Below are 1124321 nucleotides of genomic sequence, written 5' to 3'. Positions count from 1 at the left end.
CTGAAAAAGCTGAACTCTTAGGAACAGAGTATGGTGGTTACCAGGGGCTGTGGGTGGGAGAAATGGGGAAATATTGGTCAAAGGATATAAACTTCCAGTTAGAAGAGTAAGTTCTGGAGATCTAATGTACAGCATGGAGACTATAGTTAACAACAATGTATTATATACTTCAAAGCTACTAAGAGACCAGATCTTAAATGTTCTCACCACAAAAAAGAAATAATTATGTGACGTGATGGAGGTGTAACTAATGGTGGTAATCGTACTGCAATATCTAAATGTACCAGATGAACATGTTGTATACGTAAAATTTACACAATGTTATATGTCAATTATAACTCAATAAAAAATAAAGTTATCATTACAAATTGACACCTCTCCATCATGAAAAATTGAGGCCACCCAGAAATGCCGAGGAGCGCATCTTCCCGCAGCTGCTCACGCCTGGCCTTCTTCCTCCGCCCCTCACCTGCTCCGTGAGTCTGCAGCTTCACTCAGCTCCTCTCACCACTGTCCTCTCTCCTCCCTCCTCCTCCCTTCTGTTTTGTATTTCTTTTGCTTTCACAGGCTGCTTTGGGCGGAAAGGGCAGGAGCCTGCGCACCCACACTCCACCCTGTGTGCAGCTACACCTGTCCCCATTAATTGCCGTGGGCATTTCTATGGGGTTCTGTCACTGCTCTATCACTGCTGTGTTCCAGGTGGCTCCCTGCCCGCCCACAGGCAACCTGGAACCGGGGCCGGCTTCTGTGGAAATCTGAAACCTTGCTCCCTTTACAGAGTGGTGGGTCCTCCTTTGTTTAGTCCCTGCCCCTCCTGTCTGGCTATGCAGTGACTGTGTCACTGGAGGGGCAACAGTGGGCAGGCTTTCTCCTAGGCCTCCCAGGGGCATGGGGACATTAGTCACCTCTGACTTCCCAGCTGTTCTTTCAAATATCTCCTCTCTCCCCTTGTCTTTTTTTCACACAGGCAAGACTGACTGGCCTCATTTCCCTGCTGAGGCTGTACAAGCTAGACAGTCTCAAAGCTCCCTTCCAGCTCCGACATCCTAGGATGCTGGGGTTTCTGCCCACTGCTAGTGAGCGCCCTGAGATTAGGTCCTGAGCAACTCTGCATGGTTGTCCTCACCCTCCCCTCACCTCACAACAAAACCATTGGGGCCACTGGACCAGGCAGTTGTGCCCACAGATAAACTCTGGCAAAAAGAAATTTTCAGGCTGTGGAGGAAGGAGGCACAAACCAGGCTAGCACCCTCGTCAAATGATTGCTGGTCTTTCCATTCCCTGTGGCATTCCCTGAGACCTTGTCCCCATATCCTTTTGGCTGGTAGTTGTGGGGTCCCTGCTATTCAGTGGCATTGTGTGATGCAAAGCAAAGAGCTCTGGGTAGGGTTCTGGCTCAATCCTGGTGTGACCCTGGCTCTCTCAGTTGCAAACCGATAACAACAATAATAGCAGTGCCAGCCCTTCTTTCCCTCAGAGGGTCGCAGTGAGTATCAAGTGAGCAAGTATATTCTGAAGAGCTTTGGAAACTGTGAAGTACATTCATATGCAGAGGTCCTCTGATCAGTTTAATCACCTCTCGTGGGTGACTGCCTCCATTTCTGGGGGTGGGAAGAGGAAGGAGGCAAAGGAACCCACCTGGATCTTCCAGTTCTGGCTTCCACTGTGGGGAACCTCTTCACCCTCTCCTCAGACCTGGGAACCCATGGAGCCAAGAACCCTGATTCTACAGACAAGGAAGCTGGAACCCGCCTAAGGGCACACCGGGAATTCATGGCAGGACCAGGACTTGGGTTCTAGTCTCTCTGAGTCTTATAAGGTCTGGAGGCTCCCCACCCCCACCTTGCTAGAGCTGGCCTGCCCGGAGGGATGGCAGCTGCCTCCACACTTCCCAACTTGAGTGTCTCAGGGTCTGCTTTGTGCTCATTCCCTGCAGGTCACAGTCTTGTTTCTAGTCACACAGAAAGGTACTCATCAGCTCTGCTCCACTTCCCTGACTCTCCTCTGCCTCCCTGACTCTGGACCAAGAGACAAGCTGCTCTGATCAGAGCTGTCTCCCTCCCCAGCACATCCTCTCCCACTAATGGTTTGTAGGAATCAAATGACAAGCTGAACCTATAAGTCAGCTCATTAGCCCCAGCCACGAAATAGGCTGTGGCTGGGTAGCCATTGGGCATTTTCCTTTTTGGCTACCCCACCTCTCCAGACCTGCCCAACCTAGCTGCACTCGCTTCCTGTCTCCCCTCACAATTAAGCTCACCTGCCAAGTCTCTTTCTCCTCCCTTTACCCAGCTTGTGTGACAATGGGTTCAGGCCTTTACCCATTTGTTCATGCATGGGTCATCTTTTAATTCATTCATTCCATCAGTGAACAGATAGGAACTGGAAAACCAACCATGCTTCAGGTACTGCACTCAGCGCTCACACAGGACTCTAGAGTCTGATTGTCTGGGCCCAAATCTGGCTCCACCAGTTCTTGGTGAATGATCTTGGGAAAACTATAGATTTCCTCATCTATAATAGAGGAACATTAAGAGTACCTTACTCATGGGGATGGTGTGAAGATTAGGTTGGATAATGCACATAAAGAACTAAAACAGTGTCTAGAACATGAAAACTATTACTAGTTCTACTAGTAGTTTTCCTGTTAGCCACTATCATTATAGCACTGGGGATATCCTAGTAAGACACAGACCATGCCCTTAAGGAGGACTGGGGGAAAGATAGGTACGTATTTATTTATAATGTGGAGTATGAGTAGGCTAATAGGGAACATAAAAGGGGGTACCCCTGAAAGCCTCATGTGGAAGAGAGAGTGAGGAAGACTTGAGTCTGGATACAAGAAAGCAGACAAGTGAGAGAACATTTCAGAAAGAGAGAGGCCAACTCACACGAGAACGCGGAGGTGCAGTAGAGCAGCTCTCCATCCGATAACTGAAGGGATTTGCCTGCCCGGGCTCCAGGCAGGGAGGGGAAGATCCTGCAGGGCTTTGGGGGTGATGCTGAGAAGTTTGGACTTTACCCAGCTGTTGTCTCTTAAGCAACCTGGTTGGATTAGCACTTCAGAAAAATCACTTTGACCACCCATCTGGGAAAAGGGTGGGAGGGAGGCTCGTTAGGAGCAGTTGTCCAGGCAAGGGGAGCCTCCAGTGAAGGCAGAGCCAAGGGCATGGAGAGGAAGGGCCAGTTTTAGGAGATTGACAGGAGTTGGACTGGATAAGCTCAGTGACTGAGGGGCTAAGGGGAGTCAGGGGGATGGAGGAGAATAAGGTGGTGCCCAGGTTTCCCCCAGAGTGACTGGTGGGCACTGTCCTCACTCACCAATACCAGGGATGCAGGAGGAAGGGAGGAGGGCAGGGGTTCCGTTTTGGATTGAAGGCGGTGACGGTGTGTGAGGCAGCAAATTCTATATGCACACACTTTAAAATCTGAACGGAGACAGAGAGAGTTGAAAATACAGGAGGGAGAATGGAAGCTGGTGACTGAGGTTCCTGATAAGATAGGACAAGGAACTCAGAAAGCAGGGGGACACAGGGAGTAGTGTCCCACAGGAGGGAAAAGGAGGGTGGATGTGGGTGCAGGTGCTTCAGAGTCCCACCCACTCCCTATGAAGAGCCCTCCCCCTCCTTGTATCTCTCTTCTCCCATCCGTTCTTTTCTCCCTGTGCGCTCACTTCAAGAACTTGTACTTTTCTTACTAGAGTCAAGGTCACACTCACTGGCATCCCCACTCTCTCATCTATTTCCAAAACTCTTCCATGAATCTTCCCAAGTGTTCTTCCTCTACCGCTTTTATTTGAGAGTCCCCTGGGACCTGGCAGGTCTCACCCAAGACAATACTTCTGCCAAAAAATAAACACCAAGAAATCATACCAAGGTGATCTAGAGTGGGCTGTATTGCATATGATGTCCGGGAATTGACTCTCCAGGATAAAAGAGTAGAGTTCTAGGCTTGGGTCTCAGTTGTGAGCTTTAGTCTTGGGACCCTGATACTCCTTCTTGCAGGGGTGCAGACTCTCTCCATCCCCCTAGAGGCCCCATCAGTTTATCTCTCCCACCTGGTTCCCCCACCACAGCACAGCACCTGCCAGAGAATACCCCATTGCCCAAGAGCTGTCAAAGGCCCACATAGGCAAGGCCCTGACAGTTCATTGGCCATGGCACTTCATCTTAGCCAAGCAACACTGCCAAGAAAAACCTGAGGGCAAGTGAGAAAACCAGTTGTGATCTGCCCAGTAAGCAGGTGGCAGTGCAGCAGCCAGCCCCGCCTCCATGCCTACTGGAGTCTTGGGGATGGAAGGGGAAGCAGACACTCCAGGACCAGTTTACTGAAGCTCCAGCCATCCTGCTATTCTGTGGGGAGCAGCCAGGAACCGGAGGCAGCCACCATGGCACAAGGTAGGGCAGGTCCATGGGGCTCCTGGATGTCAGAGGCAAGGAAGACAGAGGGACTATAGAAAGTCAAGGGAGGGTGGATTCACAGGAAGAAAGGAGTAAATAAAGAACAGGCAGACAGAGTAGAAACTCCAGGAACCTCAGAATTCATTGGTAACCCAAGAACCAGGAGACAGGTAGATGCCAGCAGGTAAACACAGCCAAACAGCTGCATGCCAACATGCTTGCTCCCATAGTCCGGTGGCACAGGGCAGGGCCAGCAATTAGGGGGTTGTGGTTCCTGTTCTTTTCCACCAGCTGACCTTTGACATTGAGCAAGTTAATTCTCTAGTTCCCAGCCCCCATGCCTGAAAAATGAGAGGGGTTGGACCAGACAATCTTGAAATTGTCTTCCATCTCTAGAAATCTCTGAATCTTCATATCTTCACTTCTGCCCCTACTTCAGGTCTCTTCCTCATCTTAGCTAATCTCACCACCACCCTTCTATCTATATTAACTCTCTCTCTCTCTAGAAAGAGATGCTATGAAGATTAAATGGTTAGTTGAAATCATAAGAATAAGCTAAAAAGCTCTATGAATGTAACAAATTTGCCTTCATTTACTCTTTTATGTTAAATTTTTATTTTTAAATTTTTATACTTTTTAATTACACAAAAAATATACCAATACATAGTTGGAGTAAAATGAAGCAATAATTACAGGTAAAGCTATAGGTCTCTTACTGTCACCCCAACCCCAGCCTCATTTCCATAGAAACTACTGTTACCAGTCTTCTGTCTATATTTTTATCTTTATATATATATATATACATATACACACACACACACACTTAATGTAATATTAAAATGTGTGGCTTCTTTTTTGGTATATCTGTGCTATAATCATATTGTACATATTTTTCTACAACTTGTTTTTTTTTCATTCAACAGTATGTCTTAGGGCTCTATTCATGCCACTCACTACCTATAGATTTTCACTATTTTCTACATTGCATAGTATTTCATATTATGGGTGTAAGTAATTTATTTATCCAGTCCCCTGTTGATGGGCATTCAGGTTGCTTCCCATTTTTCAGTTATACAAACAGTGTTGTAGTACACTTTCTTATCTACATCTCTTTGTGCTTATGTGAGAGTGTCTCTCTAGGATAGATACTAAGATCAATTACTTTAAAAGTTCTTCCTATAATTTTCTATTTTATTGATGATTTCACCCCATTCTTCCTGCATATCAAGAAGAAAAATATGTCCAATGCTCGATGTACCTCCTGTTTGAATATCTGGTGTCTGGGCTGAAGAATAATCCTTGTGTTACTGGCAGATAATAACTTGACCCAGGATGCATCAGAGGGTGAGCTTTGGTCCTGCTGCTCATTGTCAGGCAGACACTACCACTCCTGTTGAGTCGTTTGGGCCATGTGTCAACCTGAATCAGGACCAGGTAGCAAGCTCTGTCTAGTCAATTGGTTTCCAAAAGGAATGAGCTTCTTTTTCCACTACTAGGGAAAAGCCAAGTGCTTTCCCACCTGGCAGTGGGTTGGATGTCCTTTCTGAATATGAGTGAAGGCCGGCAATAGGCAGCAGCTATTGGGTAATGGAAAGAGCACAGGACTTGGGCCAGTAATCTTAGGTTTAACCTTGGGCAAAACATTTAATCTGCCTAAACCCCTGGTCAGTGTGGCTCAATTTGTTGAGTGTCGTTCTGTGCACCGAAAGGTCATCAGTTCGATTCCTGGTCAGGGCATATACCCAGGTTGCGGGTTCAATCCCCGGTCCGGTGCGTGTGGAGGCAACTGATTGGTGTTTCTCACATCAATGTTACTCTCTCTCTAAATTCAATAATCTGCTTAAACCTTGGTTTTCTCCATGCCAAGTGTCGATGACATGACATTTCATGTCTCCACTGTTGTGGGGAGGATTCAATGAGATAACTGTCCTAGGTTACCTAGGACAGTGCCTAGCACATAGTAAACTGGCCCTCAATAAGGTGTTCACTGAATCTGAAATTTGAAATAAGCACAAGGTGGTTATGCAAAAGATAGAGAACTTGATTCAACCTATGGAACACTTTTTAATGCCTACAATGTGCTGACAATTATGCTTATATTTCATTTATAAGATACCCATGCTCTTTAGCAGTCATGCCCCATTTCCCCCTCCTCCCAGGCTCTAATCTACTTTCTGTCTTTATGAATTTGCCTAGTCTGCATATTTCATATAAATTGAATCATATAATATGTGGCCTTTTTGTCTGGCTTCTTTCACTCTGCATAATGTTTTTAACTTTCATCCATGTTATGGTATATTCAGCATTCCTTTTTATGACAATAATATTCCATTGTATGGATGTACCACCTTCATTCATTAATCAGTTGATGAACACTCAGTTTGTTTGCATTTTTTGGCTGTTATAAATAATGCTACTATCAGCATCCATGTACATTTGTGTGAACATATGTTTTCTATCTCTTGGGTATAGGAGTGGAATCTCTAGGAGTAGAATTGCTGGGTCATATGGTAACTATGTTTAACATTTTGAGGAACTGCTGGACTGTTTCCAAAGTGGCTGCACCATTTTGCAATCTCACCAGCAATGTATGAGGGTTCCAATTTCTCTACATCCTTACCAGCACTTGTTGCTTTCTCTCTTTCTTGTTATAACCATCCTAGTGGGACCTCCAGTATAATATTGAATAGATGGGGTGAGAGTGGGCATCCTTGTCTTGTTCCTTACCTTAGGGAGAAAGTATCTAGTCTTTCACAATATACAGAATTAGCTGTGGGTTTTTTATAGATACCCTATATCAGGTTGAGGAAATTTCTTCTATTCTTAGTTTGTTGAGTATTTTTATAATGAAAGAATGTTGGATTTTGTCAAATGCCTTGATTCATATTTCTTAAAATCTAAATACAGATGAGATAAAACAGCGAGATCTCTATCCTCATTAGTTTACATTTAGTGGTGGAAGACAGACAAAAAAGTAACTACAAAAATATCTGAACATCTCATGATGAGCCTAAAACTAGCAGGCTTTCAGTAAAAGTTGATGTAAATGAACAAATGGGCACATTAACTTGTCAGTTAAGCAGTTAAAGTTCCCTATGAGTGATGCAGTTAAATGCTGTAGATCAGTTGAAGATGGGAAGAAGGGTAGGCCAGCTGGGACAGGCTTCATGAAAAAGGTGGGTCTTGAACAGTCATTGGAGGACAGGTGGAATTTGGTTAGATAGTGAAGGGGTGTTCTGAGTTGGGACTACAGAGGGATCAAAGTACATGGACAGGAAGGCTACCATTTGCTTGAAGACAGATTGGATGGGAAGGAGGACCCATGCTGAAAGTGGAGAGAAGTGAGAATACAAGTATAAGTTAAGACCAGATATGAAGGGCCATAAGTGTCAGGTTAAGAAGTATGTCTTTTGTATGGTGGGTTGTAGGTTATCTCAGAGCTTTTAAAGCAAAAGTTTGGAATGATCAAGTTGTTTTGAGGACAAGTAATCTGGTGATGTGTTAAGGGGTGGGTGGTGTGGAGAGATAGGAAGCGGGAGACCTGATGGAGGCTGTCACAGTCACTAGGAGTGAGGTGAGGAGGTCCAAATTATGTTAATGTGGAAAGGGGCAGATGAACACCACAGACATTTTAAATGAAGCAGTGAAGGGACTTATGATACATAAATTGATATAGACTGAGAAGGAGATGGGTGAGACAACAATGATTTAAAGTTTGTGATCCTGGGAACCACGATAGGACCATGGTCAAACATGGAGAAGTCAGAAATGGATTCCTTCTGAGGAGGTACCCTTGGAGGACACTGAGGTCAGTCTGCATCTTAGCAGAAGCTCCAGAAGGCAGGAGGTGGGCCTTTCTTTGACTGTCCTCAGCATCACAGTTCCCAAAGCTTTGGGCACATGACATAAGTGGTAGTCAGAGGGCCAGCAAATTGCTAAAAGCACAGCATCTAACTCAGGGACAGTTAACCCAGGAGCAGCTAACCCAAATCTGTTACAGAGGAAAACAAAACTCAATTTGTGTTCAAAAGAGTGGATGGTGGCATGAATCTGGGGACATGCTAGACTAAAGGGAACAGTTAAACTTGGCCAGTCCTATGGGAGGAGTTGGACAGAGAGAGAAAACCATGTACCTCTAGGAGAGTGTAAGGGAGGAAGGAATAGGGGTCAGAGAAGCAGGGAAGGAAGGGAGGAAAGAAGTAAAAAACAGGCACCTAGTCCAGCTGGTGTGGCTCAGTTGTTGAGCATTGACCCATAAGCCAAGAGGTCAGCAGTTTGATTCCTGGTCAAGGCACATGCCCAGGTTGTGGGTTCAGTCCCAGGTAGGAGGCATATAGGAGGCAGCCGATTGATGTTTCTATCTCTCTATCCCTCTCCCTTCCTCTGTCTCTAAAATCAATAAAAATATTTTTTATTTTTTTTTAAAGAGGCACTTACATGCCCAGAGTCTCATTTGATCCTCATACCAACCTTGTAAGGCTGGTAAGGATTCTATTTTACCAACTTGAAAACTGAGGCTCAGGGAGGCTGAGCTTCTTTCTCAAGTTTGCACAACTAGTAAGTGGTGGGCGCTACTGGGCCCTGCTCCGTAACCCTGCTGTCTCGTCTGCCCGGGCTGCGGCTCGCAGGGCTGGAGTTGTCCGTCACAGACCTCCAGAGCTCCCGGAACAACATGCAGCACCGCACCGAGGAGATGAGCTCTGACCACCTCATTGTTCGCCGGGGCCAGGCTTTCAACATCACTCTCTACTTCAGAAACCAGGGCTTCCAGCCAGGCCTGGACAACATCATCTTTGTGGCTGAGACTGGTGAGTACCCCGGCTGGCACACAGGGGTATGTGTTGGGGGATTCTCAGGAGCTGGGAGGTTACCTCAGAGGGCCTCAACTCTGCTTCCTTCCCAGGACCTCTGCCAGACCTGGCCAGGGGGACTCGGGCTGTGTTCAGCCTGGAAGGTCATGGCAGCTCCAGCCCCTGGATGGCCTCACTGGAGACCAACAAGGGCATCTCCCTGGAGGTGAGCCTGTGTGCCCCTCCCACAGCGGCTGTGGGGCGGTACGTCTTGAAGGTTCACATTGACTCCTTCCAGGGGTCTGTCACTGCCTACCAGCTCGGAGAATTCATTCTGCTCTTCAATCCCTGGTGCTCAGGTAAGGCAGGGTGCCTGTGTGGGGGTCCCTTATCTCCTCCCTTTTGTCAATGCCACAGGCCCCTGCTCCCTGGGACCCCACAAAGCTCCCCAATCCCATGCACTCAGCATCTACTCCCAACCACCAAAAAGCAGGGCAGGGAGGACTTGCTATTTATTTACTTACCTAGAATTTTAAAATTATGAACCAAGTTATCTTTATTTTAAAAAAACACTATTACAATTAAGTTTGACCACTGTAACTTTTACCTTTATCATACATTCTTAAGTTAACTCGAGTTTTTTCATTGTAAGAGTAATAAGTGCATTATGGAATGAAGTAAAGGACAGAACAACAGCAACAAAAAAGAAAATACAAAGTGAAAAGTAAAACCTTATTCCAGCCTCTAAGTTCCATTCTCCAGAGGAAATCTGTTAGCCTTACAAAAAATGTTCTATGCTTAATCAAATATGGATTTGCTGCATATATGCATATGTGTGTGATTACACAATACATACACAAATGGGATTATTTAATACATAGTATGCTCTAACTTGCTTTTTTCATTTAAAAATTCAACGTTGCACATGTGTTCCTATCAGTACATTAACAGCTATGATTATTTCACCATTTGGATTCACCCAATTAACTGGTTCCCTACTTATGAACATTTAGGCTGTTTCTAGTTTTTGTCTTAAACAAACAAGCTACAGGAAATATCCCGGCACTACCTGTTCCCCATCCCTGTCCTCTAGATCTACACAGGGGTGGTTACGTAGATTGACAGCACCATGTGGGCAGAATGAAGGACAAGCCAGGAGAAGAGAGCAGAAAGAGGGCAAAAGAGTTGAAAGTAAAGAAAGGATCTGGTGGGATTTGGGGCAGAAGCCAAATTCAACAAATTCTCATTTCTGATTTAGAGGATGTCCCCCTTCCCTTCCTCCCTCTCATTCTACTTTCTCCACCAACCTTATCCCAAGGGGGCCTGCTGAGTTGTGCCAGAACCCAGAACCCTAGCTGAGTTCTAATATCTGTAACCACCTCCCGCTACCTTATCAGTGAATCGCTCAGAACTCTTACCCATCAGCCTGATGAAGAGCACTGACCCTGGACCAAGGAGGACAGTTGTCTGTTCTCTCTAACACACACACACACACACACACACACACACACACACACACACACACACACACACATACACCTCCTGGCCTCCAAAACTGTTTCAGACTTGTACTGAGGGCCCCCCAGAACTGTGGGGAAGAAAATGGTATCTGTAGGTTCTTCTCTTTTAAAGCTTGTGCCCTACAAAAGAAATGATGAGGTCAATGGCAATACCTAACTTCTGGTTTGCTCTTTTCCAACCAGGATTTGTTGAGTACGGTAGAAAGAGCCCTGAACATGGAGTTACATGGGCTGTGTTCACATTTCACCCTGTACTTATATGTGATTTGGGCAAGTTATTTATCACTCTGAGCCTGTTTCCTCAACCTTAAAATGGGGCTGGGATGTAAATGTGCTTTGCAAACCAAGAAATTCCACCAAAGATAAATTTTTACTGTTCCACCTCAATGTTCACACTGAGCCTGTTGCTGGTGTTGAGGGATGGTGGAGAGCAAGTCTTACTGCCCCTCTTGGTGTCACCTGGTGTACTCCTCAGAGTTCAGTTTCCATGCCTTCTGGAGATGGGAATGGGGCAGGAAGGGCAAGATGACTTTTCTGCTTTGTGTCCTCCCACTTTGATTCCTAGGGGACACTGTCTACTTGGACAGTGAGCCACAGAGACAGGAGTATGTTATGAATGATTATGGCTTCATCTACCAAGGGAACAAGAGCTGGATCCACCCTTGCCCCTGGAACTATGGGCAGGTGAGTCTCAGCCCAGCTTATGGACCATCCAAAGGAGAGGGAAGTAGGTAGGGGGTGGGAGGGTGCCCTTCATTCAAGGTTCATCCAGAACTGCTGTCAAACAGGAACTAAATGGTACCAGGAAGATGTGAGATGTAACTCCAGGGAGCTAGAGGAGTAGCCATAGAAAGTTGGGAGTGTTCTTTGCCGATTGTGTCTGATTTGGGCAACATGATTAGAGAGGGAAGGGCAGCTAAAGGCACCCACCCAAGAACTCCATTGAGTATGAGGATGAGGGTGAAGAGATGACAGTGACAACGGCCATGATGGTGCCTGGTGTTTTTCTTTGTTAACTATGTTTCTAGTATGTTCTCCATATTTTGTTTTCCACACATATTCTAAAACGTGTGGTTTTATTTGTTTGTTTATTTGTTTGTTTGTTTATGTTAATCCTCGCCAGAGGATATTTTTTCCATTGATTTTTTTATTTTTAGAGAGAGTGAAAGGGAGAGAGGGGTGGGAGGAGAGAGAAACATCAATGTGAGAGAGACACATCGATTGGTTGCCTCCTGCACTCACCCTGACTGGGGCCAGGAATTGAGCCTACAACCAAGGTACGTGCCCTTGGCCAAAATCGAACCCGGAATCATTTAGTCAGTGGGCTGATGATCTAACCACTGAGAAAAACTGTCCAGGACACATGTGATTTTATTTGCAAAACAGCATCATATTAATTGAAATGCTTTACAACAGCTCAGCCTATAGCAGGTGCTTCAGGGAGTCCAGAACCAGGCCAGGGAAGAGGGTTCTTAAGGCTGAGTCCTGGCACTGGAGCACTGTCAGGGGGAGAGGACCAGCCCTGCCACCCAGAGGGATGTCAGCTATAAATCCTGGGGGAGCTAGTGGAGCCTTGTTTCAGTTTGCTATCCCTTCCTCTCCTGGACTTGTCCAACTCGTATGGCCTCAGGCCCAGTCTAGGCCCCCCAAGTGGGTATAGTCAAGATGAGGCATAGAAGCCTAAATTGGCCCCAACTGACATTCCTAACCCCTCTCTCAGCATGGGCAGATGGGGATCCTAGAGAGCTCCTGGACAGGAATTTGATGTCACCTGTGAGCAATAGTAGTGAAGAGCTGCTGCTTTCTGAGCCCTGGCTCCTCCCATCTCTCTCTCATTCAGTGGACATATATTGAATGCTGCTCAGTGCCAGTCTGGGCTCTAAGTTCTACAGATATAAAAATGAATAAAACACTGTCCCGGAACCCACAGTGAAGTGGGGACTCAGTCACATAAGCAGGTCACATATGCAGTGTGACATGTAAAGATTGCCAGCCATCACAGGGTCCTCTGAGAGCCTAGAGGAGGAACACTTGGTTGAGCATGGGGCTGTTAGGGAAGCTTCCTGGGAGAGGGGACGCTTGAACTGAATTAACCAAGAGAAGGAAGGTGGGGAAAAATATCCCAGGCAGAGGAATGGATGAGCAAAACACAGAGGTGAGGGTCAGTTTGGCCTGCTGCAGGGGTTACAAGGAATCTGGTGTTGCTGGAGCAAAACTGGTGAGGAGAGGGTATTGAGAAGTAGAAAGCCGAATCAGGGAGAGTCGTATGTGTCTTGTAGAGGAGGTTAGAGCTTTGATTCTATAGCCCACAGGGACCTTTGAAAAATTTAAAGCAGAAAAATGAACTAATCAAACTGTCCCCTGGGGAAAATGGATCTAAGAGCCTCTTAATCCTGTTTAATGCCCAGTGTTCCATGGATATCAATGAATTCATTTACTCTCATTCAACAAAGATGCTCAGAATCTCTACTACCTGAGCTCTGTGCCAGGTCTGGGGTGTAGAGTTCCAAGAAAAGCTGGAGGGAGACAGCACACACTTAGACAGGGGAGACAGACCTTGGCTACATCATTATAACTGAGCCTGATGAGAAGAGATGTAACCAGGGCTATGAAGCTAAACCAGGCTTGGGCTCAGGAGAAGTCCTCAGAACAAGTGGCATTCACACCCAGCCTGAAGCACAGGGGGTGAGCATGCCTTGGGTGGGAAGTTTTCATAACTCACATGCTATTAGTCAGTCCACAGCCCCACTGAATCACAGGCACCATGGCAAGTTGGCACCATCACCTTAGCAGTAACTGCCAATGATGAGCTGGATCAGCAGGTGGGGGTGGAAGATGAGGCAATGTGAGGGGGTTTTTTTTGTTAATCCTCACCTGAGGATAATTTTTCCATTGACTTTTAGAGAGAGTGGAGGGACAGAGGGAGGGAGGGAGGGAGGGGGAGAGAGAGATATTGGTATGAGAGAGACACATCGGTTGGTTGCTCCTGCCCATGCCCTGACAAGGGCCGGGGATCAAACCCACTACCCAGGTATGTGCCCTTGACTGGGAATCGAACCTGTGACCCTTCAGTGCATGGGATGACACTCTAACCACTGGGCAACACTGGCCAGAGTGAGGCAATGTGGTTTTATCAAGAATATCCCATGAGGTCCAAGAGTATGAAGATTGAGAAGGGGGAGAAACAGATGTTTCAGCCAGTCAGACACATAAGAAAAAACTCCAGGGATTTGACTTGCAGGACATACAAACTGGGTGAGTTGTGACCCCAGAGCTTTGAGTCTCTACACCTGCTCAGGAAGCAGTTCATGACTGTGCTACTGGACAGAGTTACCTTCCAAACGAGTTTATATTTCACAAACACACTCCACTGGAGAGCTGGGCGGGGTGGCCCCATATCTGCATGTGCCAAGCTCGGGTGCCTTGCCTCTCTCCTTGCAGTTCGAAGAGAGTATCATAGACATCTGCCTGAAGTTGCTAGACAAGAGCCTGAACTTCCAGATCGACCCAGGCACAGACTGTGCCCTCCGGGGGAGCCCTGTCTACATCAGTAGAGTGGTGTGCGCCATGGTGAGGCTGGGTCTGGATTTGCCCACTCGGGTGTGTCCAGAGAGGGAGGAAGCTGTGTCAGGAGAGCTCTGCCCATTCACAGTTGCCCTCTGCAACGTAGAGAATGAAAAGTCGAGAGGGCAGGGCTCTCTTGCAAATCCATTTTGGATAAGACTGATGAAAGAATATGGCTAACAGGTTTCCTCAAGAGAGCTCTTAAATAGCTAGGTGTGGGCCATTATGTCTATTAATTCCAAATTGCATGTTTTGGGAAAGCCTGAGCATAGCTGTAGTTTGTGAAATGGTCTTATTGGTTCTAAATTTCCTTTGTTCTGAGTATTTTTAAAAGCTATCAGAGCCTAGCTCTAGCTTTTCAAGGGATGGGGAGATAAGGAGTAAGGAGGTGTGTAGAAATAGAATAATAAACTAATTAACAGTGGAGCACAAGTCAGAATAGCCAGCTTCACATCTCAGCCTCTTCCTCAGCAGGTCTGGAAGTTACCAGGTAAAATGAAACCAAAGCCTCCTCTGTCTCAGGCCCATGGGCCTTGCAAGGCAGCTCACACATCACATCTTGTTGATTAAAAGGATGCTTCTAATTCTTTTATATATGGCTTCTCTTCAGATCAACAGCAATGATGACAATGGGGTACTCAGTGGAAACTGGAGTGAGGATTACTCAGATGGCACCAACCCTGCAGAGTGGACGGGCAGTGTGGCCATCCTGAAACAGTGGCACGCCACAGGTTACCAGCCAGTGCGCTATGGGCAGTGCTGGGTTTTTGCAGCCATCATGTGCACAGGTAGGGCATAGAAAGGTCCCCATGAAGTTACCAGAAAGTGGAATGGCTCTCATATTAGCCCTTCAAATAATTCCTGTCCCCATCTCACACAGTTCCCACCAAGGGACATTTAGAAGGAAGCCTTTTCCAGCAAAAGTGTCTCATCACTAATCTCAGGCTTCATATATCTGGGCTTATTTCAGAGGACGGTTTTGAGGTAGAAATCACACATTTCCCAGAGCCTGGCATAGTTCCCTTCTTCTGAGCATGGACAGCCTAACAGAATATTCCTAAGAACATGGCTGGAAATTGTCTGGTACGAGAAAGGAATGAGATGAGAGGCCAAGGAATTAGAAAACTTGCGAACTGATTAGCACAGAGATGGTCTTAATAAAGATGTGCATGAGAGGGAAATGCTCATCTGAACAGTGGCATGGGCCATGGGGCCAGAGCAAGATAGCAGCCAAAGTACAATGACCTTGAATTTGGAGTTTCCCAAGTTCAGAGGGTCTGGAGGCCTGGCTCAGGCCAGGGAATTAGGGGTGAGGGGAAATAGTAGATCAGCTTTTCAGCTAGGGAGTGGATACAACATTAGTAGAAGAAAAGCTAAAAAAATAGGCACATGGGAAGGTAGTCAAATGGAAGTTGGTGTGCATGTGGCAAGAGGAGCAAGCAGAAGGAAGTGGGAGGTGAATCTTGAGGAAGCTCTCAGCTTCTTGGCATGCATATCCGAATACCTGACTTGGGTCACAATCAGGAAGTTATTATTGTTACCTGGGGAAAGATGCCAAGTATGGCTTTTGTTTACAGTACTCTCTAGTATAATCCAGGGAGGCCAGATCCGCGAACAACTTGGTTTTATTGAGGACTGAGGCCTTTTGTGTAGAAATTCCCAATAAAATAAAACCTGATGCAATCTGTGCACAAATGTGTGCTGGGTCCAGCTCCGGGCTCTTGGAGGGAGCCTAGAGAGCCTGGGGCTGCCGAGCAAAGGCCAGGCCTCTGTCTAAGGACACAAGGAGGTTTCTGTCAGCACCCACAGATGGTAACTTCACACAGGTTGGTGAGGAGGTCTTGAACTACTTCTCCCCAGCAGCTGCACAGCCCCATCTTGAGTTGGATGTTTGGATTGCTCAAAGAATCCCTGGTGTGTGTGTGTGTGTGTGTGTGTGTGTGTGTGTGTGTGTGTGTGTGTGTGTTAATAAGAAATCAGGAATTTCACAGCTTTGATTGTATGACAGACAAGAGTCACAGACATTTGGGTAAACTGGGATGTCTGAGTCACCGAGGGAGGAGCACAAGAGTGAGAGGCAGAGGATGGATCGATCTTGTTTGTGCACGACAGACAGGAAATCTTCCTGTGCATGGAAAAGCCTTGAGTCTAATGGGCCAGGTGGATGTGTATAAAAGGAACGGGCCAGGTTTTGGGGTGCGGTTATCTGGAACTGGGTGATGACAGAGGTGGAGCCAGTGAATGGAGATTATGCAACAGAGCAGACCAATTAAAATGTTTATGAGAATGAGAATAATGGCCCTTTCGTGACCTGGGAAACAAAGGATTGGGCTGCCGTGGGTCCACCTGCAGGTCAGTCAGCACTAGCCTTCCCCAAAAGGGCGATCATGTTGTATATTAATAAGTATATCAGTTTTAAAAGCTCACTAACACTTATTTATGGAGTCCTTATTTTATGCTAGGCACTGTACTCCACTAAAAGTTAGAGATTTATCAAGCTCCTTAACCTGAGCCAGCTGCCAAAGCATGGTTATTATTTAAATCACAATCGCTGATGTGTTTGAAGAATTCCTTTGTTCCAGCAACTGGGCTAAAACTTTGACAGCTTAGAATAACCGTGAGCCATGTGGGCTCCAGAGGTAGACTGCTTGGCTTCAAATACCAGCACGGCCATTAGTTGGCTGAGTAACCTGGGGCCAGTCACTTAACATGTGCCTCAGTTTCCTCAGGTGTATAATGGGGAAAGTAATAGTACCTACCTCCTAGGGTTATTGAAAGGATTAAGTTCATACAGGGAGAATTCTTAGACTAGAGCCTGGCTACAGTGAGTGCACAGTATTAAGCAGGTAGCCTCGTGGGATCCTTCAGACGACCTTATGAGTTAGGTCCTATCATCACTTCAATTTGGCAGATCAGGAGACTGAGTGGCGGAGCTAAGTCATGCCCAGGTCTGGTGTGCTCTAACCATGAGGCCATACACTGCACAGACATGACTAGCAGCTGCCATGTATCCAGCATCCCCTGTGCATCGGGCACACACTGAGCACTTCCACTTTTTCTAATCCTCACAGCCACATGCAAAGTAGATATTACCGTCACTTTACAGGTGAAAAAACTGAGGCTTGAAAGTGACCAAGTGACTCTTGTCTGACTCAAGTACATTCTCTTCCCAGCAGCTTTACCACTCAGTATTGCCTTTTTTAAAAAATATGAATATATTGACTTTAAGTTCCTAAAGAAAAATCACAGAAATTAGACTTTGGATGCATAAAAGACAACGTTATAATTTTTGACTGGGCTGTTTCCTTGACATCTGTTTAGCTGTCTGTTACTTTTGAGAATTTCAGAGAAATCCCTGGCCTACCTTTCCTATGTGCAGGGCCAGCTGCCCCACAACACTCAGCCATCAGGCTTTTCCTGTCCTGGCCATCCACTTCTTGTGACAAGGTAGGGTCCCTCTGTCGTTGGCTGAGATCTGTGAAATAGCCTGGAAGCCTTGCACTGTAACAAGGGAACAGAGGAGACAGTGATGTTCTGTTGCCTGAAAATTCTCCCCAAAGCCTGGTGTCCAACAGCCTCTTATTGTACGATTCCATATATGTGAAATGCCCAGAATAGGCCAATTCATAGAGACAGAGAGTGGATTAGTGGTTACTTGGGGCTGGGGGAGGGGAGAACGGAAAGCGATTGCCAGGGGGCATGGAATTCCTTTCTGAGGTGATGAAATGTTCTGGAATTAGATGGAGATTATTGTACAACCTGTGAATATACTACCAACCACAGAAGTGGTGCCTTTAAAAGGGCAAATTTTATGGTATGTAAATTATCTCAGTAAAGTTTTTTTAAAGCCAGGCATCCTGGGAATATGCGTGGTCCTTGTAGGCTCCTGCCCACAACTGCATGGGGTAGGGGAGGGGGCAGAAGTGAGGGGCTGAGGGTTGATGACTGTGAGCAGGTCTGTGAGGCACCATCTCCTCTGTAAAGTAGGGCCCTGAGCCCTGCGCCATGGTGGGAAATGGCGTGAAGATAAGTAGGCTCAGTGCTTGGCTCTGGGCCCTCCTCTCTTCACCCAAAACTAATCTAAGATTTTTTCTTACTTGTTTGTATAGTGGCCCCTATAAGTACCTCATGATCTTCATTTCAATACAATAACTCTTGTGCTCATTGTTTTTACTGAGCCCTTTACTCTCAAAGAAGGAACCTCAGTCCAGGCCCTGGTGTGTTAATTTGCCTCAACCTTTAGCTTAAACACAAACCTACCCTTACTTTCCATGGGTTTATGGGGCATTAAAAATTGTATGGAATGTTCCCTCACAAGGTTGTGGTTTAATTAATATATGGCAAGAACTTAGAAAAATGCCTGGCACATGGTTAGTTTTACGTAAGTGTTAGCTATTATAATTAGTCTCATAGTGTTTTAATCTCTGCCTCTTAGGCTCCAAAGGTCTGGCTGGCTCTTGTTTAAAAGGTGTTTCTAGCCACTCACCAAACTTCAGCTCTCTATTTTCTCTACCACTTTTTGAGTTTATTTCCTTCCTTTGTTCCTTGGAGTGTTCAGGATTAAATTAATCGTATTCCTCATGTCATGGCATTTATCGTTATAGGTTTGCTTCAGGCCCTTCATTTAAAAAAATGTAACGAATTAATTGATTCCTCCCGTCTATCTCATAACCCATTTCCATTCACCTCCCCCCATGATAGGGAAACATTTTGATGTGTTTAATATGTAGCACTGTATTTGAAGGTGTTCTCATAAAAAAAGGATATTGTTATCTTTCTTTTGTTAACCCTCACCCAAGGATATTTTTTCCATTGATTTTTAGAGAGAGTGGAAGGAAGGGAGGGAGGAGCAGAGAGGGAGAGAGAGAGGTAGTAGGGGGTAGGGAGGAGAAAAATATCTATGTGAGAGGGACATGGCAATTGGTTGCCTCCTGCATGTATCCCAACTGGGCCCAGGGATCCAGGCACATTCCCTTGACCGGGAATCGAACCAGTGACCCTTCAGTTCACAGGCTGTTGTTCTAACCACTGAGTCACACCGGCCAGGGCAGTATATTGTTATCTTTGTGTAATATTTTGTCCAGTATGTTTTTTGTTCTATTGATTGTATTTTTCACCTTTAAAAGTTCCATTAGGTCTTTATCTTCCATTTTTCTTAGTATATTCATGTTTTCCTTTACTTTCTCTTGAGCCTATTTATAGTATTTAAAATAACTGTTTTAGGGTCCTTGTCAGCTAGTTCCATTATCTCTGTCATTTCTGGATCTAGTTCTATTGATTGACATTTTTCCTGATCACGGTATTTTCCTGCTTCTTTACAAGCCTGTAATTTTTTTAAGTAGGCTTTCTTTTTTAGGCCAGTTTTAGGTTTCATTGTCAGAGCGGACAAGGGAGAATAGCTCGAAGATGTCCTTGTGCTAACATGCTTGAGAAACCAAGGCAAGGTAACCATCTCATTATGGGCAACAATTAAAGGCGTGGGGGGAGGAGCAGGAAGTGGCACTTTTACCATTTGGAAGCTTAAGGCAACCAGGGAGAAAATAAAAGACGTTAAAAACCATCATATTTAAATGCAATTACTTTGACTCTCTTAGCTGGGGCTTTGACTCTGTTCGTCATTATAAACCATGGAGGTGTGGTAGCAAAGATGACCAAATGAATTTCAATAAATAAGTAAATTGAACTCTAATTTTGCACTAATTTCTCTTATAAAATTGGAACTACATTTCTACATGGGGAGGCAAGGGTTGGGGGAAGACCTGGGGAGAAGCCTTCAAGGTCAGCCTGAAACAGGCTTTGTGTTTCAGTGCACCAGCAGGACAGTGCCCACCACCAGTCAGGTGTGAAGCTGCACTCCTGGAGGCAGGAATGTCTTTCAGTTTTGCATACTCTGCATCTAACACACTGCCTGGTTCATAGCAGGGGCTTGACACTTGTCACTGAAGAAGTGCTAAATGGCCTAGTGAAGAGATACAGTAATCCATGCTGGGTGTGTTGTGTTCTGTAACATACCTTGGGAACTTTTTAATTTTTTCCTGACTCTGAGACCTTGCCCACCTTTGTCCAAATATCACCGTGTGAGTGTGTATGCCTGTGGATGCACACACACAAACACACCCCATATGGGTTTCTTTTTTATGAGGGACTCAGCTCTCACAAAATTATCAATAAACGAGTCACCTGAGTCTCGTGTCAAAATGTGAATCACTGGGAGTGATAGTCTGTAGAAACCTTGTGCACAGGTCAAAGACAACATACTTTGAACAGGATTTAATGAGCATCTGCTCTGTGCACATCCAGCCATGTGGCGCAGGAATTGACACTACCACTGACATTTCAAGTGGCTGTTTATGAATTCATCGATCAGGGTGAAACCTGTGGGCTGGCTCTCTGCTCTCCCTGTTCACCCTCCTTGGCATGTTCTCTCATTACCATAAGTGTTATCCATCTGCCTGACTGTAATCTTAGCATAAATCCTGGCCCACGCAATTCTCCTGAGTCATTCAAGTGCTCTTCCATCATTCCTGTCACATGTTCCTTCAGTGACAGCTTTTCTAACCTTCACCCTCCCCTCTGAGCTGTCCTGTGTCACCTCCACCTACAACTGGCTTGTCAGCTCTGCTCACTCCCTGCCCTCGTTCCTTGGCCCTGTGCAGACCTGCCACTTCGAGGAGAACTCCAGGTTCCCCTTTGGGTGTCTCTCCTCCCTGTCCTGGGCTATATCCAGAGGTGTGTCCACACCCTAGCTTGGAGAGGCTTTGTGCCAAAGTATAATAGAGAGCCCAAACTAAAATCTGTAAGCAATTAAATGTTAATATAAATAAGTATTTATAAACTAATAAATGCTTATTAGTTTATGAATACTTATGAATTTTTAAAATTATAGTATTATGTGTGAAGAACCTTTAGAAATATCTATATTTTTTGACTCAGTGATTTATCTCCTGGAATCTGTCCCAAGGGAGGAAAAAAAAGACTGATCTATAAAGATGTTCATCACAGCATTATTTACAATAGGGGGAAAATTGTAATCCAACTAAATATCTAAAAATAACCACCACTAGAAATCTTGCTTTTGTCAAATATTTGATAACACAAGAAAGTGCTTGGGATGTGTAGTAATGTGAAAATACTAGAGTGCTGAACTGTGTGCATACTACTGGGAGGTGAACTCAGAATTGAGTACAAGCTTAGCAGTGAAACCGGGACTTAAGGGCTAGCTCTGCCACTTCCTAGCTGTGTGACTTTGGTCAAGGTAAGCAAACTTTTCTTAGCCTCTGATTCTTCATCTATAAAATGGGGAAAATAACAGTAGCTTCCATGTAGAGTTGTCCTGAGAGCAGTGTATGTAAAACAGCGCCATGCCTGATGGAGTGGTTGTTGTTGTTGTTATGTCACTGTTGGACTTGAGGGGACATGGATCCCCAGGGCATTTGGTGGTAGGATGGGCTGGGAGATATGTTCTTAAAAGAGTACAGAATAGGAGAAATATGGCAGAAGACAAAGAAAAGAAGTTGGTTGGCAAAGGGAAGGGATGCTCCTTCAGCAATAAAGACAACATTCTACCTCTTTCCCAGAATTTCTCCACAGGGTACAGACTCACTTTTCTAGGCTTCTGTTACGCAGTTTCCTTCCCTTCCTTCTTTGAGAAGCTGCCAAGACAAGCCACCCACGGAATAGGGGGAGTCCAAACCACAGGACTCCTTGCCTAAGAATCTGATGTCCTCAGCCAACAATCCTTACCACAGGGAGGAAAACTTTCCAGGTATTTGGTTTAGAGATGGAAATCTATGGCCAGGAGAGAAGTGAGACTGAGTCAGGCCACTGAGTCTTGCCAAAGGAGGTGCGCCTGTCCCGCCCTGCTGGCCCAGGCAGGGGAACCCAGGACTCTCTAAACTCTCTGTTGGCCCTAGCAGTGCTCGTAGGAGCAACCTGCATCTTTGCACGGGGTGTCTTCTGTGAGCAGCAGGAAGAGGAGCTCAGGAAGATGGGGAGGAATGTTGGCAGCATCACCAACCCAGCACCCTAGAGAGCTCCTGCTTGGTCCTCAAGGTGCTAAATGAATGATTTCCCTGGGTCCAGGGCCCTAACTCCAGGAATCCATAGAGCTCCTGAATCCACAACCCCAAAAGATTTTCTGCCTTTTTTGCAGTGATGAGGTGCCTGGGGATCCCCACCCGCGTGATCACCAACTTTGACTCTGGCCATGACACAGACGGAAACCTGATCATAGATGAGTACTATGACAACACGGGCAGGATTTTGGAGAATAAGAAGGACACTGTCTGGTGAGAGACAACTTCTCAGTCTCTTTGTAGGACAAACCCCACCAGCAGAAGTGTGTCCATGAGCTTGATGGCCTCTCATGCCCCCCACCTCCACTTTCACTGGCTCCAGGGCTCGGTATCCCCAACCCAAAGGCTGGGACACAGCCCAACACAAAAACAACAATTTTGAGTTTAGAAGCCTCACATCACAAGAGCTCTCTGCTCTGGGTGAAGTCTTCCTCTTTGTCACCTCCTTCATTTATTACTCAGCCTGTGACTGCAGGAGCACCTGAAGTCTCACCTCTGGACACAAAGACCAACACTGCCTCTGTGAGTCAGCAGCACACACAGGAAAGGGCTACAAGGACTTTCTGAGAGAGAGTGAGGATTTTTAACTTCAGTTGGCTCTAGAAGCCTTCATTCTCTATTCACAGACAGAAAAAAGCTCCTTTCAGGGCAGGTTGGGGTTCACAGGAGGAAGAGCCATCACTATAGCACCCACAGAGGTTTGAAGGCCTGGGGTGTGCTAAGTCCGTCTTTCTATCTGGCAGTGCATCCACTCATCGTCCCCTGCCTTCCTCCAGAAAGGACATAGCACTACAAACTCTCCCTTAGCTTATTTGACACTGACTCCTCTGGCTTCTTCCTCAGGGATTACCATGTCTGGAATGAGTGCTGGATGGCCCGAAAGGACCTCCCTCCTGGATACGGAGGTTGGCAGGTGCTGGATGCCACTCCTCAGGAGAGGAGCAATGGTGAGGCTCTCCATGGGAAAGGCAGGACCCACTCCCACAGAAACAGTCCCTGCCCCTGCAACAACAGTCCATTGGCCCATCGTGGCTCATCTGTTCTCCTTCAGGCCTGTTCTGCTGCGGTCCTGCCTCTGTCAGAGCCATCAAAGAGGGAGAGGTGGATCTGAGCTACGACACAGCCTTTGCCTTTTCCATGGTGAATGCTGACTGTGTGTCCTGGCTCATTCATGGAGGGAAGGAGCAGAGACTTTACCAGGACACAAATTCTGTGGGCAATTTTATCAGCACCAAGGGTATCCAGAGCAATGAGCGGGATGACATCACAGAAAACTACAAGTATGAAGAAGGTATGACTATGCCAGCCCCCCTCAGAGCCCAGATCCCCAGATTCTGTGGGCTCCTTCCCCCTCCCTCCGGGAACCTCCTAGCCAGCTGAAACAGGCCCCTGGGGAACCTGTTTCAGAGGGCATCTGTGGGGCAGGACCCAGTCCAGTGTCTCCTCAGCCCTTCAGTTTTAGATTCCCAGTTGAGGCTTCCCCACTGCCTCACTTCCTCGTGCCCACCCCTTCCCCCATCCCACAGGCCAGTGAGTGCCCTCCACAGATGCTCATGGTGACTATAGGGCCATTGACAGGCATGTCACCAACAGTATATGAATTCCTTACCCCTGCGTTCCCCCAAAAATCAGCCTCCCACTAAAGATGGCAGTGCATTTAGTAAACAATCTCTTATAAATTAAATTAATTTTCTTTAACTTATTGTTTAATTTACTGTGTTTTACTGAGTGTTTGGAGGACAGGCCAGACCACCAGCTAGGACCAAGGCTGATATAAAGCCATATGTTCACTCTCACGCCCACCACCTGCAGAGGATGGTTTGGAGATGTGGGGACCTGGCAGGAGCTTCTTACCCAAGCCAGCAGGGGTAAAGGTGCAGTTAAGTTAGTCAGCTATGGACTAATTCCTGGAAATTGAGGAAGACCAACCACCAGGTTCAACTACCAGGGAGCCAATCAAAAATATCCAGCCCATGAGGGCCAGAAGCAGGGTGAGGGGCAGAATCTATATAGGGGTGGATCAGGAATGTGTGGGGCTGGGGCAGGGGAGTAGCTAAGCAATTGTTGGGAATGCTGGCAAGTAGGTATCTGTGGTTTGTCTCTGTGGGCCTTTGGGGCCACCATAGAGAAGCTCTAGAATCCAAGCCTAGGATGGGGCTACACAGCAATACAGTCCATTCCCTCCCCACCCCTGTCCACTCTGGGGTTATTATGGTTGGGGTGCCCAGAAACAGATCCTGAGGCAAGGATTCAAGTACAAGTGGTTTATCTATGAGGAAATCCAGCAACTACTGGAAGGAATGAGAATGAGTGAGGGAGACAGGGAAGGGGTGGAAGCCAGTGCAGGGTGCCTGATAGCATTGTAGGCAGCTGGAGCTCAGTCCGGCTGGGGTGCACTGCCAGTGGGGTTGCCAGGGAAAATATAGGAAGAATAATGCTTTAGTCTAACTATATCTCTAATTATTTGTTGTTAATCTGAAATTCAAATTAAATGGCTCTGTATTTTTATTTGCTATATCTGGCCACCCTATCAGGGATTCAGTGTAAAGTGTAGAACATCACAGGTCAGCAATTTTCAACCTTCTCATTTCATGGCACACAAAAACTAATTATTAAAAGTCTGTGGCACACCAAAAAATATGTTATAATTTTTCCAGATCTGCAAAAAAAAGTATAGTTTTGATTCATTTACACTGGATGGCTGTTGTGTTGGCTGCTGTCATTTTTTTAATTTGACAATCCAAGGGAAAAGAGGTCAGTGCCCCTGATAGTCAGATATTCAATATTTAAAAAATTTTTGCTACACACCAGTCAAAAATCACTGCCCTAGATTTATCCCACTCAAGAGGCAAGGGACTATTATTTTTCCACCAAATCCTATTGGTTAGGGGTTGAGGGCTGCTCCTGGGGGGTGTAAATGCCCTAGCACTTTTGGCCTGAGAAAGCTTCAGGCAAAGAGTAGTAGCAGATGCTAGAATTTGAAATTAGGTCACATGGGCACTGAAATGGCAAGTGCCAAGGCAATGTGGGTGGGGCATGGACAGCATTTACTGCAAGGTCCATGGGGTTCCTCTGTGAACTTGGGGGATCCGGAGCTATATTCCGGTGGGCCTGAGTACGCTGCTCAGCCAAGCAGTATTGTGTCTCCTGCCACCCAGCCCGACAAGATCTGAGGGTGGAGCAAACCAGAGAGAAGCTAAATCTGATCAACTTCTCCCTGGGTCCTCTCTTACTGAAGTCAGTGTCTCAAGATTCTCTTCTGCCTGCAACAGGGCTTAGAACAACCTTCAGAGCAAGGGGACAAAAGCAGCCTCTGCCTGGGAGGATGTGGGGATGCACTGAAGGGGTAAAGCAGGGCCCTGGAGACAGTAAATACTCAGTGATGGCAGCTGCAGGAATTATTAGGGAAGCCCAGTGAGTATTCCTGCACTGCCTGGCCACTGCGCAACCCTGGAACTAAGACTTGGGCCTCTGGGAACCCAGCTAGACTGAATTTCCTCTTCTTTTACACTCTGGCTTCTCAGTCTCTCAATTTCCAGATAGTCTACACCTGAGCGATAAATTGGTGCTGCAACAGAAATCATGTCATGCCTTGTTGTCTTTAAGAGCCTCATCTCCACATCTGTGGGCCTTCATCTTTCCCATGGGGAAGGCAGGATAGTCTATTGGTCGTGAGCACAGATTTTTTCGAGTTGGAGAATCTGATTTCCACCAGAACTCTGCCCCTTGCAAGTTTGTGACTTGGGCAACTGACATGACCTCTCTGAGCCCCATTTTCCACGTCTGAATGTAGAATAATAATAATAATAATACATCTCTCTCATAGTTGATGTGAGGATGAAAGGAGTGAAGTGTTCAGCAGAGCCTGACACTTGGAAAGCTCCTAATAAATTGTAGGGAGTGTTTGTTGTTGGAAATGAGGGTTTTTACAATCCTGCAGTGCTGGTGGGGCTGTTGGGAATGATGTTCAGCCATGGCTTAGCCCCTGGGTGAGCCTGGCCCACAGCAGGTGCTATTTCTGCCCTCCCAGGTTCCCCCCAGGAGAGGCAAGTGTTTCTGAAGGCTCTTCAGAAGCTGAAGACTGGAAGGTCCCAAGGCCACTACAGAGCAGACTCGCAACCTTCGAGGCCAATGTCACTGAGCCAGGACAGTCCCCGGAGCCTGAATTCTCCTTCCCTTCGGCCCAGTGATGTTATCCCAGTCTCCCTGAAATTCCAGCTGCTCGACCCGCCCAACATGGGCCAGGACATAAGGTTTGTCCTGCTGGCCCTCAACATGTCGCTCCAGTTCAAGGACCTCAAAGTGAACCTGAGTGCTCAGTCTCTGCTGCATGATGGCAACCCCCTGCCCCCTTTCTGGCAGGACACAGCCTTCATCAGACTCTTTCCTGAAGAAGGTATGGGCTCTGGGTATGGGCATGGGGACTCTGTACACAGAGTGGGTTATGGAAATGCCAGTGGGGTCAAACCAGCCATCGAGGGTTCTGGAGCAGACACGATCTTCCTGGTGTCCCCTCCAGCACAGATTCCTTTTCTTCTTCCCCTTCCCTCCTTCCCTCTGCCTCCTGTCTCCTCTTCTTCCTCCTACCCTTCCTTTACTACCCCAAGGAAAGTAGCCTGGCTTAGTGGGGAAAACCTGAGCTTTGGAGGCATCCAAACTTCAGTTAAGGCCTTGGCTTACCCATTTACCAGAAGAATTATCTTGGGCAAGCCATTTCACTTCTCAGTCTCTCCAGCTGAAAACCTGGTACCTGCATCACTGGGGCTCAGTGCATGTTGGCTTCCTCCTCTCTATAAAAGTGTCCAGCTGATTTCCCAAGCAGTCTCACCTCATCCTGTGTTCTCTCCCTAGCAAAGACCCATCACTGCCAAGTCCCCTACTCCCAGTATAGCCAGCACCTGTCAACAGACAAGCTGATTCGCATCAGTGCCCTGGCAGAAGAGAAGAGTAGTCCTGAGAAGATCCTGGTGAACAAGATCATCACCTTAATGTATCCCGCCATCATAATTAATGTAGGCAAGAGCCCTGCAAGTGGCCTGGGGGCTTCTTGGGATCAGCTGGGAGCGGGTGGAGCCCTCTTGATAGCCTGTTCAGGAGAGCAGCCCCTCCTTTCCTCTGCCTCTTCTGGTGCTTCCAGGTACCTCCCACCTAGATCAGGAGGTTTATTTGGAAACACCAGGTGATGTTTCCATTCTCTTGCACCATTAGCTGCCTTATGGGTGGACCTTAAGCAATTGACATAGAGAGGTCCCTCTCTTGTGCCACCTCCCACTGTTGGCCTTCCCCAGGGTCCATATGAGTCAACTAAGAAGAGGGAGGGACCTGAGAAGGGGGAGAGCACTGCCTGAAGGTTAGATTAGGTTTGATTTGCCATTTCCTGACTGTGCATCCTTGGAGAAACCCCAGGGCCTCTGCTTCTTGAACTGTCCATTGAGAAGATTAGATTAGATGGCCTCTGAGGATACCTCCTGTTCTGTGGTCCTCTGAGTGGGAAGATGTCATAGGTCCCTTCCTTCCATTGCTGCCTCCCCAGGCCAAGCACTCTCCTGGACCCTGCCACATGAGCCTGTGATGCCCTCTGGTAGCGTGTATCTGGCAAGCCCAGCCTCGGGAGGGTTTCTGAAAGTGCCTCTAGGTTTCCTGAGGCTACTTCCTTGTCTCTACAGCCCTGAATGAGGGAAGGGATGGAGTGGAATTGCAGTAAGATGAAACTAATGAAAACTGCCAACGAACATTCTATCTCCCCAAATAATGCATGAGAATCCTTTGGGAGCTCTCGATTATTTTACACTTGGAGATAATCCCTGGCGCAGAGGAAACATCATTGGAGACTCCCAATTTATCAGACTCTTCCATATGCTGGGTTGAGTGATGTAAAATATTTTACAAACATTCATACACATATAAAGATGGAAAAGTTTCACATAACAATATCTTGTGTAATGACAACCCATTAAGTTGGTTTTAACCCATGGCTGCAAATGCACGGCCATGGAAGTCCAGCTCCTCAGGAAACAGATCTAGGGAACAGCACCCTCCACAAGAGCTTGGTGAATTGGAGAGTGAGACTAATTCTTTGCTCCTTCCTCTCCTCTGGATTTCTCTGTTTAGGTCCTAGGAGCAGCCATTGTGAACCAGCCACTCTCCATACAGGTGATATTTTCAAACCCTCTTTCGGAGCAGGTTGCAGACTGTGTGCTCACCGTGGAAGGAAGTGGGCTCTTCAAGAAACAGCAGAGAGTCTTGTGAGTACTGCGGGTGCTCAGCCTTCTCTCCTGTTTTATCCTGGGGTCAGCACTGTCCTTTCTGAACACAGGCTCCCAGGCCAGGCTCTGAGAACACTGGGAAAGGAGGGAACAACTTGCTGAGTGAAAAAGGGCTTCAGGTTGATCACAATGCCTATGTGTTTCTGACATTCTTCTTTCTCCACTGCAGCATTGGAGTCCTCAAACCCCAACACAGGGCCAGCATCACTCTAAAGACCACCCCCTTCAGGAGTGGCCAAAGGCAGATCCAAGCTAATCTGAGGAGCAACAAGTTTAAGGACATCAAGGGTTACAAGAATGTCTATGTTGATGTCACATTATAAATTCTAGGACAAGGAGACGGATGCATAGATTTTAAGCTTGAGGAAAAAGAGCAAGTTCAAATGTAAGCTGTGCCATTTCCCACCACAGCAGAGGCTTTGTAGGGCTCTGACATGAGCAGCAGAGGAGATGCCAGTGATGGACAGTCCTCTGGGCCATTTGCACCATTCCCAGGGATTCTGTTCAGGGCCCAGGGATTCCATGATGTCCCACCCAGAAGTGTGAGATGGCACAGAGGTCCAATGACACACTGGTTGGACTTGGCCATGATTAACTGCCCAGATGTCAAGAAAAGAAGAAGACTGGCTGAGTAGCTCACTGTCATTTTGTCATTGCAATGGCTAATTTCTATACCAATAAACTTCAGTGCTTATTCTCGTCTCCTTTGCACCCTTGTAATCATTACTTTCCCTACAGCAGCGTCCACCTATTCCCTGGAGGCTCAGAGTGTCCCATTGTTTCAATGCCTGAGTCCATTCACTTGTTAGAGAAATATAGTGTAGGGGAGAAGGCAGTAAACGAAGCAAAGTCCCTGCCCTCATGGAGCTTACATGGGGGGTGGGAAGGACAGGCAATAAACATGTCAACAAATAAATAAGGTACTTACATACGGTATATCAGTTGTGATCCAGTTAGGAAAACAAAAACCTTTGTAGGTGTTTCTACATACTATCTATCATCTTTGTGTCATAGAAAAAAGTCTGAGAGATCTCTCACTTGGACTTCCCTTGAATCCCTTCCTACATCGCATTCCAGAGGTCCCTGAGTCCTAACAGTTTCAGCCTCTTGGCTCAAAGTCCACCAGTGCATTGTGGTCCTGGATGGACCTGGGATGGCTGGGGTGCAGGGGATAAAACCAGCTGAATAATGCAGTAAGGTTGATTTTTCATAGGGAATGAAGTAGTCGCTGGCCTTTCTATTGGTTTCAGCTGTGTTTAACAGTCCTACTCAAGACAAAAGTCCTCCAATTGTTATCTCCTCTTGGATGCACCTGCTTTCTTATGGCACTGCTTAAAGTTCTGCATAGAGGGGAGGTGCACCTGCCCTCCAGGCACTGGCTGCGTGGCTGAGAGAGCTGTTTAGGATATACGTTAAACACATACATATTAAATAAAAAAATACTTCTATTATGTATAAACTAATAAAATTCTGGTAGCAGGGGGCTGAAAGTAATCTATATAGCAGTCCATTCTTATGCACAGGGGATACGTTTCAAGACCCCTAATAGATGGCTGAAACTGCAGATAGTACCAAACCTTACATGTACTATGTTTTTTCCTATACATGCATACCTATGATAAAGTTTAATTTACAAATTAGGCACAGAATAGATTAACAACAACTAATAATAAAATAGAACAATCATAATTATATACTATAATAAAATTTATGTGGATGTGGTCTCTCTCAAAATATTTTTTGAATTTTGAATATGTTTATTTCTGGACTTTTCCATTTAATATTTTTGAACTGTGGTTGACCATTGGTAACTAAAACTACAGAAAGCAAAACTGAGGATAGGGGTTAGGGACTACTGTAATTATTTTATTCTGTAATTATTGCCTAACAATCATGAAAAATCGAAGTACCTGTAATATTTTAGCTACCTCACTCTCGAACTCTTTCATGAATTCTGATCTTAACACCACATTCATTAACTTTTTCACTCAACAAATATTCTCTGAGTTTCTACTAGGGGCCAGGCCCTCAGCTAGGGACCAAGGAGAGAAGAATGCCCAGGGCCTGCTCTCAAGTCTAAGTATGTGGAGAATAAAAAACAGGAAGTTATAACACAGTGACGAGAACAATCACTAGGGTGAATACAGGGTGTTGTGGGAGCATGAGAAGGGAGAACTAGTCTAGTCTTGGAATTGTAGATCAAGGAAGGCTTCCTGGAGAGAGTGGCATTTAAGCTGAAAGATAAAGACTAGGAGTTAGACAAATAGACTCAGTGCCGAAGGGGCAGGAATGACGTAAAGCAGTCAGGAACAGCGAGTCATTCAGATGGCTAGAGATCAGAGCAGGAGGGAGCAAGTAGCAGAAACAAATGAGGCAAGAGCCACTGGGTGAAAGGTTTCAGGTGACAGTCTAAGGAGTTTGGGCCACAGTCATCTTTAGGTATCTGTTTCCTCTAAGTCTTGGATCACAGTCATTGCCTATAATGTCAATGCTTAAAGTTGATTCTATTTTGCAGAACTGAGCAGGCTACTTGTGACTTGAGAGAAGCACTGAAAAGACAAATAGTTCTCAATCCTGAAGGCTACCTGTGGGCCTGCCACTTTTTCAGGCATATAGAAGAAAAGAATTTGACTGCAGAGTGTGTTCCTAGCTTGCCTTGGACCCCATAAATTCGAACTTCTCTTCAGACTGTGCAAGAGCATGGAGCTTACTACCGGGAGGCCGGCCAAGTGCTTGGCATAGCAAGAGTATTCAGGAAATGTCTGAGCTGGGATAATATGTGCATCTGTGGGAACGTGAGAAAGAGCTTTGTCACTCTTCACCAAGGTAGAGGGAGAGGATCAAGGTCAGAAACAGAGGGAGAATGAAAGACTGATTTTAGAAACGCACTGCTTACAATCCATATATTTGGAGATTTCTGGTTCTTTTTGGTACCGATTCCTAGACTAGTTACAATGTGGTTAGAGAACTTACTCCATCTGATTTTTATCCTTTGCAATTTGTTGAGGCCTGAGCTGTGGGCCAGCATAGAGACCATTGATAGATGTCTCCTGTGCTTTTGGGTGCGCATTCTGCACTTTTGTGGAACACTGTTTTGCATTAGGTCAAGTTTGTTAATCAGTGCTCAGATCTATATCCTCAGTATTTTTTCTGTTTGCTTTATAAATTACCAAGTGACATATGCTAAAATCCCTCATTATGATTGTGCATTTATCTGTTTCTCCTTTTAATTCTGTCTATGGGTGGGTATTTTGAGAAAAGGGGCTATATACATAGGGGTGGCCAGGGGTTAGGGAACCACAGTAACTGTGGGGGCACTTAGATCCCTAAGCCTGAAGAAGTGAGGAGAGAGAGAGATTGTTAGAAACAGGACACAGAAAGAGCATTGTGAAGAAGGCTGCCTGCCAAGAACTGACCTTTGGTGATGGTACAGAGACGGACTCAGAAGACTTAATACTTCAACCCTACTCTTCTCCCACCCTCTGATTTTCTGTTGATGCCTTCTTTAGGCAAAGAACACAACAGGGGGCCAGAGAGCAGGGATCCCCTGTGAATGGTCCATATTGGTCAGCCTCCAGGGCATAGGACAATATAGAGTAGGATGTAGAGTAGATCTGAAGGGACAAATGGGAAATATCCAATATAGGAAGTAACTAATCCAACCTCTTACCTTTAAAGATACTGAGCCCCAGAAGGGAAAGGCCTGACCCAGAAAAACAGTGGGTGAGATGCAGAGCTGGCCTTGGGTGCCAGTCCACACTACACATTCTGATCAAAGGATCACCCTTCAGAGAAAAAAAATGTGACTTAACCCTTGGAAAAAACTGATCTTTAAACCAGCTGGAAATGGCCTATTTCTCATTTATAGATGGCAGATTCTACAACTACTGCTCCATGGTACAGTCAGTACACCCAGGAACTGCCTTGTAAATGCCTTCATTGTCCATTACTGTGTGTTGCCACTTGACAAGGAGAATCAGTTCTCACAGTGTAAAGGGGCTACAGCTCAAATGAAAATCTTGCAACAAGTTTAGGTATGCAAACATAACTGAATTGCAGAGTATGTCTGCCATTCTGCAGTGAAGCCAAGCTGCTCACACACTTTCTCTGGGAGGTGTCTAGCTGTGGCACAATAAGGAAAAAGGAAGCACCCCCATCCAGAACCCCAGCTCAGTCCCTTGTCTTTAGTGAGCTGACAGATTATGTTCCCATCCTATTTAATGCAGAAATAGCTGAGCATTGACTCACAAATTTCTCAGGTTGGAAAAGTCCTCCAGGAAAGTTTAAAAGTCACATTGTCTTTCAAGACCTTTTAAACTGGACTGCAGACCTAGCTGGCTACGGAAAGAGTGGCTCATTGAGACCCTTTCTGTAAGGTCTCAAAATGAAAGATCAGGGATTATATTGACTCTCTGTTTCGTTATATATCTTTAAACTTTGCCCCTTTATTTAATAAACAGATCCATCCAATTCTTTGGGTAATAGGCTTTCATCAAGAAAACCATTAAAAGGCTATCAATGATTACTCTCATGCAGATATTAGCATCATCACTAGAATTTAAAACTAAAGACTCTAGGGAATTCTTGTTTAGCTTCCTAATTTTGCATTCATTCATTTAGTCACTCAGTCCATAAATGTGCCCTGAACCCCCATGTTTGCTCCTGTGGGCAGAACAAAGGCACATTTGTTTGTTTGGAAATATATGCCTTCATTTGTTGAAAGGTATCTTCTCATATTTATAATTCTAGATTAGCTGTTTTTTCCTTCAGTATTTTTCAAGATACCATTTCATTTATCTTTTGGCTTCCATTGTTTTCATTGAGATGTCATCTATTAATCTTATTTTGCTCCTTGGAAAGTAATATGTGTTTGACTTCCAGCCAAAATGGTGGAGCAGATGAATGCGGTACTAGCATTCTCTCACAACCACATCAAAATTACAACTAAACTACAGAACAACCATCATTCCAAACCACCAGAAATTGAGCTGAATGTAAGTCCTACAACTAAGGCTATAAAGAAGAAGGCACATTGAGACTGGTAGGAGGGGTGGAGACGCAGAACAGTCTGTTCCCATACCCACCTGTGGCAGATAATAATTATGAGGAATATCTTGGTTGCAGAGATCCCCACTGAGGAGTGAGGGATCCCAACCCCACACCAGGCCCTGCAGTCCAGAGTTCCAGAGCCAGGAAGAAAAGTCCCCATAACTTCTAGCTGTAAAACCATCAGGGATTGAGGTTGAGGAAGACTGAGGCTACTGGAGTCCCAGGCAGTTCCTCTTAAAGGGCCCACACTCAGAATTACTTGGACTCACTCACTTTGAGCTCCAGCACAGGAGTAGCAGCTTGAAAGGCACCAGAGACATACAGGGAGGAACTGAATTTGTTTGTCATCAGGGTAAGAGCTGGGAGTCAGCTTTCTCCCAGACAGAAGTGCTGGCAGAAGCCATTGTCCCTTTGATGAGCCCTCCCTCACAGAGCCAGCAGACAGATGCCATATCTGAGTCTCCATCAACTTGACTCACACTGTTTGCCCCACCCTGGTGATTCTCCGAGGCTCCACCCTACCCAACTTTCAAGCCCACCCAAGCTGTTTCCAGTGGCTTTTCCATATGAATGGCTTGTCTTAGCTGATGCTGCATATTTTCCTAAAATCTCTCAAACAAGCGGCATCTGGCCTCAGCAAACCCCATACCTCTGACTAAGTGGCCCTAGGCCCCACACTAGCAGCAGCTGGCCTTCGTTCACAGCTTGGCCTTGCCTGGGCACCTCCAAGCCCTGCATAAGAAGCAGCCATCTGCGGATCACTTATGCAGGGTGGCCCCACACAAAACGCAGGAAGTGGCTGACCTTGGAAGCTCCCAGCATACCCCGTAGACAGCTTCAGACCATATTGAAGCACCCCCACCCAAGTGACACATTCAGTGGGCACCAGAGCTGAAGTAAGTCCTGCTTTTTGTGGTGGGCTCCTGCACAGCTGATCCTCCTCAGTGGTCAGAAGTTGATATTCATTGGTCACAGCCAGTCCTTGCAGCTGACTGGCCTGTATAAATCCCTCCCATTGATGTGCCAATGACAATCATGGCTCAACTACAACAGGAGAGTGTACAGCCCACATGGGTGGCACGCCTCAAGTACCCAGGTTGAGTGATTGGGGAGGCTGTGACACTGGACCCTACAGGACACCTACTACATTAGGCTACATTACCAAGCCTGGGAGATGTAGCAGCTCTACCTAATACATAGAAGCAAAGCAGGGAGGCTGCCAAAATGAGGAGACAAAGGAGCATGGTTCAAATGAAAGAACAGAACAAAACTCCAGAAAAAGAACTAAACAAAATGGAGGCAAGCAATCTACTAGATGCAGAGTTCAAAACACTGGTTATAAGGATGCTCAATGAACTTAGTGAGGACATCAACAGCATAAAAAAGAACCAGTCAGAAATGAAGGATACACTAACTGAAATAAAGAATAATTTACAGGGAATCAACAGTAGAGTAGATGAAGCCAAGAATCAGATCAGTGATTTAGAATGTAAGGAAGCAAAAAACACCCACCCAGAACAGCAAAAAGAAAAAAGAACCCAAAAAAATGAGGGCAACTTCAAGCATACCAAAATTTGCATCATAGGGATGTTGGAAGGAGAAGAGAGAGAGTGAGAGGCAGGGAGTGGGTGCAGGGCGGAAGGGATCAATTGGGGGGGAAAGGGAGACACCTGTAATATTTTCAACAATAAAAAAAAATGTTTAACCCATTAACTTAAAAACAAACAAACAAAAAACCCTATTTGAAAAAATAATGACAGAAAACTTCTCTAACCTGGTGAAGGAAATAGACATACAAGTCCAGGAATCAGAGAGAATCCCAAACAAGGTGAACTCAAAGAGGCCCACACCAAGACACAGCATAATTAAAAAGTTAAAGACAAAGAGAGAATCTTAAAAGCAGCAAGAGAAAACCAATAGTTACCTACAAGGGAGCCAATTTCTCAAAAGAAACTTTATAGGCCAGAAGGGATTGGCAAGAAATATTCAAAATGGTGAAAAGCAAGGACCTACAACCAAGATTACTCTACCCTGCAAAGCTATCAGTTAGAATTGAACAAATAAAGAACTTCCCAGACAAGAAAAAGCTAAAAAAGTTCATCATCACCAAACCAGTATTACATGAAATGTTAAAGGGTATTGTGTAAGAAGACAAAAAAAATGAACAATAAAATGGCAATAAATACATATCTATCAACAACTGAACCTAAAAACAAAATAAATGAACAAGCAGAACAGAAACAGACCCATAGATAAAGAGAATGTTTTGACAGTTGCCAGATGGGAGGGGGTTTTGGGGGATAGACAAAAAAAGTGAAGGGATTAAGAAGTGCAAATTGGTTGTTACAGAATAGTCATGAGGATGAAAAATACAGCATAGGGAATATAGTTAATAAAATTCTAATAACTATATATGGTGCCAGATGGGTGCAAGATTTATTGGGTGACCATTTATTAAGTTATATAATATCTAGTCACTGGGGTGTACACCTGAAACTAATATAATAATGTATATCAACCATAATTAAAAATTAAAAATGACTTGAAAAAAGAAAGCAATATGTGTTTTTCTCTGGCTACTTTTAAGATTTAAAAAAATCTTGCTTAGATTTCTTAGCACTTCTTGAATTGGTGGCTTTAGTTTTGAAACATTCTTAGAATTCTCTCTCCAAACATTTCTTATGCACCATTTTTCCCCCTTTCTTCTCTTTCTGGGACTACGATTTCACAGAGAATTTTTTTCTAAGTCTTTTATGCTTTAATCTATCTTTTCCATTACTGTTTTCTAGTTCACTAATCCTCTCTTCTGCTGTGTTAAATCTGTTATTAAATGCATTGATAGTGGTTTTAATTTTATTTACTGCAGTTTTCAATACTAGAATCTCCATTTGGTTATTTTCTACATATTTCTTTTTTAAAATATGTTTTTATTGATTTTTTAGAGAGAGGAAGGGAGAGGGAGAGGGAGAGGGAGAGGGAGAGGGAGAGGGAGAGGGAGACACGAACATCGATGAGAGAACCATCGACTCCCTGACTCCTGCACGCCCCCTACTGGGGATAGAGCCTGAAACCAAAGCACTTACCCTGACCGGGAATTGAACCAAGGACCCCTTGGTTCATGGGTCAATGCTCAACCACTGAGCAATGCCAGCCAGGCTATTTTCTACATATTTCAATTACCTGCTGGAATTCTACAAGTTGTCATCTATTTTCTTGAATATAATAATCACATTTTTAAAAGTCTGGGAGAGGAGAAACAAGATGGCGGCGTAGGTAACAGCTACACCCGCTGCCTCCCGCAACCACATCAAAATTACAACTAAAATACAGAACCACCAGCACTCAGAACCTCCTGAAATCTGGCTGAACAGAAGCCCTACAACCTGGGAACTGAAGAAGCACCGAAACCGGTAGGAGGGGCGCAGATGCGGGCGGATCGGGGCTGAATCGGGGCTGAATCGGAGACCAACAGCGGGCCCACACCTGGTGCTGCGGTTGAAACCCGGGAGGGAATCTCGGCCGTGGGGGTTTCCTGGAGGAGTGAGGGGTCCCAGCCCCACAACAGGCCCCCAGCCCAGGGCGCCAGAGCAGGGAAGAAACGTCCCCACAACTTTGGGCTGTGAAACCAGCGGGGACTGTCCCTGAGGGTCACGGAGGCTGCGGGAGCCCCAGCAGCTCCTCTAAAGGGCCCGCGCACGGACTCACTCGGACGCTCCCTCTGAGCCCAGCGCCGGGCAGCAGCCTGAAGGGACCTGGGACACTCGGGGAGGAACTAACCTGCCTGGAATCCGGGCGAGAGGTGGAGGGGCGGCTTCCTCCCAGGCAGAAGTGCTGGCGGAGGCCATGGCTTCTTTGGTGAGACCTCCCAGCACACAGCGGGCAGGCAGGCGCCATATTTGAATCGCCAGCACCTGACTCTCACCTTTGACCCCGCCCCGTGATTCCCGAGGCCCCGCCCCTCCCCAACTGCAGCTCCTCCAGGCCATTTCCAGCGGCTTTTCTGTGCAAGTGGCCTCTCGAGCCTCATGCTTAGGACTTTCCTAAAATCTCTCAAACAAGCAGCAGCGGGCCCCATACAGCTTGATAAGTAGCCCCAGGCCTGGCACTAGTGGCAGCCTGCACTGGCTCATAGCTTGGCCTCTCCTGGACAACACCAAGCCCAGCACAAGTAGCAGCCAACTACGGTTTGCTGTGTAGCTCATGCTGGGTGGCCCTGGGCAAGGCACTGGCACAGGCTGACTTTGCACCTCCCTGGAGGCCCCAGAGACAGTGCACCTGGTGGTCAGACTCGACCATACTGGATTACAACCCTACCACATCCACAAGTGGCACTCAAGGGGTGCACTTGGTGAACACCAAAGCTCCACTGAAGTAAATCCTGATCTATAGGGGTGTCTCCAGCAGAGCAGCTTTTTGGCTGTAGTTGCAGCTGGTCCTCACAGCTGATTGGCCTGGGTGTCAGTTCCTCCCAGTGACGCCAACAGCAACCAAGGCTCAACTACAACAGGACAGTGCACACAGCCTACACAGGGGAGCACCTAGAAGGTCCAGCTCAGGGGAGGCTGAGCCACTGGATCCTACAGGACACCTACTACACAAAGCCACTTTACAAATTCCAGAAGACATAGCAGCTCTACCTAATACATAGAAACAAACACCAGGAAGCAGCCAAAATGTGGAGGCAAAGAAACATGTCACAAAAGAAAGAACAGAAGAAATCTCTAGAAGAGGAACTAAATGAAATAGATCCAAGCAATCTAACAGATACAGAGTTCAGAATTTTGGTTATAAGGATGTTTAAGCAGACTGTTAGGGAAATAACTGAGAAAATCGATAACATAATAAAGTACCAATTTGAAATGAAGGCTACACAAACTGAAATGAATAATAATTTGCAGGGAATCAACAGTAGAGTAGAGGACTCTGAGAATCAAATCAGCAATTTGGAAGATGAGGAAACAAAAAACACCCAACCAGAAGAGCAAAATGAAAAAAGAATCCAAAAATATGAAAATAGTATAAGGAGCCTCTGGGACAACTTCAAGAGGCTCAAAATTCATATTATTGGGGTGCCAGAAGAGGCAGAAAGAGACCAAGGAATTGAAAACCTATTTGAAAAAATAATGACAGAAAACTTCCCCTATCTGGGGAAAGAAATAGACTTACAAGTCCAGGAAGCACAGTGTCCCAAACAAGAGGAACCCAAAGAGGCCCACAGCAAGACACATCATAATTAAAATGCCAAAGGTAAAAGACAAAGAGAGAATCTTAAAAGCAGCAAGAGAAAAGCACTTAGTTACCTACAAGGGAGCACCCATACGACTGTCAGCTAGCTGATTTCTCAAAAGAAAGTTTGCAAGTCAGAAGGGAGTGGCAAGAAATATTCAAAGTGGTGAAAAACATGGAACTACAACCAAGATTGCTCTACCCAGCAAAGCTATCATTTAGAACTGAAGGTCAGATAAAGAGCTTCACAGATAAGAGAAAGCTAAAGGGGAAAAAAAAAAAGAAAGAAAAAGCTAAAGGAGTTCATCACCACCAGACCAGTACTATAGGAAAAGTTGAAGGGTCTTCTTTAAGAAGAAGCTAATGAAGAAAAGAATCTGACAAACTAAATAGATTCAGAGACATTGACGCATGCAACAGACGATCATATTTCAGAGGAAAGAGGGAAGGGGGTGGAGGGTGGGAAGAGATTAACCAAAGAAGTTATATGCATATATGCATAACCCATGGACATAGTAAAAAACAGGGTGAAGGCCTGGGAAGGGGGTGGGAGCGAAGTGGAGGGGATCAATTGGGGGGGAAATGGGATACCTGTAATACTCTCAACAATAAAGATAAATTTAAAATAAAATAAAAATAAAATAAAAAGTCTGGGATAACTCCAATATCTAGATCTCCTGTGGACCTACTTCTATTGCCTTTTTTTTTTCTTCTCTTGGTTCTCAGTCACTTAATCTTGTTACCTGCCATGCCTGGTAATTTTTGGTTGAACATTGGATACTGTGTGTAAAAATCAGAGATTAAGTCAGGCTCTGGATAATCCTAATATCCTCCAGAGGATTTTCCTTCTAGCAGGCAAGTAGGATAAGGCAGAACACCATAATCCAGGCTGATTTAAATGAGGTTTCAACACAGGCAACAAAAGCAAAAATAGACAAATAGGACTACATCAAACTCTAAAATTTTTGTTCACCAAAAGACACTATCAACAGAGTGAAAAAGCAACCTATAGAATGGGAGAAAATATTTACAAATCATAAACCTGATAAGGGGATAATATTTAGAATATATAAAGGACTCCCATAACTCAACAACAAAAATGTCAAGTAACTCAATTTAAAAACAGGCAAAGCATTTGAATAAGCATTTCTCCAAATATAATATACAAATGGCCAACAAGCATATGAAAACATTCTTAGTATCACTAATCATGAAAGAAAGGCAAATCAATACTACATTCAGATATTATCTCCCAACCACTAAAATGGTGGATATAAAAACAAACAAACAGAAAATAATAAGTATTGGTGGGGATGTGGAGAATTTGGAACTCTTGTGCATTGTTGGTGGATTGTAAACTGGTGTGATCATTTCAGAAAACAGTATGCCAGTTCCTCCAATAATTTCAAATAGATCTACCATATGATCCACCAACCCCACTTCTGGGTATATATAGAAAAGAATTGAAAGCAGGGTCTTGAAGAGATGTTTGCACATCCGCATTCATAGCACTATTCACAATAACCAAGAGGTGGAGACAACCCAAATGTCCATTACTGAATGAATGGATAATCAGAATAAGGTATATACAGCCTTAGCCGGTTTGGCTCAGTGGATAGAGCATTGACCCACAGACTGAAGGGACCCAGGTTCGATTCTGGCCAAGGGCACATACCTCAGTTGCAGGTTTGATCCCCAGCCCTGGTCTGGGCACGTGCAGGAGGCAACCAATCAATGTGTCTCTCTCACATTGATGTTTTACTCTCTCCCTTCCACTCTCTCTGAAAAGCAATGAAAAAAATATCTTCAGGTGAGGATTTAAAAAGAAAGTATATATACAATGGAATACTATGCAACCTTAAAAGGGAAGGAAATTCTGTCACAAGCTCCAACATGGATGAACTTTTAGGATGTTATGCTAAGTGAAATAAGCCCATCACAAAAGGATAAATACTATATGACCCCACTTATATAAAGTATCTAAATTAGTCAAATCAGTAGATATAGAAAGAATGTTACTAGATATATAGATATATAGAATGGTGGTTACTAGAGGTTGAGGAGAGAAGGCAAAGGGGCTTTTATTTAATGAGTATAGAGTTTCAGTTCTGCAAGATGAAAAGGGTCTGGAGATCTCTTTCACAACAATGTAAATATACTCAACACTACTGAACTATACACTTAAAAATGTTTAAAATGATAAACTTCCTACCACAATAAAAAGAATTTTTTTAAACCTTTCTATGCTGTTCCAACATTTACAACTTTATTAGATAAATAATAATAATTATTATAACAGCCATAACAATGTCAACAGGGATAAAAACTTCCATTGATTGAGTTCCTGAAAACAAACAAAACTATGTTTCAGTTTTTATAAGTTTTGGTCTATTTCCTATTTCTCTTTACTCTTGGGGTACAGCCCCTTGAGGGTCCACTGAGAGCTGGCATGTTTATAGAAGCCCTTCACCCTTGGTGGCCCTGGATCTCCAACTTTTATCTTCCAACTCTGTGAGATGGCCAGAAGACCTGCGCAGACTCTCAGGCTATTACCTGCCAATTATGAATCAGCAAGTGCCCCAGAGGGAAAAGTGGCACCCTCTCAGGCTCACCTCTCTGAGCTTCTCTTCTCTCTAAGACCTCGATCCCTCAAATCCTTGCTGCCTTGATGCTTTCAGATATTTAAAATACTTTTTTCAGCTTTTCTAATTACCCTTAGTAGGGGAGATGGTATCGTGCTAGTCTTCTATATCTAGATGCAGAAGTCCTTGGGAAATTTTAGAAAATTGAATAGAGAGACCTTTCCAGTGGTGATTTAGATTACAGGCTAATGTGAAATAAAATGTATGGGATTTGGGCTGGAAGACCCTAGTTTGACTCGTCTTTACCATAACCTATGAGATGTTGGGAAAGCCTCAACCCCTGGGAAGCTTAAAGGTACATTTCTAGTGAGTGGACAGCATGTATATAGGTAGGTATTATGTACAATTCTTGGCCTCATTGTTGGTTCTGTTTTATCTCCAGTTTTATCCATCTTTCATCTTTTGCATCATTTTAACATATGCTCTTCTGAAGCATCATGTTTCATTGCCAGTCACCTTAAATTCTTTCTGGCAGTATTTTAAATTATTTACCCATTATTCATTCATTAAAATAAACATGTTTACTCCCTAAACCTCACCAATTAAATCAAAATACGTAATGATCCCTTATTTAGTTTACAAGACTGAAGTTCAGATCGCATGAGATGATGTATATGAAAGTGCTTTGTAAAGTTATGTACCAGCATAATTAATTTATTTAAACCTGGGAGTCATGTTCAATATCCCTTCTTCTTTGCTTTTCATATCTTGCCCATTAGCATGTCTTCCCATTTGAACTCCCTACATGTCTGTCAAATCTATCCACCTCTATCTTCACCAAAACTCCTCTGACCAGGCCACCATCATCTCTCACTTGAACCATGATTGTAGTTTCTTATTGGTCCTTTCTCTTCCACTTTTTCCCCCACTGAATAATTTTCCCTATTTTACTCAGTGTGGTATTTTTAAAATGCAAATCTGATTGTGTTACTCTCTTGCTTAAAATACCATTCAATAGCTTCCCAGCTCTCTGAGGAAAAATATCAGTCTTTAACTCAACTCTGCAAGGTTTAGCCCTTGCCTTGCCTCTCCCCATCACAATCTGTGCTCCAGTTCCATGGCCTTCCTTCAGTTGCTCCCTGCCTCAGGGCTTTTGCACATGCTGTTCTCTCTCCTCCCACCCCACCCCTTGCCCCATTACCTAGCTAACTCCTATTTATCCTTCCAGTTTCCCAGCTTAAATGTCACTCTCTTAGAGGAGACTTTCCTAACTGCCACACCTAGGTCCTAGAACTTGAAACCTCTCTTTTATAGCAGATAAATAATTAATGGTGCAAGCATGTCATACTATCTGTTTCCCCTGCTGAAATATAAGCTCCTTGGTTGTCAGGGACACATTTATCTAAGTTATTACTGTATTACCAGTGCCTAATACAGTTCCTGGTGCACAATAGTGCTCAATAAATACTTGTGTCATCAATGAATAAATGAACCTTTCTTGGGTACACACCAGCTGACAATTTGTTTTTCTGCCAGAGGCTGGGGAGTTAAAAGGTGTGGGTATAGTAGGAAGCAGGACAGACCTTTCTGACCACTCCTTCCTCTACCCTTCTCACATTAACTACTCACCTTCCCCAGTTCAACAGAAACACAACAGTGTCTGCCTCATCATAGGCTCTCCAAAAGTACCCCAAGTAGAATACTGCTAGATCATGGGGGTTTTTTGAAGCTCTGTGGGTAGTGTATCAGGAAAGAGGAGATTCTCTTTGCTAGTACCAGAAGAACGAACTTCCAAAAGGGAAGCTAGCTCATGAGCTCCCCAGTGCCCTCCTGTGGGGAGCTCACAGTGGTCAAAATAGTTCTTCCAGCCAGGCTTTTCCTTCCCCTCCAAGTTTTTGTCGTTTTTAAAATATTAAGATATCATATATGCTCATGATACAAAGCTATAAAAAGATATACACCCCCCCCAAAAAAAAAAGCTTTACCCCTACTCACTGAATTTCCCTATCCAGAAGCAATAACTTTCCAGAAATATTTTATATAAACACAACTAAATTCATATATATTCTCCCACACACACCCTGTATAGAAAGGTAGCTTACTTTTCACACTGTTCTATAGCTTGCTTATTCCATTTTACAGTATAGCTTGGAATATGGAGGGCAGGTGTGTGGTAGAAGGGGTTAAGGGAAAAACAAAGGGGACATCTGTAATACTCTCAACAATAAAGATAAATTTTAAAAAAACAACAATATAGCTTGGAGATTGTTCCATATCAGTTTGTATAGAGCTACTTCATTCTTTTTCATACTTGTATTCTTTTGAATGCATGTCTCATAATTTTTCTGTCCAGTACCTTATTTATGGACATTTAGGTAGTTTCTAATATTTTGCTATTGCAACTACCAGTGCAGTGGATATACTTGTATATATTTCATTTTATGCATGTTTTGTTATTTGCATAATAGAATATCTAAAAGTGATTCAAAAGTATAGACATTTAAAGTTTTGGTAGATATTACTTGCCACATTTAGCACATACTTAATGCATACATTTGGTCTATGTACTGTAATGTCATATTATATCTTAATATCTAGGAAGCTGGTCATACTACATTCCCCTTTTAGAAATTTCTTTTTGAACCTCGGAATCAACTTTTCTAATGTCAGAGAAAAAACTTGTTGGCATTTTTATTGAGAATTCATAAAACTTAAGATCAACTTACTAGATTATTTTATCTTTTATAATCATTTTAGTAGATTCATGTTTTCCAGGTAAAAATCATATCATCATCACATAATGAAAAATTTACCTCTTCATTGCTCATGAAGAATGTTTTGTGGTAGGGGGATTGAGAAGGCAGCAACTTCATTTTTTTATAAGATTCTTCAAATGGGCAATGGTTTAAAGCTTTAAAAGTACAAAAGGGCCTACAGCAGAAAAATCACCTTCTGACCCCATCCCCCAGCTTTCCTCCCCACAGGCAACCAATGTTCTTTGTCATTTCTTTTATACCCTTCTACAGATATCCCATATACATGCAGGCCAGCACAGCTTCCCTGAGAGTGCTTCTGGTGACACAGTCTCAGAAGCCCAATCAAAATCTGGGCATTAGAAGGTCAAAGAAAAACAAATAGGAGATCCTCTCCTGTGTCTTGTCTCCTTGGTGACTAGGCAAATAGAAATAAAAAAGACATGGGCTCTGAGTCCCAAGATAGTTCCACAACGTCTCTTGTAGGGTATCCCAAACCTGGTAGGCTTGGAAAAGCTTGAGCTCTGGCTTCTGCTTTCATTTATTTTTCACCAACAAATTCTACCTTCTTATCTCTTTCACACAGATGAGTCCCAGACATACATATTCTCTCTACATGTTTATCAAAACAGTCCACAAACATCTAGCAGCTTGCAGCCCATGGTATGTTTAGGGCCTGAGATTTGGGGCTGGATGTGGGACTCCTGTTTGAGGAGTCATCTCTTCAAGAGTCTTTCAGTGTCATCCAGGTAACATCTCAGAGGATCTCTTGAAGTCACTGAAGCCACAGGCTTAAAGGTTTCTTCTGGGCTTCTCCAAGTGGCACATCTTTCCCACTCCACTCCCCACTCCAGCCTGCCAGGCATACCCCTGCTTGGGCCTCCTGGCACAAGAGATAAAGTGAAAATGGTAACTCCCAACAGCTGGTCCAAGAGATACCAGCAGGGAGGGGGTAGGAGAGAAGAAACTTGTCAGGGAGCTCACAAGAGAAGCGGAAGGCAACTCCACTATTTATAGATTCTTAAGCCAACAAAAATACCTCCATCATTTTTTGTTTAGAGGACAGATTCAGAGAGGGAGCCCCAAGCAACAGTTCAAGACAGGCACTTCCTGTGGCCAAGTGGATAAGAGCAGCCTGCATCCATGGGACAGGGTGAGCCAAGCCAACTAACTCTCCATGGGGTTTGCTGGACTGTCAGTAACTCCTCTATCATTGTGTTTTCATTAAAGGAAGTAGCATGGTGGTGGAAGTGATGGCGGTGTGACTATGGTGAGGAGTGGTAGTGGGTGCTGGTAGTGGTGGAGGTGAAGGTGGTGGGGCTATGGAGTGGCAACAAGGTAGATTGTGCTGGTAAGTTCATGGTCATAATTGTGATGGTGGTGGTAAGATGGTGATGATGGTTAACACAGATTTATATTCTTGTCCCAGGATCATCATAACATGACTATTCTCACTAGGTTGTGATACTTATGGGAGATGACACTGGAAAAACATGAGGGTGTCATAACTTCAAGTCTAAATGGAAAAGAAGGGAATTAAGGAATCCAACTAAAAGGGGCAAAGACAGACATAAAGCAAGAAAAGAGGCAGACCCAGAGGATGCAGAAACTTCATGGCCTCTCCACAGGCCTGTTAGCACATTTACAAGTCTTGTGAATGAGAATTGTCTGATAAACTGTTTTAATTTTCTTGGGCCCCCTCCTTGTAGAGTTTTTCTGGGCTGCATGGTGCCATACATTTGGTAGGCTTTTAGATGAAACAGCCAAAATCTTGGGTGAGCTGGTTGTACTCTCTGGGCCTCACTCTTCTCTCACGTATAAAACAAGTGAATTGGACTTAGTGATTTCAAAACCAGCTCTTAAAATTATCTGATTGTGTTCTAAGAAAAACTTAGTACTGGTGAGCAAGATTCTGGATTTTATTCATTGCTTTTGAATCGGGACCAGAAAAGGGGGTCAACAATGAAAACAAACACTGCTCTTGATATTAATAAGTTTCATTTAATGGGACTTATGTGTCTGGCCCTGTGCTACATGTATTACAACAGTTCCCCTTTTTCATGGTTTCAGTTACCCGTGGTCAACTGTGATCTGAAAATATTAAATGGAAAATTCCAGCAGTAAATAATCAATAAGTTTTAAGTTGTGGGCCGTTCTGAGTTGCGTGATGAAATCTCACGCCATGTGCTTCCTGGGATGTGATCAGCCCTTGGTCCAGGGTATTTATGGTGCATATGTTACCAGCCCTTTAGCCACCTAAGAGCCATCCAGGTTATCAAATAAAATTTGTGGTATCACAGTGCTTGCTTTCAAGTAACCCTTATTTTACTTAATAATGACCCCCAAACCATTCACATAACTTTTATTACAGTATATTGTTATAATTGTCTCCTTTCATTAATAATTATTGCTGTTAGTCTCTAACTGTGCCAAATTTATGAATTAAATTTTATCATAAGTATGTATATATAAGAAAACACATAGTATGTAGCAGCAATTTTCAACCTTTTTCTCATAGAACACATAAAACTAATTACTAAAATTCTGCAGCACACCAAAAAATATATTTTTTGCCAATCTGACCAAAAAAAAAAAATAGGTATAATTTTGATTCACTCACGCTAGATGGCTATTGTGTTGGCTGTGTCATTTTTTTATTTGGCAATCTAAGGGAAAAGAGGTCAGTGCCCCTTACTAAATAGTCAGGTTTTGCACTTTTAAAAAATTCTTATAGCACACCAGTTGAAAATCTCTGGTATATAGTATAGGGTTTGATAGTATTTGTTGTATTTGTAGGCATCCACTGGGTTCTTGGCATGTATCCCTCAGGGATAAGGGGGGGACTACTGCATATACATTACTTCATTTAATCTCCACAACCCTGCAAGGAGGAGTGATCATTCTAAGGAAGAGAAAACTGAGGGTCAGAGTAGTTAAGTTACTTGCCTTAGGTGGCACAGCTAGTAAGTAAATTGAGCCAAGGATTTTTGAGCCTTGGTCTCTCTGACTCCAGGTCTCTGTTTTATTTACTTGTCGCAATTACCTAGTCTCCATGTTTTCTCTCTTTTCCACATAGCCCTGGGGATCAAGAGCTGCGACTTCAAGGCAGCAAGAAACAATGAGGAGCACCATACCAAGGACATCAGCTCCAAGCGCCTCATTGTGAGGAGGGGACAGCCTTTCACCATCAGGCTGCACTTCCGGGCGCCAGTCCATGCATTCCTGCCTGCCCTGAAGAAGGTGGCCCTCATTGCACAAACGGGTAAGTGGGGCAGGCCTAGACCCCTTTGGCAGCAGGATTGGAGGGTTCTTTCTCATCACCCCCTCAGAGAACTAAGGGGCAAATGGCCTACATGGTACCTGGTCCTCAAGACGTTTTGCCCACCTAGCAGAGCTGCTGTGAGGAGATAATGTGCATAATAAGCCTTGTTTATTATGATTCAGAAGTTGCTTTGCAACATTATCACTAGGGGTTTTTTTTGTTGCAAATATACCAGTTTTGTAGAAAAGCCTGAATGGGATCTAATCCAGGCTGAATATCACGTTTAGTTGTTCCTATTTATTGAATCTGTACTACATGCCGGATATTAGGCCAATGGCTTTACATGCAATATCTCATTAAGACCTCACATTGACACTCCGAAGCAGGTATTATTGCTATGCCCATTTTATAGACTATGACATACCTAAATGTAGGTCCCTGGACACTGAGAACCTGTGCGCTCCCACCACCCTCTACTGCCTCCCATTAATGGATGGGCTTCTTACTCTCCTCCCAAAACAATTTTTTACCTGCTCCAATTTTGTTATACTCGACTCTGTTATTCCTCAGTTGTGACCAAGAGGTCCAGGTGACCAATTCATGTGTTTGTGACTGCAGGAGAACAGCCTACCAAGGCCAACAGGACCCAAGCCACGTTCGGGATTTCCAGTCTGGGGGACCGCGAGGGGTGGAGCGCGGCGGTGGAGGAGAGAGAGGCGGAGTCCTGGACCGTCTCTGTGACCACGCCCCCAGACGCTGTCATTGGCCACTACTCGCTCCTGCTGCAGGTCTCGCGCAGGAAGCCACGCCTCCTGGGCCAGTTCACCCTGCTCTTTAACCCCTGGATTAGAAGTGAGTTTGGACTGGGTCAGCCTGGGCACTGGGTACTCAAGGCGCAGGATCTGGGCGCAGCCTGCAGCTGCCTCTAGGGGCAGCTCCAGCCCTCGCTCTTGCCGTGTCTGCTTCCTGGATGAATGGACTCTCAGACCCAGGGCCCGGTTTTGGTGTCACCCCTGGCAGAAGCAGCCTGGGGCTTCCCACTGAAAGCAAAGGTTTCTCTCACTACCAAACCCTCGTGTTGGCTCAGGCTATTTGGTCACAGGAGATGAGAGTCAGAGATGGCCCTGGGAGAGCTACCCTTTATTGTAACAGTACAAGGAGCGAGAACTAGAAAGTGCTTCAGGAATGGAGGTGACCTAAGGGATAAACTTCTTTGTTTCCTCCCTGGACTCTCAAAGACTGTCCCCAGGTGAATCCAGGTTTTGTGGAACCTGAGGTTTATATAATTTGGAGAACCCTCTTAAAGAAAAAGAATACAAAATTTTGAATTGTTAAGGCCCCTCCCATGGTCTGAAGGGGGTCTGTGCTAGTGAGGGGCCCCTTCAGCTTCACAGTAAATCTGTTCTGCTTCTCTCCACTTGTGTGTTCTGTTCTTACTACTGCAGATTGCTGGGTCCTCTCCCTACTGAGGGCCCCAAATACCCCACTTGAGTTGTAAATGACAAGGGTGGCCTCCTGTAGCTCAGCACCCAATGGGTGGGCTTCCCTGGGGTCAGGTAACCTCCTGCTGTCCAACCAGTGGCCAGCTCTGGCAAAGCTCAACCCAGGCTGTTGGAACTATTTCTTTTTGTTGTTGTTAATCCTCAATCCTCACCCTAGGATATATTTTTTCCATTGATTTGTAGAGAAAGTGGAAGGGAGGGAGGGGAAGGCAGAGAAAGAGAGAGAGAGAGAGAGAGAGAGAGAGAGAGAGAGAAACATCAGTTGGTCGCCTCTCACATGCACCTGGGATCCAACCCACAACCCAGGTACGTGCCCTTGACTGGGAATCAAACCCTCAACTTTTCCGTGCACTGGCTGATGCTCTAACCACACTGGCCAGGGTCTGATTCCCTTTTTATGTGTCACCTGAATCCCAGTGGGCTCCCTATCTCTACTACCCTTGCCCAGGGTAGGATTCTCCAATCACCCATCGCTCAGATGGCCCTGCCTATCCTCAGTTCAAGGCTTTCTTTGCGGCTCCACAGGGTGGGCAGGTGGAACAATAGATGGGAACTAATATTCATTCATGCTTGGCTTGTAGGGACCTGCCTAAGTACAGCCTCCGTGTGTGTGTAGGGGGGCAGGGGGTGTGTATGGGTGTCTACCTGAGCAGGAGTGAGTTGTTTGCTCTGCTCACTGGGAGGTGATTAGGAGATTTTTCAGAGATTATCTGGGACTCAGTCTCATCTTAGATACTTGGAGATGGGGCTTTCCTAAATTCTAAAGGAAATTTTACATCCTATAATGAAATCAGAGCCCTATTCATAAGCAGCAAACTTTATAAAAGGGAGGCTGCACCCAAGCAGAGAAAAAGAGGATGGTGCCACCTGTGCTCTGGAATGTACTTCCCAGAGCCCTGCAGCACCTGGGCCAAACACCAGTTTGAAGTGACTTCCAAAGAAGTGATGTCCAGCTGACTTCATAGAAAGTACTCAGGATTCGGGGCAGGAGTCAAGGGCTCCTTGTGTATATGGCTCTGATTTTAGGCCCCAGGTTTTTCAGGGCTTCCTGATTTCTAATATCCTACTCTTCTGTTGCTTTGAGGACCCCTTGCCCCAGATAGGTTCCTGGGCGGATGGTTTGGAAATATTTTTCTCCTTCTGGTCCCCAGGAACCAGTCTAACACCCCATCCCCCTCCACCTCCAGCACCAGATGCAGAGAGAGACACTTTGCAAGCAGAGCAGTTCCCCCCACCACTCCCAGCTTCCGGAAGTGGGCAATGGACTCTTCCAAGCCTCTGTCTCCTCCCCAGCCCAACCCTTGGATGAGAACAGCAGAAGAGGCACTAGCAAGAGACTGTGGGAGTCCTAGACCCCTGTGGACACCTCCAGAGTAGAAAGCCAGCATTTTGGCTTTCACTTCGCCAGCCCCACTGCTCCCTCTGACCCTGTTTTGCCAAATGCTGCTCTTCCCTTCTGCTCATCCCTATCAGCCTATGTTGTATTGGCTTTTCTGAAACGCTTTTTTTTTTTTTTAATTGAACTTGTGAGAGAGACATAACAGGCCCACTGGGAAGTTCTCTGGGCTGCTGGCAAATTCTCCTGGGTTAGTAGCACTCTGGCTGCATGTGTCTTCTGGGAACCAGTAAGCTTTTTAAGGTTGGCTTGTTCCTGTCGGCCTGGCTGACCATGAAGGCCACCTTGGCTGACACAGACACTCTGACCCCTTCCCCCTCTCTCCACCAGAGAGGAGACAGGGTCCCCAAGTGGGCAGTGAAAGGAGGAAGTTCTTCTTCAGTCCTCATTAAGCCCAGAGCTGAAGGGGAGACCTGCAGCCGAAAGTGACTGGGCAAGGGGGGCAGAGGCCAGGATGTGGAGACAAGCCTAGTGCCACACATCCCCTCATTCCTGCCTGCACCTCCCTCTCCACAGAGGATGCTGTGTTCCTGGAGAACGAGGCTCAACGCTGGGAGTACTTGCTGAACCAGAATGGCCTCATCTACCTGGGCACCGCTAACTGCATCCAGGAAGAGCCCTGGGACTTTGGTCAGGTATGGGGACCTTCAGAGAAGGTGAGGGGACAGTGATTGCCCCGCAACCTTCAGTGTTCAGGCCAGACAGAGCTGGCGGGTGTAAAAGACCCTGGCCCTGAGGCAAAATGTTTAAGAAATTTCAACCATGTGGTACCTCTCTTTCGTCAGGGCCATATAAGACCATCCTTCACAGCTTCCAGGGTTATCTTCCTAAAGACCACACAAATTAAATCCCTCTGGTAAATCCCCACTGTCTACAGGATGAAAACCAATCCCCTGGCATGACAGCCAGGCCCTTCACAGCCAGGCCACTGCTTTCCTTTCCCCGAGAGCCACCCATGCTCCAGCTCCTGGCCAGCCCCTGGACATGCAGGCTGAATGTTCCCCCTACCTGAAACAGGTTCCCTTCTTTATCTCTTGGAAAGCTCCTACCCATCTTTTAAGACCCTCTGAAAGCCTTCCTCAGCTCCCAAAGGCAGAGTGAATCTCTCTACTGGGCTCTCTGCTCTGGTGGCATCTCTCCTAGAACCCTGGCCGTTGCTGAGACCTGTAGTCTAAGTGGCTAGCTGTCCCCCTCCACTCCTAACTGGGCTTTCGAGAGCAGGAACTGCCTTGCTGTCCTCCGCACGTGGGTCAGAGCTGGCAGGAGCAGTAGGAGTGCACTAAATGGATGAAGATAGAAGTGAAAGAAAACAGCACAGCCCTGGTCTTCAAGAGTTCACACATTATTGGGAGAGTCAGCTAATAGAACAGGCAAAGGATTGGACTGCCAGGCACAGGGAAACAAGGCAAGGGAGGAAGGAGGGAAGCCTGAGTCTAAGAGAAGGACAGGGTGATAGGGCTGAGGTGTGGGATGGAACCCCTTCATCACTGCTCTGTGTGGTCCCTACAGTTCGAGAGGGATGTCTTGGACCTCAGCCTGGACTTACTGAGTATGGACAAGCAGGTGGAGGAGTGGGGCAACCCTGTGCATGTGGCCCGCATTTTGGGCTCATTGGTGAGTAAGGAGGGGAAGTGGGAGCCCTCCAGCAGAGCTGCCCCCTCTATGGCCCTGGGTATCTTCAAAACACAAGTGGTCCCTTCTTCCCAGGGTCCGGGGGATAGTTCCTGGACAAGTGCATGAGTGAGGAGGGGAGGACAGTAATATCCACAGGGGAGAGAAAAGCAAAGGGAGGCGTCATCCTCCAGGGCACAAACCTGAGGACTAAACCTGGCCTGGATTTCCTCAGAGGGGTCCTCCATCCCCTGCCTCCTCCCCCTGCCCAAACTAGGCCTAGGTGTCCGGAAGGGAGGGAGTGGGGTCCATCTTACCCAGTGTTTGCAGCTAAGGTGGTCCAAGGGACTTGTTTTTATTTCTAATTCATTCCTAAGGACATGCAGATCATGAAGATAGCTTAGTGCTTTTCCATTGTTCCTAAAAGTCCTTTCACAGGAGTGATGTGTCCCCATTTCCTCTTGTGCCACTGGACTCCCCTCTGAAGGGGTGGTGAGGGACGGGGCCAGCCTGTAAGGAGGAGAAAGTTTAGGATAAATGGGTCTCGAGACCCCAGGTGCAAACACCCTCAAAGGGATCAGGGCCAGGGAACCCAGCCGCTAGTGAGGGGCCACTCTCACCTCCTCTGTGGCTTTCTTTGCCAGTGTGGTCCACAAACCCCTGACTTCTAGAGGACTTGTTAAAAAGGTGGGTTCCTGAACTCCCCTCAGCCCCCCAGAGATTATAACCCAGTGAGCTAGGGTGGAGCCCCGGAACATGCAGGTTTAACATGGTCCAGGTAATTCTGATGCAGGTGGTCTGTTCCCCACGCGTGGAGAACTGCGATGAGCCCTCCTCACCCCACCCCCGCTTGTCCCTCTTGCCCTCACCTCACCCCCTCACCGCCACCCCACCCCAGAAGCTGACCATCCTGAGACTCACGTAGCATCCACACGCTTCCCCAAACAGCTGCATGCTCTCAAGGAGAAGAGCGTCCTGCCCACCCCGCAGACCACGGCTGACCAGGAAGGGGCCTCAGTGAACAAGCGCCGGGGCAGCGTGCCCGTCCTGCGGCAGTGGCTCACAGGCCGAGGCCGGCCTGTGTATGATTGTCAGGCCTGGGTGTTGGCTGCTGTTGCTTGCACAGGTACAGAGCAGGCTCACCTTGGCTACTGTACAGGGTGCCTTCCTGTTGGGTTGCCCTGTGGTCCCCGACGCGGGAGGGACATCTTCAAAAGCAGGTACTGCCTCCACTCCGCCGCAGCTCCTCACCTCCATCGCATCCATAACTGGCTCCGGTGCACCATCTGGCGAGGAACCAGCTATTTGTTCATGACAGCAACTCCTGACCAGCTTCTGCCCCTTTTCCCCCTCGGCAAAGTTGGGCCCATCTGGTGGACTCAGCTTTCAAAGTCACTTTCGCTCCAAAACTTCCCCTGCGCCTCCCCCAGTGGAGCCAGCGTCCAGTGCTCTGTCACCTCCCCTTGCTGTGTGCTCTGCCTGCTGGGTGACTTGTGTGCACCTCATTTCCTGGCCTTTAGAGGTCCTGTGCCTGGTGTCAGTTCTAACTTCCTGGCGCCTGTGCCCCTCCTTTCCATGGTATCACCTGGCATTTAAGACAGTGCCTGCCCAGAAGAGACACCCAGAACACTAGCAGTGCCCCCAGGCCTCTGCGGTACCCTCTGACTCTGCCCCTTCCATGCAGTGCTGCGGTGTCTGGGGATCCCTGCACGCGTCATCACCATGTTCGCCTCAGCCCAGGGCACCGGCGGGAGCCTGCTTGTGGATGAGTACTACACTGAGGAGGGCCTGCAGAACGGAGAAGGCCAGCGAGGCAGAATCTGGTGAGAAGCCCAAAGGGGATGAAGTAAGTCTCAGACTGGAAGGGCTCCAAGCCCAGGTGCATAACCCCGTGGGAACCCACCACCTTGAGTGGCCCAGGTGCTGAAAGGAGGCTTTCAAGACTCTTGGGGGGCAGGACACTAATGGTCAGTTATGGCATGTGCGCCCCTTCCTGGTGTTGCAGCAGTTTTTACACAGCATCGTCCCATCCGCATGGCCACAACTGCTGTTTCTAGAATCTCTTCATGACTCCTTTGTTTAAACACTTTTGCTACCTTCAGGATCTTCCAGACTTCAACAGAGTGCTGGATGACCCGGCCTGCTTTGCCCCAGGGTTATGGTGGATGGCAGATTCTGTACCCAAGTGCTCCAAAGCAAGGTGGAGGTAAAACCTGGGAGTGGGCTCAGTACCACCCTGGGCTGCACAGAGCTACCTGGGCTGAAGGAGTCCCTTAGAGAGGAAAGGGGAGCAGCGGGTGGTCCAAAGGGGGTCTGAATTCCCTAAAGCAGGAAAAGCAGACAGAAGGATAGTGGCTGGCAGTGGGCTCAAGGGGACAAAGGTGTCAACCATCTCAGCCCAAGGCTGTGGGGAGACTAGCCCATCTCAGAGCAACAGGTGAGAAAGCTGAGCCTCAGTGAAAGGCAGAGGGTGTCAGGAGAGCTGGTAGATGTGCCGGGTCAGGGGCTTGCGATGTGGGACTTCTCAGATTCTGGCTGTGGATGAAGAGAGGATCAAGATAGGTTCAAGCTCAGAGAAGGAATCTTCAGGATCCATAAAAGGATGGTTCTTCCTTTCCCAGGAACAGCACAGTCCACAGAGTCTGGCATATATAAGTGCTCAATAAAGGTGACCTATTCCTATTACATCCATAGCAAAGCTGGCTTAGGAACCCCTGTGTATTGTGTTTCTCTGAGGTTCTACCTGTCCAGTTTCTGAGAGGGCTCCTGCCACAGGCCATTACCAAAATTATTGTCACTAAATGTTGTGTTTCACCTCTGCATGCCCCCTTAGAAACCCTGCTTAGTGCCCACCTCTGACCTTGATCCCTGGGGAGCGAAAATAGGGTTTAGGATGGGAACGGAGGTTGTGGAGATCTGACACAAGCAGAGGTCTGGGCATGGCTCCTCTTGCCAACTGTTCTTTCTCTCCCTCAGTCCTGAAGACCTGTGATCTGGTCCCTGTCAGAGCAGTCAAGGAGGGGACGCTGGGGCTGACCCCCGCAGTAGCAGATGTTTTCACCGCAGTGAACGCCTCATGTGTGGTCTGGAAGTGCTGTGAGGATGGGACACTGGCACTAACCAATTCCAACACTAAGTATGTGGGCAACAACATCAGCACCAAAGGTGTGGGCAGTGACCGCTGTGAGGACATCACTCAGAACTACAAATATCCTGAAGGTACTGGGCAGGAGAGGGCCCTAGGCTTCTCGGCCCCTGAAATGGCAAAAGAGGGGAAGGGATGAGCTGCACAGATGCAGGTCACAGAGGGTTGCAATCCTTTCCCCATCATATAAAACAGAGTTTCTCAACCCCCTTGGACGCTGTTGACATTTTGGTCCAGACAACTCTTTGTTGTGGGGTGCTGTGTGGCATTCCTGGCTTCTCACCACTAGATGCCAGCACCCCTCCACCACCAGCTGTGACAAACAAAAATATCTCCAGACATTTCCAAAAGTCTCCTGAGGGGCAAAATTGGCCCCAGTTGAGAACTACTGCTATAAAACAAGACACTTAGTACTAAGTCCAGCTGCCCAAAGATGTTCTCCCTCTCCCTTGCTTATCCAATCCCTCTCAGCTTGTTCCTCCATATTAGTTAATGGCACCACTGTCTGCCTATTTGTTCCAACAATAAGGTTTGCACTTTTGTCTCTTCCCCCTTTGCTGCCCCATATTACTCTCACATGTGTTCCCTCATCTCCTTCCCCATTTCCTATAGGTAACCCACGGCCTCGTCATCTCTTGTCCACAATATTCCAATGGCCTCCTAACTGGACCCTCCTGCCTGCAGTCTCTCCATCATTATTCCCCTTCCAAACTTTCAGTTTCCAGAATGAGCTTTCTAAGACACAAGTATAATGATGTGTCTTAGAAATTCCAGAATATTCCATGGCCCCCATTGCCCTTGGAATAAGTTCAAATTCCTTCACTTAAGAAGATGGAAGTCTCTTCAAAACTGTCCTCAGGGAGTGTGTGACTTGTCCAAAAGCTGACTCTCCCAACTAGTCAAGGGACAAATCATAGCACTTGAAAAAAACTTGGCTCTTGAGTGAGTTGGAAGGAACATTCTGTGTCTGTGGTGGATGTGCTGAACACAGACTTTTTTTTTTAAGCTAAATATGGCCTTAGAGGTATGCAAAGTTCTTGTGACTTTGGCATTTGAGCAGCAGTGGGTAAATGAATCTTAATCCTGGGCTTTTATTAGAAATATCTATACCTGCTGGGTAAGAGGCCTGCTTTGTTTCTCCATTCTTCAGGATCTCTTCAAGAAAAAGAAGTGCTGGAGAGAGTGCAGATAGAGAAACTGGCACATGGGGAAGACAATGGCATCTATCCTCCCAGTTTTGAGACTGCTGATCCTCTGTACCTGTTCTTGGAAACACCCAGCTCCCTGCCCCTGAGAGGGGATGCCCAGGTCTCCATGACCCTGGTTAACCCCAGTGACCAGGAGAAGGATGTGCAGCTGACAGTTGGGGTGCAGGCGATGTACTACAATGGCATCCTTGCTGCTGAGCTCTGGAGAGAGAAGCTGTCCTTTACACTCAGCGCCAACCTGGGTAACTCTCTATGGCCCTGCCAGATGCCTAAACTACCCAGCTCACACCCTGGGCACACTGCAGCCATAAGGCTCCCCCTGCAGGTCTCAATAGGTAGCTTCTATCTCCTGGTGTTTCTCAACATAATTTTATTGCGCTTCACACAGAAAAAAACATTCCACAATTCTGACTGCAGTAAGTAAACAGACCATAGCGATAGTGTAAAAAGTGTTTGATTAGGTAAACAGAATACAATGGCAGGGGAGCATTGCACCCAGGCTGGAGCAGGCTGCCTCCAAGTAAATCAAACAGCACTGGGTCTTAAAAGATGAGTAGGACAGTGATGGACAAAAAAGTGAGTCATGGGCATTCCAGGCAGAAGGAACAACATGTGCACAGGTTCTTCCTCCCAGATATTCTTATTTAATTGGTCTGGGATGGGGTCCAGGCATTGGTATTTAAAAACAAACAAACTCCCTATGTTATTCTAGGTTTGAAATTTCCTGGACAAGAACAGCTGTTCTCAAACTTTCCTGCAATCAGAATCACCTAGGGAAGTTTTATGCTCAGCCTGCACCCCAGACCAATTACATCAGAAATTCCATGGTTGGAGCCAAACATCAAAAAAAATTATAATTCCTTGGGTAATTTCAATGTGCAGGCAAAATAGAGTCAGCGGAATAGAACTTGTCTACATTATTGCAACAGCCTCCTAATCACCACCCACCCTCCAGTCTCTCCAACGTGTTCCCCTTCTAAAGGGTTGGGGTGGGGAGGGGAGAAGTAGGGGGAGTGGTGTGAGAGCTCAACGAGGCCAGATCATGCAGGAGCTTGTAGGTCATGCTAAGCAGTTTGAATTTTGTTCTCTGGGTAATGGGGAGCTGGTGAAAGTTGTTAACCAGGGAGTTGATATGATCAGAAATTCATTTTAAAAAAAGAACTTTTGGGAGAATGAAATGGAAGGGGTCATATTAGAGTAGTGGTTCTCAACCTCGGCTGCACCAGGGGAACTGTAAAAATACTAATACCTGGGCCTCACCCCCAAAGTCTGATACAACTAATTTGAGGTATGGCCTGGCATTGGGATTGTTTTGTAAAGCTCCCCATGTGATTCTAAGCATCCAATATTGAGAACCACTGGATTAGAGGTTGAAAGGTTTTGTAATAATCAAGAAATGAAGGACAAACTAAACTATCAGCACTTCAAATGAAGATATAGTAAGGAGGTTATAGATTGGACTCGTGAATATATGTATATATGTATGTGGGGGGAGGGGGAGCCTCTAGAATATGGAAAACGAGGAAGAGAAGGTTTGGGGAAAAAGATGAGTTCTATTTGTGGCATGTTGGATCAAGCCCATGACATGGCCAAAAGGCAGCTGGAAACCTAAACCTGGTATTCAAGATAAAGGCCTGGGTTGGAGACCAGATGTGGGAATCCCAGGAGAAAAGCGGTGGCCAAGAGTCATGGCATCAATGAGCTCAAGGCAGGTTTGATTCCCAGTCAGGGTACACTTGGGTTGCTGGTTCGACCACTGGTCAGGGTGTGTGGGGGAGACAACTGATTGATGTTTCTCTCTCTCCACCCCCTTTCCTTACTCTCTAAAAATCAGTAAGAACATATCCTTGGATGAGAATTTTAAAAAAACTTAAAAAGAAGGGCTGAGTGGTAGTCAGCCAGAGACACTGGGTAGAGGGAAGATTTTTGTTTTGCATTTAAGATGAGAGAAAATAAAATCTGCTTACATGCTGAGGAAAATAATCAGCAGAGAGGAAAAGACTGAAGCCTCAGGAGAGATAATTTTTATTTTTTTTTATTTTTTAAATTTAAATCTATTATTGCAGATGTTGACATGATTGCAGATGTCCCCCATTTTTCCCTCCCTTTGTCCACCTCCACCCAGTGAGAGATGGGTTTTAATTGATGGTGCAACCCTTGGGGAAATGAGAGGCAACTAGAATAAGTATAGCTCACATTTATTGGGCACTTATTTGTGGCAAACATGGTTTTCAGTGTTCTATGTGCATTGTCTCATTTATCCTCACAACAACCTTATGAGGCAGGAACCATTATTATCCCCATTTTACAGATGAGGAGACCGAGACACAGAGAGGTTAAATAATTTACTCAAAGTTACACAGCTAGGCACTGGTAGGGTCAGGATGGAGCACAGATTTTAAAAGCAGAGGATTTGACTTGAGCAGGGGGCACACCTCATTCTCCTGGGGGAGCAGTGACAGGCGGGGTAGATGTCAATGTCTGTAGGTTGGAAATGGGAACATAAGCTTGAGAGGATTCCTCAAGGATGAAGGGTGGCTTTGTTTTCTCTGCAAAAGGCAAAGAGAAGCAGAGAATGTGAAGGAATTAAGTCAGCATATATTCAGCAACAGTGTGTAGCAGGGTCTGAGATAAGCACTTCATTTGCAGTTTCTCCTTTAACACAAGCCATCCCACTAGGTGGGCGTTATTATTAGACAGGGAAACTGAGGCCGAGAGAGCTTACCTTGTTCTAGTTCACAGGGACTGTCCTACAACCCCACTGGGGCAGTCTGCCAAGCGCGGTAGTGAAGGGGGGGTGGATGGGCTCTTGGGTGAGTTCAGATTTGAAGTTGCTGAGAGGGATGAGGCATCTTTCTGACTTCCGTGAGATCCCACTCCTTTGCATTATGTGTGTAACCGTTGCTTGTTTCTGGGGTGCACACTCTCAGCCCTTTGCACTCACTCCTCCTGTCACGTGTCCCAGTTAGGAGAATCACCACCAGCCTGTCCTTCTCCTGTTTTGAGCGGAGCCCACCCGAGAACAGCTTCCTCAGACTTACAGCTGTGGCAACACACTCAGCGTCCAGCCTCAGCTGCTTTGCTCAGGAAGACATCGCCATTTGCAGACCATGCCTTGCCATTGAGGTAGGCACCAGTTTCTTCCCAAACTGCTCTCATCTGCTACTACTCAGGCCCCCATTTCAGAAGGAATCGGAGGCCATCACACTTCAGTGCAGGCGACTCTGCTGCAGGATTAGCAGAAAATGCTACATTGAGAGCTCCTTATCTTGAAAGAGATGGTTTCTTACATATGCTATTCAGGTTTAAATCTTCCAACTTCTTTAGGTGGTTAGGTAAAGGTTTCTCAAGTTGGTCCTTCCCGGTTGCTGCCTCCATACTTTATATGGATAATAGCCTATGTTTATTTAGCACTTTATACATAGGCCAATGTATTTTCACCTCATTTCTTTTCATTCAAAAGCCCTGTGAGGTGGAAATTTTCCCATTATTCAGATGAGGAACCTGTCCTAGAGAGCAACATGTTCAAGATCATAAAAATGGGACATTTTAGAGACTTACGGGTCTTAGTCTGGTCATCTTTCCACGTCTACCCTGGCCAAAATGAATGTGATTTGGTCTTTGCCCTCACAGAGGTTGTGGTTGGGTAAGGGAGATACATTTGGTCTTCTATGTAAGTGCTTTAATAGAGCCACAAAGTCACTATAGGGTAAGTGAAGTAAAGGGGATTAATTCCATCTGATTAGTTTGAGGAAGACTTCATAAGGAAGATGGCATTTATACTGGGCCTTGAAAAATGGGTAAGCTCCCAATGTAGAGGTGGGGAAAGGCCACTGCAGGCAGAAGGGGCCCAAAGGCAGGGAGCCTGAGGGGGTGTGCTGGGGATGGGAAAGTACCAATGTGGCTTGGATGTTGTTTAGTCAAGGGGAGAACAAATGAGGTTGGAGAAGTGGGTTGGGGCCAGACCATGAAGGGCTCTGAATGTCAACTGAAGCTACATTCCAAAAACAATGGGAAACCCTCCAAGATCTCTAAGTGGGGAGAGGTACCATCAGAGATGGTCTGTGATGGATCAAGGATGAGTAAATGCAGGAAAACCAGGTAGAGGGATAAAGAAGTCAGCTGTGGTGTTTGGGTCAGGATGGCAGAGATAGAAGAGCAATGGCAGGGAGGGTGCCCAGGACAGGAGGGAGTGACTGTGTCTCTTCCCACAGATGCCAGAGGCAGCAAAGCAATATCAGCCTCTTAAGGCTTCCGTCAGCATCCATAACTCCCTAGATGCCACCATGAAGGACTGTGTGATCTCCATCTTTGGAAGGGGGCTCATTCACAGAGAGAGGAACTACAGGTAAGAGACCACAGACTTCTCATCCCACTGACACATCTCAAATGGTAAGAAAGGCTGGAATCAAAGGTTAATAATTGTACTTGTGCTGTGTACATGGACACACAGCAAATATGCCCTTAAGTAGAACTAAGGGATTAGGGTCTGTTTCATCCCGAGGACACCATGTGTACAGGGGGACAGGAGGGAGGGAGGCTGTGTGCTTCTTAGGCACCCACCTGACCCTGGCTGCTGCCCCGATCATGCAGGGAGAGTCTCAATATTGCTGGTGAATGCAGGTGAGAGGATTAGGGCTGGCATTAGAGAATATCATGGGGAAGGTAGGCTGCCTCTCGAAAGCTTCATTCTACTAATGCCCACCACAATATTGAATTTTGTTTAAATATTCTTTTATTCCTATTCCCTACTCCCATTCCCACCACCCTTCGTATCCTTTTGTTAGTATATATAAAATGTACACTGTTTCTTCATGAGCCTGACCAAGAGGGAAAGGAAAAGAGAGAGGGAAACATCAATGTGAGACAGTGATATGTTGCGTCCCACATGTGCCCCAAGCAGGGACTAAACCCGAGAGCGGGGTATGTGCCCTAACTGGGAATCTAACCCACCCTTCAGTGCACGGGACAACACCCAACCGAGCCACACTGGCTAGGGCATGAGCCTGCATTTTTAAGCTATATGAATGTTATACTTAATTCTTTTTCTTACTTTTCACTCAGATCTGTTTTTAAGATTCATCCACATATATCCAGTCCATTGTTTCTGCTACACAATACACAATGCACATCCCCTGCTTCCTACCACTCTTCTCAGTGATGGGCACCCAGAGTGCCTCCAACTCTCGGACACCACAAATACTGCTGCAATGAACATCCCCACACATGTCCCCTTATGCACTTGTTTGAAACTTTGGTGGGGGAAGAAAGGATATGTGTCCAGGAATGGAATTGCTGAGTCATAGGATGTGACCTGGTTTGAGCAGGTACTATCAGATTTGTTTGCAGAATGGCTACAGGAGCCTCACTCTCCCCAGCACTCCACGATGGCTTCTATACTACTACTATTCCTCCACTCTTGGCAATACTCAACTTTCTCGTTTTTCCAGTCTAATAGAAATAAGGTAATATCTCATTATTGTTTTAATTCAACTCTTCATGTCTTTGCCTTTTCCATTTCCTCCTCTGTAAGGTTCTTTGACCACCTTTCTTTTGGTGTTCTTGCTTTTTTCCCTTGATTTGTAGGTGTTCCCTGTATAGTCTAGGTATTAGTCCCTTGTTGGTTTTAAATGTTGCAAGTATCTTCTTTCATTATCTCTCCTCTCATTATGTCCACTGAATCCTTCATTGAATATACAATATACAGTTTAGAGTTCATGATGATTACTTTTATTGTCCCTAAGGTCCTGGTAGGTTGTCTGGTACTGAGCCATTGCCTCAACTTCATGAAATTCAATGAGGCATTCTTGCCAGCAAGTTCAGAGGAGGGACTGCCAACATTTAACCAGACTTTTGTGGTCTTCCAAATCAATTGTGAGGCAAAGCACCTCAAAGAAAATCTGTACCATTCCCTTGGTCACCATAAGGTCCACAGGCAGGCCAGGAGGCTGCTGAGAGGGCTCCAAACACCACTTGTTGACATACTGACATCTCAAAATACCTGCCATACCTGCTGCATTTAGCAGTGTGAGGGTTCCAAAGCTATAGCTTTTCCAAACACACCCCAATACTGTTACCATGACTGGGACCATACTGAAGTCACAGGTGATTAAAAAAACAACAGCCCAGCCAGCATGACTCAGTGGTCAAGTGTCAACCCATGAACCTGGAGGTCGCGGTTTGATTCCCAGTCAAGGCACATGCCCAGGTTTCGGGCTCGATCTCCAGTGGGGGGTGTGCAGGAGGCAGCCTATCAATGACTCTCTCTCATCACTCATGTATCTCTCTCTCCCCCTCTCCCTTCCTCTCTCTGAAATCAATAAAAACATATTACAAAAAAAAACACACAAAAACAACAGACGCAGCTTGGAAGCCCTTAGGATTTCTCAACAATGAAATTGCTTACCATAGGGAGGCTCCTGTCTTCTACCCCCTTGAAACCTCATTTCAACACCAAGGTACTTAGATGTTTATTTCATTACGATCCACCTCTTCAAGTAGGGAAAGATCAGTCACTGGGACCAGCAAAGCAATGAACCTAGGATAGAACTAGCACCTGCTTTTTCCTTTATTTTAGATTAGGTCCCGTGCGGCCTGGAAACACCTTGTGCACCCAATTCTGGTTCACACCGACAAAGGTGGGGCTCCAGCGGCTCAATGTGGAAATGGACTGCAACATGTTCCAGAACCTAACCAACTACAGAAGTATCACTGTGGTAGCCCCTGAACTTGCAGCTTAAACGGCCAGCTCCAACATCATTTACCTCAACTACCCCATTGTATCTATGATCAATAACCAAATGTGCTGGAAGGGAAACTTTGCTTATCAGACAAATGAATCTCTGTTCATTTAGTTGGGCAGAAGAGTGACTAAGATCTGGGGATCTTTCTGATTCCCAGAAATCAATAGAAAAGACATTCATATTTGTCACTCCTGCTTAAGGCAGCCTCATGAAGACTAGTTGTCTTAGAAACTACTGGGCTTGAGTGATAAAAGGAAATCTTTAAAAAGGTACTCAGATAAGTACATGCAGATTTTTCTGGTTCAGGGTTTTCATAACCGTTTTAGTGCTCACTAACACATTCATTAACTTATAGGTAAGGATAAGAACCTAACATTTAAATCATTAAATCATTCTTATATTTCCGATGAAGTGGGACAATATTAGCTAAAATGAATTTTTAGCTAATCCTAAGAATACATTGGTTACTGCTATCCCTGACCATTATTATCCTTAAAGTCTCAAAGATAACTGACCAAAGTTAAATACAGAACAGAGGACCTGAGAGTAGAATGTTCTTCTAGATTCAGCTATGGATAAATTTTATGTGAGTTCTATATCTACTAAGTATCCCACAATTAAAGTCTGATGTTAATAACGTGAATTTGGTCTAGGAGAGGAATATGAAAATTATTAAGTATATAGAAAATTGGCCCTGTAAGAAAGAATAAAAGAACTGGACTCCTTTTGTACAAAATTATGATTCTTTTGTTTGCATTATTTTGTTGCTTTGGCACTTTCTCAGTTTGAATTTAGTTCTTTTTCTTCATGACATTTGTTAAAAATACAGAATGCACTTTACTGAGGTAAATTAAAACTCCTGACTTAGGAACCTCAATGTCAAGTACTCACTAGTTGCTCAAAAGAATGGCTGCTGCTTCTGTTTATACTTAAAGAGACATCAGAAGGGCAGATGGGATAAATTACACCTACACAAGGAAAAGACCCGGCAGTAGAGTTTGTGGAGACCTGCAGTACATACATAAGGCCCAAGCTGAGTCACCAGAATATACATCACTACAGGTTTACCTTGCTTCCAATATATAATCTTCCAGACTGATGCAAAAATATAAGTGGTGATGGTTTTGCAAAAGAATTAACTAAAGAGACTCTTAAAATTATATAAAATCTTATACATTTAAAATTTTTTTGTTTATAAAAATTTTGTATTTAGCCCTGGCTGGTGTGGCTCAGTAGGCTGAGTGTTGTCCCATACACCAAAAGGTAGTGGGTTCAATTCCTGGTCAGGGCACATACCCAGGCTGGGGGTTCAATCCCCAGTTGGGGCACAGGTGCGAGGCAACGGATCAAGGTTTCTCTCTCACATTGATGTTTCTTTCTTTCCTTCTCTCTCTCTTCCTCTCTCTAAAAAGTGAATTTTAAAAAAATTTTTTAATTTTATATTTATATCTGGGGATACATAATATATAACAGAAAACAATACAGGTATGTATAAGAAAAACAAATCCTTTTCAATAAGGTGAACAAACCTAACAAATGAGCTCAATACCACAAAATAATTTTAGAAGCATGGAGTGACCTGGAATAATATTCAGAAGGCCTTAATAAGAAAAGTGATATTATATAACACACTCAAGTACTAAGAGGGGCTTTGGAGTCACCTTCTTTACAGTCAAGTGTTTTATTCTAAGTGTACTTCTGATCAGAATCAGATCTTCAGACCTACACACTCAAAGGAAAGCAATGTTTTAGTCTCAACCTGTATTTCTGGTAGAAACTATGGGAGGGTACTCATTTAACCACTGGCAGGTTAGCATTTTATTGAGACTGTCAACATCTTTAACAATGAAACAACACACTTTATTGCAAATAAGGAATAAGGCAGCTTCCCCAGGGGTCTCTGGGAGGCAATCTGGGAGCACAAACTCATGCGATTATCTTTTGTACCTAACACAGAAAAATATATCATACTCACATGTTTTACAAATAACTGCCAGTCTGGCCTCACCAACAATCTTTGGTAATAGTGTCTCTTAATGAGCACAGACAGAAACTCCCTTTCAAACCAGAAAGCATTGTAGCCCCATTTTAAAAGCAGACACCAGAGCCTGGCTGTGACAGTAAGAAAAAGAGAGAGGACAAATGAGGCTGAAAACTTATGATTCAAGTTCGTTCTGAGTGAGTTCCTTGATTCTGTTCATGCAATGATCCACGGCATTAATGAGTAAAGGGATCCAACTATCTTCTGGCTCTGGGGTCACATGACTTGCTCTGTGAATGGAATGGGAAAAACAGGAAGTGAAATCTATTATATTGTCAAAGGAAAACCTATCCTCAATAGGAAGCACAGAGGAAACTGTATTAAGAAAATCCAAGTTTCTTTGCAGAAACTCAGCTGCTCTACAACTGAAGTTGAAAGAAAACTCCACACCCACTCCTTGAAATGGGAATTGGAAGTTGAGAATGGCTGGATAGGTTTATTCTCAAAAATCTATTGGGGGAGAAGTCCTCATACTTACTTTGTAATTTCAAGTGCCTTCTTTAGAACAGACACAAGTTTCGCAGACTAGAAAAGAAACAGAGAAGTTTCATTTTTATGGTAAGGGCTTAACCTGATTTTGGATTCTTTTCTATTTAGCAAAATCCTATTAATACTGACTGTTGCTGTAACACTTTTATAAGTTGGTTTTTTTTTAGTTTAAAATATTTTTAATTAAAGAAACAGCAAAAGGAAGAATATAACCTGAATTTGTCCCAACTTTTGATAGTTCAGAACATATAACAGAAACAATGTTTCTCTTTTTAAAAATCTAGGTACAGAATTTTAAGAACACCATTGACAAGATAAAATGAGGATGTATGTATGCCACCAATATATAATATATATTTTATATTTTTATTTGGGGTAATTAAAGAAGGCATATTTCTAAAAATGTTTATTTCTTAGGAAGTCGATTTTTAAAAAGTGAATACAAATTTAAAAAGTTAATGTCCAGCCCAGCCGGGTGTCGCTCAGCGGTTGAGCACCAACCTAGGATCCAGGAGATCGAGGTTGGATTCCCAGCCAGGGCACATGCCTGGGCTGTGGGCTCATCCCCGGTTGGGGGAGTGCAGGAGGCAGCCGACCAATGATGACTTTCTCATCACTGATGTTTCTATCTATCTCTCCCTCTCCCTCCCTCTCTCTGAAATCAATAAAAATATATTTAAAAAAAAGTTAATGCTCAAAAGGATCCTATACTCCTTCAAGGTGTTTGTACATTGTGAAGATACATTTGATTAATTTCTACTATCTATTTTATCAAACATTATGAAGATTGATACATCTGATTGTAAAATATAAGCCATCTGGTAGTTTTACTTCTCTTTCCAATAACATTAGAGATAAGAACTTGAGTTTCTAAAAATAAGGTAATAAAACTCTCTCTAGCACAGAACCCAGAACTCGAAAGAATACAATAAATCAGATTTTTATAAAGAACTTGACCCTTCATAGTTAAATCACAAAATGTGTTTATATTAGAAGAGAGTTTTTTTCTGGAGCGCTTATTTCTGCCTATAGTGGAAATTAGAAACAGATGACTTCCGGTTGAGAAGATCTGAAAGCACTACAGTAATTAAGACTTTTTTTTTCAAAGAAGCATTTTTTAAGGTCTTTGGGTTTTTCTACACGATTACCTAGGTGGTTATGGAAAGAAGTACTACCAGAGCTCATGGCTATTACAATTCAGCAAACATTTATTAAGCACAAACACATGTAGGAAATACGATATTACTGCTGTACTTACATCCAAGTATGACAAATATATTTCCTATAGCTAAAGGAAATACTAATGATTGGTGAAATTCTACCAATTAGGTTTACCAATGTAGATACTTACACTGATTCGCACAGTCAGGTGGCACATAGGTGGATATACACTCAGGGCCAAGTCATCCACGCTAAGGGCAGAAAGCAAAAATAACCATTAACAAAAAAAAAGAAACAAAGCACAGCTAGGTGGCTTCCAGTACACAACTAAGGATGCAACCAGTAAGAAAATGACTGCCCCAGAAATGCCTTTCCGTTCCTTAAATTGGGCAACCAATAAAGAATCAACTCAACGGGTATTTGCCAAACACATACATTCCCAGTTTCACTAGAAGACATGATTAATTCAGTTAAAAATGTGAGAACTGGCCTGGCTAGTGTGGCTAAGTGGTTGAGAGTCAACCCATGAACCTGCAGGTCACGGTTCGATTCCTGGTGGAGGCACATGCCTGGGTTACCAGCTTGATCCCCAGTGGGAGTCATGTGGGAGGCAACTGTTCGATGATTCTCTCTCATCACTGATGTTTCTTTCTCTCTCTCCCTCTGAAATCAATACAAACATATTTAAAAAAAAGTGAGAATCTGAAACCAACAATTTAATAACTAATACAGGAGGGGTTCATCTATATAATGCCACCAAAGTGGACACCACTTAACCAAGTGATCAAATTTAGTACCACCAATAATAGGACAAACTAAATCATGTGCTTCCCAAGGTGATGCGATGAGAAGCACAGAACACTCAACCATGTTATTCTTGCCAAAAAATCTTTAACCGGAATATAATCTATAATCATGAAAAAACAGTCACATGAATCTAAATTGTAGGATATTCTACAACAATTCTTCAAAATTCTTAATATCAATTTAAAAAAAAATTTTTTTTTTAATGTCAATGTTAAAAAAAAAAAGACTAAAAAAGACAAGGACTATTCTAGTTATAAAAGACTAAAGAGATAATCACCAAATACAATGTGACACCAAGACAGAACCCTAGATTTTAAAAAAATGCTGTAAGAGATACTTTAGAGACAAGGGGGCAAATTTGAATATTAGATAATATTAATTTGTTCAACGTTAAATTTCATGGATGCAATAATAAAAAAAGTATTTATGGGTGAAATGTCATTGATGTGTGCAACTTAGTCTCAAATGGTTCGGGGTGGGGAATGGCACATCTATCTATAGAGAAATATACCAATATAAAAATAATGTGAATAAGTGAATCTAGATGAAGGATGTATGGGTGTTTGCTGCACTACTTTTTCAACTTTCCTGTAGCTTTGAAGATTTTCAAAATAAAAAACTGGGGGGAAAACCTTGGGGTGACAGCACAAGCTGAGATCAGAATGTTGCTGCTTACATATTTCAAGTGGGGCTTACCTAGGGCTGATCTCATCAGAAATATCCACAATGTCATCCAGCTGAGCCACCTGGTCTTTCTTCCCATTCTCTGCCACTGAGACCCGGATTTTCTTCAGGCAGGCTTTGGATGCTTTCACCAGTGCAAGGCATGGGATTATGAGCTCTTGATCTTCCTCTGACCAATATGAGTCCTGATTGTTTGGACACCCCAATACATCATCTTGTTCATCACCATGGTTGTCAGAGTTGTCCTCCTCAACATCATTCAAGAGGCCCCGATAAGGGTCACATTCTTCCACAGCCTAAGACATATCATGATTTATGTGAATACCAAAAAAAAGCCTATTGTACTTTCAGGATCATGTCTAAGTTGTCCCAAAACCTCAGCCAGCTACTTCACTAATGGCGACAGAGTTGGATCACTACATAAACCCTCTCGCTCTCCTAGTCCAGCAATGGAACAGGGGAGTGGTACTAAATCACACACCAGCATGGGGTGGAGGTGGGAGATGGAGGACAGGAGTGAGGATGGACAGGACATCTCCTCTCTTTATAACCAATTCTCATCTAGTAGTCACAGAGTTGCCTTCCCATAACCAGCAAAGACAGAAGTCTCCTCACCCGCTCCATTTCCTCATGTGCATCCTTCACTAAATCCACACTCTTTGTCAGCATTAAAAGGGCTGCAGCTTTGTTATCTGTAAGTAAAAAATCAGAAGTACAATTAGAGGAAAAACCCAACAATTCTCTTAAGTCTACAAAGGGCAACAACAGTATTCTCATTTGAAGAGAGTGCCAAAGACAGTCAAAAAGGCCAGTGGTTTAATGTAAAATTCTTACTTACATCCTCTGGATACCCAGACAGGGGTCTAAAAAGCTTCTTGTCATTCACCACAAGAAGTAGTAAAATGGTCACATGATGTTTCTCATTATGGTTCTCTTGGATGACCACAGCTTTTGGCTTAGCTGGCTCTACCTCATAACTGCTTCAATGTATCCCATAATACTGATCTTCAGTGTGGCTTAGTTGGTTGGGCGTCATCCCATGCACCAAAAGGCCACTAGCTCGCTTCCAGGTCAGGGCACATGCCAGGTTGTGGGCTCAATTTCCAGTAGGGGGAGTGGAGGAGGCAGCTGATCAATGTTTCTCTCTTTTCCTCTCCTCCTCTCTCCCTCCCTCCACCTTCCTCTCTTTCTAAAATCAATAGAAACATATTTTCAAAAAGAAAAATACTGATCCTGGGGCAGGACCAGGAGAACAAGCCACATTTGTTCAACAAGAGACAGAGCTATAGCAAGAGGGGAGTTTGAATTAAGAAGTATGAGAATTAAAAAAACTGGCAGAAAATATTAATACCTATTTTTTTTTGTTGGTGATAAACTATACATATTCCACTAAACTCTTTATATAAGTTAAAATATATACATGGTACAAAACTGGAAGCTAGAAGGAGAGCTACTAGCTACTTTGGCCAGCAGTCAACGGCCCACTTCCCACTCTTACTCACCTCTTGGTATCTGAGGCACCTGCTGGCACGCAACCCAGACATTATTGCAAGAAATAAGGTCACTGTTCTCGGGGCTGAGAAAAGGAATCAATAAGGATATATCAATAATCTAGGTTCCTGTCTCCTAAAGAGCTCCTTCCTCTTGGTCACTATTCTCAGTTATACAACAACTTTGCTGTTGAAATGAGTTTTTTCCCTTTCCTGAAACAAGGAACCCCATTAACTGATAACCCAACTGTGGCATCACTACCTCTGAGTTGGAGTGATGGAGAGCACTTCCACAAGCTGAGCCATGCCATCCACGATGTCCACAGTGGCATTCCGAACCAGCTTTCTCAGGGTGATTCCTGTAGCCAAACCCCAAGACTAAGCAGCCTGGTCTTCTTTCCAGAAGTCACCATCTACTTTCCTGAGAGTCTAAGCACTACAGAACTTAAGGTAATATGCACCCACACGCTTTAACTGGAGTCCCCACACAAAACTCAGGTCTCACTTATATCCCCAGGCCATTTTCTCGCTCTTCCCACCATTCCTGAGTGCTGATTATAAGCAAGACATGGCCCTGGCTGGTTTGGGTCAGTGGTTAGAACGTCAGCCAGCAGACTGAAGGGTCCTGAGTTCAGTTCTGAACAAGGGCATATACCTTGGTTGCAAGCTCCACCCCAGTCAGGGCGCATGCAGGAGGCACTAATCGATATGTCTCTCACATCAATGTCTCTCTCTCTCTTCCCTTTCCACTCGCTCTGAAAAGCAATGGAAAAAAATATCCTTGGGTGAGGATAAAAAAACAAAACAAACAAGGTATGGACCCACAGGCCAGGATGGAGGCCACTTAATGTGTAAGGGAACTCAGCAATAGGGTGTGATATAACATGCGCGGAGACTGGGGATGGCCTGGGCCTGGGGATGGGACTGAGACCTAGCTAGCATCTGTGGTGATCTAATGGGTTAGAGAGGAAGGAGCCAGTGAGAATTAAAAACCTTACAAGGCAGGGGAGATGGGAACACAGTGCCTATATCTAAAGGCTTATTTATAGAGATTACTTACATTATAAAGGTACATTATCTTTGTATATTATGAGAAAGTTACATTACATGCTCAAACTGAGGAAAAGGTAAAGTTTCAGGATATAAGCTGTCATACTAGCCAAGATCTATCCTATAAACTGAATGTTTATGTGTGCATAGTGGCTTACCCTGATCCTTGGGAAGTGAATAGTATACCGCAATAACTGCCTTGATGGCAGCATGGACTTGTTCACAGAGCCTCTGGGTTTCCTATGAGGAAGTAGATCAATTTCAGAATGACAAAGGAAATGGCTTAGATCAATGTGGTCAACCCTTCTACTCTGGAAGAGCGCAGACATCTGAATAGCATTCACAAACACCTTTTGAAGTCCTATTATGAGTTGGGCCTTGTGCTACTCTCATCACATACCAGAGAGTAGTTAGTGGGACATCAGGTACTAAGCTGATAATTCAATAAAACATTAAGAAACAGCTGGAAAAACTTATTCTTGATTTCTGTGAAATATTCACCCTACCACCTTAGACCAGGAATTGGCAAACTATGGGCCCGCGGGCCAAATCAGTTACACGGCCAGTTTTTAAAAATAGTATTACTGGGACACAGCCACACTCTTTTGTTTACATATTACCTACAGTTGTGTTCACACTATAAGGGCAGAGTTGAGTAGCTGGCCTGCAAAGCCTAAATATTTACTATCTGGCCTTTTACAGAAAAAGTCTGCCAATCCTCTTAGACCATTAACCAGGTGTTTTGTCTCTCTAGCAGGATCACAATATACTTAAAGGTAATAATGGACTCTACAATGCTCAGCATTGACTACTTTCTAAGCAGTCACTGACTTTCTCTTATCTTCCTTGTCCTCACTTCACTACTAAATTCTAAGACAGAGCTATGTAAAATGTGCTCTACAAAATGGTACCAGTCCATAAACTTTTTACCAGTCTAGGATGGATAAGTACAGCAATTGAGGGTGTTTAGAAACTTTTATGGCAATCTGACATTGCTTCAACATCTGAATACATAATTTTATAAAGATACCAGTTCATATGGAACTGGAATTAAAAATAAACAAAACCATTATTCAGTAAGATTAACATGCTGAGATTCTAAGAAAGCAATTGTGAGTCAAATATATATAATTCAGATAAAACAAAATTCTAATTTTCCATCTGAGTGAAACCACTGACCTAAGCAGGTACATAAAATAGTTCTATGCAGCCTCCTCATGTGTCTTACTAGCTGTGAATTTTAGCAGCAAGTCCTAAGTATATTTGAAAGGAAGTTGGCAGATAAAAAAAATAAGGCAATATTAGTAGTCCCTTTGAAATAAATATTGACTTTCTCCCACAAAGCTTTTAAAGTGCTCTCATATAATTAATCTCTTATTTCCTCATACAAATCTCTGAGTTATGTAGAGAGAGGGAGTTTATCATTGTAGGTGCAGCAAAAAAGTATTTTTCAATTTCAAAACATCTGGATATATAGATTGAGAAAGAAAATGAAACTATTGACAATGAATATCAAATAAGGCAATGAGTATATGCCATTTTTAAATAAATTTATCCCAAATTAAGTATACCTAGCTCCAGAAAAACTGTGCAGAGAGCATACTTGGTCACAGTTGACATGTTTATTTTCATTAGTTTTATAATAAAGGGTTATAAAAAATGCATAAATTCTTTGTTCTAGAAATTCCACTTCTTGGAATTTTTTTTTTTAACCAATATACACACATACACCAAGAATGTATTAGGCAATTTAAAGCACTGTTTATAATAGTTACAAACTGGATACAACTTAAATGTCCACATAGAGTAGAGGTTAACTAAATACCATGCGGTGGTTACGAAGAAGTGAGCAACTTTATATGTGCTGCTGAGAATCAATTTGCAAAGCACAGTGTTAACTTTTTTTTAAAGTAAGGTCCAGGAAAGTGTTTATGGCATCTTGCCATCTGTGTAAAAAGAAGCAGGCATATGTACATAAATGTGCATATGCATAGAATACTTATGAATAATTCTAAAGTACTGGGGAAGGGAGATATAAGCTTCACAGCACACTTAACTTTGGTATCTTTTTAATTTTATACTGCATACATTATGTTACTGATTAAATATAAAAATAACTGACTATAAAAAGGGATGTAGCATAACAAACATGTAGCTTAGACATCAGATAACTCCCAATTTAAATCCTAACTCCACGGCTTATTTACCTGACCTTCTGAGCCTGCTTACCCATCTGTGAGATGGGGGTCACATATGTGAAAACGAATAGCAAGTGCTTAAAAAAGTTATCAGAAAAGAAAGAACCAGAACAAACTTTAAGTTGAACCAATACTATTTAGAAGACCAGCCTACTCCAGGCCAGGTACTGCACTTGGCAATGTGGTCCCCATCACCACCCTGTGAGATGAGAACCGCAGTCTTACTTGACAGATGGCTTGAGTGTAAAAGTTGAAAGGAAAATGAGAGGATTCCTAAGGAATAACGAACGAGGCAGCACAGAAAATTAAAGCCCACCTGCGAGGCCGGCAGCGGCAGTGGAAGTCGAGAGAAAACTTCAGTCAGGGTCGTGGCTTCCCTTGACACTTTCACAGCTGCCTCATCTGGGGGGGGGGGGGGGTGACAGCGGAGCAGGCAGAAGCCAATGTCAGTATCAAAATGACAAGGCTGCAGCTGCTGCTCAAGATAACGCGCTCCCTCTCCACCCTTACCGGCTGAGACGCCTCAAAAACATCTCCAGAAATCAGTTTTACAATTCAACCTCTGAGGTGCCAGGGTGGGTACGGGGAGCCACCCCCGCTGAGGGCATGCGGCGGGGGAAAGCGAGGGGGAAAGGGGTCGGGTCGCCGGAAGAAGACAGGTGGGAGGACCCCACGGGAGAGGCACTCACTGAGTCTTCTCCAGAACGTCTCCTGATTGAACTCCTTGGTGGTCTCCTGGGCTTCGCCCACTGGGCGTGTGTGGCGTGTGCGCCGGCCGGCGAGAGAAGGCAGAGCAGAGGTCAGCGGAGCCACCTGCGGCCCCCACCTCCTCCCCCCGGCCCCCGCCCCCGCCATAGCTCGGCTTCTTCCCGACCCGAGCCCGCCCCTGCGGTCGGCCGTCCCAACTGCGTCAGCTCACCCCGCAATCCCGGCAAGAGCAACCGCAGCTCCCCTGCTAAATGCCGCAGCAGCTCCAGAGGCGGAGCCAGGGTGAGGACGGCAGGTGCGGCTGCGCTCGCCATCTCAGGAGCCGGCCGGGAGCCCGCACACAGAAGCCGCCGGGGCAGCTACTGGCGCCGCGCAGCCGCCGCCGCCCCACTTCCGGGCGTCACAGACCCGGGTTCCTTTCCGGCAACAACGCGCCAGGCCCCGCCCGAGTGGCCCGGCCACGCCTCCCAAGGAACCCGAGTCCGAGTTATTTACTTTTTTTTAAATACTTTTATTGATTTTTTCTTTTTTCTTTTTTACAGATAGAGAGGAAGAGACAGAAACACCAGTGAGAGAGAACCATCGATTGGCTGCCTGCCCCCTACTGGGGATCGAGTCCGCAACACAGGCGGGTGCCCTGATCTTGAATCCAACCGGGGACCTCTTGGTGCCTGGGACAACCAGCTCAACCAAGCCGCACCGGCTGGGTTATTTCTTATTCATCATTCTTTTATTGGATTGGTTGAAAACACTCCCCACTGAAGAAGCAGAGGTCCTAACCCTGGGGTTAACGGGGACTGAGAGCTAACTGCCCAAGGGTAGTCGGGGTGGGGCCCAAGTTCACATTGGTTTTCCGACTCTAAAGTGGCACCCTTGACTGCAGAGTTCCACACACTGTGCTAGGTACTTTACATGAGGTAGCCCTAAAAACACACTGGGCCTCAGCCCATACACACCCAGCTCCTGTCCATTTTACTCTTCACAAATCAACCCTTTGCCTTCTTGGGGAAGGAAGGAATCATGGCATTATTTAGATTTTTCTGCAGTCCATTCTGCAGGAATCAGTAGTAGGTAATCACTCCAACTCCTGGGCAACCAAGGAGCAGCAGCTCCCTGAAGCTTGTCCACCAATATTGGCCTTCCACCTGTTGCTGGGGCAGAGGCCTGGGCAACAGAGGTGAAAGGTGAGACATGGCCTTCAGGAGCTCAGGTGACTTTTTAACTGCACTGTAAAGGTTCCAAGCTCCTTGGAGTTCAATGTCCACACACGATAAATGAGAAGAGGTGTCAGCAGTGTCAACCAGGTCCGCAAAGGGGAGAAGAAAAAAGCTACTGTGCCGTATGTCATATGAAGAAAGTAGCAGGAATAAATCTGCGAGGCATACAGCAGTAACATAACAAGGTGAACAGGTATAATTTTCAAGTATTTTCCTTGACGGAGATGAGACCTGAAGTTATGACCAAAGCACCGCTGCAGCAAGCTCCAACACAGGTAAGCCATCAAGGGGATGTTAAAAAATGCCAACTGGAAAAAAGAGCAGAACAGAACCATTAGCTTATTAGCAAGCCCTCACAGGGGTGAGGGCCAGGTCTCCCTAATACATTAGACAGTTCCTAAGAATATGCTGCTTTCTCTCTTGGGAGTTAACTGTCTGATTCCTTATGCTTCAATCACATTTGCTTATAACACAACATTTGACTTGTAGTTAGTTGTATATTTTGGCCTGTATCCTTTTGTTCATTTTAAAAGCAGGTATCATTTCATTTATATTGAAGCCCTCGATAATGTTTAAGGTGGAAATGAATTGAATACGTATGCATATACACATTCATACCCTCTTTTGGCAGAGTGAGGGGGGAACTTGGGTATCAATATTTTTTCCTTATCTCTGTATTTTTATTTGAAGTAGCATAATGATTACTGGAATACAAATTAGAAGATTTAAGTTATAATCCAAGTTTAGTTGCTGTATCATTCATTCATCATTGATTATGTGGCAGGCATTGTGTTACCCTCTAGGCTTGGGACACAATGGTGAACAGAACAAGTCAGAAAAGATGCATCATAGAGTGTGCATTCTAACAGGAAGAAACCCCCAAAAAAAGATAATTACAGATTTTGAGAAATTCTATAAAGGAAATAAGAGGGTAACTGGTAGATGAGCTCTCTGAGGCCTGAAGGACAGAAACGAGTAGGAGAAAGCACATTCCAGGCAGAAGAATCAAATGAAAAGCCCAGAGGTGGGTGAGATCTTGGCCTATTTAAGGCCAATGGCCTACAACATGATGAGCCAGGTGGAAACTGAGGCAGTCGGCAGGACCCAGATCATGTCACTCCTCTGCTTAAAGGGTTTTAAGCTGAGAAGTAAGTGGGTTAATTAAGGTTTTAAAAGCATCACAGTGGATGCTCTGTGGCAAACTGACATTAGGGAGGCAAAAGCAGCAGAGGGAAGACCACTTAGGGGGTGCCTGCAGTAGCCCAGCCAAGAAATAATTCTGAGTTAAATTAGGGTGGTTGTAATGAGATGGAGAGAAGTGGTGGATTCAAGATTATATAGGAGGTAGAGCAAACAAGGTATTACTTGCTGATGAACTAGATAGAGTATGAGGGAAGGGGAAGAATACATTCTAAAGAAACTGGGTGAATTGTGGAGCCATTTAGTAATATTGAAAAAACTAGGGAGGAACAAGTTTGGGGGTAGAAATTAAAGGTCCTATTAGACATATACTATTAAGTTGAGATGCTTATTAGATATCTAAGGGAAGATTGGAAATGGCAGTTGGATATATAAGCACTTGAAGTGCAGAGAAGAGGTCTAGATCAGAGATACAGATTTGGGAGTCATGAGCCTAGATGATAGGTAAGATACATTATTATTGTACTATTTATTCAAATATGAATATAAACCCACTCTTTAGTACAGTTCAGGTTTCACTTGATATAAGAATGTTCCTGAGAGAGAACCTCCATTTACATAATAGAAAACCGAACTGGGTCCAAATGTATGTACATATGAAATGCTGCTTTACAGAGAATGCTGGGGCCTATGGTCAGTATTTGCAGAGGTCTTCCCTATTTATCTATCTATAATCCTGCTGATCATGTTTTACTACTCTGAAATGAGACTGTGAACTCATTTTGAACAACGTTTTTGATCTCTTCCAAAACTCCAGATCATCACCTCCAGATTTTGGCCCATTAGTCCCATTAAGTAAGTAAAATAAGTGGTTAGGTAAATATCTTTCAAACCTATTTATAGAGATTTGCTATTTGTCAGGGTTTTGTTTGTGTGTTTGCTTATTTTAAAGGTATCTCAGTCAAAACGTAAACCAAATGTATCAGTGTTTCCCAAACAAGTATACTAATAAGGCATCACTAGAAAGCCCAGGTCTGGTTTTGCCCAGTGCAGCTTCCATTGGATAACCCACTTTTCTCTCCCACTTTTCTCTCGTGTCTATTTTGCCCAGTGCAGCTTCCATTGGATAACCCACTTTTCTCTGACCCACTTTTCTCTCATGTCTATTTTTCCTTTCCTTCTTCTGAAATATTTTCCTGTTTCATCATAATTAATTTTGGTTTACTCAGAAGCCTATCATTTATTTTACCATCAGTCCCTTATTTCATTTTTTTGTCAATGAAAAGTACAGTGAAATAAACAACAAAGACCAAAACCTCTTTCACCTCTTATAAACCCTGACTGCCAAAAATGTATTTTAGATGTTTACAAGAGAATGGTGGAAGAAAGAGCTTAGGAAGTACTCAAAAGGCAAACAAAACACCAGTTATTAAAGACAGCCTGCCAGTAAATTAGGAAACATGATCTATGCTGTCTAATTTGGGATTTGAGATTTAATTCTTAAGTGTTACACAATTAGTACAACAAAGCCAAGATATTCTTAAATCGCACTTCTGACTTCTTACCTGGAGAAGTCCAACCATAAACGTTATACTGCCTTGTAGGAAATGCCCATCAACAAATATCCCAAAGGAAAAGCAGCAACCCATTTTGCCTTTAGTAATTTCACCAATGAACCATGGTCCTGAAGAAGCAATGGAGAGGAAAGGGGAAGATTAAATAATTACTCTAATTACATACATCACAAGATGTATTTACAGGAATAACGAAGAAATATGAGACTAGTCATCTATAAACATTTTATTTGCATAGCTTTTTTTCTTTGCTAATCTCTATGTTGCACCCGATGTCCTAGTTAACCAGCTATTTGCTCCTTTGCTCCATATTTCTCTGGGTTATGAAATCGTCTGAGTATATGCTATACCTGGAATGGATATGTAGCTTGTAGATTCCAGAAACATACAGGAGTACATTCACAAATCTTAGGAGATTCTGTTGCAATAACCGCAATATAATTCATTAACATTTCCTTAAGAAGCAAAGAGGTATTCCTAATAAATTAATTTTCCAGATAACTGAGATTTACTCCTTTAAGCTATAAAACTTCAACCACTTTAATCTTTCTAAAATACACTTCTCTTCATAATTAATATTAATGTCTTTTAAACTTTTCTTGCTGATCCAGTCATTACTTTTTACATCAACTACATATGCATGGTGAAGAGTTTAACTTGCTTCTTTATTATTATTATTATTTTAGATTTTTTAAAAAAAATACATTTTTATTGATTTTAGAGACAGAGGGAGAGGGAGGGAGAAACATTGATTGCTACCTCCTGCATGCCCCCTATTGGGGATGGAGCCCACAACCTGGGCTTGTGCCCTGACCGGGAATCAAACGCACGATCTCTTGGTGCATGGGAAGACCTGAGCCACAAAGGCCAGGGCTGCTTCCTTATTTTAATCTTTCATCTACAATGCCAGAATGATTTTCTTCTCCCTACTGTTATTTACTGCCCATTCTCAGTATGCAAGTGTCTAGAACTACTATATTGTCAAGAGTGATTAAGGGACAGTCAGACTTCCTTTCTCAAAATGCAAATACCATTATTTGCTGGTAAGAATATAGTTCAGCTTTTAAAAGTCATAGGTAATTTTCTCGTATATTATATAAAGTCCATTAGATACATATTAGTCTAAAAAAGTGTTTTCCCTTGAAGTTTCCACTTTTAAAAATGAAGCAACTCCTGCCCTCTTAATGTTTTCTTTTACATCCAGGAACCAAATCACTTGCTTTGCTTCCTAGTGTAAGACATTTGTCCAAAACAGCTTAAACCTATTTGCTGACAAGAAAACTGACTTCCAAAGGGGAATCTGCCATAGTTTGTTATATAGTATGGTTAAAGTGTCTTATTTTTTATTTTACTACTTTGTGTTCTCTGGTGGGAGTTAGTAACAAGCAAAGAAAAGTCCAAAGGTGGAATAAAAGTGTAAAACAAAGACTAAGCAACAAGTAGCCTAAACTGACTTTCAGTCACTAAGGCACATTAGTAAAAAGCTTTAAAAAGAGACCACAGTACTTTCTGTTTCCGTAAGTGGCTAAGTGACTTTGTAAGTTTTGGGTATAATTAATTAATATAACAGAAGGGTTCAGATATGCCTGAACTCACTGCTCATCTCAGTTTCTCTCTTTTTTGAGTTGAGTTTTTAGGAGCCACACATTAATAAATTATTCACTGAACTACGTACTAGGCATTGTGCTTAGTGGTGCACAGAGGTGAACATGAGAGACAAGACATCAATGGATAGTCTAGTGAAAGAAGAGATGATGAACACAGAAGATAATCATAAATTCTGATAAAGAATGAAGGAAATAACAAGCATGATGAAACGGGACAAAAATTTAAGGTAGTCAAACAAGGCTGCTCTGAGGAGATGGCAATTACGCTGAACTATCTTCTATTAGGTTTCTACACAAATTCTGCAATGGTCTTCTCAGCACTCTTAAGTAAACTAAATGTACTTTATACATGTTAAGAAACAACTTTATTTCCCAAGACCACATCCCAGGAAATGACTTATATAATAGGAACCATGTGCTATTCATTATATTCTCAAGAGCCTAAATGACTCTATTGTCAAAATTCTCAATATATTCCTTGGCAGACTGGTCCACAATCTCAGGTTTCCTAATTGACTTACCCAGCACTGTATATAGAGTCAGCAACAACAGAGAATAGTAGGAGATGTTTATTTTGCTCAAGACATGAAGGGAAAATGAGGTCAAATTTATAAATCCTGGAGGTCCTAAAGAGAATAAAGTTGAAAAATCCAATGAACACATGCAAAGTTTAATTTATGACATTTTCTATAAGACTTCCACAGGCTATCCTATATATTCAGCAAATCTGTTGTTATATGATAAGACACCACTTTAAATTCGTAAGTTGGCAGGAATCCCCATCAGTCGATTCACTTAGAATTGCGGAGGGTAGGAAATTCAAAGCAATGGTGTAGTTGTGAGGAGCGTGCGTGCATGTGTGTACGCACACACACTTTTTTAAATGACTGAAAACAATAGAGAAATACCTGCCAGAAGACTATGCTATTTTATCTTTATGTATATTTGAAACACAATGCTGTACTCAAAGGATGATCAAGTTTTTGTTTTCTAGGGCATTTAGTGTCCAAAAGTATAAACTTCCAAAAGGTATAACAAAATATATCAAAAGCATATCAAAGAAATATCAAAAATTCTCCAGTCTAGCCCGGCAGGGCGTGGCTCAGAGGTTGAGCGTCGAACTAGGACCCAGGTGATCGGGGTTCGATTCCCAGTCAGGGCACATGCCCGGGTTGCGGGCTGCAGCCGATCAATGACTCTCTCATCATTGATGTTTTTTTCTCTCTCTCCCTCTCCTTTCCTCTCTCTGAAATCAATAAAGATATATTTTTTTAAAAAAAAACTAAAAAAAAAAAATTCAAACCTGTGAAGAATTAAAAAAAAAAAAAATTCTCCAGTCTAATCTTAAGTATGAGTATCTGTTCAAATATGCCTTTCCCATACGTGATGCAACCCTTAACTCGCAGCTATCTTCTTACTCCAATTGAAAGGGATCCATAAAGTTCTCCAAATGAGCATCTCTTAAAATATAGTGCCAAAAAGCCCAAGTATAAGGGTTTCACACAGAGAAGCTCCACTCTGTGGCCACAGATTAAGTACCCCGGATCCTCAATCCCAGCCAGCCATTTCACTCATATATGTGGCTGATCATAAAACAGGCAGCAAAAGACTATGATAGGAAGCTCAGTGCACACTGAGCAACAGTAGAGGTGAAAACTATTTAAAGAACTGGTCCCAATGATAAGAGAGCCTGGTGTAACTTAATTAGTATGTCTTTCTTCACAGGCCAGTATATAACACTGTTCAGCCTGCTACATTAGTTTCACAGAAAGCCCGATAATACATGACTTTTCTCAGTCTGTGTATTACATACTTGCTACTCATTCCTGTCTCAGCTTCTTTCTTGTTCTAGTCCGGTACTTCTCAAAGTATCAGTCTACAAATCCACCTATAATAATTATTATTTATTATAGATAAATAATCCTTTAACCTTAGAGGCAGCTATGCTTTTAACTTTAAGCAATGATTCTCTCCTTTGGCTGAATATTAGAACCTGGAGGAAATTTTGGAAAATACTCATGCCCAAGTCTCACCCTCCAGAGATTCTGATTTAATTGGCCTGGGGAGAGGGGGAGCTTAGGCAGCAACCCAGGTGATTCTAAGCAGCCTGACTGAGAAATATTGCTTTAGACAGAGCCATGCTTCTCAGCCTTAACTGCACATTGGAACTATCTGGGGAATTTTAAAAACTACTGATGTGTAGGTCCTATCCCTAGAGAGATTCTGGTGTAATTGGTACTATGTAGGCACTGAGATTTTACGTTCCCCATGGGCTTCTAAGGTGCAAAGTTGAGAAGTGTTGTTTAAAGAAAAGAACTGACCTAGGGTTGGAAAACTTGGGTTTTAAGTCTCTCCTCTGTCTCTTACTAGCTATGAGACTTTGGACAACCTATATAACCTCCAAAGTCTTTAGTTTTCTAATGTTTAAAATGGGGACAATAATACCTACCTCAGAGGACTGTTGTAAGGACTGAGATAATGCAGGTAAAAATGTTGTAAAAATTTTAAATAACTACACAAAGATACTGGTATTCCCACACAATGAGTTCGGGGCCCTCCCTCAAACACTTATTTATATTATGTGCAGGAAAATATATATGTGCAGTAATGTTTCTTGAACTTTTTCACAGAAGTTTAAAAATACATTATAAGCAGGAAAACATTCAGTAGGATGTGAGCACTACCTATTCAGTTAACCATTTTACTGTTTCGTCATTACTACAATTCTCCCCTCCCCCACAACCAGTTCCTGACCCCAGCGATTTGACCCAAGCAAAGAAGGGATAAGAAAATTTAATTCAACAAGGAGTTGCTGTCTTTTATGCACCAGCTCAGTGCTGGGTGCTGTGAAAAACAAACAAGAAGTAGAAAACAAAAGCTCCTACACTGAGGAATGTACAGTTTGGCTGAGGAGGAAATGTATATACATTAGAAGTGGTTATGTAAAGCCAAGTGACTGGCTAATTATGTGTCAATTAATGGTCAAGAAAGGACTATAGGGACTCAGAGAAGCAAGAGCTCATTATGACCTGGAATGGTTGGAGAAAATGGTATGGAAAGTGGGTTTGAGGTGATCCCTAAAGGAGGCTAAGATTTAGACAAGTTTAGAAAAACAATTTAAATCAGAAATGATAGCCAAGGCAAAAGCACAGAAGCAGAAATGAGCATGGTATGAACAGTGAAAAATTACCTAGGATAAAATACAGGTCACTGGGTGAAAAAATAGCTAGTTAGGTAAGACCAGATTGTGGAAGATCTATAATACCTGGCAAAGATGTTTGGTCATTTTGAGCTACACTGATTTTTTTTTTTTTTTTTAATGTCTTTATTGATTTCAGAGAGAGGAAGGGAGAGAGAGAAACATCAGTGATAAGAGAGAGTCATTGATCGGCTGCCAACTGCACGCCCCCTACCAGGGATCAAGCCTTCAACCTGGGCATGTGCCCTGACCGGGAATTCAACCACAATCTCCTGGATCATAGGTCAATGCTCAACTGCTGAGCCACACAGGCTGGGCTACATTGTGATTTTTCCCCCATTTTGGTTAAGCCTCATGTAGCAACAACTGACTGAAGTTTACTGTTTGTTTGTGTGTTTTTTAAGATAAGAGTACAATGGAAAATGTGTGATAGCTTGCAGGGTGTACTTCACAGAGCTCAGGCAAAGAGAGTTTATATTCATATTTATCATTTGGTAATAATGAGGAGATTATGTGATACTTTAAAATAAAGTCTTCTAAGAATGAAAGGAACCATGACTTACTTTTAATCTCTAGATATCCTCGATGCCTAAAAATAATGAGAATGGAGAGCTGGATCAGCACAATCATCACAAAAAGGACCCGGGCCTGCAGAGAAACAGATGTTAATGTGAAATAGATACTTGGGTACAGCTTTGGTTAAGGTTTTTAAAATGGCCTCATTAACAAAATTGGAAATGACATCATTAGCAGAAATGAATATATAAGAAAAATATATAGTCAAAGAAAATCATATATCTGATCTTCAAAAAAAGAAAATTAGAAGTTGCCTCAGCATTACTCTTTCAGAATTTGGATACTTAGACCAATGTTGAAACTAAGTAATTTTATACAGTTATATAAAATGATCAAATTAAAATAGTCCCCTTTCACTGTTCTAGGAGAAGCATAATTTGTTTTGTTTTATTTAAAGTTATACAAGAGTAAGGAAAAACAGTCCACAATACACTGCAGCTGAGTAAACAGAGACTGCATTTTCTTTTTGCTTTCTCCATCAAGAAGTCATTCACTTGGAGACCTACTCACAGTTAAGAAACATGTACTCTAAGTCCTTATTTCTCAAAGTATGGTCCCAGATCATCACTGGAATTACACTGAGCTTGTTAGGAATGCAGAATCTCAGGCCCTATCTCAGCCCTACTGAATTAGAATATGCCTTTTACTAATATTCCTAGGTAATTCATAAGAACATCAAAATTTCCAAAGCCTGATCTAAGTGGTTATTAAAAATTCCCAAAAGAAAAATAAATGACAAAAAAAATTATAAAAATGAGACACAAAAATATTTGTACAAATGAGGTAGTCAGTTTTAAAAAACACAATCACACATGTAATAAAAGCAAATTAAAATAATTCACATTTTAAGTCTGTGAGAATATGCACTAATTATCTCTGGGAGGTGAAATTAAAGGAGTTTAAAATTTTCTTCTTAACATTGTAATGTATATCTTTTGTATACTTTATGTTAATACCCAGGATAGGTGTGATCTGAGGGAAATAGGGTAGACTATTTGACAATGTATATTAAAAGCTAAAAACAAAACAAAAAAACCACCATTTATTCGTACAAGAAATATTTATTGAGGACCTGTGTTAGGCATACCAGATAAAGACCCCTGCTCTTATAGGGCTTATATTTTACTGAGGGAGGATAGACAAAAAACAATGAAAATAATAAATAATAAGTAATTTATGTAATTATATAATAAATAAAGTATATAGAATAATGTATCTACTCTTTTCCCCAGCAGTTCACTTCTAGGAATTTATCCCCCAAAACTTCTCTATGCAAAAACTTACAAGCAGTATTTACATAGTAGAGGGAAAAACTGGAAACAAACACCCAACAATAGGCAAGTAGTTAAGGTGTATCTATGACAATACAATGCAGTCAATAAACATCATGTCACTAAATAATATAAATTGATATGAGTCAAAACAAATTCCTACATGGAAAAACATCAGACAGCAAAAGAGAATTAAAGGCCTATTTACCATTTTATATTACAAACTCTTATACAAATGTATATAAGAGAAAAACAGGTATCATAATGACAAACAAAATGGTTATAACGGGTAGTGTGATAAAAGAATGATGTGGGAATGGTTTCACTTTATCTCTAAAATTTCCAAGTTTTCTACATTTAGCATGTATTATTTATGTAGGGAGAAATATTATTTTAAAAAGATCCATAATCTGACTTAGCACAGTCCCTACAATTCCCTTAGTTATCTTGGTTTAATGGCATTGGTTAGAACCAGGTCCCAAAACAGGTATTACTTGTCCATGCCTTTGTTTCTTTTAATTCAACTTAAAAGCACTTTATTCTTCTATATGAATAACTAAACTTTTCATTTTATAAGGTCCAGCGTTCTCATCACATGGTTATTTAGGGACTTTGGACCTACCAAATCCAGTAGAAACACACATAACATTAGGTTGAATTTACTCACCACCATGCAGTGGTCAGTAAGAAGAATAAATGATGCCAGAGGGTCAAATCGGAGCTGATTATCCTCTTGAAGAGAAAATATGTGGCGAACACTCTTACTTCTTCCAGCAGAATCCTAGTTAGAAACAGAGCAGAGGAGTAACTCTCATGCTACTTTCTTTCCATTTGTTTATTCTTCCTACAAGCACTTTACATAGAGAATTTCTTTAAAACCTTGTCATTCTAGATTCAAATTAGAAATATTGCCATGTACACACAATATATTTTCTCTTTTTAAAAAATCTGTATTCCCCTATGTTCACTGAAAAGGCCTAGAAGTAAAAACAAACCCAATAGCAGTGAGCTAGCTGGGCTGGTGCCAATCGTAGTCTCAAAAGACCATTTTTCACAACAAGGAACCAGTGCTCTTTAGAAAAACGGCTGATTCCAGCCCTGGCTGGTGTGGTTCAGTTGGTTGGAGCATCACCTATGCACTGAAAGGTCAAGGGTTCGATTCCTGGTCAGGGCACATACCAAGGTTCCGAGTTTGATCTTGTGTACAGGAGGCAACCAACTGATGTTCCTTTCTTACAGTGATGTTTCTCTCTCTCCCCTCTCCCTTCCCCTCTCTCTCAAATCATTAAAAACAACAACAACAATAATAATAATAATAACAATAATAATAATAAATGGCTGATTCCAGTTCTTGAGTAAGAAATGCACAAGAAGAGCTTGGAATATCTTGTCATACCAGAAAGTAAAAAAAACTAACACAAACTATTAGGATTATATTAAAGGACTTAGTGGCCAATTTGGAGAGGCTCCCACTAGCCAAAGATGGAACAATTTGAGCATCAAAAAGAATAAATGCAATGGATTGAAACATACCACCATATGTTTTTTTAACATTGAATTCATAACATACCATTCATCTATACCATAGAAGACTCATTTGCTTATCTTTAGCAGATGCTAGAGAAGCAACTCATTATTCTGAGAACTGGTTTAGAAAAGGGAGGGTGGGGGACTAACTAAGAATTAAGAATTTATCCTGCCTTTCCTATATGAACTCTGTATCTGGGTGCCAAAAAGATAAGGGAAATGTTTTCTTTATGGGACTATTCTAATTAACACTCCCATAATAAGGAGCAGCAATTTGAATATCATCATTTTATAACTCTATGAAATAATGGATCTAGGCAAAGATCATCAATAGCTGCTAGAAACTCTTCAGTGAAAAGCTGATTGGGTACTTCCTAATGAATGGAGGGATAAGCCAGCAGTTTGCTGGAGCTGGCTTTACTGGCTCACAAGGACCAATTGTTAAATTTTCAGAAATTTTGCAAGCCAGTTGATGTCGTGTTGGTAGGAATATTTATACCATGGAAATTGGTATAAATCAGGGAAATGCTACAAAGCAGTCCCCCCCGCCCACCAACCATCCTCCAAGTTGGTTGTTAAATATTTACCAGCACATCATTAGATAAGGTTAACAATACCTGAATACATTGATCAATCTTAACATTACTAAAAGAGACAACTGGATATTATAGTCTTCTGGTGAAAGCATAAAACACCAAATGATGTATTCTTGCTGAAAAACAAACAGACTCAAATCTAAACAGCAAAAATCCAGAACATAGGAAACTACAGATAAAAGATCCAGTTTCCAAAGAAAATAAATTATAAGGGGGAAAACCAGGAGGGGTGAGAGGGGAAATATAGATTAAAAGAGACTGAAGAGACAAATCAGCTAAATGCAATATTTGAGCCTTGTTTGGATTCTGATTTGAACCAACCAAATGCACTATATAGAGAGAGAAATATATGACAAATTGGAAAAACTGAACACTTGTTGGACAGTTTGATATTAAGGAATTACTGTTAATTTTTCAGGTGTAATATGATATTATGGTTTCATTATTAAAAACAGTCCTTATCTTTTAGTGATTCATACTGACATATTTACATGTAAAATGACATCATGGTGCAGGAGGGAGAGAACTGCATGGAGTATTGTAGGGTCAAGGGAAGATATAGCCCAATTCCCCCTCCCAATCAGTGGAAAGGTGCCTGCCTGGCCAGTGGCCACAGGAGCAGAGCAGCACAGATCCAAGTGTTTCCTACGTCCCTGACAGCTAATAAGCCTCTCATCAGACTCTCTGTTTGGCCTTGGTCTGCACGCAAGCCTTTCCCAGCACGGCTCCCTCCCTCTCCCCTCTGCTAGATAAGCCCCTTAGCCTACCCTGGCCAAGTGTGGAAACACCCGACTGGCCGCCATCAGGTCTTCCACAGATATAATATAGGCTATGCCTTTTCCCTCTGGTCCCCCTGTGATTTTTTTCGGACTAGCAAAGAACAGTGTGGTGCTCCCTGGGTTGGAGCTCCTACAGTACAGGCATAGATGAGTAAAGACTGGTCATGAGTTGATAACTGTTTAAGTTAACAGATGGATACATGGGAATCCATTATAGTATTATCTCTTTCATATATTTTTAAAATTTCCCATCATACAAAAGTTTTTAAATAGTGAAAAGAATCTTTACTGGTATTTATCAAACTGTACTCAAAATATTCTTACTTTAAATGATAAGTATTTGCTTTAAAGCAGAGATTTTCTTTAATTTTGAGATATAGAAATTTCTAGTATTTAAATTGGCAAAGTAGACGCAACAGTCTAAAGTACTGGTTCTCAAACTTTAGTGCATATCGGAATCACCTGGAGGGATTGACTGTTAAAAGATTGCTGGCTCCGATCTCCAGAGTCTCTGATTCATAGGTTTGAGAAAGAAACTGAGAGTTTGCATTTCCAACAAGTTCCCAGGTGATGTTGGTGCTACTAGTTCAAGAACCACACTGAGAATTGATCTGAGAATGTTTGTTAGTAGGCAGCCCAGAATCTATATTCAATGAATACACCTAGTGGGTAAAATGCAAGATAATAAATTGATGCGATCTCTCACAGATTTTTCTCTCAGACTTATCTATACAGTAAACCGTATTTAAAAGGACATAATGTTCCCATTGATGAGTGAGGGGACCAGGTTCCCTACTTCATATTCAGTAGACTAATTTTTTAAAGTTATACACATACAGACAGAAAACAAATTGCCTGGAAATGAGAGTGGAAAGAAGGCGGTGACAAAAGGGCACAAGATGTATCACACCGATTGTAGTAATGGTTTCAACGATGTATATGCATGATAAAACTCACCAAATTGTACTCTTTAAATACACATATAATTTGTATGTAAATTATACCTCAATAATGTTGCAAGAAATGTTAAACATATAAAAAGTATATGTGATTTCACATTTTTACTAAGGATTCAAATAAATGGCCAGAAATGTTTCAAGGAATATGAATAAGGTTTTTTGGTTTTTTTTCCATAAAACTACAGAAGCTGAGATTCTGAAGTAATCCAAGGATTGGGGGGTTCCCCACTCCTAAAGTGAGCAGATCTCGTATGGTTGCTCCTACTTCTTCCCTATGGCTGTGAATACAGGGAATATTCTAGGTGCACTTATACCTTCAAGCCTTTTTAAAATGACCAACTTCTAATATGAAAGACATTGAGACTTCATCCCCAGCCATCACCCCTTTCACATCCTCCCTGTGTATTTCTTCTTCCCCCTAAGCAGAACGCTTCAAAGCCTCTAGCACTGCAAAGTGCCTTCTCATGTTCCCTCATCTATGAATTGGGGATAAAGCTACCCACCATATAGGATTGTGATATGGATTAAGTAAAAAATTTAAGTGTCTGGCATCTCCTTAACAGCTCTTTCCTGCTCAAAATCCTTCTCTGTGACAAAAAAAAAAAAGGTAATGAAAATAATTTCATGCCCTGGCCGGTGTGGCTCAGGGGTTAGAGCGTCGGCCCTCGCACCAAAGGGCTGTGGGTTTGATTCCTGGTCAGAGGCAAGTACCTGGCTTGCAGGTGTGACCCCCCCACCCTAGCTGAGGCACGTGCGGAGGCAACCAGTCAATGCATCTCTCTCACATAGATGTTTCTCTCTCTCTCTCTCCCCCCCTACTCCCTTCCACTCTCTCTAAAAATCAATGGAAAAAATATCCTCGGATGAGGATTAACCAACAAAGAAACAAACAAAAAAGAAAACAATTTCATGTGTTTTCTGAAGGATTACTCTATGTTTCAAACCAACTTAATATTAGATGAAATAGTTAAAAACTGTCATCAAATCATAAAATTGTAGAAATTGACAAATTTTATTTTTTGAAACTAATTTCTGAGCACAATCTATCCCTTAAAAAGTTTCATAATGTTAATGAAACTGCTCTGTTTTGGTAACAGTGATCAGTTTCACTCTGGCAGGTGCTAGTGAATTAAATGCCCACCAGGCTGTATCAGAAAAATGCCAGGCAGACTATGACTGCATATGCTATGAATGCATACTCCCAAACAAAAAAATCCTTTACTGCCTAGAAAATTCTCTTCCCTAGAGCTTTCGAAATAGTGAAACAATTTTCCTATACTTGGAGACGGCAATAAAAGGCATGTATACATAAATACATGTTTTCTGACTTATTCTATTATCTTTTGGTATATTGGTGAATTTTCTCCCATTATTAAAAGACACTGGGGCCAAAGTTGAAAGAAAACAAAAGAATAATTCCCTGAAGTTAGAACAGGGGGGGCTGTGGACAGTAGTTGCACATTCCTTTTTTCCTCTGCTCAGTTTTTAGTCTCATAGTAGAATTACTCCTGAGTGCCCATTTTCAGAGCATACTAAATTCAATGTATCCAAATTTTTATTTAAACTTAGTTTCATCTTTACCAACTGACTGAAAAAAAACCCACCCAAATCAGAGTTCAGTGTGGTTATAGCCTAATCACATTTATACAGCAAATTGAAAATTACTAACTTACCTGGACAATTACTTCTATGTTATGTGTCCTATCACTGTAGTTTCTTGGGTCCCACTTCAGTGTGAAAATAGGGCCAGATGAATGACTAGCTTGCCCTATATGAACTCCATCAATCTTAACAGTGACAGAAGTAATGGAGGTTAAGGAAAAGGCCAAGACTCTGAAATAGAGCACATACAAAACATGGTTTTAGGTGTTTGTCATTGTTTTTATAGAGGAGAACAAGTACAGACAGAACCATCACATGGTGCAGTTGTAGGGACCACTACTCATATGCTCTGGTTTCTTTCTGAACATGGTTTTTGGAGTTGCATAATTCAGCAAACCTGAACTGGTAGGAAATTAGGAACTATTCTTTTACTTTTTAGAAAGGAAAATCAATTTTCTTTTGATAAATCAAGCTGGGTTAGACCCAAAGACCTTTCTGAAGAAACTCCGAAAGTCCTAGTTTTCCTCATAGGAAGAGAATAGAGGTTAGGCATCCCACTTTGTTAATCCAATGTCAAGCCTACCATCTATTTACTTGGTTCCCATGCATTCATTTGATTCTTCTATTCTACACTAAAGAAGCAATGTCACAAATCAGGCTAAGGCCCCAGAGAATGTAATGCTTAAATCTGATATACAGCGCCTATCAAAAAACCTGACTGAAAGATGTTTTACTTAACTAATGATCAAAAAATATATTAAAACAGCTTGATACCATTTTTTTCCAGACTAAGTAGTAAATCTTTTTAAAAGTACAATATCCAATGCTGATAAGGGTGCTGTGAAATTGGCACTCATACGGCCTGGTAACATATAAATTAGTATTTGTTTTAAAAAGTAATTGGGGTCCTGGACAGTGTGGCTCAGTGGTTGAGCATCAACACATGAACCAAGAGGTCACTGGTTTGATTCCTGGTCAGGGCACATTCCTGGGGTTGCGGGCTCAATCCCCAGTGGCTGGCATGTGGGAGGGAGCCAATCAATGTTCCACTCTCACATCAATGTTTCTCTTTCTCTCTCCCTCTCCTTTCCTCTCTCTCTAAAAATCAATAAAAAACATATTTTTTTAATGTTTGAGAAAGGTTGTCTCTTTAATTCACATTGTCATATTCACATGGCAACTGAATAATTCCATAGGTTTATATAGCTTTTGCTTTTTTGGAAGGCTATGTAGCAAAATGAAAAAAATATTCTGATATATAATGTAAATATTCTTAAGTAGAATACAAAAGAGTATGTACATTATAATTATAACAATATAACAACATGCAAATAAAAAGGTGGGATAAAATACACAAAAGTAATAATGGTAGGATTATAGGTTTCTGGATGGTTTTTAAACTTTCAGCAGCACAAAATACACACACATACACATATATTAGAAAGAGGAAGGGGGGGAGATGGAGAGAGAGAGAAACATCGATGGGTTGCCTCCCACACAGGCCCAACCCGGGATCTAACCCAAAACCTGGTATGTGCCCTGACTAGAAATAGAACCTTTTGGTGTATGGGACAACAACTCCAACCAACTGAGCCACACTGGCCAAGGCTAAAATATATTTTTTAACTGCATTGGAACAAAACAGTAAGCAATTTATCTTTACATAATGTTTAGATTGTTGAGACAACTAAAGTGGGGCATTTCATAACTGTTACATGGGAATGCAGTCACAATGATTTATTCTCCATCAATATCAAACTGAAAGTAAATTCTGAAAATGTTCTACATACCTGATGTGTGTTGAGTGAAGGATTCTTTCTAGTGGTTCATGTTTAGGACAACTATAGAGGAGTGACTTAGGATTGGTGATAAGAACCACAGGCCACTCGCCAAAGATCAAATCCGAAAAGCTAAAGAGGTCATGATCAAAAGCAAAGATGCGGTACCTAGAGACCAGAGGACAACAAGGCAATTTAGTCACTTCGTATTTTAAGAGGCATAAAGGTTATATACAGAACAAATGTCAAAATATAAAAGTATACTTTCTGAGATCACGAATTTGAATATGAATTGCTTTATACTTCACATTTGTCACAACAACGGAGATCTGACTGAAGCAACAAATTTAACTGTGCCCTAGAAAAATGTCTGGTACATAGCATGCACTCTTTAATTTTTAAATAAATGCTTGTTCAATTAATTCATTTGATTTCTATACTTTAAGACTATTTTGAACCTGAGATACTCATCATAAGCCTAATATTTGACATTCTTCATACCATCAACAATGCTACATAAAATATTAAAATAAACACAATTAGAAACCTTGCACTTGTCTTTTAAATCTTTATTTCTATAATTTCAAATAAATTAACAAAAGTTGAGTTGTCTTGATTTTCTAAATACACAATGAAATGTATAAATACTCATTAAAGAATAGCCAAAGTTTTGTATTTTCTACCCTTTAGAACTGAGAAATGATTAACTATGGCAGAAACAACAGTGCTCACCAAATATTCCATGTGCTACCCTGCAATTTCCCAGTCTCCCTAATATTAGGTTGGGACTATGTGACCAGTTCTGACCAATGAGCTGTGAACAGAAGTGACATGTATCACACTTCTGGTTCAAAGTACTTAAGAGTGGGTGTGAGTTCTCCATGCTCTCTTCCCTGCCCTGGAACTGAGGTGTTGAAGCAGTGGCCTTTTAAGACGAAGGAAGTCCGAATCCCTGTCACCCTGTGGAAGAGAACTGTCCTGACTCATACCAGCTTTCCATAAGTGAAACAACAGACATCTGTTGTGTTAAGCCACAGGTTTATTTGCATCTACAACAAAGCCTAGCCTAATATTACTGTTTTTTAAAACTATTTTACTAATGCAACTTAAATGTTTAGTAAGGGAAGGTAACCGTTAGGTCCTTTCAGTAAAACTCCAAATAAAACCCCAGGGTTGGAACACAAAAGAACAGGTGGGAAGAGAAAGAAAAAAAAAATGGTTTCATAATTAATATCACTTAACTTGTAAATGTAGTATTGATAAGAAATAAAGAGGCTGATCAAGGATTAGGAAGGCTGTCTGGTACAAAGCAATCACAGCCCAGCCCACAGCCTCACAGTCATGAATAGACAGGTCTTAGCTCAAAGTAATTACAGTAGCCAACTAACTACGGGATTCAAACGTAGCTCTTACAAAGATTCTAGAAAATCAACTAAAATGAGTAAGTACCACCTGCAAGGTACAGTTGCTTTTTAATTAATGGAAATAGTTAAAAATGAAAGAAAACATATTCAGCTCAGCAAATATTTATTGGGTACCTAATATCTTCAGGGCATTGAGTTTTAATAAACTAAACAGCAATTGATAATAGTTAAACAATGAAAGGATACTCATCTATACTTAAGCTCATACACTTAAATAGTTATTATCAAAATTATAGTTCATCCTATATATTATACTGCATGCTTTTGATAAAAAAGTTATGTTTCTTCTTAGAAAGACTTTAACCTTAACAAAACCAACTATCATCTATTTGAAGAACTTAAATCACTAGCATCTTGTAGCGATAACTAGAAATGTCGATACAAAATTCAGGGGACCCCTGGTCAGCATGGATCAGTTGGTTGGGCATCGTCTTGGGCACCGAAAGGTTTCCAGTTCGATTCCCGGTCACGGCACATGCCTGGGTTGTGGGCTCGATCCCAGGTACAGGGTGCACAGGAGGCAGATGATCAATGTTACGCTCTCACACAGATGTTTCTCTCTCTCCCTCTCCCTTCCTCTCTCTCTAAAAATCAATTAAAAAATAAAAATTAAAAATTAAATAAAATACAATTCAGGGGAAAAATTACATATTCCTAGTCCTAGTGTTTCTCTCTTTTTTAAAAATTTTATTTATTGATTTTAGAGAGAGAAAGAGAGGAAGGGAGAAAAACAGGGAAAGAGAGAGAGGAGAGGAAAAGAAACACTGATTTGTTGTTCCACTTACTTATGCATTCATGGATTGCTTCTTGTATGTGCCCTGTTTGGAGATCAAATCCACAGTCCAGTGTATCGGGACAACACTCTAACTGAGCTACCTGAACAGGGCTGGTCCTAGTGTTTCTCAAAGTGTGGTCCATAGAGTACCTGATGTGCTTTTAAAATATGCAGTTTCTTGGGTTCTAACCCAAACCAACACAATCAAAATCTCTAGAGGTAGGGCCTAGAAATTTTTATTTTTATTAAGGTCCTCCGTAATTCTTAGGCACACTAGAGTTTGAGAACTGTTTCCTAATGGATGTATCTTGAAGATCCAACATAACATAGTGACAGCAAACATAACTGTTGCAAAAAGGTTTCTGCATAATGAGAAAGATTGCCAGGTACATATATTACTTCAAAAACAGCCTGGCCGGGTGTGGCTCAGCAATTGAGCATCGACCTAGGATCCAGGAGACTGCGGTTCGATTCCCGGTCAGGGCACATGGCTGGGTTGGGGGCTCGATCCCCAGTTGGGGACGTGCAGAAGGAAGCCGATCACTGACGACTCTCTCATCATTGATGGTTCTCTCTCTCTCTCTCTCTCTCTCCCCCTTCCTCTCTCTGAAATCAATAAAGATTTTAAAAAAACCAAAAAACCCAGAAATATCACAAGTTTTTCCTTAACTGGGATTACCCACGACAGCACTAAGAAAGCTATTACTGCTTTAGCAAACTTAACATGTACTAGTTTTATTCTGTGAGGTAACTACCCCTTACCGTCTGTTTTTCTTCCAGTCTCCCAACTCAAGTTCCAAAGTGCCCTGGGAGTGACGAGTGTGCAAAACAGGCATCAGTCCACCGAGTGTATGGAGGTGCCCACAAAAATAAGCTGTAGCTGAACTAACCAATAAAAAATAAATGGAATAATGAACAAAGATAACTTGTGGTACAAAGTAATGAAAATACTTATTCAGAAAAGCAAGATAGGTAGAGCAACATAAAATTATTAAAAGCAATTAATTTTGATTTTGGAAGCCTGCCTCACCTCATTATGGACCGAACTCCTGGTGATGGAGAAAGAATAGTAAATGTTACATAGTGTCCAAACCAAATACTGTGGTTGCTCCGACTGCTTTCTTTTGACAGCAATAAAAGCTCCTCCATCCTTTTCTGAAATGAAAGAAAAATAGGATCTTTAATTAGTCTCAGGCTGAAATCTAATGTCAATAGATTAAACAGCTCCCTTGAAGTATTATAATGTTAAGTATATTTAAGTTTAGGGCTGAAACCCTATTAATTGATGACTTGTATGGACTTTTGTAAGTTTTAAACTGTTTTTACATACAATATAATTCACTTCATCCTAAAAATAAATCTGAGCTAAGTAGGGCAGGTATCCCCATTTGATAGATGAGGACGCAGAAATAATCTTTAGCTTACACAATTTAAATATATATATATATCTTTATTGATTTCAGAGAGAGGAAGGGGAAGGGAGAGGGAGAGAGAGAGAGAGAAACATCAATGATGAGTCATTGATCGGTTGCCTCCTGCATGCCCCCTGCTGGGGATTGAGCCCAAAATCTGGGCATGTACCCTGAACGGGAATCAAACCACAGTCTCCTGATCATAGGTCAATGCTCCATCGCTGAGCCACACCCAGCTGGGCAGCTTACACAATTTTTAAAAATTTATTTATAAAATTCTTTATAAAAATAAAAAACTACTAACCTTTTCAGCCCTGTCTACCACACTGCAATTAATAAAGAGGATAGTGATACTAAAACAAGATGCATATTATGTCCACCGAAAGCTTTGTACCTGAATGTTTCTAACAGCTCTATTCATAGTAGCCAAAAATTAGAAACCATCAACAAATTGCATATATCCATACAACAGAATACTACTTGACAATAAAAAAGAAAGAACTACTGATACACACAATAATATGGATAAATCTCAGGAACATTATATTGAGCAAAAAAAGCCAAATACAAGAGTACACTCTGTATGGTCTCATTTATGTAAAACTCTAGAGCAAGTGAAACTAATCTATGCTTATAGAAAACCAAACAGTTGTCCCCTGGGATTGGGGGTGGAAACTGATTTCACAAGAGAACTGTGTGTGGTGATGGAAATGTCCTGTCTTGAGTGTACTGAGAGTTACATCAGTATAGACATTTATCAAAACTCTTCAAACAGTTGAAATGAGTGCATTTTATTGCACGCAAATTATCCTTCAAGTGGATTTCAAAAATAACGTGTACATATATAAATATATATTAATATTATCTGTAAAGAGCTTATAGCAATAAATTCCTGGGCCCTACCCTTAGGGTTTCCAGTTTGATACATCTTAGGTAAAGCCTGGGAATCTTAATTTTATAAGACTCCAGAAGATTTTCATGCAGATGATCCTTGAATCATACCTTAAAAAACATTATTCTAAGGAATACATGTTAAAATAACATGTTAACTCTGTCTAAAGATACTTGGTAGGCAGGAAACAAAATACACCTACATTAAATAAAATACCTAATATAATATAATGCATCAGACAATATTCTGTTCACTTGATTTCAAGCCCCTCTGAACCCTCGTATCACTTTGAATCTCTTTCAGCACTTAGTAAATTCTGCCTTTTATGACAGTTAATTCTGCGCTGGTCCCCACCACTAGATTAAATATCTTAAGAGACCAGACACTGGACCTTATCATCTTTGTATTCTTATACACAGGCACACACATCTTACGTGTGGGCATGTGCTCAGTAAACATTTAATGAGTTGACATTTGTATACCAAAAAATTACGAGAGGTTCTCAGATGTGACTTTCCAGACTCTCTCTCTCTCTCTCTCTCTCTCTCTCTCTCTGTGTGTGTGTGTGTGTGTGTGATTATTTGATGTTTATCCCACCATTGTATGCTCTCCAGGCAGTTTTAATCCAGCAACAGTTTTCACCTAGCTTTCAAAAAAATACTTTAAAAGAAACTTATTTCAAGGATTGTCTTTCAAAACAATATCTAATATCTGCCCATTTGGTGTGGCTCAGCAGTTGAGCATCGACCTATGAACCAGGAGGCCACGGTTCGATTCCCGGTCTGGGCACGTGCCAGGATTGCGGGCTTGACCCCTGGTAGGGGGAGTGCAAGAGGCAGCAGATCGAAGATGTTTCTGTCTCTCTCTCCCTCTCCTTTTCTCTCTCTGAAATCAATTTTTAAAAAAATCCAGTATCTATATATTTACATATCTATAGAGAGAGAGACTTTCAGTTAAAAATGGCAACTGCAGGGATTTAGGAATATACCATATAGTATATAAAACTGTATGCCCTGTGCCTTGCTAAGTGTGTCTTATTTATTTAATATTTACTTATTTAATAAATGTTTACTGAATAAATGTAAAATGTGAGGTACTTCTTTCCCAGATTTTGGGACAAGAATAGGGGTAATAATAATAGTACTGAAGTAGCCAGTAATTTCTTCTGGCCATACATGTAATCACAGTAAAATTTTTTTCAAATATTTCTAGATAAGGACTTGTTTACCTAGGATAATCTTAAGTGAGCCACATGTATCTGAGAAAAATAGGTTAGTTACAAAGAGAAGTGAGATTTTTACTGTACCTCATCTAAAATTCCAAAGAAATTAAAGGGTCTTTTAGGCCCTGGATTTGGGGTGGCATCCAAAGAGATGAAAGAATAGTTGCCAAAGGGAGTACTGTGGACATAATGGAAAGAGCCATCCCTACGTACGGCAGAATATTTCCTAAAAAAATAGAAGACAAAAGTTTTAGTGCAATCATAAAAAACAAAACGGAATACATTTAAATTCCTTCCCTAATACTGCACTATGTTTTGCCTCTTTTAAAAAGGAAATTTCCTGATCTGATAAATACACTGAACTAGATCCACAATGGATAAACTGTAAAAGAAATTTTATAGATTTCTCCCATTGTCTCCAGAGACAGCAACCAAAACAAAAAGTAAAGCAGAGAAGTAGGGAGCGATTTTAAGTAGCCCACTAAACATTTAAAAAGAGATCATTCAGAATCCAGTGAAATGGTACTTACCAATCATTAAAAAATGTAATGAAGTCCTATTAAGTACACAGTAAAATCCTTGGTGCAGTGAGATACAAAAGGTGTTTACTTCTTGAAATAGGACTACAGAGGATTATCTTGCAATAAAAACTTGTAAAGTCATCAAACAAGGAGAAAAATGATAGTATAGGTAAAGGTCAGTAAATCTTTTTCAGTTCCTAAAAATATATGATAACATACACAGGGTCCACATCCAGTAATGAAAGTCCTCACCACCTTAAGTGTCAACAGTGTTCAGGTGTCCATAAAGTAGGAGAGTGAAGAGCAGGAAGAAAGGATGGGGAACAGCACACAGAGCAGGCACTCATTAAGTATTTGTTGAATAAATGTGAGGGAAAGTATAGACTACATTGGGGTATCCCTATATTATTCAAATGTCAAAATATTGTAAGAAAATATCTAAGTGTCTTATATGACTTTTTACCTAAGAACATATATGAAAAAATACAAATAAACTTCTGAAACTTAATGTGCTATCAGGGAGCTATATTTAAGCCACAACAGCCATCAAATATATCATAAAATAAATATATTGTCATAGACATTACAATTAATAATCTATTCTACTGCTTCTCTTCTTGGTATTTTTAAAATTTTCATTTCAGGGCTATTTCGTTATTAAAAAATTTATATTTTTCCTGCCTAACTTGTTTTCAGTTATATTTCAGGATTTTATAATCTCATATGTTGTTTTCATTCCTATATTTTTGACACATTAAAATCCAACTATCTAAAAATAAATCCAACTATTTAAAGGCAGAGGTTAAAATACATGATAGTTTATAACATTTTTTGAATTCTGTATTTTGGCATTCTCTGGAGCATTCTTTGCTCAAGATTTAAGAATTTTTCCTTCAGGTTGATATTTCTGATATATATATGTATATGTACATACATATATGTGCCATTTATTAAACTCAGATAGGCAGTTAGAAACAAAAATATAAAAGAAACTTTAAAGTGACTAAAAACTATACTTTCCCAATAACTAGTGAAACCATAAGTCCTGTTACTTCTTCTTTGAAAATGTTTCTTAACTCCATTCCCATAGTCACAAAGATATAAACAGTTAACAGGAAGTGAAAGATTTTCATCTCTGTCTTTTTCTTTTCTCACATTAACAAAAGAGGACTACCTCTTCTTCCAAGTTATCATGACTAATTATATGTTAACCAGTTCTATCATCCTGAAATTGATGCAACTATCCCCATATCCAGGAACTTGGTTCAGTTAGGTTTGTCTATTTATTTCAAGTCCTTTCCAGATTATAACCAGACTACTGCAGGACTCTCCTATTTGGTATTTACATAACTCCAATCTCTCCCTCTTTCTTCTTTTTTTATCCCTATCTTTTGTAGCTGTTGTTATGCGACTGTCTTTATAAAATACTGTTTTCATTTTGTTACTTGTCTTCTTAGGAACCTATACTGGATTGTGACCTATTACCCATCACATCTAAATCTTCATGCTTCTCACTTAAGACCTCCAATGTCGTATCAGTCCTCATTATCAACTTTTATTTCGGTGACGACCAGTTTCCTTACTGCCCTCCAAAGTTCATTCTAGCTTTTATAGTTCAAGGGGCTTTTTTTTGTTTTGGTTTGGTTTTTATTTTTTTACCTAAAATATGTCACTCAAGTGTCTTACTTTTCCAAATGCTACCCATCTTTTAAGACTGAAAACAATTTTCACTTCTTTTAGAGTCTTCTTTAACTTGCAACTAGTAGATAAATAAGTTCTGAAGACACAATGCACAGCATAGTAATTATAGTCAACAATACTGTATTATAACTTCAAAGATGAAAAGAGACTAAATCTTAATTCTTCTCACCATAAAAAAGTGATAATTATGTGACATGACAGAGGTATGCTATGGTGGTACTCATATTGCAATATATAAATGTAGCACATGAACATGCTGTACACCTTAAACTTACACAGCACTATATATCAATTATATCCAATTTTTAAAAATTTTTAAGTTAAAAATAAAGTATCTCTGTCTACCCCAAGCTGACCTCTGCCTTTTCTGATTTCTCACAGTGATTACCATGTGTAATAATCTAGCATTTCATCAGCCACTTTCATGTTCTTTTCTAACTGTCTCGTAAACAATTTTTATCTCCCTTAGCTAGACAGATTTCCTTGAAGGTAGAGGCCATGTTTTTTTAATGTTAACTCCTGTATCTCTCGTAGTGTTTAACTAATGATGGGCTCTTAATAAATATTGCTACTTGACTGACAATGCAGAAATCAAGTGAAATTACAACCAAAAGAAGAATCTCAACACATTGAGACCAGAGAATCAGTTTTCTATCTCAAAGATCCTTTCACATTCACAGTCGTTTTCATATTCATGGCACATAAAGAAAATTTTAATATTTGTATGACTTCTGGAATGAAAGGACAAAGCAGCCGGGGTGACCAACCGGGATCTTCAGCCACCCCAGAGGCTGAGAGAATCAGTATCTCAGTATTCTTAAAACCTGTAGTACTCTAGGTGACAAGCTCTGATCTAAATGATTTCTGCTATGCATCAATGGCAAAAAAAAAAAAAAGTCTATATGGAATATTAAAAGTACCATTAGCCAACAAAAAGCATGAAAGCACATGAAATAAAAAGAATTAAAAGAAAAAGTCCCTAAAACAAACAAAAACAAAAAACTGAATCTGTCATACACATTAAAAAAAAAAAAGTCTCCTTTTCTAAATTATCAGTTTCTGTAAATAGAAATTTTATCTATTAAAAAAATGTTTTCACCTATTCATTGACTGTACCCTTCTTGTAACACATCACGGTCTGTCTTCTGTTAATTACAGTACCTGTAATAATTCTCGGAGCTCTCCAGACTTGGAATGTTGAATGAATCTAATTAAAAAGAAAAGAGCAAACATCATCTATATTAAAATGAAAAATGCACCCTGGCTGGTGTGACTCAGTTGGTTTAGCATCATCCCGTGCACCAAAAGGTTGCTGGTTTGATTCCTGGTCAGAGTACGTGCCCGGGTTGTGGGCTCGATCCCTAGTAGGGGGCATCTGGGAGGCAGCCAATCGCTGTTCTACTCTCACATCGATGTTTCTCTTTCTCTCTCCCTCTCCCTTCCTCTCTCTCTGAAAATCAGTGGAAATATTAAAAAGGAAAAAATGGCCCGGCCGGGCATGGCTCAGGGGCTGAGCGTCGACCTGGGATCCAGGCGATTGGGGTTCAATTCCCAGTCAGGGCACATGCCTGGGTTGCGGGCTTGATCAATGACTCTCTCATCATTGATGTTTCTCTCTCTCTCCTTCTCCTTTCCTCTCTCTGAAATCAATAAAGATATTTCTTTTTTAAAAAAAGATTCTTAAAAAAAAAAGAAAGAAAAAAATGCAAACACATTAATGACAAAAGAAAAATGACAATTCTTTTAATAACTTCTTTTTTAAATTTTATTTTTGTTTAAAATATTACAGATGTCCCTTTTTCTCCCCAATGACCCGTTCCATCCCTATCCCATCCCCCTCCCCAATCCCTCTCCCCACCATTGTCCGTGACCTTGGGTTGTGCATATACGTATATGAATTCTTTGGTTACTCTCTCCCCCTCCACCCACCAGCCCTCCTCCATCCCTCTGATATTCGTCAGTCTGATCTATGCTTCTATGTCATTGAATCTATTCTGTTCATCAGTTTATTAAGTTCTTTAGATTCCACGTATACGCGAGATCATGTGATGCCTGGCTTATTTCACTTAGAATAATTTTCTCCAGGTCCATCCATACCAATAACACTTTAAATGTAGAATGCCAATGAATTAGATTGATAATTTTTTAAATTTGAAAACAGAAGTCAGATTATCTGGAAACTTGTTTAAGGCATCTAGTGTACTGGAGAATAATAAATACTTTGAATTATGTCCTATTCAGAATATACATCAATTTGAAGTTACAAAATTGGACGGTTATTGCTGTTGTTTTAATCATGTGATTCTGGAAGCCAGCAAGGACTGGATTCATGTCTGATATATGGATACATGCCAAGTGCCTCTAAAAAGCACATTACTTTGATAACAGGACAAAAGCCTCTCTCTTCTTAAATCTTAAAGAAGATTCAGTAAGAAAGGAATTATATAATGGTAAGAATTAAAGTTCAGGATGTCATAGAATACTTATCTGGAAATATAGTGATTTCATAGAGTTTGACTGACTGGTCGCAATAGCTAAAATTGTTTAACATCCAGGAATCCACTCCATTTCTAATACCCTTAGAAATTAAGCTGTAAGTCCAATTTAGGCCAAAAGAAATATTAATGTATATGTAATCCTCTTGCTAAGTAAAAGAAATACTGTTATAAATTTTAGTAAAGATTAGTTTCTGCTCCTATCTTAGCACAACATGCAAGTATATATAGCCATACCAGAAGCATTTATGCCTATGCAAGTCCAATTAGATTATTATGAACTCCAAATTGTTTAAACACAAGAGTCTGTTTGATATTTCTTCCTTTAAATAAGTCAGCACTTTGGCTTGGAAATTTTTTTAAAAATACACACATTTGTTATTTTTTGCAAAGGAATTTGACCTGTACCACTAATTAGGATCAAGAGAAAGAGGGAAATGTAAATACAGCAGAGAAAGTTGAAAGCCAAATTCCCCATTTTCAATTTGTGATTCCTAGTTGCTTTGTAAGAGGGGATCTTTTGATCAAACCAACAGCTGTGTATTTCACCAGATAGACTTCTCTTTTTAAAATGGTATTGTTTTTAAAAATATAATTAGATTCTTAACAGCAGTGAATAATTAAATGAAACAGACAAATGAAGTATCTAACCAATAAGAAAGTCGACCTTTATAAAACAAACAAATCTACTACCATCAGGATACTTTTGGAGAAGAGTTCATTTCCTTACTAACACAACAATGGTAATCAAAAAAACAGAAAGGGATTATTATCCATTTCTCTTCCCATGCAGATTGGGATTTATTTGTAATTTTAATATTTAAATTTATATATAGTAAAATTCATTCTTTGTGATGTACAGTTCTATGGGTTTTGAGAAATGCATCGTCATATATGTACCACTACAATCAACATACAGAACAGTTCCATTAACTCCCAAATCCTCTCATGTTGCTTCTTTATAATCAACCTCTCCCCCCATCCCCAACCCCTGGCAACTGCAATCTGTTATCTGTCTATAGTTTTGCCTTTTCTTAAATGTCATATAACTAGAATCATACAGTATGTAGACTGGCAGGTTTGGCTTCTTTTACTAGCAAAATATGTATCTTTTAAACACTCACCTTCATGGGTTTTGCTAGAAGCTTTTCTTCCATGTAAAGAAGAAAAGACCATATTAACTTTCCCCTCAAAAGTTAACAGTGACATCAGTAGTTTTAAAATCACATATTATAGTTGTATTTCAGAATTGTGGCCTTCAGTATCTCTAAACCTATGTTACAATATCCCATTTTATAATTTTACAATCTAAATGGGAGAATCTAGGCTCCTGAAGGAAATAAAAGTGTAGTCTTATTTATATGTGGGTCTTGAATCTTACCATGGTTTCCTTTGATATCGAGCCACTTGGTTTTTTCCATGACCCTTGTCTTCTTCAGAATGCCGTGGTAAGTTTGCCATTCTACCTCCTGCTGCCTAGAGCCCAACAGGTGCTTTGTTTTGGCATCTGTCAGATCTCCTGTAGATTTACATAAGAACTGAATCAAAATGCAAAATAAACCCAAAGAGGTTCAATTTATTTTAATGCACACTGAAAAAAAGAGATAAAGTACTCAACATGTGTAAGCATAAGCCATGCATGTGTCCATTTATGTCCAAAGCAAGCCATCTAGATTTTCTCAGCAAGGGCTTTATTTGTTTCTTATAAGTTCACAAGTGTCTACTGAACCTCCTATGATATTAGAAATGGGCTGTGAAAAAAATATGTATCTTAAAGACAGCATGGGACTCTAATGAAAACTGAAAGAAATTCCAACAGCCTGGGCAGGTGCCTAATATCTATGGAAACCACTGTAATCTGACCCAAGTATTATTTTTACAGCAAGAAGCATTCTGGAAGGTGTAGACTGGACAATAAAATACCAAAAGACACTTGAAATCGAAGTTTTCCATAAAATGAGGACTGCAATTCCATTATATCAGTAGAGATGTTTCAGTAAGGCGGGTGGGGTGAATCCCCTAGTAGACAAGATAGATGCTCCTTTAGCTTCTCCAACACAGTTTGGGAGCAAATGGCTAGGGGTTTGAAGACTCTAGGGAAAAGTCACAGAAGTACCAACAGACGAAGAAAAAGTGTCCTGAGTCATTTAAGTCTCAAATCACTGACAATATAATATTAACCAACTCTGTGAAACACATGGAAAAGTTAGTGGATTTTTTTCCCCCAAAGATAACTTTTTATGTCGTTAAAGGGCTTTCCCTAATTCTCTCTCAAATTCAGGGCTGCAACAACAAAAACAGATGAGAACATTGAATCCGGCTTCTTCCACTTTAACAAAACCTTGCTATGACAACCCTTTTAGCCTGTATCTTGACTCAGTTATCCCTAGGCAAACGGAATTTTAACTTTACTTCCTCTCACGGGGAAGGGCTCACACGGGGCTGTGGCTACTTTGTTTCCAACGTCCCCAAAGTGAAGGGCTGCAGCCCGGGCGGCCGGCATTCGACCTTCCCGACCACAGAACAGCACGACACCCGGCAACCTTCCCTACCTGTTGCTAGGACGAGAGCTGGTTGAATGATGTCAACAGTTTCCGAACAGAACTTCTCTAAGTCTGCGGCTCTGTCTGGATCTTGAAACCTGCTCAAGTGAATGTCGGATATCTGCCGAGAGCAGGTTGGAAACAGGGATATGAGTCAGGAAGACGCAGCCCGGACCCAGCGACCCAGCGGCTCTCTACGGGGTTAGGAAAAGGCAAAGGTGCAGTGCACCAAAGACGCCCCCCCAGGGGAAGCACCGAGCCCCCCGCCCCCCAGCCCGGAGTTGGGGGTCGCGCCCCCGCGGAAACTGCCTACGTCTCGCGAAGTCGTGGCAGCTCTGCACCCACCCTCCTCCGGGCTCCCCCTGCGTCACCTGCAGACCCCAGAAGATATTGCTGGCTCCAGGGCCCGGCGCCGGGTGCGGCCTCCTGCGGACGCGGGGCTGGGGCAACTGCGACGTCTGGCCGCCCAGGCCGTAGTGCTCCAGGAGCACAGCCGTCAGCGCCGCGGCCGCCAGGCCCGCGACCACCCTGAAGGCCAGCACTGCGGCCATAGCCGGGGCAGCGGCGGGCTCCGGCCTCGGGGCTCTGTGGCCGAGCCGCCCGCGCCGCTCTGGAACGCGGCCACGGGCACCTGCGCCTCCCCGGGCACCTGCCCCTGGCGGCGGCCCGGCTCTGGGTTTGGCTTGCTGAAGTAAGGAGGGTGAAGCAGCAAACCCAGACCCCCAACGCCAGCCCACGTTGCCGAGGGTTGGCCAGGAAGGAGCCGCGGGCGGGAGGCGGACGCTAGAATTCTGGCTCCGCCTTAGTCATTTCTGACCTCTCGGAGTTGGCTTCCTTAGCAGTAAAACGGCCTAATAATACCTCCGGGGCGAGCTTCACCGGGCTGCGAGAATCAAAGTGTGCATGAGGACGCCTTTTCAACCGCAGTACAAATGTGACAGTTGGCTTTCTCTGGCCCCTTCTAATTATTAACAACGTGCTTCCATAGTTTGTGTTTGTGTTTTGTAGATATAACACACCCGTATTATTGTGAAAATTGTTTTTTCTTGAACCCAATTTCATATGCACTTGGTTACATAATATTCCAATACAGTGTATACAGTTCATTTAATACACTTTAAATACTTCCTATGGGCCAGGCACAGGAGGAGAATTAGATTCTGGCTGAGGAAAAGAGTGAGGAAATAAAACGGAGTCACTATGGTCAAGCTGCTGAATTGTAAAAATCAAGTAGGCTAAGGCAGAGGAAACAATTCTCCTCTTCCTTTAACTAACCTGGGAACTTAAACTTTTGGATTTTTCAGTTGTGCAACAGTGCCTGGAGATACCCAAATTCCAAAAAACCCCTTAAGGACTTAAGAATGTTCATGTGCTGGAGATGTATATATATATATATCTCATATAGTTAACCCTTTGTTGTGCTTAAAAAAGAATGTTTAATTATCCAGATCACTATATATGTGGAAGATTACCATTCTGAGAAAATACATGGACTAAGAATGCAGTACTGACTTTTCCCAGACATGTGCTTTTTACTGAGAAAATTCTCAACTTTTATTTCTCCATCGGAACACTGGACATTGCCGAGCTATGTTTTCAGTTTATAAATCCTAAGCCCCTGGAATAAAACTTTGTCATATTTAATTTTAGCGAAGCCTCCTACTTCATTTACCCTTGTTTTACAGGGCCCTGTCATTAATTTATCTAACCATTCCCTATTTGCTGAACTTTTAGATTGTTTATTATGTTTCGAATGTTTGGAATAAACATTTTTATACAAAGAGCACCCTTTTAAACCCCTCTTTTCTTGGAGTAATGCCAATTTTAATTCAGTAAATACTTTTTGAGTGTCTTTGGAAGCAAGGCATTGATCTAAGGAGAAATTATAATGAAGCATAATGATAAGTAGTTAAGGAGCCATGGTTTATTATCTTAGTTTATTTCGGAGAGGGAAATACATAAATAAGTTTAATGTAAGACAAAAATGGCATTTGCCACAAGAGACAACCAGACAGAAAAGGCTAGAGGAAGGTTAAAACTGGGAGAGATTGTATCTTTGAAGAGAATCAGGAAAAGTTTAATTAAGGAGGTGGCATTTATGGAATGGATAGTATTTCTGGGTGACAAAAATTAGGGGTGGGTTGGGGAGAAGCATTTTCCACCAGGACCTAACAACATGAACTTAAGAATTAAGGTGAGAAAATACAGGACATGTTGAGGAGACAGTAAGTACTTTCTTTGGCTGGGCCTGGGTTTCGCCTGAAAGAACAGTAGTAATTAGACCAGACCCTTGGTTTGAGCCACGTTGTGGAAGGCCTTTATAAATGCCCAGAGTGAAGAGACAGATCTGGCAACAGAATAGGAAACCCACTGGACAGAGGAGGGTTATAGCAGAGGCTACTGTTAGGAGGATATTGGAATAATCTGAGTGCTATGGTCAGAATGTGTCCCCACAACATTCCTATGCTGAAATACTAATTCCTAATGTGATGGTATTTACAGGTAGGGCCTTTTACCCTATCCCCATGAATGAGATTAGTGCCCTTATAAAAGAGATCCTAGAGAGATCCCTGCCCCTTCCACCACTTTTTGAGGACACGGACAAGTCAGTAAGTCTGCCGCCTGGAAGAGGGCTTTGACCATGCTGTGCCCTTATCTTAGCTCCCCAGCCTCCAGAACTGTGAGAAATAAATGTCTGTTGTTTATGTGCGACCCAGTGTGTGATACTTTGTTTTAGCAGCCTGAACAGACTAAGCCACCCAGGTAGTGAGAGGAAGGTGGGGGGAAAATGGAGGAAGAAGATGGGAGAATGTGACACTGAGATTAGAAAGGATCAGATGTAAAATGGTAAAGACAGAAACTACAGAATTTGACAGCTGATGGAGAGTGGAGGGGAGAAAAAAATAGCTAAAAGTTAGCATCGAAATTCGGAACCCTAGTGACAAAAAAACTAGGGGCTATGGTATATGTGTGGAGAGCACTGTCCGTATCAATAAAGTCTTTGGTTTTGCACCACTAGAAAACACTGGGTAAATATTTTTAAACCAGATATGAAAGATATAGTAGAGATAATCTGGTTTAAAACACAGGCAATGTGGCACATTATAAGATGCATTTGGAGAGGCCCATGACCCTCAAGGATATGAGAACCATTTTCCAAAAATGGAATGCCACGAGCAGCTGTGTGATAGATGATAGGAACAGACATGCTGTTAAAGACATTTTGGACAGAGAAACATGGTTTAAAGTCACATTGGTCAGCGGTCTGAATTGCAGATCTGAATTGTACCCAAGTTGCCTCTCTCACAGTGCTCATAGTGAGTAGAAATAGGAATTTATTTATTTAAGGATGGTTAATGATTCTCAGGGAAATACTGGTTTGACCAGCTAATAGCTACAAATCAGCATAAAAAGTGGCTCTCAGTTCTTAACAGTCAAAGGGGAAAGGTAGATTTCTTGTTATCTCATAAAGAGAGCAAGCAGCAATTCATCATGAAAGCAAACTTTCCTAGAAATAAAATCAAGGGAGATTTATCACTTGGACATTTCACAAATAAGTACAGTCATCAATAGTCATAAATTGAATTATGTGACTCTCATAAACATAAAATGTAGAAATTATCTTCAGATCACTATTTCTTATACTAACCTAATTCTAGATGCCTCATGTAAGTGGAATCATACAATAGTTGTCTTTTTGTGTCTGGCTTATTTCATTTAACATAATGTTTCCAAGGTTCATCTGTGTTGTAGCATGTGTCAGAATTTCCTTCTCTTTTAAAGCTAAATATTTCATTGTATGAATGTGACACATTTTCTTTATTCATTCATCTGTAGATTGACATGTGGATTATTTCCACCTTTTGGCTAGTGTGAATAATGCTGCTATGGACATCAGTATGTATCAGACATTTTAAGGAACACTTCTTTTATTCCTTAGGAAAACAGAAATTTGGGGAGAATTTCATCTAGGTAATTAAGGCTCTGTACTGTATAGGGAAACTGAAGCACCTGCAAAAGAAAGAAATCAGATCAAGGAAATTCTGACACCTGCCACAACATGGATGAACCTTGAGGACATTATACCAGTAAAATAAGCCAGGCACAAAAGGACAAATATTTATGTTCCACTTATATGAGGTACCAAGAGTAGTCAAATTCAGAGGTAGAAAATAGAATGGTGGTTGTCAGGGGCTGAGAGGATGGTGAAATGAGGAGTGAGTATAGGCACAGGTTTTCAGTGTTGCAAGATGAAAAACGTCTGGAGATGGAGAGTGGTGATGGTTGCACAACAATGTGAATGCCATTGTATGCTTAAAATGTACGCAATGTACATTTAAAATGATTAAAATGGTAAATTTTATGTTACGTATATTTTACCACAATTTTGAAAATAAAAATAATGAAAAAATAAAGTTAAGAGGCCTGATCTTAGGTCACTATTACAATGATCACTATTTATAAGTCATTTTATGATTGAGTAAAAGAGACAAAGATTATATAGCCACTTTTTAAAAATTTGTTTCAGGTATATAGAATACAGGTTAGACAATTATATAATTTACAAAGTGATCCCCCTAATATTTCTAGTATCCACCTGGCACCATACATAGTTATCACATATTATTGACCACATTCCCTATGCTGTACTTTACATCCCGGTGACTATTTTGTAACTTCTTACTCCCTTCACTTTTTTCACCCAACCCTCCAGCCCTCTTCCCCCCCTCCCCCAATCTGACATCCTTCAGTTTGTTCACTGTATCTATGAGTCTGTTTGTTCATTTATTTTGTTTAGATTCCACCTATAAGTGAAATCACCATATAGCCACTTTGGAATGAGTCAAGCAACGCAAGTTTGGAGAAAATCAAATCCATTCTTTACATGTATTTAAATGTATGAGACAGATAGAAAAAAGGTCGTAAGATTGTCAGCTTTCTCATTCCTGTGATACAAATGCCATTCTATTATCCATGCAATGAGGCATGAATCCACAAGCCTTAAAAAAAAATGCAGAGGACTAATACCATCATTAAAAATTATGCTGGGCCAGTGTTGCCCAGTGGTTGAGCGTCAACTGATCCTTGTACCAGGAGGTCCTGGTTCGACTCCCAGTCAGAGCACATGCCTGGGTTGCATGCAGGAGGTAGTCGATCGATGTTTCTCTCAATGATTTTCCTCTCTCTCTCTCCCTCTCCCTTCCTCTCTCTGAAACCAATAAAAACATATTTTTTTTTAAAAGTAGAAAAATCACCAAACTTATCAATTAAAACTGAAACTACCAGGAAAATATTTTGGTTACATTATTATTTTTTTAATATTTAAAAGTTAGCCTTCCAGAAGCTTCTCTCTTAGAATTGTGTGAGGTCATAGTTGTTCCCACAAAACTTTATAAACATGAAATTGGAAGTTCATGTATTTTTCATGTATTATGAAATATTCTTTTGACTTTTTTCAACCATGTAAAAACTGTTCTCAGATTGAAGGCAATACAGAAAGGCAGCAGGTGGATTTGGGGGCCGCATTTTGCTAACCTTTGTTTGAGGACAACTTTTCTTACACAACTCATGTTCCTTCAGTGATGAATTATCTTGATTTTTCTGTTTGGTTTTCCAAGTTCATATCACTAATTCAAACTCTTTACCAGTTGTCTAAACCTCTACTTGGTACTTTTAAACCCTTCAAGTATTGTGCCATTTTTATTTCTCAGAGGTGGCCTCTTCCAAAGTTTTCTGACTTCTCACCTGGTCTGTTTGTTCACCACGTCTGCTGCACAGCTGTAATCCTGGTATCTGCTTTCACTCTGTGCCTAGGGATTCCTTTTGCTTTTCGTCTCTGTTAGTAATACATTGTTTTATGTATTTCTTTTTTAAAAATATGTTTTTATTGATTTCAGAGTGAGGAAGGGACAGGAGAGATAGAAACATCAAAGATGAGAGAGAATCTTCCACCGGCTGCCTCCTGCATGCCCCCCACCAGGGACTGAGCCTGCAACCCAACCATGTGCCCTGACCGGGAATCAAACCCTGACCTCCAGGGTCACGGGTTAACACGCAATCAGTGAGCTGCACAGGCTGGGCTGTTTTATGTATTTCTTGTATTCAATTCACCTCCACTTTTATTACAAGTTTTGTTTAAAGAGCTTAGCACAGTGCCTAGCAACCGATGCTCAAAAAAAAGTGTTTGTGTTTAAGGAAAAAAGATGCCTAGATAGAATATATAGATGGTTGGCGGGCTTCACTGACAGGTGCTCAAACCATTATGGGTCAATCTTGGGTCCTTTTACCAGAATTTACTCAGATCCTGGACAAAGACATTTTTTTCATGTTTATTTAATATTTACCAAACCACTTGAACCCCAGGATTAATGCCGTCTACTGCAAACTGGGTCCTATAACTCCTTCTGTTACTGGATAATGAGAAGCTAGGAAAATTCCAGGGCAGGAGGAATAGGGAAACTAGACAAGAAAATTAAACAAGGCCTAACAGTTCAGACAGCTTGCAGCTAGTTTGCAGCAAAATATTATCTTTCCCAGCCAAGGATGCTTGAGAACAAATGGCTAATACCTCTCCTCACTAATTAAAGAACGTAGGAAAGAAGGGAGAGTTTTCATGCTTCTTCTCCCTAACCAGAGGATACATAGCATAAGTCACCCTAGAACTGCTAAGGCAGGAGGGGGGAAGGGGGAAGGAAAGAAGGGAGAGATTTATCTCGAAGAAGTAAGCCATTTTTGGGAAGGAGGAGAGAAGAGGGAGTGTTCATCTCGCTGTTTAAACAGAGAAGCCAGCAGTCTTGGGGCTTGTTAAATATAAAATTGCCAGATGCGTCTCATAAAGTCTGGGAAAGCCCTAACAAAGTAAAAGGGAGACCTTGAGAGTTACCAAGATATTCAGCAGAGAAATTTTAAAACCTATAGACAGAAGAGTATATAACCCCTTGAACCTCCACCAGGCTCACTTCTCAGACTAGGCTGGGAAGACCGTCTGCACTTTCATAAGCCAGACGTATGAAAGATTTGCTTACCTTGCTTCTTTAATAAATTTGCTTGCTTTATTTCTTTAATAAATTCACTTTACTACAACTCAGTCATCTGGGGTAACTCGTTTGAATTCCTACGAGATTGACAAGAACTGAGGAACGGACAGCCCTCTCCCTTCAACTCGGGGGGCTGTCTGTTATCACCTTTTTGGGTGCTTCTGGTGCCTATAATACTTCCACAGATTTGGTAAAAGAATTCAGTTTGTCCCTCTGCAAACTATATTTTATTCTCCTGGTAGGTTGAGCTACTCCCTGCATGTCTAAACAAAGTTCCTTCCATTGAGCATTCAGTCTTATTCTTTTCTGTATGCATCTTGATTCACACCCTGACTCTCTCTTCCTACTTGTGTTAACTTTGGCAAATTCTTTATCTGTCTAACCCTCTTTTTCTACACCGTTTTCGCCTCCACCACAGCTTAAATGCTGTGGTGGACTACCTGCAAGTGTTACCTGTTCAATGTTTGTGGGCCTATATTCAGTACATCAGAGTTTGGAGTAAGGAAAGGTTTATTAATCAAGAAGGCCCAGCTCAAGAAGATGCTGGTGCCTTATAGCTCTTTTATGTCAAGGGAAGGGAGGAGGCAAGGCAAAAGGTGGGTAGGAGCTGTAGACAGCTAGGAGCTGGCAGGGATCCAAGGAAGAGTGGGAAATTTCTAAATCTGTTTCCTGTTGGTGCCCTTAACCACCCCCCCTTTATCTCCGCCTGCCCCCCCCCCCGCAATGATCTGAGTCCAGTCTAGAGGTTCCTGTACATCTTTGATAAAGTCATTATTTTGTACATATTTCCCTATCTCTTCAGTAAAGACCCTTCTGACAAGGGGCTGTTCTTGAAAAAACTCAAGCTTCAAGCCAAATCTCTAGGTAATTAGCATTCCTATAGCAGGAGCTATAGTCCTGGAGGCATGGGAGAAAGGCGGGATAGAATTAAGATGATCAGAGAGAGCAAGCGTTTCCCTGATTACACAGCGACAGAACACTCTGACTAGCTGTACCCTTAAGTGAAACCTTTGGCTCTAGGGCTGAGGGTGAACCCAAGATCTCCGCCTATTTATGAACCCTAACCCAAGTCTGACTCAATTTGAACCACAAATGGCTCCCCAGGTATGAAAATCCTTATCTCTGAAATGAAGCTAACCCCAACAAACCTAGGTTTGCAAGCCAACCCCAGAAGTAAAATCTCTGCACCCAGGACTGACTCTTCCTAAACTGGTCCTGAAGCCGCCAGCCTTGACTACTTCATCACATTCTCAGGACTTCCCCTGTTCTAACATAGGGCCGATCCCCCCACAGCTGTGGAATATCCTTAGTCCAAGACTGACAACTCCTGTTGTAATGGGGACCACCCACTCCATATCCTGGCTTTGACCCTATCGACCTGCTTCTCAGCTCAACATGGGAGCCTCTTTCTTCAAGTACAATCTGCCCCCCCATGGGGTTGCCATGGTCCACAGACTCCCTGAGAGGACAAATGGCCCCAGTCCCTTTCCTCAACTCAGAAACTAGCACTCTTGTGACAGGTCCTTATAAGTAGCAGGAGTAGAAACCGAGAAGGAATTAGAGCCAGAAGATGAGGACAGTGGTACTATTCTAAATTTTCTTTGTTGTTTTCTTCTTCTTTAAAATTTGTATTTCCTTTAGTAAACACAAAACTCAGGTTTATATTGTTTTGTTTTATAAACTAATCATGAAATTAGGAGTGCCTCCCTATATGAGGAGTCTGGATTAACTTTTCCACCAAATACCCCAAAACAAACAATCATCAATCAAACCAATAAACATTCCCCATACTGTGTATACCTTTCCAAATTTGCAGAGGTTACACAGGATTTGTTTCTGAACATGTCCCATTTTTACACCTGTATTCCAACACTACAACCTTCAAGTTGCTGCCATTTTAAAGTCATACCCAAAGACTTCCCAATATCTACATATCCAACAAGCCAAAGATTAAGCAAAATAAAAAAAAAAAACAGTCCCTAATGTTGAAAAGGAAGGAAATATATATAGATATATTTTTTAATCCTCACCTGAGGATATGTTTTTATTGATTTATTTTTTTTATTTTTATTTTTTAGAGAGAGGGGAAGGTAAGGAGAGAGAGAGAGAAACATTGATGAGAGAGAAACATTACTCTGTTGCCTCCTGTATGCGCCCCAACCAGACTGGGGATAGAACCTGCAACCTAGGTTTATGCCCTGATGGGGAATTGAACTGGTACACTGGAAGATGCTCCAACCAACTGAGCCACACCGGCCAGGGCAAGAAATATTTATTAACAAGGAACATGCCTGGCCCAACTAAGACAATCCAGGCACTCTAGTCAGCGAAAACCAAAAAAAAAAAAAAAAAGGCTAACAATTATCACACATGTAAAGTAAAAGAGTAACAGGAAGCTGGATAATGACTAGAATTGTAAAAATAACTTAACAGCTTTTACAAATCCAAACCTTCAGTTCAACCTAGATGCTTTCTATATACATATGTGTATGTATAAGTTTTACCTTTATATTTATCCAAGTTTTGTCTGTTGGGATTCAGTAGAGGCCGAACTTTTTCACATTGTTGCTATTCAGGTATGAATCAGGAGCTCTGGAAAAATAATAACCCTCCCCACCCAAACCACAGGGGAGCTATACGAAGAGAGACCTGAGCTCTTCTGTCAGGAATGCTGTTAATGGGACTAAGGCATCTGATGTGGAGGGACTAGGAGGAAAAACTTCATCTATCCTCTCCAGTAAATGGGGGTTCAGTAAATGGGGACCTGTGAATTTAACTGACAAAAGATAGATTAACAGGAGAAAAGGCATACAAGTTTATTAATATTTTTTACATTCACAGGAGTTCTCAAAAAAGAAGTAACTAAAAGTAACTAAAAGCAGCAGTTAGACTGGTAAACTTACATATACCCTTCTTAACAAAGGGTTTGGCCTTAAAGGGAGGTCAATTGTGGGGAAGTAACTAGGAAATATACAGGGGAACTAATGGAAGAGGGTTTTTTGTTTGGTTTTTGGGTTTTGTTTTTTTTTTTTAGTAAGGTTTATCTTACGCAGGCTCCTCTTGGTGCTGGCTCTCTGTCTCCCACGATAACGGTTACTCTTTGCGTCCTGGTCCAGGAGAGGAAGGGGAGAAATTTATGCCACCTTCCCAAAGAGAAATTTATGCCCTGCTTTTAGGCAGATAAGGACAGAGAACTCTTCCTGTATCTGTTGATTATTAATTGCCTTCAGCTTGAAATAATCCTTATCCCAAAGTGGCATATTTTGGGGTGGCATATCCTGATAACCTTCATAGATCTATTTTGAGTTTTACTCAAAACTTTACATGCACTCAGTTTAAGGAGGCGATATTTCAACACATTTGCCACTAAGAAAATGTTTACTACCCAGAAAATGTTGGATTCCAAGTGCGCCCATTCATATCTTTCAGAGGAGCCTTTCAATTCTAGAGCTCACTCCTTTGTGATTGACCTCCATGTTTCTCTTGATATGCCAATAGTGATAGTATGGGGCTTTCAGGGTTAAGTTGGGCAGAGTGAGCAGACTCCCTCTAAGATACTAGCCCTCTTTCACAACAACCACAAGAAATGCCCTTAAGGGCTTACCTTCATTCTTATTCCCAGGCCCCATCCTCCCACAATTGTATCACAATTTTGGTTAGGACAATATTCAGAGTTGACCTCAGTGTGACTACGTCATCTCTATTCAGAACAGAGTTGTACTGTATTCTAGGATGGGGTAGACAACCTTTTTCTGTATAGGACCAGATAATATATATTTCAGACTTTGTGGGCCATCTGGTCTCTGTAGCAAATACTCAGCTAAAAGCAGCCAGAGACAAGTGGCAGTATTCCATAAAACTTTATTTATAGACACTGAAATTTGAATTTCAAATAACTTTCCCATTTCATAAAATATTATTATTTATTTTTCCAACTACTTAAAACCATTCTTAGGTTAGGTAGTACAAAAATAAGTGTTGGAACAACCATAGTTTGCTGACCTTTAGTATAAGCTTTTAGCAAATTATTGCCTCAAATCTCTTTATCTCATCAAATTACTATGAACTACTATGAACAAAAAGGTGTATTTTATTATATGGAGGTAATCACATTCTAAAATAAATTATTTTGAACTTCAAAACATAAAGCCCAGCCCTGGCCGGGTAGCTCAGTTGGTTAGAGATCATCCCAAGACACAAGGTTTCGGGTTTGATCCCCAGTCAGGGCACATACAAGAATCAACCAATGAATAAGTGGAACAAATCAATGTTTCTCTCGCTCTCTCTTTTCATTTCTCTCTCTAAAAAATCAATAAATTAAACACACACACATTCATAAAGCCCATATCTGAAATGCAGTATTTTGGGATATCAGTATTCAAACACTACTAGATTCATTAAGGAAAAACCTACCATGAACATAGAAGAAGAAAAATAGTTAACAGTATACTCTTAATAGCTACTGAAAATTTGGCATAGCCAACCAATACAAAAACAAACAAACAAAAAACCCCACACGAAACAACTCTGATTTATGTTAATAAGGTATGGGATAAGACCATTACAATTCAAGGTTAACTGCATTTAATTTTAAAGCATCTTTGCACCCTCAAAAAAAAGATTTTCATATCTATTGGTTTCTTTGGAAATTGGATGCCTAGAAAAAGGTTGTATAAGTTAAATGACATGGCATAAAATAAATTATTATAATATCCTTGCCTTCATGATTACTATAGGTGTGGGTGCATAGTAGTTCCTGGGATTGTTAAACTATGTCACTTAATTTTAATTTTGCTGCCTTTTTATTAATGTCACAAAAAGTGTATGTATGTATTTATAACAGAAATAAGACCTTTGAGTAAACTGTCCCAACTGTGTTTTTTTTAAGTCTGAAAATAAGGAATGTTACATTCCTTTTCTCCTCTTTCTTCTTCATCGTGTTAAGAGCTTATCTTCGCAATTTACCCTCTTTTCCCCTTCACTCCTGTCTGCTCATTTCCCCTTTCCTTATTTGTCTCTTGACTGGAAGGGCATTAGACCCTTCTATAGCCCAACTCCACTTGCCCTTCCACTGAAGTCACAAATTCTTGTTTTTCTCGCGCCTTATCTCCATTTCTTTTACTCAGTCCTTCCTTTAGTCTTTGTTCCTCTCCCCAAGTAACAATTGTGTTGTCGGCCTTTTCATTCTTGCGACCTCTTTACGCACTGTTACCTCACCTCTAAAATAGGGACTATAGTAGTCTCTGTTTCACAAGATTGTTTTAAGGAGTAAAGGAGGTAATACTTTCTGGGTTAAAGGATTTTCTCATGGGCTCACTGTCCAAGCCCTTTAAATTTCTATCAGCTCTGGTGTCTTATTCCCCACATCTCCCAAAAGCCTTAACTCCTCTGTCCCTTGTCCTCCTCTTCCTGACTTCCTAAACATCCTTCTGAGGATGTTCTGAGATCACCAGTTCCTACCTATAGAGCTTAGTATAAAGGCTCAGAATTATTGATCTCCTAAGAACATGTTAACATACCAAACCTATGTACATCTTTGGGGAAAAAGTTTACTATATCCAATATGGTAAAAAGTTGTTTGTTTTTTAAGTAAAATAAATATTATAGAGTAGGCACCTTGGCAGCCTCTTGGATGAATGGAGCACACCCAGCAAGAGCTAGAGGAAACTATACAAAAGAGTTGTAATTGGTGATGCTTTGCACAGAGCAGTCAGAATCAGTCTGGAGAATTATATTTCATCTTCCTTTACCATCACTGTGAAACAAAGATGAGAAAAGCCCAGCTTGGGCTCTAGCCAACCAGACAGCAGTTTTACTATTCCCACCACTACTACCTCTCTGTTACCTGACAGTTTTTGAACAAAGGAGTACTAGTTAACTTAATCAAAAAAGTCAAACAGGATAACAGCTCCATTTATTTGTATGGCCCTTGATAACTGACGAAGTAGTTTGACATACATTTTGTTTAATTCTTAACAACCACCTAATCAGGCAAATTTTTTTATTACAGTTATAGATGAGGAAACTAAGGCTCAGAGACTCTATGTAGACTTGCCTAATACTTTGCAGGAAGGAAGTGGTGAAATTAGAATTCAAATCCTAGGCATTTTGGGTTTCACAGTCTTTTCTCTGTATCACACAGTCTCCCAAGATTATAGGCTAAACTAAAGAAGATTTGCTGTTGGACATTTTTAGCTCACTTTCAAAAAAAAATTTTTTTTTTTTTTTTTTTTTATATATCTTTATTGATTTCAGAGAGAGGAAAGGAGAGGGATAGAGAGATAGAAACATCAATGATGAGAGTCATTGATCACCTGCAGCCCGCAACCCGGGCACATGCCCTGACCCGGAATCAAACCCCGATTGCCTGGATCCTAGGTCTACGCTCAACTGCTGAGCCACGCCCGGCCGGGCATTTAGTCCTTTCTAATCATTCCTGTGGTGGCAACTATGATGTGCCATCCAGACTCAACTTTGGGAATGAAGGACTTACTATCCTAGCTGCTGGGAATGCTTCCAGTTGTATTGGCTCAGCAGGAATTGCCTCTGTTGCTAAAGAGAGCTGCCTTGCTCAAGGTGACCCTTCTTGCCAGGACTGACCACATCTAATGACTCATCAACATGAGTGATTAAAGGCCTAAGTACCCCCACCCCCATCCCAACTCTGAAGAACTAGTCCAGTTTCAGAAATCCCCAGAAACCTTCATTCAGATTGCATTGTAGCTCAGCTTCTCCCTCAGCTCAAACATGTTCCCTTCCTTTTCTTTCCCTTCTATAGGTGTTGATCCCAAGCACTCTCCCTAATAAACCTGTATGTTAAACTCTGCTTCAGAATCAGCTTCTTTTGAAAGCCAGCCTCTAACACCATGTACAATCCCAGCATCTGTTAAACTAATGCTGCTAAAAGGTAATCTGATAAGTGGTTATCCTGCCAACACATATTGTATTTTAATAAGATCTCAAGGTGAAAACTCTAAGATCCCTAGGAAGGAGCCTCTAACAATGAAAAAATTATAAGTGCTAGCTTCTAATGTGGCTTTGGAAATTACTGTGAGACCAATGCACATTTTGTGAGTTGATTTTTTAAGACTGTATTTTAAGAACCATTTATAAATTTCAATTACAGTAATTTGTATGTGTAGTATTTTAGTCTTTTCTGAGTTTTTCCCCCCAGAAATATTGAGCATTCATGATCTAATGGGCAGCTACCATGTTCTATGAATACAAAGTGGTGAAACAAGTTCCTCCTCTCATGAAGCTCATAGTCTAGCAGGTTCAACAGGCATCTAAGTAATTAAAAGTGCAATGAAAGCACAGAGGGAGAACTTCTGCCTATTGGAGAATGAGAGAATCAGAAAATTTCTCAGGGAGAGTCATATATAAACTGATCTTAAAGAATAAGCAGAGCCTGGCCAGTGTGGCTCAGCAGTTGAGCATTGACCTATGATCCAGGAGATCCCGGTTCAATTCCCAGTTAGGGCACATTACCAGGTTGCGGGCTCAATCCCTGATTGGGGGCGTGCAGGAGGCAGCCAATCAATGACTCTCTCATCATTGATGTTTCTATCTCTCTCTCTCCCTCTCCCTTCCTCTCTCTGAAATCAATAAAGGCATATTTAAAATAAAATAAGAAAGAAGAATTCTGGCAAGAGAATAGAGGATGAGTACAAGCAAGAGAGTGGAAATAGGGAGACCAATAAGGAAGGTTACTCTTCCCTAATCTGATGAGCACTATCAAGGATTTGTACCAGGCAGGAGGAACCATGTCGAGTTCACATAAGAAAGTATCTCTAAGAAGGAGGTCAGTTGAAATGGAATCAGTCGCAGGTTCTCAACTCTTGAGTGCTCATTAGGATCCCTTGGGAGAGATTTTTTTTTTAAAGGATACTCAGGTCCTACCCTTTTTAAATTAAATCAGAGTCACTAGCATGAGTCCTGGCATTGGAATTTTAAAAAGCTCTCAGATGATCCTAATGTGTAATCAGGGTTGAAAACCTCCAGCACACCCATAAATGAGGAGTCTAAGGAAAACACAGTTCTGAGCGTGGCTGTCCCAATGGGCTGTGTCATTCTGGGGCCTTGAGAAAGCTAATTAACGTCTATTAGTTGTTGATAATACTTTAAACAGTAAATGGCACCTGCAAAATGACCATGTAACATATTTACTCACAAAGTTTACTATGAACTGATGCTAACTAAAAAAAGAAGTATGTCTCTGCATAAGAATCGAACAAATTCATAATCCTGTTGTAAACTAGGCCTACTCATACCTTGCTCTAAATCAGAAAAGAGCAATAATTTATAAGTTTATATGTTTTACTTGGTTCATGGCCTATACAATGTCTAATATAAATGTACTAGGATGTTAAATGTATGCCAGATACCTGATGAATATTTTATTTACTTAACAAGAGACATTTATACTACATGCAGAGAGGTAAAAGAGACAAAAATAATTTTTTTATAATTGGTAGGAGAGTGAAATGGTTAAAGGCACAAATTTTGAAGCCAGACAGACCTAGGTTTTGAATCTAGGTTTTGTCACTTAGTAATTGCAGTTCTTTGAACAAGCAACCTCACTTGTTCGAGCTATTAATTTCCTTGTCTGTATAATGATAATAGGAACTGCATCACAGGATTGTTTTGAGAGTTATACTTTAAAATGCATCTAAAGTCCTTAACATAGTGGTTGATATTTCTATGTATACATCTTGGTTCTTGCATTCAAGGAACTAACAAAAAAAAGGTAGAACATGACAAACTGGAATATAAGGCAGTACTATGTTATAAATAATAACTTAATAGTTAATGTACAACTAGGAATCTTTCCATTTCAAAGAAAACCCACCTCTAGCTATCTTAAGAAAAAAGGGTTATCTATTGAAAGGATATCAGGGACCCATAGATTTTGTAGGAAGCTGGAGACAGGCTTAGAAAGCAATGCTTAGAAACCCAGGGAACTCCAGATGACCAATAAGCTGGAAGCAAAATTGTTTTTTTGCAATAGGATGAATGGACATTGCTGCCTGAGCATACCAAGCAGGAAGGAAATCTAACCATGTGTTTGGGGACACTGTCCCCCGAAACAAGACTTCCCACAATGGAAAGACCTCCTCCCTCCCCTACTGGATTGAGAAACTGCCACTGGATGCAGGACAGCCAGAAAAATACAAATACAAAAATGTTCATCCTGAATACTAGCAGGCATTGTGCTGAACAATGTCAGGCATTTGGGGCTTTAGGCGGTGTGTCATTAACCCTCACAACCATCATATGACAAAAACAGTCTTATTACCACATCTTTTTTATAGATGAGGGAACCAAATCTCAGTGAAGTTAATTCGCCTAAGGTCAAACAACCAACAAGTAATAAAAAATAAATTCAAGAGTTGCATGGTGTTCCATAATGCGGATTACCATGTGTATTTTTGTTTTCCCTCTACTAATGAATGGCTAGGCTTCCAATTATTAGTTATTCCTTCACTACCACTCCCCAAAAAGCTAGAGCCCGAGTTTTATTGTGCGCATGTGCAAGTGCCCACGGGCTACATTCCTAAAGATGTAACCGCTTTCAGTACTTTCTCATTCTGTGGTCTCTGCGCGAGGTACTGCAGGTACATTGAGAGACAAAACACACCCAGACCAACCACCCGGCCAGAAAGAGACTCAGAACGGGTTTTCACTTAAAACCGACGGTTTTCTTCCTTTCATAATGGACGCTGAATTTGTGTGGTTGGTGTTTGTTTTTTTTTACCTCGTGGATGCAGCAGTTCCCAGCACCAAAACCAGACATACTACCGTCAGGCACCGAGCCCACCACTGGGTAAGCGGGCAAGTAAAGCCCTCTGGCCCTACGCGCCGTGACGCTAGCTTCCGGGAAGCGGACCGGAAGCCGCTGCTCGATTCTGCGTCAAATTCGACTTCAGGGGCCGTCGTAAAAGTGTCGTCCCTCGTCTCTTGAGCCGGCTACAGGTTTCCGCTCGTCTCCGGCCGGGGGGTCTGCAACTGCAAGCGTCAGTTTCCCTCAAGATGGCGGACGAGGAGGGCAGGGGAACGGAGAGGATGGAAGTCAGCCCGGACTTACCCCAGACCCCGCAGCAACTGGCATCGGTGAGTCCTTGTGGTACAAGCTCCTTTTATAACCCCCAGTTCCGCGCTCAGGAGGATGTGAGGCTTCACCCCTTATGGCGGCTCTGGGAAGGGGGTAGTCGTGTGGGTTGATCTGTAATGAAGACACCAAATAAAAAGTTAGCCACCACCCTCATTGCTGCTGGTCAAGCCTACGGAATATAATGACTGTCATTTATTTGTGGTAACGAGCTCAAGCATGTCTCTATCCTGAAGTGGAAAGAACCGATGATGTTGGTAGATGCTCTGGTGTGGGGGCTGAGGCGGGGTGGGAGGAAAAGCCATTTTCCCGATAGACGCAGCGTTAACCCCTCGAGAGGGTCGGAATCCAGGATACAGCTATGTATTGCATAGCTGGCTGGGTGGGGCCTGATAGTGTCAGGATATGCTGCCACTGTCGACACACGTCAAGATGTGGGCTGTAGCAGTGGTTGCCCTTCATCCCAGTGTCTTGAGAACCCCAGGCCTAATCCTCAATGGAAAAACCCTGTCCTCTGTCGCTGCTTTTTAAAGGTGGGAAAGAGACTTCCAGACATTTCAAGTAATATCCAGATCTGCTGTATGTTGAAAGAATGGGAAGGCGAGACAGAGGGAGCAAATTTGAGTCAATCGTCTGGCTACAGAGAGAAAGCTGACTGAGAAGGATAAGAGGCAGAGGATAACATTAGGTAGTGTTTTGGATGTCTCCCTGCATCTGGTGGGATATATGGGAAACACGCAAATGTTAATCACAGCTTGATGTTGAGTTTTATCAGTTTGTCTTTATTCTTGCATACAGGAAAGTGTAGGATATACACCTCTTCCTGAAGTTTCTTTGGTTTGTAGTTTTAGTGAGAACTCTTCTTGGAGTATTTCAACACTGCAGGCACTTGAGCATTGTTTTATGAGAGAACAGAGTGAGCTCCAGAAGTAAGAGTCTACCCCAGGGACTGGTGAGTTTGGCTGGAAGTTAAAAACCAGGTGCGGAGGGAGTTGGAATAAGGGTTTGTCCACCAGCTGTGACAGTGCTTACAGCTATCCTCTACCCCAAATAGCAGTTCAACCTCACTTCACTGCTGGTACTGAAGAAGGAAGCATCTATTTGAGATAATAAGAAATTAGAACATAGGGAAAGTTTGGAAGCAGTGCAAACATCTGGTCTTAATGCTAACTTGTGCTTTTTACATCTTAGAAGTAATGGGGAAACTGTGTTTTGTAGGCAGAAATGTTGCTGTAATTTTTATTGCTAAAGATGACTAGTGTTTGTTTAAAGCTTTGGTATATTAATTCCTTCCAAGTGGTACAGTGAAACCGCACCAATCTGGACTTCACTTATTTGAGATTGGAGATAATGGTACAGGAATTGAACTAGAATTATATTGCAAACTCTATTTCAAGAAATATTAGATTTCATTGGGCAAGGCTTTGGGTTTTGCAAAGTAGTAAATGGATGCTAAGAGAAGTGTAATAGCTTCAGGGAACTCAGCGTCCAGTGACACAGATAAGACAAGTGCTCAAATAATTTTAACACAAGATAGAATGATGTAAGTGGATGAAGACCTGTGACTGTTAAGCCTCATAATCACTTTTTTTGGCTTGGATTTTTACTTGAGGAACCCAGATAACATCCTATTTTCCTTTTCTTTTTAAAGCTACTGTCTTCAATTTTATCCTGACAGTGGAGGAAGATCCCAGATTACTTCCTTGCTATTAAGCAAAACAAGCTCAGAAATTATTTGACATTTGAATGATTTGTATTTTAAATCACCATTGGGAAACAGGGACAACAATAATAATAAATATGGGAGAGTTACAGATGTTTAAGAAATCTTACCAATTCCACTAGAATCTTGTCCATGGATATAGTTTCTGCTGTCCCTAAATCAAACTTCCTTCTTTGTCCCTAGGTCACTTTTCTGGCATGTTGCCATCAACAAATATGAAGGCTCTCAAATTGCTAACATCACCTAACACACAATTACAGTGAAATAATACGTATGAATTATTGGAAACTTATAAAAGCCATTGCTTGAGAATGATTAGGGAAATTGATTCTGTAGGTCTGGGGTGGGGTCCAATAATTTGCATTTTAACAAGCACACCCTGCTGATTCTGAAGTCCTAGTCTTGTGGGCCACACATTGAGCAAGACATTTGGAAGTTCTCAGTTCAGAGTTGACAGTTGACATTGTGGGGATGGATAAGATCTTTGAGGAGGAAAGTTGTGTGTGTGTATGTGTACGTGTATATATACATACACAGAGCGAGAGAGAGAGACATGGAGTGAGAGAGGGCGAAATGGAGAGAGAGAGAGGAGGAGGGGGAATAGGAATGATTGAATTTCAGGAGCAGAAAATGGAGGAAAAACCAGGGAAAGACCTAGAAAGAGAGTAGCCAAGCGGGTATGAGGTGAGAGTAGGGTAGTGTCGTAGGGTGTAGTTTGTAGGAGAGAGGGTGGTTTATTGGGTCCTGGAAGATGAGGACTGAGAAAAATTGGGAATTCATACAGTATGTGGGGTAGTCTGACAGAACTTTTGCCTTCCATCTGTTTTGGCTGGATTTTCTTTAAGTTCATCTCAGAAGATTTTTCCTGCCATGGTACTAATCTCTTTTCTTTTTCCTCTGCTTATGTGATTTCATTCAGTTCTATGACTTTAAATACCATCTGTATGCGTTCAGTTCCCAAATTTAGGTCATCTCGCTTCTGAGCTCCAGAATCACAAATCCAACTGCCTACTTGACATATCCACTTAGATGTCTGATAAGTGTTTCCAGTAGTGAGAGCAATTAGGAAGCTACTGAAGTAACTTACCCAAGCCATAGTTGATGGTGGCTTGCACTGGAGAGATCACTGGAGGTGGGCGAAGAGGATGGATTTGAGAGAGATTTGAAAGTATGGTAGAAACAAAAAGATTTGCTTGTGGATTAGGCATGAGGGAAAAGGGAAGAAATAGATGGCACCTCTATCCCGTTTTTGGCTTAAGCATTCGTGGGTGTAGTTGTGTCATATACTGAGAAGAAGGACCAGATTTTGGGAGAGGGAAAGAGTGAGGCAGATCAAGAGTTTTGTTATTCCTGTCTCAGTAGATGACATTTCTGTAATAGCTCTTGAACACGCAAATCTCTGTCTCCACTCCACCTCTCTAGTCCTAGTCACCATCTGTTGCCTAGGCAACTGCAGTGGCCTCTTAACTGGTCTCATTGCTTCCATTTTGCCCTCTTACAGTCATTCTCATAGCAACCAGAGTAAATCTTTTTAAAACAAAATCATATTCATATCAGTTTCCTGCCTAAATTCTTCAGTGATTTTCCATTGTACTTGGAATAAAATCTGGACTCATTGCAAGCCATTCAAGATCCTGCCTGACCTGGCCTCTGCATGTACCCTAACTTCTTGCTCCTTTCTCCTCATTCAGATTTAGCCACTCTGGCCTGTTAGTTTCTAAAACAAGCCCATGCTCTGTCTTGCTTCAAGGCCTATGCCTTTGCTTGCTGTTTTTTTCCTCCTCTCTAGAGTGTTTTCCTGCTGCTTTTTCTTGATATTTACTGAAAGATGGGTTCCTGTTATTTTTTGTTAAAGGACCCTGTTTATTTCTTCCACTGCATTTATTACAATCTGTAATTACTGCACTGTTGTATGCTTATTTAACTGCCTGTCTCTCCTACTGGAATGTACGCTCCGTGAAGGCAAGGGTCATGTCTGACTTGTTCACTAACACATACCAGTGTGTGCTTGATGTAGCAGACATTTACCGACTTAGTGAATAAACGAGGACCAACATTAGTGACTTATTTGAGCAGGATTGGCAGTGGTTGGGAGAGGGCAGTTGCCGGTGAAGGGAGGGTGTGGGAGGGAGGATGGAGCAAGGCGCATGCTGGGGTAGCAGCTCACCTGGGAGTCCAGACTGACCAGGGAGCTAAGAAGAGCCAAGGGAATTGGTGGGATTTAAGGTATGAAAGTTATGATGTTGATATAACTGGAAGGACTGAACATTATGGTCAGAAAGGGGAAATTTGGAGTTTTAGAACGTGGAGGCAAGGTGCATCAGGCGTTTGTGATGGTAGAGCCAGGTTTAGATGTGCCTCTGTGTTCCTATAGCACCCTTTTCATACTCTTACTGTATATAGCATGTCTCAGGCTTTACTCAGCATTGCCTATTTGTTGTCTGTCTTTCATTCTAGACATTAAACTCCTTGAAAGTATGAACTGTTTTCTGTTCACATCTATATTTCCACTACCTAGCACGTTGCTTCAGAATTTTTATTGAATGAATGAATGAGGAGACATTAGCTGAGGTAGAGTGGAGGTGAAGGTACTAGGAGTTGAGGAGGTTAAGAGATAAGGCTAAAAAGTTTCAAATTGAATAGGGAGGATTTTTTAAAAAATTAATATTATTGAGGTATAATTTATGTTCAATAAAATCATTCCAATTTTAAGCATTTGGTTGATTAGTTTTGACAGATGTATACACCCGTGTAACTACCACCAAATCAGGATATAGAACATTTCCATTACTCCCAAAAGTTATCTTGTACCCAAATGGGGGATTTTAGCTTTTTTTTAAAAAAAGTTTAATATTGTTATGTGTGCAAAATTATGAAAATCAAGGAAAAAGTTATCTACAATTTCATAACTGTAGGGGATCTTTAATAGATTACATAATTTTTTGATAGTTGACTTCAAAATATTAAGATAAAGAGGAAGGAGTGAGAAGTTATATACTATTTTCGGTGGAGGATTTTCCTTAGGAATTTGAATTGATATCATTTTAGGCCAGAGCACAGCTTTCTGTAGTAAGGACACACTTAGAGTGAGAAAACTAGAATGAAAACCAAGGTCTCATGAGTCCAGACTAAAGTGCTTTGTCCCCAGATCATAGCAGGGTCTGTTGCCTGTTTTTTCATTATCTTCTTCTAATTTCTATTGTGGGTAAATAGGGAAAATTCTGATTTTCAGTACCAACTTCTATAATGTCACATATGAAATCTTAAAACTTCAGGTTAAAGTGACAGATTTAGTCCCACTACCTGTAAGAGGCTAGGAAATAATAGTAACTTGGTATAGATGAGCTGGTGCTGGAGTGACTGCTTATGTATTTTGTCTTTTAAATATTTTTTATTGATTTTAAAAGGAGAGGAGGAGAGAGAAACATCCACCTGCTGCCTCCTGCATACCCTCTAACCAGGGATCCAGCCCACAATCTGGACATGTGCCCTGACTGTGAATCGAACCAGCAACCTTTCAGTGCACGGGATGATACCCAACCAATTGAGCCACACTGGCCAGGGCATGACTGCTTATGTTTAATAACAGACATTGTCCTGCAAGTAAAGTAGTTTTTGTACTCAATACTGCATAGTCTTTCTGGGTAGATATGTATGTATATAAATCTGTGACACAGGGTGAACCATTGCATCCTGCTCATGCTTCCTTCATGTGTGCTAGCTTTGAAGGTTACTTCAGATTTCCCTTGCCATCATTTTACCCTTTTCTCTCAAGGTATTAATCATACACTATGCTCTGTGAAATGAACAGTTTTCTTTAAGCTTTTAACCCATTGCTTCAAATGGCATAAGACAAAATAGTAAGACCTCTTTAGTCCCAGGGGCTTTACTATGAACTCTTATGTGGTTTTCTAAGGTATTCTGCCTCTTATTGAAGAAATAATGGTTATTTGATGAGTTTGGTTTTTAAGAGCATTTGGTACAACCTTTTTTTTTTTTATGTTAAGTTACACCCCTGTAATAAGCTAAGTGCTTACGGAAATATGCTGTACTAAATAAATGTTACTGAAAGACTCCAGAAGAGTTATTATACTTACCAAAGTGCCTACTTGCTATCTGGAAATGACGTAGGCCTTATCCAGATGGAGTGTACTTTCATCACAATAAAGCTTCACCTTGTTAGTTTCAGTGCAATATCAGCCTAAGGAGAATTTTTTATCCCTCCCAGCCTTGTATTTGTAAATATGATAAGAACGTTTACTGTGTCTTCATGGCATTGATAAAATAGGCTGGGTCAAATATAGAGTCGTGATAAACAAGGCCCCTCTCTTTTCTTTCCTGTTGAAATATATAAACATGCAGTCAGAATTTGGCTTTGAGAACATACTGTCTTTCTTAAACCATTCTCTTCCTTTTTCTCCTCCAACCATAGGTTCATGCTCCACTTTTCTAAGCTTTCCGTGAAGTCTTTGGATAAATGAAATCTGCTCTCCCAAACTCTGGGGTACATATCTCATACTCTCTTCCTACCGTATTGAATATATATATTTGCAAACCCACTAAAATCCTTTCTTAGATTATAAGGCAGAGTATGTGTGTATAAAAAACAAGTGGATAAATTAATAGATTTTTCCTTCTGTGTCTAAAGTAATTTATTTCTAGCTTACCCATAAATACTAAAGTTCAAAGGCATTTTAAAAGGCAGTCTATAAAGACACATTAAGTGGTTATAGCCCCACACTTCCAAACAAGTCAAATAGACTTTGTTCTGAAGAGTGGCATTAAGTAAACTATTAGAAGGTGAATTACATTCAAGTAATTAACAGTAAATTCCATCTTTCATCACAATTATTAAGACTAGGTCTCATATGTGATTGATCTACGAGTTTGAGTTGTCTGCAAGCTCACTCAGTCATAATGTGATATGGCTGCCAAAAAAAGAACATGATCTTTTAAAGCAGTTTAGTGCTCTGGATAAGGAAGGTAATAAATAGCTCCACTCCCCTGCATGGAGGCTTATTGTTTATGTTCCATAAGAGTAATCAAATGGAGAGTGGTCTGGATACCATGTCATTACGGATGGACAAATGTCTTTAATTTCTATGTTCCAGTTTAGTCCCAAAATAAAGAGACTAATGAGAAACATAATAGTTATCTTAATTTATTTGAAAGGATGTTGGGTGAAATAGTAGAGTAAATCGTATTGGATTATTTCAGGCAGTGTAGGCTAAAAGTTACAGGAAGGTAGATTTTGGTTTCATTGTGAGGTGTAAGAATGGAAGTTGACTGAAAGGAAGTGTTTTGACAGGTTTAGAGAACTATCATATAGGATAGGGTTTCCCTATGGCATGAGCAGTTGAACTAGGGTTGTGTGGTTTTCTTATTTTTTAACTTTATGAATCTGTCAAATGGTGTTACAAGAGAACTTTGTATAACCAAAAGATTTCTTGGTGCCTAGAAATGCTCCATACTAACCCAGTACTTGCCACATGGTCAATTCTAGAGCATCCAGATTTTGTTACCACTTCAAAACAGAAGAATTAGAAAAAGAATTATAGACTATACTTAAAGAAAGTTTCTTTTTCAGAATGATGTTCCCAAACAGGCATCCAAGTAAGTCTCTGGGGACAAGGGAAATGTTTGGAATGTTTGGAAATTTAAATGATGTGAGAACTTGTATTCAGAGAACAATTAGGAAAGCCTTCTCTTAACTCCAAATGCTAAAAAAAAGTATTTTGTTTTGTTTTTCTGGATATTGAAATAAAAAATTCTTAATTTTATTCTTGCCTTAAATTGGGAAAATTACAAAAAGCAACCCTACAGAAGAAAAGCAGTCCTACTCCAATCACCAATAAATTCCTGAACATGTCACCCAGTAAAGTACATCCTGTGTGGCTTTTCTTATCTGGGGGGTGGGAGAGAGAAATTTTAATTGAAAAAACTTTTCATTGTTGTGACAGTCATCTAGGAAAACTCTTAGTAAAGTAGTATAATGTTATTTTATCTCCTATAAGAACAAAGTTTTAGAAGGCTTAATATTGTCATACATCTACTTTGTTCTCTAGCTAGAAGTCTATAACATTCAGCATTGATTGAGAATTTTTGTTATGTACTTGTGGTAGGCCTGCGGGATATAGGGATTTGGAAGGCAAAGTTCTTCCCCTCAAGGAGCTGACATTCTGGTTGAAGAGGCTAGATATACACATTTAAAGGTAACATGTTTTCTGGAGAGGTTTAGGTACTGAATGAGTACCTCCCCCAGTAAGTGCTATATTGGAGTTACAGGGGAGAGAAATTTTCTTAGGTTGATCAGTGAAGTATTCAGGAAGGTGGACCTTGATATAAATGGACCTTGAGAAATAGCTCAAGTGGGGTGGGAGGGGGGGTCAGAGGATAGAGAGCTAGTGGTAAGATTGGTAGAGAGGACATTTAAGGTATCAACACCCAGACATTCTGCTCAAATCAACCAACAGTATAAAGATAACATTTCAAAATATTAATTCTTCACACTAAGACATGTAATGACAAAGATACAGTATTTAGTAGTATCCAGGAATGTTGGGCAGTTGTTAATAAGAGCCTTCATTTGGAGGAAAAAAATAAAAAGTTTTGGTTTGGTTTTGTTTTAGTAGTAAAGTGAAATTGAGCAGGTCTTAAGGATAAATGTATATTTATATTTGGTTAAGGAGAATGAGCACTGAACTCTAAGAGTTAGGATACCTAAGTTCTGTTCCTGACTCTGATACTAATTAATTGCTTATTGGATCTTGGACAAGCCAGCTTACTTCTTTACTATGACTCAGTTTTCTCATCTGTGCAATGAGGGACTTGAACCAGAAGATCCCATGGGTTTTTGGCTCTCTTCTGTTTTGACTCTCAAGTTTCCCATGTTTTTGAAAATATTCTTGAAAAACTTGAACTAGTTCCGTGCCTTCCATAATTAGGTGGGACAGGAAAGTTTTTTGTTTGGTATATAGCACTAAATATACAGGATTTTCTTTTCCATTTAGTACTGTTTGAAGGAAAGAACCTTAGGTATACTATAAAACATTAGATACTGTTTTTCTGCTAGTTATTGTTATTGCCAGACATGTGGATGGTCTGTGAGTACCCTGGAGACGTGGAGTTAGAATACTGGAAGGCACAGTTTATTTTTGTTTTCTTTTAATGGCAGTGAATTTATTTTATTTTATTTATTATTTAATCCTCACCCAAGGATATGTTTGTTTATTTTAGAGAGAGAGGAATGGAGGGAGGGAGGGCGAGAAGGCGAGCAAGAAAGAAACATCGATGTGAAAGAGAAACATCAGTTGGTTGCTTTTCATACTCCCCCTCACTGGGGATCTAGCCCGAAACCTAGGTATGTACTCTAACCGGGAATTGAACCTGCAACCTTTTTGGTGTACGGGACGACACTCCAACCAACTGAGCCATCCGGCTGGGGCTGGAAGGCACAGTTTTAAAAAAAGGTTTTAATATTATAATAAATACTTATCTTCCTCATATGAAATCACTTAAGGATATTCATAGTAGGTAAGCAAACATACAGATTCCATGAAAATATGCTAAAATCTCACTACCTACAACTGTTAACATTTTAGTATATATTCCTTCTGATTTTCTTCCACATAAATATATGTAATATTTAACCAAAACAAGACTTTATATGTATTGCTTTGTTACCTACTTTACTGAACTACATATTATTAATGCCTTTCTTATATTAGTAAATAAACATCTTCAGTATCAGTTTCTTTTCTAACTTTTTATTTTGAACTTATTTTAGACTTACAGAAAACTTGGAAAAATAGCACAGGCGTTCTTTTATATTCCTCACGCCTGTATCCGCTAATGTTGACATCTTACGTAACCTTAATACAATTATTAGGGACAGGTCATTAATCTTGATAATAACTAAATTACAGACCTTATTTGAATTTTAACAGTTTTCCCACTAATGTCCTTTTTCTGTTCCAGGATCTTATCTAGGATCCCACATTACATTTAGTTATTTCTCCTTTATCTCTTGGAGTCTGTGTCTCAGCTTCTTCATAGTCTCTTTCAGGTTGTAACAGTGTCCTGGTCTTTCCTTGTTTTTCATGACCTTGACACTTTTGAAGAGTATTGAACAGTTATTTTGTACAGTGTTCCTTAATTTGAGTTTGATGGTTTTTCATGATTGGAATGAGATTATACATTTTGGGCAAGAATAACACAAAAAATGGTGCTGTATTTTTCTCAGTGCATTGTATTAAAGGATTCTTGATATTACTATTTCTTAGTACTAGTGATATTTATCTTAATCACTTAGTTAACTTGGTATCTGCAGGGTCTCCACTTTACACTTACTATCTTTTCCCTTCCTAGTTAATAAGTATTGTCAGGGAGATACTTTGAAACTATTTGGCATCATTTTAAATGGGTGTATTATATCTTACAGATTTTCAAGAGGTGTTTTTTTTAATTGCAAAAGTATTGACATTTGTTCTATTGTTTGTCTAAGTCAAGCAACATAACATTGTTTACTTTTTTTTTTTAATCCTCACCTGAGGATATTTTTTCCATTGTTTTTCAGAGAGAGTGGAAAGGAGAAAGAGAGAGAGAGAAACATCGATGTGAGAGAGACACATTGATTGGTTGCCTCCTGCACGTGTCCCAACCAGGGCCGGGGACTGAGCCTACTACCAAGGTATGTGCCCTTGGCGGGAATCGAACCCAGGACCCTTCAGTCTGTGGGCCGACACTCCAAACACTGAGCCAAACCAGCTAGGGCCATTGTTTACTTTTTTAATACTCACCCTAGGACATGTTTTTTGATTTTTGGGGGAGGGGGAGAAATAGACTGAGAGAGAAACATCAATCCATTATCTCCTGCATGTGCCCCGACTGGGGATTGAACCCACAACCTAGGTATGTGCCCTGACCACTAATTGAACCCTAAACCTTTCCATGTACTGGACAATGCTCCAAGCAACTGAGCCACACTGGCCAGGCTTTATTTTTTTCCTCCCTACATTTTGCTGGGTTTTGTAAGGTAATCTCAGTGCCATTTTAATTTGCATTTTCTTAGTGACTAATGATGTTGAGCATGTTTTCCTGTGCAAATAAGCATGGCACAGAAGCCATGTGTAACAGTTTCTTTTGAAGAGTAGGAGGTTTTACTTCTGATGAGATCCAATTTATTTATTTTTTTCCTTTGATGGGTAGTGCTTTTTGTGTTCTAACAACTCTTTGGCACTCATTCATTTTGATCTCTCATTAAATGTATGGTTCCTTAAAAAAAAACAACTAAGAGTATGGAGAATGTTTTGTCTGTACAGCTTCTGACTGATAATAGAGCCACCTTTACACACTAAAAGTTGGCCATTCCAGAAAGGAAGGATAATTCTCACCCACTACCGCTGTTCTTTTTTTCCCCTGATATCTATGGTATATATGGGCAATCACTTATTTCCAAGGCTTTTTTTAAATCACCCTCTTTCCTTTTGTATTGGCAAAAGATACGATAAGAATATATTGTAAATCACTTTCTCTGAAATTACAGAGCTGTGCCCCTAGATTTTTAAGAAGGAACTTATAACAAAGTCTACTCATTTTCTTTTCTTTCAGTGGTGGGATCAGCAAGTTGATTTTCATACTACTTTCTTGCACCATTTGGCACAGTTGGTGCCTGAAATTTATTTTGCTGAAATGGACCCAGACTTGGAAAAGCAAGAGGAGAGTATACAAACATCAATATTCACTCCACTGGAATGGTATTTATTTGGAGAAGATCCAGATATTTGTTTAGAGAAGTTAAAGCATAGTGGAGCATTTCAACTCTGTGGGAAGGTTTTCAAAAGTGGAGAGACAACATATTCTTGTAGGTAAGAATTAGAAATTTATAGGATTGGTTATAATTGCAATATTGGTATTTTGTATCTATTTCATGATGTTCCTTTTTTGGTTTATTACATATTTAATCCTACTTAATTAACTTCCTTTTATCATGCACTTATAAGTCTGTTTTCGCTAGTATAGCTTGTTTTTTTTTATATGATTGATAATTAAACACTTCTCTCATTTTTTCTTCATGTTCTTCAAACGTGTATGTAAGTGATAGATTTTTGCCTTATTAATAGTCGACATACTCCTATTTGAAACCTTTGGGGCCAGGTGTATTTTAGAATTCCAAATACTTCCTCAGCAGAGTCAGGACTGGGTCTTAAAACGAAACACAGCATTTTTGTAAGAAATCTGTGAATATTCACAGCAAGTGTATGTATAAATAAAGTCTGTAGTCTCATACCATTTCAAGTCATTTTTTGCCACCATATGAGATTTGGTGCCAAAGGATTGCGGACCTGTAGGAGCAGTTAGAATTTTGTGGGGTAAAAGAGGCCAGTGGTATGGAAGCTGGAAGCAGATTTAGGGTTTTTGCCCTTTGTGAGAGTAGTTGCCTTAAACATTATGGTAGCATGGAGAACTATTTTACTCCCTACTTCTTCCTGAAATTTTCAACTCTTAGATCTTAGCAGCACTTTCAGTTTTTTCCCCTTTATTAGAGGTAGTTTAGGTGAGGAGTGTGACTTTTTAGACTATAAATACAGAGAATTGTTTTCTGCTTCGCTATAATTCTAGGTTAGACTGGTTTATATATAGTTAATAGTTGTTTAGAACATACTATCATTTTATCCAATTCTTTTCTCAGGAAAAAGCTTATTAATTTGTGTACTATTTGCCTTATAGCATTAGTAAGGTTCATTTATCTTATGTATTTTTAGCTGAAGCCTAATCAGTTTCAGCTAAAGTATAGCAAACATTTGTAGACTTCATTTCTCCGAAAATGTCATGAAGACATTTTTAATTGTCACAACTAGGGGAATGGTACTAGTGGGTAGAGGTCAGGGCTGCTGATTAAACATCCTGCAATGCACAGGACGGCCTTCTCTGAGTCTGACAAATAACTCTCTGGTTCAAAATGTCAGTACTTCTGAGGTTTAGAAATCCTGCTCTAAATAGGTCAGTAGATCATATAAATTTTAGAGAATATTGTTAGGCAGTCTTTATTTCCTACTAGTCTTTTAAGAATCATCTTTAAAACTTCCAATTCCATCTCTTCTCTTCTAAATAAAATATCTTAAAAATTAATATTGTATTTTGCACTAATTTACAGCAGGTCCTCAAATAACATTTTGTTCACCATTGTTCTTTATAACATTGATGAGATGCCATAGGACCTTAACTCTTGTTTCTATCATTCAGCCTATTGTAAAATTGTTTTGTTTTTTAATCCTCACCCGAGGATGTTTTTTAAAATTGATTTTTAGAGAGGGAGAGGGGGAGAGAGAAACATCAATATGAGAGAGAAACATTTATCAGTTGCCTCCCGTATGTGCCTTGACTGGGGATCGAACTGGCAACTTTTTGGTGTATGAGACAACGCTCCAACCAACTGACCCATCTGGCCAGGGCTAAAATTGGTTTTGTTATATGTTGTTTTACTTAAATTCGAAGAACCAATAGGCAACGTTAAGTGAGGACTTATTGTGTATTGTTCTTAATGTTTTTCTAAGAATGTTAAATAAAATAGTATATTTTAAAAGATGTTGTTAGGGAAGAAATTAAGAGAGGTTGAATTTCATTCATTCAGTAAATATTAGTTCAATACCTACCATGTACCAGGCACTGGTTTAGGTGCTTGGGACATATCAATATATAAAATAAATAGAACCCTGGCTGGGTAACTCAGTTGGTTAGTGTCCTGATACGCCAAGGTTGAGTTCGATCCCCAGTCAGGGCACATACAAGAATCAGCCAATGCATGGATAAAAAAGTGGAACAACAAATCGATGTTTTTCTCTTTCCCTTCCTCTCTTTCTAAAATCAATCAATAAATAAAAATTTTAAAAATAAATAGAAATCCCTGTCCTTATGATGCTTACATTCAAATGACTTTTGTTTTTATGCAAGCTTCATTTACCAGTGAACAGTCAGTGTTTGTAAAGTGTATTTATAAATGTAATAGGGTAAAATGATTGCAAATAATTTAAAAAGTTGATCATTTTTCACAAAACATTTGAATTGTATTTTAACAGTTTGAAACCATGTACAGGCTCAAAGTAATGAGGATGATTTAAGAAACAAAACCAAATATCCAAACTTACACATTCAAATATGGCTAAAATTATTTAGAATTCAGGTTTTGAAGCATTTTTTAATTCAATTTGTGGACCATACAGGAAACTCATTCACATTACATTATAGTCATACCTTTTAAGCATCAGTGAGAGTAATCTAAATTTTAGAATCTGATTTTTAATCTTTTTCAGGGATTGTGCAATTGATCCAACATGTGTACTCTGTATGGACTGCTTCCAGAATAGTGTTCATAAAAATCATCGTTACAAGGTATGAAAATAGATCTATAAATATGTAGATTCGCAGGAATCTGTTGGCCATCTAGGTCATATTCCTGACCAGTATTAGAATTCCTGCTATTACAGTTCTGATATGTGAACCTATAGCTCTGATTAAACATATCATGTGATGGGACATCTACCTCAAGAGGTAGCCCCATACAATTTTTTGTGAGTATATCAAATTTATGCAAAAGATTGTATAATGCCTATGAATAGCCTAAAGAGTAACTATAAAGTGAACACTCATGTAACCACTACTTAGGTCAAGAAAATAAGACATTGCCAGCTCTCAGAGCCCTCCTGTTTGTCCTTCCTGCATCACAATCTTTCTCTTACCCCTCACAGTAACCTGTCCTGTGTTTTACAATAATGGTTTCCTTGATTTCCCTTTTAGCTTATCACTCAAATCATATTGAATAGTTTTATCTGTATTTGAACTTTATATAGGTGGAGTCATACTGTATCTATTTTTCCTGTTGAGTAACTTCTTTCACTCATTTTTGTGTATATAGCTGTACTTTATCCAGTGGCCTTAAAATGTTCAGTAATCCATGTTGTCTTTATTTATTGTGCTGTATATAGATAATGTAGATTGCTTCTAAATTGGGGTTACTATGAGCAATTCTGTGACATTCTTATTTGTATGTTTTGGTACACATATACAGTAGTTTTTCTGGGCTACATATCTGGAATAGAATTGCTGAGTTCTAGAGTATATGAATCTTCGGTCATAATAGATGTCAGACTGTTTTCCAAAGTGGTTATACCAGCAGTATATGAGAGTTTCCATTGCTCCACATTTTGGCAAGATTTGGTGTCTTTTTAATTTTAGCCAATCTGGTGGTTATATAATAGTATGACATTATGATCTTACTTTAATTTTCCTAGTTACTAATGAGGTTGAGGGCTTTTTCTTTCCTGTTACATTTTTAGACAGCCTTGTTAGCTGAAATGTGTTTCTTAAGTAATAGTATTGGTTCTGTACTCTGGGCTTAGATAAACATAATAACTGATGTTTCTTTTTGTACATATAACATGCCTAAAATTTTATGTAGACTATGTCTTCCATAGAGTTGAAAGTGCTGTTTATGTTTTTAGACTGGCCTCAACATTATTGTTTCTAGCTCAGGAAGTGCTGGGCTATAGGTATAGGTTATAAGTATTATTATTATTGTGCACAAGAAAGAACAGATTGAGAAGCCTATGATGTAGTGTGGTTAAAATGTTTTCCCAAGGTTACAAAGCTAATCACTGGTGGAATTTACGTATTTGATCATTGGTTCCATTCCTCAGTTGTAACAAATGTACCACACTAATCAAGGTCTTAATAACACAGGAAACACTGTAGGGTTGGGGGAAGAAGGGCTATGTATGAACTTGGTATTTTCTGCTCAATTTTTCTTTAAACAAACTGCTCTAAAAAATAAAGTCTCAATTTTTTAAAATGAACTTTTAAAGGTTCTTAATACATTTTGCCAAATTGCTTTAGAAAAGAATTATACCAAATGTAGTACAAGCAGCAGTGCAGAAACCTGCAGAACCTGCAGAAACCTTTTAACAGAAACTTTTTAACTGAACCCGACTTTTAAAATAATTTTACCATCGCTATTGAAATGAAATTGTTCTATTCTTAATGTTTTTTCTCTTTCCTTGTTTTGGAATGGTGAATATAGACTACCCTTGCATTGCTACTTAACTTTGCTCTCTTCCTGGATAATAGGAGCAAGGTCTTTGGCAGTTTATTTTGCAGTCATTCTTGCTGACAGAACCAAGGTCTCTGATTTGAAGAGTAGATTAAATTCTAAGAAGCCAAGATCAGAATAATATATAACTTTGATCAAGTAGAACCAAAATATTAGCTGAAGTTTACCTAACTAGGGTCTCCTTGTGTCTTGGGAACTGATACTGAAAACCAAGCTGGCTTGTAACCTTGGTACCCTTTTCTTGGAACACATTCTAGAGCCAATTAGAATAAATCTGGAAAAGAAAACAAAGCTCACTAACAGTGTTCTTTTTCTCTGTTCCATTCCTGTGTATGTCTCTATCTTTATTTACTAAATGGCAATGATATATTTATATTTGTGTCTTTCATTCCTACCTGACTATAAGCTCTCTAAGACAAGGTCGAGGTATACTTTATACCTCCTATGTTTTTCATAATACCTGGGACATAGAGGCTTTCAACAAACATTTGTTGAAATGAAGTGTCAGGATCAAAAGTGCTAAATCATAGGCAGAGCTGATATCTAAGATTTAATTATAAAAGTAACTATCAGAGTCTATTTTAACATCAGCCTGTTGTTAATCTTATATGATGAGAATTTATATACATGTATTGTCTTTGAAACACAACAGCATTAAAAAATGTTTATTTACCTAGGCAATACAATAAAACTTTTTAAAATTTTCAAATAATACAGAAGAATATAAATAAAAATTATAGTTGCCTTTCTGCCCCATTGTACTTTCTTTGTTAAACTAAACACACTTTAATGTACATCCTAACAGATCTTTTTTCATATATTTACAAACATGTACACAGACATACATATATTTATATATTTAAGAGAGGTGTTTGTGTGTGTGTATAAATGGGATTCTAGTGTATATTCTATTTCACAACTTGTTTTCAACTTAACAGTATATCATGGGCATAATTCTATGTTGATATGTATAATAACTCTTACCTTATTTAATTGTGTGTATTCCTTTGTGGGAATATCTAATCATATATTTAACTCATTGCCTTTTTCTAGACAATTATATTGCTTCCAGTTTTTCACTGATCAACCCATATTGTAATGTACATATATCTTTATTTTCATGTATTTCAGTGTATATATTCAAAAATGCCCAAGGCGAGATTCTTAGAGGTAGATTTTCTGGATTGAACAGTATGTGCATTTAAAATTTTGATAGATTTTTGCCAAATGTTGTTCTTGGGTTGTTTGTGCCAACTTACATTCCCATTAAAAGGATATGACAATGTTCTTTCTCTTTGCCTGTTCCCAAACTTTATTTAATTAGTGTTTTTACTTTTTGCCAATCTGTTAGTGAAATAGATTTTAGATTACTGAAATAATTTCATTGTTTTAATTTGCATTTCTGTTGTTACTAATAGTATTAACATCTTTTCATATTTTGTATGTTTAATTTCTTGCTTGTTTCTATTTATTTTTCTATTGTCTTTTTCTTACTGATTTGTTATATACTTTACAAATATTTTCTCTCATATGTTTGTCTTCTAAATATTTTTATTTTTGAGTCAGATTTATTGAGATATAATTTATATGCAGTAAAACCTACCCTTTTAAATGTACAGTTTCATGAGTTTTCACAAACATACATAGTTCAGTAACCACTGCCACCAAATCAAGATAAATGATAGCATAAATCAAATTAAATGCATGGGAGTGGGGGAGTAGGCGGGGAGAGATTAATCAAAGAACTTACATGCATATATGAATAACCCATGGACACAGACAATAGCTCAGTGAAGGCCTGGGGAGGAGGCGGGAGTGGGGAGGAGGGGGTCAGTAGGGGGTGGGGGGAAGGGGACATCTGTAATACTTTCAACAATAAAGATAAAATTTTATAAAAGATATAAAACATTTACAATACCCCCAAAAGTTCTCTAGTGCTCCTTTGCAGTTCTTTTGTCCCCTTACCCCCAACTCCTGGCATCACAGATCTGTTTTCTGACTGTATAGATTTGCATTTTCAAAGTGTCATATAAATGAAATCCTATAGTATGTAGTAACCGCCTTTTTTTGCTTAGCATAAATGCCTTTGAGATCCTCTCATGTGTCAGCAGTCTGTTCCTTTTTAACCCTGGTCAGTATGCCATTGTATGGATGTACCACAATTTATTATCTATTGATCAGCTGATGAACATTTGGGTTGTTTCTAGCTTTTAAAGAGAGCTGCTATAAGCATTCAAGTGCAGTTCTTTGTGTGTTTCGTTTCTCTTGAGAACTAGGAGTGGGATAGCTATACCATAAGTTAAGTATATGTTTGGCTTTATAAGATCTGTTTTCTGCCTTTTTAACTTGATTTATGCTATCATTTATCTTATTGACATTCTAAATGTGTGTATTAAATTTGCCATTTTTTAAATGTTTCTGAGTTTTGTACCTTGCTTCCATGGCATTCTCTATTCTAAGATTATGCTTTTACCTTATTTTTATATAGCTTTATTTTTAGTAATTATGGGTGAGTCTAGCCTTCTTCAGTTTACTATATATATGAAGGAAGAAATATTGATTTGTATATTCTAATTTCTTTTGGTACTTTTGTTCTAGTGGTTACCTCTGTATTAATAATTTTTATACTCCTCTTAGTTTTTTTTTTATCCCCTTATTTTCTATTATCTAGTCTGTTAGTTTTAATGGTATCTTTGACTCCCTTCTATTATCTGTATAATAGTTGATGATCTTATGTTAACTTTCTCTTTTCCTTCTCTCATTTCTTAGTTGTAGTCTTTTTGTTTGTGAGAATCACATGTTTATGTTCTATTCATGTCCTCACCCTTGATTTGTTCTTAGCTCTACAATTAAATATATAAAATGTTCACCATCTGTCCATTTTCTAAAGTTTCCCCAGTCACCTCTTGGTCCTCTAGAGGTCAATAAACTGCAGTTTGTGGGTCAAATCTGGCTCACTGCCTATTTTTATATAGCCTGGAAGCTACATGTGAATTTTTTAATTTTTTAAAAGAATAGTTTATTGATTTTGTAAGAGAGAGAGAGAAAGGGAAAAGGGAGAGAGAGAGAAACATTGATGTGAGAGCATAACACCTATCGGCTGCCTCCTGCACGCCCCCTACCAGGGATTGAATCCGAAACTCTGGCGTGTTCCCTTGACTGGGAATCAAATGGGCAACTTCTTGGTTCATGGGTCAATGCTCAACCACTGAACCACACTGGCCATGCTGTTATTTCATCTTTTTGCCTGAAGGTCTTAGGACTTTGATCTTTAAAGTCTATTAGTTTTAAGTAGGATATGTTTCGGAGTTGATAACACTGGATGAGTTTTTCTGTTACTCATGGGCCCTTTTAGTGTGTACCTTCAGGTCTTCTTTTTCCCCCAGAAAGTTTTATTAAATTACAGTTTTAAACATGAGGTCGGTTCCATTGTTTTGATTTTCTTTTTGAAGACTCCAGTTATACTTATATTGGCTTTCTTAAGCCTACATTCTATTTCAACCACTTTTTCTCAGACCCTGTATTTCTTTACTTCACATTTTCATTCTCTTGATTGTTTTCATGCTTTGCTATTTATTAACTTTTCATTCAGTCTATTATCTTGGACACCTTGTAGTTTAGAATTGATTTCTGATATGATTTTCTTGTTTTCTAATTTTTTTTACTGAGTTCTATCAAGTCTCATTTTATTTAACTTGTTTTTTTTGGGTGAACTCTGTTCTTAGTTTCTATATTTCTGATTAAAGGTGTTTTAATCTGATTAAGGATTTTCATATCCCCAAACGCTTTTTTGAGACTATGTAATTTACTTTGGAGAATTATGTTACAGTTTTCTTCAGCTTCATGATTAGGTTTTGGCTCTTTGTTGTGTTTTTTGCCCTTTTTTTTGGTAATAGTTTTCTGTGGATATGGCCTACTTTTTAATTAATTTATTTTTTTACTTCATGGACAGGATTCACAGATGCTCTCTCCTGTCAGTTTTGCCCTCTTCTGTGAAATTTCTTTTATAGATGATGGTGGTGGTAGTGGTGAAGGGAAGACAGGGTTTGGTATGTTTTGTTTCTCTCACGTCTATAGGATCCTTAATTTTCCCTTCTTCCTTTTTTATTTACTGTCACATCTTTAAGAGCTTACCACCTTTTTTAATGTATTTGATTTTCCTCCAAAAGCAATGATTCTCTGAGGTTGCCACTTCTGGTCCTGCTTACTTTCATTATCTTTCCCTGTGAATCACCAAGTCCCAACCTGTGTTCAGTATTTGTCCCTTAGCATTGGACTTTCTCTTTTTGGGTGTGCTTTTGTCTGTGCTTCATCTGAGTCACGTGTACCCCTTTGCTCCCTTTCATGGCATCTCTTAAGCTCCCCTCTCATCTACATCCACAGGCTTGAAGTGATAGGCAATGGGACCTCTGATAGAACAAATCATTTGAAAGTTCTGTTTATTTTTTGTTCCCTAGTAGTGCTGCAGACATGGATCACTTGTGGTTTTATTGCTCTCCTTGTTCATTGTATGTTTTGGAGGGGGAAATTTTGGAGAAGATTCAAAATCAGGCTAATGTCATTCTCTATCTGGCTTAGTATATTTTAGATATTTTTTTTTTGCAAGAACTCTGAAAGGAAAAATGTAAATAATTTTAGTTACTGTGAGGTATCAAATAGATGAAAATGCTTTATACATTTCTTAAGTACAATATAAGTATCATTATAATGATTTTTAAATGTCTGTTTAATTAGAAAATCTCATTACTCAAGCATTCTGGATATTGTATAGATTATTTATTGCATGCTTCACAATCTGTTCTCCATTAGTACAAAAATTTTAAAACTATTATTTAAAAATTAGAGTATGTTTCAAAAAATTTATCAAATTTGAAGGTCCTTTTTTGTTGTGGTTAGTATTCAGGTTTTTTACATACCCAGTTTCCATTACATTAAATGCAATTAAGGTAGAAGTATTAGGGAACATTTATTATTTGAGTCACCTGTGTCATTCTTCCTTGCTTTGTAATATGTTTTGAAATCAAGACAAACTCATTTTTCATTTATTAGATGCACACTTCTACTGGAGGAGGATTTTGTGACTGTGGAGACACAGAGGCATGGAGAACTGGCCCTTTTTGTGCAAGTCATGAACCTGGAACAGCAGGCACTGCAAAAGAGGTAAGAATATTAGTTTTTGTGTGTGTTTTTTTAAAATGCTAACTACTTTAAGCTTGGTGAAATTATATAGAAGTAAAAGTTATGTGCATGGGTTAAACTGAATTCAGTTGAGAATCTTAATAACGAATTCATAATGAAAAGATAACTCAGGCCTGGCCGGGCGTGGCTCAGTGGTTGAGCATTGACCTAGGATCCAGGTGATCGGGGTTCGATTCCCTGTCAGGGCACATGCCCAGGTTGTGGGCTCGATCAATGACTCTCTCATCATTGATGTTTCTGTCTCTCTCTCTCCCTCTCCTTTCCTCTCTCTGAAATCAGTAAAGATATATTTTTTAAAAAAAAAGATAACTCAGAATACTTTTTGTTAAGCAGTCAGTTTGATAAGAGTAAACAATACATATTTAAGCCTAAAAGAGTAAATGGAAGAAATTATTGTTAGGAGCCAAATGTAATAAATTAAGAAATAGTAGAACTGACACATAAATTTATTTATTTATTTTTAAATATATCTTTATTGATTTTAGAGAGAGGAAAGGAGAGGGAGAGAGAGAGATAGAAACATCAATGAGAGAGTCATTGGTCGACTGCCTCCCGCATGCCCCCAACTGGGGATTGAGCCCGCAACCTGGGCATGTGCCCTGACCGGGAACTGAACCCCAATCACCTGGATCCCAGGTTGACTCTCAACCGCTGAGCCATGCCCGGCCGAGCAACACATAAATTTAATAATTACTTTCCTTAAAAAAAGTCAACAAATTGATTATCTACTATATAACCTACTCAAGAAAAAAAACATGATCCAGCTCAGATGTAGATAATTAGAAAGGAGAATGAGAAATAATGATAGAACCACAGAAGGAATTATAAGGATTATAAATGACTTTTTTTTTTTTTTAAATATATCTTTATTGATTTCAGAGAGAGGAAGGGAGAGGGAGAGAGAGAGATAGAAACACCAATGATGAGAGAGTCATTGATCAGCTGCAGCCCGCAACCCGGGCATGTGCCCTGACCGGGAATCGAACCCTGATCGCCTGGATCCTAGGTCGATGCTCAACTGTTGAGCCACGCCCGGCCGGGCATAAATGACTCTCTTATATGACTCTATAAATACATTTTAAAGTGGATTATTTTATCAAACAGTATAAAGTACCATAGTTTATTCAAAAACAGAACACTTGAACAGTATAGCCATTGAAGAAATTCAGAAAATTGTCATGAGACAATACTTTCTAAAAAATGCCACATTCAAAGAGTTTCACAGAGAAATTCTTTTCAAAACTTCGAGTAAAGAGTTTTTGTACCCTTTAAACTGTTCCAGATAACCCTAAAGCAGTGAACACCCTGAGGGCCCAGATTTTGATCTCTTCAGATACTGTTCCTCACTAAATGCAATAAGGGATTGCTGTGAAAATACTAGATTCCATGCCTTAGTCAGGGAATCAGTAAGCTTGTAAGGATGGGCTTATGTCAAAGGAACTTAGGACCCAGCTTGAAAGGACTTCCATTGAACAGTGTGGGACAATTGGAGCATCAAAAAAATAACAACAAATAACCACAATAAATTGATTGACTCATACTGAATATACAAAAATCCATGAGTTCCTAATGAAACTTATATGAAAGCTAAAATAGATAGACAGATAGATTGATGAAGTTTGTTGCCATGGTAGTGGTTATTATATCAATTCTGTACTCTGAAAATTGGTAGGAATTGTGTTTCATGGTAAACAAGTATTTCTAGTTGACGAGGTAAAGCTCTTCTTTCTAGATGAATACTAGAAAGCTAATGAAAAAGGAATAATAGAATAAGAAAAATCAACATTTTGCAAGCCCTAAAGGAAATATATGATAGATAAGGATCATTAGTGGATGTGAAAACCATTAAGATTTGAGTTGATGAGGAACAGTTTTCACATGGTTCTAAATTGTCATCTCATAGCTTACTTGCTAGTCATAAGAGAAAAAAATGAAAATTTATAATGGTGGTATCATACTATTATTCCTGAAACCAGTCATGAATATTAGCATCATTACTAATAGTGGGATGATGTGGCATAATGAGCCTCATCTGATGTCAAATGCAGTACATAGTTTAACATCTGAAAATCAGTTAATGTAATACACCATATAAATAGAATAAAAAACAAAACCACATGGTCATCTCAATAGATGCAGCAAAAGCATTTGACTAATACCAACACATTTTCATGATAAAAAGACTTAACAAACTTAACATAAGGGAACTTCCTCAACCTGATAGAGGGCATCAATGAAAAACTCACAGTATAATTATGCTGGGTATGTCTCCCTAATATCAGGAACAAGACAGATTCTGCTCTTGCTACATCTATTCATTATTGACTCAGTTCTAGCCAGGGCAGTTAGGCAAGAAAAAGAAATAAAAGGTATCCATATTGGAAAGGAAGAAGTAAAACTAGCTCTATTTACAGATGACACGATTTATACAAAATATATAGAAAATCCTAAGGAACCTACTAAAAAATAATTAGAACTAATAAATAAGTTTAGCAAGATTATAGGATACAAGATAATTATGCAAAAATTACTTGTATTCTATACATTGTAATGAATAATCTGAAGGTGAAATTAATGAAAAAAAATCCATTTACTATAGTATCAAAGAGAATAAAATACTTAGGAATAAATTTAAGAAAAGTATGACATTTATATTCTGAAAACTATAAAACGTTGAAAGAATTTTTAAAAAGATCTAAATAAAGGGAAAAACTTCTCATATTTCTGAATCAGAAAAGTAGCTATTTGTTAATTTGGCAGCCCTTTGGGTTTTTTCCCAATACCACCAAGGAATTAACTCAGTTCATCCCCAACACTGGCCAAGTGTGACTCACAAATTTATAGTGGATTTCCACTGGATTTTTTGTCTTAAAAAGCTACTATTTTTTTTCTTTCTGTTTAGTCCTTTGTTTAAATAGCTTATTGTGATATAACTTGCATACCATATAAGAAAATTCATTCATTTAAAGTATATAATTCAGTGTTTTTTCATTATATTCACAGAGTTATGTAATTGTTACCACAGTCAACTATAGAACATTTTCATCACCCCCAAAGAAACCCTATACCCATTAGCAGTCCCTCTCCATTTTTTCCAAACTCCCCAACCTTAGGCAACTAATTTGTCTCTATAGATTTGCCAGTTCTGGATATTTTTTATAAATGGGAACATACCATATGTGGTCTTTTGTGATTAGCTTCTTTCACCTAGCATGCTTTCAAGGTTCATCCATATGGTAGCATATACTTCATTCCTTTTTATGACCAAATAATATTCCAATATATAGATATACACCACATTTTCTTTTCAAAAATATGTCTTTATTGATTTCAGAGAGGGGAAGAGAGAGGGAGAGGGAAAAGGAGAGATAGAAACATCAATGATGAGAGAGTCATTGATTGGCTGCCTCCTGCATGCCCCATACTGGGAATCGAGCCTGCAACCTGCACCGTGTGCCCTGACCCGGAATCGGACCAGGATTTCCTGGATCATAGGTCAATGCTTATCCGTTGAGCTACGCTAGCCAGGCACATTACATTTTACTTATCCATTTATCAGTTGATGGACTTTTGGATGTTTACACTTTTGGGCTATTAAGAATAATGCTGCAGGGGCAGGTGCAGGGTGGAGGGGATCAGTGGGGAAAAGGGGGGGCATCTGTAACACTTTCAACAATAATTTTCTTTAAAAAGAAAATGCTACTATGGACATGTGTGTATAAGTTTTTGTGCAGACATGTATTTTCCTTTCTCTCTGATAGATACCTAGGCGTGAAATGGTGGGTCATATGTTACCTATACTTAACATTTTGAACATCTGTTAGACTGTTTTCCAAATTGGCTGCACCATTTTACATTTTCACCAGTAATGTATAAAAGTTCAAATTTTTCCACATCCTGGCCAACATTTGTTATTATCTGCCTTTTTTAGTATAGTCCCATGAACAGGTGTGAAGAGGTATCTCACTGTGTCTTTGTTTTGTATTTCCATACAATACAGAGCATATGGATGCATTTTTTAGCTGATTGGTTTGAACAAGCTTTTTATTAAGGAGGTGATGTTCTGTAATGAAAAGAACCATTTTTTATGGGAGATTTTAGTCTTGCTTCTCTACTATTTTTAGGCTGTTTGACCTTGGATGGGTTCCATATCATTTAAATGTCATTAATTCTCTTCCTTTCTTACAGATTGGCTACGGGCACCAGCTCAATTTATGAGGGGAAAATTTTTTTCTCTCAAAGAATAGTTTATTGATTTTTAGAGAGGGAGAGGAAGGGAGAAGAGAGAAACCTCTGTGTAAGAGTGTAACATTGATCAGCTGCCCCCTGCATACCCCTATTGGGGATCAAGCCCACAACTTGAGCATGTGCCCTGACTGGGAATTGAACTAGCAGTCTTTCAGTGCATGTGACAATGCCCAACAAACTGAGCCACAACAGCCAGGGCATGAGAAAAGCTTTTTGTAAGCTATAAGGGATAACCAATAATTCTCTGATATTATCATAATTAGGCTACTCAGAAAGGCAGAGAGCATCCATATGGGAGAGCATCACTAAAAAGGACAGGGGACGTGGTCCTGCCTCCTTTCCTTTCTGTTATCTGTAGCACCAACTTGGTCACAGGAAATTAAGCTAAATTGCTATGAATAGCAACCCCCTTGAGGTCAGCTTGATTTCATTCTTGGAGGATGGTGTAATGAACTCATTAAAATAATTATTATAGCCCAGCCGGGCGTGGCTCAGTGATTGTCGACCTAGGATCCAGGTGATCTCGGTTCAATTCCTGGTCAGGGTACATGCCCGGATTGCGGGCTCGATCCCCAGTCGGGGGTGTGCAGGAAGCAGCCGATCAATGATGACTCATCATTTATGTTTCTATCTCTCTCTCCCCTTCTCCCTTCCCCTCTCTGAAATCAATGAAAAAATATTTTTTTTAAAAAAAATTATTATTATTATAGCCCTGACTTGTGTGGCTCAGTTGGTTGGGCATTGTCCTATGCACCAAAAGGTTGCCAGTTCCATTCCCAGTCAGGGCACATGCCCCAGTCGTGGGGCTGATCCCGGTAGGGAGCAGGAGGGAGCTGATTGATGTTTTACTCTCACATCGATATTTTCCCCTCTCTCCCCCTTCCTTCCTCTCTCTCTCTCTAAAAAATAAAAATAAAAAATCTTTAGAAAAGAAAAATAATTATTATAATTAATAACATTATCTTCTTTATCCATTTATTTGTATACAATGTTGATAGTGTGTTTTTCTCTACTTTCTTACAGAACTTACGTTGTTCATTGAATGAAGAGGTAATTGCCCAAGCCAGGAAAATATTCCCCTCAGTGATAAAATACATTGTAGAAATGACTATATGGGAAGAGGAAAAAGAACTGCCTTCGGAACTCCAGATAAGGTGGGGAAATTTTTCAAAAGGTAAACGTTTTAACGATGGTTATTTATATTGCAAAATAAGTGTTGGAAAAATGTTTTTGTTGTTATTTACTGCTTAATTTATTATCATTATGAAAATTTTATAGAGAATTACCTCTTGGGAATATTTTCAAAATATCCATTTATATTAGATGCTCTTCTAGGCACTAACAGAAGTTAAGCCAAAAAGGAAAAAAAAACATTTTTAAGAAAAAATCATTTTGAGGGTCTTGTTCTAAATGATTTATAATAAGTTCCTAGCAGCCACTTGTCCCTGTAGAGAAGTAAATTGCCCAAATTGATACTAGCCTGGACCAACCTCCAGGTTCCCCAGAGGTTTGTGAACAAAGGTAGGGACTTTGAAACAGTGGATCTCCCTTTAGTCTAGGTGTTGATGAAAAAACATTTGATGGTGGGAATTAGGAGATGCCCTTTGCCCTGTGCTTTGATATCTAGGATTATTTCAGTTGTAGATGTTTAACATTTTTAAGCCCAAATCCAGGAAGTCCTAACAGCCATAAATAAGTCTTTCAGTGACAATAATGTTTGCTCTTAACTTACAAATGCAAAAGGGAATTCCAGACCTGATATAAAGATATAATTTGGCCTTGGGGGAATTTTTTTATCCGTGTAATCTTAGCAAGTTTACAAAATTGCATCACAAATCTAAATACCATTCTTTTTTGACTTTCTTAGGTTTTTTGGATTGTTTTATTTTAGGAGAGAAAGTTAATAATTTCAGTTTATAAAGACTATAAACATATTGTTTTGACTCTTGCTGGGCCATAAACTGCTCAGGGAAATACAGGTCATCAGAGATTGTTTCCACAAAGGTTTCAATTTCAAATATGTGACAACATCAGTTAAACTCTTTAAGAAATTGTGATGGTCAACATAATACTAGTTAGCAATCTGCCTGCCTAAAAAGGGAGAGTTGCTTGAGTGTAGGTGTATATGTGGGCAGCGTCAGACTTCAGACTCATAAATCTGAGTTCTAGTCCTCCTCGCTGCTTATTGGCATTGTGGCCATGAAGAAGTCTTTTTTGAGCTTCCATATCCTAAGCTATAAGAAGCCCAAGAAAATCTGCCTCTTAGAGTTATGAGGATCATTAATTGAGTGCATTGTAAAAGCGTATTATAAACTGTTTAAAACTGATAACATAAATTTGTGTAGCCCATGATAGCTGTTTTCACTTATTTTATAAGATCCTCACACCACTCTCAAATGTAGACATTGTACTCTTCTTAGAGATAGAAGAGGCATTGTCATCTCAACTAGATTATTAAAAGCTTAAGCCATCCACATGTCTATAAGGTCTATAAGGTCCCTCACTCAGTCAAATGGTAGTGCTGGCACTTTAAATCTATACACTTTAAAAAAACCCGACTTAAATGTACTGTAAAACCAGAAATATAAGGTAAAACAAGAATAAATTCAATAAAAACTAAATGTTAATAAAATCTTACTATTATTGCCTGCTTGAAGGTTCTAAGTCCGAGATCTTGTCAAGATGGGAGATTAGCAAGAGTCAAGAGTGGTATTAAAACCGTACTACCACGAAACTGAGAGTAATACTTTATATCTTGAAGTGATAAAAAAAAATTGGGGGAAAAACATGGGAAAGGTAATACTTTTATTAGGGTTTTAAAAATTCCACAGTACTGTACCACTTAAAATAATTTCCTGTATCAGTATCACGGTGGTACTTTCTCATATGTAAGAGCTTACACAATGTTGCTTCAGTATAGATGTCATATATTAGCCTATTTTTCACATTTTCCTGTTTATTTGTTGCAGTATCTGAATGTATATCTTTTTTTTAAAAAACAGGGAGAAAAATGAAAGATACTATTGTGTCCTTTTTAATGATGAACACCATTCATATGACCATGTCATATACAGCCTACAAAGAGCTCTTGACTGTGAGCTTGCAGAGGCCCAGTTGCATACCACTGCCATAGACAAAGAGGTTTGTGAGCTTCGTTTGAATTATTGTGCTGTCTTACATGAGTTCCTGGAAGTCAGGTGTTGACTGAGCCTTTGCCAAGTGCCTTAGTATTGTGATTGGTACAACCATCTTTATTCATTTCTTACATCTTACATAAACTGGTTAAAACTTGATTTTTCTATGTGTGTATCGTAGTTGTAGATCACTATTTATAACTTTCCTCTTTTTGTCTACATAGAAAGTTTGCTGAATGTATTTGGCAAAGAGTAGTTTAGAATGTCAGCTCAACTTCAGTTTGTTTCTCTTAATTATTGAATGAATGAATACATGCATGAATTATGAAAAGTTGATCATTTCTGAGGTTTTAACATTTACTAAAACTTTTTAGAATAATAATGATTTATGGCTCAGCTTTTATTTCCTACCCATCCAAAGCAAAATGTGTTCCTCAGGTATATAGAAAGAATATTTAACACAATCCTGCCCTTGAGAGGAGTGTAATATAGTGGAAGAAGCAGGATGGCATTAGTAATTAGTAGTTAGTGTAGTGGTCCTAGGACTTGAGAAAACAATATCCTGGTCTCACCTCTAACCCACTAGTGGACCTTAAATGTGTTATGGAACACATGCTGGAACTTTAAGTTTATTTATGAGAAATATTTAAAACATGTAGATGGAGTTTAGTAAACCTAAGTTATTATCAGATAGAAAATAGAGCACATTACAAATAGTAAAGAACTGACATGTTGCTAGGCAGGAAATCTAAAATCCTAAAGTATAGAAATTCTCTACTAGTGGTATTAAAAGTTCTGAAGCTACATAAAGGTGTTAAACATTTATGTTTATCTTCCAGGTATTGCCCATCTTTTGACTTTTAGGCAGTCGACAAATGATGAATAATTACGAGCTCATTGGGTCTTTGGGCTATATGTTACAAATTGACTGGAATTGTCATTCTGCTGCTTAATTCTCGTTTGTCTATAATTAGGGTCGTCGGGCTGTTAAAGCAGGTGCTTTTGCTGCTTGCCAGGAAGCAAAGGAAGATATAAAGGTAATTTTCTGAATTAGGGACAAAGAGAATTTAAGAGTGTACATTATAAGAACCCAATAAAAGAAATTTTATGTTTATATTTATATTTATTTCAGAGAGAGAAAGGAAGAGAGGGAGAGAGAGATTCAATGATGAGAGAGTCATTTATCAGCTGCCTCCTGCATGCCCCCTACTCAGGATTGAGCCCTTAACCAGGGCATGTGCCCTAACCAGGAATCAAACCTTGATCTCTTGGATCATAGGTCGATGCTCAACTGCTGAGCCATGCCGGCTGGGTCAAATATATTTTTGAAGTGGTTTGGCATCCTACATAAAGAAAGTATTGAGGCGTTTAGATCCAGAGATTTGGAACTGCAAGGGTTATGTAATTTCTTTTTTTAAAGAATAGATTAGTTAAAAACAAAATTTTTAAACTAGGTTGTGTTTCTTTTATTTTAAATATTCCTTTTATTTGTAGAGTCATTCTGAAAATGTCTCTCAACATCCACTTCATGTAGAAGTATTACACTCTGAGGTTATGGCTCATCAGAAATTTGCTTTACGTCTTGGCTCCTGGATGAACAAAATTATGAGCTATTCAAGTAAGTATATAGTCTAATACTGGGGGTTTTTTTAAAAAAAAAAGCTACAAATTTAAAAAAATATATCATTAAGTATAAAATAAAATTTCCTTTTTAAATACATTTTGATTAGTTTTCAGGAGTGCATTTCAAGTACTATAATATTCTGTTGGCTGTTGATTCTTTGATGTCGATAGAATTATTCTTGCTCGATACCAAATGTGGGCAGATTAATGTTAATTTTTTCACATGCTATAGGAAACATACTTTTAGGAGAAATAGTATAAGAATAAAAATTACGTGGTGACTTTTTTTTGTAGGTGATTTTAGACAGATCTTTTGCCAAGCATGCCTTAGAGAAGAACCTGGCTCTGAGAAACCCTGTCTCATAAGCAGGTTAATGCTTTGGGATGCAAAGCTGTATAAAGGTAGGTGGTCATCTTTGCTTATGCTGCTTGCCATGAAGCAAAGGAAGATTATGACCTTAAAGCGGAGCTATGATCTCTTTTGTTTACTAATATCAGTGATCTTGGTTTATAAGATATTATACTTTAAGGTAAGGTTAACCAATGAATATATATTCTTCTGTGTTAAAACCCAGGGATACTGCCTTTTAATTATAGTGCCTTTTCATTTAATCAGGGCCAGTGAAATGAGGATGTGTGTGTATATATGTATATGTGTGTGTGTGTGTGTGTGTGTGTGTGTGTGTGTGTATTCATGTAGTAGTGCTATTATTAAAGCTGTACTTATACTTTTAAAATCTAAACAAAGAACAAAAAGTAAAAGATGAGAATAAACGGGATGGAAAAGGGAAAGATACAGAGTAAAAGTAGTTTTGAGTGAAATAGAATGAAAAGAATGGAGAAAGGTTGGGAGAGGTAGAATGAAGTAAGATAAAGTAGTGAAAAGATTATAGAAAAGGAGGGAAAAGGCCGTATATGTATGTATTTTAAGTTCTATCTATTAAATATTAATATAATATATGCTACTCATATTTGAGTTCTTGAGGTCTACTAACATGTGAAATATTTTTATAATATTCTGCCACTTCTAATAGCTGGAATGTTTTTTTTGCCTTGGTAATACTACCCTACTTCCCCCCAAAATGATCTTTAGGTGCCCGTAAGATCCTTCACGAATTGATCTTCAGCAGTTTTTTTATGGAGATGGAATACAAAAAATTCTTTGCTATGGAATTTGTAAAGGTAATTGCTCTTTATAAATAGATATCAATAAGTAGAAATAGAAAAACATTTTCGTAAATGAAGTAATAGAAACAAAGTAGATAATTATGAATCCAGAATTTAATTTTATGATTCATTTCTTTGTCCAACTTTTTTTATTTTCACATTTGCTAGTATGGAAACAGTAGTCTGGAAGAGGAGAAAGGTGGAAAATGACCTATTATTTGCCTACCCAGAACAATAGGAAGTTATCACATTCATTCATCCTTCCTAATCATCTATCTGTTAATAAAATTATAATAAGAATAGAAGTGACTAGCTGAAAGGCATAGCAGGGAAAAGGAACATACATGAAATGCTAAAGGGAGGCAGGAATTAGATGGGCAAGAGTTATACTTAAGGAAGGCTAAAACATAAAGAAAAACTTATGGCTTTTTAATAGTTTTATAGATCTATTGTTATATATATATATATTTTGTCTGTTCCTAAAGTTAGATTGCAAGGTGTTACAGAACCTTTGAATCTTCTGCTTTGCCTTATATAAGGCATACAATAAATACCTGTTGGTTTCCTCTGATTCTGAGTTGTAGGAAGTTCTGTAAAACTTAAGACAGGGCAGAGGTAGGACCCAGGATAGAATTAGAAGCAGAGAGAGGAATGATGATTGTTCAAGGCAGATGATACTGTAGGGTAAGATCCCTCACTCCCTGGATTTTAGCAGTAGATTGTTAAAAGTAATTAAGACATTTGTGATCTGTGTGATCTGAAATGAAATTTTTTTCTTAGACAAAATCCATTCTCCCTACTAAGATGATATTTTTTGTACACAATGGTTACCTCTTAAAATTTATAGGAGTTCTGGTGGATAAAATTAAATATGTAGATCAAGGATTTAACACTGTGCTCGATACATGCCTGAATGTATTAGTATTTTCATCCTCCCATTATACCAGCTTATTTCAGCTGTGTTCACCAGGATGGATAAGAAGTTATGTACAGCCAGCATCCATTCTGTTTTAAGGCTGGATTGGATCTGATTGGTTGGTTTTCTGGGTCATATCAGTTTCTAACTTGGAATATAGCCCATGCCCTGTACCATTGGGATAGAATTTGCTAGCCATTGCCCCAGATTCTGTTTGGAGAAAGGATATACTTCACCATTGCCATCCTCTGTGATTTTTTACCTGTGTTTTGTGCATTTTTTTTTTTTCACTTCCAACTCTGCTAGATTGGGCAGCTGAATTCATCTTTGTTATATTCTCTTTCTGACATACTTTTGTTGACCATATTATCTCCCCTTAAGAAACAGGAATTATAATACTTGTCTCATATACATAGAAACACATTTGAAGCAGCTGTTAAAATTGGGATTTTAAGTTTTCAGTAGTCATTTTTAGTTGATTCTCCACTTATTATTTATTATTTCTTTCAGTATTATAAACAGCTGCAGAAAGAATATATCAGTGATGACCATGACAGGAGTATCTCTATAACTGCACTGTCAGTTCAGATGTTTACTGTTCCTACTCTGGTATGTATTAATAATTTCTTTGCAGTCTTTCTAAGTAAAACTTGTTTTGCTTTTTAAGAATTTTGCTTAGCGTTGAATCAAAACAATGTCAGAATCACTATGTTGGGCTAATTTCATTTGGAAAATTGAATAATACTTAAGTGGTATCTGTGCATGAATAATACATTAATGGTATCCAAAGATAAGATAACTTGCGGAGTGGGAATGACGGCACTACCTTTGTCCTAATGTTCTGATTCCTGCAGGTGAAGTCCAGAACTCGTTTCTCAGTTTCAAGAGTAACTTAGGAGCAGTGCCTTTTCAATAACAATTGTTTTTTTGCTTTTTGTTGTTGTTCTTTAGTTATTGGGCTTTTTTGGGGAGGGGTGAGTGGATAGATTAAGATAAAGCAGGAGGTAGGGTATGATTCCAGCATCGTGGGAGATATAGTGCTGCATAGACCTGGGAGGAGAGTGGAGGATTCGGCTTCCTTTTAGTACTACTTCTTTTCCTCTTTCTTTTGAATAGTTTGGCTAACTATACTTTACCATTTCAGAGTCTAAAGAAAAGGATGGGATGGGAAGAGACATTGGACTGGGAGTTAGGAGGATGTGCTGTAATAAATAATAATGTGATAGACATTACAAAGTATGTCTATGAAATAAAAAATAATGTGATAGACATTACAAAGTATGTCTATGATTGTTCTACTTTGACTCATTGTGCGATTACTGATGGTAAACATTATATAGATAACCTGAGTAATGGGCTTGGGGTGTCCAGACGGGTGTTTTCTAGTTCCTGAGGAATAGGGAATTCTTACTTTTAGAAAATAACTTCTCAGAAATTGCTATTCTGTGAGACTAAGAACTGTGTTTGATGCTCAGTAAATATATCAAAAATTACTTAGCCCAGCTGGCGTGGCTCAGTGGTTAAGCATTGACCTAGGAACCAGGAGATCTCTGATTCCTAGTAACGGCACATGCTCGGGCAGTGGGCTGGAGCCCAGTAGAGGGTGTGTAGGAGGCAGCCAATCAATGACTCTCTCGTCATTGATGTTTCTATCTCTCTCTCTCCCTCTCCCTTCCTTTCTCTGAAATCAATAAAGATATATTTAAAAAAAAAAAAAAAGACTTACTGAGCAACCAGATGGGTTAATACTAAAGATAATGTTCTTGAAATATCCTACAGGCTCGCCATCTTATTGAAGAGCAGAACGTTATTTCTGTCATTACTGAAACTCTGTTAGAAGTTTTGCCTGAGTACCTGGATAGGAACAACAAATTCAACTTCCAGGGTTATAGCCAGGACAAACTGGGAAGAGTATATGCTGTAATATGTGATCTAAAGTAAGTTGTTCGAGGTAAAAGGTGAGGGTATTTATTAAACACGGTGTGCTTATTTATTCTGTCTTACAGATAAACCTCTGATGCCTTTGGTTATCTAGGATTCACTTTATAATGATGAGAAGTATAAAGAACTCTTTCTGTCTCATGCCAATGAATGTTTTATAAGTGAAGGCTTCTTATAGAGTTAAAACCAGGTTGATAAAGAAGATACTGAGAAGGGTCCTGTCACAGCAACTTAGGGTCACTAAATGAATCTCTATCATAATTACTAAGCCTTCCACCTAGTTCCACTCATGTACTTTGATTCTCTCCCTCTTGTATAGTCTCTTTGGGCATATTTTCAGGTGATCTTGTTTATGTGAATTTCTTTTAACTCCCTTTTTCATACATATACATCCAAGTTATTGATATTCATCAGTGGTTTCTTAAGATTTTCTCCTTGAAGAGAGTGGAGAGTTTCCTTTTAAACTAAAGTTGGAATCATATATACATCTTGAGATTGTTGAACCTAAAAGGAAATTTATTTTAGAAATAAATGGTGAATATTCTAAGGGTTATGATATCAACTATTCAATAAATCATAAACTTCAAAAAATTCTTTTAAGAATATATTAAGACAAATATATTTTCTTTAATTTGCTATTTTAAATGAAGTGCTCCAGGGTATAATTATTTCTAGTCCCTAGGGGGAAAAAACTCAAATTTTGTCTACTTCTTGTGACCATATAGGGTATAGAGAGTTGGAAACAATTAGGCTTCCAAACCAACCTAGAAATAGTTGAATCTGGTTACAAAAATACATTTGACAGATTTCTGGAAGTATGCATTGGATCCTTGATATTTCTGAGGAAAATGCTCCTAGACCTTTTCAAATTCCTCAGTTTCTAAATATGATTATTACATATAAACCTTTCTTTAAAGTTCAGTAAATTATTATGTTATCACATCTTTAGTACAAGTAGAGATGGTGGAAGAATTCACTGGTGAATCACCATTTAGTGATTGCGATTCACAGATTATTCATAATTTATATGTTATGCAGAACAAACAAAAAATATGCAAAAATCCCAGTGGCAGTGCTTAAAGTTATCAATGTTAAATCAGTGTATTGATCATTTTTAGGTCTACTGTACAGGAAAAATCTCTTTACTATGGCTCTCATTACTGTGGAGTACTCTTGTAACTATGTTATTTTTATATCCAGAGAGGAGATGCATAATCATATCATGTCTTGTCATATTTTATACTTCATTATTTTATTTATTTTATTTTATATTTTATTTCATATTTTTATGGATCTCTGACTGTAGTTATTCTCTGGTGAGTAATTTAGAGTCAGCACATCCCTACATACTTACCCATATGGTAAAACTTTAGAGATCCTGGTTTGGAAGGTAATTTCAAAGTTTTCCCACTCTTCTGATGCTTCCAACTTCTGTCCTACATCCTTACCTAAATAGAGATATCTCTGGTGACAAAGAGAAGGGAAAGTGAACATATTTTGAGCACCTGTTCAACAGATGCCGTGCTGGGCTTCTTATGTAATTCACTCTCACAAGGGTCCTCTGTTCTTTTTTAGTAAATGTTATATGCTAAGGAGCTTAACTTATTTCACCTTATTTTATTCTTGCAACATTCTCATAAGGTAGGTGATATAATCTTTATTTGTAGATTTATAATCATTTGCCTAAGGTCACAGAGCTAGTAAGTGGCATACTTTGGATTTGAGCCTAGCACTATTTATCTATAAAACTGAAGTTCTTTTCACTACATCATTTAGCCTCACAAAATAAACATCAACAAAACCTTCTCTGAAACTTAGCCTAAAACATCAATCAGATACACCTTCACTGAACAAATAATTATTGAGCCCCATTTTCTCATTCATGATAGAAAATTTTGCAGTCATATCTTATTTTTACTCTTTCACCATATACTTATTTATTCATCACTTTTCCTGAAACCCTGCTTTCAAATCAGTTAGAAATAACCACAGGTACTTAATGTCTTTTAATTGTTTCAAGAATAAAGTCTGAATTCTTATAGAATTTATAGCTCTCGATAGTCTCACCATATATGCTACTTATCTGACTGTAGCTCAGCATTTAATGTTTGTTGGTACTAGCAGAAGCAAGACAGCAGGCAGATCTGCCAAGTCTTCACTAGGTTGAGTTGCATTAGCTTCCTCAACCATACTCATTTCATATTTAAAATTCCTTCATCTTGTTGCTCTTCTCTACTGAACCTGCCTTAGTTGAATGTACACCAGTTAAGCTAGTTGTCAAGAAATGAACACAGTACTCTGAGGTCTGCCTGGTAGAGGGAGGGATTGTTATACCACGATCATTTTATTTATTTATTTATTTTTATTTTTTTAAATATATCTTTATTTATTTCAGAGAGAGGAAAGGAGAGGGAGAGAGAGAGAGAAACATCAATGATGAGAGAGTCATTGATTGAGCCCGCAAGCCGGGCATGTGCCCTGACCAGGAATCGAACCCTGATCGTCTGGATCCCAGGTCGATGCTCAACCACTGAGCCACACCCGGCTGGGCGCACGATCATTTTAAATAATAAACTTCTATTCAGTTTCATTTCTCACTCTGTGGAAGGTATCTGTTGGGATACTTTGTTTCTCAGTTGCTAATCACTGTGAAAATGGAACTTAGAAAAGAGATGCAATTGAACTTTGGTGCTATTAAGTGAATATTTTCCTTTTGTTACTCTAACCTATTCCTTTCTGTTTCTGAAAAGGGTAGTAGACTCTGAAGCCAAATCACCCCCTTACTCTCCCATCCTGCCCTTGATTTTCTTCTCTTCCACTGTTTTTGTCACCTATTTTTGTCTACAGACCCCGTGTTCTTAATGCCTGGTGTTTAACAGGAATTGATTTGGATTGACTGAGTGCAAAATAATTTTTATAATCGTTAGATTCCTTCCTGAGAAGTCATTTCATGATAAACATTGTTTTCATTGGATATGAAACTAGTTCTAAATCTCCTGACTGCCGCCCCCCCACCTCCAACAGTAGTATATTTATTGTGCTGAATGATATCACGTTGCAAGAATAAGTGGCTCTGGAGAACCAGTACAGATGTTCACAAATCTCTAGTCATTACATGTTGAGCAGCAGTAACAAAGTTGTTAAATCCTCTTAGACCAAACTACTGTATGTGTTGCAAATTTTCTGTAGTTCTCACGATTACATGCCTTTGGGGAAAGAAGTGTGTGATTTTAGTGCACAATAAGTATTTTATAGTTTACAAAATATTCTGAACTAGTTTGTACAAACAGCATATATTCTATACATGCAGTTTTGACATGCATTTTGAGGCTGACGGTGATTTTAACTGGCTTTCCCCCCCCCCCAAAATATATGTTTATTGATTTCAGAGAGAAAAGGAGAGGGGGAGAGAGAGATAGAAACATCAATGATAAGAGAGTCATTGATCGGCTGCCTCCTGCATGCCCCCGACTGGGGATTGTGCCCGCAACCCGGGCATGTGCCATGACCGGGAATTGAACCCCGATCGCCTGGATCCTAGGTCACTCTCAGCTGCTGAGCCAAGCCCGTCCCGGGCTTAACTGACTTTTTGGGTGAGGGGTATAAATAATCCAAGAAAATCTGTACTGTAGTTATCCAGCTGTGATAGGCTCAGTTGCTTCTGGGTTCGTTTAATCAGAACTAACTTTTGAGTGCAGAAGTCTGGCTTAGCTTTGACATCTGCCTTTTGTGGAGCATTCACATTTTGTTGGTATAATTCTACCTCTGTCCAGAACTTCTAATTGTAAGAAATTACAATATGTAACTTTGATGGATCAACATTGTTTATAGCCCTTGGAAGTGAAATATTTCTTTGTCTCTTAAAATTATAGGTATATCCTAATCAGCAAGCCCACAGTATGGACAGAAAGATTAAGAATGCAGTTCCTTGAAGGTTTTCAATCTTTTTTGAAGATTCTTACCTGTATGCAGGTATGATGCAGTTCTATATATCAGTAAGATACATTTATTTTTAAAAATTTAACTTCGGTCTTTAATATTTTTTAAAGAAAATTTTTGTTTTTATTTAAGGAAGAATATATCTAGCAAAGTAGAAATAAAATTTAAAACCTGCCTCACTGATCCTGCTAACTACTGCTATTGCTATTAATGTTACTGAATGCTTACTGTGTGATACTATAGTAATCACTTTCCATGCATTATCTCTTCTGAGCATCATAGCAATCTTATGAGGTAGTTATTATTATTATCATCTCCCTTTTTTATAGGTAAGGGAATTGAAGCTTAGCAATAATTTGATCAGGGTCACACAGCTAGAAAGTGACAGAGCTGGGATTTGAACCCATGCATTCTGACCTAGTATAACAGCCATGTTAAGCTATCCATATAGGAATATGAATCCTGACAATTTCATATTTTGCTAGTAGAGGAGCAAAAAAGAAGGTCCACATGTATGTTAACCACTCTTTTCTTGCAGGGAATGGAAGAAATTAGAAGGCAGGTTGGTCAACACATAGAAGTGGATCCTGACTGGGAGGCTGCCATTGCTATACAGATGCAGTTGAAGAATATTTTACTCATGTTCCAAGAGTGGTGTGCTTGTGATGTAAGTAAAACTGTTAGTAGGAGCAGTATCTTTTTATGTGCTCTAGTGGTTATTGTAGCACAGTTATATGTTGCAACTTGCTTGATGTAAAGTTTTATTATTTAAGTTGTTTCTTATATATTTGAATTTGTCTTATTAAATTTAGGAGGAAAATTCAGTTTTTTACTCTTAATTAGAAAATATTCTCCATGGTAGTTTCATTTACCTTAGGAATAGTGAGGTTTAACAAATAGAACAACATACATTTATTTACTTATTTTTTCCTTGGACGTGAATATAAATAATATGAAAATTAGGACCACATAACATAGACTTTTAAATATTCCAACAATGGAGAAGGGTGGATATGTGTTCAGTTAAGTGCTTTATTATATGTGTTAAACCATTAAGAAAATTAATTTCAGCCCGGCCGGGCGTGGCTCAGCGGTTGAGCGTCGACCTAGGATCCAGGTGATCGGGGTTCGATTCCCGGTCAGGGCACATGCCCGGGTTGTGGGCTGCAGCCGATCAGTGACTCTCTCATCATTGATGTTTCTGTCTCCTCTCCCTCTCCTTTCCTCTCTGAAATCAATAAAGATATATTTAAAAAAGAAAAGAAAATTAATTTCAAAGTATAAGACTAATATATTTCCTTAAGCAATAATTTTAGACCATAACCCTCTTTAAATACACAATCCTACCCCAGATTCTCGTTTGGGAATAATATCTCATTTATTTCTGTCCTGAGGAAATTGACATCTGAGTCAGATTCTTTCATTTTCTTCAGTTTCTCTCTACTTCTCACCACAATCTATTCACTGACTAAGTTTCTCTGTATCTTCACTCTTGGTCTCTCTCTTTTCTTCTCTTTCTGAAACTAATGTCTCTACATAGGCTCTTTGTCCAAACCTTTATTACTTCTTTCTGGAGTTTGCTTTCTTAGTTGTCTCCTCTGGTATTTTCTGCTGTTTCATTCATCTGCCTATAAACACACAGGACTCCCCTATCCTTAAAAACAACAAGAATAAAAATCCCCTTACTTGTCTTTGCTGTCTCTGTAAACTGTATTCTAGCTCTCTTTTTCCTTTTCTGCTCCACCACCTGCAATTAGTCATTCTCACAGACACAAAGGACCTTAATCTAGCACAGTAGCTTTATAGAACAATAAAGACAGGAAATACTTTTCAGCAACTCATCACAGCACATATTTTTGGCTCCTCTCAGCCTTATGAAGAGAATGCTTGCTTCTCAGAGATGAGGTCAAAGTGTTTGTTGTTTATCTTGATATCTGCCCAACCTGAAGTCCTTTACATCTACTGTTGTCACTCTGTAGCTTCTAAAACTTCTTTAGAGTCTGGCTTTTGTCCTTAACAATTGACAGAAACTGCTTTTTGAAAAAATTTCAAAGGATCTATTTAGTAACCAAATTCAGAGGTCTTTTCTAAGTCCCCATCTTCCTTAAAGTGTCTGTAGCATTGTATTCTGTTGAGCACCTTAACCTTTTTGAAACTTTCTTTCCCTTTAATTTTCACAAACCTACATATCTTAATATTTCTGTTGACTACCCATTTCAATCAGTGATTGCTTTTTCCCTCCAATTTCTTCTGCCTACTAAATGAGACATTAACCAATAGTTTATTTTTATTTCTACCACTGCAATTAAAACTCCTTAGAGATGATTCTCCCAAGCTATAATATCACTTCTGTTTGTATGCTAGACATTCCTGCTTAGATCTTACACTTATATTTCAAATTCAGAATATAATAAATTGATTTGTCATCATTTCCTTCTGCTTAAAACTTGCTTATTCTCTCCCTTTTGGGGGGTAGGGGTGTTCGTTTATATTTTATTTATCTTTTATATTTTAGCATAAACCTTTATTTTTATTACCACAGTAAATCTAGTTAACATCTGTTGCCATACATAGTTACAAAATTGCCTGTTCTCTTCTTGACTGCTCTTGCTCTGTTAATGACAGTATGATTCATACATTCATCCATATGGGAAATCTCAGAGCCACTGCATTCTCTGTGTTAAATTGTTAACAGATATTTTTTATAGGAAAAAAGTTCCGTGTTCACAAAAGATTGGGAAAGAGCTCTGTGTTCACAAAAGATTTGTTCCTGTTTGAACAAATTCAAACAGGATTTTTTTAAACCACCGAACTTTTTATTTTATTATTATTATTTTAGATATGTTTTTATTGATTTCAGAGAGAGGAAGGGAGAGGGGGAGAGAGAGAGAAACATCAATGGTGAGAATCATTGATTGGCTGCCTCCTGCATGCCCCCTGCTAGGGATCGAGCCCACAACCCAGGTATGTGCCCTTACCAGGAATTGAACTGTGATCTTCTGGTTCATGGGTCGATACTCAACCACTGACCCTCACCAGCTGGGCTGAACTTTTTAAAACTCTTTTTTTTTTAAAAAAATTATTGATTTCAGAGAGAGAAATGGAAACATTGATCTATTGTTCCACTTATTTATGCATTCATTGGTTGATTTTTATTTTTTTCCCCAAAGAATACTGATTTTTAGAGAGAGAAAGGGAGAGGGGGAGAGAAAGAGAAACATCAATGTGAGAGTGCAACATCGATTGGCTTTGTTCTGCATGCCCCCTATCAGGGATCAAGCATGCAACCTGGGCATGTGCCCTTAACCGGGAATCAAACCGACAACCTCCTGGTGTATGGGATGACACCCAGCCAACTGAGCCACACCGGCCAGGACCATTAATTGATTCTTGCCCTGACTGGGGATTGGACCCACAACCTTGGTGTATCAGGACGATGCTCTAACCAACTGAGCTACCTGGCCAGGGCCCTGAACTTCTCAAACTCTTTAATTAATGTGCTAATTTCTAAGAGGGATAGTCTCAAAATTTATTTGGTAATAGTATTCCTTTTTCCAGATAGAATCAGTATGAGAAACACTGTCTTAAAAAGTGACCTTGACTTCTCTCTTTCTGCCATACACACCCGGATTTGTATCTTCCTTACCCTAAATTTATTTTATACTTCTGACTTATTTCTTATGGGTTCATTTTTTTTGTCCTGACTGCCCCCACTCTAGGTGAGAACTTTATCACCTTACACTTAGACTTTGTAGTAATCTTCCTATTGGTTTCCTTGGTTCCTAACATTCCCACTCTGTTGACACCCATTAATTCGTGAAGCAGTGAGTTGACTATATTATTATACTTAAGATACATCAGTTTATTCACATGCTGATTTCAAGGCATATTTCCAGTTTTCTTGTTCATTAATTCCACCCGTAAACCCTTTGATTTTTCTAGTTTTTATTCCTCTCTACTGCCTGAACAGGAGGTGTACTTCCCCTTATTTCTCTTTGTTTATTCTGTATCTCTGCTTACATTGCCATCGTTTTCTCCTCTTTTCTCCATACTTAAATTCTGCATATTCTTTAGACTCCACTCAAAATTGTTTTCACAATATGTCTTCCCAATTATTTGTGATACTTTTTTTCCCCCCTCTTAGTGTAATTAGTTTCTATCATTTACATGGTACTTACAGTTTTTTACTTTGATTGTAAGTGTGTGTGTGTGCATGTGCCTCTATCTTATATTTCCTACTGGTTTGCAGGTCCTGTGGAGGTAGCCCTAGTAATATATAGAACAATTTTGTGTTTTTATTTAGTAAATATTTATTGAATAATGTGATAAAGTAGATAATTTATTTGCATTTTTCTTTTAGGAAGAACTCTTACTAGTGGCTTATAAAGAATGTCACAAAGCTGTGATGAGGTGTAGTACAAGTTTTATGTCTAGTAGCAAGACAGTAGTACAATTGTGTGGTCATACTTTGGAAACTAAGTCCTACAGAGTATCTGAAGATCTCGTAAGCATACATCTTCCACTCTCTAGGACTCTTGCTGGTGAGTGTTTGTTTTTTTGCATGTTTCTATTAGCTTTGTGTCCTAGATATTCAGAGTAGTAGAATCATTTCTGTTTTTGTTCTATGCTCAATATGTACAGGCATACTCAAATCAGATACTGCAGTTAAGATCTGTCACTGTCACTGTCCTTCAGAGAGCTGTCACCGAACATCTAAAGATGGTTGTTTTCCTCGGCCTTTTGTGATCTTGGTCAACTAATGGATTCTATAGTATACACTTAAGGAAGACTAACTTAATAACTTATCTCTCACCCAAATTTCAATGTAGTAAAATCTTGTTGGTCTTTAGTCTCTTTTCTGCTAATTGCAGAAATGTGGTGGTATTGTCACTGTTTCTTTCACCACCAAAAGAAAGATCATAGATTTTCTTTATTCATTCTTTGATATGTATTTGCATGTAAACTGGCCCTGTCAGGGTTTGTTGTTTTTTTAACAACTTTATAGAAGTGTATATGTTAACTGTGGTAAAATATACATAACATAAAATTTATCATTTTAACCATTTTAAATGTTCAGTTCTGTGGCATTAAGTACATTGTTTTGTGTAGCATCACCAACATCCATTTCCAGCATTTTTTTCATCTTCCCGAACTCAAATTCTATACCCATTCAACATAACTCCTCATTTCCCACTCCTTATAGTCCCCTAGCAGCTACTCTTCTACTTTCTGTCTCTGTGACTTAACTACTCTAGGTACCTCGTAAATGAAATCATACACGTATCCTTTTATAACTGACTTATTTCATTTAGAATAATGTCCTCATAGTTTATCTATGTAGTAGCATGTATCAGAATTTTCTCCCTTTCTAAAATTGAGTAATATTCTGTAATATGTATATATCACATTTTGTTTATCCATTTATCCATCAATGAGTGCTTCTGTTGTTTCCACCTTTTGGCATGTTGGTATGAAATTGAGTGTACAAATATCTGTTTGAGTCCTGTTTTCAGTTCTTTGGGGTATATGCCTGTAAGTGGAATTGCTGGATTTAAAGGTAATTCTCCTTTTTAAGTTTTTGAAGAACTGCCATACTGTTTTTCATGGCAGCTGTACCATTTTACATTCCTATCAGCAATGTACAAGGACTCCAGTTTCTCCACATCTCATCAACACTTATTTTCTATTTGTGTTTTTAATAGCCATCCTAGTGAGTGTGAAATGATATCTCAATTGTTGTTTTGATTTACATTTCTCTAGTGGTTTGTGGTATTGAGCATCTTTTCCTGTGTTTATTGACCATATCTTCTTTGGATAAATGCCTGTTCAAGTTCTTGGTTTATTTTTTAATCACATATTTTGTTGTTGGGTTGTTGGAGTTCTTTATATATTCTTTATATATTACAATCATACATGATTTGCAGGTATTTTCTCCCATTCTGTGGGTTGCCTTTTCACTCTGTTGATAGTGTCCTTTGATGCACAAAATAATGTAATTTTGATATAGTTTAATTTATTTTTCCTTTGGTTACCTGTGCTTTTGATGTCATAGTCAAGAAATTATTGCCGAATCCAATGTCATCAAAGCCTTTTCCCTGTTTTCTTCTAAGAATTTTATCATTTTAACTCCTCTAAGTTTAGGTCTGATTCATTTTCAGTTATTTTTTTGTATGTTGTATAATGGACATGTTATTTTATGTTGCTTCTATTTTATTAAAAAAATACTTAGATAAGTTTTTGTTTCTTTTGATGCTCGGTTAAGAGCAAAATAAGCATACCTTGCACAGTGTAGGATCTTAAATATATTAGTAACACTGTTTCAGAATTAGAAATTCAGAGTTTACATTCTGAGGTTTCATTTCTAAACTCAGTAAATGTAAATCTCACAAGCTTCTAAACTTGATGAGTTAACTAAGAGTCAATTTTAACTGGGTTTATTGCTTTTTCATTTTCCTCCTTTTTTTTTAACCTTTAGGTCTTCATGTGCGTTTAAGCAGGCTGGGTGCTGTTGCAAGACTGCATGAATTTGTGCCTTTTGTAAGTGGCTGTATTAAGTGTTGATTTGTTTACATCCTATTCTAAACACCTCTTGGTTGATGAGTGGGAAGAAAAATATTTTGAAACCCACATGACTAATTCCCATTTCGTAATTTTATACCTGTATATAATACATTGAAATCTGAATCACAGGGATTTAGAGTCATCTAGTTTAAGCTCTTCCATATTACAGATGAGAGTACTGAAGAATATATACTGCCATAACTTTGAGACACATCCACACCTAATAAATAGTAAAACTGACCTCACTCTGTTTCAGGAGGACTTTCAAGTAGAGGCTCTAGTAGAATTTCCTTTGCGTTGTCTGGTATTGGTTGCCCAGGTTGTTGCTGAGATGTGGCGAAGAAATGGACTCTCTCTCATTAGCCAGGTATGGGAAAGCCAATTATTCACATTTATGAATGTGTTCATTTTCTGATTTTTAAAAAATGTATAATTTTACCTTGTATCCCTGGATTTTGCTGAGTATTTGCTTTCTGTTTTCTTATGTAAAGTCAGAAGTGAAAGTTCTAGTGACCATGTAGACATTTCTCCTTAAAAGGAGTGGCTCAGCCCGACTGGGTGTGGCTCAGCGGTTGAGCATCAACCTAGAATCCAGGAGATTGCGGTTCAATTCTCCGTCAGGGCACAAGCCTGGGTTGCATGTCCAGTTGGGGGCATGCAGGAGGCAGCTGATCAGTGGAGACTCTCATCAATGATGTTTCTATCTCTCTCCCTTTCCCTTCCTCTCTGTGAAATCAGTAAAGATATAGTTTAAAAAAAAAAAAGGGAATGGCTCACCAGAAACCTGCCCATTAACATAGGTCTTTTCTGAAGATTACCTTACTTGGGGACCAGTAGCCTTCCTACCACCTTCTTATTGAAGGCCACCTTATAATTTTTCCTTTTGTTTTAAAGCAAATAAAGAGAATTGCATTTCCTAAAAGGTGGGGAAATAGAAATTGTAAATATACCACTTAGGAGAAAAATGATGTTATGGTTGATTGTAGAAGTTGGTTTACTTTTATTGAAGTGGGTTTTTTAAACTTAGGGGAAATAAATTTCTTTGCTAAGCATGTTGAGAGTAATAACTAATATAGAGCATTTTTAACTGAAATATTTTCATGCCACATTTTATCACTTTATTCTCACAAATCCTTTAAAATTATTTGTAGATTTATAACTTATTTTTTGCCACTAAGGAATTCGTGTGGTTTCTAGTTTAGAGGAAGTTTTAAGAATAGTTTTGCTTGAGAATTCTGTTCGAGATAAAATCATTTTTGTAGCTGCTTTTCTACCTTTTTTTATAGGTATTTTATTACCAAGATGTTAAGTGCAGAGAAGAAATGTACGATAAAGACATCATCATGCTTCAGGTACCTATTTAAATTACTTCTGATATTTATGTTTTAACCTTCCTTCTTAGATTCCTGGTAATAAGAGAAGATATTGTAATTATTTTTAACGTATTTACTTAAATTTTTCTCACTGTTAAAATATGATATAGAAATGGAAGGAACTACTACATTTTCTTCTGCAGACTTTATAATTTTTCTGACAGTACTACTGTTTAATGTTTCCCACAAAAACCCAATAACTGTGGTGCTGTGTGTCTCTCACAGATTGGTGCATCTTTAATGGATCCCAACAAGTTCTTATTACTGGTACTTGAGAGATATGAACTTGCTGATGCTTTTAACAAAACCATATCCACAAAAGACCAGGTAAGCAACAGAAACTGAGATGTGAATTAATTCCAAATAAAACGTTATTGTTAACAATTTAAATCATATTTAAGATTGTTATTCTTTATCTGTATCTGCAAAAATCACACATACATTTAACATACATATATATCTACATAGATAGTCATATACTCTTACATATACTTCCATATGTACTCTTTTTACTCTATAAAAATTAGAGTATATAAATTTTAAAAATGAAGAAAAAGTCACATGAAACACGCCTCCTAGAAATGATCACTTTTAAAGTTTTGGTGAATTGTATTATTTTGTATGTGCTATTTTGTAATTTGCCTCTTATGCTTAATAAAATATTGTAATAGGTTTTTTTCTTGTCACAAAATAAATATACAACTACATTATTCCTCCATCCCTCCCTCCCTCCCTCTCTCCCTCCCTCCCTCCCTCCTTCCCTCTCTCCCTCTCTCCCTCTCTCCCTTCCTTCTTCTTTGCCTTTCTAGATTGTGTTTATTGAAACATATATTTAGATGATCTGAATTACCACACTGCACATAATTCATCACCCACCCACCAAAAACAAGTTGCCAAATAGCCTAAAAACGTGAGCTTCCTTTGAAACTGAAAAACAGTAACAATAATAAAAAAAAGAGAAAACCTGTGTATAGTGAATAAATATGAATTTTTTAAATGACACCATAGAATAGCATACTTAAATTACATATAAAGTTAGAATTGGTGAAACAGTAATTGGTCCCTTTTTAACAATAATTCCAGTTGACCTTTGTGGGCTAGGAGACCAAATTGAATATCATAAGTCGGTACTTATATAGCAAATAGAAATAAATTTCCACAATTTTTGTTGATGAAATGAAAAATACTAACGAAAAGAACGTATTTTTTTGTCATAGCATGTTATTTAATTGAGGCTCAATGCTAGTATTCCCTATCATGCAATTGATTACACATGTTTTTCTGTAAAAATCATTCTTAGCTACTGGGGCCATATAAAAACAGGCTTTTGGCTGGATTTTGCCTACTGGCTATAGATTGCTAGTCACTGGGTTAGACACTTGAGAGAAGACCAGCAAATCACTGTCTATAAAAGCAAGTAATAGTTAACCAGTAACATCCCTTGATTACTACTTTTCATGTGTTGTTACTAGGTCCTGGTACTAGGATAGATGGCACTGGCATTTTTAATCTTTGTTGATCTGATAGGTGAAAGATGATGTTTCACTTGTAGTTCTTTAATTATCAGTAAGGTTTACCATGTTTTCATGATTGTTGGCTTTTCTACTCCCCTTTTATAGTGAATTATCCATTCCTGTCCTTTGCCCTTTTTCTGTTTTTGTAAAAGTTCCTTATTTAATGATATTAATTCTTTATTTTATTTGTTACATTTTTCACAGTCTATAATTTGTCTCATGGAGTTTTGTCACATCCTCATTGTTTTAGTATTTGATACCAGTTTATAAAGTAGCTCCTGACTACTTTGAATTTATGAATCACATTGTTTTATTCTATCAAATTAGAAGTCACTTGTAAAGGGCCATGAATAGGATATAAAATATAAGCTAATTTTTGGTCATGTTTTATACTTAGTGAAAATAAATATCTAATTTCCAACAATGCTTAATGAGAGATGTGTTAGGGAAGGGTACTCTCACCATAGTTGTTTGGTATCTACTAGAAGCCACTGCCTCACTAACCCAGGTAAGAAGGAAGCCAGTAATAGAGGAAAAGTTACAGATTAGAATTAGTTTGTTGACTTAGGGCTATATAGGGAATAATTAACAATAATAATATTTAACAGTTGTTATCGAGTTCTTATTACATTCCAGGTATTACGAACTTTGTTGAATTTGGTGTCAAAAAGGGAATTATTCACCGCATGATTCTCTGTTGCTGTGGTCTGAAAGAAAATAATAGACTGGAGAGACCATGAGTCTGATCCAGAAATATATGTTGGTGGAGGTTTTGGATTCTTATGCAACTAATTTATTGTTTTTTATTCTATAGGATTTGATTAAACAATATAATACATTAACAGAAGAGATGCTTCAAGTCCTCATCTATATTGTGGGTAAGATTTAAACATGATTTGAAATAGACATGGGTTGGGTTACTTTTTAGAGAGAACATTAATAAGAGCTATAATTTATCATTTTACTCTTTTCCAAAATATAGCATAGAACATATATTAATGTGACTAATGTGATTAATATATTTAGAAACTCAGCCTTTTAAAAAAGCACAGCTGTTACATCTTTACTTCTCAATATTTGATTTGTAATTGTTTGGACTTGTTTATAGAGGTCTGGGGTATTTATCATAGATAGAAATGTAGGTGAAAAATGCCTATACATTGAGTGCTAAAAATTTTCTGTAGATATGAAATTCCAGCGTAACATAAGTCTAAATAAAATATATTTTTATTGTGTCATATCTTCGTGCAGATATTGGCCATACTTTTACTTTTGTATGTTCTATGGTATAGTCTCTGTTGATTTTATCAGCTAAGTAAAAGTCCTTAACTTCTCATTCTGGCTCTCGTTTCTTACTTTAGTGCAGCAGACTTTGCTTTGTATTAATAGTTCCTGATGAGGAGTCTAGCCATTAGCTAAATCTGAAAACATGGGTTCATGTTATTTATCAAGGCTCATTGCTGGACTAGCTGCTTTATCTCAGCAGGAAGTATGGTCAACCTTCATTGCTAAGTGAGATGTAAATTTTCCAGGCACTAACTCTTCCTGTCCAGAATATTCCATAAGAAACTGATTAAAAAAAAAATGGACAAATTAAAGTGTGTACAAGATTTTTAAAGTTAATGATATACTTTATTAAGTCATAAAAACTTGAGAATTTTTGTATTTGTTCATGGAATGCTTTATGAAAAAAATTTCTAATACTATACTGCATTTTTTCTGTTTTATATTTTTACTATTTTATTGCATCTATTTTGCTTTATTGTTTTTACTCAAATTTATTATTTTTTCCCTCCTATGTGATTTGATTTTTAGTTAATACTTGCCATGTTCCTAAGTTCATTAATTTCAGGAGTCAACATTAAAAATATGTATATGTATAAAATCTCTAATTTTAAAATGGAGAAAACATTAAAAAGAAAAAGATTCAGATTAGGAGTCAGAAGATCTAGTTTTGTCCTTGCTATCAATTAAAGTCTGTTAGGCAAAGGCTTACTGTCTTTTTAATAACCCTCTTGTAGATATCATAGAACTTTGTACAGATGTTATAGTATTGAAAATTAGTGGTGACTTACAGCCAGATATTGTAAACCTTCTTAAGGCAATGGGAATTAGATGCTGTTAACACCAATGAAGTTCTTGTTAATTTAGCTATTTCTCCATTTGGTAATTTTTTGAGATGGAAAGTGGACACCTGATCATGTGGGCATTTTAGCAACACCAGCCATTCCTGATTCATATTACTGTTTTGTCATTTGACTCATAGACATCTTTAAGTATTTTCTTTTTCAGTTTTCACTTTGTTCTTTCATAAATAACAAGTAAAGGCAAAATTGAGGAAGATCTTGAAAGAAAAGCTATTAATCAGTGATGGCCACTGCTCATTCAATGCCATCTGCCTTGTTTTCTGGATTAGAAACACATGCTAATATAATAGAGGGGCCTTGTTTATAATGTGTGAGTATGTGTTTGTATACGTGTGTGTGTGTAAAAGAAAGAGAGGGCTGTGATCTTTAGATCTCTTCATTTTTCTTTCTCCTCCTTTCAGCACATAGACTCTTGTTTTTCAGTTTTAGGAACATGTCCAATAATTTTCAGTCCCTCTCTCACAGACTTAATTTAATGCAATGTTTTGTCTAGAAGTGGTCCTGGTGGCAAGAGATTTAAATAGAAAGCAATTAATTGTGTTACTTTTTTTTCATCGTTTGTATTAGGAGAGCGTTATGTACCTGGAGTGGGAAATGTGACCAAAGAAGAGGTTACAATGAGAGAAATTATTCACTTGCTTTGTATTGAACCCATGCCACACAGTGCCATTGCCAAAAATTTACCCGAGAATGTAAGACTAATTTTGTTTTTTACTTCATTCACCTCAAGATGGGATGGATAGTTTTTTTTCTTTTTCTTTCATTGGGAGCTACTTCAAAGCTTTAGGAAAATTTGTTTAGCAAATTCTGCAGATGTAAAACTATCACCATTTATTCTTTAGTGGTATAAACTTTAAGCCTGGGCATTAGGAAACATTTTAGAAATATTCTGGCTATTTAGGAGACATTTTAGAGCAAGAAACTCCTTGACTTTTAATTTACTTTAAAATAAGACTTTTCCAGAGGAAAGGTCTTTGTGAAGCTTTCAGAAATGAGATTATTTGGGTGGTGTGTTAGTTTGGATCTTCTGAGAAGCAGATGTCAAGACAAAACATTTAAGATTTTATTAGGAACAATGCCTAGGAGAGAAAGGGGTGAGAAAGCTGGGAAAGGCTGATTGGGAGCCATAAGACTGTGATGCAAGTCTGTCTCCAGGTGAAGGAAAGAGGGAAGGAAAGTTAGATAGATGCATCCTAGACTCCTGGGTAGCCTACACAAGGTTTGATGCTTTACCATGTCTCCCAGAATGGGCCTGTATAGTATCTCTATTCCCTGTAATTGGACGTCTGTAGGGTGCATTCTCATGGATGCCACCAGTGATATTTATGTTTTATATATACTGATATTTAAGTAATAGTTCTAAAGATTATGAGTCTCATATTTTTTTCCCTTGAGATTTAATTATCTGTACTATCAGGGCTTTCCAGACAAGTAGAATACAGATAAGCCTGAACTACTGGTCATTTCCCACCCCCTAAATTTGTGTCTTTTTATTTACATCATTTTCCAATTTCACTTTTAAAAATTAATTTTCCAGTTACAGTTGACATACAATGTTATATTAGTTTCAGGTATACAACATAGTGAGATTAGACATTTATATACCTTACAAAGTGATCACCCTGATAAGTCTAGTTACTGTTAACTAATTCTAATCTGTAACCATTTGGCATATCACTTGTGTAATTTTTGCACATTCTTTCACCAAATTAATAATTATATAATTATGAATACATTTTAAAATCAGATTACTTACATTTTCCTTAGCATCTTTCTAAGCAATATCAGTGAAATAGTAAGTTTAATGTAGGTTTCTTTTTTTAATACATATTAACATTAGTGAATAATTCAAAAATGTAAAAAATACATAACTGTGTGCCACCTAAATTAATTTCACATACTGCTAGTAATATGTATACCGTACTTTGTAAAAGAAAAATGCTTTGGATATACCTAACTTTTCACTACTTACCCCAAGTACTTTTTTTTTTTAAAGGAATCCTCTTAATTTTTACAAGACCATAGGAAGCTATGATCTTAGTTTAATATCTTCACTAGGTCCTTTTCCTGATTTTAAATGACTTCATTAAAAAAATCCTTGTTCAAAGAAAAGTTTAGGCCACTCAGGAAAAAAATTATAATTGCAGAAGCCAGAATACAGTTGGACATTTACATATGTGTTTTGCTCTAGATCCCATTTATTTTGTTACCTTTATTTTAGGAATTAGTACCTTATGGGCATGTGCTTAAATGGTGTGGGTGATGAACATACTACATAACGTTCTTTTTCTTTGAACTATTGGTTTTGTGTGTGTGTGTGTGTGTGTGCATGTGTGCATGCATATGAGGGCAAACTTAGATAAAATTTCTTCCATAAGCAGTTTATATGTAGGTCTTAACCTGTTAAGAAATTGTTCCCTCCAAACAAAGCTAATTGGGTTTAGACCTATTTTTTTATATTGGAAATTGATTGTTTATTGTGTATGAAGTACTTCAGGAATGTTGTTGAAAATGTATTTTAGTTCATGATAAGAGAAGAAAAAGTCATTACATGAAAGTAAAAATGACAAAAACATTGTTTCAACAGGAAAATAATGAAACTGGCTTAGAGAAAGTCATAAACAAAGTGGCCACATTTAAGTAAGTACTTAATGGTTATGCTTATTCTGAGAGTAGATGATCTTTGTTATTGTATTTTGGATACTTTGGAGAAGCTCTGAAGTTCTTGCCTGAATTCCCAAGAAGAATGGAGTACAGATTAGAAGGAGAACAAGGGGCATGCAGTTAGTACATATTCGTTGAAGAAATGAGTATTTTGGACAGGTGAATGAGAAATACCGGTATGTGTAATATTAAGTGACTTAGTATGTAACAAAGAAACCTTTCCCATCAACTAAGCCATGATTATTTATTCTATAAATTTTATTCTGGTAAATTTATTCCTAAATTTTCATTTTATATATTAATTTTAGACTTTTCTCTAGTAGGTTTATTTTTGTTTGATTTTTTGTTGTTAAAAAGAATTGTGTATTTACTGAACTTGGGACAGATTCCATACACAACCAATTTTAAATTTACATGTTTTAATTCAAGTTGGAAGTGTTTTCTCACACACACACCGACAAAAAAATTGGCATGCAGCAGTTGTCCTAAGGCAGCGACTTTCAACTGGCGTGCTGCAAGAATTTTTAAAACATGCAATACCCGACTGTTTAGTCAGGGGCACTGACCTCTTTTCCCTCTTGTCAAATAATAAAATGACAGCAGCCAACACAACAATAGCCGTCTGGTGTGAATGAATCAAAATTACACCTATTTTTTTGTGTGTGTGTCACATCAGCAAAAAATATATTTTTTGGTGTGCCGCAGAGTTTTAGTAATTAGTTTATGTGTGCCATGAGATGAAAAAGGTTGAAAATTGCTGTCCGAAGGTAAAGCATAGTCACCTTAAACTATTACAAGTATTTTCACCCAAGGTTGAAAAATTGTTTATCCTGAATATGAAAACCTCTGCTAGGTTTAAACAGTATTTTATGCCCTGGCCAATGTGGCTCAGTTGGTTGAGCATTGTCCCATGCATCAAAAGGTCGCCAGTTCGATTCCCAGTCAGGTCTCATACCCAGGTTCTGGATTCGAGGTGCATACAGGAAGCAATCAATTGATGTTTCTTTTTCACATTGATATTTCTCTCTCTCCCTCTCCCTTCTTCTCTCTCTAAAATCAATAAAAACATTTTTAAAACAAAGCCAAAAAAACAGTAGTTTATAATCCTTTGATTCTTTGAGATGTATAAAATGGAAATAAGATTTTAAGTGGATTAATTCTTGAAATTTTAAAAATTGATACCAGTAGTAAATTTCTACTTGTTATTGTATTTATAGATAAATAACTAGTTTCAAATAACTTTAAAAATAGAATGTAGCTTTTTCAGTACTCTAATAATGTTCAGTGAAATATTTCAGTTAAGAGTTAGATAGAAACTGAAAGCTGTTTAAATGTGCAGAGCGAATATGATATACTAATATTAGTATACCATATTTGCTCTTATGGTATACTAATACCATATTTGCTCTCCTTGGCCTTGATGCTTCTCCTTACAGTGCTGTATAGAGGATTTAACACTATATTTTTATCTACAACTTGCTGAGGACATGATGTCTCCCTACCATTTTAGATTTGACCTTAGATAATACAATGACTGTTTTAGCTGAACAGACAACCTTTAGGCTTCAGAGGCTAAAAAAGAATTCTTAGGGATTTCAGAAGGGCATGAGATCAGTTCTCTGTAGTATAAAGTAAACTTCCTCAGATTTGTTTGAATTTCATAATTATGAAACACAGTTTAGTTGTTCTCAGGACTTTGAGCATGCAGTATAGATCTTTTAATATGTTTTTTTATTGATTTTAGAGAGAGGGAGGAGGAAGAGGGATAGAGATAGAAACATCAAAGAGAGAAACATTGATCAGCTGCCTCCTGCACACCGGCTACTAGGGATCAAGCCTGCAACCTGGGTGTGTGCCCTGACTGGGAATCGAACCGGGGACCTCTTGGTTTATGGGTTGACACTCAACCACTGAGCCACACAGGCAGGGCTAGATTTTTAGTTTTATTGTTGGAATGAAATTTGTCATTTCAGTTTAAGAAGCTGAGTGAGATATAATTATGTTTTCTTCCTCTAGATTTTGACTTTTAGATTAATTTTTAGGTTCTTATTTTGTCTGTATTTTATTTTCAAGAACACTGCAATTCATCTCTGTATTTTCTATTTATTTAGAAAACCAGGTGTATCAGGCCATGGAGTTTACGAACTGAAAGATGACTCATTGAAAGACTTCAATATGTACTTTTATCATTACTCCAAAACACAGCATAGTAAGGTAGGAAAAGGTATCCTCTTCAGAAAATAAACGTAAAATGCTTTCCGGCTCCACAGAAAAAGTTCTGGGTTTTCTGTGGTTTCATGCTGGTACTCATTAACAGAGGCCATTATCTCATCCAGGAAATTAAAATTGAATCAATAATGTTATCTAGTATACAGACAATATTCAAATTTTCACCATTATACCAAAAATAGACACTGAGTAAATATTGTTGACTGAAAGAATGGGCACTAATTCTTGAGGAGGGATGTTGTCCACCTGTTTTGCAGTGACCTTTCCAAGGATAGCCATTTTGTTTCTGGAACAAGGTAGCATTTTGAATACATACTTCAGTATACAAAATAATTTGGTAGGTTGGTGGATCTTTCCTGCCTGCTTCAAAATATTCCATTTGTGTCATGCTTGTCAAGCAGTATATTTAAAGATACACTTTCTTCTTTTTTAAAAAATATGTAGGCTGAACATATGCAGAAGAAAAAGAGAAAACAGGAAAACAAAGATGAAGGTAAAAAGTGAGATTCTGAATTGACCCATTTTGACTATTTCTGTGATTTTGTTATCAGCCAAGTCTATAGTGTTTTGTTTTCTTGTTTATTTAGAGTGAGCAACTAATACAAGTGCAGAAAACCCTTTATTTCTTGTTCATATATTAAGATATGACCCACATCAGTGGTGACAGGATTTTAAATTTATAGCAAATGGAGTTTATTTTGGGTTATTGACATAGTTAGTGACTTATATTTCCCTTGACATTGATGTTTTCAGTGCTTTAAAGGTAACAAAAATCATGTTGTTTTTGCATGTAATATATGATTTTGATATTTGCAATTTGGCATGTAGAATAACCCAAATAAAAATGTGCCTTTTTGTCTCTTCTGCCATCCATCCCCCATCCACTATAGCATTACCACCACCATCACCTCCTGAATTCTGCCCTGCTTTCAGCAAAGTGGTTAACCTTCTAAATTGTGATATCATGATATACATTCTCAGGACCATATTTGAGCGGGCATTAGACACAGATTCTAACTTGTGGACTGAAGGGATGCTCCAGATGGTATGTATAACTGAAATATTTTCTCTACTTCAGATATTTTCTCTACTCTATAGAGTTCATGGGGTTCTAGAGAAGATTCCTGCTCTTAACTTTCTAACTTGAGTCAGAACCATAACTAGTACACCTGAGACCCAGGGGTCATTAGAAATAGCTTAGGTGTGGCACAGGTTTCCTTAGTGACACATTCTCATGTTTTAGCATCCTTACTCTTGGGAACCATTTATATTTAAAAAACAAAACAAAACTTGCTCCTGCTAATAAAGTGGCATGTTACTATTGTGTCATAATTTTCTGTATTTTTTATTTCACTTGTTTTATGAAGAGACAGTGTAATAAATATTTGATGACAGACAAGTCTAGGCTTGAATCTTGGGCAACCTCATGTCCTATTTAGGAGGAAAGAGTAATTTCCCCATTGGTAAAATAGTTATAATTATTTCATAGAGTTGTTATGAAAATTAGCTCATAAGTGGAAGCAGGTATTTTTTTCTTGATACTGTTATAGATTTATTACTTAATGTTACCTTTGGTAGCTGTAATTGGATATTTAGCACCTGCCTAACTAAATTTTTTTTCCCACTTGGCTCTTATTGGCCTGGAGGCTCTAAGTGCTGTCATACTGTATGTGTATCTTAATTTTTATAACAACAGTGGTAAATAAATGGCAGTAAAAAAATGTCATACCATACAGATATATTTGAAATCAAAAGTTAACATTTCTCTCCCTGACTCTCAGTGCTCTCTGCCTAGGAGATAAGCGCTGTTAAAAGTTTGTATCTTCTGGAAATCATTTCACATTAGTGCATATAGGCCTACGTTAGGTTGCTTTTAAGTCTTTGTATAACAGAGAACACTAAAATGAGCATCCTTGTACAAATATCTTTGTATACTTGAGTGTATCTATCATACTAATTCCTAGTATACTGGGTCTATACCTTTATATTTTTTAATACATATCGTCAAATTGGCTGCCAAAAGTGTTACATCGATTTACTTTTCCATCACCAGTGTGGTGAAAAGTGCCTGCTTCTCAACACCTTTGCCAGTTTTGTATTTTACTAAAAGCTAAAAATGTTTGCCACTCTTATAGGTGAAAAATAGGATGATCTTGCTTCACCTCACACTTCTTTAATGTGTATTTATCATTTCTCTTTCTGTAAACTTCTGGTTCATAACCTTTGACCATTTTTTTACATATCAGATTGCTTATTCTTAAACATCCATTTAAAATATATTTACCTGAAGAAGCACAGTTTCAAAGATCTTCTCTTGTATTTCCCTTTAGGCATTTCATATTCTGGCATTGGGCTTACTAGAAGAAAAGCAACAGCTGCAAAAAACTCCTGAAGAAGAAGTGACATTTGACTTCTACCATAAGGCTTCAAGTATGTTTTAGTCTGAGTGAATGATAATGTGTTCTTTTTGCGCTGTCTTCAGCCTGGAAGAACAGGATAAGTTTAGATTAGATCTTTATTAAATGCTACCTAATTAAGACAGTTTTTTTGAACCACGTTCCAGGAATATCCATTATATGACCAAGAGGAGAAAAGCATCTTATTTCCATTTGCACACTGTATTTTTTAGATCCTTGAAGACATCATAAATCTATTCAGTTTATGGATGTAACAGCTCCCACTTTCATATTTTTGGAGCTTTGGTTCTTAATTACTTTTACTAGACATGAGACATGTGGAGGAAAGGCAAGAGACTGAACAGTAAGATTAGCTTTTACTTAGCAGCCCCGGTGGAAAATGAGCAAGAAAGACCTAAAGTAATTCAAGTTTTCAAGTTGTTTAATTTAGTACTTCATGCTTCATGTAATTGTAGATTCTTCCATTAAAAACATAATATAGTTAAGGGATTGATTGCAAACTTTGGTTATCAGTGTGAATAATATTAACTATTAATTATAACTTGTACATAATTATGAAGACATTTATTTGCTTGTGACATGTAATTTTTGTGTCTTTAAAAAAGGATTAGGAAGTTCAGCCATGAATGCTCAAAATATACAAATGCTTTTGGAAAAACTCAAGGGAATTCCCCAGTTAGAAGGCCAGAAGGACATGATAGCGTGGATACTCCAGGTAAACCTGGAAAATAACTGGTTATATCTTGGTTTAATTAAGAATCCTCTGCTTGCGTCCAAAATTAAACCACGATGTTCTTGTGAAGTCATTTACTTCTTTTATGTTTACTCTTAAGTTTTCATGTTAGTAATCCTATTTTCCCTATGTTTTAGTGGTGTTAAAAAAAACAGTATTCATGCGTGTCATTCACTTAGCATGTATTGAATCCTCATATGTGCTGTGCTCATTTCTGTACTCTAACAAGACAGATACAGTACTTGCTATCATGGAGCATATATACTAATTGAGATACAGACAATACACAAGAAAATACCAGGGTAATTCAGATGAGTAGGGGGTAACTTTAGATGGGTAATCAGAAAAGGTCTCTTTTAGGAGGTGACATTGGAACTGAATGACACGAAGCTACTTTTATAAGAATCTGGAAGAGTACTGTAGAAAGAGGGAACAACGAAGCAAAAGCTCTTAAGGTGTCCAGAAAGAAGGCCAGTATGACTGGCATACAATGGGGAAAGGGAGAGAAAGGTAGGCAACAAGGTCAGAGGGGAATCAGCAGCCAGGTTGTATTGGAACTTACAGGTCAGGGTAAAGTGATGGATTTTATTTTTGAGTATAGTGGGAAACCATTGAAGGATTTTAAGTGACAATGTCTGGTCTATATTTTTACAAGATCACTCTGTCTGCTGTGGGGTAAATAGATTATAAGGGACAAGAGTAAAATCAGGGAAACCATTAGAAGACTATTGCAGTAATCCTGGTAGAAGTGAGCATGACCTAGGCTAGGATGCAGGTGCCAAGAGGCTGAACTCATTCAGGTATAATCTGATGGTAGAATCTATAGAATAGATTTGAATGCTGATAGATTCGATGGAAGGGAAAAAGGGAAATCAAGGAGTCAAGATGACTCCTGGATTTGGAGCTTGAACTATTGGGTAGATGACTGTGCCTTTGGGAAGGAGTGCATAAGGGTAGGAAGAGAGACTAGGAATGTTACTTTAATGGAAAACCCTCCGCATGCAAACATGAAACCAAGATTATGGAGTTTCCCCTCACTGTATTTATTAAAATATTCTCGCCCGGCCAGGCATGGCTCCGTGTTTGAGCATCAGCCTAAGATCTAGGAGATTGTGGTTTGATTCCCGGTCAGGGCACATGCCTGGGTTGAGGGCTTGATCCCTAGTCGGGGGCGTGCAGGAGGCAGCCGATCAATGACTCTCTCTCATCATTGTTGTTTCTCTCTCTCTCTCTCTCCCTCTCCCTTTCTCTCTCTGAAATCAATAAAGACTTTTTTTTTTTTTAATAATAAAAATAAAATATTCTGATATTATCAGCTAGATAATTGTTTGGTAATTAGGATATAGAGTGGTTATTTTCTACATTCATATCAAATGGAGATCTTTGTACTGATTTGTATTTCAAGAAGTCTGCCCTTTTTATTACTTAGACACTCCTTAAGCAAGCTTAATGTAATTGGACCTATAACTGTAAGATAATTATGTTATTATTAAGATTTCTTGTGAAATAGATTTCATGAATATTTTGTATTTCTGTTCAACTTACTGGCATAATAATTTAAGAATATAAAACCAAAACAGAAACAAAAGAAGTAGTTAACTATTCTACCTTTATTAAGAAAGTAAATTGAACTGTCATTTAGTCCAACATTTATATTCTACAGACAAGGTCTTACAAATTGAAGATTTATTCTTGAAAATTTCTTTTCTGTTGGAATACCAAAGTTCATTGTCAAAATATACAAAAAGCACACGTATCTGCTCTTACAAACATTAGTTATTTTAGCCAGATGCTTAATATAAAGTTGTGTTGGAAGTTCCTTGTGGGACACTTTTCCACATGAGAGTGAGGCTCTTTCAAAATATCAGTTAGTTTATGGATATACCACCATACTGCTAAAACCTTGATATCTGGTAAAAAGAATGAGATAGCTATTGTGGAAACACCTCCAGAGATAAATGATTAAGTAAAAATGAAAGGTAGGAAATAGCAAGACTGTATATAGCAGGATTGCTTTTTATGAGAATATATTTAAATATAAAGAATTAAAATTTTTTACTTTCCCTGGCAAAAGCAGAGGTATGGTAACACCTGCAGACTGAATCAGTTGATTTTGCTGCCGCAGCCTCTTCTGCAGATGGATTGCTAAATGACTAGGGGAGGTGTTTGTCACAGTCAAGAGTCACACTGTGTGTGTGTATAGTTTAAGTCAAAGACATTTGGAGACATGATTACAAAAATCAGATTAGTGAATTTTTCGGTTCCTGGTCAGTGTTACCAAATCTTCTTTTAACATTTTATTTGTTTTTCAGATGTTTGACACAGTGAAGCGATTAAGAGAAAAATCTTGTTTAATTGTTGCAACTACATCAGGATCAGAATCTGTTAAGAATGATGAGGTAATAGCATTATTATAATGGTGACATTAATCTCTGTCTTTGAACTTTGCTGATATGTGGGAACTGCTTCTTTTTGTTAGATGGAACCTGTTGTAAAGTATGTGAGATGTCCATCTTCTGTTGTTTACTAAGCTTCTTTTTTTTTTCTTCTAATCCCTGCCCAAGGAGTGAGGCTGTTTTTTCCCTTTGATTTTTAGAGAGAGTGGAAGGGAGTGGGGAGAGACAGAGAAACATTGATGTGAGAGAACAACACACTGATTGGTTGCCTCCCATATGCACCCCAACCAGGGGCTGGGAACCTCTGGGGAACAAACCTGCAACCAGGTACGTGCCCTTGACTGGGAATTGAACCTGTGACTCTCTGTTGGGCAGGCCAGTGCTCTAACCATTGAGCAGTGCCAGCAATGGCTTATTAAGCTTCTATACTGCAGGGATTAGTGGTACTTGACATGGAGTTATCCAATATAATACATGTATTTTACAAAATCAGAAGAAATGGCTGTGCAGTGGAGCTCTGTTGGAAATACTTCATTAATTTACAAACTGTTTTAATATCTGAAATTGGGATATGTCTTGCAATCAACAGCTCCTTACAATTTTTTTTTATAGTACATCTTTATTGATTTCAGAGAGAGGAAGGGAGAGGGAGAGAGAGTTAGAAACATCCGTGATGAGAGAGTGTCATTGATCGGCTGCCTCCTGCACGCCCCCGACCAGGGATCGAGCCCGCAACCCAGGCATGTGCCCTGACTGGGAATCAAACCACAATCTCCTGGATCCTAGGCCAACACTCAACTGCTGAGTCCACGCCTGGCCATGCCAGCTCCTTGTAATTTAATCAGCAGCTTTTTTAGTGGAATATAAGATAATGGTACATTTTAGATTCAGTGAAATATAATATTTAGGTTATGAATTTTCTTAATATAATGAATCAGGTTTTGATTATTTTAAAATTATTAGAATATTATTACTTATAGTTATTAATTATCCTTCATGAAAGGAAAACATTGGGTTTAAGTTAGAATACACAATAAAAAATGCCACTACATCTCAGTAATAGTGTTCAACTTCTCAGTCTTAGCAGCGTACCTAGGAGTACCTGTTGGGCATCATCAGGTTGGCTTAAATTGATTAACTGTCAACGGTTAAATGATTAACAAACGATTTCAAAATTTTGTTTTATTTAGTGTTTTTCTTGATGTGCCTGCATTGAGTATAAAAGATAGTTTATTAGGTATTTAAGGTATTTGGCCTTTGTATTTAATTATTGAAATAACCAAAGAAGCAATTAGTTGTATGATGTAATAGGAGACTATGCTGATTTTAAGACATAAGATTGAATCTAGGCTTAAGGGGTGGGATAATCAATTTTATAAGACTGTTTCTCTAGGAAATTTTGCCTGGCTGAAGAGTATATGTAAATTGTAACACTAGCTCTTACCTAATTTTTGTTGTTTTATCATACCCAGATTGCTCATGATAAAGAAAAAGCAGAACGAAAAAGAAAAGCTGAAGCTGCTAGGCTCCATCGCCAGAAGATCATGGCTCAGATGTCTGCCTTACAGAAAAACTTCATTGAAACTCACAAACTCATGTATGATAGTACATCAGAAATGTCTGGGAAGGAAGACTCCATTATGGAGGAAGAGAGGTAAAACAAAGCAAAACTAAAAGTTAGCAAATCAGTTTTTGAAAAAAAATTCCATATTCACTATAAATGATGTTTTTCCAAAATATATTTTATAGTAAGAGGAATTATACTATTTTTAAGGTAGAAAGGGGACAGGGAAGGCTTTAAGGTATGTATTGAGTGTAATTTTATGTTGAGAAACAGTTCAAGTGCGTAATAAACTATTGGGAACCTCTATGCACAAAAAGATGTGAAGATGTGAACAGAAGAAATAGAAATTGATTCCTATTACCTCTATACGTTGGTTTTTTAGATACACATTTACATATCAGTTCATATATTCCACATCATTTTTATGATTTCTGATAATGACTGCAGTTACTACAGATTGAAAAAAATCCTTCACAAAAAGGGTGATTTATATGTTTATTTTTTTCTTAAAGAGAAAGAAGACAATGCATATAGTTATAGTCATGGATTGTGCTTTGGAATGGGAATCTGTAAATCTGGTTATCTGAGTCCTGACTGTGGTATGCTCTTGGGAAAATCGATTAGCCTTCCGAGAGCCATGGTTTGTGGCCTGTATATATAGGTACAATGAGAAAAGGGAGGAGCCAAAATAATGGTAGTTTGAAAAGCATTCCAATGTAAAATATTGGAAACACTTCCTATGCTTATTTTTGAAAACAAGCTTTCATGGCTCTTTAAAATAATGTGTATTGTGGATACTTTTGAGAAATTGTTTTGCAGTAACAGTAGAAACATTATACTCCATATAATGTGTCTCTAATCCTGAACCTGAGTATGATAACAAAACTACAAAGAACAATGACTATATATTTTAAAGATTTTTTTTAAAAAGATATGAAGGTAAGCTATCCTTGGCCAACTATGGTAATGACACTAGAAATTAATACAAAACTTTAAAACAATAAGCATAAAGTCCCAACACTCTAGTATTACGTATTAACAATGTACTATTTAGAAAGTAATGGAAAAGAGACTACTGTATATTTATCCAAAGAAGAAAATGCAAGCAAAAGTATATTCAGGGTTAATTAACGGCTTCAGTGCTCTCATTCTTTGTATTGCCTGATTGATTGCATAATAAAATTATGAATGTGTTCTCATTGAAAACAGCTCAATACAGTAAGTCCCCTTTGACCATTCTCTACATTCCTGATTTTTCTTCACAGCTAACCATTGCTATAAATAACTTTTGTTCTAGACCTCTTCCTATAAACAAGTGTACATACAGAAATAATGAGTCTTGTTTTGTGTTCTTAGTGGTTTATTTTTATTTTACCATACCTCTTGTTTTGCAGCTTGCTTTTTCCCTCACTGTCATGTCAATATATATAGATCTGTAATGTAGAATCTACATCATCTTTAAGACTGCTGCATAGTTTTTCATACTTTGAATATATATATATATAATATTTTATTTATTTTGGACATTTACGTTTTCCCCTTATTTTCCAATTTTCCTTTATTATAAACAACGTGTATGTGCCAAGCATTTTTGTACATGCCCCTTGTGCAATTGTACAAACACTTCTCAGGTGGACTCTAATAAGTGAAAGGGCTGAGTCATAATTATTTAAAATTTTAATAGATACTGCCACATTGCCCTTCAAAGTAGTAGTATGAATTTCTACTCCCAAAGGTGTATGAGTATGTCTATTTTCTTCATTTTCACTAATACTTAATATTATCAGTACTTGAAAATATTGGACATATTCAAAATTATAAATTGGTGTCAGTCTGAATTTTCCTGTTTCCAGGTTGAACATCTTTTCATGATTGTTCACTAGCCTGCTGCATTTTGTCTTCTGGCTATTGCCTGTTGTTATCCTTTGCCCATCTCTATTGGGAGGTTTGCTTTTATCTTACTGATTTATAGAAGTCCTTTATAATTATAGTTAGTAAACTTGTTGCATGTTTCTCATATTCCTATTTCTTTAACATTAATTGTGAAGTTTAGCCATAGAGAAGTTTTCAATGTTGATAAAACAGATTTATTGGTGTTTGAGTTTTAAGTTTTTGTTTTATGTTTAAGAAAGCTTTTCCTATCCCAGAGTCACAAATATAGTCTTACATTTTTAAACAAAAATTTAATTACACATTATATTACCTCATTTTTCTTTTAAAAATTAAACATTAGAGATAAAGCTAAAGTTCCATTTAAGCTCTGACCCAAATCCTGGACCCCTTTCTTCTCTTTCTCAGAGATACAAATTTTATATAGATCTTGTCATAATTTTTACTGTGTTATTACATACAAATATATGTAGCCATAGGAATCATATAGTGTTATTCTGCCTTTTATTTTATTTGCATAAATGATATTATCTACATATTATGCAACTTTGCATTTTTACATTATAGTATGTCTTGGAAATTTATATATATTCTTACATATATAAAATGAGCTCAGTGTTTATCAGTCTTGGCATTTGGGCAGCCATTCTTTTTCATGCCCCATGAATTGCAGGACATTTAGCATCTCTGGTCCCTCATCCATAACTCTAGTTGTGTCCCCTCGTTTATGATAATCAAAAAGTAAACCCTACCCACATATTACTGGATGCCTCCTAGGAGGGGATACCACAGCTAGCTGAGACCCACCTTTTAAAAACTGCATAGTATTCCGTATTATGTAATTCCGTTTACATTGATAATGAACATTTAAGTTATTCCAAGTTTATTGAATAATCTGTGACATTTTAGGGAGCTTCTTGAACAGGTAGAGAGGCAGTATTGCAGAGTAATTTGGAGCGTGGCCTGGGAAGTCAGATCACCTGGGTTAAATCCTGGCTCTGCTACTTCCTAGTGATAAGTTATTAGGTAAGTCTCTTACCATTTTAGGCCTCAGTTTGTTTTTCTGAAAAATGGAGGTAACACTAGTACCTATCTCATAGGGTTGTTGGAAGGATTAAATGGATTAACATTATGTAAAGAATTTGAAAGTGTGCTTCACATCACAATTAATGCTTTATAAATATTTACTATTATTATGATGTTATTATTGCACACATTGACCCTAAGAATTGCTAAATCATTAAAGTGTAACTTTTTTAATAGCTACCGAAACAGAATAGAAACTTAAATGACTAATAAAAGGAAATGGATAAAACTATTATAGCACATATAGTACAAGTACTGTGCAGCCATTTAAAAATAATGTTTCTAAAGAAATTTTAATGACATGAGAAAACAACTAAAATATGAGTGAATGAAAGGATGCAAATCTATATACGTAATATGATCTTAATTATGTAAAAATGTTATAAATAGAAAGCAGACTGGAAAGTAATACACAAGTGATTATCTCTAGGTTGTTAGAGTATAATGTTTTTTATTTTCTTCTTTATACTTCTCTAGATTTTCCAAATTTTCTTAATAAACGTGTTACTTTTATAATCAGAATGAAAATAGATAACTCAGCTTCTTGGTACAATAAACTCAGTATAACTATAATATACATTCTACTTTGTGATCTGCTTTTTTTGTACTTAACAACACAAAATGTATTTTCGAATAAGCAGAATAACTGATAAAAGCCAGGAAAAATCGGGGGAAGATTTTAAGCTAATATTACTAAATATAATTTTTATTTTGTTTTTATTCTTAAAGCTCTTACCCTATAGTTACTTAAAATCTACCAAGATATAAAGACAAGTGACCAAAACATGTGTCCTTATTTCTGGCCATTTCTCTTGGTAGCACCCCACCAGTCAGTGACTACTCTAGAATTGCTTTGGGTCCTAAACGAGGTCCGTCTGTTATTGAAAAGGAGGTGCTGACATGCATCCTCTGCCAAGAAGAACAAGAGGTGAAAATAGAAAATAATGCCATGGTATTATCGGCCTGTGTCCAGAAATCCACCGCCTTAACCCAGCACAGGGGGAAACCCATAGCATTCTCAGGGGGTATGTATTGTTTAATAAATATCCTTTTGAGCATTTCATTTCATACTTATGTAATTAAAAAAAAATACTATCTGGAAGAACTTTGGGAGCAAGATTGTATTTAGCCTTATTTGGTCAAATCACAGTTTACCTATATGTAAAATGGACTCTTGGGTCTTTACATGCCATGTTGGCTCCTTTGTTTTGTTTTAATTTTTGTTACCACTTGACCACAGTGCTTTTTCTTTCCCCTATTTCTCTCTCTCCCCCCTCCTCCATTTCTCATCGCTCTACCACTTGAAATTGGGATGCAAGCATCATGACATTTTATCCCTAAATTTTTCCACATGCATTTTCTAAAACTAAGGACAATCTATTATATGCTACCATACCATTATAACACTTAAGAAAATAACATATCAGGAATATCACCTAATATGAAATCCATACTTGAATTTCCCCAGCGACCCTCAAAATGTCTTTTGTTAGCTAGACTTTTTCATTTAGGATCCAGACATTTTTCATGTGTTGCTCTAGTTGTGTCTCTTTTAATCTATCTGAATCTAGAATAGTTACTTGCCTTTTTTCTTTTCATGATAATAACTTTTTTTTGAAGAATGCAAGCCAATAGTCTTATACAGTATCTTACATTGTGGATGTGTCTGATTCTTGCCTCATGATTAGGTTCATGGTAAGCATTTTCTTGGCAAGAATACTAATTAATGTATTGCACTTCTTATAGCACATCAGGAGATAGCTGCTTTATTTTAAAAATACCCTTGGAATAATAATATTGATTTTTTTTAAAAGCTAACATTTATTGAATATTTACCATATGCCAGGCACAGATTAAGTGCTTTCTGTGAATTTACTCACTTAATCCTTACAATAGCCCTATGAATTAGTTACCAGTATTGGCTCCATTTTATAGACGAAGGAACTGAGGCAGAGAAGTAACTTGCCCCAAGGCCATGAGTTATAACTGTCATATGAAACCAGATTTTGAATCCTGTAGTCTGTGCTTTTATCCAGTAGATTATTATCTCCCTATATATCCCTTAAAATTACCCAGTCAAATTACTTATAAAATTACAGAAGTAAATTTGTGTGAGTCATAGATAATAACTTCAACCAAGATAGGGCAACTTAAACCTAATGTTCAAAATAAAAATGTAAATCAAGAGTAGAACTAGTCATTAATCCATACTAATTTTTTAATCAGACCTGGAAGTCTAGTTTTATATTTTCCTCTTTTTACTTACTATTAAGAATAGAGATCCTGCTATCATGATATTGTGGTACTTTTCTTGGATATTCCTTAGAAAGTTTATGATTAGAATTTGAGACCTGATAACCTCTTTTTTCCCTCCTTTTTATGACTGTGGGAGAGATAAATATAATACCTCTCATTTTTGTCTTCCTGTACCAGAATCCCTGGACCCACTTTTCATGGATCCAGACTTGGCATATGGAACTTATACAGGAAGCTGTGGTCATGTAATGCATGCAGTGTGCTGGCAGAAGTAAGTTGTCCTGACATATTCTTGAAAGAAACTAGGAATATTGAAGTTCACTAAAGGCCACAAAAAGGCATGTTTTCTCATGTCTTTCCTTCTTATTTGAATAATTGAAGCTATTGTTTGTTTGTTTGTTTAAATATATCTTTATTGATCTCGGAGAGAGGAAGGGAGAGGGCGAGAGAGAGAGATAGAAACATCAATGATGAGAGAGTCATCGAGAGGCTGCAGCCTGCAAGACGGGCATGTGCCCTGACCGGGAATTGAACCCCGATCTCCTGGATCCTAGGTCGAAAACTCAACCGCTGAGCCACGCCTGGCTGGGCAAAGCGATTTTAATTACTAATTTTGTTTGCATGGTACTCATTACATTATCACCTTTAGAACTTGGTATGTAAAGCTACGAACTTAAATTCTCAATTCATCATTCCTTTGCACTTTCTCTTCACAAACTAATTAGTTGCTCAATATTTGCGTAAAAGAAGCAATAATCTTTTTAAAAATCTCATTCCTCTCAAAACAGAGTGAAAAGTACTTTTGAGATAGAATAGACAAGAAATTCTAATTCTACCTCTGGAAGAGAGAACAATTCAGAAATATAATTCTTGGGAAGTCTTTTGTATAGGATTCACCCTTTTGGCATTGGATTAAAATGCATAATTTTCCTGCAATAGCCAGTGGCTACTTCAATTGGTCATTAGAAACTGAGGGAAGTAGTGTCTACATTGTATCTCCATGTTGTTGTGGCAGGAGACAAGTTATGATTCAATAAAATTATTTAAAAATTCTTTTGTGCCCAGCCAGGCGTGGCTCAGCGGTTGAGCATCGACCTAGGATCCAGGCGATCGGGGTTCAATTCCCGGTCAGGGCACATGCCCGGGTTGTGGGCTCGATCCCCAGTTGGGGGCGTGCAGGAGGCTGCCGATCAATGACTCTCTCATCATTAATGTTTCTATTTCTCTCTCTCGCCCTCTTCTTTCCTCTCTCTGAAATTAATAAAGATATATTTTTAAAAAAGAAAATTTGTTTCTACCCTGATGAATCCTCCAGTTTTACCCCGATAGAATGGGCATCCTATTTCTTCTATAATTATAACTTGTGTATTTTTGCATGTGGATTTTAAAGACATACATTGAGGCAAAAATTTCAGATTTTTCTCACTTGGATTGGAGCGAAGATACATGTATAAATGGACCTATGTCTTGGAATTTTGCAGATATTTTGAAGCTGTACAGCTTAGCTTTCAGCAGCGTATTCATGTTGACCTTTTCGACTTGGAAAGTGGAGAATATCTTTGCCCCCTCTGCAAGTCCCTGTGCAATACTGTGATCCCCATTATTCCTTTGCAGCCTCGAACAATAAACAGGTATATTTTAATTTATGTTTTGATTAATTTTATAAAAAGCTGTCTTTAATCCTTTCATTATGCCTATTTTGGTTAGATTACTAGTTTCTTTTTTCCTATTTAAAGTAATAATTTTTTATTTCATAACCTTCTGCTTAAAAATATGATTAAAATTAGCTCTAATTCTTGGCCTCTTAAATAACTGAAATACTCATTTAATCAAATCTATATGTTTTGTGTAAATCTTCCAACTGCCATGAAAGCAATAGAATTTTAATCTCTCTCTTAGCATTCACAGAAGGAGAAAAAATGCAAAGAAGATTCGTTCTTTTCATGTCTTCCTTTGCCACCATTTGATTTGCTGTTTGGAGTTTGGCTCCTCTAAATGTCTTTGTACTATTAATTATAATTCTATTTTTCTGCAGATCTAAATGCTGTAGTTTGAGAGACATGGGCAAAATTTCAACTATCAAAGTAAATAAAAAACACCTGATTCATTGTATATCTTTGGATAGTTTTTAGATATGTAGACTAAGTTTATATTCTGACCATCTATAAATGCAGTTTAACAGCAAATTAGTTTTTAATGAAAACTAGAGCACTCACTTGTGTATTTCTCTTCCTCACTGTTCTACTTGATAACAGTACTATTTATTATTACTATTTCAGTTTCTTTAAAACTTACTGAATTTGTAGTGATGACCTAAGTTGCACTAAAGAAAATGATTTTGTTGATAAAATACTTTTAACGTCCTTCCACAACAGAAGAATTCAAAGGTGATAGATTTGGCAAGCAGGGTCAATAAGTAGCTCTTTCGCCACTATTCCATATCATTAGAAAACCCAATTTGGAAATTGTCTTCTATTCAACATATTGGGACATAGAATGTCATCTTTTTGGAAGATGGTGGCATCAGAAAGATTTGTCCTTTTTTTTTTTCTTTCAGTAATTGATAAGTTCCGGACACTCTGTTATGCTATTCTGTTAAATAGTCTAATGATGTTGGTACTATTTTTCCCATTTAAAGATAAGGAATTGAAGACTGTCAGTAGTTTTTACTTATCCCGAGAAAGACCCAGGATTTGAACCCAGACCTGACTCCATAACCGTAACTAATTTTACACATGAAGACAAAGATAAAATAAGTCATAATGAAATATAGTGACTTTCCAACTTCTTTTTAGCCTGTACAAGCCTTTTTTTTTACAGTGGTTCCCCAAATAAGGATTATTAAACATGTAAATTATTCTCTAAAGGAATATTCAGCACCTTCTTTAAGATGTCTTTAAGAATAGGGTACTTCAGGACAATCCTTTCTCAAGTTAAACTGATCTTTACAACTGGTTCTCTTTGAATCCTGTGACATTTTTAATCTATAGGAACAATTTTACTTAGGATCTGAAATACATAATTATATATAACATTTTTATTAGACAATTGAACTTACCTATGTAGTTCATTATATTTGCCACTTTTATTTTTAGAAAAATCAACATCGTATAATCTAAGATATTAAAGTTAAGAGCATATAAAAACTTAATCAAAACTAATAAGCTAGTGTTTTTAAAGAAAATTGGTCATAATTAATCATAGTACACTTTCATTTCTGAGAACTAAAATAATTCTTTGGTTAAGTGTGTGCCCAGATATGTGAATTTGAGCACAGTTCATTATATATTTTAACTTTACTGTCTTTCAAATAAGCAAATTCCTATTTTAAAGTCCTTTTTAATAACACTATTTGTGGTCCCCCTTGCTTGTTAATAATAGTTTGGGTCAAGTCCCTGCCGTTATGGAATGTACATTACAGAGAGGAAAGACCAACAATAAACATATATATACAAAGTGTTAAATGAGAAATACTATGAAAAAACTAAAGCAGCAGCATAAGGGGCTAGAGACATACCAATGCATGAGCCTCTATAGACAGAGTTGTCAGGGAGCTTCTCTCTGAGATGGTGACATTTCAACAGAGACGTGAATGAAGGGAAGGACAAGCAGTGCTACTCTCTGGGAAAAGAGAATTCCACACACAGGCAATATCAAGAGCAAGGGCCCTGAGATGGGAACGCAATCAGCATGTTCAGGCACAGCAAGAAGGCAGCACGGTTGGAATGGAGCAAGCAAAGAGCCAGATCATAAAAGGGCTATGAATGAACTAAGATTAGAAGTTGAAATTGTATTTTATGTGTGATGGGAAACCATTGGAATGTTTTGAACAGGGGAGTGATGTTACCTGATTTACATTTTTAAAACATCCCCCTGGTTCTGCTGTATGATAAATACACAGATAATAATCGTGAGTAACACTGTTGTGGAAGCAGGAAAACAGTTTCTTGAACTAGTACAGGTGAGGGATGATGTGACTTGGATTGGGGTAATAATGGTGGAGGTAAAAGAGGTGATCAACTTAGAATATACTTAGAAGGTAAAACCTCTGAGACTAGCTGATAAATTAGAATGTGGGGCATAAAGGAATCAGAGAAATCAGTAGCAACACCTAGTTTTTGACTTGAACAAAAAGCATGGTGATTCCATTTACTGACATTAATTGCTCCTAGGTGATGGAAATATGGGTGGAATCTTATTCCTTGTACTTTTTAAATTCCCCTCCCTCCCAAAACTACTTTTTTAGACACGTGTTCTCTGACCTAGGCAGTTAATCTGGAGGAATTTGACTTTTTCCAGGGAAGAACACCACAAGTTAAGCTTTTCCATTTGTGCCAATGGCTTTAACAATTTTTAAATATCATTTTTCAGTGAGAATGCAGAAGCTCTTGCTCAACTTTTGACCCTGGCACGATGGATACCAACTGTTCTGGCCAGAATATCAGGTTATAATATAAAACATGCTAAAGGTTTGCTTAAAATTATTTTTTATTTAGCTATGTCAGAATCTTTAAATTTTCTAAGAAAATTGTACTTACTGCTCTAAAATATGGTTTAAAAATACATACATGTTAAATATCAGAAAATAAAGGTTTTTGAAGCCCTGGCTAAGTTTGGTTTTAATTACTTTACTTGATTTAATAATTTTTTAATACTGGGAGGCAGTATAGACAGTGATTAATCTGGAGTCACACTGCTTGGATTTAAATCTTATATCTATCACTGTTGATGTGATCTTGGACAAGTTACTTAACTTCTCTGTGCCTCATCTTTCCTATTTGTAAAGTGGGAATAATAATAGTGCTTATCTCATTGATTAAAGGGTCGAGTTATCCTTTGTAAAGTAGAACCATGCATGGCACATAGTAAATACTATATGTGTTAGCTATTACTATTACTAATATTGTTATGTTATCATTAATAGTAATAGCAAAAACCTTTTTAATCTGTTACCTCATTTATATATTCTTTACAGTTGGAGATAAGACTACCTAAAGACTGAGAAATAAACAATGGCAGGGAGATTAGGAAGGGAAATCAAAATTTGAAGAGTGATTAGAACAGGCATTGAGTTTCCTGGCTTTTTTCCCCCCTCCTTTATTTCCCAGCTTTGACTCCAGGGTTGACAAAGTCACAGAACTGTGTAACAGACATGAACAGCAAAAAGTCTAAGAGAGGTGATCTTTTTCTGGCCACAGCACCAGGCAAAGAAGCTCCTCAGAGCTGGAGACTGTAAAGGGAATTCCTGTTGTGCTTCCCCCCCCCCCCCCCCCCGACCCTCTCCCGAGGCTAGCCCCTATCGTAGAACTATACCCCCTCTTCTGACCCTCTCCTGAGGCTAGCCCCAGTTGTAGAGCTGCACTGCCATGTAGATACCTAAGTCCACAAGAGAAAGCCAATCTCACTGGCCTAAGTAACTGGGAAAAGGGGACCCCTATGTTACAAAGAATGCAGGGTGAATCCTCAATAATGTTTTTCTCTGCCTCACAGTTTTACTCAAAAGGGTAGCTGACAACAGCACAGGGGACTAAAACTGAGAGAAACCTGTCATTTTGACCAGAGGAACTAGGAAAAGGGGTCCCTTGGAGCTAGAGAGTAAAGGAGAGTAAGGGCAATTTATTTTTGAGACTAACACAAGTCCTGGCTCCCTTCCAAGCTGCACATTGTGCAGAACAGGGCCCAAGAAGCATAGCGACAGCTTTGAGATCGAAGCTGCATTAAATCACCACTCAAGTCTCAGACTAAACCTTGAGTAGTTTGTGTCCTGGCAAACCAAACGGTATAGCAAAGGCTCTGAAAACTAACACTGGAACCACCCACAGACAGTGAGACAGAATTTGTTGAACCAAACTGGGCTAATTGCCTACCAAAACAAAGTACATTTTTCCGGAGAATTTTAAGAGCCATAACCTCACAGAGTAATATTCAAAATACTCAAGATACAATCCAGAATTACTCAATATACAAAGAACCAGGAGAATCTGACCGGCTTTCAAGGAAAAAAAAAAAATCAAATGCCAATCCTGAGATGTTTTAATGTTGAACTTTTCAGACAAAAAGTTTAAAGCAGCTATATAAATCATGAAACATAAGGTTTCGTGAATGGAAAGATTGTTCTCAGCAGAAAAAAAAAACTATAAAAAACTGAATGGAAATAATAGAATTGAAAAAATACTATGAGATAATAATTAACTGGATGGGCTCATTAGAAAAATGGAGATTGAGAAATAAGAGTCAATTTGAGAAATTAGATCAGTGGAAATTATCCTATCTGTAGAAAAGACAGGAAAAGCAATGGGGTAAAGATAGAAACTGTGTAATCTTTTTCTTTTTTTAACCCAACATTTGTTTCATCAAAGTCCCCCCCAGAAAAAGGATGGAACAGAAAATAAAATTTTGATGAAATAATGACTGGAAACTTACCAAATTTGGTGAAAGACATTAAATTTGCAAATTTAATAAGTTCAGTGAACCTCAGACAGAAAAGATAACCACACTCAGATCATATGCAAACTGCTAAAAACCAAAGATGAAGAAAAAAAATATTGAAAGCAACCAGAAAAAAGCAACTAATTCCATATAGGGAAACAACAATTCTAATTTGATGAGGAAATGGAGCCACAGAGAGGTTTAATATTTACCCAAGGTCTTAGTAACAGTCAATGGCAGAGCTAGGATTCAAACCCAGGCAGTTTGGCTACAAATCCTTTGCTCTTATTCACTCATATATGCTGCCTTACTAATAGAATACTATGCATTTATTAAAAATGAAAATGTAGATGGAGAGTTATTGATGTGGAAAGACATTTCTGATCTATTGGTGAAAAAACAAGATACAGAGCAGTACTATATATGTTGTCCTTTTTTGAAAAACATCTAGACCTGGATGGGTAGTTCAGCTGGGTAGAGAGTATTGCCTTGATTCACCAAGGTTGTGGGTTCGATCCCTGGTCAGGATACATTCAAGAACCAATCAGTGAATGTATAAATATGTGGAACAACAAATTGATCTCTCTCTCCCAAATCAATTTTAAAAAATCTAATGTGTAACAGTTATAGGGAGAACAGAAGAATATTGCACAATATTATCTGTATGGAAAAATTTTAAATGATTGTTCATTGCTTATTAGCATTTTTAATGTTTTTGAAAATGATCATATGTAATTTTAAAAAGCTACAATGTGTGTCAGACTAAACTCATGATTTTTCTTTCTTTTCCCTTTTAATTTATAAGGAGAAAACCCAACAATTCCGGTCTTATTTGATCAAGGAATGGGTGATTCCACTTTTGAATTCCATTCTATCCTGAGTTATGGAATTCAGCCTTCGTAAGTATCTAAATAATTAAGAGAAGTTTGTAAATGGTTGTGAACATTAGAGTGAAGAACAATTCTTCCTTGCTTCCATACTTCCTGCCTTCCTGCTTTATTTGTAAAATTGCTTCTTTATCCCATTATGTATTTTTTCTCCCTGGAGTTTTATTTGTATTAATAAAGTTAAGTGGTTTGAGATATTAGAGTAATATATATTAGGATGAACCATACCTGTAATTGACCATTTTTGACCAACAAGAATGCCATTTCTATTTAGTATAACCTACAAGAAAAGCAAAATTTAAGAGACTTCAGTTAAAGTCACATTTAACTTGCTATGCTACTTCTGAAAAGCCTCAGGTCATCTCTCCCCCTCCCCAATTCATTTTTCTTGTTTGTAAAATTGAGACAGTGGCCTTCTAACTTACTTACCTCCTAAGATTCTTGGAAAGATATTTATGTGAGGACACTTTGAAAATTATATCTAAATCAGGAATTATTTAATGAATATGACCTGAGGTACATTTTTTTGGTTATGATCCTTGTTTATATTTTGTATCCCACTGCTACTGAAAATATATGTTACTTGTTACAAATGGAAGTTCAGGAAACCAGAAATTATCCCTCCAAGTACATGGTATTATCACTCCCTCCCTCTCCCAACACATATACCCTGTCAAGACAAAAGTACTTCTTGTGTTGTAAAACTTGTTATGTCAGATCTGTTTCCTCTGAATTTTATTTCTTCTCTCTCTAGTCTGTCCTTAATTTGGGCCTGGACCCTTTTCTGCTGTGATCATTTACTGCATCTTTCATAGGTAGTGAAGTTATATGAGCCATTACCATTTTATCACAGATTTTTCTACTTATAGGAGACACATTTCTGCTTTTCCCATGTTTTCTTAATAAATTTTCTGCAGAGGCTCTAATCTCTAACTTGACAAAGAGTAATTTACTTTGTCAAAAGGAGTTAAACAGTTTGTTGCTTCAATACCTAATTACTCTTTTCAGTAGGTAGCCCATTTTACTGAATCAGTATATAAGTATTTCCTGTTTTATTTTTAGGATAAAATATTCTAATAGCATCAAGGAAATGGTCATTCTGTTTGCCACAACAGTATATAGAATTGGACTGAAAGTGCCTCCTGATGAAACGGATCCTCGAATCCCCATGATGACGTGGAGCACATGTGCTTTTACTCTCCAGGCAATTGGTAAAGCCTATAAAAGAACAGGTTTGGAGGTTTTATAGAAACAGAGTTAACATTGACTGACTAAAAATTAACTCCATTTTTCCCCTGATGGCCCCAAATAGTTTGACTTGTTTGAACACTACTGATATTTCAGTAGATTAGTGTGGCCTGATGTCATTTAGTCTGGAAATTTTTATATTGATCTCTTTTTAACTACAATAATGGCCATATGCAACATAGGCAAAAAATATTTGAAAGGTACATCATGAAGCAAGCTAGAGTCAAAATATGTTAGATTTACAACACTAGATGATCAAGAAAAAAGGCAAAGGAAGAAGAATCACCCCAGAAAGGTTTAGTAATTTTTATTTCTTTTATACTTTAAGAGAAAAAGAAAGGGAAACCAAAGTCACCTAAAAAATTTAAAGGTCACTTAAAATGGGAAAGGAAGAGCCCGGCCGGGCGTGGCTCAGCGGTTGAGCGTTGACCTAGGATCCAGGCGATCGGGGTTCGATTCCCGTTCAGGGCACATGCCCAGTTGCGGGTTTGATCAATGACTCTCTCATCATTGATGTTTCTATCTCTCTCTCTCCCTCTCCCTTCCTCTCTCTCAAATCAATAAAGATATATTTAAAAAAAAAAACAAAACAACAAAATGGGAAAGGAAGATTGACTGAGGTGTTCAGAAAAGACAGATTAACAGACAGAAGCCAACCAAGTCTGAAAGGAAGCCTACTATAAAATTATTTGCCATATTAAAAGCTTTCTATAGAAAAATGTGGCAATCAAAGCAACATGTTATACACCTTAAACAATGTTATACATCAATTATACCTCAGTAAAGCTGGTGTGGGATGGGAAGTATAACAGTGAGGAATGGATTTTATTTTTTTTAATTTTTTTATTGACTACAGAGAGGAAGGGAGAAGGAGAGAGAGATAGAAACATCAGTGAGAGAGAGTCATTGGTCGACCACTTCCTGCACACCCCCACTGGGGATCAAGCCCAAAACCTAGGCACATGCCCTGACCGGGAATTGAACCTCGATCCCCTGGTTCATAGGTCCATGCTCAACCATTGAGCCGTGCTGACAGGGTGAATGACTTACATTTTTATCGTATTTGCTCATTACACTTATGAGATATACAATACTATATGAAAGAATAATAACTATTATTAGCCAGTTTCAGTCTTTCCCATAAATATTTTTGGTAGTTGTTTTTAATGAAGTCTACCACATTTTCTTTATTTAAATATATTTTTATAACATGACACTATTTCATGATTTGAATTAAGTAACATGAAGCCACTTCAGCATCAGTCTCTAGGAACAGATTTTAGGATTTACTTCCAAACCTGTCAGATTTAAATCATGAATAAAAGATAATACTCAGGTTTATATTTACTAAGATTAAGTAAAATGAGAAATAGTAACAATAGGTTTAAATAGAATAAAATCTCACTTTCTATTGAAGACTTTCATAGCAGGAATATAAGCATTAGGAACCAAGAATTTCTATTTAGACACTAAGCATAAAAAAAGTCACAGTTTTGTCATAAAAGAAGTGAGAAATTCATTGGAGAATAGGACTAAATCTTCATATGGGGTTCTATAACCTAGTAATTGAACTCTTTTAGTATAGTATTACATTGTTTTTACTATAGTGCTTTTCCATCCAGTGGACATAATACTGTACTTTATTCCTAGTGCATAAGCTGCTAACTAACATACCTCATTCCCTATGAGAATGGAGAGACATATACAGAATGTGTTGTCATAGTTGGGAACATTCAAAGATTGTGGGGGAGAGGAAATAAACCTTCCCCACTCGTAGATGTATCTGCTGCTGAGAATCCATGGGGAGAAAAAAGAATAATTTAGCAATAAATGCCCTAGCTAACAAAACGGAATATACTCATTTTTTGGGTATTTTTAATTTCATCTTTTTTCCTCTTAATCTGTTATAATTCTTTTTCATACTCTCTGTAAGAGCAATAAAGTTATTTGCATCTGCCTTATACATTATTTTTCAACGCAATAGATTATGACATATGTCAACTATAATAAAAAAATAGGTTGCGACTATATATAAAAATTGCTTATTTAAACATTTTTTGCATAGAAGAGATGTTAAAAGGAGAAAAATGAACCAGGAACCTTTGTTTTCCCCAAGTATTCTTTGTAGATTGCTGCAGGGACATTATTAGATATAGTAGCAATTTGTAAATGATCTGTTTTTGGCTTCTATAATATTCTCTTATTCAAAAATTTTGAAATTTTGTCATAGACTTAAACATGATACTTTGAAGGGGAAAAGTGCAAATTATCTAATAAAAATGTAATTAATAAAAGAATATCTGATAGAAACCAAGTATTCAGGATTTATTATTTTTGGGGTTTTTTTTACTCTTTGAGAAAACCTCCTGGGAGATGAAGGAAAACCTCTGTTTGGAGCACTTCAGAATAGACAGGTATGTATGTTCATACAGAGTACATGTAACTCATGGTATGCTTTTTTAGGGAACCCACAGTTTACCTTTTTAAAAATTCTGTATTTGCTCCTTTTTCTGTAAAATTAGCAGAATTCTATGTTGTTTTTTAAGGAGCTACTTCAGTCTCATAGATACTGAATGGCCGTTGTACACTTTATTTTATTTTTTTGTACACTTTAAAGTTTACTTAATTTTGGTGGCGCAATGTAATTCAGAGAGATTTCAGATGATACTAGCTAGTTTTTCTCCCCTTCTCTGTTTATTGCCAAATTAAAAACCTACAGTTTTTTCCTTCTCACTAACTTTGCATCATCGTATAACATTAATTATTAATGATGGCTTAGCTCTAGATAAATCATCATACTGAATTCAAGAATAAAACTAAGCCATGGCTCCTTGATGGGCATATCCTGACACTACAGGGCTATACTCCTGCCTCAGGCCTAAGTCTCATAACGTGTGGACCCTGAAAACGGTACTTGGGAAATGTGCTCTCAGTAGCCCCATAAACAGAATGGGCAACCAAGGATTTCCTAGACCACCCCCTTCCTAGCCATTTCCCTCTTATTTTTCTGATAGCTCGCACAGAGGATTTGTAGTCCACAATGAGCCTCCCTTCAGTTCTCTTCCTTCTATTTGGGAAATAGAAGCACTGTTCCCTGAATTCAGGGGCTTTCAGCCATCATTTTAGAATTTCTATTAACATATATCTTTGTATAGGTCTCAATAGAATAAATTAGACCAAGCATTTAAGAAATTGACTCTGGAGAAAATGAGTACTTAAATGAGAATTGAAATGATTATAGCTTGAATGCCTCTTTGTCATGGGAAAATCTATTAAGAATTTGGTGAGGTCATAAAACTTTTTAGAAGTATTAAAAATATTCTAATTTATTTGCAAGCATGTAAAGTATATAATAAGTCTGCAGCTAACTCTTGCAGACTGGGATTTATTTTTACAGCAGATGTCTTAGGTCTGTTATCTTCCCTTATCTTTTTCTCTTCCCTTCTCTTACAATCTAGCATAATGGCCTCAGAGCATTAATGCAGTTTGCCATTGCACAGAGGAGTACCTGTCCTCAGGTCCTGATACAGAAACATCTGATCCGTCTCCTATCAGGTAGAGTCTTCTCTGAATTATGATGTTATATTTACATGTCTTTTCCATCGCATTTTGAACACTCACAAAAGCAAAACATACAGTTGTCTCTGTAATACCTGAAGTTACATTTTAAGTATCAGATACTTTCCAAATGTTTTCAACTTATGTCCCTATACCCACCTAGGGGCTTTATTGAACCAATATCCATAACCACTAACATCCTTATATCCCAGTTTGGTTAGAAAAGGGAGCAATGACATGGATAGATCATTTCATTTTAAAATATGTTTAATTTTGCTGGTGAATTAAAGTCAAAGTTATGTAAAATAAAAGAAATTTAATAGTCTCAGAATGCAGGTTTATGCATTTGTGCCCTTTTCTTTGAGACAGGCTATATAACAGCTGGTTTTCTCAGATTCTAACAACTAGAAATTAAGTTCATATGATGCTTTCAATTAATATAAAAATAAAACGGATTAGAGATTATACAGCAATACAATGATTTGGCTTTCATTTTGGTTATCTGCATTTTCATTTGGGCATTTGTAGCACAGAAGCTCCTCTGCACTTAAACAGGTCTGGCTCAAAAAGGACTTTATAAGTCTACTTGTTTATAAGTTCAAAATGTTACAGGTAGTGAGGTTAAGCTTGTCCTTCCCAAGTATGTTTCTAGAGAGTAAGAGTCACTCAGTTTTTTTAAGCTTTAAAGCCAGGCATAGTTTTCTTCCAGCTGATCTAGCAGGCATTTTTTCAAAACTGACCTGCTACTTTACCTTTAAAGTCTGTTGAAACAGGTCACTTTCCTCCTTGTTAATCCCCACAGGATTCTTAAAGAGCTCTTCCTGAGCAGCTTTCAGCTCACTCTGATGACGTGGGGATCCTACAACTCCATCCAAGGCTGCCACCTACATTTCATTAGAACTTCCAATATGCTTAGCTTTTATATTTTCAGATTAACTTCCAGCTGTCTCCTGAATTAGCCTCACACTAATTGGAATCTAATACTGATGCTGTTCTTTTAGTTTACACACTTAAATTTTTTCCTTTCTTTCATTTACTTTTTCTCTTATTGGTCAGTTGGATAGGCCCAGAACTTTGCACGTTACATGTGGCTGTCTTTGTTCTTAAGACCTCTTGCTATGTTGAGCAGTTTGTCCTATTTACATAGTACTATTTTGGTTTTGGTTTTAATTTTTTGGTATCTCTCTTCATTTCAGTCATAATTTGAATACCTTGTTTTACTAGCACACCCTGCCTTTGCACTTATCACACATTATGAGATTTATGATTTTTAAAATACCTCAAAATAAGGAGCAAACAAGGAGGCTAACTTACATCATTATGAATGGCAGGGACTAAAATAATAGTGCATAATCACTAATTAGCAGTAACTAACAGAATTGATGTGCTTTTGCTCTGTAATATGTGCCTATATATAAAAGTTTGTTGTGAAAACTTGTTAGCAGGAGCATCTTTATTTGCAAGGTATTAGGGCTATAAACTATATACAGGGTGGGCAAAAATAGGTTTGCAGTTGTTCATATGAAAAATACAATAATTAATAAATAATATAAATAATAAAACATACATGAAACACAGTTTATTCTTGTATTATTATTTTTTTGTATTGCTATTGTATTTTCCTTATGAACAACTGTAAACCTACTTTTGCTCCACCCTGTATGCAGATATAAAATGTGGTCTCTGCCATTATAAGGTGTATGAATGAATTAAAGAAGCAGAACCTCTGTGAAAACACATTATAAAGTGGCCAAATACCAGATGTATGTTGCAAATAAGTGCTTCAAGCATCTTCTCGAACATTTACACAATGGAATACTATGCAGGTGTAAAAACAAAGGATCCCTTACCGTTTGAGACAGCGTGGTGGGACCTGGAGAGTATTATGCTAATACTAATAAGGCAGTCAAAGAAAGACAAGTGTCACATGATCTTACTCATGTGGAATCTAATGAATAAAATAAACTGATGAACAAATTAGAACCAGAGACACAGAAGCATGGAACAGACTGATGAATCTCAGAGGGAAGGTGAGGGGAAGGAGGGTGGGGGAATTAACACAAGAATTTATATGCATATATACATAACCTGTGGACACAGACAATAGTGGAGGGGTACAGGGTGGAGGGGATCAATGGGGGGGAAAGGGGGACATTTGTAATACTTTTAACAATAAAGATAAATTTAAAAAAAAAAAGAATTGAGACATGCCCGGCTGGCATGGCTCAGTGGTTGAGTGTCAGCCTATGATCCAGGAGATCGAGGTTTGATTCCCGGTCAGCGCACATGCCCGGGTTTCTGGCTCAATCCCTGGTAGGGGGCATGCAGGAGGCGGCCAATCAGTGACTCTCATCATTGATGTTTCTGTCTCTCTCTCCCTCTCCCTTCCTCTCTCTGTAATCAATAAAAAAATATATTAAAAAAAGTTTTAAAAAAAATTGAGACATGGAAGAGATCACTATAGGGCTCTGCTGTTCTCTAATGGGGCAGGTTTTGAATTGAGTCTTGCAGGGAGAGTTTGTAAAGACAAGTTGAGAGGAACAGAGACAGCATTCTAAGCACAGGGCACATTTTGAACAGACATTGAGGAGGTAGGGAAAGTATGTGGTATGTTCAAATAGACAAGTTATACAGGAGTAGTGGTACCTGTAGGTAGAGAAACGTGAAGTTGTTTTGATAAAAATAAAGATCTTAAATGTAAGAAGTTTGAGCTTAAGTATTTAGTTTATTAGGAATTTTTGAAATGTTTTGGGCAATAGTATTCTAAAGTTAATTTGATATTGTATAGGTTGGATTAGGAAAAGGAAAAATTAGAGGATATATGTATCTCTGGATATAGTAGCAGAAATTAGGGAAAGAATTGGGGTAAGATGGTCAGGGGCAAGATTTTGAATTAAAATGAATAACAATGATTGAGAGAAGTGAAAGTCCACAATAGAGAGCTGTTTTGTGTGAAAACTAATGAATATTGTTTTTAATGTTAATTCTGCAGTAGCAATAAGATATACGGTGCTCACAGCCAAGTATGTGCTAGGTACTATACAAGGATCTTTTTATATAATCTCATTTCTTCTAACCGCCATCCTTCAAAGAAGTTATTATCCCCATTTACAGATGAGGAAACTAAGGTCCAGAGTAGTTATATGACTTGACCAAGGTCATAAAACCAGCAAGAGGCAAGACAAATATTTGAACCTAGCCCTGACCATAAAGCAGTCAGGGGAAAAAAAGTTTCACAACTTCCTGTAAGAAAAATGATGGCAGAAAAAATATTCCACTGGCAGAAAAGGTGATAGAATTCAGGACAAGGAATTCAGAGTTATTAAAATGTCCTGAGAGCAAAACAATTTATAACACAGACACAAATAAGATAGGTAGTGTCATGGATGTTAACAGATATGTCAAAAATATTACTGAAAGCCTTAGCCAGTTTTCTCAGTGGTTAGAGCATCTGCCCGCAGACTGAAGGGTCCTGAGTTCAATTTCGGCCAAGGGCACATACCTAAGTTGCAGGTGCATGCTGGAGGCAACCAATCGATGTATTCCTCTCACATCGATGTTTTTCTCTCCCCCCAACCCCTCTTCCACTCTCTGAAAAAGCAATGCAAAAAATATACCTAGGTGAGGATTAAAAAAAAAAAAGGGTTGAGACTCAGAATTTAGAGACATCTCTAGGACCTAAAAGCTGAAGACTCCTGGGCCTCTCTGGTTCCTGGATACATTTAAAAGAAAAAAAAAATACTGAAAAATTTTAATATGAGGAAATAAGAGCTAGAAACAGCAAGTGGCTTGTCAAGAACAAACAGCTAGTTAATGACAAAGCCCTGTGATCACTTTAGTTTGTTTTATAAAGCCAATATTAGTAACATTTTTTGAATGGTTATTATGTACCACCTTGGGAAGGGTGCTTTAAATGCATATATGTTAATGAACTTCCCAACAGTCTTGTGTATACTGTAGACTTAGAGAAGTTAAGTAACTTGCCTATGACAAATAATCACAACCAGTACTGGAACCCATTTCTGACTCAGATGCCTATGCTCTTAGACTCTTGGATTTGGGTTTAAGAAATTGATCTTATCTGGAAAGAGTCTTCTTATCTTCATTTGAAAAAAATCACAGCTTTATTGAAATATAATTAATTTTCTCATTTTTATATATACACAACTCTTGTTGTTTTAAAGTCTTGATTTTACTTCCTTGTCACTCTTTCCCTCACTTGTGAATTTGGAGACTGACTAAATTAGAAAGTCAATAGCTTTTGAGCTATTTTCATTTCCTTCCAGTCCTCAATCTATATAAACCATTATTTTGTTCAGGAGGATCTTCTCCATTCTCATTTCACTTAACACTGCTTTGCATGCTCTCCCTGCTTCCCACCCCAAATTTATTCACATATTTTATTTATCACAGAATATTTAGAAATTTGTAGTTGGGGGGGAAAAGGTGATCGAGAACATTGTATAAATGTAATCATTCAGCAAATATTTATTGAATAATCTCTATTTCAGTTATCCTAGTTTCTTTACCTTTTCCTCCTATATCTTATCTTTTAACCTTTAAATTGTATCTAGGGCTTTCCAGGAGCCTTTTCTCGGTTTAGTTTATATTTAATTATGGTTCCCTTATCTTAAAGGTATAATATACCATTTTATTAGTTTCTTTATTTTATAACCCAGTTATATTTTTGTTTTAGATGTTTATATTTTGCATTATGTTTAACTACATTACTATCTTACTGACTTAAAATTATTTATTTATTTATTTTAGTTGTTCTTCCTAACCTAAAAACAGAAGATACACCTTGCCTTCTATCTATAGATCTATTTCATGTTTTGGTAAGTGTTCAGTAAAATTTTAAGTCGCTCAAGTTTATAATTTCATGTGTTCTCATTCAAATTTATGTTCTTCAAGATTATAAATTATTGGTGTTCATACTATGAAGTTGTCTCTTTTGTATATATAATGCTTTCCCTCTCCCCCTTTTTTTAACTTATTTACATTATAAGCAGTGAATGACAGCATTAACTATCTTAAAATTATTAGTCATTTAGTGATAGGCTTCCCCCAAGCACCTATGGATGGGTGGCAACTGTTCTGTGAGTTTCTTGAACTATTCAATTCCTGTAAGATCCCAGTCCTTCAAAACACACTCTTTGGGGAGGGGCAGTGGTGAGATTGGGAGCATGGAGTTTTGTTAGCCAGTATCCTCATCCCTCATTTTCCAGGTCTCTACCTGGGGGTTGTCAACCCTTTTGGAATCTCTTGTGGGAACTTTGAAAAGAATGCTGGTAAACAGGGCTCTAACCCCTGAGATTTTGATTTGGTTGGACTGGAGTAGGGCCTGTGTATCAGTGTTATTTTAAGAGCTTCCCCAAGTGATTGTAACGTTGAATCCTCTGAACCCCCCCCCCCCCCAGGGTTGGGATCACTACCTAGAACTAGAATAAGTAGACCCAGCAAAGGGACAACCTGTTTGGTGATAACTTTTGTCCCCCGTTTACGGTACAGTATATTCTAAGATATTCCGTTGAATAAGAAAAATATAATGGTTATTTTTTTAAAACATACAAATACAGTGCAGCATCTGGTGACCTTTACATTTAGTTATGAGATTAATTTGTGTTGGTGCTTGTTATTAGCCATGTTGATGTCCATTTTCTCTCATAGGTAGGTGCTGTGTTAGCATTCCCATCCTTGTATTGGGATGACACAGTTGATCTACAGCCTTCATCAATTAGTTCTTCCTATAACCACCTTTATCTCTTCCATTTGATCACCATGGCACACATGCTTCAGATACTTCTTACCATAGACACAGGTAAAGCTCCCATTACTGTTAACTGTAAACAGTGTTTTCCCATGATTTATTGGCAAAATTAATTGTGCTTGTGATTAATCGTATATTACTAAGTTCTATATAATGTTTGTTGCTGAAGGATCATTCATTTGTTCTTTATGGATGCTGTTTAAATATAATTATAAATTATTATGTAATAATAAATATTTATTAAATATCTATGTTTAACAAGGCTGTGATTTTGCTGTTTTTGTTTCTCCAGGTAATATAGTTTACCTAATAGTTTTAATATCAGAATCAACTATTCAGAATGAGAACAAGGGAAAGAACCTCACTTGAGTAGATATTATTTATTATCCTGGAACCATGAAATTGAGGTGTAATTTATAAATTGAATAGCGAGTTTATAGATTTATCTTTCAGAATTTCTTTTTCAGGCCTCCCCCTTGCTCAGGTTCAAGAAGACAGTGAAGAGGCTCGTTCTGCATCGTCTTTTATGGCAGAAGTTTCTCAATATACAAGTGGGTGAGTAACCGCAGTCCATTAGTTGAATATATTTCAGAATTGTTTTAATAATTCCACATTTTTGTTCAGTTGTTTGACAGTATAACTTTTGAACCATTTTAATTTTTAAAAATGAGCAGAGCATTTTTGGAATAACAGCCATTTATTTGTGCCTAAGCCTGAACAAATTTTGGCACATCTTTATTCTTGTAACTGTTATGGGAATATAGGCAAAAGATGATAGAATTTTTTTAAATGACAGAATTTAGTTTAAGTAAATGTAGAAAATAGAAATTAGGTTGTCCTTTTAAAGCAATCCGTACAGTTGATATACTTAACTAATTAGAGACTTTTTAAGGCTGTTATGAGTAATATGTGAAATGCTTTGGCAATGCAGAGATTAAAACCAAAAGTACAATACAAGTGATCTGCTGAGCTTCACCTGCTGCCAAGTTCCTCTCTTTGTTTTCATCTTCTTCCTAAGTTTGTTTTCTTGTTTTATTTTGTGTGCTTTTTCCTTTAGGCACTGAATGTGTGTGTTTCTGCTTATTTTTATGTTAATAGACTTTATTTTTTAGGTTTGCAGAAAAATTGAACGGAAAGTGCCGAGTTCCCATTTATTCCCTCCCTCTACCAATTTCTTCTATTATTAACATCTTGCTTTAGTGAGGTACATTTGATAAACCAGTATTAATACATCGTTATTAACTAAAGTCCATAGTTTACATTACATTCACTCTTTGTGTCGTACCATTACAGTGTCATATAGAATAGTTTACCACGCTACAAATCACCAGTTAAGTTTAATACAGAAATCAGGAAAGTATTAAATTTTTTTTTTAGCTAACCTACTTTGTTTAATTACTGATAAATATATCTGCTCTATATTTCATTATTAGGATTAGGAAAAAGAAGAGCGTAGCTCTTTGTCTTAAAAATCTACATGGTAAAAGATGTAAGATTTGTAATTTTTTATTATTATTTTAATTCTATTAAATGTATTGGGATGACATTGGTTAATAGGGTCATATAGGTTTCAAGTACACATTTCTATGATACATGATCTGTATATTGCATTGTGTGCCCACCACCCAAAGTCATATCATCTTCTGTCACCATATATTTGGCAACCTTTATCCTTTACTATCCTCCTACCCCCTTCCCTCTGATAACCACCATACTGTTGTCTGCCTGTGTCTATGAGTTTCATTTTTATATCCCACATATGAGTGAAACCATATGGTTCTTAGCCTTTTCTGACTGATTTATTTCACTTAGCATAATCTCAGGGTCTATCCATGTTGTCATAAATGGCAGTATTTTATCTTTTCTTTTGGCTGAGTAGCATTTCATAGTATATATGTACCACATCTTTATCCAGTCCTCTATGAAAGGACACTTTATTATCTCCATGCCCTGGCCACCGTGAATATGCTGCAGTGAACATAAGGGGTGCATAAATCTTTGCAAATAAGTGATTTCTAGTTTTTTGGATAAATACCTGGAAGAGGGATTGCTCGGTCATATTTTTAGTTGTTTTTGGAACCACCACACTGTTTTTCATAGTGGCTGTACTAGTTTACATTCCTACCAGTAATGAATGAGGGTTCCTTTTTCTCCACACCCTCTCCAACACTTGTTATTACATGTCTTGTTGATAATAGTCATTCTAACCGGTGTGAGGTGATATCTCATTATAGTTTTGATTTGCATTTCCCTAATAGCTAGTGAAATTGAACATCTTTTCATATATCTGATTCTATTTATATGTCTTGGGAGAGGTGTCTGTTCAGGTCCTCTGTCCATTTTTTAATTGGATTTTTTGTTTGGTGTTGAATTGTATGATTTTTTTATGTATTTTGGATATTAACCCCTTACCGGAGCTGTTGTTTGCAAATATCATCTCCCATTCAGTTGGTTGTCTTTTTGTTTTGTTAGTGGTTTCTTTTGCTGTGCAGAAGCTTTTTAGTTTGATACAGTCCCATTCATTTATTTTTGCCTTTACTTCCCTTGCCTTTGGGGTCAAATTCATAAAATGTTCTCTATGACCCAGGTCAATAAGTTTAGTGCCTATGTTTTCTTCTGTGTACTTTGTATTTCAGATTTTATATTTAGCTCTTTGATCCATTTTGAATTAATTTTTGTACAAGGGGACAAATTGTAATTTGTTTCATTTTTTTGCATGTGGCTTTCCAGTTCTCACAGCACCATTTATTGAAGAGGCTTTTTTCCTCCATTGTGTGTTTTTGGCTCCTTTATCAAAAATTATTTGCCCATATACCTGTGGTTTTATTTCTGGGCTCTCAATTCTATTCTATTGGTCTATTCTATGTGTCTGTTCTTCCAATACTGTGCTGTTTTGATTATTGTAGCTCTGTAGTATAATTTGAATTCAGGTAGTGTGATACCTCCAGCTTCATTCTTTTTTTCTCAGGATTGCTTTGGCTATTCAGGGTCTTTTGTGGTTCTATGTAAATCTGATGATTTTTGGTTCTAGCTCTTTAAAAAGTGACATTGGGATTTTGATGGGGATTGCATTCAATTTGTATATTGCTTTGGGTAATGGGTCATTTTAACTATGTTGATTCTTCCAATCCATGAACATGGAATGTCGTTCCATTTCATTGTGTCTTTTTCAATCTCTGTTAATAATGCTTTGTAGTTTTTAGTATATAGGTCGTTCACATCCTTTGTTAAGTTTATTCCTAGGTATTTTGTTCTTTTGGATGCAGTTGCAAAAGGAATTGTGTTTTGGTTTTGGTGGTTATTTTGTTTCTTTTTCTGAAGTTTCGTTGTTAATATATAGGAAAGCAGTAGATTTTTGTACATTGATTTTGTATCCTGCAACTTGACTGTATATGTTTATTGTTTCTAATAATTTTTTGATGGAGTCTTCAGTGTTTTCTATATACAGAACTGTGTCATCTGCAAAAAGTTTTATTTATTCCTTCCTAATTTTGATGCCTTTTATTTCTTTCTCTTGCCTGATTGCCTTTGCTAGGACTTCCAGAACTGTATTAAATAAGAGTAGTGAGAGTAGGTATCCTTGTTTTGTTCCTGATTTTAGAGGAAAAGTTTTTCACCATTGACTATATCAGCTGAGGGTTTGTGATATATGGCCTTTATTATATTGAGATACTTTCCTTCTATACCCATCTTATTGAGTGTTTTAATCATAAATGGATGTTGTTATCTTATCAAATGCTTTTTCTTCATCTACTGATAGATCATATGATCTTTATCCTTTGTTTTGTAAATGTGGTATATTACATTGATTGATTTGTGTATATTGAACCATCCTTTTGCCCTTGGAATGAACTTCATTTGATTATGATGTATAATTTTTTTTATGTATTGTTGTAGTCAACTTACTAGTATTTTCTTTAGGATTTTTGCATCTGTATTTGTCAGAGATACTGTTCTGTAGTTTTCTTTTCTAGTGTTATATCCTTGCTCAGTTTTGGTATCAGGGTTATGTTGGCCTCATAAAATGTGTTAGAAAGTATTGCCTCTTTAACGTTTTGGAAGAGTTTGAGAAGGATAGGTATCATATCTTCTTTGAATGTTTGGTAGAATTCACTAGTGAAGCCACCTGGTCCTGACTTTTCTTTTGAAGGTTTTTGATGGTTGTTTCAATTTCATTACTGTTTATCAGTCAATTTAGATTTTCCATTTCTTCATGATTTAGTCTAGGAAGGCTACATATTTCTAGTAATGTATCCATTTCTTCTCAGTTATTGGATTTGGTAGAATATAGTCTTTCGTAGTATTCTAGTATGGTGTTTGTATATCTGTGATGCCTGTGATAACTTCTCTTTCATTTCTGATTTTGTTTATATGGGTCTTTTCTCTTTTTTCCTTAGTGAGTCTAGCCAGTGGTTTGCCAGTTTTATTATTCCTTTCAGAGAACCAGCTCTTTGTTGTATTAATTTATTGTATAGTCTTTTTATTATCTATTTCATTCAATTCTGCTCTGTTTTCTTTCTTCTGCTGACTTTGGGTTGCTTTTGTTTGTTTTTTTTCTAGTTCTTTTAAGATGTAATGTTAGGTTGTTTACTTGGGATTTCTCTTGTTTCTTGAGATAGACTTGCAGTGATATAAACTTCCCTCTTATTACTGCTTTCACTGCATTCCAGAAGTTTTGATATGTGGTATTGTCATTCTCATTTATATATATCTTTGATCTCATCTTTTATTTCTTCTTTGACCCAGTCATTTTTTAGTAGTATGTTGTTTAATCTCTATATATTTGTAGGTTTCTTTACTTTCTTTTTGCAGTTGACTTCTAATTTTAAAGCATTGTGGTCTTATACCAAGAGTATGCTTGGTATAATTTCAGTCTTCTCAAATTTGCTGAGGCTAGTTTTGTGGCCCAACATATGATCTATTCTTGAGAATGTTCCATGTGCACTGGAGAAGAATATATAATCTAATGTTCTGGGGTGAAAGGTTCTGTAAATGTTAATTGTGTCCATTTGGCCTAATGTGACATTTAAGAGTGACATTTCTTTGTTGATTTTCTGTGTGGATGATCTGTCCAGAGCTATCAATGGAGTATTAAGGTCCCCAACTATGATTGTGTTTTTGTCTGTTTCTCCCTTTAATTTTGTGAGTAGTTAGTTGCTTTATATATTTTGGTGCTCCCTGGCTGATTGCATATATATTAAGAAATGTTATGTCTTCTTGATGTAATATCCCCATTATTATAAAATGTCCATTTTGTCTCTCGTTACCTTTGTTGTTTTGAAATCTATTTTATCACATATAAGTATGGCTACATCTGCTTTTCTATGTATGTTATTTGCTTGGAGAATCATTTTCCACTCTTTGACTTTGGATCTATCTTTGTCTTTGCAGCTTAGATGTGTTTCCTGAAGGCAGCATATGGTTGGGTTTTGTTTTTTGATTCAGTGTGCTACTCTGTGCCTCTTTATTAGTAAATTCAGTCCACTTACATTTAGGGTAATTACTGATGTATGAGGATTTCCTGTAGCCATTTTTATCTTTGTTCTCGTAGCTTTGTGCTTCCATTGTTTCTTTTCCTTTGCTTCTGTCTGTTCAGGTTTTACTTATTTATTTATTTATCCTCACCTGAGGATATGTGAATTGCTTTTTTTAGAGAGAAGAGAGGGGAGAGAAGGAAAGAGATAGAGACAGAGAGAGAGAGACATCAATGTGAGAGAGAAACCTCAGTTGGTTGCCTTCCTGTACATGCCCCAACTGGGGACTGAACCTGCAACATAGGTATGTGCCGTGGTGACAAGGAATCAAACCCATGACCTTTTGGTGTACTGGATGACACCCCAACCAACTGAGCCACACTGGCCAGGACTGTCTGTTGTTTTTGTTTGATGATATTCCATACTTCTTTCTTTGTTTACTCTTTTTCTATGCTATGTGTCTCAGTTTCAGGTTTTTTGTGTGTGGTTACCATTAGATTTATGAAAAAGAAAATTTCATATATCTATATATTAGTCCTTTTTTGTTTTTCTTTTTTTAAAAATATGTTTTATTGATTTCAGAGAGAGGGAGGGAGAAGAAGAGAGAGATAGAAAGAAGAGAGCGTCATTGATCAGCTGCCTCCTGCACGCCCCCTACTGGTGATCAAGCCCGAAACCTGGCCATGTGCCCTAACGGGGAATGAAACTGTGACCACCTGGTTCATAGGTTGATGCTCAACCACTGAGCCATGCCACTGGGCAATAGTCCTTTTTTTTTAAATGCATCTGATACCCATCCTCTGCAAATTCAGACCTTCCCCCCCCTTTTATGTTTTTGTTGTCACAGATTATCCTTGTTTATGCTGTTAAGTTTGTTAGTGATGTTACTCGTAGATTTGTGACCGTTTGTTCTTTGTTTCAGGTAGAATAACCTCCTTGACTATTTCTTCCAGTAGAGGTCTTCTGGTAATGAATTCCCTCAGCTTCTGTATGTCTGGGAAAGTCTTGATTTCTCCTTCATATTTAAAGGATAACTTTGCTGAATATATTATTCTTGGCTGGTAATTTCTCTCTTTCAGTAGTTTGAATATTTGGTTCCACTCTCTTCTGGCTTGTATAGTTTCTGCTGAGAAATCCAATGATAACCTAATGGACCTTCCTTTATAGGCTACTTTCTTTACCCTGGCTGCCTTGAGAATTCTTTGTCATTAATTTTTGACAGTTTTAATACAGTGTGCCTAGGGGAAGGCCTCTTTGGATTGAGATAACTAGGTGATCTGTTTGCTTCTTGTATTCAAGGATTTAGTTCTTTCCATAGGTTTGGGAAATTCTCAACTATTTGTTTGAATAGGCTCTCTGTTCCCTTCTCCCTCTCTTCTCCTAGATGACTGTTATTCTTATATTGCTCTTTCTGATAGAGTCAGATAGTTCTTGTAGAGCTCTTTCATTTCTTTTTCTTCATGCTCATGTCTCTCTTTTCTTTCCTTTACGTCATTTCTAGATTTCTATCTTTGATATCACGGGTCCTTTCCTCCATTTGGTTTACTCTGTTTTCTATGCTCACTAGTTTATTCTTGATCTCTTTTATTGAATTCTTCATCTCTAGTATTTCTATTTGGTTCTTTTTTAAAGTTCCAATCTCTTTGGTGAAGTACTGGTTTTGTTTGTTGTTTTCTGAACTCACTAAATTGCATGTCTGTATTTTCTCACATCTCATTGAGTATTTTTAGAACTGGCAATCTTGAATTCTCTGTCATTTATGTCACATATTTCCATGTCTTTAAGTGTGTTTTCTGGAGATTTTTCATTTTCTTTCTGATCTCCCTCACTACCTTGGTTATTCATGGTATATGATGAATCCCTTCTCTATCTAGACATCAGTGTGTGAGTGGCATTTCTCTAGAAGATTAATATGAAGAGGTCTTTATTCTTTTCCAGTAGGTGGTGCTGAATCATAAGTTTGTTGTTGTTCAGTTCTGTGAAATCCCAGCCCTCACTGTCTCTGGCTGCCTTCAGTGTAGCTGCAATGCATTGGGGTTAGGAGGGGCTAAGGAACCCACCAGCTTCTTTGTTGTTTGACCTCCCAGTAATGGCTACCTTGGGCCTCTGCGAGGTCCCCCCAGTGCCCCCTCCCCAGGACCAGTCACAGAGTGCACCCTTCACTCAGAGAGAAATGGGATTCTGTAGTGCTAAGTTCTCAGGCTCACAGATGCAACTAGACACCAATGGCAAAGGGAGGCATCCTCTGGGAGGCTAAGGGAAGGTGGCCAGGTTTGTGGCTTTGTTTTTCTATCTGAAATGTCCACCACTTGACAATGTGCCATGTGTGTTTTTGCTTAGGTCTCTTAGCTCAGCTGCAGCTTGTACTGCTCACTCCTGCCCACTGATTCTCCTGGCTGAAGGGAGTGTCAGCCACCACTGGATTCCTCCCCTCTCCAACAGAGCCCCACAGCTTCCAGTCTGCATCTCTGGCTCGTATCAGCCCCTCTCCCTTTTTGCCTTCCCCTTTTGCTCCACTTGTCCACCTTTAGGTGTTTCAGTGCATGGATCTCAGGTGTATTTATGCTTTGAGCAGGGAATCATTTGTTGAAATATAGCTGTTCAAATTGTTGAAATTTCAAAGGGAGAGACCAAGGAGATCTCTTACACCATCATTCCTCTGGCATCACCTGTGGTTTTCTTTAGAAACTATTGGGAGATTTAAAGACTGAAGCTATAGCTAGTTAAATATTTTGTTTTAAATGTTTAAAAATTAAATGGATAAAAATTACTTAAATCCTTAACTATGTTTTTGAAAGGGGGTCTATTTAAAATCTAGGGTTTTAGTCTTATCAATATTCTTTTCTATTCTGGAATTATTGCCTCTTAGCTGCGTTGGCTGTGATATTCCTGGCTGGTATTTGTGGGTCTCATTGAAGAATGGCATCACCCCTTACCTTCGTTGTGCTGCATTGTTTTTCCACTATTTACTTGGAGTAACTCCACCTGAAGATCTGTTTACCAGTAAGTAGAAGAATGAAATCAGAGTAGTAAATGAGATACTATTTTTTCTTACCTTCAGCTCAAGAATACAAGGGGAGAGCACACAAAAATCTTGCTAATTCTAGTATTCCCCAGCTTGCTAATTCTAGTATTCCCCAGTTCCTCATTCATCAGTTTTCACTCTGGATATGTGTACCTCTGCCCTCGTGTAGGTTAAAGGTCAGACCAAAAACCAAATTAGCTTTATAATCTATAAAACCTACTCATGGCTCCTTTCTATGTATAATGTGCTAGAGTTTATAAAATGCCTGCAAGCAGAATATATCTGATAGGATGGGATATATAAGAAATTGGAAACATTGGTTGCCCTTAGGATAAAGAACTGTTTGGCTAGGTAGGAGGAAAACTTTACTGCACACTCTGTTTAAATTTTGAACATATGTCTGTATTATAAAAGAATTAAAATGCTCCTGGGAAAGGCCTGCAATATTAAACCAAGGCCTGTATATTTAACAGAGTCATTTTCTTTCTCCTTTACTTGCCTTAAATCTAGATCAAAGTTGAGAAGGCTTCCTCGTGGCTTTGTATAGGTAAAAATCAGAACACTTGTATGATTTTTGGAAGAGTCACCAAAATTGCTTGTAGATTCTTCCTTTTATCCTTTGGTATTAAACTGACCAGGTCAGCTTTACCTGGCTAACAATTTCTTTATCTTGAACTCAGTTTAGTAGGGTTTATTGGATCTAGGTTTGTCCTGATTCTATATAAAATAGGATGCTACTTTTCAAGTAGTTACCATTTCATATCTGTTGTTTGCACTGTTTGTGTGGGGGTTTTTTTATTGTATTCAGAGAGAGAAAGGGAGAGGGAGAGGGGAATAGAAACATCAGTGATGAGAGAGAATCATTGATTGGCTGCCTCCTGCACGCTCCCTACTGGGGATTGAACCTGCAACCCAGGCATGTGCCCTGACTAGGAATCGAACTGTGACCTCCAGGTTCACGGGTTGACACTCAGCCACTGAGCCACATAGGCTGGGCTGTTGTTTGCAGTTTAAAAAATCATGTATTAATTTATCTAGTCAGTGTTGTAATATGGCAGTTAAAGTCCTCCCTTTATTGGGAGGAGACCAAATGTAAACAGACAGATAAATAGCTATGTCAAATGGTGATAAGTACTATAAAGAAAAATAAAGCAGGTCATGGAAATAGAGAATGCTGGGGCCAGAGTGATAATTCTTTTTTTAATTTTTTTTTAATCCTCATCTGAGAATATGTTTTCCATTGCTTTTCAGAGAGTGGAAGGGAGAGATAGAGGGATAGAGATAGAAACATCAATGTGAGAGAGGCATGTTGATTGGTTGCCTCCTACTCTTGCGCTGACTGGGGCTAGGGATCGAGGTTGCAAGGACCCTTCAGTCCACAGGCTGATGCTCTAACCACTGAGCAAAACCAGCTAGGGCATGGATAATTCTTTTAGGTATATAGTCATGGAAGGATTTTCTGTGAGGAGACATTGAAAAAAGAGAACTGGGTTGAACCTGGCAGAGAGTTGAAGGAAGAGTATTCCTAAGCAGAAGGAGCAATAAATGCAAAGGCTTTGCTTGACGTAGTCAAAGAATAATAAAGAGACGAGTGTGGCTAAAGCATAATGAACAGGAGGATAGTGGTAGAAGATAAGGTCTAGGAGGCATCCAGGGAAGGTGATGTAGGGCCTTTATGCCACAAGAAGGACTTCATATTACATATCATGTGGTGGTTTGACATTGGAGACATCTGATCAGGAGAATGACTCCATCAGATTTGTGTTTTTAAAGGATCATTGTAGCTTATTTGCCACCCACAGTTTTATAGAGTACAAAATATATTTTATATAGAGAGTATAGAAATGAACATTGCCCAGCCAGTGTGGCTCAGTGGTTGAGCATCGACCTATGATCCAGGAGATCAGTTTGATTCCTGGTCAGGGCACATGCCCGGGTTGCGACCTCGATCCCCAAAAGGGGGCATGCCAATCAATGACTCTCTCATCATTGATGTTTCTTTCTCTCTCTCTCTCTCTCCCTTCCTCTCTCTGAAATCAATAAAGACATATTAAAAAAAAAAAGAAAAGAAAGAAAGAAATGAACATTAACAATAAAGAAACTCTTTTAGCAGGTTGACCAAGAAAGAGTAATGTACTTATTAAATGTATCTCTATTCTCTTGCAGATTCTGCAGAAGGAGAGTACAGTGCACTCTGCAGCTATTTATCTTTACCCACAAATTTGTTCCTGCTTTTCCAGGAATATTGGCATACTGTAAAACCCCTCCTCCAGAGGTACTATGGGGACAAAATATCACTGTTGAGTTATTATACAGTTTGGGAATTTAAATTTAAATTACTTGCTAGCTTTAAAATTGATTAGCATTGATTGAAGGGGATGGCAAAAATATAGGAGATTCTTAATTCACCCACTAAAGGAACTATGAATAAGACTTAACAGCCACAGGCAGCTGAAATATCTACTTGTTCCACCATGACTACCATTCATTGTATTTATTTTCCCCAGAGCTACTGTCTCATCATCCCAGTTTAAACCAGAGGCGGAGGGTGGGGTGTTAGTAAAAGTCATGTTGTCATAGCCATAATGTCACAATTAAGTATCAAAAGAACCCCATTTGGAGACTATATCCAAAACAGTAGCACATCTATGGTAGCACACATCTTAGGAGGTGAATGAGGGGAAAAAAGTCATTTGGTAGATCAAAAATATATCAGTTAAACTTCCCAGGAAAAAGTGTGTCTTTCAGAAAAACTTTTCCCACTCCATTACTTCCTGGTCTTCCTGATCACTCTTTACCCTCCTAACCTCTAATGTCTTTACGTATATCTCTGCTGCTACCGTTTTCAGTCATTTTTATAATCAACTTTCACTGTGTTATTCTTACCCCCATGACTTCCTTTATTCTCTTTAATTGTCTGCCTTTTTCTTTAATCAATAGGATTTGTGTGAATGTCTGCCTGTCCTCTTTCACCTTTCTCCGTGCCCTCATCTCTTCTGTTAGGTTATTTTCTGTTTCCCCATTTCTCATGAGGTATTCTGATCTTCAGTGTGTTAAAAACGAATCAAAATGGGTCAGAAAAATCAGTATCATGCTTTGTGTTGAGTATAATAATCACAGTAGGTTATACTAATTTTATTTTTATATTCTTGAAATTGATATGTTTTGAACTTGCTAATTCTTGTAAAGTCAAGTGATAAAAATTTAAACTTTGAAATAGAAAGTCCTCAAAGCCTTTCCTCATCCTATGCTTTGAAGTGCAGGAGACTGGCCCCTGCAGGCCTTCCCAGTCTCCCTTCCCTTGTCAGTTGGCTTCTCCCTGCATTCAGCCAGTGGGAGGCGCTGGCAGGATATTGGAAGCCAGGAGGATGAGAGAAGCCTAAGTGCTTAGACTGCCTCTCTCTGCTTTGGGCATCTCTGGCAGTGGCTGTAGCTCTTCTCTGGTTCCAGTTCCCACCAGACAAGGCTGCTGTGGTCACAGTATCCATTGGTGGCCCTAGCCCCTGGCTTAAGTAATACCATTATTTCCTTTTCTTCTTCCAGCCTAAGAGGGGTGGGAGCTTCGTGTTATTGGCTAATCTTTGGGTTTCCTTGCCGTTTTGTCTCCTGGTTGGCTTCTCAGCCCTTCAATTACCTTTATTACCAATTCCTGGTATTAAAGTCTCTCTGGTTGAAGTACTCAGAATGGTTTTTGTTTTTCTAGTAGGACCTTGATTGATAAACCCCTTTAAAAAGAAATTAATTAAAAGAGGGAAAATAAATAGTAAGATACAAAAAAAAAAGTAGGGGAGAAGGGGCAAAATATAAGATAAAAGAAGTCTAGAAGAAGGAACTTGGAAAGAACGGACAGAAAGATTTGGGGAGAAAGGCTCAATGGTGAATATTGTACTAAAGTTTTTTTCTTTTGGCTGCTCATATAGGTGGTGTGCAGATCCTGCCTTACTAAACTGTTTGAAGCAAAAAAGCACCGTAGTCAGGTTGGTTTTACTTTTCAGTCCTTTCCCCCCATCTACAAGTTGTGTTTCCAAAACTAGTTGGTTTGTTGAGCATGCTTTCTAGTCTGTCGTCTTCATTCTCACTCAGTACAGTGTTTCCTACATTTCTGTTAGGTCTTTGCCAGAAATCAGATTCTTTACACACTTGTTTTTCCCTTGGACTGGCTGCCCTTTTCCCAAATAGTTTGATGCCACCAGTTCCTCTTCCTTAAGCTAGTCCAAGCCTATTAAAAGGCAAAGGAAGGGATGGCATCTTGGAGCTGTTGATGTATTAAAATCAGAGGGTAGTGACAGTATTCCTACTTTTTTCCTTTGAGAATACAGTAAGATATAAATAGAACTATTTGCTCTCCTCTTCTCTTCCTGTCTACATGCTTCCAGATGACCCAACAAAACTTTTCTTTAGCTCTCCTATCTCCCTTAAGTTATGGCTCAGTCAAAATCCACATCTTCCTCAAGGACTAATTCAGATATCACCTCCTCCCAGAAGCCTATCTTAATGTATCGTCTCGTGTGTGTGCACATGTATACCTGCCAGCACCCTGCATCACTAAGCAGTAAACTTAACAAGGGCTAGGACTGCATGCTTATCTTCTGTGTATCCCCTCCAGGGCCTGGCTTGTATTATGTACAATGTCTAATTTTTATTCTAATTGAATTGCATCAATAAACAAGCAGAGGACCTGACACCACCACCCCCCGCCTTAAATACTAACACCAGTACCATTTTTCTCTGACTAAAGCAAACACTGTGAGACAGTGTGCCTCTGCTACTTTCTTTTCTCATCTTTTCTCACCCCTCAAACTCTTTTGCCATTCCTGTAGATGTGCATATACTATCTACCCTTTAACCCAGCTTTAGTGATTTAGAGATGATAGATCCAGCTCCTGTGCTCAGATGTAGTATTCACATCACCAAAAAAACAAAGATCTTAGAGTAGAGAGAAAAGTTTAAAAGATGAGTACATGATTTAGGACTATTAATCTCGTACCATTTTTCCCTTATCCCAATTCATAGTGTGCCTTTTAGACATCCACTATTTCCCCACCATGGTACTAGCATAATACATACAGCTTTGGTAATGTGTAGTTTACAATCGAATTATATACATAAATTCAAGACGTAAGATTAAAGTATAATAATACAGGGGTGGGCAAAAGATTTACAGTTGTGAAACAGTTTATTGTATTCTTTATTAATTATTATATTATTTGTTTGTATTATTTGTCATATTATTATTGTTATTTTGTATCCTTACTTATGATTTATGTTTTGGGTAATGATGGCTAGTAATTTAACCTCCTTTTGCCCACCCCTGTATATGGAATATACTGTTAATGCTATAGAAATTTAAAGAGTAAAAGATTCTAATGACACAAGGTTAGTCTTAGAGGAAATCATTTTTAGCTAAACATAGAAGGAATTACAGAATTTAAATTGCTTGAGGTTTGAGAAGAGAATTCCATGTTATTCAGATGACCTTCCCCAAGGCTTGCAAGTACAGTTCTTATTGTATCCAGTACAGTGACAATGAATAATAACATTTGCAAACATGTATCAAGTACTAAGTATATTATATTTTACTTCAGTATCTTACTGAGTCCTCAACAGCTCCATGAGATTCTTTGATATTCCTATAACATATCTTAAATTAGCATGAGTCTTTTATGTCCCCAGCAAAAATGTGTTATCAAATCGATGGTGTGCCTTATGATTAAAAAAGTATAATATACTCATCCTCAGTTTCAGACCAGGAAATACAGGCTTAGGTTCAGTGACTTATCTGGTATCAGAGAATTTAGGATTTATAACCAGGTTTGTCTGATTTCAAAGATTATGTTCTTAACTACTATTTTATGTTGCCTTCCTAGACAGTATAGAAATCTAGCTGAAAAAATTTAGCCTTAGGAAATAGTGGAAGATGAGCTTGGAAAGGAAGCTAGCTGATACAAGATTTGGAATTCTAGGCTGAGAAATTTGGATTTAATCTAGTAACAGTGGGAATTAGTATGGATTACAAGTATGGATCCTTTTGTTATTTTTTAAGATATTCTTTTATTGGTCAATTTTTGATCTGGGCTTATTTTCTGATAGATAAAATTGCCTTTTAAATTACATTTTTAGGTACCCTAGAAAAAGAAATAGTTTGATAGAGCTTCCTGATGACTATAGCTGCCTTCTAAATCAAGCTTCTCATTTCAGGTAAGAAGAAATATATTTTTTAAATTTTTTTGAGCTTGCAGTTGGTATACACCACCAGTAGCAAACTTTTTTTTTTCAACTCTTGTGAATTTGTTTTTATTGGGATACAGGGATGCATCACTGTGGGTTGTTATACTCCACCAGGGTACTATCCATTCTGATCTTCCTGAGATAGCTTTTGGAGCTTTTGCTTTTTCTTGGAGCTGCTGCTCTTGCTATCAGAGCCTCTTCAGGTCCACTGCTGAGTGGCTCCTCCTTCAAAGAGAATTTCTTCTTTTTCTTGGGGACACTCCTGTTTCCTGCCTCTTCAGGGTTACTAACTGGTTCCTCTTTGGGGAAAGATTGTAAACTTGTTTTATAGTGGCCACTGAACATTCTCTATAACAAAGATTTTCAGTCTTTTTTTTTTTTTAAGTGAAAACCACATAACATACAATTAACCATGATAAAGTTTATAATTCAGTGGCATTTAGTATATTCACAATATTGTGCAACCACCACCTCTCTCTAGTTTCCAAACTTTTTCATCACCCCAGCAAAACACCTTATATCCACTAAATAATCACTTCCCATTCCCTCTTTCATGACCCCCTGTAACCAATAATCTGCTTTCTGTTTCCATGGATTTCCCAATTCTGGATATATTATATAAAAGGAATCATATACTGTATGACCTTTTGCATCCGGGTTCTTTGACTTAGCATAATGTGTTCAAGGTTCATCCAAGTTGTAGCATGTATCAGTACTTTTTTCGTTTCTTGGCAAAATAATACTCCATTGTATACATATACCAGAGTTTGTTTATCTCTTCATCCACTAACTGGCATTTAAATTGTGTCCCCCTTTTGATTATTATGAATTAGTGCTACTATAAACATTTATGTACAGGTTTCTGTGTGGACATGTATTTTAATTTCTCTTGGATAATTTTACCTGTGTGTGGGATTGCCGGGTCATTATGGCAATTCTGTGTTTAACTTTTTGAGGAACCACTGAACCATTTTGCACAACTGTACCATTTTACATTCCCATTATCAGTGTACAAGGGCTCCTGTTTCTCCATATCCTTGTCAACACTTATTTTCTGTGTATGGGTTTTGTTTTTTAATTAAAGCCATTCCAGTGGGTTTAATAGTAGCTCATTGTGGTTTGATACGCATTTCTTTAACGACCAGTGATGTCACATGATCTTTTCATGTGCTCATTGGACATTTGTATGTTCTTTATAGAAACGTCTGTTCAAGTCCTTTGCCAATTTTGTAATTGGACTGTTGTGTTGAGTTGTTAGTTCTGTATATATTCTGAATATTAAGCCCTAATCAGACTTTTAACTTGCAAATAATTTATGCCTTTCTATAGGTTGTTTTCATATTCTTCATAATGTCCTTTGATGCATAAAAGTCCATTTTCTCTATTTTTTAATTTTTGTTCATGCTTTTCGTGTCAATACTAAGAATCCATTGCAAAATCTGAGGTCATGAAGATTTACTCCTATGTTTTTTTCTAATAGTTTAATAGTTTTAGCTTTTACTTTAGGCTGTGGATCCATTTTTAGGTAAGTTTTAGAATAAGGTAGAAGGTCCAATTTCATTCTTTTCAATGAAGTGAATGGGTGAATTCTTTTCAGTGGGTGCAGTTGGTCCTAGCTCTGTTTTTCAAGAGATTATTTTCTCCCCATTGAATAGCCTTGGCACCCACATTGAAAGTCAGTTGGCCATAGATGTTTGGGTTTATTTCTGGACTCTCAGTTCTGTACTAGTGGTCTATATGTCTTACTCTATTGCTAGTACCACACTTTTTAATTACTGTAGCTTTGTAGTAAGTTTTGAAATTGTAATGTTTGAGCCTTCCAGCTTTTTCCTTTTCAGTATCATTTTGATTATTTGGGACCCCTTGCAGTTACATATGAATTTGAGGATTGGCTTCTCCATTTCTGTAGTCTTCCATATCATGAACATGGATGCCTTCCTGTAATTAGGCCTTCTTTAATTTCTTTTAGTCATGTTTGTAGTTTTCATTGAGCAAGCCTTGCCCTTTTTCATTAAATTTATTCCTGGGTATTTTATTCTCTTGAATGCTATTGTAAATGAAATTGTTTTCTTAATTTCCCGTTTGTATTATTCACTGCTGGTGTATTGAAACAAACCGAATTTTTAGGTGTTGATCTTACACCCTGCAACTTCCTTGAGTATCCATAGGAATTACAGTTAATGTCCTGTGATATCAAATTTAGTTTGAATTGATACCAGCTTGGTTTTAATAGCATACATTAGCTCTGTCTCTGATTATAATGTGTCTCAGTGTTGTTCTTTGTGAATTTGTCCTGCTTATAATTCAGTTTGATTATTCGTGTGTAGATTCATGCCTTTCAGCAGATTTGGGGAGGTTTTGGCCCTTTTTTTTTTATGTTGTCTTTCTAGGACTCCCATAATATATGTATATGTTGGTATGCTGGATAGTGTCCCATAAATCCCTTAGGCTCTGTTCCTTTTTTAAATTTTTATTTCTTTCTACTCCTCTGACTCAGTAATTTCAATTGCCCTGCCTTAAAATTCACTGATTCTTCTGCCTGCTGTTGAACCCCTCTAGTAAGTATTTTATTGATTGATTTGAAAGAGAAAGAGAAACATTGATTTGTTGTTCCACTTACGCATTCATCTGTTGATTTTTGTATGTGCCCTGACTAGAGATAGAACCCACAGCCTTGGCATATCAAACGATACTCTAACCAACTGAGCTACATGGCCAGGGTTCAGCTGTTGTGCTTTTCTGTTTGTTTTCTTTTTATAATTTCTCTTTACTAATATTTCCTCCTTTTTCATGCATTTTCCTAATTTCCTTTAGTTCTTTGTCATTGGTTTCCTTTTAGCTCTTTGAACACATTTAAGAGAGCTAATTTAAAGTCTGTTTATTAAGTCATGTCTAGGCTCCCTCTGGGATGATTTCTGTCACTTTCTTTTTTTTCCTGCGAGTGGGCCATACCTTTTTGTTTCTTTGTAAGTGTTGTAAGTTTTGTTGAGAACTGGATGTTTTCAATATTGTAATCTAGTAACTCTGGAAATTCTCCACCCCCTACACACATACCCCCACCCTAGGAATTGCCATTGTCACTTGATAAAAACTGCCATTGTCCGTTTTGTGGCTTTTCCAAACTAGTTTTGCAAAGACTTTATTCCTTGTTGTATGTTCCATTATTTCTGTGATCAGCCTATGAATTGACAGAGATTTCCTTAAATTCCTGGATCCAATAAGAAAACAAAAGAGAAGGAGAAAAATATATTAAGAATATACTGTCTCTTTAAATCCCTTCACCATCACTGCCAAGAAAGTCACTTCAGCCCATAGTAGTTGAAACAATGACCGATCTCTGTGCCTAGCCCCTCAGTGAACTGCCAGGCAGAAGCACATATACTACTCTGATTTTTGAGGACAAGGTTCCTATTGCCTATCCTGGCACCAGCAGCTCCACCAGGATTACAGGCAGCCTCCCCATAGCTACCTGCTATGGGGCTGGGGGATAGGGGATGCTAGCCACTACACAAAATGCTATAAGTCACTAAAATTTGCCGGTTTCGTTCTTTGTCAAGTACTACTATGGACACTGCAGGTGTTCATCTACACTCCAGAGTTCTAGAATAGTTGCTTCAGCCAGTTCTTGCCAGATCAATAGTTGTTTCAGTAGAGGAACTGATTCCTGGAGCTCCCTATTCCACCATCTATGGCATGCCTCCTCAGTTTTTTTAAAGCTACAAGAACTCCCCTCTCTTTAGCATTCTAAGAATCATTGTTGATTCATATATCTTTAAACGCCATTTTACATGCATTACAATGTGGTGACCACATACATTCACTGAGGAAACACTGAAGAACCCTTTCCCTCCCCTAACAAAATCTATGTAGGCTCCCATTATAACAATAAAACAGATATTAGCATTGTAACTCAGGTTCAAGCCTAAGTAATGGAAAAAGGGAGTACACCCCCTTAGCCTTTTTTGGTCCCATGCCCCTCTACCTCAGATTAAACACTACTCTAAAGCAGTGTTTCTCAAACTTGTCTTTATCTTCCTTTTCCTTCTCACTGATCACTTTCAAATAAATAAAAAAACTGGATAATTGGGACTGGTGAGAAGCAAATTAAATAAGTTACATTGTACTCATTACTAATACCATGTGTGAATTACCTATTAGTTACTTTTGTGAGAGAACAGTATGAGCTTAAACACATGATTCTCTTTGATAAAATAAGGTCCTGTAAAGTTAACAGTAATTTTTGTTTTACCCTTACCTTGCTATAATATAATGTAAGTTATTTGAGTAGCATAAGTTCATGAGCAGAACACCACCAATGGAATGTCACTGAGTGGAGAAATTATATTCATATCTGCTTTAGCCACTGGTATGTGAATATTTCTCATTTTAATCACAATGCATTATGTCTTGAAAATAATAAGCCAACATTACTATTAATGCAATTATATATTCTTGAGACTCAGGGGGCATCACACTACCACCCATAGCAAACCAGATTGATAATGATGACATGAAACTAGTAGTGACTTGTAATTAAAAGGCAAGAATCTCAGCAGCCTGAAAGTCAAAGCCCATTCAACACTTCATTGATGATATACTGGTAATAAAGCACCCTTTTCCCAAATTGCAGGAATTCCAAAGCTCAGTGAGGAGTTTTGTAATGTTACTAAGCATTGTCCTGCAGCCAAACTTCTTAGTAAACTTAAATTAATTAGTAAACTTAATTAATTAGAAATTAATTAAACACAACTAACTCTTAAATTTTGTTGTAAGGATACTAATTACTGTACAAGGTGCCAGTTAGTAGTCCTTAATCATATGTTAAATAACTTGCTATCACTTGAAGGAACCACAGTAAGGGAATGCAGTTTAGGATCATTTTGAGGGCTTAAAGAGTCTTTCTTTGGCCTACTTTGAGAGTCACTGCCCTACAGAAATGACTAAGGAACGCTTTATGCCATGAAGCCAGAGGGTTTAAATGACCCAGTCAGGGCTCAGGCAGTTTATATTCCAGCCTCTGCTACCAGATAGAATTGATCTTGGTATTGGCTTCTTGATGCTTGTATTATGCAAATTAAGGTCAACCAACTAACGGAGTGGTTGAGTCACTTTATCTTTCAGCCCTCAAAAAATTAGCTAGATGATCTCAAAGATTGCATCCAGCTCTAAGTTTCCTGATTTTCCTACTCTTGGGGCTATATTGCTACCCCAGGACCCCAGTGAATAGGTAGTACCTCCCAGGCATTAAAAGATATCTATCATGCTGTTGGCTCTTAGAAGGATCTGAAAAGATTGTTATTAATCACAGTGAAGATCCTCCTGGATGATATTACTACTTACTGGTTTCAAGTAAAAATTAAAATAAATCTTATGATCTCTTCCAGTTTTATTGTCACCACTAGTTGACATTAAGACTGAGCCATCTCTAGTGTAGTGTGGCCGCTCAGTTATTATACTTTAGACATTGCCCCCATTTGCCTCTATAAGATGGCTGGAGACTCAGACTCAGCCATCCTGTGCTAAAGGTGAAAGAAGATGTTGCCTTTATAAAAAAAAGAGCTATAATTACATTCTGGAGCAACCCCCTGGAAGTGAAAATAGCCCTCTCATCTACAGGAGACAGGAATGGAATACCTCTGCAGAGTCCCTTTGCTCCTATGGTAGTTTTCTTATCTTGCCTAAGAAACTGGGGATTAGAAAAGAAATTGTTAACACCCTTTTGGAGAGTCTGACCCTATTATGGGCCTTGCTGGATCTCTCCTGTGGTTTCATTTACTTTTTACTGCCCAGATTAAAGAATTCTTGATGTTTCCATCATGTCCAGTATATAGCAGAGAAAGGAGCATGGGAAGCTCTTTTTAAAAAATAACCATTATCACTTTAATTCAGAGAGTGATACCCTCTTTGGGGGGCATTATAGCAAGGCTATACCATGCCACTATATAAAATGGTGGAATTTCAAAGTACTACTTGGTTCAAGTAAATCAATTCTGTTACTTTTTTCTTCCTAAGACTTGCTGTGTTTCCAGATGAAAGGGGGCATCATCTCAAAGACTGCAGTCTCATTTCAACCCTAAAGATCTCATTACTTCAAAGAAATGGGGGAGAAATTTGTTTGAATACTTACTGCAAATTGTGATTTAAAAATATTGTGTGTCTACAAGGTCATATTCCTCCAACATAGGACACAAACTTGACTAAACAAATCAAGAGGAGGCAGTTGACTATAAATTGGTCATATCCGATGAAGACTGGGTTCTATAAATACATCTCAATCTCAAGGCATAGTTAATTGTCAGACTTTATGAGAATGATCAGGACTCTATATTTAATAATAAATTTTCTTGTCTTAGGAGGAAGTATTAAAGAGGAATTGTCCAATTAAATTTTCCTTGTGTTTTAAGGTCTTTCTTTGCTGCAAAGCAGCCAGTGATGAAACCATGTTTCATTGCTAACTGGACATATGCTTTTTTTTGTTTCTCCACCATACTGAATGTTTTCTTCCCTTTTGAGGTGCCCACGGTCAGCAGACGATGAGCGAAAGAACCCTGTCCTTTGTCTTTTCTGTGGGGCCATACTGTGTTCTCAGAACATTTGCTGCCAAGAAACTGTGAATGGGGAAGAGGTTGGAGCTTGCATTTTTCATGCACTTCACTGTGGAGCTGGAGTCTGCATTTTCCTGAAGTGAGTAGTATGTGATCTGGAAGCTTCATAATGAACTTAGGGAATTTGGATTCAATTTGGAGGCCATTATAGCAAGACAGTGTGTTAATAGGAAATGATATTAGAAGTTAGAGTAGAGACCAGTTATTCACATGAGACTGCATTTGAAAAGATATTACAAAATAAGTAGTAAAAAATAAAAAAGTAGGATTCTGCTCAGATTTTCATTTGTGGAAAATCTTAAACAAATATAATAGATTTTGTATTGATTATCTGGTATGTGTAATACTCAGATATAGTGAAAGAGCTTAGACTCCTAAAAATTATATTTTAAAAGTATATGTAAATTATTGCTTTAAGTTGTCCTTTGAATATTTTCATTGTCTTCATTTCCTCTGATAACCAACCATTGTTTTCCCTGGTCTCTCAGCAAGAGACAGAGTAGAACAGTAGTCTCTTGTTTATGAAAGAAGGGTACTACAAGTTGCTCTTGTGAGGTGAAATTCAGAGGGATGCTTGTGCTTTTTCTTTCCAGTCTCCCCATGTAATATAGTTTCTGTTTACATAAGCACTGCTAACTCACTACCTGTGGCATATCTAATTATTTGTAGGCATCAGTTGGAATAAGGGGAATGACTGCATGGAAGCCAAACCCCAACACCTGTTTTCTTCCTCTACAGCCCACCACAGCAAGGAAAGCCAGTACCTAGTCCAACTGTTGGTTTTATAATTTCTCTCTATAGTGCTTATCACCAGCATTATTTTTTGTGTCTTCATTTCTCTGTTGTACGAGTCCCTAATACCTTAAAGTGGCATTATTGGAGGCTGGTTCTAACCAGAAAAGTCTTGATACTTCCGTAGCTGACCTTTCTGGCCCAGGTTTATCAGACTGGGAGATGTGGTTCTGTTCTTGTGTTCATCTTCCTCCCCCTTCCACTTCATAGGTCAGGAAACATAACAGAAACGACTCCAGTCACCATTTCCCAGGGTACATATGACTCAAGTAGGACAGACTCCTTCCTCTCTTCAGTATATATAGTCAGTACTGATTCCATGTCTCTAAGTCCAGTGATCCTTTCCCATGGCTTTAACAAAAATAGTAATGTTTATTCTCTTTATTTAGACAAAACACATTTTAGTCTGTTTGTTTATGTCTATATTGTCTTTATACTGAATTCCTAACAGATATTGGCCATGTCTTGGTGCAGTGCCTGTCATTTGCACACACACACTTAGTATTCCCTGGTTGTTTTTTTCTTCAGAATCAGAGAATGCAGAGTAGTCCTAGTTGAAGGTAAAGCCAGAGGCTGTGCCTATCCCTCTCCCTACTTGGATGAATATGGAGAAACAGATCCTGGCCTGAAGTAAGGTTTTTTATTTTATTTTAATTTAGTCACCTTCTATATGTGGATGATAATAGTTCTTTAAACACAAAAGCTAATGCTAAATATTGAGGGATATTTTTAAATAGCTGCAAATTAAAAATATTAAATATGTCATCTAGAATGTAACACATAATTTTTAACAACTTTGTGCTTCTCTGAAATTTGATGGTAATACTTCTCCAAAAGTTTTAAAGATACCAGCCATCCTGATGTTTGCATGCTCTATTTGTTTTAATTAACTGTTCTTCGTATTTACTTAGGAGGTTTAATTGACGCTGATATATAAAAGAAAGAAATCCGTAGTGTCCAGTAAGGGACTTCGGTTTAAAATGGATATTCGTCATTTCCATTGCAATACTTGAAACTTTTTATTAGCCAGCTATATCAGCCCTGTTCGCTTTAGCAAAGCAAAATATTTAGAATCCTGAATTTTTCTGTATCCTTCCTGGTGTTAGGTACTGGAGAACTGCTCATGACTTATGAGAAAGAGGAAATGAGGCACAATGGTCCCAAAAGTACATATAGATAAAGATTAGATCTCCTTACCATAAACTGACTCTTTGTTTAACTGAAATTTTGTTCTTTTGAAATATTACTCGGAATGAATGGCTTACTAGATGGGACTTGGAACCTCTTTGATCATACAGAGATTTGTTTTTATTGTGACATCATTTGACCTGTAGAGATACTCTTTGAATTTAAAAAAATATGAGAAAAATCTCAGTTGTGAAAGTTGTTAATGATTGAGTATAAGAGATCTGAGTTGTTCCAAAAAGGAACAAAGAATCTTAAAATTAACTGGGCAATTTAAAAATACCCAACTAGCTGAGATACTCAAGTGTTTCAGGAGTGAAAATCTCATAGTTCTCCATTATTGGCAGCAGCCAAACTTTAGTCAGTTTGAATTAGTTATATAGTGTTAACAAACTGTGCAGCCTTAGAATTGTTGTGGAATAATTTGATTTAAATATTTGCTAATCACCAGCAAATTTGTTGTGTCATAAGGACAGCTATAACCACATATTTCTGAGGAGCAGAATATAATTTGAGGGCTTAGTGTTACATCTCAGATCTAACCTTTACTATGCAAAGATCAGAAATCAAAGCTGAACAAACCATATGAACCCAAAAAGCCATTAGAACTCCACTCAGACTAACCACTCCCCAAAAAATACAGCTGCTTCAAGTTAAAAACCTGCTGGCCATTTAAATGAGGTCCCATAGTGCTCATGGTATACTTGACCTATTTTCTGAATAATCAAGGAGTAAATTTCTACTTCAATAGCTAAATAACCTATCAAGTTCTTAGTAATCAACGGTGAAGGGAAAAGTCCCTTTTTAAAGCCCTGTCTTAGTGATTCTTCCCAGCCCCAAGGACAGCTCAAGAGTTCAGGCTCATTTAGGCAGCAGTGTGGCAGTTATCTGATCAAACTTACATGTTGGTTTTGTTTTGTTTTTCCGGAAGGAGGGGCAACCCCCTTCATTTGTGTCATGAAAGGTATCGGAAGCTCCATTTGGTGTGGCAACAACACTGCATAATAGAAGAGATTGCTAGGAGCCAGGAAACTAATCAGATGTTATTTGGATTCAACTGGCAGTCATTATGAGCTCCAACTCTGCCTCAGGACAATCACGAATGAAGACTGTAATGAAGACTGATTCCAAATTATGGAGACCTTTCTGAGGGCTGGGGAAGGGTTGGAGGGTCTTTTGCTCCTTGTCCAGTTGTGTCCAGATTCATATAAATCAATAAAATATTCCTTAATGGAGTATTGCTTTCAATTAGTGAACATATGCTTACAGGGGAAAAAGAACATAAACTAATGTGATTTATGTTCTAGAACAACGGAAGAAACACTTCTTCACCCCAAGTGTCTGATTCTGCTAATATCCAGAAAACTCATTTCCCTTCCTAATCTATCCCATTTCATTTCATCTCCCTGATCAATGAAGTCACATCAAGCAGCTGTGGACATGATTATATGTTAGTTAAATCTTCTACAATTTTGTTATTTGTGTTCTCCCCCCTCCGTCCCCCGGGTTAGTTTAGCTAACACTGGATCACTGACAAGATTCTAATAATCTCTGATTTTCTTCCTCGCAACTAAAGAGGAATTGCAGAAATCAAGCAGTATACTTCAATTGAGAAAGTTCTGTAATTGAGAAAGTTTTCCAAAAAAATAAATTTTTAGTCATTTCTCTTTTAAGGAAATACCCCTAATGTGCCACTTACTGTTTCAGTGAGAAATTAAGTCTCTGTATGGACAGAGTTGTCACTTCTAAGGCCAACTTCTGCCAGTGTTAGGGTAGCGCATTCATTATTCACCCGACAGGGCAGTCTCTCTGTAATCCTCACCTCTGACCACAAACAGCTTTGTTGAGCTTTGAAATTATATTTTCCATTTTTCAAAGGAAAGTTTCTAAAATGAGTTCACTTATCTCTTGATGTGGTACCCTCCTATTTGACTATTAGAAATCTGATGCAATTCTGATGTAAACTATCTATAGAATGAAGAAAGGAAAATTCCCACAGTGAATGGAGCATGACAGCTATAAATTAGAACAATCAGATTTAAGCCAATTCTGCAACCTCCTATGTCTTTGTAAAAGACTAATCCTTCGTTTGTTATCTGTGTGTGACCTTTTCATAAAGTCTGATTTTTATGACTAGTACAAACAACCAAAAAAGCCATGTGATCAATAGTCTGTGTCCTGTTACAACATGCTGTGGTTGAGCCATCTTATTTATAAATAATCAAGCTCTCCCAAATCTGTGCACACTAACTTTTATCAAGAATTTATGTTAAACAGCAGACAGAAGATAAATTGAAATATTCCACTTTAGCTTCTGTTGACTGTGGGGTAATGTTAGGAGTTTGAAAGATGCGTTCAAAGATCATCTTATTTTGCCTTTGGCGACTACTGTCATATATGTGTGTAAATGTTTTCCTACCTTCTTTTTGCTCAGCAAAGGCAAGCAAATAAAAAAATATGTGAAGTGACTGATGATGCACCTTTGGGGTTAGATTTTTTTTGGTATTTCTATATAAAGTGAAGGTGGCTTTTGTACTAAGGGATTGGCATGAACAGGCATCAGAATCACAATCATGATTTTCTACTTGAATAATTATTGAGAAGGTATCAGGAAATAGATTCAACTTCACTGAACTGAATTTGTAGTAATTGATGAGTGAGGATCAGAAAATTCAGTATTCAGTTTGTCAAATTTGCCAGTATGATTAAGTGATTAGAACATTTCCCTTTATTTCTTATGTAATTTTGTTGGGTAGATTGGCTAACTGGGAAGTCTGAGCCAGAATAGGCAACAGAAGATGCTGACTTCTGCCCTAATTGATTGGCCCCAATATAGCAAAGATAAACTTACTTTTTATTTCTAGGCTTTTTACATTTACTTCATAAATCCTGGGGTTAACTCTCAAGGTGTCAGAAGTACTATCCTGCAGTGGCCAGTCAGACCTTTACTGCCAAAGAACCTACTTCATTTTGAGTTCCACTTATAGAGATTGATTGAGATCCCTGCACTATAGATGAATATGTGTCTCAGTGCTGCCCCTAGCCCAAGGAATTTCTAATTATATTAAAAACCCTAGTGGTTTGCCTTCATCATTGCAAGCTAATCATGCTTATGAAATTTACTTACAAAATGAGCAAAAAGTCACTTTATTTTCTTTAGTGTAGAATGTGGAGGAACTAGGACAACAGGATGGCTCCAAAACTGTTTTTCTAATGTTTGGTGAGGGGTTGGCAAGAATTTTTATGATACGGTGAAGGAAAACATATCTGTATAATTAATTTATTATGTTGGTGTATGAGCTGTGAGTTCATCCTTTAGTGGTCATTTGTCATTTCATAACAACTATGCATTTGGTTCACTGTGATGATCTATATTTAGTGACTGCAACATGTTTATACCACTGATTCAAATTCCATCCATGATGAAGTTATACAAATAATGCATATATTGATATCTTTTATTGCAAAATGTAAATTTAAAACTTGTATAATGTTCTTGTGCTTTTTGAAATAAAATATCTTATATGTGTATATTTAAAAAGAAAAAAAGGGACTTCTTATGTTTGGGGATTGGGTTTGAAGTATAAAAATCTGTACCTAAAAAGGAGCTCTAGTTAAAAGTTGTCAGCCCAGACAAATTCTTTTTTTTTTTTTAATCCTCATCGGAGGATATGTTTTATTGACTTAGAGAGAGAGAGAGAGACATCAACCAGTTGTCTTCCATACGCACCCTGACCAGTTCTCAAACCTGCAACATTTCGATGTACAGGACGACTCTCCAACCAACTGAGCCACCCAGCCAGGGCCCAAACAAATTCTTTAAAAGCGTAGGTATTTAGTCTCCAAACTTTTTAACCATACACTCCATCAGTAAATACTTTTTAAACATGCATTATGTATTTTTGTATCCATGCAATACTGCACTAATGCATTAAGTACGTTGCCCAAAAATGGAAATTTAAATAAATCAGTTGAAAAAATAGAATATTTCTATTTAAATATCTTCCAAGTAAATCTATATATCCCTTTGGGTAGCACACCCTATATGGAGACAACTGCCTAAAGCAGCACTATTCAGAACTCTGCAGTAAAGGATATGTTCTGTATTTGCACTCCAATGTGGCAGTCCCTGTCCCCATGCACCTATTGACATTTGAAGTGTGGCTAGTACAATCATGGAACTGAATTTTTAATTTGTTTAATTTTAATTAAATTTGTCGTGTGTGGCTAGTGGCGTCTATATATTGGACAGCATAAGTCTAGTGTAATGGTTCTCAAACATGACTCTGCATTAGGATCACCCAGTGAGTGTTAACAAAATACAAATTTCTATTTCACCCTAGATCCTAAATCAGAGTCACCCGGAATTGAGCCTTAAGCTATTCAGTGTGATTTCCTTCTGTTTCTAACCATAACTCTACACTTAAAATTGAGAGCTTGCTTTCTTTATCCCCCAGTGATTTCAGATTAAGTATTTCTACATAAGCTTTATTTAAGGAAAAGTTACCTGGAGTTTTATTTTTAAAGGCATTGCTTTAGTTTTAAGACTTTAAAATATTCTAGGAGGATAACACTAAAGATAATGAAGGAAGGGTTTGGGGCTGAGTACATGACAATACAAGGCACTTGTAATTGGCAGGGAGAGGTCACTAAGGAGTCTTCTCCATGCTTATACTAGAGTAGCTGGACAACACTAGGAAAAATAAATCATATAACCTGACAGATTGTTCACAATTCGATGGCATTAATAAAGTTAAAAGATATCCAGTGTTAGGTGGTATCACAACAGTATGTATAGTTTCTGAATCTCCTCAAAACTTCCTGAAAACCATATACACTAGCCAGGATACCAAAAGAAAAAATCCATGGTTCTCAGGGAACTTCCATGAACTCTCAAGTATGGGCAGATATATTCAAAACATCAACAGCAGCAAGACTTGTGCAGTTGAAGTGGTGCAAAGTGAAAGAAGATACTGAGTAAGAGGTACAGAACTGAAGAGCTGCCAACAACCCCTAAATGAGGAGAACCCCACTCAATAGAAAACCTGGACAATCAGGACTGAGAATTACCAGCCAAGATAACAAGTCCTCACATGCTTTAAACTGAGGATCGGTGAAAAAACTGCTCAGTCTTGAGAGAGAATCAAACAATGAAGTGGCAGTCTAACTCCTCTACATTTTTTTTTTAATATATCTTTATTGATTTCAGAGAGAGGAAGGGAGAGGGAGAGAGAGAGATAGAAACATCAATGATGAGAGAGTCATTGATCGGCTGCAGCCCGCAACCTGGGCATATGCCCTGACCAGGAACCGAACCCCGATCTCCTGGATCCTAGGTCGATGCTCAACCGCTGAGCCACGCCCGGCCGGGCATAACTCCTCTACATTCTTAAAAATAACCACTAAATACTGGCATCATTAAAGAAAGATCTTCACCCTGTGGAAAACTGCTAAGAGCAGAAACCAGATTGAGAATAGCAACAATACTGTGGGTAAGAGAGAAAGTTCAGATTGTGTGCATATTTTAATGTATAAAGTAACATATTAGCAAAATGCAGCATTTAAAGATGGAAGTAAAAGTATTATTTGAGTGCTTGACATTTTAACAGAAGAGGGAAACCTAGAGCCATGAAACTAAGTTTTCTTGGACCGTCCCTGCACATTTGACAAGCACCTTCTAATGGTCAAGAAAATCCATCTCATATAAAAAAGAAATATAACTGATGGTTCATTTTATGTGTCAACTTGTCTAAGGGATGCCGAGATCACTGGTAAAATGGAATTTCTGAATGTGTCTGAATATTTCTGAAAGAAATTAGACTTTGATTCAGTAGACTGAATCACCAACGTGAGTGGGCATCGTCTTACTCCATTGGGATCCAAATGAAAAAAAAGCGAAGGGATGATGATTTCCTTCTCTTCTTTTTTTTTTTTTTTTTAATATTTCAATTACAGTGTACATTCAGTATTATTTTGTATTAGTTTCAGGTATATAGCATAGTAGTTAGACAATCATATTTCAAATACCCACCTGGCACCATACATAGTTATTACAATATTACTGACTATATTCCCTATGCTCTACATCCCTGTGACGTGCTCTCTCTTGAGCTGGGACACCCATCTTCTGCTCTCTGACTTCAGAGTGCCTGGTTCTCAGGCCTTTGGACTCAAGCTGAATTAATCCACTGCCTTTCCTGGCTCTCCAGCTTGCAGGTGGTAGATTGTGGGACTTCTTGGCCTCCATAATTAAATATTTATAACAGGACTTATGCAGTGAAAGTATATATATATTTCCTAGTGATTCTGTTTCTCTAGAGACCTCTAATACAACAATCTAGCCCCAAACAAATTTTTATCTGAAAAAGAAAAGTAAAAATGAGCTGAGTAAAGTTGTAGCAACTGATGAGAATATGGTGGAAAATTGTGGTCCCCAAAGCAGATGGAAACTGTAACTTAATATTCAAAATGATTTATAAGCTATTAAGAAAATGATCAAATTGCCTGGCCAGGCATGGCTCAGCGGTTGAGCGTCGGCCTATGATCCAGGAGACTGAGGTTCAATTCCTGGTCAGGGCACATGCCCAGGTTTCAGGCTCGATCCCCAGTGGGGGGTGTGCAGGAGGCAGCTGATAGTGACTCTCTCATCATTGATGTTTCTATCTCTGTCTCCCTCTCCCATCCTCTCTTGGAAATCAATAAAGACAATTTTTAAAAAAAATCTATATGGCAAGAAAACAGGAGGATATGGAACTAGAAAAATTAGGGAAAATTTTTTAAAAGGAATACAAAAGTTGGCAAGTCAACTATGGAAAGCACAGTAAAAAAATATAAGATGGGGCGGAAATCAAAGATAAGCAGCATTTCAGATAAAGCAATAGATACAGAAAATAGGCAAAGAAGATTCAATATATTAATTGGAATTCCTGAAGAAAACAAAGCAATGGAACAGAATACAATTCAATAAAACTTTACTGAAAAAGAAAAACTTGTACCCTAGCCTGTTTGGCTCAGTGGTTAGAGCGTCTGCTAGGGGACTGAAGGGTCCCAGGTGTGATTCCAGCCAAGGGCACATACCTCGGTTGCAGGCTCAGTCCCCAGCCCTGGTCCGGGCGCATGCTGGAGGCAACCAATTGATGTGTGTCTCTCACATCCATCTATGTTTCTCCTCTCTCTCTGAAAAGCAAGCATATCCTAGTAAAGCTGTTGGATCTTAAAAACAAGAGGGACACTGTGGAAAACAGTGTGGAGTTTCCTCAAAAAATTAAAAATGGAACTGCCTTTTGACCCAGTGATTCACACTACTGGGTATATATCCTAAGAATACTGAAACACCAGTCAGAAAGAATATGACCCCTATGTTTATAGCAGCACAGTTTACAATAGCCAAGATCTGAAACTAGCCCAAGTGCCCATCAGTAGATGAGTTGCAGGAACAAGAAGCAGAGAGTCCTCCAGGGAGTCATTGGGAATGATGTTGAGTAGAGCTACTCCTTGGTTCCACCCCAAGTATTCTGTTGGAAACATGGCACCATATAAAGTTTTCTGATTTAGTGCATGCACTGCATCTTGGAGGATGGCACCCCACCCTCAGAGATTGCCTCTAAGCTGAGGCTACTCCAATAGTCTGTCAGCTCAGCTCTCCTGAAAAGTGCAGCATGCAATATGACCAGTGTATCTCAGTCATGTGCCCACTCCTGCACCTCCTTACCTGAGAAGTGGATTCCCTGATTGCATGCTATGTTGTATGGAATTCCATGCTAGTGGAACAGGTACTCTATAAGCCACCAGACACTGGTGGTACCTGAAGCTCTGTGGGTAAACTCAGCCTGAGTTTGAGTGTCTAATCTTGTGAGAATGAAGCACTGACTGTTCTGGATAGACGCATCCTACTGTAGTCAGCTTGCTACCAAGTAGCTGGTTGATCTCCTTGAAGAAAGGTGCCCTATGAATAGAGCAGTGGACTCTTTACTGACAGGATAGACATTCAAAGATGGCAGTAGCTCTAAGAGTCTTGGTAAGTGGAAGTCCATGATTTGGGGCTCATGATTAACCTCCATTTCTCCGTTCATGTGCCTATTGTGTCAGTTGCCAAAGGATGCTAACGTCTTAGTTATTTTGACTACTTGATTGGTTAGTACCTCTTCTATAATGGATGCTTTCTGGTGAGCATGAACATCTAATGCAAATATTTTCACACTTTGTGCACACACCAGTATGCCCATCCATAGTATCATATAATATGTACTCTTTGTTTTCAGATTCTTTTACCTGTGAGATTCATCTGTGTTGTATGAACCAGAAGTTATTTCCTTTTATTGCTAAGTAGTATTCAACTATATAAATACACAAAGGTTTATCTCCTCTCTTATTGATCGACATCTGGGTTGTTTCTAATTTTTGGTTATTTATGAATAAAGAACATATTTATACAAGTGTTTTATTGTAGACATATGCATTTATTTCTCTTGAAGACTGTGTATGTGTATATACAGGATGGGGCAAAAGTCGGTTTACAGTTCATATGGAAAATAATAATTAATAATAATACAATAAACTGTTTCATATACTCACAACTGTAAACCTACTTTGCCACACCCTGTATGTTTATGTGTATATGTATATATATTGAGAGATATACACATTATATATACATGAAGGACTGAGTTATGTTTAACTTTTTTAAAAATTGTCAAATTTTTTTCTAAAGTTCCGCTTGTTCCATATTGTTATCAACACTTGGTATTGTCTGTTTTTTTATAAATATATGCACACACCCTGTTTTTTGTTGTTGTTGTTTGTTTGTTTAAATATATCTTTTTGATTTCAGAGAGAGGAAGGGAGAGGGAGAGAGAGAGAAACATCAATGACGAAAGGGTCATTGATGGGCTGCCTCCTGAACACCCCCAACTGGGGATCGAGCCCGCAACCCAGGCATGTGCCCTGACTGGGAATCGAACCATGATCTCCTGGGTCCTAGGTCAATGCTCAACTGCTGAGCCACGCCCAGCCGGGCTGTCATTTTAATTGTAGTCATATTGGTGGGTATTTAGTAATGGTAGCTCACGGTCTCATTAATTTTAATACTTTTTCTTTAAATGTTTTTTGGGATATACTGTGTATATAGATAATAACTATGCTCTTTTTTCTCTTCCCTTTTAGTATTTATACCTTTTTTTTCCTTCTCTTTTTGCATGGGTTGGTATATAGTGTGTGGCAGTTTTATGGCAAGAGTGGGAATTGATCATAAAGAGCTTTGTAAGTGATGCTAAGAAAGACAATAAGGAACTTTTTCATAGATGAATAATGTGGTCCAATTTGCATTTAGAAAGAGCTCTCTGGCTACAGTAGGGAAAATAAAGTCACTAGGGAAGATTAGAAGGACGACCAGTTAAAAGACTTCTAAAGTGATGTAGATAAGAAATGGTGACCTAAGCTAGGAACGCATCAGTTGGAATGGAGGATAATTGATTTTTAAAAGATAAAATGTCTGTCTCCACTTAGTCCACATCAAGTTTGATTTTAGTAAACCAATCAATAAAGATATGCACATATTTCAAGCCATTTTTAGGATAGACATTTCCTTTAGGGAAGCCAGAAGCCACTTAAAAGAACATTTTAATAAATGTTATCAAACTGTTAACAAAAAGGACTTGAAACAAATGAAACTATCAGATTCAATGTAAATATAAAATGAAAATAATCCAATTCAATGAATGCAAAATCAGTTACTAGGACTTTTTTTTGTAATTCTTGTTTTATTGGTTCATTTATGTATATCATCATCATTAAGGCATTTGCTCTTCAAAAATATATATTTTTATTGATTTTTAGAGAGAGAGGAATGGAGAGGAAGAGAGAGAAACATTGATTAGAGAGAAACATCAACATCGATCGGCTGTGTTCTGCATGCTCCCTGCTGGGGATCGAGCCCACAACCCAGGCATGTGCCCTGACTGGGAATCAAACCAGTGGACTCTTGGTGCACGGGCCGAGGCTCAACTACTTAGCCACACCAGCCAGGCTAAAATTTATTTTCTTATAAATATGTCCCAATCAGGACAGGTAACAAGTTCTTTATGCCAGCTTCCAGAACTGGTTAACGAAATTGTAGTAATAGTTGATGTGGTCCTTGATCAGCAAAAGAGATGAACTGAAAAAAGTACATTACTCCTGGCTGATAGTAAAATAAAGAGGTCACACCAATTTAGAAAAAAGGACATTATAAGCAATAGAGAAGGTGACAAAAGCAGAAAATTTGAATTGAGTTATGCAAGAAGACAAAAGCAGGTAGGTGACTTGGAGAATGTAACTCACTTGGCTGTGACATTTACCCAAAGCCTCAGTAGCTCTAGAACTACCTCTTTCTACTATTCTGCCTCCTTTGCTCTTGGTCTTTCTTCTTTTTGCCCTGAGTCCCTCCCATCATCCTTAGTAAACGCTACATTTAGCATTTCCCACAGCTTTGATTTCACCTCTAGGTGAAAAAATTTTCAAATATATGTGTCCAGCCTTGACCTCAGGCTTACATTTTCAACTTTTTACCTGGTAGTGTTTCTGGATCTTCAAGCTCACAAAATCAAACTCCTCCTCTGATGCAAACCAGTTTTTCCTGTCTTCTTTTTCTGTTAAAATTACCCCCATTTTCCAAGTCATGCAGTTTTGACATCTAAATTATTTTTTACCCTTCCTTCCACAGGAAATCATTTGCCAAACTTGCCAGATCTCATCAGTTGTTTCTTCAGATTATACCCTGCACTGTACTATCACCACCCCACTTCAGGCCCTTCTTTTTTTTTTTTTTTTAATATATCTTTATTGATTTCAGAGAGAGGAAAGGAGAGAGAGAGAGAGAGAGAGAGAGAGAGAGAAACATCAATGATGAGAGAGTCATTGATGGGCTGCCTAGCCTGCGCAACCCGGGCATGTGCCTTGACTGGGAATTGAACCCCGATCGCCTGGATCCTAGGTCGACGCCCAACTGCTGAGCCACGCCCGGCCGGGCTCAGGCCCTTCTAATACCTTCTCCAGAACAGTTGCTGTAACCTCCTTGCCAGTATTCTTGCCTTTAGTTTCTTACTTTCTTGAATTCTGTGTGTTGTCACACATTTAATCTTCCTAAAGCACAGATCTAGTAGTATCTCTAATTGATAATACAGTGGCTCCTCAGGAGCAGTGCTTGATCAAAAACCTTCAGTGGCCCATGAAATTTCAGAGCCTCTAAAACAGCTCCAAGTTATTTTTCTGGAGTTTTCTTCCCTTCCTTTGCAACCAGTTATATATTTTGACTTTTAGCCATTTTGTAAAAATAATTTTAACAAGTACTTAAAATTTTCCATTTCATCTCCACTCAAATATGGGTTGCAGATAGTGACTTCCTTCCAAAGAATACAGTTCGAAAGGGGTGGGGGTGGGGGACCTTACAGTGGAGGAGACTGACAACCCCTACCTCAGCCAGGTGATCAAGGCCAATATCAATAGTGATAAATCATGTTGATAGTATGCATCCTTGTAATATCCTGGAATATACAATTATGTCACCTTACATGGCAAAATAGACTTTGCAGATGTGATTTAGGGTATGGACCTGGAGATGGGGAGATCTTCCTGAATTATCCAGGCGGACCCAATCTAATTATATGAGTCCTTAAAAGTGGAAGAGGGAGGCAGAAGATTGTGTCAGAGAATTTGGCCCACTGGTGCTCCTGACTGAAGATGGAGAAGGGGGGCCAACAGCCAAGGGATATGAGCAGCCGCTAGAAGCTGAAAAAAAGCAAGAGATCTGAACATAGATTTTTTTCTCTCTTGGGTAAATATCTAGAATTCAAATTACTGAATAATAGGCTAGATATCTTTTCAGATCTTTTTTTCCAATGTGGATGTACCGTTTTATGTTCCAGCCAACAGTGTATGAGAGTTCTGGTTGCTCCACATCTTCATAAATATTTGATGCTGTTAGTGTTTTTAATTTTAGCCATGTCGTGGGTGTGTTGCTTTTTGCCCATTTTTTATTGTTTTTCCCCCCCTTGATTTTTAAAGAGTTTTAACATATTCAAGATATTAGTCCTTTACCTGTGATATACATTCTGAGTACTTCCTTCGTCATTTTTACTTTATTTACGGTGTTTCATGCCATGAAAAGATCTCTTAACGTTTTTGTACTTGAATTTTTAATCTTTTTCTTTTAATTATTAGGTCTGGATTTTGGGTCATAATTAGAAATCCTCTTCTCACAGGTTTGAAGGAATTCATCTATGTTTTCTTCTAGTAATTGTATAGTTTTCATTTTTTTACATTTAGATCTCTGATCCATTTGGAGTTTATTTCTGTCTGTGGCCGAATTTTATTATTATATTTTTCAAATGGCTGTTTGGTTACCTGAATACACCTTCTACAAAGATCCATCTTTGTTCTACTTGAGATGCCACTTTTATCATATATTAAATGTACTTGAGTCTATTTCCAAACTTCCTATTTCAGTCAATCAAAATTAAAGATTTAAAATTTTTGGTTTTTTAGCAATGTATTTTTTGAAAATCTGTGAGCCTGAAAAAGGAAGTTTCAATTTAGAAAGTGAAGAGGAATAAGGATGGCACCCTTCTGCAAGAGGACAGGCTGGGTCTCATCTTCAACTGGATCTAGACATCCCGTGTTTACTTGCAACCTTGATTTAACCAGAGCAAGCTTAACATGTGACGCACAATGGGATGCAGTGCTAAGAACAGGCAGGGATGGCATCTGAATGCTGCATATTAGACAGACTGACCCAGGAAACTAAAAGTCCAGTGTCTAGTTCTATACTGTTGTTACCACTTCTAAGGTGTATTTAATAGAATTTCTCTCTCCTCTCTCTCTCTTCTGAGACCTTCATGCTGGGAGTTTGTTGTTTGCTTTTTGATAACCACCCTTTGTTATGTTTCTGGGTAAGAATTAAAGAAAATCAGAGAGCGATATATAATCATCTTATAAGATGCATCTTTGTTCTACTTGAGATGCCACTTTTATCATATATTAAATGTACTTGAATCTATTTCCAAACTTCCTATTGATGCAGAAAAAGGCAAACCCAGAGACCTCAATAGCACTTGTTTGGAAATTAATACAAAGTATGATGACACTTGTATTTTTGTATTTATTAGTATTTAACTTTTTGCACTCATGTATTTAAAAGTATTGAATGTATTTAATAAATATTTACAGTGAAAGGAAGTATAGAAAATATACAGAATAAGAAATGATCCCTCTAGAGCTTATAGAAAGAAGACATATACACAGAAAAACTGTAATTCAAAATAACCTATCTAAGAACCACGTCTTATATTTATTTAATCCTCCATAGGATGTTGTACAGTACCTTGATGTGATACCTAATAAAATTTCTGGAAGTTTTAGTTCCCATCTGCAAATACATTTTATTTTGTAGAGCATACAATGCCCAAATACCACCAGAAAAATATTTAAACATAATTTTTTTTATCTTCATCATCAGGTCTCTAAAAATTATTTAAAAATTAGTCACTGGACAATCTTCTTTGATTAATAAGACAAAATAGAAGAGACCCTTCTATTTCAATACAGCTGGCAGTGGAATATTGTGACCACTAGGGTGCGCTATTAGCTTTGCCATCGAGTTAGTCTTCCTGGCAGTAGAGCCTGAAAATCACAGATATCCAGTGCTTGGAGCAGATAATCAATCTCTGAACCAAAAAGTCACTGAACTTTTTCCAGACTGTGGCAGGCACACATCAGAAATCACAATGGCACCTCACCAGTTTCCCATTTGAAAACTGTGAGTATACAAGGATTTTGTTAACAGATGACCTTGTAATAAAGGCAAAACTTAAAAGACTGAGCAAATATGTACAGAATTGTTCTAATAGAATAAAATTTGCAAAAAGTTAACATTTAATAGTATAGTTTGTTCTGTATTTCATAAAAGGCATAAGTAGGAAGTAGATTGAGAAATAACTATAATTAGAATTACTTTTATCAATACAAACTAACTTTTAGTTTGTCTAACTAGTTCTAATCAGTGTCCATCTTTGCTAATATTATGTTGTATTTTAATGATCACTGGACATAAATTGATACTCAATAGGTTAAAACACAATGGACTCATATACCCCAAAGTGAGGTTACCCCCCCCCCCCCCATTTCTCTGTCTTTAATTAAAAATAAAGGATGGCCCAGCTGGGCGTGGCTCAGTGGTTGAGCATAGACCTAGGATCCAGGAGATCGCGGTTCAATTCCCCGTCAGGGCACATGCCTGGGTTGCAGGCTCCATCCAGGGCGTGCAGAAGGCAGCCGATCAATGACGACTCTCTCTTCATTGATGTTTCTCTCTCTCTCTCCCTCTCTCTTCCTCTCTCTGAAATCAATAAAGATATATTAAATTTTAAAAAGGGTGAAGTTTTTTAAAAATACAAACACTTGAGGTAGTTAATGTATTTGGTGTGAATGCATTTCTGTCAAAAGAGGTCAAGCTCTCAGGGGACCCCAAGGATCTGGCCTGCAGGCTATAGTTTACTGACTCCTGTTTTCGAGCATCCGCATGTTACATAATATACCTTTATTATAGCAGTTACTGCCCTGTATTGTAATAGGATTTGCATGTTTGCTAATCCATTGTGAAACCCTTAAGGAGCGGGACTCACTTTGTTCATATTTGTTTTCCCAGTGTCCAGCAGTGTAGCTGGCATTCATAGGTTCTAGTCTGTTTAGTAGATTAAGTAATATTCAAATAGAAACTGGTTAGATTGATGAAAAATTTAAAAACATGCCTGTTTGTTGGTCCCTGGAAGCACTAGAGAACCAGTATGCTATTGAGTTTCATAGAACTGTGCAGTTTTTAAAAATATGTTTATATTGATTTCAGAGAGAGGGAGGGAGAGATAGAAACAGCAGTGCTGCCCTCGCCGGTTTGGCTCAGCGGTTAGAACGTTGGCCTGAGGACTAAAGGGTCTCGGGTTCAATTTTGGTCAAGGGCACGTACCTCGGTTGCAGGCTTGATCACCTCTCTGAAAAGCAATGGAAAAAACATCCTCGGGTGAGGATTGAAAAAAAAGAAAAAAAGAAACATCAATGCTGAGAATCATTGATGGGCTGCCTCCTGCACGTCCCTTACTAGGGATCGAGCCCGCAACCCAGGCGTGTGCCCTGACCCGAATCGAATGGTGACCACCTACCTAGTTCGTAGGTCGATGCTCAACCACTGAGCCATGCCACCTGGGCTGTGCAGTTTTTTAAACAGCTTTATTGAGATATGTTACATACCATACATACCATTTAAAATGTACAATTCTGAGATTTTAAAATTAGGCTATAATTGATATGTAACATATTGGTTTCAGGTGTACAACATGAGATTTGCTTTTAAAGAGAGAGAGAGAAAGATCTAAAGATGAGTGGAGGAGGCCACAAATGGAGGAAAAGGGAAAGGAGAAAGGGATTCTCCAGTAAGTTCTTTGTTATGTGCTAGGAGAAACACTGTGTTGAAAGGGCCTTTGCGTTCTGTGTTCAAACTCAGTAGAAATCTTTGCGTATTATCCTTGAATATACTCACTAAGACTGACCCAAGGATCCGAGTATCATTCTTTCAGACTCAATTATACCAGGCACACATCCCTGGCTTGGATCATTCCTCCCTCTGCCCCCCCCCCATCTTTATCATCAACTGCTGCATGACAAATTGTCCCCAAAACTTAATGCTTAAAGCAACAGTAAACATTTATTATTATCACATAGTTTCTGTAGGTCTGGATTTTGGGAGTGGTTTAGCTGGGTGATTCCGGCTCAGGGCATCTCTCACAAGGTCGCGGTCAAGATGCCAGTTGGGCCTGCAGTCGTCTGACAGCTCAGCCAGAGCCGGAGGGTCTGCTTCCAAGAATGGCTTACTAACATGGCTGGCAAGATGGTGCTGATTAACTGCTGGAATGCCTGAGATTCTTGCCAGGTGCCCACTGCAAGGGGCTTCTTGAGTAGCCTCATGTTATGGCAACTGGCTTCTAAGTAAGTGATCCAAGAGAGCATAGAGTGGAAGATGCAAAGTCTTTTATGACCTAGCCTTGGAATTTACACAAAATTTGTGAAAAAACTATAGTGGTTACACAGGTCAGCCCAATTCAGTACCGGAGGAACTACTGTGTATCAGGAGGCAGGGATCATTGAGGGCGGGCCTTCTTAGACGCTGACTACCACATTTATTTTTTAATATATTCGAGATATGTATATATCTCAATCTCAAAGAGGATTCCTGAATTTCAGTACCAGCTCTTGAATAAATATTCTTTCCATTTAGCCTAACTAAAAAAATATTTCTTGGAGCAGGACAATAATTCTTAATGGAAAACAGCAGAGAAAAAGGTAGGCCTGGGAAGCTGTTTTCCTTGGCCAGTCCAGTATCCCAGGATTCCTACTCCTGTGGCATTAACTTTCACTGAATGTTCATTCTTACACTTTCTATTCTGAGATACACTGTTGCCCTATTCTCAAGATACTCATCACAGAACACTTTCCTCTGCACTGCACTTTTTAAGACTCTCTTGATATATAGCTACTGGACTGTTTTCTCACATGCTCTTACTCTTCATGGATATTCATATGGCAGTTGGTCAAAAAATAACAATCAGAAGAATGATCACCTTTCCATCATTTGGAGAATCTAGCCGTAAATACTGACTCATTTAAAACAATAATAGTTCCGTGAATAAATTCACTAAAACCCTTACCCATGATAGCAGTGATATACCTGGGTAGCTTGAAGAGGACACATTGTATTTGCTGAGTGAAAAATATTCTCTTCAAATAGAGACTAGCTACTTCTAATATTGCTAGGCATAATGTCACTGAATCTGGACTTCCCCCCCTATAAATTTCTTTAAGAATTTACAGAAACCCTAATCCTTTTCAATTCAAATTATTTGCCCAGCCAATACTCTGCAGTGAGCTATATTCTGTTCGACGAAGTAATGGAAAAAGCAACTTGTGGTTTCAATCAGTGGGGAAAAAAACAATTTGGCAACTTCTTTAAGTTTGGATAGAACAAGATGAGCTGCATCATCAGCTGCCTTTAATGTATGTTATGTCCTGCTTTTTATCCAAGGGTCTAGACATGTCAGACAGCAGAGGTGCCTGCTGTTTTTTAAAGAATGTCAGAGAGGCTGTGGCACTTCCTGAACAAGAAGAAACAGATTCTGTAACCATTCTGAGACTGAATATAGAAGTCATATTTAACCCTTTAATATTTTTTCTTTTGTTTTTTTCAGCGTTAAATTTTGTCTACGGCCTCAAACCCTTTTTCATGTTCTTAATTGGCTTTAATCATAATGTCACTTGAGTGAATAAAAAGATTTAACGTAAAATGAAGCTCATAATTCATTGCATCCTTTCAGTCCATGGTAGACTCCTGGGAGCCACTGTGATTATTAGTTTAAAAAAACAAACAAAACAAAAACCAAAAAAACGAACATAAAACAACAACACTGGACACGGGAGGTTTGAGAGACCTGAGTTTTGTTTTTTCCACGAATTCGTTTTCTAGACTTGGAAGAGCTGTTTAACCCCTTTCGGTGATTTTCTTCCGTAACTTGGTGGGTACGGGTGGGAGAGGGGCTGCGTCTTCGGGTTTCCTCGTCCAAGCGCCCGACCCCCCACCCCGGGCAAATGGGCCCCGCAGGCTCTTTGCTCCGCCCTCTTCGCTTCAGTTTGAACGTCTTCGAGGGACTCTCGTTCTCTCAGTCACCTCCCGTAACCGGTCCCCAGGGGCTGCTCACTGACCCTTCGGCTGGCGGTGCCTCCAAACGAGGGAACGAAACCTCGTTCCTCGTCGGCTGTGAAAACCCTAAGGATTCTCCCGAGCTCCAGGCGGACGTTCCTGGCGCGGGCCTCGGTCTCCTTCCCTCCTCACACCCCTAGGCCTCTCCCCAGCTCCCACCGGTGACTTGCTCCGCGCTGGGCGGTCCCGGGGACAGCGCCCACTTGCCAGATCCGGGCCCTCAGGTTCGGAGGAGGTGGCGCCGCGGGGCCTCCCGGTTTGGGGCCCTTCTTCCTTAGAAGCACGTCCGCTCGCATCGCGACAGTTTTCTCCCGAAGAGACCAACCCTGGGGCCACAACCACGCTTCTCGAGAACCACCACACAAGTTACAGGGCTCCGCTGCGCGCCCCCGCCGGTCCCAGGAGCGCTGCCGCTTTCGCTGCGCCGGACCGAGGGTAGTTGCGGTTGGGGCTGGAACTACGAGCCCCAGAATGCCCGCGCGCACGCGCGCTGCTATTGTGATGCTCCCTTCCCGGTAACTCGCCCTCTCAGGCAAACCTGAAGATAGCGGCAAGTCTCCGGTGGGGGGCGGAGACGCGCTCTGCCTGACTCTCCGCCCCTTTCGTGATAGGCAATGGAACCAGCCAACCGACGTGGCGGGCTCGCGACGCGCTCTCCAATCAGCACCTGTGGCGGAGAGGTGGGCGTGCGCAGTGGCAGGGCAGGTGGGCTAGGCTGTGCCGGGTTGCGAAGGGGGAGAATAACGTCGGGTCGGGTCAGCGGGCGCTGCAGTAGTCGCCGCAGCGGCGATGGGAGCGGTGGGGACGAGGCGGCGGCGGCGGCGGCAGGAGGAGGCGCGGGGGCTGGCACAAGAGCAGCGGCGGGGGGTGGCCAGCAGCGGCAGTGACAGCAGCAGCCGCCGCCGCCGCCGCCAGTAAACGCGGACGGTACCCGAGGGGACTACCCAGACGGCCCGCCCGCGAAGCCGCGCTCGGGTCCCGCCGCAGTCGGCGGCGGGGGATGGGCAGGCGGCGGCGGTCCCGCCTGCTGAGGGTTGACCCCTGCGGGTCCGGGCCCTGAGTCCTCCGCCCGAAATCCCGGCGTCCGCCACGGCCCAGGTAGGACACACCCCCTGAGCCCCCAGGGTGCGGCCGGGGGATCCCGGGCCCCGCCCTCCGCCGGTTCTGGTCCCTCCTTTGGCCGCCCCCCTGGCGAAGTGACCGACCCTAGAGCGGAGGGAAAGGGTACGCGAGACTCCGCGGTCGCTGCCCACGCCCCGGGCTTGTGCCCGATCCAGTCACTCCACCTCGGAGACCGTCTGTTTCTCCCCGGTTTTCCTGGAGGCTTGTGCCCTGTTGCCCCAGAGGCTTTTGGTGTCTTCACCGAACTTAGAGGGTCGCGAAGCTTCGCTCTCTTTCTCTCCCTGTGTGTGACCCACATATCACTTGTATTCATGTTGCTTTTGGTACCAGGACGAAACCTAGGATTCGCAGGCTGTACTGAGCGCTTCTTTGCTACTCCACCTCCCCAAAGATGGTAACAGGGGTCATGGGGCTATAGGATCTGTCTGCTGTGCAGTAACGACTACGAAAAGGCCGTCACACTTTCTGTTACTTAGGGTTCGAAGTAATGACCTGAGGGATTTGCTCGTCATTTGCTTTGACTAAGATGATGTAGACACCCTTGGTTGCTGTGGGAGGGACAAAAGACTCCATACATATATACTCCACACATATCAGGGAAGTAAATAATCCAGTAGGATACCACGATACTTTATCACACAGTGAAGTTAATTTTGTTTCAGTCGTGGCTGCATTAGAGGTAAAAATGACATTGAGTTGTACTTTGCTTTGAATTAAAGTTGATAGGTGGCAGCAGTCCCGGTATTAACTCTTCTCATCACTAGCTTTAGAAATTGTTCTTTCTTTGAACATTGAAAGAGGGCAATTTTATTGTAACCTGTGTATTATGTAAAGATGTTTTGGTATTTAGTAGAAACTGAGTTTTTATACATGTACGAGGATCACATTATTATGAATGGGCACATGTATCCACACACGCTCTTGGAGGATTCCACTCTGTGTTTTGTTACAGTGTTTGGTTCTGAGCCATTAATAACAGTTGCATTGGTTTCTAAAACACTGATTTGCCAGAATAGACCACAGAGATGTGTTTGCTGTTTTCTTTTGGCTAAATGGAATAGTCAGGTTCATTTCCAGGGGAGGGGAGATGGGAGATTTTAAAGTATTGAGGGAATTGAATGCTATTCGTGTTGTTGTTTTTTATAGAGACGCAGTAATGATGGCAAATATTACTTAATATGACTAATCTTGAATTCATCTTAACGCTAAAAAATTTTCAAATAATAAGTGCATGGACTTGGATAGCATATTGTGAGCTACCCAAATTGAAAACATTCTGAAAGGATTTCCCCTAATTTAGAAGCTTATATTTTCCTGTATAATACATTTTTATCAAGACACTGAAAGAGATATTTGAAACATGGTTATAAAGGAAAGTTTCTTTAAGATTTTTCCTTTATGATAGAATGTTAGTAAATACCTTTTCCTCTTTCAGGAAAGGAGAAAGAAATAAGTCCCTAGCTTTATTAATTTATAATATCAAATTGAAACAAATTTGATCTTCAGCAGGGGGCTAACTAAGAATAATATGTCTTGGTCATTGTCTTGTACTATGGTTAATACATAATTTAGCGAATTCCCTATTGTATTATATGATTTAAGATTTTTATGTCTTTTCACTTTCTTTTAAATACTGATGATTATAATGCTTCAGGAAATCTTTAGGCTCATTTGCATTAGCATATTGAACTCAGTTATACAGGGCTTCGTGTAAATGTAGTGTTCAAAGTGAACTTTGTATAATTTAGACAACTTTCGAGGGTATTGTACATCAAAAAATGCCAGGGACATGCAGGAGGCAGCTGATCAATGATTCTCTCATCATTGATGTTTCTCTTTCTCTCTCCCTGTCCCTTCCTCTCTCTGAAATCAATAAAGATATATTTTTTAAAAAAGCTTTAAAAAAATGCCCTAAAATGGACAGTTAGCGAAAGATTGTTGGCTTTTCAATGTAAATGAATATTACAGAGCTCAGTTCTCCCATCATGAAATTTAAATTTAACTTTGGTGGAGGGCAGGCAATTCTTTATAAGTTTTATAACTTTAAAAAGTAGTGTATAGACATGACAACTTGATTACAACTCTTGGGAGACTTTGAGCTGGAACCACCCAACTAAGACACTTTCAGTTACCTAATTCTTAGAAACTCTGAGATGATAGATGTTTGTTGCTTAAAGGAGAAAAGCTACTTATAACAAGGGAAAAATGTTTCATGACCATTATTAAATTAGTGGTGGCTGAATTGATTAGCAAAATAAAACAGCGTTTGGAATTAACGGGAAATATAGCTCACTTCCTTCCCCACTTAAGAAAACCTTCTATAGAAAAATTGTTTTATAGATAAATGGCAAACAGTCTTTACAACTTGAGTGCATGTTACTCAGAATTACTCTAGTCATGTATTTCTTTGTTTGCTGTTTTTGAGCTATATTTTGATTCAAAATATAGCCGGAGCTATGCCAGTTTACTTGATTAGTAATATTGTAGCACATCATTCATATATATAGATTTTTAAATTAAGCATATTTATACTGTTTTGTTTCCTTGTTATCTTCTGTCCTTATCCAGTATATTGTAACCAATAGTGATGACAGTGTTAGATTCCACTCCACCCCCATCCCCAGGCCTGAGTGGATAGAATCCTTGTTTTGTAAATACTTACACAGCTTTTGTGCTTTAAATACATAGTGCTTTCAGGGTAAGTATCATACTTCCATACTTGATAAAAGAGCTTTAAGTCTATATGAAAAGTTGAGTTTTTTAGAGCTAAATTTTGAGTATAAGTACAACACATATTAGCACTCAAAAGTTTCTGTCATTAATATCTACTGATCCTTGATTGTAGGTTTAAAATACAAATTGAAATTATATTGTTTACATATTGTGAATGTCAGTTTTGCTAGAAAATTTCATCTTTTAAACAGGTTATTTTTAGGCATACTTTTTTGTATATACATATATATACATATATATTTTTAGAGAGGGAGGAAGAAAGAGAAGGAGGGAGGGAGATAGAGGGAGAAACACCGATCAGCTTCCTCCCTTACATGCCCCAAGCAGGGATCGAACCCTGAAACCCAGGCATGTGCCCTGAGCAGGATTCAAACCCACCACCTCTCTGTGTGTGGGACGATGCTCCAACCAACTGAGCCACACCGGCCAGGGCTGTCAGATTTTTCAGTGACAAATAGGGCAGAAATGAGGGGAATAAAATAGGGGGGAAAAATGAGTAAAGAGAAAAATATGAGCCTTACCTCCCATGAAATTTGATTTGAAAAAAATCATCTGGAAGCTAAATCGCATGGTAGATAGTAAGTTGATTAGGACTTCATTTCTGCTACTTATCTAACGCTTGAAAAATTCAACATGCCCAAGACCAAAGTCAGCTGTCTTTTACCTTCTTTAATTCTATAAATGTATCACTGTTTAATCAGTCATCTAAGCTCAAAAATCCCCCTCCCCTCCCCTCCCCTCCCCTCCCCTCCCCTCCCCTCCCCTCCCCTCCCCTCCCCTCCCCTCCCCTCCCCTCCCCTCCCCTCCCCTCCCCTCCCCTCCCCTCCCCTCCCCTCCCCTCCCCTCCCCTCCCCTCCCCTCCCCTCGTTTTTTGGCTTCCCCTTTCTCTTGATCTACTAACATAAAGCCTCTCCCTTTCCTTTCCACTGCTACCACCTTAACTTAGCCTCTCTGAACCTTATTATATCGCTTTATGTACTATTGCAATGGACTCATCCATTATTTGTTAAGCATTTACTGTGCTACTGTGCTAGGGATTAGAGATTCAGCAGTGTGCAAGACAGAAATTATCTCACTTTTGGAGCTTATAAGACAGTGGGTGCAGACAGTTATAGAACACGGAATTACAAGTGTTCCAAGTATCATGAAAATAAAGTGCAGACTACCACATGAGCATATTAACAGATAGACCTAACAGTCTGGGAGGTGGGTTCAGGGAAGTAGTCTTCTGTTTTATCAACCATAAAAATAGTATTTTTTAAGTTTATTGTACATACTCTACCAGATTCAGAGGTTAGTGGGTATATTATAGCTATAAGTAGTTAAATAATTACAAATCAATATTTTTAAATTAAAAAATTTTAGTAATATTTAAATGTTCACACAACTCCTGAAACAGCTTTAGACAGATCCTTTTAGAATGCCAGAACACTTTGAAAACTTCTGTCCTAAATAGTCCACTTCTCCCTCCAATATGGGTTTCTGCTTCAGATTCTCCCAGGCCTCAATTGCTTGAGTACTGACAGAGTTCCTGTTATGTTTCACATTCTCTGTTTCAACCTCAGAAGTTGGCATCAGGCATCACCAGTAGGAGGGTGTGTTATGGTTACAAGAAAGAGGTCTTCCAGGTATGTAGTTAGAGTCTCTGTATTGATTTTTTTTTTTTCTTTGTCTTAGTGGGAGGATCATAGATACATGCTTTGTTTGGTTGATCTGGCTACGGTAGATTTTACCGAAAGAAGGGTCTTATTTATTTAGTGTTTTCCTTACAGTCTTGACATGTAAATTACACTGTACTTTCTTTCTATAAGGGAAGAATTTGTTATACGTTGTTAGTATGGTAGTCAAGCAAAAGAGAACTAGGTTGTTGACACTTTTTTTCTGTTGCAGTTGTAACCATGCTGACTTGTAAAGTTTCTCTTTAATAGATATTTTACTTTCTTGAATTTGTTTAATTAGCCTAGAGATATTCCATGCTGCTAGAAGTATATCTTACCTCCTGTGAAAGTTTAGAAGGAGCGATTGAAGTGTGAGTGGTCACTAAATTTTTGTTCTTTTGCTATCAGCAAAATAGAGTTTTATTCACAAATCTTCATCTCTTTTTACTAACTCTTTAGAGAGGCTCTTGCTAAAACCTATGGGTTAAAACAAAAACAGAATTCCACAGAGTTTATCCTATTCTGATACTTGTTTCTGTTGTTTACATTAGTATTAGTAAATGTCTTGAAAACTTAGCTGGTGTGTTGTCTTTGTAAACTTGTGTCTACACCTCAGCTTATTTTATTTTAAAGCATAATTTAGATAATATTTTATGCTGTGAAAAATATATTATTTTGACTTTCGAGATATATGAGATAGCCACTCTGCATCTAACTATATTTTAATCTAGTTTTGGAATGTAGATCAGGTATTCTAAATACTATTTGTTTACATAGTAGATCATGATGACTTAGAAAAGCATATGATCTTTTACTTTAATAATAGGGGGTGTTTGGTATATTTATAATTTTTATCAAATTTGAAAAATTTAAGACTTTTTTTTCAGTTTCTTTTTCTCCAGCATGGAATCTCTCTGGGCTCAATAATAGTTTCTAGAAATTAAAATGTATATCTACTAAAAGTGGAGAGAAACATTATATAAGACAGTATGGTTACAGTAACTCACAACAAAATAAAAGGGTAAACAACCTCTTTATTGTGTCCTTCTAGAACTCCAGTAATATATATATGTTAGGCTTTTTGATGTTATCCCATAGCTCACTGATGCTTTGTTTGGTTTCTGTCTTTATCTCTCTGTTTCATTGTGGATAGTCTCTTTCTGTATCTTCAAGCTCAGTCCCCCCTCCCCCGCTGTGGTTAATGTGGTGTTAATCTCATATTTTTTATCTCAGATATATACTTTTCATGTGTAGAAGTTTTTAAATATCTTCCACTTCTCTCCTCATGCTAATGCTTTTCTCTATTTTCTTTACTATATTGAATATATTTAAAATCAGCTGTTTAAAATCCTTGTCTGCCAATTCTATCATCTGTACTTTTTTTTTTTAATTTTTAAATTTTATTTTTGTTTAAAATATTGCAGATGTCCCTTTTTCTCCCCAATGACCCGTTCCACCCTGTCCCATTCCCCTCCCCAGTCCCTCTCCCCACCATTGTCCATGTCCTTGGGTTGTGCATATATGCATATACATCTGTACTATTTCGGGGTCTGTTTTTGTTGAGTGATATTTCTTCTTGTTTGCAGCCCTGGTAATTTCTGTTTGGATGCCAGACATTGTGATTTTACATTGTTATGTATTGGATATATTTGTTTGTTTGTTTTCCTTTAAATACTATTGGGATTTGTTTCATTTGTTTGTTTCACAGTTTGATTCATTTAAGGCCCTCAATGTTTTTGAAGGTCTTTTTCACTCTGGTTAGTATACAAACTGTTCATGGCCCTTTGTGAGCATCACGATTATTTCGTCCTGCCTCTTTCCAGTGGTCCTTTCCCTGGCCTTGATTGTTTCCTCACACATGTGCACTGATAAATACTCAGCCAAAGCCTTAAGGGGAACCCTCTCTAGATATCCAGAGCTCATTTGTGCAGTTCTCTCCAGTGTTCTGCCCTACCTTGGCCTCCCCAAAACTTTCAATTCTATTTCCTCAACTCACAGAAACTGCTGGGCTCGTTCGGGTTCGCCATTCCTGTCCTATGACCTGGAAACTCTCTAGGCAGTGAAGTGGGGGCAGTTGTAAGGCTTACCTCGTTCATTTCCCTTCTTTTATGGATCCCTATACTTCACTGCCTGCTGTCTCTTGTCTAAAATCCTTTGTTTCATTCATATATTTTGTCTATTTTTCTAGTTGTTTAAGGTAGGAGGGTAAGTCTGGTCCCTATTACACTGTGGAAGCCAGAAGCTGAAATAGTCTGGTGGGTATATTTAAACCTCAAAGAAGAGTCGTATTTCACAGTTATGGTATCATTAGAAATCTATATATTATCTTTATGCTCAAATATGGAGTAAAAAGTATTTTTTTACCCTTTAGACATGTCATAAACTCTTCTGATGATTAATTCTAGCACTGTTCCCACTGAGATTAAAATTGTAGGTAAAAATAAATTTCCTGTTTTTTCTGTTAAAGAGTAGAATCTTACATAAACTATATATTGCATTTATAAAACCATGCTGTTATCTATTTAGTGAATTATCTAGCTTCCCTCCAAATGGAGGAGAATTTTGAATTTTATTACTTCAGCCTGTCTAGATTATAGTAGTCTTAACTGGACTTCCTTTCCTCTTATATCCTTCCTTGCTCTGAAGTCCTTCAGTAGCTCCTCCTTGTCTACTGAAATAGAATAAAATGTATCCTGTACCTAGCTTGATTTTTAGTCTTAGCTCAGTTTACCTTTCAGGCCTATGTCTTCTTTCTTCACAATCAGAACTCATTTCCATTTAGACTGATCTATGTATTCATTTACCCATGCACTTTGTATATTGTGCTCATTTCCTCTTCTGTGCCTTTGCTTACCTCCTCAGTCAGTTAGCTTTTGCCTTGAAACAAACCATTCCAGAGTTCAGAGGCTAAAACAATAATCATTTATTAACTATTCCATGATTCTTTTGATCTTTCTGGCTCACTTATGTGAGACAGCTTGGGTTTCTTCACAATCTGGGTTCCAAAACCAGTAAAACAGGGCAAGTTTCCAGTGCATAAGTGCTTTTCAAGCATCTGGGTCATGTTTGCTGATGTCTCATTGGTCAAAGCAAGTCACAGAGCCAACCTGGTTTTCCAGGATGGAGAAAGAAACTCTATCTCTTGATGGGAATTGCAACAAGGTCACATTGTAAGGGGAAGTATATTGTGGAATGGGAGAAATCTGTGGTTATTTTGCAATCTACCAAACCACTATAAATCCTCTCTACCTCCTCTCAGAAACTTTGTATGATCATCCTGTCCCATGCATTATACTTCTTTCTACTCTTTAATGTATTCACAACAATTTATTGATGATTATATGTTGAATTTTGAAATTGACTCTCAGTTATTTGCTTGAGGACTACTTAATTTCATTCAGCCATATAGGAGGTGAAAGGCATTTTTAAAAAACAATATGTTTTTATTGATTTCAGAGAGAGGAAGGGAGGGAGAGAGAGAGAGAGAGAGATAGAAATATCAATGATGAGAGAGAATCACTGATCTGCTGCCTCCTGCATGCACCCTATTGGGGAGCCTGCAACCCAGGCATGTGCCCTGACCAGGAATCAAACCTAGACCTTCTGGTCAATGCTCAACCACTAAGCCACTTGGCCCTGGCGGAGGTGAAAGACATTTCATTCATTAAAAATTTATTGAGAGGTTGTTCTATAATAAGTATTATGCTAGTACTAGGAATACAAAGATGAGTAGGTTTCTGCTCTTAAACTAAAAAAATTCATAGCTTAATAGGAAGACATTATAAATTTTGTGTGTGATTCTACGCTTATTTCTTTACTCTGAACCTAGATTTCTGTCTGTCCCATGGTCAACTCACAGGTTAACTGGCTTTTCAACATTGCATAGATGGAACAGTCTCCTGCTGTCTATCACACTGCTGGGTGGTTGTTGCCTGTTCTGTTTTGTGTCTGGCTTTCCCTGCCTCTGGTTTATATAACTATGTTACCTGTTACTATTCTTTGTATAAGATATATGAATCATAGAGTACATAAAACATATCTTTAAAATTATAAAGCCAAATGATCAAGAACTAGAACATTGCCAGCATCTCAGAAGCCCCCCTTGTTTACCCCCCAAAAAATCCATTCTTGTGATTTTTGTGAAAAATCATGTCCTTAACATGTGCTTTTATAGACTTACCATCTATGTTTGCATCCCTATTTAACATAGTTTGATTTTGCTTATTTTTGAACTTTGTATAAAGGGACTTATATTGTATGTATACTTTTGTTTTGCTTTATTTCGTTTTCAATGTCCTTTGTGAGATTTATTCATGTAGTTCAGTGTAGCAGGAGTTTTTTCATTTACATTTTAGTATAGTTTTTTTTTAAATAAATTTTTAAAATATATCTATATTGACTTCAGAGAGAGGAAGGGAGAGGGGGAGAGAGAGATAGAAACATCAATGATGAGCGAGTCATTGATCGGCTGCCTCCTGCACGCCCCCCATTGGGGATCAAGCCCGCAACCTGGGCATGTGCCCTGACCGGGAATCGAACCTCAATCTGGATCCTAGGTCGGCGCTCAACTGCTATAGTATAGTTTTTGTGGTAGGCAGAGTAATGATCCCCCAAAGATATTCATGTCCTACTCCCAGAAACTGGTGAATATGTCACCTTATATGACAGAAGGGACTTTGTAGGTGTCATTAAATTAAGGCTCTTGGGATGGGAAGATTATCTTTGATTATCCTGGTGGGTTCAATGTAATCATATATAAGAGGGAGGCGCACATATATATATATGTATGTGTGTGTATATATATTTGTGTATACTTACCCTCACCCAAGGATATTTTTTCCATTGCTTTTCAGAGAGAGTGGAAGGGGGAGAGATAGAAACATTGATGTGAGAGAGATGCATTAATTGGCTGCCTCCTGCTCACATGCTGACTGGGGCCTGGGATTGAGCCTGCAGCTGAGGTGTGTGCCCTTGGCCGAAATTGAACCCGGGACCCTTTAGTCTATGTGCCAGCACTCTAACCACTGGAGCCAAACTGGCTAGGGTGGGAGGCATATATATTTTGACAGTGAGAAATATGTGATAAAGAAGGAAGCAGAGGGCAGAGAGAGATTTGAAGATGCTACACTACTAGCTTTGAAGATGGAGGATGGAGCCATGAGCCAAAGAATGCAGGCAGCTTCTAGACGCTAGAAGAGGCTAGGAAAGGTATTCTTCCCTAGAGCCTCCAGAAGGAGCATAGCCAGCTGACACCTTGGTTTTAGCCCCTTGGAAGCCTGCCTGGATTTCTCATATCCAGAACTGTAAGATTATAAATTTGTGTTGCTTTGCCACAAAATTTATGGTGATTTATGTGTCAGCAGTAGGAAACTTTGTTTTATTGTACGAATATACTACAATTTATCCATTCTTCTCTTTCTGGACGTTTGGGTAGTTTAGTGTTTTTGGCATTTATGAACACTGTGGCTATTAACATTCTTGAACATATTTTCTGGTATACATGAGAGAAGAGTGTTTGTAGGATATCTAGGAAAAGAGTTACTCAGTCACTCTGTGAGCATATGTTCAGCTTTACTTTATAATACAGAACTATTTCCAAAGTTTGTTCCTACCAACAGTGTATGAGAATACTTTTTTATTTTTTATTTTTTCAACATATCCTTATTGATTTCAGAGAGAGGAAAGGAGAGGGAGAGAGAGAGATAGAAACATCAATGATGAGAGAGTCATTGATCAGCTGCAGCCCGCAACCCGGGCATGTGCCCTGACCGGGAATCGAACCCTGATCGCCTGGATCCCAGGTTGATGCTCAACCACTGAGCCACGCCCGGCCGGGCTACTTTTTTATTTTTAAATAATTTCTTTGATATTCCCTATGATAATGCTTTTTTCCTTTATGTAGGTGGGTACTCATCATTTGTTTCAAGTCAAAACACATTTGGGATCTAATTTATAATTTTTCCAATCTAGAAATAGTAGGTGACATTGGTTTATTTTTATTCCCTTTTTGATCAGCTAATTTTTCTATTAACCTTAAAAGCAAAATTATAGCAATGCAAATGCTGAAACTTAATTTGTAATCACAGTTGTAATTTTTCCCTTGCTAACAAACATTTTTATATAAATTTGATAAATACTTGTTGTATAATAGGCTTAAATGCTGGCCTCCATGCAAACATGGTAATTTCCTTTCATCAACATTCAAGCAGTACAGGGACTGTTTTGGACAGTAGTATGTCTGTAAATGTGACTATTTTCCCTTCTATTGGTTAAGAAGCATGCAAAATAGTGAACTACCATTTATTGAGCATAGTGTGCTAGGCACTGTGATAAATAAACACTTTACATTTATCATATATTATCACTTTTAATCCTTATATAGCCACTGTTGTTATCCCTTGTTATAGATGAGGAATTTGAGGCACAGAGGCATTAAATAATGGGCCCTAGGTTACACAGCCAGGATTTCAATCTAGGTAGTCGGGTTTAAATCTGTGTTTTATGGGGAGTCCCTGGAGTTAGAAAAGACAATAAACACACTGCAGTGTTACATTAATTTTCAAATAATACTTTTATAGGGAGTTCTCATTAAGTGCAGTTTGGTTTGGTTTATGTTTTTGGAATTACTATACAATTTTTATCCATTTGCCTTTTGTGCCTCTTATTTTCATCCTCTGTTTATTTCTCATTTTTCTCTCATCTATTTGTTACATTTGTATATGTGCATCTATATGACTTTTAAATTACATACAGTTTGATGTCTCATTTTCAGCAGATTAACTTCACTAAGTATCTATTGATAAAATGCGAAGTTCATCAGTTTTTATCTTGGCAGAGAATATAATGATTATGATATGATCTTTATCTTCACAGAGTTTGTAATCTAGGGATTGTCAGTGTTTACTTATTAATTTGCCAGCTATTTTCTTCTCAATCTTTTTCTACCTCGCAAATGTCTCAAATGATTTTCAACTCATGCTATTTTACAAGTTGAATCTCCATTTAGTATGTTCCATCCATATTGATCTTCTTTGGGTCTATTTTGTCAATACCTCCAGATTTAGCATTGTCTGAATTCATTAGCATGCTCTTTGTTCCTTATTTTAGGTCTTTGAGGATATTGCCAAGGAAGAATTTATTTAATTTCTCTCAAGTAGTATCTAGATCGTTACACCAAGATAGATTATTTTTAAGTTATTAGCATTACTGAAAAACGAGTCCCAAATAATTATTTGACAGCATTGGTGCTGCAGCCAAATTACATTAATTTTTCAGATATAATTTGTGATGTGGAATTAAAAAGAACCTGTGCTTCAGGTAAAACTTTTGAGATACTGTTGCCCCATACCAAGGAAGCCTGGTGTATTAGTTATCTATCAATGTGTAACAAATTACTCCAAATTTGTGTTTTAAAACAACAACATTTATTAATTTCACAGTGTCTTTGGGTCAGGATTTGGGATGTGACTCATCTAGGTAGTCTGTTTCAGGGCCAGTGACAGGTGCAATCAAGGTAGGCTATAGTCATCACAAGGCTCAACTAGGGAAGGATCTATTTTCAAGCTAACTCCAATGATGGACTGATTCAGTTCCTGGTGGGTGGTTGGACTGAGGTCCTCAGTTCCCTGCTAGCAGTTGGTACCTATTAAAAGTGGAATCAATAGTGCTCTCAGAGGCTGCCCTCAGTTCTTTGCCATGTGGGCCTTTCCTTGGCAGCTTGCTTCATCAGATCAAGCAACTAGGAAGAGTCAAAGAAAGAGAATGTGTGCAAGGTAGATGTCACAGTCTTCTATAGTACATCTGCAAAGTGACATCCTATCACTTACTGTATTCTATTCATTCGCGGCAGGTTACTAGGTCCACCCCCATTCAGGGGAAGAGGATCCATGCACAAGATGGGGTTCGTGGGGAGCCATTTTAGAAGCAGTCTAGCATACCTTGGTAGCTTAAAGGATTCTGGGCTTTTCCCCTATTGTTCATTTCCTAATTGGAGCAGGTGTATTTTTAGATTTACTTTAGTGTTCTGAAGGATTTTACCCAGATACTACTTTGTTCCATGACCTTTCCACTGGTAATTTAAAGTGAGATAGATCTTGGAGCCTGTGGAGGCCTGCTGGGAACAGGACTTCTGTAATGACAAATATGTCTGGAAGGCTGTGGTCCAAAGCCATTTTTGCTGGTTATAGTGGGGTCATGCAAACAAAAGGGAGCACACAGCTCTTCTTAAAATTGAAGATGTCTATGCTTGAGATAAAACGGAATTCTGTCTAGGCAAGAGATGTGCTTATGTGTACAAAACAAAGAACAACACAGTGACTCCTGGTGGCACAAAACCAGAGTAATCTGAGGAAACTTGGGCTCATGGAAACAGTGGCATGGTTCATGCTAAATTCCAAAGCAACCTTCCTGCAAAGGCCATATTGTACTCCTCAAGGATTTAAACTTATTGAAAAGTAAATAAAGAAAATGGATGTTTTCTTAAAAAAATAAAGTGAGATAGTTAAAAGTATTTGGTATTGTAGTTATATCTGAGAGATACCTAGTAGTCTTAAAATTTAACTTTTTTCGCCTGGCTGGGCATGGCTCAACAGTGGAGCATCGACCTAGTATCCAGGAGATTGAGGTTTGATTCCCAGTCAGGGCACATGCCCGGGCTGCAGGCTCCTTTCCCAGTCTGGGGCATGCAGGGCGCAGTCAATCAATGATGACTCTCATCATTGATGTTTCAACTTTCTCTCTCCCTCTCTGAAATTAATAGATATATTTAAAAAATTTTTTTAAACTTTTTTCTTTTACTTTGTTAAAAATATACATAAGGTTTACCATTTTTAAGTATACAGTTCAGTGGCATTAAGTACATTCACATCGTTGTGTAACCATCACCGCCAGAACTTTTTAATCTTCCCAAAATGAAACTCCATACCCATTAAGACTTCAAATCCCTATGGAAAACTATTACCCTCTCCTCGAAGTCCCTGCAACCACCAGACAGAAACTGCTTTCTGTCCCTAAGAATATGACTAATCTAGGTATCTGTTATAAATGGAATTATGTTTTACTTTTTATGACTGGCTTATTTCACTTAGTTTAAAGTCTTCAAGGTTCATTCATGATGTAGCATGTGTAAGAATTTTTCTTCCTTTTTAAGATTGAATAATATTCCATTGTATGTACTACATTTTGTTTATCCACTCATCTGTCACTTGGGATGGACACTGTATAATAAAAAGGCAATATATACTGAGACAAAAATTTAAAGATTTAATAAAAAGTTAAATATCAAATAGATAACTTTACTTCTAAATTTTGCTTTGTTATCCACACTGAACTGTAATTGAACAATGGCTCTCTCTTCAGGAAGTTCTGTGCTGGAAATTCTGGAAACTGGTAAATTATATTTGGATGAGTTTAAAGTTAATGATGTATTTCCATACAGTACCTAATGCTGCCTTAGTATGAAGTCACATTTGATCTGCTTCAAAGCAAGATTAGCTGTAAATTAATCTGTTCTGCCAGGCTACAAAAATGTCACCAATGTTTTGCTGATGCAGGTGGATGTGTCAGGATTAAATTGCTATTTAGAAGGTAAAGAGAACTAGAGAAGAAGTGGGAATCTCATTGCTTTTATCCTACATATATCATTAATTTTGAAGTGAATTTATTGTAGAAATCATATTCATCTTGATAATCTCTTGTCTTTTCAGTGGTGTGTTTAGGTCATTTATATTCATTTTTTATTGAAGTTGACTTACAACGTCATATTAGTTTCAGGTGTATAACACAGTCACTCAGTTTCTATATACCTTACATAGTGATCACCATAAGTCTAGTAACCATTTGTCACTGTACAGTTATTACAGTGTTATTGATTATATTCCCTTTGCTGTACATTTACATTTCGGTGACTTATTTATTTTGTAACTAGAACTTTGGACCTCTGAAATCTTTCATATTTCTCGCCCTTCTTCCTGCCACCCTTTTCTCTGGCAACCACCAGTGTGTTCTCTGTATCCATGAATTCATTTTTGTTTTGTTTGTTTTGTTTTTTAGATTCCATGTATAAATGAAATTTTACGTTATTTGTCTTTCTTGGTCAGATTTATTTCACTTAGTATAATAACTCTCTAGGTCCATTCATGTTGTCTCAAGTGGCAAGGTTTCATTTTTTATGGTTTAGTACTATTCTATTATATATCTTGTTTGAGTAATATTCCATTATATATCTTTTATTACTCTAATAATGGAGTGTTACTTTTTATATATAATGGAATATTACTCAGCCATAAAAAGAATACATACACACACAGCCATATCTTCTTTATCCATTCATCTATCTATTGCTTCCATATCTTGGCTATTGTAGATAATGCTGCAGTGAACATAGGAGTACATCTTTCGTTTTGAATCAGTATTTTTGTTTTCTTTGGATAAATGTCCAAAGTTGGAATTATTGGGTTGTATAGTATAGTTCCTTCTATTTTCAACTTTTTGAGGAACCTCCATACTGTTTTTCATAGTGGCTGCACCAGTACAGCCCCACCAATAGTGCATGACCGTTCCTTTTTCTCTACAATACTTGTTATTTTTTGTCTTTTTGATAATAGCCATTTGGCAGGTATGAGATAATATCTCTTTGTTTGATTTATAATTCCCTGAGATTAGTGGTGTTAGGCATCCTTTCATGTGTCTTTTGGCCATCTGTATGTCTTTGAAGAAACATCTATTCAGGTCCTCTGCCCACCTTTTAATCAAATGTTTGTGTGTTGTTGTTTTATTTTTGTTTATTTGTTTTAATCCTCACCTGAGATTATTTTTTCCATTGCTTTTCAGAGAGAGTGGAGGGGAGAGGGAGAGAAATGTCAATGTGAGAGAGAGACATCGATTGGTTGCCTCCCAACTTCAGCCAGGGATTGAGCCTGCAACTGAGGTATGTGCCCTTTGCCAGAATAGAGCCCTGGACCTTTCAGTCCACAGGCTGACGACGCTCTAATCACTGAGCGAAACTGGCTAGGGCTATTTGTGTGTGTGTGTTTTTTATGCTGCATTGTATGAGCTCTTTATATGTTTTGGATATGAATCCCTTGTGGAATATATCATTTGCAAATTTCTTCTTCCATATAATAGGTTGCCTTTTCATTTTGTTGATGGTTTCCGTCATTGTGCAAAAGCATTTTAGTCTGATGTAGTCCCATTGGTTTATTTTTGCTTTTGTAGTTCTTGCCAAGGAGACACATCCAAAAAAATATTGCTATGATTGATGTCAGAGAGTTTACTGCCTATGTTTGCTTTTAGGAGTTTTATGGTTTTTAGGCTTTACATTTTAAGTCTTTAATCCATTTTGAGGTTTTTTTGTTTTTTTTTTTAAATATATCTTTATTGATTTCAGAGAGAGGAAAGGAGAGGGAGAGATAGAAACATCAATGATGAGAAAATCATTGATCGAGCCCGCAACTCGGGCATGTGCCCCAACTGGGAATCGAACCCTGATCGCCTGGATCCTAGGTCGATGCTCTACCGCTGAGCCACTCCCGGCCGGGCCATTTTGAGTTTATTTTTGTATATGGTGTAAGAAGGTGTCCAGCTAGCTTAGCTTAGCTTTGCTTTGTTTTCCTTTCTTTTTGCATGTATCTGTTCAGTTTCCCTGACATCATTTATTGAAGAGACTATCTTTTCTCCATTGTCCAGTCCTGCTTCCTTTGTCATAGAGTAATTGGCTATATAACTGGGTTAATTTCTGGGATTTCTATTCAGTTCTATTGATATGTGTGTCTGGTTTTGTGCCAGTACTATACTGTTTTGATTACTATAGCTTTGTAGTATAGTTTGAAATCAGGAAGCATGATACCTCCGACTTTGTTCTTTCTCAAGATTGCTTTTGCTATATGGGGTCTTTTGTGTTTTCATATAAACTTCAGGATTTTTTATTCTAGTACTGTGAAAAATACCATTGGTATTTTGATAGGGATTTCATTGACTCTATAGATTGCTTTAGGTAGAATGGACATTTTAACTATATTAATTGTTCCAATCCATGAGCACACTATGTCATTCCATTTATTTGTGTCTACAGTTTTTTTCATCAGTGTCTTTTTTTTTTAATCTTCACCTGAAGGTATTTTTTTTCCATTGCTTTTCAGAGAGAGAGGAGATGGGGGGGGGAGAGAGAGAGAGAGAGACATTGATGTGAGAGAGACATTGATTGGTACTGGGGCTAGGGATCAAGCCTACAACCGAGGTACGTGCCCTTGACCTGAATTGAACCTGAGACCCTTCAGTCCATGGGCCAGTGCTCTAACCACTGAGCCAAACCAGCTAGGGCTCATCAGTGTCTAATAGTGTTCAGAGTACAGGTCTTTCTCCTCCTTGATTAAATTTAATCCTATGTATTCTTTTTGATGCACTTTGTAAATGGGATTGTTTTCTTCTCTTTCCAGTAGTTCTTTGTTAGTGTATAGAAACACCATAGATTTCTGTATATTACTTTTGTATCTTACAGTTTCACTGTATTAATTCTAATAATTTTTTGGTTGAGGCTTTAGGGTTTTCTATATAGAGTATCATGCCATCTGCAAATAGTGACAGTTTTACTTTTCTCTCTCTAATTTCGATGTGCTTTTTCTTTTTCTTGTCTGATTGCTGTGGCCAGGATTTTCAATATTATGTTAAATAAAAGTGGTGAGAGTGGGCCTCTTTGTCTTGATTCTAATCTTAGAGGAAAAGCTTTCAGTTTTTTATTGTTGTTATGATGTTAGTTATGGATTTGTCATATATAGTCTATATTAGGTTGATATATATTTTCTCTACACCCATTTTGTTGAGAGTTGTAATCATAAATGGATGTTGTATTTTGTCAAATGTTTTTTTCTGCATCTATTGAAATGATCATGTTTTCTTGATCATATGGTTTTTATCCTTCATTTTGTTTATGTAGTGCATTACATTGATTAATATGCAGATATTGATTCATCCTTGCATTTTTGGAGAGAATCCCACTTGATCATGGGGTCTGGTCCTTTAATGTATTTTTGAATTTGATTTCCTAATATTTTGTTGAGAATTTTTGCATCTATGTTCATTGGGGATATTAGTCTGTAATTGTCTTTGTTTGGTTTTGGTATCAGGGTAATGAAGGTCTCATAGGATGAGTTTGGAAGCATTCCTTTCCCTTCAATTTTTGGAATAGTTTGAGAATTATATGTATTAGTGCTTCTTTAAATGTTTGGTAGAATTCACCAGTGAAGCCCCCGGGTCTGGACTTTTGTTTGTTGGGAGTTTTTTTATTACTGATTTGATTTTGTTTTTAGTAATTGATCTGTTCAGATTTTCTGTTTGTTCCTGATTCAGTCTTGGGCGATTATATGTTTCTAGAAATTTATCCATTTCTTCTAGGTCATCCAGTTTGTTGGTGTGGAATTGTTCATAGTATTCTCTTATGATCCTTTGTATTTCTGTGGTGTCAGCTATAACTTGTTCATTTGTGATTTTATTTATTTGGGCCCTCTCTTTTTCTTGATGAATCTGGCTGAAGATGTGTCAGTTTTGTTTATCTTTCAAAGAACCAGTTCTTAGTTTCATTGATCTTTTCTGTTATATTTTTAGTCTGTATTTCATTTATTTCAACTTTGGTTTTTATTTCATCCCTTCTACTCATTATGGGCTTTTGTTCCTTTCCTAGTTCCTTTAGGTGAAAGGTTAGATTGTTTATTTTAGATTTTTCTTGTTTCTTGAGATAGGCCTGCATTGCTATGAACTTCCCTCTTTTTAAAAAAAAAAAAAAATGTTTTTATTGATTTCAAAGAGAGGAAGGGAGAGAGAGAGAGAGAGAGAAACATCAATGATGAGAGAGTCATTGATTGGCTACTTCCTGCACACCCCCTGCTGGGGATTGTTATGCCCTGACTGGAAATCGGACCTCAATCTCCAGGATCATAGGTCAGTGCTCAACCGCTGAGCCACGCCGGCCATGCTGACCTTCCCTCTTAAAACTAACTACTTTTGTTGTGTCCCATAGATTTTGAACCATTGTGTTTTCATTTTCATATGTCTCAAGGTATTTTTTTGAAATTTTTTTTTATTTCTTCCTTAATCCATTGGCTGCTTAGTGGCATCTTGTTTAGCCTCCATGTGTCCATGTTTTTTCCAGTTTTCTTGTAATTGATTTACCGTTTTGGCCAGAAATGATGCTTGATATAATTTCAATCTTCTTGAATTTATTGAGACTTGTTTTGTGGCCTAACGTGATCAATTCTGGGTAATGTTCGAACTGCACTTGGAAAGAATGTGTATTCTGCTGATTTTACATGGAATGTTCTGTAAATATCTATTAAATTCAACTGGTCTGATATGTTGTTAAGGCCAGTGTTTCCTTGTTGATTTTATGTCTGGATGATCTATCCATTGATATAAGTGGGGTGTTAAAGTCTCCTACTATTATTGTATTATTGTCAGTCTTTCCACTTTGTCTTAATATTTGCTTTATGTATTTAGGTGCTTCTGTGTTGAGTGCATAGATGTTTACAAGTGTTATATCCTCTTGTTAGAATGATCTGTTCACCATTTTATGATGCCCTTCTTTGTCTCTTGTTACAGTCCTTGTTTTAAAGTCTATTTTGTTTGATAAAAGTATTGCTACCCCTGCTTTCTTTTCGTTTTCGTTTGCATAAAATATCTCTTTTCATCCCTTCACTTTCATTCTGCATCTTTAGATCTGAAATGGGTCTGTGTAAGCAACATATATATGGCTCTTGTTTTTTATACATTCCACCACCCTTTGTCTTTCCATTGGAGCATTTAGTCAATTTATATTTAAAGTAATTATTGATAGCCCTAGCCTGTTTGGCTCAGTGGTTAAGAGTGTTGGCCTTTGGACTGAATGGTCGGGGTTTGATTGCTGCCAAGGGCATGTACCTTGGTTGCAGGCTTAATTCCCCATTCAGGGCGAGCTGGAGGCAACCAATCAATGTGTTTCTCTCACATCGATGTTTCTCTTTCTCTGTCTCCCCCTTCCAATCTCTGAAAAGCAATGGAAAAAATGTCCTCGGGTGAGGATTAAAGAAAAAAACTAAAAAACTAACAAAAAAGTAATTATTGATAGCTATGTACTTATTTCCATTTCGTTAATTATTTTTGGAAGTTTTTTTAGCTCTCTGTTCCTTTCTTCTTTTGCTTTCTTTCCTTGTGTTCTGATCACTTCCTTTAGTGTTATGTTGGATTACTTTCTCTGTATTTTTTTGTCTATTATAAGTTTTTGGTTTATGGTTACCGTGAGATTCATATATAACAACTTATGTTTATAGCAGTCTATTTTATGTTGACGGTTGCTTGAGTCTGAACCCAGTCTAACAGCACTACATATTAACTCATCACCCTCCCCCGCATTTTGTTTTTAATGTCATATTTTTAATTTTTTTTAAATTGAGACATTTTACTTTTATTTATTTTTAAAATATATCTTCACTGATTTCAGAGAGAGGAAGGGAGAAAGAGAGAGAGAAACATCAATGATGAGAGAGTCATTGATCGGCTGCCTTCTGCAAGCCCACACTGGGGATTGAGCCCACACCCAGGCACATGCCATGACCAGGAATCAAACTTCGATCTCCTGGATCCTAGGTCGAGTCTCAACCGCTGAGCCATGCCCACCTGGGCGATGTCCTATTTTTAAAAATTTAATTTAATTTAAATTTTTCCATTGCCGTTTATCCCCCCTACACCCTCTTCCACCTCCACTCACCCCCTCCCTCTGCAGTCACCACACTGTTGTTTGTAGCCATGAGTTCTTTCTCTTTTTTCTTCTTTAGCTCAATCCCTCCCCATACCCCCTTCCTCTCCCCACCCTCTCCCCCAGAGCTGTCAGTCTGCTCTCTATGAGTCTGTCTCTATTTTGCTTGTTAATTCAATTTGTTCATTAGATTCCACATACGAGTGAAATCATATGGGACTTGTCTTTCTCTTACTGGCTTATTTCACTTAGCATAATACCCTCTAGGTCCATCCATGTTGTTGCAAAGGGTAAAATTTTCTTCTCTGTTACAGCTGAGTAGTATTCCATTGTGTAAATGTACCATAGCTGTTTTATCCACTCATCTACTGATGGACACTTAGACTTCTTCCAGATCTTGACTATTGTAAATATTGCTGCAATGAACATGGGTGTGCATATATTCTTTCAAATTAGTGCTTCGGGTTTCTTCAGATAAATTCCCAGACGTGAAAGTGCTGGGTCATAAGGCAATTCCATTTTTAATTTTTTGAGGTAACTCCATACTGTTTTCACAGTGGCTGCATCAATCTACATTCCCACCAACAGTGCACAAGGGTTCCCCTTTTTCCACATCCTCGCCAGCACTTACTGATTTATTGATGGTAGCCATTCTGACGGGTGTGAGGTGATATCTCCCTGTTGTTTTAACTGCATTTCTCTGATGATTAGTGACATTGAGCATCTTTTCATATGTCTGTTGGCCATTTGTATGTCCTCTTCGGAGAAGTGTGTCTTGTGTATTCCTTTTAATTATTGTAGATAGAAATGATTTTACTACTTTTGTCTCTTAACCTTTCACTAGCTTTATAAGTATATGAGCCACTACTTTTACTAAATGTTTGCTTTTACCAGTGAGTTTTTCCTTTCCTATATTGGTTTATTTATAGTTTTGTAGACTATAAATAAATAAAGTGATTACAGATATATTTGGATTTAGGTCAAACGTTTTATTATTTGTTTTATATTTATATCTTCTTTTCATTCTTCTAGTTCTCCTTTCCTGTCTTCTTTTGGATTATCTTAACATGGTGGTGATGATTTTTAATTTAAAAAAATTTTAATCTTCACCTGAGGATATGTTTTTATTGACTTTAGAGAGAAGAGGGGGGAGGAGGAAAGAAGGAGAGAGAAACATCAGTGTGAGAGAGAAACATCAGTTGGTTGCTTCCCATACATGTCCTGACTGGGGATTGAACCAGCAACCTAGGTATGTGGCCTGACCGGGAATCGAATCTGAAACTTTTTGGTACATGGGATGATGCTCCAACTAACTGAGCCACCTGGCCAGGGCTTTTTTTTTTAATACTTTTTTATTGATTTCAGAGAGAGGGAGCGAGAGATAGAAACATCAATGATCAGAGTCATTGATCAGCTGCCTCCTGCATGCCCCCTACTGAGAATTGAGCCCACAACCCCAGGCATGTGCCGTGATCAGCAATTGAATCGTGACCTCCTGGTTCATGGGTTGACTCTCAGCCACTGAGCTACGCACCGACCATGGCTATCGTAACATGTTTTTGTGTTCTACTTTATTTAATCTGTTATTGTTTTTCACTATGTCTTACTGTAAATTTTTTTTAAGTGGTTGCTCTAGGGTTTACAATATACCTATCTAATTTTTCACAGTCTTCTAAAATTATTATATTACGTCTCCAAGGGGAATGCAGAAATGTAATCATCATATAGGTCTCTTTAACATTCCACATTTTTGTTGTAGCAGACTTATGAGTTAAATCTGTGTACATTGACAGTCCTTTCAGATAGTTTTATAATTTTTGTTCTTAACTGTCGAGCATGTTTTAAAGAATTTAAGAGGAGATTAGTCAGTTATATTTACCTAGTTTTCTGTTGCTCTTCCTTCATTCCTGTTTTTCTGAGTTTCCCTTTTTTCCCTTTATCAGAAGAAATTTCTTTGGTAATTCTTTCCCAGAAGCTCTGCTGACAACCACAATCTTAAGTTTTCTTTATTTGAGAAGGTCCTTTGGGGATTTTTCCTGGATACAGAATTCTGGGTTGACAGTGCTTTTTACTTTCAATACTTTAAAAATGCTTTTCTATTTCTTTCTAGTTGTTGCCTTAGGTTGATATATATCTTGTTTCTTGTGATGTGTAGTATAAGCTCTTTTATTTTCTATGCCATTTATTTGTAGGAGGAATAGTGTCTTACTGTCTTTTAGGATATCCAGCATTATGCATTTAGCTCACTGTATCCTCATGTTGACATGTAACATGTGCTCCTAGTCCCCTTATTTTTATAAACTGGTAAGTAAATCTAGATGTTTGATTAGATGTAGGTTCTTCCTTTTTTTTTTTCCTTTTTCTTTTGGCAGGGGACTTTAAGAGTGGTTCTGAGGAAATTTTGTTGCCTCATATCAGGAAAATTTTGTTGCATCATATCCATTGTCCTGCTTTTTAGTGATGTTAAGATTGATCAATGGGTTCAACTTGATCCTTCTGTATTAAAGTTCCCCATCCACCTTTTTTACCTTATGATTTTAGCAGCCATTGATGGTCATTGCCTAGATTTATTATTTAACTAGGGATTGGAATTCTTTAGAAAAAAATTTTTTTTTTAATCCTCGCATGAGGATATGTTATTATTGATTAGAGAGAGAGAGAGGAAGGGAGAAATATCGTTGTGAGAGAGAAACGTTGATTGGTTGCCTCCCATAAGCACCCTGACTGGGAATTGAACCTGTAACCGAGGTATGTGCCCTGACTGGGAATCAAATGGTGCATGGGAGGACGCTCAACCAACTGAGCCACACAGGCTAACCTGCAACAACATTTTGGTGTATAGGATGATGCTTGATTTTTATTTTTATTTTTAAATTGATATTTAGAGAGAAGAAGGGGGTGGTGGAGAGAAGCATTTATTGGTTGCCTCCTGTAGGTGCACTCACTAGGGGTGCAACCTGGGTATGCTCCCTGACCGGGAATCGAGCCTGCCACCTTTTGGAGTATGGAATGACGCTCCAACCAACTGAGCAACCACACTGGCCAGGGCTGGAATTCTTAAATCTAGGTAATATTCTAATTCAATCATTTCTTCTGCATTTATTAGCCATAATCATTCTCTAGGGAATAAGCTGCCCTCATTATCTCTTTGGTTTTCCAGAAATACTGTTCATATCAGAAATGCGGGATAAATGCTTGATTCTTTCAACTTATTTTCCAATTTTCAGAATAGTTATCCCCTAGCAAATTCCAAAATTGACCAAAGAGAAATTTTCTTCTTTTTTCTTCTTTGAGTGTTGCTATGAACTTATGGGTATTTATATTTTTGATGTTTTCCAATCATTGCAATCACCATTCTTGTATATGTTCAGATTGTTTAATCCTTGGCAAATGAGAATCCTTTCAGTTGTCTCTGATTGCCATTTAATTTTCTTGTAGTAGTATTGTTAACATTTTTGCTTTCTCACTTGACAAGATGTCCTATATTTAGTTTGTGTACAGTTTCCTATGCCAGACCTAGAATAAACCATTTCTCCAAGGAGCCCGGATTTCTTTTAGTGGGAAAGGATGTTTAGAGTCTACAATTTAGAGGCAGGGGTGCTCATTGCTTTTAGGCCTTTTCAGGTCAATCCTCATGCCAAATCTTCTACCATAATTTTTTGATTGTCTGATACTTGTTATATAGTTGATTCCTAGGGGCATTTCCTGGAACAATACTTTTTTAGTTCTGTGTGTTCATAACTGCTTATTTTGTTTAGCCTTGAAGGTTAGTTTGGCAGGATAGAATATCCTTGGCTCACATTTTATTTCCTTGGGTATTTAAATATATAATTCCATTGTCTACTAATAAAAGCTGTGTGTGCCAGTGTCTGTCATCAGTCTGATTTTCTTTGCGTTGTAAGTAATTTGTACTTTCTTCATGATGCCCACTGAATTTATTTCCTCCTTTAAAATTCAGTGGTTTTGTTAGGCTGTGTCTTGGTGTTAACCTTCTGAGTTGTTTTCTTAGGTATGTGGTATACCATTTCAACATGCAGGTTTAGCCTTTTTTTATTTCTAGAAAATTTTCTTGAATTGCAGTGGCTAGTATTTGTTCTAATTTATAGCTTTGACTTTCTTTCTGGGAGCCTTCTATAATAACTATTTTGTATTTACTTTTCCTTTTATTTATCACTTTTTATTTCCTTAAAAATTATTTTTTCATTTTTCTCCTTTCTCTTTTCTCCCTTATTTGCATGGTATCTTCTCTCATGTCTCATCTACCTGAATCTTCATTTCATTTTCTTTCACTTTTGATCCTTTTCTGAGTTCTCTCAGGTTTCCTTTTATGTTTTCCTGTTGCCTAGCTCTCTTATTTAATTTTCTAATTATGATTTATGTTTTCTTAAAACTTCTTTTTCATACTTTAGTTTGTTCCATAATATTAGGTCACAGTTTTCATCTCCTTTAGGCCATATTTTTCTGCTGTTTTTTTATTTTCTATAGGTGAGTTGTTCATGTTGTTCTCTTTTTCATACAATATCATTGCATTGGGTTTGTGGCTCATGTATATTTCCTATGCATTTTAAGTGCATTATGTAACATTAAAATGTTATTAGCTCTGATGATGGTAAGCTCTGACTTACAACCTGTTAAATTATAAGCTGTTATACATTAGGTACCAGATCTTTTTCTTTAGCAATGTTATACTTAGGATAGTGGTCTGTTTGGATCAACTGCTATTTATTGACACCATGCTTTCTCTTTAGTCTTGCAATCTCAGCTATCTGTAAGTTATATCTGTGTTGTAATGTAATGTTTTTGAAATGTCTAGCTATTTTGCTAGTATCTGTAATGGAAAGATAAGTGTTTTTTAAAAAATATGCACTAAACAGATTTTGGAACTGAGTTTGTGGGTTCTTCCCCTTTCTAACAAAGCAACCTAATGTATAGGATTAGTAGTGCTACTTGGTGCTAGAATGTTTGTGTTAATTAATTAGTCCTGATATGCTGTTGCTATTTCTTTTGTTTTAGGTTAAATGGAAACCACCCTTGGGAGCTGGATGCCTGTGTAGCCTTTCTATCTTATCAGTGAATTGCGATGAGTGGAGGAGGAGAGCAACCAGACATCCTCAGTGTTGGAATCCTGGTCAAAGAAAGATGGAAAGTGGTGAGTATATGTCAGAGAGAGAGAGAGAGAGAGATGGATGGATGGATAGATTTGAGGGGTAGTTTTTGGTGTCTTGATTAAAAAAAAAACAGCGTTTCATTAAAGAATAATACATATATTGCTTGCTAAAGCAGTTATTTTCAGTTTTTTACCTATGATTAAGTTTGGTTTTATATAATAGTAAATTTTTCTAACCTGATAGCTAATACTGAGTAAGGTAAATAAAAGTGTTCTTAGGGAAAGAACAAATTTTAAAAATACAGTACAACCCTAGCCGGTTTGGCACAGTGGTTAGTGTGTTGGCCTGCAGACTGAAGGGTCCCAGGTTTGATTCCAGCCAAGGGGATGTATCTCGGTTGCAGGCTCGATCCCTGCCTTGGTCTCGGGGCCCATGTTGGAGGCAACTAGTCGATGTGTCTCTCTCACATTGATGTTTCTTTCTCTTACCCCTCTACTTTCTCTGTAAATCAATGGAAAAAATATCCTTAGATGAGGATTTAAAAAAAGTTAAAAAAATATAGTATAATGAACTGCTCTTTTTTGTTTTAAACCCTTTATTAAGGAAAATTGTAAGTATACATAGAAATGGCAACACTGATAGAATGAACCTCCATGTATTCATGCTCCAGCTTAAACAGTTATCAATTTATAGTCAATCTTGTTTCATCTTTGTTTTTTGTTTTTTTAAATATATCTTTATTGATTTCAGAGAGAGGAAAGGAGAGGGAGAGAGAGAGATAGAAACGTCAATGATGAGAGAGTCATTGATCGGCTGCAGCCCGCAACCCGGGCATGTGCCCTGACCGGGAATCGAACCCTGATCGCCTGGATCCTAGGTCGATGCTTAACCACTGAGCCACGCCCGGCCGGGCTTGTTTCATCTTTTTAACCTCCCTCCCAAAATATTTTTAAACATATATTTTCCCTTAGCATTTTTTATGTGTCCTTCAGTATGTATCTCTAAAAGATAAACACTTCTTTGTAAAACATAATCATATCATTATTATATCTAAAAAGTAATAATTTCTTAAAATCATAAAGTATCCTTCCAGCTTTCATATTCCCAGTTGTTTTATAAGTTATTATTATTATTATTGCAATTGAATTTATTGAGGTGACATGGGTTAATAAAATTGTATAGGTTTCAGGCATACAGTTCTATAAGACATCATCTGTATATTGTATTATGTGTTCACCATCCCAAGTCAAATCTCCTTACATCATCATTTATTTCCCCTCTTATACCTCCCCCCAGCCCCCTGCCCCTCTGATAATCACCACACTGTTGTCTATGTCTAAGAGGTTTTTTTCCTTCTTAATATCTTTACCTTTTTCACCCAGTCCACCAACCCTCCTCCCCTGATAGCTGTCAGTCTGTTCCATGTAGCCCTGCCTCTGTTTCTATTTTGTTTGTTAGTTGATTTTGTTCATTAGATTCCATATATGAATGAAATCATATGGTACTTGTCTTTCTCTGACTGGCTTATTTCACTTAGCATAATACTCTCCAGGTCCATCCAGGCTGTAACAAAGGGTAAGATTCCTTTTTTTTAATGGCCAAATAGTATTCCATTGTGTAAATGTACCACAACTTTTTTATCTACTCATCTACTGATGAACACTTGGGCTGCTTCCAAATCTTGGCTATTGTAAATAATGCTGCAGTGATCATAGAGGTTCATATGTTCTTTCAAATTAGTGTTTTAGGTTTCTTTGGATATATTCCCAGAAGTGGGATTGCTGGGTCATAAGGCAGTTCCCTTTTTCATTTTTTGAGGTAACCCCATACTGTTTTCCACAGTGGCTGCACCAATATGCATTCCTACCAACAGTGCATGAGGGTTTCCTTTTTTCTGTATCCTCACCAACACTTGTTTGTTGATTTATTAATGATAGCCATTCTGACAGGTGTGAGGTGATATCTCATTGTGGATTTTATTTGCATTTCTCTGATGATTAGTGACATTGAGCATCTTTTCATATGTCTGTTGGCCATCTGTATGTCTTCTTTGGAGAAGTGTCTATTTAGATCCTTTGCCCATTTATTTATTTGATTGTTTGGGAGTTTTTTTTGGTGTTAAGTATTATAAATTCTTTATAAATTTTGGGATATTAACCCCTTATCAGATGTATCATTGGCAAATGTATTCTCCCATTCAGTGGCTTGTCTTTTTATTTTTTGATGATTTTCTTTGCTGTGCAAAAACTTTTTAGTTTGATATAGTCCCATTTGTTTATTTTTTCTTTTGTTTCCCTTGCCCGAGGTGATATATCAGAAATTTTTTTTGACGTTTTGGATCAAACCCAAATAAAGTCTGGATATTGCAGTTGGTAACATCATTTAAGTTTTTTAATTTTTAGGTTCTTTTTTTAATCTCTTTTTACTTATTATTTGTTGGAGAAACTGGGCCATTTGCCTGTACAATTTTCCATGGTTTAGATTTTTCTGATTGCTTCCCTGTGATGTTAACATGGTTCTCTGTCATGTATTTTATGTAAAATGTTAATTATGTATAGAGCCTTGATTTAATCTGAGTTCAGACCTAATCTGAGGTGGAGGCATTTTTCTCATAAAGGGTATTGTGAACTTTCAACAGGCAGTACATACTGATTTATTGCCCATCATTTTTGTGGTGTTAGTACTGTGGATCATTGTCTTGGTCTGTTAATTCATTAGGGATTGCAGATTGGTGATATTCTTTCTTTCATGTATTAAAGTACATCTATAAAGTGAAATTTCTCATCATCAACTATTTGATTATCTGAGATATAGTTTGATTAGGAAAACAGGATAAATGCTTGATTCTTTTTCTTAATTTACCAATTTTAAAAATAATGAATTGGCTCCCTAGCATCATCTAAAAGTGACCAATGAGAACTTTTAAAAATATAATTAAGAATTCATGGATTTAAACAAATTTAATGTGTTTTAGTTCTTCATAGTTATTATCCTTACTGATGCTCAAATTGTCTCATTCAACTAAGGGGACACCCTTCAAGTTATCTCTTGAGTTCTTTTAACATGATTCTAACAGTCTTTTGATGGCTTCCTTGCCCTAGACTTGGAATCTGCCATCTCTCCTCCTCTCAAGGGAGCTGTTTCTGTTTTGGAACATTTAAATATATTGAAAACAAAATATACCCAGTCTTTTGTTACTCAAAGTTTTGCTCCATTGGCAGGTTTAGCAAAGCTATTTTAGTGGTTTCCTTAATTTGTCAACAGATTGGAAAAAGAAGATTCTTCCTTTAGAAATAAAAATTTTGCTTTAATGGAACAGTTGATTAGGCAAATCAATAGGCTTTGAAAATTTACTTGAGTAAGTATAAGAAAAGGACTATGTCATCATCATGGATGCAGGCAGATTTCAACAATTGGTAATCTTTTATGTAAATCAGAAATGAGTGTTGCTTTGGTGAGAGCTTTGTAGTAACTGCTGTAATAAAAGTTGACTGTTTACCAGGAGTCATTAAAAGGTGGCAAATGAAGCTATGCCTGGCATAGTTGTTTTTTTCTGATAATTTGAGCTAATATGTGTGTGGAGCATGTCACCCAAATTTGGGAGGCACAGAGGCAATTTTAGTAAGAAATCACAGGCTCATTGTTAAAAATTGTGTTTTGGTTATCTACAGTTACGTAACAAACTACATCAAAACTTGGAGACTTCAACATTCATTCATTTTTTTAAAAAAATATATCTTTATTGATTTCAGAGAGGAAGGGAGAAGGAGAGAGATAGAAACATCAATGATGAGAGAGTCATTGATCAGTTTCTTCCTGCACGCCCCCCACTGGGGATCGAGCCCAAAACTTGGGCATGTGTCCTGACTAGGAATCGAACCACAATCTCCTGGATCCTAGGTCAATCCTCAGCTGCTGAGCTAAAACATTCATTTTGCTCACAATTTTGTGCGTTGGGAATTTGGGAAGTTAGTCTGGGTGGTTTGTCCCTTAGCCATGTGGTACTAGCAGGGTTGGTTTGGTTGGAGGATTCATTTTCAGATGGTTTGTTTGGTGCCTTGGGCATCCTTAGTTGCTTCACCCCGCCTGTCCCCCCCCCCCACACACACAACTGGTGGCTCATTTTTCTAGGACTGCTTCACAGGGCTATGGCTTCTCAGGTGGCTGGCTCTTTAGAAACAAGTTAACAGAAGCTATAGGCTGGTTAAGGGCCATTATTACAGCTGGCGCAGTGTTACTTGCAATGTTATATTGGTTAAAGCAGTCACAAGATCCACACAGATTTAAGGGGCTGGGGAAATGGACTCTACCTTTTGATGGGGAAGTGACAAGGTCACATTGACAGAGCAAAATGATGGGCAATATTGTTGTGGCTGTCTTCAGACAACACAATCTGTCATAGGCCTTACCTTTATTTTGTCTCTAATCTGCTTACCCCCATCATACTAAACTCTCTCTGTCTCTTTCCCTCATAAGCACTGATGTCTTAGGGCTTTGTCAAGTTCAATAAAAAAATTAATGCTTTACTACTTTTCAAATGACATTATAGAAATAGAGCAAGGAACAAAATCATTTACTTCAGCCTAGACTTTTTTTTTGTTCCGTCATTTATTAAGGTTTTTATGAGGTAAATACGAAGTCCTCTCTTATCACAGTCCATAATTAGAAAGATGCCTGTGACTTTTTATGAGTTTTCTAAGTTACACTAGGCTTTGTTTAATGAAAAAAATATAAAGACTCACAAGAACCAATTAGGACCCAACAAAGAGCAATTTATTTAACCAAAATTAAGTTCTGGAACTGTTTTTGTTTTTTAAATGTATCTTTATTGATTTCAGAGAGAGAAGGGAAAGGGAGAGAGGGCGAGAAACATCAATGAAGAGAGTCATCATTGATCGGCTGCCTCCTGCACACCCTGGACTGGGGATGGAGCTCACAACCCGGGCATGTGCCCTGACCAGGAATCGAACTGTAATCTCCTGGATCCTAGGTCGATGCTCAACCACTTAGCCACGCCCAGCCGGATTGGAACTTTTGTTTTTAATCCCAAGCTCATACCAGAGTTCCTCATGGTATCTCTTCCCATCACCAAATCAGAATAGAGGAGGATTATGGTTCATATATACAAAGCAATGAATAGTTATTTAGCAATACAGGGTGGGGCAAAAGTAGGTTTACAGTTGTGAGTACATGAAACACAGAGTTCATTCTTGCATTATTATTTATTATTGTATTATTTTCCATATGAACAACTACAAACCTACTTTTGCCCCACCCTATATATATAGTTGTCAATTTGCCAAATGTTCTGAGGAAAACAAAAAATAGGTGGAGTGGCCTTCTCTTTGAAGAAGCTTAGTTTCGCTGTAGGGGGCTAGGACATTGACAATGGAAAGTTGGAAAGTTAAGCAACATTAAAGGCTAAAAAGCAGGAGGGTGTGTTAATTCAAGTGCTATCTGAAGTATGTAGCCTAGTAAAAGGATTAATTAAGGGATTAAGCAAATAATTCCTATAGAAATTCAGAAGTTAAAGAAATCAGCCTAGATATAGTAATCGATAACTGACCCCGAGGAGAAAGCAATGGGACTTGAGGTGAGGTCTCTGGGGTGGTTGGGATTTATGACTCTATGTCTCCAGTGATGACTTTCTACATTATAACACATTCTAGATGTTTGATAATGTGGTAAAGAGAAGACCTAATTTCAGGAAATGGAAGAAGGCCTATTGAATGTTGTTTCTAGCTTGAAGTATATACCTATCCCACCTCCTTCCACTCCAGTTTCTCACAGCTCTACAGGTCCAGTTGTCACTAGCTCTTCAGAACTTGCTTATAGTACTACGACAGAGATCCTGATATTTCCCAGTTAAGCTAACATGTTTTATCAGGAAGAATATTAAGTGTTTGATGAAAGTGTTGCATTTGATTAGAGTTTACTCTTATTTGAGCATATAGATATATAGTGAACCCTGGGATAGTTTAGAACAGGAGCTTTTTGCGAGCTCTTTGGAGCCTGTTCAGTGCCTCGGAGAGGAGGGTAAATGCTGCAGAGAGGGCTGGGCTCTGGCTGCCCTGCTCCCATCTCCAACCTCCCCACATACACATCTCAGTCAGGTTCCAGGTAAGATTTCAATTGCCAAAAACATTTCATGGTTTAAAAAGCTTCAAATGATTGCCTGAGAATTAAAACAACAAATCTGGTTTTTGAGAGGCATTTATGGGAAGTGAAACTTTGAGATCCTATGTTTTTGTGACAATTCTGGTGCTAGCTGTATACCAAATTTAAAATTGTTTTTGGTTGAAATAATTTTATTACTTTTTGCAGACAAACCTGTGGGAAAATGTTCTAATATTATTTCTAGGAATTTGTTTTCTTTTTGGCATATTCATGGTTAATTTAACAATACTGAGATCTTTTATAATAGCAATAGCAAAATTATATATATTTTCTAAATATCAGAAACTGGTTTCCAATTAGAATCTTCTAGTAATTTTGTTTGTGTTTGTTCTTATTTCTTACGCAGTTGAGGAAGATTGGGGGTGGGGGCTTTGGAGAAATTTACGATGCCTTGGACATGCTTACCAGAGAAAATGTTGCATTGAAGGTAGAATCGGCTCAACAACCAAAACAAGTTCTGAAAATGGAGGTTGCTGTCTTGAAAAAACTACAAGGTAAGTTGCTTTGTATGATATACCAAACAATTTATAATTTATTGTTTTCTTTCTGATCCTCAATTATATTCTCTAACTATTAATTGAATATTCTGGTGTCAGATTGATATAAACATGCTGAGCATTTTTCTCTTGGAAATTTTATCACTAGCTAGTAATGGAAATATTGATTTCTTAGAATAATTGGACTTTGGCAATTTGTTTTCATGGTGAGTAGGGATGTGAGAGAGTCAATTACCTGAAACATTTTGTTTCAGAAAGTGGTTTCATAAATGTTATGGTAAAATTTGCCTTAAAAAACAACCAAGCATATATAACTCTTGAGTTATTTCTACTGGTATCTTTGGATGTTAAACATGCCTTAATCACATGGAAGAAACTGCCTTCAAATCACACTGCAGGATGGAATGGAAATAATACTACTTGCTATGTGTTGATTTCATTAATTTCAGTTTCATAAAATAATTCTTTCTGGCTCTGTTTTTATTTTTGAGGTCCCTTTTACTACTTGGATCCCTATTTTTTTACTAGAAGGATAAATAATTTTTTTCTGACATCAATCCAGTGACTTAAACACTGAATACATTGCTAGTTTATATCATCTTTCTATTTTCAGTTTAACGACATATGATATTATATTTAAATGTTTTATCTGAATCAAAATTAAATACGCTTGATTAACACATTAAGTGACCTTGTTAAGCTCTAGAAGGTTTGATATTGTTAAGAGACATTCATTAGCATCTAAAGGAATTTAGTACTAACATATAGAGCAAAGGAAGTTGCTGTAATTGGTAGAAGTAACTGTAGTTGGTAGAAATAGCAAGGTCAGATACTGTGTACTAGACCTTCAAATTCATGGCTGTATAGTCTTTCAGGTGAATGTGCTTTCTTTGTGAATCCCTGATTTTTGTAATTCTAGTCAGTTATTTTCTATTAAGTTAATGAAATGCTTATTATGTATTCTGGCAACACCTATTCTTCTAATTTTGCCTTTTGCCTTAAGCTTTCTGATTATCCAAATTTCTGTACCAAGTGGCTAGTTTGATTAGAGCATGATGCTAATAAAATTATAGATCTGTTTAATAGTTATTTTTAGCCCAAACTTAGCTCTCCTGAAACATGGGAAGTCAGGAAGATAGTGGATATGCACCCTTTGTCACTACTAGAAAAAATGGATAATTGGAGAAGGAAGAATAGGGAAAAAGATGGCACTCTTCTTTTTCTCACCTTTTCTCCTTTCTCCCTATTTCTTTTGAGCTTCTTCTCAGCTCAGTCACATAGAAGCCACAAATGGGTACAGCTGGAGCTACCTCTTCCTGAGGTCACAGATCCTAGGAGATCTGTTTTACTCTCAGTCAAACCCATGAAAGGTATGTCAGCATCAGCTTGGCCTGGACAACTTCACCTGTCTTTCTCTTTCTTGGCCCCAAGGAGATGCTTCCAGGTGAGGCAGGATATAGCTTTGTAGCCTTTTTAGTAGGATCTCCTGCCTATTTTGGCCATGGTTTAGTCAGGATTCTAAGTGATAAACCTTGGATGCTAGTCTCTCCTTTCCTTCTATTTTATCTTTCATACTATTACCTAAAATGTTTTTCCTATCGGCTTATAACCGCATGACATTCTGTTCCTCAGAACCCTTTACATTCCAAAAGTTAATAGGTTTTTACCTTCTGGTCTGTGTTTCCATGAGGCAGCCCTTGACTTTCTGTCCTTGGCTTCCAAACTTACGCCTTCTGTGTACCTATGCTTCACAACTTCTTTTTGTTGAGCATGCATTGGAATCTAGACCCTTAGAATATTTTTATGGGACTGAATGGCTTTTCTCTTCCATTTGGCATAATGACTTCTCAGTAACCCCAACAAAAAGGCTAAGTATTTAAGGGAAAGGTATATAAAAGAGGCACACCCTTTAGAGGATCGGTTGGTTTTCATTTGATAAAATTTTGATACCTGGTATAAGGATTTGTTTCTTTATAAGATAAAAAGATACTTTGTGGTGAATTTAGCCCAAACCCTAAATTTTGTTCCTTTTAATAAATCAGTCTCCATTTTCAAAATTCTATTTTTCTTATTAAATATGTCTTTATTGATTTCAGAGAGAGGAAGGAAGAATGAGAGAGAGAGAGAGAAACATCAATGAAGAGAGAGTCGTCATTGATCGTCTGCCTCCTGCGCGCCCCTGACTGGGGATCGAGCCCGCAACTCGGGCATGTGCCCTGACCGGGAATTGAACCGTGATCTCCGGACCCTAGGTCGATGATCAACTGCTGAGCCACGCCCGGCCAGTCTCATAATTCTTATAAGGTCTTTTCCTGGATTCCTTTACTTCTCAGTTTTCTCTCTGTTTTCCCTGTACTTAACTCTAGATTTCTTCAGGTCATACGTAACTCTCATTACGAGTATGTTCGTTTCTTATGGGTCCCAAAGTGTGAAGGCCTTACCATTTTACTTCATCTTTTCTTCTGAATGACCTTCCCCATGCTACTACATCAGATTACTCCTTTTCAAAGCTCTCTGAACTATTCTAGATGAATCTTAAAATTCTCTATTGAATCAAGCTAAACTCCTAAGTTGTACTTGGTTTTTACAGATGGGTTCGAATATTTTAGTCACTTTAAAAACAAAAACATCCGTCTGTAGGTCTATTAGGTAGTACTTCTCCTACACTCAGTTATTATTCTCTAAGGTGTCCCTAGTAAATAGAACCATAAAACTTATTAAGTCTTTTCTTTTATTAATATCATTGTTCAGAGATACACCTCTATATGCCCACTTATTTGTGTTTCTTCCTTCTCTCCATTTGTGACTATACTACCTTGAGATCTTTGTTTTTCAATTTATTTGCTTTGAAACTTTGTGGAAAGGGGATAATTGCCTTCATAGTCTGTTAGATTCTTTATTCTCTCTTCTCTCTCATCTTAAATAATAAATGTTTTATAGTGACTTCCTCCCTATCTTCACCTCTCCATTTTCATGCTCTCTTGAGCTTACTATGTCTCACCAGACCACTTTCTTTTTTCTTTTTTTTATTATTTTTTATTTAAAAAAAAGTTTTACCATACCACTTTAAAAAAATGAATATAATTTTATGTACAATATTGGTATAAGAGGAAAAAATATTCTGTCCTATGATTTTAACTCTGATCACTAGTAATTCTGAAGTACCTCAGGAACCTGTCATCATCAATATGTACTTTTTAAAGAGTTAGATTTCCATTATCGTCTTAACAAAATTTGATACGTGTCTAGAATCTTGCAGGTGAGATAGGTAAATCTTAAATTTGATTTTTCCCTAACTTTTTATTATGAAAAATTTCAAATATAGCAAAAAAAGTAGAGAATCATATAATGAACATTCACATATTCAATATTCAGCTTCAACAAGTATCAGTATTTGGACAGTCTTCTCACATCTATATCTTACTCCTTTAACATTTTCTACCATGCTGGAGTATTTAAAGAGAAATCCTAAACATATGTCATCTATAAATACTTCACTCTGTTTCTCTAATGGATAAGAGCTCTTTTTTTTTAAAGATGAAGATGAAGAAGGAGGAGGAGAAGGAAGAGAAAAAGGAGAAAATATTCTTTATTTTATAGAGTCACAAAGTATCAGACAATAAAGGAATTTGTGGGTTTCAGGTGGGAGGTGTTTGGAGATATATCAAAATTTGACAGACATTACTTTGCCTATAAGAGCTTTGTTGATGATTTAGTGAATCCATTAAATTGTATCTATTGAAATATAGAAAGTTTTAGCCACTTACTTTCACACACATAAAAATGGTATTAGAACATATTAGAGGTAGTTTATGTTAAACTTTAGGAAAATTCAGGGGATCTGTATTATTGAAAAAGTGAAGTAATAAGGTGGTGGAAATGCTTCATTCAGGTGACCAGTTTTAAGAATGGATTACAGGACCTCATTGGAAAGGAATCCCATGTTCTAGTTTTTCTTTAATTTTACTTTTTAGAACCATATTTGGTTTACAGAAAAATTGAGCACAGAGTACAGACTTCCAATATTCCCTCCCATCCTCAGTTTCCCCTATTATTAACATCTTGCATTAGTATGGTACACATGTTACAGTTGGTGAACCAATATTGATACATTGTTATTAACTAAGTCCATAATTTACATTAAGGGACTCCTTTGGGATCCCTTTTTTAATAACATAAACACAGTAGTCTTAAACACCTAACAAAATTTCTCAGTACCATCTAAAATCTAGCCATTGTTTAATTTTTCACAATATCTCAAAAATAGCCTTTACTTTTTATTTTTTAAATTTATCTTTATTGTTGAAAGTACCTAATTTTCACCATTGACCCCTTGCACCTTACTCCTACCCCCTCCCCAGGCCTTCTCCAAACTATTGTATGTCCACGGGCTATGCATGTACGCATATAAATTCATTGATTAATCTCTTCCTGCCCCCCCCCCTCCCCAAATATGACAGTCTGTTGCATGCTGCTATATCTCTGGATCTTTTTTGTTCAGTTTATTTTGTTCATTAGATTCCACATATAAGTGAGGTCATGTGATACTTGTCTTTCTCTGACTGGCTTGTTTCACTTAGCATAATACTTTCCAGGTCCCTCAATGCTGTCTCAAAGGGTAAGAGATCCTTTTTTTTTTTTTTTTTTTTAACAGCTGCATAGTATTCCATGGTGTAAATATACCACAGTTTTTTAATCCATTCATCTACTGATGGGCTCTTCTTGGGCTCTTTCCAGATCTTAGCTGTTGTAAACAGTGCTGCAGTGAACATAGGGGTGCATATATTCTGATTGTTGTTTCTGGCTTCTTAGATATATTCCTAGAAGTATGATCACTGGATACATTTTTAATTTTTGGACGAAGCTCCACACTGTTTTCCATAGTGGTTGTACCAGCCTACATCCCCACCAGCAGTGTACTAGGATTCCTTTTTCTCCACATCCTCACCAGAACTTGTTGTTTGTTGATTTATTAATGGTAGCCATTCTGGCAGGTGTGAGGTGCTACCTCATCTCTCTGATAATTAGTGACATTGAGCATTTTTTTAATATGTCTCTTGGCCATTTGTATGTCGTCTTTGGAGAAGTGTCTATTCAGGTCCTTTGCCCATTTTTCAGTTGGGTTATTTGTCTTCTTTTTGTTGAGTTGTATGAGTATATATTTTGGAAATTAACTCCTTATCACATGTATCATTGGCAAATATGTTCTCCCATACATTGGGTTCCCTTTTCATTTTGAATCTCCAGAAAAGGAACTAAATGAAATGTGTTCTCTTTTAAATTGCAAGCTTCTTAAAAGACAGGAATTCTATGCATTTACACTTGACATTTATTTTGTGCTCCATGGCAAAATAATAGCATGAGGTAGCTTTGTATTTGGTAATAGCACACATTTGTAAATGGAGATGTGGGAGAATAGAATAACATTATTCTTCTATTTCTGATTATTTTTTTCATAAGATTCATTGTTGTTTTTTATGATAAGAAAAAGAAATATTGAGGTTCTGGAATAATTTGTTAAAGAGTGCTATAAATACTAGTTGATAAAGTTACCTTTGGCCAACTAGGACTTAGGTTCTCAAAACCTAAGTTGAATATTACATATTCAACTCTCCATTGTTATAGAAGGCAGTCATTTGAATCTTCCAGAAAATGATTTCTGTTTGCTTTAGAAGTGTTTTTAATCTTTGCATATAGGTGGGTCTAATGTTTTGGGAATCCACAATATTGTAAAATTGCTATAATTTAGACTTAGTGTATATCTTAGTATATCTTTTCACCAAAGGGAGTCTTTCTAGGATCTTTAAAAGTTTATATTTTGTTAACTTGCTTCCAGTTGGTGTATAAATATATACCAAGCATAAAATAGTTTTTCTTTAAAAATATTCTGTAGATCAGATATCTCACTAATTCTTGTGTATTCTTTTCATAATGTGTTCAATCTAATGAAGGTTGTTGTAGCCTTGACCAGGTGGCTTAGTAGGTTGGAGTGTCCTCCCGTACACTAAAAAAGTTGTGGGTACGGTTCCTGGTGAGGGCACATACCTAAGTTGTGGGTTCGATCTCCTGGTCAGGGCACTGATCCATGTTTCTCTCTCACGTTGATATTTCTCTCCTTCCCTCCCTCCCTTCCTCCCTCTCTTACTCTCTCTCTAAAATCAATAAACTGTATCCTCAGGTGAGGATTTTTTAAAGTTTGTATTTAAAAATCACTACTGAAATCATTGAATGACTAGAAAGTTGTCCTGCCTCTGCTCTATTTTAGCCCTCTATGTCATGTTGTGAATGATCAGCATATCTTATTTTTTGTGTTCTTTCAAAGCACCAACTTGAGTAAAATTGAGGTTTTTCTCTTTATATATTACTTTGGATGAGAAGGTAATTAATTAAGTTTATTTAATTATTTCAAAAATTTTATCCTCTACAACCTCTGAAAGCAAGTGAGGATCCTATTAATATCAAGAAATAATAGAGTAAATGCCATTATTTGATAACCAAATAATTTTATTATTCTCAGTTGAAGTAGTTCGGAAACAGTTTGTCTTGCCCCATATAAATGCAGAAGAAAACAGCATAGCCCATAAATAAGTGATTTTGTTTTGGCTTTCAGGGACTTTTTTTTACCCGGAGATGTTGGTTCTGGTTTTTATTTTTGTTTTGGAAACTGCAGAGCACAGCTCTGAGAGTTTGGAAGAAGGGGCACTATGACAGAAGAGCAGTTGCACCTCCTCTGCCTTCCCTGCTTGAAGTCTCCAGCTACTGCTGTGCAGTGCAACTACGTTCTTTCCCTAGACATAAGAATGTAAGAAATATGTAATTTCTTTCCATTATAGAAGACTGTCTACGAAAGTTACTCCTTAAGGTGCTTGCCCTCGTGAAGTTTCATCGGCTCCATCAAAGGGTATTATAAGATCTCTGATAACTCCTTTTGTGGGAGAGCATAGTAGTCAAACTCTGGGACCTAAAAGTTAGGGATAACCCCTTACTCCTTCATTGTATCCTTTAACCTATCATCTGCCCTTCTGTTTGTTTCATCCTGTGCAATTTTCCTTCTAAAGTAATTTAGCTTGCCCTGGTTAATACTTATCTGTTTTATTAAAGAGTGTTAGGAGATCGCTAAGAACTTTATTTGTTCAGTATGTTCACTTTAAACATTTACCTAGTTGGGAGAGTTAACATTGTCTGCCCGCGCAGGAATTTGTCTATTCATTACTCTGTTTGGGTTTAGAAAAATGACAAATAGGAACTAGAATAGGTCTAGATTATTTTAAGGAGCAGAGATCCATTTCCTTGAAATAGAATATAATGTATATATGTGTGTATATGTACATACACATATGTTTATATGTGGTTTATATGCACAAAGAAAGTCTGTAATCATATAGAACTCAAGAACCACTGGGAATGGTTATGTTTGGATATTGGAATTAGAGGTACCAGGAAAGGAGGATCTTTTACTTTTTCCTTTTAGTATGTTCTTTGGTGCTTAAGAAATTGAAAAGAATAATGCAAACATTTCTTTTATAGTAAAAATGCAATATAACAATTATGAACATCTCAAAATCCATGCTTGAAAATACATGGTAAATTAGTGTAATGTAATTTAATTAAAAAGCTGTTTTGGGTTGTGAAGTTACTATATAAATGTTCGATAATATCTTATTTGTGGGGAGATCTATAGCAGCATTTTTGTGCTTACTATATGCTAGGAACAGTGCTACTGAATGTTAGACTCATTCATACTTGTCTTGTTTTAATATCTTATATCTATCTTTTATCTAATGCATACATAAGACCTACCTCCATTTTATTTACAACCTTTTTAAGGCTATAAATGTTCACAGTAAAAAAATTTAAAACTTAAACAGAAGAATAAAGTAAAAAGTTAGTTTCCTGCACACATATATAACCATATCATTATATATGTCACATATATGTCATGAATGACATATATAATGAAATGATTGTGTGTGTGTATAAAATCTTTTCCCTTGCCCTGGCCGGTGTGTCAGCTCAGTTGGTTAGAGCATCGTCCTGCACACCAAAAACTCTCGGGTTCGATCCCGATCAAGGCACATACCTAGGTTGCTTGTTAGATCACTCACTGGTCAGGGCATGTATGGGAGGCAACCGATCCATGTATCTCTCTCACATCTATGTTTGTCTCTCCTTCTCTCCCTTCTTCCCTCTCTAAAATAAATTTTAAAAAATCTTTCTTCCTTATCCATATCCCCCAACAACATGTGGAATCATACTTTATATCTACTGTTCTGCAACTTTATGTTACCCCTTAGATTCAAACAGTAAGAGTCATTTTCTGTGCACCTTTATGTTCTGCAGCAGGAGTGATCCTTCAAATATATCAGTTGGATCGTGTTGCTCCCCCACCTTTGCTAAAATAATTCAGGGCCTGCCTTTTCTCAGGTAAAGTCTATCCACCTTAACATGACACATTTTTTTTCAGTTCCTAAACAGTTTATGGCCTCTCATCTGCAGTCCGCTTTCCTTTGTCTTATGCTTTGGATAACTCCTACTTTCTTTTTTCCTTTAAAAAAATTTATAACAGGCCTAATATTTGTAAAAATCCACGGGTAAAATAAGATTTAAAGAAATAAAGTGCAGTTAAGAGCTTCACTTTTTTTCCTAAACATGTAATATCCAAAAATATGTAGGCTTAAAAAAATGTGATTCTACTAGCTTGCCTCTTCCTTTTTCCTCGATAAGATTACTACAGGATTTATTTATTTAAAATTTAAAATTTATAATCAAACCTATACAGATAGTTTAATCAATCAGTTCTACAAAGTTTGTTAAGAAAAACAGTCCAGGTTCTGGTTCCAGATAAGATGGAGTAAGCATACTTCGCCCTGTCTCTCCCACTGAATGCAGCTATAAAACCTGGACAGAATGCTTGGAGTGGCTATTTGAGGACTCTGAAAAATAAGTAGTAGGAGGCAGATTGGGGAAGAAGACCAGAATTGAAAGTACCAGTGAACCGGTGGTGAGTTTACCATTTTTTTCTTCCAGTATGCCCCCTCCTGAACTTAACGTATCCTGAAACTTGGAAGTGAGCATTATTAACAAGGACAGAAAACACCAGGAGAGGTCGTCTAGTTCTGACTCAAGGAGCAGGAAAGGGGTTTCCTAATGCTCAGAGAAAATGTGGTGATTCCACATCTTTTTCTTTTTTCTTCTTTTTTTTCTTTTCTTCATTCTCTTGCACCCTGGGCTTCAAGCAGTCCTTGGCAGTGGCTGCAGTGGTCTCAGTGGGTGCAGACTGGAGCCTAAATCACAGAGAAAAGGAAACCTTCCTCTCAAATTGAAGGAGCTATGGTCTTAAGAGAGTGGAGCAAATCCCATTTTCTTCTCCCTCTGCTCTTCTCTTGCTCGTCCTGGGCCTGACTTCTGACACAGTCATGGGAAATACACAGCAGAGTGTGGTTAATGAAGCCCAGCTTTCTGTTGGAAGACTGAGAAAAGGGAGCCCTAGGGAACCAGAAGATTGCAGGGAAACCACTTAAAATTGCTTATGGACTGCTGAGCTGATGTCCAAGCTGTGTATACATGAGCCTGATTCTAAACAGCATGAATAAACATTGAGGATGGAATTATGGGATAGACCACCTCCCAGTCCCCAAACTGGACACTACGTGGGACAGTTATGGAACACATAACTGAATTGAAATTGGAAACAACCCACAGAAGACATGTTCGAACTTGAACTGTGAACCCAACTGGGTTAATTGCTGACTAAAAAAAAAGCACAGACATTCTCAGTGAGACTTAAATAAAACCCAGAGTCTCATAACATAATATTCAAAATGTCCAAAATACAATCTAGAATTACTCAGCTTTAAAAGAGAAAAATTTAAACTCACATGGGAAAAGGTAACACAGGTGTTTATCGCAAAGAATTTTTAAATCAGCTATAATGACCATGTTCCAGGAATGGGCAGGAAGATAAAAAGTCTCAGCAGAGAAACAGAAGATACAAAGAACTAAATGTTCAAGAGTGAGCAGGAAGATTTAAAAAAAACACCTCAGCAGAGAAGTAGAAGATATAAAGAACTAAATGGAAATTTTAGAATGGAGAAATACAATAATGGAAATAAAAATCTTACTGGATGGGCTCAGTAGCAGAGTGGATATGATAGATGAAAGAGTCAGAATTTGAAAATAGATCAATAGAAATGATCCAGTTGGAAACTTAAAAAAAAATAGCATAGACCTTATGCTGCACTTAAGCGAAAAATACTTTGTATACCTGATTGGAAAAAAAAAAGAGATGATCCAGTTGGAACAACAAAAAAAGAAGGCTAAAACTAAATAGTCTTGGGGACCTATGAGACTATTATAAGGTTTAACATTTGTGTCATCAGAAACCCAGACTGAGAAGAGAATGAGAGTGGTGCGGCAAAAATATTCAAAGAAATAATGGCATACAGATTAGAAAGGAAGAAATAAAACTGTCCCTGTTTGCATATGGCATGAATGTCTATGTAGACAATCCCAAGGAATCCACAAAAAATTTCTAGAATAAATGAGTTTAGCAAGTGATTCAAGGTCAACCCACAAAAAGTAATCATTTCTATACACTAGTGATAAATGATTGAAATTTGAATTTTAAAAAGTTTACAATAGCTCCCCAAAATGAAATACTTAGGTTTAAAGTTAATAAAATATATATCTATGCTGAAAACTATAAACCCTGATTAAAAATAATCAAAGAAGATTTAAATGGAGAGACATATCATATTCATGAATTAGAAGATTCACTATAGTAAAGATGTTCATTCTCCCCAAATTGATCTATAGATCTAACACATTATCAATAAACATCCCAACAGCATTGTTTGTAGTTATAGAGAAACTGATTCTAAAATTCCTATAGAAAGGCTAAGGACCTGGAATAGCCAGAACAATTTTGAAAAAAAAAGTTGGAAAAATCAAACTACATGATTTTAAAACTCAGTACGACATTACCATAATCAAGACTGGGGTATTAGCAAAGAGCTAGACATATAGATCAATGAAATAAAATAGAGATTCCAGAAATAGAACCACACCAATATAGCCAATAATTTTTTACAAAGTTTCTAAGTGAAATAGAATAGTCTTTTCAATAAGTGGTGTTGAAACGTTGGACATCCACATACAAAAATAACGCATCTTGACCTAAACCACATACATTATACAAAAATGAACTTAAAATGTACCTCACATCTGTGTGTGAAATATAAAGCTATTCAGCTTTTAGAAGAAAAAAATTTAATTGATGGACTTTCCTTCGATGGTTACGTAGAATGAAGAGTTTGGAAACTTCCTTCTGCTTTCTTCCTTCTGCTCCTGGTAAGCTACTTAGAATCTAAGGGATTGTTGGATGCGCTTTCTCATGAGAGCTGGAAGGAACCTTTGTATTTTAGATTCCTTGGCGGGATTATTTTTCCTGGGGCCTTGGTGTAGAGGACACCCCTTCCTTCTTTTTGTATCATGTGTCAAGTTAACTCAGTCAAGCTCCAAACTGTGATGCATTTTAATCCTACAGATCTATTGATTTCTCTGTAATGTGTATTCTTTGTTCTTATAGCTATCATTTGATCTTATATTGTCTACCTTAATCTTATAATATGTTCATTTCCTTCTACAAGATTGTAAATTCTTTGAGAACAGGGCCTAGCTTTGTATTTTTTAATCTCCCATGGTGTAGATATTTCCTGAGTTGTTATAATTTGGGTGGGTGTGGTTTCTTTGTTTTTGGTGGGGAGTGGGTAAATATCAGGAGCAAGTAACAGATGGGTAAGGAAGCTAACCCTGGTTTTGTGGTGTCCTTATCAGGAGTAGTCCATCTTTGCAGAATCTCAGTGTTTGCTAATTTGTAAATGACAAATTACAAGAATTCAAAGAATTTGTTCTTTGAATTCTAGAGCATTGCATTGTTAGATTTAGGATTCTTCCAGCTCAGCTTTTCATTTTATTGCTAAATGGCTTTTTAACTTAAAATGGAAAATGATTGATGATGGTCCTTTATGATTGTTTTACTTTCTTCTAACAGCAAATCATGTGAAATTACTTGCCTTGTGCATGACATTGTTACTCATTATTTAATATTGGACTGTAGGCCACCATACCCCCACCTGCCGTAGTTTTAGCTCTTGATTTGAAAGCAAGAGTAGTAGACGCTCATCTGAAATTGTAACAACAAAAAGATTCATTAGGTTATATGCATTTAAAAAAAGACTGGCAGTTAGAGAAGGATTTATTACTACTTGCCTTAGATGAATAGAAATGCTTTATTTATTTTATTTATTTATTTAAAAAATATATACCTTTGTTGATTTCATAGAGAGGAAGGGAGAAGGGAGGGAGAGAGATAGAAACATCAATGATGAGAGAGTTGTCATGGATCTGCTGCCTCCTCCATGTCCCCAACTGGGGATGGAGCCTGAAACCTGGGCATGTGCCCTGACTGGGAATCGAACTGTGATCTCCTGGATCTTGGGTTGATGCTCAACCACTGAGCTATGCCAGGCCGGGCTAGAGTCCTTTTTTATATCACAGCTAAAATGTCTGTTTAACTAACAAGATGCTACCTTGCTATAACATCCATAGATATTTTCTATTTAAATTAAGTCTGCTTTTTTTTGGTCTATTTTGGGTGGAGATACCACGGTTATTTCTCTTTGCACAGAGCTTGATGACAGACCATAGGCATTCCCTGTTGAGTTAGAGTGATTAACACCTAGAAGATTAACAAAAAGCCCTAGTGGTGCTTTTTTGAGTGGTTGGTAAAGATCTGGTTTATACGTTCAGGATTTCTCCTATCTTTTAGAGGATTTCTTAAATGTAAGCGAGACATAAGCGGAAAGTTAAAAATGGGTTTGTTGATATATTTCCATCCTATATTTTCTTAGAGTCAACAGCCTATGACTCCCAGTGATCAGAGCTACCTTGCTGACGACTTTCTCTAGTTCTCTCTGTGTTACCAAACTCTATTACTCTTATTTGTCTCCAGGGAACTCTTATGTTAATTGTCTTGTTTATTTTTTTCCCTTCAGGGCCTTGCTAGGTGACCAACTTGCTAATATCTGAAAATCTAATCCTGAGTATTAATTGGTTGATATTGCCTCCTACAGGGATATTTAGATTTTAAGAGTTGTATTTGATTTGAGGAGATGAGGTTGAGGGAAATAATGTGAGCAAAAAACCAAAGTAGAACATTTGAGAGAGAGAATAAAAAAACAAACACACCTCATCAGAGTGTATAATTTATGCTGAAGAACTGAAGGAAATGAGGTCTGATAAGTAATGTAGAATGAATCTTGAATTCTAGGCTCACCATTTTAATCTTTCTCCAGGCATTATTGTTTATGTTTTCTTGTGTAGGCAAATGATGTGATAAAAGCAGTATTTTAGGGAGATTATCTTATGAATAGTGTGTGGGTGTTTACATTATTGGTCATGTTGGCCTGGTACAGTGAAGTACAGTCAAATTTGGCAAGATGGATAGGGTCAGGGAGATGCACATGCTAGGTGAACTGGGTCAGTAGACCGTAGGTGGTAGTCTGTTGGAGCAGTAACATTAGGGAATCCAGTACGTTGTTTATAAGAGATAGGTGAAGAACGCAGGACAAGCTTGTGCCTGTAATTCTGAGATTGGCATTTGGCCCTGTGGGAGTGGGAGGGGGCAGTAGAATGGAGAAGTAGAGGCAAGTGGCCTTAGTCCTAGAAAGTCCAGGGTGCTCAATAGTTTGCCAGTCATTTTCATTCTGTTTTCTTTCCTTCTTTTCTTTTTAGGCACTGGGAAAATTTGAACCACTATGCTAGGTACAGGGGATATAAACAAGCCATGGTTTTTGTCCTCAGGGGCTCACAAGCCAGACTGACACAGAGAGAATAATTAATGAAATTTTAGATAAGTTATAAGAAAAATGTTTAAAATGTATAAAAAAGAGAAATGTCTACAAAGACCCCTAGAACACTGAGAAGGTAACAAAAGAGCAGCTAGGCAGAAAAAGCTCAGTTGTCAAAACCAAGGAGTGAGGTCAGGACAGGCTAGCAGCAAGTGTGAATGCATGATGTCATCCAGAGTACTCTGCTGGATAGAGCTCGATAAAGGCTTCCTGCTGAACGTAAGGGAGATAGTGAGGTGGGCTTGAGTCTGTAGGTGAGAGTTAAGTGGCAGCAGTAATATGGAGAGGAAAAATATAGTGGCAGGGAACTAGTGAGGGCCTTCAAATATTTGGAGAGCATAGAGGCAAAGAATTTCAGTGAAACCCTCTATAAGATTAAGAGAGTGATGTCCTAGGCCAAGGTAGTTAGTCACAGGAATGGACAGAGAAAGAAGAGGCAAAGGATAAGAAATGGTAATTCATAAAAACACACCCCTAAACAATCAGTCAACCCATCAAAAGATGCTCGTCACTAGTAATGAGAGAAATGTAGATTATAGCATGACACCAATTTATACCCATCAGATTAGAAGAAAAGAGTCTGACAGTATTAAGTGTTGGTGAGCATAGAGAAATGAGAATTCCCTTGTGTCCCAATAGTAGAAGTATAAATTGGTACAAACACTTTGGAAAGCAATTTGTACCTATCACATAATGATGATGCTACCAACCATTTATCATACTTTCTGTGCCAGGCAGGTTTTTGTTTTTGTTTTTGTTTTTATTCTCACATGAGGATATGTTTTTAAAATATTTTAAGGGGAGAGAGAGAAATATTGATCAGTTGCCTCCTGTACACACCCTGACCTGGAATTGAACCCGAAACCTCGGTGTGTGCCCTGACCAGTAACGGGACGATGCTCCAACCAACTGAGCCACCCAGCCAGGGCTGTGCCAGGCATTGTTTTAAAAATATTTTATTTAATTCTTGCCATAACTTTTACCTCATTTTATAGTTGAGGAAATTGAGCCTAAAAGAGGTTAATCTGTCCATAGTCAAAAATCATGGTAAATAGAAGAACCAGGATTTTTAGCTTAGATCTGTCTCATTCCAAAATAGGGCCCATTATCACTAATCTTTAATGATAATAATAGGGAGCATATATTGAGCACTTCCTGTGTACTACACAGTGTATTAAGTATTAGTCATACTTTGGCTGATTTCACCTATGCAATAACCCTTTCAGGTAAGTGCTGTTGTTATTCCTTGTGTGGCTTGTGGAGATTAAGTAACAAGCTAACAAGTGAAAAAGCTGATATTTAACTTAAGCAGTCTTGAGCACATGCAATTTTCCTCCACACCATGCAGATTTCCTCCACACCAAACTGAATGATCCAGAGGTAGGATAGACTTGAGGTATATTTTGATCTGGGTTCTGACTTTTTTTTTCCCTCTTCCAGTTTTATTGAGATATAATTGACATATAACTTTATAATTGTTTAAGGTGTACAACAGAATGATTTGATGTATGTAATATTGCAAAATGATTGCCATAAGTTTGTTAACATCTGTCACCTCACGTAGGTAAAATTATTTTCTTATGATGAGAACTTTTAAGATCTACTCTCTTAGCAACTTTCAAATATACAATTCAGTATTGTTAACTGTAGTTACCATGCTGTACATTACATCCCCAGGACTTATTTTACAATTAGAAGTTTGTACCTTTTGATCACCTTCACCCATTCCCCCCATCCCTTCCTCACCTCCCTACTTCTGGCAACCACCAGTAATCATAGTCTCTATTTTGAGGACTTAGGTTTTTTTAAATTCCACATATAAGTGAGATCGTACAACATTTATCTTTTTCTGTCTTATTTAACTTAGCATAGTACTTTCAAGATCCATCCATGTTGTCACAAATGGAAGGGTGTTGTTATTTTTTATGGCTGCATAATATTGTATGTGTGTGCTCGCACACGCATGCGCATTATGTGTTCTTTATCCACCCGTCAATGGATACTTAGGTTGCTTCCATATCTTGGCTGCATGAATGTGAGGTGCAGCTATCTCTTTGAGATAATAATTTCATTTCCTTTGGGTATATATAGGGTGTCCCAAAAAATGTATACACACACTTTGAATAATTATAAAGGTAGTGTTCGTTAAAATACATTTCATTTTCAAAATTGAGTTATCAGCTGTTAAAGTGTGTGTACATTTTTTTGGAACACCCTATATATACCCATGAGGGGAATTGCTGGATCATATGTTCTATTTTTAATATTTTAAGGAACCTCCATACTGTTTTCATAGTGGCTGCATCAATTTACATTCCCACCAATAGTACACAAGGGTTCCCTTTTCTCTGCATCCCCCTAATACTTGTTATTTCTTGTCTTTTTGATAATAGCAGTTCTAGCAGGTGTGAGGTGGTATCATTGTGGTTTTGATTGGCATTTCCCTGATGATTAGTGATGTTGTGTACCTTTTCATGTACCTCCTGGCCATTTGATATTTTCTTTGGAAAGATACCTATTCAGGTCTTCTGTCCATTTGGGGGGATTTTTTGTTTCTTGGTGGGGGTTTTTTGCTATTATATGAGTTCTTTATTTTGAATATTAACCCCTTATCAGATATATGATTTGCAAATATTTTCTCCCATTCATTAGGTTACCTTTCATTTTGTTGATGGTTTCCTTTGATGTACAGAAGCCTTTTATTTTATTTTTCTGTGTGTGTATGTGCTTTGTTTTATTAGGAACTCATTCATTCAAGAAACATTCCCAAAGTGCCTACAACAAGCCGTTTATAAAAACAGACATAGATCTATTTTCCACCCTCCACAGGTTCTCGAGAGCAGTCCACCTGGCCCAGTTGTGCAGGTGCTTGGCTGGCAGTACCCCTGGGCAAGTGTGCAGAAGCCTTTTAATTTGGTGTAGTCCCACCTATTTGTTTTTGCTTTTGTTATCTTTGCTTTTGGTGTCAAATCCAAAATGTCATTGTCAAGACCTATGTCAAGGAGCTTACCCTCTATGTTTTCTTCTGAATTTAATGGTTTCAGGTCTTACACTCAAGTCTTTTTTTATTTTATTTTTTAATGTTCAAGTTTTTAATCCATTTTGAGTTGATTTTTGTGTATGGTGCAAGATAGGGTCTAGTTTTCATTCTTTTGTGTGTTGCTGTCCATGTGACTCTCTTTTTTTCTGTAATTATCTCTTCCATGTTGTGGACTTCATCCTCATACTGGTTTTCTTCATGATTGAGAGATGGTTGCTGGTAGCAATTAGAAGGGACCTACATTCTTTCTTTTTTTAAAAACATGTCACCCTAGCTGGTTTGGCTCAGTGGTTAGAGCATTGGCCCTCAGACTGAAGGGTTCCGGGTTTGATTCTGGCCAAGGGCACGTACCTCAGTTGCAGGCTTGATCCCTGGTCCTTGTTGGGGCTTGTGCAGGAGGCAGCCAATTGACGTGTCTCTCTCACATCCATGTTTCTCTCTCTCTCTCCCTTCCACTCTCTCTGAAAAGCAATGGAAAAAATATCCTGAGGTGAGAATAAAACAGAACAGAACAGAACAAAAAACCCTCTCATAATTATCAGATAAAAGTCTTGAGTCCTGTCAGAGTAATGTTATACATTGATTGTCTTAGGTCTTGAATATCTAGTTTTCTCTTCATTATCAAACTGATACCCATGGCAAAAGAGAATTTTCTAGATTACTCTGGCTTAGAGCAGTTAATGCCCAACCTTAGGCTTGGGAGGGGATCAAGTCCATTGAGACAGTAGATACACAGTTGAGGAAGGTCATTCCTTAAGAGCCATTTGGATGCTGTTAGTAAAGGAGAATGAATACTGGATAGATGATCAAGTATATGCTTTGTAAATATATTATCTTACTCAATATTCTCAATAGGTCTTCTCACAAAACTGAAACTTGCTCAGGGTCCCATAATTATTAAGTGGCAGAGTTGAGATTTAACTCTTAAGTCAGTGTTATTGTTTTTTTCCTTTCCATCAGGCTTGTGTCTCCTTCAAAAAAAATAATAGGTTATCCTGTATGGTGTGTGGCATTAATGACCCTACCCTCTAAGGTTCCAAAGAGATTTTCTGTGATGATTCATAAGTTATGGGGTGTAGCTTAAGCAGTGGTTAGAAGGAGATTTATATCTGTAAATGCCTATATTAAGCCAGAAAGATCACCAATAAATTATCTAGCCTTTCACCTTATGACACTAGAAAGAGAAGAGCAAATTAAACATAAAACAAGCAGAGGAAGGAAATAATAAAGATTACAGGAAATTAATGAAATTGAGAATAGAAAAATAATGGGGAAAAAGAGAAACAAAACCTGGTTCTGTAAAAAAAAAAACAAAAAAAACAAAATCGACAAACCTTTAGCCAGACAGACCAAGAAAAAAGAAGACTCACATTACTAAAATTAGGAATGAGGAAGTCAACATCCTTGCGGACTGAGAAGACCCCTTTGTATCTCTCAGATTTGCAAGTCAGACATCTATAATCCAACAAAGTTGTTCCTCTACTTAACTCACAAACATGTCAGAGGGATCCATGAATTGGTACATCTGAAAGTGGGTATATTCGAACGTGTAGAGGAATGAAAGATAAGAGAGGCAGAAGGAGCATCTGTGCCCAAGAATCCTGCTCCTTACCCCCCAACATTGAGTCAGAACGTGGTAGTAGCTACAGCACAGCAGTGCCGGCAGCCTTAAGGAACAAGGTAGCATTGCCGAGGGCTCACAAACCCTGCTCCCCGCCACACTCCCAATCGGGTGGTGGTGCCCCGAGACTGAGAGGACCAGGACACAGTGGGGACACCCACCATTCCCGTCACCCAGGCACCAATTTCCAGCACTGCAGAGAACCTCCACCCCATCCTCCCCCCACTGCAGAGGCACAAGTAGTGCGGGTAAAACAAAAATTTATGCTATAGCACCATCTACTGGAAAATAAAAAAAAGACCTCTATCAACCTGCTGAATTGTTAAGATCAAAATGGTATCTAAACAAGAAAAGAGTTCATTACCTCAAATGCACAGGCAGAGGAACAATCCATCAAGTACCAGGAAAAAACCAAGGTAACATGGTAACAGAAAGAAACTGACACGTCTCCAGAAACCAAAGTCATGAAAGACTGTGATTTAAATGATGGAGAGTTCAGGCGCTCTCCCTCCTGGGAGCACACCAATGTGCCCCCCCCCCCCCATTTATTAGCATTAGTTTTCTCACTCCCAAGCTCCAAGGGCCCTTCCTTTGCCTCTATAACTTGTTTCCTAAGCCCATTTCTTCTAGGAATTACTTTTTCTACCTCTGTGATTAACGAAATAAATGTTCTCTTATAGCTTGGGTCTTGGCTCTCAATTCTTTTCTACCAGAACCCAAGTACCGAGGTTGCTGAACCCAAGTCCCATCTGACCCCCAGTGCCATTCCCACCGCCTAAAAGAAGAAGGCAGATTGTTGCCTTATTCAGCCTCAGCTGGGAACGGGCACATCAGCCAACTCAATTCTTTTTGCCATTCTGTGCAAGTCTGAATGACTGCTGAAGCACCTGAGGATAGAGGATTGACTGTTTACAAGTGTGGTAGATGGTTCCCCTCTGGCTCCTAGTGATCCTTGCTTCCTGGCCACCTGTCAAGGAACTGACAGCCAAACTCTGACCAACAGCCAACAAGGAACTGAATCCTACCAACAACCACTGAGTGAGCTTGAAAGTGGTTCTGTCCCAGATGAACCTGGAGTTGTCCTTGGCCAACAGCTTGATTGACACCTTATGATAGTTCCTGAAACAGAGAGCCCAGTGAAGCCTGGATTTATGACCACAGAAACTGTGAGATGATAAATGGGAAGCCATGGTGCAAGCAGCCCTATGGAGATGCCTCTCTGGGAAGGAGCTGATGACTCTGGTTAACAGCCAGCAAAGACCTGAGGCCTAACAACAGCTACATACATGAGTGAATTTGGAAGTGAATCCACCTATCTGAGCCTTGAGATGACTATACTCCTGACTGACAACATCGTTGCTTCTTCATGAGAGTCCCTGAGCCAAAGCACCCAACCAAACTGTATCCAGATTTCTGATCCACAGAAATGTATTTCAGCTCCAGGCCCAGAAAAGCAACAAAACCAGACAAGGCTGACCTCAGGACCAGCTGCATTGGATAATGACCCCTGCCCTACCGCTGACAAATCAATCAGTGGAGACCACAACCCTGAAAGGACACACTTGGAAAGCTGTTGAAGATTCTATTGAGATCTTCCTTTGGGACCTCCCCTAAAATCTCCATCCTTAGAACCCTTAGGATGGAGGACCCAGAGCTCCTGGGCATGCCCACACCCTTCCCTTTGCCTTTCCCTTTGCCTTTCCCTTTGCCCTTGCCTTTCCCTTTCCCTTCCCGTTCCACTCCGCCTCCTCCCACTCCCAGGCACTTTACCATTAGTATCCTCATTCTCAAACTCGAAGGGCCCTTCCTTTACCTCTGTAACTTGTTTCCTAAGCCCATTTCTTCTAGAAATAACTTTTTCTACCTCTGTGATTTTATAAGTAAATGTTATCTTATAGTTGGGGAAAAAAATGACAGAGAATTCAAGATTTTAGTCATGAAGAAACTCAAGAAGATACAAGAAAACTCAGAAAGGCAGCTCAATGAGCTCATGAATAAAATTAATGAATAAAAGGATTACTTTACCAAAGAGATGGAAATGATAAAAAAGAAATAAACAGAAATTCTGGAGCTGAAGGAATTAAAGAGGGACATTTCTACTGATCTTACAGGAACAAAAAATAATATAATAAGGAAATATTATGGACTACATGGCAACAAATTAAATAACTTACATGAAATGGACAAATTCCTAGAAATACATAAACTATGGAAACTGACTTATGAAGAAATAGAAAATCTGAATAAACATTAGCAGGTAAAGCAATCAAATTTATTATAATTATAATAATAATAAATGCCTACCCACCATGGAAAGCCCAGGCCTGGATGGCTTCACTGATGAATTCTAACATTTAAAGGAAAATTAATACCAATTTTTTAAAACAAACTCTTCCAAAAAAAAAAAAATAGAAAAGGAGGGAACATTTCCCAAATCATTCTATGAGGCCAATGTTACTCTTGATACCAAAACCAGGCAAAGACATTAGAAGAAAGGAAAACCACAAACCAATGTCTCTTATGAGTATAGATGCAAAAACCCTTAGCAAAACACTAGCAAACAGAATTCAGCAACAGATGAAAAGGTTTATTCATGATGACTAAGTGGGATTTATGTCTAGAATTCCAAGTTAGCTCAAAATATGAAAGTCAGTGTAACGAACTATATCAATAAAACAAATGATTTTTTCAAACTTCATGATATGTCAGTAGACACAGAAGACCTATTTAACAAAATCCAGTACCCCTTCATGATTAAAAATACTAAACAGACTAGGAGTAGCAGGGAACTTCCTCACCCTGATAATGGGCATCTATAAAAAAGACCCACAGCTAACATGGTAGAAGACTGACTCTTTCCATCAAAGATGAGGAACATGCAGGGATTTCTGCCCTTGCCCCTTCTGTTCAAGTCAGGAAAGTGAAATAAAACGCACCCAGATTGGAAAGGAGGAAAACTATCTCTAGTTGCAGATGACATGATCCTATATATAGAAAATCCTAGGGAATCCACTAAAAAATTTCTAGAACTTAGAAACAAATTCAGCAAGATTGCAGGATGCAAGATAAATATACAAAAGTCATTTATAGTACTAGACACTGGCAATGAACAATCCAAAAAATGAAATTAATAGAACACTTAGTATGCCCTGTGTGCAGAGCTGGGTACTAGAGTCCCTGCCCTTGAAGTATTTACAGTGTAGGGGTTAAACAAGCAAACACAGACAATATAGCCTTAAGATGCTGAAATTAAGTTTATTTATTATATTCTGGTGCCTTTATGTACAAGTATAAGAACCTATGGAAGTTAATCAGGTAGAAATAAAATGAGGGTTGGCTTGGGTTTGACATCACTTGTACACAAGATAGTCCTATTTTAGAGTGTCATTGAGATTATTTAGGTGTCTTCTATACTGGGAGTTACTAACAGTTTATAAAATGGTTTACCTAGGAACTTTGAATAGTTTCTGTAATGTTTTTGGACCTTTCCTCTAATTTCATTGTGTGTGAAGTTGAATAACTTTTTGTGAATGGAGAGTCATGATCAGACCTGGTAGCCTTTAGTATAGGACTGTTTGCTCTTTTTGTTTGCTTACCAACTAGATATGACTCAGTAGACTGTCTACTTTATCATAAAGCTTGCGATAGTTCTGTTATCTGGGTTCTACTAAGGCTTCTTATCTGAATGGCAGCCTGCTTCTCTGTCTTTTCTTTTCTCTACTGCAGTTGTTTTGAATTGTTAACATTCTCTTTGAGTATAACTCACCCTACTTCCCTCATTTTTAGAGATCATTTTGCTTAATTCTTCGCAGGAAATATGGAAGTTGTGAGGCATAAAACTCCTTTGGCTCCACATTTGCTTCTCAGTCTCCTTCATGCGCTCCTTTTTCCCCCCTGGCATGTTGGTGTTCTGGCACTGATCAGTGTTCTTAAACAACCCGTCTTCCGTGGGCAATCAACACTTACCTCCATTGACAATATACAGATCTATTCCCTTCTATAGTTGACCTCTTCGTTAAACTCTACACCTACGTTTCTAACACAACTTTCATGCCCTGTAGGTAAGTCAGTGCAAAATCCCCAAAATAGAAATGATTATATCCTCTCTCACATACCACGTTTGTGTTGGTGTATATTCATGCAGTTTACCTTGTGAGTTTAGCTTCAGCTAGAGCTCTTCCTTCACTTTCCTCTCTCTTCTCCTAACCTATTGGTCTTTTAAAGCTTAATTTGAAATCTTTCCTCTTCTTTAAATTCTCACTTTCAGTGCTTTAATTTGAACCTTCCTCATCTTTTACCTGGAGTATTTTATTAACCTTCTAATGGCTCTCCCTGCTTTTCATGTCCTCCGCAAATCAGCGTCTAATGGTGAATAGCATTACTTTTCCAAAATGCAGGCCAAATCATGTAGCTCTCATGCTTGAAAACCTTTGAACGACCCATCTCCCCTGCCCATTATCTAATGAGTCAAATCTGAACTCCTTTATGTGGCATACAAGACTTCAGCATACTTTTTGTGTCTCAGCATGCCCCCACTTCAGCCCACCTTTTTTTTTTAAGTATCTTTATTGTTGAAAGTATTACAGATGTCCCCTTTTTCCCCCGTTGATCCTTCTACCCTGCACCTGCCTCAGGCCTTCACCATACTGTTGTCTGTGTCCATGGGTTATGCATATATGCATATAAATTCGTTGGTTAACCTCTTCCCACCCCCCCTACACCCTCACCTCCACCTTTCCTCTGAGATTCGTCAGTCTGTTCCATGCTTCCATGTCTTTGTATCTATTTTGTTCATCAGTTAGTTTGTTCTTTAGATTCCACATATGAGTGAGATCATGTGATACTTGTCTTTCTCTGTTAACCCACCTTTTAACCTTTATCTAGCCCTCTAGACTGTTAATTTTTTTTAAAAAATATGCCTTTATTGATTTCAGAGAGAGGAAAGGAGAGGGAGAGAGAGAGATAGAAACATCAATGATGAGAGAGTCATTGATCGGCTGCCTCCTACAGGCCCTGGACCAGAGATCAAGCCCGCAACCCGGGCATGTGCCCTGACCAGGAATTGAACCCCGATCGCCTGGATCCTAGGTTGACCGATACTCAACCGCTGAGCCACGCCTGGCCAGGCTAGACTATTAATTCTTAAATCATCTTTCAGACTTTGTAGGTGTTCTCATCTTAAACATTTAAAATCTAGTAATTTAACTCTCATGAAAAGCCTCATAAACAAAATTTTCAAATCTGTGTATCCATAGCAATTTGTAATACAGAGTTCATCATACTATAATTTTTTGTTTACGTATCTGGGCTGTGAACTCCTTGAGGGCATGGATCTTAATTTATCTTGTATTTCTACTGCCTACTTTAGTACTTGTCTGTGCTTTGTCACAGCCTTTATTTCCCTTTTAGTTTTAATGTTTATTGACAGGGTGTTACTTGTCTTTAAAACCCATTTCAGTAGATTATGTCATAATGATTAAGAACAGAGGCTCTAGAATCAAACTGCTCCATCATTTTCCAGCTGTGGGATCTTGGACAAAGTATTTAACCTCACTAAGCCTCTATTTTTACATCTGAAAAATAGGGGAAAAAATAATACATTAAGTTGTGAGGATTAAATGCATGTAAAACACTTAATATAATGCCTGGCACAGTATGCTTGCCTATTATGCATGGTTTTTTAGCTATTATTTCTATTAATTTTTTTCATTCACAAATATTGATTGAGCATTTCACTATTTGCCAGGTATGGTGGTAGGTACCAGAACAAATAGCTACGGTCCCTGTACTCATGGAGTGATACCTCAGTTTGTACTAGTTATTACAAAAATTATTTTAACAGTTGCTCCCTGGCTGGGTTGCTCAGTTATAGTGTCATCCTGATACGCTAAGATTGTGGGTTCAATCCCCAGTCAGGGCACATACAAGAATCAACCAATGAATGCATAAGTAAGTGGCACAGCAAATCCATGTTTCTCTCTCTTTCTCCTCCCCCTCCTCAAAAATCAATAAATTAAATTTTTTTAAAACACACAATTGCTCTAAGTGGTGATGAAGTTGCTATTCTAATTAAATTGTAGTTTCACTATGCTTCCAAAAATTTGTGCATATTTATTGAGTAGTTTCATTAATTGCATATATCTGAAATAGAAGAGTAGTAGTACATTATGCCATAAAATATGAGATAAGAAGTCATCAAATTCATATGTAAAGCAATGAAGATGTATCGGTGAATCCTAGAAAATTTGCTACCAACTTTGTGTTTTGGTTGCCCAATAAAGGGTATACAATTTATTTGATATGTTTCTTTTCTTTTTAAAAGCAGCGTGGTTTTAGTGTCAAGAGAGAAGTAGTATTTTGGTATAACTTTATTATAAAGATATTTTTATAAGAGCATTCCAAGAGGAGTTAAATCTAGTATGACCTTTTATTTTTAGGTGGTTGAAATGTCTTTGTAATAGAGACATTGCATTTAAGTGTTCCATGATAGGAAGGTGGAATCTTGAAGAAATGATAATAAGAGAGAAATACTTTTTAAATGACTTTTTAAATTCTGTGAAGCTGAGGAAAAGTGTAAGTTGCTAATTGACCATCATTTTATCTTTTCATTCTTCTACAATTTATAGTTTTGCAAACATGTAAAATACATATAAAGTGTTGAACATGTATTGTACCCATTGTGAATTATTGTTCCATTACACCTGTTCTTTCTTTTCAACAAAGCTCAAAGAATGAGAGAACAGTGTGATAACCCAGATGCAAAAGAGAATGTGGAATTATTAACTAAAATAAATCTGGATTGTATTTATATTTTAAGTCAGTCAGTGGACAAACTTTTTTTTTTACTGTTAAGATACAGTTCTCATCAGTCTACCAAATCTTGCCCTTCTAGTTCTTGGTCTGTGACTTCCTCAAGCTTCTTCAAAGATTGCTTCATTGTTTCATATTCCATTTACTCTTTAACCCATTACAGAAGGCTCCTGCCCCTTCTACTCAGTAGTGACCACCTAATTTTTTATGTTAATGGGCACTTCTCAGCCCTTCTAGCTCGTGTCATCAGCCACTTCCACCTTAAAGTGCTCTTCTCCTTTGGTTTCTGTGATACCTCTTTCTCGTAATTTCCTCCTACCTCTCAGGCTATTACTCTGTTTCTTTCTTAAACAATTTTATTTTTGCTCATACTTTAAATGTTGCATTTTCTATAATTCTGTTCTTAGGTTTCTTTTCTTCTCATTCTTTATTCTTTTAACTTGGCAGTCTTTCATCTATGTTTGTAGTTCCATCTACCTTACGTTAACTAATGGTTCTGCAGTGTATTTCTGGAGCTCAGCTTTTGCTGTCAGTACCAGGCTTTAAATTATAATGTCTACTGAATTCAACTGGTTATCCTCAAACTCCACATTCTAACATCCCTTAACTTCTATATAACCTACTATATCCTCTTATTTTGGTACAATTTTTCATTTAATTGTACCAATTTCTAGTCAAAAACTACATCTTTATTATCTCTCAGATTTATCCTATTTTTTTCTGTCTCTACTGTAATACTTAAGATTCAAATCCTTATTCTCTCTTGAGACATTGAACAATCCCCAGAGTGACCTTTGTGCCTCCTGAAGTGAACTCCTTATCACCCCATGGCAGTGTTCTAAAATGCAGTGTTTGAAGTGTGTTTTCCTTTACCTTAAAATCTTTTAGATGCTTCTCATTACCCAGCAGTAGTTTTCAAATATTCATCCATGGTCCATCTGCTTTTGGATCATTTAAGAAACTTTTGAAAAACTCATATCCTGTATCTTCCCCCACAGATTCTGAATCAGTATAGAGTTTAGGAATCTTTAAAAATAGTTTCCCAGATTATTTTAATAAGCAGCCAGGGTTGGAAAACACTGACCTATACTTGTGGCTCAGATTCCTTATCAGGGGCCGGAGACCCTTCAGGATCAGGGCTGCCTGCTTCAGTGCTGTCCCTTTTTGTTCTCCCTCCTTTTATTTACTGTGCTCCAGGCAGGTGCTCTCTTCTGCCTCTGGAACCCACCAGTCTCTATCCTCTTAAAACCTTTGCCCAGCCGGGCATGGCTCAGCGGTTGAGCATCGACCTGGGATCCAGGCGATCAGGGTTTGATTCCTTGTCAGGGCACATGCCCGGGTTGCGGGCTCTATCAATGACTCTCTCATCATTGATGTTTCTATCTCTCTCTCTCCCTCTCCTTTCCTCTCTCTGAAATCAGTAAAGATATATTTTTTTAAAAAATAAATAAATAAATAAAACCTTTGTTTGCTTTTGTGCAATCAGGGGACAGGATCCTAGATTTCCACCATTTCCACATCTGCTTCCCTCTGCACCCTAGGCAGCACCTCCTTGGATTTTACATGTGGAACTCAGGTTGAAAATCACTGAGCTAATTCAGATCAGTGAGGCCCATAAAGATTAAGCTACTCACTGAAGTCATAATGGTGAATGGCAGACCACATCTAAAATTCAGGATTTATATTCCTAACAAAGTTCTTATTTGTTGCTCTTCTGTGCCTTCATATATATAATGTCTTGGCTGCTGATCTGAAATGACCTCTTAATTCTTTCCTTTCTAAGTAAATTATCATTCATTTGTTCCCTCATTCATTTGTTTATTTATTTGTTCAGTAAACATTTATTTGACTACACAAAGAGCAGTGTAGGATTTGGTGGGAGATAAATAGTAAATTTGAATAATACAAATTTCCTATCCTTAAGGTTCTTAAGACAGTTCCTTTATATTCAATCATAAAATACTATACAGAAAAACAAATTATTGATTTTTAGAAGAGAAAATATACATAACCTTTTCCATTGTTTTCTTTCTTTTCCCTCCAGGAAAAGACCATGTTTGTAGATTTATTGGCTGTGGGAGGAACGATCGCTTCAACTATGTGGTCATGCAGTTGCAGGTAAGTTACCTTGAAAATTTATCTTAAAATCTCTCAGTTTTTATCAAAGTACCTAATTATAGTGGAAAAGACGAAGAAGAAATAATAACAACAACAACATTCTTGGTATCATCTCAGAATGTTTTATATTATGCAGATGAAAATTCATTTAGCCCAGCCAGCATGGCTCAGTGGTTGAGCCATCAACCTATGAACCAGGAGATCATGGTTAGATTCCTGGTCAGGGCACATGCTCAGGTTGTGGGCTCGATCCCCAGTAGGGGGCGTGCAGGAGGCAACCGATCAATGACTTTCTCATCATTGATGTTTCTCTCTCTCTCCCTCTCCTTTCCTCTCTCTGAAATCAATAAAAACATACCCTACAAAATCATTTAAACAGACTTGATACAAATATTTCCAAAGATGGAAGGGTTGTCTGTCAGCTATTTTAGTTGATTCATATCTTCACTGATTGTGATTATTGCTAAGTTTTCAATCCCTACATGGATTGCCATATATATATATATCTGAGTCTTGCCTTGCCCCTGTACCCTCCCTTTCTACCCTTTGTTACTTTAAAGACTAGTTTTCCACTTATGCACTCAAGTACCAACCTTACCCACTTAAAAATTTAAGCACTAGTTGAGATAGAGGAGACATGCTATTCCTCTTTATCTTTTCATCTTTTAACATTGCTCTCTCTGTTCCCTATCCTTCAGATGGAAAGTGGAGTTGGATTGGGGCAGTGGAGAGAAATTAAGAAGGGGAATGAATATTGGAGTAATGACTGCAGCAGGGAGAAGAGGAAACCATCCCACTCTCTCTGCTGCTACCTCTGCCCCAAACACACACACATGCACGCACGCACGCACGCGTGCGCGCGCCTCCAAACTGTAGCCTCCCTCAAAATGTAAAAGCTTCGTTCACCTTGCTGCCTGACTTAGAGATCACAAGGTTTTCCTGCATCTGTAGCAAAATCTGTTTTGGGCATTTGGTTCTTTTCTTTTCTTTTCTTTCAGCTTAACTACATAGCAGTGATTTCAGAGACATAGGTCCTGGCCTAAATGCTTACTCTTCTTGGAAGGCTTTTCTTGTTTCCATCAGCTATCCTTCAGCATTTGATTTAGATTTAAAGATATTGCCCTGCTGGGCGTGGCTCAGTGGTTGAGCATCGACCCAGGATCCAGGCGATCAGGGTTCGATTCCCGGTCAGGGCACATGCCCTGTTGTGGGCTTGATCAATGACTCTCTCATCATTGATGTTTCTGTCTTTCTCTCTCCCTCTCCTTTCCTCTCTCTGAAATCAATAAAGATATATTTAAAAAAAAAAAAAGAAAAAAGATATTAATCTCTTTGCAGACTTAAAGTCTTTGAGTCATATATTTCTCTATCTTGAGCCAGCACAGTTTTATTTCTTGAAGCAGCTGTTCCTCAACCTTTTTAGATTATTAGTATGGATCCAGCTTTTTCTCACTTTGGCTAATAATGTAATTTTTATATTTTAAACTATGATATTATAGTTTTCAACTATGATATTTTAAAGTTTTATTTTGGATTTGTGAACATCTTATTTGATTCTCACCATGTCTCCATGGAGAGGATAGGACAAGTTGTTTCCCCATTTTGCAAATGGAAAGGCTGAAGCTCAAGTTGGTTTGTAGTTTGCCTGGGACTGGTTACCTGATGGGTGTTAGGGCTTGGTGGAAGCCTGAGACCAGTGTTCTTGGCCAGATCTCATTTACTATCCTGTCACCATTGAGGCTTTACACGAGCATCCTTAGTGTAGCCAAAGGGTGATATTTTATGATAAGCATATCACCTAGGGAGGGACAAAAAAATATTTTCAGTCCTGTAACCAGAACAGATGTAGATCTAGATTGCCTAACATCAAGGCTGCTATATTTTATAAATGTTCTATTATTCTGGAAAAAATTAAACATACACACAGAAGTGGAATAATATAATGTACCCATGTACTTGTCACCCACCTTCAGTAATTATCAATATGTGGCCAATCTTGTTCCAAGTATATTTTCCATTTTCTCTCCCTCCCCATTATTATTTCAAAGCAAATCCAAGGAATATTTTATCTGTAAAAATATTAATATATATTTCTAAGAAGGATTCCTTTTTTCCATTTTATCCACAGTACACAATAATTCCTAAATAATACCATCAAATTTCAAGTAAGTCTTCAAATTTCCTTGATTGTATCTCTCTCTTCTTTTATATTTGGTTTACTTGAATTTGGTTCCAGACAGGGTTCATACATTGCATTTAGTAGATAGACCTCTTAAATCTCTTTTTTTCTTGTGAATTTGTTTTTATTGGGATACAGGGGATAGACTGAGAAATGTCACTGTGGGTTCTTACATCTCTCTTAATCTATAGGTTCCCTCTCTTTTTTCCTTTCAGTTTTCTTTTTGTTACTGTTTTTATTGTCATGGATAAAAATGGAGTAATTTGTCATGTGGAAGTTCCCACATTCTGGGTTTTGCTGATTGTTTCCCTGTGGTGTTGTTTAACGTGTTCTTCTACTCCCTGTATTTTCTATAAACTGGTGATTAAATCAGATTCCAGTTTTGTTTTGTTCGGCCAAAATACTTCAGAGGTGAGTTGATTCACATCAATAGTCAGTGTCTGGTTGTCTCTCTTTTAGGAATGTTAAGATTGATCAGTGAGATGCAGGGACTGTCAGCCTGATTCATTCATTTTAAAGTTCCCAGTGGTTTTTCTCCTAGGTTTTATTAACCCATTAGTAATCATTTCCTAGATCCATTACTTCAGTGGGGTTGCACATGTACTACTATAATTCTGTAATTTCTAATTCAGTTATTAGCTGGAATTCTTTAAAAAGCATTCCACCAACTATTGGGTTATCCTGAGGAAGGATAACATTTCATACAGGAAGGACAGGACTAATATTTGATTCTTTTCTTTTATTTACCAGTTTTCAGAATAGTGAGTTGGTTCCCTAATATTTTCCAAAGGGGACTAATTAGCTCTCTCTTTAAAAAATATAATTTTGAATTTATATATTTAACATATTTTGTATCTTTCAATCATTATTTTTCTTTTTAATGTTCAAATTGTCTTATCTTTGGCTAGCAGGACTTCTTTCAAGTTGGATCCTGCTTCATTTTGACAGGACTAGACTGCAGGAGTCTTTGATAGTGTCCTTACGTTCTGGTACAACATTGTGTACCTGGCTTATTCTATATATTTCATGCTTCAGAGCTGGAATTAGCCATTTCTCCGTTAAGCCCTGTATTCTATTAATGGGAAAGGGTATTCAGAGACCACAATCTAGATGCTATGGGTCCCTATTGAACTTGGGCTGGTGATCATTGTTTTAAGTTCTTTTCAAGTGGATGGGTTCAGGATATATATATATATATATATATATATATATATGTATAAAATTTTTTTAAGAGACAATATATCATGGTTAATTTTGATATTTCCAACTCAGTTTTGAGAATGGCTAATAGAATTGCTAATACCCTCTTTGATTTTATATCGTGAGGTTCAAGGACATCAAAGTGCATTTCTTTGTGCACTTTTAAAAATATGTAGATGAAGTGATATGATTGGGATTTACATGAAAATAATGCAGTGTATGTGTGTGGGAAAGTAGAGGAGGGTGTGCGTTGTTGGGAGGTAGTAAAATAACAGATAAGAATTTGTTATATTATTTTCTCTCCCTTTAAGGATGTTTCAAATTTTTAATAATTTTATTTGTATTTTTATTGGGATCATGTTCAACTTACAAAATCAGTTAGGAAGAAGTGAATTTACTTTTTTTTCAATATTTATTCCATATTACTATGTATAAAGGTTCTTTTTTTAGTGGCTGCATATTAGTCAGTGAGATGACTGTACCATGATTTATTTAATCGTTCATTTAACGATGGATATATAGGTTGTTTTCAGTTTATCTCTGTAACAAATAATAACCATTTGTAGTATATACTCTGAAGTATAGGGGGGCAAAAGTAGGTTTACAGTTGTTTGTATGGAAAATAATACAATAATTAATAAGTAATTCAAGAATAAGCTCTGTTTTACATACAATTGTAAACCTTCTTTTCCCCACCCTGTATATAATTTGCTGGATCAAATTTGCATGTACTTACCATGTTAACAACTCTTTCCTCATACTTTTGCCAGCCTTGTGTTTATCTTTTTAGATTCTGTTATTTGATACCTGAGGTTTACATTTTAAAAGATTTAAAATTTCAAATCATTATTAATATCATAAGTCTAGTTTAATTGATTTCCTTTCAAAAGCTTTTATGATGGTGGAAGGTGTTTATAAATAAAGTTCCAGTATTAGGTATATTTTTGACAATCATAACACTGATTTTTGAAGAAAAAATTTATTGGAATGCTAATGAAAGCTGTTAGGTACTCTCATGGGATTATAAAAGTCATTGTTCTCGATTATCACTTTCCATTTGCTAAGGATATAGAGAACAATAAATTCCCCTAACATTACAAAAATAATAAAGATAACTACCAATTTGTGCTGTGGGAAAACTGCATTTTTAAAGAAGATACGTAGTATGAAAGGCTCCAGACATGCTGGTAAATTTTTAATTCTTAGATTTCTTGAGTACTATTTAATATTTTATTTCAGATGGTACTCAGGTAACTTAAGAATCTACTTTTTCAAAAGTGAATCAACTGTCTTTAGTTGAGGTGATGGTATTAGTGGTATTAATTCTAAACATATACTACAAAATTTTGGGAATAGAGAGATAGGGATATTTAAATTTCCTTGAGATATAGGGGCCAGTTTCCATTCTTTGGGAGATAGAACTGTAGCACTGTAACCTGTTCTCATCAGATTACTGGTTGTTACCTAGGGTATAAGGAACTTTCTTGATGGAACAGCACTGTAAAGTGGAAGAAGAACACTTTGGAGTCAGACAGACTTAGATTTGAAAGGCAACTTTACCTTAACAGCTTAACATTATTTAAACTCTCTGAGCCTCAGTTTCCTCATCTGTAAAACAGGAATGACTACTTCTGTTTCAGGTGCTGTGAGAATTAAATGCAATCACTAATGTAATGTATCTGGCACAGGTTAGATACATTCATTGCTTCTATCTACTGCTAAAAGTAATTGAGTGTTTCATACCATTTTTGTTCACAATAACAATAATTAGCACTTACTGAGTATCTACTGTTTGCCAGACACGATTCTTAACACTTTTTTAATCCTCACAAAACACTGGCCCCATTTTATAAGGAAACTGACAGAAAAATTAAGTAGTTTGTATGGAAATAAATGTTAGGAAGTAATAAGGAATTAATTATATATATATATGTAATCTTTTAAAATAATCAAGACTATATTGTGTTATGACATCAGAAGCAAAGGGAATTGTGAGTCAAAAACATAATATGTTCAAAAGCTTTGGTTATTCTTAGATTTGTCTGAAACATTAATGTATTATCCTAACAGAATCTCTTCTCTTGAGAGAATAATGGTTTGGGTAAAATCCTTGCTATTTCGGTCAAAACGTTTTTTAAGAAATATATCTTTATTGATTTCAGAGAGAGGAAGGGAGAGGGAGAGACATAGAAACAACAATGATGAGAGAGTCACTGATCAGCTGCCTCCTGCACACCCCCTATTGGGGATCGAGCCCACAACCCGGGCACGTGACCTGACCTGGAATTGAACGGTGATCTCCTGGATCATAGGTAGATGCTCAACTGCTGAGCCACACCGGCTGGACTCAAGTCAAAACATTTTTAATGGTAAACGGATAATTCCTCCTTTTTTCTTATAACATAGTTTTAGTACCATATTTGTAAGTGTTTATTTGGTTTCCATAGGGTCGGAATCTGGCAGATCTACGCCGTAGCCAGTCCCGGGGCACATTCACTATTAGCACTACTCTTCGGCTGGGTAGACAGATTCTGGAGTCTATTGAGAGCATCCATTCTGTGGGATTCTTGCACCGAGACATCAAACCGGTAGGGGGCCTTTTGCAGCTAGAGCACAGAATAAGTTTGTTTGCTACTCTTAATCTTAAAATGGGACACAATATATTACAAATATAGCTTTCTATGTTACATACAAGGTAATATTTTAATTTCTGCAGCAAAAATGTAACTGGAAGCAAAATATAATTTGCCTCTTCATTTAAAAAAAAAATGATAATTACACATTACAACTTATATTCAAGAGCTTTTCTCTTACAATGAAAATGTTGCTCAACAGCCAAATTAAAAATGATTAATGCTTGACTTATTATTATATGTGTTAACATTGCTAATTACTTAGCCTTACACCTAAATTGATAGTTATTCCTTGGATTTCTTTTTTCTAATATTGGTTAAAAATATTTACATATGTTGCTTTTAGATATGTTGGCATGATGTTCTTTGAACTATGTTTTGTTTTGTTTATCTGGTGTGGTTTTTTTTTTTACTTGAGTTCTGGCTAGGAAAACATTCAGAGCCAAGATTCAAACTATAAGAAAAAGTTTAGTTAGAAAGGCACAGAGGTAAAAGAAGTGAGTGATAGAAGAAGTGGGCACAGAAAAAAAGTTTCAGAGGCAAAAGAAGGGTCCTTGGAGCTTAGGAGAGAGGAAGATGAAGGTAACATGCCTGGGAGGGGGGAAATGGGGAGGAGAAAGGCATGAGCATGCTCCCTGAGAGGTATTTTTAAGTGACAAATTATATTTATAAGAAACCATCAGTTTTGAAATACTACTTTTTTCTCCGAGTGCTACAGTGGCAATAAAGAATATTTTTTCCTATTGTTTTTCTTAGAAATTGTCATTTTCATAACTGTGAAATATACTTTTTTATTTTTCCTTCTCATTTTTTTTAATTGCTCACAAGGGGAATGACTAATTTCTGAAATAGTGTATTTACTAGAAATTTATCATATGTTTGTTGGTGCAGCTGAAAATCACACCCATCTGTTGCTACAAAATTTCTAAAATTATTTAAATAGTTTACTTGAAAATGCCAATGAAAATTAACATGGTGGAGTCAGACTTAATATAATGTAGATTCCTCTGGCTCTTATTTCTTTGCCAAACTAAATGTCATTATTTGATTGTGGTGATTGAAAAGTTTCCATTTTCATCAGAAAGTTCCCTAAGTAGAACAGTGTTTTAAAATAAAAGCTAACAATTCTGCAACAATTTGACTTTTGCTTTTGTAAATTCTCTTGTTTACAATACCCATCTTTGCAAGTTTGTGGTCATTTAATGTTACATTTATTTTTATTAAGGGAAGAATGTAAAGTATATTTTCCTTAAATCTGTTTTGAAATGTTTCTTTAAATTGCATCTTAATTTTTACACTTAGTGAAACTCAGCTTTAGGATATTCATTTATATTTCTGAGCTATGTATTCAATTTTGCCCACTCCTAGTTCCTCTGATTTTAAAAAGTTAGGAATTGGATTTTCATTTAGACAGTGACTTAGAGGAAGTTAGAGTTCTTTCCAGTTAAGTCAGTGTCGTGTTGTATATAACTTTATACGGTCACCTAAATTCTTTGTTGCTCAAAGTTCACCTGATCATAGGCATTAATAGAACCCACGATGAAATTATGTATTAATTACAGTAAACATAATTGACTACAGTAGTGTATTTGGGACATGTATTATATAGAATTTAAGTAGAAGAATTAAAATATAGGAAGGATAAGATATGAGGACTAATTATTATAATAATATGTATATTTTCCTTCTTTATTTTTCTAGTCGAACTTTGCCATGGGTCGCTTTCCTAGTACATGTAGGAAGTGTTACATGCTTGATTTTGGCTTGGCTCGACAATTTACTAATTCCTGCGGTGACGTCAGACCAGTAAGATTTTTCATATTATTATTAAATATTTGAGATTTAACCTATTTATTGTATCACTATTTAAAGAAATGCTAAGTATGTATCAAAATGGATGTCATTCAAGAAGTAGCATATATATTTATGATTAAATCATAGAAATGAGTTAATTAGTTTTATTATTGAAAGTTGTAGATTTTTAAAAAAGTATATTAGATGCAGATTTAGTTGTCTTGTAGTAAGAACATACATTAGCCCTTTAGGATCAGAAGTCTTTTTTTTTAGTCCAAGGCTCTTTCTACATACTACAGTTCTTCTGTTTCAGTTATTGTACTTTTCATATCCATTTGGTTCTTTTAAAAAATTTCTCTTTATTAATATTTTCTGTTAGATACGATGTTGTTATACTTTCCTTACTTCTTTTATCAAACATTCCTTTAGTTTTGTGAAGATATTTATAAAGGCTAGTTTTAAATCTTTTGCTGTTAAATCCAACATCTAGTCACTCTCGCAATTTCTGTTGCCTGCTTTTTTCTTTTTTTTTTATGTATGGGTCATAATTTCCTGTTTCTTTGCATGCCTTATAATTTTTTTTATTGGAAACATATTTTCGATAATATGTTGTAGCAATTCTGGGTACTGGTCCTCCCTTTCAGGGCTTGTTATTATGTGCTTGTTTATTGGTTTAGTGCCTGTATTATTTTAGTGAAGTTTGTTTTTTCCACTCCCCACCCTAAAAACACAGTGTTAATCTCCACTAATTGATTGCCCTGTTGTTTATAACAGTGCCCTAGGGCACAAATGCCTTGACAAACTAATCTAATCAAATTGTGCCTCCTAAAATGGAATAATTTCTATCCCCCCTTTTTTCACTTTTTAAAAAAAATGAATTTTTGAGGTGACATTGGTTAATAAAATTATGCAGGTTTCAGGTCTACAATTCTATAATACATCATCTGTATATTGTATTGTGTGGTCACCACCCCAAGTCAAGTCTCTTCCATCACCATTTATCTCCCCTTTACTCTCTTCTACATCCCCCCAGTCCCCTTTCCCTCTGGCCATCACCACACAGTTGTCTGTGTCTATGGGTTTTGTATATATGTTCTTCGACTAATTCCTTCACTTTCTTTCATCCAGCCCCCCATCCCCCTCCCCTCTGACAGCTATCAATCTGTTGCATGTATCCATGACTGTATTTCCATTTTGTTTGTTAGTTGATTTTGTTCATTAGATTCCATATATAAGTGAAATCATATGGTACTTGTCTTTCTCTGACTGGCTTATTTCACTTAGCATAATGCTCTCTAGATCCATCCATGCTGTGGTAAAAGGTAAGATTTCCTCTTTTTTATGGCCAAGTAGTATTCCATTGTGTAAATGTACCACGGCTTTTTTATCCACTCATTTACTGATGGGCACTTGAGGTGCTTCCAAATCTTGGCTATTATAAATAACACTGCATTGAACGTAGAGGCATATATATTTTTTCAAATTAGTGTAGTTATCTCTTTTTTTGCTTTCTGCCCCCAGGCAGAATCTCTTAGCCAAGGCTCTGGATTTGCAGGTGAGGACTATAGCTAGCTGTTCTCTGAGTGATTTACTCACTTTAGGAGTTGAACCCTTTGGTTCAGTAGGGGGCAGTAGTCTGAGGTCTCTCAGCAAAGAACCACTGCCTCATGAGCCAAGAGAAGGAGAGTTAGGGTCCCATTATTCTCAGCATTCCACGTCCAAGGTAGAGTCTCTACTCCATAAGAGAAGGCTAGGAGCCTCTACCTCTCTACCCACAGTTGCTCAGGCCTTAGCCTGCTCAGCAACAGGCAGCTGGGAAAATATGTGAAATGCTGAAGTCCTGCTCCTAGGGAAGAAAGCCCTGTGTATGGGAAGTTGGGGAGGAGGGAGCCCTGTGTTCTAGGGCTCAACAGCCTGGAGTAGAGCCACCCTTACTGATCTGGAAGAGACAAGGGAAGGATCAATTTTGGTTCAGATACCATTGATCTAGCCTTTCTTGCTGAAGAATTTCATAGGTTTTCCTGAACAGATGTTTCTTCATTTGTTGTTTGCCCTAAGAACCATTTACAGAGGCTTTAGTTGTTTTTTAAAATAATTTTCACCAGTTTTACTGGGGAGCATATCTGGTAGAGCTCCTCATGTTGTCATACTGGCATTTGTTCTCCCACTACAGTTCTTATACTTGTATCTAGTTTTTACCATTAGTTTTGTTTTAACTTTCCATGATTGTGACTTCCATTCCTAGCAGATTGGTGCACAGAAGTTGAAACACTGGTTTTGAATGAGCTAACTATATAATAATAGAGTTGTATACAGAAGTGTAAATTATATTTAAAATATAGGCACATGAGAATTTAAGTGCCTAGAAATTATGAGAGAATCTTTCAGATCCTGGGGAAGGTCTTGCATGATTAATAGATAGCAAGGTAGTGTTACTGGTCCAAAGTCTGTGTGCTCTATGCTTTGAAATGCCAAGGCTCAAAACATAAGAGTAAGGAAAGGTTTATTGATCAAGAAGGTGTCAACTGAGCCCCCAGCTGACGTGGCTCAGCGGTTGAGCATCAACCTATGATCCAGGAGAACACAATTCAATTCCTGGTCAGGGCATATGCCCGGGTTGTGGGCTCAATCCCCAGTGGGTGGGCAAGTAGGAGGCAGCCAGTCAGTGACTCACTCATCACTGATGTTTCTATCTTTCTCTCTCCCCCTCTCTCTCTCCTTCTCTCTCAAATCAATAAATATATATTTTTTTAAAAAAAAAAAGGAGGAAGGTGTCAACTGAGAAGATGGAAGACTTAGTGGTTCCTCAAATTCAAGTTAAGAAAGTACAGAGTTCAGGCTTCTTTTATGTCAAGGGAAGGAGAGATTGGCAGGGGGCGGGGTGGTGGTGCATTTGAGGCGATTGACCACTATAGACATTTGGGCACCAGCAGTGGTCCGAGGAAGATTGTGCCACTTGATGTGAGTCTGGTCACAAGGTTCCTGCAAATCTTTGATAAACAATACACACTTCCTTATCTCCTCAAACCACAAGCAGAATTCCTCTAATAATTAGCATGTCTATGCAAGACTAAGCAGAAGCTGTTAGCCTGAAGGCCATGGGAACAAAGCAGGCTGAACAAGAGGGAATCAGAGAGACTGAGCATTTCATTGTTACAGAAGGTGATGAACTTAGTTTCTATTTAACTTATTAGATTTGAATATTATCCTGGAATCCTATTTCTATTCCAAGTATTTTTTTTTTTTTTAATATATCTTTTATTGATTTCAGAGAGGAAAGGAGAGGGAGAGAGAGAGACAGAAACATCAATGATGAGAGAGTCATTGATCAAGCCCACAACCGGGCATGTGCCCTGACCAGGAATCGAACCCTGATCGCCTGGATCCTGGGTCGACGCTCAACCTCTGAGCCACGCCTGGCTGGGCCCAAGTATTTTTTTATAATTTTTAGAATATTATCGGGTTATTTTTTATTCTCTCATGTTTATTCTCTCATGTTTATTCTCTCATATTTAATGAGCACATATTATGTGTGAGGCATGGAAGTAGGTGCTGGGACTACAATGGTGAACAGGCAGGCCAAAACAAGGTTCTTATGGATGTTATGTTCTAGTGGAGAAGACATAATACACAAATAAATACGTAATTTTATATAATGATAAATGTCTATGAAGAAACACAAAGCATGGTATTGACATAGAGTCAGTATCATGTGAGGTATAAAAGACTATTTTAGAGGTATTAGTTAGAAAAGACTCCTCTTGAGCAGGCATTGAGTTGAGAGTTGGATGAAGTAAGAGCAAGCCATGTAAATATCTGTTGAGAAAGTGTTCCAGGCAAAGGGAACAGTGAGTGAGTGTAAAGTCTCTGAGACAGTAGATTTGGTGTGTTCAAGAAAATGTAGGGGAGCCACTGTGGTGTGGTGTGTGTGTAGCACAGCATAAAAGGGTAAGTGGAGAGAGAAGGTTTAAGATGTTAGTAGGCCCCCCAGATTGTGTATGATTATTGAAAGAGGTAGATTTTATTCTAAGTATGATTGGAAGCCTTTGGAAATTTTTGAGCAGGGTTGTCATATAATCTGTTGCATGAGCTGTCAATGAACTAACTGTACAAGGTGAGGCAAAAGTAGGTTTACAGTTGTTTGGATAGAAAATGATATAACAATAAATTATAATACAAGAATAAACTGTGTATTTCACATACTCATAACTGTAAACCTACTTTTGCCTAACCCTGCATAGTAGAAGATTATTTAAAACATGACCACATGAGATTTTTAAGTGCCTAGAAATTGTGGGGACACTATCTTTGGTTTTATCAATATTCTTGTGTTACTTGGTAGGTAGGCAGGCAAAGAACTTAGGTTCTATGTAGTTTATTGGATTGGAATATATTTCTGGAATTTAAATAACAGTTTTTCAATTTTTAGAACATGCTTTTTTAAAAGTCACTCTGGCTGTAAAGAAGAGACTATTGAGAGCAAGAGTGGAATCAGAAAGACAAGTTAGAAGACTAATACCATGGTCTAGTGATCACTGGTGGTGGTTGGGACCTAAGACATTGGTGTGGTGCAATAAGGTAGTGAGAAATGATTATATTTTGCATTTATTTTAAGATAGATTTAATAAGACTTCCTTCTGGATTTGACATTGAGATGTGAAGGAAAAAGACGAGTCAAGAATGACTACTAAATTTTTGTCCTGAGTGAATGGTCATGCTATTAACTATGATGGGGAAGGATGAAGAACAGATTTGATAAGGGAAAAAAACACAAGTTCTATTTTTCTAGAAGTTAAGCTTGAGATGCTTCTTAGATTAGAGATGGAAATAACAAGAAGCCAATATGATATAGTAATTTGTAGCTCAAAGGAGAATCAGGGCTGGGGATATAAATTTAAGAATCATTTGCTCCCAATATTTAAAACTAAATGGTAATTTTAAAAAATGGAACTAGATTAGATCAGCTAGGGAGAAGGCATGGCTAGGTAAAAAAACAAAAAGAGGTTCTGACTCTGAGCTACTGGGGCACTTTAGACACTTGACGATGGATAGAGAACTATGAGCTAGCCAAGAGGAGTGCGGGGGAGGATCGGCCAGTGAGGTGGGAGAAAAATCAGGTAAGTGTGATATCTTGGGAGCCAAGTGAATAAACTGTTTCAAGTATGTAGGGGTGGTTATCACCTGCACCAGATGCTACTGATAGGTCAAGTAAGGTGGGAAATGAGAACTGACCATCTGGATTACCTAATTGAAATAGGTTAAAGAGAGAGTTGGAGAAAGAAAGTGAAGAAAGCGAATATAGGCAACTCTGGTGGAGTTTCTTTGTTCTGAAGAGGAGTGGTAAAACAAAATAGTTGAAAGGGCAGTAAAATCCATCCTTTTTTCCCTAATTTTTAAAAAAATGGTTGTTATTAACATGTTTGTGCGCTGATGGTAATATTCCAGGAGATATGAAAAAACTGATAATGTAGGACAGAGCAGGAACAATTATAGGAGCCAAGTTCTTTCTGGCTGGCAGGGGAAGAAATCCTGGCACAATGGTGAGGTTAGCTCATTATGTAAGAGCAAGAACACTTTCCCATTGTAACTGGGGAAAAGGCAGAATAAGTGGACACGGGTAACCAATATTTTGTGTGGTTTTTTTATCTTGCCATATATATTCTAAAAGAGTGTAAAAAACACATATATAAATCTCAAGTAAGAATATTAAGACATCCATGGCCTCCATCTAGGTTAAGAAATAGCTCATCCCGCCTTAGAAGCATGCTATGGTCCTTTCCTGATGGCATCCCTTTTCCTTCCTCTAGCAGCACCATCCAACAGAACTTACTATGAAGATGGAAATGTTCTGTGTCTGCACTGTCCGATATGATAGCCACTGGCCATATGAGCACTTGAATTGTGACCGGAGCAAAGAAGGAACTCAATTTCAAATTTCATTTAGTTTGAAGTTGCTATTATATTGGCCATTACAGCCCTAGACAAACTCCATTCTTAATTTTGCATTAACCAATCCCTTGCTTTGCTTTCTTCTCTCTTCTGTAGACCCAAGGGTAGTTGTTCAGAGTATGGAGCAGATTCAGGGAGCTTTGTAAAATACTACAGTTACCATGTGTCTTTCGCCTAGCTTCCCCCAGTGATAGATCTTAGATAGTCATAGTAGTACATTGTCAAAACTAGGAAATTGATACTGGTGTACTATTACTAACTCAAGTACAGCCCTGAATCAGATTTTACTATTTTTTACACACCTTTTTTCTTAGGAGTAGGGGGAGTGGTATCTGAAATTTTATCACTTATATAGATAACCAACACTGCAATCAGGATACAAAACTCTTTCATTACCACAAAGAAATGCCTTCAAAATGTAATGTCGCCCGGCCGGGTGTGGCTCAGCGGTTGAGCATCGATCTAGGATCCAGGAGATCGGGGTTCGATTCCTAGTCAGGGCACATGCCCGGGTTGTGGGCTGCAGCCGATCAGTGACTCTCTCATCATTGATGTTTCTATCTCTCTCTCTCCCTCTCCCTTCTTCTCTCTGAAATCAATAAAGATATATTTTAAAAAACACACAACAAAACGTAATGTGTATTTATCTACCAAACTTATTATATGGATCATCAGTCAGCATGCATTACAAACAGAATGATGGATTGTTTCTGTGACATTAGTGAGTTGTTTATGTGGTTGGCTTTGAGATCCTCTATTATTTATCACCTTTAAGATATATTAGTTACATTAAATAGGGATGTGAGGTACAAAGATGCTTTGATCCATACAGTTTCAGAGTTGAATTTCTATTTGCTTAATGATTCCATTCAGCATGCCTCTTTTTTCTCTCCTGGTTTAAAGCATGCCCCAGTTTCCTTAGCGCTTCAGCTGGCATCTCACATTGGCCCTTTGTGTCTAAGCTCTTGGAATGCCATGCTTTCTCCTTCCTAACCATTCAGCTGAAACTTCCAGTGCCTAGGGCTGTAGTGACCTAATTAAGAACAATTTTTAAAGTCTTTTTCTCTGTTACCTTTCCAGAATTTCAACTACAGGATGTCCCCCCAAAATGAGTACACACTGTGAATGATTATTAAGTCAGTATTTATTAACATACAGTTCATTTTCAAAATTGAGTTATCAGCTGTTAAAGTGTGTATACATTTTTAAGGGACACCGTGTATTTTCTTATTTCCCCTAGGGGTTTTATTACAAAGTTCTTCATGCCATCTCTCCCCACCCCCAATCTGCTCCCTTTGATTAGCAGTAAATCCAGGCTCATGCCTAGAGTCCTTCCTTTCTCCTTCCAGATTTATTCTTCTGGGAGCTCATTCTGTCTCTAACATGCATCCCCTTCTTCACATTCATACTGCTTCTGTCCTTGTACAGGTGTCCTGATTTCTTGTTTGATTAAAATAGTTTCCTCACCGATCTCCTTACCCTCTCCTTTCCATCTATCCTTTATACTTCCAGCAGAGTAACCATGCCAAGCACTTTCTCAAGCATATCACTTCCATACTTAAAATTTTTTGATGAATTCCATTTGACTGCATATTATAAATTAAACAATTTACTATGACATTCAAGGCCATCCTTAATCTGATTCCAACCTATGTTTTCATTATTTTCTCTTACCATTTGCTTCAACTATACCAAACTCTTTTCCCTAACACTACAGTACTTTCCTCCCTTTTGGCATTGTTCATTGTGTTCTTTTTACTTAAAATGCATTTTCTTCTTCCTGTTATAATTCTGTCAGTTCTTCTAGGCACAATATACTTTTTCTTTTTGTAAATTTTCACTCAAATATCTAGGTATTTATTTTAATAAAGTACACTCTTAGGTTTTTAACCACTCTCATGTTTTACTTTTTTTCTCTAAAGATGTTTTTAAATATAATTTTGGAAAAGATAATACTGTATTCATATGTTGCAAAAATAAAAGAACTAACAATTCATCAAAATTTATACTTGTCCTGGCTAGGTAGCTCAGTTGGTTAGAGTGTTGTCCCAATACACCAAGGTTGCAGGTTCGATCCCTAGTCAGGGCACATACAAGAGTCAACCAGTGAATGCATAAATAAGTGGAACAACAAACTGATGTTTTTCTCTCTCTCTCCTTCCTTTTCTCTCTCTAAAATCAGTAAATTAAAAAAAAATTAACACCGTGCTCTTTGAAAGACACGGTTAAGCAAATGAAAAATCAAGTCACAGACTGGGAAAAATATTTGCAAAACACACAAAGGACTTATATCAAGAATCTATAATAAATTTTTACAACTCACTAATTAAAAGAAAAAGAAATGAGCAAAAGTTTTGAATAGACATTTGATCAAAGAAGAGATACTACAGATGGCAAATAAGTATATTAACAAATGCTGAGCATCTTTAGTTATCAGGGAAATGCAAATTCAAACCACAGTGAGATATTACTACACTGTAATTAGAATGGTTAAACCAAAAAAAACCCCAGACACTTCTAAGAGTAGTGATGGACAGAAATCAGAGGTTGCCAGAGACTGGGAGTGGAGGGGAAGGGATTGACTACAAAGGGCATGGAGGGGCACTTAGAATGATAGAAATATTCTGTATCTTGATTGCAGTGGTAGCTACATGACTATATATCTTTGTCAAAACTTAGAGAACTGTGTATACCTAAAGTATGAATTTTACTGTATGTAAATTATGCTTCAATAAATCTTTCTTTTAAAAAATTAAAAGGTAAAAAGTGAAACAAATCTCCATTTCACACCTCTTCCAAATCCACTCTTTTCCTCTCTCCCTCGTCCCTCCATCCTTAGTAGCTATTATCATTATTAGCTCCTTAATTTATTCTTCCAGAATTTCTTTATGCATATACAATAAATATGAATGTATATTCTCATTTTTCCCTTTTTGATTCAAAAGGTAGCATGATGTACATTCTGCACTTTTTTTTTCACTTACCAGTATAGCTATATCTTTCCATATAGGATATAGAGCTTCTTCATTCTTTTCTTGTAGTTACAAAGTGTATTCCATTATGTGAATGGATGTACTGTAATTTAGTCAATCCCCTATTGATGAACATTTAGGTTACTTCTGGTCTTTTGCTATCATAAACACTAATGTAGTGGATGAATTTGTACATTCACTATTTTTGCACATATGCAAATATATTTGTAAGATAAATTTCTAGAAGTGAAATTGCCAGGTCAGAAAGAATGTTTGCATTTGTAACTTTCATAGCTATCAGCCAAAGTGTCACCAGTTAGGGAAGTTTCAAGAGATCACCTATGCCAAGGCCCAGTTAAAAGTTAACTTATTCTTAAGACTTTTCCTTCTTCCTTTCCACCAAATGGAACTAATCCTTACCACTTCTTGGTTTTCATAGCTCATTGTACTTTGCTAATGATGTCTATTATAATCTGCTTTGAATTAGAATTATTTGCATATATAGTTGTTTTCCCCAAATTGGTCTTGTCTTTTCTGCATTATATAAGGTAGCTGAATTTCGTTGACCTGGTTATTATTTCTTTGATGAGTCACCTCAAGATCTCTTTAGGGCTACTTGTTTGGGATCCCTCTCACTGCAGCGGGAGCTTTAGTCTCTCCTTCAATAAACTTTTGCTTTCCCATAAAAACAAAGCAAAACAAAAAAAATACCTCTCTAAACAGCTGATCTCTCTTTACTTATATTTCAACCTTCCCAATAGCAGAAGTAAGGTCAGAGCCACGCCAAGGGTACTCTTAACTGGAAAGTCTCCTGGGCTTGTCTTGGCTAGAATCTATCTGGGAGAATTGCACTTGCTAGTCTCTTCAGTTGGAATGTCAGTCTCTTCAGTAAGAGAACCCACAAATAAATCCATTTTGGAATGAGGACAGTGCCAGGTCATAGAATGTCTTGTAGGCTGTAAGAAAAGTTTGGACTTTATCCTGAGTTGAGTTCTTTGAGAACTTAGATCATGTATTATTCATGTTTGGATTTATTCCCAGTACCTGGCTCATAGTAAGTACTCATTAACTTGAATTTATGAATATATGAATTGCATATATAGGAAGGGATACAAGTTGCCACCACCTTTGAGTTGAATTTGAATGAAATAACCAAGACACGAAGAGGTTGGCATCTTAGATTTCTCAGAGATTCCTCATGGTCTTAATATGCTTATTTGTAATCAGAGCCTGAATGTTTGTCTATATACTATAATGCTTAACATGATTCTATTTGATGTTTTCTAATAGACAGAATTTATTTGTTATAAATGCCATTTTATTTTTAAATGTAGGTAGAAAACTAGGACTTACTGATAACTAAAATGTTATTACTATTTTAATATCTCGAATTTTCTATAATTTCACAATAGAAAGTTAGAATTTTAAATAGTCCTTTACTATGGCAATAATACACATATTTCTCACATCTACTTTATGGGCTCAAGTGTACTGAATCTTTTGCTATTTGAAGCTCATTTATTATTCTTTTTTGGTTTTGTTGTAGCCTCGAGCTGTGGCAGGCTTTCGAGGGACAGTTCGTTATGCATCAATCAATGCTCATCGGAACAGAGTAAGTATCTGAACTAGAATGTTGTCTGTATAAGCACTCTGATGGCTTGAATTAGGTTGACTTCTTCACATTAGAGCACAAAGGTGTGGAAAGTACTTTGAAGCAGACAGAAAGACAGTAATACTAATGCATGGAAGGTGGATAGTGAATAACAGATGTGTGCAACTGCAGAAAAAATAAAATTGGATTGGCTAGAAAAGATAATAATGAAGTATTATATATATATATATGTCATGGGGAATCTTGTATCTTTAATAGGTATAAGTAAGTATTAATGAATTTAATACAGGATTTTGAAGAAATAAAACATTTGTGTTCTATTTCTAGAAGTTATTAGGGAATGAAATGAAATAATTTTATCTATAATATGCATCTAATCTGTGATAGCCCTCCATCAAATATTTTGTTTTCATGAAGATCTCAAATGCATACGACTTCAAAGCTTCTATCTTAGTAAATATACCTTTTCTCTTAGGTTAAATTTTTAAGTGCACCCCCCCCACACACTTTTTTTACTTTAATCCTTTTGTGGTGGGTATTTTATGGATTCTCAATCCTTAAACTTGTTTAGATGGAATTGGGAAATTTAACAAGTGATTTCTTGATAAAATCAAGATAAATTTTTTCTTGATCTTTTGTTACCATATTTTTGTTCTGTGAAGCCAAAATTGCTTTAATGAAACTTTGACCAGTGCTAAATATAATAGGAAGAGTATACTGAGGTTTTATATGCTATGCCCCAGTTAATTTGGTTTCCTATGATGTAATTATAAATTGAAAATAGGAAAAGTATTTTCATGAGTAAGTAGTACTCTGCTAAGCATTTTAACTCATTTGGTTTGATTTAGTGCTGTTTTATTTTATGGCATCTAGTCAGTTATTCTGCCTTGAAAAGAAAGTACTCTTATTTTCCAGGTAGAGTCTTAGAAAATTTTATAAGTATTAGGCTTTATAATTAATTCTATTAAATAATTATGTCAATTTTGGATCTTTGAAATAAGACACTCTTTTTGAGATAAGCATAAACATTTTCAGAAATCATAATAGCTCTATAAGCATTTCCAAAGTTGCTATTAGAAATCATATATATATGATATATATATCATATATACATATATATCATAAATCACATCATATATATATATAACTTGAAGAGTAGAGATTTCTTCTAAAAGCTTCTCCAGCATAGAGTACTCTAAAAGTTACTCTGTTAACCTGCCTATTTGTTACCCATCTGCCCTTGGTAGAGGAATTTGATAGTGTATAAGAGTGGTTTGTTCCCTTCATTTTGGCTCCCAACACACCTGAGGAGTAGAATGCTTTATACAGTAACCTCACTTCACAGCAATGATTGTCAGTTTATGTGGTGACACGGGTGCAACTAGTGACACCTTAGGTGCTTGCCTAATTTTAAAAGATTTCCCAGATAATTCTGATATACATCTTCCATACTCTGCAATCCTGATTTGGTAATTTCTAAATATAATACACTTGATTTCTATTTTTTTGGTACCTTAAACTTTTAACATCAGTAATTCCCAAACAAAATAAGGACTTTTTAGAACATTTGAACTCTGTTCATTTTGTCTTATTGTTGTCCCACATTTTAATGCTTTGTTAATACTTGTTTTATCTCAGCGCTTTGAAGAAATTACTTTACTTTCTTCTGGTTCTATGGTTGCTATTGAGAAGATCATTGTCTATTTAATTGTTGTTACCTTGTATTTAATTTTTTACTTTGCCTACTTTTGATATCTTCCTTTTTGTCTTTAGTGTCCTGCAAATACATTCAAATGTCCCTAGGTGTGGATTTGTTTATATTTATTCAGTTTGGGAGTTGTGCTTCCTAAATCTGAACATTCATGTCTTTCATTGATTCTGGAAGATTCTCAGATGTTATATTTTTAAATATTGCCTTTCCCTTTTTCTCTATACCTTTTTTCATATCTCAAAATTGGTGTATATTACATCTTCTTGTTCTGTCCTCCATGCCTCTTAAGTTCACTCTCAGATTTTCTCTTTGTGTCCCTGTTGCATTCTAGATAATTTTTTAGATCTGCCTTCCAATTCATTAATTTTTTTTTTGCTGTGTTGATCAGCTTTTTAACTTGTCCATTGGAGTTTTTAATTTTTACAATGGTACTTTTTATTTCTAGATATTTTTTTTTGGTCCTTTTTCAAATCTAATTGGTTTATTTATTTAGTTATTTGGTAAAATATGGTTCCTTTCTCATGACTTTAGTTTTATTTTTTGTTTAAACATTCTTATTTTATATTTTGTATCCTGTAATTCCATTTTTGAAATTTCTGAGTATCTAATTCTATTCTTTATGTTTTTTCTTGTCATTAACTTATGGTAGCCTGCTTTCTAATGTATTTTATAATTTCACATAATGAGCTTATATTTGGTGGGTCTCATAGAAGTCCTGAATTTAATTAAGGGTGCTTTTATCTTGAGAAGATTTTCATTTGCATCTGTTGTCAATGCAGGACAGAATCACCCAGAAAATTCTTCATTCCTGGGCTTGGTATCCCAGACCACAAAAGTGGTATAAATTTAAACCCCAAATCTGAGTGAGGGGCAGGCCTGCGATAACAAATTCTCAGGGAAAATTCTTTTTTAACCACTCAGTTTATCCCTTGATAGTGGTTATATTCTACAGAAAAAAATATTGCAGTATAATATACATACGAAATGTTGCACTAAAGATAGCCCTTTGAGGGTCCTAGCTATATATGGTGGTGGTAGGGGAAGTTGCTCAGTTGCAACTCCTGTCTTGTGTAGGCTCAGTGCATTTACACCTGTCCCCTGCCTGCTTGATAAAACCTATGACAGATATCTCCAAAACAGTCAAAGCTGAAGATTCAGCATCAGCTGGTTCCTCGTTTTCAGCTTGCTTTTTTTTTTTTTTAAATCCTCACCCAATGATATTTTTTTCATTGCTTTTCAGAAAGGGAGGGGAGAGAGAGAGAGAGAGAAACATCAGTGTGAGAGAGACACATCAATTGGTTGCCTCTCGCACATGCCCCCGCCAGGCCAGGGATGGAGCCCGCAATCCAGGTACCTGCCCTTGACTGGAATTGAAACTGAGACTTGTCAGTCTGCTGGCCAGCGTTCTAACCATTGAGTCAGACCAGCTAGGTTTGTCAAACCAGCGCTTTCTTTTAATTTTGACTCTTAGTATTTCCTTTACTTCTTTTTAAATTGAAAAAACACATAACATTAAACTTGGCTGAGAAGGCAGGACTCCTGGGCCAGCCCCGCCCCTCCGCCTTGCCCCACCGGGGGCGCTGTGCTGCCAGAGGCATAGCCTGAGCCAAAGATGTCTTGGCGCCAAGACGCTCGCTGTCTCCCTGAGCAAGCAGCCCTGGCCTGCGGAGGAGGGCAGCCTGCGGCTTCACTTGTGCCAAGCGGTCCGCTTGGGCCAAGTGCCATGACCAGTACAGTGCCTATGATTACACAGTACCACTTATGGAGAAAACCCTTGTGAACACCGACTTTCAGATAGCTCTTTTTTCTGGGTGCTGTGGAAGAGTAAGTAGCTCCACGTTCCCGCCTGGCTGCAAAACACTTCATAGATGTAGGAGCTGGATGGTGTAATAGCTGAAGATTATAGAGGAAATGTTCATGTTGTACTGCTTAATTTTGGCAAAGAAAAGTTTGAAGTAAAAAAAGGTGACCAAATTGCACAGCTCATTTGTAAACAGATTTTTTTATCCAGAAATAGAGAAAGTTCAAGTTTTGGATGACACTGGAAGGGGCTCAGGAGGTTTCGGTTCTACTGGAAAGAATTAAAATTTATGCTAAGAATAGAAAATTAGAAAACATATTTTTTTTACTTAAAAATAGTTTTTGTTTAGTGAAAAAACAAACATTAAACTTATCATCTTAACCATTTTTAAGTGTGCAATATGTGGTGTTAAGTATATTCACATTATTGTGCAACAAATTTCTAAAACTTTTTTATTTTGCAACACTGAAACTCTGTACCCACTAAACACTAATTTCCCTTCCCTCAGCACTTAGCAACTACCTTCTCTTCTTAATGAATTCATTTATTAATTAATGGACTGTTAATTATATTATTTCCAGCATTTCTGGGTTTGGGGTATTCTTTGTATCAAAAAGTTCTTCAGTACATCTATTCTGCCATGTACATTGCTATATAGCTATGTAGTTAGACAATGTAATATACTCACAAAGTGGTAATATAATATGACTGAATTTTGTTTTGCTTATGAAGGAAATGGGAAGACATGATGACCTTTGGTCCTTATTCTACATGTTAGTGGAATTTGTGGTTGGCCAGCTGCCATGGAGAAAAATAAAGGATAAGGTAATTTTGGAAATGGAAATGTCAATTTGGGGTAGGGGAAAGAATAAAAATTCTTCCTTGGTAGGCATTTTTGTTGAGAATATATTTATGTATAAGAATTAAAATTTACAAGCATTTTCACTATATCACACCCAGTATGTATATTTTGTGTCTCTAAACTGATATTAGAGATCTAATTGATTTTATGACTTTTCTATATACATAGGAATAGATACTAATTTAAGTACATTATCACTTTAAAAAAATATATATGTTTTTATTGATTTCCAGAGAGAGGAAGGGAGAGGGAGAGAGAAACATCAATGATGAGAGAAAATCATTGATTGGCTGCCTCCTACACTCCCCCTACTGGGATTTGAGCCTGTAACCCGGGCATGTGCCTCAACCGGGAATCGAATCCGTGACCTCCAGGTTCACGGGTTGACGTTCAACTAGTGAGCCACGCCGACCAGGCAGTACATTATCACTTCTAATTTGATTTTTAGTTCTCCCTCTTAGTTTTTATTTTCACTAGTTCTCTTTTTCTTTTTTATAAGTCAGTGAAACTCCATTTTAATTGTCACGTTATATTGTTTGATTTGAAAACTGTAAACACCTGTGTTGATATCAAACCATAGACCAGATTTAAAATCAACTTTTGGGGGGAGAGCTATGGAGTCACTGATGCAGAACTCTGTGTTGCCCTTTGGTTCTGCATTACATTCTTTCCCACCCCCACTTTAAAGCAGTATGCATTAAGCTGTTAGTATGAGCTCAGTTCTTGCTTTATACTTAATTATCCACAGTTTCATTCCCCAGTACATACCCTTGAGACTGTTACTGAGAGGCTCTTAATGTGTGGCTGCCAAGATAAATTGACTTTAGTTCCATTTCTCTTTTCTTCCCAGGAACAAGTGGGCTCTATTAAGGAGAGGTATGACCACAGGCTTATGTTGAAACATCTCCCTCCAGAGTTCAGCATCTTTCTGGACCACATCTCCTCTTTGGATTATTTTACAAAACCAGACTATCAGGTAATCATCTTTGTGAGTTCTGTGGGCTAATTATTCTCTCTTTCATCACTTATTTTTATTTTTTATTTTTTAAATATATCTTTATTGATTTCAGAGAGATGAAAGGAGAGGGAGAGAGAGAGATGGAAACATCAATGATGAGAGTCATTGATCGAGCCCGCAACCCGGGCATGTGCCCTGGCCGGGAATCGAACCCCGATCGTCTGGATCCTAGGTCAACGCTTAACCCGCTGAGCCATGCCCGGCTGGGCTCTTTCATCACTTATTGTAGTTTTGAGGGTGTTATAAATGACTGTGGGAGGTCCCTAGAATAGTACTATTTTTTTTTTAAATTCTTACCAGAGGATATATATTTTTTCCCATTATTATTATTTTTTATTTTTATTTTTTTAAGAGAGAGTGTAAGGGAATTTGTGGGAGGGGGGAGAGAAAGAAACATTGTTGTGAGACACATTGATTAGTTGCCTCCCACACAAACCCGACCAGGCCAGGGATTGAACCTGCAACCCAGGCACGTGTCCTTGACCAGGAATCGAACCTGAGGCCCTTCAGTCCATGGTCTGATGCTCTAACCACTCACTGAGCTAAACCGTCCAGGGCAAATAATACTACTTTAGTACATTCTGAGGAATGTGATGAAATTCACTGATGATGACAGCATCTGTGTGTGTGTGTTCCCTTCCTTCTGGATAAACATACTTCATTAGAGTTTTAGGTTTGTTCATTATGTAACAGATTTTACTGTTCCTGCTGTGATTCATCTGATGTAGAACTGCTGATAGTTCAAATTATGTAAATCCTGTAGCTAATGTTTACCAGAAGGAAATGTCCAACTAGGTAATGAATCTGTTGAGGATTTAAGGATTGCATATCACATACTAATATTCTGTAGGACAACAGTCAGTGAAGATTGTTGGCTCTGTTTTGTCTGTGGCCAGTGAATCATTTCCTTAGAGTATCAGTTAATGAGGCCTTATAAGGGTTGTCTCGGTTTACCACAAATTGCATCCCTAACCCAACGAGCTATATTTCAGAAGATTCTATTGATCTCAGAGAAAACTTGAGCAGAGCTTAATGTAAAATAATCACTGCCACTGAAAACAGAAATGAAACCACACATGGATTAATAATAATAATATATTAGTGTATCATTTTTATCTACAAAGGACAGCACCTAGACTTTACTGACTGTTAGTGGAAGTTTTATATTCTAAAGTGTTGTTAGTGTTGCATAGTCAAAAGACTAAGACTACCCACAGCAGAGTGAGCTTATTTGCATATAATAACTATTTCTGTGTGAAATTGCAGCATTTGTATAAGATATAAACAAGATATAAAGCAGAGAGACAACATACAACCTTGGGTCCTTAGAGACCTTAAGGGGGTGGGTAAGCTTGTCATCTTCTTCCCTATGTGGCTATTTGTGTTATAAACTGTATGCTGTCCAACAAATGGAGAAAATACATTGTATACAAGTCATTTTGGAGTATATTCTTATATTTACATTTTATTTGTATTTTCTGAAATGCAGAGAGTTCACATTACTTGCAATAAAGTAGTAAAATTATACTTGTAAGACTAGATTCAGGAAGAGCTGGAAAATGTTCCAACTTTCCCATCTTGGGTGCTGATAATTTTTTTAAATAATTTAGTTTAAATTAACACATTATCAGTCTCAAGTTTTTCATTTGTATATTCTCTTGGGGGCTTCTCTGTGTTTCTGTCACATAAAAACAAAACAAAAGTATAGTGATTTTCCTGTTTTGGGAAGAGCAGGCGTAATATTTTCTTTGTTTCACAGATTCTGTAAATAACCTGGTTCATTCTTGCTTTCTGATCTTTTATAAGCAGTGAATGGGAGCAGGGGGCAGGTGGATGGGAGATGGGTAATTGGAAAAAAGATGTTGGTGTGACTGTGTATTCTGATGCCTAGTATCAATGTGACATCAGGTTCCAAAAAGGACTGAGCTTTGTAGCTTTTGTCTCTTGCTTTCCTCACAGAGGTTTGTTGTGGCCTTCATTTTGAGAAAAATTACCCTACTTTGAATCTGAATGCTCTTGTGAATGGAATTCATCCCTGAATTTGAGTTTAATTACTATTTTTTCAAAATTTTAAATTCTTCATTGGACAACCACTCTAGTTAAAAACACACATCCTCCAGCAACAAGCAAAAAAAATACCAGTATTTAGTGTAACTGCTTCCCTAGCTACATCAAAGGGCAAATACTATTTCTCCAGCTTTGTATGTTCTGAGTCAAGACCAAAGTGAATATATTTTATAATCAAAATGTTAAATGATGCTGTTTTATAAAGCCACCTACACTTTGAACGTCTATTTTTTTTATAAATCTTTAAAAATCAGTGTTTCTTGCTAGAGATAATTATCTTAACAAATTGCACATGGCCAATACATCCATTAGCCTGCTGCTGCTCACTCGGATAGCAGGTGTAGACCTAGAGAGAAGAGCTGTTTTGCTCTCTACCAGGGATCTTTTATACATGTCTCAGTTAGAATAAAGACTGACACTTGTTTTTGTAAAATGTTATGGTGTTTTGGGATATTACATCCAAATTTATCAATCTAAATACAGGGTGTGGCAAAAGTAGGTTTACAGTTGTTCGCATGGAAAATAATACAAGAATTAATAATACAAGAAAAAAATGCTGTGTTTCACATACAGCTGTAAACCTACTTTTGCCCCACCCTGTACTATTATATGCTATGTGCTATAAATCCTGTTTTCTGTCTGTTAAACTAAAGATGGAGATAACAGAATTATAGCCAAGATTAAAGCAGATATCTTACTATAAATACAGGATGTCCACCAAAAATATATACACACTTTAACATCTGATAGCTCAGTTTTGAAAATGAAATATATTTTAGTAAGGACTATCTTTTATAATTATTCCTAGTGTGTGTATACATTTTTTGGGACACCCTATATTGTTTTCATTACTAGATTTTGAAAGAGCATAGCAACCATAAGAGACCAAACTGCTGGGCCATGAATCTCCTCAGGTGGTAGAATTACGTCGATCTATATACACACACACACACAGGAGTGCATGTAACTGGTAAAATTTGATAAGCTCTGTGGATTGTACCAAAGTCATCTTCCTATTTTGTTTTTTGTTGTTGTTGTTTTTTAATCCTTACCCGAGGATATTTTTTCCATTGCTTTTCCAAGACAGTGAAGGGAGGGAGGGAGGGAGGGAGGGATATGAGAGAGACACATTGATTGGTTGCCTCCTATATGCACCTTGACTAAGGTTGAGGTATGTGACCTTGACCAGAATCCAACCTGAGACCCTTCAGTCTGCGGCCAACACTCTAACCACTGAGCCAAACCAGCTAGGGCTCATCTTCCTGGTTTTGATGTTATACTCTAGTTATTTAAGATGTTACCATAGGGGCAAACTGGATGAAGGGGATTTCTCTGTATAGTACTTTTGTACTTTCCTATGAATATTTAGTTCAGTTCATCCTGAACAACATAGGTTTGAACTACGCAGGCCCACTTACAAGTGGTTAGGAATCCACATACTAGGAGGATGTACTTAAGTTATACATGGATTTTCGACTGTGTGGGTGGTCAGTACCCTTAACCCCTGAGTTGTTGAAGGGTCGACTGTATTTCAAATTAAAAGTTAAAAATAAAGTGCTGGGCCAACATTTTCAGAAATATAGATAGTGATTGAAAAAGTGTAGCTAGCTTATAATTTAAATAAATTATTTTAAGGTGTTTTAAGAAAGGAAAACATCTGAGTGGTTCCTAGGAAAATAATCTTTATTTTTATCCTTATACCTGCTCATTCTTTTGTGCATTTTTAAAAAAATTTTATTTTTGTTTAAAATATTACAGATGTCCCTTTTTCTCCCCAATGACCCATTCCACCCCTCTTCCCAGTCCCTCTCCCCACCATTGTCTGCATCCTTGGGTTGTGCATATGTGCATATAAATTCTTTAGTTACTCTCTCCCCCTCCACCCACCCGCCCTCCTCCATCCCTCTGACATTCGTCAGCCTCATCTGTGCTTCCATGTCATTGAATCTATTCCGTTCATCAGTTTATTAAGTTCTTTAGATTCCACATACACATCAACAAATGACGTGCTGGTGAGGGTGTGGAGAAAGGGGAACCCTAGTACACTGCTGGTGGGAATGCAGACTGGTGCAGCCACTATGGAAAACAGTATGGAGGTTCCTCGAAAAATTAGCAATGGAGCTGCCTTTTGACCCAGTGATTCCACTCCTAGGAATGTATCCTAAGAATCCTGAAACATTCATCAGAAAGAATATATGTACCTCGATGTTCATAGCAGCACAGTTTACAATAGCTAAGATCTGGAAACAGCCCAAGTGCCCATCAGTAAATGAGTGGATAAAAAAGCTGTGGGACATTTACACCAAGGAAAATCTTTATCGATCTTGACTGCCACCACAGGACTCCACCTGTAGGTGTCACTGTTAATGGAAAACTAATATAGCAACATCAGACTGGATAAAGGAAAGCCCTTGGTGCCTTTACACATTATTGTCACACACACAGCAATGTCACAGTAATACCTGGGCAGTACTATTATCCTGACTTATGGAAACCTTGTAGCCTGGAAAAACTAATGGTGCTAGAATTTGTTGTCTGAACCCACTTCTAACCCATTCAAAAAGGCCCAAGCTCTTTCCAATTTGCCATCTGCCTTCCTTGGAGAGGTGGCCACGAATACAATAGGCGCTGTAAAGTAAATACCAACATGACTGGTTAAGAAAAATTCAGTGAACTAAAAGATTATATGAGTAAGTATCTGAAATTATTGTCCTTAATAGGATCACAAGATTCTGACATAAGAACACAAAATGTATCTTTATTGAAGTGTTCAGGTTATGTTAAGCACTGTTTAGCAAGTCAAGAAGACTAATGAAACCCACAAACACACACCATTGGTGAGCCTGAAAATAAAATGTGTATATGTCAACCAGTTCATACACTGCCACAACATGGCTAAAATCAGAGGATATGATGGAGAGGAAATCCAAAGTTGACCCTTCTTGCTTTGGGGGACTTAAAGTTGTTTTAGGATCCCCTGACTCTGATAAGAGTTAACTTTTTCAGAGGGCATATATGGGCTGCTTGTGAAGCAAACAAGAATTTGAACTAGGAACAAAAAGGAGCCTCCCATAAAATAGGTCAGGGAAGGTCTTTTACTGAAGCTGCCATTTAAGCCAAGCCCTAAAAAGTGAGACTACATTTGCCATGTGAAGAGCAAAAATAAGAAGCAGAATGTTATAAGCAAAAGGAAGAACAATGGGCATAGGCTCTGATTCAAGAAAGGAATGAAAAGATAAGTAGCTAGAACATAGTAAATGAGGGAAGAGAGTGGTTCGAGATGAAATTGGAAAGAAAGGCAGAGACTAGATGATGCAGGGCTTGTAGTCCTTGTTAAAGAATTTGGGTTTTATTCTGTGCAGCAGGAAGCCTTGGAATTCTAACAAACAGGAGCATTGTGATCCAATTTGTATTTTAAGAGGATTGTTTTTGTAGTTGTGTGCATTCCGATGAGGTAGAGGAGAATTGGAGACTATTTAGGGAGGTATTAAGAAAGGCTGAGCTATGCTTTAGAAAGAAAGATTTAAAAAAATCCATGTCTTAACATTACAGAGGCTTATTTTTTTGTGTCACAAAGCAGTATAGTTACTGGGCAGCTCTCCTAGGCAACTCTCAAGTGGTAACTTGACCATCCAGGTTCCATCCATATTTTGACACTGCTGTCTATAATACATAGCCTTTACAGTCATCAGGAAGGGGAAGAGCAAAGTGTGGATTATTGCTTGGGGGTTTTATGACCAGTTCTGGAAGTGATCTAAACACTTTGACATATATTCACATTGACCCAATTCTAACTGCAGGGGAAGCTGGGAGATACAGTCTTCCTTTGTGGGCAGGAACAGTGATGGTCTAGACTTGGATATAAGCAGAAGAGATGGAGAGAGATGGATGAGCAACCATGCTGCCTCACACTGCCTCAGGTTCCTTGGGGCTGCCAACCAGGGGAACTCCTGAGTTCTTCTCCAGATCTTGACATAAATGGTGAAAACAGCTAAAATCTGGGCTTCTTTAACTCATTCTCTTTATTTGATCTCATTTTCTGGTTCTTTTCTCCAAAGGGTGGCTGTAATGCAATTTTTCCCCCTTTATCAATGGTGCTAAAAATCCCTGGCAGTGGAGGGAAATCTAGAACATGTGCATTTTTTTTTCTTCTGTATTACATCTACTTATCACTGAAGTGAGTCAGTTTCTTTTGCAGTAAATAATCTATTTTTAAATCAGCCAAGCCAGCATTGCCATTGCATTCTGCTAAGTGCTTTATTGATCCATTAATTTATCATTTATTAACTGAAAATTCAGATATCAGGATTCTCAGTCTTCAGCATCACATTACAAATACTTGTTTTTGCAAAGACTGGACTTAGTCTCCATGCTCTTTGAAAGGGCAAACTGGGATTTCATGTGGAGGTAACTATCATAAAGCTAGTGATTGCTTTTGTGCTAGGATTAGAGAAAGGAGAGGTGTTTCCCGAAGGCATTATGTCTATGTCAGATGACTGATTGCTTTACAGAACAAGGATAGCAGTAAGGTGGTGGGAGCTAGCACCAGGCATTTTTGTGAAGTACACATGCTTACGTATGCAATTAATTTATTTTAGATAAATTAAATTTTTGTTGGTTAAATTTTTGCTTATTATTAAAAGTAATACATAGTTATTATAAAAGTTTAGAAATTACCCAAAAGTAGAAAATCCAAATTATTTAAAATCTCATCACCCAGATATATAGTACCTGCTTTTTATGGGGGTTTTTGTGTGCGTGTGTCTTGAATAATTTGCTTTAGAAAAATCATTTTATTGTGTATCCCATTAGAATTGGGATCAAGAAAACGGACTACCTCTTATTCATAAGTAAAGTAGAAGGAAAATTGACACAAGTAATCCACAACTGTAGCTAAATAAAAAGTAATACTGCATTGTTGCCTGTCCAGACCTTCCTCAGGTCTTCCCTCCTCTTTTTTTTCTTCTTCCCCCAAAGTCTTCTTTCCCAGCCTCCTCCCCTTCCCTACTTTTATTCAAGGAAGACTCACCCTCTTCATGATGTTACGTCTCTAGAATTTCTCACACTAGTTCACCAATCTCTCCTATTGCAACAAAGTTATGAGCATGTTTGTCCAGAACAATCTTAAAGTGTCAGCCACAAATTCAAAATTTCTTTGCATTCTCCTGATTTATCTTAAAGGTTCATATGAATTTTGCTTTCTAACTTTGTGTTTATTGTATTATAAAATATATTAAATGTCTTACCTCTGAGTAAAATTCTTCAGGAAGCTGTGCCACATTCATCAGGTGACTTTAAACCCTCTCTAGCGGGTGGCTGCATCCCCTGGGGCATCCCTAGAGGGGAAGTGTCAGAATCATCTGAAAAGTTTTTTCACAATTTGTTCTACCCCTTTTTCAGCTTGAGAATTACTGCCACAGTGAGCTCCTGTTCTGGTTGGAAAGTGCTTTGTTCCTCAGTTACATTGGGGTAAAAAAAGATGAGGGATCACAAGTTTTATATTTATATATCTATGTAATTTATAAGGTGACTAATTTATATTGTTCTCCAATCTATTTGAATGAGTAACTGAATTGGAGGGTTTTTTTGTTTTGTTTTATTATTTCTTTTAGTGAACTCAGTTCTCACCACCCACCCCCACCAAGAGTCCTTGACTTATCCTGTTTCTACACATCGAAGATTAGGATTTAGAGCCCCACCTTGTTCCTGAATTGGAAAATTATTTTACTACATTAGGAATGCTTTGTCCTTTAAAGTATCAGCAGAGCTGTATCTAGTCTGACCATTTAGTGCCTCAGTGCTTTGAGCTTTCCTTCCGTTTCTTTTGTTCTCTGCCTTCCATCCTTCTGCCTCCTGCTGCTGATCTCTAGAATCACCATCATAGTGACAAACTGAGGCTCAGTGGAATGTGCTACATTCTTATTTGAGGCCCAATGGCATATGCTATATTTTCTAAGACATATAATACTATAATAATTATAAGAAAATAATTCTATGATAAAAGGACATCTTGCATAAACACTGTTTAGGATTATTCCTATTACAGCCCAGTACAGGCAGAGCATTTAGCACTAGTGGTGTAAGTACTCACACAGCAAGGCAGGTGTTGCCTCCTGGGTAGGAACTCCACCTTTCAGGAAGCATACATCTTGTTCTATGAGAACCTCGATTTCCAGAGTTAGGAGAGAGATCAAAGGTCTGCAACTTCAATTCCTATGTGCTGAGTCTCAATCTGTCTTCCTTCTCTTTTGTGTTTTCTACAGCCCTTTACCTCTGAAAATTTGGGGAAGTCTAAGCTATAACATAGTTAACAACAAAAATATGACCAAAATAAAAATTCTCAGGTTTTATAACTGTCTTTTCCAATTCCTTTTATCTTTTTAGTTTCCTTTTGTACATTTATCATTTTTTTCTTTAGGACTTAAATGAAAGGTAGGGTTATGGAAATCTTTCAGTAAATATTATTAATCACAAACATTTATTCTTAAAATGATTTTGGAGTGACTAAAGATTTTGTGCTCACAATTCCAACATGGTTAGTTTTGTATGTTTTCCCCCCACACCACCAAGCAATTCTCTGATACCAGCTGGGTGTCCTACAATTCAAATCATTTCTGACACTATCTACCCAGAGATAGCTAGCATCAGATTCCACAGGTTAAGGACTCAGCCCCGCAAGACTGTCCTCCACTTCAGATGCCAGTTGCAAGTCCTGGTTGTCACCTGTCTTTCTGATGGACTGGCTGTCTATAAATCAGAGGTTCCCACAACCCCCTCCTTGGGTTCAAATAATTTGCTAGAACAGTTCTAGGACTCAGCAAACTAATTTTATCACTAGATGACTGGTTTATTCCAAAGGATATAACTCAGGAACACCAAATGGAAGAGGTGCATAGGGCAAGGCATGGGGAAGGGGTGCAGAGCTTCTAAGCCCTCTGTGAGGGTACCACCACGTGTTTACCACTCCAGAAGCTCTCAGAACCCTGTCATTTTGGGGTTTTGTGGAGGCTTCATTTCATAGGCATAATTGATTAAGTCATTGAGCATTAGTGATTGATTCAACCTCTAGCCCTCTCTTCCCTCTAGAGACCAGAAAGGTGAGACTGAAAGTTCCAATCCTCTAATCACAGGGTGGGTTCTTCTGGTGACCACCCCTCACCCTTAGGTGCTTTCCAAAAGTCACCTCATTAACATAAACCCAGTTGTGGTGGAAAGCGGCTTGTTAAGAATAACAAGACACTCATCTCACCTCTATGGCTCTGAAGTGATATCAGGAACGGAGGACCAGACCTAATATTAGAACCAAAGATTCTTCCATTGCACTTATCTCTCAGGAAATTCTAAGGGTTTTGGGAGCTTAACGCCAGGAACCATGGACAAAGACCAAATATATATGAGGACTATATTTTGGTCATTTGAGTTACCAAATATATATTTCTTACAGATCACAATATTGCGCTCATATATAAGGCATATGTTAGATACATAATGAGCAACATCAGACATGTACCGGCCTCTTGGAGCTTACTATTTGGGTGAGAGAGAGAGAGACAAATCAATTAAATAATCAGAGGTAATAATAAAACTGATAGCATTTGACCTTTTTCTTGTTGAGACTGCTCATTTGGCATCTAGAACACCACACATTTGGTTTCCCTGCCTCACTAGTCACTTCTTGTTTTCCATCGCTGAGTCCATCTAAATGTTGGAGTGCCCCAGGCCTTAGCCTTTGGGCATCTTTACTACCTACTTTCCTTAGATTATATCATTCAGTAGTATGGCTTTAAATACTACTTATTAATATCTATACACTGTTGACTATCAACATTGTATCTGTGTTCCTGTTCCTTCCTAAATGCCATAAAATTTTCAATATCCCAATTCTCAGACTCACTGTTTTTCATCTCAGTAAGTGGTAGCATTTACCCAGTGGCCCAGGACAGAAATATAAATTATTTCTTATTCTTTCTTTACTTTCCTAGCTTTCATCTAATCCATCAGCAAGTTCTGTTGGCTGTACAAATTATATCCAAATCTTACCACTTTTTATCACCTCCACTGTTACTGTGCTGGTTTAAATTCAGTAGCCTCCTAACTCACATCTGTTCCTAGCACCCTCATTCCCGCTCCCCTTTCTGGCATCTATTGTCGACTTAATAGGCAGAGGAATCTTTTTAAAGCCTAAAACAGACCTTCACAAAATCCTTCAGTGAGGAAGTGCTGATTCCAGGTCTGGGATGGGAAATGTACAAGATGAATCTCTAAGGATAGGATACTAATAGATACAGAGCAAGAGAAATGAGAAGAGAATAAGGCTCTAATCATAAAACTGAAAATGGTACATACTGTCAGAAACAGTAAAGGAAGGTCTTTGGGAGATTTTTCTCAAGATGACATCAGACTTTTGGAATTTAAAGGCCAAAAAAAGCTGAAATTATATATACTATATATCAAATAACAGGGCAGATTTCTTTTTGATAATTGTGTACACACACACAAACTAAGAAATTTTCAAACCCACAAAAAAAACTGGAAAAAAACACAATGAACTTCTGTATACTCCTTAACCTAGACATATCAGCTATTAACACTGGTCACTTATTTAGTTGAACCATATAGAAATGTCCCTTTTGACCAAAAAAAAAAATCACATAGATGATTGAAACTGAATACTCAAATATACATACAACACACATTTCCTGGTGCTAAAGGTTTTAGATATGACACTTCACTATATGTCTTCCAGGGACAAAGACATTCTACTATGTCACTACAAACCAGTGCCTCAACCAAGAAAAATCAGTATTAATTCAGTATCATCATCCACATACAGTCCTTATTCAAATTCCCTTCTTTATGTCATCGGGTTTTAAAAAATATCTACAAAACTAATTTATGAGTCTGGGGTGCTTAAAGAATAAAGTGACTGTTTACTATTGGCTTACTCTAGTTTTTTTCTTTGTGGTTTAGCTTCTTACATCCGTGTTTGACAACAGCATCAAAACCTTTGGAGTATTTGAGAGTGACCCTTTTGACTGGGAGAAGACTGGAACTGATGGCTCTCTAACAACCACCACTACTTCTACCACCCCTCAGCTGCACACCCGCTTGACCCCTGCAGCAATTGGGTATGTCCTCAGCAGCCCATTTAGCAGTCTTTCCTGGATGCGTTATATTGGCAGAAATGTTTTCATCCAGATTCCCTCAGGTGACCAAATGCTAAGACATAGGTGGAAGCCTGTGGCTTTTCTTGAATTGACATTGCTCTTGTATATGCCTTTGTTCAGATTTACTGTTCTTAGAAAGTGTTTATAAATCATACTGTGAAATGGGAGCTTAGAGCTTGTGTGACTTGATGTGAGATTTACAGTGGGTTTTCTCATTTAAGCATTTGTTGCATTTACTTCTAAAGAATACATGGGACTCTGGACAGAATGAGCCACAATGATATCTAATTATACTGTGCTTAAAGTTTAGTGGGAACAAAACATGTGTTTTGTTCCTCTTAAGAGTGATTTAATTTTCAAAGTGTAATATTAGTAACAGGTTATAGTGTATTTCCATCTTCTTGGTTTTTTGAGTTTATTGTTTTTTCTACGTGCATAAATAGTTGCTTTGGGGGAGGCAGGTTGTCTTCTTTTTCTGACCCATTTTTTACCTGCTCTGATTGCTTCAAACTGTTTGGTTTTATTTATTTATTTATTTATTTATTTATTTATTTATTTATTTATTGATAGCATACTTATCGTTATTGTTGAAAGTATTACTGATGTCCCCTTCTTTTCCCCCATTGACTCCCTCCACCCAGCATCCGCCCCCGCCCACCCTCCCCCCAGGCCTTCTCCACACTATTATCCGTGTCCATGAGCTATGCATATATCCATGTAAGTTCTTGGATTAATGTCTCCCCACCACTCCCCCAAAACCACCTTCCCTCTGAGATTCCTCGGTCTATGCTTCTATGTCTTTGGATCTGTTTTGTACACCAGATTTTTTTTTTGTTCATTTGATTCCACATATGAGTGAGATCATGTAAAACTGAATCAGGAAGAATCAGAAAACCTGAATAGGCCAACAACAACTGATGAAATTGAAGCAGTAATCAAAAAACACCAGCACACAAAAAAGCTCTGGTCTGGACAGCTTCACAGGGGAGCTTTACCAAGCATTCTACTTCTTATTATAGCAGTCCCTTTAATATTTCTTGCAATGTTGGTTTGGTGCTGATAAACTCCTTTGGCCTTTTTTTTTTTTTTTTTGTCTAGGAAGATCTTTATTTCACCATCTATTTTGAATGATAACCTTGCTGAATAGAATAGTTTTGGTTTCAGATCCTTGCTTGTTTTCATTTCCTTGAATACTTTGTGCCATTTTCTTCTGGCCTGTAGTGTTTCTGATGAGAAATCACCTGACAGCCTTATAGGAGCTGCTTTGTAGGTAGCAGCTTGCTTTTTTTCTTCTTGCGTTTAAGATTCTCTTTGTCTTGAATTTTTGGCATTTTAATTATGTGTCTGGGCTTGGGCCTCTTTGGGTTCTTCTTGCTTGGGACACTGTGACCCCCTGAACTTGTTTGACTTTTCCCTTCACCAGGTTAATGAAGCTTTGTGCCATTATTTCTTTAAACATGTTCTCTATACCTGGGTCACTTTTATTCCCTTCTGGTATTCCTCTGATGGGAATATTGTTATGTTTCATGTTATCCCACAGCTCCCTTAAGCTGTAATCCTGTTTTACTTGTTTTTTCTTTTTGGATCTCTGATTGAGTGCTTTTTCTACCCTGTCTCCTAATTCACTGATCTGCTCTTCGGTTTCCTCTAATCAGCTGTTTATCCCTTTCAATATATTCTCTATTTCTGCTATGTGATTCTTAATTTCCTTCATAATTTCCCTATCTTTTCTCACCATCTTTACAATCAGCATTCTGAACTCTATATCTGATAGATTGCTTATTTCCATTTCATTTAGCTCTTCTTCTGGAGAATTCTGTTCTTTCATCTGGGGCTTGTTTCTTTGCCTCCCCATTTTGAATGCCTGTTTGGGTTTGTTTCTATGTATTAGGTAGAGACGCTTTTTTTGGAGGGTCTCTGGTGCAGACCAATGTCAGATGCTGTTTGTGACTGGCCTTGAGTACCTTGTTTGGAGCTATCAGTGATCCACAGTTCACGGCTCCCTCTTCTCATTCTGGATGTATTTGGAAAGGGCCAAGATGTGCACCAAGTTCTGCTTTTCCAATCCCCAGGTCCAGAAGCAGATCAGGCAAAGACTCAAAGCACTCAGAGATCCACCTCTTCTTGCAGGTTGATTGTTATTCTGAGTCTTTTAATGAGCCTCAGGCTGTAGACCACAACAAGGTGTAAAGTCCATCAGGTGGGGCAATTCTTTCACCCCCCTCCCCCAAGGCAAAAGCTGCCTGGCTAGTAAAGGTATGCCTGAGAAATATGTCCTCTGCAGTATGGGGGAATGACTCAGCACAGGAAACCAGATGGCTGCCCTCCAAGCTCTATCCCCAGAACCAGCATCCTGGATTTTCCTGATACAGCTCTAGCCCACTCTGCCCTCCCTCTGCTGGATCCCAAAGTGAGTGGCTGCACACAGAACTTTGTGCATTGGCCCTTTAAGAGGGTGCCTGCATTTCCAACCATCTCTCTCTGGCAGACAGAAACCCCGCTTATTTTCACAGCCAGATGCTATCTGAGTACCTTTCTCAGTTCTACTGCTCTGGTCTGGGGTGCCCAGCTTGGGGTTTAGAAGCCAGAGTTCTCACTGGGAACCCCCCACAGCTGAGATATCTCTCCAGAGCTTCAGCTGTTACCTGTGGTGGCCCAGCCTGCCCTCTTGTGCTTCTGTACTTCCTACCAGTCTCTGTGCAGTCTCCACTTTATGTCCTTGGTTATATGTCCAGTTCGTCTTCAGTTGATTATCCAAGATGGTTTTTCTGTATTTTAGTTGTAATTCCAGTTTGGTCCTGGGAAAGTGTCAGTGTAGCTTCCACTTGATCCACCACCGCCTTGGAATCCTGATGGAATATTCTGTAGAATGGAGATGGGATCAATCACTAAAGCCCTGAGACTGAGAATGAGCTGGGGTATTACCAGTGGTTTTGGCTGCAAAACTGGACCTCGGTTCTCGAGTTCAGCAAGGAAAGAATTCAGAGCCAAGAACTCAAATTATAAGAGGTAGCAGAAGTGAGCCAGCCGGGCTTCTGAAACAAGTTACAGAAGCAAAAGAAGGACCTTGAAGATTAGGAGGGGGAAAGACAAAGGTAATACGCCTAGGGGAGGAGAAGATAGAAATGGGCAGACATGCTCTTCAGAGGGAGAATCAAACTGTTTGGTTTTAAATAAGAAAGTAAATAGGAAAAAATCCTCATACAATATGAGTTAATTGGGACATTTTATCCTAATCCATTGCTTTGATTTTATATTGAAAGGTGGGATCCCTAGAGCTTATTTATCAGAAAAGCCTACATGGGCTCATATAACTGAATATGTTATCCTTGATTAGCTAGTCTAAGAATTCTTAAATGTGAGGCCCTGACTTGCTACATCAGAATCACCACACGTTTGTTTAAGAGACCTATTTGTAGGACTCACCCAGACCTCCTGAGTCAGAATCTAGGGATGTTGCATAGAAGTCCATTTGTATCATATGTTTCTCGTGCTTATCTGAGCTTGGAACCCCTAGCCAGCCACCCCATTTTATAAATGGGGAAATAATTCTAACTCTGAGTGAATCATCCAACTTTAGATAAATATTAGTCACGGAGCTTAAGCTGTATAGAAATTCTTTTTTTTTTTTTTTTTTTAATATCTTTATTGATTCCAGAGAGAGGAAAGGAAAGGGAGATAGAGAGAGATAGAAACATCAATGATGAGAGATTCATTGATCGAGCCCACAACCCGGGCATGTGCCCTGACTGGGAATCGAACCCTGATCACCTGGATCCTAGGTCGACGCTCAACAGCTGAGCCACGCCTGGCCGGGCGAGCTGTATAGAAATTCTGATTTTTATTTTAGTGTCTTTGTTCTCTTCCTCCTTTAATTGTTGTTAGAAATAGATAAGCCTCCAACTTGCAAAAATCAGGTAAGAGGACTTCAAGATAGTTGTAGTCAATGAAGACACACCAGCGTAAGTTTCCATCTCCCAACGTTTCCTCCTAAAATAAGACAGAATAACATGAAAGAAAAAAATAAAACTACACCAAAACCATGACCTTAGCATAACTTCAAGATCAAGGATGCCCAAACTTCAGAATAACTAAGTAAAAAGAGAAAAAAGACACCAAGTCCTTGTGTGGTATCTTTTATGGTCCTGCCTCACACAGCCCTGCTACAAGGCTTTATAAAGGCAGATCAGTAAAAACTGGAGAAGGGGAGAACTAGCACTGAAACTCAAGGTTGGTCTAAAACCAACACCAGAAAACTACACTCATCCCAAGAACAAAAATACTAAAAAGATCAAATAGATCAGATCATTAACTACAGATATGCATGATTCAAAACACATCGTTCCTGGGAAAGAAAAAAGACAAAAAGAAGGGAGAAGTGCCCTTTATCAGTTGAGTTGTGAAGGATAAAGCATGTAATCATTTGGGTTCGTCAGGAGAGAGACTACATAGTAATTTGAACAAGGAAAGGATCATTACCTATAACACGGAGCTGGAATCACGTGGGATTGACTTATAAGAAGGAGAGAGAACTGTAAATAATACAGGAATAGCAAATATAAAGTGCAGCTCCTACTCCTAAGGCCAAGATTAAGCATCCAAACAAAGCTCCCCCAGCCAGGACCCCAGGGCTGAGGTGAATACTGACCTTGTTGAAGAAGTATGTCCATCCTTCGTTGGATAGAAGTCACTCTGATGCCACACTGGTAAAATTTGCTGGAAGTCTGCCCTCTGGGGTACCAAAGAAAGCTATTTACAGGGGGTGTCTCACCAGCCACACTCTGCTACAAAACTTCTGGATAAAGGGGATTGCTCAGGAAAGCTGTTAGTTGCTGCTGTCTGTGTGAGACAGGCCCTGAAGAGGCTGCAGTGCTGCAGGATCCTTGCACTGGGGAAAGCCTCATGTGCTGGAGAAGCTTGCCAAGCTGTATACTAGAACCCAAAAGAGCACTTTCCTCCTGCGGTTTCTTTCCAGTGCTGTCTGCTAACACAGCTCCCGTGCCAGCTAGCAAAGGAAAACATCTAAAGGGCTCAGATCTACTTTCACAGAACAGGCAAAAAAGATGAATTTGGAGTTGAAAGGTAATAAATCAATAATTGCACGGGAGCAAAAGGAGAAAAAATTTAATTATATTTAAGAATGTATAAAATCAGAGGACACACATATCTCCCCTGACCACAAAAACAAATAAATATCCACTTAAGTGTTTGAACTTTGCTGTACTAACAGAAGACAGCACTAAACTATGAATCTTGTAAAATACTTCAATAACACAAAAATTAACAGGAAAAAGATTTTAAAGTTCCATAAAGCATTATAGTAAAAAAATCAGAAAAGAAAATTTAATACATAGTAACTAAGGAAATTTTCTCAGAAAAACAACCACGTGGTGATGGGGGGGGGGGGAGTAATTATTGGTGAAAAAAGGAAAAAACAACCATTTAGAAAACTGTAAAAAAGAAAGAAAGAGACAACTGTAAGGCCCAAAATGGAATTAAATATGCTCATTAATTTGAAGATATGGATATCCACCTTACATCAGAAATTTAAAAACTAAGAATAGAAATAGACACCCCCCACCCTCACCCAGGGGTGAGTGAAAAAGGTGAAAGGGATTAAGAAGTACAAATTTCCAGTTATAAAAAATAGTTACAGGGATGTCAAGTACAGCATAGCGAATAAGTCAGTAATACTATAATAACTATATTATATCAGATGGGTACTAGAATTATTGGGGGGATCACTTTGTAAGGTATATAAATGTTTAATAACTATATTATATACCTGAAACTAATATAATTTTTTATGTCAACTGTAATTTAAAAAAAATTTTTTTTTCAAGAATTAGACCCCAAAAGAGGTGGGGACAGAGAGAGGAACAGAGAGGAAGAAATGAAATGAGAACTGATTGAAGTCAGGAAAGAAATGGAAGAAAAAGATATCTCAGAATTGAGTAAATTACAAAATGCACAAAGGAGAATAGACTCAAATGAAAATTTCATAAAGGACATTGAATAAAATCGGGGGGGAAGCCTCAAGAGGAAAAAAAAAGAAATAATTTAAAAGGGGCTAGAGAAAAGGTAGTGCAAATGGGAAACTGACTTGAGAAGGACTAGGATTCCTGCTGTTAGTTGACTGGGCAGTTAACTTGGTCCTGTTTTCCTGGGGAGGGGCTAGCATGGTATTTATAAGTTGAAGTGCCTTTGAAAAGGCAGACTGAGAATTGTATAATACATATTAGCCCAAGGCTTAAAGATTGCATGGAATTTAAACTAGCTGAATCACTGGGGGGGCAGGGGGGGTATTAGACCCATAAGCCTACCATTTATTGTCTGGCCCTTTAAGAAAAAGTTTGCTGACCTCTGAATTCTCTATTTGCAAATGATATGGAAGAATAAGTGCAAAGCCCTAGAGAATAAGTGTTAAAGATAAAAAATGATAATGTATGTCCCGCAACTCTGAATGTCTTAGTAGGAGGAGAAAGTAAGTTCAGGAGAAGGTAGGAAAATGCTTTAGATCAGGAGTCAGCAAACCTTATCTGTAAAGGGCCAGATAAATATTTGTGGACTCTGCTGCCTCTGTCTCCATTATCGTTGCTATTGTAGTGCTAAAGAAGCCATAGATAACTTGGAAACGTGTGAGCGTGACTGTGTGCCATAACACTGTATAAACAAAAAATAGGTAAGCAGGCCAGATTTGGCTCACAAGCCCTAGTTTGCCAGCTCCTGACTTAGATTATGGGGAAGGGAATATGAAAAGGATGTCCATTCTTACTACTTTTCCAGTTCTCCCGTACACCTCCTTACTTTTCTCCCTAATCTACTTCTATAATTTATACCTCACCTGCAAACACATACCTTGAGCTAAAAATACTCACACATACTTTCTCAATCATTCTTATTCCTTAACACAATTTCTCTGGAAAGGAATTCTTTCTATATCTCAAAGTCCAGATTTGGATCAGAGTTTAAGGAGAAGGAAGAAAATAATGTAAGGAGTAAAAATGGGAGAATTAGTACAGAGGGGAGCCAGCTTGTGTGGAGACGATGGAAGAGCTCCTTGAAGTGTGTGGTATTATAGTGAAGCATAAGAGAAACAGAGGAAACTAAGATAGAGTAAAAATAGAAGCAGTCTCATAGGTGGAGGTGTGGTTTGTCCCCTGAGGAGTGGAAGAAGAAAATGCCAAGGAATTGGGTAGTTGGAAAGAAGCAGAGTAGTAGCTCGGCATATGGGAAAAAGGATTTGGAAGAATACTGAGTGATTGGGGGGGCGCTTGGGGCTAGTAGACTGAGCTTTCTGAACTCAAATATTTATCCTCTTGGCCCCAGTCCCTTTCCTCAGAAATAGAGGGAATTTTTTCAATAAACATTTGGAATACCACATAACACATATATTAGTGTCCATTGTAATTCCTTGTATCAATCAATAAATTATATTGAATTTATACCTGAAAAATCCTTCAATAGCCTATTTATTTCTTAACTTTTTAAAAATTTTATTTTTTTCCATCACCATTTATCCCTCTATTCCCTCTTCTACCTCCACCCCACCCCCTACTGAACTTTACTTTTATAGTTAAATCCTTCATTTGAACTATTTTAGGCAAAAGTACCTTTTCAAGATGTTCTTAGTGTCAGAACTACAGGTACTACTTTACAAGGCTATAAGGTTTTTTTCCTGAGAGCCATGGCCAATGCTTTTCTATATTGTTTACCTCTAACCTATTGATGAAGACCTCGGTAGGGAGAAGTGGTAGTGAAGGTCATCAAATCAGGTGGAACAAGTCCCTGAAAACGACTGATCTTTGTTCTCACAGCACAACATATTTATGACACCTGGGCCAGGGTATAGCTGTTACCCATAGAGTGAGTGGTTCACTGAGAAGATGCCTATTTTGCCACTCATAATAATTGTGTCAGTGTAATCTACTGAAGACTGGTTTTCTACTTTTAAACATTCCAGATCACTTCTAAGAAAAGGTTTCATTGTATGCTAAATATTGTGTTCAATCAGCAGTATTAAAAAAAATTGAGTATAGTGTAGAGTTAGAGCTGGCAGGGGCCTGATCACTTAGTGATAACAGAACTTGAAAAGCCCTTCATGGGCTAGAAGCCTAAGGGAAGGATGATCAATCATGTAAATAGGCATGAAGTTACTCTGAAAGCAGTAAATAGACAAAGTGCCAATTTACATTTTCTATATTGTTCCTGGTCAGTTCATGCAGATGTATGAACTGTGTAATTGCAGATTTTCTAGTTTCCCCTAGAAGGCAAGAATTTCCTTTCTCCTCTTTATGTCCCCTGAAGGCCTTGCATGGAGTAGGTACTTAGTAAAACGTCTATAAATGAAAAAAGAAATGCACATTTCACATTATTAAAAAACATAACATAACTTATTGGTCTGATACTTGCTTATATCATTATGATTCTTAACATTTTCCTGTTTATAGTTTTTGTTATTCTTTAAGAGAAAGGTTAAAAAAACAAAGTACAAAAACTGACAAAGACTTCTTGGAAAATAAGCCAAATGTTAATAACTTTTAAAGTAATTGTTAAATCAGTGAGTTATTGTATTAGAATTTTTATTTTTAAATCAGGTTGAAAATTCTGTTGATTAAAATGTAAAGTTTTATTTTGTAGAATTGACATGACCTATTAATAAGTTTTTTTGGTTTTGTTCTGTTTCACTCTTTTAATGATATATAGATTGCATAATTTAACTTATGCAAAATGTAAAATAGTCTCCTAGTAATTTTTTCCCCCTGGTGTTTTTAAGTTCTACCTTTTCTTTACCCCTCATTTTTAGAATTGCCAATGCCACTCCCATCCCAGGGGACTTGCTTCGAGAAAATACAGATGAAGTGTTTCCAGATGAACAGCTTAGTGATGGGGAGAATGGCATCCCTGTTGGTATGTCACCAGATAAATTGCCTGGATCTCTGGGACACACTCATCCTCAGGAGAAGGATGTCTGGGAAGAGATGGATGCCAACAGGAACAAGATAAAGCTTGGGATTTGTAAGGTGCGTATTTCTTGCATAGAAGTGATGTATTTCTATGTACTTATTATTTTTCTCCTATTGCTATAGCAAAGTATAATGATTCTCAATTTTGAATGAGAAATAGACAAAACAGTGTATTGCTAGTTATTTCTATATTTGTAATTGCAATATTTTGGCTAATTTTGCCTAAAATGTTGAAATATGGGCATTGAACATTAATCTTCATCTTGTATTTTGTATAAAAGATAAAGGTATTTAAAAAAAAACACTAGACATTGAGACAAAAGGAAGAGACATCTATAGAACAGAAGTTAATAGTCTTCCTAAATAATGTGACAATAACTCTGGGCTCCTTCTTTGGTGTGGACTGATGGAGTTATAAGTACCCATTCTGAAAACTGTCTCAAATGGAGGTGGGGAAGTGAGAGTTGGAAGTGGGAAGCATCAAGCAAACTGTTTATGAGTTGATGAAGTGGATGTTGAAAAAATGACATGAATTTTTCTTCATCAGGATGGCAAGCAAGTCCACCTGAAGTATGGGGAAAGATACTGAATTGAATGATTAATTTTTAGTAACCTTGGGGCAGTTTTTCCCCAAATTTCTCTCTGATCTTACTGTTCCTCATCATTTCCATTTTCATAGAGGATCAGATGAAGATAAATGGTATGTAGGGACAAGGAGTTAGAAATCAGTTAGTTTTTGCTGCTTCCTATGTTTTTATAAAGGTCTAGTTGCAAAGGAGGTTAAACTTCTAGGTGTGTAAAATGAGACCTAGGCTTCATACCTGTTAACATGATTGATAGAAAGTTGGCTAGTCATGCTTTATGAATGAGGAATATATCTTGAAAAGAATTCTCTATGATCACTTCTGAGGAGCTTGGCCTATCTTTGGATAATATATACTACATTGTTAAACTATATGTTTAAAAAATAAGAGTATATACTTTCCATCATGGGAGTCATTTGCAAAAACTTTCTCTGAATAGGTGTGATATGGTGCACTGTGGTCTGGCTATTGAATACGTGCTATTTGGACTAATAGTAATCAGGAATAAGTAGTGAAAAAGTTGTTAGAAGGTCAGTGTCAGATTTTAGGGAATGTCAGCTTTGGCTCTCTCTATGGCACCAAGAGCAAATTGTTCTTATGGTAAAAAAAACAACAACCCAAAAACCTCTAGTTGCCAGCCCATATTGGTATCTGTGTATGTGAGAGAGTGAGATGGCACTTGGCATAGATCTTAATTATTTAGTTTTTTTTCATCCATTATCACTATTTAATCTCTATTAGTTCTCTTTTATTTTTTAATTTCATTTTTTTAAAAAAACCACTTAGATATTAGTGTTGTTCTTTCGTACAACTAATGTTTATATGAATTTTAAAAAAGTGTTTACCATTTCCTTGCATTTTTTAAAGTCCTGGACTCATCTGTCTTCTTTATTTTTTTAAATCTGGACTCATCTTTCTTCCTGAAATACTTCCTTTGGAAGTTCCTTTAGTTGAGGTCTTTTGGTAGAGAGCTCTTTCGATTTTTACTTAGCAGTAATGTATTTTTTTCAACCTCATTCTTTTAACAATAGTTTATGCTGGATTCAAAGCTTTTTTTTTTCTTTTTTATTAGATTCAAAGTTTTTGATTGACAGTTATTTTTTCTCTTGCTTCATCTATTGGTATCAGAAGTCTGCTGTTTATTCTGATTTTTTTTTTAATGATCATTCTACCTGTCCTCCCACCCCAGCTACTTTTTAGCTTTTCTTCTTGTCTTTGGTGTTCTGCATTTTAACTACAGTATATCTACACATATTTTTTTTTTTCTTTTCTTTTTCTTAATATATTTTTATTGATTTCAGAGAGAGACAGAAACATCAATGATGAAAGAGAGTTATTGATCAGCATGCCCCCTGCCAGGGATGAGCCTGCAACTTGGGCATGTGCCCTGACTGGGACTCAAACCTCGATTTCCTGGATCATAGATCGATGCTCAACCGCTGAGCCATGCCGGCCAGGCTACACATATATTTCTTTTTGTTTATCCTGCTTAGGATTTCTTATGTTTTCTGAATCTTTGATTCATATTTTTTTATCAGTTCTAGAAGATACACAGCTGTTCTCTACCTGAATATTGCCACCTCTTCATTCTTTCTGTTCTCTCTTCCTGGGATTCCAATTAAACATATATTATGCCTTTTTTATTCTATCTGTCATACCTTTTAATATCTTTTTCCATATTTTTCTCACCTTGCTGTGCTTCATTCTAGGTAATTTCTTTTTCTGTGTCTTCTAGTTCACTAATTAATAACTGTGGCCTTTTATAGCTAATTTGTTTAATTTGTTAATTGAATGTTTAATATTAAACTCATCAGTTAATTCCAAAAAATCCTTTATTTAAACATTTTATCCATAACTATTCTATATTCTGTATCTAAACAAGTTTGATAGCGGAGGGTTTTGGAAAGTTTACATTTAAAAAAAGTATCATATCTGCTTGCTGACTCTTAGTCACGGGGGCATGCCTTCTCATGTGTTTGACTATCTTTTTTTTTTTTTAATCTTCAACCCAGGGTATGTTTTTTTAATTGATTTGAGAGAGAGAGTGAGAGAAACATCAATCGGTTGCCTCCCTTATGTTCCCCGACCAAGGATGGAGCCCGCAACCTTTTGGTGTATGAGGCTACACTCTAACCAGCTGAGTCACACTGGCCAGCACTTGTTTGACTCTCTTTAATGTTTTACTCTTTAATTAACCATTGGTGGGAGTTCTGTAGACCTAAATTAGGGAGTGGAGAAACCTTCCTTCAGAAAAGATTGTCTTTGGCTTCTGCTAGTAGCCAAAGTAGACAAATTGGGCATTTCCTTGAGGGCCTTTAATCAGAAAAGATGTCCCAGATTCCCCTCTCTCATCCCAGTACTGGTGGAAGTCTTAATTTTCCTGATAATTGCACTGCTGTAGGCATCTGTGAGTAGGTAGCCCCACCCCTCTGTGCTGCCTAATGCTCAGTGGCCTCCTGCTCTGCCCAGTTCCTTATTGTTCAAACACCATGTTTTCTTCTTCTTGTTTGATTTTTAGAGAGGGAATGTGGCGGGGTATTGAGGCTTGGTAACCTCTCCTACCTCCTGTGAAACCACTTGTCTCAAAGAGAATGTCCTTTCCAAGTTTTAGCTTTAGTTTAGTGGATGGGGTCCTGGGAGTTTTTAGTTAGACATAATAGGAAAGGTTTAAGGCTATTAAACATTTTTAGACTATTGATCTTTGTACCAAAAATATAGAAACTAAATACTGAAACCTGAGAATTAAGAAAGCTCACCTAATAAAGGGTTAATAGACAAGTATGCTATGACCTAAACTAGCCAAAATATCCTAATCCTGTGAAAACACATCCCATTCATTTGCTTATGTTATATTGAAAGACTTTAATAATTACTACCACATATAGTAACTGGTATGGTTTCATGGTCTTCTTTTATATTTTGTCTAGGCTGCTACTGAAGAGGAGAATAGCCATGGTCAAGTGAATGGTATTCTGAATGCTCCAAGCCTCGGTTCACCAATTCGTGTCCGCTCAGAGATTACTCAGCCAGACAGAGATGTCCCATTGGTGCGAAAGTTACGTTCTATCCACAGCTTTGAGCTGGAAAAACGTCTGACACTGGAGCCAAAGCCAGATACTGACAAGTTTCTTGAGACCTGGTATAAAATAGTTTTTCCTCTTTTTTAAAAGCTATTAAGATTTTATTATTTTAAATTTTTATTTATTTCTATTATGTAAAGTCAAATAAATTCTTGCATTTCTGTAGCACTGATTTGATTAAGCTCTCCTCTTCATCCATGGTTTTAATTATCATCCTGATTTTTTATGTGAATTGTCTCCTAATATTTTTAAAAGTTCTATAACATAGCCTTTGGCTTTGGGAGCTGAGCAGTGGGGGCTGGTAACTTCATAATACTAAGTATAAGTCAAATGAACATTTTGAAGTGACTTTGTTTGGAATGTGATCTCTTTTATTGGAATGGAGAAGATGCAGTGTAGAGTTGGAGAGGGCATTAAAGTAGGAAGGAGGGGTGAGTACATGAAAGAGGGAAAAAGGAATTTATATACAAGGGACAGGCAACTCAGTTCATTTTAATGAAGGTCTTCTATGAGTAAGTGCTGTAGGAAAAATAGACGTGAATAAGTTTATCATTCTACCTAAGAAGAAGGAAAGATGGAACTTTAGAGAGCCATACATTGGTAATGATTGCAGTTCATGGTTGTGAGGCCCATTATCCTCAAATTTTGATAACAAACAAAAGTCAGAATGAAACTTTTAAAAGAAATTAGGATATGGTTTTATGAATTATAGAAGGCTTCAATAATATTAAGACCAGAATGACTTCAGTAATAGTCACACTCTTCAGTGTACATCCCCGATGGCTATTATTGGCAGTGGAATAGTAGGTTAGAAGGATCATGTACTTGACATGGTAGTAACTATGTCCAGAGACAATTCAGCCTCTCTGGCGTGGTCCAGTCTGGCTTCCGTTTTAAGCAGTCCTTCATCTATGTGTAGTCTTCCTCACATGGTAATCATTCCATCTCACAGCTATGTGATGTAAGCTTGTGTCTACATGTTGATATGATCAAAAGGATGGACTAGGTTTGGGGCAGTATTTAAACATTTTGAGTTGTGGCTAAGATTTGTAATAAATATAAAGGTACAATAGGGATAAAAGCTTAGTTTGGTAAAAAATTAGTCTACCAAAAGAATGAAACGTTTTAAAAAGAGAGTCCATGCTGAGGGAAGAGCTGAGACATAAGACAGGTTGAGAACAGAATTAATCCAAGAAAATGAACTCAAGCCAGAACCTAGAATGAACAGGGAATTGAAGCACCTAATTATAACTTAAGGAAAGGAAAAGTGTATTGCTTAAACTACTTCCTTACAGATGAGATCAGTTCTCAGAAGCCAGTGCAGCCAAATACCACCAGTTACACTATGTTACCTGCTCCTCAGGCAGCAGAGATTTGTATATATAATGTCAACTGCTTCTTGATCCAACAAAACTGAAAATATACCCTGAATCTTCCCCCATACCACCACCACCGCCCTACCACCATATATGGAGTTCTTTGTGCACAGTGGGCTGGGTGTGGGTGAGCAGGTACACTACCTGCTCTTCTTCAAAGCCCTGCCTTTGGAGGAGTGTAATTGAATGAGTATACATTTACATACATTGCTAGAGACAAACAAATGCAGAAAGTATTTTCCTTATGTATACTAGCTGCTTTCCTTTTTTAAAAAGTTTATTGATTTTTTAGAGAGAGAGGAAGGGAAGGAGGGAGAAAGAAACATCCATGTGACAGCTCCTCCTGCACTCCCCCAACCCGGAATCAAGCCCAAAACCTGGGCATGTGCCCTGACCAGGAATCAAGCTGGCAACTTCCTGGTGCATGGAACAAGGCCCAAACAACTTAGCCACACCGGCCAGGACTCTATTTCCTTTAATAGGGCTTCTGGTGAGGCAAAAGCCCCTTGGGTGAGTTGTTCTCAGTCCCTCAAAGAGAGCAGAGAAGCAGAGGGCAGTGTGACTGAATTGGCAAAGCAAAGGTGAAGTGGATCATACAAGTCAACCCAGTTAGGCTTCTCTCCTGTCCTGCAGCAGGAGAGACATCTTCCTCCCATGGGCTCCATCTTCCAAAACAGGATTATGACAGGTGAAGAGAAGAGCATTATTAACCAGTGAAACTTTCCTTATGCTTTATCCATATTTTTCCTCTCTGATCTCTGTGTGAATGTTAATTCTGTATAGAGCTTATAGGTTATGCAATATATACTACCCTTGAGCAGTTGAGTAACTTTTCTCTGTTTTCTTAAGCCTGGAGAAAATGCAGAAAGATGCAGGAAAGGAACCCGTTCTTCCTGCTCTGCTTCATAAGCCTTGTGTTCCTGCTGGGGCCCGTACTGACCACATCTGGAACTATGATGAAGAATATCTTCCAGATGCTTCTAAGCCTGCCTCTGCCAACACCCCTGAGCAGGTGGATGGCGGTGGCAGCAATGGATTTATAGCTGTTAATTTGAGCTCTTGCAAACAGGAGGTTGATTCCAAAGAATGGGTGATTGTGGACAAGGAGCAGGACCTTCGGGATTTTAGGACAAATGAGGTTTTAGGCCATAAAACCACGGGGAGCCCTTCTGATGAGGAGCCTGAAGTACTTCAAGTTCTAGAGGAATCACCTCAAGATGAAAAGCTCCGATTGGATCCTTGGGCAGAAAATACTCATTTCAAGAAGGAAACCTCAGATGTGATCTTAGCACTTTCTGGGGAGTGCCTTGCCACTGCTGCTTTAGAGCAATATACAGATAGGCTAGAACTCCAGGCTGGAGCTGGTGGTCAGTTTATTGCAGCAACACCCACAAGTCCAATGGAGGCACAAGCGGAAGGACCCCTTACTGCGGTAAGAGATTTGTTCCTGTCATTTATCTACTATCCACTCAAGGTGATACTAAAAAAGGACTAACAGTTGATCAGCTAAGGTTCTTTAGCAGAGGCCTAAGTAGGCACATGGGTATAGGGAGTGATGCCTGGACTAGTCTTCAGTATGAAATTTCTCAAAAAGTGAGCTTTTCTATCAGGATACCAACTCAGTACACAATATGTCATAACCTAATTTCAGAATAACATTTTTACTTAGACCACAAGACCTATCTATCTATGTGTATGTATATATAATATGATTTTTTTTTTAAACTTGTAATCCTAGATATTTGTAGTATCTACATTAGAAATATGGTGAGGAAGGTATATATTTAACCATTCATGGCTTGTACTTTATACTGTTGCTAAGTCTAATTCTTTTTTTTCTCCTTTCTCTTTTGTAACCTCCACCTAGACATTTCTCATATTTGACATTCCTCTTAAGCAATAGTTTAAGCTTTGATGTCCATTGTTTAAAATACAGAGTCCCAGGCTCACTTTCAGAATTTCTGCTTCAGTAGGTCTGGGATAGAGCAAGCCCAGGAATCTGCATTTTTTAAAGAAGTTTACTTTTATTTATTTTTAATTTAAAAAAATTTTTTATACCTCACCTGAGGATATTTTTTCCATTGCTTTTCAGAGAGAGTGGAAGGGAGAGAGAGAGAGACACATATCAATGTGAGAGAGACACACCAATTGGTTGCCTCCTGCGCCTTCCACGACCAGGGCCAGGATCAAGCCTACAGCTGAGGTACATGCCCTTGGCTGGAATCGAACCCTTAGACTCTTCAGTCTGTAGGCCAATGCCATAACCACTGAGCCAAACAGGCTAGGGCAGGAATCTGCAGTTTTACAAGCAGCTGAATGCAATTGTGTTAGGCCTTCTGCAAAGGAATGTTTTGAAGAAACTACTGTTGACTCTCACTTTGGGCATTCAGCTGGAGACTCGTGTTACACTGCTGTTTTCAGTAAGCAGTGCTGTCCCTGTGACTGTGTGAGTAGCAGGTGCTCCAGAAGAGCCAGATATGGAGGCAATAAGGAACTGTGTACACAGGTCTTAGGCACCAGCAGGTACATCTGTCCTTACATGGGTGAGAATACCAGCTTTTCTTAAGTTCCATCATCATCTAGCAGCCCGCTCTTCTAACTCACCAGAAACAACATTGTCCCCAAGGATGAAATGTTTTCTGTTAGAACACAATTCTTCAGGCAGGTATAAAACTGAGAAAAGATAACAAAACTTGATTTTGTGAATAGCTCTGTAGGAATTTACTTGCACTGCAAAATAGTAAAATAAATGCCTACCTCTTATTTTTTATTTTTTTTATTTTTTAATACTCACTGAGGACATGCTGAGAGAGAGGGTGGAGAGGGAGAAGGAGAGGGAGAGGGAGAGGGAGAAACATCAATGTGAGAGAGACACATTGATCAGTTTTCCTCTGTACATGCCCCGAACCTGCAACCCAAATACGTGCTCTGACCAGGAATTGAACTGATAACCCTTGGGTGCACAGGATGACACTCAACCAAGTGAGCCCCTCTGACTGGGCTACCTCTTTTTTTTAATCAGTTAGTTGGTCTTTCCTTCTTTCCCAAGACTGCTTTGTACAGTTATATAGGTAGTTTACGGCATGCCCCAAGGAACAGTTGGGGCTGCAGTCTAGCCCAAACTTTGCCAGCCAAACTCTGCATCTCTGTGCAGGGCTGTTTCCTCTTTGAAGAGCAACCTTTTCCAAATTGTACAGAGGTACCCAATGGGCTAGAGGCAGGTCCTACCACCTCCTTCCCTTCCCTGTATCCCTTTCTCCACCCCACCTTTTCTCTTTCCATTCATTCTCTTTTCCACCTTCCCAGATTCAGTTTCTTCTTTTCTTTGACTCTAGATGCTAGTGACTCACTGTTCAAGTATTTTTCCAATAGCATTCTGGTGTGCTTCCCTACAGAAGGCTTTCTAAAGCTTTGGCTTCGTTTCTTCTAGTATTTTTTGCCTTCCCATCAACGCTTTCCTGTCCACAAAGATTTCTCATAGTTCTCTTACATTATATGCAACATTTTCTCTCTCAAGTTGTTGAAAGACTTGTATTTATATATTTAATATTATAAGTTTGACATATTTTCAAATATTTTAAAATTAAAATATTTTTCTTAACTAAAGGTCTCTAAAGAAATGTCAGCTACATCACTGTTTTACTTATGTCTAAGGTATTAAACTTTACCATTTCCTTCATTTTGTGGGGCTTGGGATAAAAAATATATCTATCTTGATTATCTTCTTGAGGCTTAAATTCAGGGTTTACCTTTGCAAAGCAGATGTTATCACTTCCTTAACTTAGGATAGGTACATTAAATAGAGGGAGTCATTCCTATCTTGAGTCCTGAAAGAGGAGAAAGAGGGGCTGTTAATAGAACCTGGTAAGAGTCAGATCTCTGGGAGTGGGGCCATGCAGCAGGAGCTGTGGCCAGGAGTGGTAGAATGTAGCCACCACTAACCCTGCAGTCCCTTGGGGAGGGGGCAGAGAGAATTAATACCAGACCTTTTTCTCCTCAAACTCTGATTCTCTGTTGGTGCTGGACATTGGGCAAACCTAGAAATCAGAAGGCAAGGGATCCTGGGTAGCACAGTCTGCAGAACTCATCTTCCAGAACACAGAGCTGACTAAAGAAAAGGCAGGGATGAACCTCAGGAGAGACTGTGCTGTACAGTTCCTGAGTAGGGGAGCTTGAGTGTCATGTATTTTTATTCAAAATTGTTCATTTTATATATGAGTTAGGCAGACCTGGCCAACATCTGTGTTCCTCTTATAAATTAGAATTTGAGGTGTTAAATCTCAAATCCCACATCTTCATTTATATTCCACATTATTGCATTTTAACTTTTTTTTATTCTCTCTCTCCAGATTACAATTCCTCGACCTTCTGTGGCATCTACACAGTCAACTTCAGGAAGCTTTCACTGTGGTCAGCAGCCAGAGAAGAAAGACCTTCAGCCCATGGAGCCCACTGTGGAACTTTATTCTCCAAGAGAGAACTTCTCTGGCTTGGTTGTGACAGAGGGAGAACCTCCTAGTGGAGGAAGCAGAACAGACTTGGGGCTTCAGATAGATATTGGTCATGACATGTTACCCAATATTAGAGAGTGTGACAAATCCCAAGACCTGGGACCAAAGGACCTTCCTGACCATAACAGACTGGCTTTGAGAGAATTTGAGAGTTTCCCTAGGGAAACTGAAGAGAAAAGCATTCTGCTAGGGTCAGATAATGAAGATGAGAAGTTAAGTAAAGGGCAGCATTATATTGAGATCTCCTCTCTCCCAGGAGACTTGGTAACTGTGGAAAGAGATCACTCAGCGACTACTGAACCTCTTGATATGACAAAAACACAGACTTTTAGTGTGGTGCCTAATCAAGACAAAAATCATGAGATAATGACTCTTCAGGCAGTTGAAACTTCAGAAATTTCTCCAGGAGTCAATGACCCACATGCTGAAGAACAGATAGGCCAGGTGGCAACAGTGCAAAAAAGTAAGATATCTAAGGATGATGACATCAAGAGTGAAGACTTGCCGGGTGATCAAGGAGACCTCTCTACTGTTTTGCACCAAGAGGGTAAGAAAGAGAAAATTGCACCTAGAAATAGAGAGCTATTTAATTGTGTTTCAGAGAGTGAACGTTGTCCCGCATCCCGGAAGGATGTGATTAGGTCATCCTTCATAACTAGACACAGCCGAATCCCTGTTTTAGCACAAGAGATAGACTCAGCTTTTGAATCATCCTCTCCAGTCTCTGCAAAAGAAAAACTCCTCCAAAAGAAAGCTTATCAACCAGACCTACTCAAACTTCTGGTGGAAAAAAAGCAACTCAAGTCTTTCCTTGGGGACCTCTCAAGTGCCTCTGATAAATTGCTGGAAGAGAGACTAGCCACTGTTCCTGCTCCCTTTTCTGAGGAGGAAGTCTTGACTCCCTTTTCAAGACTGGCAATAGACACCCCCCTGAGCAGGTCAGCTGAAGATAGCTTTTTGTCACCTATCATCTCCCAGTCTAGAAAGAGCAAAATTCCAAGGCCAGTGTCATGGGTCAACACAGATCAAGTCAATAGCTCAACTCCATCACAGTTCTTGCCTCGGCCACCACCAGGAAAGCCACCCACGAGGCCCGGAGTAGAAGCCAGGTAATGCTGGATGCTCTCCGTATGTTAAGTCTGTAGCACTGTTTCTATCTGCTTGACTATAATACGTCAGTGGTTTCATTTCTTTGTTGCCTGCTTCTGATTGTTTACTTCCTCCCCTGCCTTTCCCAAGCCTTATAGCACAGTGTAGTAGAAGGGGTCAGATTGATCCAGGTTAATTCTTAGCTCTCCCACTTTCTTCAATGTGAACCTCAATTTCCCTATGTGTAAAATGGGTAGAACATTTGCCTCTTGGTTTTAGGAGGATGAAATAAGGGAGTGTATGTCTAAAGCTTTTTGCAGTGCTAATTAGCATGCAACAAAAGTTATTTCTCTTCCAGTCCATTTTAACTAGATACTCAGTAGTTTTCTAGCTTTGACTAATCAGAATCCTTTTATAACAGATGTCATTATGATGTCAAATTCTGTGTCCATCATTTGATGACTAGGCCCTGGTAGCACTACTATTTATTTGATTATAATGAATTAAACAAACAAAAATCCTATAGGAGATTTCCCTAGGTCTGATGATACAACTATACATAATAAAGTTACTGCTTTAATATTTACCATATGGTATACTTTTTTATTGAATTTCCCATATATAATTGACCATAGAGTGATTATATTTTGAAGAAGAGGGGAAAATGTTGGGAAGTGATGAACCAGTTAGAGAGTGCTTTCCTTGGAGCCATTACTCACTTTCACAGAGGAGAATGGTCTAAACTCTTGGAGAAGAGAGAGGAAAAGGACAGTCTTTTAACAATAAAGTGAAAATCAAAATACATGTACATGAAAACTATAGCCTATCCTAGATAATGTAACAATAGGCCTCCACCTGTTGTAAGGATTTCTGAATTATATTGAAGTGAGATTCTATCTGTATCATTACTCAGCAGAACTTGTTACCCTTAACTAAAGAAAGTTTAGTTTTGACTTTCCCTAGGGTTTCAGGTTCAAGGGTAACTAAATATTAGATTGGAAGTGCCAGTGGGACTAGACTTCCATAGGAAGAATGATGATAAGTAAACAGCAGTCACTTAGATTTTAGAAGGTGATTCCATGAACAATATTTACACATCCCCCTTTTTCTTCTGCTTGGCATCTATGCTTAATAGAGATGGCATATCTGTGGCCTGAACTGCTTTGGACTGCAACAAACAAATCTTAATTATCATTCATTATTTAACATTTTACGTATCCCCTAAAAGTAGCACTTGATAACTAAGCCAAGCCTGTGGCATTGTGCCAGACATTAGAGCTGACCAGCTTGGAACTGGAAACTCAGAGGGAACTCAACTTTCCCACTTAGGTCCTGGCACAAAGGAATTGTTTTATTCCAATTTTCAATTTTTACTAAAAGATCCTTGAGAGTAGGCTTAATCCTAAAATCAGAAGAGCAAACGTGCCATAGGAGAAGGGTAATAACAACATCTAAGTGCTTCTGAATGGCAGACATCCAACTAAGTACTTTATTGAGGTTATTGCACTTGGCTGCTCAGTAATGCTGTGCAATTGATAATACAGTGGTACCTCGGTTTTCGAATGTAATCCATTCCGGAAGACCGAGTTCTGAAATGTTTGAAAACCGAGGGATCAACAGCCGACAGCTGGGCCTCAAGATCTTGCCCTCAGCGGAAGCTGCATGGCATGTTCGACATCTGAGGCGTGTTCGAAAACCGAAGAATTTATTTCTGGGTTTACGGTGTTCGTAAACCGAAATGTTCGTCAACAAAGACATTCGAAAACTGAGGTACCACTGTATTCCCATTAAAAGCTAGGAGACGTTAAAGAATTTGTCCATGGTCATATAACTGGTATGTGAAAGAGCAACTGTATCCTGTGTTTAGATTTTAATTCACATCAGACACATTATGATTTGGGACTTTGGGACTTTCTAGGCACACTTGAAATGAATTAAAATGAAAATAATTCTTCCCTGTACTTTTAAGGCTCCGCAGATACAAAGTTCTAGGGAGTAGCAATTCCGACTCAGACCTTTTCTCCCGCCTGGCCCAAATTCTTCAAAATGGATCTCAGAAACCCCGGAGCACTACTCAATGCAAGAGTCCAGGATCCCCTCACAATCCAAAAACACCACCCAAGAGTCCAGTTGTCCCTCGCAGGAGTCCCAGTGCCTCTCCTCGAAGCTCTTCTTTGCCTCGCACGTCTAGTTCCTCACCATCTAGGGCTGGACGGCCCCACCATGACCAGAGGAGTTCATCCCCGCATCTGGGGAGAAGCAAGTCACCTCCCAGCCACTCGGGATCTTCCTCTTCTAGGAGGTCCTGCCAACAGGAGCATTGCAAACCCAGCAAGAATGGCCTGAAAGGATCCGGCAGCCTCCACCACCACTCAGCCAGCACTAAAGCCCCCCCAGGGAAGAGTAAGTCAGCCAGTAAACTCAGCAGATAGGAGGCAGGCTGCATCTCTGTGAAAGGTGTGAGATCGTCCTCCTAAACCTGTTGCATGTGTGTCCCTGTACTATTTAAAAAAATCTGTGATTTTCTCTTGCAAAAGAAAGTAACATGATAAATTATTTATAAGGAGACATAAATATATGATAAGGCATTACTAAGGCAGGCAACAAGCAGATCAGGAATCAATGCCTTTGCATAGGAAGGGCAGTCTAGCAAATCCAAGGGGGAGAAACTGATTAAATGAACTAATTTTTTTAGCTGCTTCTGAAACAAGAGAGTTGGAGGTAGGAGATGGAATGGAATTTTAAAGGATTTGGCCTACTTATTTTTTAAGGCTCTATTCTAACATTATATAGCAAAATTGAAACTTCCTGTTTTAATATTTTCATTCAAAACTCCCAAACTTTGGAGATCAGAATTGCTCCAATATGTTAGAAGCCTGTTGCTGGGGAGCCAATGCTAATAGACATATATTTGGCTTGTGTGTTTGTCTATATTTACTTTGCCTCATTCCTAGTACCCTCCCTGGATTTCACATTTTTTAAAGTTAGTGTTTCTCACTGGATCCAATCTCTATTCTTGTATTTTAACAACAATACATTCTAATATGCTTTTAGCAGCACATGCTAAAAATTTCAAATCCGATTACTGTTTTGTAGTCCCCTAGTATTTTTCTTTGGAGCATTATATTCTTGGTATATTTTTATTGTGAAAAATAACTGATGACACTTAGGTAATGGAAGGAAAAGTCTAAATAGAGCTAGTTTGCAGGCTTTAGTGCTTTAGGGAGAGAGGGGCAGAGTGGGAGTTAATACCCTTCAAGGTAGAAGAATGCTCTTTCCCTGTAATTTTCCTCTTTGTGGAAGGAAAACTGACCAGAATGGACCTTGCTTCCTTAATTCTTCTAGGTACCAACTATTTCTAACATCAACCTCCAAGATGATACCAAGGAAGTACCGTGCTGTGGCATGTGACCTTATGCTTTTAGAGATTTAGAAAGAAAAATAGAAATTAGGTATGTCGTTGAGACTTATGATCCTCAAACTTTGTATTTTATACATTCAGTCAATTAGGAATGAGTATCTGGGGAAATAAATTTAGGTTCAGTATTTATCTTTTAAAGTTTTATTACCTGCTTCTCCTGTGCTTTAGTTTGAACATTTGGGCTTCTTGACCTGATTTCCATGTAATCTCAATTTATAAAGCTACAAAGAAGATATATTTGTTCTAATCTCACTCTTCTAACAGGAATCAGGCAAAATTAAATAATAGTAAACTTTGAAAATGGGCTCTTTTATACTCTGGTGTTTTTTGTGTTGTAAAGACCTTATTAAGTCAGGTAAATTGGTCCGCTTGCTGTTGAAATTTGCCTTCTAGCAAACATCTGTGCTTTCTCTTTGACCTTGTGTTTGCTGCCAAACCTAATATGGTTGAATTGGGGGAAAAAAATATATTTTCTCACCAAGTGAACATATTCTAATGCTGCATCAAAGTTGCCCTGAAGCTGCACTGAATTTATCTTGTTCTCTTTATGTGTTGAGCTTTAAAAACAAAAACAAAACAAAAACCCACAAACAAAACAAAACTCAAAACACTATTGAGGCATATTTGGTCTCCCATAAGAAATATAGCTAGTGTGGAAACTTAATTTCTCTCTGGTTTCAAGCACTATAGGGGAATACAATAGATAAGACATATTTGTTGTTTACCTAAAGCAACTGTAACATTGAAAGACTGATCCTTCTGTATTATATTGTATAATAGTTGCTATAACACTACTTGCATGTCTTCATGGTAAATTATATAAATATTTATAAATATATAGAGAAACTTATGCTTATATAAACTCATTCTTTCTCATTCTCCATTTGTAATGTCAAGATCACAGATGGTGAAATACCTTTTTATTGTGTGTCTCACGTACACTTGGGCTTTGCCTGTCTTCATTTTCTGAAAATATGTTCTTGGTATTTGACACTTAAGATTCTTCTCGCCTTCCTTGTGTATAATGCAAAGGTTGGTAGTCTTTAACAAGCCAAGATAGGTTATTTCATTTTCATTTTTTAAAGATTTTAATAGGGAGAAAATTACTGGGACATGCTTGTAATACTGGTTCAAAGATTTGTCATGTTAATCACACGATGCTGTCCTTACGGTTAAAGTGGATAAACTGGGATGATGATCATGGGTCTGACATAAATTGATTTTTTAAAAAATCTCTTTAAATGACCATTCTACTTTCCTCTTTTAACCTTACTTTTTGAGGGGTGGTTAGGAAGTAATTTACAATTAAGAAATTATCTTTTTTTCTGTTGTATTAGCTAAATTATACTAAAAGTAGCCAGCTTTAAGTCCTGACCCCTTTAGTCAGAAATGTGTTTGTGGTAACCGTTGGAAAAGCTGATGAAGCTGCAGTGTGGTTTGTGTGTTATTTTATATCTTACTGGCATTTCTCTGCTAGTAGTCAAAATTGACAGTGATGGCAACTTAATGTTTTTTTCTCTTTCTTAGTTCCTTCCATTTTTCTCCTAACTTTTCCACTCTGTTGCTCCCTTTTCTAAATGGTACCCACAAACTCAAGATCCAGAAACAGCCTCGCTATGTAAGAATATTTTATTTTGCATGTAGAGAAAAAAGTTAACCAAAGATTTTTCTGCTTGATACTTTTAAAAGAACACAGACTAATTATATATTATGTATCAGTAGATCCACTTAAAAGTACTACTGTCTTATACAGGGTGGGGCAAAAGTAGGTTTATAGTTCTTTGTATGGAAAATAATACAGTAATTAGTAAATAAGAATATAAGAATAAACTGTTTCGTGTACTCACAACTGTAAACCTACTTTTGCCCCACCCTATATAGAGATTTACGATTATGGTTTTTAAATGCAGTTTTTGCTTTTAGATGTTACATGGCTCGGGCTAAAAAGAGAAGTTCACAGCCCTGAGTAAAGCACTTTTGGCACAAGGATTTTTGGTTTTGTTTCATTTTAAAGTATGGTACAAAGAATGAGCTGAGTTGTAGTTTTTCTTTATTTTTTTTAGTGATGGCATATTTCAGATTTCGGTGACAAACATAGATCATCCAAGTAGTTTTAAACCAGTTTGGTTATTCTACCTAAGATGAGGGACATGGCCATTAATTAAAGTCAAGCCAAACTATACTAAAACTATTATGGGGCAGAAGTAAGTTATCTTTTGAAAATAAAGTGCCTCGTCATTTCTCCTATCACAACAAAGTGGCAGGTTACCTAGTCACATTTACCCTTCCCTTCCCTATCTTATCTCTGGAATTACTTGGGTGGAATTAGCAACCATTTGGCCCCTATAGGTAAGCATTCTTTCTAAGTTATGCTGCCAAATCTCCAGGGTATACAGATGGGTTAAAAGATTTAAAATTTTCACATAGTAATCTTTTGCACAGCTTAAAGGCACTTAACTTTAACATATAGTGAACAAAAAAGGTAAATTGGGTCATACTAAATTTAACTTTATAGCACAGATTATAAACATCTTTCAATGCTAAGTCTTAGACAGGCACCATCATTCTCAACTTGGTACTGCAAGCTGGCCCTGCTGACAGTGGTATAGCTACATTTACTGTTTTTAAGTTGCATGTTGTGAAATGTTTTTTGTAAAAGTTGTCAAGTTAATCAAGTCCTAAATAAGTAGCAAAATAATTGAAACCCACTGTTATTATCCACTTTATATTATTTGCTTTAAAATACTAAACCAATTTCAGCTGCTTACTAATACAGTGAACTAGTTGTGCAGTATCTCTTTCTGTTTAGCTCCTCCTAGCCACTATGGGAACTTGAGGTTCTTTGGTAATCATGAGATTCCTTCCAAGCCACAGATTTTTATGCGAAAATTTCTATGGTTGTATTCAATCTACAAGGAAAAGGTGTACATTGGTGCATGTTTTATAAACCCAGACACAGGTAGTTAAAACAACAATTCGTTTTACTATACCCAATAGCTTTGAGTTAAAAATAGATGCCTTTTCTCCAAGAGCAGAGGATTCTTTGTTCTAGAAACATTCTTAATCTAACATAAGGAACTGATGATAAGAGAAGCAAGATCCAGAATTCAGAATTTAGGGGGAAAATGCATCATACTATGGCTATTTGAAAATATATTTATTTATAGATAAGCCTAGATTTAGTCTTGGAGATCAAAGTTTTCACATTTAAAAATGTTTTTCATTCCTTTATATCAAAACGTGGCACATGTTAGGGAACCATTTCTCCTGTCATGCTCCTGTATTTTGGAATTAAGTTGTTTACATTCTTCCCTGAACATCTGCCCATCTCTGCTTATGTGCATTTACCACAGATGTGTTGGGGCTTTGCCTAAAGGGAGAGAGATTTTAGGGCCTGTATTACTGTGGCTATAGTGATTGACAACTCCATTGTTTAACTTTCTTGAGTTTGGTTTTGTAGACAGTTTATCTGCAGTTACTTATCTATGTTTTAATACAAAAAGTATTACAGGATTAAGGAATGGAACCACTATAGTAGTCCTCACAAATCAATATTTACCCAAGTTCAGAAACCGTAGATGGTGCGTAAGATGGTTCTCTTCCTTGTGGAAGCCCCAGGTGGTTGTAGGACATCCCACCTTCCCTGTCTCATCCAACAGAACTTTGGTGTGGACCTCAAGGATCTAGGAGTAGAGCATTTGACATCTTGCTCCCCAGCAGTTGTCCTCAGTTTTGGCTCAAATAAATTCTTATAAAAAAATTTTTTTTTAAAGGATGTGGGTGTAGTGTGGAAACGTCAGATCATTTGGATAGTAGTAGTTTGGCTGTCCCTCTAGAATTATGAGAAATTTAACCCAGATAGTCTTGAGAGCCTATCTGTTGCCATCCTTGCTAGAGAGAACTGTAAGAGGTATATGGGGAATTCCTTTAGTTCTTAGGTAGCTCCAGGACCTGGGATAGGGATCCCTGTTCATGTAAAGGGGAATTTGGATGCTGCACACCTCAATCCCTAAAAATCCCTGGATGGACATGAAATGATGACATTAGAAAGTCTTGGCCCATGAATACATTTTTTAAATTCAGTTTTGATTATTGGCTCTGACTTTTAAATTATTCCCCTTAAACAAATTTAAAGAAAATTAAAGTGACAAGATCAACGTCACCTTGAGGTTATACACAATCTCAAGGCACTGAACAGCCAGGTAGTACCATTTACTCAGTAATGATTTGAATATTTCCTTAGACTTTGCTGGATCCTTGGTCTTAAAGAGGCATGTAAAAGAAGTGAAGTCTTTTCTTTCGTTGCCGTGTAAAACTTTAATCAGGTCTGCCTCTTTAATTGGAAGTGACAGTTACGGGCATAGTGTGTTATCACTGGCGATACTGTTATGTGTCTCAGATAACCTGGGCCAGGGGTTCTGGGTTTCTTGACCTAGAGAATATGACTCACTGAGGCAGATCTTTGAGCCCATGTAACTATAGAATTTGCTGGTGACATAACTTTGCATGCTAACGATGGATAGGAACTTTATTTCTTTTCAGTCGTTTAATTAATTCCATATTGTGTACAGAAATGTTCACTCAGTTAAAAACATTGAGTAAACCAAGTTTCTGTATAAACTACCCTTGCCATATGATGCTTCACCCCTTCCACCCAATAATATACAGTTTAAATCCTTAAAATTCCATGTGCAGCACTTCAACCTACCTGGAGTCTATCTGGGTGTTCTTCACTCACCCACAAGGGTAAACAAGGCTACCAGAGCTTGAATATGATTTATTTTAGGGAGCAACCCAGGGAGGGGGATGCCCTTGGAACTTTTTCAAAACAATTTTCTTTTAAACTATTCAGATAGGTAAATCAGTTCACTAAGATAAAAAACATTCAGAAATACAGATAGGAAGATAAAGGAAATGTAACAGTGTGCCACTTGGGGCTCTGAAATTGGATTGGGTAAAACAAATAGAGAACAGATCTGATGACCCAGGCTTGAGTCTCCTCACCTCTCCCTCATACACAGCCCCTGGTCCCCTTCCTGACTCCTTCCCTAAAATAGCCAATGCCAATTTAATTAGGCCATTTACTTACACATTGACAGCTTTTAGGAAAAAAGGGGAAGGGGGAAACATTGCATTAGATATAAATCTTGAAAATTATGAACTATTGGCAGCTGTTAAATCAGATTGAACCACAAACCAGAATTCTCTCTTGTCGAGCAAGACCAATGTTAGCATAGAGGACTTTGATAATTCCAGTTTTCTCCCTTTCTTCTCCTCTTCATGAAATCAGTGATGAGAAATTGTTCTTGGAAATGCCTCCGAAGGTATTGTGTCCCTTTCCCCTCCAAGCAGCCCTCTTTATGCATTTTTGCTCAGGCAACCAAGGAAACAGAGTATTGGCAGAAACATGGAGTGCTTTTGTATGGGTCATCTGTACATAAAAGTGTAATTATTTATTTAATTTTCCCATTTGTATCATATTACAGCTTTGTACAGTGTTTTAAGTTCTGTTTTGAAATTATTTTGTATTTTATTTTTATAATCTAGTAATAAAATATTCATTCCGCATGCAACTCTAGTTCTATTTGTGTGATGGCTTGGATTTCAAAAATGGGCAATACTGTTTTTCTAATTTAATAACGTTATTGAATGCACCGGAGTTTCCAAGGTCATCAGGGAGCAGAAAGTGTTACTATAAATGCAGTACCACATCCAGAGGCCTAGAAAAGCAGCACAGGACTGAATACAAACTATCAGTATCCCTGCAGGTGAAAGCCAGGATTCAGGGATATGAGGAGATGGATTCCTGGGTAGTAAAATTGAAATTGTTAAAAGCACCCTTTCAATCCATCATTCTCTGGCTGGAGGTGGTTTTCCCTTCTGCGAAGGAAACATCCCTTGTAGTATTAGAGTGATTCCCACTCCTCACCACCCTCTCCTTTCCACCTGTCACCCTTTTTGAGCCAGAGGAACTCTTGGGAGGCATTCACTTGGGCACTGCTTCTCCCCTCCGGGATTGGTTTGGCGTGGAGTGCTGGTGCCATATGTTTTTCTCTGCCTGATTTCCCTTTCTTGATTTCTCAGTGAGCAGCAACACCCAAAGGGCTGGCGCTCATGTTTTTCAAAATAAATTTAGGAGTAACTCAGGCTCCCGAAAGCTAATCAGGAATGTGCCTATTAACATCTCAATTGCAAAGCAGTTGAAGTATTAACCTGGTGTAAACCCATCATAACTACGTGTGAGGGATGTAAAGACACACTGCAGGGAAGCCCGAGGCACTTGAAGGGCTGTGGGCTGAGGATTTTAAAAAGCCTCCCTCCCAGCAAGAATTCTGGCTCCAAGTGTAAAAGGTCGGCCAGTGACGCGGGCGACGGAAAACCTGTGGGTACCGCATGGGCGGGGATTGAAAACTCAAGCCTTTGAAAAAGGTCAAATGAGGTTAGGCTAACTTTATAGTAACTTTTTCAGGGGGATAACGGGCGAATCTGGAAAGCGTAAACGATTGCTAGAAAATGTGCTTATCGAGAAAGATACAGTCAGGGCCTCTCTCCGGAGAATTATTCACCTTCACCGTCGGGCCGCTCTCCCGGCCCTCGGTCTCTCCCGCCGCGACCCCCAGTCCTCGCAGGTCGCCCCTCGGGGCAGGACAGGCCGAGCCGGGGCGCACCCATAGCCGAGCGCTGCACCTCCCACACCACCAGGCCTGTAGTCCCGGACTGCGGCCTTGACTCGGGGCCGGAGCCGAAACTCAGCCGAGGGAAGTTCCGCCGGCCCGGCCCCGCCCCTCCGCCCCGCGGCCCAACGGTCGCCCCGCGGCGCCGGCCCCGCCCCTCCCCTGCCGCTCGCGGCGCGCCGGCGCCTGCGCAATCGCCTCGGAGCGCCCAGACCGGGATGGCGGCCGTTTTGGAGTCGCTGCTGCGAGAGGAGGTGTCGGTCGCAGCCGCCGTGCGGTGGATCGCGCGCAGCGCTGAGAGTTCGGAGGTAACAGCGCCGACACGCCCCCAGGCCTGACCCGAATCCGCTTTCAGCGGAGATACCACCCCTTAGTTCCCCTTCCTCTAGGGTGGCTGGCTGTCAGCCCGGGCGGAGTGCGCTCTAACTGGGGGCCGCTCCGCTGTTCGCGGCCTTGGGCTGGCAGCTGACCCTCTCACCTATTGCCGCTTTTTCCTCAGGATGACCCCCCGGAGGCGGCCGCGCTGAGCTCACTCCGGCCATTGCGGAAGGAATTCGTGCCGTTCCTGCTGAACTTCCTGAGGGAGCAGAGCAGCCGTGTCGTCCCGCAGGGTCCCCCGACCCCAGCCAAGGCCCCGGGCTCCTCCGCAACTCTGCCGGGAAGGCCCGGGGGCCCGCCGCGGGGCGGCCGCGGGGCGCGCAGCCAGCTCTTTCCTCCGACCGAGCCTTTGAGCGCCGCCGCCGCCGCCGCCGCCGCCGAGGCCCCTTCAGCCCGCCGCGGAGGCAGGAGGCGGGGCCCGGGGCAGGCCCGTGAGCGAGGGGGCCGCGGCTTCGGGAGCCTGGAAGAGGGGGTCGGCGGGGAGAGCCTGCCCTGGGCTGGGGGCCGCAGGCCTAGGGCCTCTGGCAGCCCCATCCGCGCGCGCTCTGATCCTCCAAACCTCAGCAACCTGGAGGAGTTCCCTCCAGTAGGCTCGATTCCCCCGGGCAATGCAGGGTGAGAATCACTTCTCATCCAGGAGATGGGTGGTGCAAAGCTATGCTAGGGGAGTCAATAACTTGGGGCTGGGCACTCCTTAGTAGAGCTTGGGAATTGCTGGAAGGTTGGGAATGAGATAACTACAGTAATGAGGGGCGTGTCGCAGAGACCCCAGCTCTTGTCAGGATGCTTGAAGTGGGAATTGGAGAAAAACCTGTGGCTACTCTCAACAGGACGAAGCCTTCACGCAGGATCAACCCAACTCCGGTGAGCGAAGAGCGGTCACTCTCCAAGCCCAAGATCTGCTTCACTTCACCCCCCATCAGCTCTGTCCCCAGTTCCCAACCCTCAGTCCTGGACTCTAGCCCTTGGGGCCATGGCCTTACCCCAGGGTGCGGAAGTCTGCAAGAAGAGCGGGAGATGCTCAGGAAGGAGCGGTATGGCCTTGCTGCTCCCTGGGATGTTAGCTTCCTTCCTGTGGGGGATCTGTAAGGCTTTTCCCTGAGGTTGATTGCCCCCTGGGAACCTTGGCTATGTTTCCTGGGCTATGGCTGTCCCCTCTGGAGGAACCCGAGTATAGCTTTGGAGGGGAAGCCAGGCAGAGTGCTCATGATATCTCTTTATCTCCATAGCTCTAAGCAGCTGCAGCAGTCACCTGCTCCCACCTGTCCTACCCCAGAATTGGGGTCTTCCCTCCCCATCCGGACAGGAAACCTCACAGCTGAACCTGCTGATCCTGCCAAAGTGTCTTCTCGCCAGCGCCTAGAGCTGGTAGCCCTTGTCTATTCTTCATGCATTGCAGGTGAGTGAGAGCAAAGGGCGCTGGAGTGGATACTTAAAGAACTGTAGGGTAAGAGAATTGATAAGGCATGTAGAACTGAGCCTTGATTCTGAATGGTGCTCATTGTGCTGGGGTTTCTTCTTATATCCAGAAAACCTGGTGCCAAATCTCTTCTTGGAGCTTTTCTTCGTCCTTCAGCTGCTTACTGCCCGGAGGATGGTGGCTTCCAAGGACAGTGACTTTGAACCTAGTCTGGGAGTCCTAGGTCAGTGAACAAGCCTCTTTTTGAGAAATGGGGTCTAGAAATGGAATAATTCTTAACTGACAGCTTGATACTATCCTTCTAGATTCCCTGGAAAGCCCACTATTCCAGAGTGTCCACGATTGTGTCTTCTTTGCAGTGCAGGTTTTGGAACATCAGTTTCAGTGAGTTTCCCTAGCTGAGACATCTGAGCCTTATTCCCATTGTCCACTTGGTTTTCTGGCCACTTCGGGTATGGGCTTGAGCTTAACGTGTATGCAGTTACCCTGTACCTTTTCCTACATGTAACCCTTTAATTTTGTATCAAGGCTATGAATTTAACCTGTGAAAGAATCAAACTGCCCACTGTGGTCTTGGTGACTGACCTTTGGATTAATGTCTCATGTTCCTGTCCTGCTCTCTTGCTCCCTACTCCATAAGGTCTCATTTCCTCCCCTTTTACTTTTATCATCTTTAATCCTTGGCCTGTGACTTTGCCTTACATACCTGCTCCGTGCTCCATATTCTGTGTGGTGTGCAGGTGCCAGCTTCCTATTTGCAGTTTGTGTCTGATTACAGTCATATGTGCTCTTGACCCTATAGAGTTCTTTCCTACCTGGACAAAGGGACCTTGAAGCTGTTGGCTGAGAATGAGCGGCTGCTATGCTTCTCACCATCTCTCCAAGGCCGCCTTCGAGTTGCCTACGAGGGCAGTGTTGCCAAGGTACTGACTCTTATCTCACATGTCTACTGGCCCAGACCTGACCCTTTCCAGCCTCATAGTTCAGGCAGCCCAACTCACACCATTCTACTGTCCTGTGGTGTAACTCTGGGCAAGAATAAAGGGATGAAGTTTTCTGAGCATGCACTCTGCAGGCTCCTGTTCCTAATGTCATTGCCATATTTTAGGTCTCTCTGACGATGCCACCATCTGTTCAAGCTGTCTCCTTTCAGCCAGAAACTGACAATCGTGCCAACTTCTCCAGTGACCGAGCCTTTCATACTTTTAAAAAGCAGAGGTGATAAGGGAATTCAGGGGGAGGGGATGAAGCCACATTTACTCTGGGATAGGCAACTTATGTCATTTTCATAGAAACTAAAAGTTTGGTGCTAACAGTTGCTTTATGCCCTTAGACTTGAACCTCTGATCTTAGCAGCCTTCTCACAGGGTGTGACTTAGTCACAGGGTTCTCAGACAAATTAGAGCTTTCAGTACCCACAGAAGTACATTAGGCATGTGGTATGCTGCTGCTGGGTTATAACATTGTCATCCTGTAGGGAACTTTGGAAAACATAAGGAATGGGGCTGTGGGTAGTCCTGTCCTCAGTTCTTCTGAGCTAGGGAAGGTGCTCTTGGGATTGAGTTAGATCAGCTGGGAATGAAATCAGCTGTGCCTTAGTTCATCAGTCATTCTTATGTGTCTGTCAGAGATGTATTTTATGAGGTACTTCGAGAGTGGGAAGATCGCCATGAGGAGCCTGGCTGGGATTTTGAGAAGGGCTTGGGCAGCAGGATCAGGTAGGTGCTCAAACACTGGTCACCTTGTCTTGCTTGCTTCCAGCAGGGAGCAGCTTAGTGGTACTTGGGTAACTGGAGGAAGGCCTTTCTCCCACTGCTTCCGGCCTGAAGCTGTTATCCTATTCTTAATCTCTCCAGTTATTGACAACTCTGCCTCTCCTCGGGGATTTGTCTCTCCAGCTCCTTTCACTCAGAAATTACATACTTGTTCTGTGGTGGTGAACGCTTGGAAAAATGCAAAGCTCTTACTCCTGTTTGCTTGAGTTTTGGCCCAAGTTACTGGTTAGAGCCTTTCCAATTTCTATTTTCCCCATTGTCTGGTTTGGCAATTCTGATCACTTTGCATAGCTACATAACTAGGATGCAGAAAGAATATCTTCTGCCCAGTGATTTACCTTCCTCCTGGGTCATGAAGCTCACTGGCACTCATTGAGGATTGATGATTAGAGGAGTGATGTTATTTCTTGTTTGGCTAAATGTATCTTTAGCCTTGAAGGGATCTCACTACTGACGAAAGTGTCCCTTACCTTTTCCTACTTTCTTGTGCTGGCTATGGCAGAGGTCTGCTCAGAGGGCCTGGTAAAGGGCTGAAAGTCCCAAGGTTGTTCTCTCAGATCTAGCCCCTTCCTCCTTCCCTCACACTCTGTTCCTGCTTCATTCCTCAGAGCCATGATGGGTCAACTCTCTGCAGCCTGCAGCCACAGTCATTTTGTTCGGCTTTTTCAAAAACAACTTCTCCAGGTAATAGCCCTAGCAGGAGATTAATCTACAGTGAACAGTAGGCATTACAGACAGCCAAGTAATGGCTGGCACTGTGGGATAGTGGGGGCAGCCAGGCAGGTCCTGGGCTGGAGTTCAAACAGGAGTTCTGCTTCTTGGGTAGTGGTTGAAACTCAGGCAGCAGAGAGGAGTGAGGGCGCTCTCTCAGCATGCCCTGCACCTCCCTGGGCCTCCTCTCACACCCCTTACCTTCCTGCCTGCCTTCAACCTCTCACTACTTTCTGACCCTTGAATTCTGTTGTGGTAGAAAGAGTGTGGGCTTAAGACTCAGATGGGCCTGGTTTTAGATCCTGGCTTTATTGACCCTAGGCAGATGTTTCATCTTGCAGTTGCAGTTTCTTCACTTGTAAAACAAGAACATAACCCCTACCTCAAAAAATGTATCTGTGGCACCAATAAAGGGTTGGCATTCCATAAATGTTTATTACTTCCTCTTTATTTTGTTCAATCCTTCTTTCCAAAAAAAAAAAACTTTTTTTATTTCTCTCCTCACCACTGCTCCAGATGTGCCAGAGTCCTGGTGGTGCTGGGAGCACAATCTTGGGTGAGGCTTCTGATGTGTTAAGTATGCTTGGAGCTGACAAGTTGGGACGGTTGCGGCGCCTACAGGAACGGCTTGCAGCCCCTCAGAGCAGTGGTGGTCCCTGCCCACCCCCGTCCTTCCCAGGCTGTCAGGGATTCTTCAGGGACTTTATCCTGAGTGCCAGCAGGTAAAGGTTCCTATGTCTTGCGGTGAGTGGGACAGAGGCCAGGAGAGGGTTGTCTTCCCAGAAGGGCAGATGGTTCTCTCTCTCCTTTGCCTAGAATATAACAGGGTGGGACTGGTGATACCTGGGCTCCTTCTAGCTCACACTTTCTGCCTCTGTTTTCCTCTTTTTTTTTTAATTAAAAATTTTTTTCTCAATTACAGTCAACATTAAATATTATATTAGTTTCAGGTGTACAGCAGTGATTAAAAATTTATATAACTTACAAAGTGATCACCCAGATAAGTCTATTACCCACCTGAAGCCATACATAGTTATCACAATACTATTGACTATATTTTCTATGCTGTACTTTACATCCCTGTGACTGTTTTTATAACTGGCAATTTATACCTCTTAATTCCTTTACCTTTTTCATCCATATCCCCAACATCCCTCCCATCTGGTAACCATCAGTTTGCTCTTTGTATAATTTTGTTTGTTTATATTGTTTATTACATTCCATATATAAGTGAAGTGATATGGTATTTGTCTCTCTCTGACTTATTTCACTCAGCATAATACCCTCTAGGTTCATTTATGTTGTCAGAAATGGAAAGATTTAATTCATTTTTTTATGGCTGAGTAATTTCCATATACACTATGTACCACATCTTTATCCATTTGTCTGCCAATGGACACTTAGGTTGCTTCCATACTTGGTATCTGTATATAATGTTGCATTGAACATAGGGGTGCAATACATCTTTTTGAATTAGTGTTTTGGATTTCTTTGGATAAATACCCAGTAGTGGAATTGCTGGGTCATATGGTAGATCTTTTTTTATTATTATTTTTTAATATGTCTTGATTGATTTCAGAGAGAGGAAGGGAGAGAGAGAGAGAGAGAGAGAAACATCAGTGATGAGAGAGTCATTGAACGGCTGCCTCCTGCACACCCCTTACTGGGGATCGAGACTGCAACCCGGGCATGTGCCCTGACTGGGAATTGAACTGTGATCTCCTAGATTGTAGGTCGATGCTCATCCACTGAACCATGTGGGCCGGGGAGTAGTTCTATTTTTAATGTTTTGAGGAACCTCCATACTGTTTTACATACTGGCTGCACCAATTTACAGTCCCACCAAACAGTACATGAGGTTTCCTATTTCTCCACATCCTTGCTAGCACTTGTTTGTGTCTTAATGATAGCCATTCTTACAGGTGTGAGGTGGTATTTCATTTTGGTTTTAAATTGCATTTCCCTGATAATAAGTTAACTTTCAGCAGCTTTTCATATGTGTATTGGCCATCTGTATATCCTCTTTGGAGAAAGGTCTATTCAGATCTTCTGCACATTTTTCAATTGAATTGTTTGGGATTTTTTGGTGTTCAGTTATATGAGTTCCTTTTATATTTTGGATATTAACCCCTTATCAGGCGTATTGTTGGTGAATACCTTCTCCCTTTCAATAGGTTGTCTTTGGGTTTTGTTGATTGTTTCCTTTGGTGTGCAAAAACTTTAGTTTGATGTAGTTCCATTTGTTTATTTTTTCTTTTGTTTCCCTTGCCCCAGGAGACATGTCCAAAAAAATATTGCTAAAAGTGATGTCATAGAGTTTATTGCCTCTGCTTTTCATCTAGGAGTTTTGTGGTTTCAGGCCTTACATTTAAGTCTTTAATCCATTTTAAGTTTATTTTTGTATATAGTGTATGAAAGTGGTCCAGTTTCTTGTTTCTTTTTTGCATGGACCTGTCCAATTTTCTCAGTACCATGTAATGAAGACAGTCGTTACCTCACCATATATTCTTGCCTCCTTTGTCATAGATTAATTAACCATACATGCATGGATTTATTTCTGGGCTCTCTATTCTGTTCCATTGAGCCATGTGTTTGTTTTTATGCCAGTACCAAGCTGTTTTGATTACTATAGCCTTATATAATTTCATATCTGATAGCATGATACCTCCAGTTTAGTTCTTTCCCAAGATTGCTATGACTATTTGGAGTCTTTTATGGTTCCATATAAATTTTAGAATTATTCTAGTTCTGTGGGGGGGAAAAAAGCCATTGATATTTATAGGGATTGCATTGAGTTTATAGATAGCTTTGGGTAGTATGGGCATTTTAACAATGTTGATTCTCCCTATCTATGAGCATGATATATGCTTCGTTTATTTGTATCTTCAGTTTCTTTCTTCAGTGTCTTACAGTTTACTGAGTACAGGTCTTTTACTTCCTTGGTTAAATTTATTCCTAGATATTTTTTTTGATGCAGTTGTAACTGGGATTTTTTCTTAATTTCTCTTTCTGAGGGTTTGTTATTGGTGTATAAAAGTGAAGCCAATTTCCTAATATTAATGTTGTATCCTGATTCTTTACTGAATTCATTTATCCTAATAATTTTCTGGTGGAGTCGTTAGGGTTGTTTGTATAGAGTATCGTGTCATCTGTAAAAAATGATAGTTTTACTTCTTCCTTTCCAATTTGGATGCTTTTTATTTCTTTTTCTTGTCTCATTGCTGTGACTAGAACCTTTAATACTATGTTAAATAAAAGTGGTGAAAGTGGACATCCCTGTCTTTTTCCTGATGTTAAATAAAAAGCTTTCAGATTTTCACTGGGGTATGTCGAGGTATTATCTCGCTTTGCTGAGAGTTTTTATCATAAATGGATGTTGGGTTTTGTCAAATGCTTTTTCTGCATCTATTGATATGATTATATGATTTTTATCCTTCATTTTGTTTATGTGATGTACCACATTAATTCATTTGCAGATAGTGAACCAAACTTGCATCCAGGAATAAATCCCACTTGACAATGATTATGATCTTTTTAAGTTATTGCTGAATTCAGTTTACTAATACTTGTTGAGGATTTTTACATCTATATTCATGAGGGATATTGTCCTATTTTCATTTTTTGTAGTCTTTTTTGTTTTGGTATCAGGATAGTGCTGGCCTCTTAAAATGAGTTTGGGAGTCTTCCTTTCTCTGTTTTTTTTGGACTAGTTTGAGGATAGGTATTAACTCTTTGAATGGTTGGTAAAATTCACCTGTGAAGCCATGGTCCAAGGCTTTTGTTTGTTGCGAGTTTGTTGATTAATGATTCTATATTAGCCGTTATCAGTTTGTTCAGATTTTCTGTTTCTTCCTGGTTCAGCCTTGAAAGTTTGTATGTTTCTAGGAATTTATCCATTTCTTCCAGGTTGTCCAATTTTTTGGTATATAATTATTTGTAGTATTTTCTTTCTTTTTTTTTTTTTTTTTAATTAAATATGTCTTTGCCCTAGCTGGGTTTGCTCAGTGGTTACAGCATCGGCCCACAGACTGAAGGGTCCTGTGTTCGATTTCAGCCAATGGCACATACCTCAGTTGCAGGCTTAATCCCTGGGCCCAGTCCCAGTTAGGGCGCATGTGGGAGGCAACCAATAGATGTATCTCTCCCACATCCATGTCTCTCTCCCCACCCTCCCCACTCTCTCTGAAAAGCAATGGAAAAAATATCCTTGGGTGAAGATTAAAAATAAATAAATATATCTTTATTGATTTCAGAGAGAGGAAGGAAGAGGGAGAGAGATGAAATATCAGTGATGAGAGAGTCATTGACTGCCTCCACTGGGGATCAAGCCCAAAACCTGGGCATGTGCCTTGACCAGAAGTCAAACCGGTGACCTCTTGGTTCATAGGTTGATGCTCAACCACTGAGCCACGCTGGCTGGACTGTAGTAGTTTCTTATAATTATTTGTATTTCTGTGGTGTCAGTTGTCACTTCTCTTTTCTTTCTGCTTTTATTTATTTGAGCCCTTTAATTTTTTCTTAATGGTCTGGCTAAAGTTTTATCAATTTGTTTATCCTTTCAAAGAAACAACTCTTGGTTTCATTGATCTTTTCAATAGTTTTATAGAGTTAATTTCATTTATTTCTGCTCTTTATTATTTCCTTCCTTTTACTCACTTTGAGCTTTGTTTGTTTTTTCTTTTCTAGTTCCTTTAGGTGTAAGGTTAGATTATTTATCTGAGGTTTTTCTTGTTTCATGACGTAGACCCTGAATTTTTCTTCATAGAATTGCTTTGGCTGTGTCCCATAGATTTTTTTTTGTTTTTTTTTAAATCCTCACCCGAGGATATTTTTTCCATTGCTTTTCAGAAAGAGTACAAGCAGGGGGAATGGACATCGATATGAGAGACACATTGATTGGTTGCTTCCCGCACTTACCCCACCCAGGTTGGGGATGGAGCCTGCAACTGAGGTACATGTCCTTGGGCAGAATTGAACCCAGGACTCTTCAGTCTGCGGGCCAGTGCTCTAACCACTGAGCCACACCGACTAGTGCCCATAGATTTTTTTTTTTTTTTTGGATTGTCTGTGTCTTCATTTTCATTTATCTCAAGGTATCTTTTGATTTCTTCCTTGATCTCATTGTTAACCTATTCATTGTTTAGTAACATGATTAAGTCTCCATGTTTTTATGTGTTTTTCATTTTTTTCCTGTAATTATAGTTTCATGCCATTGTGATCAGAGAAGATTTTTTTTTAAAATATATCTTTATTGATTTCAGAGAGAAGGAAGGAGAGGGGGAGAGAGAGATAGGAATATCAATGATGAGAGTCATTGATCGGCTGCCTCCGGCACGCCCCCGACTGGGAATCAAGCCCACAATCCGGACATGTGCCCTGACCGGGAATCGATTCCCGATCGCCTGGATCCTAGGTCGACGCTCAACTGCTGAGCCACTCCCGGCCGGGCCAGAAAAGATCTTGATATGATTTCAATCTTCTTAAATTTATTGAGACTTGTTTTGCGGCCTCATATGTACTCTATCTTAGACTATGCTCCATGTGTACTTGAAAAGAATGTATATTCTGCTTTGGGTTGAAATGCTCCGAAAATATCAATTAAATCCATTTGGCCTAGTGTTTCATTTAAGGTTGCTGTTTCTTTGTTGATTATCTGTTGGGAAGATATATCCATCGATGTTGATGGGGTGTTAAACTCCTGTACTGTATATTACTGTCTCTCCCTTTATGTCCATCAGTATTTGCTTTATATATTCAGGTTCTTCTGTGTTGAGTGCATAGATGTTTTCGAGAGTTATACCCTCTTATTGGATTGATTTCTTTATCATTATGAAGTGCGCTTTTTTGTCTCTTGTTACAGCCCTTATTTAAAGTCTTTTTTTGTCTGGTAGAAGTATTGCTACCCAGCTTTTTTTCATTTACATTTGCATGAAAAACTTTTCCATCCCTATACTTTCAGTTTGTGTGTTCTTTTGATCTGAAGTACATCTCTTGTAGGCAGCATATGTAATGGTCTTGTTTTCTTATCCATTCGGCCACCCTGTCTTTTGATGGGAGCATTTAGTTCATTTATATTTAAAATAATTATTGATAGATATGTAGTTATTGCAGCATTTTATTATTTTCTGATTGATTTTGTAATTCTCTGTTCCTTTCTTATTCTCTTCCTCTATTTGTATTTTGATGATTTTCTATAATGTTGTATATGGGTTCCTTTCTCTGTATATCTTGTGTACTCTTATAGATTTTTGGTCTGTGGTTAACGTGTTTCATATATACCAAGCTATGTTTATAGCAGTCTGTTTTAAGTTGATGGTCATTTACGTTTGAACATATTCTAAAATTACTACAGTTTTTACTCACCCCCCCTCTACATTTATGTTTTTGTCATTCTTTTTTACTTCCTTTGTGTGTGTGTGTGTATATTCCTTATTGTAATTACACATGACCTTCCTACTTTTGCCTTTTCACCTTTGTACTAGCTTATAGTTGGTTTATCCACCACTTTGTGTCTTTTGTCAGTGAGAATTTTTTTTCATATGTTTTTCTTATTCTTATCTTTTATCTTTTTTTCTTAAAGAAATCCCTTTGAGCCCTGGCTAGTGTGGCTCAGTTGAGTGTCATCCTGTGCACCAAAGGGTTGCTAGTTTGATTCCCAATCAGGGCACATACCCAGGTTGTGGATTCGATCCCCAGTCAGGGTGTGTGTGGGAAGCAGCCAATTGATGTTTCTCTCTCTCTCCCTCTCCTTTCCTCTCTCAAGTCAATAAAAACATTTAAAAAAAAACAAAAAAGAAGTCCCTTTGACATTTCTTGTAATACTGGTTTAGTGGTGATGAACCCCTTTAGATTTTTCTTATCTGGGAAACTCTTTAATGTCCTTTGATTCTGAATGATAGCCTTACTGGATAGAGTAATATTTTTTCTGGGTCTTTGCTTTTCATTACTGTGAATATTTTGTGCTAATCCCTTCTGGCCTGCAAAGTTTCTGTTGAGAAATCAGCTGAGTGTCTTATGGGAGGTCCCTAATAGGTAACTAACTCCTTTTCTCTTGCTGCTTTTAAGATTCTCTGTCTTTGCCCAGCCGGGCGTGGCTCAGCGGTTGAGCGTCGACCTGGGATCCAGGTGATCGGGGTTCAATTCCCTGTCAGGGCACATGCCCACATTGTGGGCTTGATCAATGACTCTCTCATCATTGATGTTTCTCTCTCTCTCTCTCTCTCCCCCTCTTTTCCTCTCTCTGAAATCAATAAAGATATATTTTAAAAAAAAAAAAAAGATTCTCTGTCTTTAACCTTTGACATGTTAATTATGATGTGTCTCAGTGTAGACCTCTTTGGGTTCATCTTGTTTGGGACTCTCTGCTTCCTGGACTTGTATTTCTATTTTCTTCATCAAGTTAGGGAAGTTTTCCATCATCATTTCTTCAGATAGGTTTTTAATTCCTTGCTCTCTGTCGTCCTTCTGGTACCCCTGTGATACTAATGTTACCCTTGATGATGTCCCAGACACACCTTAAACTATTCTAATTTTTTTTTTTTTTTTTAATATATCTTTATTGATTTCAGAGAGAGGAAAGGAGAGGTAGAGAGAGAGAGAAACATCAATGATGAAAGAGTCATTGATCAGCTAGCCCGCAACCCGGGCATGTGCCCTGACTGGGAATCGAACCCCGATCGCCTGGATCCTAGGTTGATGCTCAACCGCTGAGCCACGTCCAGCCAGGGATCTAATTTTTTTAAATTCTTTTTTCTTTTTGCTGTTCTGATGGGTATTTTCCTTTACATTGTCTTCCAGATCACTGATTCAGTCCTTTGCTTCATTTAATTGGCTTTTGATTCCCTATAACATATTGTTTATTTCAGTTATTGTAGTCTTCATTTCTGACTGGCTCTTTTTTATAGTTCCTGTCTCTTTGTTGAAGTTCTCATCAAGTTCATCTGTTCTTCCCCGATGTTTGAGCATTGTTGAGCATTCTTTTTTTTTCTTCTCTTGGTTTAAAACAGCCAATCTCTGCTTGGCTTCCTCTCACATGGCCTTCTTGCCCCATTGGGCATTCTTTTTTTAAAAAAAATTTTATTGACTTTTGAGAGAGGGGGAAAAAGAAAAACCAATGTGAGAGCACAACATCAGTTGGCTTCCTCCTGCACACCCCCTACCAGGGATTGAGCCTGCAACCCCTGCATGTGCCCTGACCAGGAATCAATCTGGCAACCTTTCAGTATGCAGGACAACACCCAACCAACTGAGCCACACTGACCAGCACCCCATTGAGCATTCTTATAGCCAGTGTTTTGAACTCTGTATCTAGTAGATTGCTTGTCTCCATTTTATTTAGTTCTTTTGCTATAGTTTCCTGTTATTTCATTTGGAACATGTTTCTTTGTCTTCTCGTTTTGGTTGCCTCCCTATATTTGTGTCTATATATTTGGTAAATTTGCTACATCTCCCTGTTTTGGTATAATGGCCTTATGAAGTAGGTGTCCTGGGAGGTGCTGTGGCACAGTCTTCCCATTCACCTGAGCTATGTGCTCCAGGGGTGTACCTTGTGTGGGTTGTGTGTGCCCTCTTGTTGTAATTGAGCCTTGATTATTGTTGGCCCATCAGTGGGGTAGGACTGACCCTCAGTCTGACTGGCTATGAGGGCTCGCCATGACTACAGTGAACAGCTTTTGTGTGAGGGTTGACCCCACAGAGCAAGAGTCACTTTAAAAGTGCTCTGGGATCAGTCAAGTCCCCCTTTAGGTGTGTTGTTTGTTGACTTGGTTGGCTGGTGCACTGTTGTGATCTGAAGCCAGCTACCTGGTGTGTTGGTTCTGGAGTCTCTTAGGAAGGGCTCTGGTGCAGGCCAAGGTCAGCTGCCATTGTGCTTGTCTTGGAGCTACCTGGTTGCAGCTATAACGTGATGTTTGATTACCACTTGTGCTGGACTTAGCAGTGCTTGGGAGAGGCTATGCTCTGTATTCTTGGCATTGGCCACTTTGGTGGAGCTATGTTCCCATCTAAGACTGGCTGCCACTTATGCCAGGCTTGGGACCACCTGGTGGGAGTTAAAATGCAAATTTAGATCAGTTGCCACTTGTACCAGGCGTAGGGTTGCTTAGCAAGAGATATAGTGCACACCAAGGCCAGCCTCTGCATATTTGGGTTTTGTGGACGTTTGAGAGAGTTTAGGGAAGTCTATAGCGCAAGCCAAGGCAAGTCACTTGTGTGGTAAAGCTGCTGGAAGTGGCTCAAGCCAGGCCTTCGAGTAGGGGTGGGACCAGGTCTCAGGGAATCACCAGGGCCAGTAAATCATGTTACCCAGCAAATGGAGAACACAGATTTCCAGCTGGGTGTTGGGAGAGCTCAAGAAAGGAACAGTACCTGCCAGGGTTTCTTTCCCTGGACAGAGGTGCCCTGACTTCTCCCGCTCTAACCCTCACCCTGAAGCTAGTCAATTCAATTCCTCCCCATGTCCCTGGAGCTTTTCAAGCTGCTACCCCTGTTCTGGAGCCAGAGCGAGTGAGTTTGTGAGCAAGTGAGTCTGTGTACTGGCTCCTAAAGAGGAATGCCTGGGACTTCAGCAGTACTCTGTCTCACTGGGACATCCCTGCTGTTTTTCACAGCCAGAAGTTATAGAGACTCTTGTTGGCACTGGTAGCCTGGGCTGGGGAACCTGGTGTGGGGCTGTGGAGGTCCACCTCTCTCTTTAGGGTGGACCTCCACAACTGAGATAACCCTCCTGATTCTTAATCTCCACTTGTGGCCCATTTAGTATCTCCACCCCTCCTGCCAGTCTCAAAGTGGCTTCTTTATATCCTTAGTTATAAGACTTCAGTTCAACTAGTCTTCAGGTGGTTCCCAGTGATGATTGTTCTGTAATTTAGTAGAAATTTTGATGTGGTCATGGGAGGAGGTGGGGCACAGTTTGCCTACCTCACCATCTTAAGATCTCTCTCTCATTCTTTCACCCATGTGAGTGACCTCATTGCTCCTTGGCCTCCTCTCTCAACACCACTGAGCCTTCCTGTCTGGAGTACCTCTTCTCTATTCTGGTTCTTATACCTATTCCAGTGCCTTTTTTTTTCTTTCTTGCTCCCCTTCCTAGCTTCCAGTTTAATCAGCATCTCATGGATAGTCTGAGTTTGAAGATCCGGGAGCTCAATGGCCTTGTCCTGCCTCAGCCTGAGCCTAGTGATGAAGATGGAGAGTCAGATGTGGACTGGCAGGTTAAAAGCAGAACAAGGGAGTGGAAGGGATTGTGACCTAGGAGGGAAGGGATATTTTCCAGAACTTTGTAACAGATTTGGGGTTTTTCTAGAAGTCTTATGCTTAGGACTGTTTACTTCCCTGATCTACAGGGTGAACGGAGGCAGTTTGCTGTGGTGCTACTCAGCCTGAGGCTTCTGGCTAAATTCCTGGGCTTTGTGGCTTTCCTGCCATACCGGGGGCCTGAACCACCCCCAACCCGTGAGCTCCAGGACTCCATTCTGGCCCTGAGAAGCCAGGTGAGTAGGGGCTCTGGTATCGAGGGTGCTGGGAGGAGCCACAGAGCCCTTCGGGACCTGCTGACTGAGTTTTGGCCCTGCCAGGTGCCCCCAGTCCTGGATGTACGAGCTCTGCTACAGCAGGGGCTACAGGCCCACAGAGCAGTGCTCACGGTGCCCTGGTTGGTGGAGTTCCTTTCCCTGGCTGACCACATTGTTCCCATGCTGGACTATTACCGCAGCATCTTCACTCTCCTACTACAACTACATCGGTGAGTAGAGAAAGGGCAAGGCTTTAAAGTGGTGTGGGGTGAGGTTGATGTTTAAGAAGAGAGTTTTGCAGTCTATGCTTCCTATATGGTACCATAGCCATAACCGACCCTCAGAGGAGAGGCTGGGTTTGCTCCATAAAAAAAGACACTGGGTAGTTATTTGCCCTTTTCTGTTCCCACTGTGGCCCAGCTAAGAGGGAGTACAGATCTGAGAAGGGGCACTGAGGAGATTCTGGTTGCCTGCAGTCCCTTTTGGATCTGCTTTTGAGAATTACCATCCTAGCCATAGCTTTCTTTTACTTCATTTCATTTCTTTCTTTGCACAAATTCAGTTGATACCCTCATTTACCTTTTAGGAACTTGGTTTTGTCAAAGGAGGGTGAAGGGGAGATGTGCTTTCTCAATAAGCTGTTGCTGCTTGCTGTCCTGGGCTGGCTTTTCCAGGTTGGTGGAGTGAGGGTCCAGATTTGGAAAGGAGGGGGGCAACTACTGTGGCTGGAGATGGGAAGAGGGAGAATGTCTGAGTCTCATCAAGGTTGGAGCCAGAAGGTGAAGGTTCAGAAGGAGGTATGGGAATTACCATAGTTTCAGAGGAAGTTTGCCTAAACCCTGACACCATGAGGTAGGTAGGAGATGTGGTGAATCTCCAGTGCTAACTGCAGCTTGTACTGCTTTAATCTCTCTTCAGATTCCCACAGTCCCCGAAGACCTGTTCTTTCTGGAAGAAGGTCAGTTGGAGGTCTTTGAGATGGATACAAAAGCTTCAGAGCATGGTTTGGTGAGTGTTGGGGTCCAGCCAGAGCCATAGGGTCCACAGGAATAAAGGGGTAGGCTGTCTGAGGCCCAGCAGGAGACAAGCCAGGATAGAGACTGAACTCTCGTATAATTTCTGGCACACTGGGAAGGAAAAGAAGCCTGCCTGCCTTCCCAATTCTGGCTGTTCTCTCCCCTAGGATGGCATGCCTGTGGTGGACCAGCATCTACTCTACACTTGCTGCCCCTATATCGGTGAGGATACTTGTCCCCCCACCCCCAACAATGGTCCTTAGTCCTTGGCCTGTCCCTTTTTGAGTACCCAAAAGGCACTCCATGGGCCTAACACCATAATGTGTTGTTTTGTTCTTAGACACTCCCCAGGTGCCTCAGCCTCTTTGCTTCACAAATGCTTAAAGTCCAACATGCTTTGGGTTGGGGGGGCAGGGGCAGGTTCTAGAACTAAGTATTTGGTCTTCCCTGATGCAGGAGAGCTCCGCAAACTGCTAGCTTCATGGGTATCGGGCAGCAGTGGGCGGAGTGGGGGCTTCGTAAGGAAAATCACCCCCACCACCACCACCAGCCTGGGAGCCCAGCCTCTCCGGACCACCCAGGGGCTGCAGGTGAGGGGCAAGGTGGAGGCAGGGGGCCACTCAGTGGGGAAAAGGGAAGTCCTTCACTGCACCGCTCCCTCCTCCCATAGGCACAGCTGGCTCAAGCCTTTTTCCACAACCAGCCACCCTCCCTACGCAGGACTGTGGAGTTTGTGGCAGAGAGAATTGGCTCTAACTGTGTCAAACATATCAAGTGAGTATGGGTTGAGAGGTTTAGGAATGGGGGTGTTGAGGGTCCCAGCCTCATTCTTTTACCATTTTTTCCCTTTTAACTCCTAATACCTTGTTGCCAAACTGAGGAAAGTCAGTTGCAGGGGGTTGGGGAGGAAGGGTCGGGTGGGGGAGGCTGAAATTTCTAACTTTCTTTGAAGTTAGTTCTGACCAGATTTCCTTGAATTTGCAGCCCCTTTCTGATTCAACCCTTCCAACTACCTCCAAACATTGCTGTCCCTGCTACAGGGCCACGCTGGTGGCAGATCTGGTGCACCAGGCAGAGTCACTTCTTCAAGAGCAGCTGGTGACGCAGAGGCAGGAAGGGGGAGATCCAGCCCAGCTGTTGGAGATCTTGTGTTCCCAGCTGTGCCCCCATGGGGCCCAGGCATTGACCCAGGGGCGGGAGTAAGAGACACCAGTCTTTTTGGACTCTCTCCTCTTAGCTTATATTTTTCTGCCTTTTTTTCTCCCCTCACACTCATATCCTTTATTCCACATCTTCTCCCCACCCCACTGTTTTCATTCTTTTTTTGCCTCCTCTGTAAGCTGTCTTTGGCTTTAGTTTTGGGGACACAAAGTCCAAGTTGTATTGGAAGAGCAGGTGGTTGGGGTTCCCATTCTAGCATCTGGGTGGGGACAGAGGCCTGAGAGTGGTTCCCCCTGAGGCAGAGCCCTTCCTGTTCATGTGATTGGTGCACTCAGGGCATGTCCTTCTGTGGATCAGGCTGAAATAAGACCTCACTGACCCTCTCTGTCTCCTTTTAGGTTCTGCCAAAAGAAGAGCCCTGGTGCCTTGCGGGCACTCCTCCCTGAGGAGACTCCAACAGCTGTACGTAGGAAGGATGCCTGGAGCTAGCGGGCTGGGCGGTTGGTGTGGGAGAGGTGTGTGCTCGTGAACATGCACGTGAGGCTGCTCGCGTTGGGTGGGTCAGTCATGAATTTGGGCATTCGTCATGGTTCCTAACCCTCCTCCAGCCCCTGACTCTGCAGTCCTTCTGTATCACAGGTTCTAAGCAGCGCAGAGAACATTACTGTGGGGCTTGCAACAGAGAAAGCTTGTACTTGGTTGTCAGCCAACATTACAGGTAAGTCCCAGGCAAGGGGAGTGGCTGACCAAGTTTTTCAGAAGTGGACTGGCAGGAAGTTGGAGGCCATCTGGGGGAAACAGGACTTGGAGCCTGCTGGAAACAGCAAAGGGCATGGGTAGGGCATGGTGAGCCCATGCAGGACTGCTCTGGTGACCCCTTTTCTGTTCCCCCTCTAACCTGCAGCGCTGATCAGGAGAGAGCTGAAAGCAGCAGTGAGTCGCATGCTTCGAGGCCAGGGTCCTGAACCGGCTGCCCGGGGGGATCGGAGGGGCTGCTCCCGTGCCTGTGAGCACCATGCTCCCCTCCCCTCCCACCTCATCTCCGAGATCAAAGTACACAGCTCCCTACTCCCTTCAGCCCCTCTCCCCCACTGCCTGCTCTTTTCCTGGCCTCCCTCCTTTCTCACGTCAGCTCCAGTATTTGTGTTGCAGCTTTCTGTGTTATCCAGCTAGTTCCCATTTTGTTTGATACTGAATGGGATGAGGTAGGACAGGGTTGAATTGAAGGGCTTTCCTAATTGCTCTTTGACTTTTGGTACTTGAATCACCTGAAAAAGGGAAAGGGTAGATATGAAAATTTTTTACTAGATACGTATTTCACAGATGGTGATGGGGGTGGGTGGTGATTGTCCAGTGTAGTAGGAATCTTTAAGGGGCAGTCACCGCGTATTGGGATGTGATTTCAGAAATTTCTATGTGGGAGGTAATGCTTGTTTCGTACAGGCAGTAAGAATAATCAGTGCTTTTAACTTGATTTTTAAAAATCAGAGACAATCTAGAGCCAAGGTCATCAAACAACCCATAAGCCAAAACCAGTCTGCTGCTTGTTTTGTAAGTAAAGTGTTATTGGACCACAGCCATGCTTGCTCATTTATAAATTGTCTAGGGCTGTTTTTGTGCTACCGCACAGAGCTAAGTAGTTGGGCAGAGACCTCATGGCCTGTGAAGCCTAAAGTATTTACTGGTTTGCCCTCGTCTAGGATAGTAGTTAGGAGTAAAGATGTGGGCTAGGACTAAGAAGGCATGACTAAGACTGTAACAGGAGGGAGAAGGAGAGGCTGAGTGGCCATTAGCTACTGGTTTTCAACATAGAGGCTTTCTGTACTGAAACCTCGACTCTTCTGAGATGAATAGACAAGCATGAGGGATAGAAAATATGTGTATGCAGTAGACTGGTTCTCCTAAATTCTCTCAGAAGGTGCTGTCCGGGAATTGGCTAGATATGGCTTTGTCTCTTGAATTTTGGCAGCATGTTGTTCCTTAGCTTACCTGCTCCATCTGTCCCCTGTTGTTGTCTACTTGGTTGCTTCTCCCAGCTGTGATGGCCTGCCCCAGCCCCCAGTTTAAGGGCACCTTGGCCCAATCACTTCACCCCAGGAGCCCTGCCTTCCTTTTCCTTCTGCCTCTCCACTGGCTGATCCCCACCCCAAGCCACATTTTCTGTGGTCTCTCTTCTCCTGCCACTACTCTCTCTAGGATGTTCTCTCTGTGGCCGTGGGGCCCCGGGACCCTGAGGAGGGAGTGTCCCCAGAGCATCTTGAGCAACTTCTAGGCCAGCTAGGTCAGACACTGCGGTGCCGCCAGGTATGGCATGGCAAGATGCTCTTCTTGCATGTCCTTGTATGTGCCTAATAACCAGAGCCATGTTGGCTCAGGGCTGCTACTCTAAGGATGGTGCTAATGTCCAGGGTCTCCTTGCTTTTTCCTCAGTTCCTGTGCCCACCTGCCGAGCAGCATCTGGCAAAGTGCTCTGTGGAGTTAGCATCCCTCCTTGGTATGTCCTCTGTCACCTCACTCTTGCCAGATCCCCCCCAGTCTCAGGGTTGGGTACAAACAAGATTAGAACATGAAACTTTCTTCTGCTCGTCCTCCTCCCAGGGACTGGCCAGGTGACCCTGCCTCCATTTTTTAAAGCTTGGCTTTCCTTTCTTGCCATAGTTGCAGACCAGATTCCTGTCCTAGGGCCCCCGGCACAACACCGGCTGGAGAGAGGGCAGGCTCGAAGGCTCCTGCACATGCTGCTTTCCCTGTGGAAGGATGACTTTCAGGTGCCTGTTCCACTGCAGCTGCTGCTGAGCCCAAGAAACGTGGGCCTTCTGGCAGACACTCGGCCCAGGGAGGTGAGTCAGAGAGGTGGGTGGCTGGGCCAGACAGGCTTCTTAGCCCTCTGGGGTTATGTTTATATACCTACCACCCTCACCCCAAATGTTATGAGCTTGTTTCTTTTGTTCCCCCTTTTCTGACAGCTTGCTCGTTTTCTGTTCCATGCTGAAATGGACTCCTATAGAGGCTAACCTCAGGTCTTCTCCCTCCTCAGCAGCTCTGTCCTTTAAGTATCAGTCATGGTCACTGTGTAGTCTTCCTAGCACCCTGACCTCCCCCTGTATGTGTGTTGCAGTGGGACCTGCTGCTGTTCTTGCTCCGGGAGCTGGTAGAGAAAGGTCTGATGGGACGGAAAGAGATAGAGGACTGCCTGGACAGCCTCCGTGAGGCCCAGTGGCCAGAGGTAAGGTGTCATCTCCCCTGACCTGGGAAGAGAACAGGTATCATATGTCCCTTTTATCCTGAAAGGGGGCAAGTGATGGTGCCTGGCATTCTTAGCGTCTTTCCAAAGCTCAGTGGATTTTGTCAGGTGTCTTCAGGACCACCCTAAATTGGAGTAGCTGTTCTGGTGGGCCTTCTTCACATTTGAGCAGCTACTGTATGAAGGACCGTGTCAGTGGAGGAAGGGAAGATGGAAGGCAGGTATAGTTGGAAAGCAGCATGGCATAGTGAGTGTGGGTTTTTAAATCAATAACCTGAATTTTAACCTCATCTATTGTTGTGATTTAGGGCGAAGAGTTCATCTTAGTTTAACCATAAAATGGGAATAATTTATTCCTCTAGGGTTTGTCAAGATGAAATAATGTGCAAATTAAGTACTCAGATGGTGATAAGTACTCACTAGATGGTTCTGAGCCTTCCGTCAGTTTACTCTTCCAGAGTACTTAATGGGACAAGGTTTCAAGGCCATTTCAGTGTAGAAGGCAGTTAGGAAATATGATAGGTGGGGCTTGATATTTGGGATTTTTAATAGAACGGATGAACCATTCAGAATTATGTGTCTGCCTTTTCTGTAATTTTTCTTATTGTAGGACTTCGCTGAAGAATTAGCAACACTCTTCAACCTGTTTCTGGCTGAGCCCCAGATGCCAGAACCCCAGCTAAGAGCTTGTGAGCTGGTGCAGCCAAACCGGGGGACTGTCCTAGCCCAGAGCTAGTGTTCAAAAGTGGCCCTGCCTTGAAGTCTCACCAGAACCATGGCACTTCACCTGACTGTGCCTCAGGAGGAGGCCCAAGAGCCCAGCATCACCCCAAGTGCCCAATGCTGACTCACTCTTGCTGGTGCAGGAGTAGCTGAATCTGTAATCAGGCTTCCTGCTTACATGTGAAGTAAGTATTGGCTGCCTGGCCTCTCACTGACTGCAGGCTCGCCACCCTGAGTCCTAGAAGGAGGAGGAGGAGGGTTTGCCTGATTCAGGATTATGGTGGAAAAGCCTAGAGACTCCAGTCCTGGAGCGGAAGAGTTGGCATTTATTTCTTGGATGCTAAATGAAATGATGTATGTGGGCTTGAGCCCCACTTGCTGCTATCCCAGCATCTTTAAGACTATGATTTGGGAAATCATGACAGAGCCAAATGACGTACTGCTTAACTTGTGAGTAAAGTTAAAACATGAATCTTGGGAGTCTACATTTTCTTACCACCAGGAGCTGGACTGCCATCTCTTTAAAAATGCACAACAGATGAGATGGGGCTCTCCCAACAGAAACCTAGCTCTACCCCCGCACCTCCCTGCTTTAAGCCCTCTGCAGGTAACTCTTGACTCCAGCTCCAACCAGGGGCCAAGCATGGGGCAGAACACTAGAGCTTTTTAAAATAAACTCTTCACCGAGGGCTTCATGTCTGATTCTTCCCTGTAGAAGGCTGCAAAGTCTCAAGGTGGGCTTGGAGCTGAGTGTTGATAGGGTAGAGCTAGCTGTACGAGTGGCCACCTAGCACTGCCCAGTGTTCCAGCATATGAGGAGGGCCCTACTGACTCATTGCCAACAGTACTGGCTTCTGTGCAACTCTTGAAAGGTTTAGGATAAGCTTCTACTCAACAGTACTCCCTATTAAACTAGATGGTGGCAGCTCTTAAGCTTGTTTTGTTAGCGCTGGGGAATGTGATTTGGCTTGCAACAAAAGCATTCTGCGTATCTCTAAATGATCTATTGATTTTTGACTAAGCACACACTACCTTGATAATGTGAATTAAGGTCCTGTAAAATCTGTGGGGATTCAGGCTGTTGGGGAAGAAGGTACTCAGTGAACCCTATTGAAATGACTTACAAAATCCTGTCTATTTCTTGGGAAAAGTTCTGAGATCTCTGAACCAAGGAAGGGTGAGTCTCTTGGCCTAGAGGGGTCTATTCTGTGACAGTAAAGCTGGTGAAGAGCTTTTACTCGAAGTCCCACGGGAGTGTCTCTTTACCACTTTGCAATCATGCTTCTGCCCAGTCAGGCCGTACCTATGCCTTTCCCTCAGCTCATCCCAGTCACTCCTTTAAACTCAGTTTCTCCTACAGAAATTCAGGAAGTTCTCAATGCCTGAGAACCAACTTTCTGCACCCATTAGGGGTGGCTGAACAAAAGCAGTACATCAGGAAGTTGAGCCCAAAGGTAAGCAGCAGATACTTCAGACACCCAGCTCTGAGTAAGGTGGGATGGGCAGGCCAGCAGAGGGGAAAACCTGAAGGCCCAAGGATGATGGGTTAAAGGTCACTCAGTTAAACTTAGCACAGGTCCAATTTAGGAAACTTAGTGCTAGCCTTAAAGGCCTACTCTAAGCAGTAAGATTAAGAAAAGAATTACAGAGGCAGCTAATGAGCTAGTAGACTAATTAAGTTCCTTTTTATATATAGGGTGTCCCAAAAAAATGTACACACACTTTAACAGCTCAGCTGATAGCTCAATTTTGAAAATGAATGTATTTTAATAAACACTGCCTTTATAATTATTCAGTGTGTACATTTTTTGGGGATGCCCTATATCTGCTCTCCCTTAATTATTAAGATTTCAAGGTGTGGTCCCCAGACCAGCAGCCTCAGGCTCACCTGGGACTTTCTAGGAATACAAATATGTAGGTCACTGAATCAGAAACTCGGGTGGGGTCCAACCTGGGGTGTAACAAATCCTTCTGGTGATTCTGATGCACAGTGAAGTCTGTAAATCACTTGTCTAAACCAAAAGCTGACTTTATCTTTAACACTTTAGCATTTTGCTATATCAGCCTGTTAATATTTTTTAGCTTGCTGACTCACAGGCCTGGTGTGTGGTTTCTCTAGTAAGGGGTTAAGGTCACCTCTGGGCTACCCCATGCTCAATTCCCATTGCTGGCTCTGCCTCAGAAGCCCCTGAGATGCACATCTGTTAAAGAGGTACCTTCCAGGGGATTGTGGTCACTGTTAGGTGTGGTAATGACTCTTCTGGAATCCTTGCTTATGGTTGGTATTTGGGCTACAGCTGGCCCTAACTGGGCAATGAATCTGGTTGCTATTTACATGCCTTAAAGCAGTGCCATGTTCATGGAAAGCACTTAGTACATCCATGTAAACTGTGTAAGTTGAAACTGGGCCATGAGTAGTTATTGCCATCTCCAGGCTAAATTCTGAGCTCAAATGACACACTTAGGTTATCCCAGGACAGTCTTCACTAATAAAAGTACATATCAGACTTTTAATTTGCAAGTGTTCTGACAGTTCAATCAACAGTCTTGGTAAGAGATTTATATGAAAAGAGGTGGTTTTTTGGGAGTACATAAATAGGGTGTTAAATATATCAAGTGTCGCTAAAATTGAAAACCCAGAAAAATAAAAGGTTAAAGGCAACTTAAAAACCATTCAATAATATATAAATAAATAAATTTGAGGTAAGAGAAAAAAATCCTGCAAACACTTTTAGAAAAATAAATCTCTGCTGTACTCTACAGAAATTTACCTTTTTACCACATCATCTTCCCCACTCAGTCACCTGCTTCTGGGCACCAGAACTAAAGCTGGGAATCTCTTCCACATAACCATACAGAATATTCAAAAGCTCACAACCAGCCGGGCTAACGCAAAAGAAAACTACCCGTTCTCCATCCATCCTAAATAGGTGTGGCTGCTGCAGCAGTGTAAAATGCTAACGAGACCACTGACCCAGGCTCTGAGGGCAGTAAGGAATGGAACTGAGCTTCCTCCTCACTAACCACTTACCTCTTCTAGGAGGTCTATTATGTTCTCTCCCATTGTCAAAAGGCAGTTTTTCATCTCTGAAATTCCTCTTGCCTTGTCAGCAGCCAGCATCAGGCTGCCCACTTCCTAACCACCGCATCCTCCCTTAAAGAGCTAGACCCCAAATCTGTCCAGCCAGCTTCTACAGTGAGTGGTCTTCTCATTCTACTGAGCTCTGCAGTGATGGCTCCATGACAGAGCATTGCTCAATACTCCTGATGGAGACAAAGACCCAAACGTCTTCTCCTGTGAGGAAAAGGAAGAGGGTGGAAAAGTAATAATAAAGTGTTCGGTAAAAATTCAAGGAGAAACGATTCTGAATCACTCTTCTGGTTTGTGCAGCTTTTTTTAAACCAGTTTTCTGTTTTGGTAACACTCCATCCCACAGTGAAACTGAATTCTGGAAGCCAATTTCTGAGCAGAGTTTTAGCCAATGGCTGGGCCGCACCAGGGAAGCACTGTGACAGAGAACTGCCATCTCCCAGCTCCACTGGCTATGTCCAGTCCTGGTCCTTGAGCAGCTTGTCTGCCATAGGGTCCCAGAGACAGGAAAGAAGGGTGCAAACTCCAAGAAGATGAGTTGAGCTTCATTCGCTCTGGATGGCCAGGGTCAGGAGCTCAGGCCCCTTGCTCTGCAGAGCTGCCAGCTGTGCCCAAGTACTTACTGACTGGGCTTTGCTGGCAACTCAGGGCTGAGTGCTGTCTCCCCAGTTGGCCATGCAGGTAGCCTTGGCTCTTCTTGCATCAGGAAGAGCCTCACAGAGAGGAACAAGAGCTGCCTTAGAGTTTCTGGAGCATCCTGGGCCTGAATCTCAGCAGCACCATCTTGACAGTAAGATGCTAACTACCAAGGAAGGATGCCAGTCTGGCTATAACCAGTGGCTGCTGTTTGATGAAGGTGCTTAAGAGATGAGGGGGGAAACCTGGAGCACCAAGTTCTATCTGAAATAAAGCAAAGAGGGAAGAGTCAAAGGTAGAGACAGACCTGAGAGTGCGCCCCCCCCCCCCCCCCCCGCCCCGGCTGTCGTGATGGGTGAAACTCCTCAGACTTTCTGTGGTCCCGGAACTTACAGACCTTGGCTCTGCTGTTCAGATCTAAGCAGCTTTACCTCCCAGAGACAAAGGTCAAGTCAGGGAACTGGGAGTAGAGTCAAATAGACTGGGTCATGCTCTCTCTCTTCTGCTGAGACTGCTGCCTTTGCCTCTCAGTAACTCCTGTATTTCCTGAGGACCCTGGGAACAGCCAGAGGAGGTAGGCTGCTGGGCTCTCTGGTAATAGTTCCCCTTTCTCATTCTTTCCTCTGTGACTCCCAGCTGACTCCCCTTACTGTGACCCAAGAAGCCCTTCAGTCTTCAGCTCTCAGGCCACAGGGCCTGGGCACTGAAGGACATGGACCAGCTAAACAAAACTCCCATGGGGCTGGGAAGCTGGCTGCACAGGGTCCATCACCTGGGCCAAGTAGATGACTTTGGTGACCTCCTTTCCTTCCATGGTGAGGGGCTGCAGGATCCAGGCACTGGGCAGGATCTCCCCTCGGACCATCCACCTGCTGGGTCTTGGCATGGATGTGTCATATACAGACTGAGCTGCCATGATAGAAAGGTGCCCCTGGGGACAGACAGCATGTGAGTCCTGCCTATGTGGTGTGGATCGAACGGATGGGCTCCAGTGCAGTCAATATTGTAGAAGGCAGCACTAGGCCTGGCTTGTCACCCCCACTCCCACCCAAGTTGCTTGCCTTCCCCCAGAGGACCTGAGGCCCACAAAGATTGCTTCTCACAACACTCCAGCCCAAGTTCTTCCCATAATATCTTTACCACCAGCAAGGCAGGTACCTCTTTGGCTTCCACGCAGATACAACAAAAATCCCGGGGCTGCTTCAGTGCACACAGGGCTGGATTGCATACCAAGTACACTGGAGGGTCAGGGATGGGGAGAGTCAGCAGGTGCGTAGACAGACCCAGTCCTAAATCCTTCCCAGTCCAGCCCCACCACCCCCCCAAGACCCCATCATCCCACAGCCCAACATCCAGCCTGAGCAATCTGGAGGTAGTCCCCAGCCTCCCGACCTGCTACCTATCCCCTGGTAGAGCCCACAGAAGCCTTCCTAGACTTACCCAGGTTGATGCTGTTGGTCACTCGCTGATGCAGTTTTGCTGTCTGGATGGGCTTGTGGTACAGGGGCCACAGGGTGGGGTCACTCACAGCTGCCCACACATGAGACAGCGGCTGGGACACCACCCCAGCCCCCAGGAAGCCGTGCCGAGTAGAAGAGAACACCTTGTAGTAGAGCTGCACCTCCTGCTCCTCACCCTGATACCTGGAATGCCGTGGTTGAGGAGGAGGAGGTGAAACGGGTTCCAGGGTCACAAAGGAGGAGCTTAGGGTGGAGAAGGGAAAGGAGGGAGGCGCGAGGCAGGACAACAGGATTAGGACAAGACATTACAAAGGAACTTACTTCCAGCCAGCTGCTGCCTGGCGACTAAAAAGATTGTGCAGATCATTTGAGCAAGCAGCCATTACCTAGGGACACAGCAACCACACCCGAATTAGTGGGTATGGTATAAACCAGGCCCTTGGGTTGGTCACTCAGGCCAGCATTTACTGAAATCCCCTTTTGTCAAGGTAGAAAGCCACTGAAGAAGCCACATCAGCCCTGCTGACCCTCCACCCTGATCTTTCCCTCCCTTCTCTTTCCCAGCTGATCACTGTTCAAGAAACGGTGGGGAACAGGTGGAACAGTTCCTCACGTCAGCCATACAGATGTCCACAATGTGCTTGGCCAAATCCTGATAGGAGGAAGAGAAGCAGGTCCCCTGGCTGGACACACTGGATGAAGAACAGCAACAACTGCCCAGAGAGGCTCTGCGACCTACAATGAAGAGGTGGAGGCTCTGAGGCAGCATGAGCACCAGGGCCTTGGGCAGCAGCAGCAGCTTCTGAGGGATATTAACTCCCTGGATCTAGCAGACCTCAGCCTCCAAAGTTCCCAAACCAGGCAGGTGGCTATGCCCCCACCACTCACTGTAGATGCAGCTCTTCCAGGCAGACCCAGCCAGATTCAGGTGACTGTTCCTCACTGCAGAACAGCCCTGCACATCCCCGATCCAAGAGTCTCCAGAATCAGGCAAATTTGTGTCCCCCTGCAGAAGAGAAGATGCTCAAGACTAGAACAAAGGGAGAGAGAGAGCAGGCCACCAAAAAGCCAGTGCAGAATTATCTCCTCTGCCTCTGAAATACACCAACAGCTTCCAACATAAAGACTGAGTGAAAAAGATCTTCCCTATCGCGATTACAGGAGGCCAGGTGCTCCAGGAGGTCAACAGCAATACAAACCAGTCCCTGGACAACCTCTCCTTGCTCTTTGAGCCACAGGCTCAAAAGTTGCTTGTAGGGAAGTTCCACAGGGATCAGAATGAACTGGGGCCTGAAAGCACTGGGTACCAGGGGTCAGTGGGCGGGGGACCTCTGCACTACTCTGCAACAGGAATGAGGTTATGGCTGGAGCTAGACCCTTGGCCCGAGCCCCAGGTACAGCAGTTTAGCCAAAAGTCCTAATTTGGAACCAGATGGACCTAATCCTCTGGATCTGCAATACAGTCATCACACCTTTAACTTCAGCCAGTTCCTCAATGACATGACCCTTGACCTCTGCTGGGTCTACAGGCACCCATCATACTACCTATCATCAGTTTTTAACCTAGCGCTACTTTAAAGACAAGAAGAGGTGAACAAGCAGTTATCTCCTCACCTCCTTTTCTTCTGCAAAATACAAGTGGCCTCTCCAACTTTAGGCAAATTGAGATCTCAGTTCCCCTTCTTAGGAACATTTCACTACTGATACCTCTTTCTTCACTTGTTGCCTCCACCTCTCCCTCTTCACTAGATTCTTCCTATTTATTAGCATTTAAGCATGCAAATAGTCTCCCACCTTTAAAAACCTTTCTCTATAGGCATCTCTGCCCCCCTGACCTTCACAGATACATTTCTTGAAAGGATTGTCACTGTTTGCCATCTCCCACCTCTCACTCCTTTCTGAACTCACTCAAATCTAGCCTTTGCCTCCCTGCTCCACCAAGCAGCAATCGCCAAGGTCCCAATGGCTGGATCTAGTGAACAACTCAGTCCTCACTTACTGAGCCTCTCAGCTCACTTCCACTCAGCCAGCCTCTCTCCCTTTCACTTGAGATGCTCACCTCCCAAGTCCCCAGGCTTCTGATCTCTCTGGTGCTTCTTCCCATTTCCCTTGTTGGCTCATTCCCCTCAAGGGTTTTTTCAAGACTCAAGCCCAGGCCCTCTTTTCTCACTCTGTAATATACTCCTAGGTGATCCTACCTGTTCTCAGGGCTACATTAATGACTTCCAAAAATATATCTGTGAATTAATAAATATTGCTGAGTCAATGGAGTCATCACCTAAAAAAAGTTACATCAGAGACCCATTTTCTACATCATGCCAAAATTCTTTATGCTTTTGGCTGAAAAATATAAGGGGTGGGGGAAAATTTAATATTATGATAAAATAAAAATTTTTAAATCTCATAGTGGGCAAATACCTTCCTAAACAGGGCACAAAATCCAGAAGCCATGAAAGAAAAGATGGATAAAAACTAGACAACATAAAATTAAAATTTTTTATATAGTAATAACTATAAAGAAACTAAACACATACAACTAGGAGAAAACACTGGCCTCTCAAATGACAAAAAAGAATAAATTTCTTACTATAAAGAAGGGCTTCCAAATACAAAAGGACAACCAAACAGAGATGGGCACAGAGCAAAAAGACCAAAGGGCTTTTAAACATCTGAAAAGACACTTGATCTCAGACACAAGAAGAGAACTGCAAATTAAAACTGAAATGAAACACTATTTATGCCTATCAGATTGGCAGATTGAAGAAAAAAAGTCCCTTGATAGCATTCTGTTAAGCGGAGAGTGAGTAAATAGGTACTGTTACATATTGTTATTTAAGAGTGTAAATTGGCATATTCTGTATTTGAACTAGAGAACCTAGAAAATCCAGTGCCCTTGAGTCTTTCTTGAGAAAATTATGAAAGGAAGAATTACTAGGATGGAAAGAGGAATGCATGGCAAAGAGCTGGAAGTGAGCAGAGTCCACTTAATCTAGCACAAGAACTAAAACTTTGAATGCAAACATCATAAACAGTGCAAATACTATAACAAAAGGTAAAGAGAAAAAGAGGAAAGAAAGTGGAAATACATTGATGTCCTCATGTTTTGTAGGCAGAGTGAAAAGAAAACTGCTAAACCAAGAAATAAAGACCATTTAAAGATATAAAAATGATCATGAAAAGAATATTAAAAATTAGACTTCCTAATGATAAAACACATATACACCTCTAAAGCTGAGAAAAAAGACCACATAATGAGGATAAGTCAACAAAAATAATTTTTAGATGTCCATGGTATATTTATGACCAAAAAAACCCTCAATAAATATAAAAAAATAGAAACCACACTTTCTCTGAAATCATACATTCTCTCAATACATAGCAAATAAACTAAAAATAAAATCAGAAAAAAGGGCCTTTCTGCCAAAAAGTTTTTTCAAAATTCTTTAACATTGGATCAAGGGTGAAATACAAACTGAAATTGCAAAATTACTACAAAACAAAGATAATAAAAATATATATCACAACTTATGGGATACAACTAAAGCATGGCTCAGAGGCAAATTTTAAACTTTAAATATTTACATCAATGAAAAATAAAAATAAATTACTACTATAAACAACTATATGCCAACCAATTAGATAACTTAGATGAAATGGACAAATTCCTAGAAAGACAAAACTACTAAAATTGACTCGAAAAAACAGAAAATCTGAATAGACAATTAAAGATACTAAATTAGTAGTAAAAAAATTCGCACAAAGAAAATTTCAAGATGAGATAGCTTCACTAGTGAAATCAAACATTTAAAGAAAACTTAACACCAATCCTTCACAGTTCTTCCAGAAAATAAAAGGAAATACTTCCCAACTTATTTTATGAGGCCAAATTACCCCGATATAAAAACAACACAAGTAAACTACAGACCCATACCCTGTATGCATACAGACACAAAAATCCTCAAAAAAAATACCAGTAAAATGAATCTAGCAGCACATGAGGATTACACACTATGAGTAAGTGGGACTTATCCCAGGAATACAAGGTTAGTTCAATATAAAAATCAATCAATGTAATACACCATAGTAATAAAGAATTCCACATTATCATCTCAATAGATGCAGAAAAAGTATTTAACTATATCCAACACCTTTTCATGATTTACTAAATAAGCTAGGACTAGAAGGAGATTTCCTCAACCTGATAAAGATTATCTACGAAAGATTAGTTAGCATACTTTATGGTAAAATGCTGGATGGTTTTCTTCTAAGAACAATAACAAGAATGTCTGCTCTTATTTTTATTTAACACTGACTAGAGATTCTAGCCAGGGCAATTAGGCAAGAAAACAACAAAGGCAGATGATATGATTTTGTATATGAAATATCCTAAGATGCTAGTCAAGTTTGTCTCAGTGGTTAGAGTGTCAGCCTGCAGACTGAAGGGTCCCAGGTTCAATTCTGGGCAGGGTCCATCACTGGATCCGGTTGGGGGTGAGTGCGGGAGGCAACCAATTGATGTGTGTCTCTCACATCGATATTTCTCTCTCTCTCCCTCCCATTCTCTCTGAAAAGCAATGGAAAAGAAATATCCTAAGGAATTGACTAAAAAACTATTAGAACTAATAAATGAGTTCAGTAAGGGTACAGGAAACAAGATTAATATAAAAAAATCAACTGTATTTCTGTATAGCATCAATTAGCAAGCCAAAAATGAAATTAAGGAAAAAAGTCCATTTATAATAACATAAAAGAAAGAAAAGCCCAGCTGGCATATTTCAGAGGTTGTCGACTTATGAATCAGGAGGTCACAGTTTGATTCCCAGTCAGGGTATGCATCCTCTGACCTAATGTAGTGAAAATAAGGCATTGCATGGGGCATATATTTGTTGTTTATCTCAAATTCTTATTTAACTGGGATCCTGTATTCCTCTTTGCTTTACCTGGCAACCCCAACATCACTTCTGTGGTATTCTTGCCAAAAATGCAAAACCTCAATCTAATCATGAGAAAACAGAAGGCAGACAAATTCGACAAAATTACCATGAGACAAGGAGAGACTGAGAAATTATCACAGGAAAAAAGAATAATAATAGAACAGAAATTAACAAGTTAGAATCAAAACGGACTCCAGAGAGATGGAAAACCTAAACCAGGAGTTGACAAATTTTTTCTGTTAAGGGGTAGGGCAGAAGTATTTAAGGCTTTGGGGACCATTGGAATAGCTGCAAATATTCTTCTCTGCCACTGTAACATAAAACCAACCATAGACAACACATAAACAAATGGGTGAGGCTATATCCAGTAAAACGTTATTTACAAAAGCAAGCAGTGGGCCAGATCTGGCCAAAGGGCCATAGTTTGCCAACCCCTACTCTTAACAGACCACTTTCCATAGAAGAGACTTTTCAAAGCATTAATCCCCCCAAATACCAGGCCTTGTTAGTTTTACAGTATAACTATACCAAGTTTTAAAAGATTTTCATTCTAAAAATGTTTTCACTGCCCGGCCGGGCGTGGTTCAGCAGCTGAACATGGACCTAGGATCCAGGAGATCACAGCTCGATTCCCGGTCAGAGCACATGCCTGGGTTTTAGGCTCGATCCCCAGCAGGGGGTGTGCAGGAGGCAGCCGATCAATGACTCTCTCATCATTGATGTTTCTGTCTCTCTCTCTCCCTCTCTCTGAAATCAATAAAGATGTATTTAAAACAACAGCAACAAAAATAAATAAAAATAAAAAAATAAAAATGTTTTCACCTTTCATCCCCATTTCCCTCTCCCATCTACCTTAAATCATTCTGAGTGTTTGGGGGTATATCTTTTTGTTTGTATGTATTCTTGCAAAAAGGACTGTTTTGGATATATGTAGTTTTAATTTATACAAATAGTGTTATGCCTATTTCAGACTGTTTTCATTCAATACTCTGCCTAGGAGTCCACCTAATCTGTTGACTCTTACATAGTATTCCATCTGTGCATCAACCATGTTTTACCTATCTATTCTCTCAATAATGGATTTGCTAATGGCTTCTAACTCTCTGCCACTTCAAATAATACTTTAATAAACAATTCCATACATGTTCCCTCATAAACTCTGCTAGCAATGCTGGGTCATAACCCTATAAGGGTTCCTATATCCCCAAAGTCCTGCCAACATCTGGCATCATTCAGCTTTCTAATTTTTGACAATTTAATAGGTATAAGGTTTCCATTACTTTTGTAACTACAGTATTCCTAAACACTAAGAAAAAAACTTTCACCCTTTTTACTATAAAAGGAATATAATATTGATACCAAAACCTGAGATATATTGTAAAACCAAAACTACAGAAAAACTCATAGATATTGAAGCAAAATCCTGAATATTAGCAAGTAAACTGACAATACATTAAAATAATACATGATATGCTTAAGTATATAATGTATTTGTATTACAGGACTATAAGAATGGTTCAATATTAGCCCCCAAATCAGTCAATCAGTCAATCAAATGATCATCTCCAAAGACTCTGAAATAACTATTCTGGAAAAGAATACTCTATAAAATAGGAATAGATGGATACTTCCTTAGTATTACAAAATATTATCTATCTTAGCTCAAAAGTTAGTGTCTAACTTAAATGGAGAAACACTAGAAGCATTCTCAATAAATCCTGGAATTAAGGCAAGGATGTTCACTGTCATCACTATTATTTTATTTATGCTTAGGCTACTAGGTAATTCAATTAGAAAAGAGGAATAAATAGTGGCACAAAAACTGGAAAGGAAATGGTAAAAACATTCACTATTTGCAGGTGATGTGATTGTACACCTAAAAAATCTCAAGCAGGACTGTACAATATGGTAGCCAGGAGCAACATGTGGTTATGGAGCATGTGAGATGTGGCTAGTGTGACTTAAGAACAAAAATTTTAAACTTAATTTTAATTAATTTAAATTAAGAGAGCCACCTGTGTTAGTGGCTACTGCAATAGTGCAGATCTAGAGAATCAACCAAAAATAATATGGACACAAAATTAATACACAGCAATCAACAGCTTTCAAACATACAAAATAACCAGATAGAATATATAAAGGAAGAGAAAACCTGTTTACAACATTAATAAGAAAGTTAAAACAGTTAATATTAAATCAGACAAGAAATTTGAGAGATATATGAAGGAAACTTAAACATAAAAAGGTTTGAACCTACTGTGTTCTTAGTTAGGAAATTCCACAGCATAAAATGTGATTTCTCCCTAAGTCGATTCATAAATTGAACATGATCTTATTAAAAATACTAACAAATTTCTATCATTAAACTAGACAAGCTGATCCTAAATTTTATATAAAAATAAATAAGAAAGAATATTTTTAAAAATTTCAAAAAAGAAGGGCAATGGGTAGTAGAATATACTATAAGCCTTAGTACAAGAAAAGTGGACGTCTTAATCTGGTGAGGCAAAGATGAGCTGTCTAGATGAACTATCTAACAAGCATCACAGGCACAACTGAATAGCCACCTGAAAAGAATAAAGTTGGATCCACACCTCATACTACATATACCTCCAAATGGATCAAAGACTTAAATATGAGAAATTCTTTATAGCTTCAGAATGGAGAATGTGTTTCTAATTATGATTTAGAACATGGACACGATAAAAGGAAAACTGATAAATAAATAGAAAGTCCTGAATGGCTCCAAACAGTAAGTAAAGTCAAGAGAGAGTGCAGAACTGGGGAAAAACATTTGTAATTCATATCAGGCAAAGGGCTATCTTGCTACTATATAAAGAACTCCCAGTAACTGGTAAGGGGGAAAAAAAAAAAGAAAAATGAGCAAAGGGTATGAACAGATGGCTCAGCAACAGTCCAAACATTTCATATGTTTGCAAGAGTGTGGGAGGAAGGTAGACTCTCACCTGTTGCTGGTGGGAGTAAAAATCAGTATATCTGTGAGGGAAAATCTGTCAGTGTCTATCAAATTTCCAAATTCATATACCTGTAGAACAAGTCCACATCTGGGAATTTATCTGCAGATATATTTGCGCACGTAAGAAATGATACATGCACAAAGCTATTCACTGCAGCATTGTTAATAACAGCAAAAACCTGAAAACAACCCAAGGTAGAGGATTAGTCAAGTAAACTACAGTGCATCCCTACAATGGAATGCTACGAAGCAATCAAAAAGAAAAAGAGAAAGTTTTCTACATTGTCATGTAGATATACTGATTGGAAAAAAATATAAAGTACAGAACAGTGGCATAATATGCTTTATTTTGTATGCGTAAAGACACTTTATCTAGGATGATTCCCACCCCCCAAAAAAATCACCAGTTTTCTTGGATGGGGTAAGGGATTTGGACTAGGTAGATGGGAAACAGGATGAGTACTTCCCTATATACCCTTACCTATATATATATTTTTTGCCTTTTCTATTTCATATTATCTATACAAACATCACATTTAAGAACATGCAATTAAAGAGAAAAAAGAAACACTATTCAACTGTTAAAAAGAACGAGTCAGCCCTAGATTTACTGATACTCAATATCCAAAAAATGTTTTTAAGGAGAAAAAAGCAAAGGAACAAACTGGGTACCGTATGCTTCCGTTCATGTGCTTTATGAAAAGATATAGCCTTATAGATGCACAGACTATCTCTGAAAGTATATACCAAACAGGGATGAATGGCTGCTTCTGGGGAGGGCAAATGGGCAACTGAAATATGCAATTGACGTGTGTACTTTGCTACTGTTTGAAAACTATATATTTTTTACTATGTGAAGTTTTTCTTTATAAAATGAATTTCAAATTTTATATCCCCAGCCAGATCTCACCTCTGAGCTCCAGATCTGTATTCCAACAGCCCCCTGCATCTCTCACAGGCACTTTCAACCCAGTAAATACAAAACTAAACTCATGATCTTCACCACAAAACCTGTGCACGTCCAGGGCTCCTGTCACTGTCTACAAGATCATCCTTTCAGTTGCTCAAACCCAAAGCATGCATTGTTCTCAACTCCTCCCTCTCCCTTCCTCCACCGAGCCCTGTGGATGCTTTCTCTCCTTTGCATCCACACCTGTTCCTTCACCAGCAGTACCCTAAACCAAACAATCATCATCTCTCACTCAGCTCTGCTATGGTCATTAGCAGGTCTACCAGAGCAGCTCTCGCCCCCTTCTCACAATCTCATCATTCTACTCCCTACTTAAAGGCTTTTCTGCAGCTTTGGGGAAGTAATATAATCAGATGAATTAGAAAGGGCCCAGAATTCTCAAGAGAGTCTACATGATCTTGCCTTTTTCTGGTCCATTTTCATGGCATTCTCCCATTTCACTCTTCACATTCTTTTAGTTCCTCAAACCCTTCCTCCCTCAGAGCCTTCCTTGCTGGGTCCTCTGGAAGGCTGTCCTCTGGCCACCACATCTCTCTGGACACCACCAGCCTAGGCTTTTACTGTGCTCTCACCCTTACAGTCTCATAGCATCTTTACCAAGCTTCCAGACTACGTCAGGTCTCCCGTTTTACACTGGTTTAGCATCCCTTATTTATCTATATAACAATAATTAAATAATTTTAAAATAACCTCTTTTATGTTTATCCTTCTAATAGTCTAAGGACAAGAATAGTTTTGCTCACTGCTGTACCCCAAATGCCTAAAACAACACCTCCAAAATAAACATTTGTTGAATGAATGAACAGAGAGAGAAAGAACTAGAGGAAAGGTCAAAGGCCACTGTCCATCAGATGTCAGCAGTGGCCTCCAGGAGGCAGAACTTTCTGCCTAAACTCTTGCCCTAGCAGTCCTGGCCCCCAGCTCATACCAATCATCTGCCTACTCACCACACTGCTTGAGGACTGGAGCTGGCCTGACAAGGCCGGGCTGCTGTTGTAGCCAGAGGTGACACCAGAGGAGAGGCTCCCATTGGAGCTGGTGCACAGGGGGCTGGAGGTAACCAGGGTGTGTAGTTTTTCCTCTTCCTGGGAAGGACAGATCACCATCAACCAGCTTCCGGTGCACCCTCACTACCCATGACCCACAGCCCTGGATCCACCCCTTCTCACCTCCCCAGATCCCATCACTCCCAGTGCCTCCTGCCTCAGCCTCACACCCTCACACCTCCCCACCCCAACTATATACCAAGACAAGACTTCTCCCAGACTCTGGCCCAGTGACAGGAGCTGGTCTGATGAGGATGCCATGCAGAGAGTGAGCACAGCTTTGACCTGGTACCAGGGGTCTAATGCTCTCCTCCAAATGCTACATCCCATGACTGAGGCAGCCCCAGTGAAGACTGACCCAGTCTGAGGTCTGCCTCCAGGCTCCAGGCCCACCCTGAAATCAGAGGCTGGCCCTGTTCCCCACCTTCAGCAGCTGGGAGATGATCTGCTGGCGGATTCTCTGCCTCTCCTGTTCAGTTCGCTCCCGCAGTCGGGCCCGGGCCCGGGCCATCTCCACCTTGGCCACCTCACGAGCCCGCTGGTATTCTCGTAGCATCAGCTCTATGTCAGAGGGTGGGTGAGCAGACCTCGATGCCGACCCTGGGCTCCTGGGAAGAACCACAGGGGCAGAGAGGTGCCTTCTAACATTAGGGTGGCTTTGGCCCTGGCCTATTCAACACTTATTTCTTACTTTAAATAATTTTTTACTTTTCAATTATACTTCACGTACATATTAGTTTCACGTATACAATTCACTGATTAGACATTTGACATTTATATACTGTACAAAGTGGTCACCTCCATAAGTCTAGTACCCATCTGATACATTAGTTATCACAATATTATTGACTATATTCTCTAAACTGTACTTTACATCTCCCTATTTTGTACTTCTTAATCCCTTCATCTTTTCACCCATTCCTCCAACCCCTTCCCCTCTGACGACCGTCAAAATGTTCTTTAGATCTACGAGTTTATTTCTATTCTGCTTGTTCGTTCATTTTTTAGATTCCACATATAAGTGAAATCATATGGCATTTGTCTTCCTCTGTCTTATTTCACTTAGCATAATACTCTCTAGGTCCATCCATGTTGCAGATGGCAAGATTTAATTCTTTTTTATGGCTGAGTCATATTCTATTGCATATATGTACCACTTTTTCTTTATCCATTTATCTACTGATGGACGCTTACGTTGCTTTTATATCTTGGCTATTGTAAATGCTGCTGCAATGAACAGAGGGGTGCATTTTGTCTTTTTTATTTAGTGTTTTGGGTTTCTTCAGATAAATGCCCAGAAGTAGAGCCGCTGGGTCCTTCTTTGACTCTTATTATAGCCTTTGTTTTAAAGTCTATTTTGTCTGGTATAGATATTGCTACCCCAGTATTTCATGAATACCTTTTTCCACCACTTTACTTTCTGTGCAACACCACTTTTGAATGACCCATCCTCTCTTTGCCTACAGGGTCTTAAGTTTGGTTTTGTATTTCATTCGGAGGCGCTGACCTGCAGTCTCAGTGTGCCATAGCTTCTCTGTTCATTCTCTCCCAGGACTTTTTGCCCACCCCACCCTCCCCCCTGCTCCTTCTCACATCCTCTTTGTTCCCTTTGTCTCACTCTCCTGCAGCCACCTCCACTTGTCCACAGGTAGAGAAGACCCACTCCTGGAATTGCTCAGCTTCTAGTCTCCAGGATGCTGAAATTCAGACCCTGCTCCCCACAACCCTCTCACCCCCACCCCCACCCCGAGCCTACTCACTGCAGGGTTCTGGGTCTACCCCTACCTGGTTGTCTCTACAACATCCTTCCTCAGTTGCTGCAGATATTCTCGGCGCCTGCTGGGTAAGTCAAGGTCACGGGTGGGGAGATCCCTGTTAGGCAGGAGACTCAGCTGCTTCTGGGGGCTGAGGCTTCGTGTCCGGCGGAAGGTCTGAAGTCGCTCAGCCCGCTGTCTCCGGAGGGACTCAATGGTTTGTTTTTGCCTGAGATAAAACATCATTGATTCACTGAAACTGGCCACAAACACCCTTCTCCATCTTATGATCTCGCTCTGATCCCTGGAATATCCCAGAACTTAGCAAGAGGAGAGAGAACAGTCAGCTGGTAGCCTTCTCCAATTCTCTTTCCTCCTAAGCCACCCTTGCTCTCCCACTCCAGGCTGGGGGCCTTACCGCGCATGGAGCTCCTCCCAGGTGGACAGCACAGGTTCATCAGCAGTGAGCGCTTCCCCCATCCCACTCTGCAGCACCTGGAGCAGGGCATCTGACTTCCCAAAGCCGTGGTGTAATTTTGCTTCTGTGAGTTCCGTGCTGAGAGAGAGGTTCTGAGCCCCAACTTGCAGGGGGATCGGCTTTCTCTGGGAGCACTCAGGATCCTGGCTCTGGTTATCAAGAGGTTGTGAGGGATGCTGTCCCTGCTCTCCAAAGCTGAGATCATGTCTGGATCTCAGCAACCTCATCACTCCTAGCTCCCCAGGAGAGCCATCCTGAACCCCACACCAACTATTAAATTTGTTATGCACTGGGAGGTCCCTCAGGCTGTGATGCTGGGGCTCAGGGGCCATGCACATCTGGGAACTGGAGCGCAGCAGCCCCTGAGGTTGGCAGGCCTCAGCTGAGCCCAAGGTAGAACCCTGGAGCCTTGTCTTATCAGTCAACCCAGGGACAGGGCAGGGGCTGAGGTCCTGCAGGCCTCCCCATGAAGAGCGATTGTCTAGAGTGGGTTGTAGCTCCACTGGAGATGCTGAACTCTTACCCCCATTTTCTGTCCTGCTCTGCCATTTATTTGCCCCCCTACTGCTAAGTGGGCGACACTGCAGGGAAGCCATGTCCTCAGGGACAAAGCCCTCAGCCAGCCTCTGACTCCTGTTCCTCAGTGGTAGAGGCAGCAGTCTGCTCTGGACCCAGGCGGTGTTTCGGGGCTGAAACTGCTGAAGGGACTGCTCTAAGAAATGAACTTGGATTTCTGAGCTGTGCTGTGGGCTGCCTTGGGAACTCACCTCAAGGACGGACCTGTCCTCATTCCTTTCTAAGGAACTTCTGCCTTCTTCACACAGAGCCTGCACTCTCTTGGAGCTACCTGGCTCATCAATGGTTTGAAAATAATTATCCATTGGAGGCCTGGAGGAGTTGAGGGGAAGGTCCAGGCTGGAGACAAGGTTCTGGTGGCCTTCAAGAGGTTGCACTAAAGGGGCTGAGAGAGACAAAGAGCCTAGGGGGAGCCCTGACCCTTGAGTGCTAGCACTAAGGGTGAGGATTGGGGAGGAGGCCCTGTCCACCAACAAGGCACTCGTGGAGCACACCTCCTTTGGGACCCTAGGCTCCCTGACAGACTCTGCAGCATTGGGGCAGGGTCCTGGAGAGTGAGAGATGCTAAGGCTGGGGCTGCTGACAGCCAGGCAAGAGGGTTCCTCTGGCTGGGAGCCAGGAGGCAGGGAAGCATCAGGAAAAGCCTGGGGGCTCAAAGAAGGGAGGTTCTGTCCAGGCGGGGACTTCTGAAGCCTCAAATGAGATGAGGGTACTGGAGGGCTCTGCGGCCTGCAGTGGGTGCTTTCTTCTTGAAGATCTGGGGGTTGTGCTGGTTTCCATGCTGTTTCCTCTGCCTCTCTTTTTTGAACTGTCCCCGGGACATGTCCTTTTTCTTGAGACATGGTAGAGATATCTGAGCCCAGCACTTCAAGGCCCACATTGACCTCCTGAGGACTGGCTTCTGGGGCCTGGAGGTGTGGAGGTGGTGAGGCCAGGTCAGTCTGGATGCCCTCATCTATGGTGGTCTGAGTACAACCGTCCATCATAATGGTCCGGGGTGTCTCACCTGGGGTCTCCCTCTTGGTGTTTCGCTGCTTTTCAGACACACCTGGCTGGGAAAGACTCCCCAACAGCTCTGAGGTACTGTGCAGAAGCTGCGAGAGGTGGAGAGACAGATTATGCATGCTGGCCCAGGAGGCCAGATCAGAGATTGGCATTGCACTAGCTTCCGAATGAGCAGCGATGTTGGTGTGGCTCCAGTGGAGCCTGCAGCCCAGGGTCTGTGTGCTCTGCTCCAAGGTGTTCATCCTAGACTGTCCCACAGGGCTGCCTGCCTCTGATGGATACAGCAGCATAATCTCATCCACTGGACCTGCAGCACTTCCTTCAGCCCAGGGGGGCTCACTCCTCATACAGCCTGCTTCATCAGGGGTACCTGGGAACTGGGCTCTCTTTTCAGGACCCTTAGTGGGGGATGTTCCTTCAGGGCCTATCAGGACGTGGTGGTTCCCCAAGGCAACTGAGGAATCCCATACTTCCCAGGCCTCCTGTGAACCTCGAGTATTTTCAATGCTGCTATGTTGGCTTGCCAGGCCCTGGGCATTGGTGTAGGTACTGAGGTGGGAGTGGAATGGGGTGTTCCGGTCCTCTAGGCCATTGTCCATGCTGGAGCACCAAGCTATTTTTGATGGTACCAGGCCCCGGGATGTCTGGCTATAGGAGACATCGACTGCACTACCAAACACACATTGCTTCCAGCCAATGGGCGGAGGACCCTCTGGAGGGCAGGGCGGAACATAGGGATTGACGTCACTGGAGCCAAAGTGCAGTGCTCCTTTGTCCGCCTGAGAAAACCACTTCTCTGACTGGGCCGGGCCATCCAGGCTCTCTGGCTTTCCCTGCTGGGCCTGTTTCACTGCATCAGACATCCAATGGGTCGTGAAATTGGGGGTTGGCATGCACGAGGGAGTTGAAGGCGTTGGGTAAGGAGGGCTAGCAGGTTGAAGGAGCCTGTGATAAGTAGAACTACTGTTCAGGTTAGATGAGGCTTTCTGATGGTAGCTCTCAGCTTCTGGAGATGTTTCCACTGCTGGCTTTTCTGAGGAGTGGCCCCTAGGATGTAGGTTCCACAATTTGTTATGCTCCTGTGTCTCTTCATCTGTGGGGGAAGGAGGTTCTACACTCAAGTTCAGTTCCCGAAGAGATCGGGAAGAGCTGACTACTGAGAACTGTGGTCTGGGGGTGGACCTGGAGTGACTGGGGCCAGAGAAGATTGCAATCACAGGAAGTGAGCGCCTGTGGTGGGGAGCCGGTTGCTCCCTTCCAGAATAGGGGTGGCCAGGGCTCTGGGCCACAGGCCCCATGGGGTTGCTGGCTGAGTCTTGAAAGCCTGATGAGTACATCTTGGACACAGGGGCCTTGGCCACAGCCCCCTCCTCTCTGCCTGCATCTCTCATCTGACAACCATCCAAACCACCTTCATCGGAATGTGGGGGACGCATGCCCTGGTCAGGGTCTTCGCCATCACCTGAAGTCTGCTCTCTCTGCTGTTTCTCCTCCTTCCAGGGACTGCTAACCTGGGGACTGGAGACGTGCTTTAACTTCGCTGCGAATTTGGCTTGGGGATCCAAGTCACTGTGATCTCTGGATTCAGTGGAAAGTTGTGGCTTTTCTGGAAGGCATCTTACGGCATTTTCTAAACATCCATGCTGTGGTTCCACCAGCAGCTCATTCTCAACAGACCCTTCACTTAAACGCAGGATGTGTTGTCTCCTGGTTGTTGCAGGTAGTTCTGGCTGTGCATTCTGGCCACCTACTGAGCTGTCCTGAAACTTCCTCACTGGCTCAGAGCACACACCTTTAGGAAAAGGGGCAGCCTCAAGCTCTGAGCTGGCTTTCTTCTCAGCAACCTGTTCCTCGGGATCCCCTACAGCAACTGAGTGGCTGGCGGAACTGGTCGTCATATCAGGGGCAGAAGGGGAGCTGCATCTTTGAGCCAGAGACAGGACAGCAGCAGTGGCAGAGGGTTCTAGTGTGCTACTGTCTGTTGGTCCAAATTTCACATAAATGCCTTTGGGCTCAAGGCCATGCACCAAGAAAGTATCAGAGTCACTGGAATAGCTCTCTCCTCTCTCATCCATTCCACAGACCCTGCAAAATACTTTGCAGATTGGGTGGAGAGTTTGTGGGGCAGCCTTAGAAGTCCCCTTCCCCAGGTCACCATCTCTGTGACACAGTAAAGTGGGGGAAGGGGAGGAGCAGGCATGAGAAGCAATGGGTTGAGGGTTGCACAGTTGTTGACAAGGAAGAGTTCTGCTGTCTTCTTGTCCCCCAGATGGGCTGAGTGTCCTTCTGCCTTCAATGCTCCCTGAGAAGACAACACAGTCAAAAGTTTCCTGTGGACATCTGCACAGAGCCTCTTCCCTATCTTCCCCAGGATCTGGACTAGGTCTCTTATCTGGCAATGGAGTTGGCCCGAGAAGTTTGCTGCCTGCCCTGCAGGCTTCTGCCAACCCAGAACCAACATCCCCCTTCACACTCTGCTGTGAGGGGGCTTCCAGTTCAATTCTTCTCAGGGATCTAGGCAGGACAGCATCTTGTTTGGGACTTTCCCTTCCTTCTTCTAAGCCATTGGAAGCCTGGAGGTCCTGGACACAGTCTTGGTTAGGCCCTAAGAGACTGGCAGAATTCTGAACATCACAGATCACAAGCTGATTTTCAAAACAGGTTGTTTTTCCTCCCTGTGCAGCCACTATGAAGTTACCTGACCCTCCTCCATATGTGGTGTCTAGAGTTCTAGGTTCTTGTTGTGCCTGGCTGCTCTCTTGACTGCCAGGGGGCATGCCCTCTGCCATCTCCCAGGGAACTAACTGGATTTGCTGACTCACTCCAGGATCGTCAGAAGGGTCCTGAGAAGATAAGGCACCCACTACTTTCTCTGCTATTACCCTTCTGTCCTCCTCTATAGCTACTGAAGGAAGACTGTCCAAGCCTACATGATCAGCAGAAGTTATTCTAAATGCTTCTTTCTTTTTCTCTATGATTTCAAAAGGACCAGAGTAACAAATAAACTGCTCATCTGCTCTCAGGAAATGTCTCAGTTCTCCAGAATAATGGCTTTTGCCTAGAGCAGGGTCAGCATGGGAGGAAGTCTGTGAGGGCTGCCATGACCCTTTAACTTCAGTGTTGGGCAAAGGCTGAAAGCTGTCTGCAGAGAGGGATATGGTCTTAAGGACATTCCTCTTATCAGTCCACACATGTCCTAGTTCAGCAGAGGGAGATGCCACATAAAGTCCCTGTGCTTCACCCATATTCCCGGTCCTTACTGACACTGGCTGGTCCATTTGTTGACACTGAGGTCTGCCAGGGGCCCTTGAAGAACATTCAGGTTCTAATAAAGTCTCATAGTAAGGAAGGACTGTGCCCTCAGCCACCAAGTCATGAAGCTGCTTTCCGTGGGCCTTTGTCTCTCTGATCTCCTCCAACACAGCCAGGCCCGTGGATGTATGGGCAGAGGGTTCCAGGTGTGGCTCCAGGGGCATAGGTGCTGAGAAAGTAGCCATGGTAGGACATAGGTCCTCAGCCTCCTTCTTTGCCTTCTGCCCTACCTCCCTGCCTTGGTCATTACCCTCTTCTAAGGGACAGCTGGCACTCTTTTCAAGCGGGTTAGAGACCATGTTCAGGGAGCTGGCTCTTTCTGTTCCTTTCTGTACAGCTGCCTCGGCTTCAGAAGCAGAACCCACCCTGGTACTCAAGCCCATCGAGGTATTTCTGGGACCCCCTCCTTGGTCTTGGGGGCTGGTGCTTGCTGATCTCCTGCCCTCAGACCCCTGAGGAATGGTCTCAGGTGCACTGGATTGATCCTGAGATCCCATAGCCATGAAGATCGCAGACCCACACCAAGCAGTGTGTGCCATGGAGGAGCCCCCTCGAACATTTCCCTGAGGGCTGTGGCTTCTGAGCTCTCCACTCTGGCCCTGACATCCTGCTTCAGTTACCCAGAGACTGTCAGGCATTTTCAGCACTGTAGGATCCAGCACATAGTCAACTGAAGAGATGTCTGTAGCATCAGGAGCACGAAGACAGCTTCTTGGCGGTCTTAGGGAATTCAGTGGCAAGGTGTTACTCGGGTCTTGGTGGGGAGCTGTAGAGGAGTCTGGCCAGCTCAGCAATGGGCCAGTCTCCTGGCCGAAAAATCTGCCCATACAACGTCGGCTTGGACTAAGAAGTTTCTGAGTGGGTGAGACCATTCTGTATTCCTCTTGTAGTCTCTCTCCTCTTTGCATAGTCATTTCTTTAACTCTGCCTTGAACTTTTGGCTCCTCTGGGTTAAAACTACTTATGTGTTTGGGAACTTGACTTTCCTGAAAACCTTTCACAGTCTCTGATTCCTCAAGACTTTCCAAGCCACAGGGCTGCCCTCTGGGGCTTGATGATATAAGCACCAACTCGCTTTCCTTCTCAGAGGACCACTCAGGCCTGGCCTGCAAGGGCACAGCTCTAGCCAATGCTTTCGTCGTCCTTGGATTAACAAAAGTTCTGGGGCACTCACTGTGAGTTGTACGTGCCCCTAAATAATCACAAGTGTCCCTGGCCGGTCTATCTAATACAGCTGGGAGTGTGTGCTCTCTCACACATTTAATGTCTTGTATCCATTCGCTTGACTTGAAGGGGCTCAGGGTGATTTCCTGGAGCTGGAGATCTTCCCCAGTACTGCTGTTACCCTCCATTTCACCATCTCTAAAGACAGCATCATCTGTTTGTTTTGGAGAAGGCTGATCCTTGAAGTACAAGTGGTCTCCACAGCTGCCTGGCCTCAGGACATGGTCAGCCATCTCCTCGCCCTGGAACACAAATTCATTACTGACTCCCAGTGTGTGGGAAGCATATAGCTGCTTATTCTGCTTGGATTCGATTTCCAAGATACCATTTTCTAGCTGCATGACACTCTTAATTAGCCTGGCCATTTCATCAGCATTGTTAACTCTTTTATTCTGCTTCTTTCCAGAAGGTGGTTCTCTGGGATTTAATGTTTCTTGCAACTTTCCAAGGCCCTGGCATTCAGTGAGGTTTCTTTCCTGAGAGTATATAACTGACTGGAATCTTTCATGTGTAGATTCTGTCCATGGAAGCTTATACTCTTCTGAGCTGTCTTTGGGATGGAGAGATTTTCTAGAAAGCCCAGTTTCATTCTTCCCTTTCCCCTTGTGGGTTGAACTACCATCCTGGACCATTATCTTTGGGCTGCTTACTCTAGGATGTGCTGATCTAGACTTCAAAGAAAAAGCAGTTTCCCCTAACATATCCCTGTCAAGGCCTAAACTGATGGTTTTATAGATGAATTCAGACCTGGCCCCAGAAGGGAGCTGTCTGTTCCACCCAGAGGCCTGGGTATGTCTTAGGACTGTATACTGATCTTGCTGTTCCTCCCCACCTGCCTGAGATTCACAAATAAGAAGAGGCTCCCCAGACCCAGAACTATCTGAGGAAACATTGCAATATGGCTGTATAGTAATCTTTTCACCCTCCTTGAGTGCTGGAAGACTCTGTTTATTTAAATTTCCAACTTGATTTTCACATTCACATACTTCTGTGCTGGCAGATGTAAGAAAATGTCTGTTCTGAGCAACAAACAAATACACTGAATTATGGCTTTCTTCTTGAATATTTCCAGGGCATTTCCCTATTTCTCCACTAACTTCCTTGGTGCTGAAATCAACTGGCCTCTCTGCTGTGACCTGCTGCAATGAGGCAATCTTGGAATTCTGTTTTTGTAACAGCACTGGCAAATTACTCTTTAAATAAACATTCTGGAGTACTTGGTAGTCATGACCAAAGCCCCAGGCTTCCCTGGGGGGTGGGGAATACACTCTTGCTTCTCTGCAGGCCGGGATCTCTAAGGCAGTTTCTGTCAGGGCATCCCGGCTTTTGGTCATGTAGAATGTTTCTAAGGGAGGTGGTTGCAGGGAAGATGGGAATGAATTCCAAGGAGCAGAGTGGAGGTACAGCTCTGGACCCGTCGGAAAGGCAAAGGAAAGATTGGTGTGTCTTCCAACCACTTCCTTGGAGCTCTCCTGGTAGTCTGCCTTCTCTTCCTGTCGGGGGTGGTGGCTGTTGTGATTTAATTGCCCTGCTTGGCCACTACTCTTCTTCCTGAGAGGAGCACAGCATTGGGGCCAATGGTCTTCTTCAGTGGCTATGGTGACATTACTGTGACAAGGGTTCTTCAGAAAGAAACATACATCAGAGGAAGTCATCAATCTAGGCTTCCTCCCGCCACTCTGGGAGGACTCTTCCAAGTTGTTCTGTTTGACTTCATATGCTTCTATCATGGACTTTGCTACCTTGTTCTCTGCTGCAAAGACCTGTGCATTTGTAGTTCCAGAGGTCGACGATTCTACGTCTGCTGAATAATTTCCACTGTAACTCACCTCTTTCTCACTAGTTGTAAAGACATCTGAAGTACCTTCAAACTCTACACTCAAACTGTCCTGTTCTTTCTCTGCCCTCAAACGCCTAATTTGGGACATATGGATAGGAAAGTTGCTGAAATTCAAACTGTTAGATACCCTAGAACCAACTGCCAATAGAGTATCTCCTCCTTTGCCAGAAGCTTGGGTCAGGAAACCACAGTCCTTCTCGAGGGAGGTGAAAGCTGGCCTGGGCTCTCCTATAGCCTCCAAAACAGGATGAGATAGTTCAAGGAGGTACTTGTGCTGAAGGGCAGCCCAGTCCCTCTCATGGGCACTGCCTACATGAGCAAATGAGGCATCAGAGGCAGGCAGCACGCTCGACACACTGGAGTTGTTGGATGTTTCAGAGCTGCCCTGCTCGGCTGTGTCAGGGACACCTCTGGTCTGAAAGGTGCTGTCAGCTACTGGCTGAAGAAGCCTGTAAGACCCCCAGAGTGACAGCCTGGATGTATCAGAAGCAGGAATTGTGTACACAGCTCTTACACTGCAGGGCAGCTCAGCACTGTCTCGGGGCAGTTTGGAGGTATAGGACAGGACTGCTTCTGCACCTGATGGCTTTAGTCTTTCCATCTTTGGCCAGTATCCAGGCCTCTCCCAACCACAGGGGTGAAATTCCTGGATATCAGGACTTGGACATAAAGAACCCACTATTCCTTGGGGGCTGCTGGGATTGATCTTGGAGTCACAGGAAAACCAGGAATCCATGGACAATAGAGGGCTCCCTCTTGAAACCTGCATGTCTTGGAGAGAGTTGGCTTGCTCAAAGGAGCTTGTCTCCACCTTCCACTCAGGCTGCTCACAGGGGAGCTGGGGCTGGGAATCAAGGTAAAATGAACTACTCATTGGCAAGATGGCATCCAGCCTGGCTCCTGTTCTTTGAGTGATGGGACCAAGCCTGTACATTGCCTCCTGGTCCACTATGGGCAGACTGGAGGTCTGCAGGTGCCAAAACGTCTCTGTTGGCATCTCGTCAGCTGAACTGAAGAAAGGCTCTTCTTGCTGATATTCCCCCAGTTCTTCCTCAGCGTCAATCAGGCTATCCAGAGAAAAGCTCCTATGAGCCTGGGTGAATAGTCCACTGTCCGAAGATGTGGTGAAGCCCCTCACAGTGGCTCTAGCTCTGGCCCTGGGGTGACCATAGCCATTGGTGAGATAACTGCCCCCTGGGCTGTTCTGTGGGATTTGGTTCCCATTCTCAGTCAGTGAGTCCTCGGATATTTGGCTGTTGTCACTTTCAGTGTTCTCTGGCTCTGAGAGATGCTGTTCCTTCCCCTGGGGGTTCCCTGGCTTCAGTGGCTCCATTAGGTCTTTGGCACAGACACAGGAGAGAGAATCCACCGAGTAAGTGCTATCTGCATCCGATAAATCACCATCTTTTTCTCTCCTATGATCCATTACTGGGCCGACATCTGTGAGTGAGGCCATGGTGTCTGGGTCTCCTGCACTGTGTTGCCTCTTCAAAGGGAAACGAAAGGACTTTTTGGTAATGTCTCTGACCCTAGTTGCCAACACTCTCTGCTGCCCTTTTGATGCCCTGCTTGGAGAAGGTGGTTTGGATTCTATCCAAAAAGTCTTGGCTGCCTTTCCATGCCCAGCTGCCTGTCTGGATCCATGGGGATATGAGGAACTGCAACTGGCTCCTTTAGCAGCCTTGTGGGTCCCAAGGTCCCCTTCTTTTCGCCACCCTGCTGGTCTGTGGCCAGAGTCTGATAGTCCCTTAGCCCTCCAGGTCTTGGTAGAAGGTGTGAGGGCGTCTGGCTCATCCCTTGGCTTCAGCTTGTTAGCTGGTTGGCCCAGAGATGCTAAGTTCTGGGACACCACTGGGTGGGGATGCTTGCCCACTCTCTCCATTTCCTGGATGCTGGAAGACTCAGAGCTCATGCTGAAGCAGGCGCCTGGGGCCCAGGATCTCCTGGCCAAGGCTGCCCTGGCTGTGCAGAGCTGCCCCTCGCCTGAGGAACGAAGGACGTTGATGCTGAAATGCCCTGTCTTTGGAGGGTAAGGAGCAGCCTGGGACAAAGACTCTTCTGATTGGCTTTTCTCTGATGTCTGATCAGTAGAGTCAGGCATAGGAGGTAACGTGGTGGAGGGGCCCTGATTCCGGAAAACACTGTGGGGAAAAGGAAAGCCATCTCAGAAAAGAAAGCAGTCCCTACTTCCTGCTGACAGAGGGACTATAAAGTCCCACCTAATCTGCATTGAAAGAAGTTAAAAATTAGGCCAATGTCACTGTCCCCTATAGTCCTTCATGTCAGAGAAAAGCTCTATAGGTACAAAAGGAAACTGTGGACTATAGACCTAGCTCTCTATACCTCAGTTTTTTTATCTTATAAAAAGGTTGAATTGACTCTGAATCTAATCATGCCTTTAAAGAAAACTTCAGTTAATAGGCAATACAAAGAACAGAGGAACAATTTAAATGATACTACAAGGAATCAAACGGACAAATCTATAACACAGCACATTCTAAAGAACTGGCTCACTCTCTTTTAATAATCAATGATATGAAGAAATAAAAACAAAACAAAAAATTAAAAGAAACTTAAAAGATATAACCACATGTGTGTGTAAATCCTATATAGATCTTCATTTGAACATCTAACTATAAATAGATATTTTTGAGGCAGCTGTAGAAATTTGAATATGGCCTAGATTTAGATTATACCAAACAATTCATCTTAATTTTGTTAGGTGTGATAATGACAATGTGGTTATAGTAAAAGTCCTTATGCTTTAGAAGTGTATACCTGATGTAGGATTGAAATGACATGATGTCTAGGAGTTGCTTTAAAATATTTCATCAGAAAAAGGAAGGAGGGGAGATAAAGCAAGCATGGTGACTCCAGATAATTGCTGAATGGGTTAGGTATTATTCTCCCAAGTTTGTGTATGTTTAAAATTTTTTCATAATAAAAAGGTTTTTTAAAAAAGCCTGCCTACTACTCTGAAGACCAGAGAGGTGAGCAAGCATAACCCCACAGACGTTAATTGTCTACCTACTATGGGTAAGGCCCGGGTAGGCCCAGAGCATAAAGAGGTAGACACAGTCCCCTGTTCCAAGCAGTCTGGGTGATAACATATCCTCACCTTGACTAAATGTAAGGAGTGAAGGAGAAAAGAAACAAGAAAGATCCCAAATTGAACCTGGAGTCAGAAAGATAATGTTCTCCTCGCTCACCAGTTGGGAGGTGGGGTCAGGAAGCTCACTTGAGGTGGCAGGTCAGGTGGGGAGGGAGGAGGAGGGAATGTGTGGGAACAGAGTCTGGTTTGAGGCAGGATGAGAGGGAGGTGGGGCAGGAATACACAAGGATATGTAAGTGGATAGTCAGGGTCTAAAGACAAAAAATAAGGCTCACACAGAAGATCACACCAAAGCAGCAAGAGCTGCCACTCAGAGTGGGAGAAAGAAAAAGCCTGAGTCTTAGGAGATATCAACTACAGAGAAAGGAGGAGTCAGAAGAGGGAAAGGGTGACAAGGAAGAGAGGAGTAAATACATCTTTCCATTTTACAGATTGAGGAAGCTGAGGCATTGGGAAGTAAAGAGCACGGCCTGGGCAACAAGGCTTTAAACCTCAACCAAAGCTTCCAGGTGGCTGTACCTGCGTAGCTGGGGCAAGTACTGGAGGCAGAGGCTTCGGAGGCTCAAAGAGCTGCCACTTGTCGATCTGCTTCTACCTTGATGCCCTGTGACCGTGGCATTGGGGCTGGGGACCTGGTGTGGGGGGTCTTGGGGACAACCATCCTGGAGCCAGCACAATGCCTTGAGCTGCTCCAGTCTCCTCTGGGTCTCTAGCAGTCTCTGTTTCTTGATGATTCTCTCTAGCTGAAAAGAGACCTTTTTTCGCCGGACAGTCCGCTCTGCTGCCCGAAGAGCTCGTCTCCGAAGGAACTGACGTGGTACTGCCCTCTTCTGGCTTCGGACCAGTGGGGATGGTTGAGTCTCAGGATATGTCTGAAGCCAAGAATCAGTTGGCACAGAGGCCTCAGGTTCTTTCTCTGCTACACGGTCTTGCTGATGCTGATGTTGCAAGCTGGCCAACCAGGTCTCTTCTCTGAGCCACCACTGCTGGTCTGGGAACCAAAAACACCCTGAGAGAAGGTCAGCACCTCCCTCCCTGCCGGTGGCTGCCTGGACTCAGACACCTCCGGCCATGGCTGGACCTATACAGAGTGAAAAAGCTGGCCGGGGTGACATCCCCTTACCACAGGGCAAGGGAATGAAGCCCCAGGCCTCGGCACAGCAGTGGGTATATGCTAGGACAAATGTGCGCAAGAGAAGGAGTGAGCAGAGGTCCATCACTCTGAGGGGCAATAGGAAGCTGCTTCCTTATTCTTGCTTCCAGCCCCTTGTAAGAGCCTCTGGTCTCTAAAAAAAGAAGAGAGAATGCCTAATACCAAAGATTCCATCATATCACAAAGAAAACAAAGGGGAGAATACGGAAGTCTGGGGAAGAATGAAAATGAAGAGATGAGAAGATGAAGCAGACATTGTGAGCAGCGGGCACCTACTGTCTTTAATCTGCCAGCTGACATGCGCCTGGTCCAATTCCAGGTCCTGCTTGGCTCTAATCTGTTGCACTAGGATTCGCTGCCTCAAATCCCCCGTGTAGCACTGCTGCTGCTGAATCTCGGCCCTCTGGACTGTCTCTCCAGCCCTGGGTAGCTGGTGGTCCTTGTCACGCTGCTCCCCCAGCACTTTCCTGTCACAGAGGGGCCAAGGTTACCCAGGGAAATGCAAATCCATCTCAGTACAAACCAGTGGACATCTAAGTCCCTCTGAGAGAGCCCATAAATTCAACAGGGCAGAGAGGGCTTTGGACTTCTGGCATCTTGGGACACACAGGCGTGGTGTCACAGGCAGCTAATGATGTCATAGTGCAGGAGGGAGAACAGTCCTTAGACTAGCGTATTCTTAGATTGTGGGTTTAGCACAATCTAAGAAAAATAACCAGGAAAGTAAAGCAGTTTTCAAACAAACAAAAAGCCCTGAAACATTTTAGATAAGTCAAGAAACTTTGCCTTTTTTTATTTTTAAAAAAAGGGTCTTTGCTGGAAACAAAGTTGAGCAGAAGCCCCAGAGTCCCCGTGGAATGGAGAGTCTTGCACACATGTTCATAGATTACAACTACACCTCCATTCCCCGAAACAGAAATCCTTTTGAGAGCTGGTGGTAGGCGGCAGCCATTACAGACAGAGAATTTACACAACCACACTTGTGTGAACCAGCGCTGGAAGAGAGTTCAAGAGTTTTAGACTGTAACATAACCTTCAGAGATATATGCTGAAGCATTTTCTGATGAATTTGTCTGGTATTTGCTTAGATCCAGTGGGGAGGAGTGGGGGAAAGTGAGTGGGAATGTAAATGAAACAAGATTAACTATGAGTTGATTGTTTGTAGTGTATTTGGAATTTTCCATAACACAAAGTTCAAAAAGAATTTTAGATTACAGTCATACTTCATTCTGCTACTAGGTTCCTGGGTGACCATGGATGACTGAGAGCCTTCCCCTAAAGACTGGCAGCTTCTGCCTGGCATGCTAACCTTGCCCTGGGTCACACATAACCTTCTAGAGAGGACCTCACATGCTATTTCTGCAGGGTCACTCCATCCCTGTCATTTGGGTTCCTAAAGGAGCAAACTGAGTGGACGTTCCAGGATGGCAGTTGGAGGGGGAATGGCTGAGAAGGGTCAGGATCCACCAGAGGCTCACAAAAGTGCCTTAATCCAGCCTCCCTCAGCCTTCATTCCAGCCCCAGGATGCAATGACTGGACACTAGAACCAGCTCTCAGGCTGAGCAGCATGCTCTTAAGCGGTTCACTCTGCTCAGGAGATTTACACTTTGCAGAGCAGAATGAAATCACAGAGGGTTTCAAAGCAGAGGTTCACTATAGCCTGTGGGCCAGATTGGGTCCACTGCCTGTTTTTGCGAGTAAAGTGTTACTGGAACACAGCCACACCATTCATTTACATCTTGTCTAGGCTGCTTCTGAGCCACAATGGCAAAGCTGAGTCTCTGCAGCAGAGACTCTAAGTCCTGCAAAGCACTAAAATACTACCTGGCCCTTTACAGACCATTTGCTGCCTCTGTCTTAGAGGAATTAAGATTCCTTAATGTAGCTTTAGGAGGACAGTAAAGGATGGATGGGTGGGAGAGTGAATAGATGGATAGGAGGTACGTGGGTAGGAGCTGAAACATGAGCAGTGTCTTCTCTGTGAAGGATGCTGTGAGGTGATTCAAAATGCAGTGGGGGTCGAAACAAGATGGCGGTGTAGATAGAAGCTGCACCCGCCGCCTCCCGCAACCACATCAAGATTACAACTAAAATACAGAACCACCATCGCTCAGAACCTCCTGAAATCTGGCTGAACAGAAGCCCTACAACCAGGGAACTGAAGGAGCACCGAGACCGGGAGGAGGGGAGGAGATGCTGGCGGATCCGGGTTAAATCATGGAGACGTGGCCGCGGGCCCACACCCGGTGCCCCAGTTGAACCCCGGGAGGACATCTCCGCAGGGGAGGTTTTCTGGAGAAGGGAGGGGTCCCAGCCCAACTAAGGGCTCCCAACCCAGGGCTCCAGGGCCAGGAAGAGACGTCCCCAGAACTCCGGGCTGTGAAACCAGCGGGGACTGTGGCTGAGGGTCCCGGAGGCTGCGGGAGCCCCAGGCTTTCCTCTCAAAGGGCCGGCGCACGGACTCACTCAGACGCGCTCCCTCTGAGCCCAGCGCCGGGCAGCAGCCTGAAAGGACCTGGGACACTCGGGGAGGAACTAACCTGCCTGAAGTCAGAGCGAGAGGTGGAGGGGCAGCTTTCTCCAGGCAGAAGGGCTGGCAGAGGCCACTGCTCCTTTGACGAGTCCTCCCGGCACACAGCCGGCAGGTAGGTGCCATATTTGAATCCCCAGCACCTCACACCTTTGGCCCCTCCCCACCTGCAAGCTCATCCAGGCCATTTCCAGTGGCTTTTCTGTGTAAGTGGCCTCTCGAGCCTCATGCTTAGGACTTTCCTAAAATTCCTCAAACAAGCAGCAGCATGACCCATAGGACTTGATAAGTGGCCCCAGGCCTGGCAGTAGCAGCAGCCTGCACTGGCTCATAGCTTGGCCTCTCCTGGACACCTCCAAGCCCAGCACAACTGGCAGCCAACTACAGTTTGCTGTGTAGCCCATGCTGGGTGGCCCTGGGCAAGGCACTGGCACAGGCTGACTTTGCACCTCCCAGGAGGCCCCAGAGATAGTGCACCTGGTGCTCAGACTCAACCATGCTGGATTACAACCCTACCACATCCACGAGTGACACATTCAAGGGGCGCACTTGGTGAACACCAAAGCCCCACTGAAGTAAATCCTGCTCCACAGGGGTGTCTCCAGCACAGCAGCTCTTTGGCTGTAGTTGCAGCTGGTCCTCACAGCTGATTGGCCTGGGGGTCAATCCCTCCCAGTGACACCAACAGCAACCAAGGCTCAGCTACAACAGGACAGTGCACACAGCCCACACAGGGGAGCACCTAGAAGGCCCAGCTCAGGTGACTGGGGAGGCTGAGCCACTGGATCCTACAGGACACCTACTACACAAAGCCACTCTACAAATTCCAGGAGACACAGCAGCTCTACCTAACACATAGAAACAAACACCTGGAAGCAGCCAAAATGTGGAGGCAAAGAAACATGTCACAAAGGAAAGAACAGAAGAAATCTCTAGAAGAGGAACTAAATGAAATAGATCCAAACAAGCTAACAGATACAGAGTTCAGAATTTTGTTTATAAGGATGCTTAAGCATATTGTTTGGGAAATAACTGAGAAAATCTATAACTATTATAATAAAGTACCAATTTGAAATGAAGGCTACACAAACTGAAATGAAGAATAATTTACAGGGAATCAACAATAGAGTAGAGGACGCTGAGAATCAAATCAGCAATTTGGAACATGAGGAAACAAAAAACCACCCAACCAGAAGAGCAAGAAGAAAAAATAATCCAGAAATATGAAGATAGTATAAGGAGCCTCTGGGACAACTTCAAGAGGCCCAACATTTGTATTATTGGGATGCCAGAAGGGGAAGAAAGAGACCAAGAAATTGAAAACCTATTTGAAAAAATAATGACAGAAAACTTCCCCTATCGGGGGAAAGAAATAGACTTACAAGTCCAGGAAGCCCAGAGAGTCCCAAACAAGAGGAACCCAAAGAGGCCCACACCAAGACACATCATAATTAAAATGCCTAAGGTTAAAGACAAAGAGAGAATCTTAAAAGCAGCAAGAGAAAAGCACTTAGTTACCTACAAGGGAGCACCCATACGACTGTCAGCTGATTTCTCAACAGAAACCTTGCAGGCCAAAAGGGAGTGGCAAGAAATATTCAAAGTGATGAAAAACATGGAACTACAACCAAGATTGCTCTACCCAGCAAAGCTATCACTTAGAATTGAAGGTCAGATAAAGAGCTTCACAGATAAGAAAAAGCTAAAGGAGTTCATCACCACCAGACCAGCACTACAGGAAAAGTTGAAGGGTCTTCTTTAAGAAGAAGCTAATGAACAAAAGAATCTGATGAACTAAATAGATCCAGAGACACTGACAAATGCAAGAGACGATCATATTTCAGAGGAAAGAGGGAAAGGAGGTGGAGGGTGGGAAGAGATTAACCAAAGAAGTTATATGCATATATGCATAACCCATGGACACAGTCAATAACGGGGTGAAGGCCTGGGGAGGGGGTGGGAGCGAAGTGGAGGGGATCAACTGGGGGGGAAAATGGGACCCCTAATACTCTCAACAATAAAGATAAAGAAAAATAATAATAATAATTTTTAAAAATAAAATTAAAATAATAATATGAAATTAAAAAAAAAAATGCAGTGGGTCCAAGGACTAGGACAGGCCCAGATACTTGAATGAATGCACTCTGGGGGAGACTGGCACTGACTACTGTGGGCAAAAGGCCAAATACACATAGTAGAATGGACATAAAAGAGCAAAGACACTTTGATGCATGTGAGGCAAAAGTCTAGGGATAGCAATTGGAATAAAAAAACAGTTAATGCTACACAAATAGAAAAAAGCAGTTAATGGAAAACATTTTATACATGTGTCATGTCCGCCCTACTACTCCAAAATTTGTCTGACTACAGACATGGCAGAATTACACACATAAGCCCATCTGAGTGTCTCAGACAAACCCAGCTAAGATCCAGACCAGCAGATGCAAGGGGCAGGGAGGGGATCTTTATTCTGAATTCCCGGAGAGTATTTAGCTTCCTTCTCTGACATCTTGAACCCTGGTTACAATTTCTCCCTCCCTGGAGGAGAGCTCTCTCTAGCCCTCCTCTTGGAGAAAGGCAGCTGCCAGTCAGTTTCTGATAACCCAGTAGTTTCCTTCACAGCAGCATCGAGGCCTGTGAGGAGAGATGGTCTGGGAGGATCACTACAGATACCGCACACTCTCCCGAGATGCCCCTGTCATCACAGTGAAAACAGCTCCTCTGCTAAGTACATCAGCCAAGTTCCCAAAAAACAAGTGAGAAAGAAAATACCAACCTTATGCTACATGTCTGGGTAGAGTACCAAGGGCAAGCCTTCAGTTACCTGCCAGCCAAGGACTTCTGTCTCTCTCAGATGACTGCCCCCTTCATCTTGAGTGGCTCCTGCCTCCCCCAGCTGCTGCCTGGACCCCTCCTTGCCAGGACTCCATGGCGCCCTCCCGGTCACCTCAGAGTCTGACAGCTTCTGCAGCAAAATGCAGCAGCATCTACTCACTAAGGCAGCAGTAGCAGTGGCAGCAATTACAGTGTCTCCTGGGCTCTGAGCACTTAAGGTTAAGTCCCCAAAATTCCAAATGGGGAACTGCAAAGAACATGGGCAACAAACAGTTTCAAGGACAAATTCCTTGGTCCAGTACACTGCTGCAAGAGGAAAGGAGACAGACTGGCCAATTTCCCCTAGCTCTGGAGTCAGTTTCAGCTTTGCAGGTTCCCCACAACTGCTCCTCCAGAGAAAAAAGGTAAGGAAAGAAAGCCTAGGACAAGGGGAGGCTCAACCCCACCAAGAGCAGAGAAGAGACTCTCATGGAGATACAGCCACAAACCAACTGGGAACCCAGCTGACTACTTGCAGTTTTCTCCACTCTCATGGGTTCTCCTCCCAGTTCCTCTGCCCAATCACAGGCTGGAGGCCCACACCACCCTACTTCTACCAGGGCTGGCATAAGATGCCAGCTACGGAAGCTAGGAAGGACCAGCTCAGCCCACAGGCTCTTAGAGCTGGTGCTAAAGAGTGGAGGGAGCGAATAGGAGAGGCCTTGATTCTCTAATCCCTTTCTGTGCTCTCTAAATGAAAGGTCAGATCAGTGTCCATTGGGCCAGAGAGCCCAGGAAGGCCTTAAAAAGGCTGGAGAGCAGTGTCCTCTGGTCAGCAGTGGTGAGATGGGAGAACAGGAGCTTCAGCAAAGTACTCCACATGTTCTAGATTTTTCAACCCATATTGCAAGGATCCCTGGGAGAGAGAGTAGTATCCTTACTTAGAGGTGAGCAAACAGGCTCAGAGACTCAGTAAGTCTTTCCAATGGAAACCTTACCTAAGACAAGGCTTCCTTTCATGGATTCACTACAAAAAGAGAGGGCCACTCTGACAAAACAAGAGCCCCAGCCTCAGTCCTGAGTCCATCTTGGCCTTCATACACTTCACCTGATGTCACCTCTCCCACCTTACCCGTCCCCCCAAACAGCCTTCAGTCTCTTGACTCTAGGATGGTCCTCCCTTAGACTCTGGTGCATGGCCCTTTGGCCCTTAGCAACCCCACTGTGAGGATTTGCCTGCTCTCATGCTCCCTGCACCAGAGCACATCTGCTCCTGCATCCAACATCCCCCACTACCAAGGTCAGACCCAGGACTATCTTTAGCTGCCATTAAACTCTCCTGGCCTGAGGAAAGAGCAGCTAGTTCCCTGTAAAGGAACCAGGGGACCAAGGGCCATCATAACACCCCGTGCTCATGGTGCTGGACAGTCACCGAATCCCCTGCTGACATTTTCTAAAGGAAGTCCTGAAAGCAGTAGCCACTTTGGCTATGTGAAAAGAAGGATACCACTGTTCCTAGTACCAAATCCACACGTGTCTAGATCTGGGAAGGGAATTCTATGAAGAAATGGATGAAAAATGACTATGAAGAATAAAAGTAGTTGCCACCAGTCACATATAAAACTCTGGCTCCATGCTTCACAGTTACAATGCTGGTGAAGTGAGTGTGAGAGGGCAGAACCCCAAGATATTTTCACATTGTTCCTGGAGTTCCTGCCCCTGTTATGCATCATTCTGGACCCTTGGTTAAGAGAAAAAAAAGATTCTCAGTCCCACAATGTCTTAAAAAAACCAGAGAATGCCATAGTCCTGGAAGCTAATTGACACACACCTGCATGCACACACAGGTAGCACAGAATGTAAAGAGGTATACAGGGAGGTAAGTTCAAAAACTGTATCAAAGCTATCTATAAAAACACCACATTTAAATCTTATTGACAGAGGAAAGTGGCCATAGGAAACAACAAATGCTATACTTTGTCAGTGATGAAGAAAGTTGCGATACTGAAGAGGAAATAAATGAGGGCCAAGTCCACTTCCCTGGCAACTATCAGCTGAGCACCTAGCTCAGCATCTTCAAGTCACTTGCCAAGCTGGTTCAGACCAGGCTTTATTCACACCTTGGCTGCTATACTCGTCTCCCAGCTCCATGTTGTAATGGACTAAGAAGAAAAACTAGTAGGTTCTACAGCAGAATGAGCAGCTGTTTCTCACCTTTTCTTCCAAAGCAAAGGGCAGAGACCCAACCTGGAGGCAGTGACATCTCCATCCAAGTTCAGCCACTCCAAAGAGCCACTGCCACCAACAGCCTCTCCAACCTGAGAACAAGGAAGAAAGCATAGCAAGGCTGCAGTCATCAACCCTCCTTACCCTCCCAAGAGAACCAGACAAAGCTCAAACTCCTCCCCCAGAAAGGAGAAGCAGGGAGGCCAACAGCCACAGAAAAAATAGCACGCTAACCTGCCTTCTCTGCCGAAGGACAGCGGCCTCTGCTGGGTGGTTGAATCGGAACGTCTGTGCTTTCCCCAGGGTTATGACTGCTCCTGTGATACAGAGACAGAGGAGAATTCAATCAACAGCTCCTGTTCTGAGTACACACTATATGCAAGGCACTGTTTTGTGAGGCAAAAGTCCTGCCCTCAACAAGTGGATAAGTTAGCTGAGTCAATAATATATGTATTCATTGGATACTGTACAGCATATGTATCAAACTAATGAAATGAACAGGTAGAGTCTGGTACTCCAAGGGGAAGCAAGATGAGTTCCAGGTGGAGTAGTCAGGGAATACTTCATGGAAGAGGGGGAATATAAGCTCAGCCTCAAAGGACAGAGATTTTAAACAGATTCATAATAGGAGGGCAGGTGGGTGGAGGGGGAGAATTTATATGCACAACCCAAGGACACGGACAATGGTGGGGAGAGGGACTGGAGAGAAGGATGGGACGGGGTGGAATGGGTCATTGGGGAGAAAAAGGGACATCTGTAATATTTTAAACAAAAATAAAATTAAAAAATAAATAAAGTTAAAAACAAAAACCAAAAAAACCCAGATTCATAATAGTAGTAATTGTGACAGTAATAATGATAATGAGCGTTTACTAAGTGCCAAGAACACTGTTAAGAACATTACATGGATTAGCTCATTCAAGCCTCACATTTCCTGCTATTCAATCCTCTTATTATCCCCATTTTACAGACGAGAAAATTGAGGCTCAGATAATTCCCCAAGGACACAGAGCTAACAAACACAGGACAAATTTCAGAGTTATTCTCCATTCTGGGGCCCAGGAATTAGGGCTTCTTCATGTATGGGAAGAAGACTGTATTAGGAAATATTCAGATCTCTGGGTGCAGAAACTGCTTTACTGAGTTCTCTGGGTCTGGCCCATGGGAATGGAGCTGGTCCATCAGTCATCCTAGCATACACAGGGCGGTAGACAGTCCTACCTTGGGTCAGACGGCAGGAGGCAGTGACCTCCCGGCCATTGACTATGCAGCGGGCCCCCTGGGCAGGCCGCAGAATGACGACCCCACAGGCGCTGGTGATAGTGCAGTGGTCTCTCTCTATCCACTGACCCTGCAGGACTACAGAGAAGAGATGGAGGTCACCTGGGTAGAGGCATGGCCCAGGGAAACACCTCCTCCATTCTTCCCATGAGATCCGACTCCGCATCTGGAAGATCTCGTATCCCAAGATGGGAAGAGCCACCACCTGAAACCTCCCAGACCTGGATCCTCCTACATGTGGGTCCCCCTCCTACCATGTCCCAGACACACAGCTGCAGCCCCACAACCTAGCAGCAAAAGGAGAAGCCCCTTAGGACTTCAAAGATCCTTTCCTCTCAGAGCACCATCAGGTTCCTCTGCAGAAAGCTGTCAGGCATGAGTATCTGCCACAAAGTGTCAGACCATATGCTCTGTCACTTACCAATATCCTGTTCCTGTTCTGAGTCAATCCTTCCTATTTTTGTTGTCCCTTCCTAAAGGGAAAAACAAAGTCATCTAAATGAAAATAAAAAGGGACACAGCCCTGTCCCCAAAGAGGAGTCCACCTGTTTGAGTGTTATCACTGTCTTCCCACACCTAGCTTTTTCTACACCACTCCTCTCAACTTTGGTCCAGGCTGTTCTGACTGCTCTGCCCACTCACTCTGCAGCCAGGAAGACCCTGAGAAGGTGGGGGCAAAAAATATCTGACAAAGCAGCACCAGATCTTTGCAAAGTCGAACAAGTATAGCCTAAGGTTAGGGAATAGGCATGGCCGTCAGTCAGAGATTCTTTAGTCTGAGGAAGTGGGCACACAGGTGTAGCTTTCTCTCAGGGGCTAAGGTTCGTGTGTTCCAAGTTCGGTCCAGTCAGTCTCAGACACACGTGTTCTATGAAGGTGTATGGAAGCACAGGATTTTTACCTTCTTGGTCCGCAGATGAAGTTTAACAGACACCAGATTGTAAGAAGGGTAAAGCACGAATAGGAGAAAAGCACATCTAGAATCAAAAAGGACTGGAAGAGAGTATAAGAGAGGAGGGGAAATGGGAGTTAGTATAAATGAATCACAAGGTTAGTAGAAGACAAGGCCTTTTGGCCTTTGATCATGGCAATTCAGACAACATAGCTCTGTTTGAGGAAGGCAGCAACACGGCAACAGAGATGTTGAGTTTAGATGTGTATTTATCATTCATTGATTCACTATTTCCTAGGCACTGCACTGAGTGCTTTATAGACATCTCTTATTTAATCCTTTAACAACCAAAATGTAGGTATTATTATCCCCCTTTTATAGACATGGGATTGAAGCTGATAGGGAATAAGTTGCCCAAGGAACCCACAAACTAAACAGGAGAGCTCTGGCTAGAATTCCATGCTTTTCCAACCTCAGCATACCACCTCCCTAGTAACTAAGGTTTTCAAAGTGACCAGAGTGTGTCGTACTAGGCTTCACTGTTAGCAGCCAGAGGGGTGGTCCCTGCAGTTCCCCCAAAATAGCTTGTGAGGAGGAAGATTCCTAGAAGTGATGAATGAGGCTCTGTGCCCTCCTCCACACGCACACCCACAAACAGCCAGAGCCCAGCCTTTTCTGCTCAGCCACTGAGGATCACACAAGCCAATGGAGACTGGCCTCCAAACACTGCCAAACAGAATCAAGGGAAAGAGGTCAAGACCCCTCATGTGGGTTCAGGGTCATCCTTGATGATGAGGCACATTCCTCCCCAAAGGAAAAAGGCCACAGCATATCACAACTTCTAGACTTGCAGGGCAGAAACAACCAAAAAATGTGATGGCATCGGTTTAACAAGGACCGAACTGGAACCTGTGCATGCTGCCCCTCTGCCTCTTTACGTGGGGAAAGTTAGCAGCACAAAGGCACTTATGAGGAGAATTCTAGGATATCAGTAACCTGTGCTCTATGCATCCTTTCCCCTGGCCCCCTTCCCGCCCAAGGTTCCTCCCAAGCTTTCAGGGCGTTTCTAGTGACTAGTTCTGGATCTGTAAACAAGCCAGCAAAGCAAAAAACAAACAAAACAGAATCTGAGTGATTACTGTTATACTACTACCCAAACCAATGGGTAAACAAATGGAAACAATGTGTAAACAAATGGAAAGGAAACAATGGGTACATAAAATGCAGAAATGCCAGTATTACCACTAACTGGACCCCATCCCCCAGGTTCACTGGAAATGCACCCAGCAGGGAGTGCCACCCTGGGTGTGCACTGGCTCAGGGAGGAAAACCAGCATCTCTGCATTCAGAGGGGGCCGGTCACATCCTTTCACCCTCTACTGCTACTCCAAGCCCTACCGCTTAACTTCTAGCTTCATCTGCTCATTCCACATGCAATCAATATATCAGATCAGCTCTACTCAAATACTGACCATTTTAAAACACCCCGTCCCTTCCTGACTTCCAACCTCTCCCTGTGGTTCCATAGTCTTTAGATTCTGCCTGAGGCATTTTCACTGAGATAATTTATACTCTGTGCATCAGAAAATAAGCTACTTTAACTTTCTGTCTGAGAGGCTCAGTCTCTGACAACTCCTTCAAGGCTTAAGAAGAGACTTTCTGAACATGATGAGCTTTGCTAACATCTCACTACCACATGTACTGCAGCATTAGGAGTCTAATTTCTCCAGGGATAATAGCAGCATTACATGTGCCCCATAAACTCTCTTCCTTTACAATGTCAGCTGGGGACAATTATGAGAATGAAGATTGGATTTTCAGTGAGCATAGGGGTTTGGGCCAGGAAAAGTATATTTTGCCTTCCACAGAGACTGTTCCTCTACAGCAGGACATTTTTGATGAGGGCAGGATATAAGACTCTATCTACCATGAGTCACTAATTCTAACTGCTTCATTTATAAATGAGGATCTGGCCTCCAGGTGACAAAGAACCGGGTGAGCCAGGTCCTTCATGAAAGGCCTTAATTTTTTTTCCTCTGGGTGGCTACATGTCATGCCCCCACGGCCCCACCCCACACCCCACCCCAGCCTTTGGACTCTCCCTCATGCTTTCTCTAAGCTTCTTGTATCTACTTTCTCTCTCCTCTCTTCTTTCCCAAGTAAAGCTAATAATGGAGAATTGGGAGGAGCACGTTTTGTTGATTTGGAGGCTGAATGAAGTGGGGAAGCATTGAAATGAAACTGTTTCAGGTCTTTTGATTCTCCCTTTAGCCATCTGTGAGCAGCCTGCATTTGCACAGCTCAGGAGCACCAGTGGTATTTTAAGGTTAGGATTTCACCTCCTTGCCTACATTCCTGTGTTTCAGGAAGCCAGAAAAAGAATACAAGCAGCAGCATTCTTATTTTAAAATGAGGAAATTAAGGCTCAGAGAACAAAAGTAAATTATATAAGAGCAACAGTAGCAGCAGCTAAAAGAATACATGATTGTTCTGATTTGCAATCTTCTGCTCTATTCATACAAAAACCAAATGGGTCCCAATTGGTTGGCTAGCTGTTTCCTGAGGGCAAACCTGAAGGCAGCTCTGTGGCATTTCTCAATTAACAGATGCACAGATGCTGCCCATGGCTTTTCCCTCCTTGACCTCTGGGACCACTAGCTCAGGAAGAAGGAATGCACCTGCCTACGCACCTTGAGGTGATAGAGTACGACACCTGTGCTGAGCACATCATCCTCCAAGGCCATCAGGTGTGGCAGGCTGGAGTCAATGACAACCCCAGCCCTCCTCCTGTTGATGTCCACTCTGTAATGCTCCACGAAGGCCTTCCACTCATGCCACTTATGGGTCCAGTCTTTAGTCAGCTGGTCTATCTGCAGAGGCAGAGGCAGAGGTGGTGGTCTCAGAGACTCAGCATGAGAAGCAAACTAAAGTTCAGATGTCATCCTGGCCCGATTCCCCTCACCCCCATCCCCACCCCCACCCCGTATTACTTTCTTACTCTCCCCCGTTACTATTCAAAGCCCCACAGAGGCCCTTGCACCTCCTCTGTCACATCTCTGTGTTTTTTAAGTTTTCTTAAATAAGCAAGTGTTACTTTCATAAATAGAAACTCCCATATAAACATTAAAGCTTTCTGCAACAAGCATGTATTGTTTTTATAATTGGGAAAAAACACACCATTAATGTTATTTTTAAAAAATTGAAATGTTAGTCAGACATCTATAATTCCCCCTTCCCATCCCCCTTCTATTCTATGTGATCCATGCTGGGAATCCTTTTGTGACCTAACACTTCTTTCTCAAGGTGCAGCACCTTGACTTTTTTTTTCTTTTCTTTTACTTCTAATGTAAGTGTGTACGTGGCTCAAAGACCACAAAGCACAGGTCTCCCGGGGGGGAGAACAAAGACTATATGAAACTGGTCTGAAAGACCACAGAGTCATAAAATAACAACATAATAATAAAATCCTGAGGGCTTATCAGGATCAGTTTTAAATATAAATATACCAAGACTTAGAGGCCTTAAAACCACCTGGGGAATGTAAACAAACAATACTGACTGCAGAGTCCTTTTTTCTTCTTATGGTGGAAATTCATGCCTAGGCAGGCAGCTTATCCTGGAAATGTAAGAACTAAGGAACACGGGAAAAGAAACTGGATTCAACTAAATTCTTCTATCATAAATGGAATACTTAAGAAAAAAGAAACTATGCCAAGTTGAGATACAATATTTTAAGGACCCTATAAACATTACTTTTAATGTCACAATCATTGGGTTGAAGTTTGAAAACTACAGGGTAACCAAAGGGCCAAGCTGGATTGGGACCTGGCAGAGGCGAGCAGCAGCAGGTCACTCTAGCTTATAGTTTGGCCAGCCTGGCACAGCAACCTGGAGGCACTGCTGAACACACCTCCCTCTGGCCAGCTCTCTCACTGACTCCTGCATCCACTAGAATTCCACTGGCCTGCACAATGCAAAAATGCTAATGAGCCTGGAATGATTTTGACTCTTTCCTCATCTCTTATGTATAGGAGCACAATATTTTCTGAACCCCAAATCAGAACATATGGTTAAACACAGAATTTTTGAGAAACTTCTGGGTACGTGATATAATCCTGAAGTTTAGTTTGGATAACAAAATGTTGACATAGCCAGGATACTGTAATAACACATAGGATGATGTAATAGCAGATTGGAAATTGAGACATTTGGTTGCAGGATCTAAATCGAACCTGTCACCAAATAATGCCTGTCATTTTTTCCTTTTAAGTGTCTCTGGGAATCACCATGTAATCTAATCTCCCAAAATGTCTTGTCCTCGCTCTCACAGGGTCACGACAACAGTCTCTTTCCTGGTTGGTCTCTCTGCTTATAGGCTCCCCTCCCTTCAATCCATCCTACATACAACTGTCATATTACTTTCCCTACTACACTCCTTTATTATAACACCAACCTGGCTCAGGAAGCTACGATCAATCCGTTTATGTCAAGTTCAAACCTCCCAAACTGCCCTCACCTTACTTCCCTAACCTCTACCAAGAGTGCCTATCCCAGATAGCTTAGCCTTCCTCACACTGTGTGCTTCCACATGGCCTCCCACACCAGTTCATCCCCTCAGTTCCATGGATTTGCTTATGTTATCCCTTTCTCACCCCAAATTCCTTACCCCTTTTACCTACCTAACAAACTCTATCAATTTTTCAAGGTCTAGTTCAAGTTCTCGGACTTCCAGCTCCAGCAATGTAATACCTGCACTGAAAATTCCAAGCCATCATGATTTCTTCCTTCCCTAAGCTCTTTCATCTAACTCATATAGTTATTACATTTAAATGTGTTTAAATTTAAATGTCTCTAAATGTGTTTCCAGCTAGACTGTAAGCCACTTGAGAGCAGGGACTACTATATCTTGCAGCATCATGCTGAGCACCTATTTGGTGCTCAATGAATACATGTTGGTTGGTTGATTGACTGGTAAATAAATTCTATTTTATAAGCTATTGCGACTATACAAAGGGAGTTGTCATTTTTGACAGAACAAAACAAAGTCAGAAAGCTGGTCACCAGCCGTTCAGACAAACCAATCCCCCATTCAAGGATCAGTACAGACAAAAATTATCTCTAAACTAGACAGAACCTCTCTGTCCTGACAGGGGAGCAGCCCCAGCCTAGGAATGATGGAGAGAGATCAGGCCTCCTCCCAGGGTGATGTAAAGCACAACTGGGTCCACCTCACACACTCACCTTCAATTCATTCTGGAGAACCAGCTCCTTCAGATTTCCATCCTTCTCATTCAATGATCTGAAGTTTCTCTGAACAAAGAGAGAGTTGTGTTTTGTGGGTCCCACCCTTACTCTTGTGAGAGGGAAGAGACAGTACACATAAGGAAAAGACTATTGTTAAAATCAGAAATAAATCAGAAGCCTAAGTATTTGGGCTCAGATTGACACAAAGAAGGTGAATTCAAAGAAATTTTTCTGGAGGGCCCATTCCCCATATCTACCCACAAACAGAATAAGAGCCATTCAGGGAAATGCACTTTGGACAATAGAGATGATACAGTGAGAGGATGTCCACCCCATCTGAAACTACACAGGTAATCAGAGTAATCCCCATCCAGTTTTTGCACCTGCCCCTGCTCCACAGGTGTCACTTAATTGAGAACACAAAGCAGCACGCAGACGGTTTGCAGAAGAAAAGGGGCTTTTCAATACATACAAGTTCTGATTGCCAACATACCAGTTCGAAGCTCAATAGCATGGCTTTCAGTCGTCTAATCTCTTCCCTGAGCTCTCTGATCAACTTTACGTTTGCATCCTGAAACAGAGAACTCAGTCACCAGTGATTGATAACAGCTATGAGATCATGCAATTAGCTTGGAAGAAGTACATTATTCCTTTGGAGTACCTTCTGGGGCAGTCTTCTCAAGATGTGGTCCCAGGACTAAGAACTTGTTAGAAATACAAATTCTGCTCCTACTCAACACCTACTAAATCAGAAACTCTTGAGGGCTGGTCCCCAACTGTGGTTTAATAAACCCTCCAGGAGATTCTTATACACACTAAAGTTTGAGAATCACTGTCCTAGAGCAGGTCAGGCAGGTAACACAAATGCCAGGGCATGTACAGATAGTAAGTGCTAATCTTTCTGTACGGTAACTAAACTTAGTACCTGTCTATTTACATCGCCTTTTTAAAAGAATAACTTTTTAAAATCCTCATCTGAGAATATTTTTATTGATTTTAGAGAGACAGGAAAGGGAGAGGGAAGAAAGGAGGGGGAGAGAGAGGGAGAAACATTAATTGGTTGCCTCCCGCATGTGCCCCGACTGGGGATGAAACCCAAAACCTAGGTATGTGCTCTGACCAGAATGGAACCCACAACCTTTTGGTGCATGGGACAATGCTCCAACTGAGCCACCCAGCCAGGACTAATTACACTGCCTTTTAGAACAGTCCACAGGTGGGCTAGATCTGTGTGGCCACCAGTTTGTAATGCCTGCCCTGGAACTGTTCAGCGAAATTGCAAAGCAGATAAGGAATTTTTGGAATATTCTCATTAAAAAATTTATTATATGCCTTTTTTAGCCCAAAACACAGATGTAATTACCATATGCATAGGAAAAAAAGCATACATCAACAAAAACTCAGAATAAAATTAGTAAATAAAGAAACTTTTAAATAAGCTTTCTTAGAATGATAATGGTACACCATGAATGTTAAGAGGAATGGTCTTAGGAAAATATCTAAATTATTCATAATAGGTTATAAATGAAGTCGGTAGAGATATCAGAGAAGGGTAGAACACTAGAAGAAAGAATTTCACTCCCTTATCATTTGAAGAACAAGTGTGGCAAGCTAGAGTGAGTACACAAAGAAAGACATCAATGAGAGAGAGAACAAAAGGAGAACTTTGGTAAAGTATAACAGACCAGGACTTCAGATGAAGGTCTCACCTCATTTACCCGTGGCTTGTTGATGATGTTCTTGGCATTGGATGCGTATCTCAGGGTACTCATGGTCTCACTGTAGCTAGTGTGTGCAGGAGACACAGCTGAGGTAAAAGAAGAAAGTTAAAAAACATGCCAAGCCCTCTGACCCAGACCATAACCACTTGCCTTGCTGCTACTGTCCACATTGTATAAGAGACCCTTGATGAAATGGGTGGTCGTGGCCCTTTCTCGGAGGCACAGTACCAGTCCCAACACAGAACCAGCCCCAGCATCCCACTCACTGGCAACCATGATGGTTCTGGAGTTGCCACCAAGGCTGTCCTTCAGCAGCCAGGTCAACACGGAGTCCCGATATGGGATGTAAGACTGCCTCCGGGAGGGTCCCCCTCCACTACAGGTCCCAGAAGGAGAGCTAGGAATCCCACTGTCACCACCATTGCTGGTTACACTGTTGAGGCTCTGGCAGCTGCTGAATACTTGAGAGTTCTGGGCTTAAAAGACAAAAAATAATAAAAGTGGAAGAAAAAAGAAATTCTAAAACAAATTCATTAAAAGAAAACAATGGTTGGGGAACAAAGACTTAAGTTCCACACTTCTTAATCCCTTTCTGCATACGGTAAGATCTTTAAGTTTAAGCCCTAAATTAGACTTTGGGCTTATGACATGGATATTTGAGCTACACAATATTTTAGTCTCTCTTCTTTCTGAAATGAGAGTACAAGATGATGGCCAAGTTGTCTAAAACAACAGATAAATATCAATTTTTATGCTCCAAACCAGAAGGTAACTGTATCAAAAAGAACCCTGTATCTACCCCATTTTGACAAAATGAAAATACATAAGTTATTCTCCAAAGTCTCCCTCCCACTCTGATGAGCCAGTCTATCAGCCAAATACCTAAAGTGGAGATGACAATTCCTAGAGTCACAAGAGACTTGTTGATATTGGCTCCTTCAGTGATCCGGTCCTTACAGTAACTGGGGTCCGCTCTTTCACTAAAACAGTCAATAAAAACAAAAACAAAAGCAAACAAGACAACACTATCCTTATAATATGCTCAAAGACACTATCCATTATGTTGTACATCATGTAAAATACCCACATAATAAGTCCCTTTTAGAATTCAATTCCAGAAAAAAAAGTTACCATCTAATGATGAACTGGCATTCTTCTGCTTCTCAGGCTTTAAAAATCAAATAATTCATTACATTTCTGTTTTTATTTTGGCTGCCAGAGCACTTCCAGCTAAATGTAATACTCATTTACAATAATTACATTAGCGTGGCTTTTTGGTATACCTCCCCTCTACCTTTATTGTTTTATTTCACACATTAATGGCTTTATAGTATCTGTGTCATTAACTGTCAACTGTCTCAAATTCCTTTTTAAAGTAAATGGCAAATATTCAAAATTTACACTTCTGATTAACTGATACAGTTTATTCCAGATAGCACTTAGTTTTTAAGGGAATGCTGTATCATATCAATTGTTTAGCAGTTTTAAAATAAGAAAATTTCCTTATTTCATCTTACACTTTTTGATGACCACATTATCCCCAAGACTTTCTTCTTTCTGGATATGTGACTATGATTCATGCTTCCTTCTAATACTTAAAAGGCAGTACTAAGTCAAAGGAAAAAAGCATGCTAATTCAGTTACCCCTTCTTAGAGCAGTGGTTTTCAATTGTCTGTACAATGGAATCACCGGGCTGCTTTAAAAACTACTGATGCTTGCACCCCTCCTGACTCCACTAATAATCTGATTTACTTGGTCTAAGGTGCAGCCCAGGCATTGGGAATTTTACAAGGTCCCAGGTGATTTTAACGGGCAACTAAGATTGAGAACCCCTGATGTGGAACTTGCCAGGTCCTAGAAGTTATAATTTCTTAATCTAGCATTGAGAGAATTTATTTCTTTTGTAATTTTCTCAGTATTACTGAACTATGAAAAGGGCTGGAACAAGTTTATTCCCTAAAAAATGGGCAAGAACAAGGTCACTGCCAAGGGAGTAATTCCCCTTGGCTTTGAAATCCTAATTACCTGCCTGCTAGGTCCACAAGGTTGATCTTGCTAGTGATTTCAGAGGGCAAGTTGTTCTCCAGAACCGCCTAAGGTAGAAAAAACATTTAAGGCTTGTCATTTGGCACATGTGTTTTTTCTTCCCCTTATACACCCTCCTGACCAAAGTGATATTTTAGATTTTTAGCCACTCATTCAAAAAACTCTGTATTCAAATGTGCCAGATGAGATCACAATATCTGATAGATATAATTCGTAAGCTCTGGGTACTTACTTCACTGAAAATATAAGCAAGACTTCCGCAGAAAAACTGGACAAATCCCACAAAGTCCTCTGAGCACAATGCTCAGGGGCACCAAGAATTTTAGTACAATTGACCAGGCAAATACTCATCTCCCCTCCAGGGGGCTCTTTCTCAGCAGGTTGGGGCCCCTGCAAGAGGTTTGGTGTGTCAGTCTTGTTAGCATGAATCACATCAGGTTAACTGATTTAGGGCAGCGATTTGCAACCTTTTTCGTCTCATGGCACACATAAACTAATTATTAAAATATATTTTTTGCCGACCTGACAAATAAAATAGGTGTAATTTTGATTCATTCACATGGGATGGCTACTGTTGTGTTGGTTGTTGTCATTTTTTTATTTGACATTCTAAGGGAAAGAGGTCAGTGCCCCTGGCTAGTCAGGTATTGCATACTTTAAAACTTCTTGCAGCACACCAGTGTTGAAACACAAGGGTTGAAAAATCTCTGCCTCTCTCTATTCTATTCAGGGGCATCCAGCCCTCAAGAGCGAAACTATTTTTCCTTTTTCTTAAATTCAGTGTGGGTTTTTTGTTGTTTTATTTTAAAACAACAAAATCCAGCTTTAAAATATTCCCGTTTTTCTCAAGTGTGTTTGCAATCAGTCTCCATTCCCATCCCGAGCCCTAGGCGACCATTCATCAACTTTCTATCTTTATAAATTCATCTTCTCAGGATTTCATACAAATAGAATTATACGTCTGGCTTATTTCACTGTGCATAATTATCTTGAGAGTCATACATTTTGAGGTGTGTATCAATAGTCCATTCATTTTTATTGCTGAGTAGTATTCTATTGTATGGTTTGTTTATCCATTCACCTCTTAATAGACATCTGAGTTGTTTTCAGTTTTGAATAATTACAAATTATATAACTTATTACAAAATACATTTTGTACAAGTACAAATATGAATATTTGTTTACAAGTCTTTGTATGGACTTTTTTTTCTTGGGAAAAACATCTAGGAGTGGAATGGCTAGATCACATGGTAGATATGTGCTTAATTTTTTAAGAAACTGTCAGATTGTTTTCAAAAGTTGTTATACCACTTTCCATTCCCACTAGTAGTTCAGTGTATGAGAACTGCGGCTCCTATACACCGTTCCACTATTTAGAATAATCACTCTTTTTAATTTTAGCCATTTTAAAAGGTGAATAGTGATATCTCATTTGGTTTTAATTTGCATTCCCTCATAATTAATGATGTTGGGCATCTATTTAAGTACTTAACTGCAATCTGAATATTTTCGTTAATGAAGTGTTGGTTCAAAACTTTTCCCATTGTTTTCTTAAGTTTGGAGAGTTCTCTATATATTCTGGATACAAGTCCTTTATCAGATGTATGTCTTATAAATACTCTCAATCTGTGGCTTTTCTTTTTATTCTCTAGTAGTGTCGTTCAAAGAACAGAAGTTTAAAATTTTGACCACTTCCAAATTTCCATTTGTTCTTTTGTTCACTTGTATTGTTAGTGTCATATCTAAAATAGAACTTTACCTAATCAAAGGTCACAAAGGTTCTCCCATGTTATCTTCTACAAGGAGAATAGTTTAGGTTTTACATTTATGTCTATGATCCAGTTTGAATTAATTTTTAGATAAAGTACAAGGTATAGATCAAAATTGTCTTGTTTTGTTTTAGGTTTTTTTTAACATATGGATATCCAATTGTTCTACCATTATTTGTTGAAAAGACTAGACATACTCTATTGAATTGCCTTTGCCACTTTTTAAAAAAATAAGTTGCCTATATATGTGTGGGTCTATTTTGGACTCTATTCTGTCTGTTCCATTAATCTATTTTAATGTTAATACCACACTATCTTGATTACTTTAGTTTCATGCAGTATATGGTTTATCCTGGAGAATGTTCTATATGCACTTGGAAATAAGTGTTCTATAGATGTTAACGGTAGTATTATTTAAATATAAGGTCACATTGGTTGATAATGTTGCTCAAATCTATATGCTTGTTGATTTCTGTCTAGTTGTCCTACCAATTATTGAAAGTGGGGTATTGAAATTTCCAACTATTGTTACTGAATTGCCTATTTATTTTTCTTTTCAATTATGTCAAGTTTTCCTTTATGTATTTTGGGACTCCATTGTTTGGAGCACATACATTTTATTTTTTTATTTTTTGGAGCACATACATTTTAAATTGTTGTATCTTCTGGATGTATAAACCCTTTATCATTATGAAATGTATGTCTCTAGTATTTGTCTTTAAATGTTTGGGTTTTTTTTGGTCTGACATTAATATAGTACTCTAGCTCTCTTATAGTTACTATTTATAAGGTGTGTGTTTTTCTATCCTTTTACTTTCAACTTATCTGTATCTTTGAATCTAAGGAGTGTTTCTTGTAGACAGCATATAGTTGGGTCTTTTTTACCTAGTCTGATAATTTGTACCCTCATCCATTCACACTTTGTGTGTTCAGAATTATATCTGTTGTTTTCTATTTATTTTCTATATGTCTCATGATGTTTTGTTTTTGTGTTCCTCCTTTTCCACCTTCTGTGTGTTAAAAAAGTATTTTAATTTCTGCTGATTTTTAAATTATAATTTTGAGCTACTCTTAGTGCTACTTAGGCTACTTCCTGCTCTACAGATCAGAATATGCATCTTAACCTACCATGACTGACTTCAAAATAATACTAACTTAATTCCTATAGAATATAGAAATCTTTACTCCATTTTTTTCCTCCTCACTCCTTTATGCTATTAGTCACATATATGACAATGCATACATATGATGTGCAACAACACAACATTATATCACTGTTTTATAAAATTTTGTTCTTTTAATGACATTAGAGGAAATGAGAAAGAATATATCACTTTATTTTAGTCTGAAAGATTTCCTTTAGTGTTCTTGTAACATAGAGCTGCTAGCAAGAATTCTGGCTTTTTTTTTTTTTTTTTCCAGTTTAGGAATGTTTTATTTCATCTTCACTTTTGAAAGCTAGTTTTGCTGCATAGATAAATCTTGATTCACACGTGTTTTTCTCATCACTCTGTTTTCTGGGGTCCAATCTTTCTGATGAGAAGTCAGCCATTAATCATGTAATTGTTCTGTAAATAAGGAGTCCTTTTTCTCTAGCTGTTTTCAAGAGTTTCTCTTTCTCATTCAACAGTTTGACTATGATGTGTCTGGGTATGGCTCTGTGTTTATTTTACTTGGAGTTCCTAAGCATCTTAGATGTGAAGATAAATGATTCTGAATAAATCTGGGGAATTTTTTCAGCCATTATATTTCAAAATTTTCTCAAGACTATTCTTTTTTCTCTCTTTCTGGAATTCCCATTACACTTATGTTGGGAGACTTTTGTTCCACACGTCTGAGTGGCTCTGTTCATTTTTCTTCAACTTTTACTTGTCTTATTCAAATTGGATGATTTCTATTGGTCTGTCTTCAAGTTTACTAATTCTTCTGCCATCTCAAATCTGCTACTGAGTTCCACTAGTAAACTTTTCATTTCAATTATTATACATTTCGATTCTAGAATTGCCATTTAAAAAAATAATCTATATCATTTTAGTGCAATTTCTTACAGTCATTGTCATCATGCTTTCCTTTAATTCTTAAAATGGTTTCCTTTAGTTCTTTAAACATATTTGTATTAGCTGCTTTGGGGCTGTTGTATGCTAAATCCAATATATGGAGCACTTAGAATCAGTTTTTAATGACTGGTTTTTTTTCTTTAGCATGGATCATACTTTCTTGTTTGTTTTTCCATGTCTAATAATTTTTGTTTGAACTCTAGATATTTTAGATAATGTATTGTAACAATTTTGGATTCTAATTTTTTCCTGTTTAGGGTGATAGTGGTGGTTGTTTTGTTTGGTAACTTGCCTGGTCTAAATCTTTAAAATCTGTGTCCCCACAATATGCAGCCAAAGCAGTCTCTGTAGTTTTTCCCCATAGTTGTTTTTAATTTCAAGGTTGGCTTCTCAGGGACCACCCTGTGTCTGCATAGCTTAGTGTTCAGCCAAAGATTGGTCAGAAGTTGTAATCAAATATCTTCAGCCAATAAGACTTCTATTCTCCATTGATGGATCTATGTGTGGGCTAGGGAATAAATTAAAAGCTCAGGCAGTTTTTAAGTTTACCCAGCATTCAATTCACTAGGCACAGGGCCCTCTGTGTCTCCTCTGAACATATGTGCAGATTCTGCCAGTCAGGACTGTGTGGCTGGCTTGAGTCCACTTAGTCTCTGCTATGTGTATGCAGTTTCAGTTCCTCAGGATATGTGAGGATCTTATCACAGCCCCTATGGCTGTATCATCTCTCAGAACTCATTAAACCCCCAGATAGTCTACCAATTCATTTCGTGCCTGAAACAGACCCACAATCTCAGGCTGATGGAGCCACTGGTCCTCCTTGTTCACTTACCACTGAGATCACCACTTTAACTGACAATGCTCCAAATCAACACCTCTGGCAGTGGCAGCAACAAAACTGCTGTTTTTCAGAACCTTCCCTCCCCTGACTGAACTACGTCATTCACAGAGATTGGGGTATGTGTAGGGATGGGAGCAACCCAAGACAATACACCATACATCTCAGCTGTTCTTACTTGAAATTCAGTAGTTTTTTTGAATATATGTTTCTCAGTTTATTATATATGTCTGTGGTCTATTTTCAGAATAGAGAAATGGTTGTTTTTGACAGTTTTGTCCAGCTTTATAGCTGCTTTTTGGGGACAGGATTTGTTGACCTCCTCATTACATCATAATAGAAGTGAATCTTCTACTCTTTCATTTTAATGCTTATTTTCATTTCGATCTTGCTTTCTGTTTTAAATGCCCATACTGATCACATATATATGAAAGTGCTTTGAAATGTTAAAAGCAAAATATAAGGAGAACCTATTTTGATTAGTCTTATTAAATGTCTCTACCCTTTCTAGGTATACAGCTTAATAGACTTGTAACAGGAAGAAGTCAAAAGGGACTAGGAGAGGAAGAAATCTAACCAAATATAAGAGGTAACCAACCTGTGTATAGTGGATAGTGAAGATGGCATGGGATCTGCTGCTGGCCTCATGAACATGGGTAGCTGCTGTGATTCTATGTATACAAGGCAAGACAATTAGGACGAGGATTGTTTATGCACGGTTTATGCATGGCTGAGGATCCATGGGGAACACAAGAAATGCTAATGCTGAGGTTTACAGATGAGAATTATAAAACATCCATATTTAGTCCAGTATACTTAGGAGAGTGGTCCAATGAGGGCGGGAGGAGAGTCCTAGATACTGATTTATGAGAATAAACGGGAATGTATCTTCATATTAAACTACATTAGGACTTTTTTTTTAAGCAACAGAAACAAAAATCGCAGTTCAAAAGGGTAATACTGAAGAGTGCTCGACCTGGAAGAATATCCCCAAGACAGATCCATTAAATAATACCAGGGGAGGTAAAGAACTTGCTGGAGAAGAAGCCTCAAAGATAGAGAAAGTTATGACAAAACAGAGAAGATTAATCTTATAGTGCCAGAAAGACCTTTGAAAGGAGATCTTGAGTTATGTCAAGGTCATGCTTAAGCCAGATGAAATTCAGTCTCCCTAAGAAATTCATTCCAATGTTAAGTCAGGAGAGCATTCCCTTTATCTAAATCGAAGTCAGTCATTCTTCAATTTAAGAACATCTCATTACTAGGGAGAAGAGCACTAAATCTTGTCACTGCACCTGCCTGTGGGTACATTACTGTTCCGAGAAAGGCCTCCTGATTATGAATGTAGGGAGTCGCAGAGATGGATGTCGTCACACATGCCAAAGCGGGATGAGAACACAGGACTGAAGAATGGAGCTCAAAACGATGATAGGAACAAACAAATCTGTTACCTGTTTGCTACTCCCTCCTCCAAGAGTTGAATTACTTGCTTATAGCTGGTAACTACATGTTGAGATAAACCTATCAGATTTGTGAAGGAGAAAAAAATTAAATAAAAATTTTGATAAAGTTTAACCTTTTCCTGTTGGTCTTTAAATTTATCATTTCTATTTTATATTATTTAGTAGACATGGGGGAACTTGCTGAATCATTCAGATAATAAATTAAATCAACAAATATTAATTGGAAGCCTACTGGTAAGCATAGTGATAGGCTCTGGAAACACAGGTCTCTGCCCTCACAGAGATTTTAATCTAAGACTAATTCATATAGTAGTTACGCCAACAACAACCAACCAATAACAATAAAACCCCTTACAATTTCGCTATGTAGGTTATGAAAAAAGTTTCATATACTACTTCATTTGGCCCTCACTAAATTCCTGAAGTATAGAGGAGCTATCTCCCACAATATGACAGACTCAGTCTGTCATACAAAAAATACAGTAGACATGTCCCTATCTTCTCACAGTTTACAGTGATGAGAAGTTATATTATACATGACAATCTGGACAAGTGCCACGGGAGTAGGATAATAAATGGTCAGGAAATCAGAGAAATGGTCAGGACAGGTTCCACGAAGGAAGTGAGACTTAAATTTGGCCACTGTAGGATGGGGAAGATTTAGATAGGTGAAGAGTTCCCTGAGGACAAGAAAGTAAATTTTTATGACTGGTTACTGGCCAAATCAAAAAGGGTCTTCATAACTATGCAAGTGAATCTCTATATACACAGGCTCATTGCTGAGTACAATTATACTAAAAAGTAACAAAGTAATTTGAACACCTACTAAAGTTTTTTTTTGTATTAAAGAATTATTGTTATTATTTAGATGTGATACTAGTTTTGTGGTTATGTTTTCTTTAAAAACATTCCTTATCTTTTAGGGCTACATACTAAAATACTTACAAATGAATTGATGTGACATCTGGAATTTGCTTCAAAATAATATAGGATGGGAAAAGTAGACAGGAATGTGTACAAAGAACTGGCCAAGGGTTAACGGTTATGTCACTGGGTAGTGGATATATGGGGGTTCATTACAGTCTGTCTACTTTTGTGTATGTTCAAAATTCTCTATGATAAAGTTTTTTAAATGTAAGCAAGGATGGACACCTTCTGCTTTTGGTAATAATATAAACCAAGCCTTTCACTGAAGACTATTTTAAAAAGCTGGACATGGGAATATTTCCAAAGGAAAAAATTAAAACATTAACTCAAAAAGATATCTGCACCTCCACGTTCACAGCAGCATTATTTACAATAGCCAAGACGTGGAAACCACCAAAGTGTCCATCAAATGGATGAATGGATAACTAAGTTGCGGTACATATATATGATGTACACATATATATGTATATATATTTACACACACACACACACAGTGTATGCACACACACACACATACACACACACAGTGGAATATTATTCAGTAATTAAAAAACAGCAACGAGGAAATCCTGCCATTTGCAACAACATGGATGGGCCTTGAGGGCATTATGTTAACTGAAACAAGTCAGACAAAGACAAATACTGTACGAACTCACTTATATGTGAAATCTAAAAATACACACCAAACTCACAGAAAGAGGTCAGATGTGTGATTACCAGAGATGGAGGCAGGGGCAGAGAATTGAAGGAAGGTAGTCAAAAGGTACAAACTTCCAGTTGTAATTAAGTACTAGGGATGTAATAATGCACAACATGACATCTATAGATAACACTGTTGTGATGTATATATATGAAAGTTAACAGAGTAAATCCTAAGAGTCCTCATCACAAGGAGAAAAATTTTTTGTTTTTTCTTTTTATTGTATCTATATGAGATGATGGATGTTAACTTTTTGTGGCAATCACTTCACAATATGTATAAGTCAAACCATTATGCTGTACACCTTAAATTTATATAGTGATGTATATCAATTATATCTCAATAAAACTGGGAAGATTTTTTTAAATAAAAGGTCCTGAAACAAACAAAGAGCTGAATGAAACAGGAAGGACATCAGCTTGAAGGCACAGAGGGATAAGCAGATAGTAAAAAAATTTCCAGGCCACCTATTGGAGGAAGATGGAAGCCCAGAAAGATAAGGCTAGCATCTGGGACAAAGGAAACCCCAACTGGCTCCCAACAAAGTAAATGGTACCAAACACCAAATATCGTGTGTGAAGAGGAAACAGCTCAGACCCTGCCCTGTGTCTGACATCTCCCCATCTCCCTATCACCATCAGTGGAAGAGAAAGTACCCTAAAAAGAAGAATGGCCTAGAAACCAGTCTAGGCCCTGTTAGATCTGGCACCACAGACCCAACCTTTTCCCCCTCATTCACCATGTTTCAGACACACTGACCTCCTGAAACCACCAGCAATTCTTTCAGGGCTCCAGCTCATGCTGTTCCCTCTACCTGAAGCATTCTTCCCCTCACTGCACCACTGTTCACATGACAGGCTCCTGTATCCCCTCAGGGGTCAGCATAAAAGGTTACCTCCTCAGAGAAGTTTTCCTGACTGCCCCATGCAGATGGGTTGCCTACAACACCCAATGCTCCTTTCCATCACTGCATCTATTTATTTTTTCATTAGCCATTATCACAACTTGTAATTAGTACTTGTTTTCTGACTCACCCCCACAAAATTGTAAGCTTGCCTATGAGGGCAGGACTGTCTTTTCTCTTTATCGGTACATACCCAGTGTCTAGTACAGTAGCTGGTACAGAGTAAATATTCATTATACATTTGTTGAGTGAATTAATGATCATTAGGAGAGTTTCCCTGACTCTGGTTTGGTCTCAGATCTCCAGGACCATAGTGGCTCACCTTGTACATAAGGCCCCATCTCTGGGTGCTCCCTGACCCGCAGGGTATAGGACTTTTTTTGATCAGGTGGCTTCAACAGATCCCTCACTCGTTCATTATAGATTTCTAGAAAACTAGAGACGTGCAAAGAGACACAGTTAGATTTTGGAAAATGGCAACATGATTAGATTTTCAAGTAAGTAGGAAAACACCTACAGTCAGAAGGTCCAAGTTCTTGTTCTAGTTCCATCTCTGACACTCCAAGACCTTGATCAAGCCAGGGATCCCCCTTGAGTCTCTTTCTACTGTGTACAATAGGGTTTTTAGCACTGGATATCAACACCTCAGTTTTAGGTTTAGCACATTTTAGCACAGTGTCAGTACTGATTCACAATTTGCCTTCAGGAGGCTATTTCAGCATCGTTTTAGTGTATGCTGTCATCAAACTGTGCCTTGATGAGACCATCACAGCACAGAGTCCACAAGCTTGTTTGCTGAAGTGGTTTTCAAATGTGTTCTCTGAGCTCTCTTATTCTTTGAAGGCATCTCAAGGGTCACTGGTGAGCAATGAAGGAAGCTAAGGGATAAGGTTTTGGCCCCCACCCTAATTTAAGTAGGACAATTCTAATTTTATCTGTTTTATATACCAGGATTCTGCTTAGGATATACTCTATCTTATAGGAATCTACTGGCATTTTAGTCCTTTTAAAAATAATAACAGCTGCCCAGTGTGGTTCAGTAGTTGAGCATCAACCTATGATCCAGGAGATTGCAGTTTGATTCCAGGTCAGGGCACATGCAGGGGTTGGGGCTCGATCCCCAGCAGGGGCTGTGAAGGAGGCAGTCCATCGATGACTCTCTCATCATTGATGTTTCTCTCTCTCTCCCTCTCCCTTCCTCTCTCTGAAATTAATAAAAAATATATATAAAAAAATAAAATCAGTAAAAATTTTGATATAAAAGAAAGCAGACTTCCACAGAAAAGTCTTCACCAGAACACAGATGCTTGCCTATGGAATCAGCAGTCAGAAAAAATGGCTCCAACTCAAAGCTGAACTCCATGCACACACTTCTTATAAATTATTTCTCCTTAACCTTCTCATATTTAGACATAAAAACCCTAGATGTCTTTTAGAATAGTGGTTCTCAGATATCATGGACAATAAAACATTTAATATACATGTATATGTTTATACACACACACATACACAAACACATGAGTTTGCAAATTTTTACTTTGCAAACTTAAAAAATGTAAAAATAATGTTCATAATCATTTACTTTTTCTAAATGGACATTTACTCTTTTGGAGGTGATAAAAATGTTCTGGAATAGATGATGATGATGGCTGGACAACCTTGTAAATATCAGGAAAAAATCACTGAATTGTATACTTTAAAAGCATGAATTTTAGCCCTGGCAGGTGTGGCTCAGTTGGTTGAGCGGCATCCCATGTACCCAAAGGTCGCCGGTTTGATTCCCTGATTCCCGTCAGGGCACATGATGGGGTTGTGGGCTTGATCCCCAGTAGGGGGTGTCCAGGAGACAACACATTGATGCCTCTCTCTCTCTTCTGTCCTCTCTAAAATCAATAAAAACATATTAAATAAATAAAGCATGAATTTTATGGTTTATAAATTATGTCTCTCTCTTTTTTTAAAGGACACTGAATACATACACAAAAAAGGATACAGAGAATCTAAGGGCAATTGGTAACCTTCTGCCAACATTTTCACTACAGACTGGTTAAAACTCCATCTTGGAGTAACCAGCATAGTCTGGGAACTAGAGTTTGGGAACAACTAACCTGGAGAACAACACAGTAGGGGGCTGGAGAAGAAATTCTAAAAGCTAGTATGAAGCTGTACAGAGAGTGAAGTCAGGGCAAACTGGCACAAAGGAGACACCTGCTTGTAAGCCTGAGGATAGGAATTAAGTCTTCTACGACTCAAAGAAAGTATGTTTCTCATCTCCCTATACTGCAAGATATTTCTGCTATGGCTTTTCTCCATTCTTCTGGATGACTCTGGAAGCAAAGAGAACAGCTGAACATGACAGAATTTGGAGTGGAAATAGAAGCACTTTAGGCCCCAGAGCCTGGTAGGTTCTTACCTTACTTTTATCCTACAGGAGGAAGGGAGTGGAGTACAGTCTTCCTCGCGGATGAAGAGACCCTGCATAAACCAGAGGGTTGGAATTTCACTGGAGTGTACAAAGGAGACCTACTTTGAGAGGATCCAGTCAAAAGAGAGTCTATACCTCACATATCCGTGGCGTCAGCCCAACAGAGGCCTGGAAGACAGAAGAAAGGAAAGTACTGCTGTTTACTCACGGTGATGCTCTCACCCCGACACCCAGGAACTGTCCTCAGTGGGGGGAAGGGGAGAGCAGGCACATGGGCTCCCTGTACTAGCCTCTTCACTTTAGGGAGTTTCACTGGCGGTATGCAGAAGCCTCTATTTGCCAGTGCTCTCAGGAGACACTCCTGGGAGGAATGCACTAGATGAAAGGCTGATCACCACAAGAAGGAAGAGAGAAGGTAGCAAACCCAGATACCTGCTTCTGTGAAATGGAGTTTCATCCTTCTTGGATAAACCCAGTTTACCATGGTGGTTCCTCCCAGAACCTACCTCCTGTTTCTGCACACACAGGAGAATTAGAGTACAATGGTGTTCAAAATACACATTTAGAGAGAAGTAGCTTCCCTTTTTATCTTGGATCCAGTGCTAACCTGTACTCAGGTTAAAGGCTTTATATCTCTGCTTTAATGAGCATTTTCTTTTAATTTCAAATATATAAAATCACACTAAACATTGACATAGTGAGCATGAGCTGGGCCCAAACAGCAAGGATAATCTTTCAGGAGGAATAGTTTTCTAGAGAATATCCCTGTGTAGTGCTATTTGTCACTGTTCCACCAGTTCATCTCACCAGGGGACTTCTAACCCCAAAATAAAGAGGTATTCTTAAGGAACTCTACCCTTCTAATTTTCCATGATAAAGAAGGCTCTTATAAATCCTACACACTATTGCAAGCTCCCATCCCAGTAACTGATTCTCCTACTTCTTCCTAACACTCAGGTCTAACACACATAGCCTCATTTCTGTTCAGCCCCAGCCAGCACTTAACACTCAGTCTGGGTCTTATGATACGAGAAATTCAGAAGGACTGACAAGGTCTGCTTCATCAAAGGGAGTTGTAAAATTCTAAGGTTCTTCAGGGTTTAGTAGAGCTAATTATTCAAAGTTTATCCTTCAATTAAAGTGCTTAGAAACCCATTCTTAATACAGTAGAGGGTCCATTAAATCTTGTTAAAGTTTACTGACTATGAAATTCACATTCTCTTTCTCAGTGGCAAGGACAATGCAAGATCCAGGCTTGTTGTGCCATTGGGAAGATATCTCATTCCAATACCAATACTCACTGGGGTCCCCAACATGGTGTATGTCTTCCCAGAGCCTGTCTGTCCATAGGCAAAAAGGCAGATGTTATAGCCTTTAGCAGCTCCAGACAGTACTTCAGTCCCCAAATCCTGAAACACCTGTAATAACACACGTAAAGAGCATGTCACTGTGTCCTTTTCCTATAGCAGACTTAGAATTATTTTTTAATCTAAAAGTTTTACATAATGTTTCAAACATACATAACTATAAATTCTCCACCATTTCACAAGAATCAATTCACTTTCAGAAAAAGATTGCCAAGGAAAATTCATTCATTCATTCATTCAAATACTTTTAAAAGTTCTTACCATATGCTGGGCACAATGATAGATGTTAAAGTTACAAAATTTATACAGTCTCTAATCTTAAGGCAAAGAAAGGAAAAGACATGCAAGCAAATTACTGAAGAAAGACGTGTGCATTAATACTTTTTCCTTCCCATTACAAGAAAATGTTTCATATAGTTAATCAGGTAAAGCTATAATGAAATATTTCCCAGAACATATACAAATTCAGGATCTCAATACACCACAGTGAGGATCAGTTAAACCCAGAAATCAGGGAGGAGTTTTCCCTATGGATCTCTTTTCTGTATGCTCTCTCCTTAGTTTGATCCTAACAGCTCACTGGTTCTGCTGGTCACTCATCTCTGTGGTGGTCAGCTTTATTGAGTCAGAAACAGCAGAGGTCTTTATGTGAAAACCCATATAGAGTATTTTGTGTAGCACCTGAAAGTTCTGTTGGATGCTGTAGGCAGACCCTGGTGTCAAGAAAAAACAGCCTGGCTCACAGGGAACACAGAGCTTCCCAGTTCAACCAGTCCTCAGTAGGGTGCCACATGGACATCCCCATCCTATGGTTGTATGATGGACATATACCCCTTGAATTATTGTTGCTCAGAATTCAAATACTCTTCCTATTTGGAGGAATTCTCTGATTATGTGAGTCTTGGTGGGAAGCAAGGTCCAACCCTCCATGACAGAAACCAGGCAGGCCAGAGACTCCTTTCTACCTCCTGGCAGCCAGAACAACAACAAGTTAAATAAGGCTCACCAAACTAGGTGTTCCAACTTGGATTTTGAAAGAATGACGCAAAAACAAAGAAATAGTGGGTAAATTCTCCATGGTGGAATCAAGAGCCCAACAGCACTGCATCTTGAACAAACAGTAGTACAAGTGCCAAGTATGGTGACTACATCACACGAGTCTGTGGTATGGCTTTGCCTGGCTTCCCTGCTACCTAGGATCCTGTGGTTTCCTATCCATTTTTTCAACTTTTTCTTTAATTCTGTGAACGACCTGATATGGTTCTAAATTGGAATGTGGCTTTCACACTTCATAGCTGTGTGATCCTGAGCAAGTTACTTAAAATTTGTAAGCCTCCGTTTCTTTAGCTGTGAAGTGGATATTCTGTATCTCTATCACAGGTTTGTTATAAAGATTAAGTGAGCTAATACACATAACCAGGGGCAACAGGACAAAGAAGTTGCTGGCTCAAGACTACACTACTTTGTTCTATGTTTTAGCAGCTGCAGTTAGGCTTCTGGACAGTGAACTATTTGTTTTGTTTGTTCATTTTCAATGTTTCTAATATTCAGATATAGGGCCAAAAAAAAAACACACAACAGGTATAGGGCCAAAAGAACCCACGGAGTGGTGAAATATTGAAGCCTTGTACCATCTCTACCCCCCAATTTCCCTCCCAGCTCTGCATTTCTCCCTCCCCATTCATTCACTCCTATATTAGCAAAGCTAAGGATCTGGCGGGTTCTCTTTGACTCCTGACATCTGTCTGGGTTACATTCCCAGGGATTGAAGGAAGGGTCGTTTCTCTTCATCAGACCATTTGAGTTGGCTGTCATCCATTTACTAATTGGAAAACGCTCCACAAAACTCAACCTTTCTTTCTAGTGCCCCAGTAGGAAGTGGGAACAGAGGTGCAGACAGAGACAGCCCACATCTAGTCCAAACGCTCTTTCTTCTCACCATTTACACACAGTTCAGCAGGGTGAGCTCAGTGGATTGTGAAGGAAACAACAAAATGTTACTTTGAACATGTCTTTATCCAAATTCAAATAATTGCCTGGAGGTTTTATGAAAAACATCTTTGAAGATACCATTTTTACTCAACAGTAAAAGATGTCAACAGGCAAACCCAGTAGACTCCAAACCTGGAATTAGTGTAAACTGTTAAGATATAGCTACCATTCTGCAAGAACTGGGATGCTTAGCTCAACATAAGTTCCAGGAAAAAGCACAGCCCTAGATAGAGTACTACAGGGCCAGCTGATACCATGGTCTACTCTCACTATGATAATATAATAAAGCAGATGGAAAAAGCTCAGTGTGAATACCAAGAACAGACTGAAAGCTAAAACAAGTCACCAAAAGGTAACCTAAAGATAGAGGGTCCAGTTCAGGAGGAGAGGTGGGCAGCGTCAATTTTTTCTCTGGAGTATAAGTAGAAGAAAGTGTTCAATAGACAGATTAACTGTATGTAATGGAGTACTTCCACTCTTTTAAGTACTAACTACATAGGGGACAACCCACCGAGTGCTGTTGTATGGGGACTCCCAACATCTGAAGCCAAAACCAAAAGCCCTGCCAATACCCATTTCCTACGGGCAACTGAATCCAGGAATCAGAATTTTTTTAAAAAGTAAGTTCCCAAAAGAATGAGAAGACAAGCCACATATTGGGAGAAAATATTTGCAAAGGACTCATCTGATAAAGGACTGCTATCCAAAATATACAAAGAACTCTTAAAACTCAACAATTAGAAAATGAACAACCCAATTATAATATGTGCAAAAGAGCTCAACAGATATGTCACAAAAGATATACAGATGACAAATAAGTATATTAAAGATGTTCAACATCATATGTCATTAGAGTTGCAAATTAAAACAAGGAGATAACGCTGCCACATATTTATTAGAATGACCAAAATCCAACACACTAGCAACACCAAATGTTGACATGGATGGGGAGCAACAGAAACTCTCATGCATTGCTGGTGGGAATGGAACAGTCACTTTGGAAGGCTGTTTAGCAGGGTTTTTTAACACAAAACTAAACATGCTCGCCCTGACTGGGCGGCTCAGTTGGCTGGAGTATTGTCCCATATACCAAAAGGCTGTGGGTTCAAATCCTGGTCAGGGCGAGTACCTATGTTGCAGGTTCAATCCACAATCTGTGCATACAGGAAGCAACCGATTGATGTTTCTCTCTCACAACCATGTTTCGCTCTCTCTCTCTCCTCTCTCTCTCTCTCCTTCTCTCTCTAAAATCAATAAAAACATAACCTCAGGCGAGGATTTAAAAAAAAAAAAGCTAAACATATTCTTATCATACAATCCATCAATCGCACCCTTTGATATTTATCCCACGGAGTTAAAAATTTAAGTCCACACAAAAACCTGCACACTTAGCATAATATTCTCCAGGTCTATTTTTAAAAAGATCAACATAATAAATCTTAAAGGATACACTGCCTCAATATCAGCAACATTATCAGACATACCCTTCTTGAAAACAGCTAGAATCAACTATACCACTGAAGATTTCATGACGGTTTAAAGTATAATAGCCACCTGTATTTTCCTAAAGACATTTTTCACTGATAGATTCTTTTATTTTCTGGAATAAGAGATGGTAATTGATGAGGGTATTAGCATATCTGGAGGACAGGAGACAGAACACGAAGCTCAGGGTTGGAGTGAACAAACTCAGCATAGTCCGTCAGATCCAGTTTATCATCATTTGATGGTAGATTTTGTTTTCAGTAGTCCTGCAGTTCTTTCTGTTATACATTATGCTCTCCAAACTCCAAGTAGACTCATAACAAAAAAATCTGTGACTACAATTTAAGATGAAAAAGTGTTCAAAACAATGAAATAAATACTGATTCCAAATACAGGTTTCAGAAGTTGTTGAATGAGTGAGAAGTAGGAGGGGCATTTCAACTGCTGCAAACTATTCAAATATATGTCTTCACTAACGCTGTTACTTAGAAAACCTCAAGTAACCCAGAGTTGTACTTACACATATCATCACACAGAGATGCTGAGGTAAGGCTGATACTATTTGTGGCTCTATTGACACATCCTCTCTCCAAACTTGTGGTAGAATATATAGAAAAGTAGGGTTCTGGGTCTACAATTTGAAGAGAGAGCATTCATATAAAATACATAACATAATGGGGCCTGGAGTTGTGTAAGGGCTTAGAATTATTCCTCTTCTTCTAAACAGCTATACTTAGAGTTTAGTGGTTAGAACACAAGCTTTGGAACTTTCTAGGTTAAAAACCTGGCTCTTTGGGCAAGTTACCTTACCTCAGTTTCTACATCTGTGAAATGGAGATTTTAAAAGTACCTAAAACTCAAAGGGGTTTTGAGATTAATTGTGTTAATACATGTAAAGCCTTTAGAACAATGTTTGGCACAAAGTAAGCACTAAAGAAGTGAAAGCTTTTATTGTTATTGCACTTTATTTTTTTCCATTTTTCTGTATAAGGACTACTCAAAAGAGTTACATCTCTCTCTGGTACCCTCATATATTTTAAGGGGAACCATGTACTTAGTTTGGAAAACAGATATCTGGATACAGATAGCATAGTATTTCCCAACTTCACCTTTTGAACAACTTTTATACCTTCTATCTTATTGAAAATTTATTTCCAAAAAACCTTCACAAACCATTAAAGTAAAATAATAATTAAAACTTTATATCTTGAAGGTTTTGCTAGGGCCTAGGAATTATTCTTCCCCTTTTATAAGAAAATCATGTCACTGAGAGGAAGGTTATCTATCCAACAGAATTCATTAAGTTCTTGGCCCTTAAAATTTTTTCCCCCCTGGCTTTTTAAAAAATTGAGGTATACTTCAAGTATACCATATAATGATCCAATATTTGTATATATTGCAAAATAATCATCACAATAAATAATCCAGTGAACATCCACCACCGTATAATTACAAACTTTTTTCTTGTGATAAGAACCTTCAATATGCACTCTCAATATGCACTCTTTCAAATGTGCAACACAGTATTACTAACTATAGTAACCATGCTGTACATTATTCATCCCCAAGACATTTACTTTATAACGAGAAATTTGTTCCTTTTAACCTATACATTTCTATTGTGAAATAAAATTACTACTATAAACTAAGATTTTCACACTCAAAAAGAAACTCTTCATCAGATTTTGTAAAGTTACCAAAAGAAATATATATGAGAAAATGTCTTTAAATTCTATGATGTATTCTGTTTAAATGAATTTTAAATATTACTTATCTGTCTTGGTCTATAACTCCATTGTTAAAATAAAAGGATTGTACTAGAAAATACTTTTTCTCTTTTAGTAAAACTTCTACTTAGCACAGTAATAAATACCTTTACTGACAAGAATCAGTATTTGAGTATTCACAGTATTATTCTTATAATGTTTTATTATTTAAATAATATATTAAAAATATAAAAAACCGAGATTTGGAGAAACGAGATGGTGGCGTAGGTAACAGCTGTATCCACACCTCCTACAACCACATCAAAATTACAACTAGAATATAGAACAACAACCGTCACTCAGAACCTCCTGAAATCTAGCTGAACAGAAACCCTACAACCAGAGAACTGAACAAGCATCGAGACCAGTAGGAGGGGCAGAGACGCGGGTGGATTGGGGCTGAATCCCAGGGACTCGGCCACGGTCCCATAACTGATGCTGTGGTTTAAACCCAGGAGGGTTATCTCAGCAGCGGAGGTTTCCCGGGGGAGTGAGGGCCCCCAGCCCAGGGCTACAGGGTTGGGAAGAGACGTCCCCACAACTTCGGGCTGTAAAAACCAGTGGGGACTGTCTCTGAGGGATGTGGAGGGTGCGGGAGGCCCAGGCAGCTCCTCTTAAAGGGCTCGCACATGGACTCACTCAGACGCGCTCCCTCTGAGCCCCAACACTGAGCAGCAGCTTGAAAGGAACCTGGGACACTTGGGAAGGAACTAACCTGCCTGAAATTGGGAGAGAGGCAGAGGGGCAGCTCTCTCCCAGGCAGAGGCCATTGCTCCTTTGGAGAGTCGTCCCCGCACACAGCTGGCAGGCAGGCACCACATTTGAATCACCTGCACCTGATTCACACATTTGACCCCAGCCTGGTGATTCTCGGAGACTCCACCCCTCCCCACCTGCAGGCTCATCCAGGCCATTTCCAGGGGCTTTTCTATGCAAGTGGCCTCTCAAGCCTCATGCTTAGGACTTTCAAATCTCTCAAAAAAGCAACAGCGTGCCCCATAGTGCTTGATAAGTTGCCCCAGGCCTGGCACTAGCAGCAGCCTGCACTGGCTCATAGCTTGGTCTCTCCTGGATACCTCCAAGCCCAGCACAACTGGCAGCCAACTACAGTTTGCTGTGTAGCTCATGCTGGGTGGCCCTGGGCAAGGCACTGGCACAGGCTGACTTTGCACCTCCCAGGAGGCCCCAGAGAAAGTGCACCTGGTGGTCAGACTCGACCATACTGGATTACAACCCTACCACATCCACGAGTGACACATTCAAGGGGCGCACTTGGTGAACACCAAAGCCCCACTCAAGTAAATCCTGCTCCATAGGGGTGTCTCCAGCACAGCAGCTCTTTGGCTGTAGTTGCAGGTGGTACTCACAGCTGATTGGACGGGGGGATGAGATCCTCCCAGGGATGCCAACAGCAACCAAGGCTCAACTACAACAGGACCGTGCACACAGCCCACACAGGGGAGCACCTAGAAGGCCCAGCTCAGGTGACTGGGGAGGCTGAGCCACTGGATCCTACAGGACACCTACTACACAAAGCCACTCTACAAATTCCAGGAGACACAGCAGCTCTACCTAACACATAGAAACAAACACCTGGAAGCAGCCAAAATGTGGAGGCAAAGAAACATGTCACAAAGGAAAGAACAGAAGAAATCTCTAGAAGAGGAACTAAATGAAATAGATCCAAACAAGCTAACAGATACAGAGTTCAGAATTTTGTTTATAAGGATGCTTAAGCATATTGTTTGGGAAATAACTGAGAAAATCTATAACTATTATAATAAAGTACCAATTTGAAATGAAGGCTACACAAACTGAAATGAAGAATAATTTACAGGGAATCAACAGTAGAGGACACTGAGAATCAAATCAGCAATTTGGAACATGAGGAAACAAAAAATACCCAACCAGAAGAGCAAAAAGAAAAAAGAATACACAAATATGAAGATAGGATAAGGAACCTCTGGGACAACTTCCAGAGGCCCAACATTTGTATTATTGGGGTGACAGAAGGGGAAGAAAGAGACCAAGAAATTGAAAACCTATTTGAAAAAATGACAGAAAACTTCCCCTATCTGGGGAAAGAAATAGACTTACAAGTCCAGAAAGCACAGAGGGTCCCAAACAAGAGGAACCCAAAGAGGCCCACACCAAGATACATCATAATTAAAACGCCAAAGGTTAAAGACAAAGAAAGAATCTTAAAAGCAGCAAGAGAAAAGCACTTAGTTACCTACAAGGGAGCACCCATACGACTGTCAGCTGATTTCTCAACAGAAACCTTGCAGGCCAAAAGGGAGTGGCAAGAAATATTCAAAGTGATGAAAACATGAAACTACAACCAAGATTGCTCTACCCAGCAAAGCTATCATTTAGAATTGAAGGTCAGATAAAGAGCTTCACAGATAAGAAAAAGCTAAAGGAGTTCATCACCACCAGACCAGCACTACAGGAAAAGTTGAAGGGTCTTCTTTAAGAAGAAGCTAATGAACAAAAGAATCTGATGAACTAAATAGATCCAGAGACAATGATGCATGCAAGAGATGATCATATTTCAGAGGGAAGGTGGGTGGAGGGTGGGAAGAGATTAACCAAAGAAGTTATATGCATATATGCATAACCCATGGACAGTCAATAACGGGGTGAAGGCCTGGGGGGGGTACTGAAGTGGTGGGGGTCAGTTGGGAGGAAAAATGGGACACCTGTAATACTCTCAACAATAAAGATAAATTTTAAAAAAAAGTAGAAATAGAGAGGGAAACATAGGCATAAAGAATTAAAATGGCAATACATAAGTATCTATCAATAATAACCTTAAATGTAAAACAAGTCTCTACAAATTCAAGAAGACTGAAATCATATCAAGCCTCTCAGATCACAATGGCATGAAATTAGAAATCAACTACAGTAAAAACACTCAAAAACATTCGAACACATGGAGGATAAATAGCATGTTATTAAACAATGAATGAGATACCAATAAGATCAAGAAAGAAATAAAAAACTTCCTGGAAACAAATGAAAATGAACACACAACAACCCAAAATATATGGGACACAGCAAAAGCAGTCCTAAGAGGAAAGTTCATAGCACTACAGGCCTACCTCAAAAAGCAAGAAAACTTTTTAGTAAACTATCTAACCCTACAACTTAAAGAATAGAAAGCTCCCGTATGAAGCCATGTAGACCACAGCTTTTGTTTGCTGGGAGTTTTTTTTTATTACTGCTTCGATTTTATCAGTTGTTATTAGCTATTCAGGTTTTCTGATTCTTCCTGATTCAGTTTTACATGATCTCACTCATATGTGGAATCTAATAAGCAAGACTGACGAACAAAATAGATCCAGAGACAGAGAAGCATGGAACAGACTGATGAATCTCAGTGGGAAGGTGGGGGTGGGGAGAGATTAATCAAAGAACTTATATGCATATACGCATAACCCATGAACACAAACAATAGTGTGGTGAAGGCCTGGGGCAGGGGATGCAGGGTGGAGGGGATCAATGGGGAAAAAAGGGGGGATATCTGTAATACTTTCAACAATAAGGATAAATTTTTAAAAAATCATGCAATCCTTAAACTAAGTTTTTCAGTTTCACCTAGTTTCTCAGAAGCCTGAAAGATATTTGAAATGGCACCCAGAATAATCAGAATAATTTTAGTATTTTTCTCAGTTAGGAGGCTTATCAATGGCTCTTTTATACCACAATGAACGAGGTAAATAATCTGTTCCACTATTCCACCACTTGTACAGTTGGTCACAACCCATACAGCTTCCTTAAAGTCTGCCTTAAAGAGAACGCCAACAAAAAATGGGACTAATCGATGATTCACAAATTCCTGTACATGGTCCTGGTAGCCAGCTGTGATGTTTGACATTATACATGTAGCTGAATACTAGTTTTGGGGCTCATTAGTAGGCTGGGAAAGAGGACAAGTGCTCCCACATCTATTACAACTTGAGTCTGTTCATCTGTGCCAGTGACAATACTTCCTATGGCTCTTAGAGCAGGAGTCACAATTGGCAGTTCAGTACCTCCTAGGAGCTTCACAAGTTGGAGCACAACTCCTGTTTTCACAACCATTTCAATCTGTTCATTTGGACCATCAGAAAGGTAGGAAATGGCCTACAACAGGTGTCTGCTAATATTTCTGGATCACCATGATGCAGGAGACGAACTGAAGTAGGAAGAATGTGCTCAACAGCATCTAATAGGGGTGCAGGATTCTTGTTGTGACAAAGGTTTGAAAGTTTCCAGGTAAAATGAAGCAAGTAACCACTTGCTAAAGATGACATATTAGGAAATGCAAGAAAAGCCAACAGTGGGTCAACTGCACCACAGCTGATAACCTGGTCTCAGAAAACTGAACCATCACCTGTAATGTTTCCTACAGCCCATACAGCTTATTCATGGATGTGAGCATAGAGACATGTCAACAGTGAAATGAATACTTGGATAGCACCTCTATCTACCACAGCACTGGTCTGTTCTGATATCCTGGAAGCAATGTTAGTGAGGGACCAAGCAGATTCAAACTGAATGGGACTACAATCAGTTCTGCCCAAGAAGGACACAAATTTTGGAATCAAACCAGCCCAGATTATGTTCTCTATGGGGGGCTATTTTTCCCTAGAAAGCAGTTTCCTAGTGGCTCAAGTACCTTGGAGTTGGCTTTCCAAATTGTTGCTATTTATGTCTCTGACACTATCATCAACAAACCAGTTTACAGTGCCCTGGTTATTACAGTTTTAAGTAGAGAAATAGCATCATTAGGAAACAAGCTTACATTTCTCCTTTTCAGCATCTGGTCATCCTTCTTAGCTTTCCTCACTCCCACATTAAGTTCTATTCAGCACCACCTTATTTCTGTACACTTTCCCCTTGAATCTGTTAAGGTAGGCAGCTGGTAAATTAGCATTCTCACTGATGGGCATGGCCACGAGACAAAGGGAGAAAGCTACAGAGCTGGCTCAGGCTTCCACAGGAGGCAGCATGGATCCCATAGCTTCAAGACTTAAGAAAATTTGGGGCTAAAAATGAAGGGAAACTGAGATACATTCAAGTTCTATCATTCTAAATATTCCCCAAACATGTGATTTCCTGATTCTTCAATCTCTAGACACAGTGTGCCCAAATAGTTTTCCCCACCATCCTGGAAAATATCAAACATTCTCTTCATCAGAGTAATTCATCTGAGTTAGCTAAGATGAATTACTTAGCATTGTTAGCGTAACTTCACAATGCCCCCTATTAAAATGCACATGACACTAGAGAGGAAAAAGGGATACATTATTTTTAATGGAAAAGGGACTGAAGAAATTATTTTATGCTGAATAAGATCTTGATGAGGTATCAGACAAGTTAATAATAACAATAATAATAGATAACATTTATGTAGTATTTATTATCTGCTAAGCACTGTTCTGAGTGTTTTATATTTATTTATTCACTTAGTCCTCACAACAACTCTAAGGTACGTATCATTATCATCTCAATTTTACAGATGAAATAACTGAAGCACAGAGAGATAAAAGGACTAACCCAGGATCACAGTCAGTATTGTGAATCTGGGAAATAAACCACACTTTTAATCACTATATTTTACCACCTTTCATCTAGGAAAGAGATGGGTTGTCAAGGAGGAAAGTCTACAGTCTCTCTGATATCAGACCCTAAAATACACCCTCTTCTACGGAATGCAATTCTTTTATCACCTTTATCAAAAGATAAAAAACAGAAATCCACCCCAACAAATCCAATAAAATTATATATATATACATATCTTAGGCTAATGTTAATCTCTGAATCTATGCTTATAAAAAGAATTAAAATAATAAAAAAAAGAAATCCCTTTCTGTCTCTAGGCATCCCTCAGTCCATTTGTATAGGGCTTCTTTTTCTGAAAAGTAGACAGAGAGAGAGAAAAAAAATTGCACATAGCAGCAAGTACTTATATAGAAGAGATACACATACCTATACATACATACATGCATGAAAAAACACAAGTTCATATTCTCAGGTTAAGCCTGTGGTTCCTAAAGGAACCAGGAAAACTGAGCTTTGAGATCACCAAAACACGTATCTTTGTTTATACAAGATTCTGCTATCGCTAATGATGCTTTTTTTTTTTTTTTTTTGCTAAAAAATGTTTCCATGGACAACTGTCTGAATGGCATGTGAGATCTGGTATGTCCCGTATGTGGCTGTCCTACACTGTGGACATAAGCAAGGAAATCCTAAAACAGACAGATGGATATCTAGCTTTAATGCTTCTTCCTCCTTGCAAAAATATGGATTCAATAGACAGAATCCTGTGAGAAAAGATGAAAGATTGCTTTGCTAGAATAGAATCTGAAGACTTTTTTTTAATTTTAATTTTATTATTGTTTAAAATACTACAGATGTCCCTTTTTCTCCCCAATGACCCGTTCTACCCCGTTCCTTCCCCCTCCCCAGTCCCTCTCCCCACCATTGTCCATCTCCTTGGGTTGTGTATATATGCACATAAATTCTTTGGTTACTCTCTCCCCTCCACCCACCCGCCCTCCTCCATCCCTCTGACATTCATCAGTCTCATCTATGCTTCTGTGTCACTGAATCTATTCTGTTCATCAGTTTATTAAGTTCTTTAGTAGAATCTGAAGACTCTTGAGTTCTTGCCATTCCCATAGCCCCTTCTAAAAACACAACCACAAGTAGACTCCTTGATCATAATTTCCCATGTTTTATGTCATTTGACCCTGCTTTCCAGTCCTCAACTGACTGGACCCCAAGCAAAAGCAAGCACATTCAGCATGCGCATAAGAGAGACTGTCAACTGGGAAGGGACAAGGAGGAATTCTACCCAGAGTCTCAGAGGGAGCATGGTCCTGCCAATACATTAATTTTGGACTTTAAGCCTCCAGAACTGGGAGACAATAAATTGCTGTTTTAAGCTAAAAAACACACAAATGCAAAACAAAATTAACTGATACAATCTACTCTCTTGGGGAGCTCTGAAAGCTGCATTGGCCTCCAATAGTTACTACTGAATCCTGAGCAGTAATGAATAATGTTCCAGTGTCATGTGGCCTGGCTGTATGACTGCTGACAATTTCCAGTTTCCTTATTTACCCACACAGCCTTACATTCATGACCCATCATGTGAGATAACCTGATCACCTCTCTTCCATGCGGTCTGAAAAATCCCTGTCACATTGGCAAGTTCAACCGTCAACAAGAAGAAGCACAGAACAGAATCGCTGAGCACCAGTCACATGAGAAGTGGACTTGTTAGCAGTTTGCCCAGCAACTGGCCTGGACAAAGACAATGAGGGTAGCAATATGGAAGATGGTTTGATTATCAGGGCTTAGAAAGTCTTTGCTTTATCATAGGTAGAATCCAAGCAGGGTAAGCTATGTCACTGCCTTAAGGATAGTATATAAAACAAAGGTACATTGGCCCTGGCCAGGTAGCTCATTTGGTTAGTGTTGTCCCAATACACCAAGGTTTTGGGTTCGATCCCCAGTCAGGACACTTACAAGGATGAACCAATGAAAGCGTAAATAAGTGGAACAACAAATCTCTCTCTCAAATCAATCAATCAATCAATCAATCAATCAATCACCCAGCTGGCGTGCCTCAGTAGTTGAGCATTGACTTATGAACCAGGAGGTCATTTCAATTCTAGGTCAGGACACATGCTGAGGTTGTGGGCTCGATCCCCAGTAGGGGGCATGCAGGAGGAACCCAATCAATGACTCTCTCATCATTGATGTTTCTATCTCTCTCTCCCTCTCCATTCCTCTCTCTGAAATCAGTAAAAACACGTTTTAATTAAAAATAAATAAATAAAAATAAAGGTACACTGGAGATCCAGAAGGCCTTCATTCCAACAGGTAACACTTCTGGGAGCTAAGGTGTCTGCAACAACTAAAGCAAATCGCCTGGGAATCTTTCCATTCCTAATAATTAAAGATCCTACAGAGCAGTGATCAGCAAATTTTCTTCTATTAAGAGCCAGAGAGCAAATATATTAGGCTTTGTGGGTCATATGGTGTCTGTTACAACTACTCGACTCTGCCTTTGTAGTACAAAAGCACCCATAAATATTACATAAACAAATGGGCATATCTATGTTCCAATAAAACTTTACTAAAACAGGTGGTAGACATATTTGGCCCACTAGCCATAGTTTGTTAACCCCTGCTATAGGGCAAAAGTCCTTTTTAGAGCCAATTTCTTCAAAAATAGAAGTTTGTGGGTTTCAAAAGGAAAAGGGAACAAAGCGAGACTAAAAAAAGTCCTGCATATGCAAAAGGCCTTTGAACCCTTAGAAATAAACTAAAACCATTTATCATTTAAAATAAAATGACAGTATATATACAGAACACCTTGACCCATTTTCTTACAATGACTGATGCTGTACCAAAGTTACAGTCATTAATAACCTCAACATTGAAGTCTATCAGTTAGAAAAGGCTAAGCTAGGTTACTATAGTAAACCCCCAAAGCATAGTAGTAAATAGTCTATCAGTCAGGACAGGCTAAGTCAGGTTACTACAGTAAACCCCCAAAGCATTGTAGCTTAAAACAACAAAACTTTACTTTTGGCTCATGCCACATGTATGGGTCATTAGGAGCTCTGATGGTTTGTAGCTCCTCTAGGACTCTACTGACAGAACCACCTACCTCCAATGTTGCTGATCATGGTTCGAGAAGAAAGAGGGCTTTGGAAGGTCACATTCCAGCAACTGATTGCTCAGATACACTAGACAGAGCTAATCATATGGACCCACCTCACACTATGTCGCCAGGAAGTGAAATTCTATCACTCAGCAGGAGATGAAGAGTGATGATTATTCAGTGAGCTGCATGAATGACTATCACATAGTAATGGTTAAGCCACTTTTACCTAAATAATCACAAAATGAGACTCTCTTATTAAAAAAACATTTCTGCCCGGCTGGGCGTGGCTCAGCGGTTGAGCGTCGACCTAGAATCCAGGCGTTTGGGGTTCGATTCTTGGTCAGGGCACATGCCCGGGTTTCGGGCTCGATCAATGACTCTCATCTTTGATGTTTCTCTCTCTCTCTCCCTCGCCTTTCCTCTCTCTGAAATCAATAAAGATATATTTTTTTAAAAAAATAATTTCTGATTAATTGGTTAGTCAGGAACCACTGTCAACTTCATTTAAATTAAAATTTCAAGTTGTTTGGTATATTTTTCCTTAGTGTCTAAGGATTTTTAAATGACAGGACCCTGAGGTCATCATTATGAATATCAATTCTTGATGCCCACATTGGTAAATGCAGAGGATATAGGAGACTCAGTGTTCACTGACCATGGGATGAACCAGAAACTCGTGAGGAGCAGGGCTCTCCCAGAAAATTTTGGGGACAGGATACACAGTGACGTTTTGCCACATCCCACTTTGGGACTAGCATATATTTCACAATTCCTTAGTTTCCTACTGCAGTCTTCTAGATCACCATTGATGGTGTAGCATGTGCTATTAAGGTTCCTCCCACACACACTTAGATTCCTTTACCATTTTCATGCACACCAGGCACCTAGTGTACTTTCACTCCCAAAAGTCAGCAGCTGTATCTCCGTCTCTTTTTTGGAGGACTTCCAAACTCCATTTGAGAGCCTGGTGTCCTAGAAGGCAACCTTAACAAATGACTGATGGGTGCAGGACAACTCTGATCAGGAAATTCTTGATCAGGAAAACTCTATACTCCATCTTCAAAGCAACTCTGTGGTATTGCTTGGCTGCCTTCCCTTACTGGTCTCTCCCACCTCACCTATCACTTCTTTCCTAGCAATACTTCCTAATAAATTACTTTCACATAAGTCCTTATCTCAGGATCTGTTATTGAGGAAGCCAGACAGAAAAACAGCCCACCCCACAGCCTGAGGATAGAAAGGCTACATGATGCTACAGAAAGAGGTCAGGATTTGGACTTGGAAGATTCCAAATGACAAAGTGCTAGCTCTACAACTTATTAGATAATGACAGTCACTATCAGCCCTTCTAAAATATAGAAATAATGGTACCTACCACAATTTTGTGACAATCAAATACATGTGACTATGATGATTGATACATGTGAAAGCACTTTGGAAGTTAGAGAATACTATACTATGAAGAAGTTAGCTCATTTAAATACAGCTGTTTCTCAAGTTATAATCCTTCTCCCAACCAATAATTGTGACTATGTCCCACCTGTCTACAAATAGAAAATTTGTAGAGTGCTGGTTCAGATTTTAGCATGCATCATAATCATCTGGAGGGCTGTTAAAAAAACAGTTTGAAAGGCTACACTCCCAGAAGTTTTGATTCAATAAGGCTGAGGCAGAGCCCAGGAATCTGAATTTCTAACAAGTTCCCAGCTAATACTGATGCTGCTGATTTGAAGACCTCACTTTGAGGACCACTGTTATAAAGAAAACTTCAACCATTTCTGCAGAGTGGAACTGATAAAAGCTTACATTGGTTCTACCTTACTATAGAGGGACTTTTCAAGGAGACAAACACTAAGCTTTAAAAAACTTATTGTGATATTTTCTTTCCTATGTAATGGATATCCTCATAAAATAAACATGTGCAAGCTGTAAAGAAAATTTCTGTAGAGGAAACACCACATTGAATCTCAATCCCATACTAACTTGCATTTAGTTTAAAAAAAGAGGTTCAGGTAGCTGCCAGTCTTATGTCATGATAGATGTTAAAAGCAAACTAAAATCCGTCCCTATAGAAATCAGCCCAGGGCTGGGTGTAAGGAGATTAATAGGCTACTGACAGCTCTCAGTTGAATCTTATTAAGACCCAACATAAAGAAAGCACAATATAAGCAGAAATTAAAGAGAGAGGAAGAGGCACATTGTCTTGGGCCTTAGGTTGTTCAAGGAGTCCACATACAGTCCTGGAAGTCAGAAAAAGAAGAGAAGTTTGAGAAAGCCTGGCAGGGGTATGCTTGGCCTGTCTGCCCTCTCTTAGATTCAGAGATCAGCAGGTTAGCAGGGACATTACTGATATCCACAAAGGAGTAATTTGCTCAGGGTCACATAGCAAGTGAGTGGTAAAGGAGGACTTATGCCTATGTCCAAACTTTCTATCCATTTGAACCCTTAGGCACTTTCAGGAGACCATCCTGATTTCTCATGGGTGTATTTTGTGCAGGGTCTCCATTACCGGTGTTTCTTCAACACCTCTTCATCAGGCAAACTCTAAAACTACACATAAAAGTAACCCCTGCAACCAAACTCTATCACCCCAACACACTGTAGCATTTGACAGAGTCTGGAAAAAAGGGAAGAGACTATTCTCAACCACTTTTACAAGACCCCGCCCTGGGTCTACCAAAAACCGGCATGATGAGCATCACTCTTGAACAGAGCTGACAGACCCATTCACAAGCAGCTCACCTCTCAACATTTCAGAGCAGTCACTGGGAAAAAGCCCCAGGAAAGAGCTTTAAAGTGTATTTTAACAGCACAAGTGGGACTTCTGAGGTGTTGGTCACATTCTGTTTCTGGATCTGGATGCTGGTTACACGGGTATACTCAGCGTGTGAAAACTCAAGAGGAGAGAAAATTTAAGCTATACACTTACGTGCATTTTTCTGTATGTATAGTTCAACAAAAAGTTTTTTAAAAGAGTTCTGTTTTCTCACCAGCAAAAAATAATGACACATATCTGCTAAAGAATCTTTTGACCATGTGGTCTTTTCTATTGCAGAAGCTTGTTTATGACATCGATTGAGCCAGAGAAGAGACTGTGAATGTTGCTGGAGGATCAGAGATGGCCTGGGTCATGCTCGCCAAGGACTTCAGAAGCCTTCCTCAACACTCGTCTATTTAGGCAGAGTGACATCACCACAGGGGAGGAAGGAAAAAAGAGCATTTCTTCTCTCGCTTTTAGCTTCCTCTTTGTCCCCACTCCCTGCTTTCAAAACGTCTACCCTATGCACCCCCACTAACCTCAGCAGCATATCATGCAAAAGAGCAGCAATCCCAGGAGTTGGGTCCTTGGGTCCAGGGATGCCCTGGGCTGACTATCACAAGCAAACCTGAGCAGGCCCCTGCAGTACTAAAGAGGAAAAAGTGTCACACATCTAAGGCTGCAGCTGGGACATGGCAGGCACACACAACACACAGTACTCATTCAGTTAACAATGACTGAATAAATGAATACATCATCTATGGACTGATTCCAGAATATGCACAATAAATGTGTGCTGAATAAAATTAAATGATGGCTATTTCCTAGGTCTCCCTAAATTCTGCCTGCATTAATTCTGCATATTTGATCTTCGGCAAACACGAGCATCACCAGGTCAGTATCCTCCATATAGCACTGTATTCCTATATATATATTTTTAAATGTATCTTTATTGCTTTCAGAGAGAGAGGGAGAGGGGGAGAGACAGAAACATCAATGATGAGAGAGTCATTGATCAGCTGCCTCCTGCAAGCCCCTGACTGGAGATCGAGCCCACAACCCGGGCATGTGCTCTGACCGGGAATTGAACCTCGATCTCCTGGATCCTAGGGATGCTCAACCGCTTAGCCACATCCAGCAGGGCTGTTTTCCTATTTTTGAATGTGTTCAGAAGGGCTCTTTAACATCTCTTGTAATGGATCCCATCAGGCAGCACTCTGAGAGGCAGTCAAGTAGGACAAGGCTGCTTCAAGTTGTTTGAGTTGCTAATACTTTTATTATAAGAAGAAAATAAGCCTGGAGGATGAAGTTTCTGTTTTTAACTCTCATTCCTCCTGCCTAAGTAGAAAAAGCTTTCCTGCAACCATGTTGCTAGGAGCAAATTTCCTGTTTTTAATGTTATTTAGTTTGAATGGGTCTCTAGAGACCAATCTTAATGCTCAAGAAGCAAATGAGCTGAGCCCCCAAGAAAGTTCCGGTTTCATAGTTGGGTTCAGCTGGCCCAGCTGAAGCCCCATATCATTCTAAGCATCCAAAGTCTAGTTAAAGAGATTAGTTTTGTGTTGATCTGAACAGCATCTGTCTCATGCATACCACTGGCAGGGGCCTTCCTCCCTCGAGCCACACTTCCCTCCTTCAACCCTGCAGACTAGTTTGCAGAAGAGAAGAGCTGCATGTTAGAATCACAAAATCTCCAACCACACTGCTCTTGTGGCGCTCTTGCATCTCAGCCCTTCATATCAAGTCACTTTAATGAAATAAACAAAGTGTGACTCCAGCCTTAGCCAATAACCCTGGAACAAAGGTGCTTCTCAGGGTTGTTACCAAAGTGCATACAAAAGACAAAAAAAAAATAAGATGATGAAAGAGAGACCTGACAGTGGTGAGCACTTAGCTCAACAGTTACCTGCTGGTGACAACCGAGAAATGTACTGACTAAAACCTGGACAGTCACTCAGGAACTTGGGACTGATTTTCAATGAAGTATAATTATTAATAAGCCTCTAAAAACCCTGACAGAGCTGACGAATGCCTAAGAGATTCATTCTCTCTGGTGTATAAATGCTTCTATGTGGATGAGATTCATCTTTGCTGAAAAATGAATACTTGGAAATTAAAACTGGTAGAATTCAGGAAAAACCTAGAAAATAATGTAGGGTTTTGCCTAATTCAAAAACATATGTTAAGATTCTTCTGGACTCAATCTGGAAGCCCTGCATTCCTTCTTTCCCTCCCCAATATGAAACTGGACACCCTAGGGTACTTCACAGATGAAAAAGGACCTACTCGGAAAAAGAGGTACTGGGAGATGCTGAGTTATGCTTGCTGGGAAGGAAGCACATTGGATGGCAGGGTTAGTGCACAGACCCCAGACTCCTTCTTGGGCACCTCTGGCTACATCTCACCACTTTTAAAGTCCACTTCAAAACCTGGTCCCTAGGTCAGAATAGGTGAAATGAAGCATCCACTTGCTATTAAGTGTGAGCTATTTCTTGTGTCTCAGAAAGTGGTTGGGTCAATTAGGGCTATCCAGGGGATTCAAAATAAAACACCGTGACTGCACCTGTAGACAAGCACTTGCTTCACATACAAAACTGGAAGTAGGTGATGTTCTCCATATCTAAGAGAGAGGCATCAATAGGGAGGCTTGAAAACACATATTCCTTCTTCATGACTCTTGGGTCCTTTCCTATAGTAAATGCAAAACTTAACAGTCCAAATTTTTCTGTGAGCTAATTCATATCATGCTTTAAATATTAGAGGCAAGCACATAGTCAGGAGGAGTTAGCTCACATAGCAGGCAGCAGGAATAACTTATTATTTGTTCCAGGTAATAAGTCAGTACCTGGAACAGAGTAGGTTCTCAAAAAGCCCACTTAAGCAAGTTGGTCATGAGAACATTTTCCAAACCCTGAAATCAAGTCTCTAAACTACATAGGAATGTTTCCAGATGCTTATGAAGGAGGAAGTTGCTTCTATTTTCTTAAAATCTCTGATGTGGGAGAAAAGGAAAAGCAATACCAGCCAGAGACCACTACATATTTGAACTTTAAACCACAAAACTACCACAAACAAGATGGGGTTATTTCAATATGGAAGTAATAGTAAAGGGGGAAAAAAGTAATTAAGGGTTTCCATTCCTGTCAGATCTCTTTTCATCCTAGCAGAACCACTATCTCTACAAACTGCATGGAAGCTGTATTAATTCATCCTTCTATATCAATTCAGCATCTATCCCCAGAACCACTTCTATCGTGTCTAATTGCATAACTAGAGAGACAAGAGTTGAGCAATGAAATAACTGGCAAAAGAATAATCCCCCACTTCCAGAAAGAGAAGCAAGGAAAACGAGTTTGAGCATACTCTTCTGTTTACTTCTGCTCCTGGGACCTGAGGTAAGGGTCCCCATCTTTTGTATACAAAAGAAGATCTTATGAGTGAGTCCATCCATCCCTGCCCTGAGAACAACCCCCCAGGGGCTCTGCCTTTTCCAACTTCTAAATACAAACTGGGGGATGCCTGGGCACATCTGGTCACCACTTGATTTCAGGCTTCTATTGTGTTCAGTCTGTGGGGGGAAGTGAGTTTATAAATAGCTCAAGTTCCTCTGCCTCACACTTGAAAAATGAGAAACCGTCAAGTCTGCTTTTCCTGCAGAGAGGAGAGGTTTTCACTGAACCCAGCTCCCTCCATAACAATCATACATCAAGTTAATATGCTGAGTAGCCAGTCTCAATCAAATGATTCATACACCTATTTTATTATAAGACTAAGGTGTCTAGAATGAAACCAAGAAGGGATCTCTAAGTTAAGATTAGTGAATGATTCATATGATGCTTTGAGAAGTCTCTGATCTTTTTAGAAACTCCCAAGCTATGTGGTTAAATCTACATATGTGAAGCATCACCTTCAAGTCTTAAGAAATGTCTTTCCCACCTTTGGAAGAGAACCACAGGTTTAAATCCTATTCAATCCTGAACAGAGCAATCACGTTGTGAAGCAGACTTCTTTTGACAATCTCTCTTCCCCAGCTCCAATTAAAAAGACCTACCTCTCCCTCTTCAAGTTTTTTCAAACACTTGATTAAAATATTTATTACAGCACTTAACACACTGTGAAGTAATTATCTTTTTATGTATGTCTCCCTCAAGAACTAATTGTTTTTAATGGTAAGTATAAACAAGGTAAAATAATGATTATATGACTTTAATGAGCTTTCACAAATAAAAGAAACATCAAATTTAATGTTGGTTTAAGGAAGAGGTAAGAAAAGGACGCCAACCAAGTAGAAGTAGAAAGAACAAAGATATAAACAAATTGTTCCCTTTTCATCCCCACATCTGCCCAGAATTCTAAAAAGTTTATTTTTGCTGGGAGCTGAGCTTATATAAATGTATGTAAATAAAAGAATAATTAGAGCTAGTATATGGTATCGACCACTGCTAACTTCAGACCCTGGAAAAGAAAATATGAAGCCAAACTCCTGTCCCAAAATATGCGGTTCAAAAGAACAGCAAGCAGCAACAAGGATGTTGGGATAGCCAAGACCAACAAATTGAAATGCTCCAAATTGTTTCATAGTAAATTATCAACTTCTGATTTTGTTTGGCTTTAGAGTATAAGGAAAAGTCCCCTGTCCATGCTCTAGAAGCCACAGCATACTATCACTGTGCTGGACTTGCCTTTGGTTTAGGAGACAATGCTAAATTAAAATTAGTTCTGCTAGAGTCCCTGGAGCATATCACAAACCAAACCAATGTGGGTCATCTATTGACACCTGACTTAATGCTATGTGGTTTGTGAGATATAAATCAAATACAATCTCCATCTTTGTAGTGTCCAAACTATAATAGCTGAAATAAAGTTAGAGAATATACTGACAGAAGGAAAAATGACACCAGGTGGAAATATGGGTCTACAAAAAGAAATAAAGAGCACCGATAAATATATAAGCTTTTTAAAATTATTTAAAGTCTTTAAAAGACAATTTACTGTTTAAACAAAATTATTAATAATGCATTATGGAGTTTAAAACATATGTAGACATAAAAATGTGTGACTTGATAGTATAAAGATAGAGAAAAAAGAAATAGAAGTATTCTAGTGAATCTTATTTTATGCAGGAAGTAGTATATTATTACTTGAAGGCAGATGGTGATCAGTTAGAAATGTATACTTTAAACCCTAAAGCAACCACTAACAAAACAAAGGGCTATAAGCTAATAAACTAACAAAGATAAAATACTCAACCCAAAAGAAGACAGAAAAATATAAAAAACAGAACAAAGAACATGAGACAAATAGAAAACAAATAGCAAAATAATTGTCATAACTATAACAGTAAGTCACCTAAATAATCCTAATTAAAAGGCAGAGATGGTCTGATTAGGAAAACAAAACAAGACCCAATTACATATATGCTACCTACAAGAAATTCACTGTAAATTTAAGACATAAATAGTTTAAAAGTTCATAGTAAGAATTAAATTATGGTATACCCATAACAGAAGGTTACAATATGGCCATCGATAAAAATGAAGTAATTATACATATATATGAATTTAAAATGTCTCCAAGATATATGAACTGCATAAGGCAAGATACAGACTAATTTATGTGCTATCATTTTTTTAAAGAGAATATACAACTACATGCATATATTTGCACAGAATTCTCAGGAACTATATACAAGAAATTGATAACAATGTTTGTCTCATCATAGGGGAAGGAGTTCAGAATGGAAAGATTTAATTTTCACTGTATAATCCTTTTGTACTGTTTTTTCTGATGTGCATATATTACCTTTTTAAAATTAATAAATTACAGTATTTCTAGAAAAAATAGTTCTATTAAAGAATTAAGAGCAAAAGATAGTTTCATTGGCAACATGAAAAACTCTGCAAACACACTTTCTTGGTACAGAAACAACAGAGAATGTAATACAGTAGTAATAATATGAACTGATATTTAATATTTCTTTTTGCGAAGTTCTCCCCAGCCTAATACTTCATTTTATCCTAACAATATTCCTGTGATGTTGGTAGGTGGAAAACTATCACTCTCTCTTGAGTGAGAAGAAAAACAAGGCTGCCCTGGCTGGGTAGCTCAGTTGGTTAGAGCATTGTCCCGATACACCAAGATTGTGGGCTCAATTATCCCCAGTCAGGGCACATACAAGAAGCAATCAATGAATGCACAAATAAGTGGAACAACAAATCGATGTCTGTCTGTCTGTCCGTCTCTCCCCACCTCACCAAAATCAATAAATAAATTAAATTTTAAAAAAAAGAAATCCAAAGCTATTTAAATCAGATAGTATAAAGTTTGTTTCACAAGACCAAAGCCATCAAGGTTTGCCTGAGATGGCAGTTATGAAACAATGTTTGTCTCATCATAGGGGAAGGAGATGGGAATAGAAAGATATGTCAGAATCTAACACAGCTTCTTTCTCCAGTCAGCCAGACAGACAAGTAAGAGAAATGTCAATCAGGGAATAATGCACATTTTACACAATTAACTGGGCTTTGGGAAAAGCAGTCATCATTTCCATCCCTCAAGGTGGAATATATCACATACTCCAGAACTGTATTATTAAAAGTGTGGTCCTCAGCCCAGCAGCATCTTAAGTTCTACCCCAAAAGCCTTGGATCTGAATCTTCTTCACTTGGTGATCTTTTTTAAATGCAGATTTTAATTCATTTGGGTGGGGGGGTCAAAGTACAAATTTCTAACAAGCTCTAGGCAATACCAAGGTCCACACTTTGAGAAGCAAGGCAGAACCACCCAGACTGTCTCCTTCTGTGATCCCAAAGAGTAGAAGGAACATGCTCTTCCATTCATGGTAAGGAGGCATCTGGACATGCTTGGTCTTGGTGAAGCTCAATGAACATCCACATACATAAGGAAAAACCAGTAATGTGCTCCTAGAGGCTATTTTTCTACAAGGAAGTAGCTTAAATGTTAAAATCATAACACTTCTATCATCTGGAACAAGAACACATGTGTATGATGCCTCACAGGCAGATTCCTGAGAGAGCAGCAAAGATGAGATACCATGGCCTCAAGCCCAGGACCAGGAAACAAAGAAAGACAGTGATGCCCAAGCAACAGTGTGGGGGAAAGGAAGATGATATGGGCACTACAGCCTATTAGAACCTCTAGAAGAGACATTAGATTTGCTTGAAATCTGATCTGCAGAAAAGGCGATAAATCAAGTGAGGTAAAGAAATTGAGTAAAACTCTCTCTGCCATACATACATACATACATACACTCACACACACTCACAGTTTGTTTACCAAGCTCCTAGCATACTCCTGGCATACCTCAGGTAAATGTTTGTTGAATGAATGCATGCTGTTTCCGTAACCCAGGATACTCTACCTCCTGCCCCCAGGTTAAAAATTTTCATGGCTTCCCAACTTATCTAAAGTGAAAGTACCCATTTTCCCTTTCTTGCTTTTGGAATGGGAGTGATGCCATGGCCTTTATCTACTGGACTCAGCTAAGTATCAAGAATGCTCCTGCCTGGCCGGGCATGGCTCAGCAGTTGAGCGTCAGCCTAGGATCCAGGCGATCGGGGTTCGATTCCCGGTCAGGGCACATGCCCGGGTTGCGGGCTCGATCAATGGCTCTCTCATCATTGATGTTTCTATCTCTCTCTCCCTTTCCTTTCCTCTCTCTGAAATCAATAAAGATATATTTAAAAAGAAAAAAAAAAAGAATGCTCCTGAGGCCATTTTGCCACTGTGTCAGAGAAACTGTGTTTAGCCTCCATATATCCTAAGAGTCTGGGCAGCTCAGAGGTGGAATGTGGGAGTCTGACCTCCTGGAACACTTGGAAATAGACACCGTGACTACATCCTCTTAGCTTCACCCTGGACTGGCACCACCTAATCCACTAGAACACAGCTTGTACATTCTTGCCTTAGAATCATTGCTTATGCCTTTCTCTCTGACTGAAATGATATCCCTTAAATTCATTCAGTGCAATCTATGGATAGTAGGTTATTCCTCTGGACTCCTGAAGTACTTACTGTAAGTACCACTCATTTAACACTTGAATGCTTGGTATTGCTGATTATTTTATGTGCCTAAAGCCTGGTATTCTCAGTAAGACCACAAACTTTCTGAGGGCAGGGATGACATCTTACTTCATTCCATATTCCCCACAGCATTCAAGGCCATTGTGTAGCAGATGGTAGTTGCTTCCTAAATGCTTACTGGAAGAATGAAATGTCACTGTGCTAGGGAATGTGGGATAATCAAAGATGAATAAGGCCTAGTTTGCTTTCAAGAATGACTTAGCAGTAATTTTACTTAATACACAGAAAGTGTAAGAGTGTAACAAAATACTGTGAGAAACTTAGGGATGGTGACAACTTCAAGGAGAAAGTACCATTATAACTGGCTCATGAAGAACATTTTGAATGGCACTGGGAAGGTGAGATATTTTAATATATTTTAGAAAGAGGAACCAGCATGAGCAAAAGCAGGGAAGTACATGGCATTTGGGGGAAAAGCAATAACCAAAATAACCAGGATGGTCTGAGAACAAAATGAAAAAGGACTAGTCCTGTCTAGTATTAAAAAGTAGTGAAACAGTATGGTGTATAATTTTATGTATATTTAAAAACTTCTGAAACAGTATTGCTCTGGCACAAGAATACAAATAGATCAATGGAACAAAACAGAGTTTTTTTTAAAAACCCAGTATACACTGGAATTTAGTACATGATGAAAGTGGCTTTTGCCCAGCCGGGCGTGGCTCAGCGGTTGAGCATCAACCTAGGATCCAGGAGATCGGGGTTCGATTCCCAGTCAGGGCACATGCCTGGGTTGCGGGCTGCAGCCAATCAATGACTCTCTCATCATTGATGTTTCTATCTCTCTTTCTCCCTCTCCCTTCCTCTCTCTGAAATCAATAAAGATAAATTTAAAAAAATAAATTAAAAAATAAAAATAAAAGTGGCTTTTTACATTAGTAGAGAAAGAGTGGATGTTAATAAATGGTAATGGGACAACTGGCTAACTATTTAAGGGGTGTGGATAAAGCTGAAGCCCTGCCTCATTTCAAATGGACCAAACACTGAAATATTAAAAAGATAAATCTACTATCATACCAGAAAAAAAACATGGTGAATACTTGTATAATCTCAGAATGGAAGGCTTTTTTTTTTTTTTTTTTTAATGTTTTTTTATTGATTTCAGAGAGAGGAAGGAAGAAGAAGAGAGAGATAGAACCATCAATGATGAGAGAGAATCACTGACTGGCTGCCTCCTGCACACCCCCCACCGGGGATCTTGGGCATGTGCCCTGACAGGAATCGAACCATGATCTCCTGCCTCATGGGTCAATGCTCAACCACTGAGGCATGCCGGCCAGGCAGAATGGAAGGCTTTTTAAAACTTAACACAACATGAATCCATATAGAAAGATAAATTCCATTACAACACACACACACACACACACACACACACACACACACACACACACACACACACGGGGCGGGGGGGGAGGGGTGCGCGATTACCATAAAGAAAATAAACACAAAAGTAAAAAGCAGGAAAAATATTTGCAACATCTGTGACATATGGATCAATTTCCTTAATATGCTTTTTCTTAAAAATAAGAAAAAGATGAACAATACAGTAGAAAAATGGGAGAAAATAGATGAACACATAATTCACAGGGAAGAAAAGATACAAATAGCCAAGAAACATGAAAAGATGCTCAACCTTGATTATAATAAAAGGCAACAATAAGATACTATTTCTACATATCAGGCAAAAAATTAAAAAGTATGACAACACCTACTGTTGACAAGGGATGTGGTAAAGTATTCTGATACATTATTGTTAAGGGCGTAAACTGCTACAACCATTTTGGAAGGCAATTAGACAAAAAAATCTATTGAAATTTAAACTATACATACTCTTTAAAGATGCAACTGTACTTCTAACAATTTATCTTAGTTATACTTGCAAAAAAATGTAAAGATGCTCACTCCAGTACTATGTATAATAGCAGAAATCTGGACATATCCTAACTGTCCATCACAGAAAACTAAACAATAATACTTTCATACAATGCTAATTCTATGTAGCATTAAAACAGTGAGGTAGAACTACAGGTACTGCAAATAAATTAGGACCAAGATAAGTTGAGTAGAATAAAGTAAGTTGAAAAATAGTATGTACCGTGCCCTGGCCAGTGTGGCTCCATTGGTTGGAGCGTCGTCCCATATACGGAAAGGTTAAGGGTTCGATCCCCAGTGGGACACGTACAGAAGGCAATCAATCGATGTTCTCTCTCACATCTATGTTTCTCTCTCTCTCTCTCTTGCTCTCTCTTCCTTCCCCTCTCTCTAAAATCAATAAGCATATTCCCAGGTGAGGATTAAAAAAGTAGTATGTACAGTGTAAGTCCCTTTTAAACAAAAGATATATAACATATGCTTACTTATAATTAGAGAATGTCTGGAAGGATACCAAGAAAAACAACAAACAAAACTAGACAGTGGTTACCTCTAGAGAATGAGACTGGTGGGGAGGTAGAGAAGGGGAAGGTTTTTTCACTTTTTTACATTATACCCTTCTGCATTATTTGACTATTTTACAGTTAGCTTGTATTGCCTCTACAGCAAAATATTTTAATAAACAAATAAATTTGCTGACACTTTTTATGTAGTCATCTGCTTTCTGCTGAGCACAAAACTGGAGCGAAACCAGTCCCATTCCCCCACCCCCTAGTGTGTCAACCCTTTTCAGAACACTGCATTTAGAAGGGGCCTTTTGTTAGTTGGCTGGACTGGCTCCCCCAAACAGAGGACCACTGAAATGGTGCTGAGAGGGTACATGGACACAGGCTTACTGTGCAACTATGTGGGAGAGAATTTAGCACCTATCGAGGCAGGCCAGGTGGCTTCCTCTGGAGAGGCCTACTGTTATCAGTCTGCCTGTGCACTTACAGTGGTGGACATGCGCCTTTTGTTCAAAGGGCTGCTCTTCATTTTACATCCTCCTGTTTAGATGATTTTGCAAATCAGTATTTCTAAAGACTCTTAAAGTAATCATCACCATCATCATACTTCTCCTCTTTAAGCAATTAAGTGACAATCCTTTTAAACCCCAGGACAAATTTAAGTATAAAGGGAATGGGAGAACAAGAGTACTCAGCACTGCAGATACAAGCAAGAGAACTGGGTAATGTCAAGGACAACTGACTCAGGATTCTATCTATATTTACGCTTAGCTGCCCAGGTCTACAAGTGACTACCAAGCTTAGGGCATGCCTCCCCTACAGATAACCTCTCTCTTCCTAGATCTCAAGGAGTCTAGCTACTACCAGAAATTTCTGTTACCCTTGGCTCCCAGAGGGGAAAAAAATCCAAACAAGCTTTTTTGCATTTTAAAAGATTTCTGTAGTTTCTGCTATTCATTTCTGTATAGGCATCCAGCACCAGCAGCAAGCAGTAAGTGTCAAAGATCTCTGTTTTTTATATTTTTCTGAGTCTTTAAAGATTCATAATCAAGTTTCTAGAGAGGGGAAACAATGAGCTAGATGAAGCCAAGAAAATGACCTTATTCCTTTAAAATCCAGCCCATGGACATGTTTATAGAGCTGAGCAGCTGTGCTGCTGGCAGAGGGAACATACTGAAATGAAATACTCATGGTAATCTCCCTTCCCCCACTCATGCCTGCAGAGCCCCATCCAATTATTGCACAAAAAGGCTTTTTCTTATGAAGCACTCTCCCTTCTACTTCTGTCTCCATCTTGGTTGGGAAGAAATAGCACTAGTGATGGAATGTACACAGCTCTGCAAATATTCATGAGAAAATGCTTTGACACCCACACGCTCCCCAGCTCCCTTGCACATACACGCATTAGGGAAAGGAGATGCACAGAGGAACTAAACCATGGTTCCCTAAATTAGGCAAATGACAAGGCCCTCTCAAAACAGGCAGCAAGATCAAGAAAAGAAGGCAGGACCTAGCCAGCTTGGCTCAGTGGTTAGAGGATCAGCCTGCGGACTGAAGGATTCTGCCCTAGGTTACGTACCTCAGTTGCAGGCTCCATCCCCAGCCCTGGTTGGGGTACGTGTGGGAGGCAACCACACGTACCCCATGTGTCTCTCTCACATAGAGAGACCACATGTGTCTCTCTCACATAGATGTTTCTCTCTCTCCCTTCTACTCTCTCTGAAAAGCAATGGAAAGAATATCCTCAGGTAAGGATTAAAATAAATAAATAAATAAATAAATAAATAAATAAATAAATAAATAAAATAAGTGTCTTGAATGGTCTTTTAACATTTCTTCTAATATCAACATTCCGGAATTCTAAAGTCAAACTATTTAGCTACCATATAACAGGATTTAAAATTCTGCACAAGTTACTTTTCATGTCCTAAATGCAATATCATTCTCTGCAGTTTAATTTGAAATCTCCTATTTTATCCTAATAGCAATGAAGACCAGCTGGTTCTAATGCTCCATAAACTGCTAAAATCATCATCACGTTCTGTACTTGCAGGGTATTATTATCACCTCTCTATCTTCCTATCTCATACAGTATGGATATGAGGTGTGCCACACTGGTAGTGGCTTTCCTCTTGGTTCCTGCCGGGAGCCCTTTAATTATTTGGTGGAGACAGTGGGGGGCGGGGGGGGACAGGTTTCCTCTGAAGCCTCTCCAAGTTCTTGACATCCTCAAGCCGAAGTCTGGAACTGGAGAAAATATTCACCAAAGAATCTGTAACACACACAGCCTGTCTCTGTCTGTCTGTCTGTCTCTCTCTCTCTCTGCTCTTTGATGGCAGGCAACGGTTATATTGTGTGCTCTTTGATGTTCAGTGTATGTGGAGACTAAACAAATATTAAAACAACAAGCCCAATCACATTGCTGCTATAATTTGAGTTTTGTATTCAATGGTTGTGGGGAGGAAATCTACTGCTCACTCACATGAATTTTTATCTGGAAAAGCTACAAGTGTTTTAGCTATTGTGTTTTAGCTAAATAACAGACCATTTTAAAATAAAGATTCCCAGGAGAATTGGAGCAATTGCTTTCCAGAAAGGGCTGGGTAGCTTTGTTCCTGGACCTGCTTTCTGTTGACTCAGTCTGTACTTGTTTTGACAGCCAATTACAGTTCTTGGTGGGTAAAGCTGAGTTAATGCTCCTCATGGAAAGTTTTACAAACACACAATCACCCAAACACAATATGCTTCAGCAGAGGACTCTGGGATCCAACAGATGTTCCTGACCAGGAGGAAGGGAGGGAAGTTAATTTTCCAAGTAGAGCATGCTGATCCCAGAAGGGATCATAAGCAGATTCACAGATTTTCAGATCTAGTTCAGCTCTTAGAAGCTTGAGCCTTGCTTCAATCATACTATAACAGTGGTAATCACAATAGGGTTCCAAGCCACAGCATTATGACTTCCCTTATTCAACTCCTGACTGCCAAGCCCTGGGCTAGGCACTTTAGATAATTATTTAATTTCCTCCTCTCCATAACTCGAGTTGAAGAAACTAGGACTCAGAGAGGTTAAGTAATTTGTCCAAAGTAAGTCAGCTAAGTGGCTGTGCCTGAATTCAAATCCAGGTCTAACTTCAGAGGAGAAGTACATTGACTTTAATGTCAACTCAAGCCAGATAAAAATGTAGTCCAATTTTGTAGAAGCCTTTGGCAAGTCCAAATATTCACAAAGACTAAAAACACAATTTAGACTAATAATGGCCTGCCTTAAGAATGAGAAGCTGATTATTATTTGCAACAGCAATGGATGGACCTGAAGAGTATTATGCTGAGTGAAGTCAGTCAGTCAGAAAAAGACAAATATCATGTGATTTCACTTGTATGCGGAATCTAAAGAACAATATAAATGAACATACAAAACAGAAACAGACTCACAGATACAGAGAACAAACTGATGGTTGCCAGAGGGAAGGGGAGTTGGGGGACTGGGTGAAAAAGGTGAAGAAATTAATACAAATTGGTAGTTACAAAATAGTCATGAGGATGTAAAGTACAGCATAGGGAATATAGTTAATAATATTGTAATAACTATGTATTGGTGCCAGGTGGGTACTGGGAATATTGGGGGGAACACTTTGTAAAGTATATGATTGTCTAACCACTATGCTATACACCTGAAATTAATGCAAGATAATACTGAATGTAAACTGTAATTGAAATTTTTTTTAACGTAAAAAAAAGAATAAGAAGCTAATGACACCAGGGCCATGGGGTAATGGACAAGACTGTCAAATATGATTCCCCTACCAGTCCGCATCCACTGTAGTCTTTTCTCTCTCTTTCCCCTTCACCTTCTCTCCTCTTCCTCAATTTCCATCCCTTCCTTTCCCTATATCCCTCTTTCCCCCAAAATGTTTACACTGCAGTGGAGTAAAGAATATAAACTTTGCATTCAGATGATCCTGTGTTCAAATCTAAGATTCACTTCTGACTTTGGGCAGATCATATAACCTCTCTAAGCCTAAATTTCCTCAACTATGAAAGAGAGATAAAACCCACCTTTTAGGCTGTTGACAGAATCAAATCAAATAATATTTATAAAGAGATGACCTGGGCACTAATAGACTAAATGGGATTATTTTAACTTTGGGAGTCAGTGAGGCTTGGTGGAAATGGCATGCAAATTAGAGCTGGACAGTCTTGGATTTAAATCCCTGCTCCACCATTCACTGGCCAACTCTTGTAAGCTTTCTGTGCCTCAGTTTCCTTATCTATAAAATGGAGTAAATAATATAGATTTAATAGATTTGGAGAGACAATCAAAAGAAAGGATACACATTAGAATATACAGATATTTAACAATTAAAGCCTCTCAGTAGAAATTGCAATAGCTGACTTGTTCTCTAGCAGCCCATATTTGTTGACACCTGATCCATTTAAGTGCGTTACCACTAAGAACTGGGAAGGGCTAAAGCACTAAGGAATTTTAATTCTGAATTTATCTTTTCAGCCTGTAAAATATGAAAAAAGGGAGGTATAATGGTACAATGCAATGAAAAGACCAATATAAGAAGCATGGGCTGCCCAGCTGGGCATGGCTCAGCGGTGGAGCACTGACCTAGGATCCAGGAGATCGAGGTTCGATTCCTAGTCAGGGTTCATGCCCAGGTTGCGGGCTCATTTCCCAGTCAAGGGCATGCAAGAGGCAGCCAATCAATGATTCTCTCTCATCATTGATGTTTCTATCTCTCTCTCCCTCTCCCTCCCTCTCTCTGAAATCAATAAAAAAGATATATGGGTCTAGTCCCACTTCTGCATTACCTATCTGTAAAACCCCATGTAAGCCACATGGCTGTATCTGGAATATGAGGGGGTTGCCATAGATTAGTGGGCAGTGTCTGAAAACATTTTTGATGGTCATGACTGGGACTGCTACTGGCATCTAGTGGGTAGAGGCCAGGGATTATGCTAAACACCCTACAGTGCACAGGACAGGCCCCAACAACAAAGAATTACCTGGCCAAACTATCAACAGTGCTGAGGCTGAGAAAGCTTGGCCTAGACGACTGCTAAATTCCCTTCAAGCTCTCACATTCTAAGAGACTATGATGAGGCAGCACCAACATCAAATAGGTGACGTTCTTGTCAACATCTATCAAGCAATGGCTGATGATACTGCTCAAAATTCCTCTAAGGCCAGTGAAGGAAATTTCCCCCTCAGATATTTAAATATCCTGAAATCAGTGCTATATTTCTGAGGGCAATGACAGTTCTTCCTTCACAACAAGAAGAGACACAGAGATGGAGGAGGCACAGTCCTCCAGGGACTTGGTCCCTCTTTGCAGTTAGAATCCAAAGCCATGAGATTCCTTCTGGGCAAGAAGACAATTTAAATAATTCTGAATCAAGGTCAGAATAAGATATGATACACACAATAGCAGAGATGAATCTCAACTACATCATACTACATTAAAGAAGCCAGGCTTTAGGGGCAGAAAACAAATCAGCAGTTTTCTAATCCGTTTGCCAGGGGCTGGGGGTAAGAAGAATAGCCTGACTATAAAGGGGAGTGAAGGAATTTGGGAGTGATGCACTGTTTTATATACTGACGGTAAACTACACACCTTAGTTTGGCAAAACTCACAGAACTGTATACTAAAAAGGTGAATTTTACTGTATCTAAATTATACTTCAATAAAACTCACCCTTTTCTCCACACCCCCCTAAATATGATCACAAATGCTGCAGAGAGGATAGCTATATTTTGGGAAAGGATAAACTGGATGACATTGAAATTCTTTCCCACCTCAAGTCCTATGATTTTATGATAATCTGCTTCTCCTACCCCTGGTGATCTCAAAGCCATAGTGATTAGGGTTAAGTCTAAGCTCCAATTTCTGTGTTAAATTAATGAGTCCCTCTAACCAAATCATATGGATGTGAGTCCTGCCACCATTCTGGGACCTCTGGCACTACTCCAGCCTGTGACAAAGTTTCCTTTCCTTCTCTTTACTGTCCTGACTCCCCTTGGGACCAATGAGGCTTTAGACAATTAATAAACAAGTCAGAATCAACCTCAGAAGACTCTGGTTTTATCTCTCTGCACAGGCTTCCTGTCCAAATCCCATTTGATCTTTCTATTGAACTTCAAATCAGGAAACAGAGGAAAAATCGTATTTATGAATCCTCCTCATCTATGGACTTCCGGGCTTCCATGAGATTATTTTTACATACGCAAGCTACATAAATGTAAAATGTGAACCTCACACCAAAATCATACCCAAGCTTGTTGATATAGAAATATGTAGTTTTTTTGTTTACACACATCACACACCTCCCAGATTACTGACCTATCAAATGTTACACAAAATAGTTAATTTTTCTTAGGTACAGAACAGCAAGCCCTGAGTGTGCTGTGGCCAGGGAGGACTGAAACAGTCATCAGTATGTTCACACTTTCTACTAATAGGAATAGCACTGCCTTCTACGCCACAAACACAGTCACAACTGTGAACTGCTATAGACATTCCGTTCTCTTACTTGAGAGTCAGTTTATTTCCTGGCTCTTCTTGGAGGATCTCAGTAAAACAGTTACAAAAACCAGTAACCAGATACCTCAGAGATACTTGAGTGCTGGGATACAAATCAAGGGCCATAAGACAAGTCTGGGCCTGCCAGTTCCATGGAATGGCCACACTGCCTTTTTCTGCTGAGCATTTTAAGCAAACGCAGTTTGACTACAAAGGTAGGGTGCTCATATCATAACAGAAGGAACCCACAAAGACCACAAGTCCCACAGTGGTATAGGGTCTTGTTTCCACATGTTCCCCTTGGAAGGGAAGAATGGGGGGATTACACGTCCATGGCTTAGAACTCTCCAATCATCTTCAGAAGTCTGCATTAACAGAATATCAGTACTGTCCTCTAAGTCACTCAAACTTGATAACATTGTTCCCTGGACTTAATTAGAAAAAGTTTCACAAAAGACTAAAATACTTAGAAAATACACTTTGGCTTTTTATTCATAGGAATATAGACAGATAGGCAATTATTGTCCAGAGTTCCCCCCATAATATTTCCATTTTCAGTGGTATTTCCTAAGGACATACTCCTGTAGTATTTTCTTTCATATGTAAGTACAATGATACTGATCCATAAAGGCGAAATAAATGTATTTCTAATTTTAGGGATGGACTTTCACAGAGTCCCTGGTGGCAGCTGGGGTGAGGGCTATTGTTTGTGGTCATAGAACTGAATGAGGCAAGGCTTGCTGGCCATCATGGGGAATGAATGCATGACCTTTGACAGAACAAACCAGACCAATGAAGTTTCTTCACAGAAACAGAGGGAAGTCTTACCAGACCTGCTGCCTCAGGAACTTGTAAGAGAGCTAGGTAGCACTACCAGACATAGAAAGCATGACCAACAGCCTTAGCTGATCCTCTCAATCCTCATCAGATCAACAGAATTTACCTCTTACATACATTGCAGGCAGGCATACTAGCTGTCTAGGCCTTAACTCTCAGCCTAGGAACACAAACCTAAGGTTCAACGAAGATACTAGCCTCTAGGATTCCTGGGGCCTTCTGCTGCATGCAACACAAGGCCAAGTTTGAGATGAGCCCATTCACTCACCATAGGAGAAGACCACCACCTAAACTAACTTGTACCCACCTGAATCACGCTGAGGCCCAAGCCAAAACAAACACTAGCCAACTCCCATTCCCTGAACAAGCAGTCCTTTCCTCTTTCTACAACTGATGGCCCTCACTACTACTTCTCAGATCAAACATCATTAGTTTCTAACCAAACTACCATAAGAAATAGGCAGCCCGGCTGGGTGTGGCTCAGCGGCTGAGCATCAACATAGAATCCAGGAGATCACCGTTCGATTCCTGGTCAGGGCATATGCCCGGGTTGTGGGCTCGATCCCCAGTTGGGGGCATGCAGGAGGCAGCCGATCAATGATGACTGTCTCATCAATGATGTTTCTATCTCTCTCTCTCCCATGCCCTTCCTCTCTCTGAAATCAATACAGATATATTAAAAAAAAAAAAAAAAAAGAAATAGGCAGGGACCAGATTTCATGTTAATTTCCCAATAATTATACAGTTACAAAAAACTGAGAAGAGTGAAGGAAAAATGACATTACCACATCCTGAGATGCATACTGGGGGTCCTCTGGGTTGACTGACCAGTAGCAGTAATCAAAGCCGAATGCCACAACCTTCTCCCGGGAGTCGCCAAACCCATCTGATCGACTGTCCACCTAAAATCAAACATAGGATCCAGTGTCTTCTCCATTATAATATCTGAATCTGGCTAGTGGCACTTGATTCCTCTCTTACTATAGCTAGAGAGACCTGTACTGGTCATGAGGATCTTTATGATATCTATCTAAAAAAAGAGAAAAACTAACCTCTGTCCTCATCCTGTATATGATAAAGCCCCAGAGAATTAATTAAATGTCTATCATACTATCATGTATCTGCCTACAAATGAGGTGGACAGCTTGAGAAAGAAAACCTTTACCTGTCTGGGCATCTTCTTATCACTATCATTTTTTCCTCTAAAGATTTCTATAGCAGATACAGAAATGCATGAGTACTTTAGTCCCTGGGACTGACAGGTTTCTGTCAACCTCAGGCTTTCACAGAGGTCCCTGGGGATCCACCCCAGTGAATTAGAAAGCATGTTGGACAGAAGAGCTAGTACCAATCCAACTGCCCAAGGTAGATGAGGGCAGAGCCAGAGCTTAGAACTGCACTGACCTTCAGGTACTGTACAGGGGAGAATGGCATTATTCACAGAATGCCTGTCTTACTATTTAAAATTTAGACTCTGGACAGGGAGACAATCCCAGCACTAGGATCCACAAACCACAGTAGAATGAGGCTGTCACAATGACTAAGAGATTCTTAGTAGATAACTGACCTCAGGGAAATAAGCAGCCAGCAAGGCATGTGGGAAGATTAGAGTTTGATCTTGGCCAGGCATTATTAAGAAGCAAAAATATGATCTCTCAGAACAAAGCAGCTGAAGTGATCAGGCAACAGAGATATAAGTAAGAGACAGCAAAGAATAAAAGGTCATTGGGCCTGGCCGGGCATGGCTCAGCGGTTGAGCATCGGCCTAGGATCCAGGCGATCAGGGTTCGATTCCCATTAAGGCACATGCCCCGGCTGCGGGCTGCAGCAGATCAGTGACTCTCTCATCATTGATGTTTCTATCTCTCTCTCTCCCTCTCCCTTCCTCTCTCTGAAATCAATAAAGATATATTTTTTTAAAAAAATACATTTATAAAAGGTCATTGGTCCCCAGGGAGCTCCTGTTGACAAGTCTGGCAGTTCCTGTTCTCTTTTAACAGAGAGCTACTGACAAAAGCAAACAGATCACATCACAGGACTAACATGTGAGTGGGCATGGCTGGGTGGCCTGGGGTCCATATAACCCTCACTCAGGCAGTTCATATGGCCATCTCCCGTTTCCCTCCACTCCCCAAGGCACAGAAAGAAAGAATCCCTTCCACTTCCACTAGCTTGGTAAGGGAGGAATGTGATGGAGGAAGTTATCCCTAGGAGGGGGTGAGGGGGAGAGGAGGAAGTTCCCAGAGTTTGTACAACTGTGACTCAAAGATCAGTCAAATCTGTGAAAGAGCATTTGTAACAAGACTCAGACTAGTTACTGACTCCCTTCTGAGATGTGAAGGTTCTTACTTGGTCCCCACTATGGCCAAAATGAATCCTGCATTAGCAGATGCACGCACCTCTAGACAAAGTGATACCAAATGAGAGGCTTGGAACAAAGTCTAACTGGTGCTCAGGTGAGTTAAGTATATGCATGGACTGTCCTCAACATGATTTAAGCTAGCCATGCCCATCCCCCATACATCCCTTGTGTTTACTTTCAAAGAAGCTACTGCACAGTTTCCAAAACAGCTGCACCCTATTTGATAGAACTTGAGCTGTGGCAGCAACATCCCCTGCACTTCTTTCCTATTTTTTAAAATTTGCTTAGTGGTTGATCAAAGCTCTTCCACTCTCCCTCTAAACACATTCACATACATATCTTCAGCCCAGAAGCTCCTGTAATAATACTAGCCCCTCAGTGGAGAGAAAAAGGAAAACAATTTCAGGCTTACCTTTAAATTTCTGATTTTTGCCACTTTACCATCAACTTCCACAATAATTCTTCCTCCTTCTTTGGTCTCCCTAGAAACAAGATCCAAACCCATATGAGAAGATCAAGAAAAGAGAACCTGAGACCAGTGCTATTGGGACAAAATGTTTCCCCACTCCTGTATCCATAACTGGGGCATCTGTCTCCGTAAGTGGCTCAAAGCATCACACTAAACAGTCCCCTACTTGGCATGCTTCTCTGGATCTTTAGAATTTGGCTCTGGACCACTAAAAGTCCCCATTATTGAGCACCCTTTATATGCTAGGCACTGTATTAGGTACAGTACATATTGTATTTAGTCTTGTGCAATCCTCTTAACACACCCTTCTGAGATAACTTCCTAACATGTCTCCATTTTTACAGATGGAAGGCTAAAGCTGAGAAAAAGCACGTAACTTGTCCAAGGTCATATAGGTAGCAGTGGTAGAGCTGGGATTTAAACCCAGATTTTTCTGACCACAAAGCCTGGGCTCTTCCCTATACCTTAGACATCAGGCTTGGAAACCCTGGAGAGTATCCTTGGTACTGCACACAACATGACATCACCTCTCACTTTCTCTGGGATTTTAAGCATGAAAAGGGTATTGGGGTCCTTTCTATTGAGATCCTGAAAAAATATTTCCCCAATCCTTTCCTTATATTGGAATGAGAACCAAGATCCTTAAGAATCTTCCTATGTTGCAGTTATATAGTAACACTTAACATTTAACCAACCCCTAAATTCACTTTAAGGGGTTTAATCCAAGTGACCCACATACTGAAGCCTAAAATGAATAAAATATACTAGATATAACATTTTTTTTTCATAACATGAAGAGCTTTAGCTAAAGTGCTCACCACCAAAATGTTAATAGATAAGAAATTTATTAGCACTTCCTCCACTGCAAGGAAAGTTATTAAATTACTGTTAGTCTGGGACCTGAAAGTTGAGGAAACACATTCAGTTTCATTTTATCCTTTCTCTGAATTCACAGGATGTGAATTTGAGGACTAGAGGGGGGAAATGGGGATGGGGTTGGTTGTGGGTGAGGATGTCTCTAGATTTAAGATTATTTTTTTAAACCTGTCAGTGAAATAAAGCCCTGGATAGAAATGTTCCCTCTCCCAGAGAATGACATTTCCCCAAGGCCCTGATACAGTTTCTTTCACATTTCATACTGGATAATTTTTTTTTAAATGTATCTTTATTGATTTCAGAGAGAGGAAAGGAGAGGGAGAGAGAGAGAGAGAGAGAGAGAAACATTAAAGATGAGAGAGTCATTGATCGGCTGCCTCCTGCACGACCTCTGCTGGGGATCGAGCCCGCATGTGCCCTGACCGGGAATCTAACCCCAACAGCCTGGATCCTAGGTGAAGGCTCAACCGCTGAGCCACGCCCAGCCAGGCTGGATAATATTTATTTATTTATTTATTTATTTATTTATTTATTTATTAAATATATCTTTATTTATTTCAGAGACAGGAAAGAAGAGGGGGAGAGAGAGATAGAAACATCAATGATGAGAGAGTCATTGATTGGCTGTCTCCTGTACGCCCCCGACTGGGGACCAACGCTAGCAACCCAGGCATGTGCCCTGACCAGGAATCAAACCCCGATCACCTGGATCCTAGATCAACACTCAACTGCTAAGCCATGCCCGGCTGGGCAGGGCTGGATAATATTTAAATCAACAGAGATATTTTGTCTCCCAGGATCATTAAACTGTGCTCCCTGACCCCCACCCCAGCCCTCAGCTTTCTAAAACAAAAAAACAAACAAAAAAAACCCACAACCTTTCATTTTTGGTGTTAACATTTTACAAGATAAGATTTTTTCCTTTCTGCAGTTTAAAGTAAGTTTTATTATCCCTCCTCTCACTATAAAAGTAATATACAGATTCTATATAAGTAAATGTGGGGCAAGAAGAAAATAAGGAAAAAAAATCACACAATAACTTTTCCAAATTTATTATCTAATTTTTTTTTTAAGTTTGCCCTTTCTTAAGGTTTCATCTAGGACTCTTTGGCATAAAGCAAGCAAGTAACCAAACAAACAAACAAACAACACAAAAAACTAGACCTCTTAGCGGAAAGATATAACACTATAGGAGGGTGAGATGCTGCTCCTCCCCTACCATTGGTAACCTAGTGGTTCCAAAATATTCTAGAACAAAATGAGGGTGAATTAAGGTTGCACACAACAGAAACAAAGGACACTAACCTCAGTTGAGGAGCTCAATGAAAATCTATTGAGGATGAGTCTTACATATAGTAGAGTGGAGCTACTACCACTCACCTCAGTGTCCTAAATTCCACCAACAGGCATTCATTCCTTAGGGTTAAAGATTTTGCAAAGGAATAAATCCTCCTTTACACATTACTCCCAGGAGAGTGTTTCTCAAAGCAGTCCACAGGCCACTTTCATCAGAAATATGGGAGATGGTGGGGCTACTTAATCCTGTTAATAAGCTGCAGTATAACAAGCTCCCCAGGTGGATTGTATGCATACTATAATTTCAGAATCAGTGTTCTAGAGGGGGAAATTACCAAGTTATTACCACTTATCTATTCATTTGTGAAACTTAAAAAAAAGACAGTTAAGTATAGAGAGAAATAAAAACAGTTAAGAATTATATAGCTAACACTTTATTGGATACTTATAATGAGCCAGATTCTGTTATGTTCTAAGTATTTTAAATGTATTCTTTCACTTAATCTTCACAAAAACGTTGAAGTAGTTATTCTATTTTACAAATGTTTTTAAAGCATAGAAAGGGAATATGGTGTATGAAAAGTAACTTTGGGCAGTGCAATGGAAAGTGTTTCAGAGCCTATAGTATTGGTGGAAGAGAATATGCTGTTTCAATGATGAATGATTCTGGATAGACAAAGGACAGAACCTCATAATGTTACTAATTTTCTGATTATGGGAAACAAGTGTGAGGTAGAGGGGAGTGCAACAAAACCATTTCCCATTTTATCATTTTACTGATGATCAGTTCTAGTCCTACTGAGCAAATAGGCATTTGACTGAGAAGTTCAACTTTTCTGTAATCCCAGGAAGAAACAGTTTAGTCTGGTGAATTGAATCGTGGCTCTACTTTTAGACCTTAAACAAGGCCATTTCTCACCTGGAAAATCAGAAAAAAATGGAAGCTTAGACCAGATGATCTCTAAGATTTCGTCCCAAATACAACATCAGAGCCAATGACTTTGTTAACTGAGTGTGTGCCAATGACTTACTGAGGGTTGGAATAAACTACATAATCAGCAGATTCCCTACATTCAGATGAGCCTCAGTGAAGATGCTGGAAATTAACAAATCTTGGCGTATAGCTTCATCTCTGCAGGATTCTGTGAGAACAGGGGAGTGGTCTCAGCTTCTTAGCTGGCATCACATTGGATTTCTCCATATCTGCTCCTGAATCTGTGTTCCTGATTATAGCTGAAGCCTGCTATAATCTGCTCACACCTGGATATCTGTAGTCTTGACATTCTACTGCTTGCTATTCAAGGCTATTCACATAGCTCAATAAATAAGCTTTGTGCACCCTTCTTTCCCCTTACTTTTGGTTAATGAGATGTTATTCTCTACTGTGGCTGCAAATAGCAACTCAATTTCAACAGCATTTTCTCAATCTAATCCATGCTATTATAAATTCCTAGCTCCCAAGAAACAGAGAAGTTACTGTGAGTAGTCGTCAATGTTGTTATCCTGAGAACCCTCACCAGAACAGTTTTGCAAAAAGGCAATCTGCCAGACGGCCATGGCCGGTGGCTCAGCTGGTTGGAGCGTCATCCAGTACACTGAAAGGTTGCCGGTTTGATTCTGAGTAAGGGCACGTATGGGAGGCAACTGATCAATGTTTCTCTCTCTCTCTCTAAAAATCAATAAAAACATATCCTCCACTGAGGAGTTAAAAAAAAAAAAAAAATAGGATCTGCCAAAGGCAACCCTCAGGGTAGCAGACCCCCACACACAACCTTGAGCCACCACACCTCTTAAAGCAGAAGCCAAATGTCATAAATCCATTTACCAAACTAAACATAGCAGTTGAGGCATGTGCTGCTTTTTTTTTTTTTTTTTTTTGCCTGCTTTCTTTTCTTCCTTAATGTACCTCTTTTGCACGACTTTTCAAAGCCAGTCACCTTCATATCAGGACAAACACAATCCCTGCTAGTACCGAATTTTATTATGGGAGACAATACCTTTTTTGACCCTTCTGCCCAATTTTCAAGCCATCTTATGTCCTGAAAATTTTTTAACTTCCCAAATAATTCCAATATGTGCCACTGGTCCCAAACCACATTTCCCACAGCTTTATGTCCTATCACTCACTTCCCTCCACATACCCTCTCCCCAACCAACCAAAACTGTTTCCTAACAGCCTATGCCCTTTTCTCTTAGTGTTTTACTATACAGAGTGCTTTTTTTTTTTTAAGTTTCTTTATTGTTGAAAATATTACAGATGTCTCCTTCTTACCCCCATTGATCCCCTCCACCCCGCATCCACCCCACCCCCAGGCCTTCCCTAGACCAGTGTCTGTGCCCATGGGTTATGCTTATAAACATGTAAGTTCTTTGATTAATCTCTCCCCACCCTCTCCCCCGCCTTCCCTCTGAGATCCCTCAGTCGGTTCCATGCTTCTATGTCCACACAGAGTACTTTTTACACCTCCACCTGTCAGTGCTTTACTACAGAGTGCTTTCTCCACCTTCTCCACCTGTCAGCAAACAGGTCTTTAAAAAACAGTTCAAACACCAACCCTTCTGCGAAGCCTTCCCTGACTTTCCAAACCTGAGTGGAAAGTTAGTGAAAGGGGGAAGAAATTATGTGTGTGGACACTGGATGCCTCAAGAGCTGAGAGGTGCAGAATCAGATTCACCTGTGAGGAAATGGGCACTGCCGACGCTGAGAGAAGGGCCCTTGTTCGAGTAACTTCCCGTTTCACAGTTCTGCTGTCCAGCATAGGACGAAACCACGATCCCTCTGGGCCTCAGTTTCCCTCTCGTGCCTTACACTCTGCTTTTCTCCACATCTTCGCGGAGAAACACACGTGCACCTACAATTCTGCCTCAGTCCTCGCAGGTACACCAGAGCCACCAAGAAGAGAGAGACTGACCATCCCTCTCCCCGCGTAAAGATACTTCCCCAGCCCTTCTTCTCAACGTACCCAGTGAGAAACGCCCAACCTGGGCCTCAAGAGTTGAGCCGAGGTCCCTCAAAACTCCTGCTGGCAGGACTCCAGGGACGCGGAGACGAGGCAGCCCACCCTCGAGGCCATCCAGGAACCGCTCGCTCCCGGGGCACGACGCGAAAGCTCAACCCAAGGTCTCTCCTTGCCACGCCTTTAAGGTTTCCGGACCCTGGCCCGCAGGGCCACTTTGTGTCCGATTTCTCCACGCCCTAATCACTTGAGGGGGAAGCGGGGACCTCGCCCTCCGAACTCACTTGACGCCTCAGGCGCCCCCTCCCGCCCAGACTCACCTCTTGCTGAGGGGCCGGACCCTCACAGCCACCCTCACGTTCGCCATCCTTCGGCCTCCGCCCAAGCCTGGCAAGTCCGCCAAGCCGCAGCATCACCAGCCCCAGCCCCAAACTTAGCCCCAGCTCCCGCCCCGCCACTCCCGCCCCACGCGCCTCCCGGGGTGGCCCCGCCCATGCGCGCGCCCCTGGAGAGCCGGGGCGGTGCCTGCTGAACTCCCGCCAATCCTGAGCCCGGTGGGAGAGATGACGTCCGACCTGGCCCGCCTCGCCCCGCCCCTCCCCGCCAGGCTCCGCCCACGCACCTCCCGAGAAGGCCTCGCCCAAAAGCGCGCCCTAGTCCGGCCGGGGCGGTGCCTGCTTAGCCTCCGCCAATCCTGAGCCCCGGGGGCGGTGGAGCGCAGTGAGTGACAGCGTCGGGCGGGCTGCGTCCGAACCCTCCTACAGGGAACTAGCTTTTGTTCTCCGACACGCAGAAACAGCTTGTAGCAGTTAAGTAAATCCCTTAAACTTTGGTCAACGCCTGACAGTTTACAGCGACTTGCTGACTACTTTTATTCACCTCAGCTGTCAATTCTTTGGTTAAATTTTAGGGGCAGAAACGAAATGGACAACACCGATGTTTTTGCAGCTCCCAGCAAAGAGCAGCGTTTCTCTTTGAGGGGTCATTTGGAGTGTGAGGGAGTTTAGAGTGCCCATTGGGGAGCTCTCGATTGTGCTGGAAACCTCATGGCCACTCTGGCAATGTCTGTGGTCAGACATTGTGGAGGGAACGCTTTCGGTCAGAAATGGTTCATTAATTGACCCAAGAAATAATCATTGAGTACCTACCAAGAGTTAAATGCTCTTCTAAGTCATTGAGGATACAGTCTCTGCCTTCGTGGAAATTGAAATCGACTGGAGAGAAAAGAGACAAGTAAATAAATGTATACTATGTTAAATGATGTTGAGTGGAAAAAACTTAACAGCAGGATAAGAAGATATAGTTATGGTCTCTGCGTATGTAGGGGGAAAGATGCTTTTTATCTAGGATCTTCAAGAGACCTCACTGAAAAGGTGGCACTTGACTAGATTTCAAGAAAGGGAGGGAGCTATGCAAGTATTCATTTGTTTAACAGTGTTTCCTAACTAAGCACCTATTATGACAGGCTTTGTTCTAAGCACAAAGGGACAAAGAAGTGAAGATAACTTCATGGAGCTTGGTGAGAGAGACTAACAAATAACAATTGAAGTAAAACGTATATCAGATTAGCTAAAGAGAAAAAATATAGCAGGAAAGGCGATAGGAAGTGAGTAGAAAGGGTGTTGAAATTTTAGATGATATGGCCAGGGAAGGTCTTACTGAGAATGTGACACTTGAGAAAAATCTGAAGGATGTGAAAGAAGAGTATGCTGCCCTGGCCAGGTAGCTCAGTTGGTTATACCACCTTCATGATATGCCAAGGTTGTGGGCACATATAAGAATCAACCAATGAATGTGTAAATAAATGGAAATAAGTGGAACAACAAATCTCTCTCATCAATCAATCAGTAAAACTTCTTAAAAAGAGTATGCAGTTATCTGGAAGGACAATTCCAGAAACAGACCAATGTAAAGAACCTGAGCTCAGAGATAGCATGGAATGTTAGAGGAACAAGAAGAAAGCTAGTGGAGGTACAATGGAGTAACAGAGGGGTAGAGTCATAGAGGTAGCATGAGGCTATGGTACAGTTTTTAGGTTTTTTCCTAGGTGAGCTGGAAAACTACTGGAAAGTTTTAAGGAGAGAACAAAATATGATTTATATTTTTAGAAGATTACTCTGGCTGCTGGTTTTAGACTATTCTGATGAGTGCGAAAGGACATAAACCCAAGAGAGACCAGTCAGGGTTGGATTGCTGGATCAAAAAGTGGTTGTTTTTACTAGCCTTCCACATCAAGAAAATTAAGTGGTTCAAATTCTCAAAAAAGATATTTGACTCCTATTTTATCATCTTAAATTCTGGTACAGCAACATTAGAAGTCTATCAAGTTAGTCTCCCAGGAAAGGTTCATAAACTGATAATGGGACACTTTTGTTCTTATCATATCCTAAAAGAAATAATTTCCTACAAAAATAAGACATTTCCAAAAGGAGAGGGGAAAATATAACTTGGGAATGGGAAAAAGGGGGAAAAAGGGCAAAATTAAAAGAATTCTAGAATGTGGTCTGCTTATCTCTAACTATACTTTTTAAAAAGTAAACCTAATTGCCCAGCTGGTGTGGCTCAGCAGTTGAGCAACCACCTATGATCACCATCTCGGTTCAATTCCTGGTCAGGGAACATGCCTGGGTTTTGGGCTAGATCCCCAGTGGGGGTTGTGCAGGAGGTAGCCAATCAATGACTCTCATCATTGATGTTTCTCTCTCCCTCTCCCTTGCTCTCTCTGAAATCAATATTAAAAAAAAAATTAAACTCAATTACACGAATGGATTCCCTGAACTGTGGAATATTTATTTAAATTCATTTGTTTTAGACATCTCAGGAAATTCCATATTAGTTTTTTTAATCTCTCACTCAACTCTGTTGTATTTTGCATATCAAGAAACCCTTTGGATTTTCCTATTCCTCAGACTATTTTCCCGAATTTATTAAAGATTTGAGAGGATAACAGGAGTCAGTCTGGCAGAGTCATAGATCAGAGGAAGGAGTAAAATACCAAAAATGTTAGAAAGACCAGGCAGCATTCCTCCAGAATAGTCCTTACAAAGTGGCATCATTATGCTGGAAGTGAACTCACAAATTTCACATTTCCCAGTGTAAGTAGAAAAATATTCCAGAGCTACTCTGTGTGTTTAGCATCCACGTCTAAAAGATGAATTAAAAAGAAAAAAATTATCAGCACTTATTGACTCTACCATAGTACTAAATTTAAATTTTCTTTTTTAAGTAGACCTCAGGCTTAACTTACCTCAAGTTTTTGTGAGTCAGACAGCCTGTATGCCTGTACTTTAACTGTGTAAGTTAAATATAGAGTCTTCCCTCTCTACCATAAAGAATTCAGACAAGGGCCACTACATTTTAGTTAGAAATTAGATTTTTTATTTTGTAAAATACATTTTTATTTATCACCCTTATTATATATTATATAGTTCATGTACAGGTTGGGGCAAAAATAGGTTTATAGTTGTGAATATGCGAGTTTATTATAAAAAGCAGACCTGAACAGATTTCTGATGAAATACAACTGAAAGTTTTAAGTGTTAGGTAATGTTTAACATGTTATAATCACTGTTTTATATCCCACTTGCAAAAGTCAGCAAAGTAAGCTTCAAAACATCCCTGGTTGTTTTAATAGGATATTTTTCTCCATGATCCTGTTTCCTTACAAACAACTACTTTATTCATTCACTGTGTTGAGGTCTTCTTGTGTTGAATGTGATGAATACAAGGATCAGTGAACCCCCCGATACAGAGAATACAACAGTATAAAAATACTTATGCACACATTTTTTAAAAAGATTTTTTACTGATTTTTTTTTTTTTTAGAAAGGAGAGGAAGATATAAACACAGATGTGAGAGCAAAACATCAATAGACTGCCTCCTGCACGCCCCCTACCAGAGATCGAACCTGCAACCCAGGCACGTGCCCTAGCCAGGAATCGAACTGGCAACCTTTTGGTGTACAGGATGATGCCCAACCCACTTAGCCACACCGGCCAGGGCTGATGCACACATTTTAAAACAAAGAGAACCCTCAGTCTAAAAATAAGCCAGGGGTAGTTATTGTACTGATCAAATGACTACATCTTGAGGTTTAGTAAGTCTTAGTATACCACTTCCTTTTATATGCACAATAATCTGAGATAGGTAAAATATCTGAGCATCTTGTAAGGTAAACCTCTAAAAGTTCTGCCATAATGTGCCTTTTTCTTTGCCTATTTCTAAGGCTGTCAGTAAACACCCTCAGGAATTGCTCAATGTGTCAGATTCACCAAGACCCTCCCCACCCAGATTCGATGACATGCTTGGAGGACTCACAGGACACAGACAGCTTCTAGAGTCCTCTGCCAGTGGAGTCACATAGGATGTGCCTCATTCCCCCAGAACCTGAGTTGTGACCTGTGTGCAACTTCTGCTAAAGAGGTGCTGGGCTGAGGGTTATTTCTGCAGGCTAGATACATAGGTACCTTCTGCCTAGCACGTACCAAAATTCTAGACTCCCAGAAGGAAAGCAGGTATTCAGCACAAACCACATTGTACAAGTAGCTTCATCACAGAGAACAACTCTTATCAGTGAGAGTGGAGGGAATCTTTTTCAAATTTAAGTTCCCAGACATATCAGGAAAGGACTCAAATCTTACAAGCAAGATTTTCAAAAGATAGTATGTTACTTTTTTGCATATTTAGTGACAATCTCACAGGAACAATCAACATACGTTCAGATTCAAGACTCTTCTAATTCAGAAACAAGCATTTTTTTAAAAAAGACATACAGTCTGCTGCCTGAGATATGGAGATATGGATAATACACTCATGTTAATAAATTGTCATAGTTATACTTGATTTTCATAAGTTTTATTGAAAAGCAATATGAAAATATATGAAAAACAAACGAACAGTTAGTTTGGTTTTAACGAACGTGGAATTTTAATACTTCAACATAGAAAGGGCTCTCTCAGTACTGCTAGCAGCAAAGCCTATAAACACCCATGTTATCACTGACTAGAAATGGACTTCACATGACTACATAAATCATTTTTACTAAACTGAATCATTTGGCAGTAATAATTTGGACATGAACTTCAGAAGTAAATCGTAAAGAAGGAGTTATGGTGTTACAATACGTTTGTGAAGATCATTTTCTTCAGCTAATGTTTTGGGGATACAAGAGGAAATTTCCTTTTGTTGTTCTCGCCACTTGAGTATATTCTCTGCCAGTTCTTCTGTCTCAGCCACCAAAATATCCATCTTGGCTAATGCTTTGCTCTGTAACATTTGAAAGAAGGGGAAAATAGAGAAATTATGCCTGTCATCAATATATTATTATAATATCACAAACTGTTATGATACCAAAGTTAACACCTGATCTTTTCCAGCCCCTGAATACAAACATGCCTTAAAGTTGCACTCTCCCACTTCTTACAGACATGCTTTTTTGTGTTTGTCACTTCACCTTTGTCAATTATCACCTCGAAGCAGATGACCCTAATCTCCTTCCTAAAATTCAGTCCCACATTTCAGTCTGTTAGAAATCTCCAACTGGATGTACATTCAATATCTCAAACTCAATTTAACTGCAATTCAACAAACAATGGTTGAACATTTACTATCTGTGCAAGAAATACCAAAAAAACAAACTCATTAACTTCTTTAATATCTTGCTCCTACTCATTCTCGTCAGCAAGACTAGAAACTTCATTACCTTGGACATGTTCCTTGTCCAAATAGTAACAATATTTTAGAAATTTCACCTTCAAACTCTAGAAAAATCTACACAATCCTTTGTATTCCTCTGCTTTAAATCTTTTATCTGAATAACTATTTATTCTCCAAGTTTCTCTTCCTTTGGCTCCTCTGCCTAGTCCTCTAACAAACAGCTTACCAAACTTTAATGTGCATAGGCATCACCTGAGGAACTTGTTAAAATGTAGATTCAGACTGTGAAGGTCTAAGGTGAATGAAATCTGCAATTCTGCATTTCTAACAAGCTTCCAGGTGATGCTTATGCTGATGCTCTCTGCCCACGCTGAGTGGCAAGGCTCAGTCCACTCTATTTAATATTTCCTCCATGACTAAAGAACAGTTCTGATCAAGTCACACCTCTGTTCCTTTCTCTAAAAAACAAAACAAAATTCAATGATTTCCCACACTCAGACAGTTAAGCCTGAATCTCTCAGTCTCGTTTTCAAGGCATTCCATAAACCAACACTGAATTAATCTCATCACCAAAAGTGTAATACCACTCTTCCCCAAACTAGTTTTGCTCTGTAATTTTCTTTTTTTAAATTTCTATTTATTGATTTTTATAGAGAGAGGAAGAAAGAAGGGAGGAAGGGAGAGGAGGGAAAGAAAAGAGAAACATCGATTTGTTGTTCCACTTATCTATGCATTCATTGGTTGATTCTTGTATGTGCCCTACACAGGGATTGAACCCACAACCCTGGCATATCAGGATGATGCTCCAACTAACTGAACTACCCAGCCAGGGCATTGTGTTCTCTAATTTTCATGTCTTTTCTCACACTGCTGCTTTTTCTTTCTAAAGCATGTGCAAACCTCACAGATTCTTTAAGATTCAGCTCTCTAACTCCTATATAAAACTTTATTGGAGTATTCCTAAACCCTATCCTACTCCCAATCTCCCTAAAGTGAAAGTAATCCCAGCCTTTTCTGTGCTTAATAGACAGCATCTTCTTTTTAATTCTCTGCTATACTCATTGTGCAAATATACTATAAAGTAGAAAGTATCTTATAGCTCTCTCATCAAACCTTGAGAATTTGAGGGCAGGGATTAGTCATACTTATTAATCTCTCATAATACCTTGCACAAAGAAGATAACACATATTTATTAAATATTTCAATAAAAGAATGTAAAATGACTTTTAAAGAATATAAAAAAAGAAACAGCTTCTTGATTTTAAAAAATAATTCACTCAAATTAGCCATCAAAAAATTAAACAAGTAGATCACACATTTGAGATTCTAGTATGAAAGAACTAAAGATAGCTGAAAGGAGTTGATGAGGTACTTAAATGCTATTGTTAATACTCACCATTTTCTTTAGATTTGCATCTAAATGAGGAATATTTCTAATTGTTTCAAGATGGGTTTCTAATCTCTCAATGAAAGTAACCGCCAACTCCAGCAAATGTACCAGGTATCTGAAAGAGGGAGGAAAAAAGCCAATTATTATTATTTTTTGGTGTACTTTGTGTTCTCCTTTTCCCCTACTAGGACTTTCAATATGAGATAACAGAATTACAATCTACCCAATGATCCAATAATAACTTTCTGCATTCATGGAAATATCAGTGATAAATCCATTTCAAACTACTCATTCTGGGTGAAGATTAAGACAATAAGGACAAATGTACTTCACTGAAATAGCCTATACATAAAAACTACTTTGAACCTTTGCATTTGCAAAATGCTTTAAAATCATTACTCAGTTCTTCTGATATATATAATGTATTAACATATACATTAATGGTATTTTACTATACAGAACAGGTCCACAAGAATGGGATTTGTATATCTATCATATTACTGTAAGATAAAAATATCTGATACCAAAGAGAAGATACTGATTTGCTCAGGGTCAGCTAGTGAGGCACTGATAGAGAAAATTAGCGATCAGATTCCCAGATGCCTGCTTCTTTATTTTATTATTAATAATAACTCACATCTTCAATTTGGTACTTGAAATACTCCCATGAGGAAGAGAGCAATGGAGAGCATCTATTGACTGGGAAACTGAGGCAAAAGCTTAAATCATTTGCCCAAGTCTTTGAGGCATATAAACAATACAGATGAGACCAGTTTTTTTCTCTCCTTTAGTTGACATTGTTTTCATCTGTCCCTGCTTAAACTCCCTCAACAGAATTTTTATATAGAGTGGGGCAAAAGTAGGTTTACAGTTGTTCGTATGGAAAATAATACAATAATTAATAAATAGTAATACAAGAATAAACTCTGTATTGCACATACTCACAATTGTAAACCTACTTTTGCTCCACCCTGTATAGGCAACATTAATGCAACAATAAATTTACTTCATAGAAAACGATCTCTACATAATAAAAATAATTTTTACCCAATTTACTCTATGTTATGGATCTAATTTCTTTCATTAAAATCATTATTTATAGTTCCCAAAACACTATGGACAAAGGAATGCCTTCCTTTTCACCATGGTTATACTTTATTTTTTATAACACTTTATTAAATTTATTGGGGTGACAATGGTTAATATGAACATATAAGTATCAGGTATGGGTTTCTGTGTTACAAGATCTGTATATTGCTCTGTGTGCCAACACCCAAAGTCATATCTTCTCCCGCCACCATATATTAAGACCCCCTTCACTCCTCACTCCCAACCACCTTCCCTCTGGAAACCACCACACTGCTGTTTGTGTTCACGAGTTTCAGTTTTATATCCCACACATGAGTGAAATCATATGGTTCTTAGCTTTTTCTGACTGACTTATTTCATTTAGCATAATATTCTCAAGGTCCATCCACATTGTTATAAATGGTAGTATTTCATCCTTTCTTATGGCTGAGTAGTACTCCATTGTGTACATGTACCACATCTTCTTTAGCCAGAAAAATATGGAAAGCTTCATGAATCTGTGTGTCATCCTTGCACAGGGGCCATGCTAATCTTCTCTATTGTTCCAATTTTAGTATATATGCTGCTGAAGCGACTATCAAGTTATACTTTAAAAGCTAAAGATTTTCTTTCTGGTTTAACGTATCAGCATTAATAATAATTTAATAGATATAATCACTAATATATTACTTAATAAATTATGTTATGAAATGACTACTAGTCTAAACTATATTCAGAAAACATATGTAACTGTTAATGTCTACTTTTTAGTCTAACCTGTGATAAACAGCTTCAATAGGCAGGTTTTCCTGGCACATGGGTTTCAACAGTCTTTGCCTGAGGGACCTCTTCTCTTTTAGCACTGCTTCCAAATGATTATTCATGCTTTGCAGAGTTTGACACTTTTGATCTACACAAACCAGAAAGAATAATTATAATTAGCAATAGGACAAGTAAATTTTGAAATCAATAATAAGTTCTTTCCTTGCTTTGGTTTGATACTACCAGTGTCAAAAATTATCTCACCATTTCTCTCCTAAATATCTCCCCTTTGCTATTCCTAATACCCAATACCAATTTCATTTTCTCTTATTTTTCCTACTGACAACCAAACTCACTGCTACATTGTGTTTTTCAACACTACTTCTAGTTCAGTTTTTACAGCCAGAGCTGTATTCTTCAAATAAAGTCTCTTTTCCCATCTCTGCCTCTAATATTCTACATAAACATTAAAAAACAATTGTCTTATAAGCTGTTTATAATCATTTCAATATTTCCCCCAGAATTCAGTTAATGGCCTCTTCTTTTAAATTTTTATTTTGAAAACATTTCAAACTTACAGAGAGTTTCAAGAATAGTTCATTGAATTCCCACATACATTTCACCTAGACTCACTAACTGTTAACACTTGGCTACATTTCCCCTGCCCTCTTTCTCTCCACACCCTTACATGTATATTTGCTCACCATTTGGGAGTAAGCTGCAGGTATCATGACCTTTTACTTCTAAAATGTCAGCATGTATTTCCCATCTCTTATATAACTACACTACAAGTATCAAATTCGGAAAATTTAACATTGGCACAATACTACCAATATTTAATATAGCCCATATTCAAATATCACCAAGTATCCCAATAATGTCCTTTACAGCAAAAAATTTTCTAATCAAGTATTCAATCTATGCTTTAGATGTCATGTCCCTTTGGTTGCCTTTAATCTGTAAAGTTCCTCAGCCCTTTTTTTTGTCTTCCAAGCTCTCCTGATTTTGCAGAGCTCCTACCTTGGTCAATTTTTATGCAATTTGCACTAGTCAAGCCAAAAGACTTCTGTTTGAACACAAAAATAGGAAACTTTGTTAGCTTTGGGGCAATACCTAGAAAAATAATGGTATATCATAATGCCTGGTGCTTATTTAAAGTAATGCAAGAAAAAGTTGAAATTCCAATGATTACCCACCCATTTAACCAAACCACTTACCCAAAAAAGAAGGATGAACAATATCTGCTGCATCTTTTTCTAGTCTTAGAAGTTCAATTTCCAGGTTTTTCTGCATGAGAAACAAAAATAGTATTTAGCTCACTCAGAAAGGAGCCTGATTAAAGGATAGTCTCTGATAAAAATGGAAAGTCTTTAGCCAAGGAATATTTAAGGGGGGTAGGAGGAGGATTTGTTATGAGAGCCCAGGGGATTTACTGAAGCTTTTCACATTGGTATTCAAGCCCTGTTGCTGCTACTACTACTACTACCAACTACTACTATTACTGTTACAACTACTACAAGTAAACACCTATCCAGCTATTTACTAGACACTGTTCTAAGTGCAAGAGAATTGCTGTTGGAAACAATTAAGATTTTTTTCCTGTACCAGAAGTAGAAAGTAAAAAGTTCAACATAATTTACCTGATTGATTTCAGCTTGAATATTTGTGGTTTGCTGTAGCCTGGAGAAGTTCACAAAGCAAGGAGTTGATTTCTTAGATATATTTAACATCTCCTAATGGGAAGTAAACAGATAGAGGCAGCATGTCATCTAAAGTTTCTATATGCACTGGAAAAGCATGCCTATAGATCTAAAATATAAGGATATATTGCATTCATCACTGCCTCTGAAAAATGAAATACAGAGTACAACAGTAATAATGTGTACTTTCTGTTTTTAAAACCTCCACTATCACAAATCATTTGCCCAAATATTTTAAAAGTTAGAAAACCAAATTATTTAATCACTTTGTACTATTTCCTAAAGTACCAGGAACAACAGATTTGCATTACTGATAGTTTATCAGAGGAATCTAAGGCTGAGGTTTTGGAGAATTACCCCTATACAAATGACCAACACCTAGACTCTCTGACCTTCTTGGAGCTAAAATCAAATGCTCTCCCCACACCAGACTCCCATGGAGACATTTATTAGATTCATTAAATGACCTCTATTAGCTACAAGTCATTCACATTATCTCTTTTCACATTCTCACTCTCTTAGTTAAAGGAATGTTTTGCCCAGGCATAATTATTCTTCTAAAAAGACTACCACCTTTTTAATCCTTTCATTCTATGTTTTATATTGCTTCCTTAAATTGCAGGTAATCTCAGAATAAGAATATTATCTTGTTCATCTCTTGACTTCATCCATAATTTTCTGCATCCTCTTCTGCTTTTCAGAATGTTAGCACAGGAAAGAACTTTAGAGATCCTATAGGACAGGGGTTAGGAAACTACACAGCTCATGAGCTAAATGGAGCCCAATGCCAATTCCTCATTGTAACCTACTCACTCTCTGGTCTCTTTCTGTCTCTCTATACGTACAAACTAATCTTAGTTGCACTTTTTTAAAAAATATATCTATCTATCTATCTTTATTGATTTCAGAGAGAGGATGGGAGAGGGAAAGAGAGAGAGAGAAACATCAATGATGAGAGTCATCAATTGGCTGCTTCCTGCACTCCCAACCCCCACTGGGGCATCGAGCCCACAACCCAGGCATGTGCCCTGACCAGGAATCGAACCGCGATCTCCTGGATCCTAGGTCGATGCTCAACCGCTGAGCCACACCCAGCCCGGCTTAGTTGCACATGTGAAAACTAGTAAACTGTTGGGTTCAACAACAGGGTAATGGAGCTCAGGCAAGAACTTGTGATAGAAACCAGAGGTAAAATAAGAATGTTGAAGAAAGGGAGGCCCCACAAAAGAGAGACAGGAATTAAAGAGTAGGCAAATTTCTTTAGTAAACAGAAATTCTAACCATTTGAGAATTGTGACTAAGCCCTAATATATATATTAAAAAATAATAGATTCTGGGTGTTTTGTAGGTCCAGATCTTTACCTTATACATTACCAGTAGAGGGAGCTTTGATCAAGATGCCATGACTCATTCAAACTTGCCTGACAAATATGTAGAACGTAAGGCCACTAAAGCATAAAAGAAAGCAAATACTCCATGTTATCCCACAGTTAACCCTACCTTTCTTTAATTAAGTCACTCTCCAATGGATAGATCAAAACAGAACAAAGCTCAAACAAGCTATGTTTTCCAGAAGAGTTGTATCATCACAATTTTAAGCATCACTCTTAATTTTTAATGCACATGGGATGATGTAGTGCACTTAAGAAATGGACTGTTTAAAGGAATCATATAATGCATCATTTTGAAAGAGTCTATACTAAACCCTTCTAATTAAAGTAGGTTTTCATATGTAAAGTTTACTTAAAGTAAAACCACGCTCCAAATCTAAAGTTTCTTCATTGGGACTAGCTGTGCAGTAAGATTGTAAGATGGTCTTATGGAGCTAAGGACTGGCAGAACTCAGAGGCAAAACAGGTAACTATCTATCTAATTAGTGTTACCTGAAGGACACTAGGAAGATCCTCCCCCAAAATCACCACCATCCCAACAAACAGCTCACTCATCAATGCGTAAAATTCTCTCACCAGAGACTTACTCCTTTAGTTAGATGTTTATGCCTTCTACCAAGAGCTCTACAGGGATAAGTCCCAAATGTCTTATAGTAGGAGTTCATCAAATTACTTTGTTACAGAACTAGTGAGAGTACTAGGCAACTTGGTAGGAAGAAAACACAGGAGAGAAGTGAGGAAGGTGAGAACTGGTGTGATGTGGTTATGTTTTTCCTATTTTCCAATGCATTCATTACTACTACTTGTAACCCCCACCCCCCATTCATAAGGTCCTGTTACTAGGTATTCAAGCAATTTAGAAGAGTTCTTCAACAGAAGTTTAAACTTTCAAGATAGTGTCACAGTAGCATCTGTCACAGTTCATCTTAGAGATGAACCAGTATATCAAAAAGGGAGAGCTCTGGTATCTAATCCCACACTTTACTAGTTAAGTGACCATGGCCAAATTTCTTGGTCTCCTTAGGCCTTAGTTTCATTTCAAGGAAGTAGAATTCTCTAATGACTCTTCTAAGTATAAAAAGTTGTATATTTTGCCCTAGCTTGTTTGGCTCAGTGGTTAGAGCATCAGCCCTTGGACCAAAGGGTCGCAGGTTCAGTTCACCCCAAGGCCATGTACCTCTGTTGCAGGCTCAACCCCAGCCATGGTCAGCCCAAGAACCAGAGGTAACCAATTCTCCTCCATATTTTTCTCTCTCTCTCCCCCTTCCACGTTCTCTGAAAAAAAAAGCTCTATATTTTCCATAAATCTTTCATCATGTTTATACTGCTAATCTCTGCCGATGACTTTACCTTTCTACTTTTCTCAGTTTCCTTAGTGATATTCAACTTCCTTATTATCTAAAAACTTTTTTTTTTTTTAAATATCTTTATTGATTTCAGAGAGAGGAAGGGAGAGGGAGAGATAGCAACATCAACCATGAGAGAGTCATTACCGTCTGCCTCCTGCATGCCCCCAACTGGGGATGGAGCCCAAAACCCAGGCATGGGCCCTGACCCGGAGTCGAACTGCCATCTCCAGGATCCTAGGTCCATGCTCAACCACTGAGGCACGTCCGGCCGGGCCTATAAGTTTCTTTATTTCCCTCAATTCCACTTTCCCGAGTCCCTTGTTCCTTTTTCACTTGTATTCCATTATTCCCTCACATCTTCAATTTCTCCCTCTATTGTCTTCTTCCCTTTGGCCTATGAACATGGTCTTCTGGCCCAATCTAAAACTACCACCCCTTGCGCTAATCTCCCTAGTCTCTCCTACTCAAAATTAATGCCTTCCTCCATTCAGGTTACAAGGTCTTTCGGGTCTTTTTCACCAATACTTTTTTTTGAGGGGCCTTTAAAGATGCGCGTTTCCCCTGGCGCTCTCGTGTACCCAGCGCCTCCCGCCCCAAATACGCTTCAATACCTCACACAGACGAGCGTTGTTTGGGAACGTATGCTTTAATTACCTAGCCATTCTCCCAACCCGTCACCCATTTGCAATCTAGAGACTGTAGCACTGGATTAGGAAAAAAAAACAAAACACGGGAGGAGGGAGGTAACCGGTCTTTATTATCTCCCACGAACAGACCTGGGATAACTCGCCTGCAGACACCCGAAACACCGTATACTCGAGTCACCACCTACTCGGAGCCCCGCTTACGCAGAACCCACTTCAGAACGGTGTCTGTTGTTGGCTGGAATGGGCCGCTCCCTCTGTCTCTAGTACAGCCCCGAGCCAGTACCACCACTTCACAGCCACCTCTGTCGCCACCGTGGGCACCCCCCCTTAATGACGCCATCGCCGCCCAGGTACCTGAGTGACTATCCCGGAAGCTACGAAATGGCCCAGCAACAGTCCCGCAGGGTTTGGCGCAGACGCGGGGTCCCAAGGGTTCGCCGCGGCCATGGCTGAGATCCCCGTCTCCCAGCAGCGTTGGGAATGAGCAGAGCGCCGGCCGAAGCGCCGCGCGGTTCGATGACGTCACGAGCCGTTTCGGCTCAGGCGGAAGCCCGGGAAGCGCTCCGCCGCCTTGCGCGCATCCCGGGTCTTCCGCTTCGGGGCCAGCTGGGAGCCGAGGGGTAGGGGGCGAGTCATGGCCCCCTGAATCCCCGTAGGCCCCTAGAGGCGTGTAGCCTCGGAACAGCTGCTAAAGCGGCAGGGCCTGGTGGCCAGGCTGTTCTTCCCTTTCTTCCTTGCCACTCTTGGGCTGGTCCCTAAGATTCAGAAATCTGCAGGAGGTGACGGCTGGGGCAGGAGACAGCCGGGAGGCCGTCGGGGTGGCTGGGTGCTTGGACCGAGCCGTGACAGCTGCGCTTCCTTCCCGTAGGGACCCGAGTCGCGGCGCTAGGATGGGAAACAGTGCCCTCCGTGCTCACGTGGAAACCGCGCAGAAAACTGGTGTCTTTCAGCTTAAGGACCGTGGGCTGACCGAGGTGAGACTCGAAGGGATCCGATCAGGGAATTTAAAGGGAGAGGGATGGCGGGGGCGGTGAAGTTAATCGGTGAGGGATTCTCCGCGCTGTGAATCCTTTTCTCCAGTTTCCTTCAGAGTTGCAGAAACTGACAAGCAATCTCAGGACCATCGATTTATCCAACAACAAGATCGAGAGCCTGCCGCCTATGATTATAGGGAAGTTCATTCTGCTGAAGAGCCTCTCCTTGAACAACAACAAACTGAGTATGGCTTTTGCGTCTGGGAAGCTTTTGCCACTGATCAGCTGTTAAGGGTGGTGTTCTCTTACAAGCTGATTTTTGTTATGAAACCGTTCAGGTTGCTCAAGACGCAGGAGAATGTCAGAGTCCTTGAAGTTTTCTGTCTCTTGTAATTACATCTAAAGCCTCCTGTGTGGTATAATGATTGGTACTGGGATCATTTGGACGGGTGGGGGCGGGGGGGATCGAAGGGGAGGGGCTGCCGAATCCCACAAAACTGCTGTCAGATTGTGCGGAGGCTCCCTTACAAAAGATACACATAAATGCTTTCCTGCATTTTGATGGCACCCTCACCTTCTGAAGACTATGTTGGTAAAAAATACAATACTTTAAAATGGCACAACATGTGGGAATTCTGTGTATATTAACAAGAGGCATAGAGGGCTGTCATAGTTTTTATGAACTTCATCAAAGGTGTTTTTCAGCTGTATCAGATTCAGGTTTCTACCGTTTTTGTTTTTACCAGCTGTTCTTCCTGATGAGTTATGCAATCTGAAAAAACTAGAGACACTAAGCCTAAACAACAATCACTTGAGAGAGCTGCCCTCTACCTTTGGTCATCTGTCTGCCCTCAAGACACTGAGCCTCTCTGGGAACCGTCTGCAAGCACTACCACCCCAGCTTTGTAACCTACGGCAGCTGGATGTGGTGGATCTCTCCAAGAACCAGATTCGGAGTGTACCTGACATAGTGGGAGAGCTGCAGGTCATCGAACTCAATCTCAACCAGAACCAGGTCTAGAGCTTAAGGTTTTTTTTCTATATATATGGGTTTAGTCTCCTGAATAACTGGTTTTTCTCTAAACTGTAATAATAGAGCTGGGCACCAGAAGCTAGATGAGAGATGTATCCTGTGGGCGGAACTAATTTCAAAGACCAAAGTCCTGTGGAGTTAGCTGACACACTGGTTTTGTTGTGTAGGTATTTTTTGGATGGTGGGATGGGTGATGGAGTGCTAATTTCAAAAGTTTAACTACTGCCTCACAAATCTTGAAGAGTTCTTCAGATCCTTCTCAGATGTCTCTAGTCATCTAGCAAGGAGCTATGTCAGAGTGGGAAAGAGGCTTACACTCATAGGTTCTCAGAGTTAGACATTGAAGGTAATCAGTTGTCCTTTTTTTGACATCTTTGTCAAATGTGTGTCCTGCTTTTGCTAAGAAACCATCAGTGATAGGCTTTCTGGAGATAGCTCATTTCATTGTTGGAGACCTTTGATTGTAATATTTGAAATTTGTTTCCATTACTTCAGAAGCTCTTTGGTAATTATGTATGACTGGAGAGACCATCTTTGATTTAGACATAAGGCACAGATGATGAAACATTAAACTTAGTGAGACTAGGTGGCCTTTAGTTTTCCAGTGTCTGTGCTTCTAGATCTATAGCCCCAATACAGGAACCACTACTGACATGTAGTTATTAAAATTCATTTAAATTAAAAATTCAGTTCCTCAGTTGTCACAAGCCATATTTTAAGTGCTCAAAAACCATATGTGACAAGTGGCTATCATACTGGACAGCACAGATATAGAACATTCTAATCATTGCAGATGTTTTATTGGGACAAAACTATAGTAGTGATCCTAAATTATTTATGAAATTCAGTCTGTCTCTGAAGATATTAGCCTCTTTTCCTTAAGTGAATATTCTTGAGCTTTTTTGAAAAAAATTTTGAGCCCAGCCGGCATGTATCAGCAGTTGAGCATCAAACTATGATCCAGGAGATCGCGGTTTGATTCCAGATCAGGGCACGTGCTGGGGTTGCAGGCTTGATCCACAGCAGGGGCGGCATGGAGGCAGCCAGTCAATGATTCTCTCTCATCATTGATGTTTCTCTCTCTCTTTTCCCTCTCCCTTCCTCTCTTTGAAATCAATAAAAACATTAAAAAAAAAAAAAAGAATGGATGAGCTTTCTAGGAGGAAGTTTAGAAAGACAATCAAATATTAAGTAGTAGGGACTACTGCTTGAAAAATGTCCATAGGAACAAGGGAGCCAAAAATCAGGAATAATTCAAAAGCCAGGAAGAAAAACCCAGTACTTAGATACAATAGGAGTTTCAAGGAACGGGTAGGTAGCACAATCAAACATTTATATACACATAAAAGATTGGCAGTGAATGTACCAAAATGTTTATGGTGGCAGATTGCAGGTAACTTTTCTTTAAATTTTAGAATTTGATTCTCAAGTTTTCTATAATAAATAGTGCTTTTATTATCAGAAAATTTTATTTCCAAAAAGCCACTGGTGATGTTCAAAATGCAAGTCCTCACCCCCTCCCCAAAAGTGTGGGGGAAGTAGTGACAGAAGCTAGATGACAGAGGCTTCTGGAGTGAGTAGGTAGTGAGAAAATGGAGGCGGTAAAAGGAGAACTAGGACAAATAGTCAAGGAAAGGTATTTTTGTTTTAATTTAGTAAAAAATAACCATTACAAGGCTTATGCTTTTTCCTGTTATTCTTTTTTGTTGTTCAATAGATATCTCAGATCTCGGTAAAGATATCTTGCTGTCCTCGCCTTAAAGTTCTTCGTCTGGAAGAGAACTGCCTTGAGCTCAGCATGCTTCCACAGAGCATCCTCAGTGATTCCCAAATCTGTCTGCTTGCTGTGGAAGGCAACCTTTTTGAAATAAAGAAACTTCGAGAACTAGAAGGCTATGATAAGGTATGTATTCATGTACTTCTGCATTTGTAGTCACTGCTCCAGAGAAGAGAATGGTGAAGTAACCCACATGAGTGTTTATAGCCACAGGCTGCATGGATAATCCTATTTGTCAACAGGATTTGTTCCCCATTTTGGAGGTGAGTTCTAAGAATCAGCCATATTCTTGTACCAAGATTTACTTGTATACATTCTTGTACTGTACCAAGGTGACTTTTTTTATAGACAGTGTATTGTAAAGCATCTTTGTCTTCTGATAGGTTTCTTATTAAAATATCAAAGAAAAGTTTAAAAGTCCCCAAAACTATGTGCTTTAGTTTTGCATTTAGAATAGGTAGATTTTGTGGAAATGAAGGACCATATCCAATAAAAACCTAAATTAAAAACAAAAATCATATGAAAACCTAAGTAACAAAAGGGTAATAAATTTGCTCATGCAAAAATACCACATATGTATATATTCTTCTTTCATGATTTTTAGTACATGGAGAGGTTCACGGCCACCAAGAAGAAGTTTGCATGATGTTCTCCACAAGCATGGGACTCCTTATAGGACGTTAATTTGGAACCTGTTGCAATCTGGCTGAATCAAAAGCTCCTGTTGTTAAGGATGTCTGCAGTAAGGAGCTGATACTCCAGGAGATTATATTTTATTGGATCTCTTTCCTTTGTAGAGCTTATCTCAAATAAGCTAAAAGGAATGAACAGACAGGAAGAAGTCTCCATTTTGAGTCATGGATAGGGCAATGGACAATGTTGATCTTCAAAATCATCATTAGTTTGGTTTTAAGAAACCAGTAGCTAATTGCTATTTATACAGGGGATGCTGTGTGGTAACAGAATAGCTTCATACCACAGCTTGAAATTTCATGTCTAGTTTCAGTGAGTGAGCTTTCTCATAGAATCAGCTGCCATCCCACCTATGTTAACATTTCACATTTTTATGAAATTCAAATAACTTGTCAGAGGCTGCTACGGTTAATCTAAGGATTTGTGTTTTATTCCAGTCCATCAGTTCAATTATAGTATTTATACTTGGAATTTAGGATGTACATAAATATGTGACTGTCTTGATTAAAACCATACTTTGTCAAAGAAGCATCAATACAACATTAAGAGATGTTCCCCAAGGCTGCAGTAGCAAATTCTTTACTATTGCAGGTGCCTTATTGGTAGAGAGCTCTGAAGAGCTAAAACCATATATGCAAAACTTGTAAGATACAAGGGGTTTTAATAATCAAGATTTTCCTGAAACTTTGTTAGAAATAATGTCTTATTTCTGGTAATCCTTTTCTCCTTTTTGTACTTATAACTACTAATCAAATTACCCATCAATAAGCTACTACAGTATTTTAAAACAACCTATGTTAATCAAGTTTATTCCCTGAATGAGAGAATATACTAAATAAAGAATTTTTAATGAACTTTTTGGCTGGAAGAAAGGTTCATCTTTTAAAAGAAGACAGGAAAACTTTAACCTGTAAATGGCCTTTTGTTTAAAAATAAACTGATTAGGAAGAAATGTTTCATGTTCAGTTTGCAGAATTACTTCAATGCTTTCTTGTGACTGATATTTTATGGTAGTGGAACCATGCCTATTAAGAGAAACTGAAGATACAAAGATAGATGGGTTCAAATTGTTACTGACATCAACATTTAGAAAGCTACCACTCTGTCATTTTCTGAAGTTTTGTCATGGCCAAGGGGCTGTTATTTACCATGTATTGACAGTTCTTATTTTACAAACCTAGTTTGACCTTTATGTCAAGAGATCCTAAGAGCCTAGTATTTAATCTATATGAGGATGTCTCTGACCTTAAATCTAGTCTGCGTATTCTTTTTTTTTTTTTTAATATATCTTTATTGATTTCAGAGAGAGGAAAGGAGAGGGAGAGAGAGAGACAGAAACACCAATGATGAGAGAGTCATTGATCGAGCCCACAACCCAGGCATGTGCCCTGACCGGGAATCGAACCCCGATTGCCTGGATCCTAGGTTGATGCTCAACCACTGAGCCACGCCCTGCCGGGCTAGTCTAGGTAGTCTTTTTCCCGTGTTGTTTTCTGTTTCTCAATTTGGGGAGGAATAGTTTATCATTATTGAGTTTTTCAAAAAAATAAATTTTAATGCTTGATCTTATTGATCTACTGACTGAACAATTAATTTTTCTCTAAATATTTTATCAGTTCTTATCATCTAATAAATTGAAACTTATAAACTTAAATGTCCCCAGCCACTTAATTATTGAGTTTTAAAAAATCCCCACCCCTATCAATGACTACTACTTAGACCCAGCCTTATTTCCAGGTACTTTTTCTTCACTCATTTGCCTGCCTAGTCATGCCAGATTATTCTGCTCCTTAAACCCACAGTACAATGTCTCTCTCCTTTAACTGCCTTTACATTGTTTGCTCAGTCAGAAACGCCCTCTTGCCCGGCTAGGTGTGGCTCAGCGGTTGAGCATTGATCTATGATCTAGGAGATCATGGTTTGATTCCTGGTCAGGGCATATGCCCAGATTGCGGGGTCAATCCATAGCAGGGTCGTGTAGGAGGCAGCTGATCAATGACTCTCATCATTAATGTTTCTATCTCTCCCTCTCTCTCCCTTTCTCTCTCTAAAATCAATAAAGACATATTTAAAAGAAAAAAAACCAACAAGGGCATTTAGAACAGTGCCCACAGCAGTGAAAGCACTTAATAAATGGTGCCATTTATTTCATCTGTAAGGTATTAAAATAGAATATAGCAAGTTGTAGAAAAATGAAAGGCTTTGATCAGGTACCAAGTTAAAAAAGATAAAAAACAAATGACTAGAGAATAAGGAACTTGGATCAATCTGAGAAATACAAATCTGACATGGGTAACTGGGATAATTTAGCATTTTTATTTTAATCCTCACCTGAGAATATTTTTTCCATTCCTTTTCAGAGAGTGGAAGGGAGGGAGACACAGAGAGAAACATCGATGTAAAAGAGACAAATTGATTGGTTGCCTCCCGCATGCATCCGTACCATGGTCAAAACTGCAACCAACATATGTGCCCTTGACCAGAATCAAACCTGAGACCTTTCATTCTGTGAGCCAATGCTCTAACCACTGAGCAAACCCAGCTAGGCCTAGATAACTTAGAATTTTAGTAAGAGAGTGACCTAAAGAAAATAGCATTTAAAGAAACTAATTCTAAGCACAATTGGGAAGTAGAAATTTTAAGTTGGTATTCACAATCCACACATGACATGAAAATATCTAGAGCTGAAGTGGTAATAAAGGATGAATTAAAACTAAAGGAAGAAAAAAAAGGCACAACTATAGGGGATAAAAATCATTGTCCATTATAAGACTGGAAATTTGGAGAGAGCGAGCTTACTGTTAAAAAAATTAAGCTCAGTAGAGAATACTGTATTTTAACTCCTTAGTTATAGATAAGCTCAAGGTCACACAACTACTAAGTGACTGAACCAAAATTTGAACTCAGGTGGTCAGACTGCAAAGCTGTGTTAACCACTTCAGTCATTACCTTTTAGAAGTAATGCAAACAAGTTTCCAAAAATATTACAGGAGAAAACCTGGGAAAATCTTGAAGTCAACAGCTTCTATTTCTAGCGTATTATGGGCCTAATTTCTATGGCCTCATCCTCTTTCTCAGTAGCACAATCTTTGAAAACTCTCAGTTGATTAGAGTGTCGGCCCGATATGGCAAGGTTGTGGGTTCAATCCCTGGTCAAGGCACATAAAAGAATCAACTAATGAATGCATAAATAAGTGGAACAACAAATCAGTGTTTCTCTCTCTTCCTTCCTCTCTCTCAAATCAATAAAAATAAAGTTGCCCTGCCAGTTTGGCTCAGTGGTCAGAGTGTCGGACTGCAGACTGAAGGGTCCTGATTCAATTCCAGCAAAGGACACGTACCTTGGTTGCAGTCTCAATCCCCAGCCCTGGTTGGGGCACGTGTAGGAGGCAGTCAATCAATGTCTCTCACATTGATGTTTCTCTCTCTTTCTCCCTTCTACTCTCTCTGAAAAAGCAATGGAAAAAGTATCCTCGGGTGAGGATTAAAAAAAATAAAAATAAAGTTTGTAACCTAAGATCCATGGATGGGCTTTCAAGACCCATTTATGCATGAGTCATGTTTGTGTGTCTTTTTCTCTTCAGAGATAGGCTGTGATGTTGTCTTTCATCAAATTCACAAAGGGATCCATCCTTGGTCCAGACAGACCTCCACTCTAGAGGGAATAGCAGCTATTACTTATTAAGCGCTTACATTTGCTGGACACTGCTCTAAGTGCTTTCCATGCATTACCATGTTGAGTCTATGAGGTAGGAATTGTTAATCCCCATTTACAGACAAGGAAACTCAGGCACAGAAACGGGCTTACGGTCACTCAGCAAGCAAGTGGCAGAGCTACAGTGTAAATAAATCCAGACAATTTGGTGCCTAAGCTCACACTTCTAACCCATTATACTGTGACTGTAGCAGGTTGGTATCCTCAGAACTATTTCCTTTAGCCGTAATAGTGTTAAAGAATTTTAAGTGCTCTTAGGAAGGGTGTTTAAGTATAGCACAATCCCCAGTGTTTCATACCTTCTTTACACATGTATCTTCAGCTGCCAAACTACTCTCTTCAGCATGGAACATTTCCATTACAGAGGGTCTAAATGAATCTCACTTTAAATATGCTCCTCTTCAGCCTTTGAAAACTCTCATGTTAACTATCTTCTCAAGTGGGTTGTAGTTCTCTCTCATAAACACTCTCTTGTCAGTCACTGGTGTATTTAAGCTCAAATGAGTAAAAGACTAATAATAATTAAAATGAACCTCATGACAAATCACAGAAAGGCAAGTCTTGTCAGTATATCCAACAAAAATGGGAAAGATGCCTAAAGGCAGCTTTCTTTTGGAGTGCTTCTTGATTTATGGATCTTTGCTTTATTTAATTTGTTGAATAAGAGCTAATGAAATGATTGACACCACCAAAGAACAGTCATAGAAACACGCCTCTTTGAAAGAACAATTCCATTAGTTAAAAAATTTAATTGTAGGGATCAAGCAGTGGTTATTGGTCAAACCAACCCACATCAATAGCTTTGATGTGTGCAGGTGCTAGCTTTTAAAGAAAGGTGACAAATACCAATCAGATTCTTATAACACTGTTCAGGGTCTAAGTAAAGCGTGTACTAAAAGAATAATAGTACAATCAATAATCAAACCAAAGGCATAATTTTGCAAATCACTTTTAGTTAAATAGAATTCTACCTTTTTAAAAGTCTAAGTCTACATAAAACTCAAAGTAATCTAACAATTTTTCTACCTGAGATCAAAACAACTTTTTTCCTACCTAAACATAATTGTTGGCATTGAGGTAAATCTGAAATCACGTGATTTATTTTGTCAAACTCCCCCCAAATTTTACGCCCTGCTTTAGACAGAAATTCTCATGTACATACATATTTACATATTTTTCTTCAAAGACTAATGACAAATTTATGAGGTTAATAGGCTTGAATTGGAACCATGATACTAATATGAAAATAAAAAGCTATTCATTTGTACAAAGTGTTCCTGTATGGTGCAATGTGAAATGTGATCACAGACACTATGTACATATATGAACCATCAAGAGTTTGGGAATTAAGCTCACTTTAAGAAAACTCATTCTATTCTTTTTTGAAGCAGAGGTTGCAAAGTTGTGATGTATAACAAAAATATTGTATATAAAAGCTCCAAAACCAAGTATTAGCCTAAATTGGCAATAACTGCAACTTAAAATCTAAACCCAACTAGATCTTTACTGTAGCTATGCAACTTTTTGCTTTGTGTCCTGAAGGTTTTACTGAGGTAACGACCTCTTATCACTTGCTTCTCCTTCTTGCACTCCCCCACCCCTGCCCTCAGCTTCCTTTTTCATGGCTGTCTTTGGCAATACTTCCAAATCTTGAAAGAAGAACCTGCTATATTAAACGAGGAGGGTGAAAAACAATGCTATTGCTATATATGATGTATAAAAACCAAGCTAAGAGTATAAACTGAGAAAGTACTAGAAGGAAGGCCGAGCAGCAGTCTACCTTCAAGGGAAAAAGAGAAAATAAAAAAAGGAGCTGTTACTCTTTGCCCCTCTTCCACATTATCTCCTGATTAGAAGAGTGTGGAACCAAAATTTCAAACTCTGAAAAGGCAATGACTCTGAAGGAAGAGCTAGGTACATGAATAAATGGTAAAGAAGTACAGCAGTACTTTAGCTGTCAATGAGTTTCTTTGCTTGGGCATTGGCAATGTCAATACGACTTTTGTTGGTGTCAGCCTGAAAAAAAAGAAGACATTAACGTTACTTCACAAGGTAAGTTGATCTAATAGAAGTTAAATTTCATACACTTGGAATAACTGATACACTCAGAAAATTCAGAAGACAGTTGAAGTCACATTACAAAATTTACTTTGGGCAAGGACAGAATATCAAATTAATTTGAAAAAACTTGGGTATATAAATATAACAAAAGGTATAACAGAACTTGCCTGTATTTCATGAATTCTACAATATTTTTTCACAGTTTATCATATTTGAAATTAGAATACATCTTATATATTTAAAAAAGGATATATCTTACAATCAAGGGCATTTAGATGCAATGAAATATCAGAATGCTCATCTCTGCTACAGATCTGGACCTAGTGGGAGGTCCCTTACACTGAATCATACAATCCCATCTAGAGCTATCCTAGTTCGAAAACCGAGAGACTGAAATAACCTTCCCTAAGACCTTTGGAACAGATATAGTACCACATCCACATCAATATACAAATTAAAATGATGGGTATTATGTATTGTAAACCCAATGATAGCACTGAAAGCATTGTTTGCCTCAATGAAATTAATTTTACATGATTCACCAGAGAGTCGAGCTTAAAAACTCACCCTATCTTTCAAAGTAAACTGAGTAACAATGAGTAAGAATGACATTTAGGTGTGATACATCCAAACACTGAACACAATTTCACTTTCAGTGTCTTTTATCTTACTCGAAGTAGAAAAAAAAAAATCACCCTTTTTCATTACTCTCTGTGGCACACTATTTTGTGCCAAAAGAACCAATCTGCAGAACTGATTTTCACCTTACTGACTTAGGAGGATTCAGGAACTTACTAATTTGTTATTTAACAAAATAAAACTCCAAAAGCTACCTTGCTCATTGGCGGGGGGGGAAGCCCACATAAAGGTTAGAGATTCTAAGCTTCATGTGTACAATTTTAAATAAAACCATTTCATTCCAAGTTCTTGGTTTCAAAATGAACCAACTGCTGTGAGCAAAAGAACTTAGCTATTGTTTTTCAATGTGCTAAAACTGGCCACCTAATCAAAATTCTAACACAGGTAAGGACAGGATCTTAACCTATTGTTCTCCCCCAAAGTACCTAGCACAGATATCCATTACTGAAACACTATAGTAGATGTCTCATTTTTATATGCACTAAAATGCTTTTACCTTTTCTGTGATCCGGTCTATTTTTTTATTTTGAGTCTCAATCTCATCGCCCATGTTCAGGGCCATGCTTTTTAGATTTCCTAGGATACTGCCCACTTGAGTCAGGTTCTCTTCCATTTCATCTTCTCTGGCATCATTTGTTATACTATCACAAAAAGATAGTTAATTCAGCATTTTTTGGTGAATTCTACAAGGAGTAAGTCTGGATTTAATTTGCATAAAAATAAGCAACCAAAATGAGTTTAAGCAAGTGTTAAACCCAAGGGAACATAGGTTACCATTATTAGAAACATTCTATAGTAAAAATTGAAAGACGAATCAAAGAGCACAATGTAAGAGATGATTAAGTAACAACTCTAGACAGTGGTTCTCAAAATGTAATTCCCAGCATCATCTGGGAACTTGTTAGACACAAAACATGCTAATTCTCACACTCCATTCCAGATCTGCTGAAACAGAATGGAAGTAGATCCCAGCAATCTGTGTTTTTACAAACCTTCCTACAACAACAAAGTTGAGTAGTTGCGACAGAGACTGTATGGCCTGCAAAGTCTGAAATATTATCTGACCTTTATAGCTATTCTTATAGGGATTTGGCCAACCCCTGCATTTTAAAACACACTTTCTTATTTACAGCTTACTTCAGTAATTTGGAAAGTACTGAAAAATATAAAGAAAAATCCATCATTGAAGGCCAATAACCACAGTCAACATTTTGTCAGAAGACAGATTTTAAATGCTATTTCTACCTGATGAATTAGGATTCATATATAACTACACCCATCCTCCTCAGTGAGCCACTCACTTAGGAAAGGGGTAAAAATATTGGGAGGAGCTGGCATACCGTTTAATGTATCCACCACTGGCTGCTCCTGTGACTGCTTGCTGAGGCTGACCATTTGTCACTCGGCCTGGCTGCTTAGATACTACATTGCTGGAAGAGTTGTCTCCGCCATCTCCCCATGTTGTCTTATAGGCCTTACCAGACTCAAAGCTCTTTGTCCTATATGAGTCAGGAGTGCAGAGAGACACCAAAAAGCAGGAGAAGGAAAGTTGTAATTATTAGTGCTTGTTCTGTTGAAAATGATGCTTGAACCCTTACCATAATAGCTACATACATACAGCTAGATCTAGAATATCTATACTCTGAAACATCACAATATGGCATAGGAAAAAAGATGAATTTTAATACCCGCTGACATTAAAAATTTTTTAAAGGTTCAAATACTTCCACCAAATCTTCATTAAGCAATTAGCAAGTAGCAAAATGCATTTATTCGATTTTTCAGGTTCCCTCAGCCTCTAACACTCTCCAGAAAAGAACTTAATGGACACTAGGAAAAAAAATCCCTTAGGCAGTATTCTAGGATGCCTTAAGAGGTTCCTTGGCAGCATCTCAGAGGTTGATGAGGATGGAATAGTAAGGAGGCTGAGTAGGCAATACTTAGACGCCCTTACTTGAACTGGAGTAGTTCCAGCTGATCGGTTTTTTTAAGTTAGAATTTCGCATTAAAACTTTAAAAAGTATTTCTTAACAAACATCATGAAGGAAAGGCATGAATTATTTCCAAATTGAACAACCAATGAATAACTTAACAATCTTGACAAAACTGGTGCCAGTTATAAATCCTTTGGTTTAGGGCTTTTTCATTTAAGAGTTTTTTTCTAATTTGAAGAAGAAAAAAATCCTAAATCCAGGCCTCTTAAAAATAAAAGCATATGCTTTAGATGTAATTGATATAGCCAAAAATCAGCCAAAGCCAGAATTTTACTATGGGATTTACTACTCAAACTGGTATAAACAGCTCAAAAAATAGCATATGTAAATGATTTTAAAATAGCGATTACAAAAAAACACAAAACTTTTTACTGATTGAGTAGGTACAGTTTCACTCATACAATTTTAGTTTTTTTCTATATACAAAAACAAAGTAGGATATGGCTATAATACTGGCCTCTGATTTATTCCACATAAATATGTTAATGAGGAAGTTTCAAAACTACAAAAGCAGAGAATTTATAAAAATAGTGGCTCCCTCTTTAATAGATATGTGAGGATTCATTTTTGGCAAACAGAATTAGATCTTGGACCTTAATCATTAATGCTAAAGAAAGGATACTACTACTTTTTTGTTAAGAGGCACTGAAAAGGTAAACAAATCCATGAACACTGAAGAGCTAGTTCTCAAAGTCCTTCCTTGGTTCCACTTTTAAGTTCTCACAATTGATTTCTAACTTATGCTATTATGTTTTATTACTCTATTTCTTAATAAGCCATGTTAAATCTTTCCTGGAACAAGGTGGGATATATATACACTTTTAAATGGAATATTTACATATAATTATCTGTTAGTTTGGTGAAACCAATTTACATGTATTCTTTGTTAATAAGATGGATCTCAGGTAAAATTCTAAAGCAGGCTAATAGCTAGTAAACAAAATAAACATATTAGTTTATCAGAAAGTGAACAACCAGATGTATTAATAGAAGATAAGTGGAGCTTTTATCAGTATGACAGGTTGTAGAACAGGTCAAAGACTGAGAGTTGGAATTCAAAAGTCACTAAATATTAAGACACTATGTTTCTGAAGGTCTACTCTTTATGTGTTAAAACAGGATTGTGGGCTCTTGGTCTATCAAGGGATATACACATGCTCCAACCTCCTTCTCAATCTTAAGAGCTGATATCTGAAATTCCTTAAACTTTTGAGAATTCTTCCTTCCACAATTAGATTTAAAGGGCATAAGATGCAAACAAACTGTTTTAACATGATATGAATGAGGTTCAACTAAGTCAGTCTATAAATGAAGAATCAGACTGGTTACTAAACCCTTCTCCCTTTAAGAGGACTGGTTCCCTGAAGATGTTCCTCCAATATCAAGGGGGAAATGATACAAAAATCTGAATTTTTTTACAGCTTTGCATTGGATTGTCAGGCTTATTTTCAAACAGGTTGGGGAAATACTGCACTTTTTTTCATGCGGTTATGACATGACACCTGCATGTTTATGAAGAAGTGATTTTTAAATGCTGTTGATTTCATATCTTTATCCTTGTGATAGCTCCATTTCTCTTTGAGCACCTTCACTCTGGGTAATGCCTTCTGGTTGCTCTAGATCCTGCCACTTGCTATTTCCCTGGGGCTTCTCCCACCAAGTTAGAACACCCTTGAAAGTTATCTGTTTTTAAGGGCATTGTCAGGTAGCTGCCTATCTAATAAAAATAATGATTTTAGCCCTGCCGGGCATGACCCAGTGGTTGAGCATCGACCTAGGATCTAGGAGATGGCGGTTCAATTCCCGGTCAGGGCACATACCTGGGTTGCCGACTCGATCCCTAGTCAGGGGCATGCAGGAGGCAGCCGATCAATAACGACTCTCTCATCATTGATGTTTCTATCTCTCTCTCTCTCTCTCTCTCTCTCTCTCCCTTCCTCTCTCAGAAGTTAAGAGAGATGTAATAGCCCAGCCAGCATGGCTTTGCGGTTAAGCATCGACCTATGATTCGGGAGGTCGCGGTTTGATTCCTGGTCAGGGCACATGCCTAGGTTGCAGCCTCGATCCCCGGCAGGGGGCATGCAGGAGGCAGCCGATCAATGACTCTCTCTCATCATTGATGTTTCTCTCCCTCTCTTCCTCCCACTTCCTCTCTCTGAAATCAATAAAATTTAAAAAAAAAAAAAAGATATAATAGTAATAATAATATTAATGTTAATTTAATTTGTCTTCCTACAAAGGGTCTTAAATGCTTTAAAGGTAATATGCGCAAATTTGAATAAGCATCAGAGTGACCTGGATGCTTTGAACATACAGGCGCAGCACAGGTTACACTATGAAAATTCTGCTTCAATATGTATGAAGTGGAACTTGAGAATTTTTTGTTGTTATTGTTTTAGGTCATTAGCTACCCAGGCAGGGAAGACAAACACTGTCCTAAGGGTCTTCCAATCTGTTTTAGAAGAAATATTTTAGATTACTCTAATAGTCTTTGTATTTCTATGTATTGAGACACGGAGGAATTGATCTGGAGGAAGCAAAGGTCTACACCAGGAGGTTTTTTTTTAAAGCTACAAGATTTGTAGTAAATTGACTTGAATCCTAATCCCAGACCTGTCATTCAATAGCTGTAAAACCTTAAGCAAACTTCCATCTCTTAAGTCTTATGTAAAAAAGATAACAACATTTAATAGTTCACAAACCTGTGAAAAGTCCTGTTGATAATGGATGCAAAGTTGCTTTGTAAAGCATTAGATAAGTACTTTTATTCTTTGGCTTCAACCTCCACCCAATCCTCAATTAATAGTTCATGCCTTTAAAATGCACAGATTACCATCAGTATGTTTACTCTTCTGGCCCATTAACATTCCCTAGCTTTGAGATCTACAGGTAGCTGAATATAGTTGGGATATGTTCACATAACGAGACATCTAGGCCCAGGTTGTTTTGGTTTACAGTAAAAAAGAAATGGTTCTGATCTGCAATAGAACTCTTTTGCATAATAAAATTTATAGCCCCTCTAGGAAGAAATTAGACTTCATGATAAAATGTTTACATAAATTTGGGGTAGAATTTAATGTAATTAAGAACTCTATCTGGAAAGTTAGCTTCATCTCTATCAGTTTAAGAAGCCTAATAACCTTTAACCACTTTTTTTCCATATATATCTCACTGAAAAATGACAGCTTTGAAATTAAAAAAATTTAAAATATCCCTTAATTAATTCAACAAACTGCTATAAAAGCAGAAAACAACAAGCATCAGGGTAAGAACACAATAACTTTAACAATTTCTTTTTCTAGTTTTGGTTGTCAACATTATTACAAATTGAATAGCAAAAAGAAAGCCAAATATTAGCCAAATTTCTTTCATATCAAGGAGAAAAGGGATCAAATAAATACCAATTGTAATGAGTACACATGTGCATGTGTGTATTGGAAGATCAGGCTATAGGAAAGAAGAAAAAGGAGACCAAGAGAAAAGGGTAAAAATCAAATATTTAGCTTTCTAACAATTAACCACAGTCTTGATAGTTCCCATAGAGATCCAAAAGGAAGAAATCAAACATTATAGTCAACAATAGTCTGACTAGAGAGTTAATTACATAAAAAAGATTAGTTAGCTCCATATTAATTCAACATGAAACCACAGAAAGCTAACACATGACATATTAGAATTATGGAACAATTTGTAACATATATAAAGGGGGGGAACCCTTATTTAAAAAAAAAGAAGATACTAGATATGGTAACATTTTAAATTCATATCTCACACCTTGTTCCAAATGACATTTAAGATGGCTGGATTGGGCAATTAATTCCTCAATTTGGTATTGGTAGTGGCCTAAATCATGGGGAATCCAAATCATTACAAGCAACATTTTAATAGAGAAAATCCTGATTGTGGAACCACAAAGGAGTAAGAAAGCTTAATAAAAGATAGGATGCTGAAATCAAAATCCTATAGAAAGAGATGGATTTAGTCTGAATTTACTTACATTTGATCAGCACTAGGACACAGCAATTCTCTACATTGACCTACTTAAAACCCCGTAGGAAACTTCAAGGGTATTTTTATTTTTATAATATTAAATGTTATTTAACAAAATCTGAGTTATCAGAGCCATTAGTCAAAGGGTGGTATTATAAATTAAGATCCTTTTTGTCAAGTCCACCTTTTGGCAGACAGCACCCATCAAGAACAAATTCATTTTACAGTACACACCACAGCACAGTTTTTAGGACAGTCTCCACCATTCACAAATCCATGCACATGCACAGAAAAGCCATTTGAAGCATCACCTTTAGATAGCAGGTTAACAGCCCCAACTGCGCCACAAGACTGCATCTTAAAGTTCCCTTTGATCAGTTACTGAGCCCGGCTTCTGATGTTAAATCTTCATTTTTAGTAAGCAGATTAGAAAGGAAAAGATTAGGTGAGAGAATGAAATGCAGAAAATAGTGAATGCCAGTCAAACAGAACAGAAGCAGGTTTAGAGTTTTCAAAACAATGCATTTAAATTCCTGCCTGATTTCATAGAAACAACCAACATCTGAGAATCTGGATAAAAAGAAAAACAAAAAAACTACTTAAATCAGAGTATACTTTATCTTTCCTAAGAATGTCTGAGTAATAATACTTTCCAAAAATTGTGAAAATATGAAGAAAGGTAAATACAAATGGAGAGGTTGTAAAACTTCCTCATTCTTTTCTTTGTGATTACAGATTTCTCTTAATTACTTCTATTATAATTTTTGTTGGTATTTTAATTTTTTAAAAATAATTTTACATGTCAATTCTACTGTAAGCCAACAAGCTTCTCAAGGACATTCAATCAACAAGTATTTATTGAGCACCTACTATGTATCAGGTACCATGTGAGACACAAAAATAGAGTAATGATAAATAAAACAGCACCAGACCTATGCCTCACTCATCTTTGTATCTCTTCAGTGAACAGGATGGAGGAAGCACTCAAATGTGAACTAAAATATAACTCAGTATTATTTTAACCAATCAGAGCTAAGTATTTGTACCTCAGTATGACACAGGACTGGAGTAGTATAAAACCTGTAGTACCAATTTTGAACTTCTCTAGGAAGTGGTCCAGAAATACCAATTTGTCTTCAAACTCTGCGCCATTATGTTTGACAAGTACAGACTGAAGAAATGCAAGTAAAGACGGGTACCTTGTCTGAGAATGGTGAAACTGGTACAGTGGGAAGTTTACTAGTCCGAGACTTCCCATTTTAAGTCTGCCCCCTTTTAAGCTCTTGTTAATTAGAATTACAACTTTTTGTGCTGGCTGGTCTTGCTCAGTGGTTAGAGCATCCGCCTGCGCATCTAAAGGTTTTGGGTTCAATTCCTGGTCAACGGAACATACTTGAGTTGCAGGTTCAATCCCTGGCCGTGCGTGGTCAGGGCATGTGCAGGAAGCAACCAATCGATGTCTCTCTGTCTCTGTCTCTGTCCCTCCCCCCTTCTACTCTCTTTCTAAAAGTCAATGGAAAAAATATCCTTGGGTGAGGATTAACAACAAAAAAAAAGAATTACAATTTTTCTAAATTACTGACAAAGATATAAAAATTTTAATAAGGCTATGTGCTATTTTGCTTTTAGGATTTAAATAGTAACAAGCTAACATGACATTTATTCATAATTTTAAAGTTTAATCCTACTAGTCTGTTTTTAAAGTCTAGTAATCCCTTAAAAAAACTAGCTGAGCCCAGCCGGCGTACCACAGCTCACCAGTTGAGCATCAACCTATGATCCAGGAGATCTCAGTTAGATTCCCAGTCAGGGCACATGCCCAGGTTGTGGGCTCGACCCCCAGTGGGGGGTATGCAGGAAGCAGCTGATCAATGACTCTCTCATCATTGATGTTTCTATCCCTTCCTCTCTGTGAAACCAATAAAGACATATTTTTTAAAAATTAGCTGAAGTTAAAATTCCCTTCTAATATAAAGTTCTGTTAAGTAAAGCTATTTCCATGTCTTATTAAAAAAAAAAAAAAAGATTTGCTGACCTGGCGTCAATTACTACTGAACAAAAAAACATCTCAAAGAACAAATCTACTCAAGACATTTTCTTTATAGTAATACATCTAACAACAGCAACATCAAAAAAGTTCATTCTTTTCTCACCAAAGTCAAGCAATGTAGGATATAGTTAAATGCTAGGGCACTGGCCCATGAACCAAGAGGTCCCCAGTTTGATTTCGGGTCAGGGCACATGCCTGGGTTGCAGGGTTGATCCCCAGAAGGGGGCGTGCAGGAGGAAGGTGATTGATGTCTGTCATTGATATTTCTATCTCTCTATCCCTCTCCCTTCCTTTCTCTCTAAAATCAATAAAAACATATTAAAAAAAAAAAAAAAAAAAGCTAGGGCTCTGCTGGTTTTGAATCTCAACTCTTCCACTTGCTAATGTAGCCTCTTTGTGCCTCTGTTTCCCCAAATGTAATATGGTGATAATAAGAGAGTCTATCTCATATTAAAGTTACTGTTAGTATTAAATTTAAAGTTCTCAGAATAGTAAGAGCCTAAATTAACATTATAGGCCCACAACTCTTGTCCAAACCCTTATATGTAAAACATTTTGAGCAGTACCACATAATCAAATACATCAATATTTCTGCAGTGAAACAAACTGACATATTAAGTGTGATAAAGATTATAAATAGCTTCAGTTCAGGTTATATTTTGTGGCCTATTTAATGAATTTTGGTACCACATTATGAAAAAAACACAAATAAAACAACAACAAACCTTTGGCTTTGAGAGTCTTTTAGATTTCTGAATGGCAGATAAGAGACTATGGACCTGAGCTGTTATTACTAATACTAGAATTAGTACTACCCTTACACGAAGATGACTAAGATCCTGTATTGGCCTTTGAGAGGCTCATGTTATAGCGATTTACATGAAAAGCCTAAATGGAAACCAGCAGATGAAACTGGAAATATCAAAACACTGGCAGAAATGATAGCAGATAAAGCTGAGGACAAGAGATACCATAGAGGCCAAGGACTCAATGACATAAAGAAAAGATAAGTTTGGAAGGAAGGCAATTATTATCAGACATCTCTAACTCTCTCCTCTTCAGGAAACAACTGCTCTATTTTAGTAACCTCTTGATTCCATCTGTTAAGAAGTTCTTTCTCTTGATCCTCTGAGAAAGAGTTCTGCTGAGGTTAGAGGCAAAAAACTGCTTCAGGACCATACTCTACCTTCTCTTTCACAAGTGTCCAAGAAAATCTTGCCCATGTTTGGCTGGGATACACAAAGAGAAATAAAATTAATACTTCTGTAGTTTCATTTCCCACTTTCTATGATATTAGACCATCTTACAATTCACTGCTCTTCCTATTCAACCCCTGCCTCAGAACTGATTTTGCTGTAGGTTCTAAGAAGGACTTCTTTCTCCTTGCTCTTCTCATACTATCTAATCACAAGGAAATTAACTTACTTTTTTCCCTCTACACTCTTCCAAGATGGTACACAGAACACAGAAAAAAGGGACAAGTTTGCATAACATAGTTAAGCATTTGGATCAAAAAACTTATGCATTTCTAATTTGTTGGATTACAATAATCTGCTAAACCCTGACTGACAGCCATAGTCATTAAAATATGCACTTTTGGAGAGTCATCCAAGGTCTAAAAAGGTCAAAACAGACTTGTCTTAGAATAAGAAGCCAATGGACAAGCCTAGATAGAACACTGTCAAATCTTAACTTCTTGTGTCTAAAACAAGCTAATCAACAAGCAACTTAACTCTATTTACTCTAGAAATGGCATAGAGACTGTTATCACATGAAAACACTTATCAAAAATTATGACACTATAACAAAAGTTCCTCCATTCCTAACTCCTTTGGGGAGTAAAAGTCCTGAGAGTCTGTAAACCTTCGTATCCCATTCTTGGTTTACTACACCAAGACAACTAGACAGAAATACCGAACGAATGTTTATGAAGCTCTTAAAAAATGAATACTCTCAGCAGTAATGATAGTCATTCAATCTCCAGACACTGTCCTTTCAACTAAGGGTAAAGTTCAAAGGTTTTTTGTTAATTACTTTTTAAAACAAAGATGAGCTCCTTCTAACAGAAAGCAAGATAATGATTAATTGCCCTAGTCCAAACCTCATCGTGGTCTGAATAATACAGTATTTGTCAATACCATGGAGTTTGGTTTACCCTTGAATAAGCAGAGAATTTAAATATTCAAATAGAGTCACCTAGAAGAATGAATTCCTTTCTGTCAAGCATAAAAAAAAAAAAATCTCATACACTGTATAGAAACAGTTTAAAGACTTTTCATCTCCTAGTTAGTATACTAAAGATCTCAGATCTTTGGAGTCTTTTTTGGGTTTTCCTTCCTTGTGTTTGACATACAATCAGCTGATTTAAAATGCATTCTGACTTACATTTTTCTCTCTAATCTCAATGGCAAGGTCTTACTTCACAGGCCTAGATTACAAAAGGTTTCTAACTAATCTTGTGGTGTGTAGTTATATACTCCACTCCAAGCCATTAACTCCTTAGTTCTTGTATTCAAGTTACTTCTACTGCCTACTTGTCTTATTTTCCACTTCTCATCTACATAAATCATGCAGCTCAGTTAAGTCAAGCCTGTTTGTAATGTTTGTTTACATTAAATCTCCCACAGGAAATGCCCTCCCAGTTCTTCCATGTCCATCCAAAGCCTTCTAATCCCTAAGAGCCCAATTCAAGTCCTGCCTCTCCTATAACATGTTCCCCAAATCAACCTTTATCAGTTCTGTACCCTTAGCCTTAGTTGATATCACATGCACTAGATTTATGTTTTACTTTTTGCTATTCTTCCTCATACATCCAACCACATGGTAAGTCTTCTGAAGACAGGATCCAGGTCCTTTACTCCCCTGGCTATCCCTCATGTGCCTAGCACAGAATATATATTTTGTTAATACTCCTTGTTTGAAAAGAAAATACACTAATTCCATCCTGTTCTGTATTATCCGGATGTATATGTCCCAATCTTTTCATGTATTACTAAAAAATGAAATTGGAACTTGATCCAAGAATTGATCAAATTCAAGCCATGGTTTTTAGTGAATCTGCCCATTTACATGAAAAGCTTGATCTGCCTGAAGGAGAAATAGCTTAAGTTTATCTAACAAAGTTCCTTATTTAGGCCCAGTCACACTTCATTTCCTTATTAGGGAACAGGGAAGGGGTATGCTCTCACTTTAAATTTATTTTTAAAAGGTCCTGATTTATCAACTCACCTATTACATGGGCAGACACAAAGTCCACAGCACTTGTTGAGTTCTGTTAAAGTCTTCTCTGCCTCCCTCATGTCTTTATTTATTTGGTCCATGCCTTCTTCTATGCGGTTTAGTTGTTCTGAGAATAAGTTGTGGAAGTTACATTTTGTATTACATTCATAGTACTAATTATTATTATAAAATAGCAAACTTTAACCTTGAATCCAACAATAACACACCATAGTGACTGTACCAATGCCAGGAAGTTTTACATACTGTCCAACATAAAAACAATCTTTCACATACCCGATCCTGAGGCACCTGGCCTCTTACTGCGGAAAGATTTGTTCTAAAGAAATTTGTATAATAGGAGCATGTGAGGATTTGTTTAGAGATCACCCTTGCAATCAAATTAAGTATACTGTGACCAGACCAGATCTCCAGCAGTTCTATCCTTGAATAGGCTCAAAACCTGCGAGCTGTCATAAGACTAGCAAAAACTAGACCAAATGACTCAAGGCCAACTCAAACAGAATGCTTCCAAGCTCATCTGAATATAGACCTATTTAAGGACTTAATTTCTGAAAATGAAAAAATGTCACAATGTCTAATGTACATATAACCAATGCACATAGTAAGTCCTACTGCCTAACAAATAACTGGTATACATTTGGACACTGTTGCCCCCACCTTCAATTAGCAATAAACATAACATAATCCAAATCAGAAGAAAACAAGCAACATATCATTCTTATCTTACTAAGGGAAGGCACTCCCAAATGCTTAATTTTATACATGGCTCATATGAAAGGGCTTTCTGGAATCGTCAGTCAAATCAAAAGTTTCTGCCAATAACTTCAACTCACCCCCTTGTTCATCCAGCATAGTGATAGTCTTGATTCCTGCATCCTGAGACTAAAAGAAGGGAAAAAAGCTGATAGCACAACAAAACATAGCAAAAATAACAGAAACAAAAACTGTAAGGCCTGACCAATAGCAGGAGAGAATCATTTAGAAACCTAAGTTCTTAGAGGAATAAAGCCACAGAGAAAATTAATATCCCCAAACCAACACACTTTAACATACTAGCTATGCCCCCCAGACCCAAATAATTAAATCACAAACTTATGATGCACTCATCTTCCTTGTCATATTCCAATTCTGTCAATGGGAGGTGGGGAGGGGAGAATCCCATTAGTGCGTGGTTTGACAATTTCATCAATTGCTGGTGTCAAACAATAAAGATTATTGATACAAAGCCAATTCCAGCTTATGCTATCAGGATCCCTCCTATATAGTTTCTGTATTTAACTTGATAATTAAATACTTTCTTACCTCAATGGCTAAACCCAGGATTCTCCTTGTACTTTCCAGGGACTAGAAGAAAACATAAGAATTTTAGCATTCTAAAACATGTAGAAAAAAGGAAAAATCTGATCATAGGCTACACTCATGATGCTACTCTATTTTTAAAGATTGCCAGCACATCAATCCCTCCCTTTAAAACAAACAAACAAAAAAGTTGATCACTATAACTTTAGCTTCCTTCTTACCAGGTGCTCCTTAAGAAAAAATATGGGTGGTGAAGTTAATGGGATTTATAAAATTTTAATGTAAGCAAAAATCTAGGTATATTACACAGATATTAGAAAGTTCTGTTAAAATTCAATGTCCAGAATTCCTCAAATCTAGAATATGTTTGTTGTAACTGTTAATAATTACCTTAAAAAAGCATACAAATTGTTTTCACTTATTCAGTTTTTTGGTAAAATGAAAAAATAAGGAGCTAGTATTGGCAACCTAGGGCAAATGCATTCTTTGATACAAAGGGACTTGGAAAAGGCCAAAATAGTCTTCTTTTAAAAAGGTGCCCTCATCCCTCCACTGTTAAAATTAAAAGAAAATTAATTACTTATTCCAAGTAAAATGCTTACCTCATCAGTAACCTGGTGAGCCCTCAACTGAATTTCTTCTGCTGACAGATTATCCATGATGAATTAACACTCTTGATAGGCACAGAAACTGAAATGTAGATATTCTGTAAGAATAAGGATACAAGAAACAAATCTGTTTGAGCAGAGCATGGACTTTTGGAATTTAGGTTATCTAGCTATCTGTATCTCACAGGTGAAGAAAATGAAACTGAGAGGATTAATGGATGCTTAAATGCTGGTTAGTATCAGAGGTGAACTTAAAACTCAGGTTTCCGAACTTCTAGTGAGGTGCTGTTTCCGATAGGAAAGTGGTGCCTCTACGAGAAGGAAGGCATTACCAGAACACAAGCTTTAAGAAACTACTGAGATAAATTCTTGGTTACACAATGTTCATTACACCTTGTCTGAATATGGAAAAGCAGTAAGGTGAAGAAGGCTATGACAGGCAGTGTTCCATCAGTAATGTAACAAAATTCGAAGTCACGTGCCTGAAGATCACAGAAAACATCCTAAATGTGCCAGTTGTCCAGGCTACTCATTAGAGAAAATAAAATATTTTTTTCACAAGAAGAGGGTAATCTTGATATAAGAGCCCAGAAAAGAACTAAGACTCACCATTTCCAATTACTGTATTATTTATTGTTTTAGTGAAGTCATTAAGAAACGGAACAATTATTCTCCTATACACAGTAACTCAGAAAGAGATCTCATAGACACTCAACCTAAAATCTTGTTATTCAGCACTACTGTTATGTATGTGGAGTCCTGTGGAGTAATAAGCAAAGTGTGACAGATCTAGGCTGGTTTGTTGTTGTTGTTGTTGTTTTTAGAGAGATAGAGGAAGGGAGAGGGAGGAAGAGAGAGAAGTATGGAAACATCAATGGGTTGCCTCACGTACAACCGATGCAACCTGGGTATGTGCCCTGACCGGGAATTGAACCCATGACCCTTTGGTGCACAAGATAACACTCCAACTAACTGAACCACACTAGCCAGGGCTAGGCTGTTTTCTTTTCATTACATTAGCTAGCTTTGTATTTTTGAAAACTAATTTTAACAAGACTCTGTCAATGACAGATAATTTGGTTCACATTCTGGATTTTCCCAGGGGACATCTGGCAATGTCTAGAGACAGTTTTTGATTGTCACAGCTGGGGTGGGGGCTAGTGTTACTGGCATCTAATTGACAGAGGCCAGGGATGCTGCTAAACATCCTAATAATGCTCCTTGGGACAGCCCCCCAAAACAAAGAATTATCTGGCCCAAAATATCAAAATGCTGAGATTGAGAAATCCTGCCATGGAGTACACTCACTGAAAAACAGGGAACCTAGGTACCTGGAAATGTACTAGACTGAACGCTTGTGTTGTATCTTTGTATATAACACTCTAATATCTAACAGGATCTGACAGTTGGTACTCCAGTAAATGTGTGCTGAATGAACAAACAAGTAGAAAAAAAAAGTGTACTCTCAAAGTACTTAAGTGGATCTTAGAAACAAAGCTACATGTAACAGTAGCACAAAGCCTGCAAATAACCACTAGAACCACAAACCAAAAACTGCCATTACATGTGTATGGTCTGGAATGGTCTTCTGGTCACATACAAATCTTTTTAATCACATTCATAGCTAACCCACATTCTTAGTAAAATAGTTTTTGATAAAACAAAAAGTGACAATATTACTACATTCCCAGTACAGGAATGTTTAAAATTCTGTCATAGCTCTTCAGGTTTTTTAAAGTTTAATTAAGATTTTGAGCCTTGCTTAAAGCTGTTAATCCTCATGAAAAATATGATCATTAATTATTATTGCAAAAAGATGAAAATTTAATTTCATACCTTGCTTGCCATAGGACTCTGGTTCTGGCAAAAGGTTCATATTCTAAGATATAGAGGCCTTTCTTGAATTAAGAACTGATCATTCATTAGATATTAATTATAAACAGAACCACATGCTTTAGTACTTTGCTAATTACTTATAAGCCTTTGGCTTTATCACACATGTTCACTCTACTTTCTCTTTTGTTAATCTTTTGTAGTTACAATTACGAAAAGAAAAAAGGATGCTTTTGTACTCTCTCACCTCCATTTTTGTAAACTTTCCTTTCTGTAATATCCCCATCTCCTGCCCAGGCAGCTTTGTGTTTCTCAACCACTTCCTAGAGCCCCAACAAGATACCATTCAAAGCCTGCCCTTCCCAGGCAGTATGCTCTAAAGTTATCTATCCCTCTCAAAGCCCAACAAAGCAGAAAGTGACAAGAAAAGTAATACACACTAATCAATTAGTGCCTAGAAATGACACCCTAGTCAGGTTTTCCAATACAGTATCTTGTGAGTAGAAAGACATTTTGGGAGTAAGAAAGTCCAGATCTTTCAAAATGTATAATTTTGTAATTCTATTCCTGGAGGTGATTCTTGACAATTACAAGTCAATATTTGCTATTATCTTATTTAAAAAGAGCAAAACTGTGTGTAGGTTCAAAGAGAGGCTTAAATGCAAAACTGATCTCTATCAAACTTGAAGACTCCAAGAGTCCTGCTTTCTTATTAAAAAAAAAAAAAAGCCGCCCCGCCGGGCGTGGCTCAGCGGTTAAGAGTTGACCTAGGATCCAGGCGATCAGGGTTCGATTCCCGGTCAGGGCACATGCTCGGGTTGCGGGCTGCAGCCAGCCGATCAATGACTCTCTCATCATTGATGTTTCTAGCTCTCTCTCTCCCTCTCCTTTCCTCTCTCTGAAATCAATAAAGATATATTTAAAAAAAAAAAAGAAAAAAAAGGCATATGTAGCTGAGAGGCGGATATGAACAGTCACTACTGGCATGGCAACAGGGATATTTTGAAGTACACACCCTTTCAGTGAACTCAAAAGTGCTTCCTAGTACTTTTTTCTTCCCTGAGCAGATGACACACAAGACAAGAAACAGACTTCTGTAAAGTTCTCACATGTTTGCAGGCTAACATCAGGATACAAGCTTCCTAAGACTTCTCTACTCCAGACTCTTGAAGGTGTTGAGCACACGAATGTAGTAAATGGGAGCAAGAGAGATAAAGTAGAATTGTAAGGGGAAGGACAAAAGGAGACAAAAGAAGACTCCACAGGCTCTTATTAGCCTTTATACTCAAAAGTGTCAGGCAGGATACAACACAGAATTAGCTATATAGCTTTACTCATATTTATTATTATCCCCAGTAGTTTTTCTCATGGAGTCAGGAAAAGGCTATCCAGAATGACGAAGTAAAGAGAATTAAGGGAGAGAGAGGAGAAGGGAAACAAAACATCACTTGACACAAAGATCCCATTAAACTCACTTTTCTTAAATATAAACTGATTAAATATCTGGGTTATTTTTCCAATGCTCCAGGAACTTGACATGCTATGCTAATCGTGTGCCTTTGAGAAAAAAATAATTTTTCTCAGAGCTTTTACACCTTATCTCCTTTACTACAGTCCATTTGGGCTTACTAGAAGACTCTTAATTTATCCTTAATTTCTTTTCTATTATAAACGTTGGGAGGAGTGACGATGAAATGTTCATTGAGTACCTACTATATGCCATACACCCTACTAAGTATTTATATAGTATATTATCTCTATTATACCACTTTATAGATGGGGAAACTAAGGCTCAGTTTAAGTAACTAATGCCCAGGGTGAAGGAGTGAGTAAAGAGCAGACTTAATATATAAGTTTGAATCTACTCTGACACCAAGGATAGCTCATGGTCTGGTAAAAAGTCTTACTGTTGGACGTATCTACCCTTAACAAATATAAGATGATATAAGAAGTGCTGAATATCAGAAAATAGACTAGGCACCCTCCCTGATGCCTTCTATAATAAAACCATGAGATGGAAAGAGACTTTGACTTGGGGTGGTGAATAATACAGTATGTACACAGATGGTGTATTACAGAAATGTATAACTGAAACCTATATAATTTTATTAACCAATGTCACCTCAATAAATTCAATAATAAAATAAAATAAAACCATGAAATCTGATCTCTTCCATAGACTCAGACAGTTAAATGGAAGAACTAGAAAGACTAATCATGGTTTTCAGCTGTTTTATAATAATTTAGACCTAAAATTATCTACATTAACTTAGAAAATGAAAATACTATTGGGAAGAAGGAATACAAAGAAAAAAGGGCTTAGAACTTAATCAATAGGAGATCCATATGTCTTCACTGATAAAAATGGACAAAGACTCAGGAAATAATGGAAAAAACAACCCTTTAAATCATCACCAATTCCAGTGTCCAAGACCAATATAAGAATTATTTTATAAAATAATCCATTTTATACTGGAAAGCAAGAATTCTGCATTAAAATAGCCTACCAAGTTAGTTTCCTGTCTTATTCCTTCTAATCTAAAACAAAAATTAGTCACACTGGAAGTTGCTCCATGAGTTACACTCATATAGTTTATTTCTATACTTTTTTTTTTTTTATCCTCACCCAAGGATATTTTTTCCATTGCTTTTCAAAGAGTAGAAGGCAGAGGGAGAAAGGGGTGGGGGGAGAGAGAGAGACAGAGAGAGAGAAGCATTAATGTGAGAGACACACACTGATTGGTTGCTTCCTGCAAGCACCCTTACCGGGGCCGGGGACCAAGCCTGCAATAAAGGTACGTGCCTTTGGCCAGAACTGAACCCGGAACCCTTCAGACCAATGCTCTAACCACTGAGCAAACCAGCTAGGGCAGCCATTCTTTTAATATTAGGGAAGCAGATAGAAATAGTAGGCAAAATGAATGTAAAGCAGCAATGTTAAATATGAATGACATCTATGTAAATGACACTGAAAATAATAGCTACTAAATATTAACTTCCATCTGTAAGGCTAAATTTGAACATTAAAGTTGATGACACTGTACAGGCTATACATCTAAACTATTTTCATGCCAGTCATAAGTCTGCACATGTCAAGACAGATATTAAACAGGTTTAAATTAAACCAAGTTTTCGATTGATAGGTACTTATCTGGACTGGCACTCCCGACTATAATTAATAACTTGTGCAAGAGAAAGTGAAATCTAAAAAGGCAATATCAGAATCATTATTTATATGTTAGTATATCTGAAAACACTGAACTGTTTCTAGAGATTTAAAATAGTCATTATACAAGTTTACATGCTATTATTTTCTATCAATAAATCTTTTTTTTTTTTAATATGTTTTTATTGATTTCAGAGAGAGGAAGAGAAAAACATCAACGATGAGAGAGTCATTAATCAGTTGCCTCCTGTATGCACCCTACTGGGGATCAAGCCTGCAACTGGCAATCAAGCCTGCAACCGGGCATGTGCCCTGACTGGGAATTGAAGTGTCACCTCCTGGTTCATAGGTCAACACTCAACCACTAAGCCACGCTGGCCAGGCTCTATCAATACATCTTAATGCTCCATCTAAAAATATATATAGCCCAGGCGGGAGTGGCTCAGCAGTTGAGCATCGACCTAGGATCCAGGAGATCAGGATTCAATTCCGAGTCAGGGCACATGCCCGGGATTGTAGGCTCAATCCCCAGTAGGGGGCGTGCAGGAGGCAGCCAATCAATGATGACTCACTCATCCTTGATGTTTCTCTCTTCCTCTCCCTTCCTCTCTCTGATATCAATAAAAACATATTTTAAAAAAATCCTTCCAAGAATATTCTTTGTTTCTTTTTTGTTTTAAGCCTCACATGAGGAAATTTTTTCCATTGCTTTTCAGAGAGAATGGAAGGGAGGGAGGGGGAGAGAGAGAGAGAAACATAGATGTGAGAGGGACACATCAACTAGTTGCCTCCTGCATGTGACCCAACCATGCCCAGACTGGGTGAAGGGCGCAAACCTGGAACCAAGGAGCCCTTGATTGGGAATCGAACCCACCACCCTTTGGTGTGTGGGCCAACGCTCTAACCACTGAACAACACCAGCCAGGGCAGAACTTAGTTTCTTTTTAGGAAAATATTTTTGCTCTTAGATTCCATTTTTAACATCAAATGTTAAAAATGCTTGGAAGGGAGGGAGGGAGGGAGGGAGGGAGGGAGGGAGGGAGGGAGGGAGGGAGGGAGGGAGGTGTCCTCATACATACTCAAAAGGTACAGATGCATAGAATTACAAAATATTCTAAATACTCTAGGTTAGGCCAAAAAGAATCCAGGCTCAGGTTAGGAAATTTAATTCTTCCTGCAGGCATTTAGATAAGTGTCTTATTTATCTTAAGGCTAGCTTCCTCCTTTTACTTCCTCTTCCTAGTTTCCTTTCAACTTCCTTTTAAAGGAAGAACTTTAACTATTCTTATGTAGAGGCCCCAAAACAATGCAAATGTAAGTACACCACTAAATCATATCTATTAAACATCTTGGTTTAAAGAGCACTGAAGCACATGATTCAAGCACATGATTGTATACTGCTGAGAAAGTACCACCAAAAAACATGAACCAAAACGACATGAACCAAAAATATACTTTAGTTTTACAGAAGCACCTATTATAACTTAATTGCTTGGTGTCCGAAACCTAGTTTTCAAGTCCTGCTCAACCTTGGAACTTCCACAATTTTACTTTAAGTGATCATGGGGTATAATCCTGAGGGGGTAGATCTAGATGTGATTATAATCAAGTAATCAATTATACTGACCCCATCTAAAAAAAAAAGGGTATGAGAACAGAAAAAGGATGTTCTATATAAAAGATAAGAAGGAGGTTCAAGAATGTAGCATTTGCCCTGGCAAGGTGTGTGCGAGAGGCAACTGACGGATGTTTCTCTCTCACATTGATGTTTCTGTTTTTCTCCATCCCTCCCTCCCTCTCCTTCCTCTCTCTCTAAAATCAATAAAAGCGTAAAAAAATAAAAATTAAAGAATGCAGCATTTATTTTCCAGGGAAGAGAGAGACAATCTGGCAGACCTAAGTACGATATCTGCCAGGGAGATACCAAGTGTGAGGTGGGGATGACTGGCAAGGCTTCACCTTCTCAGAATGAAATATTTACCCAAACCATTCAAAATTTTGGCTCTGACTCCAAGTTTGTCTAGAAGCTTTCTGGTTCGGTTTTCAAATATTCTAATACCAGAAGTCAGATGTCACGGATAGAAAGCATAAGTACTCAGATCCCTGGAAAAGAATATTCCCCCACAGTAGATTAAAAGAATAGCATTCTTGTTTAAACAAAAGGCAATACAGTGTAATGGTTAAGTTCGCAATATTTGGAGGCATATGGTTTCAAATCCTGACTGTTGCTTACTTAATGTCTCTGTGATTCAGTTTTCTCATTAAATGAGAATATAATGCTTACTTCAAATGTTGTTATAAGGACTGGGTTAATTCATGCAAAGCATTTGGCTGTCATGTAGTGCTCAATAAAGTTATTATAATTTTTTCATAATAATTATTAAGCATCTATCATGAGTTTGATTTGGGAATGAAAATCCAAGCATGATCAACTCTAAAGAAATTGTGACTTTAGACTATCAAAGAAGTGCCACAATGTAAGGCTTCCATAGTCCTGCAAGAGTTTAACATGCATACAAGTGGGACAGGTGGCTTCAAAAGGCAGACAGCAGAAAAGTTGTCAAGGGCTTTGTATACTATACCAAAATGTTTTTATTTTATAAGCATCAAGGGGCCATCTAAAGGTAATCTCAATTGTCAAAACATTGTTAAAATAAGTTTAAAACAAACTTTAAATCCAAGTTACAGAACTCACAAAATCAATAAGATGAGGGAATTCCAGAAAAATATAGCGATCAGTGATTTAAATATTTTAGTAGCAATACAACCTACATTAAAATCAAAACCAAAATATCAGTGAATTTAAATGAGTGCAAATAAAACACCCCTCCACCCCTAATATTACACAGTACATGCTGTTTCCTGACTCCACAATCCTCTTCCTCCAATTGTTGGAGGCACTGGACCATCAGTTTCAAGCCACTTCCCACAACAAAGAAAATACCAGTCCTTGTCATCCACTCCCTTGTCCATCTACAGACCCGGAAACAAAATATGGCACTGGAGTAAAAAGTTCAGCACTCTTGGATGCAAGCAACATCATATATTATAAATACTAACTTATATATACATAATGTAGAGTACAAACACAGTTAAAAAATAGGTTTCCAGCATGGCCGGTGTGGCTCAGCAGTGGAGCACTGAACTATGATCCAGGACATGGAGGTTCCATTCCCAATTGGGGCACATGCGAGAGATTGTGGGCTCGATCCCCACCCTGTAGGGGGAGTGCAGGAGGCAGCCGATCAATGACTCTCATCACTGATGTTTCTATCTCTCTCTTTCCCTCTTCCTTCCTCTCTCTGAAATAATAAAGACATATTAAAAAAAAAAAAAAAAAAAAAAGGTTTCCAGAATGTTTAAGACATAGGAACCAAAGGAAGAAAAGAAAATGCCTTAATCAGAAGAAAGAAAAAAAAAGGCACCTGATTTCACAAAAATTTCAGAGAGTAAATACCCCTTTTTCCTTTTGCTATTCTAATCTACTTTCACTTGGTGAAACCAAGTAAATAAATTTACTAGAACTGTGTCATAATAGTGAAGGCGGTCATAGGGCTCACAGAATTTTGAAGTCCATTGGCCTTAGAGTTTAGGTAGTCCAATTTTCACTTTATTTTAAAAATGAATACATTAGCCCAGCCGGGTGTGGCTCAGAGGTTGAGCATCCACCTATGATCCAGGAGATCAAGGTTTGATTCCCCGTCAGGGCACATGCTGGGGTTTCGGGCTCGATCCCCAGTTGGGGGTGTACAGGAGGGAGCCAGTCAATGATTCTCTCATCATTGATGTTTCTACCTCTCTCTCTCTCTCCCCCCCTCCCTTCCTCTCTCTGAAATCAATAAAGACATATTAAAAAAATAAGTAAAATAAATATGTTAAATAAATAAATAAATAAATAAATAAATAAATAAATAAATAAATAAAAATGAATACATTAGGACCTAAAGCTGTATTTTCCAAAGTACAGAGCAAGAACAAGCTATGGTTTTAGCTGTCACATAAGCAACAGTTAGTTATATATTTAATATGTATTTACTATAATGTAAACTAGAAAAAGGTATAAAATACATCAAAACCATGATTTCACAGATTATCACTTTGGAAGAGGGTAATGTTTTTTTAAAAGTCCAATAAAAATAGCAAGTAAAATAATAACACAGATACTCCTTTTAAAAGGCAAATTTTAGGATGGTGGTATGTGGTTCAAGGTAAGTGAAGTATGGACAGCTGTCCCATGAGAAACTGGGTCTATTTTTTTATTTGTTTTGCTTGTTTGTTTTCTTTCTTCTTGGTTCAATGTTGTGTTCTGAATGATTAGAAAATATGTGATCTTTACTTGAGTTTGTTACTATGTTTAAGTTCATTTAGAGTAAAATCAACAAACACTAAGATACATACAGAAATTCTACTGTTTATAGGAAAGAGTGTACTATTGTTAAGAAAATAATGGCACAGTAAGTTATTCCTATTCCGAAATGAAGGTTAACAGCAATTTTCTAGTGCATATCCAGATAAGCACCTAACAACAAATAAACAAAAAACACTCTAGAAACACTGATAAATATTCAAACTGTAGGTTAATTTATATGATCATTTTCTTTACTTTCTATAACCTGTCAAAGGTGCATGGTAATGGGAGAAGAGGTGTTTCTCCTCATACGTCCTAATATTTACATAAATATGTTCTTTCTCATTACCTCTTGCCAAAAGAATGAATGACAAGTGATCACTGGATGCTTAGTAATCAATTTTGCTGGTGGCAGAAATATTACTTTTTAAAAATTTTAGCATGAGGTATTTTAAGATTAGATTCCAAAGTATTCTAGCTAATGATGTGTCATGAATTTCAAATGCGGTTGTCGGGCTGGGCAAGAACGTGGGAGAACCATTTCTACCTGGGTATCTGCAGTATTTTACCAGGACATCGGAAAACCAGTCTTAAGGGCACCAGGACAGATGAAGTAATATCCTTCTTAATTCTTGGAATATCTGCTACTAAGAAGCTGCATTATTTTCACAAGTTTGAGGGAACACTGTCAGAAACTGCCAGTATCCAAACTCCCCTCACCCAGTCGTCCCCCCCGCCAAAAGAGATGACAAGTAGCAAAAGGCAAAATAATACTTCCTTCTCATCTTCTTTTCCCAACTTTAATGTCTTTCGCTTTCCTCTACCCTCAACTGCCTTTCCTAACATTGTAGTGACTAACGACAATAAAAAAAAACGAAGTGAAAACAGCACTTTCCAGTACTTCCCCCCGACCCCCGCTACTCCAACCCCGAATTTCACAATTCGTTTTACCGATCCTTTTTTTTCCTGCGTCTGCGGTAAAGCCGCGAGGAAAGAATGGACTTTCTTAGAGAGCGCTGACCTCAGAAACTTCAAACAACTAGTTCAGAGTTGTCTGATCACTGTAACCACCAGATAGACTATTAACCCCTACCACAGCAACACTGTGGCGATGAGGGAATAGGGGTTTACCTGAGCCTGGTTCAAGGAAGGGTCCAGAAAACCACCCTTCCGCCACCCTTCCTCCGCCAGCCCCTCGACAGTCTCTCAGCGCCTCACGTCCTCGCTCCGGGCCCGACTAGCCCAGTCCCGCTCAGGGCGTCCCCTCCTCCCCTAGAGCCCTACACCATCAACTTTTCAACCGTCACGATATACTTTTTCTTCTTGGGGCGATCCCAATCTTCACCCTGGCCAGCTCCCTTAGCCCTACTCCTGGAGACTCACCGAGCAGTTCCGGTCACTCCTCTCCGGCCCGGCAGCTCGGACACCGCCAGACCCAGCTAGGCGCTGCGCCCTTCTTGCGCATGCGCGCGCCGGAGTCGCACGCCTGCGCACTTTCCTGGCGCCTGGGCGCGGACACACCCCTGCAGTGGGAGCCAATCAGCGGGCCGCGGGTTTAAATATCCCTGCCACGCAAGCTAAGAGCTTGGGGACTCACCCGTTAACGGGTAATTGGAGTGCCGCTGGCAGGTGGGAAGTGTTCGTGCAGCAGACACTTAATGAGGGCAAGCCGTGTGCTGAGGAAAGGAGACGAATGGAATGCCTTCCCTGCCCTCCAGAGTCTTTTGATCTGTGTAGACTGGGAGATAGATATGTGAACAAATTATAGCGGACAGAATATAGTGCGTGGCATATAGAATATCTGAGACACCGTTGGCGCACAATAAACAAAGCGCCTTATTTTTAGGGGTGTCTGAAAGGGTTCCCGGAGGAAGTGACTTTTGAATCATTAAGGATAAGGAGTTCCTCCGGAAGTCAGGGAGGGGGGGAGATAGACAGACTTTTCCAGACTGTTCATTGGGACAGCTTATGCCAAGAATAACATAGCGCCTTCTGGAAATTCTTTGTAGTTCATCCTAGTTAGAGGCATAGAGCTCATCGTATATCTCCGGGTGAAAGGGGGAATAAATTTTAAATGTTGGCCAAGGCTAGATCTAGGAAGTTCTTGCATTTTTGGACTAGTGAGCCTGCACTTTATACTATGCCCGCTGAGTGTTATTGAGGGTTTTAAAGCAGGTATGGGAATCCTTCCAAGCACCTCTAAGAATAAAGAACAGTGTTGGAAATTTTTAAAGAGGGGAGAGAGACAGATTCAAAGTAGTCTATTCCTAAGGGGTCAAGGAAGATGAAGTCTGAGAAACATCTTTTGAATTAGTAACACAGAGGTCAGTGGTGCTCTTAGTGCTATGTGATAAAAACAGTGAGGTTGAAAGATGGATTGCAGTAGTTTGGAGAGAGGGTAGATGCAGAAATGGGGGCAAGACATAGAATGTATTTGGAAAGTTTGGCCTTGAGAGGAGGAGGGAAAGAAGATGGCAAGAGGTCAAAGTTTTTTGTTTCTGTTTTTGTTTGTTGGAGCGTTGTCTGGTACACCAAAAAGTGGTGGGTTCCATTCCTGGTCAGGGCACATATCCGGGTTGAGGGTTTGATGCCCAGTTGGGGCACATATGGGAGGCAACAGATCAATGTTTCTTTCACATCGATGTTTCTTTCTCTCAAAAAAACCAAAAAAACAACAATCAATAAAATAAAAGTAATTAAGCCCAGCTGGGCATGGTTCAGCGGTTGAGTGTCGACCTAGGATCTAGGAGATCGAAGTTTGATTCCCGGTAAGCGTACATGCCCGGGTTGCAGGCTCGATCCCCAGACAGGGGCGTGCAGGAGGCAGCTGATCAATGACGACTCTCTCATCATTGATGTTTCAACTCTCTCTCTCCCTCTCCCCCTCCCTGAAATAAAAAAAGATATATTTTTTAAAAATAATTAAAACAGATGAAACTTACACATGATAAGGACATAAAAGTGAGAAAGTACAGTTGAATAGAGAGGTGCTAGTCAGCTCTTCCTGAAAGCAGCCAGAGGTGCCCTCTGAAAATGGTTTGCTATTCACTTGACCCAAAAAAACCCACAAAATCATGCAAATCAAGAGGTTCAAATTTTCGTGTGCATTTTAAAAACACTGTGCCCTAGCTGGTTTGGCTCAGTGGTTAGAGTGTTGGCCCACGGACTGAAGGGTTCCGATTTTGAGTCTGGCCAAGGGTATGTACCTCTGTTGCAAGCTCCATCCCTGGCGCTAGAGGGGGCATATGCAGGAGGCAACCAATTGATGTGTCTCTCTCATATCAATGTTTATCTCTCTCACTCTCTCTGAAAAGCAATGGAAAAAATATCCTCAGGTGAGGATTTTTTTAAAAAACCCACAAAAAACACTCGTGAAACTGCCCAGGCCATCAAGGGTATACATATTAGAAAAGCCACCAAGTATCTGAGGGATGTTACTTTACAGAAGCAATGTGTGCCATTCTGTTATTACAATGGTAAAGTTGGTAGGTGTGTCCAGGGGAAACAGTGGGGCAGGACACAGGATCAGTGGCCCAAAAAGAGTGCTCAATTTTTGCTGCACATGCTTAAAAATGCAGAGAGCAATGCTGAACTTAAGGGTTTAGATATAGATTCTCTGGTCATTGAGCACATCCAGGTGAACAAAGCCCCCAAGATGTGGCACAAAACTTTATATAGAGCTCATGGGTGGATTAACCATACATATGCTCTCCCTACCACATTGAGATGATCCTTCCTGAAAAAGAGCAGATTGTTCCTAAACCAGAAGAGGAGGTTGCATAGGAGAAAAAAGATATCCCAGCAGAAACTGAAGAAACAAAATTTTTGGCCTGGGAGTAAATTCAACATAAAATAAATACTAATAAAAGTAAAAAAGAGAGAGAGAAGTGCTAGTCAGTGGTAAAAGATCTTGAGATCGTAAGAGTAAAGGGAACTCAAAGCACTGATGGGAAGAATGTCTTGGAAGAGAGATAAGACATCTTTTTTTCCTAAGGAAAGTAAATATCTGTAAGTTTGTATGTTTTGTAACAGGAAGTTAAAGAAGTTCTCATTTGATGACCTCTGTTTTCTCTGTGAAACTGCTGATAGAAAATAGGTTGTGAGTTTTAAGGAAAATAGAAAGATTTGGGATATTGTAGAAAGTGACAGAGCAAGTTGGCCAGATAAAAGTAATAGGTCTAGTAAGCAGTGTCGAGGACCTGTATACAATTAGTAAAAATGAACTTACCAGTTCTGCATTCCTGTGTGGATTTCTCAAGCAGTAATGACTTTTTGAGGGTAGAATTGGAGAAAATGTATGGTTGAGTTCATTTAGGGTTGGGATGGTCACTGGCATAATGCCATGGTTTTTAACCAGAAACATTTTTGCCTTTTAGCGGACATTTGGCAGTTTTTGGAGACATTTTTGATTGTTGAGATGATGGGGGTGGGAGGGTGGGAGAAGATGTAAGGGAGGGCACTAGAGGCATCTAGTGTCCAGGGATGCTGCTAAATATCCTACAATTCATAGTACAGCACAAGAATTATCTCCACACTGTCAATAGTGCCAAGGTTGAGAAACCCTAACCTAAGATTACCTTGATGCTCACCAACAGATGACCTTGGTTTTCCTTGGATTGTGGTCCCAAGCTTATAGATAAAGCAGTTCTTCCATTGTATGTCTTTAAAGGAGAGTAGGATGAGCAGCATACCCCAGACCTAGAGTGTTTCAAGGATTTGTGATGTCACAAATACAGAATTGGAATAGTTGCTCAATCCTCTAGAAGCAAATCTGGATTTACATGTAACTGGTGGGAGCTGCTTACTCTGCTTTGAGGCATTGAAGGTCTTGTTAAACATAGATATTATTAGAGGCTCAATAATATAGGAGTAACGGTTTACACCATTATCAACCTTAATGTAATTTGGTTTATCTGACTAGTATAGTTGCTAAAATAGCATCCTGTGGGAATGAGTATAAGCTAAGTTTAATAATAAATATAAGTATAGTAGGTATTAATAAGAATATAATCATAGGTATTGGATTGTCTGCTAATTTTAAACTAGCAACACCCTGAGAGATAAGATTTTCTTAATTTTAACTCGGAGGAAAGTGAGGTTCCAAGGAAACTTGTGATTTTGTCCAAAGTCACAAATTAGAACCTACGTCAACATTTGAACTCAGGTCTATCTGTTCTAAAGCTTTTCCAATTTCCAGTACGCGTTAGTAAGTTTTGCAAAGGAGTGGTTGGAAATTTAGCTGAAACCGTTGCCACTAACTAAAGGGAATGGTGGGGCCTTAGGGAAAAAGTAAGAGCAAGAGGGAGGCCTAGAAATAGTAAAGAGAATGAAAAAAGTAGGCAAGGAAGCAAGCCACAAGCAGTGTCCGGTGCGGCGGGCTGTTTCCCGCAAGTCAGCCTGCCTTCGGGCGTGTTCCATTCTTGTTAAGTAAAGCCTCTTCCCCCCCCCCCCCCGTGTCCGTTGTTCACTGTCGCGTGTTCAAATAAAGCTAGGTTGTTGAGAAAGGCGGGCTGCAAAAGGAAAAAAAAAAAAAAAAAAGGGGGGGCGCAAAGGCGGCGCTCTGCGCCTGCGCACTGGCGGCGGCGGCGGCGGCGGTGCCCGGCGTGGAGCGGGTCCGGAGCGGGCCGCCGGACCCCAAACGGAGGGGGGCGTCTGGAAGCTCCCTCGCCGGGGCGTCGGCGGCCTGATGGAGTAAGAGGGTCGGCTGGAAGTGTGAGTATGCGGTGGCGGGCTGCTTTGAGGCATATGAGAGCCCCAGGGTCCGGTGGTCTGCCCCTCAGGGAGGGCGGGGGCTGCAGGGCGCGGCGGGGCTCTGCTCCTGCGGGCGTGGTGCGGGGGCAGCCTGGCCGTCCCTCCTGCAGCCTGCGCGCGTCTGCGGGCCCGCTGTGTTCCTGTCTTGGGGGGTACAGATTCTCGCGGGGGCGTTCCAGTCTTGCTTCCCGCCCCAGCGAGAAACGTGGCTGCAGACCCTTGACCTTTAGGGAAGGCCACTGACCTCCTTAAGCCCCCCCGGTGCCGCCGGTTGTCCATACACCCAGGTGCTTAAAGGCCCGCGGGTCTCAGGCCACGGACACCTTTCGACCTCTTGCGACTGTTAGTCTCTGTTGTTGTTGTTTTGCCTTCCTTCCGTTTTCTCCCCCAGTGGCATGCATTTTAATAACAGAATTATGGAGCGCTTACTATGTGTCAGTTTAATGTTTAATCCAAGCCTCGGTGCATAATAATAGAGAGAAAATGCTTTGTCTCCTCTCCCCTCAGTCTGCTCCATTTAATCATCTTTGAGAGTTAGAATGATCTTTTGAGAGTCTGAGGTTAATTCATCCTGGGACGTTTGAGATTTCCACGGCTCTTAGCAATTTGGGACTGCCATTTGGTCAGGGCAAGTTTTTCTTTTAGCTACCAAATGAGTGCTTTATTCACCATAATGGTTTATATATCGAATTAACTCAAGCCAAACTAACTTTTCAGCACTTACTAAGAGCCTAGTATTGTTCTAAATTCCATGGGAAATCTTAAAATTTGTTTTAAGTCCTGTTCTCGAGCTTTGGTAGTAAATGAAACAATGGAAGAGAATATTTACATTCAGCTAGGGTTTATTTAGCACCTGTTACACATGTGCCAGTAACACTTGGGTCTGTCACAAAAAATTAATGAGATACTGTAATGGAAGGTGTTTTTTTGGAGCACATTTCAGAGGAGGGCAGAGAGTTTGATGGTAATTTGCTCAAGCTAATTTAGCTAGGGGTAAGTGGCGAAATTCACATACAGGACCCAAGCTTATCTTTTTTCTGCCACACCAAGTTAGATATACTAAGTACTTCTGCTGAGAAGCATCTACATTACAGTTATAGCTTCTAGAGTTAACTATAGGAGTCTAGAAAATGGTAGGAGCCTTTAATGATAGTAGGTAGTTTTTAAAGAGAACTTCACAGTGGCTTGGAAAGAGGTAGAAAGTGTGAAGCAGCCTGATCAGGTTAGTTCAGAGCCAGTAGTTTTGATTAAAATAAAGATGTTTAAAAAGGAAAAACTGAACAGTGTTATTGTACATTTAGGTTAGAGCACAAGTAGTTTGAAGCAAGGGAATAATGGGAGATGTTAGTGGTCGTGGTTCTGGGACAAGGAATGGCTCAGTGAGAAGTACACATATTTTGTAATTTTCGTATCTAAGTGGGAACTTTGGGATTAATTTGTGTACTCAGTGAATAAGAGCACCTAGGCAGACAAGTTACATATGAATACTACAATTGCACATCTGCCGTGCTAAATTTCTAATGGAAACCTTAGAGTCAATTAGGTTTCTTAATTTTCAGTCTGAAAGAGACTATCAAGAAGTGAGAGTTTCTGGTCCTGGCTGGGTAGTTCAGTTGGTTAGAGCATCATTCCCATATGACGAGGTTTTGGGTTCGATCCCCTGCCACGGCACATATGAGAAGCAACCAATGAATGCATAAATAAGTGGAACAGCAGATCAGTGTCTCTCTCTCCCTCCCTAACTTCCTTTCTAAAAATCAATAAATAAATCAAAGAAAAAAAGAAGTGAGAGTTCTTAAGTGATGAGTCAGTAGTGAACTGTTAAATTAATGATGCATCTGTTAGAAAGAATGATCCAAGGTTCAGGTCAAGATGGGAGCATAGGTTAACGCCATACTGGAATCCTCCCACAACCACATCAAAATTACAACTAAACAACAGAACAGCATCATTCAGAACTGCCTGAAATCTAGCTGAACTGAAGTTCTACAACGAAGAAAATAAAGAAGCAGCCACATAGAGACTAGTAGGAGGGGCAGAGATGCAGAATGGCCTAGTTCCACACCCACGTATGGTGGATAAAAAATCAGGAGGGCTATCTGGCTGCTGAAGTCACCCCTGAGGAGTGAGGGGATCCCAGCCTCACACCAGGCCCCTAGCCCAAGGTTCCATTTCCAGGAATAGAAGTTCCCATAACTTCTGGCTGTGAAAACCAGCAGGGATTGTAGCTGAGTGAGACGGAGGGCAGCCGGAGACTCAGGGTTTCTCTTAAAGGGCCCGCTCACAGACGACTTGCTCTGAGCCCCAGTCCTGGGACAAGCAGCTCAAAAGGCACCAGGGACATACAGGGAGGAACTGAAGTGTCTGGCTTCAGGGTAAGAGCTGGAGTGGCAGCTTTCAGAAAGACTTGCTGGCAGAAGCCATTGTTCCTTTTCTGAGTTCTCATAGAGCCTGCTGGCCCTAGCAGTATCTGAGTCTCCATCAACCTTGCTCACACTGTTAGCCCTGCCCTGTCGATTCCCTGAGACCCCTCACCCCATCCGACTTGTCGGCCCAATCCAAGCCATTTCCCCTTGGCTTTTCCGTACAAATGGTCTGTCTTGGGCTCATGCTTCAAACTTTTCTAAAACTCTCAAACAAGTAGCATCTGGTCTGGTACCTCTTGTTAAGTGGCTCCAGGCCAGGCACTAGTGGTAGCTGGCCTCTGCTAGTGGTGCACACACAGCTTGGCTTCTCTTGAGCATTTCCAAGCCCAGCTCAAGTAATGGCCTTGTGCAGATCACTTTGTAGCTCATGCCAGGTGGTCCCGGGCAGGGCACAGGTGGTGTCTGATCTTGGCCTGTACCTCCCAGGAGGTCTCAGAGTCAGTGCACCTGGTGGACAGCTTCAGATCACTTTGAAGCACTACCCAGCCACCTCTACAAGTGACACACTCAAGGGGTGCACTTAGTAGAGCCCAGAGCCCTGCTGAAGTAAGTTCTGTTCTGTGGGGTCAACCTTGCACAGCAGATCCTCCACAGTGGTTGCAGCCAGTCTTTTTTATTTTACTTTATTTTTAAAAAAATATGTTTTTATTGATTTAGAGAGAGAGAAACATCAATGTGAGAGAGACACATTGGTTAGTTGCCTTCTGCACACAGCTCTGCCGGGGTGGGGGATCAAACCTGTAACCCAGGTACATGCCCTTGACTGGGAATCGAACCCACAACCCTTCGGAGCGTAGGCTGATGTTCTAACTGCTGAGCCACACTGGCCAGGAATGCAAATTTTTAAACTGCTAAATAAATACAACAAACTACCCAGTAATACTTTTCTTTTTTTTTTTTTTAATCTTTTTTTTTTTTTTTTTTTAAATATATCTTTATTGATTTCAGAGAGAGGAAAGGAGACGGAGCGAGAGAGACAGAAACATCAATGATGAGAGAGTCATTGATCGAGCCCACAACCTGGGCATGTGCCCTGGCCGGGCATCGAACCCTGATCGCCTGGATCCTAGGTCGATGCTCAACCGCTGAGCCACACCCGGCCGGGCCCAGTAATACTTTTCAAACAGTGTTTGTACAAGCCATCTTTGGGCTTAAGACTTACTTTGTTAAATGATGATAACTTTTGCTAATACTTTTATTTTGTTAGGATTGGTGCTATCCCAGTTTTTTTCTCAGTTATTTTTCCCTTTAGGACATAGTGCTCACCAAGTTTCAGAATTGAGTAAGGAATTGGAACCTGACAGTAGTTCTAAATTCAGGTCTCCCCTGTCCATTTCCTTGCCTGGTAATGGGCAATATGAACAGCTTAATTTCCTTGGGGCTCAACTTTTAATGCCTTTTCCTGAGTCACAGCTTTAATTTTTTATCTTTGTTTCAGTCCTATGCTTACTAATTAAGAGTGGTTGCTACATATATTCCTGCAAAATGTAGTGTTAGGACAGATAATATAAAAAGTAGGAATGCTAGTGAATAGAATGCTTACGAATGCAAGAAACCACCAATCACTTGCTTTGGGAAACAGGAGTCAGCCAGAATTTAGAACTAGCAAATAGGGCAGTTACCCCAGGATAAGTCTTTGAAAGTTGTAGTTATATGTTGATGTGCCCCCAAATACTTCCTGACCTCTGTTGTCAACTTAGCTAGGAGCCTTGAAACTTTCTGGGAGGCCCACTCAGCAAATTGAGGACTTCCCAGAAGTGCCAGTCATACTTTTGTTCCATAACCTTTTGGACAACCTAGGGGTAATGGCAAAACTTGTTCTATCACTGAACACTCTCTGTTGTTCTGTCTTGCTCACGAGAAATCAGGGTTAAGGTGGAGGCATGGAAAGTTACCTGTGGAATTCAAACAAAGGATTCTGATCTGAGTACCACTACTCCCTCCCCACTCCCCCTGCCAAGAAATAATTTTTAAGCTTTTTTTCTTTCGTGTTTTATAGTATATTATTGTCATAAAGAGTCTGAGTTGGCTTTATGTCAAAGTTCAAATATCTTAAGTACTACTGGGTTAACTAATGAATGCTAGAGGTATATGAAAAGACAGATCATGGCAAAGCTAGGGAGATTAGACATACCTACTAACAAATAGCCTGTTCTTGTGTATTTCACAGGTTGTTTAAACAGTAGAAAGGGATAATGTAACAATGTTCCAAATAAAGTTCTTTGATACTAAACAGTGTTTTCCAGCTTTGAGCTACATAATAAATATTTGGAGAAATATATATATATATTTTTTAATCTACACCTAAGGATATCTTTTTATTGATTTTAGGGAGGGGGAGAGAGAGGAGAGAGAGAGAGAGAGAGAAACATCAATTGGTTGCCTCCTGCATGCTCCTGGATTGGGGATCAAACCCACAACCTTTTGGTATATGAGACGGTGCTCCAACCAACTGAGCCACCTAACCAGGGCAGAGAAGTATTCTGACATTGATGTTTGAGATGGATTACAGTGTCATGAGATAGTGGTTATTTGGAAGGCTGTCTTCCTGACCAGTTTAAGTCACTTTTGAGGAACTACTCCTGTATAAGGTGAGAGAGCATAATGAAGTACAAAATGGAGTCTCTGGAGAGTCTAATGCACTTATTCTACTCTATCTGCACAACTGTGGGTTTTTGGTGTTTTTTTAAATTAATAAATTATGTGGGTGATTCTGATATACTGCTTAGATTGAGAACTTGTTTATATAATTAGTGGCAGGAGTCAGGGCAGGAATGAGTAGAGCAGTAGGGTGAAGGGAGAAGAACAGATGTAGTAAGGCCATGCAGGTTTATCACACTGAAGAATAGGTAACAGTGAAAAACAGAAATCCGTTAGGACTTAGCGTCTAAGTATGGGAATCTAAAAGAAAAAAAATCAGTAATACGGTTTTAACTATGGGAATGGTAGTCGTATTGAGAGAATAGTAACTAGGATGTTAAGAAAAAGTATTTATAGGAGTTTTAGGCTAAGGAGTATCATAGATATTTTTCAGTTATTTGGAGAAATTTTGATAGATTTTACAGTGAGTATATGTAAAAGGTAAGGGGGGAAGATAAGGTGGTTTAAGTGAGGACAGCAATAGTTGGAATTTTATGTACTTACTTTATTTGTATGATGTAACCTCTCAAGCACTTAGAGATCTGAGTTGGGTGGTTCCCATGTATAAGGCTGCAAGCGAACTTCAGTATTTCAGAAAGCTTAAGGGAAATCACATAGTTACCTATTTTAAGCATATACAAGTTAAGATTCCTTTGTCTTTGGCTGGAATCATATCAACTCAGTGTTTAAATAGTAGGTCTTCCTTATTGATTAAATAGTTTGCTATTATACTTTTTGATTTTTTTACAGAAGTGAAAATGAATTTACTTAATACATGCAGATTAGAAACATGGAGCTCATGAAAGGAAAAAGTAAATAAAAAGAGGGAGTCTTTGGTTAAAAGCTTGATAGAGAATGATTTTACTGTATGATTTTATTTTTTTATCCGTTTACTAGGAGTTGACATATTTGACTTTATTAAATAGAAACACAATTTGTATTTTAGTGCTTAGTTTCCAGTTGAGTAAATATGTAAAAACTCCATAATGACTGCTATTGCTTGTGCCAGCTTCTCAGTTTTTTGTTTCTGTTTTGCTTTGATGGTTAATAACTTGAAGCAGTATTAAAAACATTTCTGGACATACCTTCTTTACCACTATTTCCCCAACTTTTAGAATTGTGCTTGGTGTTCAGTAAATGCTTGTTGAATGAAGTAATCAAATACTGCATGTAAACAGTAATTATAATTAAAGTTGAAGTAAATGTTAGGATATAAGGGAATTAAAAGAATAACTATGCTTTGAGGCTTAGCACCAGAGTTATTTATGTTAATTTTAGACTTTAGGAGATTAGGAATACTGGAAGGATAGATAATACTGTACCTATCCATAAATGTGTGTTTCTTTGTGTGTGTTTTTTTTTTTTTAATCCTCACCTGAGAATATTTTTTCCATTGCTTTTCAGAGAGAGTAGAAGGGAGGGATGGAGGGAGGGAGGAAGAGGGGGGGGAGAGAGAATCATTGATGTGAGAGAGAAAGACATTGGTTGCCTCCTGCATTGCCCGACGCTCAACCTCTGAACCATGCTGGCTGGGCTAGACTCACCTTTGGTAGGTGGTGATGACAAGATCACATGGCAGAAGAGCACATGGGGTGGGAGATAATGCTTTGGCCATCTATGGAAACAATCTACCACAGTGCTATTAAAAAAAAAAAAATTAAGCAGGTTAATAGGGGAATAGCAGAAATGAGGGGCAGAAAGTACAGTATTCAGAAGGAGGTCAGGGAAGGCCTCCTTGATGAGGCAGCATGAGAGTGAGCCATGAGAATCATAAATATTTTTTTCTTTTAATGTTTTAATTTATCTTTATTGTTGAAAGTATTACAAATGTTCCCTGTTTTTCCCCCATTGATCCCCTCCTTCCTGTACTCCGCCACCTCGAAGTCTTCACCACACTATTGTTTGTGTCCATGGGTTATGCATATATGCATATAACTTCTTAGGTTAATCTCTACCCCCGTACTCCCCACTCACCCACCCCTGTCTTCCCTCTGATATTTGTCAGTCTGTTCCATGCTTCTATGTTTCTGGATCTATTTTTTTCATCAGTTTATTTTCTTCATTAGATTCCACATGTGAGTAAGATTATATGATACTTGTCTTTCTCTGACTGGCTTACTTTGCTTAGCGTAATACTCTCCAGGTCCCACCATGCTGTCTCAAAGAATAAGGGATCTTCCTTTTATTACAGCTGCATAGTATTCCATATTGTAAATATCTGAGAAGATGCGTGATATGATTTCAATCTTCTTGAACCTGTAGAGACTTGTTTTGTGTCCTAACATGTGGTCTATCTTTGAGAATGACCCATGTGCACTTGAGGAGAATGTATATTCTGCAGCTTTGGGATGAAATATTCTGTAAATGTCATTTAAATCCACCTGACCTAGTGTGTCATTTAGAGTCACTGTTTCCTTGTTGATTTTTTGTCTGGAAGATCTATCCAGTAAAGTCAGTGGGGTGTTAGAGTCCCCTACTATGACTGTATTGCTGTTGATCTCTCCCTTAAAGTCCTCCAGAAGGGTTTTTTTTTCTTTCTTCAGCCTGTGTGTCTTTTGTTCTGAAGTGGGATTTTTGTAGACAGCATATATTTGGGCCTTGTTTTCTTATCCATTCCCCTACCCTATGTCTTTTGATTGGAGCATTTAAATCCATTTATATCTAAGATTATTATTGATAGGTACTTATCTATTGCCATTTTATTTCTTTATGCCTATGTTTCTCACTTTCTCTATTTCAACTTCTTATTACAGTGGTCCCTTTAACATTTCTTGGAATGCTGGTTTGGTGGTGATAAACTCCTTTAGCCTTTTTTTTTTTTTTTTTGTCTGGGAAGTTCTTTATTTCACCATCTATTTTGAATGATAGCCTTGCTGGATAGAGTATTCTTGGTTTCAGATCCTTGCTTTTCATTATCTTGAATACTTCATGCCATTGCCTTCTGGCCTGTAGAGTTTCTGATGAGAAATCAGCTGACAACCTTATGGGAACTCTTTTGTAGGTAACAGATTGCTTTTCTCTTGCTGCCTTTAAAATTCTCTCTTTGTCTTGAATTTGGCATTTTAATTATGATGTGTCTGGGCATAGGCCTTTTTGGATTCTTCTTACTTGTCACTCTCTGTGCCTCCTGAACTTGTGTGGCTTTTTCCTTCACCATGTTAGAGGAGTTTTCTGCCATTATTTCTTCAAACAGGTTCTCTAACTCTTGCTTACTTTCTACCTCCTCTGGTACTCATATGATGTGAATATTGTTATGTTTCATGTTGTCTCACAGCTTCCTTAAACTGTCCTCCTGTTTTTTAATTGCTTTTTCTTTTTGGTCCTCTGAGTGATTTTTTCTACCCTGTCTTCTAATTTGCGGATCAGATCCTCAGCTTTCCCTAATCTGCTGTTTATTCCTTCCAATGTATTTTTTATTTCTCACTATGTCATTCTTAATTTCCTTCATAGTTTCCATTTCTTTTCTCATGCCGTTGAGCATCCTTATGATCAATATTCTGAACTCTGATAGATTGCTATCTCCATTTCATTTAGCTCTTCTGGAGAATTCTTTTGTTCTTTCATTTGGGGCTTGTTTTTTTGTCTCCCAACTTTGGCTGAGTGTTTGGATATGTTTCTATGTATTAGGTAGATCCTCTAGGACTCCCCATCTTTTGGATGGTCTGTGGTGTAGGCCAGTGTCAGATGCTGTTGGTGACTAGCCTTGAGTACCCTATTTGAAGCTTTCTGCATTCCACAGGTGGTTCCCTCTGCTGGGACTGGGTGGGTTTAGAAAAGACCAGGATGTGCACCAGCATCTGTTTTTCCATGCTCTGGGTCCAGAAGCAAATCAGACAAAGACTCAAAGCACCCACAGACTGATTGTTATTCAGTTTTTTATGAGTCTCAGGTTGTAGAAACTCTACAGGGTGGGGTGGCTGATTGTTATTGAGTTTCTTAATGAGCCTCAGGCTGTAGAAACAAGGGGTGGGACAAGGGGTTTTCCAACAGGGTGGGGCAATTTCCCCCCTCTCCCCCTGAAAAAGCTGCTTGGATAGTAAATGTCTGCCCTCTGCCATATGGGGGAATGTATTAGCACAGGAATCCAGATGGCTGCCCTCTGAGCTCTGTCCCCCAATCCAGCATTCCTGGATTCTCCTCACACAGCTCTAGTCCATTCTGCCCTCCCTCTGCCGGAGCCCAAGGTGAGTGGCTGCACATGAAACTTTGTGCATTGGCCCTTTAGGAGGGCGCCTTCATTTCCAGCCATCTCTCCCTGATAGACAGGAACCCTGCTGCTATTCATAGTCAGATGTTATGTGGGTACCTTCCTCTGTTCTGGCACTCTGGGTTGGGAAGCCCAGCTTGGAGTTTACACCCCAAAGGTCTCATCAGGAACCCCCCACAGCTGAGATCTCCCTCCAGATCTTTAGCTGCTGCCCGTGGGAGCACAGCCAGCCCTCTCGCGCCTATGCAGTTCCTACTAGTCTCTGTACCATCTCCACTTTACGTCCTTGGTTATGAGGGTGCTCTCTAGCTAGTCTTCAGTTGATTATTCAGAAAGGTTTTTCTATAGTTTAGTTTTAATTTCAGTTTTGTCCTGGGAGAGGGTCAGTGTAGCTTCCATTCAATATGCCACCATTTTGAAATCAACCATAAAGACTTGTTAGGGAAGAATGTTTCACACAGAAAGAACAGGAAATATAGAAGAGAATTCCTAGTGTGATCAAGGAGTAGAAGGAGGGCAATGTGACTGGAGTGGAGGGATGGAGGGAAAGTGGTAGGGCATGGAGTCAGAGAGTAAGTGAGAAACAGATTTTGTGTCCCATGACAAAGGACTTTGGATCTTCTGTGAATAGGTGGGAATCTATTGGAAGATTTTGAGTAGAGGACTTATTGATCTGACTTAAATTTTCAAAGAATCTCATTCTGAAAATCCCTGGCTACTGTTTTGAGAATAGACTGTGAGAGGATAAGAGTAGAAGTAGGAAGTCATCAGTAGGCTGGTGCCATGGGATGATATGCTGCTAAGTTGTGAGGAATGGTTGGGTTTTGGATATATTTCAAGGTGGGACTGACAGGATTTCCTGGTGAGGCTGGATATGGGGCGAGAAAGAGGAACCAAGGATGATTCTTAAAGCTTTTGCCCTAGGTACCTGGAAAATTGGAATTTTCATTTAATAAGATGGGAAGATTAGGGGAGAAGCAGGGTGGAGGTGAGGGAGAGGCAAGATATTTTGGCCATGCTAAGAAGAATCTAAGAAGACTGGGGGTAAAAATGTTACTAAATGTTACTTCCTCATTGCAGGTGTGACGTTGAGTGCTTCAGATCTGGTCACTATGGTACGAGAACGAAAATGCATATTGTGCAACACTGTGTACAGCTCAAAAAAGGTAATAATAGAAGAGGAAGACTCTGAGGCTTTATGACTGGTCATTTTTTCAGACATCGTATGAAATTTATAGATGGTAAAAGCTTTTAATGCTGTCTTATTTGTGCTTCTTTCTTAAACCATAGTCTCATTCCACTGGTTTCTTTTTCATTACTGCCTCATAAAGCCAGTAACTATATTATTAAGCCTCTACCCAGAATTTGAGGATACTCAAAAGTAGACAATAAAGAGAAATTTAGTTAGTAGCCATTTATGGAGAAAATACCTTACAATTTAGGTTATTTGAGGTTATATCACTTTTTAAGTAGCTGAGGATACAACATTATATGCACCTGCATTCTCTTTCTGCCTGTGCTTGTGAGAAGTATAGCACAGCAGAAATGATATTAATAATATCCTAGATGTCCACAAGGTGGGGATGCTGCACAAAGAAAAACAGACATATTTAAGAACTAAAAGAATTCACCTGTGCCTTAGGGAAATTGGCTGCAAATTGTCTCACTCTTTGCTTTTTCTTGCCTTTATTCTTTGCTTTCAACGTAGTGCTGCTAGCTTCAATATTGAGTTTTTTTCTCTATGCTTTCAAGACGTTCTTTATTGTCATTGGAGATTCTCTTTATTGTCAATTCAGAGAACTGGGAAGGTTATTGTGAGCTATCATGAAAGATGTTTGGGAGTAAGATGGCTTAAAAGAAATAGAGAAGAGATATTTTAGGTGGGAGAACATGTACAAAGATACAGAGGCAGAATGGCATATAACAGTTCTAGGACTTGTAAGAAGGCTCATTTGATTAAAACAGTTTTGTCTTGGGAATAGTGGGACTGCAATTTAATTTGTGATTTAAGTGAAGACAGTTGATACGCAATGTTGAGTGCAAGACCAAGGGATTTGATTATGATCCATCTAGTAGGCTGGGGTGAAGAATTTTTCCCCCCCGTATAGGATTTCTGTTAGTGATGGAAAAATCAACTGAGATTTTAAAATCATGTTTAATAATATACCTGCTGCCTTTTACAAAAGTAAAAAACAAACAAACAAAACCCCGAAATAGCTGCTCCTGTGGTTTTAAAAAATTTAGATCAGGGTTTATATAACTTTTCAATAAACAAAAATTCTTTATTGCTACTTTCAGATTTGAGGGATGGGAAATTGAGAAGGTATAAGATGGATGGATATAGACACTCAGAGGTGTGGACTCAGATTTTGATAGAGTGGCAGCCCTATCTGTTATATCTCATAATTTTGCTATTTTAAGGCTTTTTGGCATTTTTTCTACTCTGGCTTGAAACATGTTTTCATCTCTTCATGCTTTTACATGGATCATAATGAAATTAAATCAAGGTTGGGATTGTCCACTCCTGCCTTAGGGAAAGCCAACTATAGCTTTTAAAGCAAGGGAATAGCATGATTTAAGTGTTAAGATTAATGAGTCTAAGAAATGAGAAAAATGGGTTAATTGAAAGAGATAACTCTAATACTTATTTCTAGATAGATCATGTACACCTTATGTTGAGGCAGTGCTTTCTCCTCTAGTTTCCCAAACTAGTATAACCTTGGTTTTTCCATATACACGAGGTGAAAAGGATGTTAGGGTGACATAAGTATGAGCTGTTTACTACATCCCTGAGTATCCTGATACGCATTAAAGTATGAAAGACTGAGAAGCTTGGTAACTGAGCAGGTATGCATTTGCGGCTGTTACTTTAATCCTGTGCTTATGGATCTTTACCACTTATTTTGCAAGCTCAGTTGTGTCTGCATTCGTTCCTTACAGCAAGATGGGAGAGAATTTCATGTGTAAATTTAGGAAAAGATTTGGGAAATGTTTTAGATAATCAAAAGGTATGTTAAAATCAGTTTTGAATGATAATATTTTTATAATTGAAATAGAATATAGAATTGGTTTTTATATTAGAGAATAACTCATTTCAGTGAATATTGTTTTGGTCAGGAATGGTTTTATTGCAAGAAACAGAACTCACTTAAATTTAACTTAATAAAAGGGGATTTGGCATATGTAAATCTTTTATTTTATTTATTGGTTTGAGAGAGATTGATTTGTTGTTCCACTTATTTATGCATTCGTTGGTTGATTCCTTTTTAAATTTTTATTTTTTATTGATTTCAGAGAGAGGAAGGGAGAGAGGAGAGAGAGAGAAACATCAATGATGAGAGCCATTGATCAGCTGTCTCCTGCACGCCCCCCACTGGGGATCGAGCCTGAAACTGGGGCACGTGCCCTGACTGGGTATCAAACTGTGATCTCCTGGTTCATAGGTTGATGCTCAACCACTGAGCAACACTGGCCAGGCATTGGTTGATTCTTGTATGTGCCTGACCCAGATTGAACTGGCAACCTTGGTGTATTGGGATGACACTCTGACCAGCTGAGCTGCCTGGCCAGGGCCCTGGCATATGTACACCTAATCTGAGGAAAAACTGAACACAATCAATAGAGGTTTGAGCAGATGTGTATTATTCATGGATTTTTTTCATTCTATATTATGTCACTAATTTGACTCAGTTTTCAGTTCTAACCATTCTAGTTAGTCGCCAATCACTTGTAGTAGTTAGAAGGGGTCACATGTAAAGCTGTCCCCTCCAAATGAAGCATTTGTAAAGGTGAGGAAATGATGGTCATCTTCAGTAAAATTCCCATTTATGGGAGTGTTTGTTGTATGCTTTTTGACAAATAAACTATAAAATGAAAAATCCCAAGGCACTAGATGCTTACAATGTAGCACGATGTTTGAAATACTGGCTTTGGTGTCAGATCTGCCAGGATTTGAGTCCCAGTTCAACCACTTGATTATCCATGACTCTAAGAGGGCAAGACTGGGAATGTTTTCGCACTTACCCCTTCAGTGCCTAGCTTTGTACATGATAATAAGCACTTGGTAAATGTTTGGTGAATAAATGAGTTAGCTTCTCTGCATGCTTGTGTCCTTATGAAGTGAATAATACTCCCTTAGCAGCGTGTGCAGTTCAAGTGAGAAAATATTTGAGGCACTTAAGCATAGAGCACAGTTAACAGCAATTATAATACTCAGCAATTATAGAAGCCCTTTTATTATATGTGTAAAAGCCATTCTCTAATTATGGCATACTGACTATATATATATTTTGGCATGGCAAAGGGGCAGACATTTGCAACTTTTTTAGTTTTTTGAGGTATGTGCATATACGTTTGAAAGTGGAAGCTCTTCCCACAGATTTAATTTCCTTCCCATGAAGGGTGGGATGGGGAGGGAGGGGAGAACCTAGTAAATTTTCAAATTTTCTTTAGAGCCAAACAAATCAAATGGGGACAGCGGGCAGTGAAGATGAAGGCACAATTGAGCTGCTGTGTTCAAAGTAGTTTTTAAAAACTTCATGATCAACTATTGAGAAGTTCTGTTATATTCATGTTTTGTCTAGAATTGATGTATCCATCTGTTCATTCAACAGCTATTGACAACTGTTTGCCAGGCCTGGCCAAGACATGAATTTGAGTTGTAACTTACTTTTGAGAAACTCAGTTGAGTGGGGAAAGAGAGTATGTAGTCAAATAGTTGGGAAGTTATGTGATTTCAGAGGTTTTTAAAAAAAATAAACTTTAGTAAATTCCTTATATTGGGATAGAGTTTAACCCACATAATTTATTCTTAAAGCTTTTTCCTTCTAAACACTATGCTTTCTAACCTTTTTAGAAGCCACTTGTATAGGTCTTTGTTTAAAATTCCTTTATTTAAAAATGAAATATGTCAAGAACATAACTAAAGAAGTATTTAATAAGGAACTGATTACAATGTTGAATTGAGGAAGAGTAACCAGAACAAACACTTGACACTAGGAACGTGAGCCCAAGTTGTTGATTGAACAGGAACAGACGAATTTTCCCCCCCAAAGCAATTCCCCTTAGTTTAATCTGCTTTCTTTAATTTTGAAGGAGATGGACGAACACATGCGGAGCATGTTGCATCACAGGGAACTTGAGAACCTGAAGGGCAGGTATGGGAACGGCTGTCTTCCATAAACTTGTGAATGTGGGGGGAGCTGAGTGCTGATGAGACCTGTCAGCTTATTTTATAGTAATCCTTCATAAATGAATATTATCTTATGGCATAGAACTATTTTTTAGTATTAATAACAAGTACAATAGATTTTTTGATCATTCGAAAGATTAAACCTTTGTGCATCTCAAATGTGTAGAATTCACAGCAGCTCTAGTAAATAGATTACAACAAAGGAGTATTGGGAAGAGCTAGTGCTCTCATTAGCAAGCTTTGTCATTCCTACACACCAGCCTTGCAACTAGGACATTTTATATTATTGTCCCAAGTTATTTTATATTATTGCCCCATTTATATTATATTATTACATTTTATATTATTGCCCCATTGTTACAAGTTATTGCATGCAATAAACCTTTAGTGTTGCTAGAATAGTCTGAGAAGTCTAGAGTCTGCGAAATAGTACTGAATCTCATTAGTGTAAATGAAATCAAAGTACACATCTTGAGTATTTAAGAATGCTGTTTTGTGATGTAAGGCTTGAGATGTTTAAGGAAAGAAAGTATAAGCACCTTTAAAAAATTATATGTAGCATATGTGTATATTTCATGTCATTTTTCCCCCCATCTGTGGTTCCTTTTTTGATGTTTTGACTTCTGTGAACTTGAAATTTGAAGACAGCATGAAAGAGAAACATTGGGAAACTGAGAAATATTAATTATATCCTATTCCATGCATAATAGTTACAAGCTTTGATCAGGATGCCAACCTAAGCTATTTGGAGTTATATGTATTTTAAGTAATAAAGTTTTAGATTGTGTGGGCAAATTAATATGTTATTAAACTTTCAGCAACTGTTTAGCGTATTAGTAGAATTTTTCCATGTTCTCAGTCCCTTACTGTGTGAAGGTTAGGTCTTAACAGCAATCTGAAAGAGCCTTTCACTCAGATTTAGTGTGGAGAGCCCTTATAATACCTTGAATATATATCACTTTAACTCATTATTATTGGAAACCTCTGAAATACAGTCAGCCTTCGACTATATGTGGAATATCTTAATTACTTAGTCCCGTTTCCAACAAACTTCTTTCTGGAATTCACCTTATTCTGGGCTATTTACCTGTCACCTGACTATATTATGAAAAAAAACAAATGAGGTCAATAAATCTAGTCATTAGGGGAGAAGCCCATTTTATTTGAAGATTAACGCCTATTATATTCAGAGATCACTAATCAGGTATTTAAAACACTTTGTTAATTTTGATTACTTAAGATTCATATTCATAATCAATACAGAATTATAAAAAGTAAAAAAAAAGTAGAAGTTGTCTAACCCCCTTCCCCCCAGCTCCTATTCCCCTGTTGGAGGAAAGTCAGTAGAGTGGCATATATCCTATCACCTCTTTCTGTGCGTATATGGAGATTTATATTTGGCTATGCACACACATTTTGTCTTAATTACGTAACTGAACCACATACTCCATATGTATTGCTCTGCTGTTTTTCCTCTCCTCCCACCCCATTTTGTTATTTGGAGTATGGTCAAATAATTAAAGAGAAAGCATTAGAAGCTTCTGAGCTGACAATATAAATGTCATTGTTAACACCCAAACTCATTTTATTTAAAGGAGATCATTTTAGTACTTATATACTAATTTTTTAGATACAGTGCTAATAAATTTTATATAGTTTTCTGGCCTGTGACAGATTGCAAGGGAGAAGGCAAGCAGGTAGCAACAAAAAACAGCTCACAAAACTATAAAAAACAGATAAAATCTCAAATCATTTACTTACTTGGAGCATTTATTGTAGGGACAGTTGTTAGTTTACACCGTAGGGACAGTCGTTAGTTTACACCGTAGGGACAAGTAGTTATTAGTTATTATTTCTTTTTCTTTCTATCATCAGTTTGTGATTTTTTTCCCCCTCTCTGGATTCCATGTTTAAATAGTGGCTTTCTGATGTTAAGGCTTTCTGTTTCGCTTTATATTTGTATCACTATAACTTTTGGTTGTGATCTAGTTAAAAATGTAAAGAGCATATTTTTTTAGGTTTTGAATGCCAGCTTGATTGAGAAGTAAAAAACTTGTCTTATTTGGTTCACAGTTGTGGACATCTGGAGCATTTCCTTATTTTATCCTAATATACTTGTTCAGATGTTTGGACTGTAAGTAGTTTATACAGATAGATACTATTAAAAAGGCACAAACCTTTATTTATCAACCAGCTGTTGTGGTATAGTTAGAGCAGGCTTAATAAAGAAACGCTTATGGATAGAATATCTTAAGGCTTTGCCTTTCTCATAGGAGAGGAAATTGTGTGGTAACAGGATGAAGCTAATTTGGGCCCTTTACACGCCCTGAGGAGAATTTTTGCCTTTATTAGTCAAGAAGTAAAGCAGTACTTTTTTCCAACAATTACTTTATATATTTATACAAACTAGTATTTTAATTGGTTATTGGTCAATAACTGAAAAAGTGTCATCATTAAGATATTACTTAATTTGCTGTTAACTTTTTAAAACATGTGCTTTACCAAACACCATCTATGGAAGCATGAATGCATACTGTGTGTGGAATATGCTTGCCTCCAGACACAGATACTTTCGAATTTTCAAGACGTAGTTGACCTACTCCAATCTTTCCATAGATGAATATGGATCCTCTTTTCTCCTTTAGAGCTAAAGCTTCTCTATCTGTTTTTACAACTCGATTTCATTTATAAGAAAAATGTTAGGGATTTCTGTTTTTTGATAAATTGTTTTTAGTGTTAACTTTTATGTTGCCTGTACCCTCCTGGGCAGGATCTCTTGAGGTGTTTTTCTATTGAATAACTTTGGAACTATGGTTAATAGTTTTTGCAAGGAAAGCAGAGATGTTTTTAAAATCTGTGTTTAAGTATCTGTTACATGTCCAACATATGCTTGTGCTTTGGAGATTGCAAAGTGTGTGGGTTTATGAACATAAACATTTATTTTTAACAGAGTTAAATACCGTCTACACTACATTCCTTAATGTTTTAACAAGTCAGTGTGACCTTCCAGTTATGTCTAAAGTGAGAGGGATTTTGATAGTTTGGATATGAGAAAAATTCTCTGCACTTTAGAAGGAAGGGTAAAATCAGGGGTTTTACTTGGGAGTACTTTTTAAAGTGATGTTCCTGTATACTGCAGTATACAGGTTAGCATTCTATAAGCTTTTAGGTAGAAAAGTAGACTAAAAGATGTTCCATAGTTTTGGAGAGTTTAAACTTTAAAGCCAAAAAGATTTTCTAACCAGAAAATTCAGTTGATTCAAATTTTATTATAGTATAAATTATGTATTCTAGGTTAGTTACAGTCTTCAGAGTCTTTTGATGCTGCCATTTGGGGACATATATATATATATTTTAATCCTCACCTGAGGATAATTTTTCCATTGCTTTTCAGAGAGAGAGGAAGGGAGAAAGAGAGAGAGAGAGAGAGAAACATCAATGTGAGACAGAGACATCGATTGGTTGCCTTCCTGCAAGCTCCCTGACCTGGGTGAGGGCTGGAGCCTGCAACAGAGGTACGTGCCCTTGGCCGGAATCGAACCTGGGACCCTTCAGTCTGCAGGCTTACGCTCTGACCACTGAGACAAACCGGCTAGGGCTATATTTATATATTTTAAACTTCTTTCAATGTTGCTGTGAGAAAAGGCTTGTTTTCTATTACAAGTTAATGTTCACTTTGAATGAGCTACCATAATTTTAATTGCATGAGAGAAGAGTATGACTATCTCTGATAAATTGGATAAAGTTGAGGATTATTATTCTTTAAGTATATAAATGTAGTGGAAAACTCTCAGTGAAAACAATGTAATAGAGTTCCTCGAGGATTAGAAGGAATTAGAATATTGATACTCAGGGTAATCAGGTAAGGATATTTTCAGGGAACCTACTTAGAACTCATTAAAATGAATCTTAATGTCAAAAACTATATTGTATCCAGATTTAAGGTTACAAAGTCCAAAAAACTTTACTGATTTTTCTTATTTTTTTGAGGTATTTTCTATGATTCTTACAAAATAAAATATAGTGTGTATGTGTGTTTTTAACTTACTGGGCATACTGGGCATTTTTTTATTTATACTTTGTTACCATAGACAACTGTAACCATCTACATATCATGGTGCCTAGAATTTAGTAGTTGCTCAATAAGTTGTGTGTGTAGTTTTTTTTTTTAATGACTGTTTTCAGGTGATCTATAACTAGTAAATGAAGTACTTAGTTTTGAAGGTCTCTTCTGGTTAATTTATATGAATTCTGCCATGTCTTGATAGACATGTGAGGGGAAGATGGAGTAGTTTATGTGTGTCTGTGTCTGTTTTATCAAAGACAGCATGTCTTTTTTTTTTTTTTTTGAGATTGGCATAGGAAGTGCAGAAGTATCACTAGTGTAACCCAGATCACTAGTGTAAGACAGATGATAACAGTTAAGCCAATTTGGATTGTGGAATGAATATTATTGTCCATTATATCAGGGGTCATAATGTTCAGATGTTTCTCATCAATGCCCACATAAACAGCTGAACCAATCAAGGGATTTCAGGATGCTGAAAAAGCAGTTTAATTATTCATCTATTATAGCTTCTTAAACTGGCCAAGGGTGAGCTTTACCATGAAGTGGGTAAAGTAAACAGAAAAAAAAAAAGTCTGCTCAGTTTTCTTAACTAAAAACCTGGCTTTGTTTCTCTCTAAACTGTAGCATTTTCTGAAACTTGAGAAAAACCATTTGCCTAGCACAGCTGTTGACTTCCTACAACTGAAATGTTTTCCATTCCCTTTAAAATAAGCCCTTCTGATGCAGAATGTAGACCACATGTATCATGCAGACCAAAAAAGTTTGCTGAGACTACTCTGATCGGTTGCCCTGGGTCCGGAATCTTCACATTCCAGGCAGAGCTCCAGCTGCTCCGATTTAGTTCCCTCGTTTGGATTGGCTATGCTGCTTACTCTTTTCTCCACCCCTTAACTTTCACTGGGAGAAAGTTCTTGAGCGAGAGATTAAATGTAAGTGCTGTCACCGGGCTTTCTGAGTGCAGCTGGCACCATGGGTGTGCTACAGAGCAACTTCTGTTTGCTCTGAGCCCCCTGCCCTGCCTCCCCTTTCACCATGTTTCCTCTGGCAAGATTTTAAGTACAGCAATTCAAGAAGATTTCTCCTCCTAAACGACATTATTCTGAAGCGTATTGCCTCTTGATTGCTGGAAAAGAATCTTAAATTCATTTCAAAAGTAACTTATGAACAAACTTATTAAAAGGGATGAAAGGACCATTGAAGTTGATTAGCACTAATTTTCCACTGTGCCAAAGTGCTCTGTGCCTTTCCGAGGAAACTATAGCAGATCTGGTGAGTGTGCCATGCCAGTGGGGAGAATTGAATGTCCCTCATCTCCCTCTTTCCCTAGGGACAGCAGTCATGAGTGCCGGGTATGCGGGGTCACAGAAGTAGGTCTTTCCGCATATGCAAAGCACATTTCTGGCCAGTTGCACAAAGATAACGTTGATGCCCAGGAAAGAGAAGATGACGGAAAGGGAGAAGAAGAGGAAGAAGATTATTTTGACAAGGAACTCGTTCAGTTAATAAAACAAAGGAAAGAACAAAGTCGGTGAGTAATGATTGTGGTTTTTTTCAAGTGCCCATCTGAAACAGCATAGTAGAGAATACATTTTTCATTTCCATCCTTGTCAGCCTATAGCATTCAACCATATCTTAGTTGTGAAGTTTAACTTGCAGTTGCTGTCTTATGCATAAAAGGGCAACAGAATGCTTTCCTGAACTACTATACTGTCTGCTTTAAAGAGAACTCAGTGGTCTTCCTGCGTAAAGCTAGCTATCACTGCTACATCTCTGAAATTTTTACTATGTTGATAACTATGTTTAGGACTGTTTTTATTCCAGAGATTTTGGATACTGATAAATTCTATTTATTTGATACCCAAATTTTCTAGTGGAAAGGTGTTAGTATGTAAGCTTCACATGAATATTTTATATAGTCTTATTGCATCCCTTAGGAAAAACTGTTTTGCCTAATTGAATTAGCTGGTGCTTCTACCAAATTTGATGTATCCTTTTATTATTAAATGCTTTAATACTTATTGAATAAACTTATATTTTAAATTTGAGTACTAGTTATATCTGGTCTGTACTTCATTTTTAGAAGTTTGAATGCAAAAAGAAAGTAATTTTTACTCTATATGCCAAAAGTTTCCTGAACATGTCCTTGAAGGAGACTTTCTTAGTTTTAAAATGTCACTGGCAACTTGGTTCTTAAATTGTTCAGTCCTTCAAATGACATTGTCACTACTTTCAGTATAGCTATAGTTGACTCTTGTTTTAAGGTATTGGAGCCTCTAGGAGACTAACTTCTATTTTGGCTATTATGCTCTTGTGCCACTGGTAGCTTATCTGTATAAATGATTCAACATTAAGTCAGAGGGTAAAAGAGCTTCTCAGTAAATTCATATTATAGTTAACTTCTAATTATTATAGTTAACTTCTAATGTTACAGACATTAGAAACTTTTAGAGCCAACTAAAGTCAGTACTGAGTTTAAGATTTATGTCAAGTTCAGAGGAGGGAACCCAACTACAGAAATTTTGTTTTGGAATTTTCATTCAATCAAGGCCTACTGGTTAAGAATGTAGACTCTAGAGTAAGACAGCCAAGGTCCAAATCTCTGCCATACCACTTACTGTCTGTGGTATTCTGTGCAAGTTACTTCCTTTTTAAAAAAAAAATATATCTTTATTGATTTCAGAGAGAGGAAGAGAGAGGGAGAGAGATAGAAACATCAATGATGAGAGAGAGTCATTGATTGGCTGCCTCCTGCACGCCCCTGGCTGGGGACCAAGCCCGCAACCCTGGTATGGGCCCCGACTGGGAATCGAAGCACGATCTCCTGGATCCGAGGTCGATGCTCAACCGCTGAGCCGCACCTGGCCGGGCTCAAGTTACTACCCTAATCCTCAGTTTCCTCAGCTAAAAAGTAGGAATAATAATACTTGCTTCAGAATTGTGAGAATTAAATGAGATAATCTGTATAAAATTCTTAGCATTAAATGCCTGACACTTAGTAGATAGTCAATAAATTTTATCTAGTATTCCTCTTTTTTTTTTTAGCACCTACCATATGCTAAGCACTATGCTAGGCATATCATAGGAAGTTTGTAGAAGAAATAGTTTTACACATATTCCTGTGATGTTTGCTTAAATTCATTCACATTTCTACAGGCTCCTTATCTAACAAGAATAGTTCAAAGAGCTGTAGCTTCTTCATAAAAACCTCCAGCAGAGAGAGCTCCTTAAAGCATTTATTGTGGGTGCTGCTTATTTGGTTTTTGCTATTTTACTCCTGTTTGTGACCTTATTTTCTGAGCTAGGTTGTAAGCCCTTCAGGAACAGGAAAGGAGCATAAAAGTTTTCATTCACCGCTAACAGTCATTGAATGTGTGCTTGATAAAGTGTTTATTAATGAACGTGATTATGCATAGTAAAAGCTTACCATTTAAAATAGGTTAAGAAACTGGGTTTTTCAGAAGGAACCAACAACTGGAGAAATAATGGTATTAAGAGCAGCTGAACTTAAATTGTGTTAACTATGATAACTAACCATAGCTACAAAATATAATTGTTTTTATTTTCAAAAAGCTGTGTAATGTAAATATAATAATTGGATGATAGGGACAAAAATCCCAGAACATGCCAAGAAAAACAGGAATAAGAAAAGGAGTATAAATGTGTCAAACTTAATATTTCTGGGGTGAGAGGAGAAACAAGATACTGTTTAATTTCTAATTTGATAAATTGTGAATATAAATTTATATCATTTAAAGATATGAAAGCAACCACTATTAGAAATAAAAATGGACTCGCTATTACATATTCTAAGTAACAGGGGAGGGAGGTCGGGAAGTTTGGTGGGTTATGCCTTTAAAGGAAATATAAGAATTTCTTTAAATCAGTAATGAAAAACTTTTTCTTCCAGACAAGATGAACCCTCCAATAGCAGCCAAGAAATAAAATCTGATGATAGGCGGCTCCAACGGAGACGAGAAGACAGAATCCCTTACCAAGACAGAGAGAGCTACAGCCAGCCAGCATGGCATCATCGGGGACCTCCTCAGCGGGATTGGAAGTGGGAGAAAGAGGGCTTTAGTAATACTAGGAAAAACAGCTTTGCACATTCTTTAAGGAATGGTGGTGGACCAAGAGGATGTTCTGGGTGGCATAAGGGTGTTGCAGGAGGCTCCTCTACTTGGTTTCATAACCATAGTAATTCTGGAGGTGGTTGGCATTCAAATAATGGAACAGTAGATTGGAATCACAGTGCTACAGGAAGGAATTCCAGCTGGCATTCTGAAGGAACAGGTGGCTTTTCCAGTTGGCATGTGAACAGCAGTAACGGAAACTGGAAATCCAGTGTACGCAATACAAATAGTTGGAATTACAGTAGCCCCGGAGACAAATTTCAGTCAGGCAGAAACAGAAATTCTAACTGTCAAATGGAAGACATGACTAAGCTATGGAACAAGAAATCTAAGTCAAACAAATACAATCCAGAGAGATATAATTGGCAGCGACAAGAAAATGACAAAGTTGGTACAGTTGCCACATACAGAGGTCCTTCTGAAGGATATACAAGTGATAAATTTTCTTCACAAAGCTTATTTGATTTCAATTTTGAGCAGCCGGAAAGCCAAACCAGTAAACAGACAGAGAGTATAGTTTCCAAAATTGGTGGAAAGAGTGGCAGCCTAGCAAGGGAAAAGCTCCGTCGCTGGACTCCGTACCCATCCCAGAAGGCTCTGGATTTACAGTCAGGAATGAAAGAAGTAACTGGTAACAAGTCAGAAATGATAGATAAGCCTTTTTTTGATTTTACCTTAATCCTAGGAGCACAAGAGCTCCAAATTGATGAGACAAATAATTCCCCAACATTGAAAACGCAAAAAGAAACACATACTGGATCGCTTAACCGCAAAACCACTTCTGACTGCATTACAGGAAAACCTGAACAAGCGCGTAACTTAAATAAGATGCCATCATTGAAATCCCCACTTCTTCCAATTCCAGTCACTAAATCAGTCCCTCAAAAGCAAGATTCAAAGAATCCCTCAAAAATCACCAAAGCGAATTCTTTTTCCCCCGGAGAACATTCAAATTCCTTGAACAAACACACGGAGGAAGACAGTCATGGTTCTTCTTACATGTCTAAATTGCAAACTTCATGTCCTCGTGGTTTAAAAGGGAATAAAAGTAGATTTGGTACTCAGAGGGAACCTGATGAGAATTTAAGTGATACACTACAAAAAGCCAAAGAGGTGCTGCAGTTTCATGAGACATTGCAAAATCCACTTAGCACTTCTAAAAGGATCAGGAACTATGAAAAAGCAGGTAGGAACGTAGAAGAGTCTGAAAAAGGGTCTTTGAAGATTGAGTTTCAAGTACACTCATTAGAAGATGAAAGTGATGGAGAGATATCTGACACAGAAAAGCACGGAACAAAAACTGGAACCCTGGTTTCTGCAACTACAGAAGCCTTATCTTGCAGCACTCACGGTGCTGATCAGAAGGAGGGAGATGACCAAAATCTGAAAACATCTAGAAAACTATCCACTTCCCCGTGCGAGTCAGTAGTTCACCAGAAAGAATCTGAGTTACAAATGACATCTGCAGTCAGTCCACGCGCTGGCTTATTGCTAGATTTGAAAACCTCGCTAGAAGACGTACAGGTTGATGACTCTGTTAAATCTCATGTATCTTATGAAACAGAGGGCTTTGAGAGTACTGGCTTGGATGCAGATCTTCAAAAGAGCGATATAGCTCAGCCCTCAGGCCTTCTCCTGCCTGAACTAAGTAAACTTGGCTTTCCTGCCTCACTCCAAAGAGATCTCACCCGGCACATTAGTTTGAAGAGCAAAACTGGAGTGCACCTTCCTGAGCCAAACCTCAACAGTGCTCGCCGCATTCGCAATATTAGTGGTCATCGGAAAAGTGAAACAGAGAAGGAATCTGGGCTCAAGCCAACCCTTCGGCAGATTCTAAATGCATCTCGGAGAAATGTCAACTGGGAACAGGTCATTCATCAAGTAACCAAGAAAAAGCAAGAGCTAGGCAAGGGCTTACCTAGGTATGTGCCTCTTTTCAGTATCATTTCTCTCTCTTTTAAGCTTACCATTTGACCCTGATCAAGAGAATTCTTGTTACATTTAATTAAATGTTTGTGAAAAATATGTGTGCCCTGCCTGGGTAGCTCAGTTGGTTGGAGCGTTGTCCCAGGTTGTGGGTTTGATCTTTGGTCAGGGCACATATAAGAATCAACCAATGAATGCATAAGTCATGGAACAACAAATCGATGAATTCAGGTTAAAAATTCAGGTCATTTCTACTTCTGAGAAATGAGATGGGGACATAGAAAAAAAAAACCAGAAATCCAGCACTTTGGTTTTAGGGGCCAGAAAATAACAGCATTAAAAAAGTATATCGCCCAGCTGGGCATGGCTCAGTGGTTGAGCATTGACCTAGGATCCAGGAGATCGCGGTTTGATTCCCAGTCAGGACACATGCCCGGGTTGCGAGTTTGATACCCGGTTGGGAACATGCAGGAGGCAGCTGATCAATGCCTCTCTCATCATTGATGTTTCTATCTTTTAAAAAAAAAAAAAAGACACTGCCTTTAAAAAAAAAGTATATAAATCTGCTCCTTATCTTTAGATCTTAATTAAGTGGTGCAACTTTAAGTATAACTGTTCTCATTACCTTTTACTTAGAACCTATGGATAGTTACCCTTCTGTATTTACTATGGGCATTAGATTTGTGATCACAAAGTATTTTCTCTTAAGTACTTGTGTAACATGTTGGCTCATCACCTGATGTTGAGGTAAAGCAGCATTCAGCCTGGGTTTGCTACTTGAACATCAATCTACTGCATTATTATTATATAGCCCTCCGGGCTTAAATTTTGATCCTTATTGAAATAACGTGTTTATTGTGTCCCCTTTTCCTTTTCCATAGCTTGTGAGTATTGAGATTACAAATATAAGGTTCTGCCTTGGCCCGTGTCGCTCAGTTGGTTGAGCGTCATCCTGTGCACTGAAAGGTTGCCGGTTCAGTTTCTGGTCAGGGCACATACCCAGGTTGTGTGTTTGATCCCTGGTCGGGGTGTGTACAGGAGGCAACGTATCGATGTTTCTCTCTCGCTTCTCCCTTCCTCTCTCTTTTTAAAAAAAATCAATAAAAAACATATTAAAAAACAAATAGAAAATTCTTAGTATAATGTCTGGCACTTGTGAATGCTTAGTATACATTTTTATTTGTTTTGATTTATTTGCTATTAAAATTACATACTTGTTGGTTTCAAGCTCTATATTAAACAAAACCTTCCATTTTTACTCTCAAATGTATTCTTATAGCTATATACTAATCTTGAATTTAGACATACTTCTCTCTATGTTTTGATTTATAGAACTTATAATGCAAAACTTATACTGTGGTTATTTATGTCTGTAAAGCTCTGACTGTGAGCTCCTCATGGGCAGAAATCATCTTACTTATATTTGTCACAGTGCTTAACAGAGTCTGGCACATTAAGTGGTGCTCCCTTCTGTCAACCATGTTGGATTTATGATTTTTTTTTCTTTCTTAAGGTTTGGCATAGAAATGGTGCCTCTAGTTCAAAATGAACAAGAGGTCTTGGATTTGGATGAGGAGCCTGATCTGTCCAGTCTAGAAGGATTTCAGTGGGAAGATATTTCGATTTCTTCATCTCCTGGGTTGGCAAGGAAGCGAAGCCTTTCTGAGAGCAGTGTGATCATGGACAGGGCTCCTTCTGTATATAGCTTCTTCAGTGAGGAAGGTGTAGGCAAAGAAAATGAGCCCCAGCAGATTTTTTCACATAGTAACTCATTGAGGGCTGCACAGAGTCAAAAAACAACTGTGGGCCTTAAGCAGGAAGTGACGCCTCTGGCTGCCTCCCTAAGAACAGGTGAAAGGGCTGAAAATGTTGCTACTCGCAGGCGACACAGTGCACAATTATCCTCTGACTGTACAAAATCTTTGATGCATTTGGCAAAAGACCTGAACAGCCAGGAGAGTTCTGGACCGCCTTCAGAGAATCAGAATGCCAAGGAGAGTAATGGAGAAGGAAACTCTTTATCATCAAATGCATCCTCAGCTCTTGCAGCCTCCAGTTTGGCAGATGCCGGCACAGATAGTAGCTGTACCTCTGGTGCTGAACAAAATGATGGTCAGAGCATTAGAAAGAAACGAAGAGCCACTGGAGTGAGTATGATTCCCTGTGTTTTTTGTAGAACATTTTATGTCGTGACTTGGAGGTTGCAAGAAAGACTTAACTGTTTAATTTTTCTTGGGTGTCTAGGGTTGTGGTTCTCCCTACTCTGGAATAGAAGACTTGTAAGGCTCTTACTGTTACTTTCAGTTTATTCTACTGGTTTCTTTCACTGAGTAATTCTACTGAGTTACATGTAATTGAATATGAATGTACAGTACCAGGAAAATATGAAGTCATCTCTAAAATTAGTCTTCAAGTCAATCATTTTTGTATCACCTGACAAGGAGTAAGCCACATCTTCAGCTGTAACTTTATCTGTTTCCATGATGCATTCTGAACTGCTCTGAAGAAAGGCATTCTAGTGTTGCCTTTGGAGAGCATGTAGGCTTATTGGATCCAGGAGCTTTAGGCTTAACACCAAGAAAATTTTAATACTAATAGAGTGCAGCTATATGAGCATAGTCTTAGAAATATTTATAGTCTCTGTTACTCTATCTTTCATGCTTCATTTACCCAGCCTGGCCTTTCAGAATTTATTCCTTCTCTGTCACCACTTCTGTTCTGGCATCTCTGTTGCTAATATTGCTTGACCCTTTCAGGAACCCTTTCTGAAAAGAATTGTGATAGTGATACAGTCTGGAATCTGGCACTGTGAGAAAATGGGCTGTTCCCTTTAATACTGAGGCAGTGTAATATAGTAGAGTAAATAAGGGCCTAGGCTGTAGACCTGGATTCAAATTCCAACTCTGCCCCCCTTTGAGGTAGACACTGTAGTGGATATTGTTGGGTGAGAGATTGTCCTGTGACAAAGCTAATATCTTGGGGCTTATTTCAATAGACTAGCTTTTTATTGTAAAGATTTTATTGATGAAATATAAAATAGAGACTGTGCCATGATGAAATCAGATATATGTATCACTGGCATTGTCCATACTTCTATGTCTTGCTTTACCAAGGTTTGAAATGCTTTGCCCTTGCCATGTGGGCTTTACCACTTCTAGAATGCTAGGAAGGTACTTGACCTTAGATTTTTTAAAAATCATATACATTTATTCAACTAATATTTTAGTTCATACCATGTGCTTGAGATTCCTACTACTATCCTGTTAGAGATGGTAGGTATAATGAAGACTATTATATAACTATCTCAGAACTGATTTTTTTCCCCTTCTGGATAATGGCCATTATGTATTTAATATTATTCAATTTTCTGTATTTCCTCAGGATGGATCTTCTCCTGAACTCCCAAGTCTTGAGAGAAAAAATAAAAGAAGGAAAATTAAAGGAAAGAAAGGTATAGTGCAGAATATTCTGGCAGAAAGAAATTATTCTCTTAGCCCTTTTATAACTTGATATAGTATAGCTTATGGTTGTCAAACACTGATTGTCCATTTATTATTATTATTTTTTACATTTTTGTTGTCTTGCTTAGTGGCATAGACAAGTTTGATTTTCTATTATATACAGTTGCAGCTATAGAAGAAATGCATGGTGCCACATAGATCTGTAAGCTAAAGTTAATATATATCTTGGACAAATTGAGTTCATTATAAAATCAGAAAGTCTCCATTGGGCCTTTTCAGTGAGATGAAGAGGAACAGGCCTTCAGTAAATTTTTGTCCATTCTGGTTCAATTTAGCCATTTCTTTTATTTTTGAGGCATTTATTTTTGAGGCATCTTGGTTGCTTTTCTCATATGAGTTAAGGAGAGAAGTTATTAAGGTGGCTCCCTGGCTGATATGCTTTTACAACACTTGCTTTCCACTGACTCTTACCCTGATCCAGTATAATAGCTAGTGTGGAAAGTGATTGGATGAGCCTTGGGTGATTGGAAGTGACACATAAGGTACAAGTCAAGGATGACCCCAGTTTCTGGCTGGGGCAACTGTGTGGATGATGTATCATTTGTAGAGTAGAAAACTCCATGAGAGGAACAGCTTGAGAATAGAGTAAGGTGACAAGTTCCCTTTTGGATGCCTTGAGTTAAAGGACTTTTAGAGACACCTAGGTAGAGATATCAAGTTAGTAGTTGGATATGTGGGTCTGGAGTTTAGGAAAGAGGTCCTGGCATATTGAATGGGAAAGAGACAAAGATGACATACATACACATAGCAGAACATTTTATTTAAAGTAACTTAAGTGTACTATTTTACAGCTATATCTCCTTCAGGAAAACTTCTGTAATAAAGATAACTATATTAGCTAACAGACTAGAAAAATATGGATTGGGCAGAGTGTGCAAGTAGAACAGGCCTGGGGCCCAATCTAAGCAAAAGCCCTGGGTGAAGAGGGTGGTAGGCAAAGGAAGAAAGGGAAATGAAAACTACAACAGTTTTTTGCTTGGGACAAAGATTTCACTGGAAGGGTAGTGGTGGAAAATTGTTATTAGGTAAGAAGGTACCATGTGGTGGTACTTGTGAACTTTTGAGGCACTTTCATCTTAACCAATTCTCACTTTTGGTTTCTAGCTCTGACAGCATACTGTTTAACTACATGACTTGTAAGATTTGGTGAGGCTCCAGTACCTATTGGGGAGAAAATAAAGGCTTATCCTAGATAACTGATATAGTTCCATCTTCTGAGGTGCTGTATTATTAAATATTAAAGGGAAGTCTCCAGTATTAAACCAAGGCTCATGGTTTCTTTTGGCAGAACGTTCCCAGGTTGACCAGCTGCTGAATATTTCTTTAAGGGAGGAAGAACTAAGCAAGTCATTGCAGTGCATGGATAACAATCTTCTGCAAGCCCGTGCAGCACTTCAGACAGCTTATGTTGAAGTTCAGAGGCTGCTTATGCTCAAGCAGCAGGTAACAAACAGCTGATGGAACATTTAATGAGAATCGATCATCTCTAAAGTCGGATTTGAAAATTTATAACAAAATACTTTATTTTTAGATAACTATGGAGATGAGTGCACTGAGGACCCATAGAATACAAATTCTACAGGGATTACAAGGTATTTGGAGAGAATGTGATGGATTGGGCCCTCTGTAGCCTGTTACCTTTTTTTCCTCTATAGAGGGGAATTAAAGTAGTCATTAAAAGTCATGATTTCTCTCATGTCTCTTTGGTTCCATTCTTCTATTGAAAGGCCTGTGAGACTTTACATCCCCAAATGCTGAGCAGTGGGGGCAGTATGTTACAGAAAGAACCTTGGGTTAGGCATCAAAAGACCTGGGTTCAAATCTTGGCTCTTCCATTAGTTACCTATGTGACTCTGGATAAGTCACTGAAATATGAGAAATCAGATTATTAATTCCTGTTCTGTCTGTATCCTTGGTGGTTATGTAGATATATGACAACTATTTTGAAGAATTATGAAGGACTTTAAATTCTCTTGTAATCTTTAAAAACACACTTTGGCTTAAGAAACAAGTGACCTTCAGATATCATTTTTGCATTTGTATATATGTATATTTTCCATTCCAGAAACATACGAACCTTCTGAACGCCCATACCAGGTTCCCTGTAGCCTTACACGAGAACAAAGGAGCAGTAGATCTCAAACATCTGCTGATGCCACGCTGCTGCCTACTCCCTTTTTCCCAGTTTTTCTGGAGCCTCCATCTTCCAATGTGTCTCCATCGTCCACAGGAGTTCCTTTCCAAGTAACCACATCTCCTACTTTCCAAGCCCATGGCAGTGTTCCTGCTCCAGACTCATCAGTTCAGATTAAACAAGAACCTATGTCTTCTGAACAAGATGAGAATGTGAATGCTGTGTCACAAGGCTCTCTTTGCAATGTGTCCAAGGAATTACTGCAAGGTAATAGTATATATACTTTTCTCTGGTATACGGGCAACCCTGTAATGTGTCTAGGGCAATTTTATATCAGTGATGTTAAGTTATACTTGCCCATTAAACTGAAGTTATTACAATTAATTTTTCTTGAGGTTTTCTTCATTCATGAAAATTATTTAAATATCAATAATCTTTCCTAAATGTTCTCTAATATAGAATTACCAATTTGACTTTGTATTACCACCTTTTTAAAAGATTCCATTTATTAGCATTGGTGCAGAATTATTTAGTTTTGGGGAAATAAATGGGATTGGTATTTTTCAGTCAGTTTTCTAAATAAGTTATGTCCTCTGAATGTCTCAGCAGTTACTGTTGTTTTTTTTTTAAATATATCTTTATTGATTTCAGAGAGAGGAAAGGAAAGGGAGAGAGAGAGAGATAGAAACATCAATGATGAGAGAGTCATTGATTGAGCCCGCAACCCGGGCATGTGCCCTGACCGGGAATCGAACCCCGATCGCCTAGATCCTAAGTGGACGCTCAACCGCTGAGCCATGTCCAGCCAGGCAGCAGTTACTGTCTTAATCATCTAAAGTACAAGTCAGGATTAATATAAGCCTGAGAGGCAGGTGGCCATGATGAAAGGCAGAGGGGGCTGTGGGGTTTGGAATCATCTAATAGGAACTTGGGTGGTTTTGAGAAATAGCCAAGGTAAAATTTTAGTCTTTACATAAAATAACACTCAACTTGCCCTAGCTGGTTTGGCTCAGTGGTTAGAATGTCAGCCCATGGACTGAAGGGTCCCAGGTTCAATTCCGGCCTAGGGCATGTACTTTGTTGTAGGCTTGGCCCCGGGTGGGATCATGTGTGGGAGGCAACCAATTGATGTGTCTCTCTCACATCGGTGTTTCTCTCTCTCCCCCCCTCCGCCCTCTCTTCCTCCCCCTCTCACTCTCTCCCTCCCTCCCTTCCATTCTCTCTGAAAAGCAATGGAAAAAAATATCCTTGCGTGAGGATTTAAAAAAATAATAACACTCATTTGGTTACCATTTGAGAATAACTTCTGAACAACTTAAAATCTTATCTGAAGTTTGCATAACCCCAGTGGTGCTATATTAATAATTAAGTAAAAAGTAAACAAATTGACATTGTTTGATTTCTTGAGCCAAAATAAAAACTCTGAAGAATTACTCTAGATTTTGCTACCTGTTGCAACACTAATCTAGATATCTGTATCAACTGGATGTTATCTTTCATATTGAATTTTGTTACTATTATATGTATATTATTTAGTATTTTCCTTAAAAAACTAGTAATGAAGAATATAGTGACTTTTTAAGCTAATTTTTTTAAAAAGCTTTTATTAGATTTCTTTTACTGATTGCAAAACTGATTTATGTTGCCCTGGCTGGTGTGGCTCAGTTGAGTGTTTTTCCATGCACCAAGAGGTTGCTGGTTTCATTCCCAGTCAGGGCACATGCCCAGGTTTCAGGCTTGATCCCCCAGTGGGGGGGTTGGCAGCAATTGATGTTTCTCTCTCATCGATGTTTCTCTCTCATCGATGTTTTTCTCTCTCTCCATACCTCCCTTTTTCCTTCTCTAAAATCAATTTAAAAATTAAGAATTAAAAACCCCCCACAAAACTGCCTGGCTGGGCGTGGCTCAGCTGTTGAGCGTCAATCTAGGATCCGGAGATCGGGGTTCAATTCCTGGTCAGGGCACATGCCCGGGTTGTGGGCTCGATCCCCAGTCGGGGGCGTGCAGAAGGCAGCCGATCAATGACTCTGTCATCATTAATGTTTCTTTCTCTCTCTCTCCCTCTCCTTTCCTCTCTCTGAAATCAATAAAGATATATTATAAAAACAAAACTAATTTATGTTCATTGTAAATACTTGGGTAACTAAAAATCTAGATGTGTTATATATAAGGTGTTCCAAAAAATGCATACACTCACTTAATTTTCACTCCTTTTCAGGTTTAACTGATTTGAAATAATAGGTGAAGCCAGACTAAGCTTTGAACAAAGAAAATTTATCCTAAAGTGCCACTAGACTTTTTTTTATGGGGATACATAAAAGATAAAGTTTACAGTACAAAACCGGCAACAGTCGACGAGTTGAGGGCGCACAAATATGGAACGAAATGATTCTTGATGTTTATGATCCCATTGCTTCGAGTTATCAGCAATGCCTGGACCAGAATGGTCATCAGTTTGAAAATAAGCATTGACAAAAAAAGTATTCATCTCTGTAGAGTCTTTAAAATTTTGAAAATGAACTGTATGTTAATAAACACCGACTTTATAATAATTCAAAGTGCATATACATTTTTTGGGCGATATCCTGTATTCAGTCTTTTTTTTTTTTTTATGATATCCGAGTAGGGAAGGTTTTTTTAAAAATATGTTTTTATTGATTTTAGAGAGAGAGAAAGAGAGAAACATCAATGTGAGACAGAAATACCGATCCATTGCCTCCTGCATGTGCACCCCAACTGGGGACCAAACCCACAATGTTTGTGTGTGCCCTGACCCAGAATGAACCGGTGACCTTTTGGTACATGGGACGATGCTCGACCAACTGAGCCACACTGACCAGGGCTTTCAGTCTTTTCTTAAATCTTACATGATTGTGTTTACATGATGATTTTATACAAAGGACAAATCATAGGCTGTTATAACCTGGCTTTTTCCCACTTAATGTGTCATGATCATTTCCCTGTGTCATAAAAATATTTCATCTAAAATATTTTATTTCACTAGTATAATATTTGAGAAGTTACATAATAAGCTAGATGTGCAATAATTTACATAATCTTTGAAGGTTTAGGTTTTTTCTTTTTTTTTTTAGTATTCTGTATAACATATTGTATATGTTTTTGAGTATGTGATTATTTCATCAGTGTAAATTTGTAGACATGAAATAACTAAGTCAAAGAAAATACTTTTTAAAAAAAAAAAAGTTTATTGATTTCAGAGAGAGGAAGGGAGAGGAAGAGAGAGAGTTGAAACATCAATGATGAGAGAGTCATTGATTGGCTGCCTCCTGCACGCCCCTGACTGGCGACTGAGCCTGCAACCTGGGCATGTGCCCTGACCGGGAATCGAACCGCAATCTCCTGGATCCTAGGTCAATGCTCAACTGCTGAGCTACGCCCGGCCGGGCGAAAATGGACATTTTTAAGTCAGCTGATTTTTAAACTACTTAATGTAGCTAAACTGGATGATGTATGTGCAGGTAACATGCATAATGAAAATTTAGAACAAATAAAGGTGAATGCACTTCAGCTAAGTAGATACTTAAGTGTCTAAGAATAAAACACAATGTTCAGTAGACATTTCAAATAATAAACAAAGAAAAAAAGATTGAAACAATTCTTTTTTTTTTTTTTTTAATATATCTTTATTGATTTCAGAGAGAGGAAAGGAGAGGGAGAGATAGAAACATCAATGATGAGAGAGTCATTGATCGGCTAGCTCGCAACCCAGGCATGTGCCCTGACCGGGAATCGAACCCTGATCGCCTGGATCCTAGGTCGATGCCCAACCACTGAGCCATGCCCAGCTGGGCGAGAAACAATTCCTGCCCATAAGGAGCTTTTGTAGACTCTAAGACATCCATGCTATTTGTGAGATTACTGCAAGGTAGAGTCCTAAGTGCTCTAATAGAAATTTATTTCGATTATGGGAAGTTGAGAGATAACAGCTTTTAAAAGCCATGGTTTAGTTAACAAATGTCAGTATTCATTAGAGGTTCAATCAGTAACAAATAATTGCAGTTTATGAGTATAAATAGACACAAATGAGATGCAATAATTTTTTTCTTCATTCAGGAGAGATCAGTGACCATTGCTCAGTCGATCCATCCATTACTGCACCATTGTCCTTGTCAGAGCTAACAGAAAGTTTCCGTGAGCCTAGCCAAGAACCGAAGCTTTCCATGGAGCAAGGAAACACCAGAAACAGGGAGAATGCTCTCTATTCCCAATCAACTGGTCTTCCTGGCGTAAATAAAGAAGGTGAAGAGCCAGCCAAAGGCAACAGCGGGTCTGAGGCCTGTACCAGTTCTTTTCCAAGGTCGTTCTTTGCTTCTGAAACCCCTTTAGAGAAGGAGCCCCACTCTCCAGCTGAGCAGCCTGAACAAGCAGAGTCTACTCTGACATCAGCCGAAACGAGGGGAAACAAGAAAAAGAAGAAACTTAGGAAGAAGAAAACTCTGCGAGCCGCCCATGTTCCTGAGAATAGTGACACTGAACAGGATGTATTTACTGCTAAACCTGTGAGGAAAGTGAAAACTGGAAAGTCAACTAAAGGAGGGAAAGTAACAACCTCCACCTGGGAGGATAGCAGAACTGGCCCAGAGCAAGAGAGTGTCAGAGATGAGCCCGATAGTGACTCCTCCCTGGAAGTCCTAGAAATTCCTAATCCTCAGTTAGAAGTGGTAGCCATTGATTCTGAATCCGGAGAAGAGAAACCAGACAGCCCATCTAAGAAGGATATTTGGAACTGCACAGAACAAAACTCATTAGAAACTTCTCGTTCTGGTTGTGATGAAGTTAGCTCTACCAGTGAGATTGGCACTCGCTATAAAGATGGTGTACCTGTAAGGTAGGGATGTCCTATTGGTCCAATAAGGACAGCTTTCATCATTCTTTTGTTTGATTTTGTTTTGTTAATCCCCACCCAAGGATATTTTTTCCATTGATTTATAGAGAGAGTGGAAGTTAGGGAGGGAAGGGGGGGAGAGAAACATCGATGTGAGAGAGACACATCAATTGGTTGCTTCCTGCAGGAACCCTGACCAAACCTGCAACCCAGGTATGTGCCCTTGACTGGGAAACAAACCTGTGACCCTTCTGTCTGCAGGCCAACACTCTAACCACTGAGCAACACCAGCCAGGGCTTCATTCTTCTTTTTCTTAAAAAATATCCCCACCTGTGAAGTAGGGATGTTGTATTGGTCCAGTCAGAACAGCTTTTGCCATTATTCTTTTCTTAAAAAATAGAACTTTTTTCATGACTCGGAATTTTTAAAAGAATCAAATTTATAGAAAATCAATAGGTATTCCAGATGTGGCAGACTCATACCGTGGCAATGGAGATTTGCTGCTTTCTCATTTGTGTTATAAATATTTGCTGTACTTTTATTTCCTTTCATAAAGAAATTTCAGATGGAAAAGTGATCTCGTATCATTGCTACTTTGCTCATTGACTAGAACAATACTTTGAGTCAGGGTAATTTACTACCTGTCCTGTTCACACAGATGCTAAGAAGACTTTTGCTATTGTTTTGTAGTGTAGCAGAAACTCAGACGGTGATCTCCTCCATAAAAGGATCAAAGAACTCTTCAGGTATTTGGTTGTTCCTTTATTTAAATTAACCACAAAAAAAAAGGCTTGTAAATGTTAGAGCCAGGGTTTAAATCTACTTAAATATTCTTGTGGAATAGGAGGAAGGAGTTATCAAGAGGATTGCTTTGACCAGCTGTTACAGTATTCTTAACTAATAACTAATAATTTAATAATTTAAATCGTTAAGTCCTGGCTTTTCAGTTTCTTACTCCCATCTCTCTTACTTGGCTCTGTATCTATTCAGTTATTTAGTATTAAGGTTTCATTGGCTCCAGGGGTTTTTGCTTTGAGATGGAACTGTTTAAAGACTAATTAATGCCTTGCTCAACGAAATAACTGTATGTGACAGATATTTGATACCTTCCAGTTATTACTCAAAAACTCATTACATAGTATCATTTTCTTAATTGAAAGGCCTTGCCTGCTTTTTGCTATGAAATCTTGATGATGAAGATCTTAATGAAAAAAATGTGGTATTTTGCGAGGGGAACTAGGCCTTAAGGAGAATCCAGGGACCAATATATTATGTAATGGTTTTAATTTTTGAGTGTCTTTTCAGACACAGCAGATATGTCTGAAACTTATTCTTGTTTTCTAGAAATATCTTCAGAGCCAGGAGATGATGATGAACCCACAGAAGGGAGTTTTGAGGGGCACCAGGCTGCAGTGAATGCAATTCAAATATTTGGGAACTTACTGTATACCTGTTCAGCAGATAAAACTGTGCGAGCTTATAATCTGGTGGTAAGTTGATAGAGCAATTTGAATGGTTATGGTAGTTGCAGATTTTAGAAACTCCACCTCATAACAATAGGGAAATTTATTTGCTTTCTAGAGATGGGGTGGGCTTTAGACTAACTTTAGATAAAGTTGATCCAGCTGCTCAACAGGGTCACTGGGAACTTAATTTTATTCTTTCTCTCCAGCCTGCCTTCCTCGTATCACCTCTTCCTTAAGGTAGTTCTCCTCCTGCTCAGAAATAGATGCCAGGAGCCACTGGGGTTTCTTTTCCCTCCTACTACCAAATTATTCAGTGCATTATTCCCTGAATAATCACTTGGCAAAGGGAGGTGGGATTACAGCAGTAGACTTGGACTAGTCAGATCCCAACCTGGGAGTTTGTGATGAGTTCAGTTACATGGCTGCTATATAACAGAGAGGGGGTCAAATGAGTATTGGGGAAGTATTAGAGCAGGCATTTTCCCTGACAGTTGATTAATTGTGCAAGTTATTAAGGAGAGCAACAGTCTTCCACTACACACAATTAGTATACTCTAATGCTCATTACTCTGAATATTCATAGAATGAACTTTTAAATTTTGAATTTGGTATATGTCAAACTAACTCTGTTTATCAACAATGACAGCCAAGAAACTTTAGTAACTCTATCTTGTCCGAACAAACACTGTGAAAGTATTTGTGCTGAAGTCCTTGAAAATCAAAAGGTTAGATGATGGACCAAGAAAATGTGTTTCCTATAGACAATAAGTGTATAGGTTCCTTTAGCCTAATAATGTGATGGGCAAAAGGGATGACTGAAGGAAGGAAGCAGTGGTACCATGAAGTATGAGTGTAAGGTTTGGGGGATTGGCTCTAACTCTGAATTGCAAGATAAAGTATATGTGTATCTGTACATTCTAAATAGATCTCAGAGATAGCACAGATAACTATTATGATGTCCTCTTATGAAACCATACCTGGACCACTGGGACCTGTGATGACACCTGGCATGTCTTGGAATATTATGGAGCATTTTCATAAGCTACTAATCAAATGCAGGAACTTATCTGGGTAATTAGCTACAGTTTGGATTTGCTAGATCTCTGGTCTACATGTTGGAGAGCCTTGCCCTAAGCATTAATTAAAATTCTAATCAACCTTACAGTTAATTGCCCTAAGTATTTTTTGGTATGACTCAGCTGACGTAGTTGGAAGTACCTTCCTACATGTGACCATTTGTTGGTCAGATATTTGTTGTGTTCATTGGTCAGATATTTACCGAGCACTGCTTGTGTACCAGGCGCTTTTCTGGGCACTGAGGATGCAGCAGTGAGCTATTACGTTATAGCATCTTTTTGTTGAGGAAATGCTTTATCTGATCCTTCTGTATCCACAATGGTAATCTGATCTGTGTTTGACTTTAGAGTCGGAAGTGCATTGGTGTCTTTGAGGGCCATACTTCCAAAGTGAACTGCCTCCTGGTTACTCAGACCTCTGGGAAGAATGCTGCCCTTTACACTGGTTCCAGTGATCACACCATTCGTTGCTATAATGTTAAGGTAAGTGGGTCCAGAGAAATGAAAAATGATCATGTTGAACTGCTTTGACTGTATTTACTGTATAGAGACATTGAAACAGATGCTTCATTCTTCCCACTTTCTCTTTTGCTTCTATCATTAGAGAGTTTGCCTGTGCTTGAATTTCATCTAAATAAACAATACTGCATGGATCCTTTCATGCCTAGCTTTAGCTCGCCATAATATCTGAAGTTCATATATATTGTTGCATGTGCCAGTAACACTTTTTTATCATTGTATGTATGGTGCTCAGTTTCCTCTATAAAATTACAAAAAGATCTCACTTGGGTTAACCAGAGGCAACAATGAATCTTAACATTTGGACATATTTACTCCCTTTTTATTTTACAATTTCATATGTGGCATTTATATTTGTAATTTTATGAAGGAAATTGAAAAATTGTAAAGACTGACTCTTTTAGGTATGAAAGAAGTTGGGAGAAGAGAAAGACGGCCTTGACAGCCTACAGCTTTTATCCTACCCACAGCTTGTCACATCCTACCCACTTACAACCATCTTAATTTTAACATCTCTATCCAGACCTGTCTTAAAAATTACACTGGGCATTTAGTTGCTTGGTATCATTAACAACAAATCTTGAGCACTTACTAGTTACTGGCCCTATTCTAGGTTCTAGGTAATTAAGTTTGCTAATATAACCCAGTTCTGGAAATTTATGGAAATCGTTTCTTGAAGGTCAGATTAAACAGTCCTTGTTTAACCTGGATATGCATCAGAATTACTAAGGAAATTTTTAAAAATACATGTTCCAGAGCCTATTGAATTAGAATCTAGGGACTCGAGGTGAAGCTTGGGGTTCTGTATATTTTAAAGGCTTGGGTACTCATGGATTGGCTAACCTCACACTGGTTTGAAGGAGACACTTGGGAGCTATTAAAATAGAAAATGAATTGCAGGAGAGCACATATTTGATTAATGCAATTATATATACAAATATAATTTTTACTTTCCTTTTAGATTCCAAATACAGCTTTAACTTTACCTTTGGCTACTTAATTTAAGAGGCTAATACCCAATTCATAGTGCTCTTTGAAGAATTTCTGCACTCCAAGTTAACATATAGAATTTATATTTGTTTTTTATATTATCTACAGCTTGAGACTCTTTGGCTATATATTTCAAAGGAAAAAAAAATCTAAGATGGCCTTCTACAAAATAGATGATACGACTTTTTCTTCCTCATAAAATCACTTCATACTCTGCTGTTAGGAGGATTGGTTTCACATTTTGCTTGCTTAACACTCTGCTGATTAGGTGTTGTGTATTTTTATCAGACACGAGAGTGTGTGGAGCAGTTACAGCTGGAAGACCGGGTCCTCTGCCTTCACAGTAGATGGCGAATCCTCTATGCAGGACTAGCAAATGGCACTGTGGTCACCTTCAACATAGAGGTTAGTGGTTGGGGAGAGAAGGCTGAGTTCCTACTTGAGAATAGTGAGTTGTGTGGGGAAAGAAGGGGAAAATTGTGGGGGAAGAAGTGGAAGACAGACATTTTCCTGTTTTCTTATGTGAAAAAGCAACAATTAACCACTAAAAAACTGTTCCCTTTGGGTGTAAGTGAAACAAGATCCTGCACTCTGCCTGTGTAGACCCAAGTGTGCCAGGACCAAAATGTAACTCTACTAAATTAAACCAAGCCTGGCAATTTGGAGCCAAATAATGAGTCACAGGTTAAACTAGTCTATCTCATTTTTAGGAATGACACTCTGAAAAATGAGCGTAAATTCCATTGAGTATGACATTGATGTGGTTTGGAACTGATTTAGGGTTTCATGAGGGTGGCCTATTCTGTAAAGTGAGCTAAGTTGAAGGCTTGTCTTCATGCCCATGTGGCCTTATTCTTTCCTAACTCAAAGATAAATTCATTTGTTGAGCAAACCTTAATTGGGCATCTGTTCTGTGCTAGGCCCCAGGATGAGGCTTAGGAAATGAGTAGGGACCAGTTCTTGACGGCCCTGTGTGCTTTGCTAATGAAGTTGGACTTCATGTTGTAGATTTTAATGTATGAGAGATGTGATCCAATTTGTATTTTAGAAAAAGTCACTCTGGAGTTGATAGGATTGGAAAATATTGGTAATAGTAGAGGCAGGGAGGCCATTTAGGAGGCTTTCTAATGGAAGCTGACATGAAAGGTTAGACTAAGGATGAAGAGAAGAGAATGGGTAAGAGATGTAATCTAAGAGGTGGAATTGTTAGGTTTGGTTACTAATATGTTGTAGCCCTGTATCTCAAGGTCATCTGGTCATCTTTTAACAGCATGTTAGAATGTTTACTAAGTTATACCCAATTATAGTATCATTCTTATATTTAGTGAGTACCTACATTGCTAGATTGAACTACTTATAAGAGATGCGAGAAAATATATCTTGGTTTCTGTCTTTAAGAATCTAGCACATATACTTAGGTGCTAAGTTATTTGGTTCACTTGATAGGACTAGATCACAGAAGGTAATTAGTGAAGGATTTTGCATTCCAGATGTGAAGTGCTAACAGCCTAGATTAGATTTGGTCAGGGCAATAGAAATAAAGAAGAAAGAATAAATTTTAAATATTTTAATGAATAAAATTTGATAATTACCTAATAATCTTCTCTTTTATGAGCCTGATGTTATCAACGGTAGGTACGGTTAGGAGCAAGACTTTAGGGGTAAGATGATGACAGGAAATTTAAATAGTCTTTAGATGGTTGAAAAACCCCAGAGAAGATGGACCTCGAGACCAAATTTTGAAGCCTTATTAGGGCTGGGCCTTTTCTGATTTGCCTGTACTCCTAGAATGCTGTGCTTCTGGGGTCTCAACAGAAAGCCAGGGCAGTTTATCAGGGCCCGTCCACCATGGGGCCGGGTCCTATTGATCTGTCTCCCGAGCACCTCAGGATGGCTGAAGTCATTGCTTGGCTCTGTAGGCCCCCAGCTGCTGCTTAGTGCTTATTTAGTTTCTGGGAGTTTCACCCCATGCTTGCACCTAAAGTTCATTTTTAGAGGTTTTGGGAAGCGGGAGACTTTATGAACAGGTTGGTGTGGGGATGAGGGAAGCACATCTAAAATCTGAGATGAAGGGAAGTTTGGGAATTCAGGGTGTGACCATGCGACTCTGACTGGTGCAGAGGCCTCTGTGCTGCACTAGAGGGTGGCATGAAAGATGGCATAGAACCAGAAGTCAGAAGAGCACCAGAGTAACAGAAAGGTGGAGAAAGACGAACTCTTACTGAAATTGTCTAAGAAAGTAGTTCTCAATGGAGAACTTTGGAAACACCCTGACAAATAGGTTGCATACATTTTGGATGGAAAAAAATAGTGAAAGAGTTCCTGGGGCTGTAGCATGGAAAATGTATATGAATATGAAAAAAAAGGTTGATCATTCATTATCATTAACTTAAGGTGAGTGAGGGAGGGCGTAAAAAGAGAGTCAAGTTCTAATTATGATCAGGACAGTGGAGGTTGGAGTTAGACATGAGTTCATAAGGTAAGAGTTTGCCCCCCTGAGATGGGGCAGAGGGAGTTGGAATGGGAAAGGCAGAGGTGGGAAGTTAAAGATGGGGGGATGGGTATGAGAAGTTAAGTACAGGTGGTAGAATTTAGAGTTCGTGTCAAGGTAGTGATTTGGGTTAGTTGATCTTGAGGTTTATCAGCTAAGTGGCTTTTACTTCATATAATGGTGCCTTATTTTTCAGAACAACAAACGACTCGAAATCTTTGAATGCCATGGCCCTCGGGCAGTTAGCTGTCTTGCCACAGCTCAGGAAGGTGCCCGAAAGCTGCTGGTTGTGGGGTCTTATGACTGTACCATTAGTGTACGCGATGCACGGAACGGACTCCTCCTCAGGACGCTGGAGGGCCACAGCAAAACTGTCCTTTGCATGAAGGCAAGTACAGCGCATAGAACAGGAGCTAGTTGTCTGGCACAAATAGAGGGGTTTGGGTGGCATTTACTGTGTTGTCTAATGCCTTATTTAGAACACAGTCATCTTGAAAAGAGGAAGGAGGTTACAGTCCTTTTCTTCAGGCCTGGGTCACCGAGGGATGTACTATTTTTTTTAAATGTTAACTTAGAAACAGTAAAAGTGTATTTGACTATAGAATGTAGATATACTCTAATGCCCTTCTAGGCTAGCTCATAATCACTCTACAGAGGTAACAAACTCAGTAACACATTGTTAAGTCATCAAGAGTACCTGGTGGTAGAACATAAGTTTCAGTTCAGAAAATTTGAGAAATTTATTTTATACCTAGTTTATGTTCATCAAAATTAGAGTTCACCAATGTGCATTGCAAGTTACAGAGGGAACTCAGAACCTTGTACCAAATCTAACTCGTTGAATTTTTTTCTTTAAGGTGGTGAATGACCTTGTGTTCAGTGGCTCCAGTGATCAGTCAGTCCATGCCCACAACATTCATGTAAGCCCTGTTGGTGTAAGAAATCTTTAATAGAATGGTAGTTAAAGCTTGAAGGATTTGTCAGATCTCTTACAATTTAAATTAAGTCCCCTTTCCAGTCAGAGGCTTAATAATCCCTGTGCATAAGCTCTGAGATAATATTGAGCACCCTAGAAATTCTGACCCATGAACATTTTTAATAGGGGGCAGACTCAAAGTTTATGTAAGGTTTAGTTTGAATGCCGCATTTAAACTTGAAATAAATTGAGCATCTGAGGCACTAAGAAAGTGGATATGATATGTAGTTTAAAATAGAACCAATAAAAACAGCCAGGAGACTCTACTCACATCCTAAGGGCAACTCTTTGAAGCCCAGCTCCTGGTCTGTAAACCTGGGGATAATCCAAGTCCTCAGGGACTTATCCAGATCCAGTGAAATGATAAAAGTGAAAATATAGTTGACTCTTGAACAACACAGGTTTGAACTGCTCAGATCCATATATATGTGGATTTTTTTTTCTCCAATAAACACCTGTACTGTTTTTGATCTGTGATTGTGAATCGGTGGATGTGGAGAGCTGACTGCATTGTTCTGTGCCATTTTATATAGGGGACTTGAGCTTCCTGGGATTTGGGTATCTGTAGGGGGTAGCGGGGGTGGTCCTAGAACCATTCTTCCACAGATACTGAGGGACCACTTAAGTTTTGGAAGAGTCAAGAGTTATATGCTGATTTTCAACTGCATGTGGTCAGCACCCCTAACCCTTGCATTGTTCAAGGGCCAACTATACTTCGAAAGCTGTAAAATACATACAGATAGAACTGTGACCCTTATGTTTCTGAGATACCGAGTTCTTTTCATCGGGTTACATTTATTATATTTTGTATAGGTAGCAAATGCTTGTGAGAGTACTTCAGCTGTTAAAATTAGTACAGCTAGGTGGTTGTACAAGTAACCTCAGAATTATGACTTTTAGAATTAGAGAATTATAAATCTCAAAGTAAGAAGATATCTGGAAAGTAGTGACTCCTCTCTCTCTCCTGATGCAGACTGGGGAGCTTGTGCGGATCTATAAAGGTCACAATCATGCAGTGACTGTAGTGAACATCCTAGGAAAGGTGATGGTGACTGCTTGCCTGGATAAATTTGTTCGCGTCTATGAATTACAGGTAGAATTTAGATCCAGCATTTTGCTTGAATGATTTGGGAAGATTGTCTATTTGGGTTTGATGTTGAATTTTTAATATAGTAAGGTTGAGTTGGGACCCAGGAATCTGCATTCTTCACAGGCACTCTAGGTAATTATGAAGCAACTGATTCGCGGACGGTGCTTTCAGAAACACTGTTCTGAGATACGTGGTCAGCTCACAGGTGTCAAAATTTAAATGGTTTCTGGAGAGCAACTGCAATCTTTAAAACCCATCTGGTCCTCCTTATATACAATTTCAGGTTGGAGACTTTGAAACTGCACAAAAATTGGTTGTATTATTTCCAATTACCAGCTCCTCCCTTAAGGAGGAGGACTTGTTAGAAAGGTTGCCATTAGATTATATTTCTGTTAAAATGCTGCTGAACCCTGGCCCGGTGGCCCAGTTGTTGGAATGTCATCCTGTGCACCAGAAGGTTGTGGGTTCAGTCCCCGGTTGGGGCGTGTGCGAGATATAACCGATTGATGTTTCTCCCTGTCTCCCTGTCTCCCTCCCCTCCCTCCCCTCCCTCCCTCCCCTCCCTCCCTCCCCTCCCTCCCTCCCTCCCTCCCTCCCTCCCTCCCTCCCTCCCTTCCTTCCTTCCTTCCTTCCTTCCATCTTTCTCCCTTCCTCTCTCTAAAAATCAATTAAAAAACAACAACATATTCTCAGGTGAGGATTAAAAAAAAATGCTCCTGATACTTCAGTTTGGTGTGGCTCGGGTGTAGTTTTAAACCTGCCGAAGGCCTTCAGGGAGTATGCAAAGTGTAAATAACCTTAATTCTCTTTTTGTTTGATTCCTCCACTTAAGTCCCATGATCGACTGCAAGTTTATGGAGGACACAAAGACATGATTATGTGTATGACCATCCATAAAAGTATGGTGAGTATTGTTTGCCATGTCACACATTTGCCTTTGAATGTATTTACTAAAAATTCTACAAACTGATGATAAAGTGACTGCTTGTCACTTCCAAAAATGACCATCTGTTTCTGATATTCCTCATTATTGGTTATCTTTCTGTCTCTTGGCATAATATCAAGATGTAACCCAGTAATATTGTTAAATATTTCATTTTCTATTAATAGCTAAAATAATTACAGTAAAAATCTAATAGCACCACTAAGTGGAAGATAAATTTAAGACATGTAAAAAAAAAAAAAAGGAATGGTGCTTTTTCCAGAGACATTATGATCTGAACAGAATATTGGAGTAGAGTCAGGAGGTTTGGCCAGTGTGGCATGGTTGTAGCAGACCTAAAAGTAGAAGCTAACTCACTTAACCCTGCTAATCCTTGACTTATTTTATTTTTAAATTATGAGGTTGAACAAGTTTTTAGACTCTGAGCAGTAGAACCCTGTGTTCCAATGAAATACAGGTGCCTAATACATAATGCCCAGTGGAAGCCAGAGCCAGTTAAAGTGTAGGTGGGTGCCTCTGAGCCCTGCCATTTTTGTTGTCAGCCGGGTTCCCAAGAGTGGCTCTCTAAGGAGCACAGCTTCAAAGGGTCTAGAATAGAAGATCTAGAAGATACTTTCACGTTGTAGTACCATGGGGCTAGTTTTGTGTTTTCTTAAGTTGCTGTAAGTAGCTTTTGACTCTTATTTTCAGGATGTTTTGTAGTTTTTTGGTGTGTGTGTATTGGTCTGATATGATAAACCTCTTTCTCCAGATTTATACTGGCTGTTATGATGGCAGTATTCAGGCCGTGAGGCTAAATCTGATGCAGAATTATCGCTGTTGGGTAAGGAGTGAAACTGTTTGGAGTTGCTTAACTGGAGGCTAATTTATAGACCTTCATTGTCATCAGTGTAGCGTTTTTTATATTTCTTTAATGAAAAGTCTATTTTAAAATTGGATATGAGGTATATTTAAAAACCCTCCACTCAGTTTATCTCCTGGGTGATTTTTATTTTGTTATAAAATCAATGCATGCTTATAAAAATAATCAACAATGCATAAGTATGTAAAATAAAAAGTAGAATTATTTTCATGACTTGCTCATGCTATACCCATTCCTTAGGGATAACACAAATTTTTTTTTAATCCTCACCAAAGGATATTTTTTCCATTGCTTTTCAGAGAGAGTGAAAGGGGGAGAGAGAGAGAGAGGGAGAGACAGACAGCCACACGAATTGGCTGCCTCCCGCATAGGCCCTGGCTGAGGCCAGGGATTGAGCCTGCAACCGAGGTATGTGCCCTTTGGCCGGAATCAAACCTGGGACCCTTCAGTCCGAGGGCAGATGCTCTAACCACTGAGCCAAACCAGCCAGGGCATATTGTAGAAGTTTTAAACCTCCACTTTCTCGGTTAAATTACATAGTTTTTATTTTGGGGGGTGTGCTGGTTATTAACCCTCAAAATTTTCACACTTATTCCTTATAAGCCTTAATTTGTTTCATCAGTTCTAATATTAGTGACCAAAGAAAAGTTTTCTGACTGACACTCTCCATTTTAAAATTTGATTTTAGGCTCATCCACAGCTTAATTATTTTGCAGCCTTTTACACATTACTGTTTGCTTTTTAGTACAACAGGATGCAGAGTATACAAATAAAGAGTTAATTTATCTAGAGAAATGGGGAAAATACTGTCTGGTTTTACAGCTAGAGCGATGGGATGGTACTGAGAGAGAGGAAATGCTCAAATTTGCATTACATTTTAGAAATGAACATGTTAGAATTAGAATCATAAGATTTATTACAAACAAGCCTATAGGGAAAAAGCGGAGACAAAATTTCTTTATGCTTTCTGACTAACAAGTGAAATTGAGTCACATTGGGAAGTAAACAGTAAAAAAAGTAGATGATCACAAGACTGTGATTCACGTGATCAAGATTGTATGGAAAGTCGGGCTTCCGTGGCAATAGTTTTCTACAACAAATATTTCCACACAGGTTTTTTTCCCCTTTTTAATCAGGCACTTTTATTTTTTAAGTTTACAAGTCAATAGTTCTTAGAATTGTTAAAAATAGCCCTTTCAGTATTATAGGAATGCTCTTTAACTTTTTAAATAAATGGACAAAGAAACTCATTTTATGATGGCAAGATAAAGAATAAGTATGATTTAAATGTAATTTCATGGTTACTGGTCTATAAATATTTACTAACTTTTCCCTTATCTAACAATGTACTGGCTACCTTAGTGCTTTGCCTTCTTAAAATACCAAAATGTTAAAAGACTTCCCAGTTTCTTCAAGATTCTTCATATTGATAATTAATTTGATTGCTTCTAGTTTTGTTTTGCTAGCCAAGAAAAAATTAAATAATAAGGGACTTTTTGTTTCCACTGAATTTATGGTATACAAGTGGGAGTATTCTACTTGCGTGTTCCCGGTACCCTTTCTAACTTTTTCATTCTGTTTCTCTCTAGTGGCATGGTTGCTCTCTAATATTTGGTGTTCTAGATCATTTAAAACAACATTTGCTGACTGACCATACAAACCCGAACTTTCAAACTCTGAAATGTCGCTGGAAGAACTGTGATGCTTTTTTTACTGCTAGGAAAGGATCCAAACAGGTACATCACTGGGACTCAAGGACAGCCTGAGGTCAGTTGACCTCTGGGGGCAGGGTTTGGAAACCTTTTTTGCCTGGTTAGAATGTTGAGAATTGTAATAAATAGGAAGAGTCCAGGGGTTTTTCTTTTTGTTGTTATTCGGAGATTTGAGGGATAGCTTAATGAAGTTTCAAGTGAAGAGTGCTGGGTCCTAACTGCCTTTCATGGATGGATCATAGAATGTACCCATGAAACTCTCCCTGGCTTTGACTTTCTCTTGTCCTCCTACCAGCTTCTCTCTCATGGGCCCTTTTCCCTTTATTCCTAGGATGCTGCTGGACATATTGAACGACATGCTGAGGATGACAGTAAAGTTGATTCATGAAGTTTTTTGCCTCCCATGTTGGGAAGTCATTAGTTGAACTAATTTCACATTGGCCCTTAAAAAGGCCACCCTCTTCCCTTCCCCTGTGAAGTGGGGAAGGAAAGTGATTACCAACCAGGCTTACCACTAGCATAAGTCTGAGCAGCCCTATGGGACGATGGGTTACGCTTTAAGGTCTTGCTGGAGGTTTGTCAGATTTAAACAGATTTTCAGGAACCATACTCCTGGGACAGCATGGCATATAGTAATTTATGCCACTGATGTTCTCCAGGTGCTTATTAAAGATGCAGACCTTAATTGATTACCTGATTTGACCCTAATCATATTTTTATTGATTTCTGTTTGTGATTTTTAGTTTATGTTCTTATGATGGTTTAAACCTGTAGTCAGGCTTTAAGTACCAGTTTGTTCAAGTGCTAGATTTTTAGGGTCAGTTTTAATTTTACCAGTTGTAATAACTGGGTATGTAAATTAGAAGCAAATAGTTTTCTTCTTAACAATTATGTTTAGTGTGTTTCAATATTCTCTTGCTTTGTAGGTGGACAGAGCTGGCTTTAAATGCTAAGGGAAGACACTGTAGATTTTTAGCAGTCTGCTGACTATTTTAGGAACTCAGACAATAAATCACATAATGACAAGTCCTTACAGACAGCACTACCTAGTGAACCTCTCTCTCTGCAGGTTTTGCTAGGCTGCTTAGTTGAAGGCAGCACACAGACCTAGTGTCCACCTTGAAATTGTGCTGTTAGACCTGGGCACTCGCTGCTGCAGGGATTGTCAGGCTGTTCGAACTGGATTTGCAGCCTTTATCTCCCTTTCCAGTTTCTGACTCTCAAGGCTGCTGTGGGATTGAAACCTTTTAGTTTGCTCCATTTTCAAACCCTGTCTCTCCCATTCTTCAGCTGTGCTTAGACTGATGGCAGCCATCAGGCACTCCCTCTGGGCTTGCAGCTGCTTTCCACTCACCTGCAGCACCAGGATGGGAAAGTTAGGATAAAGCATCTGAATTCAGTTTTTAGAGCCTAAAGCAGGCTTCTTAGAGATTGATTTCTAAAACCATTGCCTCGCCTTCACCTCTCCACTAGCTTGGAAGGAAGAGTGGAATCTGGTGAAGGTGAAGACTACCTGTCCATTGAGAGCAGCCACATTAACAAAGCCTTAGTGAGATCGCTTTGTTTTGGGCTTTTCTCTGGACTCTTAAGAGAACTGTAGGAGTGTTACTTTCCATTCTTTTGTTTCTGGATTCACAGAACTCTGAAAGGTTCTTCAGGGAGATAGAAAGGAGAGGAACCCAGTGCCACATAACTAAGCTTTGGGGTGTGGTGCCTACTGTTTTCTAGGATTGCAGAGCATCCAGGTTTCTCTCCACTCCTATTAGTACACACACATCTACTCACATGCCTTCTTCACTGTGGCTCTAGGGCAGGGGAACTTCACTGGGGAGTCACGGATAGGTTTCAGAAGGGTATGTGAACCCCCTGGAATTGTATGCAAGACGAAGTATGTGTTGTTTTTTCCAGGGAAAGCTCTAATGGTTCTTACTAGATCCAAAACATTAAGAACTAACATAGGAGCTACTACTAGATAATGAATGGCCTCACAAGCTATTTACTTCTTTCTTTGTGAATGGGAAAACTTTTTTGTTGACCACACTATTGAGATTTACATGACCCTTGAGAGAGAACAGAGAGGGTTCTAGTGCATAAAGACTATTTGTGCTGTTTCTCTATGACATTGTGAAGCTTTTCCCACCTCTCACCCCCATTTTCTGGACAGGTGACCAGAGAAGCCAGGCTGTTCTGTGGGTTTGGGAATGGTGAATTCCCAGGAAAGTATATTTGGATTTATTGGCAAACCTGGCATTTTTCTCTGGCCTATAGTGAAGCCACATTACCAAATTGGCTGGCTGTGTGCTAAGAAAATCTTGCATGCACTTTGCATAGGTGTCCTTCTGTCCTGCCTGAGGACATGTCTGAAAAGATGAGAGTTGTGGAGCCTTTGTAGGGCAGGTGTTGGGCAATCGTGGGGAACCTTTGCAGGTAGAATTAGTAAGAACCGGTTTGGGTTTCACTTTGGTGGAATTGTGCACAGTCTGTCTGCCTTCGTGTGTATGAATGTTCCTTGTACATGTGTATGCAAATGGGCACATATACTTGGAATACTTTTCCTCATTTCACAAGAAGTTTCTTTGAAGCAATGACAGTAATGTCTTTGTTTCAAGGATGTGTAAAATTTGTCTAACATCAGGTTAGTGTGTTATCCTAAATCCACTGTTCGAGCCCTCTGTTTAGAAATAAATGCACCATAAACATCTTGGCTGTTTATGTATGGTTATGTGTTATTACTTTAAAGTGTCTTGAAAGTTATGCAGAGTTTTGGCTATTTTTATGTCTTCTATGATGTCTTGACTGATTCTAGCCCTCTGTCCCCCCTTAGAGAAGAGCTGTGGCTCAGGGATTTGCATAAACTCTGGTATTTAGTACTTTATGTGGAAAGGAAACCGTTACATGACCTGACAAAAACCTGACTCATTTCTTACAAGGAGTTGGAGGCCATTTTTTAGAATGTTATTTTTAATACGTGTGCCTACTTACGGCTAGAAGCTGAGGATGGTGTACATCCTTTTGTGTGCATATGCTAGTGTTTTAATGGCAGTTTGTTCTGATATAATATCAGTCACTTCAAGTTTTATCCTAAAGTTTTAAATCAGGTTCAAAGTGTATTTTGGCATACTCCTCTACTCAGTTTACAGCAGTTAAACACAGTACAAACAGAACTGTAAGAGGAAAGAATTATTTTGACCTGATGCTACTTGAATTTAAGAGAACATCATTGCTACCACACTCCTGCTTTTGTGGGGTGGGAGTTTTTCCTGTCTCAGAAGAGTTAGCAGTTGAGTGTTTAGCTCCTGACCTACCTATAAGTTACAGGCAACATCACTGCTGTTTAAGTGATTATTTGCCTAAAAAAGGTTTTTTTGTTTCTGTTTTTTAGGGGTTTGGGGGGTTAGATTTTACAGTGGACAACTTTAGTGACTAGGTATGTGGATGATTTGGTGGGAGTAGGTGTACAACACTTAGTAGAATGGTATGGTATGTTTTAAGGAAGAGAATTCATTGGAGGGGAGATCAGAGTATATTGTGATGTGAGATTTGAACAGCATGGTCCTCCCGATTTGCTCAAATAATTGCAATTAATGTACGCTGACTTCAAATAACTGCAATTAATATACGCTGACTTAGAACTTTTGTTCCTGTTACCTAAAGGAGAGCTTTGAGAATTGCTGTGAAGGCCATGCCTGTCACACTGATAAAATAATGATTTCGTCCCTGCCCCAAATCATTGGTATCCTCAGGATTGCAAAGAAGCTCTCTAATGACTAGGAATAGAAGCCGTGGTGGAGGTGATTTGGGTTATACTGAGTTCCATATGCAAGTGGATGTGAAATTCTGACATAAAACAAACCTACTAGTTATCAGACAATAAGCTCTAACTAACCTCACCTCCAACTCACAGGTATGTGGCCCTGCTGGGTCACGTGGCCACTGAAATTTCCCATATTTGCTCTATATTCAAGGTAGTAGCCTAATTGGATTGGGGGAGGAGGGGAGTCAAGGAAGAAAGGCTATTGAAGATCTTTTTTCTGCTTAAGAGAAATACATGCCCTAGAGCTGCTGTAGCACCCCTGATATTTGAATTTTTTAAAATATTGAATATGGATTAGGAGAATGAAATCAGATGACATTTGACTGCAAAAATGTTTATAAGCAAATAGCTTAGTCTTACATTTTGGTATAAACCTGTGAACTTCATAACTTTGTAAAGCAAGATATAAAGCAAATACAAGAGGAAAATAAAGTACTTTTACTAATTGTTTACTTTTGTTACCTTACCTGCTGCACATTCCTAGCCAACCTCTCCTTTTCCATGGTGGTACAGAGACTAAGAAGAAAATTGGGTGGAAAACATAAGGTGGTTATAGATAAGCCACAGACCATGGGCCAGATACGTTTGGCAAACAGCTACATTTAAGGATTTGTTCAAGGTCATATACACAGGTCAGTTAGTTAATGGAGGAGCTAAGATTTAAAACTACATTTCTCCTGTATTACAGTTAGGTAAGTGACCCTCCGGTTATAGGTAACCCATTTTTTCTTGTTCTATATACTAAGAGCTATTCCCCTGCTTTCCCTTACATATTTTGGAAAGTATCTCAGGGGTTTCTATGCTCAGGAAACACAAATAGGCATGATTAAAGTGGGATTTGGGGTTTATTTGTGTATGTGTGTTTTCATTGTTGTATTCTGAAACTAGGGCACTCTGTACGTGATAGGTGAGTATAATAGTGGAAGCTCCCCAGCCCTGCTATGGCTGAAATCTAAATGTGAGAAAACGAAACACAACAGAACCAGTCATACATATGCCTTTATTTAGATCCACTTTTTTCAGAATGCAGCCAAACTTAGGAGCCAGACAACTGAAAGTATCCAGCTCTCTTTCACTGAGCTAGTTTCCCCCAGAGCAGGCCCATCCTGAAATAATGAGACAGAACCAAGTGCTACTTTGGTTGTTGCCCGATGGTTGAGAGGACATAAAGGTGACAGAGGGCTCCAGCACAGGAAGTACTGAGTGCATTGGCTAAAGCTTCTGTGAACAGCCTAGAACGCACTAAGGAAAGCATTCGCCTCAGAGCTGAGGCTGCTCAGGTTCCAAGCAAATCCCTCAGCTGGGCTACAACCAGCTGAGGCAGACAGACACTTGCCTCCATGTGCAAAGGGACAAAAGTTCCTTAACTAAACGGTCAGTTTGGGCATGACAGGTGGACAGATGCACTGAGGCTGAGGGGAGTGAAGTAGAGGGAGGAACAAGACTGAAGAGGCGCCTGGAGGTCTGCTGGGGGTGCAGCTACCGCGACCTTTGAGGTAAGTGGTTCTAGCTGTATTGGGTGAAATTGAAGTCCTGAATGATTCTGCATGGCCTTGGCTGAGGCCAGCTTGGTTCAGGCATACATGGTGAGCTGCAGCCACTGAAAGAGGAAATCCCACATCAGAATGCAAACAAGACAGCCCAGCCCTAGGGATTTTACAGGGCAGGGGAAAACGCCCAGGCCCAGCATGCCAGACCCTGGGAAATTTTTCTAGGAAGCAGCATCTTCCCCCCATATCTCCTAGGAAGGTACACGTTTTCCAGCATAAAGTTATTTTAAGAATGAGGACCCTTTGGAGTGTACGTTCCCCATGAGCCACATTCCCCACTGTGCTGCTCTTTCTGTTCCTCTCCTATCCCATCCTTCCACCACCGTTTTCAAGTGAGGAGCACACAGTGGGTCCAGTCTGCCTCATTGACTCCACTCTGAATTTTAAGATACAGGGGTAAGCTTACAGGCTTTACCTCTAGAACGTTGAGTTTGATGATACCGTCTCCGTCCTTGTCAAATGCATTAAAAGCTCCTGTGTGGGAGAAGGAACACAGGCCAGAGGACCATGCTCCGCCAGGCAGAGCATCACCCATAGCCCTCCCTTTGCCAACCCATTCATCCTGGATACAGTAGACTGGGGGACGGTCAGGCTTAGATTCCTACAGCTCCCAGTGCAGGAGAGGGGGCAGGAAGGGCACAGGAGAGCGGAATGGTAGCCCCACTTACTGAACATGCCCTCCAGCCTGACGAAGCAGCAGATGAAACTGTCGAAGTCGATGTTCATGAATTTGTCTGCGTACCGCATGGTAATGATGTCGTAGAGCTGGCTGTTGAGGTGGAATCCTGTGGAGGGAGCACTTGAGGAAGTAGAGTTGCAGTCCTTAGGCCTGCATTCTACTTGCCCTGCCTCTTGGGAAAGGAAAATGTGAGGCCCTGTCTCCCTTTCTCCACTAGGGCCCAATGGCCTAGCCCTCCCCATTCCTGCTTCTACCAGCTCCAGTCCACATCCCAGCCACCCCCTCTCCCCCAGCACCTGCATCGTTGACTGCATTTCGCATCTCATAGCTGTTGATGGTGCCAGATTGGTCTGTGTCGTAGTGTTTGAAAATTTTCTGGCAATAGAAAATTTGAGGACAGTCGTCATACACTAAACCCCTGAGTCAGCCTCTTTCACTCCCACACTTTATTCTCTGTCCCCACCTGCCAGGCTTTAATCTTTTTCCAGAGGTGATGGAACTCTTGCAGGTTCAGTCTCCCGGAGCCATCTGTCTGGAGGAAGGTCAGGGCTACAGGGTGCACATAGCAAAATCCTCCTGGATTTGGGAGGGGGGTTTCTAGAGGGCTCTGCAGGGAAGGTAGCCCCACAGGAAGGCTCTGCCCAAGATATCCTCCTACCCATTGTCCTGTATTAATGCCCTGTCCTGGTATTTAACCCACCCCTCCATACCTCCCCAGTCAGTGTCTATGACCCAGGGGAGCCTCTCTCCTAAGGACCACTTTCGCTTGGCCAGGGTCCAGGCAGAATCCCAGCCTGAGGTAAGAACAGGAGCTGGTCATAACCAATGGCCTTCCCAACTTGTACCTCCTCCAATAGCCTCTTTCAGACCAATAGCCAGGAGGTTCTAACTCAGGACGTCCTTAAATCTTTCCTTGGGTGTGAATTTGGGCTCCTCTGCCAGACTAGGCACCCCTCATTGTTGCCCTGGCCCCCTGGGAGGGTTGAGAAGGGTGGCAGGAAGGATACATCCATGAGAGCAATCATGCTACGGCAGGACTCCAGTGTGAACCCCTGTGTCTTCAGTTCCTTATCTGGGGGGTATGGAGGAAAGTGAGGAACTACTTTTAGATAGCTGCCACCCCTGCCACCCCCCCCCCCCCCGCCCCATCCCGCACATACAGCTGGAGCCACTCACGTTTGTTTACAACCGTGTTAAGGATATTCTTGAGCTCATCTGCACAGATCTCCATGTCCTGAGGAGGAAAGGAGTAGAGTCATGTTCAAGAGCACAGCAGCTGGTGGAGCAGAGGCTTTGCAAAGTAAATCTCGGTTGTCCATGTTTGCAAAGTCCCTGTCAGTGCTATTGTCAGGGAAGCTGGGGCTTTTCTGTGGAAGACAGACGTTGCACTCCCAGCTGTCCACACTGCAGTGGGCAGCTCAGAGCAAAAAGGCCTTGGCCACCCCATGGGTGTGTTAGTCTAAAACTCAAGGACTTGACTTGTGGATTTCTGTACTACACACATATGTCCCGTTTCCACCAAAAGCTAAAATGACCCCTACTGAACAGTGATGCAGTACCTGGTCAGTTGAGCAGTTAATCAAGGAGAGGAGTAGTGTGGGAGCTGGGGTTGGAAGTACTCACATCACCCGCTATTTGCTTAAAAATGTTGTGGAACTGCTGCTGCTCTTCACTTTCCTGGTCGGTGTTGCCAGGCCGTGGCTGTGGAAGCACAAGGAAGACTGGTTCACAGGGATCGGGGAGGTGGACAGACCCTTGAGAGTTCCCTCTAGGCTGAAGGAGCCCGAGTGCCTACAACAGCCCTAGGTGGTAGCAGGAACGGTACAGGGCACATGCTCTTCCTGGTCAAACCTGGTGAGCTGGAGTGAGAATCGTCTAGGCACCAGCGACCCTTCACTGCATACCTGCCCAACCCAGACACCCAGACAGAGGAGATAACTTAGCCATGCAGACGTGTAGACAGCCCCGTGGTCCCTTTCCCCATCCCCGCCAGCTAGAGCCCTCTCCACAGCTGTGAGCCCGATCATCCAACCAAATGAGCCCCAGCAGGACGAAGGGGACCAGGCCATTCGGACACTTCCAGCTGCCTTTGTTACCAAGGTCAAGCCCTCAGAGGACCCCTCTCCCACTCCATTGCATGGCACTCAGGACGGAGGAGGTGGGCCTGGATTTGTCCGTGGACTTTAGTCTCTCAGCCCCACCTTCACTAACTTAAATGACCACCTCTTCCCACTCCAGACTAACACCCTCCCCTGGGCTCTGGCGCAGTCCATTTCTGATGCAGCCCCCTTTTCTGCTACTGTTCTTTATCCCCTGTGGTTAAGAGCTTGAGGACAGCAGGAAATAGGAGTTGTTCTGTCTCAGGCTTTGCCTGCCCCTTCCCTCATCCTAGCTGCATAGGCTTCCAGCAGGGAGGCTCAGCCTGTCCTTCCCAGGCCTTGGGCCGCCTTGGTGTGGCTGCCAACCCCTAAGCCGTTCACTCGAGCAGCACCTCAAATTTTAGGAGAACTTGAGAGAAAAGATTAGTGAGATAAATCCAAACCTCTAGATGTTAAGGGGTCATCCTACCCCTGCAGCCCCTCCAACCTGAGCACCCCCAAACAAAACCCCAGTGTGTGCTGGCCACCCCATTCATGCCACATGCTCAGAACCTGCGGGGATTTCTCTTTCTTATCAGGGCTTGTTTTGTCTTTGCCCTCATCTGCTTCCTGGTCCACGCTCAGTTCCTTGTTGCTGTTCGCTCTGTCCGAAACGAAGATGATGGGCTGGAGAGAGGAGGGAAGTGGGAGGGGGCAGGAAGGAGGCAGGGGTTACAGGCTGAGCGGGCACACGGAGGCCACCTCCTCCTGGAGCAGCGGGTCCAGTGAAGAGGGAAAGAGCAGTTAGGAGCTCTTCAACCTCACTCAGTTCAAGCTCCATTTCAGCCACTAACAAGCTGTGGGGAAAGATGCTAAGTCTCTCTGGACCTCAGTTCCTTCTCCTCATGATGAGTTATGACTGTTAAACAAGGTAGTAAGCACATGTGAAAGTGCTAAGAATGCTAAAAGCAACGTGATCGAGTGCAGTGATTTTCAAATACTTTGTAGACTTTTTTTTTTTAAATGGAAACATTGTTCAAATTAAATTTCCCCAGAAGCCGAGTGTATGTGAGTCATTAAAAACAGAGCTGCTCTGCTCAATGAAGAGGTGCCCCTACACCACCAGGGCATTTACTGAGGCACCTCCAAGGAACCTCTAGGACTCTGCAGAGAACAAATTGCAAAAAGGACTCTGATTCGTGGCATGGTCAAGGGGTGAGAAGTCAGAACACGGGGCTGGAATCCCAGCCCTGCCATCACATGAGAAATATCCTCTCTGGCTTCAGTTTAGTCACTCATTAACGTGACTAAACCTGCCTTACACTTCTCATAGGGCTCTTGTGGGGTCACATGAGATACCGAATGTAAAAGTGAACTGCAAAAACATTTAATATGCTACACAAATATAGGGATTATTTTCAATACATGCTCATGCAAACGAAGAGAATACGTAAAGGGTGGAAAGCAGCTGTCAGCCTGGTTGGTGCTATGTGCCCTGCAGGGAAAGCAGAGGAAGGCTAGGTGGTAGGGGCCAGAGGCTACAGGACAGAGAGCAAGGGGGCAATCAGAGTCAGAGCAGAACAGGAACCTGACTGGGCTCTGCGTCCCCATCTGCCTTTCCATGGTGTTCGTCTAGGACAGCAGGAATGGACAAACCTATGGCAACAGCTCCCCAAGCTTTGGCTCCTAGCAGGCCCCAAAGGCCCTGGATTGCTCTGCCTTCCAAGCAAAGGGTCTCGCTCAAGGAACGGAAGCTTGTGAGGATTCCAGAGCAAGTAGGGTCACAATCTGAGGGGGATGTGTGCCCATCCATGCCAGGCACCTATCTCTAGGCCCAAGTGTGGATCTGGATGATACAGGCTTTGGAGTGTAAAAGGCCTGCACCAGAGAGGTGAGGGCAAGAAACATGGGTTTTGGACCAGACAGATGTGAATTCCAGTTTCCCCACTCATTAGCTGTGTGTCCTTGGGCAAGTTGCTTCACTTCTCTGAATCTTAATCCTCACCTATAAAAGGAATAACGACAGCAGCTACTTTGTAGCTACTGTTGTGATTAAAAACTGTTTTACCCCCAGCACAGTGTCTAATGCCTGGTAGGTGCTTGATGAGGGTCAGCTCTGGCCTGCACGGGCACAGTACTTGGAGGACCTCTAAGAGGATCCTTCCAGATGTTGTCATAAACACTAACACCAAACATTGTCTAAACATTGGCTACTGCCCTGTGGGCTTAAGGATGTCCAAAATGTCAGTCATTTCTGGATGGTAGTCTGGTACTCTGGGCGGTCAAACCAAAATTCTGTAAGGGGTAACCATTATCGGAGGCGTTACTGCCCTGGAGGCCGGGGAAGTTAAGGGGTAAATGGAGCAAGGATGGGGCAGGGGAAATCTGAGTTGCTAAACAACTCAAGTTCCAAAAGTACACGAAAAAAACGGTCCCCGGTCACAGATGAAAGCTTTGATCTGAGGCTCTTGAGATACTCTTAGCACACATGGTCACCTTTAGCAGTGGTCTCCTTACAGCAGAGTGATTATAACCAGGACACCCGGAGGGGCCATCGGAGGCCCTGATGAATCAGGGTGACTCCTCAAGACTCCCGGAGGGAAAGCAGCCCAGGTAGCTCTCACTCCTTTCCCCCCTTAACCAGTCAAGTTGAGCAGCTCCTCTGGGGCTGTGAGGGTGGAGCCTCTCTCCCCTTTGCCCTTTGCCATCTGGACACAGGCAGCACGTAGAGTCTATCAGGACCCAAGACTTTGGGTGTGGGGGGGCTAGGTCCAGAGTGAGAGGTCATTGTCTAGAAGGGGGTTTGCAACAGGCTTCACCTTGAATAAGAGCCCTGGCAGTGACTTAGGCCCTCTAGATATCCTCTCCCATCCCTTCCCCAGAAGGCTGAGAAAGGAGAACTGGGGAGCAGGCAGGGAAAAGAGAGGAGGGAGAAGGGGCTGCCCTGTCTATAGAGCAGGCAGCTGGCATCCCGAGACCCTCACTCTCCGTGGGAATCCTCCCACACCACCTCACTGTACCCTGACGAACGGAACCTGTTGCCATTCCCCCCAAAGAATCAAGCCTTGCTTCGCATCGCCAAACCCACTTCTGAGAAAGATGGGCTGCTCCTTTGGCTTTTGCAGGACTCCCGTGTCAGGCTCATTTTCACTGGGTGACCATCCTCTCCCTCAGGTGAGAGGCAGGCAGTGCAGCACTGGTGGCTCAGAGCACAGACTCTACCTGGCTCCAAGCGCTGACTCTGCCACTTACTGGCTCTGTAGCCTTGGGTATTAGTCAACCTGCCTGTACCTTTTCTTCCTGTGAAAACGGGGATAATGATAGATAGTATCAATCTCACAGGGTTGTTGATTGAGTTTATCCACAGGAAGCACCTGGAAGAGCGCCTGCTACATAGCCTTCACTCAGCAAGTGGGAGCTCGCTGCTCTGCACCCGCAGCTGCAGCAGGGAGGGAGGTGGGGGCAGCGGGGGAGAGGCAAGTCTGCGCGTGCGCTCACACACACATGCACAGAAACCCCGCGCTGTCTACCCACTCACCCTGTTACACCCACCTTGGGTTTTTTCTTTTTCTGCACAAGGAAAGGAAACAGTAAATGCAGATTAAGTGAAAAGCAAGTTTCCAGAGAATCCACTGGCCTTTGGCTTCCCTGTGACCTGGTTCTCAACTTTGGGTGGGTTCTGGGCTTTGGAAATTCAGGTCACGTGGAGCCAAGAGGGGCCTGGAGGACAAAGGGAGAAGGGGTTTCTCCAGGCCCCGATATGGGCAGCTGCTACGGCTTTGTTTTTATAGTTCACTCTGCTCTTGGACACAGCTAAAGAAAGGGAGGTGCTACCTAACGTTTTGTATTTTTTAATGAACTTGATTATGAAAATACTAAAAAAGTAGCTAACCCAAACTGGCCCCAAAATGAATTTTGTTTGATTTCTAGAGTTTGGGGGTTTTGTTTGTTTTTTTAGCAAATACTTAGCAAATACATAGGGAGGCTTAATGGGAATCCAGGTTTGGAGCTTCTTTTGTAAAATTAGGTCGGGCAGCCTGGGTGGACCTGCGCCCCCTGTGGCAACAATTTGGGAGAGCAGTTGCTCTCTGCACCCTCCACACTGCCACAGTCACCACCATCCCAGTCATGCCTCCGACACAGAAGCCAATGTCAACTGCGAACCTCAGGCCACTGGAGGGACACCCAAACCCCTACACCTGCTTGCTCTGCTCTGTTAGGTGACATCCCAGTTCCCATAAGCTTAAAACTGCTGATAAACTCTGTACTTGGATGACCAACGTCCAGAAGATAAGAATAGCACCAAGTGCACTTAATACTAAAAACAACACCTGCGATACTGCAGAAGGCACTTGGAGATCTGGCCCTGGTACAGGGTCAGGATTAAAACCATGAAGGTCACCACCCAGAAGACAGTTCAGTGGGACATTTGCTTTCCTCTTATTGGCCCAGGATACACCCACAGAGCACAAGGGACTGTTTACTAACCAGGACCCAAAGCCCCAAGGCAGCCACAAGACTTCTCAACACAAGGAGACCCCAATATACACCAACTCTGTGCTAACTCTGGGCCTCACACCCCTGGGGACAGGTCTCCGCATGGCATTGGGGAGAGAGTGTGTGAGCCTTGCTTAGCATACTTAGTAGCTCTGTGAACTTGAGGGAGCCATTTAACTTCATTGAACCTCCACTTCCTTGCTTTAAAACCAGGGGCAATAACCTTTTACATCTCAGGAACCTTGCAAGGATCAAATGAGAGAACACACATGAGAAGTACCTGGTAAGGTATAAACCACATGAATAGCAACCACCATTTGAGGGCTGTGCTGAGTCAGACACTTTACATACACGATCTCATTGATTCAAACCTCATAAAAACCTTGCAAGGCACGTGCTATCCCCATTTTAAAGAGGAGGACACTGAGTCGGAGGTTTTATGTGACGTGTCCGGGTCACCCAGCTAATGGGTACAGGACTCAGGTTTTGCGGAGATGTGTACGTTTTTCCTCTGTGAGCTTGTGCCTCGTAGTCCAGTGTTAGCCGAGGCTCTCATCATCCCTTCCTGTGGCCCTGATACCTCCCTCTAATTGTTCAATCTGCCTCTCCCTTCTAGGACTCTCTTCTGTACTTCCCAGCCCCGACTGACTAAATGCCCCCAGGACCGTAAGGCCCATTCAGTCCTTCTGGTCATGCTAAACAGAAGTTGCAGTAACATGCATGAACACCCCAGACTCCCATTTCCCTCTGTCAATACCTGCTCTCCCCTCCACCACCCAGCTGTCCCCGGGACCTCCTCACATGTAAGGGCTAAACCACTCACCACTGGCCGATCCACGGAGATTGTATTTTCAACGTCTCTGTGAGGAATACAAACATGAGGGGGCTCAGTGTCACCAGAAGCAAGGAGGAAACGCAGAAAGAATTTGCTCAGATCACATGACTTCTCAGAGCTAAGTCGGGACTGAAGCTCAAGAGAAGCCCAGGCACTGACACCCCCCACCCCAGGAACCAGGCCCACGTAGGCACCATCACCAGCAGCAAAGTGCAGACACGGATTCTCATTGCTTTTGCCCAGGGCTCCCCAAAGGCATGTCCCAGCCACCTATTCATAGACCTTCAGCTTTTTTTCAGGGACAAAGATCAGAGTGGCAGGGCCTAGGAACCCATCTCAGGTGGCCTAGAGGGCAGGATGAGGCCTTGCTGGCTTCCTTGGCTACCCTACCTAAAAGTTCAGTCACCCCCGCTCTCCCCTCCACCACCCATCACTTATCAAACTCTAACATACTATATATATCTTTTCCTATACATTGCGGTCTCATGCTAGAATGCTAATCTCCATTTGGGCAGGGATTTCTTTCTGTTTAATTCACTGCTCTATCCTCGAGAAATATCTGTGGGATGACTGACGGACTGACGGACTGACTGACATGAATGAATTCGGAAGATGTGGCCAGTGGCTCAGAAGCGGAGGGAGAGTGCAGCTTGGTCAACCTGTCCCAGGACTCCTGGCAGAGACCCGTCCAGCCGTCTCATGCCTCCGGTCTCTGGAAAGGACCACGAGGGCTTTTAGGGACAGGTTGGGAAGGCGGGCTAGGACTCACTCAGAGAGGTTCCTCTTTTCGGAGAAGACGCGGAGGATGAACTCTCCCTCCTGGTGGGGCTCGTAGGTGGAGGGCACAATGACATACTCGCTGGGAGGCAGGCGGAAGCGCTCGGACACCTCCCGCATGTTGATGTAGGTTTTGCTCCTGGCCTTGGAGGCGTTGTACAGGAAGAAGTCCTTCTGCAGGTGCTCCTTGTTCCCGTGCATCTGAAGCAGAGAGGAGCCCGAGGGACCTGAGGCCCTCGGGAGGGATGCCCTTTCCTGCAACAGTCCCCCTCCAGGGCTCCCTTCCCAATGCTCTGGTCACCCAGCTCACAGTCATGACCTACCTACTTCTGATTCCCAAGGCCTCAAATAGCTCAGTGTCTCCGCAGCTCCCTACCCCATTCCCTCTTCTTTTTCTGTTGTGATTCAGAAGTGAAGGTCAAGTCTATCACTCCCACACTCAGGACCACTTACCAGAACTGCTGCTGGTCAATTCCGATCACCTCCAGGCTGGGGAAGGACCCCAGGGAGGGCCCTTAGCTGGGGTCTGAGGGAGGTGATTCCTCCATCCCAAAGAGGGCAGTCCCCCTCAGAATGTGGCTGTGTGATATGAGTGAGTGTGTAACTGTGTGAGTGTGAATGAATGTGAGAAAGCATGTGTGTGAGTGTGAAGAAGTGACTATGAATATGTGAAAGCATGTGTGTGACAGTCTCTGGTGGGACAGGAGGAAGGACACAGCGTGAGGGTGGTTGGTAGCCAGGGGGCCACGCACCTGCTTGGAGTTCAGGAACGCAGTCAAGGCCCTCTCCTATCATAGTCCTGCCCACAAACCCCACCAGGAAGGTCCCCCATGTGCCACAGACAGACACGGGACCCCCAGTAATGCTGCACACAGCTGCTGGCTGCTGCCACTTCTATACCTCTTTGGGAACCTAGAGGAGAAACAGAAAAAGAAGACACTCAGATTCTGTGGATCTCAGATCTGAACGAAGACGAAAAGCTTGTAGGAGGGGAGCGCTAGCAATTGTAGAGCGAATACATAAGTCTGACTCCCCGCGTACCTACCTGGCCAGCCCTGGTTTTTATCCACTCCTTACAAATATCTGAGAGGTTGTGACACAGTGGGCCTGGCACCAGGAGCTCTGGGGGTCACTGAATATCAGGGAAGCGGGAGGACTGCTCTGGAAGCCTCCTCCCTGAGAAGGTGTGTGTTTCTTGGGCTGAAGCTGTCATACCTCGTAGATGGCGAAGCCGATGGTGAAGAGGTTGGCCCCCAGCTTCCGGTCCTTCCGCCGGTTCTTCTGCATCAGGGCCACCAGGAAGCTGCAGATCACCTGTGAGTCCTCGGGGTCATCATCCTCCTCTAGGAGCTTCAGACGGTACTGAGGGTTGGTCCAGAAAGTGTCTGTGCCCCCCAGAAAGAAAATGTACATTCAGATCTGCCTCTTGGAGAATGGGCAGGAAGGGAAGTGAGACAGAGAGAACCTATCTGTCTTCCATATCTAGGTGCTCAATAAATATGGAAGGAATGATTCAGGCACTGGTCTGTTATTGGGGTGGGGGGTGGCAGGTAGCCTATGCTTTATACAGATGGGGCTGCCCTGCCTGGCTGTGTGTCTCCTCCTTCCTCTGAGCTTTTATTCTCAGTTTTGGCTGATGGCTTTGCTTTCCTCATCTGTCCTTTTAATGTTGTTGGTTCCTGAGATTTGGTCCTAGGCCGGTTCTCTCGCCCCAGCATTGCACCCCCTAGGCTGTGGTATCCACTTTCACTTTCTAACTGCTCCCTACACACTGGTGATGCCTGAGCCATAGGTCCCAGCCTCCATCTCTCTTTTGACTCCCTCCCTCTCTCCTTCTCTTCCTATGTCCCTCCTTTCTCCCCTTCCTCCCTCCCTCCCTCCCTCCCTCCCTCCCTCCCTCCCTCCCTCCCTCCCTCCCTCCCTCCCTCCCTTCCCTCCCTCCCTTCCCTCCCTCCTTCCTTCTACAAATACATATTGAGTACCAGTCTATCTATGCATTCAGGTCTCTATTACACATCTTCATCTGGATATAGTACAGGTGCCTCAAACCATGTCCCTCACTAAACTTCCCTCCCTACAAGCCCATAGTCAACCAACCCCTCCGAAAACAAGTGACACATCAATATTTTTCTCTGTGTTTCTTATATCGCAACATTGACACCATCCACTCACGCCCCCAAACTGGGAATCTTGAAGTCATTCTTCATTCTTCCTTCCCCACATAACCCAGTATATTTTCCCCTAAGCTCTCTTCCCTCCAACTTGGCCTAGGAGTTCATAATTTCTGGCTTGAACTCTTGCAGTAGCTGCTAACTCTGTCGTCTAGTCCCATTCCCAGCATTAGGAACACAGTATTATTCTAATACAATGTCCTGTTTAAACGTGGTTACCAACCTTCTATTGCAAACTCCTCAGCATGCTGGTTCCCTTCTCAGTAAAATAGGGAGGGTTTAATAAGATAACGTATGTCTGGGACTTAGTAGAAATTCGGCAAATGCTAGTTAACGTTATTCTACCTGGAGCTTGTTCTGTTTGGACCCTTCCCCCAGGCAGAACTTCTCCCACCTGGGAAGTTGCGGCAGCCTCCAGCAGAGCAGCCCCTCACCCAGCGGCCCTCGTTCACGGACACGGTCCAGGTCTGGAGCTTGTCGGACTCCAGGGCATCGGCTGTGAGGTTGCAGATCTCCAGCTTTGTGAAATGGTAGATGAAATCGTCATAGGACATCCTGAGAGGTTGGAAGAAGAGAGAGACCCGTATGGAGGGAAAGGTAAGCCTCCAAGGCTAACACAGTTCAATAAAATAGTCCAGCTGAGCTTGGTCACAGTCCCAGACAGGACACTGTCCTCCCCTTTTTAGGGTAAACACTGTCAATTCTGGTATAACCACCCTAAACCATCATCTCTCTCAATAAGGACTCAAACCCATGTGTCCTTGATGAGGGAGCTCAGCAGCAATTCAGTTCTCCCAAAAGTCACTGTGTGACCCTCCACTGGGCCTAGCCACCATGCTGGTTATAGGAGAGAGTTGTGGGAAGGGCAATTAAGCAAACAATTTTAAGGGCGATGAGTATGACAAATTCATTCCAGTCCTAGGGAAGAAAAGGAGTTCCTGAAGAAAGTTCCCTTTAAGCTGAGACTTGAAGGCTGAGTAGAAATGATCTGGGTGGAAGTGAGGGCACTGGATGAGCAGAGAAGTAGAGCTTTCTAGGCTCAGAAAACAGCTCTGTAAAGGCTGGGGGCAAGTGTCTGGAGCAGCATGCATGGGAGAGGGGCACAGGTGAGGCAGAACCACGTGAAGCTGGCCTGGCTCCTAGCCGGGTCATCACCGTGACCTGGCAGGCTCCTCTCAGAACCTCATCCTTGCTGGGCCTCCAGCTGGAGGAGGAGAACAGGGCCCAGGTCTCCCAAGGGCTGGAATCCGAGAGCCTCTGTCTGGGAATTGGGGTTTGAAATTTCAGCTCTTGCCCCATCCCTTACCCTTTGGCATCTCCCTCAGTCCTGGACTCACCAGAACTCTCCTTCCTCAGCGACCTGGTGCTGCAAACGGTCCTTCTCATCTTTGTCTACAAAGCTCCAGTCCTTCCAACTGGAGGGAAAACAGAGGAATTATGGAAGGAAGAAAGGAAGGGCTAATGTGGTTGGGATAGGAAGTATCAGAGAAATACAAAGGAGTTCAAAGAGTAACCCATCTCCAAATTGCAGCCACTGGGAGCCATCAACATACAAATCTGATCTGATCCCCTCACTGTAAAACCCAATAATTGCTTTCCACCAGCCTCAGGATTAAGACCAAATTCCTTAAGTGGGTTTATAAGGGCTTGACCCTTCTCTGGCTGAATCTTTTACCCTTCCTCACACTTTAAAGGTTAGGAGTTGGGTGCTGGAAATAAATAAACTGAGATTCCAATTTAATAATACCAGTATCAGCTCAGCTTCTATTTTCTCAGCTGCAAAAGGGGAATGATTGTATATTACCCACTCACAGGGCTGTGATGGGCAATATGTGACATAATGCAGGCGAAACTTATAGAACAGTGCCCCTTCCTCTGATAAGTGTCTGAGTTACTAAGAGAAAGACCAGGCATGTAAACATTTTCTTTCCTCTGCCAGCCCAGGAAACAGCCCAGCTTGTGTTTTTAGAAGCTGGGCAGTTTCACACACTCTCTCTCCTGAAGAGGGAGGAAATGAAGCACACTGAGGAAGATGAAACTAAACTTGGAGTCAGGGAATTCTGGAAGGGAAATGGGAAGTCCTGAGACCAGAAGGAGGGGTGCAGTGGGGAAGGGGAGTCTCCCCTTGAGTGACCAAGGGCTGAACCCCACTTGTCAGCAGTTCCTGCAGTAGAGGCCTTGGTAGGAAGTAGGTTAAGGCTGGACAACACAGCGAGGGTCCCTGTGGGTCACTTGGGCCAGTGGAGTAGACAATTGATGGGGCACCAAGGTCCTAGAACATACAGCCTAGTTCAAATGCCACTCTGTTCAGCAGCCTTCTGGTACCTTCCCATCCTACCCAAGCTAGGAGAGGGAATCTCTCTTTGTGACCCTACCCATGGCACTTATCTCAATTATTATCAGTGTTTGTCCTTCCCACTGGACCTTAAAGTCTACAGGGGCAGGGCCTGTGGCTCTGTGTTCATTTCTAAGCCCCTAGACAGTAGCATGGTGCCCGACATACACTCAGCCCTGAGGAAGTAAGGTTTTGTCCTGTGAATGAGTGAAAGAAACAGTAGGAGACAAGGACCAGCACCTATCACAGTCTCTCGAGGGAGGAATATCCCTAGTGCTCAGACCTGTGCCTGCTCTTCAGTAGGTGCTCAATAAATACTTGCTAAGTAAGCAAATGGCTGAATAAACCGGTAATTACGGTGCCCTGGGATGAGAGGTTGTTGAGGTAAGCACTGGGGTTGAAGGGCACACGCAGCCTGGGCATGGTCCTCAGCTGCTGAGTCCTGCTCTTCCCTCTTGGGATAACAGAGGGGCACACGGAGCAGCCCCTATTCTGTAAGGCAGCCAGTGGCTAGGGTGGGACCATAAAGGTCTGGACATGTTCTGGAGACTTTGTCATAAGTTTCCCATGTTTGTAAATTTTGCTGCCCCCAGTCTATTGCTCTCAGCGATAATCAGTAAAGTTCTTTCCAAGGGCTGTGTGCCTTTCTATGGGGACAGTGAGGGAGAGGAAATCTTAGGCTGGCTGAGTACTCTCCAGTCACAAACACATTTTCTCCTCCTGACAGCCACCAGGGAAGGGCCAATATTGTTCCCATTTTATAGATAAGGCAACGGACTCTGAGAAGGGGAGTCACTTGTCTAGTCTGGACCCCTGCATTAAGATGCCCCTCCTACCTGGACCTAACCCATGCTTCTAGAATCTTTCCTTTCCAACCAATGGCCATCAGCTAGCTCTCTGGCTCCCATGCTCTCCTGGCTAATCTCCTAGCCCTTTTCTGGAGCCTATATCCCCTCTTCTCTTCTATGGATCATTGGTTTTGAAGAGAATTTTATTTATTATCATTATTATTATTATTCCTCACCTGAGGATATGTCTTTATTGATTATTTTTTAGAGAGAGAGGGATGGTGGGGAGGAAACATCGATGTGAAAGAGAAACATCTATCGGTTGTCTCCTGTACGTGCCCTGACTGGGGATCAAACCCTTAACCTTTTGGTGTATGGACAACGCTCCAAGCAACTGAGCCACCTGGCCGGGTGGAAGGTAATTTTAGACCAAGTATCTGTAGTACTCTGGTGGCTTTGTTCCCAACCCAGCCTTGCCCTAGGCCCTGTTGTTCCTACTCATAGGGCCCCCTCACCTACCCATCACTCCAGGAGCCGGTCCACTCCACCTGCCCCCAGGGGTTCCGCAGCCGCACCAGCTTCACCTTCTCATCTTTGAACAGGGTCTTGGGCAAAAGAGAAAATGCTCTCACACTCCGTTATGGAACCTTTATGGAAAGGGGGTCTTCTGTCTTGCTCTGAGGGCTGGGATAGGGATGGGGAGAGAATCCCGTACTGGGGCTGTCCTGCCTGGTCCTGGTCAAGGAGACTAACCAGAAGCTCCCTGTGGAATGGCAGGGTGAGGGGTCAGAACCTCAGGACTGAGTCCTTGGGAGTCAGAGCTTGGCCGTCACCTCACATCTTCTCAGAAGTGACTTCCCCAGTGAGCATCCGGATGGCTCTTATGAGCTTTGGGGGAGGAGGCAGGGCATATACTGTAGGGTCCCACTAGCACATTATATGTCTGTGTGAATTAGGAAAAACGCCCCTGTTGGCTGAGGAATTACAGACAAATGTCCCCTCTAGATGGACCAATCAGAAAAAGGTGCCCTGCCTCCAGTCCGCTGTGTGTGCTGCTCCAGATGATGGCCCCTCTCTGTCCCTCCCTGTGGCATAACCTGACTAAATATGCACAGTGAGTCAGACAAGGTTCCTGTCTCTGATGTGACCCAGTAAAGGCCAGATGTCCCGGAAAACAGGAAGCATGAGAAGCCGTGAAATCAACTTCATAAAACCAAAGTGATGTATATTTGTTTCTTGGAAATTTGGGGAAAATGGCTATCTTTGCACTAAAAAGAAAGATCAACTGAGCACCATCTTGTGGCAAGATTCACTTCTGTGAGTCCCAGTGGTCCCCTCCATCCCCAAGTTTTTGGCCTGAGCCTTGAGCAGATCCTCTGATTGGAGGCAAGCTCTGTAGCTACAAAGGGACACAGAAAGCTAAAGTCTGACTTCAGGAGCTTAACCCAAATAGCTCCTCAAGTTCCATCCCACAAAGCCCTGCCAGGCTCACCTCCTCCAGCCCAGTGACGGAGTAGGCATGTCCTTTGACTAGCCCACAGGCCATTCTTGTCTCATATTGAACCGGGACAATTGTCTGTGGAGCAAAAACCAGACAGCCTGTCAGGGGTTGGGAAGCAAAAGTTCTGCCACCTGAGACAGAGTTCATACTGGGTCATTTTCTGAGTTCTGTGAGGACGAGGGCTCCTCTACATCCTGAAAGTGTGCCTCTGGCTGTGAGAAGACTCTTAAATATTATAGGAGACACATTAAGAATATAAAGCTGCCCAGCCGGGTGTGGCTCAGAGGTTGAGCATCGACCTAGGATCCAGGAGATCACGGTTCGATTCCCAGTCAGGGCACATGCCCAGGTTGCGGGCTCGATCCCCAGTAGGGGGCGTGCAGGAGGCAGCTGATCAATGAGGACTTTCTGATCATTGATGTTTCTATCTCTCTCTCTCCCTCTCCCTTCCTCTCTCTAAAATCAAAAAGACATACTAAAAAAAAAAAAAAAGTGTAAAGCTAACTAAAAACCACCACCACCAACAAACAACAAAAACCACACACCATTTTGCAAAGAGGTACATATAGTATGACAACATTAAAAAATAAAAATTCAGATTAAGTGTATACATAGAAAAAATCTTGGGAGGACATATACCAAATGTTAAGAGTTAGTGCCTTTCGATGAGGAAAGATGGGTTAATGTTTCTTTTGCTTTACTCTATGGCTCGGTGTTCTTCAGGGAGCATATATTCTGAAAGTACTAGAATATAAGCTCTATGAGGGGAGAGACTTTGTTTTGTTCACTAGGATAGTGAACAAAGAGGAGAGAATTCTCTTTGTTTGCTAGAAAAGTAACTGACACCTCAATAAATATGTATTGAATGAGTTAGAAGAGGAGAAACATTTCAAAATAAATGAAGTCTCTCTGGTATTTCTTCCTGTTCATTTGTTATCACAGAAATTGCCTGGAACACGGAGAAGGGGCTCCCATGGAGAATCCTTCCAAATCCTGTCTATCCCACCCTCTGGAGCCTAGGAGCGGGTAAGTTATTCCAACTCAGATCCTTGGAAGGCCCCAGGTGAGGACCCGTGTGTAAGGCACTGGCTACTGAGGGGAGTGCGAAACCAACAGGGCAGGGCCATGCAGGTTGGAGGGATGGTCGTTCCTGACAACTGGAGGTGTACACACCCGCGTCGGTCTGTCATCGGAGCCTGTGGTGTTGAGCAGCGAGTTATCCATATTCCTCACCATCCGTGCTATCAAGTCCCCCATTTTCAGCCCAGAAGGAGAGGTTCCATAGGTCATGTTTGTGCCATCCTGGGGCCCCATGGGGAGGGCAGGGGCAGTCCAAGAGAAGGAGAGAGAACAAGCAAAGGAAGGTGATAAAAAAGGGGAGACAGAAGGAAGGGAGAGGACAGACAAAGGAAAAGAGGAGAGATAAACAGGATGAATGGAGAAAAGGTGGAGATAAGTGATACAGGAAGAAAATGTTCATCTCTGGGTGTTTCATGCTAGCTGATCTGACAAGCTTTCCTATCCAGGCGAGTATTGGGAGAGGAAGGAACAGTAATTCAGCATGAGCCCCTTCCTCAGCAATGGAAGCACCAAGACTATTATACGTTGAGCAGCCTGCTGCAGGTGTGTCTCCTGAAACTCAGGAGGCCTGGCCAGTCTGCCATCTCCTTACCCTTGGCTCTGGTCTCAGTTTAAACCACTTCATTGCACTGAGAGGGGGACTGCAGGCTGAGCTTCTCCCAGATTACAACACAAAGCCCATGCCCCAAGTGAGAGATGTGATCAAAGCTCGATGACTGAGAGGCTTTCTTAGGGAGCCAGTGGACTCAGGTCCATAACCAAGTATCTGGCCAACTTAACAGGAGCATGCTGGGACTGAGCAGTTCCCACACTGACACAAGCCTCTGGATCTATTCCTAATATTCCAGCGCTATTGAAAATCCCCAGGAACTCTTCTACCTTGAGAAATTCCCAGTTTTCAAAGTTGAGAGCTGGTTCCTGCTTCCTAAAACAAAACATTCACCCTGTCCCAGAGGAGAACCCTGTGATGCTAGTCATTGGGTAAGGCTTTCTGATATTTGGCTGCCCCCTGCCCTGCACCCCATACCCCAGACTTACATCAATGGAGCAGCCCATGAGGGAGCCTCTCTCGATGGCTTTCTTCATGATCTTGTACATGTCTCTGGGAGCATCCTTGATCTCAAAAAACTCTGTCACCCCTCCTGTGAAGTCCTCCATGGCCTCTGTAGTGTTCCCACCTTTCAGAGCTTCATAGGAACCATGGAGCCTTGGAGAAAGGATGAAGATCAGCCTGGGCCAGAGGGTCCCAGGAAACTACTGCCACCAGAACTTTACTCTTGGGTCCTGTTATGTTCTCTCATCAATCCTCCAACAACCCTGTAAGCTAATGGAGAGTTACTATGATTCCCTTTCTTCACAAAGGAGAAACTGAGCTCCAGAGGCTGAGTGACTCACCCAAGGCCACCAAGAGCCAGGGCACTGGGACCAGAAACAAGCTATTCCCACTTCCTGATAGTTCTCTTTCCATTATACCCCGAACCCTAAGTAGGGCTTCATTAAAGCCATCAGTAGCTGGGGTGGGGCTTCTAAGTTGAGGGGCAATATGGCTTTATTAATATACCTCCTCAGAGGTTGAGCCAAGCAAGACCTTGGGATCTGAGTTCCAGAAATATAATGCTTGGATCTAGGACTTGTAACACCACCTCAAAGACAGAATTAAAGAGCTCATTCTGGGAAGCTAAAGCTAAAGATTTCCTACACGTGTCTTCATTTCTGTTCTTAAACATAGTGTTTTTAGTTAGAGCTGTTTCTGCCTGGACTTGATCTTCTCTGACTTTGGGGTCACAGTTGCACACACACATACAAACACACACGCGCACGCACAGATACACGTGCCTCCTTTCCTGAGTGAGGCCTTGGTGGATTTTGTAGCCCACCTCCTCATTTCTAGACTTGCCTCGCATTCAAAAGTGTTGCCTTACTTAGCATACGCCTTCTCCAGCAGAGCGCTCCAGAACTCATTGCGGTGGTTGGATTTGGTGAAAACCAGTTGATTGTTGTAGGTTGGCAGACAATCGTCAATAACCACATCCACCCAGTCTCCATAGCGCCAGAACTGCACAGAAGCATCAGCACAGAGTCACATGCTCAGGTTACTACTGGGAAATGTGTCCCTACTCAACATTCCTTAGAGGTCTCTTTGATCCCAAAGCAGTCCAACTTCCTCAGCTCTGCATCTTGGTGCTTGTTCATACTATTCTAGGTCTGGGATGTGTGACTCTCTAACTGGACTGTGAGCTCCTTGAGGGCAGGAAGTGAGTTACAAACCACTTTGTCTTTTCCACAGAGTCCAGCCCAGGACTGGGGATAGTAGGTGCTTCATGAATATCTGAGGACTTGAATTTTTATTCTCCAGCTCAGTAGGTCTAGGGTGGGGCCTAGGTATTAGTGTCTAGGTATCTCAGCTGATTCTAATATGCAGCCAGGCTTGAGAGCTACTGGTCTAGGTGAAGGTAATGTATTGATTTATGCATTTCTTGATGACAAAAAAGGTAGAAATTGCTGTCGAAAATGAGGATTGACGTGGAAGAGAACGTGCCCAGAACATACTATGATCAAAGCAGAAAAATTGTCCAACAATTGCAATTCTGGATGTTGTTCTTTTTTGAGCAACTCAGTTTTAACTGAAGAAAGTCAGATGTAGTTTAATTTTCTTCTAATGATGTATTTTCCCCTTGTTGACAAGAGGTAAAAAAATCTATCTTGTCTTTGTATTTATGTCCCTTTAGATACCATACCCTTTAAATATCAGAGAGAAACTAGCAGCTTGATGGCACAGGGGAGAAATAAAATTCAGGGCCTGGCTGCCTCACCCAGTGCAGGATGCTAACTCTGAACCTGAAGAGAAGACCTTTCTGAGGTCTTCAGTCCTGAGGTACAGGATCAGCAGTTACATCAACTGATGGTTTGGGTCATTCCCAAGACATTCGGAGCCTTTGGGGCTGGAGATGGATGGATGCTTCAGAACCCTAGTATCTGCTAGATCCCCACATGTGGAACTCACTCAGTGGGGGACCAGCACAGGGATTTGGCTCTATGCCAGGGCAAGTTGGATCCAGAAAATGTCCAAAGGCTGAATTGAGTTTCGAACTAAGAAACCTAGTCCCCAGATTAACCAGACTTTCCTTCCTGAGTCTAGAAGAGACCAGTGAAAGACTTGGTATAGACCTGCCTTAAATGGAAACAAGGTAACAGGAGCCACAGGTGTGGACAGGGTTTCCTTTACAACCTAAAGGGCCCTATGGATTCCCATGCTAATATCTCAGGGACCTACTTGAGAAGGCCTGTGGGTAATAACACAGCAGCCAGCCAACTGGAGAGGCAAAAATAGACCTACAGGCCAGCAAACAGGATGTGTTCCTGCTTTTCTGGGGCATAGCAGAAGGTGTGTGTGGGGGACTGTGAGGGGCAGAAATAAACAACTGCTTCCTCACAGGCTGAGGACTTAAGGGGGTCACTGCCCTCAGCCATGGCTTGGAGGGTGGGCAGAACCTTTCTGGAGCCACTGGGAAGTCAAGGCCAGGAGGCCAGTGGTGAGTGAATGGCAGCTGGACACTCCCTTGACCTCACCTGGAAGTGGAAGATCCCCGCATAGTTTTCGATGAAACTCTGATCATGGGGTATGACTCGGAAAAGCAGGTGCTCGTGGAGGGTCAGACAAGCAATGGCTGCGAGAAACCAGCAGTCCCCTGTAAGGAGACACGTGGCACAGGTCAAAGGAGGGGCCTGTACCTCCAGGCAAGAAAGAGACCCAATCCCAGTTGCTCCACCTCTCTGAGAGCAGAGTTTAAGTGGTGCTCACTGTCCTACCTCCAGATCTGACCTTACAGAGGTGCCAGTCAGGGAAGGAGTTTGACAGCAGTCCCTTAACCATGCGACCAACAGGGTAACTTACACCCTCCTGAGTGGTTTTCCATCTGCAATGCAACCTCACTTCCTTTTTGGACCTCAGTGGAAGCAGAGCAGTGGGTCATAACTGGGTCGTTCTTCATAAGGCCTGTGGGAAATCCGCCTGCCCCACATCTTTGCAAGGTGAGTCCATTTCCCCTTCTGGCCTCAGTGGAGACTGAGCATCTGAGTCACCAGTCAAGAGGGTTTGTGTTATAAGAAGTCATTAGGGAGCTGCTCTGGAACAGTCTGCAGGGGGCACTAAGACATTGCTGGCAATGGAATGAGATGGGACATTTTCTTATTCCCTGAACTTCCTTTCTGGCAGAGTAAAGGCGATAGTGAGTGAGTGAGTGAGTGAGTGTGTGTGTGTGTGTGTGTGTGTGTGTGTGAGAGAGAGAGAGACAGAGAGAGACAAAGAGAGAGAGAGAGAGAGATATGTGGGGCGAGAGAGTGCTCAAGGGGCACTGCTGGTGCGCTGACAGCCACAGAACTGCCTTCTAGGAGGATGGGTTAAGTTATGCAAGGCCTTTATTTTGCTGTGTGGGATGTGATAGCAACTTTGAGACAGCCCCTCCCCCTGGTGCCCCCTGAAGCAGCCAGGCTTTCCGTTGGAACAGGGAATTGGGTAGAAGGCCCAGATTACTAGCTTGCCCAGGGCTCTGCAGGCAGCCTTTCCTCAGGGACAGGAACCTAGCTACCAAAACCTCCTCAACCTCTCCTTCTGGGGCCAAATTAGTCCTATTCCTTACATTTGGTTGGTGCCCTTTATCCTCAAGTTTTAAACTGTATCTGTGGATATTCTCCCAACTTTACTTCACAGAGCTTCCCTGTGGTCTGCACCAGAGGTGATACTGCATGAACAAGAGGCAGAGGGAGGGGGCGGTCTGATGGGATAGCCAAGCTAACTAGCCAGTCAGAAAACTGGATAATCATCCACAGGGCAAATGTTGTCTTTGTTGAAAGACCTTTAATTTTTAAGTAAAAAAAAAAGATTTTAGAGAGAGAGGAAGAGAGAACCAGAGAAAGAAAGAGAGAGACATCAATTTGTTGTTCCACTTATTTATGTATTTGTTTAGCTCTTTCTTGTATGTGCCCTGACCGGAGATCAAACCCACAACCTTGGAGTATAGGGGTGACGCTCTAACCAACTGAGCTACCCAGCCAGGCTGAAAGACTCTTTTAATATGGAACTATTGTTCTGGGGCAATTTAAACAGGAGTGTGAGTTACAAGCCCTCTTTTTGATACTGTGTTTTGTGTGTACATATAGATTCTATGTGCCCAAGGGACATGCTTGGTACACAGATAGTTTCAAAGCTGCCTTTTTTTTTAAGTGTATTTTATTTATTTTTTAAAATTTATTTTATTGTCGAAAGTATTACAGCTGTCCTCCATTTTCCCCCCTTCCCCATCTCCACCCCTCCCCATCAGAGTTATCTTTTAAGGAAGCTAAAAACAGTCAAAAGCAGGGCTTTGTCTTGCTGAGTGGAGTGTGTGACCGTCCTTCAGACTCTAGAGGGGAGGCTGTGGAATGAGGTCTACCTCCTGGGACACTCGGCTAAAACTAATGAGAAATGTGGGAGGAACAGAAATTAAATGAAGCAATCATCAGCACATAAAGTAATGTTATGAAAACAAAAGCAGATTATTGCCCCTTGATTCCCTGTAAAGGGATCACACCTTTTAACCCCTCCTTGATTGTTTAGCTGGATATAACCCGAGGGACTTTCCTACCTAATTCTCCTTGACAGATGTCAGTTCTATTGGCTCCACCAATGATAAATCGAGGGTTCTCGCAAATTTCCTGTGAAACAAAAGGAAAGAATGACAGTAGTAGTAGCTATTATTTATTAAGGTCCATTGTGTAGTACTGGCATTGTGTATCAGGAGTATTACACACACCACTCATTTAAGCATCTAAAAACATCTCGTGAATTGGATACCATCATCCTTATTTTTTAGGTAAGGAAACCAAGGTTCAGAGATGTTAAGAAACTTGCCTAAGGACACACAGCCAGTAAGTGGTAGAAGCCAAAAGCATGCCTCCTTTTCCCATTGTTCCGCTCTGCTCCCTCACCCTGACACAGTCTTACTAAGGATGTACCCTCAGAGGGCAGTGTTTTTACTGTCACAGCTTTGGCAAAGGGATAACAGAAAGCATGGCTGGTTTTTTTTGTTTTTTCGATGACAGGAAAAGAGATCCAGGAGGGAAAATAAGGATCTTTCTCCCAAGATGTGGTAACAGATATTTAGAGTCAGCGTATGTCCCAGGTCCACAGAACTTGAGAAATGGGGAGAGCAGAGAGTGAATCTGGTGTGTGGCTTGCAAGTCTTCCCTTCTGTTGGAGGGTGCATTTCTTTATTTAAACTAACCCAACACACCAGATGTGGCTCAGTGGTTGAGCATTAACCTAGGATCCAGGAGATCGCAGTTGGATTCCCAGTTAGGGCACATGCCCGGGTTGTGGGCTCGATCCCCAGCAGGGGGCGTGCAGGAGGCAGCTGGTCAATGATTTTCTGTCATCATTGATGTTTCAACTCTCTCCCTCTCCCTTCCTCTCTCTGAAGTCAATAAAGATATATTTTTTTAAAAAGAGCCAAAATTTAAGAAAAGATAATTTTAAAAAGCAATCTGTAACAGCTGAAAACAATGTGAAGCAAAAGAACCCAACTGCATATCAAGTTGATGACATGACTACACACATAAAAAAAGTGAGTTTAAGTGACTTAATTAAAATGTAGCATTTTGGCTGTTTATCCATTTTGGGTTATATCCTAAGGTCAAAAACCAAAACCATAACAATATAAACCATAAGAAATAATAATTATATTGTTATTATTTTAAAACTTTGATATGTATATTGTAGGATAAAATAAGTAAGAACTCACTTTAATGTTATTAGGAACCAAGGTGTTTTTTTTTCAGTGTAAAAGAAAATATGTAAAATTATAAAACTGAATAACTTAAGTAACAACCCTGAAGTGTTAAAGTTGAATTGAATATATAACTCATGATTTATTTTTGTCTCTTTAAAAAACATTTCCTATCTCTCTTCACTAAAACCAACCAAACAAACAGAGAAAGAAAACAACTAGAAGCAATAACAGTCTGGTAGTAAAGAGGACATCAACATCACAATTGTAGTTTTTAAAAACCACTAATAAAATGTAAAATTCATTATTCCAAACAAGGCTCTGTCCTCTTAAAAAACAAAGAAGCCGCCCAGCCGGGAGTGGCTCAGAGGTTGAGCGTCGACCTAGGATTCAGGCGATCGGGGTTCGATTCCCAGTCAGGGCACATGCCCGGGTTGCGGGCTAGGAAACCGATCAATGACTCTCTCATCATTGATGTTTCTGCCTCTCTCTCTTTCCCTCCTTTCCTCTCTCTGAAATCAATAAAGATGTGTTAAAAAAAAATAATAATAATAAATCCCAAAGAATTAAAAACAAACAAACACAAAAACAAACAAAAAACACAAAGAAGCCAATTAAGGTATAGTGGACATATGTTATTTTTATCTCCCCAGTGTTTTGCCTGTTTAAAATACATTCCCCCTTCTCTTGGGATTATATCTCAATTTTCCACTGGGGAGCAACCCCAGTGTCAGCCCATGTTATTTTGATGAGTCCCCCCCTTCCCTCATTTCCACATGTATAATAGGGGCAGTTAGAGTGAGAGTGATTGGTTCAGGATGGGCACTTGACCAAATCTGGCCCAATGAGATATGGACCAAGACTTTTGTTGTAACTATTGAGAAAGAAAAAAAAAAATCCATCCTTCTGCTGGAGTTGCTCAACTGGTTAGTCTGAAGCTGCTGATGGCAGCTTTGCCCCACTATGAAGTTAATCTACTTGAGAATAAAGCCAACCCAGGAAACAGATGGGGAAGTGGAGGTCAGAGGAGGGAGGTGAAAGATGATAGATAGATAGATAGATAGATAGATAGATAGATAGATAGATGATAGATAGATAGATAGATAGATAGATAGATAGATAGATAGATAGATAGATGATAGATAGATAGATAGATGATAGATAGATGATAGATAGATAGATAGATAGATAGATAGATAGATAGATAGATAGATAGATAGATAGATAATAGATAGATAGATAGATAGATAGATAGATAGATAGATAGATAGATAGATATTGGGGACTATATCTTGATGACATGGTTTGAGGGCTGAATTCAGTGTCTATACCCAACATCACCCTTAAATATTCAAGTTATATGCGCTTTCTTGGCCTAAGCTAGTTTGAGTTGGGCCTCTGTTATTTGCCAGCTGAGACACTTGACTACCGTAGGTTCTGCCCGTGTTATAAGGAATATATTATAGAGTGACTCAAACACTGGATTTTTAGCTATGTCTTTTAGCTGTCACAGGTGCAGCTTCTTCTCTTTGGGTCTATAAGTTCAGAAGCACCCCTCATCCTCCTACCTCCTACCAATTCCAGGGCTGACTGCTTGGAAATGCAGCAGCAGCTACACTGATATCTAGTCTGTTTGGAGGCCCAGGTTTTTGAAGGGAGTGGACATTGTTTTACAGTAGTAGAGATTCCCTAATAAGCCACATTTACCCTCAACTGTACCTCAGCTGAATTCACCAAACATTAACTGAGTCCTCAAGTATGTAGAGAACAGGGGGAATTAGGATCCAATAAAAATGGGATATCATATCTTTCTGTCCTTTAGCTAACCCACAGCCTAGTAACCCTCAATTGCCCTCATAAGAGATGCTGTTTGGTGAGGGTCAGTTACCAAGTTTGTTGAGTGTTAATTCATCAAAAATCTCTGATTAGCTTAGATACCCTCTCCCTACCATCTACTTATCCCTCTCTCCTTACTTATAAACATTGCATAAATATCCCCTAGAGTGTGGAGACCTGTTTGTGTTGGTTGGTATGAATAGAGGGTAAGTGGTCCCAGCTCTGTCATTTTAGCTTGAGTACCTAAGCTACTAGTGGACCTCTAGCTACCCCTTTGGCTATAATCTAACCTGAAGACTGGATCTGCCAATGATGGGTTCCCAGCAATAAACAACAGATTACCATTTCCTCTGTTCTTGAGAACTGTGGTTTGCATAGTGTCTCCAAACTTTTTAAAAAATATCTCCATCATTAATATTTTGAAAATGCAACCCTAGGTAAATATTCTTATTAGTTTTAAATTATATTAATGAATATTGTCCTAACATATAATGTGCATTATAAAATAAACAAAAACATACATTTAAAAGGATGGGCTATAATAAATATATGTAAGGGACTTCTGGCCAAGAACTTTCCAAAATTAGTGACAGTTACCAAACCACAGATCCATGAAGCCCAAAGAGCATCAAGCAGAGTAAATATCAGTAAAACAAAACAAAACAAAACTACATTTAGGCATATCATATTCAAACTGCAGATAATCAAAGACAAAGAAAAAAATCTTAAAAAGAATCCAAGAGGGGGAAAAATAGCTTTCCTATAGAGGAACAAAGATAAGAATTACAGCATACTTCTCTTCAGATCCTATGCAAGCAAAGAAGATTGGATTGATATATTTACATTGATAAAAGAATAACCCACCAACCTAGAACTCTATATGCAGAGTGATTACCATTCAAAACTAAAGGAGAAGTAAACTCTCAGACAAATAAAATCAGAGGCAATTCATTGCTAGCAGATTTGCCTTGCAAAAAAATGTTAAAAGAAGTCCTTCAGGGAGAAAGAAAATGACATAGGTCAGAAACCTGGATCTACATAAAGAAAAGAAGAGCATCAGAGGAGGAATAAATTCAGGTAAAATAAAACTTTTACTTTTTTATTCTTTAAAAAATTTTTTTAATATATCTTTACTGATTTCAGAGAGAGGAAGGGAGAGGGAGAGGAAGAGATAGAAACATCAAGGATGAGAGAGTCATCATTGATTGGCCGCCTCCTGTACACCCCCGACTGGGAACTGAGCCCACAATCCAGGCATGTGCCCTGACCGGGAATTGAACCTCGATGCTCAACTGCTGAGCCATGCTACTTTTTTATTCTTAATCTAAAAATAACTTTGTTTAAAGTAATAACAATAACAACAGTGTTGAGTAATTGTAACATATGGATAAGTGAAATGAATGACAATAATGTCATAAGGGAAGGAAGTGACGAATGGGAATTTTCTATTATAAGGTACTAGACTACACATATAATGGTATAGTGTTATTTGAAGATGAAATTGGATTAGTTGTATATTGGAAACTCTAATCATTAAGATTTTTTAAAAAAAGAAGTATAATTGATATACTTAAGAGAGGAGATAAAATGGAATCATAAAGAATACTCCATTAAAACCAGGGAAGGCAGGAAAGGAGAGAAACAAAAAACAGTTGCAGCAAATAGAAAACAGTTACAAACATGGTAGATATTAATCCAACTATATGATAATAACTTAAATGTTAATGGTTTAAATACACCAATTAAAAGATAAAATTTTTTCTCTAAAAAATTCACTTTAAATACAAAGATTCAGATAGCTAGAGAGGGATATACCATGGTAACACTAATCAAAAGAAAGCTGGGCCCAGCTGGTGTGGCTCAGTGGCTGAGCGTCGACCTATGAACCAGGAGGTCATGGCTCAATTCCCGGTCAGGGCCATGCTTGGGTTTTGGGTTCGATCTCTAGTAGGGGGAATGCAGGAGGCAGCCGATCAGTGACTCTCTTTCATCATTGATGTTTCTATCTCTCTCTCCCTCTACCTTCCTCTCTCCGAAATCAATAAAAACATATTTTAGAAAAAGAAATCTGGAGTATTAATTTCAGATAAAGCATATTTTATAACAAGAAAAACTATCAGAGATAAAGAGATGCACTACATAATGATAAAGGAGTCATTTCTCTAACAAAACATACAGCCTTAAATGTGGGTACATGTAACAACAGAGTGTTAAAGGACATGAAGCGAAAAGTGATATTTCTGAAAAGAGAAATAGATGAATCTAGTATTATATTTGGAGACCTTAATACCCTTCTTTCAGTAATTATAGAGTAAGCACGCAGAAAATCATTAAGGATATAGTTGACCTTATCCTTAATGATTTTCTGCACTATCAATCAGCTTGATCTAATTGACATTTATAGAACACTCCATTCAACAACAGCAGAATACACTTTCAAGATCACATGGGAGAATAGACCACATTTTGGGCCATAAATCACACTTCAACAAATTTAGAAGACTAGAACTCATACTAAGTATATTCTCAGATCACAGTGGAATAAAACTAGAAATCAATAAGGTAACTGCAAAATCTCAAAATATTTAGAAATTAAACAACACACTTCTAAATAACAAATGGGTCAAAGAAGAAGTTTTAAGAAATTTCTTTGTCTATCAGCTGAGAGGGACAATGGCAATGACACCCCAGAAGTGATGAGCACACCTAGCACTCTGATCATGGTTTCTAATACTGTTTTCCAATAAGAGGTACCAGGGCTCCATAGAGAAATGATTGATTCTAGGGCTGTGAAAGAAAATGCATAAAATGAGCCTGGAGCATCTTATAGCTTCAGAAAGTAAGAAAGTATTCAAAGAAAAAAACAAAAAACCTCACAACAATAAGGATATGTCAAAGGGACAGGAGTCCACTGAAAGAACTCCCAATGGCTAAAGCTAAAACAATCAGAGCAGGAAAATAAAGTAATAGTTGATTACAATACAGAATACAAAATAAATATTTACAAATCCACATTAAAATAAATAAGTGATTCAATAAATAAATAAATGGAGAAAATAGACAAAGTTCCCATGCAGAATTCTCAATACTTTATGTAGATAAAGGGAGGTAGAATGTAACTCCCACTCCTTGAGTGTGCGCTATGTTTAGTGACATTCTTCCAAAGAGTGCATTATGAAAAAATGAAAAAAAGGAACTTTATAGTAGAGAAAAACCACCAACATTGCTTCAGCCAGTTATCAAGGTCAACAATGATAAGACATGTTGATAGTCTATACAATGTGATGAAAATGGCACTTTACCTCTGTGGTCTTCCTCCCAAAAAGCCATCAGCCCAGCTTAATTAGGAGAAAACCAGCAGAAAAATGCCAGTTGTGGAATATTATACAAAATACCTGCTCCGTACTCAAAACTGTGACGATCATCAAAAACAAGAAAAAAAATCCGAGAAACTGTCACAGCCAGCGGAGGCTAAGGAGACAATACTAAATGCAATGTCACATCCTATGTGGAACCATGGAACAGAAAAGGGATATTAGGTATAAAACAAGGAAATCTGAATAAAGTATGGAGTTACTTCAGGTAATAATAATGTTTCAATTTTGGTTAATTAATTGTAGCAAATGTACCAGAGTAATATAAAATATTCATAATAGGGAAAGCTGAATGCAAAGTGTATAGGAACTCTGTACTAGCTTCACAAGTTTTCTGCAAACCTAAAACTTTCTAAAATGGAAAGTTTATTTAAAAAACAACTACTTCAGATATTTTTTCATACACTCCAATGGATCACCTTTGCAGACCCCCTGGGTTGCACATACCCCACCTTGGAGCCCACTGCTTTAGAAGGTTCCTTGCCTGCTCTAAATGCAGTGAACCCTTTTAGGGTGATGAGTGCCTCCATGCAGGGAGAGGCCCTGGTCCTGCATATCCCCAACTACTTTTACCTATCCAGCAGAAACAAACTGGCTCCTCATTGGCACAGTAAGGTATCCTTGAGCAAACAGATTCACCCTGCAAGGAATCTGGCTGGTCAGCATGGACCTTTCTGTCTAAACAGAAGTGACACGTCACTAATAATCCAGCCTTACATGAAAGGTCCAAAAGGCATGTCTCCAGTCTCCTGCAGCCTCCTATTTCTTTTTAAATTATTCTTTATTTTTTAATTAAAAAATTTTTATTTCTATTTTTTATGTTTTTAAATGATCTTTATTAGCCTCCTATTTCTTAACTGTTAACCATCTTCCACAGAACTCTCCTTGAAACTGTTAGTATTCTTAACCCCACTTCCCCATCCCCAGAATACCTGCTCCCAAAAAGAGACATGAGAGTCAATTATATTTACTATTTTACAGTAAATTTAAATCCATGCATTAGTTTTCTTAAAAATATTTACAGTCTCAGGGACCTATAAAATATTATAATCATTTCTAATTCAGACATAGAAAATAGCATCAGTTTCAGGAGGAAGCAGGAAGGCATTTTGAGGGCACATGAGTGGGAAACTTAAGCCACTTGCTCAGAGTAGGGATCCATGGCCTCAGGCTCTGGAACACTTGACCTCCTGTCCCTAGGAGCTGTCTCCCATCCCTACCTTTGGCCTTTTCCATGTGATGGCTTTCATCTTGGTTTTTTGGCTCAGCTCATGGGAGCCCAGGGCCTGAACACTGGCTGGGAACATATGGTCTTCAAAGAGGCACTTCTGAGCCAGGCACCATTGTTTGAGAACGACAAAATCTTGCCCCTCAAACTTGAGGGGCTGTGTGACAGTGCCCTCTCCATTTCTCCTGTCCCTCTCCCTGATCACACGATCACAGAAGAATCCTGGCAGCATGTAGGGCATGGTGACTCTCAGGGAGTGGAGCTGGGCCTTCACTGCGACCTCTGTCCCACTGCGCCCTCAGTCCAGGCCTAATCCTCTCCTGAATGGGTTGGAGCCTATATAGCTCCTCCACCCTCAGCATCTCGATGCAAATGAACATAGCCCAGAGGCCGGGATCAGAGTCAGCAGCTTTGGCTGGAGGCCCCTGAGCCCACGGTCAAGGGGCAACACCATTCCAGTCAGAGAGCCAGAAAGGGGAGCGAGCGAGCCAGGGACAGCCCTGGGACAGACTACAATGGCCTGTAGACTTTTAGGGTACCTCCATCAGCCTTGCTGGGATTCTTTCATTGAAAAGAGAAAATATAATTACAGAGAGGCTTACCCTGCCTCAGCAAATGGCATTCATGCCTTTGACCCTGGTGGCCAGTGGGAGATAGCATGGGGCCTTTAAAACATGCCGTATACACTAATCCTATACTGGCTGCTGACTGCATGGAAGGAATCTGCTCCAAGCTATTGTCTGAGGCTCATGAAGCCTTCATTCTCCTGATGTCCCTGCCTCATCCCCCCAAAGACCTTGACTGGCCATTTAGGGACTCTAATCTGCTAGAGGGACCAAGAGGGTAGGTGACTCAACCTCAAACGAAAGTCCCCATTAGAGTGGGCCCCAGTGACAGTGAACAGACACCCACAGTTGCAGGTTCAGGACCTATGAGGCAGAGAATACGATGGGTGGGGAAGGAGGATAAGTGTGTGTCAGAATTATGTTCTCAAGAAAGTTCAGCCTTTTCAGTTTCACCACGCATCAGGGGGCAACTCCGATGTGAGAGCAGGGAGCTGATGTGGTGGAACCTCAGGTCTGGCAGCTGCCCTCTAGGAGGATGCTGTCTCCCCATCCACTCATTGACTCCTGTTGGCCAACCTGTGATTTTGCAATTTAAATAAGCACAGCAGGAGATTCTTATGTCCACCAGAGTCTGAAACCATGATTTTAGCTTTACAGGGTACTATACTAGCTCAAAAAGGCTGAATTTTCTTGGAAACATTCTTAAAAAAATTTTTTTTTGTTTACTGCTTTTAGAGAGAGGGGAAGAGAGAGAGAGAAACACCAATTTTGCAGTTCCACTTATTTATGAATTCATTGGTTGATTCTTGTATGCTCCCTGATTGGGGATCGAACCTGCAACCTTGGCATATAGGGACAACGCTCCAGCTGAGCTATTCACATTTTAGGTTGAAAACCAGTTTCCTTCAGGATTTTTAAGGCTTTGCTTCATTGCTCCTAGTATCTGGCATTGTTGAGAAGCAATTTTGAACATTCCTTTGTATGTGACCGGTCTTTTCCCTCTGAAAGCTTTCAGGGTTTTCTCCCTTCCTACCCTCCCCAATTCCAAAGCCACATTAATGTGCCTTGGAATGAGTTTATTTTTAGATTATTTGTGCTGAGCACTCAGTGACTCCTTTTAATATAAAGACTTTAGTCCTTAGTTCTGGGATATTCTAGTATTATCTTTGACATTTCTCTCCCTTTCAATTGGAACTCCTAAAAATCAGATGTTAAGCTACCACTAATTTTATTGTATTTTTCTATATTTTTTGTTCTACATTATAGATTTATTTGATTTTATATTTTAACCTAGCTATTGAAATTTAAATTCCAGCTATTAGTTTTCTAGCTTTTTGTTATGAAAATTTTCAAACTCACAGGAAAGTTTAAAGAACAGACACCCATATAGCCTAAATCTAGATACAATTGTTAGCATTTTGCCATCTTTGTTTTTACCTATCTATATGTGTACATATAAATTTTTCCCTGAAACATTTGAAAGAATGTTGTAGGTATCACATTTCACACCTAAATACTTAGCAGGTACTTGTCCTTAGCAGGTACCTCCCAAAGGATAAGAACACTTTCCAACTGACCTTAATGCCATTATCACTAAGAAAATGAACTATTATTCTCTAATTTATCCAAGATCCAAACTCATATACTAATTTCTTAATTTGTTCCCCAAATGTCTTTTATAGCTGCTTTTATTTTTGAACCATTCAATTAGGGTTCACACATTGAAATTTAATAATTTGATAATTGGACTGGGTGATGTTGATGTGAGAATTGGTGAACTAGAAGCTAGATCAGAAGAAGCCACTTAGAACACCACACAGAGAATCAAGAAGATGGGACACTTAAAAAAAAAAAAAAAGAAGAAGAAAAATAAAAGGTTAATGTACATGTGAGATAAGCAAGGTATGTTCAGCACATAGCTAATTGGAGTCCTAGAAGAAGATAATAGAAAACATGGGAAGAGTTAATATTCCAAGGGATTGTCCACAGCTGATCAATGAGTACAATTCTTAGAATTGGGAATCCTAATGAATCCTAAGCAGGAAAGATATAAAGCAATATATGTTCAGACATAACATAGTGATATTGCAGAATGCTCCAGACAGACAGAAGATCTTAAAAGCAGTCAGAGAGAAAAGGCATATGGCCTATTACTCTGATTTCAACAACAGAGTAAGGCAGGAGATGGTACCGAGAATCAACCTAGGGCTGATTACTCAGAGTGAGAGCAAATTTTGTACAAATAAAAAATCAAGAATGCTTACTACAAATAGACCCTCACTAAAGGAACTTATGGACAAGGTACTTTAGGAAAAAGTAAATTTATTCTAGAAGTAAAAGTCAAGGACTCAAGAAGGAACAGTAAACAAAGAAATTGGTGAATGTGTGTAAATCTAAAAAGATATTGACTGTGTTAAACATTATATTATTTTCTAATTTTTAAGGTTGAAAAATGAAGATAGAGCTAAAATCCTGAAAAGGATATTAGTTAGGTGAGGAGTACTTGAGATTAAAGTACTATATGGTCCTCATATTGTTTATGAGGAAAATAAAACTACCAATTTCAGGCTTTATCAAGATAATAGGTATGTTAACAATTCAGGGCAACTACAGAAAAAACAGAAATAGTCTATAACTTCCAAACTAGTAGGAAGAAAAAAAGGAGAGAAAACACTTTTAATCAATTTTTTAAAATGGGCATAAAGAGGAAAAAAGGAGCATTTAAAAAGCAATACAGAGAAACAAGATGGTGGCGTAGGTAACAGCTGCACCCGCCGCCTGCTGCAACCACATCAAAATTACAACTGAAATACAGAACCACCAGCACTCAGAGCCTCCTGAAATCTGGCTGAACAGAAGCCCTACAACCAGGGAGCTGAAGAGGCACCGAGACCTGGAGGAGGGGCGGAAACGTGGGCGGATCAGGGCTGAATCTTGGAGACGCAGCCACGGGCCCACACTCGGTGCCGCGGGATAAACCCGGGAGGGAATCTCGGCGGCAGCGGTTTCCCAGAGGGGTCCCAGCCCCACAGCAGGCCCCCAGCCCAGGGCTCCAGGGCCGGGAAGAGACGTCCCCACAACTCCGGGCTGTGAAACCAGCGGGGACTGTCCCTGAGGGTCCCGGAGGCTGCAGGAGCCCCAGCAGCTCCTCTCAAAGGGCCTGCACACGGACTCACTCGGAGGTTCCCTCTGAGCCCAGCGCTGGGCAGCAGCCTGAAAGGACCTGGGACACTCGGGGAGGAACTAACCTGCCTGAAATCCGGGCGAGAGGTGGAGGGGAGGCTTTCTCCCAGGCAGAAGGGCTGGCAGAGGCCACTGCTCCTTTGGCAAGTCCTCCCGGCACACAGCCGGCAGGTAGGTGCCATATTTGAATCGCCAGCACCTGGCTCTCACCTTTGGCCCCGCCCCGTGATTCCTGGAGGCCCCGCCCCTTCCCACCTGCTCATCCAAGCTGTTTCCAGTGGCTTTTCTGTGCAAGGGGTCTCTCGAGCCTCATGCTTAGGACTTTCCTAAAAACTCTCAAACAAGCAGCATCATGCCCCATAAGGCTTGATAAGTGGCCCCAGGCCTGGCACTAGCGGCAGCTGCATTGGCTCATAGCTTGGCCTCTCCTGGACACCTCCAAGCCCAGCACAAGTAGCAGCCAACTACGGTTTGCTGTGTAGCTCATACTGGGTGGCCCTGGGCAAGGCACTGGCACAGGCTGACTTTGCACCTCCCGGGAGGCCCCAGAGACAGTGCACCTGGTGCTCAGACTCGACAATGCTGGATTACAACCCTACCACATCCACGAGTGACACTCAAGGGGCGCACTTGGTGAACACCGAAGCTTCACTGAAGTAAATCCTGTTCCATAGGGGTGTCTCCAGCACAGCAGCTCTTTGGCTGTAGTTGCAGCTGGTCCTCACAGCTGACTGGCCTGAGGGTCAATTCCTCCCAGGGACGCCAACAGCAACCAAGGCTCAACTACAACAGGACAGTGCACATAGCCCACACAGGGGAGCACCTAGAAGGCCCAGCTCAGGTGACTGGGGAGTCTGAGCCACTGGATCCTACAGGACACCTACTACACAAAGCCACTCTACAAATTCCAGAAGACATAGCAGCTCTACCTAATACATAGAAACAAACACCAGGAAGCAGCCAAAATGTGGAGGCAAAGAAACATGTCGCAAAGGAAAGAACAGAAGAAATCTCTAGAAGAGGAACTAAATGAAATAGATCCAAGCAAGCTAACAGATACAGAGTTCAGAATTTTGGTTATAAGGATGCTTAAGCAGACTATTAGGGAAATAACTGAGAAAATTGATAACATAATAAAGTACCAATTTGAAATGAAGGCGACAGGAACTGAAATGAAGAATAATCTACATGGAATCAACAGTAGAGTAGAGGACGCTGAGAATCAAATCAGCAATTTGGAACATGAGGAAACAAAAAACACCCAACCAGAAGAGCAAAAAGAAGAAAGAATCCACAAATACGAAGACAGTATAAGGAGCCTCTGGGACAACTTCAAGAGGCCCAACATTCGTATTATTGGGGTGCTAGAAGGGGGAAAAGAGAGCAAGGAATTGAAAACCTATTTGAAAAAATAATTACAGAAAACCTCCCCTACCTGGGGAAAGAAATAGACTTACGAGTCCAGGAAGCACAGAGGGTTCCAAACAAGAGGAACCCAAAGAGGCCCACAGCAAGACACATCATAATTAAAATGCCTAAGGTTAAAGACAAGGAGAGAATCCTAAAAGCAGCAAGAGAAAAGCACTTAGTTACCTACAAGGGAGCACCCATACGACTGTCAGCTGATTTCTCAACAGAAACTTTGCAGGCCAGAAGGGAGTGGCAAGAAATATTCAAAGTGATGAAAAACATGGAACTACAACCAAGATTGCTCTACCCAGCAAAGCTGTCATTTAGAATTGAAGGTCAGATAAAGAGCTTCACAGATAAGAAAAAGCTAAAGGAGTTCATCACCACCAGACCAGCACTACAGGAAAAGTTGAAGGGCCTTCTTTAAGAAGAAGCTAATGAACAAAAGAATCTGATGAACTAAATAGATCCAGAGACATTGATCCTGCAACAGACGATCATATTTCAGAGGAAAGAGGGAAGGGGGGTGGAGGGTGGGAAGAGATTAACCAAAGAAGCTATATGCATATATGCATAACCCATGGACACAGACAATGACGGGGGTGAAGGCCTGGGGAGGGGGTGGGAGCGAAGTGGAGGGGGTCAATTGGGGGGAACAAATGGGACATCTGTAATACTCTCAACAGTAAAGATAAATTTTTAAAGAAAGAGCAATACAAAAGGAAAGTTTATGGTAGATGATAGAAATAAATTCAAAATATATCAATGCTCATAATCAATGCAAAGAGACTAAAACCTTCTGTTAAAAAACACATGTTTTCTCATTGGGTTTTTAATAAAGTTATAGTTTATAATAAACACACCAAAGACATCAGGACATAGAAATGTTGGAAGTAAAAGAATGAAAAAAAAATATATCAAACAAAACCTTTTTCCCAAAGCTTGTGTACCTACATTAATATTTAACAAGATTGACTTTAGAGAGAAAAAATCTTTCTTAGAAATAAAACAGGGTCACTACAAATTCCTAGAAAAATAAATGTTACTACTGTATCAAAAAGAAAGACAATTTCAAATGATTACATGGTTTTTGAAGAGGTTGCATCAATAAATAAAAATCTTCCCTTAAGAAAACGTTGGCAAAATTCTACCCAATACTTAAGGAACATATAGTTTTCATATTGCATAATCTATTTCACAGAATAGCAGAAGGAACATTCCCCAGTCATTTTATGAGGCTAGTGTAGCCTTGATAACATAATGGGGCAGCACAGGAAAGAAATAATAAGCCAATCTCACTAATTACGTGTGCAAAAAGCTTAAATAAAAGATTTGCAAAACAAAATTTAGTGATGTTTAAAAAAGATAATACATTCTAAGTTTGGTTTATTCTAGGAATGCAAGGGGGTCGATATTGGAAAACTCTTTTTTTTTTTTTTTTAATTATCTTTACTGATTTCAGAGAAAGGAAAGGAGAGGGAGAGATTGAAACATCAATGATGAGAGAGTTATTGATCGGCTGCCTCCCGCATGCCCCCAACTGGGGATTGAGCCCTCAACTCAGGCATGTGCCCTCACCGGGAATCGAACCCCAATCGCCTGGATCCTAGATCGATGCTCAACCGCTGAGCCACGCCCAGTCAGGTGGAAAACTCTACTAATGTAACTGTTTAAAGGAGGAAAATCACATGATCTTCTCAAGTAATGCAGAAAAAGTATTTGAAAAAGTTCAACAACTATTTATGATTTCAAAAGAAATTCTCAGCAAAGTGGGATTAGAGGGGAACTTCTTAATTATAAGTTGTATCTACAAATAAATCTACAGTAAACCTATTCAACAGTGAAACATTAAGAATATTCCCTTTAAAGTTGGGAATCAGGTGAAGATTCCTATTAGGTCCTTTGCTATTAACATTATGTCGGAGGGTTTAACTAGTGCAATAAGACAAGAATTAGACTGGTGAATACAGTTGTGCATAATGTACTGGGCAAACCACCTAACTATAGAAATATAGAGTCTATAGACCAGTAACTTGGGATCTGCAATAAAATTATTAGAATTACTAACAGTTTATATGATATAAGAATCAAATGAGTGTTTATGCTTGAGAAATCAAGTAGAATTTTAAGAAAGATGCCATTTATAAAAATAACAACAACAAAAGATGCCTAGGAATAAATTTGACAAAAGATATTCAAGACCTTTACAGTGAAAAAAATTTTAAAAACTTGATTGAAAGGTACACTAATGGAGACCTATTCAAATGGAGAGGCATCCCTTCTTCATGGATAGGAAGACTCAATATTGTCAAGATGTGTGTTCTTCCATATTGATTCAATGCAATCTCAGTGAACATCCCCACAGGATTTTTTTGTGTGGAACTCCACTCTTTGATTTTAAAATTTAAATGGACAGGCAAAGAGTCAGATATTGCTAAAACAATATTGAAGAAGAAAAACAAGTTGGGAGGACCTGCTCTACTGCATGTCAAGATTTATTGGCACAAGGTGTGGTGTTGGCACAAAAATAGACAAATAAACTCAAATGGAACACAATAGAGCATAGAAACAGAACCACACATTGATAGACACTTGATTTATTTAGAAAGTGGCATTGCAAAACAGTGGAAGAAATGTTGTCTTTTTAATAAATTGTGCTGGGACCTTTGAATATCCATGTGGAAAACAACAAAATGTGATCCATATTTTATACTACATGCAAAAATCATTTCTAGATGGATTATAGACCCAAATATAAAGGCAGAAAAGTAGTTTCTAAATGATAATAAATTTGGGAATCAGATGAAGATTCCTATTAGGTCCTTTGTTATTAACATGACTTTGGTTTAAGAAAAACTTTAAAAGGACACACAAAGCACTGGCCATAAAGGAAAAAATAGTAGATTAAGAATTCATTTAGACCTTTTAATTAAGAACTTTAATTAAGAATTTTTTAAATTAAAAATACCCTTAAGAGAGTGAAAAGGCAATTCACAAAGTGGGAGAAGATATTTACAGTACATCTAACCAATAAGTGATTACTATCAAGCTATATAAAGAATGCCTACAATTTAAGTTGAAAAAGACAAACAACTCAATAGAAAAATGAACGAAAGACATTAACATGGAGAGCAAGATAACAAATGATCAAGAAATACATAAATGAGTAAAAAGATATTCTGACATTTATAAACAGAGAAGTGCATCTTTTCATACATTTCTTGGCTATTTCTGTTTCTGCCTGTTCCAACTGAATGAAGCATCATACTGCTGAGTTATTTCAGCATGTTCACTGTGATGTCTAGGACTCTGTCCCCATCATGACCCCCAGGAGGAGCTGCTGTCTTTGGAATGTAATGAAAGGCAGTCCTAAAAGATATTTATAGAATTGTCACTTTCATCAACACTTATGCCTCCCCACCCCCAGGGCTGCACTGTCATGATTCTTTGCTGAGTAGAAAGAGGGAGGGCTGCTCTCAATTGGGCACCTCATTTTGTCTTTTAATTACCACCATCACTATTTATTGACTCTTTGTGCTAAGCAGGTTATATATAGTATCTCATTTAATCCTTACAACAACTCTATGAAAGAAGGAACTTTTATTTTTGTTCCACAGATGAGGAAACCGAGACCGAGGAATGGTTAGTAACTTGTCTGAGGTACATTGTTAAGAGGCGGAGCCGGGGTTTGAATTAAGTTTGTCTGACTTTAAGGCCTGTGCAGTTCATCAGTGTGTCGTGCTCCTGTCCTTTGCTGCCTAGGCTAATAGTAATTGCTACCTTACCTTGAGCACCTACTAGGACTTTACGGATGATGGCTCAGAACGGCCATAAGATTAGAATATCATTATCCCCATTACAGAAGAGAAAAGCAAAACTTAGAGAGTTATGTGACTTGCTAGTGGCAGATCCAGGGTTCAGGCCAGGTCAGTTTGGTTCTAAATTCAGCTGACTTAACCACTCTGCACAATGCCCCTAGCTCTTCCTCTTTGTGGCTGGCCCAGTGATCCCACTTCTCTCTAAACTGTCTGACAGAAGATGACTCTCTCAAACAGATTACAAGCAGACCTCCTGCAAGACCAGATTCACTGGAAAGATAAATAATAACCCTGAGAGAAGCAGCTCTACAGTGACTGTGCCCTAAGAGCAGAGGGCTCACTGCTCACAGCCTAAGTGTTTCCGCACTTCTGTTCCCTTCCTCCCATCTCACACTGGCATGCAGTGACTTTTATTTTGTGTCAACCTAGGATTTCTTCTCTTCAGAATTCAGTAGCACAGGTCAAGTGAACCCTCGCCTGGGAAGATGCACAGGGTGAGGTGTTAATTAGAGAGGCCATGGGGCACATGGAAGATGTCATCAGAGCAAGAGACCTCTGGTGTCAGCATGGGTTGCAGGAGGTTTCCGACTTGAGTACTGATGTAAGGGCCAAGCAACTAGGTCCTAGGAAGTTGGTGGTCAGCTGTCCTCTGCATTTTGCCCCCTTTCTTTCTTTTTCTTTTTTAAATATAAAATTTACTGATTTCAGAGAGAGGAAGGGAGGAGAGAGAGAGTTGAAACATCAGTGATGAGAGAGTTGTTATTGACTGGCTGCCTCCTGCAGGCCCCCTGCTGTGGATGGAACCCGAAACCCGGGCATGTGCCCTGACCAAGAATCAAACCTCCATCTCCTGGATCCTAGGTTGACGCTCAACCACTGAGCCACACTGGCCGGGCCTGATCACACTCTTAATATTGTTTCGAGTTGTGATATTTAAGAATACAGAGCATGCCTGGCCGGGCATGGCTCAGTGGTTGAGCATCGACCTAGGATCCAGGCGATCGGGGTTCGATTCCTGGTCAGGGCACATGCCTGGGTTGCTGGCTCAATCCCCAGTCGGGGGCGTGCAGGAGGCAGCTGATCAATGACTCTCTCATCATTGATGTTTCTTTCTCTCTCTCTCCCTCTCTCTGAAACCAATAAAGATATATTTTAAAAAAAAAGAAAAAAGAATACAGAGCATATAGGAAGTACAGTCAGAGTCTCAATGTTCATGGTAGTTATGTTCTATAAAGTTGCTGTGAACTCCGAATTAGTGAATTCTGAGCTATAGAGGAAATACAGGATTAAGTTCCTGGAAGTCTCTCTGATTGTGATCAACCGATAAATACACAACCTTATTTTGTGTGTGTTTTTGTTTAAAGGCACCTTATTTAAACAAAATATTATTGATTTATTAATATTGAACTCACAGCCAACAGCACCATCATTCATGCCTGAATGAAGCTTATCTAACACCCGTATTTTCTGCCTGAGGCACATCGCAACCTTCTTGAACTTAGGAACATTAGACAGCACTTCAGCACTAGGCTTGAGGGACATTTTAAACAGAGAAATCACCAATAAGAAGCACAAAAATGTGAAAAATATGACACTAAATCGACTGTAAAAAGGACTGAAAGAAGAAGGCAGAGTGTCGCTTTGTTGGACTTTATTCAGTTGGGGAAGTGCGGGTAGGGTGGCTCAAATTTTTCACTGCCTTACACATGTCCACAAAGGACCGCACAAGCACCATGGATATTGATTGTGGGGCTGCAAGTGAATTTTAGTGAGTAGGTGAATTCACAAGTATCCACGAATAATGAGGATTGACTGTGTATGGAGCACAGATAGCACTGACCTCTTCAGCGCTGGAAAACTAACACCTATGGGGTAAAGCTGGAGGAGTTTTATGAGCATCTGAGCTGAAGCAAGTAAAGAAAGGATGACATTACTCACGAATAGGGAGAATTACTATACAGAGGAAATCAGCCAACTCTATTTCACTGTCTTCTGGTTCTGAGCTAGAGATAATGTGTTAAAATTGTGGCTGGGAGAGTTCTGGCTAGAAATAAGGATGGATTTTCAGACTGTGAAAGGTACTAACTGTAGGTTATTGGAGGAGATGGGGCATCTGTTTCCCCTTCAAAACATCAGGAAAGATGTCCATCTACCTGGAATAGCCGAAAGCAGTTCCCAAACATCTTATGATTTACAAGGAGGTTTTTAAAAAATGTCTTTTTATTGATTTCAGAGAGAGGAAGGGAGAGGGGGAGAGAGAGAGAGAAACATCAATGATGAGAGTCATTGATCGGCTGCCTCCTGCACGCCCCCTGCTGGGGATCGAGCCCGAAACCCGGGCATGTGCCCTGACCCATAATCAAACCTCAATCTCCTGGATCCTAGGTCGATGCTCAACCGCTGAGCCACACCGACCAGGCTGTAAGGAGTTTTTAATAGTAGTTTTCATTCTCTATTCCTGGTGTTCTGGGCATATGTAATAAACTTCTAAAAGCTCTGATGGTGATTATTTAAACTTGAAGGTTGGGTGAAAATGGTAAAGCAAGCGTCAGCTTCTCTTCAGCAGAATGCTTCCCAGGTGTTAGCAGGGCCGCCCAGTTCCTTGCAGATCTCACCCCCCCCCCCCATAGCCTCTGAGAGGGCAGAGCCTCTTCACCCCCACCAGGGTTCAGTGGGTCCCTGGTGGTTTTTGTCTTTATGCTTCCCTCTTTCTCTCCACCCCTGTGCTTTCCACACTCTGACTTCCGGTGTGTTGGCTCAGTCCTGCCTGTAAAAATCAAGGTACTAACTTCCGCCCTTTACCCAAAAGTTGCTTGCCTCAGGCATTTCACAAGTTTATCATTAGTAAAGATGATGGGGGCCAGGTCAAGGGGAGGGACACTGGGGCGTGTGGCCTCCTGGCTTGTTGATTTCCCCACCCCTCTTTGGTTTCTAGCTCTCCTCCTATTATATGTAAGGGGCAAATTTTCCCCTTGTTTTTCCATAGAAAACAATCATGTGCACCCCCAGGGAGAAATTACTCAAATATCTTCCTAATTTTTCCTTATGAGTTTTCCTCTTGAGAGAAGTGGAAGAATCTGCCATACCAAGGATTCAGCTTTGTTAAACACACTTGGCTACACAGGTGCAAAAAAATCAAAGATAATTTTGTAATAGTAACAAGACCTCATCTAAATAATGCAATGATTTTCCACCCCCTAGTGTAACAGTCCTGGGACAAGAGAGAAGTTGGTTTTGCCTGGGTAATGAGGTCTCAGGAAGGGGCAGGAGACCAGGTCAGACAGACAGCAGCAAAACCCAGTAGGTATGGTTGGATCCATGCTGATAGGCGGTGTGGGAGAAAGAAATGATTTGAGAAGAGTAGTAGAAAGGGGATGGCAGAACTGGGTTAAGGGGAGACGGGTCTTATTTGTCTTATTTTTCCATTCTAAGGCACCCCCCCTTACATTCTAACATCACCCTTCTAACATTACATTAGAAAGCTTCCTTCAATTGCCTTTAGCTGGGTGGTGGTCATGACCTTCTTTGGACACCTTCTGATAAGATCAGGAAAGTACCAACACCAAAATCTTCTAGACTTGGTGAAATGTGGTTCATGATGAATTGCAGCCTGGGAAACTTACATAAACCCTGTCCTTAAAAAGAGTCTAATTCAAAAGATTTCCAGGTTTGGGAACTATAGGGAATAAAGTCACCTGTTTGGAGTATAAAGGGCTCCAAAGGGGCTGCTGTCTGTCTGGGAGAAGGTTTCCTCAGGTCCAGGAGGGAACTAGTTGGCCCAAGTTGTGCAGAAGAACAAGGCCAAGAGCCAGGTCAGACCAACTGGGCAAAGCACCAATGTGTATGGGGTTGTAATCATAATAATAGGGAAGAGGGAAGGCATACACTAGAGAAATGTGGGTGAAGATGAGACCCAGCTCTGACCTAGCAAAAAGTGGGGCCATGATGGAGGGATGGAAACAGGATTTGAGGAAAGAGGTAGGTTGAGAAGCCTATGACCAGGAGATCTAGTCGCTGCCAGTAAAGTATAAAGCACTGGATCTGGCGATAAGGGAAGGTGGTAAATTCCCACAACAGCCAGTGGAAACAGAAAGCCGAGCAGAAAGTTGCAAAGAGAAAATGCGGAGTGCCAGCTACCAGCCCCAGGAGAATGGAGGGCAGAGGAGGAAGAGAAGATTTCCTAGGGGAAAAGCTGGAGGATAAGTTGGAGGCGCTTGATACACCTGCATTTCCACATCAAAACACACATTTTGTATTTAATGTGGATGACTGGAATTGTCCTAAAGAACAAGCAATCACCTGCCCCTGAGAGGCCTGTTCACATACATATCCTCATGTTCAGTTGGACTGATTTATTTAGATCAAGTATGAAGGACACAAATACATTGCTCTGGTTGATATCTTGATTGGTCCCAGACACATATTAAGCTGGAAAGATGTGTTGCCTCTTTTCAAGGCTGCACAGCGGATGTAGGTGGTGATAAGACTGCACAACATGTTTACTGGGCTCTCACTCAGGTGCCGGTCATTCTTCAAACGTTGGATATGCATTAACTCATTTAATCTTCTTATCAACTTTATGATAGGTTCTTCTATTCTGATTACTCTCCATTTTTCAGATGGGAAATTTATGGCAAAGAGAAAAATACATGACCATGATTACCCGAGTGTTAAGTAGCAGGGCCAGGACTTGAACCTGGTGAGACTGGGCTCTTAGCCACTGTGCCATTCTATCTACAGCTCACAGAGGCTGCTGCTTCCAGGGGCCAAACCCTGAGGCATCATTCAGTGCCTGTTACAGCTTGTGGAGACCCAATAAATGACACCTTGTTTCCATGCCTGAGTTTTGAACTAGTGGAGGAATAAGACGTAAGTGTTGGGCAGGAGGAGTCCAAGATGCCACATTTATTGTTGATAAATCTGATATTGGCTTCTAAATCCCGGAATTAGAGTTCATCGTTAAGAGCTGGGGTTCTAGAGCCAGATTGCCTGGGTTCAAATCCCAATTCCAACCTTTACTAACTGGGAAGTCTGTAGCAAGTTATTTATCCCTCTGAGACTCAGTTTTCTCATTTGTAAAGTGGGGACAATAATAGTATTTACCTCACAGGGTTGTTGTGAAGATTAAATGAGTTAATATAAGGAAGCACTTAAAATAATTACTATCATATGATGAGTTCTCAATCAAGATCAGTTATCATTACTGTTCTCCAGTAGTGGCAGGTGGCCCAGGACCTCTGCAGGATTCTCTATGAGGACCTGCCTCTGTACGGCTTGCCAGGGGAGGAGCAGGTAGCTTGCTCCCCGGAGGGAAAAGGAAGACAAGGACTGAGCTTCACAGGTCAGGTTCTCTTTACAAATCCATCCAGGGGAGGAGAGAGGCCAGCAGTGTTGTGTGACTGAAGTCCCCACCGCACAGAATGGCACATTTGTTTCCCTCCCACACCTGTCCACAGTGATACTGGGCAAGAGTAATCAGTCTCCCAGAAGCTCTATTCTAGAAACCATTCTTGTCTACCCAGGGGTTTGTCATCAAGAAAATGTGGTTTAACAATTGGGAAGTATTATATGGTTTGTTTGCTTTCTTTTTTCTTTAAATATATTTTATTGATTTCAGAGAGAGAGATAAAAACATCAATGATGAGAGAGAGTCATTGACAGGCTGCCCCTTGCATGTCCCCTGCTGGGGATCGAGCCTGCAACCCGGGCATGTGTCCTGACCGGGAATCAAACTGAGGTCTCCCGGATCGTAGGTCGATGCTTAACGGCTAAGCCATGCTGGCAGGGCTGTTTGCCTTCTGATCCTAGAAATAGGTCACGTAAGAAAAGGGGAGATGAATCAGGTTGTTTTGGCCTGGAGACTCCATGACAATGCTCTCTAATAGAGAAGGAAAGGCAGTGAGGTCGCTCAGGTCAGCAGGTGGGAGGAGAGATTACAGGTGTGCCGGGGACAGGTGGCCTGAGTCTATCATTTTGCAGGAGGGAAAGACTGAAAGTGCAGCATGTTATCTTAACTAGAATGATCATTGGCTGAGAATAATTCTCCCTTCATCATCATCATCATCATCTGGTTGTAATAAGTAATTCTCGATTGTGGGGAAAAAGATCATACTGGTTTTCAGTGATTCTGTGTGTTAGATAGTAAAAGCAGGAAGGCCTCTCCTAGACATAGTCTCCTTTTCAGACTGCTCAAGCCTGGCAAAGGTGACTACATCTGTGGAGTACAAGGAAAACTTATGACTCCCGAGAGTGCTTTCTGTTTCAGAAAGTTCTGAAGTCATTCCAGTTTTTCAATTTCAACCAACTTGTGTGACTATGAATAAGTCATTTGCCCTTTCTGGACCTTAATCACCTCTCCTGTCTGTATGTGAGGGGCTGGACCACATCTCTGAGATTCATTCCAACTCTGACCATCTCTTATTCTATGTGCTAATTTATGATAATAAACCCAATAGGCAGTGTTCCCTCAATTTTACCCCAGGAAAAGGGGCATTTAAACCAAAAGTGGGCTTTGCTACCTAGACCTTTAGCAACAGTAGAAAATTCAGGACTTTTGTTGGTGGTAGGAGCAAAGTTTGGGACAGACAGGTCTATCGGTGCCCCTCATGTCACACTGATATTGACAGTATAAGTTTTAGGATCGATCTAGTACTTAGAGCATTACAGAACCTTAAAACACTTTTATTACTATGGAAATCTAACTTTTAAGGCTAAAATCCAGCAATGATGTCACTAAGCACAGTATATATACTTTTTTTTTTTTTGCTTTTTCTCACAGTTGTATTAGAAAAGGCTTTTAGGAGCTCCCAGCCTTGGCAGGCAGGGATTTCTTCTCTCAGTGCTCAGTGCTTCAGATGTGGGGTTTCATTCACCAGCAGCAGCTGAGGACCTACTGGGGGCCTGGCCCGTTGCTGGGTAAGAGGGTCAAAAGATGAGCAGGAATGGCCCTTGATCTCAGAAGATGGACAACAGAAGTGAGAAAGCTTGAAGGAAGGAACACCTGAACAGGGTTTTGGAGAGAGGGTGAGGAAGAGTCAGTGAGGTGAAAACAAGGGTATTCCAGACAGACGGATGGACAGCACAGGCAAAGGCCTCCAGGTATGAGAAGACTTGGAACAAGAGAACAGCTGAATATGTCAGGGCCCAAGGGGAGAGGGTGAAGATGAGATGCACAGAGGGGCAAGGCCAGCTTGAGAAGGGCCCATATCTCAGCCAAGGGGTTTGGACTCATCCTGAAGGCATGGGTGGGGGGGCTGGAGTGGTGTTGTTGAAGATATTTCTGTGTGTGTGTGTGTGTGTGTGTGTGTGTGTGTGTGTGTGACATGTCCCAGTACCCTAGCAGCAGGGCAGCAACTGAGTTAAAGACTAAAGTTCTTTCAAGTCCTCACTTCTAAACTGAGGGCCCTGGAGACAGTCATGGGCCTCGCCGCAGAACTGTCAGGAGAGGAAAGGAGCCCTGTGGAACACGCAGGGTGAGAACAGGGTTGTTGGATATTTCATTTCAGGTTAAAAAGAAAAACATGGCTAATGAATAGCACTGGGCCTCAACCTAACTTGATCAAACTAATCAATAGCTTTGAGCCTCAGGGTAAATTATTTCCTCAGGGAGGCTTTACTTCCCTGGACCAGGTGAGCTCTCCTTGCCTGATGGTCCCATAGCTCCCTGGACATTGTCTCCTGACAGTCACCCTTGTTCAATGCCCATCTTCCCCTCAGGAAGCTAGGCCCCAGGAGAGCAGGAATTTTTGTCTTTCTTACTCACTGCTCTCTCCCCAGGTACTTGCCTGGTTTCTGGCTCTAGTAGATGCTCAGCAAATAGTTTTTGAATTAAGAACATGAGCCATACTGGCGGTATGATCAGAGGAGGGAGCCAGGGATCACTGTAAATGAAACCTGGAGGCTGGAAGAGTTAGCTAGAGGAGAAAGGGTTTAAATCTAGGCTGTCATGGGCTCTCTGGATATAATTCACTCTGGCATGCCTTTATTTCCTCATTCGTGAGGCGAGGTATATGGACAAAACAATTGCCAGTGTTTCTTCTTCCAATCCTAACATTTTATGCATGAAGAAGTAGTCTTTGCCTGCCACTCCCCTCTCTCCAGGGCTTCTGTGTTTCACAAAGACAGGGCTACTGGCAAACTGAAGAAGAACATCATGACTGTTGCCCAAGAAATTAAAGGAATCTTATAAAGATGCAAGATATTTAAACAGAGAGGCCAGATCTAGATTGTTTGGAATATGTTTTGGGAAAGGAATATTTATTTTTATAGGATGAATTAAACGGAGTTCCAATTACTTTTATAGAAAGCAGAATGTTTTTCAGAAAGAGAAAGAGAAAGAGCAAAAGAGAGGAGCAGCCCTGCCTCACTGGAGGACAGAGCTGGCGGAGCTGCTGCCAGGACCCTTCCCCCAGCGCCATGCGCACCTTGGAGCCGTGGGGAGGTGCTGAGTGGGAGGACTCCTCTGAGGCCAAAACCCAGCCAGCAACCAGTAAGCTACTCACCGGAGGTCTCTTCCAGACGAACTGGATGGGGAACTTCTGGCTATAAAAGAGAGAGGTCTCATCCGGTGGGAACTCAGGATCCACATAAAGAACCTTCTTTTCTAGACATTTCTTGTGAAGCTGCTCAAATGTCTTCTCTTTCACTCCGATAATAGGAAAATTGCGGCTGATGATGGCTGAGTAGATGCCACTTGGGTTGGCGCCCCCAGCCTCAGTGGTCTTGCCCTGGGCTGGGTGGAGAACTGGCCCTGGGGACTTGGGCTCGGCCCCTGTCTGCGGGGTCACAGATGGGCTAATGACCGTTGGCATGGCAGGCAAATATGGAAGGAACAGATTTTTAAAGAAAACAAGATACAGCTACCTTCAAGGAAAGGAAGCAACTGCAAAGGGGAAGTTGGGGTGATTCTGTCATCTGAGAGAAAAATGTCCACATCCAATTCAAAGTTTAAAGCCCATCAGAAGGTCGTCCAGCTTGCGTCCGTCTTAAAAACTGAGCTGTGATCCCGAAGCCATATGCTTTCCTGAGGAAGGAGAGCTAAAGGGTTTATGCCCCAGTTTTTACCTGGGGGGGCTCCTACCAGCAGCATACATGCCAGAGGGAGAGAAAGAGAGTGAGGCTTGTGTTACAGTGGCCTGAAGAAGCTTGAGCCAGGAAAACTAAAAATAGACCTGAAAAAAGATCATGAGTATGAGAGCAAGAGAGAGGCTAGCCTGCAGCTTGGACTGTGGTCGAGAGAGAAGGACCCGGCTCGGGGCGTTTGCGTGCTGCCGTTAAGTCCTGGTGTTGTCAGGAAACGAAAGAGAAATATTCGAGTAAGTTGAACACTGAAAATTAGCAAAGAACTGCTGATGTGTTATTGAATTGTCTGTTTCACAGACTATCAAATTATTGGACACCAAATTATTGGAAAACTGTTGGGGAAAAAAGCTAACAAGGGTGAGATACTGAATTCTGGGAGAATATTCTAGGCATTTTTGAGGGCATGATTTTTACTTTCTAAAACTCTAGGATATCAGAACATTTCAATTGGAGTTGGTAACTCTTCTAGAATGTTCTGGTGTCAGCGCTGAGTAGAGCTGTCCAGATGGAAAATGCCACTCAGCAGTCCTCAGTTGTCCCTTCTTGCCCATTTGATATAGCCACCTCTTGTCTCTCCCCACCCCCAAAATAAACAAAGTGCATCTGAATACACTTTATCCCGGCATGCCACGTCAGTCACTTGAGTCAGAGTTGGAACTGGATACTGAACCAGGCTGGTGGTCAAGTCCAGGGATGTCATACCGAAAGTTGGTTTCAGGGCTCTGGGGAAGGGCAGTGTCTGCCTGGCCTCTGCCCACTGTAGCTGCTACACAGGCTGTAAGGAGATGGCCGCATTCCAAGTGTGGCTGAGTGGATGCTTGTCTCAGACTGCAGCCCTGCCTGTTCCCAAGGTTAGAGGCTAGGAGAGAAGGTGGGAAGTGACAGCTGAAATAGGGAGTACAACCAGGCTCTTGATCCCTGGGGTTGCAGTTTGGGGAGCTCTGTGCCTGGAGTTGCACCTTGTAGGAACCATTAGCCTATCCTCCTGGACCTCCAAGGAAATGCCCAAAGATCTTTACTGCTACTCTTGGAGAGGCAGATAGAGGAGGGCAGCCTCTGAGGGCTGACTGCTGAGGTTCCCAGTCTGGGCGCGCTGTTCACTGGCTGTGCCTATCTAACGTTAGGTGAGTTACTTCTTCCTTTTTTCCAATGTCTCAGTTTTCTCACCTATAAAATGTGTATAATGATAGTCATTCTGCTATGCAGTTGTAAAAATTAAGTTAATTTATGTAAAACATTTAATAGTGCCAGGATTGTCTTAAGTACTCAATAAATGTTGTTAGATGGCCTGAAGTTAATGTTACTTTAAGGTTAGATCGAGTTGAGTGACAGGCACTCATTGGTGCCAGGCAGCACTCACTCTATGAGCGTGAACATCTTCCACGTGTACAGCACCAGGGTAGGTGCAATCTGCCAGGATCATGTGGTCACAGTGTCTCTAATCAGAGGCTTGTTACCTGCCTGCACTAAAGGAGCCTCTAAAAAGAATGTCTTCCACCCTCTAACTCACCAATGGCATGGAGAGCAGAGGGGGAGTTTTCTTCCCCAGCATCATACATTTTGAGTCCCAGTTCAGTGCTCTGTCTATCCCACCTTGAGATTCATAGCAGTGACCCACATTTTACTGTTTCTGTTTCTTGAACTTCCTGTCTGCTTACAAGACTGTAAGCTCTGTGAAGATGGGAACTGTGTCCCTACTCCGCCCTCAGAGTTAAGCTCTTAATAAATACGTGTTGTGCATTTCCTGAATGAACTTTCCCTATGTGAGGAGGACTTTCTTACATTTCTCATTGCTTTGCCAATGTAGTGAAAGTTTCTTGGCTGATTTGCCCCTGGGGGGAGGAGCTCTCTCTGGGCCACACACATGTTGATCTTTCTTTGCTCAGCTGTCTAAGCCAGCTCCATCTGTTAGCAACTGAGACGAGGGTGTGACAGAAATGAATTATCACAGCAGGGTGGGAATATCAAACAAACAGAGTGCAAAGTGCTATTCATTCTGCTCTACCCATTACGGTGGATAAAACCCCCTCTCAGATTAGCAGGTCCAAACTCAAGGTTTATTCAGCTACCTGGCTGTAGTGATACATACTATCAGGAAGAAATCCAAACTGAGCCCATGAGCAATGGGTAGAAAATGAGCATATAAACAGCTGCACATTTCAATTCGCAGAAGCCTCTTCAAGGATAAAGAACTAGTTTTTTAAGAAAAATCTTTATTGTTGAAAGTATTACAGATGCCCTCTTTTTTAGCCAAGGTCATGCAATATCTGTGGCTGGAATGATTTCTATTGCAGCAACAAGGCCAATTAATGGCTCCATATCACTGTCTTTTCCACCAATAAATATTTCTTTGATTCAACAACTGTTGGAAGCAAATAATAAATATTTCTTTGATTCAACAACCGTTATAACACCTATCATTCAATAAGTGCCTAGGATAAGCTAGCCACATCCCATAGTTTAAAAATTTTTTAATTTTAAAGTAATTTTAGACTTATGAAAGTGTCACAAAGGTAGTAAGTGCATAAAGTTCCTGTATAGCCTTCACCCCAGCTTCCCCTAGTGTTTACACCTTATATAACCATGGTACAGTGATCAAAACCAAGAGGCTAATGTTGGCATAATTCTATTAACTAAACTACAAGACATATGTTGTATTTATTCAGTGCTTCCACTAATTTTTTTTTCTTCCTTCTGTTGCAGTATCCAAATTAGGATCCTGAATTTCAGTTGTCATGTCTCCTTAGTGTCCTTCAATCCCTGACAGTTCCACAGTCTTTCTCTCTCATGACCTTGGCACTTCTGAAGAGTACTTGTCAGTTGTATTGTAGGATGTCCCTTGACTTGATGTTTTTCACATAATTAGACTAAGATTATGGATTTGGGGGAAGAATATCATAGAGGTAGTGTGCCCTTCTCATTAAATCATATCTAGAGGTACATGATATTGATGTGTTTTATTATAGGTGATGTCAGCTTGACTACTTGGCTAGGGTGGTGTTTATCAGCTTTCTCAAAAGTAAAGTTACTATTTTTTCCTTTCCATATGCATAGATATTTCTAATCTGTAGGACAACCCTGCAGGTTTCATTAATCCCATTTTACGACCGAGGAAACTTGAGATACCTGCTGTATTTTAGTTAAGTCATGGAAAACTTATTGTTTTAGAGATTATCTCTTTAACAGATAAGGAAACCATGGCCTAGAGATATTAAATGACATGGCAAAGATCACTCAGCTAGTTCACTGCAGAACCAAACTAGACTCCAGGTCTCCCGATTTCCAGTGAAGGGGTAAATACCTAAGACTCCAGTAACATAAATTAGGCATAAGATCTCTGGATCCTTGCATATAAATAGTCAGGGCTTCCCTTCCCCGAGTTCTGACTGGAGAGGAATCTAATACCATCAGCCCTGTTGGAAACAACTGTCAAGAAGCAGCTGCCTCCTTCTGGCTGGCCTTGCTGTGGCACCACAGTCTTTAGCAAGGCTGGTCATAGGACAGGCAGATCTGATATCAGATGCCAGTGTCCCTTTATTTCTCCTAGAATGCTAGTTATATGGCCTCATTATCTGTTTCCAGTGGAGCTGCTGTTGGCTTTCTATTTCCTGGGCTGAGACATTATTTTAGCCTAGAGTGCCCCTGCTGGAATTATGCAGGACATTCCAAGGGGTTGATATATGGAATCTTAAAAGCAGACTGAAATGCCTGATATTGTCATAGGAATTCCATTACCAAAAAGGCTTTTGGGTAGGCTGGTCAATTATGAGCTAAAAACCATTCAGCTCCAGATATTTATGTGTTTTGACTGTGTTTCTGCTGTTTATCATTATAATACCCTGATACGGAAAGGGATGTGAAAAAGTGAAGGAATTCTGCACACAGACCAAATTCCAGAACTGCAGTCTTCCCTCTGGCCAATCAGGCAAAGAAAAATTAAAAAAAAAATCATTTGTTTGATTATTAATAAGGCTGAGCATCTTTCATGTTTATTTTGTCTGTTTTAATTTCTTTTGCCCATATTTTTATTGGGCAGTTTCTGTTTCTGTTTTGTTTTGTTCTTTTATTCTCACCCTAGGATATGTTTTTGTTTGTTTGTTTTTAATTTATTTTAGAGAGAGGAAAGGAGAGAGAAACATCGATGTGAGAGAGAAACATCGATCAGTTGCCTCCCATACACGCCCAGACCAGTTACACCCACAACCTTTTGGTGAAAGGGATGATGCTCCAGCCAACCGAGCCACCCAGCCAGGGCAGCCAGTTTCTGCTTTTAAACTGATTTGTCAACTCATTCCTTGGCATTTAAGTCTTGAGGGAAAGACACATGCATTCATTTTAGAGCTTCGTTTGAAGCTCTGTTGAAGTGGTTCTAGTTTCTTACATAAAATCCAATTTCCTGAGAAAACATATCAAGAAGTACAAGGTAACAGAACACCTATAGGCCAGCTCAGCCCCACACAGCTCTCTGGTACATAGCTTCAGAAATAGAAGGTGGGTAAAATGTGAGATGCAATAAAAACAGAAATAATGAAAAACAACACCAGGCTGTATTTCTCTCCACTCAATGTCTCTGGTTAAATGTTTCAGTATAGTTCTGGGTCAAGACAGAGCAGTTTCTCAGTAATTTACTCTAGTAGTTATTGTTTCATTCTTTCCTCCAAAAATATTTAAATGGAAAAATAGATGTGTAATAAATGTTGATCCGAATATAGGTTTTAATTATTTAGCTTTAAATGCTATTAAAATCATCATTTGTATTAGGTAAGAGCACCTAGTTTTCAGGCAAGAGAAATTTGAAACTAAGAAATACAACTTCAGCTGATGTAGGCTTCTTCTTTTCTCCTTAATTGCAAAACTTATAGAAATAAGAGCAAAGAATCTGCATATATCTATGTGAGCTTACTCAAATCTCAACTAATGCAATGAAATATGTGCACAAGGAAATGCACAGTGTATATGCCTCTAGAGAGAAGAGTCCCTATGTCAGAAAAGTGAATCAGAAACAAATATACTCAATTCTCACTTTTTAATCAATCAAATCCATCAGTTAACCAGTTACAGTCAATGCTTGCTAAAAGCCAAGTATAATGGTGCTCTGGCAGATATAAGACAAATATAATATGCTCTTGAGGAACATACAGTCTAGCAGGGGAACAAGGCAGACAAACCTGAAACATTAAGGGATGATCCCTGAGAATGCTAAGTTAGAGCACGTAATATAACTGGGGCAGGATTTCAGAGGAGGGGAAAATCACTGCTCATGGGTGCAGGGCAACGGGGGTGTTAGGGTAGTTAGAAAGGCTTAATGGCAAAGTAGGATTTGAGTTGGGAGTGGACAGATGGTCAGATGTGCACAGGCAGAGGGAGGGGTGGATATTGGGGCCCAGGGAACAGAAGGCACAGAGGTGGCAGTTAGCGAATTGCTAAGTGGAGGAAGCCTGAAAAGAAAATGTGCATGTTGAGGAGTGCTGAGGACATGAGGCTGCCCCAGCAGATGCTGTGGCAGGCAGCAGGAGGTCACTGGGGTCTCCAGAGCAGGGAGCATCCTGAGGAACAGGTATGTTGTATATTCTATCCCACACCAAGCTGTACTGGAGCCAGAGGCAAAAGGAAAACTCAGTAATACTGATGCTGTCTGTATTTAAATTTTGTATATTTTGTTAATTATGGATTTTCTGCATTAATTTTGATTTTTAAAAATGTTGCATTTAAATATGGTTTATTTTGGTTACTGTGTTGTTTTTTGTCACACAGTTTTTGTGTGTGTCCAAGGTAAGTGCCTCACTTGCCTTAGTTACCCAGGTCAAAGCCATATGTTCTATTTATGAAGTTCAGTGGTGAGGACATGGGTATTTATTATTATTATTATTTTAAATATATCTTTATTGATTTCAGAGAGAGGAAAGGGGAAGGAGAGAGGTAGAAATATCAATGATGAGAGAGTCATTGATCAGCTGCCTCCTGCACGCCCCCAAGTGGGGATCAAGCCCACAACCCAGGCATGTGCCCTGACCAGGAATCGAACCCCACTTGCCTGGATCCTAGGTTGATGCTCAACCACTGAGTCACGCTTGGCCGGGCTATTTTATTATGATTAATTATAGCTTATTATTAATTATATAATTAATTATTATTACTTATATTGTATCCATGGTACAAATATTCTTTGCTTAGTAGACAGTATTTAATAAAAACAATTAATATAAAGAAATTAGAATTTTAAGAAGATTAATTTGGAACTTTAGAGGCCAAAAAGCACAACAGAAAAAAGAACCTTTGTACTCCTGAGTCAATGTCTAGGGAGAAAAACTCCCTGTTGCTGCAGTGTATGCAGTGCAAGCAGAAAAGGATTGTTTTGCCCATGTCTAAGGGGGTGAAAGATAACTGTGGGGGGTGCCGAAGGCTGCTGTTCACTTGGAAATAGGCCTTGAGCAACTCAGCTGCTATAGCCAGAGTGACTTTGCCAGAGGCAACCTTCCACAGATGGGCCACAGTCAGTGGGCATGGCCCACATCTCACATGAAACACACCCACCCTGCCATGCTCAAAGAGAAGCCACTTACTGGCCTGCGGTGCTTACCACAGGGCCACGGCCTGAGAAGCAATGGAAAATAAGAAACCTTATAAATGTTTCAGGGCTCCCTGCATCCAGAAGAGGTGGTGCTTGAGTATTACTAATACATCTAAAGGAGTATTACTAATACATCCAAAAATGTAAAAACTAACATATATCATTCATTAGTAAACTGATGACTAATGGAAGATTTTTTGAGCCAGAGTAGTCAATTAGTACACAGCACAAATCTCAAAAAACGCCAAGGGAAAGGTTGAAGGGTACAGGCCGCTCCCGGTACTCATCACCAGATGCACTTCTCTGTCACTTAATGTGGACCTCCCAGTCAGTTCCAATGTTCAGTGAGAGCTTCTCCAGGCTCAGGGTGGATGTTCTGGCACAATATGTAAAAGCCACAGGCTGATCTTTACTTTCTAAATATCAAGACAATAAAAGGGAACGTTTAATGAACATCTAGGAGAGAAAATTTTTTTCTTTGTATCTGAAATGTTTCTGACTCTGTCATAAAACCTTATACTCTGGAGTATTTTACCTACCATCTTTACCCATGCACTTCCATACATTTTTAAACACAAAACACTCTATTTTTTGTTTGTTTGTTTGTTTTCTGTTTTTTTGTTTTTTGTTTTTTATATCTTTATTGATTTCAGAGAGAGGAAGGGAGAGGGAGAGAGAGAGAGACATTGATCGGCTGCCTCCTGCACACCCCTCACTGGGGATCAAGCCCACAACCCGGGTGTGTGCCCTGATTGGGAATTGAACTGTGATCTCCTGGGTCCTAGGTTGATTTGCAACCGCTGAGCTATGCCCAGCCAGGCACACTCCATTGTTTTGAATGCAAGATTGGAAGGAACAAAGTACTTTGTCCAAGAAATTCAGTAGGTTAGAAAGGATATATCTCATCCTATGTCCTTTAAGAAACTCCATAAACATGAATAGGGCTTCAGGTATCTACAGTTTTTGTTAAAAATATTCAGAGAAGCCACAATATTATTTCAAGCCCAAATTAATTTACCTTAAAAAAAAAACGTGGACAGCTTACAGTGAGCAGAAAGACCAGTTGATGAAGAGAAGCAGGATGGCCTTGCTCCATCTAGATACTAGCATATTTGGCTTCTACCAGAAAGTGCAGAGTCTACTTGGCTAAGTACATTATGCCAGTTTTAGGGCTAATCATCTCTTCACCTCAGATATGTCTATGTTTATAAAAATAAATGGCTTGTTTCCTTACCAGATGAGTGGGTGGTCACAGAAGATGGCTGCTTCTTGAGACCTAGGATGAAGATCTGCTCCACCACACACTTGCTGGGATAATGACCCCTCTCATCAGCACAACTGAAATAAATATAAATGGCATTAAGAAAAGAAGAGAAAGAGGGGTTAACAGGCCCAACATCCCCAGCCTTGTTGGTTCCCTTCCCATCTTCTCCTATGGAAGCCTGAACCATACAGTTATCATATTTACCAGGATGAAAAGGTGGAAACAGATGACTCTACATGATGAAGGCTAAGTAACCAGGAGCCAAACTAATCTTTTTTTTTTTAAGATGTCATTTGGAGAGAAATCACTTAAGGACATGGAAGTCACAAATGTGACTTGGACATGGCAATTCAATTGTAAGAAATAAAATACTTAATGAATTTTTGAATGGTTGAATAAATGGGACTAATGGGAACTTCAATTGAATTCTTTAAAAAAAATTCTTTTAGAGCGAGAAGGAAAGAAGAATGGAGACAATAAGGAAGGCAGGTTCATAGAGTGATGGAAAAAATACTCCAGAGGACTCCAGACCAAGACAGTGACATATGAGGTTCCTGAATTTCCCTCTTCCCACAGATGAACCAAATGTAAAGCTACACATGGAGTAATTCACTTTAAGAGAAATCCAGAAACTTGCTGAGTCCTACACATTTGGTGACTGAAAAAATACCCACATCAAAACAGGCAGGAATGGCTGAGACATTCCATAAACCGCCCCCCCCCCCCCGCATAGTGCCATACAACTGGGAGGGAACCCCAACTCCCAGCCTCTCCATGAAGAGTGAAAGATTTGGACTACACTTCTAGCATCCCAACTTTTAAGTCTCCCACCTGGGGATTAGGCCCCCAAATCATCTAACTCTGATAGCCAACAGTGTTTATTCATGTTTATAAGTTCCACAGGGTTATATCAAACAAAGAAGCAGTTGTTAATGGGTGTACTATCCCCTCAGGGCTCAGCAAAGAGGGAGCAGGCAAAACACCCATTTCCCAATTTCTCCCTGGAAGGAGTATGACTGCAAATTTTTACAGCTACGGCCTGGAGGTCCTCTAATCAGCCTGCATCTAGGTGCTGACTACATTCCCCGCTTTGGGTCACTGATGGGTCTTGGTACATCCTCAACTACTAGCAGCAACTAAGAACAAAGATGGCTGCTTGGATAATCACAAAAGCTTGAGAAGCAACCAGGAGCTCAGGCCGGGCTGAGTGATGAAGTTCATCTCCTTCACAAAACCAGTCTGTTAGGACTAGAAGAGGAGGATGTTTTATCTAATGGGCAGAAACCAACACAGAGAGTCAAGGAAAATTAAACAAGGGAGTATCTTACAAACAACAGAACATTATTAGTCTACAGAAAGTGACTTTAATGAAATAGAGATAAGTTATTTACATGATAGAGAGTTCAAAATAATAATCAAACAAATGCCAACATCAGAAAGTAATGCCTGAACACAGAGAGAGTTTCAACAAAGTGATAGAAAATATAAAAAAGTATACCAAACAGAAACCATAGAGCTGAAAAATACAATAACTGAACTGAAAAATTCAATGGAGGGTTTCAATATCAGATTAGATCAAGTGGAAGAAAGGATCAGTTAATTCAAATATAGGGCAGTGGAATTCATCCAATCAGAGGATCAAAAAGAAAGAAAAAAACATAAAAAAAGAGTGAAGATAGCTTAACAGATTTATAGGACACCCTCAAGTGAACCAATATATGCATTATATTAGTCCCAGAAGGAGAAGAGAAAAGGGAAGAAACCTTATTCAAAGAAATATGGTTAAGATATTCCCTAACCTGGGGAAAGAAACAGACATCCAGATCAAGGACCCCAGTGAGTAACAAAAAAAGAGGAATCTAAAGAACCCACACCAAGATACATTACAATTAAATTTTCAAATGTTAAAAACAAAGAGAATCTTAAAAGCAGCAAGAAAAAGGTAACTTGTTATGTACAAGACACCCCATAAGACTATCAGAAAAATTTTTAGCAGAAAACTTGCAAGGCAGGAGGGAGTGAGATGATATATTCAAAGAAGAAAAAAACCTGCCAACCAAGAATACTCTCCTGGCAAAATTGTTCTTTAGACTTGAAGGAGAGAGTGTTTTCCAGACAAATAAAAGCCAAAGGAATTCATCACCACTAAGCCAGCCCTACAAGAAATGTTAAAGGGAGTTCATGAAGCCGAAATGAAAGGATGCTAACTAAGAACATGAAAATATATGCAAGTATTAAACTCCTTGGTAAAAGTAAATATATAGTTAAATCTACAATACTGTAAGGTTGTAATGGTTGTGGATAAATCATTTATAACTTTTGTATAAAGTTTAAAAGACAAAAGTATTAAAAATAAATATAACTACAAAAGTTTTTAATGACACATATTATAAAAAAACAAAATTATGACACCAAAAACAAAGGTGGGGAGGAAAGTGTAAAAATGTAGAGTTTTTTTGTGTGTGTTAAAAAGTAAGTCATCAGTTTAAAATATACTGTTATAATTAAAAGATGTTTTATGTAAGCTTCATGGTAACCAAAAAGCCAAAACCTATAGTAAATACACAAATGATAAAGAGAATGGAATCAAAGAATGCCACTACAGAAAACCATCAAATTATATAGGAAGAGAAAAAGCAAGGAAGAAAGGCGCAAAGAAACTACAAAATAGCTAGAAAACAATGAACAAAATGGCAACAGTAAGTCTATACCTATCAATAATTATTCTAAATATATTTGGACTAAATTATCCAATCAAAAGAGATAGAGTTGCTGAATGGCGGCTAAACAAGAACCAACTATACGCTGCCTTTAAGTGAGTCACTTCAGCTTTAAGGACATACACAGAGTGAACATGAAGGAATGGAAAAAGATATTGATGCAAATAAGAACCAAAAGAAAGCAGGGGTAGCTATATTTATATAAGACAAAACAGACTTTATGCCAACGACTGTAACAAGAGACAACAAAGATCATTATACAATGATAAACAGGTCAATTCATTATGAGGATATAACATTTGTAAATATTTATGCACCCAACATCTGAGCTCTTAAAATATATAAAGCAAATGCTAACAGACTTGAAGGGAGTAATAGTTAGCAGTACAATAATAGTAGAGGACTTCACTACCCCACTTCAACAATGAATAGATCATCCAGACAGAAAATCAATAAGGAAACATTGTACTTAAACTACATGTTAGACCAGATGGATCTAATAGGTAGTCAACAGTAGCTGACTACACACACAAACACACGTGGAACATTCTCCTGCACAGATCATATGTTAGGCCACAAAACAACTCTTAAATTTAAGTAGACCAAAATTATATCAAGCTTTTCTGACAATAATTGTATGACAGTAGAAATCAATTACAAGAAGAAAACTGGAAAATTCACAAATATGTGGAGATAAAACAACATGCTCCTGAACAACTAATGAGTCAGAGAAGAAATCAAAAGAGAAATAAAGTATCTTGAGACAAATGAAAATAAAAACACAATATACTAAAACATAAAGGACACAGCAAAACAGTTCTAAGAGGGAAGTTTATAGCAATAAATGCCTATACTAAGAAAAAAGAAAGATCTCAAATAAACAACCCAACTTTACACCTCAAGGAACTAGAAATAAAGAACTAAGCCCAAAGTTAGTAGGAGGGAGGAAATAATAAAAATCAGAGCAGAAATAAATGAAGACTAAAAAGACAACAGGAAAGAGCGATGAAACTGAAAGCTGGTTTTTTGAAAAGACAAACAAAAGAGATAAACCTTTAGCTAGACTCACCAAGAAAAAAGCAAGCAGGTTCAAATGAAATCAGAAATGAGAAAGGAGGCATTACATTTTATGTTACAGAAATACTAAAGATTATAAGAAACTACTGTAAAAAATTATACGCCAACAAATTGGATAAGCTAGGAGAAATGGATAAATTTCTAGAAACATACAACCTACCAATACTGAATCATGAAGAAATAGAAAACTTCAACAGACCAATTACTACTAGTAAAGATATTAAATCAGTAATTAAAAACCTCCCAACAAAGAAAAGTCTAGGACCAGATGGTTTCACTGGTGAACTCTACCAAACTTTGAAGAATTAATACAAATCCTTTTCAAACTCACACACACACACACACACACACACACAATATATATATATATATATATATATATATATATATATATATATATATATATATATATATGTATAGAGAGAGAGAGAGAGAGAGAGAGAGAGAGAGAGAGAGGACACACTTCTAAATTCATTTTACAAGGCTAGCGTTACCCTGATACCAATGCCAGCAAGGGGACTACAAGAAAAGAAAATTATAGGGAAATATCCTTGATGAATACAGATGTAAAAATCCTCAAAAAATATTAGCAAACTGAATTCAACAGTTCATTCCAATATAAAGGATTATACATCACAATCAAGTGGGTTTTATCCCTGGGATGCAGAGAGGGTTCAACATAACAAATCAATAAATGTGATACACCACATTAACAAAAGGAAGGATAAAAATCATATGATCTTGTACAATTGAAATTTATAAAATATTATTAACTACTGTTACCCTAATACATTTAATTTAAAAAACATATGATGTAGAAAAAGCTTTCGACAAAATTCAACATTTTTGCATGATAAAAACTCTCAAAAAATTAGATATAGAAGGAACATATCAACTTAATAAAGGCCATTTATGGCAAGCCCACAACTAACATACTCAAAGATGACAAGGATATCCAATATTGCCACTTTTATTCAACATAGTACTGGACATTCTAGCCAGAGCAATTAGGGGCAAAAAAAGAAAGAAAAGAAAGAAAAGGTATCCAAATCAGAAAGAAAAAAGTAAAATTACCTATTTGCAGATGATACGATATTATATATAGAAAACCCTAAAGACTCCACCAAAAAACTATTAGAATAAACAAATTCAGTAAAGTTGAAGGATACAAAATCAATATACAAAAATAGTTGTGTTTCTCCACATTAACAATAAACTATTAAAAAAAGAAATTAAGAAGACAATTGCATTTATAATAGCATCAAAAAGAATAATCAGGAATAAATTTACTCATGGAAGTGAAAAATCTGCACACTGAAAACTATAAGACATTGATGAAAGAAATTGAAGACTCAAATAAAAAGATATTATGTGTTCCTGGTTAAAAGAATATTGTTAGCTCGGCCAGGCGTGGCTCAGTGGTTGAGCATCGAACTAGGATCCAGGAGATCGAGGCTCGATTCCCAGTCAGGCCACATGCCCAGGTTGCAGACTCCATCCCCAGTCAGGGGCATGCAGCAGGCCACTGATCAATGACAACTCTCTCATCACTGATGTTTCTATCTCTCTTTTCCCTTCCTCTCTCTGAAATCCATAAAGATATATTAAAAAATATATATTGTTAAAATGTCTGTACTATCCAAAGCAATATACAAGTTCAATGTCACCCCCATAAAAATTGAAAAAAAAAAATCCTAAAATTCACATGGAACTACAGAAGACCCCAAATAGCCAAAGAAATCTTGAGAAAGAAGAACAAAGCTGAAGGCATTACAATGTCTTATTTCAAACTATATGATAAAGCTATAGTAATCAAACCAGTATGGTATTGGCATAAAAACACATCAATCAATGGAACAGAATAGAGACCCCAGAAATATAAAATAGGGAAATGATAATCTCTTCAATAAATGTTTTTGGGAAAACTGGATATCCACATGCCAAAAAAAGAAAAAGAAAAAAAAAGAAATTAGACCCCTATCTTACACCATACACAAAAATCAACTCAAAATGGGTAAAGATTTAAATGGTACACCTGAAACCATGAAACTCCTAGAAGAAAACATAGGGAGTAAGCCCCCTGACATCGATCTTGGTGATGATTGTTTTAGACTTTACACCAAAAGCAAAGGCAACAAAAGCAAAAATAAACAAGTGGTACTACATCAAACTACAAAACACAGCAAAGGATAACCATCAACAAAATGAAAAGGCAACCTAAGGAATAGGAGAAAAATATCTGTTAACCACATATCCAAAAAGGGTATGTCCAAATATACAATTAACATCCAAAATATAGTAAGAACTTATATAACTCAATTGCAAAAAAAATAAATAAATACAATAACCTAATTAAAAATTGGCAAAGAACTTGAGTAGGTATTTTTCCAAAGAAGACATATGAGCCAACAGGTGCATGAAAAGGTGCTCAATATCACTAATCATCAGGGAAATGCAAAACAAAACTACAATGAGACATCACCTCACACCTGTTAGGATGTCTAATTATTAAAAAGACAAATGCTGGTGGAAATGTGATGAAAAGGGAACCCTTGTACATTGTTGCTGGTAATGTAAACTGGTATGACAACTATGGAAAACAGTATGGGTGTTCCTCAAAATATTAAAAATAGAGCTACCACTTGTGGGTATATATCTGAAGGAAATGAAATAACTATCTTGAAGAGATTTCTACCTCCATGTTCACTGCAGCATTATTCACAATAGCCAAGGTATGGAAACAATCTAATTGTCTGTCAGTGAATGAATGGATCAAGAAGATGTGATATATATACATGATGGAATACTACTCAGCCTTAAAAAGGATGGATAGCTTGCCATTTGTAACAACATGGATAAACCTGGAGGGTATTATGCTAAGTGAAATAAGCTAGACAGAGAAAGACAAATACTGCATAGTATCATTTATATGAGATATGTTGAAAAAAAAGTCAAACTCATAGAAACAGAGAGTAGAATGGTGGTTGCTGGGGGATGGGATGTGAGGGAAATAGGGAGAGGCTGATAAAAGGGTACATGAAAACTTTCAGTTATAAGACAAATAAGGTCTGGGGATCTAATGTATAACATGGTGACTATAGTTGATAATACCGTGTTGTATAATTAAAATTTGCTAAGGGTGTAGAACTTAAGTGTTCTCATCGAAAAAAGGTAAATATGTGAGGTGATGGATGTATTCATTAACTCCATGGTGGGATCCTTTCACAATGTATACGTATATCATATCACACTGTACACTTTAAATATATTATAATTTTATTTGTCAATTATACCTGAATGAAGCTGAAAAAAGAAAATACTCCACAAATGGCCTTCATCATTAACTTCTTTAAATTGTATCATAAAATATCAGCTGTGTATTTGAGGATAGCAAAAGGGTAGCATAATTTACCTCTGAAAACACACAGATTTTTAGCTGTCATTACCTGTTGGTCAAAACACCTGAACAAAAACAAAACTTCCTGTGTAGGAATTGCTTCTGGTGGAGGTACTGGAATGAATGACCATCGTCCAGATACAATTCACCCACAGCAGAACCCTGGAGAGTGAATCACAGATAGAGAATGTGATTATAAAATAGCTTTCTGGGAAAAGAAAGCCACCCCCTAAAGGGAAATAACAGATCTTAAAAATTGTGAAAAATTTTGTTGAACAAAAGCTTAATATTCAAGCTGTAAAAATAGTCATACAAATATATATAATCAATACCCTTTAGTGAAATAATATAAATAAGGAAATCATGTAAGAGGGGCACAAAAAGTTATGCCTTGTTGGAAGAAATTTAAATTATGAAGTATGGTCAGTGGCATAGGTGGCTTCCCTGAAAATACTATCCTAAAGTGTGACAACAGGTCATAAAAGTTCATAGAATGAAACTGAAGTTAAAAAAAAAGTATATAATGGATGAGATCAACTACCTTTAGAAGACTATGTAGAGAATGGTATCTAGTACCTACTTTTTTTTTTTAGTAGGAGGTTTCCTTTTGCATGTCAAACAATGTCAGAGCACTCCATATGGCAGCTTACTGTCATGGACAACACTTGATGTGCTATAGATCTCAAGTCTCTTGTATTTTATTCTGTGGCTTCTTATGGGCCCAAGGCACATAGTTTGGCCCAATAAAACATGCAGAAGTGAAACAGATGGAAAAGAAGAATGTAAGAAAAAAACTTAATTATTTTATAATATTTTCATGAGTAAGAATTTGTGTTTGGTACTGTATTTGGGCAAATGGATAGGAGAGGAATCTGCTATAGGACTCATTTGGCTTAAAAGGACAGATCAATTCTGGATGCTTCCAGGCTTTACCCAAGGAGATTTTAGTTGTTTGAGCCATCTGATAACAGAAGTCACTGTGTGGGGGTGGTATTCCTTTTACAGGAGACTGAGTCTCAGGGCTAATCCGTGTGGCAGGCTTCCTAGGCCCCAGTGACCTTTCAGTCCAGTGGTATCAATGCCAAGCTGCAAAGCACCAAAGGTCACAGTGTCCTAGAGGAAATGTCCATTACTTCTAGTTCTCAGAGCTCCTTTAAGAACAATTCCAGACAAGTCAGACAAGCTAGACAATGATTCAGAAATGATACAAAACTTTGATTTCTAGATAAACATCTGAAGCATCTATCCCACAGATGGGGTTCACCACTTACATAAAGTCACACACTCAAAAGGCTACCACTGTGAAGAGATAAGAGTAGTAACACATGAAATGTGTAAAGGTAACACTTTCCAAATACCTTAGTGCTTAGAGCCACCCGGAGTCCATACGGGGAATCGGTCATCCAGCCTGTGGATTTTCCTATAGTTGTCTTTATAGGCACCACACTTCCACCTCGTTGAAACACCGGTATCTGTTAACAGAGCAAAACTCAGCGAAGGAGTATTCATATAAGGCAATTTCAAAGTAGAATTTAAAAATGTTTCATTGTATACTCTTTACAAATATAGACTCAAAAGCAATATAAATTCATGGCAAATATGGGGGCCCTGGTATTAAAAGGAAGCATTCAAACACTAAAAACTTCTCACCCTTCATCAATTTATCATCTGTTCTACTTATCCTATCAGTAGCCTTTTCGGTTTTGTATTTTTAATTTTCCTGTCAATATAACAAATGCATTTATTTCTAGGGCCCTACTAAAGAGTGACCTTGTCTGTGCCAGCAGGCCCAGATGTGTATAGGTATGTTAGTAGATGAAAGATGGTAGTTTCTTTTTTGGGGAGAGATGAATTTTGTTCTTACTCACTGCAAGTTACACCTGTCTTGCTCCCTGATTCCCTGTATCATCAGGATGAATGACTCAATTCTGAGGGTAAATTTGTGAAACTTCTGTTATAGAAGCCACCAAGGGCACTTTAAGTGACTCTGATAACAGGGCTGGAGGCATGACCCATACCCATGGGTCTTCTGGAATGCCATTCCCAGCAGGGAAAGCCCAGCAGGTTTCCTGTCTTCCAGTTCGGTGCTCTGTAAGAAAGCTCCCTGGACCATATAGCAACTGTGCTTTGCTCTGAGTAAAGTACAAGCAGGGAGAAGAGAACAAGAATATAAATGAAGCAGGGAGTGAGAATAGACTAGTGAGGTTGTGAACCTCTGCTTGACTCGCAGTTGGCAGCAAGAAGCAAAGCACATCTATCATACCACCCTCATCAGCCAGTCTCTTTTTTTCCTGTCAAAGAATGAGGTAGTAGGTTAGTATGGAATGGAGTCTTGTCTCAGTTCTGCCATAATCTAGACACAACCCTGAACAAGTAATTTTACTTTTCTGAACCTCAGTGTCTTCACCTGCAAGCATGAGAGATTAGAATAGATGCATGTTAAGGTCTCTTCTAGACCTGAAAGCTGACATATGAAATCATTTTCTTTATAATGGAGTTTATATTGCTACTGACAATTTTAAAAATAACATCAATTCCTATTTATTAATCTTCACACTACTTAGGGTTTGTGGCAGTGGTGGTGATTCAGCTGCAGGAGCCAACTTCCCTTCAGAAATTCTACCTGGATGGGCCACTTTGATTCTAACATCATAACTGATAGCATTCCTTTGGGCCTAGAGGTCCAGGATTACAATTCAAAACATGTTTTTTGACTTGGTCCTGTGGAAGGACATTCTGTATGGCATGTATGATGACCACCATGTTTGCTTTCTATTTTCAGTGTTACTATTTTTCTTAGACTTACAAATGTAAGTATACAGGGAAGAGTTGTTTGTCCTTCATGTTTCATCAGAGTATATATTATTTTTATACTCTTTTTCCTCACATTTTAACAGCTTCATTGATATAATTCACATGCCATACAAGCTACCCATTTAAAGTATATATTTAAATGGTTTTTAGTATATTCAGAGTCATGACCACAATAAATTTTTAAAAATTTTCATCACCCCAAAAAGAATCCCGTGCTCATCAGTCACTTACCATTGCTCCCCAAATCCTGTCCCTTTTCCAGCCCTAAGCAACTACTAATCTATTTTCTGTCTCCATATATACATGTTATTCTGCAGAGCTCTAATGTCCTTGGTTCCTTCTGTGTAGGTGCATGTTTTGGACTGCATATTTGTGTCCCCCCCAAATTCATACGTTGAAGCCGCAGCCTCCAATGTGACTGTATTTGCAGACAGGGCCTTTCCAGAAGTAACTAAGGTTAAGTGAGGTCCTAAGAGTGGGGCCTTGATCCCATTCCTCACTCTCTGCCTCTGCCGTGTGAGGGCACAGCAAGGAAGTGGCGTCTACGTGCCAGGAAGAGAGTCCTCACCAGGAACTGAATTGGTTGGCACCTTAATCTAGTACTTTTAGCCTCCAGGATTATAAGATAACAAATTACTGTGTGGTTTTATTTAAAAGAGAGAAAAAGGGAGAGAGAGAAACATCAATGTGAGAGCAAAACATTCATCAGCTGCCTCCTGCACACCCCCTACTGGGGATTGAGCCTGCAACGGGGGAGTGTGCCCTGACCGGGGATGGAACTGGCAAACTTTCAGTGCATGGGATGACACCCAACCAACTGAGCCACACCAGCCAGGGCAATAAATTTTATTTTTTAAGGCAACCAGTCTATGGTATTTTGTTATGACAGTCCGAATAGGCTAATATAACACAATTGGTAAAAATAACAGTTTTTGAGAAAAATAACTTACAGTGTCCAAGGCTACTGGGATCTTCACAGTACATGCTCCTTCCCAAGAAGCAAATGTCTTAGAATCATACCAGAACTGAAAAGGAACAGACTCCAATGAAAAAGAGTATATGAGCAACTCTGCTCACAATTTCATTATTTAGCAAAATACCCATTTGTCTTGATTTCAAATAACCAGAAAGCTAAAATAAGTATAACTTAAAAAAATCTTGAGTAGAAGTTAGGAAGGTAACATACTTTTAAGATCCCAAAAGACTAACCTACTACTGTGACAGATTAATTTGACTAAAAGGCCACTCATTTGTCCATCCATCCATCCATCCATCCATCCATCCATCCATCCATCCATCCAAAAGTTACCAATTAAACAACCTACCATGTGCCTAACACTGTTAGGTACACATGACCGAACAGAAAAACGAAGTTTTTAACCTTATGGATTTTACAGTTCAGTTGACTTATAAGAACTTAATGCATCTATTAGTGAAAAAGATGATGAAGGAGAGAAGGAAACAATAAAAAAGGAAATCACACTGCAACCAAATGAAGCACAGATGAGGCAGGAGAAAAGGAAAGTGTCAGAAAAGGAAACAGATCTTGGAGAAAAACAAATGAAAACTTGAATTACTGCTATAGGATCATTTTTTTTACAAAGTACAGTTCAGGGAAGAGGTTCAAACTCTTATCTGGGGTTCCTGTCAAGGGGGTTTAGTGGCTGAAGCACCAAAAAAACCCCTACAAAGTAATTTGTTTGGATAAATCCTTAAGATACCACCAGAAGCAGCGTAAAAACAAAAACCTCTTTTTCTCTCTTCTAGTTCAGCATAATTTCTGGCAGCCACAGAGTCTCCTTCGCAAGTTCACCTCCTGGGATTATCACATCCTTTATATAGCTGGGCTGTTGCGTCTGTCACTGTCCTGCTGTGAATGTGAGAGAGCTGTGACTTGACTATGGTTAGCTACAGTGAACTCTTAATTCAGCCAGATCCACCCCACCTCATCATGAAGTATTCTCCTTGGCTGGATTCAATTTGCTAATGTTTTATCAAGTATTTCTGTGTCTGTATTTATGAGGGATATTGTCTTAGGTTTCTTTTCTTGTAATGTCTTTCTTTGGCGAATTCCAGTAGCTTTAGATAAAGAGCTGGGAGTGAAAGGTAAAAACACTGATTCAAACAAGATTTTGGGGTTACCTGTCTACCACTTGTAGAACTAATTAGAATGAGAGGTATATGGTATGTGTTCTGGTGCCATATACAACAATCTCCAACCTAGAAAGGGTATAACTGGTACAGGACACCATGTAGACCAGACCTAGATCTCAGTCACCAAGCTCCTTATCCAGCAAGTATTTAATGAAGGCCTACTATGTGCCAGGTACCCATCTAGGTGCTGGGGATGCAGCAGTGAACATAACAGATAAAAATCGGCCTTCAAAAAGCTAACATTCTAATGGGAGAGACAGATAATAAACAAAACATCTCAGCAAATATACAGAATGTTAGAAGGTGGCACCGTTCTGTGGAGAAAAAGAAAGGTTGAAAGAGGGCAGGACTGAGGCAGTATAAGGGTGTGTGTGTTATAATCTTAAAGAGGTGGTCAGAGAAGGCCTTGCTGAGGAGATATTCAAGAAAAGCCTTGAAGGAGAGGGAATGGGTCACACAGACATATGGGGAAAATGACAGTGAGGGACCTTAGATATTCCCCTTGCACCCTGTGATGTGGTACTAGCTAACCAGAGAGGCAAACACCTGGCAAGGAATGGCTTGACTCTTCTGCCCAGGCTTTGGGAGCATGTAAGCAAGAGAAACAATTAGAGAAGGCTCTGGGAAATTGTGTTGAGGGAGTATATTACTTAGTCACAACAATGTGCCTGTAATGGTGACAGGTCATTCATAAAAGTTTGTGGCTAATCAGAAAGGGGGCTGGTTCCTCTTAGTGGGAGTCTATGCTTTGTTAGAACCAAGTTGAGATACTCTTGGAAGAAATGCTTTGCAGGACAATTTATTTAGCTCTTGTATTTGACCTTTTTTTCAAGTTTCTTTTTGGCAAGGGAAGCTTTTTAAAGAGCCTTAAGCTTCAGAACTGCAAATTAATGGAGAAACCAAGGGCAAGGACCATAATTCTTGAACATTCTGGAGAAAAGCCTGATCACTTCCTAATCCCTGGAAGAAGTGAGTATTACCCTCTGTGGTAACAGATTTGACTAAGGTAAGGATCTTGAAATAAGGAGATTATCTGGGATTATCCAGATGGGCCCTAAATGTCATCGTAAGCATCCTTATAAGAGAGAGAAGGAAGAGGAGACACAGACATACAGAAGAGCAGGCACTGTGAAGATGGAGGCATAGATTGAAGTAATGCAACTACAAGCCAAGGGATGCCAAGGATTGTGGGAGCCACCAGAAACTGAAGAGAGCCATGGAACAGATCCTTCCTCAGAGCCTCCAGAAGGAACCAACCCTGCCAACACCTTCATTTTGGACTTAAGCTTCCAGTATTGTGAGAGAATACATTTTTGTCATTTTAAACCACCACGTTTGTGGTAATTTGTTATATAGCAGCCTCAAGAAACCAATACAAAAGATCAATATATAGGGAGTATACATTAAGCCATTTTATTCAACCTTAAAAAAAAAAAAAAAGGAACAAATGCAGCAACCAAACATGTAAAGCTTGATGGAGGGAGAACACTGGCACTGGTTTCCTGGTGTTGCCATGACAGCGCTTGACAGTACTGAGCAGTGAGCATGGCTGTTCAGCTACCTCATCACTTGCCTTGACAGTCCAACACTATCTTGCCATGATGGTCCCATGTTAGTTCAGTATCCTTCATGCTTCCTTCCCCTGTCGGCTAAAGCCTGTGGCAATGCTCTAGTGCTCAAGGACCCTCTCCAGGATCTGTCTCCTTCCTGCTCTCCATTCCATACACTCTTTCCGTGGCCTGATGCCCTGAGTTTCTGCCCTGTCTCTTCTCCTAGCCCCTTCGGATATATCCTTGGTCTGTCTCTGGAGACTGTTGCTCTTATCACCCATGACTGGCTCTCTGCTCTGCAGTCCTTTGGCTTATTCCCACCTCTGCTCCATTCCCTGCCTGGGTTCAGTGCCCTGGGCTCCAAGAGGATGATATTTTATACAATGGCAATAATCAATGACAATAACCAATACAAGAGTAGAAGGCTGCAGGGGCAGAGAGGGAAGTCACTGTTGTTATTTTTTATCCACCTTGGTGAATGTCTGGAGATCAGCTTTTGGTGCCAAAACTCAGGATTCAGATAGAGTCAGAAAAGAGCAAAGTCTTTTTATACTTGTTTTCCCCAAGAATTTGATACCTCTTAGTAGACTAAAAATTTATTCCGACCTAAAACCTCAATGTGTTTATAAGGAGTCACTTACGCAAGTCAAAGTGTAAAGATAAAGAACCATTTTGATCCTCCCTGCTATCATCATCTATTCATCTTTCTCCCCACTGTTCCATTAAGTTTCTTGACCTCTGAAGACAGTGGTCATGGCTTACAAGAATCTGTAGTTGCTATATAGTCATTTGGGCTGTCTTCACAACTGCATGATGAAGAAATCTATTTCCTAACAGGCTAATTCATCTGAATGAGGGATGAGATATGAGACATAGAATATGTGACTGTTATTTACTCTTACCTCATTTGATCCAGGGAGAAACACATCAACCACAGTAGCTTTTGGCTCTGTAACTGGATGAACCAATAAAGCACTTCCTGAAAAATGGAGAAGAAATAAAGTTGAATACTAGTATAAGAGGTCTGAAAACATCCTTTCCTTTTAATTGAGTGCTTTTGTAATTTTAAGGACCACTAGACTGTGAACTTCTTAAAGGTAGAGACCTTGGTGAGTTGAACCAATGGTTCATCAGAGAGATGCATTGCTAGAAAAAGGACAGGTGCTCACAGAGTTGACTGTATGATTGCTTATCACTAATCCATTTACAGTATATTGAGGTTCTAGGGAGGGACCCACAGTCTCTTTTTGTGTGGTAAGCAGTTAGAAAGATGGCAGAGCAAGGATGATGGGCCAGGTACAGAAGGTGACCAGGGCAAAAGCCCCAGGTGCCTAGCAATGGGCAAAATTGGGAAAACGAAGGTGACCTTTCCTCCCCTAGCATATCACTGCTCATGTGGTTTAAAACCCCTGACTTTTCACATTGCTGGTCATGAGGTTTGGATCCTCCCCTGAGCTTTCCTTCCTTGGCATATCACTAGTTATGTGGTTTTAGACCCCCTTAGAGGAAGAACAAGAGTACAGGAGAATAACCTTATATAACTCCCATACAAGCCCTTGTATGACCACTCCCTTAAGCACTGGGCCCTCAGAACAATGAAGTTCAGACCCACATCAAATAATCGTAGGAACAAAGCCTTGGGTCTGTTGACCACAGGGACAGTGTTTTGGTCAAACTAGAGGTGACATTTAGGCCTCCATTGTGCTTCAGCTCCAGGCCAGATGCAATGACTAATGACCCCCTCTCCCAGCGCTGACCAATCAGTGGAAACCATGACCCTGAAAGCCAATGAATATTCTATTCAGATCTTCTCCTGAGACCTCCCTGAAATTCCCCACCTTTAGAAAACAGATAAGCCCCCTCAAGATAAAGGAAGCCAGCCTGGGCTCCCTCTTGGAGCCCACACCTTTCTTCCCCCTTTCTTTCTCAGGTATGTATCTTTGTTCTCTTTCTCCTAAGCTCTAAGGGTCCCGTTAAAACTTACAACCAGGGGAGCAGTGGGCAGTGGCAGCTTATCCTGGGGTAACTCCCTGAACCTCTTTCCAAGGCCCCCTTTTCTCTGACTTTTAAGTGAGCCAACAGCAGCCTTGCTTTGGCTCACTTCTGTCACTGTGATTTTTACTTCTCAGTGAGTCCACACAGCCCAGCATGGCTTACTTCTTTCCTATAATGTTTCTAGAGAGCCAAAGGAGAGCACTGCCTAGGTTCTCTCCTGTTGCTTCTTCTATCCTAAGCCCTTCCTTTGTTTCACTGTCCTCAGCTTTAATAAATACTCTCTCAAAATCACCTGGACTGACATTGTGAAATCTTTTCTGCACAAAGTCAAGAACCCATACACTAAAGGCTGGCCCAAGGCAGACCTGCTCTGGGCCCAGTCCATTTCTGGTGACATAACTGCAAGTGTGTCAATAGTCTGAAAGCACCATTGCACTCTCCAAGTGCTTCATTATTTGCTATAAAGTGATGTTGGTAATGGTGAGCCTACAACTGTTACCCAGAAGTGTGGTCAGTGTGGACACTCAGATCTTCTTCCTTGGGCAATTATCATTGGGAAGGCTAAAAGTCTCCTAAACACAATCTGAATTATTAATTTTGTTTTGGCCATGGTACTACATGTGTGTAAAATTCACCCATTTATGAATTCAGTCTTTAATTTAACAAATATTTATAGAGTGACTACTGAGTACCAGGCACTGTGCTAAGCTCTGGGGATATAGTGGCAAATAAGGCTGACATGGTTCCTGCCCTCATCGAGTTTACAGTCAATGAAGACAGATATTAAATAAATAATTACAAATAAATTAGAGTTAAGATGAATACCAAAAAGGCTAAGTACAAAATAAAATAAATGTTATGTAATGGGAGGGACTGACTTGGACTTAAGTAGGTGGAATTAGGTATTAGGAGGCAGTTTTGGTCAGGAAAACATTCTCCAAGAAAGTAGCTATTTCAACTGTGACCTAAGGATGAGCAGAGACCTAAAGAGCAAGGTATTTTACATTTTGGGGTTTCCACTCTCTAGAGTTCCACCTTTTGGGCAACTCCGTCGAGCCTGGCTTTTTGAGCCCTATTGCCAAGACGACAGACTTCCATGCTCTGGATTTGGTGGCTAACCCTTGTTAAAGAAGAGGCCACCTTCCCCGCCCCCTACCCAACTAATCCTATTTTGCATGTGGGGTGTCTTTACTACAACCATCAGGTCTACTTTTTTCTACTTGTCTTCCCTTTTTTTGGTTAATCCTCATCAGAGGATATTTTTTCCATTGATTTTCAGAGAGAGTGGAAGGGAAGGAAGAAGGGGGGAGAGAAAAGAGAGAGAAAGACATACATCGATGTGAGAGATACACATTGATTGGTTGCCTCCTGCACTTGCCCTTGACTAGGCCAGGGATTGAACTGCAATTCAGGTATGTGCCCTTGACTGGGAATCGAACCTGAGACCCTCTGGTGTGAGGGCCTAGCTCTAATTACTGAGTAACACCGGCCAGGGCTCTACTCCCCTTCCCTTTAATGGTATAACAAGACTTAGGAGTGGACCCAGAACAAGAATACCAATTGCATTCGCAAATATAATGGATTTATTTAAAGTTAATATGATAAGAGCTAATAGCTATGATCTTACTAATGCACTACTCATCTTGGAGATGAAATCTCTTATTTTTTTGGCTCTTTTGAAATTAGGGATTTTTTTTTACTGCTCTTACACTAGAAAATATAACAATAACATAATTACAGTATTTATTATAAATATAATTAATCAAGAAATGCTTACCCAGCATGTATTCATCTTCCACACCAAAAGTCTCTAATTCATCAGGGAACTCTACCCACAGAGGCCTGGGGTAAGGAAAAAAAATTCTTACTTCAACATCGTTAGATGTTTTATTATAATTCAATCACTTATACTTTCAGTTTTGTAACTATTCAGATGAAACTGGAAAAAGCCAAAGACCCAAGACTCTTCTTATGATTCAAGATTTTATGAACAATTGTTATGATTACTTACATTTTTCTTAAGTGAAAGAGCTATCAATTAGCTTAAATGTCACAATGAGAGACTGAGAATTCTGGTACCTGCAATTTTTCCTTCTGATTGTTGAACAATAAATAAATATTACTTTGACAGGCAGAATCAGAGTTTTGTGCAAGTACAAATGCCTAACACGTTTGGTATAAAACAAATTAAATGTTTGTAAAACCATTTTATAATGTTCCGTTTTTTTTCATGCTGTCACTGCCTTTCATGCATCCTTAATTATTACCTATTTAAATAAAAAGAACTGTTTTTTCTTGTTTTCAAGCTGGCAACATTTTTGGAGTTTTGAGAGACTGTTGTGTAGTTTTTGTTCTATTGTTATTGTACACAATTATCTAAAGGGCATTTGGGCTTATAAAGAAAACTTTCAATATCTATGTATCTGAATATTAATGATTCTAATATTTTTCAATTTCATGAGGAAAAGATATTTTTTAATAAGAGACTTGGTTTTAGTTTATTCACTAGCCTTTGTAACAATGTATTCCCTTTCCTACTGAAAATGGTAACTCAGCAGTGGTCTCTAAAACTGGCTGATGTCTAAAATCACCAGGGAAAGTTCTAACAAATATAGATCCCTGGGACCTTCCCAAAGAGATTCCTAGTAGGTCTGGCGGTGTGGCCTTGGAATCTGCATTTTAGAAAAGCTCCCAGGTGATTTTTATCTGAGCCAGTTTAGGAAGGCGGGTCCAGAAGTCTTGGGGTACTGTGTGCGTCCCTGTGTGATTCCTCCTCTAACCTAGATGGTCGGTTTTTCATATCTGCCTTCCAAATACAATCAGGATATAATTTATATACCAGGAAAAATGTTCACCTCAAACTTGGAACAGTTTAGCCCCAAGGGTAAGACAGAGCCTAAGACTGGCATAATAAATTGCTCTTCATGAGAGGATGCTTTTGGGTTAAATATTGAATGAATTCAGTTAAAAAGTAATTTCATTTCTCTTTGAAAAAGCTCTACTTCTGTCTCATATCAAATATTAACACTTGAATCACAAGGCAGCAAAAGATTTCTTTAGTTATCTTCTGCTATCTCCATTGCCAGCACCCTGCTCTCGGTGCTCAATAAGCTGAGTGACCCTTGACTAAACACATGGCAATCGCTGTGTAATTACTCCTTTCCCTATTGGGTGGTTAGACTATTTGCGGGGCCTCTGACAGGTGAAGCCGATTTACCTCATGACGGGCTCAGAAGTCACATGCACGCGGTAGAACAGCAAGTACCAGTAGGGCAGGAGGGCGTAACGCTCTCTGACGGCTTCTCTGATGAGCCGGGTGTGCTCCTTCCCAAAGAGCCAGGGCTCCCGTCGCTTGCTGTTTATGGTGGAGTGGCCACGAAAGAAGGGCTGGTAGGCTCCGGCCTGGTACCAACGTACTAGCAGCTCTGCCTCTGGATCCCCGATGAAGCCGCCGACATCAGCTGATTCGTTAGTCAAAGAAAGGCTTGTGAGGCAACCAGGCTTCTAACAAACGATGCACGCAAGTAAAACAAGGCCTTGAAGACTGACAGGAGAAGCGTGCTGTGTGCGCACTCAAAATGACAGGATAAAACGGTGGCCTCAAATTAGGGAGCACATAGTGAAAAAGAGCCTGTTTGGGGATCTGACAGTACGCCCTTTTTATGTTCTATTCTTGTCAAGGTCAGAGGCTTTGCTGCAAGGTAAACTTTCAGGTATGTTCCTGAACCCAGGTAACCCAGAAATTGCAAAATGTCTGTGTGATTCAATAAGTCTGTATTTAGGGCTGTGGAGGGTTGGCAATTGATTTCCTTTGAAAGCAACAGCTAAAGCAAGATAAAAATTACAGAAATAACTAAAGAGAAACAGAAATGAGAATTAGAGGTTTAAGTAGAATTTCATGTTTAGTGCTTAAACAGGATACATATTCCTTGTATGCGGACCAATACCATAAAAACACACCTATCAAAAAGTGATATTAGTCACTTCTATTCCTAGAGAAAACAAGGAGCAGCTGGAACTGTAACCATGCTGAGTACCTTCCATATTGAGATCTCTCATCTGCAAAGAATTATTAGGATTTGTGAAGGCAGCACATTAGAGAATTTTATTTTAACTAAATTTATCCTTCCCAAGAGCATATCTTTTTTTTTTAACAGTAAAAATATGTCACAGAATTTTAAACTTGCTGAGTAAAAAGAATTTCTATAAGGTAGATTTCTGATTTTCAAAATTCTTTGTAGTTCTTTCAATTTTTCTTTCAAGAAGAAAAGGCATGTTTTAGGAAGAGAAACTCAGTTACCGAAAGTGGCTAAGGAGGAAGCAGCAGGAGAATGAGGGAAAGCGCACTCTGGCTCCCTTTCTGACTGACTTCATGTCCGCAATTCAGATAAGTCACAAACAGCTTTGAAGCCACCCTTCACTTTCCTCACTTCCTCTTTCCCACATTTATCCCAAAACAGCCAACGAAAAGGGATTGGAGACCAGGCTTGGCGGAAACACCCTTTCTATTTCCTCTCACGTCAAGCCTGAGGACATCATCTTACCTCCACAAAAAGAGATCCCGGTGATGCTGAGAGTGAGTAACATAGGCACAGAAATCTTCAGGTAACTCCATTTCGCTCTGTTGTCGCCTGTCCACACAGCGCCTTTGGACACCAGGAACAAGGTATTTAAAAAATCACACATCAGTCCATCATACTTAGGTTCCTTATTTGTAACAGACAAATTAATATAAAAGAAAACATATCTTCCTTACCTTAAAATATACAGATTCTGGGTTTCCACAATGAAACTATAATTTATTTTCTAATGTAACAACGTTATTAAAAACCACAAAACAATCTGTGAAAATATTCTGAAATCACACTTATCTTTGAAGTCTACGGAAGTCTGATTTTAGGAGGAACATTTAAAAAAAATCAACCTCACTAAGATATAATTTACATACAATAAATGTACCTATTTTAAGAGTCTGATGAATTTTTAAAATGTGTACACCATGTAACCACCACCACAAGCAGGGTACAGGACATTTCCGTAACAGAAGTTCACATCTTGTAGTCAGTAAACCCCCATCTTAACCAACCATTGATTTGATTTCTATGACTATACATTAGTCTTTTCTATAATTTCATATAAATGGAAACATAATATATACTCTTTTGTGTTCTAGCTTTTTTCTGTCAGAATAATGTTGTAGTTTACTGCTTTTTATTTGCCGAGTAGTATTCCATAGTAAGGATATATTGCAAATTGTTTATCCATTCACCTATTGATGGATATTTGAATTCATTCCAAGTTTGGGCTATTATGAATGAAGTTGCTTTAAATATTTGTGTACAAATCTTTTTGTGACGTATGTTTTCATTTCTCTTGGGTAAATACCTGGGAGGGGAATTGCTGGGTCCATGCTCAGTGTGTACTGAAGAATTTAAGAAAAATTCTAAATTGCTTAGCAAAGTGGTTGCACCATTTTACATTCACAGTAGATGAGAGATTCAGTTGCTCTACATCCTTTGTCAACACTTGGTAGTGTCAGTCTTTTTAATTCAAGTCACAGTAATGGGTTTGTAATGATGTCTCTCTGTGGTTTTGATTTATAGTTCCCTAATGACTAATGATATTAAGCATCTTTTCTTGTGTTTATTGATCATTCATGTCTTCTTTTGCATAGTATCCAAATCTTTTGCTCATTTTTACAAGTAGATTGTCTTGCCCCCAGTGTGGCTCAGTGATTGAGCATCGACCTATGAATGAGGAAATCGAGGTTCAATTCCAGTCAGGGCACATGTCTGGGTTTCGAGAGTGATCCCCAGTGGGGGGCCTGCAGGAGGCAGCTGATCAATAACGACTCTCATCATTGATGTTTCTTTCTCTCTCTCTCCCTCTCTCTTCCTCTCTCTGAAATCAATAAAGACATAGTTTAAAAAAAAAGTAGATTGTCTTTTTATTATTTCGTTATGAAAGTTCTTGCTCGGCCGGGCGTGGCTCAGCGGTTGAGTGTCAACCTAGGATCCAGGCAATCGGGGTTCGATTCCCGGTCAGGGCACATGCCCGGGTTGAGGGCTTGATCCCCAGTTGAGGGCGTGCAGGAGGCAGCCGATCAATGACTCTCTCATCATTGATGTTTCTTTCTATCTCTCTCCCTCTCCTTTCCTCTCTCTGAAATCAATAAAGACATATTTTTAAAAAAAGTTCTTTATATATGCTGAATACAAATCCTTTGACAGAGATGTATACTGAAAATAATTTCTTTCAGTCTGTGGCTTGACTTTTCATTATCTTAACAATATCTTTGAGAGGGTAGAAGTTTCTAATTTTGATGAAGCTCGATTTATAAATTTTTTCTTTTAAAGTTCATGCTTTTTGTGTTCTATCCAAGTAATCTTTGCCTATCTCAAAGTCACAAAGATTTACTCCTGTTTCCTTCTAGAAGTTTTTGATTTGTTTGTTTTAGCTTTTATAATTTAGGTCTATATTTCATTTTGAGTTACTTTTTGTGTATGGTATAAGGTAAGGGTTGAGTTTCTTCTTGCCCACCCCCCATGATATCCAGTTGTTCCAAAACCATTTATTGAAAAAACCCCCAAACCCACAAACAAACCTCTTTTCTCCATTGACTTGCCTTGGTGACTATGTTGCAAATTAATTGATCATATATATGTGGGACTCTATCTGGATTCTCTATTTTATTCCATTGAACTATATGCCTACTCCCCTGCCCCCAACCAAAGCCCTCTATAATGTGAGAAGAGTGGTACAGACCATATAGGGGAGACATAATAACAACAGTAGCAACAACAGTTAACATTTATCAAGCCCTTACTAAGCTTCTTTGCTTATATTATCCCACTTAATCATCGCAACAAACCTACCAGGTAAACACTATTATTAGCTCCATTTTACAGATGAGGGAAATATGGCAAACAGTGGGTATTATAATCTACCCAGAGTTAGAGAGATACTAAGTGGTAAAGGCAGGATTTGAGCCCAGGCAATCTGACTTTAAAGCCAGTGTTCTTATTCACTGTATAGTTGATAAGAGTTTGTGAAGATAGATTATATACCACTATAGAGATCCATACAAGAAAACAACCTTATTTTACTATATCTAGATAATTCCTGAAGCATTTCTGTCTGTGTTCTACCAAAATAGCTTTTGTGGCTATTTTTGTTTTACTCTTCCATAGAAATTTTAGGTTGTACTATGCCAGCAATATATATATATATGTGTGTATATATATGTATTTTTCCCCCCAAGGGAATGTTGTTATTAAATAATACTCTAATAATGTCTCTTTGACTTCAAATAAAATATGTATTTATTTATATAAAGATTTTGAAATCTAAATGATGCCATTCCCATCAAGAAAGAAAAGTTCATGTAAACATGCAGATGTTTTCATGTCTCATATGGTTTTTTAGTCAGAAGCTTTCTCTGGCTACTGGTCTCAGCATATGATAGCACAATAGTGTTCTCTGTAATGCCTCACTCACTGCTACTCTTTGAGGCAAAGATGATAGCTTCACACAAAGTACTGAAAGCTAGGCACTGGGCCAACAAAGATTACTCAGTATGCATAGTTTTTGTTATCTTGACTGCCGCTCATAAATTTTTTCTTTAAAAATACTTTATTTTTTTAGTGATTAAAAATGATGCTTGTAGAGAATTGGGAAAAGAGAGATAGGTAAAAAGAAAATTAAAATCACTTATAATCACCATGGTACTATACTTCTTTAGATTAATATATAGTAATCTATATTATATGTTACATACTATATATACACACACACAAAATAGGAATAATATATAAACATTTAGGCATTCTTGTTTTTTTCATTTATCATGATGTCAAACATTTTCTCATGCAATTAAGGCTATTTTAAATAGCTTTATAACAGTCTAACATATATATATATATGCCATAGTTCTATAACTATTCCCTCACATATTTGGATTTTCCTTTTTTGTTTCAAGAACTAATACTGTGGTGAGCATCTCTGTACATGGGTCTTTGCTTGAGATGACAATATTTTGGCCTTTTCTTGAGTACCATAGGGGCTGGTCTGCAGGGGTGGAGTAGGAGACCTAGTAATGTCTATAGTACAGTAAAGGCTGGATTCTTCAAACTAGGACCTAAGCTCCCAGTTATTTATGCAAGGCCAGGGGACTTAAAATAGCCTTCCTGCCACAGGGTGGTTAAGTTGAACTAGATCTTCATTAGCTAGTAAACTGGATCCAGTTATAGATGACCCTGACTGCAAGCAACAGCCAGATCTATTTTAAGCCATATTGCTAAGTGGAACAGGTGGTTGAAGGAATGTGTTAGAAGTATATTTTCCCTGTTTTTGAAAAATCAAAGAGACAGGATCAGAGATGACCATCCCAGGAAACTGAGATACTCTGGTCATTCACCCAACAATTAAGGGGTCATTTCTTCAGTGGGAAATGAGTAACTAAACTTTATTAAAATTGGTTTACTCCGCTATAGGACAATATACATACTTTAGCGCACATCTAAGGCCCAATGGCTACTGAAAAGGAAGGCATTAGTAGCTCTATAAAGACTTGTGTTTTTAAGTTTGGTCATATGAGCCATTCCTTACCATAGTTTTGTGATCCAGCAAAGAAAGAACGTGTAAGAACAAAGGGTCTCTCCTTTCCCTTAGATCGTTGTATCAGTCCTTCTGCAGTAGCCTTTTGCTATAAAGTCAAAGGAGAAAAATTTCAAACAGATGACTGGATTAGGACATTGTGTAGATATCCCCAATAAACTACTTATTTACAATGCGAAAAGTAAATAATAGGTAGGAATGGAAAGCGGAAAATATTTTTAAAAATCCATCAAGCAATTTTTACAATGTAATTACTCTAAATTCCCTTATTAAAAGAATGGAAAATTTATTTGACTAAAATAGCAATGAAATAATAGTAAATAACAAGCTAGCATTTATTTGGTGTCTACTATTATTAGGCATTTTATAAGATTTTCTCTTCCAAGCTATACAACAACCTCTGAGATAGTTTTTATTAATGAAAAAAACTAAGATTCAGTGAGGTTAAGTGACTGGCCCTGGCCTACATAAGGAAATTCTCTAAAGTAGTTTGCAATTATAGCAAGAGGTTGTTAGAGAAGTAAACACATTCTATCTGAAAACCATGTTATATCTAGCCAGTAGCTCCCACTGGAAAATACCAGTTGGTGGGAGAGCCATAAAAAGTTACATTCTGAAAATAACAAAGAATCACTGATATAAATTAGGGCCAGTGACTACCAAGTCTTTTAGATGTGATTAGCCAATAGAAGACAATTCTACCACTTTCTATTGAGAAAGCTAAGTACTTAAGGAAGGCTTTCTATATTGAAAAAGTATACTTATTGAAATTGTGTATGTGTGTTCTAAATCTTACTCCCTTAGTATAAATGTAAGACTCAATGTATTTAGACAGTTGTAAAATTTCAAAACATTTGTTTTAACTGCCTTTATGTATTTACACACTGTTTACATCAATAAAAGTTTTGAGGTAGTATCCAATGCCATTTCCTAACGGCTCCTGTCAGGGAAGATGTTTCTATATTATCATGAATCTCACAATATCTGAGAATTCCTCAAGTTCATTATAGAAGGAAAAGATACAAAGGGAGAAATAAGTCTTATATTGGCTACAACCTGATAAGACTCATTGCAGTTGTCAGAAAAGACACACAAAGAGAAATGAACAGTATATAGTATGGCTATCACAAAGGAAATAACTTACAGCTCAAAAGGCAGGGCACATGGGTATAATTGGCTTCTTCTTGGATGTCTTACCTGATAAAAACCATATATGTTGTGAAGTTCTCTGTGCTCCCAGTTGCCATGATGAATGGCATTCTTCTGCATGGTTTGCTCTGGACCTCTAAAGACGGAGGGCTCATTCATGTCATTCCATAGGTAGAGGATGTCAGTAGATCCCTAGGAAGTAAATCTAAATCTTGGTCAAGATACTACTTCTACAGTGATGATGTTAATATGACAGCTGCCCCTATTCCTCTTTCCTATTCCATTTAATTTATTATTTGTTATGTTTATGATCTGTGCTCTGTCCTCTGCTCTAATAAAAAGCTCCACTGGACAGGGAGTTCATTGATAGGTCCCAAACACTTAGAACAGTACCTGAACCACAGAAGGTTCTCAGTAAGTATTTGTTGATGAATGAAAGAATGCTGTGCTCTATTGTCTGTGAAACACATATTGCCCAGTAAGTCCACTCCAAGATCTACCTGGAGAACCCCCACAGGAAAGGTGGTGAATGTTCACAGTTAGGCTCTATATCATCCATCATCTGCTACAACTCTTAACTAAGGGAAGGGCGACTGTAGTTGTATATGATAAAATTCTGCCTTCCCTCTAACACTGAAAAATTTGACAGCTAAGATACCTGCTTGTTAGCATGATCTATAGTTTGTGTTCTACATAGAATGGTCAACATAGAGTAGGAAGGGGTAGTTGAGTCATCTAGTTATCACGGTCTTACAATCCCTTTATAGAATCCCTGGTCTCTTAGCATTTGACTCAATAGCCATGAAGACAAGGAGTCCTTCAGGCAGCTCATTCCATTATTTTCTGAAAGTCCTGCTCCTGATAACATCTTGCCTAGCTTCTTCTGGGATACCTCAAAATACATCTGTTGCCTCACCCACATGATAGTTTTTCAAGTGCCTAAAGGAGGCTCATTTGTTTTCTTTTGTCTCTTTAACTACTTCTAAACATGTGTACTTCTATGAACAAGGCTATATAGTTTTCAAACATTTAACTACCATGACTGTTCTTTATCAATCTTGCCTTTTCATACAAGCATTATTATTTATCAGGGGCTACTCTAGGGCAAGGATGGAAATCTTTTTCTGGAAAGAGCTAGATTTTCAACTTTGCAGGCCATAAGGCCTCTTTTTCAGTAACTCAACTCTGCTTTGGTAGTGGGAAAGCCATAGACAATAGGGAAATAAGTGAGCATGTGGCCCAAGTGTTGTTCATCCCTGCTCTAAGTTATTTTCTGTGTCCTTATACATGATGCTCAGAGACTAGATGAGTGGTTAAGAGCTGAGCTTGGGAGACAAATAGAACTGAGTTCAAGTCTTGGGCCCACCACTTACTAGATGGGTGAACTTAGCAGGTTTTTAATTTGTTCATGCCTCAATTTCCTCATCTGTGGGAGTAGAGTTAATTAGAGCTCCAACTTCAGAGGGTTATTATGAAGATAAAATGGTATATGCACAGAAAGTGTTTAGCACACTGCTTGGCACATAGCAAATAATTTATATTAGGCATCATTATCATGATCATCACAATTGGCTGAAAACAGTTCTCTAGATGTGATCTCTCCTGTTTTCTCTGGTTTTTATAAAATTTTAAAACTTGATCTACTATTTCTTATACCTTACTTTTAATGACATACTTTGCAAGATATTTTCACATATAGCATTATCACCTTTAAATAATAGTTATACAATGCTATTTTATACAAAAATTATATAGTAACTTGAAAATATAATAAATCTCTCTATTATTAAGTACTGTGATATATCATAGAGCCTATTATAATAGAGGTCACAGCTTTTGTGCATTTAATAATACACATGGCACCTCTCCCGGCACCACCAAAGTCTGTAATGTGACTCCAATCTTGCCTTTTCATACAAACATTATTTGTTAGGGGCTGTTCAATGAAGCAGAGTAATTCTATCCAATCACTTTTTTTCCTTCTTTCTTCATTTCAAGTAACTAGGAAAGAACAAATGAATAAAAACAAACCTGATAAACAGAGAAAGCAAAAAGGCCCGAATACCACTCTCTGACCTTGGGATTGGTGAAATCCAGGTAAGAGGAGAGACCTGTAGAGGCAGAAGAGTAGACAGCCTGTTAGAAACAGTGGTCCTCAGGGTAAGATGTGTTGTAAGAAGGAATATCAGAAGTGAAAGGTCGGTAATTAATGGGCATCAAACATAAAAGACAGCCTTTACAGAGGCATGGTCTGGTGAGAAGCAGATGAAGGCAATGCTGGACTCCAGTGACAACCTACTAGACCTTTCAGCTCCAGAGGCCCAGGGGCATGCCAGTGAACAAGTATCAAGGTGGAGCTTGTCCCTCACTGAGATAGCCCAAATACGGAGGCAAGTATTCTGTAGTGACCTCTCTGTTCTTAAAGAGAACAGAGAAGCGTTCATAACTGATAGAAGGGGGGAAAATGCCTGGGGTTTCTCTACTGTGCTTGGATTTATGATAGAGGGCTATGATATGATAGACTGGTGATTTCCTTTTGTCCTTGAGGAATCTCTACCATGGCTTTAAACTAATACTTTCTGAAATGAAGAATCCAGAGTTGCCAGAGGCAGCTGACGTCACTCATGAAAGTCTGGGAAGTCAAAAGTATGGGCTAACAGGGCAAAGAAGAATGGCAGGAGGAGAGACGGCAGGGCCCTTTTCTTTCTCCTCTCCTTTTCTCATTCCTTGGCTTTTCATTTTTATTTGCTTAGAGAAATAGCATGCCACTGAGGTTTGCCTGTTTACTTTTCATTCACTCATTGACCGATAAATGTATACAAAGTACACTGTATCAGTGTTAATATGAAAGATATAAAAGAAGGCAACACTATCTCCTCCTTAGAGGCACTTAAAATGTAGAAAGACACATCTACAAGGAATTAAGAACAACGGTCATGAAACCTTCATTAATTGGGACTGAACAAGGGAAGTAAGTGTATAAAGTAATATCTTACCTGGCCAGCATACCCCTGCAAAGTCTCCCCCATCATGATTCCTCACAAAGAAGCCCTGTTCTTTGGCCTTAGCATACACTGAGTAGTCAGGATCGATCTTGATGTGGGGGTCACTGATGACCACGAGCTGTCAGGAGGACATAAAGGTTTGAAGATCTCATCAGTTTCATATGAGGCATATGATCATGTACATGTTTTCATCATAGTTTTTGGGTTCAAGTTTTACTCAGAAACAACTATTAGTACTGAAATATTTTATGTGCTTATAGAAAAATAAATTGATGTCAAAACCAGGTCACCAGGTCAATGCTCCTTTATAGGAGTTATTGCTGCCTAACCAATACATGTTTTTAAGATAGCATTTATTAAGCTTCTATCTATCTGCGGTGCTGCGTGCTATACATAAAGGATTAAGCAGGTAAGGTTTCTGCTTCCTAGACATTTAGAAGCTAAGATAACACTGACAAAAGCAAACATTAAAGAAAGCAGGAGAATAGCATGTTAAAACCAAACAGAAACCCCAATTCCAAAGATACAGGCATACTGAGGAAGGAGGTCTCAGAAAAGCTGTGATCACGGCTGTGTCTCTAGTATCCTTCCTTGCCTTTCTAGCATCATTTTTTCCACCTAGTCTCAGCCCTCAAAACTATTTTACTTGGCTAGAACAACCTTCTAATCATCCGTCCTTGTATCTATTCAAATAGATTCTACATACTAAAGTTTAATTTTCCCTTGCTCAAAAACTTTCATTTTAAAAATTTTAATTGTGATAAAATATACATGACAACATTTACCATCTTCACCATTTTTAAGTGTACAGTTCAGTAGTGTTAAATACATTCACATTCTTGTACAATTATGTCCAGAACTCTTTTCATCTTGCAAAACTGAAGCTCTAGACCCCTAAATAACAACTTCCTATTCCCTCCTCCCCCCACCCGTTCTTCTATCTGTCTCTCTGATTCTGACTACTCTAGGTATTACAGATTAGTGAAATCGTACAGTGTTTGTCTTTTGGTGATTGGTTTATTTCACTTTGGTGATTAGCTTATTAATGTCCTCACAGTCATCCATGTTGTAGCATGTGTCAGAATTTCCTTCCTTTTTAAGGCTAAGTGATATTCCACTGCATGTATATGCCATATTTTGTTTATCCATTCATGTGTTGATGGATGCTTGGGTTACTTCCACCTTTTGGCTATTGTGTGTGAATAATGCTGATATGAACATAGGTGTATGAATTTCTGCTCAGGTCCCTGCTTTCAATTCTTTGGGTATATACCCATAAGTAGGATTGCTGGATCATACGGTAATTTTATTTTTAATTTTTTAATGAACTTCCATACTGTTTTCCATAGAGGTTGTGTCATTTTACATTCCCAGCACTGATGCACAAGTGTTCCAATTTCTGCATATCCTCACCAACATTTTGTTATATTCTGTGGTGGGGTTTTTTTCGTAGTAACTACCTTAATGGTATGAAGTAGTAGCTCACTGTGGTTTTGATTTGCATTTCGCTAATGATTAGGGATAATGAACATCTTTTCATGTCCTTGTTGGATGTGTATATCTTCTTTGAAGAAATATCTATCAAGTCCCTTTCACATTTAAAAAAAATATATATATCTTTATTCATTTCAAAGAGAGGAAGGGAGAGGGAGAGAGAGATAGAAGCATCAATGATGAGAGAGAGTCACTGACTGGCTGCCTCCTTCATGCCCTTAGAGGGGATGGAGCCCGTAACCCAGTCAAGTGCCCTGACTGGGAACTGAACTGTGGTCTCCTGGATCCTAGGTTGATGCTCAATTGCTGGGCCATGCCAGCTGGACCCTTTCCCAATTTTTAACTGTTGAGTTGTAGGAGTTCTTCATACATTCTGCATATTGACCCCTTATTCAGAAACTTTTAATGTTTTCAAATGCATACAAACAGCCTACAATAAGGTCAGACTCCCCACTACTCAAATCTTGCCCATGCCTTGTTTTCCTGTCAAACCAGCTTGTGGTGCTTTCCGAACACCACTGGGTGCTCCAGCTTCTGGCTGCACTGCCCTCTTCCCTCTCTCACCTTCTCCACTGGAGACTCATCTTTCAGGGCTCATCTAAAATGCACAAATCCCTGCTCGAGGCCAGCAGGATGCAACCTTCATTCTCTGACCTTTCTTCGGCCATCATGTTACTGCCCTGTACTGTGGCTGTTGTAGATTTGCGTTTCCCCCACTCACTGTAAGACACCCAAGGAGCTCATATCCACATTCCCTTCATCTTTAGCACACTTATCTTGAACATCACTGCTTAGAAGGACATAGGTTCTGGAGTCAAGCAGGTCAGGGTTCAAATTCCTGCCTTGCTGCTAACTCATAGTGTGCCTTTATGCAACATACAAAACCATTCTAAGCCCTTGTTTCCTCATCTGAAAAATGGGATAACAAAATCTGCCTCATAATTCGTGATGACTGGATGGAATACTGTGTTTTATCATACTCTCTGGGTCATAAGAAGTGCTGGATAAGTGGTAGCTATTTATTAATTGGGGAATTAGGATTTAACAAGGTTGGTTCTGGCCACCTGTGAAAGGCCTGGGGATTGAAAGAATGAACTGAAAAGGCAACTTTAACCTCAGGGAGAGGGAGTGCAGGGATCCGCTTACGTGATACATACGGGTTCCCCGCTTCTTCTCCTTCCCTCTCTTTATTATTGCTATTACCACCACGCCCATCCTTGTATTACACATGTTCCAGTATCTTTTCCCCTCCCCATTTTCTATTCTAGTTCTTTCCTTGGCCAGATTGACAGGTGAAATCCATTAGGGAAGCATGCAGGAAAATGGTGTAATGAAAAATCAACTCTGTTTCTGATGAACTTAAGGGCTTTCAAGCCCCACCATGCCCCCTTACCTTTCTTCCTACATCTGTGCATGCCGACAGAAAGCCCTGATGCTCCCTCCTTTGGTGCCAGCAGAAAGTTCAAATCACACAAGCCCTGGCACATGCACAAGACTCTTCACCCCAGTCCAACTCTCTAATCATGGTAAAAGCTGAGCCAGTCTCCTTTCTAGATCTCTCAAGCCAATTTCAAACATGCTTGGGAGCCAGCCTTGCACCCCAAGAATGCCTTACTATGTGACTAATCTTTTATTATTATTTATTTTTATTTTTTTAACTATATTTTTATTGTTGACACTATTACAGATGTCCCCATTACCCCCTCCCCATTTACCCACCTCCACCCAGCCCCTGCTCCCCTTTCCCTCTGGCCATCACTACACTGTTGTCTGTGTCTATGGGTTATGCATATACGTTCTTTGGCTAATTAATCTTGGTACCAGTGTGATGTCATCAATCTCAACATCAGAACCAAATTTTGCATGGGAAGGGGGACCCACCACAATACTACAGGGCGGCCATAACAAATGGGCCTGAATGCTAGGCCCCTTCAACCTTATGGAGACCTAGACAAATAAGGCAGGGAGGGATGGCGTCACCATCTTTTCACAATTGCTTTTCTGTTATCCCGGTTTCAAGTGCATTTAAAGGTACTATTTTCATGGCCATTTTAAAAATCAGGTAGTCCTCCACTAATGTGCCAAAGCAAGTTTAAACAAGTGCTTGTAGCCTGGCTGGGCGTAGCTCAGTGGTTGAGCATCGGCCTAGGATCCAGGAGATCATGGTTTGATTCCCGGTCAGGGCACATGCCCGGGTTGCGGGTTCCATCCCCAGTCAGGGTCGTGCAGGAGGCAGCAAATCAATGACTCTCTCATCACTGATGTTTCTCTCTCTCTCTCTCCCTCTTCCTTCCTCTCTCTGAGATGAATAAAGATATATTTTTTTAAAAAAGTGCTTGTAATTAAAAGGTTCAGAAATGGTTTATTTTACCTTACGTTTTTTGTTTCGGAGCAACTCTTGCATCCTCTTGGGGTCTGGGAATCTTTTCTTGTCCCAGGTGAAGTACCTTTTGCCCTCGGTGTGCTCTATGTCCAGCCAAATGACGTCATAAGGAATGTCATGTTTGTCAAATCCTGCATCCACTGCTTTTACATCCTGCTCATCTTCATAGTTCCAGCGGCATTGATGGTACCCCAAGGAGAAGAGAGGGGGCATGGCTTGAGTGCCTAAAAGATGAAGAGAACAACTGAGCCAACTACCACCACAGCGATAATTCTACATTGGACAAACATTTCTAAATGCCTACAGGGTTCAAGCACTCAGTGTGGTACTTAGACTATCAAGGAGAAGAAAGCATAGTCCCTGCCGTCAAGAAAGTGACAATTTGGCTGATGAGGCAGCATGTACATGAACTGCTCTGCTCTGAGGCAGAGGTGCTCTCTTGAAGGTATCAGTCTAGTGCTATGGCAATAAGAGGGGTTAACAAATTCTGCCTACAGTGAAGTGTGGAGTCTTAAAGGCTTCAAAGAGGTGGTAACACTTGGTTTGGACCTTGAAGACTAAGTAGGGGTATACCAGACAGAAGAATGGGTAGAGCATTCAGGCACAGGAAATAGAAAAGACAGACAGCAGAGAAGTACATGATAAGCTGAGGGAAAAATAAATATTCCAAGGTAGTTACTCTGTGAAAGAGATCAGTAGGAGATGAAACTGGAGAGGACCAGTTTGTAAAGGGCCCTGTAGTTCAGGCTAGGAATTCTAAATCTTCCCTTATGGGAAGTTATCAAAAGTTTGGCAAGTTGTAACCTTAGCAGACACATGTTTTAGAAAAATTCGTTGTGGAGCAGTGTTGAGACTGACTTGAAGGGAGAGAATGAAGGCAGGAAGAACTGTCAGGAACTTATCAAAACATTTACCACTTGCCTGATCTCTTCCCCTCCTAAAGTCCCACTAAAATCAGAGGAATGAAAAGACAAAACAAAGCCACAGGAACAAAAAGAACAAAATTCTGTAAGGCAGCAGGCAGGGGAGGGATGGTAATTGTTGAGCAAAGCCAGGGAAGTTCTCACCAGAGTGAGGGGAATTCTGATGAGAAGGGCTCATCCCTGGTCCCAGAATATTAGCAGACAGGAGAATCCCTCCTGCCCCCAATACTAGTGTAAGACTCCTCAGGCATGCAGAGTTTCCAGGGCAGAGCCTTATCCTTCTAAATAGCCAAGGGTTACCCATTTGAGCAAAGCCTCCAAAATTAGAGGGACCCAGATAAAAAAATAGAATGAAAGGATCTCTGAGAAAAGAGGGACAATATAGAGAACCAGGGGGAAATATAAAAGCATTATCATTAGTATCTCCAGAAATATGATAGCATAAATGGAAGGCTTAGCAGATAAAATTGAGAAAATTGCTCAGAAAAAATAGACAAAAATGGGAAGAAAGATGATTAGATCCATAGAATAGAAAGAGAAAAACGAGGGGAAGAAATTACCAAAGGAATAATAAAGGACTTTTCTAGAACTGAAGGATTATAAGTTTCAAGATTGAAAGAGTCCACATCTAATACCCAGCACACTGATTATTTTAAAAAGTCTTTATCAAGGCATTTTATTGTAAAATTTCAGAATTTCAAAATATCAGGAATTTCAGAATATTAGAGATAAAGAAAAAGATATTTCAGGGAGGAAGACAGACCTTACACAAAGGAACAGAATTCAGAGTGATTGTGGAACAAGAAGATAGAAGACAACAGAGAAGTGCCTTCAAATTCTGAGAGGAAGAATTTTCAATCTAGCTAGCCAAATTACCAATAAAGGTAGAAGAAAAGGTGTTTTCGTACCTGCGAAGATGCAGAAAGTGTACCCCTAATGCACACTTTCTTAGGAAACTACCAGAATATGCTTTAAATAAACAACAAACAAAAACAAGACAATATAACACACACAAAAACATGGGACCCAAGAAAGGAGGAATCTAACATCAGAAAACAGCAAATGTTAAGTCCTAGGATGACAGCAGTTGGAAAACCTAGGATGATAGCTGTGCAGGGATAGAGAGCAACAGTTCTGATGGGAGCAGGACGGAGTGACCTGGACGGGAAATTCCAGGAAAAAAGAAGAATGGGTAAAGTGTCTGCTACCCTTGGGCATTTTAAAAAATGTAAACACTGAATATTGATTTAACCAAATTTGTGCTACCAACATTATTAGGAGGGAGAGAAAGGAAAGATATTATTGAGTTAAATCTTCATTAGGAGCTAACATATAATCTATAAACTTATAAACTAGATTTCTTTGAACATGGTGGCAGATCCAGTGTTTTTGACAGATTTTCCAATAAATCAGGCTTATTCTCCATAATAACAACATTGAAAGGGACTGTAGGTGGGCCTCAACAGTACTTATTCCTATATGAGTGTCTTCCCATATCCACAAATTCTTTGTTGTTCCTATCATTAAAATTGGAATAAAATTCCTCTTCCCTTAAACATGGGCTGGATTCAGAGACTTTTAACTATAGAATGAGCAGAAGTGATGCTACATTACTTTTATTTTTAATAGCTTTATTGAGATGTAACTCATATACCATACAATTCACCTACTTAAAGCATACAATTCAATATTTTTTGGTATATCACATTACCAACTTTTAAAAACTGGTGGTGAAATATACATATCATAAAATGTGCCATTTTTAAGTGTTCAATTCAGTGGCATTAATTACATTCACACTGTAGTACAAGCATTACCACTAGCTATTTCCAAAACTCTGTATCACCCCAAACAGAAACTCTGTAGGCATTAAGCAGTAACTTTCCATTACCTATCTCACCCTCCAGCCCTTGGTAACTGCTAATCTACTTTTTGTCTCTATAAATTTGCCTATTGTGGGTACTTTTTATAAGTGGAATCATAATATTTTTTTTGGCTTATTTCATTTTGCATAATTTTTCAAGGTTCATCCATGTTCCAGCAAGTATCAGAACTTCATTCTTTATTATGGCTGAATAATATTCCAATTTATGTATATGCCACATTTTATTTATCAATTCATCTTTGATGGGCACTTATTTCTATCTTTTGGCTATTGTGACTAATGCTGCAGTGATCACTGGCATACATGTATGTGTTTGAGCCCTTGCTTTCAGTTCCTTTGGGTAAATATCTGGGAGTGGAATTGCTGGATGTATTAGTCAAGGTTGTGCAAAGAAACAGAATAGGTTGTGTGTATATATGCATATATCTCTATACATACATATACACATACAGAGAGAATGACTGGTTGATTTTAAGGAACTGGTTCATGTGATTGCAGCAGCTGGCAACTCTGAATTTTGCAGAGCAGGCTGATAGGCTGGAGACCCAAGGAAGAGCTGAAGTTGCAGCCCAGATATGAAGGCAGTCTGGAGACATTCCTTTATCTTTAGGGGAACTCAGTCCTCTTCTCTTAAGGCTTTCTTTTAAATGATTGGATGAAGCACACCCACATTATGGCAAGTAACTTGTTTTACTCAAATTGATTTAACGATTAATTTCACCTAAAAAATACCTTCACAATGACATCTAGACTAGTGTTTAACCAAACATCTGGGTACCATGACCTCTGCAAGTTGACACATAAAGTTAACCATCACACTCAGTCATATGGTAATTCTATGTTTAGCTTTTTGAGGAACTGCCGAATTGTTTCCACAGCAGCTGAACAATTTTACATTCCCCCAGCAATGTATGAGGTTTTAATTTCTTCACATCCTATCAACACTTATTATTTTCCTTTTTTTATTTAGCCATCTTAGATGGTAGGAAATGGCATTTCATTAATTTTCATTTTCCTAATGACTAAAGATGTTGAGCATCATTTCATGTGCTTGTTAATCCATTTCTGGATCTTTGGAGAAATGTCAATTTAAGTCCTTTGCCCATTTTTTAAATTTTAATTTTAAACATATCTTTATTGATTTCAGAAAGAGGAAAGGAGAGGGAGAGGAGGAAGACAGAAACATCAATGATGAGAGAGTCATTGATCGGCTGCCTAGCTCGCAACCCAGGCATGTGCCCTGACCGGGAATCGAACCCCGATCTCCTGGATCCTAGGTCGATGCTCAACCACTGAGCCATGCTCAGCTGGACCCTTTGCCCATTTTAGAACTGGGCTGTCTTTTGTTGGTGAGTTGTGAGAGTTCTTTATATATTTTGGATACTAGACAAATACTTCATCAAATATATGATTTGCAAACATTTTCTCCCATTCTGTAGGTTGTCTTTTCACTTCAAAAATTTTAAGTTTTAATAAAGTCCAACTTATCTATTTTTTTTTTTTCTTATGATTTTGTTGTTATATCTAAGAATCTGTTGATTTGTTCAAGGTCATGATGAGTTACCCATTTTCTTCCAAGAGTTTTATGGCATTTACTCTTATATTTATGTTAATCCATTTTGAGTTACTTTTTTGTGTATAGTGTGAGGCAGGGTTCCAACTTCATTCTCTTGCATGTGGATATCCACTTGTCCCAGTACCATGTGCTTAAGAGACTATTTTTTCCCGACTGAATGGTCTTGAAGCTTGCTGAAAATCAATTGGCCAGACATGTATGGGTCTATAGCCTTTAATACTATTCCACTGGCCTGTATGTCTATTTGTATGCCAGTACCATATTATTTGGATTATTTTAACCTTGTAGTAATTTTTGAACTTGGGAAGTATGAGTCCTCCAACTTTGTTTTTTTGTTTTGTTTTGTTTTTTGTGTTTTCAGGATTGTTTGGCTATTCAGCACCCTTTGCAATTCCATATGACTTTGAAGATCAGCTTTTCCATTTCTTCAGAAATGGCTGTTGGAATTTTGGTAGATTGCAGTGAATCTGTAGATTGCTTTTGGTAGCACTGCCATCTTAACAATATTAAGTCTTCCAATCCATGAACATGAGATGTTTCCATTTATTTAGGCCTTCTTTAATTTCTTTCAGGAATATTTTGTATTTTTCAGTGTACAAGTCTTTTACCTCCTTGGTTAAATTTATTCCTAAGTATTTTATTATTTTAGATGTTATTGTAAATGGAATTGTTTTCTCAATTTCTTTTTTAGATTGTTCACTGCTGGTGTATAAATTACAACTCATTTTGTGTGTTATCATGTACCCTGCAACTTTGGTAATTTATTAGTTCTAGTAGTTTTTGTGTGGAGTCTTTGGGATTTTTCTAACATACAGGATCATATTCTCTGCAAGTAAGTATAATTTTATTTCTTCCTTTCCAATTTAGATACCTTTTATTTCTTTTTCTAGCATAATTGCTCTGGCTGGAACTTCCAGTATAGTGTTCAACAGCAGTGGTGAAAATGGGCAGCCTTGTTTTGTTTCTGATCTTTCAGCCTTTCACCATTGAATATGACGTCAGCTGTGGGCATTTCATAAATGTCTTTTATCATATTGAAAAAGTTCCCTTCTATTCCTAGTCTTCTGAGTGTGTGGTTTTTTAAAATCACGAAATAGTGTTGGATTTTGTCAAATGCTTTTTCTGCACCAATTGAGGTGCAGAAATTGGTATATCTTACATCTTTTAAAGGTAAAATGCTTTAGAGCTAAAGCCAGTGGTATATTTTAATGGAGAAGAGAAATAGAAAAGGTTAGGCTACTGATCACGAGATAAAGGCAGAGAAAGCCCAGGGGTTAAAGGCTCTAAGGAAGGCAGATGGCAAGAGAATGGAGAGTTCTAGCCCCAGTGCAACTTTTAACCAAGCTGAATGGAATGTGGGTGGGGGGAGAAATGCTTGCTTCTTAAAAAGCTTAGGCAAATTGTTTTTGAATTCTATATGGTGTGTGATAAATGTTAACTTACAGTAATCATACATGGAATAGAGGAAATATAATGGAACAAGAAATGGGCACTTCAACATGCAAGTACCTGTAAGGGATGAGTACTGCTTGAAGACATCAGAAGGTGTAGGGCCAGTCAGCAGAAAAACATCAATGATTCCACTCTCTGACATCCAATGAACATCAGTTCGAAATCTACCCTTTTGTTCAGCAGCAACTGGGCCCATCTGGGTCAGTGTGTACTAGAAAAGAAATGGAATAAAGGTTTGAAAAATTTCCCTCTAACCTACAATGTCCATCCAAATGGGAGTAATGGTCTGTTCCTTTCTTACATACTATTAACTTTCACTGATTATATTGCAAAGACTGGTGGCAGAGAACTAGTCCAGAGCTATAACTACACTTTATAGTTTTGTAGTTTTGTTTCTTCTGTAAGTAGGACATGCAGCTATGGTCCATAGCTTACCTTTACTGCAGGCTCTGTATTGATCTCCACCAGTGTTTCTGAGGAATTCAGCCAAAAAATGCCTAAAGTCCTGCCCAGTCTGTGGGCTAAGAGATAAGGCACTGAACCATAAATGCCATTTTTGTCATGTATTTTATATCCATAGACATCCAGGTTATAAAGACGGTAAGCATCTTTATCACTGAAACATACAAGGAGGATTATCAATTACCATCACAAATATACAGGGTGTCCTCAAAAAATGTATACACACTTTGAATGACTATACAATCAGTGTTTATTTACAGTTCATTTTCAAAATTTAAAGGAATCTACAGAAATGAATACTTTTTTGTCAATGCCTGTTTTCAAACTGATGACCATTCTGGTCCAGGCATTGTTGATAACACAAAGCAATGGAATCACAAACACCAGGATCATTTTGTTGCCCAGCCAGGTGTGGCTCAGTGGCTGAGCACTGACCTAGGATCCAGGAGACTGAGGTTTGATTCCCAGTTAGGGCATGTGCTGGGGTTGCAGGCTCCATCCCCAGTAGGGGGCATGCAGGAGGTAGCCAATCAATGATGACTCTCTCATCTATGATGTGTCTATCTCTCTTTCTCCCTCACCCTTCCTCTCTCTGAAATAAATAAAGATATATTTTAAAAACAAACAAAAGAATAATTTTGTTCTGTATTTGTGTACCCTCGATTCGTCGACTGTTGCTGGTTTTGTACCAGCAAAGCAAGTATTTCTCTTTTATACATCCCCATAAAAAAAAAAAGTCTAGTGGCACCTTAGGATACATTTTCTTTGTTCAAAATTTAGTCTGGCTTCACCCATTATTTCAAATCAGTTAAACCTGAAAGGGAGTGAAAATTGAGTTATCAGCTGTTAAAGTGTGTATACATTTTTGGAGGACATCCTATATCATTAATGAAGAGTGTAGTTCCATTCTCCCCTGCACCTGGATCCTAGGCATCTTTCAAGGCTCAACTTTACTACTTCCCTAAAGGTTTCTGATCCAATCTGGGTGAGTACGATCCTCCCCCTTTGATTCCTTTGGTATCCCTTTAAATACTCAGAAACCTAAGCATATACGTTCTTTTTTACAGGCAAAAGGAAAGAAACCATTATTTGTACAGTTGATCCTGGAAAATATATGGAATTTGTATGATGCTGTCTTTTAAATGCTGTCTTTTAAAGGTTAATTGGCAATTGGCAGGCATAATCACATATCTTAGATATCTTTTCTGAATCTCTTGTGAGGTTAGGACTATTTCCTGTGAATCCTCTGCAATAGCAAGCACACAATAAGTGTCTTTGACAAACTTCGTATTTCTCTGCCGCTAAAACAAAATGATAGTGTCTTAACGTGCTGACACAGTGCTAAGTAGGGAAAAAAATCAGGACCTGAATTGGGGTGGAGAGCAGAGTTGGGGTTGGTGTGAAAGCAGCGCGATTTCTGAGGCACTTGTCACTATGCCTTCCTGTCATATAAGCAGCATCTGAACCTGGCAAACTTTATCAGACTGTTTCTCTTTGGTTTTTGCTTGCAGTTAGTCCTATGCCTCTGGCATTTATTTGCCAGTAGTGTTAGTTTGAAATGATCTCCCTGAGGCAATCAAAGGTGATATGAAATGCCACACTTTCCCATTCTCTGGCTCACAGACCTCTTTTAGTAAAAGCCTTTTTCTAGGTCAGTGTTTTTCACAGTGCATTCCCCCAGTGTTCCACACTAAGGCCTTGAGAAGTGAAAGCAAAGCCCAGGAGGTGGTGTGATGAAAATCTCCCCCGTTTCAACCACAGCAGCTTCATATTTTTACTTCCTTTGTATTTTTAGGTTCAGCATTATAGTTTTTATAATTGTCTAATTTTTGCCAAAAAAACAAAAAAACTGAGAACCACTGCTTTGTGGGATCATTTAAGGAATGTTCTTAAAGATCTATAAGCAACATCAAGGAGGAAAAGGCCGGGCACATGTTAGCACTGTTTCAGACATCTCACATATTTGCCCTTCCTGTAAGAATTCTTGTTTTCATTTTACCCAGTATTTTTAAGTTGGTGTGATTCTGCATGTTGCGGAATCCCATAGAGATGCTCAAATCCATGCAACGAGAAATCCAAACCAATGGAGGCAGGACCTGTAAGAACCAGGATATTGACTGAGTTTTGCTTCTCATTTGGGGCACTCAATTAAAGAGATTCAGTGAACTACGAATGTAGCACGATGACTCGACTAGAGATCTAGAGATCTGAGCTTTCCCCGATATATCAGTAAATGATGTGTGCTGACTCTGTAAGATGTTATATTCAAGTGTTGTGGGGATACAGGAATGCAAAGGACAAAGTTCTGGTCACATTTTCGTTGTGTTCGCTTACCTGTGTGCTAAAGCTCTCTGTGTCCTCATTTACAGTAAATCTCTTTTCTATTGGTACAGTATGACTACAGAATGTTAGGTTTTTTTTCTAATCTAAACTTTTATAAAATAATATTGAATACTCCTTTGCTTTAAGAAATAAAGGATATTGAGCAATTTTAATCTTCGCTAGATGAAAGAGTGGGTGTCTTCTACCTGATAGTTTATTCTCACTGTGTCCAGGGACTGTAATGTCAAGGGCACCAGGAGATCTTTCCTGGCTCCTCAGAATACCCTGTGATTGTAAACACATAATTTCCTTTAACAAAAGACATAGTCCTTTAACAATCATTTTAGAGACATGGGAAAGATGCAAATAATTAGGAAAGATAACATCGCCTTAAATTCATTCTTAAAGTATCTGACCTCAAATGATACTTAATTGGAGAGGTTTATGGAATGCGGGTGCTATAGAAAAGGTAAAAAAGATTATGATATTACAGAAAGAAGTCTGAGAGCCCCCTTGCTTATAAATTTTGGGCAAGTTGTCAGTCCTGATCATATACTATAGATATAGATGCTAGAACAGGGATTCTCAAGGAATTAGGGAGGGTCTGTCATTCTACAGGTAGGGAGGAGGAAAGAAGAAAGCATTTTTTCCAACTACACAAGGCCCAAGTATCTGAAAGGTATCTCCTAAAGAGACAAACTCCACACACACACACACGCATCACTGAGCCTAGGGAGAAATGTCACAGATGGGCATGTGATGCTCATGTGAGTGATGGGGAAGCCTGGCAAAGGCTGAGAACCACTGGCTTGGAATGTTGGAGCTGATGAGCTCTAGAGATTGTTTTGTCATCACTTGACTCTCATAAAAATAGAACGTGGAATTTGCAGCTATCTGATATACTGGATAGTGCAAACAGTGTGCTGATCTAGACCCCTCCATGAGACCATGTTCCATGAGGCCTATCGTTCTTTTACACTCCCCACAAAAGGCATATAATCATTATTTCTTTGTTGCAATGCATTATGGAAGAATAGGGGACTCAAATCTGAGATTTCTGTTCATCTTGAAGAAGTCACCTGTTTAGGTGCCAAAGCTCCAGGGACTTTTGGGTAGAGATATTTAGCCATTTTGGAAAGATCTGTTTTAGCACTACAGCAGTTTCAATGTTACCGTTAACTTTGACATCCACAAAGTTTCTGAATGTCTCCTCCCACAGGCCCAGATCTTCTTGATTTTCCTATTGGCACAAAAAGGAGGGCAAATTAAATTTATACATTGCAAGCACATTTTATTTGGATTACTAAAAAATTAGACCCCAGAAATGAGTTCATCTCTTAAGATCAGTTTGTGATGTCAGTATATTTAACAAATTAGATCTGTGTCCTATATAAATGTCAGTAATTATCCTTATGACCTATAGCTGACATGAATATACTTTTTATTGTGGTAAAATACACATAACATAAGATTTATCATTTTAACCATTTTAAGTGTATAGTTCAGTGACAAATACATTCAGATTGTTGTGCAACCATCATCACCATCCATCTCTAGTGCTTGGACATCTTCCCGAACTGAACCTCTGTACCCATTAAACAGTAACTTCCCATTCCTCCCTCCGCCTAGCTCCTGGAAACCACTATTCTGCTGCCTGTCTCTATTAGTCTGACTACTCTAGATATCTCATATAAGTGGAATCATACAGCATTTGTCCTTTTGTGTCTGGCTTATTTCATTTAATATAGTGTATTCAAGATTCACCCATTTGTAGCATGTGTCAGAATTTTCTTCCTTTTTAAGGTTGAATAATAATCCATTTGCATGCATGTACCACATTTTGTGGATGCATTCATCTGTCAATGACACCTGGATTGCCAGGTTGCTTCCATCTTTTGGCTACTGTAAATAATGCTGCTATGAAGAACACAGGTATACAAATACCTGTTTGTTTAGTTTTGCTTTTTGATATACACTCATAAATGGAATTGCTGGATCATATTGTAATTCTATGTTTAATTTCTTGAAGAACTGCCACATCATTTGACATGATATCTTTACAGGAGCCAAAATGATGTGAAAGCAATTTGAAAAATGCTCTTTACATATATAAGACTGTCTTTACCCCATTGTACATTCTTGTCTCCTTTGCCAAATATTAGTTGACCATATAGACATTGGTTGATTTCTGGACTCTCTATTCTGTTCCATTGATCTGTGTGTTTTTATGCCACTATCATGCTATTTTGATTCCTATGGCCTTGTTAGAATAGTTTGATATCAGGTAGTGCAATACTCCAACTTTGTTCTTCTTTCTTAATATTGCTGAGGCTATTTAGGGTTTTTCATGGTTCTGTATAAATTTTTGGATTATTTGTTCTAGCTCTGCAAAATAAGTCATTGGTATTTTGACAGGGACTGCACTGAATCCATAGATTGCTTTCGGTAGTATTGACATTTTGATGTTAATTCTTCCTATCCATGGACATGGAATATGCTTCTATTTATTTGTAGCTTCGATTTTTTTTCTTCAGTGTCTTATATTTTGAGTACAGGTCTTTGAACTCCTTGGCTAAATTTATTCCTAGGTATTTTATTATTTTTTTGTGTGCAATTATAAATGGGATTGTTTCCTTAGTTTCCCATTCTGCTAGTTCATTATTGGTACAGGATTAGGCAGAAGTAGTTTTACAGTTGTGAGTACATGAAACAGTTTATTCTTGTATTATTATTGTATTATTTTCCATATAAACTGTAAACCTACTTTTGCCCTACCCTGAATATTAATTTTGTATCCTGCTACTTTACTGAATTTATCAGTTCTAGTAGTTTTTTGGTGGTCTTTAGGGTTCTCTATATACAATATCATGTCATCCACACATAATGACAGTTTTATTTCTTCCTTTCCAATTTGGATGCCTTTTATTTCTTCCTCTTGTCTGATTGCTATTGCTAGAACTTGCCGCACTATGTTGAGTAAGAGTGGTGACAGCAGACATCCCGGTCTTGTTCCTGATCTTAAGGGAAACACTTTTAGTTTTTCTCCACTGAGTATGACATTAGCTGTTGTTTGTCGTATATGGCCTTTATTACGTTGAGGTATGTTCCCTCTATTCCCACTTTGCTAAGAGTTTTTATCATAAATGGGTGTTGGATTTTATCAGATGCTTTTTCTGTGTCCATTGATATGATCATATGACTTTTATCCTTCATTTCTTTATGTTGTGTATCACATTAACTGATTTCATATATTGTACCAACCTTGCGTCCCAGGCATAAATCCTCCTTGACCATGGTGTATGATCTTTTTAGTGTATTGCTGGATCCAGTTTGCTAATATTTTGTCAAGAGCTTTAGCATCTATGTTTATCAGGGATACTGGCCTATAATTTTCTTTTTTTGTAGTATCTTTATCTGGTTTTTGAATTAGGATAATACTAGCCTTATAAAATGGGTTTGGGAGTCTTCCCTTTTCTTAAATTTTTGGGAATAGTTTGCAAAGGATAGGTGTTAGTTATCTGAATGTTTGGTAAAATTCACCTGTGAGGCCATTTAGTACAGGACTTTTGTCTGCTGGGAGTTTTCTTTATTACCACTTTGATTTCATTAGTTGTAATTAGTCTGCTCAGATTTTCTGATTCTTCTTGATTCGGTTTTGGAAGAGTATATGTTTCTAGGAATTTACCCACTTTGACTAGGTTGTTCAATTTGTTGGCATATGATTGTTTGTAATATTTTCTTACAATCCTTTGTATTTCTGTGGTGTCAGTTGTTATTTCTCTTTCATTTCTGATTTTATTTATTTGGGTCCACTCTTTTCCTTTATGAGTCTGGTTAACGGTTTGCCAATCTTGTTTATCTTTTCAAAGAACCAGCTCTTGGTTTCATTGATCTTTTGTATTGTTTTACCAGTCTCTATATCATTTATTTCCATTCTAATCTTAATAATTTCCTTTCTTCTACTCACTTTAGGCTTTGTTTATTGTTGTTTTTTTCTAGTTCCTTTAGGTGTAAAGTTAGGTTGTTTATTTAAGATTTTTCTTGTTTCTCGAAGTAGGCCTGTATTGCTATGACTTTCTCTCTTAGGATTGCTTTCGCTGTGTCCTATGGGATTTAGATTGTTGTGTGTTCATTTTAATTTATCTCGATTTACCTTTTGATTTCTTCCTTGATCTCATTGTTGACCCATCATTATTTAGTAACATGTTATTTCGCCACATCTGAATTCTTAATGTAGGGATTATTATGCTGGGGTATATGGACGATATTTAGAGTTGTGAACTCCCCTCAAACAGTATGACCAAAAACAATTTACTATAGAGATGATTCACAGCTTTCATCAGATTCTCCCAAGGGGTTGTGTGTCTCAAAACCACTGTCTAAACTACCTAGTTAGAAGTCTCCCAAAAGCTGATCTGACATACTGACACAAAACTGTGTAAGGCTATATTTTAGTTGTCCTGATCTTCTCGGTTTGAAATGAAAAAGTAGTATTCTCTGTAATATTCAGCAGTATGGGTCAGTTCTCAAAAGGAAGAAGCATTTGTCCTTATTGCACCATAAAAAATTTTCACCATTCCTGGTGGCCATAGCTACTGTCAGGGGTCCTTTGAAGATGCACGTGGCTTTCGGTGAAGAAAAAAAGATTTCTAAAATGTCCATTCTCCATAATTTGGCTGAAATAATTTTTTTAAAATAGAAATCAGAACATGTACCTCTGCTGCTTAAAATTTTTCCATAGTTTTCCTTTGCTCTTAGGTTAAAGTCCAAAAAGGGTATTTAGAAAAATGTAAGTAAGCTCCATGATAATGGGGTAATTTGATTTTGTTCAGTGATATATCACCAATATTTTGAACAGTGCCAGGCACAGAGGTGGTACTCACCAAATGTTTGTCGAATAAGAGAACTATTACAAGACTCTCCACAGAATTGCCCCTGCCTATCTCTCTAGCCTTGTTACACAGCACCCTTTCCTTTGCTGTCCTTTCTCCTGGTAAAAGTTATATATGTGTGTATGCATGTATTTAATTTCTTCAAATGTACTCCTCTGTACCTAAAGATCTTCGAATATTCAACTCTATCTGGAATGTGCTTTTCCCAACTTTTTGACTGGCTACTGTATCCTCATGTGATTTCAGCTTTAACATTGTTTCCCTCAGGAGGTCTTTTCTGACCCCATCTTGGTCAAGTTTCTTGTTGCAGTCTCCTATTGCACCCTTTTGTAATGCTCTTCATGATTGTAATTCTTTAGTATTTGTCTTTTCCAGTAGATTCTAAGTTTCATGAAGACACAGGCTTTGTTTTATTCACTGTGGACTCCCCTTGCCTAGCATTTTTGTGGCTCGCACAAAGCAGGCACTCAGGAATGATCTGTTTTATAAATGAATAAATATATGAATGAACAAATAAATGAATGAATCAATTAGAAGAGAAGATGAGCAATAGAGATCTGAAGAAGAAGAAAAGAACAGGACACATTATGTGCCACACAATAATGACGAAGATTAAGAAGATTAAAAAAAGACAAACTGTTCAATCTAGATTACCTGAGAGGTGTCAACTGATGCATGCTCCTCCTTTTCTCTGGTAGCTCTGTTTTAATATAAATAAAATTGTTTTACACATGGCAAGACTGATGGAATTTTGTTTAATGATAAAGATTTTCATTGTCAACTTTTGAGATCCTATAAATTATATGCTTTAACATATTAAAAATAACATCACTATAAAAATAAGTTTATGAAATTGAACATTTATGATAAACATTAACCCAATAGCTTGATTTCTTATACAAATATTGGTATATATGAATTTTCTTATTAAATCTTTTAACAATAGCTTCATCAGCCCTAGCCAGTTTGGATCAGTGGTTAGAGCATCGGCCTGCGGACAGAAGGGTTCTGGGTACTATTCTGGCCAAGGAAACATATTTTGGTTACAGGCTGGATCCCCGCCCTGGCCCCTGTGGGAAGCAAAGAGGATCACAGCTCCCCTCACCCGGTGTTACTGCAGTACAGAGCAGCATAATGCACTGCCTTCCAAAATGACTGTGACAACTTACTCTATCACCTACAATTGTATTTGAGTGCTCATTTCTCTCTAGTCATCACAATACTAAACTTTATGGATTTCTTTAACCTTTGCCAATCTGAACTTTTTTAGAAAAGATAATGCATTTCAATTTTAATTTCTATCATTAATAATAATGTAGACTGACTTTGTCCAGTCATTCCAGACTCTTTGGCAAACCAATTTTCTATACTGACATATTATAGATTTAGGCAGATAGTATTCACAATCAGGTTTTCTTAAATTCTTTATGTGTCAAGTAATGTGCAAAAATACCTTTGCTTGAGAGGAATCTGCAGATGCTCAAAGTACAACTGGCCCAGGGAGTTTATGCTCATCACAACCTCTTCTTCAGATACCAAGTCTATCTTGAATGGGTTTGCCGTGATATGACACTTCAGATTTCCTTTTCCATCTGCCAATACCAGACTGCCTGTATCCCCTGAGCAAGAAGTCAGCCTAGAAAACAAAGCAGGAAGAGAAAAACAAATTGCTACAGATTCACATGGCTCAATGCAATTCTCAATTCAAATTCATTAATTAGTAAATAAATATTCATGTCACATAGCATAGGGCAATGGAGAGCTAAAACTGCTGGGCTTTGGTGTCAGAGAGCGTGGATTGAACATAGCTCTACCATGCACTAGGTGTCTAAGTTTGGACAAGTTCATCTTTCAACTTCTCCTCATCTGTAAAGTGGAAATAATAAAGCAAGAATAAGTAGATCCAGTCAAGATGGCAGCATAGGTAAATGTGGTACTCCCCTCCTTTCACAACCACATCAAAACTACAACTAAACTACAGAACACCCATCATTCAGAACAATCTGAAATCTAGCTGAATGGAAGTCCTACAACTAAGGATATAAAGAAGAAGCCACACTGAGACTGTTAAGTGGTCACAGACCTCTGTGGGGAAGGTTAGGAGTGATAATTTGTTCTTATTATATCCTTACAATATCCTTCTCCATTAATTCTGGGCCTCCCCCACGTTCTGGAAACTAACTCTATTTGGAATTGAGAGGTTTTATCTCACTGTCCATTAAACATAAATAGAATTCTTTTGATCATTCCATCAAGTAGGATGTCAGTCCATCTGTTTCAGTCTAATAGATCCCTCGATATTATTGTTCACTGCCCTGAGGGTTTAACCATTAAGGCTCTGCTGTATATTATGGAAACATGTCCACCTTGTCTCTAACAACTAAATGCTGCTACTTTGACTCTGCTACCTGGAGTCTCATCATCTCCACTGAAATCAAGCAGCCAATTTTAATGGCTTGCAAAAGATGTTCGCTCACTACAATGCTTTCCCAGTGTTCCCTCACTAATGTATAATGAAGGGAGTGTCTTCTGGATCCTCTTGGAGAACAGAATTAGGGGCTAGCTGAGCTGTTTGCATATGATATTTCCACTTCAACATCTTTATATCCCTAAGTCTATGGATCATTTCTTCCACAGTGTGTCAAAGAATTTCTGTAATCTCAGCTTCATTCAACAGAGTTCAACATAGCTGAATACAGAATACAGGTAGCCAACTAAGCAAATAATTAGAACCACTCCCAGCTAGCATATCAAATCTAGATTCTCTGGTACATGTACCCATGTAAATGAATTTAGTGCGATGCTAAAGTTATTTTCCTTGCACTGGTCTAGGAATCCCTGAAAAATCATTTCCACGCATATTTCCCATGTTTTTGCCAATATAAAATCATAAAATTCTTTAGGTGTATAAGCCTTCTCCCAGGTTTAACTGTATTTGGCTCCCTAGGCATTTTGGATTCTGATCCTGACAGTGGGTCTAGAAGCAGTGAAGGGTGGTAGGAGGCACAAGGAGCACTGGAATCCCCTTGCATGGTATATCTTAAGTCAGGTCAACACAGGATGTCCAAGCAAGGGAGGATCAGCTTTACCAGGTAGAGAAGAAAGAGCTGCTCCTGCTGGAATGGGAGGCTTGGTGGAGTTTTGAGGTTTGTATTCAGAGTTATCCACATCTTCCCAAATGTTGCTATTCAATTTTGAGGGGTTCCACTTTTTCCAAGTTAATGCCCTAAATTCACCTAATGAGACTGAATTCAACCTTATGGTCTAATTCAGCAAATCATGGAATCAAACTCAGCATATGATTTTCAGCTACAAGGACTTTGTAGCTACAACAGGTATAAGAGACTTTAGATTGTCATAGAAACCTATTAGGTTTCTGACAATGCCTTGAGCTAAGAATTTAAAGCCCTGAGACTGCTGCTTTCTTTCTTAAGTTCTTCATAGTAGCCAGGCCACCTCAGAATTTTGAATTCCATATGGTCTCACCACTTGGTCTGCCACAGCCATGCTTTAAATAGGCATTTTATTTCAATTTACTATAGGCAGTAATTTAAGGAACTTTGTCATGGAATGATGCGGTTTATTACTAGTAGTATTAGCTTGCTAGGGCTGATATAACAAAATAGTACAGACTAGGTGGCTTAAATAACAGAAATTTATTTTCTCACAATTCTGGAGGCTAGAAGTCTAAGATCAAAGTGTGAGCAGTTTTGTTTTCTTCTGAGACCTCTCTCCTTGGCACAGATGGCCATCTTCTTGCTTTGTCCTCACATGATCATCCCTCTGTCTGTGTCGGCTGTGTCCTAATCTCCTCTTCTTAAAGGACACCAGTCATTTAAATTAGAGTTCATACTCACAACCCAATTTTAACTTAATTGCCTCTTCAAAGGCCCTATATCTGAATAAGTCACATTCTGAGATACAAGCAGTTAGGGTTTCAACACATAAGTTTGTCAGGGAGCACACAATTCGGCCCACAACACTAATAATTATCATTATCCTATAATGATAATTAGGTCCTCATGGCCTTCAAATCCAACTAGATCAGCTAACCAATTTCATATTCCCATCCTTGAGTACCTGTTGCTTCTATTCACTGCTGATACCACTGACTATATCAACCAAGATTCAACTGTAGATAACAGAACTCTGGCTATTTTAAGCATAAAGTATATGACTTAATATGGGGGAATTAGGAGCTTACAACATCATGGTAAGGATTGAGGTAGTAGGTTCCTGTCTGGGTGTCTAGAAATGACCCCTGGAACAATACTACATAACTGTATGGCCAATGGAACTTCCATCTCAGCTAGAATCAGGAAGGTGGGTAATTAGAAGTCACTGTGGCAACTGCTGGGGCTCCAGAATCATGCCACCATAGCTGCAATCCAGAGATCAGGAAACCACTGCACTAACTAGGGTAGCTTTAGAGCCATTCTATATCTGCCAAATCCATACCAGCAAAATAGGAAACTTAGTTCTGAAATCAAGATACCTATAAATGCATCTGATTGGTAGAACCCAAATGATATCAGAAACTAGCTCTAGCTACTGCAATAGCCAAAGGCCTTCTACAAAGAGAATGGAATAGAAGCAGAACTAATATACCATATTTACTACACAAAGTTGGTATCACCCTGACCCCAAAACATGGTAAAGATAGCAAAGAAAAAAAGAAAACTACAGCTTTGACAAGGGGTTAATATACAAAATATATGAAGAACTCACACAACTCAACACCAAAACCAATTTAAAAAAAGGGCAGAGGGCCTGAACAAACACTTCTCCGGAGAAGACAATATACAAATCAATGGCCAACAGATATATGAAAAGATGCTCAACTTCACTAGCTATTAGGGAAATGCAAATCAAAACTACAATATCACTTCACACCTGTTAGAGTGGCTGTTATCAACAAGGCAAGTAATAAGTGTTGGAGAGGTTGTGGAGAAAAAGGAACTCTCATTCATTGCTGGTAGGAATGCAAACTGGTACAGCCACTATGGAAAACAGTATGGAAAAACATTAAGAATAGAGTTACCATGTGACCCAGCAACCCCTCTTCTGGGTCTACCCAAAAAATTTCAAAACATTTATTTGCAAAGATATATGCACACCTATGTTCACTGCAGCACTATTCACAATGGCCAAGACATGGAAACAACTGAAGTGTTCTTCGACAAATGATTTGATAAAGAAGATGTGGGACATATATACAATGGAATAGTTCTCAGCCATAAGATGAAATACTGCCATTTGTGACAACATGGATGGATCCTGAGAATATCAAGCTAAGCGAAATAAGTCAGAAAAAGTCAAGAACCATATGATTTCATTCATGTGGGATATAAAACTGAAAGTTACAAGTAAATAAACAAAAAATAAACAAACAAATTCATAGACACAAACAACAGTATGGTGGCTACCAGAAGGAAAGGGACTAAAAGGGGTAGTAAGGGTAATGGGAGTCAAATATATGATGATGGAAGAAGATTTGACTTTGAGTGGTGGGCACACAATGAAAAATACAGATGATGTACCATAGATAATTTTATTAACCAATGTCACCCCAATAAATTTAATTTAAAAAAGAAACTATACACATACAAAATGAAACTACAGACTAATTTTACTTATGAATACAAATGTAAAAATGTTAAATGATCTACTAGTAAAGTGAATCCTCCAGGATAGTAAAAAATAATATAATGGCCAAGTGGAGGGGTGTGTGTGTGTGTGTGTGTGTGTGTGTATTAAATGTACACCCATTTGCCAAAGTGCAAAGCCTTGTGAACATTTTCTTTTTAATTCCTGCTGTTTCCTAAATATTGGCATATAGTAGTGGCTCAATGAATTGACATATTTTAAATTTATGATGGTTCTACCATAACAATGAACTTCTCCTTATAATCTATTGATCTTTTATTTTCATGGAAATAATGGAAATTATTTTTCATGGGGAAAATAATCTACATAAAACTATGATGATGTAGTGAAAATTTAAAGCATCTAACATAATTTTATATTCCTTTAGGGGAATAATATGAAAAAAAATAACAGAAAACAACAGGCAGAACCAAGTTGAAATATCACTGGAAAGTGCTGAGAAGTGATAAAGATTCTACAGGTACGTGAAAATGCTTTAATTCCCAAAGATTTTTTTCACCTAGACACTGATTATTCATTAACCTCTGCCTCTAAGTGAAATTACATGTTACACTTCTAAGACTACCCTTAATTAAACCTGAGTCAATCTAACTATAAGCATGGGAGTTTGGTTAGTGTATTAGATCTCTGGAGCCCTGCTGTTAATTTGAGTGAGTAAATTAAATAGCTCTTCTTCTACTTGCTCCCAAAAGTCTGGTTGATCAACCATTTGCTCCATGAGGTACATACAAAATCTACTACTCAAGGTAAGATAAAATAACATATTGAGGGTGTATTAGAGATATATTGATCCTTAGCTTACCTTATAGTACTTGGCTTGCTTGTGAGGACATCCGGAACTTCATACCTGGGCTTCAGGGGAGTTTCTTCATTGATTTTAAGCCTGAAAATATTTCCCTCTATACCAAAAACTTCAACCAAAAGAGGAACCTGGATACAGACATATGAGATGAGTTTCCATAGGTTACCCCAGTGATGGTCAGTTCTACAGTCAATGACAATGATTAGGAAACTATGTTTAAATTATTATAAGTCAAGCAAGAATAGTGGCAATCATGAAGAAAAAAGCACCTCAATCCACATACGTACTCCCTTGTCTATACCTGTGGTAGAGACAAGAAACACCTTCTATGTGTTCTATGGCTAGGCAAACATATAACTGTCTGGACCAAGACCTTTAAGAGTGAAAATGGTCCCTATTAATAATTATATTGGATTACAGGCATAAACTGAAACTGCTCTTGCAAAATTGGGACTTATGGCCTCTGTATCTCTGACAAACTAGGTATCTTGAGAATAAGAGTTTGATGTTAAAACTAGAGTAACTGGATTCCAGCTGAATGGAAGATGAAGGATAACAGGCCAGAATAGAATAGAATAGGATAGGATAGGATAGGATAGGATAGGATAGAATAGAATAGAATGGAATAGGAATAGGAATAGGAATAGGAATAGGAATAGGAATAGAATAGAATAGAATAGAATAGAATAGAATAGAATAGAATAGAATAGAATAGAATAGAATAGAATAGAATAGAAAAATGGTGCTCATTGGGGCTCTCTAGTGTAGACAAATGAGGCTTGTTGCACTAAAATCAAGGCACTTTCCTGTATATCTGGGCATATGGCCTTGGGAACTTTCTCAAGAGGCTGGGATATTCTCAGCTTTCTTAAGAGGCTTGGGAACTTAGGTAAAGTTCTGTTTACAATGGGAGATAGATGCAATATGGAATCATAAAGACAATACAGAATTTGAAAAATAAGACAAAACAACAAAAACCCCCAAGAGAGTAGAAGAGGCTGGATTAAGGTTACAAAGTGAGGCGTCTAGATTGGAGAAATATTTTAAGACTGTGGTTTTCAACTGTTGTGCCATGACACTGTGGTGAATTGCAAATCCTTCATCAAGTGTGATGCCAAATTCTGGTTACAACAGGGGACATCTATTGTTACTATAATGTATGTTAAATGAAAGGCTAAACTGGGTAGGCTGTGTGACATAGCATAGAGCAGGTACAATGTGGTGCAAGTAAGAGATAGGAAGTAGAATATCAAAGCAGCCACAAACAAGTGATGTTACTGGAGCCTCACTTTCGGGAATGCAGAAAAGAAGTCAGGCACTTAAACGCTGACATGACACTGAAGAGTGACCAGGTAAATAGTGCAGTGGTTGTGGCTGTTTTTACAGACATTTTTAAGACAGGGTTATGATGTAGTAGTGATCATACTATAATTATTTTTCCCAGATTCATTGAAATGTAATTGGTATATAACATTGTGTAAGTTTAAAGTCTACAATGTATTGATTTGATACTTATATACTGCAAAAATGATTACAATAGCCTTAGCTAACACCTGCATCATGTCTCATAATTATCATTTCCTGTTTGTAGTGACAACATTTAAGATCTACTCTCTTAGTAACTTTCAACTATATGAGTATTATTAACTATAATTACCATACTGTACATAAGATCTCCAGAAGTTATTCATCTTATAGCTGGGAATCTATAGTCTTTGACCATTTCCCCTTTCCCCCCCACCCCAATCATACAGTAATTATTGCTTACATGCTTAAAGTTCTTTTGTACATTTGAATTAGTGTGGGGTCAGAATTCTAAATTTGAAAACGTGTCCAAATATAAAGCTAAAATCCTGTTAGATTACGTATTCGCTCCCAAATTAGACATGTATTTCCATTGCTCTCAAATACAATTCAACTAACATTTATTTGGCATCTAATATTGTGATGTGCTGTTTGTTGTGAAAAGGATGGCTATACTCTTAGGGAGATTGCAATTTAGAGACAAAACATACATAGTAAACATAAAGCATTTTATGCTGAGATAGAAGGACAAGGACAGTGCTGTGGGAGAACAAGGAAGGAGAATGTTAAGGATGTCAATAAGGAGAGAGGTTCTGGGACATCTCTCTGGAGGAAGAGGGACATGAGCAGGGCCTTCAGGGACTTTGGGTAGGAAAAATGGGCAAAAAAAAAAAAAGCCAAGCAGAGGGTACAGAGGTTGTCTATATGATTAACAAATTGCATCTAGTTTATGTACTCAGAGATCCTCCCATTTTAGTAAAATAGCTTTCTTTTAAAAATTTGTTTTTTAAAACCAAAGACTGGTTTGTATGTTTTGTTCTTGAGGCTGCATCCCAAGAAAGAATCCTAATTATATGAGAGGAAGTAGCAATAGCCCTGCTCTTTACATAACTACCTTATGCAACCAAACGTATAAAGCAGAGTCAAAGCCCCATTCTGTTGTTATTTTAACTTAATTAAGCAAGCCAAATTTTTCAATTAGGTACCCTTTTCAAGGTCTATATCTAGATTTATTCTTATCTCTTATCACCAATATAGCTTCATGTTCCAAGCACATAATTTCCTGAGACCTTTGTATACATTTGCTCCCCTGATCTGGCCCATGCTCTTTTAAATGGCTTCAAAAAAATTTTTTTTAATAGCAGCGGACTCTCAGAAGTCCAATAAATAAAGCTACTCGGATTGAAGATGGTCGGGAGTAGCTCACAGTCCCTACCTTTGAGGCCCCTCCCCCCCTGCATGGAGCATGAGACACCTCCATGGAATCCTCAGGGCTCTGCGGATGACAGTTTATGAACCACTTCCCTGGGCTTCTTAACTGCCAGTTATTGCTTAATTCTCCCACCAAAACCTTGCTCTGTCAAAAAGTCTGGACATGACTGTTGTATTCGTCTATCTAAAACATTAAGGATTTCTAGATATTCCTGTTCTTCTCTAGGGACCTGTTTGGACACTTATTAAACAATAATATACAAATAAATTATCCATTCTCTTCCTCCTATTAGTGATGACTGGAAATGACAATGAAAAAATATGTTAAGTTACAGAAGTTAGATCACTTAAACTAAGAATTATTTAGTGTTAATACTTAGATAATAGTAGCAGTTACACTCAAATTGCAGCAAGATGGATTCATGTAAAATAAGTGAAAGAATATGTAACTAAACATTTTAAATGAGGTGAGACAGCATGGGCTTTACTCCCTTAAAAATATTTAAGATATATAAATGTCCACCTACACAGGGAAGATGAGAGAAATCCTCAGAGAAAGAAATACATTTTGGAGGTTCCTTTTGGTACGAGTCTCTACTTGGTTTTTCATAAACCTTTATTCACAGGCTTACCTTTCGTAGTTTGGAAGAGAGTATTAATTCCCTTTTCCTATCTTATTTCTCCCATACTCAATACAAAACCTGGTAGTCTGTCATCTATAAGTCTAGTTTTTTTTGGCCATATGGGCAAAAATATCAGACAGGTTGTATAAATCATGGTGGCAGAAACATGTATTCAAGTAGTGACTATGTATTGTCTATGTATTCAAGTAGTGGCTTGATTACAATTATATTAAAACAAAACTTTCTGTTCAACCAGAACTGGGAATCATAACTAATAGAGTCTGTGATTGAGTTTAAAACACACCTTTAAATGGCAGTTGATATTAAGAAGGGAAATTATGTCCCCACCAAGTTTTCCTTGATGGAGAGAGTTCTTTTTTCCTCTGGCACCAGTTCTCTCTACTATAAGGAACAGTTAACCTAAAAGGCCAAGAAGGGTGTGGCTCAGAGGCTGAGCATCCATCTAGGATCCAGGAGATCACGGTTCGATTCTGGGTCAGGGCACATGTCTGGGTTGTGGGCTTGATCCCCAGTTGGGGGCGTGCAGGAGGCAGCCGATCAATGACTCTCTCATCATTGATGTTTCTCTCTCTCTCTCCCCCTTTCCCTTCCTCTCTCAGAAATTAATAAAGATATATTTTAAAACAAAACAAAGCAAAACAGTTAAATTTTAACACTTCCCTCTTTATCCCTACTCTAACTGCTGGCCTTGCTTCTCAAGGTGTGGCCTTCTGTAGACCAGTAACATCAGCATCACCTGGGAGCCCACTGAAATGCAGAATCTCAGGCTTTTTCTAATTAGAACAGAAAAATCACAGTTAACAGAATATGACCAATATTTTTTCTAACTATAGCTAACAACCATGGTCAACACAGCATGATTAATATTTCTGCCCCCGACAATTTCACCTCTCCCCTTTCCATTAATCCTAGGCAGGATCATCCCTGCTTTCCTGCAGTTAGAACTCCCTTTACTTACTGTATTTGTTTCCTAGGGTTGCCTTAACAAATTACCACAAACTTAGAGAATTAAAAAAAAAAAAAAAAAAAAAGGCCAAGAAGATTGAGCAATAACCTCTCTCAGCTGTTAATCAATCTCCCAGGATTCAGAGAATGGTCTAAGACTTCATTAAATTTCTGCAGGGCACCAGATGCCCCTTCCAGTTGCAGCCAGTTGGTTTACTGCAAGCACTGATTTTCTACAGAGAATATTAGCAAGTTCATGCCAGGCTAATGCCTGTTCTCCAAGTACAATTAGCCTGTCCAGGTGTGCTTCTGATTGTTTGGCTAGTTTCCAAATTAGCTGTCTGTTCCTGGCCATTTCTGCAGAAACTATATTGGTTAACAAATGGTAGTTGTGCCTCATATGCCGAGGAGGTGGCTGGTTGGGCAGTCAGGCTTAGATGAAGAGGCAAGGGTTAACTTCATGAAGGTGCTCAGAGATACCCCTGCATCCTTGGAGAAGCTGCTAGAAGTGCTGTCTCTTTTGAAAACTTGCAAACAGGCTGCAAAAGAAAGTAAACATGTCATGAGAAAGCATCAAAATTAGCAATATGAAGTAGGTCAAGGAGAGGTCTGTGGCTTTTTAGCTAGACTCAGAAGACAGCATAAATTTCCCTGCTCTGGTGTCATAAGCGTAGATCTCTGTTTTTCCATCCAGGTCAAATTTTCATTGACGGTAAAAAACTGAAAATAACAACAACAAAAACAGTTCTAAAAAAACAGTCAACAATTTTACTGATAACTCCTTTCCTTTTAGATTTTCTTCTGCAAGCTTCTTTATCAAATATCTACCTTATTATTCTGTCATCAGAAATAGACAAGATACTACACTGGGACCCTATTGAGAAAACTTATGCATTAGAACCTGCAATCAGCTCTTCTTCAAAGCCTAGATGCCTCAAGCATGACCTGGAGACAACACACAGGGCAATACTTCAGTTTTTATTTTAACATTACTGTGTCCCAGGAACATCATGTTTGCTATGGGCTACACTGTGTGCCCCCCAAATTCACTTGTTGAAGCTATAACCCTCAAAGTGACGGTATTTGGAGATGGGGCCTTTGGGAGGTGATTAGGTTTAGATGAGGTCATGAAGGTGGGATCATGATGGGATCAATGCCCTTACAGGAAGGGATTGGAGAGTTAGTTCTCTCTCCACCATGTAAATATACAGTAAGTAGGTGGCACTCTATAAGCTAGAAATAGGGTCTTCAACAGATACCTAGATTTTGGACTTCCCAGGCTCCAGAAATGTGAGAAATAGATGTCTTTAAGACATCCAGCCTATGGTATTTTGTTATGGCAGCCGGAGGGTACTAAGACAATGTTGAATGAAGCCTGGTTCTGTTTTCTGGTTACTTATTAAGAGGCAGAATGGGGATAGAGGATTAGGAAGAAGGATTTCAAAAATTAACAACAGATCTTGCTAACAAGGTTACTGCTTTAAGTAAAGAGTTTCAACGGTGTGGGGGAGGCAGGCAATGAGAGTGCTGGGTTTGTAAGAATCTGCCTCATCAGTGAAATCTGAGAACTGCAGCTGTGAGCTGAATAGGATCCTCTTAGACTTTGGGCTCTGTATCTCTGAACCTGAAATAAAAAGCTGTTATTCTGAATAAGTGAATGTATGCAGCTTGTTTTTAAATCTCCAGGCCACACCCAAACCATAGCCTAATGAGAAATCACGGTGAAAACCCCAATCTCATCCCAGAAACAATGTCTAACAGAGGCTCCTTGACTATGCAGTGAGTGGGATACAAGGCTCAGACTTTAGAGATTACTGTCTGGATCTTCTTTGTCCTTATCAAACTGATGGAGGCCATAAAATCCTAAATCCCTATTAGTAATTTCAAATCCAAGTGGCTAGGAGGTCATTAAAATGGAGTTCAGCTTAGAATTTCTGGGTGACCTCCCAAAACGTATACAGTTGCATGAATTTGCCTGAAGTCAGAGCATGAAGATTCACTAGGAAGCCCTGAGATTGCTCACCTGAAAATGAGGTCTGTCCCAAGGGGTCCTCAAAGTTCTCAGTCTTGGGAACCATGGTGCTTACATCCTGGATAATTTGTCCTTGCTTGTTAGGCTCCTCAGTTTGACCCTTCTGATCCATGTGCTATCTTGTGCTGAGATCCTGTGGGTCCTCCTGGACTGTTGTTTCTTTTCCACTGAAGGCATCAGATCTGGTGGGTTTGGGGTCTGGCATCTGATCTGAACAGTGTTATCCTTCACATTTTCAGGATCCAAAGAGAGGTGTATGCAGAGAAATGGATCTATAGTCTTATAAAAAGCCGTATGTTGGGATTTACCACTAACTGCACTGGTATCAAGCTGTATTGAGAATTTGCATTTTGGCCTACACTGGTATTCAGGTGCATTTGCCTCATTTACTTTGCCTCAGCATGTGTCATCATGACACTGGATTGTTCAGGTGGTGCTCAATATACTAAACCCCCCAAGGATGGAAAGTGATGACAGCCACAACTCTCTAGGATTAGATACATTGGGGACAGGAAGGAAAATGAATAAATTACAGGAAAAATGAGACAGAAAAGGTACCTGCCATTTGGTAGCAGGCTTAATGACTCCTAGAAGGTGTCTGGTGGACTCCTTGCATTTTCTGGAGCCAACTGCCTCTGCTGACCCTGAATACAGGTGTTTGGTTGGGTGTCAAGCTATTAGACCACATGAAAATGTCAGGTGGCTCCCTAGAAAAGAAATTAGTGCTGCCCCATGTTTTCCCATGAACAGCTATCAAACTAGGCTACAAAAGGATGTATAGTTTTGGAGACTTTGATCAGCAGGAGAGGCTCTATGACTTCTGGGGTACCATGAGCTGAGAACTCAAAGGAGCAAATTCCTCCAGGAAAAAAATGGGTCGTATAAGAAGCAGCACTAAATTTTGGAGAAGGGCTAACCATCCCATCTGTTTAGTTAAGAGAGATGAACTAAGTGTACTGCCACCATAACTACATCCTTAAGTAACCAGAAGTCAGGGACAGGGAACAGGGACAGAGAACACAGAACTGTTGATATGATTCTAGTCTCTATTTTGAATTTGGGCAAGAAAGCTATGTTAGAAAATTCCACATCTATGAAATAAGCTAAAATCTTTAAAACTTCAAAGGGAGGTAGCTTTCTTCACTGTGTAATTGCTCCTTCTGTCTGAGACCAGACTATCTGGGACCCTCTGCTAAATTAAAGACCTTACAAATGTTATACACAGCCCCCTGACTTCGCAGGGTAGTTTTTGTTCTATCTTCTTGGAGGAGATTCCTTGGTGTAGTACTATGGGACCAGAGATATGGTAGTCGTAAGGAGACCTCTCACAGCTTTGCAGTCAATGTGGAGATTTCTTCTCAGTCCGCTTCCCAGAACTGGGTTTTTTTTAGTGCATTGGTGGAGTTACTATCTAAGCTATTAGGGAACTGGACCATATAGTTTTAACTACGTCTTTCAGTTTCATGAGTTACCAATTAAGTCAGATTGGTCTCGGAGGCTTTAGACAGGGGTGGGGAACCTTTTTTCGGCCCAGGGCCATTTGGATATTTATAACATCATTTGTGGGCCATACAAAATTATCAACTTAAAAATTAGCTATGAAAAAAGCTCCTAAATTCATTGAACTTCAAATCCCACTTGCAGTTGCCTTGGCAGAGTGAGACCAAATGATTTCACAGGCCAGACGTTCCCCACCCGGGCTTTAGAAGCTTAGGATGCCTTTCAAAGATGGGTGAGGATCTGGAAATGAGGATCAGGTTGGGAGCATCAGGTATTTGTGCAGAGTAACACTTCCTTGCCCAGCCCATAGCACTTCCTCCATGACTGGCCCATGTGAAATAGTTTGCTGACTTGACAGGTGAGGAAAAGAACTTAGAATATAATACTGCTCTAATCTTTTCAGTATATAATAACTATGGTGATCTGCTAGTGAAGCAGCTCAGGAGATGGAACATTTGTGACTTAGGTTTTTCAGCTGCACAGTCCCTTTCTCCCCTTGCTCACCCAAATTCTGAGGTTTGGACAAATGCTGAACCTGTACCATGCTCAGGCTGCATGCTCAACTGTATGTTGGGTAACAGTGATAGAAAGAGCATGGGTGCTTGATAGAGTCCCCAGAAGCAGGTGAAGATTCTGGTTACTAGCTCTCGCTAGTAAAGATTCTGGTTACTAGCTGTGACTTTGAGCAAGTGACTTTTTAGACTTCAATTTCCTTACCTGAAAATTTGGGATAATATGATATGACTTTTAGATGAAGACTACTTAAAAGGAAATAACATTTGTAAAACATCTAGGAAAGCATCTGATACACAGGCAATCTATATTGTTGGTATTCATATTACTTTTATAGTAATATTAGTAGATATGAAAAAGATTACAGTACTTCTCTAACAAAGTTTATTTTTAAAACATACATAGTTTTAATTAGCCTTTGTGGAAATTTATTTCATTCAACCCAAATAAATATAGAAATAAATAATCCTCTGTAGAAAATACTTGTATCTCACCTTAGTTGCTTCATTGATGATTTGGAACTTGGTACTATCTTTGCCTGTTGTGACTGAGTCTAGGAATGCCCGATAGGTGGACTTCTTGGAGAGCTGCTGTTTCTGACGCCTACAGATGTGAAGTATACAGATGCCCAAGAATTATTTGTGACTGTCAGCATCCAATAGACTATATTACCAAGGGGAAGTCATTAAAATTTACTACGATAGTAAGTGAATTGGGCACAGACAATATTAGTACTCCAATAAAGTACTAACAGGAGTACCTTGTTATTAGAGTGCTAATAAAATTAGCAGTAATAAGAAAAATACTAATAAAATTGTTCAACATAGCACTGCTCAAAGATGGTGTTTTGTCTGCTTTATTGAGAAGATGGGGCAGTTTTCATAGATGAATTTTATTAGGTTATTAATTTCACTCTTTCCATGAAATGTACACTTTAATAGAAAATTAATAATTTCTAGTGGAAATCCAGTATGATCTAGTGGTTTAACAAGGTAACCAGGAGTTCACTACAGAATTCTAAGGTACTTGTTTGAATGAAAATGATACAGTTTTCTTCCTTTAGAGCAGTGTGAATAAATTAGAAAGTTGTAATATATGATACAATTTTTGGTGATTTCAATTTCATGATCACATAAAGCTCTCCGGAAACAGGCAATTTTATATAGTGGTGATGGAAGTACAAAATGGTACAGTCCCTGAGGAGGGATATCTTGTAATAGATAAAATTTCAAATACATTTACTCTTTGACCCAATGATCCCCTCCAGGAAATTCATTTTATAAATATACTTGCGTGTGTAGGAAATGACGTATGTATAGTTTTTCACTGTGACAGAGATATTATAGTGAACAACCCCAAAGCCTAGCAATATGAGAAAAACAGAATAAATTATAATACATCTACCCAAGGGAATACTATACAGCTGTAAAAAGAGGATACTCTCCATATACTCATGCAGAGCTCTTCAGAATAAACCATGAAGCAGGAAAAAAAAAGAGGTACACAATAGTGGATATAGCAAACTACTTGGTTTAAGAAGGGTAATATAAGAATATATGCAGTCACAAAAAAATACGGGAAGGGTAAATACGAAATTAATAAGACCAGATGTGGAATTGGGTGGAAGGGAATAGGAATGAAAATAATACCTTTCAATGTACATATTTTCATATTATTTGATTTTTGAACCACATAAACATATTATCTATTCAAAGACATACAATTTTAACATCAGTTTAAAAATGCTTTGACTTTTAGCCCGGCCAGCAAGGCTCAGCTGTTGAGCATCGACCCATGATCCAGGAGATCCCAGCTCGATTCCCCATCAGGGCACATGCCTGGGTTGCAGGCTCCATCCCCAACAGGGGCATGTAGAAGGCAGCCGATTAATGGCTCTCTTTCATCACTGATGTTTCTATCTCTATCTCTCTCTCCCTCTCCCTTCTTCACTCTGAGATCAATAAAAAAAAAATTTTTTTTAAATGCTTTGACTTTAAAAATAAACATAAACTACCTGTTCGCTGAAAAATTTAAGTACTACAGTAGTAAGTATATAAGGTTAAAGGCAAATGTCTGATAAATTCCTCAATCACTAAATTTCCTAATTGGCCTTTTCCTTAGAAAGCCTATCAGTTCTCAAAAATTTATTGAACACCAATCTTGAAATATTGTCAGAAATGTTTTGATCTAAGTAATACATTTCCTCTCCTTACCTGTAGAAAGCAATATTGCTGCAGTCTTTGAAAATGTTTTTATCCACAGCTTCATCTTCAACACTAAATAAACAGACATTTTAAGAAAGTTACATAGAGTTTGTGAATCCAATTTTTGCACCTTCTCTAACTACAGTATGAACATGGGAAGTAAACCTCTGCAATGCAAAATTGTGTCATGGCCATAGCACAATAACATGTGCTGCAGAACAGGATCCTTTTTTAAATCATCCAAGGTAAAGAATAAAAGATGAGGTTCTAGGATTACTCTGAAAGCAATAGAAAAAGAGCACTATCACTTATGAGAAAGGGTTCTTTTAAAGTAATGAGTGAAAAATGGTGATGGAAGGAGACTTAGCTGGGGTGGTGAACACATAATACAATATACAGTTGATGTATTATAGAATTGTATACCTGAGATCTACATAATTTTATTAACCAATGTCACCCCAATAAATTCAATTCAAAAAATAAGTAAACTAAAATAATGAGGAAGGCTATGACTACAACAATAAAATCTGAAGGAGCAAAAACAAACAAAAAACCCAGATGTGGAGCGTATTATGCTAAGCAAAATAAGCCAATAAGAGAAAGACAAGTATCACATGATCTTACTTATATGTGGAATCTAATGAACAAAATAAACTAATGAACAAATTAGATCCAGAGACATAGAAGCATGGAACAGACTGATGAATCTCAGAGGGAAGAGCTGGGGTGGGTGGGTGGATGGAGAGAGATTAACCTAAGAACGTATATGCATATATGCATAACCCATGGACACAAATAATAGTGTGGTGAAGGCCTGGGGGGGGGGGGCAGGTGCAGGATGGAGGGGATCAATGGGGAAAAAGAGGGGACATCTGTAATACTTTCAACAATAAAGATCAATTTAAAAAAACACCAAATCAAACAAAAAACAACCCATCCATTTATTCAACAAAATATTTTCAGAATATTCTTACTGAGTGCTAGGCTCTGAGGAAGATATGAAGGACTATGTCCATGATGTCTGTGAGAGCCTAACCAACAATCACAAATCAACCTGACAAATGCTACAATAGAGATATGTGCAAGGTGCTAGAATAAGAATGAAAACAGGTATAGAAGAAAAATCTTTAGCTTCTTAAGACGATGCCGACAATCTCAGTGTCAGTGTTTTTTAAGACCAAATTTCCAGAAAAGCTATTTCTGGAATAGAACATGAACAAGATGTATGTATATTGCTAATTGAGATTATGTATTTAACATATGCCCATTAAAACAACTACTGGGTAGAAGAAGGGAAAAACACTGGCTTTCATGTAGAGGTGTGGCTGAATAGAGCTGTAGTAAGCATGTCCATGATTATAGCTATGACTGAACACCAATTTCAAAATATAAACACAAGTCCAGACATACACTTGGCCATACTAAAAAATGGTTTATCATGGAAGTAATCAAATCCTTCACTGACTCAATCTTTGTTACTGTTTTTTTTAAATCAAGTGTGCAAAGATTAAGAAATTTGCAGTCTCCTCTTTCCAGTTTTAAAGAATGAGCTCTGGAATGATAGAAGAGGTGGGTATAGACGAATTTGGTAAGCAATATGCTTGAAATTCATGTGTTAGAGTTCTGATCACAACTCTTCCAGTTTTGTTAACCATCCTGAAAGTATTTTATGAAGGTCTAGCTATTGATATCAACTAATCTCTGGGAAACTGAGAAAAAAAACCAAAACACCCGATAAAGATTAAATGCACAAATATAATGCATGCAAATAAGTGCAATCAAACAATAAAACCTTCAAAGCCAGAATGTTGCTTGCAGGTACTATCCCCTGCCTGGAGTCAGTCCCTGCAGGATCACTGGGTTTTTACCTGATCTCCTTTTTTTCGGATACTTCCATGGCTTCCAAGTCACTTCACTGGCTCCCAGCTTTCAGTCCAAGACCCTGGGAGATCTTTTCAAAACGAGGATAACCCTCTTTCTAAATCACCACCAGCACTTCACCATCGACAAATTTCTGGGAAACGGGAGTCCCCTCCGTGTCCTTAAGGAGTGGCAATTCGATTCTTCCTCCTGGAATTCCCAGGCCCAAACCAGTGTCTCTACAGGGACTTATTTTATTTGGCAAATTTTTCTTGGTAATGAGTGGCTGATGAGAAACTGCCTTCGTTAGGAACCGAAACTGCAGCAGAGGGGGCGTGTACGCAGTGGTAAAGGATGAAAATTCAAGAGCTTGAGAACTAGGAAGTACCTAGACGGGCCTGCCAGGTTGGGGCGAAGCTTCTGCAGGTCTGTGTCAGCGACAGTCACGCCATATGTATTGAAAACGGACCCACTTTCTCCCCGTTTTAAATTTTGAGTGGGAAGTGCCGGCCAGGTCTTTGCTGGCGCTTTCTGTTCTCCACCCAAACTCTACAGTAGCGTCATACTTTTCAGGGTTAAAACAGGCTTTTTAAAGAGGTTATTTATTACACCATCCAGGAATCGCGTATACTGCACCACCGACAAATTCCAGTCTTTGCTTAATTACCTCCAGACACCGAGAACTCACTACCAGACACCAAACAGGCAGCCAGACTACTACGGCTTTCCCAGACTTCTGGCCCCGAAGTCTGACTTTGACTTAGGCGGGATAAGGGGCTGGCGCGAACAGGTGGAGGAGGGAGCCAAACGCTACACGGGGTGTTTGCCTGGTCCCCAAACCCGCTAGGGGCTGGGAGAGAGAAGAGCCGACGGAGGCGGAGTGTCTTTTGGAAATCAGCCTAACTCGCCAAGGTGACCAGGTTACGGACAGGACGGCGCCTGCGCAGTGTTCCCAAAGCCCTGCACGGAGCCGTGACGACCGCAGGAGGGAGGGGCCGCTGAGTCGCAAAACAAACAAGCATCGCGAGGTTGTGAGGACCCGGATGATCCCCCCCCCCTTCCCCAGAGCAGAGCCGGAAGAGGGCGGGACGAGCCGGAAGAAGGTGAAATGCTTTCGGTAGACGCTCCGAGGCTGTGAAGATGGCGGCGGCTGCGTGGCTTCAGGTGGTGCCTGTCATTCTTCTTCTGGGGGTTCAGCCGTCCCCATTGTCGCTTTTGGGCGTAGGGCCAGTACCCGTCGCTGCAGCCGACCGGTCCAAGTGGCACATTCCGATACCGTCGGTGAGTGTTCTGAAGCAACTGGGTCCCGGGGAACAAGGGGTGGGGCTACGGCAGCCCAAGGGGTCCATGAAGGTTCCGCCAAAGTCGGCTTCCAAAGGGGTGGGGTCGCCGGGAGTGTCCCCGTCGTTGGTTAACTGGGATCCACGTCCGTCCAGCGGAAAGCCGGGAATTTCTGTGGGTAGAGTAGCGGGAATGTCGGGGCCACATCAGCCGTGGGGAGGAGTGGTGGAACGGCTTCCTGGCAGTCAGAGAACTTCCAGTGCCTGAGTTGAGACAGGTAAACTTGAGGCATAGGTAGAGAGAGTTTTCTCTTCCAGTGGAAGTTTACAGGACTCAGTGACCCCGGGTGGGATAAGAGGGGTATGTAAATAGGCGTCTGTCTTTTTCCCCTCTGCACTTTTTTTGTTGATGGAGAGTTCTACTTAACGAAGTTGTATGATTTCGTTTGAACTTGAAGCGGTTATTCCAAGCTTTGCCGTGTGATTAGGAAACCTAGGCATTAAAAAAAAAAAAATTCTAATACAAGAATGGCTAACATGGAAGAAATAGTATTATAAAATTTGATATGGGAAGGCCAGTCTTTCTTTTGGACAGTTACCAAACAGATTTACCTTTTCTGTCCCCTGCCCCCTTTTGAAACCTCATTTGAGTAAGAGCTGTGGTCCTGTGATCAGGCAAAAATCTGATGCCGGCAGGAAATGCGGAAAAGCATTAGTACTATTAAATCCACGGTGGCCTTTTTGTTTCATTCTGCTCTGCCCCCTAGTTGTAATGTCCAAAAACTTATTCGAGCTTTGATATGGCAAGCATTATAGCTTTTGTTCATTTGTTGAAGATATTTAGGCTCTCAGTTTTAGGTATTCACGTGTTACTAAAATGAGTTAAATCTGGCCATCTTCTCATAGGATAGTTTTTTTGAGGAAATTATTGGTTGTTCTGGCCAGTGATGAGTGAGTAAAGGGGATGGGCTGATTAAGGAGTACCTCCTGTGATGATTTAAGTTAAGTTTGGACTTCTAGAGTCCTTGCCCCATGAGCCTGTGGGGAAAAAAATCGTATCTATACCAAGCTTCAAAATCTTGCAGTTTGAATATGGTGGAATTTTACCCAAAGGGAGGTTGTTGATGCCATTTTTTGTTAAGAAAACTAACTTGAATGTTTTATAAATGTAGGTTTTTGTACTATTTATATTTTGCCTTGGGAATTGAAGTGATCACATGCTAATTACCTTTCTCCCCTTTATCTTTGCAGGGAAAAAATTATTTTAGTTTTGGAAAGATCCTCTTCAAAAATACCACTATCTTCCTGAAATGTGAGTTTTTGCATTTCATGAAGTTTTTGTTTGAGTTTTTGAGTGATCTTTAAACTTTTAAATTACCTATTTTCTACCTCTTACGACTTACTTTCAAGTTCTGAAATGTAATAGTCCACTATCTAGGTAATGAAGTATAACTAAGGTCCTTCCACTGAATAATCTCCAGAATACTTACTTGTGTGAACTTTATTTTCTTCTCCTGTTTTTCTGGTGTTTACTGTATACAGTTGGCCCTTGAAAAACGAGGGGGTCATGGGCTCCAAATCCCCTCACAGTCAAAAATCCATGTATAACTTTTGACTCCCCAAAACTTAAGTAGTTCTTCAGAATCTGTGGGGGATAGACTGGTTCCAGGATCCCCCCACAGATACTAAAATCAGAGGATGCTCAAGTCCCCTGTATAAAATGGTATAGATCAATGCATACAATCGGCCCTCTGCTTCCACAGACTCCTAACTGCTGATGAAAATAGTACAGGTATTTATTGAAAAAAGATCCATGTATAAGTGGACCCATGCAGTTCAAACCATGTTGCTCAAGAGTCAACTGTATAGTTAGACAAATTGTGTTGGTTGATTGCGGGCATGGTGTTTTAATCTGTTCTTGAGATACAGAGATACCACCGATTTTGCTTTTGAGTGCCTGTTAGATGTTTACTGAACACATGATGTAGGCTTGTCAGATCATTGGCTATGAATGAATATGTTCAGTAAATCTTTTGTTTGCCAAAGGAGTATTTTACCACTTGGATCTTTGCAAGAGGAAACTCAGAGATATTCTTTATCAGGAAATAGGGGTTATGTAGAACAAAACCAGTCTGTCCAGTTGAAAAACCACTGTCTCTCAATCCAAAATATCCCATTGTGCATTAAAGAAAAGCTTCCTTTTATTTCTGAAACTGGCTTTATTTTAGAGAACATGGCCAGCTCTATTTCAAGGTCAGGGATAAAAATCTAAGTCATCCATGTGGGCTTCTATGCATATCTCTCTCCATGAAAGTGCAAAGTTGGAAGTTATAGTTTGATGATTTTATTCTTTTAATCATTTAGTAAGTAGTTATTAAAAACTTACTATGTGCCAGGCACTGTTTGAGACAGCAGGGAGTGATAGAAAAGGACCCTTCTCTTGTTGAGTTTACTGGGGGTGAAGGAGACAGGTAGAATTTCTGTGAAGAATTCACCATGTCCAGGATCATATACTCTCCTGATTAATGACTTAAATTTGATTTAAATCAAATCTACTCTGACACACTTGTCTTTCTTATGAGGTTGGCTTAGTAGGTAAGAATAGCTTTTAGGGGTAGCAGTGTTTGTCTTTTGTCTGATGGCCTGTCTGCTCTTCTCTTTTATTACATACAGTCTTTTCTCACCTGTATTTTGATTTAATGGTGTTTTGCCCAGTCACACAAACTACATATTTTATATTTTGAAGTGTCTGCATTTCTTTGTTTTTGGAGGATTTGCTACTCCTTAAAATTTGCATTATCTTTCATTTTACTTCTCTGCTTTCTCATATTTACCTTGTCTCTGATCTTATACTTCTGTGGGTATGTTATATAGCTTTCCTTGAAATTGGCAGAACGATTTTTATTACCTCTTTTTTTTATTAAAGATATATTTTTATTTTTTTTTTAATTTAAATATATCTTTATTGATTTCAGCGAGAGGAAAGGAGAGGGAGAGAGACAGATAGGAACATCAATGATGAGAGAGTCACTGATCGGCCACCTCCTGCACGCCCCTGACTGGGGATCAAGCCCGCAACCCTGGGCATGTGCCCTGGCTGGGAATCGAACCCCGATTGCCTGGATCCTAGTCAATGCTTAACCGCTGAGCCATGCCTGGCCAGGCCATTTTTATTACCTCTTAAAGCCATCCATTCAAAGTTCTAACTGGTGCCTTTTAACATAAATAGTATTTTTGTAGCCAAGTTTCCCTCCAAATCTCCTGCTTAGGGGCACTTCTTACTGACTTTTATTTAATTAATCCTGTCTCTATAAGGTTTTTCTGAGCAGTTCATAGCAAGGTGGCAATATCCTTTTTATCATTCACATAAATTCTGTTCAGCACATCATATTTTTGTGTTTTAATTGAGGCTTGTCAAAATGTGTTATTTAAACATTAGTTTGAGAAAACAACTTAAAGAAAAGGGAAAGGTTATAACTTTAGACGTGCTGCTTTTGTTAAGATCCAAAAGTGGGTTCCTAGATGCAGTCATGTTTGCATAAAGTTGGTATCTCTAGTATATTTACCCTTCTACAGCAAGAATCAAAGATAGAAGGTAATACTGACTTCCCCCAGTGAGACAGCCAATCAGTCATATAGTCAGTTTCAAACTTCCAAATCTTCAGACTACTGCCTTGGTCCACTAGAATATTGTGTTCCAGACTATGTTTAATAAGTTATCTGAGGCTTTTATAATTGTGTAGGTTCCTTGGGCCTTTCTTAAGGTGGGTTTTGAAAAGAATCTAATACTCTTTTATTTTTGCTTATTCTTTTTCTCCTTTGCCCAGCCAGGTTTGCTTTTTACTCATAGTTCTTTCTGTCCAATCTTGATATCTTCCAAGATTTAAGCCATGATTTTTCCCCTCAGTGGAACTACTTTGAATATTGCCTTGTGATATCTCTAATGTTGTTATCCCTCATCTCTCCAACTAGAATGTAGCCTTTTTAAGGGTTTTAGTAATTGGTTTCCTCCTATTTCCATCTTGGGCTTAACACAGTGCCTTGTAGCATTTGTATTTAAGTGCTCTGCTCAATAAATATTTGAATGATAATAGAAGACCTGTTTTAACTTAGGACTGACTGCTTTATTGTTTCTAGGCTTTTTCCAACAGAGAACAAGAAATCAAGGTTTTAAAGCATAAAAATAGATACAATTTCAAAGGTTAAAAACTGCTTAACTGCCTTTTTCTTTTCGTGGATAACAATACTTAATTTTTTCTGAAGCATATCCAGTTCTTTTTGCATGTATTACTTCATGACCTGTTTGGAGAAGGGATGGTCTATAAGTATCTCATGTTAGCAGGAAATAAATGAGATGTGGGGTTTGGGAATCATCTTTTATTCACAAAGATTCTTATTTTATAGTTGATGGAGAACCTTGTGATGCATCTTTGAATATAACCTGGTATCTGAAAAGTGCTGATTGTTACAATGAAATCTACAACTTCAAGGTAGGAACATAAAACTATAGACTTTTCTTGAACTTGAAAGATCTTCAGGTTCCAAGCCTAGAGAGGAAAAAGTGTCATGTAGCGGTGGAGGAGAAAAACTGAAACTAGATCCATGCTTCCCAATTTGCAGACCTACTTGCCAGCAATTCTCAGACTTTCTGGTCTCAGAACTCTGTTACATTCTTAAGTGTTATGTAGACTCCAAAAAGCCTTTGTTCATGTAGGTTACCATATTAGAAATTAAAACTGAGAAAATAGAGAAATAATTATTCATTTTAAAATAACAATAATAAACTCACTGCATGTTAATATAAAAAACTTTTAATGAAAAATAACTTAAAAAAAAAAAGAGTAGTATTATTTTGTATTTTTGTGAATCTGTTTAATGTCTGGTATAGAAGACAGCTGGATTCTTTTTTGTTGTTTGTTTTGTTCATCCTCACCGGAAGATACTTTTTCCCATTGATTTTTAGAGAGAATGGAAAGGAGGGAGGGATGGAGAAGGGGGGAAAAAGAGAGAGAGTGAGTAATATCAATGTGAGAGAAACATTTATTGGTTGCCTCCTGCATGCACCCCAACTAGGTCCCCAGAACGAACCTGCAACCCAGGTACGTCCCCTTGATCCAGAATTGAACCTGCAACCCTTCAGTGCTAGGGCTGACGCCCTTGCCACTGAGCAACACTACCCAGGGCCACAGCTGGATTCTTACATCTTTTACTCAGTCTGTTGAGATGTTATTTCCGTTGAGGTATAAGCACAAAATATGGCCTCACACAGATATGTAGTTGGAAAGGGGAATAGTATTTTTTAAATGTTTTCAGATAAGTGTGGATATTGTTCTTTGATTCTCTACCAAAATGTAATAAGTGGAGTTTCTTAAAGGTTAATTGTAAGGTGGAATCTGAAACAGTATCAGGGAACTTTTTTTTAACTTTGTTAGAGTAAAATAAATTGGTGTGTATTTACTTTGAATGGCCTTTTACCCATGTTTGTTTTTGTAACATCATTCATTGGTCATTTATAAAATATTGGCTGGTCAAATTATATAAACTTTCCAAATATTAACTCATTTTACAATTAACTAAAAATTATATTTGTCAGTATCAACCTTCAATCTCATCAGAACCTCCTTAAGTATTGGAAACTGTTAAGCTCATAATGAGGCAGATAACAAGTTTTCCATAATTCCAGTTGTTACTTGAAAATTTAAATTTTATCATTGGCAATGAATACTGTCAGTTGTCTTCCTTGAAGTGACAGCTTCCCTTTGCCCATTTTTAAGAAAATATCTCCCAAATAACCAAGTCTAAGTAACTAGTTTGTTAAATAAATGAAAAAAGTATCCAATTTAGTTTATAAGTCAAAACATTTGCAGAATGCTTTTTCTCAACATAATCATTTATAGTATGCTGAATATTCCCCATTTTGTCTCATAGCATATTAAGAAGGCATGTACTCAAAGGTTCAGATTTAAGCCCTGGCTGAGGAGCTCAGTTGGTTAGAACATTGTCCTGATACACCAAGGTTGCGGGTTCAGTCCCTGGTCAAGGCACATAAAAGAATCAACCAATGAATGCATGGACAGGTAGAACAACAAATGGATGTCTCTCTCTCTCTCCCCCTCCCTCCCCCCCTTCTCCCTCCCCATCCTCTCTCTAAAATTAATAATTTTTTAAAAGGTTCATATTTAATAACTTTAATAATTTTTACTGCTTCATCAAGGAATTCTTACATAAAACTGGCTTTTTTTTTAACTTCAAGTTTGTGACTGTGAAGAGTACAATGAGTACTAGTACAGTTAGGTGCCATTTCCTTGGTTGCTGATAAGGGACTGTGGTTTTACCTATCATTACTTTGTACTATCAGTACAAGGGAAATAACATATGATGATGGTGATGATGGCAAGGCCAATAACATATGATGATGATGAAGAATAGAAAGAGGAGGAGGAGGAAGGGGAAGAGGAGGAGGAGGAACAAGGGATAGTTTTGAACTCTTAGACCTCACGAAGGAAAGGGTCCATGGACCATACTTTCAGAATTGCCATAGTACACTGTATTTGAGCATTGAAGATTTATGGCTCCAAGGTAGATTTTTTTTTTTAGGCCTTTTTCACTCTGTTTCCACCCTCCTGTTTGCATTCTTTCTTTCTTTCTTTCAAAAATTTTCTTTAAAATTACATTTCCTTGCTATTCTTGAGGTTTCTTTTCAAAGATAATCTGACTGGTCTTCTTTTAAATTTTATTTTATTTTTTTTCTTTAAGTTTCTTTATCTTTATTGTTGAAAATATTACAGAAGTCCCATTTTACCCCCATTGATCCCCTCTACCCCGCATCCACCCCACCCCCAGGCCTTCCACAGACCAATGTCTGTGCCCATGGGTTATGCTCATAAACATAGAAGTTCTTTGATTAATCTCTTCCCGCCCACTTCCCCATCCCCACCTTCCCTCTGAGATCCCTCAGCCTGTTCCATGCTTCTATGTCTCTGGATCCATTTTGTTCATTAGTTTATTTTGTTTATTACATTCCAGATATAAGTGAGACCATATGGTACTTGTCTTTCTCTGACTGGCTTATTTCACTTAACATAATACTTTCTAGCTCCCTCCATGCTGTCCCAAAGGATAAAAGATCCTTCTTTTTTATAGCTGCATAGTATTCCATGGTGTAAATGTCCCACAGCTTTTTTATCCACTCATCTACTGATGGGCACTTGGGCTGTTTCCAGATCTTAACTATTGTGAATTGTGCTGCTATGAACATAGGGGTGCATAAGTTCTTTGTGATTCATGTTTCAGGTTTCTTAGGATATATTCCTAGAAGTGGGATCACTGGGTCAAATGGCAGGTCAATTTTTAATCTTTTGAGGAAACTCCATACTGCTTTCCATAGTGGCTGCACCAGTCTGCATTCCCACCATCAGTGTACTAGGGCTCCCTTTTCTCCACGCCCTCGCCAGCACTTGTAGTTCTTGATTTGTTGATGGTAGCCATTCTGACAAGTGTGAAGTGATACCTCATTGTAGTTTTAACTTGCATGTCTCTGATGATTAGTAACATTGAGCATTTTTTCATTTGTCTCTTAACCATCTTTATGTCCTCTTTGGAGAAGTGTCTACTGAGATCCTTTGCCCATTTTTTAACTGGATTGTTTGTTTTTCTTTTCTTAAGTTGTATGAGTTCTTTATATATTGGATATTAACCCTTTATCAGATGTGTCCTTGGCAAATATGTTCTCCCATACAGTGGGCTCCCGTTTTGCTTTGTTGATGGTTTCTTTTGCTGTGCAGAATCTTTTTATTTGATGCAGTCCCATTTGTTTATTTTCTCCTTAGTTTCTCTTGCCCTAGGAGATATATCAGCAAACATATTGCTACGAGAGATTTCTGAGATTTTGCTGCCTATGTTTTTCTCTAGGATTTTTATGGTTTCACATCTTACATTTAAGTCTTTTGTCCATTTTGAGTTTACTTTTGTGTATGGTGTAAGTTGGTGGTCTAGTTTCATTATTTTGCATGTACCTGTCCAATTTTTCCAGCGCCATTTATTGAGGAGACTGTCTTTACTCCATTGTATGTTCTTGCCTCCTTTGTCAAATATTAATTGACCATAATGGTGTGGGTCAGTTTCTGGGTTCTCTGTTCCACTGATGTGTATGTCTGTCCTTGTGCCAGTACCAGGCTGTTTTGATTACAGTGGTTTTGTAGTATAATTTGAAATCTGGTATTCTGAGCCCTCCGACTTTGTTCTTCTTTCTCAACATTGCCGTGGCTATTCGGGGTGTTTTTTGATTCCATATAAATTTTCGAAGTGTTTGTTCTAGATCTGTGAAATATGCTGTTGATATTTTAATAGGGATTGCATTGAATTTATAGATTGCTTTGGGTAGTATGGACATTTTAATGATGTTAATTCTTCCAGTCCATGAACATGGTATGTTTTTCCATTTATTTATACCTTCATCTGTTGCTTTTTTCAGTGTCCTGTAGTTTTCCAAGTGCAGGTCTTTTACATCTTTGGTTAAGTTTATTACTAGGTATCTTATTTTTTTAGTTGCAGTGGTAAGTGGTGACTGGTCTTTTAAAAATGTCTACCATTCAATCAGTTTTTCAAAACTTAAACATTTTTAATTTCTGCCCAGTATTAGGGTTTAAATTATCTTTTTTGTGGTGTTAGTAATTGTTTTTTTGCATTTATTATACAACATTGGGTAGGATTGATAGGAGGAGGACTAAAGGACTACTGAAGAATTGAGAGAGAAATGATAATGTCATCAGAATATGATTTGAAATCTTTTTCAGTGTCTTTTTCTCCTAAAGATTAGTAATTGAATTTACAGTTAAAAACGTCATATATTTAAAACGTGATAAACTGGTCAAGAGCTTAGCAGATCCAGTCTTCATAGGTAGTACAAGTTAAGAATGTAAAAATTATTTTGGATTGCCACAGGACAAAATTGTGGAAATGACAAACAGGTAGAGATGTGATATTGGACCCTAGAAAAAAAAGGGCGAGATCAGACATGTAGGTATCAAAAAAAAAACACAGAACTGATTAGTGAAGCCACAAAAATGATGCTTTTTTCAGAGTATCAGCAGTGGGCTGTGAATGTCTACAACAATTTTGTGCTCTTAGCTTATGAACACAAGTATATCTTTTCATTGGTGGTGTTAATTTAGTCAGGTAACTCTTATAAATATATTTTCTTGTGACAAAACCTTTTAGAGTCTGACAGTTTCCCAGCCTTGCTAAAATTTTTAGAGAAACTACCCTTTCTTTGTGAGCCATAGACTTTTGTACTTTAGAGTCTAACATTTTTAGTCTTGGATACTATTACATAGTCTTTATCTGGTGCTTGTTAATTTTTAAAATAGTAAGCCCCAAACTATATTTGTATTATAGATGATCTATGTGTTTTAAGTATCTTGCTTGTGAGAAGTAAGTTAAATACTTTGTATTTCTCTTTTTCCAGACAGAAGAGATGGAGACATATTTGGAAAACCTTAGGGGAAAAAAGGGCTTGTCTGGGAAATATCAAACGTCATCAAAATTGTTCCAGAACTGTAGTGAACTCTTTAAGGCACAGGTAATGTTTGGTAGTGGTTGGAGGGAAATAGAAAAGATGAAAAATGTATTTTGGGTGATATCTGTTTCCTACTCCCCAGTTTGTTCTGACAGAAATAAGTTAGAAGCATGTTTTGATAAGTGCATAGCCAGTCACTTACATATTTTCTCATCATAGAAGAATTTGTATTTCTTTTGTGTGTAAAAACCAAACCCCTAATTTTTTTTATTGTGGTAAATATACATAACACAAAATTTATTGTTCTAATCATTTTAAGTGTGCCATGTAGTGGCATTAAGTACATTCACATTGTTTTGCAACTATAACCACTAGCCATTTTCAGAACTTTTTCATCATCCTAAACTAACACTTCATAACCATTAAACAATAACGCCCCCACACATGTTCCTGGTAACAGTTATTCTACTTTCTGTCTCCATTATTTTGACTATTCTAGATACCTCATAAAAGTAGAATCATACAATGTTTGTTTGGCTTCTTGCACTTAGCAAAGTGTATTCAAGATTCATCCGTATAGTATGTATCAGAATTTCATTCATTTTTAAGGCTAAATAATATTTCCTTGTACATATATACCACATTGTGTTTATCTGTTTATGCATTGATGGACATTTGAAACCTCCAGTTTTTAATTCTCTTGTCATCTCATCTAATTGATATGTCCTCAGAAAAATCAGCATTTTCAAATATAGACCTGAAGTCAAAGGGTTGAATTTTACACATATAAGTGGGGTTTATATTATAAAATTCTCTTAGAAATAGGGTTTGACACAAATTTTTAAAGAAAAATTACATATGCTATAGGTGTTAAAAATAGTGACTGTAACTATAGCTTTGTGTTTACTGCATTTAAATATTGCTTCAGAATACGTAGCAAATTGCCTTGGAGAGGCAAGGAAGTTCACTGAGAGCTAGGTTCTCTCTCTAGTTACTAGAAGTAGTTTATTGATAAAAAGGCTTTAATTGAATAATTAGTAATGAGCAAATGAAATAATTGATACTTGAACTATAAAGATTGAGTACTTGTTGTAGCTTAGATTTTATGGACTTGGAAGAAAAAGAAAATATCTTTTAAATGGTGGAAAAATGGTAGAAAAAGAAAGCTAGGAACAACATGATGTTGGGTAAGGGGTTTTCTGTTGGTTCTCCAAATTTATCCCCCAGGCTAGGAGAATCGGCTGGCCTTTCCTAGATTTGATTGGGAAAGCTACCTGTTGTATTCTGTTGCCCAAGATTCCCAACTTTTAGATCTGCTATAATCTTTCCAGGGTATTGGCATATACCCTTATTGGTAAGTTTTTCTCTCCTCCAGTCTAGTGTAACAGAGTTGAAGTACGTGCTCTAATTATGTAGGGAGGAGAAAGCCTCATTTGTTGATATCTGGTAAGAAAGGTAAGTGCTATAATTAGAGTAGGTTTTTTATAGCCATGGAGTGTGTTGTGGTGGAAGGAGCAGTGGACCCAAGAGTTAGGAATCTTGGGTTCAAAGCCTATTTCTACATAGAGCTTTGAGCCACATTTTCCTTATGTGCAGAATGATGGGAAATTGTAAGATCCTTCCATCCTAAGCATATATCTTTTATCTAAGGTTTGTCATTCTTAAATATCTATAATTCTTATTAGAAGAATTGAGTGGCCACTTTGCTGTGGTGGTATTTTTAGTTCCCAGCAAGCAGGGCTTTATTCACTTGTTTGTGGTTAATTGAAAATCTTTTGTCTGTCAGTGCCATATTACTATATTTACTGTTATAATGTGTTTTGCTTTAACAATTTTTATGGATTTTTGAGCTATATTTTTATTATATATCTTTAATTTTAGTTTTATATTTCTTTCATAGAGTTTTTCTGGGGATTTTGTGCATCGATTGCCTCTTTTAGGAGAAAAACAGGAGGTAATTGTTTTCCTTGTTAAATATTTCTGAGAGTAAAGTAAAAATTTTGAATTAATTTTTTTTTTTTTTTTTTTAATGTTTTAAGGCTAAGGAGAATGGAACAAATCTTACCTTTACTGGAGAAAAAATTGTAAGTGTAGTAGAGACTTTGGGGCATTGAACACATATTTCAGTTTTCTTATGTTTGTGTATTTTGAATTATCTTGATATGCTAACATTTAAAAAGAAACTTAAGACTGGAAGCTGTACACCAAATTGTTAATAATGGTTGTCCCTGGATGATGATATGAGTGATTTTTATTTTCTTCTTTGTGATTTTTGTAATTTTCATATTTGCTGCAATCATTCTGTATTGTTTTTGCAATTATTACCCCATAGATATGTTCACCTAAAAATAAAAGCCAAGGTGAGAGACAAAAGCATTTATTTGAGATCCAGAAAGAATTGCAGTCCTAGGAAACACTGATTCTGGCAGAGACTCACATAGTGTTCTGCTTAGGAGGTAAAGGCAAGGGGTGTTTATGAGAAAGGTAAAGTGAAAGATTATATGAATTGAAGAAAGGAATTTATGTTGATGTTAATAAGTCAAGGAAGGAATTTCTGTAAGTGCAAATAAGCTAAATTATTCTTTGGCTCTACATGGTGGTGCTAATTCTAAAGAATGTCTTTAATTTTCAGTCTGGTAGTCTGGCTGTCTGCTTTTCTGTTAGCTTTGCAAACAGTTGTTTAGAATACAGTGTTGATTTGGCACATTTCAGAGAATTGAGTAAGATGTGCAATGCAATTCCTCTGGGGTGGCAGCTCCAACTTCATTTTGAAGTGGCTCCAGTTATATTATTTTTCACAATTATTATTTGTAAATAGGAAGAAACTTTTAAAAAAGAACCTTAAACTCTGAGGAATTTCAGAGGGAAAGAAGGAGGGTGGGGCGGGAGGAGATTAACTAAAGAACTTATATGCATAACTCATGGACACGGACAATACTGCAGTGAAGGCCTACGGGGGGTGGGGGGGGTGGGGTGGGGGGGGAGGCTGTCAATGGGGATAAAAAGGGGACATCTATAATACTTTAAACTATAAAGATAATTTTTTTAAAAAAATTTATCTTTGTTGTTGAAAGTATTACAGATGTCCCTTCTCCCCCATTGATCCGCTCCACCCATCATCTACCCCCGCCCCTCCCCCAGGCCTTCTCCACACTATTGTCCGTGTCTATAGGTCATGCATATATGCAACTAAGTTCTTTGATTAATCTCTCCTCCTCCTCCTGCCCACCCCTGCCTTCCCTCTGAAAATATTCCGACTGCTCCATAGTTAAAGATAAATTTTTAAAAAAATTATCTTGTGATAGAATATAAATAGAAGAGATTTTAGAAAATTGAGATAGGTCATAGACTATAAAAATATGCCTTAAATTTTCATAACTCGCTTTCTAATTCACAATAACTAATTCCTCAGAACTTTGTCAGTTAAAAATATAGAGGAAATAAGATAGTCGTCCATGTTGGGTCAAGCTTTTTACAAAACTGATTAAAACTTATAATTTTATATTAACTTTATTAAGACATAATATGCATATCTCAGAATGTACCCTTTTAAAACATACAGTTCAGTGGGTTTTAATATATTTACAAGTTGTGCAACCACCAGTTGTTATCTAATTCCAGAACATCTTCATCACCCCAAAAAGTAATGGCATAGCCATTAGCAGTCACTCCTCATTCCATCCTTCACCCAGCCCTAGGCAACCACTATTCTTCTGTCTCTAAGGATTTGCCTTTTCTGTTAATTTCATATAAATGGAATCATATAGTTTGTGGCCTAATGTCTGGCTTCTGTCACCATTTAAAACTGTCTTAACTTTTACTTCCTTCTTGTACAGAGCCTGAAGATCAGCCAGAGGTGAGTGATCAGGGTCTTCTCAGGTCTCTTTTGGTCATGTGTGCCCAGTCTCACACATACATGCACAGTCCTGCATGTATTCTTCGCCTTCTAGATTTCTAGGGATATCTTAGAGCTCTTCAAAACCCCTTTGGACATCTTATTTCCAATTTTTCTTTCTAAGTTTTTAGCCTCTTGCTAACCCCACCTAGTAACATTGCCTGGGGCAGCTATGGTCTTTCACAATTGCTATGTGTTTTTGAGAGTGCCATGAGTACAGGGTCCTTCCCACGAATGAGCTCTGAGTGAGGTCATATAAAAGTTGAGCCCTGGGAATGGAGCTTTCAGCACCTTCCAGAGATAGCTCTGGTAGTTGGGCTTTAGGGAGCCTCCAAACTTGTTTTGTTTTTTTCAGTGGTTGCCAAACTTTCGGTTTTCACAGCTGTTATACTTGTGAGTACTTTGGTTTCAAAGAGCTTGGAACGGGGGCGTGGGATTAGGGTTTACAAAAAGTACTGTAAGCTTGCTTTTCCTACTGAGATTCAGCTCGTTTTCTTACTGAGATTTCCCCTTCAGCTATTTTTCTTGAAACAGTTAAAGAATTGTTTGCAAGTCTTAATTAATTTCCAGAGTTCCAAAAAAGTTGATTTTGATAGTTTTTGCCCATATTCTTGTTGCTTTTATGGGTGAGTGTATTTTCAGAGGTCCTTATTTTTCCATTCTGGAAGTGTCCCCACCCTCCCTGCCCTGATTATAGTTATACACAATTTTAACCTAAAAATGGAGTAGACATGGCAGACTTCATTACTTTTTTTTTTTAAACAGAGAACATCCATTGGGTTTTTTCTTATTGCTAATATGTATATTTACTATAAAAAGTTTAGAAACTATACATAAACAAAAAGAAAATCATCTGTAATACTACCACACACTGAGACTATAAATATATTTATCGTCTAGTCTTTTGTCTTTGTGCTTATTTATATTTAATTTATTTAAAAATAGGAATCTTATACATATTGTAACTTTTTAAAAAACACACACATCTTTATTGATTTCAGAGAGAGGAAAAGAGAGAGAGAGAGATAGAAACATCAATGAGAGAATCATTGTTCGGCTGCTTCCTGCACGCCCCCTACTGGGGATTGAAACCTCAGGCAGGGCATGTGCCCTGACTGGGAATCATACCTTGACCTCCTGGATCCTAGGCCAAGGCTCAAGCGCTAAGCCACAACCTGCTGCGCTATTGTAATTTTTTTTTAGCTTAGCAGTATAACATGGACATCTTTCCAGTTCAGTAAATATTTATAGCATCATTGTTTAAATGCCTGAATAGTATTTTATTGTACAAATACATTGCAACTTGTTAACAGATTCTCTATTATTGGACATTTACGTTTCATACAGCACTGCAGTGAATATTTTTATAGATATATTTGTTTTTAGATCTCCACAATTCCATGCTGGTGAACATTTTGCTTCTATAACTTAAACGTAAAAATCCTTTGTAATTTTATTTTCTAGCAGTTTCTTGTGATCACACAGAACACATGCATATTAATCAAAATGAGGTATTTTCTGTACTGCTGTGCAATTTTTTTTTTTACTTAACAAATTAGTACATTGAGCACTACACCTTTTTAAGGCTGTGTGCTATTTCCTTTTACCAGGATTTTTATAATTAACACCCACTTGATGTGCATTGGGTTGTTTCCAGTTTTCACTGTTACGGATAAGGTCACATTCATAATGTCTAGTTATATCTCTGTGCACATTTACAGTATTTCTTTAGCTTAAATTCTTGGAGATAGAATTGTTGGGTGCAAGTGTATATGATTTTTAAGTTCTTTTTTTATGTTTTGCCAAAGTGCTCTGGAGAGAAGAGTTGTAGCAATAAGATTTGAGTGTCCCTCTTAACAAACAATGGCTATTCTAATTTAAAGCATTTTATGCAGTTTTAAAGCATTTTATGTAAATTGTATTTTTTTAAAAATGATTGTTAAAACAACATTCATTTATGTGCATATTAGCTGTTTGTAAATTGTGTTCTATTCAATGGTCTTCAGTGCATAATATACATAAGCTTTGAGCCCTGTTCTTAGTGATTAAAGATGCCTGAAAGATGGCCTTGTTGAAGATCGCAAGTAATACTTAGAAATATTTATTCAGATTATAGTAAAAAAGGAGTCAAAGAATTATCTGTCCTTTGGTTATTCTTCCTAAAAAGTGAACCTAAGGGAATACTTTATAGTCCTATTTAAAGGATACAAGTTCAGTGCCTCTACCCCTATTGTAAAAGCTGTGATAAAAAATGTTTTTTAGAGGAAAGGGCCTCTCCCCCTTCCTTCACTCATGAAAGATTTAATATCTGATTAACTCAGTTTTCTAGTTTGATTTAAGCAGTAATGTTATATATATACCGTTATAATATTTTTTCAATTAATAGATTTATTTTTTAGAGCAGTTTTAGGTTCACAACAAAATTGAGCAGAAAGCAGAGACTTTGCACATACCTCCTCCACAAATTCACACTCACAGTCCTCCCACCATCAGCATCATCCACCAGTGCGGTACATTTATTACAGTTGGTGAACCAACACTGACATATCATTATCAACCTAAGTCAATGGTTTACATTATGGTTAGTTCTTTGTGTTATACTTGTTTGGGTTTTAACAAATGTGTAACGACGGATATACTCCATTATAATGTCATACAGAATAATTTCATTGCCCTGAAAGTCCCGTACCCCCCCACCATTCCTCCTCCCTCCTGAACTAGTAAGTTCAGTAAAGGTTCAGTTAATTATGGGTAAATAGGAAGTGATATACTTGCAACTTGGAAGCCCCTGGTAATTACTGATTTCTTTTACTGTCTTCATAATTTTGCATTTTCCAGAATGTTAAATAGTTGGAATCATAATACGCAGTTTTTCAGATTGGCTTCTTTCCCTAGTAATATGCATTTAAGGTTGTCCATGCCTTCTTGTGGCTTCATAGTTCATTTCTTTTTAGTGCTAATAATATTCCAGTGTCTGGATGTACTACAGTTTATGTATCCATTTACCTATTGAAGGACACCTATTAAAAGAACTAGTAACGGTACCTATCTGATAGGTTATTGTGAGGATTAAAGAAGATAATAAATGCTACATGCTTAACACAGTGTCTGGCATATGAGTGTTATTTTTATAGTGTCAGAACATTTATAATTCCAAAATTAAATGTAAACATTGTCAAATTTTGGAATGTGAGAACTACTCAGTCCCTTTTGAAATTTGTAACAGGTAGTTTTAAGATACATAAAATTAATAGCAGAGCAGCTTATTACACCAAAGTTTTATTGGTTAGTGAGCAAGTAAGTTCAGTAAAGGTTCAGTTAATTATGGATATATAGGAAGTGATATACTTGCAACTTTGAAGCTACAAAGTTTTCTCACAAACTGCTTCTGAATTTTGTCAGAAAAAGACCATCAGAATCACAGAGATAAATGTATGATGCATCATGGCATTTATGTTCTTAAGTTACTAAGATAACCTAGTAAATGTAGAGCTGAAAAATCATTTAATCTGCTTTGTTTGACACTTCAGATTTGTATGATGGACTATAATTTTTCGAACTCTTGTTTAGTCTTTTCTTGGGTTGTAGGATAATTTGACCATTTGAGAAAAGCTGTGGCTCCACAGGAAAATGCGTAAATGTACAAAATCTATTATCCACTCTGAGGGATTTCATAGATCAATGAAGCTTACCCATTGGTTTCTGGATAGAAGTTCCTTTTAAGACCAGAAGGTAATAAATTGCAAGTCTAAGTAGCAATACCTCCTTTCACACACAAAGAAGCAGCAGCCAAATCGTTTTCTGTGTTCATCTCCTTTACCTTCAAGTCTTAGTCTTCTGTTTTGAAGGTCTGTAGTCTGTCTAGAACGTATGGCAACAAATCCTTTGAAGACTTTTTTCTAGGGCTGTGTACAAACTAACTGGCCTTGGAACAGATTCTTCCTAAGTAACCAGTTCTATAAACATGTAGGCTGTTAACTCCACTTCCTGGACTTTGCAGGACAGTGACTCTTGCTTTCCACATGGACTAGCCAAGATTAAATTTGTATAAATGTGAGACCTTATCAGCAGAAATTCTGGTAGTCTTGGAAAGGCATGAGCAAAGGGAATTAGATTGAGGAAGTGGTGTTTATAACTCACTGATCTCACGTGGATGTTATATTTTTAGGCGATCTAAGTAATCTTAGTTTGGGATATTATGTTTTAAAATACAGCCTAGTGGCCTAGCATGGCTTTGTTAAACAGAGATTCAGTTTAGTGATTTTAGTTGAGGCTTTCCTTATAGAAGAATAAATAAGTAAAACGTGTGATTTTTGTGTATAACAAGATAGGATATGTCCTGCCTTTTAGTAAATTATAATCTAACCTCTTTTATTGTGTATACAATAGGCCTGTTTGTTTTGTTGTATCTACTGTTTTAATGGATGAACATGAAGAGCTCAACCATGCTTCTGGGTACATTCTGAAACAAAAGTTTCATACTGTATTATTAACTTGTGCTCTTAATTCTTAAGATTTGAAGTTTTAATGCCTTTTTTCTCTCTAGGCAATGCACGATCCATTGAAAACTTGGCAAGATGCACCATACATTTTTATTGTACATGTTGGCATTTCACCCTCAAAGGAATCATCAAAAGAAAATTTACTAAATAATCTTTTTACTAGTAAGTACATTTCATTTCTTCCTCCTCCTCTGTATTATTATCTCGTTGTACATGCATGGTGAGTCATGTGTAATTGCTTTAAGGGAGGAAATAATTAAGAATGTTTGTTCTACAGTAGAAAAATTGAGGGAGAGAAATTAACATTTTTCTGTATCCAAGGTGTACCGGACATAGGCTTAGGCACTTCATATATGCGTTCTTATTATATATGATAGATACTAGGTTTCATTTCCCTTCATTTGATCCTCCAGCTTTTTAAATTGTTAATTAGTATCATGTTCTTGGTATTCTGAAATAGACTTGTCAAAACTTGGTTACCGAGTCAAAACCTGGCAATTTTAAAATTAATTTTAAAATTAATGGACTTTGCTAATTTTTTAATGTCTCAGTATATTTTCTTTTTTTTAAATTTCTTTTTCAATTATACAAAATCATAATACTATGTTGTACACCTAGAACTAATATAATTTTGTATGTCAACTGTCTCAGTTTTTCTTGATATTCTCCTTTTCACTCTTGCTGCCCAGTTCGTGGAGTCATCTCTTACCTGGAATTTTGCAGTAGCTTACTAACTGGTCTTATTTCTTGTAATGTTTTTGTTTTGTTTTGTCTTCCTCCTCCTCTGCAGTTTTCTTTCCTCTGCTTTATCAAGGAGAATATTGACTAGAAACAATTGCGATGGCCACCCTTATCTTACCATATTGGTACATTTCACCATTAAGTATCATGTTTACTGTAGATTTCTAAAAAATATCCTTTAGTAAAATTTCTATTCCAATTTTACTAAGTGTATTTTTCTTTTTTTAGTATTAAGAATGAATGCTCAGTTTTATCAGATATATTGATTAAAATGATCATATAGATTTCCTCATTTAATCTGTTCATGTGATGCATTATATTAACTGGTTTTCTAATGTTAAACCTTTCTTGAATTTCTGAGATGCCATTATTTGGTCTTCACACACACACACGCACACACACACTTGTTTTCCAACCTATGTTCTTTTCGTTTTCTTTATTGTTTTATCCATCTGTTGTTTGGAGCCAAGAAGAAACTTTAAAGCACAGACTAAACTACGTCATGTGAAAATTTTCTCTCTCAAACAGTTTTATCATTTTTCTTCCCTTCATTCAAACCTTTGAAATCTCCCTATTGCCTATAAAATGCCCACAGTCTGCAGCAAGGCTTATACAACTTTACAACTTGCCCCAGTTTACCTTTTGCTGCCTGTATCAAAATGCTATGATATGGTACTATGTATAGTCTCAGACTACATGTTCTTTAAATATATCATGCATTTTTACACTTGTCTTTGTTATTTCTTCTGCCTGAATGGCTTTTTACTTTATCCTGGAAAATAAAAATTCATCCTTCTGAGTCTGGCTCAGAGAGACAGTTTTCGGTGTTGCTTTTCAACTAACACTTTCCTCTAGACAGTAATCCAATAGGATGGCAGAAAACATGTTATACATCTGACCATACTCTGTTTTCCATAGTGTGTATCATATAGTAAGTGCTCAAGTTCTAGTTTAGCATAGAGTAGGGGTTAGCCAACTTTTTCTTGAAGGGTCAGATAGTAAATGTTCTCTCTCCTACAACTACCTAACTCTGCAATAGTGTGAATGCAGCTGTAGACAATGTGTAAGTGAGTGGATATCACTGTTCTTTATTAAAACTTTTTTACAAAAAGTAGATAGCCAGATTTGGCCCATGTGCTGTATTTTGCTGACCTCTGGCAAAGTGTAAGCAAAGAATGTGACAAATATTCACTAATTATTTTATTTGCTCTTTCATTAGATTAAGAAGATATAGATTTAATAACCAGTTCTGCTATGAATTTTTTTGATTGCTATTATGGGATGCTCTTTTTGTTCATAAAAGAATTAGACCCAATTTGTTTTTTAAAATGGCATGTCCTTTCTGCGTGGTAAAAATTGAGACATTTTTGTTGAATAGGCATTTATTAGTGTTTCTCTGCAGATAGAAACCATTTCTCATGTAGATCAGTTTTTGTTTATTAATCAGATATAAAATTTAAATAGTTTTACCCATTACAATTTAAAAATAGTCATAAATTTGCTTCAGTAAGTCAAATTTGCCTTTCAGATTCTTGTTACTGTCACTTGTTCTGCTTCATTAAACACTTTGTTGTTATTAGGCACCTTCTAAAAGTGATACAGTAATGTAGCAAAGTCACATAAATCGAAGTAGGTTAAAAAAGGCAATAGAAAAATACAAGTAAGGAGAGAGAGAAGACAGAGGAAGTCAAAGTGAAAGAATGAAGTCCTGTACTTTTCAAAGCATATTAATGATGTGTTGTAAGAAAAAGTATGTATGAAGTGTGTTTAGAATTTAGAGATGGGGAAATTCCAGTTGGGCAGGTCATAGAAGGCTTTGTGGAGGAAATACATTCAGTGTAGTCTTTAAAGGATGTGAGTATAGGAAAAAGGGCTTTTCCACTTAAGATACTGACTGGAGCAGAGGCATGGAGACCCATGTGGGACATAGCATGAACCATGAGAACACTTAGTGTATTTCAGAGTGCTCTACACATCTAATATTCTCCAGAATTGAAATGGTTAAAAATAATGACCCACTGGAGTTTTCATTAACTCTATTAAACAGATATCAGATAATGTTTTTGTTTAATTCCTGCATCCTTTACATTAATTGTGAGGACTGTGTTTTGGCAGTGACTGTTGAATTGAAGGGTCCCTATGAATACCTCACACTTGAAGAATATCCGCTGATGATTGTAAGTGAACTTAAATTCTTTAACCTCACATTAAATGAGTTTAACTTGAAAGAGTATCCATGTTTTGTGGCAATATTCTTTTTTAAAGAATTGTCCCTGAACAGTTCACAAACTATTGCTTGTACTTCTGCACTTCTTACTAGAAGGTGAACTTGGGAGTGTCATTGAACCCCTTTGTGCCTCATTTTCTCATCTGTAAAATGAGGAGGGAATTTTAGAGTTGGAAAGTACCTCAAAGATGGTTTTACATTTCACGTTCTCCGAAGGATTCGAAGTGGGGCGCTTCCTACAGCCCTGCAGCTCTGATCCCACTCGAAGTGACCAGTGCAGAAGCTTCGTCCTTTCTGTGTATGTCTGTGGGAATATCCATAATGTAGTTTCAGATTTCCTTTGTTCATTTCCTTCTTCTTCCTTTCCGTTTTATAGTTTCCCCACCTTGTCGTGTTTCATTGTCTTCAGGTATCCTAACCTTGCCACGCCTTTTTTCTTCTTTAGTGTTCACTTCATTTATATAATTTTACATTGTGAGCTAAAAAAGCTCATTCAATACACATGAGCTGTCGCGTGATGACAAGCCCTTAGGTAGTCTCCCTCTGCTCAAGAGGAGACAGTTGTTTTGTGTGTTAGTATAGAGATCCACAGAAATAAAGTAATTAATCTTTTAAGTAGAAGGTATGATATGTATTTTTTTATATCTTGTTAAGAGTGTATTGGTGCTAAATTTGCTCTTGGGCTTAATCTTCCTATTTATCTCTTACCCACTTCTGTGGCAGTTTTTTATGGTGATGTGCATTGTGTATGTCCTGTTTGGTGTTCTGTGGCTGGCATGGTCTGCCTGCTACTGGCGAGATCTCCTGAGAATTCAGTTTTGGATTGGTGCTGTCATCTTCCTGGGAATGCTTGAGAAAGCTGTCTTCTATGCAGAATTTCAGAATATCCGATACAAAGGAGAATCTGGTATGTAACCAAAATGTCAGTTTGTAAGTGATGGGCGGGTGAAACGTGTGACAATTTTCCTAAGGTCAGCAGTCATTAAGTAGGTTTAACTTTTCAATTACTTAATTATTAGAATAACTTTGATTGTGACTTTTGTTTTTAATCTTATAACTTGTGGGTTCAGTGATTTAAGAATAAATTTACTGAACTATATCCACAAAAGTAGTGGCTATTTTGGGAAAGACTATTAACATCATTGAATCTCATTGCCATTGATTTTTAAGGCACTATTATTATACACATCTTAGAAAGTAAATACTGTGAATTTAATTTTAAGATTATAAGTCATACTTTGATTTCACAGATGTTAAAATGGGGTTGGGGTGCATCTATGAATTGGTGAAATACAGTAATACCAGGAAAATAAGAGGGTGCTTATGGTTTAGTAAGGTGAACAGATAATGGCAGAAATTATTTTGTACTGAAGCTTTTTATGATAGCTTCAGTTCTCTCTCATCAGATCATTTAATTATTGATAATTATTGTTGCACATTATACTAATTAAATCTTTCCCTGACCTTTGAAAGGGCTTGAAAATAGTACATGTGAAAATGAATTGAAAACTCAGTGTGTGTGCGTGTTATGTTTATCTGTGTATAGCTATACTTCACAGTTTTTAAAAATGGGGGGAATATTTCCTAGATGCTATAAACTGTCCAAGGTGGGTGAGATATTCTGCTGCGGTTTTAGTGAAGTGGGGGATGGGGTGGGGAGAGAAGGTAAATTGAACACAGCCAGATTGCTATTTACATGAGTAAGATTATGCTATATTAGCCTATATACTTGTAAAAATTGAAGAAGTATTTTTTTTAGTAGGACTAATACTTTAGTGCTTAATTCTGAAGAGTGTTAGAGATCTATATTCTGGTTCTAGAATTGCACCTTTTCTCAAACTTAGATTTTCGCCTCCCTTCCCCCCCCTTTCTTCTTCTTGTAGTCCAAGGCGCCTTGATCCTTGCAGAGCTGCTTTCAGCAGTTAAACGCTCACTGGCTCGAACCCTGGTCATCATAGTCAGTCTGGGATATGGCATAGTCAAGTAAGTATTCACTTCCTGTATGGAAGAGCAAATTAAAACACTGATTAAATTGAAACAGTATTGCAGCTTCCTAGTGTGGTAGTCCTGTAACAGTTGATATAAAAAAGTAGTTCTGAAATAAGAAAGGTATCTGAAATTTTGTAGAAGTTGTAAAAGTTGGAAAAATGTTAGTGTTGCATTTCACAGTTCAAGGAGCATCTGTTGGAAAGCCTGCAGTTTAGTGAACAACATTGAAACACCAAACTTTTAGAGTAAACTTATAGTGACTTTAATCTTCCAAAATATTTTGCAAATCAGATTTTTTTTTTTTTTTTATGGGTAGAGCATTCTTGCTGTGACAGTCTGAAAATAAATTTTTTATTAAAATTTTTTATTGAGTGCCTTAGGCATTTTTCTAGGCCCTGGGGATACAGCAAATAAACAGAAGACTTGGAGTTTACATTGTGGGGGGCATAGTGAGTAAATATATAATATGTCAATGATAAGTGCTGTGGAGCAGATAAAGCAGGCAGAAGGTATAGAGAGACTGCTAGGCAGGGGGTGGAGCTTGCAAGTGTAAATATGGTGGTCAAGGAAGGCCTCACCTAGTGACGTTTAAGCAAAGATTTCAAGTTGGTGAGGGAACTATATGTACATCCAGGGGAAGAGATGCTAAAATGTGGTCAGATTCTGGATATATTTTGAGGGTAGGGCCAATGGACTTTGTGGATGAATCAGATGTGTGATGTGAAAGAGAAGAGGAAGCCAGGATGATGCCAACTATTTTGGTGTGAGCAAATGGAAGGATGCAATTGACATTGACTGGGTTCAGGAAGATCTTAGGTAGCATAAGTTAAGATGAGTTCAGTTAGATACCCAAATGAGAGAAGTAAGGGGGAGAGATCAGGGTAGAGATATAAATTTGCGAGTCATCAGAATGTAGATGTTATTTAAAGCCATGAGACTGGATATGATCACCAAGGATGTAAATGTATATAGAGAAGAGGTTAAAGGACTGAGCCCGTGAACATTTTCTGTTACTTAGAAGTCAGTGAGACAAAGTAGAATTAGAGTAGAGTAAATTGAGGAGGATGACCAGAGCTGTGGGAGACAACCCTGGAGACTCAAAGAAAGAGTGATTTTGTCAAAGAGGATTGACAATTGACCTTTGGATTTAACTACATGCAGGATATAGGGACCTTAGCAGGAATAGTTTTGGTGAAGTGGTAGGACTTGGAGTGAGCTTGGTTGGAGTGAGTTCAAGTGAGAATAGGACAAGAATTGGAGCTAGCCAGGTATACACAATTATCTCAGGGAGTTTTGTTTTAAGTGGGCTAAAGATATGGGAGGTTTTCACTTTTAACATTTATTCATATAAATGAGTTTTGCTTAAATGGGACTAGAGGAGTGGGGGTGTTACATTTTTAAAATTTATGTAACAAATATTTCAATGCCTCCTATATACCAAGAAGTATTCTAGGTTTCTAAGATATACCAGCGTGGAGAAAAATCCGGGCCCATAAGGAGCTTTTCTAGTGTATAATGCACTAATCAATAACTCGGGGATCTCGGTAAAATACAGATTCTGATTCAGTAGCATTTTGAATATCAAGGATCTAAGACTTTTCTTCCTTCAAGCAGAAGCTTCTCAAAAGATGTTTTGTATTTTGTTGAATGAGTTCTATGATGTACTATTTATCTAATGAGCTTCAATAGGGTATTTGAGTATGTTAAGAAATCGTTTAAATTTCTAGATTTGAAAATATTTTATGATTACGTGTTTTTTTTTAAAAATCTTATCTGTTTAAAAACATACTTAAACATATACAAATAAAAGATATGATGTCTAGGATATGCTTCAAGATTATACAGGAGGATGGGAAGTGGATGGGGGTGTGCATGGGAGGCAGGATTGGCCATAGGTTGATGGATATTAGAACTGGAGAACGGGTATATAAGGGCTTATTATACTGTTGGTATGTTTTAAAATTCTCTATAATAAATATATATTTTTAAAAATTCCATGCACCAAAGGGTTGTGAGTTCAATTCCCTGTCAGGGCACATTACCAGGTTTCTGGCTTGATCCCTGGTGGGGGGGTGGTTGCAGGGGAGGGGGCAGCGGATCGATGTTTCACTCTCACATCGATGTTTCTCTCCCTCTCTCCCGTCTCTCTCCAAAAATCAGTAGGGAAAAAAAATTAAAGATGTTGTAATCAGGAGACCTGATGTAAAATTTTAGTATTCAGCATCTTATTTAAGAGCATATGGTCTTCTGAGTTTTTCTCTCTCAGGTGAATTCACAAAGTATGTCTGGCTTATCTCTGCTAAGTTATTGGCCTATATTAATCAACATGAGCCTGTCTCACATTTGTCACATTTGTACTCAACTATCTCTTTGCTTCCTCTTTAGGCCTCGCCTTGGAGTCACTCTTCATAAGGTTGTGGTAGCTGGAGCCCTTTATCTTTTGTTCTCTGGCATGGAAGGTGTCCTCAGAGTTACTGGGGTCAGTACTGCTTAATCTGAGTTTTTGTGGTCAGTTCAGACATACTGTTTTTTTCTTGAGAAGGTGAACTGGGAATATCTGTGGGCTTCTTTACTATTTCCTCTAAGTTACTTTTGAGCTCTGATTTTTAAAATGTATATGTAACTCATTTTTTCTTTTTAAGCTTTAAAATTCAATGTGTGATCAGAATGAATGCTTTCCCACCTGTCCCCAAATTACTACTTGTTTAGTTCCTCCTCCCAGACAGTGGGTTCCATTCTTGTATAAGTTGCAATACCTGTAATTATGTACTTACTGGTTAATCTAATTTTTGTTTTAAAGGGACAGTGCTGTTTGCTTAACCAGCACTTGAGTTTCAGAGGCTTTCTTAAAATGTAACTAAGTTTCACATAATTCTTGAGAATTACATAATTATACCCTTTTAGGGGAGGAAACCAAAGCACAGAGATAAGTGATAAAGAAATTTATGTTAGAGTTGGATTAATATGAAGGAGAAGTGGGCCTCCCTAGGTCATTGCAGTTACTTACTGAAAACTCACTCTGCAATAACCTGTTAGATTCAAGTTGGTAAATGCTATAAACTCTACATTTCTTTCAGTTAAACTGGGCTCAATAAATTTTGCAATAAATTGCCTATTAAATAAAATACTTTTGGATGCAAATTTGGTGTTCAAATCACACTGTCCTCTGTATGTAGTTTTCTTAGACTTTGAGCAACTGTAACCCTCTGTCAATTGCATTTTATTTCTTCTGCTGTTGTAGTATTTTGCTTACACCTTGGCTTTGATAGTAAATCTGGCCCTGTCAACAATTGATGCCTGTACTATTTTATGGATATCCTTTTAATTATACCGTGGTAATTGAGTAGGGTTATAAATAGCATCTTTTATATATATAAACTTGTGAAAACAAGCAGCATAGTTTGGGAGATAGATACTTGTCTTAACATCTTATTTTGAGGTGAGCACTTTTTTGTAAAATTATATTATAATTCATGAAATCAGTAATTCTTAGTATGTTAATGATGCAGTAATTTTAAATATAAGAAGGGTCTTTTTAGACTTGTAACCAAGATCAAAATGACAGAAATGATAGGATGGATGGAGACTTATACTACCATAACTTTTTTAGTGTGGTCACTTAAAATGGATCTTAGCATGCTAGGAATTCTTTGGTGGTTAGCAGCATGTTTTATTGTATTGAGATTGTAATTGACAGTTTGCGTGAAATGCTTGCAGTTTAACATTCTGCATGATGGTTTGTCAGAGGGGCACAATGATGTCGGTGCCAAGTGTTACTCCTTATTTTCTTTCAGCTAAATGCAAAACCATTCCATGTGATTATATAAATGCAGAATCGTGTGCTGGTCTCTTCTCTGTGCATCCCTAGACATCTCTTTTTACCAACCTCTCTTTCTTTGTCTGCAGGCCCAGACTGATCTTGCTTTCTTGGCCTTTATCCCCTTGGCTTTCCTAGACACTGCCCTGTGCTGGTGGATATCCTTCTCATTGGCTTGTTTGATGGCGGTCCATTTTCTCCCCTTGGATATGGGTTTCCATTGATCTTTCTGAAAAGGGTTTTACCAGTTTTGTTGATTACTTCTTAGTCTGGGGATTGGGGTATTTTTAGTATAACAGCCTGAGGGCTCAGGTAAGCAGTTTTTTGTTTGTTCATTTGTTTGTTTGTTTTTAATTTTAAATTGCTTTAGAAGCTGGTGACTATGGATCGAGCAAAAGGATAAAAGCTCTGTTTTTTGTTTTTGTTCTTAAATGAGCATTTTTACCTTGATTTTGGCCTTATTTGTGTACTCCAATTAGTGCTACAATCACTGACTATTCTGCTCCTGCTCTTTCAGCCTCTAGGAATTATTAAATGCTTTGAAAATGATGAAAAAAATTTAAATCTTAAAATGTGATTTAAGATTCTTTGACTCTTAAAATTCTCTGTAGGTTCAGCAGATTTTAACCCTTATAGGGGAAGTGTTTTGTACCCTTACTCAGAAGATGGTTTGGAATTGCCTGAAGACTTCCCGCTCTGAAATAAATGTCGATTCATTTATAGGCAAAGTTAACCAGTAGATAACAAACATTTCTATTTAAGTAATCTTTTTCTCTTGCTTCTTAAAAGTAAACATTTATTTATTACGGACTTGACCTGTTAAATGAAGGATTCAAGTTTTTGGACTTTTATTTTTTTGGGATTTTTAAAAATCTGTTTTGGTTTTTGTGTATTTGGTCCTATGTGTAATCGTGCAGTATTATTGTCGTAATAGACTGTGACTATAAAAAACTGAATGTAAACCAAATTGTAATTTTGTACATTTGAATGGATTGTCATATATCAAAAATGTTTGAAATTGAAGGGTCTTAGGTTTAAAAAGCTAAAGCTTTTCTAGGTCAATATCTTTCAAGTGTGTCTTGTAAACCTCTATGAATATTGGGAAGAGGGGAGAGAGGGACTGGGCCATAGAATAAGATAACCCAATGATTAGGGGGCAGCTAAGTCTCTGTCACAGGGCAGACCAAGTACCAGTCACTTATTTTAATATCTGCTGATTCTGAAACTTGGACATGAGAGCAGATAGCGTTGTTGGCAGTCATCACTTCTCCTGCCTTTCTGTGGCAACTTCTACTTGGGAATAATGCTCTGAAAATGGAGAGTTGTTGCTTTTAGAGCCTTACTGCCTGGAATTTTCAGCCAATTGTAATAGTATGGCCCTATTAATTCAGAATTGATCAGGCAGCTGATGACAGGTTCTTTTACATGGTATGAGGGTGCTAACTATAGCTCAGGGAGGTTGTAGGCATGAGTGTATTAAGGACCCTAGGCTGGATTAGCTGGAGCATAGAGAACAGAGCTGCCTACCTTAAAGGAAGAGAGAAGCAGATGCTAATTCCTGTTTCCTTGTCTATTACTCATTTTCATTTCACTTTTTTTTTCTTTTTTTGCATTCTTATTTTATCCTGGTTCTGTCTTCAGTTTCTTGTTAAAAATGAAGACTTTCTTAGCAATCATGGTGAGGCTTGGGGTGTTTGTGAGATTGAGAATAAGAGAACTGTAAGGCCTCTGGGATCCGAAGCTCTTATCAGTATGACCCCAGATCCTCAAAGAAACTTGAGAATTAATTTACTAGCTTATTGTTTTATCTGAATGTTGATTTCCTTGACCTGCAAACACATATTTATTAGCCTGACTCAAACAATGAAGTTATTAAAACTTCGGAGGAATATTGTAAAACTCTCTCTGTACCGACATTTCACCAACACGCTTATCTTGGCAGTGGCAGGTAAGTGGGGACTTTCTTCCTGCTGGTTAAATGCTATCCTTTTAAAACAGAGATTCTTAACCTGAGAGGCCATAGATAGGCTCTCTAAAATTACTTCGAAGGTTTTGTGCATTTCATTTGGGGGAAGGGGCCTTTGTCTTTTAACTTTTGCCAAATTCTTCAAAGGGATCTGTGGTTCAAAAAAGATTGAGAACCACTTATTTTAAGTATAATAGCTGAAAATCAATTATATATTATTTCAATTCTTAGTGTATCTGTCTCCTGTCCTTTTTCTGAAGCATTTTTTTTTCTTGAGGCAAGTTAGCTTGAGTGCCATATAGTATCTAGATTCCTTTTAGAAGACATTAATACTGGCTTATTTGGCTTTGTTAAATACCTATAGGGTCTGTTGCTATTATTTTGCTTTTACGTATATCATAAGCATGCATAAAATATAGACATAAAGTAGACCATAGCCAAAGTAGGCTAATTTAATTTGCCTGCCTTTAACCCCTTGTACCGGGAATGGGAGGTCTGGCCTGTGGTTGGAACCAACAACTCTGTTTGTCTTGCAGTCATTTTAGAAACCTTTTTTTCCATCTGACTAGCCAAAGAAAAGTTAGCATTACTATACTAAGGATAAAGGAAGGGCAAAAAATTTTTATTGTCGATAATGCTGGAAAAAGCCATATTTTCAATACCTTTTTTTCCAATTGTGAGGATTACTGAAGTAGCCAGATGGTAAACAAAATTAGTCTTTAAGTACAGAAAGCATTGACAAGAATGTGGACCTTGCTTATAGTAGTTAAGTAAATTTGTACTGAATAAATTTGTTAAAATAACTTGGGGGGGGAAAAAAATTGTGATGTATTGGGTGTTAGGGATGTGTGGGATTCCACTTAACCAGAATTGGAGAATGTAATTGGGGATGTAAACCAATATTCATACTCTGACCAGATCTTTCATTTCCTGTTAGCATCTATTGTGTTTATCATCTGGACAACCATGAAGTTCAGGATAGTGATTTGTCAGTCGGTGAGTTATAAACACATGCATTTTTGAATAGTGTACTGTATTATACACAGACAGCAATGTTGATGACAATGGTAAGGTTCACACCTTACAAGAAATTAGGGTTAGGACTCCACTCTGATGGTTAGAATGCTTCCCTCTCTCCTTAAGTATTCTATATTACTATAGCTCTTGGTATGGCAGGATTTGTTGTTTTGTTTTGTTTTGTTTTGTTTTGTTTTGTTTTGTTTTGTTTTGTTTTGGGGGTGGGGGATCTGATTATATATCCCAGTAGTGGGAAAGAATTTTATAAGTGATAACCACAGTCTGTCATGACCCCATCTTGTCTTAACTAGAAATTCTCAAGAAATCTAGACTTCTAAACATTAAGTATGTATGAATAATGCTAATCTGAGTAGAAGTCATTTCCCTAAGATCTGAGTACAAAGATTGTGGCCAATTTCTTCGGAGGTACCTAAGGCTCCGTTTTTGTAAAAATGAATTAAAATGAAAATTATAAAAAATAACAATCTAATGTTACTTTCTCTTACCTTGTATAAAAACCCTCCCCCAAAGATTCTCAGAGCTACAATGAAGTACTCACATGTGCTCCATTCAGTTGGTGCCTTAAAAAAAAAATTATTGATTGATTTTAGAGAGAGAGGAAGGGGACGAGAGAGAGAGAAACATTAATTTGTTGTTCCACTTATTTATGCATTCATTGGTTGATTCTTGTATGTTCCCTGACTGGGGATTGAACTCAAAACCTTGGGGTATTGAGGCAACACTCTAACCAACTGAGCTACCTGGCCAGGGCTAGTTGGTTCCTTTTCTTTAACAACAGTAAGCACTACAAGGGACGAAACTGTGTTTCTTTACTTTGTATTCCCATCACTTAGCACAGTGCCTAGCAGGCTCTTAGTTAATATAAGTTGAATTAATAATAAGTAATTCTTGTTCTATGTCATAGGGCTTATGAACAAAGGGATAAGATAATGTATAAATGTACATTTTCCCCTTTTGGTAGGATTGGCGGGAGCTGTGGGTGGACGATGCCATCTGGCGGTTGCTGTTCTCCATGATCCTCTTTGTCATCATGGTTCTCTGGCGACCATCTGCAAACAACCAGAGGTTCTTGGACACTTCTTATTTATGCTTCTAACCATTGAATGACCAGTGTTGTCGAATAAGGGTGGTGCAGTGGGTGTCAGTGTCAGGGTCATGTCATAATAGTGGAAGGACCACTCACTGGGTCTGGAATCAGGAGAATTAAGTTTCTGTCTCAGCTCTCCTATTAATTTGTGTTGTAATTTTTGGCATGCTACCTCTTTTCACCAATCTGGGCCTTAGTTTCTTCTACATATAATGGGGGGGATTGAACCAGTTAATATGAGGTCCCTTTCATTCTGACATCTGATAATGTAAATATTTGTAGGGGAAAATAAGGAAGGTAGATTTGACACTTGTAATGAGAGTCACACCTGTCTAGTGTCCATAAGGAAAGGGCAATTTCTATAGTCTGTAGCCCAGCCCACTTTGTAACAATAGAGAGGGTAAATGAAAACTTACATAAATGACTTTGGAATTAAAAGCCCATGTTTCAGTTTGATTTGTCCAACTATAGGCAAATCTCAATTATTTAGGAACTGACTATTTTAATTTTGTGACTATGCCTTTGTTTCCTTTTTTTTCTCCTTTTGTATGTTTAGACAGTATATTACACAACCACACCACCAAAGAAGGAAAACTAACCAGCTAGTTTTGTAATCAGACATACCAGTAAAAGATTTAGAAATAAAATAAATGATATTCTTTGACCCCCATGAAAATAGACTTTCTTTTTACACTATACACTTAATATTTGTGTTCCTTGAAGAAAAGTTAAAAAAAAATGGCATGGAAGAAAATAAAGGAAATCTCAACTCATACTATTCAGAAAAAATCTAAACATTCTGATGACTGTCCTTTACATTGATCTATTAATCTGCTCAATAGCTGTATCTATGTATGGGGGTGGGCAAAAGTATGTTTACCATTGTGAGTATGTGAAACACAGTTTTTATTTATTTATTTATTTATTTATTTATTTATTTTTAGAGAGAGAGGAAGGGAGAGGAAGAGAAACATCGATGTGAGAGAGGAATCGATGGGTTGCCTCCAGTACACACCTCAACCAGGGATTTAATCCACAACCTAGGTATGTGCCCTGATTGGGAATCAAACCCGTGACCTTTCAGTTCACAGGACAACACTCCAACCAACTGATCCACACAGTTTATTCTTGTATTATTTATTTATTGTCTTATTTATTTGTATTTCAATTATAAACATACTTTTGCTCTTCCTGTATAAAATTTGTCCCTTTTTTCAGCCTTTAAAAAAATTTTGCTTTACCTCTCCTCTTCCTTTCTCTGTCATCTTTTTTAAAAGATTGTGCCCACTTCCTTTAACTCCAGTGTTACCAACCTAATGTGATGTATACTTCCACATTTTACTCCCTGTTCAAATATGGAATTTTCTTTTACTCAACAGTACATTGTGGAAATGCCTTCCAAGACAACTGGTTTAAATTAAACAACTATTTTCATAGATTGTACAGATGTAGTACAGTTAATTAACTTATTTCCATGTTGATGGGCATTTGAACTGTTTCCAGTTTGGGGTGGTTTAGGGTTTCAAGACCACCTGTATGTTTAGAAGGACTTACGGGCCTCAGCATATAGTTGTACTTAAAACAAAGGTTTTTTACAGCAAAATGATGGGATCAACAAAGGGAAAAGACACAGGTGAATATAGAAAAATCCATATTTTCTCTCCCTCCTATGAGGAAGTACATCAACTGTGCTCTCTTTTCCTCAGCAACAAAAAGTGCAATAGCAGTGTTTCTGCTCAGAGAAGCCCATTAGAGACTCAGCACTCAGGTTTTTAATGGGGCCTTGACACATAAGCACCCTCTACTTAATATGTACCAAAATTCCAGGTTCCCAGAAGGTAAGCAAACCTTAATTTAGATTGTATTGTGCAGATAGTCTAGGCACAGTGATCCACCCTTACTCAGGGGAGAGATCAAGTGCCAGGTTCCCAGACACCAGCCATAGGGCATCCTTGTAAGTAGGCCCCCTAAAGGCCTGCTATGTTACTTCTTATGCATAGGGTTCATTAAAAATAGGAATAAACTACAGTGATGTGTTAAATACCCTTGTACACCAATTCTTACACACTTTAGTACTCCCTTGCCCCTCACTCTTCCCCCATCTCACTTATTATAACTATTAACTATAACCAGAGTTTGTTGATTATTTTTGAACATTTTATGGTATTCTTGGTTATAGAAACACTTGAAAATATGGAATAAAATTTGTAAATTTTTTCCCCCTCATGGATTGTATATTTTCTCTCTTGTTTTAAGATATCCTTTCCTAGCTTGAGGTGAAGTCATAAAGTTACTTTGTGATTTAAAAAAAATTTCACAATTGAGATTCCATTTATCAAGAATTGTTTAATTATAGGTTCTCTGCTCTCTTCAGTTGCTCTGATACTGCTTCAGTAGCACACTTAAATATCTTAGCTTCCTAATAAGCCCTGCTATCTGGAGGGCCTAAAACCACTCTCCCTCTAATTTTTTTTTTCAAATGTCCTTTACTATTGGGTCCTTGCTCCTCAATAAAAATTGACCTTGGTTGTTTAATTCTAGGAAAACCTTTTCAGATTTTTATAGGAATTTAATAGAATTAATGCATTAACTAGGGAAATCTTTTTGATGATTCCATCTTTGAATATGGCATATCTTCATTTTTTAGTTTTTTCTTTTTAAAAAAAAATATGTTTTATTGATTTCAGAGAGAGGAAGGGAGAGGGGAGAGAGAGAGAGAGAAAAGCATCACTGATGAGAGAGAACCGTCGATCAGCTGCCTCCTGCATGACCCCTACTGGGGACTGAGCCTGCAACCTGGGCATGTGCACTGACTGGGAATCACATGGTGACCTCCTGGTTCATGGGTTGACATTTAACCACTGAGCAACACCAGCCGGGCCATTTTTTTTTTTTTTCAGTGCTTCAGTTATGTTTTATAATTTTATTTAAGTGTTTTTAAACATTTATGACTCTTAGGATACATACTTTAGAAATAATACATCTGAGTTTTCCAAATATGTAGAAATGCTGTTGGGTTTTGTATATTTATAATATCCATCCAGCCTCCTGCATTACCTTGTTCTGATAATTTCTCAGTAGATTGGTTATTAGCTAAACTAATGTCAATGTTATTCCTGTCCAGATTACCTTGCCGCTTCATTTCTGATTTTTGTGTTGGCCTAGGCTGTTGAATTGAGGCAGGGAGAGTGGGCCCCCTCATCTTATTCTCACTTTAAAATAAATGCTTCTCAAGTGTCATCAACTCTCATATCTACTGTGAAATTTTGTTAGTTACCCTTTAACATGTTATAGGTATTCTCTATTCCTAGCTTATAGAGTTTTCTTTTTTAATCACAGAAGGGAGATTTTTTAAAAAGGTAGAATGAAAATAATAGGTTATAGTAAGTACAGAGCAAGCTCAAAGCTAAAGCATTCTAGGAATGACCTGTCTACTGAGTCTCTTGGAAGTTGTGAAGGAAAGATATCTGAGATGTACCAGATTAGGCTATCTTCCCATTCTCCATTTGGGAACAGATTCTAAATTACCTGACACACACAACATCAGAACTTCCATCTCAAATACCTAATTGAAGACAGATTTTAAGTTACACGAGAATTTGCTTACCTCTGTGTGATGCATATGCTTGTAAACAAACATTTACTGAATGCTTACGATATGTCAGGTATTACTGTAAGCACTTTCTGAAATCACTTGTCACAGAACACCTCTGAGTAATGTTCTGTTATCCCACTCACAGATGGTAAAACGGGGGGTACGGAGGGAAAAAGGAACTTGTCTAAAGGCACTGGCAGAGGTGGTGTGCGCCGCTCCCTTGCCGGTGCAGGCGTTGAGAGCCTTCTGAAAGGGAAGAACTATTTTATTATTTAGCAAACTGATGTTATGAATGACTGTAATTCGGAGCTTCAATAATTAGTCCCGTAAAATCCAGATAGTGGAGCAATTTTTGTAGTTTTCTAATTTTTTCCCTCACGTTCTGCCCTTGTTCTCAGATTTGCCTTCTCACCGTTGTCTGAGGAAGAGGAGGAGGAGGAGCAGAAGGAACCTATGCTGAAAGAAAGCTTTGGTGGGTAACACTCACCTTGTGTTTCTGCTTTAAATACTCTTTCCTGGTTTTTAGAAATAGAGTAAAATAAAGTAAGTACAGTTGGCCCTGAACAACATGGGGGTTAGGGGTGCTGACTCCCCATGCGGTCGAAAATTCTTGTATAACTTTTGACTCCCCAAAAACTTCACTACTAGCCTACTGTTGACTGGAAGGAAGCCTTACTGATGACATAAACAGTCATTTAACACATATTTTGTGTGTTACATGTATTATATGCTATGTTCTTACAATAAAGTAAGCTAGAGAAAAGTCAGTGTTATTAAAATCATAAGAAAAAAATACATTTACTATGTTAATTGAAAAAAAATCTACATATAAGTGGACCCACATAGTTCAAACACATGTTCAAGGGTCAACTGTATAACATTTTGAGTATCAAAATCAAGATATTTTGATATAATTACATTGTTTATTATTTTACAGCTGTGTGTGGGGTGAAGTTAGGGAGAAGCAAAAATAAGGGCATGAATCTTAAGATGAAGCTATGGTAAATTCTGTAAATAATTGGACATTAAGTGTCCAGTTTACTTACCAGAGATGAGCTGAAAATTTGGCTTTGAACTTCCTAGCATAAATGTAAAGATGGAGAAACATCTCTTGTATAATTCAATGTCAGTAAGCTTAAAATAAAACTCTGAATCCATTTTTGTGATCGTTGCTAGTATATTGACATAGTTAACCAATCTCCTTTTTTTCCTTTCTACAGAAGGAATGAAAATGAGAAGTACCAAACAAGAACCAAATGGAAATAGTAAAGTAAATAAAGCAGTAAGTATGACTTTTCTCTCCTCTTTGCCCTGTTCTCCAGTCCTTGGTGGAGGTCAGCAGTTAGGTATAGGCCTTAATGACTTTCTTTACTGTTGCTGTAATTAAGCTTGCTGTTTAAATCTTTTAATATATATTACATTTACATTTTAAAAAACGGACACAGCAAGTGAGTCTATGTGGGACTTAGTAATCTTTAACTAGTTGTTTTGCTACTATGTCCTGGAAAGGTACAAGACCAGAGTGATGGTTTTGTTTAATGGTTTTCATCAATTATTTGACTTTGCTGTTAGCAGTCCCATTTATTATGTGAATATATTACTTCAGAGGGACAAGATTAAATTTAAAGATTTTGAGACCTCTAGATTTTTACCCAAGATGTATTATTTTATGCATTTTAGTAACAACTGGTACTTGTATATTCCCAGCAGGAAGATGATTTGAAGTGGGTAGAAGAAAATGTTCCTTCTTCTGTGACAGATGTGTAAGTTTTTTTGTTTTTTTAAAAATATGTTTTATTGATTTCAGAGAGAGGAAGGGAGAAGGAGAGAGAGATAGAAACATCAGTGATTAAAGAGTCATTGATCTGCTGCCTCCTGCACACCACCTTCTGGGGATGGAGCCTGCAATCCAGGCATGTTCCCTCACCACGAATTGAACCAGGATCTCCTGGTTTATGGGTTGACACTCAACCAGTGAGCAGCACTGGCCAGGCAGAAGTATAAGTTTTTGAATCGTTACTATAAGAATCCTATTTCAAAGTTAGTATTAACTTATTATTTTAATTGGGGGGGGCAGAGTATACTAATGAGAATGCTTATAGTTAACCTTTCAAAAGAATTATTAAAAACAAAAAGGTGTTTAAAAATCAGGAATAGGGATGATGTACAGACAAAAGTAATTGAGATTATTCATTCAGATGACATTTTTGCTTAGAAAGATTTCAGTATAGGTCTTTCCAAAATCAGTGAGATAATTCTTTTGGAATGTTTTTTTTTTTAATTACAGTTTACATTCAGTATTATTTTGTATTAGTTTCAGGTATATAGCACAGTGGTTAGACAGTCCTACACTTCACAAAGTCCTTCCCTGATATTTCTAGTATCCACCTGGCACCGTACATAGTTGTTACAATATTATTGACTATATTCCCTGTGCTGTACTTTATACTGTGACTATTTTATAACTACCAATTTGTACTTCTTAATGCCTTTACCTTTTTCACCCCATCCCTCAACCTTCCTCCCTCTAGCAACCATCAATCTGTTCTCTGTATCTATGAGTCTAAGTGTTGTTTGTTTGTTTATTTGGGGGATTTTTTAATTCCTTTCTTTGGCTATAATTTTATCAAACATTGGTTTATTACAGTACAGAACAACTTTTTTTCTTCTATATAATTTTAGTAACTTTGATTCTAATTATTTGCTCCCCCCTAAATGGCCATTAATAGGATACAAATATATACTTACAAAAAAAAAAAAAAAAAAAGCTTTACATTGCATTTATTATTCCACTGTCCTTTTTGAACCACATATGACTTTATTTTAAATTATTCCATTTGGTGTTTTCCTCTCTGCAGAGCACTTCCAGCCCTTCTTGATTCTGATGAGGTTAGTAATCAAATCATGTACATAAAATGTGAGTCTGGTGACTTAATAGGGAGTCATAAGTTATCTGTTCAGGGATATTTTATTTATTTGACTCAGTAAGTGTATCAGTGAAAAGGATGAGAAGAGAAATATTACTATTAGAACTCAAATATTCTAGAATGTTTACTTTCTGTATATGTCCTCCTTTTCCAAAGTTATATGATCAGACTTGAGAATGTCTTTGTTTAATTTGGGTAGCAAATATCCATAATGTCCCACTTTCTAATTCCTTTGTCTTTAAAAAATTCAGATTTAACCCTTATTTAATCTTGGCAAAAATAATAAAAGGATTGAGAAAGGAGTATCGTAGGCCAAAGCAAAACTTATAAATTATTTTAGGTTACTTATTATTCATTGTTGTCTGTGTTATTATCCTCTTCAGATATTAAGGATTATAATTAGTATCCCTAATATGTATGTTGATTTTTAATCTTTTAATATGCTTCTATATGGTTCATCTGGAAGGCTTCACAATAAAGTCTTATATAAGAATTGCAGTCTGAGTTAATGGAAACTAGTTCTGGACATGTTCTGAATGTTAGGTTAGAATATTTTAGGAAGCCTTTTGAGTGCACCAAAAATTATGTTGAAAAACACATAAAATGACCATCCTAACAATTCTCAAGTGCACAGTGTTAATTATATATGCATTGTTGTGCAAAAGATCTCTAGAACTTTTTCATCAATGTAGTTTTAATGAGTATATAATATTTCATTATAAGGTTATACAATAGTTTGCTTACACAATTCTGTAGTTTTTGACACTTAATTCTTTCTAGTATTTTCTTATAATCCTGAGTGTTGCAGTAGAATGCTTGTGACTAAATCTTTGCCCACATTCTTAATAATTTCTTCAAGTTTAATTCCTGAATCAGAGGAAGTATATATTTTTATTGAAGCTTAATCTTAAGTAAATATTTGTTTAATCATCTTAATGGACTCTAAAGCATGCAGTTCCTTTTGATTTGTGGTTTGATGTACAGAAGCCTAGAGATTTTGATTCGCTTAATCTTGTGTGGGGCCTAGACATGTCTTTCTTTCAAAATCTTCATAGATGATCAGGAACCATCTCTCTAAGTATTTAATGAACATAAGTACTTGCAGAAAATGCATTTGTGTAGCAACTACGTAGAAGATATTTGGAATGTAGACCATTTAAGATTAATATATTTTGAATAAACCTTTTTTCCCCCTAGGAACGAATGATCACACACTTTGAAAGGTCCAAAATGGAGTAAAGAGTGGGAAGATGTGCGGTTAAGACGGCTGGTATCTGGGAAGAGATCATCTTCTGTTAATCATCTTACACTGCTCCCGGATTAAAGGAGCGATGACAACTGATCTGTTCCTCGATCTTTGTGCATTGGAGCTGCTGAGAGGTGTCAGAACTAGAACATCTCATTGAATGATGTTCATAGGATGAGAACCTACAAGTTTCTTATTTACAACATTGATGCCCCATTCCCTCCCACACCCTGACATGGATGTTATGCAACTTATGTGTGCTATTCCTGAACCTTCTATGATGTGTAAATTGTTTAATCTGTCAAACTAAAAAGTTCAACATCTTCTAAACAACTGTGACATCAATACCATTGTAATCTCCAGGAGCAACTGCCTGTAATTTTTATTTATTTAGGGAGTTACATAGGTGATGGGGGAAATTGTTCATTATCTTTCCACTTCTGGGGAAGTCAAGGTTACATCTAGCAGAGGTAGTTTTGAGAAAAAAGGTCCTTCTGACTTAAGGAGCCATGGTTCTATCAATAATTAAAAGGAAGGAAGAAGGAGGGAGAGAAAAAAACTGTTACAGTGTAATTCAGATCATTTAAAAAAGCAAAATCAAGTGCAATTTTGTTTACAAATGGTATATATTAAAGATTTTTCTATTTCAGATGTACTTTAGAGAGAAATATTAGCTTAACTCTTTTGACATCTGCTATTGTGACACATCCCATTGCTGGCAATGTGGTGCACACTCCAGAACTTTTAACTACTGTTTTGTAAGCCTCCAAGGCAACATTGCAGACTCTAGGCAATGCTTTGTTTGCCTTCATGCCATTCACTGGGTGTTGCACTAGATGCAGAGAGGCACTCCATTTAAGTGCTTGTGAGTGAGCACCCTGTTAAAGACTGTAATTCTTCAGAAGCAGGAGCTAATACAAAGGAAACAGGTCCTTCTAGCTTGAAGTTTTGCTGCATGAAGTAGTGTGGAGGCCCTGGACTGCTGCTCATCCTTTAGGGTAAACTGTTCTTGTATCTGGTGTTGGTTTAGAGACTGTTTCTAAGACATCACAAGGTGATGGGATTCATTTGAAGCACTCCGTTTCTGTTTTAATGGTTTTGTCTACTTTTGCCTTCCCAAAAGTTTTGTTCTACAATAGAAAGTTCATGCCATTTTTTAATATAAAAAAGTTTTAACAAAATTAATGTGTTTCTCTCTTTTTTTGGACTTTCTCTAAAGCCCCTTCTTTCTCCCAAACTTGTGGGAAATTCCCTTACATGGTTTTTATTCTATATCGTCTTAACCTGTTGAAACCAATAACCATGTGACCACAATCTTCACTAACTCATAGTGAAAGTGTTCACATTTATGTAACATTTCTCTATAGCTGTTTGCTGTGGTGATTTTTAAAAAATCTCTTGGGCAGTATCTCTAAGGAACCATATGAGGAACTGACTATATTCCCAGGTTAACCTATTAGCAAAGGGCTGGTATAATTGTCACATGCTTCTGTTCCTTCATACTAAAACTTAGCAAATGAATAATAGTCACACATGTCAGGATAGTTGGTCAAATATTTTTTGAGACTGGTTAGATGTCGACTTGAGAGCAGGAGTTATGTTAAGCAGGAGTTTATAGTATAAATTCTGTAGCCTGGGACCTGATAATTCTTTCTGCTTTTTCTATGGCTGCTTATGTTACTGTGATTGTATATGGGTGTCATTTTTTTAGAACAGGTTCAGAAGGGATATATAGTATTATGTTGACCTGTTACCTTATAGTTTACATTGTTTATTTTAGTCTTTGTCCATGTTCCTGGAACTACAGGTATTATTAGATCTTCCTCCAGCACAGTAGCTGGCAATTCTAAATTTTCAAAGTGTTTAGTTTCTATGGTAAAAACAGACATAAGATTTGTTAGCAATTTTTTGTTTCTTACTACTTGAAAATATTTGATTATCAGAAACAGCTAGTAAAGGTGGAACAATATTCCTAATTTACAGATGAAGAAACAGATTGTGTAAAATTAAAGTGACCAGGGACATTTTTTGCTTCATATCATAGACTCACCCCCCCCCCTTTTTTTTTTTTTTTTACATTTTTGCTTTAAACCAAAATGCTTAATTTTATGACATACCTGTTGTTTTCTTGGGGGTAAATTGCCAGATGCTGATCATTGCAGTGGTTCTCAAACTTTCAGTGCATTGACTTACCTTGGGAACTTATTAAAACTGACTAGTGGACACCCCCACCTTGCCACCCTTCAGAGTTTCTGATTGAGTAGGGCTGGGATGAGGCCTGAGACCGCATTTCTAACAAGTTCCCAGATGCTGATGGTCTAGGGACCACCCTTTGCGAACCACTGGCTTGGAACACCTTTAAAATGTAAGGGTAAGGCTGTGATTATAATGGAAATACTAACACTATTTATTGATTGCTGAGTATGTCAGGCATTACTAAGTGCTCACAACGTTAGGTAGGTACGTAACACCGTCATCATTTTTAAGCTACGGAAATTTAAGTCCTTGGGAGATTAAAATTAAATGTCACAGCCAGTTTCCAAAATGGCAGATTTCCATCCCAGGTCTGACGCCAAAGCCCGAATTCTTTCACTACCACACTACACTTCCTAATACAGTTCTAAGATTAAGATGATTTTCCCTCCTTATTAAGCTCATAGCTACCCCACGAAGGAGAATCTCTGGGTCTTGGGTGAAATAGGAACCGAAGCATTGGCGCATTCCTTAAAGGGGATTTAAAAGCTGGGGCGGAAGGGGCGGGACTTCGCCTGCGGAAGGGGTGGGCTTAGAGCAGCAGGAAGTCCGGTGTCGATGGTGGCTCTGTTGTCTACGGGCCTATGGTTGGAGTCCCTGGCCAGATCCTGGTGGTTCTTTCCCTTTACGTGGTCCTGTTCATGAGCCCGGCCCGGCCCGCACAGAGTGAGTCTGTGACGGCGACTCCCTGCTCGCAGCCATGCACGACGCCTTCGAGCCGGTGCCGATCCTAGAAAAGCTGCCTCTACAGATAGACTGTCTGGCTGCCTGGGGTGAGTCGAGAGACCTAGGGGCCGAGGCGGGGGCAGCGCGGGAGCAGCCCCGACCATTCACGAGGTTGGGGAAGTGGACCGGCGTCTGGCTGTGGGCTCCCGTCTGACGCTGTCCGAAAGAGAACCGGGATGAAGGAGTGCAGAGCATTGCAGAGCGCGAGGGCGGTGGGGCTCTGTGGGAGATCCCCAGGGACTTAAGCATTTTAGGGACGTTCCACTTGCCCTTGCTCTTGGTGCAGAGTCGGAGGTTGAGCTTTCCTTATTGTGCTCCGCTTTGGCTTATTTCGATTCCCAAGAAGTCTTTAGTTTGGAGGCACAAGCAGTTGGAAGTTTTCAGCTTGCCAGGGACTTTAACTTACCCAGATGATTGTGTAGTGCTGGTTTGGGGGCGGGGATGGGGGTGGAGGGTGGGATTGAACAGAATAACACCATGTGCCTTTTTTCCCTTAGTGATCATTCATTGTTCACTTCTCATTATTGTAGGTAACTCACGTTGTTACTCTAAACTCTTAATCTAGCCCAGCAATTTTCAACCGGTGTGCCACAAGAATTTGTAAAATATGCAATACCTGACTATTTAGGGACACTGACTTCTTTTCCCTTAAAAAAAAGGACAGCAGCCAACACAACAATGGCTGTCCAGAGTGAATGAATCAAAATTATACCTACTATTTGTCAGATTGGCAATATATATATATATATATATTTTGGTGTGCCGCAGAATTTTAGTAATTAGTTTATGTGTGCCATGAGATGCAAAAGGTTGAAAATCGCTGATCTAGCCAAGTGGTTCATTGCCTTATATTCAAGTACCCAACTTACCTAACTCTGTAGGTAGAAGAATATCATTCCAGGCTGTCTTGAAGTTTAACTCATCATAACTGGCATAAGACTCTTGGGAGTGGCAGTGCAGAAAGCCAGGGTCAGGATCTCTTATCTCTTGTATAGTGCGGAACACAAAGGTTTTAGGGGTCTAAACTTTGACTCTTAACTATGAACATTATGATCTTATCTGTGACTGGTTGTGTCTAATAGCCACCAAAGACCAAACAAATAATTTCAATCTTTCCTGTTAATGTCCAGGTACTAGAAATCAAGGGCCATAAAAAGGTGGCCCAGAACCCTTAATCATATCTTATATTGAGGGCCTGGAGGAATCTTGATGGTGGCTGGCATCTTATGCATCATCTGGAGAGTGCCACCCAGTCAGTGTTGCAGAGTTCTTTGCAGCCTCTTCAGTAGGGTGCTTTCACTACAGATCTTCATGTTAATACACGCCCCTCCTGCCTTTAACAGCCCTAGGCCTCTTTAAAATCACACCTCCATAGTAAGTTGTTTTAGTCCTTTAAGTTAAGGAGAGAATCCTGCTTCCTCCAGATATGTCAAGAAGGTTTTCATTTTCTGTCATTAAGTGCTCTCAGTAAGAATTAAAAATAGAGGGGAAAAAAACTTTAAAAATGAAAGACCTGACACTGCACAAAGGGATTCATTCCCCTATTTCTTCATCAAATATGTATTAAGTGCCTATATAGACCAGCCTCTCTGGTAGGGACAGGAATATAAGGATGAGTAAGACACAGTACCTGTGCTTCTAGGACACACAATGGGGGACAAAGACATATAAACAGATTATGATACAAGATAAATGATACTAGAGACATATGCTGCATATTAGGGAAACATGAAGGAGGGGTACCCAACTCTGTCTAGGACATATGCTTCTAAAAGGATGGGTGCAGCTGCTTACCACACTCTACTTAGCTTGTCCCAGTGCTTGACTCTGATACCCTGTGGAACTAGTAGTCCTCTCACCAATTCCACTTGGTCACAGTAAAGATTCCCTGTACCTGTGCTTTTCTTGAAGGCAGTTTTGAAATGTTAGGTAGCTTTGGATCTCCCGAACAGGAGAAATGCCTGTTGCCTATTAGGATGCTGTGGTAGATACTGGGGCTACAAGAGGTCATTTACCACCTTCTGCCTCAAAACTACTTTATTTTCAGACTTTAGCAACAATAAATATTTCTAGTCATTATCCATATTACTTGATACTCATTCAGGAACCTGCAGGGCCTGAACTGGAAGATGTCTTCAAGATCCCACCTCCAGAATAAATCTAGAATCCAACCATTTCTTTCTACTCTTGATGAATTCACCATCCTCTCTCATTTGAATTACTATAGAAGTCTTCAGACTGATCACCCTGTGTTTGTCATTGTGCCATTTTCAGTTTTTTATCCATATAGAGCCACCTTGTGAAAACTTAATCTAATCACATCTTTTCTCTGCTCAAAACCCTTCAGTAGCTTCCTATCACAACTATAATAAGTTCCAAAGTCCTTACCATGGCAGGCTATACCTGACATCATTAGGCCTCTGGTTACTTCTCTGACTTTGTTTCCTTTGCTCTTATCCCTTGAACCTATCTAGTACTAGTTACATGGTCTTTCTTGTTCCATGAACACATACAGCACATATCTACCTCAGGGTCTTTGCACTTGTTGTTTCCTCTGCCTTAGATATTTCATGGCTCATTCCTCATTTCATTCAAGTGTCTGCTGAAATGTCACATAAATCAGCAAGACCTTCCCTAACTGTTCTGTATTAAAGGGAATGCTACATCCACCAGTGTGCTATTCTCTTACTCACTCTTATCTTCCCTTTTATCATGGAGTGCCATCTAATGCTATTTTGTATATTATTATTGCCTTATTAGAATATAAATTTCTTCAGAGTAGTAACTTTGTTTTTTATATTGCTTTGTATGCAGTCCCTAGAACAGTTCCAAAGTCCTAATGAGTATCCATTAAGTATTTGTTTTATTAATTAATAATATTAATTGTAATAGATTATATTTATTGAATACTAATCATATTGAGCTTTTATAAAATAATAACTCCATTTTGCAGAGGAAAAACCTGAGAACTTAAATTTTTTTCAGGGTTGTGTATCTAGTAAATTATGACTGATTCTAGAGCCTGGTTCCCAAACTTTAATGTATATTCAGAGCCTGTAACAAAAATGCAGATTTGTGTGTGTGTGTATGTGTATATACACAATCATATTTGCTTATATTATGCAAAGAAACAGTGGAAAAATAAATCACAAACTACTAAAATGCTTACCTATAGTAGGAGAGAACAGGGTAGAGTGGACAAGGATGGAAGCTAGATTTCTCACAGTTTTAACTTTGGAACTACATAAATATCTCATATAATAAAATGAAATTTAAAAATGCAAATTTCAGGGCACCCACCACCACAGAATCATTGACTCCGGATCTCTGGGAGCAGGGCTCAGGAATGTGCATTTTTAATAAGTGCAAGTGATTCCGATGTGGCTAATCAGGGGCTTATGTTCTGAGACACACTGTGACCCAATGAAGAGAAGTGAGCATCAGCTTATTCCCTGCAATGGCCAGCATTGGGCCAGGAATGGAGTTGTTTATCCCATGAAGTTGGACTGGGTTGCACTGCTAGACAGAGCTTCAATAGGGTAATTATGAGCAAGAAGGGCCAGCCTTGCTCACTTCTGAGGAGGGATCAAGTCCAACCTGGTGTCTCAGAATTAAGCTGTCAGGAATTTTCTAGGGCTTATTCTCATTTGCTTATGAGTGTGTTACTTATTTGTGTAGTGTGTTCCACTTCTGATACGCAGTGTTGAGTCTCAGAAGGGACTGTTTACCCTGCGCTGTACCGGCTCTGCAGGCTCCTCATTTTCTGTGTTTTGCATGCACAGCTTGTTATACGGTGACATGTCACTAGGACATGAAGGTCCAATGTGGCTCAGGTCCTCTGTAACCAAATTAAGCCTCTTCCAGGTTCTATGCTCTTATTCCATTTTCCTTATGACTTTGGGGATTAGGAATGAGTATGTGTATGGTGCTTTTACTATTTAAAGGAAAGTTGTTACAATACTTTGCATATACGATGAAGGCATTTTTCCTTAGCACCTCCAAATGAAAGGTTGAAAAGGGTCAAATAAAATTTCAATTAAAAATTTTAAAAACAGCCCTGGCTGGTGTGACTCAGTTAGTTTGGCATTGTCCCGTGCACCAAAAGGTTGCTGGTTCAACTCCATATCAGGGTACATGCCTGGGTTTCAGGCTCAGTCCCCGGTAGGGGGCACATGGGAGGCAGCTGATCAGTATTTCTCTCTCATCGATGTTTCTCTCTTTCCTTCTCTTTCTTCCCCCCAAAGTCAATAAAAACATATTAAAAAATTTTTTAAACAATTTCTTTTTTTTTTTTTTTCCATCCTTACCCGAGGATAGTTTTTCCATTGCTTTTCAGAGAGAGTGGAAGGGAGAGAGAGAAACATCAGTGTGAGAGAGACCCATTGACTGGCTGCCTCCCGCATGCACCCTGACCAGGGTGGGGGATTGAGCAACCAACCGAGGTATGTGCCCTTGTTTGGAATCAAACCCGAGACCCTTCAGTCCACGGGCTGACGCTCTAACCACTGAGCCAAACCGGCCAGGGCTTTTTAAACAGTTTCAATGAACTTATCTAATTCCATTTTATGACTAGTAGACATTTGATAAGAAACATCTATTGGCAAATAAGTATTTCAATAAAAATAGAAAATGGGCTCTCAAATGTCATGTTTATGAGTTTGACTGCATATTGAGGTAGCATAGCTTCATGAGAATTTAAGCCCCTGTGGGACAGCATCAGAGATCTGCTGTAAGGTAACCGACAGCAAGCGTGGAAAAACACATGGAGTGAGACAAGTTGAGGCCATCACAGGAATCCCTGGAGAGACTGTGGGAGAAGGCTTTTGGGAGGTACCTTGTGGAAGGAAAATTGGTAGGCCTTGCAGACCTCGTGGAAGGTAAGGCTGTTGAAAGAGATAAAGAAAAACAGGAACTGGCAGGGGTTTGGGGGGCACAGTGAAGAAGGATAGGGAAGATGGTGAACGTTATTATGTTGGCCTTTTGGTTATAGATTTTTATGTATATTATAAGAGAATTTTTAAACACTTCACACTTCATTTTATTTATATCTGAAATATCAGTGGGTGTCCTAAAAATCAACTTTAATATTACCAATTACTCAATACAGTGATATCTAAACAATATCTTTTACAAAGCAAGTACTGTAAGCTGAATTCTTTTCCCCCCATATTCTGCTCCAACATAAATCTCCAGCATTCCATTAGAGCTAGTATTGTTTCTGATTTCCACTTATGTTGTTAAGAGCACTTAGTGACTTATTTTCTGTGTCCTGCCTTTGTTTTAAAATGCAAAATAAAAGAAGACAGAATCACTACCTTTTTCTGGAAGACTAACAACATCAACCTGGAGAAATGTTCCTGAGGTGGCTCCTGATTTGTTTTTATAAATATAACCACTGCCTTCCAACAGCCTCTGGCCAACACCCATTCTTCTGACGTGGGTGCCCTATTAAGTGCATCACAGCATGTGGTTAGGTCTTGACATTCCTATGCACATCTTACTACATGTGTGACTCTGGACAAGTCACTATCCCCAAGGCCTCAACTCCCTCACATATAAAATGAGGATTTATGAAAAGGACATATTTCAAAGGATAGTTGCGAGGGTTAATTAAATAGCATGATATGTGCTTAGTATTTCCTGTAATACAATGCATGCTCAATATAGTTTATTTGTACTATTATTCAATATTTTATTTTGCAAGGAGCAAGAGTGTATGATTGACTGACCTCTGTGTTACAAGATTAGAAAGCTGAAGAAGTATCTGTATGTGCTTGACTTCTCTTAATTAGTAAATATAGATCTGTCAGGGTAATTATTTAAACCCTTTCAGAACCTCTTTACTTTTAGTGTGGACCAATGTCTCCCAACATGGAGCCCCTGAACCAACAGTATCAGCTGGATACCTGTTAGGAATGCAGCCCTGGCTGGTTTGGCTCAGTGGTTAGAGCATCGGCTCACAGACCGAAGGGTCGTGGGTTCGATTCCCAGTTAAGGGCATGCACCTGGGTTGCAAGTTCGTTCCCAGCCCCAGTCAGAGTGCATGGCAGGAGACAACCAGTCAATGTGTCTTACACTGATGTTTTTTTTCTCTCTCTCTTCCCCCCCCATTCCACTCTCTCTAACATAATAAAAAATCAATGGAAAAAGTATCCTTGGGTAAGGGTTTAAGAAAAAAAGAAAAAAAAAAAAGAAATGCAAATTCCCAGGTCCACTTCCAGACCTATTGAATAATAAGCAGGTCAGGGCCCAGCAATGTAAACAAAGCCTCAATCAAATAATTCTGATGCACACCAAAGTTTAAGAGGTATGGGCCTCAATCATCTTTTTTTAATAAGAGCTTTATTAAAATGTAATTCACATACATAAAATTCACCCATTTAAAATGTTTAATTCAGTGGTTTTTAGTACATTCAGAGAGTTGTGCAAGTATTGCCACAGTGGAATTTTAGAACATTTTCATCACCCTAAAAAGAAACCCCAAACCCATTAGTATTCATTCCCTATTTCCTCCCAAGCCCACCAGTCCTAGGCAACCACTAATCTTTTTGTCTCTATAGATTTGCCTGTTCTGGACGTTTCATATAAATAGAATCAAACAACATGTAGCCTTTTTGGTCTGGTTTCTTTCATTTAGCATAATGTCAGATTCATCCCTGGTGTAGCATGTATCAGCACTTCATTTAATAGCTGGCTAATATTCCATTGTATGGATACGCCACATTTTGTTTATCTGTTCATCAGGTGATGGACATTTGGGTTGTTTCCACCTTTTTCTTTTACAAATGATGATACTATGAACATTTGTGTACAAGTTTTTGTGTGGATGTATGTTTTCATTTTTCTATGCCCAGGGGTAGAATTGTTAGGTCATATAGTAACTCTATGCTTAGTCTTTTGCTGAACTGTCACACTGTTTTCCAAAGTGACTGCACCATTTTGTATTCCTGCCAATAATGTATGAGGGTTCCAATTTATGCCCATCTTCATCAACACTTGTTATTATCTGCTAGACCATCTTTTGAGATAATGAATTCTGTAACCTTAATATACTATGGCACTTATTATTTTCCTAAAAGTTAAATCATTAAACTTTCAGAGGATGCCTTTTAGTTGTTATTTCTGAGATAAGATACCTAATTTCATGTTTATACTATCCATCTTATGATTTTGTAAACTTCCGTGATATTTTGGTCAGTTTAATTTTGAAACAATGAAGCCAGGGATTTTTTTTAAATTATTTATTATGTCTAGTCTAGCAGTTGTTGAATAAATGCTTTTTTGATTGGTTGATTCTCAAATATTTCTTGACTATAAACATTCTTTAGCTTTGCAAAACACCTGCTATAAAAAACACACCTCACTTTCGTGACCCTTTGATTCTGATTACAACCCCCAGATAAGGAAAGGGTCTGCCTAAAACTGGCTGACGATTCTCACAGCTCTTTCCTTTTCCAGAGGAGTGGCTTCTCGTTGGAACGAAACAAGGACATCTCCTTCTGTATAGGATTCGGAAGGACATTGGTAAGTGGCAGCTTTCCAGACTGATACAGACATGACTTACTATCCACCCCAAAAAAAAGTTTTGGTAGTTGGCTAATGAACAACTGTGAAATCAGTGATTTCTGAACCATTAAAAGAGTGAGTGGGGGTTGGGAATAGCCCAGGGGAGAGTGAGGAGAAGCATGTGAGAATCTCCAGGTTTTATTTTTTTTTATTATTTTTTAAACATATTGTTACTGATTTAGAGAGAGGAAAGAAGAGGGAGAGAGAGAGATAGAAACATCAATGATGAGAGTCGTCATTGATGGGCTGCCTCCTGCACGCCCCCAACTGGGGATGGAGCCCGCAACCCGGGCATGTGCCCTGACCAGGAATCGAACCATGATCTCCTGGATCCTAGGTTGGTGCTCAACCACTGAGCCACATCTGGCCAGGCAAGAATCTCCAGGTTTTAAAAAAATTTTCACTGCCCATATGCCATGGGGTTTGCGGGGTGGGGTTGGGTCAGAGGGGACTAGATGTTCTACCCCTCCTCAGTTTTTGGAGACTCACTGCCAGAAATAAGAAATATTACTGATGGGAATAAGATTTTTCTTTAAGTGATGTAGTAGTAGGGAAAGAAATCAGGAACCATTGATTTAAAAGACCTTATTACCTTACGACGGGTAAACTGGGAGGAAAAGGACCTGGGTTTGAGTCCAGCTTTGTGTTTGGCTATTTGACTGAGTAGGTCCTTTCCAATGTCATTTTTCTTTTCCATAAACTGGTTTTCTCACAAATTTGTTGGTGTCAGATACAATAAAATGTTTGAAAGGACTTTAAAAACGAAAGTTCTAATCAAATGTGACTTTGTCAGTAAAAATGTAGACTAGTAAGTAAAAAGTATGTGAAATTGATTCTGCTAGAGTACCCTCTAACAGAAAAAGCACGTCATTTCCTTTTCCTAATTTTATTTCTCCACCCTCTTTATGGAAAATTGATCTGTTTGGGTATTGTGCCCTGGAGCTTCAGGTCTGTAGAAATCTGTTCATGCCACAGCCCCTTGAACCATATGAAATTGCCATTATTTGACCATGTTAGAAAAAGCAAAATGTCATAGCTTGCAACCTAATAACTTTCTGTAGTAAGTAGCTTAAGGGAAGATGGAAATAGAGTCTTCAGAACCTAGAGCAAAGGTAACATTGGAGGGGAAGAACATCTTACTGGTGTAGGGAAGGAGAAAAATTCTTTTTCCCTCTACTCATTTTAGGTTCATCAGCCAGGGACCTGTAAATTAGACAGACAAAAACCGGATTAACAAGAGAAAAACAAGTGGAGGTTTATTACCTGGTGCATTGTACGGCACATGAGAGCACTCAGAGACGAATGAGGCAAAGGGGTGATTAGAACTTGGGCCTTTGTATCATCCTAACAAGCACACAACACATTTTTAGAGAAGTGACCAGACAAAGGAAAAGGACTTTTGAGTTGCTAGAGTGACAAATTGTGGCAAAGCAAATATATGGGGGATGTAATTGGAGATAAGTTTATTATGTAGATTCCTCTACTGCCATCTCTGGGCTGATAAGGGTCTTGAGTTGTTTCCATTGATTAAGTTCTGTCCTTCCTGATAGAGAGGGGAGGAGAGACAGCTTTGTAAATTTATGTCCTGCTTTTAGGCAAATAGGAGGAGAGCAGAGAGAGCTTTTCTTGTACTTGCTTCTTCTCAGTTGCCTTCAGCTCAAAATAATTCTTAAGCCAAAGTAGCATATTTTGAGGTGGCATATTCTGCCCTTCACTGGTGCAGTAGGAAGAGAAAGGCACCTGCTGTGGTGTGGTAAGAAGAGAAACCGTAAGTTCAAAACAGTGTTTATTTCATTTCTAAGTGTTTCAACTTTAGTTTAAATCAGGGATCAGCAAACTTGTTCCAAAAAAGGACAAAATAGTAAATACGTTAGGCTTTGCAGGTCATTAGATGCTGTTGTGACCACTCAACTCTGCTGTTGTAGCAAAAAGGCAGCCGTAGACAATATGTAAATAAGGGGTGTGGCTATGTTCCAATAAAACTTTATTTACAAAAACATGTCAAGGGTTGGATTTGACCCATGGACAGTACTTTGCTGGCTCTTGCTTTAAATTTTTAGTTCTCAGAGCCAGAATATTTGCATTCTGCGGCATCTACCCAGTCTGTAATTTGAAAATTAAGCTTGCCTTGGAGTTTGTTCAGCATTCAGCAGCTGTGTTTTGACTCTTTATTTTGGGTTCAGATACTGTGCAGAACATGGAGATAAGAGCCTAGTATTCTTTTCCACGAACAGAGAATCAGTTCTTTGTACCATCAAATGTTGAATACTATAATAAAGTGACTTGTTTAATATACCATTTATGTATAAATGATGAGGAATTGAAAACTAGACTATAAAAATAAATCTTTCAACATAGCATAGACTCAAACTGAAAATATTAGTGTTAATCTGACTTGGAACCCTGGTGGTGACAGTTTTGCCCTGTGATCATTTCAACCATGTAACCTTTGACAAGTTAGTTAATCTTCCTAGGCCTCAGTTTCCCCACTGGCAACATGAATAGCAATATTAACCTACCTTAGACTATTAGAAAATCAGACTCTGATTAGAAACTTCTTCCTATACGCTTAGAGAGCAGTTTAGTTCTGGTTTGTTTTTGGGCCAGCACTAGACCTGGGCCTCTGTGAATCAGCCATAAACTAACTCGGTTTTTAAATCTGAGATATTCCAAGCCTGGATAGGTCTGCAACTAGACTGTCTTCCTGAGGAAAGGAAGCGGGTAACAAGATGTCATGGAAAGGCTGGGATTAAGGGGACTGGGTTCAGATCTGACGTGAGCCATCTCCTTTGAACTCAAAAAAGTCTCCAGGCTTCATTCTACTCATGTCTTAAACAAAGAGGTTAGATTAGTGCACATCTAAGGTCTTAACAGCTTTAGGTTTCCTTCGGTGGTGCTGTCTGCCTAGAGCAGTGGTTCTCAAAGTGTGGTCCCCAAGATCCTTTCAGAGGATCTACAAGGTCAAAACTGAGTTCATGGTAACCCTAAAACATTATTGTTTTTTTCACCAACAATTATTTACATTTGCACTGATGGTAAAAAAAATAATGGCAGCTAAAACTGCTGGCCCCTTAGCACAAGTTCAAGATAGTGATCAGCAAACTTGTTGGTACCAAACTGTGCTAGGAGTTGTGTTCTCCAGTGTGCACTCGCAGTGGTTTGTTTTTTTTTTTAAAAGCTGGTTTCACTTAAGAATGTTCTTTGTGAGACAGTAAAAATTCTTCATTTTATTATATCCTGACCTATGAGAACACATCTTTTTAATAATCTCTGTGATGTCATGGGAAGTTCACATGACTCTCTTCTATAGGGTGCCAAGGCATGAAGCACAGCTGCTGTCTGGGTTTGTGTGTTTGAGTTATGAGCCAAACTGGCCACTTTTTTTCATGGAGCATCATTTTTGCTTGAAAGAATGACTGATAGGTAGACTATGGTCTTTCAGACCAGTTGGGTATCTGGTAGATATTTTTTCTAAAATGAGCAAAGGCAGTCTGTCACTTCAAAGAAAACAACTGACAATTTTTGTTGCTAATGATAAAGTTAGAGCTTTTGAGAGAGAATTAGAATTGTGGAAAACTTGTACCCACCCCCATGAGCTTGACAGCTTCTCAATACTAAAGTTTTCTCTCATGAGATTGGGGGGAATAATGAGTATGATTTTAAAAAATATATCCTGTAACGAAATGTGCCAGCATTTGGAAAATCTGCATAACTCAGTAAACCAATATTTTCCAGGGCATGCAGTTTCTAAATCATGAATAAAAGATCCATTCAAAGTGTAAGATAGACCACTGAACTTTAAAGAGAAGTTCATTAATAGGTTTCAGATTCCACATTGTAAAAAACTTTATTTGTCAAGTTTGGGTATAGTATCAAAGATGATCATGACTAATCTGGAAAAGCTGTTAAAATATTCTTCCCTTGTCTACCTATATTGCCCATGTGAGGACAGATTTTTGTCCTATACTTCAACCAAAGCAGTGTATCAAAACAGATTAAATGCAGAAACAGATTGAGAGTCCAGCTGTCTTCTGTTAGTCCAGACATTAAAGGGATTTGCAAAAATGTAAAACAGTGCATTTGTTTTAATTTGAAAAAAGTTTTTTCATTAAAGTATGTTATTCATGCTAAATGTAATGGGTTTATCACCGTTATTTTTGAGTTAGTAAATAACATATTTAAATTTTTTTTTAGTTTTTTTTTTTTAATAGAATAGTATATTGACTTTTGGAGAGGGAGAGAGAGAGCAACATCGATGTGAAAGTGCAACATCCGTGGGTTGCCTCCTGCATGCCCCCCACAGGGAGTCGAGCCTGAAACCCAGGCTTGTGCCCTGACCAGAAATCAAACTGGCAGTCTCATGGCCCATGGGACGACACCCAACCAAATGAAGCACACTGGCCAGGGCATAATTTTTTCAGTTTTAATTTCTAGTATGGCAAACTTTGATAGCTATAACCCACATAAAAGTTTTGGGGTCCTCAATAATTTTTAAGATTATGAAGGGGTCTTAAAACCAAAATGGTTTTAGAATCTTTGCCCTAGAGCATTCTGCTTATAAAGAAAATTGTTCCAAGTAATAATAAAGCCCTTTTCAAACAGAGAACTCTCTATTTGAACTCTCTGTCAAGCAGGAAGTGGCCGAATTATTCTTTTTCTTATGAAATATAATGGCAGGGTACAGGGCATGTTTGTGAATCTCCTGAAACTTCACGACCCCTTCTTCATCTTCTCTGCTGAGTTACACACGGAGGAAGTATGACCAGCTTTGGTAGCATGGGCCCTTGTGGCTGCCTCAGAGAATCTCCACTGACTTTGGGGGGGCAGGAGCCCTCCTGGGTGTGGGGCGCAGCTGGGGTCAGCAGTGTGAGCAGTTTCTCCAGGAGCTGGGAGGCAGGGGGCAGGTGTGGGCTCGGGGCGTGGGCTGCCCATCAGCCCCGAGCTTGTTTCTGGATCGCCTTTCCCTGGGCTGCTACCTAACTGCTTGACCCATGAGGCCCCTCAGATATGAAATTGGAATAATAATACCTGTTTCTTGGGGTTAGTTGGGAGGTTACTGAAAACACTTAAATTTTAAAACCCAATTAATGATAGCTGCTGTTATTATTATTTTCTTTTTGACTCTTTGGTGACTTTTGAGGCTGAATATTTTTGTCATCCCAGCAAGGCTGGCTTCACATGTTTTTATGGTATATAACTTTTCCCCCTTTCTTGCAACAGTGCCAGCCGCTGTGGCATCACCTGAAAGTGGCAGTAAGTGTAGATGCACTAAATTACTTTAGCTGTGGGGATGGTGTTGAGTGTGTTTGCTCTGTCCCAGGACATTGGGTAACAGCTGGGATTTAGTTGGGTCTGGATCTAAGGATGCTTTGGGCTGGGTTTCATTGCTTGAGCTCTTACATTTGACTGTTACTTTTTACACTCTTTTTTTTTGCGAAATACTTTGCCAAGGTACTATTTTGTAGGATAAGATCTTCAGATTCACAAGTACCTTGCAGCTTCAGTAAACTGTGGTGTGATGCTGTCTCTAATGCCAAGTGGAAGTGCATGAAGCCCTCTGCTCTAAAATTGGAGTTGAAAGCAACTTACTATACGCAATAAGGACAGCTGGCTCTTTTACATCTCTGACTTCTAGTCTTGTAAGATTTTTTAAAAGACTCTCATGTAGGAGAGCAGTATGGAGCAGCATTTTGTGTTGTAATTTTTATATTGTATTCCTGTGTTTGGAACTGTGTTTGTTTCTTTTCCATAGGCTGCAACAGGTTTGAAGTGACACTAGAGAAATCCAATAAGAACTTCTCCAAAAAGATTCAACAGGTAGGTAGGTGGCTGTGGTGGTTGCTACATTTATACTTGATTTCTACAGACCCTGGCAAAGCTAGAACTTTGGTCACATTATTTAACTCTTTGAATCCACTGCTCTGTCCTCTAATTCATAAGTCAGATCCCTGTCATTGGTACAGGTTCTTTAGTCCCTTTTTAGGACTGTAGTTAAATGAATGTTTGCTAACCCTTGTCAGGAATGTTTAATTGAGTCTAATGATTTGCTCTTTTCCAGATCCATGTCGTTTCCCAGTTTAAGATTCTAGTCAGCTTGTTAGGTAAGAAAAGGGATTATGATTGTATTTCATGTGTCAAAAAACATAAACTATGACCTAATTAATCCTTTCATAGTTAATTTGATAGCCATTACTTAACAATGAAACTGACATGTTCCAAACAAGATATAACAGGCTACACAGGTAACTAAGGCAACAGCATCCTCCATAAACTTGAGCTTTGTTCTCCAAGGAGTGTCAACTTTATTCACTCATTCATTCATTCATTCATTCAGTAATTGAGCAAATATTCATTGAGCCCTACTCTAGGCCTTGGGGATACCGAGTTGAATGAGACATGGGTTCTATCTTGTGTTCTGATTGTGAGACTGAAATGACAAAGTAATCATGATACAGTGTGGTAAGTTACCATGGAAAGTTATAAAAAGTGTTGTGGGACCTTAGTAATGGGAGGGACAACATTATCTAGTGGATGATTAGGATTTTGACAGAAAGAAAGTGGTAGGCAGAGCATTATAGGTGGAGGGAACAGCTTAAGCAAAGGCCCTGAGACTGGCCAGACTTAGGTTATGTGGTGGAGAGTGGCAAGAGACAAGTGAAAGACAGATCTGGGCCAGACTCTTCAGGGCCTTGTGTGAAAGCCACAGCTTCATGGAAGGCAGCCAGTGAGGACTTTCTTGGCAAGCAGACGACTAGAAACTTGCTGCACACTCAGTACTGTTAAGCCCAGTGCCCAAATAGTAGAATCATTTTAAACTTAGATTCTGGGTTGAGAGAGGGAACATTGAAAGTAACTAAATCTTCATGACAAAAGTTAGGAGGCCTGAGTGAAATTATTTTGCTTGCTTTGCTAGAAAAGAAATTCTTGCAATGGGTTTGTACAAAATCTGCAGGGGGTTTCCTTTCTCTTATTGGAGCCTCCTAATGTAAGTAGCTTTGAAAACCATTTCTTATACAAATATTGCATCACAAATTTCCAGACTTGAGAAACAGTGTAAGAGTGCTTTGGAAGTGAAAGAGCTCTTTTATTCAAGCCAGCCCCAGTTTACAGGAACAAAATATCCAAGTTCGGAAGGCTGAGTGACCTCTTCAATGTTTCGTAATAGACCAGAATAAATCATTGTTAGTGAAACTGAAGGTCCATCTTTTACCAACATTTGCCATTTGGTTCCTTTGGTAGTTATAGTTTTATTGTTTGTTTGTGTGTGTTTTTATCTTGAAGGTGGCTGTACTAGAGAATTGTGATAATTTATTGTGATTTTTTGTCTCCTTCTAAACAGAAAATAATATTTATGTCCATGACCTATTAACATTTCAACAAATCACTACGGTTTCAAAGGCAAAGGGAGCATCGTTGTTCACATGTGACCTCCAGGTAAGTGTTGGCAAGATGAAATTCGATTTTGTGCTTCAATAAATACAGCCTTTCCTCTATCATTTCTACCTTTAGATGGGAAGAATAACATTGATATCCAAACCCAGCAGAGACTCCAAAGAGAATATTTGATTTTGGATTGCATTAGAGGAGTTTTCCCCTCATATGTAGTCCGAGGTTGAAACATTTGCATTCCTGGTATGTGTGCTAATTAGAGCACCAGACATCTGTATGGCAGGAGGCAACTAACCAAGAATAAAAATAAAAACACCTGTCATGGACATACCTTTACTAGGAAATCAAACCTGTAGCAGTACCATGAACATAACTATGAGACATTAAATTGACTCTTGTTCTAAGCATATCATTGTGGCCTTTGTCTTTAGGAGAGTTTTTGACATTCAGGAAAGACATTTCTCCTTATTTTTGCTAATTTATCACACATTCTTCAAAATCTGCCTTACTCCCAACTCTGATCACTCTTTAGCATTGCTGAACTGCATTGACACTGCACTGTTTTATGCGTCGATGTTTTCTTTCCCCCAACTCCTTTAAAGGATTGAAAGTGGCCACTGACACATGCTGATCTCTGACCCAGCATGTATGGACAGCCAGGAGCGAGAAGCATTTAGGGGGAGGAAGAGGGAAGCGGTTGTATAGGTGAAGGCCTGCCCCGGGATTGTCCTCTCCGAGTGAGAATGTCCACAAGAGTTGCCGGTGCAAGGGCCTTTGACCGGCAGACCTTGGCGAGGAAGTGCTCCTCAGCCCATTGTTTCTGAGCTCACCTTAGACACCAGCGTTCCTCAGCTTAGCTTGCCTGGCTATATGACTGTATTACAGGGGGTTTTCAGATTGGTAGCCATTGCAAGGTAGAAGCTCTCTAACCTAGTTGTTGTTCAGTTATAGAGTCATTGTGTGCGCATCCTCATTTGCTCTGGGTGTGTCTTCCCAGCACATAGAGACTGGTGAGGAGGTGTTGCGGATGTGTGTAGCTGTGAAAAAGAAGCTGCAGCTCTATTTCTGGAAGGACAGGGAGTTTCATGAATTGCAGGTAAAGTCCACTGTTACCTGGTCCATGGGTTGGGTAGGATGTGCTGCTAGAGTTGACCTGCAGCTTGAAAGACGAGCGGTTCAGTTGTAGTGAAGGTCAGGATCCCAGTTGGAGTTTTCTTCAGATGAATGCTCTGTACCTGAGAGCTTCTTCCTGCCCACTGGTCAAAGTCTTGTGCTCTTCAGAGGCAGCAGTAATACAGTTGTACAAAGTCTGTAAAGGTTGGTTTATTTCAAAGTGGGTTTTCAAATGCACATTGTCCAGTATTTGGGTGACTTAACAGGAAGTCCTCATGTAACGTAGTTGATAGGTTCTGCAACTTTAAGCAAAACGACATATAACAAAATAGGCTAATTGATATAAACGAGTTAAATTCCTACAGCATCTTGTTGACATTATAACAAAACGATGTTGAATGAAATGACGTTATTCAAGGACTGGCTGTATTTTTATTATGGGTGGTTTCCAGGTCTTGTGCGTATAGAATTGAATTCAGGTGAGAATGCGGGTGATTTTGCAGAACGGGGAAGGAATAACAGGAACGTCGTGCAGTTTTTTCTTTTAACATCTTTCCAATTGAACTCTTGCTGTCTTTCTTCAGGGGGACTTTAGTGTACCAGATGTGCCCAAGTCCATGGCATGGTGTGAAAATTCCATCTGTGTGGGTTTCAAGAGAGACTACTATCTAATAAGGGTAAAAATTATTATTTTGCAAATATCATCAATTTCCGTTGGGGAAGATGATTGTGTGCTTCTGAATTATAAGTCAAGAGTTTTTGGCATAACACGGTTTGTATTTGTATATTTAGTTATTTTTCATGCTCTCAGCATCTTCCACAAATAAGATGCCTGTGTATCTTAAGCCAGGCAGAGTCAACTCTCAGTTCTCTACATAATGAATTATCCATATCCTGTACCTAATTATTGTAACAGATCTTTAGAGCTCCTTGCCTCTGTCCAACAGCATTGTTGTGGACTGCTATTTTAGTATTACCTTAAGTATTTTTAAGACTTTGAGATTTCTGCTCCCCCCCCCAATCTTTTAGTATATGAGTTTTAAAAATTATCTTCACTGTTTTGTTTTTCTAAACTTCAAAAGCCAAATGTGTTTATTATAGAAAATAAGAAAATATAGATAAGGAAAATAAAAGAGGCACAAATCATCCATAATCCCTCCACTCAAAAATAGTCACTGTTAACCCTTTGGTATATGGTTTTCCACCTTATTTATAAATATACCATATTATATGCATATGGGTATTACATATGTTATACTATGTAATATAACCTGCTTTTTTTTTACCTAAGCAGTAATTATCCACAACATTGCTCTTTTTTCTTCAGTATGCGCACTGTTTGCACACAACTATAGAAAAAGGTTGATAAACCATTCATTTAATAAATCATCTAAATTTCTTAGCTTCATACCCCTCTCATAATCCAGTGTTGGCAGTTCTAGAAACCTTTCTCCCCACCTCCCCCCTTCCCTACCCCCACTGTGTTAGCTCTTCATTGTTTATCTAGTTAATATATTATTTGTTCCATATTTATATTGTTGGAATATCCTAGTTTTATCAGCATCAGAGTTGTAAACTCTTTAAGGAGTCACTGTTGTGCAAGTGACTGAATAGCATCTGGGCATATAGGTGCCAAGAGAAGTCTGTAAGGGATGGGAGATAGCCAGAACTTGGAGTATTTTTATCACCTGACATCCGTGACCTCTTGGCTCATAGGTTGGTGCTCAACCACTGAGCCATGCCAGCCAGGCTTCCATCTCCCTTTTAAGGGTAGAGTCATTTGAGGGTGGGAAATCTTGCTATGGGACCAGGATATTTAAAAGTTACTCATTTGTTTATATACAGTAAAAATTATTCTCTTTGATGTACAGTTCTGAGTTTTGACAAATTGCCCAGAGTTCTGTAACTACCACCACAATCAAGATTTAGAACAGTTCCATCACCCCAGAAATTCCCTCATGCTGCCCCTCTGAGGTCAACCCCTCCTCCTACACTCACCCTCTAGTAATCTGTTCTTTGTCTCTTATAGTTTTACGTTTGCCAGAATTTCATATAAATGGAATCATGTACATGATTAGCATAATGCGTTTGACATTCATCTGTGTTGTGTCAATATCTTCTTTTCTATAGCTGATTAGTATTCTATGGTATGAATGTACTACAGCTTTATTCATTCATCAGTTGAAAGGCAAAGTTATTTCCAATTTTTAGCCATTCTGATAAAGCTGCTATAAACATTTGCATATAAGTTTTTGTGTAATGAAAGTAAGTTTTCATTTCTCTTGGGCAAATGGGTAGTAATGGGATTGCTAGGTTACATCATAAGTGTTTATGTAGCTTTAAAAGAAACTGACAGAACGGCTGTACCCTTTTGCATTCTCACGGGCAGAATGTGAGAGTTCCAGTTGCTCTTCATCCTGGTCAGCACTAGACATTATTTGCCAGGCTAGATGCATGTCTCTTAGAGAAAAAGAGAACTGGTTCTACATAGTGGTGACAAAATTTTCCATAACAGACTGTATTTGTTATCTATTTCCGTATGCCAAACAAGGATTATTATTGGTTTCTGTAGGTTTTGGGTTTTATCTTGAGTTTTTCATGCCTCTGGCCAGAGAATGCTGGGTGACTCACTTTGTGTCTTCCCATAGGTGGATGGAAAGGGGTCTATCAAAGAGCTCTTTCCAACAGGAAAACAGCTGGAGCCCTTAGTTGCCCCTCTGGCGGACGGAAAAGTGGCCGTGGGTCAGGATGATCTCACCGTGGTGCTCAATGAGGAAGGGATCTGCACACAGAAATGTGCTCTGAATTGGACTGACATACCAGTGGCCATGGGTGAGACCAACAGTAGCTGCTGTTGCCCCCTTTGGGCTGGAGCTGTATGCCATCTTCTGAGAATGGAATCCCATTCTTAGCTTTAGCAGGCTGTGGTTTATAGTGTCATTCATTCTCAGTTCCCCTTCTTATAAGTAGATGACTGTTGTAGGGTTATTGAAAATGAGATATTCTGGCTTTGTGTATGTGTTTTAATCCTCACCTGGGGATATTTTTTCCATTGATTTTTAGAGAGTGAAAGGGAGGGAGGGAAGGAGGGAGAGAGAACATTGAAGTGAGAGGGACACATTGATCGGTTGCCTCTGGCATGCACCCAGCCAGGGCCTGGGATCTAGCCTGCAACCGAGGTACGTGCCCTGGCCAGAATCAAACCTATGCCCTTCAGTCTGCAGGCTGACTCTCTAACCACTGAGCCAAACTGGGTAGGGCAAATATTCTGATTTTTGTAGGAAGCTGATTCTTGCCCCAGAGGGAGGAAAATCTAAACAGAATTATACATTTTAGAAGTAATTATCTACTGTTATTTTTACTTCTTAATTCTTTTTTAATGGTTTTATTGTGTCCTCTGCCAAATAGTGGAAATTCCTTATTCATTTCTGTAATACATGTAATTCAGTATTGAAGGAATTTTATGTGGTAGTTATTGCTGCTGTTTTTGTAGCTTAGAGGTACAGACTGTGTTTAGGTGTCAGCCTCTGTCCTACACATTAGGTGTCTCTGTCCCACACCTGCCTCAGGCTCCCAGCTCTCTGCGGAGGTATTGCCAGTTGGAAAAATGAGCATTTTAATAATAGTTACTGCTGTGGAATGGGGCCTGCAAACTTTAAGGACTCTAGCTCTGGAGACAAAAATTAAATTTTGGATAAAGAGACAAAGCTACCTAAGGCACTGCTTAATGTGTTAAATGGGATGACTTGAGATTCAGCAGTTCATTATTTATTAGTCAGGAAGTAGTTTCATTATATCGGTAAGATTGCAGTAGACTGGCAGGGAGTTTAGTTTAGGATCTGGCTTTAAGAAAAATTCCCTTTCACTCTAGGTAGAAGGAATAATTTGAAAAATGAGTAGAAATGTAGAAGACATGCTGATCTGTGAGAGGGCATGGCAGAAACTGCACTCGCTAGAACAGGTGGTCTGAATTATGGGGGAATATTAGGGCCAGTTGTTAGAGGCCCATGCGAAGGGTGGAGAGGCCAGTAGATTCCTCAGTTGTAGTGTTTTGATGAAAGCATCAAGTTCTAAGGTGGCTGTTCCCATGGTGGTTTGAGCAGGAGGAAGATAAATCCAAAGGGTAATATTTTATAAGGCCCAGGATTATGCATATTAATGAGTTTGAGGGGTAAGAGCTTCACAAGAAGCTTCACAGTGTTCCAGGGGCCTTGTTTTCCTTTTAGAAGAGCGTTGGTAGCTTAGATGAAGGTATGTGTAATATGCTTAAAGTATGTTTCTCATTCCCCAGTATGAGATCATGTTTTAAAACCTTTGTTAGTGCCCAGTGCCTTCAGCATTATTTCTCAGAAGTGTTTCTGGGCCTGCCCGGCCGGGCGTGGCTCAGTGGTTGAGCATCGACCTGGGATCCAGGCGATCGGGGTTCGGTTCCTGGTCAGGGCACATGCCTGGGTTGTGGGCTCGATCAATGACTCTCTCATCATTGATGTTTCTATCTCTCTCTCTCCCTCTCCTCTCCTCTCTCTGAAATCAATAAAGATATATTAAAAAAGAAAAAAGAAAAAAAAAAGTGTTTCTGTGCCTTAACATACTGAAGGAGAGGACATTCTTTCTGGGTAGGGTGGGAGGCTCACCATCTGGTAGGAGGAAGACTAACTTCTTAAAATGGCATACATTTTAAATTTCATTTATATTTCTACTCCCATCTTTACTACTTCACCCAGGCTCCAGACATCTTGGACTCCCCCCTCATTGCCATTGTCTGTACTGTTGCCTTTTCCTTTCTTCTCACCCAGCAGCGTCCTGCTTATATGACAAGGCCCGTACAGTGGCACTTCCTCTATGGAATCTTCTCTGACCTGCAGGCAGAGTCAGCCACTTCCCCCTTGGTGCTTCCAGAGTCCTTGCCGCAGAGCCTACCACAGCACCCACACGGCCCCACTGGGTGCAGTGAGTTATCTTTCTGCACGTGTAGGGGCTCTCTGAGCTCTGGGCTTGTGTCTTGATCCACTCTGGGAAGCTCTTGAAACATGGCCTTGCCAGCCAGTTGTTATATGCCTGCTGCACACTAGCCACTCTGCCAAGTTTTGAAGATACAAAGAGATCCAGACCATCTTAACTGTGTTTGAGAAACACTGCTGAAGAGTTGGGGAGACTGAACAAATGAGATATGACAACCAGCAGGGTTTCTATTATAGATTATTTAAAAAAAAAAAAAAAAATGGACCTTTTTAAAAAAAAAATTTTTTTATTTCAAATGTCTATATGGCAGTTATGTCTAGTGGTTCATTCAAAAATTGTTGATTTCAGCAGGGAGAGAGGAGAGAGAGAGGAAAGAGAAGGAGAAACAGTGATGGGAGAGTCATTGAGTGGCTGCCTCCTGCACGCCCCCTACTGGGGATCAAGCCCGCAACCCAGGCATGTGCCCTGATAGGGAATCAGACCTCGATCTCCTGGGTCATAGGTTGATGCTCAACCACTGAGTCATGCTGGCCAGGCTATACTTATTCAGATTAAAAAAGGACAGAGAAACTTTACATATTTATACAAAAACACTAAGGGAAATTGTACTAGCTTTTTAAAATGAGGCTAGCATTAAAAAGAAAATTTAAAAATCCAATACAAAAAAATATGTTTTTAAAGTATATTTTTTGGCAAGATGAAAAATAAAAGCATAATAGCAATAACATTCAAACTGATGGAAATACTACTTAGGCTTCAGTTTCCTCATTTCTGAGTTCCCTTTGGGCTTTAAAATTTTATTGTACTATTCATTTAGAGTATAAATTTCAAATATAAAGTAAAAAGCTTTTTATCAGAAAATAGATAATGGGGAAAATTAATTCATAGCAAGTTAGCCACAATGAAGAAGCTATTCTTGTGAATATTTTCTTTGAGGTTAAATGTCTATATGACAGTTATGTCTAGTGGTTCATTTTTACTAATTTCTTTAAATTTTATTTTTAATTGTAATAAAAAAACAACATAAAATCTACCTTCTTGACCATTTTTTAAGTGTACAGTTCAGTAGTGGTACCTATATTCACATTGTCATGCAACAGATTTCAGAACTTTTTCATCTTGCAAAACTGAAACTCTATACCTGTTAGACAACAACACATTCCCCACTTCCCCTAGCCCTTGGCAATAACCGTTCTACTTTGTTTCTATGAATTTGACACTCTAGGTACCTCATGTAAGTGGTAGAAAACAGATGCACTGAGGAGGCAATCCAGCTGCCTTCTCTGAGCCATCAAATGCCAAGTGGAGTTTTGCATCTCATCCCTGTGGAAATCTCAGGCAGAAGCAACACTGATCAGAAATGGGGATCTCTTTCTTTAGCATAATTTTAGGGAAAAAAGAAGGTGCCCTCCTCTTGCTTCACTTTGTGACTGATGAGAAAGGAGCAAGTGAAGTTTCCACCCAGTTCTTTGGGAGAAATGGTAGGAATGGGATCAGGTCACTCTCAGCGAAGCTGTGTGCATTCTTTTTGTGCAAGGGATTTCTCTTAGCATCACTCAGGCAAACTATTCTTTTGTCTTTGTACTTCACGTTGTAGGATCCTGGCTTGGTATTTGACCTGTGGGCTTTTTGGAGATCCTGTTTAAATGCAGCTTTGAAATGGGCAACTGATAGTCCATAAACTTAAAGCCTTAGATCAGAACTCAACATGTTCTCTTTTGCACAGAGCACCAGCCTCCCTACATCATTGCCGTGTTGCCTCGGTATGTGGAGATCCGAACACTCGAGCCGAGGCTTCTGGTTCAGAGCATTGAATTGCAGAGGCCCCGTTTCATCACCTCAGGAGGGTAAGGAATTTCTTCCTTTACTGAGTCATTACAGAGTGTTTAAGTCTCCTATGACATCATAAAACCTGTGCTGTTTTGCTGATATTCTTATTCCTGCCTCCAGATCAAACATTATCTATGTGGCCAGCAATCATTTTGTTTGGAGACTCATTCCTGTCCCCATGGCAACCCAAATTCAACAGCTGCTCCAGGACAAACAGTTTGAATTGGCTTTGCAACTTGCAGTAAGTCTTGTTTCTAAGATTTGTGTGTGAGTATGCCTTTCTCATTGTTCTCCAAAACAGGTAGTTTGGGTTGAGTTTTTCATATTTGGTTTCTACTGGTAAAAAGATGAAATTCTGAGGGCTTGGATTCAGGGTCTGACTCTGCCGCAAAGTATCTATGTAAAATCACTTTAAGTGATTTCATTTTTTCAGTTTGCAAATATAGAATGGATGTCAATTATAATTATGTACCTCATAGAATTAATAGAATAAAGTAATAGATATGGTCTACGTTGGAGTAAAGTGACACTGGTTGAATGCAGCCACTAGAGGGCCTCTCAGCATCCCTTTCAGCGGCGGACTGCTGTGCTTGGACAAGCAGGCCTTCCTTCTTAGGTGTTCTGCTACCGCTGCAGATTACTGCATTCAGCAGGGCTGCACTTTTATATTTATGACTGTCCCTCTCCTTGAATGTTTGCATAGGATGATGTTCATGGTAACATAGTGACCGTTCTCTGGTGCCAGTGATGATCCCATTGCCCCAGACTTCTTGGACACTGACTTTCGAGGCTTGTCTTGTTCTTTTAAACATCCCCGGTGGTAATTACTATCATCTGTAGTGGGTGGATTTGATGTTAGGAAACAACCAAAAGTCATTCTGAGCGTTTCCTAGTCGTTAAACCAGATGGTGGTAATTTGGTAAAAGAGAAGTGTTTATGAAAACAATAGTAGGAAAACTTAATTTCTGGAGTATCTTATAAATTACTTCTGAAAGGAAAGCAATAGTCACAGATTTTGGTATACATATGCTCATAACCACATATGGTGGATACTCTTGAAGAACAATTTATTTTGGATGTATGAATTCTGTATTTAAAATGAAAATCCAGTCTTAATAGTCAGGCATGTTTAATATCCCATAAAAATTATTTCTTTCTTGGGACATTTAATTTCAGCATCTTACTACTCTGTTACATTCCCCTCATGCATTGCCCTATATTCTTTTCTTTTTATTTTTAAATTAATGAATACCCATGAACCATCTTGCTACCCAAAAAAAAGAACTGATAACCCTGTATGTTTTTGTCCATCCCGTCCCTCTGTCTCTTCTCCAGACACAGCAATTATCTAAAATTTTTGTTTATCATGCCCTTTAAATTTTTTTGTTTAATCTTTTACATATAGGTGTGCTAGAATATGTATTTAGGTTTTTTGTTTTTTATATATCTTTATTGATTTCAGAGAGAGGAAGGGAGAGAGAGAGAGAAACATCAGTGATGAGAGTCATTGATCGGCTGCCCCCTGCTAAGGATCGAGCCTGCAACCCGGGCATGTACCCTGACCAGGAATCGAACCGTGATCTCCTGGATCATAGGTCGATGCTCAACCACTTAGCCACACCAGCCAGGCTAGAATATGTATTTAGTTTTGAACTTAATAAAAGGGGGTATCGTGCAGTGTATAGCTTTTCTAGTATCTATATTTTTCTTAACATGAAGGTCTCAGGTCTTTTCAATGCTCTTCCTGATGCAGGTTTTCTGTTTAATCTTCAGTAGGGAAGGTGAAAGTGGGTTTCCATTTTTTCTTCTCTTTTCTAGGCTTGTACTTACTAGGTGGTCTCTCCTATGATGGAAGAAGGTTGGTTAACAACATCTTAGTTCTTGAGGAATCTCTCTTTTATTTAAGTAAATCAAAGACTGTATGTTTAACTTTCAGAGGGTAATAATATACTAAACGTCAGTGTTCACAGAATGTGGAACAAAATGTGAGAGAAAGGACTGTCCCCTGAGGGCCAGAAAAGGCACCCTAAGGTTGGACCTTTAAGGACAGGTGAAATCAGGAGCAGGAAACAGAGAGCATTGAGGAGCCTCAGGAAGTTGAAGAGGTGGTAATAAGTGTCTCCAGGATGTTGGAGCCCATCCAGACTGGGGTGGAGGGTGTGGCTTGATTGTCTGGGAATAAGCTGGATAAGGGAGCTACACCAGGTCTGAAAGCCTATAATGCACCAAGCTGGAGGGCTGAGACCAGGTGCTGCCACATGTTGACGGTGATCTGGACTAGGGTGATGGCAATAAAAAGAGGAAAGGAAGAGAAAAAAAAGAAAGACATTTTGAAAGAAGAATTTAAATATAGTAAAGATTGGTTAAAAAGGAGACAAGTGGGAGGAAGGTTGTAAGGAAGATACAGAGATAATAAATAGCTCTGAGCAGGACCTTTGCTAACTGCCAGCTGTGTAAAGTGTCTTTTATTCCTTGAGCACGCTGTGTTCCCTCTCTGGTATTTTAGGGCCTTTCACATGTGCTGTTCTCTGCTCGGAACAATCCCTCTCTCTTCCCTCCCATCCGTCACCTGCCTGGCTCCAGCTCATTCTTTATGTCTTAGTTTATATTCTCCCGAGAGCCCTCCCCAGACCCGCTCTCAGGTGCTGCATACCCCTCTCAGGTGCTTCTGTCACCACTCTTACCCTCTTTTGTTTTGGTTTTTATTATTTTTGTTGTTAAATTAAATTCTAGACTTTATTCATATTTTTCCAGTTTTTCCATTAATGTTCCTTTCTTCTGTTCTAGGTTCAAATCCAGAAATCACATTGCATTTTGTTGTCCTGTGTCCTTAGTGCCCTCTGATCTGTGACAGTTTCTTAGTCCTTTATGTTTTATGGCCTTGGTAGTTCTCAGGAATTCTCGTCAGGTATATTTTGTAGAAACCCTGTTGTATTTTAATTGCATAGTTGCTTACCAGTCTTAAGGTTAGACTGTAAGGGCAGATACCATGTGGCTGCCTGTACACGTTGAATTTGTGCCTGTTAGGATATAGTTTATCACCTAGTGTGTACTGAGTAAATATTTGTTGAGTGAGTGAGCTCTTACCTACTCTGCTCTCTTATTAGGAAATGAAAGATGATTCCGACAGCGAAAAGCAACAGCAGATCCATCACATCAAGAATTTGTATGCCTTCAACCTCTTCTGCCAGAAGCGTTTTGATGAGTCCATGCAGGTCTTTGCTAAGCTTGGCACAGGTAACAAGTGGGCACAGCCTTGGGATAGGAACTACCAGAGGGAGGGGAAATGAAAGGACCAGGAAAAATGATACCAGACTTCTGAGAAAGGGGAATGTTTATGCTTATCTACATTGATCCTAATATCTAATAGGGTCCTGCAGGTGACTATGGTGGTGAGATATTTATAGTCCTAATCTTATGAACCTGGTCTCGCCTATAAATACAGACTTCCAGTTTTCCAGGATGATTTGCCATTGCCATTAGAGAAAGGTAACAGAAAGTTACTCAGTTCAACAAATGTGTATTGGATAATCGAGTGTTTGGTGAATGCTATTCTAGACAAAAGTCCCAGACTTTAGGACCAATCTGTATATCCTTGGTTAGACTCTTTTCTCCTCTTTGTGTTGCCCTTTTTCCACCTTCCCTCAACCTTGACCAATAATGAGCTATGATAACTCCCTGTAACAGTTAAGGTTCTTGGCTGCCAGCAGTGGAGACCAATTCTGGATAATTTAAGCAGTATCTGGATAAATTAGACATGGTTTATTGGAAAATAAGGGGAATGGCAGGTAGAGGGACCTGCAAAATTAATGGGGGGTCAGGCTCAGGAATGATAGGAACAAGGGAACTCCGGAGGACCTCCCAGCAGGAAACAGGAAGCTGAACTACTGTAATCCTTCTGTTGTGTGGACAGGCTGGGCAGTCCTTCACTGGCACAGCCACTTCCTTAGCCACTGCCACCACCTCTCCTATTGTTGCATCCTCAATAAAAATTGCCCCCTACCAGCTTATATTACTGTCTAATGCCATGTAACAAACCACCCCAAAACTTAGTGGCTTAAAATAACAAATTATCTGTTTTCTCTCTTGGTATCTGTTGGTTAGAAATTTGGGAAGGCTCAGCTGGGCAGTTCTTGCTTGGGGTCTCTCATGCATTTGCAGTTGTATCTGAGCTTGGCTACTGTCATCTGAAGTCTTGACTGGGCAGGAGGATTTACTTTTAAGGTGACTCACTCTTATAGCTGACAAGTTGGTGCTGGTTGTAGACTGCGGGCTCCAGTTCTTACCAAGTTGGTCTTTCTGCAAAGCTGCTTGAGTGTCCGCATGCAGAGTGAGCAATACAACAGACCTAAGTGGAAGCCTCATTGCCTTTTATGACTGTCCTTCTGCCATATTCTGCTGATGTACAAGGATCCTTCCAGGCTTAAGGCCAGGGAACACAGACCTGCCTGATGGATGAGTGCCCACATAACATAAGAGGATGGGTGGGATATATGTTGGTGTGTGCTGCGCTGCTTGTCATCCTTGAGTCACTTTCTCAAGATCAAGGGGCTCTGATTGTCCAGGATTAGGTCATAATCTCACTCCCTGTAAGAGTTTGTGGCCCCTCTCTGCTTCTGAAGGCAAAGGTAGGTGCCCAGAACTGTTCTCTCACCAAGACTACACCTGCTGTGGAAGAGGGAGCTTGCCAAAAGGAAATAAGTTGCTGTTAAAAAGGGATATGGAAGCTGGGAAACCTGAAATCCATAAATATCTACTGTCCTTCCTTTGAATGAACTCAAAGGGGCATTTATTTTCAGTGTACCACCAGTTCTTTGAAAAGACACTGGAATAAGATAGAACTTTTATAGTAATTTGATTATTTGTCTATATACCAATGATACTTGAACCCCAGTCCAAAAGGTTTAAATTCAATCCTAATGAAGCTACTACCTTTGAATTTATTCATCCCACAAATATATGCTGAGCTCCTAGAGAGTTCAGTGCACTCTGCTGGGCCCAACCAGAACTAATCAGACAGGAATTCCTCTCTCAAAGAGCAGTCCAGTAGGAAAGATAAGGCACAAGTGGATCCTTTCCAGTGGCAGCAGGATGTGTGCTGGTGGCATTGTTGTCTAGGGGGCAGTTGGCTCCTGACTGGGCCTCTTGGGCAGCACCTCTGCTGACTAACCTTGGTCTCAGATCTGATCCACTTGCCCAGTAGTGGATATTCTTAGTACTTGCAGAGATCATCATTTGTCTCTTCCTCCTCCAAGCTTCTTTTCGTGTATATATTTAACATAGTTATAATACACTTTCATAGCTTTTATTACCTAAAAATTGTTAATAGTGTTTTTCCATGTTGCTGGGTGCCTTTCAAAATTATAATTTGTAAGGATTTCATAATACTCTATCAGTTGAATGAAAAATACATTATTTTTGCTGTTGAAAGAATTCTGCATTGTTTCCAAAACTGCATTGTTACAAATAATGCTTGTAACATTACCTGTTCATACAGATGTTGCTTCGCCCATCTTTTGCATTGTCTTTTTAGAAATAACTCCTAGAAGTAGGATTTGAGGTTGTGAGTGCTTTTTTCCTTTTTGAGGTAGCAATATCTTTTGCCTTAGCAGCATAAGGTGATTCAGTTTCACAAAATTGCAAGCACTGGGTAGTATCATATAAAAATACTCTTATTACTAATTAAGTGGGTATGAAAATGTCACCTGACACTTTTTATTGTTTTATAATGTTATTTTTATTGGATTTAGCTTTATGGAAGTATAACTGACAAATAAAATCATAATATATTTTTGTTTAAATTTTACACCATGATGTTTGGTATACTCTATACATGTTGAAAAGATTTCCACAACTAAGCTAATTAACAAATCCATCAACTCACAAAATTAGCTTTTTAAAAAGTTTTCTGAGAATGCGTAAATTTTAGTATTTTTGGAAAGAAATACCGTATGATTTCACTTACATGTGGAATCTAAAGAACAAAATAAACAAACAAAACAGAAACAGACTCATAGATACAGAAAACAGACTGATCAGGCTGCCAAAAGGGAAGGGGTTTGGGGGGGTGGGATGAAAAAGGTGAAGGGATTAAGAAGCACAAATCGGTAGTTACAAAATAGTCACAGGGATGTAAAGTAGAGCATAGGAATATAGTCAACAATATTGTAACAATTATGTATTGTGCCAGGTGGGTACTAGGCTTATTGGGGGGGATCACTTCATAAATTATATAAATGTCTACCTGAAACCAATATAAAATAATATTGAATCACCTGACATTTTTAATGAGTAAAAAGGCTTTGATTGTTAATGTAGCAGAACAGTTTCCCACTTATTTATATTCTCTTGTCAGTTGTTATATCTTTTGCCCTTTTATCAAATGAGATCTTGCGTGTGTTTTTTTACCAATTTGTGTGAATTTGTTTTATGTAATCAACCTTTAAGTCTTTTGCCATATATGCTGCAAATTTTTGTCCTAGCCTGTTGTCTGGTCTTTTTGTTTTAGCAATATTCCTTTTTTGACATAGAATTTTTTATTTTTTATTTTATTGATCTTTCACCTTCAATGCCTTATCAGTTTTTCCTTGGAAATTGTTTTCTCCTGTGCTTTTAGAGAATAAATTTTCATTTCTAATTATGCATATGTTTGTGTGTCTGTGTCTTGGGATATAGAAACATGCCATTTTTGTAGTGTTTTAGTGAAATATATATATAAATGGTGCTCAAATTATAAGTGTGTAGCTCACTGAGTCTTTATGAACTTGTCATTCTTTTTAAAAAACCAGTCTGGAACTTGTTTTATTTTATCATTAAATTGCTGTGCTTCTTTCATGTTTACCTTCCATATAGATCCTACCCATGTGATGGGCCTGTACCCGGACCTGCTGCCCACAGACTACAGGAAGCAGCTGCAATATCCTAACCCCCTGCCTGCACTCTCTGGGGCTGAACTGGAGAAGGCTCACTTAGCTCTGATTGACTACCTGACACAGGTAGGTATGAGAGAGAGGTGTATGGAGGAATTACTTGGGAGTTCTAATACATGCTTCTTTACGGCAGGGAACCCAGGGCATTCTGCAGTGCTTCAAGCATTCCATAAATGAACACTTAGAAGCCTGGGTGGGCAAACTGTCATTTTAATTTTTTAAATGTTATTTCCTGCAACCAAATGACTGTGTTTTTTCAAATGTCACCTGAGTAGAATTGTAACAATTATTAATGTAAAATTGAGCTATACATCATAAATATAAACTTAAGTTTTCAAGGACCATTAAATATTTAAACTTCCCAAAATATTGCGTGCCGATGTGAGATCAGGGTGTGGATAGGCACGAGCTGATATGGAGGTATTTGAAACTATACCTGGAGGCAGATCAAGTGATAAAGGAAGATTAGTCTTGGCCTTGGTCCCACATTTTTGGCCTTTGCAGAAACGGAGCCAGTTGGTAAAGAAGCTGAATGATGCTGATCACCAGTCCAGCACTTCCCCACTCATGGAAGGCACTCCCACCATCAAGTCCAAGAAGAAGCTGTTGCAGATCATCGACACCACCCTGCTCAAGTGCTACCTCCACGTGAGTTCTCTGAGCACTTGGATACCCACAATCCCCCAGTCTGCCTAAATGGGAAAAGGGCCACTTTGGGGTGCCTGCTGTTAGCAAGAGTGAAATCTTTAATTATGGGAACCACCTAGTCTTTGCCTGATGCCTGTGAGCTTCTTGGAATTAAGAGTTTAAGTCAAGATATTGGCCAGAGTCTTACAGTGGGCTGGTCTTCTCTGGTAAGATTGGGGTTAGTGATCCAATGTGAACAGTATTTCCTCACAGGAAATATCCCCTCCCTCCCCTGCCCCCCAATACCATTAAAACGTGTGAAAGCTCATAAATGCTATAAAAGCCACTGCCTATAGTCCTGAAAAGGGGTGGTTTGCTGTCTCTTGCTTTTGTTAAATCCCTGGCCTTTTAGCCTGAAGCAGGCCTTGGCTGGGTAGGGGCGGGGCTCCCCAGGAAGCACTCTCTGCTGAAGTCCTGCTTCCTCTGCAGACGAACGTGGCCCTGGTAGCCCCCTTGCTGCGCCTGGAGAACAATCACTGCCACATCGAAGAGAGTGAGCACGTGCTGAAGAAGGCTCACAAATACAGTGAGCTGATAATCCTGTATGAGAAGAAAGGGCTCCACGAGAAAGGTGCCCGGACGCGGGGAGGGGAGCTGAGGTGTGATGCATCTGTGGGGATAGGCCTTCTGGAGGAGGCTCGTGACCTTGTTCTTGGGCTTCTTGGCCAGCCCTACAGGTGCTGGTGGACCAGTCCAAGAAAGCAAACTCGCCTCTGAAAGGCCATGAGAGGACGGTGCAATATCTGCAACATCTGGGTGAGTCCTGCTTTTGAAAGGGAGTCGGGAAGGAATTGTAGTCAGACAAACCTGATCGCCTCCATCTGTGATGTGGCTGGTCAGTCCCCTCCTTCCTTGTTCCGCTAGCTGGGGTAAAAGTCCCCCAGTGGTGGACCCATGACAGCTCCTTAGAATATAGCCAGCCCAGTGGGGCCAAGCAGCCCTGAATGACTCTAGAAAATAAATCCTGGGCTGACCTTGGTACCTGCCTTCCTAGTCCTGTGGGCAGGATAGGCTTCATCTGCAGCCAAGTCTTATTTTTCCTCCAGGCACAGAAAACCTGCATTTGATTTTTTCCTACTCAGTGTGGGTGCTGAGAGACTTCCCCGAGGACGGCCTGAAGGTAGGTCATGAGAGGTCCTTAGATTCACCTGGTGCCACAGTTGGGCCTGATTCCACTCAGGAGAGGGATGGATGGAGATAGAGGAAGGATTCATGCAGTTTCTCTGGTGTTCAAAAGAGTAGACTGGGAAATGTGAGAGACAGTGTGGTGTAGTGGAAAGAGTCTTGCACAGGTGTCAGGAGACCTGCGCCCCAGTCTGTCACACCCTAACTGGCTACAGAAACCCTGCACGCCCTTTCCCTTCCCCCCAGAAGTCTGTCCACTGCATGCTGTGCGTTTGGCAGCATTGCAGTCAGATGGTTCTGCTGCTGGAACGCGGGTTTGTTTTAACAGATCTTCACTGAAGACCTCCTGGAGGTGGAGTCTCTGCCCCGAGACCGAGTGCTCGGCTTCCTGGTAGAGAATTTTAAGGGTCTGGCTATTCCTTATCTGGTAAGATATTGTTTGGTCTGAACTAAAAAGCTTCAAACCCAGGATCCAGGGCCTCCTGGGTCAGTTATCAGGCAATTCAGATTGGGGTTTGGTCACATGGGGACTGGTAGGAATGTAAGGAAAAGAGTCGTTTCAACATGCTCTGAAAAAGAGAGTCCAGTGGCCAAGCTGGAAGTGGCACTCTTTGCCGATACTTTGTAAACCTTGGTAAAGTACAGAGGAATAAGAGAAGGATGCTGAGGAAAACATTTCAGTGCCACATTTGTACAACCTAACTCAGCTGTGGCCACAGGACAACCAAATCGGTTTTAAGTACCAGAATGCAAATATTTAACCTTAATTACATGGGCCAATTTGGAGGATTATGAGACAATTGATGAAGGAGGGTAGATCAGAAATCAAGAATTCCCGATGTGGCTGGGTTGTATTGCGAAATTTCCCAATGGTTTTAGAAGAGCTGTTCCTTGGTAGCCTTTGCAGCTTAATTAGGAGACAGTCTGGATGGGACCTGTTGGGCCTTAAAACCGTGAGGGTGACTGGGCTGGGTCACAGTGTTGAGGGGACCAAGCAGATCTACGTCTCGCTTCAGGAACATGTCATCCACGTTTGGGAGGAGACGGGCTCCCGGTTCCACAACTGCCTGATCCAGCTGTACTGTGAGAAGGTGCAAGGTCTGATGAAGGAGTACCTCCTGGCCTTCCCTGCAGGTACCAGTTCTCATAGACAGTCATGTGACCCCTGGCCTTAGAGGCAAGCTGGGACCCGAGGGTGCTGTGTGTGACATGGGGAAGCAGACTCTCTGTGGGTCCCAGGTGAGCAGTAAGTTCCTCAGAGGAGCCAGGGCAGCTAAGTGACCCAGAACGTGAGACTCAGCAGCTCGTCTGGATCTGGGCATCTCTAAGAATCTCTTGGCGTCTCCCCTGGGGGAAAGGGAAGGAACAATCTGTCTTCAAGATAAGAAACAGGTTTGCTTAACAGAGTGCTTCTCTAGGCAGCTTTTTTTTTTTTTTTTTTAAACCTTAAGCTGATGTTTGGGAGAAGGCCAACTGGAAACCACTCTGGAGGCCCTTTTATTTTTATTTTTATTTTTATTTTTTTTCTTCTGAAGACCCTTTCTGATGATCATGGTTGACATCATTGAACCTCACCACCCTCATTTTTCTTGACAACCCACATTGCTGCCCAACAGCATCCTTTCAGGTTGAACTTTGTTTCCCTTAAAGGCAAAACTCCAGTTCCTGCTGGAGAGGAAGAGGGCGAGCTGGGAGAATATCGACGGAAGCTCCTTATGTTCTTGGAAATTTCCAGCTACTATGACCCAGGCCGGCTCATCTGTGATTTTCCTTTTGATGGTAAGTGTTGGGATTGGGTCCAGAAGCCATTTCAGCTGACGGTAATGCAGAAATTGACCTTTCCTTTTTCCAGCTCCCCAAGCCTCTAAAAAGTTGGGCCTGGGAAAAACCATGTGTTTAGGTGAGTGCTCCTGCTCTGTCCCCTCTAAGGACTCACTTTTGTACTGTGACCGAGAGGAGACTCTTTGGGCCACATGCTAATTGATAGCCAGGTTGAAACCTATTTATTGCTTCAGCACATGTCCTTGGCCACTTGCTTTACCAATCTTTGTAATCTGGCATAATTTGTATGAAAAAGACACATATCTGTCTGATGTGTAAGCACAGTGAGAACAGAGACCAGGTGTTTGTTTCCCTGATTTGAGGTGCCTGGCATGCAGTAGGTGCTTACTCTGCACTTGACTGTTGAATGGGTGATCTTGCCCCATTCGTAAATGGTCACAAAAAGATGGGATAAAGTTCCTCCTAAAATAGCTCCCTCTCCCTTTATAAAATTTTAGTAATTTTCTCCTTGCATAAATTCCAAGTAATAAAAATATTTTCTCCCAGTTTATATTGCTCCAGTATCCATTTCCGTAATAGCCTAGCCCCTGGCCTTGTGCTTGCATAGTGGTGGTGATGGTTACTTATATTCCTTCTCCCCCACAGGCCTCTTAGAAGAACGTGCTCTTCTGCTGGGGCGCATGGGGAAACATGAACAAGCTCTCTTCATCTATGTCCACATTCTGAAGGATACAAAGATGGCTGAGGAGTACGTTGACCCTGTCATCCTATTTCCCCTGGGGTCTGAAAGCAGGCCCCCCCAGAGAGAAGAGAGGCGTGAGAGACTAAGGAAGCCACCACCCCGCCGCGCTGCCACAGGGGGGAGAGTCACCTTCTGTGCTGGCCTCTGATTTTGGCTGTCATTAGGCTGCTCGTGCAGGCAGCACCGATGACCTTTCTCTAGATGTGGCCCCTCTGGCCTTGTCTAAGCATTTTCTCCCTTGCAGGTACTGCCACAAGCATTATGACCAAAACAAAGATGGCTACAAAGATGTAAGTAGTGACCCTGGTCCACGGTCCCTCTTAGTCTTCCTAACCTCCTCTGGTTTGGCCACAGGTGACACTAATGTGAAGGGCTAATAGAAGACAGGACATGGGTCTGTGCACTGACTGAATTTGCTTGTGCATCTTAAGGAAGAGGCAGGGTGGCCATATGTCCTGGTTTGCATGGCATAGTTCTGGCTTATGTCTGTTGTCCTCCCTGTGATTATGAGTGGCGCCCTCACCCCTTTACTCTCGGAAGAGTCCTCACTTGTATTATAAACAGTGTGGTCAGCCTATTGAGAAAGAACATCTAATGGTCCTTGACAAAGTGCATAGATGTGCTCTGTCGAGATTGCACATGGATTTGTCAATGTCCGGGGACATCTTTTATAGGCATGACTGGGGAGGGGGGTGGAATCTCGGAGGTAGAGGCCAGAACTGCTGCTAAACAATATACAGGACAGCCCAGCGAAGAATTATCTGGCCCAAAATGTTGAGTGCTGGGTGGAGAAACCCTGTGGTACTGGTACCAGTAGGAAATGCAGATCTCACCTTGGCTTAATCCTTACCTGCCAGAACGTGACAGGGTCTCAGCCTTCAACGCCAAAGGAAGTGAGGTAGCGCTTAGAGTCGTTTTGCAGCGTTGGCATTTTGACAGTGGTTAACAAGGCATTTAGCTTTTTCTCTCAGGGAAACCACAATCCTTAATTTTTTATACCTTCATTAGACCGTTTGACCAAAATCTGTAAAGGTAAGAAAGATGAGCTATAAGTGCTCCATGACAGCTGTTACTGTAGACAAACCCTCTTAGCTGGGTGTTCTGGAGGGGTTGCCGCCAGCCTTACCTGTGTGCCTTGTACCTGTGTGAGACAGGTGTATCTGTCCCTGCTCCGTATGTACCTGTCACCTCCCAGTGTTCACTGCCTGGGGCCCATCAAGCTGGAATTGCTGGAGCCACAAGCCAACCTCCAGGCTGCCCTGCAGGTCCTCGAGCTGCACCACAGCAAATTGGACACCACCAAGGTCTGCCCTTCTCGGGGATGGAGGGCGCTCGCAGGGAGCACTGAATGGCAAGAGGGGATGGAGAAAGGGCCTGGGGTTCTCCAGCTCTGTGGCTTCAGCCATTTCCTCAGTCTCCTGTCCCGCCGCACTCTGTTCCCATCCCCAGGCCCTCAACCTTCTGCCAGCAAACACTCAAATTAATGATATACGCATCTTTCTGGAAAAAGTCTTGGAAGAAAATGCACAAAAGAAACGGTTCAATCAGGTGCTCAAGAACCTTCTGCATGCAGAGTTCCTGCGGGTATGAGCTTTGCACACCCTAGGGTGGGCTAGTGCTTTTTAGTGTAAGACAGTTACTACATACATATTCCTTAGACAAAGCAGACCCCTGTTTAACACCTTTAACCAACTTGACATTTAGTTGCAAGTGTTTCAATTAGAGGAACCTAGTGGCCCAGGCCAGACAATGGACTCCTCCCCCAATCTCTCTGCCCCCCCAGGTCCAGGAAGAGCGGATTTTACACCAGCAGGTGAAGTGCATCATCACGGAGGAGAAGGTGTGCATGGTGTGTAAGAAGAAGATTGGGAACAGGTGAGCCTGCTCTGCACCTCTGCAGGGTCTGCTTTGGGGCGGGTCATGCTCAGGATGGAGCTCTGCCCTCTAACCCGGGGGAAAAGCACAGCTCCTCACTGTCTGGGCACGTTTAGCTCTTGAGGCCAGAGAGGGCAGTCCTGGCTCTTGGGGGTGGGCTTTGAGAATTTAAAAACCTGAAATGTATGGCATAGGGCTGTTGATTTCTTGCCCATGAAGTCCTTCCTCTCTAGCAGCTAGAAATTGTGATGTAGCCAGTGGGTATGTGAGAGTTGTATGTGGGGAGAAAGTCCTTATCTTTGAAGGAAGCACCTTTGAAGGAAGAAAAAAGATTTTTTTAACCTGCTGCGTCATGATTTGAGTGAGCCAGGACCATACTGTTTTAAGGCATATACTCTAGTCGATCCCCTTTCCCTCAAAGGAGAGTGATTTGCCCTCTTTCTTACATGGAAGAATTCTTTTCTTTAGAAAGACCTAACTCTGCCCTGCGTTAGAACTAGCCTGAGACTTGCTCTGAGGAGCATCATTGGCTCTCGTAAGCCGGTGCTAGGCCAGGCTGGCACACGGCCCCATCTGCCTGTGTTTCACGTTGATGACTTAAATATCCCCGTGCACTCGAACTTCGTGGGCCTCATCCTGTGTTTGGTTATTGGACAGAGATGATGGCTACGTAAATCCAGAGACCCTGGGGGCAGGCTGCTCTTTGTGGTGGGGGTGGGCTGCTGCCAGGATGACTCCCGGGTAAGGTGCCTTCCTGGGTAAGAAGCAGTCGGATAGGCAGTCCTCACTCCCAAGTCATCTGTCTTCCCTGCAGCGCATTTGCGAGATACCCCAATGGAGTGGTCGTGCACTACTTCTGTTCCAAAGAGGTAAACCCGGCGGACACCTGAGCTCAGCGTGCGCAGGACTCAGCAGATGGACAGCTTGGCCGTCCCAGAGAGGGAAACAGGCACCAGCCTTAGGATCGGGGGCTGCTGCCACCACCAGGTGTCTCCCCATTTGGACACTGATGGCTACCTTGCGCCCTGGAACATCTCTGAAATAATCAGACTTGTGGTCTGGTGTTACCAGCTTTTTAATAGAAAAAGAGATTAGTTATACTTTATATACCATTGTGTTGCAGGCAGTCCCAGAGAATTTAACACCTGCTGAGACTGGAGGAGGCGGTGACGGTCACTGTCTTGCCTTCGCATACCAGTCACCTGAATAAGGAAACTGCCTCCAGCTTTTGTAACCCCAGGGTGGTTTGTTCAGTTTTCTATCAAGTCATATGCAGGGCTTCGCAGGGATACCTCAGCATGGCTGACCAAGTCTGAGAAGAGAGCAGAACCAGAGCTCCTTTGGCTGCAAAGGCCAAACACTTGTTCCTAGATAGTGACAGTCTTTTCTCCGTGGTCACCGTGACCTGCGTGCTCCCCCCCCCCCAAGCCTCCCCACTCGCCTCTATTTTTGAGTGTCCTTTTCTTTCCCACTATTTTCTTCCTGTATCTTTCTCCTCACTGCTCTACTCAGGCCTCCTTCCCCATTTTCCTGACACTGGGAATAACTAATATTTAAGCCAGGCAAAGTGAAAAACAAGAGGAAGTCGTATTTTCTAGGGTTAATTAATAACTGACTGTCAGGTATCTTGTAAATAGATCCCCCTTGGACTGCATGCTTCTCTGCCTGGAAGCTTAGGAGAGCACCATTCTTGGCCTAGGAAGGGCCGTGTGCACCTCTCCTCAGGGTGAGTGTGGCCATAGCTCTAAGAATGGACAGCACTGCACTGGGCGTATGACCTCTTAGGCTGCTATCTGCAGAGGCTCCTGCTCCCCGTTCACCCACCAGCCGCCCAGGCAGGTTGGTTTAGTCTCTGTGAATAAGCACTTTGTGCTTGGGCCGCCTCTCTCTTTCCAGCCAGTGTCACCCACTTACAGCATGGCCTGGTGGGTGCTCTCCAGCTTGGTTTTGCAGAGGTTGCAGGGCTGCACTGGGATATCATAGGTAGTGGATGACTGGTACACACAGGAATGGCCAGATTAGGGGCTTACAGTGATGTGGTGTAAGGCATACTTGTGAAGTGCTCAGGGCAGCAGGAGTGCTGCAGGCGGCAGGAGTGGCAGCATCTGGGTTTATAAAGTATGTCACCGCCAGATCCTCTGAGCACTTGTGTGTGGGAGGCCCTGGCTTCCACATGGCACCCTAGAGGCACATATGAGTGTCTCTCACTGCAACAGAGGACACGTGGGGAGAGAGGCCCTGCTTCCTGTCTTCCCCAGGGTTCTGCAGACTTCTTTCCTCAGTTCCTTAATGGTAGTAGGGTGAGTGACAGTGCCCCACACTGACCCGTTAGTGGCCTGTCCTTGACGTGCTGTGATCCTTTTTAAACTTCAGCACTGCTGTTTGAGGCCTGTGCTATAGGCTGACTTGCTAGAGTTATACACTAGGCTTCTAGGCATGTGCTCTGTGGAGGGTCTGAAGGGACAATGAGTGCAGGCAACACGTTCAGAGAGAGAGGGACTCTCTGCTTAGGTTTTGGAGATCGAGGAGCACTTCTCAAGAGCCACCGTCCCAACTGGCCACACCCACCCACAAGAAGCAGTGCTGCCCTTGGCCTTTTGCGTCAGTGAAGACCAAGCTTCCTCCACGAGCAGCAGTGAGATCGGCAGGCAGCCCTCACCCTGCCCCACCACGTGAGCCCTGCCTTCCTGGCCTGCTGTGTTTATATCTTCCATTCCCACTCCTGTGTGGCACATCTGCTTGAAGCAACAGAACGAAGAGTGTGTTTCCCGCCTCTGGAACACATAAAGGACCCAGTTCTCCCAAATTCTGGTCTTCCTTCCCTAGACTGTCTTTGTCCTCTGTGGGGTGTGGAGAAGGCTGGAGCTGAAAGCTCTGTAGTGAGGACTGATGAAGGCCTTGCGTAATAAACATCATAAAGTAACAAACCAAGCCTGTTTGGGTCTCCTTTTTCCCCCTTCCTGTGGAGTTTGATGAAAATAATGAGGATCATAATTTAGCTAAGAGTTGAGAAGAGTAAGCCCATTAGTGACCGTGAACAAAGATCAGTGTAACCCATCTGTTCTGTGTGCCTCGATCTGTGCCGTCCAGCACTGCAGAGTGGCTGATGTATCAACAGCACAGATAGAGGATGTTTCCAGCATCACGAATTCCTGCTGGACACACTGGAACTGGAGCTAATCCCAAGGCTTTGTGCCTCTTCTTGCAGCTCGTAATAACTGGGAGGGTCACAGAAGCTATGGAATTGGTTGGATTGACCCAGTGATGTTTGAGAAGGGGAGAAATGTTGGTCCACTTTGGCCAGCTCTGAAAAGATCATTTGGTCCTTTATTCCCCCTCTTAAGCCTCCTGTGGCCCTCGTGAGCTTTCTCAGGGAATGAAAAACATCTGGAGCTAAGGCATACCTTTATTGAGGCATGGGCAGATGACTTCCAGGAGAGTGTGGCACAGCCCAGAAAGCACTCAAATCACCCAGGCTGTCTGTATGCCAGGCCAGCTCGCTTCACACCCTCCCTCAGGCTCCTCTGTGGATCGTGGGGTCTCCTACATGCTGTGGGTACAGGCCTCCAAGGAGGTTGGGCCCTAGCATTCCTGAGACCCCAGCACAGGTCCTGGCTTCACGCTCCATATTGAGTAGAAACAGACCCTCCCCTTGGGGCCTGGCCAAGGTCATATGCTCTTTGTTCTGGGAGTTTCTGGTCAGAACTTGCCAGCAGGGTTTGTTTTGAAGTTGAATCACCTGTTTTTTTAGACGTTTGTTTTTTTCAGTCTCCACCTCCAACCTTGGGGAGGGGAGTGGAGATGACTAGGTCTTGGTTGAGGAACAAAAATGTATCTTCCAACAGCTCACTGATCCAGAGATGCTTTCTACTGGAGACTGTACCTTGTCTTGGCTGCCTAGATGGCCGTGGTTCACAGAAAAGGGGACATCGCATACCCCCTGCAGCCTAAGGCTTATATTGGTCAACGGAGGATGTGAAAATCTTTATCTCTAGTAGCTTAAGGACTGGCAGACCTGCTTTTTACCTGCCCTTGTTGATAGCGAGATGGGGAAGGGCATGTAATAAGAACAGAGCCACAGTTGTTTAATAATCATTCACCTTACTAACTATAGATAAGAAGTTTTCTTACTGACCCTGGGAAACTGGAGGCTTAAACAAGGCTGTGAAAAGATAAGATGCCTCGGTGGGCCCATTACTTAGAAAAGAAACACGTTTTGAGAACAGACCAATGACAGAATACGCTTTGATTTGGTTGCTGTGCCCACACCCTGACCCCATCCAGGAGTTTGCCTCAGGAACGCTGACCATTCTCTGGTCCCAGGAGTGGGCTGAGCTGTTCGTAACATCAGAGAAGATTAGCCCCCTGGTTATTGGATTTTGAGCTCCTGACGGCCGGACTGCAGACCCTCCCCTTCCCTCCCCTGCCCTTTCTCTCTTACACCTGTAGCTCACAGCTTCAGGTAGTTATCTTTTCCCTCACTGGTATATAATCAACCAACTGGCAAGGGGGAGTCAGAGCAGAATTTCCAGGGTGACCGACTGCTCTCCCATTTGGGGGACATTATTGGAATAAACGCTCACATATGATTCAACCCTGTCACTGCTTAATTTGGCTCAAGTGGTGATAGGTAGCCTTGGACCCCTTGTGTCTGGCATCAATACCACTTGGCCATATCCCTTCCTCTATACCTGGACCATCCAGGTATTTCCACTGATCCAGGAAGAGAGCCTGGGCAGAAGCTGCAGGGAGTCATGAGGTTGTGAATGTCTTCAGAATATGTATCGGCTCTCCTTATCTGCAGCTCTAAGGTGTTGCACAGGTTCTGCACAGAGCAGCCTCTCTTTGGAGAACAAATGAGGGAGGCCAGGAGAGATTAGAAACACGTTTGAGTCCAAGTCAAACGCTGAATCAGAGATTTCCATGCTGCTTCCGCACTGGGGAAGGTGGGACTTGAAAGGTATTGGGTTTGTTTTTTTTATAGCTGGAGGAGACTGGGCCCCTGATGCAGCACCTCCTGGCTGCTGTTGCCCTCACCAAATCAAATCATATGGAGGGTGAGGCTCAGGTATCTATTTTACATAAGCAGCCCAATGATAACCAGGGCTGGGGATGGGAACCAGAGTGCCTCCTGCCCGAGGAAATTGGGTTCCAGTCACTTCCTGGAGTCTGTCAAACCCCACCTCCAGGCCCACAGGGCCCTGAGTCTGCAACAGAGCAGCCAGCTCCACCCTCCCCACCCCAGCACTACCTGTTAGACCTGAGCTAGCAGTGATTGTATCCAGAAGTGAGGGGGGTGGCTCTGGAAAGAAGACGGCTTCTTGCTGGAAAGTGGGCTGCCTGGCCATGCACTGGGCGCTCTGGCCACAGTGGCTGACAAGCAAGGGGCTGCCCCTACTGGGGGTAGTGTTGCTGCGAAAGAGAGAGAAGAGGGCACCTGAATGGAGTCACTGCCGGGTAAAGTACCTGCTCTTCCCTGAGAAATATGGACTGGAGGGGTCCTAGGAATGTGTCCCCTGTGAAGACTGAGGCCAGCCAGGGGATTGGGTTTTGATCTGGGGTGGGACCAATTTGCTCCAGACAGCCTGGGGGAGTTTGAATTAGAAAGGTTGGCCAAGACCTTGGCTCTTGAATATAATTAGGAATGGAGGGCTAGGTCCTGTAGCGCTTGCAGCTGACTGGGTTTTGCCCAGAATGCCCTAATCCGGCTGTTGGGTTTTAAGGAGATAGTCTCACTCCCATGAGTTGCTGCAGTCTGTTGTTACCTCTCCTGGGCCCAACCTGCAGTCTCCATAGCAACTCATCTGACCAGTACAAACTGGGTGACTCTTGGTTTCCCTTCACCTGCCCTCAGCCTCCTAGGCCATCCAACCTTTGTCAGGGAGCTAATGGGTGGGGCCGATCACAACTTTCTCTTCTAATATTTAATCTCCTAAGCACCTCACTTCACCTCTCCAGCTGCTGCTGTGGCACTGTGGTCTGAGGGGAGTGCAGGTCTGTGGTGCATGATATCCATAATTAGTAAAAATGGTTACATGTATCAAGCACTTTACACGACATCTTATTGAAAACTCACCATACCCTATCAGATTATCATCATAACCCCACATAGATGGGAAACCTGAACCATACAGAAATCATGTAACTTGCCCAAGGCCATCCAGCTAGTCCATGGTGGAGCTTAGATTTGAAGCCAGTCTGACTGATTCCAAGGTCCAGCCTTGTTACGAACATGCTGAACTTCCAACGCCTTCTCTGCCAAGACTTCCCAGGTCCCAGGCACAGCAACAGCACAGAAACATCAGAGATCCTGGGCCAGGCTGCTGCTCAGTGATGGGAGGAGGGAAACCAGAACTGGGCGTCATGGCAGGGAGATTAGGCCCCACATCTGGCTTCCTGGAACTGAGTCCCCCAAGTTTTGTTGTTTCAGCGGGAAACCCACCCATACTATGACCTCCAGGTGAAGGTGCTGAGGGCCAGGAATATCCAGGGCAAAGACCTGTGTGAGTGACCCTCAATTCCACCCTTTCTCCCTTTCCTTTCCCCGCGGCCGCTGCAGAGCTCGGCAGGGGCTGGCCTGAAGTGCGTGTGTGCGTTTGGAGTGGGGCAGAGGGGCTGGCGCTGACTGTGGAAGGAGGTGAGGGAGTCCAGGCCTCAGGCCCAGAGCTGGCAGGCAGGATCTGGGGGTGCAGGGGAGCACTGTGCAGACCCCAGCTCCTTCCTGAGTGTAGCAGGTAGAGTGGTGACAGCCTGGGAGAGAGTGTGACACCTGCTGTCACCAGAACTCCCCATGCCAACGCTCACACTGGGAGGGGAGTTTGTCACCTGAATCATGTCCTTTCTGGGAATTAATTACTCAGTGGTCTGTGCTGCCATGTGATCTTTTCAACTGGCCACTGTAGGATTTCCATTCAGTTGAATGGGAGGTGTGACTGGTGGAGATGGAGTTGAAGATGAGGGCTCACCATCCATCTCCTCACCCCACCATGCCACATGGGAGCCTCCTCCTGGCTCTGCTCCTTCCCCTCCTGCCCCAGCCTCCTCCAGGCAACCTTTTCAGCAATAAGAACTTGAAGCCAGGATTCCTTTCCCATCCTACCCGCAGTGTCCAAAGCTGACTGCTATGTGCAACTGTGGCTGCCCACAGCATCTCCCAGCCATGCCCAGACAAGAGTGATAGACAACTGCAGTGACCCTGAGTGGAATGAGACCTTCCACTACCAGATCCATGGTGCTGTGAAGGTGAGAGCCAACAAGTGGCAGGGGGAAAGGGCTCCTTTAAGGTGCCTGCCCTGCCTCAGGCTCCCATTTCCTGCCTGTCCTGTCTCCAGAATGTCCTGGAGCTCACCCTCTATGACAAGGACATCCTGGGCAGCAATGAACTCTCCCTGCTGCTGTTTGACCTGAAGAGCCTCAAGCCTGGCCAACCCCACAAACACACTTTCCTACTCAACCAACAGGTGAGCTGCCTCATCTGTGCCGGCAATGAGCTGAGCTCAGGTAGAGGATGCCTGGCACAGGGCACGGGGGAGGGGACTCACAATCAGCACAGACCAGGCCTCCATCCTGCACCACTGATCCTACCAAGGGGTCCCTCAAATAATTCCTCTTGAGCAGAATCAACATACGAACTCCTTGAGGGCAGAGCACTTTGTCTTGATCATTGCTGAACCCTCAGTGTCTAGAACAGTGTCCTTACATAGTGTTCAATGGATGAAGCTTCTCATGGAGATGCCACTGCCCTTCCTGTGCCCAGAGAAGCCACAGCAAGTTTCCTCTCCTAGTCCCTGGACTGGCTGAGCAGGGCTGAGGGTAGGGACGATCCCTGAGGTTTTTGGAGCTCTTTGAAAACTGGTGCTTCTTTGCTCCTCCATTAGGATTCACAAGAGCTACAGGTGGAATTTGTTCTGGAGAAGAGGTGAGTCCAAGAAGAGCCCATGTCCCCCCATTTACTCTGAAATCATGGACAGCTCCCAGCTTCAGTCACCGGGTCCTGTGCTGGCCTGACCTGAGAGGGAATGTCCTGGTCTTGAGGCCCATCTGAGTGTTGGCCAACACCCACCCCTATCCCCAAACCCTGCCATGTTCCCCAGGCTCTTCCAACTGCTTTGGTAACATTATTATAGTAACAGCCACCTTAAGGGGCCCAGATATCCAATGAATCCACCATCCTTTGCAGCCAGGTGCCTGCATCTGAAGTCATCACCAATGGTGTCCTGGTGGTAAGTAGGGGAGATCCTAGCTTGGGGCTGCACAGGGCTGGGGGGCATTGAGGAGCCCACAATCGAACCTGTCACACCTACTTGCCTCTCTGAAGGCCACTCAACCCTCCTCAGAGTGGAGGTGTGCTGGGTAGGCATCTCCAGTGATAAGGGGGAAGGACACTGCCTCCTGACTGAGTGAACAGTCTAAAACCAGTCTTCTACTTGTGCACAGCACATTACTCACTTGGAACCCTGGCTTCTGAGATTTCTGAAGGAGCCAGGATTAGAGGCCCTTCCCTCCTCCCCCATTCCCACCAGGGGCCACTTCCTCTGAGTCCTAGGAGTGGGGGCTGCTACAGAAGACCCCTGCCTATAAGGCACAGGCTGGGAAGATTGCTATCTGGACACTGCCCAAGATATCTCTCCCTTTTCCCTTCTCTCCCTCCTGGTTCGGGCCCTGTAACTGTCTGGCTCTCATAGGCTTCTGCTTTCCTTAGGCTCAGCCCTGTCTGAAAATCCAGGGCACCCTAGGGGGAGACGAGACAGCTCTACATCCAAAGTATGGTGAGTCTGGCCAGTGGCATTGGGTTTTCCCCTCTCTCCTGGGGGGTTGAAGGGCTGCTGATTTCAAGAAGGTGAGTCTGGGCAGAAAGTTTTTAATTTTTCACTGATTAAAGCTGACAAGGATGAAACAATTGCCTCTGGAAGTAGTGAATTTTTGTCCCTGGAAGTATTCAAGCATAGCGGTTGTATCAGTCCAACTACTCTATATAAAAACACCTCCAAATCTCAGAGGCGTGTAGCAGGAAGCATGCATTTCATTCACACATCTGGTGGTTAGCGGGGGCTGGGCTGATCTGGGCTGGGCTGGGCTTGGCGGGTGTGACCTGGCTCTGTACCATGTGGCTCTCATCCATCTTCTGTGACAAGTGGGCTAGCCTGGGCATGCTCTTGGGGCAGAGGCACAAGAGAGCAAGCCCAAATGAGCAAGTGCTTTTCAAGCCTTTGGTCCCATCACAGCCGCTAATATTACGTTGTCAAAACAGGTCCTCAGGCTGACCCTAAGATGGAGGGCAGGGAATTTAGTCAGCCTCTCAGTGAGAAGAAGTGAAGTCACATGGTAAAGAGTGAGAAATCCAGAGGTGAAGCGTTGAGCCCACCCAAGCATCTGCCTCAGAGGGCTGCCACTCAGGAGGAGGGCCTGATGGGGAGGAGAGCAGAGGCTGCATGACAGCTAAGGTCCCTCCAATGCTGAGAGGCTGCAAGTCAGTCTACATGATGGGTCCCGCCCAGGTAACATCGAGCACTTATGAGTGGCAGACACTGTGCTAAATCATTTGATATGTGTTTATTGTTTAATCCTCTTAATAACCCTGTAAAGTAGGTATAATCATTATCCTCTTTTAATTCATGAGACTGAGGCTCAGAGAAGGACCTTGCTTAAGGTCACAGAGCCAGGGAGTGGTGGAGCCAGGACCAAACACAGGTTGGCGACATTCCAGGGCATCTGCTCTCTCTGCCACCAATTCTGCTGTTTCTCACTATGAACACCACGTACATATCAATCTCAGTACATAAAGCATGGTGTGAAAGAATATACTTTTCTTATTTTCTCTAATTCCCTCCCTCCTGGGTCATGTCAAGTCTCTAGGTCTCATTTAATGCCAAGGAGGTGTGTGCAGGGAGAGGAATTCCATTCGGACCTCTGCTCCTGGGGCATTTGGGGTCTGGGGCTCCTTTATGAGTCTGCCTGGGGTCCCCTCTGCCTGGGTGTCATGCTCAGCCATTTCTCTCTAGGGTCTTGCCTCCTCCCCAGAATGCTGCTAGGAACAGGGCAGCCCTGCTGCTCCTGGGCCAAGGCCTCTCTTCTCCTCCCAGCCCAGCCTCACCTTCTAGCCTGGGCTGGCCATCCCCTGCTTCTCCCCACTCCTTCTCCAAGCCACCAATTCTCTCTATGCCCAGAAACCCACTTCTTTCTTTTACCTCCTCTGCAAGCCATCTGTGTTCTCCCAAGATCTTACACGTTGGAAACAAAGGACTGAGAAAATTGCAGCCTCGCTACAAACCTCCCCCAAGGTGATGAGCACAGAGGTTGAATGGGGGCAAGAGATAGGGGAACTACCAGTTGAAAACTGGTGATTAATGTATTAATTAATGTATGATAATTATAATACAATTTTTGTAAAATTATGTTTTATATTCTTAATATAATAATCTCAAAATCATCAGCCCACTAGCTCTGGGCAGGGGGCCCTTTCCCTCCCTGCCTTTACCACTCTCCCAGGCATTGTGTGTTTCCCACCCTCACCCAGGTTCCCAGTTCTGACCAGGTGCGTTATAGAACCCCAAGTGTCTTTCATGATGCCTTTGCTATGGGTCACAGTGCCAGAGAGTGAGAAGGGTGAGGAGTTGGTGTTTCCAAGGGGAAGAAAACCCTTTTTCCATCATGACACACACACACACATCCCTGCTCTCACTCACTTACTATGACCCTCCGCTCCCAGGCTCTAGGCAAGTTCGTCTGGCAGTGCCTGGGGCCTACGAGAAAGCACAGCTCTTGCCCCTGCAGCCTCCCTTGGAGGGCTACCCCCCAGACACCTTTGCCTTCCACGTGAATCCAGTCCTTCGCTCTAGGCTGCTCATGGAGGTTGGAGAGAAGCTCACGATCCTGCAGGTGAGTGAGCCCAGAGCCTGGAAGAGTAGGACTGAGTCAGTGGTGCTCGAGCCGGACTCCAGAGCTGCCATCCTGGCACGTGTCCTTCACTCTGGGGGCTCCATGGTGTTTTCTTCTCTGCAGAGCGACCCGAGTGCTGAGCTGGAGGCTCAGACCAACAATCTGGGTGAGGGGGGCATCCTGCTCTCCTCCCTGGCCCTAGGTCAGGAGGAACAGCGCTTGGTGGCTGTGGGGAAGGTAAGGCTCTGCCTGAGTGTCCTGCTTTGTGACCACCACAAAAGGTCTGGGGGAGGGGTCTGAGAGGGGGTAAAGATCAGACCAGCCAGGAGCTCAGCCATGGTCCACATCTGGGGCAGAGTTACCAGAGCAACAGGGGCTGCAGGTGGCAGAATCCCACCCTGTGTGCTTAGGGACAGCCGTTGTCTCTTTCAGGGCCAGGAGGTGTCTCTGAATGTAAAGGCAGAAATGAGGTGAGGAAGGCTCTTGGGCTGGGCTGGACGTGTGGGAGCTCTCCTGCCTTCTCTGCTCAGCTTGGGGGCAAGGGGTGGGTGTGTCTGATTCTAGTGGGATCTTTCTGAGGGGTCCCATGGAGTGTGGGTGTGCTCCTGTGAAAACTTGGCTTCGCCCAAGGCTCTCTTCCACTGAGCAGTCATCCAGTATCCCAACCCCACCCCACCTGAGGCAGATCTGGGGACCTTGACTTGCGCCTTGGCTTTGACCTCTGTGACGGGGAACGAGAGTTTCTGGACAAGAGGAAGCAGATCGTATCCAAGGCCCTGCAGCAGGTGTTGGGATTGAGCCAGTCTCCCGACAGTGGCCAGGTATGGAATGGAGGAGACCCCAGTGTCACGAGAACCAAATCCAGTCTCTTTCCTTGAGAGGACTGTGTGGCTAAAACGTGACAGGAAGCCTAGAGGAAGCATGGGGAGCAGAGGAGGAAGGGGGCAGGCCTGTCACCTGAGCTGATTGGAAGAGTCAGGACCCCATATGCAGTGAGATCTGAACAGCCCTGGCCAAGGGAGGTGAATTAGTCAGCTTGGGCTGCCATAGCAGAACACCACAGAATGGGGGGCTTAAACAACAAACATTTATTTTCTCACCTGGAGGCTGGAAGTTCAAGATCAAGGTGCCGTCAGGATTGGTTTCTGGTGATGCCTTTCTTCCTGACTTGTAGATGGCCACCTTCTTGCTACGTCCTCACATGGCCTTTCCTCCGTGCATGTGCCGGGGATGGAGGTCTCCATCTCTTCCTCTTACAACAGGGGTAGGGAACCTCTTTTCTGCCAGGGCCATTTGGATATGTATAAAATCATTCTTGGGCCATACAAAATGGTCAACTGTGAAGCCCTGCCAGTTTTGCTCAGTGGTTAGAGCATCAGCCCACGGACTAAAAGGTCCCGGGTTCGCTTCCGGCCATAGGCATGTACCTCAGTTGCAGGCTCGACTCCCTGCCCCCGTCGGGGCACATGCAGGAGGTGACCAATTGATGTGTCTCTCTCACATCAGTGTTTCTCTCTCTCTCTCTCTCTCTCTCCCTGCCACTCTTTCTGAAGAGCAATGGAAAAAATATCCTTGGGTGAGGATTTTTTAAAAAATTAGCTATGAAAAAACTAGATTTATTAAATTTTGAGTCCCACCTAAGGTTGCCTTGGCAGGCCCAGACGAAATGATTTTGCAGGCCGTATACAGCCCTCAGGCTGGGCGTTTCCCACCTGTCTTACAAGGACACCAGTCCTATTTGACTGGGGCCCCATCCTTATGACCTCACATAACCTATATCACCTCCTTATAGGCCCTTTCTCCAAATACAGTGTTGCATGTAATAAAAAAGAGAAGGCTCTGGCTAGAAATAAATGACAGAGATTTATTCAAGCATCTTAGAAACTGGAAACATAACTAGGAATAAAACTGGAAATGTCCTGAGGAAAAAAGAAAAATCATTTGTTTTTATGATGTAACTGGATCACAAGAGAGAAAGGGGCCTTGCATTCTTAGCTATTTGATCGGTCCGTTACCATGAATGAACTAGTATCAGTAATTATGATAATAGATTTCAGGTGGTCAAGTGGGGTGCCAGGCAGTCTAGTCACAAAGAAGTTGTCTTTGAGGAGATCTCACGTCTGACTGGAGTCCATGCACTGACGCATAATATACTGATTATAATCTCTGTAATGTCTAACACAGGACTGAAGAGTTTTAGGAAAGATTAAAAGTTTAAATGTCAAGGATATATTTATTGTTTTTCCTCAAGCTTCAGGTTCTGTGAATAATTGAGCAGTGAATCTGAGAAGAGACCTCATTAATTTTCCCCTAATATTATTCTCTCCTCAGTAATCACATTGGGCTTCAACATTTGAACTGGGGGTGGGAGGGCAGGAACACAATTCAGTTCATAGCAGTAGACAGGAGGAAAGGCGGCGCTGAGGGCGAGACCTGTGGTAAATCAGGAACAAGTTGATGGCTTTTTTCCTGGCTGCAAGTGAACTCAGGAGATGAGCCTGTGCCCAGGGCTGACAAGCTGAGCAAGACTAGACTGTTCGTTTGGGTAATGCCTGCTCTCTGCTCATCTCCATCCTGTAGGTGGAAGGGAAAGAGAGCTCTGTCTCCTCCAGTTCTCTGAAGGGGTGATGTCCTTGCTGGAAGCATTTTTTTAAAGACAGAAGAATAAAGGAGGACAGGGAAAGGAACCAAAAATCTGGGGTGAAATGAGAGAAACCTTCGTGGAAAAGCTGAACAACCAAAAAACTTCTAATCTGATCCCACAGACACCTCTCATGTTGGGACAGGTCCAGGCTGCTTCATGGTTTTTGTCACTTTAGCTTAGTGGGTCTCAACTGGGGGCAATTTCAACTCCTCCCACCCTACCCAGGGGACATTTGACAATGTCTAGAGACATGTTTTATTGTCACGACGGGGGGAGGGGAGAGGGATGATACTGGCATCTACTGGGTAGAGGCCAGGGATGCTGCTAAACATCCTACAACACACAGTACATCTCCTCACAACAAAGAATTACCTGGTCCACAATTATCAGTGGTGCCTAGACTGAGAAACCATGCTTTAGCTGTTTTGGGTGAACCCAGTATATCTTGCAGGTACATCCTCTCTTGGTGTCATGGTTAAGAGCCATCTCTGGGTCATACTGTTTGGACTGCTAGCCCATCACTTACTAACTGTATGATTGCGGGCACATATCTAACCTTCCTGTGCCTCAGCTCCCTCATCTGTAAAATGAGGATCTCATTGGGTTGCTGAGGACTCAGTGAGATAACCCATGTAAGTCTCTCAGATCAATGTCTGACATTATAGGCAGTGCTATGTAAATGACAGTGGCAGTATGTGTTGTTATCTTGATTGTTGCTGTTCCCAGGTGCCTGTGGTGGCTGTGCTGGGCTCTGGAGGTGGAACCCGCGCCATGTCTTCCCTGTACGGCAGCCTAGCGGGGCTGCAGGAGCTCCGTCTCCTGGACACTGTGACCTACCTGGGTGGGGTGTCTGGGTCTACCTGGTAAGTGAGGTAGGGGCAGAGTACAGAGTAAAGGAGAGCTCTGAAGGGGCAGGGTGTGACCTGGTGATCTGGTGGAGTCCCTGGGGTGGGGGGAGGCTGCCTCCAAGGGGGTTAGGAGGGGCAGGAAGGGACTGAGTTCCTAGGGACCCCAAGTGGGTGATGCAGGGCAGTGGGTATGAGTGATCGGGGAGGTGTCACTCACAGACACCTGCATCCCCTTCTCCCTTTGCTGTGCTCTCCTGTCCCTAACTACCTCAAATTTCCTCCATGCCCAGGTGCATCTCCACACTCTACATGGACCCAACTTGGTCCCAGGTGGCCTTGCAGGGCCCCACTGAGCGAGCCCAGGCTCGGGTCTGCAGCAGCAAGAAGGGGGCAGTGTCCACGGAGCGCCTACAATACTATGCCGAGGAACTGAAGAACCTGGAAAGCGGCAATCACAGCGTTTCCCTTATTGACCTCTGGGGCCTCATCATGGAGTATTTCCTGTACCAGGAGGTAAGAGAAGAGTAGGTAACAAATAAACTGGCCTCCTTTCCAGCTCTGCCCCTCCAGCTAATTCTGCCTTAGCTGCTAAGCTAATATCTGAGATTTACAAAGCTATCCCTTAGGTCTGAGCTCCCTGGGGGCAAAGGGTGAGATTCCTGGGGGCTGACACCCCTTCATCTTTCCTGGCTCCTAACCCCTGGGGAGGGAGAGGCTGGTCTGCAGTTCTCAGGTCTGTCTGCATATTAGAATCACCTGTGCCACTTTTTAAAAACATCCCCATGCCTGAGCCCTGCTTCTAGAGACACTGATTTTGATTGGTCTGTGGTCCAGTGCTAGCACAAGTGTGTTTCGAAAGTGTTCCGAGTGATTCCAATCTGCAGCTGAGGCAGAACACCCTTCTCACCTACTGGCCATGAGGCCATGACTTATACCATCTGGTGGTTCCTTGTAGAACTGCAAGCCCAGAATGCCCTGGAAAATGAGAGATTCAGAGCTGAGTGAGGGTCTCAGCCACGGGGGCCTGGCCCACCGGTGTGTGGCTATCAGTTGTGGATGTATATCACAAGTGGTTTCTAACTTCTTTTTTTTAAATCTATTTTTATTGTTGAAAGTATTACAGGTGTCCCATTCCCCCCCCCCCCCAGTTGACCCCCTCCACCTCGCTCCCACCCCCTCCTCAGGCCTTCACCCCGTCATTGACTGTGTCCATGGGTTATGCATATATGCATATAACTTCTTTGGTTAATCTCTTCCCACCCTCCAGCCCCCTTCCCTCTTCCCTCTGAAATATGACTGTCTGTTGCGTGCGTCAATGTCTCTGTATCTATTTCATTTGTCAGGTTCTTTTGTTCATTAGCTTCTTCTTAAAGAAGACCCTTCAACTTTTCACGTAGTACCATTCTGCTGGTGATGAACTCCATTAGCTTCAGTTCCCTGGTTGTAGGGCTTCTGTTCAGCGAGATTTCAGGAGGTTCTGAGTGATGGTGGTTCTGTATTTTAGTTGTAATTTTGATGTGGTTGTGGGAGGCGGTGGGTCATCTGTTACCTACACCGCCATCTTGCTGGGTGACAGTTTCTGATTTCTAAGAAAAGAATTCATGTTTTCTAGTGCTTTATTACTCTTTAGAGAAAATAAACTGGATTTTCAGTTATTACTTTAAAAGTGTCGCTCTAACTTTCTTTGGTTTCGATATGTTTTCTTGTATGGGAAAGAAGGGGGAAGGATGTTCCTAATGCCCCTGGAATTGCACAAAACCCACAGTGGCCTTACTTCTGTGGCAGCCCAAAGCCTGTCCCTTAGAGCACTGGCCTTGGCAACCACTCCCTCTAGTGGACTCACTACACTCTGTAGGTTACTAGCCTCGGGCCATTGGGATGGGAAAAGCCAATCAGTTTCCCTTCTTTCCTGCCCAGGAAAACCCAGCCAAGCTCTCTGACCAGCAGGAGGCAGTCAGCCAGAGCCAGAACCCTTATCCCATCTATGCCAGTGTCAACGTCCGCACCAACATCAGCGGGGAAGACTTTGCAGGTGCCTGGGTGTATAGACATAGGAAGCAGGTGGAGGTGACGGTTGGTTGGAGGGTGTAAAAGGCCAGGCTATCAGGATACAGGCGGAGCCTTGGAGCACAGTGAGGTTGCTGCCTTCTGCTCTTGGCAAGGCAGAGATTTTTGCTCAGTCACAAGGGCCAGAGGGAAACACTGGGGTCCTGGTGGGAAGCCCTGGCAATGTTACCTTTACTCTGGGTCCCCAGAGTGGTGCGAGTTTACCCCCCACGAGGTCGGCTTCCCCAAGTATGGAGCTTATGTTCCCACCAAGCTCTTCGGCTCAGAGTTCTTCATGGGGCGATTGCTGAAGCCCTGGCCAGAGCCCCGAATCTGCTACCTGCAGGGTGAGTCTAAGCTGAAGCGCTGGGTACAGGGCAGGCATGGGGCCAGGCCCTGATATGGGTGGAGGAGTTGTGAGGGCCTGGACCGTGCCTGTCTCCTTAGGTGTGTGGGGCAGTGCCTTTGCAGCCAGCCTGGATGAGATCTTCCAGAAGACCGCCGGCTTTAACCTTGGCTTCCTGGACTGGCACCGTGGCAGCGTGAAAGTCACAGGTGAGGGTTCAGACCTGACCCCCCATTCTTCTTTCCAACAATAGGGCCCTGGCAGAGGCATAGAGAATGAGGGGGAGGATGGTGAAGGACTGGCTCTCCCACTGGGTTCAGAGAAGTCCTATGGGACCAACTTCTCTGCAGAGGCAGCGGGGGTGGGGCTGAGGGCGGGCCCACGGAGAAAACACAGTGGGAACTATGAGTACTTTATAACTGGGCTACACCTTTGAGTTCTCTGCTTGGGCTCCAATTAGGTCAACTCGGCCCAGGACCATTGGGCATCTGGTTGATATTCTGTCCACACACCTCAGGGCTCCTCTTCCGCCTGCTCCTTAAATGGCCCATGAGCTCCCTGCTTCAAGGGATTCCTTTCCCACCTTTCTCCCCTGGGTAACTTTTACTCAACTCTTAAGATTCAGCTGAGCCATCATTTTGTCAGGGAGTGTCTCTGTTCCACTCCATCCCTCCAGGCTGATGTGGGTATGACCACCAACATCCCTGCAAGACTGCATACACACCCCCTCATTGTCCCTACCTGAGGACACTGTTAGGATTCCTTCTCTTTCTATATGACTCTCCCCTAAGTGGGTGTGAGCCCTGAGGGCCAGGCCCCAGTCACCTTTGCATTCCTGCTGCTTAATACAGTGCCCAGCATGCAACAGCCACTCAGTAAGTGTTTAATGGATGAAATTCTGATTGGAAATTGTATATGCAACTTTATTTTCAGAAAGGAGGGAAATAAATTATTTTATAAATGCAGTGTCATAGGCAACTTTCAAAATATGGGAAACATGAAAGAAAAAAGGCATTTAAAGGGGTTCTGGGAAGCAATGGTCAGAGGCCTGGGAGGTGGGGTGGAGGAGGAGGGGTATCAGGAGGAGAAGTAGGGGCCCCCCCTGAACCATAAAGGCCACTGGACAAAGGCTGGCACCACTTCTCACTATATTTCACACCCTACTCTCTCTAGATAACCAACAGAGGCTTCAGGACCCCACGAGGCTGCGAACGAGACTCTTCACCCCCCAGGGGCCCTTCTCTCAGGCTGTGCTAGACATATTCACCTCCCGCTTCACCTCTGCGGAGAACTTTAACTTCACCCGTGGCCTCTGTCTGCACAAGGACTATGTGGCTGGCAGGGAGTTTGTGGCCTGGAAAGGTGGGTGCTGCTCTAGGTGGGGCCCTCCTGCCTGTGCCTCTGGCTCACTGAGGCCAGCTCTGCCTTTATATATATATCTATCTACATATCTACATATCTACATATCTACATATCTATCATCTATCTATCTATCTATCATCTATCTATCTATCTATCTATCTATCTATCTATCTATCTATCATCTATCATCTATCATCTATCTATCTTTATTGATTTCAGAGAGAGGAAGGGAGAGGGAGAGAGAGAGAGGTGAAACATCAGTGATGAGAGAGTCATCATTGATCGGCTTCCTCCTGCACGTCCCCAACTGGGGATCAAGCCCACAACCTGAGCATGTGCCCTGACCTGGAATCAAACCACTATCTCCTGGATCCTAGGTTGATGCTCAATCGCTGAGCCACACCCGGCCAGGCCAGCTCTGCCTTTTGACCGGGATTGAGGTGTGGGCTCCTTCTGTCCAGAGGCTGATGGGGGATGACCGTACTGGGTGGAGACTGAGGTGGGAGACCCCAGAGTGGCTGTCAGAGAGCAGGGAAGAAGCAGAGATCTCCATAGAGAGGACATTTGCAATAGGACTGCTAAGAAAAACAAGCATTTGTCCCTCTGCAGACACACACCCAGACGCCTTCCCCAACCAGCTCACTCCCATGCGGGACTCCCTGTGCCTGTTGGATGGGGGCTTTGCCATCAACTCTCCATTCCCGCTGATCCTGCTGCCGCAGAGAGAGGTGGACCTCATTGTGTCCTTTGACTACTCCCTGGATGCTCCTTTTGAGGTAAGGGGTGGGGATCCCCTGTTAGGGTGGTCTGACTGGGTGTTTGGGGATGGCCCTTGGCAGAGGGCATGGGTTCTAACCTGCAGGGGCCACCTCATGCACACTGTGAGTGGCACTGGTCTCCCTGGTTGGAGGAGAGGGTCACTGAGTTTATGGGAGGGAGTGGGAGTCAGGAGAGGCATCCAAAGAGGGTTCTCAGGTGTCTTCTGGCCTGGAGAACAGAAGACCCCTGTCTGAACCCTGCCTGTTCCTGATAACATTCCTTGCTCCCATCAGGGCCTGGGCCTGGGTCTGGGTCTGCTGTCCCTTTGTTACTATGGTAACAACAGAGTCATCAGAGTGCCCTCACGGGTCTCTCAAACCCTGTGTGGTGGTGGACAGGTTTCACCATCTGATGCAGGTTCTGATCATGCTATTGGGCCAGCTCTTCCCTTTTTGGTCTCCTCTTCCTCCTCCTCTTGGGTCCAACATGACCTCATAATCATTCGGTTGCAACCTTGTGAAACTGAAACAGCCTATCAGAGGGAGCAGGGAGGGTCAGAGAAGGGAAGCAGTGGCCAGTTCCAGGGCAGAACGACAGTGAGGACACTGGTGATTATTGTTAATCTGCACAGCAACCCCACAAGAGAGTTATTCTCATTTTTATTTTATAAATGAAGAAAGTGGCTCAGAAGGGTTATGTCATCTGCTTGAAGTCCCTCAGCTGGTAGGAGGCAGAGCAGCCCTTGGAAACTGGACCTGTGAGTCCAGGTAGGGGGCAGGCAGGTCAGAAGTTTCCCTCCCTGCCCAGGTCTTACAGATGACAGAGAAGTACTGCCAGGACCGCGGCATCCCCTTCCCCAGAATCGAGGTGCTCCCTGAGGACCTGGAGGAGCCTGGCGAGTGCTACCTGTTTGCCAGGGCAGAGGACCCCGGTGCACCCATTGTGCTACACTTCCCCCTTGTCAACGGTACCTTCCGCACACACTTGGCCCCAGGTGAGGGGAAGCCCTGGGCCTGGGTCTGGTCCACAGGGCCCTGGGGTGGTGACGGGGTGAAGTTCTGAGAGTGGACCCCCTTGACGAGGTAGCAAAGCACCCAGGAGGGCCCGAGCTGGCCACTGCTGCCCTCTGCTTCCTGGACCTCAGCATTGGCACTGGCCCAGCTATCCCTGATGGGCAAGAGAGCAGAGATGTGAGCCCAGGAAGGGCCCACAAAGAACCAGCCAGATGTCTGAGGGCAAGGAGGGGGGGGTCCTGGGCTGGCAGCTTCTAGCCACAGAGCACCCCAGCCTTGTCTCTCCTTCATTTCCAACCCACAGGTGTGGAGCGACAAACAGCTGAGGAGAAGGCCTTTGGGGACTTTGACGTCAATGGGCCAGACACCCCCTATGGCATGATGAACTTCACCTATGAGCCGGAGGAGTTTGATCGGCTGGTGGCCCTGAGTCGATACAATGTTCTGAACAACGTGGAGACCATTAAGAAGGCCCTCCAGCTGGCCCTGGACCGACGGCAGGCTGTGGGCAGGGCTGGAAGCTGATCCAGGCTGGAGTGGGAGGACTGTGGCATAGGAGGGACTCTGGGGATACGGACTAGGGCTTGGGAGAGGGAGGAGTGGGCCCTGTGGGGCTTCTGCTTCCCATCTTGCTGGGACCTGACTTAGGTCCACCAGACCCCGAAAAGCTCCTGCAGAACTGTAGCTTGGACTTGGGGCAGAGCCCTTCTTGTATGCGTTTCAGGGAGAAGAAGGGGGCATATGTCTCTCCAGGGGCTCTTGGAGGTGTGGGACAGAAGTGAGCAGTGCTCATTTTACCCTGGAGTGTGTAGGGGGCATCAAGGCAATAGTCTACTCCCAGGGCCCACCCCACATGCAGAAGGACCTCGGACCCTCACCAGAATGGGAGCTGTGAGAGCTAAGGTGCAGGTTACTCTCCTTAAACTGAGACCAAAAGCAAAGATGCATCCATCCAATCCACACTTGTGCACGTGGCCCAATCCCTGACACCCTCTTGTCCCCAGCCCTTGCCCGGTCCCCAGCTCCCGGGTGCAGGGTGAGTGCTATCGAGAATAAAGGGATTGCCCGCCTGGGTCACTATCTCCATCATCCTTTTCGCTAATCTTCCTTTGCCTTTTGGTCTCCCCCATCGTCCCTTCTCACGGCTCACCACCCTTCTTTGCTCACTGATACAGCTTCCACCCTATGCAAATAGTCTCGCCATTCCCAGCAGGGTGTGTCTAGAGGGCAAATCCATGTATCAGGGGGCAGAGCGAATGTGCCTCTGCATCTGTGTGCATGTTCCTGGTGAGGGCCAGCCGTGGAGTGTCTGTCTGTTGGCCAGGGCTGGGCAGTGGTAGAGGGAGCCTGGCTGGGACCTCGGGCACCTGGGTTCCTGCCTCTTCCACAGACTCAGCGATGATCTGGGCAATCTTTCTCTCTCTCTCTGCCTGTTCCTCATTTTTCCTGACCCACCTGGGATCCTCCAAATATCTGGAGCCTCTCCAGCAGGGGTAGATTTAGGTCTGTGGAGAGAGTACTCTGACCTCCTGCTTCTGGCTGTCAGCCTCTGTCGTTCTCCTCAGCCCTGCCCCTGGGCTGCCGGGGCCCTTCCATGGCCCAGTTGGCATACTCACTTGAACACTTACTCCTACTGCCTCCTCCACCAGGAGTGCTCTCTTTGGCTGCACCCCCACCTCCCTCTCTCTCATACATAAGCATTCTCTCCAGGACCAGAGTCACCATTCCTCTTTCAATCAGGGACACCTATGCAAGGAAGCCACCTATGCAAGGGAGCCAAGTGCATCTTGACTCTGGGAAGAAGACCCTAGTTCTGGCTTCCAGCTGGGAGGAAGGTAGCTGGGTCTCAGCCTCTGCCCCTGGCCTGGCCTGGGACCCCCAGGCCTCTAGCTGGACATGAGCTTGGAGGACTGAGGCAGTTGGGCCTCAAAAGGGCCAGTGCTTTTGGCTGGCATGGGACGGGGGCAGCTTGGTTCTCTCCTGCCCCCTCACCATTGCTGCTCATCACAGGCCACTACTGTCCCTGCCTCTTGGCTCAGCAGGAGGAGGTTCCCTTTGGGGCAGCTCCAGGCTGATCCCTGAACTCCTGCTATGGCAAGTGTCATCACCACTGCTGTGCCCACCATCATCAATAACTTGTTTATTGGGGTTTCTATAGAGTTCATAACTTAGGACTTCATAGAGTTCTTGGAATTTGACTCATAGAGTTTACGGAGTTCTTAGACCTCTCTAGAGCTCAAAACTTAGACTCTTTAGTCCAGTTGGGCGTAGCTCAGTGCTTGAGCATCAACCTAGGATCCAGGAGATAGTGGTTTGATTCCCGGTCAGGGCACATGCCCGGGTTGCGGGCTCGATCCCCAGTCGGGGGTGTGCAGGAGGCAGCCGATCAGTGATGACTCTTTCATCATTGATGTTTCAACTCTCTCTCTCTCCCTCTCCCTTCCTCTCTCTGAAATCAATAAAGATATATTTAAAAAACAAAACAAAAACAAACTTAGACTCTTTAGTCTTTCATTTAATCCTTCATACAGTCTCAAGCTATCTCTGACCCCTGAAAAGTAAACCCCAAGGGCAGAAATTCTTGTCTGTTTTGTTTATTGCTATATCCCCAGTGCTTAGAGCAGTAGTTGGCACATAGTAGATGCTCAGTAAATATTTAACAAATAAATGAATGGGATCCTACAGTCTAAAGAGATGGATCATTACATACCAACCACAAAAAGGTGTGTAACATTCTACTCCAGTGGTTCTTAATCTATTTGGATATTTTTTAAAAGTCTTTGAAAGCCATGGTCCTTCTCCTAAGAAAAATGCAAATATATATGAAAAGTTGCATACAACAAGGTCTCTGCTTCACTATGTGATCACCACCCAGGGTGGTGGGGGCCAGTGTTTGCCCTCGCAAGCCAGCAAGGTTTGTGAAGAAAGCAGGCATGTGGGCTTGCCCAGAGCTGGTAGGTACCTTCATTCTCACAGAAGTATAGGATATGCTACTTTGGCTCAGATTAGGTTTGGGAAGACATAATAAGATGAGCTGGGAGGACAGGAAGGAGGAGGTTGGTGCAGCCAAGAAATTGGTCAGCAAGTGCAAGGGCGACCTCAGCAAGAGAATGAGGAAACATTTCCAGAATTAAATGTGGGAGCCAACGAGAGTGAGGAGTTAGGGGCTAAAGATGGCCTGGCTCCTGTTCCTAGGTGAGGAGGAATTTGAGTCTGTTTCTACTCCATTTCTGTCACATTTCCAACACTTTCCCAAGATGGTGAAAATAAGTTTCAAGGAGGTGACTAGGTTAGCGGGATTTGGCCAGAACACAGATGTAAGCTTGGTTCCCTCTGAGGCTGGGTAGACACACAAGAATGGAGCATCATTCTTCAACTTGTCAGAGTTTTTTAATCATGAACAGGAAGGAAAAGTGTGGCCTCCAAGGCTGCAGTGAATGGCTGCCCAGGTTGTACACTGCACAACTCCAGGGGCTGCCAGTCATGGGCACTGATGGTGGGAACTTGCCCCCAGAGTTGTACCACAGTGGCAGCCCTGAGACCGCAGGCTTAGCTGAGGGAGATGAGCCCAGAGGCTGGTCCAAATATCGGGCCCCTGGCTTCTTCAGACACGTCTCCGGGCATTCATAACAGTCTCCTCAGACAAAAAAGGGGTGGCGGTGGAAAGAAGGGTAGGAGGGAAGGACGGTAGGAAGGCATGAAGTGTACAAATTTATATACACATGTCACCATCACCATAATCAAGATATAAAACATTTCCACTACCCCCAAAATTCTCTTGTGTTCTGTCCCAATCAGTCTCCCATCCCTGGCCCTGGTAACCACTAATCTGCTTTCTGCCACTATAGGGTGCTCTCTTTGGTGTTTGGCTTCTTTGATTCAACATGATGCTTTTGAGATTCATCTATGTTCTTGTGTGTGCCAGCAGTTCATTCCTTTTTACAGCTGAGCAGGAATTGTATGGATATATCACAGTTTGTTTATCCATTCACCTGCTGATGGAAATTTAAGTTATCTCCAGTTTAGGGCTCCCGTTAAGCTTTTAATACTTAAACTTTTACTTTTAAAAAGCCCCTTTAAAAAGTCAGGCAGCCTCCGTTTTCTCTCCCCAAACAAGACAAGAACCTTAGCATGCTAACATGTTTCCTGCCCGACATCCTGCTCCCCTCCCACCCAAGCTTTCTATAACTACTTTGGGGCTCTTACCTGAATTTTATTTCCAATGTATTGCAAACTGAAAAATAGAAATATTTAATTCAGCTTTACAATATATTTTACTGATTTATTTGCTCACTATTGCTTCTTATACCTCCTTCCCTTTGGGTTTATTTTCCTTTCTGTTGGACTTCAAAATTGAATAGTTTTTTAATGGAGGGTCCATGGGTGGTAAACTTTCTGAGTCATTGGTCTTCATCTAACTTTTAGGGCTTTCTCTTTGTCTTGGTTTTTCAAAAATTTCACTGTGATTTTTTTTTTTTAAGTGTGACCTTAAAAAATATCAGTGAGCTCTTGCAATTTTTGGATTCATGTCTTTTTGAAGCTCTAAGAAATTATCTACCAACTTCATCTGAAAACAATTCTTCTTCATGATCTCTATAATTCCCATTAAGTGAATTTAGAAATATGGATCTGAGTTGATTCCCTATATCCCTAAACTTTCATTTTACAAATTCTGTCTTTTCATTTCCATATTCCAGTTCATGAATATATTTTCTTCTGTGTCCAGTCTGCCCCTCTACCTAGCTCGTGTGTTTTTATTTCACTTTTCACTATCACGTTTTTCAGTTTAAAGTTCTCTGGTAGGATCTTCCAAAACTACATTTTCATTGCACAATGTGCTTCACTCTTCTAACTCAAATGGTGTTAATATTTACCTCTTAAGAAATTTTCTTGATTGTCCTGTGAACTATTTTTTTTGGGTAGGTTCTTTATTTGTTGACTCTCTGTCAGGAGCTTTGCCTTCTTTATATCTTTGGTAATTCTTGGTTGGAGTCTCATCTATCCCTGCTCTGGGCTGTGATAGCCGGTCATGTCATCGGCCATGCAGTGACAGTAGTGACCATTAGGTGGTGGTATGGGACTTAGGGAAGGAGGCTGAAATGCACAGTTGCAGTGACGGAGCCTACAAGCAATGCGGTAGCCCCTGGGTGACAGTCCAGCAATGGCACCTTGCAGCGGCAGCCCGGTGTACTGCTGAGGCTCCAGTTCGCCCCCTTATTTAGTGTTGCTTCAGAGTTTTTGATCCTTAAAGAGCTCCTTTTCTTGTTTTGAATCATGGGTTATGAATTTATGCATTGATATCTTTTCCATCATTAATCTGATGGATTGGTGTTGGGGGTGGGCCTAAGTAAAGTATTCGAAAGGAGAATTTCCAGTTTCAGGATAGAAGAGGATCACTCCTCAACATTTAAAAAAATAACAATTTTCAGTTACACAGTAAGTTTTCTAAATTTGTCTTTTTAAGAAACAATTCTACTTTGAATTAACTATTGTACATCCAAAATAATAAAGAAATTTCAAGTATTGTTGCATAAAATTTTATTCTAGTAACAATATCTGAGTTTTTTTGTTTGTTTTGTTTGTTTGTTATCACCACTGTCTTTTTTAGTCCCCAAATGCACCATCAATCTGAACTGATGTCCGCTCTTCCTCCAGACGAGTTGGATCTGACACATTGGAAGGAGAGGCGCCTCTGGTCTGAGAGCTGCCTCGCTAAGGCTTGAGGCAGCTCACAGGGTGCTGTGAGGGTGAAATGGGACAAAGTGTGTGACATGCTGAGCACAGTGGCCGGCACACTGCGCACCCTCAATACATGGCGGTCACTTTTACCTGGGTGCTAATTGCTCCGAGCTGCCAGGAAGAAAAGGCCTCTTGGCTCTTCCTAAATGGTTTGGTCCTCACTGCTCCCTGTGCCCTGCCAGGTGCATTCGGCCAGGCTGGCCCAGAACTGGGCCACATGACGGGGGTCAAGACGGCTGATGATGCTGGCCAGAGTGACTGGTCCTCAGGTCCAACCCTCCCCTAGGCCAGGATAGGACCTGGTCTTCTGGGACATTACATAGGACTCTCTCCTTGTCTTTGTCCCATGGATCCGCCTCCTCTTCCTCCCTGCTCCTGGCCTGGGAGGAGGTGTTCCACCTCGTGTGCCCCCGTGTGTACACATGTGCTTTCTCTTTCTTTTATTAGCTGGGCCATAGGTTCCTGGTGGTGCTGGCTGACTTCCAAAACGTGAGGAAAAAGCCTTTGTCAAGGGAACCACCCCGAGGGCAGAGCCTTGACCTCCTCAAAGGTCCTTTCCTTGCCGAGCTGGGCAGATCTAAGGTCAAACCTTGTGTGATTGCTGCTGTCATCACCCAGGAAGCAGGTATCTTTGTCAAAAGCTGGACTTGGAGTGGAGCCAGAGCCAGGGCTAGAGCCAGGGCAGGAGGACTGGCAGGGTGAGCTGGTAGCTGAGGGCAGGGCTTCCAGCTACTGGCTACTGTTCCCAATATTTCTGAACGGGAGACATTGAGTTCCTCAGCCCCTGAAGAGCCTGGACAGCCTGGGTGTTTAGCCCCCTGCGGACGTGTCCATTTACCTCAGTGTGCCAAATCAGTGGCTCCACCCTGTAGGAGTACCACACATGAAAAAGTGGAGAAGTACAGACCGAAGGGACCACATGGACTTCCTCAGCCATAACATTTTAAAACTACCTGCTGGGACCAATAGCTGAGGCCACAATCTTGACACAAGCTCCCTTCCCTGCCTTCACCAGGCTGGTAAGTGGCTCCCAGATACAACTGTAGAGTTTCATGCTCAGTAGAATCTCTGTTGACCCTCGGCCCAGAAGCCTCGTGTCACTCCCTCTCTTTCATATATTAAAAGCTTCTCCTGGTCTGTGCCTTCCTCTGAGCCAGAACTACTGCAGGCTGCCTTCTTAGGTCTCCCATGGTGTCCAAATGTGACCAGGGCCACTATCCTGAGGCTCCTTGTCTCATTCCCAGACTGTGCCTGGCTTCTGAAGCCTTGACCCTGGAAATCTAAGCCTGACCTGGGTCTAGACCAGTAGTTTCCGATTAGAACTCCCAGAAAAGGCTTGCTGTGGGGTTAGGCTGACCTTAGGGAATTTGGGAATGAGAAGCATTTTGGGGCTTCAGGGCCAGAGATCCCCTTTTATGGAATCTCAATATGACCAGGGACTTGCCACCATAGCTTATGTCAGCCTGAGGTCCTAATGTTTCTAGCTGCCCCAGAAAACATGGTCCATTAGCAGATGAAAGTGTCTTCTAGAGGCTGGGAAGAGCCCAAGGCTGCAGGAATGGGGTGAGTTGGGAAAACAGCAGCTAGAGAGCAAGCTGGACACCCAGGACTGTTCTGGAACTGCTTGCTGGGTGGTCTGAGTTAAAGTGAGACTTTCAGCTATGTGGGTGCAGGTGCCAAACGGTCCAAGAGTTGGATTCCATCAGGGTTGTGTGTTGCCAAGAGAGTATAACAAAGCAAGAGATGGGCAACCAGGCTGAGAGTGGGGGTCAGTGAATGACTGTTATGACGGACCATAGAACTGATGATTGTTCTTATTATTCCTGAGAATAATAAGAGTTTCAGGTGGGGACCAGCCTACAGGTATTTCTGGTCCCACACATGAAGGCCAGCCCATGCCCAAACTGGAGGCCTCATGTTACCAGCTGAGTGGGACGCCTCTGTGACCTGCTCCTAACCTCCTTCTCTCTCACCTCAGGCAGGTGTCCAGGGCAGCCAAGTCAACTTTTCGATTTCTCCTCACTCTATTTTTTTCTTACATTAATGTCCAAGAGGAAACACTTTGACCACTTCTTACAGCCATGTGACAACAGTACCCTGCTGCAGACTTCAAGGCGATGCTGTACCTGGAGGTTAGGGGCAGAAGGAGGCCTCCAGAGACTCAGAGGGCCACTCTCTGTTCCTCCAAAGGCAGGAGGTTTACATGTTTCCTGGGCTAGAGTTTCCTGGCTCTCCAGGCCTGGGCCACCTCAGCAGCTGGTCTCAGTGCCAAGGGGGCTGCATCCCACCTAGAGTTCTCCCTACTTCCATGTCTGGTTTGAGAGGAGCTGTCAATAAACTCTGCGCCGGTCCTGTGGAGAATACTGGTCCAACCAAACGGTACTCACAGTAATTATTCTCATGCCCCAGAAGAATAAATCTGAAGTGCAGGCCAGAGGGGTCTGACCAGGGAATGGGGGCAACAAGAGTCAGAGATTGCCTGCCCCGAGAGGCAACTGGAGCACAGAATGGAATGTGGGGCGTGAGGCATGAGGCATGAGGAGACTCACCTCCCAATTCTCACTCAAGATTTACATCACCCCAGCTGGTACACTGCAGGGATTTGGGACAGACCCCCCACTCATGGCCCGTCTCAGGGTCCTTCCTCCAAAGAAGCCCCGCGTTAGCGATGGGGCCTATGTGAGTTCAGGTCCTCGTACCCCACTGTGTCAGTCATTGGCTGGGAGCAGCCCTGGGAAAGTGTGGCCTTGAAGTGAACACAGGGGTGGTCCCGAGGGTGGCTGCTGGGGCCATCGGTCACTGATGCCCCTGCAGCAGGTTCTCTTGAAGGTCTGAACATTCCCATGATTGCCACTGGGTCCAAACGTTTCCCATTTCCTTCTGTCTCTTCTGCATTTAGGGGTTTTCTGTATGCCTCCCTTATTTTTATCACAAACTCTTGTTTTTAGTAATAATAATATAATTATATATCCTCTATTGAATGCTTATTTTGTGCTACACATTTTACATATATATTTGTCTTTATCCTCACAACAATTTTGTGGAGGAGGTATTATTATTCCCATTTTACAGGTGTACAAGCTGAGGTGCAGAGAAGTGTTTTGTTTCCTTCTTTCTCTTTTATTGCCAATATTAGTCATCATTATTATTATTTGCATAGTCAATATTTTGGTTTACCATGTCTCAATTAACTTGTTTTCCCATCAATCCTTTGTTCTGAGTTCTATTTCCTTCTTCCTGGAGTAAATCTTTAGAAGTGGGTACTGAGGGTTGCTGATGTTGAGAAATCTGCTCCAGCCTATTTATCAATACTTTGTAGGCAACTGGTTTCTCCTTCCTGAGGGCTTTTAATATTTTGTTCTTTATCTTTGTTGTCCTTCAGTTACACTGTAATACATCTAGGATGAATATTTTTATTAGCCCTCCAGATTTGTTGTGATTCCTGGATAATAGCTTATAATAATAACAATTATATATTAAGTGTTGGCTATGCACCAGTCATTATTCAAAGTACTTTAAAATGTTAACTCACTTTATAGTCACAACAATACTATTATAACCCTCATGTCATAGGTGACTGAAATATCTTGTTCAAGTTACACAATGGTGAATGTTGAAGGTAGGGCTGGTACCTGGGCTTCTCCCAGGGTTTCCCCCGGACGTCACGGACTCCATAAATTCATTTCTGCTTAAGCCAGTTGGAGTTTGGTTTCTGATACTTGGACCTAAAAAAATTGTGACTAATCCATCGGCCAACTGAGTGGACATTGCTGCTACTTACTGAAAAAGGAAACTCAGGAGGGAAAATTTCCCTTTTGGAAAGGATAGGTATGGTACAGTATTACCTTATCCAGGAACCTGTTGAATGTCCTCTTGGATGTCAGGAACTTTCAGAACCATCTCTGGAACTTGCTATTACTGTTCCCCAAAACTTTCCCTGCCTCCACGGCCTCTGCAGCTTCCCCTGGAACTGAGCATCTGAAGGAAATGAACTGCCTCTGAGCTGTGGTTTGCAGCCGTGGGTCCTGGAGCAGTGGGAGTGGCAACAAATTGTGGTGTGTATTGTAAGTGGTTTATTATTAATGACAAAGCATGCACATTTTCAGATATCTTTATTTTTATTACAGTAATCCATGCACTTAATTTTAAGAAATCAAATAGTTTTACAAAACTTGTAACGAAAAGCATCAACTCCCTGTCCCACTCCCGCCCACTAGTAGCAACTTGAACTCTTTGAGTTGGTGTCTACCTCCATATTTCTACACAACATGCTTCTACTGTTATTTCTTGATTTTTATTGACTTTCTACTACAGAAGGTGACAGCTTAGTTCTTTTATCCTACCCTCTCTCAACTCTCAATATTGTTCTCATTTTTGTCAACATTTGTTATTTACATTAGTGTGATTATGCAGTATATGATTACATTTGTTTCTTCTTAACTTCTAGTTTCCCTTGGAGTTAATAATATTGCTTCACTTTTCATCACATCTGAAGGTCCTCGTGTGCCTCCTCCCAGAAAATAATTCCAACCAAAGGTAACTCCACTTAACCTCTGTCAATAGATGAATTTTGTCTGTTCCGGATCCTGGCATACATGGAACCATGCAGTATATACCCTTCTGTGTCTGGCATCTTTCACTCAACATTATGCCTGTACAGGTCCTTTGTTTTTAGTTGCTAGTCTTGGTTTCTGGTTCACCATCCTTTCATCTTTTCCTCTTTGCTCGCCAGCCACTCCTGTCCCTCCTCGCAACTCAGCACCTTCCCTGCTCAGCTTCCTGAAGGCTGTGGGGTGACGGACCCACGCTGGCAGGCCTCCCTCTAGTGGGTGTGCACAGTTTCCTCCCTGCTCAGCCACAGCCGGCTCTTTGAACTCAGGCCAGGTGCAGGGCTGCCACCTCATGTGAACTTGGGCTCATTGTTCTGGAAGCTAAAGCGTGTGTGTATGTACGTGTGTGAGAGAGCCTGGCCTGAATTCCTAGCTTTTTCATAGATGCTTCTTTTGATCTGAGCAAGTCTGTTTCTCATCCCCCCAAGCCACTTTGGACCACCAAATATTGAGAACTTCTTCAGGGTGAGCAGATTTTAATTTGGAGAAAAAGACTCACCCTGACCCAGAGGCCTCATCGCTCCCCACCCGGGCTCCCCTCCCTCAGTGCTGAGCAGCCGTATTTGGGCTGCTGCTTGCCCTGCGCCCCTGCTCCACAGCTCTTTGCCTCCATTTACAAATATTAACATTAAATATACATAATATATGATCAGCACAGAAAGTAAAAATATTTGGATTAGCAAATTAAACACTAATAATGAAAAAATGAGAAAAAATATTATTTGATAGTTTTAAAAAGTATGATCTTAATCAACTAAGTATGTCAAAGTGTTATCTTGCAGTTAAGAACCAATAATAGCCCCAGGTGCTGGAAAAGCTCTTTCTGAATTTATACAAGTCGAGGCGTGGTTAAGAGCTAGTTGGAAGCTAACTTCAAACTTTCAAACTTCTAACATTCCTCTGGGTCCTTCTTCAAATAAGGCCACACCTTATTTGATAACTTTGAGGACATCTAACTGAAACTTGTTTAATATTTTTTTGTAGAGATTTCAATATTTTCATATCTATGTATGTTTTTTGTTTCAAAGAAAGCACTTACTGATTGTCTTGGTTTTTGGTTTCAAGTTCTGAGTTATCTTTGTTGATTTTAGTACTTTTGCATTTATATTTCAGGTGTTCAGAAGAATCTTTCACTAGAGTGCACATGATTCTTGCAATAGAAGTTTTGCCTTGTTGATTGTGATTTTCTTCCTTTTCTTTCGTTAAAAATAACGATTTTTAAAAAATATGTTTTTAGCCCGGCCGGGCGTGGCTCAGTGGTTGAGCTTCGACCTAGGATCCAGGTGATCGGGGTTCGATTCCCGGTCAGGGCACATGCCCGGGTTGTGGGCTGCAGTCGATCAATGACTCTCTCATCATTGATGTTTCTCTCTCTCTCGCCTTCTCCTCTCCTCTCTCTGAAATCAATAAAAAGATATATAAAAAAAATAAAATAAAAAAATATGTTTTTATTGATTTTAGAGAGAAAGGAAGGGAGAGGGAGAGAGAGAGAAACATTGAGGAGAGAGAGCAAAGTCTACCAGATGCCTACTGGGGATTGAGCCCACAACCTGACATGTGTCCTGACTGGAAATTCAACTGGTGACCTCTCTGTGTATGGGACACTGCTCAACCAACTGAGCCACACTGGCCAGGGCTTCTTCCTTTTCTTAAAGATTTAGGAAGTATAGATAAATGTTTTCCTAGAATGTGCCTTAGTTTGATACAAAATGTTATGGTAATGCCTGACTGTGCCGGGAAGAGCTGTGCTCAGTAAGCATGTTCAGCATAATGCAACAACAGAGTCACTGACACTGGACTCAGATGTAAAGACTCTGATTCTCTAGCAAGGCTGCCTCTGCCGCCTCTGATCTCAGTGCCCTCCTGCCTGAGTGTACCCAGAGGGGCAGCCCAGGGTTCAGCTGGTCCCCTGCCTGCTGCCTGAACCTTCTGGGATGGGTCTCCCGGGACTTCTGCTTCTGGGACAGTCCTCTGCCCTGGCTGGGGACTCTGTTGGGTGCCTAATCCATGCCTCATGGGAAGCATCTGCTTCAGAGGGCTCCTCTATTCAGCCTTTCTGAGGAAGCAGGGGGTGGGAAGGGCTGGCAATATGATATGGGCAAGGATGGGGAGGTTGTAGAAGCTGAGTGATAAAGGCGGCTTCAGAGGGCCGATGGTGAGAGGTCTGGGAAGGGGTAGGCAGGGGAATGGGGAGGGGTTACAGACAGTAGAAAAACACTGAGCACAGCTGATGACCTCCAAAATAACATCTTACACTGGTAAGTATATCGGTACTCTACTGCTAAGTAGCATAGAATACTGTACATTGATGTTGCAATAAGCAATAAGTACCAACCTGTCTTCTAAGTCTCCACTTGAGGAATATTGCCTCTGTGAATCTTTTTCAGATGTCCCATTTAGATTTCTTTGCATTTTTATAACTTGTGTTATCTCATTTCCCAAGTTCCCAAGCCTCTGGATGGTTGTGTAATGGGGAGATTGCCATGGACTGGGAGGAATTAAAATCTGCCACTTAACATAAACTAACTTCAGTTTTGTATTTGAGTAAACTCAACCACTTTTAGGAAATGCATATTTCAGAACCAATATAACAGCTAGGCATAGGGAGAGCCTAAAACAGCCTTGGAGGGTTAGGGATACAGGCTAGCATCTATTTGGGGTTTTCTGGAGTCCTCCTGCTTGCTGAAATCACAGCTAGTGGGACAGCTGTCCTATTCTATGCTGGTGAGGGCAAGGTCGTTGGCTGAGTTGGACCCACCTCAGCTCTTTTGGGTGCTGAGAATACTCTGTGCCTCATTCAGACCCTGTCCATCCTTTGGCTCAGGCTGGCCACACCATGGGTTCTGTCACACTCACCACTCTCCATGGCAGCCCCATGCAGGCCTTTCACTCTCAGCTTAGCTATCTTCTATGCCCTTCAGGAAGACTTCTGGGCCCCTTCTATACCATAGGGGGCCTAGGCAGATTGGGGGGGACCATTGGTAGCCCCCCCCACCTAGATCCTTCCTCAATCATTTCTAACAACCACCATGGGCATCCCTATGTCAGACCAGTGCTTCTCTCAAGGAACGTGATTTTCCCATGATGCACCTGTAGAGAACAGACCAAGCCCACAGTTATGGGATTTCACCCAAATGATTTGTTTGTACATAATATGCCCTCAGGGTTTGGGGCTGGGCAGGAGCTAACACACACGACTCTCCAACATCTTGTCCTCCCGGCTCCTCCTCCTGGATGTACAGGTGCCTTCCCCCTTCATCGTATGTTGTTGGATGGGCACATGCCCTAAGTACTCTCTCTCTAAACAGGACTTTGCTACGATATGTAAAAGGGAACTCTGGGAATTTAGAAACCCCTTTATTTTCCTCACAATGTTCAGCTTTCAAGCCTTGTCTCTGGGGGTTGACTGTGAGAACCGAAGCAGGAGGAGGGCCCTTTTTTTCCTCTCAGCTCCAGCCTTGACAATGGGTGCCATTGGCCAAAGAGGGGGAAGACGAACAGCACGAGGAGTCAAAGCATTAAAAGCACATTAACATATACATTTAAAATCCTGTGCATGAGAGAAAATGTCTACTGTAGCTGTGGCTGGGGAGTGTGATGAATGGCTGGGCTTGACGAGTTATGGCTTCAGCCCCTTGTGGAGCACAGAGGGAGGGAGGGGAGCTCGTGTGGCTTTCTCAGCTGCAGGTTGGTTGGGGCTCCAGGCCTTGCAGGTGGCACAGGTATGAGACACCCCCCTCCTGAAGCCAGAAAAGCTGATTGCCTCATGGTCCTTGCCCTTGGGGGTTGCTGGTTTGTGGGAAAGCTACCACATTTCAGATGAGTCAAAGTTAGGTGAAGGGAGAAGGGTACATTTTATATGAACTCCTGGCAACAGAGCAGGGTGCCTGAAACTCTGGATGTGGTTCTTCTATGAATCTAGTGTTGCAGGAGGAGGTCACCACTGGAGTTTAGAGAAAGATTTTTTCTATTGAGATAAACTAACCCACAGAAATAAAGATCATTAAAAGACCTTATTCATGTTTAAAACAGTTTAGTTTTGGTTTTGGAAAATATATAAAAGACTTAATGACTGTGTTTTTAAAATTATGAGCTAAAATGTAAAAGTTATAAACACAATAAATTTTAAACACTCACACACATTTCCAATGTGTGGAAGGTTTATGAAAAGAGGAATTGGAGAGGAAAAGACCAGTAGAGCAGAGTGGGGGGTGGAGAGAGCCCCACAGAGTTGGAGAAGGCCAGATGGGGAAGGCAGATGCATCCTGAAGGGAGACTGGTCCAGGTACATCAGACATGTCCCTATTTGTTAATATCTTGCAGCTCATATACCTGCTACCACTGCCCTCAGACAAAGTTAATTAGCTAAATATTTGTTTACAGTTCTTCCATAGCTCTTTACCTTGAAATTCCAGAGGCTCTCTTCTCAGATACCTGCCCCAGCACTCAAGGGCCTGCAGTGTAAGTTCCAGGTTCTAAGATACCATTGTGCTCCATTGGGTGAAGGACTTGGAGTGGAAGGCAGATTATACACTGTTTAGAAGCTTCCTGAGGTGGGAATCAGGCCTGTGTTGACTCACCTGGCCCTATCTGAGACATGGTAGACACTCATAAATATTTGTTGGATGAATGACTAGATTGGCTTGGTGGTATCCTGCCCCTTGCTCAGGGAGAGGCTCATCTTTTTCAATAGCCCTAGAATGAGGACAGGGACTGGTGCTCCTTTTCTGCTTGGTCCTGAGAGGTCATGAATAGGAAATGGTCCCTCGTCTCTTGTCATCTGAGTGAGTAACTATTTCTTCATGAGGCAAGAGCACAGGTCTGCCTGTGCCTTGATCTTGACATTGTAATTAGTGTCAAATGCTGAAGTGTGTGTCATCCCTGCCTTATACAATACATCTTGCAACCTGTCCCACCACCTACTGGAGTCGGCTGGTCCTCAGCTTTGTCTCCTTCTCCACCCCAGTCAGGTGCCTTCTCTCCCCTATGACTGTCGTTGGGTGCTATTAGGGGGGAGGGGGAAGGGGGAAGAGAGGAGAGTGACTGAACTCTTTTTTCTTGGAGTTAAAGTAGATGAGGAAAGGCTGTGACTCAAATTAAAAGCCCAGAACTAGATTTACTCCTTCAGGCAAGGCTTGATCCAGGGACTCTCTTGTGCTCCCTCTTGCCTGTACTTCTGCTGGAGAGAGACCATATTGCAGGTGGTGGTTAAAGAGCACTACCTCTGGGATAGATTTTGAGGTGATCTGAGGGCAGTTCTTCAACTAATTCCTGCCTAAGCTGTCTCATTTATAAAGTGAGAATAATAGTACCTGCCTCATAAGGTTTTGGGACTCAATACATATGTTTTATATATAAAGTGCTTTGAACAGTGTGACACATAGGCAATGGAAACTAGATCTTTCACTTAAATTTGTATGTGTCTGATTGGAGGAATTTTCCACAGACTACTTTCTGGCTCTGTACATTTCCAACCTTGTTTCTCTTCCTCTATTCTCCTCACACGGCAGTACAACCTCTGGCCTTGTGTATCTCTGTGTCACAATGCCAGGTGACTTGGCACAGTGGGTAGCAGTCGTATTTTTGGAAACTATTCCTAAACCAGAATGGCTAGCAGTAACCTCACTATACATGAAACTGACTGCAAACTGCATAATTATGTCCCACTAAATTGAAATTAAATGCATCTCTAACTCAATGTCTCCTTAGCCAGATGCTAAAAATATCCACAGTCACATCAACTCTGACAGAGGAGATGAAAGAATGGGAAGAAAGTGTTCTTAACCAGTTGTAGTTTAAATAGCTTACTTTTGCAACTTTGATGAACAGGTGAACGACCACAAGAACCTGTTGCGGGGGTCCTCAGAGCCTTGGAAGGGCATGCGCAAGAGGAGGCCCAGTTTAAGCACCATTAGCTCCACAGTAAACCCACCTCTGCCTGGGCTTAGTAAGTGTTGTTTAAGGGTTACTATTATCATTGGCTCCATCGTTTCACAGGTCTTCCTCATGTGGTGGCAAGATGGCTACATTTAGCAGCTCCAGTTTCAGATACTCTCAGGCGCTTGTCCAGCAGGAAAGAAGAGGCGCATCCCTCAGCCTGGTCATGAATCCCAAGAGCCGATCGCCCGGCCGGGGAGAGTCCACGCGCAGGTTCACAGCCTGCGCCCTGTACAGCTGGAGGAGGCGGAGCAACACCATCCAAATGGGGGGATTGGGGTGGGGGAAGGGCTGGTTCTGCAGAAGAAATTTGGGGGTATTACAGGGTCTATAAATGCCGAATGAAAAAGTGTATGTTCATTTACTGTGAGTGTAGAGCAAATTTTGAGGAGAGTGGTAGGAAGGGGGAAAGCCAGTGTTGGGGTTCAGAGCTAGTCACCCCAAGAAGTGCTTCTGTGTTGTGCGGATTGTTTTGAGCTAAGGACACCTTTAGCTGTGGGCTCAGGAGATACTCCTGCCCTCCTTTGACTCCCTTGAATAAGGGACTGTGCCCATAATGGGATAATTATGAGATAACCTCTTTTGACCTGTCTGTAGGGCAGGATAAACTTTTACTTATTAAATATCTGCTCTTCTTATCATTCTGCAATGACGCTTTGAAGCCCCCAAGGCACCTCGCCCCCTTCCCAGCTCAGGATGTCTTATATGCCCCTATGTCTTATGTTTCCTATCTGTCTCTGAACCTCTTGGGCTTATGGTATTACGGGGAAGGGGACCTGGCCCAGAGCAGATCTGCCTCAGGCCAGCCGGTAGTGTGTGGGTTCTTGACTTCATAAAGGAAAGATTTTATAACACAAGTCCATGTGATTTTGAGAGTATATTTATTAAAGCTGGAAACAGTGAAATAAGGAAGGGCTTAGGATAGAAGCAACAGGAGAGAGCTTAGGCAGGGCTGCTTTGGCTCACTGAGAAGTCAGAGAAAAAGGGGCTTTGGAAACAGGTTCAGGGGGTTAGCCAGGAAGAGCTGCTGCTGCCCACTGCTCCCCTGGTTGCAAGTCTCCTGGGGACCCTTAGAGTTGAGGAGATGCACGCCTGTGGGGGAAGAGGAGGGGGATGGGAAAGGCATGGTGTATGGCGTGCTCCTGGGAGGGACAGTGAGCACTGGGTCCTTTGTTTTGAGGGCTTTTAAAAACTGGGAGTTTAGGGGAGGATCACAATAGAATATTCATCTGCTCTGCATGTGTATCTATAAGGTCCCTGGCAACCCAAGTCCAAACCTCCCACCTCGGTACAAACAGTCACAGAAGCAGGGACATGGCAACCGACAAACCACAAAGTGACCATAAGCCCCTGCCAAACCACAAACAACAGGTGAGAACACCTGTACCTTACTCCAGGGATGACGGAAAGAACACAGAAAGAAAAAACAGTAAAGAACTCTTTACCCAACTCCCCATTCCCCATTCCCCCTCCTGGTCTGACTAAGCCCCGTAAAAAACCGTCTCTACCTCCTTGGGTGGAAACTGCCCATTGAGCCTCACCCCACCTGCATCCAGGTGGTTTCAATAAACATGTTTTTGATTCTCAACAAGCCTTGTACATCTCTCCCTCAGCAAGTCCCCCTAACAGTATCCTTTCAGGGTCACGGTCTCTACTGATCGGTCAGTGCCAGCGCAGGGGGTCATTAGTCACTGCAGCTGGTCCTGGCGTCACTTACCTGGTTTTGCTGCTTTTCTGGGCCTGGAGCTGAAATACAAATGAGGCCTCGATGTTATCTCTAGGGAGGAAAGATCAGGAGGTCTAAACCGAGTGACCAGTGATATACCAGGGAAGAAAAAGCCACCCTGCGGTGAGGTCCGGCACAGTTTCGCCCATTGCTAGGCACTCGGGCATTTCGCCCCAGTGACTCTGTATCTGGCTGTAAATTGCTCCACCAGTTTGTTCAGCAATCTGTCTCAGTTTCGCCATTCCACTTGTCAAGGAATTTTCCTAGCTTCTTACTACCCTGTCTCGTTGAGGTCTCTGACTCTCTCATGCATATGGGGTTCCCATACATACGTGTGTATTAAATATGTGTTATTTTTGCTTGCTAATCTGTCACATGTCTATTTGATTATTAGAACAGCCAAAAGAACATTGGGGGTAGGGGAATGTTACCCCTCCCCCACACCTGCAAGGGAGGGATGATGGAATGGAAAATGGAGGTGCTGAAGCCCTCCTCCTACAGGAATGTCCCCGCCTCGAGGACCCCATTGGCCTGGGTGAGCAACATGTGGCCTCAGCCACGCCCCGCTGTGCCTGCTGGCCATACTCCACACTGACCACCTCCAGATTTCCTCTGCCTCTCTTTTGTCTTCTTGCTCTGACCTTTGTCCCTCTTGATCCACCTGTCCTGTGTCTAACCTCTAATGACAGCCTTGCAGGGTCAGGGGTAAAGAGACCAGTAAGACTTAAGCCAACAACTTTTCGTCCCTGCTCCTAGCCCCTCCCCCTTTCTATCTTGGGTTTCAACCAAGGAAAATCCTAAGTCTTGGCACATAAGTCTTGTAACTGCTGTTGGAGGGGCCTATTCCCCTCATCCATGCAGAGCTCTGTGGCTGGCCCCCTATAGACCTGCACTCTCTGACAAGGTAGCCACTAGCCACACGTGGCTACTACATTACACTTGAAATGTAGCCAGTCTGAATTAAGATATGTTGTATGTATAAAACACAGTGGTTTTTGAAGACTTAGTATGAAAAAAATGTGAAATATCTTCTTAACAATTTTATATCTTGATTACTTGTTGAATTGATAAAATATATTATTAAAGTAATTTTATCCATATCTTTCTGCTTTTTAAAATGTAGCTACTAGAAAATTTAGTATGACATGTGTGGCTCACATGACATTTCTGTTGGACAGGGCTGCTCAAGACCCTTTTCCAGAAGCATGGGTATAATTTTGATTATAATTTCAGGAACTGGAGAGAGTGCTCTAAATCCCATCCATAGACCCTAATCTCAAATCAAGGTTTCCTGATTCAGGAATTTATGGTGTTCACCAGGCCCAGCTTTTATCACTGCACAGATGGGAAACTGAGCACCAAGATGCTGTTCTCTTAGTCCAACCAGCTGAGCCCTCTGGGGCATGGGGCTACTGACCCTCCCATACTGGAGTGGAGGACTGCACTGGGCATCACCTCATGGAGGGTGATGCTGTAGCTCTGCCTCTCTAAGCCCCTCCATGTGGTTCCAGATGAGGCCTGCATCAGTTCAGGGAGATGTGAAATTGCTCCCCAGGAGGATGTATTTCCTCAGGACTTTGGTGGCTCTGGGGTGGCTCTGGGACTGGCCCAGGTCATAGAGGCCACCGAAGACTCCATGGTGGGTGGGCTCTGGGCTAGGCTGAGCCCAGTCTGGGGAGGAGACATGTCTTTCAACCCAGAGAGCATAATCCTTAGCTCTGCCTCTTGTTGGCTAGGGACTTTGTGCATTGTTTCATCTATGACCCACTTTGGAATAAGCTGTTCTTTGTAGTTTTCTACATTTTCCACCTTTTCATTCCATTTTATATCTGGTTTAGGCAACTTAGAAATATTTTCCATTCAATTATTTTTCACTTGTTCAGAGACTATTTTCTTCTTTTGGGTGATTCTGTAATAATACATTTTAGATCCATTTGCAATAATTTAACATTAATTCAGTTTCATTTGCCATGAAAAAAACAAATCATTATTGTTCATTTGCATCATAAATTGACAGTAAAATGACTGAATTTGTTATCTCAGGAAAACATTTAGTGTTCTTGTGCGCATTAAATAGTTTAAACACATGACTTCACAGAGTTGGTTTGTGGGTGTTTTTTTTTTCTGTAATATTATCTAAGAGTTTCCCAATTGGTCTCTTTTACCTTTATTACAAAGTTTGTTATATGAGTCTAATGAAAATCCTCTAAACTCCTAGGAGCAGCCAAATGGAAGGAGTGAGAGTAAAGCCGAAGCCGAGAGTGAGTGGTCTAGAACCAGAGTCCAGGGCTACTTGCAGCTCTCAAAGGCTGCTCAGGGCCTCCAGCATGACTGCCCTGATTATACACCCAGGCTCCAGGCTGCATGGAGCTGCCAATAGGCCTGGCCTCTTGTCTGCCCCCAGATGCACAGCCCTCCTTCCCCAGAGGCTGGCCTGGCTCAGGCTGGGGCTGGGCTGTAGTAGTTTCCTCAGCTCTGCCCCTACCCCACCCTAGGCCTGCTGCCTTAGTGGAGCAGATTCCTGCCACTGTTCCTGGGACTCGTCTCCCTGCCTCACTGCATTTGCAGTCCTGATGCCCCACATCTGGAAGTGGTGCTCCACCTGCCTGTCCTGGAGCCCTGCCAGATGTTTCTGGAGATGCTGGTTGACCCAGCCTCTTGGGGAAGAAGAGAAGGCTCTGCGCTGAGGGAGTGATCTAGGGGTGGGGCCCCAATCTGTTTATAGGATCATGGCTCCTCAGAGGCTGGCAGATTCACAGCCAGTCCCATCCCACTGCAATAGTTGCTGCAGCCCTGCCAGGGAGCCGGCATCTTGGCAGTAGCTGGGCCTGGAGCGGAGCGAAAGGATTGGCATGGAGAGACTGACACCTAGGGAACCACCTGGCCATCCTCATCAGGTAACCCTTCCCTTCCTCCCCTCAAAGCAACACAGGGGCTGCATGTCACAGAAAGAGATCCTACCAGGCCCACAGCCCACCACTGTCGGCAGTGGACTTTCTGGAACTGGCTGAAGCCCAGAAGCCACCCGTGTGTCTCAGCAGCTCTGCCGGCCTAAATCCCCACCCACTGCCAATTATTTACTGTGTCAAGAGCAATGAGGCTGCAATCAGGCCAGGGAAGCTTACAAACTGCTCACCCCATGTGCTTCCCCTCAGCTCAGATTTCTCATTCTCAGACAGGGACCAAGGCCAGAGGGACTGGCTCCTCATGTCTCCCCTAGAACCCCAGTAAGTGGCCATGAAGGGGCAAAGTGTGTCGAGTTCACTATGCTGAGGCATATACCTTATTTGTAAACCTTCCCAGACTTCTGGAGCCTTGGCCCTGAGATCCAAGCCTGAGTTGGGTCCAGACAAGCTGTTCCAGGCTAGTGGTCCTGGAGAAGACTTGCCTGGGGCAGGTGAGGCACCAAGGAATCCTGGGGAAGGTAGGGAGGGACCCACCCATCGCAGGACAGCACCTGCTGCCTTAGCCTGTGTCTGCCTGAGGTCTGGCGGACCCTCTGCAAGATGGATACCAGTGAAAGTGCCCTGATGGGGTCTGAGAGAAACTCAAAGATGCAGGTGCAGGGCGGTGGGAGTGCTAGAAAGTCCTGCCTCCATCTGCTACTCCATCAGAAGCCTGAGCCCCAGGACCCAGCTGCAGAGGTTTCTGAAGGGTCCCCTTTCACTCTCCTGTCCCTGGAGAAGGCTGGGCATCTTCCTCCCACCCTCTGCCTGCTCTAGGCCTAGCCCAGGCTCAAAACTAAAGCCCAAGGTTTAGTGACCCTGGGAGCCTGAGGTTGTCCTCACACCTGGGAAGCACCTTGCCTCCTGCTGATGGTCCGGGAACTGGCTGAGCCCCCAAGGCCAGGCCCTCGATGCCCAGCCTTCAAGGCAAGCCTCTGCAGCATCCTTATCCAGGCTTGCTCCTGCTGGACGGAAAACTGGAGCCTGCTCTGGCGGCAGGAGCTTGGCTGGCAGGGCAGGCCGGGAATCTGGAACTTGCTTTGGGACGTGCCTGCTGTGCTCATCCTGACTCAGGAGGTGCGGGGCCCGAGGCTGTGCCGCAGCTTCCACCCCTCTCCAACCTCCTCACTGCCCCACCGCGGATCGCTCGGTGCCAGCAGGGGAAAAGGTGGCCTGCTCATCTTTCTCAGGGGGACAGTGGCTGGAAGTCTCTGCAGGGTGGCGCTCTCAGGATCCTACAGGAAGCTGGGGGTTAGGGTGCGGGAGGGTCCCTGCTGGAGAACTCGAGTGTCCAGGGTGAGTCATCAATGAAGGCAGTATTTCAGCTAAGACCATCTTTCAACAGGGAGATGAAGCCTCAGTGCCCTCAGGGGAAAAGGAATCCTATTAGTTAACATGTTAGTTCAATAATCATATTTGGCTAAAACAAGTCAATGAAATCCTAGTGTCTAGATATCCACAGGGCAATGGGGAAATTTGCATGGTTTTACAAAGAAGCACAGTCCTGGGAAGGTAGAATAGCGCACGGGTTGTGAGCTCTGGCCTTGCAGACCTGGCTTTGAATCCTAACGATGCCACCTACTAACTCTGAGACTGAGGGCAAGTTAACTTTCCTGAGCCTCAGTTCTCTCATCTGTCAAATGAGAGGAAGTGAGAGCACTATCTTATGAGGCTGCTGGGAGGTAAGTCAAGTTGGTATATGTAATGTGCTACTACAGCACCTAGAAACATAACGCACTTAATAACTAGCAATAAGAACAATTGTCTAGCCTGGCCGGGCGTGGCTCAGTGGTTGAGCATCGACCTAGGATCCAGGAGATCGGGGTTCGATTCCCGGTCAGGGCACATGCCCGGGTTGCAGGCTAGGCAGTTGATAAATGACTCTCTCACCATTGATGTTTCTATCTCTCTCTCCCCCTCCTTTCCTCTCTCTGAAATCAATAAAGATATATTTTTTAAAAAAATACTACACTTTAAAAAAAAAAGAACAATTGTCTAGAAACTGCTTTTTGCTAAATATTTTATAAGCATTAATACAGTTAGCCTCAGAACACCGTGTGATGTTGATACTATTGTTAGTCCCACTACATGTGAGGAAACGAGGGCACTGAGAAGTGACTTATCCAGAGTCACACAGCAAATAAGTGGAGGACCAGCGTTTAGGTCCAGACAGCCTGGCTGGGAGCCTGTCCTTGGCCAGTTGGCTCTACTGCCCCTAGTAATGATCAGTCAGAATTATTGTCAGAGCCCATCCTCTGGGTGTTTCGTGTTAGCGATGTCTTAGAAGTGAAGAGAAATGGGTTTTCACCCCAGGAAAAAATATCCTGCCAGGAGATGGGGGCTTTCTGAGGTCAAGAGGGTATCGATGACCAGAGTGAAAAATGGGCAATGATTCTCCAACTGGGCAACGTGACTGGATGGAAAGTGAGCCTTTGGGGGCACTTCTTAGTAGCCCCAAGAGGCATTAGAGGGTGGGTTGCCTCTGCCCTCCCCCTCTGTTTTGAAGCCGGCACTGCAGCGCAATGCCCTGCAGGGCCTTGGGACCCCAGCCAGCACCTCTCTGCGGCACTGCAGTGACAGGTGCAGGGAGGAAATGGAGCCAGGCGTCTAAAAACTCATTAAATCCATGCCGATGTCAACCTCTGACTTAAGATCTGTAGACTTGAAATGTTGCTGGTGTCACTGGAGTTAATCCCCAGGAAAGGAGAAATAAGTCTTCCAGAAAGATAACAAGAATGACAGGGACACTCAGCGTGGAGCCACGGGAGAGGGACAATGCGGGGACCCAGAGGAGGAGGGTGGGGGTGGGTCATGAGTCCTGAGTGGCTTTGCTGTGGTCCATTGTCCTGTAAGGTTCTCGGTGGGGGGTGGAGAGTCACTTCCCGTGGACACTGAGCCAGGCCCCGGCAAGCAGCACCTGTGCAGAGCAGAGACCGGTTCCTGGTGGGAGAAGAGACTTCCGATCCCAAGCGCCGCAGTGGGACGGGTCCTGGGAGGATGCAAGGCAGGAAGCAGCTTTGGTTTCCTCACCACAGTGTCCCAGCCAGGCCATGACAAATGCTCACCTTGCAAGCATGGTGCTGCCCCTGCCTCGGGTCACAGGGGCTTATTATGAGAAACTTGTGCAGGGTGCCCAGAAAAAGCTACACAGCCAGGCCTCAGGAAGAATGAAACTCTGGATCCTGGCAGTGCCAAGGACCTGGGTAGTAGGGGTTTGGGGATATCTCCCCAGTGCCCTGTCCCCAGAAGGACTCAGCCACACCCTACCTGTCTTCTGCTTTTCCTCCTGCCACCTTCTTCTGAGTGTCTTCTCTACCCCTCCCAGCTGCTGCCCACTTAGTTTCTTCCTCCTCACTGGGCATGTCTGTGGGCTGACGTGATCTCGCCAGGATCTTTTTTTTTTTTAAATCCTCCCCAGAGGATGTTTTCCATTGCTTTTCAGATGGGGCGGGGGGGGGGAGAGAAACATCGATGTGAGAGAGACACATCGATTGGTTGCCTCCTGCCCTAGCCCTGACTGGGGCCGGGGATCGAGCCTGCAACCCAGGTACATGCCCTTAACCGGGAATTGAACCAGGGACCCTTTAGTCTTCGGGCCAATGCTCTAACCACTGGGCCAAACCGACAAGGGCTCGCCAGCATCTCTCTACACAACGATCTTTCATCCACTGCTCACAGTAATGGCCTGATGCTCTTGGAGTTTCTTAATTTCCACCCAAGAGAGGCTGAATACCTGCAGCTATCACAGCCCACTGGCTCCCCAAGGCTTGGCCTCCCTGGAGTCATGCGTCCACTTCCTGCCCAGAGGTAGGGGACAGGCTGGGCAACGGGGTCACATGCTTTACCAAAGGGCTGACTCCCTGTGAGCTCTGGAGGTGGCCGATCCCAAAATGACATGTCCATTGTGGTGGCCATTCCTTAGTCCTCAGTTCCCTGCTTTCCCCACCTGTGCAATCCTGTCCCTGAAAGGAAGAGAGTCCCAAAGATTCCAAGCCCCCCAGGTGGTCTGTCCTTCCCTGGCTGCTGCAGCCCAGAACCATTGCCCCCCGGACAGAGGTGGGCAAAGGCAGTTTGGCCCCAGAATACCCAGCAGTGTCACCAAGCATCGCAGGAGCAGCCTGGGCCCAGACTGGTGGGCTCATGAATGAGCAGGAGGGACTCATTTGTCTGCTATTTCTCTCCAGAGGGAGGCTTCTGCCTGCTGGCGGCTCACTGTGAGGGTCCTGGAGGCTCGAGGCCTGGGCTGGACCGACGTGTGTGAGTGGAACTGTCTCCTGGGCTTCAGTGCTATAGGGATGCCTGGGTCCCATGGGAAAGGCCCAGACAGATGCCGTGGGCTGGGCTGGGCTGGACTGCCCACTGTGGCCTCCAGGGTCTTGGTAGGAATCTGGCAAGGCCCCTAGAGAGGGGTGTGAGGAATTCTCTCTCATGATGGTTCTCTTGATGTTGGCAGTGAGCGAGGCAGACCCCTATGTGGTCCTACAGATGCCAACTGCACCTGGAATAAAGTTTAAGACCAAAACAGTCACCAACTCCAGTCATCCCGTATGGAACGAGAGCTTCAGTTTCCTAATCCAGAGACAGGTTAAGGTAAAGGTCCAGCCACCCACCTGAGGACAGGCTGTACCTTGCACAGGGAGGGTTCTTGGGGTGGAACACACTTTCCTCCAGGGCTTAGAGAAACTAGGGAGTGGGTGTCTTTGTGCCCCCACCTGGGTGTGCTGCATGCAAGACAATGTGTGAACCCAGTGTCTGCAGGCCTGACGTCCAGCAAGTGCTGGTTCTCTCTCTGCCCATCTATGGAATGGAGATAGTAAGAATCCCCTCCTGATTTGGGCTGCTGTGAGAGTAAAGGTAACACACTTCTGGTACAGTGCCTGATCCATACAATGTCTTAGGAAACCAGCAAAGCAGGGGTATACAGTGGAGGGAAGGAATTCTTTGTAAGAATATTATTTTTATAAAAATTAGCAGGGGAAATTAGGATCTTTTCTGGGTTTTCTTTTACTGCTTGTAAATTTTATCGTTATTTTTATTTTTAAGTAAAGGGTAGAATCATAATAATCTTTTCTGGCTCTGATGTGGACTACAGTGATGAGTAAATAATGTGCTAAGTTGTTCTCCGGTCCCCAGAACGTTCTGGAACTGAGCGTCTATGATGAGGACTCAGTCACGGAGGATGACGCCTGCTTCAAGTTTCTCTATGACATCTCAGAAGTCCTCCCTGGCAAGCTGCTCCGGAAGACCTTCTCCCTGCGCCCCCAGGTGTGTGGGGCGTCCCCATGGGATCCAGGCTAAGGAAGTTGCACAGTTTCGCCCACCTATTAGGATGCTGCTGGGTTGAACTGATTCATAGAAAGAGGCAAACTCCTTCCTGAGATATTTACATTTTAATAGGAAAGACAAAGACTCAACCTGACTGTTACAGGCTGAATCATTCAATGGAGAAATGTTACTGTCTGTGGGAGGAGGTTTTGGTGGTGGAGGACTTCCTAATGCCCCTCAGAACACACGTGTGTAACTAACCCTCTGGGCATTTGCGGCTTCATCGCTCATACTGACTGCCTCAAGCCTCCTTGTGCTCAAGGCCTGCTTTGTGCAGGTCTCTTGTTCTTTCTCCAGCTGGTGAAGGCTGGGGTGGGGAGGCCAGAGTCCTGGGTTTGAATCCCCCTGAAGGGGAGATGAAATGGGCCCTGGACATCCTCTAGCCTCCTTTGGCTTATGCTCCTCACCTTCCCCCTCAGCCTTGCCAGAGGCCTGTTCTCTGAAAACTTACCAGCTGTGGTAACTTGGGCAGGTAGCCCGACCTTCCCTAAGCCTCAATTTCCTCATTGTAAAAAGGGAAGAATTGTAATACAGTGCCTCCTTTAGAGACGTGAGATGATGAAATAATGAATGTAAAAGAACTATGTCAAAAGACATATATAAATGTGGATGACTTGCTCATGTTTGCTTTCAGGGACAGGAGGAACTGGATGTGGAGTTCCTGATGGAAAAAACGTGAGTAGTCTCACACAGCCCAGGGAGTGTCTAAGGACCCAGGCTTTATTTAGGGAAATGTCATTGACCCAGATATGCCCATTGGTCTGTCCAGCCCAAATTCTCTGTCCCTCATCTCCCTACCCCTGCCAGTCTGGGGGGTGGGGATCCTTTTAGAGAAACAAGGAGAGGAAGGTCAATGTTTCTCTGCCCCACTTTCTCTCTCCTCACCAATCACTCTTCAGAAGCATCTCCTGCACTCTGAATAGTATCCAGGACTCAGAGAACCCTCAGTATCATCCAGGAGTCCCCACATGGGTTGAGCTTGGGCTGGGAGAGAGGCAGGTCAGCATAGGGAGCCTTTGCCTTTGCAAGGCCAGACTGTGGATGGTTTGATTTTTCCAGGTCAGACCGCCCAGAAAACCTCATCACCAACAACGTCCTTGTGGTAACCATTACCTTCCCCAGGCTTGTGAGGGAGCGCTGAGGTGGGGGTGGGCCAGAGGGACAAAGCAACGACAGGGCTTGGTGGTAAGACCACCCCTGGCCTCTCAGCTAGGTGGCCCCCAGGGAATGTGGCTGGGGACAGGGGGCTTAGAGGGGCCTGGGGCTAAAGGGAGCATGGAGAGAGGGGAGGCTGAGGCTGCTGTGAGAAGGTTCCCCCCCAAGGCTGTATGGCTGAGGTGGGTTGAGGGAATTGCTAGTGCTTCCTGGTGTGTATGGTCACCCGTGAGGAACTCATAGTTCTTAGCCCCAGAAGAGGAAGCCCTGGCCAGAAAGCCATGCAGGCCTAGCTCAGGTTGGTAATGTGGAGGTAACTGAGGCTCAGAGGGAGTGTCCAGGGTGGTGTGCTTCCAATCTGGGAGCTTTGGGATAGGGTCAGAGGGTCAGTCAGCTCTCCCCTGAGACAGTGGAGAGTCCTGGTCAGCTCTCTGAAAACACAGCAAGCTCACAAAGCTGCTGTGGGGAGGAACCGACTCGTGGTGGCGAGAGATGCCTTAGAAACTTCTTGCTCAAAGTGCAGTCCCACAATAAGCAAGCTGACCTAGAGCAGGGCCAGGCCTAGCAGGAGGAGAATAAGGCACCTAGAGCCCAAAATGGAAGGGAGTACCCCCTCACGGTCCTATGAGTGCCTGCTTGATGGAATAGGATCACTTTTGCAAATACAGGCATATCTCATTTTATTGGGCTTCACTTTATTGCTCTTTGCAGATGTTGCATTTTTTGTTTGTTTGTTTGTTTTTTTACAAATTGAAGAGAAGACCTTCCACCAGCAAAAAGATTATGACTCACTTTATTATGACACTTGCTTTATTGTGGTGGTCTGGAAGGGAACCCGCAGTATATTCGAGGTGTGCCTGCACACATTAAAATAGTCGTACCGAAGGCAGCTGCCTCTTATCTGAGGTGATGGAGACCAGGGGTATGTTGATGAACTTGGCATTTCTACAGGGTCAATAGTAAGAGTGGAGTGGGCTGCAGCTGTCAGCTGGTACGCATTACAGAGAGAATGCAGCAGGCTTGTTTGGCAACTCATTTAAGTGGACGACAGTCAGGAGGTACTCTAGTTGCTAAAATTTCAAGGGTTTCTCTGATCCATTCCACTATCCTATAGACCAGTGGTTTGTATAACTCTTTGGGAGCAGTTGTAGTAGAATGAATGCATCCTGCAGGTTGAGGCTGTAGAGAAACCTAGAGGGAAGAAAACTGTGCCTGGCAGCTGGAGGCCTGTGGAGATTCCAAAAGTCTGGCAAATCTAGGAGAGCTTGGGGATGGGTGGAGATGGGCCCTCCTGGCTGTTCCAGGACACCTGGCTTAGCAGTTGCAGCACATCAGAGGTGGTGTGAGGGGTTTCTGCATCCAGTCCCACTCTGGACACCATTTCTTGTTCTGTGTGTGGTGGATTTGGGACAGTGGGGCTCAGAGGGTGAGGTTGAGGGGACCTCAGCTTCCCCAGTAGAGCCCCCTGCCCATGATGTGGTCTGCCCCAGGCTCGAGAGCTGTCATGCCTGGACATTCATCTGGAGAGCATGGGGAGCACAGCCATGGTCTCAAGTGAGTCCTGCTCAGAACCAGGTCTGACTTCTGCCTGGAATGGGGGGAGGGGGGGCTGACAAACACATACAGGGCGGAGGTAAGTGGCAGGGCAGAGCCTGCCTCTTCTTACCCACAGAGCAGAAGGGCAACAGGTCTCCTCTGGGCAGGAGGTTTCCCCTGACCTGGGGGAGGGCATGTCACAGGGGGGCAGGAGTCCCATGGGGGTTGGGGCCCAGCAGGCTGGGAGGGCCCTTTCCAGCATCCTGCTTGCTATGATCCGGCCACTCTGGCTTCCACCAGGTCCAGGCAGTACTGCCAGTGTTCTGGGTCCCCTCGTGTTAACCTTCTCCCTCTCTCCCTAGATCAGGAGAACCTGGAGCTGGAGCTGGTGCTGAAGGGGTCATATGAGGACACACAGACATCTGCCCTGGGCACAGCCTCTGCTTTCTGCTTTCACTACATGGTGGCTCAAGAGGCAGAGCTGAGTGGACGCCTGAAGGTGGGTCTTTGGGTCTCAACTCTGAGCTCTCTCACCAACCCCAGCCTTGGGCCAGCTTCAGCTGCTGCAGGTCCCTCTCTGGCCTTTCCCTGTGGCCTTGTCAGCCTCCCCGTTAGACACACTCCCTTGGCAGACAGGAGGATCACCAGGGCCTGGGGTGGGTTTGGGGGGCTGTTACACCATGTCTGTCTTTGTCTGAACCCTTTAATGGCTCCTCCAGTGATGCTCTTAGAATAAAATCCTATGTCTGTGCCCACAGGCTGTGCACAGCCTGGCCCCTGCCCACCTCTGCTGCCTCATTTTGACCCACATTGCCCCTCACTCACGAGGCTCCATCTGTAACTTGTCTCTTCTCGCTTTCCCAGCCTGCCAACTACTTTCCCTGTCTTCCTCCGGCTCCTTCCAAGGCTGCCTGCTCCTCCTCTTCCTCTTTCAGATCTCAACTCAAATGGCACCTCTTCAGAGGGGTCTTCCTTGACCCCCCCATCTTAAATAGACCCCACACATCTCACCTTTGGTTACTCTATCTTACCACACTGCTTATTTCCTTTACAACACTTATTAACATCAGTTCATTACCTGCTTCTTTATAAATTCTTTATAAATTCATACATGATTCAGTTATAACAATAACTAAATATTAGCTGTTATTGCACTAAATAAATATTAGCCATTAGTATTATTTTGATATTTTTTATTGATTTGAGAGAGAGAGAGGAAGGGAGAGGGAAAGAGAGAGAGAAACATCAATATGAGAGAGAAACATCGATCGGTTGCCTCCCATATATGCCCCCACTGGGGATTGAACCCAAAACCTGGGTATGTACCCTGACCAGGAATCAAACCCATGACCCTTCAGTGCATGGGGCAATGCTCCAACCAACTGAGCCGCACCAGCCAGGGTGATACTAGCTATTATTTTTGTAATTATAATTATTATAATTTTAATAATTACAAAAATTGTAATTATTTTTGTATTATCAGGGAAGGACTGTCTCTGGATCACTGTTTAGATACTCAGTAAGGATTTGTTGAGTGAGTGAATGGATGGATGAATGAGTGACTATTTTCCTCCAGAGCTCTAAAGGCAATGGCTGGAACTCAGGCAGCTCAGCTGGGCACCTCACTGTGCCTCTGAAGCCCTTCACTATGGAGAAGGAGATGACCATTGACATCCCTGCTACAAATGTAAGTGGCCTCACCTGGAGGGGAAGTGCCAGTGAGATTAATGATGGGAAAGCCCAAGGCCCTCAGTAAATACTCACATTCCTCTCAGGGTCTAGGACATTCTGAGCAAGGTCTCTTGCTTTGATTTCAGGCCCCAGGAGTGAGGTTACAGCTCAAGGCTAAGGGCTGGTAAGAGACATTCATATCTGTCCGGAACTGTGAAGGGTGGTCATAGAGCAGGGGAGCGCTGTGGAAAGAGTTGGGGTTGGGAGCAGGGAAGTTATTTAGCAGCTATTGTGGGCTTGGCCAACCAGTGGCTGAGCTCAGCAAGTGCCCCCGACCCTTGGATCCTCTGTTGCCCCAGCCCAGAGGAGCTGGCCGTGCGCCTGGGCTTCGATCTGTGTGCGGAGGAGAAAGCTTTCCTGAGCAGAAGGAAGCAGGTGGTGGCCAAGGCCCTGAAGAAGGCCTTGCAGTTGGACAGAGACCTACAGGAAGATGAGGTTTGGAGGATACAGGGGAGTGGGGGTGCAGATACCTTGGACTGGCCTTAAGGGAGTAACTGATTTCTATGCTCTCTACAGACACTCCAGTCAGCAAAGACTGGGGAGTGAGCATGTGGGAGGAGATATGGGGCATGGGTAAGCTCTGGGCTTCTCACTCCCTTTAGAGCTCTGTCCAGGTCTGAGAGCTGTCACTTCCTGGGGAGGGGTTGAGTACTAGCTCTGACTCTGACTCCACCAGGCCCTGACCACAGTTCTGATCAGGTCCCCTCTCTGGAGGCAGGAGGCAGCTCTATCCCTGTCCTTGTTAAGCCAGGCTGTGTCTTTGTATGGTCCAGGTCCCCATCATAGGGATCATGGCCACAGGAGGAGGTGCCAGGGCCATGACCTCTCTCTATGGCCATCTGTTGGCTCTGAAAAAGCTGGGACTCCTGGACTGTGTGACGTACTTCAGCGGCATCTCGGGAGCTACATGGTGAGAGTCCTGGGGACTGGAGAATCAGAGATGACCAGGCCCCAGACGGGACTGGAGTGGACACCAGAGAGACCCTCTATATGGGGAAGCCAGATAGGTGTGAGCAGTATGGTTTGATGGGTGCCAAGTGGCTTTCTCAAAAGGGAGGAAACAGACATTACAGAGTCCTTCCATGGGTGAGGTCTTATAGGACGTCCACTCCATGCTGCTGAAGAAGTGCAAGGCAGCTAATTCAGAAGGAGCTGGGTTTGAGCCTTCACAACATCACTTACTGGCTGGGTAACCTTGACCAACTTATTTCCTCTGATTCTCAGTTGACTCATCTCCAAAATGGGGGTAATAATAGTACATCCTTCATAGGATTAGAGTGGATCAGCTCAAGTAAAGCACTTAATACGTCTGACTTGTCCCAGGAGCTCCAAATTGATAGCTCTTCTTTTTTCTTTAATTGTTTTTACCTCATTTAATACTCACAACACTCTCTAAGGCAGTTTCTCTTATTGTCCCTATAGTACAGATGAGGAAATTGAGGTCAAGAGGCACTATTTTACCTAAAGACAAAATTGTCTCCCTACACCCCACCCTGCCTATAATGAGGTGGAACTTTTCACTGTTAGAGATGCATTCCTTTGAGTCTTATTGAAATGTGACTTTAAGTAAAAGAGGACTATTCTTCTCAGAGGAGTTTAGGTGACAGCTGTTGACAAGTAGCCTCAAAGGGCTTCAGGACAGCCCTATGAAGATGGGAGTAGGGAGAGTCTAGAGCTGTGCTGTACAATACAGTAGCTACTAGCCATGTGTGGTTATTGACCACTTGAAATGTGCCTAGTCCAAACTGAGTTGTTATAAATATAAAATACAGTGAATTTTAAAACTAAGTTAAATTAAATTAAATATATTATTAAAATTAATTTTTACTGATTTCTTTTTACTTTTTAAAAGTGTGGTTACTAAGACATTTTTAATCACATATGTGGCTTACATTATATTTATATTGGTCAGCACTAGGAGGAGAGAAAGCTCTGAGACATTTTCCAGATAGGCAGGGCTTTGGCAGCAGGAGCAAGATGTTGGGAGAAGTCAAGAGTGGGAAGGAAGAGTTGCAGTGACCCATGCTGGGCCTCAGCATCCTATTGTACTGTCCCTTTGTTTTCCCAGGACAATGGCCCAACTATATGGGGACCCTGAATGGTCGCAGAAGGACCTCGAGGGACCCATCCGACATGCCCGAGAGCACCTGGCCAAGAGCAAGCTAGAAGCCTTCTCCCCAGAGAGACTGGCAAGCTACCGCAGGGAGCTGGAGCTGCGAGCGGAGGAGGGGCGCCCCACCACCTTTGTGGACCTGTGGGCTCTTGTGCTGGAGTCCATGCTGCACGACCAGGTAGGGCACCTGTGCGTGCGGGGGGGAGCGTGAGTGCAATGGCAGGGCTGGGGCAGCCGTGCAGCCAGCTGACACACAGGCGCATTTCCTGAAGGATGAGAGTCCTGGACCCTTGGTTAAAGAATGTGGACACCTCTGTGTTTCAGTGTCTGCCTAACTTTGGGGTGCTGCCTTTTTGAGTCAGTCTATTTTTTAATTAAATTGCCATGAAAATGAAATTTCTGGGTCTCCCAAGAGCTAGGGATCAGACAATACCAAAGTCAGTTCCCCAGACACAGCTTTTGCATGTGTTTAAGAGTCAGTGAGACTGTTCAAACAGCTTTTATTTTATTTATACTGCAATCTGAAATATACTATTTCTCTGCATCATCATGGTAATGTTAAAGCACAGACTCTGGTGCCAGATTCCCTGGGTTCTACTTCCAAGGCCTCTTACTAGCTATGTGTCCTTAGGCAAGTTACTTGCCTCAGTTTTCTCATCTGTACAATAGGAATGAAAATAGTACTTACCTAACAGAGTTGTTGTGAGCATTCAGTGGTACCTTGGCATAGAGTAAGCATTCTGTGTTAGCTAGTATATTTCTTTACTCTTATCCTAACACCATTAGGATAAAACTGAGTATATATATTTTTTATACATTGCTTTTTTCAGGAAAGGTTAGAAAGTTAACTACTGAATCTTGCATTAACTGATACAATTATTAAAATCAGTGATTTACCATATTGTTTTACCATATGTAATTACCTGAACAAAGTTTTTTTAAGCATTTGAAACAACTGAAACACAAAAAATATATTTAACATGTATAACAAAAATAAACTATCAAACATATTAGCAGAGGAAATATTCTTATCTTTCTTTTTTTTTTTAATAATCATGTTGTTTTTTTTAAAATATATCTTTATTAATTTCAGAGAGAGGAAAGGCGAGGGAGAGAGAGAGATAGAAACATCAATGATGAGAGAGTCATTGATCGAGCCCGCAACCCGGGCATGTGCCCTGACCGGGAATCTAACCCTGATGGGCTGGATCCTAGGTAGACGCTCAACCGCTGAGCCATGCCCGGCCGGGCCTTATCTTTCTTATCTTTGGGTATCAGGAGTTTGACCAAAAATGATTATCATGTAAACTAACTAAAAATGAATTTGCTTTGATTTTTAAAAAATTTTTATTCTTGCTAGCAAGTACAATGCCACTTGGAAATTACCATCCATTCTTATTTTGTATTTATTAGTTTATTTATTTTAAAAACCTTAATATTGTTAAATATTTATTACAATAGTCTTCAGACCTAAGAAAATGCATAAAGCATAAAGAATAACATAATGAATATTTATGATCTCACCAACCTGCCTAAGAAATGAAATATAACAGAAAGAATTAAAGCCCAGGGTGGATCACTCCCCAGCCCCATTTCCCTCCCACCCCCACAGGTAACCACTATTTTGAATTCAGGTTTATGATCACATATATATCTGAAATCTGTATATTTTACTATATTGTATAATATATAATTACGTAACATAGATTTTATATACCTTTATCATATACTTTATTATATATACCTTTACTATGTATACTTTTATTAAAAATATATATCCTTAAGAAAAATATATTATTTACACAAATGGCTTTGTACAACTCTCCCTGTGCACGTGTTAGAGACTCTCTATGCCTTGAAGTTATATGCCCGTAGTACAATTGTTAGGCCACTAGGTACATGTCCGTCAACTTTCCTAGTTATTATCAAATTGTTCTCCAAAAGGGTTGTATTAATTCACACCCCCACCACCAGTGTATCATACTTTCTTTTCTCTACATGCTCTTGAGATTTTTAAATTTTTATTTTATTGGTGTGAAATGAAATTTTATTGTAGTTTTTCATTTCCTTGGTTTTTAGCGAGATTGATCATATTTTCAAGTATATTTGTCATTGGGCCTTCCTCTTCTGTGGATTACCTACTCAGATTCTTTTTGTTCTTTTTGTTCTCACCTGAGGATATTTTTTCCATTGATTTTTTTAGCGAGAGTAGAAGGGATGGGGAGAGACAGAAAGAGAAACATCAATGTGAGAGACACACACCGACTGTTGCCTCCCGCACTGTCCTGACTGGGCCCGGGATCGAGCCTGCAACCCAGGTACGTGCCCTTGACTGGAACTGAACCTGAGACGCTTCAGTGCTCGGGCTGACGCCCTAACCACTGAGCAAAGCCAGCTAGGGCCCTACTCAAATTCTTTTACATTTTTCTATTTAGTTCATCTTTTTATCTTATTTTGTAGGAATTCTTTATATATTCTGGATATTAATCCTTTACCAGTTCTAGCAGATTTTGATGCGTAATTTTAATGTAAACCAATATATCATTCTTTTTCTTCATGGTTTGTGCTTTTAGCGTCTTTTTAAGAAATCTTTCCCTCTCCTGAAGTTATAAAATGTCTTATATATTCTTATAAAAGTTTTAAAGATTTGTTTTTCACAGTTAGGACTTTAATCTGCCCAGGGTTTATCTTCAGGTATTATGTGAATAGGAATCCAGTTGTCTTTTCTCACATAGGTAGCACATTTCCCCAATATCACTTGTTTTTTCTCCAACGATCTGCCTTGCTACTTCTGCATGTGTCAGCCTTCATATATTCACAGGCCTCTTCCTGAGCTCTGTTCCATTCTGATGAGACTGATTCTCTGTCTCTGTGCCAGTATCACATTGGCCTAGTTACTCTACCTTTGTGATAAATCTTGGTATCGAACAGGGCAAGTTTACCCCCATCTGCCACCTTGGCTCTTCTCAGAACGATCTTGGCTACTTTTGGCCCTTTGCTCTTCTGTATACATAATAGAATCAGCTACTCAAATTCCATGATAAATGCCATTGGGATTTTTGTTAAAATGGCATTCAATTTATAAAACCAACCTAATTACTTGAAGTATTTTTATTTTATTAATAGATACTACGTACTCTTTGCATCTACTGTTTAAGCTCCTGTTCAGTTTTGAGGGTGTTTGTTTTATTAACTGCCTGGTGGCACCAATTAGTTACTATAGAGTGGGAGAAGCTTGTTAACAGTTCACTTTACAGGGTGCTAGGAAACACAGTTTGATCCTAGGCCATAAAGTAGACTTTAATTTAATTACCATTTGATTCTTCAGTAATGACTCAATGCAGTTTTATGTACAAGGTTTATTATAGTTATTTTTTTAAAAGACAGACTTAGTTTTTTTCGTTCACAAGAATAAAAGTTCTTGTGGTATTATTAAACAATAATGTGTTCTTTAAAATGAGCACCACCCAAAAAATGAGCACACATTTGGCTTTAAAAATGTTGCCCCAATAGGAAAGGTTTTCAAATATGATTTCTTTCTTTCTTAGTTATCATATTTTATCTCTTAAACCTCACATTCATTGTATGCTTTTTAAAATAATTCTTGCCTGGCCGGGCGTGGCTCAGCGGTTGAGCATCGACCTAGGATCCAGGAGATCGGGGTTCGATTCCCGGTCAGGGCACATGCCCGGCTTGTGGGCTGCAGCCAATCAATGACTCTCATCATTGATGTTTCTATATCTCTCTCTCCATCTCCTTTCCTCTCTCTGAAATCAATAAAGATATATTTTTAAAAAATAAAAATAAAAATAAAATAATTCTTTATTTAGACAAATTTAGTGTTGATTCTAAACTTAAGTCTTTAGGTGAAAATAAGTATCTATAAAACCAATCTAATTACTGTACTATACTAATCTACAGTACCAAAAGTCAATTTAAAGTGCCAGAAAATATAACTCCATTCACAACAAATTACAATTTCATTAATATTAAGTACTGTCAGAGAAATATTATACCTTGAATTTTACTCAGAACAACTTTATTAGTTCACATGCTTTTATAATATTGCTTCAGTTTTTGTAAAAAAAAAAAAAAAAAATTCCCTTGTAAAATACACTAGTTCACCCTGGCTGGTGTGGCTCAGTTGGTTGATGACTGTCCCATGCACCGAAGGTTGAAGATTTGATTCCTGGTCAGGGCACATGCCCAGGTTTCGGGCTCAATTCCTGGTCTGGGTGCATGTGGGAGGCAGATAATTGATGTCTGCCTCTTCCCCACCCCTTCCTCTCTCCCTAAAAATCAATAAAAACATATATTTTTAAAAATACACTAGTTAAAATCAGTGCTTCTCAAACTCTCTTTGAAACTTTGCCTTGAACCTTTTGCTGGCCAGCACTGAACTGCTTAGAAGCTGCTCCCCATTCAAGGAGAAACTCGTTTTTCTCTTATCTTTTCCTGAGGTAAGGTCTTACATGATTTTCTTTAACTTTGGACAAAAGGTTTTACACACTCTTTAGTCCCACTCTGTACAGTGCCCTGAGCTGTCACCATGTCACAAACACTGTACCCAGCTCCTTCCCTTCAGGTGGCCCCTCGAGTCATCAGATGATGTTCTGCTGGGTTAGGGACCCTCGTTTGGGAGCTAGGGAGCATGGAGGCCCAGAGGCTGCCATGACTTACCGGTGGGTGGGCTATTGAAAGGAAGGATCCTGCTTCAGTCGATGGAGGGGTGAGCTGATCCTTTACCAAACCTTTCCCCAGGGCAGAAACTGTGCATCTGTAGTAAAGGGACACATTTCCCCTCATCAGGCATGTCATAACCAGGCAAACAGGATTCCTAGCTAAAAAGACTTTGAGAATGGAAAATGCAGGTATTAATCAAGCGCCCTCCTTTCTCAACACACACACACACATTCACACCTGCAGGTCTGACTTACAGATGTGACAGATGGTCAGCGCCTGCGGCTTAAGGCATATGAGGGGACTTTCCTGTGGATTCCCTAAAACTCAAGTTATATTGGTGTCACTGAGGAAGTGAGGGAGAAGATGACAGTGGTTGACACGTGAGTGCTCTCGTTGAGTGACAGAAGGCTGGCGGGAAGAGGAACTTCACCCGTGTACTGAGGCTTTGCCAGGGTGGGGGGGGGGTCTCCTTGCTGGATGGGCCGGGCTAGAGTCCTGGGACACACACCTGGCTGAGCTTCAGAATCACCTGGGGGAGACTAAGAAAGGCAAATTCCGTGTTGGCTTCTGCTGATTCTCAAAATACACCCAGTAATCTGTATATTTGACGTACTCTCTAAGTAACTTGAGAAGGGCTGATATGGCAGGTTGGAACCTCCTCGGCCTAGCTGCTGAGGGAGGCGCCTTTCAGCTCAGAGTCCAAGAGAGGAGTGGCACATTCATTGTACATGCAGTGCTTCGTCAGAAACAGCCCAGGGCCTGTGGCAGCAGGATCCCTCCCAAGGTGGGGCTCCAGGCAGCCGCCACCATTAGCCTTGCTGATGCTTGAGATGAACCCTGTTTGCATCTCTGGTCCGGCATTAAACAAGACCTTTCTGTGTCCCTAGAACTCCCTAGAAGGCCAGCCAAAATCCTTGCCATCAAATGCAGAGCCTGGAGTGTTACTGAAGAGAAAATTAGAAACAGAAGGCAAGACTAAACAAGGGGGTGATGCAGGACAGGCAAGGATGTCAGGAAAACATTTGGGAGGGACTAAAACTTGAACTGCATTAAGGTGAACCCAAAAGGGGCAGCCCATCCCTGGGCAGAGCTTACAATGTATACTAAAGGGGATTCCTTTTTTTTTTTTCACTTACTATTTATTTATTTAGTATTGAGGTAAAATTTCTATACTGTATTTTAATGGACTTTTAAATGGGCACAGCTGGTAATACAGAGAGCTTATGTATTCAATATACAATTCCTACTTACAGTAAGAAACATCCTTATGGCACAAATTTCCCAGCTTAAAAGAACACCTTTTAATTACCTAGAAAACAGACATCAGGGTCTGAATTTCCTTGCAGATGAGCTTCTCACTGTCTCTGAGCAAAAGCCAATGACATCAAATAAGACGTTTTTCTTGATGACTCCAAGAGAGTATTTCTTATTTGCACTCCATCTACCCTAGTCTGCACCAGGAGTTTCCTCTTATGTTCCTCTAACCACTGTCACACTTAAATAAGATTAAATAAGATGGACTGTAAAATCTGGGTGGCCTTCTACATTTGAAAACATATTGCAGGATTTTCACCCTGCACCTGAAGCTGTGCCCTGCCAGGCCCCTACCTGCCCGTCATGTCCCACATCCAACCAGGCCAAACTGTGTTGATTCTACCTCCAAAACACTTCCCCAACGTCACTGCCACTGCCTGACTCAGGCCACCTCCAATCCTTCCCCTCTGTTTCCCTCCTCATCTTCCTGTCAGTTCAACTGCCAACCTAAAAGGGGATTCCAGTGTCCTTTCTAGAAAGCAGTACGTGCTCATAGGTGTGTGTGCACCTTTGTGTCTGTGCATCAGGGTTCACACCCACTCCACCCTTCAGCCCATGGAGATGGGGCCACTGGACCCCCAGGATGTAGGGGTGGGTGCACTGTTGACACTGCAGTCCTTGTGAATGACACTCTCTGGAGATACACTGTGCACAGTCTGCATAGCCCCACATGGTGACCCTGCACATGGGGCTGGTCAGAACATTGGGCAGGAGTGGTAACTGAATGTGTGCACCCACCATTCCACCAAATCCTAACGGGAGCCGCCTCACCCCCAGCCTGTCCCCACCCCACCCCTGTCCTGGTGGAGTTGCTGCCTCTAGGGTGCTCCTAACCTCACTTAGGCCCCCATGTCCCCACTGCAGGTGATGGACCAGAAGCTGTCAGGACAGAGAGCCGCACTGGAGCAGGGCCAAAACCCTCTGCCCCTCTACTTGAGCCTCAATGTCAAAGAGAACAACCTGGAGACTCTTGATTTCAAGGGTACAGTCCTCAGTCCTGTCCACTCCACCCTCCATCATACACATGCATGAGAGGGGGTGTCCTGGAGGTGGGTGGGGTGGGGTGGTGGTGGTGGTGATGGTGGTGAGTATGTGGTCAAGGGGCTGGGTGGGGCAGTGGTCAGCGCAGGAGTCAGCCAGGCATGGAAGAGGCTGAGGCCTGCTGGGGGCAGAATCTTTGGTTCCTGTCAGAGCTAGGGCTCCCCCTGCCCACTCTTCTCTCTTTCCCACCTCTCCATCCTGCCCCTCAGAGTGGGTCGAGTTCTCCCCCTATGAGGTGGGATTCCTGAAGTATGGAGCCTTTGTCCCTTCTGAGCTCTTCGGCTCTGAGTTCTTCATGGGGCAGCTGATGAAGAGGCTCCCTGAGTCCCGGATCTGCTTCCTGGAAGGTGAGGGGTGGTCACCCTGAAGGCCCTGGCCAGGCCCTCGCCAGGCCTCTTTGACTGGATGTGACTCCTGTACTCAGGTCTGGCAGAGCCCCTGGGTGGGGGCCGTCACTGGGCTGTGGGGAAGAGGCATTGCAGGCGCAGCCTGCTCCCCCTCCCATTTTCCACCTGCACCCAGGGACGGGGACCACTGGCTTCTAAGCCATGGGGGACAGGGTGCTGAGGCTGGAGGTTGACATTTCATGGGAGTTTGGCCTTCAGGCATCTGGAGCAACGTTTTCTCCCTGAATTTGCTGGACGCCTGGTATGACCTCACCAGTTCTAGTGATACCTGGAGGCAGCACATCAAGGACAAAATCAGGAACCTGGGTAGGTAAGGGAAGCAGTAAGGGGAGCCTGGGATGAGACTGCTTCCCCTTCAGATACTGGGGTTGGGGGAGGCTGTCAGAGGGAGGCAGGGCCAGGCACCTCCACACCTCTCACTGCACCAAATGTCTGTTTCTCTGGGCCCAGAGGACCCCCCTGCCTCCTTGAAGACCTCCTCATGGTTGGAGGCCTTGTGGCTGCAGCCAGGAACGGCGCTGGCCCAGGCATTTAAGGGCTTCCTGACAGGCAGACTGCTCTACCAGCACAGTTCCAACTTCCTCCAGGGCCTCCAGCTGCACCAGGACTACTGTAACCAGAAGGCTTTCTCTACCTGGGCAGGTAAGGGCTACTACCATTTGTCCTTGGGTAACAGGGTTAGACTCCAGGTACAGATAGACCATGGCTGGACTGGCAGAGGCCTTGGGGTTATAGCATCCAATTCTGGGGTGTGGCCTGCAGAAAGTAATGGGAAGGGCAGGTGTCATATGCATTCAGGGAGTGACACCAGAGGTAAGACAGGGACATGGAGGCAAATGCAATATAAAGGGGGGTGATTGTGGATGGATGATCTGTGGCAGATTGGCTGCCCCTGACTATCTCTGCCTCCCCCACCAGATAGCCAGCTAGACTCCACCCCTGGCCAGCTGACCCCACAGGAGCCCCAACTCTGCCTGGTGGATGCCGGCTACTTCCTCAATACCAGCTATCCCTCTATGTTCCGGCCAGGTCGCAGGCTGGACCTCATACTCTCCTTCGACTACTCTCTATCCTCACCTTTTGAGGTACTTCTGGTTGCTCAGTCAGGCTGAGCTCCAGGGGCAAACAGCATAGCCACTGGGCCACAGACCCAGCCAACCTGTGTCCCCAAAGGAAGAGGGGGGTGACAGGCTCTGACCCATATCCTCCTGCAAGGGTCCTTGGTTGGAAAGGGCTATGGAGGTGGTATAGCCCCTGGCTCCCAGGAAAGGTGGACAGGAGGAAGCGTGCATGCCTGCCCCAAGAGGAACAGCTGGTCAGAGCTGGGAAGAGACCCTGGCCTGTCCATCCATCCCCCCAGAGCCTCCCTGGGTTCCCTACTGAGGCCCTCTAGGCTCTGGGACCAAATGGGGGTGGGGTACCCCACCTAAAGATTTTAACTAAACAGCATTGCAAACCACTGGCATCCTTTGCCTCCCTCTGAGCTTATCAGGGCCATGAACAAGAACCAGTTGTCTTGACACTGGGCAGTCAGTTTGGGCTGGAGCCATCCTAGCATTTTCTAGAGCACTGACCTAGGATGACCAGGAAGTAGCTGGTTCTCCCTGGGGTCGTCTCCCCAACCAGATGCTACAGCAGACTGAGGTGTACTGCCGAGGCCTGGGGCTGCCATTCCCCCACGTGGAGCCCAGCCCACAGGACCAGCGCCAGCCCAAGGAGTGTCACCTCTTCTCAGACCCCACCTGCCCTGATGCGCCTGTTCTGCTACACTTCCCATTGGTCAACGCCTCCTTTAAGGACCACTCAGCCCCAGGTAAGGCAGCCCCTCCCTCCATAACAATCTGGCAGCCTGGCCCCTCAGAGACACTGCCTAGTGCCCTCCCCAGTGAGAATCTTAAGGCTAGACCCCCCTCCCCTCCCATTTGAACACTGTAGTGCCCTGGTGTCTGTTGCTGATGCCCACATCCCTGCAGGGGCCCTCTGTTTGCAAAGTCACTGTGCTGCTGTCCTCTTTGTCATGACCCCAGACTCCTTTACCCTCCTGCCCAAATTCCCCTAGCTACACCTGGGCCCCTCAGCTCTCTTGCTTTATGGGGTGGAGTTCAAAGGATCCCTTCATCCAGAGGCTGCCTGCACTGTCATAGTCTGCAGTCATCTCCACTGCTGCTCAGTACCAAGTTGTTGGAGGAATTTATAAAAGCTCTCCAGGCTAGACAGCCAGGAAAGAGAGGCCCTGGGCCCCACTCTCTCAGTCCCCTAAACCTATCTGGGGTTTCACCTTGCCTCTATTATCCTACCCCAGCCCAGGCCTAGTGAGCTAGGCCTCTCTTTGAGACCCTTGAAATCTAAACCCGTATCACATTCCTTTCAATCCTTGCCTTCCACCAACTGGTCAGATTTTTCTCTCCTTTTGCTGGGAAAACCAAATATCTGCCTTTGTGCATTATTCCTGGTTTTCTATTTCCCTTCAGCTTTACTCTTTTTTTTTTTTATTTTTTATTTTTTTTACTTTTTAAATTTATCTTTATTGTTGAGAGTATTACAGGTATCCCATTTTTCCCCCCAATTGATCCCCTCCACTTCCCTTCCACCCCCTTCCCAGGCCTTCACCCCATTATTAACTGTGTCCATGGGTTATGCATATAACTTCTTTGGTTAATCTCTTCCCACCCTCCACCCCCCTTCCCTCTTTCCTCTGAAATATGATCGTCTGTTGCATGCGTCAATGTCTCTGGATCTATTTAGTTCATCAGATTCTTTAGTTCATTAGCTTCTTCTTAAAGAAGACCCTTCAACTTTTCCTGTAGTGCTGGTCTGGTGGTGATGAACTACTTTAGCTTTTCCTTGTCTGAGAAGCTCTTTATCTGACCTTCAATTCTAAATGACAGCTTTGCTGGGTAGAGCAATCCTGGTTGTAGTTCCATGTTTTTCATCACTTTGAATATTTCTTGCCACTCCCTTCTGGCCTGCAAAGTTTCTGTTGAGAAATCAGCTGACAGTAGTATGGGTGCTCCCTTGTAGGTAACTAACTGTTTTTCTCTTGCTGCTTTTAAGATTCTCTCTTTGTCTTTTACCTTTGGCATTTTAATTATGATGTGTCTTGGTGTGGGCCTCTTTGGGTTCTTCTTTGGGACCCTCTGTGCTTCCTGGACTTGTAATTTGATTTCTTTCCCCAGGTAGGGGAAGTTTTCTGTCATTATTTTTTCAAATACGTTTTCAATTCCTTGGTCTCTTTCTTCCCCTTCTGGCACCCCAATAATATGAATGTTGGGCCTCTTGAAGTTGTCCCAGAGGCTCCTGATACTATTTTCATATTTCTGGGTTCTTTTTTCTTTTTGCTCTTCTGGTTGGGTGTTTTTTGTTTCCTCATGTTCCAAATTGCTGATTTGATTCTCAGCATCCTCTACTCTACTGTTGGTTCCATGTAAATTATTCTTCATTTCAGTTCCTGTAGCCTTCATTTCAAATTGGTACTTTATTATGTTATCAATTTTCTCAGTTATTTCCCTAACAGTCTGCTTAAACATCCTTATAACCATTATTCTGAACTCTCTATCTGTCAGCTTGCTTGGATCTATTTCATTTAGTTCCTCTTCTAGAGATTTCTTCTGTTCTTTCCTTTGCGGCATGTTTCTTTGCCTCCACATTTTGGCTGCTTCCAGGTGTTTTTTTCTATGTATTAGGTAAAGTTGCTATGTCTTCTGGAATTTGTAGAGTGGCTTTGTGTAGTAGGTGTCCTGTAGGGTCCAGTGGCTCAGCCTCCCCAGTCACCTGAGCTGGGCCTTCTAGGTGCTCCCCTGTGTGGGCTGTGTGCACTGTCCTGTTGTAGCTGAGCCTTGGTTGCTGTTGGCGTCCCTGGGAGGAACTGACCCCCAGGCCAATCAGCTGTGAGGACCAGCTGCAACTACAGCCAAAGAGCTGCTGTGCTGGAGACACCCTTATGGATCAGGATTTACTTCAGTGGAGCTTTGGTGTTCACCAAGTGCGCCCCTTGAGTGTCACTCGTGGATGTGGTAGGGTTGTAATCCAGCATGGTCGAGTCTGAGCACCAGGTGCACTGTCTCTGGGGCCTCCCGGGAGGTGCAAAGTCAGCCTCTGCCAGTGCCTTGCTCAGGGCCACCCAGCATGAGCTACACAGCAAACCGTAGTTGGCTGCTACTTGTGCTGGGCTTTGCATTGTCCAGGAGAGGCCAAGCTATGAGCCAATGCAGGCTGCTGCTAGTGCCAGGCCTGGGGCCACTTATCAAGCTGTATGGGGTACGCTGCTGCTTGTCTGAGAGATTTTAGGAAAGTCCTAAGCCTGAGGCTCGAGAGGCCACTTGCATAGAAAAGCCCCTGGAAATGGCCTGGATGAGCTGCAGGTGGGGAGGGGCGGGGCCTCCGGGAATCATGGGGCGGGGCCAAAGGTGAGAGTCAGGCGCTGGTAGTTCAAAGATGGCGCCTGCCTGCCAGCTGTATTCCGGGAGGGTTCACCACAGGATCAATGGCCTCTGCCAGCCCTTCTACCTGGGAGGAATCTGCCCCTCCACCTCTCGCCCGGATTTCAGGCAGGTTAGTTCCTCCCCGAGTGTCCCAGGTCCTTTCAAGCTGCTGCCGGGCGCTGGGCTCAGAGGGAGCGCGTCTGAGTGAGTCCGTGCGCGGGCCCTTTAAGAGGAAAGCCTGGGGCTCCTGCAGCCTCCGCGACCCTCAGGGACAGTCCCCACTAGTTTCACAGCCCAAAGTTGTGGGGACGTCTCTTCCCAGCTTGGAGCCCTGGGCTGAAGGCCTGCTGTGGGGCTGGGACCCCTTCCTCCTCCTGGAAACCTCCGCCGCCGAGATTCCCTTCTGAGTTTCAACCGCGGCACCGGGTGTGTGCCCGCGGCCGCGTCTCCGCAATTCAGCCATGATTCAGCCCCAATCCGCCCGAGTCTGCACCCCTCCTACTGCTCTCGGTGCTTCTTCAGTTCCCTGGTTGTGGGGCTTCTGTTCAGCCAGATTTCAGGAGGTTCTGAGTGATGGTGGTTCTGGATTTTAGTTGTAATTTTGATGTGGTTGCGGGAGGCGGCGGGTGCGGCTGCTACCTACACGCCATCTTGTTTCTCCTCCTCAGCTTTACTCTTAACAAGGTCAACACTCATCTTGGAATCCTTTTTCTCTCAGCCAAGACTGGTTCTTGCAAAGCAGAAGTCCTTTGGTTTTCAGCCTCTTGTTTTCATCATTAGTAAGAATCCATTCACTAACCTGACTGACTTTGTGGTTTTGGCTGTTTCCAGCTTACCCCCAAAGGTTATATTGATATATGAGTTACCTGAATAGTGGAAGAAGTGTAATGCTTCAAGGAAATGTGGGGAGCAGCAAACTTTTCATATCTCAAAATAGTATCCTACTATACACATTTATATTTCTGGACAAAGGACATAGAGGACTGGGAGAGAAGCAAGGAGCCCCTTCAATGGGGAGCAGCCCACCCCTGTGCCCAGCTGTGAGGCTTAGTTCTGCCCAACTGCAGAGGCCTCTGGGTGCTGCTCCTAACACCCTCCTACCCCTGAGCAGGTGTCCAGCGCGACCCTACAGAGCTACTGGCCGGCCAGGTGGATCTCACTGGGGCCACCTCACCCTACTCCCTGTTCAACATGACCTACAAGGAGGAAGACTTTGACCGCCTGCTGCAACTGAGTGATTACAATGTTCGGAAGAGCCAGGACGCCATCCTTCAGGCCTTGAGGACAGTTCTGAAGCACCAGGCCCCAGCGGCCAGGCTTCCAGGGGCACAGTCTTGAGGCTGCTTAGGGTCCCTAGCACCCTGAGGACCAGACTGTTTTCCAAAGCAGCTGCACAATTTTACACTCCTGTCAGCATTGTGTGAGGGTTCCAACTTCTCCACATCTTTGCCATAGTTGTTAGTCTGTGTTTTTAATTATAATTATCCTAGTGGGTATGAAGTGGCATCTCCTATGCATTTCTCCAATGGCTAATGATGTTAAGAATCTTTTCAGTCCTGACTGGTGCGGCTCAGTTGGTTGGATATCGTCCTGTGCTCGAAGGGTCATCAGATGGATTCGGGGCACATGCCCCCTACTGGGGATCGAGCAGGAGGCTCAAAATCAATTTTTAAAAAATCTTACAGAAAAGGAGAGAATCTTTTCACATACTTATTGGCCTTTTAGATATCTTTTTTAAAGAAATGTCTATTCAAATCTTTTGCCCTCTTTTAATTGGAGTATTTGTCTTTTATTGTTGAGTTGTAAGAGTTCTTTATATATTCTACATAGAAATCCCTGATTCAATGTATGTGGGTTGTCTTTTTACTTTGTTGATGATATCCTTTGAAGCAGAGACATTTTTTATTTTGATGATGCCCAATTTATCTATATTTTCTTTTGTTGCTTGTGCTTTAGTTGTCATATTTAAGAAACCATTGCCTATTCCAAGGTCATGAAGATTTACACCTCTGTTTTCTTCTAATAGTTTTATAGCTTTAGCCTTACATTTAGGCCTTTGATTCATTTTAACTTTTGTAAATGGTGTGAAGTACAGGTTTGACTTCATTCTTTTGCATGTGGATATCCAGTTACTTCAGCACCATTTGTTGAAAAGGCTGTTTTTGTCCCCATTGAATAGTCTTGATACCCTTGTTGAAAATCAGTTAGTTGTAAATGTGAGGGTTATTTCTGGACTCTGATTCTATTTCATTGATCCATTTGTCTATCCTTATGCTGATGCCACATTGTCTTGATTACTGTAGCTTTGTAGTAAGTTTTGAAATCAGGAAGTATAAGTCCTCCAACTTTGTTCTTCATTTTCTAGATTGTTTTGGCTATTGAATTTTCATATGAATATTGAGATTAGCTTGTCAAATTGTGCAAAGAAGACAGCTTGAATTTTTATGGGGATTGAGTTGAATCTGATTAATTTGGGAGTATTGCCATTTTAACAATTGAAAGTCTTCTGATTCATGAACATGTGATGTCTTTCCATTTATGTAGGTTTCTTTCATTTCTTTCAACAATGTTTTGTAGTCTTCCATGCACAAGTCTTAAACTTCTTTGATTACATTCCTGAATATTTTCTTTTCTTTGATGCTATTGTAAATTGGGTTATTTTCTTAATTTTATTTTTGAATTGTTCTTCTTATTATAAAGAAATAAAAATTTTTAATATTGATCTTATAGCCTATAATCTTGCTGAACTTGTTTATTAGCTCTAATAGGTTTTTTTACTCCTTAGAATTTTCTTCATATAAGAAGATCATGTTACCTGCAAATAGAGATAGTTTTACTTCTTTCTTCTTGATCTAAATACCCTTTATTTCTTTTTCTTGTCCCGACTAGAATCTTCAGTATAAGTTGAGGAGAAGTGGCAGACATCCTTGTTTGTGCCTAATATTGGAATGAAAGCATTCAATCTGGACCATTAAGTATGACATTAGCTGTGGTTTTCCTTACATTCCCTTTGGCAGGTTGAGGAAGTTCCCTTCTAATCCAAGTTTTTTGAGTGTTTTTATCATGAAAGGTGCTGAATTTTGTCAAATGCTTTTCTTTCTTTTTTTTTCTTTTTTTTTGGTCTATTGACATAATCATGTAGTTTTTTTTTCTTTATTCTGTTGATGTGCTGTATTGAAATAATTGATTTTTGGATGCATTCCTGGGACAAATCCCACTTGGTCATGATATATAGGGTGGGACAAAAGTAGGCTGACAATTGTGAGCACTTGAAACACAAGAGTTTATTCACTTTTTTTGTTAATCCTCACTGGAGGATATTTTTTTCCATTGACTTTTAGAGAGAGTGAAAGGGAGGGAGAGACAGAGAGAGAGAGAGAAACATCAATGTAAGAGAGACACACTGATTGGTTGCTTCCCATACACGCCCTGACCAGGACCGGGGATTGAACTTGCAACCCAGATACGTGCCCTTGACAGGAATCAAACCCTCAACCCTTCGATGCTCTAACCATTGAGCCAGAGTTTATTCCTTATTACCATTTATTAATTATTATATTATTTTCCATTTGAACAACTATAAACCTTCTTTTGCCCAACCCTATATAATCCTTTATTATGTATTGCTGCCACACTCACTTATGATCTCCCACACTCAAAGACACACACACACACACACACAAACTCACAACTATGGCTTCCCTGACCCCAGGTGGGTGTCAGTGACAGACCCTGGCTCTGGGATTGTCCTCGTCTGATGACTTCTCCTCAGGACCCTCATCCCTCTGCCTCTTATGTATTTGGTTTTATTTTGATTCTACAATTTCTCCATTTTATTGGAAACACTTATTTTTCAGTGATGTTGATGATGGTATCTACTGGCTGGAGTAAGAAAAAACACTCCTGTGTTTCTCCTTTACTACTCACACAGAACCCCTCTGACACTTATGGTCACCAAATGAGTGGGCTTTTCTCCCACACCAAGCAATTCTCTGCAACACCGGCCAGATGTCTTATAATTCAATTAAATTCTGAGTTAATGTCAGATCCCATAAATTAAGGGCTCAGTCCCACAAGACTCCCTCCACTTCAGATGCCAATTGCAAGTCCTCAACTGTCATCTGTGCTTCTTACTAACCAGTTATAAATTGGGGTTCCACACCCCCTCCTTGGGCTCAATAATTTGCTAGGATGGCTCATAGAACTCAGAGAAACACTTAGTGATGTTTACCAGTTTATTAAAGGATTGATAAAGGATATAGATGAACAGCCAGATGAAGAGGTACATACAGAGGGGTCTAGAAGGGTCCCAAGTGCAGGAGCATCTGTCCCCATGCAGTTGGGGTATGTCATTCTCCTGGGGTGGATGTATTCACCAACCTGGAAGCTCCCTGAACCCAATACTATTGGGATTTTTATGGAGGCTTTATCACATACGCATGACTGATTATTAACTCTACTTCTAGCCCCTTTCCCCTCTATTGAGAAAAGGGCATGGTCCTGAAAGTTCCAAGCGTTTAATTATGGCTTGGTTCTTTCCAGTGACCAGCCCCCTTTCCAGTGACCAGCGGCTCCAACCAGAAGCCCAGCAAGAGTCGTCTCATTAGAACAAAAGTTAGTCCTGTTACCCAAGAAATTCTGCAGTACTTGGTGTCAGATGATCCTATCACTCGGGAAATTACAAAGGTCTTAGGAACTCTGTGTCAGGAAGTGGGGTCAAAGAGTAAATATCAGAATGAATGACCTAGCACCCCTTTCTACAGGAGCTTTAGGAGCTCTATATGTATCAAAAACCAGGAACAGAGACAAACATATATATTTCTTATTATTTTATATGACTATTGTCTTTTATTTTATGCCAGGCATTTTACATTATTTCCCTAATTCTCACAGCTCTCCAAATAGGTTCGGTAGAATTATTATCCCCATTTTATCACCACTAAAACTCAGGGCTGAGAAAAAAAAAGTCAGCTCCTGGCTCAGTCTGCTGGGAGCTGACCTGGCACTGGCTGCTGGGCTGTGGTGTCCCCTGCTGAACACACTTGCACAGAACACGGACGTCAGATGACAACACCAAAGTCAGATGACAGCATCACTATGCAAGTGTGATGGAGTGAGACAGAGTAAGTCACTCTGTAATCATGTCTGAGCATAGACAAAAACAAGATCAGTGTGACCACCAATATGACCGAGCTTTGCCCTCTCCTGTTTAGCATGAAAGATCACTGCTTCTTTACTAATTATAGATAAAAATTATTAAGATACCCAGACACGGAATTGCCCTCACTTTTTAACAGCACCCAATGCAGACCAGCACCTGGCTTCCTTGACCATTCCATAAATCACCTCACACAAGCGCAAATCTGACAATAAGCCCGTTCCCCCACTCCTGGACCCTGCCCTGTATATCTCTTCCTTTAGCTGCTTTTAATTTGTATCCTTTTACCTTAAAAAAAGACAAAACAAAACAAAAAAGCTGTAATCATAAGTATAGCGCTTTCCTGATTTCTGCAAGTTGTTCTAGCAAATTATCAAACCTAAGGGTGGTTCTGGGGACCCCCTGAATTTGTAGCCAGCTGATCTGAAGTGACAGTGGTTCTGGGGACCCCTCAACTTGCAGCTGGAGTGAGGTATCTGGAGTGAGGGCAGTTCTGTGGGGCTGTTCCCGCAGAAGGTACATTTTGGTAAGTTCCCTGGCAAATGGGATTGGAAGTCCTGGGCAGACCTGGCAGTCTGAGGGACTGTGCCCTCAACCTTGCGGTTTGATGGACTCAGGGCACCTATGATCTGAAGAATGAGGAGGGGCACAAGCAGAAAAAAAGACTTGTTCAATTTGGGAAAGTTACAATAAAGACAGAGAACACCGAGGAGTTCTGTACAGCCCCTAAGTGGGCAGAGCTGAGGCCTAAGGCCATACCTGGTACATGAGTGTGTGTGTTTTTCTGCCTCTCCCTCATCCCCTGACTAGCTTTTGTTACCCCAGGTCCCCTGACTACCAAAGAGCTAGGAGGCCCTGTCAGCCCCACCCCAATTTGGGTGAGGACTGTGACTCAGGCAGTTGTCAGGCCCCACCCACAGGCTCCCTGTGAATTGCTCAAGCCTCTTCCTGCAGCCCATGAGCCACTCCTCGGCCAGGCCCTTAGCTGGAGGTAGGGACAGGAAGGCCCTATAGGCTGTTTCATCACCTGTTCTGAAACTGGGCTGGCACTCTGCCCTCTGCCCAAAGTGGTGGCAGTGGGAATGGTGAGCAAAGGGTGAATTGACATTCCTTTTTCCTGATCAAGTTGGATTTATCTCAACAATCAAGAATGGTTTTATAATATGAAACTTATACATCTTATTGAACAATATATAGACTAAATGAAGATAGGAATATAAAAGTAATTGCTTCATAAAATTCAACACAAACTCGGGATTTATGAAAAGCTCTTAAAAAACTAGAAACAGAAGGACATTTACTTAACCCGACATAGAGTATCTGTGATGGTTCATCTTATTATGTGTCAACTTGGCTGGGCCATAATGCCCAGGTATTTGGTCAAACAGTATTCTAGATGTTTCTGTGAAAGTGTTTTTTTGTTTTTGTTTTTCTATTTTGTGGGTTTTTAAAAAATAATCTGGGTTGTAACACTTGGCAATAATGCCTCGTTTGAAAAACTGGCAGTTAACTTCTTCTGAGTCATGGTTGCAGTTTAGGTGGCTACCATTAGAGGGATGTGTTGCCCCATGACCACTGCCAGGACAGAGAAAGGTGTGGCGTGGTGGGCCCCACAGGGCACAGAGCATACTCATCACTCTCTAAATCTTTCCATAAAATATACTTTAAAACTCATGTAGCAACCTTAAATATTAATTAGTAACCAGCATTTACATATAACTATGTATATTCAAAGAAGTACATAATTTAGAGCAAAATTCAAAGACAAATGCCTAGGTAAAGCCTCTCACTGAACTAGTATCACAATCCAGTAGAACTTGGAACTCCCTCTTTCTGGCTAGGATGTCCATCAACAGTAAAATGGATAAACAAATCTATGCAGCTATAAAAATGAACACTGTATCTACACACAAAACAATATGAATGGATTTTATAAATATAATATTGAGTTTGTAAGAAGCCAGGCATAAAAGAATAATGCTGAGTGACTGCATTTATATAAAGTTCTAAGACTGATAAGATGAATTATAGCAGGGGTGGGGAACCTTTTTCTGTCAAGGGCCATTTGGATATTTATAACATCATTTGTGGGCCATACAAAATTATCAACTTAAAACTTAGCTTTGAAAAAAGCTCCTAGATTTATTGAATTTTGAGTCTCACCTGCGGTTGCCTTGGCAGGGTCAGACCAAATAATTTTGTGGACCAGACGTTCCCCACCCCTGAATTATGGTATAAAAATCAGGACAGCGTTTACCTTTGGGGGTCAGGAGAGTAGTGGTTGGAAAGAAACACAAGGAGGTTTTCTAGGATACTGGTAATAACGTTCTGTCTCTTGATCAGGGTGCTGGTTCTGTAGGTGTGTTCAATAGTGAAAATTCCTTGATCTGCACACAATGATTCATGCACTTTTCTGTAAGTACATTAAGCTTCAATGAAGAGTTTATTTAAACCCCTGGGGGTGCCAGCATCTGCATAGTGGACTGTAATAGCCTTCCATTTGTGCCTGCCTTCCCATGATCTTTTGCCATCAACCCCTGCCCAGCAGCCTCAGGAGAGAGGGTGTGGTCAGGACTAGTCTATCACAATATGTCATCTCTTTGGCCCAGGGGCAGACAGTGAACTCAAGCTAACTGATCAGAGCCCTTCCCTAGGATAAAAGTGCCTGGTAAAAAATAAAACTTGCCCCTTCATATGGGGCTCGCTAAGCTTGGGCTGCCAATGGCTATATCCCCGCAGGTGGAAGGGGACAATCCACATTAGGAGAATATGAGGTCAGGGCTAAGAGAAGGAGAGGAAGAGGAAGTCTTGCTGCTTTGAATCCCAGGTTCTATCCTTCCTCAGCTTCCCAGGAGCTTCATTTCTCAATGCTGTGAGTTAATCCAGTGTCTTTCTAGGCTAGATGAGGCAACAAATCGCTGTTTATGAAAGAGCCCTGACTAATCAATCCACTGAGCAACTGGGTGGGTGGCAGAACCACTCGCGGATGGAGGCACCAGGAAGAGGAAGAGCCTTCGCCTCTGGAGAAAGTGTGAGCATCCTGAGCCTCTCATCCAGAAAGGGGGAGCACGCTCTCCTGGGTGTCAGGAAGTTTTCACAACTTGTCATGGGTGTTTTACATGATCTTCGTCTAAGTCAGGGGTGACGATTCGCCCTCAAGGTAACAGCGTGCAATTACTCTCTGGGATTTCAAATTAAGACTGCATTAATTATCAATCTAATTGACTTCAAACCTCCAACCAGTCCACTTATAAATGTCTTTCCTTCCAGGATTTTTCCTGCCAGTGATAACCACATGCCCTCCCTCCCCCAGGGTCTGTTACTTAGCCCAAAGCGGTGGGTCCTGGTCATTAAAGTCCCGAGAAGAAACTGAACAACTTCCCTTCAGCCAAGGTTTTCTCCTGACTCTTTGGCTGTTTTTGTTTTCATTGTCACACGGTGTCACCGCTGTGTTAGGCTTGCCGAGGAAGAACACAGGAGGCCAGATGAGAAAGTAAAGGCAATTTTAGTAGGGCACCTGAATACAGATGGTTAAAGCATCTGAATACAGATGGGCTGAGCTCCAAATGGCATCAGCCCTGAGTGATTGGAGAGGAAGTCTCTTTATAGGGTGTAGGGAGGGAACTTTTTGGTCCCCCGTGTGGTTTTTGTGAGCGGGAGTGGAGAATTACCAAGCATAATGAACAGGGTGTTGTTTGAGTTCATCTGAAGGTACTTTCTCATGCAGGGGAGGAGTGAGTCCTCAGGAATATTAAGTTTTTGTCCAAACCTAACACGGTGAAGCACAAGCAATCGTGCAGAACCAAGCTCCCAGTCTTGCAGAACCAAGCACAAGCAATCTCAGCTCCTAGTCTTGCAGAACCGATGATGAAATACGGAAGCTCCAGCTGCCCTGGGGTTGTCCTCATTGCCCAACACTGGGCCATCTGGTCAGGCTGACTGTGGTCCCAGCCAGCATCTGCTGCCTGGCTTGCCTGTCACCCCATCTCAGGGAGTGAAGCTGAGAGGGCTTTGCAGAGCACACACCCAGAGTAGCTACTTCCCTGGGGCAGGGGGTTTGGGCTTGCCCACCACTTTCCAGGCTCAGGCCCACCCTGTGTCTCTCAGCTCCCGATGTTTGCACCAGCCCACAGCCACTTTCCCTGAGGCCTAGTACCAGGGTGGTAGGGTCCAAAAGGGTTTTTAGTTTGCAGCTTTGGCCACAGGCTGACTCTGAGCTACTTTCCTTTCCCTATTTCTGCATTCTGGGCCCTAGAATGAGGAAAATTTTAACTCGAGCCAAATCCTGTCATTTCCTGCTCTGTGAAGAACTCCCAGGTGTATGGGAGGGGGCAGGTGTGGGGAAGTGATGCCAAGCACACCACTCTCAACGCTGATTCTTGAAGGAAAGTTAGGAAAACGGCCACCCCTGCCTTGGTGGAATAAGAAAAGAAAGCCTATGTATATAATGTTTACATTAAATGTATTGGGGATATATATATATATATATATATATATATATATATATACACACTTTTAAAAATGAGATAATTTTAGAAGTTGCAATAGATCTGTGATATTCACATATATCCATTCTGGTAGCAAGCTGGGTTATTTAAGCCACACTCTGTAATGGAGGATTGCACAGAAAAGGTGATAGTGGGGAAGGGCACATAATAAGAACAGAGCCACAGTTGTTCAATAATCATTCACCTTACTAACTATAGATAAGAAGTTTTCTTACTGACCCTGGGAAACTGGAGGCTGAAACAAGGCTGTGAAAAGATAAGATGGCTCGGTGGGTCCATTACTCAGAAAAGAAATACATTTTGAGAACAGGCCAAGGACAGGATACACTTTGATTTGGTTGCTGTGCCGGGACCCTGACCCCGTCCAGGAGTTTGCCTCAGGAACACTGACCATTCTCTGGTCCCAGGAGTGGGCTGAGCTGTTTGTAACATCATAGAAGATTAGCCCCCTGGTTATTGGACTTTGAGCTCCTGACGGCCAGACTGCAGACCCTCCCCTTCCCTCCCCTTCCCTCCCCTCCCCTTTCTCGCTTACACATGTAGCTCACAGCTGCAGGTAGTTATCTTCTCCCTCACTGGTGTATAATCAGCCAACTGGCAAGGAGAGTCAGAGCAGAATTTCCAAGGTGACCGACTGCTCTCCCATTTTGTGGCAATAATGGAATAAATGCTCACATATGATTCAATCCTGTCTCTGCTTAATTTAGCTCAAGTAGTGACAGGTGGCCTCGGACCCCTTGTGTCTGGTTTCAAAGGGATTAACATTGATTACAGACTACTATTTGCCAGGCGTGGATTCTCACACTTCTATGAGGCTGGCATCATCTTTATTATTCCTATTTTACAAATGAAGAAACCAAGGCTTAGAAAGGTTAGGTAACTTGCAAGTAGTATGCTCTCTAGTTGTGAGAACACCGCCCACCCCACAAGCCCACGCCAACTCCTTAACCACTTTGCTCCATCCAGTTTGGAGTCAGGGACTATTGGAGGAGCACCCAGCCCTTCCTGTCTTTCCTGATGTCACCCAATCCTTTTTCCAAGGACCTGTAAGGAGATATTCTAATTGATTATTACCTCCTTGTATCCATGGCTGAAGATAAATCAGCTCCTTTTGATAAAGCCCCACCTCCCTTTCTTGAGCAAAATGAAAAGGGCTTTTGTTGCTTGAAAACTGTTTCATTTTCCTTCTCTAAGAAAAGCTGTTTAGGCACTTTCTTCCAAGAGTGAGCCATAAACCTGAAGTAAGAAGCAGGCATGGACTGGGGGTGGATAGGGCTGAAGCCTTCCAGGTATGGGGCTTGGAGAAGAGGGAACTGTCACGGAGGGTTTGTCTCCTCCCTCATTTCCTCAAGGGATTCATTTTAGGTTCTCTGCCTGGGGTCATATAAATTAGACTCACAAAAGGCAGATTAACACGAGAGAAACAAGAAGATGGTTATTAACACAGGTAACCAACATGTAACACAGAGGAGCACTTGGAGATGAGTTAATTCCTTTGAGTTAGTGGTGAGAACTTGGACAATACATTTTTAGACAAATGACAAGACAAAGGAAAAGGACCTTGATTCTCTAGGGGAGCAAACTATAGAAAAGTGAACATATTGGGGAACTGTTGGGGGCAGATATGTTGATTATACTTTGTTAACGGTGATTGTGAAAGTGGGGAGGCACCTAATAGGAATAGGACCATAGCTGTTTAATGATTATTCACCTTACTAACTATAGATAAGAAGTTTTCCTACAGACCCAGGGAAACTGGAAGGTGTGCTGCAAGAAGGAAAACAGAGCTGTAAAAAGATGAGACACCTTGGGGCCTGGATGGGTCCATTGCTCAGAAAAGAAAATGCATTTTGAGAACAGACAAAGGGCAGGATGCACTTCGCTATGATTTGGTTGCTGTGCCTGGAGCCTGACCCCTCTCTGGGAGTTTGCCTCAAGAATGCTGACTATTCTCAGGTCTCAGGAACTGGCAGAACTGGGTTTTTGGAATTGGGTTTTAACACCATTAAAAATGAACTACCTTGTTATCAGACTTCAAGATTCTGGAAGGAGACACACGGACCACAGACCCTGCAGCCATTCCTCCCCTTTCCCCCTTGCATGCAGCCCTATATAACCAGTCAGGTAATAAGGGAAAGGCAGAGCAGATATTATGTGGACAATTCCCTCTGCTCTCCCATTTTGCTGGCAATAATGGAATAAACACTCAAATATGTTTCAACCTTGTCTCTTCTTAATTGGTTGAAGTAGTGATAGGCAGCCCGGACCCATTGTGTCCAGTTTCAGAACTAATGGGAGATAAGGACTAGTTAGAAAGCTTAGTATGTGGATTCCTCTGGTGTTTTTCTGGGCTGATGAGGGCCTGGAGCTGTCTCTGGTGATTACCTTTTGTCCTTCCTGGTAAAGAGGGGAAGAGGGACACCTTTGTAAATTTATGTCATGCTTTTAAGCAAACAGGGGGAGGGCATTTTCTTGTATCTGCTTCTTCTCGATTGCCTTCAGCTTGAAATAATCCTATGCCAACGTGGAATCCTGCTGCCCCTCAGCACAAATAGGAAAAACACCCTTTATACACATCTTCCACCCAAACATGTGCCTCTAGTCCAGGGGTGGGGAGCCTTTTTTCTGCCAAGGGCCATTTGAGTATTTATAACATCATTCACAGGCCATACAAATTTATCACCTTAAAACTTAGCTATGAAAAAAGCTCCTTGATTTATTGAATTTTGAGTCCCACCTACAGTTGCCTTGGCAGGGCCAGACCAAATGATTCCACAGGCCCCATATGGCCTGTGAGCCGGACATTCCCCACCCCAGCAAGTCTAGTCAGTTGGACTGTGGGGTCTGGCTGTTTAGGCTAGAGAGAGTCGCCACTAGAAAACGACAACCTCAGAAAAGAGAGCCCTGAAATGGGGGGTGATAGGGTGTTCCCAACTAGAGAGGGTCACTCAGAGCCAACATGTGGAATGAAGAAAGTGCATTTTGAACGTACATTTTAAAACAGTTGCAAACACTACACAGAGTTTGTTTTTAGTTTTGTATTTTTATCTTTAACATCAAACTGTGATGTGTAAAATAACAAAACTAAAACAATTAGTAACAAATTTGATGTCCTTTATTTAAGGAGAAACAATCCATGGACTGGGGGAGTGGAGTGCCTCACAAGCAATAGAACACTCTTCCGGGGGGATCTGGGGCAAAAGGGAGTATTATAGAGTGTTAGAAGAGACAATGTGGAGGCTTGTGTACCCAATGCTTCAAAAGAAATGCAAGGGAATGTTTATTGATCAAGAAGGTCTAGCTTGAGAAGATGGGAAGACTGATTTTCAAATCCATCTTAATAGAGTCTGGAGTTCAGGCATCTTTTAACATTAAGGGAAGGGAGGAAGAGAGGCAAGAGATGGGTGTTGGCATAGGCAGGTGTCTAAAAGGATCCAAGGAAGAGTGCAAAATTTCTTGGTCTCTTTGGTCCCGGTTGGTATGTGGACTCCCACTGATCTGATTTCAGTTATGGAGACTTGTGAATCTTTGAAAAACAGTCATTACCTTGTGCATATTTCCCCACCTCTTTGCCAACAAGGGGCTGCTCAAGCCTCAAGCAGAATTCCTCTAGTTAATTAGCCATCAGCCGGCGGGCTATCAAAAGAGGAACCGTTTCATTCTGTTACACTTATACAGCTAACAACAGGTCCTCTTTTCCAGGGTGAGGTAAACTGGCTGAAGCTGAGTTGGAGGAGTGTGATTGGTATCTCTCAGGTTTCCCTGACATATGTTTCTGGTAAGCACAGACTTACTTATGGTTAGATTTGGGTTGTGGGCTGGGCCACCCTCCATTTTGGGGGTCTTTTTTAAAAAAAAAAAAAATTATTTATTGATGAGAGAGAGACAGAGACAGAGAGAGACAGAGAAAGGGAGAGAAAGAGAAACATCGATTTGTTGTTCCACTTATTTATGCATTCATTGGTTGCTTCTTGTGTGTGCCCTGACTAAAGGTCAAACCTCAACCTTGGTGTATCCTGAAGACGCTCAGGCCCATTTTTCGAGTCTTGACAGACAAATGAACTTTATCAGACATACCCTCCTTCAACCGCCAGACACAGTACCAATTAAACCAAAGAAAGGGTTGAAGTGAGAATCAGAGTAAGTTATTACATTCTTTTCTGGCCCACAGGCCCAACATCAGCCCTGAACACCAGGCCAGACATTTATTTTCAGAGCTCAAAAGAGAGATCTGGGAGTGTCAGCCAAGCACTGGGCAAGTGGCTTCATCTTCCCAGGAAAGCGAGTCTCCCTCAGGGACCTGGGCACCTCAGCCACCTCACCTCCAGCCCTCCCTCCCCTACTCCTCCCCACTGATATATTGAGTTTCACAACTTTAAAAATAGCTTCTGAGCAGTAAGAAGTTACCTGTGAGCCTGGCTCTCAGCCAGGAAATGCAGTCCTCCCTTGACCAAGAGCTGCCCTATGTGAGCATAATTCTAGCTCTCTGCTTACTTTTCATGCAGCACAGGAAAGTTCTCTCCACCAAAGAAAGCTCAGGTTGTTTGAAACAGTCACAGAGATGTGGGACTCCTTCGGCTAAGCCCGACTTCCTTCACCGCCTTAATAATTCATCAGGACATTTACCTCAGGAGGAATCCGATGGCATTACTTTCGTTTTTTTGTAAAACTCTCTTGAAATTTCCCAAGGATGTTTGGACACCTCGCTGTTAAGAAGCAGCCCCAGCTCCCCACAGCCTGTGCAGAGCCCCAGAGAGGTGGTCGTGGCTGGGATGACTCTCCAGGCCTTGGAAGGCCATCCTGGCCTAGGAGCTGATGTGCTTGTCTCTCAGAGCCTACAAGGGGATGAAGAAGACAGCAGGTCCGGAAGAAATGTCAGTGAGTTTGAGCATACACAGGACCTGGAAACTCCTGATTTCCCACCTCTCCTTCCTATGGCCCCGTGGGGCTCTCAGGTACGTCTGGATTCCTGGACAGAGGGTTCCTGGTACCTTATGTTTTACCCCCACTTCCCTGACTCTGAAAAAGATCACCTGCATTGTGCAGAGTTAAGAGGTTGTGTTTTTGTTAATTCTTTTCTTTCCCAGAGACGTTCTTTCAGCCCCACCCTCATCACATCTCTGTCCTTACTTGTCACTGTGCCCCAAAAAACTGTTAACTAAAATGATGACAACCTTTTACTAAGTGTGTTCTCTGTGCCTGACACTCAGCTAGGAAGGGATTAGTATCTTCATTTGATGAAGAAACTGAGACTCAAAGGGATTAAGGTCACACAGCTAGTTGACAGGAGATAGGAGACTGAAGATATTTCTGTTAATATGATACTGAGAACAGTGGACGAGATCCTGCATGTGAAAGACCTAGCAGAGTGCCTGAGATGTAATAGATGCTCAAATTGTGCAATCTAGCATAGGGGCAGGGCAGGCACATAAATGTCATCATATGCAACTCAAAGGGAGTTGGAGGGGATGTACTGACTTAGCCTTCCTCGTGGACGCCATCTATTAGTCAGTGAAGAGAAAGCCTTAAAGAAATCCCATCTGGTAAATTTAGTGAGCTACAAAAATTGAACAGTGTCTTTAGGTAATTATCAGTGGATCCAGATCTTCCTCCCCAGCTTCTCCTCTGGGTAGTGTGTGAGCTTCCTGTAGGCTCCCAGCCATTGAGGAGGGGGCAGTGCGCTTGTGCCCCTCTGGTTGCTATGGTCTCAGTGACCATGCCAGGCTGAGCTGTGCAAGGGCTTAGCTGTGCTTCCTTCTGTGGGCCTGAGCCTCACTCACAGGGAGCACTGATCATGGGCCCTTCGCTTCCTATTGAGCCCTCTGTCTCTGCCTCATCCTCTGTCGGACCCTGGTTTGGTGGGTCCGTACTGGGCCTAGATCATGGGCTCAACTTTCCTGGCTCCAGTAGGTCCCACTTCATAGTTGTGGCTATCAACCTACTGTCTACTACACAAGGTAAATTGGGGCTGCTGGAGGTTAACCAATCCTCCCAGGACACCACCCAGCCCTTGACCAGACAGGAAGCACCAGGGCCCCAGCCCATGATTCCTCCCAGAGCCACAAGTGAAGAGTGATCAGGAGTCATGTCCCAGTGCTCACACCTTCCCGCCCTCCCTTCCTGCAATTCTCCAGCCCCCACAAGCAGGCTTTCCTCCCCTCCTCTTCCTGATTCTATCTTCTGTCCAGAAGCCCCTGTGGTCCAGTAGGCCAGGCCTGTTCCTGATACGCTGCAGGGGCCATGTGCCCGGTGCTTGCCTGCTAGAGAAGTCAGGGGCCTGCCTCACCTCCTGACTCACACCTAGAAGTGACGGACCGAAAGTTATAAGAGCCATTAAAACACAGTGGTTCAATATTTATACACGTGTTGGCCCTGTTAGAGTGGTCAAGAGCATCGGTTGTAGAATCAGACCCAGATTCCATACCTTTCTCTGTCATTTGCCAGCACTGTGACCTCAGACCAGCTCCTTCACATCTTCAGACTTCCATTTTTTTCACCTTCGGGGAAAAAGAATGCGAGGAATAAATAACATGCTTAGCAGAGTGCCTGAAGTTGGAACAGTGTCAACCATTGTTGCTGTTATGACTTTATGATTACATCTCACCTTTGGGCCCCATCGTCCCCGTGCCTGACGTGCAGGAACATAGCTGTGCCCGCCGTTGCTCATCTTGTTCCAGCTGCCTGAGGGAAAAGAAGAAAGGCCACAGGGCTGGGGCAGAGACAACCGCACAAGGACATTACAGTTCATCTTTCTATTTTCATTTTTATATATGTAAAAGTAATTTTAAAAATATTTGGAAACATAAAGGAAAAATCCACCATAATCCTATTAACATGGTAATGGTTCCCTTTCAGTCTTTTTCTCCTTAGATAATGTTGATATAGTTGTGCTTATCATATTTATACCAGATCTATGCCCAGGGTTTTTCTTAACCTAAAATTATAGCCATGAATGATTTCTAGATTGATACTTAAACTTCATAATTACTGTTTTAATGGCTGAATAGTATTCTATTGTGTGCCTGTACTATAATTTATTAAGATTCATGGTGAAATGTAAAAGGCTTTTTAAACTCAATATTTGAGAGAGAGAGAGAAACATTGATTAGTTGTTCTACTTATTTCTGCATTTATTGGTTGCCTCTTGTGTATGCCCTGACCAGAGATTGAACCCGAAATCTTGGCATATCAGGATGATGCTCTAACCAACTGAGCTACCCAGTCAGGGCCATTATAGTTGCTTTATTTTTACAAATTTCTTAGAAATTGGTCACTTGGTCATTCCCTAAGACCTTTATGAAATATCTGAACAAGGTAAAACTCACAGCCAGTCCTGCAAAAAGGGGGTGTGATGTTAGGGAGTGTATGTATGAAGTGAGTCTGGTTGTTTTTGTTTTGTTTTGTTTTGTTTTTATTAATCCACACTGAGAATATTTTTTCCATTGATTTTTAGAGCGTGGGAGGGAGAGGGAGAGAGAGAGACACATACATCAATGTGAGAGAAACACATCAATTGGTTGCCTCCCACATGAGCCCTGGGCCAAGGGTCAAACCTGCAACCCAGGTATGTGCCCTTGACTGGGAATTGAACCCAAGAGCCTTTGGTGTGTGGGCTGATGCTCTAATTACTGAGCCACACTGGCCAGGGCTGGAGTGGGAAAGGATGTGTGTGTATTCAGTGACAGAGGAGTCCTTGATTACTTACATGGATAATTTGGAAGGAACCACAAGGACCCACCAATCTTCAAATAGCTCATCTGCCCTCTACTTTGGTCCTGGAGGGAAACCTCTCCAGGACCACCCAGTGGATTACACCTTTATCTTTCTAAGGCCCCATTAGAGCTGGCATTACTGGGCAGCATATTGTTACCCAGCAACACTTCAGCAAAAATGAGTTTCTCAGGGTTACCATTTCCTGTACTGTATTCTTAGGTAACTCTTCCTGTGGCTTGTTACATATCTTTCATTTCAAGAAGACCAGGAATCACATCCAAAGCATTTATTTATTTATTGAACAAATATTTATTGAGCTCCACTGTGCACCTAGTGTTGTTGTAGGAGTGGGAGATAGAGCACGGAGCAGGTCAGACAAGATCCAGCTCTCTTGAAACTTACATTTTAATGGAGAAGACATTCAATAAATAAATACATGACTATTTATGTCAAAGATATCAAAACAAAATATGTGATGGAGAATGACTGGCAGCAGGGAAGAGACATCAGATAGGATGGTAACATTTGAACCAAGGTCTGAACAATGAGAAGATTGATAGAAAAGAGTTCCAGAGAGAGCAAATCCTAAGTGCAAAGATCATGAGGTGGGCACAAGACCTTTGTTCTGGTCTGTTCTAGAAACAGAGAGAAAACCAGTGTGTCTGGGGAGCAAAGAGCAGGAGAAGAGAGAAGTCAGTGGTAGAAAATAAGGTCAGGCCTTAGCTGGCAGGTCCTGCAGAAAGCAGCTCTGGTGTTGTTCTGAAGCCCGGGGAGCCGGCAGAGGGCTTTGATCACTTTGGCTGGTCTGGGGAGAACGGATTGCCTGGGGACTTGAGCGCACAGGGAGACGGATGAGGCTTCTGCTGTAGGCTAGGAGTAAGTGGCAGTGCTTGATTAGGGCGGTAGTAATGGACGATAGATGTGGACAGATTCTGAACTTTTCTGGGGGCAGAATTTCCAGGGCTTGCTGATAGATTGGCTATGGAATGAGAAATCAAAGATGCCTCCTAGGCTTTTGCCCTAATAACTGGGAGGTACCCCTTACTCACTCAGCTGGGAAACACCATGTAAAAATGGGTTTGGGTGGAGGGGACTGGAAGTTTTTGCTTGGACATTTTAAATTTGAGGTGCCAGTTCTGTATCCAAGTGGAGATGTTAGGTGGGCAATTGAAAACGCAAGGCTAGAACTCAGGAGATCGGTTCAGGAGATAATTAGTTTTAGAACATGAAGCAGAATCGAGATGGCTTTTAAAGCCACAGACCTGGATGAGATCTCCAAAGGATGGGGTGAAGAGGCAGAAGAAAGAGATGCAGTCTGTACCCCCCTGCTCTCCACCTGCGAGGTGCCTGGTGGAGGCAGAAGAGCCATGAAAGGAGGCTGAGATGGATAGCTGGTGAGGCTGGAAGAAACCGAGGGCCAAGAGGCTTTCTCTCTAACATCCCACGCTATCATCAGAGCAGGTTGTCAGTAAGTATTTTCAGGAAGCACAAGCTTTGTGTCCGCTTACTCATGTCTCTGCAGCCCCTGGCACAGACCTGGCGCGTTGAGTGAGATGTGGCTGGCTGGCTGCTGGTCTAAGAGCCCATCCAGCTTCCCATTATCTCTGATATCAAGGCTGATACCTCTGCGTGGCCTCAGAGGTCTGGAGTAATCAGGCCCCACCCCTGCTCCTTCCCCACTCCAGTAGCACCCTTTCCTCATGGCGCTCATCCCACTCAATGCCACCCACATGGTATGAGGCAAGCTCATTCCCACTTGTCATCTGGATTCTGCTTCTTCCTTCCTGGAATGCTGTCTCTTTTTTTCCTAACCTGGCCCACATTTCAGGCCCAGCTCAAGGCTCAGTTCCCCAGTCTCTCCCTATCTGCCTTCCACTTTGGTACTTGATAGATTTCCCTTCGGGACCACCCTTACGGATTACATCTTTTCCCACCAGGTTATTAAAACCCACTGGATGTCCCCTGCCCTCATCTCTAATCCACTGGACTATGTAGGTTCTATCTCAAAATGCTTCTTGAATCCCATTACTTCCCTGCATCTCTGCCCCTCACCCTGTCCTGAGTCACCATTTGTTTCCCATCTGAACCACTACAATTCATCTTCCCACCCCCAGTCTTGTCCCATTTGCCCCCTTCACAGCACCAGGAGTGATCTTATTCACGTCATTTCTCTGCTTATTACCTGCCAGTGGCATCCAATCCCTTAAGATTAAATATCAAATCCTTACCCTGGTTTTCAAGGCCTTATGTGATCCAGCCAACTGCCCACTTTCCCAGACATTTCTCACCTCATCCCTCCCTACTCACAGTGCCCCAGACACACATGTTCAGTTGCTAAACACACCAACTTTTACCATCTCTCAGCGCCTTGCACATGCTGTGCCCTCGGCCTGGGCAGCTCTTCCCTATGGCCCTGTAGAGCTAACTCTAATCTCCTGTAACATCAAGCTTAAAGGCTGCTTCCTCTGAGAGGTCATCCCTGACTCCTCCCCCAATCTGAATTACCCTCTGTTAGTATCTTTTATAGCATCCTGTTCTTTTCCTTGATAAGACATAATTAATGATTATAAATTGCTTTTTATTTATTTGTTCATTGCCTATCAATTCTACTTCACCAGAAGCTCCACGAGCACAGGTATGACACCCTTTTTTTTTAAATCCTCACCCAAGGATATTTTTTCCACTGTTTTTTCAGAGAGAGTGGAAGGGAGAGAGGGAGAGAGAAAGAAACAACGATGAGAGAGAGACATATCAATTGGTTGCCTCCTGCACGTGTCCCCACTGGGGCTGGGGATCGAGCCTGCAGTCATAGTACGTGCCCTTGGCTGGAATCGAACCTGTGACCCTTCAGTCCACGGGCCGACGCTCTAACCAGTGAGCCAAACTGGCCAGGGCGTGACACCCTTTTTGACACCCAGAACCATAGCACAGTGCCTAGCTCTTAGTGGTTGTCATCGGTGAACAAGGCCTTCTCTGACCAGCTCACACTACTTTTAGGCTCTTTGCCTTCCAGCTGCACTTATAGTTAGTTCTGCCCAATTTATTTGTCCTGTAGCTAAATAAGAAAGACAGCAATAGCTACAATTTATTTAGGTTCATTATATGCCAGATTCTGTGTACCAACCACGTATATACAATCTTTACAACAATCCTGCAAAATAGGTACTGATAATCCCATTTTACAGATTAGGTTAATGAGTCTCAAAGAGATAAAGCAATTGCCTAATGCTACCCAGCTAGAAAACATTACAGCCAAGATGTGAATTCAGATCTCTGACTCCAAAATACTTTTCTATTCTCTATATTTTCTGTGTGGGTGTTGTCTCCAACTAGCTTGTGAAACTTTGTTGTAGTAAGCATTTTGTTGGTGGCCGCCTTGGTCTGTGGTTTGGTTGGATTTTGTTTTTGGTTTTGTTTTGTTTTTTTCCGGTATCCTCCACCTCTACGCTGAAGGTGCTTCCTAACTACCTGCCGTTTGTGAGGATGTGTCATTGGGCAGATAAACCAGGACAAATGTTCCATGTTTCTGTCACAGTTGCCCTGTGAGGTGAGTTCCAGGGCTGGGTCTAGGAAAGCCAGAGTGGATGGTTATCCACAGAACCTTTCCCCAAATATCTACCCCACCAGGCCAGCCGGGCCCTGCCCTGCCCATTCCTCTTTACCTAGTGAAAATTCCACCCTAGGAGTCACTTATATATGAGGCAACAAAGGTGGTCCTGACCTTCAGAAGGCCTCTCCCACAGGTGCCTTCCAAGTTCAAGACCAGCAAACTATTCCTAGGTAGGGGCATGGCCGCGTAGAATAAGAGCCTCTCAAAGCTGAAACATCACCTGGGTTCTAGAGCATTCTCCTGCCCAGTAGACTCTCCTCTGTGCCTCCCAGGCAGGTACCCCTTGCATAATTCTGGCAGTGGAAACTTATTACCTCCCAAGTGACCAAGTTCCTTCTTACACTGATGTCAAATCTACCCACTCACAAAGGCCCCATTTCCAGTCAGGTGTGACACAACATCAGTCTAATCTTATTCTCTGCTTGACAGCCCTTTTCACACCCAAAGTTAGCTTCCATAGTCAGCAATTTCAAGGCCCTGTGGTCTTGGGCTCCATTTTTTTTTAATTTTTTAATCCTTACTGGAGGATATTTTTATTGATCTGAGAGAGAGAAGGAGGGAGAGAGAGAGAAAAACATCACTGTGAGAGAGAAACATCCATCAGGTGCCTCCTGTACATGCCCCGACCAGGGACTGAACCTGCAATCTTTTGGTGTAGAGGACGACGCTCCGACCAACTGAGTCACCCAGCCAGGGCTGCTTCAGTCAAATTTTCAATGAGCCATACATGGTTTTCCCCCCTTCCTTGAGCCATCTGGATGTTGCAGCCGGGAAAGAGGAGGGTCCAGATGGTGAGCAGTGGCCCAGCTGCTGGGTGAGAGGAGAAGAGGCCTCCCCCGGCGGACATGCCTGACCTTGTCCTTACTCAGTGCTTCCTACTACTCTCAGAGGATGAACGTGAGAAAATATACCTGCCTACTCCTTACAGAGTTGACATATGTAAATATCTGGCCTGGTGGCCCAGCACAGATGAGGCATGAAATACAGGTTTGTTTTCTTTCCCTGTCTCTTTATTTAGTTAACATATAATAATGTTATCCATTTATTTAACATATAATAACTTTGCTTTTTTAAATTGGTTTTCTGACTATAAAGAGCATGTAGTATCTGTTCAGTAGACTAGAAAAAATTTAAAGTTGAATAAAGAAAAGAAACATTCCCAATAATCCCATCATCTAGACATAACTTCTTGAACCCTTAATATATTTCTTTTCATTCTTTTTTCTAGGCACATATATACATAGAAATAAGTTTTATTTATAGATACATATATTTAAACATGTAAAATTGAGCTCCTATTGTAAAATTCATCCTTTCCACCTAACAGCAAATAGTAATAATTTTCTTCTGCCATTAAAAAAGTTTTTGCACATGCCCAGGCTTCGGGCTTGATCCCCAGTGGGGAACGTGCTAGAGGCAGCCGATCAGTGACTCTCTCATCATTGATGTTTCTCTCTCCCTCTCCCTTCCTCTCTCTGAAATCAATAAAGATAAATTTTTAAAAATTTCTTTTTAATTGCTACAATATCATATTGTATCATCTAGGTTGTTTCCAATGCTATGAATACTACCCCAAAGCCTAGAAAACATGTCATGGTTATTAATATCCAAATTACAGTGGTTCTTCTCTCCTTGCCAAGTTGGCAGAGAATTCAATATTTCCCAATGATTTTCTTCCAGTAGCCAGAGAACTCCCAGGGTTAGTGCTCTTGTCCCTGAGGCAGTTCTTCCATCACTTGTCTGCTGACTCTAGACTTCTCTCCAAAACATCTCTTCTAATTTGCCCAGCTAAGGAATGCACCTGCTCTGTCAGGATCAATGAAGAGAGCCCCCCAGCAAAGTTACTTAGTTACCAGTAATGATACTGCTCCCTCAGTCCACACACAGGGAACCAGTTTGCCCAAAATAAGATCCATGGTAACAAGGTAAATAAGCACAAAGGAGTTTCAGCATTACCCTGGCTCCTTAGCTTCCAGTAAACTAAGCCCTAGTACTGAATCCAAGACACTGGTCCAACCTTCTCTCATCCTTATGGTGCATTTCCTCTCTGGGACTCCCATTGTCCTTCCTGGCTATCTGACCTCAGTGCTTCTCCTGAGGATCTCTTCATTCATCATATACATTTCAGTAACTTGAATTCCCAATGGGAAGATGTCAGGGTCCCAACCTCTTTTTCCCCCTCAAAAGGCTTCTCTGCTCCTATGTAAATTTATGGATGCAACTAGATTCCTAAAAGAGAGTGCTAGCCAGCTCCCCTCAGCAATGTCCAAGGCCCAGATGCCATGGATATATTAGGGAAGGGGATGACTGCTATCTCCATCCATCAACAACTTTGAAGCCATAGCCCTTGTTACATCAAATAAACAAACAACACCAACAAAAATAAAAAGCAGTTATAGGGATAATGCTAAATGAAACATCTTTGAGGATTGGTGCAAGAGTTTATGTACAATAAATTCCTAGAAATATTTTTATGTATTGATAGAGATTACCAAATCATCCTCCAAAAAGTTTGTGTCAATTTATATCTTATCAACAAAGTCTTGCTGACACTTCCCCACACCCTGACCAAGACTGAATCTTACCAACTTTTCACCCTCGCCAATCTGATCAATGAAAGATAACATCTCTTTGTTGTTTTAATTTACATTCTTTGTTATTTTAATTTACATTCTTATTGTTGGTGATAATCTCTTATAGGCTTATTGCATATGCTAATGATTCCAAACTTTGTTGAATATTAGAATCTCCAGGGGAGTTTTTAAAAATCCCAGTGCCCAAGTCACATACCACATCAATTATATCTGGAAGCCAGGCATCAATATTTGTTTTAGGATCAACAGGTGATTACAATGTTCAGTGAAGTTGGGGAACAGCTGCAATGGTAGAAATATACATTATTACCATGAATTGCCTGTTTGTATCTTTTGTCAACTTTTCTATTGACTTGTTGGCTTTTTAGTATTTATTTGAAAGAGCTTTTTGTTTATTGGGAAAATTAGCCCTTCATCATAAATTTGGCAAATATTTTTACAAATTAGTCTTTTATTATTATTATTTATAGTTGTTTTGACATAGAGAAATTTAATATGTATATAGTCAGAATTATCTTTGTTTTCCTTCATGCAACTCAGTTTTGTATCTTACTTCTTCACTAATGATGATAAAACAATAACCAGGTAGGTTATATCTACTTCTGGAATTTACTTTAATATAAGGAATGAGATGGATTTTTTATTCTTTCTCCAAATGGTAAAATGGGTGTGTATGTTTTTGTCCAGAAAATGTTTAATTTTCCAATTTAATGTCAAATAATCCATCTTTTCCCTAATAATTTGTAATGCCATCATTTTCACATGTAAATTTCTTGTTTATTTCCTCACTCCCAGGTTTATTTATTTTATTTTTTATTGCTATTGTGTAAGGGATCTTGTTTTCTCTTGTGGTTATGATTCTAATAGGAAAATTTATAATTTTTGCTTATTTTTATAATCAGCCAACATTATTATATCCTAAATTCAGATAGATAGATTGATAGATACATTCTCTTTATAGTTCTCTCTTCTTTTTTAAAAGATATTTTATTGATTTTTAGAAAGAGAAGAAGGGAGAGAAAAATGTTGCCTGACCAGGAATCGAACTGGCAACCTTTTGGTGCACAGGATGACACCCAACCAACTGAACCACACCAGCCAGGGCTATAGTTCTCTTTCTAATGACTGCATAGAATTCAATCATAGGAATATGCCATAATTTATTAATATATCTACCAATAATGAATATTTGGGTGATTTTCAATTCTTAACCATCAAAATTTACATGCATTTAACATTTTTCAGCATGTAGCATTTTCTTTCTCTTAGTATGAGTTTCCTAGCGTGAACTTACTTGAACATCAGTAGTTATGTAGCTTGTGGTAACTGCTGCTATAGTACATTGATAAGTATTGATGGATGTTGGATTTGACTGTAGTAAAGGGGCATAAAGAGGCCTAAAGCAGGGGAGTCAATGAAGAATCCCAAGAATATGAGTTAGAGAAAGTAGAAGATCTTAAAAAGACACCCAAGATTATTAATAATCAGGAAAATACACATTAAAACCACAATAAGATATCATTTTATACTTACCAGATTAGCGAAACTCAAAAGTCAGATGATACCCTTAGTATACTCCAACGGAAACTCTTACATAGTGGTGGGGGTGTAAACAATAAAAATTACTTTGGGGAACAATTTGGCAATATCTAGTAAAATTTTTTAGTGATAATACACCTTATACCCCAGTGATTTATACTTCCGGGGGTATAGACTCTAAAGAAACGTGGCGTGTACAGCAGAGCTCACGCAGCACTGTTCGTATTCTTCTTAATGAAATCCAAGGTAACTCACTAACGGAAAACACTGCCAATTAAATATTGCATATCTTCATTTTAAATAAGTACCCCTTAATTCAGAGATTTTAAAATTGGGGGAGGAGGGATGTGTCTTAGAATTTATGAACTATAGTATATAGTAATAGCAAAAACTTGGAAGCTTAAATGTCCATCACACGAAAGTGGATAAATTGTGGTATAGTTCACAGCTATGAAAGTGAATGAACCGGATTTACACTTATCAATATAGGCGACTCCTATAAACATAGTATCTACTGGGGGGGAAGCTTACTGCAGAATATATATCCCATATATGATATTTATCCAAAGTTCAAAATGTGCAAAATAAAACCAAATAGAGCTTGGAGATGCATACCTATGTAGAAAAAGAATAAAGAAATACATGGGAGTGATAGCTATGAATTCAGGTTCATGATTATTCCTAGGAAGGGAGAGGGGAAGTGACTAGGTAAGGGGCACACAAGGAGATTTCAGCTTAGATACCAAAGTTTTATTTTTTAAGCTGGTAGTGGGTTCATGGATGTTCATTTTATTATTCTCTATACATTTTGTATATCATAAATATTGCTTAATACTTTTTTTAAAATGGAGCAATTAAAGTTAGAAGCTAAGCAGGAAAGGTGTGCTTTCCTGGGAGGCTGTTTTATTTGGGCAGGAAAGCAATCTCTGCTCCCAAGTTGCCCTCACCCCTCTTCCCTCCTCCCATCTTCTCCCTGCTGGATATCTTCTGGTTAAGAGGTCACCCTGAAGGTCAAGTACTGAGTTCATTTGTGAATTCTTCTCCAGATTGCATAGGGTATGATTTACAATTCCTTGTGGTCTTTCCACCACCTGCTTCTTCCTTCGCTTTATCTCCTGGGCCTGCGCCATCCCAGCTGCCTTTTCCTTCCTTCAACTCAGCCTTACTGGCTGGGACAGGGTGGCTGCCTCTATCCACCCCCAGCCTGGGAACAGCCTCCCCTCTCCTGCCTCTAGACAGGGACAGTGACAGGTGCTCTTTCTCCATCCCAGTTTATGAAGTGTTGAAATGGAATGATTCTAACAACTGTCGGTCCTCCCATGTCTTGAACTGGCTTTACCTATGCTGTGATGTCACAAAAGCAGGAAGGCATGTGAGTGGGAGGTGGATGCATTACAGAGTTGACTTCCAGAGTCAGGGGCAAAAGAGAGACCCTAGCAAATCTAGAGGAGGTACTGGGCAGATGAGAAAGAGGACTTGGAAGAATTCTTGCCCCATTATCTCCAAAAGAGGCTCCTGAAGGCACAAGCACAGACACTCGCCTCCCACCCTAGATGTAGCCTGGAAAAGAGATGGTTTCCCTAATCTAAAAGCAGAGAGGACACCCCCTCCCTGGCCCTCAGTAATCTTCCCCTTCCCTCTCCCTGCTGCAGAGGCCACAAGTGGAGACCTGCCACAGATGTGGTGGCCAGGTGCATTAGTCAGAACTTCAGTCACAAGCAAGAGAGTAACTAAAGCTGGTGCGGGGTAAAAAGGGTCAATGGGGGAAAAAAGGGGGCATCTGTAATACTTTCAACAATAAAGATACATTTTTTTTAAATGTAAGGGAGAAAAAAGTGCTTTATTGTCTCATGTAACTTAAAAGCCCAGGTGGTATGTAGGCTTCAGACACAGCTGGATCTAGTGTTCCAGACCATGTCTTCAGAACTTTCTCTTTTTCTCCCATCAACTTTGCTTTTTCCTATGTCAACTCATTTCTTAGGCTGAGTCCTTCCACTTGGTGACAAAGATGACCACTAGTATCCTTAGAGATCATAATCCAGAGAAAAGAATAATCTCTCTCTCTCTCTACCCCCCCCCCACCACCACCCATATAATTCTAAAAAGAGGAAGGAAGAGGAGATTGAATTGCTCCTGAATAAATCAGGGTCTAAAAGGATGGGAAAGATGATTGGCCAGACTGGTCAGGGGCTCTCCTTTGGCGGGGATAGAGGATGGGGGGGTGCCCCATGATTGACAGCTCCATAATATCCCTAAGGAAAAGGGTGTTCTCTTATCAGAGGAAAAGGAAAGGGATGCTGGGGGTCACTATGTCCACTACATCAGGATCCCACACACTGACTCATTCACCCCTTAACCTCAGAATTGACCCGAATACTTGGAGTTGTCCCATGTAGATTTTGTTCATATATTCTAAAATAAAATTAAAAAACAATCATTATTTTGCTTCAAATAATTATAAAGCCTAGAAGTAATTATAAATACATATAAATAATTATAAATCTCAGTCTGCCGTACCAGGTGTTTCCATCTCTGCTTCAAAAAATATTTTCAAGGAAAGTTAGAAATGATAGGGTAGCCAATCATTCTAGTTTGCCCAGGACTCTGGTTTTAGCACTGAAAGTCCGTTGTTCTGTGCAGTTTGCGTTGGTTGGTCACCCTCAGATGAGTCTTTAGTTATTGTTTGCAGCAAATGGGAGCTGAGGGCTCCAGGCCAGGTGCAACGGGGGTTCAGGCCTGCACTCCTGGAGCCCAGAATCCTTCCCTCTGAAGATCTGCATCATCACCCCTTACCCCCACTCACCACACCCTACAAACGCATGTTTATAGAAGGAGATGTCACTTGAACTTGGTAGGAGATGACTGCAATGCTGCCAGCTCCCCCACATGGGTACAATAAGGCCTGAGCCCAGCCCCCTCCAGGGCCTACTCTGGACAGAGCTGGAGGACCCAGCAGGAGGAAGCTTTCCCAGACTGCTGGAGGCAGGCAGTGACTCCTGCCCCCTCCTGCCTGCTGTGCTTGGGTCACCCGAGTCCTCAGCCTCACCTAGATTACAGCATCCTGACTGCAGAGTCAACCCCACCCAACGACACCCCAGGATGCCCTTTGTCCCAGTGGCATCTCTGCTTTCCAAGCCCTGGCTCTGGTTCTCACCTGCCACCAACCAGACAGAACCTGTAAGGAGAGTGTGCAGGCAGCCAGGGGGAGTGGGCCTCCCAGAAGTCACTGCTGTGTCAGAGCCAGCTCAGCCACTTTCCACCTCCTCAGTGCAAAATTCCTTAACTCAAACCTGGATCATTACCTTCAGATGAACCGAATATGACCAAAAATCCCTCAGGGTACTTTGCCGGAACCTGTTTCAAGGCTTACATGAATCCAGAGTCCAGCAGGGTCGTGGGGCTGAGGCTTGTGGGGACAACTGAAAATGGGTCTCCAGGGTCATGTTCCAGGCCCCCCAGGGGCTGAGGACACTGACTGACTTTGGTGCAACAGGAGTTTATTCTCCAATTTGGGCTCAGGATCCTTCTTCCTCCCAAAGGTCTGCACCATAAGATAGAGCACATGTGCCTCCCTCCCATGTATTCGCACACTCATACACTCTCATACACACCACACACTCACATACACACATAAAACACTCACATACTCACACACTCACATACACACAGCACACACACACACAACAAAGCACTCACACACACACCACACAGCACACACTCTCACATATACTTACAGACTCACACACTCACACACTCTCACATACACTCACACCACACACACATACACACATAAAACACACACACACTCTCACATACACACAAAACAAACACTCACAAGCTCCCACATACACACACACAACATACACACATACACACACAAAATACACACACACATACACAAAACTCTCACACACATGTGCTCATATAATACACACATACCACACACAGTTTCACACACTCTCACAAATCACCCACTCGCACACATATAACACACACTCTCACACTCATACACACACAAACACACACAGTGTGGGGGTGGGAGGTTAAGAGGAGTCCCCAAGCCTGGATCTTGCTGAGGACAGGCCATAAGCTCTGTTTGCACCCCCCTCAATGTGCCCCTTATAAGATTTCCCACTCCCCTCGCCAAACACCAGCTTATTTTAGCCACTTTTAGCTCTGTCCCAACCATATTCTTAGTCATTTCTCCTTTCTGGCACCAAGCATCCTGTGCTTACAGTTTGGCATGTCGTCTCTTACACAGAAGGGCCCTGAGAGTCCTCTATCTGTTCTCATTCTGAGCTGATGCGCAAGCATGGTGCGGCCTCTGTGGGCCGCAGGGCAGGCCAGACCCCGGGAGCCAGCAGCAGGAAGGGACTCTGAGGCCACCTGGGTCCGTAGTCTCTCTGTGGCCATGTCAGACTCACCTCACATGATAAAAGGAGGCAGAGGCCAGGCCCTACTCCTGTTGTACTGACCTGGCCCAACCTCCCATTTTACAGAAGAGGGAAGTGAGGAGGCCCAGACAGGGGAGCCATTTGTTTTATATCATATGGCAGAGTTAGGACTGGAGCCCACGGATCCTGGCTTCCAGTCCAGTGCTCTGCCCACCACTCCACAGCAGTTTTCTGAACACGAATGGTTGGTGACCTTGAAACCAACAATGAGTCAGGGCATTCCTCAACTCCGTTGGTCCCTGTCAAACCTAGAACTTGATGTGAAGGCATCTCCTATTCATCAGCCATCCCAGGCCAACACTGCCCTGTTCCCATCTCCCCTGCCCTACAAGTGGTGGGGAGGGGCTCTCAGGAGGGACCCGCAGAACCTTAGCTTGGGAGCTTGAATTAGATAGAACCAGTGGAGAACTATGTTCCTCTGTTAGAACTTGGCTAGAACCAAATTTATTTATTTATTTATTTACTTACTTATTTTTAATATATCTTTATTGATTTCAGAGAGAGGAAAGGAGAGGGAGAGAGATATGGAAACATCAATGATGAGAGAGTCATTGATTGGCTGCAGCCCACAACCCGGGCATGTGCCCTGACCGGGAATCGAACCCCGATCGACTGGATCCTAGGTCGATGCTCAACAGCTGAGCCATGCCTGGCTGGGCATAGAACCAAATTTAGTCAAAAGACAGAGCACCAGTAAATGGGATAGACTAGAACCATTAGATACAGTTCTTGAAACAATGGCATTGGGAGCTGAACTTGCTAGAAGACCTCCCTAGTCCTCTCCCTGTAGAGTCTGGGATTCCCCCCAGGCACCCCAGCTAAGGAGCTATCAGGAGGCCTGGTAGAGTTTGATGGGGGTGCCTGGTCAGCCAGTCTTGGACCAAGAACAGTAAGAGCTTCCTTACTACTATCCCTCTGTGGGAGAAGCCAGGAGCTCAGTCCCCCGCCCCCATCTGCCCTGTGGATTCCCTAAGCTCATCAGGAGAGGCCTGCGGGATGGGAAGGCAAAAGGGAAGCCAACAGGAGAAAGTAGGATGAAGGGAGAGGAAGAAAAGAAAATGAGAGAAAGGAAGAAGAGTGGAGACTTGTCAAGGACAAAGCCTCTGTCCAGGGGACTGGGATTGCCAGATGAGCCCCAGTATGACATCACTCTCAGCTCTGAGTGACTTTGTAAAAATCAGTCAGACCTAGCTAGCCACTCTACTTATAGGTATTTATCCAAGAGAAATGAAAACTTATATTTACATGAAAATGTAAAATGTTTGAATGTTTATAGCAACTTTATTCCTAATTACTAAAAATTAGAAACAGCTTTATCCTTCAACTGATTAATAAACTGTAATATTTTTACAATGGAATACTACACAACAGTGAAAAAGAATGAACCTAAAACAACATGGATAAATCTCAAAAACCTTACATTAAACAAAAGAAGTCAGCCACAAAAGACTGAACACTATGATTTCATTTACATGAAACCCTAGAAAAGACACTTCTAACCTATCAGATCAGGCAGCAGATCAGTGGTTCCCTGGGGCCCAGGGAAAGGGGAAGGATTGGCCACAAAGGGCTATGAGGCAACTTTTAGAGATGACAGAAATAATCTATGTCTTTATTGTGGTAGTTGTTGCACAGTTTTATATATTTGTCAAAACTCATCAAGTAGGTGCATTTTATTATATTAAATTATACCTCAATAAAATTGCTTTTTTAAAGTTGATTTTAGAGAGGGAGGAAGGGAGAGAGAGAGAGGGAAACATCGATGTGAGAGAGAAGCATCGACCAGGGAGTGGACCACAACCTGGGTATGTGCGCTGACCAGGAATCGAACCTGAAACTTTCCATTTTCAGGTGCACAGGAAGACCTCCAACCAACTGAGCCATCTATTGAGCCAGGGCTCAATAGATTTGATTTTTGAAGTAAAAAAGTAGAAGTCAATTCACCAAGTGATCAGTTTACCAAAAGTGCAAATCATCCTATTGGGCTGTCCGCCAACACCCTTCATGTGGCGTTACCTGAGCTGGGACCTCTCAGCCTTCAGCAACCTCAGCCGAACACTCTCACTGTTGGCTCACACAGCCTCACTATCCTTTGCATGCCCACTGCTCTCAACTTCCAGGACCCCTCAAGCAGCCTTGGAGAGTTTCCATGAGTCATGAGTCTGCCCAGGCCTCTTCCTCTACTCTCTGGTGGGCAAAGGGCACCTCTGAGGCTGCATTTTCCTGAGGTGGGAAGCAGGACACACGTACTCTCCAATAAGGGATCCCCCAGGAGATCTATTAAATCTTTACTGTTGGATAGCGGAGGTGGAGGCAAATAATAGGATAAGTGACTGTCTAAGTATTTTTCCATATCTATTATTTACAGGAAAACTAGGCCTAGAGAAATTCAGAAGCCAAGATTAACTCCTGTTTCTCTTTGTATTTTAAAGTTGGCCTCCTTCCTTGGAGCAGAGACCAGGGCTAGTTTGAGGGAGGAAAGGACTGTAGGGGTTACAAGGACAAAAACATAAAATGAAACTGCATAAGTTAAAGATGTGTACATTTCATTGTTTTCTTTTTTAACTCCTTGGTAAATCTTTGATTCTCAGGAGAAGATATTTTCTAACCCAAGAGTCCCTTACTTGGAAGAGGTCTCTGTTCAGAATCAATTTCTCCAGAATCAGAGCCCAGTGTTCGGACCTCATGAGCACTCCGTGAGTGTTCCCCAATGTAAACTCAGCTGCTGCCATTTAGCAATGTTATCTGGGGCTGGCACTTGGCGCCATGTGGACTACATAGCCAGGTGACTTTTGTCCAACTAGGCCTCTGCCAACATCCAGCCTCAAGTCCAGCAAGAGGCCCTTCTGCTCCTGTAAAGTAGCCGGAGGGAAAGGCAGTGTTTGCCTGTGTAGATTTAGGCAGACCCAAACAGACTCTGCTCTCGCCTGGCCCGGGTGACTGGAGACAAAGTGAAGAAATGAATGGAGCCTACAACCCTGCCTCTCCCCATCTCCCGCTGACACCACCATTTCCCTCAGACACAGGCTCTGCTCTGAATTCCTCCACCACAGACATGCTGATTTATCTTTCTCTGTCCCAATCCCTCAAGCCCAGAGCGACTGACAGCTGGTCAATCTGAGGCAGAGTCTGCATGGCCCTGGAGGCCCTGGAAGCCTGCAGGCCATTTGGATAGGACCCAGCAGCCATTCCTCATAGGTGAAGAGAGAGAGACATTTGTCAGGGGCCTTTTGCAGGCCACAGCTTGCCAGAAGTAGCCACAGGGGGTTGACGAAGGGAGGCACGCCTCTGTTCCAGCTAACCGAAACCACGGAGTGCTGATTACCTGTAGGAGTGGAATTTGCTCTCTTTCTTAAATAAACACTGTGCTCAGAAACCTACCATAAATCATCACTGCCAACAAAAGAACATAATTCTTGCACTTGTTATCTGGGATTTCCTTTAATTTCCTTTCTCAGACTTCATCCCTTTGCTCATGCTGACTCATCTGACAAAAGTGCCCTTTTCTACTTTTTCATTCATCAGATCCCTAGCCCTCCTTCAAGGTCAAGTTCAAGTTCTTCCTCTCTCAGCAGCCTCATCTGACCTTCTCAGCCCTGGGTGGCCATGCTCTCTGTGCAGCATGTTTTCACACCTCTCCTCATATGTGACATAATCATCTTAAGATCGTTTGAATGACCATCCTGTCTCAACTTAGGTGGTGAGCTCCTTGGACAAGGATGACATCTTTGTGTCTCTGATGTTACTATACTGTGTATCATACCTCTTACAGTGACTCCATCACTAATTAAGTTCTGGCCATGTGTTAGGATCTTTTCTCTCATATAGTCTTCACAACCACCCTATGAGGTAGGAACTGTTATGCTTCCCATTTTACAGGTGGAGAAACTCAGGCTTAGAGGGATAAGTTTACCCAAGTTTATGCAGCTAATATGTAGCAGAACCAGTGTTCAAATCCAGGTCTATGAAACTACAAAGTCCAGACCCTTAATCAACTATACCATGTTCAATCAGGTTTGAGACAATGACAATGCCATCCTCACAGAGGTGACAAGTGACAGTGTAAATGCAGTGTATAAAATGCTCCAGGCACCTGGCTCGTGTGGCTCAGTGGTTGAGCATCGACCCATGAACCAGGAGATCGCTGTTCGATTCCCGGTCACGGCACACGCCCTGGCTCAATCCCCATTAAGGGGAGTGTAGGAGGCAGCCGATCAATGACTCTCATCATTGATGTTTCTATCTCTCTCTCTCCCCCTCTCCCTTCCTCTCCCTGAAGTCAATAAAAACATATTTAAAACAAACAAATAAACAATAAAATTTTTAAAAAGCAACGAAAAACAAAAGGCTCCAGGCAGTCTTGCTATGAGAGAGGGGCAGAGACTGAAAAATAAAACCTACCATCTAGTTGAAACCAGAGGCCACAAGTTTAAGCTGAGCACTGAGCCAGGCCTTAACATCTTGTTATAAATATAATGAAGGACAGAAAATATATGTGAGCCAGATCCATCGATAACACTAAGAATATTAATATTAATATGACCTACATTGGGATAAAAGTCCTTTCTTGTTCTCTCTCTCTCTCTCTTTTGTATCTTGTCACCATCAAATAGTCAGGTCTAGTTTGTTGACCAGAGGTTCTGAGGCATCTCAGCATATTAACTTCAATGGTTGATTTTTATCTCCCATTATTTGGAGAGTGGTGTTTATTTTCTTTTATGCTGTGAAACTTGATATTTGTTTCAGGAAATTTATCTTTATTTATCAAGTAACATAGGAGCATAAAGAAGCTTTTAAAAAACATAATGGAAAATCCCAGTTTTCCAGGACAGTAACATATACTGAGAGGCTGAGTGTATTGTGGTTATACCCGAAGTTCTGGGGTCAGACTGGCTTTCCTCCCAGCCCTGTCACTTACTATGGCGACACTGAGCAAGTTACTTATCCTCTCCATGCCTCAATTCTTCTTTAAAATGAGAAATCAGTATCTACTTCACAGGTAATATAAAATATGTAGAATAGCCCCTGTCACTTTGTAAACTTTCAGTAAGCGTTGGCCATTTCATTCCTGTTAATATCTGTGAGATAATCCAGTGTGTGAATGCGCCATGAAGAATCTAACCATTCCCTTACTGATGGGCGTTAGGTGTTCCCAGTTGATGAACAATACGAACAATGTCCCTGCCCTGAAAAGGGTTACGATCTGGTGGAAAGAGGCAAGAAAGATTAAATGAGCAAGATTATTCAAGATATGGTACATTAAATCAAATTAAATTAAATGAACAGCAAGAGGAGTACAGAAGCACAGAGGTGGTCAGGGAAGGGCTGCTGGAGAAGATGACATTTGAGCAGAGCCAAGATGCATAAGAGCCAGCCATGCATATGGGGACGTCAAGGACTTCAGGCAAGTGCAGAATCCCTGATGTGGGAAGGAATTTGGCATGTTCAGGACATAGAGGGCCAGTGTAGCTTATGGAACTTGTGCGTGAGGGAAAGGGTAGAATAGACGTGAGGGGCCAGGCCACACAGGACCTTTCAGAGCCATGGCAACAAGCAAGGGCAGCCCGAAGCTACGGGAGAGTTTTCACCAGGCAGTCGCACGGTCCAGCTGATGTTTCTACATCACTTGTGCTCTTCTGTGGAGAATGGTTTACAGGAAGGCAAAAGTGGAAGCAGGGGTTCCACTTACCAGCTAGGCTAGCGCAGGAGTTGAGATGAGCGAAGATAACGGCCTGGACTCGAGCAGTGGCAGCGAAGCTGGGAGAAAGCTGGAGGGGGGACAATTTCACCTGAGTGCACCGGCTGAGGACACGGCTCCGTGTCACCCTCGGTCACAGTGAGGCCCAGGCTTGCCTTCTTGGTTGTTATTTCCCTGTACCCACTGTTCTTTCCCATTCTCTCCCCACAGAAAAGAAACCATTATCCAACTTTCTCAAGTGTTTTCCAATTTAATAGCTGTAATATAATCTCATTGTCATTTTAATTTCCCTGAGTATCAGTAATTTTAAGCATTTCCTTGAGAGCTTATTAGCTTTTCGGGTTTCCCCGCCTATAAATTGCAGGTTCAAATCTTTTGTCCATTTGTATGTTGGCATGGCCATCTTTTTCTTGTGGCATCTGTAAGAATTCTTTGTATATGCTAGATATTACTCCTTTGGTGATTTGCAAATGCATTGCGAGTATCTTCTGTCATTCTGTCAGCTATCAAGGTATTAACTTTTTCTGTGTGTTCTCAGTTGACACAAATCCTTAATTCTTATGTAATCAAATTTAGAAGTTTTTTTCCTTATGGCTCATGGCTTCAAAATGTTGTTTAAGAAATCCTTCTTGCCCCCAGGTCACAAATAGATTCTCCTACATCATCTTCTATTAACTTTATAGTTTCCCATTTCATGTGTTGATCTGTTTATAGCCCATCTTTTTATATAGGGTTAAGTGGGGAGATTGTTTTATTTTATTCTATATAGTGAGTCACTGGAGACCATGTCATCTATTAAACAGATTTCTCTTTTCCTATTGATCTGTGGTGCCAATTTTATTATATACTAAGTTCCCTTCAATATTAGGGTCTGTCTCTGACCCCTCTATTTTGTTTCATTGGTCCTATTCTTGCATCAACAACCTACTGTTTGTGTTAGTGTGGTTTCTGTAGTTGATCTAAGGGTCTGTTAGGGCAAGACTCTCCTCTTTACTGTTACCCTTTAAGGATGATTTTGTTATCCGTGGATATTTCTTAAGGGGAAGAAATCTGGGACATGTTTTGGAGGTGGAACTGTGTTTACGGCAAACCTGGCGATACTTTTCCAGATTGGCTCCTAGGTTTTGTACTTTGTTTAGGAAGATCCTCCTCATCCCAATGTTATCTAAATATTCTCTAATATTTTATTTTAAATCTTCTATAGTGTTATTTTAATAGTTAGATATTTAACCTGTAGAATTTATTTTTGTATAGGTATGAAGTTGGGATCTAACTTTATTTTATTCCAAGGGTAAGCTAGTTTTTCCAATAATAGATAGTCTATTCTTTCCCCACTGATTTGAAATACTTCCTTTATCATAGACTGAAATTTGATATATACACAGGGCTGTTTCTGGGTTCTCCTTGGTTTATGGAAGGTTTTGGAATCCAGAATGTGTTGGCAAGAATGGAAAAGCATTGGATGCCTTTGAGAAGGGGAATAACAGGTTGAAGGGGTGGTCACAGAATTCACTGACCAGCCAGCCCGGTGTGTGTGAGATGAACTGGTGAGAGGCAGAGGAAGCTGGGAGAAAGATGTTACTGAAAGACAGAGTGGGAAGGAAGGAAAGGTAAAGAACTCATCCTCGCTGGGTTCAGAGGGGAGTGATGGCAGATGAGGCTCTGAGAGGAATGTACTTTTCAATGCTGGGTTACCTGAGGCCAAGAGGCTGTTGGCAAAAGGCAGGTCCTGGCCGCCCCATCAATGGGAGCCAGTGAACAATCCCCAGACACAGCCAGAGGCAGAGGCCTCGGGGACTCATCTCCTCAGGGACAGGGGTGCTGAGTGAAAGGAGCTTAGTCCCTGCCCCTTTGTGCAGAGGCAGCTGCAGTTTCCACATGAAGGACTTCTGGGGGCAGGGAGAGAGCATCAGGTGTGTACCAAGAACAGGGGTTTAGCTTAAACTGTATGTTCATTTAGAGACACACCGGATTAGAAGGGGATGAGGCATCCCTCGCTCGGTCTGCCGACGTCTCTCTGCCTCCCACTCCTTACCTTTCCAGCCCAGTTCCCAGTGTCTCCACACTGGAGTTCTCTGTCCCCCTCCTGTCCCATACTGGAGTTCACACTGGACAATTTAGCACTAAGCTCAGCCCCTTCCCCCCTCACGAGATCACGAATTCTCCGTGTTTTTTTCCAAAACCTGCCCTGAGCCTTCAGCACCCAGCTCGGCACACAGTAGGCACTCAGTAAGTGCGTGCTGGTAGAATGTCCACTCAGCTTGCTATTGCAGCAGCTCCAACCTGGGTCAGAGGCTATGGAGAAGGTGCGAAACTTCCACCCACCTCCTCTCCAGTTTGATTTCATTTAACTACAGTGAGGCTCTGCTCTTGAGGAGTTGGTGCACACCAAGCAAATCCAAGGATCAGAGAGCTAGATTGTCCACGCACTGCCTAGGGTGGATGGAGCACGGTGGGCTGTGACATTTTGTGGCTGGGCTCCTCCAGTGAGAATAAGATCAAGGTCCAGGGTTTGAAGAATGCCCTGGAGTTTGGGGCTTGCTCTAGGCTTATTTCATGGGGGAAGGGCTGGGGAGTGGAGAGAATGTGGAGACAGGTGGGGTCCTCAGGGAGAAGGTCCCCTGGACCTCACCATACTCCTCACCCTGTCACTTTTAGGACACTGATGTGCTGTGGGTTGGGTTGCCCACCACATCAGTCAGCATTGCCTTCTAGAAGTTCAACTCTGCTCATGTCACTCTCCTGCTCAAAAACTATTGATGGCTTTCCATTGCCTGGAGAATAAGTGAATTTAAAGCATGGTCTTTGAGGGTCACAACTGTTGGGCCCTAATGTATTTTCCAGGTTTGTTCCTTCACAAAGTCTCCCCTCTCTCTGCCCAACTTCCACCACCCACTGTGTCCCACTCTCTACCTGCGCCCACCCCCATATCTCCTCCCATACAGCTCAGTACCCTGACGCCAGACCACTTGTATACCTGAGCATGCCGTGCCCTCTGGCCTCCCTATGCTTGCTCATGCTGTTCCTTTCTCTTGTTATGCCTTTCCCATCTCTCATTAGCTACTGCAATCTTATCCAAAGTCGAATTCAGATGCCACCTCCTCCATGAAGCTTTTTCAGGCCCGTTCTTTCCCTTCCCAGCTAACATCCATTTTTCATCTTCTGTGCTCTCTGGTCAGTTATTAGCTCCGTAAACCACAGATGTTTACAAATGTGAAGGATTTACATTGATCCTCCTAGGATATCCCTGTTAGCACAGGAGACTCCCACCTCTGAGCCTCTGAGAGGTTGGAAGCATTTGGCTCCCATGATGGGCTGTCAACAACTTCAATCCTGGGATTTTCTCTCTTACAGTGTATGCAGTAGGTACTCACTAAGTGTGTAAACTAAATTGAATTTAGTAAAGTCCACGGAAGGGTGTGGGTGCTGAATCTGTCCTTGGCAGTTGGATAGATGTCAGGGGTAAGGAAGGACACGGGCTGCATGGGGTCCAAGCCAAGGCCCTATTTCCCCTCTGGAGGGCCTGGCAGACAGAGGGGATAGGGTGGGGGCTTCCTCTACCTGGCACAGGAAGAGGTCCCTCAGATACCATCAACCAGGTTCCATCCCTGTGCTTGAGCCCAGTCAGCCCTGTGTTCAGATTTCACCCTCAGTTTCATAAATGTACTTTAATCTGTGGGCCAGAAAAGCCGGTTGTGGGGCCCCAGGCGATAGCTCAGGCAGGAAACTCCCACTATACCCAGCTGGGCAGCCGAACAGGTGAAGCCACCTCACCAGGCCCCCTAGTGAGCCAGCCACCAGGCCAGAGATAGGGATCAGTTGGGTGGGGCAGGAGCATCCTCTAAGCTGCCTTGAGACCCGGCATATGCTGGGCACACCCTCTCTCTACCTGGCCTCCCAGCAGGAAGGGCTGGGGGCACTTGCCCTTGACCAACTCTTTCCAACAAGGATTTGGGCAACTATTTTCTTTCTTTACCCTCTAACTTTAGGAGCCCTAGCCATAGTCCCTGCCTCCTATAAGGTCCCTGCCCACAGCTCCTGTGGTTCTGAGCCATGGGACTAAGTAGAGTTAAAAAGGCAGGCACCCTCACCCCAGAGGGGCATCCCAGAGCCAGGACCTCGATTAGCTGAAGAGTGAGGGCTTATCTGAAAATTGTGAGAGTCAGCATCCTCTTCTTGCCACGCTCTGTTCCCACAGCTGGTTATTTTGAGCTTCTAAGGGCAGCAGACTGTTGACCCAAGGGCCAGAGCCCCTGCTGGTCCCTGCATTTCCAAGATCTGAAGACCTGAGGGTCCCTTGATACTAAGAGGCCTACTCTGGGCTACCTATCTGCTTACCCACCTTAATCCCTCCCCCAGCAATCCTGGCCAATGCTAAGAGGCATCCAGAGGGTGGAGCTCTGAGTCAGAGTATAAATTCCCAGTCTCACCACCCAGCTGGAGAGCCGCCACAATGCTACAGAGGCAGATGCCCGCCTGGGTCCCCCACTACCTGCCAGACCCATGCCAAGCAGAAGATGGCAGACCCTTAGCCACCTGTGCCTTGGAGGTAAGGAAGCAATGCTGGGTGGGTAGGGCCAGAAGCTGAGGGCAAGGAGACTGGGGGCACTGTGGACTCCAGAGACCTGAAGCACCTCTGCTGGGGCAGCTCCCACCTGGTACCTGGAGACGTGTTCGGCCCAGTTGGGGCTAGGGCTTTGTGGTTGCCCTGGCTGTGGGTACCCACGGGCTTGACAAGATGCCACGGAGTGGCTCAGGGCCATCCTGGACCAGGCCAGCAGCCAGGTAGACAGTGCTCAGCACTGCCGGGAGTGGGTCCGTATTTGGCCTATCCCAGCAGCGAGCAGGTATTTACCCTGTGGACATCCTAAACTGCCATGCTATGTGAGCATGTGGTGTGATGTCTAGTGAGGATGGGCAACATTGCTAACCTGTCACCATTGACCAAGGAGCCTCCCACCTGGGCCTGTGGTTAAGACTCGTGGGTATCTCCAACTTCTCTCAGGATGGCAGGAGGACCAAGGTTTATGGTCAGATTGCCACGGCTCTGCACCAGTCCTGCCTTGGCTTTCCTATCTTATCTCACTCTTCTAATTTGCTATAGGCACGCCATGCCAAGGACTGTCAGCAGCAACTTATTTCTCATTACCTTCCTCCAGCCCACGCTAAGTCACTGAATGAGATGTGTGATGCCTGAAAGTGTCTTGTCCTTTGGAGTGGGAGATGGAGACCCTGCTCAGTCTCCAAGGAGCCCAGGAGGGGAGCTCAGTGCTGCATGGTGCCGGTGCCCTGCTGTCCTGGCCAGAATAGACATGGCCTTCAGGGGTGTACCCATGTTTCCCCACAGCCCTTGGGGAAACTTTAGTTAGCAGCTAAATACCCCTCACAGGTATCCTAGGAAGGCCAATATAAGGCCTTCGCATTTGTAAACATTTATGATTTACAGAGCTAATAACTGACTAGAGAGTACAGAAGATGAAAAAAGGATGCTAGCTGGGAAGGGAAAGAGTGGATCTGAGAAGGCTTCATGGAGGAGGTGGTCAACTCTTGCTTTTCCCTCTCTAGTGTTACTGAGCTTCCAAGAGCATGGGCTGGGCTGTGGAGTCCCTCCACAGGAGGGACAGAGCTTACCTCAAAGTGGGGAGTGAAGCAACTGAGAACTGCGCCTGTTCCTCTCAGGTCCTGGAGGGTCCATGACTCAGAGTTGGGACTTTTTGCCCTGACCCCTCACCTAGCCTGGATAGTAAAAAGGAAAACAGCCATAGTGGCTCCTTGCAGGTGACCCCTGGTCTGGGATGTTGCTCAGATTAGCTGGGAAATGTTCTGAGGTCCCACAGGGTCTCCACCTCAATGGTCTCCTTTTAGGAAGGGCCTGTGCATCCTGGAAGCTATCACTAGGCTGGTCTGAGCTCTGACACAGGTGTCGAAAGGAACTGTTGGATCCACCCAGCTCTCTGGGAAGGAGGAGATGGCATCACCAGCTGGACCTGCCCTGAGCAGCCCTGGGGAGAGGAGTTCCCACAGGCTCCTGTCTTCCCCTCTTTAGCACCCAGACCTTGTGGGCTAGTTTGGTGAGGGTACACCTGACCTTAGGGTGGGCGTCAGACCCACCACTCCTGACACATAGTTGTCAGAGCCTTCTCCCTACTCCCATCCTTACCTGGGAGCCTGGCCCTGAGTGAATATCTGTGACTAAATATTCATCTGACTAATTCGTAGTGGTAGCTAGATTCTTGGAGTGTAAGGAGAGTCTCGAATTAGGAGTTGAGGGTTTTACTCCTGCCTCTGCTAAGAACTAGCCTAAGGCTGGTTTGGTTCATTCATGGTGAAGGCCAGCTTCCAAGTGGCTGGAAATTGTGCTGCCCTGCAGTCAAGGAGACCTATACCTAGTCCTGTCACTTCTGGGGCATATGACCCTATGCGAGATGCAGTTTCTCTCAGCTCAGTCTTCTCTGCAAAGCCAGCACAACAGCACCTTCTTCAGAGCAGGGTTGCAGGGCTGGATGAGAACAGATGCAGTACACCCATCTGCAGGACCTGGAGTCAGGACCTGGCACACTAGAGGAGGGTAATGCATTGTGTTCTCCAGCCTCCGGCCAAAGGGCCATCTATAAAGTGACGGGGTGGGAAGGGGTAATATTAGAGTGGGCATAATAGCCACTCCTGAGAGTCAGGGGGCTACATCTTTTCCATATGAGCCAACAAATGCCCCCTGTCCTGAGGCGGTCTGGAGGGAGATGAAGGCCTGGCGAGATCAGCCCCAAGGACCAAGGCCAGGGAGGAAGCCAGAGCAATGTGCCAGCAGCCTGAGAAATGTTGTCCCAGAAAACTCCTCCCCGGTCGTCCTCCCCACACAGTTGCTAATGTGTCTTAAACTCACCTCTGTACTGTTTGCCAGAGTCCCTGCCTGGTGTTCCACCACTGAGTGCTCCCGAGTCCTCCCCCCAGGACCCTCCAACACCCCATAAACCACAGGATTCATGCCTGTCCCTGCTCCAGGGCTGCAGCCCAGCTGGCACAGTGCCTGGCCATGCCTGTCCTTAGGTATTTAAACTTTCACCCTGATAGCCAGCCAGGGCATCCTGTCCTAGGGATGGGCTTGTCCAAGTCCCTGAAGTGCTTACCCTTAGCATACCATAAGCTACCCATACACTTGTTTTTTTGTGTGTTTTTTTAATATGTCTTTATTGATTTCAGAGAGAGGAAAGGAGAGGGAGAGAGACAGAAACATCAATGATGAGAGAGTCATTGATCGGCTGCCTCCAACAGGCCCCCCACTGGGGATTGAGCCCGCAACCCAGGCATGTGCCCCGACCAGGAATCGAACCCCGATTGCCTGGATCCTAGGTCGACGCTCAACCGCTGAGCCACGCCCGGCCAGGCTACACTTGGTTTCTTAATCTCACTGGTTTCTGGTTCCCATCTACAGAGTCACAGACACTGTGTTTTGTTCTTTCACATCTTTCTCCTGTGTGTCAATTACCTCTGGGTCCATGAATTTTCGCTTATCTCTAGCACCACTAGAGCATAATTACATCAGGAGCAAAATACTCATTTTAAGCCAAGAAGGTCATTTTTCATAGTCCTGATTCTTGGAATCATCTGGGCCCAAGACCTGAGTCCCCTGTTCCTTCTGCCTTCCTCCCTTGGCCCTCTGTACTCTCTCCATGTTCGGAGATGTTTGGGTTTGCTCAGTGGCTAGAGCATTGGCCTGCAGACTGAAGGATCCCGGGTTCGATTCCAGCCAAGTGCACGTGCCTCTGTTACAGGCTCGATCCCTGGCCCTGGTGCGCAAGCGAGAGGCAACCCATCGGTGTGCCTCTCTCACACCTGTGTCTCTCTCTCTCCTTTCTCTCTCCTCTCTCTCTCCCCTCCACTCTCTCTGAAAAGCAATGGAAAAAATATCCTCAGGTGAGGATTAAAAAAAAAAAAAAAGAGCAAAAGACGAAGGAAGAGGAGATGAAGGCAAGTAGCACCTGTCTTCGTGTTTGCCAAGGGCCACTTTCAGGTGAGGTGGCAGGATACTTGTGGTTATGAGAATTGGAACTGGATTCAAACTTGGGCTCCTCTGATTCTAGGCAAGGGCCTGAAGTCCAGACTTAAGCTCAGATTCTCCATTTGTGCAGTGAAGCTAATAATAACTGCTTCATGGGGTGTGTAGGGTTTGAGCAAGACAAAATGTAGACATTACATACACAACACTTAACAGATGTCAGACACTCAGAGGGTGGTCGCTGATGTTATTGTTGCTGAGTTAGAGTAGAAAGGAATGGTCAGCATCATTGGAAGCTGTCAGGGTAGATGGCAATAGGGATCTCTTCCTGGAAGGCAGGGAGACCTCAGGTGATGTCCTCTGGGAAACTGCAAAAGCTCGCTTCCTTCCAGAGAAGACACAAGAGAGCTGGGCAGGGCCAAGGGCAGCCCCTCCTGGAGTCAGGAGAAGGGTAGTGATGGCCGAGAGGACCAGGGCTGTGAGTTCAGAGCCCTTTGACACTATGAAATGTCCCTGAGGACTGACCCCTGCCTGGCTGAAGTCTTGGGTGGCTCCCCACTTGGAGGCCTCTAGTTGCCCTCTGAGAAAGTGGTCCAGTGGGAACAGGCTTTGCCAGAACTACTCTCCTGGGTGAAAGCTGACTCCTCCTTCCTCACCAGATCAGACTATGATACCACTCTGCCCAGGTGCAAGTGAGAAGTAAGGAACCCACTGCACCCAGAGCGGGTCTGGCCGGAGGCCACAGCCATATTTCTAAAACCAGAAGAGAAGTAGTCTGTGTGGCCTTTGGCCCGAGTTACAAAGCTCAAAACAGAATCCTGTTAGAGCAAGTTATTGACTATGAAGATTTTCAATATTTCAGAGTTAATCTCACCAAAGGAATCCTTAAACTATAGATGACTGTCAGATTGGCTTTTATTCTAACTTGGAGGCAGCTGTTGGGGAGAGAGGAAGAAGAGACCCTAAGATTGACTTATATATCTACCTGCTTACATATCTAAGCAACAGCCTTCCCAGTCATCATTCTATTGTTGCTGGCTAGAATTAAGCCCCAGAAGAGGATGGAAGAACCGGCATCAAAATGGTAACAGTTCTCATGACAAGTAAAAAATATTGTAACTATGTGTGGTCATGGATGTTAATTGAACTTATTGTGGTGATCGTATTGTAATATATAGATATCTATCTATATATCAAATCATTATGTTATACACCTAAAACTAGTACAGTGTTATATGTCAGTTATATCTCAGTTTTTAAAAAAAATATGTCAACATCTCTATTACAAAGGTCTGATGAGGATTAGAAATGAAGAAAAGTGTCTGACAAATAGTAAATATTCAATAGATGCTGCTATTACAAATATTATCATCTCTGATAATAGCCAAGGCTGACGAGATATCCTTGGACAGTCTGAGTTGAAAATAAAATAGTTATAATATTAAAAAAAATTTTTAGCCCGGCTGGCCATGGCTCAGTGGTTGAGCCTTGGCCTAGGATCCAGGGGATCATGGTTCGATTCCCAGTCAGGGCACATGCCCGGGTTGCGGGCTTGATCCCCAGTGGGGAGCCTGCAGGAGGCAGCTGATCAATGACTCTCTCAACATTGATATTTCTGTCTCTCCCTTTCCCTTCCTCTCTCTGAAATCAACAAAGGTATATTTTTTAAATTTTTAAAAAATTTTTAATGATAATGATCATTTTTTAGTGGTAAGATTACGGGGACTCTCTTTCTTCATACTTTTGTTTTTCCCAAACCCCAATATTATTTTAAAAAGAGAAGAATCGCATCCTCTTAAAAAGATGTAAGGTGATTTTAGCAACATAGAGTGGACTTCGTGGTGTGTAAAGGTTCTAGTTCAGAGGCCTCTATAAATACTGTCATTTGGTGAGTTGGAGGATTCCAGTGGCATCTGCCGTGGGCATGGGCTGGGAATGAACTAGAAAAAAGACTCATCTAGGCCTGGGTAAAACTTTCAGGGAAAGGGCTTCAAATCCCGAGGTTCAAACAGGAAAGTCATGAACAGGCATGAAGCTGTCCCTCTTCCAGAGTGTGCTGGCTCAGAGTGTGGTTAGGAAGAAACCCCTCACCTTCGTACCTGGGGTCCCCTGGAGACCAGAAAGTCCTTCAGGGCCCCGAAATGCGGCTTGACTGTGGGGAGGTTCTTGAGTCCAGGCAGTGGGAGCCTGTGGCCAGCTTGAGCTGCTCTCTCCGCCATGGCCACCTGCCATCATTGCCTGGATAGTAAGCCCACTGTCTTCTTAATCCACAGGAGGGGCTATCTCCATGCTACCTGCTAACCGTGAGGGTCATTCGGATGAAAAACGTCCGGCAGGCTGACAGGCGTGAGTATCTTCCTCTCCCTTCCCTCCTCCTTCTCTGCTGGGGCCTGGATGGAGACAGGCCCTGGCTGAAGAAATGGTCAGGTGTGTGTGTGTATGTATGCGTGCACGCACGTGTGTGTGTGTGTGTTTTACATTCAGATTGTATTTCAGACTTTGGGGTTTATACTGATTTGCAGGCCCCTCCCACTAGCTGTAACCTTGGCACTACCGTGGTGCCCTGGCATCTGCCTGTGTCCAAAGGCACTGTTCACCTCACTCTCTCCTCCCACTGCCCTCTCCCTAGTATCCATTTCCAGGAGCTCCAGCTTCTCCCACATGGGCAATCCTTGCTTCTGCATGAGTTTAGGGGTTGTTTGGTGAAGGAAAGGAGAGGCCCTCAGACATCATGGAGCCAGCTGCTGGCCTAGTCCCAGTGCTCCTTCTCAGGAACTGGATCCCATATTGGGTTCTAGGGACCATGCCAGAAGCCCCACAGCCCTCAGTTCTGCAGTTCAGCCTCATGGAGTGGCTTGACTCACCAGGGCTGTTTATACAGTGTTTTCTTGCAGCCTTAACTTTCCCTTCATCCCAGCCCCTGCAGCATACCTAGGCCATGGGGGCCCAGGGCAGTCTTTGGCTTCAGGAAGAAAAGATAGCACCTGGGTGGGCAGGATGCTCCCCCCATACCTGGCTTTGGGGTCACATTTCAAGAGACCAGGAGAACCAAAAGCCCCTCCCTATGCTTTCCTCATCTTCCCCCATCCAGAGAGAAAGCTTGGCCCTCAAGGATGGGAAAGCTCAGTGGTAAGGCCCCACTGCTGAGGGGGTGTCCCCACTCACTGGAATGGCCCAACAGCCACCAGGGTTCCCCAAAGCTTCATTATACTTCCACTGCCTTGGGATTCAACTCAGAGGGGCAGAGAATGCACAGAGCCATGATATTGAGTATACTTTTTAACAAGGGGAGACATCTCTGCCAAAAGTGGTTATAGATAGTCATAGAATATGACATTCTAATCTTGTCAGTACAGAATTAAAATTCAGAGAAGGACACTGAAAACTGCGAGTAGCTAAGGAAGGCTGCACTGGGGGCCTGAGTCTGAGAGGGGCAGGCTGTGAGCATCCAGAGGCCCATGGAGCCCAGGCTGGGGAGGGACCATCCTGAAGGAGAGAGAGGAGTGTATCCCCACGCACCTGCTGAGGGCCAGCTAGGGCCAGCCGTCCAAACACCATTTGATCTTCCCAACAACCTGAGGTTAGTGCTGTGAGGCCCATTTTGCAGATGAGGGTTAGTGAAAGTGCTCAATCCCAGGTCTGGAGAGCTGGGGAGTAGAGGGAACAAGCCAGGAGAAGGAGGCTGGCGCTAGTGGTAGACGGAGAAGAAGCCAGGCAGGCAGGCAGGCAGGCAGGCAGGGGAGAGGTTGGATCTAAGAAGCCAGGCAGGCAGGCAGGGGAGAGGTCGGATCTAAGTGATGGGGTGCCAGAGTTCTCGAGGAAGGGACTGTATGACCTCCCCAGGGATCCTATGCAGATTATGCAGGAGCACAGGTGGGGAGCGGCTGAGACACTTGCTGGGAAGCTGTAGTGCAGGGAAGAATGTAGAGGGTGGAGAAGGGAGGAAGCCATAGAGAAAGCAAAGGGATCAGGCAAGATTCAAACCAAGTCCCCTGGATCACCAAGGAGTGCCCAGAGCCCATTCCAGCAGGAGCAGTTCTAGGCAGCATCCACTCCTCCCCAGGTATGTCTGTCCCAGCCCTGCCTGGCCTTTCTGTCTTCTCCCTGCCACACCCCTCACCAGAGGTAGTGGGATGGAGGCGCAGACAGCCAGAGAAATGGGCTGAAGTTTGGCTCCATCACTTCCCCCTTCCCCACATGAGCCTTGGCACCCAGACTGCCTTTTGAGGGTACTTAGTCCCCTTTGAGCACCCCTCGTTGTTTAGTTTTTTTCCTTTCCCTTGAGAAATCGGGTTAGGGGCATGCATGGTGTTTGGGGGTGCCAGTCCGGTCACTTTGTATCTTGTCTCCGCAGTTGTCACAGGCTGGGCTCTTGCTGCCTTGTCTGGTGAGGCTTGAGACTAACCTGATGCCTTCTAGGCCCTGGTTATCCTTGCCCCAAATCACTCCCTTCTGACTTGGATCAAAAGCACGTTCCTCTCTCGCTCAGCTTTAGTATATGTCTGTTTCCAACAGTTCAAGGAGCCTGAAAGAGATGAGATTGAGGGACAACACCCCTGGTCAGGGAGTGTGCCGCCCAGACCTGGGCCAGAACTGGGAGGGAGTCCGCCCAGAAACCTTCCAGCTGTCAAATGCTTTTATTATTCTTGGGAAAATAAATTAAAATGCAAACCAGCACCCCAAGGGATGTGAGGCAGGTGTTTGTAGAGGTATTAGGGAGACTGTGTTCCCAGCACCTGTAGAGATCGTTGAGTCATTTTTGCCACCCCCTTTCAGGAAAAGATACACGCCATTCAGATGACCAAGCCTTCTGTCACCTATCTATGCCTAGGAAATCCCCTGCAGTCCCTGAAATCCTCAGAATTGGGTCACCGTTGTTTAAACATTATTCTTCATTACAAACACACTGTCACTGTCCTTGCAATCAGCTAATGACACCTGCCCCAGATTGCCACCTGAGCCCGACCGGATTTCCTCCATCATCCCTCCCTCCCCAGGATTACCTCTTCTTTGGGCTGCATTCTCCCTTTTCCCAACTTTTGGAGGTGGAGGTGGGAACAGCTCTCCTTATAAGGACTGAAAAACAAACTAATGTGTCAAGTGTGGGTGTCTGATCAGCCCTGTCTCTTCCAGGCCCAAAATACTGAGGTTTTATTTATAGGTTTAATGGGAGAATTTTAGGCATGGGCTGATGATAGGGAAGGGCTTTTAGGGGGAAAGGAGCCTTTATAGGGTCTATTATATTGTGTTAAGCAAACAGGTGTGGAGTTGGTGAGGTTGCTGCCTGTCAGCTTCTAGTGTACAGGAGGCAGACCATGGAGAATGTTACAGGTCCAAGAGAAGGGTCAGTGTCCAGAAAAAGCCACAGGAGGGGTCCAGGAGGACTGAGCAGGCCCTAGGGAGTCTCCCTGTGGGCAGAGGGATTAGACACGCCAGCTCGCTTACCTGTTGCAGTGACTCAGCCCGGAATTTCTCAGGTACCGATATAGCCCAATAGCAGGAAGTTGGGCTTTTACATTCCTTCATTTACTCAACAAATATCTCGTAAGTGCTAACGCATGGTCTTCCTGGCCTGCCTGTGTTCAGGGTGCAGTGCTAGCTGGCACTCTGCCAGAAGAGCACAGGGCTCTGGGCAAAGAGGGGCACCTGGCCCAGACTCGGGGCTCAGGGAAGGCTTCCAGAGGAGGTTCCTTCTGAAACCCAGAGGGGCTACACAAGGGAAGGGTGAGGTGAAAGTGGAAGAGAAGGGTAATCTAGACAGAAGGAATGACAAAACAGTATGACACCTCCTGAGACCTACAAGTGATTGGGTTTGTCTGGAGTCTCGCACAAGCTTGAGCACATGTGTGCATCTGTGTGAGCATACACATGTTGTATGCATGTATCTGTGGCAGTGCAAGAAAGGAGAGTGGGCGGGCTGGAGAGACCAAAGGAGTTAAATCTACTCAATACAAGAATCAAGGACAATACTTGGTGTCTGGCCTGGACAGCTGAGTCAGCAATGAGGATACCAGGTTGGGCTCAGAGGGGATGATGGGAATGATGAGGTCATTTTTTTAAAAATCCTGTTGGGTTTCGGTCATTCTTTGTGCCTGGATTAAATGATGATTATGACATGTAAAGGACAGTGTCATCTCACCTTTATTCAATGGGAGGAGGGCTGTGAATTCCAGTTCACTGAATGGTAAGCCCTCAGAGATTAACCAGACACTGAGGATAAAATCAGAAGCTAGGGATGCTTGTGATGCAACCCCTGGTTATTAACTCTGGTAAAGTTCTCAGTGTAGTGGCAATGTAGGAATAAGTCATTCTGGGGTACACTTCTGGTTCCACTCTCACAGGACATTATTAACAATCGTAAACTAGTTTGGATCAGTCCCAGCAGTACAGGACTCCCATGTCCACACCAGCTTTACCTTCTAGAGGGCTCTCTGACACTGTAAACTATTGCTTTTTCTCATTTTCAATGTATCTGGTATGAACCCTGGGCATTAGCCCAGCATGTCTCCAAGAGAGCGCCAAGGGCAGTCATGGCACCTCTTCCTCCCTCCTCCCATGTAGAAGGGAAGGAGGGAGCCAGGCTGGGTTGCTGTTTTTCACCTTATGCTTTCCGGTGCTCCAACCAAAAGACCTGAGAGGCCTTCTTCCACTTTGACTGGACCTATTGGAATCACAGCCCTTGTCCCTTCTCCAGAGTACCTCCAGCATCAGCACACTTGGGTTGTTCATTTCAAACAAACAAAAAAAGTATATGGCTTCAGAAGTGAGGGTTTCTTGGGCCACACACCTCATGTTGGAAGACCAGTGTAGGTATGAAGAGCCCAGCAAGTTCAGTTGAGACATTGAGTCATATGAAGATGGTGGTTCCTGCTTCTAGATCCTGCTGAATAGGTCACTCACAACAGACGGTGCCCCTTCTAATCCCTGTTTCTCCTCAGCCCAGAGGAAGAGCTGAGCCCTACTTTGGTTTCCCTGGTGCCTTGGGTTAATGCAAGAGGTAAACTGGACCTTTTGGGGCTGATCCTCCAGATCTTTCCCTGGCAGAGAGAACACTGTTCAGCTATGCCTTGTCCCAAACCAGAGAGCCAGGGTGCTTCTTTAAAAAAAAACAACAAAAACAAACAAACAGTTTTTATTGATTCGAGAGAGAGAGGAAGGGATAGGGTGAAGAAGATAAAAACATCGATGAAAGAGAAACATTGATCAGCTGCCTGTCTCCTACTGGGGATTGAGCCCCTAACCCAGGCATGTGTCCTGACCGGGAACTGAACCAGCAACCTCTTGGTGCATGGGATGCTCAACCAACTGAGCCATGAGGACTGAAAAACAGTCTGGGCACAGGTGCTTCTAATAAGAGCCAAAGGCCATTTGTGTCCATGAGAACAGTCAGTGAGACCTGGGTCCCCCTCTGTGAAACATTTAGCCTGCAGTCTGTGACCTTCTCAGGGTTCTGGGACAAAAATCTCTGGAGAGTCAGACTCATGAGTCAGGAGAGGACCTGAAGCTAAGACAAGGCCTTCTTGCTCTAGAAGCGACTTGCCTGAAGTTCCCTTCTGACGCCGTACTCTCTCCTCTCTGGACCTGGGTTGGCACTTCACCCTTCCCCCCCACCCTTGTCTTCATTGGACAGTGAGCCAGACGGACTGCTATGTGAGCCTCTGGCTGCCCACCGCTTCTCATGAGAAGCTGAGGACTAGAACCATCTCCAACTGCCCAAACCCAGAGTGGAATGAAAGCTTCAACTTCCAGATCCAGAGCCAAGTGAAGGTGAGATGTGGAGGACTGCACCTGCCTGCCCTGCCTGCATTTCTATTCCCCTCCTTTCCTGCTTGTCCTCTTTGGTTATGTGTCCTTACGCCCATTTGTCTTTCTTTCTACCTACTTGTCCCCCTATTGACCTGTCTTCCCACTCACCCATTCCTTCCAGCCTGTCTCATATTTGTCTTTCTGAGTCTGCTTATCCTTCCACCTCCTTTCTTATCTCTCTTGTCCTTCTACCTAATTGTTTCTGGAACTGGGTGTCTCCTGCTCCAAAAAGAGTGTGTTTCCAATACCTTCCAGAACATACTCCAAGCAGGATAATACACAGAAGAGGAGATCTATTCTAATCACTAGGTTCCAAGCCAGTCTAATTCCATCTAGAGGGCTTTCTCTACCTTAAATTCTTTTTAGATTGCTTTTTTATTTCTAATTTCTTGGGTGTGTGTTCTTTCGTTTGTTGATTTATTTCATGATGTTGGTCTTATTCAGATATATGGGGACTCTAAATCGAGTTCACATTTCCTTGCGGGAGAATTCTGCCTTGAACACCCTGAGTTGTGACAGCCTCAGCAGAGTGCTTCTTAGGAGAAATTTGGCCTCTTCATGGAGGCATTGACTGTCTGAATGCTTGAGACCTGGGAGCTCTATCCAGTTTACTGCTTTCATAGTTTAGGCATGCTTTTCCATTTCTGGTTCATGACAAGTACTTTTTACATTTATTGTTTTAAAAATATCTACCATATACATGGTTTTGGCCAAAGAAAAGGATTTCAATGTGGGCTCAACTGGCCATCTTGAAATCAGAATTTGAACTTCCTTTGTCTAAAGATCTAGGGGGCTATTGGGTTGGTTCTAGGACATACCTGGGTTTCTAGTAATTACAAGGTCAACAGATCTCATTCAGTTGCAACCCCCCAGAACCGCCTCATGCCCACCAAATAGGGATCAAAAAAGCAAACCCAGGTTCTACCTACATCTCCCAGGATCCTTAGAACAAGAGGCCCCAGAGGTTAATCCATGTCACCTGAGACCATTGACCTCAGAGTTCAGTCAAATGATGGGGTAGGTGCTCAACTCTTGACATGCTGCCTTTGGACCCTCCATGAGGTCTCATTAGGAGCTGATGAGCCAAAGAATGAAGTTCCACCACCTCACCCTAACCCCATCAAGTATCAGAATGCCTATGATTTTTAGCACATCACTTCCCTGGAGTGTTAAGATGTTAGCTTCTCTAATCTGGGTTTTCTAACACCACAGAGACTGTGTTGAGCTCCTGGGGCCCCAGTGCTGAGCACATTCTATATCCTGGCAGGAGTCTTGCTTGCTCTGCCCTTCTGTCCTTCCTCCAGGTAAAATGAAATCCCTCACACTTCACAGGCTCTTGCCAAGCTTGCCAAATTATCCAATAGGGGAGTCAGAGCAGACGGGCAGGAAGGCTTCAGAAAGTTGGAAAGGATGGAGTAGGCACTTTCCTCTCTAATTCCATTTCCCTACAAATGCCTCTCACGCCTGAGCAGGGACATTTGTATGGTCCCTGTCCCTCAGACCACCTCCTTGCTAGGACTGAGGTCAGGCCCCTTGTCCTGGGAATGGGTCAATGGGTTGATGCAACCATTGTAACCAGACTTGTACCTTGCCTTCTCCCCTAGAATGTGCTAGAGCTGAGCGTCTGCGATGAAGACACAGTGACACCAGATGACCATCTTTTGACAGTTCTCTATGACCTCAAAAAGCTCTGCTTCAGGAAGAAAACCCATGTGAAGTTCCCACTCAATCCAGAGGTGAGTGCAGCTGCCAAGCCCCTCAGCCTCCTGCCTCAAGAGGAGCATCTGGTCATTCCCGTGAGGCCTTTGCGCAGGCTCCTCTCTGTGTAACAGCCAAGTCAGAGAAAGATAACTGCTGATTCAAACCCCAGTGCTAATGCTTATTAGCTTTATGACTTTGTGGATATTATTTAATTCCTCTGAGTTCTTTTCCTGGTCTATACAATGGTGATATTAGTACCTATTGCACAGGGTCATTGTGAGATTTAAATGGGAAAACATGACTAAGGCACCTAGCACTGGTCACAGTACAGAATGGAGATGCAATAGTGTTGATTCCGTTTCCTCCGTTCCTCTCCTTGGTGTCCTGCTGCTGGGCTATCCCCAGAGGACAGAAGACAGAGGAGAGTAAAGGAGGGCAAATCTGCAAATCAGAGAAAGTCAGAGCTGGAAAAGACTGGGATATTCTAGATTCACTCATTCAACAAATACTTGAATGCCCACTGGGAACCTGTCAGGGTACTGGCATCCCTGCCCGCTCCTGGCTTACACTTCAGTGGGAAAATTAAGGTCCAGAGAGTCATGACTTGCCTGAAGTTACACAGTAAGCGCTGTAAAGGGATAGGCAGGGAAGGGGCCCCTACCCTTCAGAGTTGAACTTTCTGGGGGCAATATCGCAGCTCTTCCTTGCCCCTGGCACAGCCCTTTGGGAGGGCAGGAGAGTAATGGGGGTAGATGAAAGGGAAATGTTCTGGGGCAGAAGAGTTTGCATGCTGGGACTGGGGGTCATCTCCATACCCTGCCCCATGGGTGGTCAGTGATGTTCTTGATGTCAAAGACTTGGGGACAGCAAGAGGCAGAGGGAACAAGAAGGGCCAGGAGCAGCTCCATGTTAGCAGGACAGCTTCGTGGGAAGGATGGGGCAGATTCAGAGGCTCCTGGGGCAGCTCACAGTTCACAGCTGCTTCCCTTCCTCCCCTGCAGGGCATGGAGGAGCTGGAGGTGGAGTTCCTGCTGGAGGAGAGGTGAGTAGGCCCCAGCTCCTGAGGGCTCCCCCAGGGTCCTGACCCCCTGAGTTGCATTTTAGAGCCTGGTCTGCTTTTTGCTATCTTGTCCTCTTCCACTCTCTCCCCTGGCACTCACCTCAGACTCCTCACTGTATGTTAGAATCACTGGGAAATTTAAAATACTGTAGGTGCCTGGGCCTCGTTCCTACTCATCCTGTTCTACTGGCATCAGTATTGCTTTAAAGATCAAATACTCTGGCCAACTGCCCTCCCTTGGCTCCCCTGCATTCCTGAGTTGCCTGTAGGAAGAATTCCTGCCACCAGCGATCAGGCCTATTGAAGCCAGGCTGAGAAAGAGGTCAGGACCAAGGCGTCTCTTGCTTGACCCAGAACTGTTAGAACAAACTCCCCCAAACCTTGGCCTAGAGCAGAGGCTGCTTCCTGTCCCCCCTGCAGCCCACTCTGGAACCAAGTGAGGGGGAGGCCCTGACCCAACATGTGGGGTTATTTCTCATCATGTTTAATTAGAAGAATGATCCAGGGTCCTGGAGGTCTGACTGTGCTGGGGTCTCCAGTGGAAATGGGCCACAGAGCTGGAGGACGGGAAGGACAAGAGGACAAAGAGAGAAGGAAGAGAAGGGGTGGTGAGGGAGGGCAGCAGGTCCCCTGCCCAAGAGGACAAGCCTGGCCCAGGATGACAGTGTGCCTTGTGATGGGGCAGCTGGCTGTTCCCCTCTTTGTAGCCCCGGCAGAGCTGAGGCCCCTGGATTTATGATCAGCCAGGGACAGGGAAGACAAGAGAAGTGTTCTAGAACAACAGGGCATGTCACATTCCACTCAGAGAGTTCTCTGCCAGGGGCTCTTGGAACTCCAGCAAGTCCTCAGATAATGTCTCAACATCTTTTGTCATTTTGTTATAATGATGAGATGATATAGGAACTTAACTCTTGTTTAATTCTATTGGCCTGTGTTAAAATTGGTTTTATTACACATCATTTCACCGCAGTCCCAAGTACCTATCGAGGGCATTAACTGAGGCATTACTGTATTTGAGGTCCCTCATTTTCCATCAACAGCTGATTGACAACTTAGATTCAATTTTGTTTCACATTAAAGAAAATCTGGTCTCTCTTCTCCAGATCTTGATTTGACAGGAATTGGGGGGGGGGGGGGGGGGGAGGATCCTTGGCTGAATTAGAAAGCGGCTTGCAACATGAAATATGTCAAAATTGGTACTAAGAGTTGATCTGAAGACACAATCATCTTGGGCTTAGGTGAACTGCTAAGTGTGACCATGGAGACTTATGTTCTGGGCTTTATAACACAAGGACATTTCTTGTTCACCAGGCCCCTTTCTGCCTGGGTCAGAACCGTTTCTTAAACGCATAAATGAAATAAAGCACAGAACAGAGAATGGGTCAGTTTCTCTACCAAAACTGTTTACATCTGCTCTAGGTGGTGGCCTGGGCTTTCCTGCAGCCTGTTTAGCCTCATAACGCTGTGCTTCGTCTGGTTGGACATAAAGAACAGTTATTCTTTAAGGACAAAGAAAAGAAACTCCTCTTCTACTCCTTCTAACCTGTAAATCTATTTTTTTCTGGACGTTCTATTTAAAATGTTAGGCCAGTTTTCTCCTTGACAATCTACACACCTGAGGTTTCTTAAGCCAATATTTTTCATGAGGACCAGGAGGCTCTGCTATCTCATTATTGACCCTGTTTCGGCTTTTTGTCACCTTTGTGTGAAATCAGAAGTGACATAACTGACCAAGAGTTCTCATTTTGTTTTCCAGTCCCTCTCCACCTGAGACCCTCATCACCAATGGCGTGCTGGTGGTAATTGTCCTTTCAGGTTCCCATAACTCCAGAGGCCACATGTGGCCGCTGCTCTCAGGGGAACAGATTGTGGGAGAGAACATTAGGCCCAGCTTGGGGTAGCTGGGACATCAGTCACCCTGGCCCTGCATCCCATATCCCTCAAGATGATACCTCCTGGGAACCTCCCCAATAAAAGCCCACTAGGAGGCAGCCTTCTCCCAGAATCAATCTCAGTCCCATCTCCCCCCAACCCCAATCTCTCTATGAGAACAAGTTCAGTATTAGAAAGAGTTTCATAATTCAGCTGTTGATATAGCCATTTTAATTAGATGCATCGAAAACCCCGGGATTCAAAATCTCTCCCCCAAAGTCAGTCTTTGGGAGTTTGTGGCAAAGGAGTTTGACCCACCTCTGCTTCCTGAGAAGGCTATTCCATTGGAAGTTACTCTCTTTGAAAGCCCAAAGAGGAAGTTTCCCTCGGGTTTCACCCCCGATCTGCACTGAGAACATGAGCCCTGACAGAGCTGAGCCCCAGATTTTTCAGGAGATCTTCATTTTCAAATATTTGATCTCTGAGTAAGGTGACAGGACTTGCTTAGGTTCAGAAAATGCAGTTCCGCCCCCCGCCCCCAGCTTCCCAGGTAGGTCACACAGAGTGGGGCACGGCTTGTGCTTGGGATGACCCTGGCTTCTTTGTTGCAGGCTCGACAAGTCTCCTGCCTGGAGGTTCATGCAGAATCCAGAAGGCAGAGGAAGAATAGGAAAAGTGGGTCCTTTGGCTGCCTCTGCCTGCTGGGGGGAGGGCTGCTTCCCAACCCTGCCAGCACCAGAACTGGCTGTTCCAGGGCTGCCTTGGGCTCAGCTGAGGAGCCAAGAGCTTGGTGGGAGGTACCTTGGGATCATCTCACCACCAGGGGTTGTGAACCCCTATCTCCCCACCCCCACCCCTCTATGAGGAACATGCTCTTTCAGGCACCTGCATGACCCTCAGAGCCTCCCAGGTGTGACGAGCACCCTGGGTCGGGGTCAGTGGCACAGTGCTACCCATAGTGGTCCGCACCCTACCCTGCCACACCAGGGGTTTGCTGGATCTGACCAGGTGCAGTGGTCAGCGCTGGGGTGGGCGGGCACTAACAATGCCCAGGGCCCAGAGGGCCCTTCCTCTGTCCAGATGACAATTCATAGAGTCCTAGCATTTGGTAGCTGGCAGAGGCCTAAGAGATCCACAAACATAAGGCTCCCCAGTTCATCGTTCCACCTCATGCTCCCATGCAAGGACTTCCAGCCCTGTCCCAAGAGAGGGGAGCAGTGTGGCCCCACAGACATGGGTGAGGAAGGTAGGAAGAGGCCACCACCCCAGACTGGGGGTATGGTGAAAGCTGCTTTTACTGAGTAGGAGGTGACTTTGAGGCACCTCCCGGAGAAGCAGAGCCCAGGAGGACTAGTCCGGAGGACTCAGCATCTCAGAGGGTTTTCTGGGGACCTCATTTGTCAGCCTCACATGCAAGCCTTTTAGAATGCAGACTCCTGGGCTGGTCCTGTCCTACAGAATGAGACTCTCTGGGGCATTTTAACCAGTGCCCCAGGTAATTCTAAACCCCTGTCCTGGGCACCTCCAGCTATGCTTTTTACTGGGCCAAGTTGGGATGGGGGGAGTAAGAGGCTTTTGGGAGGTCTCAGCCCTCTTGTCCTCTCTTCCAGGGAAGGACCTCCTGGTAACAGTGACGGAGTCCTTCGAGCACACCCAGCGCATCCCACAGAGCCTGGAGTCCTGCTGCCCAAACCTTGCCTACTTCCACTACCCCAAGTATTTCCAGTCCCGGATGCACGTAGACATGGCCAGAAGCCAAGGGAGCTGTGGGGTACAAGGCGGCATGAGGGGGTGGTGTGGGCGACTGGGTCAGGTGGGCTGCCAGGGGAGCCCCTCACCCCCACTCACAGAACCACCCCTCCTTCCAGCTTTGCTGCTGCGGCTCGCACAAGAGGAACAACGTTGTCAACCAGCCCCTGGATTGCATCACTGATGGCCAGGCGGTGACCCTGCCTGCGGTGAGGGCTTGGGTCTGGGAAGGGGCCTGAGCGGCTTAGCCTGGAGCTGCTGCGGCAGGGATATGGGAAAAGCCTGGGGGCGGGGCGGGGAGGGTAACTCACGCGGTCTCTCAGGCAGATAGAGGAGTCGGTGGGGTAGGAGATGCTGAGCTGCAGTGTGGAGCCAAAGAGTGTGTGGAGGCCGAGTTAAGGACGATGAGGGGTCATGCCCAGAAGAGGGTGTGGGATGGAGCATGTGTGTGACATGTGTGCGTGTGCCTGTGTGCATGTGAGCATGCCTGTAAGCATGTAGTGTGTGTGCGTGCCTGCGTGCGTGTGAGCATACGGATGTGTGCACACATGTGAGCTGAGTCAAGTCAGGGAATGGATAGTGTGGTAACTCTGCATTTCTTTGGTTGGGATCACTTGGCTCTGAATCATTGCCCCTGACAAGTTTTTCTCTCATGTTCCAGGGAGAGAACTGTGAATTACACGTGAAGTCTACACCCTGGTAAAGTACCCTCTTTCTGACTGTCCCTCTGATCTGTTCATCCTAGGGGCTGGGAGGTGGTGTCTCAGTGTGGTTTTGATTTGCATTTCCCTGATGCCTAATGATGCTGAGCATCTTTTCATGGGCTTATTGGCCATTTGTTTATGTTCTTTGGAGAAATGTCTATTCAAATTCTTTGCTCATTTTTAAAGTGGGTGATTTGCCTTTTATTTTAAGTTGTAGGAGTCCTTTGTATATTCTGAATACAGGTCCCTTGTCAGATATATGATTTGCAACTATTTTATTTTATTCTGGTGGTTATCTTTTTACATTCTTGATGGTGTCCTTTAAAGGATAGACATTTTAAATTTTAGTGACTTCCAACTTATCTATTTTTTTCTTTTATTCTTGTTCTTTTGTTGTCATATTTAAGAAACCATTGCTTAATCCAAAGTCATGAAAATTTATTCCCATGTTTTCTTCCAAATGTTTTGTGGTTTCTCTCATAGTTAGGTCTATGATTGATTTTGAGTTAATTTTTATATAGTGTGACACAGGGGCTCACCTTCATCCTTTTGCATGTGGGTTTCCATTTGTCTCAGCATTTTTATGGAAAAGATTGTTCTTTATTGAATTGTCATGACACCCTTGTCAAAAATCAAGTGATCATAATTTCCATTTCCAATTTGATTATCCCTCTGCCCTTAGGATATTTAACCCCTCTAAGTCTTAGTTTTTCTCCTCTGTAAGTTGGAGCAATACCAAAAGTACTGACCATTGTTGGTTGCTTTGAGGATCCAATGGGAGTTTGGCAAGTGATATTCAGCAAATATCATCGAGTGTTCTGATTATCACTGCTCTGTTATCCATGCCTGTTGAGGTCAAGGAAAGAGTTATTTTTCTCACAGCTGCATCTGCACCCCATGGTAGACATGGAAGAATGTGAGGGAAAAGCTCCCAGCCCTGCCATCAAGGAGGTGTGACCTTGTTAGTGACTCAGATCACTAACCAAGAAATTGTCAAGGTCCATCTGCAAGGAGTCACTGAGGGGCTGGGCCTTGGAGGATGCAGGGACGTAGGTGGGCAGAGGAAGGAAGCGTCCAGTGAAGGCAAGGGCCTGTGCGAAGGCTCAGCACCAAAAGTGCTCCTGAGCTCTGGGAGCCGATGGGCTGTCCTAGGAAGTAGCTGGAGGTGAGGTTGGACAGATCACGTAGGGTCTTGGATGCCAGGCTGGGAACCTGGACTTGTTCAGGACAGGAATGTGATACAAAGAGGGCAGGCGCTGGTCACACTACAGCAGCTTCTGCCCCACCTGCCTTGCAGACCTGGGGGGTGACATGGTGACATCAGGGAGGTAAAGGGTTTTTGTCAACTGCACACACACATAGGATGATTATTATTCCAGGAGCAGGAAGAGCATAAGGAAGAATGTGAACTCCAGGAGAATGGGCCTGTGATATATCAGGCTCAGAAGAGCCCTTACTGTAGAGCCTTGTCCAGGGAGAGTGCCAGAAGGATCTCAGGGCCCCCTGTCACCATGTCTGGCCTTGGTCTATAGAAAGTGCCTGGGGGAAGCCTTCCTGGACCTTCCAGATCTTGCTGAGGAGGCAGAGGGCTCAGTGAGTCCCTGATTTTATTGAGTACCTGCTTGCAATGCACCATCTAAAGTTTTGGGGCCTTTACATTTGTTATCTCATTAAATCCTGAAGACAGTTGGGAGTTAAGCACAATTAGCCCCATTTTATAGATGAAGCAGAGACTCTAAAGCCACATCTTCGCCATGGAGGTGGAGTCTGCAGGCCTGCTCACCCAAGATCCTCTGTCCCCATAGTCCCCAGACGTTGGACGTGCGGCTGGGCTACAGCCTGTGCCAGGAAGAGCTGGAGTTCCTGGAGAAGCGGAAGGTGGTGGTGGCCAAGGCTCTGAAGCAGGTGTTGCAGCTGGAGGAGGACCTGCAGATGGACGAGGTGGGTAAGCGGAGGTGAGCCACCTGGGCTCAGGGCCGGCTCTGAGCTTGTCCCTCCAACACCAGGCCCTAACGTCTGCCTCCCCAGCCCTTGCTGCCCAGCTGCCCCGACCACTGCCTCTGCTGGTTGCTCTTAGTGCTAAGGTCCAGGTAAGGGCTCTATTGGGCACGATTAGTTGTGTTTACAAGGGGAGGGTAGAGCAGAGTGGGGAAAGAAAGCAAAAAGCACTAAAAGATCCTGAGGTGACAGAATGGCCTCCTCTGCAAGCCTGGAAAACACGTGATGCTCCACCCCCTCCCACACCTTCACCCACAAGGCCCTAGGACTTTCATCTTTCAATTCTTCCTTCCCCCAAAGTATGCACACACATGCACACATCCAGAAAGAACAGCGGGCAGAAGCTGGAGGAAAGCAGCTTCCACTCGCAAGGCCAGCTGTTTCCCATGGAACAGACAATGGAGCGTTTGTTAGAGCCCTGCCCCCTCCCTGTGAGGACTCAGGCCCACAGTCCCCTGGACAGCAGGTCAGTCCTCCGAGCGTCTGCCTTCCGAGGCCGACCATAGGTGTGGATGGAGACCTCGTGCCCAAGGAGGGCTGTGCCAGGGTGTTAGCCAACAGAAGCATCTTAGTCTCTGCTCAAATGAAAACAGAATAAGTCTTGGCAAAGAGCCCCCTCCTCTCATCTTTAGGGAAACACACCAAGGGCATATATAGTAAACCTATGTCAACCCAGAGGTGACAACCCTGCCCCATCCCACTTCAGAAATTTATTTCCTCTTGCTCTTACACATATGGTACATATTAGGCACCTACCATGTGCCAGGCCTGATGCCCTCACCTCACATCAAATCCCTCTATAGAAGAAAATCAATTTGTAACCATTAAGGAATGAGATATAAGCTGGGTTATTGAGCTAACTACCCAGGCCCCTGTACCTCCATTTCCTCGTGTGTTAGCTGAGGGCTAGACTAACAGTGCTAGAAAGACCCCCTGACTTACCAAACCCGTGTAATCTTCAGAGCCCTTGACTGACACCAATTGTTGGGCTTGGAGCTAAGGTCTAATTCCAGACCTACCGGGTAGCCAGTCACTCTGTGAAAGGCAATGTTCAGGTCCCTTAGTGCCCCACTGTCCGCTCCGTGTAGCCGGCTTTTCCTTGTCCACTGTCCTTCTCAGCTCCTGCCTGTCACTCCAAGGCTCCTTTACCCAGCACTGCCCGAACAGCCTGCCTCTCTGTGCCCAGGTGCCGCTCATCACCATCATGGCCACTGGGGGTGGAACAAGATCCATGACCGCCATGTACGGCCACCTGCTGGGGCTGCAGAAGCTGAACCTCCTGAACTGTGCCAGCCACATCACTGGCCTGTCAGGGGCCACCTGGTAAGGAACCGGGGGCTACTGTTCGGTGGAGCCCAGAGCATACAGCTGAAGGGTCAGCCTTGGGTCCCTGGTGAAGGCTCCACGCCCCCATGTAAGAAGCAGCTCTACCACTTACAGCTGTGTGAGCTCAGCTCTGAGTCTCAGTTTCCATATCTCTAAAGTGGGGATAATAATAGTACCGACTTCGTGGTGTTGCTAGAGAGGCCCTCCCTGTGCTCAGTACATGAGAGACACTAAATACATCATACATGTTGGTCGTTACTGATGTCACTGTTTCCCTGGGGCTGTGCAGGGACCTGGGAGCATGGTGGCCAACTGTGAATGAACTCCTGGTGCCACTGATACCATCCTGCTGGGGAGAGGAAGCTGCCCTCTCTCCTAGGGGGGCTGGGTATCAAGTCTCCCAGGGTAAATGGAGCTGGGCCAGCTGCTCTGGCTGCCCACACTCCAGCCCACCACCCATCCCTGCCCTGTAGGCTTCCTCAGGCTCCCACCTCCTCACTCTGCTGATGAGCAAAGAGTAAGAACGGGGCTCCCCCAGGTGAGACCAGCATGAGGTCGGCTTCTCCACAGGAGCCACCATGTCTAGGTCCCACAGTCCTTGTAGTGGCCCACAAAAATGTTTTCTTTTCAGATCAGAAGAAAAAAATGAACTTCTAGGTTGAAGACAATATTTTAATAAAGACTATTATAATATTTATCTTTATACAACAGTCATAAAACAAAAATTTGAGTATGTTGATGGTGAAAGGGCCACCAAAGTCATAACACAGCCCTGGTCCAGTGTGGCCAGAGCCCTCTGATCATCCAAGGCCTCTCTCTCAGCCAGGCCAGTGTCTTATGCTGTCTGCGGCTGGTGGGCCTCTGAGTGTTCGAGGTCCCAAGCTGCTGCCCCCACCCTGGAGGCACTCTGGGTGACTTTCATTTGGGCGAGTAGATGTGAGCTCACCCTAGGAAAACCAAGACTCCTGGGGTATGAGGGGCCCTGAGGCTCCAGCCCAGGTGGGATATAGAAGGAACAGCCGACAGTTATCAGGGTCGCCTCTGTGCCAGGCACTGGTGTGACTGTTTCCAATGGATCATCTCATTGCTTCTTCATGAGAAAACTATAAGGGAGATGTCATTCTGCTCATTTTATAGCTGGAGAAGCAAAGGAATTGCCCAGGACCACTCAGCTGAGTGGTATTGCTGGGATTTGAACCCAGGCTGTGAGAGTCCAGGGCCCAGGTTCTTAAGCTCCCTGTTAAATGGCTGCCCATGGGTAGTAGGTTAAGGAGATAACCTGCTTCTGTGGCAGAGGGCGGGTACCTGGCCTAGGAAAGCACTGGGAAAGATTATTTTAAAACCAATTATTTGTGATGGTTTTGAAAATTTTTTTTAAAAGTATAAAAGTAACTGAGTGAACCTTATGGAGAGAAGGCTGCTTTATGTTGAAGAAATCTCCTGACCAACCTCCACCTTCCCTGACCAGAAACGAGTCCTGTGAAGGAAGAGGCCACTGTTCAGACAGCTAACTGTACAGGTCCACTGTGGCCGGTCCCAGGTTCTGTCCTCACATAGGCAGAAAGCTGGGTCCAGGCCGAGAGGAGGCAGCAGGGACAAAGACCCGGGGCCAGGGGGACCCCATCTTTGCTTTATTGCTCCCCACTGCCCACATGGAAGTTAAGAAGAAGGGAAACAAATCCTTAGCCAGCATCATAATTGTGGGAGTTAGTGTGGGAGAGTGGAAACATTCTAGGATGTGGAATCAGCCGAGCCTGGGTTCCAATGATGCTCCACCACCCCAGGGCCCAGCACTTACTTTGGGCCAGGTGCTTCTTCCAACCATGTCACATTGTATTAACTGATGTAATCTCCATAATAACTGTGGGAGATAAAAACAATTACCTTAACTCTCCCCTTTCCACAGATGGGGAATCTGAGGTGAAGAGAGATTATGTAACTTGCTCCAGATGACATAGCTAGTGAATCGTAGAGTCTGGATTTGAACCCAGGAAGATCTGGGTCCAGAATCCTCATTCTTAAGCAACATGCTACACCTGGCACACAACAGGCAATCAAGAAATGGTAGCAATCGTGACTGTGTGTAATCATGTTTATCCCACTTGCTCCAGGCTCCTCTCCTGGCAGGTTGGGGTTTCCCATGAAACCTGCCAGGGCCTGGGGTTGATAGGACCAGGGCTGGCTCAACTCTATCAGCTATGCTTGTTTTTCTCCAGGACCATGGCAACATTATACCGTGATCCTGACTGGTCCTCCAAAAACCTGGAGCCTGCCATCCTTGAGGCCCGGAGGCACGTGGTCAAGGACAAGATGCCTGCCCTGTTCCCAGACCAGCTCCGCAAATTCCGGGAGGAGCTCCGGCAGCGCAGTCAGGAAGGCTACAAGGTCAACTTTACAGACTTCTGGGGCCTACTGATCGAGGCCTGTCTGGGGGACGAAGTAGGTACCAGCTTCACTTGGGCCACGCCTTGCCCAGCTCTCTTCCTTCATGGGGGTGTCTGGGCTTATATCGCAGCAGGAGGGAGTTAGGTTGGACCTGCAGATGCATTCTTGCAGGTAAAAGGTGTGAGGTGCCCAAATGTGTGATGGAGGAAGATGGTAGGTCTGTCTTCTCACATCGCTTTAGAGTATGACTGAGACCCATTTGTTGGGGATGACTTAGGTACAACCCTGCAGAGAGGCAGCATGTCCTCTGAGAGCCATACCAAGACACCTGTGAGAAAATAGGGAGGGAGCTGAAAAAGACTGGAGAGTCATCAGACCCTGATGCAAGTCTGACCCCTAGTGGAGAATAGAGGGAAGAAAGGCCAGTGGAAGCATCATAAACAGCTGTGCATGATCTAGAAGGTTCAGCACGATCTTTGAGAGTCCTCCAGCCAAGTTGTCCATCAGAGGAGCCCGACACCCCCCAGGATGGGCCTGCCTCAGTATCCCTACCCCACTCCATAATGGGCTGGGGGCTGCCCATGGGAAGTGTGGCCTCAGCACAAACATCATGGATTTCAGAACACAGCAGCTGGGACCCTCACTCAATGACATTCCCTGTAGCTGGAGGTCTGCAGGGCTCCTTCTCAAGGTCACCACATAGAGGATGGACCCAATGAGGTTCCTTCCTTATCTGAGATCCAATGATCTGAGCAATATGTGCCCAAGAAGATAATCAGCCTATATTGAGACCCAACTGTGTAGGAGCCATGTGGGACATGCTGGAGGAGTGACACCTGTGGGATACTGTGATCCTGAGTATCAGGATGAATTCAGCTAACACCTGGATCATTCCAGATGCACAGGCCCAGGGAGGACCAACTTTGACTATTGCTTGGCCCCAAATCAGAGCTTCCCACCTAATTTCTATTCAGGACTGTGGCTGTCTGCCACACTCCCAAAGGTGTCTGAGGAGTTCTGGTTTCAAATAATAATTTTCCAGAAGCAGAAGAGACAGCAAATTATTTTCTAGTAGGTCCCCTCTTCCAGAAAACCCAGACAATTTGACCAACCAAGGATGGCCCAAACCACATCTTCAACATTCATTCATTCACTTATTCAATCTTTCAACAAATTAAGTACATCCTGCATGCCAGGAACTATGCTAGACCATGGGGATTTGGATGTGAGGCACTCAGAGCTTTTGATGGATCCCACCCCACCCTGCCCCCCTTTTAACCTATGATCTAACCTGTCCTCATGATGAAGCAGGGCAGGCAGAGACTGAGGGTGTTGGCTTTGGATTTGGGCAGGATGGGGTTTAAACTCTGGCCCTGTTCTGTGCTATTCCTATTCCTTGAATGGGAATTACATCAACAAGTGGTAGCTGATATTTCTAACGAGTTAGTGCCTGCCCCATGTGTTGAGGAGGAGAGCACCAAGGCTTCAACATCAAAAGTCTGAACATTACCTCCTGGTTTTGGTGTGGGTTCCCAGGGTTCCCAGGAAAGTAAGTCTAGGATTAATGTTAGGAGGCCTCTGCTCTTCCATGCTGGCCAGAAGTAGGAGCCCCTTTCCCTCGGGCCCCCTTGACAATGAGTGTGGACTAGGTCTTCCATGAGTCTGCACCTTCCTCTACTTCCAGGACAGTAAGCCCTATGGTGCCCAGATCTCTGGGCCCAGTTACGACAGGCATCCTGTTTGCTTTTCTTTTCTTTTCTTTTCTTTTAATTTTTATTTTTGTTTAAAATATTACAGATGTGCCTTTTTCTCCCCAATGACCCATTCCACCCCGTCCCTTCCCCCTCCCCAGTCCCTCTCCCCACCATTGTCTGTGTCCTTGGGTTGTGTATATATGCATATAAATTCTTTGGTTACTCTCTCCCCTTCCACCCACTCACCCTCCTCCATCCCTCTAACATTCGTCAGTCTCATCTATGCTTTCATGTCATTGAATCTATTCCGTTCATCAGTTTATTAAGTTCTTTAGATTCCACGTATAAGCGAGATCATGTGATGTTTGTCTTTCGCTGCCTGGCTTATTTCACTTAGCATAATATTCTCCAGGTCCATCCATACTGTCCCAAGGGTACGAGATTCTTCTTCTTTATAGCTGCATAGTATTCCATGGTGTAAATGTCCCACAGCTTTTTTATCCACTCATCTACTGATGGGCACTTGGGCTGTTTCCAGATCTTAGCTATTGTAAACTGTGCTGCTATGAACATCGAGGTGCATATATTCTTTCTGATGAATGTTTCAGGATTCTTAGGATACATTCCTAGGAGTGGAATCACTGGCTCAAACGGCAGCTCCATTTCTAATTTTTTGAGGAACCTCCATACTGTTTCCCATAGTGGCTGCACCAGCCTGCATTCCCACCAGCAGTGTACTAGGGCTCCCCTTTCTCCGCACCCTCGTCAGCACATGTTGTTTGTTGATTTGCTGATGGAGCCATTATGACAGGTGTGAAGTGACACCTCATTGTGGAATTAATTTGCATCTCTCTGATGATTATCGACATCAAGCATTTCCTCATGTATCTCTTGGCCATCCGTATGTCCTCTTTGGAGAACTGTCTATTTAAGTCCTTTGCCCATTTCTTAATTGGGTTGTTTGTCTTCCTCTTGCTGAGTAGTATGAGTTCTTTGTACACTTTGGAAATTAGCCCCTTATCAGATACATCCTTGGCAAATATGTTTTCCCAGACTGTGGGGTTCCTTTGTATTTTGAGGCTGTTTTCTTTTGCTGTGCAGAAGCTTTTTAGTTTGATGTAGTCCCATATGTTTATTTTTTCTTTTGTTTCTCTTGCCCTGGGAGATGTATCAGTGAAAAGTCCACTATGTGGGATGTCTGTAACTTTACTGCCTATGTTTTCTTCCAGGATTTTATGGTTTCATGACTTACATTTAAGTCTTTTATCCATTTTTAGTTTATTTTTGTGTATGGTGAAAGTTGGCGGTCTAGTTTCATTCTTTTGCATGTATCTGTCCAATTTTCCCAGCACCACTTATTGAAGAGACTGTCTTTACTCCATTGGATGCTCTTGCCTCTTTTGTCAAATATTAACTGACCATAATGGCGTGAGTCTATTTCTGGGGTCTCTGTTCTGTTCCATGGATCTATATGCCTGTTGTTGTATCAATACCAGGCTGTTTTGATTACAGTGGCTTTGTACTGTTTGCTTTTCAAGGGAGGCCTGAGAGTTGTTTGGCCCACGCATGTGTTTACCATCCCACATGGGTTCCATGGCCTTCACAAGCTCGGTTAACCATGGATGGTCACCTAGTAGGCAGCTGCTTGGCCTGGGATCAGCACCTGGGCCTCTAAGACCCCAGTTGGCCTTGTCTACACTGGCTGGCTCACTTTGAAGGGTGGCCGGTGGCCCCAGCTGATCTGCAGGACTCCCTCTATGGTTACACAGCACAGTGCTCTGGGAACTTAGAGGGACCTTGGCTGCCACCTGGTGCCCAAGTTTCCAAGCCTTATGTTAAGAAGAAGGAGGAGAAGGAGGAGGAGAGGAAGGAAGGAAGGAAGGAAGGAAGGAAAGAAGGAAGGAAGGAAGGAGGGAGGGAGGGAGGGAGGGAGGGAGGGAGGGAGGGAGGGAGGGAGGGAGGGAGGGAGGATGGGAGCTTTTTTCCCCTCCCAAGCACATTTTATGCAACACGCAAAGCAGATAGAAAAAATGGAGCTGGTCCAGTTTGAATGGGTGGAAGAGGAGGGGATGAAGAGGAGCCGTGGTGGCCTCTTCCACCCCAACCTCTTCATTCCCTGGTTCCCGAGACACCAGGAGAACCCTGCGACTCTGAGGGACAGCCCTGAACTGCACATGCAGTCCCACACCATCCACATGTCTGCAGCAGTGAACAGTCCAGGATGAGTGCACCTCCTACTGGTGCATTTTAAAAGCAGGTTTCACTGCTGTCAGCCGGGGCCTACAAAGCAGCCTGGTAGGCTCAGGAAGTCCGGGCTGTCCCTCATTCTGTGCTGTCCTGGAGCTGTCTGCTTCTTTTCCTTAACCCCCTTTATTTCCCCACAGAGAAATGAATGCAAACTGTCAGAGCAGCGTGCTGCTTTGAGCCAGGGCCAGAACCCCCTGCCCATCTACCTCACCATCAATGTCAAGGACGATGTAAGCAACCAGGATTTCAGAGGTAACACTGATGACTAGCAATTTACGAGGGGGTCCCTTTTCAGCAAGCAAAGTCACCCTGCACCTAGCACACAGGCCTCCCACACCTTTGCCAACCTTCACATCAAAAGGTGCTCCTTACAGCTGAAGAATAGACTTTGCTACCCCTTTCTGCCCTGGGGCATGGATGGTGGAGAAGAGGGAGGGGTGGGGGATAGGGACAGGGTCCCCTGGCTTCCCTGGGTGGCGGTTTGAGGGGACAGGGGGAAATAAAGGTCATGAGGGAAAGCATCCTAGGTATTTCTTAAGCTGCCCTGAGGGAGAGACTCTAAATACCTGCCCTGCTTTGGGGTCAGCTCTGCTTTGGGGTCAGTTTTGGTCCCTGTTTATCTGGTTTTGAGGAGCAAATGTGCCATGCAGGTTGCAAAACTGTCTTGCCCAGCCAGCTGAAGCTGGCGATGGCGCCCCCATGTGTCCTGTGGGGGTACTGTGGCCTCACTGTCCAGGTCTTCCCAAGGAAGGGTCTCAGTTTCAGGTGGCCAGGATGGAGGGCGTGGCTGTGCCACCTGAGACTGACACCCTGCCCTGCTGCTTGTGCAGAGTGGTGCGAGTTTTCCCCGTACGAGGTGGGCATGCAGAAGTATGGGGCCTTCGTCCCCACCGAGCTCTTCGGTTCCGAGTTCTTCATGGGACGGCTGATGCGGAGGATCCCAGAGTCTCGGATGTGCTACCTGCTAGGTGACTCCTGATGGGGGAGGCCCCTGAGAACCCTGCCCCATGCTGGCGCTCTGGGTGCAGGGGCCTGACTATGATGCCCACTCGTTTAATTCTCCCCTTCAGAGTATGAACTTCATCCACCAAAGGGCGTCTTCAAAAAACAGACCCATTTTTCATCCTCACCAGAGTTATGCCCTTACTTAAACTAGTTCTCTACACCCCAACCCCTCTTCCATCTATTCCAATCCAGCCCATCCCAGAAGGTTCAAATCAAGCCCCATATCTTTTGTGAAACCTGCCCAGAAGCCCCAGCCCGTGGTGGCCTCTCCTTCCTCTAACACCTATGCTATTGGGCATGTGGTTCAGAGATTTATAGTTAAGACACTTGGGCTTGAACTCTCTGGGCCTCAGTTTTCTCATTTGTAAATCTGGCTTAAGAATAAACCCTATCTTATGAGGACCCAAATGGGTCAACGTATGTGAAAGATTTCATGATTGTTATTATTAATGTGTTACATTTAAAAATCATGATAATAAGAGATAACATTAGAGTTATCAAGTGCTCATCATGTGCCAGGCATGTACCTAAACTAGTGTATTAACTGATACAAGACTGGGCATTTGGACTTGAACTTGAAGCCTGCACCTATCAACATTAAGTCGCTGCTGGGGTTGTGCCTTATATACCTTTGTACCCTCTCCCAGCTCTGAGAGGAGGGTGGAAAAGAGCTGAGAGCTGGGGATCATCAGTCATGTGGCCAGGATTGAGCTACACTATGGGCAGAGGGACATCAAAGTCTGTCCCAGCCTCTGAGCAGCCTGACTTGGAGTGGGAAGCAAGGCCAAAGCAGACCCAGTCAGTGTTTGGGTGAGTCTGGGGGCTCTTGGATGGAGCTGCTCACAGCTGGCCCTGCTCCCTAGGTTTATGGAGCAGCATCTTCTCTGTGAACCTGCTCGATGCCTGGAATTTTGCCCGATCTTCAGAAGAGTTTTTTCACAGGTGGACAAGGGAGAAAGTACAAGACATCGGTGGGTAAACCCACTGGCTTCCCCTCTTGGTTGGGTAATGGGGGAGGGAGGGAGAGCAGTGGATCACAAACTGAGGATTAGTCTATGTGCCAGGTGTTTCAGTACCATCTCTGTGGCCCACAAACACGGGGAGGCAGCTAGGGCTAGAGGGTCTTCCCTGCCTAGAGGGGAGAGTGATTGTAGATGAAGACATATGGCCCCCGGGGGCCAGGGCTAGGTGGTCTGGGGAGTGGATCCACTCTGTAGTCTGTGCGGTGCCCCAGAGAGCTGAAGGGGGTAGGGATCTATGAGCACAGTTAAAGGTTGCTGGTCTAGACCAGCCTCTCTGGAACCCCTCCTACTTGTTACCTCTCCCCGCAACCCCCGTTCTGTGTCTCACGTAGGTGCTCCAACTCCAATGCCAGGGTCTTGAGAGCTATGCACTAAGGTGTGAATGGCACTTACAGTGACTCACCCCTGGTGCTGGGCCACCATGCAGGGCTCTGCCTGAGCAATCTGGGACCCCAACTCTTGTGACCTTCTCTCCACACCCTCTCCCCTGCAGAAGATGAGCCGCTCCTTCCTGAAATCCCCAAATGTGATGCCAACGCCCTGGAGACCTCGGTGGTGATCCCAGGGTCATGGCTCTCCAATACTTTCCGCAACATCCTCACTTACCGCTCATTTGTGTCTGAGTTCCACAACTTCCTGCTGGGGCTGCAGCTGCACACCAACTACCTCCAGAATGGCCAGTTCTCCAAGTGGAAAGGTACCCCACCCCTGCCTGGCTGCTACTTGAGGCCCGCCTATGTCTGGAGGAAGGAAAAGTGGGTGTCAAGGCAGCCATGGAAATAGGATGAAAAAACTCTCTGACCATTTTCATGAGGCCATGTGGCAGACCACCCCACCCCATGGTGTATTCCTGGGTGAAGTCTTGAACATTGGGCAGAGCAGTATACATAGTTAGTTCATTGAATCTATCCAACAATCCCAGCAGGTAGAAGTTGGCCTATTTACAGTGGGGAAATGAGACTTTCTGCAGTTGTGCTCCAGGGGCATCTTTGCATGCAAATGGTGCCACCTTGAGTTGGGCAGGGATGGCTCAGCTCAAGAACCCCTAAGGGAGAAGTAGCAGAGCCAGACCTTAGACTTTGGTCTTGCAGGCTCAGCTCAGTGCCTCCTCCCCACCACATTAAGGCTCTGAGGTTGATTTCCCACCACCTTTTGTATTTTATCTGGCCACGGCCTGCAAATGGCTGCTTAGGCCTGGCCTAATAATCCTCATCTCACCGTCTGGGTAGAAAGGGCCACTGGCTCTGCGCCCAGAGTTTGTACCAATTTATAGGATAGTCTTACACCCTGCTACTCCACAAGCCCTGTGGCTGAGTTGTACTGGGTCTTCTGTACATATCCCATGAAAGACTTCCTAAAACCCCAAGATAATGCTGTTCTTCATCAGCCCACCCCAAGGGGCACCCACTCACCTGGGCATCCTAGACAGACCTGGGAGGGCTGGAGGTCCAGGCTGAGGTGCATGAGCTCTGGGCAGGGCACTCCATCCCTACCAGGTACCTCTGACCGTCCACTGAGATCAAGGACCGGGGTGTCATGGTAACTGCAAGTCTTGGATTTCAGACACTGTGCTTGACAGCTTCCCGAACCAGCTGACACAGTCCGTGAACCACTTGTGTCTGCTGGACACTGCGTTCTTTGTCAACTCCAGCTACCCACCCCTCCTCAGGCCGGAGAGGAAAGCTGACCTCATCATCCACCTCAATTATTGTGCAGGGTCCCAGACAAAGGCAAGTGTGACAATAAAAGGCTCTCCTCTTCTGTAACAGACCAGAACGTGAGCCCCCTCCAGGCTCCAAGATTTAGCATTGGAGAAACTCAAGCTGCAGTGCGTGCTGTGAAGGGCGCCATCCAGGCCTCAGGGGGCAGCCTGCTGGCCTTTCACAGGCAGTGCCCCCCCTTCCCCCGCACTCTGTCCCCTGGGTTTGGGAAGACTCACTGAGCTAATTCCAACTCTTGCATCTGAGTGTTTGCCATAACTTAAGTTTGTAAATGAGTGACAGCATCTTCCCTACACATGATCTCACTTGATCCTGATACCAGCTCTTTGAGGTAGATGGCACAACTGCTGTTTTTCCCATGTTGTAGCTGAGGAAACTGTGGCACAGAGAGGATAAGTAGCTTGCTTAAGATCACACAGCTAGTGAGTGTGGAACAGGGGGGCAAACTAAGGGGATCTGTTCCTCTATGTCCACTGCTCTTTCTGTTACATTACATTTATAATGATACCCTTTCAGAGTCCTTTGCAGCCCCCGACACTTTGTCAGTTCCAAAGCCCATACTTGTCCCCCAGGAGCCTGCCAGCCAGAGCTGTACGTGGCTCAACTCATCACCCTCAGGCTGCTGTCCACATCCACCCAGGTCTGTGTTTGGATGAAGCATCATCTAAAGGGCTTCTGTCCATTTTACACGGGGAAGGAGCTTACAGTTCGACACACACCAGCCTACTGCCTCAGGCCCTTTGTCCTGACCAGGCTTTGTTCTAAAAATAGCACAAATAGGCCAAGCTGCTTGAGACCTGAGTTGTTAGCTGGGGAAATCAGGAAGCTGGATCTAAGATCTCTGTGTTTTTTTATCCACCCTCTCCCCCACCCCAAATCCTCAAACATATCTTCCTGTGATATTCTAGCCAATGAAACAAACCTGTGAGTACTGCTCTGTGCAGAACATCCCCTTCCCCAACTATGACATCCAAGAGGAGGGGAATAACAATCTCAAGGAATGCTACCTGATGAAGAACTCCGAGGAGCCTGATGCCCCCATTGTGCTTTTCTTCCCACTCATCAGTGACACCTTCCAAAAGTACAAGGCCCCAGGTAAGCCACCTATGAGCTCACTTCCCACCACCCACTGGCCTTGGACTGAAGCTCCTGTCTTTAAACATATGCCATCTTCTAATAGCACTCACAGGAAGCCTGCTTAGCTCCAGACTGAGTCAACCTTGGTTTGGCAAGAAAGAAAAGACCCCCACAGCTCCGTGAGCTGGCAATGTCAAACTTTACTCTCAAACTCAGTTACTCAACATTTATTAAGATCCAGCTATGCTCCTGGCACTGTGTTGGTGCTGGGGCAGTCCTAAGATGGGAAAGCTGTGCCCTTGCCCTAGGAGCTTGGAGGGGTGTGTGTGTGTGTGTGTGCGCGCACTTGCGCGCGTGCATGCCAAGGTGGGCTGGGGGAGAGGTAGGACACAAGTCATTACAATTTAACATAATAAGAGTCTATAGCAAGTCCTTCTGCTGCCTCCAGGTGTGGAGCGAAGCCCCGAGGAGCTGGAGAAGGGCCAGGTTGACATTTATGGCCCCAAAACTCCCTATGCCACCAAGGAGCTGACATACACGGAGGCTGCCTTCGACAAGTTGGTGAACCTCTGCGAGTACAACATCCTGAATAACAAAGACCAGCTCCTTCAGGCCCTGAGGATGGCAGTGGAGAAGAAGAAACTCCTGAAGAACCAGTGTCCCTAGGTCCTGGGGAACCTCACTGATTCTGTGTCTGCTTCCACCAGCTCAGGAGCGGAACCCATCAGCGCTGACCAGCCCACATAGCTGGCTTCGCTGTCTGGCAAGGGGTGCAGGCAGGCTGGTCTGGGCCTTCTATCAAAAAAATGTAAATTTAAATTTTAAAAGTTGAGGGAGACAGAGAAAGAGAAAGAGACCACTGGATTATACCCACTGGATTTTTTAAATCTTTCCCTATAGGGAAAGGGGTCCAGTAGACATAGGCTCCCACACATGCCTAAAGTCCAGAAATAAAAGCAATGCCTGAGGAGGAGGCTGGTTCCCTAGAAACCTCAGACTGAGTTGGTGCTCAGAGCCCTCCCCTCCTGCTCCTCTCTGCATCCTGGCGTGGAGGACCTCGGGGATGCACCAGAGGACATGAGAATTACTCTGGGTTCTCTGAAAAAAAGCACTTTTTAAAATTTAAGTCAACTATATTCTTGTGAATTTTGTAGGCAATTATATTTTATCTTTATGAATCAGGCTATTAATAGGGAGCATGATGCTAGAAGATGTAAATGGAGAACTAGAGACATCCTGGTCTCTTCAACAACAAAGCCAAACAGGTGATAGGTTTCAGCAGTCCCTCTGTAGCCATTCAGAGCCCTAGGACTGGTGACTCCTGTGATCCCTACCAGACAACCATGTCTGAGCATTAAGCTCCAAAGAAATGCCAGGCAAAGCCCAAGTCTGCGACTCAGATTCACAGCCCAAGAAACTGTGATGCAACTCAGGGGTGTCGAGACAGGTAAATGGAGTGAGGCATCAGGTTGCTGATGCTGACCAGTGCCGCCCATTCCAGGAAGCTGACGCTCGCTGATCAACCTGCTCCAGGAGCACTTCTCAGTTTTCTTTGCACCCTCCCCTCTGTTTTCCAGATGGGATTATTTATTTCTAAATGGGATTCCTGTTATTTATCATGTAAACACCATAGCCAGCACATTCCAGCTCTTGGAGAGTCACCCTGAGAGAAAGAAACTAAGAAGGATCTACCCAGAAAGGACCAGGTTAGCCCTGAAGAAAAAGCCATCCCTGGTGATGGTTTCCAGATGAATTGCTGGGAAAGCCCTGGGCCAAAGAAGTCAAATCAAAGAATCCAGGTCTCCCATCAGGCTGGGAACTTGAAAAATGTATAAACTGAGCCATTGAGATGCCCAGGCGGATGGAAGGTAAAACCAGAAAGGCATGTAGTCTGCATGAAGCCCAGCAAACCTGGAAGACATGTCCCTCATTTTGGGCCACTGTGCTCCCTAAGCAGTCCTTTGGTTATTAGGAAACAAGTGGTGACAGGTACCAAAAGTTTAGAAAATTTGGCCTCCAATTCACATCCTTGCTACTCAAAGTGTGGTGGGGAACTGGTTAGAAATCCAGAATCTCAGGCCCCACCCCAGCCACACTGAACCAATCTACATTTTAAGGAGATTCCCACCTCCTTTAGCCTAGAAAGCATAAACCAACGACTCCCCTGAGCCACTGATAAACTGGGCTCCTGGACTTGCAAAACTGGTCCCCACCCAGATAATGCTAACCTGGGACCCACCCCTTCCCTCCACCTCAGCAGCCAGCTGCCTCCACTTTGACATCTTTTCCTTCCATCTGCAACAAACAGGCTCTCCTTAAATTATCAGAGTGAGCCACGCTGCAAGACCTGTTTGTCGTAAGGTCAAGGCAGCCCTGCCTGGATTCATCAAAGTAGGTAGAGTGAGGTTTCTAAAATCATTGTATTATCTGAGCATGGAATAAAATGGCCATGAGGGTAAATGCTGTTGACTCATCCGCTTTCATTCCCATCTGATGCTGTAAGACCTGCATAACTCCTGCCTCGTTCCTGCCTGGCCACCGCCAGAGGTGTCAGAAAGACATTTCCATCCCCTCCCTCCTCTCCCAGGCAGCTTCCTTTTCTCCTGCAGGGGCCCCTGCCTTCTTGTGTGGGGCACTCCTCTTTTTATGAAGCCATGTCAGCAACCAGTGGAGGGCAAGCTCTTGCTGACCCACGCTGTTTGAAGCCCCATGGTTTTCAGGAAGCGCTGGTGGAGCGAGAGGAAGGAAGTGCCGCCAGCCCCAGCTGAGCAATTCCTTAGTGCACGGTGGTCGCGGTCAGCAACCAGGCCCTACTTCCCAGAAACTTAGATTGGGGTTGGGGAGAAAAACACGGACAGGTTTTTATAAGAATTTGAGAAGTTAACTAGTGACTTAGCTTCTAAAACAATGCTGGTGATGTTACAGGGCCACACAAGGATTAAAGAACAAGTGTCATCAGCTCTCAGAGGGGCCAGGGCACCGTGTCCTGGCGAGGCCAGGGAGGCTCCCTCCTCAGGTTCCCTGCTCTCCGCCTGTAACATGGTTAAATAGAAAAGCTAAGAAAAATTCCTCTCTCCCCCAGTGTCCTTCCTCCTCGTCTCCCTTTTCCTTCCCAGGAGTGTGGCCAGCATGCCACACTGTCACGCAACCCAGTCACCCTGTCCCACAGCAGATGTGTTCTCCTTCTACATCCCCGTGAAAACACTACTCCCCAAGGTCACCAATGTCCTCCCAGTTTCCAGATACAGAGTCAAATGGCACTGCCCCTTTACAGGCCTTATCTTACTTGATCTCGGCATTTGGCACTACTGACCACTCCCTGCTTCCTGAACCCCTCCCTTCCCATGACTTCCTTGCCAACCGCAGTTCAATTCGGTTCTGCTTGCAAATATTTGTTGCCTTCCCATTATGTGCCAGTCACTGTTGGAAGGTCTGGGACAATGAAAGGATTAACAATTGACACCCCCCCCCCCCACACACACACACACACTTCAAGGAGCTTCCTTCAGGTCCCATGTAGGAGGCACACATGGAAAAGGAGCCTTGCAATACAGAGAGAAAGTTCCCTGTTAGCTGTGTGCACAGAGGCATACATTAGGGGCTGCCAACCCAGCCCTAGAAGGAAGGGGCCGGGTTTGCTGGATACCTTCTGTCCTAGATTTCTTCCTACTTTCAAGCCCCCCTCCTGGCCTCACCTCCCTAGTGATCCTCTAAATGCTGGTATTCCTTGAGGTTCTCTCCTTAGCTCTCCTCTCTTTTCACTCTATACTCTCCTAAAGCAATCTCGTATAAACCCAGGACTTCAACTACTGCTTCGATTTTGAAAACTCTAAAACCTTTATCTCTAGCCAAACTAATTTCCTAAGTTCTTGATTCATGTACTCAAATTCTATACCAGTTAGCGTTACTTCTGCTATGTAACACAAAAGATCTAAAATTACAGTGGCTTAAACAAGACAGAAGAAGTTTATTTCTTATCAGAGACCTTTCAGCTCTTGTTCTGCCATCCTCAAGTTTGCCTTCTGGTTCATTATGGCTGCTGCAGCTCCACCCATCATGTCCACATTCCTGGCAGCAGGGGGACTTTGCTGACTCAAGACACCAAACTAGTCCTGGCCTGCCTAGACCTGGAATTCTTTTCTGTGAAGAAAAAAAAAAAAAACCAACCCAAACTTTTATCTTAACAAGATAATAAGAATTACCAGCTGTTCCAGTTATCTGTTGCTGAACAACCAAACATCCCAAAGTATAAAGGCATAAAAACACACAAACAACAACAAAAAACCCCACCACCATTTGATTATGCCCACAGGTTCTGTGGGTCAGGAGATTGGCAAGGGCACAGCAAGGACAACTCTTATCTGTTCCATGTGTGGGGCCTCAGCTCAAATAACTTGAACTGCTGGGGAGGACTCAGATGGCTGGGGTCTGTAACAGTTGAGGCTGAAAGACCCACTTTTGAGATAGCTACTTCATTCACATATCTGATGCCTGAGCTGGGAAGGCTGGGGAGAATGAAGGACAGGCTGAGCTTGACTGACTGTCATAGCACCTTCATGTGGCCTCCCCAGGGTGGTGATCTCGGCATAGTCAGTCTTCTTTTTTATTATTATTATTAAATATGTCTTTATTGATTTCAGAGAGAGGAAGGGAGAGGAAGAGAGAGAGGCAGAAACATCAATAATGAGAGAGTCATTGATCGGCTGCCTCCTGCACACCCCCTGCTGGGGATCGAGCCCGAAACCCGGGCATGTGCCCTGACCGGGAACTGCAATCTCCTGGATCCCAGGTCGATGCTCAGCCGCTGAGCCACGCCTGGCTGGGCCATAGTGAGTCTTCTTCAATGGCAGCTCAGGGCTCCAAGAGTGAGTTTACACAGTGGCAGCTGCATGAAGTATTACGACCTAGCCTCAGAAGTCACATAGCACCATTTCCACTGTACTCTAATGACAGAAGCATTCACAAGCCAGCCTAGATTTAAGGGTAGGGGACAAAGATTCCATCTCTTGAAAAGAAGCCTGTCAACAAAGTGTGGCCAAGTTTTAAATCCCATTCTGTAATAACTGAATCTTTAAAGTTGACCTTGCCCCTCTTCCACTAAGTGAATTATCACATTTTGGATTCTGTTACCGCAGACTCCATTTCCAGTAACAAATTCAGTGTTAGTTATGAATTACTTTCATTTCAGAGACCTGAAAAATAGTGGCTTAAATGCATTCATGTAAAAGGAGCCCACAGGGAGGCAGTCCAAGGCTGGCATGGCACTTCATTGATTTGTCAGGGATCCTGCTCCTTCCAGCTCTCTGATTTACCATCCCTTGTATAGTCCTTGGCCTCATGGTCCAAGATGAGCCCTGGAGCTCCAGCCATCATATCCATCCATATCCCAGACTACAAGAAGGAAGAAGGGGGAAGAAAGATTGAACTTTATTCTCTTTAAAGGAGAATTTCTGCAAGTCCCACACATCCTTCAGGTAACATAGCAACCAGAACTTAACCGCAGAGAGACTAGATTTTTTTTTTTGCCTGGTTTGCAACATGCCCACCTAAAAATCAGTTCTACTCCTGAAAAAAAACAATTTAGAGACAACTGGCAGTCTTGCTGCAAGTACCTACGAGACATCTCCACCTGCATTTCCTAAAGGCTACATCTCCAAGTGGCAGCAGTAACCTGGGTAAATGGCCACAGAAAAAGAAGAGATGAGTCAAGGTGAAGGGGGCTCTTCTCAGGCCAAAGGACCTCCTCTAGTCTCCTCATTACATGTCTCACAGGCCTTTAACCACTCTGGAATTTAAAGGTATCAGAGTAAGATGCTAGACATGATCTAGTGCAAACCTTGTGACCATCAAATTACCAAGAAGAAAGGGGGGGGGGAGTCCCCCACAGAATTACAATTATAATTTTACTATAGCAAAGAAAGTCATGAGTCTTATTACCAAGTTACTTATTTTAAGAATTATTCAATACAACAAATTTCCAGGCAACAATAGCACTCCCTATAGAATGGTCTGTAATAGGATTTAACCTGAAAAATAATTGAATTCAGATTTTTAAAAGTGACTGAGATTGGGATTGTTTAGTCTGAAAAAAGAAAACCAGAAGACTATCACAGTTTGCAATGGGTGCAAGATTACTATCCTGGGGAGAATCGGTCCCTCTCCCACTCCACAGAGGGCAGAGCAAAAGCAGAAAAGCTGACACTGTGCCTATCAGAAGACAGAGAAAGAAGAAAAGACATGATGGTGTTTCTTCTGGGCCAGACTTCTTCAGGTCTTTCTTTCTTCTTCTTCTTCTTTATTTTTTTAGGATTAAGGACAATAAAATATTTTCTTCCTTAAAAATTTTTTCTGATTATAAAACAAGAACACAATTGTGTCAAAATCAAAAAATGCAAAAGCACACCATGAAGGAAACTAAAATCACTTACCATTCCAAAACTCAGAGAGCATTACTATGTGGGGGTTTATCCTTCTCATCTTTTCATTGGATACTTTAATTTTTTTCTTTTTTACAAAAGTACAAAAATCCTATACATTCATTTTTTTAAAAAAAATGTGGTAAGAAGTACCCAACAAAATTTACCATCTTAACCATTTTTAAGTGTACAGAGCAATAGTGTTAACTATATTCACATTGTTGTGCAACATATCTCCAGAATTTTTTCGTTTTGCAAAACTGAAACTCTATACCCATTAAACACATGTCCCCATTTCACACCCCTCCCAGCCCCTGGCCACTTTCTGTTTCTATGAATTTGACTACTTTAGGTACCTCATGTAAGTGGAATCACACACTATTTGTCTTTTTGTGACTGGCTTATTTCACTTAACATAATGTTCTCAAGGTTTGTCTAGACTGTAGCATGTGACAGGATTCAACCCCTTACTTTTAAAGGCTGAATAATATTTCATTGTAGGATACCATATTTTGTTTATCCATTCATAAATCAATGAACACTTGGGCTGCTTTCATCTCTCGATTATTGTGAATAGTGCTGCTATGAATATGGGTGTACAATATCTCTTAGAAACACTCCTTCCAATTTTCCTGGATATATACCCAAAAGTGGGATTGCCAGATCATATGGTAGTTCTATTTTTAATTCTTTGAGGAACCGCCATACTGTTTCCTATAGCAATTGAATGTATTCACATTTTTTAAAAAATATTTTTTTATTGATTTCATAGAGAGGAACGGAGAGGGAGAGAGAGAGATAGAAACATCAATGATGAGAGTCACCGATCAGCTGCCTCCTGCCCGCCCTCTACTGGGGATCAAGACTGCACCTGGGCTTGTGCCCTGACTGGGAATCGAACAGGTGACCTTTTGGTGCATGGGTCAGTGCTCAACCACTGAGCAACACCAGCTGGGCTGAAGCTTTTACCCTTTTTTTGACAAATCTATCAACATTTTTTTTCATAATTTCTGTCTTTGCTTTTGTTTAGAAAGGCTTTTCCCTTCTAAACTTTTATAAATCTTCACCTGTACCTTCTCCTAATAGTTTTATGGTTTTCATTTTAATTTTACATTTCAATCTTTGTTTTATTTTGACATGAGGCCAATATCTAATTTCATTTTTTCTTGACTTTCTTTTTCTTCCATACTTACATATAGCTTAGCTTCCTCTAAATATTTGATTCCACACAATGACTCCAAAAGAGTTCCCATTTTACAAACAAGGAAACTGAGGCAGAATGGTAATTCATTGCATGTGAGGTCACATAGCCATTAGTAATTTATATTATCAGGATTCAGCCCCAGGTCTTCTGATGCCAAGTCCTGTTCTCTCTTCACCATAGCTTTGGTGCTCAAAGTGCGGTCTCTGGACAAGCAACTATGCAACACCTGGGAGTTTGTCAGAAATGGGGAGTCTTGGGTCCCACCCCATACCCACTGAATCAGAATCTGCATTACTATCAAGTTTGAGTACTGTTGTGCATCATATTTCCCCAAATCTAGGGTACATCAGAATCACCTGGGGCACTTGTTGAGCTCCATCCCTACTCAGTATTTTAACTCAGCAGATCTGGGGTGAGGACCACTCCTCTGCATTTTAATGAGCACCCCAGGTTATTCTTCTGCAGGTGGGTCCATGGATCACCCTTAAGAAATGCTCTAAAACGATTGAGAAATATTCAAAAACTGTAACCTAGGTCACCAAACGTGACAGCTGACTATTTCTTCCAATTTCAATTTAGGTAAATGTTGTTTTTTAACTTGAAAAAAGAGACAGCTGGGAGGTAACATTAGCTCCTTTACATGTCAATATGTGGAAACTGGTAATCAATGAGAATTAAATCTTCAGTTTTACAGGAAATCAGATAAAGAAAACTAAGGGCACAAGGCCTTCGATTGCTCCAGAATTTAGTGGAGGCAGTTTGTCAAAGAGAAACATGTACCCAAGTAGATTGGAGTCTACTTCCCCTACTTCAAATTTTGTCAATTATGTCCGTGAGTCAGGGTCTCCACCAATAAAATGAATAACCTGCCAGCGGTTAGAAAGAACCTGCCTGTCAACTTTCTTAACTTTTGTCTCCAGGGCGAGGTTGAGTGAATATTCCAGGAGACTAGGCAGCATCCGGAGGCTCCGGGTTTTTTTTATTTGTTTGTTTTCTTTTTTGTTTGTTGTTGTTGTTGTTTGGGTGTATTTTTTTTGTTTTTTGGGTTTTTTTGTTGTTTTTTTGCCAGCTCAGATTTGCCCGGAAGCCGACGCCACCTGGCCAGAGGTGGAGACCAGGCGACTAAGAGCCTCTCGGCTGCAGAGTCTGCGTCACCCGGCGGGAGGGACACCCTCTCCCCGCCTCAGTCCGCCAGACAGGCTCCGTCATCAGTAATTCATTAAGGCCTCCTGTCCATTGGCTGACACCTCCACGCCGCTCTGGCAGCGGCCCAATGAGGAAGGACTTCAGAGAGTCCTTCTGAATAGTGAACGAGAGCTCGTGACGTAGCGCTCGGAGATTGGCTGCAGCGGCGCGAGGCGGGGCAAGCTGGAGTGGCGGAGCGCCGCTGGGGCGGCTCAGCGCGAGCCGAGAGGGTCAGAGCCGGGGTGGCTTGGTAGCGCCGGGCCGGAGCTGAGGGCGGGCGCGGGCGCGGACGGGCGGACACGCGGACCGGCGGCAGGATGTTCAGCTGGATGGGTCGGCAGGCGGGCGGGCGCGAACGCTCGGGCGGCGCGGACGCCGTGCAGACGGTGACGGGCGGCCTGCGCTCGCTCTACCTGCGCAAGGTGCTGCCGCTGGAGGAGGCGTACCGCTTCCACGAGTTCCACTCGCCCGCGCTGGAGGACGCCGACTTCGATAACAAGCCCATGATCCTTCTGGTGGGCCAGTACAGCACGGGCAAGACCACCTTCATCAGGTACCCCCCCCCCGCCCCTCCTCACCCCCGCCTCGACCCTTGCCCCGCACCACCACGGTGGAGGCGGTCTTTCCTAGTGGACGCGTGTGGTCACTAGCCTCCCGCCGCCCTCGGGCGCCCCGCGGCGCCCACTTCCCCTTTCACGGAACCCCCTCGCCTCTGCTTCCCCCTCCAGCATCCATGTGACCTCAGGTTCCCCGTCAGAGCGTGGTGACCACGGGCCTGCCCCGGAGCGCGCCGCGCGGGTGGCGGCCCGCTCTCCTCACGGGGCCAGGGAGGTCCCCGGGGACCTGGTCTGCGCTTACTTCGAGCCCTCTTTCCTTGTTCTTGGAAAGGCACTGCTCTCGCTGGTTTTATCCTGTCATCCTGGCCTGGGGACCCGGGAGGGAGAGGCTATAATAAGCATCTTGATGAGAGAGTGAGGCCTAGAGCTGGAAATGGGGACAGTGGTGTGGGGTATCAGAAGGGCTACTGACTGAGTCATAGCCGGAGAGTTAAGTCTCTAGCACAGTGCCCAGCGCATAACTATTGAATGAATGGATGAATGAATGAATGGCAACAGTAGAGGGTATTGCCCATGCCCCCTTCCCTTGAGGTTGCATGCCACCCCCACCACTGTACTGGGGTTAGGGGCAGAGAGGCCACCTTCATTCAGCTCTTGCACAGCCTTGCCTTTATCGTGTCGTGTCGTAGGAAGTAAGCTGCGTGTAGCAAACCGCACCCAGTGAAACTAAGGGGGAGTGTCAAATTACTATTAGTTAGTTTCCATTTCTTAGGTGGGTCATTCCCTTCTGGCTCACCCTTGACAACTAAAAATATGTGTCATGCCCTCTGTGTCTCCAAAAACAAACAATTACTATGCCTACCCTAAGGTTCAAATAATACAGCTTCCTCAGTGGTGACTTTTGATGGGAAATAATTGACATTGAAACAGATTTTTGAAGAGGCTATTAAGACTTTACATTCTTTGGTTAGGAAACTTGTTTTCCTGGGTTAAACCCTGTGTCAGTTGAAACAAAGTGCCTGACCATTTAAGGTTTGGGTCCAGGGTTTTGAAAATTATAACAGTCTTTTCATCACTGATGTTCAACAGGTGTTCAGAAAACTGTATCTATATTTGGATACATGCCATTGCTATTAAGTAGTGGCCTCTTTTTCTCCACTCCAGGATCCTAAATAGTTCCTACAAATAGAGTGGCTGTCACTACAGGAAATATGTTCAATCCAGGCCTACAGATACTCTATGAATGAGTTCAGCAAAGCAAATACACTATATTGAAATAATAGTTCTAGACCAGTGATTTTCAACCGGTGTTCCCCAAGAATTTTTAAAACATGCAACACCTGACTATTTAGTCAGGGGCACTGACCTCTTTACCCTTAGAATGTCAAATTAAAAAATGACAACAGGTGACACAACAATAGCTGCTTGATGTGAATGAATCAAAATTATACTTATTTTTTGTCAGATTGGCAAAAAATATATTTCTTGGTATGCTGCAGAGTTTTAGTAATTAGTTTATGTGTGCCATGAGATGAAAAGGGTTGAAAATCGCTGTTCTAGACAGTAACTTAAATGTGAAGGAAGATTGAAAAACATAATTTTAAAATTGCTTTTTTTGGTGCTTATATGTTGAAAATAACATTATATATGTCGCCCCAGACACTCAAAATGAACCATAGAAATATTACAGTAACTGGTGCCTTGAAAGATGACAGACAATGCATTTAAGGTCTTAGGAATGCTAACAATTTTTTAAGTATATGGGATAATGAAGTATTATAACCAAGTGGTACAAGAGTAGGAGGTAGATCTTTTGAAATATACAGATAAAGGATGAGGAGGGAGCATTGTTATAATTATAGTAATCTCAGACATTAGTGGTGGCATGTTCACAGCACCCCATGCAGTTCCCTTGTCTGTCTTTGCCACGGGGGCTTTATTTTATGCCCTGTGTGGTTAGGGAGCCCTTGCTGATGCTGTACCTACCTGGAGGTGATGTGGCTCACTCTATGCTCCCATAGACTCGATAAGCAAGCCTGAGGCAGGGGAACACAATTCAAAGGAATGTGAATTGATCTTTTTTTGTTTGTTTACTATTTAATTGTAGTATTTCTCACTGTTCTCTCTGCTTGATCCTTTGGTAGGAGCTTTGTGGTATAGCTAAGCATAGTTTTAAGAAGAATTTTGAGATCTGACTCCTGGAGACTCCACCCAAGTCGACCACTTCTCTGTAGGCAGAGCCATGTGCAACCCCAGGGTGAGGGAGGAGTTACCATATCAGAAAGGCACTTGCTTTTGAGACCTCTCCTGGCCTAAGTAGCAGGCGCAAAGTGGACCTGTGAAGTTAGAAGGAAATCAGGGTGGACAGGAAGCTTGCTGAGGCACCAGAGACCTGAGTTTGGTTTCAGAGTGGAGCTAGGAGGAAGAGATTTAGCTCCTAGGAGGAAAGCCCCAAACAAAAGGGCAGCTACCCTCTAGAGACCTGCACTTTAACTGGGGCAGAGGAGTTGGCCTAGGGTGCTAACCATCCTGGATCCTGCCTGCATCCGTGGCTATCTTTTCTCTGAGCTGGTCAGTACCCATGTTGTTTGCTTCTAGCCATTAAGCACTAAAAGCTCATACTTGGCTGTGGGATGCACCTATCTACATAGTAATGGGTTCTATCCACCTCACTTTGTGCACATCCCAAGAGGTCACTGGTAACACAGAGCCTGCACTGATGTGGAGGGATACTTACCTCATTGTAAAGCCACTCAGCAAGGCCTTTGGTGTGCGTTCCATACCTTTTTAATGGAACCTTACTCTTCCCTCCTTTTTTCCCATAACTGGGAAGAGGTAGGAGCCCTGCTAAAACATGGTAAGCCAGGACCTTCATCAGGAGTGAGGAAATTAAGTGTGTGGTTTGTTACAATGAAAAGGTCTCCTGGGTGGGGTAGATAAAGAGCCTGAGTGTCAAGAAAATACGAGGGGCCCAAGTACAAGGAAGAGAACAAATAGGAGAGGCTTGGTGGACTCTCCTCGCATGGATCACAAAACTGACCCAGAAGGAGACTTCAGATGTGATGAAGATATTTGTCAAAGTCTCTTTGGGGTAGAAGCAGAACAGCTGATAAACCTATTATCTCACTGACAGTTTTATTTCCCATAAGATGGAAGATGCAATGAGAGGAACTGTTGGTGCTCTGCCTCTGACCAACAAAATAGAATTGACCAGAGAAGAAAAAGAGATGGGCACAGGGGAAATGGCCATGTCATCTTAGGCTCTGTAACAGCAAAGAAGGGTGGATGTTGGGTTTGGTCAGGCTTGTGTCCCAAAACCCAGTGAAAACAGATTTCAGAGATTTCCCCAGCAAATCCCTGGGCTCAGGTGCTGTGAAGGAAGATATTTCCACTGAGAGGATACGAGGCTCACCGAAAATCAATTCAAACCACACAGTTGCAACTCTTGATTTTTAAAGGCCTGGCTTCCTCTCTTCCTCCTACACCCTGGCCCCTTCTCCCAGAAATTTTTTTCTAATGAGGAAAAAAGAGGGAAGTCACTCAAGAAACTGTATAGGCTTTAAAACATCAGGGACCAAGGCAATTAGGCAAGAAAAAGAAATAGAAGGCATGTAGATTGGAGAGAAGGAAAATTATCTCTATTCACAGAGGACATGATCTTAGAAAGTCCTAAAGATTTAGGAAAATCCTTACAAAATCTCTTAAAACTCATAAATCAGTTCAGCAAAGTGTCAGGACACAAGATCAATGTACAAAATTAATTGTATTTCTACACACTAGCAATGAACAATCTGAAAATGAAATTAAGGGGGAAAATCCATTTATAATAGCATCTAAAAGAATAAAATACTTAGTAATAAATTTAACAAAAGTAGTGTAAAACTTACACATTTAAAACTACACAACTTTGTTTAAAGGAATTAAAGAAAACGTTAAATGTTTATGGTTTGGAAGACTTAATATTTTTAGAATGTCAGCACTACTCAGTGATCTATAGATTCAGCGCAATTCCACCCAAAATTCCAACTGCTTTCTTTACAGAAATTGACAGGCCGATCCTAAAATTCACTTGGAAATGTGTGGGATCCAGAATAGCTAAAGCAATCTTGAAAGAGAACAAAACTGGAGTTCTCATACATCCTGATTTCAAAACTTACTATAAAGCTACAGTAAACAAGGGTGTGATACTGGCTTAAGGATAAACATATATATCAATTGAGAGTCTAGGAATAAACTCATACATCTATGGTAAACTTGTTTTTATGAGGGTTCCAAAACAATTCAATAGGGGAAGGAATATTCTTTTCAACAAATGATGGTGGGATAATTGAATATCCACCTTGGAAAGGAATAGAGAGTGACTGCTAATGGATAAGCGTTTATTTTTGGGGTGATGAAAATGTACTGAAATTAGATAGTGTATTAGTTGCGTAACTTTGTGAATATGCTAAAAACCACAGAATTATACTCCTTAACAGGGTGCGTTTTATGGTATATGAATTATATCTCAATACAAAAATAAAACAATTCAATCTTCCAATATTAAGTATCCTATGATTTATTTAACTTCCATAATTCTGCAATTTGTGCCAATCAAGAAATTTCTGCATCTGTGTGCAATAATTTAAAATAAAAATGGATGCCAGAAAGAAAAGAAAAGAAAGAAGTAGAAATAGCTAAAAGAACACAGGGATAAAAGGAACTAAGGAGTGGGTGTGAGAAAAAAGGGAATTGCTACCACACAATCCCTATATGGTTTTTCCCTATATATTCTTGTCAATGTATAAACATGTTCATTCTTCCTAACACTCAAGTTACTAAAATCAAGGTACACTGTTTTTGTATAAAAGACTTGATAAAGTAATTAATTGTATTTTAAAACTTTAAATATTATTTAAATATAATGTTAATAGGAAAAAGGGGAGAGAGGTTCCATATGCAAGGGTGGGAACAAGGTTTATGGGTAGTATGAAGCATTAAGAAGCTGAATGAGCAGGCTGAGAGGGCAGAAATGCCTCCAACAATTAAAAAACCTTTATAGGCATGTTTAGAACAAGAAAAAGAATCAGGAAGCGATAGGCTCAGTGCTTGGGACTCTTGCTGTTACATGAACAGAAAGCAGAACTATGCAGCCATTATTTTGCTTCCTCCTTTCCCCTCACAGCGAATTATCCAGAGATGGTAGAGGGAGCCCAGCCATGTTCGAGAGGGAGTTCGAACCCTGAGGGTGAGGTACTCTCAAGGGCCTGCACAGGCAAGGCCCAGCAAGTACCTAGGTGAATAGGTGGATGGGAGGATGGTATAGGAAGAATTTGTACTTGTGCTCAAAGAACTACAGTTGGTGTTTTTTAAGAAATTATGAGGAATACGGAAAGTATCAGAAAATTGGAACCAGCCAAATATCCCAGTTTTCAAAAAAGGGGAGAAATAGATTGTGTTTAAGAACAAAGCTCTACTTCATTCCTTGATAAGCTCTAGACTCCATTATTAAAGAGAAGGGACGTGAAGGCACTCACAGGAGGCAGCCTGATTTGCCCATTAAAAAAGACCCCATTAGAGCCCTGGCTGGGTAGCGCAGTTGGTTAGAGCATCATCCCATATGCCAAGGTTGCAGGTTCAATCCCCTGTGAGGGCACATACAAGAATCTACCAATGAATGCCTAAATGGGTGGAACAACAAATAGATGTTTCTCTCGCTCCCCCTTCCTCTCTCTAAAATAAACAAATTTTAAAAATTAAAAAAAAAACAGAAAAGATCCCATTAAAGAAACACCAAGAGTTCAATTTGGTGGTTCCCACCCTCCTTTAGGCACTGGAGCCCCTGAAAATCATAGTCTCCTGTGCCAGATACCATAACCTCTGCAGATCTCTCTGAGATATTGAAATACTTAATTTTTACAGAAGAATAGACTATATTTACAATATATAAGATCACCCTACACACCCTAGTGTTCATTTGTTCAATAATATTGATTTCAGGAATGGGCCTGACTATCACAGAGCTTAGGGTTTTGTGGGGAACATGGAAAAGAATCCACAAGCCACTAGGGCTCTGGGTGATGAGCTGCGACACTAGAAGCACAGGGTGGGATGGGGACCCTTCATTCAAGCTTGGAGGTTGGAAAAGTCCCCCTAAGGATACAACCTAAAAGCCAAGCAATGAGAAATGAGCTAGAATTAGCTGCCTAAAGGGGGCCAGGAAGTGAGGACGAGAAAGTGCCAATGATGAAGCCCAGGTTTCTTGGATAACTAGGAGCTATCCCCCGAGGTGGGGACCCAAGAAGAGGAAGAGTGGGGGCATAATTATGGGCTTAGATTTAAACTTGTAACCTGTGTTTAAGTGGAGACCCAGGGATAGAGTCCATGAGGGATGGGACATACAGGTCTGGAGTGAGGAAGAGGAGCTTGTGGACACACTTGGGAAAAAGTCACCAGAGAGGTGGAGTCATGTCAGGGAGGATGGTGGCTCAGAGCCATCTTGGGGCTCTTGTGGTTGCAAGTGACAGAAAAATTAATTATAAAAGGCTTAAGTAAAAAAATATACAAATTTTCTCATGAAGCTGATAAGACAAGGTGTGCTGGCTTCAGGCCTGGCCTAGGACACCAAGCGGCACAATAAGCTGAGGACTCTGTCTCTCAGCTCTGCTGTCACCCTCATGTTGGCTTCCTTCTCAGTCAGTTACCCCTCATGGAGTGGGCAGGTGGCTATCTCCAATGCCACACTCACATTCTGTCAGCTCAGCAACCCCAGTGGGAAAAAAAGAGAATCTCTCCCCCAACAGCTTAGCAAAAATCTCAAGTTTGAGTCTCAGTAGTTCAACTTTGGCCATATGCCCATCCCTGAGCCAATCGCTAACACCAATCCCTAGAGCCAAGGGCAATGAAATAACCGATGCCCGGAGTAGGGTAGTCAACCTCCAAACCATGTGGACTCAGAGTGGGGAGAGGTTCCTCCTCAGGGTGCTATTATCAGAAAGGGGCAATGGATGCTGGGCAGGTAAAACAGCAGACATCCTCCACAAAAGCCAGGGAAAGGAGGAGAGGGGTGGTCAGCAATGTCAGCTGCTTCTGGGAAAGGATTAAAATAGAACCAGTGGATTAGCCATCAGGAGCCAGGTGACCTTGGCAAGAGCCATGTCAGTAAGTGGTGGTGATAGAACCCAGGTGGCGATGGGTTGAGGAATGAGTGGGAAGTGAAGCGTCAAATATAGAAAACTCTCAGCAGCTGGGCACTGAAGGGGAGGAACCATGCCCTGGTCACAGGCATTCCAGACGTTTGGTTCAAGATGAGCATGAGTTAAGAATTGATGGAAGGGGCTGTAGAAGGGCAGCAGCTGGTGTTTCAGAAGCCTAAGAAGAGGCAGGACTTGGAGCGAAGATTCTGAGGAGGGCAGTGGGGGCTCTAGGGCGGGTTTGGTGTGGCGTTGGTGGCAGCAGGCAGCTCAGTGAGACACTGCAGATTGGCCTCTCGGCCGCTCATTACATCACCTGCCGTCAAAGGGCAGCAATGCCAAAGGATTAGGAAATTGTGGGGGAGAAAAGTTTCTTTTTAATAACAGGATTCTCTTCTGTAACTCACATCTAGAACCTTACTTCTAAAAGACATTCAATAGACTTTTCAAAACCTTAGAAAATTATCACCTAGAAAGCTGTAGTTCCTGGATCTGGCTGTGGGTCAGAACCACCAGGAGATCTTCTGAACAGATTCCAGGCCTCATCCCAGACCTCCCAATGTGAAATATCACTGTGGGAGAGGCTCGGAAATCTGCTTCTGTGTTTATAAACTACCTCTCAAAGTGATTCTTGGTTGGCCTCCTCCAGGAAACATTTGGAAACAACTGATAGATGAAGGTTCACTTGATGGAATCGTGACAATTGAATCATTAAGCCTGGAAAGGGTCAGCCTCAAAGCCTCACTTTGGTGGACCTTCCTTGGAGTGTGGTCCAGGCTCCATCTGTTCACATTTTTAGCAAACAACCTAGATAAAGACTAGAAGCCATGCTTACAAAACTGCGGGTTATGCAGTAAATACAATTTAATAAACAGCCCTTTTCACTTAATATAACAGACTTTTTCTTGTGTCGTTAGGTAATCTTCAAATATAACTTTAATGACTGCATCACATTCTATTGTACAGCTTGGAACATTGTTTCTAATTTTATGCTGTTATGAATATTCTTGGCTATAAATCTTAGTATTTCTAGGTGTTTTTAGAATAGCTGTCTTTGCATGAATTACTTCATCAAGTTTATATGTATTTCTGATTTTATAGCACATATGTATACATATTCCTTTTCAGAAAAGTTATTCCAAATTAGATTCCCACCAGGGAGTCTAATGTGAGATTCATTATTTCACCAAACCTTCAATAAGACTAAGTATTACTATTAAAAACAAATAAATATGATAGGGGAAAAATTTCTTCTAATTTTCTTTTTTTTAAACTGGTGAAGTTGTAAAATATATAGTCATCATCTGTTTTTATTTGTGAATTTTCTGTGAACTTTGCCCAGTTTTCATTTGAGTATTATTTTTTATGTTGTAGATGTTTAAATATTTTGCTCAGTCATGGCCATCAACCCTTTGTCCTAATTGTTAGAAGTATTTTTTCAGTTTGAGTTTGCTTTTATAATTTTTTATGATAATTTTTGACATGCAAATATATTTAATATTTGTGGTCAAATCTAACACTTCTCTCTCTCTTTTTTTTTTACTGGATGTATTGGGGTGACATTAGTTAATAAAATTGTATAGGTTTCAGGTGTACAATTCTATAATGCATCATCTGTATACTGTGTTGTGTGTTCACCACCCCAAGTCAAGCCTTCTTCCACTTTTTTTCTTTTATAAATGTCTTTTATCGCTCTTATGCATAGAAAATCCTAGTTTATCCCATAGGCTTTTAAAAATATTTAACTCTTTAACCCACTTGGAAGTAAAATCTGTTTCAAAGGTATTCATATTTTGGGGTTTTTATTTTTTTTAATACTACGTATTGAATAATTCTACCTTCTCCTAATGTCATCTGAGGTTTCCTCTAATGCTAATTTGTTAAATTGTTGGATCTTTGGGGACCTTTCTCTTGCATCTTAATGTTCTGTTGGTAGATTCTTAGACCCACACCATACTGTCTTAAGTTACTTTCAGTATATTAAATATCTTTATTGTCACTTTAAAACATTCTTTAATAAATGGTAGTGCAGACTCTTTTGGTCTTGTTTCTCTTTGTTTTCCAAATACTGTCCATCATCGGTTCCTGTTATTCTTTCAGAGGAACTTTCAAATTACTTCATTAGATCCTTCCCAGAAAATCCCATTCAGATCCATGGGTATTGGAACTGCTTTATATCTTGGGACTTGCTCTAACCAAGCAGGAATTCAGCATTGCTTTTACTCAGACCTTCTTTTATATCTCAAGAAGTGATTGATTTACTCATACAAATTAGAGATACTCATATTAATGTTGTTCATAAGTATTTTGTATTCCGTCTCTTTGTGCATCAGATTTTTTCCTTTATATTTTCTAAATGGGTATTGCTAGTATGTTAAGATAGCTAATGAATTTTTTGGCATTTTCATTTTGTATCTGTTCCTGTGATTCAAGTTTTTCTAACTGCTTTTTATTAGATTCTCTTGGGTTTTCTAGATAGACAGGTATATCAGTTACATTCATGATTACTTTGTTTCCTCTTTTGTTTCATATTTTATTGTATTGGAAAGTAAGTGTTCATATCACGCTTCTAATTTTAATGATAATGCCTTGTGTTATTTCAGTTCAAGATATGATGTTAGCTATTGGTTTAATATTTTATAAATAAATCACATTAAGAAATTATCTTTCTATTGCTAATTTTAAAATAATTTCATTTGAAAAAATTAGGATGGATGTTAAATTTTATTAAATGCCTTTTTACTTTAACCTGTGTTCTGTGGGATGCAATTCTGGGAGATTGTAAATAGGTGTTCAAAACAAAAAAGGGTTCTCTAGCCAAGTAACTTTGGGAAATGCTGTGTTCTGTAGCCCCCTTATGAAGGCTACAGTGCTCCCAGATCAACTTACAGTCTTCTGTAAGATTCATAAATTACAAGTCATAACATAGAAAACACTAAATAGATCATTGCATGAGCAAATGTATAAATGACTGGAAAATTAACAAGGCTGTAAGAAATCAGAAAACATGTTGCCTTTGATTCCAGTAAACTTCCTCTCCCTTTCTTCTTCCTTTCCCATCCTTCCATCCTCCTTCCAGAACAGCATGGAAGGTGGAGTGGAGCAGCTGCAGGGAACGGCATAGGTCAGACAGCAGCAGCGTGCTTTAAGAACGTTTCAGCCCCCGTGTAGTTTAAATTCCTTTCATAGCAGGACAAACAGAGATGTGAAAAGGCTTTACCCAGCAAATTCCAGTTTCTTGTTCCAATAAGTTAATGTTCCCTTAGTAGGTCGGCATTTTCAAATATGAAATTCTGAATAAGCATTCCTGGTGATAATATGTCAATGATTTAACTAAGGGAAAAACAAAAACGAAAATAAAAGGTTTCACACTTAAGGAAGACATACAGTTTTTAAATGCAAGTGAAACTCATTCTGACTTAGTTTTTCAATAACTCAGAGAAGACTGAAATTTTAAAGTAGATGAAATATTTGTTCAGTGATATTTATCTCAGCATTACTTACGGTAGTAAGAAATGGGAAGCTATTTAAATGCCCAAAAGTTAGGAAATAGTAAATTAAATTGATACATGTTCACCTTAGAACAGTATGCAGTCATTAAAAATTATTTACAAAGAAAAAATTATTTTTCTCTGGCTAGATGGCTCAGTTGTTTGGAGCGTTATCCATAGACCAAAAGGTTGCAGGTTCGATCCCTAGTCGGGGCACATGTGGGAGGCAATGAACAGATTGATGTTTCTCACATCAGTGTTTCTCTCTCTCTCCTCCCCCCCTTCCTCTTTCTCTCTAGAAATCAATAAAAACATGACCTTGAGGGGAAAAATTGTTTACAAAGAATTTTTAATGGTCTAAAAAAAACTAATGGTGAAAATGTAGATACAAAATAGTTTAAACACTTGATCCTAATTTTATAAAAGAAGTTATATTTGCAGAAAATGTATAGAAATATTTCAGAATGTTAAAAGTGGTCATTATCTTGTACTAATGTGGTCTTGTGCAAGCTACTTAACTTGTCATAAGCACAGTTTTCTATAAGCAAGGGATAAAAATACCTGCTCCAACGACAGTGAGGGTGAAGTGATAAAAGGTGTGAAAAGCCTTATAAAGTGTATGGCGTGGTTTCATAATGATCTATTGTTTGGTGGTTTCTAGAAATAGAGTTGGTGGTAGTACTAACTTACATATTCGGGACCATTTTATAAGACGTTTGTGCCAGCAGATGTTTGATTCTCCACCCACTTCCATTTCTTCCTATTAAACATGAAGGTAAACAAAGGAAACTGCTTTAAAAACATCATTTCCAGATTCCAGACAAACCAGAGTTGAAGGACTAACCCTTCCTTTTCATTCCCTCTCCTAGGGAGACAGTGGATTAAGTGTTATCAATAAATACCTAATGTAAAACTTTCCAACACTTATTAGAAACTGAAATTATTTAAACTCATAGCCATGTATTTAAAAATAAGGAAATAAAACTGCTTCGCCACTGAGCTCAAAAGTTGTACTTTAATATTTCTTTCACATCTCTATGGTTTAAAACCTTAGTAATACCCAAAGGAATAAAATGATTGTTGGGGTTTGTTTAATGCTCTTTTAAAAAATGTCCCAGGCCATATCAATGAATTGAACCCTCAAAGTCTATCCACAGTGGCCAGTGTAGACACAAACATTTTTTAAATCTCATTTATCATTACACAAGTAATTACACAATCTCTAGATTTTGGCTTGAGAATTTTAAATTAATGCCCATAATACACCCCAAATGTATGTGCCATATTAGTTTTCAGAGTGCTTACTTAATTACAGAATACGGCTAACAAGTCTTAGATTTGCGTGTTTGTTATGATTCACGGAATGCCTTCCTGTAAACGCTCCTGTTGGAGCCTGACTCAGCCTCTCAGGCTCCTGTTTCAGGGAGGTAGTGTTCCTACAGGACTAGTAGAAATCCTAGGTTCTAATAAACCACTTAATCTATTTGAGCCCTAGTTTTCTCATCTGTACAGTGGGGATAGAAACAGTACTCCCCATAAGGCACTTAGGATGGAATAGCTTTAAGAATACATGGATGAGTATTCAGGGAGACCAGATTTGCAGCTGGAATTTTGGAATAATGTGCCTCGTACAGTTTGTTCATTTGTATTTTAGTCATTCTTAAGTCTGTCTTTGGGAAAATGGCGAGTGCTTGAATATGTTGAGGGACTTTTCATCTCTTGAAGATTTTTTTCTTCTTGTCACAGTGATGTTTTTTCTATGAAGTTAAAAGAAATTCTAGTGCCCTAACCAGTTTGGTTCAGTGGTTAGAGCGTTGGCCTGCGGACTGAAGGGTCCCTGGTTCATTTCCGGCCAAGTGCACGTACCTCAGTTGCAGGCTCGATCCCCGGCCCCCATCAGGGCACATGCAGGAGGCGATCAGTCAATGTGTCTCTCTCACATTGATGTTTCTCTCTCTCTGTCTCTCTCTCTCTCCCCCCCTTCTCCCCCCCTTCTCCCCCCCCTTTCACTCTCTCTGAAAAAGCAATGGAAATAATATCCTTGAGTGAGGATTCAAAAAAAAAAAGGAAATTCTATCCTAAGCAGTGGAAGAAGAAAGACACTGTCCACATGCACTCTTACGTGCAGGCAGCTCCGTGAGCCTAGGATGAGCATGACAGCCAGTGTGCCCAGGAGCCATTGGATGAGGCTGAACTGTGGCCCTCCGACAGGCACAAGTTGATATCGGGACTCCCATCCTCCCACCACCCCCTCCACCCCTCTTCTTGGAATACAAATGTCTGTCCCTTTTGTCCCTTTTTACATTGATGGCTTGGCTCAAGACTCTGGGAGCAATCACCGCTGGAATTGGCAGCCTCTCTGAGAACACAGGAAAAGGAGAGCAAGGTGGAGCCAGGGACAGAAACCCAGTCCAACGCACAGGATGCCTGTGCGGGGGCAGCAGCTCTGAATCACGGTAGACTCTTTTCTCTAGGCTTCCTGTGGCCTCTTGCTCCTTTGAATTTTTGTTATCGCAGATAACACCACAAAGTCCCTGGAACTTGTGGCTTTGGGAAAGCCTCTGAGGTGTCTAAACAAAAATTTTTTTTAACACAATTGATCAGCCTCATGCCTGGGCTGTGTGGGTAACCTGTTTTTGTACATCACACCTCAGAATCCGCTCAGACTCTTCCTTTCTAGGTTGCTGGTTTTGAACCTCATCTCGCTTCATTCTCCGTTGGCTTATGTCAGATCCTCCCTGTCCTGGTTGTTCTTAGTTCTCTCACTGCCTGTGACACGTGCCTGCCTGCCCAGCAGTGTGACATAAGTGTATCTTTCACTGTCATCCATTGTAAAAACTCTTCTGGGGAATCTGCTTAGCATGTTATATATTAACTCATGGACCTGGCAGGTCCTGCTTAGAGGACCAGAAGCTGGGGGGGGGCGGGGATGGTAGGACCCCAAGGCTGTGGGGCTGAACGTAGAGCAAAAGCCTTGACCCAGGAGGGGGGAGCTCCGGGCTCCAGTCCTGCAGGGCCACTGGCGAGTTTGACCAGCAACAAGTCACATTCCTGCCCTCCTCCTCAGTCTCTTCGCATGTACAGAAATGGGGTTGAACCAAATGATTCCTAAGAGACTTTGGGGCTCTAAAGTTCTGAGTATGTGGAAGGTGGCCTGCAGGAAACGGCAGCCTATCAGAAGAGAGGAAAGAGGCCCACCAATAACACCACTACTAAGTGTTCTGTGAAGAGCTCACACGAGAAGATGAGGCAGGGAGTGTCCAAAAAAAATAAAAAGGCCTGGAATGATCAAGGAGGACCACCCCAAAGGAGGCTGTAAAGTGGCTGAAAGAGTGGGCTGGATAGATAGTAGACATCATGAGGCATGGTTCCCCACCAGCCAGAGGAAAGAAGCAAGGAAAGATGGGGGCAGGAATTTCAGGCCTAGAAGAGACTGATCAAGGGGAGAAGAAAAGGTCATAGGGGAGGGGCAAGAGCCCAGACTGCAAGGGGCGGCTGCGGGGGTTGCCGAATAGAAGTTACCTGTGAAGGACTAGGCCCTCAGAGTGGTACTTTAGAAAAAGAATCTGACCTTCAAGGGCAAGTGGAGGAGAGGGAAGCTGGGACGCCGCTGGAAGAATGGAGTGACCAGAGTCCAAATGAGGTATGATGAGGCAGAGAAGTCAGGGAGGGAGGCCAAACCTGATGACCGCCTGGATGAGGGCACAGAGAAAGTCGGTGAGTCCACAGATACCGGTTCTGCCCCTACTGTGTGCCAGACACTGTTAGATTTTGGGTTTTGTTTGTTTGTTTTTAATAAGGACTTTTTTTAAAAAATATATCTTTATTGATTTCAGAGAGGAAGGGAGAGGGAGAGAGAGAGATAGAAACATCAATGATGAGAGAGTCATTGATCGGCTGCTTCCTGCACGCCCCCAACTGGGGATCGCGCCCACAACCTGGGCATGTCCCTGACTGGGAATCGAGCCGCATTCTCCAGGATCATAGGTCAGTGCTCAACCGCTGAGCCGCGCCCGGCTGGGCGACACTGTTAGATTTTGGGATACCGTGATGAGCCAGACAGATGAGGGTCCTCTCTTTCAGTATGCTCCTGGGACAGTAACATGCAAACAGCAACGTGAGATAATTTCAGATACTGATTTGTGCTATGAGTAGGGAAATGAAAGAGAGAGGAGCGGGGGCCTCAGACAGACTGGAGAGGCTACTTTGTCAGTGAGTATTGACCATCTCAACCATGTGCCAGAGATGGTTCCAAGCGCTTGGGAGGCATTAGTGAACAGGAGAGAGAAAAAGCCTTGCTTTCCTGTAGCTTGTACTCTACCAGGGGGAGGTAGGGAATAAATCATAAAATAATAAGTAAATTTTATATTATCATAGAGGGAATAAGAGCTATAGGAAAGAACACAATTTTTTTTTTTCTGTTATAGATAATGCTGCAATGGACATCTTCAGGCAGAAATCTTTTTCATGTGCCTAAGGATTTTTCCTAAGGATGGATTTCAAAAAGTAGAATTACCCCCATTTTAAAGGTTTTTTTAACACGAAGTATCAAATTGCTTTTCAGGGAGGTTATACCAACTTATTCATCCCCCAGCATATATAAAGGTGTCTATTCTACTACAGCCTCACCAGCATTGACTATTATGCATTTTTTTAAAGTGCTCATACACTATATATTTAATTAGTATTACCTTGCTAATGAAATAGAACATTGAATTTTGGCTTTTTATTTATGGGAGAAAGTATCACTAAGGAAATTAATAATATAAGCAAACTATAAAATACAGTAATTTTTTCTAGTTCTGCTTCTTCCTCTACCTGGGATTGGATGATTTATCAAGGTCACAGTTCAGGGGCACTTTTTACTTCAAATTGATTCATGTTAGCAGCATACTTAAAAAGAATTATTTGTTAACATTCTGCCTGGCAGGGTTGTTACGTAGGAAATTCTAGCTTCCATTACAGTATGAACTTGAGTAAGAAACATGCTCTTCTTTAAACAATCTTATACTTTAGGTTTTTCATTGAAACTCCTGCCATTCCAAAATTGTGGGGTTTGCTGTCCTTTTATAGAAATGAAACATCAGGAAGCAATTCAGGCACTTCTCCATAATGATGGTCTGACTTACACACCTTAACCTGTGAGTTATTGCCCTGCTGGGACTCAGTGCTTAACTACAGCTTCCACACACCCTCCATCCCTTCCTGTGTCCCATTCTCACCTCCCCACCACCTGGAGCTGGAGGGTCCTCCTCCTGCCCAGGCCTGGGAAGGTGCTGAGAAGGGGCCATATTATAGTGAGCTTTCCCCAAAAAAGGTAGTGCTACAGTTCTTGTCTGACTTATCTGTTTCATTGGTATGTGTGACCTTTTGTGGGCTGTCTTGGCAAGCTAACCATTGTAGTTACAATTGATTCTATGGAGGGTGCCTGTCAAGTTTCACAACAACATTTGGCCTAACCCTTTTTTGTGTGTTGGAAACTGTGTGTACTGCAGGGAGCCTGGTGACATTGGCTGTTGTTCTTGCAAGCCCCGGCCCCTCTCCCCAATTTTCTCCCCTTCCTCCATCTCTTTCCGGGCCTCCTGGCTTAGCCTCATCCAGGCCACAGGGCATGGAAATCAAACTGGACATGGAGGGGTGTGATCTGGACTTGAATTCTAGCTTTGCTGCTGATAACTTCAGACTTGAGATCCCTCAAACCTAAATTACACATTCCTATGTATATGTGAAATCCACACACTCCACATACACTCTGCACATGCTGGAGTTTTACAAAATGTAAGACACTGTCACTTTGACCAGTATTTGTGTGGAATTTCATAAGAATTTAAAAACATGACTATTTCTGCGCCTAAGAGTATTTACTAGTATTTACTAATCTACTAGGTGTCTGAAAAGGTTTTGAAATTTTTAAAAATTAAATTTGAACATGTTTTAAAAATAGCATGTCTTCTCCCCAGCATTTCTCCAGGGAGAAGGGGGAGAGCTGGCCCCTGTTGTTAGGGCAGCCCAAAGACCATGCAGGGCAATCTGGAGGGCTCTTTTCCTGCACTTTTAAGGAAATATGGCGTCATGGTGCCTTATGCCCAGTGGCACACTGTGTGCTATGGCCCTGAACTCCCCTGTGCTCCTCATTTGTGAGCAAACCACCAACTTGAACCCAGTGTTAAACATATCCAGAGACAGCACAAGACCTGGGGTCCAACTGCCTGCATTCCATTTCCACTGAAACACTGTGTGACCTTGGGCAGGTTGCTTAGCCTTTCTGATGCCTCAGTGTTCCCACCTATAAATTGAGAGTGTTAGTGCCCACTTCAGAGTGTTGGGGATTGAATGAAACAATGTGTGCATAGAGGGCTTTGTATTACAGCAGGTTAGTAGTGAGTACTTGGTAAATGCTGGGTGCTACAATCCAATTTTTTCACATTTACTGTAAATTCAGGGGATGTATTTAAATGATGTATCTATTCTGGTGCTCCACAGCTTCACAGAAATAAAGTAACTTTGGATGGCATTAAAACTAGCCACAAAATGAATTAAACGTTTAGAAATAGCCTGCTAAGATTGCTAAACAATTTCACTTTTATTTATGTAGAAAACAGGTCTAAAGGGTGGCTTAATTTCTTATTCATAGAAAGATGGCAAGATTGTGTTGGACAATTGATAGTTCAGTTCTTTTCTTCTATCCCTGGAAATAAAACCACAGGTACTGGGCTTAAATTTAACCAGTCAGGACATTGTAGAAATAAAGGAAATAGATTAGGACCAAGGAGATTGTTAGCTGCAGGAATGGGCAGCTAGAGTAAATTGTGCAGGCTTCTGCCCTTGAGCCTCTCACCGAGGTGAAGTGTCATCTCCCTGGCAGGGTGGGGACACGACTCTGCTCCACTCACCTTGAACCGGGACACTCTCCTACCACTCCCCACCCCCAGGCCTGTTCACAGTCGCTGTCAAGTGTTCTCTGAAGGTGTTGCATTTCCACCTGTTGCTTGGTAAAGAGTGAAATGTACTCCAAAGTACAGTTGATCCTTGAACAACATGGGTTTGAACTGTGCGGGTCCACATATGTGCAGATTTGCTTTAGCAAATGCTGTAAATGTATTTTTTCTTCCTTATGATTTTCTTAATAACATTTTCTTTTCTCTAGCTTACTCTGTTGTAAGAATACAGTGTTTTTACTCTTTTATTAACTTTCTTAGAGTGACATTGGTTAGTAAAATTATATAGGTTTCAGGTGTACAATTCTATAAGCCATCATGTGTATACCCCAAGTCAAGTCTCCTTCCGTCCCACTTATTCCCCTATACCCTCTTCTACCTCCCCTCACCCCCTTCCCTTTGCAGTTTATAATACATATAACATACAAAATGTATGGTGTTTGTTATTAGTAAGGCCTCTGGCCAACAGTAGGCTATTAGTAGGTAAGTTTTGGGGGAGTCAAAAGTTATATGTGGATTTTCTTTTTTCTTTTTTAATATGTCTTTATTGATTTCAGAGAAAGGAAGGGAGAGGGAGAGAGAGAGACAGAAACATCAGTGATGAGAGAGTCATTGATCAGCTGCCTCCTGCACACCCCTCACTGGGGACAGAGCCCGCAACCCGGGCATGTGCCCTGACTGGGAATCGAAAGGTCAATGCTCAACTGCTGAGCCACACCGGCTGGGTTATATGTGGATATTCTATTGCATTGTTCAAGGGTCAGCTCTACTCCCTTCTTCATGTTCCCCTTGGTTGCAGAGAAAGGAGGGAGTGGTCTTTGCCACCACCCCCCCATATTTGCATAAGCACACTGTCTTCCTACATCATGGAAAGGGAATTTTGGTGGGGAGGGAAGGACTCTATAAGTGACTTGAGCTGAATGAAGTGCTGGTGGGGGGTGGGGAGCTTTGTTAGGGCTCAACCAGTTCCCACAGAAAATAGACTTGCCCCTCCTCCACATGTCACTGAGCCAGCCGTAATGCCCCGTATCACATCAGTTGGTCTCTTCAGTCCACTGAATGAGAATCCCCAATGACATTTGCTAGGGCCACTGTATACAGTTGTGCAGGTTAAACTACATAAGGGCCCCTGGGCAAAGGGACATTTGGGGGGTAAAATCCAGCTGGAGTCCTCCTTGCTGCACCCTGAATCCTAGTACAGGGCTAACGATGGCCCTGGTGATATCTAATCTGAGTTCCCCTCCTTCACCTCCCTCCTCCATAGTAGCCTCTATTGCTACTGAATTATTTGGAAATCATCTTCTATGGCTACAGCCTCCAAGAGCCCAAGGGAGCTGTAAAATGCACAAGGGAGGATGTGCCGGCCTCATAGACTTATCAGTGACAAGGAAGGAAATGGTTCATTATTTCATTCATTGGGCAGGCACAGTGATGTGTGCTGGGTGCTGGGGATATGGGTCTGGCCACAGACATGGGCTTGACTGCAAGGGACAGCAAGCAAAGAAGTACAGTACCCATGGTGAGCACCATGATGGCCACAGGCACAGGGTGCCCGGGACCCACAGAGGAGCTGTCCCCAACACGCTGGAGGGACAGGGGCACTTTCTAAAGAAGGTGGGCCTGAGCAGCATCTTCCAGGATACATAGGAGCTGGCTGGGTACACTTCTCTGGGGTGGTGTCTGTTGCACCAATGGAACCACGAACAAGAATTGCTGTGCTGAGCAGAGGTGCACTTTTAGAAGCCCAGTCAGTCTGAAAGATGTCTGACTTTGTTCCCTAGGCTTCTTATGCTGGGGGTGGGGAAAAGGTCTGTAGATTTTAAGCTTTGAAAAAACATTAGCAAAAGAGTAAGTCAGTCTCCTTTTCTGGGGGGTTATATTTTTAAATGATTGTGTTAAAAATTGGTAGACCCAGGAAGCTTTCTGACCTTTTGCTTTGTGACAACATGCTAAGTTTCTTTTCTCCCCTCTCTCTAGATACTTACTGGAGCAAGATTTCCCTGGCATGAGGATTGGTCCAGAGCCCACCACCGATTCCTTCATCGCTGTGATGTATGGGGAAAGCGAGGGCAGCACTCCCGGGAATGCTTTAGTCGTGGACCCCAAAAAGCCATTTCGAAAGCTCGGTCGCTTTGGAAATGCTTTCCTGAATCGGTAAGGACCAGCAAACTGCCATCTTTGGTCAGGTCATTTAAAACTTTTCTTTGAATTCTTGCCAATTACGTGTAAAGGTTCAAAAACAGAAGAACAGAGCATGTCTGTTCTAGAAGAGAGACATTATAGAGAATATATACTCAAATGTTTGAAACTTGCCCTGGCCAAGTAGCTCAGTTGGTTAGAGCACTGTCCCATATGCCAAGGTTGCAGGTTCCATCCCCATTAAGGGCACATTTAAGAATCAACCAATGAATGCATAAACAAGTGGAACAACAAATTGATGTTTTTCTCTCTCTCTCACTCCTTTCCTTTCTCTAAAGTCAATTTAAAATATACATTTGAAAGAATTTCATAGAAAATGATCATTTACACCTATTCTGGGAGGCTTCAGAGGGCAGAGCTAAGGCCCAGGATTGGACATTATAAGGCCACACAGTATAAGGAACAAATTTCTAATAGTTTGAGCTGCACAGAAATGGATCAAGTTGCCTTGTGAGGTGTGAGCTCCCTTTGCTGGCTGGATGGCCACTGCTCAGGCAGTGTGCCAGGGCCTCCCATGCAGAGCCCAGAGGACCCCTGAGGTACACGTGACCCCCAGATTTAGTCTGTTGATTATTGCAAGACAGGTCCCCTCCCCCCCCCCGCTGTCCCTTATGCTTCTCACTCCCATGCTGTGAGCTGCTTCCTTTTTATCAGAGCAGAGCAGGGGAAGCAGAGCTAAAACAACACAAAAAGTTAATTTTCATACATGGGCATTATTTATAGATGTGAAGTTGTAGGAGAGCTGAGGCTCTGTCTTCTCTGGAGACGCGTTTATTTGTACTACCCTGTAACCTTTCACCAGAGTTCCCAACGAAACAGGTGAGAGGGCAGAGAACAAGCCTGCAGGTTCTCCTGGAGGCGGCCCTGCCCTCTCAGATATGATCCGCTCTTACCTGCCTCCCCTCTTTGCCACACCTAGCCTTTTTTTTTAACATTTCTCTTTCTTTTTTTCTATTGTTCCCCTCTCCCCTCATCTTCTCTTTTAAGAGTTTACTGCTTTAGACTGGTTGGTTTGAGGGAGCGGGCTGTGGGAGGTTCGGGGACAGGTTGGGGATCATCTAAGCCCCTTTAGGGAGGGGTGGGACTAGAGCTGACAGACTAGAGGCTTGAGCTGTACTCCTCCTTTTTAGCTGGTTTTTAAAACTAGCATGTATCCTCCTAACTGACTGCTGTCCTCCCAGAGGCTGAGGCATCTCATTGCACAACTCCAGGGGCGCCGTTCACAAGGACTGTGGAATGAATGATATGCCTGGGTGCCGTGCGGTGGCTCTGCCCACAGTGGCCCAGGCAACCTTCACAGGTGCCTTCTGTGAAAACGTGAACTCTCTTGGAACTTTATTCTCTTTTAAGGGCTTTTTTATGCTCCTACCACAGATCAAAGACAGCATCCAAGTAGCAGGGAGGGAGCTATGCAGTAGGATGAATAGAAAGGTGCCGATGGTGTAGATGGAGCCAGAGAGAAATTTCATCTTGTTGCTGACAGTGATTTATAGTTTATTCCTTAACTCCAGAGCATCTCCTGGTGGGAGAAGTAGGGGTCGAGCGGTGCGGGGGTGGGGGACCACAGAGGCCCCCTCTCAGGCAGCATGGGAAGGAGTAAACCACATGAGGGGAAGTGGGACAAGAAGCTCCCCCATCAGGGCCTCCTAGGAAGCCATGGTCATGGGGCAGGCTTCCTGTCTCAAGACTGGCCCTGAAAGGAAGTGCAGGGTACAGCATCCTTCTCTGTGGAAGGCCGCCTGGAGTCCTCCGCTTTCATTACCACTGCACTTAGTCTTTCTCTCTTTTTGCCTGACAAAGGCTTAAAAAAGAAATAAGCTGTGACTTTTTTCAAGTTCCCATTTTGTAAAGTCCATGTTCACGAGGGAAACAGTAGGAAGAGTGGCTTTTGGCTTGTTAAATTTTGGCCGGTGATTTACTTTCCCAACAGATTTTTTTTTTCTTTTTTTTCAAATCCCAAACATTTAGCAGATGAGTATGAAAACAAAGCATTCAAGAAAGATTTTGGCTGGAGTTGCTCAGTGGTTAGAGTGTTGCCTGCACACCAGAGGGTCGAGGGTCAAGGGCATGTACCTGGGTTGCAAGTCCAATCCCTACCCCCATTGGGGCACATGTGGGAGGCAACCAATCAATGTGTCTCTGTCACATCCATGTTTCTCTCTCTCTCCCCTCCCTCCCTTCCACTCTCTCTAAAATCAGTGGAAAAATATCCTCACTCCTTGGGTGAGGATAAGGAAGGAAGGAAGATTTTGAATGGCAAGGTTCATTATCACAGAATTGAAAACTTGCAGAAAATAATCTATGCATTATATAATCAAATGTTAATTGAATTCAGAATATATAGAAAAATAATAGCAAATAATTATATGGCATTTACTGTGTCAGATACTGTTCTAACTTTACATTAGCTCTAAATCCTCACAAAAACCCTGTGACTAGGTGCTACTATCATCCCCAACATAGAGAGGAGGAATTGATGCATGGAGAGGTTGATTTAACTCCCACAGGGTCACTCAGCTGAGTGGCAGTGCTGGGATTGGAACCCAGAACCTTGCTATTGACCAATATACTAAGCTGCCCAGTGATATAATGTTTAGACTAAGAATCATTGCCTAATGCCCCCCTATCTAACTTACAAGGCTGTTCTTAATATAGCCCACCAACAATGATGAAAAGGCTGCTGTTTACCCCAGCACTTATATAAGAGAGTCAGTTAGTATAGGGCGCTCAGATGTGTACATAATTTTAGCATCAAGGCAGGGAAACTTTTTTTTATATAGCATACTTTCTAGGAATGAGGTCAACATACAATAATTAGTAAAAAAGAGAATTGTCTGCCTGCTGTGGAGAACTACTCTTTCCCCACTGAGCAACCACCAGTCCCCCATGGGTTAGGTCCATTGCCCTGGCCCCCTCATTATAGGGCATTGGCTTGGACATTTGCCCCTAGCAGCATCTTTAAAAGAGCATAGTACTTCCCAAGGTGACACCAGCCTGAAAGCATTAAGCAAAGCAGTGGAGCCTGAGTCACAATCTCCAATTCTGGTTCCTAAGAACGTAACAGGCAGTCTACAGTGCATTTTTGAGAAATGAAAACAGATTCCCAAAAGGGCAGCTTTAAATTATAGAAATTCCATACTTGAGCAATAAAAGCAGGAGTTGAGTCTAGAACAAAAAGAGTTCTGTGGAAACAACTACTGTGACATTCTGTAACTTCACTTCCGAGAGGAATTCCACAAATGGGCCTGTCTTGGAGTTGCTCCTTGGGAATGTGATTACAGAATCTCTTATCAGGAGGCAGTTCCACATCGCAGAGGAGATGGACATATCAGCAGCACCCTGAGGCCATGAGCCCTGGGAGACAGATACCAGTTATTTTGGTCAGTTCAACAAGTGTCAGTCATTGGCTTCTGGCATTTCCCCCTGCAGTCTGTTTTGAATTGGATGTTATGTTTTCTCCTCAATCTACTTTTCTAAAAATGTTAGTCTGATTTTCAAATTCAGATAGCTACAGATATTGTTTGAAGTTTAGCATAGAGTATAATTTTGAATGTAGTCTTCCACAGATGAAATTCTTAATCTCATTTACTTCTTCATTGCCTCGATTTTTTAAAAAAATAACTTTAATCATTGGCCTTAGGGATTAAATTTTGAAACTTACTTTAAACCGGAAGGGATCTAAACAGTACTTTTAGTGCATCTGTCATTTTAGCCAGGCCTGATGATGGTGATGATAAAAAAATATTGTCTTACATTTGTGTGATAATTTAGCAATAGTAGAATACATATGCATATTTTTGGACTTACACTCTCTTTATTACCTCTGTGTTTGTAATTAAATGAGGCTTTACTAAATAGACTTTTTTTAGATTATGAGTATTATATAGTCACTTAGTATCATTGGGAATTTTTTAAAAACTGACTTAATACAAGTGTACAGAATCAGGCCAGACACATGCTGGTTCCACCAGCTAATTTAGCTGCAGAGATTAAGGAAAACAGGTTCTTGCCAAGAATCACTCTTGATTCACCAGCAAAAAAAATTTTTTTTAATCTAAGGCATTAGTTGTTTTGTGTATGTGTGTTATGCTATGTGTTAGGAGACAAAACAAGTCTTTCCAAGTTCAAAAAGATTGAAATCATATCAAGCATCTTCTCAAATCACAATGGCATGAAAATAGAAATCAACTATGATAAAAAACATCTTAAAAACATTCAAACATATGGAGGCTAAATAGCATGTTATTAAACAATGACTGGGTTACCAATGAGTAAAAGGAAGAAGTCAAAAAATTCTTGGAAACAAATGAAAATGAACACACAAGAACACAAAATCTATGGGACACAGTGAAAGCAGTCCTGAGATAGAAGTTCATAGCATTACAGGCCTACCTAAAGAAAGAAGAAAAAGCTCAAATAAATGATCTAATCCTACAACTAAAAGAATTAGAAAGAGAACAACAAGAAAAGCCCAGAGTAAGTAGAAGGAAAGAAATAGTAAAGATCACAGTGGAAATAAATGACAGAGAGACTAAAGAAACAATACAAAAGATCAATGAAACGAAGAGCTAGTTTTTCAAAAAGATAAATAAGATTGATAAATCTTTAGCCAGACTCATCAAGAAACAAAGAGAGAGGACACAAATAATATCAGAAATGAAAGAGGTGAAGTAACAACTGACACCACAGAAATACAAAGGATTGTAAGAAAATACTATGAACTTCTATATGCATCTGGACAACCTGGGCCAAATGGGCAAATTGCTGGAAACATACAATCTTCCAAAACTCAATCAGGGAATCAGAAAGCCTGAATAAGCCAATAACAACCAATGTAATTGAAGCAGTGATCAAAAAACTTCCAGCAAACAAAAGTCCTGGACTGGCAAGCTTTACCAAACATTCAAAGAAAAACTAATACCTGTTCTCCTCAAACTATTCCAAAAAATTCAAGAGGAGGGAAGACTTCCAAGCTCTTTTTACGAGGCCAGCATTAGCCTAATTCCAAAACCAGATAAAGAGACTACAAAGAAAGAAAATTACAGGCCATTATCCCTGATGAACATAGATGCTAAAATCCTCAACAAAATATTAGCAAGTCGGAACCAAAAATACATTTAAAAAATCATACATCATATCAAATGGGATTTATTCCAGGGATTCAAGGCTGGTACAATATTCGCAAATCAAGAAATGTGATACATAAACAAAATGAAGGATAAAAATCACACGATTGTATCAATAGATGCAGAAAAAGCATTTGACAAAATCCAGCACCCACTTTTTATAAAAACTCTCAGCAAAGTGGGAATAGAGGGATCATACCTCAACATAATAAAGGCCATATATGACAAACCTACAGCGAACATTATACTCAATGGGCAAAAACAAACCATTTCCCCTAAGAACAGGAACAAGAAAGGGTTGTCCACTTTCACCACTTTTATTCAACATAGTACTGGAAGTCCTAGCCACAGTGATCAGACAAGAAGAAAACATAAAAGGCATCAAAATTGGAAAGGAGTGTGTAAAACTGTCGTTATTCACAGATGACATGATATTGTACATAGAAAACCCTAAAGACTCCACCAAAAACTACTAGATTTAATAATGAGTTTGGCAATGTAGCAGATACAAAATTAACACCCTGAAATCAATGGCATTTTTATATCTTTCTGAGAGATATACTAAACTAAAGATAAACTAAAAAAACAATCCCATTTACCATTGTAACAAAATAATTAGGATAGATAGGAATAAACTTAACCGAGGAGGTAAAAGACCTGTACTCGGAAAACTGCAGGACAATGAAAAAAGAGATAGAAGAAAATACTGTATAACTAGTGGAAGAATATACCATGTTCATGGATTGGTAGAATTAATATCATTAAAATTTCCATACCCAAAGCAATCTATAGATTCAATGCACTCCCTATTAAAATACCAACAGCATATTTCACAGATCTAAAACAAATACTCCAAAAATTTATAGGGAACCAAAAAAGATCCCAAATAGCCACAGCAATCTTGAGAAAGAACAAAGTTGGAGGGATCACAATACCAGATATCAAACTATACTGCAAAGCCACTGTAATCAAAACAGCCTGTTACTGGCACAAGAGCAGGCATGTAGATCAATGGAACAGAACAGAGAACCCAGAAATCGGCCCAAGCCATTATGCTCAATTAATATTTGACAAAGGAGGCAGAGTATACAATGGAATAAAGATAGTCTCTTCAATAAGTGATGTTGCAATAATTAGACAGGTACTTGCAAAAAAATGAAACTGGACCACCAACTTAAACCATACACAAGAATAAACTCAAAGTGGATAAAAGACTTAAATGTAAGTCATGAAACCATAAAAATCCTAGAATACGTAGGCAGCAAAATATCAGACATCTCACATAGCAGAATTTTCACTAATGCAATGCCTAGGGCAAGAGAAACAAAGGAAAAAATAAACAAATGGAACTACATCAAACTAAAAAGCTTCTCCACAGCAAAAGAAACCTCCTCAAAAATGAAAAGGGAACTGTCTGTATGGGAGAACATATTCACCAATGATACATCCGATAAGGGTTTAATTTCCAAAATATATAGAGAAACTCATACAACTCAACAAAAGGAAGACAAACAATCCAATTAAAAAATGGACAAAGCACCCCGGCCGGGCGTGTCTCAGCAGTTGAGCATCGACCTAGGATCCAGGTGATCGGGGTTCGATTCCCGGTCAGGGCATATGCCCGGGTTGCGGGCTCTATCAATGACTCTCTCATCATTGATGTTTCTGTCTCTCTCTCTCCCTCTCCTTTCCTCTCTCTGAAATCAATAAAGATATTTTTTTTTTTTGAAAAATGGACAAAGGACCTGAATAGACACTTCTCTAAAGAGGTCATACAGATGACCAAGAGATATATGAAAAAATACTCAACATCACTAATCATCAGGGAAATACAAATTAAAACTACAATGAGATGTCACCTCACATCTGCCAGAATGGCTGCCATCAATAAATCAACAAGCAACAAGTGCTGGTGAGGATGTGGAGAAAAGGAAACCCTAGTACACTGCTGGTGGGAATACAGACTGGTACAGCCATTGTGGGAAAGAGTATGGAGGTTTCTCAAAAAAATTAAAAATGGAACAATTCTGGGAATATATCCTAAGGATATTGAAACACCAATTAGAAAGAATATATGTACCCCTATGCTCATAGCTGCATTATTTACAATATCTAAGATCTGGAAACAGCCCAACTGCCCATCAGTAGATGAGTAGATAAAAAAGCTGTGGGACATTCACACGATAGAATACTATGCAGCTGTAAAAATGAAGGCTCCCTTACCCTTTGAGACAGCATGGATGGACCTGGAGATTATTGTGCTAAGCAAAATAGGCCAGTCAGAGAAAGACAAATATCACGTGATCTCACTTATATGTGGAATCTAATGAGCAAAATAAACTGACAAACAAAGTAGGTCTAGAGACATGGAAATACGGAACAGACTGACAGATCTCGGGGGAGGTGGGAGTTGAGAAGAGATTAACCAAACAATTTATATGCATGTGTGCATAGCCCAGGGACACAGACAATAGTGCGTTGAAGGCCTAGGGTGGGGCTGGAGCAGGGTGGAGGGACGCAAAGGGGGGAAAATGGTGGAACATCTGTAATACTCTCAACAATAAAAATAAATTTTAAAAAATTAAACTAAAAAATAAATAAAAATAAAAACTTAATACAAGCGTGTAGCATCAGTCCAGACATGTGCTGGTCCCACCTGCTAATTTAGCTGCAGAGACTAAGGGAAATAAGCTCTTGCCAAGAATCACTCTTAAGAATCACTCTTGATTTACCAGCAAAAAAAATTTTTTGATCTGAGGCATTAGTTGGTTTTTGTGTGCGTGCTGTGCTTATTCATAATAAACTCTCTGAAGCTCTTCCCATTAATCTTTAACCTCAGGATTGTGGTGGCTCCCCAGTGATGAAACTATTGTTCTTTATTGGCAGCCGCCTATACAGTCCTGGTCCTGACATTCCCGAAAACCAGCTCTACTGCCTGGGCTCAAGCAGACTTTCCGGGCACTGGCACTGACTGGCGCATTGCACCCGGCCTCCCCCCCTGCCCCCATGACAGGCAGATTTAGAAAAGCACATATTTAGGTTGAACCACATGAAATTGCCAATATTCAACCATCTTTTACTTGAAAAAGTGGTAATTCCGTAAAATCTGGGGATAGGTAACTTTGGGCTTTTTATAGTGTGGATTTAAAATAAATTGCTCCTAGGCAGTAGAAGGTTAAATCAGACATATGTGTGGTAGGACCATATAAAATTATTACAGGTTAGTTGTCAAAGTCTTTTTTTTTTTCCATTGCTTTTCAGATAGAGTGGAAGGGGGAGAGAGAGAGAAACTTCAATGTGAGAGAGACAAATCAACTGGTTGCCCCCTGCAAGCACCCCTATCAGGGTCAGGGATCAAGCCTATAACTGAGATATGTGCCCTTTGCCCTTAGGCCAGAGTCGAACCCAGGACCTTTCAGTCTGTGGGCTGATGCTCTATCCACTGAGCCGAACAAGCTAGGGCTCAAAAGCCTTTTTGTATATTGTATGCTATTTACTGTGTAAATAGGAAGTTGTGTAATCTCTGGTTTTACTCTTATCAGTAAAGTGAGCTGGTAAGGGAGGTGCTTTCAAATAGCTCCGTATCCTCTCCTTGGGAGCTTAGGTTTATTTGAACCTAATCACAGCCTGGGAGTTCTCAGAATTGCTCAGAGACCTACAGGAGGTCACAAGGAAGAGGCCAGAGCCTGGATCCACAGCCTCCTGTTAATTGCTCCACCCTGCACCAATGGGTGGAGAAAAAGTCACGTGCCAGAGCCTCTTCAGTGGGGACTTCAGGACTATGGCATGTCACTCATTTGTTTTAGGATGTTGCCTTCTGTGTGATAAAGTGCACTGTTGTGGTTCAAATGCATGAAATGGTAGGTGCAGCCTGGTACTTAAGAACCTGGACTCTGGAGTCGGAACAGCCAGGTTAGCATCCCAGCGCTTCATATACCAGCCATGCGACTTGGCAAATTGTGGTCGGTGACCCCTCTTGTGCCCTAGTCTCCTCTGTAAAATAATACAAAGCCCCTACCTCTGAGGTTGTGGTGAGGATCCAGTGAGTTAACTACTAGATATCACTACATTGTTTGGAAATCAAAAGCAGTATTAAGGTAGTGCCTAGTTCTTTGAAAATGTTGACCAGTGAACTGGAATGTTAGTGTTTGGAAGCAATTTCAAGAACTCTAATCTCACCCCTTGTTGTACTGTTCCTCTGGCCTAAGACCTTACAACCCAGACCATTCCTTTACCTACCTGCTTTCTGCTGCCCCAGAGCTTTCCTGAGTTGTGGGGGTGACAGGTAAAAGGGGTCCAGAGTAGGACTTGGTCCCCTCTTTTTATCAGAAAATAAAATATCAAGTCAGCCCTGGATGAGGGAGACACTTTATAAAAGTTTATGTGAGGCTCCTGGACTTAACTGACATGTCTGCATATTTCACATGAAATGTAGAAGGCAAGGAACGGATACACTTCATGTTAATCACTCCAGGAAGGAGCAGGAAATCCATCTTGGGACAGCAAATCTGGGCTTGGAAACATTTCAGCAACACACATAGCAGGGGAGACCTGACCCATGGCTGACTGCAACCTACCCAAGAAATAACCTTGCTTTTTATCTTCTTCTCTTAGATCATAAACATAAGATAGGTTTGCTTTAACAGATTGCATTCGGATTTTTTTCTGATTACAGCTATTTAAGAAAACGTACATGTGGTTCTAACCCTTAGAGTTTGAGTCCTTCCCCCACAAGGGTTCTGAAAGCTGACTTGTGCTCTGTGCTCCCTTCCCCGCCCCAACCCCCCATCCCCCTCCCCGTTATATGCTTGCTTCTGTGGAGTGGAGCCCAGATTTGGACACAGTCCCAACCACCCCCTCTCTGGGTGCTCCCTTCCCCCTCTTCCTTCTTTCCCTTCCTCCTTGAATTGGAACATTAGTGTCCTCTCCTCTTCTCCCCCTGGCCCCTCTCCTCCAGTCCCTGCTTCTCCCCTCCCCCCTCCCTGCTTCCCTCTCCCTTCCTCTTCCTCTCTGCCTTCCTCTCCCCTTCCCCTCTTTCCCCTCCTTTGTTCTGCAGTTACCCCTCCTGGCCCCACAGCTCTCTTCCTTATTTATTGTGTGGCAACTTCACCATATCTGACTGCATTTTGTTTTGTGACTCATACATTTTGCCTCTGCTGATGTGTCAGGAGCCTTGGGAGTTGTTGAAACATTGTCATTTTGCACAGGAGGAAATGGACAGGTGATAAATTTTTGAATCCCTCTGTTAATTTTACAATAGAATTCAGAGGTTTGTTTTTCGGAAATATTGATATTGAGTGGTTTGGGGGGAAAGGTCAGCTTCTCCCAGAAATGCTTTTCCACATATGTGCAATTTTTCCAGATTGCCAAATGTCTCCAGCCATCTGATAGAAAGGACAGGACTGTCATAAGAGACCAAATCATTACTGACAAGAAGTGTGGTCCAACACAGATGTGCTCAGAACTCTGTTCCTACCCCGGTTCTAGAGAATTGAATGTGGCATTTTTTATTCTTTGAACTTACAAAGAATGCTTGGGGATCCCCATGCACTTTATTCTGACAGATCTCCAAGTGGTGGGCAGTGGGGTTTATATAAAGGTGGAGGGTGCAGGAGGGGCAGGAAAAATCAGAAATGAGGGGCTTCTCTTAAAATAACTTGACCCTTTATTTTTCACTTTGTGAGGTTTTTAACTTTTTGAGTTGAGTTCCACTCATATGACATCAGAACATTAGGTTGCGCTCTGCAGCCAGCCATGCATTCGTGGCATGACCTCGGGATGTGGTAACTACTTTGAGCTTCAACTTTTCTAGCTACAAAATGATCATAATGTCTTTCCTACATCATCCGGGCTAACTTGAATATCTAGGAAAGAATGTATGACAAACTTGTCCTGAGCACCTTCAAAGAAAGTTATTTTGAAAGGTCAGTAGTTACAGAAAAAGCTCAGGGCTGTCCACCTCTGCACTGTGCAGGCTGAGCAGGCCTCCCTGTCCTGCATTCCCAGCATATTTACTTTCTGAGTAATCCCACCAGCTCCACTGAATGGAAAAATTGAGCTTTCACAAGGGTTTCAAGCTTCTGCCCTCACAGATATGGAAGTTAGCATTGACAATGTGGGAAAAGGAGAGGCTTCCTTTCCCTGTACAGTTTCTACCTTCAGACATACCCAGTGCCTAAAAGAGATCCACTTTGGGCTCTGTTGCCCTGGGTGGAGGGAACAAAGCCTTTCCCTCCCTTACTCTAGACTTAGACAGTGTTAGAGCTAAAAAAACTCACCAGGCCCTGGTCCAAGTGTCTCCATTTACAAAGGAAACTGAGGCCCAGAGGGGAGAAGTCCTTGTCCAGGGTCCCACAGCAGTTTACTGGCAAAGGCTGAGCTGAACCTGAACCCAGGTCTGCTGAGCCCCAGGCCACAATTTTCTTGCCACTCCACTCTACCTCATGAGGCCTATGCCAGGGAAGCCAACCAGAACCATAGGAGGGAGAGCAGAAGGAAAAGGAAAGGAAGTGATGGACAAGGAAGGAGGCTTAGAGAAACTTAGCCAGGTCCGTCCCCTACCCTGCCCCTTCATCCACTTATAGGGCACCCCTAGGACTCAGTCACCTGGAAGATTTGAGGGGTTGCCCACAGGTGCCTGCCCCACTCTGAGCCTGAAGCCATAGCAAGTGCCAGGCTGGGTGCTGAGTCCCTAGGGCATCACACAGTGAAAACAGGCTCCAGTACCTCCGAGGTCACTTTAGGGATAAGGCAGGGGCTGGCAGGGAGCTCGGGATGCTCCTGCCCAGTCGGGCAGGGACCCTGGAGGAGGCATGGGATTCACTGGGAGGAGAAACCTGGATGCTTGGCCAAGGAGCAGCATGGGGAAGTGCTGGGGAGGCTGACAGGCTTTGGAGTCAGACTGACCTGGGTTTAAGGTCTAGCTCTGAGTGACTCTGAGCAAGTTACTTAACCTCTCTGAAGTTAACAGTAATTTCTCCCTTCTGAATAATACGAGGAGCAAATGAGATGATGTTATAAAATAACTAAGTGTTCAATAAATGTTAGCAAAAATCACAATGAACAGTAAGGAATTTGGTGGCAGGTAGCAGCAGGTGCCAGGGCCCCTTCCATACCTGCCCCATGGGTGGTAGTCCCAGTGGTGGTCCCATCAGTCCCCTACAAGCCCCCACTTTACAGTAGGTGATGTCAGTAGCCCAGGAAGGCCAAGGAGCTCATGGTTAGAACACTCTGCAAGGCAGTTTCTGATCCCACCTTTGCTCTCTTTCTTCCAGATTCATGTGTTCCCAGCTGCCCAATCAGGTCCTGAAGAGTATCAGCATCATCGACAGCCCTGGCATCCTGTCTGGAGAGAAGCAGCGCATTAGCCGAGGTCAGTGCCCCCCACCCCGCCTCCTCCAACGCTGGCCAAGACTCTCTCTGCCGTTGGCAGAGGATTTCTGTCGCTAGTGTATTCTCTCCATGCTCCAGGACACCCCCAACATTCCTGGGCAGCCCCAGGATCCAGAGCCGCAGGGGCCCCAAGAAATAACCAAGGAATCTGGCTAACCATTCACTTGGACACATATGACAAAAAATAAAGGAGGCAAGCTAATGACAACAAGGGCCAGAGCCTTCCCAGCTGCTCTTCCTCCCTCCCCCATTGCACATATTCCACCCAGTTGCCCCCTCGGCATCCTTTTATTGAGCGTTTACTGGTATGTACTTGGCGCCAGACACTGTACTGTGCTCTGTGAGTGCAGCAAAGCAGGTGCAGTTTCTGCCCTCAGAGCTTATGTTCTGTTGAGGAAGACAAACGTTAATCACATTTTCACAGAAATAAATAGAAAATGAGAGCTGGGATAAGTGCTCTGAGATGGGGCTGTATATCAGTATAAGGGGACCTAGCCTGGCCGTGGGGTGTTGGGAAAGGCTCCCAGAGGACATGAATTTGAGCCAGAATCTGGAGGATGACCAGGAATTACCTGAGGGTAGCTCGGGTGGGAAGGAGAGAGAGACTGCACGGTATTCAGAGGAAATTGATGAAGAATAGAAAATGCTCGTCAACAACAGTGAGGTCGGCATCTTTAGCCTTCAGGAAAGAAGGTTGAGGCAGTCACTGTTTCCAGACCCTTGCACTGTGGTTAAACAGATGGACCTGCTTTCTCTCCCACCCTCTTGGAGAAAGGGGGCATCCGGGGCAGACCAAAGGATACAATTTACTTAGAGAAGGGAACTTCCTGACTGGGAGGGCACCATAATGGATTCCTATGGCCACAGAGACAGGTCAAGTTCCCTTTATCCTGGCCCTTGAAGCAAAGGATAAGCCCTCCAGGCTTTGCTGGGAGGGAGAAGATGGAGCTGACAGCTCTTCACCACCCCTTGAACAGCAAGTCAGTGAAACTATGCTGAACACTGCATGGCCATAACCCATGGCCATGATCCCAGCAGGGACCTGTCTGGGGTCATGGCCATAACCCATGGCCACGCAGGGAACTCCCATGGTGCTCCTGAAGCAGAAGTGTAGTTACAGAGGCCACAGAGAACTAGAAAGCAAGTGTCCCAGGAGAGGGGTAAATAATGGACTTCCCTCGTCCGAGCACCCTCCTTTCTCGTGGCATTTCAGAGATGCTGACCGCAGCCTCCAGGGACTCTCCGAGAGCTCAGGGCTGCCTGGTTGTGCCTCACGCATTTGGCCAGGGGCTCAGTGGGTCACTAGGCTGCCCTGAGGCCTGCAAGAACATTACACTTATAGCAGAAGTCAGGCTAATGTTGTTCTTTTCTCTTAACTATCTTTGTCAGTTTTATTTTCTGTTGTAAAAGTAATGTTTATTGTAAAGTATTCAAACAATGAGTAGAATGTAACAAAAATCTCCCTCTGTCACAAATGACAGTTATTAATGATTTTCTCTGGCTCCTTAGAGACTGTTTTCTATGCATATACAACATACCATTTTTAACAGAAATGTGGTCACTATGCACATTTTCTACAGCTTGATTTTGCCCTAACAATCTGTCACAGACATCACTCCATGCCAGTATATTCAAATTACTTTATTCCATTTAATAGCTGCTTAGGCTCCATCAAAGGGATGTAAAATAGTTTATTTAGCTAATTTGTAGATAGTGTGATGGTTAAAATTTTTTCACTCTTACAAATAGTGCTATAGATAGACATCTTGTTGTATCTTTACACCTCAGTGCCAATACTTTTTTTTTAAGAGCCAGTTTAGGACCATTAACTGGCCCCATGAAAGTTACTATGCAGATAAAATGTTTTGTTTTAGCCCCGGCCGGGCTTAGCTCAACAGTTGAGCGTCGACCTAGGATCCAGGCGATCGGGGTTCAATTCCTGATCAGGGCACATGCCCAGGTTGCGGGCTGCAGCCGATCAATCACTCTCTCATTGATGTTTCTATCTCTCTCTCCCGCTCCTTTCCTCTCTCTGAAATCAATAAGGATATATTTTTTAAAAAAATTTTTTTAATGTTTTGTTTTAAAAGGAAAATAAACCCATGTTCCACAGTTTTTCCAAGCTTCCCATGTTTCACTACTTATACATGTCTGACTGAGGTTTGCTGGAGAAATATGTGGTCCTGGTAATAAATCTTTCTTTTTTACTTTGAAGTTCTAAGACCTAGATTGTAGCTTCAACCTTGTCCACTTCTTTTCATTGGTAGGTAGGCCTTTGGCCAATTCTAATCACCCATATTCTTCAGGATTTCTCCTTTGCTTAGTAATTGTAAGTGTCTTTCAAACTGTAGCTCCTTCGCAGTAGTGTTGCCTAGCATGATGCTTTCAGGATGCTTTGAAGATCAGTCCTTTTTAACACTTTATAATAGTCTGACTCATATCCTGGTCTGGCTTACTGTGACATGTGCTTACACACATCCTATGCACAGAAATAGCACATGTGGTTCCAACCAGTCGGCTGGTCCCTGGCACCCTGAAAAAATAGCAGCTGGTGAGGAAGGACAGAGCTTCAAACAGTGATAGCAAATACGCGAAGGGCCAGTGTTCCCCAGCTCTAGTATCATACCGTATTTGGGCACAGTTGGTGGTTGGAGTTACTCAGCTGACAGTTCCAACGCATTAACCCCAAAGAATATATACTGTTTTAAAGCTGCTTCTGCTTAAACTATTGCAAACAGTGCTACAGCCTCACACACGCTCATATCTACTTGCATCTCCCCAGCTTCCTAGATCACAATACCCACTTCGTCAGGCACTTAAGTCAACATGGGGTGAGGAAGGAGGTGCAGAACACTTGAACCTGCATTGACTTAATAAGTGGAGCTGTGCCTCCCTTACAGAGCTGTCTGTGAAAGAGGAACGGTGGCAGCTGCTGTGCCTTCTCCTTGTCCCTTTATGCGGTCGATGTGTTAACCTTCAACAAGCGGTCTCACCACGTGGGCCCCTCTTACACATTTAAGGCCGCTCCTTGAAGTGTGTATCCACGGTGGTGCTATGAGAATGGCCACCATGTATTGAGCTGTGTGTCTACACTGTGCTGATCATTTAGGATCTGTATCTAAGTTACATACAGTTATTCGCAGGCAGAAACTGAGCCCTGGCCAAGGAAACCCTCCTCATCCTCACTCCCCTTGGAAAGCAGAGCCTTCCAATGAGCATGAGAATTCTTTCCCCAGTGCTGGGCAGATGGGTGATGGAGCTTGACATCTGGGGAGTGGTCAGAGTAAAAACTGTTGAGAAGGCGCCACTTTTGGAGAACAGGCTCAGAGGAAGAGTGCTTCAGGCAGTCGCTGGAGGCTGAAGCTGCGGTGTGGACCCTGTCCACCCTCTAGCCTGCAGGGCTGTACAGCCCCAGCTGAGAGCATGCTGGACAGATGGTGCAGCTACAGGAGGAGGTGGCAAGTGTGCGGTGGCTGCTGAGTATCCCCCAGGAGGACCTACTGACTACACCACACCCGGAGTTCTCCCCATCAGCATGGGACAGACAGGTGGCAGGTGGAGTGGTGGAGCATTGTGCTGCTTTGCTGGGGGTCAGATGGGGAACGGGGGACCTGAACTGGGGAGCTGGCATTGCCCAGGTATCTCAGAGCTCTGGAGAACAGATGCTCTAGTGAGGGTGCGTCTCCATGAAGGAGTCCTGATGCCTCAGTAGTAAAAGCAAAAATGGAGACTCTGACCCAGCTGGCATGGCTCAGTGGTTGAGCATCAACCTAGGATACGGGAGATCATGGTTCGATTCACGCTCAGGGCACATGCCCTGGTTGTGGGCTCAATCCCCAGTCAGGGGCATGCAGAAGGCAGCCAATCAGTGAATCTCTCATCACTGATGTTTCTCTCTCTCTCTCCCCCTCTCCCTTACTCTCTCTCAAATCAATAAAGTTTTTTTTTTTTAATGGATACTCTGAACTTGGGGTTCAGTCACCTGCCTCACCTCACCTGTGGCCCATTCTTCCTTGATCAGTCTTCTCTCTCATGACATCATAAGCCTAGTTCCTTTTTATTTTGTGCTGAATAGAGGGGGCAAGTGTGACTACAAGGAGGACATGGCATTTCGTAGACATTGCTCTTCTCTAGGCCAAAGTTATAGGTGTTAAGAAGAAGCACTTGACATTTCTACAGGCTGGTTTGTATTTTGAGGTGTTAGGGTTGAGGCAAAGCATGGTAAACCACTCTTCTGTTAGAAGTGACCTTTACCCATTAGAGTGTGTCTTAGCACTGCCTTCTCATCAGCAGAATCTTCACACTGACCCTGAACATCACGTCACTGCACTTCTTGCCTCCCTGCTCTGTGCTCCAGGAAAATCAGAGTGCAGAGTCAGCATTTGGGGGAGTAAATCTCCTGTTTGGGAACTCTATAAATAAAACCCACTAGGGTAGTGACTTTGGAGCAATTTTTAGTATTCTACTCCATTAGAAAACCCATCACCTTTCAAATTTTCCTTAGTTTAAAAACAAATGATTGAGCTTAGTTACTAAACTGTAGCTTTCTTGGCTGACATAAAAGATTCCTATCAAGCAAGGGTAAAAATGTTCTGATGTATTGATAGTAATTTTATTCTAATGAAGTAATAGCTACCTAAAAGTTCTACAGACTTTTCTGATTCTTTTCTTGTAGCCAATAAAAGAATATCTGGATTCTTAAGATTTTTTGGATTATTTTTTCGAAGTGGGTGGGTGAAATCTGACTGATTTACTCTTGAGAAACACTCTTTGCCCCTGATGACAGCATTCAGATTTTTTACTCTTTTTTTTTCTTGACTCTTTTTTGTGTGTGTGATGAGAAAAGAGCACATGTATTCACACATCCTTATTTTCATTCCCATTCTCTTATTATTCTGGCTCCTGGACTGTTTGCGTCCTAAAGTACTGTTTATTTCATGCTGAACCTAAACATCATCTAGGATTTATTTTTGGACCCAGCATGAACCCAAGTCTGTTCCCAGCTACTAGCTATAAACCTCTGGGTCTGGCTTCAATCATAATGTCCCTGTCTGACAAGGAGGGCACTGTAAAAACTCCACTGTGGCAGCTGGTGGGCTTGGCCATGTATTTAGCACATAAGCATTTGGAAGGTGCTGTGGTTTCTTGAGACTGAGGTCCTGTGTAGTTGTCAACAGAATGGACTTTGGTAACAAAAATAGTCCAGTTTTTCCCTTTTAAAAACTTAACTCTAGAAGAAAGAAACTCTTGATCTGAATTTTGTAACAGATGTGCCTATTCTCCCAGGACCAGTAGCTTGTCAAGTGAAAGGTAGAGAGTGTCTTCTTGTAATGTGGAAGCTCTTCTCTCTATAAGCTCTTTTCATTGTAAGTCAATGATAGTAAAAAATAAAAGGGCAGAAAATGTCGGGCTAGTAAAAACAATAAAGAATAGTAATGCATGAAACAGAAAGGATCTCACTGCACTTCAAATAACATAACAGACAATAACATTAGTGTGAGAAATCATTGATTAATGTTTTAACACTTACATACAGACATCGTTAGGGCCTCCTGATCTGGACAGCATTAAGTGAAGTCCTCAAAAATAAAAAAGGCCTCTGAATACTGACAGGCAAACATGAATATGCAGCTTCCAGGATCTGCCAGCACAGCCGAGGTGCCTGAATATAGTATCGCAAAAGAACTGACAGACTGGGAGACAAGGCACGGAAATCCAACCTGTAATCAATAAAGGTGCAGAAAAATAGAGAAGACCAAAACAGACCATAATCAGGGAAGTGCAAACACACCTACAGGACATATTTTTTGAACTTGAAAGACAAAAGACCGAGTTTGGAAGGCCGTCCAAGGAAGGCAGAAGAACATTAGAAATGTCCAGAGAAGCATGACTTTCCCCACAGGCTTTGGGAATGAGAGGAGTAGAGAGGAAAACACATATGTGTCTTGTCCCCTAAAAGAACAAGAAGGCTTGGGGCGAGACGTTAGCCAGCTTCAAGAGCAGCGAAGAGCCTTTTAAGAAGCAGTGGATTAAAGAGACTTCAGATACCAACAGCTCCCCAGGCAGGGCAGTGATAGCAGGTGGGGCCTGTCCTTGAGGTAGACCTCACAGCCAGGCTGTAGGTGTAAGCGCTGAACTTCATGAGGTTTCTGAGAGGGGCCTGCAATGCCTGTCAAGTACCCCTGGAACAAGAAATTCAGGCCTTACTTGGGTAGTATTATAAATAAGAGAAGAAATAATAAATAAAGGGGGGGTTGTGAGGCAGTGCTATCCTCTCCCCCATTCTGGTCACCATCCAATTACAGATCCAGCTCAGGACAGTCCCATCTTTTCAGCTGCACCACAGATCTTTTCTCTAACCTACACTAATCAGTCTATAGACAGAATCAAACAAATTGCTTTCCTTGGTCCAAGGGACTGAAGTCCCTGCAGGCTGCCCTACATGGAGCAGGAAGTGCATAGGCAATAGAATTGAACTTACTGAGTTACGGCCACTTATCAACTGTGTGGCCTTGAAAAAGTTGTTAACCTCTCTATAAAATGAGGGTAATAGTACCTACCACTTAATGTTGTTGCAACTGAATTAATATATAGGACACAGAAAATAATGCCCAGCCTAGTACATAGTAAGTGGTCAATAAATATTAGCTGTTATTAACTTCATCATCTCATTGTATTGTTATTGTTGAAGGCCAAAGAGTTTTCAAAGGCTGAATTTAATTAACCTTTATATTGATTTATATTAGTTTTCTTGTCTCGTAAAGTCTTCAGTCTTATAGAGTAGAGGAAGTTTTTGTCAAGTTATTTGAAATGTGAAGTTTGTTGTTCAGGAACTGAAAATGCTATTTTTGGATAAATGTTTCTACCTTTTTCCCACATTATCTTGATCATTTTATTGATGATTTGCTTTTCAATTTTGAAATCATGTCTCACAGAAAGTAGAAAAGAGATAACACTTTAATTGATTATTCAGTTTAAAAAATATTTGATGGAAAAAAGAATTTTAAAACAACTGTGTTTGTGTGTGATATTTTTGGTGTTTATTTTAGAAGTGATTGTATAAAAAGCAATGGGTAGTATTAGGGGCATACTAGAGGCTATTCATTCAACACACACTATACATTGATTATCTACTGAGTGCTAAGCACTGTCCTGAATGCCAGGATTCAAAATAAGTGAGACACAGGCCCTAGGCAGGGCACTCACACACTGTTGGTGTGGATGGACCTGCAAACAAGCCTTCTAACCCTGCACATTACTTAAAGTTCTGATAAGGAAGTTCAGTGAACAGAGGTTACCTCACCAGCCTCCAGCTGGGGGGTGGGAGGTAGGCAGACTCAGCAAAGCTACTAAGAGAAAGCATTCTTCTCCCCTATTTTTTTAAATTTACATTTTCTCTCTTTTCTTTCTTTTTTTTTTTTTTTTTTTGACAATTCAGTGAATTTTTTTGTATATTTACAGAGTTGTGCAGCCATTGTCACAACCTATTTTAGAACATTTCCATCATCCCAAAAAGAAACTTCGTACTCATTAGCAATCGCTACCCATTACCCCTGTCCCTCCCGACCCTGGCAACCACTATTCTACTTTCTGTCTCTATGGATTTGCCTATTCTGGACATTTCATATAAATGAAATCATACAATATGTGGCCTTTGTGTCTGGTTTCTTTCACTTAGCACAATGCTTTCAGGGTTCATCTATGTACTAGCATGTATCAGTACTTCATTCCTTTTTATAGTTGAATGGCATTTTATTTTTTCATTAGTTGATGAACATTTGGTTTGTTTCTGTTTTTTGGACTATTACAAATAATGCTGCTATAATCACTCATGTACAAGTTTTTGTGAAAACATATGTCTTTAATTCTGTTAGGGATATACCTAGGAGCAGAATTGCTGGATCATATGGTAACTCAATATTTAATATTTTGAGGAACTGCCAGACTATTTTCCAAAGTGACTCATTGTTTTATATTTCCACCAAAAGTGTATGAGGGTTTCAGTTTCTCCCCACCCTCATCAACACTATCATTTTGATTAGAGCCATTTTAGTAGTTATGAACTGGTATTTTTGTTGTGGTTTTGGTTTGTGTTTCTCTGATGACTGATGATGTTGAGCATCTTTTCATGGACTTCATTGGCCACGTGCATATCTTCTTTGGAGAAATGTGTATGCAGATCCTTTGCCTATATTTTAATTGGATTATCTGTCTTTTTATTGTTGTGTTTTAACATACTTTATACTATGTACTAGTCAAATATATGATCTGCAAATATTTTGTCTTTTTTTCTTGGTTGTCTTTTGCTTTCTTTATGGTATTGCGTGAAGCACAAAAGATTTCAATTTTAATTAAGTCTAATTTATTATTTTAATTTTTTGTTATTTGTGCTTTTGGCCTAATAACCCAAGCTCATGAAAATTTACTCCTATATTTTTTTCTAAGAGGTTTATAGTTTTAGCACTTACATTTAGGTCATTGATCCATTTTAAGTTAATTTTTCTATATGGTGTGAGGTTAGGGTCCAGCTTGATTCTTTTCATGTATATATTCAGTTGTCCCAGCACCATTTGTTGAAAAGACAATACAATTGATCCTTGAACAATGTGGGAGTTAGGGGCACTGACTCCATGGGCAGTTGAAAATCTGTGTGAACTTTTGACTTTCCAAAAACCTAACTACTCATAGCCTACTGTTGACTGGAAGCCTTATCAATACCATAATAGTCAGCACATACTTTATATGTTATATGTATTAGATACTGTTTTTTTCCTATAAAGTAAGCTAGAGAAAAGAAAATGTTAAGAAAATCATAAGGAAGAGAAAAATACATTTACAGTACTGTACGTATTTATTAAAAACAATCACATGTAACTGGACCCACAAAGTTTAAGCTCATGTTGTTCAAGGGTCACCTGTACTTTCCCCATTGAATTGTCTTGGCTCCTTTGTTAAAAATCAATTGGCTATAAATGTGAAGGTTTATTTCTGGACTCTCAGTTCTATTTGATTGATCTATATGTCTGACCTGATGACTTGATCAGAGCCTCCAGGTAAATGTGTGCATTCATCAGTCATCGAGGTCGGGGCCTCATAGGATGGGTTAGGATAAAGTGAGGTGATAAAGTGAAATGTTCACCACAGCACTTGTCTGGTGCATAGTCAAGGGAAAGATAATTGTGGCTCCCCTTACTATTGTTATCCTCTCCCAGATGGCAGAAAGAGTGTGTACAAGAACTGGGAAGATGTGTGAGCTCAGGGCCCTTTGGAGGAGTTCAAGTTGTACACAAGGCTGGAACTTGGGTATGTAGTGGGTGAGTGCACATGTCAGGGGACTAGGTTTTGTCCTAAGGGCTGCATGGAATACTGAGGGGTACGAAGTAGCAGATGACGTGGTAGAGAATACTGTAGAATAGAACATGTGTCCACAGGCTCCGATGGGTTATGAAATTACTTTTATACCTAGAGCTTGAGCTCAGTGACTTGTCTCTGAGCTTTGTTTGAATTTGGCAGCACCCGAAAAGTGTCCATCCTCAGGGGCTGGGCTGCCCACTGATGATTTGTCTTCAGATCCTGTTTTCTGGCTAGTGCTAAGGCCAGTCTGAAGTTGAGTTGTGAGGTCCTGGACATCACTCGCTTCTTTGGCCTCCAACAGGAAATCCTGGTTTCTTTTTGTTTTGGGGAAGTTTGCTGACAAACACATTCATGGCTCCTTTTCCACCGGTGCCCGGGAAATTCCACACAAGTGTTGCTGCTTCTGCCCCTATGTGAGCACGCCATTGCCGTGACTCAGAATGGCACTTGCCAAGCCCTGACAGCTATTTTTCATTATCGTTACTATTTTAAACGCATACTTGATCATGGGGAATGACCTCTTCTACCCAAACTTTAAACCCCCCTAGACTTTTAAATAAAAAACAAAATTGGGGGGAGGGGAGTTGAGAGACGGGCACTTCTCTTACTTTCCATATAGAGCAGCTCGTGATCATAAAACATTTCACATACGTTGGGATACAGAGGTTAATCAGAGAAAAACTTAGTGCATTGTTGAGTGCTTTCCATATATTATCGACTCATTTGCTCCTCAGAAAAGCTCTATGAGGTAGGAGCTATTATCCCATTTTATAGGCAAGAAGACTGAAGCACAAAGAGTTTAATTTGCCCAAGTTCCGGTAGCCAGTATGGCAGCTAGTTTCAAAAGCTGCCTGCTGCTGCCACCATCCCCATCACCAGGAACCACACCTCCCAGTATTCATGCCCTGGTGTCATCTCCTCCCCTTGAGTCAGGTGGCCTCCCGACTCACTTTTTGGTCCGAAGGATTCAGCAGAAGTGGTGCTTTCTGACTTCCCAAATCTAAATAATAGGAAGCCCTAAAGGTTTCGCCTGGACCTCTTAGCATGTTTGTTCTGGAGAAGCCAACTGCCATCTAAAAAGTCCAGCCACCCTGAGACCACCACCCTGAGGGAAGCCCAAGCGAGTTGCATGGAGAGGCAAGAGAGGCTCAGGCAGCCTCCATCTGAGATGTGAGTGAAGTCGTGGTGGACGATCAGCTCAGCTGAGCCTTCAGGTGGCTCCAGTCAACTGCCATCTGACTATCACCTCATGACAGGCCCCAGTCAAGGACTACCCAACTGAGCCCAGTCAACCCTCAGACCAGAGGAAACAATAAGTTGTTTAAGCCACTAAGTTTTAAGGTAACTGATAACCAAAGCAGCAAGTAAGTGGCTGAGTGGGATTCAAACCAGAACTCCTGGTTCCAGAGCACGTGCTGTTAACCACGAGAGACAAGGACACAAACTGGGGGTCTCCCCCAGCCCCCCCCACCCCAAACACACACACACCCCACAGAAGGCAGCGCTGGGGAAGGGTACCATGTAGGGCAAGTTTCCATGTAATTGATTCTTTTCTCCTACAAATACCAAATCTCCTGGGGGTTTCTTTAGCGCTTTTCGATGGTAATCTTTGGGAAAGACAGTACCCATTGTCCCGCATCCTCAGAGGACAGTGGGAAGGGGAAGTTTTGCTTACACTGTCTGTCATGCACCACGCTCTGCTAGGTGCCTCCTGTCCATTTTTTAAGCACATACTATGTGTCAGGTACCAGGCGCTTTCATTGTAGCAGCAACAGAATAGGCCCTGTCTCCACCTTCCTGGAGCATTCACTGGGGCCAGTGCATGAGCCCACATTGCAAGCAGAAGCAAAGACTTAGAGGAAATACTGGCTGAGTCCCACATCGGGTGCTTTCCTACTTTAGATGGGTAGTGAGAACAGGTCTCTGAGGATGTGGCATTTAGTCTCAGACCTAAAGAATGAAGGACCATCCGGGCAGGGAGTTGGAGGAAGGGCATTGCAGGCAAAGTCAGAGGGTAGGTAAGACCTGGCCGGTTCCAGGAAGGCTGGAGAAGTGGGGGGCAGTGAGTCTGGGCAGGCCTGCTGATGTGAGCTGCTGGCCTTAGGGAAGCATGTCGATTTGATTCTGAGAGGAACAGGAAGCCATTGAAGGATTATCTCATAACCTCTTTATTCAGAATTATCACTATGAGCATCCGGGTGTTCTTGTACTGGGCAAAAACAGAACTGTCTCTGGGTCTGTCTCCCAGTTTCTGTGGGTTCGTTTGGTTGGTTGACTTTCTCTTCCCTTGACACCAGGCCTTCACTGTCATTTCTTCTGTCATACCCATTCTTCGGTAACCCTCTCCCCTAGGCTCCCCTTCTGCCCTGGAGTCAGTGAGGCTACAAACGATGCCCTGAAGCCTAGAGCAGTGATTCTCAGGCTCTGGGAATCATACACTATCTCCTGTCCTCAAGGATAAACAACTAACACAGGTTATTACCAGGGGTTCTGAGGTAGGCCCAGAAAGCTGGCTGTCCTGGGGTTCTGAAGCAGGAGGTCCCCACTTTGAGGAATCTGGGGTAGCACTGAGCCTGCTCCCTCCTATGCTCTCTGCCACCTTCAAACCAAGTGAAAGAAAGCATGATCACAAGCTTGGAAAACCCATCAAAATGGACTTGAGCTTTGTCCCACGTCTCTGTTTCACCAGTGTGAATGCTGCCCTTGGGTGACAGGACGGAAGATATAAGTGAAAGAGGGGGTGTCTGCGTAGGGTGAGGGGCAACCCAGCACTGGGCTGAGCTCTGTGACTAACCAACATCCTCCCAGGTGAGGGCTTTGAAAGGGAGCAGAATCACTTTACCCCATTGGTGACCAAGTGACTGCTATTGCATTAGCCTTGTGGGCATACGACAGTCCTGATCTGATGCCACAGTCCTCTGTGCCTTCACTCCATGTAGGAGCACCCCCAAACCATTCTAGTCCTCTTTGGAATCTAATATATTTAGGAACCACTAAAGAAAACTAAAGAATGACTTTTTTAAAGATTTGTCATTTGCATTTTCAAATGTTTAATAACTTCACTGCTATAATGGGGACATCCTTGTTACACAGCCTCCATCCCTATTGTTATGTGGCAAAGGCCCTCTCCCCCTAATCACTGGGCACCAATGAAGGCTTCTGGGTGGGAGAGGAGCAGTTCATGCCGAGAAACACTGGCCTGAGACATTTTCCCATCTCTCTGGCTCTTCCACTTACCCAGCTGGAAGACCTGGGCAAGTTACTCCACCCCGTGAGCCTCAGTTTTCTCCTCTATAAAATAGGGGAAAAGTACTTTCCCTTGCAGGGCTGGATCTTGTGAGGATCTGAGTAATCTGTGTAAATACCTAAGTGCTCCATAGACATGAGCCAGGAAGCATGCATAGAGTGAGATGGAAGTGTGGATGGAAGTCAGGTTTCCTGCACTGGTGTCTGGTAGGCATCTCCACCATCTGGATGTGGAAATTCACTGGAAATAGTGGTGCTTTCAGGGCATCTGGGTTTTCCATGGAAGCAGAGAGTCAGGTGGTAAGGAGCAGGCAAGCTCACTGTGGTCCCTGAAGGAGGCTGGCCTAAGCTCAAATCCTGGATCCCCCACTTCACTGTGGGACCCTCCCAGGGTTGTTTGAAGAGAAGGTGAAGCAGTGTGTATAAACCACTGAGCATAGAGTCCTGCTGAATAACTGGTGGTGAGGGTGATCTTTGTTCATGTCATGAATGGGGGTTGCCCTGGCATACACTGACCAGGATCAAAGGGTTGGTTCGGCCAAGTGTTTCAGAGCTTCTCCAGGGAGAGCAGATGGTGGCCGAGTCCTGAGACTCAGACAGACAAGGACTTGGCTCTTCCAGGGATCCAAAAAAGGAGGGGGGAGGGTAAAGGAAAAGTTTGGACTGGCCGCAGAGCTGTGGAAAGATGCCAGGAGAATGCAGGCAGGGCTGGAGTTGGAACCTGCTGAGGAGAATGACCCCAAGGAGGTATTCTCCTGTGGCCGAGGGCTCCAGCTTTCGTCCCTTTCCCAATTCTTTTGGCCAACATTCTCTTTCTTGTATCTAGGGATATTTCTCGCACGTGCCATGACCCAGTTTCCTCAAGAAGCCTCCAATTCTCCTGGATTCTTAGTCTTTCTCAAAACCACCTCTTGTTTGAATCCAACTCACGATGCAGAGCACAAGTCAGACCACTGATTCAGCGTTTCCCCTTTCTCTGCAGGAGGACCACTGTTTTGTGCAAATGTGTATATATGCTGGGGGTGAGAAAGTCAAGCTACAGACTGTTAGATAGTGAAGAGCGTCTGTCCGGCCCACACCCCCGTTCTCTCCCAGGGCAAACCCTGTCAGCTGTCTCCCGGGCTTCCTCCCAGCGCGGGATCCTCTGCACACTGCTCTGCACCAGGGTTTCCCACTTAGCAGTGAACCTTGAGGCACATCCACGTCAGGACTTCAGAGCTACCTCCTCCTCATCTGTCTTGTAGATGTGCCAACACTAATAGCTGGTATCCTTTAGGTGAATGACATTTTGGCTGTTTCTAATCTTTTGCTGTTACAAACAGCACAGTAATGTGCACATGTAACTATAAGATATACTCCTAGTCATGGAATCGCTGAATCAGAGGGAACTGTGATCTTTTTACTGTGTAGCTGATGGCAAGTGCCCCCTCTAGAAGATGTACCTATTTACATCCCACCAACAAGGCAGAAGGGCCTGTTTCCACACACCCTCCCCATGCAGGGCATTGCCAATTATTTTTTCTTTATCTTTTTGTTTGCTTTATCTGATAGGTGGATGGCATCTCATTATAATTCTAATTTTCATTTAGTGTGGTTGAGTATCTTTTCATATTGACAAATCTTTTCAAAGTGTTTCCTTTCTGGAGGTATTTGACCATTTTGAAATACTGTTGGTAACTACATGAACCTTTACTTAGTAAAAAAGTGACTCATTTCTTTTTCATAAGGAACTCAGTGTGGACTCACAGGGCCCCACTGACTTGATCTGTCTTTCCATCTGTGGCAGAAACCCAGAAATAACTATCTCTGAGTAATAGTTTGGCTTTAGGAGCAAGTTAGCTGATAATTCAGTTGCTGGAGCTGGACTTCATGACTGGCTAGTGTCCAGAGGCTCGCAGAACACTCATACAACTCTGGGAAAGTTTAAAAGGAGAAACAGGGCAGGGCATTTAAGGTCAGAAGGTGCTTACATGCCTTCTGTTGATCCCAAAGTTGTCATCTTCTTGGTTTAACATTTCTCTTTAGAAAATTGTGGCTCGAAGAAACATTGTCTTTTTGCCCTTCTGAACCACAAAATGACAAGATCCATTGAAGCCTTGTTTGTAAGTATTTGGCCTCATCACACTTGGGTGGAGTCTGTAAACCATTGGCATTTTGCCTCAAGAAAATCCAATGCAAGTACAGGCTGACTCTGATTTATGGACGTATTGTCTGAGACTTTCTTGCCTGAGGTACACAAAGCCCACTTGAAAATGAGGGATGGGCCATTTCCATGTGCATGACACTTGATTCCTGGGTTCTGTTGATTATAATAATAGAAGATTGAATCGAATGTCCTCTTAAGCATCCTTGAAAGTCTCAAATGCTGTGGCTTTTCATCAGGTCCTTTCTTTCAGCATAGAGTTGTTTAGATTGAATGACAAGTAAATTAAACTTCAGGGCAACTAACTGTCCCTATGGAAACATGAAGGACCTTCAAACCAGCTCAAAATGTCACAGCGCATGAGTCCAGTGGAATGACTATGATAAAATGAAACTTGCTTCGTGATAATTTTATATTGTTTAGTTTCAGTCACTGAATATTCCTGTAGCCACTTACACGGTTTTACATTCTTATGCTGGTACTATAGCTAGTTGACTTCTACAGACATTAAATTGATTCTCCTGAGAATATGACTTTTTATTTTAGAAAAGCTTAATATTCAGAACCACCATATATAACTTTAATTTAAGATCTGGAAAGCATCCTCACTGGTCATCTGACCCATCAGATAGATATAGAAACTAAGGCTCGGCTAAGTAAAGTGGCTGAGCCAGGCTCCAGGACTTGTAGGTTTTTCTTGGTAGATTTTCACCAACTTCTGTCTCCAGCAAAGAGCCTAAAATGCTTTGTACGGTTGCTGTCTGTTTCTAGGGCTCAGTCCTTTTCGAATGGATCTGCTTCTTAACCTAATTTTAATCTGAAATGGAAAATAAGATATGAAACCAAATTTTCCCTTTTACTGCGTCACGTGACCGGGGCAGCGGTGTTCATCTGGCTAAGTATTCAGGTAGAGCCCTTCTCTGCTCCCCGTTCCCCGTGTGGTGTGAAGCTGTGGCGCGGTGGTCCTTTGGGGTCACGTGGCCCCCATCTGCCCCACCGTTATCTTCACAACATCCTCCAGAGGAAGGAGAGACAGGCTGTGAGGTGACCTTGTTTATTTTAGGAGGAAACAGGCACAGAAAAAATTATTTTGCAGGGTCTTGGACTAAATTCCAAAGCAGAAGGCATGGGGAGAGGAGATAGAGGATACACAGCACCACACCCATCCCAGGACAGGTTCAGTCCTAGATTTTATTTAAATTGTGGTTGTTCAGCCGCCAAACCCCCTTCAGGCCAGGAACAGCTAGGCGGTGGCCGGGAACTCTAACTGCGGGGATTCTTTGTAACTAATCACCTTCTCCCCGAGCTGGCCATTACCCACTGAACACCTTGAGTGAGCCCACACTGAACCTCCACCCAAAAAAATGAACTCAGGACACCTGTGCAGATGCGGAGGCCACAGTGTTTGTCCTCTCTGGGCAGCCTGTTGGTCTCCTGGGTGGGCTTTAGCATCAGCTCCTTCCCACCCTGTACCCGCTGTGTCTGGTCAGCCGGAGAAGAGAGGGGAGGCAGGGGGGCCGCAGGAGCTAAGTGTCTAGGATCATTTTCCCACAGCTTGCTCCTCTCGCTCTGGCAAGCACAGCTGATTGGGGCTGCCTCTTCCCCCAGGGGTTGTGGAGCTGCAAAGACACTACTTTACCTTCAGGGTTTCTTGAGGTGGCCAGAAGCTGGAAAGCACTAGAATCGGACGCCAACCACTGTAAACACCATGTAGAAGAAAAGGAACTCCCTCCTCAATGTTGTTAGCCCAGTCACATCTGGACCAATAATTTTTACAATATGCTTATTTTTTCTTATTACAAAAATAGTATATATTATTGTAGAACACTTAGAAAACTACTTTTTAAAATGATAAAAAAGAAAATAAAGTGATCTCTAATCCCGCCATTCTGGTACAGTGCTGTGAATAAAAGTGCAGGCTCTGGAATGAGAGTCCCAGGGTTTGAACACTAGCTCCCCTGGGAAATAGCTGTGTGACCTTGGGTAAGTTATTTAACCTCTCTGAGTCTCTGTATCCTTCCCTGCAAAACAGGGATAATAATAATGTTTGACCCTAGCCAGTTTGTTTCAGTAGTTAGAGTGTCGGCCCAAGGACTGAAGGGTCCCGGGTTCAATTTCAGCCAAGGGCACGTACCTCGGTTTCAGGCTCTATCCCCAGCCCAGGTTGGGGTGCATGCAACCAATCAATGTGTATCTCTCACCTCTCCTCACCCCTTCCACTCTCTCTCCCTTCCACTCTCTGTGAAAAGCAATGGAAAAAAATAAAGAAGTAAAAAATAATAATAATGATAGTACCTGCCTCATGGGGTTAGTATGAGGATTACAGGAGATTCTGTTGATATAAAGCTCTCAGAGCAGTGTAGGAATGTTGATAGGGCCCAGTAAATATTTGTTGCAAGTATTTATTTTTAGCTCTTACTCTACACCAACCCCAATAACATTTTCAGAAACAGCCTTTTCCAGTTACAAAGTAAACTCAGCCTGGAAACAATACAAGGACTCCTTGCACATGTCCAACTGAAGCAGCTGTTATTCTTAACTGAAATGACTAGTTTTGAAAATATATATTTAATACCTGAGTGATCCCTATATTTGATGTTTATTTTGAGCCAATTTGTACTTCCTATATTTAGTAGCAGCCTTTTAAAGAAACTCACAGGACTATTTAAGCAACTAAACCCTCTACCTTGCTAAAAAAAAAAAAAAAAATCAGTTATACTTCTTATTCAAGTCAATTCCCTTTATTAAACCAAGTTTATTCCATTTTATTTTTAATTTAATTTCATGTTATTCACTTAACATGGGAATCTACCCTCGTAGATTGTTGTCGACAGTATTACAGATGCCCTCCATTGCCCCAGCTTTGCCCCCTTTCACCGCAGTATTGTCTGTGTCCATGAGCTATGCATATATGTTCTTTGGTTAATCTCTTCCAGTCTCTCCCACCCCCTACACGCTTAAATTTTTTAATGTACAATAGAGTATTGTTAACTATAGGCACAGTGTTGTACCACAGATCTCTAGAACTTACTCCTCTTGCTTACCTGACACTTTGTGCCTGTTGAATAGTAACTCCCTGTTTTCCCTACCACTAGTCCCTGGCAACCACCGTTCTAGTCTGAGTTTGACTATTTCAGATTCCTCATATAAGTGGAAGCATGTAGTATCTGTCCTTCTGTGACTGGCTTATTTCACTTAACATAATGTCTTCCAGCTTCATCCATGTTGTGGCATACTGCATAATTTCCTTTTTTAAGGCTGAATAATATTCCATTGTATGTATCCACCACTTTTCTTTCTCCATTCATCTGCCAATGGACACGTAGGTTGCTTCCACATCTTGGCTACTGTGAATAGTACTGCAGTGGACATGAGAGTGCTAATATCTCTCCAAGATCCTGATTTAAATTCTTTTTGGATAAATACCCAGAAGTGGAATTGCTGAATCAGATGGTAGTACTATTTTTAATTTTTCAAGGAATAAACCAAATTTACTGAAAACCTGTTATGTTCGGTAGGAGATACTGGGTTTACAGTGGTGGACAAAATGAGAAGTGGGGTGTCTGCCCTCATAGAATTTCTGTTTTGTCACTACCAAATAAATATATCATTATAGAGTATAAGTGCTATGAAAGAAAAATTGATGCCATAAGAGTATGTATATTGGAGATGGAGCAGAGGGGAGGGCATTCTAGGCAGAGGAAGCGTGTGGGCAAAGGTGCAGAGGCAGGAGTGTGCAGGATGCTTTTGGGGAACAGCAAAGAGCCCGGTGTAGTTTGGGTTTAGTAAGAGACTATGAGAAAAGGCTGGAGAGGTAAGGTGGGGGCTAGTGATACAGAGTTAGTTCTGTAAACATTTATTCTAGAAGTAATTAGGACCCTCACAGTTTTTGAGATTCTGAGTCCTAAAAAGGGGTGGGGATCCTTTGAGGACTGGATTGGCGAGGAAGGAGCCAGGGATGAGAAAGACATTAAGGGCATTGCCAGCACTCTCTCAGTGCCTGTAGGACGGGGACAGGCTGTGCTGGACAATCAGCTAGGTGCGGGAGGGACACAAAGATAGACATGACACGTAGAGGGCCTCGGGAAGAGAGGCCTGAGTTACACAAACAAATCTACAGTCAGTGCTGGGGGTGGGGTATGAATGCCCCTGCATGGAATGTTAGCTGGTAGCTCCGGGAAGGGCAGCCAGGGCCCCACCAAAGAGGAGCAGTGTTGGGCCGAGTCCAGCTAGGCAGTGGCCTTGAATAGGGCTGGGGGGCGTGGGAGGAAGAACCTGGCCTCAGTCCTGGTGTCCTTCATTATCTTGCATCCTTTTATTGACACACATCTTGTTTAAAACTCATGTAATTAGAAACTTGGCTCTGGGAATAAATTGAAGCTTTTTTTTTTTCTGTTGTTCTATTAAAAATATTCTGCCAAATTTGCTTCCTCAGGGACCCCACTCTGTATTTACCTGAGCCAGAGGGCCACTGTTCTAACCTCAGATGCCATTTCCTGGTGGGGCCCTGTGGCTGGGATGGAGACCGGTTTCCATGGGGGCTGTGACTGTGACGGGAAGCCCCTCATTGGGTGGAAGGGGCCCTTTCCTTCCTGCCCCCTCCCTTAGCTCCCAGAATGGGGAGCCAGGAATGCCAAGCTGGGACCTTCCGCAGGACAAATTCTCTTTCCCAACTCCCAAAGCTCTAGAGCTTTTGGGTCCTTTTGCAAAGATAGAAATTATATTTTTAAACATTGGACTGATTACATCTCTGTTTTGTTCCAGGCTAATAAAAGTTCCAATGGAAGGTCTTATAGAACTGAAATGTCTATAATTGAATGAATAAATTTTAAAAATATATTGAGCACCATGGGAACAGTTCTATTATTATGTTGATTCCAGCACACTGATACATACATGCATGTACATACAGTACACCTGCATGCATCCTCACATGTGTACACACGCATGCTCAGAGCATTCTCGACCCTAATCCATCACCATGAGAGTCTCTTTTCACACGTAGGCCAGAAGGCAGGACACATGTGAAATTATACAACTCTCAAAGTTCCAATGGACTAGCCAAATTTTAACAGTTTCTTTGGTTAAAATTGATTTCAGCTAAAGCATAGAGCTCCTGCTTTAGCTAAATTCAACTGCATATCAGCCACATTAGCTACATGGTCCCCTTAACAGATTTCAACTTCCAGGTCCATTCAGCAGTTCGTGGGGAGTATATCTTTAAACAAGTTGAGCAACTTTGGGGTTTTTCTTTCCTCCCCTTTCTTTTTCTTTCTTTCCTTCTTTATTTCTTATTTATTTTTTTATTTCTTAAGTCAATTTTATTTGAAGTATAGCATATACATAATACACACATTTTAATTGTGTGAATATGCACTCATTTAATTGTATTCAAGTTTTGACAAATTTGCATACTCGTGTAACCAACATCATCACCAAGAAATAGAAACTTTCTGTGACCCTGAGAAGTTCCTTCTTTGTTCATGTCACTTGTCAGTAAGTCCCAGCCCCACCCTCAGCCACAGGCAACTGCTGATCTGCTCTCTGTTGCTGGAGCTTAGCTTTGCCTGTTATAGGATTTCGATTAGATGGACTCACACAGTGTGTACTCTTTAGTGTCTGGCTTCTCTCACTCAGCATAATCTTTCTGAGATTCACCCGAGCTGTTGCATATGTCAGCTCATTGCTTTAACTGCTAAGTAGTATTCCACTGCATAGATGTACCAGAGTTTATCCATTCACCTGTTCAGGGATATTTGGGTGGTTTCCAGTTTGGGGCTATTATGGGTAAAGCTAGTAGCCCCAGTTTTATAGCTGTATGTCCCTCAGCAACAGTTTCAGGACATCCTAGGCACTTGATAATTATTAATTAATCCATTCTTTATTTTTGTATTTAACATGTCTTGTTAAATTCCAAGATGTTTAGTGTACTTCCAATTTCTAGAGATGTGCTCCAAAAAATTGTTTAAAGCCAGATCTGGGAATGTTTAATACATTTCCACAGAAAACATTCAGTCCCCAGGAAGCATTTGCTGAGACCTGCTCTTGGTGAGCACTGTTCTGATGCTGGAGAGAGCAGGGTAAGAAGGGGCTCTGCCCTCAGACGTTCATGGCCCAGTCTGGAGACGCCTGTGAACTAACACGGTACAGTTCTCTGGAGGGCTATGAGACCCGTGCAGAAGCCCACGAGAGTTAGGGTGGCTTCTCAGAGGGCACAGCTTAGTCTCTAAAGCTGAGTCAGAGCTGTGGTGTTCACTCAGAAATGGGCACCAGGTGGACAATGCATGTTTGCACCAAAGACAGTCAATTCAAAATGCAGACACTATGTGGGCCAGACAAAACTGCAGCCAGGAGCCACGTTCAATCTGAGGACCACTAGTTTTCAACCTGGTTTTAAGTGATAGTCCTGCCACAGACCTACTTCATGTTCATTGGGACCTGGCCACCTTCTGTAACAGAATCTTTGGGAAAATTTACTGCTCTCCTCCTACTGAGTACAATGTGTGCCCTGAGTTATCCCAGCCAGCGTGGCTATACACTGGACTTTCTTAAGCCAGGAAGTGTCTCTGATAGAATCATAGATTTCTTTCAGGTACAACCCGGGGTCTTTAAGACCAACTGGTAGAACTCCATCTGTTTCACAAGCAAAAAAAAGAAAGGCCACTGGGCCTTTGTGTGTCCACTAGCTCTATTTATAAAACACAAGAAGTTCTCTGCTCAGTCTGTATCTTCTATTAGCTACTTTCTGAGCACTGGGCCTCATGCTTGGCTCATGCATCGTTGCATTGTCACCTTGACTCTAATTAATTTTGTTTCTCTCCATGGTTGCAGACTATACTTTTCCCAACCAGGCATCCTCCAACAAATATTTATTGCACTTCCCACTGTGTACCAGGCACTGGATACAAAGATTTTAAAAATAACTAGTAGATAACATTTTGGAGAGCCTTCTAGGTGCCAAGATGATTCTGAGTGCTTCCACATATATTAACTCCACAGCCCCATGAGGTATGTGGATACTGTTATTAGCTCCATTTACCAGATGAGGAAAGGAGGCACAGAGAGGTTAAGTAACTTACCCAAGTCACAGAACTACTCAGTAATGGAGCAAGGATTAGATCCCAGGCAGCCTGAGTCCAAAGCCCACACTGATAACCACTGTCTTGTGCAACCATGAGGAAGACACGGTCCCTGCAGTTAAAGAATTTATTGTTTAATGAGAGCTCTGTACATCCACCCAATGATAACACCCTGTGGAAGGTGGTGTGATAGGAACACAAGCAAAGGGCTCCTGGAGCTCAGAAGAGGGAGCAGTTGAGTCCTACATCAGAGGAGGGAGCAAAAACAGTAGTAATAGCTTACACTGATGACAGTTGACCAAGTCTCAGCACTGTATTGAGCGCGTTAAAAGCATTTTCTCATTAAACCTCTCAGTAACCTGATGTTACAGATGAGAAAATTGGGGCTTAATAAAGTTAAGTATGTAACTTAACCAAGGTTCACACACATGTTTTGAAGAAAGAGGAGAGTTTAGGCTGGATATCTAGGTCCTAACCTAGAGGGGGAGGGGAAGGGTTAGGCAGGGCCAAGGCCTAGAATGAGCAGCAATAGGAGAGCTTTCATGAATTTTAACATTCATCTTCAAACAAGCAGATTCAAATTCTGTGTTTCCTCAACTCCAGGATGCACCACCTAACCATCTGTCGGTAACTTTTTATAGTAAAAAGAAACTACTTTAAATGTGTTTTGTTTTGCTGACCAGCAATGACATAGACATATCTGCCATCCATGCCTTAGTGTTCCATCTAAGGCAGTGGTCCTCAAACTACCAGGCATCGAAACCAGCTGAGGAGCTTATAAAATGCAGCTCACCATGCCCAACCCCAGGGATTTAGATTCTGTGGTTCTAGGGAGGCACTGGGAGTCTAAGTTTTAGCAAGTCTCTTACTTGATTCTGATGCAAGACCACACTTTGAGAATCAATGGTCTAGTTCCTTCAGAATCACTGTTTTCCTTCTGCATTTATTCAGGCAGACTAAACATCATCAATTAAATCACTTCTTTAAAATCAGCCAGAGCCCGGCCAGGTGTGGCTCAGTGGTTGAGCATCGACCTAGGATCCAGGAGATCCCAGTTCGATTCCCTGTCAGGGCACATGCCTGGGTTGCGGGCTCGATCCCCAGTCGGGGATGGGCAGGAGGCAGCCAGTCAATGACTCTCTCGTCATTGATATTTCTCTCTCTCTCTCCCTCTCCCTTCCTCTCTGAAATCAATAAAGATATATTTTTTAAAAAATAAAATAAAATCAACCAGAACTTTTTGTTAGCTAGGTATTCGGTGCCCATCTTATATCGTGAAGATAGAAGAATTGAGCAGAACTATTCAACCTTGAAAAGGAAGGAAATTCTGACACATGATACAGCATGGGTGCACCTCGAGGACATTATGTTAAAGTGAAGTAAGCCAGGCACAGAAAGACAAACAGTGCACAGAGTTCCAGTTTGGGGAGATGAAAAGGGTTCTGGGGGTTCGTGGTGGTGACGGCTACACAACCGTGTGAATGTGCTTAATGCCACTGAGTAATAATAAAAACAGTGGGAGGGGGCTTGAGTAAACCAACCTTTCCCAGCTTTGATAATTCTCTGCTTTCTTCTGAAACACTGGTGATTTCTTCACCTTTGATTGTATTGCCTGATGTCTAACAACCAATCCTTTTGCACCTGCTCAGTGACAAACACCAATCTATCTGCCTGTACTACTCAGACCTTATTAGGCTCTGATTGCTGTTTTAGAACAAGAGAGTATGTGCCTGCAGCCATTCCTCCAGGGAGGAATAATAGTTCACTTACAGCAAACTGACGTCTGGCAGCTCGGTGCCCAGTAACTTTTTATTGCACCGAAGCATTGGAATGAAGTGTTCCTAAAAGACATCTAAAGTAACTATTAGGAACCCAAATTTAAGTTACAGCTTAAACACAGGTGGTGCTATCAGGGCCAACCCCTCAACCCAGGTGGCCCTCGGAGGAAAAGATGTTGTCTGCATGGCTGACCTTGCGTGTGCACCAGTGGTGACAGTTATGGGAGTGGCAAGTTTCCTTTGGCCTGATTGTAAGAAGCATCCAAAGTTCAGAAACAGTCAAACGTGGGGGGAAATTATTTACAAATCGTGGTTCTTGGTAGCACACCAAAGAAGCTGATTCTGGCTAACTTAAGGAGAAAAGGAATTTCCCAAAAGATCAGGTTGTTCACAGAATTAATGAGAAGTTTGGAGAGCTAGGCTCAAAAACTAGGTTAGGAAGCCACCACCACTATGAATAAAGTCTCATTCTTCCTGTGTCTGCATCATTCCCTCAAGATTCAACAATCTGCTCTGGTGGAAGGTGATGACTGATTCTAGATCACCTGTGCCCCAGCCTGCTACGCGTGAGGCAAGGGACTGTCTGCCCCACCTGCAGCTGCTTTGGCCCATGAGGAACCCCCACCCCCACCCCAACAGAAAGGTGTTCAGCAAAATGCAAATCATGCACCAGACACAGATTTTCTTTAACCTGTTTCTGAACTTTCAGTTACCTGATTTTGGTCACAAAGGAGGCCCAGTGAGAGAGTGTTTGGGTCAGAGAGAGGTCAGTCATCACTACTGGAAAAGCAAGTTCACAGGCAGGTCCTTCTGGTGGGCGGGTCCAAGTGTCTTCCCCGCTCCGGGAACAGCGCCTTCATTTATCTGCTGAGGATCCACTACCGGATCTGGGGCTCTCTGGCCCACAAGCCGGTCTCAAATGACAGAACCAGTCACTCCTATCTCGGGAGACAGTTTGTTCTGGCCTCGCAGTGACAGAACTAGTGAGATCTTGACTTTGAATCTTTACATGCTTCTGTGTGCGCGGCTCAAGCGGTTTTTTATTTTCCTCTGTTCTAAACTGGCTGCTCACAGCAGTGACAATAAACTCGGGCCCACATTCTGAGAACTACTTTTTTCGTCATCCCCAGGGAATCGGGGAGTGAGGCAGGTTAGAGAAGTGAACCTCGTGACCTGGGAGCTCACAAACACGGGCGGTGACAATAAATACCGGGTTCGGGCAGCGGTTTCCTCTGGGAGGAGGTTGAGTAAAGGGCTCAGGGCGGGTGCACAGGGGGCTTCAGCATTGCTGAGCATTTTGTTTTTTTATTAAAAATGTGTCTGAATCAGTTTTCTCTTTCAACTGCTCCCCTTACACCTGCTCTTCAAATTTCACAGAAACTGTAGTGCATGGACCCCTTTCATTTCTGCCTAATAGACCCTTGTCCTCTGGGCGCTTTCTCATCCATCTGAGATCCTTCACTCCCAATATCCTGAAATGGGTGGTGACGTGTTTGTACTTGTGCTGCACTGTGTATCCATGGGCTGTTGAGTATTGCTTTGTTTTTTAGCATCTTACCTAAATGTTATCACACTATGCATATCCTTCAGAAACTGATTTTTTTTTTTTTCTTTTCACTTACCAATTTTTCAGAGATTGACAAGTGAAAATCTAGTTTATCCTCAGTGCTGTGTGGTATTTTGTTATATAAATAAACTAGACTTAAATTTTTTAAAGTATCTGAAGCCAATAAGGTAACGTGTCAAAATTTATTGAAGTTACCTGGTGGGTTTATCAGCATTCATGTTATGGTTCTCTAGACTTTTATGCATTTGGAAGTTTTCAAAATCTAAAACAAGAGACACAGGACTAAAGCAGGAGTTAAGAACGGTGCCATCCGGGCTCTCATGGGCTGCACTGAGACTCTGCTTCCACAGCTAATCAGATTGAGATGAAAAATAAACTTTGTGTGACTGGCCTCCTCTTGTTTGCTTTCTGAGGGACTCTGTTCCCTGGGGAAATGCCTGAAAGTTTTGACCACAGGCTGAGAGGAGTGTTGATTTAACTGCATGATTTGAAGTGTATTGGTACATGGCCAAAGCAAACTAAACAAAACTTGCGGTGGGCCTCGCCACTCCAAAAAAGAAACTGGCAAGAGACCATTTCACAGAATGAGTGTGAGACATAATTTTTTTAAATATTTACATCCTTAAGATATAAATAGCCCAGGTGATAAATATCGGTCACAATTTCAGCCAGCCCAACCTTTGACCTCCTTAACACTCTTAAAAACTTGGGTCAAGAAAAGGGTATTCCTCTATTGCTGTGCTTACTGGACACCCAATGGGGCTCCAGTAAGGTGACCTCTAGGTTCTCCTCCTCTATCTCTGGTGCTTCCAGGAAAGTGAGACTCCAATAGAAGTAGGAGTTTTGACCTGTGACCTACAGTTTTGTAGAGCCTTTGGTGAATTTTTCCATTGATCCAAGGACTGTGCTAGGGGAAATAAGAGACTCGTGAGGACTAAATTAAATTACAGATAGGAAATAAGCAGTGCCCCAGTGACCATGAGCCCCTTTCTAGTCCCTATTTCTTCCCATGGAAGGGCTCCTGGGAACCCCAGCATTAACTAGATGTGTCCAATCGAGGGGGCCCTTTTGAAGTGATGCTCAGGTCATGAGGCCTCCACTGCTTCCAGCTGAGAGACAGGCCCTCTTCCTGGCTGCTGCTGGAGAACCAGTGATTCCCGGGCTCTCGTTAAACGTGTCCCCCACACGCAGCAGTGGCTGTACTGACGTGCACCTCTCTCCACCTAGGGTACGACTTCTGCCAGGTCCTGCAGTGGTTCGCTGAGCGGGTCGACAGGATCATCCTGCTCTTTGATGCTCACAAACTCGACATCTCGGATGAGTTCTCAGAGGCCATTAAGGCCTTCCGGGGCCAGGACGACAAGATCCGTGTGGTGTTGAACAAGGCTGACCAAGTGGACACGCAGCAGCTGATGCGTGTCTACGGGGCCCTCATGTGGTCCCTGGGCAAGGTCATCAACACACCCGAGGTGCTGCGCGTCTACATCGGCTCCTTCTGGGCGCAGCCCCTCCAGAACACTGACAACCGCAGGCTCTTCGAGGCTGAGGCCCAAGACCTCTTCAGAGACATACAGAGCCTGCCCCAGAAGGCAGCGGTGCGCAAGCTCAACGACCTCATCAAGAGAGCGAGGCTGGCCAAGGTAAGCCAGCACGTACCCGGGTGGCACCCTCAGGCAGGGGCTTAGGGAACGGAACTTGTCATAGGTTAGGAGAAGGCCTTGAGATTGGTGTCCCTGTTTAGATTCTGGCTCCTAGCTCTCTGACCTTGGGCAAGTGGCTTAACCTTTCTAAACCTATTTTCTAATCTGTAAAATGGAACTAAGAAGAGCACATCACAGGTGCTCGTGAGGATTCTGGGTGACAGGGCTTGCAAAGCACTTGGTGTAGCACCTGGCACATGGGGAGGGATCAGTGCACTTACTACCTGGAAGCTACTGTTAAGTTAGGACAGCAGTGTTCAACCTTTTTCATCTTATACACACATCAACTAATTACTAAAAGTCTGCAGCACACCAAAAAATGTATTTTTTGCCAATCTGACAAAAGAAATAGGTATGATTTTTATTCATTTACATCAGGAGGCTATTGTTGTGTTGGCTATTGTCATTTTTTTATTTTACAGTGTAAGGGAAAAGAGGTCAGTGCCCCTGACTAAATAGTATTGCATGTTTTAAAAACTTGTGCAGCACACCAGTTGAAAATCACTGAGTTAGGACAATGGAAACGTAATCAGCAGAACTGGAGAGAGGTGGTGTTGGTGGGACTGGTGCAGAACTGAGATGCCACCACTAGTCACCTGTGCCTAAGGCCTAAACCTGATGTCACTGCCAGGACCCAGAGGAGCCCTAGAAGGAAGGTTGGTTCAGCCTAACCTAACTGGTTTTGGGGTCACACCCTATCCCCGTTCTTGGCTATGGCCTGTGAGCGGGTATACGGTGGCTCTGGCTCCCTCACTCGTAGCGGAGCCTTTCAGCAGCCCCAGGAGTGTGTGCCTGACAGGGGCGAGTGGCAGTCTGCTGGCTGCACAGTGAGTGGCTTCTGCTCTGGCTCGGGCTGACCATGCCTCCACTACTTTGCCTCATTCAGCCAACAATTGCTCACCTGGGCCAGGGCTGGAGGGCCACCTGGAGGGTTGGAGGACAGTGGCGCCGAACCCCATTATAGAATGGTCAGCTCTGTGCTGTTGGGGTGGACACTGTGTTCTGAGGAGGGGGCCTGGCCAGGGAAGGCAGGAGGGCTTCATCCTGCTTCAGGATGAAGGTGATCATCCTTCCAACACCTCCTCATTGCCCTTCAGTAGCCTCTGTCTTCGTGCCATTGTGCTCGCACAGCAGCAATCTCTCCTGGCTGCCGCAGCCCCGTGTATAGTACCTCCTTCAGCCCCTTTCCTCTCTGCCCAGCTTCTGTCCCATCCCTCCCATATTGCTCAGCTAATCTCAGTCACTGGTGCTCCTGTGAGTCACTGCTCTGTACCCTTTCTTCCTGCTATAAGCAGTTTCCTTTCCGGAACTATGACCACTTTTATTCCAGTTCTACAAGGCAGTTGTGCTAACCAGTTTGTCAGTCCACTTACTTGTAGCTCTCCTGAAATGATTTCTCTCCTGCTTGTCCTGGGCTTAATGCTTGGTGGCAGAAAGTCTGATTTTGCCCATTTAGTGACCCGTTGGCATGTGATATTTCTCTTCTCCAGCAGATACAGCTGGACTTAATCTTCAGGGTACACAATACCCAACATTATTTTATAACCAAGGCTGGGGTAAATCATGTCATAGCCTTTGCAGATTTCAAGATTTTTTTGGAACTACTTTTAAATGCACATGAATATTTTTAATTTACCTGTCATTGTTGAGAGCCTAGTGACTAGAGATGCAGTTGTATTCAGTCGTATAAAGAAATAAAGAGCCAAGAGCTCACTGGGAATGCCAAGCATGTGGGACTTTCTGCCACCCTCTGCATGGGCCAGCATGGCCTGGGTCTAGAGAGACACAGAATACTGCTCTGGACAGACACCAGGAATAATGAAGGCCCTGTGTAGATGGGGGCAGGGGGCAGTCAATTTGCTGAGCTTACTTCTAGGAAAAAAGCTTGTCTTTTTTTTTTTTTCTTCCTGAGAATAGTGCTGGCTTGTTCTTTTTCATAATGAAACATGTTTGAAGTACAGATGTTCCAGCTGAGCTTCTCAGTGCCAGTGTGCTCCTGGGGCAGCACCATGCTGTGCAGGGGGCCAGGGAACAGTCTCGGGCAGATAAGACGGAGAACTCAGCACAGTGGCCTTCGATGCCATCCACTTCACACCATCTGCAGTTTTATGACCACTTGCGAGCTTGTTGCTTAAATGGACAAGGAGTCGCCAGAGTTTTTCTCTTTGCTCTATTTATATTTCTTGAAAATGCTCTTTGATTTTGGTATATTTATCTTTATTTCTCTTGATCCAGTTTTCCTTTGGCAAGTCAGTCCTTACGGAGGGCAGGTCTGCTGTGTTCAGGAAGCATTATGGTTTGCATTGCATATGTTATTTTGTCTGACCTAGTCAGTAACTGCACAGACTCTATCTTCATTTCTCTCATGAGGGAGCTGAAGCTCAGAAAGGTGGAGCAACTTGCCCAAGGCTTCACAGCCTGTAAGTTGCAAAATACAAATTCCAACCCCAGTCGGTCTGACTCCTCGGACAGGGAGGTGTTCACCTGAAATCCAGAGTGGACTGCATCTGTTGTTCCTTAACGCGAGTCCTTGCTTTCTGCATTGATTTGCCATTGTTTATTCTATAAAATTCTCTATCCATAGAAACCCTACAAAATTTAGAGGTTTATCAAGCTGACATTTTGAAAGGCTGCAAAGGATATTCAGAGTCACCTAGGAGGTGTCAGATCTGAGTTGGGGTATGGAGTGTGACTATTTATAGACACACCATAATCAGGCAGAATTCATGACCCATCCAGAAATAAAACAAGTGCATTACTGTCCTGCCAGTTCTGCAGGACAGTAGAAGGCAAAGTAAATGACAAAGATGACATTTTAATAATATGAAAAACGTCACTCTTATTAAAGAGCTCTTGAAACGTAATGATTTCCTGGTTTATTTATATATTTCTTTCACAGCTGTCTTTTTCACATAACAGGAAACCTTTGGAGCGGGTTTTGGGTTAGCTTCAAAGATCACATATCTCATAATATCAGCAGACATTCTCTGAAGAGTGTCCACAGTCTAAGATGCAGTTGGGGTTTGTTTCATGATTCTTTAAAGTAAGGTATTTGGGGAAAGACCAAAAAAAAGGTTTAGAAAATATAATTCAGTTGTATTCAACTATGATTCAAATAACCAAACTAAAGAAATGAGGCTCTTACAAACCTGAGAAGATAGTATTTTATGGGATAAATGCACAAAAGTAAAAATCAAGGCCAGTTCACTATCAGACCCTCCCCTTTATAAACACACTGCACAAGAATAGGAAAGGTTCCCTCCCGCGTGGAGATCTTTGCTCAAGAAAACGAGTCAACATTTGTGGAAGGAACTACTAAAAATGAGAAGGAAAAGGAGAGGCCAGTGATTTTCGGGGTTCACTGTAGTTCTGTGGAATTTGGTTTCATCTTCAAAACATGTTCCCTTTTTGGGCACGTGTAATGTGTGGAGCCCAGCTTTCTGGTTTGTCTGCACTGTCAGTGTCCGATCCTTGTATGGAGAAGTTAGACATTTTGAAATTCACCAAACAAACCCAGGCTAAGGTGTGTGAGTCACTCCACAGCAGGTGGTGATGGTCCCTGTAACGCTAGTCTGCCTCCGGGCTTTAAAAATAGCTCAGTCGGCAGCCCTGAGCTACTGTGGGGGTGTCAGTGCTGGAGCCCATGAAGGGAAGCCTGTGTCTTTGAAGGTTGACCTCAGATGGCTGGGTGGGTCCCCTCAAGTCCCCTTTAAGCTGTTCAGAATCACATAACCATCAGTGCCAACTTTGATTTCAACAGAACAGCAAACCCCCGCTCAAGTCTCACACTTGATGACCCCCATGGGCTCATCTTTTGGGTCTTTGTGAACTGAATTTCTTATATCATCATGAGCCCTCTTTAAAAACGTGTTGCTCCCCTGATGTCAAGGGCTCTTTGCAAGGTTCCCGCTGGCCACAAAGGCTCGGGTCTCCAACAGGTCATGTTAGCTTGCAGATGAGGTTGCACAGTGTAGAATCATGCTTTCCCAGACTGACTGCTCCCAGGTATCCAAGTTCCATGAGCATTTCCATTCCTGCTGACCCTGAGCACTGGAAGCTTCCAGCTCTCACTGCTGGGTTTGCCCTCCAAGCCCAGGGTGGATATATCCAGTTTTACTCTGACTCCATGTTTCTCAGTCTTGGATATATACAAACACTTGTCACGGACACAGTTAACGAGATTGCAGCAGAGTCTACATGTGAACTATCAATTCATGTTCCCTTAAAGGGAGGACATCTCTCTGCTCATTGAGTTATTAGCCCAGAGAAAAATGGACATTTGGGCTTTTCCAGTTTTATACAGTGGAGTGGGTGAATTGGACAAGATAAGAATATTCAAAAGCCCCAGGGTTCAATGTCCTTTATTTGTGGATAAAGCACTTGGGACCCAAATTCATCGTATTACTATTTAAATACGGAGAGTTTATTCATTATTCAGTGAGGACTAAATGGCCACGAGCCTTCCCTGGCATTGCTACCCCTCCAGCTGTCGGTCTTTGGCCATTTGTCAATAATAAGTAATATTTTTACTCCTCTCCCTAGTGGACAGAGTGCCTTCAAGTCCACAACCTCTTGATAACAACCCTCCCTGTGAGGTAAGGATTATAATTTCCAAATTGCAAATGAGCCAACCGGCTGGGGATTAGCCACCTCCTGGAGCTGCTCAGGGAGTGGCAGTGGTGGCAGGGCCTGACCTCCACCTTCCAGTGCTCGGTCTCGCCCTGCCTCCCCCTCACCCCCCTCTCCCCCGTCTTCTCATTCCCATTTCTCTTCTCAATGAGTTTTCTCTCGTTATGAAGAACAAAAGATGTCAGACTGTTTCCACCTCCTTCTAGGGGAACCACCGCCTGGTCTGGCCCTCCATCCCACATTTATTTGGAGAGACACCTTTGGCACATAAGGGCTTTTGTTGTTGACTGGGGATTTCAGCCATCCCAGCTGCGCCCTCTGTTTACCAGGAGACCTTAGAAAATTACAAGGTGCCATCCTGCCAGATGGTTGCAGCTTTTACCCACACTGTGTCCACAGTGTTGTTGTGTGTCATATCTGTTTTTTGTGTGTGGAAGGGAAGAGTAGGTGACCTTCCAAAGCTTCCCTGTGAGTTAGGAGCAATCAGAAACCAAACCTCAAACTTGCCCACACTGTTGTTCTATAGGACACAGTTCACTTTGAATTCCAGATTTTTAACAGCTTCAGTAAGGTTTTTAATTCATACCCACAGAAAGCAATTGTATAAGCATAGGATGAAGCAGTTGAATGGTAGCGTCAACGCTACATCCCCTAACTAGCTGTGTGACCTTGAGTAAGTCAGATGAATTTCCTGGAACCAGGTGTTCACTTAGATATGGGGGATCTCTTCTAGATTTAATACTCCATGGTTCTAAGGATTATAATTTAGTTTGTAACTTGATCACCTCCTTAGAGGTGTGGCCCATTCATGGAATCTGACCCTGGGTTATTGTCTCAGGGTGCCCAGGGAAGGCCAGAGGGGTGTGGCCATACAGAGACGGCACTATAGGAAATTTCCACAAAACAGGCCAATGGAACTACCTAGCAGTGGAGGTTGAGGCTGAGAGCAGCCTGCAGCATGAGTAGGCCACCTGAGGGTCTTGACTCAGGTAGCACCAGGCAGGAAGGAGGAGGAGGGAGTTGAGGACTGGCACAGAAACTACCCCAGTTGTGTCAGGGCCCTGGAGGCCTGGTGTCCAAAGGTGGCCCATTATTCATCAGCCTCAGTCGCCAGCCACTGAACAGTATGAGTGCTGAGGTCAGGGAGCAGGTGCCAGGCAGTGGGTGGAGAGCTGTGGCAGGTCAGCCCAGGTAGAGCAGGCCCCTGGGTACCAGGAACAGGGCGCCTGGGCCAGGGGCTGGATGGAGAGTGAGCCTTCCCTGAGCTGGGGCAGGAAACTCTAAGGTACCTCAGTAATAGATGGTGGGAGGGCCTTAGGGAACCCTACAGGGGCCTGGCAGCTGCTCCAGCCCTGAGCTAGTGGGAGGGGGGCGGTTAGGTGTTGGTAAGAAGCCCTCGTAAATGGGAGACTGAGCAGTTGTCAAACTTCCTACTTCAACTGGGGCTGGCTCCAGAGCAGGCTAGGTCTGGGCAAGGAGCTGCTGTATCCACAGGTTCAGTTGAGGTTCCAGGAGGGCCGAGGCCAAGAAAATCACGCAAGGACCCCTGGTGAGCAGCTGGGCCTCCCTGATTAAATATGGCAGCCATTCCAAGTCCTTCGGGGCTACACAGGGCCCCCCGCAGCCCATCCAAACCAAGTCAGGCATCACTATCCAAGGCAAGGAAATTACCAGTCTTACCACTTATTCATCATATCCTCAGGAAAGCAGCTAAAGCTCATCACTCTAAATAAAAGATTCCCAAATTTTGGGCTTCTCTATCTCAAAGAATCATGTAAATATTATAAGTTGTTTTAGTTTGAAAAGTAAGTAGATAAACAAAATTACTAGTGACAGAAAGTTTAGAATCGTCTCTCCCAACCTATACTTGTAGCAGTAGCCAGGCAACACAATGCATGCTTGTGTAAAAATGGCCTTTATAGAGATGGAGAAGGTGGCATTATCTGGTCCAAGGATTCCAGCATTGTACTATGCACTTATTTTAGTGTTTGGGTCTTAGCAGAATGGTTTTGGTTGTGCCCAGTGTGTATCCATGCACAGAGTCCCTCAGCTGAACCAGGGGATGTATCTGCTCACCCCCTTTATTTAATTTCCATTCTTCCACAAGATTATAGTAGAAGTCTGTTTTCTTTAATAGGATTTTCCGTAGCTACATAGTCATTTTTGTTTTGTAATCACTGCTCTGTTTTTCATCCTTTCTTATTTTAGTGATTTTCTTGACTTCTAAATTACTCTAGAATTCTAGATACACAAAGAGAACTTTTGTAATGAACGTTTTCTAATGTCCTGAAGTTGGAAATCAGTGGAAAAGTACAAACTTTTAAGGAGGGTGGTGACATAGGCCAAGCAGGATTCATGCCCCGGATACTAGTCTGGCCTGCTACCCCCATGTGATCAGGGTTTCTGGGGCTCCCCTTTGTGTGTTGGAGTCTTTCTCCCAGAGCAAGCTTCTGCTGTCCAGCATGGGCCCAGGCAGCTGGTCCTGTGCAGAAATGACTTTAGTGCCCCCTGTGGAGATCTTAGGGTCTACATCGTTCACAGGAAGGTTATGTGAATTCTCATCTCACTGCTCACTGGGCTCATGTTTACGGCAGCTCCAGTTTCGTTTCCTGGTGCTCCTGGGCACTGGCCCCGGGGAAACTCTTTAAGTCTTCTGGTTAATCAGAGATCTAAGATCTTTCCCACCCAGGCCCCACCCATTTCACTCACTCCCTGCACAGACATGGAACAGTCACTCCGAGGCAAACTGAACTATGGCCGTAGAACTTCCCCAGGTCAGTTGCCTTCCTCAGGGATGCTTTTTAGGACATTGTTCCAAGGGAAATCTGTGTGAGCCCACCTCGCCCCCACCCCGGACACAGCCAGGTATCATCAGCCCACCTGGAAAGCAGGGGGCTCACGGCATTATTCCTGCCTCTTGCTCTCCCAGAACCATCATTAGCACAGTGTTAGGACAGCAGGCTCGTTCTAAATCCATCATCGGCTCCTAACTCCCCGAGCGGAGTCTAAACGCACCCACCTTCCCCACCTCTAAGCCTGCGAGGCAGCCTCGTACTTGGCACTGCCCCAAGCCTGGCCCAGCGTTGCCTCCACACCTCCATCCATGCTGTTCCTCCCTCAGGCTGCCATATCCCTCCCCTCACCCACACGTCCTACCTGCTCTTCAAGGCCCAACTCGGATATCTGTCACCTCTTCCCTGGATCTGTCCTCCCACAGTCCATAGCTGCCACATTCCACATCCAAAGGTCTTTTTCCAACTCTTTCCCCTCCTGACCCATAATGATGGGGTTTTCTCTGCTCAGTTCCCGAGTGTCTCATCCATTTGCGTGGCTCTGGCCACCCCCTCGACTCCAGCTCTCAAACCCATCATCCAGGCTAGCTCTCTCCCAGGCTCTGGTCGTCCCTTCCAGCCACCCTGCGACAGCTCCCCCGTATACTTGGTATACCTCATATTCTACACGTCCAGAACCAGGCTTGTCATCTCCCCCAGTCCTTGCCCTCCTCTGTTCCCAAGGACCGTGGCTCTGTGTGGGTGCCTGTTGTGTGTTGTGATGCATATAAGATGCATTCTTGTTTGTCCTTCTGGTGTACTTCTAAATGGCACTTCCTCATTGACATCTACCCCTTCAGGTACACGCCTACATCATCAGCCACCTGAAGAAGGAGATGCCGAGTGTTTTTGGAAAGGAAAACAAGAAAAGAGAGCTCATCAGCAGGTTGCCAGAAATCTACATTCAGCTGCAGCGAGAATACCAGATTTCTGCAGGGGACTTCCCGGAGGTCAAGGCAATGCAGGTACTGGGTGCCTGAAACAGTGTCATGGGCAGGGACAGAGGCACTGCCACTTTGTCCAGCTGGTCACTGGGTACACATGGTTCATGGTTTAGGTTGGAGGAGAATGCAGTGAATTTCTGTTCCTCACTGTGATCTGTGATAACAGGCTGCTGTGAATAAGGCAGAAGTTGCCTGCCTCCTGCAACATTTGAACCAAAGGGGACACAGTTCAGGGAGTTAATTAAGCTCACATGAAAAAATTATATGAGCTGCCCTCTCAGGCTCTGTTCAAGGTTGTTTTGATGTTGAGGTGACACCTGGTTTTTAGAATCCCAGAACCTTAAGGGAATTAGAGCTGGGAGTGACCTTGGAGGTCACCCAGGCTGCCCCTCCAGCCACCCCTGTCCAGCGGGGCCCTGTGCTATGGGATTACATGCTCAGGCCGCGTCGCAGCTGCAGGCTCAGTGGCCAGGAAGAGGCATGGGGCTCTGTGGACATGCTGGACTTCACTAGACACTTCGAGACATGCTCACTGAGGATTTTGTTAGATGTCCGTGTTGAGCAGCCTTTGGCCAGATTTCACGGTCTCGCTGAGGTGTGTGGGCAGCCCCAGATGAGCCCGAGTGCATGCTACTTTCAGCCCCTCTGGCCTGACCACTGTGCCCACCACCCGCAGTGGTGTTAGGTGAACATACCAATGCTGACCACATCCTTCTGAGCAAGGCAGACAGGTCCTTGACTGGACAAGAAGATGGTCCTCACAGAGCCATACTGACTGTCTTCCTGTCCAGTGCAAGGACCTGTCTACACTGGAGGCCACAGTTCTTTGGGAGGCAAGCGGTACAAACTGAGATGGCTGCAGCCAGGCAAAAAGAAACTGTGTCCTCTCTGACCTCGTATTTTCTCACATTTGATAGAGGCGTGGGTTCCTAGAAATGTGTCTCTACATGGAAGAAATCAATTCTACAAGGGAGATGAAAACTTGTGGGGGGCCCATGATGGGGGCAGATTGGAGATCCAAGCTCCAGCCCAGGAGGAAGGCCCCGTCCTGCCCAGTGGTCGCTGCCCTGTGGGAATGCAGGCCTGGATAGCTCACCGGAAGCTGGAAATCTATAAAGTCCCCCGGCTTTCCAATTTTGGCTCAAACTTTCAAAGAATACTACATAAGCCAAACAGGATACCTGAATACTGGCTGCACCCTGAGCCACAGAGACAGACAACACTGAGTGAGAGTGCAGTTTAAAGTGCAGCTGGAAGGCTGGGCCTGTGAGCTTCTGCCTGCCCAGGAGGGGGAAGGGGAACAGGGGAGACAAGTGTCAACAGGCAGCAGGAGGGGAAGTGCCAGTCCTGAGGGGTTTTTTTAATGTGAACTTTATGTAAGTACACACTAAAAGAGGAGTGGGTTATACTCACTGTTGCAATGGCAGGGCTCAGAGTGAGTGTATCTGGAATATATGATCTGGTCAAATAGGACTTAGCTGGCTTCAGAATCAATACAGAAACACCTGCATTCTTCCACAAATGAAATAAGTATTCCTGCATTCAGAAGACACATTGCTTTATTTTCTGGTCACAAGATGGCTAATTTGAGGGGCCTCTTGGAGCATCTTCCTGAGCAGGTTCCACTTTCACACCCTTGGCCCTGCACCCCATGACCAGCTGAAAGACTCCTGACTCCTGGCATCCTTCAGAAATTTTTAAAGGGAAATTGGTTCCTTGACTAAACTGAAAACTGGGCACACTAAGGCCTAATGGGGCTTCTGTGGCTCGTTAGCCTAATGATGCTAACCACAATGCCATACCCTACAAGAAGATGCTGCTCCCAAGACCTGAAGCACCACTGAGCCATTGGGGGGCTGCTGCAAGCCTCCCTACCAGGGCCTCCCACCCACCCCCCAGTGAACTGCTTTGACATAGGGAGCTAACTGTGACCAGATCTGATGACCACATTAGCCTGGGCCTGGCTGGGTCAGAGGATGCCTAGGCCTCTCTGTGCTGGGGCAGAAGGGCAGTCCCTGGGGGAGAAAACAAGGAAGCCATGTGCCCCCTCACCTTGGGTCTCCGGAGCAAGCATAGCCCAGTTAGCTGGACAATACAGGAAGGGCTTAAACCTTCACTGAGAACCCCCCACATCAGGTGCCTTAGCACCTTCAATGAACACCTGAGTGCCCTAGAACTGGGATCAAGGAGTCCCACCTGACAGGTGCCCCATCACTTATGTCCACTTATTTATTCACCCAAGAAATATTCATTAAGCCTCCTATGGCCAGGTACTGTTCTAGGCCCTAGAATAAATCAATGAACAAAAATGAACAAATGGCAAAAAGCTTTGCCCCTATAAGGTGTACAGTGTAGATTATGGTCTTTGCCACTGTGACTGTGGTTCGCAGTGAAGCTTTTGGCAGCAAAGCTTCTTGTTGGGACATGTGCTCCTTGTTACCACACAAATGCTGTTGTGCTTCAGTGTAATTAACTAATGTGTTGTCTGTTATTTAGGGGCTCCTTCCTCACAAGGCTGTAACCCCATGAGGCCCTTGACCCATGTCCTGTTCACTGCCATATCCCCAACACCTGTTCACTGTTAACTTAGTGTATGTTTATGTCAAAAAAGAAAGTCTATACCTACACCTATAGAAAAAAATTTATAAGAGTTTATCTGAGCCAAAAAACTGAGGACCAGCCAGAAACAAATGATCCAAAGAATGGGAGTTTTACAGGTCTTTTTATACATTTAGAATCAAAGGGGAAAATACAAGGAAGGTTATGTGAAATCCATTGCTGGTAGGAGGCAGGAGAGAGCAAAGCGGGGAGATCTCTAGGATTGGGTAAAAAGTAAAAACAGATACGTATTTATTTTACATTGGTAGGTACAGGATGCTTATCATTTCACATTTACAGTAAATAGAGGTGGTCTGGAGCAACAAGATAACTAAGAAGTTTCCCAGTGGTCCCGCCCTGGTGCACGTGGTTATGCCTCCTCTGAGGGGACTGGGAAAGACAGTTACTGAGGGTCTAAGGGTCTGTTATTTTAGATGCACAGAAACAATGGGCAGGGCTTACTTAAGGCACAAATTAACCCTTTATTAAGGAATCTATAGGCCCGGAGTGTGACTGTGCACCATGACATGCCCCGTTAGGAATCTGTGATTAGACATCCTGTGTGGTTCCTCTTGATCACTGAGCTTGTCAAGTTTGCTACATAGCCCCTCTTTTCCATTCACATATATCATAGCAGGCTCTAAGGTGGTGATTCTCTCAGACCCTGGTCCAGCCCTGACTCTGACTCTCACAGGGCTTATAGACCAGCAGTTTCCAGAGCAAACCCCTGAAAGCTGGAAGAGGCTTCCTCCTCGGGAAGCTAGCTGGGCCCTGATCACACTGCCCCAGTCCCTTCAGGCACTCCCCAGGGAACAAGGCAGGCCTGGAGCCCATAAGGTGTGCTTCAGGCCAGTTTGCTGAAACCCTGGAAGCTTTGGGGAGGTGGGTCATGGTGTGGGTCAGGGCCTGTGCCATCCCCTGAGTCTGTTGAGCATCTGACATCATCCACAGCACAGACATTTGACCTAACCTCGATTGCGTACAGTCCTGGCAGGGCTTAAGCTTGGCAATGACTTTATTATGATCTTTGCACATCTCAGGGTCACTCAGAAAGCTCACCGATGCCAGCTCTAAGTCTCTGTTCTCACTGTGCCCTCATAGACCAAGCTGGTCCAGCTGACTCTTAGCCATAACGAGTCAGGTGTATTTTGAAGGCTTTTGCCTGGTGCTGGGAGATACCTGTGACCTGCTGGAGAAGCTGCCTGTGTTCACCCTGCTCTTTCGGGAGAGAACCTGATTTACCACACCGATGTATCTACTGGAAAACAAGGAGAACACTAGCGAGGCCACCTTTATTGCAGCCTCCGTAGTCCTCCAAGGAGAATTTGGCCCCCGGGGCTAAGGAGTTGGCAGTATTTCAACAGCAGAGGGCAGCAGAGCCATCCCCATCTGCTCAGACCCTCTCTGAATTCGAGAATTGCTTCTGGTGAATGTTGGGAGTGAGTGGGCAAGGGATAGCCCGTGGAGACTGGGCTAGGAACTGACACAAATCTGGGAGGGAGCCTTTCCAGGGTCCTGGGCTTGGTGGCTTTGACAGGTGTGATTGTTGATGAGTAAATCTTTAAATTCCCCAGGGTGTATTCATCCCATTAAAAAGACTTCTGTTTTGGAGCCATCCTAGCGGAGGGCAGTGGTTTAATTTGTACCCCACACTCCCTGGTCAGGCCTGGGGTGGGGTAGTGCAGCCGTTTCCTATGTGCCCTCCGGGGCAGGAATTGCTGCTGCTGCTGCTTCCTGTCCACCCCTGTAAGTGTGTGGCCATTTCCCCTTGACAGCCTCCCAGAGGGTTGCAGTCTGGATCCACATCCCCTGCAGCAGGGTGGAAAGTTTGGGCGGACACCCCCCTCATTTGTCTGTTTGGCCAGACACAGGGCTCTGTGTGTGCTCAGGACTCGGGCTCATTCGTGGGGAAATAGGGTAGGTGTTTGTGGGCGCAGGAGAATCCAGACTTGGTTACCCCAGCAGCACTCGGATTTTTATGTAGGCTGCCTGCTTTCCTCCTCGGGCTTTCCCGTCTCAGTGCCATTGGCTGACAGATGATGGCAGCATCATTTGGTGCTGATGCTGGGGTGGCATGCAGGTGACCACAGTCTGTCCATGAGGATGGAGGAATGCATTTTAAAATCCAGCCTGCACCGCCCTGCTGCTCTAAGCCAAGTGCAGGCCGCACACTGATGTCAGCCCAGCCCGGCAAGATTTCACAGCTGCAGAGTTGGCTGCTGAGAAGAGTATTGGAGGTGCCTCTCTAGAGATGGTGCCAGGCTGTTTAGCTTTCAGTTCTGTCCCCTCTGCCATCTAAAGCTAAGGGCTCCGCTTCTAAATGAACAGCTTAGAATGTCCCCCCTGCCCGTATACCCTAGAGACCACAATTTTGATTCTCCATTGGAAACAGCCTAAACACCCAACTACATGGGACAAGGTAAATGGCAATGGCTGAACTATAAACTCAGTGTTATATAGCTATTAAGAGTAAGGTTATACGTCAGGCTGATTCCTGGGTTTAGTGCCAAGCCTGGCTAAGTGTGGAAGGACGGCCCCAGAACAGAACAATTCTGCAAAGATGGGAGGTGGGATTTTTTTGTTGGTTGGTTAGTCTTGGAGTTTTGTTTTTGTTTTTTGTTTTAGCTCCTGGCAGTCAAGGAAATGTCTGTCAAAACACTAGCTGAACACAGACTAAGGAACAGATTACAGTGGATACAGTCTTTGCAAAAGATAGTTTGGGAAAGTCACTAAAAAATAATTAGTTCGTATAAAAATTAATATCGTGGAAAGATATTATTTCTTTAAAATACCAGTTGTTAAACACTGTGTTCTTATTTCAGTTAAAGTGTGTGTGTGTGTGTTTATAAAAATAGCTAGAAATGCATATCCCAAAATATCAGGTTATTGCTGGGTGATGGAATCATAAGTGATTTAAATTTTATGTTTTTCTTTTATTGATTTCAGGAAGAGGAAGGGAGAAGGAGAGAGAGAAACATAAATGATGAGAGAGAATCATCAATTGGCTGCCTCCTGTACAACCCACACTGGGGATCACGCCCAGAACCAAGGCATGTGCCCTGACCGGGAATCAAACCATGATCTCCAGGTCATGGGTTGATGCTTAACCACTGAGCCATGCTGGCCAGGTGTGACTTAAATTTTTTATTTTTGTTTGTTGGGTTTTCCTCAAAAAATATTTACAATAAAAGTGTGATATTTGTGATAGCTCAAAGTTTTATATTTTCTAACTGCCTATCACATTACTTCTGCCTCAGACAGTCAGATCGAAGGGTATGTGAAACCTCTTTTCCTGCCTCATCTCCCAAACATTGCGCACCCGGCCCTCTGGAGCTGTCCTAACAGAAATACTTCACGTAGAGTCCATATAAGAACCTGGAATTCGCTGCATCTATTTGACAAAACTGCTGTTGAAGACACTTTTCACTAGATCTTTGAGGCCCCTCATAAAAAGCCCTGGGAAATCTCATAATTCAGGACAAAGAGAAAGTTTGCAATGAGCAGGTGGTTTCTCCCCTCAGACAAGGAGGGGATGTGACCCCCCAGCTCCGGAGCTCAGCCGGGGCAGCTGAGGAGCAGCAGCTTTCCTCTCCTTAGTTGTCTGCTCTGTCCATTCCCACCCTCCCCCTTTTAATGACTTGGGTTTTCGCTTTCTAATGACTTCTATTTCATGTTAACATTTTCGCTGTAAGCTAAATCAACTCTTTTTGAAAGTAGACAGGAACAGATACACTTGAGTGTTCTTCCTCTATTGCAGCATTGGCTCTCTGAGGGTATAGACTATGGCTTTTCATATTTATATCCCCAGGCCCTAAAGCAGGACCTGGAACATAACAAATGGCCAATAAATGTTGGATGGATGGATGGATGGATGGTGGGTAGATGGATGGTGGGTGAGTGGGTGGATGGATGGATGGGTAGCCGAGGAGAACCAAGGTAGGTAGAGTGTTTCTACACAGCCATCCACAGAGCATCTGTGGCTCCTGTGGTTGGCTCCTGCCCTGGCCAGGCGATTGCCTTGTCCCCCTGGAGGCTGTGTTCCTGCTTCTCTGCCTGCTCACCGGCCAGTCTCCAGGGAGGTGGAGCTGAGGCCTGCCGGAGTTGACCAGTATTTTGGCTGGATTTATACTCACTCTCCCCATCCCTACCCTGTTCCCTCTTACCCATTTCAACTTTTACTTATTTGTACCCTAAACTACATTTTAAAAAGCTGATCCAAAAACAACATCCTTAATTGTTTTAACTAAATAAGTCCCCCTGCCACAGCATCCTGTTACAGCACAAGGAGCGCTAGTCAGGGGGCAGGATGCATGGTCCCTTGTCGACTCCACCAGGGTGCCCATGTGTTCTCTGTATAACGGCTGTTAATGCCTCTCCTTGCTTACTCCCAGCATTGTCCTGAAGGTCAACTGAGGGATGTCATAAAAGATAAAATACTGAATCTCTAGAGGACTAAAAATAAGAAAAAGGCGGGGTGAGGGAAGGTCATCTTAAAGCCCTCAGGGATTCACTGTCAGGCACACCAGGCCACCAGCAGAGATTAGCTACTGTAGCAAAACATTGTATCCCGTGCATCTTATTTCTTGTTCCAAAAAGTCACTCCTGTATCTGGCGAGTTTGGAAGTGGGGACAGAGCTCTGGAACAGCCCCGGGTATGGAGTGTCTGCTTTAAGGGAGAATTCCTCTCCGTTTGCTTCCTGAAGAGATGGCATGTGACCAAGTCTGTGGTTTCTCCTTTTGCAGGAACAGCTTGAGAACTACGACTTCACCAAATTCCACTCGCTGAAACCCAAGCTGATCGAGGCCGTGGACAACATGCTGACCAGCAAGATCTCGTCCCTGATGAGCCTCATCAGCCAGGAGGAGCTGAACATGCCCATGCAGCTCGTGCAGGGCGGCGCCTTTGACGGCACCTCAGAGGGCCCCTTCAACCAGGGCTACGGGGAGGGCGCCAAGGAGGGCGCCGATGAGGAGGAGTGGGTTGTGGCCAAAGACAAGCCTGTCTACGACGAGCTCTTCTACGCCCTGTCGCCCATCAATGGCAAGATATCGGGCGTCAACGCCAAAAAGGAGATGGTGACCTCCAAGCTGCCCAACAGTGTCCTGGGCAAGATCTGGAAGCTGGCCGACTGTGACTGCGACGGCATGCTGGACGAGGAGGAGTTCGCGCTGGCCAAGCACCTCATCAAGATCAAGCTGGACGGCTACGAGCTACCCAACAGCCTGCCCCCTCATCTTGTGCCCCCCTCTCACAGGAAGTCCTTTCAGAAAGCCGACTGAGGGGCAAGCTGCCCACAGGGCAGGCAGTGCGGGGTGGGACTCCTGGGACATGGGCCTGAGGCCTTTGCTGCCACTGACTCACTGAGTGACCCCGGGCAAGGCACTGCCCTCTCTGTGCCTCAGTTTCCCCATCTGTAGAATGGGGAGGGCAGACACTGGACACTAGATGAGGTTCTTTCACCTCTAAAAATCCCTGAATTTTTATTAAAATATTGGGGGGAGGTGGGGTAAGGAGATTGCAGGGTGGAGAAGAAAGAGAAATTGACCAAAGAGCACTCAGAAGCCTGGAGAGACCTAAGTGTGGGGGCGGGCTTGCGGGGGTCCCAGGAGCTCGGGGCGTGAGCTGGGGCACAGCTGCAGCGTGTCTGCTGGGCTTCCCTGGACCGGCTTCCCTGGACCGCTCCTCATCATAAACCTGTTTGTCCCTCAGGGCAACCTGAGGGAGCAAAGATGATCTTATTTATTTTGTTTCCTGCTATATTTAGAGTGGAAAAAAAATAGAGTAGAGAGGGTTTCTGTTCTCTCCATACTGTCTACCAAAGAGAAGGCGAGTGCTGCCCGAGGTTTGGGAGGAGAATGCACGGTGTCTGTGTGAGCCCCGTGCCTTCTGCAGGCTCGAGCAGAACAGTCAGCCAGCCTGCAGACGAGTCTGTCCCAGCCCCGAACTGACTGGCCCTCCCAGCCCCTCCCCCCCCCCGGGCCTTCCCAGCAAAGTTGTATTTGGTTAGGAATTTGGAATTAATTAGGAATTAATAATTAGTTTTATTAGCCCCAGCAAGATTTCTAGTATTCATTTCAAGTCATGTTGAAGTCTGAAAATTAGCTTTTCTTACTGGTCTGTCCAATAATTTGTAGCAAAGTCTATTTATTGTAAACTACAGTGAGGAAAAGAGGTGATTCTCCCCAGTTGTCACTTAGATATGTTTCATGTCCCCAAGGCTCCTTGGTCAGTGGCAGGATTTGAATTCAGCAAACCATGTCTTAGTGAGTGCAGTGTCCTGGGCCTGTGGACACAGGAGTGAGAATCCAGCCTGCCCCAAGCTGTCAGGTAGAAGAGATCAGTCTACTAGTGTTAGACACTGTTTTTATTTTTTTTAAAGGCATTTTTCTTATGTCCAGTTTTTTTCTTATAGGATAAAAGCCTTTATACAGAACCAGGATGGAACCTTTCATATAAAACCTTTTCAAAAAGCGGTGTGGTTTGTATCATGAATGCCCATCATGAGGCAGGATTTGGGCAGGCCCCTGTGCATCAGCTCCCTGAGGGCTCTCTCCCAAGTCCCCCGTGTCAGCCCCTCTGGACCTTGCGCTCAGGTGCCGTGTCAGGTGGAGGTGGTTAGTGCTCACTGCACCCTCCCCGCTGTTTGAGCGCCAGCTGGGGGCGCAGGTGCCTTTACCATTACTTAGGCAGTAAAAGAGACACACAAAACAATGATGGCCGCATCACACCAGAAATTAATGAAATCGGAGCCCCACCTGAGCCTTCCAAAAGACACTTTTTTTTTTTTCTGATATTACCTGTGACATCAGGGTCAGAACTGCAGACCTAAGAGAAGTTTTTACTCTAGTGCAGCATGCGTCAGATGCCAGCCCTCACACTCCCTAGCTTGCTTTCTAAATAATTTTAAGAGAAATAAATGCATAGTGTGGTTTTATTCTTACTGCACACTTTTAAATTAATTAGACACAGAGAAAAGGGGTTTATAATTCCTGTACTGTGATATGAGCAGAGTCCTGTGAATGCATTAGGACTGCCCACTTATGTAAGCACAGTGGCGTCCACCAAAGAGCAAAACAGTTCAGTTGTCCATAGGTTCAGAGACGCCAAGGTTAGCTGATTTTCCATTCAGAATTATCTTGCTTCTTTAACTCTACTGAATTGTCATATATCAAGATAAATATATATACACACATATGTCACATGAGTATGAATTTTGACACTTGTCAACCTGTACATATGTAGATACGGCCAAGTGTTGTCTATGTAGAGATATATAAGAGAACTGTGGAGAGAGCCAGTGGACTGAGGTTTCTGGTTCCTACGTGGCAGAAAACATGGTATTGTGATCCCTACCCCCATGCCCTCGGGTAGGAGAACATCAGGCAGCTGAATCCTTTCCCTGCCGAGGAGGGAAAAAGGAAGTCACGTGTCCATTTTTCTTCGTATCTTCTCTTAAAATATGAAGTCGCTGGAATTGATTGGAAAGAAAAACACTGAAAAACATTAGGGATGGCACCCAAGTGAGGACCCGTATCTTCCCAGGACTTGCACAAAATTCCTTTAATCTGTGTCCAAAACGCCCATTATCCCCACCCCCGCCCCCACGCAGCAAGGCAGGGGAACAGCAGGGTCTTTTCGCCTTGGCCGACCTTGCACTTCCCACACCACCCCAATTTGAAAGTACCCCCTCCCTAGAGTGTTTACAGATGGTTGGGAGGGTGGAAGTAGGTAAACTCTAGTTCTAAGAAACTATGTTCATACTCTCCATGATTCCACAGAAGAAAATCTAGTTTCTACACAGCACTAATATCTCAGCATAAACCTCTGCAGTCTGGAGCTTAGGGGAACAAATGAAAACTTTAGCCTACGCTTCCTAAAGCTGAGTTCCCAGTTGTAAGCCTGCTAACAAGCCCTCCTGGACCCATCTGTAAGGAGGTGGGCACTAACACCCCCCACCCACCCCCAGACCCCAGCCTGTGGCTACGTGCAGACGGCCAACCTGCTTCAGCCTTCTGCTCGCTCCAGCTCAGCATCAAAAATTCTTTTCTCGCTGATTCTTTTCTCCCTGCGCTCCTGGATGCCCCAGGTGGGGTCACTGTGCATTTAGGTGGGGAAGGCTGTGCATTTAGTTGGCTTTCTCCTCTCCAGGGCTCGACTGGGTTCTCTCTGGAACATTGTCATTATGCAGCAATAGAGTCTTTGGACTTGGAGCTATGGTTCCTCCCGAGGATGGTGGGCCTTGAAGAACTGAATTCTTATTCTATTAATTATCACGGGACTGGGTGTCCAGGTGGGTCAGAGAGCATGGGGAGAGGCCAAGCCTCCTGCTCTCCCCCCACCCCTGCCCTCCTTAGCGGCTCCAGGAGAGGCCTTGGCAGAGCCCTGGCTCCGCTGCCCCTGACCACATTCCTTCCCAGTGGTCGGCTGGGTCTCCTAAGGAGCTCTTCCCCACCACACTGGGAATGTCTGGTACTGGAGCCCACCGCCTGGGGTGAGGTTTAACCACGGGTATCATGCCTGACATCCAGTACCCCCGACAAATTGCCTTGAAGATAGGGAGAGAGAGCATTTAGCAGAGTCACTTTATTTCCTCCACGGAACGTGGCAGGAGAAGAACATTCTTAGGACAGATAACCACTGAGTTTATTCAGGTAAACATGGGCCTAATTTAAGAGTGTGTCAGATTACATGTCAATTAGCCAATGCAGTTAATACACAATGCTTCTATATTTTTAAATTTATCTTTATTGTTGAAAGTATTACAGATGTCCCCCCTTCCCCCCCTCCACCTGGATGCCACCCCCTCCCCAGGCTTCACCACACTATTGTCTGTGGCTTCTACTTGTTTTGTAATCTTGTTTAGAAGTCAAACAAAAAAGATACAGTCTACTGCTCAATAAACTTCTGAAAACACCACTGCCTTTCCTCCGCTGGCTCTGGTTGTCCAGGGACTTTATGCAGCTGTCTGGAGTAAAGCGGGGATCCCTGTCATCCATTCTGAAACCAGGTCGAGGAGTTAGGGGACAGGGTGCCCCTTCTGCACAACATCCTTGTGACCCCCAACTTCCTGTGTCCTCTCTGGTGGGAGGCTCCCAATGTGGGGCTTCTTTAGAGGGAAAGCAACTCCATCCACTGGGGGCAGAGGCCAGGTCTGGGAGCAGGCCCTAAGGGAAGCTAAAGCCCCAACTGAGCGACAAGAAGCCAAGACTCTAGGGGGCCATGGAGGTGGGCCCTTCGGAGGATGGCCCGGCATCACTGAGCACTCTCAAAGGAGCAGTCCTGCCACAGTGCCCCTCCCCATACACAGGAAGGTGCGGTGGTGCTGGGGTGGAGCCCTGGCTGGCTGGTACTGCTCCTGCCTCTTGCCACACCTCACAGGTGTGGACCGCCCATAGCAGACAGCTGGGTTTTCCCCTGGCACCCATCTACCATTTGGTGATCCAGACCTAGAATTTCCTCTGCAGAGCACTTCCCACTTACCTACCCTCAGTCTGAGCCTTGAGGTTTGGGTGAGATAGGCCCCTATCCCCTCTTTTCAGGGTGGGTCCTGATTGGCCTGAGCCAATTAAAGTATTTCATCCCCCTGGTCACAGAAATTGGTTCAGGAATGGACATGTGGTTCAGTGAAGCCTGTGAGAGCCAGGCCCCTCAGACTTCTGTTTCAACTCTTAGGAGAAATGTTCTCTTCTCTGAACCATGCAATGTAAAGAAGCAAGCCTATTGGCATGACAATATAAATGGCATTAAAAGGGTGCCCAGCCCGGCCAGGCGTGGCTCAGTGGTTGAGCGTCGACCTAGGGTCCAGGCGATCGGGGTTCGATTCCCGGTCAGGGCATATGCCCCGGTTGTGGGCTCAATCAACGACTCATCATTGATGCTTCTCTCTCCCTCTCCTTTCCTCTCTCTGAAATCAATAAAGATTTTTTTTTTTTAAAGTGAAAAGGAAAAAAAGGGGGTGCCCAGAGCTGCTGGGGGCCGGGGAGTGAGGTTAGGCAGAGGGAATACAGGCCTGTGGTGGCATCATCTGAGCTACTGGATCAAACCTCACCTAAAGTCCTCCTGCCAACTTTTCAGTTATGTGAGCCAACATATTCCCTTTATATTGTTTAAACCCCTTGGACTTAAGACTTCACTTACTCATAAGGTAAATAATCCAAAACCAATAGGGACTCTCATTTCAGCAGGGGCTGCAATCAGTCACTGCAGAAGAGGAGCTGGTCCTCACATGCAGAGGCTTTCTTGCAGTTGAGCTAATGGGAGAGAAAAGTAGTTCCCCAGCCCCACTCAACAGCCTCAATTCCAGCAAACTCTGCTGAGATCTATGTGCAAAGCACCATGTAGCTCCCTCCCATCCTCCAGTGGTGACATGGCACAAGGTGCCCTGGGCCAAGGGTCTTAGGAGGAGAAACAAGCTGGAGTGGGGGGGTACTTCCTAGAAGGAGCAAGATTTTAACTGGGGCTGATAGGAGAATGGGGAACTGGGGGACATTCTAAGCTGAGAGAACAACAGGAGCCCAGATGTGGGCAGGAAAGCTTTCTGTCCAGGCAATGGGGAGTCTTCCTAGGTGTGAGCAGAGTTGTGCTCTGGGAGGTAAATCAGGGGCCCCTGGGTAGGCTGACAAGCAGGCAGGATGATGGGTTGGGGACCCGTGATGAGCACCTGCAGGGGCAGTGAGAGTAGACGGTGGGAGGGTGGACCGTGAAGCACTGGGGGGCATGCAGCAGCAGCCACTGGTGGCTGGCTGGGCCCGGGCAGCTAGCGGGGGCTCACCCAAGCATTGAGAATGAGCCAGTAGCAGGAGGGACCTCTCAGGGAGAGGACAACAGGAGAGGAAGCTCCTCTCAGATGTAGGGGAGTTGCCCCTCCCCAAGACCCACAGCCCAGGTTCAGGTGAGATGCATCCTCCCTGGCTCTCGGGCAGGCTGTGGCCGCTGCTCCCCTCGCTAGCCTTGCCTGTCAGGGTCACCTTCCTAGGAGTGTTGTGCCTCCTCCTGGAGTCTCGCGGGGCTGCTGGGACCACAGACAAAAAAGCCAGCTCAGAGACTGCTACCCTGAGTTTAGCCAGACCATTCTGTGAAACACCTGAATTAGAACTCACGCTCCCTCTGGCACACGGTCCTCCAGTTGCTCAGGGAGGGAGGGGGAAGGAGCTACCTGCTCCCTGAGCAGCCCCTGCCTCGGACCCCCACCTGGCCAAGTCTGTGGGTGCATAGGTGCTCGGGCCCCGCCCTGGAGCCCAAACAGTGAACACTCTGGCAATCGAGGGGCCTCTGTTGTCTCCACGACCTTTCTGAGTCGGGGTTACCCTTTCCAGGGGGAGCCCCTTTCAGAAAGCAGCCCTGCCGGTCAGCCCTGGGCTAGGTAGGGTGCGGCTCCGTATGGGCTGGAAAGCTGAGCCAGGATCTGACGATTCCCTAGGAAGGGGCAGGAGGGGGCTCCAGCCCAGTATGTTCCCTCCCACCCCTCCCCTGTGGGTGCTCCCAAAGAGGCCCTGTGGGGTACAGTCCCCAACTGGGAAGTTAGGTACAGAAGCCTCTGACCAGAGGTTCTGCCCTCCAGTTCCTTTACCCAGACTGCAGCTCCTCCATGGGGCTCCCAACCCCAGCTGACCCGAGGCCACTCCTTGGGCCTCTGTCTTGGGAGCCAGGGCCCCCACCTGACATTGGGGGCGTGATAAAGGAGGGGATCCTGGACCAATGGTCTGGAGCATCCTTGAGCCGCCCCCTCCAGCCTGGCCACGCCCTGCGGCGGGTGGGTGGATAATGCTGGCCGTGCGCTGCTCCACCGTCAGGCTGGCTCGGGAAGAGGGCCACCGCCCAGCCCCAGCTCCCGCCTCCGCCTCTCCTGACGGCTCTCTCCCACCCCCACAGTTCCTGCTATCTTTTGTTTCCGTCAGTCCAGCCTGGTCTCCTCCAGGCCCAGACAGCACCCAGGTGAGCGGTTTCCTGTTTTCCTTCCACCACCCTACTTATCCCAAGGAGCAGCAGCCAATTGCTGTAGACCAGGGGAGACCTCTGGCATCAGAGCTCTGAGAAGAATCTGGAAAGTGGGATGGGCAAAAGGGGCCCTGGGCCATTCAAGTGCAAGGCACCAGCCAGAAACACCAAATGTGGGTAGTCTGGCAGGGAGGGTTCCCCTATCCCTGGCAGAGACACACCTGTCCCACAGAGGAGTCACCATATCCACACTCCTCCCCCAACCTCCATACCCCCAACATCTCTAGTCTAGGGAAATGTCTGCCCGCTGGCCCCTCGACCCAAAGGGTTCCAGGCCTGATGGCTCATCAGCCCTGCAATTCCCAGCAGCTCCTTGGGGCTACAGGACACCTGAAGCAGGAGGACTATCGCAGGGCCTTGGGACGGCTCTCCCAGCCCAGTCCCACCATGTACCCTGCCTATGAGATGGGCCACATTCGCAAGCTGCAGGCACAGCACATGTGCATGCAGGAGAAGACATTCACCAACTGTTTCAACAGCATCTTCCAGCAGAGCCAGGTGAGTGAGCCAGGTGCCCATAGCCACCTCTACCATCCCCCCAGCTCCCTGGCCAGTGGACCCTGGGCTGGCAAGGAGGTCATCTGGCTGAAACTTCTCTCAACCCCACAGCACAGCTGAGGCCACTTTTTTCAACCCCACAGCACAGCTGAGGCCACTTCTCTCAACCCCACAGCACAGCTGAGGCCACTTTTCTAAACCCCACAGCACAGCTGAGGCCACTTCTCTCAACCCCACAGCACAGCTGAGGCCAAAGCTCCTTCCTCGAGGCAGCTCCTCTGGGCTGCTCCTCCCAGGTCCTGGGATGGGGCAGACACGTGAGGCAGCGCTGACCCTGTGCCCTCCCCTAATCCCTCCCAGGTGGGTCTCAAGATCCAGAACCTGTATGCAGAGCTGGCTGACGGCACCCACCTACTGTGGTTACTGGAGCTCATCTCGGGGGAGGCCCTGCCACCCGAGCCGGGGCCGAATGCGCGTGCACTTCCTAGAGAACAGCATCCGGGATCTGGCCTTCCTCAGGGCCAAGGTGAGCACTGGGGAGAGGGTTTCTGGGCCTGGAGCTGGATGGGCAGCAGGGACAGGCTGGACTCCTAGACCACCTCTGCTGGGCTGGCCACAGGGCATCGTAGAGGCTCTGGAGCCTGAATCCAGAAGGAGCAGCTGGATACAGAGGGCCAGGAAGCAGAGCCCCTCCTGGCACAGTATTCCCACTAAAAAAGCACCTGACTGCAGCAGGAACAGCCATCAGCTCTAGTGGGCGGGATGAAATGTGCCACTGATTGTAGTGAGAAAATCTCAGGACTCTAAACTGAAAGATTCAGTGTGCTCTCAACCTTCTTTTCATAAGTGAGGCAAGGCCATGCAAGATCCATGGTCAGCTGGCCAGCAGAGCCTGTATGTGGGGCCGTGGGAGGCAGGCTGAGGGCAGGACACAGGGTTAGGGTCCCGGACAGTGAGCCACGCAGTGGAGGGGAGAGGTTCTGGGTCTGCGTTGGAGACACTGGACTGGATAGTGGGGAGGGGCCTCAGCAAACAGGGTGGACCCTAAAAGAAAGTAAAGGCCAGAGAAATAGTCACTAAGGGAGACAGGTACTCCAGGGACACAGCAAAGTCCTTAGGCCCAGTGTCAAGGGCCTGGCAAGGGTCATTTACACTGAGAGGCAGGAATTAGGAAGGCCTCTGGCCTCAGATACTGAAGCTGAGAGATGGCGGTCGGAGAGGCTGTGAAGTCACTAAACTAGAATGGACTGGGCAGAGCCTGAGTGTGTCTGCCTGTCACTCATGTCCTGGGTTGGAGTCAGCCCTCTGGGAGCCTGGTGTGCTGGAGGGAGGCCAGGGAGGTAAGAAACCAGAGCAAGGAACTGGAGCACTGTGGTCCCTGAGCACACAAAAGAGCAGAAAACTGCCAGCCACAGAGTCCCAGGTCCTACCTGGCCCAGGGGCTTTGCCTGTGAGCAGCCACCTCCCCTTGGGGAACCGGGAAAGGGTGCAAGCCCCATGTCAGGCCCTGCAGCTCCACAGGAGCTTAGATACACATCATGTCACTGATACATAGCCTATGAAGGGGACAGCTTCGTCTCTGCTATACATCTGAGGCAGCTATGGTCAAACAAAAGCAAGGCAGTTGCCCCAAACCATGGTTAATAAGTAGCAGAATGTGAGATGCATTCATTTCTGGAGAACGTGATGTGCCAGGCACTCCATGCCGACGCTGGGGGCTGCAGTCAGCAAAGCCCAGACCTGATCACAGGGGCCTATTTCAGGGGAGAGAGGTAAACCCAGATCAATGTTGTGCTTGTCAGTGTTTAACAACCAGCTCCCTTGGGGTAGATTAAGGGCCCGGTTTGTAGCATTTGCTGATTTCCAGGGCATCGATACCCTCACCATGGCTGATTTCAAGCTACCAGCAGGACCTTAGGAAACACAAAGTTGGGAAGATCAGCCCTCATGAGCTGGTATGAGCTGACCAACACCCTACCAACCAGACACCCCAACTCCAAGCCAAGGTGAATACAGAAGGGTTCAGTATGCCAGGGGAAGAGGGCAGAGCATGGAGTGCATTCTTTAGACACCAGGGGCAATAATAAAGTGTACCCATGGGGAGTACCCGGGATGCAGCGCCTCCCACAGGGCGGGTGATTGGCTGAAGCTGGCTTCTTACCAGGCCTCATGGGGAGTCTCTCCTGTTCTTCATTCAGTGCCTATCTATCGATTACCCACTATGTGCTGGACACTCTATTAAGTACTTGGTAGACATCAGGGAACAAAACAAAGATCCCCACACAAGCAGGGTAAAGGGGTAAAACGTGTGTGTTTGGACAGGAGGAATAGTCCTCAGGTTTTGATTTTAAATAAGGTGGCCAGGGTGGGCCTCACGGAGAAAGTAGCATTTGAGTAAAGGGAGAGGGAGGTAGCCATGCTGCTATCTGGGGGAATAGTACTTTTAGACATCAGGGACAGCCAGTACAAAGGCCCTGTGGTCTGTGATTAAAATATCAAGGGAATGCAAGAATCCTGCGGGCCTTAGCCCTGCGATCCAGGGGAGGGGATGGCACCAGAGGGTGAAAGGGCCCAGGTCATATGCAGCTTTGATGTTTATTCTGTTCCTTTCTCCCTTGATTCACTCCTCCTCCCTGACCAAGTGACAAGATCTAAGGCAGCAGGTTCCCAGCTTTAATAAGAAGCACCTGGGGTGTTTTTCCAAATGCAAATCCCTGGGTTCTCGCCCATGAGAGTGTGCTGGAGAGTTTGGGAATCTGAATTTCTAACAGGAGCTGGAACACTGATGAGCCCTCCCTGGAGACTCTGAGATGCCCCAAAAAGTGGAGGTAGACAGCAGTTATCTATTGAGCTCATACATTCACTGTTATGACCCCTTATTTCTAACACCTGTAGCTGAACCAATGATCTTGACCCAGGTTTACCTATAACCTATACAGGGAGCATTCCCACTCCAGTGGTTCAACCCAGTTCACCAGGTTGGGGTTTCACCCAGGTGGGCTTTGGCCAAAGCCCCAACCACTTAGAAAGCCTTTGCTTTCCTGGCCTTGTTCCCTGCCTACTTCTCCCTTGGGGACCCTGTGGGGCAGGACAGATCCCAGGACCCCTCTACTGGGTGGCTGGCTCCCTGGACTAGTGATTACTCTGAGTGTTCCCTGGTCCACAGGCTTCATGCTGAGTCTAGCCAACTGTGCCCACAGGTGCCAGTCCCCCTCATTGGGCCAGAGAACATCATGCATGGATGGAGACCAGACACTCATCCTGGGACTCATCTGGGTCATCATCTTGTGTTTCCAGATTTCCCACATCTGCCTGGACAGGGTATGTCTCGGCCCTGAGTGCCCAGTTACCCAGCCCAGCCCTGGCTGCACCTCTGGCACCTCAGACCAAATCAGAATCTTCTCAGGGTGAGAACCAGGCATAGGGTGTCTTTTAGAGCTCTCAGGTGATTCTAATGTGCAGCAAGACTGAGAACCACTGCTCTCAATCCCAAGGCATGAACCCTGGGGAAGGTATCACCCCAGGAAAACTTCCCTCCTCTGTGTCACCCCAGCTACTAGAGGCAGAATCCTGGCTGGCTGAGCGGGGCTATGTCCTGAAGAAGAAGGACATGGGCCAGAGTGCCGAGGCCACACAGGCCTTTCTGCGGCGGCTGGAGGCCACCAGGAGAGACCTCGAGGGGTTCAGCAAGTGCATCGAGAGACTTCAGCAGACAACAGCCCTCCTTGAGAGCAGGCAGAACCCAGAAAGGTGGGTGGGAACCAGGCCCACCTAGGAAAAAGCAGGGAGGGGCTCTCCCTACAGAGGCACCCAAGGCTGGTCCTGCCTGGAGAGGTAGGGCGCCAGTTGGGTTGTCCTTCCTGGCACAGCTCCAAAGTGCTGGCCCAGATGCAGGCCCTAAGGGAGGCTCATTCAGGGTTGCTGCAGAGAGCAGACGGCAGGGGTCGAGGCCTTCCCGGGGGGGGGGGGGGGGGGACAGCTGCAGCTCCACCACTTGGAGCCTGAGGCCCTGCTCCTTGATGCCTGGCTGGCCAGCAAGGTGGCCATTGCTGAGTCTCAGGACTATAGACTGGACCTTGAGGATGTCAAGGTGAGACACTTCTGAGTGAACCTGGGGGAGAGTGAATTGAGGCAGAGCAAGCTAAGGAAGGTGTGCATCTAGGGGATAAGGGGCTGAGTAGAAGGGGAATGGGGGATCTCTGGGAGACCCCTCAGTTCTAGAGCCTGAGCCAAGGATGTCAGGACTATCAGACACTGCCAAGCCCTTTGTGAGCTTCCAGAGCTGCTGGATACCACCTCCAGAGTGACCCTCGTGGCCCTGCACCCTTGCAGGTACTGGAAGAGAAGATTTGATGCTTTCAGAGAGGAAGTCCAGAGCCTGGGGCAGGTCAAGTGCAGGCCCTAAGGGAGCTGGCAGGCAACCTGGAACAGGCAGCACCCAGGTGCTATCCCCAGATTCAAGCCCAGAGGGGTCACATTGAGGCCACTTGGGAGAGGCTGGACAGGGCAATAAAAGCCGGCATGCAGGTAGGTCCTACAGGCTAGGGGCAGCCAACAGGCAGGGCCATCTGTATGTATGGGGTGTGTATGGGGGAGGGCAGGGGGGAGGTGGCTGCCTCTAACTCCCAGCACCAAGCACATCAGGAGTCTCAGAGTCTTCCACCTCCTACTTTCTCTACCTATTTGGTTCCTCCTAGTGTGGTTCACACCTCCGAGGAGAAGCAGACAGCATGTCTGGCCAGCTCCTGACCCCCACCAAGCCTCCCTAAACACAGCTTCAGTTTCATTATGATGCATGACAGATGCTCCTCACTCCATTCATTCACTCGTCTCATCTGAGTGCTCCAAGTGGATTTGTATGCCAAGGAAATCTTCAGTGTCCCCACAACCTTAGCTCTCAGGCACAGCTGGTAGTTTCTATAAAGGCAGCCCAGCTCCTTGAGCCCCCAACAGACCCCCAAGCCCAGAGATGCCATCTCTGAGGGTCTAAGCTGGTGCAGCCTCCTGAGCTCACCCTCTCCTCTCAGCCAGACGGATGCCCCCAAACCAACCTGCTCCCTCACATAGACCCATCCTCACCCACTGCAGAGCCTCCATCTCTGCCTTTCTCATCAGGATGCCCTGAGCACCTCTGCTCACAGAATGCCCCCTGAGGCCAGACCACATCATCAGTAACGACCCACATTCATTGAGTAGCTGCCACATCCAGGACATTTCCTGTGCCTGGCGGTCATAAACGAGTCACCAAGCCCCATGGTCCTCCTTGGTCACAAGGAGGTAGCCCAGGAGGCCATGACTCCAGGGGGAAACAACCCTGGGAATAAGCTAAGCCCAGAGCAGACCTTCCCTCCTCTTCCAGAACCTGGCTGCAGCCCATGAGGTTCGTGGCTTTAAGCAGGCAGTGGCTGAGCTCTGGAGCTGGATGCAGAAGGCCATCCTGATGGCAAGAGACACCTGTGACCACAGCCTGTCATCGATGCAGACCCTGCAGCAACAGCACAGGCACTTAGAGGTGAGGGTCTGCACCCTGTGGGTTTCCTGTCTGAGCCACTCCCTGAAGGTGGGTAAGGGGACCCCAGAGGTGAGAGGCAAGGACCCTCCCAGCCTAGGGACTGCTTGCCCAGCTTGTGGAGCTGAGCAGAGGTGGCCTGGGAGAGTCTGGGAAGCAGGGCGGGACTCAGAGAGGACTGGATGCTCCCTGAATGAGGAGCGTGCAGCAGGGAGTGAGGTCTGATCCTGTGTTTTGGCAGCAGAGGGAATTGGCAGCTGTGGCGAAGAAGGTGGCACAGGTGCAGCCGGAGGCTTACCAGCTGGGCCTGCTACAACCTGCAGTTCAGGGAAGCTTGGCCCAACAGCTGGCCAAAGTGCAGGAGGCCTGGGCCGCCCTGGATGCAAAGGCCCAGGAGTGGGGCCAGCAGCTGGAGCAGGCTGCCCAGGGCCGCACCTTCCTCAGACGCTGTCGGGAGCTGCTGTAGGTGGCATCCTCCCTCAGCTGTTGGCGCAGCTCTGTCCTGCAGGGCAGGGGTCACCCCAGCTCTTTGGAGAACTGGACTCCACCTCCTCCTGCACAGCTCCTGCCCTGCCCGCCCCCCTCCCCTGGGTGCCCTCCAGGCCCTGACAGCAGCTTCCTTTGCCTGCTCCACAGAACATGGGCTCAAGAAAAGCAGGCGCTCGTGCCCTCGGAGGAGCTGGCTGTGGACGTGGCAGAGGTGGAGCAGCTCCTAGGGCAGCACGAGGAGCTGGGGCAAGAAATCAAGGAGCACAGCCTTCGAGCCCAGGATGTACAGCAGGAGGGGTGGCAGCTGGTAGGCAATGGCCACTTCATGTTCCTGGAGGTACAAGCACAGAGGTGGGCCTGGCATTGAGCTGGGCTCAGAGCCTGATTACCCAAGGTCTCAGAACCCCTAGTGGGAGTGGAGCCAGTGGGAGAGAAAGGCCAGGCTAGGGGAGGAGAGACGACAGAGAAGGAAGGGTCCAGGCCTCTCAGCCTTCTCTCGAAAATTCTGCTGGGCACTCCAGCTCTGCCCTACCTGGATGGCTCTGCCCAACATCTCACCTGAAGTAACCCCTCCCCTCCAAGTAACAGAGTGTCTGCAGGAGCTGGAAGAGCAGCTGCAGGCACTGGAGGAGGCCTGGGCCCTGAGCAGGGCATGCTTCGAGGAGAGCTGGGGCCTACAGAAACTGCGGCAGGGGCTGGAGCAGGCTGGGGCCTGGCTGGCCTCCCGGGAGGGCCTCATGCTGGACCCCAACTGTGGGGTGAGCCAAGGCCCTGCCCTCTCTCCTGCTGTACCATCCAGCAGCTACAGCCTGCTGCTCCTTCTCTCACTGTACTCCCAGGACGGTTGCAGAAGGCGAGGGGAAGGCTCTCAGCACCCCTGGGAGCCGGGCCTCACCCTGGCTTGCTTCTCCCTAGCACTCAGTGTCCGATGTGGAGCTGCTGCTCCACAGGCACCAGAACTTCAAAAAGCTGCTGGCAGCCCAGGAAGAGAAGTCTGTCCAACTGCACAGGAAGGCAGGGGTAAGAGAGGCTGGAGCAAGGGAACCCCAGGAGATGGGCCTGAGGGCTGGTGGTGGGAGTAGGCCGTCTCAGCCTGAAAGTCGGGGTCTCCCCAGGGCACTGAGCCATCTGACCTTTCAGGAAAAGCCCTTACCCTTGCCAGCTTCAGTGTGCTGCCCCCCTTATCCTCATAGGCTGGGATGCCACTGTGGGCTGGGATGAGGGAAGTCTCCTGAGCTGAAGGGAAATGGGCTCTCTGTGGGTGGGAGGGGTGTGGGAAGGAGAGGCTAGGCATGGGGCCCCCCATGCCCTGGCCTGGCTCACCTTGCTCCCCTCCCCCAGATGGAACAGGCGAAGGAGCTAAAACCTGGAAGAGTTGGCAGCAGGGTAACCTCCCTCCAGCACAGGCCTGTTGGAAGCTGGTGGCCAGGAGCACAGCTGGCTGAGACAAGGGACCTGCAGCCAGGTGTCCCATTCAGCCAGTGCATACCCTTGTCTACCACTGTGTCTCCAGAGCAGGCAGCCAGGCAGCAGGGGCCATGGGGGTAAAGGCCACACCCTGGAGCCAGCTCTGAGGCCCAGGGGGCAGGGGGTTGTCGACAATGAGGTTGGGAGGAGGTTGGGAGGAGTGGGTACCCAGCCCCTTTCCACAGGGGGCCTCATCTTCTGTGCTGGTCCTGATGTTTCCCTGACCCTATCTTGCATTTTCAGGATGTGAAGGGTGCGCCCTCCATGGAGGGGTCTTTGGAGCTTAAGTAGCAGCTCCTGCCTGGGAGGTGGCAGGTAAGTGGCAGAAGACTCCTCCAGGCAGCTCCCTTCTGCAGAGGAGCCATCAGGCCTGGCCCCTTGGCATTGTGGACTCTGGGTAGACTCCCCTGGCCCTGCCCATTCTTAGTTTCTTCTTGGGACCACTTCCCAGCTTTTGTGCCAACCCAGGTAGGAGGTGGGGCTCCTCTTCTGGTTTAGTTGTAAGTTGTTCCCTCTTTCCCTCCCACCTGAGGCACCTTGGTCCTGGTGCAGCTGGTGCAACCTCACTGCCTTCTCTCCACAGCCCAGCTTGAGCCCCTGGGATGGCTACAGTGGGATCTTATGGGCAACTCCCTGAGCCTGTTCCAGGAGGGGAAGATGGCAGAGGAGGTACAGGGCTGTGGGGGGTGGGGGGCACAAGGACAGAGGCCCACAGGGAAAAGCTAATGGCTATGGTGACCCCTGCCTGTCATCTTTCCTCAGAATGTGGCTTCCACAGCCACCCTTGACCTTGTGGGAGCCCAGTGTGACAGGCCAAGGGACTGCCATGACATGAAACATACTTTCTCCTTAAGGTGAGGGCTACACGGGGAGACACACACTAGCCCTGAGACATACTGACTCCGCAGGCAGTGGGGGCAGCCAAGGCGCGGAGCCAAGGGTCCCCTCAGGAGGCAGAGAGTTTGACTCATGGCTGTCTGGTGGCAGGCTAAGCAGTGGGGCAGAGATCCTGTTTGCAGCACCATCTAAAGGGCAGGCTGAAAGCTGGCATGGAGCCCTGAGCAGTGCAACAGGTAGGCTCTAGGGGAACCCTGAGGAGGTGGGGAGGGGGCATTGACTCCCTGGGCATCAACCTGCTGGTGCTTAATCATCCTCTGAAGTTTCACACCTAGTACCCATATAGCCTTCATGGTAAGTGAAACTTACTTTTTGCAAAGAATTTAAGGCCCAGAGGGTGAGCAACTTGCCAAAGGTCACACAGCTAATTAGTAGCAGAGGTGGGGCCCGGCTTGATTCCCTGACTGCCTCCTGGTCCCACCCGCCTCCTTTGGAGTCTGCCGCTCTGATTCCCGAGCCCATCCAGGTCCCCAGGGGCTTTTCCAGGCTCTGCTCTAATCCTGGGGACTTCTCCATCCTTCAAGTCCTCCCATGTCCTGAATGCACCTCCCTTGGGGTGTTATGTAGACAGGCCCAGCTCTACTAATAGGAGGAATGCAGAGAAAGCAGCCCCTTGGACCCTTTGCTGGGAGGGACTGTGTTCAGGGCATGTCCTGAGGTGCTAGGGCTCCACCAGGAGCCCCTTTCCTGCTGCTCCTGGTCTCACTGGGTTCCTGGCTCTGTTCCTCACACTATCTCTATTCCCCTGGGATCTCCTTGAGACTGTCCTTCAGAATCCCAAAGGGATTCTGAGTTTCATCACAATCTCCTTCAGGCTGAGCCTTAGCCCACCAGCCTTTAGCCCTCTAGGAGGTGGGATGCACTGGGGGGAATCTGCCCGCGGGGTGCTTGGCTGCATAGCACCCCCACATGGACAGTGCTCGGTGCACAGAAGCCTCCAGAAGCAGAAGCATCTTAGTCTGTTCAGGCTGCTGTAACAAAAATACCACAGACTGGGTTAGGTTGTAACCAACAGACATTTATTTCTCACAGTTCTGGAGGCTGGGAAGTCCAAGATCAAGGTGCTGGCAGACTGGGTGTCTGGTGAGGACCATCTTCTGGTTGCAGGTAGTACTGTGTCCTCATATGGTGGAAGGCAAGGGTGCTCTCTGGGTTCTCTTTTATAAGGACTGTACACTCATGACCTAATTGCCTCCCAAAGGCCCCTCCTACTACTACCTTGAGGTTAGGATTTCAACATATGAATTTGGGGTGGGGGGTACATTCAGACCATAGTCAGGAGGAGGGAGCACGCAGGGACTCTGCCTGCAGCTGGCCAAGCATTTGGCTTGGGGCTGACCAGTGTTCTTCCCTTGCTCTGCAGCCCACAGTCTAAGCACAGAGCCAGACCTCTGGACTTCCTGGAAGAGTGTACTGCTGAGGAGGTGCCCAGCACGGCCTCCACACAGGTAGGGCACCTATGTGTGTGGGAGGTGGTCCTGAGCCTCCATGACCAGCACAGATGCTGCCCCTTAAGCCTGAGGTCCTGAGACTGCCAGTGGATGGAGTAACCCCCACGTTTGAGACCCTTGACCACCCACCCCGTCTGGTGCAAACCCCTGCTCACTCTCAGCACTGACAGCAGAATCAGGGTCATGAGGCTCCCTTTCCCCAGATTCCATGGCTGTCCCCCACCCTCCTCGCTGAGGGACCCGCAAAAGTGCAACGATGGCCCCCCAGGGCCCTTCGAGCTCCCGCAGGCGGCTGGCCCTGCAAAGGAAACTGCACCAGGCTCCCACCTTTCCTGCTCAGGCCAGATCCGAGGTGAGGGGCACCCAGGTACCTTTGTATATGCTAAAAAGCTTGCCTGGCTCTGTCCACCTGGGACCTACACACCCTCAATCCTTATTCTCCTCTCCAAGACGGGGCACTGTATGTAGGACAGCCAGACCCCTTCCGCAACCTTGCTCCTGTCCAAGTTCTCTGCCTCCATCTTCTCTGCTTTCCTCAGTCCTAGGACCCAGTCCCTGCTCCAAGGGGAAAGGGGTACCTTACTGTCCTAGAGAGACCAGGAATCAGGATGTCAGCCAGACACACACCTGCAGACCCCCACACAGATTCACACACTGAGACAAACCCAGGGTCACAAAGACACACACAGCTCATGCCGGAGGAGCACTCACATCATAACAGGGGTGGCAGCCATGACTGGGGTCTCTGGTAAATTAACCATTCACACTCCTGCAGGGCCCACAGATTCCAATTTATGATTCAGGTGACATGTGGCTGAGTGAATGGCCTTGTCCTGGACACAGTGGCTTCTAAGGCTACTAAGGCAGCCATTTCTGCTCTGACTCTAGCCACAAGCCCAGGTGATGGACTGAGTCGCTGGGACAGGGCAGACAGATGCAGTGAGAACCAATCATTTCCCATCCACCCCATACGCTATGGTCACTCCTGCAGCTGCCTGCTGGCTCCCAGTATCCACATCCCACATGGACGTCGGGAAAAGGTGGTTGTTCCCAGGGAAGCCAGGAGCACGAGGCCCTAAATTCACTCTGCCTCCCTGTTCTTTCCACAGGTCTGGGCCCTGAAGCACACCCTGAAGTACCACCAAACCGCAGGGCTACACATGAGGACACCCTGTAGGGGACCAGAGCAAGGCAGCTACCAGGGCCCTACTGACTTCAGGAGTAGACAGTTCCTCGTTAAGTGATGGGACCCCCAAGGTCACAGCTTGGTGAAGCTATGCAGCTAGTCTCTTTCTTTGGCTCATCTGGTCCAAGGTCTGGCTACCCGCTGAGGTTCCTGACCAGGTGAGTCAGGGGTGCTAGCTGTCATTGCCTGCAAGTGTGCTCACCTGGGCAGGGCGAGGGCTGCAGCAGCAGAGACCACCCCCCCCCAAGGCCAAACTGGCCTCGTGCTGAGAAAGGGTGCCAGGGGTAGATGACCCACATTTTAGGGAAGCTCATGCTGACTCGATAGCTCCGTGAGGTGGCTGGGGAAACATTTTGTTTCTTAAACCAGTCCTTGCCCTGTGTAACCAAGAGCTTGGAATAACATGTCCCTTCTTGGCAGCAATGACAGAATCTCAGATAATGCCTCATGTGTGTATGAGCCTCTAATACATAAAGTGCTCTATTTTATGCTGTACAACTACTCAAGGTAGCAAGGGAGGGAGAACAGACAAGGTCACGGGGCTTTGAGCCCCTGCACAAACATGGTCAGTGCTGCTCCCCCAGTTCCATCTCTGAATCGTCTCCTTACTCTCTGGCCCATTTAGAAGGCTCGACCTACCAGGAGGTGTCTGTGGCAGGCTTGCTGCTGGCGGCTTCAGTGCCACATCTGGGTGGTGCTGGGTACACAGCGTGGAGGAGCCCCTCAGAGGGCTGGGGGCCACCTACGGGGCCATCCACACCCCCCGAGGTTGTGGAACACCTGTTGATGACATCTCTGCCCCAACTCTACCAGAGCAGCCAGATGGGCAGTGAGCCGGGTGGGAGCTCTGGCCTGGGTGCCACCATCACTGGGGCTGGCGCTCCTTGCGTTGCCTCCGCCGCCGCACAGCCTCACGCAGGGCCTCCAGCAGCTGCTCCCGGTTGTTGCAGATGTTGTAATGAGTCAGGTGGAGCAGCTTGTCCACATCTTCCTGGCTATAGGTCACCTTCGAGTAGTGATAGGGGGAGTTGGATGAAGACAAGTTCACCTCCCCAGCCGCCGCCTCCTCAGCTGTCCGGCGGACCCCTAGTGGAGAGAGTGCAGCCAGGCACAGAGGAAAATGAACTGGGGGGGGGGGGTCACCTTCAGAGAGGCATAAAGCAGAGGAGGTGGGAAGAGGGACAGGGGGCCCAGCACATCAGAAGAACAAGGTGGAGGGTCTGGGATGGTGGCTCACCAGGGGCTGAGTGCTCCCGGAAGGAGTTGTTGACCAGGGGGAAGTGCAGCACAGCAGGGGCTTCAGGGCAGTCGGGGTCCAAGAACAGGTGGCATTCCTGCGGCTGGCGCTGCTCCTCAGGGCTGGGCGAGATGGGTGGGAATGGGATCCCCTGCTCCTGGCAGAATCGGCCCAGAAGCTGCAGCTGCTGCAGGGCGGGCAGAAGTGGCATCAGAGAGACAGGCCCCCAGAGCTCCCCAGTTTCAACAGCAGGCTGACTGAACGTGGAGGTCCGCTAACACATGCAGGACTTAGTGCCCAGAGGCCAAACCAGACTCTAGTGGACCCAGGAGAGCCAGGCCAGACTTGGAAAAACACTCTAAACCTGGCAGCCCTCCTGCTGCAGCTCCACTGGGCTCAACTGAGTGGGGCTGCTAACAACACCCAGGTTCTGCAATTGGGAGGCAAAAACCTTCACTGGACCAGCACAGAAATTCAAAGCAGGGGCCCCAAGGTCCAGGGCCTATCGGGGGTGCGGGTACAGCAAAGGGGACCCATATATAAAATACATTTAAACACACTGCCAGTTCCTCCATCACTCCAACTTCAGGAGCAGCATGAGTTCCCCTGGCTGTGGATTCTATGAATTCAGTTTCCTGTTCACACAGTGTCACTGTCACAGCCCCTAAGGGAATGTGGGCCAGATACTGGACTCCAAAGCAGGTCGCCCTAAAGGCATAGTCAGGATGTCAGGGCAGGCCTGGGGTTGCCCACCATCTGCCCACAGCCCACCTGAAAGGCTCCATGGAGGTTGTAATCCAGTGACAGGATGAGGTCCACATCCCTTGTGGGCCGCAGGAGGGGAAGGCAGCTGGTGTTGATAAAGTAGCCAACATCCAGTAGGCAAAGGTAGGGCTCTGCAGGTGTCAGCTGGTTGGGGAGCCCGTCCAGTTTGGTGGCTGGAAAGGTTGGGGAGATGGGGTGAAGCAGCTGTCACAGCTGCTCGGGGCACCAGCCCCTCAGGCCTAATGCCAGCCCTTGCTGCTGGTGGAAGACTCTGCCCTCTGGCCCTGTCTCACCAAAGTGGCATCTCTACTGCCTGAGGCCCTGCTCCCCAACATAAGGAGAGAAAAAGGGGCTCTCACTCCAAGCAGCCCAGGGAACTGAGCTCAAAGGGCATGGGGACAAAGTATTACAGAGTGTCAGTGTCTGGACCAAGGACCCAACGCTCAGACAGCCATGAGATGACTCTGGAGAGCTGATACCGGGGCAGAAAGCAGATACCTTTCCAGGTGGAGAAGTGAGGATGCTGGAAATAGTCTTTATGGAAATGGAGGCCATACAGGAAATTGTGGGTGGCCTGGGAAAGTGGGCGCCGCGTCAGAAGGTCAGTGAAAAACTCAGCGATCCTGCCAGCCACAGTGGGAGGCTCTTCTATCTTCAGAAGGGGGACCTGCTCCTTGTCTGCAGTCAGGAGAGAAGGAAGTGGGATGTCTTTCAGGAAATGGGTGCCTCTGTGGACTCCCAAAGGCCTGAGATTCCACATTCCCCCAAATACAGACCCACTGGCTGCCCCACAGCATCCTTACGAGGAATCCTACCCAGGTTGGCACCTACCCAGGTTGGCCTGATCCTGTGCCCAGCGGTCCCAGAACTGGCGGGGCTCTGAGGCCCAGTATAAGCTGTCCTGGAGGTTAGCTGCATACAGGTTGCTCCAGATGCCTGAGACAGGACATGTAGGGAAGACAGTCCCCCACCCCGTCAGAACCTGACCCTTCCCAGGGCCCATCCTGGACCAGGAAATGTCTCAGTGACTGCACTTGGAAGGTCAAGGCCCACCCCCTCCCCCAGGCCCATTCTCCCTACTACCCCCAGCTTTTCCAGCCTTCCCACCCCCTTCACCTTCCAGGAAGCAGATTCGAGACTCAGGAAGCCGCTTCATCAGTCGCCCCATGAAGAACTCAGAGCCAAAGAGCTCAGACGGGATGAAGGCGCCGTACTTGGGAAAGCCGACCTCATAGGGGGAGAATTCGCACCACTCTGTGAGGAGGCCACACAGCCTTACCATGGGGCCCAGAACCTGAGGACCCTTGGCACCAGCAGAGCCACCACAGCTTCACACCAGGGCAGCATGGTGACTAGGCGGCTCAGCGTTTTATTGCTGGCACTCTGGGTGTAAGACCTAAGGCCCTTGCCCCCATCCCAAAGCCTGAATGACAGTCTCTGGAAAGCCTGGGTGGGGCCTGGCCCAGAAGAGTGGGTATAACACCCACATCCCACACACAGGCCCAGCTATTCTCACCCCACCAATCACGAAAGCATGGGTCTCAGTTCCAGGCTACTCACCTGCAAATTCAAAGGTAGTCAGGTTCTTCTCCTTGGTGTTGAGGGCACAGTAGATGGGCAGAGGATTCTGGCCTCGACTCAGGGCCTCCCGCTGGTCCGAGAGTTTGTGATCATGGGGCTGGAGTGGGGGAGGGCAGGAGGGGAGGATGTGAACCTAAAGCCATGGCTGCCTGGGGCCTTTCCCACGCCCTGCTCCCAGGCTGCACCCTCCACACCTCATCATGCAGCAGCGCCTCGTTGATGAGGGCCCACAGGTTGGTGAAGCAGGTCGGGTAGCCCAGGCGGGCACGCTCGGCCAGCTCCTGCCGATACCGCTGCAGCTGACTGGGGGCCAACACACCCAGCTTGCTCTTGGTCACCTGGGCCTTCAGCAACTTGGTGGGCCCTGCCAGGTCCTTTTGAGACCACTCTGGGTCCTCGTAGAGGTTGGCCAAAGCCCTAGGACAAGCCAAAGCCAGGGAACAATTACTCAAGGACCCTACTGCATACCTGGGGTCTCTGTTCTAGGATAACAGCCTCGCAGGCACCTTCCAAGGGACCCCTGAGCACATCTGTCTGGCACACGAACCCACTCAGCCCTTTCAATGTAATCAGAGGGGCCTATGAGGTCTAAGAGCCTTACCACCTGCACCCCTGCCATTACTCAGCCAGCCACCCCCAGGCTCCTATACTCAACCTGCCGCCAGCTCACCAGGTGGATCCCGAGGCCCCTGTGATATAGGAGATGCAATCCAAGAGGCCCAGCTCCCTCAGACCTGCCAGCTGCCCAAACAGGGAAGTCATGGCTCGGATCCCACCGCCAGTGGCCATAACAGCTACCACTGGGATCTGAAAGAGAAGACAGTCAGGCTCACAGAGGCCTTAGGGAGGGGGAAGGCAGAGCCACAGGAAGAGGAGGTAGTAAGCCAAGCAGCTGCTCAGCCCAAACACAGCTAAGGCTGCTCAAAATCTAATCGGGGCTCTTGGGACCAGTTCTAGTCAGGCATGCTGAGGGGGGTCTAATCAGAAGTAAGTAGCCTCTTGAGGGTCAGGTTTGTCTGGTTTTAAGAACTCCAGGGAAACTGGACCACACAAGTTCCAGGCCTCATCTCCTCACCTCTAGCCCCTGAGTAATCTGGTGGTCGCTTTCTGGGAGCCCCAGGGCCACCTCAAAAATCTCCCATGTAGCTGCCCTTCTCCCTCTTGCAGGAAGAGGTCATCTCCCTAGGAGATGCAAAGGTCGACCTGACCTCCAGGGACTGCCCCAGGCCAGCAGGCAGCCCTCAAGCTGTACGTCTCACTGATCAATCAGACCAGACCCAATCTCACAACCTGGACCAGGCCAAGGTTCAAGGAACGACGAGAAGGAAAGCTAGCCCAGTGGGGCAGCTGCAACTTCCAAGTGTCTCATGCAATGCTCCAAATTTGATGTGATCAAGCTCCTGATAACATCAGAGAGAGGGCAGAGAGCAGGAGCAGGCAGAGCCCAGCTCAACACCTGCTCTGGTTTGGTTAGGGAACAATCAGTTCCAGCATTTAGCATGGGAATCTGGGCCTGAGCAAGCCCAGGGATGCCTGCCCCATCCAGCCCAGACCCAGACCTCATCCTCCTGCAGGTCTCCATCCAGCTGCAGGGCCTGCTTCAGGGCCTTGGCCACCACCTGCTTCCTCCTGCTCAGGAAGGCATGCTCCTCAGCACAGGGCCCACAGCCCAGCCGCACAGCCAGCTCCTTTGGTCTGTGTGGAAAGGAAGGACCCATGAGGCAGCTCCCCAGCCTTGTCAGAGAAAGGGAAGCTGGGTCTTCCTCTCTGAAAAGCTCACTGCCATCTCTTCTCTCCTTTCCTCTCCCCACTTCTCATCTCTCCTGTGTCCTGGCAGAAATGTTGACACATGTGGATGTGAGGGGGAGAGGGGGAACCCAGACCCATGCAGCCACACACTGGGAAAGCAGCAAAGAGGAGTCACAGAAATAGGAATACCGGTGACTAAAGAGGCCCCTCTGGGACCCCAGGTGCAAACAGACCCCTGGGTGGCACCCAACACCACAGTTCCACTTCCACCTCTTAGCTTCTCTCCCTCACCCACCCGAAAGTGACAGGAACCAGTGTTCCCACCTCATGGTAAGCAGCTGGTCTCCCAGGCATGTGGAGGGCCAGTGCAACAAGTCCTTGTCTTGTGAAGGTTAGCTAAGGTCCACCCATACTGATGCCACCTGAAGTGGCGCCATTTCTCTTCTCTCTTGGTTTCCTTGCCCTCTCTGTGCCCCATACCACTCTCCTCATCTTCCCCATTTTTCCAGCCAAATGTTTATCAAGTGCCTCCCAAGTGCCAGGCACGGGGCTAGGCACACCCCCCTCCAACTAAAGCAGAAATGCAAGTAAAATGTGAAAAAGAGCCTTCATCTGCTCAGGCTCCCACACATCATGCTCCACCCTGGGAGCAAACCCCTGAGCACTAACAGACGATTCCAGGCAGTTGTGCTGGGAGCCACCCCATCTCTCTCCTTCTTTCCTCCAGACCGAGTACCTGACCATTGGCCACTGTCCCTGGCTGCTTTCCCCCGTGACCTTTCTCAGTGCCCAGCCCAGCCTCTCACCCTTCTTCTTTTTTCAGCTCCACCCTCATCAGAGGCTCCTGAAAACATGAATGCTCCAGTCACTAAGGTGAGCCACCCTGCTCCTCTCATCCCAGCCCGAGCCACACCCCATGATATCCTCATGCTCCCTTGGGCCCCCAGCCATCTCCACAGGGGCCAGGACTGACACCTGAAGGAAGGGATGCTCAGAGGACCCCTCCCCAGAGCCTGGCCCAGCACTTATCCAGGGTGTAGCCTAAGGACAGAAGCTGCTACTGAAGCAGAACATCCTTCAAGGCCTGGGCCCGGCCCAGCCCTGCCTGTGCAACTGGCTTTCTTCCTCCAGTGACCAGTACCTGGGACGTAGGGAAGACGAGTCTCACCACCTGGCCAAAGGGCAGGACCCTCAGGGGCACCTTCAGTTGCTCCTGGGGGGCATCCTGCAGGAGGGGTGAAAAAAGAACTGAGAATCTCTACCTTTTCTTTCCAGCAAGGACTTCATCATTGCTCCTAGGAGTGAAAGAAAAAAGCAGGAAGGGGGACACGAGGCCAACGTCAGCTCCACACTCTTCCCAGGGTGCCTGACCCTGCCAGGAGATGAAGGGGGTGGGGGGGCTCAAGGTGAACAGAGGGACAGTGTGGAAAGAGGTGCTGAGGGCAGGAGAGGAGAGTGTCTGGGGGCCCCTCACGGGAGCCAGTGGCACACTACCTGCAGGTGAACACTCAGCTCCTGCTCCCAGCAGGCCGGGCAATGGAAGCAGGAGGCAGTGCCCACTGAGGCCTCCTGTGGACCCTCACAGGACCCAGGAACCACAAGCTGAACTCTGCCTTCTGACCCTGGAAACACAGACCAGAGCAGAGAGGCTGGGGAAAGGATCTCAGCCCACAGAGGCTCTCGTCTTGCATAAGGGGCCTGGAGAGCACTACCCTCCCCTCACTGAGATGGATGCCTGGCCCAGGACGAGGCTGGAGATGGAAGGCCCCCTCCACAGCGCCTCTGAGGACTAAGGGGAAAAGCCCCAGCATGGATGTGCCCCACCACCGCCCCTGTTCCTGCCTGAGAGCTGAGGACATCTAGTGCAAGGTCCCCTCCAAGTTCCCCTTAGGGAAGGCTGAGGGCTATCCCTGGGGTGAGGGACTCACCATTCTGGTCCCCAGCCTCCTCCAGTCGAACATGTAAGCAGGAGAGCTCCCGGCCCTGAGTCATTAAGAGAGCCCCTCAGGTATGAACCCCTCCTGTAGAGGCTCCCACCCGCCTAGCACCCTGGTTCTTGCTCCTCAGCACTTTATTACCTTGGCCTGAGTCACCAAACATTTCCTGAGGTTGTATCCTCTTGAGGAACTGAAATCCCAGGGTCCCCCAACTCAGCTCTGACTCCCAACCCCCATGGTGGGCCTGACACTTGGGGAGGAGAACAAGCAGATGGCTTAAGAGAGGGGTTCTAGACTCACCACCAGGATGCCATTGCTAACAAGCTGCTCAGCACAGTCTGTCCTGAAAAGAGCCCCCAGTTACCCTAAGTAGGAGTCCAGGTTCCCAGGTACTCACCCCCCAAGGAGACCTGGGCATTCCTCCTCTATCACTGGACATCTCTCAGGGAAGGGTGTCACCTCTGGGCACTTAGCACCTTGTCCTTCCCAGAAGGAAGCACTCCCACCCAGGAATTGTCCCACGGTCCCTGACTCACAGACTCTGCAGTCGAAATTCAACTTCCAGCTGCTCCTCACCCTGGAGACAGAAAGAAGCAAATTAGAAAGGGGAGGGAGGAGGAGAGAGGGAGAGAACAGATTCCAACCCAGACACAGCTGGGGCTGCTGGGACCCATGGAGGGACAGCAATTGTCCATCGCCAGACTGCTCCATTCATCTTCTCTGGACTGCCTCAAGAAAGCTGCCCTTGGCTTAGGTGTCAAGAAAGAACGTTGGGGACAGGACTGCTTCCCAGGAGACTATAGCTACTGAAAAAGATGGCCACATGTACTCAGCTACCCTCCCAATCATCTCCCCTCCCCAGGGTGAAGGGCCTCCCCTGCCCTGATGTAGTCTTGCCTGAGGGCTCTGGGGGAAGCTTTCCCGGCGGAATTCCCCAATCCGCAAAGTCCCCACGTCATACAGCACCGACAACACGGGGTCGTCACTGGTCAAAAGATCCTGGTCAAAGACTTGCAGTTGTACGACATTCTGGAAGGGGAACAGAGTGAGGGGACTGCAGGAAGGTGGGTGGAAGAGGAAGGTGAACGGGGCAAGGAAGGAGGGGCTGGGGGGGGGCAGTGGCAGTGGACAGGGACAGGGAGAAGGGTGGGGATGACTCCTGGCCCACCTTGAGCTGGTTGTGGATCCGGAAGCGAAAGCTCTGATTCCAGATGGGGTTTCTGCTGTTCTTAATTGTGCGTGTCTGGAGCCTGTGGCTGGAGGCCGTGGGCAGCCACAGAGTCACATAGCAGTCAGAGGGGGTCACTGTGGGAAGGAGACACGAGCAGCTGGTGATTGCTACGACCCCTTCCCAGCCCGGCCACCCATAATAATCCATGTCTTTCTATCACAGGCAATGCTGGAAGACCCAGAGACCCAAGGAATGGGGCTCAGTCAGGAGGCAGGAAGAGCAGAGGCAGAGCCCTGAACATGATTTTCCACCCAGCTCCCGCCTCCCCCCCCCCCCCCCGCACATTCAGCCCTACTCACATCTCTTCCCACTGCCACTGCCCCACTCTGAATGCAGCAGCACAACTGTTGCCCACCCTGGGCCCAGCCCTCACCTAGATCCTTGGAAGGCAGGCCACGGGCCTGTAGGACACGAATGGTGAGCAGGCAGGTCCCAGGCACCTTTGCCTGCAGAGAAAGGGACAGGTTTGCTGCAGGCAGAGACCCAAAGGAGACTAAGGGGAGGCTGGGGCAACCCCTTGTGGCCTAATCCTGAACCAAAAGTCACAGCCCTGCCCAGCCACAGGTCTGAAAGGAAAGGAGGCTATGATACCTGCTGATGACACCTGCTAACACTTACACAACGCTCTGGCCGGCTCTGGACTGAGGTCTTTTTATACATTAATTCATTTAACCACACAACCACCCTATGACCAACCCCACAAGGAAACTGAGGCAGGAAGACTAGGTAGTCATTTGCCCAAGGTTCAGGGCCAGGATTGGACCAGGTTAGCTCCAGACTTGTGCTCTCAATCCCCACACTTACCTGCTTCTAGTTCCTGGCATAGTCTCCTTTCACCTACTTCCCCAGCTCACACTTGATAAGCAGCCTTCAGGCTGGTCTTGGGCAGCGGGAGGCCAGGGAAGAGGTATGTCAGGGCACAACCTGGCCTTGGGAACCCTTGTTGAGCTGCCCGCACCCCCAGAGGTCCACCCCTGGCCAGGGGAAAACCCTGGAAATGGGCTCTCTACTGAGGTAGGGACAGCAATTACCAGGTCAGGCCACCCACAGGTTGTCAAGTCCTTCAGGTCCTAAAAGGTCAGGCTAACAATGGTCCTCAGGCAGCTCCATCTAAACCCATAAATCCTGGTCTGGGGATGTGGACCCCGGGAGGTTGCCAAGGCAGGGAAAACCTGTGCCAACCAATCCTTCCTTTTGGCCCTCAGCCCTGCCTCAGGAAGGGCCCTGATAGTTGGGAGTCCAGAGAAGAGCTAAGGAAGCTCATTTATCAGTGTCAGCCCTGGGGCCCCTACCCCAAGCAACTGAGTCAGAAGGAGCACAGGAGCAGCCACTTCCTTCTGGGGGCCCCAAGACAGCAGTTGCGACTGAGTTATCAGGGCCCAGGTCTTTGGTACCAGGGAGCTCTGCCTGGAGCCTCTCCCTAGGGCAGGAGGAACTCAGGACGGTCCCTCATCCCAACACCCTGCCTCTTCCCTAGCTTCTGCTCACCACTCTGGTCCAAGAAGCCTACAACTCCACTAAGAAATAGCAATAATCAGGCCCCAGGGGACCAGGGGTTAGAGTGGGGACCCAGTTCCCTACTTGTCTTACCAGAGCCATGAGAGTCCTAGGGAACCAGGAATGACAGGCAGTGACCAGACAGAGGACTGTCAGCTTCTTAATCCACAGCCAGGGATGTCCTGGCTCTAAGCTCCTCCCTGGTCCCTCCCTACAACCTCTGCTCCACCCAAGCCCCACTCTTTCCTGGACCAGAAACCTGTACAGGAAATGAGACACCTTAAATCTATATGAAACCACCAACCTCCCTGTGGTGGCAGCTCAAACCCCCCAAAGACCCGTTCTCTCCAGTCATCACCATCTGTGCCCACACCACCCAGCCCTGCTCTCCCAGCTCTCACCTAGAAAATGGGCCCCCAGGAGAGTTTGCTGTCAGAGGCCAGGCAGAGAGAGACTGGAAGGTGGGGCCTGGAGGAGCCACTTGGGTATAGAAGGGGGGGGGCAGAGCAGCAGCAAACGGAAGAGCCAGAAGAGCCGTGTCCCCCATGGCAGGATCTTTCGCAACCTCCAAATGCCAGTATGACAGGAATACCCAGTCCCGGCTGAAGTGGCTGGCCAATTTGAGAGGAGTGCCCCAGGCCCCATCATGACCTGGCAGAGGCGTGGTTTGTTCTATGAAACAGGCCTTCAAAGCTTAGAGCTGGGTGCTGGGGGATGAGGCCTCTGGGTTGCCACTGGGAAAGGGGACTCTTTCATCTCCAGGGCCGGGTTGGTGGGGGCAGGGAGTCTGAGTGTGGAGACTCACTCCTTACAGAGGAACAGTCTCAGGAGAGGCAGGGGCTTCTGTCCCCTCCTACAGGTAGGAGGAACAGGGGTGACCCTCAAGGTACCACACCCCACCAGCTGCCCAAGAGCTGGAAGAAGAAGAACAAAGCCAGGAAGAGCTTCACAGGCCCCAAATCAATGAGGTCTCTGTGCCAGAGTTATAATGAGGCCGAGGGTGGCCTGCTTGCCGAGAGGGGCTGCAATGGCTGTCACCAATAGAGGGGTCCTGGCAGCAGGGAGCTCCTCAGGCCCAGGCCTGCACCCAGCCCTCACCCCCAATCAGAATCACCCTGAAATTTTTAGCTGAACCTTCCAGCCCTCACCAGGCCACAGAAGGCAACTTCAAGAGGGAGTCTTGGCACACACAAATCACAGCTATCTTTTATTGAACGATTCCTATGCCAGCCCCATGCTGTCCCCAGAGATACCATCTCCAATGCTCACAACACCCGTGAGGTAGGAACGATCATTATCTGTTTTACAGATGAGACACCAAAGCTCCAAGGCACTAACTCACCCAAGGTCAGGAAGGTGAGAGGCAGTGCTACACCTGGAGCCCCACTCCTCCTCCAGTACAGGCTGCTGCCTCACCTGTGTGAGTCACACCCAGACCTGCCGGGTACCTTCTGGACCTCCAGATCGCCTCCAGAGATCCTGCAAAACTGATCGCAAGCCGAGCTGGGCCAGGAGCCAGTACACTCTGATTCCAAGTTGCCTTTAGAATCGACCTGGCCCAGAAGGGTCACAACCTTTTCCACAAGTTGTCTTTGGCAATATTCACCAGGGCTCCATCAGTCAAGGCCCGAGGCCTTAGTGAGGGAGTCAAGCAGCTGGAAATAACTGTACTTGAGGTCATACTCCATGTCGTACCAGAAATTCACTGCAGAGCAAATGAGAACTGAGCATGAGGGTCCCCCTTCTAACCTACAGCCTCCCTGACCCATCTCCCAGATGCCCTGCCCGGCTTGTTGCCAGGTGGCTGGGCAGCTCCTCACCAGCAATGCAGGCATGGGACTGCTGGACGTGGTGGAACCACAGGGCTGGCAGGTAGAGCATCTCACCAGCCTGCACGGTGCAATGAAGGGCCTGGGCCTGACTGTAGCTGGGGTATTGAGCCAGATCTGGAGCCAACGGGTCCAGTGGAATCCAGGGCACCTGGGGACACAGTGGATGCCAAGGAACAGGCCCGAAGCCCCAGGCCCTCCAACTCCATCTCTTCCAAAGGTAAACACCACGGGCCCTGCCCTGCTCAGCACTAGGAGGCTCAAGACTTAAGGATATTTCAGAGCAAGGTGCCACCGCCCCAGCTCTTTTGTGCTCGCTCCTCAGAGCCCAGGTTCCTACCCTTCCCTCTCCCTGGGGCCCAGGAACAAGACAGAAACCTTCTCCATGGCCTCCTCATCCACCATTTTAAAGAAGCCCTCTTCAGTTAGTTGGTAGGTTGCTGGAGTGTACATCTCTGAAACCAGAGGGAGGAAGGTGTGAGGACCCTGAGGTGGCCTGCAGCTTGCCAGCCACTCCCATTTACTTGTTCTCCGGGTACAGGTGCAAGGTCAGGAGCCCTAGTGCAGTGGAGACACTGTATCTACACCTCAGGCCTGGGCACCAGCCTGCCCATCGCCCTCACTGCCCTCCCTCCACCTTGGACTGCCTGCTCCCCAAAGCCTCTGCAGGCTGAGCCCCCTACCATAGGGGATGAAGGGCCGGTCACTGGGTGGATGTAGCAGAAAGTGTTTCTCTCCCGAGACCACACAGTAGAGGTTCTCGTAGTGGTCCTTATGCACTGCCAACACAAAGGAGGCCCCGTGGGCAGGATGTGAGGGGCCAGGCACAGCAGGGGGCAAACGATCATGCAGAGCACCTCGCACCCCAAGACAGCTTATGGTGCAAGAGAAAAGCATGCAACATCAGAGCAGATTTGAAGGGGTGCCAAGGTGCCTGGTGGGTTTCGGGCATTTCTGATCTCTGTCCTCCAGGGACTGACGCTTGCCAGGCCCTGGGCTCATCTCCACCAAGAGGGGAATGCTAGTAAACAGGGCTCTCCTGAGTTCACCCCCTGACCTAGCTGGCCTTTGGGAAGCTTTCTAGGGACCTAGAAAAAATAGTGCCCCTCCACCCCCAGTGCCACATGTACCTTCCCCCACCTGAGCTTTCAGGGGAGGCCCTTTCTTGTGTCTGAGCCCAGAATCCCAGAAAAAATCTTAGAGAAAAGTCAGTCTAATTTCTGTATAGGCCCAACCTTCCACTCTAGGTCTCCTCTCCACCTGATACCTACAAGATGTCACTGCAGCCGCCTCCCCCAGCCAGAAGTTCACAGCATCAGGCATCTTTCCTGCAGGTCGGAGGAAAGAGGGTGAGTTAGGAGAGGGTGGCCCAAAGGCCAGGCTGGGAATAACCACCTGACAGTGATGCTGGGTCAGAACCTAAGTGGGGAGCAGAGGGGTCACAAGGAGAGAGCAGGGAGAAAGGGCAGAGGTGGGCCACTGGTGAGGGGCAGCAACCTTCAGTTCACTGATATGAAGTCAAGGCCTGGGGACTTGAGCATTTAGTGTGCAGTACCTGATCCTGTAGAGCCAAGAGTGTGGGCCAAGTCATCACCAATGAGAAAAACCAAGCAGGGGACCCACTTCCACTCACCCAGAGCCTCGGAGGCCCAGGGAACATGGGGCTCCAGATCAGGCAGCAGCTGGGGCAGCTCAGTGGGCAGGTTGGAGCACTGCTTCTGCACGTAGAGGACGCCTGGGTGTTGGGCTCGGCCCTCTAGCACGTCCAGCACACAGCTCAGGGGCAGGCGGCGCTCAGCGGGCATCACAAAGCGGTCCCCTCGCACAGCATCCGCATAACCATCTGGGGTAACAGCCACACTCACCTCCGTGGAGCCCACTGTGGTTCTGGAAGAATGGACATTTGGCCCACGCCCAGATGCCACAAAGCACCGCCCACATCCCGCTGGGGCAGCCCCCACCTGAGGTAAGGGAGAGACCACTTCTGGAGGGCTGGCCAATGCTTCAGGGCATTGCGGATGATACACGGCCGGTTGGGGCAGACCCAGTCCCGGTAGAAGCGAAGCGGAGTTGGGGGCTTGTCCAGGTAAGGCACAGCAAGAGGCACGCTGAGCTCTGAGAGACAGAGGAGCAGGGTCTGAAGCCAGTAACACCCAGTTGCTGCCCCACTGTCTGCATAAGAGATGCCCTCCCTGGCAGGCCACACTGTGCCCCTAGACAATGCCCATTGGTGACCAAGGGATCCTGGACAATCAGGAATTAAAGAATGAGGAGAGAAATTCAAGAGAGAAAGTGTGACATACCCACAAACACACCACTATGGGCCACAAGAGTTGACAGGGCCTAGGGCCACGTCTCAGCCCATAACCCAAACCCTCCATGCGACCAGGTCTAGCCTGCACCATGGACCCTTGGCTTTCCCTCTCTGGAGTGGTCACCTTCCTGGCATCCATTAGGGAAGGCAGCCACGGAGGCGGTGCTGGGAGCTCCGGAATGAGTACAGCTGAGGCCCCAAGGTTACGGGCTGGTGCAGGTGGGCTGAGGCTGTAAAAAGCACCCTCTAACAGTGATATTTACTGGCACCTAGAATGTGCTCAGTACTTGGCTTGGCGAATGTGGAGGTATCACCAATCATCATCTCAAGACGCTTATAACCTAACTGGGGAGACAAACTGCCTCACAAAACCATAGGAGGAAAAGTAAGAACCTCACAGCATCACCATCCTCAGATACCCAGGGCTCCATGTGCACTTGGGCAGATGTCTATAGTGGTCCTGTGTCACCTTAATAAAAATCTTTGCTTTTTGACTCTTCCTTCTCCCTCACTCCTGTCATCCTGTCTCCAAGTCCTACTGATTCTACCTCCTGTGTCTCTCAAACCATCCCCTCCTTTCCTCTGCTGCTATCCATTCACCTACCTCCTTTGGGTCCTCAAATGTCACTTCAATGAGGCTTTCCTCTCTGCTCCCCTTTTTTATTTATTGGGGTGATACTGGTTCACAAAACCATACGGGTTTCAAGTGTACAGCTCAACAAAACATCATCTGCATATTGTACCATATGCCCATCATCCCAAGCAAAATCTCTTTCCATCCCCATTTCCCCCATCCCCTTTGCCCACCTTCACCTCCTCCCACCCCCTTTCCCTCTGGCTATCACCACATTGTTGTCTGATACACACACACACACACACACACACATATATATTTTTTTTTTGGCTTAATCCCACCTTCTTTCATCCAGCCCCCCCCAAACTCCCTCCCCTCTGACAGCTATCAGTCTGTTCCATGTATCCATTCCTCTGTCTCTATTTTGTTCATTAGATTCCACATGTGAGATTATATGATATTATCTTTCTCCGATTGGATTATCTAATTTAGCATAAAAATCTCCTGGTCCATCCATGCTGTCAAAAAAGGTAAGATTTCCTTCTTTTTTATAGCTGAGTAGCATTCCCTTATGTAAATACAGCACAGCTTTTTTATCTACTCATCTACTGATGGACACTTGGACTGTTTACAGATCTTGGCTATTGTAAATAATGCTGCAAATAACCAGGCCACCCTTTTAAAAATTATAACTTTCTCCCAATAATCCTTATACCCCTTCCTTTATTTTCCTTTTTTTTAAAAAAAAAAATTGATTTTAGAAAGGAAGGGAGAGAGGGAAATATCAATGTGAGAGAGATACATCAATCAGTTGCCTCCTGTACGCGCCCCAAGGATCAAACTCTACCAGGGATCGAACTCACAACCTAGGTATGTGTCTGACTGTGAATCGAACCCTCGATCTTCCAGTGCACAGATGACACTCCAACCAACTGAGCCACACCGGCCAGTCCCCTTTATTTTTCTATCATTTATCACCATCTAACATACTATATATTTCACTTATCCAATTGTTTACTGGTCTCTCTCTTGGTAGAATGTAAGCTCCATGAGGGCAGGGATGCTTGTCTTGTTCACTGGTGCATCTCCAGGACCTAGAATAGTATTGAGCACACAGTAGGTGCTCAGAAAATACCTGCTTAATAATTGAATGAAAGTCTCCAACATCTCCTGGCTGGATGGTTGCTGGAGTGAACTAACTTGTTTCCTTGGCTTAATTCCACTCCCTCTCAAAGCATCACTCACCCTGGCCCCAGTCATCTTCCTAAAATCTCATCTTGTCACACCCCCAGTAAAAAATCCTTTGATGACTTACCACTTACTCCTTAACAAAATACTGTCTGCCTTGGCATGCATTCAGGCCCAGCCTACTTTTCCAGTCTGGTTTCCTCCCGTGTGTGCCTGCCCCTTACCACACACTACTCAGGTAGTACCAAACTTTGTTCCTACTGCTCACTCAGATTGGAATGCCTTTCTCCTGGCTTTTATAAGGGTACAGGGCTTTATTATTTTCATCCTTGAGGTCTAGCCTGAATGTCTTAAACCCCAATGGGTGGTTACTGCCTCCTGCTCCAAAAGGCCACTGCATTCATTTTCACCTCTGAGGTCATGTTCTCTTTCTCACAAACACATCTCATCTTTGCTTTGCATTGCAATCAGTCAGAAAGTGAGTGTCATTAGATCAAAAATTGGAACTGGGTGGGAAGAGAGACCCTGGTGGGCCCAGGAAAACTGAAAAGGAAACAGCTGGGATGTGTGTTTGCTTCACTGGCGAGAGGGTAAGATGAAACCTGCCAAGTAGATAAAGGAGCAGGGGGAAGAAACTGGCAAGAGGCCTTTCCAGTCATGCCAGCCCATCAAAGCAGTCACCTTGGGGGTGGGGGAATGTGGGGCTCAATAAATCTCCCCATTATTCTCACTAGGATTTTTAAAATACACAGAAACTGCCTTTTTTTCTTTTTTTTTTTTTTAACCCTTTGTACTTTCCGCAGCTGCTTCAGTTTTACTTCCTCACCATTTAATAGTTTTCCTTTAGAGAATGGCCAGTTTTCACTTGGGGCTTCAAAGTGAAGGAATTTCAAAAGGAATCCAAACAATTCCTTTGGCCCAACAATTCTGCTGGAGATTTAGCCAACAAAAATATACACGTGCACAAAGATTCTGCTCCAGGCACACTAGCCTCTTCACCGTCCCTTGAATACACCAGGCACTCCTACTTTGGGGCATTTGCCTGTCCATGCCCTCTACCCTAATGTTCTTTTCTCCCTCAAGCCTGTGCTCAAAGGTTGCCTTATCAAGGAGGTTTACCCTGACCATTTTATTTAAATTTGCAACCTGCCCTTCACCCACACATCCTGAGGTCCATCATTCTGCTTATTTTTCCCCCCATAGCACTTATCCTGTAACACATTTCTTCTACTATATAATTTACTCATTTAGTGTGCCTATGATTCATTGTCTCCTCACTTAGAACTGTAAGCTCTATGAGGGCAGATATCTGATGTATCCTAAACACACTGAACAGTGCCTGGCACACTGAAGTGCTTAAGTACAGTCATGGGCCACATAACAACATTTTGGTCAACTACGGACCACAAATACAACGGTGGTCCCATGAGGTTTGTGGTGATGCTGGCAGTCACATAAAAGTACAGATAGCACATACAAATTATAGTAGTAGGCTATAATGTCTAGGTTTGTGTAAATACACTGTGATGTTCACACAACAAAATTACCTAGCCTCACATGTGGCGCATGATTGTATTTGTGAAATGAATACTCAAAGTATTCGCTGCAGCATTATTGAAAAAAGACTGGGAATGACCTAAATGCCTAACAAGAATGGGCTGATTAAGTAAATTACAGCACTAGTACCCAGGTGTGCAAAACACAGGGCTATGGAATGATCTATAAGATACATAATACAGAAGAGTACGTTTAGCAGGCTATCATTTGTCTAAAATGGGAGGTATATATAGTTTTGTGTGTGGATATAAACAATTGTTTTGTTTTGGGGGGGGTTGTTAATCCTCACAGGAGGATATTTTTTCCACTGATTTTTAGAGCATGGAGGGATGTGAAACAGACCCATCGATTGGTTGCCTCACACAGAGCCCTTGACTGGGAATCGAACACTGACCCTTCGGTACCCAGAGAGACCTTCTAACCACTGAGAACTCTGGCGAGGGTTAAACAGTATTTTTGGAAGGATGCAAACTGGGGCCTGGAATGGGAGGGAAGTTGACATTATATTATATATCCGTGTTTTTTTTAAACCATGTGCCCACGTTCTATTCACTGGTGAGAAATCTCTTAAAAACAGAAAGCCCGGCTGGCGTGGTTCTGCGGCTGAGCATCGACCTACGATCCAGAAGACTGAGGTTCCGTCCAGGAGACTGAGGTTCGACTCCCGGTCAGGGCACATGCCGGGGTTGCGGGCTCGAACCCTAGCAGGGGGTGTGCAGGAGGCAACCGAACAATAAATCTCTCTCATTGATGTTTCTCTCTCTCTCTCTCTCCCCTTCTCCCTTCCGCTCTCTGAAATCAATAAAAAATAATCTCTTAAATAAAATTTAAAGAGAGGGAGGGACGGAGGAAGGGAGGAAAATAAAAACCAAGCAGCGCGAAGCCAGGGATTGATCTCTTGCACAGCTGTCCCCAATTCTTCCCAAGCTCTGCAAGGCTCCCAGCTTGGAGGAGTCTGTTCTTGACCAGTTCCAGCAGGGGCTCAGAGAGGGAGCATCCGACCATCTTAAGACTTCACGGCAGGAAAGGGTGGGAAAGGCAAAAGAGACCCCTGATTATTCAGCGCGGGGCTGGCTGTGAAGTCAGTCACCCCAGGAAGCCACGAGGGCGTGCAAACACGGGAGGGGAGCTGAGGACCCCACCCGCGAGCTTGGAGGAGGAGGTTCGACCAGAGTGACCAGAGGAGGCATTAACCAGTCACGCGCACGAGGTTCTGCGCTCCTCCGGGATTAGAACTACAGTGCGCCCGGGTGTCGGCGGCCCGGGAAGCACCAGGGCCACTCGACTCAGGGACCCAGTCCCGGGCTCGCCGTCCGCCCCTCCCAGTCCTGAAACTGATCTGCAGCCAACGCCGGGACGCCCCAGCCGGAGCCAATCCACTCACCCCTTACCGCCGCAGGGAATTCTCGTAACTCCCGCCGCACAGCTTCCAAAGCCACCTCCGCCATGACGCCGCCGCCGCCCGGAGGCCCCGCCCTCCCCCTTTAAGGCCCCGCCCTCCCCACGCCCGCGTCCGGCCGCGGCTCCCGGCGCTCCCCAGGTACGCCCCGCCCCCACAGCTGAGGCCCCGGCCCGCCCCGCTCCCGCTCGGCCCGCCCCGCTCCCGCTCTCCCCGCCCCGGCGCACCGCCGCATTCTGCTGCCCACGCGGCGAGAGAAGCGCCTTCTGATGCGTGCCCCGCTTGGTGGCGTCCCAGACTTAACAAATGATTGTTTATTCACCAGTTCATACATCAATACAAATGGACATGTTAAAAACAGCCCCTGCCCCGTGAAACCTGGGGAGAAGGAAAGCGCCAGGGCCTGGGCAAAGTATAAAAGTTATAAATAAGGGTCTTTCAAAACTTGGTCAGGGCAAATCTGGACAGGGACGGCAATTGCCGGTGGCCTCAGACATGCAGAAGGGAACGGGCGCCAGACCGGCCACAAGATTCCCACCCATCCCAAAGCTGGGCTAAGGGTAGGAGAAGGGCAGCCACCTTCTCACAAACATTAGCTGGAGTATTGCTCCCTCTTTGTTAGGGACAGACCGGCTAAGGATTACTAAGAACCCAGCCCAGAGGGCCCGGCGAGAGCCCCAGTCGGCGTGGGCTGTGGCTGGTGTGCGAGTTGGGACTAGGGGTACAGGTGGAAGTGTATTTCTAACCCTGACTAGGGTAGCTGCAGCTACCAGGGGTCCACCCTCTGTGAAGAGTGCTTGGGCCCAGGGTTTCTCTGTAGATTGGCCATACAGATAAGGGTAGCAAAGAACAGTAGGGGTGAAATAGGCTTCATCTGTTCAAGTGCACTCAGGCTGACCCAAACAGAGCTGGGCGTCCTTCAGAATCCAATTTCTTTCTAAGCCTCTGCCTATAGAGCCAGTAGGGCACAAAGGCCTGTCCACAGGAGAATGGGCTTTTGTGGCTTGGAGCTATATATATACTAACGCTGCCCTGCCTTAACTGAGGCAGAGGGAAGCAGCAGGGCCCAGAGACACGTTCTTCACCCCAACACTTCAGTAACTGCTTCACTAATGGTCCAACTCTCCCTGCCCTATCTCCTTCCCCTCACCCTGAACAACTGCCCTTCTAATCTATTCCCTCACCTCTACCACTTACCTGTCCCTCCTACCACCTTTCCAGTGTGTCTCTTGGCCCTTGCAGCAGTCCCATGTGCCTCCCTTCCCTCAACCTCCAATATCCAAAGCACAATGGGTACCCAGAACTGCCTTTGAGGAGGCTCCTTCTACACAAACCAGATATCCTATGGGCCATCTCATAGCACCTAGACTGTGGACGCCAAGAATCCAGAATTTGGGTTTAGTGTGTTCCACCCCTCTTCATGCTTCTTGACAGGCATTCCACATGAGCCAGGGTGGTGAAGCTGGGGCAGGACATAAAAGGAAACCAGGCACACATCAGTCAGCCAAGTACTCTAGCAATGAACAGGCAACTGGGGGGGGGGGGGGGGGGTGTTGTGTGTGTGTGTGTGTGTGTGTGTGTGTGATTTTTCATCTGTGGCCAAGGTCTTTAGAAGGTGGGCTGGTGCCTTGTAAACCATGAGGGAAATTCCAACATAGGCTTCTGACTGAGCATCACTCAGGATGCAGGGAGGCAGCCTCTGGGCTCCAGCACCCTGCTGGGGACCCGGGCTGGAGGATAGGGAAGGCCAAGGGGCAGAGGAAGGAGGCCAGGGCTTCATGTCTGCCTAGCAGAGGGCTTTACTGTCCTGCAGCAACATCCCACAGCTGGCTCCTCAAGTTCTGGCCAAGACAAAAAGGGGGCACAGGGAAAAAGACAATGCTAGGGCCCTCTTAGAGGGGGAATAGGAGTGGAATGTGGGGGCTTAGGCTTTGATACAAACTCAAGCCTCCTGATGGCTGGGAATGCCCTGAAGGGCCATAGGGCTCTGCCTTTCTGAACTGCCAGGAATTGGAGAAAATGGATAATCCCTGCTCTGGCAGCCAGGGGAGTGCAGCTGGTGTGGGAGGGGAAGTAGAGGTAGAGGAGAGACTCCGCTGTTGGCTGAAGGGCACTGAATACCACATTACCGCTCACCTCTACCTACTGAATACCCTGTGTATGTGCTCCACCCCAGGGAGCTGATCCCTGCAGTAATTTCAAATGGCTTCTAAGAAGAGAGAGGGCCAGCCCTTCCTGATCTCCCCCAGATGGGGCAGGCCGCCCTCCTACTCCTCACAGCACCAAGATGACAAAGACCCAAGACCTAACCCCTGCATGAGCTACTGGAGGGGCTGTGGAGGCAGGAGTTCCAAGAAAGTGAGGCAACAGTCAGGGAAATAAATTAATAAATACAGGGGCCCCATGAGGAGCAGCTGGGAGAGCTGCTTCCCCTCTGAGCATTGATCATTGCTATCCACTCCAAGCATCCCCACAGGTTATAGTGAGTGGAGGAGGGGCTAGTATGGAATAAGGGAGCATTCACTTGGGGCAGGCTTCTGGAATTCAGAGTCTGCGTTCCATGCGACGCTCCACAGCTCGAAGCAGCAGCTCTGAGTATTGCTCTAGCAGGGCCTGTGTTTGCTCAGCTCCCACGGCCCCAGGGCTTCCAGCTGGGCTGGACAGCACTGTCCCAGCCAGGGCCTCTAGCTCCTGCCGCACTGAAGAGAAGGTGTTTCTGAGGAGCTGGGTGATGCGACTTTGCTCCACTGATGGTGTCTTGCAGCTAGCTACCTGCAACAGGACCCAGGAAGTGGGTTGGAGGAACAGTAGAGGGACCTGTAAATGGGTGTATAAAAAGGAGGGAACCCACTTTGGTAGCCCACCCCCAAAGAAGGGACTGCATGCCCAGCTGGGTGTGATTGGGAATTCCATACTCCAAGATCAGCAAGTATGACCAAAGGCTATGGGATAGAGGCAGACTCTGAGGTGATGCCAAAAGAGGAGCTCATCAGATTACGGCACCATCTAAATTTTGTTAGTAACTCCTCTTGCAAGGCATGGCCCTGATGGACTGTCCCCATGTCCAGGGCAACCAAATAGTTTTTGAATATGAAAAGGGATACTAGTAATAATTACACTGGGACAACAGGTATAAACTGGGATAGTCCTGAGCAAACTAGGACATGTGGGCTCTCTACCCTACCTTCTGATTTGAGGAAGTCACCAGCGCTGAGCCAGAAATAACCAATAGGTGCTTGGTTCAAGTGGCCCAGCCTGGTCCCTAACCCCTTGCCTCCTCTGCCCAGGATGTTCTCTATTGCTCCACCTACCCATCAGTAGAAGAGCCTTATTATTATGTTCTAGATACTCAGCTAGCACTCCTGACATGCTCTTTCTCCCCACTGGTGAGTGCCCAATACGTACCAAGTGGTAAAGCTGCACAGCCTGGCGCACACTGCCCTGGAGTTCTGCCACAAGCTGTTCACACTGCTCCAGGCTTACCACTGGTTCTGGAAGAGACAAATACAGCTCTGGCCCAGCAAAGCTGCCCTTTCAGGCCTCCCCACCCTTGGCCGCTCAGAGGAGGACAGGCCTACCCTCCAGCATCATACCCCCTCCACTTGCCCTCAGTTCCTTCCTTTTGCCTCTTCTTTCCCAACACCCTCCCAACACCACACAGAAAATTAAGTCCAAAGGAAAGGGACAGTCCAGAGGCCAGAGGCACTGAGGGGCAAGTGGGTTACAGAGAGATCATGAAGGTTGGCAGGAGTGTCTCACCATCAGGGGTGTGACTTATGGACCGAGACAGGAGCAGACAGGACGAAAAACGCCAGAGGCTGGACGCACAGAAATGGAATGGAGCCAGAGAGCGGCCAACAGAGACGGGAGAGATAGGATGGGGCAGGAGATGAAAGCTGCGGAACTGTGCACACCTGAGGCCTGGCTTAGGGCTGCCCCTGGCCTGGTGCACTCCATAGGGCTGGGAGTCTTCTCAGGGGGTGGGGGCTGCAAATTCTCGGGGTCTTGGAGGAGGCTGCCGACCGGCAAGTGCTGGGCACAAGGGCTGATGGGCCCAGGCTGAACCTGGCACTCTGTCCTAGGCCTGGGAGGGGTACCCTCCCCTAAATAGCTCCGCCTCTCAGATGTACTGTGAGCCTTTCCTAGGCCCACTGGGGAGCCAGGCTGTTCTGCCTCACCAGGGACCCGGCCCTTGGTAACAGGTGAGAATGTGGCCAGGGTAGGACGATCAGGCAGTGGCTTTGGAATGTCCAGGACCAGGTGAGCCCGGCTGGGCAGGGCCAGCTGCCTGAGTGGCGAGACTCGGATGGGGGCAGGAGCCTGAGGTTCGGCCGCCAGGCCCAGGTTCTCCCCAACAGAGATGCTGCGGGATATCTTGGCCATGGAACTGGTGGTGGGGTTCTGGTAGGAGTGGGGCCGAGACAGACGGTCATCAGCTTGGGGTAGGGAACGTAGGCCCTCCTGGGCTTCCATCTCTCGTAAGAGTAATGGGCCTGGTAGAAGAGCCCCACCTACAGAGGAGAGAGAGATATATGCAGGTCATGTGGTAAGGAAGGTGTCCTAGATGCCAAGGCTCAATTCCTGAGGAGCTGCTGTGCCCCGCACATACCCACTAAAGGAGACCCAGTGGCAAGCACAGTAACACATAGGGCTACATCAGGCCCTCCTTCTTCTAGCATGCTCATGTGCTCCACACTCCCCACACCCTGGAACTGAGCCCACCAGGTTCCTCACCCTGTGGCGCCAGACTCTGCACGGACTGGGCTTTCTGGAGTCCACCTAAGGGGCTGGCTGTGGCCACTCTCTTGGAGATCCAGCTGCTGTCCGCATTGACACGGCGTCGTGGCAACAGCACAGGGGCTGCCTGCTGGGGGCCAGGGTTTCCAGGGGAGGGCTCCACCTCTGGGGGTGCTCCTGGAGGATTAGCACCATTGCCTCTCAGCTGCTCACCAGAAGCGTGCGGCACCTGGACTGGCTTCAACATCAGTGCCAGGCTTGAAGAAGATGGGGACGGTTCCCTACAGGGAGGAAATTTGGAAGAAGGCTTAGAGGAGGCTCAGGATTCTTTCCTGCCAAGATGGGGAGACACTCCCATAGCACTAGGGAGGCACTAGGCAAGAAGCCAGGCACAAAGCCAGCCAGGCCAGTTGTCCCAAAACTTGGGAGTGCAAATACTGTTGGGTATAGGAAGCTTTGGAGAAAGGAGGGCTACATGCTGCCCCAGGGGCAAGACTGGCCCTACTAGAAGCACTGGGAGATCAGGAAAGCTGGAGATCCTTGTGGCAGAGCAAGAGCTGCTATGGGGAGAGTACCTGAGTGGGGGCGTCAACACTTGCAAAAGGAATCGTGAAGAGATGCTCTGAGACTCTGTCCTCTCTGGTACCCGGACTGGGGCCCCTGCCAGGGTGACAGAAATCATGAAATGAAGCCAACACTTGTCCCCAATTCTACCCCCTGGAGAAGGCAACCCCAGGGCATGGCCTGCCCTTGGACCCTCCCTCTCAGCCAGGTGGAGGGGAGCAAGGCAGATTGCAGTGGCCATATACTGGCCTTCTGACCACACCTGGAGCAGCCCCATTGGCTAGAGTTTCAAAGTGCTGTTTTAGAAACTGCTCCTGGTCCGGGGTATGGGGGCCGCCTTCCTGCAGCTCGTAGGGGCCAGTGCCTCCCTCGTCTTCCTCTTCTTCCTCATCACCCTCAGCTGGCTCTTCAAGGTCTGAGGAAATGCCATCCACACTCAGGGGCTCCGTGCTCTCAGAGTCTGGATGTGGAGGGGGAGAGAAGCATCATGCTGCACCCATCTGCCAACACAGCCTCCACTCCCACCTCGGTCCACTGGCCTGCATGGTTCTGGCCCTCCCTCAGGAATGCAGCCTCACCTTCATTGGGGTGCTCAGGGCTGGAAAGGCGGCTGCTGCTATAATCCACAGAGCAGGCACTGTCAGGGCTGTGCTTCTCTGAGCCCCTGCTGCCTGGGTACACTCTTCCCAGGGTCCCTCGAGCTGGTGCCTGCACCTGGAACTCACTGCCAGGAAGGCCAGGAGGAGGAAAAAAGGCAGTGAGCTGGGGTAAGCAACAGCCCCACTGGACTCCTGCCTTCCTTCTCCCCACCTGTGAGCAGGACTGGGGATGAGGCAGTAGTGACATGGTGGGCTGAGTAGCCTGGGGCCAGCCCCTCGCTCATTAAAAAACACTCAGAGGGATGGGAAGACTGGGGGCTGCATGGCCCCACGGGTCTGGGACAGCAGGATCCTTGCCTGGTATCCAAGGTGGGGCTGTCACTCGGCTCTGGGTAGACAATACCATCTTCGATGGGTGTAGGCTCCAGATCTTGGGGAAAGACCCCTTCCTCTTGGGACAACAACCGGATAATGTGGGGGCAGGAACAGGGTTGAGAAGCCTGAGGCTGAGGGGACTCTTCATTCTGGAAACACACAAAAGGGCATTATTGGAGTTGCTGATGTGACAGAGCATCTGGGAAAGAGGAGGGCGTAGGCAAGGATTTGATGTACACCAAATCTGGGAAAATCTGAATACTCCAACTCTGAGGACAGACACCAGGAAGCCAGGCTGGGCTCCAACTAGTGTTCCTGAGCTTCTAGAAGAACTATATTAGCATTCTGACTGCAAACCTCTATCCACCACTTAATATCATCAGCCCTCCCAGGAACCCAGCCCAAGACAATCACTATACCACACAGGCTAGCCAGCCCCCACCCTGAATTTGCAGTTCAGGTTACCACATGTGCCACAGGGGCAGAATGAACATAGCTGGACCAGTGCTCAGGCTCTAGCTGTTGGCACAAGGCTGGCTAAGGCTGCTTAGAGATCTCTAGGGAACTGGGAGAAAGCTGGCTCACCTGGACAGCATGTAAGGTCCCAGGGGTCTGCTGATCATGCTTCCCAGAACCAGGTGGGGCCACAGCCAGAGAGTCCCTGCTAGAGCCTCTAGGTTTTGGAGCCAGTGTCTCCAGCTGCCGCAGGTCCAGCATGGAGCGAACACTCAGCTCCACACCTGACTGAGCCCAGCGCCCCCTTCTTCTGGGTCCTTGGTTGGCTGTAGGAGCTGGATCCAGGAACTCCACTGTCTCTTGTGCCTGGTGTGGGGCAGGGGTAGGAGAGGAGTAACAGTAACAATCACTCAAGAGTCTTAGCAAACACTCATATATCACTTACTGTGTGCCAGCCACTTTATTTATATTAGCTCATTCAAACCTCACAACCAACTTATGAAGTAGATACTAATATTATCCCCATATTTACAGATGGGAAAACTGAAGCACAGTGGGTTTGAGTAACTTGCCCAAGTCCCACAGACAGTAAGCGGCTTGCCTGTAGGCTATAACTCAGGTAGTTTGGCCCAGAGTTCATGCTCTTAGCTTCACTCTATGTCCTGTCTTAGAGTCTCAGTCTTCACCTGGTATCATGGACACCTCAAAGCTAGGAGTCTCTAGAAGTCCTCTATTCTGAAAATAGCCCCAGTAAGGACCCCAACCAAGTCCATTCACAGCACCAAGAACAAATCAACAGCCCAGCCTTGAGATGCCTGGCCTAGTCAGAACACATCATCCCAGGTAACTGCTGCTGACAATGTAAGGTGATGGTGCTTGAAATCCCAGCACGAAACAAGTGAGGATGGAGCTGCCTTGGGGCTTGCTCTGAAAGCCTTTACCCTCCTCCTGGCTGCCCTGAAGTACTCAGCCATTGGTCGTCTTATGGCCTTTCCCCTCTCTCTGAAGTTCTGAGCTTACCTCCTAACCTGGGTTTCTTTAGAACTACAGTTTCTCCACTTTTCTGCTCTTTGGACCTTTGACTTTCTCGAACTTTACTTCTAACCGTTTGGCTCAAACACCCCCTTTCTACTCCCTACCTCAACCTGTTCTTTGTTCAATTTACTCCCAGGCCCCCAGGCAGCTGCATAAGTGGAGTACTTCCCTTAGCAGTGACTAATCCTTGCAGGTGGCTCACTTGGCCCATAGGAAGGAAACACCTGGGCTTCATCATCCCTAACCTGGGACCAGCCCAGCTGCCTGAACTCCCCGCCCAAGGCCCTTCCTTGGACACAAAGGGTGGAGCACGTGGGGAGACCCCACACCCCAATGCCTCACCAAGCCCAGAAAGCCCTGCTTTCACCTTCCTTCACCTCTGTAACTTTGGAAGGGCATTTTAACGATGGTGACTCACACGACTCATCTCCCAGTGGGACAGGCTTCGGGGCAGGGCTGGGCTGGGCACCGAGGCTAGACAGAGACAGGCAGTCAGAGAGAGTGTCTCCTGCCCACCCACCCCACAGCCCCGGCCCCACACCAGCCCATACCTTACATGGCCACAATGATGCTCCAGCTTCCTCAGCTCACATTGTTCTTACCACCCCCAGTCCCAGAGAGCATATCCAGCCATTATACCCACTGGTGCCTGTCTAGCCCCAGGCCAGACTTCCACAGACCTGGTTCTTTCTTGGTGCCCTTGGCAAGGATGGGCAGAGCTGGAAGTTCTTCTTCTTCAGTGCCCTCATCTTCTCCCTCCTTGTCACTATCTGAAGAGAGAGCTGGTCCAGAAGAGAGCACTGATGGGGCCTCATGCCTGAGTCCAAGACAGGGAAGGTCATGGGAGAGGAGACTCAATGAGGAAAGAGGACAACGTGATGGGTCTTCATGTGAGAAACAGGAATTGGGGGATATAGAGTTGATGAACGGCAGGTTCAGAGCAAGGAGGAGGAGCAATAAGATGACAGTGAGCAATCTGGACATCCACCCACTGCTTGCCCATATCCCATACTCTGCTCTCACCGATTGGGTCCAGCTGCCCTTTGGGGAGAGGACGGTCCTTGCTGTTTGACCCCTCGTTGCCGCTGGCGCAGCTCAGCCAGACGCTGCCTCATACTGATGGTCATCTCAGAGCTCAGGCGCCACACAAAGATGCAGCTGGGTAGAGCCACAGAGTTGTGTGAGGGAGGGGGAAGGGGAGGGTAGGACTCCAGGGGTAGCAACACCATTAGTTCCCCTTCTCTGTGGGCTGGCCAGGAGACTAGAGCCACCCTGAAGTGCCAGGTTAGATCCAGCCAAGAAGTACCCCTGTTCACCCCTACATTTCAGAAACATCATACGGTGAAGAGAGGGGAGGGGCAGGGTGTGTTGTGGCAGGGGAAGCATCTGTGCTTCTGCTTACCTGTCCCCCGAAACAGAGATGAGATGTTTGCAGTCATTACTAAATTTCATGCCAGTGACAATCTCTGTGAAGAACAAAGAATATGGCCTATAGGCCCCTGAAGTCCCAGCCAAGCTTCTGTCCCAAGAGTGGAGGTCGGGGGTCAGTTGGAAGGGAGGGGCAGGCAGTTCCGATTGGTCCCAAAATCTAAAGGAAGAAAGAGTAAAGTTCCAGCGGTAGAGATTGGGACTATACTCACCTGAGTGGCCAAACATGGTGGCCACGCACTCGCCTGAGGAGAAGTCAAAAATGGAGAGGTTCTTGTCAGAACAGCTGGTGGCAATGTAGATCCCCGAGGGGTCTGTCTGCACCTGAGGAGTGGGACACACAGCTGGAAGAAGACAGGGAGCACCAGTCCTTCTCCACCTAGTACCCTCATCCTCCTACTCTCTAGCCCACAGCCCATCCTACTGGGCCCTTACCTTAATCAGAGTGCCATCCTCACCCTGGGACCCTTTAAACAGCTTCTTCTGCTTCCCACTGCTGATGTTAAAGATCCTGTAAAGAAACACACTCTCATTCACATGAGGGAGAGGTCACAGTCAAGCACACCCGGGTGGCAGAAATGCCAGAACTCACGCCCAGCCACATTCTCTATGGGAGCCACTCCCCAACACCAAAGGGACTACCACCTCTTAAGTGAGGCGAAGTACTCATTCCATAGGCTCAAGGGGTCACAAAGTCCTAGACAAAAAGGCAGATACAGGGACTGAGGTGCCTAGAGCTGACCCCCTAGGGCATCAAGGAATGTGGTCAGATAGTCTGAAAAAGGGATGCCCACCGAATATTTCGGTCCTGGCAGCCAATAGCTGTGTACTTCCAGCTGGGTTCCACATCCATGTCATAGAGGGTTGTCTTCCGTACCACGTGGTGTGTTCGTGTAAACTGGACTCCATCTCCAGACTGCAGGGGTGGAGCATATGGGAAGATCCCAAGCCCCAATGTATCACGAGGCCCAGAGAGCCCTGCTTTCTCTCTCCACCTCTTGTAATCTCAGGTACAGGAATGGCAGAGATCCCCACTGCCACCCGCTGTGCCATTCAGGGAAACCTCATCCTCTCACCTTCTGTGCAGTGCGGAAATAGATGCTCTTGTCTGCTCCACAGCTGATCATGCGGACTTGCCCATCGCTGGCTATGGAGGAGAGGGGCCTAGCTGTTCCCACTGCTCTCACCACATGGGGCCAGCCTTTCCTCTGCCTTCCCTCCATATTTCCCCCCCTATCAAGCTACTCTACATGACTGGGACAACCAATTAAATCAGGTTGCTTACTTCCAAACCTAGGCTTTCCTTTATCTTCAGCCAACCTGGATGGCTCAGGGTCCCCTGGACTGAGAGTCTACATTTCACCTGTCTTCCCATCCAGCCCCATACCTCCCAGCAGCTGTCCAACACTCCCCTATGATAGGCACACCCTACTTTCTCACAGAGGCGAGAGGCAGGTGGCAGTGGGGAGGGGGGTAAGGGTGATGTTGGTGGTAGATGGAAGAATGTGTCTCAATTGCCCTGCCCCCACCTGCAAACTTGACAGCAGTGATGGAGGACGAGTGCTCGTCCAATGTCTGCTGTAGGCTATACTCCCGTCCAGCATCCAGCACATGGATCAGCCTGTCCCGGCTCGCTGACGCTAGCAGCTTCAGACCTGGGGTTAGAAGAACTCATCAGCCCACAAGTGCCCAGAGCAGGCCCCTACGTGAGCCTGGCAAAGAGGCCTGTGGTAACTGAGCCCCATGGAGCAGGGATGGAGCTGTTCCATCAAATGGAGCTGCAAAGACACCAAATGATTCAAAGGACTTTCAGTCTCACATCCAAGAGCCAGGACAGGTAAGTGGCACTAGCAGGATTGGAGGAGCCCTGTGCCATTCTGGGTTAGGGACCAGGTACCCTCCTGACCTGTGTCTGGCTTAGAGTACTCCAGGCACAGAATTTCCGAGTCATGGGCCTCCACCTTCAGCATCTCACTTAGGGACTGTAGTTCATGCACCCTGCAAAAATGAGGAGAGGGTAGGAGAGGTCACTGCCAGGCTGCTGGAGGAGAGATCCACCCTGCTTCCTCTCCTCCAACCTTTTCCAAAATTTACTCTTATTTATTTTTGAACTTTTAGGCTTAGAGAAAGGTTGCAATGAGTACAGAAGAGTTTCCATATTTCCTTTACCCAGCTGTCCCTAATGTACACATCTTTACATAACCACAGTTCAATGACCAGAACCAGGAAATTTACATTCGTATAATACTATTAATAAAAGGCTTTATTTGAATTTCACCAGTTTTTCCACCACAATGTTCTTTTTCTGAATCCAGGATCCTATCCAATTTGCATTTAGTTGGTATTTCTCCTTAGTCTCCTGTACTCTTGAATAGTTTTTCAGTCTTCCCTCACCCTTCACGACCTTGACACTTTTGAAGAGTATTGATCAATGCAGGTACTCTGTCGCATGTACAATTTGAGTTTGTCTGATGTTTTCTCATGATTGGTCTGAGTGTATGCATTTTTGGCAAAAATACCACAGAAACAATGCTATGTCATTAGTATATCATATTATGGGCTTCAAATGTTGACATGAAGATGTTAAGCTTGATCATTTGTTTGAGACAGTTTCTGCATTGTAAAGTTATCTTTCCCTTTTACATAAAAACCTTCCCCAATCTTTTTGAGCCAAACTTTTCTAAAGCTCTGTCCTTGGAGACTTAACTCCCCCAGCCTGTACCATGAGAGGCAGTCAGTACCCACTCCAGGCCTGGCATTACCTGAGTGTGCCCATACGGTCCCCCGAAGCTAGATGCTGTCCATTGGGGCTGATACACACAGAACGGATGCCCACACGGGGATCCATCAGGGACCCATCAGCTTTGTCTCCTCCAGGCAGCTCAGTGTCCAGCAAGGCCTGAGTGTTCCCATCTACATAGATGATCTTAATGAGGTCCTAGTGGAGCAGATGCAGAGAAGAAGTGGATAAGGTAGGTCTGACCCAGTATAACTGCAAGGGGGGAGGATTGCTGGACAAGATAAATCCTTGGCTTGTAGGGCCCAGTCAAGTAACAGCTGGAAAATCAAGGTCTGTGACCCAGTTCCTAAGAAGGTGTGAAGGCTGAGGGGATGGGAATACTAAGTATGAAGTGGGGACCCTACAGCATCAAGGCTCACATTGCTGAGAATATTTCGGTGCAAGGTGGAGCCATGCACTCCGGAGCTCTCTGTGTTCCACAGGCGGATGGTGTTGTCTGAGGAACAGGTAATGAAGGAACTGGGGGGGAGGCAGGCTTGGTTACTGTCCTTTACTTCTGGGTAGACCTGAAGGGGCAGAGAGAACAAAGTCAGATCTCCAGTTAGGGAGCAGTCCTTTGCCCAGGGAGAAGGGAATGAGATTAAAGGGATAATGCTGGCCAAGACTTAGCCCAGTGTCTGTCACATAGTAAGCAAGCCACAACTATTAGATATTCTTCATAATCATTAAGGAAAAGCACACTAACCAAGCACCTACTATGTTTCAGGGACTCTTCTATGTCTCCCACTTAACATTATTTTATTTAATACTTAGGACAACGAGATGAATCAGGTACATCACTTTACAGCTGAGGAAACTAAAACTCGGTCAAGTTCATTAACTTGTCCAAAATCACTGAGCCGAGGACAACGAAAAGCTAAGAATGGACAGGGGCATATTGGAACAAGCCTAAGATATATAAGCACTAAAATTCAAGCTCAATCCTTAGGACTCATCTGAAGATAGGCAGAGATACAAGGATGTTGCTAGAGAAACAAGGAGACAGCAGGAACACAGTGTTATACTTGGTGATCCCCACTTTCTGTATTCACAACGGTATCCCAGCAAACCTGGCCAGTCTCAAGCCATCCCAGCCCACATACCTCCACACTCCAGACGCAGGAGGAATGATATAGAGCCGAGTACACTTTGCCCACTTTCTTGGGGTCCCTCACATCCCAAACATAAATGCTGTGGTCGTTGTATACACAAGACAGCCACTGATTGGTGGGATCAAAGGTCAAGGCAATGGTGTCTGGATACCTGGCATTGGCCACTCCAGAGAAGAGGCGACTGTGGGGAAGAGGACAAGCAAACTGGTGAGTGTGAAGCTGATAAAATGAAGGACTGAAAGGAACGAAACAGAAGCTAACCCATGAAGGAAGGAGCGGGGCATGGGGAGCCCTCTCCAGACCTGCAGGTTTAAAAGCAGTTGCTTAAGAAAGACAAAAGCAGCCCCTGAAAGCCATTAACTGGAAGCTGACCCGGCACTAGCTGCTGGGCCATGGTGTTCTCCTGATGAACACAATGTCACAGAACACCAGTGTCAGACAAGGTCACTCTATGTCCGTGACGGAGCAAAGCAAAAACAAGACTAGTGTCATTGTGTCTGACAGAGATAAAAACAAGATCACTGTGCAAACCACAAAAATAACCAAACACCACCCTTTGCTGTCTATCAGGATTGACTGCTGCCTCTTTACCAATTACAGCTTTAGTCCCACCTTTTAGATAAAAATTATTAGAATGCCTAATTATACAATTGCTCCCAATTCCTGAAAGCATCCTACCAGAGCAAAATTTCAATATCTTGAACCATTTCTAATATCACCTCACACAATACCCTAAATCTTACAATACTCCCACACTTAAAATAGCCCCAACTTACTGAGATACTCCCTGGTTCTCCTTGGTTGCAATAAGTACCAATAAACCCAAATTTATTTGTCTATGGAGGTACTTCTGGTTATTTTTGGGGCACTGATACTCTTCACCTTGTTCCCTGAAGGCTGGGCACAGCATGAGCCTGAGAATGGAGGCAGGGGGCCCACATAGCTCACCTGGCCTCAGTGACACTGGCAATGTCTGTCCCCAAGGCATGGGGCCGGGGCAGGGTGCTGAGAAAGTGCAGGTTAGAGGGGTTGAAGAGGCGCACGGTGCCATCAGCACAGCCACAGAAGATGTAGTCTTGGCTCACAGAGATGCAGTGCGCCACGGTGGTCTGCAGGCAGAAGGGCTCAGGTCAGCACAGGCCACCTGCCAACCCCTCCTCAATAGTCACCTGCCAAGAGGAGAGACCAGCCAAGACAAGGGCAAGCGAAAAGCAGCCCAGCTGCTCTGGCCTGAGCCTCTCAGCTGTTATCTGAAGATGCCCCTCCCTCCAACAGCAGGTGGCCAGAGGGCCCACAGCCGCGTGCCGTTTGGGGGATAGGAGTCAGGGACTGTCTTAACGTGCTAGAGTTTTTAGCAAAGAAAACAAAGTAGGAAAAGCCCAGCAAAGAGAAAGAAAGCCCAGCATGAGAAAGCCCAGCACGAGAAAGACAGGAGAGTCTAGGCATCACTTACTATGAAGCTGTCTGTGTTCTGAGCAGAAGAGGAAAGCAGGGGAAAGAAAGACAGAAAGAGAGCAGAGAGAGGCAGTTGTACAGATCTCCATGGACTGGAACTAGGCCAAGCTCCAGCTCCCTCAAGCTTCTTTCTCCTGGGGTCCCCTCCTGCATGCACGAGGGCCCAGCCCCTGATATAGAGCTACAGGCATCAATTCTCACCCAAGCCAAGATATGCACAGCCCCAATCAACTGGGCCAGGGGTACTTACTCTCAGCTCCACCCACTTATCCAAAAGCCTCCGGTCACTGAACTCGCACAGCAGCCCTGAGGATGTGATGCAGAAGGTACTGTCTGCCTTCTTCCCTCGGCCACAGGCCACATCAGTGAACAGGTTGTTCCGTAGCTCCCCCAGCAGCCCTGAGCGGCCCAGCAGGGGCACAGTGGCATTCACCTGTGGAGATACACCACTGTTGCTCACCCATCTACTCCAGAGCCTGCCCCTAGAAACTAGGCCCCCCTTGCTCTTTGAGACTACTTCTCGGTCCTGAGAGCACCTAGCCCATCCAGAACTTCTGTATAGCTGCTGACCAAACAGAGAAGGGCCTTCTAGGAGCAGAGTCTCCTGGGGTGGGCTGAGCAGGTCCTGGCCTTGGTGGCTACTTCCAGCCTCAGCATCTCACCTTTGAGGTCTTACTGTCATCAAGGTACCAGAATTTGATGTGTCGGTTCCCTGCAGTGACAAAGTAGCTGCAATCTTCAGAGAAGGACACCGCTGTCACCCGACTGGACACCTTATTGGAGGCCACCACAATGTTTTTCTGGAGGGAAAGCCAAAGGAAGAATCAAGGTTCTGCCTCTTGGAGCTAAGAAGAAAGAGGCACAGAGGAGAGGAAGGTTAGATAGGATTTGCGTTTGGGGAAAAAAAAGTTTCTTTCCAGGATTTACTGGTCTGAAAAAAAGGGGAGGATGAGACTCCCTTTCTAGAGGAGATAAAGAGATTCATTTCCCCCAGAGGCCCTCAGAGGCATGAACTAGCCCCTTTCTACCAACACGCTTGGCTACAGTTGCTCTTTCCTACTTCAGATCATTTTCTAGAATGAGACTGAGATCAGCAGAGTAGAGTGAAGGGATTCAGGTCAGTATCTTCCTGGTTCCCCAACTGGCCCTCAAACCCTCATGAGGCTGCCAGGCCTGCCCACTCAGCCCACTCACCTTCCAGGCCCAGACGTTGACGATCATGTCATGCTGGTAGCCCACGGAGACAATGTACTTGGCGCTAGGGGAGAAGGCCACGCAAGCCACACCATACTTATGCTCCTGCAGCTCTGCCACCTGGCTACGTTCAGCCACGTCCCAAACTCGCACTGCTGGCATGTGCCCACTCTGCAGGGAGGCAAGAACTGGAAGTGAGGGCCAGAAGCATACAGACCCCCACTAGCCTTTCAGAGTGGGGGCCCTCACCTCCCCAGCTACTGGACACAATCTCTCTAATGACCTTCTGGCCAAGAGTCAAGAGCAGAGCGCTATACAGGACAAAGGTAAAGAGGAAACAATAAATATCTCAGGACGATAGTGATTATTAGGGAAAAAATGTCCCCAGATTTTGTTCAATATCTCTGGGTGAGGGTCCGCACCTCTGTATTTGTTCAAAGCTCCTTGAATGATTCTATGGACGGCCAGGGTTGAGAACTACTACCATTCATCCTATTTCTTCCCCCAATGCCTCCCTGTAAGGCTGAGATGTGCCCAGCAGGGGGCCTCTGGGGATAAGGGATATTTTAAGGCAGTGGTTTTCAGAGTGTGCTTCCTAAACCAACAGAATCAGCATGAAGTGGGAACTTGTTAGAAATACAAATGTTGAAGCGCCATCCCAGGCCTATAAAATCGAAAACTCTGGCGTTAGGCCCAGCACTGGGTACTTTAACAAGACCTCCAGGTGATTCTGATGCACACTAAAGCTTAAGAACCATTGTTTTAAGGTGTAGCAAACACTAGGATTTGGCTTCTGTTTAGGAAGCCAAAGTGGCAACAGCCCTAACTTGGCCTAGGATCGTAGCTCTCAGGCTGAGGGCAGACCACCCACCCTTTTCAGAGAACTGGAGCCCCCTTTCCTCACTCACCTCTCCGGTGACCAAGTACTTGCCATCAGGGGAGAAAGCAAGGGCAGTGATGGTTTTCCTGCAAGAGATGAGACAGGCCACTGACAGCCTGGCCTAAGCCTGGCTCCCTCGCAGTTCCCTCAAAAGGCAAGACCAGCAGATACCAATGGCACATGTGGCATTTCCCTCTCTGGCTCTGGGGCCCAACCAGGTCCCAGTTCCAAGAGCCACACAGACCCCAGGCTGTGCCCTTGTCATAGTCCCAGGAGAAGGAGGTGCTCCCTGAGGGCCCAGACCCATTTACCTGGAACTGTTGAGGATGTGGTGCTGTTTGTGTTTCCGGGGGTTGAACAGCACGACCACACACCTGGGGAGGTGAGTTGGACAACAGACTTAGCACCAAACCACAGCTCCCCAAGAAGCTCCCAGGCCATCTGGGAATTCCAGTCACAGCAGAGAGGCTCACTTGCCACTGAGGACAAGTGACTGCTTCCTTCTGCAACCTGTTCTTCTGGCTTCATTTCCTTTCCCACTGGGCTTATCTCTGCAGCCCCATGAGAGAGAGTGAAAGGCATCCCTGGAAGCCTATCCCCACCAGGTCCCTAAACACCAGCGCCATCTCTCGTCATCCCCACAAAGGGAAGCAGGGACACAGGCCTTACCACAGTTCTCACATATAACCCAGGAAGGGGTACAGGAGGGAAGAATACACATGATTTGGACAATGCAAACCATGGGTGTACAGCTGATTCACAGGCTTGGATCCACACGTGTCAAGCATTTGTGCTCCAAGGAGAGGTGAGGACTCTCACATGTGCACTTACTTGTGTACTTGGCAGGAGCCGGCCCCCACACCCTCTACATATCAGATGAGGAAGGGGGTGGGAGGCACAAGGCCAAAATTGCAAAAAGGCTCAGTAAGACTAAGGGGAGTGGCAGAAAGAGCCTGAGAGGGCCTGAGGAAGCCTGTTCAGTGCCTCAGAGCTCCCAGGCCCAGCCCTGAAAATCCCTGGCCCCCACCCGGCCAGCATGGCTCAGCAGTTGAGCATCGACCTATGATCCAGGAGATCACAGTTCGATTACTGGTCAAGGCACATGCCCAGGTTGCAGGCTCAATCCCCAGTAGGGGGCGTGCAGGAGGCAGCCAGTCAATGACTCATCATTGATGTTTCTCTTTCTCCCTCTCCTTTCCTCTCTTTGAAATCAATAAAGGCTTTTTTTTTTTTTTTAATTTTAAAAAAAAAGAAAATCCCTGGCCCCAAGGAACCTGAAAAGGATCCTCCAGATTGCTAGAAAACAATCAGGGACTCCACCTGCCATAAACAGAGAAGGATGGCAGTACCCTCTCCATGAGGTGGCAAGGCCAGGCAGGATCAGATTCAGAGTGACTTTCCAGAGGCAACTCCAGGGAGGAGGCTAGATGGTATGAGTTAGGGGCAAGAAGCTGGAAGCCATAGCTAGGTAGTGTTCTCCTTTAGGCTCCTTGGTTGTCAGCAGGCCTAGGCTGTTGTCCCTTCTGCCTCCACTTCATCAGCACTGTAACGAGCTGACAGGAGCAAGCCTGGGCCTGCTGCACCAGGTAAGGGCATGGGGAGAGAATGAGCAGAAAGCAACATCCCCCAGACCCAGACTTCTTTAGTAGGAAACCCGCTGTGGCCCCCACACCTGAACCTCACGTTTGCTAGAAACTTGAAGCAAAGGTGGATAGACGCTGCAAGTGAGGGTTTAGCATCTTAGGCTCAATAAACCACTTCAATATGCAAATTCCACAGGCAATCTCTGGGAATGCTGGGATCTCCGAGGTGCACCAGATATACCCAGAACTACCAGGGTGATCAACAGTCTTGGAATTCTTGAGTCATATCCCCTTCTCTAACCACACCCCTCAAATCCTTCCCCACTGTTTTCTTTCTCCTTCTCTCCCCATCTCCTAATCTTTTCTTGTTCCCCTTTCCTCACTCCTCTTTTTATACCAAATTGAAGTCTCCTGTTTCCCTTCCAGAATGTGATGTTAAGAGGATTTTTAAAAAATTATTTCTTTTTATCCTCACCAGAGGATATGTGGGTTTTGTGTGTGTGTGTTTTTATCACTTTTTAGAGCGAGAGAGAGAGAGAGAGAGAGAAAGAGAAACATTGGTGAGAAATATAGATCAGTTGCCTACCATACACACCCCAACTAGGGATCCATTCCACAACCTAAGTATGTGCCCTGACTAGGAATCAAACCCACAACCATTTGGTGTATGGGATGATGCTCTAATCAACTGAGCCACCCAACCAGGGCTATTTCTTCTTCTTTTTTTTTTTTAAGAAAAAAAAATCACATATTTATTTTCATTAACCTTTAACTAACATTTAGCATTTCCTTCTATTTTTTTCAATTACAGTTGAAACACATTATTATATTAGGTTCAGGTGTATACCCCAGTGATTAGACATTATATAACTTACTAAGTAATCATCCCGATAAATCTCATACCCATCTGACACCATACATAGTTATTAGAATATTATTGACTATATTCCCTATGCTGTACTTTACATACCTTTGACAATTCTACAACTACCAATTTGTACTTCTTAATCCCTTCACATTTTCTCCCATCCTCCAACACCAGATCTCATCTAGCAACCATCAAAATGTTCTCTGTGTCTATGTGTCTGTTTCTGTTCTGCTTGTCTGTTTATTTTGTTTTTCACATTCAATTGTTGATAGATATGTATTTATTGCCATTTTATTGTTCTTTTTTTTTTTTATGGTTTTTTCCTTCTTAAAAAAGACCCTTTAACATTACATGTAAATTTGGTGGTGATGAACTCCTTTAGTATTTTCTTGTCTGGGAAGCTCTTTATATGTCCTTCGATTCTAAATGATAGCTTTGCTGGGTAGTGTAGTCGTGGTTGTAGGTCCTTGCTTTTCATCACTTTGAATATTTCTTGCCAATCCCTTCTGTCCTGCGAAGTTTCTGTTGAAAAATCAGCTGACAGGCTTATGGGAGCTCCCTTCTGGGTAACTGCTTTTCTATTGCTGCTTTTAAGATTCTGTCATTAACCTTCTGCATTTTACTGATGATGTGCCTTGGTGTGGGCCTTTTGGGGTTCATCTTGTTTGGGACTCTCTGCAATTCCTGGACTTGTATGTCTATTTCCTTCACCAATGTTAGAGAAGTTTTCTGCCTTTATTTTTTCAAATAGGTTTTCAATTTCTTGCTCTCTCTCATCTCCTCTCCTTCCAGTGTCCCCATGATGTGAATGCTGGTATGCTTGAAGTTACCTCAAGGTTCCTTACACTATCCTAATGTTTTTGGATTGTTTTCTTTTTGCTGTTTTGATTAGGTGTTTTATGCTTCCTTATATTCCAAATCACTGTTTTGTTTCTTGGCTTCATCTACTCTACTGTTGCTTCCCTGTAAACTATTCTTCATTTCAGTTAGTGTATCCTTCATTTTTGACTGGTTCTTTTTTTATGGTTCCATGTCCTTTTTTATGCTGTTGAAGTGCTCTCTAAGTTCATCTACTCTTCCCCTAAGTTCATTGAGCATCCTTATAACCAGTGTTTTGAACTCTGCATCTAGTAGATTGCTTGTCTCCATTTTATTTAGTTCTTTTTCTGGAGTTTTGTTGTTTTTTTCATTTGGGACATGTTTCTTTGTCTCCTCATTTCTATGTATTAGGCCTCCCTGTGTTTCTATGTATTAGGCAGAGCTGCTACGTCTCCCAGGCTTGGTAGAGTGGCCTTATGTACTAGGTATTCTGAAGGGTCCAGCAGCACAGCCTCCCCATTCATCCAAACTGGGCACTCAAGGTGTGCCCCCCATTGTGTGAGCTGTGTACACTCTCCTTTTCTAGTTGATCCTTGATTGCTGTTGACACACCAATAGGAGGGATATACCCCTAGGCTACTCATCTGCAAGGACTGGCTGTGACCACCAACCACTGTGGAGGAACAGCTGTGCAGGGGCCCACCCCACAGAGCAGGACTTATTTCATCAGGGCTCTGGTGGCTACTGATTCTACTCCTTGAGTGTGTTGCTTATGGAGATGGTTGGGTGGTGCTTTGACATGCTCTGAAGCTGTTCACTGGGTGGACTGGCTCTGGAGCCTCCTGGGAGGTGTAGAACGAGGTCAGCGGCTACCTGTATTCTACCCAGGGCCAGCCATCATAATGAGCTATAAAGTGATCTGCAGATGGCTGCTACTTATGCTAGGCTTGGAGGTAACCAGACAAACCCAAGCTGTAAATCAAGGCCAGCTGCTGCTACTGCCAGGCCTGGGGCCACCTAGTGAGAGGTATGGGACCAGCTGAGGCCAGATACTGCTTGTTTGAGAAATTTTAAGAAAATCTGAAGCATGAGGCAAGACAGGCCATTTGTATAGAAAAACCACTGGAAACAGCTTGGGTAGGTCCACAAGTTGGATGAGGTAGAGCCTCAGGGAATCAACAGGGTGGAGTAAACAGTGTGAGCCAGTTTGATGGAGCCTCAAGATATGGTGTCTGCCTGCTGGCTCTGTTGGGGGAAGGCTCAGAAAAGGAACAATGCTGGCCTATGCCAGCACTTCTGTTTGGGAGAAAGCTGCCCCTCCATATCTTGCTCTGATGCCAGAAACTTCAGTTCCTCCCTTTACATCTCTGGTGTCTTTCAAGCTGCTGTCCCAGGGGTGGAGCTCAGGGGGAATAAGTCTGAGTAAGTCTGTGTGTGGGCCCTTTAAGAGGAACTGCCTCGGGCTCCAGCAGCCCTGTCTCACTCAGCCTCAATACTTGCTGGTTTTCACAGCCAGAAGTTATGGGACTTCTCTTCCTGGCCTGGAACCCTGGGCTGGGAGGCCTGGTATGCAGCTGGGACCTCTCGCTCCTCAGGGAGGACCCTGCAGCCAAGATATCCCTCCTGATTTTTATCCATCACATGTGGGTGTGGGACCAGCGTGTTCTGTATCTCCACCCCTCCTACCAGTTTCAATATGGCCTCTTCTTTAATTTCCTACTTATAGGATTTCCATTCAGCTAGATTTCAGGTGGTTCTGAATTATAGTTGTTCTGTAGTGTAGTTGTAATTTTGGTGTCAGGAGAGTTTTTAAACATATTACAAAAATTGGATGGCTTTGGAAGCTCTGTGCCCCATCACTCTCTCTCCCCTCTCCCAAAACACACACATACACATACACACACACACACACACCCCTCTGATCTTACCGAGTCACTCTTTACTGATAATTCCTGGAAGCTTCTAAAACCAAACCCCTTTAAGTGCCCTGAAGGCCCTGGGCATTGTGACCCCTGCCCACCCTCCAGCCTCACCCTGAACTGTGCTCCAACCACATTTTTTCACTCCCTTTAACTTGCTATGCTCCTCCCACTACAGGACCTTTGAAGAAGCCACTTCCCTTGTCTAGAACATTCTTCTCTCTCTTTTCCAACAAGTTAACTCTTAGTCCTCTATTGGAGCTCAGGGTATATGGCCTTGTATATGCTGTCATGACACAATGTATCAACCTTTTGTGACATTTATCATAGCTGCAATTTTACATTTGGTTTTTATTATCTTACCCATTGGACTGTGCATTCCATGAGGGTGGGAACTGAGTCTGGTTTTGCTCACTGTTTTGATCCCTGGGCTTAGCACAATCTAGCCCATTGCAGTTATTCAAGAACCACTTACTGAAAGAATGAATGCCTAGCTTGGTTCCGTGGGGCATCAGCTCTCCTCCTGACTCCATGCCTCACCTATCTTCTATGGAAGGAGGGACTGAGGACCTCTGGATCCTCAGAGGCAGTGTGGGGCAATAGGGACATTGTGAGTTTGAAGTCAGAGACCAAGGTTTGAGTCCTTGTTCTGCCATGTACACCTCTGTGACCCTGGGTAAGTCACAAGCCTGTTTTCTTATCTATAAAAAAGGAGACACCTGGATCTAGCTAATAGGACTTCTGTGAAGATTAAATGATTTTTCTGATACACAGTAGCAGCCAAACAAATGGCAAATCTTAATATTACTACTCCTGGTACACAGAAATGAAACTGAAATGGGGCTTCTGGCAGTGGGGAAAGATGTGCTAAGGGGTTGTGTCAGGTTTTTCCTTTGGGAGAATGGAGGAGGTCCTGTTATAAGCTGAGTAATGGTAAAGACTTTAAAGGAGGCTTAATTTTTTTTTTTTTTCTGGGAAGGCAGCCAAGAAAGTAGAATTGGGTTAAGGTTAGAGAAAGAAAATATCTGCATTTTCATTGACTTAGGAGATGATAAGCTTGGAAGGTAGCGAGGAAGAGATGGGAAAATACTAAGAGAAAAAATAACTTAATTATCTAGGACAGCAGCACAGAAACAGGGAAAGATAACAGAAGTGACATCTCCTGGCTGAGTTAAAAAGCATCACACGAGTATTTCAATGAACTCTAAATGTGAAGGCGTCCACTTCCTTAAGTAACTGGTCTTCTGCTCCTCACATAGTCCAATAAAAGTTACCATTTGTCAAGTACTTTCTATGTAGCAGGCACTCTGCTAAGCAACTTGGATGTCTGGTCTTAACTAATCCTTAAAACAACCTTGGGACACTGGTACAGGTACTCCATTTTTTAAAATATGTTTTTATGGGAGGGGGAGGGGGAGGGGGAGGGGAGGGGGAGGGGAGGGGGAGGGGGAGGGGAGGGGGAGGGGGAGGGGGAGGGGGAGGGGGAGGGAGAGGGAGAGGGAGAGGGAGAGGGAGAGGGAGAGGGAGAGGGAGAGGGAGAGGGAGAGGGAGAGGGAGAGGGAGAGGGAGAGGGAGAGGGAGAGGGAGAGGGAGAGGGAGAGGGAGAGGGAGAGGGAGAGGGAGAGGGAGAGAAACATCAATGATGAGTCATTGACTGGCTGCCTCCTGCATGCCCCCTACTGGGGATCAAGCTGGCAACCCGGGCATGTGCCCTGACTGGGAAGTGAACCATGACCTCCTGGTTTGTGGGTTGACGCTCAACCACTGAGCCATGCTGGCCAGGCCAGTTATCCTCATTTTATGGATAAAGAAACAAGTTTAGAGCAATATGATCAAGGCTATTCAGCTAAAGGAAAACAGAGTCAGGATTCTAGAAGCACTGTTCTAAGAAAAGCAGAATGGAGCCCAGCCGGGTATGGCTTAGCAGTTGAGCATTGACCTAGGATCCAATTCCCGGTCCAGGTACATGCCCAGGTTGCGGGCTCGATCCCCAGTCAGGGGCATGCAGGAGGCAGCCGATCAATGACAACTCTCTCATCGCTGATGTTTCAGTTCTCTCTCTCCCTCTCCTTTCCTCTCTCTAAAATCAATAAAGATATATTAAAAAAAGAAAAAAGTAGGGAAAGCAGAGTGGAATGAGTGAGGGAAAGAAGAGAAAATGGAAATTGCCATGGCCAGGTAGCTCAGTTCATTAGAGCATCGTCCTGACATACCAAGGTTGTGAGTTTGATCCCCGGTCAGGGCACATGTAAGAATCAACCAATAAACTCATAAATAAGTGGAATAACAAAAATTGATGTTTGTTTCTCTCTCTCTCTCTCTCTCTCCTTTCCTCTCTCTCTAAAATCAATAAATTTTAAAAAAAGTTGAAGTTGAAACACAGGAAGCTCAGTGACCTAATGTGCAAGGTGCTGACAGGGAAAGAGTCTCCGAGAGGAGGGAAAGAAGACTGGGCACTTGGGGGGGGGGGAATTTAGGTGACAGAATTTTTGAAAATCAGAACAGGGCACAGTGAAAGTTATAGCAGTTACAGTTCAAAGCTCATAGATTTACATATTTAGAAATTAATACTTTATTCAATGTGTGAAAAATAATACAATACCCTCCAGGCCTGCCACCATCATGACAAGCCCAGCAAGTTTTCGGGCTTACTGATGTTTGCTGAACCTTCCTGCTATCCGTGCTGACGTGTTGAAGAGGCCCTCTGCAGGCTCCTCTCTCTAGCAACAGCTTCTAGTCTAAGTGGTTACACGTTACCTAGCTTTCTGATAAACCATGGCAGAGGGCTTCAGCTGAGAGCTTATCTGACTTGAACTGACTCGATGCATATTCCAGCTAGTAACATTCCAAATCCAGAACAAGCAGGTGATGTGGGCTCTATGGCAGACTTTGGAGTTTTCCTTTAAACCTATCATCCCAAAGCAGCAACATGATCTTCAAGGGCAATGCATCACACTGCTTAAAACACTTTCCAAGCAACTGCACACAAATTCTGAGTCTTGCTGGGCCACATCTTCTGTTTCTTCCCTCCCCTAAGTTCAGCTCCATAGTAAAAGGAGGGAAAGCAGTGTGAGTGTGTGAGTGTGTGTGTGTGTGTGTGTGTGTGTGTGTGTGTGTGAGAAAATACAATGCAGAGAGAAAGATGATTATGGGGCAACTCTTCCCTTCTCTAACACCCCCCACCACACACACACACAGTATAAACTGAAAAATTCTTAGGTGTGGCATGAAAGAGTTAAACAAAAGAGGAAAAGACAGAGGAGCAGGCCTTTAAGCTGAAATTTTTACTTCTAATCATTCAAATCTGGAAATCTTCCAACACAGAAAGAGGAAGAAAGAGACCAACCCATGGTAACACCTATGGGGACAATAATGCAGATGGTGAAGTGAGGGCAGAACTTGGCAAAGACATCCAATGTTCCCCCTGTGCCCTGCTTGTTGAGGTCCTCTCAAGAGAAAGACCTCGCCCGGCCGAGCGTGGCTCAGAGGTTGAGTGTCGACCCAGGATCCAGGCGATCGGGGTTCAATTCCCGGTCAGGGCACATGCCCGGGTTGCGGGCTCGATCCCCAGTAGGGGGCATACAGGAGGGTCAGGGCACATGCCCGGGTTGCGGGCTCGATCCCCAGTCGGGGGCATGCAGGAGGCAGCTGATCAACGACTCTCTCATCATTGATGTTTCTATCTCTCTATCCCTCTCCTTTCCTCTCTCTGAAATCAATAAAGATATATTAAAAAAAAAGAAAAAAAGAGAACAGACCTCAAAAATACTCATGTGGGTCCTGGCCGGTGTGGCTCAGTGATTAAAGTGTCAGCCCGCACACCAAAAGGTCTTGGGGTTTGATTCCCAGTCAAGGGCAGGTACCTGGATTGCAGGTTCCCAGCCCCAGGCAGGGCGCATGTGGGAGGCGATGTTTCTTTCTCTCTCTCTCTCTCTCTCTCTCTCCCCCCCCTCTACCTCTTTCCCTTCCTTCCACTCTCTCTAAAAAAAAAAAAAAAAAAAATCAATGGAAAAAATATCCTTGGGGAGGATTAACAACAACAACAAAAACTGATGTGGGAGCCTCCTCAGTCTTTTTTGACCTTTGAGCAAGCTCCTCAGTCTGCTAAGGAGAGAGGGTGGGGCTCAGTTTGCATCAATATTTGGCCCTTGGCCTCTAAGTCCCTTGACCCAGACCAGCACAGCAGGCAGTCCTCTTCACAGGGCCCTTGCAGCAGTGCTGGCTGAAATCCTCAACATGACAAGCCTGGGCTGGCCCAACCAGCTAAGTCCCGTAATTCAGAACCCCAGGGTGCAGGTGCAGGGATACTGCTCCACTCCCACAGAAAGACAGTAAGGCCTCAGTCCCTCGGGCCTCAGCCAGGGCGTCACGTGGAGTATCAGTACCAGGTGCTGGGCCCACTGCCCAGGAACTTCTCTGAATCAGAAAAGGCCAGCCCTTGACAACCCCCTCCCCTGGACAGGTCCAGCCTTACTGCCATCACAAAGAGCCCAGCACTCCCACACAATCTGCCTCCTACCACTCTCCACCCTCCAGAAGGCAGAAACAAATAAACACTGGGATGAGCAATGAATGCAGCAGCACATTCAGGGAGCAAGACACAGAAGGTTCGAGCAGAGACCCTGTGCTTCATAATTTCTTCTTTCAGACCAAGTAAAATCAGGTGACTCACAGGCGCACACCAAAGGTCCCTCAAGTCTTGCTCAAATGTCACTCTCTAGCCCTATTTAACATTACAACTTCACCTCCCGCCCATATTCCCTATTCCCTTTCACTGCTCCTTGCTTATACTTTTCCATAGCACACATCAACTTGTAATACTCTGTACAATTTACTTCATTGGTAGATTGCCAGCTCTGTGAAGGTAACTTTTACCTGTTTTATTTACTGTTATACCCCCAAAGCCTAGAAGATAGGCACTCAAGAAATATTTCTGAATCAGTAAATAAATTTTTATGTCTCTAGCTACCAGATCTCAAAGCGCTGACTGCCAAGGAACCTCCTAAGCAGCAGACCTGTGAACTAGAGACCTATAGCAGGTCGATGATTCTCCCCATCTCAGGCTTTTAGGACGCACTGATGTTCAAGGGCAGTGTGATGATGGAAACAAGAAAACTGGGGTCAGAAAGACCTATTACATACTGTGTGATCCTGAGCATATTCCTTAACTTCTCTGAACCTCAATTTCCTCATGTGTAAAACAGGAACAATAATATCTACCTCAAAGAATTATTGTGAGACTGAAGAAGACCATGTACAAAGTAGCCAGCATGGTGCTCCTGGCCATGAAGAGTTACTCTGGTGCTCCAAGAACAAGGACAGGGCTGTCCAGGGAGTCAGCTGTTGCAATAGGCACCCCAACTACGGCATATAGGACTTGCTGGATACCAGTGACTCACCCAGGTGTACAATTACAAACTGTCCCTCTAAATTCACCTCCAAAGGGGAAATCTTATAGCTTTAATTGTTCTAAGAGATAATGAGTCTAGGATGTTTCCTAGGGATGCTTGGTTGTGATTCTCTTTAGGTACCTGACTCCAAAACCTTCCAAATAAGTAACCCTCTTAGGCCAGGCCATGAGATACATCAGCACCTGTTTCTGGGACACTTTATGAACCGCCCCACCCCCACCCCACTGCCACACCAAGACATGAGAAAACTTGGTAAATAACCCAGTAAATAACACGACCACTGGTACAGAGCTACCAGGACGCTCTTCTGTGGACTCTAAATGTATTTTCTTCTAGAACAAGAGATTAATCTCTGTAAACTGTAAGACTTACAAGCCAGGTCAAAGTGACAGTATCTGAGCCTCCTTCCTCTTATCATTATGGTCTAGCTGCCATGGCTACTGTTTAGCTCCTCAAGCAAGTGAATGTGTGTTCCTCCTTTCCTTGGGACCTTTGCACTTGACGTTTCCTCCACCTGGAACACTTTGGTGTCAATCTTCACATGCTGATTCTTCCATTACCCAGTTTGATTTTCTTTGAATACTCATCACTCTCTGATATTATCTTGCTCATTGATTTGTTTATATGCTTACTGTTTGCTTGCCCTTCTTGAACCTAAACCCCACAAAGACCCCATCTGTCTTATTCACAGGATTCACATCCCTCAGGGCACCAAGTCAAGCATCCTGTTCTCTCAGGTTCACCCAGTCTCTCCACAGCCCCCACATAGGGCTTGCCATAGAGAATAAGAAGGTAGTTCTATGCTTCTTCAGCTCAGATGTCACTAGAACACAGTTCAGGAGAAAATTCTGTGGCTTCACACCCGGTCCAGTGCTTTGAAGTTGGGGGTCTCAGCATAAATTCCAACATGGACTAAGTAAATGAAGAGCCTTCTCAGGAGAGCTGAGTTTCCCCTCCTCCTCCCTAGTTAAAGCCACCAAGAGGTCTCCACTTGGCTGCTGGATAGGGCCTGTCACCTTTCCAGGACACCTCCCTCTCCAGTAGTTCCTCTGCCCATAGCATTCACCTAGGCCAGGCCCTGGCATTGGAGGTCAAGAGAAACCCTTTCTCAAACTGACTGGCTCCACAGTAGCAACAGGGGCTATACTGGGCTCTAAAGCTCCTGAGCCCTCTACCAAACCAGCTAGGGAAGGGGCCCGAGTCAATTATGGGTGTTCAACTAAACTGAGTCCTTCAAAGAGGCTATCTGGAGACCAAGCTGGTTTCCTAGGGTGGGGGTGGGGGGGGTTAAAGTTTGACAGGTGAGAGGTAGGCTTCCTGTGGGGAAAACAGCAAAAGGAGAACTCTGGAGAAGAGATGCTGGAGCCACTAAAGCTGAGGGGTCTCTGCCTACCTCTGCCTGACACACATCCTCCTCCACCCCACCCTCCCTGAACTGTTTCATTTCCTTCCAGAAAACTTTGTTTTGGTTTGATATTTGCCTCTAGGCCTCTGGGAGAATTTTCTGAGCTTTGTTTCTCTTCTTGTTTCTAGGATACCTGGGCTGCTCCCAGAGCAACAAAGCTCAGTAGGAACAAGAGAGTGGGGGTGGGGGTGTTAGGATCACCAGATAGGGAGAGAGGGAGGGAGGGAAAGAGCCTGCTTGGCTCACACAGACTTTGGTGGCCCCCAGATACCCAGAGGCACATCAGGGAGCTCTAGCATAGAGCAAAACTAAAGACCCAGAAAGGGGCCACTTGCAAAGAGAGTACTTAAAGTTCTAGGAAATCAAAAGGTCAGGGAGCAGACTGGGGCGCTGCCCAGGGCTGGCCCAAGACAAGCACACTGAGGAAATCTACCAGAGGTCACAGCAGGGAATCTTCCATACAGCACCTGGAAGGATAATGACTGGCAAGCACATGAGCCAGGCTGGGACCTGCCCTTAAACAGAAGCACACACCCTTAAAGGCGCCACGCCTAGGGTCCAGGGGCATATGGGGAAGAGAGGGGGAGCAGGGCTCCACAACTCCAAGAGCAGAATCACAGGGCTCAGAATGCACTGAGCAGAAGCTCAGGCCTTTCCTAGCCAGCCCCAGCCCCACCTCCAACAAGAAGGAACCTAGCTTTCCCAGGCAGAGGCAGGCACGACTGGAATTCCCCTGAGGCAGGCTGCACAGGGTATCCAGCAACAGAAGTCATTCATCAACTTGCTTCTAGAGGGGTAGAAGGAGGTCAGTTCAGCTTCTGCAGGGTAAAGCCAGTGCAGCTCCCACAGCATCCCCACCAGATATCAAATGTCCGAGGGACACTCAGGAGAGACACTGACCCCAGAACCCAGAAGCAGAAATCTCCCTGGCATAGACTGAGATGCCCATAAATTGGGCATTTCTCATTCAGATGTTAAGTAGACAGTTCAGGGGAAAAGCAGCTTTTCAAAATGAGCAAAATGCCTGGACTTCCTCCATTTTAAAAGAGCTACCCTGACAAGTGTGGCTCAATTGCTTAAGCTCTTTGAAACTTAGTTTCTAAAATATAGGACAATAATAGTACCAACCTCACAGGGCTGCTCTGAGCATTAAATAAAATAATTCCTGTAAAATGCTTAACAAAGTGCCTGGCACATAATAAGTTCTTGATAAGGTAGCTTTTTTAATGGGATGCTAAAACTAAGAAAACCATATCTGGTACAAAACCTACACTGTGAAGCTCACACTGTGTAAGTCACACTGGAGAACCAAGCTGAGGGTAGGGCAAGAGAAGGAGAACAGTGGCCTTCCCATTTTCATGTTTCTATGCCCAGCAGCAAAGAACAGAGGCTTACCACACCAGAAGGGGCCCCAAGCCTCCAAAAGAAACACTTCTGCAAAAGCCTAAAGAAATGATGGTTGGGGGCTTCTCACCTATAAGAGCAAAGGAGTGAAAAGGCAGCAAGAACACCAGCCCCAGAATCCTACTTTTCTTCCATGGCACTGACATCTCTCAAAGTGACTAGAGTAGACAAATGGTCAGAGCAGCATTTTTCCTAATAGTCAAAAAGCAGAAACAATGTCCATATGCTCATCAACTGATGAAGAAATAAAATGTGGTACTTTATCTCTAATGGAAGGTTAGTGGCCATAGAAAGGAATGAAGTACTGATACCTACTACAACATGTATGAACCATGAAAAAAGTCACAAAAGGCCAAATATTGTATGATTCCACTTATATGAAATATGCAGAACAGACACATCTATATAGACAGAACATAGATTAGTTGCTGCCCAAGGATGGAGATCTTAGGGGGAAATGGAGAGTGACTGCTAAAGAGTATGGGGTTTCTTTTTAGGGTGATGAGAATGTTGTAGAATTGATTGTGGTGATAGCTGCACAACTCTGTAGATACACTAAAAACCACTGAATTGTGCATTTTAATGTTTTAATATGTTTTTATTGATTTTTTTAGAGAGATAGAAACATCAATGAGAAACATTGATTGGCTGCCTCCTGCACACTCCCTACTGGGGATCGAGCCTGCTACCCAGGCATGTGCCCTGACTAGCTAGAATCCAAGCCGTGACCTCTTGGTGCAGGGGATGATGCTCAACCAACTGAGCCACACCAGCCGGGCTTAACAGTGCATTTTAAATGAGAGAATTGTGTGGTTTATGTATTACATCTCAATAAAGCTGTTTTTAAAAATTACTACAAGGTAGATATTAAAGATGGTATTGGGAACTGTGTATAATATAAAACGTCAATCTATATGTGTGAGTAGGAATGGATGGCCAAAAAGCCAGAGCCTTTTCCTGGCCCTGTATCTCCTTTACAAAAATGGCACTGAAACATTAACCTGGATATATATCCCAGAAAATACCAGAAAACCCCTGCCCAGCCCAACTGGTTTAGCATGGCTATAAACTCCCATGCAATATGACTTCTTCCAAGGTACTTACCCAGCTGGGTAGGCAACTAAACCAGATCGGGGGTCACAGGCAAGTCCTCTGCCCCCAGACACTGTTATTCCAAGTACCTTCTCCAAGGTCACCTGTTAGAGCAAGAGAGAGAAGTGGCATGTTAGGGACAGAATGGGGTTGGAACGGAGGTACTGAAGATACTCAGGATCATCCTGTAGTTCTACTTTCCTGATGCCCCTGTCTTCAGGAGAATGGGCTACTGACTTTTCCAGGTTCTGTTCTGGCCACAGGCCGCTTGATTACATGGAAGAAAGCTAGTGTGCATCACTGCCTTTTAGCAGAGCTCAATCTGCTGGTACCACGGGAATGAAAATGAAGGGGTTAAAGCTCTGCTCATGGACACAGAGGAAAAAGCACTCTCACAATCCAGAAAGGCTCCTTTTACAGGATAAAGCCTTGGGTCCCCAGACTGGCTCTTGGGTAGATGATACTCAGGGGAGGTCATTGATCTTCGTGCCTTGGCAAGCATGAAAGAATGGCCACTCTGATCTACCAAGAGCCAGAAAAATGTTAGGTATCAATTAGGTGACTAATAATATCCCTGATCTTTGCATTCTATCACGTTCTTCCCTCCATCAGAGGACTCCATCCCCACCCAAATGTCTGCCAGTTCATACAGACTATGAGCCTAGGAGGCAGAAACATGGTTTAATGCTGTATTTTGCTAAGCACAGATGCTCAGAGTAACTCTAATTATTATTATTAAGCCACAACTCCCACAGAAATGAAAGGGAAATGTGTAAAGTACTCAGAGATTCTGAGAGGACATGGCCACACAAGATATTCAGCATCACTCTCATCATCACTATTGTTATCCCACATGTCTGCAGTCCCCAGGGCACACATTGGACTACCCTCAAATAGTTTACTCGTCTTTCTGCCAGATGATGCCACGCGAGATTCAGACTGCCCTGTAACCTCTTGCCTGTCACTAAATCTTACCCCTTGCTACAGAATGTCTTGCTCGTTACTCCAGGTCCAGTCTTCTCTAGTGCTATCTGGATTCCCTGCACTGTCGCTGGCTCAAAGAAATGGGTTTCTGAATTTGAATTGCCAAGTAAACCAGCTAGACTGTTCTGTTAAGGGAGTCTCAGGAGTCCCAGGAAGGCGATGTAAATCAGAAACACTTGACGGGTATTCATATCTGTGGCAGGGTGATCTACTCTTAGTCCAGGCCAGTTTCCAGAGAGGGGAAGCCCAGAATCAATTAGGGTAGTTCTAGGGTCACTCCTTCTCTCTTGCTGTCCCACCTGGAGAATTTGAAGTGCTCCTAGAGGGCTTTTTAAATTCTCATCTCCAAGGACCATTTTAGTTTAAATTAGGTTCGAAGGAAATGCTCTTTGGCTGCTAAGACCAAAATAAGTCTTTTGGGACATTATAGTTAAAACCTATTTCCCAGAAGGGTCCCCAAGAGTCTTCTGTGCTCCTTGGGGATATGGACGGATTCTCAGTCTACTCACAGAGAGGCAGTCTACTTCTAGGGCACCAGACCAACCCATAGCTCCCTGGCAAGCACCACACTTGCCACTTACCCGTGGGCGTGTCTGAGGCACCAAGCCTAGTGTGGGATACACTAACTTTAGCCTACTCAACACATTTTTCATTTTTTAATTGTTTGTTTATCAAGAAAAAATATTCCTTAGCCCAAATATTCATGTTTCATAGTTCAGGAACACAGGTCAGTAATAAACTTCCATGGAACTCAACCCAAAGAAATTCTTTACATTTGAAAATCACTTTACACTCTGAAAGATACCAGCTTTGCTCATCACCTCAAAATCATGCATGGAATCATAATTTTTTTTTAATCCTCTGAGGATATTTTTTCCCATTTCTTTTCAGAGAGGGTGGAAGGGAGAGAGAGAAAGAGAAACATCAATGAGAGAGAGAGATATCAGTTGGCTGCCTCCTGCACGTGCTCCGATCCCTGACTGGAGATGGATCCTGCAAACCGAGGTACATGCCCTTGGCCAGAATCGAACCTGAGACCCTTCAGTCCACAGGCGGACGTTCTAACCACTGAGACAAACCAGCTAGGGCTAGAATCATAATTTCTGTAGAAATTTCTGTATGTCTTCTTTCTTGGTTCTGCCACAGCAAATGTATCACTCTGACAATATGAAATCGTTGACACTTGGCCAAAAGGCCACACATCTGAGGTTTTGTCAAAACACTGGGAGGCATGGTAATTGTATTCTCCTTAACACCAACATCCTTCCTGATAGAGAAATGGATCCACAATACGTTCTTTTTGTTGTTAAGGGCAATACATTCTTGCTAGTGTGCCTTATCATATGCCTTCTTCCATACTTTTTCTCAGCTTAATGACCCCCTGGCACTGGCAGGAGAGCACAAAATAACCCTGGGGAAATGTGGGGGTCACTCAGTTCAGAACACCACTCCCTATCCTGGCACTGTGCCTCTGGCTATCCCAGAGGGAGGGATGCTCAGGAACATTCCTGCTGCACCAACTGCCTACTACAGAGAAGAAAGAGAAAAGCTCGCAGCCACATTACCCACATAGGGGGAAGGTCATAAAATCAAGTACAGTGAGTTAAAAGGCTGTTCAAGTCCTATTTCCTTCAAGCTAATCTGATTTCAGACAAATCTTTTGGATTCAAATTTGCATCAATCCCTCCCTTTGCTTCAACTTGGTCTGTTGATTCTCAGCTTCCCTTTCCTCTGACAGGAATTTGGGTAGGTGTTTTGTGGGTAGATGATCCAATTCCATAGAGAATTGATTCTGAAACTAGCCTGGACCTTTCACTAACAGTTTAAAGCAGGAAGGAGAAGTGAGTTACTCAGATCCTAAAGACTAATGTTTATCAAAGGTTTCTTTCTTTTTCTTTTTTTCTTTTTTTTTTAAATATACCTTTATTGATTTCAGAGAGGAATGGAGAGGGAGAAAGAGAGCTAGAAACATCAATGATGAGAGAGTCATTGATCGAGCCCACAACCGGGCATGTGCCCTGACTGGGAATCGAACCCCGATCGCCTGGATCCTAGGTCGACGCTCAACCGCTGAGCCACGCCCGGCAGGGCTATCAAAGGTTTCTGACCACAACCCACAATAAGAAACACATCTTATATCATGACGCAGTATATACCCCACATGTATGTGTGTGCATGTGCATAAAATTGAAATAAAAGTTTCACAAAACGCCCGGACAGGCATGGCTCAGCAGTTGAGCATTGACCTATGATCCAGGAGATGACGGTTTGATTCCTGGTCAGGGCACATGCCGGGTTGCGGGGCTGGATCCCCAGTCGGGGGCGTGCAGGAGGCAGCCGATCAATGACTCTCTCACCATTGATGTTTCTACTTCTCTCTCTTCCTGTCCCTCTGAAATCAATAAAGTGTGTTTTTTTTAAATGGTTTCACAAAACAATACTTTTATTGCATGTAGTACTATATGCAATCAATAATGTAACATTCTATTTTCTATTTTATTCTATTTTATTAAAAAGTGATTCTGGTCTAGCGGGCAAGGCTCAGCAGTTGAGCAGTGACCTATGATCCAGGAGATCAAGGTTCAATTCCTAGTCAGGGCACAGTCCCAGGTTGCAGGCTTGATCCCCAGTGGAGGGAGTACAGGAGGCAGCCTATCAATGACTCTCTCATCATTGATGTTTCTGTATCTCTCTCCCTTCCTCTCTCTGAAATCAATAAAGACATATTTTAAATAATAATAATAATAATTCTGGTCATGCCCCACTTTATTGATTTTATGACCTACAAAATGGCTGGAAGCTAGCTACAGTTTGAGAAACCCTGCTACAGATCATCATTTTCTGCAGGGCCTGAGTTTCAGGCTCTGACCTCTGGGACCTTTGTGTTCCCCAGTCACTTTCCTCCTAGGATTCTCAGCAGTGTACAGACATCTGGGCTAGGAAACCCCATGGCAGGAGTTTGCCTAGGCTCAAAACTTGGCTTATTTTCTAAGGATTTGTGGGTTTTGGCTTTTTCGGGCTTTCTGAGCAACTAGCTATCCAAGGGGGAAGCAGGGGGAGGCAATTTCCTTTGGCTCAGTGGAGGGGAAGAGGAGGGGAAAAACATTTGGGGGCATCAGCTGGTTTTTATTTTATGTTCTAACTCAAACCAGCTTCCTGTTTGCAGGGAGGTTTTGGGCTGAGCTCCACTTTCAAAGGATCTGAGAGTTCAGAACTCCTGAAAGCCTCCAACATCTAGGTCTATTTTGCAAGGCTCCATGGGCTTTATAAACAGAGCATGGTTTCCATCTACCCTAGAAAATGGAGACAAACCTGGACCCTCCCTGCAAACACACCACAGGCTAAAGGCACCCAACTTCTTGCAGTGGTGTGCTGGAGCCGGTTTGCACTGGCTCGAGAGAGCTGATCATGCACATCTTTCATTCAGTGGCAGCACATTGGTAGCTTAAAATCACCATGGTGGGAGTACTTACACCATGGAAATCAGCAAACACTACATATCAGAGTCCTCCCCCCCCCCCCCCCCCCCCCGAGAGCCTATAAACATTTACCATCACACCACTGAGTTCAAGTAACTATTATCTCTCACTTAGTCTGTGGCTGTAACTCCCATGTGTTCTCTCTGCTTCAGGCCTTCCCCCTACAGACTTTTTCCAACATGGCAAGCCACAATGATAATTTTAAAATATGCATGAAGTCATGTCATCACTCTGTTCAAAACTTCCAATGGCTTCCCATCCTTAAGTTCAAATCCAAATACTTTACTGGTTTACAAGGCCCTAAGTCATCTGGCCTCTGGCTACCTCCCTAACCTCATTTCCTACACTCTCCCTCTCACTTACTCCACCCCCACCACCCTGGCTGCCTTAAGCACTTCAAGCAGATTCTAGCCTCAGGTCCTTTGCATATGCCATTCTTTGGACCAAAATGCTCTTATCTCAGATATTCACAGAGCTAGTTCACTCAGGTCTTTGCTCAAAGGTCTCCTCCTCAGAGAAGGCTTTCCAGACTAGCTTTTCTGCTATCACTCTATACCCAATTTATCCTGCTTTATTTTTCTTATAGCACTTAGTCAGGCAGTGACATGATATTGATTATATCTCTGTCAACATATTTATCGTCTGTTTTCTCCATCAGAATATGAGCTCTTTGAAAGCAAGGAGCTATTCCTCACTGATGCATCCCTAGCATGTAATTTATATAGTGCTAAGCACACAATGGGGCACTTGATAAATATTTGATGAATAAATGAATACATGGCAGAGGCTTCAGAAAAAGTGAAAGACCAGACATAAGAATTCCAGGAAAACTGTGGTATTTCAGGCCAGAAGAGTTGCTTTCCACAAAGTATCTAAAACTGGTTGTGACAGAAAGACCACATCCAGATTAAGACAAGTAGATAGAGATTTTAGGAAATATTTTTTTTCTTGCCCTGGCCATTGTAGCTCAGTGGTTAGAACACCGGCCCACAAACTAAAGGTTCACAGTTTGGACTCCCAGTCAAGGGCAAGAACCTGGGTTGCAGGTTCAATCCCCAGCCCTAGTTGGGCCGCGTGCAGGAGGCAATCAATCCACATGTTGACACATCGATGTTTCTCTCTCTCCCTCTTCCCCTCTCCCTCCCTCCATCCCTTCTACTCTCTCTAAAAATTAATGGGAAAAAAAAATCCTCAGGAGAGGATTAACAACAACTACAAAAAACAGCTAAACTACAGAACAACAATCATCCAAAACTGCAGAAATCTACCTGGACAAAAGTCCTATAACTAAGGATATAAAGAAGTCACATTGAGACTGGTAAAAGGTATGGAGATGCAGAACAGGCTGGTCCTACATCCATGTGTGGTGGATAAAAACTGGGAAGGATATCTCAACTGCAGAGGTTTTCTCTGAGGAATGAGGGATCGTAGTCCTACACCAGGCCTCCCAGCCCAGGGTTCCAGGCCAGGAAGAGAAGTCCCATAACTTCTGTCTGTAAAAACCAGCGAGGACTGAGGCTGAGTGAGACAGGGCTGCTGGAGCCCCGGGCAGTTCCTCTTAAAGAGACTATGCACATGCTTACTCAGACTCATTCACCCGGATCTCCAGCACTCGGGAAGTAGCTGGAAAGGCACCAGGGACATACGGGGGGTAACTGAAGTGTCTGGCATCAGAATAATAGCTGAAAGGCAGCCAGACAGAAGCACTGGCAGAGTCCATTATTCCTTTTCTGAGCCCTCCCACCACAGAGTCAGCAGGCTGGCACCATATCTGAGTCTTTATCAACCTGGCTCACACTGTTCTCCCCACCCTGGCGATTCCCTAAGACCCTGCCCCACTAACTTGTGGACCTACCCAAGTGGTTTCCAGTGGCGTTTCCAGCCACGACAAATGGCCTGTCGTGGCTCAGGCTTCAGGTTATCCTAAAATCTCTCAAACAAGCAGCATCTGGCCTCAGCTGGTCCCATATCTCTCCCTAAGTGGCCCCAGGCCTGGCACTAGCAGCAGCTTGGCTTTGTCTGGGCACCTCCAAGCCCAGCATAAGTAGCAGCCATCTGCAGATCATTTTATAGCTCATCATGATGGCTGGCCCTGGGTACAACACAGGCAGCAGTTGACCTTGTCCACACTTTCTGGGAGGCCCCAGAGCCAGTCCACCCAGTGAACAGCTTCAGACCATGTCAAAGCACCACCCAACCATCTCCATAAGCAACACACTCAAGGAGTAGAATCAGTAGCCACCAGAGCCCTGATGAAATAAGTCCTGCTCTGTGGGGTAGGCCCCTGCACAGCTGTTTCTCCATAATGGTTGGTGGTCACAGCCAGTTCTTGCAGATGAGCAACCTGGGGGTATATCCCTCCAATTGGTGTGTCAACAGCAATCAAGGATCAACTAGAAAAGGAGGGGGTACACAGCCCACACAATGGGGGGCACACCTTGAGTGCCCAGTTTGGATGAATGGGGAGGCTGTGCTGCTGGACCCTTCAGAATACCTAGTACATAAGGCCACTCTACCAAGCCTGGGAGACGTAGCAGCTCTGCCTAATACATAGAAACACAGGGAGGCCTAATACATAGAAATGAGGAGACAAAGAAACATGTCCCAAATGAAAAAAACAACAAAACTCCAGAAAAAGAACTAAATAAAATGGAGACAAGCAATCTACTAGATGCAGAGTTCAAAACACTGGTTATAAGGATGCTCAATGAACTTAGGGGAAGAGTAGATGAACTTAGAGAGCACTTCAACAGCATAAAAAAGGACATGGAACCATAAAAAAGAACCAGTCAAAAATGAAGGATACACTAACTGAAATGAAGAATAGTTTACAGGGAAGCAACAGTAGAGTAGATGAAGCCAAGAAACAAAACAGTGATTTGGAATATAAGGAAGTAAAAAACACCCAATCAAAATAGCAAAAAGAAAACAATCCAAAAACATTAGGATAGTGTAAGAAGCCTCTGAGGCAACTTCAAGCATACCAGCATTCACATCATGGGGACACTGGAAGGAGAGGAGAGGAGAGAGAGCAAGAAATTGAAAACCTATTTGAAAAAATAAAGACAGAAAACTTCCTTAACACTGGTGAAGGAAATAGACATACAAGTCCAAGAATTGCAGAGAGTCCCAAACAAGATGAACCCCAAAAGGCCCACACCAAGGCACATCATCAGTAAAATGCAAAAGGTTAAAGACAAAGAGATAATTTTAAAAGCAGTTAGTTACCTACGAGGGAGCTCCCATAAGCCTGTCAGCCGATTTTTCAACAGAAACTTTGCAGGCCAGAAGGGACTGGCAAGAATATTCAAAGTGATGAAAAGCAAGGACCTAGAACCAATACTACACTTCCTGTCCAAGCTATCATTTAGAATCAAAGAACATATAAAGAGCTTCCCACACAAGAAAAAGCTAAAGGAATTCATCACCACCACACCAGTATTGCATGTAATGTTAAAGGGTCTTTCTTGAAGAAGGAGGAGGACGAGGAGGAAAGAAAAGAGCAAATATATGAACAATCAAATACTTATCTATCAACAACTGAATCTAAAAAACAAAATAAACGAACGAACAGAACAGAAATAGACTCATAGATACAGAGAACATTTTGATGTTTGCCCAATAGGAGAGGGGTCAGGGGGATGGGTGAAAAAGGTGAAGGAATTAAGAAGTACAAATTGGTAATTAAAGAACAGTCAAAAGGATGTAAAGTATAGCATAGGGAATATAGTCAATATTGTAATAACTATGTATGGTGTTAGATGGATATAAGATATATCAGGATGATCACTTAGTAAGTTGTATGTCTAATCAGTGGGGTGTACACCTGAAACTAACTTAATATTGTACAATAACTATAATTGAAAAATACAAAATTATTAAAATTAAATAAATAAATAAAATAAAATTATAATGTCACTTAAAAAAAAAAGTCTGGGTTGAGGCCCAAAGTTCTGACAGGAACTTCAGCTCCAAACTCTCATTACCCACATGCCAATGAAAAACAGCCCAAAAGACACACTAGAGTCCAGGTAAGTGATTAAGGCCAGTGACTTAGAACAAAACTGCTACAGGCAGCTAGCAATCCAATATATCTACAGTTCTCGAAACACTGCTTCATATATAAGTAAAAAACTCAGAGCTAAGAAGAGGGCACCCAGCTTGTACTCTATAGTGATCTCCTCCACATCCAAAACAAGTCCTAAAAGCAGGAAGAATAATCAGGTTGTGACCCAGCCTTTGCTTTGGCAGGTGGAAAGTGTTGAAATAAAGGAAAGCCTATACCAGCCTGAAAGAAGGTGTCATCTTTCCCCAGAAGCAAGGCTGCAGGAGGACAGAATTACTACAGGTATACTGTGAAGGTGGGCTTGAATACCCACCACTCCCAGCATGCACTAGGCATGGCTGTATTTTATTCTCTTGAGAGGAAAAAGGAAAGCAAAATCATCCCTCACTATAATGAGATAAAGGGATAACTTCATAATAGCCTATTCCCAAGAGAGTAAAAAAAAGAATAAAGCCAACTGTTTAAGTGCTCTTCTGGCTCTCATTAAAGGAGATGGAAAAAACAGGTGGTTCAGAGGCGACAGATAGGACTACTCATTCATACTAGAGGGAACAGTATTTTCCAACATGCAGATTACAACCTATTAATGGGACTTGAAATTGACTTAGTGAGTAGTGAATAAACAGAATAAAAATAAATCTCATGGCATGCTGTAAGGGTAAGTATTGATCATGAAGCTTTTGTTTCGGGGGGGTGTCTGTGTGTGTACTGTGTCACATTGTATAATGTATTTTTTTTCTTCTTTTTGGCCAATCCTCACCTGAGGATATTTTTCCATTGATTTTTTTTTTTAGAGGGAGGGGAGGGGAGGGGAGGGATGGGGGGGGAGAGAGGATGCTCAAATAAGAGGAAGAGAGATGATTTCTGAACAGGATCAAAAAAGGGAAACAACAAAGCTGTCTTGAAGGGTGAGATGGTATTTGACCTTGACCTTGCAGTGAGGATAGGACTTTGACAGATGGACATACAGAGAGAAGGAATTCTCAGTAGAAGAAGCTGCATGACCAAAAGTTTGGCAGAAGGAAATAAAAGAGCAAGTGAGCAATGGTGAAGCAAAGACTGTATAGATGAGTAAGTCAGGAGAGGAAGACTGCAACCAGACCAGGTAGGCCCTGAATGCCAAACTGAGTGGGCCATCTGTAGGCCTGGGAAGCCATTGAAGGGTTTCAAGCCTGGGACACAATCAAAGCTATGTTTTGGCGATGATGTATATAAAACATACACACAGGCAGGGAGCCCAATCAGGAGGCTGTTAAAATAGTTCAGGTGAGAAGTAATGAGACTCTAGATCAGCATGAAGATAGTGGGAGTAGAAGAGAAATGACGGATTCAAAAGTAACAAAGCAAATAGAATTGGTAGGACTAGACAGTGTAGAAGTCTGGAGAAAAAAGACGGCTCAAATCTTGAACCTCAGAGACAGGGAATAAAGTGGTACCATGAAAAGAAACAGTGCCATGATCAAAAAGAGGACATGGGTCTGGACACAACAGGAAGGATGGGAGCCAATGATGTCGGTTTTGAATCTAAGGTGCTTCAGAAATATTTAGTAGGAACCACAGAACATTCAATTTAGCAACAAAAACAAGAGTTAATGGCTGGGAGAGGTCATGACTAGAAATAAATATTTGAGGATTATTCACATGGAGGTGAAAACCACCACTGAAAGTACAATGAGACAGAAGATGGAGGGAAGGGAGAGAGAAACTAAGGATAGAACCATGGGGAATACCTATTTTTAGAGTATGAAGATGATGAGGCCAGGCAGTCAGAAAGGGAGGAGGAGAACCAGGAAGCCACTGAAGGGGAGAATTCCCAGAAGGGATTGGCGGTTGATGTAAGTGCTAAAAAGAAATAAAGGAGGCAAGAAGAAAACTCTCCAGAGTCCAGAGCCATTTGTAACATAGGTGGCAGAGCACAGGGTCCCAAGCAGTCCCACACCCCTAACACTCAAAGGAACAGGGTCTTCTAAGTTTTTCTGTTCTCTCTCTCTCTCTCTCTCTCATCCCTTTACTCCCACCCCAGAAATGAGCAGTTCACAAGCCGGAGGAGAGGTACCAGACAATGAAAGATCTAGTTTGTAGAGTCAAGACAATGACACTGCTAGAGAAGGGCTTCTGGCTTGAGCCTGGGGTGTAAATAATTCAGATTTGCCCTCCCTTTCTTAATGTGAGGGGCCACTATAGGAAGTCTGCAAAGGTAGAACTAAGAGGCAGGCCAGAGCCACAAAAAGCCAGGGTCATCTAAGATTCAGCTCACCTCAAACTGGTAAAGGAAACTCCAGCAACTTGGAGGGAGCTTATCTCCGTTTTTTTTGTTGCCATGTTTGCCATGTTTTTTTGCCACCAGTTTCTTTCTTCCCCCTTCCTTCTCCCTTTCTCCACTTCTCAATCTTACTCAATACGAGTCATAAATACCTGAGTTATAAGTCATTCCACGCAAGCCATGGACTTGCTATTTCTATAAACAAGCATGCCACAGACCTGTCCGAGGCAGAGCACTTTCTGTCTTTCCCTTTGTTCCTGCAGGTTAAGAATAACTATGCTTGTCTCTTGCCCAGACACTACACTCTAATCTCACAAAGCACATTCTCCACCAAATTCTGAGAATTGTCACTTAGGCAAAAGCCACAGAGGAAGTCCAAGGCCCACAGGCTTTGTGCAGAGATTTAGCCAGCTGGGCAGAGACCCAGTGACTGGCTGGGGAGGGGAGAGGGGTAAGCGAGTATCACACCCAAGCTCACTCACTCCTGCTCCTTCAGAGTCCAAAGTGCCATCCCCTCAGAGGCAGGAAGGGTCTCAATGGCCACTCCAAGACTGTAGAACAGACCTTGCCTGTCTACTCTGCTCCTGATCTCTACCCCATCTGGCTGATTTATAGTTCTACTGTCTATACCAGAAAGACTCCTAAAAACAACTCCCAGTATGAGAGAAAAACCACACACCCTCGCTTAGAGTTCAGAATCAGTTGGAGTTGAGCCAATCTTCTGGTGCTGAGATTAAAATAGCCTCAGCTTCTAAGGAAGGTAAATCTGCTACTCCCCAGGAAGAGGTGACCTTAGAGATCCTCTACTCTTAAGACCCTGGAGACTAGAGAACAAAGGTTTCCAATCCTGGCCTATCAACAGAATTACTCAAGGGGCTTAACAAATTTTTTTCAGATAGCAGTCCCATCCTATCCCCATCTTCTGTCTGGAAAGCTTTTCAATCAATAGACACAGAGAGTGGTTCAAGAATCTGCATATTAAAGCTCTTCAGGTGGTTCTAATGATTAATTAGGGAACTATTGAATTAATGCATTTTCCTTTTTGTTTCCAATTTTCAGCCACTCCTGAGACTAAGGAGAAAACAATGTTCCTAGTAGTCTTTCTAGGTGCTCTCCCTCTCTGAGCACAGCTGCACCTTTCCCATTCCCCCCTTCTTACCCCCAGGGCATTACCTTTGCCTTTCCCTCTCCTAAGCTCCAAGGGCCCTTCTTTTGCTTCTGTAACTTGTTTCCTAAGTCTGTGCAGCCCAGCTGGCTCATTTCTACCTCTATAACTTTCTAAATAAACTTTCTCTTGTAATTTGAAAATAATAAAATAATAATAATAATAATAATAATAATAATAATAATAATAATAATATCCAGACCCATGGGGTACAAAGGGTCTTGTGCAGAAAGGATCTACAGCTATAACAGCTACCACTTACTGAACGTGTATGTATGTACTCTATGCCAAGCTGTGCTAAGCACTTTACAAGATTATCTCATTTAATACTCTCGACAACTTTATGAAGGACAAGTATAATCTCCATTTTACAGTTGAAGGAGTCAGGTCAGTAATGAGAGGAAAAATTAGGATTTAGACCCAGGTGTGTCTAATTCCAGAAACCATGATGACCAGAGGAGGGACTTCAGGTTCTCCAAAACCACCAGAATGTTGCAGTTTCTGAAAGAGCACATGAGTAAATCACTGTGCCTTTGGGGAACCAACAGGGAGAGGTCTGAGAACCAAGGTAGAAGGCAGAGGGTGCAGGATGAAGGAGAGGGCCAACAGGGTACTCCCCTTCTAGCTTTAATGTTAAAAAAAAAAAAAAAAAAAGCAGGTCTTACCAGTAGCTGAAATGGGACTAAAAAATGAGTTCTGACCTCTTCTCACTGAGATGATTACAGACAAAGAGGAATGGAGGGTCTTCCAACACCATAATATCCCATGTTGTCAGAGCTTGCCTATGTCCAGCCAGTACTTGATCTACAGTCAACATGGACAACTGACACCTGTTTCCAAGGCAACTGGCATTACAGTGTTAGAAGCAGGAGAATCTGATTTCATGTGCAGATGGAGAAAGAGGTTAGAAACCCATCGGACCTCAGACTGGAGGGGAAGGAATAAGGGGCCTCTAGCTAAAGGACTCAATTATAATACAATTATCTGCATGTGCTCAAGTCCAAAGAGCAGCTTTAACAATACAGTGCCTAGTACAGAGCAGGCACTTCTACCCTCCCTTTCTCTTCCAGTTATTAGAAAGGCAAGGACAGGAGATACCTCAATTCAAGCAACCAGAGTAAGGTAAAAAAAAATTTTTTTCCTCTACAGCAAGACCAGAACCACAAACAAAGCTTTATAAGCTAAAGGTCTGATCATCAAGAAGGGTCTAATTCCTTCTCATTCACCAACTCCACATGCCTGAGTTTTCTTAATCTTTGGTTTCCAAACTTTGTAACTGGAAGAACACTAACTGCTCCTTATCTGGACAAAATGTGCAAAGAGAATGTGAGACAAAAAGGGGAATGGGAGGACTCTTGGTGCCTCTGCAATCATGCCAACTTGTGCCATAAGACTCTCCTGGGAAAAGGAAGGTTTCTTCAACATGCTATTCACTATAAAATAAATGCCCTCTTCCTTTCCATTCCTAATGCCAACACCCTAGTTTAGGTCTTCAGTACCACATTCCTGGATATAGCAATGGCTTTCTAATCAATCTCCTTACCGTAGACGCTGTCTCCCCATCTGCAACCTGTCAGAATAATCTTTCCAAGACATAGCTTTGATTACGTGCCTCCTCTGCTCAAAAAGTTTCAACGGCTCCTTACTGCCAACTACATAAAGTATAAATGTCTTAGTGTAGCATTCAAAGTTCTCTGTGAATGGGCCCTACCTTTCTTCTTGTTCTATTTCCTACTACTCACCTATATTAATCATATGTGTTTGCCAATTTGGATTTTTCTTTATTCTGGAAAGGAGCTTTGGAGCTTTAGTTTCTATTCTTCTTCTGCCTGGAATGCCCTTCCCTTCCACCACCTCATACTGAAATCCTACTCTTCCTTCAAGGACCAGCTCAAATATCACATCCCTATGATTCTTTCTGTGGTCACTCTGGACAGAAGTAATTACTCCCTCCTTAATATTCTTACAGCATCACTTAATTTGTATCATTCACATGGCATGTGCTACTTAGTACCTTGTACTGTCTTTTTCTTTAAAATATCTTTATTGATTTCAGAGAGAGGAAGGGAGAGGGAGAGAGAGAGCTGAAACATCAATGACAGAGTCGTCATTGATCGGCTGCCTCCTGCACGCCCCCCAACTGGGGATAGAGCCCACAACCCGGGCATGTGCCCTGACTGGGAATCAAATCGTGATCTCCTGGATCCTAGGTCGATGCTCGACAGCTGAGCCATGCCGGCTAGGCCCTTGTACTGTCTTATCTCTCCTACTAGTTTATAATCTCCTGGAAGGCAGAGGCTATGTCTCATATAACTCCATGCTTATAGCACAGGGCAAAGTGTTTAATATATATTTATTGAATCCATTATTAATACATTAAAAGTATTTGTGAATACACTTTGGATCACCTTAATTAGTAAGTTATTTAACCCCCTAGAGAATTCTCCATCTTCGCAGCCAGTCCTAGGACTTGGAGCAGAAAAAAGGATTTTGATGCCTTTCCAGAAAGAATAGGGAAGGCCTGAATGGAATAATCCATGTGCCTTAAATGATTACAAACAAGATAGTTTTATCCCTGACTTTAGTAAACACATGCATGGCATGGCTCTACATACATCTTACTTAAATTATAATTAAAGAATAAGTCCAAAAGATTAGAGATAATTTTTTTTCAAGTGACAATACAATTGTTTAAAAAGAGCTTTACTTGTCCTTTATAATCAGAAATGAATATAGCTATGAGTAGTTACTCTGAATGTTGGAATTATTAGTGACTTATTTTCTTCTTTATGTTTCTCTATATTAGTTATGTAAAAAATCTTTTTTGAAAGCACATGTACTTCAGAAAGTACCAGAAAATATTTTATCAAAGCTCACCAAGGAAATATTTTGGAAGATAAATATTTGACAAGTTAATGATGAATTTGTGAGAAAATATCTTATGTCCTATTATTACCCAAAAAGTTTATAATACCAGATATACTTTTCAATAGCATTTGTGCATAACTGCTTCAATAAAATGAGTAGATTTCAAAAATTAAATATTTTAGATTTAAACATGAAATACACAAGTTCAAATTGGAGAGACTTTTACCTTTATTATTTTTTTCTACTTAGAAAAATATACAGACTTGTAAAAAATTACAACATTACAGAAATATAGAAATGTAGATAGAGAATATACAATCATAATATACTATACCTCCCTAAGGTAACCAATATTAACAACAGTTTGATACATATTTATAGCCTCACTTGTCTATGCATATACTAACATGTATGTGTCTTTTTAAAATATATTGATTTCAGAGAGAGGAAAGGAGAGGGAAAGAGAGAGAGAGAAACATCAATGATGAGAAAGTCATTGACCAGCTACCTCCTGCATGCCCCCCACTGAGGATCGAGCCTGAAACCCAGGCATATGCCCTGACCGGGAATTGAACCAAGATCTCTTAGATCATAGGTTGATGCTCAACCCCTGAGCCATGCTGGCCAGGCTAACATGTATGTTTTAACAAAAATATACATGATTATTAACATAAAAAACTGTTATACAATTTGCTTTCTGTCACTTAATATATCTTATATATGCTTTATTATCAGTACACATAGATTGACCTCATTCTTTTCAGCAAGCACAGGGTATTTCATTTTATGGGTGTACACCAATCCCCTACTGATGGCTACTTGGATTACTTCAAATATTTCACTACTATGAAAAACACACACAAATCAGTTACATACACTTTTGTGTGATGTGAATGTTTGCAGAGAATAAGATCCAAGAATTATAACTGGTAGGTCAAAAGATATATAAAATTTTCCTCTAATGGATATTACCAAATTGTCCTCTAAGAGGGCTGTATCAATGTATGCTTTCACTAGCAGTGTAAAGATATGAGTGCACTTGTTTCCCCAAATCTTCACATATATTTTCTTTAAGCAAAAATTATTTAAATAGAATATTTCATTCTTGTCACAACATTACAAACTGAAAACAATGGTTTATAAAATTAATGGGTTTTCACTCTGCCTTTAAATTCTTGGTCTGAAAGGATGCTCTAGGACTAATTCATTTTCCACATTATTTCTCAATAGAAATAAATTAGCCCCAAAAGAAGAAAAAAGTTATATCTATTTCTAGAGAAGCTATTGCTACAAAAAGCATGCTCATCACTCCAGTGATTTTGATAGTATCAAAAAGAATATTTGCTAATAAGCCTTCCTTTTGGTTAGTAGTTAAAGGATTGTTGATACAAACTAGAATATTGGCAAGAAAAAGGTACTAAAGATAAGTCACAATAAAAAGTTGCACAGGGAGGATGATTAAATGTTGGAAAAGAAGAGGCTGAACCTGCAAAAGAGGACTTCTCACTAATTGAAACTTGAAGGAATAAAATCTTGCCAGCAAATTAGAAAATTACTGGGTATTCTAGAAATCTATGGACCCTGATAATATTAGCAGCCCCTTAAGAGCTGTATACTTATTTAGACCTTACAATGTGCTTCCACATTCATTAAATCTCATGTAATCCTCACAACAGCTCTGGGGAAAAGGCATCATTATTCCAATTTTACAAATGATCTCAGAAGTGAGGAAGCTTTTTCGCCACTCCCACCACACACACACACACACACACACACACACACACACACACCCCTGGGTACTCAAAGTATGACCCAAGGAAGAGCAGCATGGGCATCACTTGAGAAACTGGAAGAAATTCAGAGTCCTAGGGTGGACGTCAATCTGAACCTGTAAGACCACTGCCTCTCACCTCCACCCACTAATCTGTCTGTACATTAACTATTAGAAGCCCTGTTCACTAGCCAGTTCTGAGTTTGTCAGGAGGGGAAGTGTACGCCAGCTGCTGGGGGGGCCTCACAAGAGAGACCAAAGCAGCCTGGGGAAGGAAGGCCATCAAAAGAAGAAAGGACATGTTTAGAAAACTTAGCAGCAGGTTACAATGCCATACGAAAATCATCATGGTGTGCAGAGATACTGTGCTTTCCCAAACAGAAGCTAACCAATGAGGGTCAGGGTAATTAATGCAGGCAGGCCTATAGGCTGCCAGTTGCATGTTTAGTCCTGATAAGCAGCTGCTTGCTTTTCTCCAAGGCAGTAGCCCAGAGGGTCAGGGTTTCTGAGCATGCTCTGAGCTCCTCCCTCAGGATCACGAACTGTCCCTTGGCTGCCCTCTCCCCAATCCACCTGAATTGGGGCTTCCTCTCCTCAGGACTAGCTGGGGCAGCTGCAGGAAAGTATACATTAAGACCCCGTGCTTTTGCAACCATAGTGTTATCATTGTTGCCTACTTGAGAAAAGAATTCAAAATAAAGATATGCCCCACTTTTCGAAGTTCTTGTTATGTCGCTTCACTTTTACATTAGTACCTGTTTTCACTAACCGAAAGAAATTCTAAGAGGATTTTCACTTTTACAAAAAAAGGCAAAAAGTGAAAATAGCATTCAGTGTTTGTTTTACAGTAAGCTATTATAAAGGCAGTGTGCACCTGAGCAGCAAGAGTGGCACTGCTTTAACTATATGTTAGTGTTATTTTGGGTTTTATGTATTATTTGGTATGTTTTGGTAGGTTATTTTGGGGGTCTGAGAACACTCAAAAATTTTTCCATATAAATTAATAGTAACTGCTTCTTTGCTTTATGCCATTTCAGCTAACAGAAGATTTCATAGAAACGCTCTATTTTCAGATAGTGGGGGGAACCCATGATACAAATCTGAGATCAGGTGAGAAGGAAAGTTACTTGTTCAAGGAACTTAGCAACCCTAGAGCCCACCCAGCCAGCCAGTCAGTTGGGCAAATGACCTCATTTTTGCTTATTTTCATGTTCACTGAACCCCAGTTTTTTCCACAGAAAATAGGCATTTTAACTCAGCAACTCTCCACAGCTTCAAAGACAAGGTCTGTTGTGGGTAGGGACATCTGTAGAGATAATAAAAAGGTAAAGCACAGAGGTAAAAAGGAAGAGATTTGGGGTAGGAAGCACTAGCAAGCAGTCAGGGGCTACACAATCAACTGCCAACTAAGAGCAAAACAGTTTAGTCTTATGATACCCACGCACAAAAACAACCAAGGAATCTGTTGGTCTCCACTTCACTCCCCCGCCTCACTCCAACCCCCAGAGAGAAGCACCAACTGCTTGTGGCTTACGGTCATCTGGAACCATGCAGCTGCACCCTATCAACCTGACATTCATGTATCCACAGAACCACAAGTTTTATACAGTTCCTAACAGTACCACAGGGAGAGAAGTGGGGATACCAGTTCAGAAAATCTGGAGTTGGGGATGGGAAGAGGGGCAAGGATGTAGAGGGACAAGGGTTAATGACGGCTCTAAAAAAAAACATTCAGCAAAATTCATTAAATTACCTCTTATAGGGAATGTTGGGAGAAAAGTATATTTCTTAAGGTAATGCCCTTTTCCCAGCTGAATGCAGGATGTAACTCTTGGATATAGCAATACTGGGCATACTTCTACGCTCAGTGTCATGCTTTGCACATGAAGACTTCCTGGGAGGAGAACAGAATAAAGATTAAGTGTAGGCTTTGGAGTTAAGATAGTGAGGTTTGACTCCCAGGCCAGCCACCTACTGGCTATGTAACCACCAGCTACTCACCTATCCTATCTTGGCATCAGTTTCCTGATCTACAGAATGGGAATAGTAATATTTATAGTATAAAACTTGAGTGAGATAATATATGCAAAATGTTTAGCACAGTACATAGCAAAAGCTCAGTAAGTGTTTGTTATTATTAATACTACAAATATTATTACTTCTAGTATTTTTATTGGGAAAGATAAGGCCAGAAAGTGCTAAAAACAAAGGTTGGAAAGGGGTGGTTCCAGTAAGCATACTACCTGAAAATGTTGAAGGGCACAGATCTATAATGGATGGGAAAAGAAACCAGAAAACTTCAAAACCACAGAGCAAAGGAAACCATCAACAAAACAAAACAAAAAGACAACTTAACTGAATGGAAGGAGGTATTTGCCAATGATACATCAATAAGGGGTTAATATCCAAAATTTACAAAGAACTCATACAACTGCCCTGGCCAGTGTGGCTCAGTTGGTTAGAGCATTGTCCCATACACCAAAGTGGCCCGGGTTCGATTTCCAATCAGGGCACATGCCAAGACTGCATCGACCTGTGAACCTGGAAGTCATGGTTCGATTCCCGGTCAGGGCACATGCCTGGGTTGTGGGTTCAATCCCTAGCAGGGGGCGTGCAGAAGGCAGCTGATCAATGACTCTCTCTCATCATTGATGTTTCTATCTCTCTGTCCCTCTCCCTTCCTCTCTCTGAAATCAATAAAACTATATGTTTTTTAAAAAGAAGTAATAGTCAAATCCAGAAGAACCTAAGAAACTCTCTTCTCAGGATTCTTCTAAAAGAGAATTTGACAAAGTGAAAGAAAAACAGCCATGTAGTTTCACAAAGTGATATTCCAAGATCATCAAGTAAATTTAAATCTCAACTATGAATGAAGGGGTATGGAAGAAAAAACATCTTTAACCTTATCCCAGTCTTAGGGGGAGAGATAAGGTATACGTATAAACTTGAAATCTAGTCTCTTTTTTCAATTACAGTGACATACAATATAATATTAGTTTCAGGTGTACAACAGTGATCAGACATTTATATAATTTACAAAGTGATCAACCCAATAAGTCTAGCACCCATCTGGCACCACACATAGTTATTACATTATCATTGACTATATTCTCTATGCTATACTTTACTTCCTCACGACTATTTTGTAACTACCAATTTGTGCTTCTTAATCCCTTTGTCTTCTTCACCCAGCCCCCAGCCCCCCTCCCCTCTGGCAACTGTCAAAATGTTCTCTGTATCTGAGTCTGTTTCTGTTTTGTTTATTTTGCTCTTTAGATTCCACATATAAGTGAAATCATATGGTATTTGTATTTCTCTATCTGACTTAATTCATTCAGCATAAGACTCTCTAGGTCCATCTATGTTGTCGCAAATGGTAAGATTTCATTCTTTTTTATGGCTGAGTAACATTCCATGGTTCATTTGTACCACCTCTTCTTTATCTACTTGTCTATTGATGGGTACTTAGGTTGCTTCCATATCTTGGCTACTATAAATAACGTTGCAATGAACATATGGATGCATATGTCTTTTGAATTAGTGTTTTGGGTTTCTTCGGATAAATCCCAGGGGGTGGAAAAGATTGTTCTATATAAAAATAAAAACAATATTATTTTATAGACTAGGGAAGAGACAAAAAAAGCATTACAAACATTCTCTGTGATAAAATGAGAAGAGGTAGAATTTATTCCCAAAAGTATAAGAGGAGATATCCATACTGTAAACTCATTCCTCCATAAGCATCCTTCAAATTCAGAGGAAAATGCTGTGGCCATTTAAGAAGTACTGTGAACTTGTTGATACAACTGCTGGGAGGAAGGAAACCAAGATTTGGAAAATCTGAACACTCAAATATACCAACCCTAAAGATCCACACTGCCCGATCTGTCATACTTTATTTCTTGCCCTCCCCTCCACACCTTTTTTTTTTTTTTTTTTTAACTTGAAGAGGTAACAGAAGTTAAGGTAAAACTCACGATGTGGATTTGATTCAGTAAACTTCCAAGCAAGTGGGCAGCTCTCATTCCACACCTCTACTGAGAATTGTTGCAAAAGGAAACTGACAGAAAACCTGGCCTTTTTCTGCATTAAACAATGAAACCCAGATAAGAGGCTTAGCTTGTAGCAATAGGAATGTGATGTATAATATAACAAATCCTATTGAAAACACTGTAGGTTTTTTTTCTTACTGCAGTCTGGACATGAAGTAAAACCAACAGATACTCTGGAAACTATAGTGGGACAGACCATGTTCTTAGAGAAGCTTAGTTGGAATAAACATAGTCCCAAATTTCAAGCCCTAGACTGTTTTCTAAACAAAGGGGCAGTAAACACAGCTACAAGTCCCAACTTTAGACTTGGGGTTGACAGAGAGTTAGAGTGGTCAGGCTTAGAAGCCTCTCTTCTACCAATGTTTTTTCATCAGTCAAGAAATGCAAACACACAGGCAACAAATGGGAGAGAAAAGTGAAGTCAGAGAAATACCAATGGCCTATAACATTCAAAATACTGGCAAGAAATAAGACAGACTCAAGCCAATCCAACAGGGGAAAATTGCCTTAAACTACATGCTGAAAGAGGGGAAAGAAACTTGGAAAGCAGCAGTGCTGTTAGACTCTGAAACGAGTAAGACCGAGTAGATGAGGAAAGGTTTCCAAGACAACTTAGAGCCTCAAGAGAACAGGGTATTTTAGACGGCAAAGGAAGAAGTGTTAGGCTGGGGAAAGAAGAATCCTCTCTCCAGTGAGAATCACTTTGAAGGCTGAAGGCAGTTGTAGGCACAGAAGGAGAAATGAAATAGAGATCAAAGGAACAAAACCAGGATAATACCTCACACTTTTCATTATATATCACATTCTAAGAATCTTAAGAAACCTCATAAGCCTTAATTGAAGAATACATCGGAGACAGAAAAGTGGAAGAGAACTTGCCCAAGGTCACTCACAAAGGCCTGTAAGAAGCAAGGCTATTGGGCACAGGTACCTCTATTTGATGGGAAGCCCAGAGAATGTGTATTAAATATAAAAAACTCTTGGTTCCTATGAGTCCCAATGGTAGGGGGTAGTAGAATGGTGACATAAATAACTGTCCAGGGCTCAGGGATATTATCATAAAATTTCCTACTCCTGCCCACAGAGAAAATTCCTGCTGCTCTTAGTAAAGTAATAATCAGATCTTCATATTTGACCCTACCACAGGGCAGTTTTCTCAGTTCTATACCTGACATAGCAGTTTATAGAGCAATTAGTGTAGAAGACACAGTACAGATAAAAACTCCTCAAGGAAAAATACCTAGGAGTAAATTTAACCAAGGAGATAAAAGACCTGTCCTCGGAAAACTGTAAGACACCAAAGAAAGAAATTGAAGAAGATACTAATAAATGCAAGCATATACTGGGCTCACAGATAGGAAGAATTAACATCATTAAAATGTCCATACTACCCAAAGCAATCTACAGATTCAATGTAATCCCTATCAAAATACCAATGGCATTCTTCACAGAACTAGAAGATATAATCCTAAAATTTAGATGGAACCTCAAAAGACCCTGAATAGCCAAAGAAATTTGAGAAAAGAGAACAAAGTTGGAGGTATCACACTACCTGCTATCAAACTATACAAGGCTATAGTAATCAAAACAGCATGGGACTGGAATAAAAGCAGACACATGGATCAATGGACCAGAATAGAGAGTCCAGAAAAAACCCTACACCTACATGGTCAACTAATCTATGACAAAGAGGCAAGACTATACAATGGGGTGAAGACAGTCTCTTCAACAAATGGTGGTAAGAAAACTGGACAGATACATACAAAAAAATTAGCCCAGTCGGGCGTGGCTCAGTGGTTAAGCATCGACCTAGGATCCAGGATATAGGGGTTCGATTCCCAGTCAGGGCACATGCTCGGGTTGCGGGCTCGATCAGTGACTCTCTCATCATTGATGTTTCTATCTCTCTCTCTACCTCTCCCTTCCTCTCTCTGAAATCAATAAAGATATATTTTAAAAAGAAAAAAAAAAAAACTATACCACCTTCTTATACCATACAGAATAAACTCAAAATGGATTAAAGACTTAAATGTAAGACCTAAAACCATAAAACTCCTAGAATAAAATATAGGCAGTAAACTCTTTGACATTGCTCTTAGTAATATCTTTTTTAATATGTTTCCTTGGGCAAGGGATACAAAAGAAAAAGTAAACAAATGATACTACATCATACTAAAGAGTTTTTGCACAATGAAGGAAACCATTAACAAAACGAAAAGAAAGCCTACTGAAAGGAAGAAAGCATGCACCAATAATACCTCTGATAAAGAGTTAATATCCAAAATAGCCCGGCCCATGTGGCACAATGGTTGAGCACTCACCTATGAGCCAGGAGGTCAAGGTTCGATTCCAGGTCAGGGCACATGCCCAGGTTGCAGGCTCGATCCCCAGTAGGGGGTGTGCAGGAGGCAGCCAATCAATGACTCTCATCATTGATATTTCTATCTCTCTCTCTCCCTCTCCCTTCCTCTCTCTGAAATCAATAAATAAATAAATAACCATATTAAAAATAATAAAAAATAAAATAAAAAATAAAATAAAAAATAAAAATCCAAAATATATAAGGAACTCATACAGCTTAGCCCCCTTCCCCTCCAAAAAAAAATTTTCCAAATGGGCAGAGGACCCCAATAGACATTTGTCCCAAGGGGACATACAGATGACCAACAGACATATGAAAAGATGCTCAACATCACTAATCATCAGGGAAATACAAATTAAAACTTCAATGAGATATCACTTTATACCTGTCAGAATGGCTATCATCAATAAATCGACAAACAACAAGTGTTGGTGACGATGTGGAGAAAAGGGAACCCTCGTGCACTGTGTTGGTGGGATCATAAATTGGAGCAGCCACTATGGAAAACAGTATGAAGGTTCCTCAAAAAATAAAAATAGAACTATCATATGACAAAGCAATTCCACTTCTGAATATTTATCTAAAGAAATCCAAAATACTAATTTGAAAAGATATATGCAGCCCTATGTTTATTGCAGCATTATTTATAATACTCAAGCTATGGAAGTAACCTAAGTGTCCACTGATAGATGACTGGATAAAGAAGAATGGTAGAGGGGGTGGAGGGATTGAGCAAAAAAGAGAGAGAACTCATGGACAATGACAACAGGGTGGTGATTGCCAGGCAGTGGGGGACGGGGGTGGGTACAGGAGGAAGAAAATATAGGGGGATAAATGGTGATGGAAAAAAAGAAAAGAAAGGAAAAAGAAGATGTGATACATACATGGAATAGAATAGTACTCAGCTATTAAAAAAAAAATCTCCCATTTGCAACAACATGGATGGACCTAGAGGGATTTTGCTAATTGAAGTAAGTCAGACAGAGAAAGACAAATACCATATGATTTCACTTACATGTGGAATCTAAAAAACACAATAAATGAACAAACAATACAGAAACAAACTCATAGATAAAACCGGCCAGCCTGGCCCAGTGGTTGAGTGTTGACCTACGATACAGGAGGTAGCAGTTTGATTCCTGGTCAGGGCACATGCCTGGGTTTCGGGCTTGATCCCCAGTGGGGGGGCATGTGGGAGGGAGCTGATCAATGAATCTCTCATCATTGATGTTTCTCTCTCTCTCTCCCCCTCTCTCTGAAATCAATAAAGATATATTTTTAAAAACAAACAAAAAAACCTCATAGATTAAGAGAGTAAAATGATTGTTGATGGATAGGCGGATGGGTGAAAAGGGGGAAGGGTTTAAGATGTACAAATTTCTAGTTATAAAAACAGTCACAAGGATGTAAAGTACAACATAGGGAATAGAATCAATAATATTGTAATAACTATTTATGGTGCCAGATGGGTATTAGACCTATCAGGATGATCACTTCATAAGTGATATAAATGTCTAATCACTATGTTGTATACCTGAAACGAATATAATACTGTATGACAATGGTAACTGAAAAATTAAAAAACATTTTTTAAACTATTCAAGGAGAAGAGTACATTTACTTACAAGAAGCCTCAATGTGGACTTCAGTATGAAGCCAACAGATATGAGGGTCTCAGCACTAATCCAGGGGTTCATAATCCAGCATTGGGCTTCTGGTGTAACTTAACAGATACACAACTACCAAACTCTACCCCCAAAGGTTCTGATTCCATATAGCTAGGACGGTGTCCAGGAATGCATATTTTTAAAAAATATATTTTTATTGATTTCAGAGAGAAGAAGGAAGAGGGAGAGAGAGATGGAAACATCAGTAATGAGAGAGTCATTGATCTGCTGCCTCCTACATACCTCCACTAGCGATCAAGCCCACAACTCGGGCAATGTGCCCTGACCAGGAATCAAACCAAGATGTCCTGGATCAGAGATAGATGCTCAACTGCTGAGCCACGCCAGGCGGATGGAATGGGTATTTTTTAAATGTTGCACAGGTATTCTGATGTCTCACTGCCCTCTTGACCCTTTCCCCAAGTGAGAACCATCAAGTTAGAGCCAATGATCCATAAATGTTTTTAAAATAAATGTTTCACCCTGGCTGGTGTGGGTCAGTTGGTTAGAGCATTGTTTTGTGCACCAAAGGGTCATGTGTTCAATTCCCAATCAGGGCACATGCCCAGGTTGTGGGTTCAATCCGTGGTCAGGGCATGTACTGGAGGCAACCAATCAATATTTCTCTTTCACATTGATATTTCTCTTTCTCTCTCTCTCTCTCTCTCTCTCTCTTCCTCTCTCTCTCTCTCCTGTTTCCTCTCTCGAATAAATGAAAAACATGCCCTTGGGTAAGGATTAAAAATAATTAATTAATTAATTAAAAATAAAAATGTTCCTCCACTACTAAATAGGTGTATTAAAGGATCGTAATACTAATACCTGGGCTCAAATGCTAAGCAAAATTTGAAATTAGATTGCTGGTGTTTTTTTTCCTCCTTCACGAAACTCACACAAACTCTTCTTAGAGCCATATGTTAAAAGGTTCAAAGTACCACCATATAATCAGAGAGGAAAAAATTGAGGGGAAAAATGAGAGAGAGGAGAAATAAGGTGGGTGGGGGGATACAAGAATTCATTAGACTCGTATTCATAAAAACTGATAACTAGAAGCAAGCTGCAAATTGCCCTGCCCATTGTTTCCAGAAGGGATGATTTATAACCCAGGCTGGATTAATGACTATTAAGGAGGAGGAAGATTTCAAAACCTCCTTCACTTACTTTTTCAAAATCTAACAACCCTCCAACACAGACGATGCTTTTGTATCCCTAACTTAAATCTTGCCTACTTGGCTTCAGTCCATTTCTATCCTTTGTTAAGGAGAAAAATAACCCAGCGTCCTTCACATAAAAATCTTTCAGAAACTTTAAGAGGGGGAAGGTTAACTACCAAAAGCGCACACGTTTGCTTCTTAAGGAAAACAGCCTCAATTGAGATGAGAGGTAGAACTGACAATTAACTGTACAGGATTCATAGTGGAAGGGTGTTTACAACTGATAACTTTGAGTTACACTTCATCAAGACTCAGCAGATATGGCATAAAACCTCAAATTACTTCCAATTCTATTATACTGCAGAGATTTCCCTCCCTTAGAGAAGTTTTTTAAAATCCCAGCTCTCATCTACTCTGTCTCTAGTAATTTAAATACCCATCTCTACAGCTCTCACCTCAGCTTTTAACTGTATTTTAACCACTTTTTAAAAATAGGTCTCTCCTTAATTAAAAAGTCTTTCATGAGCACTACTTTCTACACATATGTACTTCCCTGTCTCTCTCATGCTGTTCACTCCTAACGAGGCTGCATCTCTACTTCTTTTACAACATTTTGATTTCTCTTCTAAAGAGGTCACAAGCTCCTCCTGACCATTTCCTATTCTTATAGAATTCCAAATTTATCCCTACCATATTTGACATCTTTAAATTGTTCTCATTCACTTATTCATTTAGTATTTACTGCATACCTTACACAATACAGTGTGATGTAAAGGAAATAAAGACCATGACACCTGACCTTTTGAAATGAAGACATACATAAAAGAACAATTGGTTCCAAAGTAGTGGGGCTAGTCACAGAAGGCCCTATGGTGCCAGTAAATATAGAGTTGGGTGGAAAAATAGGGGAGAATTTAGTGAAAAGGCTACTTTACATAAAAGGAAGAATATGATTCAAAGCAGCAGGCCATCTGAGGTAAGAGCTACATAAAGGCCATATGTCACTTGCTTCTTTGCTCCCCGTCCCCCAAAAGGCATATGTTTTTGGCCTTCAAATTTTATTTCAGAGTTTGTTGTCCATTAATCACAAGCTCTCTGACTGTTAGCATGATTACCCACAGCCACCACATAGTAGAGCAGCTGACAAAGCTTTATACACCAAGTCCTATGCGGGTTACCACAAGGCAGGCTTTTAGAAGCATCTTAGGTAGAGTCTTCAATAAGGAGTGTGCAGAGTCAGGCACCTGTAGAGTCCTAAGCACACAAAGACAGCTACTACTTTTGGGTGCTAAATATATGCACCAGTACTCTTGCTCTGTCAGACTACTGAAGGGTCTTTCAACTTCAGCTAAGCATTTCCTTTATTCACAGCTCTAGAACAGAGTCTGAAGCAATGCCCTGGCCGGGTGGCTCACTTGGTTGGAGCATCGTCCCGTACATTAAAATGCTGCAGGTTCAATTCCCAGTCAGGGCACATACCTAGGTTGCAGGTGCATTCCCCGAGTTGGGGTGTGTACAAGAGGCAACCAATTGATATTTCTCTCTCACATCAATGTTTCTCTCTCTCTCCCTTCCTCTTTCTAAAAATCAATAAAAACATATCCTCAGGTAAGGATTAAAAAAAAAAGAGAGTCTGACATACTGAATTCCTATTTGAAACAGGGATGTTTAATGGCGATGCAAGAGATGCCCTTTTATACTGTTTTCCTGGAGAGCTTCTCCTCTTCTCCTCTTGCCTCAGGACTCACAGTTGAAGCATCCCCTCCTCTGTGAAGTCTTTCCTAATTCCCCTAAGCTGAATTAGGTTCCCTCCCCTGTGCTACCATTACCACCTTTTGCATACTTCTAGGACACCACTTACCATACCACGTTGTAATTATTTGTCTACAAGTATGATGAACTACAAGCTCTTTGATGGCAAAGAATATTTTACTCATCACTGATTCCACACATACTAGGCACACAATAAACATTTGTTTAATGCATTAATGATGAATGACACGGAAGTTTTAAAGAATGGTGACTGGACCTTCTGGATCCCAAACCAAGATTACAATAAATATTAACACTGAAGACTAAATTTCCATTGTACATTTATACTACCTATACCATTCTCAATCAGAAAAAGAGGCCAAAGATATAAGAAGATTGCTCTAATAGTGCTGGTCATTGCCAAGTTACCAATCAAGAATATGAGTGTTTGCAGCACTAACAATGACCCAACACAAAAATGAGTGAACAGAGTAAACTCTAAGAAAGTTTCTAAGTTTCAGGCTCATTCTCCTGCATCTGGAGAAAATGAACAATCATTAATTAAAAAGAGTCCTTGAAAAAGTTACTCTCTCCACTGCCAAGGAACCTTGTAGCCAATTTCAATTTAATATGACCTCTGAGAAATATATAGGAAAGCTGTTCACCTTCTGACAAAATTCAAGTAAGGTTCTGCTAAAAGATAGGGATCTGAACCAAGTCCTCCCAGAACCCTGCCATGTTGTACATTAGCACTCTTGATCATTCCTCATTCGCTTTACTCATCTCTGAAGAGATACAGGCAAGTCAGTAAAATGCTGCGGTCTCAAATGCCTCTCCCTGTAGCAATCTTGTACTACACAAGGCTACTACTGTGTTTACAGGTTGCTAGTAAGTTATAAATGTCTAATCTGATCCTGTGGGAACAAAGCCCTAGATTCTCTCAGGGATTAAATAAATTTAGTCAACTTTTGTATTCCCAAAGTTGTGGGACTCAACAAAGTTGAAGAAAACATAAAGACCAACACCCAGACAACTGAGGGGAAGGAAAAGGACTTGGCCTCTGAGGAACTTGTGCAGCAAGGTGGCATGTGGCTCTTGGCATATAGTGAATGAAATAAGCAACGTTCAAGGGCAAACCAGAACTGTTTTGCTGTTATCATTCCTAAGACGCTCCAGTGAAATTAATTTAGGTCTCTTGAAGAGACAAATATGTTTTGACCCCAGGCAAGAGCATTTGTTTGCCAAGCCAATTCCTCAGAGTAGGTGTTCTAGCATATTTCTTTATGCTACTAAAGTCTTACATAACCCAGCTATGACATGAACACTTGCAGCTACATTAGTCACAGCTTAGCCCTTCACAAGATACGTGATCCCACTACTCTCTTCCAAGAAGGGAAACTGAGTCATAGCGTTATCAACCGGCTTCCCCAAGCACAGACTTAGTTTGTAGTGAATTGGATCCAGGTTGCCTTCCTCTTAAATCCAGTTTCCATCAATGAATCTCAGCATGCCCACCACTGTGGCTATTTTTCCTTTAACCTAAAACTAAATCATTGCTTTCTTGAAGGGCAGAGATGTGCGCACCTGATCCTTTAGAACCAAAAGGAGCTTCTAGTCCTCCTCTTTCCCAAGAAAGAGTAAGATGAATGAGGAACATGGGTGGGGGGAGAAGTAGCTCCCAATACTAGGACTCACCTTGGAGCTGAGGTCCTCTCGCCGGTTTCCTGCCTTACTCCTGCGCAATTTGATGGATGGGGATCGCAGCAGGTTCTTGAGCCGGCTGGTAATGGTTGACCCTTCCACAGCCATCATGATGAGGAGTCCCTGGACAGTTCCTGGCCCAATCTTGGGATCTGTCTCAACAGCAGCAATGCCCTTCCACTCCACAGGGTCTTCCAGTATTCCCTCTCTCTGGCCTGAGATAGCAGAGGCCACCTTACCGTCAGCCCAGCAGTATCTGCCGCTCTTATCTCTAGGTATTGCTCTTCCCCTCTCCTCACCCCCGCCTTCAAGCCCTGCGCGGTTCCTAACAATGTCTGAAGGATAGGCCCATGCCTGCCAGAGGCGTTTAAACTGGAGGGATGGATGGGCCTTAGTAGGGCTAGTGGCCGGTAGCTGGTCTGGTCCCCGTTAATGCCCAACTGTTCCCATGGCAATAGCAGTGCTCAAGGAAAAACGCCGCCGAGGCCACCGGAACCCCCAGGGGGCCTGACTACCTGCGCCAGCGGCCAGGACACAGCACCGCGGCGCTCCTGTGGCCCGGCAGCCAGTTCTGCCGGGGGAGCCTCCTACCCCCACCCCCGACCCTCTGGAGCCCCCCACAGGGTCCCTGGACCTTCCTCTTTCACCTTCCTTAGAAGCCCCTGCTACTCGCCAGCGCCCCCGCTCGGACCCAGCCTCACCAGCCCTGGGGCCCGGGGCCCGCAACGCTCACAGCGCCCTCAGGCATCGCGCTCAGCGATTTCAGCTCCGCTGCCGCAGCGGCAACAGCAGCTATGGTGGCACAAGCGGCTCAAAACGCGAAGTACCGCCGGGGCCAAGCGTCGGCCCGGCAGGCGGAGCCGAGGCGAGAGGCGCGGTCTGAATCGCGGCGGGCGTTCCGAGGGGGAACGAATAAGGCTAGCGGGGGCGGAGCCAACGGGAGGGCCTAGGGAGCCGAGGACCTGGGACTCGAGAACCGTGGATTTCGCTCAACGTAGTCGTGAAGATCGCTCCTACAGGAAGGTCAGCAGAACTCGGCTTCAAAATTGAAAGAACCAAGCCTTTTATGGTATTATGAGGCCTGGTCCCCAAGAAAAGTACACTCCCCAGGGCCCCAACAAGACTACGCCCCCGTGGTGCCAAGGTTGGCATTTGATAGGCCCCAGGGACCAGAGCTAAAACTAACTCCTAGCTCAGAATTACAAGATTGAGGCACCGCCATAAGGCTCTGCTCCCCATCGACCCCAAGCGCTGTGACCCAAACCGGTTAGAATAGTTGCCGCCTGCCGGTCGCCTTGTACCTACGTGGAAATGACTCTCCGGAGTAACTCTTTGGATTGCTAGTGTTAACTTCTTAGGCAACCTGATTGGCCATGCTGGAAGACGAGGGTGGGAGATGACTGCCTTGAATAGAGCTTTAGGCGTGTGGGGGAGGAAAAAGGTAAGTAAATATTCCTATGAGATACTTGTTTCATGGTTTAATTTCCAACGTCCCACCGCGCTCTCACCCCGAGTTAACCAGGCCTTTGTTGCTCCAGGTTTTTTCCTTGTTCCTATCAAAATTCCATGCGTGAAACCTTTTCCCTAGGACTGTACTACTTTGGTGAGGTCACTGTCAAGTTTCCTGACTAGTTTGAGTGGTATCGTTTTAGCTTTAGCTCATGGGAGTTGGGGCCCCGCACAGAAAACACCTTTACAACATTATTTCACAGGTGTCTCAGCATTAGCTTATTTTCTAGGACTCTTTCCGCCTCATTACTACTTCAAGAAATTGCCTTATGAAAAGGTTATCCTAAGCCAGAGAAATAGTACGATGAATGTCTCCACCTATCCAGATCCTTGGGACACCTGGTGGACATGTTACTAAGGGGGAAGGACCCCTAAACCCATTGCTGTGGGTGGGTCTTGTACAGCCAAGTGGCAAAACAGGTATGTCCTTGTGTATTCTACATTATGAAAACAAGGCTGCTAGGTATGTGCTTGTGTGTTCTAACCATGTATTAAAAACAAGATCTGTAAAGCTCACAAAGTGGCCTCGCCCAGCTGGGCGTGGCTCAGCGGTGGAGCATCGACCTACGATCCGGGAGATTGCGATTCTAGTCAGGGTAAATGTCCAGGTTGCAGGCTCGATCCCCAGATCCCCAGTCAGGGGCATGCAGGAGGCACCCCATCAGTGACGGCTCTCATACCCTTGATGTTTCTCTTTCTCCCTCTCCCTTCCTCGCTCTGAGATCAATAAAGATATATTGGGGGGGGGGAGGAAGTGGCCTCCTAGCCCTGGCCAATGTGGCTCACGGTTCAGTTGGTAGGGCATCATACCATACACCTTCCGTTGCTGGTTCTATCCAGGGTTGTGGGCTTGATCCCCAGTAGGGGGGCGTGCAGGAGGCAGCCAATGGATGTTTCACTCTCACACCCATTTTTCTCTCTCCCTCTCCCCCTCTATCTGAAATCAATAGACATTAAAAATAAATAAAATAAAAAGTGGACTCCTAGACCAACTAGCAATAGCTACCAGAGGTATGAGGCTTCCCCTTCCCTTCAACCATGCACTGCAGATGTAAGGAAATTATAAAGTGGGATTTTCACATTTATTCCCCAAATCTGAAGGAGGCAAGTCATGAAATTGGAGTTGGTGCCTTTAACTCCTTGCTACTGTCATTTTACCTGTGGTGGTAGGAGCCAATATAAAACTAATAAATGGTGCCACCTGGTGTCCTTACTTGTGTACTGCATTCCCAACAATTGCCATCTCCATCCTCAAGAGTTGTCCCTATTTCTCTCCAGATCACTTTTGTGTCCACTAGTGGTTTTCTCACTCACAGCCAAGTAAAATG

General features: G+C 41.9%; 24 protein-coding genes, 1 long non-coding RNA gene and 3 pseudogenes across 63 annotated transcripts; 16 read left to right on the top strand and 12 right to left on the bottom strand.

The window, feature by feature from the left end:
* Positions 1-2396: 2396 nt before the first annotated feature.
* TGM5 (transglutaminase 5) lies at positions 2397-28938 on the top strand (the record flags this gene model as incomplete). Its single annotated transcript, XM_081124255.1, is given in 16 exon segments — positions 2397-2405; positions 4174-4336; positions 4339-4362; positions 4365-4397; positions 9029-9208; positions 9304-9549; positions 11276-11394; positions 14152-14280; positions 14885-15062; positions 22427-22562; positions 23193-23296; positions 23401-23640; positions 26380-26745; positions 27201-27361; positions 28461-28594; positions 28785-28938. Coding segments are annotated over 16 exon segments (2376 nt in total).
* A 16275-nt stretch (positions 28939-45213) lies between these two features.
* Positions 45214-63824, top strand: EPB42 (erythrocyte membrane protein band 4.2). Of its 2 annotated transcripts, none has more exons than XM_081120420.1 (13): positions 45214-45378; positions 47302-47487; positions 48106-48339; positions 50902-51020; positions 51895-51999; positions 52945-53122; positions 53681-53819; positions 54099-54202; positions 54973-55215; positions 56292-56591; positions 59315-59475; positions 60564-60697; positions 62927-63824. In XM_081120420.1, exons 1-13 carry the CDS (start codon positions 45369-45371, stop codon positions 63087-63089), a joined length of 2076 nt encoding a protein of 691 aa, XP_080976546.1. In that variant the 5' UTR covers positions 45214-45368; the 3' UTR covers positions 63090-63824. The 2 variants fall into 2 exon arrangements, with proteins under 2 accessions (XP_080976546.1, XP_080976547.1); XM_081120421.1 differs by having other exon boundaries at positions 45291-45378; positions 54099-54196; positions 62927-63178.
* A 1071-nt stretch (positions 63825-64895) lies between these two features.
* CCNDBP1 (cyclin D1 binding protein 1) lies at positions 64896-74122 on the bottom strand. Its single transcript, XM_081120446.1, has 11 exons — positions 73932-74122; positions 73702-73761; positions 73329-73414; positions 70973-71054; positions 70027-70123; positions 69777-69850; positions 68890-68966; positions 68287-68570; positions 66974-67034; positions 65612-65658; positions 64896-65363 (listed from the first exon to the last, which is right to left on the bottom strand). Exons 1-11 carry the CDS (start codon positions 74032-74034, stop codon positions 65249-65251), a joined length of 1086 nt encoding a protein of 361 aa, XP_080976572.1. The 5' UTR covers positions 74035-74122; the 3' UTR covers positions 64896-65248.
* Positions 74123-74259: 137 nt separating this feature from the next.
* On the bottom strand, positions 74260-105416 carry TMEM62 (transmembrane protein 62). 4 transcript variants are annotated; one of them, XM_081158820.1, is made up of 14 exons: positions 104902-105416; positions 104540-104651; positions 103369-103506; positions 100654-100699; positions 97355-97496; positions 94775-94899; positions 94507-94629; positions 91558-91713; positions 89839-89998; positions 84972-85085; positions 83021-83105; positions 79780-79884; positions 77643-77761; positions 74260-75245 (listed from the first exon to the last, which is right to left on the bottom strand). In XM_081158820.1, exons 1-14 carry the CDS (start codon positions 105079-105081, stop codon positions 74919-74921), a joined length of 1932 nt encoding a protein of 643 aa, XP_081014946.1. In that variant the 5' UTR covers positions 105082-105416; the 3' UTR covers positions 74260-74918. The 4 variants fall into 4 exon arrangements, with proteins under 4 accessions (XP_081014946.1, XP_081014948.1, XP_081014947.1 ...); XM_081158822.1 differs by having other exon boundaries at positions 100592-100699; positions 104902-105268; XM_081158821.1 differs by lacking the exons at positions 104540-104651; positions 104902-105416 and adding an exon at positions 103606-103736 and having other exon boundaries at positions 103369-103525.
* A 16051-nt stretch (positions 105417-121467) lies between these two features.
* UBR1 (ubiquitin protein ligase E3 component n-recognin 1) lies at positions 121468-233674 on the top strand. 3 transcript variants are annotated; one of them, XM_081119599.1, is made up of 47 exons: positions 121468-121677; positions 133008-133264; positions 135710-135788; positions 142552-142662; positions 147973-148103; positions 149952-150090; positions 151058-151120; positions 151578-151701; positions 152001-152108; positions 152800-152888; positions 154300-154398; positions 155569-155726; positions 159603-159702; positions 160208-160336; positions 164030-164210; positions 166145-166206; positions 166487-166597; positions 167517-167582; positions 167829-167930; positions 169932-169995; positions 171832-171956; positions 173852-173904; positions 176040-176142; positions 176602-176650; positions 177048-177202; positions 178488-178587; positions 179180-179289; positions 181620-181706; positions 183176-183357; positions 187063-187268; positions 188677-188770; positions 189981-190130; positions 192871-192968; positions 195734-195827; positions 196878-197026; positions 199422-199477; positions 200522-200618; positions 205392-205459; positions 206292-206442; positions 206859-206946; positions 214735-214868; positions 217057-217165; positions 218811-218867; positions 221011-221088; positions 227632-227802; positions 229044-229145; positions 230632-233674. In XM_081119599.1, the coding sequence occupies exons 1-47, from the start codon at positions 121597-121599 to the stop codon at positions 230771-230773; spliced, it is 5262 nt and encodes a 1753-aa protein (XP_080975725.1). In that variant the 5' UTR covers positions 121468-121596; the 3' UTR covers positions 230774-233674. The 3 variants fall into 3 exon arrangements, with proteins under 3 accessions (XP_080975725.1, XP_080975726.1, XP_080975727.1); XM_081119600.1 differs by lacking the exon at positions 229044-229145 and having other exon boundaries at positions 230632-233230; XM_081119601.1 differs by lacking the exons at positions 133008-133264; positions 135710-135788 and having other exon boundaries at positions 121523-121677.
* A 14547-nt stretch (positions 233675-248221) lies between these two features.
* TTBK2 (tau tubulin kinase 2) lies at positions 248222-371558 on the top strand. Of its 6 annotated transcripts, none has more exons than XM_081153942.1 (15): positions 248222-248571; positions 273721-273856; positions 280339-280486; positions 307915-307988; positions 313815-313955; positions 315702-315806; positions 326262-326327; positions 330572-330664; positions 331552-331677; positions 342757-342914; positions 351760-351976; positions 355431-355642; positions 357809-358391; positions 361309-362579; positions 364529-371558. In XM_081153942.1, the coding sequence occupies exons 2-15, from the start codon at positions 273788-273790 to the stop codon at positions 364989-364991; spliced, it is 3726 nt and encodes a 1241-aa protein (XP_081010068.1). In that variant the 5' UTR covers positions 248222-248571; positions 273721-273787; the 3' UTR covers positions 364992-371558. The 6 variants fall into 6 exon arrangements, with proteins under 6 accessions (XP_081010068.1, XP_081010070.1, XP_081010069.1 ...); XM_081153943.1 differs by lacking the exon at positions 248222-248571 and adding an exon at positions 271752-271774; XM_081153945.1 differs by lacking the exons at positions 248222-248571; positions 273721-273856 and adding an exon at positions 289379-289490 and having other exon boundaries at positions 280399-280486.
* On the top strand, positions 327675-330130 carry LOC308564485 (deoxyuridine 5'-triphosphate nucleotidohydrolase pseudogene; annotated as a pseudogene). The gene is made up of 2 exons: positions 327675-327723; positions 329569-330130. The product of its transcript is annotated as a deoxyuridine 5'-triphosphate nucleotidohydrolase pseudogene (transcript).
* LOC308565203 lies at positions 346593-373420 on the bottom strand. Its single transcript, XR_014000013.1, has 3 exons — positions 373133-373420; positions 347602-347684; positions 346593-346943 (listed from the first exon to the last, which is right to left on the bottom strand). It is a non-coding gene; the product is annotated as an uncharacterized lncRNA (long non-coding RNA).
* CDAN1 (codanin 1) lies at positions 372868-401049 on the top strand. Of its 6 annotated transcripts, XR_014000008.1 has the most exons (29): positions 372868-372962; positions 373154-373647; positions 373863-374066; positions 374262-374431; positions 374562-374675; positions 374758-374836; positions 375255-375375; positions 375561-375670; positions 376081-376170; positions 376836-376911; positions 377455-377660; positions 387029-387149; positions 387282-387428; positions 387513-387679; positions 388036-388123; positions 388368-388457; positions 388633-388687; positions 388922-389055; positions 389136-389239; positions 389506-389664; positions 390025-390088; positions 390266-390344; positions 390531-390679; positions 391823-391930; positions 392057-392120; positions 392285-392466; positions 392745-392852; positions 393481-393778; positions 399345-401049. XR_014000008.1 is itself a non-coding variant. In XM_081153986.1 (28 exons), the coding sequence occupies exons 1-28, from the start codon at positions 372873-372875 to the stop codon at positions 393604-393606; spliced, it is 3699 nt and encodes a 1232-aa protein (XP_081010112.1). In that variant the 5' UTR covers positions 372868-372872; the 3' UTR covers positions 393607-394935. The 6 variants fall into 6 exon arrangements, 3 of the variants coding, with proteins under 3 accessions (XP_081010112.1, XP_081010113.1, XP_081010114.1); XR_014000009.1 differs by lacking the exon at positions 399345-401049 and having other exon boundaries at positions 390531-390632; positions 393481-394935; XM_081153986.1 differs by lacking the exon at positions 399345-401049 and having other exon boundaries at positions 393481-394935.
* On the bottom strand, positions 394958-497310 carry STARD9 (StAR related lipid transfer domain containing 9). Its single transcript, XM_081153931.1, has 33 exons — positions 497165-497310; positions 491659-491728; positions 489670-489786; positions 454302-454418; positions 453136-453168; positions 452989-453050; positions 450898-451010; positions 448033-448102; positions 447180-447252; positions 441897-441964; positions 440753-440850; positions 440137-440346; positions 439859-439956; positions 438643-438720; positions 438147-438215; positions 435596-435775; positions 432435-432486; positions 431954-432091; positions 430967-431049; positions 430721-430824; positions 423438-423628; positions 422528-422999; positions 410880-421037; positions 410493-410690; positions 409132-409315; positions 408609-408746; positions 399669-399786; positions 399394-399515; positions 399102-399166; positions 398761-398963; positions 398479-398558; positions 398093-398251; positions 394958-397584 (listed from the first exon to the last, which is right to left on the bottom strand). The coding sequence occupies exons 1-33, from the start codon at positions 497209-497211 to the stop codon at positions 397483-397485; spliced, it is 14070 nt and encodes a 4689-aa protein (XP_081010057.1). The 5' UTR covers positions 497212-497310; the 3' UTR covers positions 394958-397482.
* Positions 463176-464547, bottom strand: LOC308564475 (importin subunit alpha-1 pseudogene; annotated as a pseudogene). The gene has a single exon. The product of its transcript is annotated as an importin subunit alpha-1 pseudogene (transcript).
* A 2889-nt stretch (positions 497311-500199) lies between the features above and the next one.
* On the bottom strand, positions 500200-511316 carry HAUS2 (HAUS augmin like complex subunit 2; the record flags this gene model as incomplete). Of its 2 annotated transcripts, XM_081147214.1 has the most annotated exons (7): positions 500200-502110; positions 503898-504006; positions 505737-505869; positions 506939-507008; positions 507362-507454; positions 508784-508869; positions 511163-511316. In XM_081147214.1, 6 exons carry the CDS (start codon positions 508790-508792, stop codon positions 501952-501954), a joined length of 573 nt encoding a protein of 190 aa, XP_081003340.1. In that variant the 3' UTR covers positions 500200-501951. The 2 variants fall into 2 exon arrangements, with proteins under 2 accessions (XP_081003340.1, XP_081003339.1); XM_081147213.1 differs by lacking the exon at positions 508784-508869 and having other exon boundaries at positions 511163-511255.
* A 65-nt stretch (positions 511317-511381) lies between these two features.
* Positions 511382-516139, top strand: LRRC57 (leucine rich repeat containing 57). Its single transcript, XM_081147191.1, has 6 exons — positions 511382-511587; positions 511677-511782; positions 511889-512027; positions 512529-512797; positions 514533-514718; positions 515197-516139. Exons 2-6 carry the CDS (start codon positions 511699-511701, stop codon positions 515236-515238), a joined length of 720 nt encoding a protein of 239 aa, XP_081003317.1. The 5' UTR covers positions 511382-511587; positions 511677-511698; the 3' UTR covers positions 515239-516139.
* Positions 516140-519734: 3595 nt separating this feature from the next.
* SNAP23 (synaptosome associated protein 23) lies at positions 519735-545708 on the bottom strand. The gene is made up of 8 exons (XM_081147246.1): positions 545612-545708; positions 534876-534979; positions 534277-534318; positions 533808-533856; positions 532963-533080; positions 523041-523199; positions 522197-522341; positions 519735-521016 (listed from the first exon to the last, which is right to left on the bottom strand). Exons 2-8 carry the CDS (start codon positions 534930-534932, stop codon positions 520951-520953), a joined length of 636 nt encoding a protein of 211 aa, XP_081003372.1. The 5' UTR covers positions 534933-534979; positions 545612-545708; the 3' UTR covers positions 519735-520950.
* A 1553-nt stretch (positions 545709-547261) lies between these two features.
* Positions 547262-548068, top strand: LOC308565111 (large ribosomal subunit protein uL22-like; annotated as a pseudogene). The gene is made up of 2 exons: positions 547262-547348; positions 547599-548068. The product of its transcript is annotated as a large ribosomal subunit protein uL22-like (transcript).
* Positions 548069-549769: 1701 nt separating this feature from the next.
* On the top strand, positions 549770-601459 carry ZNF106 (zinc finger protein 106). Of its 6 annotated transcripts, none has more exons than XM_081153608.1 (22): positions 549770-549940; positions 560333-560418; positions 564347-564408; positions 569840-570040; positions 572420-574564; positions 576082-576715; positions 577950-578019; positions 579378-579532; positions 579621-579681; positions 580320-580490; positions 584298-585072; positions 585761-585816; positions 586415-586560; positions 587961-588095; positions 589410-589526; positions 591809-592000; positions 592470-592532; positions 593562-593681; positions 594511-594582; positions 595373-595444; positions 597073-597219; positions 597527-601459. In XM_081153608.1, exons 2-22 carry the CDS (start codon positions 560365-560367, stop codon positions 597581-597583), a joined length of 5505 nt encoding a protein of 1834 aa, XP_081009734.1. In that variant the 5' UTR covers positions 549770-549940; positions 560333-560364; the 3' UTR covers positions 597584-601459. The 6 variants fall into 6 exon arrangements, with proteins under 6 accessions (XP_081009734.1, XP_081009733.1, XP_081009735.1 ...); XM_081153607.1 differs by having other exon boundaries at positions 580155-580490; XM_081153609.1 differs by lacking the exon at positions 564347-564408 and having other exon boundaries at positions 580155-580490.
* A 531-nt stretch (positions 601460-601990) lies between these two features.
* On the bottom strand, positions 601991-650630 carry CAPN3 (calpain 3). Of its 2 annotated transcripts, XM_081153890.1 has the most exons (24): positions 649981-650630; positions 624925-624994; positions 622871-622989; positions 621223-621356; positions 620339-620507; positions 619394-619522; positions 618212-618295; positions 617239-617324; positions 614934-615011; positions 613991-614151; positions 612641-612810; positions 612326-612337; positions 611418-611626; positions 610637-610673; positions 608869-608886; positions 605890-606003; positions 604862-604939; positions 604415-604472; positions 604246-604310; positions 603702-603770; positions 603535-603613; positions 603228-603344; positions 602975-603033; positions 601991-602609 (listed from the first exon to the last, which is right to left on the bottom strand). In XM_081153890.1, the coding sequence occupies exons 1-24, from the start codon at positions 650287-650289 to the stop codon at positions 602583-602585; spliced, it is 2451 nt and encodes an 816-aa protein (XP_081010016.1). In that variant the 5' UTR covers positions 650290-650630; the 3' UTR covers positions 601991-602582. The 2 variants fall into 2 exon arrangements, with proteins under 2 accessions (XP_081010016.1, XP_081010015.1); XM_081153889.1 differs by lacking the exons at positions 612326-612337; positions 613991-614151; positions 614934-615011; ... (6 more) ...; positions 624925-624994; positions 649981-650630 and having other exon boundaries at positions 612633-612716.
* A 6169-nt stretch (positions 650631-656799) lies between these two features.
* GANC (glucosidase alpha, neutral C) lies at positions 656800-724093 on the bottom strand. Its single transcript, XM_081153657.1, has 24 exons — positions 723173-724093; positions 721314-721376; positions 719595-719703; positions 710731-710858; positions 705715-705897; positions 704916-704961; positions 700543-700609; positions 699047-699143; positions 697021-697201; positions 696643-696796; positions 690738-690973; positions 686864-686990; positions 685899-685978; positions 683916-684059; positions 682710-682806; positions 678647-678748; positions 677320-677563; positions 675880-675944; positions 673010-673086; positions 669354-669428; positions 666948-667061; positions 665639-665751; positions 658366-658469; positions 656800-657547 (listed from the first exon to the last, which is right to left on the bottom strand). Exons 1-24 carry the CDS (start codon positions 723199-723201, stop codon positions 657438-657440), a joined length of 2745 nt encoding a protein of 914 aa, XP_081009783.1. The 5' UTR covers positions 723202-724093; the 3' UTR covers positions 656800-657437.
* A 135-nt stretch (positions 724094-724228) lies between these two features.
* On the top strand, positions 724229-764169 carry TMEM87A (transmembrane protein 87A). 7 transcript variants are annotated; one of them, XM_081153786.1, is made up of 20 exons: positions 724229-724445; positions 725696-725756; positions 728849-728934; positions 733911-734024; positions 735862-735915; positions 736001-736045; positions 742403-742520; positions 745215-745276; positions 746050-746233; positions 747210-747309; positions 749701-749794; positions 751222-751290; positions 752972-753080; positions 754036-754094; positions 755098-755201; positions 759217-759290; positions 760039-760100; positions 760526-760581; positions 761677-761707; positions 762943-764169. In XM_081153786.1, the coding sequence occupies exons 1-20, from the start codon at positions 724305-724307 to the stop codon at positions 762982-762984; spliced, it is 1665 nt and encodes a 554-aa protein (XP_081009912.1). In that variant the 5' UTR covers positions 724229-724304; the 3' UTR covers positions 762985-764169. The 7 variants fall into 7 exon arrangements, with proteins under 7 accessions (XP_081009912.1, XP_081009913.1, XP_081009910.1 ...); XM_081153787.1 differs by having other exon boundaries at positions 751222-751294; positions 752976-753080; XM_081153784.1 differs by lacking the exon at positions 751222-751290 and adding an exon at positions 750557-750628.
* A 1588-nt stretch (positions 764170-765757) lies between these two features.
* On the top strand, positions 765758-804908 carry VPS39 (VPS39 subunit of HOPS complex). 4 transcript variants are annotated; one of them, XM_081153682.1, is made up of 25 exons: positions 765758-766017; positions 773429-773494; positions 779289-779353; positions 779595-779637; positions 780876-780970; positions 781923-782021; positions 782623-782715; positions 784687-784870; positions 788727-788847; positions 788951-789071; positions 791938-792067; positions 795683-795825; positions 796264-796407; positions 796876-797017; positions 797116-797202; positions 797493-797566; positions 797900-797998; positions 798588-798705; positions 799222-799350; positions 799999-800101; positions 800340-800385; positions 801250-801399; positions 801545-801643; positions 801879-801970; positions 802785-804908. In XM_081153682.1, the coding sequence occupies exons 1-25, from the start codon at positions 765945-765947 to the stop codon at positions 802858-802860; spliced, it is 2592 nt and encodes an 863-aa protein (XP_081009808.1). In that variant the 5' UTR covers positions 765758-765944; the 3' UTR covers positions 802861-804908. The 4 variants fall into 4 exon arrangements, with proteins under 4 accessions (XP_081009808.1, XP_081009807.1, XP_081009809.1 ...); XM_081153681.1 differs by having other exon boundaries at positions 801545-801679; XM_081153683.1 differs by lacking the exon at positions 801545-801643.
* A 2408-nt stretch (positions 804909-807316) lies between these two features.
* On the top strand, positions 807317-822840 carry PLA2G4F (phospholipase A2 group IVF; the record flags this gene model as incomplete). Its single annotated transcript, XM_081153742.1, has 20 exons — positions 807317-807427; positions 808401-808473; positions 809076-809212; positions 809302-809430; positions 809848-809888; positions 810150-810192; positions 810672-810738; positions 812679-812848; positions 812972-813085; positions 813281-813318; positions 813534-813669; positions 816219-816355; positions 816631-816853; positions 818258-818372; positions 818596-818733; positions 818834-818947; positions 819906-820094; positions 820704-820870; positions 821661-821847; positions 822171-822840. The coding sequence occupies 20 exons, from the start codon at positions 807317-807319 to the stop codon at positions 822389-822391; spliced, it is 2550 nt and encodes an 849-aa protein (XP_081009868.1). The 3' UTR covers positions 822392-822840.
* A 19890-nt stretch (positions 822841-842730) lies between these two features.
* PLA2G4D (phospholipase A2 group IVD) lies at positions 842731-867887 on the top strand (the record flags this gene model as incomplete). Its single annotated transcript, XM_081124126.1, has 20 exons — positions 842731-842775; positions 847008-847080; positions 847277-847413; positions 847957-848088; positions 848783-848823; positions 849208-849250; positions 850794-850857; positions 851202-851338; positions 852416-852526; positions 852657-852694; positions 852870-853005; positions 853344-853480; positions 854639-854861; positions 861545-861662; positions 861931-862068; positions 862327-862434; positions 862579-862770; positions 863047-863213; positions 863755-863941; positions 867661-867887. The coding sequence occupies 20 exons, from the start codon at positions 842731-842733 to the stop codon at positions 867885-867887; spliced, it is 2454 nt and encodes an 817-aa protein (XP_080980252.1).
* A 12969-nt stretch (positions 867888-880856) lies between these two features.
* On the top strand, positions 880857-939849 carry PLA2G4E (phospholipase A2 group IVE; the record flags this gene model as incomplete). Of its 2 annotated transcripts, none has more annotated exons than XM_081153743.1 (20): positions 880857-881170; positions 912090-912162; positions 917447-917583; positions 919227-919358; positions 920325-920365; positions 922140-922182; positions 922867-922930; positions 923866-924026; positions 924124-924213; positions 924666-924703; positions 926514-926649; positions 927893-928029; positions 930249-930471; positions 934496-934610; positions 935189-935326; positions 936227-936334; positions 936879-937082; positions 937949-938115; positions 939015-939201; positions 939632-939849. In XM_081153743.1, the coding sequence occupies 20 exons, from the start codon at positions 880988-880990 to the stop codon at positions 939847-939849; spliced, it is 2595 nt and encodes an 864-aa protein (XP_081009869.1). The 2 variants fall into 2 exon arrangements, with proteins under 2 accessions (XP_081009869.1, XP_081009870.1); XM_081153744.1 differs by lacking the exon at positions 880857-881170 and adding an exon at positions 906277-906372.
* An 8304-nt stretch (positions 939850-948153) lies between these two features.
* Positions 948154-1027646, top strand: EHD4 (EH domain containing 4). Its single transcript, XM_081153843.1, has 6 exons — positions 948154-948541; positions 968124-968300; positions 980746-980843; positions 1007258-1007670; positions 1015991-1016155; positions 1023476-1027646. The coding sequence occupies exons 1-6, from the start codon at positions 948306-948308 to the stop codon at positions 1024010-1024012; spliced, it is 1626 nt and encodes a 541-aa protein (XP_081009969.1). The 5' UTR covers positions 948154-948305; the 3' UTR covers positions 1024013-1027646.
* Positions 1027647-1031009: 3363 nt separating this feature from the next.
* Positions 1031010-1042218, top strand: SPTBN5 (spectrin beta, non-erythrocytic 5; the record flags this gene model as incomplete). Its single annotated transcript, XM_081123996.1, is given in 17 exon segments — positions 1031010-1031228; positions 1031589-1031754; positions 1034395-1034549; positions 1034782-1034978; positions 1035098-1035173; positions 1035175-1035318; positions 1035561-1035575; positions 1035577-1035619; positions 1035622-1035755; positions 1036588-1036740; positions 1036982-1037199; positions 1037374-1037563; positions 1037748-1037984; positions 1038142-1038246; positions 1039456-1039547; positions 1039681-1039766; positions 1042151-1042218. Coding segments are annotated over 17 exon segments (2298 nt in total).
* Positions 1040590-1053707, bottom strand: PLA2G4B (phospholipase A2 group IVB). 2 transcript variants are annotated; one of them, XM_081153762.1, is made up of 20 exons: positions 1053641-1053707; positions 1051101-1051173; positions 1050665-1050801; positions 1050394-1050525; positions 1050033-1050073; positions 1049797-1049834; positions 1049488-1049542; positions 1049054-1049181; positions 1048701-1048784; positions 1048366-1048403; positions 1047370-1047505; positions 1046481-1046617; positions 1046005-1046227; positions 1045790-1045907; positions 1045346-1045483; positions 1045061-1045165; positions 1044728-1044907; positions 1044236-1044402; positions 1043465-1043651; positions 1040590-1043313 (listed from the first exon to the last, which is right to left on the bottom strand). In XM_081153762.1, exons 4-20 carry the CDS (start codon positions 1050453-1050455, stop codon positions 1043093-1043095), a joined length of 2058 nt encoding a protein of 685 aa, XP_081009888.1. In that variant the 5' UTR covers positions 1050456-1050525; positions 1050665-1050801; positions 1051101-1051173; positions 1053641-1053707; the 3' UTR covers positions 1040590-1043092. The 2 variants fall into 2 exon arrangements, with proteins under 2 accessions (XP_081009888.1, XP_081009889.1); XM_081153763.1 differs by lacking the exons at positions 1051101-1051173; positions 1053641-1053707 and having other exon boundaries at positions 1043162-1043233; positions 1050665-1050756.
* JMJD7 (jumonji domain containing 7) lies at positions 1053420-1061151 on the bottom strand. The gene is made up of 8 exons (XM_081153878.1): positions 1061071-1061151; positions 1056015-1056168; positions 1055687-1055940; positions 1055325-1055381; positions 1054737-1054832; positions 1054432-1054508; positions 1054045-1054204; positions 1053420-1053929 (listed from the first exon to the last, which is right to left on the bottom strand). Exons 1-8 carry the CDS (start codon positions 1061132-1061134, stop codon positions 1053841-1053843), a joined length of 951 nt encoding a protein of 316 aa, XP_081010004.1. The 5' UTR covers positions 1061135-1061151; the 3' UTR covers positions 1053420-1053840.
* Positions 1061152-1061384: 233 nt separating this feature from the next.
* MAPKBP1 (mitogen-activated protein kinase binding protein 1) lies at positions 1061385-1122270 on the bottom strand. 2 transcript variants are annotated; one of them, XM_081153634.1, is made up of 31 exons: positions 1122186-1122270; positions 1121479-1121699; positions 1092213-1092304; positions 1078011-1078073; positions 1077728-1077785; positions 1076820-1076990; positions 1076288-1076425; positions 1075876-1076058; positions 1075119-1075279; positions 1074162-1074351; positions 1073439-1073585; positions 1073042-1073217; positions 1072186-1072277; positions 1071809-1071934; positions 1071356-1071426; positions 1071074-1071195; positions 1070715-1070790; positions 1070492-1070603; positions 1070254-1070317; positions 1069875-1070009; positions 1069532-1069668; positions 1069270-1069325; positions 1067946-1068182; positions 1067343-1067509; positions 1066965-1067110; positions 1066649-1066846; positions 1066398-1066482; positions 1065820-1066103; positions 1065000-1065596; positions 1064491-1064576; positions 1061385-1063857 (listed from the first exon to the last, which is right to left on the bottom strand). In XM_081153634.1, exons 2-31 carry the CDS (start codon positions 1121593-1121595, stop codon positions 1063630-1063632), a joined length of 4515 nt encoding a protein of 1504 aa, XP_081009760.1. In that variant the 5' UTR covers positions 1121596-1121699; positions 1122186-1122270; the 3' UTR covers positions 1061385-1063629. The 2 variants fall into 2 exon arrangements, with proteins under 2 accessions (XP_081009760.1, XP_081009761.1); XM_081153635.1 differs by having other exon boundaries at positions 1122132-1122266.
* Between the last annotated feature and the right edge of the window lie 2051 nt (positions 1122271-1124321).

This window comes from Miniopterus schreibersii (assembly GCF_964146895.1).
Source record: "Miniopterus schreibersii genome assembly, chromosome: 1".
NCBI classification, from domain to species: Eukaryota; Metazoa; Chordata; class Mammalia; order Chiroptera; family Miniopteridae; genus Miniopterus; species Miniopterus schreibersii.
Note: the sequence above shows the minus strand (reverse complement) of the source record. Positions and strands in the feature narration are given on the sequence as shown.

Bases quoted from the DNA above. Each gene is read 5' to 3' on its own strand.
- EPB42 (XM_081120420.1), top strand. The intron at 53,123-53,680 runs GTACAGAGCAGG...CCTTCCATGCAG, and splicing joins GGCTGCTGTTGCTTGCACAG to TGCTGCGGTGTCTGGGGATC. The intron at 55,216-56,291 runs GTACTGGGCAGG...TCCATTCTTCAG, and splicing joins GAACTACAAATATCCTGAAG to GATCTCTTCAAGAAAAAGAA.
- CCNDBP1 (XM_081120446.1), bottom strand. From the start codon at position 74,034: ATGGCGAGCGCAGCCGCACCTGCCGTCCTCACCCTGGCTCCGCCTCTG. The intron at 67,035-68,286 runs GTAAGCCCCACT...TTCTGCCCTTAG, and splicing joins TCTGATGAGATCAGCCCTAG to CGTGGATGACTTGGCCCTGA. The intron at 65,659-66,973 runs GTAAGTATCTAC...TTTCTTTTCTAG, and splicing joins ACCTGACTGTGCGAATCAGT to TCTGCGAAACTTGTGTCTGT.
- TMEM62 (XM_081158820.1), bottom strand. From the start codon at position 105,081: ATGGCCGCAGTGCTGGCCTTCAGGGTGGTCGCGGGCCTGGCGGCCGCG. The intron at 100,700-103,368 runs GTAAGATTCAAG...CTTTTTAATTAG, and splicing joins CGATATCAAAGGAAACCATG to ATTCATTCAACATTCCAAGT. The intron at 89,999-91,557 runs GTATGTAGAACA...GCTCTATTTCAG, and splicing joins CTTCACTCAACACACATCAG to AGTCTTGGCCTTTTCCTTAA.
- UBR1 (XM_081119599.1), top strand. From the start codon at position 121,597: ATGGCGGACGAGGAGGGCAGGGGAACGGAGAGGATGGAAGTCAGCCCG. The intron at 166,207-166,486 runs GTAAGTGGCTGT...ACTCTGTTTCAG, and splicing joins TGCATGAATTTGTGCCTTTT to GAGGACTTTCAAGTAGAGGC. The intron at 166,598-167,516 runs GTATGGGAAAGC...CTTTTTTTATAG, and splicing joins GACTCTCTCTCATTAGCCAG to GTATTTTATTACCAAGATGT.
- TTBK2 (XM_081153942.1), top strand. From the start codon at position 273,788: ATGAGTGGAGGAGGAGAGCAACCAGACATCCTCAGTGTTGGAATCCTG. The intron at 342,915-351,759 runs GTATGTCCTCAG...CCTCATTTTTAG, and splicing joins TTGACCCCTGCAGCAATTGG to AATTGCCAATGCCACTCCCA. The intron at 355,643-357,808 runs GTATAAAATAGT...TGTTTTCTTAAG, and splicing joins GACAAGTTTCTTGAGACCTG to CCTGGAGAAAATGCAGAAAG.
- CDAN1 (XM_081153986.1), top strand. From the start codon at position 372,873: ATGGCGGCCGTTTTGGAGTCGCTGCTGCGAGAGGAGGTGTCGGTCGCA. The intron at 375,376-375,560 runs GTACTGACTCTT...GCCATATTTTAG, and splicing joins ACGAGGGCAGTGTTGCCAAG to GTCTCTCTGACGATGCCACC. The intron at 388,458-388,632 runs GTGAGTGTTGGG...TCTCTCCCCTAG, and splicing joins AAGCTTCAGAGCATGGTTTG to GATGGCATGCCTGTGGTGGA.
- STARD9 (XM_081153931.1), bottom strand. From the start codon at position 497,211: ATGGCGAACGTGAGGGTGGCTGTGAGGGTCCGGCCCCTCAGCAAGAG. The intron at 453,051-453,135 runs GTATAGACTCTC...TGGTTTATGCAG, and splicing joins TGACGCCACGGATATGTGAG to GGTCTCTTCATCCGCGAGGA. The intron at 399,167-399,393 runs GTGAGGAACTGT...CTGTGTCCCTAG, and splicing joins TGGACATCTGTATGGCTGAC to GTAATGGCTGCTTGCTCAAA.
- LRRC57 (XM_081147191.1), top strand. From the start codon at position 511,699: ATGGGAAACAGTGCCCTCCGTGCTCACGTGGAAACCGCGCAGAAAACT. The intron at 511,783-511,888 runs GTGAGACTCGAA...CCTTTTCTCCAG, and splicing joins AGGACCGTGGGCTGACCGAG to TTTCCTTCAGAGTTGCAGAA. The intron at 514,719-515,196 runs GTATGTATTCAT...CATGATTTTTAG, and splicing joins AACTAGAAGGCTATGATAAG to TACATGGAGAGGTTCACGGC.
- SNAP23 (XM_081147246.1), bottom strand. From the start codon at position 534,932: ATGGATAATCTGTCAGCAGAAGAAATTCAGTTGAGGGCTCACCAGGTT. The intron at 522,342-523,040 runs GTATGCCAGCTC...TTTTTGTGATAG, and splicing joins AGTGGTGGATACATTAAACG to TATAACAAATGATGCCAGAG. The intron at 521,017-522,196 runs GTAAAAGCATTT...CTTTTTTTTCAG, and splicing joins TAGACCGGATCACAGAAAAG to GCTGACACCAACAAAAGTCG.
- ZNF106 (XM_081153607.1), top strand. From the start codon at position 560,365: ATGGTACGAGAACGAAAATGCATATTGTGCAACACTGTGTACAGCTCA. The intron at 580,491-584,297 runs GTAATAGTATAT...TTCTTCATTCAG, and splicing joins GTCCAAGGAATTACTGCAAG to GAGAGATCAGTGACCATTGC. The intron at 597,220-597,526 runs GTACATCACTGG...CTTTATTCCTAG, and splicing joins CTAGGAAAGGATCCAAACAG to GATGCTGCTGGACATATTGA.
- CAPN3 (XM_081153890.1), bottom strand. From the start codon at position 650,289: ATGCCAACGGTCATTAGCCCATCTGTGACCCCGCAGACAGGGGCCGAG. The intron at 619,523-620,338 runs GTAAGTCTGGGG...ATGGGGCCCCAG, and splicing joins TCATGGGCTGCTCCATTGAT to GATGGCACAAACATGACCTA. The intron at 604,311-604,414 runs GTGAGTGGCTCC...CATACCCCCCAG, and splicing joins TAACACGGTTGTAAACAAAC to ATAAGGAACTGAAGACACAG.
- GANC (XM_081153657.1), bottom strand. From the start codon at position 723,201: ATGGAAGTATCCGAAAAAAAGGAGATCAG. The intron at 710,859-719,594 runs GTGAGATACAAG...GTCTGTATCCAG, and splicing joins TCATCAATGAAGCAACTAAG to GTTCCTCTTTTGGTTGAAGT. The intron at 690,974-696,642 runs GTACTTGCATGT...TTCATCTTTTAG, and splicing joins GCAGTACTCATCCCTTACAG to GCACTCAAGCCATGCCCCCT.
- TMEM87A (XM_081153784.1), top strand. From the start codon at position 724,305: ATGGCGGCGGCTGCGTGGCTTCAGGTGGTGCCTGTCATTCTTCTTCTG. The intron at 736,046-742,402 runs GTAAGTGTAGTA...TTTTCTCTCTAG, and splicing joins CCTTTACTGGAGAAAAAATT to GCAATGCACGATCCATTGAA. The intron at 742,521-745,214 runs GTAAGTACATTT...GTGTTTTGGCAG, and splicing joins ACTAAATAATCTTTTTACTA to TGACTGTTGAATTGAAGGGT.
- VPS39 (XM_081153681.1), top strand. From the start codon at position 765,945: ATGCACGACGCCTTCGAGCCGGTGCCGATCCTAGAAAAGCTGCCTCTA. The intron at 782,022-782,622 runs GTAAAGTCCACT...GTCTTTCTTCAG, and splicing joins GGGAGTTTCATGAATTGCAG to GGGGACTTTAGTGTACCAGA. The intron at 796,408-796,875 runs GTGAGTTCTCTG...CTTCCTCTGCAG, and splicing joins TGCTCAAGTGCTACCTCCAC to ACGAACGTGGCCCTGGTAGC.
- EHD4 (XM_081153843.1), top strand. From the start codon at position 948,306: ATGTTCAGCTGGATGGGTCGGCAGGCGGGCGGGCGCGAACGCTCGGGC. The intron at 948,542-968,123 runs GTACCCCCCCCC...CCCTCTCTCTAG, and splicing joins GGCAAGACCACCTTCATCAG to ATACTTACTGGAGCAAGATT. The intron at 1,007,671-1,015,990 runs GTAAGCCAGCAC...CTACCCCTTCAG, and splicing joins AGAGAGCGAGGCTGGCCAAG to GTACACGCCTACATCATCAG.
- PLA2G4B (XM_081153762.1), bottom strand. From the start codon at position 1,050,455: ATGACGTGGGGACTTTGCGGATTGGGGAATTCCGCCGGGAAAGCTTCC. The intron at 1,049,543-1,049,796 runs GTGAGTCTAGAA...TTAATGACTCAG, and splicing joins TTAGCAATGGCATCCTGGTG to GGCCGGGAGCTCTCCTGCTT. The intron at 1,047,506-1,048,365 runs GTGAGAGGCTGG...CTTTCCACACAG, and splicing joins GAGCTGAAAAAAGAAGAAGG to ACCAAAGGAGCTGGCTGTGC.
- JMJD7 (XM_081153878.1), bottom strand. From the start codon at position 1,061,134: ATGGCGGAGGTGGCTTTGGAAGCTGTGCGGCGGGAGTTACGAGAATTC. The intron at 1,056,169-1,061,070 runs GTGAGTGGATTG...TCTGTCTCTCAG, and splicing joins ATTCCCTGCGGCGGTAAGGG to AGCTCAGCGTGCCTCTTGCT. The intron at 1,053,930-1,054,044 runs GTGAGGAGCTGC...TTTGCTCTGCAG, and splicing joins GTCCCATGCCTGCATTGCTG to TGAATTTCTGGTACGACATG.
- MAPKBP1 (XM_081153634.1), bottom strand. From the start codon at position 1,121,595: ATGATGGCTGTGGAAGGGTCAACCATTACCAGCCGGCTCAAGAACCTG. The intron at 1,076,991-1,077,727 runs GTGAGTGAGGAA...GCCTCCCTGCAG, and splicing joins AGTACTTGGTCACCGGAGAG to AGTGGGCACATGCCAGCAGT. The intron at 1,076,059-1,076,287 runs GTGAGATGCTGA...GTATCTCCACAG, and splicing joins ATGACAGTAAGACCTCAAAG to GTGAATGCCACTGTGCCCCT.